The 1,122,978-nt window shown below is 33.9% G+C and overlaps 7 protein-coding genes and 2 non-coding genes across 11 annotated transcripts; 4 read left to right on the top strand and 5 right to left on the bottom strand.

The window, feature by feature from the left end:
• Positions 1–6,681: 6,681 nt before the first annotated feature.
• On the bottom strand, positions 6,682–8,592 carry LOC149418576 (uncharacterized; the record flags this gene model as incomplete). Its single annotated transcript, XM_089639123.1, has 1 exon — positions 6,682–8,592. A coding segment is annotated over one exon (666 nt), but the record flags the coding sequence as incomplete, so codon positions are not given.
• A 20,791-nt stretch (positions 8,593–29,383) lies between these two features.
• Positions 29,384–166,302, bottom strand: Hil (peptidase hillarin). Of its 2 annotated transcripts, none has more exons than XM_089638855.1 (16): positions 166,178–166,302; positions 159,354–159,678; positions 150,895–151,090; positions 101,429–101,700; positions 46,063–46,179; positions 45,254–45,450; positions 43,887–44,118; positions 42,493–42,575; positions 39,929–40,072; positions 38,797–39,015; positions 37,634–37,842; positions 37,076–37,206; positions 36,591–36,734; positions 35,525–35,638; positions 34,368–34,545; positions 29,384–33,785 (listed from the first exon to the last, which is right to left on the bottom strand). In XM_089638855.1, exons 2-16 carry the CDS (start codon positions 159,504–159,506, stop codon positions 33,646–33,648), a joined length of 2,529 nt encoding a protein of 842 aa, XP_089494981.1. In that variant the 5' UTR covers positions 159,507–159,678; positions 166,178–166,302; the 3' UTR covers positions 29,384–33,645. The 2 variants fall into 2 exon arrangements, with proteins under 2 accessions (XP_089494981.1, XP_089494982.1); XM_089638856.1 differs by having other exon boundaries at positions 166,043–166,293.
• Positions 46,489–50,639, top strand: Mccc2 (methylcrotonyl-CoA carboxylase subunit 2). The gene has a single exon (XM_089638854.1). It carries the CDS (start codon positions 46,653–46,655, stop codon positions 48,315–48,317), a length of 1,665 nt encoding a protein of 554 aa, XP_089494980.1. The 5' UTR covers positions 46,489–46,652; the 3' UTR covers positions 48,318–50,639.
• TRNAD-GUC (transfer RNA aspartic acid (anticodon GUC)) lies at positions 105,332–105,403 on the bottom strand. Its single transcript has one exon. It is a non-coding gene; the product is annotated as a tRNA-Asp (tRNA).
• Positions 166,303–221,506: 55,204 nt separating the features above from the next.
• Positions 221,507–815,285, top strand: NaCP60E (Na channel protein 60E). The gene is made up of 27 exons (XM_089638853.1): positions 221,507–221,845; positions 226,816–228,081; positions 583,918–584,126; positions 715,932–716,152; positions 747,109–747,307; positions 758,303–758,522; positions 770,080–770,214; positions 777,998–778,254; positions 780,884–781,041; positions 782,770–782,930; positions 784,644–784,800; positions 791,155–791,369; positions 792,111–792,281; positions 793,595–793,788; positions 794,828–795,059; positions 797,013–797,299; positions 798,280–798,554; positions 798,825–799,200; positions 799,796–800,111; positions 800,331–800,606; positions 801,730–802,026; positions 803,776–804,064; positions 805,592–805,785; positions 807,075–807,277; positions 808,401–808,673; positions 808,770–809,129; positions 809,332–815,285. The coding sequence occupies exons 2-27, from the start codon at positions 227,383–227,385 to the stop codon at positions 810,104–810,106; spliced, it is 7,149 nt and encodes a 2,382-aa protein (XP_089494979.1). The 5' UTR covers positions 221,507–221,845; positions 226,816–227,382; the 3' UTR covers positions 810,107–815,285.
• A 5,526-nt stretch (positions 815,286–820,811) lies between these two features.
• Positions 820,812–832,893, bottom strand: LOC149418571 (maspardin-like). The gene is made up of 6 exons (XM_089638578.1): positions 832,681–832,893; positions 832,349–832,589; positions 828,641–828,870; positions 825,911–826,159; positions 823,533–823,590; positions 820,812–822,682 (listed from the first exon to the last, which is right to left on the bottom strand). Exons 1-6 carry the CDS (start codon positions 832,777–832,779, stop codon positions 822,660–822,662), a joined length of 900 nt encoding a protein of 299 aa, XP_089494704.1. The 5' UTR covers positions 832,780–832,893; the 3' UTR covers positions 820,812–822,659.
• Positions 832,894–838,184: 5,291 nt separating this feature from the next.
• Positions 838,185–979,621, bottom strand: LOC149418570 (ubiquitin-conjugating enzyme E2 R2). Of its 2 annotated transcripts, none has more exons than XM_089638851.1 (5): positions 979,059–979,621; positions 952,391–952,477; positions 844,481–844,713; positions 843,549–843,669; positions 838,185–839,996 (listed from the first exon to the last, which is right to left on the bottom strand). In XM_089638851.1, exons 1-5 carry the CDS (start codon positions 979,233–979,235, stop codon positions 839,880–839,882), a joined length of 735 nt encoding a protein of 244 aa, XP_089494977.1. In that variant the 5' UTR covers positions 979,236–979,621; the 3' UTR covers positions 838,185–839,879. The 2 variants fall into 2 exon arrangements, with proteins under 2 accessions (XP_089494977.1, XP_089494978.1); XM_089638852.1 differs by having other exon boundaries at positions 843,555–843,669.
• A 263-nt stretch (positions 979,622–979,884) lies between these two features.
• Positions 979,885–979,957, top strand: TRNAR-ACG (transfer RNA arginine (anticodon ACG)). The gene has a single exon. It is a non-coding gene; the product is annotated as a tRNA-Arg (tRNA).
• Positions 979,958–1,055,280: 75,323 nt separating this feature from the next.
• On the top strand, positions 1,055,281–1,110,412 carry Sdb (SAXO downstream of blistered). Its single transcript, XM_089638850.1, has 4 exons — positions 1,055,281–1,063,184; positions 1,063,370–1,063,719; positions 1,099,299–1,100,425; positions 1,100,964–1,110,412. The coding sequence occupies exons 1-4, from the start codon at positions 1,055,613–1,055,615 to the stop codon at positions 1,109,948–1,109,950; spliced, it is 18,036 nt and encodes a 6,011-aa protein (XP_089494976.1). The 5' UTR covers positions 1,055,281–1,055,612; the 3' UTR covers positions 1,109,951–1,110,412.
• The last annotated feature ends 12,566 nt before the right edge of the window (positions 1,110,413–1,122,978 follow it).

Raw genomic sequence — 1,122,978 nt, 5'->3', positions numbered from 1 at the left:
TAATTCAACTATTTCATCTAAATGTATTTGTATATCTGACTTTATTTAAAATTGATTCAGATGGAATTTCTTTAACCTTTGTAGATGAGGATGAAACTTCAACAGTGGTTTTTGAGCCAAAGAATGTAAATGTACATTCAGTATAAACAATTTCCCACCATATTAATATACCTGTTATATCTTCATTGTCTACATCAACTTTCCATATAATGGTTGTAATGGGTAGTTGTCCATCCTCAATAACTAATAGCCTATCACATAAAGGAGCAACTGGATAAGGCATGAAATATGAAGATGTATTTTGACGAAATATTATCATGGGGCTCATAGGATGTCTATAACTTGATATATTGTCTTTTGACTGCATTAGCGGAAATTCAGATGATAAGTGATATGTTTGTGTTTGAATTAATTTGAGAATGATGACAAGTTTTATGAAATTCATAATTGTTGGATGGATTATTCTGATTGTGACAAATTGGAAAAAAGCCTTTGTAGTTTTCCAAGCAAATCTTGTCTGAATTTTTTGACTTCATCCGGTGTATTTGATCTCCAAGACTCTCTAAAGCAGTTCGCAAGCCTGTTATTGGGATAACAACGTTGCCAGATACATATCTTTGACCACTAATTTCTTTAGTTACTTCCTTGCATGGCTCCAATAATATACATAAGTTTTCGCAAATCTCCCATTCATAGCTATTCAATGTCATTGCATTAGCATTTAAATGAGACAAGGAGCTATTGATTTCCTCCTTTAATTCTATAAATCTTTTTAACATATAAAAAGTTGAGTTCCAACGTGTGTTCACCTCTTGGAGAACTCTTTTCGGCTTTCCCGGATTGAACTTGAAATCTTTATAATTTTTCCCATGCCACGTTACCTTTTTTGAAAAATGTCTATCTTCCCGTATAAGATTTTTTAGTGCTGTAATTAATTCTTTTTCCACTGGCAAATTTAGCTACAACGCTATTGTACCTTTCAACAACATTGCTATCGACGTTCACTAGCAAACTTCTAGAATGGGATGCTAGCTAATTTGTGAATTGAACGATCCTTTCCATCATACCAGATGCTACAAGTTCAGGCACATACTTTACATCTTCTGTATTCGTATTTGGTTTTTGTTGGAATTTAATTTTCTCGCTGTCAGAATAATTTTCCGATAGTCTATAATTTACCGCACATCTTACCGCGTCTCTTAATCTTAGTAATCGACCGGTCAGAAGACGGCGCTGACTTATTGGGAATCTAGTATCAGCTGTCAAATTACGAAGTTTTGTGCAGTACTTTCTCTATAAATGATTCCTACATTCTACTTTTTCAACTGTGATATCCGCATATGGCCGAGCATCTAAAATTTTTTGTAAGTACTTGAATCCCTATCTGAAATTAGCTTTGAATATATCCGACCATACATATCTATAGATTTTTAAAACCTTCTACGAGAATACTGGACTCCATACTCGTAGAACTTGTGATTTTTAAAACAACGGCGTTCCTGCGATGGTACGCCCTTCTTTCCTGTGAGTGAACTCGTCATACAAAATTTATTTGGCACCTGCATGAATAAAACCTAACCAAAGTGATGTCCGACTATTGCAGCCACGCCTGACAATGTACAGAAATTGTTACGGTATTTATTTATTTGAGGAACATAAACAGTCTAGTAATACAATATATCAGAATAAAGTAGCAAATAAGAAGAATAATAATACAAATGTAAATTCAACAAACGATAAAATAAAATAAATGTAATTATAACTATACTTAAAAAGACTTGGGTTGTTTCTTGGTAGATCGGGAGGAGAGAGGTTTAACCATCTATCATAATTTCCTTCACATATATTATTTTGTAATAATATAAAATTTTTATTGATTTGTCTTAATATGAATTGTTGTTCATATCTAAATATAGAATAATAAAAAGTTATTTGAAGATTTTGATCAATTAATTCTCTATGAGGATTTGTATCTCTTGTTTCTTTGTGTTTTTGAAACTTTTCTTCCTCAATTAACTCTATAGCCCAGTCTCGCTCAAGAGATTTAATGTTTCTTTTTGTAGTTGTTTTCGATCATAATCTTGCATTTACATAGTCATTGAGACTTGTTGTAGACGAAATAGATCCTCCTGAGAATGATAATATATATCCACCTTGAGAAAAATACATCAAATAATCATTTCTTTTATACTTGCATGTGAGATTGTATCCATCCTTTGATATTGCAAATTGCATATGATTTGTAGGTATTGATATAATCAAATCCTTCTCAAATGTTCTTGAAACAACAGCCGGTTTTATATCATATATTTTATAAAAACATTTATGATCTACTATTTATTTATTTGTTTGTTCACGCCTTGACGGCTTTTACATGCAAGGTAAATCATACAGGAGCATTATAACAAGTATAGCATCATAAGAAGTGTAACATAGTAAATAAAATAGTAAGCTGAGCATGAAAGACATGAGTAGGCACAACACAGGTAGGTATTAGTATACAATAAGTAAATTGTATATTGTATAAAGGAGTTCAACCAGCAAATACTTATTTGGGCTCAGGCTAAAGTACATTCAGCAATTATAATTGTCACAATATTACACATAACATCATTACAAACATACTCGAAGCATACCGGTTGGCAGTGGTGTAGAACATTTTCTAGCGATTTATAAAAGTAGGTAATATTCTTGTAATTTAAAATATATAATTTGTTTTTTTTTTTTTTGCTATTATAAATGTACGTAAGTTTTTTATTATTATGACAAAAATAAAAGGTACACAACAATTACATACAAAAAGAAGTAGATATTATGAAAATAGTTACAGAGTATTAAGTTTGTTATTGTCAATCAACAGGAGTTTTGCTTAATATCTGCATACATATACAATAAAATTAAAGGAAGCGATGTTTTTATTAAAAAAATATATCAACAGAGCATGTTTCATTCCCCACACGATGCAATCTCTGAAGACAAGAGTTGAACATAAAATTAGTGTGAGAAGCAACTATATTGAATGGAGCATGAAGTCTAGTGTTGTACTTATTGGGAACTTGATAATTTATCATATTCACTAGTTCAGGGCTGTCCAAATAACCGTTGATAATTTTAAATAATAATAAAGCATCACAGATTTTTCTTCGTTGTGATAATTCAGGTAGTTTAAGCAAGTGCATTAAATAATTATAATTTAAATTTTCTAATGGAATATGTAATTTGTAATTTATATGCCTTAAAAATTTGTGTTGTATTCTTTCAATTTTGTGTGAGTGTACATTGTATAGAGGCGACCAGAGAGAGTAATTATACTCAAGAATGCTTCTGACAAGTGTAATGTACAATGTTTTGAGTGTATTAGTATACATTAGATCTTTGGACGTTCTTAATACAAATCCGAGACATTTAAGTGCTTTATTCGTGATTGCATCGATGTGGGGGACGAATGTCATCTTGTTATCAAAAACGACGCCCAGATCTTTTATTAATGTTACTGTAGAAAGATTCACATTGTTAATATGATATTGAAAGAGTATTGGATTTTTATTTCGAGAAAAACTTATAGAATGACATTTGTTAATGTTTAAAAATAAATCATTTATGTTACACCAGTTATATAATCGATCCAAGTTTTTTTGCAATACAAGACAGTCCATTAAATTTTTTATAATAGTGTAAATTTTCAGGTCATCAGCAAACAATAGGAAATGGATACCTTCAAATATTGTAACACTGTCATTGATAAATAGCAAAAAAAGAATCGGACCTAGATGAGAACCTTGAGGCACCCCACTTGAAGCTTCAATGTCGTTTGAAGTATGGTTAGATAGTTTAACGTACAGTTTTATAGATGTCAAATAGGTCTCAAGCCATTTTAGTAGATTTCCTTTTATCCCATATACTTCTAGTTTGTTTAATAAGATTTTTATAGAAACTTTATCGAACGCTCTGCTGAAATCTGTGTAAACTGCATCCGTTTGCAATTTTGAATTTAGATTATCTGATACCATTGTAGTATATGATAGACGGAATACCAGATTCATTACTATTAAGATTATTTGCGAATTTGAATAAATTTTGAGGTTTATTTTGTTACGATTGCTCAATATTTTCCAGGTATTCTTTGTAGCAGGAGATCGACATGTTTTTCACCCTGTTGCGTAATTTAGAAAAAAGTAGATAGTCATTTGGAGCTCGAGATATTTTGAATGTTTTATGTGCAAGTTTTTTTGCCTGGATAGTACAAATTAGCTCTTTGTTAAACCATTTGGGGTAATTAGATGTCCTATATTTTGTAATAGGGACGTAAAGTTCAATTGATTTTTTAATTATGCAGTAAAAAGATTCTATTATATCATTAATATTATTACATTTACTAATGAAGTTCCAGTCTGATTTGGCGAGAAACTCGTTTATCTTGGAATAATCAGCTTTATAAAAATTTAATTTCTCTTTATAAGACTCTAAATTTAAAATTTATGTAGATATATGCTTAACAAAAAGTGGTGGGTGGTATTTATCAATTGTTGAAACATTATCATTTGCATGTTGTACACTTATATTGTTGGAATTGCTAAAAATTAAGTCTAATAGATTATTATTACAGTTATATATAAAGTTCACTTGTCTAAGATTTAGGAAACACAACATTTCTATAAGTTCACGAGAACCATTATTGGACGTATGCTTAACAAAAAGTGGTGGGTGGTATTTATCAATTGTTGAAACATTATCATTTGCATGTTGTACACTTATATTGTTGGAATTGCTAAAAATTAAGTCTAATAGATTATTATTACAGTTATATATAAAGTTCACTTGTCTAAGATTTAGGAAACACAACATTTCTATAAGTTCACGAGAACCATTATTGGACGTGGAATTTGTGCATGTATTATTGTTGTCAATATCCCATTGAACAGTGGGTTGATTAAAGTCACCTGTAAGAATAAATTTAGCGTCTGGATATTTTCTTCGCAATATTTCTACTTCTTGACAGTAACTAGTATAAAGCTAGTCATCAGATGAGGGTGGAATGTACGCACAACCAACTATAATTTTTTCACTTTTGTTTGTCACTAAAACAAATAGTTGTTCCACGTTGATATTTGCACATTTGAGTTTTCTTGAGGTTAATTTAGTATTAATAGAAATTAGACAACCACCTCCCCTACTTTTGTTGCTAGTATTAGTATCGCGGTCCATTCGATAGGTGTTATGGGAGTGAAATCCTAACTTGCCATTTTTAATATATGGGGTCAACCATGTCTCAGTGAAGCAGTAAACATCATATTCTAGGGTTGGTAGTTTAATTCTTAAATCATTTAGTTTAGTTTTCAGTCCTCTTACATTTTGGTAGTAAATATTTAGGCCATATCCAATGGCGGATTTTGGTTTTTTGAGACATTTTTAACAATTGCTGGCTTATTATTAATACATTTTATAGTAAGTCCAACTTCGCCTTCCAGGGTACGGTTTGCCAGGGTTTGTCTAAGATTTATTAGGTATTGTCTTTGTAGAGGAGTTTGATCGGAGTAAATTTTACACTCGGTGTGTTTCAGAGTTATATTTTTTTTACGCAATATGTTTAAAACCGTCGACGGATCATTAAGGATGACTTTCATTGGTCTTATTTTATTGGGTTTTACTACGCCAATGCGGAAGACGTTGACAGAATTTTCAGCAAGCGTGTTATCGATTCTGTTGAGAATTTTTAATACTTCCACTTTGTCCTGTTTAATTCGGTCCAATTGATTCGCCGTGACACTTTCGGGCACATTTGTGATTATTAAATTTTTGGCTCTCACCTTTCTTTCTTCCAACTCGTCGGCTGCTATTTGTGCCCCGTTTGGCAGGGATTGGGACGGAGGCTGGAGCGGCTGATTCTCTGAGATCCGTTAGTATGTCTTCAGTTCACCTTCTAAAAAGCCCTTTTTAGCAGCAACAAGGCTTATATTGCCCAGAAGCTCCGAAAGTTTAGGTGATAATTTCCCCATCTGTTCTTTCGTGAACTAAACGTGAACGTATGTAAAGAGTTAATAATATTGTTTGCCGCTGTGATAAAGGAATATGTATCACAGGTCCATGTCCATGTTACTTCTTCGAGATGTGTGGTTTGAAAAAGGTTTAGCGGCCCTGCGCTGTGTAGGCGGAGTTCGTAGAATCAGCTGTCACGTACACACACATGACACACACAAACAGAGTTCGGACAGAGTGATCGGTGATAATCAATTAATATGACAGCAACTCGGGCTTATAAAAATCAGATTGTTAATACTGACGTTTTAAAACGGCTTGAAACTTTTCAACTGCACTGCTAGTGCAATTCCGTGTGTATAAGAGCACTGTTTTAGGTTAAACGCGTTTAGATTGTTTACTTATTTAATTTTTAGACAGGAGCGAATTTAACATTGTGTTTCTGTACGATGTTATTGTTGACTATTGGTAGATAGCATTAAATATTTAATATCATCTGTTAGTATACCCTTATCATATGATTCCCATCTTCCGGTAGGTGATCTTATACTACCATCTGGATTTCTATATATTATAACTCTTTTGGCTAATTTTCTAATATAAGAATTGGGATAATTGTTCCTACAATAATAAAGGTAATATCTTGCATTCCAATGAACATTTTCTAATTCAACTATTTCATCTATATTTGTATATCTGACTTTATTTAAAATTGATTCAGATGGAATTTCTTTAACCTTTGTAAATGAGGATGAAACTTCAACAGTGGTTTTTGAGCCAAAGAATGTAAATGTACATTCAGTATAAACAATTTCCCACCATATTAATATACCTGTTGCTATGACCCTCGGTTGAGGCGCAGTAAATAAAAACTTAACTCTGTACGGCGAGCGGTTGTCGAGAAGTTCTCTTCGTGGTTGATGTATAATTTGGAGATCTGGACACCGAGGATGTGTATATAAGATCTGCAGGTGTAAGTGTGTAAGTATCTTGGGGTGATACAAGTTCCAGTGTGTAAGTATCTTGGGGTGATACAAGTTCCAGTGTGTAAGTATCTTGAGGTGAATATATGGATTCCACACAATAACAACTTTATAGATTTAGTTGAATTACTTTATTTAGATAGGAGTACACTTATTTACTTAATTGAATGACAAGTACGTTAATTAAATGACAATAACAATAATGCGTAGAGGTGCAGCGTGCAAGGAGCACAAGTGATGTTAATTGTGAACATAGGGGAACAGCTTGTTCCTGTTTATATAGTATTCCAGGTCTCTGGGACCGTGAGAGCTTTGTGGACTTTAATCCCTAAGATGCAAAAAAGGGTCATGTGACTAATTTGAATATTGCATCATCGATTGGTTTCCCAAAATAATATGGTTCCTTTTAAAGTGCCGAAGAAATGAATGTTTGCCATTATGGCTTACTTTTGGGGCACCGGCTAAGATTAACAGTAATATTAAGATGTAGAAAGAAATAAAGGTTGACTTTAATTACTTAGATTTATAGCATAGGCTGGGATTATAACATATCTCCCCCCTTAAAATGAAAGCAACGGTTTTTTAAGTTTAGTTGCTGTAATTATACTTCAAATTATTTTCACTTGAAGATAGATCTTGAAGAGGTAGGGGAGGGATGGGCACTTTTTCACAAAATAATTAATAAAAAACAAGTTTTTAATAAAAATCAAAATGTATTGCCAATTTTAACTGCACCATACATTTGGCTACATGTATTAAAAATAAAAGTCTCCAAATTATAATCAGTCTCAAAGTTACAAAAGAACTTTCAGAAATATGTCAGTTGTGCCCAAAGCTCCCCATGGTAGGGAGGCTTAGGCACCCCCTGTGGGAGGTTTGGGCATGACCTATAAAGCATACAATATCTAATATATAAAGCAAACATAAAGAGTTATATAATCTTAAACGGTATAATTAACATTTTTACTTATCTAAGATTCGGTATGACCCATAAAGGTTTACCGAATGTATACTTAGAGCTACCACGTTTAGTATTATTGCTTGTCTTTGGTCCTGGCAATTTAGTCTTGATGTCGTCTAGTGGGATGCTGGCTATGTCATCTATTTCAGGAAACAGAAAAGTATTTCGTATCTTGCTTAGTCTCATAAACTTGATTGTAGCCATAGTTTGACTAATTTCCTCAATTCGGCCGACATAATGCACAACAGCCTTATTTGTATCAAATTTTACGAGCACATAATCGTTGACTCGAAAGTTTCTATCCATCACAATTACATCATCTTCATTAAACTCTTCTTCTGAAGTTTCTTCAACAAATGAATCTTCAGAACTGTCAGCAAAGGAAACATTTTCTACCTCACTATCACTACTACTCATTTTCCTTTTCTTCACTCTATTCGAGGTCAGTTCTAGTGGAAGTTTAGGAATCTTTTTCTTATCTATATTTTTCAGAACCCTTTTTAACTGCCTGTCTTTTTTTGCCTTATTTTTCGATTGTTTTTCCTGTTCTGCCAGTTCTATTAGTTTCTTTTCAGGTGTATCTGTCAATATCCTTGTTTTTCCTTTCTTCCTTGCATTACCGGTAAGTTTTCTAGGCCCAGCCTTTGAGTACGGTCTCACTGATTCAGGAGTTACAACTTCAGGGACTTCAGCTGCTATTTGGTCTCTATTGAATGCTTGGGAAGAACCAGCGACGGCCATATCATCATCCTTATCATTTTGATCTTCTCTTTCAGGCTGTATTGAGAGGACTTGACTTTGAGTTAGCTGATTTGTAGGGTCCTTTTCTAACAATACCGTTCCATCAGTATTCGGCAAATAGCGATCGGTGACAGAAGAACAGAGAAAATCTTCATCTGAGAATATATTTGAATTAAAAGGCCATATGCCAGATATTTCAAACCCTTTTTGAATATTTTTTTGCTTGAAAGCTTGAGGTATAGCAAGAGCCGCTAGTTTGGGGATGTCATAAATTGTTACAGTTCTACCAGGATTGCTCACCATCCAATCTGTTAAAGCTTTATTGTAGTAATTTTTCAGTGGTCCATACACTGTTAAGTCCAGCGGCTGTAATTTATGGCTGCAGTGAGGGGGAAAGGTCATTAAAATAATGCCAATTTCTTTGCAGAAATCTAAGACTTCCACGGAAATATGGCTCTCGTGATTGTCGAGGAGCAAAAAAACTGGTGTGTCAGGTGTCGGTTTGGCATGTTTCGCAAAATGGTGCATATATTTAATGAAATTTGGAGATGTCATCCAACCAGAAGGATGCGTTGAGCCATTTGATCCAATGGGAGCATCATGAAGCATGTAGGGTTTGAAATTTACTCTGGGAAATATAAAGTAAGGAGGTATTGAATTCCCAATTGCATTGATTCCGCAACACACTGTGACGAGTGAGCCCCTTTCTGCAGAAGTTGCTTGTCCAACTTGCTTAGTGCCTTTAGGGGCAATCACTCTTTGTGTTCGCTGAACAGTAGTTAATCCAGTTTCGTCTATATTATAAATTGCTTCAGGACCTAACTTATAACGTTCATAGACCGTTCTTAGATTTTCAAAAAAATCCCCTACATTTGTTTTATTGAAACTTGTTGCGCGTGATAAACTAGTAGCTTCTGGTGTTCGAATTGATAAATGAGATTTCCTATTGAGAAATCCCCTAATCCAGTCTTTAGATGCAACTTTGTTCTGGATCCAATTATCTGGTGTTTTAGTTTTCTTTATTGCTAAAGCATAGTCATAGGCCAATTTACGAGCTTGTAGCTTTGTCAATCCATAATTAAGTTTAGAAGAAACCATCATGTACTTCGCCAATTTTTCTTCTTCTTCAGCTGTGAAAATTTGTGAAGATATAAATCTGGATGAACAATCCTTTACATATCCTTGTTTAAGGTATCTTTGTAAGTTTGATCTAGGGATTTGATATTTATCAGCAGTGGTTTTTACCTTTCCACCTTTTGACACTTCTTCTATGGCACATAATATAATGTCTTTCGGAATTTCGCGTCGCATACCCTTTTTTTTAAACTTGAACGGCATCTTTCTGTAATTTAAGTAAATTAAACATTTTAATGGAATCGGTTAACGTATAATAAACTACATGATTATATACTCTACATTATAGGTGGGAGCATTGGGCATGCCCAAACCTCCCTCAAAATAAGTGCCCATTGCTCCCTCTGCGTATTTTCTTAACTTAATAATCCTGTGGAATTTTTTGGTTAGATATTTTAACCTGACTTTCGGATTAATTTATAAGTTAACAAATATACAATGGGAAAAAAAATATAAAACATACATACCTTTCGTTGGTTCTTCGTCTATTCACTGCGAAATCACAACAAAATATTTACTTTGACTGTCACCTAACCTTATTAAACGTGTAGGTTTGGCAACTGAATGAAATGACAGTTTGTCTGTGGATGAACAGTGTTGCCAGTGGGTAAAGTAAACTACCAAAATAGGGAAAGAATAAATTCTATAGTTGAATTGAAATTAGAGGGGGGTGCCCATGTCTCCCGACTGCCCAAACCTCCCCTATCTCCCCTACATCTTCGTTTTCCAGATTTGTTAAATTTCTGAATGTCATACTTGGTTGGATCCTTGTAGTGGATCGTCTAGGATTGTTACATTGATTATATATCCTGACACAACATTTATTATCGTCGTCATTATTTAAAAAGTAAGAATTAATTATTCTAAAGAATTTACAACATTTCAATAGTTTGTAAACAATAAAAATAGTTAGCATAGCAGATAACGTATAGATAACAATTTGAAATTTTGTTGAATGTTTAATAATGAGTGGCTTTGAATTATATGATTTAAGATCGTCATTGAATTGGTCGATTTTATGAGTTGCCAAATTAACGTCATCGTGTTGCAAGTTAATTAAATTTATCGGTTCAAGTTCATTTAAGGTTTCATTATATTTTTTCATATTACAGCAATTGTCGTCGACAATGTTTAAAGTTGGAATAGGGTTAACATATTCTGTGATGAGATTACTTTTTGCAATTAATTGTGTGAGACCTGCATAGGCTCTACAACTTGAATTTAAAGTTAATATTCCAGTATGGAATAGTTTGATATCAAAAATATTATTTCTATCTTTACAGTCGATAGTTATTTTAGAAGGATGATAATAAGTAAAAATCCATTTATTATTTTTTATAGGCTGCCATAAGATTATGTTGCCTTTGATGATCCTACTAAAACATTCATTAGGTATTTCATTAATATAAGCGGACAATAAAATTGTCTCGCATATTGGATCGGAGAGAGTGGATTACACATCTAGATCCTTACATACAAAATTTTCATTAGTAATAGTTTTACAATTATTCTTAAAATTATCAAGGTACACATAAAAAGATTTGTCTTTTGTGATTGCTAAATATTTATGGTTAGGAATAATTAAGGAGAAGGTATTAGGGATATCAATATTTGGAACAGGTAGAGGAACTACATGAAATAGGTTGTATTCCTGCGAAGTTACTAAAGGTATTTTTGTTATGAAGATGAGTTTATCATCAATATAATAGGCAATTAAATCTGATATATCGATTAAAAAATGAATATTTTCGAGTTTTCAACTTAAGGGGAATTCTTTTCCGCTTGGTAAATGTTTAATATTAGAGTTTAGTTCGAAGTAAAGTTGTTGAGGAGTAATTATGTCTGGATGTAAAATTCCTCATTTAGAAAATAAAATAGCATTGATTAAGGAATCAATTTGTTCATAAAAGTATTCGGTTGTTTCGAATAAAGAGCTTGTTTGCGAGATAAGTATATTTTTAATTTCTTGCATATTCATTTTATCGTGGTCTTCCTTAAAATAGTTATTTATTTTTATAATATTTTTATTCATAGTATATTCGTCATAGTTAAGTTTAGTAAGGGTAGAATTGAAATTTATGAGAGTCGATTTAGTGACTTGTAATTGTTCTTTCATCAGATTATAAATATGGTTGTCATCTGACATGACGCGTTCAATCGCATCGTCATAATATTGCGCATCTTCGGAGTCGAGGTTTCCGAAAACAGCTTTAAATATTTTTCCAACACCATCGATTAAACCGCGTTTTGTGCGTTGGTTGGAAACGAGGTGTGTAATTGATTCATATTTAGTTTTACATTTTTTAATAGTATTAAAAACAGGTTTTAAAAGATCTTTGCAATTGTCGTTAGGTACTTATGATAAATATTTGGAACATGTGCTTTTAGTTAAGGCATAATTATCTTCTAAAATTCGTATTTGTCTAGGGAAGGTACTAATATTTAAGTAGATAATAACTTTCCAATCATCATTATAAACTTTTAATTTTCCAATTTGATCGAAGAAGAGTCCATTTCCAGTGGTTATTGGTTGGACGTCTTGGGAAAGAATTAAAATAGTCTTGAAGGACCTGGAACAGGAGAGAAAGCGCGATATGGCTTAATTCTGTTAACATGGAATCTTTTTAATGAATTATTTTCCATTCTTATGGTAACATTATGATTATTATGAACCTGTACAATCTTGTACGGTCCTTTCCAATTAGGAATAAGTTTCTTGCTTAATGATTTGGGTTTATTAGTATTTTTTATTAATATTAAGTCGTTAATTTTATAAATATTATTCCATACATTTCTATCGTAATATTTTTTGGATGTCTCTTTGGCATGTCCGATTCTTTCACGGGCAAGTGATCTGGTAATGGCGAATTTATACTTTAATTGGTTAAGATAACTTTCGTAAGTTGGGTTTGAATCTGGGTTTTCTAAAGAGCTTGGTAAAATAGGTTTATGTCGAAAGACAAGTTCGTAAGGAGTGAATTTAGTTGTACAGTGAGTACTTGTATTATATGAAAACATAGCTAGAGGGATATAGTCGTCCCAATTTGTTTGGTCGCTATCTATATAATGAGTAAGATAATCCTTTAAAGTAGAATGAGAGCGTTCTAGTGCTCCATTTGTTTGTGGGTGATAAACGGTAGTTTTCAAATGTTTTATTTTAAATAGGTTGGTAAGATGTTTCATTAAATTACTAGTAAATTGAACACCTTGATCTGTGAGGATTGACTTAGGTATTCCATAGTGAGAAAAGAATTTAACGAGGCAATCAGCTACAGTTTCTGTTTCTGTAGAGTTAACTGCATAAGCTTGAGAAAACTTTATAAGATCGTCTTGAAATGTGACGATGTATTTATTATTATTGACAGTTTCATTAAGTGGTCCGACTATGTCGACTGCAATTCTTTCAAAAGCTTCCGTGGAAGTGGTAGTGATTTCCATTGGAGCTTTATATGCTCTTCTGTCAGTTTTATTTTTCTGACAGTGGATACAATTTTTCACATAATTTTCTATATCATCTTTAATTTTTTCCCATCGGTATCTTTCTTTGATCCGATTGTAGGTTCTAAAGAAACCTGGATGCCCGGCCATAGGGCTATCGTGACATTCTTTTAATATTACGGGAATTTGCGAAGTTGAAGGGTAAATGATTTTATTGTGATTAATATTGATTTTAATCTTTAAGTTCCTAAAAAGATATTGAATAATTTCCTTTATTTTTATAAAAGGAATGGAATCAAATGAGTTTTGGAAGTTCGGTAACGTAATTTCAGTTACATGTTTTTCAATAAGTTTAGATCTTAAATTTTTAAGTGTTAGGAAAATATCTTTAGGAGTTGCTTTGTCGAAGTAATGAGTTTTGGTAAAGCAATGAAAGTAAGTTTTCTTATTATCTGTTGATTTTGATTCATGAATACCATATAAATTTATTGGTATTTCTAAAAGTTCGTCAGTGTCTGAACAATTGGATAATATTTCAGCACAGAAAGGGTTTTGATCATCTAGATCCATAGAAGTTGGGTATGCCATATATTTTGACAAATTATTTGTAAAGAATGAATCATGTTCATTAAAACTAAAAATAGTTGGTTCATTTTTATTAGAATAAAATTTCACATAATTTTCGTAAGTATCATTATTTATATTATTTTCTAAAGGTATTGGTGATAGAGTATCATCTATTTCTAAATTATTTGTAGGTAAATTATTAAGATAAGTTTCTAAATCATCGACATTTATTTCGTCGAGACATGGTTCGTTTAAAAGATCAATAATATCTTGAGAAGGTGAATTTTCATCTTCTGTTACAATGTTTATTGGAATACGAGACAAACAATCGGCATTAGAATTTATTCTGCCTGGTTTGTATTCTATTTCATATTCGTATTCTTCGAGTTTTAATCGCCAACGTAACAATTTGCTACTGGGATTGGTAACATTCATTAACCATTTTAATGGTCTATGATCAGTGTAAATTTTAAATTTTCTTCCGAAAAGGTAAGGACGGAAATGTCCTACAGCCCAAACAATGGCTAAAAGTTCTTTTTCAGAGGTACTATAATTACCTTCTGCTTTATTTAAAGTTCTGGACGCATAAGATATTGGTAAATCTTCCCCAACTTTTCCTTGGCTCAAAATTGCACCTATTGCATAATTTGAGGCGTCAGTAGTTAAAACAAAATCTCTAGTGAAATCTGGATATTGTAATATAGGATAAGAAGTTAATTTTTCTTTCAATGTATCGAAAGCATTTTGCTGTTCGTTTTTCCAGTCAAATTTAATATCTTTCTTTAGAAGACAAGTTAAGGGTTTCGTAATTTTACTGAAGTTTTCAATAAATCTTCGGTAATAACCAGCTAGACCTAAGAATGATTTAATTTCTTTAGGATTCCTGGGAATAGGAAATTCAGAGACTGCCTTGATTTTATCGGGGTTAGGAGTAACACCGTCGTTTGAAATTAAATGACCTAAATAAGTTACTTCTTTTCGCATGAAATGACACTTATCTGGTTGAATCTTCAGATTATTATCGGCAAGTCTTTGAAATATAGCTGTGAGTTTTTTAGAGTGATCTTCTATAGAATTTGCGTATATGACAATGTCATCTAAATAGACGAAACAATATAATCCTTGTAAGCCGATTAATGCGTTATTCATTAACCGTTGCTGGAGCAGTCTTAAGACCGAAAGGCATATGTGTATATTCAAAATGTCCATTGGGAGTAGAAAAAGCACTTTTTGGAATATCATCTTCGTGCATAGGAATTTGATGAAATCCGCTAACAAGATCTAGTGTTGTGAAGTATCTACAATGACCTAATTGATCTAAGATATCTACAATGTGGGGTAATGGAAAGGCGTCTCCGACAGACACGTCGTTGAGTTTCCTATAGTCTACGTCTATTCTCCATTTAGGTTTTCCTGAGGAGTCATTTTTCTTTGGTACAACCCATATAGGAGCTGACCATGGTGAAACACTAGGTTGAATAATACCATCTTCTAACATTTTATCTATTTGTTTATTTACTTCTTCTTTATGTACTTCAGGGTATCTATAATTTTTCGTATGTATTGGACTTTGAGTATTTGTTATAATTCGGTGTTTAATAGCATCGGTTGCTGTAAGTTTGTCGCCTTCGAGATAAAATATAGAATTATAATTGTCGCAAATATCTAATAAGGAATTAATTTCTTCCGAATTTAAATGATCTATACAAATTTGATCACGAATTAATTTTTTACGTTTTTTACCATCATTATTAGAATTTTGATTAAAATGGTAAACATTTTCTGGGATAGGTTTTAAGTAAATTTTCATGATATTAATGTCAACAGAAAAAGCCGCTATAATCGGCGTTAATAAATAAATAAATAAATTAAAAAAAAAAAAAAAAAAAAAAAAAACATATTCGTCTGTTGAATTCAAAATAGTACAATACGATTTATTATTCGCATCTACTTTAGTTATAGCATTTGCTAAATATACACCTTCAATAGGTATTTTTACGTCGATAATCCCTTCTTTAATTTCAGGGTTTAAAATATCGATTTTAATAAGAGTTTCTGATCTAGGGGATAAGGTAAATATAGGAGTCAAATGCTCATTAGGATCAGAAATATGTAACTTTAAAGAGTAATCGTTAATACGTATTACCTTATTTTTATAATCAATTTTCGCATTTTTGTTTTCAAAAAAGTCGTTCCCTAAAATTCCGTCATTACCAAGGTTTAAAAAGTCACTATCCACCGCTTGGAGATCATGAATAATAGTTTCATTGCCGAAACTTAATTTAATTTGAACGATTCCAATAGATTCAATCGATTTTTTCGATCTACTTATGCCATTAATCCCTATAATTTTGCCCGAATTTACGGAAGTACCTTCGCCAAGACAGTGAGTCTTGATGAGGGATACGGCTGCTCCTGTGTCGACAAGAAAATGTCTTTTAAAAATAATACCATTTGTAGGTATTTGAAGAACCACATGACGCAACGTATCTGAATGAGATGGCGAATAATTTATATAATTTTTATTAATTAAATTTTTATAAGATGTTAACATGGAACGTTTGAATACTCTTGAGCCTAGCTCGCGACTTACAGTAGATCGGCTCGAGATTCTACTGCAGATCTGGAGTTTAAATGATTTACCATTTTTCCTTGGTAGGGAAGATGAATTAAGAGTTGCAGAGTTGTTGGGATTTGGATTATCATTTTTATATTTTAATACTCTGCACTCATCTATTATGTGACCAGGTTTTTTACAGTACCTGCACATTTTATTATTATAATTTTGTCCCGAATTGGGACTAAAATTTTTATTATAGTTATTATTATAACTTGATCCCGAATTTGGGTTATAAAATTTATTAAAATTATTATTATTATTTTTTACAAACATAACTTTACGTGTATTAAAGTTCGAATTATAGCTTTGATTTTTATTTTTATAACAACTGAAATTGTTATGTCCCGATTTACCGCAAATCGTACATGATTTATTATTAATGTTATTAGTTTTAGAGGAATTCAGTAATTTATTTATTCTCTCTTCCTCTAGTGATATTGTAAATGCTTCATTGAGGTCTTTCGGATTGCGCGATCTCAATATTGTAGCTATGGAAGGGTTAGTTCCATACATAAATGTTTGCATACCGAGTTCTTGGATGCTGGCTGTTCTGCCTAACATTTCTGCGGGATTATTATTATTTTGATTAATTGAGACTAAGAGGTTTTTTATGCAATTTTCTATCCGTAAAATATATTGAGATACATTCTCATTATGAAATTGTTTGCAATTTTGCAATTCCAATAATAGGTGTTTCTGCTTGGCCTTCTAATGAAGTTAATATATATGAAAAGAGCGTATTCTGTTGATTAGGCTGAGCTAGTACTACAGCCCAGTCGCAATTAGTTAAGAAGGCACAGACTTTATCTCTGTTTCCATCGTAAGATTTGATAAATTTAAATAAAACAGGTAATCGTAAAGTCATTTCCTGGGATTCCTGAGAGGACGAAGTAGGTTTATCATTCATTTTGAGAAGTATTTATTATTATTAAAGAAATTAACTGAATTTAACGCGAATTAATTTAAGAGGTTTTTATTAAATTTTAATTATTTTACGAAATTTATTATTACGCGTTGAAGAAAGAAAAAGAAATATAAGAGTTTCACTAATACACGGTTCACGGTGTATAAGCGAGAAGAAATGCATTAATTGTCAATAAGGGAATTGGGAAAATACAGTGTAAAAATTTCTACAGGACAAAAATTTTTATGGACTTACAGGTATCTTGGAGTGATACAAGTTCCAGTGTGTAAGTATCTTGAGGTGAATATATGGATTCCACACAATAACAACTTTATAGATTTAGTTGAATTACTTTATTTAGATAGGAGTACACTTATTTACTTAATTGAATGACAAGTACATTAATTAAATGACAATAACAATAATGCGTAGAGGTGCAGCGTGCAAGCAGCACAGGTGATGTTAATTGTGAACATAGGGGAACAGCTTGTTCCTGTTTATATAGTATTCCAGGTCTCTGGGACCGTGAGAGCTTTGTGGACTTTAATCCCTAAGATGCAAAAAAGGGTCATGTGACTAATTTGAATATTGCATCATCGATTGGTTTCCCAAAATAATATGGTTCCTTTTAAAGTGCCGAAGCAATGAATGTTTGCCATTATGGCTTACTTTTGGGGCACCGGCTAAGATTAACAGTAATATTAAGATGTAGAAAGAAATAAAGGTTGACTTTAATTACTTAGATTTATAGCATAGGCTGGGATTATAACAATGCTCTTTGATCATGGTTGTTGGAGCGTGTCATAGCCCCAACAAAAACGGGCTTTATACCCAAAAAAAGTATAACTGACAAATTATTCTCACCTCACAGATTATGGTCAAGAATTGTCTAATCGTAAAGCAAAAACATGCACTAACCTGTTGTAGATCCCTTCCTGCAATCGTAAGGTTTCGTCTGGCCTATGCAATTTGCGCATCAGATTTTTGTCTTATCAGGTGGCACATTAATCAATTTGTGAACAGTAAGTGACAATAGATACCGATTAAAAAATTCTGTGTGTATGAATACAAATATTTTTAACACTGATTTTATACTATAATAAACCAAACAGCCAAATTAGTCTAAGGTAAAGTGTATTTTAAGATTATTCTTAAAATTTTCATAATTTTTTTCTGCTTTAATGGCTGAGTATGTGTAATGGTGTTGTGCTGTTGTTGTATTGATTTTAGTGATTATTATTTGTCCCGTGGTTCTCGGTCTGGTGCTCAGTGACACTATTATTAGTTTATCTTTGTGAATTTGAAGTAATGCATTTTTTTTTGATAGATTCTGTTTAATTTTAAAACTTTAAATTCATCACAAGTCGAAAATTCTGATAGTTTTTTTAGAATAATTTAATGAGTCTTCTTTGGACTACTTCCAGTGGGGATACGTTAGGTTTGTATACTCCTCCCAGTCTATTATTCCGTATTGGAGAATTGATTGGACTAGCGCATAGTAAACCTGTAGCATTGGTTTTTGAAGGATATTTCTCAGGAAAATGTAGTAAAGTTTACGTATTCTTGTAATAGTTTGTCCAATATGTTCTGTCCATTTAATGTGTTGATCTATTAGTATGCCTAAATATTTAATGAAATTCTTTTTTGTCAATGTTGAGCATTTTGGTGAGTTTCAATTGTCAGAATTATTTTTACATACATTATGAATAATAATTTTCGAATTTATTGTTGAAAGGTTTTTGTCTGTTAGTGCAAATGTTATGTAGTAAGTTTTGTCTGAGTTTAAGGATAGGTAATTGTCATCCAACCATTGTTTTAACTTGTTTATTTCTACATTTGCGATATGCATTTCGATATGCTTCTTCCCAAGTTTTTTTTTCTATGATCAAGACTGTGTCATCGGCAAAAGATATTATTTTTCCAGTTTAATAGTCGGAATAGATAGCATTTATTTATTTATTATTATTAACCTTTTAACCGCTAAACAAATATACCTAAGCAGTTGCCCCCACGCGGCACATTTTTTGTCGAATGTTATTTTCATATCGACAATTTTAGGTAAACAAAATCATAATCTGGTTATTAACTATCGTTAAATCTTCCTCCAACATCGAAGTATCAATAAACATTCACTTGAGATAAACTGAAATTAAGATAATGCCATAATTGTGTTAATATAAACGTACATATTGATTTCAACCGAAACAAAGAATCTCTGACATGGCCGCGTCTAGCGACGTACGATGTAACATATAGGTACCTACTTACTTGTGTAGAGAAATACGAGTCCTTAGGAGGGCCACTGCGCCGGCGCTCTGGTTTTAGTTTATATTTCTTTTTTCACTGACTTCACTTATTGACGTTTATGCTGTGAAATTATTTTATATTGTTTTCACTGCAATAAATTTGCAATAATATGAAGGTACACTCATGACAATAGCAAAATATATATACAAAAATACATTTAAATTTAAAAAAAGTTTTAGTAGTTTTTTTTCGTGGTAAATACGGAAACATGGGTAAACACATAATGTCACATTACACTCTGAGCACATATATCTAGAATATTTTTTTACTTTAGTTTTCAGTTTGGAGTTGGTACATACACGACACACCCGATATGGGTTTGCACGTTTTGCCGTTGAGGGTATTATGTCTTGCATGTATTTCGCTAATCCTTTGGCTGACAAACGGAGTGGATCATCAGAAAAACGTGAAGTAAATTTAGATGGTTCACTGTATTTTTCTATTAATTGTCTTATAACTTTCAATTGAAAATCTGCTAATGTAGTATTTTTTCCGGTAACCTTGTTGAAGAGCGTGTGCGAATTTAATAAATAAAGATCTATTATATGGAAAACCACTTTTTTGTACCATTTTATTGACTTCATCATGCATTTCAAACTGCTCAACATCATGTCGGTTTTGTCGACAGCGCCCAAATGTAAATTGTAATCCAAGATACATTTTGGTTTAAATATTGGTTCATTTGTTTCCCTGTTAACTCTTCCTATTGGAGATGAAGAGCTGTCGTGTATAGTTGTGATCATATGAATTTCACGCTTATCTTGCCATTTTAAAGCTAACAGTGGTCCACGGTGTTTTGCCTCTATTTCCCCCTTTTTTAATTTTTCGAAACTTGGTATGGTCTTTCTATTTTTGCGCACAGTTCCACAAGCATTAGTTTTCTTGCTATGAAGGAAATAAAATAGTTTTGGGCTGCTATACCAGTTGTCGACCCAAATATTATGCCCTTTTCCTAAATAATTTTCGAGCAATGTCGTTACGACAGCCCCCGAAACACCAAGGCACTGATTGTCCGTTATGTCCGTACTTTCACCAACGTAAATAATAAAGTCTAAAACAAAACCAGTCTTACAATCGCACATAACAAACAATTTAATTCCGAAACGGTGACGTTTAGAAGATAAATATTGTTTAAAAGCTAACCTACCCTTAAAAAGAATCATGCTTTGATGTCTCTTTGAAGATTTTTCTGGTGTGATCAACTAACATTTTAATTTTATGTAATTTGTCACCAGGGATTTGTATTCTAGAAACACAGAAGTGTAACATTCTGTGTAAAATCTCGTACCGATCCCTTGGCATGGTTTCCCCAAATATGTTATTCGACATCAAAGGATCGGTAGACCAATGCCCTTCTATCGTCAGATGACGATTTCTGGTCATTAACATAGTCAAAGCAAAGTAAATATAAATTCCTTTAACCGATGTCACCACCCATCTGTTGAGGCGAGAATGTTCGGATGGTGGTCCCTTTCATCTCATTATTAAAAAAATACTCAAAATATGCAACTTCTTCTGAATTATCTGAAAGTAATGTAGACGGGTTAACTCCAGACAAGAAGTCATCAAATTCATAAACAATTGATATAAAAGGATCAGGGACCCAATTTTCATTTCAGTAGACAATTGCTCGCATGCGATAATTATCTATGTTGTCTATGGTTTTTCTATCATCGAGTAATTATATACTAATTTTCGATAGAAAGCGTATCTTGGAATTTCTAATAGATAATTATCTATTACAAAGCAGTAGATAATTGGACTATTGGTTTTAGCAGTAGTTCTACTGTCCATACAGTTTCATTTGTGTACTTAAGTGTTTTATTTCTTTTACCGTTGGAAATGATCAATTTTTTTGGCATATGACCTGACTCAACTTATGGAAAATAGCAAAAATTTAATGGTATTACTTTTTGCTATTTTCCATAAGTTGTACAATTTTTTTCAAGTATAGATTAGTTTGCCTTACTAATCTATTTTTTTTAGCCACAACTAATTGCTGCTTTTGTATCTCAAGCTTCTCCCTTTTGATCTTCATGTTCTCTTCAGAATATTTCATAATTTTTTTTGCTGCCATAATGCTCTTTTTTTTTAAATAATTTGGTGTTGATTGTCCCAAGATGCAATCTACTTCAATATCACTTTGATCACCACCTATGGGACTGTTCACAGTTCCAACATGATCTATGGAAACCTCTGTATTAAAATCATTGGAATTGTGGAGTGTTGTGACTGCATCTGTATCATCTATCCCCATATTAAACGTCACTATAGATTCCGAGACACCCACGTGTCCCTGTATCGATGCTAGGTTTATTGTCTCCAGGATTCTGGCTTTGTCTTCCGTGAGGTCTTCTTCAAGAGACGGTCCGTGCCCCTCGCATACCAAACTAACTTGGCCTGTTTATTTTTAGTTTTGGCTTTTAACTCTTGCCAACACTGAAACATAAGAAAGTTAATAATGTATTCAACACAACAAAGGAATACTAAGATACTCAATATACATGTTTTAATTTATTATTTTGTCAAAATGCTTTATCAACGTGATAACTTTTCATCTATCTCTCAATACTGAAATTTTTCAATTTATTTTATAGAGAAATAAAGTACTTAGATAGCATTATTAGCCTATATTCAATTTTTCAAAGTTGTTTGCAAAATATGTACTGACTCATAAAAATTTCTTCGTAAACATCATAATGTGATAAATGGTTCACGTCACATAACAAATAATTCATACAACTATGATGCTTGATTGGTACGACTATCGCAAGGAGCGATCTCTTTGATCTCACCAAAATGATAATTATTAGCTTATGAATTTTCATAAAAAGTAAACTTTGTACTAGGATCAAAATATAATCATTTCATACTAGCTAACACTGCACTGCATATTATGATTAGATACAATAACTAGTTACTTTTCGCCATTGTTTCCAGTCTTTGCATCCACCGGGAATGGCATTCAGCGTATTTGCGATGTATTCCCATCGATTCTTCGCCTCTTTAAAAGTAAACGTGGGGTTGAACTTCCCACTTATCACCTGGGTATCCTCCATCATTCATTCATCAGTTCCGTCAACTTCTTTTTTTACATTACTGACAAATATCCAATTCGAATAGACATTACGAAGAAAGAATAGTCCAAAAACACAGCCAAAGGTCAAATTATAACAAAAAGAAAAGTCCAGAAACACAGCCAAAGATCAAATAGTAACAGAAAGTCCAAGAGTAAAGCAAAAGTCGGTAATATTTTGAAAAACACGCAAGAGGAAACAACTACTTCTTCAACGAACAACAAAGTGAATTGAAAATTGACAGTCGTAAACAGATGTATATAGAAAAATGTATCAAATCTATGCAGTTAAATACACGGGTTACCATATAAAAAAATAAAATTGGTACATTTTTATGTTGGTATTAATATCGGTTATTTTACATTATCTGCGACGGTCGAAAATACGCATTTATCGAAACAGTAGATAATTTATCGTGCGCGTTCCTCGCATGCGAGCAATTGTCTACTGAAATGAAAATTGGGTCCCAGGGTATCTATTCCCCAGTCTCGATCGCTCGCAATTTCCGCCGAAAGTACATACACTGGTAGAGTTTGTTATTCTTGAGTCTCACTGAAAGTACATACTACACGCCATATGTCAAAATTCATTCGGCTTAAACAACGAGTGGATCGAAGCAGTAGAGATCGGCAAAACTGTCAAAATCTCATTGCATCCTGGTGAAATGCCTTATACAAAAAAAAAAGATCGTTTCCCGCGCGTTTTTCGAAGTTGGTATCGGATTCGTTTAGTTCTGCAAAGTTGTTTTAACCACTCGGGTCTTCTCGGCGATCTCTGTCCACCTTCTTCTGGATTCCCTGATGGTGAAAATAGATGAAAATTTGCCAGACATCAACTCTGCGTCTGCACCAACCAGCTCTACCACTGCCATTCATTTCAGAAAAAATGCAGTAGCAAATAAAAACGTTGACAGAACGACGCGGCAACGGTTTGTTTTTGACATTTCAAATTAACTCCATAGAAACCTCAAACACATCAGAAACATAGACAATATTCACAGGGTTGCCAACACAGTCATCTCTTCAACCGTGCGACACTCAAGAATGTATAAATATAGAACTTATGACAAAAGTCGTAGAGATTTTCGTTCGTAGATGGCGCATAGCGAGTAATTCGTGGTAGGGACTCTGGAATAGATACCCTGTACTCCAATTGTTAACTATTTCTTCAGGAATAACATTTGATGCCTGTTCTGATGAAGTACTGGGGTGAGATGGCAAAGTCAAAGGTCCAGCAGAAGAAGTTGATGGCTGAACTGACGGCATTGAGGCATCACTTTCATATTTGCTCATCAATAACAATATCTGTGTCGTCATCATTTATTTCAAAATCACTATCCACATCTAACATTGTTTCATATATTTCAATATTAGATAGGCCACGTTTCGACATTGTGAGGGTTGTTAAAAAAGTTTTTTTAAATTCATACGTAACAGGAACGTAATACAAAACACAAACCAAAATATTTTTTAAATCAAATTAGTCACTTTTTAAAAAATTATGTACACAACAAAATAAAAAAATTTCAAAGGGATATCGACGTCAAGTTTTGTTACAAATTCGTACGGGGTTCACAGCAGATACACTAGCTCATTTGCGCGCGTGCTTCAAAACTGTGACTGATAAACAATGAAGTAGTAGATAAATATTCTCAGAGATGTCGCAACACAAATGAATATTCTTATTTTTAAAATAAATTTCGAACGAATACGGCATACATGTGCTTGGAAAACGAAGTCAAAACTTGAAAATGACTAAAGTCAGCCACCGCGTGGTTCGAATGATTTGAAGAAATCCCAATCCCAAACTAGGCAAATGCCCGTATTATGGTGGTAACATAAATAAGAACATATAAAAAAGATATTGTACATATATCGTAGTATAAATGGTAATACAAAAACAAAAATTATAAATAAATATATGATAATAGAGATACATTCTGAATGATTTCACTTAAGATCCTTTCTTCAGTCATACAATAATTTCATTCTGGAGGCTTTCCGATTTCGTTCTGCCACTTTCTATCAGCCATTCGGTAATTTGCTTTTGAAGAGGGTCTGTTTTAACCTTACTGCATTGCTGCTTGAACCCGTTATACACCTTGTAGTGATCTACCCTTTCATCAAACTTTTCCTTCTCTTCTTTATTACACACCCCTTTGACTGTGTACATCCTAGTTTGTCTACGTGACGTACGACCTTGAACGTACTCATTTCACGTGACGGTTCAGTATAAAAAGGCTTCACCGAACGTTGTGTTGGTTTTTTGTTTCTCGGTTTAGAAACCTAGTTATCTATGTATGTGTGGTATCCCTTGGTTCTTTTGAGATAGAGTGAGTTGAATCCATTACCGCTGTGTTTTAAAGCCATCTCATAAACCTGATTTTTCTGAGTCGCCTGCTCTTCAAACTAGCTACGTGAGTCTACCTGTCATAGGGTTATGTGAGTATAATAAAGTGTTAGATTTTTTATGTGTGATGAACATACGATAAATTTATGGTGTTAGTTGTCGGCGCCATCCATGTATATATTTTGGGAGGGGAAGGAGAGGAAGGAAATGAATTTTTTTCAAGTTAAGATTGGCTCCTCCTCTTTACCAAACAAAACCGATGGATGATAATTTGAGCAAGGCGATCGATATCTGCGTGTCTGGATATCACAACCGGCCGGGTCTCCCCTTGTTCCAAATCGGCAACCGTCACGCCAGAATAAAGAAAACCAGGTCTCATCACCAATTTCAGAATTGCCCCAACCTCAAACACCTCCAGGATAATCTACTTTACTGAGTGTAGAAGGGGAAAACCATGACATCCCTTGTCACGAATCTAGTCGCGAAAATGTGACACGTAAGGTCCTAAGTTACGTGCCACCTCTAGAAAACGTTGTAACTCCCTCGTCGTCGGGGATTTACATCCCTTTCTAGGTCAATAACATAGATAACACACGACAATCTTGTCGACATTTAGCCTGCTTTTTAGCGATAGGTTGTGTGCCTACCCATTCAGCCAATTATCATGTGAGATATATGTAAGGTCTACTCGAAATGCCAAATTTAGGATGAGGACTGTCTGTATTTTAATATTTGGTTCCAGTATTTATTTTATGAGGTTACTAGCACCCTCGTGTATTAGGTATGGGTAACTTCTACTGAATACCTATCCTCTCAGGTAGGTATAAACGGATAATTGGTTTGATTTTTGCATTTAATTTAAAGAGGCTGCCTACCTCTCGAAAGGTACCTGTTGAGAAAAGTTGTTCGGTTGGTAGTTTTATTTCGGAGATTACCATCTCCCTCTTTTGCCTCTAGATTTGTTTTTGTGCATCCCAATTCGTAACTTAGAAAGTCAAACAATAGATGAAAAGTATTAAATTAGAAAGTCAAATAACAGAAGAAAAGTTTTCATTTTGTTCCGTCTGGTTGCATCCGATCGCTTTCAATTCGGGAGGTCATACGCTAGCAAAACTTCCCCTTTGACTGACTGTACACCGCGTCTCTCGGCCTATATATGAAAAGGTCATTGGCCTGTCTCCCACTCACAGCTGATTGACAATGCGTCTAGCGTATTCCTTTTTATGGGAAGATTATTTGGGTTGCAGGCGTTGCAAACTCGGTTCCTGTATCTCGGTTGTATCCGTCTTTTAAAAGGGTCCTCTGAAATTTAATAAATAATATAAAAAAAACTCACCCAGTTAGTCATCTCTCATTCTCAGCGTGAAGCTTACCTGGTTACACTATATAGCTAAATCACTTTAATTTTTGATCTCCCCCCTATCGGCTTCTTTCCTCATTTTAGCGAAATCCTTGCAATCTGTTCAATTTTGGTCCCCTCCCTACGCATATAAAAGGGTAATTAAATAATTCTGTAAATACAATTGTACCTCCCTAATCTCTGTTGGGATTCGAACCCGAGTTTATAATTTGTTCGATCCTCTGGCTCTCGGTCTCCGTGGATAGATCTCGCCAAATCAATTCCCCCCTAGACCGATTAAAACTTGCTGCCTTTATATACGGTCACTCTGTTTCAAAACGAAATCACTATTATTATTATTTTCATGTCTTTAAGACAAGAAATTTAGTTTGAACTACACATTTACGAAATCACGTTTAATGTGTTTAACACACTTTATATTATAATCGCGATCGCCCAACCCTTAGCGCCCCTGGGGTGATTTTTCACAAAACGGCGCTCTACAAATTATCCAATTATTATTATTGTCATTATTATTAATTGTATTCTCACTGAGTCGAACCACTTTCACTTCACACAAACACCGGTTCAATAATCTTTCACTTTAATTCAATATACAACAAAGCTTTCTAACACCATTTGAATTCACTAATTAACTGTAATTTCACACAACACTTCTGATTTGTATCCATTTCTCGGGGCTGTCAACGTACCCAAGTTCAAGACTCGACTGCCCGTATTTTATCCCTTTCTGTGGGAATGTGTTTACTCAAGGCCTATAATCTATCCCATGTTGCTAGTCTAGACAAAAAAATTTTAGAGCACGTTCGTTTATTATTTATCGTTTATTTATGTGGATATTCAAAACATCACAACCTTATGAGCCAGGAATACATGGAAACGTTTTCCGAACAATGTATTCATTTTTGGCACTATCATCCTTTGTTCTGATCTTAGTCTTCATGTGTAATTGTGATCTACAAGACTATGAAGTTTTCATTTACATAAATGATAAATAATATTGGACCTAGGACTGTTATTTTGGGATTTCTCCTTTGTTCTTTTTTTACTTGTGTACCAATTATCGATGGTCAATTTGCGGTTTGAGATTTTTATCGGAGTGACAGTCTAGTCACTAAGCGTCTGCTTTACAATATCTGTTGGAGTATTAGAGGCCCCAAATGGTGCACCGGGTTGTATTCCACAGTATATTTCCAGATTGGATGTGTAAAAACTTTTGGCATCACATAATGCAAACATCTTCACCCCGTATTTTGCTGGTTTGCTAGGAATATATTGAATGAAACCACAATGACCTCTAAATGGATGCAGCATCTCATCGATTGTAGTATATCCGCTCAAATTGATGACTTGCAGTTATTGACCAAAGCTTGGAAAAACTCACGTATCGCTGCTAGTCTGTTAACTTCCTTCTTTAAACTTGGGTATTCTTGTCATCAAATCTCAGGCAACGGGTGATGAAGAGAAATTTCTTGTAACTCATAACAGCTCTTGCGATTTCAATCCCGGTACCGTCACTGGCAAAAATCTCTTTCACATTTGCGTGGTGAGATTTTTTTATACCGATCAAATATAACAGACCCAAGTGTGCCATAAATTCTTGCCTGTCGATGCTTTTACAGTCCCGATCTCTAGAATATTGATGGTCAACTCTCAGCTGATCGATATATATATGTTTGTGTATCTCAAAACATCGTCAATGATAGACGTATCGATTATTTGGAACAATGCATTTAGTTCATTTTCAATACCAAGAGATTTTTGAGTCAAGCCATTGGGTCAGTGGGTACGTCGACTACGTTTATCCTCTTGGTTTTTCCAGAAACACGGTATGTTGTCTTTCGCCATTGTGTAGATTTTTATTTAAGAAAAATTCTTCCATATTTTCCTCCTCTCCTTCAGATTTGGCTCCAGTATTTCAGCATTATAAAAAACGATGAATAGATACGTTGTATTGTGCAATAATGAATAAAGTGGTTATTTTAACAAACTAACACGTATCAACGGTTTTTGTTTCCAAAATAAACATTGAATAGATTCAATGAATAGTAACACAGTATAGTTTTACTTCTGATATGAAATATAATGGCACTAAATAATCTAGGTAATACTTACTAGGAATTCAATCAGCATGCCATCTATATCTTTGAGGGAGGGTTAGTTGGTTGAAATGATGGTTATCAGACTCTTCTGGACTCCGGAGATCATTGACTTCATCAATTTCGTCACCTTCTTCCAGCTCAATTTTGTAAATTTTTTCCAACTCATTAGAAAAACTGCACCAAAAAATATTGAAATAATCAGTAAAGTTTGAAACAAATATATAATAACATTTTAACTACAATTCATTCAGAAATTAAGAAACAATATATCTCTTAAAGTTTTTTAAACAAATATTTTGAAATAATTAGGCTATTTTTGTTGTTGTTTGTTTTGGTACTAAGAATAAATGCGTATTGGAAATGATGACAATAGTAAGTGAAATATCACTTGAGACATGTATGTAACGTGAAAAACACTTATACATGCTAGCCCATCGATTTGAAGTTTCACTGTAATACATGTAGGCTGTCTTGTATATTATGTACTAATATGGAGTTTTTTTTAAATAAATATTTTATCTGTATTATAATAATTATCCCTAGTTTTTACTGAAATTGGCTCATAATTTATAAAATGTTTAATGAAATTAATAATGCCTTAAAATTATAATAACTTCTGTGAAGTATAGAATGTTAAATCCATGTGTAATAAAATAGAAACATGTTTTATTTTGTGAGGAATAAAAAGCATTTATTGGTATTTAATTGTTTATTAGTAACATAAAAGTTATAAAAATATGTTTCACAAATCTTGTACAAATATTTTTTAATCTAAATATACATAATAAAATATATTTTCTTTGTTTTCATTTTACATAACTTATAGAATTATACCTATCAGGTGTTGTGGATGACGGAGCAAAGAAAAGAGGTATGTAATCTATTCAATTAAATTAAAACACATTTCTAATTCGTAAATAATATCATTAAACAAAGTTTGATCTTTGATTTTGATGGTTGACTATTTTGATAAATTTGTAGGTAGTTCTAAAAACTCAAACATCAATAAGTTATTTTTAAATAATCACAAAAATTATATGTAATGGAGAGAGATTAAGTATTATTATTAGATTTAATTATTCTTGGTACATAATTAATAATGAACCATGAGAATTTTGAGGATTTTAATACAAAGATTCAACTTAAAGATTTATTTAAAAAATAAACTTTGTATGAATAATCCAAGAAAATGGATTTTTCTATTTAACAGTTGATTCGTTTAATGAGTAATTCTTGAATTCAAATTGGAAAGTTAAGCCTGGATAGGCAATAAAAGCAGTCAGGCTGCCATCGGTGTAAATTCACTTAGTGTCTACATAATATAATCTTATGTTAATACTCTGGTGTTGTAAAAATAATGCACTTACTGTAAAGGTATCTCGATACGTATCATTTGTGTTAAAATATTACTCTTCAGACTGAACACATCGTTAAATATAATTATGTAAAATCATTAAATTATAATATGCTACTACGTTAACATTAATATATAATATGTATTTTCATTTTTTATCAGTGAAAATATTTATTCAATTACACGATTCCCAGTCAACCTGCCTTTTTGTTTTGCTTTGAGTGCAAGTGTCTTTGCTCAAAAAACAAAAAAAAAATAATAAAGATTTATATTTTGTTACCTACATCTTATTAAAATTATCAGTTTTATAAAGCATTTTTTTTCATTCATCGGTCACCTATATCTTATTTACTTTTGTGCTTGTCTGAGTTAGAGACCCTCCAATGACTTGAATAATATGTACTACATCAATTGTTCTGCGACTCAAAACAGTAACACAAATACTATCATACTATTCTGAATCCACAGTTTTGTGACTCAAAACAGTAACACAGATACTACTATCATACTATTCCGAATCCACACTTTTGTGACTCAAAACAGTAACACAAATACTATCATACTATTCTGAATCTACAGTTTTGTGACTCAAAACAGTAACACAAATACTATCATACTATTCTGAATCCACACTTTTGTGACTCAAAACAGTAACACAAATACTACCTTACTATTTCTGAATCCACAGTTTTGTGACTCAAAACAGTAACACAAATACTATCATACTATTCTAAATCCACACTTTTGTGACTCAAAACAGTAATTCAAATACTATCATACTATTATGAATCCACAGTTTTGTGACTGAAAAAAGTATGCATGAACATTTTTGTTACACAGGAGACTCTTGACAGAAGGGTCACTAAATCACTATTAAAAAGTTATCTTGATTTATTTTTGGGGTATTATTCTGTGTTGCTGTACCTCCTTCTTTAACCAACGTTTCGGAAATGGACAAGTGTGTAATACACATCTGCCCTGATGATGGACACTGTAACACTGTAGCGCAACACGGATTAATATCCCAAAAATAAATCATGACAATAGATTTGGCTGTGAAAATCTCATATCTATAAATTATGTGTTTTAAAACAGCACTTGTCAAAAAATTTAAATCTTGACATTGCAAAATAACATAGTGATAATATTATTTACATCAAGACTAAAATAAAAAATAAAATTATTTACAAAAAATGTACAGGGTGAACTTACAGCTCATTTAAAAAACTAGAATATGTATATATTAATTATTATTAACAAAATTGGATATTAATGTGTTGAATAAAAGTGTTTTAACTGTTTAAAATAATGTATGTTAGTTATCTGTGGTATGTTTAAAGAAAATCTATTCTTTGTGTTATGGTATGTTTATAGTTCTGCTAACAATAGCTCTATTGTGACTCCTACCAAATATGCCATGGTGGTGAACTTGTACAGCGTCAACTAATTGAAATTGTTAAGTGTATTTTCTTCTAAAATATTTGTCTGTTTAGCCAAGACCTTCTAAAGATACAAGAAGTCATCTTGGTCAAATGTACAGTCAACTTGTACATCTTGTTCAAATGTGCACACAATTTCGATTCTTCTTTCGCATGCCTTAATTACTTTTCTCGATAATCACTCAAATCATTGAAGCAATAGTTTATGGAATTTTATGCATAGGTTACATTTTATTTTTTGCATGTAAAATTTTGTATAGGTATGTATTATGTTATGCATGCCAAATTTTGATGGAAAGGGAATTTTTGGACCTGCCCCTCAATAGAATTATTATATACACCAATAGATAGGTAAGTTACTATTACGGCTTATCTCAAATGTCTGTCTGTTCTGAGTTATATTGTCTTGAAAGTAGAATAAAGTAGAAGTAGAATCGCAAGTGCGCCCTACTGTCGAATTTGGCAGCCATCTCTGGTCCGGAGCCCCTAAATACCTGAAAAAAACCCTTGACTCTGTGCACAAATGGGCGGTCCGTTTGATAGATTCCCCAATCTTAACAAACGGACTGCAATCTTTAGAGCACAGGCGTCAGGTAGGTATGCTGTCCTTGTTCTATCGGTATTACAATGGAAGATGCTCTGAGGAACTAGCGTCATTGATCCCTTCGGCACCGGTGCGTAGTCGGGATACACGCCAAACGCGCGCCCAACATTTGTACACGGTTGACATTTGTCACATGAGAACGGGTCGCTTCTACGATTCGTTCTTAAGTTCAACAGCTCGGCTGTGGAACAAACTGCCGGCCTCTGTGTTTCCTCCCTCCTACAACATGGGACTCTTCAAGACCCATTTTCACTCCTTCCTCTCCACAAAAAGACCCTCCACACAGCATCCCCAAAGATGACATAGGCCCTGAGGGAAATTATTTTCTTCAGGGCCTCCTGTGTGGAGTTAATATAAAAAAAAAGAAAAAAGATATCAATCTAATATGAAGATCACTTTCAAGACATCTCTCCAACGGACAGACATTTCATAATAACTAATTGTTTAACTTTGAAAACCTATCCTGTGGGTATATTAGCTATTACTATTGACTCAATAGTATTAAACTCGCACACATTTTCTCCCATTCTCCTTAATCAAATAGACCAAATTTTCTTATTTTCGGATTTAATTATATATTCTTTACCAATGCAACACATCGTAACATTTAAGAAATTATGTTTGAACAAAATCGTTGGTCATCTTGGCTGTCACTTCGTGTAATATAGGAAAGTACTGCTTAAGCTGAGTTGTCACTTCATAATATTGTAACCAAATTGTACTGTGTGCATGGTGACTGTGACATGGTGAGTTTAAATTTACAAGCTAAAGTGTCAATACCTTCTCTAACGTCTTAGCATCTCGCAAAGTACTAGTTGCCATGTATAAATTTATTTTTCCTACCTTCAGTCATACTGAGGTGCACTATGTGAAGTAATCTGGAAAGATTTTTGTTTTCGTAACAATTATCCTCAATAGTGGATAATTAAAGCCTTTGTTACAGAAACATTTCAATATAGTTTATATGAATTTTTGATAAGAATATAAATTCATGATGTAAGTGCAATTTGTAATAAACTAGGATATTTTATATTTAACAAAAAATGGGATAGATATCACTTTTTTACGTAAGCCATAAAAGCGGTGAAATTTTCATAATATTTTGTGATGAAACTTTAAAAGAAAAACCTAAACAGAAAGAGTACTTTACGTAGAGCACTTTATTACAACCTTTTGACAGGACTATGATGACTTTGTCATTCACACTGTTGCTCTCTCAAAAGAGGACTTATAGGCCTGCTGACATATAGAACTGTAGATCTGTAGACCTATAGACCTGTAGATCTACATATCTATAGATGTGTAGACCTGCAGTCCCTCGTCTGAACAACTGTAATCATCAGCATACACTGATTTCAACATCACAGTGATTGCACATAATTTCAACGGACGATTTTAAGCACCGTTTGTATAATGATTGTGTAATTTCAATCTCCCTTATACGCCGATTTCACAAAGTTCCCCTCACCTATAGACCTGTATACCTACAGACCTGTAGACATATAGAGCTGTAGACCTACATACCTATAGACATGTAGACCTATATAAGTATGTATGGACATGTAGATATATAGACCTGTAAATCCATAGACCCATATAGCTATAGATGTGTTGACCTGTATACCTATGGTCATGAAGACATATAGACCTGTAGACCTAACTGGCCTGTGGCCTGTGTTGCTTGGTTGTTTGTTTGGTTGGTGGCATTAGTTTGGTAGTTGTGACTGGCTCAGTTCCTCTTGCTACTGTTGATAAGGTACTTGCAGCAGTGCGTGAGAAGGTGTTTCTCCCTCTCTGCAGAGCCGTTCTGATGGTGACTGGGGGGGCCACTTCCCCGCTCTCGCGTGTACACATCTAGCCCGTACTGACCTGAAACAAAACGTTATTCATTCGTAACTAGATGGGAATTGTTGGTCCACGAATATAAATACACTAACTGCCTGATTTCGGCTGGTCAAGGTTTTGTCGAAATTTGACGATGGTTTCTTGACGTCTGATTAAACAACCAAACTCGAAAAAAAATCGAAAATGCAGTTCAGCCTCCCGACATAAATAAAATTTTATATGGCTTTCCACGTTTTAATTTATAATTTATTCTCGCTAAATACCCTATAGAAAATTAAAGAATTTTTTTTTTTTAGCAGAGCTGCATTTTTGATTTTTTTGAGATGTACAATAATTCAGATTGCCTGAGACTTTTAAGACTTTGGGTCGCTAGTGTTGAGATTTAAAAAGTTGAACTAAATTAATCTCAACATCTTTGATCAAATATGGTAAGTTCCAAGACTCAGGCATTGTGGTTCAATTCCTCTGCTAGCTAATTCCTCTATTATGGCACAAGCAACCTTTTCAGAAGGTGGAATTAAAATATTGTCAGACTATTAAATAATAACCCAATTAAAATTTTGTAACCCGGGAATGTTTGTCTTATAAAAAGGAAAAGTTTTATACCTTCTTCGGGGAAGCTGATGACAAACGTCACGATATCATCGGTAACGTTGTGGGATACGAATTTAGACAGTCTCTTCTCTTCAACCCCATTCTTGTGTAGGGTGGCCATGAAGTCTGTCAGCTGGCGGGACATCCTGAACTGGATCTCCACCTCGCGGCCCGCAAACACCAGGGCGTCCTACAAACAAAATTTTTTTTTTTTTTTTTTTTTATATTAACTCCACACAGGAGGCCCTGAAGAAAATAATTTCCCTCAGGGCCTATGTCATCTTTGGGGATGCTGTGTGGAGGGTCTTTTTGTGGAGAGGAAGGAGTTAACATGGGTCTTGAAGAGTCCCATGTTGTAGGAGGGAGGAAACACAGAGGCCGGCAGTTCGTTCCACAGCCGAGCTGTTGAACTTAAGAACGAATCGTAGAAGCGACCCGTTCTCATGTGACAAGTGTCAACCGTGTACAAATGTTGGGCACGCGTTTGGCGTGTATCCCGACTACGCACCGGTGCCGAAGGGATCAATGACGCTAGTTCCTCAGAGCATCTTCCATTGTAATACCGATAGAACAAGGACAGCATACCTACCTGACGCCTGTGCTCTAAAGATTGCAGTCCGTTTGTTAAGATTGGGGAATCTATCAAACGGACCGCCCGTTAAAATAACCATGAATTATGGTCACCAATCTTGATGAAAAGAGAATATAATTTGATGTAAGTATTTATTTAACGCTTTGGCTTTTACATAAAGCACATCTTTTGCTTTGAACATGAAAATAAAAATAAAAATGCGGTGGTCAGGTAAGAAGATAAATACAACAAACGATAACAGTAGGTTTGAGAGTTGAGAAAATAAATCATCGATCCGTTTCGTTTTTTTTATTGAGAGTTGTAGATATTATCTTCGTCAATGATTGTATAAAATGTCATTTATGTATTGGCTTCTCATAATATGAAACAGCGCTAAAGTTGGAACCCCCCATGTGAGTATAGTTGGAATTTGGAGCACTGCAACAGATAAAGCCTGTGTCACACGAGGGCAATCTTGTCTCGACCATACTCCAGCATTTCGAGTGACTAAAAATGGACAGGCTCTAATCATGTCGCAGCTACTTTTAATAGCTGCTAGTTACTCCTGTGGGTGTTGGTAGGTTTATAATTATTGTACCTGGTGTGTAATGGGCACCAAACCGAATAATCTTGTGGCTTTGGTGGGTCCCCATTCTCCACTGGCGCAGTCGGGTAGCGGGACCATCACGGTCTGCAGCTCCGCACAGCAGATCTGTAATAAAACAATAATTTTAGATGTTGACATTATACACACAATTTAAACACCACACAAAGAAGAAAAAGCTTTTGATTCTGTATGGTGCAGGTCAAAGCTCGGTGCTGAAGTTATTCAGCCGGTCGGGTCGACGGAATCCAGGAAATTGGCATTGTTCTGCGATAAGAGTCCAAAATCACTCTTTGAATTCATTTTAGTTCCCGTTTGTGCATTATTTGTATTTTATTTATTTATTTAGTTTTATGTCCAGCTGTGCTTTCACATAGATTTTTAGAACAGAATATACCTAGTGAGCTATCGAAAAGTATACACAAAGTTTTTAAAGCAAGAAATAATGTTAAACTGAAAAACTAAATATTAAACAATATTAGTAAAACATTTAACAGAAATTAAAATAATACTACATATATAAGACAAAACACTAAAACTGCATTACCAACGCTACTATAATTTGTAGAGTTCAACAAAGAGCTGGTATCGATTACGCTCAATTCTATAAATGGAGTCAGTAAATATATCAATAGTAACCCCACACTTATGAGCCCAATCATGTATCCTATTGGTTAATGAGTGTGTCTGTTAGTTGGTTGTGTATGTATTGCAGAAGAATGTTACATTTTGCCTTGTGTTCCTAGCCGGTACATGCAAGTTTGTTAATGACTATGTATAATACAACCAGGTTTGACTTAATTCTCCATCAAACTGACATAATTAATGTATTCAATTGGAATTTTTAGCTTAAAATTTAAGTAAAATTATACACCCTCAGTGATCAGAGAGAGAACCCTGGCAATTAAGTGGTTCGGTCCACAAGGGGAATTCTAATATGCACCGAATACAGTGAGGCCCCATGTCGTCCTTGCAATTTTATAGTTGACTTCTATTATTCTACTTAAAACATTGGTTGAAATGGCTGTTTCCTTCATGATGAATCAACTTTTGTTCTCACCTTAAACTTGCAGACACTCTTGAACTTCATAGGTTCTCCAGTGAGGTACTCCTTGGGCGTGACAGCGTTGGCAAAAATGTCCAACAGGAAGGCGCCGCTGCACGGGGCGTGCACTCGGAATGACACCACATTGCCTATCACCGACTGAAATCAATTTAAATAACTTATTACAACACGTTAGGTTATGTTTTTCTTAGGCCCATACATTATTTTGTGGGTAGCATAAGCACACGTCCCATTTTGAAAGGGACCATCCTGTTGTGCAGGACCCTGTCCCGTTGTTCCAAAGAAAAAATGTAGATGCTATCAAACATCTACCAATGTACTCATGTTTTAATAAGGCCGTTATCTTTTCTTAGCAATATCTTTTAGCGTCTTCCTGATGGTAGCTGCTTTTATAGGATCATTATTATTTCGCTCCTAATAATAATTGGATAAATTGTATAGTGCCTTTTTTGTGTAATAGTAGTAAATGACGGACTAACCTGCATGACAAATCTCTTTAGACTGACTCCATCGAATCCATCCCCTTCTGTGTCATAGAACTTGAGGTTGTAGTGGAAGATGAGCGTGCTCTGCATGTGCGCCGGCATCGCTATTCTCACGGTGGCTGCCCCTGAAGAACAAACCATAGCCATTATTTTATTTGTAACAAGAAAGAAGGTAAAACTACCCTCCCCGGCGTTAAGAATCAATCGACCGAACGGGTAGAACTACCTTTCCCAGCCAAAGTGTGTCAATTGAGACCTAAGCATTGAAAACAAATCAAAACTGAGTATTGGGTACTGAAACTGGGGAGTTTTTTTGAATTTTTGGGATTTTTAATAATATTAGGCATTCCCATGATCGCAAAGTCAATGGGACTGGAAATATTTACAAAAATCTCTAACGAACATTTCATTTTGCTGCTGGCTTGCTCCCACGTTCAGCTTATAATTGCAACATTTAAAGTTTTATTTATTTATTTATCATTAAAATTAATTATATTTTTGTTCAATAATATGAATTATTGAGCAAAAATGCAAATGATTAGGAGTACTAACCTGTGGCATCTGTGTACATGACAGCCTTGGTGTTGGCATCACTGAAGTACAGGCCGTAGCGGAAGAACAGCGAGCGGACAAACGGTAGTTCCTCAAAGTCCCGCAACGTGATGGGCGTCTTCAGCAGCTGCCAGTCCGGCTGCAGTGGGAAGAACTCGTAGATGAACTCGCGCGGGTCCGTCAGGAAGTAGTGGTCGTCATATTCGTATCTGCAACATGTTACATTTAAATGATTTATGCTTGTGAGTAACTTTTGGGTAATTATGCCATGTTGCGCTTCCACCTTTCGCAGAAGAATGTCCCCTCCAGTTTTCCTGAGGCATATGGTGTATGGTGTTCTTGAACTAACAATGCCGTTGACTTACAAAATAGCCTCAGCATTCCTTTGACCTACGAAGATAGGTATTTTGTAGGATGTCATTAAGATTTTTTTAAATTGTTATTCTGATATGTTTTCCGTACTTTATTGTGGTAAAGCATTAAGCCACCTGTTTCCACAATCATTTATATTCTATAATAATTAGGTGATAGTGAGTTCATTATGCAATCAATTAATATAGCTCACCACTGATATTGTATTCCCTGCATATATAAGAGAAACAAAAAGGAGATATGGAATGGAAGAGTTCCGACTGGTGCTGAACCACCAAAGCGGCGGAACCAATGAAAGGTATGTGCTTGGTGTGTAGATGTGATTTTCAGTCATGGAATACACTAGAAGTGCTTTCGATACAAATGTCGCCACTGACTTAGTACCCTTTGGTTCTAGTCCATTTAGCAAGCCCTCTGTCTCTCTTGCACTTGCCTGACGTTGTATATCGCCATCCCACATTTGAATTTCATAGTGATGATGAAACACAGTTTTGTTTTGGAAATTTACAGCCTGATTGGCCAGACTTTTGGATCACGAAACACGCCCACATTGTATTTCTTGTGTTCTTCTTTATTCTACGTTTGCAGCAGTATAGGTGAACAATGTTGGCGACACGCAATGAGCGTGTGGTTTCATACTAATAACGGTTCATGGCGCATCTCTTTTGTCTATGGTTCCCCGCTTTTTCTTACAGCCCGGGTAGTGGGAGACTCTTCACCATGCTAATAAAATAATGCAAAGAACCCTGAAAAGTTTGGATCGAGCCAGAGTCGGTGGATGTGTGACCTACCTCAAGCTGTCGCTCTTGCCCTTGTTGCCAGGACGCGGTGCCTCCTTAGCGTTGACCAGGTGGCGCGCCCCCCAGTTGCATTGCACGAAGCGCCAGGCGCCTGCCACGTACACAGCGTTCCACGAGTTGCGGAAGCGGTTGTCCTCGAAGCGCACCCCCGGCTGGTAACCCGCCGACTTGCTGTAGCCCTTGATCACCACGCAGTGCAGACCCGCATAACTGTCAACAAAATATTCAACATACAAAACACTGTACTCACATTACATCATCTCTTCTCCCTCTCTAACCTCTTGTTCACTAGTATATCCATGAGGATACTATTAAAAAATCATTTCTTTGAATAAAACCAGCTATTCTGGGGAAATTACTTATGGTATGGTACCTAATACAGGATTTCCGGGGGGATAAAGTGAGCTATCTTCAGGTGGTGATTCTACATGATAGTGTAAGTAAAAAAGATAAATAAATTTTTTGTAATTTACCATTCTGTAATGATATCATATTACATAGCAAGGCGGTACATTTTACGAAAACCTATTTTGAAAAAAAAAAACAAGTTATTATAGAAATAGAATCAGCTGGCGCATATGGTAAAAATTTAACATTAGCAATTAATAAGTTCATCAGTTGTGCCTTCTAATCTAACTTTTTTTATTCACCCTTGAAACTAATTTTTAGGTTTTCATACTTTGGTCACATTTGAGATGGTCCCCATTAAACACCGATTGTAGATCCATTTCAGCTTTTGAACAAATTGTGATCAGCTGACAAGCAGAACCACTCAGCCATTATAAAAATGCTTGTCAGTTGATCACAATTTGTTAAAATGCAGAAACGGGTCCAGAATCAAACTTTAAAGGAAACTATTAAAACAAAATGGGCAAACGCAGAATTGTGACGATGTCAAATGTGACGAAAGTTGAAACACATTAACCTAAGACCAGACACACACGAATAACTTGTGTCACAGCGACAGTTGCATTGCTGCATCAAAATTCAAGGGCAATTTTTTTTTACATTTTGTAAGGGTTTTGAAATCTGTTGCTGAGAACAAAGTTTTTTGTGTGTTATTTAGTTATTTTTCAACGTTATTTCTTTTTTCACTTTTAGTTTTCAAAAGTAATTAACAGACCTGCAGAGTCGTTTGAAAAGGACGTGGTAGCTCTCGGTTCCGTGCTTGATGCCCCGCAGTAGTCCCATGGGCGTGTCTCCGCGGGTGTCGTCATCAAACTGCATCGTGTTAAGGTTCTTCACCGTGATCCAGCGGAAGATGGTTCTGCAAATAAAGCCAGCGTGTGAGTATTAGCCAAATAAATACAGAAGGATTTGTTGGATAGCCTCTTCCACAAACTCAGATCATCCTCTTGGCTACATTGTTATTATGAGGCCTCAGCACAGGTAAGTCACCGAGTGAGGCCAACAAATAAAATTACTATATTGTACTAAGAAATATTGTACCAAAATAAATAAAAAATAAATTATCTTAACACATTGTAGTCGGGCGCTTCAAACAATAGACTCTAGCCTATAGCGGGTTTTTTTCGTGATTAGCGCATAAATATATCGCTTTCCTAAAATTGACACAATTTCTAAACCAAATAATATTTTCAATTGAAATTTTCAAAGAAATCATATATGACATTTGATCATCAAAAATAAATTATAATTGCTTTGATTACATCATAATTTCACCACATTTCAAAGCTGAATATATAATTGATATTAATTCAGTAAATAGCATTCAATATTCAATATTTGAAAATTTAAAGTAAAAGATAACATTTTTGTTATTTGTTTTTGGGGTGTTATGCCGTGTTGCGAAAAAAAACAAACAACAAAAATGCTTTTGGCCGTGAGAATCTAAAAACTTACCTAAAAGATAACATGTTTATTCATATCATATAGTTATATAATAAATAATAATATATATTTGCCATGCCCGCAATTTTACAATCGCTGGATGTGTGAAATTTGATCGCGTAAATTGAACAGTGTCGCCTAGGGTCGAAGGCGCACACTCAATAACTTATATGTTTAATTGCTTCTTGTCAAAAAAGAGCCTTTTGCGGTTGCCTCGCCTAATTGAAGAGCCCATTCCACTTATGAATCATAGTATTTCACGCTGATAACAAACCCGTATAATGCCGTTTCCCGCCAAAAACCGACAGACGACAAAAACGGCATTTTCCGTGTCCCGCAGTTGACCGAAAGTCCGCGAAAAACGGCAAAGGCCGTGTCCCGACGACAATGTGTTAAGATGAGACACAATTGGTTCCTCTTAGTTGGGGGTAGGTACCCCAACGCTCTAACGGCGTAAGACCGGCAAACAACAGAAACTGCCGAATCCCGTCCCTTGCGCACCGCTCTCACGTGCTCATAATTGTAGCTCGCAGGTAAACACTCAAAACATATTATAATAAACAGAGATAAATTATTTTCGTTGTGTTTCAGTATGTTTGGTGCCAGGGAGGGGGTGTCTTGTTTATGTTTTTATCATCCAAAAGAGGTGCCTATGAAAAATTACAAACTCTGATCACCGAGATTCATGTAGACCAATTTTATAAAATCTCAAACTTCTGACAGTGACGGACATTATATAATGGAGTTATGCCTGTTAGTTCGATCATCTCCAGAAAAGTTCCCACAAAAAAACTCAATATACAACATGCTACAAGGTTCACAGAAAACTTATTAATCCCAAAAGCAAACAAAACTATATTTCAAAAAGGACCACACTATATGGCCATTAAAGTATATAACAACCTTCCACGTAGCATCAAACAAATAACCGACGTACTTAAATTTAAATCATCACTAAAAACATTTCTTTTAAACAAATGTCACTACACCTTAAATGAATACCTTACATAAATTAAATACCTCTGTTTTTTATTTTTTATTTACATACATTATTTGTTAACATGTAATTAATTATTTTTGTAATATAATGTGTATTTGTTGGGTTAGCTGGAAGAAATAGGATGTAACCTATAAGTTTGTACTCTGTATTTTTGTGCAATAAATATTTTTTTGAATTTTGAATCTTGAATTTTATGTTCTAGAAACAGGCCACTATAAATCCACCCCTGTGTTATAAACCGGGGAAGCTGTTTTGTCACCTCGTTAGGTAATATCATGATGCCAGCTAAGAAAAGGCTAGGAATTTGTTGATGATTATTTTTTTACACCCTTTAGGTGCAGCATGCTGATATACAGGGTGTCCGGGGGTAAAGTGGGCTAACTTCGGAGAGTAAATCTGCACGATTTCAGAAGTAAAAAAGACAAATAAATTTTTTCGAAATTCCAATGTTTTAAGGTAGTTTTTAGGTAAATTGAATTGTTTGTATTGGAAAATAAGCAATGGAATTTCGAAAAAAGTTTTTACTTATAATTGTCATGTAGACCCCTCAAAGTTATCCCACTTTACCCCTGGACACCCCGTATAGGCTGGACTTAAGAAAATCATTTTGCATGTTTTTTTCCAAACAACAGGGAACAGTGTCTTAAAAATAATAAATACTCATCATTAAGTACTTTATTTTACCATGGATTATTGACACTTCTCGTGAAGGGTCTGGATTAAAGATATGGTAAGTCCAGTGATTCCGTCACCATCGTGACCCCTCCTCCTGTCTCCACTTTACAAGTAACCATAAGGATATAACAATATTATCTTTATGATAAATAAATGCATACCTGGCTTTTTCAATGTCTGACCCACATCTTCCCACCAATTTTCTAACAAGGTCCGTGAATGTCTTCTGGTCTTCTTGGGCAACCTGAAACATGACACTCAAAATGTAAACAACAGATTTAGTTTTAAAACCCTCCTTGTCGATGGGGTACTGAGGTGAGTGCATGTATCGACTGGAATATCAGGGCTGAAGGCCGGAAATAAGATGCATAACAAGCCTTTTGTACCCCGAGTCTTTTTATGAGCCTGGAAAAAAGTGTAAGGCCTATAGAAATAGCTTTAATGTTAGTTACAATACATTAAATAATTTTAGAAATTGTTTAAAAAAACATAGGTACATATATAAAAATACTTATTACGATCAAATAATAAAAACAACACAGGAAATTTTTTTGCAGGATGATTATGGTATAATATTATTTTCAGCAGCCGAAAGATCACTTATTTAAAGGGTTTTTTTTAAATCTTGTATTGAATACATTTCGTGTACAGATGTTTTTAGTTGAGGATGCAGTCTATTGTATAATATTGGAAGAGACTGAGGAAAGTATGAGTGGAGGGTACTTGCAGAAGACCATAGACGTCCAAATTGATAGACTTGCCCTAACATGTAATCCGGGTATCATTTTTTGAATAAACTAGGACATAATCAGTCGTACATTGACCGCCAAAGGGCGCATATTGAAATGACCAGACCCTGCGCAGAAAAGTAAAGTTAGCTAAGTAAGGCAAAGGTTTGCACAGCATTAATTTGTGTGACTTTTTTACGAATGCGTATCTGAATGTTCGTTTTTCAACAAACTGCCTGGCGTAGTTAACAACTGCGATGCTAAAAATGATTGAGGTGGGTAGATTATAACACATTTTTAAAAGTCTCCAACTGAATAGTGTATAGGGTTCAAAATATTCAATTTCGGAAATAAGCTGTAACTTTTTTACAAGATAGATAAGTTTTTTACGCAGCCAACAATTTGCGTTCCATTGTAAAAAGGACTAGTGATTCGTAAGCAGATTTTTTTTTGGAGAACTTAATAGTTATATTACAATGCGAGTTGCCTGTATACCGTCAGATTCATTTATTGAAAAATCACGGAAAAGAAAACAATCGGTGTTCCCCTTTCCCTGATTGGCTAGTCTATCAATTTGAATGTCTATGCCGAAGGACCATTTTCACGCTTCTGGTACAGTGTCCGTGAAACACTGAATTGTTAAGGTTGGGACGGTGGAATCCAGCAAAACTTTAGTAATGCCTAACCAGTGAAAAATCTATGAAGTTCTTTTAGAGTTTTATCATAAAATATTTCAATCCTTGTTTCTGAACTTCACAAAATAAGAACTTTTCGCCATCTGCCTAAGGAGTGCATATCGTTTGAACTGTAGCTATTGAGATACTTACCGAAATGGCTATCTGGTCCACCTCGGCAAACTCGATGGGGTCACTGTAGATGTGGAACTTGGTGAGCTGTGGGGGCTGCGGCGGGGGGGCCCGGGCAGGGTAGGGCGCCGCCCCCTCACCTGGTGGCATGTCCTCGAACAGAGACTCTGCCCGCATGTACTCGGAGCGCTTCTCGTTGATGAGCTCCAGCATCTCGTGGGACTGCTTCTCCACCAGCGCGGCGGTGGCAGCCCTGAAATTGACACATTAACATAAATTATAAACATGTTAACATTATATTACATGGTATATATTTCTTTTGAATTATGCATTGTCTTACATCACTTATATTAATAACTGCATCACTTGCAATAGTGTTTTTGTTTACACATTAATTGTTCTTTAATTTATTGATTTTATTATCCTGTTTATCACTGCATGCTTGTAATTCGATTATCACTGTATTGTAAAAGCCATTATATGGCGTTTGAATGAATAAATAAATAAACTAACTACACACAACATTAATTTTTCAGAAGGATTTGCACAAAATACTATATCTTTTCAGACTGATATTTTCATTTATTTCCATTTATCCTCAGGTCAATTTATTAAATGCGTTTTGTAAAAACTTAAAACAAATTATTAATTACGAACCCTCTAGCCCTGTTGTGTGTAAGATCTTTAAGTTTTTTTCTCGTTTTCATTACGTTGTTTTTATTTCTATATTTTGTTTATTTTTAAGTATGTATAATTTTTATATGGGTACTTAGCTTCATTTTACATTATCTGTCTGTATATATTTAATCTGTGTTTCTGTTAAAGATTTTCTTTTTCTATTTAAAAAAATGTATTGCTACATGAGAAGTATTTATTTTTTAAAAGATATTATTTGGTAATGTGAGCATCACTGGGTACTTACCCGTGCCGAGGCCGCCATTTTAAATAAAATGGGCTGTTTTGAAATTATGTTAAATTAAACGAATTTAATTGAAATATTCAAAAATAAAATAAAATAATGAAATTAAAATAATTAGAGTAGTTTTTAAAACGATCAACTCCACTTTATGTTTTTCTTTAATTATTTATGTTTTTTCTGTACATAATATGAATTGTATGCGGAAACTTCACTGGTTCATGCAAACATTTAATATGTAATTACATATTTCAAGAAAATATTTAAAACTCTTTGCTTCCCTAATAAACTAAAATATAAACCATTTACACTACCATTCTAAAAATAACACAAATTTAACCAATAATTAATTATCTTAGGTAAATGTAGAAATTTAAAAAAGAAATAAGAAATGGTAAAAAATAAGATGTTTGAAGATAAGGCGGTCCTTCAGGAAGTCCTTCGGGTATTCCTTCTGCTGCTTGATTCCTACCTCTCATGCTCCAGCATCTTCCTAGTGATGCTCTCCTTCTTCTTGTCTCTGCGCAGGGTCATGTTCTTCTCCAGGTCGTCCTTCTCCTGCTGGTGGCGCAGAGTCAGCACGTTCTGGTCTTCCGGCTTCTTCCTCTTTACCTGCATCTCCTTTTCGAAGCGGTGCGTCAGACGCTCCAGCTCTTTCTCCCATTCGTCCTGATGGAAAATAATATTATGTCAGTCGGTTAGGCGTGCCGCTGATAGCTCAGTCGTAACCTCTCACTCTTTCTTACAAACGACGCATGTAAACAGAAAGAGAGGTTGCAAAAGAGCTCTCAGCGATAAAAGCATCGATATTTCATAAATCTTATGCCTTACATATTTATATATTTAAGTAGTTCCTAGGTTCCTATCAGATTTTATATTTTCTCAAGTTTTTTGTTCAACCGACTATTGAAAAATACCTGAATGGTCGACATCCTGCATAATAAACTCCTTGGTTTTAACTCCACAATTGTTAAACTCCACAATTGTTCAACTCCACAATTGTTCAACTCCAAAATTGTTCAACTCCACAATTGTTAAACTCTCCACGCAATGGCGCTGCAAAGGGGTAGATCTGGCGCGTTTTGATCTTTTTTTAAAAATAGATTTATTAATACTTGTAACAGCAAACACAATAATATATCCATACATTACAACTTACATGTTCGAAATCGACATTAGTAATTTTCAATGAATATTTTTTTATTAAGTCAATAATTTTAACTGGAGTTCTTTATTGGGGCTCTTTTGCGCCATCACATAAACAGAATATTGTATTGTTACCCTGAACTCATCGCGTATCCTCCTGTCCTCTTCTTCTCTGTGCCGCGCAAACCTCCTGTACAAGTCGTCTTCCTCGATGCGGTGTTTCATTTCTAACTGGGTCTGTTCGTCTCGGTCCTAAAACAAAACAGAAAAGGTTAATGATTAGTTACATCCATAGCTCACGATAGTAATTGTGTTGCGAATTGGAAATAGATACGTTAAACTTCACTTTTCATACAGAAAAAGCTGCGCAAATTTGATGACGCTGAAGCTCACCGTTCGCTCAGTTTTTTCTAAAACTAGTTACGTAAAATGAATTTTTGCTTTGTAGTTCGCGCGCTACGGTGAAAATTATTCTTTTATTTACAAAAAAATACCATTTTGATATGAGCACATGACGAGAGACAAGAGGGGAGTAGGGGCAGGACTGATAACACAATCAGCTGTACTGTATTAATGTGGCAGTGCGCTATCTGCTATCAGCAGGCCTGTCGTGTACTCGTGCAGGCACTGAAACACCGTTATGTCACAGTGCTAGAATAATACTTGTGTAATAATATAACCCGATTCATAAATTAAAACAATAGTCGCGAGTTCGAGTGAAAACAATGCATAACTTACTGAAGTCATTGCGGGCCACCGCGCGTCTGGCGGAACGCAAACATTACCATTCTCAAATATCCGCCATTAAAACGCAGTGCGATGTGAACTCCGATCTTTACAAGGAGAGCTATCAATCTATGTCGGAGCTGGTAAAGGACCTTAATGCCAGAACTGCCGTAGCCAAGGAGGGCGGAGGGGAAAAAGCCAAGAAAGCACAAACAGCCAAAGGGAAATTAGATGCCAGAACAAGGATAGAACTCTTGGCAGATCCAGGAGCAGATATCTTAGAGTTGACACCGTTAGCGGGCCCACCAGCTAGTGCAGGATTACTGACAGCAGTCGCTAGAGTGCACGGAAGACCTGTGGTGATTGTTGCCAATGATCCGACTGTCAAAGGAGGAACTTATTTCCCAATCACAGTCAAGAAACATCTCCGAGCTCAAGAAATAGCTCAGCAGTGCCGCTTGCCTTGCGTGTATCTTGTAGACAGCGGTGGCGCTCATCTACCTGAACAAGCGGATGTTTTCCCCGATAGAGATCACTTCGGAAGAATATTCTTCAATCAAGCCAATATGTCCGCGCTGGGGATACCGCAAGTGGCCGTGGTGCTCGGTTCGTGCACGGCCGGGGGGGCCTACATTCCGGCTATGTCAGACGAGAGCGTCATCGTTCGCCAACAGGGCACCGTGTTCCTCGCAGGTCCTCCGCTGGTCAAGGCATCTACCGGGGAAACCGTCACCGCTGAGCAGCTGGGAGGCGCCGATCTTCATTGCCGGGTGTCGGGGGTCACCGACCATTACGCGCAAGACGATGAGCATGCTTTGCATATCGCTAGAAACATTATCCAAAGCTTATCCTGGCCAGAAGCCCCTTCCAAAGTGGATAGCCTACCGGAAGTGGAAGAGCCTCTGTATGACGCTGAAGAACTTTACGGGATTGTGGGAACCAATTTGCAAAAACCTTTCGATATTAGAGAAGTGATCGCTAGAATTGTGGATGGCAGCAGATTCCAAGAGTTCAAGGAACTGTACGGAGATACTTTAGTATGCGGATTCTCGAAGCTTTACGGAAAAGAGATCGGGATCATCGGCAACAACGGTGTGCTGCAGTCGGAGGGAGCGCTGAAGGGGGCCCATTTCATCGAGCTGTGTGCTTCCAGAAAGATCCCCCTACTGTTCCTGCAAAACATCACCGGCTTCATGGTGGGGCGCGACGCGGAGGCGGGCGGCATCGCCAAGAACGGCGCCAAGATGGTGCTGGCCGTGAGCTGCTTCCGCGGGCCAAAGCTGACGGTCATCGTGGGCGGCAGCTACGGCGCGGGCAACTACGGCATGTGCGGGCGTGCTTATTCGCCCAATTTCCTGTACATGTGGCCCAACGCGCGCATCTCCGTGATGGGCGGGCCCCAGGCGGCGGGGGTGCTGTGCCAGGTGGCTAAGGACAAAGCGGCGCGCGAGGGCGGGGAATTCACCCCCGAGCAGGAGCGCGCGCTGCGGGCCCCCCTGGAGGCGCAGTTTGAACGGGAAGGAGTCCCTACCCACAGCACGGGCCGCCTGTGGGACGATGGCATCCTGGATCCCGCGGACACCCGCCGAGCCCTCGGGCTCAGCCTGGCCGCAGCCCTGACGGCCCCATTTCCCGACCCCAACTTTGGCATATTCCGAATGTGAGAGAAAAGTTGTGCCACAGAGAGTTCCATCGTAAATGCTCTTTATGTTACGCCTGTAAACCTTCCGCAAATCTTTCAGTTCCAAATGTCAGTGAAACCAATGTGATTATCGATGTTTTTATTCAACGTGAAATATTTGTTTCAATCGATCAATGTTTATCAGTGCGGATTAACATGAGTAAATAATCCCGCTTCGATGTGCCATAATGTATGGTGTATACAGATAAAATAGTTTTAGCTGTATAAATAAATATGCCAATTAATAGTTACTAAAAGTTAGGAATATCTCAATAAAAGTTATTTATTCATTTATTTATTTATTCATTTTTTTGGGAAATCAACAGTTTATATTTTTACAGATTGTACATAAGTGAAATAGCCAAAATAAAACCAATTACGGATTTCCTCCTTGTGACTTTACGTAAGACAGCATTAGAAGAAATAATTAAATTTATGAGAAATGTGAAGTTATAATTATATAAAATTAAAGAATTGTATAAAATAATAGAACAAAATAATACAACAAAAATAAAGGGGGAAAAAAAAAAAAACTAAAATTTATATAAAATAAAGGATTATCGATACATATAAAATAATAGAAGATAATAAGATAATAACCATAAGAATACAAACAATATTGTGCATATAAATCATATCATAACAGGATTATAAATATATAAATACTAGAAACATAAACATCAGAAACATCAATTCAAGAAACATCAGTGAAATACTCTTTTAAGGTCATTTTATATTTAGTAAATTCGCAATTGAAGATGTCGGTATTGAAAGTTAGTTGATGGAAATATTGTATGTTTTTAGTTTTTCTAGATCATTATAATTATTTATGCAATGGTGATTTGTGTTTTCATTAAGTCTTACATAAATTTTACAATTTTTGATCCAACAGAATTTGAATTTATTAATTTTGGTAAACTCTCTGACCTTTTTGTAGAGTACTTTGTTTTTATGAGTTAAATGTTCATTTATATAGATCCGTTGTTTTCCATTAAAGTTAATATCCTCTGCTGTTAGGCCCCTTCTTGTCCGGATTGCTGCTATGATTTCGTCTTTCTGATTCCTGCCCTTTAGTTTTACTATAATATTCCGCGGTCTTCCTTCCATCTTCTCCTTGGGGGTGACTCGGGTGGCGTATTCAATGTCGTCGCTTACTATATTTAATTCTGAATAGATCCTTTTGATAATCTCCGTCAGGTTCTCTTGTTTTTTTTCTGGTATCCCAATGATCTCTATGTTATTAATGCGTGCGTGTTGTTCGTTAGCATCCAATTGTTTTTGTAATTCTTTAAATTCACTTTGTATTACGGCGTTTTGTTCCAGAGTTTTTTCAAGGTTGTTGTTTTTTTTCGTATCAATTTTTTTTTCTAGAGTTAATATTTTATTTTTTAATTCCTCGATTTCTTCTTTATACTCGTTTCTGATGATTTCCAGAAATTGTACATTAAATTCTTCAAACTTTTTGTCAAGAAGTTGGAGGAGTTGGGTGTCCGTAGTATTTAGTGTTTTTGCAGTTGCTCGTGTAGTCATTTTGGCACGAAATATTAATTAGTATAACTTCACTTCACTATTAAAGCTATTAAAATATAGATATTTAGATTTTAGCTAGAATTTTTTATTTTATTTTGAGATATTTCAAGAGTGAAATAAAACACGACAGCTGTCATTGAATGTTATTGTTGTATATTTTCAGAAGGGTGCAATTTTAATAAAAAGTACACATGTAAAAGGTCTCAAACACCATTTAAAAGGTAGGTACTACTTGTCTCCGGGGCAAAGTAAAGACCTCTCTATCAATGGTTTTCGTCATTTTCTATCATGAAATTACGAAAATACCCGTGGAGTAAAGTTAGGCACTTTTCTGTAGGCATATAATATATATTATACCCAATGAATTGACACCAAATGAATATTTTCTACAGTATAATTATTAGATAATGCAATAATTTGACTGTGTTTGCAAACAGTTCCATTATGTTAATGATCAGTTTTGGGTTTTAGTAACTGATAACAGACTGATAAAAATGTTGACAACTGATATCAGTTTGTTTACTAAAACCACGCTGAGACAACTTAAGATATTTTAATTAAGAAACAAAATATCCATGTAATTGAACAGCTGTGCATTCGAAGCAAAAAGTTAATTTAATTTATTCAACAAATTTGAACGTTGGCTTAGCAAATTTTATTTATAGATACGTTAAAAAAACAATTATGCACAACCGTACATAATATTATATTACATGTAATGTTTTTACTCAAATAACCATTAATATTATAATTTCAACTAAATTAGTGGATACTACTTTTACTGTGTTTCTTTTCTTCTTGTTTAACTTGATTTTAACCATGTATTTAATTTTAAAATAAATGTCACCTAATGTCCTCACGGAATGTGGTATTAAAATATTTATTGCACCCATAGACATATGAATATTAGTAGACCTGCCCTAAGTGATTAAGAGCGTATTATTCCCCACTCCCCATACCGGTTCCATTGGAGCCGGCTGGGCTCGCGTATGGCTTCCCGTGAATCTTGAGAATGTGACGTCATCATTCTTGTTCGAACTAGCGTCGAGCTATGATCGAGGCATTTTATGAAATAACACGGCAAAATAGTGGCTTGTGCTATGAAAACTTGTAAAAATAGATGTGAAAAAGAGAATAAACCCAATTGTCGTATTACATTCCATATGTAAGCATCATTTTAAGCTTATTCACATCGTATAATATGAATCAGTTGTAGAAACATATACTATCACATAGAGATACATCTGGTCGAATGTAGCGATTCTCAAGTGTGCGCATCGTTGTTACTGGGAAGTAAATTATGAACACTTATAAAAGTGTCTTAACTAAATACGTAAACAAAATATTCGACTATGAAAATAGAAGAAATTTTTTTTTTGCCGAATTTGGACTTCGCAAATTTGTTCATAACGTGGCGAGTAATTTGCGCTCCCATGTAAAAATGTCTATTCATTCAAAAGCAGATTTTACTTTTAAGAACTAAATGGTGATATTATAATGCGAGATGCCTATATACTGTCAGATTGATTTATTGACGAATCACAGTCAGCTTTACCCCTTTCGTTCTTCAACAGTTGATTTTACCCCTCACCTTTAATTTCTAGTCTATATAAGCTTGATTGACTGTTTTAATTGCAGGTGTAACTTGACAACACAGCACAATATATTATTGACGACCTCCGTGGTCGAGTGGTTACGATCTTCGACTAAAAAAAAATACAGTAGGTATTATAGCTAAGATTATCTGTGACAGTTTCACTTGATTAACTTTTTTGCTTTCTTATAAAATTATTTGCAAAATAAATAAAAACCAGTTTTTTGCTTGAAATCGAACGATTCTAGACTCCGTTTGTCAAGCCATTTTAATGCCTATTACCTACGATATAAGATATACCAAGAATATACACATTTTTGGCTTGTAGCTTCCTCTTAAGTACCTACCTCATTTCACGTCATGACATGACATCAACGTATTAAAATGCGAGGACATTTGGGTATCTATATTTCTGGGTATATGTGCATTGTACACTATACAGAACACCGGTCGCAATAATTAAAGTCGTAATAATTATAAATGTAAATGTTTCTAATCTCTGACCCCAGCGGCTATAAATGCAAACGTAACGTAAATCAAAACACCATTCCTGCCTTAGCTCCACGTTCAGCCTAAATACTGTATGCAACTTGCATAGCGTAGGTACAGTTTGACAAAATATATGGAAATTCTATAAAATTTATTTTACTTTAAAAACACCGATTTTGGAACAAAATTATAGTACCTACATTAAGATGTGAGGTTATGTTTGGCTCCAGAATTTAATTAAAAGTTTGAGTGGAAACATATTTCTTTTTTGAAATGCTTTAAGTGCGCGTCTCTTTCGCATTGTTTTATTTATTTACTAACGGACCATGTCCAATTACAACACATTACATATTACACGAAGTTAATACAAGGAGAAATGTTACAATACAGGATAATTTAAAAAAAAATACTGCAAGGAAAAAAATAGGGCCCATAAACAATAAAAATAATGTCAAGTCGAGGCAGGAACAAGGTTTTGATGGAGTTCACAACTTCTGTCACATCAATATAAAAAATTACTTGCGTAATGAGTGACAATAATCATTATGGCTTACACCAAAAAATTGAAGGCCCTTGAACTTGAGTTGAGACGTCTTGCCATTCTGGACATTTGTGAATGATAATTTGTGGAGTGTTTGAGGAAAAACAAATCATTATTTCTAAGTCTACGGGAAGGGATATTGAAAGAAATGAGTTGCAACAAAGTAGGTGAGTCAATCTTACTGTTTGCAGATGAGATGAAAGTCTTTCCTACGTTTTTATAAAGAAGTAAGATTTAATTTCACTTAAGTTCATCTATGAGTAAAAGTCCTCTTTCTAGCCTTAACCTCCAAGCAATTCTCAAAATTATGGTTAGAATCTATTAAATTACTTCTTTGATGTACATGCATTTAAGAAACAAAACAACAAACAACTTTCAATGCAATTATCTCAGTTCAAAAGCCATGAAAAGTTTGAAGAACTAATTACTTAGAAGGTACCTAAGTGATAATTAATTTATTTATTTATTTATTCGAGACACAAACAGGATATTTATAAAAACATTAATTATGGATTACAAAATAAAGAAAATACAATTATAAATATCCCTAGACTAATGTGTCTGCAGCAATCACATTTGCACATTCACATAAGCAAACATGTAAAACAATGACAGTATTTATATACAAAACTTAAAACTAAATTACAAAGATTGAAGCACATAATAAGGAGAAAAATTTAAAGAGTACATATTAAAAAAAATTCTAAACCACTAAACATTTTTTTTTACTTATTTATTTATTTATTTTTTTTTTTTTTTTTTTTATCTAAGTACAGAAAAAGTGGAGATATTTCTTGAAACAAGTTATATTATTTGAAAAAATATCTACGACAGTGTGTGTTTTAGCACGATCATTGTATGATCGAGACATTCTAGACATAGGATTAAAATATCCAGTGTTATTGGCAAAGATTTCGGTCCAAAATATGTTCATATTTCTGGTATATTTGGGCCTGGCGTAAAAATTGATTTGATTGACTAAGTTACTATTTACACGATTATTCACAATTTTGTAAAGCATTAAGAAGTCATTTATATTTCGTCTTTTAACTAAACTCTCTAGTTTGAAATATGTAAGTCTTTGTTCATACCCATTTAGAAGATGGTAGACACCTGATCGATAGGACGAAATCCGTGTAAATTTTCTTTGGACAGATTCAAGTCTGGATACCTGTGTAATGTAATGTGGATTCCAGACTGTTGACCCGTACTCAAGAACACTACAGATTAACGAATTGAATACAATTATTAGGCTATTAGAGTTCTTGAACAGTTTAGTTGATCTTACAATAAAACCTAGTACTTTATTTGATTTATTTACAATGTATTCTATGTGTTGGTTGAACGTTAGTTTGTTGTCGAATATAATTCCTAAATCTTTGATCGATTCAACTGTTTCCAGATTGTGACCACATATGCTATATGAGTATAGAGTTTTGTTGGTGTTCTTGGTGAAATTTATAACTTTACACTTAGCTATATTCAATTCCATTTCATTGTAAATACACCAGGCAGATAATGCGTTAAGGTCTTGTTGTAAGAGTTCACAATCTTCCATAGATATAATTGCTTTATATATCTTGAGGTCGTCAGCGTATAGAGAAAAATTACAGTGGAGTTTACATGTAAGGTCGTTAATGAAGATTAAGAAAAGCAAGGGTCCAAGGTGTGATCCCTGTGGAACGCCCGACGTGTATAATATTGGGGAAGAGTTAAAACCGTTAACAGTAACTAATTGACTTCTATTTGATAAATATGATTCTAACCAACGAAGCAGATTTCCGTGTATGCCGATTTTATCCAGTTTATTCATAAAGATAGGGTGACTAACTTTGTCGAAAGCCTTACTGAAATCGGTGTATACGGCATCTACTTGTGTTTTTGTATTCATTGATTTACACAGAAAGTCCATATACTCGATTAAATTAGTGTTTGTGGATCGTTTAGCTACAAAGCCATGTTGGAAGGGGCTAAGTATGTGTGTTACATGATTAAATATGTCTTTATATACAATGGACTCAAATATTTTGTCAAAACAAGATAAAAGGCTGATAGGACGGTAGTTCTTTACATCGTTTTTACTGCCAGACTTATGGATCGGAATGACGTGGGCAACTTTCCACAGATCTGGAAATACCCCTTCGTTCAGACTTTTGACGAATAATTTGTGTAAAGGTGCTGCAAGTTGATCTGCACAATTTCGAATGAATAGTGGAGGAATACCATCTGGACCGGAACCCTTATTGATATCGAGAGTGTTCAACTTCACCTTGACCTCGTGAAGTTGATAATATAATAAGAATATGATAATATAATCAATGTGTATAATCATCTCATTTCGGAAACTACCACTAACTTCTGAACACCGTGTACTTATAGTATTGCTAATTTATTAACAATCCGTTCAAATTGTTGGTAATTTGGTTAAAAACGGGATTGCAGGCCTTTAACAAATGAATTAACAGGTTTCCTTATAAACTTTTAGTAAAATTCTAATATTTAACCACGATTAATAAACTGTAATCCCATTTTTAACAGGATTACGAATAAGTTGGAGAGATTTTCAATAAATTAGCAATACTCTTTTCCTCTGTCTGATATTCGTAAGACAAACATAACCTCTAATTTGAAACCATTATTTATTATTTTTTTGATAAATTAATGTTTTTAAAGACAAGATTTTATTTATGCATAGCACAAAGGATAACAATTATTTTTATAAGCAATAATTGTTTGCCTGAAACACTCATCCACATTGAAAAAATCTCCTGATAAAAAATACATGACATTTTTTTAAAACACATTTGTCCCGTTGGCGTCATGTATTTTTTATCAGGAGATTTTTTCAATGTGGATGAGTGTTTCAGGCAAACAATTATTGCTTATAAAAATAATTGAAACCATTATAATTATTTTGTTCTAAAATCGGTGTTGGTCGGTGTTGCCAGAGTAATTACATTTTGAATTTACATTATTATTAAATTTATAGATTTTGGCAAACTGTCATGTTCTTGTGACTTTAGTCTTGAAATCGTCCTTTTACTTCGAAGGTCATATTTAAATCATAATCTTTAAACATCTGCGTAATGTAATTTTGTATTCTGCACGTGCGTCATTCATTTTTATGTCAAATATAAATGAATAATAAACTAATTAAAATACCAGATCATTCCTAAAAATGCGGAATTCTTCTTTGGAAAAATAAAATTATGAAATCACGTTAGGTAAATGTTTAAATAATAGAAAGGAAGGGAGATATGGCACGGAGGCGTGCCGACTATCGCCGAACTAAGACCAAATTGCACGGACTGTCAAATTGGTATGCGTTTGATGTGTGCGTGTAGACTGGTCGTTCCGCTGTGAGTTGGTGCGTTCTGCAGTAGTGTGAATGGGTGAACGATGTTGGCGATATTTTGAGCGCGCGGATTCGTATTGAAAATATGGGATACCTACCAGAGATGTGCAAAATGGGTACCCAAAACCATTTGAAATACAAAATGGAAATGGGTCAAAACTTTTCCATTTGAAAATGCAAAATGCAAAATGGTTTTTAGAAAAGAATTTCAAATACAAAATACCTATTTTCAAAATGCATTGAAAATGCAAAATGGTTTCTCAGGTCAAACAATTAAAATAATTATAGAATTTTTAAACAGTTTTGTCATTTAATAATGGACATCAATGTAGAACAAACATATTACATGATGGTAAATCAAAAAATGCCACGACTACGGATTATGAACCACAAAAAATTTGCGCGGAACAAATGTTGCCAACGTAAAAACAAAGAAACTGCTATCTAACATTTAATATTACAGCGTCATGGCCGTTCAGTATTTTTTGTAATGGTATCACTCAATTGCCAGGGCTTCTACCAGGGAGCAACTTGACAAATGTAAATTATCTCTCATAGCGAGGTTGAGGACCGACTGATATTTGGGGCTTATGAAAAAGTGGAGATAGTAGGAATAATGTTGCAAAAAAGCATTTAAAATGGAAAATGCATTGAGAAAAGCATTTAAAATGCAAAATGCAAAATGGTTTTTAGAAAAGCATTTAAAATGCAAAATGGAAAATACCCATCTTGCATTTTGCATTTCCATTTGAAATGGATTTATTTGAAATAAAGTACATCTCTGATACCTACATGAAATTGGAATGAGACTTAGAAGTACAAAAAATATTGATATATTTTTTCGGAACTCATCCGACATCCGATCGAGCTGAAACTCGAAAACTCGGCAGATAGATTCGTTGTTCGTTGTCAATGCATTATATCAACTTTTGGTGGCACTCCCGCACATACACGCGGACTTATACGCATATATCTGAAATCGATGACATTAAAGCAGTTAATACACGAAATAAATGTCGGTATTATCCAATCGGCATTTGGTAGATTTGTCGACTCCAGTTCATGGGTACGAAGGTTCAATCCTCAGTCAATAATTAAAAGTTTTTAAATAAATTTCTTGTTTACGGGTTAATTTTTTTTTAAAGATTGTTACGGTATACATGGTGTTTGAGGCGAAGCTTAGTGCTAACTCACTATTTTGATTAATCTTTATAACGAATTGGTGTATATTAAGAATACCAAAAATATGCTTTATATAAATTGAATGTTTTCCTATCGTTTCGCTTGAGTAGAATACAAATAAAATAAATTACTCAATAAAAAATATAAATATAAACTACTAAAATTTTTTTTTTCAATAGAAATATATGAACGAACTTTGAAAAAATACAGTATTATAACTAAGATCATCTGTGACAGTTTCACTTGATTAAATTTTTTGCTCTCTTATAAAATTATTTACAAAATAAATAAAAACCAGTTTTGTGATTGAAATCGAAAGTTTCTAGACTCTGTTTGTCAAGCGATTTTAATGCCCATTACCTACAATATAAGGTATATAAAGAATATACACCTTTTTGGCTTGTAGCTTCCTCTTAAGAATACCCGACATACTTTAATCAGCGTATCCTCAGCTTATTTGGAGTAAAATATTTATATTTTATTACTATGGTATGTATGTATGTTGTTCGGCCCTGCTGTTTTAGGCAGTAGGTAGGCTATACAATATAGAATATATTAACTAGGATGTATGGAGGGATCATGTGACACACAACAGTTCACTTGTTTGGCAACATGTCGGTTTGCATAATGTCAATAAAATTAACTTAATAGAATAAAGAAGTCCCCCGGCTTCATTTCCATAATAATGAAAGTACGCTGTGACCTCTGTAGCGAAGTGTTAACTCTTTAGGCGCGTTATTGTGTTATCATAGTTTCAGGAGGAGTGTCGATAAATCCACGGAAAAAATAAAATAGTGGTACTTATTATTTTTATGACACGCTGCTTGTACAAAATACAAATAGTAATTGCCTATTGTTTTAATGTGAATACCTACTGTAAAAGAGTCCCTACTGCTCTATAACACTATGCAACTATGACATTCCCAATTTGGCGTATGTTATGAGGCAAAAGGCATTGGGGAGGGGAAGGAGATGGAGAAGTATTTGGCTGTTCAGTTTTGGTCACCATACAGTATTAAAGCTATTTCAAGCAACGTTTCTTTAGTAGGTACATATATTATTTTAATGAATTAAATGCAAAGCAACACAAATTAATTAAATAAAATTTACTTTCGCACGCCGGGATTTGAACCTGCTACCTCTGGATTCTTCCACTCGACCATGGAGGCCGTTAATATTTGTTAACGCGGAATGAGCAGGTGACAGAGATACGTGTTCCCTATGCGGTGACGTTTCTAAGGTCCAGCCGCAATCGGCACGCGCGCCGCACTCAAGGGGCATAAATTGTAATGCCGATTGCCGATATATCGGCAAATCGCGCCTAAAGGGTTAAGGCACTTGACTCCGGGTCCAAGGCTGAGGTCTCCAATCTCATGGAGATATATTCTTAAATTTTCTAATGGCGTTTCAACAATTCTTTCTTTAGACGAATAATAAGTATAAATATTAATCAATCGACAATTTTTGTACGACTACGATTGATAATGACTATTATGACAAGGTTACAAATAACCTGGCAATATTTGAATTCCTCCTACCATCGTAGTAAGACTAGACAAGGAACCTGTGACGCCTAAGTGGGAATCCAGCGCTTTGGACCTCTCGACCAACTAACCGATGAGTATTATATTCTTGACTAAAGGTATTTAATTAATTTTAGAAACCTTTAACGGACTGGCTTATAGACTGTGATAAGAGTAAAAAATATTCCGAGAGGCGGAGAAAATCAAAAGTTAATGAAAATCTATAGGGGATCAGGATTCGTCCAGGTTTATTAGGCTGACGATGATGTTGAATGTATGTAAAAAAAAATAATAAATACATCAAATAATATGTAAAGTCAATACGTCGAAGTGCTAAGACGATTGTAATTTTGTGATCAGTACTTTCTGAATCATAAGATCATTGTCATAAAAGTAATTTCACCCTCGGGAATTCAATGGTACTTTGAAATTACTCGGACGAATTCGAAGGCTCAATAAGTCGTATTCAAGAGTCCATTGAACTCGTCTTTTCGAATTTAAGGGCACAAAAACTCATATTCAAGGACACATTGGCGAGTTTGAGGACACGTTTTACCTCATCCAGGTGAATTCAAGGGCTCCATAAGTCGTTTTCAAGGACACGTTGATTTCACCCAGGCAAATCCAAGTGTACGTTGAACTCACCAAAGCGACTTCAAGGACTCGAGAAGGCAAATTAATTGCACATCAATTTCACCCAGATGAATTCAATTGGACTTTGACCTCAACCAGGCGAATTCAAGGGCTTCGGAAGTTGTGTTTTTTGATTTTTTTTATTTATGTATATTCTTGAATACACATTTTACAAACGATTACAGTGGTTTATATTGTAGTACAGAGAAAAAAGTACAGAAAAGGTACAAAAAATAAAGAAAATAGGTTGATATAGGTAAAACTGTGTGTGGGTGATATTGTATGTAACGTGAACACCTCACTAGGAGAACCTGTGCTGAGGTGTTAACGTTTTTGTGATTAAGTGTGACGTGTATTTATGTGTTGTAGTAGAAAGTTATTTTTTTTCACAGACATATATTAAAACATGAAAACACACATTTATATATGAGTGAATGTATTTTTGGATAGTTCTTGAAAAACGTGTAAAATATTTAAACATTTTGATCATAATGTGTAAATATATTTTTTTTAAATAGTGTTCAAGTTCACATTCTGATCACAACACAATACATTCTGATCAAGAGCACAATTATCTTTTCCAAATAGGTACCTTATACGCGGTTTATCAAAGTTATATTTTCTTGAATCTTAATTTTAGAAAAAAAGATAATTTTCCCTCATTCAAAATTAACAAAAAAATAATTGTTTTTTTTTTATGCCATCGAGTGTACCCTGAACAAGTACCACCCTGCACTAGGTTATGTTATGTTGGAAGTAGTGGGTGGTCCACGGTATCTGCGAACGCATGATGTAAGCAGTCTCCGGTGACAGGTAGATGAGAACCGAGACAAAACTAATAGCGCCTGTATTTTTAACCGCACCTAATACAAAGTGATATTCAGTTTCAAGTTCAAAATTATAACAATAAGCTTGTGTTGGCGTTTCCGATTCAGACATTTTTTATTTAAATATTGTGATATACTTGCTTGCTTGGCCCTTATCCCTTAAAATACGGGGGCGTAGCTTGACAATAATAACATGTTAATTAATGAAAACATAAGTAAGCGTTACCTCACCCCAAGTTAGAAAGATGTTTTTTTTTAATTGCGGCTCCTGCAGATCTTTATTTATACTGCCAAGAACGTGAAGGCAGGAATTTTTCTCATTTATCAAACCCTATTATTTTATCTATATTAAATAATCAAACATCGATAGCTGAGCTGAACCTACCTATATTGCTTCATTACCTACCAATGTGATCCCTTGAGACGATTAAAAAAATAAAATATGCTATAAAAATTATACAATGATTATTTTTATCGTGATTATTGTCATGACATTGTGAACAGATTATTGTCGTGAATGCACGGTTTAGGTAATTTATTTTTTGAGAAATGGTCCTATTTTACCTATAGTAAGATAAATATTATGTTCCGAGTGTGAATGGCCGTCGATAAATGACTTTTTTTGACATTGTTCTAATTTTGAATATTGCAAAATCGAACTATAGTACTAAACTATACAACAAAATCCTACTCTCGTAATAAATTTCTAATTATTTCAAAAGACACCCTACATAATAGATTTATTGTTATTTCATACTATTTATACCTACTACGAAATTTTAATAATATGTAAATTAGATACTCAGCACCGGAGAACCCAGCGCGGATCACATCTATTTTTTTACAAGAATGTAATATAATAAAACATTAATTATTATTGACCGGTCGGTGGCTGAGTTGACATCGCGTTTGGGTATGTAGTATGTTCAATTCCTCGGCTGGCTAAGTCCTCCATCGCAACACAAGCAACATTTTCCGCTTAGTGTGGTGGTAGTAGGAGATTTTCAAATATTGTCATGTTATCCGTAACCCGCGAATGTATGTATTTCTTTAAAAAAATATATATTATTACTTACATCACAATATGTTTCATGGGGATTGACATATTTCCATTGTTCAGTATTGCAGGTTGATAGTTTATTTTTTGGTGTAAATGTTGGCCTTACCACAAACTCAACTAATAGCATTATAATATTAGACACTTACTTCATCTTATTTAGAAATATTATGTATTTTAACGAGCCTTCTCGTTATTTCTCAATATATATAAGACTGGACCGTTTTTCCGTGGGAATTCATGAGATATCAATTGTCCATGTGGAAATTACAAATGGCTTATTAGTGCGATGTTAAAAAAACATTGTTGTATTAGATTTTAATGGACGAAAAGCGTAGCTAACGTTTTCACTGAAGGCAGTTTTCAACGAAAAAAAAGTTAATTTTGTACTGGAAAAGAGGGAAGCAATGCAATTCTTTAAAATAATAATTTAACTGTGTGTAGGTAAAATTATCAACCCCTCTGGTGTAGACAATTTATAATATCATACATCATGTTTGTCACAGAATCTGTCAGATTATAATATCATAAATCGTGTTTGTCACAGAATCTCTCAGATTATAGGACTTATTTTGAACTATTCCTACTTTAAATTTTGAGCGTATGTATAAAAACTTTTAAATGCAAAGATAAATATGGAAATTCTCTCTTTCTAAAACTGTTTATATCATTTGTCTGACCATAATAGAAAATAAGATAGAACGAGTTTTATGAGGACATGTCAGTTGGTGACAGATAAAGCACAATGTGACTCAACGTCTTGGACTGAGAAATACAGCACCACATGGACTATTGGTAGGAACACAAGTAGGAACCTTGCAGGTAGGTACTGACATCACAAATAAGTTAACAACTTACCGGGATGTAAAATTGCATGTTATAATTTTTGGTCTAGAAGTTAATGATTTTTTTTTGATATCCAATTTTGTTATTATACAGGGTGTATCGGCACTAACCCGACAAACTTTAACCAGCTATTCCTTAGCACATTTGGAGTAAAAAATGTTATGTACACTTTGCTGTCCGGTAACATTTTTTTTCTTTTAAAAACAAAAAATAAATAAAATTTCCACACTCCGCTACTGCCCACAGTATAGGGGTAAAATAATTGGCAACGCCGCGCTACTGTCATCTCTTTCACACATATTCTGTCTCAAGTCCCGTGTGGTTCCCGCCACCCCGTCTCGTATCAGTGGTCAGTGCTGTTTTGGGAGTTCGCATGTCATCAAGTTTCTAGTTTCGTTTTTGTTTTGTTATCTAAGTTTTTACTGTTGAAATATGCCCCTCAATTATCCACCTGCCGAGCAAGCAGATATTGTTTTTGTTTATGGATTTTGCAATGGAAATTCACGAGCAGCCGTAAGGGAGTATCGCATGAGGTTTCCTGGAAGACGCGTCCCACACCATGCTACCTTTGTCCAGGTTTGTACCCTATCAATTGTTTATTGAAACTATTTACATTCATTGATAATGCCAAAAAGCGCTTTTGAAATTTAAACTGGGAACATTAAAAACATAACAAGGGGCCACCAACTTTAAAAATGTAAATTGTACTTTAGGTGATTTGTGTTCAGTGGTCACTAAACGGCGTTTTAAAAAGTTAATTAATTTTAATCTCTAATAAATGCATCATTCACTGCAATTGAATTCACTCCCTTTCTCACCATGGGATTATTTAAATTACTTGAATTCAATTTCACCCCTGTGAATCCAAGATATCAACCGTACCTAGTTAAGAAAATTATAATTTAAAACACTTTGTTATACATTTTACTATAAAAAAATGAAATAAATGAAGAGAAAACGTAAGTTTTCTGATATGTGCCTAAAATAAGTGTTCTTTAAAAATAAAATGAGTGAAAAAGCCCGCGATTGTTTATTTGACATTATTACTGAGCTGAATAATAAAAGCAGTTGTTATTTGTTGTTTTGTTTCAGATGTATCAACAATTGCGTGACTGTGGCATCGGACGGATTGAAGGCGCCGGCGGAGGACACAACATCGTTCCTGTGGCAGTTGAGGAGAGAATCCTGAACTTAATTACCGAAGACCCCACGCTGTCCGTGCGTCGGGTCGCTCTGATGATAGGACACAGGGAACACATGGCGGTATGGAGAGTTCTGAAGAAGCACGGGCTCAAACCTTTTCACTATAGGCGCTGCCAAGGCCTCATGGAGAATGACCACTTTTCCAGAGTCGTGTACTGCAGAAGAATGCTGCATAATGTCATAAGAGATGCAGACTTCATGAAAAACATATTGTTTACCGACGAAGCACAGTTCACTAAAACAGGAGTGCTAAATGTGCACAACTTGCACCATTGGGCTGAACAAAACCCCAAGCTTGTTCGGGAGTCGTCGAGCCAGGACAGATTTTCCATCAACATGTGGGCAGGAATCCTGGGAAATCAAATACTCGGTCCAATCGAGTTGCCTCCCAGACTAAATGGACCGATGTATTTGGAGTTCTTACAAGTGCAACTGGGCGAGATTCTGGAAGATGTGAACCTCGAATTACTACGGAGAATGTGGTTCCAGCACGATGGAGCCCCACCACACTATTCGATTGCCGTGCGGAACTACTTGGATGTCGAGTTTCCTGGTCGTTGGATAGGCCGTGGAAGTCCGGCCATTGCTTGGCCACCAAGATCACCCGACCTGACCCCCCTGGATTACTACCTGTGGGGGGCTCTCAAGGAAAAAGTGTATGCTAAGCCAATAGCCTCAAGAGAGCAACTGCTCGAACGAGTGATGGAAGCCGCTGCAGAAATTAAAGCAAATCCTGCAAACTTAAATAATCAAAATATAACAAGACTACACGCTTGCATCGAAAATAATGGTAGTCACTTCGAACAAATGCTCCAATAAAAAAATTAACATAAACTACATGTCCGCATTTTCATTTATTATTTATTGGTAAAATTCTCACAATGTCATTCATTTACACATCAATATTACCTACATATCAATATTTAATAAAATCTGTAGAAGAGTATGCCCGTCGGCATTCAACAAGTTTTTCGACAAGTGTGTCGAAAAGCGTCTTCTCTCTTTCCTACACACTAAATATTAATGGTTAAAAATGAGACGACTGATGCTTGTAAGCGCGCCAATACGTAAAAACAACGAAACTCGAATAAGAATTGCCAGGTGGGTTTTTTAATCGCTTTAATCTGACTTTAAACAATAATTAAACACGTAAAAATTATTTAATATAATATTACAGTACAGTACTTTGAACCTTCGCAATAAATTTATTTGATTTTAAGTTTAGTTTGTAGAACTCCATTTCAATTTAGAGATTTTTTTTATTTTAACAGTCTTATTAAAAAATTTATAAAAACAGTGTGTTTATAAACAAGTTCTGCTAGTTGTAATTATTATTACGCGTGACAGCTGTTTCACCTTCTGACGGCATTATCAAACTTTGGTAAAGCCACTTACAGACGACGTAAGTGATAACTTTCTTTTTTTATTATTCTGGCTTTATTGATTTCCGAGTAAATTGTCGTAAATTATTATTTGCTAATCCCAATATTATTTGCTAATGCTAATAATTAAGTGAAATTTTAAACAATGCAATAATAGGATTATTGCATTGTTAATTTCACTTAATGTCGTTGGTATTTCCAACTGATGACTCAGGGGTTTATTTCCCTGAATAATTAAGTATTTTGGGGTCTAATTATTATGCATTTCATTACATCCGATAATTTAAACAATTTTTATGTTGAATTGGGGTAAGTTTTATGGCTAAGGGAAGGAGTGGAAGGTGAGGAAGTACCTGGATATTCAGATCTGGTCACCAAATACGGCTAGTCATTTCAAGCAACGTTTAAATTCTAAACCTGGATATTCAGATCTGGTCACCAAATACGGCTAGTCATTTCAAGCAACGTTTAAATTCTGAACCTGGATATTCAGATCTGGTCACCAAATACGGCTAGTCATTTCAAGTAACGTTTAAATTCTAAACCTGGATATTCAGATCTGGTCACCAAATACGGCTAGTCATTTCAAGCAACGTTTAAATTCTGAACCTGGATATTCAGATCTGGTCACCAAATACGGCTAGTCATTTCAAGCAACGTTTAAATTCTAAACCTGGATATTCAGATCTGGTCACCAAATACGGCTAGTCATTTCAAGCAACGTTTAAATTCTGAACCTGGATATTCAGATCTGGTCACCAAATACGGCTAGTCATTTCAAGCAACGTTTAAATTCTAAACCTGGATATTCAGATCTGGTCACCAAATACGGCTAGTCATTTCAAGCAACGTTTAAATTCTGAACCTGGATATTCAGATCTGGTCACCAAATACGGCTAGTCATTTCAAGCAACGTTTAAATTCTGAATTAATTAATCAATTACGAAAAAGCGTGGGGTTAAGAATATTTTTTTTAAATTATAGTTGTAATTTATTGTCGATTTTTTAAAAAAATTGCGATATTTTAAATAAAATTTAATAATTATTGTTTAAATAAATTAGCAATCTGGCAGCATTCATTTGCAGGTGGTCAATCCAATGCAGTCATGACGTTTGTGTGAGTGCTTTCCTTTGTCTCAGTGTGTTGCGCAGCAGTTTTATATGAACCGTTTTTTGATTCATCGGGATTGTTTTTAAAACTATACATTCTTTGTACCTTCAAATTAGTGGAAATAAACTTAAGTGTGTCAAGCTGCTCGTTATATTCCGGTAATTCTGGAAGGCTTTTAACATAAGCAATAATATTCATAAATCACATTCCGCGAAGTTGTAAATAACTAAATTTATTAAAAAATATACGTTGTAGGATAGCCTAGCAAGTAACATTTTGACAGAGCACTTACGGTGATTTAAAAAACAACGGCGCTGTTCAAATAATCCAATTATTATTATTGATAAGTACCTAAGTGAGGAAAATTGTTTTTAAAAGTGCTCAGAATTATTGGACTTCGATTATAAATTCAGGAAATCTACTAATTAGTTTCTTAGTTTCAAAATTAGACTATTTAATACGTGAAACGCGTAAGAGGTGAAACCAAAGCATTCCAGAGGTGAAACAATTTAGATACAAAAATAAAACTGATGTGTACAATACAAGAAGACAATCAGTGATTCGCATACGAAAAATGTGAATAATCATTATTGTTAAATAAAATATTTCTTTTCTGGTACTGGATTATGTAATACGGGCTTCGTTCGCAGCAACACGCGAGAGTTGCGATGTTGCTTTCAAATTTTGACAAAGGATAAAACAGTGGTGACATGTGGTGAAAATATGTTTAATTAATTTTTTATTAAAAAAAAACGTTACCGGACAGCAAAGTGCACATAACATTTTTTACTCCAAATGTGCTAAGGAATAGCTGGTTAAAGTTTGTCGGGTTAGTGCCGATACACCCTGTATATAATGAAAAGATATCAGCATTCACGTTTGTAAACTTTCGAATTGTAACGAACGACTTAAAAGAATAGTGTTTTACAAAAAAATTATTTGTTTTAAAAATGTATCATTAATATTCAAAATAGGTAGGTATAATTTTTGTATATGCTCATACTTGTAGAATTTCATGTTCAGTTACCCTTTTCTCCAGAGTTGAAGAATTTCGGTGTTATCCTAGTAAAATCACCACTACCACTCAGAACCAAAAAGTCGCTTAAAATGGCTTCAGCCGTGTTAATGACCAGATCTGAATAGCCAGGTACCTTCCTATTCCTCATCTTATTCCCTACACCCTTCATCCTCACAACAAATCGCAATGGAAGATGCAATAATCTCACTAGCTCTGGACAGTTGGTAGGTACTCTTGGCTGTATTCACATAAAAACAATTGCGAATCATTTAAGAACGGAAAAGAGTCATTGGATAAGAACATAAAAGGAATAGTGCGTTATTTAGTGAGTCATTACAAGATTTAGACCCTGATGACCCAAAAAAAAGATGAGTCAAACCTTACGGAACATCAGAGAAAGTGAATATGTATTACAGATTAGGAGCGGATGGGCGTAAAAATAGGTAAGTATATCAAATGTGGCTTTATGGTATGGACCGGCAATATTAACTTGGCCGAGATCAACGTAGGAGCTGAGTGGGCAGGTGAGGATCGGCGCTACTGGTTACGTCATGACCTCACATACCTCTAGTCTAGTCTAGAAGAAGTGTGGGCTTGGCCGGAAGATATAGATAAGAGAAACACAGAGAGATATGACATGGAAGCGTGCTGACTCTTGCCTAAACTGCACGGACTATGAAAGCGGCCGAGCCAATAACTTACGCTTTTGGAGTAATTAGAAACGAATATGGCGCCCTGCTGTATATGAATAATTTATTTTTAAATGTAGTAAAATGCAAAACCTTGACTTTCTTCAGAAACAAAAATCCTGTTTTATTCGAATATTCCATCAATAACATAGCTTTAGAAAGAGTCACGGAAATGAGAGATCTTGGAATTATTTTGGACGAAAAACTAAGTTTCACCAATCATATCCATCAAATTGTGAACAAAGGTATGAAAACACTAGGCTTCGTATTAAAAACAACTAAAAACTTTAATTCTTTACAAGCCATTAAACTATAATACGTATCCCTAGTAAGAAGTCTAATTAAATATAACTCAGTAGTTTGGTCTCCATCTTACAAAATTCACATTAACAACATTGAGCGAATACAAAAAAAATTCTACGTTTTATAAATTTTAAATTAAATATCCCTATCGAAGACTTAAAATACAATTTCTTATTAAATACTCTATTTCTTAAAAATATATACATTAAAAGATAGACGTAAAATAAACGATTTAACGTTCTTATTCAAAATACTTAACTCTAAATTCGACTGTTGTGAACTCCTGCAACTTATAAACATACATACACCCATAGTAACAACACGACAAAATACAATATTCTACAGCAGCACACATAAGCGTAACTACATTGCCCACTCTCCGATACAACGACTTCACACCATGGGAAATCATTACTTGGGTGATGTTGACATATTCAATACCAACTTGGCAAGTTTTGTGGATCATTTAAAACATTTATTTCACCAATACTCCTAAACACATCATGTAAACCTACAAATAGCTGTAATTTTCTGTTTTTGTTTCTTGTGTTTGTATGAGTTGTTGCATAGCTTTTATCAAATGTAATTTTATTCTTATTTTTTATGTTTCAAAGTATCTGTCAAATTAAAATTATACTACCAACCATGTAAAAGCCCTCTGAGCGTTAAATAAATAAATATAATTAAAAAAAAATTAATAATGTACACAAAAAAAAAAAAACTTATACCGCACAAAAGTCCCAACTGCTCCCAATCTTCTGAAGCCAGTGAGAACGAAGAAGAAGGTAAGAGAGCATCTGGCTATTCAGATCTGTTCAAATTTAAATTCTGAGTGGTGGTCTGACACCAGGGCGATACCGAGAGAATCTTCCACTCTGGAACGTGCCGCAAGTATAGTAGTATAATTATTTTTAATGAATTAATCATGAAATAACACAAATTTATCTGGCGATTTGAACCCGCTACCTTCAGATTGCAAGTCGAGAGCCTTACCCCTCGACCACGGAGAGACAGAATAGATGACACGTATGACTGTATTTGTGAACACCGATAGTATCGATGTTTAAAAATTTTATAAACATTTATTTGAATTCTGATTTTGTTTTCGTGAATAAATGAGTGAACATTTTTCAAGCGGAAATTAACGATCGAGCTGACACTCGGCAGAGAAACTCGTTGTCGTTGACAATGCACTCTATCAACTTTTGGCGGCAATCACGCACACACACAGGGATATATACGCATTTCTCCGAAATTTTATGAAATTACAGTAGTTAATACACTAAATAGATGTCGGTCCTACCCATTCGGGAAACGGCTCAGTTGTTAGCGTGCTTGACTCCAGCCTCTGGGAGGAAGGTTGAATCCTCAGTCAAACCATTTTTTTTAGTTTTAAAAGTTCACAGCAGTTAAGAGCCAATCACTGTTATCGCCAACGAGACTATCTGCTGAGTTTCAGCTCGATCGGATGTCGGGAAGTGCGTTTGTTGCCACTTCCAAGATTCCACTTATTCATTATTTCATTAAATCAAGAAAACAAAATCGAAATTCAAATACATGTACCTAAATAAACGTTACGTTTTATCCATTCGTACACCACTACACAAGCCTGTCTTTAAAATGATTTACCTGTAATAATCTGAAAAGTTCGTAAGCAATAGTTTACCAAATGTGACTCATCTATCTATATAAATATAAATAAATGTTCGTTAGTTCAATTTCTTAAATTTCCGAAAGTTCTTGACGAATTGCTTTGAAATTTTGACACAGCGTTGCATATATTATATTTTAAATTTTTTTTTTTTTTTAAGAAAGACAAACATTCCCGGGTTACGAATAACCAAACAATGTTTGAAAATCTCCTACTACCACCACAGAAAGCCGAAAATGTTGCTTGTGTTGTGATGGAGGACTTAGCCAGCCGAGGAATCGAACACGCGACGCTCGGGTGAGACCCAAGCGCTATGGCCACTCAACCACTGACCGGTCGTATACAATATATAATACAATAATACTTGATCTTCATTGTTGTTATTATTTAAATTTAAATTTGCGAATCTTTTGCGCGGTTTTATTTCAATTACTGTATAATAATGACTAGCCATTTAATAAATAAAGATTCCAAATTTTTAAATTGGAAATTCATATGTCATACGGCATATTTTCTGGTCTAGTAATGTGTAATTTCTATCACCTAAGAAATTCTAAAAATATAGTACTGTAGGGTTCATGTCTTTTACTGATTTATAAATGTGGAAATTCTAACTATTCAATTGTAAATGTTCTCCAAAATGCCCTGGAAAGAATCTCAGACTTGTGATGTCCCGAAAGAAACCATTCATCTGTTCTGAATGCAATTACTAATGTTATCCAAATTGACTCTGGTAATAAATTATATCTTTGCGATTCTTTCAAGGATAGAGAAACCATCCTGTCACTTCGAATGCAATCAAAAATGTTCTCAAAATTTATTTTGACAGTATCGCCATTCCATTGTAAGAATATAATGTACTAAATACACAATTTGGCTGTCCTGAAACGGGAATCCTTCCCAGTTAAACAGACAAAGGTTCATTTTGTTTTGTATTGTTTGTAATTTATTTTGTATTGTTTCTATATTAAAATAAATATAGATGTCACCTGTGACAAGTAAAATCATGTTTGTTTTTAAAACAGCGCCATCTATTGGACAAGCAACAAGCGTTATTTTTTATCTATCTTCACAGACAGACTGATCCACAGCAATGCATAGCTAGGTACGGCTTACTAGACTAATATAACTAATTCACGATTTACAACCAAGAAAATACCCATGGAACTGCACAACTTATTAAGTCATGAATCCTCATAATCAGTGGCGGTTCGTGGTCTTTTTAACAGGGGGTTCAGAAATTCAAGAGAAGATAAACATATCTAATTAAAATTTACTTACTGTTGTCCTTCATCAAATAGTCGAATACGGCAGCAGTCACACAACTTAAATAAAGTTAGTGGGAGGGGTACCTACATATTATTGTTTTTAAATCACTTCACTAGACACAAATATTAGATAATGAGAAAAGTTTTATAGGAATTAAATTGTTTAATGTTTTTATAGCACTCAATGTATGTTGCTAATTATTATTGTTTTTTCGAGAAGAATAATTTCGTAGAATATACATATAATAGATATTTAAAACATAAAAAAAAAACAAATAAAGGTGGCACGAAATAAATTTACTAAGTCTACTTCAATAGGTAGTAGATTTGCAAATGCCATAAGCAAACGGTTGGAGAAATGCAGAAACAAGAAAACAAAAATATGTACAAAAATGACTACAAAGTTAAATACCATAATATAACATAAAAAATAACACTTGCTTCCCTAAAGGTCAAACGTCGACCGCGAAGTTCTCGGGTTTCTTCGGTTACATTCGTCAATGTTCGGAGGTCACGTGATAACATAACGCGTGTTCGGCGCACACAATTTGTCTTACTTTTGCAAAGAAAGACCAAATTTTGTATATATCACCGTCATAGGGATCTGTACCGGCTAAAATTCTTTTGTATGAAGAGTTTGGCGCGGATTTCAACTCGCACAAAATTTGGAATATGTATCGTATTTTTCGGTGGCGCGGGTTTTGAAGGCGAAATTTTAATAGCGTGCTATCTATAATGTGCTTATATTATTATAAAACAAGTTTGTTTTATTTTCTCATCTTTTTAATGGGGGTTCGCCGCACAAACGCACTTTAGAGAAAACCGCCACTGCTCATAATACACAATAATATGTAAGTCAAGGAAAATGGTAATTAATTCATCGAACTACATGTTATTGGCTTCTACTTAGTAGTTATTATACCTGTTTAGGTTAAATGTTGGCGGTACTAGGTGTATCACCGATTAACAGGGCCGTACATGATAATGTTTTAACTAAAACTTGTTATTATTCATTTTATTAAAATAAATTAATGGATATATATGCATTAACCCTAGATAACTAATCGCTCGTCGAGGCGACGACGCGCTACTCGGCGAAATTCGAAATCACATACTTCCCCCCGCTCCCCGACCATGACTCTTTCATTACCTTCCTGATTTGAGTAAACAGTGCAGCACGTGACACTCATACTAGGACGTGCCCTATGACCATCTCGTCGTTCGCTGGACGAAACTTTAGTTATAACAAAAATTTTTATTTTTAAGGTACGTACATTCATATATTCTTATATTTATTGTTAATGTTGGCAAATCTACTACAATAGAAGCTCCGGTTCCATCTACGTCAAACGTGCCTAAAATTTGCTACCTGTGTCCATCCAAGGCCCGGAGGATGACCAAACACCGTTGCACCAGATGTAGAAAGGCTATTTGTGGTCCACATAATGTTGACATGTGTGGTCACTGAGTAGACTGATATTTTGATATAAATTTGTACTTAATTTGTTCATTATAAACCTTACTTTTGTGTCATGTAACAAGTTCCTATCTTAATTAAATATTTTTGATTTATTGATAGTGTTTTATTGCGTAGTCCACTCGACAAAAGTGTTTTTTTATATTTTTTTTTATTAGTGAATACCTCACAAGAGTCCCAACTGCTCCCGTCTGGAGCCAGTGAGACTATGGCATCCCCAATTGGGGGATGTTGTGAGGCAGACGGTAAGTGGGGAAGGGAAAGAGGAAGGTGGGGAAGTACCTGGCTATTCAGATCTAGTCACTAAACACGGCTAAAGCCATTTGGAGCAACGTTTCAATTCTGAATGGTGGTCTTACACCAGGGCGATACTGGTAGTATCTTCCACTCTGGAACGTGCCGCAAATATACTGTCGGGATATAAGAAAGCACCCCCAATATTGTTAATATTAAGATGGTCACACTTATGTAATTGCAACACCGGCCGCTCGGGTCGCCGAACGTTCCAGCGGACACGCCGGCGACCGCAGCGCCACTCTGTTTTCGAGCGTCTTAGGATTAACACTTTGCTTACAAATGTTAAACGTACCTTCATTAAATAAATAATTAAACGTGGAAATTTCTTTTACTTCTCCGAGTCGATAGCCCCGCTACTACAGGTAAGTATCCGTGGCTATCCCAAGCCGCATAACTTCTTCCACAACTGGCGACCCTCTCCGTCCACATCTTCCACAACTGGTGACTTCCGACTTTGAATCGTAACTTTTGTAAATTCATTCGCCATTTTCAATTTCGCGAAACACGTGTTAGTTCGACGCGAATGACCTCGAAAACAGAGTCCTGGGACAAATTTGGTAAGCACCTTTTCATTTTTAATTTAAAACATTTAAATTCTAGTAAAAATTTAATAAATCCCAGTATTTTTTTGTAGAAATTATATTCAATCATATGTGTTTGCACCACGGGTAGCTCTGCAATTACCCGCTTTACAATTCTGAATACCCACTGAATTCATTCTACGTCTGTATATCCACGGCGTATAAAAATAAAATAAATCGAACAACAAGCCCTTCTTCTGTTGTAAACTGTGACATTTTCGTAATTTGAACTAAAGGCGTGTTACCCTCTATTTCAGCTAAAACTGACGCAACTTGTGGAAACTTCCACACCTTTCACATCATCATTCATGAGCCGAGATCTTCCACATCTGGCCTACGAGGAGATCTCAAACTACATCTTCCACAATCTGTCCACAACGGGTAACCTCTTCCACAACTGGTCTTCCACATCATCGATCTACCAGCCGTCTCCAGCCCAGATCCAACCTGCAACGGACGACCTCGGAAACCTGATCAACGTTTCCATCCATCGTCAACATCCATGATCCCGCCACGTAAATTTCACATTATTTGTCATTATCTGTGTTCAAATATTCTTACAAAACATTAATTTCTCACACAAATTTCGATTGAAATTTAGCGTAACGTATTGTCACATAGAAATCAAATTCTTGCTTGAGATGCTGAAAAATAATATGTCACATGGTATTTGCAATTCTTGTAACAAAAGTGTACAATAATGTTACATTCTATGTTCACAAACAACAATATTAATCTCATGTAAAATTTATTTAAATTTATTTAAATTCATTTCGCATTTTACGAAAAAGGTTTGCGTCTAGAATATTTTTTTTTTGGGCAAAACTTGAAGAATACTCACATAGATGTCGGCAATCTATTTTTTTTTTTTTTTTAATTTCTAGCATTATTCTAAATTTTTATAACCTGTAGGATTTGCCATACTATTGTCTTCAGTGCTATTCCGATTTATGTTGAAATGACCTCGGAAAAGAACAACTATACGTCAAGCACATCATCAAGTGAACATCAAGATCAGGCAGCTAAAAATATTCGCACCAACATGGAACATATCGACAATTCAAGCTCCGCAACAACGATTAATTATGTCTCGGTTAGACTACCACCGTGCTGGAGAGAAAACATCTCACTATGGTTTGTGCAAGCTGAAGCACAGTTCATCAACTCGCGTATCAAGGATGATTTCACCAAATATAATATCATCATCGCAGCGTTGGACACACAAACACTACAATGCGTGAGCGACGTAGTGATGCAACCACCTACCTCAGAAAAATACATCAATCTGAAAGCAGCACTTATAGATCGACTTCAAGACTCTGCTGAAAAACGCCTCACTAGATTACTGACCGGCATTCAACTGGAAGACAGGAAGCCTACCGGCCTATTACGTCACATGCTTGAACTCGCAGGACCTACCTTGGCAGACAGCGCAATAGTACGCACCTTATGGTTACAACGCCTACCTCAACATGTGCAAGCAATCCTTTCAGCTCTTCCGGACAACGACATCAATCAACTTGCCACAGCTGCAGACAAAATCTTAGATGTGTACCAATCTACCGACTGCAGCGCTGTTGATGACAACAATAAAGCAAACACCTCTCGTCACAAGCCGCACGAGACTTCTTCATCTACAGATGAACAATCTTTACTGCTACAACTTCAGCAACAAATCGCCGCACTTTCGCGTGAAGTATCCCAGCTACGCATAGCGAGAAATGAGAACACATTCGGCTATCGGGGACGAAGAAACCAGAGCCCCCGTCGGAACCATAGCCGCTCAGGATCCGGTTCACGCAACTCATCTCCCAATCGGAATCAAGATGGAAAATGCTTCTACCACGCTCGATTTGGCGAGAAGGCATACAAATGCAAGAAACCTTGCACTTATGAAAAAAAGAAGTCGGGAAACGAAAGCGGAATCCCCCAGTAGAGGCGTGTGAGATTCCGGAAACCTCTTGTCGTCTCTTCATCTACGATCTGCGAACATCTCAGAGATATTTAGTGGACACTGGCGCAGACGTTTCTGTAATTCCTAGAAACATTACAGTACCCAAAGGCAACATTACTTCCGACAACTGCCCTTCAACCTTATATGGAGCGAATGGAAAACCGATAAAAACCTACGGCACGAAAACCATCGAACTTTACTTTGGCCTTCGCCGCACTATGAAATGGCGTTTCATCGTAGCCGACGTCTCAAAACCAATCCTTGGCGCAGACTTCCTCCATCATTATAACCTCACCGTTAACTTGAGAAGAGCTAAACTTGAAGATCAGTCAACTGGACTAAAAATCAGAGGAGCTACATATAGAGGACCAACAACTGGCATTGCCACAGTTTCCTCAGCACAGAAGTACCACCAGATCCTCAACAAATACCCCGCTTTGACTAGGCCTTCTTCGCAGACACCGGATGCAGTCAAACATTCTGTGACGCATTGCATAGAAACTAGAGGCCCTCCAGTAACTGAACGTGCACGCAGATTAGCACCAGCACTCCTCGAGGCAGCCAAACGCGAATTCAAGTTTCTCATGGAACAAGGAATTTGCCGCCCTTCCAAAAGCAACTGGGCCAGCCCCCTACACATGGTAAAGAAACCAAACGGCGACTGGCGTCCATGCGGGGACTACAGATTATTGAATGCAAAAACTTTGCCGGACAAATACCCAATAGCTCAGCTTCAAGATTTCGCTCATAAACTGGCAAAAGCAAAGATTTTTTCAACCATCGATTTAACGCGAGCATACCATCAAATACCTGTTGAACCTGAGGATATCCCGAAAACAGCAATCATCACTCCGTTTGGATTGTTTGAATTCACTCGCATGCAATTTGGATTATCAAACGCCGCTCAGAGCTTCCAACGTTTCATGCACGCGACAACAAGAGACCTGGATTTCTGTTTTGTTTATCTAGATGACATACTAATAGCTTCAGCGGACGATGAAGAACACAAAAAACATCTAGATATACTACTCAAACGACTAACAGACAACGGTCTTGTCATTAATGTACAGAAATGCCAATTTGGAGCCCCATCTGTGAACTTCCTCGGACATACTATCACTCCGGAAGGTATGACTCCAATCAAGGACAAAGTCCAAGCTGTGACAAATTTCCCACTACCTAAAACAGCGAAAGATCTACGTCGCTTTTTAGGTATGTTAAATTACTACCGCAGGTTCCTGCCGAAATCTATCAACACCCAGGCAACATTGTACAACTGCACTGCCGGGTATAAAAAGAATGATAAGAGGATCATCACCTGGAACCCGGAACTAACTGAGGCTTTTGAAGAATGCAAAAAACAACTTGCAAACGCAGCTTTACTTGCGCACCCCGACCCAAACGCTAAACTGGCAATGATGGTTGATGCCAGCGACAAGGCGTTAGGCGCCTCACTACAGCAATCAAAAGGGAACACTTGGGAACCACTTGGATTCTTCTCAAAAAAGTTCACACCTGCACAGCAAAAATACAGCACTTTTGACCGCGAACTGACCGCCGTTTACGAATCCGTGAAATACTTCAGAAATCACGTTGAAGGCCGTCACTTCATTATATTCACTGATCACAAGCCAATCACCTTCGCTCTGAATAAAAAACGCGCGTCTAGCTCTCCCCGACAAGAGAGACAGCTAGATTACATAGCGCAGTTCTCAACCGACATAAGATACGTCTCTGGACATCAGAATGTAGTTGCGGATACACTATCTCGCATAGAGGAGATCAACAGTCCCACTACAATTGACTACAAGCAAATGCGGTTAGAGCAATGCCAACCTGACGGACAATTCAAGGCTAACGATGGCAGCACCCTTGCTCTACGTCAGATGGTGATCCCTGGAACAGACACTCTATTGTGGTGTGACATTTCTACAGGTCACGTACGACCACTAGTACCACCCAGCATGAGACAACAAGTGATCGAAAGCGTTCATAATGTTTGCCACCCCGGTATCCTGGGAACGGTGAACACTTTAAAACAAAGATTTGTTTGGCCCGACATGGCGAAAGACATCAAAAGCTTCGTTAAACAATGTATAGCATGCCAAAAATCTAAGGTATCAAAACATACTGTTGCACCTCTAACTACGTACATATTACCTGAGGACAGATTTCGCAACATCCACATCGATATAGTTGGTCCACTACCCTCATGCAACGAGTATCAGTACATACTTACCATGATTGACCGATTCACACGATGGCCCGAAGCAATTCCCCTGAAAAACATTTCAGCAGAAACCGTCGCCGCAGCACTGACAACTCACTGGATCGCTCGTCACGGAACCCCGGACAGCATCACCACGGACCAAGGTCGTCAGTTCGAGAGTTGCCTATTCAAAAAACTCGCAGAAAAGTTTGGCATCAAACACAACAGAACTACTGCGTATCATCCACAGGCGAACGGGATAATAGAGAGATGGCATCGCACGCTCAAGGCATCCCTCATGACATGTGGTGACCGGAACTGGATTGAAAATCTCCCCCTCATATTACTCGGGTTGAGAGCAACTGTTCGGGAAGACCTAAAATGTTCACCCGCAGAACTCACCTATGGCAGAACACTAAGGCTACCTTGCGACTTCTTCACTGAAACACCCCGTGAGGAACCCGACACGTACGTAGGTCGTCTACAAAGGAAGTTCGAGCATATTAAATCGACTCCTGCCAGCAATCACAGTACTAGAAAATTCTTCATACACAAAGACCTACCTGTCACCACACACGTATTCCTGAGAACGGATAGCGTAAGAAAACCTCTACAGAATCCTTATGAAGGTCCTTACAAGGTAGAGGAGCGCGACGACAAAACATTTGTCATTTCAATAAAAGGCAAACCTAAACGCGTCTCCATAGACAGACTCAAGCCAGCTTTTGTTCCGGTCGAAGAAAATGTAACTATGGACACACCTGTCGCTATCACACCTGTAACCAAGACTACAACTCGTTCAGGTCGGCAAGTACATTTTCCAAAGCGATTTGGAACGGAATAAGCACACAAAGACATTTCTATTTGACATTTTTTTTCTATAACTCATGATAGAAATTAATTTCTAAATTTTGCCTAGCTTTCTCTTGCAAACCATATTCAGTATATCTTTTTTCTTAAAAAAATACTGCAAACCAAACAATATTAAATTTACATATTTTTGATGGAAATTTGACTTTAGTATTGTTTGTTATGAAATAATTATAATTATAATTTATTATGTATTCACGAGTGTGAAACATTGTCATTACGATGAACACAAATCATCTTGTAAACTGCATAACTCATGCACCTTAAAACGTATAACAATTATACAATAACTGTATGTTCGGATGAAAACTTTTCACCGCTTAATAGCATTTATATATGCATTGCTACTCAATTATTAGCATCAACCGTCATCACAAGTGTGATCGACTACCAATATAATGAGCATAGTTCATTTATTTTTTTTGTAAGCATATTATTGAAAACTTTTCACCGCTTAATAGCATTTATATATGCATTGCTACTCAATTATTAGCATCAACCGTCATCACAAGTGTGATCGACTACCAATATAATGAGCATAGTTCATTTATTTTTTTTGTAAGCATATTATTGAAAACTTTTCACCGCTTAATAGCATTTATATATGCAATTGCTACTCAATTATTAGCATCAACCGTCATCACAAGTGTGATCGACTACCAATATGAGCATTGTTCATATTTTTTTTTTTTTTTTTTTTTTAACCATGTACCAAGGTACTTTTGGTGTACTTTTAAATATGCTTCTCTGGACGTATAGGCACTATATACTTCTAGAGAACCATATTATCGAAAACTTCTGTTATTTAATGTATCATTATTATTATTTTTTTTCTCATGCAATAACAGTAAACAGCTGATGATGTATTACTTTCCTAACTAAGGAACATTAACCCACTTTGTTCATACGTATGTAAATAAACATGGTTATTCGACTTTTTGTCTTCAAAACACATATTTACATACTGATGACAGACGTGTTGCATAGTTAATTTAAAATTACCAATTCACCGCTACAGATTAGCGTAACATATTAGATTTCTAATACCATAATGAACACCTTACTAAGGTTACCTTATACATGTACTTCTTTAATTAAGACAACTGTATTATTTACGCTTATATTTCTATAAACATTTCATACTCTAGTTATAGCTCACTATACATTTATATTTTAAGTCAAACAAATATGTCTCTAAACGCAGAAATGTTTCCTAAGCTAATTATGACTACATATTTTCGATTCAATTATCATGTACAATGCTAATTTCAAGTTTATCATAGATGATAGGATTACATATTTTTATATTCTATTATATAATAATGTCATGACCAGCGCTACATAGCACGCACTCTGCGTAAAAATCATGCAGTTGCACTGTACATGGTTTAACTTAGAAAAATTTCACGATTTATACAGTGAAACCACAAACTGGAATCAAACTTGGATTTCCATGCACTACAAAGTAATAAACAATGCTCCGAACAACTAGTTCGTCGATGCACCTGACACCGCAAACGCGGTATATTAGCAAACTTTTAGTTTCAAGTTACTTTGTAAATAAATTAAGACTGCAAACACTCATTGTAATTAAAAACTTAGCAATAACACCTATAGTTATTATAAGTAATCTTAACTAGTAAATACTGTATTAGAATTAAGTTCTCTTGCTGACCAATATGTTGCTTCTTATATCCCAACTCCTTTAGTATGTCGTGGACACTGGAGGGGAGGCTGTCGGGATATAAGAAAGCACCCCCAATATTGTTAATATTAAGATGGTCACACTTATGTAATTGCAACACCGGCCGCTCGGGTCGCCGAACGTTCCAGCGGACACGCCGGCGACCGCAGCGCCACTCTGTTTTCGAGCGTCTTAGGATTAACACTTTGCTTACAAATGTTAAACGTACCTTCATTAAATAAATAATTAAACGTGGAAATTTCTTTTACTTCTCCGAGTCGATAGCCCCGCTACTACAGGTAAGTATCCGTGGCTATCCCAAGCCGCATAACTTCTTCCACAATACTATATATTATTTTAATTAATTAATTGTGAAATAACACAAATTAATCAAATAAAATTTATTTGCGCACGCCGGGTTCGAACCCGCGACCCTTGGAATGGCAGTCCAATGCGTTACCACTGGACTATGCCGGCCGTGTAGTTACAATGAAACAATGAAAACAGTTTAGTCATGTAAGATTTAATCGTTGGAGAAAAAGATAAAATTAATTTATCTAAACGAAACATGAAACAATAACTTAGTGGTTAGAGTGTTATTCCGGTAAGACAGAGGTCTTAGGTTCGATCCTCGGTTGCGAACGTTACCTTTTAATTTTCTGCATCTTGTTTTGTTTCATGTTTTTATTGTTGCTCCCAACCGTCTGGAGCCAGTGAGACTATGGAATCCCCAATTGGGGTATGTTGTGAGGCTGAATGTAGTGGGGTAGGGATGGAGATGGGAAAGAGGAAGGTGGGGAAGTACCTGGCTATTCAGATCTGGTCACCAAACTCGATCAAAGCCATTTCAAGCAAAGTTTTAATTCTGAATGGTGGACTTAAACCAGGGCGATTTTGAGAGTATCTTCCACTCTGGAACATCCCGGAAATATACTTTATAATAATATTTGGATGATTTGTATAGCGCCGTTTTTGTGCAAAATCACCTCAAGGGAGCTGTACAAATATATAATACATTTCTACAATGATCTATGTTATTACTAACTCTATATGGAATTAATAAATAGTACAATACATGAGAAAAATTAACTAATTGTTTATTAGCGAAATTTAGACACAGGATTTAGGACATAATTGGAAAATTGGATACAACTGGACTTTCTCTCAGGAATGGTATATTTAATTTAAAGGTATGACAGCTTAAAAGGGAAAGTTTTTAGTTTAAACCTGAATTCTGTTGGACTTGTTATTTTATTTTTAATTACTAAATTGTGAAATAACAGAAATCAATCAAACAAAATTTTCGAGAACCTTACCCCCCGACCGCGAAGACCGTCAAAAACATGACTTTATATCACTTTATTAAAGACTTGATATCAATTTTAAAGAGTGTGGTGAATTGCCACTGTGTGTTGAGTTGCCTAGTTACCCAATAAAAATATGAGACATATTTTATGATAATGTTAGTATTCTCAAAGCGAATTGTGAGATTGATAAATATGACCGAATGAAACAATGTCTCGATGGCTCAATATTGGTAGAGGCCATTGTCCCGGTAAGGTTAGACGACCTGGGTTCGAGTGCTGATATTATTTACCTCGGTGATTAAAAAATATAAAAATTAGGTTTATAAGCTTCAATAAGTTTATCAAATGAATACTTTAAAATTGTACACGAACTTTTTAATTCCGACGAGAGCAAAGTATAGTCATGGGCGTGGGCGGAAAATTGTGTCCACTCGAATGGTCATTGCACACATACAAACAAGTGTGACCCGCCTGGCTGTTTTCGCAGTATCGCCCTGATAATATATGTAAATCGAAACGTTGTTGTGTTATTTGAAATGGCTTAAACTATTTTAAATTACCAGATCCAGGGCCGTGTTTAGGTTTCGAGCCGGCCTAAAAGAAATTGCACGCTTACTGGCCCACTCCCTAGATCTAAAATGTATAATTTCTAGTGGATCCCCCGCAATACTTCGCTATTGCTAATGTCATTCTAGGGCGCCTCCGACTTCTTCCACTATTCACTACTGTATACCGCAATGTTACTGTTAAAAAACTATATTAATTCGACTCGGTATCTCATTACGGTGCAGAGACATTGCGTTAAGTATTCCTCGGGCGCCCCCGACTTCTACTACCACTTAAACATTCCTTAACACTCCTGGCACTAAAATTTTCAGCGATATCTGAAATAGGCTGAATTTTTATATATTAAGATTAGAAACCTGTTAGAATTTAACGCAACCATTTGGAATGCATTTTATAATATAACACGTTGTCCTGCCACAGACCGTCTTCTATGTAGAAAAGTAAAAATTTGTGGTTGTATGTATTTTTGGATTTTTGAATAATTATTATACCGACTGGAGTTGACTGATTTGACAATTCTATTTGACTGGAATAATATCCTTGACTGGAGTTACTGATTTTAGACAATTCTATTTGATTGGAATAATTATCTATTTTTGACCTGAGTTGACTGATTTTTATTGCTGACAGGAGTTGACTGATTTTATATAATTCTATTTCATTGGAATAGTAGTTATTGCTGACTGGAGTTAACTGATTTTGGACAATTCTATTTGACTGGAATATCTATCTCTGACTGGAGTTACTGGTTTTAGACAATTCTATTTGATTGGAATAGTAGTTATCGCTGACTGGAGTTGACTACTTTTGGACAATTCTATTTTACTGGAATAATTATCGCTGACTGTAGTTACTGGTTTTAGACAATTCTACTTGATTGGAATAATTATCTATTGTTGACCTGAGTTGACTGATTTTGGACAATTATTCTATTTGACTGAACTAATTATCCGACCGACTGGAGTTACTGATTTTAGACAATTTTATTTGATTGGAATAGTAGTTATTGCTGACTAGAGTTGAGTGATTTTGGACAATTTTACTGACCCACCTAAGATACTGGAAACACTAGGAATTAATCACAAGTTAAATCAATGTCAATGGATATTGGACATTTACAACATTGAAGACATCGGGAGTGAACTGGCCCGCCTCTGTTCAGTATTCAGGTACCGACCACCGACCACCGACCACCGACCACCGACCACCGGCTACATAATATCATATAGAATTACAGTTTACCGGTGCAAAAAGCCGTCACAGTCTGGATGCGGTGGCGCGGGCGGTGGTCCACCGTAGCGCGACGGCCCGACCGGACCATACCTTCAGCAGTCAAGTTACCATTACGATCTGTATGAGATGGCCACAGGGGTGGACCGGCCCTTTAAGACCCCGCATTCTCAAAATCCTCCGACATAATTTAAGATAATTTCATTGATCTCAATTAAGTTTTTAGCTCTTAAAAAAGTTATTTTGAAGATAATCTCACTTCAGATGCAGTTCAAAAAGTAATAATTTTAAAGGTTCCATCAACACACATTTAACCCTTCAGTACATTCATTACTTCAGTTTTTAAAATGCGTTATATACATCTTATTTTTTCATTTTCCATAAAAGCAAACACTGTTTTTAAAACGAGATAAAATAATGTTTACGATGTAGGCATTTAAAATAAACATGACTATTTCTAAATAACATTTTAATATCAAACGTGAAAAAAATGTCAAAAACGCTAACCACATATTTACTTAATTTTTTACTCCAATCATAGAAAAATTGAGAAAACTCGATATTTCGATAACACTTTTGTGTTGTTTGAGGAATTAGTAAAAAAACTGTACCTTCACTTTTATCTCGTTCATGTAATAAAAAAATAAGAAATAATTTTAAAAGTTAAACAAATTGTTACCATAGCGGCACAAAATATGAATTATTAATTTTGAATATTTTTAGTATTTGATTAATGAATTCAAGTATAAATATTACAAACAAACTAGAAAGAATTATTATTTTACTTTCTAACGTGAAAAAAATGTGGTTATTCGTGTGATAAAAAAAGATAAAAATACTTTTATTAAATATGGACGCCTGGTCTTTTATGACCCTCAAAAGCTGGAGAGGTTAAAAAGTGTCAGTAAAAAGCAATAAAAAACTATCCTATAAACCTAACCCATTTAACCTAGTTTCTGTTTCATCACTTTTCATGTCTTTGTATCACTTTTTAAATGTGTATTGAATTGTCATTTGTCTGGTTACCAATTTTAATATAAATTTCCCACAACATAAAAAAAATTGCAAAAAATGCTCCTAAAAATACACATCTGGTTCTGTTATTTAATATGATAGTTATCACAGTGTTTTTTTAAAAGCTACTTAACTCAGATTTCAAAGATTTTGCTATATTTTAAATAAGTTGTGTTTTATTAAATATTTTCACAACAGTCGCTGCCGCCTATTCATTATAATTTTTTTTATATATTAGCGCTATCATTCGTATTTACATATTTTGCTTTCAAACCATCTTCAGTTATCTGTTTCTTATTTTGAACGCTTATAATGGAACCTTAAAGAAACACCATGTTTATTTATTTCTAAATACATGGTTTTCCAATAAGAGGTGTTATTTTGAATAGCCCACTATTTCGGTAGATGTTACTATTGAAGCTGTCATTTTTTGACATTTAACAAGTAGAAACTACGCAATTAAAAAAAAAAGAATGATACACGCTTCAACAACGCATTTAAATTATTAAAATTCACTTGAGTGAATCAAATGCAAATCATCTTGAGTGAGTTGCTTTGTCAACAAGCAAAATTGTCGCATCGGGGGCTCGAAAAACCCAAGAGTTATTGTTGAAAAGCCTCTCTATCTTCAACTTGTGACTGTTTGGTGAGGTTTATGGTCCGGAGGAGTCATTGGACCTTACTTTTTCGAAAATGAGGCTGGAGCAACATTTACGGTGAATGGATCGCTATCGGGAGATGATTAATAATTTTTTATGGCCGGAATTAGATGGTATTGATCTGGACAGCGTTTACTTTTAACAAGACGGCGCTACGTGCCATACAAGCAACAAAACTATTGATCTTTTACGGTTGAATATCAAAATAACACCACTTATTGGAAAATCCTGTATATAGATCTAGAGGGTTTATTTATTATTTTATTATTTCTAAATATATAGATCTGTCTGCGACGGAGAACAAGTCGTGGAATTTTTATACGTTTCGAATAAATCGAGAACGTGTTGCAGATGGGATCGATTGCACGCTCATTAAAATGAAAACACTTGTTTGGTTAACACATATTACTGTTATGTTAATACAACATGAAATGTTCTGAACGAATCTCTAATCGCGTCTTTATTGCAAATTATTTGTGATGACTGCGAATACTACTAATTGGGAGGAGATAGCATAAATAATTGACGCATCTGTTGTGATTTGAGATTTTCGCGGCTAAAAGTATTACTTCGCTTCTTCCTTCTGTAGCCAAAGTTTCCGATAACATTACAGTGTCCATCATCGAAGCAAATGTGCTATACGAAACGTTGGCTAAAAGAGGAAACGCAACACGATGAAATAACCCAAAATATAATCACAATAATTGCCGTGTTTACGTAAAGTTTTGACAACCGACTATAGAGCCGTGTTAGGATCATAATTCTGCCGGTGAGAGCTTTGTTGTAAGTTCTCTTTCTGATAAATATGTCGTTTATATAAAAGAGATAGATGACGACGGAGCTGTCCGCGGTACACCCAAAATCGTCAACTAAATCCGCCCCTGAACACCATAACCACACTAATAATATGACCACAAATCGTCAGATATTTTCACCAAAACAGTAGACACTTCATCAATAGGTTCAATCAGATCTATTTCGATGTAAATATATGTAATACTTTTTACAAGCTCTTTTTACCAATGCATAAATTTTAAAGTCACGTTTTATGGCACGTATCCGAAATGTAACAATCATTGAATATTTTCTAAGAGAAAATGTAATGCAAGAAAAAAGGTGAAAATATGAAATACACAGAATTTTTCACATTTTTGTACCTGCACAAAAAACTCCCCGAGTTATTCCGTTTGAACGATTCTTAAATAAGAATTTTGTTTTTCTTTGGGTATATTTAGGAGTGAGGTAACATTGAAATATTTGTATGTACGATTTATTTAAATTCATGATAATCATGCATGCTAATAAAGTTTACGGCATGAGTAAACAACCAACTTATTGAATTCAAAAAACTTGAATTCAGGCATAATTTGTTTTAGTATGGATACTTTTTTTTATTTACATCATAGAAATAATTTTGCTATAAACAAACACGTTCCACATGAACCAGGTCACTCCGGACCCTGTAACCTCACCCTACTAGTCGGTTGAATCGGGACATTATAGGTTTTGTCGGGGATTTTTCTGGTTCTGTCGAGACGTCAGGACAGAGGTCTTGATAACGGTGACAGTCTCGATATATTGGGACGGATGGCAATCCTTTTCATGACCCATCTCCTTCGATTGTATTATCTGTAATTGGAATTGATCTGGCAAATTGGTAATCAAAGCACACAGAATTCACAGACGGATAATATTCGGTGGATCTGCCCGCCGAGTAGATCCGCCCGTTTCGGCGCACAATTCACACACGGATTTGCTCGTCGGATCTGTCCGCCGAGCCGATCCGTCGACGGAAACACATAGTCACACACACATTCGGACATTTGAGCGGCGAGCATTTCATATAGTGATGGAATGTCTCTATGGATAGAGTTTTCTTCAATTCAGATTTCTTCATTAAAAAAAAAACTCTCGGTGAACTGGTTTTAGGGGGTACGTGTTTGATTTATTCGCTACGCCTAAACTGCCGTAGGAAGGTGGAGAAATACCTTGCCATTCAGATCTGGTTTATCCATTCATTCACCAGGGCAATACTCACAATATCTACCACTCTGGAAAGTGCCACAAATATACTAGAAACGTCAAATTAAAGCAATTTATTCATTGCGCTCGCTGGGATTTGAACTCCCGACCACGTCACAGGAATACAAGGACGGATCTGTCCGCCGAGCAGATCCGTGAGTGAATTCTGGGCATAAAACACTTTTTTTAATGCGTAGTTATGATATTTATCCAATTTAAAGAGATAATCATGATGTAATTAGTAATTAGTATTGGCAGTTACAAAATTATTAACTAAATCATCATCATCAATAACTAGTTTTACTAAGGGTCATGATAATCTGTCTGCTTAAATAACTTAATAACTAGCCCCGAGGTCAAGTCGTGCGAGAAGAAGACGTTATTTTTAATTACTAACTTTTGAACTTGCTCGTTCATCAAATTTCAAAACAGCAATAGAAATAGCTGAGTACCTGTTTACGCAATAAGCTTCCAAAAGCAATTTGTAACAAGTTTAATAAAATTGTTTAATCGTTAAGATTGTTGTTGTTATATTGAGAGTTGTTAGGACCTTTGCTTAGTGGTTAAGATCATCGGCTCCAAATCCTGAAGTGGTGGGTATGCAAATACAGGGTTTTCCAATAAGAGGTGTCATTTTGAATAGCCCACTATTTCGGTAGATGTTACCTTTGAAGCTGTCATTTTTTGACATTTGACAAGTAGAAACTAAGCCATTAATAATAATAGAACGATACACGCTTCAACAACGCATTGAAATTATCAAAATTCACTTGAGTGAATCAAATGCAAATCATCTTGAGTGATGAGGCCCATTTCCACCTCGGTGGCTTCGTCAACAAGCAAAACTGTCGCATCTGGGGCTCGGAAAACCCAAGAATTATTGTTGAAAACATTTTCTATCCTCAACGTGTGACTGTTTGGTGCGGTTTATGGTCTGGCGGAGTCATTGGACCTTACTTTTTAGAAAATTAGGCTGGAGCAACATTTACGGTGAATGAATTGCGCTATCGAGAGATGATTAATGATTTTTTATGGCTGGAATTGGATGATATTGATACTGGACAACGTTTACTTTCAACAAGACGGCGCTACGTGCCACACAACCAACGAAACCATTGATCTTTTACGATTGAATATCAAAATAACACCTTTTATTGGAAAACCCTGTATATGCGAAGTAATTAGTATGTATTATTTAATCATTGAAGATCATATTAGAGACTCTCAAATGTAAATTTGAAACAGAAGAAGACTCTTTTTCTGGTTTTTCCCTCCTAGATTTGATTATGAATCTTTTCCTGTTTCAATTTTCTTGCAGCCCGGAACAGTCCCGGCAGTCTTCATCTGCAACGTCTTCCATCAATATTCTCCTGGATTATCAATTAGGTTACCTAGTATTTTATAAAAATGATAGTACTTACCTACCCATTCAACAATTGCTTAGATTGAAAAATAATCTATTATTAATTAAACTTAAGCTACTCAAGTAGGAACTAGGAACTTACAGGTAATTCACAGTTAAAGCGGTGAATACAGCTAATTATCATTGTCTATGCTCGAGTGACTTTTCCCACAGGCAGGGGGCAGGGAAGGGGCTCGGAAAGCCCACACGACGAGCCACTGATCGCGTATACCCACACAGCCCGCCCCTCCGTGCGCCACTGGATTCACCGTTGTTACTGCATACGGATTACTGAATTAATTATTAAGTGTTATTGTTCCACAGGTGTACAGTTTGCATTTTTATTAGGTAGGGGAGAATCGTTATGGGCACGTGATAGGTGGCTGTCAGATATTCGCGCAATTTCTTCAATGCGTCAGTAAATAGAGTAGAACTTTGATATAATGAACATGGCTGTAACGATCAAAAACGCCTAAATGATTTTAGTTACACATAATGTTTTTCTATTATTTATTAAACATTAGCTCACATATATTTCCAATGTGATTGAAGGATATTGTCTTACACTTTTAGTCTTTGTTGATAATACCAACAAAAATCTAATTTTGAGATAAACAAATGCAAATGCGCCTCTGCTGTAATGCATAACTTATTTTCTTTTACTTTTTACTATTTTGGGTAGATACATAAATATGGTTACCGGATAAATCATCAAAATGATAATTCATCACATCATTACAAAGTTATATAAATTTATGGAAAGTGATGAAACAAAAACTTTACTAACTGGGTTAAGTAGGTTAGGTTAGGTTACGTTTAAGTTTTTTTTCATCGTTTCTAATGACTTTATATCACTTTTTAAAGGTGTGTTGAATTGTCACTGTGTTGAGCTATCATGGAATCCATAAATATATAGAACAAGCGCAGACCCGTGAAATATTACGGAGAATTTATTTATTTGAAATAATTTTCTGTTAAAATATTGTATTATGGGTCGTTTAAAAGTACAAATTTTCAAAAAAGAAACTTAAATTCAAAACAAATCTGAGTGTTAGAGTTCATTGAACCGGAGTTTTAGACACACAAACGAAATTGCTTTTGTTTTAATAATAATATGTTCTTTTGAGTTTTTTTATAAAGAAATGTATTTTTGAAGCGAAGTTAGCAGTCCACAATGGAGTGCTGGTACCTACCCTGATGTGTGGAAGTGAGGCATGGAACTGGCAAAGAAAGGATGAAATTATATCCCTGAGGCGTATGTGTGGTAAAACCATGTATGATCGTGTGAGAAATGTAAAGATCCGCAAAGAGTGCAAGGCTGATGTAAGCGTAGTGAGTAAGATCAATAAAGGGACGCTTAGATGGTTTGGGCATGTAGAGCAAATGAGCGAAGAAAGGAGTGTAAGGAGAACATACGATGCAAATGTGAATGGTAGCAGAAGTCGGGTACGCCCGAGGAAGACATGGCACGATCAAGTGAATCAGATACTTGAGTCGGGCCATGTCAAGAGTCATAATAATAGAATAGTAAGTATGAGACGATGTATGAATGTGAATGAGGCAAGGAGTGTGTGCCAAGACCGAGTTGTTTGACGGCCCGTCCTCTCTGCCTATCCCTGCGGGGAAACGGCGTGATGGTTAGTTAGTTTTTTAGTTGAGTAACGTATTTTGAGTTGTAATTTTATTTGAAAAATTTAGGTTTAGAAGATTTTATGCAGTAGTAACTCTATTATATAAATATATATTATTATAAAAAAAAAACTTTTGGCAACCCTGCCTCCAAATTCATTTTTTCCTATAACTACACTGAATATTCTCATAGATACTGAAAATGTAATAAACTCGAGTTCAAAACATATATGAATTCGCGGTAATACTTACAGAAATTCTAATAGCTGCAGATAAATTAAATAAAGCCATCAGCGAAAAGTAACGTTAGGTAGTTATACATTTCCATGGAATCGTACAGTAAAATAGTTAATTTATTTCAATTAATGTCTGAACGATTTTATTTTGAATGAATATTCATTTCGTCTTGATAGATAATCACTATTAAGTTTAATATTGCGAAAAATCACAAATAAGTTTGGCTACCTACCTACCTACATAAGTAGGTACTTAAGCTTCACCTTCATAATAAGTTTTACTGGAAAAAACAGCAATACAAAAAAAAAATCTTGGTATTCGTTTACCTCTTCATTGTTGAACCCTTGACAACACAGACCTGAATTGACGATTGTCGTGAACTTTATAAATTATTACGAAGTGAGTACCTACCTGTATATTGAGCTTTAGCAAAATTTCGGGGCGATGCACTACGCAGTGTAATATTTTGACTATCAATAACACACCTTACGTAGATGGCGAAAAAGCTTAAATTCCCACTTCACACCATCCACCTGTTTTGATTTATGCAAGAAAAAACATGGCCAAAAAGTGCCTTTTATTTTATTTTGTGGATGTTCAGGCACAAATATTAAAATGTTTTTTGATCATTCAATAAATAACTTAATTTGCCACATTATACAGTGAAACCATAACCGAAAATGGGTTCGTAAGTAGGAGATTTTGAACTTTAAAGCAGTTTTCATAGGACTTTACACTATTTTTTTCTGGGCTTATAAAAAGATTTATCTAAAAAATACTCGTTTCTTTCAAAGGTCAAGATGTATTCTACTCGCAGTATTTAATTAAAGCATCTGAAAAATTTCTAGGCGACCAAATTATCAAACCAAAACCACATGATTTTAAATTACTACGTAGTGCATCGCCTTAAGAATGAGATAGTGTTTTGCAGCGAGTTACAAATGAAATAGTTTTATTTAATAAACAACAGTTTTTTTTTTAAATTTCTTTTAATCCGCAACTTACAATGCAAGGGGCTCACCGCCCTGCCTCTGTTGTATATAAAATGTCAATAAAACATTGTTACATCAAGTTAGTAAGCCGATTTAGCAGAGATCTGTATAAAATGACATAAGCTACTGTCCACTGTATCGCATCGCCTCGATTCGCCCCACTTCCCAGTCAACAAGCCAACTAACTACGAAGCTCTATGATTTCAGAAACCACACACTGCGCATAGAGCTACAATTAGAGACGCTACTGCGCACTAATATCTCGGTAGTTTTAGTTAGAGCGTCGCACAGTGGGCTGAAAATCGCCTTTCATAGACATAGAGACTTGAATTTACAAGGGTATTTTTTTTGGCTAGAAATGGATTCTGCTGATCATTACTATGCTACAAAATTTCGTATGAAGCAATTGGGTGTACAAATGAAGGAGTTATAATTTTTTTAAGAAAAATTTGTTTGACACTGACATTAAAAATGAGGTTATCTCTGGAATCATAAGGTTGGCCATTATATCCTTACACATAGATATACTACTATTTATTTGTATTTTTTTGACAATTAAAAAACTGCCTATGAAAACTGCTTTAAAGTTCAAAATCTCCTACTTCCAGACCCATTTTCGGTTATGATTTTATTGTATAATGTGGCAAATTAAGTTATTTATTAAATGATCAAAAAAAATTTAAATATTTGTGCCTGAACATTTACAAAATAAAATAAAAGGCACTTTTTGGCCACCTTTTTTTCTTGCATAAATCAAAACAGGCGGATGGTGTTAAGTGGGAATTTAAACCTTATCGCCATCTACGTAAAGGTTGTTATTGTTAGCGGCTCAATTTAAAATATTACACGACGTAGTGCATCGCCTTAATTATTAAGTTCCTTAACAACAGATTAATTCAGCAACCTGAGCACATGTCTTGGAGTTCAGGTATTCTACGGAGCACCGTTTTAGAAGCACTGGTGTATGACTGACTTTTACGACTGTGGAAATGTTAAACGTCTAATATCTAGCGAGCAACGAGCAATAAGAAAGGCCGACGACCTTAAACTTGCACGAACAATTAAGCGGGAGTCATAAGGCATTAAGGGGTAAGGCACAGGCTGAACAGTGAACAGTGGTGAACACAGTGAACTCTGTGAACACGGTGAACACTGTGAACACTGGCAGAGAAACGAGGCGCTGAAGTCGCTCGAGGGGCGGTCAAGTGGAAACAGTGCCGATTAGTTAAGTTAGTGTCAACTGAACTCTAGTACCCCACGAGTAGCTTATGATGATAAAGTTATTTTTCTGAACTCCTATCGGTGGTTAGATATCATGAAGAAAATTTTTACCTGCGGGCTTGCCGCCCGGAACCACTTTATGGAAAAAGGAATTTAAAAAATGTCAGGTTTTAATTACTCAAAAAAAAATTCAACCCGTAAAAAACAATGTTTCTTTTGCTATAAAACATCTGACGTGTATTTCGTTTATTAACTGCTGTAAATTTGTAATTATTAAACTTAATGTCATTCAATTTAAGAAAAATGCGTGTGTATGCATGAGTGCCACAAAAAGTTGATATATTGCATTGTCATCGACGGATGTCGGGGATAATTTCCAATGTCAAGATTCCACTTCATTAAATCAAGAAAAAAAATCAAAGTTCAAATAGAGTGCATTGTCATCGACGGATGTCGGGGATAATTTCCAATTTAAAGATACCACTTCATTTAATCAAGAAAAAAAAATCAAAGTTCAAATAGATCTACGTATTTAAAAGAAAAAAATAGGGGGAGAAAGAAGGTTTTAATTATTTTTTTTCTGATTTTGAGGTTTGGTTAATAACCGCGCGTTGTATATTATTATTTCTCAGAATTTAGTTCAGGAAACTCCGATTCGTACGGTTAACGGTTTATTTTTCCGGATCTAATTTGCGGTTGTAAAACAATAACGATTGAATTGCAAAAATTGTTTGCAGTATTTCCTATCTTACAAATAAAAGAAAACTTTCAGTCGTTGCATTGATGCACATCGGTTTGTCTTGTTATGAAAGACCTACCTACCTAATAACTTTTGTTCTGATAATATAAATACTTAAGAAGTTACGAAAAATCGTTTGCTTTTGATTTTAAAGTTTAATCACTTATTATAATATTTAAGATGATTTATTTAAATATACACCTTTGAAACAATAGTCCATTTATATTCCCCAGAAAAAAAAGTACTAGGCCAATAAAAACGGCTGTATGTTCAATATCTCTTATTTAAGAACCCATTTTCGGTTATGGTTTTCTTGTAATAACGTGGAAAATTGAATTATTTAGAAAATTATCGAAAATTTAAATATTTATAGTCGGGGACGCCCGAGGAAGACATGGCACTATCAAGTGAATCAGATACTCGAGTCGGGCCATGTCAATAGTCAGAACAATAGATGAGTTTGTATGAGACGATGTATGAATGTGAATGAGGCAAGAAGTGTGTGCCAAGACCGAGTTGTTTGCCGGTCCGTCCTCTCTGCCTACCCCTGCGGGGAAACGGCGTGATGGTTAGTTAGTTAGTTAGTTAGCCTGAACTTCGCAAAAAATTAAACGCATTTATTGACGATGCTGTTTTCTTCAACACGGAGAAAACTTACTGATATAATATAATATTGTTAAGTGATTAAAAATCTTGTCAAATTATTCGTTTTTTGTTAAAAATGGGACTGGAGGCCCATAACGAAAGATTTGACCATTTTCATGACAAACTATCAGTAAAGCACGAATATGTTATGAGGATAATTAATATTAATAATTCCGCATTTCGTCCATTGTATTTATTCGGAAAAGAGCACCTGCGAGAATACGTGCTCAGATATATTCTGAATGACTAATATTTAACTGGAAAATGATCGTGCAGTCACATGTTTAACAGTATCTTGATAAAAAACATTCGTACTCATTTTTATCTGAGCATATATCAAAACAGCGGAAATTTAAACCTTATCGCCATCTTTATAAGGAATATTATTGTTAGCGACTCTATTCCAAATGTACTCGACGTGGTACATCGCCTTAAATAATATTATATATACTAATGGTTTATGCATTTTTGGTTAATGGCCGAAAAAGACCGTCTATACTATTCGTAGCTACCAAATTCACGTAAAAGTATTGCGAAACTATAAATTGTATGCAGATCTGCTACACTTACATAAATACATTTGATTTATCTACTTTCTAAATTCCTTATAATGTACCTAGTTAAATAATGAATTACTTGGCCATTTTAAGATGTTCATTTGAAGGTATTTAAAAAAAATGTCACTGGGACTGCCAAAGTTAACGTTGCCCCCTAAAAAATGTTGTTGGGACTGCCAAAGTCAACGTTGCCTTCTAAAAAATGGTGTTGGGATCGCCAAAGTCAACGTTGCCTTCTAAAAAATGGTGTTGGGATTGCCAAAGTCAACATTGCCCCCAAAAAATTCCAAGATCCATCGTTGAACACAGACAATTACCGCACCGCAGGCGAAAAAAATAAGAATATTTCGCGTAGCTAATTTATTATCCATTGAGTCTGTAGACACGAATTATTAGTAAGCAAGCCCAATTTTAACCATTTGTTTGTTTGTCCATCTTTTCTGCCTAAACCGCACGAGGACGGAAGGAATAGGAATAGCAGAACACACCATGAAACACGACGTGCAAACGTCGGGAGTGGAAAACAACAATAGTTATACGAATAGGAAATATGAAGAGGATGACGAAACATAGTCATCTATGTTGCCTAGGCTTTGATGAAAGAAAATTACAGATACTGGGAGAAATTCGTAGTGGAAACAAGAGACACCGCCAAAACTCTTACGAACTATGTTGAAAATATCTCGACTATTTTAGTCAAAGGAAATAGTATTTATGTAAAAAAACGGATTTAACAAACTACCCGATTAATAATTTATTTGTAATATTCGTACGGTAATAGCGAGTTCCAGTGCCATCTAGCTTAGGAGTTATATTAGGTTAGGTTCATTAAATACAGGCCTCCCAGGTTTCTCAGTCATTTATTATATACTGGGGAAATGATGGGAGAATATAGAGTAGCTATTATTATTTGCGTGAGACCGATAGAAAAAAAGAAAGTCCTTGTTTGTTTAGTTTTTAATCCAATGCATAAAATAGTACACACTAAACTTTCCGTTGAACTCAATAAAAAATTTGTACACTAACTTAATATTGTAAACACTTAATGTGTGATATTAACGTACCGTGTATTTTTGTATTATATGCAGAGAAAGTTGAATTACTGTGTGTTGTGTCTTGTAGGAATTTACCAAAAAAATATTAAAATATTAAACAGTGCCTGGCGCGAGTAAAATTTTGGCGCCTACTGTCAAAACCAGTAGACTCCTAGGTAGGTTATAACTGTAATCGATGATATATGGATGATTTGTATTTTTGTGTAGCGCAATTTTTTTTATGAAAAATAATCTCAAGGGCGATTTTTTAGGTGTTGGATATTATCAAGGTCTTGGCGCCCGGAGCGAACTGCTCCAATAACGCCCGCATAGGGCCGGCCCTAAATGTACGCACACATTTTCTACACCATTGAAATATTACTTAATATATCAATAGACTTATAGATATGTAACATATTTTTTAATAGTCAGCATGTGAAACATTCATGTAGGTACTTAAATCGTAGGATATAATTCAGTATAAATGTGAATTTATCAAATGACATGTCTACTTAGGTATATAAATATAATTTTTATTTTTTAACAAAGATAATCCGTTTATGATATCGAAGAAACAAAATTCTCGATCGGTTATTGAAAGACGATCATTTTCAGGCCAATCCCCTTCGGGCCCTATCTCATCGAGATACCAGAGCCAGGTAGAGGCAACCACAGTGGTGCCATGGACAACACCGGTGTCTGTAAGCAACCAAACGTGACACCAGAGGAGACACTACATGGTAGTTCCGTTCTTCGTTGCGGACGTGTTTTAACCGCTCCGGTTTGTTTGATCCTTTCAGAAGGTTTCCCTTGCTAAGAGATCGCTGAAAATTGTTCAGCATCCGTGTTTTATATAGTGCTTACCTTCTTATTTCACGAAATGTGCGTAACTTCTACCGTTTAGCCGGAATTTGCAATTATTATAGCATTTTAAACCGATTAATTTTTAAAAGTGAAGCTAGAACGAAGATTTCTCAATGCAGTCGAAGATTTTATACCTGACTCAAGTGTCAAGTGGTGTTGGGAATTACGGGACCTTTTCAACCGAGGATGTCTGCATGGAGGACAGATAAGCCATATTTTGTTTAAAGTTTTTGTCTTTGTTTTTATTTTCTGTTTTTGTTTATGTATTTTGTTACAGATGACACTCATAAACTTCACTTTGACTTTGGTTCAAGATTTTGCTTATGATAGCCTGCGATAAGCGAGCCCTAAGGGTCTGAGACAGAGGTGTGAAATCGTCGGATCACGACAATAGAAAGAATGTATTGGAGCCAGGAAGGAGTCTGAAAGGGTCGAGAGGATGCACTAGGTGGCATGAAAGGCTGGGAGGTGACTGGAGAGACTAAGGTAAACTAGGATGAGGTGATTTTGCACAGCGGTGCTGCCAAGGTCTGTTATCTATGTGAGGATATTGTGTGGGCGCTCTTTATTGGCAGCAGACACATGTCAGCGCTATATTAGCGGCGGACACATGCCTGAACGGATGACGAGCCTCGTGCTGGCACAGTTGGTGGACGGGGTAGTCTCTCTCCCTGCAGCAGCTGGTACAGTTCCTTCGCTACCTAGGACTCTTGCAGCAGAGTCTCCATCTTCTGTCTTCGTCGAGCGTCACAGCGGTGCTGCCAAGGTTTGTTGTCTATGTGAGGATGTTGTGTCAGCGCTCTTTATTGGCAGCAGATACATGTCAGCGCTATATTGGCGGCAGACACATGCCTGAACGGATGACGAACCTCGTGCTGGCACAGTTGGTCTAAATAACAAATGTAGATCCTAGGAAATAAATTGTACAGCGCCCTTGAGGTGATTTTTCACAAAAACGGCGCTATACAAATTATCCAATTATTATTATTGAGCGTCCGACATATTCGTTAGCAATATCAACATAGAACTTTGTCAACTTTTTTATAGAACTTGCGGGCGAATCACGGGGAAAAGGATATCTGATGGAAGCAACCAGTAACTTTATGGTCACTCGTCAACAGTGGTATACGCCATAAAATTATGGTGCCACCAAGCTGACACCAGGTGAGGGACTCTGCAGTAGAGTTTGTAATCCCGAAATCCCGCGAAACTTCAGCAGAATTTGATCCGGTAGATTTGCGGGATTTTATGTGCGGGGATTTACGGGAATGAGCGATTGAAAAAAATACTAAACTGACTCAAAAAAATGCTGTAAAAATGTAAAAAAGCGGTGGTCAATCATTGACAATGAAAGAGGAATTAAACATGATATTAGGAAGAGAGGATAAAGCTGCATCTCAAGTTCGGTAACTTCAAGACTTGGAATCGAAAATGTTCGTTTTTTTAGAACGGGGGTATCAGAGAGAGCTAACCTTGAGTTAGCACATACCTTCTTGATGACTGTCCGAGTAACTAGTGAGGAAGCAGATAGAGCGTTTTTTGCTGCTGGACTTTAGTGCACAAATGTCTGTTCACGTATGGGTGACAGAACGATAAGTACCAAAGATGATTGATCTCGAATGACTGCGGAGAGTTCTTTCAATGACAGTTATTTTTTAAATTTTTTTATCAAAGTCTTCAAAACACATTATTATGTTACCTTTTCAATATCTTTTTATAATATTACTAGTACAAAGGTTGATTGATACGAAAAGTCCCCTTAAATGACTATGTCATCTTTTCAATATCTTTTTGTAATACGCTTATCAAAGATAATTGATACCAAATAATAAAAAAGTTAACGAGATTTTGGTATAATTTCAATTTCTTTTGAGATGTTGGTATTAACAATAACTTTAACTTTAAAAAATATCTCTTATTTTTTTATTATATGAACGAGATAAAAGTTACAGTTTTCTTACAAATTTTGAAAACGAAACGAATGTGTTTTCGAAAAATCGAAATTTTTCTACGATTAGATTAAAAATTATTTATTTTTCGGAATAACTTTATTGAGTAAAACCTCAAATTGTAATATTTAATTATTGAAGACAATATTAGCGATTTCTAAACGAAAATCTGAAACAGAAAAATCAGAAAAAGATACGGTCACATCTAGGACACGAACCCAGGGTTTTGGTATGTATATAGTAGGTATGTAAAAATGGCGTTTTTGACAACACTTTTCACGTTTGCTACTAAAATGTTACTATTTAGAAAAAGTAATATTTAATTTAAAGTACACCGGAAAGATAATTTTATCTTGTTTCTAAAACAGTATTTGTTCATAAGGAAAATTAAAAAAAATTAGATGTATATAGCGCATTTGAAATAAACAGAAAACATTGCCAACTAAACAAAAGTTATGAAAGTACTGAAAGGTTAGTAATAATCCCACGGAATCCCGCGGAATTTCTATATTTATGTTATGCAATCCCGCGGGTTTTGAAAAGGGTGCGGGATTTGTCGCGAATCAGAGCCACAATGTTTTCCGGTGAAACGGGTATTGTAGTGAACATCTTGAAATATTCCAGCTTCCTCAGAGAACCGACTGAATTAGGCCGCACATGATTATCAGTGTGGAAGTGGCCTTCGTCTGAAACACAGTTGTCAGCGCAGTGTGGCAAAACCGACAGGGTAAACAATAATAGTATAAACATCCGCCGCCCTGTGCATGTGCGACATTATTCGCACGAGTTCGGCTTTGTCAGTCCACCGCGATATTTACATAAAAAACCCATTCCAAGTGTCGTCATTGAGCAAATCCGAGCCTAAAACAACAATAAAGCGTCCAAAATAAAATGTAAATAAATCTTATTGAGTTCGAAAAGCGTGTCATGGCGCTTGGATGGGAATTGGTCCAGAAATTTACAATCGAATCCAGTGTTTAGATCGCTGAACTTATACTTAATAATTCAAGTGACGCAACGATTCTGATGCTAACTATTACGTTTATTGAATATATTGGAATTAATTTTCTTTTTTTGGTAGAACTTTTTTCCACCCCAAATGGCAGATGGCCGCAGGGCATTTAGGGCTAGGAAACCTATGCAGATATCTGGGGTGCCAGATTTAAGATGAATTCATTCCATGTTCTAAAATTCTTAAGATAATCCTTAAAAGTCTTAAAGACTATAGGTATTACTGAAAAACGTGGTAAAAATTTTATTCATTTGATAAACGACCGTGTACTTGAAGCCCTTACTTATTGAAACTTAAAATAGAAACTGACATAAAATAGTTCATGGAAATATACACAATATATACACATTGCTTACCCAATCAAAAAGGGATGTTTATCTGTTGTATAAACTTGAAATAATATTTTTTTCACCGCATTTTAGAATTTTTCCAATGTATTTTAAATGTTCTAAATATTTCTTCACTTGGAAGCAGAGGCGGCTCTAGGGATTCAGTCGTGGTAGGTCATTTGAAAAAAATGTGTGACTAATCTTTATTTGATATTGTGAAAAATGCCCATATATTATTAACTATATCAATTTGTTATAGAGTTTTAGAGTCGCGGACTCTAAATAAATATTATGTTAATATAATAAATTGGAAATAAATACACAATCCATGTACTTACGGCAAATTATTTTTAAGATATTAAGTTTTAATGTAGTTGTCCACAACATTAAAATAAATAAAATCAGTGTTTGATTCTATTTGACAATGATTTTTTACGTTTTTTGTTTTGTTTCATTCTAAATCGATAACAACATAAATAATTATTCTAATCCTTTCCCGAACTATGCAATTGAAAAACAACCATTGTTCCACACACTACAAGCGTGTAAAATGAAAAAACGACATTTGTTTATGTCACCATCTCTGTAAAACATATAATATTCACCGTGTTGTCTCCTCCACGGTCATGACCTAAGCGTCCCTAAACTTTCTTCGGAAGCTAATTTTTACTTCGACGAAAAATATAGTGCCATCTCGTTTATTCTATGGCGCGGGTAGGGACAGAAGATGCCAAATTGGACATTCTTTAAATTGACCCAGCGAATCGTGTGGACTTGTGAATGAAAGCTTCTATTAGAGACAACAGATGTCACTGCTAGTCACTCGCCGCCGCCGCTGTTTCGCGTTACATTTTAAATGTTTTGATGCACATAATTGATTATTATATTTATTATTGTTGTCTTATAATTTTGGGGGGTCAAACACCAATTGACCTAAGGGAAGAACCGCCACTGCTTGGAAGGTGTTGTAATAACAAATACCGTTTTTGAAACTAAGACTTTTGTATTTGAAATATAATTAAATTTTAAAAAGACCAACATTTTAATTTCTTACATTAAAAAAGTTGAAAAAAAAGTTTCAAAAAGGACAATTTAATCCCTTATTTTAATTTGAATTAGCAAGAAAACTGTCATTTCACTTTCTATCTCATTCCTACAAGAAAATTTTGTTAAAATTTTTTATACTTATTCCCAGAGGTTAACCAAAAAATCACATTTTGGATTCATTTTATCACAACATAAATGTAGATTTTTTTGGCATGAGGCATTTATGTTGTTTAAAAACATAACTTTCATGAAATTCTTCTAAAACTCAAATAAAAAATAATATTCTGAAATAACGTAGCTTATTCCGAAAATACGAAACTAAATTTCCAAAATTACAATATTAATGGATTAAAACTGACAAGAAATATTACAATAATAGTATATGTATTGAATTATACTAATAGTGAATTGGTCATTAGAATCTAAATTATGAACTAAAACATCCTTTGAATCACACATCTCAAACGAAAAATCAGAACTGTAATATTCGCCCTCTGCGCATGCGCCAGTCTACTAAAATGAGGTGTTACGAGACATTTTTTATTAGTAATAATTCGAAACTGAAATTGTACAGTCTTTGTACAACGTTTAACAAAAACATCATTTAACGCTTGTGAAGGCTGTAATGGTTTACAGTAAAAACTCTCGAACGGTGGCTCTGGCCATGGTCCAAACACAGTGGAATTATGGGGATCACTTGGGTGCAGAAAAAATGTTTGTACCCAAGAAAAAAGGACATTAATAAAAATTGTTGTTAATTTTTTTATATTTATTCCTCAGGGCCTCCTGTTTGGAGCTAATGTAAAAAAAAATGTAAGGAAATAATGAAAAAAGTGTACATTCATATTTATTTTCTTCTTAAGGCGATGCACTACGTTGTGTAATATTTTAAATTGAGCCGCTATCAGTAACAACCCTTATGTAGATGGCGATAAGGTTTAAATCCCCGCTTAACACAATCCGCCTGTTTTGATGTATGCAAGAAAAAAACATGGCCAAAAAGTGCCTTTTATTTTATTTTGTGGATGTTCAGGCATAAATATTTAATTTTTTTCCTATCATTTTATAAATAACTTAATTGCCACATTATAAAATAAAATCATAACCGAAAATGGGTTCGTAAGTAGGAGATTTTAAACTTTAAAGCAGTTTTCATAAGCCCATACATTATTTTTTCTAGGCTTATAAAAAGATTTATCTAAAAAATACTCGATTATTTCAAAGGTCAAGATGTATTGTACTCGCAGTATTTAATCAAAGCATGAGAAACATTTTTAGGCGACCAAATTTTCAAACCAAAAGCACATGATTTTGCATTACTACGTATGGCATCGCCTTAATGTATTACCAAATTTTTAACTTACCAAATAGCAGTCGATCGGCTTCTCCCTTGCGCGCGCATACGACTTCTGAAGCTCCGTCTGTTTGAGCGCATGTGCGATATGTAGAGCGCTCGCGTCGAAGCGGCCGTAGTGATGCGCGGCGCTGTTGGCTGCTCCCTGAGTGGGATCCTCGCGCGGGGAGCGGGGTGCGCGCGGCACGGGCGAGGCGGGCTGCCCGTTGAGCACATGACCGTTGCCGCTGGACGCGCTCAGCACTCCGTTCCCGTTGCCGTTGGATTGCCGCGGCGGGACTCCTGGAAATAAATACACTACGGTTAGTAAAAGCTTTGAAATTACATATGCCCTGGGGGCCTAGCATGGTCATGTCAACAATCGATACAACAGCTGTTCACGCGACGTTAGTACGAGTATATTAATATCGCTAGAATAATCAATATATCGTTTTTTGACAATGTCGGAAAATATATAAAGCTTTGGTGGCAACACTGACAAATTATTATATCAATGGCCTAGTCAGCAATTTGTCAAATTAGTTTGATTTACAGGCCGGCATAGTCCAGTGGTAACGCATTGGACTGCCATTCCGAAGGTCGCGGGTTCGAACCCGGCGTGCGCAAATAAATTTTATTTGATTAATTTGTGTTATTTCACAATTAATTAATTAAAATAATATATAGTATATTTGCGGCACGTTCCAGAGTGGAAGATACTACCAGTATCGCCCTGGTGTAAGACCACCATTTAGAATTGAAACGTTGCTCCAAATGGCTTTAGCCGTGTTTAGTGACTAGATCTGAATAGCCAGGTACTTCCCCACCTTCCTCTTTCCCTTCCCCACTTACCTTCAGCCTCACAACATCCCCCAATTGGGGATGCCATAGTCTCACTAGCTCCAGACGGGAGCAGTTGGGACTCTTGTGAGGTATTCACTATAAAAAATAAAAAAAAGATTAATTACCTATATTATTTCAGGCATTAGCTGATGGCATTATTACTGGCATTGTGTATTGTTTCGAACCTATATTTTTGTGACTAATATTTTGACAACAATGCTAAGGAACTCAAGTGAAAAATATAAAGGCTTTAACAAAATAGATCGATAAACGCTGATTTTGAATAGATAATTTTTATTATTTATTATTATGCGTTCAATTAATAAATCGTCATTTAAAAACGAATAAAACACCATCACATTAAACACACACCGTTTGGTTGGTACGACTGAATCTGCTGATTCTCATATCACAACCAGTCTACGTGAGTAATGCATTTATGGTCTACAATGTATTTTTCTTTAGTACTAGCGCAGATTTATAAACTCCGGTAAATTGTTTATCAGGTGCGGTTGTGGGTGTATTTTTGCACATTGGTTTAATACAATAACATTAATGACGAGATGCTAATATTTTACCTTGTGTTCGTCATTGTTAAAAGCGGAAAATCTAAATGTAAATTTCGTAGTGCAAAAATATACTGAGGGTCCTGATAATTTTTTTTGGTTTTTGAATACAACATTTTGAAAGATAGTTTCCATTTTTATATTATTTCGAAATTGATTTAACTATTGATCACACTTATTTTTAACATCAATTAATACGCCATACGAGTTCCAACTGGTCGGAACTGGTGGGACTATGGCAACCCCAATTTGGGCTATATTGTAAGGGAGGAGAAGAAGATTAGTACTAGGACTGTGGGTTGTGCGTTGAGTGATTGTTAAATCGATCCATTTGTCTACTTACCCATAAAACAAGTACGCCGCAGTTCCAATAATATCTCTAAACAATGGACACTAAAATAACATTTCAAAAACGAAACTAATATCCCATTGTTCTTCTATGCGATGCCTCAATACACACTTCAGAAAGACACCAATAACGTATTATAAAATATAAGAAATACTAGACACATACGTCTATTAACCCACATAATTATTTAGACTTACTCTCGATAGCATACGAATGACAACTTAGAGAATGAAGAAAAACCAGTCTAATAGAAAACACAGTGTGGAATAGCAAAACACATAACGTTACATAAAATAATCCACATTCGGCCCACTTTGCCCGGAGCGTAAAACGTTGTAACCACAACTTTAAAAACTAGTTATGTGCAGATAAAAATGTTATATAAATCTTCTGATTAATATTTTGACAACAATGCTAAGGAATTTCAATGAAAAATATTACTGCTGTAAAAATATAGTTATTCATATGGAAATCATTGGGAAACTACTGCTGGTTCAGTTGCCAAAAAATGTTCTCTCGCTGAGTCAAAGACCAAAAGATTGGCAGCTTTTACACGACGCTGTTCATTGCTTTGTCATATACGTAACATGTGCGAGTGCAGTTCTGGGCTGCAGCCTGCAGGGAATTATAGCCAACCCCCGATAGGGGATGGCAACAGAAGAAGAAGACACGAGTACAAACCATTGCAAATACTTTCAATTAAGAGGAACGGGTGGTGCGAAAATGAAATAAAAAATAAAAATAATACAAACGCCCAGCAAATATCTGGTACGGATGTAAACTAATTTATTTATTTATTTTTTGTTAAAATCATAAAATATTGGCCTTCAAAAAAATCAATTTTTGGTGATTTTAGAGGCGATTTATTATTGAGTTAATGATTATATAATAATTTTACCATACCTACTATTTAAATGAGATGCGTATAAAATAAATGTTTTTGTAATATCAAAGTTTTTAGTTTTTAAATTATGAATGCTGAAATAGCAATTTCACCCAGTGTGCGGCGGATAGCGTGCCATTGGTTGCCCATGCATGATAGGAGACACGAGCGAAGTTAAAAGTATGATTTTATGATTGATTGGTTAGTATTGTATTTTTTCCCGGTGATATCATGTTGTTATTTATTACTTATTTTATACGTACGTTTTCTATATCGGATATTAAGCATTTTTACTGCAATTTTAGAAAACGAAAGCGCAAGATGGATGCAACTATAATTGATGTCAATCATTCAATATAATTTATTACTTTTTTAAAGTGAAGACTATAATAACGTAAATCCATCATGTTGGCTTTTAGACTGAAGAACGACATAATTGGTTGTGAGCGTGTCTGTGTGCCTATTCCTCTCTATTTCTCACTTTGGGTGGAATTTATATAACATTTTAATATTTCGACAATCTTTCTTGAACAGATTATCAATTTCACTGATCTATTTGGGACCTATTAGTCGAAAGGTCTTATTTAACTTGGCGACATCCGTTTTATATCAAATCGTTATAGACCACACTTCGCGAGATTATCTAGACAAAAAAAAATGTATACACTCATTACAGTGAAGACATAGTTTTACTCTGGAAAAAATACACAAAGTGGCAAATTAGTTACAAAGTAGCAAGGTCCTTTGTTCTGGACTCAGATGCCGTGGATTCGATGATTCGATTCGGTGAGTTCAAATATAAAAGATAGGTTTTGATTGACATTTCGTTTTAGGGTGGAACAAACTCTCAGCATCGCCCTGGTAAAAAAACTGTAATTCTGAATCCGAACAGCGGCGTAGCTTGAAATGGTCTTATCTTTGTAACCAGACAAGAATAGCAAGATACTTCTTCTACGGCAAGATGGGAAAAAAAACTATGTTCATATAGTTTTGCAGCTGACTGTAATATTTTGCATATTTCAGTGAAGTTAATATGTGTTCAAGAAAGAATGTGGAAATATAAAAATGTTTTACAAATTTAACCACATTCGTTGAAGTCGGTTATAGAATATTAAATAAATAAAATTTCGTGGTTATAAATAGATAATTATTATATTAAAAAAAAAATCAAATTTGTTATAGAAAATTTTTATTATTTATATGAAATACTAAAAATAAAATATAATTTATCGTAACAAATAATATTTAAAGAGATAAATTAAATAAAAAAAAGAAGAAAAAGGCAAAAATAATCTCTCCAGCGGGGAATCGAACCCCGGTCTCCCGCGTGACAGGCGGGGATACTTACCACTATACTACTGAAGATACTTATTTTGTTGCCATAATATCAAACACAAACTAAATTGATTGATCAGGGAATATTATTCTTCAGAACCACAAAAATATAATTATGATACGTATACATTTGCGAACCGAAACACGAATCACGGGAAAGGAACGAAGCTACAACAAGAGGCGTTTCACGCCATTTGCGGTTGCTTCGTTCATTTCCCATAAATTGAGCTCTGCAGTTCCACTAGCGTACGTATATACGTAGCATTAGATAGTAACGTCATTGGTTAGATATGTTTTTATTATTTTTAAAATAAATGGTACCTACCTATGAAACTGTATTACTTTATCAGACGACCACTGTGATATTTTCTCTACTTTGTTTCTAGCAACTTTGCTTTATTTTACTGTCATCGATATAGAATGTTACTCCATTTATAAATAGGGCGGCTGTATATTCTGTCAGTGCGTATCGTAGGTAATTTCATGTTTGAAGCTGTTATTTTTAACGCCTTTTTGTATTTATGAAGTGTAAGCCATTAAAATAAGCCATTATTATGAAATAAAAATCAAAACATTACATTTGAGGCGGGTATAGATACCGCCGCAGATAAGATTCCCATGAACATTTCGCGAACGTATGTTTCTTTCGAATTGTATAAGGGTCATTCCGCCGTTTCGTTCAAATCGCATGTTCTTGCAAAAAAGTCATATGAAAAATAATGTTTTTCAAGAAAGTTTTATTGGAAAATGTAGTTATTTAAAAAAGGAAAAAGTAGTATTTACCGGATTAGGCATTTGTTACTTAATAACTTTATGGTATACAAAAAACATGCTAAAATCTCATTACCTTCCCCGTGTAAATGAGGGACCGGTAAATTGATCAATAAATAAGAACATTTTACACTAGTAAAATCACTACATTCATTAATCGACCTGAAAGTACAACTAATTTTGCATATTTATTGGTGTTTAATTTATTTTTAAAGTTACTGTATCATAGAAAGAATTGAGATTTTGTTTTTGTCCAGAAAAAATCGCTGTCGTCTTCCGCCAAAGCGGTAATTAAAATTGTGACCGTGTTTGTCACTGTTCGTCAGCTGTACCCTACCCCGCGCCTCCGTTACTAATCAGTGTACCGCTATATCTGGACGGGGGAGGACGTGCGTCGCTGAATAAAGAAATATCTGCGATCTCCGTGCTCGAAAACGACTTTGTCACCGACCTAGCATCATTACCTTCCAGCATTTTTTAAAGTAAGTACATGTTTTAAAAATTCGAATCATGAACCTATAAACTATAATTAGTCGGACTATTTTTTATTGAAACATAAAGATTTGTAATGTCATTATTAAGCGAGTTATTAAGGAAAGATTGTCAAAACCTCATTACCCTCCGTCTCATTACCTTCCATATCGTAAAATTTTTTGCCGGATGGTAATTTAGAGGTGTGGAGGGTAATGATAAATTTGTAGGGGTTATTTTTACGTGCATCTGGGACCATGTTTGGGGGTTCATAAAAGTTAATATTATCAATAAAAGCAGTTTCTTGCGTTCTAGCGTCGGACAATTTCAGTTTTGGTGAAATACATATTTTCGTTTTATCTATTTACTGATATGGAAAAACAATCTGTTAAAATTTACCCTGCGAATTTTTATTTGAAAATCGATTTTTTTATTCAATGATATAATTACGGAGAATTTAATAACAGCACAAACATTAACTACTATGAGTGGACAATAGAAAAACAAACCTACAGGGGAAAGGATGGAATCCAGAAAATGAAAACCATAACAACTAAAAAGAAGCTCGAGGACAACCCTCGTAAAATAATCGAAAAGTTAGATGCCACCATGGATGTTTTCTTAAAACACACACGAAACATCGTAATGCAGTACTCCGCTATCAGAGAATTGAAAGATAATCTGACAGACACGGAGGTTCTCATACATGTTGATTTTAGCGAGAACTATTGGTTGAAATACCATGAAGAAATTCAGTCCTTTCATTTTGGTGGCAGCCGAGGACAAGTCTCTCTTCATACAGGAGTACTTTACTATGTAGACAGCCAGACGGGTAGATGTCACAGTTGACATGAATATTGAAAACTTAAGCCTACAAATTGACTCGCCTACTATTTTCAATAATATTGATGACAATATGCTATTGAGCGAATTCGACGGCTCCATGTTTTTGGACGATACTATTGCTTCAACGCCAGAGCCTGCTAAAACTATAGAAAATAAATGTAAAGTGAAAATACTCTCAAACGTCCCGTTCGACTATCAGCATTATTCCCTTTATAAAAATAGTACGCAAGAATTCAATCCTTTCGATCAATGTGAGTTCGAGAAATTCATCCGATCCCTAAGAGTAGAATATCCTGATTTCGATGAATCAAAACAGCAGTCCCCCAAAACTGTGGAACTCCCACACATGGACATTGACGAGGAAACCAACAAAGAGGATAAGGAGGCGCCATTCAAATACTACTTAGATGACTGGATAATGGTTCAATATAAAATAACTAACACGACACATCATTTCATTGGGAAAATTATTGGAAAACATGAGTACACACTAGAGTACAAAGTAATTTTTTTGAAAAAAGCTCAAGGGAATTCCAAAAAAATTGTCTGGCCAACAATTAGTGACGACGATTTCATTTTGGAATCACAAATTCTTCAGCGCTTGCAAGATCCAGATGAGAATGAAAGAGGACAATTCACTTTCAAAAATTTGCCGAACTTTGATTTGAAATAGTTTTCCAGCAAAAACTTTCACAAGAATGATCTCAAGTTCCTTAAATATTATGTTCCTATCTAGATGTAAGACCTTTATCTTGTACTTATTAGTTACATATGTTGTGTTTGTTTTAGGTATCTCTGATTTTATTTTAAACTGCATTTCAATTGACATCTGATTTTTTCTTATTTTTAATTATTATTTTTATTATTTCTATTTTGCAAATATTACAATGTTTGCTTAGGAATGTGAAAATTTTGTATTTCTTGTGTACAAACCTACTTATAAAACGTAATTATAAAGAATTTGACTATTCCTTATAATTTCTGGGTAAGTAGTATAATAGGAAAATTTTAGTTGTGTTGGGTTTGATGTTCCAGCTGCCTTTTCTTAATTTGTATTTTGATATTTTTTTCCATTATTTTTTAACAATTCATACAGATATTGCAAAAGCATAAGTAAGCAGAACTGATTACGTATGAAAAAATGTATTTCTTGTCTCCAATGTTCAAAAGTCTGAATAAAGCATTTAGTTTTTCACTATATTTTCACTATAGGTTTTTCTTCTTTTTCCTAATCCGCTCACCACGTCAAATGATACTTAGCATGATTTGAAATCTATTTTATTATTCAATTTCTATTCAAATTTCATTATTCACAGACATTTTAAGAACCTTAAACATGTTCACTACCATCTATTGATATTTCATTACCAAACTTCATTACCATCCAAATTTTTAAATTACCATCCAACAGTTTTTCATTACCATCCACACCTTCATTACCTTCCATCAATTTTCTTCGAATCCAAGTGTCGCACAAAGGTGCCCTTTTCACTTTTATACATCTGATAGGTACGGGAACCCATTTCTATAAAAATATATAGTAAAAAGGCAAAAAAAAAAAAATCCGCGGAAACAGGCAAATTTGAACGAAACGGCGGAATGACCCATAAGCGTTATGGTATTGCCAGTTGTCAAAACAAGAGAAAAATGAAATGCTTTAATTCATGAAACGCACACTATAGTAATAAATTCGCAAAGGAAGAAATAAAAATTAAACACACACATTCAATAATAATTTTACAGTAGGTACACATATGGTATGGTAATAAACATTACTATGTAGGTACCAATTTCTTGAATGATGTTCGACTTATTTTAACTTCTAACACTGAATCTGAACTGTCAACACGCGGTAGAAGAACGATTTTTTAAATTAACAAATCATTGAAAAGCAAAAAAGACAGGTATTTTTGTCAATGTTTTGCGGTATTTTCAACGAGAATTTGAAAATGGTGGACCATTTTTACCACCGACGTCATTGAAATGTAGTTTTTACAATCGTATTCGTGTAATTATAATGTTGAAGTGTCAGTAATGTGAAATGTGACCACCCAATTTTGAATATTGGAATTATTAGAACACTTGAAAAAATACTTATTAATATATATCTTGTTTTATTTGATTGTGAATATACGACGAATACTTTAGCTATTATTATTTGTTAAATGTAACTAATTAATTTTTATTTGAACACAATGTTATGTTTTTTTTTTATATTCAATAATATTGTTATTGGGTTTATAAAAACAGTTTATTTTTAAACAAGTTCTGTTGGACAAACTGGCCGGTCCTTTAACACTAGGTTCAAAGAACATATAAGATCTTTTAAAAATAATAATAAAATACAATCACAATTTGCTAAACATTTCCTAGATGAAAATCACTCACTTAATGATAATAATTAACCAACTCCGTTACACGTACAAAATAAAGGCCGTAAAGTGAATCTTTTAGAACAGTTAGAAATTAACAAAAACTCTAATAATCCGAAAGCTATTCTAATTAATGAACAAACAAATATAATTCGTTCACCCCTACTAGATATCTTCAAACCTGGTGCAAATATGAGAGCACTATGAAGTACTTAATTATGCTATTAAAATAACCCTATCAGTCATCGTTTGGGAATAACTAATTATTTATTGTTTTTGTGTTTAATTCGTAGAACTCCATTTAATTTTTTTTTATAAATTTAGATTAAATTTGATAATATTATTATTAAGTTCTGCAAGTGTTTTAGTTTTTTATTATTGTGACAGCTGTTTCGGCTTACAAGGCCATTTTCAAACTGTGGTTAGTCCACATTGAGACGACGTATTTATATTATTTCAAATGTAAATTTTGAAGGTGCATATATATCAATGTATGCACCTTCAAAATAAATCAATGTATGCACCTTCAAAATTTACATTTGAAATAATATAAATACGTCGTCTCAATGTGGACTAACCACAGTTTGAAAATGGCCTTGTAAGCCGAAACAGCTGTCACAATAATAAAAAACTAAAACACTTGCAGAACTTAATAATAATATTATCAAATTTAATCTAAATTTATATAAAAAAAAAGGGAATAACTAACATAAAGAAATTCAGTCAAATTTAAACATTACAGTAATTGGGGAAACTTTACTGGGGTAATAACCATTAATAATTTCTAACATTTTACTCAGAAATCAGTAATTGAAATTATAATACCTATCTACAAATAATATAAATGTATCGTCTGTAAGTGGGCTACACACAGTTTGATAATGCCTTCAGAGGGCGAAACAGCTGTCACGCGTAATAATAATTACACAGCAGAACTTGTCTAAAAATAAACTGTTTTTATAAACCCAATAACAATATTATTGAATATATAAAAAATAAAAATATAAAATGGAATTCTACAAATTAAACTTAATAACAATAAATACAATTTTATGTTTCCATATGATATTTCTAATTATATCTCAAGACAAATATTTTCGACTGAAAGAGTATATAATAATACGAACAGAAAAAAATACTTGTGCTAACTCGCGTTTTATTTCGATTTTACGATTTGTATATATGTATCTTAACCATTGATTGAGGAACGTATTAATACTACGTCTTTAAGAAGAATGGTCACTGTCACCAACCAATATTATAACAAGCAAGTTACGACGTACGTTCCATTGAAATGCTGTGTGATAACGTGACGCGAGCTCTGCCTGGGAATACTTTATTTTATGTTACTTATCAATCTCTTCTACTCCATCCATGTACTGATATTATAGTACTACCAGTAGCAGGTAGGTAGGTACCTGGTAACATCTCGTGTCCAGGTGTGGTAATCGGTCAGCCGTAACACTTTTCGGCATTTTTTCTGAGGTTCGCTGACCTCGCTGAAGTCGGAAGTGTTCGGTAACTTCTTCTGTTCTGATGTGATGAAGAATTTCACGAGGTTCCGGAATATTCGATGTGATGAATGAATTTAGTCGTGCGTATTGCGCGTCGCTCATATGGGCATGGTTTATGAATAATTATTGTGAAGATATAATTATTTATTAAATACAGTCCATGAAAGATAAATTTAATTCGTTGTTGATATAATGTTAATATAATAACAGGTTTACTTGATTATGTACACCTACGTGACATTGATAAATAATTAGAGTAAATGAATGGTGTGGTTTAATGGTGCGTAACGTTGGCACTATAGAGTGTATCGGCAAGTACCCGACAAACTTTAACCAGCTATTCCTCAGCACATTTGGAGTAAAAAATGTTATGGGCGCTTTGCTGTCCGGTAACATTTTTTTTCCATTAAAAACAAAAAATAAATAAAAAATCCACACTCCGTCATTGTCATTTGCATTGAATCTCGTGTTCGACAGCTGTTATTAGCAAGTGTGTCAAAAAGTGTCCTCGCTCTTTCGTACACACTAAATAATAATAGTTAAAAATGAGACGAATGGTGCCGTGCCTTTTCGTTGTGATTGTAAAAGCGCGCCAACGTAGGTACGTACGTACATTATTCAACGAAACTCGAACAAAATATTGCCAGATGGGTTTTCAAACTTTGACATAGGATAAAACATTGGTGACATGTGGTGAAAATATGAATAGTAAATTTTTTATTAAAAAAAAATGTTAACGGACAGCAAAGTGCCCATAACATTTTTTACTCCAAATTTGCTAAGGAATAGCTGGTTAAAGTTTGTCGGGTACGTGCCGATACACCCGTATTATACAAAGAGTATCAGTACAAACTTTAATCAGTGATTTCTGACAATAATTATTCGGTGTAAAAATGTTAATGTTTTTTTGTTTTTGTTTTTTGAATTTTTTCTATTGTTTTTATCAAATTCGTTTTTCTCTGTGGTCGAGGGGTAAGGCTTTCGACTAGCTAGCTGGAGGTAGTGTGATCAAATACCGACGTGTACAAGTTAATTTTATTTGATTAATTGGTTTAATTTCACAAATTACCTACTCGTTTAAAATAATATATTAGCGCCACGTTCCAGAGTGCAAGATACTCTCAGTATCTCCCTGGTGTAAGACCACCATTCAGAATTGAAACGTTGCTTGGAATGGCTTTGGCCGTGTTTGGAGACCAAATCTGAATGACCAGATACTTACCCACCTTCCTCTTCCCCATCTGCTTCTCCTCCCCACTGTCTTCAATCTCACATCATACTCCAATTGGGGATGGGGATGCCATAGTCTCACTGACTCTAGAGGGTTGGGAGCAGTTGGGACTCTTGTGCAAGTTCACACAAAAAAATAAATTTAAAAAAACGTATCGTCTCTGACCGACCAACCAAGCTCCCAGTAAAAAAGTCAAAGTTCGATCCAAATCAATTACTCAGGAATTACTGTTAACGTTTTGTCTGGTACCGGCTGATAACCCTATATAAATGTTGTTTGCTGGAATTCGTAAAGTAAATATATGAATCAAATAACTAAAAATTCAAAACTTATTAAAAACCAGATCAGTGTTTTATTCATAGTAGTCCCTACTGCTGTAAGCCACTGGGTCTATGGCATTGAGGCCTTGAACAAAGAGGTCTGAGAAAATAAAGACTGAAAATTACCTGATTAATCAGATCTGGCGACTAAACATAAAAAAGGAACTCTAGATAATTCTCGTTATTCACTCTAGATAAGTTTCGATTGTGAACGTTCGCTTCTAACCATCGGGAACTGATAACACTTTTCACCCTGGAACGAGTGCCAATCTAATAGGGAAAGACTAACAAAGCCGTGAGAATAATTTTAAGATGAAACAAATATTCTAAATTATAAATTAAAACATTTTAAGGGATGCAAACGTGTTGATGTTTATTGTAACAGAAACATAATCACTCTGCAAGAAGAAAACAATTAATCAACACTTCCCTTTCGAGAGAAGTCAAAATCACGGAACTCATTACTATGTGTACAAAGTTATAGAGCATTTAAGATCTACCAAGAAATACCGACCAATGTAAAAAAGAGGGAAATGTGTTACCATTTAAGAAGACGACACAAAATATTTTGAGGATAATTTTTAATTTTCGTAATTTGTAACGTTCAATTTATAATAAGGAACTACAGTGAAAAATATTATGTCTTAAAAATATATTCATATAGATCAACAAGTGCTGATTCTGTATATATAAATTTATTATAGGTAGATTTATAAATCGTCATTTAAAAACGAATAAAACAATGTTTACAACAATTTTTTTTTCATTTTCATTCTTTCATATTCATTCGCAGAAAATTTTTCAAAAAAGTATTTTTAAAGCGCGAACGAAAGAGAATAACCAAAAATCACTAGATAAAAAAATGCTAATTAGAATTTTGTTCCATTTTAGAGGTAAAAGAACCTGTGTGGATTTTGAAAATTTTGAAACATATGCATTGCCAACTCTGGTTCACATTTTTTACAGTTCACAGTTTTAATGCAGGCTTTAAAACACCGGTAAATTGCTTATCAGGTGCGGTCATGGATGTATTTTTGCACACTGATTCAATACGATAACATGTGACTAGATGTTAACATTTTTTGAAAAAATAGGCCTTTTGAGACTGGTCCTACTAGAATTACTTTAACTATAAAACTAACTAAAACAATAAAAACACAGGTATTTAAGTTAGAAAGTTAATATTGATAAAAAATGGACTGCAGTTCCTTGTTTTAAATATCTACTACTTAGTTTGTAACTATATTTCTTTCTGTGATTTTTATACTAGCACAAAATATAACCACTGTACGCATACTTAATTTATTTTATTTTATTTGTACATTTTTTTAAAACATTACAGATTTGTGTCAAAGATCGTAATAATTGTACCGTTTATAATACAATGTATGTGCAGTGAAAAAAACCTCGTAAGAGCGTTACGGGATAAATAAAAATATCAATATTTTGATCAACTTCATTTGGGAAGTTTCTAGCTCTCTCCACAGGTGAGTTCATGAATAAATTGGTGTGGTTTGCTCTACAATAAAGGAGGTTATGGCGAGCTCCTCGAGAGTAAGCCTCTGGTAAAAATAAATTTATTTAAGCCAGAATCTCGTTGTTAGATATGAAAGCGTCTAAGGAGATTAAAAATATTTAATCATAGCAATACCTCTATGTGTCATGTACTATTTTATAAGTAAATACGCACCTATTATTATTGAACACAATATTCTAACGATATACTTATATTGTTTAAAATGTAGAGGTGTAATACTTGTATACCAATAATCACGGTGCACTGACAGGGGTACCAAATCGCTACTCGGCTGGAAACGTTGCGAGGCGGGTAAATAGTAGGGAGGTATAATATTTTAAAAAGTAGATAAAATATGTCACTCTTATCCAGCGGGTCCATTGCTCAGTTACACGTGTGTCCTGAAGACAGGTATTGCAAATTATCAATACGCCTCTTTGAAATTTTGCTGTTGGCCACCGATCAAACTAAACAAGTCGTTGTTTTTTATGTTGTTATCATGTCGTTGAATACGAGTTTGTGCGATTTTCACCTGATCCTCATACTTGTATTTAAAGTGTAACATTAATTAATTTGTTGTATTTAAATTAACTATTAGAAATCTTTCTTATCAACCAAGCACCCGATTTTCTGATTGAATCGACCAACGACGGACAAGATGTAAGTCCAGTTAGAAGCAAATGGGAATACTTTCACTATCGGAACAGATAACAAGTTGTACCAGACGAGACAGATTAATTTCTAGCATGTTCAGAATGTCAGGGTAGCCGCCGAAGAATACTATATGTATTTGCATACAAGAATATATGTGGAGTATTGAGAAGAAGCCAATAGAAAACATTGTGACAATGTAAATAGAAACTGAAAGAAGATAAGCTTGTAAAAGATAAGAAAGAGAAAGCCAAACTGGGTAAAATTAATTTAGCATGGTTTCTGAATTATTTAAAAACGGAGAGCGAATAATAGCATAATGTCATAGAAAAAAAGGTGTACCGCAAGGATCGGTATTGGGTCCAGTATTTTTTACTTTTCAATATATTTAAATGACATAAAAAATCTTTGTGGAAGATTTTATTACAAACTTACTATAAAATACATTTTTTGCACGTGATACCACCCTGGATCCAGTGAAACATAGGTATTTAAGGATAGTAAAGTTGTAAGGTTGAAATAGGAATGTTAAGAAGATGGGGAAGTTGAAGAATGGGAAGTAACTGGCATTCAGATCTAGTCACTAAACGTAATCAAATTTATGCAACACAACAACGGGTTGAAAAGGATGTTTTAGTGAAGAGTTTGACAGTAAACAGACAATTGTTTTGTAGCAACTTTGTGCTGCATCGAAACATTTTTCAAATTTGAAAATTCAGCAGCCGTATAATAAAAAGCAGTAGAACGCGGAATTCGTTATAATTTGCAAAGGATTCAACACACACCTACGAGAATTATGTTGTTAATTGGTAATACACATGTTTTCAAATATGTACAATTTCATTTTAAAAGGCAATATTATATTAATATTACCCACCTTCTTGTTTATGACATAACGTTAAGATTATACTGATATAAACTTATGTTGTTGTGTTGTTTCTGTAAACAGAGTGACAGGTTACGTAACTTGTATTTATTGGATAAAACTGGGTGAATATTATTATATACGAAAGGGTTTTTGCCCAAGTGATACTTGCCCTGAAACATCGAAAAAAAAATTTAACAATCTCAAAAGAAAAAAGTTGTCTGGTAGCAATATCAATTGTTATCATTATTACCTTGCAAATTAATATGATTACATAAGAAAATGAAATGTTAATTGAAGAAACAACTTTTACATAATTATTTGAAATGTATTTTAAATTTTAAACGAAGAGATATTGTAAGAAGTGTAAATGCAGGTAATTTCATTAATGAAGGACTAAACGCAGTTGGCGCTAACAAAAAATTGTCCAAAGAAGCGAAGTTAGCAGTCCACGAGGAAGTGCTGGTACTTACCATGATGAACGGAAGTGAGGCATGAAACTGGCGGAGAAAGGATGAAAGTAGACTGAATGCTGTCGAAATGAGATCCCTGAGGCGTATGTATGGTAAACCCATGTATGATCGTGTGACAAATGTGGAGATCCGCAAAGAGTGTAAGACGCTTAGATGGTTTGGGCATGTAGAGCGAATGAGCGAAGAAATGATTGTAAGGACAATATACGATGCAAATGTGAATGGTAGAAGAGGTCGGGGTCGCCCGAGGAAGACGTGGCACGACCAAGTGAATCAGATACTTGAGTCGGGCCATGTCAAGAGTCAGAATAATATAAGAGTATGTATGAGACGATATATGAATGTGAATGCGGCAAGGAGTGTGTGCCAAGACCGAATTGTTTGGCGGTCCGTCCTTTCTGCCTACCCCTGCGGGGAAAGAGCGTGATGGTTAGTTAGTTAGGTAGAAATGTTTTTTTTCGGTTTATGTGCTTTCACTCACTGAGAGTACCGTTAAATCCGCCCCTGGTTTAAAGTTACGATAGTTTCTTAGTGCTAAGTATAAGATCTTTTCGTGAGAGGGCAGTTGCTTTCCCCTCCAATATTTGGTAAATAGCATGGTTCATTGTGCCACTCCCTAGAATTGTTGTTAGGATGATTGCCCACTTTGGCTCTCCTCTTGATCCGGCACTGTAGTTTCTATTAACAGATTGACAGGTTACGTTAACATGTTTTCTTGGATATGACTGAATAAAGTAAAATGGTATATGAAAAACTATTAGGTAAGGCAGCAGCTTGTTACGATTTACCTAGTGACCGTTTCCTTGCTGTGCATCGACATATTTATAAATATGATTTTGTCAAGAAAGACATAATCCATTTAGATACAGTCTCGTTATGCGTAAATGGGAGCCTTGTAAGGAAAATGTGACTGGGCTTTCTCCAGGCAGGAAGGACAGTATCGCATCTCACTGGGAATCTAAAAAGGCAATTTCCACTCTTTATTACATCACCGAGTCTCCACTTCTGTGTGGGAAATTGTGCTGCAAAACGACATTCAAACATCACGTTTTTTGCAGGATTACATTAGATGTTGACGGCGTGAATACAACAATTTGATTATCTCATAAGTCTGATAAATTACGATTAATTTCGTTAGAAGTAGTTCTACATTCCAAAGGGTTCGCAAGGGATTCAGGAAAGCCTTAGTTAAAATTTTGAATATTTCTAAAACCTGCTGTTAAATGTCTTTACTAATCATTGTGGATCTTGTTCCCTTATTCTCGGAATGCATGAAATTTACGCGTTTCTGATCCAGAATTCCGTGTGTGTCATCGAACCTTACCACGAACAGGACCGGTCTTAAGCAGGCAACTAGAGCAGGCTGCTCCGAACGGCGTTTTGTTGCAGCACCGTATCAGTCAAAAGTGTTCAAAATGTGTGATGAGCAATAAATAAATGACTTTTTTGAAAATTCAGCGTATCGAAAGAGCTTTAAGAAGTTTGAACCGGTATGTGTGATAGGTCCGGAGATTCCTACACTCAATTTAACATTATCGAAGAGATCAGTTCAATCAAAAAATAAATAGTATTTGAAAAGCGGATAATTGAGAGCATCATCAAAATACTCTGAGCAGCTAACAGGTAATCTCAGGTACTAGTTATATTTATGATGAGGAACGAAATCTACGCACTGACTGGTGCAAGTGTAGTTACGCAGAGTTGTTCCTGGTTGTAATCGGAGTTAGAAGATTGCCTTGGCTAAAGCCAACCTCCGATAGAGGAGAACATCAGATAAAGAATAATAATTTTGTTGAAGATTTAAAACCATCCGAATTATTATAGTTTTTCCCGATGCCATCTGGCAAGTCTGAAAAGTCCCCAAAACCCACGTTGTTCCTGGCGCCAATTGGCCAATACTGTCTACCAACATACCATGCATGTGGTTACTTGTATATTAGCAGACCGTAGTCATTAAGCCCTCACGGTGAAGGCTTTTACTTTTACCATGACAATTTGATTTGACGTAGAGCCGCGGGTTCTGGTCCAGAACAGGGAACAGGTTAGCCAATACCGTCAAGTGCCAAGAATCAAATGACTCGTGTCTTGTGTCTTGCTTGGCGACGGATAACTAGACAAGCGACGAGTTAGTGCAGGGGAGAAACTGCCTCTTGGATGAAAGTGAAACCTGCGGTAAACTGCTGATCCGCTGATGTGGTATGAGCTCCGGTGATAGTGAGTGGTGACACCGCCCCCTGCCACCCCGTCTCCCATTAGAACTTAGACGTCACACCAGTCAGGGGTTACCCTTCTTGGTCCGCGAGCCAGAATTAAACGGTATAAATAAATACAACGTGTTTTGAAGTACATTATAATCACATTGATTTATTAACGGAACCCAAGTGGCATTTATGCACGTTGAATTTCCATAAAATGATTCAAGGGGTAATATTCCGGTTCCATGATAACTCAACACAGTGAAAATTCAACACACTTTTAAAAAGTGATATAAAGTCATTAGAAACGATAAAATTTTTTAAACCTAACCTAAACTAACCTACTTAACCCAGTTAATAAAGTTTTTGTTTCATCACTTTCCATGACTTTATATAACTTTTTAATGATGTGATGAATTATCACTGTGATGAGTTATCCGGTCACCAATATTCCAATTCGTCGATTGTACACAGTACACATTGTATTACGAGTTAAAAATCTTATTTGAACAATATACTTTTAATAAATATATAATAGTTTGTTAAAGATTAAATTTTTTTTGCTAATGTCTTTAAAAAAAGAATGAGCTTAATTCAGCAGTAACATTACTTTATGTATAGCTAATATTGTACTAGAAGATGGTATTTTTAAGGGAGTCTTTGATTATGTATGTCATATGAAAATAGTCGTGGGCCGCACGAAAATGGCTACGAATCTCATTAAAATCGCTGCGGGTCATACGAATATGGTCGCGGGCCACGTGAAAACAGCTAAGGGCCACAAGAAAACAGATACCGGCCACTTGAAACAACTAGAGCCGCAAGTAAACAAGCTACGCGTCACGTGAAAATAGCAGCGGGCCCACAGACATAGGAATTAATAGACGAGAAGATAATGGCGAGGGGTAAAATCAACTGTTGAAGAACGAAGGGGGTTAAGCTGACTGTGATTCGTCAATAAATCAATCTGACAGTAAATAGGCATCTCGGATTATAATATCACCATTAAGTTCTTAAAAGTAAAATCTGCTTTTGAATGAATAGACATTTTTACATGGGAGCGCAAATTACTCGCCACGTTATGAACTAATTTGCGAAGTCCAAATTCGGCAAAGTAAATTTCTTCTGTTTGCAGAGTCGTAGTTAGTTTCTGAGTATTTAGTTAAGACACTTTTACAAATGTTTCATAATTTACTTACCCCAGTAAACAACGATGAGCACACTTGAGAATCGCTACATTGTGATGTGATAGTATATGTTTCTAAAACTGATCCATATAATACGGTGTGAATAAGCTTAAAATAAAGTAAAATAATGCTTACTTATGGAATGTAATACGACAATTGGGTTTATTCTCTTTTTCACATCTATTTTTACAAGTTTTCATATCACAAGTCAACATTTTGCCGTGTTATTTCGTAAAATGAACCGATGATGCCTCGACCATAGTTCGCACAAGAATGATGATGTCACGTTTTCAAATTTCACTTGAGGCCATACGCGAGCCCAGCCGGCTCCAATGGAACCGGTATGGGGAGTGGGGATAATACGCTTTTAATCACTTAGGGCAGGTCTACTAATATTCATATGTCTATGAGCGGGCCGTACGAAAACAACCTGCGGGCCACATGAAAACAGCTGCGGGCCACATGAAAACAGCTGCGGGCCACATGAAAACAGCTGCGGGCCACATGAAAACAGCTGCGAGCCACACGAAAACAGCTGCAGGCCACAAGAAATAGCCGCGGGCTATATGAAATCAACCAACAACGTACATAAATATTAAATGCCTACAGGTTGCGCATGACTGTACGTTCGCGCAATTTAAACTACTGCAATTATGGTACTTACACAGCAGTTTAATTATGCAAGTCAATGCGCACATTAGATGTAATAGATGTAGTCAATGCGGATAGACTCAATACCGCTTGATTCATCTGATATAACTAATGCGGTGGTTAAAATTTACGACAGTTTAACTGCATCGTCAAAATATCAATAAACGCAGCACTGTTACCCTAAATTTTGTAACACTTAACTTATGTGTTCCTATAAATTATACTCGTGGGGGATCCCATGCACTTTTTTATGTCCCAAAAGCTAGAACTTCTGCCTACCAAACTGCCAATCCCGAACGACCAACAGCTCAACGATGCTTCTTTGACCATCGACTTTTTCAACGTCACTTACAGACAGTTCAGCAACTATCATTTGAGGCATATCACAAAATATTAAAACTGCCGCATGTCCTCTTTATAATTCTACTTTACTATAATTCCTCTTAACGTTTTCTAGTTGTACCAACATGACATAACACAACGATGACACGTCTGTGTTCATGTTTTATGTTGTAATCTTTAGTATTGTTTTAGATCTTCAATATACACATATTATTTACTCACTTCTTCTATTAGTAATTGCTTGAGAGTTATTTATATATGTTACGTTTCTTCCATTTATCATTTACTGCACCTTTGTGTTTTATATTTGTAATCTTTTCTGTGTCATATTGGTGTATGTATAACTGTTTTATGGAGTCTGTGAAAAATAAATAAATAACGAAAATCTTAGTCGACCGAATTAGGTAAATGTTAAGATGTTCAATACTCTCCCACTCCTGTCAGATTTTATAAGAATTAGTTTGGCGAAAAATACATTGCGCGTATGAACCACTTATGTGATTGATTAAAAAAATTCATCTATACGATTAGCGGTAAGCACCAGATTTTAATTTTGTAAACGCAGAATTAGTAACTTTCCGAGGGATATCCCTAGAAACATCTGAGATTTTAGTAATACGTTCATCAGAAATAATTAAAATAAACCCAACGGAAAGATAAATTTTCTAGGCCTGCTAGGGAAAATTCGACAGAATATTTTTTGCACACGACTTAATCACTCATATCTTTAAAATATCCTCTTAATTTTAGAGATTTGTTACGGCAAATTCAACCGCAGGTCTGTTCAATACACCAGGGCCGCGCGTCGCATATTTTCTTTGATGGCTTCTTCACTTACGTCGTTTTAGGATATTGTCTCATCTTAAGGCCCCGTAGTAAGCGTTCAAAGGTGGTTTTAAAGGGAGATATGTAAATACGAATGTTAGAGCAAGCACGCCATATTTAAAAAAACGATAATAATTAAGCGAAAATGGTGAAAATATTAAATAAAACACGACTTGTTTGAAATAGAGCAAAAATCTTTTGACAAATGCTATAGTTTTTTTTTATTTATTTTTTAATTTGTCTATTACAGACTGTGTGTCCATTTACAATACACATGTAACATTAACTACACAATGTAAAGAATAATAAATAAATGATACGAAAAAATGAAAGAAAAAGAATAGAAATAACAAGTTATAAATAGTGATTTTCTGCATTCATATGCCTCTTGAATTTTTCAAGGCTACTATTAAAAATATCGATAGTCTTGGAGGCGTTGTTTAACAGCGCCATACCTCGTGTCATGCTATGCCGAGCCAGTACGTCCGTTCTGCCACGTGGGATACATAGCAGATCATGGTGCCGTCCCTGGCTGCAGTTGTTCGGTACGTATAACTTATAGCATTCCAGAAGGTATGGGCTATCTATTAAATTATTAAGAATTTTGTACGCCGTTACTGCAAGGGCCCCACTCCTCCTCGAGTGGAGACTTGAGAATGAATCGCGGGTACTCTCCGTGCATTCTCAAATACATGTTGTATTTAAAGATACACTGTGATTTTTTTCATGCCTATAACATATTAAATAACAGAACAAAACGTGTTTTTAATAATTTTCGGAGCTTACTTTTCGATTTTTTTCTATTGAGGGAATTTAATATAATTAACGTTTCAGCATAACAAATGTATAGATATTATCTTCAAAAACAACATATATATTTTTTTGGAACTTAAAGATTTAACGAAAAACTTGTTATAAATCGGTAGAAATTGGGTATGCGGGGGGCTTAATGAAATCTGACGAATCTTTTCTATGATACAGAAACGCACAACGGTGAAAATTCATTACTTATTATATACGATCATATAACAAAACTTTGTACAAACTATTTTCATGTGATTAGAGAATACCTTTGTGTATTTAAATTACTTCCTAATTAATTACTCGTAATGTGAATTTTTCTGATTTGCAGCGTATTCCCATCGCTCATCACACTCTGGTATTACGTATCACGTATTACGCCGTTAAAATATCTATAACAAGTATTTTTTTCCATTCTGAGCAGTTCTTTCTCACGGAATGCTGCCATGGTAAAAATAAAATGCCTGTCCACTACGGACTGTGGAGTGTGGAGTGTAGGCAGCCTCTAATGACCTAACGCAAGAATTATTGGGTAATGCGTTACCTTCTCGCTTGTTGTGTAACATCTGGGCATTGTGCAACGATTTTTTGTTCATATGGGAAATAAGAACAGATTTTAGCAATATAAATTTATAGGAGCCCGGATATTATAGCTCCGTAGTAATCGATCAAAAAGAAGAAGAAGATGGTTTGAAAGGGAGATATATAAATACGAATGTTAAAGAGAGTGCGCTAATATAAAAAAAACTATAATAATTAAGCCAAATTTGTGAAAATATTCATCCCCGCAGGGGTAGGACCGTCAAACAACTCGGTCGTGGTACACATTTCTTGACTCATTCACATTCATACATACTCTTTTACTATTCTGACGTGGCCCAACTCGAGTATCTGATTCACTTGATTGTGCCATGTCTTCCTCGGGCGTCCCCGCCTTCTGCTGCTCATTTAAAATAAAGCAAAATTCTGTGGACATATGCCTAAGTTGTATTTAAAGATACACTGTGATTTTTTTACCTATTACCGTATGTTAAAAAACAGAACAAAATGTGTTTTCGGAGCATGATTTGCGATTTTTTTTCGTGTTAATTTCATAAAATTACCGTTTCGGCTCCACGAATGTATTGATATTAACTTAAAAACATTAACATTAAAAACTCCAAAGTGTTGAAGAGAAATTTGTTTAAAATCGGTGGAAATTCGGAATGCGTAGGCTTATATAAATGTACTTGGATACTATTTATGACGTACAGAAAGTTTTGGAATGAGTAGGGTACCGATTTTAGATTGATTTGTGATAGACCACCATTCAGAAAAGGCTTTAGCTTTGTTTAGTGACCAGTTGTGAATAGCCAGGTTTCAAAATAAAAAGTATGTATTAATAATTTCAACTCAGATTTTTGACTTAAAAATGAATCTCATTTCGAACTCTTTCTCGTTCTTCCTTACGTTCCCCCTTATTCTAAACCAAAATTATGAAATTTATGCAAGTCTCATTTAATTATTTTAATTCTGCATGTTCTGTTTTACTTGACCATTTGAAATTTCATATGTATCTAAATTTGTTTGTAATGTTCCGGTTCCGGTTCAATATGGTGGCCTCGTTGGATACTACATTTTATCCCGCCAGATTTCGTGTGGTCCCTACTACCTACTTGAGGTCGATTCGAAAAATCTAAATTATGGTACCCTCCGGCCTGAAGAAAGTTTGAAAAAAGAATTGTCTTCGAGATGGTGAAAAATTGTACTATTTTTTTAAATAAAATTTTAAAAAATGTGAAGTAACTAGGTAGGTATTTAAGTACCTACTGAAAAATTTATTAAGTAGGAGAAAATTAGGAGCATGTTTTTCTGATGCGAGATCTACTATTAACATAACTACTAGTTAGTTATCTAACAAGTCGTTCAGCACTCCGCAATCTTTGTTGGCCATTTTTGCTCGTAGAAAGTAAATTCGTCTTGTATCTGTATGCAAATGTATGTTTAGTGACCAGGAAATGTGTGTATTTGTTTATCGGTTATTAATTTGACCCAGAGTTGAGATTTCTACATCTGCAACTCATTTCCTCTTCCTCCATATGTCATCGACATACTAGTTCTTATAAGTGGTTGTGTTATCTCGGCTTAGAGCTGTGATGAATGCGATAGTTTCTTTTAAGTCTTTTTGAGGATTGTACAACATTTATTATGTGGCAGAAGTTTTAGAATTAGTAGTGTTAATTTTTTTGGCGTTTTTGGAAGCTTTGTCTTGACAATAATTGTTTATGTATTTGAAACTATGGGATCTATCTACACATCTAAAAAGCCCTGGACGGAGCAATTGGAGAACAATTTGAAGGCGCGAGCCGAGGGGAAAGATGCATGGAAAATGGAAACCTACATAAATATTTTAATGACGTATCCCATTCCCTGTCTCATCAAATACCCCAAAATTCGTTAGCCGTTATAACTGCATTAACAACACAAACATACAATAATAATAGTTCATTATGTACCAACTTGCATAAAAATCAGTTTAAAAGTTAGTCATGCAACATGGCTGCCAGGCAATTTCCCCTCACCTTTGGCTTCAATGCCATTCATACAAAATCGCACTAATGCTTTTTTTTTACTTTAAAAAGAAAGACAAACATTCCCAGGTTACGAATAACCCAACAATGTTTGAAAATCTCCTACTACCACCACAGAAAGCCGAAAATGTTGCTTGTGTTGTGATGGAGGACTTAGCCAGTCGAGGAATCGAACACGCGACGCTCGGGTGAGACCCAAACGCTATGCCCACTCAACCACTGACCGGCTTTATCCAGGACTTTTTAGGTCCAAGATCTACAACAACAACAACACAAACCAACGTAAACTGAAAATTACACAACGAAAAGGTGATAATAATAATAATATTTGGATGATGACAAAATCACCTCAAGGGCGCTGTACAAATATATAATACACTTCTACAATGATCTACTACCTATAATATGTAGATAACATACATACCTGGTAGGTCACTTGAAATTAACACTTAATTAACATTAACGAATTGTTTATTAGCGAAATTTAGATACAGGATTTAGGACATAATTGGAAAATTGGATATAATTGATATTTTGATTGGTAACGACTATCAACGTTTTTAGGTTTTTTTGAACGAAACACCCGAAGAATTCTCGTGGTTTAGAGGCGAAGAAGTTGTCCACTCATTTTGAAGGAGATTTCTCGGGTGTGTTGGCTTGAAAGCGAAATAGATGAAATTTTGATGAACAATACCAAGAGAAGAAGACAAAAGTTCAAGAATAGGTGAGCAGAATATTTTTTAGTAACTAACTACAAGCTCTGTAATTTTTCGAGGCAAAAAGTTAGTGATAACCTTCGTACATACGTACGAGTAGGTATGCGAGAAATGCTTGCGGAAAAACTCTTGTTCTGACAATTGAAGTTGTTTGAGGTTTCTGGAAATTTAAATTCCTAATTTCCAAAACCAGTATTATTATGACATGTCGTAGGGATTCATGCATATTTAAGGCACATAACATTGTGCAAATTTGATATATGCAAACACAAAACAGATGCTGGCAATCATTTTCACATCTTATTTGTCTTCCGCACTGTGGCGAATTGACAGCATAATCATGTCATAATGTATGCACATATTAATACGAATGAGCCAAAACATATGTGCTCAAAATGCCAGAACGTAGGCCCAAGTCACACGGGCGAATTCGCCCACAAAACGCTGGATAAGGTATCGAAATTTTCTTCTTTGAGCGTACACACGAACCTAGATTTAAACAGATCGCCCAACTTCATTACAATCCCACAAAAACAGTCAGCTGATCGAAGACCTTGTGAGAGGTGTACACACAGGGCCGCAGCGAGTGTTATAACCGCCGATTCATAACAAGTCAAAACTGTTTTTATTTAGTCACATTATTTTTACTGCGGTCCTGGTAGGTATCATATGCATCCATAGGAAGAAAAGCTATCGTAAGCTTTCGAGTTTTGGCAAAGTATCACATGCCATTCAGTCAAACACCTTCATGTGAAAGAAATTATGATAAAATGATTGTGAAATGAATCTCCACTGTGATTTTGACTCTTCAAATTCTTCAAATAATACTAGAGCTGTTTTTATAATTATTGTTCTTTACGCTTTCTAAAGTCTTTTTGGGTCTACTTATTAGTAATTCGGTTATTTTGCGTTGTCACTAAGCGATACCTTATAACCTCTCTTTTAGTCACATACTTCGTTCATGACAATGAGACATAGGTTACAATGAAGCGCCAAAAGGTGTGTATGTGAATAGTTTTACACTAAAAATGCATTCCATGTAGATTTGGATGAACCAAAGTCGCGTCTGAATACCTTTTGGTTCTAGCCCGCGCTCTGTCTCACACTTGCCTGACATCGTATATTGCCATCCTATTAAAATTTAGTAATGGTGATGAAACACAGATTTGTATTGGAAATTCAAAGTACGATTGGCCAGACTTTTGGATCACGAGACACACCCACATTGCATTTCTGATATTCTTCTTTATTCTACGACTTTATTAATAATCTGTAATAGATATAAACGAATCTTTGAGAAATCAATAGTTGAATTTAATCACCTTTTACACTACACCATAAATACAACTTTAGGTTTCCTCCTTGTGATAAGAAATTAACAAAAATAAAAGATATAAATTATATAAAAAAAACATAAACAAAACCCATAACATAATATAATATAATGTACTAAGAAGATATTTAAAAAGAACTAGCTGACGTGTACCCGGCTTGAGGGTTAGGAGATAGCCATCGCGGACTTTTCTGTTCTGAGATTTTTAAGATATACAATTCCGTAGTACATTACTTTGATGTATCTCACAAGGTTTAGCCAACGTTCGCAATATAAGCGCTCAAGAATATATTTTCGACTTGATTACAAAACATCGACTTTTTTCTACTTTCAACAAATATTAAATGCATGTATTATATACATAAACCTTCCGGAAGAAATTATCTAAATGATAGTGAAAACTCTATCAAAATCCGTTGCGTAGTTTCGAAGAACCAAGCGCACAAATAGACAGGTGCGGATAGTGATTTTATTTTATACTATTTAGAGAAAAGTAATCAGTCGCTTAATCGAGTGGCAGCCCTTCCGTTTGGCCGCTCGTGTGCGCCACACGAATAGCGCATAAGTCTGCGGCGCCTCTGTAGTCATCATCATTACATAAGCCTATTGGTTGGTTTCTTTTTGTGATGGGGATTTATATACGTCATTGATTGTTTACGAATGTTGCCATGTTTCAAGTATCGAAATATAATAATAATATAATCGTTTAAGAGTTGTGGGAAGCGGGGTGTGGGAAGTAGTTGGGAAGCGGAGTTTGGTGTTAGTTTTGGATGGGCGGACTATGGAGCGCCTGTAATGTTTTGGAATATAAATGGACACGATTTGCAGAATGCTGAGATTCCCAATCTTGTTTGGCTCATCGCACCATAGAATTTTGACACTAACCCTGATTCTATTTAAGTACCCTATTCCTATATACAACAAAAACCTTGTTGTGGATAGGGTATTTCTCCTTGAGAAGACGTGGGCCTCACTCAACCACATCCGATGAAGTCATTGTGCGTACTCTTATATGATGCACACATATACTTTTGTAATTTTGATGTGATGTGTAATGTGAATACCTCCAAGAGTTCGGACTGCTCCCAACCATCTGGAGCCAGTGAGACTATAGCATCCCACATCTAGTCCCAATGCTGTGGACTGGCTGAATTTTTTTATTTTTTTTTAATTTTCACAGGAACGCGTCAGCTTGTATAGTGTAAAGACAGGGAAAGCATATCGGCACATGGTTGAGCAGCGTTGTGACGCGGGTTAAGGTAGGCGCTGTAGGAAGGGCTTTATTAATGAAGAGACCTGGATAATGTGAAGAAGGTACACAGATGCTGATAAATCATTCTATACACGAGCCGACTTTCAAAAAAACTAGTCGAAGAAACGACCCGTTCTCATTAAGCCTATAATGTGAAAGGGTGAATTGCTTGCTGTTAGCTCCTTAGAGCAGACTCCATTAAAATATCTGTAGAACAGACTCGGCATTTCTGTCAATTAGAGTTGGTAATCAGACAGATCGCCCTCATTTGAACAGAATAAAGTAGGTTTATTAAGTATTTTGGACTCCAGCCCAGAGGTGGCTTCTAAATAAAACTGTCGGACGTACTTGAGATTTGCGCAGGTGGCCACAATTATATAATCTGTTAGTCCTATAGTATAAATACAAGATGCACAATTTATAATCAAAAATGTTACGCCAAAAGCTAATGTCGCCTGAAGCAAGATTTATATTCGGAATGGTGGTCTTTGAGACGATCTAGACTCTAGATCTAGAGCGTCCACCACTCTGAGTTGATCTTTGGGAATCACTGGTTTTGAAAATAAAACATGCATTAAAGTGACAACTACGACTGCTACCATTTTAAATGGTAAACATATGCTGCCATAAAATATAAGAGGGTGTCTAATAAATAATATTATGGTTATAGAAGCAATTAGTTGAAGAAGAGTCCGTCTTTAAATCGTCGTGGTTTTTATTCATTATGAAAACGATTAAAAAGGAGATTTAATCGACATTTTACAAGGTAAACCACTTATTATTGATAATAATAATAAAAATACTAAATATCCCAATTTTTTCGTCAATTTTTGGTTGTAAAATATTATAATTTTTTTATTTATTACGTTTTTTTTTCACTTTCGAAAATTCGGTTTTTTGTACGACGATTTTCGGAAAGTCCAAACTGAAATTTCCTGAAAATCTTCGTACAAAAAATGGAATTAAAAAACAACATCAATAATGTCGAATTTTTCAAATTTAGCACTCTATCGCGTTCAAAAGTCACGAGGCGGCACTGGTTATGATCCCCGGCTACAAACCCGGAGGTCGGGGGTTCAAATCCGAGCGAGCGCAATGAATAAATGATTATTATTTGACGTTTCTAGTATATTTGCGGCACGTTCCAGAGTGGTAAATATTGTGAGTATTGCCCTGGTGAAAGAGCAGCTTTCAGATTTGGAACGTTTGGTGACCAGATCTGAATGGCCAGGTGTTTCCCCACCTTCCTCTACCCCATATCCTTCCCCTACCCACTCTATTCAGCCTAAATATATACTCAGATTGGGAATGGCATGACTCCTGACGGCTAGGAAAAGTTGGGACTCTTGTGCGGAACTCACATAAAAAGAAGAGATCGTAACAAAGCCAGAAGAAAGCTGAAAAACATGTCTATAAATTATTATATTGTCTTATACTTAATCGATCATTTTAAAGTTATGTAAGACTGTTATTCAAAAATACAAACGCAAAATACAATGAAAAATAAAACAACAATTTTTGCGAGGCTATGCGACATAATCTCGCATTGTGTACGCACCTCTTCGCCTATACCAACATAAATACAATATTTTTTCAGACGCTGATAATTTCCATTTGTTCTCAGGTCAATTTACTAAAGAGGGGTTGTTCCAGAGAATTTGAACAATTCTTAAAATTTCAAAGTTAATTTTAAAGTTCTGTGAAAGTCCTATTCGAAATCTGTTACTATATCATTATGGGTCAGTTGCTTCACAGAACTAAAATAATAACAGAATTCGAATAAGACTTTCACAAAACTTGAAAATTAACTTTGAAATCTGACGAAATGTTAAAATTCTGTAAAACAACCCGTCCTAAATGTATATTGTACCTCAACCCCTATTGTGTATAAGATCTTATTAAGGTTATTTTCTAATTTTCATTATGTTGTTTTTCATACTATTTGTTTATTTTTAAACATTATTTTATAATGTAAGTGTGATTTTTATTTTTGAAGTGAAACTTCTTTACGCGCGTCATGCAATTTCGAGGACCGGAGTAAAACCGACTCATGACCGAAACGAAAATGCGGGTACCCCCACCACCGATTAAAGTTCATTTGATCTAGTCAAAGTTTTGAAGTAACATATAAATGCTTCTTAGCTCATCCCGACAACTGGCGTTGGTGGTGTAATGGTCAGCATAGTTGCCTTCCAAGCAGTTGATCCGAGTTCGATTCTCGGCCATCGCACATTATTTTTTTGTTTTTAACGCCTTTTTCATTCAATATCTTATTTTTTAGTAGGTCAGAACATTTTTTAAAAGAAAATAATATTGCAAAATAATAAAAACACTTATCTCACTGTGATAAAACATTACTCCGCTAGAGCGCGCTTTGCGTTATTGTGTTGGATTAAAATTATTATCTAATCCGTATATTATGATAATTGTATTACATTTATTTAATTAATTTATTTATTTTGATAATATGTAATAATTTACAGAAAAAAAAATTAAAACTATCTCCCTCTGATAAAATATCCGTTCGCTAGAGCGCACTACGCGATCTTGTGTGGGATTCTATTTCTGTACATTGTACATTATTTTTAAAAATATATTATATTTTGGGTGTGATGTAGGTAACATTATAAAACATAACAAGCTCTCATATTTTCAGAACCTACATAATATAATCAATTTATGCGGCTTTGCTTACAGTTGGTGCTCAGCGTGGTTGGCTTTCAATCAGTTAAGCGAGGTTCGATTCTCGGCTGTGGCATTTTTGAAGTGAAACCTTGTTGAGGTGGGGGAGCCGCTCACGAACGTTCTCTCTCTTCTCTTCTTTCCTCTCTCTCAGACACCAGCGAACTGCGCCACGCCAAGCATCAGCTGAAACTAGAAGTTTCACTTCTGTCTTGCGTAGGCTTGACACACCCACTTTTTTATATTATTTGCGGCACGTTACAGAGTGGATAATTCTCTCAGTACCGCCCTGGAGAAAAACCACCATTAAGAGTCGAAACGTTGCTTTAAATGAATTTAGCCAGGCTTGGTGACCAGATCTGAATAGCCAGGTTCTTCCTCACCTTCCTCTTATCAACCCCTTGTCCCTCCCTTCTACCCTCAACCTCAAAACATACATCAATAATTGGAGATGCCATAGTCTCAACTGGGAATACGGGGGCTTAAGTGATTAGGTTAGGTTAAATCGGTTCTAATGACATCAGAGGTTATCTTAAGTGTTCATATAACTTAGAATTGCAAGATTTCAACGATATGATGTCCGCATACAATTAATTTAAAAGCATTCAAGATCTACTAGTAAAATGCAGAATACAGAATGTATCATTACACATTAGAAATAATTAATATAATCATATATCGTGTATTCAAGTAATTAATATGACTTGCATACGAGTTACCCGATAGAAAGTTCAACACTTCCTGCTCGTTTTGTGCAGATTCCTGGATATGATGCAATGGAAATACTCGTGATAGATACACAGATAATGGAATCAAAGTCAGATATGGCATGGAGTGCACACATGTATGTGTGAAGTCTACACATACGTATTTGCACCTTTATAAATGCTTGTGAGTGAACTCTAATTGTGCGACCTATAAACGTTAATTAATTTATAATTACATTGAACGTCTTCTCTACTTCGTCTAATCCAGATCAAACCGTAAAAAACAAAGTTGTTTTAATAATAATAATGCTGCATCAGCTGGTCCAGTTTCTTCACAACCTAGGATTCTTGCTGCAGAATCTCCATCTTCTATCTTCATGGCATCTGTTCCTGTTCTTCATTTTACTTAACTTAACTTCACTTTATTTTTGTAATATTTATATTTTTTGTAATACCTGCATCAACTGTAAAGCGCCCCTGAGGTGATATCTCACAAAAGCGGCGGTACAGAAATTGTCCAATATTATTATAATTAATAATTGGATGATTTATGTATCGCCGTTTTTGTGCAAAATCACCTCAAGGGCGCTATACAAATTTATAATACACTTCTACAATGATATAATAACTATATATGGAGACAATATACAGTACCATACTTACCTGGTAGGTCAATTGAGATTAACACTTAATTAACATTAACTAATTGTTTATTAGCGAAATTTAGACACTGGATTTAGGACATAATTGTCAAATTGGATATAATTGGACGTTCTCTAAGTAATGGTATATTTAATTAAAGAGTATAACAGCTTAAAAAGGTAAGTCTTTAGTTTAGACATGAATTCTGTTGTACTTGTTATGGATCTTAGTTCCGGGGGGAGTTTATTCTAAGCCTTCGGTCCAGATACTCCGAAAACGCGATCACCAAACTTAGTATTTGGCTTGCGCTTAGGTTCCATCAGTCTGCCTACAGCTGATGATGTTGCTGATCTAAGAGTTGATTGCCTCAGACTAGTGTTTTCCGGGACGCATAGTTCAGAGATGTAGGGTGGGGCCATTTCATTGATGGATTTAAATACCATCCAGCACAATTTGTACTGGATTCTTTCAGGGCACTTGAGCCAGTGAAGGTTACGAAGGTGTTTTGAAATGTGCGAATATTTAGAGACCCCAGTTATGAGCCGTGCTGCTGCATTAAACACTGATAAATGCCGTTGCCCTTACTATAATGAATCAATTTTCGACTCGATTTAGCCAAATAAAAAGTTTTTTTTTTTGGTTTGATTGATGATTGAACCTTCCTTTCCAGGAACTGGAGTCAACCGCGCTGACATCTTCGCCAAATCCCAATTGAGTAGGACAGACATTTATTTTGAATATTAACTGCGGTAATGTCATCTGATTTTAGAGAAATGGGTGCGCGTTATTGCCACCAAAAGTTGAGAAAATACATTGTAAATGTCAACGAGTCTATGTGCCGTATCAGCTCGGTCGGATGTCGGGAAGTGGGTTTAGTTCCGCTTCCAAGATATGCATTCATTCACTAGGACAAAATCTAAATTTAAATACATGTTTTTGAAAACTTGCTTTTGAATTGCAGGATTTCAATTTTAAGTGATCAAGTGACCTATTGAATAAATAATTTACTAGACAAAAAAAAAATCTGTCTGTGCAGCATTTTCTCATTGACCAACAAAATAAAGCAGTACGAACCAATTCTTGTTCAAGGACGCGACTAATAACGTCGTACCGCTAAAGAGACAAATTCTGTGGAGGCGTGTTTGGTGAAATTGATTTTACACGAAAAATTGAGTCGAAAATGTAAACTGGAGGTTTTCTTTCAGAAGAAAAGTAAATTTAAAAAAATGTTAATAAATTGTAAAAACTGTAAAAACATTTCGAATTTTTAAATTTGTGTAGAGTACAGGTACACTCTTGTTGACATACAGGTATACTCTAGTTGACATACAGGTACACTCTTGTTGACATACCGGTACACTCTTGTTGACATACAGGTATACTCTTGTTGACATACAGGTACACTCTTGTTGACATACAGGTATACTCTTGTTGACATACCGGTACACTCTTGTTGATATACATGTACACTCTTGTTGACATACAGATACACTCTTGTTGACATACAGGTACACTCTTGTTGACGTACAGTTACACTCTTGTTGACCCTTTATCGCTCAACCCAATAAGTATGAAAAAATGCTGTTTCTCAGTGATGTTACACAAGGATATATTACACTTGGTAGAGTGCTTTGTGATCCTCAGATACATTTCCGCAGGTCGCGGGATCAAATCCCGACATGCACAAGAAAATTTTGTAAGATTAATTTGCGTTATTTCACAATTTATTCAATTAAACTAATATATAGTATTTTTGAGGCACGTTCCACAGTTGTATACACTTGGTATCGTCGTGATGAAAGCACTATTCAGAATAAAAAATTGCTTTGAATGGATTTGGCCATGTTTGGTGACCAGATCTGAATAACCAGATAATCCTCAACCTTCATCTCTCCCATCTACTTCCCTTTCCAACTACCTTCAGCACCTCAACATATCAGTCACGGACAGAGCCTGTAGCATATTGTAGCAATCCACACCTTACTCGAGAATTTAGTAAGTAAACATTTCGTCACTTGCCTAAAGCGAGTGTTTACGTATATATTTTTGGCCACTTAGGTAATAAATAGAATTAAACAGACGGATTCACAGCCAATTAAAGGCAATTTACAACCAGATACTGACTGCGCAGGTCGTGTTAAAACGTGCCAAATATGGCAACGTACGTAGATCGGGTTGTTTTAAAACTGGTAGATTATATTCTCAGTTTGCATACTGTTGGTTGCACACAGTTTGATAATGGCATTGAACGCCGAAACAGCTGCCAGAATAATACAGATCGCGAGGCAAATAATTCAGATATTAAAGATTTGAATAATTCCTTATTGACACTGGTAGAAACTATAAAGTCAGCACCAATTGACAAATTCAGGCTGCATCGTATATGCTGAATATTGTGCTGATTGCGATTGATAGAAAGAAAAATAATATGTTTGTATTTAATTAATATAAATTACACCTTTGTCATCTTTGATGCACAAATGGCTAAAATAAAATTAACAGATAAAAATATATTTGTTTTAAAATGTCTTTTAAATCATTTCAGTCGACAACTCGACAAATGCCGATCGGGTAAGGCCGATATTTATTTCGTATATTAACTGCTGTAATATGATCCAATTTCAGTAAAATGCGTAAATGTCCGCGTATGTGTACGCGATACCCACCAAAAAATGCATTGTCATCGACAATGGGTCTTTTTTTGAGTTTCAGCTCGATCGGATGTCGGGAAGGGGGTTAATTTTCGCTTCCTAGTTTAACATTAATTTATCACCGAAAAAAAGTGAAATTCGGTTAGATGTATTTCACCAGAAAACATGAAGGAAAAATTGAGCCTACTTTAAATACAGGGACTAGCCCAGAATGCACATCCATCAGTTTATCTCTTCAGTGTTGCTACTAATAATAACAAACCACACCTGATGGGTTGTTACCTACTCAACCATGTTTTACTCGACGATGCAGATAAAAGAGATATTTTCCCCGTAAGATTTTATGGTAATTTATTATTTGCATGAGTTTCAATTCAGGTGGAACACATTCGTGTAAGAAAAGTCCGTTATGATTATTAAATTATTATTTGTGATGATTTCAGACGACGTATTTGAAATTCCTAGATTTCTATTCGTGTTTATAGGCAAATTATCATATATCTCGTTTCACCTACTTTGATATGACTTAGCAATGATAATTGATTGGTATCCATACTGATCGTAATATTTAACGATATCGGCAGCTTCAAGCAGTGACTGCAGAATCTACTTCTCGGAGCAGTCAATATGCCTTCCATTGATATGCTTGGTGTAACTTTAGGTGACCAGCTCAGGCATGGGGGCTCCATTGAAGACATAGTCAAGTTAGCCTTTTAGAAGCCTCTTAGTGTACACGGCCTGCAGATACATTAGTAGTATACATCTGCTGACCCTGTACAAACCGCAAGTGCTCCCCACTGTTAAATTTGGCATCCACATGTAATCTAGAGCCCTAAAATACTTGAAAAAACTCTTGACTCTTTGCAAAACCAGTACTATTTATATTATATATCAACGATATAGGCAATGCTTAAAATACTGTTTAATATTTCGACGATACTCTTTTACATATAACATGAAATACTTTAGAAGAAGCTAAGCTCAAAATACAGTAAGACTTGGATAAAATATCTATGTGGTTAAAGATAAACAAAATACAGTACGACCTTTATCAAATATATATGTGGTTAAAGATAAACAAAGTACAGTACGACCTTTATCAAATATATATGTGGTTAAAGATAAACAAAGTACAGTATGACCTGGATCAAATATCTCTACGGTTAAAGATAAACAAAATACAGTACGACCTGGATCAAATAGCTATGCGGTTAAAGATAAACAAAATACAGTACGACCTGGATCAAATATTTATGTGGTTAAAGATAAACAAAATACAGTACAACCTGGATCAAATATCTATGCGGTTAAATATAAACTAAATACAGTACGACCTGGATCAAATATCAATGTGGTATAAACAAATTAAAACTAAATGGAACAAAAGTAAATACGTCGTAAAAAATTAAAACCGAATCAGTAAAATGATCATAGACAACGAAGAAATAGAGTAAATAGAGAAAATCAAATACTTGGGTATTATAATAAACTTAAATTTAACTCTCCGCTGCCGCCGACGAGAATTGAACGCGCATTTTTCTCGAGAGATATTTTCAATTTGTATGGATATTTCGGGCGAGTAATTATTGCTTATAATATAATTTGTTATCCTTTGTGCCGTGCATAAAAAACTTTGTTTTATGAACATTTGTTTATCATTAAAAAATAATACTATAATAATAAGTATATTAGTTTATAATGCTTAGTATTGTAACATCTAATTTCAATGATTGCTCTAGTGTCCGTTGCTTGTGCAATCAAACACAAATAAAAAAATGGCAAATATTTCAAAATAGAGGCATGCGAGCAGTATTGAATTGTAGTAGGTATTTTAAGATAATTAATATGCAGAAACAACTAGGTAATATATATTTTTTTTTTATATCAACTCCACACAAGAGGCCCTGAAGAAAATAATTTCCCTCAGGACCTATGTCATCTTTGGTGATGCTGTGTGGAGGGTCTTTTTGTGGAGAGGAAGGAGTGAACATGGGTCTTGAAGAGTCCCATGTTGTAGGAGGGAGGAAACACAGAGGCCGGCAGTTCGTTCCACAGCCGAGCTGTTGAACTTAAGAACGAATCGTAGAAGCGACCTATATTGTAAGACGGTGTATAGTTTATAATACAGTAATATTTATATTTAAGCTAAAAAATAAGATGCTCCCGAAATACATATTAAAGAATGTAAATTTTAATTTCGAAATACATGGCTTTCCCACGGGAAGCTGTGGAGTTTTTAGACTTTCGAAAACATATTTGTCATTAAGCCAAATTAATCCCTATTTTAAAAGATTCGAGATATTCAATGGACTACCGACGGATGTTAAAGAAGCTAAAAGCCTGGCAGCTTTTTGTGGGTTATTCCTAAATGCTATAAAGAATAAGTTTTAGATGTAGTGTAAAGTGTGCCTAAATGTCATACAAGTGATTTGGTAGTAATCTAAAGGTTTATACTAGATGTAAAAATTTATTTTTAACTAAATGAAAAAATACCGTGCCGTTTCTACGACTCGTTCTCATACGACTCGGCTCAGCTTGGCTGTGGAACGATATACCGGCCTCTGTGTTTCCTCCCAACAGCACACATGGAACATAGATCTCTTCAAGACCCTTGTTCACTCCTTCCTCTCCTCAAAAGACCCTCCACACAGCATCCCTAAAGATAACGTAGGTCCTGTGGAAAATTACGTTTTTCATCGTCTGATGCGTGAAGTCAACGTTAAAAAAGTCGGAGTATAGTAGTAAAACGCAGTTTTAAAACTATTGATAGAAATTTCTCCACTGAATTACGCGGATTTTGGAACAATAATGAAACATGCAATCTGTTGTAAATACGTATAATATTATTATTTTGAAATTATTTATATCAAGATCGATAAAAAATTTAATCAGATACACTAAGAAGATAAATCACCAGAAAAGTTGAAAACGAAGGAAACAAATACTACATGAATGATAAAGTGCCTGTATATTATTACAAATTATTTGTATTTTCTCGTGGATTTGGATCCTTGTTGGCGTCTTCTACGGTTGAAAGCGGCAAACAAAAGCAAATCGGACGGGGTACAAGTGCACCGAGAATTTTGCTCCTCGGTTGTTTGTTTCGCTGCTGCTGTCATGTTACAATTATTTCCTGTGCCATTATCAGCCGGAATTGTTTGATTTCTGCTAGTAGGCCTACAGCATTCGCAAAATGACTCTTGGCGTTTTGTTACAATTCTGCGCCTTCGTTTTGTGTTATTACTCCTCTGTCTGGACTTCCTTCTTCCTGGATTCCTTCGCATTTGCCCCCCTTCCATATTTCTTAAGTGTCGTGGACGGCCTTCACTCCTGTGTTGCATATTTCTTCGTGACCTGCCTTCATTTCTCTCCCGTCTTTCTTGCGAATTTGTCAAGGTGTTAATACTTGCCGTTGATTGTCTCTGACTTCCTGATGACGTGTTTTCTGGAGGCTGTGTCAAATCATTTGGGGTGGAAGAAGTCTGACCGTCTTGAGGGGAAGCTGTTTCATTCCTTGGTTCGGGTGGCAGTAGGCACGGTACGTTTGCCTCGTCTTCTGGACATGGTGGAGATCCTTCATCCATAAGTTCAACCGTTCCTGCTGTATCCTGGCACGAACATGTCCCTTCTTCGTGTTCGGATAATGTTTCTTTATCAATACCCGATTTTTTTGATGTAGAAGGATAGCAAATATCTTCGAGAGAGGCTTTAATAGTATGCGTTGAGGCTACAGACTGACTTGAATTTTTTATAGACACTTCTTTTCCATCGTTTGACACAATTGAATTTGGCATTTTAAAATCACAATAATAAAACGAGCAAATAATAATCTCAACACTAAAAAATTTCTATCAATTCTCTAAATATGTAAAATATTGCTGGAAAATGCTTGAATTTGTTTTCGCCTCGTTCTATCTATTCAAATTTGTTTCGATCGCTTTAGATTATAAAATGCTCAGGTAGGTGCATTGCCTAAGCATATTTATATGGTCATTAGGTAGGTCACGTATATACTTTTGTTGTACAATTTATAACACGGGAGATTATCATGTTAATTTTATTTTCAGTCAGAAAAATCATCCCGTAAAATAACAAGTTTTTTTTGCTACACTAAATTTGTAATATTGTCTCATAAAACTGCTCCTCAGGCCATGAGGTCGGAGTATTTCTGATTTGCAATAAAATCTAAATAATTGGAATATTTCTGAAAGTATCCGAAACTCCTTTTGAAAGGTGATAAAATACGCTTTCAAAATTAATTATTACGAATAAAATTGTAATATTTGGTAAATTTTTAATGCATATATATAAATAAAATAATTTAAAATGGCTTACCATAATTTTTTTTTGTATCTAAAATTACCTATAAACCTATAATGAAAAAATATATAAAAACACTTGCATTTTATTACACAAATGTATAACAAACGTTACTATAACCTCACTTTTTTGTCGTTTTATATAAAAATATTTAATACAAAATTCGCAAATCATTTTTTTTAATTACTTTCGGTACCTTTAGTTCCATAAAAGTGCACATTTTAATTCTTCTGTGGTTAACTTCTAGATTTGAATATAAAGCGTGGTGTTTTTTTTTAAATTTCTAATACCGTTTAGATCATTTTTCCCACCACAGTAAGGAATATACGTAAGGATATCTATGAGGCCATATGAGTTGGTCCCAAAAGCGAAAAAATTTGCTTGAGGGGTTAAAAAAATTATTTAACGGGTTACTCCGCTATAGCTAATATGTAGAAATAAAAATAAATTGTGACGCAGCTATTATGTGAAAAATTATTTTTATTTTACACATGTAAATATTGTACAAAGTAGTTTTTTTGAATAATTTGAAATAACACGATAAACGTAAACGTAAACGTCATTTACGTTTTGTTACATTCACGTAATTTTTTTTCTTATTAATAAAGGTCATAGCTAAGATTTTGCAGAGGGAAATAAAAAAAAAAAAGTCGACAACTTTGCAAACTTTGCCAAGTGCCGATCGGGTAGGACCGACATATTTTTAGTATATTAACTGGTGTGATGTCATTCAATTTCAGAGAAATATTTTTTTAATTTTTTGCGATTGCCACCAAAAGTTGATACAATGCATTGTCATCGACAACGAGTTATCTGCCGAGTTTCAGCTCGATTGGATCTCACCGGTTGATAAAACGGCATTTTGTGAAAGCGTAAAATCGTCGAAATGTGCAAAAATATTATTAATTGTGGGAATTTTCATTGCAGAGGAGCTATGTTTTCTAAAATACATTAACTTTTTTCTTTGTGCGTAGATTTCCTGTAGTTCCTAGGAGCTTGGGAAATTTTCCACGAACCTTTAGATTGTGCTGAGATTGATTACAAATTTAATAACACGTACATTCTGACACTTATTTTAATGGTAGATATAAATTGATGGCGGTGCAATCGTTTAAAATGGCAACACCAAGATGATGATAATAAATATAATGGTCCAAGAAGTAACTTGTTTGGGTCCAAGTGCATGTTTTTTACTTTAGCCAAACGGTGTTCAAAGATTAGTGGTACTTTCCGGAAGCAGATGATTCTGCGTCACATTCCAAGATAATTTCATGTTTAAACATTTTTAATTGTTTAAGGTTTTGCAGGGAAGAAAAATACATGAAAATTGGATTTTTCATTTTTCTGAAATTTATGTAAAATCCAAATAAAACAAAATTCAATTCTCCACTGATATTATGTGTTGGGTGTCTGACTGTTATGGTCGCGTTAAGTGATAAGTCAAGTAAACGAAATTTGCAAATGGCGGCGATTCTTGTGGATACTCGTTATTACTGCTGAGTTTCGGCTTATTTTTTTTTTTTATTTTTTTTTTTTTATTTATTTTACGGCAATATAAAGAAAAGTAAAAAGATATAAAGTGATGTAGTTTGTTCTCAGTCCTCCTCACTGGGTATTCCTGTTCCGAGGTGGACTGTAGGTTGTTGTATGTATGTTGATCATGATTTCCTCATCTTCTAATTTGTTAGTTCCCACAAAATATAAAATAAATTAAGCAAAAAGTATTTATGTTTGTTGCCTGTAGTTTGCTTTGGGGTTACTTCATAAATTTAATGATTTCCTCATTTTCATGTTTAGTTAGCCATAATTTGATGTCTTTTTAAAACTTTTCTATATCCATGGTGTTTTTAATTTCAATAAGAAGGGCATTATATAATTTTATAGCATGGAAATAGTGGTTCTTCTGGCCGAAAGATGTATTTAATTTTGGAATGTTTAGTAGATTTGAGGATTTCGTTCTTGTAGTGTAGGTGTGTTGTTCAGCAAGGTGTTCATATTTTTCTTTAAAATTGAGTAGTGAATTTTTTGAGTACAGTTTTATAATGCTGAACACGTAAAATTTTTTAAAAATTTATTTTGATGGAGTCCTTATGGGTACTTTCAGGATTATTTTTACTATTACTCTTTGTGTTTTAACGAGCTCCTTAATAAACACAGTGATTAAACTATTTTAAACAGTGAAGATTAGTTGTCGAAAACACTGCCATCGTAATTTGGCTGTTGCGCGCCTAGACCTCTACTCTAGCCGGCGGTGCATTTTCGTCAAACGGGAAATATCTGTATTATTCATATTAATTAAAAAAATAAGTAATTTGCGTGTATTTACAAATGAAATGCCATTCCTTGGCTTTAACTAGTGTTTACCGAGTAATTAAAACACTTTTTATCACACACTAGGGCATTTAGGAACTTTTTAAGACAATTTTTTTTTTTTTTTTTTTTTTTTAATTCCTTTATTTTTCCCAATTTTTACATTAATTACATACAATAATTATATAAATCAATAAGAATAATGGGAACCCACTAAGGCGCAGCCTGTGCGTGGGTAATATATTTAAGTTATTATTTTATTGTACCTAGAAATAAACAAATTGTGGGAATATAAAATAAAAACAAGATTACATTTTGTATAAGCGTTTTGTATAAGAAGTGTTTATAATAGTGTATAGTGAAGTTATAAGTGTTTATTGTAATATATGTAATATATGGTGAATATTTTATGAGAAACATAAATTGATACAAATTAAATAAAAAAAGTTTCAACTGCTGTGTCGAAAAGCCATAATTTTAATTCTTTTAAATATTGAGGAAGTTTAGTTATCACTTGAATATTTTTCGGTAAAAGTTTGAAAGTACGAGGTCCAATGAAACTGCAGTGTGTTTGCATTTGTTTTGTGTTCGTTTGGGGAGTATAAAATACATTATTATTTCTAATGTTGGTTCTGTTTTTATTTATTTCGAATTTATTTTTGTTTTTAAAGATGTATTTCATAGTTTGCAAAATAAATAGTTTACGGAGACAGAATAGTTTAGATTCTTTGTATAACTCATCCGTTGAAAATGTTCTTTTCCGACTATACATAACTTTGATGATATAATTTTGAATTATTTGTAAAGGTTTGATATGTGCATTAAGCGCACCGCCCCATCCTATTATTCCGTATAAGAGTGAAGATTGCACCAAAGAAAAATAAATAATTTTCAGTTTTTCAACATTGAGCACTTCTTTTAGTCTGTAAAATGTGTATGTAAGATATCTTAATTTACAGACGGTATTATTAATTTGTGACTGCCAATTTAATTTTGTATCAATAACAATACCTAAATATTTAATCTTTTCAACTTTTCCGAGTTCAAAGCAAGATGAGCATATTTCTTGATTACAGTTAACGTTATGTATTCGAATTTTAAGGTTATTAGGGGGTTTATTTTTACTATTTTTAGAAAAGGTTAGGTAAAATGTTTTATTATAGTTTAAGAAGAGTCTATTACTTTCTAGCCATGATGAGACATATGTAATACATTTTGTTGCCTTCAAAAAAGTTTCAGGCCAGGATTTTCCATTCACTATTATTACTGTATCATCTGCGTAAGATACAATTTTACCAGGGATTATAACATCACATAAATCGTTTATGTATATTAGAAAGAGAATTGGGCCAAGCACAGTTCCCTGTGGTACTCCATTTTTTATTCCTGTTTCAGTACTATAAAAATCCCCTATTTTTGTTTTTTGTTTTCTGTCTTTGAGATAGCTAGTAAGAATTTTTAGTGTATCATTTTTTAAACCTATTTGATTCATTTTTTTAATAAGTAGATTGTGATTTACCGTATCAAAAGCTTTTCTTAAGTCTAGGAATATAGCTAAACTCTTTTTATTTTGATCAACAGATGTGTATAATTTTTTAGTCAGATCGAATATTGCATCTTCAGTGCTTAGTTTTGTTCTGAAGCCATATTGATTTTGGGACAGAATTTTGTTTTGTTCTAGGTAATTCATTATTCTATTTTTGATACATTTTTCAAATATTTTTGAGAGGTTTGAGACCAAGGAAATAGGTCTGTAGTTGTCTAATATGTGCGTTTCTCCTGATTTGTGAATTGGTATTATGATAGAGGTTTTTTAATTGTTCGGGAAAATGTCCTTCTTTTAAGGATATATTAAAAATATGTAGCAATGGAGTTAAAATGTAATGTTTTATTTTTTTTAGTGTGTTACCTGATAAACCATCAATTCCTGTAGAATTTGTTGATTTTAGACCGTCAATGTGTTTATCAATTTCATCTGTTGTGATGGGTGAAAAATATTCTAAGGAGTTAATTGAATCGTTAGTTGAGTCTAAGTGTAAAGATGAGTCTACGGGTATTGTATTATCAATTTTGCTAGAAGATTCAAGTATTTGATCTACTACATTTGTAAAAAAGTTGTTAAAGTTTTCTGCAATAGTCGATTTGTCAGTTATAATATTTTCATTTATTATAATCTCATTGACATCGGTTGATACTTTTTTTTTTTGTTCGTGATTTCATTAATAATATTCCATTTTTTTTGGTATCATTTTTTGCACTATCAATTTTTTCACAATAATACTTCTTTTTGCAATTTCTTATTAACCTATTTAGTAAATTTCTGTACATTAAATATTTCGTTTTCATGAAAGGCATAATTCTTGTGTTATTTTTTTGACAGGCTTTTTGATAATTTAACATCTCTTTGTATAATTTATCTCTTTGTTTGATAGAGACTATTAGTCCTACAGTGATCCAAGGCTTAATTTTTTTATAATTTCTCTTAGCGATGACAATTTTGTTTGTACTTTTGGAAATATAAGCTTCTAGAGTTTTATAAAATAATTCTAATGCTGAATTTGGGTTAGCTATTGATAGTATGTTGTCCCATTTTTCTGAATGAAGTAAATTGTTTAATGTGTTGTAATTAATTTCATTTATTTCAACAGTGTTAGAGTATTCTTTTGAATTTTTTGGACTATTAACTAACATACTAACATTCTACGGACACAAAGATGTTGTGTCCGTAGAATGTTGGGTAGTGGTCAGTAATGTTTGTTTTTAGAGTTGAAGATTTAGTTATAATGTGTTTGTGTGTTTTGATAAATATGTGATCTAGAGTCGTGGAATTATTTAGATTTTCTCTTGTTGGTGAGTTTATGTATGATTGATATCCTGCATAAGACAAACAATCTAAGTATTCATTTGTACATTTTGTTCTTTTGTTGTTTTCATTAATGTTTATATTAATATCACCAGTTAATATTGAAAAGTTAAAGTTATTTCTGTTTGTCATTTTTATAAGTGAATTAAGTTCATTATTGAATAGAGATTCATTTAAGGAAGGTGATCTATAGATAGCTAATAGCAAATAAGTGCAATTACTATGGGTAAATGTTCATTTAATTGCGTTAGCTGTTTTAAAGTCTAGAATTTCGAAGGCAGGTTTTTTAAGACAATTTTTTATAAATAAAGTGATTCCATCGTGACCAGTATGTTTACATTCGGATGAAATAGTTACATATCCTGGCAAGTTATAGGGAATAACTTCTTTCATTTGCGTTTCTGTTAAAATGACAATACTAGGAGAAAAATCAAGACTATCGAGAAGAATACAAAGCTCATCAAAGTGCCTTCTTAAGCTTCTAATATTCATATTAATAATTGAAAAGTTAACGTCCTTAAAGTGATTATTTAGTTCACTAGTGTTTTTACAAATGTAATTTTCATACAAAAAATTTTCATCAGACATTTTGATGGATATAAGTAATTTTCACATGCAATGCGGTTAGATGGTCCTTTATTCTGAAGGGATGTCATTCGGCTGCCTTATATGGATGATTGGAGCTGTTTCATCTTTTCTCATCATAACGTTACCGTTTTTCGCCCAGATGAATTTGTAGCCGAGTCTTGAGGATTTCGCCAGAAACAGGAGGTGTTTATTTAGTTGCGTTAATTGTTCGTTTATGAAAATTTTGTTATCTTCCGGAAAATTTACATTTTTAGTATACAAGACACCATATTTTCTTTTTTGGTCGATGATTTTGTCTTTTGTTTCTTTGTTTTGGAATGATACAATTAAGGCTGGATATTTGTTTAAAGGGTTTTTGTTTCTGATACGATATATATTTGTTATTTTTGATGATTCCATTTCGCATTTGATGGTTTCCATAATATTATTGACTATTTTTGGTAAGTTTTCATTTTCTTTAAAAGGAATACCTTGTATCTCAATGTTATTTTGTTTGTGTAATTGTTCCAGTTTGTTTATTTGCTGTTTTATTTCGTTGTTTTCTGATTGCAGTTGTTTGATCAGTGTATCTTTCTTTTTATTATTTTCTTCATATTCATCAATTTTATTGCAACAAAATTCTACAGATTTCTTAAGATCTCTTAGTTCATTTTTAATTTGTTCTCTAAAAGATTTCATCAATTGTTCCGATAAATCTTCAAACTTTTTTTCCATGAATTTAAATATTTTATTTGTGTTGTAGTCATCATCAGAGTCGCTAGATGGTGTTTTTTTGGTGTTTTTCTTTAGCTTGCTCATTTTAATGTATTTGATGAAATTCACTAGATGGCGTTACACTTATATTATTATAGTTTTTGATTATTATTTTTTATTTTATTTAAAAAAAAGTTGCTTTAAGCAGGGAGCGAACTCAGCTACTCCGCGACAATAGTGAGCAACGCTAAAGTTGCAATCCTCTACGCCACGGCCTATTTATCCGCAACCGTGATAATATTGGTACTAATATGTGATATTAGCCTGACAGTACAGTATTCGGTTTGCGCTAAATAACAATTGCGACAACACTTTCACTGAACACGACACAGATTTAAGATCACTTTAGGATACTGATCAGCGGGCGTTTTAATACAAGTACGCAATAAAAAGTTCACCACTGTTCCGCAGTTATATATTCACCAATATTTTTGGATTATTTCGGTAAATTAACTATTAAATATTGATCATTTATGCAGAGCGATTTTTAGCGTGCACGCACAGTTCGAATGTAGGTACTAGAGTGTGAATTTACTTAGAGGTAAGCACACCTTATTCGACGCGTGACTGTTTAGTACTAAAAACTAAGAAATCGAAAACACTACAATTGACGTACTTTTTGCTTGCCACTTTGAGATTTTTATATCGCATCTATATATATTGTAACCTCATTGCAATTCACAGATCAAATTTATAAATAACAAAACGTTAAAAATCCAAAAATCTAGTTGTGTTGCCATTCTATTTTTTAATTAAAAAGAACTGTCGAACTCTTAAAGAAATTTTTATTATGAATCACACATAGACTGAATCACATATTTAAAAGATAAAATGATAGTGTTGCCACAGTAATGGAGGTTTTATGTTCCAATTTAAAAAAAAATAAACATTTCATTCAAGGTTCGTAATATATTTTACCTAACTTACATTATATTTTATTGCCAAAATTGTAGTGAATGAATTTTAGTAAATAAACTGAAGTTTTTTGCTATTTTTCTTTACACGTTATTCTCACTCACGCAGATGAGCATAAAATTCGTGTTGTAACTTTCTCCCTAATAACAATCATTAGGCATACTAAGATAAAATGCTATTTTCAGTGATATTTGGAAAGAAAATCTCTGTCAAAACACACAAACTCGACCATGTTGTTTAACCCCTTTAGTGCCATAAATATTTTGTGAAAATGCCAGAAAAAAGTGCGTTTTTATAGATAATTTATATAAAAACAAAAACACTTACCATTTCTGTTATAATACACTAATTTTCATATTTTTTTCAACATTCTCTTCAGAAGGTTTCAAACTATGATAATAAAATCACAGAAATTGAATACTAAATATTTATTGACAAGAAAATAACAGAAAATATATGGAAAATGTACAAGATTTATTTATAAGAGTGTTTTCCTACACAAACACAGTGCAGTCCTTTTTTATACAATGAGCAAATCAGAGCTACTGTTCTTACTGCTGCATGGTGATCAAATAGACAATCCAAGACACCTTCAAAAAGTGATATAAAGTCATAAAAAGTGATGAAACAAAAACTAGGTCAAGTAGGTAACTATTAAACTATGACTCTATATCAATTTTTGAGAGTTAGAACGCAATTCGATGAATAAACATATAAACGCGGGAACAAGACTGTCACTGACGCGTGCCAAAGTGAACTGTCGAAAAGAGCGCTACCGCGTCGCTGGCTTTTTTCGCACACTTACCTATGAGCGCCACGGCGCTTTTCGGCACTGTAAGGGTTAAGTCACCTCTATTAATTCCGCGTCCGATGCCTCAGTGACTAGAAGTGCCTTCTCTGTAATTTTTATAAACCCACTCTAACCGCGAATTGGCCAGTACCTTTTGGTTCTAGCCTATTTAGCACAAGCGCCCTGTCTCTCTTGCATTGCAATCATTACATACATTGTCATCAAGGATAATCGTATATTGCCATTAAGACTATTGGTCAGACTTTTGAATTACGAAACACGCCTGAATTGCATTTCTCGTATTCTTCTTTATTCTATACTAGATGTGAATTCTTCAATAGGGCCGTTAGTCACACCTTTCAATTCACCTTCATATGCGTTAGATCATTGTCGTAAATATAAAATAGGCAACTGGTTTCTTCTTCTTAGACTTTAGAAATATAAATAAATAATTGCTAGCGTAAAGCTGACGCGTTATTAAAATTACGATGACCTCAAACCGCGCTAAGGGAGTGGCTGTAATGAAGAAACCTAATAAATTTACATATTTTATCTAGTTTTATCTAGCCTCTTATTTTATTTATTTATACTGAGTTTTACAGATGTTCACAATTTTTTTTTTTAAATTCGTATTTATCGTAGAAAGTGCCTACTTCAGCACACTCTATCTAATTTTCGAAAACAATCTATTATCACTCAACACAGAAAAATAGTATATTCCCTTCTCTCTACAAGAAGATCTGCCAAAAAAAAATAACATAACCATTCATTCAAAAATTATATAATAGACATTACCTGTAACCTTACATTACCAAAATCATAAATCTGATTTTAAGTATCTCAGAATCTTAGTAGAAAAAAAATTTAAATGGAAAAACCATATCAACTTCACAGTGAAAAGAATAAGAAAACTTATATATTAAACAAGAAAAACAAAGATAAACATATTAAAAAAGAAAACTACGAAAATAGTTTATTATGCATTGATACAGTCCCTATTGTAGTTATTTATTTTGCAAACTGTTTTAATTTGAAATCTTTTATTATTTTGTAATAAATTAAAAGATTTATTGTATTTAATTTTATTTATTTAATTTCTTGTATTATTTTATTTAATTTTTTTATTTATCATATTAAAAAATAAAACAAATAAATTATGCGATCGACACATTTGGGTTATATATTATCAACAAGTGTGGTCACTACCGATGTGAAAGAAAACTGATGTCGCCAATTTACGTAAGACCTTTCGACTTCCAGGCCTCACACAGGACAATGAAAATCAAGAAAGGATTTCGATAGGCGAAATTTTTTTATATTTTTGTCCATAAGTAAGGATAAATTGGGCTTCATTTTGGCACACGGACACGTCCTCGATACACACACACCTATTTATCTCTGACGTGATAAGTATAACAGTGCAAGTGATTTTCCGCAATTAAAGACAATGTGCGGGGTTCAAAATTGAAAATAAACAAGTTGTTGTGGCCTACAATCAATAAATAATGCAAGACACAATGTATCATTTATCATTTATAATCTTTTCCGGCTTACATAAAAAATACTAAACTTAGTAAAGACCTCGACAAGGCGAACGACATTAAAATCATCTACATTAATATACAGGTTTTCTTATTTGTACCCGGCTTTGCTTCCAGTTATATCGCACCGTTAGTTTGACATTTCTTCATTTTCGCAGCATCCCCAAAAATGACATAGGCCATAAGAATTTTATTCCTCAAGGCTTCCTATGTGGAGCTAAGGTAAAAAAATAACAAAAATCACACCTCGAAGTTCAAAGTGCACTTTACCCCCGGACACCCTATGCATATTTTTAAATACATTTATTAAGGCGATGCACTATGTCGTGTAACGTTTTGAATCGAGCCGCTAGCAAAAACTCAATAACATAAGGTTTAAATTCCTGTTTAACACCATTCGCCTGTTTTGATTTATGCACGAAAAAAACATCGCCAAAAAGTGATTTTTATTTTACCTTGCGGACGTTCAGGCGCAAATATTTAATTATTTTATTTAATGTAAAATAAAAAAACACTATAAAATAAAACCATAACCGAAAATGAAATCGTTAGTAGAAGATTTCCTGTAAAAAAAGATTTTATTATTTTTTTCTAGGTTTATAAAAAGACTCGATTATTTCAAAGACTGAGACGTTTTCTACTCGCAAAGCATCTAAAACATTTATAAGCGATAAAATTTTGAAACCAAAACAAGTGATTTTGCATTACTACGTAGTGTATCGCCATTAACACAGATGTATTGTAGTAAAAAAACTTTGTTTCTTACGGGTTGATTTTTGATTGCCTTATTTTGTACTGCCACAATTCGTTTAGATATTATATTCGAAATATATCACTCCGTATTTCAGCTAAAAAACAAAGTAAGAAGATATTTTTTATTGGTTCGTATATAACTACCTAATTAAGAGTTAATAATTATAATATTTGGATGATTTTTACAGCGCTGTTTTTGTGAAAAACCACCTAAAGGGTGCTCAAGTTGTAACAGGTTTGCCCAAGGGATTGGTAGTTACACTTATTATCACTAGGTACCTACTAATAGGTTATTAGTTGTAGCGTATTAATGAATCAATAAATTTTTGTAATTGCGACATCTAACAACCGATGTCAAAAGAAATACGTTTCTAAACCATGATAAAACCAGCGTATAGCAGAACTCACTTATGTTGCGTTTATCAGAATCGCAGCGCATCCTAATTGTTTTGTTGTGTGTACCAATAAACCAGACCATGGGAAAGGATATCGAAGCCTTATAAGGAGAACTAAGTGAAAAAATGAAGGCACGACCTCTAGATGTCTAGATACTAGACAGGTAGAGCGTCCATAGTAATTCGGGTGTCGATTAAAGCATCGACCAGAATATCAAACGTTAACAGGATGTTGGATGTTGACGGTCAAGGTCAAACGTATTGTTTGTTGTTTTGTTGACGTTTGAAGCCACAAATTCGTCCCAAACAATCACAAACATACGTGTTTACGATGGTAAAGAGAACTTTCCGGGGATGGCCTAGAAATTATCAAAAACTTTCTGTTTTGCACGATTGTGTACATTTTTAAATCTTAGTACGTTATTAATGCATCTTGTACCCACTGATACAGTTACTCCATGCTTGAAAGATTTCTCTGAGAGTCGTAGATAGTCTGGTAAAAGAACACCAGTCAGAATTGCGACGTGGCGTGATTCCGTTGAAAACCGTTCGTTTATTTATTTATTTTCACACTTCTTGATTAAAAAACTAAAGTTATTTATAACCTCATGTGTGGAGGTGGACCAAAGTTCAATTTTTGGAACATTAAGGCTGAATTGTGTGTGGGTTTTGTTGGTTCTGTGGTCAGAATAGATTTTGGATAACTTACCGTCAGTCTCATAGGAGTCTCTGCCTCTCGAGTGCCCCCTGATCTGCTCATTGACGATGTTATTCCCTTTGGGCACGTTGAGGGCACTTCGGATGCCCACCGAGGAGTTGTCCAGGTGTCCCGGCCCTATGCGTGGCACGTGACTGCAGCAGTACACCTCCTTGTCCTCCTGTCGGTGCTGATTGTTGTAGTAGGTCTGTGGACAAGATGACACGGTTAAACAAACACACACGGAGAAAACTTACTGATAGGAAATACTGTTAATTTATTAAAAATCTGGTGAAATTATTCGTTTTCCAGTTAAAAACGGGACTGCAGGCCTATAACGATTAAATTGAAAGAGTTCCTAACAAAGTATCAGTTGAAAGCGAATGTTTTATTAGGACGGCGGAACACGTGTTCATACAAATACGGATATTGACATTGACATACTGATACTTATTAGGAAAATAACACGTGTTCCAGATTTATTCGGAATGACTAATATTTCATCAGAAAGTTGGCATGCTGTCACTTTTTTAACAGGATCATTTTTCTCTTTAAAAAAAGTGTGCAACGATCCCTGCCATCTGAAATTGCGCTTGGCGTACCAATTTAAATGTGAATAGGCCCACTGACTCCGATTGACCGAGCATAAACTCGACCGCTCTTCATTTCATATGTCTGTAAATTTGTTTGTACGTTCCTTTTCTGTTTTAAGATGATGGCCGTTTATATGGCTTAGTATGGATAATTTTAATGTGAAATCGTCGTGTTTATTTTTTTAAATAATATGGTACCAACCTGCCCGAAGAAAGTTTGAAAAAAGAATTGTATTTAAGACAGTGACATTTCTATGGACAAATTGTATAATTTCTTTATTCAAATAAAAAGTTACACAATGTGTAAATGTAAATATTTAAGTATCTACATACAAATCTTTGATTTAAGAGGAAATTTTGGTTTTGATTTATTATTATAAGAGATAATTGGAAACATACTTTTTGTGCACAGAAATTTGGTTCCATGATAACTCAACACAGTGATAATTCAACACACTTTTAAAAAGTGATATAGAGTCATATAGTATTCCAAACACTCGCTTGTACCTAGGTTGCATGAAGTTAGTAATAGATACGCAGATGTGGCAGATCTATTTAACTGCACGCAAGGTAGGTACAAGAGGGCTATGCTATCAAATCTTTTCAATCAATATTAATTTAATCTAATTCTACCTTATTTGCACTATAGAAACTTATGTACTTGTATCTCTTGTTTACTTACTTACTTACTCTCTAATGTCATTTCACAATTAAATGCCACATATATTTGTAATTCTTTTTTTTAAATATTTCTACGATTTTAACAGTGACATGTTATCATTGTTTATGGTATATTTATACCGTTGATAATAAATAAATTAGGAACAATGAAATTTTTTTAAACCTAACCTAACCTACTTAACCCAGTTAATAAAGTTTTTGTTTCATCACTTTCCATGACTTTATATAACTTTTTAAAGATGTGATGAATTATCATTTTGATGATTTATCCGGTCACCCAAAAATTTATTTTGTATCTATTTCTGAAATTTGAAGAAATTTCTTATTCTAAGTGAAACATAAATAAAATGTGTAAGTGTTCGATGAACATTCCAAAACCGCTAAAAAAATATCAAGATGTTGTTATAGGAAGATCTGATAAAATGTATAAGTATTCGATGAACATTCCAAAACAGCTATAAAAATATCGAGATGTTGTGATAGGAACATCTTATTGCATCAATAAAATATCAGAGTATTTGATAATATTATGTTCGATTGCCTCAATATTATCAAATAACTTTTATATAGTCTCTAGAACAGTAGGTTATTATTTGCATAATGTTGATATCAAATCGACCAAAAGGTTAACGGGTCAAATGTTGCCAAAGCTGAGAGAGAAACCGAGAGGAAAAAATATACGTGGGATGTATGGGGTATTGTGGTTGATTAAATTGATTTGTTCCCATGATCTACAACAGGACTATCTTATGGACTACTCTCAAATATCCAATTAACGCTGGTTAAGCTGGTTATGTTCTATCTGTCAGATTATAAAATAATTTAATCATTTCGATAACGCAGAAAATCACGTTACGAGGATTAAAGATTGCAACACGGTAGTACTTTTATACAATTCACCACAATCTATCTATAGATCTGCCTCGATGATGAACACTGTAACTCTATCGGTAACATTGGAAACAGCATAAATATTTCTTTTTGACGATGTTTAGATATTTGCTTAAGACGGTGACCGAATAAATCATCACAATGATAATTCATCACATCCTTAAAAAGTTATATAAAGTCATGGAAATTGATGAAAAAAACTTTATTAACTGGGTTATGTAGGTTAGGTTAATTTTTTTATTGATCGTTTCTAATGACTTTATTTCACTTTTTAAAAGTGTGTTGAATTGTCACTGTGTTGGTTATCATGGAACCGCTTAAGACATACAATGTGCAAAATAGATCGCACAACCAGAGTTGAGACGACAGTTTTTCTTGTATTAGAGCAACTGTATACGTATACGCTTCCTGCAACGATGAACTTGCAAAGCGTCACTGAGAAAGAGCTTTATGTCACGCTTACGCTTATACTTACTGTTATTAGCGAAAAAGGCACAACAAATATAGGTATCTACACGTTTTACGGATTAGAATTGATATTCGAATGATTTATAGGGCGAGTTCTTTCCATTTCTGATTCTGAATGTATGAGTGTAAATGAATGTATATAATACGGGGTTTTCCAATAAGAGGTGTTATTTTGATATTGAAAGAAACTTTTCCCGTAAAAGATCAATGGTTTCGTTGCTTGTGTGGCACGTAGCGCCGTCTTGTTAAAGTAAACGTTGTCCAGATCAATACCATCCAATTTCGGCCATAAAAAATCATAATAGAGAGGCTTTTCAACAATAACTCTTGGGTTTTCCGAGCCCCAGATGCGACAATTTTGCTTGTTGACGAAGCCACCGAGGTGGAAATGGGCCTCATCACTCAAGATGATTTGCATTTGATTCACTCAAGTGGATTTTAATAATTTCAATGCGTTGTTGAAGCGTGTATCGTTCCATTTTTATTAATGGCGTAGTTTCTACTTGTCAAATGTAAAAAAATGACAGCTTCACAAGTAACATCTACCGAAATAGCGGGCTATTCAAAATAACACCTCTTATTGGAAAACCCTGTATAATTGTAATAATACATTGATTTTGAAAAATGATTTAATCCATCAGATCAAAACGCTCATGACGTCATGCTACCCTGTTCGCAACGCCATTGCGGAGCACTGTGTAGAGAACTACAACTATTATGACGTCGTCCGATTCAAATTCATTATGCAGCTCTCAGATCTTCAAATGGGGCCCGTTTTAAGAACCAAAAAAATACCTTAAAGTATATTCCACTATGAAAATAAACATTTATTTATTTTGAAAATACACCTTAAACTTTGTTGTTACTCTTTGAAAGCTGGTATGAGCTGGTGTAGGCCGCATTAACAAACAAACCACGTAATTTAGAATACTGGGGCGAAACACTCTTGAGGAGGTGGTGACGTACCAGAGTAGAAAGTTAGTCCGTGCTGACAATATAAATTACTCGATGGAAAGGACGACGCATTTCTTGGTAGTAATTTCAGATATCTTTGCATTTTATCTAGGTGCCCGGGTACTTTCATTCCTACTGACCTTGTATAAACAATAGATACATTTCGTGAATGCCGACTGAATAAATTGTAATTTTTATGCAGGGTCATCGCCAAAATAGGAGATATATGTACTTCCAGAACAACCGAATTCACATTTATTATACTAAATTTGGTTATATTTAAAATATTTTCTTCCTGAAGGTTAGTGCAGTGAATGTTCTTCTATGATAGGTATGCATCGACCAACTATATGATGCATTTTTTAACAAAATAAATATGATAAGTACATCTAAAATAGGATTTACGTCAGGTTTTTACTTGCGAGATTTTAATACTTTTCTTCGATGAAAACGTCACTTTGTGATTAGAGTCGCTATTGCGTACTATGATCTCGTCCAAACGTATACTATTAGAATGCAATAAACAGTGTGCGTAGACCGGATTCTATGATTTTAGTTAGAGCGTTGGAGGTCAATGTATTGGAGGTAAAAAAGTGGATCATAATATTTCACTTCATATCTCATCCGAATATAAAACATCAATGTAAAAATATATAATAAAATCCCCTCTCAGCTGAAACTGTGTAAATTGTCATCCTTCGGTCCAAGAGTGACAAAATGGTCGTTGGATCTAGGCAGGACTGATTCGGAAATGATACTAAAAAATGTAATTTGAAATCACGAACGCCTCTATGTATCTTTATGTATTTTTTTATTTTCATTTTAACATACTTATTTTAGCTAGTCTTAAATCCTGTATTCGTCTAGGATAACTTGAAACTTGTAAATTTGACTGTCCTGAAACGAGAATCCTTCCTAGTTGGACAGTCAAAATCATAAAATGTAATCAATATTATATTATAAAAAAATAAATAAATAAATGTGTGCAGTAAATTATTATAGTTATTTTATAAGTAATTAATATTATTATAGGCGGTTGGAACTCAATTTGGGAGGCGGTTTTGGGTACCGCCGCTCCGGCAACCATTTATTTGATAATCAACACCTCTGCCATAGGTCACACCAAATGGTTCGTTACGTTTGGTGACTTAGCAGGGGTGCTCGGGTTCATCGGGTGAGGTATGTTCAGGATGTGCCTGTCCAGCTGCGTGGCGTGCTGGATCGAGAGAGACTGGTTTTAGAGAGACCCTTTGACCTCTCTAACTGGTCTCTCTTGACCCATCGCCTTGCGCCGCAGCGGGAAGGATAGATCATTCGTCCCTCACTCCTGGATACACTGATCTCTAGATTCCCACCCACCCTTCATACCCTTTTCCTTCCTTTCCTCAAAAGGACCCTACATACAGCGCCCCCAAAGATGACAGTCCCTGAGGGAAATTATTTTACTCAGGGCCTCTTGTGTGGGGTTAATGTATTTTTTTTTACATATGTTTGGTAAATTTGATATAAATGTAAGTTTTGTATATTCTACCAGTAGTTATAACGTTTCTAAAATAATGTAATTAGAAATAATACGTAATATGAATAATATTTGGAGAATTTATTTTCACCTGAAAGAAAGAATGAAGTTATTTTTAAGATATTTATTATATTAAGATAGTAATATTTATTATGTTTTGTAGTTTGAGAACGGGTTGTTTCAGAGAATTTGAACAAGTTCTGTGAAAGATTTTTTCAACTTTTATTATTATTTTAGTTCTTTCAAGCAACTAGCCTATAATGATATAAGAACAGAATTTGAATAGAACTTTCACAGAACCCTAAAATGGACGTTGAAATTTGATGAATTGTTCAAATTCTGTGAAACAACCCGTCCTCAAACTACAAAACATAATAAATATTACATTCCCTTGAATTTCTACTTGAATTAATCTTAAAAATAACTATAATAATTCAACCAATCCTAAGTGTGTCCATATTAACATATTCACATATATCAGAATTTAGTGAATCTTAAACGCAGAGAAACTGCCAATGAATTCGCATTCAAAAAATTCAGCAAACATCGATTCAGATAACATTAAGTATTCGTAAAAATTAATTAAATAATTTTTAAATAACAATAATATCAAAATGTATTACGTCATACGTATCTACCGTCTGGGACGTCATTGGAGATTTGGACTCAGCCATTTAAAGTTTGGGCAAATTGGCTGTTTTAGTTTAACGTTGAAAAATTCTTCTGTTACAAAAGAATTTACATATGAAAATATATTTAATATTGTGTCAACAATTTCTCATTATGTTAATAAATAATTGATGAGCTGAATTATTGTAGGCGGAATAGAACTCTCGGTCACGGATAGCTGAACTCGTGTGTAGTGTTAACAAGTAGAAATAGGTAGATACTAATCTCTATTGTGTTTGGATGGTCTACAGACTACAAGAACAATCAAATTGAAACAATAGGTACCTATGTAGATATGGACTTCATGGGTGGATATTCTGATACAGGCAATATTTTTCATACAATATTCAATTTACAAGTATGTTGTTAATAGATGTTTATTTATATTATATATCTGGAAATCCTTTAAAATTCTATAAGATTCTGGTTGTCTATTGTCACAATAATACTTAATTAATTCGTGAGAATAATATAGTACACTGGGACAACCTTAATAGTTCTTGGTATCCAGTGCGTTACGACTACACCAAACTAATCGCCGAATACCACATTCATTTCAATAATGGTAATGGTAGTACAACTTTTCCGTTCTACTTAACTTCGTTAAATTTCATATACCTACGAAAGCTACTCGTTTCAAAATCCTGATTAAATGGAACAATACAGGACTGAGTAACTTAAGCACTCACTTGTACCTAGATTGCATGATGTTAGTAATACGAGTAAATGTTAGTAATACGAGTAAAACGCAGAAGTGGCGGATCTATTTAACTGCACGGAGGTACAAGAAGGCTATACTATTATATCTTTTTAAGGCGATGCACTACGTCGTGCAATATTTTAAATTGAGCCGCTATCAATAATAACCCTTACGTAGATGGCGATAAGGTTAAAATCCCACTTAACACCATCCGCCTCTTTTGATTTATGCAACAAAAAAAATGGCCCAAAGGTGCTTTTTATATTATTTTGTCGATGTTCTGGCATAAATAATTAAATTTTTTTTCGATCATTTTATAAATAACTAAATTTTCCACATTATACAATAAAATCATAACCGAAAATGGGTTCATATGTAGAAGATTTTGAACTTTAAAGCAGTTTTCATAGGCCTTGTACATTATTTTTTTCTGGGCTATAAAAAGACTTATCTAAAAAATACTCGATTATTTCAAAGGCCAAGATGTATTCTACTCGCAGTATTTAATTAAAGCACCTGAAAAATTTCTAGGTGACCAAATTTTCAAACCAAAAACACATGATTTTGCATTACTACGTATGGCATCGCCTTAATCTTGAAGAAATAAATAAACTTTTATAATACTGAAATTGAAGTATAATCCTACATACGTATACACACCACAATCTACACGTCTTACCTGACGATGGACACTGTAACGCAGTCCAAACCGTTGGCAAAAAAAGATGAAGCGCATCACAGCAATGTACCCCAAAAATAAATCACGATGATTCTTTTGACCGTGATAATCTCAAATCATATAGGTGGTTTAAAATTCCCCGCATCGTCGTTTACTTTAAACTTCCTTTCGGAACATAAAAATAGATAATTAATACTAATATATTTGTATCCACAGTTATGTACTGCGAGGTAATTACTACAATTAGGTAACTGCGAAATTAACTTTTTAGAGGTATACACAAAAAAATAACTTTATTTCCACGCCCATGTTTGCCAAAGTGTTTGGGGCCAGTCTGGGCTGTGTTAACTGGTGACATGTTTTTTTTTCAAATCGGTATTTCTTTCGGGATTATTATTTTTGTCAATGAGTACGAATCATAAAAAAAAACGTAGATACACAGGTATTTCTGTATACCTAGTGAAAATCACGCGACTTTATAATTGTGCGATTTGTGAAGCTGAGACTTATACAATATTTGACACAGAATTAAAATATATATATATATATATATATATATATATATATATATATATATATATATATATATATATATATTAGATACCTACGATCATAAATTTACCATTCGAATGAACACTGTTAACTTAAGTAAACTTTAAAAATTATCAAATCATCTGTCGAAAATTTAGATTTGTCAAAAATGTATATTAAAAAATACACATTTCAAATATAGGATTATTACATAATCATTGAAGATAATATTAGCGACCCTCAAACGAAAATTTGAAAAAGAAGAAAATATTATTTAGTCGGTATTATATTGGAGGCAAGATCTTTTGATGTGTGCACGGGTTTGCCGGCTAACGTTGGTGGCCAACGCGTGCAACGGCCAGTATAAGTGGTCCAGTACACGTTGGGCCAGCGCGTTGGCCAAATGCGTTGGGCCAACGTGTGATCAAGGCTTTACAATTTGAAGTTTTAGTCATTAAATTATTTAAAAAAATTATTCTTAATAATTAAAATAAAATAATTTTGGCACCTACTTCCTATCATTTTATAAATAGCAGTTCCAATTTTTAAAATTAAAAGTTAATTGAACTTGAATAATTTTACGCATTACGCAGTAATAAGTACGAATATTTAACATCACGCGTGCATGCACCGACAACCAAAATTAATATGTATAATCATTTTGTTTTATTTGTTTATGAGATACTTCACAAGAGCATAATGTAAAAACCATATTTCCACCCGGTTGAGAAAAGTCATGAGGCGGCTTAAGGTGCTGTAAGATAAATAAGAGACATGTACAATTACCTTGAGAGTGAGTTTAGTGCCACAATTGGCACATTTGAAGCAGCCACTGTGGAAGAAGGAGAAGTCCTTCAGAGGCCCCACACGATCCACTTGGTATACCACTTCCGCGCACCGGAGACACGTGCTCTCGTAGAAGTTGGGGCGGTACATCATGTTGCACTCTTGGCCCGGAGCCGCGCTGGTCGAGCACTGGAGGGGACGATCACTTTAACTGCCACCGGCGGGCAACACTGAACATTTTTTTTATTATTTAGTCACTCTTATTTTATTTCACAAGTTTTTGCGCTAATTTTCGTTAGAACACTGTTGTTATATTCTGCTGAATCTTAAAAAAGGTACAATACTTATAATACCGTTTAAGGCGATGCACCACCTTCCAAATGTTACATGTAGTGGGGCCGCCAACAATAACACTCCTTAATCTTCGACTTTGTAGTAAATAGTCGAGCTTGGTAACGGGAAGGTTAGAATGTTGGAGTTTTGCGATTTATGTAATATATTTATAATAGTACATCCAGTTTACTGGATTACCGGATTGAAATTTTAATGAATGTTATAACCTCTTTTAAAACGTTTTAAAGACATTGCTTGTGGTTACGTTACCGGAAATAATGGAACGAGAAAAATACACAAAAACGACTGCTTTCGACTTTGCAATAAATACTGAAAATATTGATTGTTTCCTGTTGATTACTAATTACGGAAGCTAATTTATATCACAGAAGAAATGGCTCGCAAATTTAAATGACAAAATATCGAAAGTGATACTAAATTACAAGATTATGTAAGATAGTGACAAGCACAAAAATATTACATAAAATGGAGTTACGCAAGGATTCCAACTTAGGCCATTTCAAATATTGACTTAACTGTTACGAAATGAAGTGGCTTTAATATTTTATAATCATATTCATGTTTTTATAATCCGACCAAATTTGTATTTAACGCTGTCATCCTTTGCAAATTTTAAAGTAAAGTGATATTTCATTGGAGTAATACAAACGCTAATTTGAAACATGATTTAAATTGATGTTAAACATATTGGTTCTTACTTATATAATAATATAATAAATATAATATAATTATATATATATATATTCAGAAACTGAAGGTTTACAAGGTTATATATTTTTTAAAATGTTACAACACAATGTGAATGAAAGTAAGCTGTGTTTGAACATTAAAATACTCTACATTATTAATCGTAGATGTGTTTGCAGGAATGCTAGTGAACAGAGTGAAACGTATTTTTCTAATTATAGTCATGTTGGTAGAATCATGAAACATGACTCATGATACGGCTATTTGCACGAATTAAACCGATCATCAGCTGAGTTATCATTATCAACTAGAAATACAGGTGTTCTAACAGTGGGAATCGTAAAACGTACGCTTACGAGAAAATATCCGTCATTCTAATTGGCGAAAATAAAACATACCCCCTTAGGCATTAACTTTCAAATTCAACACATATTTTACAATGAAAATGTTTTACAACAACCACACAACAACGCAAAAAGGTGAACAAAATGGTGCAAGTCATGTAGCAAGGATGGTAGATGAAAAACAGAAAAACAAAGAAAAACTGACCACTGGCTTCCTCTATAAGCCTCTATGACGAAGAAGTTTCAAGAGGCCTAAATTCTTGGTAACTAAACAGCGTGGAAGTGAACATCTCAGCTTTTGGTACAAGGAACATGATAAAGATAGCAGGAGAACGACAGGGGTGGAGGTGTTACCTTGAGACTAACAGGACGATCCGAGAGATGTGGTGCCATTGATGACGAGGACCCGTACCCTTAAATTAAATATACCAATCCTAAGAGAAAGTCCAGTTATATTCAATTTTTCAATTAAGTCCTAAATCCTGTATCTAAATTTCGCCAATAAACAATTAGATAATGTTAATTAAGTGTTAATCTCAAGTGACCTACCAGGTAAGTATTGTACTGTATATTTTCTCCATAAATAGTTAATAATAGCAATAACATAGATCACTGTAGAAATGTATTATAAGTTTGTACAGCGCCCTTGAGGTGTTTTTGCACAAAAACGGCGCTATAAAAGTCATCCAAGTATTATTATTATTTATTATTAAGATAAAAAAAGTTACTCAGGTTAAAATCCAATCAATCAAATGCACCTGAAGCGGCAGTCAAAGAGGGTAATGTTTTTAATGATACGAATCAGTCTTTCTTTTGTTCAACTACGGGAAAAAGGGTAAAAAAAAGTGGTCATTAGAAAAATATCATTGATCTCCCGCACGCGAACATTCGGAAACGGAGTTTCTTATTCCGCTCCATCTTAGAAGCATTTTTCTTTTTGCCGGAAGGTGTTATCGAAGAGTGAAGCGTATCTGTATTATATTATCTACCTTAATGGTTAGGTTTGCTCATAAAACCTCGGGTAGACTTTTGTTTACAATTTTAATTCGAGTTTTGGTTTGTACCTACACCTTTTTAGAATGTAATTAATTGACCGACCTCAAAAGGAAATAAAGCACAAACCAACTGTACAGTGGATTCTAAGAATATAACCTAAGTGATTAAGACCGCCAACATCATTGAGAGAATCTTCTTGATGGCAATAGCATGATTAATATTGTATTTCAGTATTAAAAGGCAAACAGGCTAATGTAACATAAACTGTTGTACCGAACATAGCTTTGTATTCAAATCATTGTTAACTATGTAAGACTGCAATGTGTGTAAGTAATCCAGGTTTAATGTATTTATTTATTTGTAATAAACATTTAGCGGAATGGACTTATAAGTTTAATGTATTACAAGAATGTTACACGAAACAAGACCGCGGAACTCCGATGAAAAACGCGATGCTTGTTGTTGCTAGATATTGATATTCCGAGGAAATAGATACCACATTACAAAAACACATTTTAGATGGGTTTTCGAATTTTAGAATTCGTCGATTTTATCAAGATTTTGTTGGCTAGAGTGTAAGGCCGTTACGTAAAACGTTGAAGGTCATTATGACGTTAGGTCATTATTCATTACTTAATGAAGAATATAGATATGAAAAATCGGGGGAACAAGGAAAACAGAGAGTTCAATTCGATATCTTGAACGTCACCCTCACAAGGACATGAAAAATACGTAAAAATAATTTTATTGCTTGACAAAGAAAATTCCTTTGAACTTCTATTAATTCTGCGTAATATATTTTTTAAAAGTTCAGTGAACTGAAAACACGTTCAATAAAGGTGAATCATTTAAGAATATTAATATCTAGGTTATCAGGAATAATAATAGACGCAATGGATGAGCGAAGAAATGTGCTCGGATGACTAAGTCGATGAAATCTCAAGTTAAAAATGCAAAACAAGCCTTAAGAAAGTAGGCTGTGTTTGGAATTCTGCACGTGAGGTCAGCCGCGAGCTGTTGGAGTGGTATTTAAAGCATTCTTGCTAAACTTTCTTCGGATGTGACGTCGTACAGCTATAATTGGGATCTATACTATCCCATGCACGTAACCGCAATATTAATAACCCAGTTTTGTTAATTTTAACATCGCCCTCCACACTATAACAAAATCCAGGTAAAATATGCGATTCAACTGAAGTTTCGATCAATAAAATCAACAAAACGTGAACAAATTATTCGATCCATTCTATATATTTACTAAATATATTGAAATTAACTTGTGAATATTAATTGACAGTACAGTAACAATTATCAGGTATTATATAAATTATAACAGGGAAAAATATATTTTTATTAAGATAGTAATGGTCCATTTTCGAATTATCGCCATAAATTCATTACTTCAAAATTGTTGAAACTCGGACGCAGCCGGTCAAACTACAAGTTCTCTATACATTAACAAGGAATTCATTTTTGACTACAGGAGAATATAATATCCAAAAATGGAAATCGAAGACAAATAATAAATCATTAATACCTCATGAATCGATCTACTGATCAACCTACCTCACCTTTGGCATGTAAGGCCGAGCCCACAATATAAAAACTACGGGCTGTTGTGCCAGGCAAATTCCTCGCATTCCGACAACAGAACAAGGGGACTTTTCCTTGCAGACCATACGATGATATCAACTAAAGCTCGGCTGGTTAAAGGCGTTCTTTCAGCAATTGTAGAATTTTGAGATACCATATGGACATATCAGACGGAACTTTTTGTTAGCTTCATCTACCGCGGGGGGCTTTGAGACGAAACTTTTTGCTAGTTTTTATCCACCGTGTGAGACTTTTTTTTGTTAATTTTTATTCGCGAAAAAGGTAAATCGAAGTTTTCGCTAATGTTCATTCGCGGTGTGGGACTTTTTATTGGTTTTACATCACAATTTCTTTTTTAATTGTTTAATTGTTTTGATTGTTTAATTTTGCGAATGTTTATAACATTTATAAACATTCGCAAAATGTTTAGTGTTAGAAGCAAATGTAAAATTTATGTGAGATTATGGCGGCGTGACCACCCGTGATTTTCGCAAATCTGATCCATGAGATTAAGTTGATATTTTTGGTCAGTATAACCTAGTTAGAATTTCGCTAAATGCATCTTCATTTCGTTATTTTTACATTTATTATTATTATTGCTGTGATTTGATGGCGCTCATTTGGCGAATATGATTATTTATGAAGATTTTCGATCTACTTATTTTTAATTGAAACAATATTTTTCTGTATATTTTAGAATTCAACTATAAATATTATTATTCGTAATAAAGAGCCGTGAAAATTAAATGATAGTCTGAATTTTTGATTCTTGAAAAAGTAGTACAATTTTTTTAAATAGTAAAATATTTTTAAGGTAGGTACGGCTATCGCTTGTCTGAATTCTTCACACAACTGATTCCAATTTTGAAAATGACACAATTAATTAGCATATTTCATAGCGCTCTTTTTTTCATACTTTTGTAATCGAAATAGGTTTTAAACCCTAAGATTTATTGAAAATATCTTTTCATTGGCCATAGGTTATAAGTATATAATCAAGTTGAATGGAAACTCCCCGTTTTAAAAAGGTTAAGAAAATAATAGTCAATACTTTATTAATCAATTTTAGGGTTCCGAAACATGAATGTTCAACCGAAATTGCATAAGAACCCACATGAATGTAGTTAATAAATAATCGACCTTGGGATTCAATTATTTTTCTTCGTAAAGAGCCTCCTACTTAGACACAACCTACATCTGCATTACGTACCTACATCATCACACGTCGTTAATTTATATTTGTGTGATTTAATCATAGCTACTTTAAAGTTATACAGTCGGATAAACTCTTCGTATTTTTCGATACATTAAGGAACGCAATGATCTTGAGAAAACGATCAAAGCCAACGACGCAAAAACTACACAGAAAAAAGCCGTTTTTTTAATATCCATTCACTCTTTCTGCAAACGTGTAATGTGAAATAGGTGCAAAATTTAATCACCAAATAAGATGGATATATACTAAGTTTCTACGTGTACCAATTGCCGGTTTGCATAAATGATTGCTATCAAGTTAGTATTCTTGGTAATGACATTTGTGATTTTAATTAGACTTATCTATAATTGAAAACTCTTGGTGCGCTAAGGCCCGTTCGGGCCAACTTCTGAGTTTTTGAGCGGAACGCTTGAGCAATCGGCTTGACGAGTTTCAGCCATGGTTGAAACAGACCGCTTGGGTTCTTCTTAGATTCCAGTTTGAAGATTTCAGATAGGTAGGCAGGTACCAGATACCTGCTACCTGCTAGGTATGTGGAATTAATGAATTGTACTCGTAACGGGACAAGAGGCCGGCGTGATTAAAGTTACCCACCTACTCGACTTGCAAAAATTACCAAATAAGGCGGTTAACGTTGCAGAAATGTACAAAATAATTCTTTAAAGATTATTCAAGGTGATCATTTAGCAAAACAACCTAACGTTCACAAAAATTCAGAAAGGGTCATAATAAAGCTGTGAAATTTACGTAAAAGCTTAAATAATGTTGACAGATTTGCAGATGACTCGGAATAAAGCTGTTATAATTTCAGAGATAGTCGAATTGTTTACAATAATTTATAAAAAGATGATTAAACAATTAAAATTACAGAAAAGGTTCCTGAACAATCTATGATCAGTGACCACTACTGCCTTCTTTTTGTTCCACCAAATCACTCCAAAATCAAAAACAAATTTAGGAATGCCACTCGAAACAAGTGGGTTTTCATCGGATATTAACATATTATTTAGGCGACACGTAGGTTCAAAGAATCATTTGTATTTGGCACGGAACCTTGAGAATATTTACAGATCTTTGAAACCACTGAGTTAGCACTACTTTCATTTTCGAAAAGGTCCGAAAATTCCATACAATATTTCCGGACAACATTATCCAGCAAGCAGGGCTTCCATGTCCAAAAAGAAGAGAAATTGTTGAACATACCCAACTTTTACTGAAGACTAACGAAGAAGAACGTCGAAAAGATACGAATATTGATATAGAGTAGACAAAATACGTTGATTAAACATAGGATTTAAAGAATGGCATTTAGTATTGAATTTTCGTGAATTCTTTAGATTCTTCAATCAGTACAGCAGCATCCACAAAGCAAGTAGCTTCCGAGATAATGCTTGCCGTATAGCCGTTAACATAACACGAGCACAGAGATGTTCGGAGGCAACAGTTTACTACCCCAGTTAGTGCAGATTATTAGAACGTTATTATTATGATGAATGTACAACAGAGTATGTGGGTGACTTAATGCATGAACAATCTCTTCTGGACACTATTGAGAACTGTTGGCTAAGCCACCTGTTGCGGCAACCTGTCACTCGCGATGTGTTTGCTGGTTGGTGCAAGGGGTATTTACTCACAACTCTAGCCGAGGTGTGGCGCGGATTAGCGTGTTGTGATTGCCAATGGCGATGTTGTTTTTTGGAACCAATAGCGATGGTTAGCTCGACGGAACGACGACGACCGACCCGCGTGCTGTGCCGCTTGCGACTGCCGTCAGAGGGGCGCTGGTGTAGGCCCGCCATGTTGGACAGGTAGGAGGGACAGAGGCGTACCGAAAGCTTACGATCATAATTAATAATCGCTTCATTCTTGGCTAAGGGAGCTGAAAATAGTCATATATTTTATTTCCTTGAAATTCGGAAAATGTTAATCCAATAAGAAGTTGAAATAATCTGAAACCTGTGAAAGGTGAAGAGATAAGAGCAGGCAATGTTTATATTATTTGTAGACACGAAATTAAAGCAATTTCGTCGGTATGATTTCAGAGACATAAACTGTAGGTAGAATGGGGCAAAGCCATATAAACCCTGGCTCGAATAACAAAAGTTTTTTGAATATTATCATTTATAATATTTACACAACTTACACACCTTTTTTGTATGATAATATACTTCTACTGAGATCCAGAAATTATAATCGGAACTAAATACTTTTAAACCAAACACTTAAACTGTCCCTGAGAAAAATAACTGAACACTTGTATATTATTTAAAGATGACCTTTATACTCCGATTCCAAACATCACACAAACTATTAACATTTCCCTTCCCCAATATGAGGTGCCAAAATTGTATAGGCTCGGGGCAGTTGTAAACAATATTGACACAATCTCAATAACTTACTCTTCAAGCCGACTGAATTATTGTGTAAGTTCACTGATAAGGCAAATCGATAGTGTGTTGGGGGGGTATCCGTGGTCCTCAGTCTGTTATTTTTTAATCTTACTTTTGTTTGTTGAAATAATGCAAATATCATTTAAATGTCTAAGGCATAGGATTAGAAAGGTCTGAAATAAATATTATTATTTTTATTGAGTATAATCATTTTCAATAACTTATTCAAAACATATTTGACTGTTTAAACTCGTCATTTCATCTGCCTATAAATTTTTTTGATACGTTCCTGTTCCGGTTCAAGATGGTGGCTTTGTTGGATACTACCTTTTTATCCCGCATGATCGTGGTTTCTACTACGAGCTTTCAAATCGGAATAATCAATATTATGGTATCTACCGTTCTGAAGAAAGTTTGAAAAATTCATTTAGATAGTGACATTTCTTTAGAAGAATTTTATAATTCGCAATTTGAAGTTTTAAAAAATTCTACGTAAAATATTCATAGTTTATAACTAAGTAGGTAGGTGTTTAAATGTAAACTTGTACATTTTAACGATTTCAGATGAAATTTTTGTTTTGATTTGTTAAATAAAATAATATGAAAAACATCATTTTTCGGACTTCTGTTCACATAACTACTAGTATTCCATTTGTAGGGAAGATATAGATTATTAGTTCAATACGATGGATCCTGTAAAAGAGATTTTACGGATTTATGTTTCCACCGGCCGCCCCTGTCTGATTTCGCCCGCATACCATCGCGAGCGGATCACCTGCGATCCAGCGGCGGCGCGGGGAGGGGGGATCTGCTACGCTCTGACGGTGTACGCTGTACAGCAGTGAGTGTGGTGGTGACCGTGTTGTGGTGGTCGTGAGCGCGAGTAGGACACGGCGCTACACAGGACGGAGAGGCCGCGCGTTGCATAACTACGCCCGCCTCTGAGAGACATCAATGCGAGCGGAGCACAACTCCGTTCATGGTTTTAACGTCATGCCGAAATTACTGCTCGAAATAATAAATGAATTAAAAAAATCTTATCAATTGGAATAACAAATGTTTAGATTTCGTGAAAGCATTATTATTTTGGAAACTTAAATCATAAATTTATATACAATTGATCAAGATGACTTTTTTGGTGTATTTCTTAATTTATTTAATTTTTTTTCTCTTGTGCTTTAGGATTACCCTGATGATGGTCAACTGTTGGAGAGGTTACCATAAGAAAATGACAATATTTAAAGCTTTATTATTTTGGAAACTTAAATCATAAATGTATATACAATTGATCGAGATGACTGTTTGTTTTTTAATCTATTTAATTTTTCTTCTCTCGTGCTTAAGGATTGCCCAGATGATGGCCAACATCCAATTGGAGAGGTGACTATAAGAAGATGACAATATTTTTCACATGTATAACTCTTTTCATTGCTCAAAATTTCTGTAAAATCAAAAGCGCTGATTTCGGTTGTGTGTCTGTCTTTAACTCTGGTTCACTGAACTCTAGAACTCGAATTTGATTTGAAGCGTCATTTTCAAAATTGTAACTGATTGTAATAAAGCTATAAAGTCTTTCGATAACAAATGTACAAATTCTTAAACCAGATTTTTATTACTCTATATTTTTTTATCAGATAATTATTTGAATAATATTTTTTTCTTTACTTCTTAAGTTTTTTTTTTTTAAAGATGGATTTCGTGATTTTTAGCTAACATGCAATTATCAATCCAACACAATAATGTCCCGTGATTTTTCACGGGTTAGCAATAGTGGATTACTACTTTTTGGTTTATTTTTTAAACACTAGTTAATAAAGTTAATAAAAAGTAAATGCTTATTTTAAGGTACAGTAAGTAATTTAATTATATCATATTTTATAGCTTTTTATTGTGTTCCGGCAATATTTATCAAACAAACCGTTATTACTTTGCATTGTGTATATATTATAGGCGAATCCTAAAAATACCCTGGACCGTTAGAGGTTCTTCATCTAACGACCACAAATTGTAATTACTAGACATAATAGAGAAAAAAAGGTTAATATTAAAGTTTGTTTCCTAAACTAGACCTGACTCAACGATTCGATTATACAAGGTTTTAAGGGACTTGCTAATTAATAAATTACCAGTGTTAATTGACTTGCTTTAACCAGTGATAAAAATGTCAGAAATCACTGGTTAATGTCAATAAAGTACGTCTCTTAAACCTTCGCATTCCCAATTTTTACCGATTTATAGAAAGTTTTTAACTCTTTAAGTTTTTAAGTTCCAAAAAATATTATTTTTGAAGATAATATCTATACATTTGTTATGAGGAAACGTTAATTAGATGAAATTCCCTCGATAGAAAATAATCGCAAAGTAAGCTACGAAAATTATTAAAAATACGTTTTGTTCTGTCATATATGACATAATATGTTATAGGCATGAGGAAATTCACAGTGTATCTTTAAATGCAACTAAAGCATTTTTCGATAGATTTTGTTCTATTTCAAACGAGTCGTGTTTTATTAAAGATTTTCACCATTTTCGCTTAAAAATTATCGTTTTTCTTAATATTAGAGCACTCCCTATAACATTCGTATATACATATCACCCTTTCAAACCATCTTTGAACGTTTACTACGGGGCCTTAACACCCTGTATATTGTTATGAACTTTGTGAAGAGAATACGTACTGCAATATTCCATTTATATAAAGAAGGGTGTCTGTGGCGGGTGGCATGGATTAGATTTTTATAAAAATCTACAGTTTTATTCCGAGATTGAAGAAATTTTGCACACATTAAATTTGGAATAACCATCCCTTCACCTTGTCCCACAAAGACAAATGTTGATACTTCCTGATGAAACTTTGCACACTTGACGTACAAAATAAGAAGAAAATTACAGTCTACATCTGATTTGGAAAAACACCGCGTAAAGCCCGGACAGGAGACTATCCCAGTTATCCATGAAAAATATTTAATTCTCGTTCTAATTCTACTTTTACTTGGTTTTCTTTTTATATCACTTTAGTGAGATACTAAAGTTATATAAAAACCAATTGAGTTATTAACAATGTATTAATCGGTCAGAATCGTAAAAAGACAATTTTTAAATGGAGTCCTAATCTACTTCAATAACTCAATTAAACATTTTTAGGATTTCTCGCAACATGGAACAATTAAGCGTTCAGATCAGTGTATTTTTAAGTCACTAGCCGCCACTACCTAGAAGTGTAATCTAGATATAAAAGAAAACAGACGTTGCCAATTTAAATGAGACTTTTTGACTCCTAGGCAAAGACAAAACTTAATTTTGAATTTGAGACCAAAACACTCAACAAAATTGTCATTATAAAAAATAAAAATATCGACATTTTTTTTTTTTAAATCAAAACTTATGGATAATATCTATATTATGTATGTGTGTTAGCTTTTTTAGTTATTTCTGTTTTAAATTATAAAATATAGAACTTCAAAGTAGGTATTCGAATTTTCATGATTTTAGAGGCAATTTTGACAATTATCTATGAAAATAACAATTTTGAATGATGAAATATAAATAAAATCACATATAAGCTATATTTGTGAGTGGTTTAATTATGCGATATTCGCTGCCGCTGCGGACAGCGAAAAACATCAAGCGAGATTCCGCCGGGTATTTGTAAAAGGCTTTCGCGGCTAGCGCGAAACTAGAACCCCGCCATACATTAATGAACCCCGTCAATTTCGCCATACCGCCTGGGTAGGCTGTCTCTTTTCAATTGTTTTGCGAAACAGGAGCTATCGCTATCAATTTATTTATTTTTTCTTTTTAATCACGTACGATTACAGTGTATGTATTTGTTCATGGACGGGACGAACGTAACTGACTAGACAGGGAAATATCGACAACGTCTCGCTCCCGAAGAGGCGAAATCCGCCTAGGTTTGAACAGTGAAAATATCGCACGCCTACTCGGTTTTCGCTACCCACAGCGGCAGCAAATGTCGCCTATATGTAAATAGGTCTTACATAATTAATTAAAAGGATTTTAAAAAGAACAGCGACTGGCTCAAATTAAAATACATAATTTAAATAAATAACACAATTTTTTGATAATAATATAATAACACAATACACCCCCTTTTAAAGATTTTTATTTTCATATTTTATGTATCATTTCACTAATACAGTAGTTTGGCCAAGATAGTTTTTTAAATACTTACAATATATTAACTGGATAAAATATGCCAAAGTTGCTTCCAAAATCACAAAAAATAGATTTGTTCAAAAGCCTATATTTTATATTTTAAAACCAGATTAAATAAAAAATTTCCTTTCCTTATTAGATATTTGGTACAGATTTGAATTTTTTTATTAATTTTCAGTTTGGTTGGGTATTTTCGCCTCGAGTACAAAATAATTTTTTGTACAATATATTTTTGAAATAAGGTAAAAATGAGCTTACTTTAGGTACTCAGACACACTCATTACACGAATCTATTAGTTTATTTCTTCAGTGTATCCAAACAAATTACAATAATGTAATATTCAGACTGTTGAATTTTGACAGATAATTTTCCAGCCAAACAAAACACTAACAATACCAGAACAATGACGTTACGCTTTTAATTCCCTGTGTCTATTTCTGTCGTGAAATCCTAATGTCCTTGTTCACTTGGTACAACCGTGTTCACAGTGCTACAAACGGTGTAGTGCATTGATTCCCAAACTGTGTGTCTCGACCAAAGATATTAGAAGAACGAGATGTGCTATGAGCAGTTCGTACTGAGTGGAATTGTTTTGCCGAGTGTCGCCGGTTTTGTTCACCAATACTACTGCACACCTTCGCTTGCGCTAAGGTATCCGCACTAATACATAGAACAGATTTCTGTGCGTACACGTCCCGATACCGTTCAAAGTACCCTAATTAGGTAGTACTCCGGCTACGGTCCGTCGGCCAACATAGCATATCTCGTTCTTCTAATATCTTTGGTCTCGACTCAGCACCAGGTCACGAAAGAAAACTTATGGGACGCACAAAAAACTTAAATGTTTCGGTTAGCGTACATTTTTTTAAACACAAAAATAACGTTAAATTAATTTGTCGGTGCGAACCCTTTTTTTGTAAACACAATGTTTCTTAACTTGGGGTGCACGCCCCATGTTGTGTTCCCACAAACAGTTCTCCAACTCGTCGTGAAAGGAGATTTTAAATAATAGGTTATTTGTGTTAAATCCGGGATTTATTAATACTTCGCGTATTACAATGGTAACTCAATAGTCGACCTAACTAGGAGCTGGCTAAATGAGATCTGAAAACACAAAGTTTGTCTGGGAGCATTCTAATTGGTCCTGGCGACTACTGGCTACTAGCTGCCATCTTGGGGACTTCCAAGCAAGCTCTATGCACTGCCCTCTATGAGTGCATCTGTGAAGCTCTTACTTCCCAATAATTATTAATATTACTATTTTTTTAGAAGTATAGTTTATTCGTGTGTTGTGGTCTTTTAATATTATGTATTACATATTTGTTTTTGGATTAGATTTTAAAAACAATACGGTGGATTTGATTAAAACATATCTGCTTAGATATATACGTTAATTGGAAAACAGTAATGAAAAATAAATGTTGTTATTTTTAAGAATCTCGTGGCCAGCTTCTCTTGCAAACATGCAACTTTCACTTTATACCAAGAAAATATCTCGCCTGTGGCGCTATTTCTATCAGTGCTGTTGCACTTTTCTTTAGGATGAAGGAGGTATGGGTTTTTTTATATCATTATTTTTTATCAAAATCGTTAGATTTCTTAACATTTTTGTAATAGAAAAGTTTTCGAAATTGAAATAATTTTTTTAATGGTTTTGACATTTAAATACTTCAGAGCAATTAATTAAGCAATTTTATCCCCGCTTCTAGTGAAATTGATTAATATTTATCCCAATTTATATATAAGTATTGCATTTTCATTGTCTTGTCTGGGGCTTTGGAGTAGATTTCATGAAAACCGTCTTTACATTTACCGTATCAGTTTTTTTCAAATACAGGCCAGTATTGGCGATAAAAAATTGAGTGGGCCAAGAAGGAGAAGTATAAAAATAGTCGAGGAAAAGTTTGGGAAACACTGGCTGTAGATTGTGGTGTATTGTGAGATGTGTTCACGGAGTGGGAGCTAGTAATTACGCGTTTCATGGTTATTGTCAAGTTAATGTTCAGCACAAAACGGATTATGAATTCATTAAACTAGTATCTACTTTGTATAATATCATCTCACTTGCTCTACTCGAGCAATACAAGGAATACACTTTCAGGGATTGGCAAATCAATTTACATGTGTATATTATTTGCGATAATCCTATGCTTCGGTTCGATTGCTTGATTATTATTACTTTTTCATGAAAGACAAACGTTTTCGGTAAGTAATAATCTAAAACTATTTGAAATACTCTACCATAATTCTAAGCAGAAAATATTGTCTGCAAAATGACGAAGTAATTAGCTAGCACATAATTTTTTTGCTTAAGGCGATGCACTACGTAGTAATTTAAAATCATGTGTTTTTGGTTTGAAAATTTGGTCGCCTAGAAATGTTTCAGATGCTTTAATTAAATACTACGTGTAGAATACATCCTGGCCTCTGAAATAATCGAGTATTTTGTAGATAAGTCTTTTTAGAAACCCAGAAAAAAATAATGTATAGGCCTATGAAAACTGCTTTAAAGTTCAAAATCTCCTACTTCCGAACTCATTTTCGGTTATGGTTTTATTGTATAATGTGGAAAATTAAGTTATTTATAAAATGCTCGAAAAAAATTTAAATATTTGTGCCTGAACATCCACAAAATAAAATAAAAGGCATTTCTTGGCCATGTTTTTTTCTTGCATAAATTAAAACAGGTGGATGATGTGAAGCGGGAATTTAAGCCTTATCGCCATCTACGTAAGATGTGTTATTGATAGCGGCTCGATTCAAAATTTTACACGACATAGTGCATCGGAAAAGACGAAGGACTTAGCTAGAATAAAGAAATGTTGCTTTTGAAATGACGAAGTACTTAGCTAGCATTGAAAAATGTTGCTTGTGAAATGACGAAGGATGTTTCATACAAACCATGTAAAATTTTGATATAAGGCACTCATAATTCGGCGATTCATCAACACAATTACATTGTGCCTTTTAAAAAAACCTTTTTGATAAAGTGGGTTGTTATCGAGTCTATCACTGTGAACAGTGGTAGACTTCGCGTCCAAAAAAGTATTTTTTTCTAATTTTCTCTTACTTAATAAATCAAAACAAATATTTCCTCTTAAATCATTAAGGTACTTAATTATAAACTATCATTTTATAATTTAAAATATTTTATGTACCATTTTTGTATTTCAAAATAATGAATTAAACAATTTGTCCAAAGATTAGTCACTATCTTAATGACAATTATCCTTCCAAACTTTCTTCTGGCAAGAAGATACCATAATATTGAAACAATTGCGAATAAGATTTGCGGAACCCGATTCGGATCGTAAACAAGAATTAACACACAGTCGAAATGCAAAACGGTCGAGTTTAAACAGGACTTTGCTACTCTCAGTGCATTAGAAAATAATGATTTTTTTAAACAAAATTGCGCAAATGGCTACAGCGGCTTATCTGAAATATTTTTAATTGTAATTCAGAGCATTTTTCCATGATAATACATTTTTATAAGTTTTGCAAGTGCACCCCTTTACAAGATGAATACAGCACTGCCTGATGAGGCTTAGAGTGGTGCCGGGGGGGTGGTGTGTTGTCAATCGTCAGCCCACTGCGGATGTCACAGCATCCTTAAATCATTCCGATCAGGAATGTGCCACCAAGAGCATTGCCAACACCCACTGTGCTCTGAGAAGAATATTGCGTTGACAGGTAAGTACTAAAGCAGGTGGGTAACTAGCAACAACTAGCAATATATGTCCCATTACCATTATTTGTACGGAAATTACTGTTGAATGTTCATTGTTTAACCTGCGAAGGTCTGTTTTCAAATCAAGGTTTATTTATTTATTGAACGCCGGTAGGGATTCTCTTCCTCCACCACCACAACACGGGCATTTGCCTAGCTTGGTGGTCTAAACATACCTAATAATTGTAATAATCATGTCACTGTATAAATAAAATTTAATTGAATAGTCACTGTGTTGAGTTATCATGGAACTGACTAAACCTTATGAGATAAAACAAAATAATGTTCTACGGAATTGTATATCTTGAAAAGGCCTACGGATATATATGTCTATCTGTATGTATATCTCCTAAGGATTACTCCCAGCTACGCCAGGTACACTTCCATCGATATATAATACATTTCAGTAACTACAACACACTTATCATGCTACAAACATAATTTAGAAACACATATCAGTTTCTTTCACAACTATCAGTTATTTGCATTTAAATGATTTAACTATTTAACCACCACAAAGTTTCCATGGGGTAGGCACAAATATAATAGAATATTATTATCTTTGGGTAGGTTTTTAGGATAGACTTTGTCTTATACCGTGACATATTAAGAAAATCGTGATCTTTTTCAAATTGACAGACTCGTAACTTTTTGAGATTTTCAAGATACACATTTGAAGCCTTTAATAATATACAAAATATACACTTTTCTTCAAAGCAGTTAAAGCATTCTGTAAAACAACCGGTCCTAAGGGCGGCTTGCACCATAAGTTAAATTTGGTTTAAATATCATTTTGAACACATTATATGATTTAAGTCGACTTGGCGTCTTGCACCACAAAGTTTAATTCGTTAAATGCGTTTAAAGAACTGTCAAAGTTAAATACCCAAAATGGGCTGTTTAACGGAGTTAAACGTGTTTAGCCCTACTCATAAAGCAGTAATGTCATTTTTTTTTAGTTTATCCCTTCGATTTCTGATTGTGGTTAAAATCTATCTCATTTTAATTTGTATTCACAATGAACATTTGGGATTTGTTTTCTCACGATGATTGAGAAATTATAAAATTATGGAAATTATAAATAAATTATACTTATGTATATAAGTAGACCGTTTATAGTCAGAGAAGTAAACACAAGAATAAATTTATTTGAAACACTCAGTGCCAGGAAGTTTCAAAAAAGATTTTGTCTCAATAAAGAAACGACATCATTATTAGTGCAAGAAATTGAACCTCAGTTAAAATTCAACACGAATAAATACATTAGCGAGGTGCTCGTAACTTGGAGCTAACACTCCTTATCGAGGAGTACTTTGCAAGGTTGTAAACTTCTAATCATACCTCATTCTTATAATACTTTAAAACAATATAATATGTAAAAGAAATAAAAAACAAAATTACTCGGATAATTGTTTTATTTTTAATTCCAACAACAGAAGCTCTTTTTGTCTTATTTCATCATTATGTCCATTTGTTTTAACTTTTTCTTCATAAAATAAATGAACACACTATTAAACCAGACACACAATCACAAAATATTTTGACACTTCAAGTAAAATGAAACATCATAGCTGTTTTATTTACGCGTTAATGGCGGTAATCACGTGGTAACTGTTTTACCGACGCGTTAATGACGTTTAACTAAAATAGCCACCCAACTGCGTGGTGCAGGACGCAACTAAACGCATTTAAGTTAAATGTATTTAGGATCTTAAATAGGTATGTTTAGTTAAATAAAATTTAAGATTAAATTTGCGATAGAAGGTGCAAGTCGCCCTAAGTCTTTGAGATATGATTCCGTTTACAATGACGCATTGAATCTGGTCGAAAAAGTCGAAAATCTTGGGTTCACTTTGCGCGAGCGTATTTCGCAACGTCTGGTCGCCAAAACTTCGGAGTAATGAGTGGCGGTACTTGAAAAAACAACTTACATCTTTTCTCTTTAAAACAAGATTAAGATGGCGGTCCTATGTTCATTTTTAGTCGAGTTATTAAAGTTTGAAATTATCAACAGAAACTGACGCTCTTTAGACGCGATGTCACCCCACCCCCTACTTCGATTAAAAGACGTATGCTGGATAATTTATAATACACCAACAAATAATAAAGCAATATATTTCTACTGTATCTTCTTCTTCCGGTGCCATCTGCTTCTCTCCTATCGAAGTTTGACAGTCATCAATATCATTTCCACTCTGCCCGCACTCGCACTTCTAACAGACATTTATTTATTTAATTTAATATCAACGGTATAAAATATACCATATACAGTAAATTATAAACAGTGACATCAGAAAATATACAATTAACAGAAACTCTAGATGGATATAAAAAGTTAGAGATACAAGTACATGCAAAACATAAAGGTAGACTAGGTTAGATTAGTATTGATTGAAATATATGATAGTATAGATACATGATATAATATATTACAATAGCTAAAATGTATGCATTTATTTTCAAGTTTTGGTTGAAAGTAGGTAAGTGCCAATCAAGCTGTTGATTCACCTTATTGACCCAAGTTTCCTCAGTTGCCCCAGGCAGTTCATTTTATTTACATATTTATTTGTTAGCTAGTTTACATGTAGGTATATTACAAAGCCATGAAGTGCAGCGAAGAATTTTCGTCGGCTCAAATTAAATTTCCCCCTTGCGTGCATCGTATTTTTCGTTCGTGATATAGATTGTTGACAAATAACCGAAAACATTTTTTAAGTATAAAATTTAGTTAGCAAATAATTACGAGTTATCAATTTGTTCATGACAGCTACAAGTGACATTGATTAAAAGTCTGTTCTGTTCATAGCTACCAAACAAAGAATAAATGAAAACTCATCAAACGCATACCTAATGCAGAATGTAGGTGGTATCTGAGCACGTACCGTTTACATAGCATACATAAAGATTTAATCGAAGCTAATAACAATAACTCTCACAATATTTATTGCATCTAGAATATCAAGTGCTGCATATATTTGCTGCCTGCTGCACGTAAAATATTTAGTTTTTCCTCTTCTGATCTTCCACTAACTTAAAGACCCGTGGTAAGCGTTCAAAGATGGTTTGAAAAGGAGATATGTAAATACGAATGTTAGAGGGAGCGCGCTAATATTAAAATATCGATTATAATTAAGCGAAAATGGTGAAAATATTTAATAAAACACGACTCGTTTGAAATAGAACAAAAATCTCTCTACAAATACATAAGTGGCATTTGAAGATACACTGTGTATTTTTACATGCCTATAAAATATTAAATAACAGAAAAAAACGTGTTTTTAATCATTTTCGGAGTCCTTGCGATTTTTTTTCTATCGAGGGAATTTCATATAATTAACGTTTAAAAACTTAATGAGTTAACGAGAAACTTGTTATAAATCGGTAGAAATTGGGTTTGCGGGGGCAATCAATGGGAAGAAGTCAATATTAGAGATATAGAAGTTACCATAATTCATTTTCAATATAAATTAATAGTATGCTTTACATTGCCTACCTCACTATGTTACCTGTCCTGGGGTAGGTTACAGGAATTTACAATAAAAATATTTGATTGGAATATTAATAACATATTTAGGTAATGTTAAATACAGATAAATGTTGATGTAGAAGAAGTAATAAAACATTTAGTGTGTAAAAGATGAAGAAAAATAGTACATTTTAAGATGTTTGTATGGTGTGGATCCACAGGTAGTAGTATGCGTTAACGAAGTTTAGTGTGGATCCACAGGTATTAGTATGCGTTAACGATGTTTAGTGTGGATCCACAGGTAGTAGTATGCGTTAACGATGTTTAGTGTGGATCCACAGTTAGTAGTATGCGTTAAGGAAGTTTAGTGTGGATCCACAGGTAGTAGTATGCGTGAACGATGTTTAGTGTGGATCCACAGTTACTAGTATGCGTTAACGAAGTTTAGTGTGGATCCACAGGTAGTAGTATGCGTGAACGATGTTTAGTGTGGATCCACAGGTAGTAGTATGCGTGAACGATGTTTAGTGTGGATCCACAGGTAGTAGTATGCGTTTACGATGTTTAGTGTGGATCCACAGGTAGTAGTATGCGTTAACGAAGTTTAGTGTGGATCCACAGGTAGTAGTATGCGTGAACGATGTTTAGTGTGGATCCACAGGTAGTAGTATGCGGTAACGATGTTTAGTGTGGATCCACAGTTAGTAGTATGCGTTAACGAAGTTTAGTGTGGATCCACAGGTAGTAGTATGCGTGAACGATGTTTAGTGTGGATCCACAGGTAGTAGTATGCGGTAACGATGTTTAGTGTGGATCCACAGTTAGTAGTATGCGTTAACGATGTTTAGTGTGGATCCACAGTTAGTAGTATGCGTTAAGACGTAACCGGGCGTTGATTTTTTCATACAAACGTAGTCCCCATTTATCTTTCTGGATTTTAACCCTAGATCAAATATTTTTTTGACATCAAATAGATATCGGCGATTTGCGTGTCGGTACCTTTTGTTTATTTTTGATAAATTGCTTCTTATAGAAGTTATGACCTTCCAAAAATCAATAAAATTGCCTGATTTAAACGCAGTCAAAAGACGTTCAGTCTACAAACTAACAATATATTTTGAAAAAAAACAAAACGGTCCGACATAGAATAGTTTCTTCTTATGTAGTTGGTAAAAAAAATTGAAAATCGTTTAACTTTTTGAGGCGAAAAATGGGGAATACAAAACCTCGATTTTGAAGATTTCATTTAGGTATTAGTAGAGCGAGCTGCATGTGTCCCTTTCGCTCAGTATTCGGGAGGTAAGGGTCGGGGGGACAAGGTTTAGATAAATACGTATGTATTTGTGCGAAGTGATGTCACGTAATCATAAATCGATATTCGATATTCTAGTGTTGTTTTGTCCCGAGTAATCGATGTTTTTTTTATTATTTTTTCCGTTTGGTCACTTTTGTGTTTGTTTGGTGAAGTATTCCGATATTCTTACTTTAATTTCATATGTTTACGTAAAATAATATCTGTAAAATAACATCCGTTACGGCCAGACCGACTCCGAGGTGATTTCGTTCCGTATTGCCAATATGGATACAAAACACTCAAATGGATAATTTTTTTTAAAATAGCTTTTGGGTAACTAGCATAATATTATAATTCTTCAATAACCTATAATGCATATTGTTATTTTATTTATTTAACTTCTATTTCGACAAATAAATATACAGCAAAGTGATGTAGTGTAGTATATCGAATTGTGTCGGTACACTAATGTTGTCTTTTCCCGAGTTATTGATATATTTTATTAGTTTTTTTTGGTTTAGTGACTTATTTCGAGTATACCATACTTGCCGATCTTACTAAAATTGGACCAAATTCAATTTGTATACGTCAAGTACTATAATAATTTTCAATTTGGGAGGTGGTTATGGGTACCGCCGCCCCGGGAATCATTTGTTGGATAACCTTGTAATGGACCTGTTTGGGGTAAAGGAACGTAAAGAATTTTTTTTTTTTCATAAATTAAAATACGTTCAGAGAATAGGGAGAAACGAACAGACTATGGACATCTCTGGGACATACTAGAAGCTTTATTATAGAAACCTACGTCGGTAATAGGTGTTAACCACGTAATAATTGAAAAGAGGCGTGATGGAGCTCAACGAATCAGATCATTCCCAAAATCAATTAAATAAATTTTCGCCAATCACGGAGACTAAGGGCGGTCTAAAGACACGAAACACTCTAGGTTGATTTACTGTTGAGCTAACCTTGGGATCCGGTCTCACGATGCGTGTAAGGGCACTTGGAGAACGACGATAAATTTGCATTCTAAGGTAGAAACGAAGCGATACCCAACCAGCGATAACGAAACAGGGGGGTGACGGTTTGGCGAAAGAAGATGGTTTTTTAGAATGTTTTGGTCCAGAAGACATATTACGAGGTGATCCTCATAGAGAGAATTGTTTACGATCGCTGAGGTTCTGAGTGCTATTTCAAGTGTTGACAATGGACACGAATTTTAACTTAAGATGGGATGTTTGGCCGAAATTGCCTAATTATATTAACACGGGGGAGATGCAAGTTGGGTAATTAAGAAAAGACATAAAAGTTAATGGGTCACGAAGTCTTTGATTAACGATCAAAATTTTACGACCTTTTTTTTGCGCGTAAACAAAGTTACGAGGATAATATATTGAAATTCCTGGATGGAGCGAGAAAGGGGTATATGGGTTGGGCTAAAACTAGACGCAAAAAAACTGTAAAAACAGGGATGTACTGGGCGTAGATCACCGAAAAGGAAGGACCAGGAATCGAAAAGAAACCCGAAAGGTAGTTTAGCTCATGATGGAAGAGGTGTCACCGACTCGGGTAGTGGACAGCGATGGGTTACGAAAAATTACCAGAAGATATGCGGCGGATATCACGAAAAGAGTCAAAACAGGTAGGCGAAATTACAAAAAACGTGTCGAATCAAATTTTGGAACGAATGCCTACGTATGTCATCACCGAGAGGAAGGTATATGTGTCCTGGGATCACCCACGGATCGTGTAGACACCAATCAAATGCTAGAAGGCAGCACACAAGGAAGGATACTGGATTGCGCAAGCGCTGGACATAATAGGTGAAAAGCTTCCGTTAGTTGGGATAATTTATCGATTATATTATCGATATCAATAGCGAATTTCTCGGAAAGATTTCGAAAACAACGATATAGAAATGAGCTACACCTAGTCTATAGGCCGGAAATCAACCAATATTACGGACACAACACGCGTACGAGAAAAAATAATCAAATAATTTTGCGCAATAATCTACATCGCCGAAAATCATTTACGGGAGGGCGCCCGGAAGTCAGGTCACCGAGTACACGCCTGTACCCGTCTCGGCAGGGGGGTAGGTGTCTACCTCAACTCGGCAGGCGGGGGCCAAAAATCCTGAAACGGGGTTATGCAATTCTAAACTTAACGGGAAGTGAAACCTTGAATTCATAAAGGCGAAAGTCGCACAAATTTTAAGTCGATTTATTCGAAAAAACATTATTAAATAGCGTTGTTTGGAGGGAATCAGGGCTTTTTCGTTTTAACTTGGTTGGAGTCGGGCTTCGATAACTTAACGTCGCGACAGTTTGGTGTGCTATCTTTAAACTAAACTGATAGAGTTTTAAATATAGTGAAGTTGTGGTTTTAATATTAATTGAAATAATTGAAGTGTTTTAGAATTTAATTAGATTCAACCAAAAAAAAAAGGGTAAACTCATAATTAGACGATACTAAATCCACGGGTTGGAGTCTCTTGGTTCAGACTAATATAGAACGATGAAACTCAACTGCAGTAATGTTTAATAATAACGCGTGTGCCATTAGAGGAGAAAAAAAATAGAGAACCATAATAATTATCAAATGACCTGACGAAAACGGCTAAGACAAAGTTCTAAAAATTTTGTGAAATTGAAGAGACAGCGTACATTGATCAAAAAGAAATAATAATAAAAATCGTGTAGAAACGCGGCGAATGAGTTTACTCGGAGAGTAGAATTTAATAAGAGCTAAATACATCATTCGTAAATCACATGTGGACCTTCTGGTCAAAATTAATAATAATTAATTTCCAATATATAAAACGTAGGGTAAATTGCTCATTTGAATTGGGGGTATAGACAGTGTTTTCCTTGCGAACACGGGAAGGTTTTAACGGTCTACACGACATAAGAATTGAGTGAAAAAATCGAAGTGAACGTGGCAGATAATATATGAAAGGTTCTAGGGAGGGGAAGGGGGTTCTGGGTAGATCTCGGCAAATACTTACTTAGATACTCTAAAATAGTCGATAGGGAGAGATATCTAGATTAGGTACAGTGGAGGCCAACAGATACCGATGCATGTCAACTATCAATTTACGGTTAGGGAGGAAGAGACCATTCTATTGAAAGAAATGATCCGCTTAAACATTCCGAATTCCAGTATCAGGTAATTTATGTGCTATCTACGGAGCGGCGTATGAAAGTAGAAATTTTAGCTAGAAAAATTAGATACAATATGGTTATAGTTTCTACCGGCGAGTAGACGGGTGACATAGAGAACCGATTTCGAATTTAATACGAACCCTTAACGGCTTAGGGGCTTCTACATCCTACCTACAGCCCCTGGACGTGGATTAATGTACATGTCGTCGATATCCCGACTGGACTGGTAATATAACGATTTTGGGTGAGTGATCTTGCATGAATATATATTTCCAGAACGTTAAAATTGCGACGAAGATGGGGCTGCAACTGATAAAATAGTATCACATTTAGAACTGTTTGCTTGCTTCTAACAGCTGTGTTTAGCACGAGGCCAATGACCTACTTATTTGTAAGAAGTTAGTGGCGACACACGACCAAAAGGAAGAAAGGGGACCCCATAAATCACTCGACGTCCGTGCCTGACGACAAAAGTCGTACACTCTACCGAGTTGGCGGCCGCGCAGAGGCACCTCAAATCAACATGGAAGCGACTAGCTGCAACCAACTCATGCTCAAAACAAATAAAAAAATCAAATTAATAATATTTGTATAACCTTATATGTTCACTAACAAATTCCCGAATACCTTTGGCCTCGGCTTAGAACTCACCGTTGGAGTATGTTGTTCGTAAGCTGTCTTGAGAAAGCACACAACTTCCTCAGCTCAGAAGTTTTTCTACTTTCCTCGTCACGCGATTTCGGGGCGTCAACGTTGTATGGAGAATCACGAAGAGTTCGGGAGGTCATCCCTTTTCGCGGAGCCGGGTCGGATGAGAGGACACGAGAAGGCAGTATGAAAATTAATGTCAAGTTGGAATGTTTGGGCCTTGGTTCGCTGCGAAGGCGTTTAATTGAACGGGCTCCAAGTCTTTCAAAATCGCGTGGAGGGGACGTCGGCGTGATGAACGAGGGTTCAAAATCGGAGGACGAACACATACTAAAGCGGGGTTTACCCGGAGGTTGATGCAACTCGACTGGAAAACCCTCGAGATCCTTTGCAGCAACCTTCGTGAGGTGGATAGTAGGCCTGGCGGCTAGTGGACGTTGAAAGCCTCACCAGAACAAACCTATTTGAAACATGCACGCGTTTAGCATCATGACAAGGGACGCAATGAAAAATTCCCCTTTTACAGTCAGTAAAGTAGTCCGTTGGAGGAAGCGGGGCGGGGTGATTTGGGATATTCCAACAGGTGCATTATCTCTCCCTCTGACGTGAGCGGTCCGGAGGTGTCAAGGCGACTATAAGAAGAAGTTAGACCGGACCTCGGGGAAAGCCAGACACGTATTGGTTCTTGGGGTTTTGCATTTGGAAGAATAGCGACCATTTCATTTGGGGCAGTGAGGTGCCGACCCAGTTTGCAAAAAAAAAAACCTTTTCTCGTCATTCAATCCGTTCCCATCTCCTTTTCTCTCGTTTCCACTTCCATCCGCAACACCCAAAGTTTACTAACCACAGCTAAACCCATTTATCTAGTTTCAGTACATCGTTACAGAGGTCGACGAGAGAGTCCCGGTACTTATGCGGAAACAACACACTATTCAACGAAGGGTTTAATAGCCCGTACACAAGAGGGGGGGGAGGGGTACGGTTCTATGTCACAATCTAGAATTTATAAACACGGGGACGTTAGAAATGGCGGGGATACAAGGCAATTGTAAAGATATGATAGAAACTGTTAGGTCGATTAGTAATAGGGTCCAGTATCCGAAAGTTAGGTGAGACACGTACTCGTTCCTTGTAGAACTCGCTGAGGGTCGATGGACGTTTTCCCCACACTTTGGCTAAAAAGAACCGGGAGTTACCACAGAAAGGAGACATTAAATACCTACCACCCCATAGCGGGGGGGCTTCGAATTAACAAATCACACAACGTGAAGTTAAGGGATTTATTGTAGATCATCCCCAAAGCGAAGGCCTTATTTTACTGTGTCCAATATCGCAGGGGCGGGGGATGTTCAGAGTTAGCTAGGCTCAGCACGATATCATTTTGCAAAAGCGAACTGAACGCTGGGGATAAAGAGGTATAAAAACCTCATTCAAGCGAGTTAGGACAATTAGGAGGTCGAGTCAACACATTTGGTGCCTTGAGAACCAGGAGCCGAGAGTTTTACAAGTTGGGGTGGCTTCATTGACCTTATAAGCGATAGAGGTACGAGTATGGTGTCTCAAGAAAAAAAAACATGTCAGGAGCGAATAGAAAAAAAATAGGTCGAAACGAATGTGGGTCAGTTGTAAAATAGTCTAGACAGGTGAACAAAAATTAAGCTGGACGCACTGTTAGACTCTAGTGTCATTTGTGATTTAATTACTTACGATGGAGACGGCGAGGCGCCGGACAATAGTGGAAAAAAAAAAGGTTACCTACTCTTACGTATCTACAGCCGGTGGTAGATTTATCGCTCTGAACACGGCAGGGATGTCGGTCGGCTGTTTGTTGGGACTCGTGTGGCGCCGTTTTGGGTAAAGTCGCCTCAGGCGCGCCGTACAAATGAATAAAGAGAATTAATACACAATACGGTAGTTAGTAATGAATAATATAAATTGAGTACTTTCACGAGACTAATAATAAAAGGGAAAGGTTACACAGTTAAATGGAAAAAAAAAACGTAAGCTGATGTTAATCAACATTTCATGAGAAAAAAAAAGAGAAAATAAATAAATAGACAAGTTAATTACGGAATCTTTATTTGAGTGGAGATTTGTATTAGTTGATATTGCGAAATGTACGCCAACCTTCGATAAGGAAAAAATATACAAATCAGTTAAATGATCATAATTTGAGAAGGGCTCGCATTTAGATGGTGAAACGTAAAGCATCTGACTAGTATTTTGTAGACCGCTTGGAAAAAAAATAATATGAAATGAATATTATTCAAACATTTTAAATGCCTTACGAAAGTGGGTAAAAACCGTACTAATATCGGTTTGTCGTTTCGAAGAGACCTATCGATGGTCACTTGAAAATTATTGCAAGCTAAAAGGAACTAATAGACCTTTTCATGATTTACAACGGTCGGGTCATAAATCTTAGAAAGAAAAAAATATCCACCGAGCATTTGCGAGACGATTTGTAGTACATAAAAACGGTTTGTTATCTTTGGATAGCGTGATATTAAGGGGAAACCTAACCGGTGAACATTTTGAAGGAAACAGCTTCGAAAATACAAGCTTTCATACAAAAGGGATCCGTCTATCCTCTTAATATAGAGTTAAACTTCGCAATGGGTGGTGATAACAGATAACAGATATTGTATGAGCTTTTGTACGACGTAGTTTGGAAACGTTATGCGTGCAGACATCGGTAGTCTCGGAATGTGTATATTACAAAATGGTCGGTAGATAACGGGTTTTCGATACCTAGCAAGCAATATAAAGAGGGAGAAAGTGTGGGATAATAATAATAATAATGTAAACCGAAGACTAGTGAGATTTGACTTGGTTACGAATCGGGACAGCCGGGATTGTGAGAGAGGGAAGATAATAATTATTTTGTTATGTTTTCGTAAAGGTTTAAATTAAACGTAGTGAGTACAACCAGGGGTACAATACGTTTGCGTACCACGACGAGTTCATTGAACCTACAGTGAACATTACCGGTGATTACTATCAAAATACTTAAGTTCGTTACGTAACGGATGTTTTCGGTGAAATAAATGCAGTGTTCTTGTGAAGTGAATAGTTACAACCATTGGATATAATCTAACTTAATATTTGAATAAAGTGAAAACAGTGATATTATGAGAAAACTACAGCGTGAAATAGTGACTAAATTCTGTGAATAAGAATAAATAAATCCATTTCAATTAGTTCAACAAGTAAACAAAACACGTTCAGTACAATACGAATATTAAAACAAAAGATAGGTAGTCTCGCAAAGCTACTACTTGGATGGCTTAGTCATATATTCGTGCGGAAATTTCGATGAACATCTAGGACACGTAAGTGCAGTTTTAGGGAGGTTGCGTGTCCAATTCAATAAACCAGATTTAATCCAATTCAAGTGTTGTCAATGCTTATTGATAACCAGCCGCACATACAGATTATTATTTATTAAAGGAAATGAATGAAGTCACGCGAGGAAAAAAAAAAAAAAACAGAAAAAAAAACCACATGCAAAATAGCTACGCGTTTTAAATAGATTCAAGTTGCGTGCATATAAAAGTGGAAAAAAAAAAACATACAACCAAAACTTCAGTCAGGTACCCATAGAACTTTGCTTCGACCCTTTGGGGGTGCAACAAAAACTTAGCCATAAATGTGTAGTTAAGAGGAAACACGTTTACTGACGAAGCGCCTAGAATAAAAGGCAAAGTTACGAGTTTTGTGACAAATGAAACCGTGTTTCGTCTTAATGAAATCACGAGTGGTAGGAGGCGGCAGATTTATGAATGGCATTGTGCCTTACGTTTTGTTTAAAGGCATTTGAGTTAAGACACGTACAGGGGCGAACTTCGTGAGAAGCAGATAAGCCAAAAATTAACGGAAGATTGGAAAGAAAAAAAAAAGGGAAAGACCCATTCTAGAATTTATTTTGCATTTAGGGAAAATAGGAACATCTCCTCTTAGGGAGGTAAGGGGTACGCAACCTTTGGAGTACGAAAAAAAAAAATTTGAAAAGGAAGAAAAATGAGTCATCTAAAACTATTGTTAGTAATGATTTCACCAACTAAACACCAAAACGTGTCTATCCGCTGTAATCCTTACTAAAGGGAGGCTGTAATGGACCTGTTTGGGGTAAAGGAACGTAAAGAATTTTTTTTTTTCATAAATTAAAATACGTTCAGAGAATAGGGAGAAACGAACAGACTATGGACATCTCTGGGACATACTAGAAGCTTTATTATAGAAACCTACGTCGGTAATAGGTGTTAACCACGTAATAATTGAAAAGAGGCGTGATGGAGCTCAACGAATCAGATCATTCCCAAAATCAATTAAATAAATTTTCGCCAATCACGGAGACTAAGGGCGGTCTAAAGACACGAAACACTCTAGGTTGATTTACTGTTGAGCTAACCTTGGGATCCGGTCTCACGATGCGTGTAAGGGCACTTGGAGAACGACGATAAATTTGCATTCTAAGGTAGAAACGAAGCGATACCCAACCAGCGATAACGAAACAGGGGGGTGACGGTTTGGCGAAAGAAGATGGTTTTTTAGAATGTTTTGGTCCAGAAGACATATTACGAGGTGATCCTCATAGAGAGAATTGTTTACGATCGCTGAGGTTCTGAGTGCTATTTCAAGTGTTGACAATGGACACGAATTTTAACTTAAGATGGGATGTTTGGCCGAAATTGCCTAATTATATTAACACGGGGGAGATGCAAGTTGGGTAATTAAGAAAAGACATAAAAGTTAATGGGTCACGAAGTCTTTGATTAACGATCAAAATTTTACGACCTTTTTTTTGCGCGTAAACAAAGTTACGAGGATAATATATTGAAATTCCTGGATGGAGCGAGAAAGGGGTATATGGGTTGGGCTAAAACTAGACGCAAAAAAACTGTAAAAACAGGGATGTACTGGGCGTAGATCACCGAAAAGGAAGGACCAGGAATCGAAAAGAAACCCGAAAGGTAGTTTAGCTCATGATGGAAGAGGTGTCACCGACTCGGGTAGTGGACAGCGATGGGTTACGAAAAATTACCAGAAGATATGCGGCGGATATCACGAAAAGAGTCAAAACAGGTAGGCGAAATTACAAAAAACGTGTCGAATCAAATTTTGGAACGAATGCCTACGTATGTCATCACCGAGAGGAAGGTATATGTGTCCTGGGATCACCCACGGATCGTGTAGACACCAATCAAATGCTAGAAGGCAGCACACAAGGAAGGATACTGGATTGCGCAAGCGCTGGACATAATAGGTGAAAAGCTTCCGTTAGTTGGGATAATTTATCGATTATATTATCGATATCAATAGCGAATTTCTCGGAAAGATTTCGAAAACAACGATATAGAAATGAGCTACACCTAGTCTATAGGCCGGAAATCAACCAATATTACGGACACAACACGCGTACGAGAAAAAATAATCAAATAATTTTGCGCAATAATCTACATCGCCGAAAATCATTTACGGGAGGGCGCCCGGAAGTCAGGTCACCGAGTACACGCCTGTACCCGTCTCGGCAGGGGGGTAGGTGTCTACCTCAACTCGGCAGGCGGGGGCCAAAAATCCTGAAACGGGGTTATGCAATTCTAAACTTAACGGGAAGTGAAACCTTGAATTCATAAAGGCGAAAGTCGCACAAATTTTAAGTCGATTTATTCGAAAAAACATTATTAAATAGCGTTGTTTGGAGGGAATCAGGGCTTTTTCGTTTTAACTTGGTTGGAGTCGGGCTTCGATAACTTAACGTCGCGACAGTTTGGTGTGCTATCTTTAAACTAAACTGATAGAGTTTTAAATATAGTGAAGTTGTGGTTTTAATATTAATTGAAATAATTGAAGTGTTTTAGAATTTAATTAGATTCAACCAAAAAAAAAAGGGTAAACTCATAATTAGACGATACTAAATCCACGGGTTGGAGTCTCTTGGTTCAGACTAATATAGAACGATGAAACTCAACTGCAGTAATGTTTAATAATAACGCGTGTGCCATTAGAGGAGAAAAAAAATAGAGAACCATAATAATTATCAAATGACCTGACGAAAACGGCTAAGACAAAGTTCTAAAAATTTTGTGAAATTGAAGAGACAGCGTACATTGATCAAAAAGAAATAATAATAAAAATCGTGTAGAAACGCGGCGAATGAGTTTACTCGGAGAGTAGAATTTAATAAGAGCTAAATACATCATTCGTAAATCACATGTGGACCTTCTGGTCAAAATTAATAATAATTAATTTCCAATATATAAAACGTAGGGTAAATTGCTCATTTGAATTGGGGGTATAGACAGTGTTTTCCTTGCGAACACGGGAAGGTTTTAACGGTCTACACGACATAAGAATTGAGTGAAAAAATCGAAGTGAACGTGGCAGATAATATATGAAAGGTTCTAGGGAGGGGAAGGGGGTTCTGGGTAGATCTCGGCAAATACTTACTTAGATACTCTAAAATAGTCGATAGGGAGAGATATCTAGATTAGGTACAGTGGAGGCCAACAGATACCGATGCATGTCAACTATCAATTTACGGTTAGGGAGGAAGAGACCATTCTATTGAAAGAAATGATCCGCTTAAACATTCCGAATTCCAGTATCAGGTAATTTATGTGCTATCTACGGAGCGGCGTATGAAAGTAGAAATTTTAGCTAGAAAAATTAGATACAATATGGTTATAGTTTCTACCGGCGAGTAGACGGGTGACATAGAGAACCGATTTCGAATTTAATACGAACCCTTAACGGCTTAGGGGCTTCTACATCCTACCTACAGCCCCTGGACGTGGATTAATGTACATGTCGTCGATATCCCGACTGGACTGGTAATATAACGATTTTGGGTGAGTGATCTTGCATGAATATATATTTCCAGAACGTTAAAATTGCGACGAAGATGGGGCTGCAACTGATAAAATAGTATCACATTTAGAACTGTTTGCTTGCTTCTAACAGCTGTGTTTAGCACGAGGCCAATGACCTACTTATTTGTAAGAAGTTAGTGGCGACACACGACCAAAAGGAAGAAAGGGGACCCCATAAATCACTCGACGTCCGTGCCTGACGACAAAAGTCGTACACTCTACCGAGTTGGCGGCCGCGCAGAGGCACCTCAAATCAACATGGAAGCGACTAGCTGCAACCAACTCATGCTCAAAACAAATAAAAAAATCAAATTAATAATATTTGTATAACCTTATATGTTCACTAACAAATTCCCGAATACCTTTGGCCTCGGCTTAGAACTCACCGTTGGAGTATGTTGTTCGTAAGCTGTCTTGAGAAAGCACACAACTTCCTCAGCTCAGAAGTTTTTCTACTTTCCTCGTCACGCGATTTCGGGGCGTCAACGTTGTATGGAGAATCACGAAGAGTTCGGGAGGTCATCCCTTTTCGCGGAGCCGGGTCGGATGAGAGGACACGAGAAGGCAGTATGAAAATTAATGTCAAGTTGGAATGTTTGGGCCTTGGTTCGCTGCGAAGGCGTTTAATTGAACGGGCTCCAAGTCTTTCAAAATCGCGTGGAGGGGACGTCGGCGTGATGAACGAGGGTTCAAAATCGGAGGACGAACACATACTAAAGCGGGGTTTACCCGGAGGTTGATGCAACTCGACTGGAAAACCCTCGAGATCCTTTGCAGCAACCTTCGTGAGGTGGATAGTAGGCCTGGCGGCTAGTGGACGTTGAAAGCCTCACCAGAACAAACCTATTTGAAACATGCACGCGTTTAGCATCATGACAAGGGACGCAATGAAAAATTCCCCTTTTACAGTCAGTAAAGTAGTCCGTTGGAGGAAGCGGGGCGGGGTGATTTGGGATATTCCAACAGGTGCATTATCTCTCCCTCTGACGTGAGCGGTCCGGAGGTGTCAAGGCGACTATAAGAAGAAGTTAGACCGGACCTCGGGGAAAGCCAGACACGTATTGGTTCTTGGGGTTTTGCATTTGGAAGAATAGCGACCATTTCATTTGGGGCAGTGAGGTGCCGACCCAGTTTGCAAAAAAAAAAACCTTTTCTCGTCATTCAATCCGTTCCCATCTCCTTTTCTCTCGTTTCCACTTCCATCCGCAACACCCAAAGTTTACTAACCACAGCTAAACCCATTTATCTAGTTTCAGTACATCGTTACAGAGGTCGACGAGAGAGTCCCGGTACTTATGCGGAAACAACACACTATTCAACGAAGGGTTTAATAGCCCGTACACAAGAGGGGGGGGAGGGGTACGGTTCTATGTCACAATCTAGAATTTATAAACACGGGGACGTTAGAAATGGCGGGGATACAAGGCAATTGTAAAGATATGATAGAAACTGTTAGGTCGATTAGTAATAGGGTCCAGTATCCGAAAGTTAGGTGAGACACGTACTCGTTCCTTGTAGAACTCGCTGAGGGTCGATGGACGTTTTCCCCACACTTTGGCTAAAAAGAACCGGGAGTTACCACAGAAAGGAGACATTAAATACCTACCACCCCATAGCGGGGGGGCTTCGAATTAACAAATCACACAACGTGAAGTTAAGGGATTTATTGTAGATCATCCCCAAAGCGAAGGCCTTATTTTACTGTGTCCAATATCGCAGGGGCGGGGGATGTTCAGAGTTAGCTAGGCTCAGCACGATATCATTTTGCAAAAGCGAACTGAACGCTGGGGATAAAGAGGTATAAAAACCTCATTCAAGCGAGTTAGGACAATTAGGAGGTCGAGTCAACACAACCTCTGTCATAGGTCACCCCAAGTGGTTCGCTACGTTTGGTGACTTGAGCAGGGGTGCCCGGGTTCATGGGGGTGGGGATTGTCCGGGTCTTGGCGATATATGCATCGGTCCGCCAGTTGCGTGGCAGGCCGGATCGGGAGACCAGTCTAAACGTACGCTCAAGTCGCAACGTGACTGAAGATGAGTTAGCAGCAAGAAGCCACCTGACTATTGTATGTGCGCACTCAAGTTTAGACGCGACTTATTTGGACGAGTATTATAACAAAACCCTGTAGCAACCCGATACAGAATTTGGTCGTAACACGGACATGTACCTAGCATGAAAGTAAAAAAATGCTCAACTTACAATGAATAAAGAATTTTTTTTTTAAATATATATTTTAAAAAAGATGCCATTTGCGTGGTGATCTGTTATAAAAAAACACAGTAGGAAAAGTTGCGCCGTTTAGTCATGACATTTTCTATTATTTTCGAGTTACATGGATATTTAAATACTAGTTCATTTTTACTCATGATCCGATTTTCAGAACCCCGACATGTCTGGAGGTAGAGTGGAAAAAAATTGAGGTTTCCTCCACACCGTCCGATTTGCAGTGTGGTGATTGGCAAGGGTGTTATGGCTTTCATGTCATTTTCAAAATTTCAACGAATGGCATTGGCGTTGGCTCTATTAAAAAAACACAATAATAAAATTCGTAAAACAAAATAGTGAACCAAAAATTGCAATATTATATCGAAAATTGGTCACTTGCGATGTTTATGTGGTAAAAATTGGTCATTTTGGCCAAATAAACATCGCAAGGGAATTAAAACCTGTTGATTTCAGGAATTTTACTAAAATAAATATTTTATTTTAATACTTTTCCCTGTCTCAAACAACTTGAATGGTTTAGTTAAGTTTTGACAAACAAAAAAGATAAATATCTGTCCAAACAAGTATTTTATATTATTTTTAATTGATTAATTTAGCACTTAACGACACAAATTAATTTAATAAAATTTACTTGCGCACGCCGCGACCTGCGGATTCGTAGCCAAGAGCCTTACCCTTCAACCACGGAGGCAGTTCAAATGTACGCACCTACATATTTTAGTAGGTGTACCTATATGGGTAGTAAGATTTTTTTTTTAATTTTTATAAGAAAGACAAACATTCCCTGGTTACGAATAAGCTAACATATGAAAAACTCCTACTACCACCACACTAAGCGGAAGGTATTGCTTGTGTTGTGATGGAGAACTTAGCCAGCCGAGGAATCGAACATGGGACGCCCGGGTGGGACTCAAACGCGATGCCCACTCAGCCACTGACCGGTCAAATAAGTAAGAGCAATACAATTAATTAGTAGTACATTATTTTGATGTATCTCACAAGGTTTAGCCAGCGTTAGCAATTTAAGCGCCCGAAAATATATTTTAAATCACTTGATTACACAGTGACTTTCCTCTACTTTTTATAAATATAATACATATTTATAAATTACGTGTGTAAACCTTTCGGAAGAAAATCTTTAAATGATAGTGAAAATCCTATCAAAATCCATTTCGTAGTTTAGAAGTAAACAATAACTAAGCACACAAACAGACAGACGCTGATACTTTGTTCGATACTATTTAGAGATTTTAGTAAGACCCAGTAAGTGCCCAGTAAACAAAAACATTATATGCCGAGACAAAAGGAGAAATAAGTCCGAAAGATAACCACAAACACCAGATATACCTACATGACGAAGGACGGAAGACGGGAGATGCGGGGCGGGAGGACGAGCGTAACATGCACACACTCTTGGTTGGGTGGGTACCTACACATCGATAGCGCGCTCGCTGAGCAGAGTGAAATAGCAAGTGATTTTTAAAATACCTATTGTTCAAATTTCTCAGCGCCGGGTTTCCTCTTAACGAAGTTTAGTGTGGATCCACAGGTAGTAGTATGCGTTAACGAAGTTTAGTGTGGATCCACAGTTAGTAGTATGCGTTAAGGAAGTTTAGTGTGGATTCACAGGTAGTAGTATGCGTTAACGATGTTAAGTGTGGATCCACAGTTAGTAGTATGCGTTAACGAAGTTTAGTGTGGATCCACAGGTAGTAGTATGCGTTAACGATGTTTAGTGTGGATCCACAGTTAGTAGTATGCGTTAACGATGTTTAGTGTGGATCCACAGTTAGTAGTATGCGTTAACGAAGTTTAGTGTGGATCCACAGGTAGTAGTATGCGTTAACGAAGTTTAGTGTGGATTCACAGGTAGTAGTATGCGTGAACGATGTTTAGTGTGGATCCACAGGTAGTAGTATGCGTTAACGATGTTTAGTGTGGATCCTCAGTTTCTAGTATGCGTTAACGAAGTTTAGTGTGGATCCACAGGTAGTAGTATGCGTTAACGAAGTTTAGTGTGGATCCACAGGTAGCGTGAACGATGTTTGGTGTGGATCCACAGGTAGTAGTATGCGTGAACGATATTTGCGATACAAATACGATAATGGATTGAATCACCGACACAATAATGTGTTTGTATGCCTTTCTTGAAAAAAAAGAAGGGTTTTTATACAGAAAATTTATTCATATTCATAATGAGTATGTACGGGAGCAAACAAATAATTCATCTTAGAATTTTAAAGCATAACTTTCAAAATGTATATTTTCATAAAATAATTAAATTATGCCATCTATGAACGCGTCTATTATAAAGTACGTTACGTTTACCCTTAATTACCTAGCCGACGTTTTTCATGAAAAAACCGTTTTAAAAATCTTGAAAATATTTAACTTTAGAAATTATTTTTAAATGTAATCGTAATTAAAGTATTAGAATTCTCATTTTCAAATCTATTTAAACAATAATGGCCAAGAACAATTTTGAAAGCTCTAGAAAAAAAAGTAGTATAAAAAAGTATGCACGATTTGTTGTTGTGTCACCTGTCATCACATCACGAGATATACATATTTATTCTGATTTAAATTTAGCTGAAAAAATGCATTCCACTGATGTTAATTCAAATACCGCGAAGAGAGAGAAAAAGAGTTCGCGAAGAGAGGTATGGAAATCACAAAGTCAATCGCATGGCAAATATATGCAAATCTTTTCTTTATAGAAAAGAATCGTGTGTGGAATAAGCTTGTCCATGTGGATGTACAGACCGGGCGATAATGGGCAAAGAATTTAATGCTCTAACTATTTTTATGAAAATTTTCTATATAATGAGGTAAAGATATCTCGCAAACAGATGCACGTAGATTACTGCGTTTCTAATATTGCAAGAGATTAATGCATATTTAATAGGTACTCAGGTGCTTTGAATGCAAATTTTTAAAGCCACATTACTGGCGAATGGTAATCAGAACGCTGCATCTTGTTAGGTCGAATTATAATTTAATGAAACTAGAACTTTTGTAATTAAACAGGGAAGTTTGTTACGATGTGATACTTTTGGAAAACGTACAATTTTTAAGGGGTTACCAAAAAAATCATTAGAAGTATTGGTGAAAAAAATGTCAATTTTACAGGCTCATTACATGCCTTGGGTGGGAAATTAAAAGCTGTATATTTGAGTTCTGTGGGACCGAATCATGTACACCGTGTTCCTTGCCCATGCAGCGAAACTTTGGGGTGGTTATTCACGATAATCTAAAAAAACACCCTGTTGGAGTTTTTTAAACAAATCAATTTTAATTACAAAAAAAAAATATATTTTTTATTTTAATCGTAGCTTTACTTTGTAGTGTAATGCATATGTTCGAATCATACATTTCCCAGTGAGTCGGGCATCGAAAAATCACCTTTAAAATCACATTTTATATAGATATATAATAAAAAATGTGTAAATTATACTAGTACCTACTTATACTACTACCTACCTAAAATGAAGGTCTTTTTAGCAAATTAGGGGCGGTTTTAAGGGGTTTTTATGGCCGAATTAACTGAAACTTTCACTGAAGCTGATGGACTGGACTGTACTAATTTAATTATTGAAGACGATATTAGCGATTCCTAAACTAAATTTAAAATAGAAAAATCAGAAAAGATACGGTCACATCTAGGACTTGAACACAGGACCCTTGCTTTGCCGGGGCACCGCTAATGCTAATTTACCAGGTCCATGAGTTTTCATTTTTCAGACTCTTATCGGACCGAACCGAACCGAATCTTCGGAATTGTGATAATAATTGTAGACTGAGAACAATTCTATTCAATTAAAAAACTAATATTTGTAAGAATTACAAGAAATTAATAAAATTTTTTAGTAGGATTCGAGATTTTTGTTAGCACGTTGGCTGTTTTCATAAAAAAATGATGAAATAAAATGTTTAGCTAAGTCGCAAACCATTTTTATGTTTTAGTAAGGATAAATAATTTTCTTATATTACAATAGAGGTCAGCGTACGTGCATATTTTAATACTGTATCCATCATGATTTGTCAAACACGAATCCGTCATTTTCATTATCTTGTGAATAAAGTTGGAGCGGAATAGTTCAGGTAGAAAATTAAACTCAGTTCGTCTAGTTTAAATTTCAATTTATTTAAAAAAAATATTGTCATCAGGTTTAATTTGTAGAACTCCATTTTAATTAGAATTTCTTTTATATTTTCAATAATATTATTATTCAAATTATAAATAAATAGTTTATAAAAAGCATATAATCAAAGATACAAATCAAATTGATGATTTGTGTAGAAAATGTTTGGCTTTTCCGGAAACTATAGAACATATTATATCGGGATGTTCTATATTAGCACCGTCCGAGTATACATTTAGGCACAATCAAGTTTTAAAAATAATTCACCAAAATTTGGTAATTAAACATAACTTGATTGACTGCCGTAATGTAGTACCATATTATGAATACGAACCAAATTCATTTTTAGAAAACGAATTTTATAAAATATATTATGATAAAACTATACTAACAGACCGAGCGATTAGTCATAATAGACCCGATATAGTTTTACATGACAAAATTAAAAAAATAACTTATATCATTGATGTCGCTATACCAAATTCCTGTAATATTCAAAAATCTGTTGCGAAAAAATAAGAAAATACACAGATTTAGGAAATGAAATAAAAAGAATTTGGCATTCTCAGACTATAAAAATATTACCATTCGTTATTTCGGCTACTGGCATTATACCTAGCTCTCTAATTAAAAATTTAGGCGTATTAGATTTATCAAAAAAATTATATATAAAGATGCAAAAGTCGGTCATTTTGAATACATGTAGGATAACAAAAGATTTTTTAAATATTTATGTTGAGGGATCAGTAGGATTTATAGGCCCTGTTAGAAGTTCTACCGAGCCGAACCCTCTGATATGAAAATATCTGGAGACGGTGAATTTTTTTTTTCCCATTTGATATCTGGTGAGTTGACGTGTTGTTGTTCTTGTATTGTTTTGTATTTATTTTACTTATATAATGCTCTTACATAATTTTGATTGACTAGATGATCATTTGTGGAAAAGTGAGTGGAAGGGTTAAGTTTTTCCTTTGGGGAAGATTTAACCCGGACAACTAAATCGGAAGTAGAAAAAAAAAAATATATATATATATATTAATTATTTATAAACAAGTTTTGCTGTGTAATTATTATTACAAGTGACTAGTAAAAATATTAAATACTCTCCTAACAAAGGAAGGGTGCTTCCGAAACCGGTAGAGTACAATTAAAATTAAAGTGGTCTAAAACAAATTTATATCTTTTATTGTAAAAACTTACCATTTAAACCTCTCATACCCTTAAATTAAATATACCTGCCTGACAGTAGCATTCTTGTATTGCCTATAATATATTCTAATCACACTTTGCTTGTGGGATTTACATTATTCGAAGCCTTACTCCTCAATCTGTCTCTTTCCGAGGGATGAATTACATCAAATCCTTGTGATGTTGTTCCGCCCAACATAAAATTTGATTTTCCTCTCCTAAGCACGCTCGTTAAAGAACACGCATATTATTATTATAATAAATTCCAAAATTAATCAAGCATTTCAAAATTATATGCGCTCCAATTAGGCTCTCTGCGTTCAAACTGTATATATTTTTTTCTAATAAACAATAAACAGTGTTAATCTCAAGTGACCTCATGGTCCTGTATATTATAGAATACAAATAAATAATAATATATGTACATTCTAACGCAACATCGCGTTCATTAATCAAACACATTGTACATATAATTTTGTATTAGTGATCGACGAACCGGTAGATGCAATCTGTTAGCCACAAATATGATTTAAGATTTTCACGGCCAAAAGTATTTTTGTTATTTGTTTATGGGGTGTTATGCCGTGTTGCGCTAACAACACATCTGCCCTGATGATGGACACTGCAATGATGTCCGAAACGTTGGCTAAAGAAGGAGTTAGCGCAACACGGCATAACACCCCAAAAACAAATAACAAAAATGGTAGCCACAAGTTGATAATAGTTGGTTGGATCTATGATGAGTAGATCAGTGTAGAAATATAGAATGTATTTGTACAGCGTCCACGATGAGATTTTACCCAAAACGGCGCTATACAAATCGTCAAAATATTATTGTTATTTTTATATTTCATGAGAAACATTTTTTCCTCACAACATAATTTACTACAAACTGAAACTTTATAATGAATATGGACTGAACACTATTCAATGAAAATATCATAAATAACGAAAAAAAAATAAAATTTGTTAGAAGGATGCGAGTCTATCCGTGACAGTTAAAACGTATTTTAACACATTTCTAAACTGTCTCAGCAACAATATTTTGTATTTATTAGGTGATGAATTGAAGATGTTCATTGACTTGGCCTAACTGTTGCCTTCCAATAATATCCTGGACAATTTAGTTTAGTTCAGGAATATTAATTCTTTGGTCCAACTTAGACCGTCCAACATAAGATTGTTGTCTTTCTATACCTTTTTTATACGGGAATGAAACTATTTTTTATTACATGTATCATAATGACAGATGGGAATAAAAAATACTGTTTATGCAATTCTGTTTATTCGGGCCCAAAATGTTTAAAATTTAACATGGTAAATTTTGGATTGTGAAGTGTATGTACTTTGATATAAAGGTTTTTTATGGAAGATTTTACGGATATTTTATTTTAAGGTTCTTAACGGATGAGGTCGAGAGATGGCCTCTCGCTCTCAGGGTAGAAGCCTCCTGGGAGCAAGACAGCGGGCCTGGTGATGCCAGCTGGGGCAACAACGGCGGGCCTGGTCAGGTCGATGGGGGCAATTGGCAGCTCAAGGATGGGCTTGGTGATACCATGTGGTACCTCAGCGATGGGCTTGGTGATGCCATGTGGTACTTCAGCGATGGGCTTGGTGATATCAACCAGGGATTCGGCAGACTTGTCGCTGACGATGTTCAGGATGATCTGGACGAGTGGGAGTGCTTTAGCAACTGGAGCTTCTTCGGGAATTGGCATTGGGAAAGTTTGTGGGCCTTCTGGAATTGGCATGGGGAAAGTTTGGGGTCCTTCTGGGATTGGCATTGGGTAAGTCATTGGTCCGTCTTGGATGAGTGGCAGAGGCCTGGTGAGGCTTGGAATGTCTGGGAACAATGGAGCTGGCATTGGTACTGCGAGGTGTTCTTCTTCAGGAATCAGGTCGAAGGTCCCGAAGGAACCCTCTACCACGGCGGGCAGAACAGCTGGTCCATTTGGAATTCGAAAAGCCAGACCGGAGGCCACCAGGGCGAACACGAGGAAGAGGAACTTCATCTTGAGCTGAAAATGAAAAATGGAAATTATTAAAACGATATCGTTTTGATGTAACGAAAAAATTTCGACTTATATACAATTTTTGCAAAGTTTTCAGAAAAAATGTATGGCGAAGATCACTGAACCTCTACTTTTGAATTATTATTTTTTTAGTTTTATAATCTTTCATGCATTTTACAAATAAATAGTAGCCTTTAAAGATGGATTTCAACTTTTTAAAATAAAAATAAATCATAATCACTTACAGTTAAAGTATGCTATTGAATCTGTCAAACTGCAAGAAGCAACTGTGCCGACCGATGGAAATAATTTGGTATATATACTAAAACGATATCCCAAAGATAATAATACCATAAAAAATGAGATACTTATTTTATGTGCCTACATTTATTGAAAATATAATATGCATGTGTAATGCAAGTAGCATAAAGTTCAACAGCACAACAAATCCCTCAAATTGTGTTAGTAATAAAGATATGATTTTATAACTACCATGGATTATACAAAAAACAAATTATAATATACTAAAATATAAAAATTTAAATATTGAAGACAATATTAGTGATTTCTAAACGAAAATCTGAAACAGAAAAATCAGAAAAGGAAACGGTCACATCTGGGACACGATGTGACCGTTTCCTTTTCTGATTTTTCTGTTTCAGATTTTCGTTTAGAAATCACTAATATTGTCTTCAATATTTAAATATTACAATTTGAGGTTTTACTCAATAAAGTTATTCCGGAAAATAAATAAATTATAATATACTATCTATCAATGAACTCTTAATTTCAAAGTCAACATTTTTATTGGTCAGACATTGGACAGATTCCTCTTTTGCAACTTTAATACCTTTGATAGGGATAAAAATCTCTTCCAATTATTAGTAATTCGGTAAAAAATGGGAATGCAGGTGACGAATGACTTAATAAGTTTCCTGATAAACTTTTAGTAAATTACGAATATATTACTAAAATGCAGGAACATGTGTTCATAAATATCCTAATATTTTCGCATTTCGTCAGATTGTTTTATATAAATAAAAATGTTCGTTTGTTCAAAATCTTAAATCTCCGAAAGTTCTTCACAGATTGCTTTGAAATTTTGGCATAACTTTGCATTCGAATACGCGTGTTTCTTTATATATGTCACCTGTGACAGGTCAAACATGTTGAAAAAAACAGTTCCACCTGTTGGCTCTCTATTTTCACATACATACTAAGCCACAGCAGCGCGTAACGGGGTACAGCTAGTATATTATAAAGGCAAATGCAGGTGCATGAACACGTGTTCCGAGATATTAGGAATTTACTCTAGTTTATCAGGAAACAGCCTGCAATCCTGTTTTTAACCGGATTACCAAAAACTTTAAGAGATTCTTAATAAATTTGCAATAATCATTTTTCTCCGTGTATGGTTCCACGACTAAACAGAACAGTGAAAAAACAATAATTTTGAAATGTGGTATAAAGTCAGTAAAAATGATGAAAAATCTAGCCTGAAAACCCAACCTAAGCTGAATTACTTTTTTTTCTTCACTTTTCATGACATTATATAACTGTTTTTCATTATATAATCGTGTTCTGCTTTGTCATTATGGTTCTGAACTTGCGTATCCATACAGTGCCACCCAATTTCTCCTCCATATGTGAGAAGAGTTTTGGTATAGTAATTTATTTCTGTGGTATTATGGCGTGTTGCGCTACCTCCTTCTTTAGCCAACTTTTCGGACAGCTTTGCAGTGTTTATCATCAGGGCAGATGTAAGATACGTGTGAGTTACAGCGTCCATCATCATGGAGATGTGTCATTTGTATGTCCATCATCAGGCAGAGTTTTGTTGTCAATTTCTAGTAGCATTATGATTACGTTTCGCTGATTCATTATTTCCCTTTAAAATAGGTCAATATGAGTTGAAAATAGATAATAAGCATTACCAAGTTACTTTTGGCCAAAGTATGGTGTCATTTCCCAAAATTTTAAATTTATTTTACAAACTATTGGCTTAGACTATTATAAACTAATTAACTTCTTATTTTTTTACTATTTACTTGCTGTTATAATATGTCAAATGGATATGGTTATATGTATTTTTACTATTACTTTTGTGTACTTGCAATCTTCAGAATATTATTTTTTTATGAACTATGTATGTAAAAGCCCAATGGGCGTATAAATAAATAAATAAATAAACTTAATTGCTTTTGCTAAATTATTGCTGACCATAAAGCGCCGTTGATAAGCTTCGATTGAGGGAATAATTTATTGTAGTCTACAACATGACCGCTTATCGATCAGTCTGAAATATCCACCACAGAATACGTGACTTTCCCCCAAATCTTGTCTATTATAAGGCAACAATTTGTCTTCTGTATCAGCAAAAACTCTCAGATAACGAGCTGCATAAACTATGCGGATCTCATTTAAACATTTCGAAGTTTGTCAAATTCAGCGATTCCTGAACGAAAATCTGAAACAGAAAATCAGAAAAAGTTACTGTCACATCTAGGACTCGAAACCAGAACCCTTGCCTTGGCAATGTCGGTAGTTGTTATTCGAAGTATGATACAGTTAAATATAACCGAAGGAGATATTATCGTCCCGCAAGAATTGCAACATAGCTTATATATACCACGAGCGTCACTCGCAGACATAGTGAGCATAGTGATGCTCCTCAAAAATTTAAAGTCTCCTGGCATAGACAACATACGAATGTTTGACATGAAAAGACACATAGATATCCTAGGCCCTATCTTAACACATCTGATTTTAACTCAGGCTGTAATACCGGATGAACTGAAGTGTAGTATTATCAGACCTATTTACAAAAGTGGAAAACATACCGATATAGGAAACTATAGAACGATTAGTATACTACCAGCTATAGAAAAAATTCTCGAGAAATACTTATCTTTAAAACTAACTAAATACTTGAACTGCTTTTCTATAATAGATCCCAATCAATATGGTTTCCAAAAAAAAAGTACCGAAATTTTACTATAGGATTTTTCTAGCTATATAAATAATGAATTGAATAACAAAAGACATGTTTAGGTACTGTTCATAGACAATTCTAAGGCATTTGATACTATATATACGACGAAATTGTTAAATATTTTGGAGGCAATAGGGGTAAGAGGAAATACACTCAAACTATTCAAAATTTTTTTAACCAACCGCCAAATCAAGGTAAAAATATCAGATAAATTTAGTGAAATAAAAAATGTCAAAACTGGAGTTCCACAGGGGTCAATTTTGGGACCAACATTTTATATTATCTTTGTATCTCTTATGACAATTTTTTTTTCGCTTGTTAAATATTATGTATACGCTGATGATACTGCACTTTTCATATCACATGAAAATTTATCTATTGCAATGAAATTGTTGCAGCAAGACTTTATTTCTTTATTAATGTGGTCACATGAGTATGGTTTACTAATTAATTTAAAAACAATAAAACTGATGCATATAAGATCACCACATGCCAAGTATAGCGAGGCACCTCTAATCATATCTCACTCTTTTGACTGCATTCACAGCAATATCACACAGCCTTGTGCGTGTACAAATATCGAACTGGTTAACCACTATGTGTATCTAGGAGTTACAGTAGATTGTAACATGAAGTGGGATGTACACATTTGAAAACTGTGTAAACGCCTTCGGTCTATTGTAGGTAGACTGTATAAAATAAAATATTATGTGCCTTTAAAAACTTTGAAATTGATTTATTTGTCTCTTGCAGAATCTACAGTAAGATATAAGATAACCTCATGGGGTCAATCGTGCAAAACCAATATAAAACATGAACAAATGATTCAAAACGCCATGGTAAAGTTGTTAGTAAGCAAAACCGTTTTTAACCAGAGGCGAGACATTAGTATCATGTATAAATCAATAAATGTATTATGTGGCAAAAAATTGTATTACAGCATATATCTGACAGTCCGTATAAAACAATGGAGGATCATGTACACAATACACGTTTCATACAAAATAAAGGAATGAAAGTTCTAACGTAGGAACATTCCAATTTTTATTTTTTTATTTATTTATTCGAGACACAAACAGGATATTTATAAAAACATTAATTATGGATTACAAAATAAAAAAGTACAATTATAAATATCCCTAGACTAATGTGTCTGCAGCAATCACATTTGCACATTCACATAAGCAAACATGTAAAACAATGACAGTATTTATATACAAAACTCAAAACTTAATTACAAAGATTGAAGCACATAATAAGTAGAAAAATTTAAAGAGTATATATAAAAAAAAATCTAAACCACTAAATTTTTTTTTTATTTATTTTTTTTTCTTTTTATAAGTACAGAAATCGTGGAGATATTTCTTGAAACAAGTTATATTATTTGCAAAAATATCTATGACAGTGTGTGTTTTAGCAAGATCATTGTATGATCGAGACATTCTTGACATAGGATTAAAATATCCAGTGTTATTGGCAAAAGTAATTTTCAATTCCAGTCTTTTTACTCGGGAGATATTTTCAATTTGTATGGACATTTCAGGCGAGTAATTAACGCTTATAATAATTAAAAATCATTAAAACTACATTACCAACTAAACTTCAATTTGAAGGATTCAAGAAATTTCTGGTATAGATTACGTTTAATTCTATAAATGGTGTCATCAAATATATCAATATTACCCCCAAACTTGTTGCCTAGATAATGCATAGTTGTGTATGTTTTACCGAAGAACGTTACATTTTGTCATGTGTACCTAGTTGGTACATGGAATTTAACGGTGGCGACGATGGCAGGGCTGTCAATTATGTTGTTAATGACTCTGTGTAATACAACTTTTATTAGCTGAAGGGGAGAGTAATTTAGAATCTGCCCTGATCATGGACACTGTAATGCTGTCCGAAACGTTTTCTAAAGAAAGAGGAAGCGCAACACGACATAATAACCCAAAAATAAATCAATATAATACCTTTGGCCGTGAAAATCTCAAATCATGTCCGAGAGTAATTTTATTCGAGTTGTCATATGTTTTTTTATATCTTGGAAATAGTTACGGGAAAATCTTTTTTAATGCTGTTAAATTACGCAATAATTCTTCCAGGAACATTAAATCTAAAAAACAGTTTTGTATTTTTTAACAACGATAAAAAAATCTTATGTCAGAAACAGATAATAATTATGTGTTAATTTGAATGATTGGCCAGTTTCCTCCTACACAGATAAATCGATATCCGAATATAGTATTATTATGTAGATACATACATTGTAGGTTTGTGAAAACATCTCGGTTTCCAAAACACAATTATTGACTGTTGTGAAATTAGCTAAAAATGTGACCATTTAATTTGAATTCTAAAATACGGTAGTACACATCCTATTTATTTTAAACACGGAGAAAAATGATCTTGTTAAAAAAAGGGATAGTATATCAATTTCCTGATAAAATATGTGTCATTCAGAATATATCGAGAATACGTGTTCTTTTCCTAATAAATATCAATAAACAAATTTATATAATTTATTAACGCCTCTCTTAGGTGATTTTACACAATATAATTAGTACAAATTATATATTAACAAATTATATACATTACATAACTAAACATAAAACATTTGTGTTGTAGTTCAACAAAATGACTGCAATACCCATATCAACACATAGAAATCGTAAGAATTTACTTCGTATTCTTTCAAAAGCTTGTACATGAATATTTTAAAGTGGGTTCCAGACGGGAGAATTGTACTCAATTTGACTTCCAACAAAGGCAACATTTATCAATTTAGTAGTTCAACAAAATGACTGCAATACCCATATCAACACATAGAAATCGTAAGAATTTACTTCGTATTCTTTCAAAAGCTTGTACATGAATATTTTAAAGTGGGTTCCAGACGGGAGAATTGTACTCAATTTGACTTCCAACAAAGGCAACATTTATCAATTGATATTGTTGAATTTTCTAGTTAACCTGGTTATAACTAAGCTATGTAAGCGCTTGTTAGAGATTACTGTTATTTTTTTACATTAACCCCACACAAGAGGCCCTATAGAAAATAATTTCCCTCAGAGCCTATGTCATCTTTAAGGATGCTGTGTGAAGGGTCTTTTTTTAAGAAAAGGAAGGATAGGAAGTTCTGGGAAGGTGAAAGGTATGTTAGGGATCAGTGGTCATATGAACATATGAAAATATCCCTCACAGTGCGGCGCAAGACGATGGGTCGATAGACCAGTTGGAGAGGTCAAAGGGTCTCCCCAAACCAGCCTCTTCCGATCTGGCATGCCACGCAGCTGGTGCACGGGGCACCCGAGCATCCCTGCTAAATCACCAAACATAGCGAACCCATTGGCGTGAACTATGGCAGAGGTGTTGGCTATCCAATAAATGGTTCGGTGGCGGGTTTGGGTACCGCCCAACAAATTGGTCTACAAAGTATATATGGTTAACAAAAGAAAGATTTGATTGAAAAGTCATGCCTAAGTCTTTAATTTTTGTTAATGTCTCAAGAATATTGTTATTAATGTTGTAATTAAAGATCACTGGATTTTTTATTCGAAAAAATCTGATTATTTTACATTTTGAGATATTGTAGTAAAGTCTGTTTTTAATGCACCAAATTAACAATTTTTTGATATTATCTTAAATATGCAAATATGCACACAAAACAGCGCGTTTTATAAAGGGCAAAAACTTTATAATAACCTACCAAATGTCATAAAGGAAGCCCCAAGCCTTAGCACTTTTCGTAGGACATGTGCTTTATATTTAAAAAATAATTTTTGATTGTTGAACTCACCAATATTATTTTAGTCACCTAGATATCTTATATACCTACTATAATTTTGTGTATTTATCTTTTTCTTTTAAACTGTAATTGTTATTTCTTGTATTTTTTTATATTTTCCTACTAGATGTATGAAAAAATTTGCATACATCTAAATAAAGATTCAAAAACAAAACAAAACAAAATAATGTTACAACGATAAATATTTTTGAGCACTTCTAAAAAATTTGAGTTCATCAGCAAAACTACGTTAAATACATCATGACATATTTTTTTAATATTATTACCAAATAAACAAGAATGGACCAAGATGTGAACCCTGTGGGACTCCACTAACGTAACATATATATATATATATATATATATATATATATATATATATATATATATATATATATATATACAATGTGAGTATGTGTGTATGTAGTTAATAAAAAAGGACATTTGTAAACTTCGAAGTACAAATAACTAAAATAAAATTAGTAAATAAATATGATTCTCTCGTAGAAATAACTTCAGAGTTGTGAGGATTGCCGAAATTACATTTCTAGAAAAAAACTTCTCTTAAAATTCTAATTTATTTATTTATTTACGGACAAATAGTCCATTAACAACATATTAATTACACGAATAAGTTTTATAAACAGAGATGACAGTGAAAGGAGAGCATATATAAATGAGGAGCGAAGACAATAACAATGACAATAATAATATAAAAGTAAGAATGGGAGATAATAATAAGTCAAAGCATGAAGATGGTTCAAAGGGCATTAGAAATTAGACATTGCGTATTGACTGTCGAAAGTCATATAGGCATATACCACAAAATTCAATGCTTTGACTTGACAGTGAGTTGACAAGTCTCGACATTCTGGACAAAGGAGAATGGTATCCATAATTGGTAGAATGTTGATTGACGAACAGCAATTCATTATTTCGGAGTCTACGGGAAGGGATGTTGAATTGGATAAGTTGCAACAAAGCAGGTGAGTCTGTAATACCATTGATAATCTTGAATATGCAAATCAGATCAGTGTCCCTTCTACGTTTCTCCAAAGAAGAAATGTTTAAAGTTTGTTCAACTTCATCATATGAGTACTCTCCTCTTTCAAGACCCAACCTCCAAGCGATTCCTCGTAGGAAGCGATGTTGTACGGATTCTATGTGACAGATGTGGACAGCATAGAAAGGAGACCAAATAACACTAGCGTATTCAAGGTGAGGGCGAACTAACGAGCAGTAAAGAGTTTTAAGGGTACTTATATGTTTAAAGTCAGAGGTTATTCTATGAACGAAGCCAAGTAGTTTAAGTGATTTGTTAACAATGTTGTTAATGTGCTCACGGAAAGAAAGTTTGCAGTCTAGAGTGACCCCAAGATCCTTGATAGATGTTACAGTAGATAAACAAACATTGTTTAATTTATAATCAAACTGAATAGGTTTTTTGGTTCTATAAAAGGACAAAATTTTACATTTATCAACATTAAGTTCCATGCAGTTTATTTTGCACCAATTATTAAACGAGTCAATATCACGTTGAAAATGTAAGCAGTCAAGGTAGGATTTAATTATCTGAAGAATCTTATTATCATCCGCAAAAAGCCAGAAGCGTGTATGAGAAAAAACTTTGGTGATATCGTTAATAAAAAGGTTGAAGAGAAGCGGGGCCAAATGAGCTCCTTGGGGAACGCCGGACGTTACGTCAATGTTAAAGGATTCAAAGTTGTTTATTTTAACCCTTTGTTTTCTATCGCTCAAGTAAGAGCGAAAGAATGATAACAACGGGTTTCTAATGCCTATAGCATAAAGTTTGGCCATGAGAATCGAGTGATTTACTTTATCAAAGGCTTTGGAGAAATCAGTATAGAGTACGTCAACCTGAGTGTTGTCTTCCAAGGCTTTAATGCTTATATTGTTAAATCGACTATCGAAGTGACGTTGCCCCTTCAACATTTTTGACAGGAGATGTACGGTTCGTTTAAAAGTTAAAAAGTTAAAAGTAGATTCAGCTGATCAGGTGATATTACTTGTATATTTCGGATGTGAAGTGTGTCTCCAATTGTGATTGAGTGAAAGATTATCATTTGGGGAGACAACAAACGTGGATCACGCAAATTGAATTTTAATGAAGCCGCGTATAAAACTGCGAGCAGTAACCGTAACCATTGCTTTACCGTTGATACAGTAAGCAGTTTCTAGTGCTAAGTGGTAAAATATGGTTCTAAACGAAGCCGGTTAGAAAAAGTGTGAAATATGAAAACAGCTACATTATAAATTATAGACAGTTGATATCCGCTCCTAGAGTCCTCAATCTGTCCTAGGGCAACCGAAAAATTGGATAGATTTGGCCGATGAACGTTAATCGTGTGAATGGTCAATTGCCAATATACTCCAGAAACTAGCCATATGTATAGGCTAGAATGAAAAGCGATCTCCTCAAGCCAAAAGAGTTTCTTGGTACTCATGAAAAGGAATATCGAACAAGTCAACTAAATGATTGGACCAATGACTTAGTTGACACGTGCGTTGTCACATTGAGGTTAGTTGTCTGCACCCTCATGGACAGACGTACCTATTATGTGAAGCCTCGTACTCATATGCGAGCTGTAACTGTTATCATTACCAATAATCATGGTGTGTACGTGGCTCGTGAGCCGACGCCGATGGCTGTCAGTTTCTACGCCGAAGTGGGCGTCAGAGACCACTTAAATTGATTGGACCGACCCAAGTTCAAACTAGGTTCATCCTATGGTCAATAGTTGTGTGTCAACCTTTGAGTGCTAACCTCTTCGCATACAACGGACCTCCACAACTAAAATGTATTTTTAATACTATAAACTAAATTAATGCTTATAATTAAGTCATTTTGAGAAAACTACCACCGAAATTACTCAACCCTCAAATCTTTATCAATCAAAAATAGAATAGCAATATTTTACATCAAATTTTTTAAAAATACGGCTTTCATAAATGAGTTTCACGAATTTGTCAATACGTTTTCCTATAAAGTTTTCATTTCAGAAGGGTTTTACCAAACCACAACGATTGAAATACAACAACCTAAGACATTTCAGCTAAAAAAACCTGTATTGTGACAAACGTTTTACACTCGAAATAAGATTGAAAATATATAATTTAAGTTTTCTAGACACATAATCCATTGCAAACAATAAATAAAACATCCAGTTAGATTATATTTTCAGTTGCACCTGTCAAATGTATTTATTTTGGACTTAACGAAGGTCAAATGATTCAAAACATTTTTTTTAAATAAGTTGACGCATTTTTGATAAATTATAAAATATTTTGTAACACGCATATTGTATTATGATAATCTTTTCTGGGGGTAATAAATATGTTAGATTACCATTGAATAGGTTATAAACAGTGAAATATATGCAATAAATGCTGGATTCACTTAAAATTGGCAATGCAAAATTATTTGTTGATTCACGATTGACTTATAAGTAAGAATTACCCCCTAATCTGCCTATAATATAATACTATCTTTAAGTCTGGGTGTATTTTAGTAATTATAAAAATGAATAACAATATATGAAGGAGATTTATTATTAAAAACGAGATAAAAATCATTTATCATTTTGAAAGATAATAAATAGCTGATAATAATCCGGTAGAGACCGATTTTTATTAAAATTTGCCTTAAAAAATCCAACTTCCAAGTCAATTTACTCGAAAACGAAAGCTCAAATAAAAAAGTTATGTAACGAAATGGACTCCGAATCTGAGGTAATTAATCAGTTTCTCGCTTGTACCGCTAGTTTCCGGACACCACGTATTATGCCTATACCATTTCATCATAATAGAGCAGCATTTGTTGCCGCAAAATAATTTACGAAGCCTACACTATTTCAACCACGGTGACAACTGTAGTAAAGTAGCTTTTGTTGCTGCAAAATCGTTTACAAAGCCTATACTATTTCAGTCACGGTGACAACTATAATAGAGTATATTTTGTTTCTGCAAAATCTTTACGAAGCCTATACTATTTCAGTCATGTAACCACTATAATGGAGTAGCTTTGTTACCAATTCACATAATTTACAAAGACTATATTAATTCCGTCGCGATGACAACTATATTACAGCAGCTTTGGTTTATGCAAAATCGTTTACAAAGACTACACTATTTCAGTAACTGTGCCAACTGTAGTAGAGTGGCTTTTGTTGCTGCAAAATCTTTTACTAAGCCTATACTATTTCAATCACAGTGACAACTATAGTAGAGTAGCTTTTGTTGCAGCAAAATCGTTTACAAAGCCTAAACTATTTCAGTCATTGTCACAACTGTTATAGAATAGCTTTTGTTGCTAGAAAAATTATTTACAAAACCTATACTATTTCAGCCACGGTGATTGAAATAGTATAAGTTTTGAGATTTTTTATTTCTTTTTTATTTAGAGCTGTTTCGCTTATGTGAAATCGTTTACAAAGCCTGCACTATTGGTGACGACTGTAATAGAGCTGCTTTTGTTGCTGCAAAATCATTTTCAAATCCTGAACTAGTTCTTACTATTTCAGTCACGGTGACAACTAGTTGTAATTGAGTAGCTTTTGTTATCAACAAATGTTACCAACAAAGCAACAAAACATATTGTTACCAACAAAGCATATAGGTTCCATTTAAGTCACGTAGATGACTATAATAGAGAGGCTTTTGTTTGTGCAAAATAATTTACAACGACTTTATTTTATTATTGAAATGGGTAGATTAAAGCATAAAGCAAAGTGTAGTATAATTCAGTCTATATAACATACATAGAATGGTATAATTCAGTTTATTTAACATATATAGAATGGTATAATTCAGTCTATAGAACAAATATAGAATGGTTTAATTCAGTCTATATGACATATATAGAATGTTATAGTTCAGTCTATAGAACATATCTATAGAATGGTATAATTCAGTCTATATAACATATATAGTATGGTATAATTCCATCTATATGTTATGTTAGGTTTGCGATAACAATGATAATTGTACAATGTACAACGTGTGTGAACGATTGTTGGGAGTTGATCGGCACATATTTTTGTTATAAACTTTATTATGATGAATAATGTAGTTATAATTAAAATAAATAATTTTTCTCGGGAAAACCCGAAAAACCGAAAAAACCCGAAAATAAAAGACCTTTTACGAGGTGTTTAATCTAAGCTTATATAATTTCCACGCTTATTTAATGATGATTTTTCTTTTACCAGTTTTATTGAACTCTCGTTTAGGTAAAAACTGATAAGCAAGATTTAGTCTTTAAAGTTATCTGCTCACGATATAAAATACTGGGCAATAAACATCAGCGATAATTCAATAAATATAAAGCGTTTCAATTTTTTATAGCATTTTACATAATTGCTGTAAAGGTAACATACGTAGAAAAAATATTAAAATTTAGTATCTCCGTTTTCAATCCTTGATGCGTTATTTAAAATAAAATATTTTGTATATACCACCATATTAAAATTAAAATAATCGACGTTAGTCGAAACCACGGGTATATTCGTAAGAATAATTGTTGAAATATTCATTAATTATCCTGACGAAGAAACCATTCGTTTTGAATCATGTCGATTATTTTCACGATGTATGTATACAAAGGGTTTCATTTTCATTAATTTTGATACATTTGTTCATTGATTAACTTTTCGTGAAGAACATGTTAAGTTCTAAATACTCATAGTAGCAAACTGTCTTTTTTATATTTTGAAATCTAGTAACTTTAGTTAAATACAACACTGTAACTTAGCATTCATTACTTGATTTTACAACAAACGCTAACCGGTTTAGGCACAACAGTGTTTTCGTCTTTTGGTAAAATACTACAACGGGGTAAATAGTAGATTATATCTGCCTTGACGACAGTGCAAAAGTAATATCTTTAACAAATTAAATAGTATAAATTCCTTCTCCATTTTTTGATATTGGAAGCCACTGTTCCAGGCAGCTGGGAAACTTGTAAAACTCTTTAAAAAACACAAAATAATACTAGGTTTCCATTTATTACTCTGATTGCATGTGCATTTTAATTTTGTATTTAAGTGATCTAATGTCGAAATTTGTCCTTTTTTTCAGTAGAAATGTTGAAGTTCTTCCTAATTGCCCTCTTCGTGGCTTCTGCCACCACCTCCAGGGTGACAGAAGACGAGAATGTTGAGCTTATCGTCAACGGAGACGAGTCCCTAATTCCGGAAGACCTCTTGGATGTGAATGTGAACAAGATCCAAGATGGAAACGTCGTCCAAAGTGAAAAGTTTTACCCAATTGAAAAAGAACAAGCGATTGTTCAAGAAGGAATTGAAACACCTATAATGGTTAGGCCAGCTTTGAGATTGGACACACCAGTCAATGTTCCAGCTGATTTGTCTTTTGATGCAATTCGCCCCGCTTTGCCAATACCAATTGAGGAGCCTTCCCTGCCCATTGCTCTACCAGCAATTGTACCAGATGAGGAAGTGATTTCTCCAGTTGTTCCAGTCGGTCCAATTGCTCCAGTGGCTCCAGTCGTCCCTGTTGGACCAGTTGCTCCTGTCGGTCCAGTTGCTCCTGTCGGACCAGTTGGTCCAGTTGCTCCGGTCACACCAGTCGTCCCTGTTGCACCACTTGCTCCAATCGCTCCAGTCGTTCCTGTTGGACCAGTAGCTCCAGTCGGTCCAGTTGCTCCAGTCGCACCAGTCGTCCCTGTTGCACCACTTGTTCCAATCGCTCCAGTCGTCCCGGTTGCACCACTTGCTCCAATCGCTCCAGTTGACCCCGTTGAACCTCTTGCTCCAGTCGCTCCAATCGCTCCAGTTGCTCCAGTTGAAGAAGTTCCGCAGCCAATTATTGGAGAAGCGTATAATGACGGACTCGTTTCTGTAACAGTAAATGCAGAGTCGGAAGGTATCTTCGCAAGGCTCTCTTCGTGGGTATCCATGGTAATCAACAAAATCACCGGATCTTCTCAAGAAGAAGTTACAATTATCTAAGGCGTGAAAATATTTTTTGATTATACCCATGTACCTACCTACAATTGAATTATTCTAAAGTTGTAAAAAATCCCTATCCACAATATTCATATAACCAGCTCAGTAAAACACACCGTTGTCTTATTTTGTTATTTTTTTTTAATCAACTAAGCTATCATAAAGAAAAAATTGGAAAACAACATGCATTGGGCCAACATTAAAATAAAAATGTAAATGGCAGATTTGAAATCATAATATTCCTTCAATATCTTAATTTTTTTCGAGACTAAAAAAAACAGTTAAAATACCCTGTTCTGCGTTGGCAATTTTATTTTCTTTTTAATGTGAATACCGCACAAGAGTTCCAATTGTGAGCCAGTGAGAGGGGAAAGATATGGGGAAGAGAAAGTTGGTAATCTGCATGGTGGTTTTACACCAGGAAGATACTGAGAGTATCTGGTACTGAGTGTATCTAAATAGAATAATACAAATTGTGAAATGGCACAAATTCATCGAATAAAATTTACTTGCGCACGCCGAGATTAACACATGCAACGGCCTTGTCGTACTGTACACGTTGGGCTAACGTATTGACCCAATGCATTGTGTCAGCGCATTGGCCCAATCCATTGGGCCAACGTGGGCTAGCCGCTTTAGACGAAGCCAGATAGTAAAATTGGTTATTATAAATAACATGAGAAATAAAATAATATCACGTGTCGTGGACATAGAATATAATACATCAATGGTCGTGGACAATCGAAAAGCAAATACTCAATTTGTCGATATTCTACGTATGTATTTTTATGTATTATGTATTATTGTATTTGTATTAATAGCATATCTTAACGTTAAAAACCTTTTCAAAACCTATCAAATAAAAATGGAAACATTGACGATATTTTCGATGAAAATTTGAAAATGCATCGCTGAAAATGGTTCGAATACTCGCTAAATTAGATCGGCACAGAATAAAATTGGGAATCGTAGAAAAGTTATATTATCGCGACTGAAGATGTCACTGTTTGAATTTATTTTATCGTTCTAAAAATATTAATTATTTTTCCATACCAATATACTTCGTTGAATTTGTACTATCATAGACTTGTCAGTCTATGACTGATCGTTAGTTCAGAAAGCAAGATAATAATATATGAATGTAATCAAATACCCTATTATATCAATAATATGTCAAACTCCAGTGAAATAATGGCTATACTAACAATTCTGGCCGCTAGAGGCACTAGTGTAGCATATTGACTTTGACATTCCTTTCAATGGCGGCAAATTAAAATTATTTAGTATTTTTTTACCTTTATGAACCATCAAATACAGAGTTAATTGCGGCTTTATTTTTACGAGTAAAAAACAGTAAGGTCTTATGTAAGTTATCTATTATATTTACTTTAAATAAAGGACACACTTCAAATAATTCCTAAAACGGGAATTCCTCCTAGTTGGAGAGTCAAAACATTTTACAACGTGTACAATAGGTTTATCCTGTACTTAATAAATAAATACAATTTAAAAAAAAATGCCTAGCATCTTGGTGTGGTGGGTGTAGTCAGTAAACGAACAGGTAAGCCTGTATCAAACTATTCCCATGATACCAGACATATAGTGACCAGCTTCTACTACCAAGGAATTTGTCCCGAAGGCTCTGTTCCGTTGGTATCTATTATTGTATTTTAAAGTAAATGACATATACGAGGGAGTCTAGCATAGTGAAATCGATAACTTTACAATTTGATAGGCGTGACTACCGACGATTTTGTACCGATTTTCCGATCACGGTCGCGCTGATTGATAACTCGATAAATCAGAATCGATATACGCTGGCAACCTAGCACATATCTCAATGAATTGTCACTCCTAAACGTCAGATGACTAAGTAAAAGTAAAAAAATACTAAATAAATTGACAATGTCGAATTGAAATGTTAACTAAATAACAATATCCAGTGGCAGTCCGTATGTACTTTTTGATACTTAAATGTTTCAAACAACTCTTGTTTCTCGAAGCTGGAACGGAATCAATTGATCGCGACTTAGATAAAATTTATCAAGCCTGTGGATCGTATACACGATTTTTTTCAGTTCTAAGAGCTTGTTTAGTTTACCCCGAACGACATTATCCAAAAATGACAGCTTATCCGACACGAGCGGGCTTTTGTCTACTGACACATCAGAATGACATTCTAACTGTGCTCGCAAATATCGCTAACTGACCATGCATGACGGGTTTCATAATTCACTTTATCTATTATATCAAGAGTGGTTCAAGTGTACTTATACCTCTTCACTATTTTATTTTTAAACTTTTTTAACCGTCGAAATTACTGAGATATGTACTGTTCGTTGCTGATATGGGTGGAATGTATAGAATGTAAAATAAAATATATTATATACAACTTCTTAATTTAATTTGTAAATAAAACAGTTTTAATAATAAACTTCAACGCTTACCATGTTCTTGGGTAAAATATTTCTTTCTTTTTATTAGGTCCACAATGAACGGAAAAGTTACTGATATGAAATAACCGTTATAAATAATAAATAACTGTTATAAACTGTTAATTTATTAAAAATCTGGTCAAATTATTAGTTTTCCTGTTAAAAATGTGACAGTGGGCCTATAACGAATGAATTGAAAGAGTTCCTAACAAAGTATCATTCAAAAGCAAATATTTTATGAGGACGGCGGAACACGTGTTCGTACGAATACTGATATTGATACTGACATACTTATGTTGTAGCATTTCTTTTTTTTTCAAACTCAACGGTAATCACAAGTTTTAATTTCATTGGATACATTTTTCAAATAATTGTTTATATGAACTCATTTGTAATTTTTATTGATTAAATTTTCCTAAATTCACGTTATGAATTTAGGAAAATTGATTAATGATTAATAAAAAAAATATGTATATAAACAAAATTTTATATTTAAAAAAAAAATACATACCCTCTGAAGTTATATTATGCGCTTCCTAATATGTGCTAATATGCGTTTATTGTTGTTGCATTTTAAAGTACCCATTTCATACAAGATTGCCAGCTCGGTCTTTGAACAATTTACTACTAGTACTGTACCTACCTTCTATTATTTCGTACCTAATAAGTACATTTTTATATCTTATTTTTTCTAAGTTTAATAACTATTATATTATTTAAGTTATATTTTTTATTTTTTAGTTTGTAATTAAATTTCTTATTTTCTTAATTATATAGTGTTATCAAATTTATCATCTAGTTTTATAGCTATTTGTTAATTTTTAGCTACATCAACTGGTGAAATTTTACAACCTATAAACCAGAATGACTCACAACACTCCCCAACTCAAACACGAGAAATAATTTCTCAATTGAGTTGGGCAATTTTTTCTTAAAAATTTCTAATTTTTTCGCAATCAGCCTCGAAATATCTACATTTGTAAATTATTGTAATGTGTTTGTATATTCAATAAAAAAAAAATCATACAACGCTTACTAATTTTATCGTCATGAGTTACTGAATGTTTTGTTTCAGTCTATAAAACATAACATTATCTTATAATAAGTAGGAATTTAAATATATATATATATATATATATATATATATTTCGGCAATAAACCCCGTTTTGCGCCTTAAGATAGGCAATCCTACAGAATTTTGCGTTTTGCGGAAAAACCTTACGTGATGGAATTTTTTTGATAATTTTCCCGAATTCAGCAATCAAAAATACATGGGAATTACCTCATATTTTAAAGAAAAAAAAGTCGCAGACCTGTGTTATAAGCCAAATCAGTAGTTATTTATGAATATCCAGAATACAAAAAAAGAGAGGCAGCTCAATAAAGAGGACGACAGACTGGAAAAATTTTACTACTCAAGTTGATTTTTTTTTGTCTGAGGTTTTTTGGGTCGTAGTTTCCGTGAAACCAATCCGGTGAAAAATAATAATTATGAACGCTATACACAAAATAAAAATTCAGGTCCTTCAAAAAAATTCGACACGTTTGATGAAACGCCGACACACCACGCAATAAGATTATTTTTTTAAATGTGAAATCGTTGTGTTTATTTCTTAAATAGGTAGGTATAAAAGTACCTATTTACAAATCATATAACTTCAGAGGAAATTTTGGTTGTTATTTTGAAAGGTCTAGCGCACACATGCGTTAAGTGCAATTTAAAAAATCAATTAATAAGAATACTCCAGGTTTATTAAAATATGTAAAATATCAAAATTAATAAGAATACTCTAGGTTTATTAAAATATGTAAAATAAGAAAATTAATGTGAATGTCCGGTTTTTATCCATTTTAGATGAAATGAGAATGTTTTTTATTTGTTTAACGTCCAGAGGGCTTTTATATGAAGGTAGTACAACTTTAAGATATATATATATATATTTGGGAGGGGGGTATTTATAGGATAACCAACACCCCTGCGATAGGACACCCCAAGTGGTTCACTATGTTTGGTGACTTTGCAGGGGTGCCGGGTTCACGGGGTGAGGTTTGTCGGCGGTAAATTGGCGGCCGATGAATTTGCTCACCTACTGCTTGGCGGGTCGGATCGTGGGAGACTGGTTGAGGGAGACCTTTTGACCTCTCCAGCAGGACCTTCTCTGGATCCATTGCCTTGCACCGCAGTGGGAGGGGTGGATTCATTCGTCCGTCACTCTTGGATACATTGATCCCCAGTTCTTACCCACCCCTCATAACATTTTCCTTCCCAGAACTGTCTCTCCTTCCTTTCCCTAAAAAGACCACCAAACAGTATACTCAAATATGACATAGGCCCTGAGGAAAAAGAAAAAAATGATTTTCAAAACTAGAAATTGTTTTTACTCAAAACTGCGTCTAACACGTGTGTGTGCTAGGCCATCGATTTATTAAATACGAGAAAATTAGAAACATACTAGATATCAACAACTAGTTGATAACTTTATTATAACAAGTCAATGTCTAAGACGTTTACAAGAAAATTTGTACTAAAGAAAGCAACACAAATTTATGTATTAGATTAACACTCCAATACAATTGTTTCATCTAGCCTTCCACGAATCACTTGAACAAAGTACCCGGTTTGCTTTCCCGTCTTGAATAAGGAATCTTTGAAATTTGCTTTCATTGAATTGACTTAACTTATTGGAGCATTAACAAATTAGCCAGATTTTATCTAATGAAGTAGCTTTTGTAACGAAGTCAAGTCCCAATAAAATAATTTTAATGTATTGAAATGAGGGTAATAAATCTGTAATCTTAATTTTGTTAGGCTGTAATTCTGTTAGTTCCTGAAGTAAAGTACTCAAACTGTGAGTATGTAAAGAATATAATGTTTTAATTGCTTCCTTTTTGATTCGAATTTTAATATTATTTTCGCTAGAGTCGTATTGCTTGAAATTGATTTTGCTGTGTTTATTGAACCTACTCTGTAAATTTCGAAACTTTCCTGTTGCCGGCTTAGCCACGTCATAATTGCGTATTAACACTTACCTTACCTTACGGTGTTCGAAAATTCCTCATCCTCCGGTGCTATACACCTAAAATTTGAACTCTGTGTTTTGTATATTTAGAGAGATTTTTATTAATTATAGGAAAGGTTAAACCACGAACCTACTGGTTTGTTAACCTGAAAGATATGGAGTAGCCCCCTAATCTGAAGAGCAAAGTACATTAACACAACCTTTATTTTCTTGATTTATTTTACTCCACATCAACCTAACTTCATATCCCTATAGGATATTTTCGTTGTTTTTTTATTCACAAAAAAAAAGTAAAAATGAAAACATTTTTATGATGAGTGATAAATTTTCTATGACGATTTAAAATGACATAATCGTTTTTATTTGTAAATATAGCGTTGTCGACGTCACCCGGCCAACGTCGGTGACAGCCGTCTTACCAGCCAGTACCATTTTCTACGTCATAATGACGTTATACCCAGTTTGAACCGTTTTGGTTCACAACATATTGATTATTTCGGAAAGTGTTAAAGATTTTCAAACGAAACTTTCGACTTAGTTAGTTCTTTGGATACGCCACAACTTAGTAACTTATGCTATTAAAATAGTATATATTTAACAGGAAAATCGAAATAAATTAAAACATAAATATTAAAAAGCTGTTTTATTTTTCACAAATAATATTAAAATTATTATCTTGTTAACCTTGAGTAAATTGTTTGAATGTGATTAAAAAATAGTGTAAGGTACCCACAACCTGATGTCTATCTTTATAAATACTAATTATTGTTAATAATTTTATTTAAAACCTTTTTTTCCATTTGATTATGACATTATATTATTTATAACAAATTATTATTAGCCTGAAACACAAATATAAATTGAAAAATCTTCCGGGTAAAAATAAATGCCGCCGACGGGAATTGATCCAGCACCTTCTGATTGCCGGTCAGGTGCACGGAACCACTGTGCTACGTCGGCTTATTTTAACCGCTAAATATTTCAATAAATACTAGTATTTCATTCAACAATTAATGCTATTTGTTTTTTTTTAACATGAAAACAATCAACTTTATGTTTGTAGGAAAGGTATTGTTAAATACTTAATTTCTCACTAGATGGCGTCAAGATATATTATATCTTCATTTAATGGGGAAATATTTTGACTTGTCAAATATTATTTATATTTATTAAAAGTAAACATACGTTTACAAGATAAGGTTGTATGCAAAGCACAAAGTGTAACAAAGCCCAAAGCTGTGCTTTTCATAAAACCTTGTCTTGTCAACATATGTTTACCTATAATAAATACTAAGAATATATGACAAGTGTATTATTTATGTTTATAACATGTGGATTAAAGTTTCAAAGTGGTTTCAATTATGTTAATTTGAAATTCAAAGTAAAAGAGTGGTGCTGTTTTTGTATTTTGCTAGTTGTTCAAGATTTCAAGCTGCAAATAAACAATAATGTATGTGAGTACAGCTAATAAATTAAACACGTTTGTTATTGGAAAGGGAATACTGAACATTGACGTAGACCAAAACGTCACGATTCTGGAATATCTTGCGTATCATTATTTAATAGTGATTGATAAAAATTCGTGAATTTTTTCCTGAAAGTTGGCTTGTGAGGTTATTTCAGAAACCTGGAAAATCTAACATAGAGTTTTGAACAAACGATTTCTTATAATTTTTAAAATTTTATCGATCGTTAGCTGCTGTCACCCATCCAAAGACTGCAATTCTCGTCAAATCGTCAGCCCATCTTATCTGTGGGGGACAACTGATTATCTTTCGCAACCAAGGATGCAAACCGACGATTCCAAGAGTCATAGAAACACTACTTATTTTTCTTCTTTATTTTGTTCGTTGGTTCTGTTTTCACAAACTCTAATATTAAATAAAACTTCAACAAAGTACTTGGATTTTTAATGTGATAGATTGACAATGGGCTCTGATATCTTCCAGATGTTCCTACCTTGTTTATCACATAATCGGTCTCTACAACACTAGACAGCCGAGGAATTGAATTCACGACGCCTGAGTGGCAACCAAGCGCGATGCCAACTCAGTCACTGATCGGCCCCCTTAGACTTGCTCCTGATCTTCGCTACAGTCCATGTTTGCATTGCAAACATTAACACTGGATACTTATGTTAAATTCGTAGGTGTTGGGTACATTATATTAGTGATTGACAAAGTTTTCCCTACTTGTTACTGAAAGCCTGGTCGTGAGGTTTTCAGGGAATGAGGCTCTCTATCTTGAAATGGCGCCTGCGCACTCGGTGTCGGCCTACTTGTCTGGGGTGGGTCGGTCGGGAGGGTGTTAGGAGGGGGTGTCCCGGCCAGTCCGCAGCCAGCCGCGCCGCGAGCGGCAGCCCGCCGCAGCGCAACCCTAACCTCCGCGCCGCTGCGGAACAGCAACATAATTCGCGGTACATTGCAATATATATACATCATATATAGCCGCGTCGGTAAAGCAGACAGCGCCGCGCGCGCAACACGCTACACCACTTTCGAAAAGCGAACGGCCGGACCCGCGCTAACCGCCTCGCGCGCGCGCCACCATGTAGAAGCACGATCACCCATAAAAGTGCGAAAAATTAAAAAAAAAAATTCAAAAACCCCCTTTAAAAATAATCACATTTATCCACGGAGTTCAGTAGTTTACAGTTTCGCGCAGTTTCGTAGTTCGCGTCAGATCAATTTTTGAAAACTAGTGCGGAAAATATTTATCTATTATTAAAATAGTTCGTGTTATTTATACTGTGCTTGACTTTCGTACTTGTGACGGGTAATTGATTTATGTTTTAAAGTTACCTGCTTGGTTTATGATTACATGTTGAGCAACTATTGACGGCAACAAGCTTTACTGGTTATTGGGCTCATTCGTATACAATATACGTGTACTTGCGTCACAGTAATCATTCATATTTTCAGGTCACAATATTTAATTGTGGATAAAATTATTTTATTTTATTGAAAAAATATATTGATTTCTTCAACTGTATTTTACAAAATGATGTAAAAATAAAACATATTTTTTTTATCCTACATAATTAGAATTTTATAATAATTTGGCTTGAACGTGATAAGGCTGGCGTTTGAACACGCAAATTTTTATGATTTTGAAAAGATTTTCAACAATAAAAGCCATTTAACTGCCTCGGAATACAAATTATTTAATAAAACACAAATTTAACTATTTTAGATACAAAAATAGAAATTATATCAATTTAATTTAATGGGATTCCGTTAAATCTATTTAAACAGTGATATATTTAAAATAAACATAAATCTTGCTATTACAAAGCAAGTTGATAAATTGATGATATTATGTGCCCACGATAAAACTTATTTTTCAACAAAATATTGTAATAAGTTAATTTTTGATTCAAACACTTGTTCAAACGGATATAGTTTCTATAACTGTTCTTTGTCGTGTGAACGGCGGCCGTTCAATAATTTTATACACCTATGAACATAAAAAGCCTCATACTTATATTGTTGTATACAACATAATATCATGTATATGTATTTACACCCTGGAACCGGAGGTACATGTCTATGAATACATATTTTTTACTCCAAAAAACCGTAGCTACGAACATGAAGAAGAATTTTAGTAATACGGTGTTAGTGACTTTGTGACAATTATTTGAGCATGTGAACAGCACGCTAACATCTAGTAAAACGATCAATATTATGGTTATAAGCTTGTAACACAGTATTATAAAATAAGAATTTCTGCGTTTTTTTCTAACTTATCAAAAAAGATTTAAATAGCGATACTCTAGAAGTTCACATATTAATAATGCTATAATATTTCAAAGCTCCATAGCTAATGATGGAAAACATGTTACGTTAAATCACCGTTAGTTAGATTGTTTAATTTGTTAACCTCCAGGTTTTTTTTATATCATCGTTTAGATGTTCAATCAATGAAAAAGCACACAATTAAAAACGTGATGGCAATTATTTCTTGATAAAATATTGGTCCATTCAGAATATATCGGAACACATATTCATCTAGGTGTTCTTTTACTGATAAATATAATGACAAAATGCGACAGTATTAGTATTTTTATGAACACGTGTTCCGCTGTCCCATATCACACGCGTTTTATTGATACTTTGTTAGGAAATCTGTATATTCATTCGTTGAAAGCCTGCAGTACCGTTTTTAACAGGCATACGAATATTTTCACCAGATTTTTGATAAATTAGCAATATTTTATATCGGTAAGTTTTCTCCGTGAAATTTTGTTTTTTGAATCCATGATATTATATTCCAAAGTTTTTCCAAAGAGTTATTACAAAATCATTATTTCAAGAATGCCAGTTTTATAGTACTCAATACTTAACGATGTATTTCTATACTTTCATATAAATAACGATTTGATAGATCAAAGCAACAGAATATCGGCTCGTTACTTGCTTATGTATACGATCACGACATTCATTCAATGTTTCTTTAACACGAAAAATCGACCGAGGCACTTAGCTGAAAATCCAAGTCACTCAGTGTACGTGTATGTACAATCCCTTATCCTCCTTCGATCCGCTCAGATAGGATGTGCATTATTCTAAGTGATAGATTACTTTCAATTTAACACCAGCTATCTCGGTAGGTAACCACGTCTGAAGTGTCAATTGAAGTTAGTTAACACCAAGAAAGGTAGATAAATAATTGACTGCAATTAGTTACTGACCTGCGCTTCAAGTTAAATTGTATTGGCAATTGAAGTCCCCTTCTTTGAAGGGGACATTTTCAATTCCCCCATCACTAAACCCTTATAATTCTTCAATGACTGGCCTGTTCAAATTATGGCGTTGTTTCAATGGAATTATTGAACTAAATTGATTTGATTCCTTAAGCCTAATTTCTGGGGGCCAAAATCTGGAATAAACTGCCATCTTCAGGTAGTCATATCCATAATGAATGATAATAAATTATTGCGATACCAAATTCTTAAGGCTGAGCTAGCCTGGCTATTTTTTTGCAGTAGTGCGAGAATTCTTGCTCTTCTACTGCTATTAAAAAAGTCAGAATCTTTTCACAGTAACCTCCAATAAAACACGTAAATACCAATACCTAACTCTCGATAATTTCGTATGTAAGTCTAAGTAGAGTTAAACATATTTAAATGTAATTTTACCTGTACTTTCAAGTTAGTTTTTAGCCAAGTAAAACGCCTTTGAGATAATATTATTACCTTTCTAGCATCTAAAAGTGAAAACGTTATGACTTTTGATAAAATCATACGTAAAAGTACAAATATGTAAGACGATACCGTCTAAAGTATACTTGACAAAAAGCGAGACATTTAAATATTATATGATAAGATAAATATTACGTACCACTTATGTTTATCAAAATTCACGTAACAAAGATACGCTTTTTACCGCAGAGAAAGTGTGTACATTCAAGCCTGAATAATCCTTTGAGACTTCTGATGATGTTCTTAGTCTCCCTTGGTTAAAGGTTTAAGGGCTCGCATAAATTAACTCGGATGAATTATGTACGAAAGTAAAATCTAAAAACTTAAAAGCACCCTTCAGAATACATAATAACCGACTAATTTTAAGTTAACAAAATTAGTTAAATGTTGGACAATGTTTTCACATTCTTATAAGTTCTAATAATGATTAAAAATATCGAATGTTAATATTAACCGCCTGAATAAAATATTGTATAAAATTTGTGGTGAAATGTTTACTAAACGATATTGAAATCAATAGAAAAGTCAGTACTGATCCTAATCAGTACAAGTCAGTAAAAGTACCTTAGTACATCACTACAAGTAAGTACAAGTACCTCTGTACGTCAATACATCAGTACAAGTACCTCAGTATATCAGTACAAGTGAGTACAAGTACATCAGTAAAAGTTAGTACAAGTACCTCAGTACATCAGGACAAGTACCTCAGTACATCAGTACAAGTCAGTACAAGTACCTTTCCTGAATCATTTTGAAAAGTTTAGTCAGATTAGGTTAGGTTAGATTACGTTTTATGGTATTTACGTATTATCTAGAATGATTTTGAAAACCTAACTTAATTGATAGTGAGCAAAATAAGTGATCCATTGATATCCAATCGACCGCAAGTTGGCCTAAGTCGCCGTTGCCATTTGATTCAAGTGCCTTTTGGAAAGTCTTAACCAATTCCATTCGACATTAAATCCTCGCCTATATTGGCAGCGTATCATATAAAAGCAACAGTTTACTGGCAGATGCAGCTGGGATATTCTTGGCAAAGACTAGCCATAATAAAGCCTGACCGAAATTGCGAAAACGGACGAAGAGCTTTAAACTTTATGCACAAAAGCTCGGAGATTCTGAACTTTGAACACTTCATTGTCCCCTTTTCAAGCGCATCGAATGATCGAGACATCTGGGTTAACATCTATTTGATATGCTGTGGTAATAACTCTCTTAAAACTTAAAATACATACTTAGGTGAATACCAGCTAACTTTAAGTAATGCTTAGAATACCTATGTTTTGTGGGTGAGTCTATTAGACTCATCACTAGAATCTCGGCAAGCCAAACAAAAAAGCAATAAAAGTCTTAAAATAAAACGGTTTGTTTTACTTAAACTCGTCTACATCAGAAAATAAAGCAACTTATTGAGTTTTATAAGAAACAAAACTTTTAAATGTAAAACTTATTCAATTATACATTCAAAAAATATTAATTGTGTATTTCTCACATGGGACACATGGAGATATACGGAGGTCAACAACAGTAAAAAATAAAATATACGCAAACATAATTTAAAGTACAAGAGAATTTAACCGATTAAAACTCATGGTTTGAAAATTTCAAGCTAAGTGAGATTTGTGTGTAAGAATTAAAAAAATAAGTTTAATTGAAAATCATTGGTAATATTATAATTTGTTTCCTAAGATATAAAATTTTCCTAAGATATAAAATTTCCTAAGATATAAAATTTGGTATTAGGGAATACTCCAATGAAATTATTAAAGTTGTCAGTAAGTTTGTGTAGCACGAGTCTTCAAAAGCCCTTACAGTATTTTTTGATTATTTTCGGAAGGTTTCTAATAGTTATCAAAGGGACGCTTGGATGGTTTGGGCATGTAGAGCGAATGAGCGAAGAAAGGAGTGTAAGAAAAATATATGACGCAAATGCGAATGGTAGTAGAAGTCGGGGACGCCCGATGAAGACATTACACTATCAAGTGAATAGGATACTTGTGTCGTTCCTTGTCACAAGAGTCAGAGTAATAGAAGAGTATGGATGAATGTGAATGAGGCAAGAAGTGTCTGCCAAGATTGAGTTGTTTGGTTGTCCGTCCTCTCTGCTACCCTGCGGGGAAACGGCGTGATGGTTAGTTAGTTAGTTAGTTAAAACTTACTGGTAAATAATAAATCACAATTCGCTCCAAAATCAAATGATAATTTATAAAATAAATCAAAGCTCATAATGTTTTATGGTCGGTTCTCTAGTTGTGTTAAGCAATTAAGGCCATTGAAATTATGTTTTGAAATGAAATCTATATTATTTTTGCTTTTATATTAATTATAACCAGTAACTGGAAAAGGCATGGTGAACGAAACAATTATTTTATTTGTCTGAGAGAAAAAAAATTATAGCCAAACTCGTTAAGGTTTCCGAGTAATCCCATATATTACGTTTTTATTCCGCCTTAATATTACAAAACAAATTATGAAAAGCTGCTTAAATAATAATTGCTATGTAAATTTCATTTGTAGTAATCAATCATCGCTGTATTTACAGAAAACCGTGTGAATATGAATATCAAATAATAGATTTCAAGTTATTCGTAAATTGAACCGTAATAAATCGTTGGAATTTAAATTTAATTACGTGGTAAATAACTCTAAAAAATGATTCATTATTAATAATATGATTGAAAAAATCGTGTACTTGAAAAACCCAGTTTTTAAAATGACACCGAAACATGTGTAGATAACTTGTGAAAATAACTGTTCAAATATTAAAAAGTTATAACAGAAACTTAAACTGTCGGTGTTATGACAAGTGTTTTAACTTATGGCAGCTGTCTTGCGAGCCCAGAACCCCGGGCGAATCGGAACTCTAATGTCACAGGTCAACGGTCAAATGACGGCTCCAATAGGGCACCCGTGTCCGCCAGTGTTACACGCTCGGCAGCCGGCCGACTGAGCCCATCCGACAATGTGTGAATTGCGTATTTTATTCCGAGAAAGGTCGAGAGTTATTGCCAATCGTCATATAGAGACCCTCGCTTCTGTGTGGAGCGCGGGGGCACGATGCCCCACTTAAAGACAGTGTTATATACAACGGTCGCACCCCTCTAGCGCGATGCCAACCCCTCCTGGGAGGAACCCGGGGGATGTCTCAAGCCCGGACATCACGGAAGACGCTTCCATCCGCAGCGCCAAGGAAGATGACTCCTCCCACCTCTCAGAGTATGGCGCGTCCAAGGCTGCCAAAACTAGCCAGGTACAGAGTCCGGAGAGCGGAGACGTGGTCTCCCCCACCAGCGATGTCGAAGAATCCAGCCTTCTGGGAGAAATAGTGAGAACCCTGGAAAGAAACAATCCAGGAGGACTGAGTCCCTTGAACATGCGAAAATCTACAACAACAACAACAACAACTAAAAAAGGAGACTTGAGAATACCTTTAGAAAATGTCACCTTTATAGATCCACCGAAATTAAAAGCCCAATCGAAAGCGAAGAATGGCAAAGCCAAGACACCCGAAGAAAAAGGGAAAACAACGCCCGGGAGTTCAGCGAAGACTCCCCCTTCTATTACTTCAGCGAAGACCCCGAGTGACGGATCTCGGACTCCGGGAAAGGCCACGGTGAAGCCCTTCACCAAGGAGTCCCTGGAGCGGCTGGAGACCAAGACGGTGCAGTTGGTGAAGGAGTACGGCTTCCAGCCCCGAAGGAAGCTGAGCGTGGAGGACGGAGCCCGCCTTCCCTTCAAGTACGAGCCCTTCCCGCAGAACTTGTATGGAAGACCGCTGGAGGAGATAGACAATTTCATTTATGATGAGGTAAGTTACCACAATCTAAACTAATAATGACACTATATACCTACCTCTAACTTATCTAAGGATAGCAACAAATTTTTTTGTTATCTACAGAAAATATTAGCTATGCGCTACGACTTCATGTAGGTAGGTCTTTATTTTAAATGACTGGTTTTTCAAGTAGATGTGCGTTTTACGGGTAAAATCAAATCAGAAATTTATCGGTATACGATATGGTAATCGGTTACTGTCTCCTCAGAACGCAACAGTATTGAAGAGAATGAAAAGTGAACTCTTCGAGATTACACTTTGTAGGTTTTAGTAAATATCTGCGTTCATATATTTAAAAATGTACGTCGTAGTTATAGGTAAGTAAACGATTTTTCTTCCCTGAGTGTGAAAGGTGAATACTCCTATTAAATACATTAGATAATAAATATAATAATATAAATAATTACAAGCAACAATTAGTCGCCTGAAATACTAAAACAAATTGAAAATATCTCCCGAGTAAAAATAAATGCCGCCAACGGGAATTGAACCCGTGCCTTCTTGTATGGGTGATTGTATTAGTGTATTTGTTCCCGTTTTTTAACAAAAATCTCTGATTTTTAATTGAATTTGAAAAAATTTTAAAATATTATTTTTTTAATTCAGTGCATAAATGTATAACGGAGGAATACCTAAAATCTGAACCCACAATTTATTATATTATTAGAGAGTTACGAGTATTAAAGTTATTAGAAGTAATGTGTAGTAAATACACACCACAGATAAGGAAAGGTTATTATTTGTCTCCTAGTGGTCGGTGGTAGTTTGTTCGTTCCATTTACTGGTCGGAGCTTTGTTATTCATCCAAACACAAACACGAAACTTTATTATGATTATTTGAAATTCAACATATACAAATATGTAACATTATTTAATTTAACGTTAAAATTGATTTTTTTCTTTATTTTTGTACTTTAAAAAATTTGCGTGTACCTTTCGTATCATGTAATAATAACTATTTAAGGTTTTTTATAAAATCTTGCCGAGGACAAAATTATTGAGTTTTAAAAAAAAATGTTTTTAAATATAATTAATTAGGTACGTAATTGTATCGTTGGTACAAATATTTTAATGTTTGAGAGCTGTTTAGCCTTTCGGAGTCTTTATCAATTTTTTAAATACATAAAATACTTTCAAAATGAATTTTTACGAAATAAACACAAAAAATCTCGTTTTGACTTCAACCTACATGTTGAATTTTTTTGGTGTCTAATTTTAACAGGAGTAAAACCAAAACCTTCTGATCACGAGGCCGGGACACTCATTCAAAGCAGCCTTCTAACTTGTATGGGATTTTAGAAAAACTCTCATTTTAATTTTTTTAAATTTTATTTTATTTATTAAAAGATCTTTAAATGTTTTAGTTAATTTAAAAAACGAAATCAAAATACATTATTTGGAGGTTCTCATACAAGTTAGGAGGCTGATTTGATTCCCGGCCTCGTGATGTAGGAGGTTTTGGTAAAACATGCTTCGTTTGTACTGGTGACCGGATAAATCATCAAAATGATAATTCATCACATCTTTAAAAATTTATATAAAGTCATGGAAAGTGATGAAACAAAAACTTTTTAACTGGGTTAAATAGGTTAGGTTAAATTTTTTTTCATCGTTTTTAATGACTTTATATCACTTTTTAAATGTGTGTTAAATCGTCACTGTGTTGAGTTATCATGGAACCGTTTGTATTATATATTGAGCTAAATATGAAGACAAAAGAAGAACAATCAGTACCCAAATGAATGGCATTGCCATTAACCTCTGACCCAAAAAATATTGTGCCGCAGAAAAGGGATTATTTTCCTCGTCACCAAAATTCCTTGATTTTTCCATATGCCTGTCAAATTTGTGTTTTAAATTTCCACAAATAATGGTCTTATGGAGTATGAAAACTACGCCCGATAAACGAGTTAAAAATTATAAATAATTGATGTAAGATAATTCGTTTAGTGTATTGTTCGCATTTCAATAATTTATTACTGTCAAATATCGCACAGTGAGCGTGAAATTGACGAGAAAGCTGATTTCTGCCAATCTCATTTCAAAACGACGCGTAGCGCATTTCTTTGCGTGAGTAGATGAAATGTATTTAAATTTATGTGATTCGAATATTTTTTTATCAGAATCGTAAAGAAACAATTCATTGATTTGTTATAAATGTATCCATGTATTATTATCGAGTCAATAATCAACTTACGAAAAGGGTATCGCAAACATGTTATTTTTTGGTTCAATTTGAAAATAACTGGATAAATAAATATTTAGGATTATAAAAATTCTGCAATATCACCTCACTTATTACTAATCGTAAGTACTCTTTTTCGACAGAAGAAAAATGCTATATTAGAGGAAATCTAGATACACGATGGTAGAAGCTAAAAAGATAAACATGTTTATATCAAAATATTACCTTAAAACTTTGAAATTTTTAGAAAAAGTTATTTATCTACTTTACTTGTGATATCACGTAGAATCTCCCGCTGAAGGTAGTGCACTTTACCCCTTGTATAAAAAGGAGTGTCCCAATATGTGTTTGCGAGTTGGTTTTAAAACGGAAGGAAGGTCATTGTATATATGAGATTTCTTGAAAAACCACCCCCGCCCCCTTTTCCCACCCCTTAAAGCAGAATTTTGGAAAACATCTTGTTAAAATTTTGTTCTTTGAGTTTCAAAATAAGAGGAAAATTACCCTACACATGATTTCATAAAACTCTGTGTATTTTATAAGAGTTTTTAAATTTAAATGAAAAATCAAATTTCAATACAAATAAATCAAATTTCAATACAAATAACTTACAAATAATAAAAAAAATCGTGTTTTTTTAAACCCGCACAGGAAGCCTTGAGGAACATGATTTCCCCATGTCATCATGCCTCAGGGTTTATTTCATCTTTGAAGATGCTATGTGGAGGTATTTTTAGAGAAAGGAAGAAGAGGAAGTTCTGGAAAGGAAAAAGGAACGAAGTGTGGGTAGGAATCTAGATGTTAGTGTTTCTAGAGTGATGAACGTATGAATTTATCCCTCCGCTGCGGAGCAAAGCGATCGGGCGAGAGAGACCAGCTGGTGAAGCGAAAGGGTCTGCTCAAACCAGGCAGTCTCTCCTGGCCCGAGCTGATGGTCAGGCGCATCCGCCGCCAAGACCCGAACATACCTTGGAGACCCCTGCTAAATCACAAACATAGCGAAGATTTATGGCAGGCTAGTTGGTAATCCAATAAACGGTACACGGGGCAGCGGTACCCAAACCCGCCTCTCAAATTGGTAAAACATTAAAAGTAAAGAAATGGAAATAAGAACAAAAAATTCGCACGAGTATGAGATAACAACGGAACTGAATTTCACGCTGAAAATTTGGCACTCTATCAAGGGATTTAAAACATATTTTATACACTCACAAATACATGGAACGACGAAAAAATCAAGCGCATAAAAATGACCTAACAAATCTGATAGTATTATTGTCCCAGCGTCTGGACGGTGTAGGCCCTCTAATTGGTCAAATTTAAATTGTCTGTTTTGGGTAGCTTGAATATTAAGACACGATTCCATACTAAAATAGGATCGCCTCATAATAATACGAGATTTCTTCATAAGCATCGTTTCTGCTCATATAATTTTTGGATAATATCGAAGAAAATATGTTTTAGAAAGTTCATAATCCATTGGATTAATTACATTACAATGAAAATTCTCCACAGTTACGTGATTATGTTTGACGTTTATAAAAATTCACGCGTTTCTTCAAGATGGCCGACAGAGCGCACCTCTGGCGGTTTAAAAACGAACCAAATGCCTGGCGCGAATATTTAAATATGCAGCTAACAATACTTGACTACTTACCATTAACAAGCGTTTTATAAGAAGATTTCTTCTGGAAGCTTATCACTTTGTAATGGCATTTATCATTATTTTTTATATTTTTTTTTCTTATTAATTATATCTGATTTTATATTGGCATGTTTTCTAATTTCTAAAATTTCAAAATTATTTATTTGCGATGCTTTATATCCTGAGTGAAGTATTTTAAGACCTGAATTTTTATCGAAAGTGTGATCATTATTTAAAAGATTATTTGCAAACTCAGATTCACTATTTCCATTTATATCCCTGCGATATTCTTTAGTTCTGACTTCAAAGTTTCTATTGGTTCTACCTTTGTAAAAGAAATTACAATCATCTCAATTGAGTTTTTAAACTCCTGTTTTTTTTTTGTTTGAATTTTGCTATCATTATTATTAAGAATATATTTCTTCATTGTTATTAGTGTAAAACGCCAGTTGAATGGTACCAGGATTGTTTATATATATAATTTTAGAAGTATCGTTATCCACAAACAGAATTCTACGCCATTGTTTATTTCTATCTTTAGAAAGACCGTTTGAAGAGAATGTGTTTATTTTTTTTATTTAGTATTTCAACTATCAATTTATTAGAATAACCGTTATTAAATGCTATTTGTCTTATGAATATATTGTTTTATGGTTATATGCTATTTGTTTTTTTCAGGTCTTAAAATACTTCACTATAAATAATTTTGAAATTTTAGAAATGAGGAAACATATTAATATAAAAGCAGATATAATTAACAAGAATTTTTTTATAAACTCTCTTTTAAATATTTTCCCACTCAACTGGTCTTTCCCGTCTAACGATATTGTAATTCCTAATTATTATAAACCCAGCCTACTCTTACTCCTCCCCCCTCCTTCCACTTCTTCTTTCCCAATTGCAATCTATATTTAATTTTTGACTTCGGTGTATACACAATAAAATGTAAACATTATATTTATTTATTTATTGGACAATTTGCATAGCGCCGCTTTTGTGAGATATCACCTCAGGGGCGCTATATTGTAATAATCTACCTTTATATATAGATTTTTACTCTCCTGATGAAGGTGTATATATAATCTAGCTTTAAACTTTATTAGATACAGTAACAGTTGTAGGTAAAGAATTACCACCAGTTGGAGTAAAATTAACACCTTTTAACTAAACCGACTGCTAATGTCATCGCACAATTACCCTCCTTTTATTCATAAACACTGGTACAATTAATCAATATGTAATACTCTATTATTTAAGTCAACTTTGTTAAAACTATCTTTAATTGTGACAAACTAAACGATATTGATTCAACTTATAGACATTGACGGTTGTAACAGATATTTAAGCACTGCAAGTCTCCTATGAGCTAATTATATTAGGTACGATAACAGTTAATATCAGTTGTAGACATGTAGTCAATAATAGTGTTTCATTTGAAATAATCCTTCCCAAATACGTAAAATTTCATTTATTCAAACAACTGTCATTCTTATTATGCGTAAATTTAGAATGTTATTATTAATTAACTCCTTCCTGTTCCGTGTTTTAACAATATATATACTCACCCTCTCTCTGTGAATGTTCTAATATCTATCTATTAAATGTAACTGTTGTTAATATCACTTAAAATGGGCGAAGCCCAAGCAAGAGCCGCCCGCAGGGCCTAGCAGAAAAAAACCCGCGGAGCGGGTTTTTAACTGCTAGTCTAAAATAATATTCTACTTGAAATTAACAAAAACACTACCATTTGTGCATTTAATAAAAACACAATTTTTCATATTAATATAGAGCATTTCTACCATGAAATTATGAATCAAAACAGATTAATAAATGCTATAATTAAAAAAAGTTTTATTTACTTAATAACTAGCGATAAATTGTAGTAATTTTATAAATAATTAGAACTGACTGAGTGGGCAGAACGGTCTAAAAATATAATCAAGGACACATTTATTTTAATGTTCCAAGCCATTAAAGCTCAGTGCTAAAAAAGTAAAGTGTTTCGTTTTTATAACAAAGAAACGGTTTGTTATATTTATTGGTATTAGGAACAAACTGTGCGTAACATTTTTGTCCCCTTTTTCCAGGCATTTTTTAATGTAAAGATTAATAGAAAACTCTTCGTTAGAATGTAAATTGCCTGATGTAATTCTATTTTAATTTAAAAAATTGTGTCGGGATGGAATAATTATTTTAGAAAATTGTGTTTTTCGATTGTGATTATTTAAAAATAATTAAATATTTCGTGATTTAAAAAATTCTGATTTCATAATTATAAACGAAAGTGTATTTTTATGAAGAGTATATTTTTTATCAATGGAGTTTTTGCTATGCTTGGATGATTAGCAATTATGTCCATTTTAGTCAATACGATTTTGCGATATACAATACAGAATCGGATATTTTTCTCTGTCTAATGAAATATCTAATGATTTTGTATTCGTATAATTATTAATTAAGCTGCTAATTAATAAAAATTTCATGCTTATCTTAAAACGATATTTTGACTTATTTCCTTGCTCTCGCCCATTTAATTTGACATATATTTCAATGTGTCACTTTATCGCTATTTGAATTTATTTATTTATTACACGCCCTAGTGGGCTTTTCTTAAAAAAAAATACAAGCATTTTGTATCAGAGTTACCACTTAAAATATTAATACAATAATGAAGAATGTAAACAAAATGGCAAAAATGAATCCTCACGCATATAATTGAGTTTAAAAGATTCAACAAAACAAAATAGTAGAAGCGGAGAAGTTACATGGGTACATAGATCTATTTGTGTCTAGAAGAATAAAAGTGATAGAATATACAACATTTATACTGATTAGTTTTCAAATGAAATATATCACCCATATCAGAATATTTGTTTTCGTGATTGTGAAGTCTCGGAATCGGAGAATTTTGGAAAGCTAGTGTCCTGGTGTTGAAGTAAAAAGGTAAGAAATGTCGGCATGATTTTTTCGGAACATGTATATTGATACATTGAAGTAATTCGGGACAGTCAACTTTAAAATGTAGTATTCTTTGTAAGGGCCCGTTCCCACTTCCGTTTTAAAAACGGAGGCGGGTCCCGTTTTAAAAACGGATGCCCTAGTGGCTGTAGTGGATGTATGGAGCTGTTCACACTTGTCCGACACGATTTGAAAACGGATCCGACATTTTTTGTCGGATGGATCGCCAGCGCAGCGCGTCCGTTTTCACATCGTGTCGGAACTCGCTCTTTCATAGTATTGCAGTATTAAATCTGTGCTTATTCTCCTTTCTGAAAGTTTCAATAGAGACATTTTATCCAAGAAGTAATTGTAATTTATGTTTTGTATAGTAATATGCCATTTATAATTTATAAACCTTAGAAACTTCCGTTGAATCTTTTCAATGTTATCTGAATGATTATTGAAAAATTGACCAAAGATACGTATCTTGACATCGCTGTTACTTGTTTTGTCCTAGGAAATTCTATAGCACCATTACCTCATAGCTTATGGTTTATACAAACAGGGTGGGAAAAAAATCCGTTCAAGGAGAAATAAATTTGTTCACCACCATGCCACGAAGAAATGTGTTTGTATTATCCCAAGGTAGGACGGGCTTCAGCCATTATGGTGTCTTCATTTTTCAAAGAAAATCTCCAGTCTTTTTGTACAAGGGTATTGTATTTTAACAAAAGATATTGGGCGCAGTGGCGTGCGATACATGGTGACGTATTTCGATGTACAAGATTAGAAAATATCGATTTACATTAAAAGGTAACATTTTAACATTCTGCAAAAACAAGTGGTTGTAATTAAATATAGATATTTTTTACATTAAAACAGTTGAGCGTTGGAAGCGTTGGAGGTCAGTTGGAAGTTAAAAAGTAGAACCCATTTTTTCGATTCATGTCTCATCTAAATATAATACGCAATGGTTCTGGGTCACGTATAAGTCCTTCATATTATATATGGAGATGACAGTCGCCAAAGATAATAATGACGTTTGGTAATCTAGTAATTTACGTGATGATGAGGTGTGGACTGATAGTTCGCTGTACGTAAATGTTTGATATCGGTAGGATTAATACTTTAATATTATTAATGTTAATTAAGACGTGTTACAAGTAAAGCAGGTGGGATGCGAAGAAAGACGAAATAAACAGTCATACGCTTTTTGCATGCATACTATAATGCTGTCTCTGTCATACTCTTGAACATACGTTCACCACATATATTTGCATTGCTTTTGACATTGTGTGGCAATACTTCGATTTCACTTTTGAAGATGTTTTTTAAACTCATACTTGAAAGATTTAAAAAATCTTGTTCTTAATGATAATAAAGCACAAGCTTCCGAAACTGGTAAAAACCGTCTGGAACCAGTGAGACTATGGCATACGCAATCGGGGTTTGTTGTGAGGCTGAAAGAGATGGAGAGGAGTAAGGTGGGGAAGCACCTGGCTATTATATCTTGTTACTAAACACAGTTAAATTTATTTTAAGTAACCTTTTCGATTCTGAATGGTGATCTTTCACTCGACCAGTACCCAGATACCCCACCTAATGGGATTCGTTCTAATGCAGTTCCACTAAGATAATCCGTACTATACAATTATATATATATATATATGTAAATAATGGCTAAAGCACGTCCTACCCTTGGATAATACACACATTTCTTCGTGGCATGGTGGTGGACATAGTTATTTTTCCTTGACCGGATTTTTTTCCTACCATGTTTGTATAAACCATAAGCTGAGGTAATGGTGCTATAAAATTTCCTAAGACAAAACAAGTTACGGCGATGTCAAGATACGTATCTTTGGTCACTTTAAACAGCGATAAAGTGACACATTGAAATATATGTCAAATTAAATGGGCGAGAGCAAGGAAATCAGTCGAAATATCGTTTTTAGATAAGCATGCAATTTTTATTAATTAGCCCCTTGATTAATAATTATACGAATACAGAATGATGAGATATTTCATTAGAGGGAGAAAAATTTCCTATTCTTTATTGTATATCGCATTGACTAAAATGGACATAATAGCTATTCATACAAGCCTATTATAAATTCCATTGATTAAAAATATACTTGTCATAAATATATGTATATACTAAAGATAAAGATTTCTCTTTAATATCAAACTTTCAATAAGAGAGGGCTTTAGAAGATAAATTGATTTGTTATTATTATTTATTAAGTAATACAAATGTTATAGAACGAACCTATCTTACAGATGACCAATTTAACAAATAATGGATATAAACGCACGTCACTGATAATATTATAAGTATGGGCGGCGAAAAGGTAGAAATGTATACGCATTTGCCACCGGTTAATAAAAAGTTATCGCAAACAATGGAGTTATCATAAAGATTATAATATTGTTGTGAAAGGGAAAATAGTAGGATTGTTTTCTCAAATTATTACCACGCCAACAGCTGAACTTTTCACAGGACAAAACAAATATATTTATTTTGATTCCGTACTATGGTGGTGTATGTGGATAAAAAAAAATAACAAAACACATTAGCCTCTCAGGCCTCTGGCATACTTTTCAATAAATTCCAAATCTAAAAACTAAAAATTCTTTTCGAAAGGTAATAAAATACACTTATAATTATTATTAGAAATAAACGTAAAACTTTAACTTTTTGAATTTAAACATAAAAAAAGTTTTGAAAACAGCTCATTTTTTTTCTTCTTAAAACTAAACTAAAATTACTGACAGCGAAAAAACTTACACTTTTTTCGTTTCATATAAAAAAAATATTGACAAAAATTCACGAAGTATCATATTTTTTTCTGAAATTGCGGTCAGAACCTTTGGTTTCCCCGAGGTGAACATTTTCATTTTTCTGTAGTTAAGTTCTAGATTTGAGTATAAAGCATGGTGTTTTCTTTTTCTAACACCGTTAAGATCATATTTTCAACCATGATAGTAAGGGAGACAGCGATTTCTATGAGACCATATGAGCTGTTCCCAAATGTAAACAAATTGACTCTACGCGTAATAGCCGTTTGTTCGCAAAACCAAATAAATTAGCCTGAAGGGTTAAACATATCACAAGGATAATTTTGTACCATGTGCTGGGTATTATTAGTTCTGTTTTCACGTAATGTTAATGTCACGTAAAACGATATATCTATGGTACCCCATATTACACATGATAAATATACTCTAGTTCGGATAGTATTTATATTTTTCAGTAAATAGTTTTTCTAATACATAAAATTTGACTGTTTAGTGCTAACCGTGCCATAAAAAATACAATAATAGTTTGTCTAACACCTCATTTAAGGTACTATATTGCGCTAAGGGCCCATACAATAAAGTGCAGAATCAATACAAAGCATGTAAAAAAAAAAACTTAAATTTTAAATGAATTCATGTATTCCAGCTCATAATCGCCTACTAAACGCATTAACTGTTAACATTAACTGCCTCACCAATAAGCGACAAATATTTAAATACGGTACCATCACCCGTAATTCGCTCAAAACGACAGCCAAAGTTATAATAATTGGCAAATGGTTCAATGAAGGATGTCCCCTGAATCTCAATGAGGCAATAAATCTTTTTCCGATGTGTCCGTTGTTTGTATTTCGCCCCTCGCTTCATCGCTTCGTCATAATTGATAACATTATGTTTATAAGCCATTAATCAAATTGCCAAATTTGCATAATATATCTAGTAGCACACGCAGTTAATATTGCCCCATTTCAGTGAAAAGTTATCGATTTTTGCAGAGATTTTATAGAGAACTATACGAATTTATAACCTGTTCAAATTATGATAACGTAATATCATTTAATTACAAAATACCTAGGTATATTAAAATAGTTAATAGTTTACGATAAGAGCACTTGTTTACAGCCATTGGTTGAGAAAGTTGAGGTGGCAACATTTCGTAAACACGTCAATTATTACTTCAATTGAACCAATTTCGCAATGGCGCTAACCTATCGTTATTGTTTCAACGTTGAAGTAAGTACTTTCAGCTTTTAAAATAAATAATTGGTCAATTCACTCACAATAAGTCACTCAATTGTAACTATTTTCGTAAAATCATCATCTATCTTTTGTCATAGTTTTACCATGAAATACAGTTAACAAAAGAATTTACAAATTTTAAAATATATATGAAAGATATGTTCGTTTTCTCAAATAAATTTGTATGCAGGCACGCACAAAAACACGGTGGAAAACTTAAAGGATTTTTTTTTTTGTTAAATTCTAAAAAAAAATTGCAATCTACAGGGTTTTCCAATAAGAGGTGTTATTTTGAATAGCCCGCTATTTCAGTGAATGTTACTTTTAAAGCTGTCATTTTTTGACATTTGACAAGTAAATACTACGCCATTAATACAAATGGAACAATACACGCTTCAACAAAGCATTGAAATTATTAAAATTCACTTGAGTGAATCAAATGCAAATCATCTTGTGTGTTTCCAACTCGGTGGCTTCGTCAGCAAGCAAAATTGTCGCATTTGGGGCTCGGAAAACCCAAGAATTATTGTTGAAAAACCTCTCTATCCTCAACGTGTGACTATTTGGTACGGTTTATGGTCCGGAATTGGACCTAACTTTTTAGAAAATGAGGCTGGAGCAATATTTCCTTTAATGGATTGCGCTATCAAGAGATGATTAATGATTTTTCATAGCCGGAATTAGATAGTATTGATCTGGACAACGTTTACTTTCAACAAAACGGCGCTACGTGCCACACAAGCAACGAAACCATTGATCTTTTACAATTGAATATAAAAAATAACACCTCTTATTAGAAAACCCCGTACTACCGAATTATAGCTTCAGAAAAACATGAATTGTGGACTGTAAACTAATAAAAATGATACGAAATGAAATGGTGTTTGACGGAATTGGAATGTATAAGAATGAAACAAAGTATGGATAGGATGAAAACAGGATGACCAATCAGTACCAAGAAGGAGCACATAGCACAATATATTGAGTTCAAGCACAACACACTCACAATATAATGAGTTCCACTGCGATATCTCAAGGTAATCATCGCCTAATACTTTCAATATAGCCAAATTTTTTTCGAAGGTTATGTAGAAGATAAACACCAACAACATGCTTCTAATAATTCAATTCTTCTTCCGCTTTTCCAAACAAATGAACTCGAATGTGCACAGTTCTTGCCATTCTTCCAAATTTCAAACACTTCTCCAGCAAGGTGATGGTTAAAAATAGGTAGGAACTGGATGAATGACATTCCGGTAAGAACTATGCATATTCTCATTTCAAAACTAAACACTAACCAATTAAATTTAATTAGTTTATTTAGATACATTTTCACACATTCGTGGACTTTAATTAAAAAAATTCAATAATATAATTATTTTCCATTTGGAATACCAAGTAAAGAAATGACCCGACAAGAAGCTCTTTATTTTACTTTAACTGTCAGGAAAACAACAGCGAACAATGCATAACAAACAAAGGGAGCGCGGAATAGCAGGCCGGAAATTTTTAATTTGCATGAAAATCACACTCGAAAAACGTAAGTAATGGTACGCATTTTCTTTACTTATCGCATGAGCCTCTCACAAATCTCTTCCCATTATTTTGCACAGTCGACTCCCTTTGAGGGCGGTTTACATCATCATTTTCCACAATAACAGAGCTCAAAATCTTGCTAAAAAAATCCTAGCTGCTTCTAGGCACGCAGTAAAATATTATTCCGACGTTATTTGAGTTGTTAAAAAATATACCATCACAACTGAGTTAGGAGAACTTTTTTGACAACGGTTTGCAACGTTCGTCATCATCATTGGAGCTATATCTAGTTTAGTGTGTCTTGAGAGATCCATCTCCAAGCAATGCGTCAATTCTTGCATGCCTCCTGTTGTTTCACTTTGTGATGTATGGTAATAAAGTTGAGTATTTAAGCAATAGATGGCGCTAGTCATAAAGCTTACTCCAGAGTCCGACAGATGCCACTAGAGTGTAACAATTACTTGTGAGATGAGATTGACAGGGAACAAGTTTCTCGAACCAGAGAATTACCATCCCTCGGGTAATGAACAGTTTAGCTAAATCCAGACCTATTATTTGTAACGTAAATAAACAAAATTATTAGTGGAATCTTTTATTTTTTTACAAAGAGTTCCCAACACTTAAATCTGCAAAGTAAGGCAGATATAACACACTTCAATTCCGGTTCGAGGGTTCCGAAGATTTCGATATCGTCTTCTTTTTTTTAAAACTGTCTTTATCAAATTTGGGGATGAGTTGAAGGTCTTTTTTAAGGAAAGGAAGGGAGGAAGTTCTGAGAAGTAAAAAGGTATGAAGGGTGGGTAAGAATCTGGGGGTCAGTGAGTACAGGTGTGACGGACATAGAATCCATCACTTCCAGTGCGGTTCAAGGTAATGGGTCGAGGGATCCGGCTGGAGAGGTCAAAGGGTCTCCCTCAACCGACTCTATCGATCTGTGAGGAGACGCATTCGCCCTCAAGACCTTAACAAACCGCACTCCCATTAGCCCGGCTAGCTTCTATACCATTCAGTTATTTAATTTTAGACCTCTCGAAACTCCATCCACCGGTAGTTTTATTACATAGAAGTCCCTGCCCAGTGTAAGAATATGAAATCGAACGGTTGAGCGATACAAATCGAAAATGTTATCTTTGTATATTTGCAGACCAAGAATCGAAAATAGAGTATTTATGTTTTAATAATGATGTAACTCAAAGAAGTATACGAAGATTAATGTAGTTGCATTAAGATTAGTGAAGTTATATGAAGATTAGTGAATTGTAGCCTACCTAATGTAGAAGTCAAAATATTGCTTCTGCCAAGAAATCGATACAAAAATCTCCATTGACATAGACACTTCTAGCATTAAGCCCCAGCATAAAAATAATTGTTTTCATTGGCAGAAAACTAAAATCCAGGGAATATCAGAGCAACGAGGTTTTATTCAGATTCAGGTTTTCAGCTTTAAATGTAAAACTGAAACAGTCTCACGTTTTACACCCTTTGCAAATTATACTACGTAATTGGGGTACCAAATATTTCGACAGATAGGGTGACCTAAAATTCAGAGGTTCATAAATGAACATTTAAAATTTGTGAAATAAACAAATAAGAGAACCCCGACATTCTCGTCTCTTTATATATTTGCCAACCTGCATCTCCCGCGCAGTGAGAACCTTTGGAGTCGCATCACCAGCCGACCAGGTCCATCATACCTTTGGCTTTCTTACTTCACACTGGAGCACCTAGAATACCCGTGATCTTCACAAGTGCTGAACACAACCTACAAGTCCAATCTCCACCAACGCAATGTAGAGCCACCGGCACGACCACCCCACCACCGTTCATCTCCGCTTCATATGGTGTTGACATATTACATCTAAATTTTAATTCATTTTATCCACCATATAAACGCAAGGCTTAGGAACACATAAAATATGAACTCTGTGTTTAGTATATTGACGGAGATATTTAAAGCATTATAGACATATCAAATCAGTATCGCAGTACCAGCTGCGAGAAGTTAAAACATTCGGGAAAGACGCGGGAGCGCGCAAAGGCCATTCTTTCAGCGTTTAACAGACCTAAAAATGCATTTTGTTGTATAGGTTTTCTAACAGAGTCTCCTAGAATGAAATAACGGCATTGAATCTATGCCAATCGGGATGATGAAACATTGTGCGGAATTTTTTTTATGATGATTGCGTGATGCTGAGGCGTTTTTCTAATTCATTTCTGGGTCAAAAGCAAAGGAACACAATTCTTGGATTTTCTCCGAAATGAAGGACCACCTGAATCTGTTATGAAGGGTGCGAATCAAAGAGTTAATATCATCACTATTCTAGCTCTATTGATTTATGAAGGGTATTTCAGCAATGTTGGGCACACGGTTGAATCCTGAACGGAAGCGGCTCATTGTTTTCAATGCATTTTTCAGCTTTGGCGAACATTTTTCCAGTATTTACTACCGACTGCGAAAGAGAAAAATTGACTTTTCGAGTATTGTCAAAATATTTCATCTAACCACTATTTTGTTAATTTATTGTATTTGAGGGTGTGAGGTTTTGCGGTAAAGAGGAAAAACTGACAAAAATACGTGATAAAATATATTTTGCAAAAGAATTGTTTATTTGTTTAGAGAGTAACCTAATATATCTGACAGAAACTCGCAATAGAAAAAATTCTTTCGAGAATTCCAATTGATTAATGTAACATTTTATAAGGAAAAATACATCAGTTAAGTTCTTCAAGTTTCTTTGCTATAGCTTAAAAGCCGCCGTCGAACCTTAATGGCTCAGATGAGAAGGGTAGCTGAAACAGCGCAGGAAATGATTTTTATGTTCTCTCCATGCAGAGCACATAATATATTACCTTCAATACCTTGAAGTACAGACTTCTCATTTAATAACGAAACTTCTCAATTCGTGACGTATATAATAATGTTATTTTGGGGTAATTTTAAACTGTCGGATGTTTTCGTTGTTGCGCCGTGTCTTTTAAGGTTACATAATATGATTTCAAGTACACGTGCAAGCATGGGCAGAAGATGAAATCAAGGTTGCTGTACCATTCTGCCTAATATAAGCCATATAATAAAATAGTCTTGTCAACAAATATTCAAAGATAAGGATGTATTTGACTATGATTTGAACTTAGCAAACTTCAAACGTCTTCATGCAAACTATTTCTGTCAACACCAATTTTATTAGTTTTCGTTGAATTTATCGTTGATTTGAAGGATATTGGCAGATTATCTGTTAGTATGTAACTTATTTATATTTCAAGTTACCTTTATTGTGTTAACTCTTATAATATGTTATGAACCTTTATTTTATAATTCTAATCTTTCAAAAAATGTACTGTGGTATATATAAAAGCTCTCTGGTCCTTAACATAAAATAAAATAAATTATTTACAGAAGGATTGTCTTTCTTTTTAAAAATGGTTGTCTTTCCTTTAAAAAAATACTTATATTTCGTTAGACATTTCACATCAAACGTTTTGACTGATTGCCTATAGACAATTTTAAGTTAACTCGTAGAAATTTCTAAGCCATTAAATTTGTTCCTTTTTAAGTAACTTTAATAACTGTTTCACATATATGATTTAAGATTTTCACGGCCAAAAGTATTCTTGTTATTTGTTTTGGGGTGTTATGCAGTGTTACACATCTGCCCTGATGATGGACACTTTAACGTTGTCCGAAACTTTGGTTAAATGAGGAGTTAGCGCAACACGGCATAACACCCCAAAAACTGTTTCACATGTTTCTTTGAACGCCGAAACAGCTGTCATAATCGTAATGATAAAAAATACTTGCAAAACTTAATAATAACATTATGAAATTTGTATATATAAAAAAAATAAAATAATAACAATTTTTATTCCAATATGTAGGGAGGTTAATGCAATCCCATACGTCCCATGTAGGTATACATATTACAATAGATATTTGAAAAACTGAAAAATAGACGAAGTACAACCATGCAGGGCGTGGTCTTGAGTGGGCTCGGGCCCAGCGCTCACTCAGGAGTGGCGCTTGGTGCTGGTAGGCTGCGGTCACCAACGTGTTGGCGGAGGCCATTAGCAGCATCCTGGCTCCAGCGACCCCATGTCTCATCAGGCTGGCAAGTCCGTTTAGTCCTAATTCCGTGAACATTGTCGATGTGCTGCTGTATCTTCAGTATCCAAATATAATTCTACAGGAGTCATTATATTGAATTCGGAGTCGTTCCATCGAGCAAGTTCGGTAGTGACACCATGTCTTACACGTATACAGGCCGGTAAAGAATGCGTTGCAGTGTAAATTTTTAAATAACCCATTATTGTTCTCTATGGCATGTCACTAGTAGATTGAATAAATCACAAACCTTGAAGGAAACACTTTTTTCCACAGCTTATTTCAATATAATTTTTTTAGAATAATTTAGTGAATAAAACCTCAAATTGTAATATTTCATTACTGAAGACAATATTAACGATTCCCAAACGAAAATCTGAAACAGAAAAATCAGAAAAAGATACGATCACATCTAGGACTCGAACCCAGAATAAACTAAACTAAACCTAACTAAAGACACTATCTAGATTGCATTTACCTAGTTCGGGTTGAATCTTGCGATCATACATAAAGATAGTTGCCAATAAAAATGTGCGGTGAGAAAAATGAAGACAATGTTGGTAGTTCTTATTCGAAGTATGATACAGTTAAATATGGCCGAAGGAGATAGCGTTCCATTAGTTCAGTTGGTAGAGCGGTGCCCCGGCAAGGCAAAAGTCCTGGGTTCGAGTCCTAGATGTGACCGTATCTTTTCTAATTTTTGTTTGGAAATAGCTAATATTGTCTTCAATAATTAAAGCTTATTTTACTTTGTTTCAAATAACATTACGCAAGGTCATGAATAGAATGAATATTTATGTCACTTCCTTGTTTATTACTGCGTACATCAAGAAAATCTTATTATTCTTATTAGATTTTTGAATTTTACGTCTGTACTAGTATAGCCCGAGAGAAGTATTGAAAAACAAGTATTAAATAACTTGGTGGAAGTTTTCTTTTACATTCGGACACAAGAAAAGTTATTTCTGATAAAAATAGCACTTGATGGAAAACAACTTGTCGACTGAAATGAGTTGATTCGGTAAATTCAGTAAAAAAGCTGAGTGAAATAAAAAAATATCAAATTTTATAACCAAATAAAACAAACATTAAAAATGATAATAGCTTTATATTATTGTAAATATTTATTGATCATTTGACCTATGAATTATTAGGTTCATAAAAAAACCTCTTTTTAATGATAAAAAATACAATTTAGAATCCCTGTAATTAAATAATTTATTCATTTATTTAACCTTTGAGCTATCTGAAGGCTTATCCTCAGCAAAATAACCAAAGCTATTCCAACACATTATTTAATTAATTAACACCTTCTGAATTGTAGAGGTAGAAATTAACCATCAACGATATACAGTCGGCAGAGGGCGTTATTTAAGTATTTATAATTTGGCGTGTGAAAATACTAGCGTGTTTTCAACGTGTATCTTTAGATGCAAGAACTATATACATACCGCGTTCCACGATCATACCGCGAAATTTTGGTAGTGATTATTTATTATAATTTAAGAAAAATTCTAATAAAGTTTTTTTCACTTTTCATTTGTCATTTGAATTATTACTATATTATTTGCCGGCAAAGGTGTGTTTAAACGCTTTGTAAACAACACAAAAATAAGAAATTTAACGTATTTTTATTCATTAGGCGTGTATATACTTATGTCCCGTCGATTAACATTATACAACTATACATGTCTACATAGAGTAAAATGAGTACTGCAAATTTACGAAGAATCTCCGCAATTTATTGGTAATTCCGGTTAAAAACGGAGTCACAGGCCTAACAAATCAATTAAGAGGTTTCCTGATAAACTTTTATTGAATTACGAATATATTATTTATTTAAAAAATCACGGCAGAATATGTGCCATTAACATAGGCATAAAGTTACAAGAAGAAAGTATAAAGTCTAAGAAAATATAAAAATACAAGAGGTATTAGAAAAAAAAGTAAAATGACATATTAATGAAATATAGTAAAATATTTACCATTGATGCCAATCTGTACAAACCCATATATAACCATTATTATCAAAATTACAGGTGACTTAAGTAGCGTAGCTACCGTGGTTAGTATTGTTCAAAAAGACAAAAAGAAATAAAATAATTGTACCAAAATCAATAATCTTTTAGGCTGGCCGCATACATACGTTTTCCGTATTCGATTTCCGAATTCGTTTTCCGTATTCGGACATCCGAATGGAAAAGACCTAATGACGTCATGTGGAACGCAGCTCTTGCATACACTTTGTTTGTACCGACGCAAACGTTCGGAAATTTACGTTCAGTAATTCAGTGTTGTCAACGGATCTTGATCTAATATCGCCGTTTCTCATACATAAGGTAGCGTAAAGTAGCCGAATTTGTTGTTAGGTGGGACATGTTTAAAATTGATGTTTTTACGTGAAAATAAAAATTTTGTGGGGGGGGGGGTTGACTAGAGTATATCAAAAAAATAAAATTTGTCCCCTGAAAATAATGTGGGGGGGGGGGTGGCTAGAGAATTTCGGGACGTGTTTAAAATTGATGTTTTTGAAGTAGCTTAATTGGCGACCAGTCGCTTTTTAGATTTTTTCGGCGCCGATTCTCGCTCTGAGTAGCCTAAATGGAGATATATCGCCCTTGTTGGCAACACTGGTTCTGACGTTTATACATTCCGAATGAAGAAAAACGAACGTTTGCGCTAGTCTCACGGAATTCCGAATACGGAAGACGAATTCGGAAATCGAATACGGAAAACGTATGTATGCGGTCAGCCTTAAGTGAGGGACAGTATAAATGTAACAATGCAGTTAAAATACCTGGATTAAAAACAAGAAATACAAAAGGCTTCAACAAAATTGTCATATCAAACAACTATTCTTTGCATATGCATGAATTAAGCAGAAGATTAATGCTAAATCACTATTTTGATTAATCTTTTTAATTAATTGGTGTACATTGTAAATACCAAAAAATATTTTTTTCAATAGAAATGTATGAACGCGTAAAGGAAACAACTTTTTAGAAATACAGTATAATAGATAAGACTAGCAGTTTAAAACCCGCTCCACGTGTTTTTTGCTGATAGGCCCTGCGGGCGGCACTTAGTTGGGCTTCGCCCAGTTTAAGTGATACTTACAACAGTTACATTTAATAGGTAGATATTAGATTATTTACAGAGAGAGGGTGAGTAAATATAATAAATAGATTTTTACAATATATCGCCCCTGAGGTGATATCTCACAAAAGCGGCGCTATACAAATTGTACAATAAATAAATAAATATAATGTTTACATGTTATTGCGAACAAATGCATTTATATACAACGGAAATAGATAAAATAATGTAATTTTATTAAACTTTATTTCCTTAAAACACAAATAACTTCGTATACATCACTTTACGAAGTTCACCTCATCAGGAGTAAGTATACTGCGAAGTCAAAAATTAAATATAGATTACAATTGGAATGAAGAAGTGGAAAGAGGGGGAAGGGGTTAAAGTGGGCGGGGTTTATCAGAATTAGGAATTACAATATCGTTAGACGGGAAAGACCAGTTAAGTGGGAAAATATTTAAAAGAGAGTTTATTAAAAAAAACTTTTTAATTATATCTGCTTTTATATTAACATGTTCTCTAATTTCTAAAAATATAAATTATTTATTCGCGATGCTTTATATCCTGTGTGAAGTATTTTAAGTAGCTGCATCTTTAAATATTCGCGCCAGTCATTTGGTTCGTTTTTCTACCGCCAGAGAGGCAGAGTGCTCGAATTTTGCCTGCAGACCCCCTATTCGGGATTTACCCGAAACATACGATTTTTAATTCGACCAATCAGAGGGCCTAGATCGTCCAGACGCTAGCGTAATAATACTATTAGATTATCTGTGACAGTTTAACTTAGTTAAATTTTTTGCTTTCTTATAAAATTATTTACAAAATAAATAAAAAACCAGTTTTGTGCTTGAAATCGAACGTTTCTAGACACCGTTTGTCATGCGATTTTAATGCCTATTACCTACAATATAAGGTATAGGTACCAAGAATATACACATTTTTGATTTGTAGCTTCCTCTTAAGAGTTTGCATCGTGTATGTGGATTTCATTTACACATTACATATAATAATGTAACATAAAAAATAAAATATATTATATGAATAATTAATAATTAAATAACGATTTCAGATCACAAGTTTTTGAAAATCAGTATGTTTTTGCATTTTGAAATGATATATTACAAAGGCAAATGCACGTGCATTGTTACTCTTAATTAGCAATTCTCTTTTTCCTCGCTAAATCTAAATTGATATGAATTCGAATATTATGTGCAAAATTGAACGTTATTACATACGGATAGATTATCCACACAGTCTAGCGGAGTAATCAAATATGAAAGTTGTCAAAATGTAACATAACTTTAGATGTTAGTGATTGATCATAACATAATTATACGACAAGAATAACCTGTCGTGAAAGAACATGATATTTATATACCTTCCAGTGAAATGTTATGTGCCCCTCAACAATAATGAAGTTCGTGTTCAATAAATTATTTTTCAAACAATATGAAATAGAAAAATACACAGATATAAGACCACAGGATAATTTGCAACCAACACTATAAAAAGCATCCTTCTCTTACCGGGAACCTTAAATGGATAATTTTGTCCTAGAAACTTTTTGTTTGCAGTTTAGGTTAGATAGGTTAGAATCTCAATTTATGAAAATAACGATTAATGCCATCGAAAATTCCAGAGTTACCGCCATTGCCCGGAAACGGAACCTCTGGCCGTCTCATTCCTATAGTGTTGCCCTAGTTATCCCACTGATTAATTAATTAGGAAATAATTAATTAGTACTTAACTGATACAGATTGTACTGGGGCGGAATTTGTTATAAAGCCGTGTTTATTCCACTACTGTGAGTAAATAAAAATTTGTCTTAACACATGTTTCACAAACCAGATAAAAAACAATAGTGGGAAATGAGTTTCGGTAGCACAACTGATATATGAATCCTCCGGGATAGAGGATGCTTCCGAATATTAGTTTTTTTATAAAATAAAGATTTTTTTCCAGTATGTTTTTCTTACCGATATGTATTGTTTTATTTATTTATTATTTATTATTCATAACGCCCTATTGGGCTTTTACAGAGGAAATTGACAATTTATGCATGTAAGTGTAAAATAATAAATGGATAATAGCATAACTATGTACAAAAAGATAAAAATCAAATGCTAATACTGAGATTAACATCAAATCCAAATAATAGCACCTAATATTGTAAATAAAGCAAAGTTTCAAATATAAAGTAAGTATGTACATTGTACATAGGTATATAATTATTCATGTTTTTTGCAAACCAGTAAGACTGAAAACAGGAAAATAATATACTCGTAAGGTGTATAAAAAATAAATATATATATGATTTATACTGATATGTATTATAAAACAAATGTTTAAAAAAATAAGAAAAATAACGTCTGTTGTATCTACAGAAAAAAAACTAATAAGTAATGGCCAAATACCAACGCCGTAATTAATATTGAATTTAAATAATAGTACTTGAAATGGTAAAGTACATCAAAGTATAATATACGTATCAAGTATGAACGCACATGCAAACAGTCATTAATATGCGTCTAAAAAAAATAACAAATAAACTAAGGAGTATGTGAGTTAATCGTTGGAAGATATATAGAAAATACTTTTTTTTAAAGCTAATAAATAATACAAGTTAACAACTAGCAAATAGGTTAAAATAATTTGAATATTACGAATACGTGGCTTTAACCGTGTTTGGTGCGATGTGGATGTCATAGTTACACAGTACTTCGGACAGTTGCATGGGGTGTGCTGTATTCTCATTAAAAAGTGGTTTATTCATTTTATTTTTATAATATGCTATAATTAATTTATCATTCAAGCCTAATGTTTGAAAGTTACCCAGCGGGATTTCCGACAATTCCTAGGTAGATTATATAATATTTACATTTCAGTTTTCCAACCCGGTGGAAATCTTTCAACTATAATTTCCACTTTTTTAACTCGGTTTACGGAATTAATTTTAATGAAAGAGGCATAAAAAACTGAAATAAACAAAATACATACTTATTTACTTTTGTTTATTGTTTTCCTTTGTGATGTTGCCATCGCGCATTCATGAAACCACATTGAATTTACATGCAAGAACCTTATATTTTACAATAAATGGACTGTCTGTAACCGTATAACAAATACGCCAGAGAAAATATGTTGGAGAGAAATGTACCTCCGGTGACAGATGTCAACCGGTTCATTTCGTTGGAGCAAATATATAAATATCAGGTTTAGCGGAGCTTGGAAAAGAAATCATGAAAATCGTTACTGCTGATTTGTTCGCATCGATATTTTGATATTGTAAAAGAGCGGAGTTGTTTTTCTGACATATAATATTGTTTGCCCTTACATCATCTGTTCAAGTCTGTATGATGGAGCAGCTTATATGGGTTTGACATTTAGATACCTTTATTTGTAGCCAATAATATAAATTGAAAGTTTTTACAACATTTTGGAAGGGTATGAAGTAATTCAATTTTATTTTCAATAACACGAAGAGATGTTTATAGGTCACGGGTTCGAAACTAGGTTAGGTTATTAGTTATTTTTAAGCTTTTCATTTCATTTATATTTGTGACTGCTACTTGGAATCAGTTTGGAAATAGTTTTAGTCGTGTTGTGATGAAATCTGAAAAGCCAGGTTTTTTCGACCTTGTTCATTTTTTCCTCTTCAAACTCCCTTGGCAAAAAAAACGATTAAGGATTCCATAGCTTCATTGGCTCTGGTAGTCAGTATAGGCAGAGTCTTAGTATAGATTATATGCATTTGTGCATTGCACTGCTTGCCTTCAGATTTCACAAAACTTACAAACCTTAGAGTAACAATGGTATATCACAAATCTGAGATTTACTCAGCGATATAAAAAATTGCGCTTCAGTTATAATTCCCGAGCGAAACAGATTATGCTCATATTGATAAATCATGCATTAGAGCAGTAAAGGTTTTTAACTCATTCCGCGAAGCGCCTAGGCGGCAAGTGTATGTTGCACCGCTTTTATCATGCGTAATCTAAGGCGTCCGGAATGGTCGTTTAGGAAAACTAATTTACAGTGTTAGCGTTACAACATTCACGTGTTAGCACTGCATGTGCACGCGTTGCTTTTAGATAGTAAGTGGTATAATATTGACATGATGTAAAATTTTTAACAAATATAAGAAATGATAAAAATAACATTTCAATCTACAAAAAACACACACATACATGAAATAAAAAAACAAGTATTTTTGTTTTTATAAAGATACAGTGATCAAGTAGGTTAACAAAGAGACAACCAAAGGTTCAAGAATAGGCTTGGAATAGGTTTTAAATATGATCCACAAAATTCAACAAGTTAACATTAAACATATCAATATCACCTAAGTATTGATATTTATACTAGATAGTTACATTTTAAAAGTGAAACGCAATTTCACCGGACTCTCTAGTAAATATTGTAATTTTAACTGAAAATCTCTAGTAAATATTGCAACTTTAACTGGACCAATCGAAAAATTCGCACCAATAGTCTAATTAGCCTAGTGTGTAAATTCTGTTCTCAAAAAGCGCATTATGGCTGACTTTCATATCATAAGCTCCCTCAGTTTTGAGAAGCGTTTAGCGAGAACCAACGTGTATCAACAGTTGTCCTGGTTCAAGTACATTTCAGTGATGTTTCAGCTTACCATAGACCTGCAGACCTGTAGACTTGTAGACCTTTACGACTTGCACAACGGTAGCACAGTAAGTAGTAGGTTGGGTTACCACTACCAACGGTATGTAGGTACTCTTGGAATATGGGCCATACAGTACAGACGTCAGAGAGAATTTTAATACCGTGCGGCCATGAGTAGTGGTCGTCAACCCCTATATCCAAAAGTGATTTGATAAAATTATTTTTTCATATCTCAACTATAAAATAGTTCATTCATATTTGTTCGTATTATGCTTTAAAAACTCTTCATCGGAGAACTAAAACGTCAAAAACGTTTGAATAGTTTTTTTAAATCGAGCCTTTAATATTGTAAGATTTTAATATTACGTAAATAAGTGGGTACTTGGTAAAACAAAAAAATTCTTTCAAGAAATGTTGTTTGACCCCGTACTTTATATTTACGGTTTAACATTTATTAAGCGGAAAACCTGCTCATTTATTATCTGAAATAGCGACAAAATAGAGCAGTAAGCACAAGTGTTTTTAATTTCACTAGATTTGTTTGTTTTTATAACTATTGTCAACCCGCAACGTTTCGACCATGACTGACGATTATAATACATGATTCCGTAGGCTTACAGAAATAGTTTTTAGCCTAGATTCTTGTAGTTAACTTCATATAGCCGAGAGAAACATAATGCATGGAAAATTAACTAAAATATCAGCGAACGAGAAGTACATAATCCTGAGTTTCGTCTGAAGTTTTTGTTCGACTTGCATTTTTCCATTCATCCACTGCAACATAATTAAAAACGTTAAAAATATGGTACTTTACACAGACGCAAAACACAATCTAGTTTTTGCGTTACTGTATCAACATTTTCACGATCGCATTGTGCAGACCCCTATCCCAACCTAACCATACCTTTTATTTTAATTGCCCCATTTGGCCGATTCTCACATAAGTTCTATCGGTTGGGTTAGGTTAGGTTAGGTTGGGTTATGTTAGGTTAGGTTAGGTTAGGTTAGGTTAGGTTGAGTTGGGTTAGGCTAGGTTGTGTTAGGTTATTAGAGATACAATGCGATCATGATGGTGTCGATACAGCCACGCAAAAAAAAATGCAGTTCTATTTTCGATCGTGTTTTATTAATAATTATTGCAATTTCATTTCGTGTATCAAACAGCGTTACACGAACTAGAAATATCTTTCACTGCCTCAAAAATGTCAATGCCAATTCGATTATAAACTCCCTTATACAATGCCTATACAGTATGGGTAGTCAATATGCAGAAGTAGCAGATATTTTTAATAGCACCGAAAGAATTTTACAAAAAAGCATTTCACATATTTTTGAAAACGGTTACTAATTGATATTTTTTAATTCCTATTAGCATGGAACCAATATTTATTATCTAGAACCATCCATCAACTATTGCATTGTTCTACAGTACGATGTTATTCACTTTCAATGTGTGTTATCGTATTGTCTTACTTTTGAATGTGTGTTATCTGTGTGCTATATTGTCTTGTACTTTTGAATGTACGTTATCGTATTGTCATTCAAAGTGTTAGTGTACTTGGGACGCTTTAGTAAGTTCTATGATTGTATGTAAGAGTCTGTTATTTATTTTACATAACGGGAGACTTATATTGTATTATAATTGTATATTGAGATAGAACCTGCAGACAAGCAGCCATGTGGCAGCTTGGTGGGACTATCTATACATTGTCTAAAAAAATGTGTAATTTTCAGTCAATAAAGGTCAGCTTAGTAAAAAAAAATTAAAAAAATACCATCAGACTGGTTCCATGCTAACTCAACACGGTGACTATTCAACACACTTTTAAAAAGTGATATAAAGTAATTAAAAACGATAAATTATTTTTTTTATCCAACCCAACCTAACCTAACCTAACTAACATAACCTACTTAACCCAGTCAATAAAGTTTTTGTTTCATCACTTTCCATGACTTTATATAATTTTTTAAAGATGTGATGAATTATAATTTTGATGACTTATCTAGTCACCTAAATATTATCATCGGTACTTTGTAAAATTAAAAAATTGACGATATGTGAATACTAATTAATTGTACACCCAATTTAAACACCCCGTATTCCGAATTTCTACCGATTTACAACATATTTCTCTTTAACACTTTTAACAGGTTTATAAGTTCCTAAAAATATATATGTTATTTTTCAAAGATAATATCCATAAATATGTTATACCAAAACGGTAATTATATGAAAATCCCTAGATAGAAATAAATTGCAAATTGTTAAAAGTGTTAAATGGAACCTACAGTCAACCTTTTTTGGTTGATTTTGAATATAAATCGATTCAAATTAGTAAATCTGTAAGGAATAGTAAACAATGTTTCTTCACACTTGCTTAACTTGGTAATCAACATGGAGTAATAATTGATCGAATATTTAACTATGGCCGAATTCCACAAAGTTGTTCCACATTTTTTATTGAGTTACACGGGTTTCACAAACGCCAAACTATTAGCCAGGATAAATCGCTTACATTTTATTTGTGAAATCAAGCTTAGAAAAAGGTTGAAAACTTTTCCGGAAAAATCGCTACATTTTCAAAATCTTGTTCATATTGTACTTAGGATCAAGTTTGCGAATGAATATATTAGTATGACGGCCTCCGTAGTCGAGGGGTAAGACTCTCGACTAGCAAGCAGAAAGTCGCGGGTTCAAATTCCGACTAGCAAAAGTAAATTTTATTGGTTGAATATGTGTTATTTCACAATTTATTCATTTAAAATAATGTACTGTATACTTGAAGAACGTTCCAGAGTGTAAGATACTCTCAGTATCGCCCTGGTGTAAGACTAACATTCAGAATTGAAACGTTGTTTGAAATGGTTTTAGCCGATATTGGTGACGAGATCTGAATAGCCAGGTACTACCCCACCTTCCCTTTTCCCATCTCCTTCGCCTCTCCACTTCTTTCAGCCTCACAACATACCCCAATTGGGGATGACATAGTCTCACTGGCTCCATACGGTTGAGAGCTGTTGGGTCTCTTGTGCGGTATTCACAAAAAAAAATTATAAGTAATTTTATTTTATTTTTATTCTGGAGTCACCAAATTAGTAAAACCTCGAATTGTAATATTTAATCATTGAAGACAATATTAAAGATTCCCACAGAAGATGTGAAACAGAAAAGAAAGAAAAAATATCAGTCTCACCTAGGAATTGAACCCAGGATCTCTTCGTCGCCGGGGAAGTGCTCTGACCACTTAGCCATTTCGACCATATCAACTTAAGTAATTTTTAGCTGTTCTTCTGTAATATAAAAATAATATTCCTTTTATGCTAAATATCAACATAATTATTTATTTTTTATTGGATATTTAGAAAAATATTAATAATTTGTACATTTATTTTCATTTTACTTTAAGGCGATGCAATACGTCGTGTAGTATTATAAATTGAGCCGCTATCAATAACAACCCTTGCGTAGATGGCGATAAGGTTTAAATACCCACTTAACACCATCCACCTGTTTTGATTAATGCAAGAAAAAAACATGGCCAAAAAGTGCCTTTTATTTTATTTTGTGGATGTTCAGGCATAAATATTTTTTTTTTTTCGATCGAATTTAATTTGCCACATTATACAATAAAATAAAAACCGAAAATGGGTTCGTAAGTAGGAGTTAATGAACTTTAAAGCAGTTTTCATAGGCCTTTTATAGCCTTATACATTATTTTTTTCTGGGCTTATAAAAATACTCGATTATTTAAAAGGCCAAGATGTATTCTACACGCAGTATTTAATTGAAGCATCTGAAACATTTCTAGGCGACCAAATTTTCAAACCAAAAACACATAATTTTGCTTTATTACGTATGGCATCGCCTTAAGCACTTTTTGTGAATGTATCAGAACGAGCAGAAATTTCCAGAGCGGGTTTCGCAAGTCGATGACTCATTTGAATTTCTGCAAAACAATTGGGCCTAAGAATGTTAATTTAATAATAAAGCACAAGGGTTTATTTTGACTTCTTATCTTATTTTTCTAATCTCTACATTGTTGTTCGACTGCGTAGTTGATTGTGTCAATCTGTACAGCAGTAGAAAGAGTTTGAAAGTTTCCTAACCAATGGCAATGTGGAGCTTTTACCTTTTGCCCCCTAATTCCACCCATCGACCTGCGCCCATTCCCCCAATCTCCTTCCCACCCCTCAAACCCTCGGCACTGCGGTGAACAGAAAGTAAATAGCCGACGTCTTGCTAGGAATTGGATAGATTAAATTTGTTTGCTCGAATTCTAACGTGAGGGGCAGACCGAAGAAACCGGTTCTAATTTCAGAATTCCTGAATTGATCACTAATAATTTAAATAAACCACTACTAATCAGTCACGCCTTCAATTGATTTATAATATAACAATATACCTACGTAATATCAAAAGTAATCAAGCTTTTATTAGATAAAATCAATCGGTTAGGTACTAAATTTTACCCTTGTACAAGAAGAGCCATTTCACTTCAAGTGCGCTTAACTATAACAAACTTGGATGGTAATTCAGTATTAGTGGTTCTTAAAATTATTCCTACAGTGTGCCTTACCCAATACAGATCTAATATTATAACACTAAATACACTGTTTATACAAAGTGATGACAAAACATAAAAAAGGTACAATAAGGAGACAACCGAAACCAAACAATTACCGGAAGTTTTAGAATATGGCTCATTGTAAAATATTGAAAAGAAGTTAAAATTTATGAATGGTAAGATTTTTTAAATAATTTTGTTTTTGTAGCCCGATTAAATTCAGCCAAATTCTGGAGATTAGTAAGAGCTGAGGGAAGTCTATTGCAGATGAGCGGGCTTGTTACACTAAAATGCTGGTGTCAGGGATCCAATCAGAAGAATGTGCGAATTGTATAATAAAAACCAAAACCTGAAGGATTTCGTCATATTTTTTGATACATATAGTACTTTTGGTAGGAAATTGAAGTCTGTTTTATTATAAAAAAACGAAAATGTGTACTTACTTCATTCACTATATTCTTTAAGTACTTTTTTATGATTTATCTCTAAACTTGTATAAAAAATATTTGAACACTTTTATTTGACACTGAGCATTATCTATATACAAAATAATTTTCTTTTATACTTTTACCTTATTTACATGAAAAAAAAAAAAATTTAAATTGTTATCTACCCGTCAATCTGTGAGAAATAGTAAGGATGCAGGCAAATTCTCAAGTTATTGTTTTACAAAATTATCTTTTAATTACTGTCTGTATCTGTGTTTTCTCCTTAGATAAATAAAATAAATAAAATAAGTAAAATAAATAAAATAAATAAAATAAATAAAATAAATAAAATGAATAAAATAAATAAAATAAATAAAATAAATAAAATAAATAAAATTAATAAAATAAATAAAATAAAAGAAAATAAATAAAATAAATAAAACCAAAGTGACCAACACAGGTTCAAATTAATATTAATTAACTTTTCTGCAATCGCATATTCGCCAGATAAACAAAAAACAAACATTTCTTCAGGTGGTCGAATTGTTTGTTTCGTCAAACAAAACGTAGACTATATCGACGAAGAGTTAAATTAATAGATATGTGTAATAAGCGTGTCCGTGTGCCCTTTGTAAAATCAAATTTTCCAACCTCTTCTGTAATTAATCAAATATTTTCAATTATAGAGCAGATAAAGATTTTCATTTTGCGCCTTGAACTTAAAAGTTCTAAATTGGCAACATTAGTTCCCTTTAAATTAGCATCGATCACTTTCTTATTGATTATCTGTCCAACGACCATACTACTGAAATTGATAATTTATTTACTTGGTGGTTTTATATGCTTTGTCTATTCAATTCTACTAGAATTCTAATTATTATTATTCTCAAATCTAGGTTTCCTTTCAGATTTGCCTTGATCCTAAAAAAATGCTACAGGATGCCAAAACAACAGAAAATGTGCGTGATTTTTATTGTTATAATTCTCTATTGATGCATCATAGAAAAATGGTCCAATTATACACATTTACGATAGGTATACATCTATTTGTGTAAGTTAACGTATCAGAAGTTTGAACTACGTATTTGTGTCGTTAACGGTTAGAACGCCTTTGATAGACGGCCGGCGTGGTCTAGTGGTATACGCTTTTGACTACAGATCCGAAGGTCGCGGGTTCGAACCCGGCGTGCGCAAATAAATTTTATTTGATTAATTTGTGTTATTTCACAATTAATTAATTTAAAATAATATATAGTATATTTGCGGCACGTTCCAGAGTGGAAGATACTCTCAGTATCGCCCTGGTGTAAGACCACCATTCAGAATTGAAACGTTGCTTGAAATGGCTTTAGCCGTGTTTGGTGACCAGATCTGAATAGCCAGGTACTTCCCCACCTTCCTCTTCCCCATCTCCCTCCCCTCCCCAATACCCTCAGCCTCACATCATACCCCAATTGGGGATGCCATAGTCTCACTGGCTCCAGACGGGAGCAGTTGGGACTCTTGTGCGGTAATACTGTAAAAAAAAAAAAAAAAAAAAGTTAAAAAGTGGCTATTTAAATGTTCGTTTTAGAGGTTATCCCACATCCATGCTGTCTTCCAGATCTTGCTAATTTAGGTATACAACTGACTTAACCGTTTGAGTGCTAAAAAAATTTATACAGTTTCTTGTAAAATGCCACCAAAAAAAAATTATTTTTTATGAAACTATATATTTTTTTAAAACCCCATAAATTCTTTGAATTTTCAAGGATTTCGATGATTTTTTCGGTGTTTTATTAAAGAATATTGGTTTAGAATCACGCGGAGGAGGATCCCGAAGTCCAGGCGTTTCGAAAAAATGAGAATTTTACGTACAGACGTACGCGCGAATCAGAACACGACTGACGCAATCGACGGAAATCGACGATCGGCAATCTTCGTTAAAACACGAATCGACGATTGGCACCCAAACGGTTAAAAACGACGCTGCTGTTCAAATGACTTCTTCACCTACAAATCCATGGCATTCTTCGAGCATCAAACCGAAAAAATTCCAGAACATTGAGAGTTAATTGTAAACAGCGGAAAATAACTTTGGGTTTTTGAGAATAAATCATTGTTTTTTTTTTCAAACAGCCCGTTACTCAGTAAATAAAATATACAATTTTATCGTTGGCACTAATGACATGCCCATTAAAATGATTTTTGCCAGCATTAGGTCATGAATTCTGACATGTAAATCGGCGCAAATGAACTGTTTGACATGTTGATTAAAGTAACATCAAAGCATTCAATGTGAAATAAGGTCAGCTTTTATATTATTTCAAAAGAAAAATACGGGCGGTCGTGAATAAAAACTTTAAGAATAATCAAAATTCTATTGTGCTATTTTTTGGCTTTCTTTTGAAAGAATTATTCTTTTGCAACGAAAATACTAATAAATTGTAGTTTAAAAAATATTTTCTTGTTATCAGTTGAAGTAGATTTTTGGAATATTTAAAAAAAATCTAACGAGTTTGGTCCTTTTTATCATGAAATATTTGTTATTATTATACTAATTTATTGTTTTTTTTCAAGAGTTTATGCATTCCGGAGTCAGTGCTAGAAGCGTGGTGAAATCGTGCGAGGAGCGTGTAACGAGAATGATTAGGAAGTATCTGGCTATTCAGAATTGGTCACTAAATTTATTATGATAACTTTTGATTCTGAAAGATTGCCTATCACCAGGACGATACTAAGGACGGGTTGTTTCACAGAACTTGAACAATTCATCAAATTTTCTGAAAAGTTCTGTGAAATTCCTATTAAATTATTGTTATTTTATCATTATGTGCTAAAAAAACGTAAATGTAACTGTCACAGAACTTGAAAATTAACTTTTAAGTTTGATGATCAAATTCTGTGAAACAACCCGACCTAATTCACGTAACACATTTTTCACAAATAATTTCGAGTTTAATGCTTGTAGGTATATCTTTTCACTTCATTATGTTGAATGGAGAGATGAACAAATATTTGAAATTACGACACATTTTAAAATCAATTATAATATTTTGTCGTATTCCAAGCCACGATAGGTAGGGTTTGTTGTTATAATAATTTGTAAAATAAAACTTAAGATTTTTTTGACAACAATGCCGTGCCAACAATGTACAAACCTTTTCAGAAGGTTAAATGTTACAATGCTTTAGGCAAATAATATATTTCGTTCGAATGATCCATCCATCCTCCACAGTCGGCAGAATCTTTTTCCGTTTTATTTATTTGGGCTTGGAAAACATGGTCAATATTATTCTAGTAACTTGAATCATCGCTGTGTATGTGAGGACAATCGAACATCAACATTCTTTCAATGTTTCTATAAAAACACAACGATATGATGACATTATTTTTTGCTGTTTTCTTAGGTAAAAGCTTTGTGCGTTGACATTTTTTCGATTTATGAAGTGGGAACAAAAAAAATACTATGGATTGTAGCAAACGTGTTCAGATATACGGTGTCAATTCAGAAATTTATGCGACAAAGAAGACGAAGTCTATTTAAATTTCTTTAAATGACCAATAAATAAGAAACATTCTTAAATTTTGCATTCATGCATTTGTTTATAGTACCAATTTTAAAAAAGTATTTCATTTGATTAATTTATTTTGAGATTAGCAAATTTGGTATTTATGATAAAACCATATACGATAGACCAACAAAAACGTGGAACACGTTCAATATTTACAATGAAAAACATTGTAAAATAAATTTAATTCTTTCAAAATATGAAATCTCTATTCAAAATGTATTCATATTCTAACTCAACCAAACTACATAAAACGCAATGTTTTATTATGGAGTATCTCTTTTTGTACAGGGTTTTACAATAAGAGGTGTTATTTTGATATTCAATGGTAAAAGATCAATGGTTTCGTTGCTTGTGTGGCATGTAGCGCCGTCTTGTTGAAAGTAAACGTTGTCCAGATTAATACCATCCAATTACGGCCATAAAAAATCATTAATCATCTCTCAATAGCGCAATTTATTCACCTTGACTGTTGCTCCGGCCTCATTTTCGAAAAAGTAAGGTCCAATGACTCCGCCGGACCATAAACAGCACCAAACAGTCACACGTTGAGGATAGAGAGGCTTTTCAACAATAACTCTTGGGTTTTCCTAGCCCCAAATGCGACAATTTTGCTTGTTGACGAAGCCACCGAGGTGGAAATGGGCCTCAGCACTCAAGATGATTGGCATTTGATTCACTCACTAATAATTTTAATGCATTGTTGAAGCGTGTATCGTTCCATTTTTATTAATGGCTTAGTTCCTACTTATCAAATGTCAAAAATGACAGCTTTAAAAATAACATCTACCAAAATAGCGGGCTATTCAAAATAACACCTCTTATTGGAAAACCCTGTATTTCTACATATATATAATACTTTTGCTGTTTTATTATTAAATACATAATTATTTTTACTATGAGAAAATTTATATATATATATTTTTTGAACATTTCTCTCAGAGCCTATGTCATCTTTGGGGATGCTGTGTGGAGGGTCTTTTTGAGAAGAGGAAGAAAATAAGAGACCCATTTTTCACACCCACTTCAAATGGTTTTAAAGGGATATTTAAATACCAATGTTAGAGCTCTAATATTTAAAAAAAAACGAAAATGGTGATAATATTAAATTAAACACAACTCGTTTGAAATAGAGCGAAAATCTCTCGAAAAAATGATTAAGTTGCATTTAAAGATACACTTTGATTTTATAAATCGGTAGAAATTAAAAACAATGTCGCTATCCGTGTCTGTTTGTTTGTGCGTTTAGTTTTTCTAAACTACGCAACGGATTATGGTAGGATTTTGGCATTCATTTTCACGTCAGCTAGTCGTCTATAATTTAACATACTTGAATCGGAATGATGATTTTAGATTAGGAATGAAGTAAAGGGTGATTATTTAGGAAAAGTTGTGTAACGTTTCATCCTTCAATTCTACTCCTGTTGGGAAATGACGAAACGGTTATTTAAAATTTCTTAATTCAAAGACGTTATTGAAAAGTGCTAACATGACGACGTACTTAACAACTCAATGTTTGTATTCAATAACAACTTCGATTACAAACAAAAAAATATAGAACTTCTTCAAATCCCACACCCCCTATAACAATTATTTTTAGTTCACCGAGTAAGTAGAATAAAAACAGTTGTTGATTTACGAAGACAAATAATCAAGTAATTTTCTGTTTGTTCCTTAAATTGGCGTGGGTTTCTTTTATTGATCTGCTGTTAAATCTACATATAATTGAAATGTAAGACTAAAACGCGTTCTTGGAAAAAATCTAAGCTTTGATGTCGTTAAGAAGACAAAAATGTAATACATATTACTTGTGAAATTAGTTCTGTTTTTTTTTTCTTCTTCTGAGAGACAAATATTCTTTGGATACGAACAATTTATTTCATCTACTTTCATAATTTTAAGCTGAAAAGTAACTGAAATGCAAGAGTGAAACTCATTATTGGAAACAATTTAAGATTTGATGTCGTTAATATAATACATATTACTTGTAAAATTAGTTCTGTTTTTTTTTCTTCTTCTGAGAGACAAAATTTCCCTGGATTTGAATAACTTATTTCTTCTACTTTCATCATTTTAAGCGGAAAAGTTTCTTTAAAAAGATGGAGCTTGCAGGTATTTATGTATACTTTTCAATGGTTATAAATTGTATGGTGTTTGAAGCAGCCGAAATTCGCGAATGGATGGCGTCATGAAATTTGCAGAGTTTTTTGTATTGAATTTAAAGGTAAACGCTACTGTTTTTATTTCTCGATGTCATTTTCATCTCACATACTATTATTATTATTATTTCAGAGAACTACCAGCATTCAGAATAGAAACGTTTATTGAAATGGCTTTAGCCGAGTTTGGTGATCATATCTGAATAGCAAGGATCGTCTCCACCTTCCTCTTCCCCATCTCTTTCTCTTTCCCCATCATACCCCAATTTATTATGGATGCCTTAGTCCCACTTACTCTATAATTTCGGGAGCAGTTGGGATTCTATCGTCGTAGTAAATTAAAAACATGTATTTTAATGCTACCGAACTCGTAAAAGGTTCGGCGTTAAATGTAAAATGAAATAAGTGTGAAACTGAGAACATTGTATAGATTTTGTAGGTGTACAAAAACCTTGTCGACTTTCCACGTGTATTTTCACCCGAAGCCAAAGGTAAAATTTTAGTTTGGCCTTAACTATTTTCTTGATTGGAATCGTGCGTGTTTTCCGAACCCGCGTCATCAGGGCTGCTAAATTTAAGGGTCGGAACTAACAATAATTCTCACGAAGCTTTATATATATTTATTATTATTGTTTTTGCAGTAGTTTCATTTCTCGACCGCAGTTTGGATTACAACAAACAAAATAATTATACGTATATGGGTTCGGGTTTTAGTATGAGACAATCAAAGATAAATTTGTTGAAAAAACGGGATTTTTTTTTACAACCCGTAGAAAAAAATTATACATAAAGCCAGAACTCATAGATCCAGAGTTTTTGCAATTCCTCTCCTGGCTAAATCCTCCATCATTTCACAAGCAACATCTTTCACCAATTAGGTCAGTAGAAATTTATTTGCATACTGTATGTTTAGTCTGGGAATATATCTGTATAACCTCTAGGGGCCTGACCCCTGCATTCGCAATTCACTGCAACTGCTGTGTCAACCTTTTACAATCATTTTGCCTTCGGATATTACCTCTACTACACGGAGAAAACTTACTGATATGAAATATTGTTAATTTATTTAAAAAAAATACAGTGTGTGGCAAGCCTACGCACAACGGAAGTGAAACTTTTAGTATTCTTCTCTCTCTCTTTTCATTTCATTCTCTTTTTTTTCTGTCTATTGACATATTTATAGGTAGCATGTAGCATTCGAACCCGGGTCCTGCATAACGAGTGTCGAACGCTCTGCCTCTAGACCGCGAGGAGAGGTATCTCGCGCGACGAGAACAGCGTATACAACGTGTACTCCTCAATTGACTTGTCCGGCTGTGTTTTTTATTAAAAAAACTTGTCACGCACGTCTGCGAGGGTAATTAGTCGCGTTATCGGCCTTGATTAGTAATTTTAATGATTCAAAATAAAAATAATTAATCAAAATACCGAGCGACTCTACCGGCTCGATTTGTAAGCTATATTTCGACCAAAATATCATATAGTCAAAATATCTAAAAGTCGCAGCACGAGAGCATTTTATCACTTTTCCTCGTATTAAAAAAATCAAAAAAGAAAAAAAAATAGTTAAAGCGGGGATCGAACCTCGGTTATTCACGACGAGAGTCGGGCGCTCTGCCTCTAGACCGCGAAGCTGAGTTTGGAGAGTGACCTAAACTAGGTATATAATATTAGCTAGGCTCCTACAGCGAAATAATCACAGTTTTTCGTGACGGTCATGAGTCGGTTTTACTCCGGTCCTCGAAATTGCATGACGCGCGTAAAGAAGTTTCACTTCAAAAAAACCTGTTAAAAGTTTTTAGTTTTCCTGTTAAAAACGGGACTTGAGGCCTGTAACGCATGAATTCACAAATATCATAACAAACTATCATTAAAGCACGAATAAATATTATGTGTTTTAAGGAATTTGGAAAATTGTTCTTAAAAATATATTTTATTAGGAAATGGACAAGCAGGCATATTTTTAACAGTATCTTGACAAAAAAAGCCGTACTCATTTTTCGTGTAGTTGTCTAGCTTAGTTATAGACAAAAATAAAATGTCATTTAATCATTTTGGTTTCACAAAAAAATATTTTCATGTATTGAAGTTTCTTGTCAACAACCTTTAAAACTAAAAAAAATCAAACATGAACTTTTTTTGTGCAAAACTGAAAAAAAGACTGACTATTCCAACGCTATCATGACGCTTGAAGGGATTCTCCATTTGTCCAACGGAGGACATCCCCTGTTCTTTTCCACTTGATTTTCCCTTTCCGTTTGTTTGCTATGTTTGTTAGCAGACGGAAGTAAACACAAAACTAAATTCGTCCCGATTTTTTTAAGGTAAGCTAATTCCACTAGAAATGTCACCTATATATTTAAACATTTGTTTGTTTGTCCCATGTAGACTTGCCCGGCAAAGACTTCGCATAATCTCTACACTGGAATGAGTAGAATAAAAAGTCGATATTAGGTAGTTTTTTTAAATTAACAGTGCGATCATATGTGATCTAGAGTCGAATTCAAATAATTAAATTTAATTTTTTTAATAGTACCAATGTGGTACACAGCAATGAATGGTAGAAGTCAGGCACGCCCGAGGAAGACGGGGCACGATCAAGCGAAACAAAAACTTATAAAAAGTAAACTTTTCAATTCTTTAGAGTAATATTATACCCACCCTAAAAATAGACCCAGTATTCAGGAACACTAGAATTCAACCACAAAACTTTACTCCAAAGTATTCATAACTCCAAGCGACGCCGTGTACACATCAGGTTATTATTACTGGGTTTCACTTTCTTTGAGGGTTTTATTAATCGTATTTGAATGGAAATTGAATTTGCCTGTAGTAGCAAAAGCCTTCAAGCTGTTAACATTGAAAATTATAACAATTATTATTTACTTATACCTTTATTTCTGTAATGTTCAGATGAATGTACCTGTTTTCAACTCGTCACGACATGTAAATCATAATCTATGAATCCTTTAAATATCAACGTTTCATCCGTAAAAAGGAAACTAAAACTAGATGCCAATTTCCTGTGTTATAGGTATATCGAATCTTATTTTTGATATCATCTACAATACAAAGTTGTTCATTATAATATTGAAATAATAATAAATTAACTATTTTTACTGGGTCAAGTCATTTGTTTTGCTGTTAATGTATCTGGTATCCTGGTAGGTATGGCGGAAACCAATAAAATTGGAAGAATTGGGGGTGTTGAGTTGGGCCAATTACGGTGAAAATACTTGTGAACTACCCATAGAGGGTTAATAGTGATAGCCCCACCAGACGGCTATCTACGGCAGAACTACGACAGCAAAAGGGCAGCTACGCCATATTTCTTCCGCCTACGCGAGGCAAATTCCACGCCTCTCTCACATTTTATCGAAAGACAAAGAAAAGAGATTTCTTACGGCAAAACTTGGTGAAAATGAATATATTTATATATATATATATATATATATATTTATCCCCTCTCGTACTATGTTGATCTCGCGCGACGGTACGCCAGGTATATGTTGATCCGTTTGCATTTGTTGATCCACCCCGGATATGTTGATCCACTACCCAAGCTGGCATACATATGTAAATCCCTACAGATCAACTTGTGTCATCGAGATTTTGCTGTAAGCCACGCCAATTTTTCGGTCGCATATACATTTTACACGATTTATTTTGTTGATCTATATATTTCTGACAAACTTGACCGCTTGCATGTGTTGTAACTTGTAACCGCCAATTTCGCGCGCGTTGTGGTACTTTTTAGATTCCGTTAGAACATCCATATTCTATGAAAATGACTCTGTACTCAAAGAGGATAGACTGCCTCACGCGTATTTATATTGAAATGGAACTTTCAAAAACGTCAAATCCATGCTTAAAAAATCTTTTGAACTTGATTAAACAAAAATGTAATTTTAATGCATCATTTACTACGTTTCGTGACTTAGCAGGGGTGCCCGGGTTCATGGGGTGAGATTTGTCTAAGTCATTTTATAAGAGAAATTTTGAACATTGATTGAATAAAATTTTATTTTAATGTATCTTTTACCATCTCTCCCGACGTAAGTTTCTTGTAATGATTAAGTTGAAACAAAGCGTAATATCCATAATATGTGCCTATTAAAATTGCGGCGATTAGATTGGTGAGAATTTAATTTTTCAAATTTTAAATTGAAATTGCTGAAAAATTTATTCCAATTTGTTTTTTACTAAACATGGCTAAAGTCATTTCAAGCACCGATTCCAACCAACGATGTTTTAGTATATGTTCGTCAATCAACAGGAGCCATAATGTCTGTACATCAGAGCCCTCGAGAATTATTACAATTATGTGTACCGCCGCCCCGGGAGCCAATATATTAGATAACCAATACACCTACCATTAGTCACTGCCAACGTTTTAGCGAGATAGTTGTTTATTTTTTGTATTTTTTTACATCGTCTCCACACAGGAGGCCCTAAGGAAAATCGTAACCCTCAAGGCCTATGTCATCTTTGTGAATGCTGTGTTGGGGGTATTTTGAAAGAAAGGAAGGTCAGTGAGTTCTGGGAAGGAAATAGGTATGGATGGGTGGGTAGTATTCTGGGGGTCAGTGTGTTCGAGTGATAAACATAAGATTCCAACTCTCCTACTGCGTTGCAAGGCGATGCGTTGAAAGAGGATTAATCGATCCGGCCCACCACGCATTTGGTAGGCAAGCGCATCCGCCGCCAAGAACCGAACAAACCTCACCCCATAAACCCGGGCACTCCTGCTAAGTCACCAATAATTTCAAACTACTTGAGGTGGCTCTCGACTAGCAATCCGTAGGTCGCGGGTCCAAATAAATTTTATTAAAATTATTTTGCACTATTTTACAATTAGTGTTTGGTTATATCTGAATAGCCAGGTACTCTCCCATCTTCCTCCTCGTCATCTCCTTTGAGGTCTCCTTTGAGGATGCCATAGTCTCACTGGCTCCAGACGGAAGTTTTTGTAAGTCTCCATATTCAAATTCGGCGGTATGATTTTTTTATGTGACACCTCTCACTAGAGCGCCCCTGTCTTTACACGTTAAATACATAGAAACTATGTCGCCAACCGGTTGGGCAGCGTTACGAGGCGGGTTAAGGTAGGGGCTGTAGGAATGAATTTATTAATGCGGGTCTTAAAGAGGCCCGGATTATATTGATAGCTCGTTCCACATGCGAGCCGACTTACGATAAAACGAGTCGGAGAAACGACCCGTTCATATATGTATAGATAACATCAACTTAACTGTGAACGTGTATTCCGCTCGGTCCGTCGAGTATCAAGCACGTGCACGGTGCACCGGGGATCAATGCTGCTAGCTCCTTTTAACAGGCTCTAATAAAATATCTGTAGAATAGACACAGCATACGCACATTTCGTCATACATGATTTTATCGCACATATGCCTCAGGGATCTCATTTCTACAGTATTCTGTCTACTTTCAGCCTTCTTCTGCCAATTCCATGCCTCATTTCCATATATTAGGGTACGTACCAGCACTCCATTGTGGACTGCTAGCTTCGCTTCTTTGGACAGTTTTTAGTTAGCTCCAACCGCGTCCAATCATCCATTAATTACCCATTATAACCAAGAACCCGGCCTCCCCTACTAAGTCACGAAGCGTAATCAGGAGAGATGGTAAAAGATACAAGTTCAAAATTTTCTACATAACATTATTCCTTTTGCCGCCATTTTGGATTTTTATGGTCGAAAGGTATCCCTCAACCAGTCTCTTTCGATCCGGCCCGCCACGCAGTAGATGGGCAAACGCATCCGCCGCCAGGACTTAGACAAACCTCACCCTATGAACCCGTGTACCCCTGCTAAGTTATGATTTTTTTATGGATTTGTTTTTGCGAAATTTTCGTTTCAATCTAAATACGCATACATTTCTTATAAACAATTTAAGAAACACACGTCATTTTGATTTGAAACGGTACCATCTCACAGTCATTTCATGCGATATTCGACTCTAGAGACTAATACTTTTAGTTCAATATCACAAAAGATTACGGAATCACATAAAACCTTGTGATGAACAGTCCACCGATTGCCCCCTTGATTGGTTCATTTAGTAAAACCATATATAGGGACACAGATCAACTTTGTCTAATAACTTCTTACCTGGATCAACATACTACGGGAATAGATCAATATATATGAGATCAACAAAATCTTTTGAACTTGATTAAACAAAAATGTAACTTTAATGCATCATTTACTACGTTTCGTGACTTAGCAGGGGTGCCCGGGTTCATGGGGTGAGATTTGTCTAAGTCATTTTATAAGAGAAATTTTGAACATTGATTGAATAAAATTTTATTTTAATGTATCTTTTACCATCTCTCCCGACGTAAGTTTATTAAGTTGAAACAAAGCGTAATATCCATAATATGTGCCTATTAAAATTGCGGTGATTAGATTGGTGAGAATTTAATTTTTCAAATTTTAAATTGAAATTGCTGAAAAATTTATTCCAATTTGTTTTTTACTAAACATGGCTAAAGTCATTTCAAGCACCGATTCCAACCAACGATGTTTTAGTATATGTTCGTCAATCAACAGGAGCCATAATGTCTGTACATCAGAGCCCTCGAGAATTATTACAATTATGTGTACCGCCGCCCCGGGAGCCAATATATTAGATAACCAATACACCTACCATTAGTCACCGCCAACGTTTTAGCGAGATAGTTGTTTATTTTTTGTATTTTTTTAAATCGTCTCCACACAGGAGGCCCTAAGGAAAATCGTAACCCTCAAGGCCTATGTCATCTTTGTGAATGCTGTGTTGGGGGTATTTTGAAAGAAAGGAAGGTCAGTGAGTTCTGGGAAGGAAATAGGTATGGATGGGTGGGTAGTATTCTGGGGGTCAGTGTGTTCGAGTGATAAACATAAGATTCCAACTCTTCTACTGCGTTGCAAGGCGATGCGTTGAAAGAGGATTAATCGATCCGGCCCACCACGAATTTGGTAGGCAAGCGCATCCGCCGCCAAGAACCGAACAAACCTCACCCCGTAAACCCGGGCACTCCTGCTAAGTCACCAAACATATCAAACTACTTGAGGTGGCTCTCGACTAGCAATCCGTAGGTCGCGGGTTCAAATAAATTTTATTAAAATTAATTTGCACTATTTTACAATTAGTGTTTGGTTATATCTGAATAGCCAGGTACTCTCCCACCTTCCTCCTCGTCATCTCCTTTGAGGTCTCCTTTGAGGATGCCATAGTCTCACTGGCTCCAGACGGAAGTTTTTGTAAGTCTCCATATTCAAATTCGGCGGTATGATTTTTTTATGTGACACCTCTCACTAGAGCGCCCCTGTCTTTACACGTTAAATACATAGAAACTATGTCGCCAACCGGTTGGGCAGCGTTATGAGGCGGGTTAAGGTAGGGGCTGTAGGAATGAATTTATTAATGCGGGTCTTAAAGAGGCCCGGATTATATTGATAGCTCGTTCCACATGCGAGCCGACTTACGATAAAACGAGTCGGAGAAACGACCCGTTCATATATGTATAGATAACATCAACTTAACTGTGAACGTGTATTCCGCTCGGTCCGTCGAGTATCAAGCACGTGCACGGTGCACCGGGGATCAATGCTGCTAGCTCCTTTTAACAGGCTCTAATAAAATATCTGTAGAATAGACACAGCATACGCACATTTCGTCATACATGATTTTATCGCACATATGCCTCAGGGATCTCATTTCTACAGTATTCTGTCTACTTTCAGCCTTCTTCTGCCAATTCCATGCCTCATTTCCATATATTAGGGTAGGTACCAGCACTCCATTGTGGACTGCTAGCTTCGCTTCTTTGGACAGTTTTTAGTTAGCTCCAACTGCGTCCAATCATCCATTAATTACCCATTATAACCAAGAACCCGGCCTCCCCTACTAAGTCACGAAGCGTAATCAGGAGAGATGGTAAAAGATACAAGTTCAAAATTTCCCATATACCATTATGCCTTTTGCCGCCATTTTGGATTTTGATGGTCAAAAGGTATCCCTCAACCAGTCTCTTTCGATCCGGCCCGCCACGCAGTAGGTATTTTTTATGGATTTGATTTTTGCGAAAGTTTCGTTTCAATCTAAATACGCATACATTCCTTATAAACAATTCAAGCAACATATATTAGGGTAGGTACCAGCACTCCATTGTGGACTTTTGGAGGAGGCCCACCACTTCCCCGCCCGCCCTGTTTTAGGTACTGATGGTACCCCTTCAGAGCTCTCGCAAGGACGCTAATTTTTTTGAAAAAACGAGTCTACATTTAAAATTTCAAAACAAGACCTCCAAAATGTCCATGCATACGATGTTATTCGCAGTATGCAAGTGCTGTGTTTTAATAATTTTAGTAAGTTCTATTCTACTTGGTTAATATAATAAAAACACATTTACAAAATGTCAACAATAGGTAGAGAAGAATTAAAATAATACACAGCCACCTACAAAAAGAACAAAAAAGAAAAATGGTAAAGTATGCGCCTCTTTCTGTGGTGAAGGGGGTGTCGATACCCACTAACAGGCAGACCTAGGGAGAGAAAGCTGGGCGTTGGATTGGCTTCACGAGAATCAGGTTCCGCGCCCCTAAGCCAGGAAACCGGTTGTGCCTCGACGAGAAGTGTGAGTTGGGGTTGTGGACTGCTAGCTTCGCTTCTTTGGACAGTTTTTAGTTAGCTCCAACCGCGTCCAATCATCCATTAATTACCCATTATAACCAAGAACCCGGCCTCCCCTACTAAGTCACGAAGCGTAATCAGGAGAGATGGTAAAAGATACAGGTTCAAAATTTCCTACATAACATTATTCCTTTTGCCGCCATTTTGGATTTTTATGGTCGAAAGGTATCCCTCAACCAGTTTATTTCGATCCGGCCCGCCACGCAGTAGATGGGAAAACGCATCCGCCGCCAGGACCTAGACAAACCTCACCCTATGAACCCGTGTACCCCTGCTAAGTTATGATTTTTTTATGGATTTGTTTTTGCGAAATTTTCGTTTCGATCTAAATACGCATACATTTCTTATAAACAATTCAAGCAACACACGTCATTTTGATTTGAAACGGTACCATTTCACAGTCATTTCATGCGATATTCGACTCTAGAGACTAATACTTTGAGTTCAATATCACAAAAGATTACGGAATCACATAAAACCTTGTGATGAACAGTCCACCGATTGCCCCTTGATTGGTTCATTTAGTAAAACCATATATAGGGACACAGATCAACTTTGTCTAATAACTTCTTACCTGGATCAACATACTACGGGAATAGATCAATATATATGAGATCAACATAAGTATGCCAATTTGGGTAGATCAACATAAATTATGCATCCGATTTCCATACAAATTTTGAAAATTTTATTAACAGTATATCAAATGGTTTTTCTTGCAAACTGGCAACATTGATAATTATTGTACCACTGTTGTCAATTCATTCAGATGTATTCCATAATAGCCAAGTTATATGGTGTTAAAGGTGGATCAACTTAGTCTAACAACTTCTTACTGGATCAACATAATACGGGAAGAGGACAATATATATATATATATATATATATATATATATATATATATATATATATATATATATATATATATATATATATATATATTACTTAACAAACATTCAGATGTATGCATATTTGCGTGGCTATTCGTAAAGGAAATTACTAAATCGATTTGGAGAAATGAAAAACTAGCAAATCAAAACGCCACTGATATCATTCAAACATCGATTCCAGTGATATTGCAAAGCAATGTGGAAACATTGACAACTCTTGTAACATCGTCGAAATTAAAATCATGTCGATTTTTATACTTCATATCGGGCTCATTTGTTAACAGTTGTTTTTTTTTATCGTTTTGGGTTATGTGGCAAGTTGTGGATTGTACTTTCTAGTTAACAATGCTGTTATTATTATACTTAGTACGAGTGTTGGTAACATCTGCTCTGCAGATATTGTTCTGTGTTAGACCTGTGAGTGAATTCAGTAATTATCGGACGCACAGGAGTAAACCTGTTTTGATTTTTTCTTCATAGATACCGTAGGTAAGTTTTTAAAGATTCAAACGCAGTGCGTTTATTCCTATTGTAGACGATGACATACTCGTAGATGACAGTTATGAGATTAAAAATATTGGATAAATACTTAATAAAGAACATCTTAGGCGGCAGCTTAAATTGGTAGGCAATGAGTTGTTCGAAATAAGGTTTTTAGCGAACATACATACGAATTCCATTAATTAAAAATTAATATTGTTCAGCTTTAGAATGGCAGCGAACTGTCATATTAATAGAACTATGACCTATAATTAGTAATAAAATACATTTTTATCACTGTTTTATCTTTTTTAATTATCCAAACTAAGAATCTATTTTGTAAAAAAGGTTTTTAAGTTCTCAGTCTGGTTTTCTTAAAAATTAATATATTTTTTGGAAATTATGCATATTATGTGTGGTAGTTTTAAATAAAAATTTACCACTAAATCCATCATCTGTGGTTATTAGACGGCTTTGGGATGCTTAAGCTAGCCTGGTCATCAATTTCATCAATCGATTCCAACAGCCGGTATACAAAAAGCTGTAATTAAGCAGGGCGTTTTGGCTGTCACTGAGCTTCGTTTAACTGTCAATATATATCTAAAACTTTTTGAATAATGTTGTACGTTATGCAAACTTACTGGCTTATTAATGAATGGAGGCAGACTAACGAAGCTAGTAGAATTGAAAGATGTTGTATTCACAATCAATTGAATCTATTGAAGCTTGGTGAAACGAAATTACTATTGCTAGCAGAGATCTATTTTCGATGTAATTATTTATTTACCTTTAAATACACATTTTGAAGATTTATATAAAAAAAGAAATTATAAAACATTCACATGATGTAAACACAAAAATTAACATTACAATCAGGTTAGATACAAAAAAATGTAAACTAATAACCGTTTTCCAAAAACATGTTAAATGCTTTTTTGTAAGTACTAGTCGGTGCTATAAAAATATCTGCTGTTTAGGCATTTTGGTTACCTATGCTTTGCATGCGTGATATAGGGGAGTTTATAAACGAATTGTTGCAGTGAAATATATATTTTAGTTCGTGTGACTCTATTAAGAACATTTAATGAAATCAATTGCAATAATAAGTGAAATAATGATTTTAGAAAAAAAAATGATATCACATATCAATTTTTTTAGATTATTCATTACACAAATTGATTTTAAATTTTTAAACAACTTGAATTCAAATAAGCGTGTGTTTTTAAATACCTGTATTATATCGATGTCACCTGTGACAGGTAATAACATATTTTTTTAACAACAGCTTAATCTGTTGAAAAAACATGCTTTTTGTAAAAAAAACAGCGCCATCTGATAAATATCTGACGTAAAAGCAACATGCCCTATTGTTTTTCTATCTGCACAGACTGACTGAGCCATAGCAACGCATGGTGGTTTACAGCTAGTATGCAATAAATACTATACCAATGTCGTACTTATAAATGGAAATGTAAAGTAAAAACAATTGTAAAAATGACGCAGTAGTTTCAATAAACTTTCTATACTGTATCAGCGTTCGGGAATCACACCCCGGCAATAGAAGCTTGAAAATAGCCGAATTTTACTTATCGTACTTCTATTATATAAATTATCTCAATGTACCACAGGACAGCCGCTACGCCACACGATAAAAATACACGCGGACATTGAATGTCTACCTGGAAAACTAAAAGTAGTTTCCACCGTAAAAGGTAACTCGTTTAAAGAACCTGGTTTTGCAATAATACGTGCTAGTTTATTATGTATTTTCTTTCAATCTTCAAAGTCACTGCAATAAAAATATGAAATACTGTTAACATTATTTTATATCGCCATTTATTACTAGTATTCTCGCGTCTAAAAAAAGTATGTTTCTAATTTTCTATTATTTAATGATTCATTACCAAAATTTCTTCTGAAGTCAGATGAATTGTAAGTAGGTAATTAAAAACCCCCTAATTAATTATAATCCACATAATATATATCTATGTAACTTTTAATTTCAAATAAGGAATCATACCAATTGTCAAATAAGGATCATACAAAAATGGGATTTCGCTAAGATCAGACAAAATGTTTGATAATCGCTACCCCTCAAGCAACATTTACCCATTTTAATTACGCTCCCAAATGGACTTAGCGATAAAGGTATAAATAATTCACTCTTTCCAATAATAAGGATGCGTTGTTTCATAGATTTTTAACCATTTATCAAATTTTATCGTTCATTTTTAAGTTCTGTGAAATTCCGATTCAAGTTCTGTTATTATATAATTATAGGCCAGTTACTTGATATAACTGAAATAATTACAAAACTTTCACAGAACTTGAAAATGATCTTTGAAATTTTAAGAATTGTTCAAATTTTCTGAAACAACCCGTCCTGAGAATCAGGTAGTAATGAAGTGGCGAATCAGTAATAATCATTGTGTTCCAAATTAGTTAACAATAATCTTATTTATTTATTTATTTAAACGCCATAAAATGACTTTTACGAAAGAGTGATACAATAGAGTGATTATAGAACAAGTTATATATGTACACAAAGATACAGTTGTGAATAGAAGTACAGTTAAACAATACATAATTAAAAGAAATATCTACTAGTGTAGTAATAGTTGAATGAATACAAGGTTTGTATAAGACCTGACATAAATCGAGGTGTGAGGTTTTTATGATAATGAATAGTAATTAATATAAAGTAAAAGGCCTAGAATTTGAACAAGCATGAAACTATAGCATTCTTGTAAGGCATCTTTATACATTCTGTGCAGTTCAATATATGATCCATCTCTGCGCATGCATTTCCAACCATCTTTCTTTATGCAGTTTTGGTTATAATCTAAACCCAAGTTCAAATATGGACATAATATATATGCAGAGCGTTAACTGACATACTTGACATAATTTTAACCAGTCTTCAATAATAAAATATTACATTTTGAGTTTTTACTCATTATGTTATTCAAATAATAAAAAGAATACTTTCTGTATATGCGAGGATCTTGCAAATTTTAACCCTTTTGGAAAATTGATAATGCACATGACTTGTTGGAATTTTAAGCGTAAAATTTATTTAATTTTGAAAAGTTGTAAAGATATCAATAATAAACGAAAGCATTTAGCGAAAAATGTATATAACAACGCTGGTTGTTTTGGTATAGTTTCACAAACCCATAGAATTTAAGCGTTGATTCTACGAGTGATTTTTCATAATTATGTATTTTTCTGAACTTTTGACGGTCGTTAAACGTTGTACATTATTATTACAGAATAATCGCAGTGTAACTAGAAAGTACTTATCGATGCTGAATTGTATAATAGTGGTGTGTTGTAATGTGTGTTTAGTAGTGAAATGAGTCCCGCACTGTATTTAAAAAAATAATTTTTCCAAACACATTTTTCTTTTATGTTAAATTTGATATGAATTTTTCTGAATCCGCACAAAAAATAGTCAAAACATAGTAAAAGTCTGCAGTATTTTAATTATTTAAGAAAAGGCTTGTACCGAGATACACAGTTAAATGTCTTCATTGTAGTTAAATGTCTACTATTTGTGGATGGAACCCGAAAGGCGGAAGAGTATTTTTTTTAAATCGATATTATTTAAAATCAAATTTAATGACAGTATTTTTTTAACACTTTTTTCAGAGTTAATACTTATATTTTTGTAAGTATTTTATGGTCGTTCCAAATTATTTTATTTTATGCGAATATCGCAACTGCTCCCAACCATCTGGAGCCAGTGAGACTATGGCATCCCCAATTGTAGTATGTCGTGAGACTGAATGTAGTGGGGAGGGGGAGGAGATGAGATACAGAATGGTGTGGTAGTACTCCGCTACACAGGTATGGTCACCAAACACGGCTAAAGCCATTTCAAGCAACGGTTTATTTGTAAATGGTGGTCTTACACCAGAAAGTATATTCCTCTCTGGAACTTGTCGCAAGTATACCTTATAAAATTTTAAATGCTTAAATCTTAAAATAACACAAACTAATCAGATAAAATTTATCCGCGACCTTCGGATTGCTAGTCGAGAGCCTTACCCCTCGAAGACGGAGGCCGTCGTCAGTCAGATGACGTCACCGTATTTGTCAATTTCACTGCAATACTCAACAACACCGTCCTTGTCGGTATATAATGACGTCAGGGGCGATAAGATCTGTAATTATCATGGTTTCTTTGAACTAAAACAAATATATTCAGAATCAACTTATATTCTGCTACCCATAAACGAAATTACATACATATTTTCTTAAGTCATGATTATTTATTAGTTTTTAAGGTAAAATTATGCTTTTACAAGACAAGGTTTTTATGCAAAGCACAAAAGATAACAAATTATTTTAAGCAATAATTATAAGGCTGACACACAAACATAAATTAAAAAACCTTCCGAGAATTAATTGTTTAATGAAATACTAGTATCTGAGGAATTATTTGGCGGTTAAAAATAAGCCGACGTAGCACAGTGGTTCCGTGCACCTGACTGGCAATCAGAAGGGGCGGGATCAATTCCCGTCGGCGGCATTTATTTTTTCTTCGAAGATTTTTTCAATTTGTATTTGTCTTTCATGCTAATAATTATTGCTTATAATATTACACGATTTAGAATCATCACTTGAATTTCCCAATTTAAATCGGACTACCTTGTGCATTATCAAAGATTGTGTGGCAAAATAAATATAATTTAATTATTTTTAGGAATTTGTCATTCAGATAGTGATGATTGCTGCCATTTACGGGCACTTTGAAATTTTCTCTACGTGTACGTTGATAAGACGTTTTAATTTTTGAACTTGTACTAACCGTGTTGGATTTTCAGACGAGTCTTTTTTAGTAATCTGATTTCAGATCTACTTGCACCACATATTACTTTTTAAAATATTTTCTTTAGTAAATTATATAATATTGTATTTTTGAGAAATTAAATAAATGGTAAATTATGTTTATTTTTGTAGTGTATAACACAGTCTAATTGTTAAAAGCATTGGATATTTTTAAAGGGTAATAGTAATTATTCATAAAATTCTCACTTTAATTGTTCTATGCTGTAAAATTTTGCAGTATTTTTAACACATTCTGCTCATTAAAAAATAGTGCAATACGTTTTTACAGTTATTTAATCCAGATATAATAGTATCCACAATGTGAAATATATATTTTTCATGGGAATCAAAAATAAACCTCAAGAGGTTGCTTTTTTAGGGGCCAGCTCACGACTATTCGGTATATCAAAAAGTCACTAATTTTGGAAATATTCGCACTTTTGTAATTAAATTAAATAAAATTCTAATTTCTGGAATCGGAATTGAACTCACTACTATTATTTTTAATGATAAACTAATGTTTATGAGACAAGGTTTTTTTATGCATGGCACAAAGGATAACAAATTATTATAAGCAATAATTACTCGCCAGAAATATCCATGCAAATTGAAAATACCTCCCGAGTAAAAATAAATAGCTTAGTGGTTCAGAGCACCTGACCGGCAATCAGAATAGTGCGGGTTCGATTCCCGATGGCGGAATTTATTTTTATACGGGAGATATTTTCAATTTGTATGGATATTTCAGGCGAGTAATTATTGCTTATAATAATTTTAATTAATTCACTACGCCTGGGTAGGAACAAGCCGCAATATCAACTCAGGCACTGACCTGTCTATGTATATCCGAGTTTATGCAGGCCAAAAAAGTTTCAAATATGCATCATCAAATAAAAAGCTCAAAATGCATTACGCTTGTTATGCAAATATGCAAATGCATTTAATTGGATATATAGTTCATCAAAATTCAAATCCAAATTCCAAATTTTTCCACTATGTGTAATTTACTTACTTTAACCAGTAATTCTTGACATTATTTGGGGTAATAAATGTGAATGAAATTTTGGTCTCCGGTGAAATTTTTGATATACAGGAGGTAAAAGATCAATGGTTTCGTTGCTTGTGTGGCACGTAGCGCCGTCTTGTTAAAAGTAAACGTTGTCCAGATCAATACCATCCAATTCCGGCTATCACTAATCATTAATCATCTCTCAATAGCGATCCATTCACCGTAATTTTTTCTCCAGCCTCATTTTCGAAAAAGTAAGGTCCAATAACTCCGCCGGACCATAAACCGCACCAAACAGACAGACGTTGAGGATAGAGAGGCTTTTCAACAATAACTCTTGGGTTTTTCGAGCCCCAGATGCGACGATTTTGCTTGTTGACGAAGTCACCGAGGTGGAAATGGGCCTCATAACTCAAAATGATTTGCATTTGATTCACTCACTAATAATTTCAATGCGTTGTTGAAGCGTGTATCGTTCCATTTTTATTAATGGCGTAATTTCTACTTGTCAAATGTCAAAAAATGACAGCTTCAAAAGTAACATCTACCGAAATAGCGGCTATTCAAAATAACACCTCTTATTAGAAAACCCTAGATTTAATTATTAGATTTAGATTTTTTATATATTATCAGTAATCGCTGGTTAAAGTCTGTAAAGTACGTCCTATAACACCTTCTATATTGTAAAATACAGTTTGAGTAATATGAGCATGAAATGTAAAGTTTTTGTCCAATGTACAGTGTACGGACGATTGATGAACTTTAGAAGACCAGAAAAAAAAACACCTTTACCTTTTGTTAATACAGCTGACGTTAGATTTTCTCAATATGTAATAATTATGTAATCAATCTGTAAACTTGATTGAAGATACTAAAATTAGGTACACATAATATTATTGACACGCCCTCGCTATTGCAGCGCTTTGACGATGTTTGTCAAGGACCGTAATCAAAGCTTTTTTGCCTCGTTTTTGAGATCGCCTGTGTCTAGGGAAGACTAAACAACAACATAGATATTGCTAAAATATCCTTGTTTTGCAATTTTTGCGGGTTTTGTATTGCACACACCAAATAACAGTGAGAGAAAAATATGATAAAATTTAACATACCAAATTAATGATTTATTATTAATGCGTATTTATTTTGTTTACATTTTAAACAGATCTAAATCTAAATCACAAATTATTTTTAAAAGTTACTTTAATTACGCCCTCTAATAACTCAAAAAAACATATAATCATGAAATAAAGAAAATTGTCAATACCTATTTGTTTTTGATTAGCAATGATCTTGAAGCATTTTTTTAGATTGTTTCAGATTTACAATACCTACAATTTTCATATCCCGTGATTTTCACAGGTCTGCGCTAATAATTTTTGTATATTTTTTTTATTGAAAAGTATTACATGAAAGCCCAAAATATCTCTCTTTTGACATTTTTACCCGAGAGACCATTTACTACAAAACGTTCTTCATCTACGTTGGTTACTTCACCATTTAAAAAAACGTACCGTTCCTGCCTATCTGAAATGAAATATTTACAAGATCTTATGATGGCAACACTGAATTGAGCTCTTTACAGTGCTCTGCGTGACCTTATTCTTTTGGGAAAGACCTCACGTTCTTTATGCTGCCCGGGTAGGTTTCCACCAGTTGACATTTCGCTACTTGTTGTCTATTGCAAACTCCGCAGGCGGACGTTTATACAACGTTTATTTGGTTTATTTATCTAAAATAAAAGATAAAGGATATATAATATTAAATATTAGCCATTTATTTTACTGTCTCGTCATTTTCATGAGGGCAGACATTTAGACTTTTAAAAAGGTCAAATTTCACAATAAATGTGACTGTAACCCGCAAAACAACAATATTTTCATAAATTTATGGTTATTTGCAATTTACATATCATCATTCCATAAAATATTTTGGTTTAAAACGTCAGCTGGCATTCAGGCGTTATGGATTCAATCGTTTTCAAGCTACTTGTAAATCATCCAACGATGGGCTAGATCAAATGATAGGCTAGCAGTTCACAGTGGGGTGCTGCCACAGGCCTGATGTATGACGGTGATGCATGGAATTACTACAGAAAGGATAAATGGTAAAAAAAAGTCGGGGACGCAGAGGAAGACATTTCAAGATCAAGAGAACCAAAAACATTAAAAAAAACGTATTTGAATACTCCACTGTCCAACATAAATAATACTCAATCAGGGCAATAAGTCTAGTAAATATTCTGGTAATATCCAGTTTGAATACGTATTTTGGACAGAAACATATAAAAATACATGTTGCGGACTATACAATGCCCTACCAAATCAACCAAAAATAAAGACAACCAAATAGTAAAAATATTTTTAAAAAAAATACAGCCCGTCAAAAATCGGAAACCCAAGTGAACAGAATTGTGAATACTGTGACACGATTCTAATACACAATAATTTGACGATATATAAATGTAAATGAAGCAAGGAGTGTGTGAGTTGGTTAGAATATTAAAATATGTCAAATAATTCGTAACCCGTACTTCTATGTTAAACAAATACACAACCTTTGCTATTTTAACGATCTATTAATTATATTTATATTGTAATATCTTTTTTAAATTTTTAACACAAACAGAAAAATCTACCGAATGCTTACTGTTATTTTTTTGCATTTTTTGTGCACTTACAATCTTTTTTCATCCCAAAGCAAGTGCTATTAATAAGTGAATAGTGCAAAAACCTTAATATATAAAATATCCAATTGTAAAACCTAAATTGTTCGTACAAAAGTTTCATTCATAAACAACAATTAAAAAAATGCAAGTGTTAATTAATACGTATCGAAAATTCAAACCTACTAAAAATATATTGAAAAACATATTTGATGTTATACACTATACCTGCAAGGAGAAAAATGATCCTGTTAAAAAATTGATAGCGTGCCAATTTCTTATAAGCAATAATTATTCGCCTGACAATTCCTCACAAATTGAAAATATCTCCCGACAAAAAATAAATGCTACCGAAGGGAATTAAACCAGCACCTTCTGATTTCCGGTCAGGTGTTCTCGACCACTCAGGTACGTCAGCTTATTCCCAACCCGCCAAATAATTCAATATGTACCAGTACTTCCATCAACAATTTCTGTTTTTTATATTTTTTCACCCAAAAACAGTCAGCTTTATTTTATAATCATAATTTGTTATCCTTTGTGCTATGTATAAAAAAACTTTCTTATAAACATAAGCTTATCATTAAAAAATAATATGAATTTTTATATAATGTATTTATTTATTTATTAAGGAGCTAAACGTCACAAAGTTCATGTCACTGGGAAGACTTCGGTGGCTAGGTCATGTGGAGAGAATGACCGAGCATCAAGAACCAAAGTCCCTGCTGAGCTCAAGACCGATAGGGAGAAGGAGCCTGGGAAGGCCAAGGTTAAGATGGAGCGACAACGTCCTCAAAGATTTGTCTGCCTTGGAGCTTCGAAACTGGAGAGAGCTGGCGCGGGACCGAGATGAGTGGAGAAAGACTCTTGAGGAGGCCAAGACCCACCAGGGGTTGTAGAGCCAAAAGTGATGATGATAATGATTTATTGCGCCCTTGAGGTGTTTTTGCACAAAAACGGCGCTATACAAGTTATCCAAATATTATTATTATTATTATTATTTATTTACTGAGTTTTTACAGACGTTCTCACTTACGTGAGAACTATCCAGTTACAAAAACTCAGTTAAGTTACAGGCAAAAATCTACAAATTAAATACATACAGGAAAAATGCAATTAAATACAGGTTACGTACAATTAAAAAAAAACAAATAATAATATAAAATTAAACATAAGTTCAGTAAAATGACATATGATACTAGGAGAGACAAGAGGATAATATTAGTCATTCAGAATATATCGAAAACAAGATACTTTTCCTGGTAAATATCTTGACGGAATGTGACAATATCTGTATTTTTATGAACAGTTGTTCCGAATTCCTCATAAAACATTCACTTTCAACTGATTATTAGATTTATTAGAAAATCTGTCAATTCATTCGCTAAAGGCCTGCAGTAAAACGAATAATTTGATTTTTTAATTACACTATTTTATATGTTTATGTTTAAACATCTATTTCTGTAAAGTGGATTAGAACCCAGTTAAATGAATTGCCATTCTGAAGATTGAAATATACCTACAAACCTACCAGCCTGAATAAAATCAATGTTTCAGTCCATAAGATTCCCGCGCAACACACTGATCTGCTCTCAACTTGCAAAATGGCAAAATAAATTATGCGGGCATTCCCATCAATGTACAAATATGTATCTTAATTGATAGTTGGGAGGGTCTCAGTCTACTGTGCGGGCTTGGTGTGTACGGATCCATTGAGTAATACCAAGTTTATATCAGTTTTCTGACAGAATTTACAACTACGAAAATTATTTGATAGGATGGAGTTCATTCGTGCTTGCGATTTTTATCGGAATTCACGGAAATGATTTTCTCAATGGGTGAGCTTTAAAATTTACTCTGCTTCTGTAGCGCAAAATATGACAGTAAAAAACACAATCGAAAGGGTTCATTAATTATAAAAACGCGTGTTTCCTATTAATTAATTATTTTACCCCCATTATAAAAAACAACACCGTCCGCTTCAGAACTGTAAATAACCGTGGTTTGTTAATAATGTTAGGCATGGTAGGTAGGTACTTAGCAGTTGGGTACTGGATGGGTAGGTACCTACCGAACAGGATAAGCAAGTAGGAACCTGGCTACATTTCGAGCGCGGAAACGATTTCCCGCCAAATGGAAAATAAAGCACGTCATTTGGTCGCCATTTTGCGATCATTACGAATATTATGTCATCGTTTTTAATTCATGCGGCGATGAGCGTTCCACTTTAAATGATGATTTTGGAAAACGGTGAAATGGTTATTTGGTGTGTTTTGCTAAAGTACCTAATTTTAGTGAAGTATACATTTTGGGTGGAATAAAAAATAACGAATAATTTTAAAGCTAGAGAAATATATAATATGTAATTAAGCGTCAGTCGCTAATTTCTGACACTTCATGTTGTTTTTTAACGATATTCTAGAGAAAAAATTATTTTGATGAATTTTTCGGACGCGAAAGGTGTTTTTAATATTGAGATCTTTCGCGCTTATTTTATGAATATAAAAAATCTGATATTTAATTGAATTGAATATTTGTTTAACCCACTATTTAAAAAATATATATATTCATGTGTTTCAGAAACAACGGTTATTTCATCAGGATATAAAATATATCTCATTTAGTTTATTTTAAAATTAAAACAAAATAATCATCAATTAAAAATTTCCTTTGTGGCATAACTTTATTGAATGAAAACAAATAACTATATTTAAACCACATTTGTTTAAGTAATATTTATAAAATATATTATATACTAATAATATGATATTTGATGTTACCCGAAACCAAATTTACATTAAATGAAAAATTGGCACCAAGTGCCTAAAAAATAATACATAAACTAAATCTGCAGAAATATTATTTGTTCTCATCGCCAACAATTCAAAATAAATGCACATTTGCCAAAAAAAAATTACTTCTTTTATGCACGTCGAAAGATGGCTTTGTGCGCAACAGCCAACAAATATTCTTTTAAAATATGCACCACATGATTTTTATTTCCATTGTAATTTGTATGTAAAAGGCTGAAAAAGGAAGTGGGCCCTCTTGTTTAGTTGATAAAAAACATCGTCAAAATATTGAAAAATTATTTTCTAAATCTTCCATATTCACTTTTTTGTTACTTGATGCCTTTTTTATTTCTTATATTAATGTCTTTGACATCTCAAATAAGGAATTGCTCTGCAGGATTTGGTCTCCTTCAAGTGTTCTCCATTGGCTTTAGTCCTCAGACCTCCCCATCCCGTCACAATCTTGTTCAGCAAAGTCAGTCCACCAGACCCTCTGTCTTTCTCTGAAAGAATTCACTGGGTACCAACTCGGTCATAGTTGTTTTCGAAGTCTCACTATCGGGCTTTCGTTTCACGTGGCTAGTCCATTGTAATCTTTGAATCTTTTTAACCACAATACAATATTTTTAACGCCAATTAGATTACCGAGTCTAAGATTCAATTTAGTCTAGAATAATTATTTGCTATCATTAAAATAACGTTATCATAATTATTTTGTTTTCATTAATTGTTTTTATGATAACAAAATTTAGGTATGAAATAAAGTAGAATCGAGAGGGAAGAATGAAGGTTAGAAAATATTTAACTATTCAGATTTATTTTAGTCTGGTCACCAAGCCCAGGTAAAGCCATAATATCAAGAAATCATTTGATCCGGAATTTATTGTGGTCTCCCACCAAATCAATACTGAAAAACTTTCCACTCTAAAACGAAGCGCAAATACCTATATTATTTTTAATTTATATACATTGCACATAAATAATACAAAATCACTCCTGGAGAAATCTTACTGATTTAAAATACTGTTAATTTATTAAAGAATAGGCCTTTGACTAATAAATTGACAGTTCCTAGCAAAGCATCAGTTAAAAGCAAGTGTGTTATAAGGACGATGGAACACGAGTTCATATAAATGCTGATATCGATATTGACATACTGATATATTACAAGGAAAAACCACGTGTTCTCGATATATTCTGAATGACTAATATTTTATTAGGAAATTGGCATGCTATCACTCACGAGACTTAACCACGGAGGCAAGGATCATACCGCTCTGCCAGCCACTTAGGCCACATTTTTTCTGAAGTAAATATTCCTAAAAAAAAAGGTTTAGGAAAATAAAGAATTCCCTAAAAAAGTAGCGGGAAGCACCTTTCAAGGTACCTACTTACCTCAAAACAGCTGCGGTACTATTTTACGTTTTCTCAGTAGAGAAATATAAAATTCAAAAAATTAACTTTCAGAATGATTTTCATGGTTTTATTGACTTTGAAAAATTTTAGGGCTGTTATTGGATTTTAAGCAATTTATTTCCATGGTTTTAAATATGAACGTGGAAATATGAAGGTAAATATTTATGCAAAATTTTAATGGTTTACTTTCATCAAACGAAAGCAATCCGAGATAAAACTTTCAATCATTTTTCATATTAAATAGCGCGCTTTCAAAAGATCTTAGGACATCTTGAAATTATTCACGGTTTCTTTTTATTTTTTAACATATTATACATTTATTTAAATGTACTCGGAGATCGAAAACTTTTCTACGATAAAAACAACATTACACAAATCATTACTACCTACATCCAAAATGTTGGAATGTTGCGAAATGTAATATACGTATTTTAAAATCGATTTTAACGCTTCTGAAACTACTTGTCTGTCGGTCGTATGAAATCTGAGTGATAGATCATTCGATTTAAAATGTTTCAATCATTTTGATATCTTTTTCAATTTAGTGAAGCGAATTACTTTCGAATGTGAGAAAACCAAAGATATTACGATATAAGGAGATATGCTGTCAAGTATTTTTACCATAGAACCGTATTTCGCAGATTTTGTTAACTAATACTATTGCACGCCTTCGGTTACGCTAAAGTATTCGCCCCTTTTCAAACCTACACATAAAATTTGCCAATTACATTGACACTAATACTAAAACAGACCCGTGCCTGCACGTCTTGACAGCGTTCATCATTAGCAATACTTTCAAATGAAGACGCGTAGGGATTGCAAGACACAAATCGGTATATATATATATTATATACCGATATTTTCTATTATCTTTGGAGCAAACAATGATTTACACATAACAATTCGTTAAATTAAAGTCGAATCTGAAGTTTGAAATAATTGTTAAATATAATACAATAGGGAATTCTCGTGCATTTTGTAAATAATTTATTTCAATAAAGATAATTATATTATTATGTGCCTCTTTTTTTTCTTTTTTTTTTAAATGCATTTTCAATTTTTTGTAGTTGTTTTAAAAATTGCGTGCTATCTCGGCTCTGAAAACGGTCATGCGCCATTTTGACCGCTACGTCACAAGTGCTACGTCACACCTTTGCCGCCGCCGACGCCATCGGTAGGCAGGATCTACTCAGGCCGGTCAACATTGACGTCATCGTTCGCCCTTGAACGCTTGATCAATCACCGGGCGTTTTTAGCTGCATTGAAATATTTCGTTCGCGCCTGTTTTTAAAGTCATTATAACTTTAATAAATGATTTTTGAAAATTATAAAAACTATGTATTCTTGTGTCTGAAGTGTTTCTACATGTGAATAATTAATAATAAGTGATTTTTTGGTGTGAAGAGAATTCCCTATTAATCTTAAATGGATATAAAAATTATCAGATCGCTAATATGAGCTCAAATTTTAATTACAAAGCGTAGAACATTTTAATACTATACAAATGTTATCCTTGTAACACATGCGCTTACAAGGACCTATGTATATTCGTGCTCGACGGTTTGGCTCGATCAAACATGTTGACCAGAAACTATGCTCTTTGTTGGGTCCACCACCGAGATGCTCAGTCACTTTGCTTCTGTCGAGTACCGAGCAACAATTACGGTCCCTATGTATCGATTCTACATTTCAGGCCGCTCTCAATCGCAGTCGTACATAGATTAGTCGACGGTCTTATTCTTGACTCTCATCGAAGGTACATCCTTGCATATGCCAAACGTCAAAAATCATTCCATTTGGACAACGAGTGGATCAAATCACTCGTTGTTCAAGAATCTAGGTCCTGAACCTTTCTCGCTACGATATCGAACAAGAAAGCATCGAACGAGAAGGTACACACGTTGAAACATAATCGAATGAGCGTAAAATCACCGAGTATGAACTAGAGTAAACAAAATTTAGGTTCACGATGTAATACGTGCACATTTACTTTATTTTATTTGGTTTTACACGGATTTTAAAAACAGAATATACCTAGTGAGCTATCGAAAATTATACAACACAAATTTTAAGCACGATATAACAGTAAACTGATAAACTGATTATAAAACAATATTAGTAAAACATGTTACAGTACCATAAAATAATATAGAAAGTAGAACATTACTGCATATAAGACAAATCTCTAATATTAGATTACAACGCTACTCTAATTTGAAGGATTCAACAAAGTGTTGGTACGTTTAGCTCTATAAACGGAGTCAATAAATATATCAATTATACCCCCAAACTTGTTGCCCAAATCATGCATCTTATTGGTTAGTGAGTGTGTCTGACAGTTGGTTGTGTATTTATTGCTGAAGAATGTTATATTTTGTCTCGTATTCTTAGTCGGCAAATGTAATTTAATAGTGGAAACGATGGCAGTACTGACAAAATCTTTTTTTTTTTTAATATTAACTCCACACAGGAGGCCCTGAAGAAAATAATTTCCCTCAGGGCCTATGTCATCTTTGGGGATGCTGTGTGGAGGGTCTTTTTGTGGAGAGGAAGGAGTGAACATGGGTCTTGAAGAGTCCCATGTTGTAGGAGGGAGGAAACACAGAGGCCGGCAGTTCGTTCCACAGCCGAGCTGTTGAACTTAAGAACGAATCGTCGAAGCGACCCGTTCTCATGTGACAAATGTCAACTGTGTACAAATGTTAGGCGCGCGTTTGGCGTGTATCCCGACTACGCACCGGCGCCGAAGGGATCAATGACGCTAGTTCCTCAGAGAATCTTCCATTGTAATACCGATAGAACAAGGACAGCATACCTACCTGACGCCTGTGCTCTAAAGATTGCAGTCCGTCTGTTAAGATTGGGGAATCTATCAAACGGACCGCCCGTTTTTGCACAGAGTCAAGGGTTTTTTTCAGGTATTTAGGGGCTCCGGACCAGAGATGGCTGCCAAATTCGACAGTAGGGCGCACTTGCGATTTGTACAGGGTCAGCAGTTGTGTATTATTAAAGTATCTGCGGGCCCTGTACAGTACGCCCAGCTTCTGAGAGGCCAACTTTACTCTGGCTTTGATGGAGCCCCCGTACCTGAGCTGGTCAGTTATAGTTATACCAAGCATATCAATGGAAGGCCTGTTCGGAAGATTGCTTCCGTTGAAGGAGACTAGATTATCATTTGGATCCCTTTTAGACGTAATCAGACAGGATTGGGTCTTTGAAACATTAAATTCGACAAGATTATTTTTACCCCAGGAGGAAATACTCTCGAGATAACCGACCATTCTCTGCTTCAAAGCCCTTGGAGCCGTTGGAGTTTGTGTGCCCTTTGGGGGCTTGTCAAACAAAAAGCTATCATGAACTGTACTGTCATCCGCGTAACAATGAATCGGTGCACATGTCAAAAGGTAATTGATGTGCAACAAAAACAAAGTCGGAGACAGAACCGATCCCTGTGGGACGCCGGCATTTATGGAGTGCGAGGAAGAGGTGAAACCATCAGCAACCGCCTGAATCTACCTATCCCTTAAAAAGTCAGCAATCCACGTACAATGGGATGCGGGAAGTCCGTAAGAAGGCAATTTGTTGACAAGTCCTCGGTGCCAGACCCGGTCAAAGGCCTTGGATATGTCTAGTGCGACCGTTTGGGTCTCACCGTGACGTTCCAGGCACCGCCCCCAAACATGCGTCACATACGCGAGAAGATCACCGCACGAGCGGTTCCGCCGGAATCCGTATTGACGGTCGTTGATAATTTCGTTCTTCTCGAGGTATGTGAGCAGTTTGTCGTTGATCACACGTTCCATCACTTTGGACAGAACTGATGTGATCGCTATGGGGCGGTAGTTGGCCGGGTTGGAGCGGTCACCTTTCTTGGGAATAGGGTGAATGACTGCTTTTTTCCAACCAGAGGGCACAGTGCCACACTTCAGGGACATTTTGAAGAGCTTTGTCAAAACTGGAACTATTTCCGCAGCACACCTCTGCAATACCAGGGCAGGTATTCCATCAGGTCCACTAGCTTTGTTAACATCGAGCCCCCGTATGACGTGGAGTACATCCCGATGCCGGATCCTCAGCTTTTTCATATAGAAGCCGCAGTGAGGAACCGACGGCGGAACAGCACCTCCGTCGTCGAGGGTCGAGTTTTCCGCAAACATTTTCCCTAATAGGTTAGCCTTTTCGGTGGCGGTGTTTGCTAGTGAGCCGTCAGGTCTGGTAAGAGGTGGAAAACTGGGGTTTGAGCCCGCAAGCAACCAGAATGCTCTGCTGCCATGCGGGCAGGCAGCCAGCTTTTTGCTGATCTGCAGGTCGTGTTCGAATTTTGACCTATTAATGATTCTCTTGCATTCCTTTGCCGATTTGTTGTATGCTGATCTGCTTTCGGGCGTTCGAGATGTGTTGTAGGCTCGGTAAGCCGCGTTTTTTCGACGAACTGCTTCGGAGCATTGTCGACTGAACCACGGCTTTGAGCCCACACCAGTTTCTTTAGTAGTCGATTGTATGAAGCCATCCATCGCCGATTTGATGACTTCACCAATCTCCTGGGCACATCTTGAAGGATCCGAAGTCCGAAAACAAACAGCTGACCATGGAAAAGCGTTGAAATGGGCCCGCATACTGAACCAATCTGCTGACCTATAGTGCCACACTTTTCTCCTCAGCCTCTCATTGGTTGGTCTGAGGTTAACGGGGATTGATGTCGTCACTAGGCAGTGGTCGGATGATCCCAGAGGCGCTGTGACGTCAATCTTATAACCGTGTGGCACAGTAGTTAAGAATAGGTCTAACAGATTGGAGCGGTGAGTCTGGACATCAGGAACCCTTGTAGGCTCCTGAACCAATTGCTCTAATCCGTAGCAAATGGCAAAGGATTCCGCCTGTCGGCCAGCCGAGTCCGTTGGGCCTGAAAACTTCAACCATGGTTCGTTATGAACATTGAAGTCCCCCAGAACAATAAACTCGGCCGAAGGGTAGCGGGGCAAGAGATCATCAATAGTATCGCTCAAATGTTTGAAGAGTTCGGAAGTGTCTGATTCGCTATGGTTCGGTGAGCGGTATAGACATGCGTAGAATCTTGCCGTACTGGCAAGATTGACGCGCACCCACATTACGTCGAATTTGGAGTTTTCCAGACTCAATAGTCGTACACAGTTGACGTCAGCTCGACTATAGAGGCAGACTCTTCCTTTGAGTTGGAACTTGCTTGCGAGGGTAAAGCCCGGGCAGTCCAGATAGGAGGAGTCTGGCGGCTATTTAAAATGTATTTAGAAGAAATCGTATAATTAAAAGTTGTAAGAGGTATCCTTGAATATTTAAAATTTATTAAGTGTTATTATTGTAGTGTTGGAAAGGAAGGTTTGGTTAGATTTCCGGCGCATTTAGAAAATAACAACTAAATATATTTTTAAAGAACAATCCTATTACCAAGCTTAACAACCATTTATCTTATTTGTTTATCAGTTGTGTAAAATTTAATATATGTTTATTAGTCAGGCCCTTGGGTCGTCGTATTTTAGATAAACGTTGAAATAAATAAGCAAAATCGAACAGCAGTAAACTTTACCACATTATTATACTCGTAGTACTTGTAATGTTTTTGCCTTTTCACCATTTTCTTTTTATTTTTATTTGTTTAAAACAATATAAAAATTTTCTTCTCTCTTGGCTATGACCGATATTTAATTTTTTCTCTAAGGCTTTGCATATGTGGTCGTAGGGATGGAAAATTCCTCCCCTACAACACATAAGCCTCCATGAAAATTGGACCCTTTTCTTTGATATCTACAGAAAGCTACTTAAAGCTCTCTTGTACTATATATCTTCATAGACATATGTACTCAACTAATTAATACGTTATTTAAGAACTTGAACGCAAATAATTTTCGTATTTATATTGTAATTAAATTCCATCAAACGTTGTGTAATTTTTTTGATTTATGATATAGGATTTTAATTACCTTCATTTTTGTGGTAACCCCCTTGGTTCTGATCGAGGTGTTGAGTTTCACAATTTAATTGGTCTTTCCATTGCAAACCTAGACTTAAATGAATTCCCTGAATGAGCTAACTTTCCTAATGTAATTATTCTGATTCCCTGCACCCTAACAAAGTCGTAGTTAAACGCTGATAAAAGATATTATACATGTTTATTTGGACAGGTAATTAAATATAACTCAAATGGTTAATTGTTAGTAAATTTGATTTTGGTAAACTCTTGTGTCTGTCTGGCGCCACTCCTTTATGATTCTGCTGCTATAAGGTACATGTAAAGATTGATTTAGTAGGTTAATGTAATTAGTTAATTGCATATTTGACGAACTCGGAATAGCCCATTTGCTGGCATAATTTGGCTCCAAATCCTCCTGCAAGTAAACGAGATGATTGTGAGTCAACAAGAAATTTGCACAATCCTTTGACACGGCTCTTTGATTGATACCTAAGTTATCGCGTCCCAAAAAGCCTTCCACGTCATCATGTACTGCATTCAAGTTTCCCCTCGAGTCCCGATACCCCCAAATTCCGACCCCTCCTTGGACTACAATTTACTTAGGGCGAACCGGTTTCGTCCTATATACAATCATATACTCACGGTTGGTGTGGACTTACGGGTCGTGAATCCTCATTCCACGTTTAAGAGAAGATGCGATAGTGGTCTATTAGACCTAAAATGCAAGCTGTATGCAGGTCCGCATCCTCCAGTAAACAGTACATACGAATAAATATATGTATACATACAGTTTGGGAAAGGCTTATAACTCGCAATACGAGGCTATCTACCTCGCATCCCGAGCTCGGATCTCGCGCCAAGAACTCTGCGAAGCTCTAGGTCTGGTAACCGAATATATACGTACTAATAAGGTGATACTAATAAATACTAGTAGAATAAGGTCATATTTGATAGTTTGTTTTGGAGAGCTATCGAACTCCAGGCTTTTGTTTGTTTGGTTTTGACGTTTTTATTTAAGAGAATCGCCATCTCAATTGGATTTGGTTAATGGTCTTGTTATAGGAGCGACCACTGCCTCCTATTGATGAACTGTATTTGTTTTAAATTTTACCTCCAGGTTTCAACATTAATTTTGTTCATCCTATCCCGTGATTTTCCAATTGTTTCAAGTGGTTGATTGCCACATTAGAGAGTACTCGACCCTCAAATATCTCAGGCAACTGATGGGGTTTTGTATGAGCACCCAATCAATAAAATTCAAATGTTTCGTATAATTATTCGGTATAAATCTTCCTAACCCGTGATTTTTCAATTGTCGTTTGTGATTGATAGGTATTTGAGCGCACGCAGCTTCCAGCTGGTTCAGATAACTAATAAAAATCTATGCGACTATCTAATCAATGATATTTAAATTTTTCATGTAATTTTTTGATATAAATCTGGCTAACCCGTGATTTTTCAATTGTCGTTTGTGATTGATAAGTATTTGAGAACACGCATCTTCCAGCTGTTTCGGGTAATTAATAAAATCCTTTGTGACTAACTAATTATGGCCAAGGTCGCTTCCAAACTATGCGGTTGACCCAATTCTCCAGTGTCTTTATTTGTAAACAAATAATATAAACATCTCCTGACACACTAACCTAAATGTGAGATTTGTTTATTTTAAAATTCCTTAGAAGTCATTTGTGCCTCTTTACTTTTATTGCGCACTATTTATTAAAATATTTTTAAATCCTTTATTGAAGTTAAACTATTTATTTCATTTTCCGAATTTAGTAAACTTACTAGGTTTAATTGAAGAATAAATATACATATATAAGTACACATATCTCGATTATCAAAATATGTTAATTAAGAGTACATATATTAATAAATAAATATAAAATATATGATTCTACATAGTCTGGAATATTAATAAATACATATTTTCCTTTTCAATAATATAAATATATCCTCGGGTAGGTATTAAAAATCGCTACCATTTCGATGCTTCGATTAATAAATAAAATACATATATATAATTACATTACTCATATATATATTCTTTATATACAATATTTTACTTTACTTTTATATAGATAAATATATATACAAATATACAATATACATATATTAATGTGTAATTCTTTGTTTTGTTGTTTTAATTTAATATTCAATTGATATACTTCCACTTCACAGCCCTTCTGTGTCTCCTGGGACCTGAAAATTATTTATAAAAGGAAAACTCACCCACGTCAAGGTATTTCCGGTCGGGTAGTACACAACAACCTTGATGAAGAAATCCTACCTAATTAATTGTATTTTTCAACTAATTTCAAAATAAATCTTTTCGACTATTTATTCCTATTTAATATTTTATTCTCGCTTGAATCGTATAAATTAGCTGATATTTAATTTTTCTTCCGAACGAAATCCTAATTCAGAAAACCCGTTGATTCAATAACACTTTTCTAGTTTAGGCTTTTGAATGATAGCTGTTAAAATACTTTTTTCGAAATGGTAGATTGATGTTTAGAATTCCGATTAAAATGACAAACACTTTTAACACTGTCGCTATACGCACGATGGATTTTAATTGAACAATTTATTAATTCTAAATTTCTTTTTATATAAATTGATAAGAAAATTTATTCCAAATTGTGCAAACTTTTAATTTACTCGACTATTAATAAATTAAATTTTTTTCCTAACTGTTAATTTTAGAACAAAGATTTAAACGTTTATTATTATCGAATCCTTTTTTTTTGTTTTTGTGTTTCTTTTAACCTAAGATGGAGTATTTATTACTATTATTATTATTTTTTAACCAAATTGACGTTAAATTATAATCTATTTTTAAATATCAATACGCGATCACGTTCACTTTAGATTAACGATAACAAACTCTTAAATTTAATTTGAATGTTTTCACTTTGAATGAAATAATTATTTTTAAATTTTTAATTAAATCACAATTCACTTTTCGCACTTCACTTAACACTTTTAAGCACTGAGTTTAAATTATATTTATTTTCACTGTTTAACCAAATTAAACTGATTTAACAAAACTTCACTGGTGGGGTTTTCAGAATTTAGAAACTGAATTTAAGACTTTTTACAAAACTTTCTAAGTCCAGGGACTTGTTCAGAATTTAACACTTAGATTATTTCACTAGAATTTTACCAATAGACGTAGTACTGCCATGTAACAACTTTTCAAACCCTCGGCGCGACTGCCTCCTGACTGATGAGTTCCATCTTTTATACCCCTCTCAGGTTCCAAAAGACGTATCTGAATTTCCTTTGGTAATCAATTCTATCTTTTACCAACTCGCAAATCCGAACATCCCTCCCATCAATATCGATTGTGGTTCCATAAGATGTTCTGCTTTCCGGCTCAAGGCGGTGTTCAGTTTCCATCTCACAAATCTAAGTCGATAGGGTCCGAATCAGGTAAGTCTGTGTTAATCGCCCAAGCTCCCTTTGTCCTCTGTTCATACAAAAATGTAGTTAGAATCTCATGATTTTGCGTTCCTTTTTTTTCTCAATTCGCGATAGGTCCGTCCTCAATAACATATATACAGATCTCAATTTTATGCATCTCGTGCGAAAATTGTTTAAATCCATGTCGAAATCTTTACTACGCATTTTTGAATTTCGATTTGTTTAAATTCTACTTAATTTTATTGTTACTTATATGAGCTTTTCCATTTCCACTCGTACTTTCTATCTCCATGACGCAGATTTGAGTTTTTCCTTTATCTTTGAATTTTATTTTTATCCGCGACGTTTTCTTGCACAAATTCTTCTTGATTCTTATGTCATTTCTCATAACTCTTATAATTACTCATTTTCCAAGTCGTATTTATTAATTTCACGGATAAATTCGAATTGTATCACTTTTTTCCACTTGGATTATTCTTTATCTCCGTTCTTTACCCTTCCTTTTATCTTTTCTCCACTTTTCCCGATGTGTGTAGTCTGCTGGGAAATTTCATACTTCATTTATTATTAATTAATATATAGTTTTCCACACTTCCATGGGAGATATACCTAATTAGACTCTGGGATATCTGTCATTTTTATTGCCTGACCCAATCTCCGCCCAATTTTCTATCTTTCTCATACCAGGATTCACATAAAACATATGCATTGACATCTGTTTATGTTTAAAATTTTGGTACTAGACTCGTAAATTTAGTTTAATTTCAAACCTATTAATTTTAATCTCTTTTGTCTAATCTAAATACTTCCATAAGGTCCACGTTAAAGTTAATCGCTTTTCTAATCGTTTATTACCTTAACGTAAATAAAAATCATGTTCGGATTTTGATTGTTTATCCTTCAAAATATACATGAGACCGCCAACCTTTTATCTTGTTTCGATCCCTCCGTAATATTGGGTAACTCTAATATATATCTAACCTAATAATTATGTAAAATGTCTACTTTTCCTGAATCTAATCTATCGCTATTATGTTTAGTTTTACTGTCTTCTTCTGCTACTCGATTTTCACGTCCCTAGGACCTTCGTAGCAGTCCAAAATATCTGTATTAACCTTCCATTCGATCGCCGCACTTTTCTAAAATGTGTATTTTTTTTGCGAGATTTTCATTCAAGATTGATTTACCAATATGTCCGTTTCATCTTAAATTGATAACGATTAATTTCCATTGTTTCCAACACTCACTCCTCTCTTTAGTACGATTTTTATCGAACATGACACCCTCCTTCTATCATAAATAATTGTACTACAGTTGAAAATTCTGCCAGTGATTTTCCTTCGCTTTTCCCGTCCTTTTTTTATACTATCACGTTTATAATTTTTTTCATTGCATTTTTGCGTGTGCGCTTTACAACTTGTAAGACTTCCAAGCACCCGATTTCAATGGTTCGATACCCCATAAACGTCTCAGTTATTGTAAACATTTCCAGGAGTTTGTCACCTTGAAAGTCGATGTTGACCCTAAAGTGCGTTCACCTCTAATTTCTGTGGGAAAGAAGAAGCCATTAATTATCTTTTTTAATGTCGGGTCCAAGGTTCAATCCTTTGTCTTTCGTAGACACACCCCCCTTCGTTCACTGATTGGTTACTCAAAATTTTATAGCTCTTTGTTCAGATCTATTGGTTGACAAAATTCAATTTTTATTTATAGGCCTGGGAAAGGGGAAGTACCAGTCGTCCTAGACGATTTTACGACCTCTCTGCTTTCGTCCCGGAACCTAGATTTAATTTCAACTATTACAGGTGTCTACTGCAAGCAAGCTGGATCAATTCTTTCTCCGCCAGATGTCGTTAGCATGTCCGTTTTCATAAATAATTTGCATATTTTTTTGCAGCTATGGTTTATCTGTTTTTTTTCACTGTGATTTAAAGCCTTTCATCACATACTTTTAAGAAATTCACTCCTTAGGCTAATTTTTCGTCTTTGGCAACAGTTCATAGAGTTTCATAGAAATTTCAATATGATAGAACACCATTTTTTACTTTTAAATCAATAGAATTTTACCATATAATAATTAAATGTATACCTCTATGAAACTAAAAGTTCTGAACCGAATTTGAAAAAAAAAATTTTTTTAATTAGTTATTTTTACATGACAGACATAAAACTAAGATGACAATAACGTTTGTAATATATTTGTCTTTTAAAATGTGTGTACATTTATTATTTTTGCGTTATCAGTAATTTTAGTTACAAAAACCTAAATCGAGCAATTTTTTAAATATTATTCAAAATTTTAATATTTCAAAACTAATTTGTTTATTTCTAATAGTAAAATTTGGACCCGTTCAGAAATATTTCATTTATTTTATAAATACTCCGACCTTCTGACAAAATAATCCACGGGCCTGAGGGTTAACTATTAACAGTTCAATCACACCGTGTTTTTTTTACAATAACTTCAATTAAAAAAAATAACTGTATCTATAAAACAAACTACTTTCATTCCTAATGCCAATTGGAAGAAATATAGAGCAGAAACTTTCAGCATTCTGCAACGGTCCATGAATAATTCTAATCTGCGCGATTAGTTTTTATCTCATTTCGGTTGTAAAATTCATGTAGCCACGGACGTGACGTTACATTAATTTGATTATTAAATGAACTAACTGCTGCCAAAATCGGTTGCATTTGGTATTAGTTACGTGACCACATGTTAAATTGCTCAATGTACGCAGTACGTGATTATTGCGCAGTGAAAATTGCTTTGTGGGAATGGAAATAGCTACTCGCGAAAAAAGGGTAAACGTAAATTAAAGTATAAAAACTTTAAAGTATCTACGGGAATGTTGTTTCTATCTAAAGTATGTACATATTTATATAACTTTCTTCACGCCAATTCACTCAATGTCGTAAACAAATTGATTTTATTGTTTTATTTTAGCGAACGTGATAAATAAATCTAGCAGTCTTGATTTCCAAGAAATGCTGACGTGCTGGGTAATCTGATTTTAAGTTGCGTTTGTTCCTAATAGTGTGAATTAAAGTTCGGTAAACCTTCTTTTACTGGATATGTTACCACTTCTGTTCTAGTATTGGCGCAGACCGTTGTGTTCTACGTATTACGTACCTACACCATAACCACTAGTTATATTTTTTAAAGGAGATTTAACTATTTAAACCTCATTCGGCACAGTAAGCTCTCGAATGATAATAGGTTCCATCGGTTTCATTGTCAGTAAAGGAATGGTATCGAGTACGTATGGAGGTTGTTCTTCACTGTTTGGTTCCATTTGCAAGACATTTAACATTCAACAAAGGGTAGATTCTGATCTATACTCTTGCTCGTGGCAACAGAATATTGTATCTACCTGCCATCAGCAAGCACTGATTGTGACATTAGGTAGATTCAAATTCACCCGACTTATCGATGTATAATCTCATCATTATCGATAATTTTTAACAAAATCATTATTGTTAAAGGTAGGTAGGTACTCAAGACAAATAATTATTCTTGAATTAAATAACAATCAAAAAATTTCATTAAATATAAGATACATGGATTTGACATTATTTTGAAAGAAAAAAAATTAAGAGCGACATCGGGTGTTCAGCTTGACAACTTTACAGTCGGTGGCATCGCTAATATAGATTTTTTGGATGCGACAAAATTGTTCTTTCATTCCACTGAATATAAAATTCATAGAAGTGAAAACTGGGTGTAGTTTTAAGGTGAAAATAATATTATTGTAAAAAATTGAAAAGTTTTGTTGTCTTCCTTGAGCACCCTAGACAATTTCAATTATTCACTTCCACATCATACACTCTCTTACACCGCATTTTTTGTTAATCATATGCGCCTAATTTTAGTATACACACGTTGCGTTCCGAACGATGGGTACTGTACGAATGGTCTGTAATTTTAACAAGGTAAAAATAATCAAATGATCGTGTTTATTTATCAAGGAAAAATAGGAGTGGGAAAAGGAGGCCTTTACCTTGTGAATGACATTGCTTCATTTGGAAGTTTTGGTGTTTTCCAAGGTTCCGTGGGAACTATAATAGTTTATAGATGAACATCTGAGCACCGTTCCATAACACGAACTTTTTTGTGATCAAACACTGCAATATTTAATGTATATTCACTTAGGGATGATAATTTGAACTTTTTTACAAACTTTTCATGAGATTAATTACATTAATTATTATCAAGGGCAAAAAATGTGTACATATGTGCAACTATGATGAAATTCCAACACAAAAAACAAACGAAACTTACTGTGGGCCTCTATTTAAAAAAAAAAATCATTCTTTGTTACTTCGAAGGTAAAAGACCCTTGGGAAATGGAACAAAACAAGGGATAAGGCAATTTGGGTAGGAACTGGAATTCTGGGATAATCATAAGTGTTTCAATATTAAAGTATTTATTTCACTTGATCGTGCCATGTTTTTCTCAGGCGTCACCGACTTTTCTTACTTCGACTCTGTATATATTTTATTTAATATTAGAAAAAAAATTTTTTTACATAGATAAATACAGGATATTGACAAGAGATAGAACAATAGAAATTATAGCCTTTTCTCACCATAAAGAGACAATGCTCTTGTGTTTGGTGAGGGAATTCTAGTTCAATTATGTACATAATTAAAGTAAATAAATTATTTAGAAACAACACAAGATGAAACAATATTACTTCTAGATTGTAGTGAACGTATTTTGGACTTATAATAGTTTAAGGTAATTTTTTAATTTAAGGTGAAATTCCTGAATGTTTTCGATATTTTTTAAATTTAATGGAAGGTTATTAAAATAAATTATGCCTAGATAAAGATAGGTATTTTGAATGAGCTTAGTGTTAAATTTTGGGATTTTAATAGTTTTCTGGTATCTTGCTGATGTATTAAATTGCAAGTTATGAGTATTTGACTGTATTTCTTTGTAAATTTGAAGTATTGAATATTTTTGATACATTTTGTCTACTGTAGGTACTTTGAAAATTGTAAAAAGAATTTTGGTAGAAAATTTTAACGGTTTTTTCAAAATTACTATGATTACCAATCTTTGAACTACTTTAAGTGGGTTCAAAATTTTATTATATGTTCCTCCCCAACCAATAATACCATATTGTAATATAGATTGAACAATCGCATAGTACACTCTTTTTAGGTTTTCTAGTCTAAGAATATTTCTAAGTCTTATAAATATATAAATACATTTCCTAATCCTTTTAAAGAGATTAAATTAATTACTTTTTTCCAGTAAAGAGATAATGCATTAGGTTTTAATATTATATTCCTACAAATTCGAAAGAAAACCGATGTCGACTATTCAAATTACTTCTCTACAGAGAGATCAATAACATTGATTTTCTTTTTCGAATATTATAAATTGATTGTTTTTAGATATTTGAACATGTTAGATCATCACCGAAGCAAGATGAAATTGACCTTACTTACTCGCCTACAACAAACATTTATTGATTTATCTATTCAGTGGTAACAAACTATAAATATGTATATTTGAACGATTTGGAAAGTTGCATTTTTTTATTTTGTTTCAAAAAAGAATACATTAACCACAGATAAAATTAAAATTCTCATCAAAGAGTGAAACCTTTTTAACTTTTTTTTCTATTAGCATTTACCCCGGTAATTATGTCTGGACACATAAGTTTAAAAACAAACGATAGAGGTTGCTTTCGGGATGTAGCAAGGAGCCGGAAGGGGGATGAGGGATGGGAGATGACAGGATGTCTGTTGAATACAAAACTAAATCTATTATCACGACAAAGTTTCGGCTGTACGGGGTAGTGGATGGGGGGTGGGGGTGGATATTTAAGTCACACCATTGTACTACACTGGTATACTTGGTGAAATCAAGGGTGTTATTTGACTTCTGTAGTTGTTTTATCAGTTATCTCTGTAGGCTCTTTGATAGAGATACTAAATAATATGTTAATATTATTAAATTAGTTAAATTTTATTACTATTACACGTGCGTTAACAAATATATGTTAATTTTTTTTTACTAAAGATACTTATGTTTACAAAACAAGGTTCAAAAGACAAGGTTCACAAGACAAGGCAAAGCTCAAGTGATAACAAATTATTATTAGCAGTGATTATTAGCCTGAAACCCAAATAAAAATTGTATTTAGCTCACCTGACCAGCAAACAGAAGAGTGCCGTTAATTTTTTTTTCTCAAAGATTTTTAAAAATTATGTTTTTGTTTCAGGCTATTTACAAACGTTCTGACAATATTTTAATATCTCCTTCTGCCATCACATTAAGCGGATAATGTTGTTTGTGTCGTGATGGCCAGCCGAGGAATCGATCGTGTTTGGATCGCCGGGGTGAGATCTAAACGCGATGCCAACTCAGCCACTGACCGTTCTTTATTTACATGTTCATTTACGTCCTGAGGGCTTTAAATATTACAAGCGTTAATTATATTGAAATAATATTCAGATTCAATAATTATAGTAGTAGATTTATTATGTAATGTGATAAAAAAAAGTAGATGAAAAGCATTTCCAAAATTTTTAGTACTCTTCAACATCATGAAATAAAAAAATGATTTTTTTTTTAGATCGTCGGTTGTCTTCCATAGTTGGTAGTTCTCAAGTGCGAGGAAGTTACAGCAAGTTATTCCAGCCCATGAATACACCGCCGTGAAATTTACGACTTCGCTTCCCCAGAGGCCCCCACCTCCCCCATTTACCTTCCCCCCACTGCCTCCCCTTCCACCCTCCCGACATTCAATATTCATATTTGTTTATTAAGAGTGTTAGGTTTCCGCGGTGTGTTAACTCTGCGCCGTTATGTTAGCGTGTGTGTACACAGTACGTGTACAGTACAGCCTGTGAATATTATGCACACTACGCAATTTGTGCTTTTCATGGAGCTTTCGCGTTTTCAGAATCACTGAAAGAATGAACAAATTCAATTGCGAAAAGGTGGATATGTGTCAGAAACGTGTCGTGACGTTTTCAATTGACAATCTCACATGTTTTACTTCTAATAAATGGAAGATTACTTTGCGGCAGCTTCCATTCTATTCTGCGACCGTTAACTATACACACGAACAATAACACAAATACAATAATGCTTTATTTAATCAAAAAAGTTAACATAAGGAGTAACATGCGTTATTTGCATGTCTCTTGGAACTATCGAGATTTATGTTGAAGATGTCAAGAGACATAATATGTTGTTATATGGTGCTCCAAACAACATACCATGTGTCATGCTATGTGGGGACAAGACATATGTTCTGTCACGTGGTATGCATCGCAGATCGTGGTGCCGCACCGACAGTAGTTGTTTTATACAAAAATTATTTACGCAGGAGGTATGGACTTCCTATGAAACTATAAGTTATGTAAGAACATGCTGTGGAAAAACATTTTTGTGTTTCAATTTCTCTTTTTTTTGGATACATTGTTCTAAGTACCTGTGCATTGTATCGTGAAGAAGAGGTCTTTTAAAAACATTGTAACGTTCAATAAATAATTCCGAAAATAAAGTGTATAAGTGTTTGTTATCTATTCTATAATATTTAACTTAATTTCAAGAGTGAAAGACTTTGGAATTAAGTTCAGAAAATTTGAATAATAGTTGCAGAAAATTTAAAAAGATTGAAAATATACAGCAAGTACAACTTTTCTCTCTTTTTTTTAAATTTGTATGTGTAAGTAATAAAAGTTCTAGTTTGGACACTGTATGGAAAAATAAATAAAAATTAACAAAAAATATTTAAAATTAGTTCACTCTTGCAATTATCAAAATTACGACGCTACGTCGCAGGCATTCACTTATCTTATTCATATATTTTATTTTTGTTTTATTTTCCAATGTACAATTGTTACTTAGATTTTTTTTACTTTGCTACCGGTTTCGACACAACCGTTTCATTAACTAGCAATCTTAAAATTCGAGTTTTATTTTCCAATGTACATTTTTTAAAGAAAAATGTCTAGACATTGTTACATAGTTAATGCCTAAGATATACAAATAATTTATTATAATTTTTGTTTATTGAAAATAAAATTTCATTGTTGTAATAATTTGTAGATGATTAAATTTAAGTAATAAATAACGGATGCTCAACGATTCAAAGACTGTGGAGCTGTTTTAATTAGGAAAAAATAGAGCAATGAAATAATATGGTGATAAATATCATTTATTATTTTATCACCAATATATTTGATGTTTTTAGTGATTGCCCCAAATTAGTCTTACTGCCTGGAGACAGTTACTCAAGGGCACTCCTGCGCGTTTAATGGTGTTATGCGGAAAAACATAGGTGTTAAAGTGGCATCAATCATCAAATTAATTTGAAAAGCGGGTACGGATACCGCCGCCTCGGTAACCATTAACCAAAACCTTCGTCCTATGTCACCCCAAGTTGTTCGCTACGTTTGATGACATAGGAGGGGTGCCCGGGTTCGAGGGACACAGGTTGAGGAAGGCCTTTTGACCCTTCGCAGTTATTCTTGGAATGAGAATTTTTTATGTTTTTCAGCAATTGACTGGCGAGATTTGTCCGGCGATTTTCCATTCTGAGAGCGATGTATCCTGCCCACAATTCATTGTACGAAGGATTTATGAAAAATTGATACAACTATACCCAGTAACAATATTTAATCATAATATCACAGACATAGGAATTAATAGACGAGAAGATAATGGCGAGGGGTAAAATCAACTGTTGAAGAACGAAGGGCGCAAGGCTGACTGTGATTCGTCAATAAATCAATCTGACAGTAAATAGGCATCTCGCATTATAATATCACCATTTACTTCTTAAAAGTAAAATCTGCTTTTGAATGAATATACATTTTTACATGGGAGCGCAAATTACTCGCCACGTTATGAACAAATTTGCGAAATCCAAATTCGGCAAAAAAATTCGGTTGTATTTTCAGAGTCGAATATTTCGTTTAAGTATTTAGTTAAGACACTTTTATAAATGTTCATAATTTACTTCCCAGCAACCAACCAGCTTTGTGTTTCGCGTCCAGACGTTTCTCGATGTGATAGTATATGTTTCTAAAACTGATCTATATTATACGATGTGAATATGCTTAAAATAAAGTAAAATAATGCTTATAATATATATGGAACGTAATACGACAATTGGGTTTATTCTCTTTTTCACATCTATTTTTACAAGTTTTCATAGTACAAGTCAACATTTTGCCGTGTTATTTCGTAAAATGAACCGATGATGCCTCGACCATAGATCGCACAAGAATGATGACGTCACGTTTTCAAATTTCACTTGAGGCCATACGCGAGCACAGCCGGCTCCAATGGAACCGGTATGGGGAGTGGGGATAATACGCTTTTATCACTTAGGGCAGGTCTACTAATATTCATATGTCTATGCATAATATTCATTATTCTTCGGTCACTGATTAGTCGCTCTGTCAGAAATAGCTTAATTAGCTCCAACAAAAGGTTTACTGAAATCAAAACGAGGTCATTTTGAGATGTTCTATGAATACTAAAAATAGTACAGGTGAATATTTATTTTATTTATTTAGTACAAGATTTACATACTGTACATTTGTACAATGTTTACTGTCCAACTAGTAGGAATTCCCGTTTTAGGACAATCAAAATTTGGACGAATTAACATGCATATTTTGTACAAAATAAAAAAAGAGGAAAGTTATTGAGAATTTTATATATATTATATATATATATATAATATATATATTACTATGATATATATATATATATTACTTTTTTTGTATTTTTTGTAATAGTATCAAATTGCATCCATATCAACTAGAAATCATTTTAGTTTTAAGATTTAAATTTTTTATTCTTCCCCCCTAAAATTAACTAGTGCAATTTTACTATGCATAATTTTCCATGACTCCGTTTCAAACGCAGTTTTCACTTGTATAATTATTCATAATTAATTAGATCTGACGGTACACAATCTACATGTGAATTGAAATTTATTATTTAATTTCAAAAAAGGAATGAAATAATTTTGTCTAATGAAACGTCACTATCTTATGCACAATATTCTTTATCCAAACTTTCTAAAGGCAGTTAGCTACCATGGAAATTGAAAAAAAAATCAATTAAGCATGCACATATACACATGATTATTTCACATTTGAAAAAATAATATTTTACTGCACCATTAAAAGAGCCGCCATCTTGAAACCGAAATGCAATGTTCAAACTAAATTACAGACAGGCGAAATGCAAAACGCTCTAGTTAAAACAGGACTTCGCTATGCTTGACCAATAAAAAAAATCCTTTGCCAAACATTACCAGCGCACATATAAATTTCATTCGTTTAAACATCAGCAGGTTTTTTGCAGGGACGATTAATAAAATAGTACCTACCTGCCCGACAGTGAGTGTCTTTGAAGCAGCCATAAATAATATTTACGACGATATCAGCCCCTGGCTAACATAAACCCACCCCGTCCAGTTATATCTGAAGTCAAGAGTCCCGATAACTCCCGACTTCTGTTGGTTTTGACATTTTAGGGACAGGTTTACTTTAGCCATAGCTCATAACGGGCAGGGGGTGGTTTCTTTCAAGCACCGCGGAACCGCCCGAAACTTATTATTTATTACAATGAAAAGGATCTGGAATTGTTTAGCTGAAATATTTTCTATTGAAGTCTGATGGAAATCAGAAGCACATACATTTACGAGCGCGTATAGTTATTTAATGCATAATCTTAACAAATCTCTTTCCTGATACTGTGAAATCTCCAGGACAGGGGTGGGGAACATTTTTACGGTCAGGGACCATTGACCAGTTAGGTTTCATTTCGATTCAGCATAGGATTTCACAACTTGAATTTTTATGTAGCGTTTCGAACACAAGACCGATTATGAATTGAAATACACAATCTTAAATAATGGTAACAAGCAAATGGTTGAATTTGGTAGCATATGGTGTGCATCTTGAATTCAAAGCTTAGCTCAAAACAGGCGGTTATCTTTGAAGAATCCACAACTGGTTATTTATCGTTCCATTTTTTATTAAGATTTTAATTAAAAAGTGTAATTGAATGTAAGGGAACTCGCTTTAATTTAAATTACCCCCAGAATAAAAAAATGATTTTCCTCCGATTTTTGACGCACGTAGTCTGTATTACAGATTATTCCAGGTAGAATGTGTTGATCCCCTCTTAAATTTGAGGAGACAATTCCTGGCTGGTAAATGTATTTTTAAATCTTTTTCTATATCGCGTCACCCTTTAGAACAAAGCCTTGATTATTTGTTCAGTAACTTAAATAACGAAAAAAGATCGACAGATAAAAATCGACTTCCTCTCCTTCTAAAAAGTCTTCTTTCATTCAAATCTCTGTCTTCTTCCCTCCGAAATCTACAAAAAGATCCTATCCTTCCTATTTTCACCATCCCATTTGATTCTATCAATTATATCCCCAACGTTATAACTTCAGACTTCCGAACTGATATTTTAGCCTCATCTAATCAAAATGTTGAGGAAAAATTTAAAAACATTACATTTTCTAAGTTTCCAGAATTTTCACTCATTTACACATATGGTTCTAAATCTGATAACAAAGATTATGGAGCTGCGGTACACATTATCGAATTCGATTTAGATTGATCTATGTGGCCTCATAAAATTCGACTTACAGGCAGAGTCTGTAAGTCGAATTTTATGAATCCACAACTGGATTTTATTTCGCGTATTCTGACCACAACACTGGTTGTAACATAATAATGAATCTGCATACAAGTCTACCAGTCGGAGTTCGGGGGATTTTCTAGAACTGTAAGGGAAGGGTTAATAAATACTTGAACATTGATGGCAAGGAATGTACACTTTATTCTTATTTACAGCTATTTGGAGCGTCTCAACGAGTTTTGCGGGCTTCGTGTGGACGGAGCCATTGATGACTACTAAAGTTTTTAATATATTATTTCATAATAATATAAATAACATTTTTTCCTCCGCTCACTAGGGAATTCACGTGAGATTCTTCACATTCGAGATGAGCAGATGAACATAATCTCATAAGCTACAGTGATTTTTTACAAGTTTAAGAAAAAAATATTTTCAGTACTTTAAACCTGTTTTGATCTGATTCGAAGTGCCAATCGTTTGTATTTTCTCATTTATAACAACATTTCTGTCTAGACTGTAAGCTGTGCAATCAGATTTTTTATCCGTGCGTTTCTGACAGCCAGTCAACGTTGACACTATTAATAGAAAACGTAGTTATACTGAACACTTCTTGTAATCCGCAATTGAATTTAAAAAGGGAACGCAGAAAACCACTTTTTTTTCATAGAAAAATCAAGTTTTTACCAGTATTTTTACATGTTTTTAGACCATGCTAGGCACATTCCCTTATTACGGTAGTCAAAACTACTTGAACTACGATGATATATATTATGGGAAAGCTCTTGTTGTAATTCTATAATCTTTGTGTTATTTTAATTAATTGACACAGGCTTGTCCTTGTGAGGTTAAAAATTCTGACGTAAAAAAGATACAATTTAAAGAAAGAATAAACAATTATATAAACAGGATGGCCAGGGGTAAAGTACGCTAACTTCGTGGTGATTCTACATGATAGTATAATTAAAAAGATAAATAAAGTTTTCGAAATTCAAACATTGGAATTTCTAAAAAAGTCATTTGTCTTTTTTACTTCTACCATCATGTGGAATCACCTCCCGAAGACATCTTGTATGTTATTCCTGTTACATGAAAAAAATAATGTTTTGTCAAATACAATGTACCAGAATAGTGAGGAAAACAACTTATTGTTTCCTCAATTAAGCAAAACGCATATGCAGAAACCAACCCTGTTGCAAATTGTGCCTTAAATAAAATATATGAAAGTAAATAATAACTTTACTCGTTGAAAAAATGGACATAAATTAGAAAATGAAATTTTCCAGAGTCAGTATTAATTTAAGTTAATTAATAAGAGATAATAGACTCTAATACTAATTGTTTAATTCGTAGAACTCCATCTATTCTTGGGAACCGCCTCACTTGTAAACATACTTTGGATAGACAAAACCTCTGTCATAAGTCACCCTGAGTGGTTTGCTACGTTTGGTGACTTAGCAGGGGTACCCGGAATCATTGGGTGAAGTGTGTTCAGGATGCGCCCGCCCACCGGATGCGTGGTGTGTTAAATCGAAAGAGACTGGTTTGGGAAGACCCTTTGACCTCTCCAACTGAGTCTCTCGACGCATCGCCTTGCGCCGCAACGGGAGAGATATGTTCATAATAATAAGAATAAAAATATTTGGATGACTTTTGTTCGAGGAACGAACAAGGGTTGGGATAGACGTATTTTAAAGGGCTATTCCACACAGATAAATCATGGATAACGCCTATGACTTATGACAGGCGAATGCGATAACACAATTTGTAAGGTTAATTCACAGTCAGCTTACCGGGTGGCGAACGAAATCTGCATCTCGAGAATCATCTGTCAGCACTGGAACGGTGATCGTTGTACGGTAGCACTCGTTATGTTGAATTGAATTGCGATAGTTGCGATAGAATACGTTTAAGGGATTATTTCGATAAATAACCGGCGATCGTACACACATTGGTTTTTACAAGACGAACGTTTCGATGCGATTGTACGGCTCACGGCACTCCGTGATTATAGTTGACGTGTGTGATATCAAACTGTACAGTTCAAAATCTGATCATACTATTGGTCAGCACACGGTCTGTCAAAAGCAAATCGGCGTGACGGAACAACTTGTATACCGCCGTTTTTGTGCAAAATCACCTCAAGGGCGCTGTATATGTCAGTTACTCCTGGACACAGTGATTCCTAGATTCTTACCCAACCCTCATAACTTTTACCTTCCTTTTAGAATTTCTTCTCCATTCCTTTCCTTAAAAAGACCCTCCGCACAGAATCCCAAAAGATGACATTAAAAGTATGATGAGTAACGGGTTTGGGTTGTCTTTGCTTCTCTTTGCTTATCAAATGCTTTTTAAAATTTTCGAAGATAAAAAACATTCTGGAAAAATTGAGGGAATAGGTACTTTCACGAACAAAATCTTTGTTTCAAACAAATAAATTTCAAAATTGAAATGAACTTATTTGCCGACTAATCAAAAACTTTCCCTTTCAATATAAATTTAGTACTATTTGCAAAACAATTCGTGTTTTAGTATTAATTTGACACCTTGAATCAATGCTCCGTTTTTACGATGCATAAAATCCTCTCAAAAGCATTTATTGGATAAGAGGATTTGCCATTTTACGACGTGTGATTAAAGCCAGTTGTACAAGCAGTCAATGTCGGAAACGACGTTAGTACATATATATTCCGCAATAAAATCACTAGGGTTGAAAACAGACTAGGTAATTGTACAGATTATGAATGCATATGTAAAACAAAAAAATAGTAGTTTCAATTTTAAATTTCTTTTTTATAGCTTTTTAACAAAGTTGAAATATCGTCAGTTTACTGCCAAAAATCATTAAGTAGTGACAAAATGTTGATAATCGACATTAAAGTTTTAGCTTTCTGATCATTTATAATAATATCCAAGTAAAAATAATAAATTTTATTTATCTATTACTATAAATGTTTTTATGTGAGACTTTATTAACTACAACATTTTATTATATATAAATTAGATTCTTTCAATAATAATCGACATGTTTCAAATCAATAATAATCGAAATGTTTCAAAGCCAATGGCTTCTTCTTCAGAATAATTAGTATGATCGAATTTATAAATACATAAGCATCTACAAAAATATTATAATGAAAGGTGATTGATTAGTTATTATTATATAAAAAAAATTATATAAAATATACTAATTTATCATAAAATAGTTAAATATTACATTTGTGTAGATAGCAATTATTATTTTTTTTATAAAATCACACATTTATATAGAAATCGAAAAGTTTTGTAATTTAACAAAGAATAATCAAGGATGATCAAAAAATAATACTAAAATGTATAAATAACAAAAATAAAAATTAATTCGAAAACAAAATAAATTGGCAATTTAAAATAAATATATTAAAAATAATATTTAATTGACTATTAACACTTTTTCTAATTCATAAAATATTATCGTTATCTTATTGTATACCCATTATATTCAAATGTAAAATTTTATCAAAAGAATGATTTGTTCCCAAAACTTAACTTTATTGTTTAATTCAGAGATATAGGAAAAAACCTGTACTTAGTGACTTTTTGCGAACATCGTATAGCAACGAATCTATCTAATATTTTGTCAAAAAATCAAAATTTTAGGACTATATTATTTTATGTGCGTGTTATGCACTTAGTGAATATTAGGGTGCTCAATTTGTCACTGTGTTATTAGACAAATTCCGAATAGTACGAGTAACTACCAAATATTCACATTTAAAAAAATCACTCTTATAGTTAAAGTCACTAGGAGGAAATCCATAATTGGTTTTATTTTACTATATAATACTTATGTACAAACTGATTAAATGTAAGCTGTCGATTTCCCGAAAATGAATAAATAAATAAATTAAATGCAAAATACCTATCAACAATGTTAAAGTCCACGACACGAACAATAAATCAACAATCATATAATAAATATCGAATCCGTAAAATGCTTTTAAAATATTGGTCATTTTGTATAAAGCCCCAAATGTGCAAGGGTGAAGTTTAAAAACTCTTCCATCTTCCTGTCCAACTTATCCAAGCTTGGTTTTCTCTGATCCCCGCTCTTCACGTATCAATCACTTGGAGTTGTTCTGTTGTGAAGGCAACAGAGGTTAGACAATTCGCACCCTTCCTCCACAGAGTAAGGTACAGCTTTTGTTAATGAGTGTGGATGACCCTCGATAATATTTGACGAAGATGGATATAGTTAACATGCTAACGTCACTAATTACAGTGTTTCCCCTAAAAGAGTTAGCTTTTTATCCTAAAGTACAGGGTTTTGCAATAAGAAGTGTTATTTTGATATTCAATCATAAAAGAACAATGGTTTCGTTGCTTGTGTGGCACGTGGCGACGTCTTGTTGAAAGTAAACGTTGTCCAGATCAATACCATCCAATTACGGCCATAAAAAATCATTAATCATCTCTCGATAGCGCAATCCATTCACCGTAACTGTTGCTCCAGCCTCATTTTCGAAAAAGTAAGGTCAAATGACTCCGCCGGACCATAAACCGCACCAAACAGTCACACGTTGAGGATAGAGAGACTTTTCAACAATAACTCTTGGGTTTTCCGAGCCCCAGATGCGACAATTTTGCATGTTGACGAAGCCACCGAGGTGGAAATGGGCCTTATTACTCAAGATTATTTGCATTCGATTCACTCAAGTGAATTTTAATAATTTCAATGCGTTGTTGAAGCGTGTATCGTCCCATTTTTATTAATGGCGTAGTTTTTACTTGTCAAATGTTAAAAAATAACAGCTTTAAAAGTAACATCTACTGAAATAGCTGGCTATTCAAAATAACACCTCTTATTGGAAAACCCATACAAAAAGGCAATAAAAACAAATTATTCAAATTATTTCTAATTAAGGACGGGTTATTTTACAAAATTTGAACAATCCGTCAAATTTTAAAGTTGATTTTAAAGTTCTGTTATGATTTCAGTTTTGTGAAGCAACTGGCCAATAATGATATAATAATAGAACCTTCACAAAACTTGCAAATTAACTTTGAAAGTTGGTGAATTGTTCACATTCCGTGAAACAATCCATCCTAGGTCTAATTCTTCAATTGCGGTGACATACCACCATTTAGAATCAAAAAGTTGCTTGAAATTGTTTAGCCGTGTTTAATGACAAAATCTTTTATAGTCTTTCCCACACCCTTTAACCAGATATCTCCTGTTGGGGATATAATAGACCCTTTGACGGCCTTATTTAATTAATTTATATTGTTTTACTATGAATTCATTAAATGGCTTTAATCTTGTTTGGCCTACCATCTTTGAACCAGATCTGAATAGCCAGGTAGTTCTCCACCTTCCTCTTCCCCATCTTCTTCCGCTCTTTATCTCCACTAGCATCAGCCTCACAACGTACTCTAATTGGAGAAGCAATCGTCTCACTGGCTCCAGACGAGTTGGGTCAGTAAGGACTATTTTATTTGATAAGCTTAAAGTAGATCCATAACATGTAGTCTAATATAAACAATAATTCAACTTAACTTACATTTCTAATATTTATTACATAAATAATGTTTACATTTTCTTTGAATTTTCTTAAGCTAGGTACATTTTAACATTACTTAACTTACACTTCGTATACTTATTACATACATATTTTTTTTTTTTTTTAAATTTTCGGTAAACAATTTTTTCGTTTGTTCATTTTTTTAGTCCGATCTTTCCACTGTATTTATTGTATTGTTTGTCTCTAACGTAAATTGTTCGGTATTCAATTTTATCATCATTTAATTTTGAAACTTTTAATTTCCTGGAGCCAGTTCGATTGTGGAATATTCAATCTTCGGAATGTTGTGATGTTGAAGAAGTATAAAACATACGGGAGAAGAAGGAGATAGGGAGAATGTTGTAAAATATCTGCTTTTTAATTGATCTACTCAATAAATCCATTTAATAAAAAATAGAAAATAAAACATTTTTTAACTTATTTCCACTTTTTTATTTTACCACTACCGGTTTCATCCTATTATGGACATCTTCAGGCTGGCAATGATTGCAATTTTCAATTGCCAGCCTGAAGATGTCCATAATAGGATGAAATCGGTAGTGGTAAAATAAAAAAGTGGAAATAAGTTAAAAAATGTTTTATTTTCTATTTTAATAATATATAATTCCACCAAGTATAACAGTATAATAAATAAAGTCATAAATCCATTTAAAGTTACTTTTAATTTCTGAGTTATCTTTCACAATAAAAATGAAATTTTTTTTGTTCTTTTTTAATTCCATAAGTGCAGGTGCTCGAAACTTGAACACAAAAGCAAGAACTAACTACCAAGGTATTCTACAGGATACAATAGGTTCAACATTTATTATTTTATATTACAACAGAATGATAAAAATTCCAATTGTTTTGAGTGTTACGCCGATCGATAGGCAAATTTTAAAATCATTTTGAGCTTAAATGGCCGGCAGCCGGATGCATAATTCATGGCTTCAGTTTTTTGCAGGAAAAGCTGTATTTTTTGGTGGATTTATTTCCATTCATTCTTTGTGTGTAGAGCGTTTATCTGAAAATATGGCAATAGATTCGATCTTAATTGAAAATTTTGCACTGTATTAACAGCTTTTGTAAAAAAACTACCTAACGTTAAAATAATTTACGATAAAACATTGCAATATTTTATGACTTTGAACGAACGGTTGAACGTCAATTAAAAATAATTTTTACCATAAAAAATATGGAGTAGCATACATAAAAGAACAAGATAAGTTTTTAAAATTAAATAGGTCATGGTTAAAATGACGTAGCCGATTGAAAATACTAGCGTGAACCGAGAAACCAAAACTTTATAGATAAGGGTTCCATGATAACTCAACACAGTGACAATTTAACTCACTTTTAAAAAGTGATATAAAGTCATTAGAAACGATGATTTTTTTTTAAACCTAACCTTACCTAACCCAGTTAATAAAGTTTTTGTTTCATCACTTTCCATGACTTTATATAACTTTTAAAGAATAATGAATTATTATTGTGATGATTTATCCGGTCACCATAGATAAGATGTTTTTGAACAATTTTATAAAGTGAGGTCACTAAGTCCCAGTACCTATATCAGTTAGTCCGTATCCTCGCTTTGCACAACATTGCTCACTCAAGTTTAGGTAATCAAGCCTTGATAAGCGGCAGAAGAGTTCCCCTTACTCTTACGCTAGCAGATTCACGTCAAACTTAAATTTTACGAAAATCATAATTTTATCAGTATGAACTATTTTATTCATTGATGAGGGATATCGATGTTCGATTGTCGATAATCAATTTAAAAAGGCCTAGTAAGTGATTTTAAAAGTTTTAATGTCAGGACAATTTGTTTTCAACGGTTAGTTCGAAATATTTTGATTAACATCCAACAAAACAAATGCTATTTAAAATTAGTATCCTTGTATATGGCACCATGCTGATTGACGTGGGGAACTTTCTAAAAAATCATTGATATTTTGAAATCTCATGATTTCCCGATGATAAATTAAAAAAAAAATGAAATTCCTCTCTTTAATTCATAGACAATACGTGTAACATTGGTGATATCTAGGCTTGCGATCTATATACGGATTATCTTCCAAGCTGCCTTAAGCTTGCATTTCAACCAAGCCGAGCTTAAAATCTACTGACATACCTGGCCTAAATTATCTAATGTAAATGAGCTCAGAAAAGGAGGTTCGGTTGTGGGAGACAACAGAAGAGTCCATAAAATGAAGTTTGCATGTGGATAAAACAAGGAATACATGATAAGACAGCGTTTGATAGCTTACCAATATATGCAGGGTTGGCTCTATGCGAGCACAATTGGAGTAGACCCATCACATCGCCTTTGAGATTATTTTTTACGAAAAACGGCGGTACAAAAAATATACAAATCATCCGAATTACTTACTAATAATTATATTTTACTCGAGCCAGGCGCCCTTTCGCTATGATCCAGCCCTGATTATGTGTATTGATAAAGTGATGGTTAAATATTAGTAATTAAACCATATGGGCATACGAGTATAGTAAAATATCACAACAGTATATGTAAGTGAAATCACAATCTTTCGGCTACTTTCTGTAGCACCCTGTTTAGTCAGTTTTTGAGAGATTTTTAAGTAAAGGGTTAAAACCGTTCCGTAAATCTTCTTTTAAGTTCTCAGTTTCTCACAGAATCCTTTCTTCTCCTAATTTGAAGTTCCTTTAACAAAGGAAGCAAAAAACGGAAAGAATTATAAGATAAAATCATAGATAGAGTGGATAGCGTGTAGAGTGGAACTTTTCTCAGACTTCAACTGTAACATAGTACAACAGGGCAGAAATGGACTGAGTGAACATTATTTTGAATGACTGTCCCTTCTAGGTCCTTCGATTAATCTCGTTTATATACCTACATTAAAAAGAAAAAAAAGATCTTTGATTATGTTTGCTAAGTCGTACCTCCGTTACGCATCTTGCAAAGAGAAAACGTAACTTCATTAATGGATTGAGTTGGTAATAAGAACCTCTATGAATCATAGGAAATTAATGTGTAATTGCGTTTCAGTATTAAAAAAGGAGAAATTGTTGAATGAATCTTAATTGATAAAGAAGTTTTAATTTCCACTCATGTTGCGTTACGCACATAGGTAACTTTAAGTTTATTTTAAAGATAATAGTTAGTATCTTATTAAAATCAATATATATATAAATTACTATATATTTTGGTTAGTCCAATTCTTAATGAATCATTTTTGACCATTATAGAAATTTAAATGGGTGGGGATAAATAAAATCATATAAATAAGTCGTCGCCGTGTGGACATATCCACAGTTTGATAATGGCCTCAAAAGCCGAAACAGCTGTCACATTAAAAACTGTAAAAATAACAGAAATACTTGCAGAACTTAATAACTATTATAACATTATTAAATTTGATTTATTTTAAATTTATTTAATAAATTACTATGATTGGAAAAACAAAAAAAAAAATACAAATTATTGTTTGTTGGTGAAAAACATGTGTTTATTTATACTCCTGACTTTTTGTTATCTGAAGTTGTGTAAGTATCAGATTGTGGAAGGACGTGAAGAATGGTTTAAAACTAATTCTAAACTATCTTCATTTAAAGCCAGCTTTCACCTATTTAATGCTTTCTTCGAATTTATCCAAAATTTCCCAGTTATTGGCGGGTCTCAATTAAGCTGACCTTACTCATTATGTCATGATATTGAAAATCCAATGGCCATATGATGTCGTGGTATGTGCTCGGACCAAACACCTAACCTAAATGTTAAAATTCCAATCCACCCGGATCGGTCCGTCCCTGCGGTAGGACCCAATATATGGATGAGTGTGATTGCTTACGCCAGAACCTGTAACGCAGAAAGAATAGAAGATATAACTATCTTAGGAAGGTCTGAAAGGAGATTAAGCGTCGTAAAACTATTTCCATGCTTTTAATGGCATAAAAGGGGTTAGTTTTCTACGATTTTTTCTGATTAATTCTTTTATTCGTTGTTCGGTTGTCTCCATTATCCATTGAGTAATTAATCGATTATTGGCACATATTTTTAAAAACCTTTTACTTTTATATTGTATGGTACTTTTTTATTGAATGGGTGTAGTTTTTCAGAAATGTGCAAGTTTTTAAATTTCGAAAAGCAAGGATGTGACGGAGCCGGGAAATAAACACAAATTGTTCAAAAAGGACTATGTAAATTGATGAACAAATCCAATAGTTTCGTTAACATGTAAAGCAGAACTGCTGTTTTTCTGAAAGAAGATTATTTTAACTAACAATTATTTTCAGCTTAATTTAAAGAATAAGATAAACCACGTATTCATGTATTTTTTTTAATTTATGAAAAGTAAAGATTGCCTTAATCAGTCGGGTAGTTAAGCTTTTATTTATATTTAGTTTTTAATTATTTTTGTTGAATTTTGTTTAGTATTTGTATTTTTTACAATAAATATACAATGTTTACAAGTCATACTGTTTTAATTTATACTACACTGCCATTAAAAGCATTTGCTTGTGGATGGAAAAGGAGTGTACATTTGCGAGAAAATAATAAAACTACGTTTCAAAGTAAAAAGAATTAAAAAAATAAAATCTATTCAAATTATTGTATTTGAAAGAAAGAAAAATATATATTATGGAGGAAAAGTAGAGAATAGTAGGATAATTTGTGAGATTTTCATTGAGGAATCAGTTTTTTTGGTAACGATTTCCCTAAAATATTTTTTTAAATAGTTCAATATTTGTTTATTATCAATAATGCTTCTAATTTCTTCTGGTAATTTACTAAAGAAATGTTTTCCTTGGTGGGTATAATGGTGCTGGGAAAAAGAAGTGTGTAGTTTAAGGCATACAAATATATATATTTAAGTCTGGTTCGATTTTCAGTTATGAATGAGTATTTATCTTTTTCTTAAATATATATTCCACGTAGTATCCCACCTATGCCGCATTTTATAAAATTTTATTGTGTAAAAATGCATTAATTCTCTAATTGTATGAATCATGTGATCCCTGTTGATAAAGTCGAAAGTCACTCATCTGGTAACGCAAGCGACATTTAAAATAATCCACGGATAACATTTAATAACATTTCTGAGCATTAGAGCGTAACCCACATTTTATAAATAGTTAAATGAAAAAATATGACGCCGTTCATTATTATTTCGCAATAGCATTTCTACATTGGCACGATTTTACTAGAATTGCACTGGACGCCGACAAGTCCGGAATTTCATTACATCACGTTAGGAAGAAACTTTCCAAGAATTTATCCAAGTAATAAGCCAACATTATATGTTAAAAAAAACATCTTAGCAAATAATGTAAGAAGCAGGCTTATATGAAGATTAAAATAAAACCTGATCATGAGAACAAAGAAGTTTTGAATAGTTTAAATTGTGTTTTTATTTTTTAGAACCAGATGTTGCTAATGTCTTTCTCGGGTGACCCCGACTTCTTCTACGATTCACTACTGTATACCACTATGTAACTACATTACATCGATTATATTTTGACTCCGTATTTTATTACGATGCAGAGATATTGCGTTAAGCATTCGTCGGGCGTCCCCGATTGCTTCCACCATTTAAACATCTCTAAACAATCCTGGCACTAATAACAACAACTTTAAAATTTTCAGCGATATCAGTCGACTACTTTTCGAGTTTTGCGAGTACTAACATACTCAGGCTGAATTTTTAAATATTAAAATAAGTAACCATTTAGAATTTAACTCAACCATTTGAAATGCATTTTATAATGCAAGACGTTGTTCTGCCACAGATCGTCTTCCATTTAGGAAAGTAAAAAATTGTAGGTGTATGTATTTTTGGATGAGATATCTGAAGAAATCTCGTTTTTTGGATAGTTTTGCGTTTATTAGACTTAAAATCTTTTTAAAAATATGTATCGGAGGGTCATGCAGAGTTGTAGAGTTAGATGGTTGCTGCTATAGTTCAGTTACAACAGTCACCCAGTTATGGATCTTGGTGATTTTCTAGTGAATCTAGGATTTCAGTCCCAAGTTTGTTATATGTACAGTAAATACTTTTAATTGTGGTTTTATAGCAGGAACATTATGGTTTTTAGTGTTGATTGAACCGGTAAAAAAAGAGAAAACTATAGGCAACATTTCAAATCGAGTACAGACCACTTAAAGAATTTATTCAATGAAGCATTTCCATCATAAAACAACTATTCACTACTACATTTCAAGCGTACCATTTTTGTCGGTAATTTTTACCTTCATTTTTCCTGCAATAAAACACCGACAAAATACCATCTCGATTTTAATTGAGTTCTCTCGCGAACTGCAGCAGAAATGCATTTGTGATCTGACGCTCGCCTCGACTCTGTAATTGAATTTGCGAGACGTTGACGGCAGTAAAATTATTGACGACTGCATTTAGATTGTATATTCGCGGAAGATATCGAGGAATTATAAACACGATCAAGCATACAATTCATTTAATTTATCGCTGCGATAAAGCCTTTTCACTGTCTAAAGAAGCTCATTCCGTGCAAATAAAAATAATCCGGATGACAGTTTAATATAAACATACTTTTCCATAATCTTTCTGGCTTACAGCTTTGGACATAGACTTAAAGATGTTTTCAATTATTCAGATTTTTGCGGATCTCACCGTCCGATGCCAGAAGTTTTCTTTCGGTTGTCCGCCAATTTCTGATTCTTTTTTTCGTTCATTTCATTTTCAACTGTTGTTCTGCATACCCAGAATTGTTCAAGTAGGGTGTGGAGGTTGTGAACTTCATCCTATTCTGTATTTGGTTTTGTCACAATGACCTTGGTGAGAGGCTTTGGTGGTTAATTTGAAATAGACCGACTGTTTTGTCTCGGACCTGTTCTATTTCATTTCTCCAATACAAAAGGACGATAAGCTAATGTCAATAGTTATTATTCTATATCATGTTTGAACAAACTTCGAATAGTAGTTTTGATCGAAGTACGACGATGTTAAAGCGCCCCTACCCAAATACGAGCCATTGGCCATTGTGTTCAAGGCGCATTGTTAATCGCCAAGCGGTAAGGAGGAATTTCTCTAACTAAGTAGAGATCAGGCTATTCAAAGCATTCTGAAACCCACACAGAGCAGCTGCGATTGATATATAAATGAGAGTTATCTGAACTTTACGGCAGAAATAGGTACAACAACGTTTCGGATCAAGTTACAGTCGCATTGCAGATCTGCCGTAGAAAGGAAAAACAATTCCCAATAAAACATGGGACACAAGATCGCAGGATCATATTTCCTTTGAGGGTAATAAAATTTCCATGGCAAGGCAGTGGCGGCTTGCTCTTGGAAACAAAGTTTTCTACACAAAATGGGATGAAATCATTTAGAATTATTGAAGTGAAACTTCTTTAGGCGCGTAATGAATTTTCGGGGACGGAGTAAAACCGAGTCACGATCGAAACGAAAATGCGGGTACCCCCACCACCGATTAAAGTTCATTTGATCTAGTCAAAGTTTTGAAGTAACATATAAATGCTTCTTAGCTCATCCCGACAACTGGCGTTGGTGGTGTAATGGTCAGCATAGTTGCCTTCCAAGCAGTTGATCCGAGTTCGATTCTCGGCCATCGCACATTATTTTTTTGTTTTTAACGCCTTTTTCATTCAATATCTTATTTTTTAGTAGGTCAGAACATTTTTTAAAAGAAAATAATATTGCAAAATAATAAAAACACTTATCTCACTGTGATAAAACATTACTCCGCTAGAGCGCGCTTTGCGTTATTGTGTTGGATTAAAATTATTATCTAATCCGTATATTATGATAATTGTATTACATTTATTTAATTAATTTATTTATTTTGATAATATGTAATAATTTTCAAAGTTTTGAAGTAACATATAAATGCTTCTTAGCTCATCCCGACAACTGGCGTTGGTGGTGTAATGGTCAGCATAGTTGCCTTCCAAGCAGTTGATCCGAGTTCGATTCTCGGCCATCGCACATTATTTTTTTGTTTTTAACGCCTTTTTCATTCAATATCTTATTTTTTAGTAGGTCAGAACATTTTTTAAAAGAAAATAATATTGCAAAATAATAAAAACACTTATCTCACTGTGATAAAACATTACTCCGCTAGAGCGCGCTTTGCGTTATTGTGTTGGATTAAAATTATTATCTAATCCGTATATTATGATAATTGTATTACATTTATTTAATTAATTTATTTATTTTGATAATATGTAATAATTTACAGAAAAAAAAATTAAAACTATCTCCCTCTGATAAAATATCCGTTCGCTAGAGCGCACTACGCGATCTTGTGTGGGATTCTATTTCTGTACATTGTACATTATTTTTAAAAATATATTATATTTTGGGTGTGATGTAGGTAACATTATAAAACATAACAAGCTCTCATATTTTCAGAACCTACATAATATAATCAATTTATGCGGCTTTGCTTATAGTTGGTGCTCAGCGTGGTTGGCTTTCAATCAGTTAAGCGAGGTTCGATTCTCGGCTGTGGCATTTTTGAAGTGAAACCTTGTTGAGGTGGGGGAGCCGCTCACGAACGTTCTCTCTCTTCTCTTCTTTCCTCTCTCTCAGACACCAGCGAACTGCGCCACGCAAAGCATCAGCTGCTTGGTTAGTATACTGCGTCGTGAGTGTAATACGAGTGAAATACGTAATTGATTGTGGTTCATACGGTTTGGTACAGAATTTCAGTGTTAAAAATGAGTAGTGACGAGATAGAGGTGATGAACACATCAGTGGCACAAGAGGAAATATCCCCTGAGAATCACCAAAGAAGAGGAGAGTCTGATTCACACAGTGATGACATTAACATAAGGTAAATATAACCTATAAGAGTTGATAAATATTTCACAATATAGTAGTATTGTTGGAATAGGATTGTTGAAGTGAAACTTCTTTAGGCGCGTAATGGATTTTCGATGGACGGAGTAAAACCGAGTCAGGATCGACACGAAAATGCGGGTACCCCCACCACCGCTCACCGTTCACTGTCCCTCTCTCACCATATGCGCTTGTTGAGGTGGGGGAGCCGCTCACGAACGTTCTCTCTCTTCTCTTCTTTCCTCTCTCTCAGACACCAGCGAACTGCGCCACGCCAAGCATCAGCTGCTTGGTTAGTATACTGCGTCGTGAGTGTAATACGAGTGAAATACGTAATTGATTGTGGTTCATACGGTTTAACAAAAGAAGTTTCACTTCTGTCTTGCGTAGGCTTGACACACCCACTTTTTTCTTATGACATGAATTTATTCAAATTAATGCTGCAACTGATGTGGCTCTAGATATAAATGCAAGGAGTTAATTCATTTAGGCAATGGCGATGTCATTATTGTAAAATTCTTCCATGTTGACAAACCAGGGATCGCTATTATACTCTTCAAGATCACAGAATAATTGTGTTATGCCATTTTTTTACAAACGAAGTTGCTGTATTAGGAAATTGTGTGAGGATGTTTGCGCCACCTTGTGTATATTCGTGGAAATCAATCAATTTATGGTTTTGTATTATGGAATTAACCATTACGGCTTGAAGGCTGGGAGGGCGGGATTAAATTCTACATAACTATCTTAGTACCAATTCCCCTTTCATTCACATTCAAAAATACATCACCACAAACAAAATTGACGTTACTGAACACAGAAATAATAAATTAATGAAGAAATACATTTAATGCCCCTAAATCACTAATAATTATTCACAATTTAACCGTCTACTACATATAACTAATAAAGAAAATGTAATGCCATGAGAAAGATATCAATGACTTGCATACATAGTTGTTCACGCAAAGAGATCATCTAACAATAATTTACAATATTTTTTTTAAATAACTAAGGTACAAATTAACATATTAGCAAGAAATCAGAATAACATGAAAATCTCGAAATTAAACACCGAGTATAAACAAAATATCTTCTTCTATATAGAAATAATTTATATAGTCTAAAAACCTACTTTTTGTTCTTAAAATTATCGAAAACATTAATTAATTTTAGCTTAAATTGAAAAATAATCTCAAACCATTATATTAAATGCTTTCTTTTTTTTCATAAATCTTGCGTTTTCTTTATAAATTTCTTATTATTATTATATTTTTTGATAAATTATATGCCTTTATTATTTGAATATAAATTCCCGAAAACTTGTTTCTTTGTAGTGAAGAACAGAACTTTCACTGTTTACTTTATAATACACGGAACGCATGTCATAATGAATGTAAAGAAATACATATATTTAACAATTAAATACAAATATCTCAAATATTTTTTTCACCACCGTTTTGAATTCTAACAGGGAGGTAGAATCAGTCAAAGTGTGCAATTATCCAGACATCCAGTTATGACGTCACAGGCCACCCCTACCCCTTCCCGGCCCATCTAACCTTTGATATTTACCCCAAGAAACACGGCGATGAGAGCAACGCGGATTCTTTTCTCTGGGAATGTTTTACTCTTTACAGAAGGCTTACCATCGATAGTTCCGTTGAAACCTTTCCCCCTTTCTTATAATATACACATAAAGGAAAAAGAGGTAACATTGGAATTCTGTACGGCAGAACCATTCGACAGATACTTGAAAATTTTAAAAGTAGAATTCGCATGCACGTGACGTGGTTACACGCTACTATTTACAGTGAATGTTCAAAATATATTTTAAGCACACCTATTTTCGTATTTCTGCAACATTTTCAAACCTTTTTTTTTCTTAACGGAAAGGGTAAATATAGTCTTAATTGATTTTTTGGGAGACATTCCGACAATTAAGCAGTCGTTTAATTAAGTTAATGGAATGGGAGTCCAAAAAGAGTGCCCATTTGGACGATCCTTTATTAAGGATATTCATTTGGATTTAAAACAAAGGTCTGAAATAGTTTGACCCAGAAAATATGTTATTTTTCTGGGTCAATCAAACGAATAATAAAATTAACGTCTTGAGTTGTGGACCGTGAAAAGATTTTTTTTTTACAAATTTTATTCCACATGAGTAATGTGTAATTAATACGACTTTCTTTCTCAGTTCATTGATTATTCAAAGATGAACTGAATATCTAACGTTATTACTGTAAAATTTTAATGACAGGACAACGCAGGCATCAATTAGTTTATACGTACTATTCACAATAAAATCCAGTTGTACATATGTAGGTAAACATCATTAAAGTTTGTATTATGTATGTTTCCTGAAAAAACTCCAGAAAAATGTAAATTTAATTATAAAATTGACATGTAAGCTATTTCAGAGATTTTTTTACATAAAAAATTAAGAATTACCATCTCAGTAAAAAATTAACAAGGAACAGAGTAATAGTCTCAGGATTATAAATCAACACTGGGTAATGGTTTTTTAAAAACTTTTTGACTATGGGGATTGAATTATCTCCTGTTATTTGGATTTTCTTGTAAATTCGAAATAACTGCCTGGAAAATTGAGGAAGATGTTTGTTTGGTTCGGGGAATTTGTTGATTGATGAATTTCAGCTTATTTTAAAAATTTGTTTTTTTATTTTAATTTGATCGATTATGTTGTTATTTTAGTCTTCAATCATTATTAAGAGCTGCCTCGAGCTTCAAGTAGTCAGTAGTTATTTGGTTTACGGTATTTTTCGAGAGAATTTTAAGCTTTTAATTACTTTTTGAGAGCTTTTCAAAAACAGACCTAATTGGTTTTTTCGCTAAAGCATTCCTAGCCGTTTGTAGTAAAAAAAATGATTTGAAAGAGCAGGGCAATCAAATATATATGTAATTTTTTATTAAAAGGATTCCAGAAAAGTTTGGTTTTTGCGAACATAATGTATACATATTTAAAAATATCAAAATATATAACTGTGTCGGAAAACCCGTTTTGTGAATTGCGTAAACTAACTATAGACAAAAGATAAGTTGAAGGGGTTATACCGGGATACAGCAAAAGAGGGAGGCTTGAGCCCAGGTATTTGCTCTTCTTTAGAATACTCCTCTTCAAATTCAATGCTCTGTTACTCAATAAGATATTTAATTATGTCTAAAATATAAAAAACGACTACTTTGCATGATTTCGTTTTCCATCGTCTTTTTTAAATGTTTCTGACTTTTACCCTTCAGGGGTGTTCTAGGTTGTTTTAAAAAACCACTTTATTGTAAATATATTTTATATATAAAACCAGCCGGTTGCGGTTTACTCTGAACCTTCATCAGAGTTATATAAAAATATATTAAATCAATAACAGAGTTACAGAGTATTTATAAAATAGGGAGAGAGAACGTCAACTTTTGTGGGGGGCAAGGGGGAGCTAGGGGTGAAAGTAGGTGGAGAGGAAGGGAATATGTTTAAAATGGGGTTATTTGAAAAGTCTAATTGTTTATTGAGTAAATTGGTTTTATTTGTTTTTTAGAGATTTTATTTTTAATTCCATAGCCTTTAGATTGTCCAAATTATTTCCCACAAAATGGTATTTAAAACGAAGTTATTTTATTCTAATTATTCATGATGTATTGAAACAATTTTTAAAACTTTACCTCTTATTTTATGTTTTGACCGTTACCAGTTTCAGTTTATAGCCATCTTCAGACTGCTTGAAAATTCAGCTGTGAAACACCACTTCGCAACGAAATTAAGAATATTCATAAAATTGTAGTAACATCATTTATACTATCCCTCAAATTGTATGGTATAAATGATTTGATCATCCACCCACCTCACCCTCTCCCCCCAAATTTCGTGCGTATATAATAATTTAAAGAATAATTATACCAGCCTGAAGATTGAAACCGGTAACGGTAAAAAATAAAAAAAAAGTTTGAAATTCATTGATTCAATAGATCATTAAAATGGAATTCCACCACGAATTGTCAGAATCATAAATAGAAATATTAAAGTTTTCTGTCAAAACAAAAATTAACGAGGAATTTATTTTTGATAAATAATTTGAACGTTAGGTTAAAGTAACAACGATACGATATAATTTTAAATAAGAAAATGTATTTCTAAAAACAAATTGACATTGTACACATTGTACGAAAACCTTCCCCTATGTACAAAAACGATACGCATGATTCGATACAACATGTTACTATCTTCAATAGAATGGTTCTCAGAATCACAGAAGTTTCTCTGAATAACTTGGCAGTGAAATGTCTTGCCTATCATAACTTTGATTGATTAATACTGTATGGTTAATATACGTCTAGAATAGATACGAACAACATTGTTCAAGTTTATACTTAACATTGTATGTTCCTTAACAAATAATCTTGTTGGCATTTATGTTGCTTTCATGCTTTGAAAAGGAACAGGTGTATTGCAAAAATGAGAAAATAAATGTAAAACCTTAGGAATTCAACAAAGTTTATCCTTCTTATATCGCCTGTTGAAAGTTTTTATATCGATTACTTTTGCTTTTGACTGACGAATCAATTCATTCACTGACTGTTTCAGACTGAAATTTAGTGCCGTAAGCTTCTTGGCTTATAAACCCATAAGCCACGGGTTTCAATCCTGGCGTGGCTAGCAATTGTTATTATTCCATTAATACACACACATCGAAAGAAGAACAACTGACACGGCAACCAAGTGGCGCTTACTCGAAGCTAAGACTATAATAGTCTGACCTAGAAATTCACAGCAAAATTAAATGTTAATCATTTTATACATTTAAAAAGGTGAAATTTTGTGAAAATTCGAAATCATTCTGCAACATTTTTTTGTGCAAGGTGCAAAGTTGAATAAATTATGGCTGAAATTAATAAAATAAAAATATATCACATAGACGTTATTATTATGTTCGTCAAGTTATGTGACAAAAGGACTTTATTGTAATTATTATTAAAAATATGTAAATGTAAAACACATCATATTCTATGATTTGAGATTTTCACAGCTAAAAATATTAAAGTGATTTGTTTTTGGGGTATTATGCCGTGTTGAATTATCTCCTTCTTCAGCCTACGTTTTAGACAGTATTGCAGTGCCCATCATCGGAGCAGATGTATAAATGTATGTATACCATAATTACACATGTGCCCTGATGATGGACACTGCAATGCTGTCCGAAACGTTGGCTAAAGAAGGAGAAAGCGCAACACGGCATAATTCCCAAAAAAATCATTATAACATCATTTTTTGTTCGTCTTTATTGTTTCTGAATGTGATTAAAATATCGCAGAACGATGAAACAATGACAGGTAATCAATCGCGAAATGAGACATCATAACATCATATAGACATGTAAGTTACGGTTCCATGATAACTCAACGCAGTGACTATTCAACACACATTTAAAAAGTGACATAAAATCATTAAAAACGATGAAAAAAAAAATTAAACCTAACCTAACCGAATAAAGAATAAATAACCAGTTAATAAAGTTTTTGTTTAATCACTTTCCATGACTTTATATAACTTTTTAAAGATGTGATGAACTATCATTTTGATGATTTATCCGGTCACCGTAAGTTACGCTAGTGTTATATTTAACTTGACAGGATTTTTGATAAATGTATAGTGGTATATTTATCACTACAATGAAATTTTACTATCAACGCCAAATATCTCAGAATAGTACTCACACACTTTTAAGAAAAACTAATTTTATAAGCAGATAACTCAAAAAACGTTTTTTTAGATGTCTCTCTACAGTTCTCAGGCGACAAATTATGATTTCATCTCTGACAGCAAAACAATCTAAATTCCTTTCATTTTTTATCTCAATCAAAACAGCTCTGCCCTGACTGCGATAACCGATTATGTTTTCTTCGGATTTTGATTACTTTGTTATTAGTCTTGAAACATTTTAATTGAGCTAGTCATTAAGGTGTTCACCGCGTAATACCGATTCTGAGACAGGAATCAGAAGTCAATAATAAATTACGTTAAACACGCATCTGTTTATTCTCTTGGCGATGTAATAATAATAATATCACTCAGGAACTCCTTGTCAATATTATTCCAGCGCTACCTTAATATCCCCATTGAAATCATAATCGGATGTATTATTCAATCAACGGACTGTTTATGTCAGAGAACACAGCGAAGAGATGAAATACTTAGATCATATTAATTTATTGTGACTAGACGATCTCCGTGGCAGAACTTTTACACTGAGACTTCAAAAATGGAAATAAGTAGATACTTCCCAACCTACCTCTACACCATCTCTTTCTTTTCTACACACCATTCAACCTCCTAATTGGTGTATGTTATGAGGCTGAACCATTAACCTGCTATAATGCCACTGGCTCCATACAGTTGGAAGAATTTGGGATTATTGTGTGGTTTTTATAAAAAAATCATTTGTTGTAATCTGTTGAAACTTTATCATGCAAAAAATATCCTAAAATATAACTGGAAAAAAATTTCAAATCTGCAAATCACCAAAGAAAAGCCTTTTGTTATACATTTTTTTAATAACTGCTATTGCGGGGGAAATATCAAGTAAAGCTATACTTAGTAGACCAATCTGAATGCTAAATTCATACTCGAGCACAAATTGCATTGAACGAATAATTTAAAAAATAATAACCGAAAAACCCATGTCAGTAGAACTTTTCTTCCACAGTATTTTCATCATTGATTGATAAGTCGTTACAAAATTGTTGACTAAAGAACGGTAAGGAATTGCAAACAAATCGTCAATTAGAACAACCAAACAACCGAATTTCTTCTCCAGCCGTGGACCAATTCCCAATGAAAGTCAATTAGCATTAAAGTATTTAGAATAAAAGCAAATGAAATCAATGAATTTTAAGTGAAACGTCTTCAAAGACCGATAAGTCGTAACACTGTTGAGCAATTAATGACTTATTAAATTAAGGTGACATTAGACTCTAATAAGGGGGGTTTGCTCGACGCTCACAATTTAATTAGTTCTGATGAACCTATTTCTAAAATTTCAAATATTTTTAGAGGGATCTGTACGGATGTAAGTTATTTATATTTAAGATTTATAAAAACAGGACCTTGGCATTAAAATATTTTATGCAAAACGGTTTGAAAATTTTACTAAACGTTTTTTAACTATAAGATTAAAGATTAGCATAAGATTTTATTTTTCTAGACGGTGAAAAAGTAACTTTCCGAGAGATCCCTTTAGAAACATTTGAGATTTTAGTAATACGTTTATCAAAAATAATTAAAATAAACCCCACGGAAAGATTTTCTAGGCCTGATAAAGCAAAGTCGACCGTAGGTCTGTCAATTACGCTGGGCCGCGCGCCGAATATTGTTTTACACGACTTCATCACTTATGTCGTTAAGATTCTCACTTTATTTTAGAGATTTGATAGGGAAAACTCTGGTCTGTCCAATACACCAGGGCTACAGGTCGCATTTTTTTGTGCACTGCTACTTAACGTCGTTAAGATTATGGCTTTATTTTAGGGAATTGAGATAAATTAAGAAAAAAAAGTTATTTTGAAATTTGAACATATTCAATTTCGATTTTAGGAGAACAAAAGGTTACAAATTTATATTACTGCCAGATGATAATATAAAAATTAGAAAAAATAAGTGAAGGTACGTAGTTGCGTTAATTTTTATTTTTTATTTACCAGGTACCTACATAGAAATAATAAATTACAAAATGAACCTTAACTGTTATCTATTAGTATCAATATCTGTGATCGGTTAGTAACCGAGTGGACAGATGCGTCGGGTTCCGACCCAGGCGTCGTGGGTTCAACCCTCTCCTAGCTAAGATCCACCATTGCACAAGCAAGAGTTTAGTTATTTCTCCTTAAAGTGTTATTCCGTTAAACTTTAATTAGGCAGTTTGTCAACGGGATTCACATCTTCAATTACAATGTATATTTGTATACATAATATTATTACCAATTAAAATAATATTGTTATATATTAAAATATTCAGATTATTATTATTGGCACACATAATCTAAAATTACACAAAATCTACATGTAAACGGATAACATATATTGATAGATTGGGACGACTAGCATTAAGTATATCTACTTATGAGTCATGTTTTCAGCATATATCTGAATCTATTTTGAAATTTGCAATTTTTTTATTAATTTTGTAACATTTTGGGAACATTGTATTGTAGGGTTCGCTGTCCGTATTGATTGCTATATTTTGGAACAAGCATGCCTTCATTCTTTGTGAGCCTAGTATTGTGTTCATATTCTAGTTTCCTCTTATACTTAGAGTCTGATATATGCTGAATCAATATTTTGTCCTATTGTAAGGCCTGCACAGACGATTATTAAGTTTCGATAAAACAATAAAATGTTTCGTCTCGGTAAATATTTTTTGAAACTAGTAATTTAACGGTACGTGACGGTAGTTGGAGGAATTCAAAAATTTACAGTTTAACATCGTTTCAACATCGATTTTGATTTTTATTGGAGGAAGTAAAACGAAAGTAAACAAGTCTTTTTGTTTTGGATGATAAAAAAATTAATTTATTATTATTAAAAAATATATTAGAAAATAAATTAATTAATTAATTGTAAAAGCAAATATACCGCACCGCGAGTTTTGGCGCCTGGGTGGAAAGAGCCGAAGAGTCACGAGGCTTGCGGAATAAAACGTCGTTCCGTGCAAAAGCCACACTTGCTACGCAAGATTCGGTTTTACCCCCCAGACGTAAAAATGCCAAAAGATGTTTTATATCAAATAGTTGTTCTTTCTTTATAAAATAAAATTAGGAATTTTAATAAATTACCAATGTGTTAGACATTTTAGTATAAATTTTATTGCGTGCCCTTGGACAAGCTCTTGGTCTGTCTGATATTATGGACAAAATTGGCTTTATTGCGCCAAGTTTTTAGAATTCATTTCTTTTTATTTTTTAAAAAATTTCGCAAATCTTACGGGAAACTTAGTTCTATCATTATTTCATTTGCGTTGTACTTTGAGCTCAATGTCTTGTGGCAACAAGGTTCTATCATTCAATTAAGTGAAACTGGAAAAATAATGAAAAAGTGAATATGCAAAGTAGTTGAATTGATCTTGAGGAGTGAACATTCAATGCAAAAATATTGAATTTAGCCAAAAACACTTAAGTAAAATAATCAGATGGAACCTCGTAGCTCGTTAGCTTATTTTCAAAGCAACAAGGTTCTATCTGTTCATTTTTGCTTAAAATGTTCTATTCAATTACGATATTCAACATTCTATAAATATATTCTTTTTCATAAATTTCAAGGGTTATTGTTATATTCGGGATTCAAACTTTTAACTTCAATATCTCAATTTTGTATAAACGACAGACAGAACATAATTGTTCCAAGAAGACGATTGATGTAGTGTCTGAATTAATACTAAGCACGAAAGATTTTAGTGTTTGTTTAACTTCCAACATGTTTATGCTTGCAGTAACTGGCAACCCGCATTAACAATTTCATTATAATAAGCAAGCTGAAAAGAATAATTATTATCAAACTAAGCAAATAATCACAGAAAAAGTAGGTGGAGCTCGTTCAGCTTCGTTCTCCACCATTTTATTTATCGTTCAATTTTATTTCAGCTCAATTTATTTCCAGGACATTATATCATTTTAAGTATTTTCCATCCCGCTATCGGTTTTAGTTACGTTTCCACCACATAAACCAGCTTCTGACCGGTGAAATAATTTTGTGGCTCCATCCAAAAATTCTAGTATGGGAAATTAGCTTTATATTACGAAAATGTTCAAGTCATTATACATCTAGGTACATCGCTAATAGATCCGTTGTAATCGCATGCTCTTTGTGATATGATGCAGAAAGAGATGATAATCCTGAATTAATCATAATACAGGGTTTTCCAATAAGAGGTGTTATTTTGATATTCAAAGAGCTGTCGAGAGATGATTTATAATTTTTTATCGCCGGAATTGGATAGTATAGATCTGGACAACGTTTACTTTCAACAAGACGGCGCTACGTGCCACACAAGCAACGAAATCATTGATCTTTTATGGGTAAAGTTTCCGGACCGTGTTATCTCTCGAAGAGGTGATCACAATTGGCCACCGAGATCTTGTGATTTCGAGGCCACGTGAAAGAAAAGATCTACGCCAACAGCCCAGCGTCGATTCAAGACCTCAAAGATGGAATTCGTGAGGCTATCGAGGACATAAGGCAGCCACTTTGCCATTATGGAAAATTTCACGAAAAGGATATGGTCCTGTAGGCATGGTCGTGGTGGTCATTTGACTGATGTTATTTTTCACTATATTAACGGCATATCTTCTTCTTTATAATGAAATAAACATTCGATAATTTATATTAAACAATGGCATTTTTATTTGAATATCAAAATAACACCTCTTATTGGAAAACCCTGTAGTTGTAATGTAAAATAATTATTCTTGTGGGATGAAGAAAAAAATGATTAAATCAATGAAAATAATATTAACAACTCTAAAACAACAAAAAAAACAAACAGAAAAATCAGAGAAAATACGATCGCATCCATTATAAGGTAGGAATTGACACCAGGACCTTACTCAGCCTTGCCGCGGCTTTAATCTACCACTGAGTCAGTCTGATCATATCCCCTACGGTCATATTTAACTGTATCATACTTTGAATATTCATCCTAGACTTGTGAAAAAAACTTATCCAATAATTAAAATATTTATCCAATACATTATCCAGATTTCAATTCTGGTAGAATCTTGCATAAAGATAGCAGTATAAAAAATATGCATTAAAAAAATGTTAGGAGTTCTTAGTGGAAGTGTGGTACATTTAAAAACGACCGAAAGGTTGCTCATTGGTAGACCAAAGCCTGTAAAAGGCAGAGGCCTTGGGTTCTATTTTTAGATACCACCTAATCTTTTTAGCATTTTTCATTTGAGAGCTGTTAATACTATCTTTTTTTCTAATGTTTCTGGCTTTAACCATTCGAGGGTGTTCTAGGCTAGGCCATCATTTATATGGAAGATTGGAGTCGAATATAGTATATACTTAGAAGAGATGCCATGTTGAATGGAGGGGGGGCAATTTTAGTTAAGAGTTGAATATTGAATGAATTGCGGACTACAAATTAATTAAAATGATACGAAATTAAATAGTGTTTGCTGGAATTGGGTGATAGTATGTGTAGGAATGAAAAAAATGTATCGAAGGAAGGAAAAAAGGAGTCCAATCACTTACTGCTATATCTCGGCGAACGCCATCACAATATAGTGAGTTCAAGCACAACGACACAATATAATGAGTTCCACCGCGATACCTTTTGGTAATTATCGCAACAAAACAGTGAATGAATACTTAAACAATATTAAGCACTTTCAATTTAGTCAACTTCCTTCTATTCAAAGATTATGTACACGATAAAACACCAAAAACTTGCTTCCAACAGTTGAATCCTTCTCAATGATTAAATATAAAAAAATGAGGTTTTAAATAAATAATTTTATTGCTGATAAACTGCTTTAGCAATTTAGCGGGTGCTTTTAATAAAGAATAAAAAATGTTATTTTACTATACAAATATTGAAAAAGCTTCAAGCACAGAGAAACGGAGGATAACTATTTTAAATGGTTCAATATTAGAATGGTAATATTTTGTTTTCTAAAACAACTAATTGAAAATAATAATTAGACACTGCTCAAATCATTTAATGCTACTGCAAACAAAGTTATTCAGTCTGCAATATGTGACGTCATCTGAACATGATTCCCTTGGCGCCACTAAATTTTAAAAATAAAACATGTTTTTACGATAGATACCTGCCCTAAGAATAAACTCGAACTGTAAAAAATCATTTATCATGAAAACATGCTTTGAAAAATAAATCGGAAAAAAAACCATGGATGACAAATGAATTCCTATTTTTTTCAATCAGGTTCAGTTGTTGCTGCAGTATCCGGAGCGCATATTCCGTTAGAGCCATTGGTCGATGGGTGGAGCTAATGCAATTAGCTTTGCGTTCAGAGTAGAGGGTTATAAAAGCGCGGAAAGTGCCGCTCATATTGATGTTTACGTTAGGCTGTTGGTTCACTTAATGGTTCATGCTACCCACAAGTGCCTACCACATTAAACTTCTGTTTAGACACCTTAATCTACAAGCAATAATTTATTACGTGAACACTTTTATAGAAGAAGTCATCTGTTTTTTGATGCAGTAAATTCCCACAAGTGGTTAGCTCTTTTAATGGAGTAATATGAAGAATATTATTTTAGTTGTTTTTACACATTTGTGTTCACAAATTACTAATTATAACTAACACACTAGTACATTTTATATTGCGTAATTTGGTTTTTACAATCAATTTTGGATTTTTTTATTGATTTTGTTTTTATGGCTTCCGGCAACGCATTATAATTTTTCATCCCTTGGTGGAATAAAATGTTTTACGTATTGGCTTTGTTCTCTTTTGGTTGTTTGATATCATTGCACGTTCTTTTGGTATGTCAGTGAATGTCCTTGTTTTATATAATTTTGTTAAAATAGTATTTTTGCAACAGGTTTTTTATTATTTTGTGTATAAATATCATCGCAGTACAATATTGAAATTGAGTTAAGTTTAGAACTCTGAAGTATCCGTTGAACTCACTGAATAAAACACACACACCTTCGAATAGAAATGCTTTCATATAGATATAATGAAAAGCAATGTCGCCACTGACATAATACCTTTTGTCCCCTTTGTTACAGTTCCTGACATCGTATTCACCATTCAATCTGATTTTGATATTGTACTGACTGACTGAATTTAATTTTAGCAACGATCGGTCTGACTTTTGGATGGCGAAACACACCCACATTGTATTTCTTGTGTACTTCTTTATTCTATGATTAAAATGATAAAACATAAGACACGGCGCCATTGTTTGTTTTAGATTTACAAAGTTCAATTTAAAACAAATAAAATAATTCACTAAACACTGAAATACGTTTAGGATTAACCCGATTTATGGGCCCAGAGTTAAATACCTTACCACTTTGCTACATAATCCAATCAAACGCTGGAAAGCATTTGTTGTAATATAAGCTCGAAAGATTCGAACACCACTGGACAAATAGAAATATGTAAATTTATGAAACACCAATAATTATTGAGATATCAATACCGGCAATAGAAATATCACACATCTTTGCTGCCATTCCGCATTATTTCGCAGTCAAATCGAATAAAAAGCATTTCTCTCTAGCTGTCATCTCTCCCGCCATTTTCAGTGCTACTAGCGCCAGTATCGCCCCTGGTGTCGCGGAGTAGAACGTCACGATACAAATCCATTTACCTCATACTGTGCAAGGCTGCATATTATATACGGCTCGCCCCGGGGCAGATTTTAATGGCCGCCGCTAGAGAACAAAAATGGAGACGTTTATACGTTCCGGTCCCATTGTACACTGTTTTGTATTCTTTTCCTAGATCCGGGAGTGGAGAGTGACAACAATGTAAAAATAAAAACAGCGAGGTTGACTCAGTAGTCTTTTTACAGAACAAACTGTGTTGCAGCTACATTCAAGACGTCAGCCTTAGGGTCGTATTTAGAACTTTTACTTTATGTGAAATTAATATGAGAAGATAAATCCGTGGTTTAATGCAAAAAATGCAAACAAAAAAGGACGAGGAGTTTCCAATGTCAACGATTTAAGTTTTAATATTATCATAATCGTTTTAATATTATCATCTAAGAATCTCATTTTTTTCTTGTATTCATACATTTTGGGTTACATCTGGATCTAGTTCACATTAACTCCGATGGTTTTGACTCAGTTCCTTTCTATTTGGTCTAATTATAAAGGGTTGAAAACAATACTAATTAATAAAGTAATATCTTCTTTAAATATGTGTGTAATATACTCGTATATTATAAGGTTATGTTTCAATTAGATGTGACTGACTCCTTTATAATGTACATCTTTGTTTTTCAAATTTTCTAGGGCAAAAGGCAGGCTTAAAATATTTAATGATTTCATTATGTATTTTTATTTTACATGTTTTTTCACAATAAATATACGGATTATTTTTATACGTTACATATATATAATAAAGAACAATAATAATAGCATTTCTCACTGTGTATATAAAGACAACACGGAGAAAAATGAGCATTGATGTTTTATTAAATTACTGTTAAAAACGTGGTAGCAGATCATTTCCTAACAAATTGTAAGTACATTCAGAATATATCAGAACCCGTCTTCATGTAGCTGCGTTTATCCTAATAGATTTTGACGAAATTCCAAATTATTAGAAGTTTTTTGAACACGTGCTCCGACATCTCTATAAAACAGAGTGTTTTATTGTAGTTTGATAGGAAACCTTTCAATTCATTCGTTAAAAGCCTAACAATTTTGCAATATTTTACCTCAGTAAGTTTTCTCCGTGAAGGTTCATGTGTTTGGTGGGGGAATTCAAGGTCAAATAATAAAATCACATAGGATAGTCCCTAATTAAATATTGTAAATAATATCTAATAACAATGAAAAAAAACTATATAATCTTTATTAATTAAAAAAGATGAGATAATGAGAAAAAAATATTTACAAAATAATCTTAAGGCGATGCCACACGTAGTAATGCAAAATCAAGCTTTAATTAAATACTGCGAGTAGAATACATCTTGGCCTTTGAAATAATCGAGTATTTTTTAGATAAATCTTTTTATAAGCCCAGAAAAAAAATAATATAAAGGCCTATGAAAACTGCTTTAAAGTTCAAAATCTCCTACTTACGAACCCATTTTCGGTTATGATTTTATTGTATAATGTGGCAAATTAAGTTATTTATAAAATGATCGGAAAAAATTAAATATTTATGCCTGAACATCCACAAAATAAAATAAAAGGCACTTTTTGGTCATGTTTTTTTCTTGCATAAATCAAAACAGGCGGATGGTGTTAAGCGGTAATTTAAACCTTATCGCCATCTACGTAAGGGTTGTTATTGAAAGTTGTTCTATTCAAAATATTACACGACGTAGTGCATCGCCTTAACTGGAAGTTTTAAGAATTTTTACCCATTTAAACATCTTCTTTATTGAACATTGTAAAAAGGGTTTTAGAAAAAAATGTAAGTGGGTTTTTTTTTTAAATTACATTAATTTTATTTATTCACTTCATGAAGGCATTAACATGTATACAATGTTTTAGGTAAGCTGAACAGGAGTACAATAATGAGTGTATATTACAGCGCCCTTGAGGTGTTTTTGCACAAAAACGGCGCCATACAAGTCATCCAAGTATTATTATTATTATATTACATAGAACAATATGCCGAGTACAGACAATATAAGCAAGTACAAATACTAGTTATCGTTGAGAGTTTTTGTACATTTAAGTAATAGTTGTTCAATAAATAATAATGAGTACAAGATAGGTACTTAAGGTATTATGAAAGTAGTAGCGGAACAATATTAAATAACAATGTGACAAATACATATGAAATGTTTATTGTTGAGCATGTTGGTATTTAGCAAACTGTCGAGCTTTGAATTATTTTAATTTAATTTAAAATATTAACATGTTCCTCCTCAGACAACAATACCAATTGTAAAGTAAATTATCATTAAAACTACCTTATTCAACTGCGATGTGGGTAGGTAGTAAACAGCTTCATACAGAATAACTATTTTGTATTTAACCTTGTATATTTGACCTTAAAAATGTTTCTTCCATAACATTCTTAGAAATAGCCGACTTTTATAGAGAACGTTGTGTTGAAAAATAAGGTTTTCTATTTGGTTTCTTCCTGTAAGGTAAAATTTTCACTCTTGTATAGTAGTACACTCTCATTTTGGGAGGTGGTTACCGGTACCGCCGCCCCTAAAGCTACTCATTGGATAACCAAAACCTCTGCCATAGATGAATCTAAGTTATTTACTACGTTTGGTGACTTAGCAGGTGTGCCTGAGTTTATGGGGGTGAGGTTTGTCCAGGTCTTGGCGGCGGATTTTCTGCCCACCAACTAAGGGAGGCCGGTTGAGGGAGAAAGTTTCACCTCTCCAGCTGATCTATCTCGATTCATCGCCTTGCACCGCAGTGGGAGGGATGGATTCATACTTCCGTCACTCCTGGACACACTGAACCCAGATTCTTACCAACCCCTAATTTTTTCTCTCCTTCATTTCCTTAAAAGACTCTCCACACAGGATCCCCGAAGATGATAAAAGGCTCCGAGGGAAGTTATTTAAAACAGTAGAACCATGGCTAAAGGAAATATTATTAATAAATAGGGATTGAGGTAAGGATGAAAAAGAGAAAGGTTGGGAAGTATCGGACTATTCCAAATATGGTAACTATATTTAGCTAAAGCCACTTCAAGTAACATTCGATTCTAAATGGCGGTTATAGATGATAAGAGAGTGTCTTCGTCATTTTCCATGGAAAAATGATGCTAAACTATTAGATGCACGTTTCCACTAATAATCCTCTGACCCTAGGGATATTATTTTCCACGTAATAGTGCATGACATCAAGCAAGCATCTCTTGTGTCACGTACTCTAACCAATTGGTTTGATATTATATAGGTAATGTTGTAAGATCCTGAACTATTCCGAGACCGTAACCCGGGGGTTCTCAACCTCTGGGTCGCGAAGGTTATTTATTTTTAATTTGAAGATCATACTTAAATAATTGATTTCACACTTCTGAATAAGAAGGTAGCGATTGAAAATGCGATTGTGATTTTTTTTGTTTTAATTTTTAATATCTTGATTGTAGTATCGTCAATAATAATTATAAGATAAAGTTAATAAAGGAAAGCAGATTCTTTCATATTTTTGTCACGTTTATTCAAATGAGTGATTGGTCTTTGCAGGAGAAATGGTGATGAAGTTGTTAAAAATACTCTAACAACTTAGCATCACCATTTCTCCTGCAAAGACCAATCGCATTGCAGTAACAGGGATGCATTCAAAGGTCCGTCACTCCTGTACACACTGACTCACAGATTCCTACCCACCACTCATTCCCTTTTCCTTCCCAGATCTTCTTCTCTTTCCTTTCCTTAAAAAAATCCTCCACACAGCATCCCCAAAAATGACTTTGGGTATGAGGAAAATTATTTTTCTCAAGGCCTCCTTATGGAGCTTATGGAAAAAAAGTATTGGAAATTCGACACCTACCAAAGAAATCGTGTCCATGCTGATTTTATGCCATGGCAATACTTAGATACATATTATTCCTGAATTTGCAAATTTGAATCCCATCGAAGAGCAAAAAAACATTTTACAAATTTTTTTTCGTACATGTATTTTGAGATTAGTTATTAGTTAGTCTTGGTGTTACAATGTCACTTTTTTCAAAGTAGATATCTTTTAAAAATTACTTCAAAAGTTTTGTATTGAACACTAAAAATATAATGAAAATTGACAACAATGAAGTCCTGATATGTTGGTAAGATAACTTTGTAGAAAGGTTAATAGATGTCGCACATTAAAATAAAAATGTATATATTTATCGAAGACGCTGTCTACATTGCATTTTCTTCGGCTGAATCTTGCAATCATACATAAAGATAGCAACCAACAAAAATTCGTTAAGAAAAATTAATATTATATTGGTAGTTCTTAGACGATGTATGCTACAGTGAAATATGAATAAAGGGATGGAATGGTCGAATTAGCTTGGTGGTAAAGCAAAACTCCGGCAAGGCGGAGGTCCCTGGTTCAATTCCTAGATGCGACCAAATTACTTGTTTTTGTTTCAAATTTTCGTTTGAGAGTCGCTTATATTGTTTTCAATGATTAAATAGATAAAAGTGTTGATAAGAATACCTTAAAAATACTTTCAGTGAATTCTTAGTTATGACGCGCCACATAACAAACTCTATAAGTTATTATAGAGTTTGTTTATATTAAGAACAACGAGAATTGTACAGTTCACACGCATAATATTCTGTCTCGCAAAAAAACAAAATTTAAAGAGTTCTACCGAAAGTTTTAGTGAAAATTCCATTCCTTGAAATGCTTAAGCATTAAAGTCAGAATAGTGCATTATTTTGTTCACTATTAACCATCACATAATAACTCGAAACGAATAATACAAAACAGTCAAGTGCACCAAATATATTTGTGACATTATTCAACGCGAACTGTGTGGGTAGCGGATACCAAACGCTCTCCGCATACAGTGCTTAGTGTATTGCAGTGTATTGGCCAGAGGTACCTACTCGCTATCATTCATAGCGGTTACTACAAGCGCAGCGGAAACAAGGCAGTCCCACCAGCCATATCTTCAATTAAAATTTTACAATTTTTTTTTTTTTTTTTTTTTAATTAATATGGACGCTCAGGCTTATATTTCACTGGCGAAGGATGCAGTCAACTTATTGACCAATATGATAATGGAGCCTAACAATAAATTTACAAAGGAGCAGATCGCGAAAATAATACCTAGAACAAACGATATATTAGGAACCATCGCTCAAATGGCAGTAAAAATGGCAAACCTTGAGGGCGAGTTAACAGCTCTAAAAACTTCTAATCCAAATGTGTGCTCCCCACAAGCCCAAACCCAAACCGTGTGCGAAATCCTCGCTGAAATGAAAGAACAAAGCTACAGAGACAAAAATCTAATTATTCATAACATTCCGGAGAATACTTCATCATCTCAGACTGAATCAATAAATAGTGATATCGCAGCAGTTAAGAAAATTATCTCCGATATGGATGCCTCGACAACAAACCTTGACATAAAAATCTACAGATTGAGTATTCGGAAAACTGACAAACCGAGAAGTATAAAAGTCGAATTTCCGGAAGCTAAATGGCCGAAAATTCTACTAAAAAAGAAAGACACTCTGAAAAATCATATCCGAATTTATCAAGACCATTCTTTTCTACAACGTAAACATTTAATAGATTTAAGAGAAGAACTGGAAAAAAGGAAGTCTTCAGGTGAAACAGATATCACAATAAAATATATTAATAACAATCCTACAATCGTTAAAACGATCCCAAAAAACTAAACACTAAAATTTCATTATACTATCAAAACTTACGAGGAATCCGGACAAAATTACAGGACCTGAAAACAAACTTACCAACCTTGAACCACGACTCCTACGCCTTCACTGAGACTTGGCTTAATAAAAACATTGAAACTTCCGAATTGGGCTTCTTTAATCACACAGTATATAGAAAAGACAGAAGCGAAAGCATTAAAACCAGAGGAGGAGGTGTATTGTTATCCATAAACAATAGACTCAAATCAAGAAAACTCAAGTGCATACATACACACCATGAACAATTATTCATCATGGTGTCCACCAAAAGTGAAAAAATTATCATTGGCTGTATATACATTCCCCCATTTTCCGACGCCCAACTATACAAGGACCACTACTTCGAAATCGAAACAATCAGAAGGAAATTTCCTGGCGCCACCATGATTATGACAGGAGACTACAATCTGCCAAATGTCATATGGGACATAGATAACAATAAAACTTCTACCACGGACAACATCAACCATGGTTCTCATGAGATAATCGAGATGTCCAATTTTCTAAATCTACGACAGTTAAACTATGTACTCAATATTAATTCTCGTCTTCTCGACCTAGTTTTTTCAAATTCTTTATTTGTTTAAGTATTCGCATCTAATGAATCTATACTCCCAATAGACAAATATCACCCCCCTCTACTGATTGAATGCAACAGTTCAATTAAAAAAATAAATCCATCAGCATCAACAAAATTGAACTTCTTCAAAGCCGATTATAATCAAATCACTAATCTTTTATCTTCAACTGACTGGAACTTCTTGGACTCTGAATAAAACATAAATGAAATGGTAGATAAATTTTATTCAATTTTAAATAAATCTATTGATTCGCTTGTACCTGTCTCAAAAATGTATGTACATAACTATCCGAAGTGGTTCAGTAACGATCTCATTAAAATAATTAGAGACAAAAAAATAGCTCATAAAATCTACAAATCAACACGCGATCCTATTGATTACGCTAAATTTAACGAACTCAGAAAGTCAACCAAAAAAATGTCCAAGCAATGTTATAAAAAGTGCATCGACAACTGTGAAGAATCGGCTCTTGCCAATCCCCATAACATCTTTGAATTTTCAAAATTACTTAACAACAATGACTCTGGTATTCCCTCTAACATGTATTTAGATAACAAAATGGCCGATAATTCCCAAGAAGTTGTTAATCTGTTTGCTGAATTCTTCAGTAAAATCTATGCTTCTACAAACAACTCACCAATGCTCGACGCCACAACACCCAATAATAATAACATCGATTTCAATCAATGTATATTTGAAGAACGTGATATAAGAACCAAATTAAAATCCCTTGACCTTAACAAATCGGCTGGTCCTGATAACATTCCACCAATCTTCTTATCGAAATGCTCATCAGTATTGACTTATCCTCTCACTAAACTTTTTAATTTGTCCATAAAAACTGGCATTTTTCCGATAAAATGGAAAACAAGCTTTCTGTCTCCAATATTCAAGAAAGGTGATAAATCTGATATATCCAATTATAGACCTATCTGTATCCAGTCGTCAATCCCGAAAATACTTGAATCTGTCCTGCTCTCTAAACTCTCGCCTGAAATCAATAAAGTAATTTCACATCGACAACACGGTTTCATAGCAAAAAGATCTACTCTAACAAACTTAATGATATATCAGGAATATATAACTAATTCCATGAACAATCGTCTTCAAACAGACGTAGTATACACAGACTTTAGTAAGGCTTTCGACAAAGTTTCACATAAAATTCTTTTAAACAAACTAAGATCTCTGGGTATAACTGGGCATATTTTAAGATGGTTCGAAAGCTACCTTCACAAAAGAAAAATATCAGTAAAAATCAATTCACATTTTTCACATCACTTTGAAATCTTCACCGGAGTCCCACAGGGGTCACATCTGGGCCCAGTGTTATTTTCCTTATTTATCAACGACATAACTTCCATCTTCGATGGAGTTATGATACTTTTAATTGCGGACGATTTAAAAATTTACAAAACAATAACTAATCATAATGACTGTAGCGTATTGCAATCAAATCTTGTGAGGCTACAAGAGTGGTGCACCCTAAATGAACTGTTTCTCAACATTGAAAAATGTCAATCAATAACTTTTACCCGAATCAAAAATCCCATTAAATATCAATATAGCATCAACAACAATGTCCTAAAAAGAGTCGAACAAATTAAGGACCTTGGTATATTATTTGACAGTAAATTAACTTTTGTTCCTCATATAAATGAAATAACCAACAAGGCCATGAAATGCCTGGGGTTCATTCTGAGGACGATAAAAGAATTTAAAACAATTAATTCCTTCAAATTGCTTTATACTGGGTTGGTAAGAAGTAATTTGGAGTACAACTGAACAATCTGGGCTCCATTTTATAAGACTCATCAGCAAAAAATCGAAAGAGTACAACATAAGTTTCTAAGGTTTATTAATTACAAACTTGGAATACCAATCGAAGAACTTAATTATACATATCTAATGAAATTACTAAACCTAAGCGATTTAACTACAAGACGCACAGTGAGTGACTTAGTTTGTCTTTTCAATATATCAAATGGCAACCTGGACGCCCTCGATTTAACGAGCTTAATTAATTTGCGTATACCTACCCGTAATACTCGTTTAAATGCTCTATATTTTGTTACCAAATCTGCCAATAATTACTTTGTAAACTCTCCAATTCAAAGGCTTCATACACTTGGAAACAAATATAGTTCAATGGATGTCTATCATTTCCAATCGGTTTCCAAATTTAAAACCAAAATATTAGAACTTTTAAATTAAAACAATAAACATCTAGCTATTGCACTGTGTAAAATGGCTGACCGATCGCCCTTGATTTAGCAGGCCACCAGTCAAATGCAGTAGGTATATCTGTTAACAATACTACCAATAATTATTTCGTTAGCTTTCTAACTCAAAGGCCTCATAAACTATGTGTCGTATTGTATCATGTTACTGCTGCCACTACCTAGCATTTACATTATTTATTAACTAATTTAAGTCTGTATAACATAGGAGTAGGAATATTCTTATTTTTGTACTTTTTACTTGCTGTTATTATATGGATATGGTTATATGAATTTTTTCTATTATTTTTGTGAACTTGCAATCTTCAGAATATTACTTTTTTATGAACTATGTATGTAAAAGCCCAATGGGCGTTTAAATAAATAAATAAAAAAATATATATTTTTTTTAACCGTAAATTGTATTCGTGTATTGTATGAATATACTTAACAATTATACGCGAGTGCTTATTTTTGGTTTGGCAATTCCGCGAAATTCACGTAGTAATATTTTCTGTTACCTCTGAACTTTAGCCGTAATAATACTTGTGGAAACACGTTATCAAACGATAAAGGGACGCCCACACTTTTCACTATTCATGGCTTCGTGTAAAATGTACATTGTGATATGTTTAGGATATACGGTACTGTATATTATGTACGGAATTATATGAAATATTGCTCAACTATTTTGTGAGTATTAGAGCGTGAATAATTTGTAAGTTTTTCAGTAATGGTCAACCTGATTTGATGTGAGATTTTCACGGTCAAAAGTATTATGGTTTCTAATTTTTTCCGGGTTGCGCTTCTTCCTTCTTTAGCCGATTTTTCGGACAGCGTGTTAGTTTCCACTATCAGGACAGATTTACATTAAATGAACTCTGTAACACTGTCCGTAATAATGGTTGAAGAATGAGGAAGCGCTGCACTGCAAGATAACCCAAAAATCAAACACGTTAATACTTTTGGCCATCTCAAAATCACCACGATAATGGTCAACAAATTCAAAATTGTACTTGACGTACAAATAGATATCTCGAATGTCTTAGTTATATCGATGAGAGAAAACTAAAAGACATACTCAAAGAAAATCCACGGGACGGCTGATGGATGACGTATCTGGTAGCATAAGACGTCGCACTTTTATCTTAAAAATCTACGTGAATCGTACAAATGTAGTTCAGCTGAGTTCTTTCAGGCTGCGTTGAAGGTTTATCGATTGATAACCAATCAATCCAGAATCAAAATGGCTAAAGCCGTATTTGGTGACCAGATCTGAATAGCCAGGTACTTCCACGCCTTCCTCTTTCCATTTTCTTCCGTTCTCCACTATCTTCATCAACACAGAATACCTCGATTGGGGATGCAATAATCTCGTTGACTCCATTACGGTTGGGAGCAGTTGGGACTGTTTTACGATAATCATATAAAAATAAATAAAAACGGAAAATATTTTCAAAGTTTGTTTATAGTATTACCGCACGAGAACTGCCCAAACCAAGTGGGACTATATCAATCCCACGTTATGGCATATTTTGAGGACGATGGAAGTGAGTTTCGTATTCTGATATGCAAATTTCATTTCAAGCAATGCAACGTTTTGATTTCGAAAGGTTTTAATTACCGGAGCGATACTGACAGTATCTACGACTCTGTGGGCATCAAAAAAGAAGCAACAAAATACGTGTTTTACAATCAATTCAAGTATTGCTTCTATGGAACAAAGAATGCGAGGAGAAAAATTACTGATACTAATTTATTGAAAATCTCATAAAATTATTCGTATTTCTGTTTAAAACGTTACTGCAGGCCTTTAACGAATGAATTTACAGATTTCCTTATAAGCTATCAGTAAAACACGAATGTTTTGGCGACGTCGGAACACATGTTCATAAAAATAAAAATATTTTCGCATATTGTCATTACACAATAACAGGGTAAACGCAGCTGTGTGAACACGTGTTCCGATACAATATGAAATTACTGAAATTTATTATTATAATGGCATGCTGTCACCCGTTTAACAGGATTTTAATAAATCAGCAGTACTCATTTTCCTCTTTGTGTCTATTCTGGATAATGAGTGTTTACTAGGGTGGAGATAATAGGAAAACATGTAAAAAATTGTCTTAAAATTTGTGAAATTCGCGGACGACAAATATTCACATTTGAACAATAAAACTATCACATGTCTTAACTGAAATTACCTACTAAATAATATTTTATTGCTTGACGTACAAAACATACATAAATTAATTTCAAAGTACATCCGTCAGAAATCTCAACATTTTGCCCTTTAATATATGGCCTTTTCAATCTCATTTTTTTAGTATTTGGTTGGCGATATTACAGTGAAATTAAACTCGTCAATAATTCAGAACCAGTTTATCATAATAGTTTCGTAAATATGCATTGCAATGATTGGAATATCTTGAATCGATTTCTGCTACAAAAATAAAGTTCGCAGAAAATACAGGGTTTTCCAATAAGAGGTGTTATTTTGAATAGCCCGTTATTTCGGTAGATGTTACTTTTGAAGCTGTCATTTTTTGACATATGACAAGTAGAAACTACGTTATTAATAAATATCCAAGGATACACGCTTCGACAACGCATTGAAATTATTAAAATTCACTTGAGTGAATCAAATGCAAATCATCTTGAGTGATGAGGCCCATTTCCACCTCGGTGGTTTCGTCAACAAGCAAAATTGTCGCATCTGGAGCGCGGAAAACCCAAGAGTTATTGTTGAAAAGCCTCTCTATCTTTAACGTGTGACTGTTTGGTGCGGCTTATGGTCCGGCGGAGTCATTGGACCTAACTTTTTTGAAAATGAGGCTGGAGCAACAATTACAGTGAATGGATCGCTATCGAGAGATGATTAATGATTTTTTATGGCCGGAATTGGATGGTATTGATCTGGAAAACGTTTAATTTCAACAAGACGGTGCTACGTGCCACACAAGCAACGAAACCATTGATCTTTTACGATTGAATATCAAAATAACACCTCTTATTGTAAAACCCTGTATAAATAATCCAGCAGTTCTTTTCCACCATTGTCAAAACAAAATGTAGGTACTCGATTTTGTAGAAAGAAAGAATACATAATGCCTGTATCCAATACCTACTGGTATCAAAGTGAATACAATTCGAAATACGTGAAAACGTATGCACGAAATTTGCGGAAACGAGGATTTTCATATTTGGAATCCACCAGTTTGAACAATACGCTTTTTGAGAGCGTTGCCGGAAACAAAGAATTGAATATTCTAGCGTTGCGATGCGGAAAGCACGGATGCAAAGAAATAATACTGAAAATGGGTACGCACTGTATCGTGAGAATGGATGACTGACTTGGAATTGGGACTTAACTTTGGGACTTAAATTAACACTGCTATTGTGTTCTACAAATAAGTACAACGAAATGAAATAAAGACTACTGTTCGAGTATTTACTTAGAATACAGGTACTACGCGTAATTTATTATTTTTTTTTAAACTTATACTTTTATATATAATAAGACGATCAAATCAACCTGAACAACTGAACTAAAAATAAAACTAATGGATCAAGAGTTTCTATATTGATATCTGATAGTATTATTACGCTAGCGTCTGGACGATCTAGGCCCTCTGATTGGTCGAATTCAAATCGTATATTTCGGGGAAAACCCGAATAGGGGGTCTGCAGGCGAAATTCGACCACTCTGCCCCTCTGGCGGTATAAGAACGAACCAAATGACTGGCGCGAATATTTAAATATGCAGCTAGCAATACGCATAGTTACGCAAAATTACTTGACCATTAACAAGCGTTTTATCACTTTGTGATGGCATTATTTATTTTATTAAAACATAAATAACTTTGTTTACATCACTTAATTACATACAACCTCTACATGTTTCATGACCGAAGTTCAACTCATCAGAAGTAAGTATACATTGAAGTCAAAAATTAAATATAGATTACAATTGGAAAGAAGAAGTGGAAGATGGGGGAAATTAGGAATTACAATATCGTTAGACGGGAAAGACCAGTTGAGTGGGAAAACATTTAAAAAGAGGGATTATAATTTTTTTTGATTATTAATTATTTCTGATTTTATATTGACATGTTTTCTTATTTCTAAAATTTCAAAATTATTTTTTTGCGATGTTTTATATCCCGTGTGAAGTATTTTAATTTTAATTTCAATGCATATGTACGCAATAAAAGGTAAACATTATATTTATTGGACAATTTGTATAGCGCCGCTTTTGTGAGATATCACCTCAGGGGCGCTATATTGTAATAATCTAATTTACAATATATTCTCACCCTCTCTCTGTAAATGACCCAACATCTACCTATTAAATGTAACTGTTGTTAGTATCACTTAAACTGGGCGAAGCCCAACCAAGTGCCGCCCGCAGGGCCTTGCAGAAAAAAACCCGCGGAGCGGGTTTTTAACTGTTAGTTGTTTATAAATATATTAGTATCCATTGATTGTATGCATGTGATTATATAAATATGCCTATGCCAGTATTTGAGTGTGTGTATGACAATGAGTATGTTGACTGTGTTATCTCTATCTATCTATGTATTTTATGTCTTCGCATAGTAGCCACTTGAAATTTAATTCTTCTGAATTTATTTTGTGGCTTTTCGTTTTATGTGTGCTTTAGGGTATGATTAATATTGTGAACATGACCTGCTGACAAACAGTTTGCTTTGGCAGTTAAGCGGGTGTATATAATGAAGAATAAAAAATAAAATTTTAATTTAAAAGATAAATTGTTTTTTTTTTCTCTATTTCTATACTGTAGTACACACCAAATGCTTCTTGAAGCATTTCTTCTGCATTTATAATATGTATATATTTATGTACGACCTTTCATTTTGAAGTTGCAAGAAGGCTATAATAACATACCTCAATAATAACAATAATTATTAATAAGGCTATAATAACATACCTTAATTATAAGGCTATAATAACATACTTCACAATCTCGGAAACAAATATTCTGATCTGGGTGATATATTTCATTTGAAAACTAATCAGCATAAATGTTGTATATTCTATCACTTTTATTCTTCTAGACACAAATAGACCTATGTACCCATATAACTTCTCCGCTTCTATTATTTTGTTTTGTTGAATCTTTTAAATTCAATTATATGCGTGAGGATTCATTTTTGCCATTATGTTTACATTCTTCTTTATTGTATTAATTTTTAAGTGTTTACTCTGATACAAAATGCTTGTATTTTTTTTTAAAAGAAAAACCCACCAGGGCGTGAAATAAATAAATAAATATAAATAAAACCTATTGTTGTTCAACTGTAACTAATAGACAGATATTTAAAAAAAAATAAACAACGATATTACTATCTAAAATTTTAAAGTACCCTAAAAAGAAGTGAAAGAGTTTGTATCACAGCCGGGATTTGAACAATTTGAGAACCGCTAAGCCAGCGACTGCTCTAATAGATTTTCAGACCTACAACATGAGGAGAGGATGCAGTCACTACTATTAATTAACTACTAATTAAGATCCTTGTTCAGAATACACATAAAAAGTTGTAATGTGCCAACATAATGGCATAATCTAAATAATTTAAATACCCCTATATATCTATTTATTTATTTTGTAAGAAACAAACAGCTTTTATATAATATACAATGATAGATATAAATATACAAGTTAACTGAAGTCAAGCCACAGAAGTTTCTTATGTTAAAGTTCATTAGAAATTAAGTTTTAGTATCTAAAAATTAATTTGGTGTTAAAGGAAGGGGAGAGGAAGAGGAAAATAGGAAGAGGATAGGAGATGCTGCCGATACATTCCATACTCTCATATTAATAATCGATCGTACGCACTACTTCATATCGACATTTCTTTAGGTTATTACCAAAAATGTCAATGCTGTAAAATTTTGTATTATATTGTGCACATATACGAGGAATCGGGGGAATTTTTTCGAATGTTTGTTCTGCACGAGGGTAGAAAAAATAAATCAGATTGTCGGGTTGATCTAGACGGAATATGAAAATTTATTAAATTGGTAAGTTCTGGTGAGTCCAGACCATTATTTAGGATTTTAAATAATAAAATTTGATCAAAAATTAGACGTCGTGTTTGGAGGGAGTTAAAATTATGAAATTTAATGGATATCATATTATAATAACACTATGAGAACTATAAACCGAAATTTAATCATAACAAAGAGTTCTCATATAATAAGATCACGACACACATTAAATCAATAATAATACATAATCGAAAATTCAGAATCCGGGAGCAAATAATAATAAAATCATCTGCCGAAATTCAGCGGCGCAACGCGTTCCGGTTTTCAACCCCCGGGGCATAAATTGACATGATGTGACACCGAAACCTGCGCAAACATCTTGTCTTAGCGCTCCCGGAGGTGGATTGGGAGTATCAATATTCCGGGTGTATCCGTCGACATTACATTGCGGAATATATTATCCAAGGATATTCTCAAATGTAACTGATAATGTTAGGGAATTTATACATGTCTGTTTGTCTTTGGAGACATGGACACGTTATTGATGTAAATAATATTTATGTTACAGTCATAGTTCATAGTGATTAAATAGCTATTATACTTAATGACTGGTCATTATATATAATAACAAAATTTTTTAGACAATGTGATAAATTAATCACTTTATCCGGATATTATTTATAATATCGGGTCAATTTAGCCAAAGTAATAAATACAGTCTAACTGACTTGTTACCCCTTCTATCCTAATCTAACCTATAATAACCCAACCTATTCTAACCTACCATAACCCAACCTAACCTAACCTATCCTAACCTAAACACACCAAAAACCAACCTATAATAACCCAACCTAACCTAACCTAAGCTATCATAACCCAACCAAACCTAACCTAAGCTATCATAAACCAACTTAACCCAACCTAAGCTATAATAACCCAACCTAGTTCAAATTTACTTTACAAATTAAAGGCGAATTGAAATATAATCTTTACCTTTACCTACTTGTTCTATTACCTTATCCAAGTCTTCGAAGATATTATATAAAATGGATAGTTAATGTGATTAATTCTGTGCCAATTATCACTTTGTCTAAATTGGGTGGACATTATAAATAATGGCTGGTTAGTATATATAATATCCGGATTTATTACTTTGGCTGTAACATGTATATTTTTGTATATTCGGTCTTCTGTTGAGTTACCCAACTATTTATGATATATATCATAGCCTATTCTTTATGAACTAAAAATATTTTAGAAATGAACGTATTTCTTCGGAAATTATAGTAAAAACGAATGTGGTAAAAACGACTAAGTGGTGTTGACGTTTGGTCAATAGAATTAATTAATTTAATCTAAAAAATAAGATGAATAAATATATAAAAATCTGTTAATTCTGGTCAGTTTCAAAAAGTGATCAAGTGAGGAGCAGTAGAAGCTCGTGATTTTTGAGTATAATAGAGTGCTAATATAACAAAAAATGTATAATTGATGTTTTTGTAGCTGAAAACGGTTTTTATTTTTTTTTTGAAAATGCGATTTTTTGTATGAAAATTTTCAGGAAATCCCATTTCGAAAAAAATCGAATTTTTGAAAAAAATTAACAAATCGTTTTCAACTAAAACAACATCAATTGTGCTATTTTTTGTGCACTCAAAAGTCACGAGCCGCCACTGTTGAGGAGTCGGGTCGGAATGTATACGAGAATTTAAATGATAGCTGGATGAAAGGTCATTATTTTCCCAGAGTTCATAAAATTAAATATGTATTTTCATATTTTGACCGGTCAGTGGTTGAGTGGGCATAGCGCTTGGGTCTCACCCGAGCGTCGCGTGTTCGATTCCTCGACTGGCTAAGTCCTCCATCACAACACAAGCAACATTTTCGGCTTTCTGTGGTGGTAGTAGGAGATTTTCAAACATTGTTGGGTTATTCGTAACCCGGGAATGTTTGTCTTTCTTTTAAAAAAAGGGGTTTAGGGGCTTAGGGGTTTTAAATGAAACAAGTCTTAATAAATTACATAAGTGCATTTAAAGTAATGAACACAATAAGAATATTTTTAAGCCCAGCTGAGAGGGGTAAGAAATTCAATATATCCATATTGGCATTACAGCAAACAATAGAATATAAAAATTAGATAGGTCCGAAATTTTGTTAAATTTATACGAAAAGACTTGAATTGAATATATTTAACTGCATTTTTTATGTGTTTAGGTGCGATTTTTTATTTTTATGTAAAACCGCATGAGAGTCCCAACTGCTACGAACAGTCTGGAGTTAGTGAGACTTTGGCATCCCTAATCCGTGAATGTTTTGAGGCTGGAAGTAGTAGAGAGATGAAGGAGATAGGGAAAAGGGAGGTGAAAATGTGCATGGCTATTCAGATATGATCACCAAACCCGGTTACAGCCATTTCAAGTAACGTTTCAATTCTGAAAGATGGTTACACCAGGGAGATATTGAGAGTATCTTTCACTACGAAACGTACTGCAAATATATTATTTTTAATGAATAAATTGTAAAATAACACAACCTAATCTTACATAAATTAACTTTGAAAACGTAATAAAACAATTATACTGTTTTTTTTTTAATTTATCACCCAAATACTGTTCACAAAAAACGCTTTTTTGACTGACAGGAAAAAAAATATGGAATCCTCCACTAATGATAGTTTAGTAATATTATTCATGCCATACACTTTGATTATCGGGAGGCAGGAATTTTACATTCAACCAGAAGTAGGACAAGGGTTCCCTGCCGTCCTTGTGTATATATTTCAGAAAAATGGTCGTAAATTTCATTGATATAGTACGTTTGATTTAATGGGGCAAACATTTTATCTTTTATGTGCGAGAATACGAATCGATATCTCATACTTATACGTACAGCATTATTATCAAAATAACTTTGTGATATACCGGTAAAAATATATGTAGATTTAGCAAAAAATCCCGCCAAAGTGTAAATAAGAAAAATCTCAAAGTTGCAACAAAAAAAGACTGAATTAAAACATTGTTTGAAATGGCTTTAGTCGTTAGTCGTGTGCTGGTCAACAAAGTTAATTTTTAAAAGTTTATCTCCAGATATTCAAATTGGCAGATCATCCAATCTAGGAAATGGGAACAACCATAGACATATGAATATTAGTAGACCTGCCCTAAGTGATTAAAAGCGTATTATCCCCACTCCCCATACCGGTTCCATTGAGCCGGCTGGGCTCGCATATGGCCTCAAGTGAAATTTGAAAACGTGACGTCATCATTCTTGTGCGAACTATGGTTGAGGCATCATCGGTTCATTTTACGAAATAACACGGCAAAATGTTGACTTGTGATATGAAAACTTGTAAAAATAGATGTGAAAAAGAGAATAAACCCAATTGTCGTATTACATTCCATAAGTAAGCACTATTTTACTTTATTTTAAGCTTATTCACACCGTATTATATGGATCAGTTTTAGAAACATATACTATCACATCACAATGTAGCGATTCTCAAGTGTGCTCATCGTTGTTTACTGGGGTAAGTAAATTATGAGACATTTGTAAAAGTGTCTTAACTAAATACTCTGAAACTAACTACGACTCTGAAAATAGAAGCTGCCTTACTTTGCCGAATTTGGACTTCGCAAATTAGTTCATAACGTGGCGAGTAATTTGCGCTCCCATGTAGAAATGTCTATTCATTCAAAAGCAGATTTTACTTTTAAGAACTAAATGGTGATATTATAATGCGAGATGCCTATTTACTGTCAGATTGATTTATTGACGAATCACAGTCAGCCTTACTCCCTTCGTTCTTCAACAGTTGATTTTACCCCTCGCCATTATCTTCTCGTCTATTAATTCCTATGTCTGTGGGAACAACCATATTGCGATTTGTCAACAAATGTATTTGACAGTAACTCGCATTGTAATATAACCATTCAGTCCTTGAAAATAAAATCTGCTTATAAATAACTAGTCATTTTTACAATGGCATGCAAATTGCTGGCTGCATAAAAAACTTAATTACAAATACCAAAGCAGGTAAACAAAAGTTTGGGCTTGTTTCTGAAATTGAATATTTTTTTACATTATTTAGTTAGAAGCTTTTACAAATGTGTTATAGTTTACCAACCCCACTTATTTCAAACGTCGCTACGCCAGGAGGTTCGTTTGAAAATGAACATTCAGCACGGGGTCTGGTAATTTCAATGTGAACTCTTCGGCGGTCAGTGTACAACTGATGTCGTAGTTTATTCAAAGCATTCTCAAACCATTCTGGTGCCAGAAATATGGTAACGTTGTTTGCCTTGTCGAAATCATACCCAGATCTCATGTTAAAGCAAGCCTTGATGTGATCTGTCTAACAATGTAAAGGGTTCGTTCCGAGATTGCTGGAAAAAATTATTTTTGTCTACTCCGTTGCTATAATTATGTTTGTCACGAGGATCTGGACAGCAACCTAGTTATCGATATAGAGATACAGGCTTTGAATTGTGGTTATTTATATTATAATAGGCGTCTCAAAATACTACAGACATCGAGGACTACATGGAAACGGAACGAAGAGGCTGTTCTTTGTTCATCGAAATGCTAAAATTTGCAAAAAATTTCAAGGTATAAAAATAACAAACACCAGTATGCTGGTCTCATTGTAATATAAGACAAATTAAAAAATACTCAATAATTGATAACACAGAGAATGGTTGAGGCAATACGTAGTTCAGATCGGTAGGGTGTTAAATTCCAATATTCAGTAAGTTTCATTTAATTAATTTGGTTAATATTTATATGTTATGGAGTGGAAGGGACTGACCAGATCTGAACAGCCAAGTGTTTCCCCACCTTCCTCTATCTCATCTCTTTTCTCTCCTCACTGCCCTCAGTCTCACAATATACCCCAATGCCTTAGTCTCGCTGGTTCCAAAAGGTTGCGAGTCTTCTGCCGTATTCACATAAGAACAATAGAAGACCTCAGACTGTTGCGAGTCCAGTTCCGCTGAGATCGGCCACAGTCAGTTGGGTGAAAATTGCTCTGATTACAGCAAAATCTAATGACACGAAGAACCTTTCTCTTCTCAGGCTCCTTTATAACCTCTATTTCCACCTCAAAACCTTTCCCAATTCCCAAACCGTTCAACGAACTTCTAAGATTAGGACATTTCAGTTTTATGACACATAAAGTTTTCACCAACAAAATGAATGAATTGCTATGAAAAATATTTGCAATTAGGGAAAAAATGAATTAATTTTACTCCTTTTTGTAATGAATACGAAATTACCTACAATTAAACTCCAATAATAGTACAAATAACTAAGCTTTTTTTAATTTGTTTTTAAGCACTGTTTAGAATATTGGAACATTCATTTTAGTTCGTGGTCAACATAACTTGTTTTATTCATGTTGTCGAGTGTGGTGAAAGCTCTCATTAAAGGCCATTTCAGTGCCTAGCTCATATAAAATTGACTAGTTTTTGATCAATAGCTTTGCCGGACACTCTGCACAACGCACGTGCAGTGGCGGAGCAAGGTCAGGTAGTACCCGGTTCGGAAAATTACTTGTTACCCGCCCCTCCTCACAAATACTTACTTACAGTCGCAAACACTATTTTCTGATTTATTAGTTCTGAAGTCTCCGGACTTTGCGCAGAGTTTTTCGAAATCAGATGTAGACAGTAATTTACCTGTTATTTTGAACGTCAAGTGTGCAAAATATCATTATCATAAAACTGTAGATTTGTATAAAAATGACGCACTTCTTTATATATTATACATTCGGTGGCATATAATCACAGGGGCCCAACTACAAAAACTGGTATTTTGAGTTAAGCTCGGTTTCGGTAATAATTTAATCATTTTAATTAGTGACAAGAAGCTCTGTCTCATACATACAGCCATTTAAGAGATACAGTTGGGCATGCATTGAAGATAGACCCCTGTGATCATAAACCCCCTAAAATATTGGAGCATAATTTTTTTATTCCCTGCGAATTTTAAAACCACATAACGTTAGAAATGACTTGTTAGTGACAAGATCTGAATAGCCAGTTACTTGCCTATCTTCCTCTGACCCATCTCCTTCTCCCCCCTATTTAGTTCCAACTTTATTACATACTCGTACATGCGAAAAAGTTTCTACTTCTGCATAATATGCCTTAAAATTAGATTTACGCTTTCGGCTCACATGCATTGTATGAAGTGTCTGTACGAAGCTAAAAATCGGACTCACAGAACGTTAGCGGCAATGATATTATGTTCTTTCATAGCAAGCACTTAAAAATTATGAAATATATTACCTACGATTTTCAATTTGCTCATATTTTGCTGCATGTTTTACCTTGATGAGCAAACCGAAGCGTTTGAACTCTACTTAAAAGTAAAAAACATTCAGAACTTCAAACATTTGACAAAAAGTAAAAACTTTTCTGTTAGAATTTTGAATTTCGAAAACGAAGGTGAATCAAATTTATTGAATTTTTACAGTTGCATGGATATCCGGTAAAACTCTGGTTGATTGCATAAAGACTTCCCAAAGGTCTGGGTGAAAAACATTCTAATTTTGGTTGAAATTAGAAAGGACTTTATTTGATTCCATGCAGAAGTGTTGAGAGTGTTGAAAGCATTTGCCTCAGTACTTCGATCAAAACGTAATCAACGGGATAGAGAATAAACCAGTGAACTGCATAGTTATTTGGTCGGAATAAAAAGAGTATCCAGATTCTTTGACTTTTTTGTGAATGGCGTGTAAAAATATAGTAAGGGACTTTTGTGAGGTGGAGGATGTAGAGCAAAAATAATGAAAAAAGTGTAAGAATGAAAAGTTCCTGACCGTGTACGCATGACGTCATACGTACCTCCGTTTTGCCTGTCAGTTGGGTCAATCAATAACCAATATTTAGCAAGATTTCCAAAAAGCAAGAACGCTTTCAAAATAATTTGTATACCGCAGTGATTACCCGTGTGTGAGTCTACGCAGCGCAACTTTGCATAAAATTGTGCGCATTATAATGCATGTGGTCGGCCGACCCGTGAGGTAGCGGTATAAGATCGGTCAGAACCCGCCGATCAATCACAAGGCCTTATGCCTCTTACGGTTTTTCTATCTTGGGAGAAATATGTATATATCCCCCAAGGACTTAATCGTTTTAAATTACGATTTATTCATTCTGCGTATATTTATTTAAAATAAAACTTGTCTGGAACAACATTTAATTTTTAAATTATTCTGAAGGTTATACCCATCAATGTAATATATCTTTGAAGAATAAGATAAAACTAATAAATATAAATGATACATGAAACAGAATAAGACACAGAAAAATAAAAAAAGATAACGGTCACAACTAGGAATTAAATCCAGGATCTCTTATCTTACCGGGAGTCCGGGGAATGTGTTCACCTTTTCTAAGACCGACTTCAATTATTGAGGACAATGCAACTTTTTTTTTATTCATTCAAAATTGAAATCAAACTGAATGAGGAAATTATTCATCCTGAAATAATTCCCAAGAGATTCTACACATTTTTAACTGATTGGAATCCGAATGGGCGATTTCTGAAAAGGTTAAATCGCTTCGTATTTCTGATATGATATTAAGTGTAGGCATTATGATGCAACGATGCGTATAACGTGTCAGCCGATCAGTAATTGATCTTTTAATATGTAGGTAACTACTGTTATCTCAGCGAGTCGAAATAATTCATCTTATGATTATTTTGACGCTACGTGATGATTCATGGAAAGATTTTGTTTAAACGTATTGCATTGAACTTGCAATACCTTTGCCTTTACCTTTGCTCGTAAATTAATAATTGAAATGATGTCAACAAATGAGGTCACGGAAAGTTCAGTTCATATGATGTTCAGATCAAGTAAAGTTTAGTGCAGGTGAAGTTTAGTTCATGTGAAGTTCAGTTCATATGAAGTTCAGTTAATGTGAAGTTCAGTTCATGTGACAGTTCATGTGAAGTTCAGTTCACGGGGGGACCCTTCATTGCTGGTTCTGTCAACTGATTTGATATGTCTATAATTGTTTCAATATCTCTTTGAATATACCAAACACAGAGTTCATATGTTAGTTGTTCCTCAACAATATATTTATGCATTGGAAAAAATAATTCAAATAAATACGTATTTATCGGAGTTTTGTGTAAAAATCGTAAATGTATACATATATCTTTGTGCGTTGATAACTTGCCAAGTGATGCGAGATGTTGATGCGTATTTTGTGAGGCTGAAGAGAAATGGGGAGGGGAAAGAGATGTGGAAGAGGAAGGTGGGGGAGTACCTGGCTATTCAGGTCTGGTCACCAAACACGGCTGAATCCGTTTCAAGCAACGTTTGAATTCTGAATGATGGTCTTACACTAGGGCGATACTGAGAGTATCTTCCACTCACATTGAACGAATCATGCGTTGTATTAGTGGCCTTTTATCGGTTTGCCGTTTTTTTGCCATTTTTATTCTACCTAAAAATGACAAAATTCTAAATGTGTACTGATTACACAGCACCGAAGCTCAAGGGATATTCTATCACCGTAAGGGAGGGGTTAAGTTTAGCTCATATGACGACTAGCTTGGGTGAAAGTCATTCAAAGTCAAGTTTAGTTAACGAGGAGCTGAATTAACGGGAAGTTCAGTTCACCTGAAAAGCAGCTAATGTGATAGTAAATCCAAATGAGGTTCATTAGTTTCGCGTGCAACAAAATATACACCTCGTTAAATCAGAACAAACATATATTTTATAAACGGAACATTTTGTTATTTTTAAAACGTATTCCAATTAAATACTACGAGCATGTGTAATATAATATTTGTCTAGCATCACAAGATATAATTCGTATTCTGAGTACACATCTTACTTACAATTACTCCCACATCAGTGTGTATATACCTTTCTACCAAACAATATATTATCAAACCATTCAACAAGATTAGATTTGATGTAATAATAATAACAATAGTCGGTTAATTGAGCGTATTCATTCTTAACAAAAAATCACCTTAAGGGCGTCGATTACCTTAAACAGGGTGTTAAGGTACGCACTTGACTTACTTTAACCAGTTATTCCTGACATTATTTGGAGTAAAAATGAACATGAAATTTTGATCTCCAGTAACTTTTTTGGAATTTTTTTTGTTAAAATTTTTTTATTTTTTTTTTGTTTTCAAAAACAATTCTTAAAATAATCTTCGTACCAAGTCACCCAGCCAAGTAGCTGCCCGACCAATTACATCAACCCTAACTGTTCAATTGCTACTCATTTTCTATGTTTTTGGGGGAAAAAAACATAAAAAATGTCACCGGAGACCAAAATTTCATTTATATTTTTTTACTCCAAATAATGTCAGGTATTACTGGTTGAGGTAAGAAAAGTAAGTCCCTTTACACCTGTACACTATATTTAAGACAATTTTAAAATAAATTTCATAGATTAGGTTAAGTAGGTGTACTAAACTTTTAGTAAGGTAGGTATTATATTTGTGTTCGGGATACCGGTGTTGTCCTAAAAATCTGTTTTTAATCGACTTTTTATTTGATCCTACGCAGTTTTTCTAACGCTTTGAAAAAAATTATCTAGTTTTATCAGCGCGTAATTTTTAATGAGATTATGGCATTTGATATTTGAGGTGTGAGAAAAAGAAGAAGATAAGAAAGGTTGAAGAATTTTTATATTTTTGAATAGTTACAAAACACATTATATCATTCTTACGTTTTAAAAAAACGCGGCACAAATATTTATTTATAAATTGGTTTAAATGCCTAAACTTTTGATGAGGTAAGAAAAGGAATTAAAAAAATAAATGTCTGGGTGAAGTAATACAGAATTTCAACAGGTCGCAATGTTGAAAAGCGGAATGCAACAACCTAGAATACTCAAATGAGGACAGTTTGTCACGGCGAATAACAAACAACTTTACAGTATTATTAATTCAGGAATGTCACACATTGTATGCATTTTTAAAGAACGAATAAATTTATAAGATCAACTCACATAAATACAGACCCTTCGTAAAATCTACGGACGAGTATAAACCAAAATGTATAAAAGCAAGTCATTCGGATTGGATTGCGAAAGATCCGAATTTTAGTTGCCACATGAATAAATGAGTACCTAACATTGCGGTCAATGAAAGGAACCTGAATTTTTATCGCCTGGCCACACCGAGTTCATTAAAAATATATTTTTATTATACATTTGAATAATGGAACGCTAATGCGGTAAGAGGAAGAATTTTACTTCACAAAAAAATGTCACCCAATTACACCAATGAGCTAAAAGTTGTCAGGCAGAACTACGTAAAGATTTTTTAAAGTTCTGGGTGAAAGGTACTTTTTTCCGGATGTTCTCTGTTGTGCTTTTTTGTACTTGTTGTTTTGATGGAGTCAAGTAAGCTGCGCGCGCACATGACGTCATATCGTTGACACCTTTCCCGGGCAAAATAATTTGTGGCTAGCGAGGAAGCATGTTTTGATGTTTAAACACGATTGTTGAACAAAATCATGTTGGCCGCGTGGAAAATTCTTTATATTATTTAATGGCACTTTGGCTTTATGACGGAAAGGGAATTTGCTACTTTTTAAGTAATTTGACCGGTCAATGGCTAGTTAGGATTGGCTATGGCAGTGACTGGGTGGGACCCAGATGCGTAAGTTCAGTTCCTCGGCTGGCTAATCCCGTCGTTCCACTAGGTCAGTATCGGTAAGCAATCGACATAAACTGAAGACCCTACGCAGAAAATTTGTACAATAGCTGCGCTTCAAACCACAGCGAAATCTACTTTTCTGCGCAGGGCCTTCGGTTTATGTCGATTGCTTATTATTGACCCAGAGGGAGACGGTTTTAGTCCTTCATCACGACGTAGGAGATTTTAAAATATTGTCAGGTTATTCTTTACCAGGGAATAAGAAAAATTTCGAACCTTGAAATGTTGTCGAATTTTTTCATGAATAAGTATTTGAAATTTTTATCGTTGGGTGAATGCAAAATTTCTTACGGTTTAATGAAGGTTTTTTTTACTTCATAAATATATATGTTACATTTCTGCGAAAAATATCTACACATACATTCGGGTGTCGGTATTTTAAATTTCACAATCTCTCATATCTCCATCTTGGAAAAAAAGTAACTGAGGAATGATTCATTGTGCGCAAATCTTGATGGAAATGTAGAATGTACCTATGCTTTGCATAAAGTATTCACTTGAGTGGTTTTTATTTTGATCAAAAAATATGTAAGTCTTTGTTTACTTCCTTTCCAAAGCTTTTTTGTACGTACAAAGGTGCAAAATAGTAAAAATGCAAAATAAGGCGAATCCCGATTAATGGCAGCATGCAGGACAAAATTATTAAGATTTTTTTTCAAATACTCTCGGTTGTGACTGTATCTGTTACTTTGATTCAATAATCTCTAGAACTTTTGCTTTGAGTTTAAGTGTAATATTCAAAATTGGAAGCATTTGTTTGGAGAATTCAGGAAAGCGATAAAGTACTTACCGATAATATAACACAATTTTAACAAAAAAATAATTAATTGTCATTTCAAACATTTGGAACTGAATTGTCGAAGATTTAGATTATTCGTGATTTTTCACGGATCTGCGCTAGTACTTCATATTTTGTGTAAATAAAACATGTAATATAATGGACAATGCACCTCGTGAAGGATATTTTTAAGACGTCTCGGAGCCATGCCTAATAATGTTGCATAAATAAACTTAACAAAAATCACAACAAAATAAATTTTACTAAAATAAATATTTCAACTGTGTATATATAACGTGAGTACACGAATATGTACACTAGCCCACCGATGCAGTCTTTAAATAAAATTTTATCATAATAAAGATGTTAAAAAGACTTTACTGAAATAGATATTATTTAATTAAATAGAAATTACCTAGAAACAAAACAAAATTTAACATATAATTGTAACTAATTATTGCTTATAATTATTTGTTATCCTTTATGATATGCATAAAACCTTGTCTTATAAACATTAGTTTATCATAAAAAAAATAATAAAATTTAAGCGTTAAATTATCATTTTCAAAATAATTTTTTTCCCGAAGCCGTAACATTTCATTGCTGTATCGAAGCTTAAATATCATGCCTGTGCAGGCCTTACTATGGGAAAAAATATTGATTCAGCATATAGCTGACACAACACTAGGTTCTCAAAGATTGAAGTCATGCTTGTACTAAAATAAAGCAATAAATTCGGACAGCAAACCCTAGAATATAATGTGCCCAATAGTTCCACATTTTGCCAAGTAATATCAAAAATTGTAAATTCCTAAATAGATTCAGATATATGCTGAAAACATGGCTCATTAGTAAAAATACTTTATACTAATCATCACTATCAATCAATTGTTGTTATTCATATGCAGGTAGACTTTGTGTCATTTTAGATTATGTGGGACAATTATAATAATCTAAATATTGTATAAGTTGTAACAATATTATGTACATTTATAATAACAAGTTGATTAATTAAACATGTTGGAAAAACACTGCAACTTATTGTGGATCGAAACGTGTACATTACAAGAATAAATATATTCAAAATGTACACTGGCGCAAAAAAATTCATATACCTAGTATCTATGGGTACAATCTACCGCACATGTCGTCTTTCTCGGGAGCCAGTGTAATATCCACCCTTCTAGGATCAGAGGTTGCTGGAAGCGCAGGGGGTGGGGAGGGTGGATATGCAAACTGCCTGAATTTCAGGACGTTACTCTCATCGGAGGCAGACAAAGCCATCTAATCAGGCTGGCTGATGTTTGGGGGTGTATAAAAATCTTGATGTTTGTTTTTTTAGCAATAGAGGATTCTGAACCCTCAATTCAATTTGGCGTTGCGGTTTCTTTGCAAGTTGTGTGGAAAAAATTCAAAGTATTTTTTGTTGAAAAAGTGACGAACATATTCTTTAAAAAGACTTTCGAAATAAAAATTAAATCTTTATGATCTTGTGAGTGTAAAATTGCGCAATTCTATGTGATGTTGTCGTAGAAAGTTATGATAAAAAGAATTTTGTTATGTATGTTGACGTCTCATTCCTTTGTCGAAGATAGTTACTAAAAAGGGTCATAGCTATTTTGAAAATACTCTCAGCATCGTGAAAGAGCTCCATTCAGAATTGAAATGTTTTGCCGTATTTGGTGACCAGGTATGAAAAACCAGGTCCTTCCCTACCTTCCATCTGGTGTTCAGATCTGGTCACCAAACATGGCAAAAGCCATTTTAAGCACCGTTTCAATTCTGAATGACGATCTCACACCAGCGCGATAATGAAAGTGTCTTCCAGTCTGGACCATGTAGCAAGACTTTATATTATTTTAAATTAATAATTTGTGAAATAACACAAATTCATTCAATAAAATATACCTTCGCACGCCGAGTATTGAGCCCGCGACTTACGAATTTCCATATTTAGTTAAAAATTTAGTTATAAATTAAAAACAATAAAAAACAAAATGAACCTTTGTCTGTCCAACTGGGAAGGATTCCCGTTTCAGGACAGCCAAATTGTGTATTTAGTACATAATATTCTTACAATGGAATGGCGATGCTGTCAAAACAAATTTTGAGAACATTGTTGATTGCATTTGAAGTGACAGGATGGTTTCTTTATCCTTGAAAGAATCGCAAAGATGTAATTTATTACCAGGGTCAATTTGGATAACATTAGTAATTGCATTCAGAACAGATGAATGGTTTCTTTCGGGACATCACAAGTCTGAGATTCTTTCCAGGGCATTTTGGAGAACATTTACAATTGTATAGTTAGAATTTCCACATTTATTAATCAGTATAAGACATATGAAACCTATAGTATTATATTTTTAGAATTTCTTAGGTGATAGAAATTACACGTTACTAGACCAGAATATATGCCGTATGACATATGAATTTCCAATTTAAAAATTTCGAATCTTTATTTATTAAATGGCTAATCATTATTATACAGTAATCGAAATAAAACCGCCCAAAAGATTCGCAAATTTAAATTTAAATAATAACAACAATGAAGATCAAGTATTAGGAACAAAAATAACCATTTTTAAACTTGAAATAAAAATTGACTCCAGATCCTTATCTCTCTTAAGTATAAAATAGCCTTTGGGAAGATAAAAAATAAAATTTAACAAAATATTATCAAAGCTATTATATTTTTTTCTATCTAAGTACTTAAAAATAAAATTTAATTAACATTTTTTTTTAATTAAACACTTATTAGTTCATATTAGATATTAGATATAAATAGCACGTCACATACCATTTCTCATCATTTGTCTTCGCTATCTCTTTTCTCTGACACATTTTGTTGCCTTCCAATATCTGGCTGAAAAACACGTATCACGTTGGAATTCAACACGCCATTCAGCATTGTAAACATGAAGTTACAAAATTTTAAAACGACTGAATCTAATAAGAACAACCAATTAACTTACAATAATATTCTCATGTAAATAGGATCAGTATCAACATATTCAATTAGTCTTTTGATTTGATTCTAGCTGTAGTTTCCTCTGCAATATTCCGGATCCGTTGATTAAGTCGCCGCGTCGAGGATTGTTGATTGGTGCGGATAGAATTGTGGTAATTTCAAGCCCAAATCTATTTTGAAATTCTTGTTATTTGTTTTTGGGGTGTTAACCAGCCTCTCCCGATCTGGTACGGCACGCAGTTGGTGGGCAAGCATCCTGAAAACACCTCACCCTATGAACCCGGGCAATCCTGCTCAGTCACCAAAAGTAGCGTACGAATTAGAGTGACCTATGACGAGACTCAAATTCAACAGGGCTCAAAATGATACATAAGTATGATTTTTTTGTAAATTGTGCGTAAGTTAAAATCGTTAATTTCACTGGTATTTTGAAATATGAAACCTTTATTTAATTATTGAAGACAATATTAGCGGTTCTTAAACGAAAATTTGAAACAGAAAAATCAGAAAAAATATACAGTCACATCCCCAAGACCCTTGCCTTGCCAGGGCACCGCTCTACCAATTGAGTTAATGCAACTATGTCTCTTTCGGTCACATTTAACTGTATCATACTTCGAATAAGAATTAACAACATTATCTTCATTTTCTTTCCACTCATTTTTATTGGCTGCTATCTTTGAGTAGAGCGGTGCCCCGGAAACTGGTCCTGTGTTCAAGACTTACATATGACCGTATCTTTTTCTGTATCTAAATTTCGTTCAAGAATCGCTAATGTCAAAATATATACACCCATCCTTTCTGAAAAGGTACAGAAACCCATTAAATGATTCTCAAAGTAGAATGTTCATAAATTGATGCTCGAAAAGTACCAAAATACATAAATCAATATTTACAAAGCACCGAAATCCATAAATTTATTCTCAAAGTACCGAAGTCCATAAATTCATACTTAACGTACCAAAACCGTTTAGCCCCTTCTGGATGAAAACATTTTGGTCAGAACTTGTAACGTAGATTCAAAAACTTTAATGAATGAAGGAAAACTTTTAACGGATGTTTTAACATCATCTGGAATTGAATAATACAATTAATGCTTTCCAAGAAAGTCATTAAGTCCTCACCATACACGAGAATCAAAGAAATGAACACTAAACATTTCACGACTGTTTATTTTAATATAAAAGATCATAAGTAGATACTTCAAATGATATAAAAATAATGAAGTCATATTTAGTCTTGTTTTATTTTTATTTATTTATTTATAAAAATAAAATTTATACATTTATTTATAACAATTACAGGTAATATAGCCTAAGACGTTATAATTGTACCATTTATGCAGTGTATATGCAATGCTAAAAATTTCGCAAATGCGCTATAGAACACAAAAAATAAATCTATTTTTTTATCTACTGCATTCAAAAAGCACGTAGCTCTCCCCACAGGTGAGTTCATAAATAAATTAGTGCAGCTTGCTCTACTATATAGAAGATTGTGATGACGTCCTCGAGAGTGAGACTCTGGTACAAAAAAATTTGGTTGGGCCAGTATCTCATTATTAGATAAGCGACCGTTTATAAGTTGAAAAAAATATTTAAGCAAAGCAATACCTCTACGTGTCTCTAGGGCTAGCTTTAGACTTGTAAGTTTTTTCGTAAATTTACGACTTCTAGCCAATGGGCATATTGGATTTTCAAAATGCAATATGCCCATTGGCTAGAAGTCGTAAATTTACGAAAAAACTTACAAGTCTAAAGCTAGCCTAAGGAGTGGTAATTGGTCATGCCTAATATATAAATCGATGGGTAAAGCCAAGGGTAACGTCCATAGAGCCGCGAGAATAAAAACCTTACAAATTTTTTATGGACTCTTTCAATGCGTAAAGTGTATGTTAATTCATGGGGAGCCCAGATGATCGGTTTGATTCCAGTACACTTAGGACTAGTGTATTACATAATAACGTCAGTGTTTTTGTGTTACGAAACGGATATGAGTTCCTAATTACGAAGCCGAGAAGCCTGTATGTTCTGCTTATTAAATCATCGATGTGTTGGTGAAAAGTTAGTTTGCTGTCGTAAATAACTCCTAGATCTTTGATTTGGTTTAGGTGTTGCTATGGGTCAGGCCTTTATTTTTATTTACTGCATTTCTATCCGCAAATTCTTGTCAAATGTCTTTAAAATAGCCAAAATGGTCTGATATTATCTTGTCTCAAGTGACTAAATAAGTAACCATCACCATCATTTTCCCCGCAGGGGGGTTTCACATTTATGGTAGATATTTAACCATCTTCCAGGTCCAGAGGGCCATCATGGGGACCTCCATCCAGGCAACTATGGCAGTGATGGTATTCTTGAATGGGCGTAGTCTGCGCCACAAGCTTCCCATGCTGTAGTGGAGAGCTGCTCTGAACTAGTGCATTTGTCCCTCCAGGATCATTTCCGTGGAGCTGCAGTATCACGGTAGGCGGAAAGCCGATAAGCATTATTGTAGGCGATAAGCTCATGCCATTGGGACGCGATGTAATCTACCCACAGTACTGACGTATACAACGATGTGTAGAATGCCTTGAACAGTATTATTTGGAAGTCTGTACTATAAACGATAAAACGCCTTGACATCGATATTTCAGGAATTTCGTCTAGAAAAATTTGTGCAGATTTCATCCTATTCTTAATAACATTTTTATGTTATAATTATTAAAATTTTAAAGTATTGGCAACAGTCACTTCGTGGTGTAACATTTGATGCTTAAAAAATTATGCAATTATTTCCAAGGAAACTTAAATTTGCGACAAGTGTCAATTGCCTTTGAAGAAAAAATAAAATAATTATTGTTATGTATCCTTTTGGCACTGAACTAATAAAGGTATTTATTTAAATTATATTTTATTCAAACACACCCAGCTTGGAATCTAAAGCCGTCTCTGTAAGCAAATCCCTGGATTTAATTTAAAACTCGAAACTCATTACTATAGTTCAGATGGCACGAGGCCGGGTAATAAAGTTTATTGTTTCACGATGATTTTTGAGTGTTTTTGTCCGGCTGAAGCGTATTTGGGTATTTAACAGGCACTGAAAAGAAAATTCCAAGAGTATGAAACCGATTTGAAAGAAAACTGTTGTTAATTCATTTCAAACCTTTCGACTCCTACGCAGTAGGCAGGTCAATGAGAGTATTAGAGTGCGTATAAACAAGACCCAATTTCCGCGAATCGAGCTAAAAAATATGGGAAAATAACAAAGCAACCGCAACCGGAGTTTCACGCCGTTTTCGGTTGCTTCGTTCCTTTCCCATAAATCGGGCTTGGCTCGCGGAAATGTTGTCTCGTTTATACGTAGCATAAGATGGTTTCAGTATCGCCAGTATCGTTCTGATGAAATACCACTACTCTGAGTCGAAAGTTTGCTTGAATTGGCTTGGGCTATGTTTGTTGATAAGATATATATAATCAGGTACATCTCCGCTTTTCTTTTCCATCTCACACTACCTTCAGCTATTTATCATACCCCAATTCGGACAGTCGGATGCAGCATTAATGTGAAGAATTGTCAATCTGCTCAATTGTTTCAAAATGTCATCACATTGTCTTTTCGAAAAATAAAAATAAAATGTTATTTAATTATTCTTTAAACAACAACAGCATTGCAACAGTCTCAGATATTCGTGATCTCGGAATAACCCTTGATAGTAAACCTTCATATACATCAAATCACAAATAAAGCTGCTAAAGTGTTAGGATTCACCGTAAGAAACACACAACTTTTTAATAGCATCGATATCATTAAGCAACTATACTTTACCTATGTACGAAGTCATTTGGAGTTTGGATCAGTTGTTTGGTCTCCATTTTACAAGATCCACATAAACTATGCAATAATTACAATAGCGTATTATCTAAGGTTGATATTTTCAGTTGCGAACTTACCAAATACAAGAGGTCCATAAAAGAATATTTCTCTGATGGTTTGTGAATAATGTTTATGTCTCTATTGTTTATATCTCTATTATGATTTGATTTATATCTACACCCTCTCTCCATGGCTATAAATGTATTGTTTTGTAAATTTTGTTTCCTATAAATTTTTAAATTCATATTCCTTTCTCACAGATTTAAATAACTTATTCCATATTATGCTGTCTCAGTTAAAATCACAAGGAGGAAATCCATAATTGGTTTTATTTTAGTACATAATACTTTTGTACAAACTGATTGAATGTAAACTGTCGATTTCCCGAAAATAAATAAATAAAAATAAATTATTTATTTATCAGTCCATTCATAGCCACCCCACATACCTATTTTTTTAATTTTATTTAATATATATATATATATATATATATATAATATATATATAAGTGGATACAGTGGTGTTATATAAATTACATATGGTTACAAAATATATTTATAATCGCAATCTCACCAAAGAAGAAACTGGTTCTTGTACTTGGTGAGCGAGTTACACTAATTAAAAGGAAAATAGAATAACATTATGCAATAGGTAAGAACAATTGAAGCTTTTGGATTATCTGTATGTGTAGTTGTACATACATAGGATTCTGTTACATACTAAATACCGAGCAATTAAGAGAGTAATTAGAAACATCTAAATACAGTAGAGATGAATATAGACTCATAATAAATATAAATAAACTAACTACAAATATTTCCTTCATTTATTTTCATAAAAAGACCCTCCACACAGCATCCTCGAAATTAAGCACATGAGAGAAATCATCAGAGCCTCCTGTGTGGAACAAATTGACAATTCGGACATTGAAAATGTTTGATAAATTTCGACAGAAGCAAGGGAAAACTGAGTTCACTTCCTTTAGTTTATATCTTCAGTGTGTTGAACCGAGCTAGGTTTGTTTTCGGGCTTTATTTCAGGTGTGGCGGTTTAAAGGTGTACAGTTTGGCGATATAGGGGTGGGTGGGGCGAGTTGGGCAAGCGGGGCGAGGCAACAATGCGGAGCGGGCCATATTGGCCGACACGCAAACCAGCCATACGTCAAAAGCGACCCCGCGCACCGAGCCCGGGTGAACTAAATAAAAGGGGTAGAAATCCGAGCAGAAATGAATTCAATACAATGTGTCGCACGCAAATTGCCTCAAAGGACCGCGCATAATATTCAGATTGGTGAATAAAACACTAGATTGGGTTTTGAATTCTTGGGTCTTGGATTTTAAATCGCGTCGTTATGGTTATGTCGATGGAATTTTACAGAGAATCTTCTGCGATTTCTCGGAGGAAATTCGATTATGCGTGAACAGAAAATTCAACTGTTTACCATAATTTTCAGTCACCTTTGGAATAAAAACCAAACGCTATAGTTTTGTTTATTGAACACCATTATTATTTAACACATTTTCTACCCTTTTTGTATGTATGCACATATGTACAAGACAATAAGAAAATATTAGACTTAAAATAATTAAAAAATTAAAAACACAAAATATATACATATATGTATAGCTTAGTTCCCAGTATAGCAAAAAAACATAGCTATTAGAAAAGATAGATGTAAAGATTAAGTATGCAATAAATGTTTTATTTTATGTTGAACAAATAAAATATATTTGTTCATAAACACTTTACCCGATGTGTGCGATAGTACTAATCTCCCCTCATTTTGGAGTAAAGAATTTATTGTAATTATCTAATATTTTGGTTAGCATGCCTATAAATAAATCTAACTTACAGTCGTAGGTAGAGAAATACTAGAACAATAACGTCATGGAATTACGATAATTTTCAATGTTCATTTTCTTATTTCCTCTTGACATTCTTGAGTAATGAAGATGTCATAAATTCCATTGGCACGATCAAGGTAAACCAGTCACATGTTCGGTAAAAGATGCAGAATTAAATTAATCATCTTACCGCAATGTACTTTATAAAGCCAATTTTACTTTGTGTATACCTGTTAAGTTCAATAGCCTTACGATAATGTATTGTACTTTCACTAATTGACTGAGTAGCAAAGTCCTGTATAACTGGACCGTTTTGCATTTTGTCTGTCTGTAAATTTGTTTGCAAGTTCTTTTTCTAGTCCAAGATGGCATTGTTAGTAGTGTTGTGAAATCTTCGTGTTAGTTTGGAGTTTCTTTTCGCATTTTTTTTTTCAATATTATGGTATGTACCTACCTACCTGCCTGAAGAAAGTTTGAAAAAACAATTTTCACTAAGATAGCGACAATCTTTGGACAAATTGCATAATCCCCTATTTGATAATATTTTAAATGTTATATGATGTTTAATGATGTATTTAAGTATAAACCTTCAAATCTTATAATAATTTAAATGTTATATGATGTTTTAAGTCCAGTAGCCCGGAGGACATTTCTAATTATAGACCCATTTCACTCTTATCTAATATATCGAAATTTTTTGAAAAAATTGCTAAGAAAGACTAACTGCATTCTTAAAAAAAAACTCGATTATAAATGAAAATCAATTCGGTTTCACAGAGGGAAAAAGTACCCAAGATGCCATGGCAAAAATTTCATCTAGTATTCAGAGTACCCTGGACAAATCAAATAAATGTATAGGAATTTTTATTGACTTAAAGAAAGCATTTGACAGCATTTCCCATGAAAGACTTATATTAAAATTAAAAGAAAATGGCATTGACCACGTAACCCTTAAATGGATAGAAAGCTACTTAACAGAGAGACCTCAAATTGTTAAATTGAACCAAACTTTTAGTACACCACTAACAAGTACATTTGGCATTCCTCAAGGCACGGTCCTCGGACTATTACTATTTCTAATGTATGTAAATGACATTTTCCAACAGAAAATCAAAGATGAATTAATCTCTTATGCTGATGATACTGTATTATAAATAAAAGGTCAAACATGGGAACTAGTTAAAAAACTTGCAAATGAATGTATTAATGCCTTAAAATCGTGGTTTGATAATAACCCACTCACACTTAATGCCAAAAAAACAACATATGTATTATTTTCACTACAAAAAATACCTAAACACAAAGTAAATGTCATAATCCATGATGAAAATTGTGACAATATCAACTGTAAACTACTTAATCCAATTTGTACTGTAATCAACTCTTCTTCTGAAATTAAATATCTTGGTGTGATCATCGATGAAAATTTGAAATGGAAAAGCCATATTACGGAGTTAGTAAAGAGAATAAGGAAATGTATATATATATATATATATATATATATATATTTGTTAGGTTAAGAAATATTTTAAATGTGAAAATACTAAAAAATGTGTATTATGCTCTTGTCCACTCCCTGCTTATTTACGGAATCATAGGTTGGGGAGGATCTTATAAAAACAACCTAAATTAAGTAAAAGTCTCGCAAAAAATTATTATAAAGGTAATACTTTAAAAAAAACTGTACTTTTCCAACAAAATTGCTTTTTAAATTGTTTCCAGTACCAAATATTGATGATATATTTCAGCAAACTTCCATTATAAAAATGTGTAAAGAAAAAAATAACACAGAATATCAAGAATTTCACAAACTGATGAGAAATGGAAATCAATTTATTACGCCAATCTTTAAAACAACTCAAATGCAAAACCATTATATTTACCAAGCCATAAAAAACTACAATAATCTCCCTTCCGAATTGCGCTATATTACGAACCAACAAGAACAAATAAATAAAATCAAACTATTTCCAAAAAAAAATATAGTAAAAAATATATATTTATAGTAAAAAATTATTATAATAAAAAATTTATAGTAAAAAATATATAGTAAAAAAAATAAATTATTATATATAGTTTACATTTAAGAATCTAAGTAAGAATCGTGGCTCCCTTATCAGGCACAAGAGCTCCTCTTTTCTGATAAGGCATGACCAATTATGAACCTAAATATTATATTTTGCAAAATATGTATGTATTAATGTAACCCATATGATCTATATTTAAATAATAATAAAAAAAATTAAGTATGTACCTACAAATCTTATTCAAATTTAAATGTTATATAATGTTTAATGAAGTATTTAAGTAAATACATTCAAATCTTATGATAATTTAAATGTTACATGATTCATAATAAAGTAGGTAATTAATCAAGTACATATCTACAAATTTTATTATAACTTTGATTTTGATTGATTAAATTATAGAATATTAGAAGCATTTTTAGTCGTACATGACTTAAATTATAAAGAAGAACTACGAAAATAATATTTTGTCGAAACAAACAATAAAAAATACACAAGGAAAAAATACATATAATATGAATCAAAAGAGATATAAAAATAAAGAATTATTAAAACGATATTTTGAAAAAAAAAATACAAATAAAAATCTCAATTCTAAATGCAACATTTAATGCTTAGATACTTTATAATTAGCTATAGAATTATTTGTTAAACGTTATCAGATTACTGTTGTCACAAAATAGAGGATGGATTATCTAGTTAATTTTACATCTGAGTAGTTGTATAATAAAATATTTAGCAGCCTCAGAATACTTAAAGTTTGTTTTCGTTTCAACCATCACACATCGGTAGAGTGGTGTAATACGTCAGTCAGTCTCGACTTCAGTTTGTTTTAACTTGAATGTTTTCTTTTATGACGTAAATGCGGTAACTTTACCTTTCACAATATTTTACACAACTTTTTCGATGAATGAGTTTATTCACGAAAAAATGTGTTTTAAACTTTTACATCGATGTCAAACTCTCGTGATGTTGTCAGTGAAGTTTAATAGGGTATTGGCTAAATTAGGGTTATGAATAAACAGGAGATATTCAAACTTAGATGTGCTTTAAATGGCTTTAACCGTGTTTGGTGACCAGATCCAAATAACCCCTCCCCACCATAATCAGTGATATCAGAGTCTAACTGGCTCCAGACGGCTGGAAGCAGTTGGGATTCTTTAGCAGATTCCACATTAAAAATAATTGAAATATCACAAAATGCCTCATTCAAGATTTATCAACTGAAAAATACTACTAATATTTCTGTGAACAGTAGACCTCGCGTCCACTAATGTATGTTTCTAATTTTATATAATTTAATAAATTAAAAACCCGTCGTCTCAGAACAGGAAACCTTAGTGAAGAGGACTGTGAAAAAATTTAATCTATACTTATGTCATACTTTATATCAATATCATGTACAAACTTTGCAATCGCTAATATTTTTTTTTTAATAAATAAAAATCCTAAATTTATTCTCAAATAGTAAGACTTTTAAGTATGTATATATAAGTACGAATATGTACTTTAACACGTGTCCACTTAACAAAGGGTATACAAATGATGTAATACTAAACCAATTTTCAAATATGGAATTATGCTATTTGTCTAAAGAAACGTAGTGACGTAGGTCACTACGTTTAACCTAACCTAACGGAATATTCTTTTTTCAAACTTTCTTCGGGTAGGCACTTAAATTCCTAATATTAAAAAAGAATGCAAACAAACACGACGATTTTGAGCTTGAAACAATAATCTTTACTAAACCATAGTTTATGTTAGCCATCTAGTCAAAATAAGGATTTCTTAAGTGTATCCAACAGATTTTCGAAAGACAATAGTTAAAGCAATATGGAAGGCGGGTTTGAGTACCGCCACCCCGGAAATCATTTATTGGATTCCCAATACCTCTGCCATCGGTCACCCAAAGTGGTTTGCTACGTTTGGTGATTCAGCAAGGATGCCCGTCTTCATTGGGCGAGGTGTGTCCAGCTGCCTACCAGCTGCGTGGCGTGCCAGAGATTGGGAGAGGCTGGTTTAGGGATACTTTTTACCTTCTCAGAACTTCCTCTACTTCCTTTCCTTAAAAAAGACCTTCCACACAGCATCCCAAAAGATGAATTAGGCCCTGAGGGTAATTATTTTCCTCAGACCTCTTGAGTGGGGTTAATGTAAAAAAAAGTCAACTAAACGTACCAACAACATATTTTACAAAGATGAACAGCTAATACCTACTTAGGATGTAAAGTAAAACTTCTAAAGTTAACCCCTTTATTTAGTCGGGTTGTGCGATAGATTGAGAGCAAGCCTGTCCAGGAGAGAAACATTCAACTACCTCCGTAAGTTTCTGCGAGCCTGGTATCAATTAGCACAACAGACCTTAAGATAATACCCTAATAGGACCCTAGGAGAACAACAGCCTCTTATTCATTCATTGGGTTGTTTTAAGTCATCTCAACTTAAAGTAGGGGAGAGGAGTTTACGGACCAGATCCGCTAAAAAGTATATAACTTTGCTCTGTTTAGCCGTTTCACAATTTCAAAGACAAATATCACGCTTTCAGAAGAGAGGAGCTTGATTTTTATTTTGATCTGAATCTTATAGAATTCAAAGACCTCGTTCTGTACGAATTTGAATTATAAAATGAAACCGGAATCCAGAATTTTTAAAATGACTTTTAAATTTAACAAAAAAAAATATTTGCCTGAAGAAAGAATCTTCCTACAAGTCGAACCCCTCGCCAAATGCTGATTGTTTTTTTTAAAGTATTTTAACTGCTGTAATGTCATCTGATTTCAGAGAAATGTGTATAATATATGTCATCGTGGATGTACATGATTGCCACCAAAAGTTGATAGAATGCATGTCATCGATAACAAGTCAATCTGCTGAGTTTCAGGTTTATCAGATGACGGGAAGTGGGTTATGTTCCGCTTCCAAGATTTGAATTAAATCATTCACCAAAAAGAAGTGTAGTCAAATAGCTGAATTTTAAAATTAAATCTAAAAATTTATAAAATATTGATACTAGGTCTAGTTTACTGGTTAGAACTTTCCTTAAAAAATAGTTTTATAAGAAAATGTATAATATTATCTATCACCTGTGTTTAGGAGGACATTTTACAAGGGTATATTGATTAGTTTCAAGGGAATACTCAAATTAATGATATAACTATTTTTAAAGATAGATGTTAAGTATGTAGGCTGTAGTCATATAGAATAAAGAATAAAATTAGTTGTGCCTTCCATACAAATTTGATTGGAAATAAATGTTGCATTTAGCCCATAAGCCCAACGCTCCATCTTATTTATACTCGCCTGACATCGTAGATCTCCATCCCATTTGAATTTCGTAAACACAGTTTTGTATTAGAAACTTAAACCTCGATTGGGATCATATTTGGATGACGAAACACGCACGAAAGGTACTTCTTGTGTTATTCTTTATATTATGAGAATGTATGCATTTCTATTAGGCATTGTATTCTTACAAAAAAATGTAAACTGATTGACACAATTACAGATTAAATAAAAATGCAGGTTGAAAGTTAAAAGGTTAAAAAATTAAAAAGGTTAAAAGCTTGAAACGAGAGGGAAGGAAATTAGGGATGATTAGAAAATAGCACGATTGAGAATTATATATCTTGCAATTCAGACATTCTTACTTAATATAGCTTACCCGCTTTCAAGCACATTTTATGAGCTTATTGGGTCATTTCACGAGGGTTACAGAAGTATTTTCAAATGAGTAGAACCAAAATATTTACATGATTTAAAAAACTGTTGTTGATAACACCCATTTTTATACTTAACCTGGTTTTTTTACCCACGATGCGTCTTTAAAAGTCAAAACAAGTAAATACCCTAAAATAAACCCAGGATCTCAACGACGTAAGTAAAATTCTGTGTATTAGACAGACCTGCAGTTAAATTTGCAACATTAAATTTCTAAAATAAAGTGGAAATCTTAAAGACTTAAGTGATAACAACGAAAACAATATTCGGCGCGCGGCCCGCTCGTAATGGATGGACCTACGGTCGACTTTGCTTTGGCAGGCCTAGAATAACGATCTTTCCGTGGGGTTTTTTAAAATTATTTCTAATGAACGTAGTACTAAAATCTCAAATTTTTCTAGAGATCCCCCGGAAAGTAACTAATTCATGGTCTATAGAACAATAAAATCGGGTGCTTAGAGCTAATTTTAGAGTTGAACTGTTGTTTTACATAAAATATGTTCATATTAAGGTCCTGTTTTAATTAATATTAAATATAAATAGCTTACTTCCATAGGGATCCAAACAGAAACATTTGAGATTTTAGTACTACGTTCATTAGAAATAATTAAAATGTGAGCGTCGAGCAAACCCCCCTTATTACAGTCTTATGTCGCCCTAATTAATGTTATTCAGTTTTTTAAATTGGCTAGATAAACATGACTGTGACTTTTCCAATAGAGTATCATTAATTCACATCCAACACAGTGAGACTACCACCTACCCATAAAGTTCATGAAACAATTTATTTGAAAACGAGTTTCATAAAATAAGCATTTATCTAACTTTCATATACCTCTTAATATTTCCTCAATCCAAACTTAGGATATTGATCGATATCTCCAAGGCTACCCTATCACAGATAGCTCAAATTAGCATATCCCTGAGTGACTCTTCGGGGCTCAAGTGTACGTACATACATTTTGCATTCCCGCGAGCTTTTCACTATTTTAAAGTATGACATTTTGCACTTACTTTTCAAATCTTGTTATTTTCGAAGTGAAGGTGAAGAAATGGCGATGTAGTTTTTCACAATCAGAAAAGTATTGTGCATACCTTCATATCATATTACTTCGCCGCCCAGGATACAAGTTCCTTATAAACCACACCGCACCGCTTTAACCGCTTATCAAACCTCGTAAAATATCGCTACCTGTTCGCTAATTTGTATGGGTCGGTGCGCCACTCGCAATTCGTAATTATCACATTACCTCAAAAACGATTATTGTATAATTTTACCACATTCATTATTTCCCAGCCGATCATATCCTATTCTAACAATTCCTTTCCTGCGGTACCCAAAGTGCATTGTGGGGGAATCCATCATTTCGTAAAAAAAATGGTAAATCATTGATTCCAATTGTGTATTGAAATTAAATCAAAAGCATTACAGTCCTATTAAAAAAACATATAAGTTCTTATAAAGAAATATAAATATTAATAAGTGCTCACATTTGATTCTAATTTGTTTTCTAATGTATCTAAATTGATGAGCATAAAATTTATCTAAATGTTTCCAAAAAGTTTTTTATTGTATATTTAAGAAAAGTGTAAATATTGTGTAAAAAAATATTTCACAATCAATTAAACTGGCATCACGATAATCTGTAATGGACCACGGTCTTAGAAACACAGACATAAAAATATTATATAATGTAATCGCCATGAGTAAATAATTTTGTTAAATTTGCATAAAACTTCTTGTTACTACCCTTGTTAAAAATACGTAGGATCCAGTGTATTATCAATTATAACGAAGAAGAAAACTTTTTGTTTACATTCTTCAAATAAAAGCTTTACGTTCGGTAAACTTGTTGAAGCAATGGTAAATGCGAGTTCATTAAAGAGTTTAATGTAATTCCGCACTTTAATTTATATTCTCAGTTTGTTTAATTCTTATAAACATAATTACTATTGTAAGATGATATGACATAAAAAATTAGCATCCTCCTTTTGTTTGGTACTACCTCCAGGAATATAACGTTTATGATCATTATAAACTATGGTACTAAAATTACCTATACAATGTACACAACAGATTGATGCCTAGTAACGCTTAAAGCCCCGTAGTAATCGTTCAACGATGGTTTGAAGGGAAATATGTAAATACGAATGTTAGAGGGAGCGCGCTAAACTTAAAAAAAAAACGATAGTAATTAAGCAAAAATGGTGAAAATATGTAATAAAACATGACTCGTTTAAAATATAGCAAAAATCTCTCGACAAATGCGTTAGTTGCATTTTTATACAAATAACAGAATACAACTTGTTTTTAATAATTTTCAGAGCTTACCTTGCGTTTTTTTTATATGGAGAGAATTTCATATAATTACCGTTTTGGATTTATTACTGTATGGACATTATCTTAAAAAATAACAAATATTTTTTTAGGAAATTAAAAACTTAAGAAGTTAACCAGAAACTTTTTTTATAAATCGACAGGAATTTGGAATGCGGGGGCCTAATAGAGAGAGGTTGTTTTCTATCATGGTTTAAAAACATTATATGAATTTAAAGCAAGGTATGGTGTTATCTAATGAAAGTATCGCATGCACGAGAGATTTGAAAAAAAATAATAATCTGCGATATTTCGTGATAGGATTTCAACGAAAAATGATATATTTTTTATCGTTAGCTGCACACAATAAGGAGGCACTGAGGAAAATAATTTCTCTCATGGCCTATGTCATATTTGGGGAAACTGTATGGAGGATCATTTAAATGATATAAAGGAGAGTAAATTCTAGCAAAGATATATGTATCTGTGAGGGGTGGGTTATCTAGGGGTATTTAGAGGTCAGTGTGTCCAGGAGTGACGGAGGGTGAAATTAATTAATTGACAAATAATCTAATCCTTTTCCACTTGTTCCTAAGAAACTTAATTTATAAAATACTTGGTAATTATCTTTGTCTGAAAAACATTTAGCCATTAAACAATCGTGCTTTAAAGGGTTGCTACTCTGTAAAATAATTAAAATGAAGGGTTTTGTCCCATCTCTCAATCGAACAGACCACATGTGTGTGGAACCACATTAAACATTATCTTGGCCATTTGCGCACACGTTAAAATCGATTTTCCATTCTTATCTGATATGTTTATTTATAAACCTGACCCAAAATAATGGGCCACGCCATTTTCCTCCACGCACTATATGTAAATTTGCAACCCTAGTAGATTGTGTTATAAGCTATTCATTAACAATTATATATTTCCATCGTACTGGCTCCAAACAGTTAAGTGTAGTTTGGGTTCTTTTGCTGTGTTAACATTTAAAAAAAATTTCGTTTAATTTCCGGTTGTTTTATTGGCGTTTTTTCAATTCAATGCCTGAAGAAAAATTAGTAAGGACAATTTTGTTCACCACACACAATTAATACTTACGGCCACCTATCATGAATGTTGTCCATAAAAATATATGTTCGCACTTGAAAATTATCTTATATATAAAAATACAAATTTAATGCAACAAAATTATGGCAGTAAAAATATAAAAAATAAAATGCTGCGGCAGAGTTATCCCTTAATATATTTTTTCTTGCTATAGCAATCCTGATGAGTTACAAGACGCATTGTATGACGACAGGAACTTACAATACATAGGTGGGAGTTAAAAAGTACAATTTTACATTGGTATTTTGAAATCAAAATTATAAGTTTCATATACTAAATAGTACAAAAATAGAAAAAGGGAGATTAATTAGAACAAACAAGAAGACACAAAAAAAGAAACAAACGTGGATATACACATAAACATAAAGCAAAGGTAGGAATTTATAAGGTACTTACCCACCAATACATTGGTAAAAATATCGTTATGCTCGATTACAATTACAGGAGATAGAAAAGGAGAGAGAAAGAAACAAAACAAAATGCAACACAACAAGATTACGTAATTTCGGTTTTATATGTTTTAAAAATATATTATTTTACAGTTTTACTTTTATTTTTCTGTATATACTGGCTGTTTTTATACATATCTAGAAGCAAGTTATAGTGTGTAGGCAATGTAGTAAAGAGAAATTATAAAATAATAAGTTATTAAAAAAAAACATATAAAATCATATTTACATTAGGTTTTTAAATATTAAGAGATTTGAATACTACTATCCCATAGAAGCGTTAGCTTGTATTTATAAGAGGAGTGCACAGTACATTATTGTAGTTATTTATAAGTAATTAATAATATGATGTGTATTACGTGTTGTAGTAAGTAGATATTACAGTGAGAGAGTAAAGAAATAGTTACATCATATATTTGGTAGATTTGATATAAGTGTGAGTAGTTAATAAATAATAGTTAATAGTAGTTAAATCTGATAAATGGAAATCGAAATATATTATTTAAATGTGTTTAAAAAATAAACCACAGTCATTTTTCTTCATGTTACAATCTACGCCTATGATATATTGTGTATATGGGTCTAGATTATTGCCTATTGGAAAATCACACTAATCGACATACCTATCAATATAATATTCATTAAATTATGCATACTTTAACGAGTTTAACGCCAATGTGAATATTTATAAATGAGTTGATGTTATTGACTGCTGACGCGCTTCGACTTTTTTAAATTACCTGTACGTTTTTTGACGGTCAATTTTTAACCTTTTTATCAATTCCCACTTATTTTATTTATTTGTTCATTTTCGGGAAATCGACAGTTTACATTTAATCAGTTTGTGTAAAAGTATTATATGGTAAAATAAAACCAATTATGGATTTCCTCCTTGTGACTTTAACTGAGACAGCGTAATATGGAATAAGTCTTTAAAATACTGCACATTAAATTGTCATCCGAATATTTATTTTCAACAGGTTTAAACAGTCTTGGGTGGAGTGACATCGTATGGCACTTTTTTGCATATATATAATTATAAAAATCTGTACAGTAAATTATTAAACGTTCACTTACAAATATAAATAAACACACATGTTTGCAAAAAAAAACATAGGTATATATATATATAACACGTAAAAATTTTCAATCACGGTACTGAAATTTTATGAACACAATATTTTCAGTCATTATTGACAGATTTCATAAAAAAAAATTATGATTTTCTAATTCTTAAATCGACAGGTTGCCGTGTAATTAAATGTATATATATATAGAATTAATTATTTTTTCTAGAATATATTTGATTAAAGGCATCTTTTGTCTGCTGTTTTCTGATTTTGCAATGTCGCTCCAGCCTATTAACATGTGCCTGCATCAATAGTTCGTGCATGTATTTTTTTTACCATTTCGCTTACATTAACGGAAGGACAGAAGACAAAACGAGACGTTTATATTTCATTGACAGAGGTAAAATGATTTATGAATGTTTACAATAGGTACCTACGCAATTTAAAACTATTGTCAACTTCGAATGGCAACATTAGCTCTCACGTTTATGCTGACATTTTATTTATTTTACTGGCAACATTATTATTATTCATCTTGTGCCGTTTGTTTTGATAATATATTGTTTGGTTCCAATTATGCCTTTGTTGGCAACAATATTAGGTACCATTGAAGTCGCCTATACCAATCGTTACATTATAATTATAGTCAAGCGTATTTATTTGTTCCTTAATGAGCCTTTTATTGTATTTTGCTAGTCAAATTACAATAGTTAAGAATGAACATGCTTTTAAATAAATTGATAAACTTACCGATATTGAGCAAAGTTATCTTAGGATCGAAATTATACGTGGAGTATATTAAATTTATGTAATTACAGTTCTCATAATTGTATATTTATAAAACTCTGCTATTAATGTATATTTTCACATTGTTACTAAGTGCACTTTGAATCACCTCGTTGAGAGGCCACCAATCAAAATCGGTGTTTCTTGAAATAGATTTAGCTGTGCTTTATAACTAGATTGGACTGTACAGCTACGTAATAATCAATATGATTCTTATTATGTACAATATACTCTAAATGTGAGTGCCCCTCTGCCCTTTTTCCAGCGTAGTATTCATAAATACCATGTTTTATAAAAATCTGAGAAATGAGCCAATGGCGTTTATAAAACACGATACAGAACGCAGAAAACGAATACGAAATTTTACGACACTGATGCGAAATAAATTACCAGAAACATACCACTGATATCTCTGTTGTAACCTCTCCCTCTTTCTCATAAACGATGTATGTAACAGAATGATAAGATACAAACCAAATTAAGACCGCTCTATGGTAATGTTAGTATTAATCGATAAACTTGATACATTAACGGACCTACACAAGGAATAAATCAAATAAGATCACTGAGTTGAGTTTCCCGAATAAATCAAATTCTTCAGTACCGTTTTCCCAATCGATTTCCCCACCGAAGGTAATATGTTTGGAAGCATCGCGAACAAATGGAAAATCGATGGACAAGGAAATTCAGATACAAGGGTGAGTAGCCTGAACGAAACCGCAGTCAAATAGCCTTTTCTACGCTACGCGACGCGTCTACGGTTCGGTTCAAATAAATACGGTGGTTTACTACGTAGACGGGGTATAAACTACGACAATACTACGTGCTTCGAAAAACTGTAGATTTATCGTAGCCGTGCGCAGTGTAACATTTCAGTTATGTATTTTTTTTAATTTTAAAAAGGCAATCAGGATATTAACGTGGCTACGACAATTCCACGAGCTACGACACATCTAAGAAATAGAAGATTTGTCGTAGCACTACGCCCTGTAACATTCCGGTTATTATTTATATTTAAAAAAATACTTGAAATCCAGATATAAGCAATTTTATTTGGTAACAATGTTCCCTGTCAACACATTCCTGATAAAAACATATATCCCAGTTAAAGAGCTCAAATAAATAACATAATAAAACGAAATAAATTCATCAAAAGGATAGGTTAGTTTAACATTTTAGCAATGAACTTTATAACCTGGAACACTTTTACCGGGGACAATATTTAATTTGATAATATTAATTTTACCTTACTCCCACAAATATGTTTACTTAGAACGATACACAATGTAAGCATTGCTCCTTGGCTATGATTGTTCAACAAAGCATTTTTTAAATCGTATTGTCAATGCAGATGCAGTATTTCAAAGAGAAATAATAATGATTACAATAGGTACAGGAAACTGATTGATGTCAGCAAAGGATCGAATCCTTTGATGGGAAGGCCCGAATTGTCACAATTAATTTCATACATTTTATTTTGCCCTTTCAACAGCTTAGTTAAATTATTTACTTGCTGTTGGGAGCAGCTCAGTGCATTGTGTGGCCTTTATCTTTTCGAAGCCTATGATGTAACTAGGTGCAATCAAAGTAAGAAAAAAATATAAAAGTTTATATTCAAAGTTTTAAGATAGGGTTAGTACTCGTCATCTCTAAGGAATAAATTTGACAGACCATAATATCTTTTCTTGTTAGTTCTGATGTCTTAAGCAGTTGTCTTAGATACTGAAGTTTTGTCTCAAAGGCATAAAATTTTTATCAAAATTTTAAACTCATTAATACTGATTAAATTGTTAACTCATTATTGATGTCTTGATTTGTAGTTACCCTTGATTAATTTACGTAGGTTAAATTCTGCTACCACATTTTATTATTTAAATTTTTAAAAGCACTGATACACGAATGATTATTTCAATTAATTTATATTGCTTTATAAAATATATTAGTATATGCATATAATTTTGTTTATATTTTGAAATTATATTTTTTTGTTGAAAAATTAGAGAGATAATTAGAAATATACGTTTCGGACGTTTGGGTTTTAGGTTGGGAATCTTGAATCTTTTTCTTGTTGAAAAATAACAACAAATGAGAGAAGAAAATACTAGAAATTAACATTTGAATAAACTCCGTTAGTGAAAGTTGTAAAGAAAACATTTATACATTTCGAATAAAGTGGTTACAATAAGTAGTCCTAATTTACAAAATTAAAAGATCACGCATTACGCAGAGTTTTATTACATCACTGACAGTAGATATGTTTCATTACGATTCCAGGTGGTACACTGATAATTTGCTGATTTAGGTAAGATAACTAAAACGTAAAACCAGTAAACATTCATTTTGTGGGCGGGTTTAGGTCAATGACGTGAATTATTTCTACACAAATCGATTCCCTTTCGGGCGATATAATACGAAGTAATTATATCTGATTAACGAATTATTAAAATAGCAAATGTTTCTAAAGGGATCCCCATGGATGTAAGTTATTTATATTTAAGATTAATAAAAACAGGACTTTACCATACATTTTTCGACTATAAACTTAGCGCTAAGCAATAGATTTTATTTTTCTAAACGATGAATTAATAACTTCCTGAGGGATCCCTCTAGAAAAATTTGAGATTTTAGTAGTTTTCAGAAATAATTCTAATAAACCCCACGGAAAGATCAAATTTTCTAGGCCTGCCAGGGCAAAGACGACCGTAGGTCGGTCCATTTCACTGGGCCGTGCGCCGTTATTGCATTTACACGACTTCATCACTTATGTGGGCGGGGCTTCTTCACTTCGTTAAGATTCCGACTTTATTTTAGGGTATTGTCTCGTCTTAAGTTAGCCTCTGTTTTATTATTTGATTTATTACGTGACAAGATACATAAGTTCACAGTAATTTTATTTTATATTATACCTACGACCATTGATGTATACGTCTATGCCTACGACGGATCATTTTTAACGTGACGTCGTTCGTGACGAGGGGTAAACGTGACATTTGAATGTATGACGAAATCAGATAATTAATTAATCAGCACATGTTTTGAACACTTGAAATGTGACAAAATGCTGTTTATTAAAAAGTATGACAAACATGAGAAATATTTTAATGTGAAGCAATATGATAAAAAAAGGTTTATGTTTCAATTATTCAATACTACTTGTATGGATTACATACATCGTGGTTTCTGAATAGTAATAATGCGCACGTATAATTTATTGTATTGATACGAGTTTCATAATCTACATTACATTGTTCTTAAAAATCTTTAGATATTTAATGTTTGACAGCCTCCGTGGTCATATTTTATATCTTTAATTTGGGATTTTTCACTATTTATTCATTTATAATAATATATTTTATATTGCGGCACGTTACAGAATGGAAGATACTTTCAGTATTGCCCTAGTGTAAGACCACTATTCAGAATCGAAACATTGTTTGGCATGGCTTTAGCCGTGTTTGGTGACCAGATCTGAGAAGCCAGCTTCTGTTCCACCTACCTCTTCCCCATCTTCTTCCCCTTCCCGCTACATTCAGCCTCATCACATTGAATCACTGGCTTAATATACCGTTTAGGTGCTAACAAACAATTCATTTTAATATTTTGAAACATAACTTCCATAATGCATTTTTTTCTAAAATAATTAAATAATTCACATCTGTGAAAGAGTAATTTATGAATAATTTTTATTTTATCCTTAATATATTATTTTCTAACAACAAAAAATATTTCATTTTTTTCCACCCCTGCATTATATTTTTTCAAAATACGTCAGTGACATATCTAAAGTTAAAGAAGGTGCCTTCCTTAAAGATACCTCCATGAAAGGTGCCTTCCTTAAAGATATCTCCATGTGAAGGAATATCGAAGTCAAACAGATGCCAGCTAATATCTCCCTACTTTGGCATAATGGATGAACCTAGAACTGTTTAAAGTTAGATTTACTTGAACACCGGAGAATATTATCTGCAGTAACCATTTCTCATCCGAATTCGTTTCCATGGATTTACGTAGAACATTTTCGATATTTGATTATGTGAACTGGGTTCTAGGTCTCTATATTTTAACTTACATTACTGTCTTCGTGTAAACTGCACATTGGGACTGTATATTGTTATAGGAGAACTGTAAAAATATGCGATTAATGTTAATAACGCGCGATAAGTAATTTGTTTAAATTTGTTCACTTTTGGATCTTCATTTTTATTGAAAGCAAACAAGGAAAATAATTTCCTTCAGGGCCTTCGTCATCTTTAGGGTTCCTGTGTGGACAGTCTTTTAAGGAGAGGAAGAAGTGAACATGGGTCTTGAAGAGTAACATGTTGTAAGACGGAGGAAACACCGAGGCCGGCAATCCTTCCACAGCCATGCTGTTGAACTTAAGAATGCATGTCCTGTGTCAAAAATATCAACCATCTACAAATCCCGGGTGCATATCGTTATGTTTTTGTACGTAAAGTTAACATTTTTTTTAATTCCTCTTATCTCTGACATACAGTTAACATAATAAGTACAAGTTAAACAAAAATTTAAATAATCAGTATCTGAATGGGTTAGTGGTAGTTTTCTGTGAACACCTCACTAGGAGAACCTGTGCTGAGGTGTTCGCATGTTTTGGGTGATGATGTCATAAGTAAAAACACAGCACTGAGATTATCAAGGAGGATACTGTGGTGCCACCCGTGGCGGCAGTATTGTGTACAAAGTAGGTTATTAATTGCTATGATGATGAAAACACATCATTATAGATTTTCCATTTGAAAAAATCGACTTATAAATGAAGAAATTTTTTTTGACAATTTTATTCTTTTTACATCACTCAAAAAGAACACAAACTCAATATTTACAATTTACCATCGTACAAGTATTGACAACGTTTGATACGAGTACACAAAACACTAGAGCGTATATTTCGGGTGGTCAACAGGAAAACTATCCTAATCCTTGGGGAAAATATTGACTTAAGGAAACCCGACCCAACTCCGTATCATAAGGGTCCTTTCACCCTCCCTTTGGCGGGCAGGAAGATTTTAATATTTGACAAGGTAACAGGATTTTCTTCAGCGGCTTGTTTGATATGCGCTTGGATGAGAAGGTGAAGCGCCGTCACCCCTGCGGTGGGAGCGGGCGCTTAGAGTTTGTGCTTAAAACCACCCCAAATAGAACTGGCGCTTATTCCACACCCTTATACGGTAGACTCTCGATTTACCGGGAACATTTTAAGATGTTTATTTTATATTTTACTATATAGATTTTAAGAATTTAATAATTATTTTAGGGACTGTTGTGCTTTATTCGCAAAAATAAACGAAATTAGGCAGACTGCACACACACATAGTATAAATATGTGTAGAATAATTTCCTCGGTTGTATTTTTTTCTCGGTTTCATATATATATATAGACCGGGCAGTGACTGAGTTGGCATCGCGCTTGGGTCCCACCCACGCGTAGCGTGTTCAATTCCTCGACTGTCCTCCATCACAAAACAAGTAACATTTTCCGCATACTGTGGTGGTAGTAGGAGATTTTCAAATATTTTATAGTTATCCGGGAATGTTTGTCTTTCTTTAAAAAAAATATCTATATATGTAAATATTTTTTTATATATATATATATAAAAGACTGCAAATGACTACTTGTTTAGAAAGTAACCAAAATACCTAACCTTACCTAAAACAATGAAGCTATATACGCAGTATTTGAATGAAAAATATTTAATACATTTTTAGAAAATAATTATGCGACTGCGTTGGGCTGGATATACAGACAGAATGATTGATTGATGACAGGACATCAAAAATCATGAGCAAGTGGGTGCACCAGTGTATCTCGGATAAACGGCTCCACGTAAGCTGTATCCGGTAAATCGTGAGGTTACTGTATTTACCTCCATGAGAAGTCGGTGCACATTGTACAAACACTGGCAATTCCTGGAGATAAACTTGTGAAGACAACCTACTCTAAGTATGTGTGTGTTGGTAATTGTGTCTAAATAAGGGTAGGTACCTGAGACAACTTTGACGAATTCCAGTTAAGTTTGTTGAGTGTTACGGTTAGAGCGTCGAGGGAACGGATTCAGTTTATATTGAAGTTTGAATTAATTTCACCATGAAAAAGATCATATTTTAATTTCAATGGAGCCAAAGTTTTTGTAATTTTGACAAATGATAAAATTTTTACTTTGTCACTTTAGATGTTGAAAATCGATTAAATATTGCTCATTTTATCGTTAATACCACTTGTTAAGTTTTCATGGTGTCTTCAATAAAAAACCTCGTTTAATTCACTGAGATTTATTTAAAATATATCAATCCATTATGATTTATTTAAAATATATCAATCCATTATGATTTTAATATGTGCTATAAAAATGGCACTATGCCTTAAGGTAGCCCGCTCGCTCTAAGGTTTGTAATGGATGAATACAGATTCTACTAAAGACAAAGTATTTATTTAAAAAAAAAAAAAAAATTTCAAATAATTGCAGAAAATTTCTTTACCCTGTGATTTTTGCACAGATCTCCGTTTTTAACACTTACCAAATGTACACTGATTTAGTCAAATTCAAAAACTTGCAACTCAATTATTATTATACCAAAAGAGGGCAGCAGCCTTTCATTCAAGCTCCTCTTAAATTATTATTATTTAATAATAAACTAATGTTAATAAGACAAGGTTAAACCTTTATGCAATGGATAAAACATAGTTTATTTTTAAAAAAATAATAATATTTTAAAAAACAAGTCAAAAATATTTCACCAATAAATGAAGATATAATATGTCTCGACGCCATCTAGTGAGAAATTTAGCACTAACAAAACCTTTCCTCCAAAAATAAAGTTGGTTGATTACAGATGGAAAAAATATAATAAGCAGTAATTGTTGATTGAGGTACTAGTACATATTGAATCATTTGGCGGGTTGGAAATAAGCCGACATAGCTCAGAAGTTTCAGAGCACCTGACCGGACATCAGAAGGCATTGGTTCTATTCACGTTGGCGGCATTTATTTTTGCTTGGGAGATATTTTCAATTTGTATTGATATTTCAGGCAACTAATTATTGCTTATAATTATTTGTTCTTCTTAAATTCACTACCGGTATTCCACACTAGGGAAAACATCTTGTAAAATCTAAATTTCAATCGAATATATAAGCCATACCTCTCATAAATGAAATGCAGCTCTACTTCCACATAATGCATATATCTCATGTATCTAATTTTATTTAAAGAAAAAGATTGGATAAATACCTACAAAGAAGCTGAACACGGACTTGGTCTCCTGCAAAACTGGCTTAAAAGAAACTCCCTGACGCTTAATGTCAATAAAACAAAATATCTGACATTTTCTAAAACAGCCAGAGGGCAGCCGTCAGAGGACCTTAATCTCAAATTACATTTATGCCAAGGAATTTATCAAAAAAATCAAGGCTTATCATGCCTCTGTCCCACTATAGCACACTCCAAAAGCATCAAATATCTTGGAATTGAAATTGATGATAATCTCCGTTGGAACTCACATATAGATGTAATTACAAAAAAACTAACCAGGTACATATACTTCTTTAGAAACATTCGCAATATCCTCAATATAAACGATATTAAAAAAGTATACTATGCTTTGTGTCAATCACAAATAGAGTACGGAATAACTGGATGGGGGTCTGCCTTGAGCACTCACACAGAGCGGCTCAATATAGCACAAAAACGAGTATTAAAGACTATACTGAAAGTTCCGCTTAGAACTCCGACAGAAGAAATATTCAAAAACTTCAATGTTTACAATGTACAGAAACTATATTCAAAAAATATTTTATTTAAACTGAAAAAAAACATATCCGAATACTCCACTGCCCAACATAAATACACAACCAGGGCAAAAAGCGAAAATATCCTGATTACTCCCAGTTTGAACACATCCTTTGGACAGAGAAATAATAAATTCCATGCTATAAAATTGTTCAATGCTCTACCAAATGAAACCAAAAAAATAAACGAAATGAGTATATTTAAAACAAAAGTCAAAACATGGCTTAGAGATCAAAGTAATAATCAACTTACAAACATTATGAAGACAATGTAAAGACAATTCAAAACTAAATACAAAAATTTAAGAAAAACTACAGGCCGCCTCAGAACAGGAAACCCTAGTGAGGAGGACTGTGAAAAAAATACAAAAAATATACTTATATTATACTTTAAACCTACATAATGTACAAATTTTGCTATTGATATTAATAAAAAAAATAAAAAAAAAGTATTGGGAACGTTTTAAGATAACTTCGTTCCTTTCTGGAATTTCACAGATAAGTGACATTCATTGTAACCAGCGACCTTCGAATATAAGGGCACCATAGGGAGAACTAAAAGAAGAGACAGGCTTGAAAGAGGAAATTTGGAAATCCGTAAAGGAGGCCAACATGAAGGATAAAAAAGATGATAAAGAATATGTTTTTAAAAGTCCTATATTTGGTTGATCTAAGGAAAAAATAGTAAATATTGACAATTTTTTTTAGAAATTTGCCACTTTGCTATCTACGTATATATACATACATGGATGTAGATGTACAATATGAATGGTATGGAAAGCACCTACATAGTTATATTATGGTATTTACTGCTAGACAGAATTATAGATATATATATTGTTTAAAGAAAGATAAACATTCCCGGGTTACGAATAACTCGACAATATTTGAGAAAATCTCCTACTAACACCACAGTAAGCGGAAAATGTTGCTTGTGTTGTGATGGAGGACTTACACACTATGACCCTAACGCAATTTCATCTCAGCCAACGACCTGTCGGTTTCTCACTGTAACTCCATAACTATATAATTTTTACTAAAAACTAAAACTTTGTGTAGTGCTTAATATTTTACATACATTCTTAAAATCTTGAATCATAGAAATGTTTTAAAAATTGTTTTAATGCCCACGCACAGACTTTGCCTTCATGGAATTTTTTTGTTTGCACTATTTTTTTCCGGCCTTTTAGTTATGTTTTTTATAAACTGTTCCAATGCAACAAAAAATTTCAAAAAAAAAAACAAATTACTATCTATATTCTTAGATCTCCGTCAGTAGCATCAGCACACCATAATATGTTTCTGAAGTGTTTCAGAAATGATCTCAAAGTTCTGAAACTGACAGTTTTATATATTTTTATGTTGATGTTTTCCCTTTCTTTGGATTTTCTTGTCATCCTCAAAGTTTCTTATAGTCAATTAGTTCAACTCCGTTTTTTTTATCTGAGTCTACTCTTTGAGAAAATGTAACGTCTAGCGAATAGCAAATGATGTAGAAGATTGATTCATCTGTTGCAGACCATCCTTTGAATCTGGATGAGTATGGTATCTAGCTATTTCTGCTCTGATTTCGATTTGTTGGCAATATTCCAATCGATTTTGAAGACTAACTTTCAAATACAAAAAGTTTCAGGAAGTTCAAGTTATTTCATATCTCAATACAATATGGCGCAAATTTTGTATCACGGAAACCTCTCTCACAATTTTCATTTTAAACTTATCTCGACTGTATGGAATGAGATTGAAAACGGATTATTACAGCATCTGCTGTGAAATGCACAATCTTGATACCTATATAAAAAAGAGTGTCCTGACAAGCTTATCACAATGGCTTATCTATTCGGCGACATCTGTTCTCTTTCAAATCGATATAGAACATACTTCTAACACTACTCGTTTTTCTACGACGGATTTTCTAAAATTTGAGATAATCTTTGGTACTCAATTTGATGTCGCAAGTGGCCTCTTGATAACGGGACATTTCCTCGTCCTGACGCGTTCCTTCGAGCCAGCGGAACAGAATCCCTAATAACGAGAGATTCCCGATCAAAAAGTGACGTACGGTCACGTTATCTATATCTTCTATTATTACATACTTACGTAGAGTGGTATTCACTGTCCACACATCACATAATTGTACCTTTATGTGAGGTATTATCATTAGGTTATTAATTCAATCGTTATATCAGGAATTTTGCTAAGGAAAATAAGTACAGTTCAGGGGGGTGGCTGAGAACAAAGCCTGTTGAAACTCATCATTGCGCCTAATTTATCCCACCCCTTCACTCCTACACCCCCGTTATATATATATTAGTCTCTTTCATCCCCACAGGCCTTTAATGTTCCTTTGTGTTGGCCTCTTGTGGTGATTGTTTGACCTTAACCTTTATCATCTGCCGATCCCTTACTAGATATTTACAAATAACTTTACTTTATGCAAGTATTTCCTGGTGGAATTTGAAATACCAAGTAAACTGGATCAAAGACACATAATTCACAACGATATATACCTATTTATTAAATGCCGTAAATCTTTAGCAAACATAATATATTGCGAAAATTTACAAACATATACGGAAATCACATACACCACACACATATAATACATATCACTTATATTTACAACTAATTATTTTTGTTTTAACTTATGTAGGCTTTAAATATACCGAAAAGGTCTGTATAAGTATTGGCAGTTCGGTTAAATCCCGTTAGTGGGGAGTGATACGAATAGTTAGTGAACAAGATGGTTGAGTCGAGTAGATTTAACAGGGACACGGATATTTATAATACACGAGGGCAGTCGATGAAGTTATTTTAAAAGTATAAGCAGAAATCAATGCCAACTGGGTTTCGCTACAACCATAGCATACTGTGAATAATTGGATATTACTGTTTTGTAGCAGAAATTAACGCCAACCGGGTTTTGCTACAACCATGGCATACTGTGAATAGTTGGATATTACTGTTTTGTAGCAGAAATTAACGCCAACCGGGTTTTGCTACAACCATGGCATACTGTGAATAGTTGGATATTACTGTTTTGTAGCAGAAATTAATGCCAACCGGGTTTCTCTACAACCAAAGCATAATGTGAATAGTTGGATATTACTGTTTTGTAGCAGATATTAATTACAAAGATACATACCTGGACGCTGTAGTTGGATGCGGTGGACTCTCTTGCTGCAGCAGCTGGTCCAGTTCCTTCACCATCTAGGATTCTTGCTGCAGAGTCTCCATCTTTTATCTTCGTAGAATGTCACAGCGGTGCTGCCAAGGTCTGGTATCTGTGAGAGGATAGTGTGTCAGCGCTTTATTAGCAGCAGACACATGCCTGGACGGATGACGAACCTCGTGCTGGCACTGTTGGTGGACGCGGTGGACTCTTTCGCTGCAGCAGCTGGCCCAGTTTCTTCACCACCTAGGATTCTTGCTGCAGAGTCTCCATCTTCTATCTTCGTGTCACCTGTTCCTAAACTTAATTTTACTTAACTTAACTTCACTCTATTTTTGTAATATTTATATTTTTTGTAATACCTGCATCAACTGTAAAGCGCCCCTGAGGTGATATCTCACAAAAGCGGCGCTATACAAATTATCCAATAAATAAATAAATAAATAAATAAATAAACTCGACTTTTATTGAACATTTCTTAGAATTTTCCTTTGTGCTTTCTTCAAGCGGTATAGCGGTATAAGCGGTATTTACAAGTATACATAGGAAACCATACAGGAGATGCATATTCTAGCTGCGATCTTACAAGGGACCAAAGCCAACACGTCTTTCACGATTTTTCTCACTTATTCTTTTTTACTTCCAGTTATCGCTGGGTTATTTTCAGGGGAGCTCGATAAGGTGGAAGATTCTTTCAGTATCGCCCGTGAAAGAATGCCATTCAGAGTTGAAACGTTGCTTGAAATAGTTTTAGCCGTCTTTTGTGACCAGATCTGAAAAGCTAGGTATTTCCCCATCTCCTCTTCCTCCCCAATACTTTCAGGCTCACAACGTATCCTAATTGAGGTTGCCATTGTCTCACTGACTCCAGGCGGTTGGGAGCAGTTGGGACTGTTGTGCGATATTCATATAAAAGATAAATTACAACTTTTTTTATTATTTCACGTTTTTACAGTCATCACAGTGATATCGAAATTAATAGGTAAGAAAAACAGATTAGTAGCCGATTGGAAAATGCGTCTGGTTCCTTTTTTTAATGGTATAAGAAGGAGGAATTAAAATATTATTAATGTATTTGTAACCTGGGATTGCTTGTTTTTTTTTTTTAATATACCGATTTGTAGCCAAGTGGATAAAATAGGGGTTCCATCTAGGCGTAGCGGGTTCAATCCTCTTGAAATCATTCATCATTGTACAAGCAACCTTTTCCGCATATAATGATGGAATAGGGATGAGTTTAAATATTCGCAAACTAGGGTTATTTGTCTCACTTTGATAAAAAAAAAGAAAGATAGAAAAGATTAAGGTTTTTTTTTTCCCTTGAGGCTTTATTTGCTTTGAAGTAAAATGACACTATGATACAACACAGCGTTAGTTCACACGTTACATTTTGGAAGAGCATTGAACAAAGTGGCAGGATTTCGCTTTTTCACGTCCGCGAACGCTGTTGAGTTTCCGTCTAAAACTTTTAGGCTTTGATGACATTATCGTCTTTCAGGAATTAGGTCAGCAAGCTTTTAGCTTGGAATTTAAGGACTCTCTCATCAGCTTTTTTCTTCTCAGAAGCTGCCATTATTTTTGTTTTAAGTTCTTCTTGGTTCTTTTTTTACTTCCATTTCTTTTTGCAGTTGGGGACATTTCATTAAAAAAATGTTTCCATTTGAACAAAATATAACTAAAAAGTGTGTTAAAAATGATTGAAAATTCTAAAATAATATTTTAGATAACTTTTTTTCTGGGTTCCATATATTTTTTTGTTTGTTTTTTAAAACAATATATCAACTCGAACATTAGAGTTTAATAGCGGAGACCCGTGGTCACGGGATATGTAATATTTGTGAAACTACAAATAAATAATCTACAGGATCATTTGCCTTTCAAAATAAACATTGTCAATTTTAGAGACCATCAAAATTTACATTTCGAATCACCACCGTATGTGAACTTAAAAAAAGAAGCAGTTATTTAAAATATAGAATTTTTAAATAATTATTATTCCAGTGTCAAATAGTGACTGCAGTCTGTCTCTAGTGTCAAATAATGTCCGTCTCCAGTGTCTAATAATGTCTGTCTCCAGTGTCAAATAATGTCTGTCTCCAGTGTCAAACAATATCTGTCTCTAGTGTAAAATAATGTCTGTCTTCAGTGTCAAACAATATCTGTCTCTAGTGTAAAATAATATCTGTCTCCAGTGTCAAATAACATCTGGGTTGTTGGAGTCTGGATGATGCTATTCCTTAATGTGGGTTTCCTTATGTGTATATATTTTCCTTATTCTTGCCTCCCTCATTCCTCATACTCTTCAAGTGCTACATAGCCGGCTACTCGCCACACCGTGAACATGAAAAAGCGCTACTATATCATTTAGGGCAGCGGTCTGCAACCCCGGGGTTGCGACCCTACAGAGGAGTTGCGAACCATAATAAGGTAGCTGCCAAAAAAAGTCACAAAAATATTGTAATAATCCAATTTTATAAAAGATAATAGTGTAGATCCGAGAAAAATCACAATATCTCATAATATTGTAGGATTTCTGAAGCCAAAAGTATTTGTAAAATATTTGCCTATCAAAAACAAATATTTTCAGTTTTATTTAGATACATCTATATTTTTTATTTTTGATATTCGAATGAACACCATTGGTATACCTTAAAAATCATTAGTGATTCAGATTTGAATCTGTTATTTTTCGACAAAAAAGTTTTAGCAAAAAAAACATTTCAAATACTAATAAATTTTGGTAGCTACTTTATGACTCGTCTGAATTGGTCAGTTCCTATTGATCACGAATATTTCACGACACGCACTTACAAAATTAGTATATTTTAATTTCATTGACAAGTAACTACAAGAATATGAGTGACAAGTGACAAGACCTGTATGATACAGCTTTTTACATATTAACCGCCATAAAAACTAAAAACATAGAACCGGATTTGAGAGTGCCTATTTCTAATACAGGAGTTCCCAACCCCGTGCCCGCGGACAACATGGCACCCGCAGAACGATTCGTATGTGTCCGCCACTATTCGACAGTGAAATAATTTTTTCATAAACATTTAATTAAAAATATGAATTATTTTTATTCATTTGTTAGAATTTTTTTTAAGAACCTAGGTTTATTTAATACGTTTGCATGTTTGAGATATTGTATGTATGAGTGGTTCCTTTGCTGACAGTAATTGTCGCAACCTGTCTAGCGGCGAGCCAGACTGCACTCTTCACGCTAGCCAGGAACAGAGAGTTCTATTTGCACATCACTCCTTGTACACGCAGAAAACCCGAAGTGAACGAACGCGACAAACTGAGCCGATGATCGCCAAAGACATCAAAACACATAGCACATGACTCTGCCAGCTCTGTCTTTCAGTGAAAGCAATAAGCATGGCCCCGACAGCCAAACTGACAGTAGTCACGTGCTCGTACCGTCCCGATCGGTTCGGCGATCATCGGCTCACTTTGGGTTTTCGGCGTGTACTAGGAGTGATGTGCAAATAGCATTCCCCGCCTGGAACCGCGTTGTTGTCATTTTGATTGCGATTGCTGCTCCGAGTTTGTCGATTAAAAATAGGTGGTGCCCGCCACCCTATTGATATTTTATAATGTGCTTTAAAGTAAAAAAAGGTTGGGAACCCCTGTTCTAATACATCGCCAATAATCACTGTTTATATTCAAAGGGTGCAAGCAACATGGACATCATTGGTAGACACAAGGTTCACACTAACCCCCTTTCTTATTACGCGGCGCGTAATAAGTAGGTAAGGGGGTTAGTATAAGTAACAGTGAAAACTTGACTTATTATCATTAGTGTCTTTGTTTGATTAAAGCGGTCTGAAACCAGGCTCAAGGCCGGCTTTATCAACGTCGAACCGGTTCGTAAGAATCTAGTTAGTAACAGACTAATTATTTTGCTAATTTAGTTTATTTAAAAGAATATTAAAGTAATTACAGATTTTATTTATTTTCATAAAATAACTTTTACTGACCACTATGTTATAATTTTAGATAAATTGTGTATAAAATATTGAAATATAGCTAGAACCAGCTACCTTAAAATTGTGCGGCAGGCGAGGTTGCATTTGGTCAAAATAATTCCTTATAGTTCTTCTGGTTTTGGCCCAGAGCTCGGGTGTTAATAGGTAGTAGTCGAGTGCTCCAAAGCACCAGATTCAATCACCTGCTAGAAAATCCACCCTAACTACGTACTAATTCCAGATTTAAAAAAAATAATGAAGTAATGAATCGTGGACACAAAAAAAAATATTTATTTTTATTTTTGAAATAACTTAAAACCTCAAATTGTCATATATTATTTATATTTATTTTTTGAAGATGACATTAGCGATTTTTTCAAGATACTATCTATATTGCATATAGTTAGAATTGAATCTTGTGATCATAGGTAAAAATAACAGCCAATAAAAATGTGCGGTGAGAAAAATGAAGAAAGTGTTGTTGGTTCTTATTCGAAGTATGATGTAATTAAAATATGACCGAAGGAAATAGGGTCCCATTAACGCAGTGAGTAGAGTAGCGCCCCGGCAAGGCGAAGGTCCTGGGTTTAAGTTCCAGATGCGACCGTTCCTTTTCTGATTTTTCTGTTTCAAAATTTTCGTTTAAAAAAATCCTTAAAATCCATTAAAAAGATACCTTCAATCTCGGAAAGCGTTTTCTTCGCCATTAATCCTGGACTGAAAATAAAGTTCCACTGATTAAAATCAAGTTTACTTTAAATGTTTTTTTTTTTTCAAAATGAATAATACGAGTCTCTAGTATATTCAAGAATAAATTTAACATCAGAAACCTTCGTCTTGCTAACAATATTTGTCCTGAAACAAAATCTTTTCCTTTCAGATCTAACGAGAAATTGATCGGCTCAACTGTTTCAATAAGAATCCCCCTAAATAAGTAATTGGGGAAATATTCCATTCTGGTTTCAAATCCTTTAATCCTTTTTACCATGATAACCAAAACATTCATAAGAATCTATTTTATAGGAAATGGACTAACTTTGAAGACCCATAACCAATGAAATATCGTTCAATTGAGTAGAAGATTCTTTCACATGACAGATTTTACCCCGTTTGCATAATACGTACGACATTAGATAATATTCGACTCGCATAATGATAATAATTTTTTTTTTATTATTTTGTACATTATTCCTGAAATATCAGTTCTTTGCTTTGTAATCTTCAATACTTATGGTTCTTTTATAAAAGTGTACATCCAAAATAATTACCGGGTTGTCGTATTATTTTTTTAATGTTTATGTGTTAAAATCAATTCAGATTTCATTGTTATATTATTTAAGGATAGTTTTAAATTGTTTTAAAATGTTTCCAGCTTTTTTGAAATGATGCAAACACCGAAAAGATAATACACATATTTACCTTCAAATAATGTATACCATAAATAGATTTGAATGGAAGTCAATGTCTCCGTTGTCAGAGTACCTTTTGGCTTTAAGATTGAGACAGCCAATCATCAATTAATATCCTGTTTCTCTTACACTGCCTGAAATATATTTGCCAGTCTATTTGATTTATTTTTTTTACTCAGAGACCGAATTTCGGAATTAGAAATCTATGCAAAGAATGGTTAGACTTTTGGATCTCGAAACAGGCCCACATCGCATTTCTTGTAATCTGATTTATTCTATGGATGCAAATGTGATAATACGGTGGAGCAAAATGTACTTCAAAATGTTAAAATCATGTTCCTAAATTAAAAATAAACCTCCTCAAATAGTTGCATTATCATCTAAGGAGTATATTTACAGAAGCTACCAATAATCGCAACTTGCTTTATCCTTATTATATAACACTATCGCAGATATGTGACAAATCACCGGATGTTATAATTGTAGGATTGATAATGGCATGTTAGCTAAAAAGCGTATCACTTCAAAAATCACAAAGTCCTACTTTACTAAAGATTTAAATTAAATTTATGCAAAATAAATACACATTAAAAAAAAATTCTGGCAAAAATTATAATATTTTAATAGGTAAGGAGATACCTAAATATTATGCAATAGAAATTTGTTAAAAAATATTACATTAAAGGCAGTGGCGGCTCGTGACTTTTGAGTGTGATAGTGCGCTCAGTTCTAAAATTGAACATAGTGAATTGCAGAGAAAGATTTTAGTATGAAGTTTTCAGGAAATTTCAGTTTGGCAGTGCACTGCACCGATTTCCTGAAAATCTTCATACAAATAACCTAATTTTCGATAAAATAAAACGTTCTCGGCTACAACGATATCAATAATGCATTTTTTTACTATTGAAACACAAAACACAGGTAGGTAATTCATAGATTTATCCCTTTATTAAAATCAGTTCCAATTTTAAAAAACACTTAACTTAAAAATTCAAAGCAAATCCGAGTTCTTGAGTTCATTGAACCAGAGTGCACCAACCGGAATTTTTTTTCCATATCATTAATTCATTTTCTTTCTGTTGTGTGTTTTTGCGTGCAAAGGATGGACAAACCAGAAGAAAAAAATATTTTTATTAGTTTTTTATTCAGCTTTATAAAAGGTTTCTTAAAGGGAGATAAAATCATATCATCATGTAGACATGGGAGGAAAAGTTGACCCCTCTTCTCAAAATTTATACTAAGTAATATAAAACCAATCGAAACTTTGAGATATACAAAGTTATGCATGTTTTAAATTACATTTTCTTGATGACTGTTTTAATGATGGTTTTGGTATGGATGGAAGTTTGTACTTGCCAAAGGAAAATTTCACTCCCGTCACATATTATTTTAATAGCTTCCTCTATCTTAACGTCGTAAAGAATCTCAATGAATTCAACTTCCCCAACTTTGTAAAGCGAGATTATTTTAGGAATTGCTCAAGATGACAAGATATATTAAGGTTATTCCATTTACTCGTATAATGGTTATTTAAGGAATTTTACACACAATATGTAAAATGTTTTTATACCAGCGCCGAGCCTTGAAAAATCACGAGATACTATAATTCCAATTTTGAAAAAGACAATTAAAATTATGTTCTGTTAAAAATAAAAATATGCATTACTATATTTATTTATTTATTTATTTATTTTTCATGTTCTCCGTAAAACGGTTATTCACCAATACATTATGGAGAAGATTACAAATTAGAAAAAAAGTATAGCAAAACACATGAAAAGGTCAGTTTCACTACTTTGTGACATACATATATATGAAGGTACGTACTTTATTGTATGTCTGAATTATTTCATGGACATGCCTAAATGGATAATTAATCTGTCGTAAGATAATGAAAAAATAACGATGATGGTAATTAAGTAACTAATATAAATATTTTTATTATTTTTACTTAAATACCGCATAGGAGTCCTTCCTGCTCTCAACTAAACTCAACTCAACCCTAAGCGAGTGGGACAATGGCATCCCTAATTATTGGGGTATGTTGTAAGGCTGGCTAGGGAGAGGGACAGAAACTAATATGGAAGAAGAAAAAGGTTGAGAAGTAGGTATCAATTTTTTTAATAATAATGTTCTGATAACAAATAGGTACCAACTTTATTGCTCGACTGTTCTAATTTTTTAAATGACTTTCAAATTTTAAGAACAGTTGATTTGAACGCAAAAGTGCTGTGTGAAGGATTTTTTTAGGGAATTTGGGTAGGAATTTACGGATCCAGGAGTGACGGACGTGAAGGACATGGACATGGTCGTTAGACCAGTTGGAGAGGTCAAAGGGTCTCCCCAGACCAGCCTCTCGCATGTTGAACACACCTCACCCGATGAACCCGGGCACCCTTGATAAATCAACAAACGTAGCAAACCACTAGGGGTGACCTATGGCAGAGGTGTTGGTTATCCAATAAATGGTTCCCGGGCGGCGGTAACCAAACCAGCCTCTCAAAACTGACCACTAAAATTAGTATTTTTGATTTTGATGAATAAAATAGTGTAAAAAACAACATTAAGGTAATGCAAAATCATGTGTTTTTGGTTTGAAAATTTGGTCGCCTAGAAATTTTTCAGATGCTTTAATTAAATACTGCGAGTAGAATACATATTGGCCTTTGAAATAATCGAGTATTTTTTAGATAAATCTTTTTATAAGCCCAGAAAAAAATAACGTATAAGGCCTATGAAAAGTGCTTTAAAGTTCAAAATCTCCTACTGACAAACCCATTTTCGGTTATAATCTTATTGAATAATGTGGCAAATTAAGTTTTTTATAAAATGATCGGAAAAAAATTAAATATTTATGTCTGAACATCCACAAAATAAAATAAAAGGGACTTTTTGACCATGTTTTTTTCTTGCATAAATCAAAACAGGCGGATGGTGTTAAGCGGGAATTTAAACCTTATCACCATCTTCGTAAGGGTTGTTATTGATAGCGGCTCAATTTAAAATATTACACGACGTAGTGCATCGCCTTAACGTTTTCCTTTGAATTTAACACCTATGTAACGCCATTCTCTTCAAACGTAGAATTCAGCAGGCAATTATTATACTATCGATTTAACTAATAACGTTGAGTTAAATAATTTCAACATGCGTATTTCTAAAGCCTTTCATTGTGAATTTAGTCCACTGAGTGTAAAAAAAATCTGTTCGATATTTTTACGTATAAAAATGTCGTTAGTTCTTATGTAATCGTATTGTGCACCACGGGGGTGGCACTAGCAGTGGCGTGTTTAAAATAATAATAATCGCGTGTTGGATATAATAATATCCCTGTTGTATGGCTCTTGTGGAAGTATTTACAAACATAAATAAGGTCGATAATGTCCGAGGGTCCTGACACACCTGCTATTAGTCAAAACGTGAGGTTTCACAACCAGCTTTTAGATTTTTAAATCGGGCTTAGGAACGCTGTGAATAGCACCAAATTGCCGCGATAAAGTGGATAAAAAGATTTTAAGAATTCAAAAGAAGTGCGTAAATGTAAAGCTGTCATGAAATAATGCGTAATTTATTTTACTATTAATTTGTTTATTTGCAAAAACAGTATAAACCAGAACATTGCAATATCGATAATTAAAATTTACAAAAAAGTGAATAATAAATACATTTACAAGTGGGACAAAGAAAAAAGTTTCAAATTTAGGTTTACAATGTTAAGTCTTGAATAATAATATTTCACGTTTAAATATGTTGTAGAACATGTGAAAAATATCCACATTTCCTGCGAGGCAGTTAATTAACCTAGTGATTCTTCCCAAGGGCATCACCATTGGTAAGTTAATTCTGCACTTAGGAAGAATAAAAAGCCTGTGTTGACGGCTTCGCGCAAAATTATCCGGGACATAGAATCCTATTTTAGCCAGAATGTCTGGTATTGATACTTAACCGTTTAGAAGCTTATACGTCATCAGGAGTAATGCAACATCCCTTCTGGAACTAAGGCTGCATACACCCAGCATTACCAAGTAAATGCTGTTGGAAACAGCCATGGGTAATAACTCTCTCATGTAGAGTAACAACACTACTTTATTAAGAATCTCTTCAAATTATTGGTAATCCGGTTAAAACGAAATTAACAGGTTTCCTCATAAACTTTTAGTAAATTATGAATATGTTATTACCATGTTGAAACACTTGTTCATGAAAATCCGAATATCTTCGCATTTCTTCATGAATTATTTATTTATTTACCACGATTTCATCGTTAACACGTATTCCGACATCGTGTTGATGTATTCGTAATTTACTAAAAGTTTATCCACTGGACCTTATTTGCCCAAATTTTGGCCAATTCGGAAACGCCCGCGAGCTCACGCTGTCCAAAATATGGGCAATTTGAAGATATGTTTTAAAAAAATTATTGGAATTATTTCGTAAGCTCCAGCGTATTGAAATCTTCGATTAATCATAAAGCTAACTTACATAATAGTTACAAATTCTACCAAAAATTGCCTCGCATCTCTTCCGACTTATTTGTTCCATGAACCAAAATTATTGAAATATTTTTTTCTTACAAATCATTGATCATGTTTTTACATATTAAAAAGTGCATGTTAGAATTTAAATTTATACCATTGCTTATCAACTAGGCCATAGAAAACACACTGAAGTCATAATATTTAATATTGCTCCAAGTAGGTACCACAACGGAAATTTTAAAGACTTCCACGCTTTACAAATTACAGACGATTTTTTCAATAATTCTTTCATGAATCAAATTCCCAAATCAAACACTTAAAAAAACCGAGCGATCAAGGAAGAAATTGATTATAAATCAGAACGCTCCAGTGGAAGGAAACCTGTTTATTCATGCGTTAAGGCCTGCAATCCCGTTTTTAACAAGATTACCAATGATTTGAAGAGGTTCTCATTTTTCTCGATGTATAAAAGTGAGTAAGTACAATTTTTAAAAGAGTTTTCTCAATGAATAACGAGTGATTCGTTTGTAAATCTATGTAAGTAATTTGCAATGTAAATACAAGTATAAATTTTTAATCATGCATATTGTGGATGACTTACAAATAAATTCATGTAATCATACATTGTTGTCTGCCACACAATAAAGTGTAATGATTTTACTAACACGTAACACAACGAACGTGCCGTTTGACTCAAGGCCGGACATGGATTTAACCATTGAAGTAGAAGATAAAACTAAAATATCTAAAGAAAACAGGATTAATTATTTCATAACTAATATTTTCTATGTATTTTTTTAAATAATTTATTGGATAAATATTGTTAATTCTGAAATATGAGATTGATAATAATCAGGTCTTTTCGATTTTTTAAATTTTTTTATTCGTGTTTCGTTTAGGTTCAATAGAATTATCTTCTTCTTCTGTGATTAAATATTACATTGTTGTGATTTGCTTAAAAATCGTTATGATATAAGATTGAATAAAAGAAGAAAAAATATTTACACTTTTTGAATGATTTTTCATGTAAAATGGTTGGAGGGAATAGGTATATGACGCCTAAGTCTAAGAAAGAAGAAATAGGTTATGCGCAATAAAAATAATTTACAGAAGAGTATGAACTGTGAATGCAAGCATACATGCACTGTGATGATGAATGAATGTGAATAAAGCAAGGCGTGAGTGTCAAAGTTGAGTAATGGAGCGTTCCAACCTTTCTGCCTACCCCTAGGCTTATCGTGACGGTTAGTTTAAATGGGTTAATATCACTCACTTCTTGATACGATGGCAAACATCCCACTTCAGCGCCTAAAGTAATTTATTTAGCTAAATGTACCGTATTCTTGTTTGATGAATGGGTCTTTAGTTCAACACAGTTTTGATTAGATTTAGGGTCAGGGATCTTGCCTAAAGTTTCAATAATTATTTTTAATCCTGAGAAGTGTATAAATAATAAAACAATACATTACAACAAGACAATACAACATAAAAGGATAGGTACTCTCAGAAGAAGATCACCATTAAAAAAACTTTGCTGTAAATGCGTTTAGCCGTGTTTATTTAACCAGATCTGTATAGTCAAGTACTTATTTACTTTTCTCTACCTCATCTTGTTCGTTTTCCAATTCGCTTCAGTCAGTCAATACGCCAATTGGGACACCTTAGTCCTACTAGCTCCGGGCTGTGGAACTCTTGTGCAGTAGGTATATATAAGAAAACTAAAAGTAAAACTAATACTTAAAATGTAGTATTTTTTTAAAATATCTTCAATAAAGAAGCCCACATAATATCTAATGGCGTAGCTTTCCCTTGAATGGTGATACTTTGGAACGCATAAAAATAATAATTTAAAAATATTTATTTGCACAAGCGCCGGCAGGCGTGCCATAAAACCAGGTATGTAGCAGGTTACTACAAATTCTAAAGGGTTTGATATAATGAGCAGAACGTGCCAGGAATTTTCCATCTTTATTAAAAATTATACAGATTATGAAAACAATTTTCCATACACAGTGACCATTAACGCGCCAACGCCCTTTACAGGGGCGTTTACACTAATTTGTAAGTTTTTTGTTGTTGTTGTTGTTATTTACGTGAAAATTTCCATAAATATTTTTACCAACAGTAACATAGTGAGATAGAAAACAATACTTAAATCACGATGACAAAAAATATTTGTTAAAACGTAATGCGCTTAATAAAAGATACCTAGGCTGATTTTTCATTTAAGGAAAAAAAATCATTATTAATTTTTTTTCGACTTTATGTCCGGGTTAAATCTTCCCAACAGGTAAAACTAAACCCTTCCCCACACTTTTCCATAAATGATCATCTAGTCAATCCACATTATGCTAGTGGATTACATAGGCATAATAAATACAAAACAATACAAGAACAACACGTCAATTCACCAGAGATCAAATAGAAAAATAATTCACCGACTCCGGATATTTTCATATCATAGGGTTCGTCTAGGTAGAACTCCTAACTGGACCTATAAATCCTACTGATCCCTCAATATATATATTTGAAAAATCTTTCGTAATCCTATATGTATTTAAAATAACTGATTTTTGCATTTTTATGTATAAATTCTTTGACAGATCTAATACGCCTAAATTTTGCCAATAGCCGAAATAACAAATGGTAACATTTTTATAGTCTGAGAATGCCAAATTCTTTTAATCTCATTTCCTAATTCCGTGTATTTATATTATACTTATAATTATTTAAATATATTTATTAATAATTATCATTAGTAACTAGAATTATTTATTCATTAATTTTCGGGAAATCTACAGTTTAAATTTAATCAGTTTGTACATACGTATTATATTGCTAAAATAAAACCAATTATGAATTTCCTCCTTCTGAAATTATCATTAATATAATTTGTAGAACGGTGTTCTGTGGTCAGCTTAAAATAGATTTTACTGTACAAAGTTAGGTTATTACAATTGTAAAACAATAATTACTAGAGCGCCCTCAGACGAGAAACCTGTCGCGGCGACCGTTTGCGAGCATTAAAATCCATTACGGATTTGAGCACATGACGGGACACATGAAGGGAGAATTTTTAAATAATATGAATGAATTTTGTAATAATTTCCATCGGCCGCCGCGACTAAGGTTTCTCGTCTGCTGGTGCCCTTATAAGACGAGAGAATATTAGTTGAATCAATATTATTAGAATTTGTAAAATTGTTGACGGATTTTTTCATAGTCAATATCATAAAATTTTAATTCATTTCTGGTAAAAAGATTATTAATAAGAAAACTGTAAAAAAATGTGAAATTCTTCACGGAAAGCGAACTTTTTAAATGTTAAAAAGTTTTATTTATGCATTAAATGTTGAAATTGTCTTCTTTGTCAGCGACCTCTACAATCGACCCACTATTCCGTTGTTCCATTTGTGTTTGCGCGGGAAAGGGCGACCATTTTTGGCAGAAAGTGGCGGGAAAACGACAGCCGCAGCGGAGAGCTTCCTGTTTACAGACTGTTGACGTTATCTATGGCAAATCGCTCCCGTATCAAACAGAGTGGTGGCTTATGAGATATTTAATGTCTCACTAAAGATATTGATTGCTTCTGAAATTAAGATATATTATTATTTATACCTAGTAGGAACTACCCAGGATTAACCAAACATGTTTCAGACACTTATATTTTATGGTAAAAGTGGTTAATCGCACAATTCAAAACAATTTTGAATATTGAATGTGAAAAAATTGAGGTTAAAATGCCCTTGACATAATTCGACCCTAATTGCAGAGCCATTGCGGAAAAAGAGATTGGCAAGTTTTGCGATGTCATCTGTTTCAAATCGAATGTTTACACATCAAATGTGGCCAGTTTACAAGAGGCAAAAAAATATTTCATTCACAACTATGCTATAGGGGCCGTATCTTGTTTTTTTTTTAACAATTCAAGTTAACAATATCAAGTAATTTTTTTAAGTAAGAAATTTTCGACAAAATAATATCGGTGTTCCTTCTCGTACAATACTTACACTTAATGTTTATAACAACATTTTCAGGATTATCAAAAGCATCTGTCAAGAAATATAATGGTTTCTGAGCAATTTTTAGCCTTGGTTTAGAATTTTTTACATGGTCATTACAGGTCTTGCGTGAGCATATTGACGAAAGAACCATGGAAGATTCGTTATACTATTGAAAATTCATCATTAAAGGAAATTTTGGAAAACATCTCGTTTTACAAGCACACTTATCGCGAAATTGACCTTTCTGCCTACCCCTTCGTGGAAACGGCGTGATGGTTGGATAGTTATTAATAAAATTCAAACTACCGAATTATAAAATCGAAAAGGCAGAAGTCGTAGGGGTCGCTGGTTCAACTTTCTGCTGGTCCACATCATTGAACCTGCAATGTCAAGTTATTCTAAACATAGAAATGTTTGTCACTCATTAAATGTATACAGACATAGGGATATACTTATTGTTTGAAAATCATTAATACCTTCAGTTTCATATTATTCCGATATGACTCTTCCATTATGATTTTGTTAGTAATCGAAGATTCAAACCAGAACCAAAATAAAATATCGGTCAAAATAGGTGTCAAGATAACAACCACATTTTACAAAGTATCTTTGAATTTAACTTCATCCTGATAATATTTGAAATTAGTTACTATATTTTATTTATTTAAATTATATAATTATTGAAAACAAAACAGTACATTGGCTACGGTGATGAAAAAATGTTCGGATTTTAAATTTTCTCAGTGGGTACTTTTGTTTCTCTTTAATGTCTTATTTGTGGTACCTATGTATATTTTGTAATTACTGGGGGAGACGTGCGTAGTGTATAATTATGTGGGTATGTGTTTGTGGGTATGTTGGTGTGAGAAGTGGTGATCTGTGAAGGGATATGTTTGTATGTGTGTGTGCATCGAACAATTCATATTCCTGACATGCGGCTCCTTTTAAATATGGGCAGTGAATCTGAAAACAATATTTTTGAAAGTGTAAAGAGCACGGTAAATTTTCGAATTAGCTGCTACATTTGATTTGTGTCGCTGGTAATAGTGCTCCACTTAGACTTATTCAATGATTATACTCTATTCTTATATTAAAGTCGTTTATTGAGTTGATACACCGATATAAGAAATACTATTATACTATAATATGATTGTCTGATTTAAAATGAAGCTGATTGAGATCATGCTACTCTATATAAAAGCCAGCCTATTGCCCTCCCACTCTTACACTACGCAAATAAACATAGCTTATTTTTATACCCACAGTTTATTTATTTTATATATATTGTCTGTCCAACTGGGAAGGATTCCCGTTTCAGGACAGCCAAATTGGGTATTTAGTACATAATATTCTTACAATGGAATGGCGATGCTGTCAAAACAAATTTTGAGAACATTGTTAATTGCATTCGAAGTGACAGGATGGTTTCTTTATCCTTGAAAGAATCGCAAAGATGTAATTTATTACCATGGTCAATTTGGATAACATTAGTAATTGCATTCAGAACAAATGAATGGTTTCTTTCGGGACATCAGAAGTCTGAGATTCTTTCCAGGGCATTTTAGAGAACATTTACAATTGTATAGTTAGAATTTCCACATTTATAAATCAGTATAAGACATAAGAAACCTATGGTACTATATTTTTAGAATTTCTTAGGTGATAGAAATTACACGTTACTAGACCAAAATATATGCCGTATGACATTTAAATTTCCAATTTTAAAATTTCGAATCTTTATTTGTTAAATGGCTAGTCATTATTATTTATTATTTTTTAAGAATATTGTGCAACTAAATAATTATTTTAATGGCGTTACATGTAATATCTTCATAGTTACGTGGAATATCTTCTTTGTTATATAATCTAGGATATTTACCTGTCCCTGTGAGGTTTTCACCTGACAAAGCCAGCCCGCCACAAAGTATTCAAGAGTTATGTCGGTATTGTTGCATTGTTTCAAACTGAGGCGAATTTTCCCGAAGCTTTTTTGAATGGCAGGGGTTTTGCAAGAATGACGCCGTAGAATATTTTTTTAATCCGTGAATTAGCGAAAATTATTTGGGTTAATAATCTTATTTTTGGATTAAGCGATTATTTTTAGGCAACCCAAAAATATAATACATGTTTGTGTAAAATGTATTGATTTCCTGCTTATTAGATGTTATTGTATGTATATTGTTAAATATACGAGTGTAAAAGTTTTTTTCTTTCAAACAAAAAATTAAACGTTACATTATTTACTATTTTTAAGCATTAATTATTAGCCTGAAACACCTATATAAATTGAATAAATCTTCCGTGAAAATTTTTTTTAATGAAAAATACCAGTTAAATTAAATAATTTGGCGAGTTTTGAATAAGCCGACGAAGCGCAATTGGTAGAGCACCTGACCTTCAATCAGAAGGCTGTGGGTTCAATACCCGTCGGCGGAATGTATTTTTTTTCTCGCAAGATTTTTTCAATTTATATAGTTGTTTCAGGCTAATTATTATTGTTTAAAAATAATATGTCATCCTTTGTGCTACGCATAAAAATCTTGTCTCGTAAACATTTGTTTTTCATAAAAAAATCTTTTTTAATTTATTTTATTTTAGTACATAATACAGGCTAGTTGCCCAAAACTCACATATCTGCACGAATCAATGTTAACAGAGTAATAATAGCAAAAAGTATAGTAAGCAATTTACTTAGCAATGCTTTCATATTCTCATGGCTTGGATTATTTCAGCTTATCGCTCGCCATACATTCCCATGATGCATATAGCGTAATGTGTCTCCACCCTTAAATAGTTTACAACTATAGTTGTCAACTATATATTATATTTACTATCAAGCTATAATTTTTTTTAGTTAGATTAACTGTTTTTTGTAATAATTTTGTAGGTTTATATATTTTTTATATGCTTTCAAGTTGAAATGTTTTTTTTTATTTGTTAACTATGAAATATCTAGACACAGGAATGTACTATATGAGCGGCTGATGATTTTTTGTTTTATTATATTTTAATAAATAACTAAATAAAGTAAATATTACAAAATAACAATTACTTATATTTTCATATGAAGTAAATATATTTGTAATGTGACAAAAAATCATTGTACATCAATAATAATACAGCATTACCTATACTGTTAAATTTTAATATTAATTGTAAAATTTATATAACATTAATGACAAACAAGCACAGACATTCAAATTAATAGAGGAAAGGGAGGCGTGACCGTCTCATTTTCGTCAGCAAATGAATCTGGCAGTATACTTGCAACTCGTATTGTAATATGGTGATTATTCGGTCCTCGGAAATAAAATCTGCTTTAGAATTACTAGTCCTTTTTACATTGGCGCAGAAATGACACATCACAAATCAGGTAAAAAAAAGTTCGAGCTTGTTCCCAAAATTTAATGTTTTATTACACTGTTTAGACAATTAATTTGTCAAATGTGCTAATAATTTACCCACCTCACTCAACTTTAGCGTCACTATGTCAGGATATTCGTTTAAGAATTTAAGAGTTTAACATTCATATCCTGCGCCGAAAAGTTCCATAGTGGACAGCACTGCGAACGTTTGCCTTACTTTAGAAAATTTTACTTTTCTGCGCATGGTCTGGTTATTTCAATGTGCACCCTTCGGTGGTAAACTAACGACTGATGTCATAGTTTATTAATCATTCTCGAACCCTGGTGCCAAAAATATAGTCACGTGGTTTACTTCGAGCTCGTCGAAATGATAGCCAGATTTCATGTTAGTGCAAGTCTTTTAATTTGAATGTCTATGCAAACAGTGTAAATGGTTAAAAGGTAGAATACATAATTACGTCTAGTAAATGTCTGTCTTTAAAAAAGGGCTTTATCACAATATCAGCTTGATTTGATTGAATGTAGAACATATTTTAAATGGTTAATTATTTGTTCATTTGTTCAGTGTATAATAATATAATCACGTCAGTGGTAAAATACAGAAATGTCCTGGATTGTGTGGTAGGCTTTAATAAAGAAAACGTTTTTTTATCCTCCTTGTTGATTTTTTTGATGGTGTGTTAATGTAAATTTGGGAAAAAATGTTTGATGGATAATTTTGTTTTGAAATAATATGTCTGTCAGTGAGTGTAGTTTTTAGAGTAAATTTCGATTTTTTTTAAATATTCCAAATATATCAGATGAACATTCACTATAAACAATTTACACCAGTTATTTTTCTTTGAATAGATTTTTATATTATTTTCGGAACCCATATATTAAATATGACCAAACTTTTTTGAGTATCTTGAAAGAGATAAATAAATATATATGACTACACTACGCTACACATATAACACGAAGAAATAAATAAACATATATTAATACTGTGAATTTAATTATATTGTTTTAAATTATGTAGTTTTAAACTAAAGTTTTTTTGGAAGGGGTTGTGCAACACAATACAACATACTTATTTGTAATTATACACAATGAAAAACGAAAAAAATAAGAAAAAAAATCAAACCGTAAAAAAAATTACCGTAACACACCTATTATGAAAGTTCTTTAAAAACTTTTTATTTGGTTTGATTGAGGATTAAACCTTCCTACACAGGAACTAGAGTCGAAAACTCCACCCACCGAGCCAAATCCCGATTGGATAAGACAGACATTTATTGCATACATTAACTGCTGTAATGTCATCGAATTTCAGAAAAATACGTGTATGCCCACGTGCATGTGCGAGATTTCCACCAAACGTTAATAGAATGCATTGTCATCGAAAAAAAGTGTATCTGCCGAGAACGATCAGACCTTACGTAATTTTCCTATTCTAAAATTAACATATATTCACGAAAACAAAAGTGATTTTCAAAAAGACGTATTTAAAAATCAACATGTTGGCGTCAGTATAGCGTCGTGAGAGAGAAATCGCATACACATAGCCGTTATTTACTGTCCCGCTTTCCCCGGAAAACCGTGTAAGCTGTATTTAAAGTAAAATAAAACACAAATAGTCATTCCATGCTGAAAAAAAGCAATGCATTATTCAATGTGGGTCATAAATTTTAAGTGTACCATTGTGAGAATCCCAGAATACACATTATAAAAGCTCTATTCAATAGCAGATATAAATCTCGCACACATTTTCACAATTCAAGATGGCTAGATATGCAGTGAGAATAAATCACCAAAAAGCACAACAATTCACAGAGTAATATATGGTTCTCTCTAATATAAAGCTCCAGGAAAATACCATCCAGGCGTGGAAAGCTTGCAGCTCGAAGCTCCCAGCACTAAGCTTTGTGTCCAGAAGTCTCTCCTAACTTTACTCCAGCTCAACATATTATTTGTCAGTACGATAAAAGCTTTGTTTCCATTTGTTAGTGTTTTGTAGCGAATATGTCGACTGTGGCACTGGGGTTTGCCGGTTAGCGCGGAAAGCTTAAATCTCCGCATTTTATTTTAAAAAATGGTGTTTGAATGTCACTCATAACAAGACATTTTTATCAAGAGTTCTGCATTCATTTTATAAAAAGGTAAGGTGTTTGGTAGAATAACCACGCTTTTGTTTGGGCTTCAAATATGCAATCTACTACGCAAAAGAGAGTTTGAAGGTATTCAATTTTTTGGCCTATATCTATATATTTATTTATTTTATATTATAGAAACAAACAGCACAGTGATGTAAAAATTTACAGATATTAAATCTTTAAAAATATGAAAGATAAATGATGACAAGAGGTAATATGTTTACTTGTGTGACCGGATAAATCATCTCAATGATAATTCATCACATCTTTAAACAGTTATATACCACGGAAAGTGATGATACAAAAACTTTATTAACTGGGTTAAGTAAGTTAGGTTAGGTTAAATTTTATTAACTGGGTTATTTAGGTTAGGTTATGTTAGATTAAAAAAAATTTTTTTCATCATTTCTAATGACTTTATATCATTTTTCAAAAAGTGTGTTGAGTTCTCATGTGTGGGTGTTTGTGTGTATATGTATGTGCATTAAACAGTTTATATCATTGATACGATGCTCCTTTTAAATATGGGCATGTAATCCGAAAAAATGTTGATGTTAGAGTTTTGACAAATATTATCGAATGTATGAAAAGCACGCTTAATCAATCTCATATTTGTACTAAACGTTACTTTAATAATATAATCATGTCAAAAAAATAACTACGTTCCGCTATAAATCCATTGCATACGTACGAATAGGTTTCGACAGAAGTATGATTACAATCTAAAAGTAACTTGTCATTGCACGCCATGACCTAAATACACACTCATAATATAAATACACGTATCACACACATACACGCACACTTATGCTGAATATTCTAAATGCATTATTTTCCCTCTAACTTTGCACTGTTTTGCGCTCTTTCAAGGAACTGCATATTTTCACACACTTTGATAGAAGTATTGATATCTGGTTAAAATATAATTTGTAAGCACAACCATCGAGAAAATCAATTAAATAAAAACATTTAATCAAACTACGTTTTTTAGAAGAGACGTTTTTGATCAATTAATGTGCATCATCTATTTTTATCGATTTTAGTAAGTAAATAATATATGTGGGAATTATTGGCGGCGTAATATTATAATGAAATATATTCTTTTTCTGGTGCAAATCTAAAGGTGTTAAGGTCGAGAATCTCGGAGAATTTTTAATAAACATATATTTTTTTAAAGTAGGTACCAATATAATATGATAAAGTAAATCAAATAATAATGTTTTCTCGCACTTGATAAAACAAAGCCAAATTTTCCTCTGAAATCATAGGATTTGTAAGTAAGCACTTAAATAGGTACCTACTTACTTAATTATAAATCATAGAATATTTCATAGAAATTTAAAAAAAAGGGAATCATTCATTTTTCCAAAAGAATCGTCACTATTTGTGACAATGACAATTCTTTTTTCAAAACTTTCTTCAGACAGGTAGGATACATAAAATTGACAAAATGTTCGAATGAAAAAGTCCAAGTAAATACGACGATTTCACATTTGATAAAATTAACCCGTAAAAATACAATTTTTGCTAATACATTGAATTTCAAATATCTTTTAAAACATTAAAAAAATGGGTTTAACTTAGGATTGAACCTTCCTACCCAGGAAGTGGAGTCGACAATTCTACATACGAAACCAAATCCCGATTATAAAACCGACATTTATTGCGTAAATTAACTGTTGTTATGTTATCTAATTTCAGAGAAATGCGTGTGCATGATAGAATGATAGAATTCATCGTCATCGACCACGAGTCTCTCCGTCGAGTTTAAGCTCTATCGGATGTCGGGAAGTTAGTAAATTTCCACATCCAAGATTTGCATTCATTCATGGAAATAAATGTGAAATTCAAGCCACATTCAAGGCAACCATCTTGAAACGGAAACGGAACGTACAAACAAATTTACATACAGGCAATAGAGGTCATGTTAAAACAGGACTTCAAAAGATATAAAAAAAGAGGTTTCACTCTTGTCCGACCGTTAATAAATTATTAAAAATGTTAACGATTTTCCTAGGCTCAAAAAAACGATTTTCTGAAGCACCCGTGGCAACATTGGTAATTTGCATATATCTGTCAAATAAATTAATTTTACAAAAGGGACCTTTTTTCGTTTTCTAGATTCGTATTTTCCATGAGGTGGTGAATCATTTAAATTTACTAAAATTAAAATTAATTTTCTTGCATTCGCCTGTTGTATTAAGGGAAACCATAGAGAACCTTAATCAGAAGGAAGCAGCCGTTTGTCAACATGAAACAGAGATGGCCTTCAGTAACATCAGTGTATGATGTCCTTTATTATGAGGTTTTTGCGGGTGTATGACTGTTTTTTTTATGTTAATATAATTTTATACCTATGGTAGAATAAAGAATAAACGTACCTACTTACATAAATAGTAAAAATAATTATATAAATAGATTATATACATTATGAATAATGGGATGGAAGTCGAGAGATTAGGAAATGGTGACCGGATAAATCATCACAATGATAATTCATCACATCTTTTAAAAGTTATATAAAGTCATGGAAAGTGATGAAACAAAAACCTTATTAACTGGGTTAAGTAGGTTAGGTTAGGTTAGGTCAGGTTAAATTTTTTTTCATCGTTTCTAATGACTTTATATCACTTTTTAAAAGTGTGTTGAATTGTCACTGTGTTGAGTTATCATGGAACCTTAGGAAATACCTACTGTTCGTTGCTTATCCGACCACGTCTAAATCTGGTATGTGCCAGATATGATCTTAGTCTATCATGGTGTGTTTAGGTAGTCTGTGTACATAACTAAATGTAAGTTCGCTAAGTAAATTGTACTGTCCGATTTCTTGAATGAGTTGATTTTTACTACGTCCGAGTGATTGGTAAAAAACATTTAGCCAGTCTATGTATGTACTCGTACAACGTTGGTATTTGTTATCGGTCGTGTAGTTTTTTCAGGACCCATTTTTATTGGAGTATGGCCCGGTATATCAGTCAATTTAAGCCGGCTAAATCGCCCGCTTAAGCCATGGTAAGCCGCAGAATAGTTCCCTTTTTAAACACCGAGGCGCTAGGGGTAATAAATGTCAAATATTTATTGGGCTTTTACATGATTTACTGCATAATACAGTGACAAGAGAGGGTTTTTATTGTTAAAACAACAACAAAAAATAACAATTTATAAATCAAATTTTTTCGTACATGTATACAGTCATCAGTATTTGCATTATAAACAAAAGAAAACTAAAAAGAAGTATGCGATGTACTCGTAGAAAGGTACAGAACAAGATTTTTTTTAAAGACAAGAAATGATAATAGTTAATAACGAGCAAATAGGTCTGAAAGTAGTTGCTTTTTGAAACTCACAAAATTACTAATACTAAACTTATCAATAAGTTAACAGCGTTAGTTTTCTAGGTGATGAATTCTTGGAATTGGTGAATAAATAGAGTAGTTAGTATTGAGGTTATTGTTACATTTAAAAGTGTCTGCGTTGAGTTAGTCTGGCAGATAAATTTGTATGAATGAATACCAATAATTCAGGGCTGTTAGTTATATATTTAATAATTTTGAATTAAAAAATATATCAGTTAAAATTCTTCTATCTGATAGATCCATAAATATTTTACTTTTTTTATTCCAAATTAAGAATTATACAATTTTTCCAAATAAATGAAACCATCTCAATGTCAATTGTTTTTTTAACATTTTCTTCAGGCCGGTAGGTCCCATAAATATCGATTATTCATTAAACCACGATCATGTGAACTCTGGCGGGATAAAAAGTAGTATCAGAACAGGAACGTTACAAACAAATGTACAGAAAGATAAAATGCCAAATGGTCAATAAAAAAAGGACTTTGCTGCACTTGATCAATCAATTTGAAAAGTTAAATAGCAATTGTAACTAGAGATTCTCATTTATTTTTATCTGTGTGGTATGGCGGTGCCACAGTAAAAATATTGCTTAAAAAAACAAACCTTAAAAAACCACGTCTTTATACCATACGAGCACTTCATCTCATTTTAATTTCGAAACAAGTTCCGCCATCTCTGGGGCCGGCCAGTAGCCAATTTCGAAGATTTTTTTGGTTTGACTTTGGAATAAACCTACCTTACCAGAAAATGATGAATCTACACTAACAAACTTGCTAAATGCCGATCGGGTAGGACCAAGTTAAGTTCTTTTGTTAACTGCTCTAATGTTATCCATTTTCAGCGAAATGTGTATAATATTATGTCCACGTGTGTATACGTGATTGCCACCAAAATATTAGAATTCATTGTCATCAAAAACGAATCTATCTGCCGAGTTTCAGCTCGATTGGATGCCATTTTGTTTAATTAATTTGTATTGTGTGAAGATTTATTTCGTATAAAATAGCGGTCGATTCACTAAGAATCGCCCTGGTGAAAGAGCACCATTCAAAATTGAAACGTCGATTGAAATGGCTTTAGCCGTGTTTAGTAAACATAATTGAACAGCCTAGTACTTCTCTATCTCCCTCTTTGCCATCTCCTTCCCGTTTCCTCACCCTTCAGCCTCACAATTGTACCCCGATTGGCCACCCATTACTTTCACTGGCTCCGATAAGGAAGGTTTCTCTGCGGTATTCATATAAAAATTCAACTAAAAAATACAAGTAATTTTATCGCTGTGCAGATATTTTGTATTAATATGTAATAATATTAATATAATATTAATATAATATAATATTAATATAATATTAATATTATATTAATATTATATTAATAATATTAATATAATATTAATATAATATAATATTAATATATCGCACATATTATGTGCGATGCACGAACGTAAAAGGTTTTCAAATGGAAATAGCTTGGTAGATGTAGGTTCGGTGAGTGTTTTAATCTCTCTCCTTTCTCATGTGTTTTCGTCAAATTATTTATTTATATATAATTTTTTTATTTATATAATTTGTACATTTATTTATAACAATTACAGGTAATAAAGCCTAAGACGTTATAATTGTACCATTTATGCAGTGTATATGCAATGCCAAAAATCTCGCAAATGCGCTATAGGACACAAAAAAATAAATCTATGTGGTTAGGGTAAGGATGTAAGGAATACTTTTATCACTTTTAAAGACTTAGTGCCTTCTTCATAAGCCTCTTTGTCCGAAAATAGACCTACTTTAAATTTCATCATTTTTCTTTAGGTCTAGTTTTTTTACGACCATTCCGCACTTTTTTAAAGATACAGTCGACGATTAGATAGGTAGAAATAGGTCTCACATAATTATCCTGTCAGTCAGTGTTATTATATGCAATTGATCCTTCGAACGTACATAAGTCTATTCAATTGGAATTCTGAGCTTAAATTTTATATAGCTAAGAAATTTGTGCTAAACTCTTTCTATATGTCGCGAAAAAGCATAAAAAAATTTTGCGTTAATGTTCCTAAATTAATACTGTGTTAATTATATAACGGTTTTATGCTTCAAGTCTGTTATGAATAGATAACAGGTCATTTGAACTCTTATGCTGTTAGCTGATATTTTTAATATGCCTGTACTACAAACATTTTAGCAGTACATATTTTAACGAGGTCACTGCGTAACAGTTTTCTTTTGTTGTTTTTGTTTCTTCTCAACTTTTAATGAACGTATTATTCTTTATATTTCGTCTTGTTTACATAACTTTTTTTTTTCTTTACTTTCTATATTTTACTATGACTTTACATAGTACAATGTGATAGTGAAAATGGCACTGGTGCCGTTGATTCAGAGTAAATATATTTTTAGTTTTTGTTTTCCGTTTGATTCTATCTTTGTTTTGAACTTACGTATTTCCCACGTACCTATGTACAAAAATTATTATTGACGTGTAAAAATATGTGATTTTCCTGACAAATTATGGAGCATTTTATTAAATTTGGTTTGTTTTGTCGTTGAACCCGACGCATTTCTAGATACCTTTAATTACCTTTTTGTTAATTACTACCATATTTAACAACGCATTCATTTTAATCAACACGCGTTATTTATAATTTAATATTTTAATGATATATTAAACTCGCAGTTTACCACGTACCCAGAATAAAATCTGTTTCATTGCAATCATTACACCTATCGCAATAGGAATAATGGTACAAGCCATTAAACATCTCATACAGGATGCTTTTTTTGCAGCTAAAAGCATTCGCGTTAATCTTAACACTGTTTATCTAATTATCTTAATTAAGAGATAAAGTTTGTTTATTTTCGCATTGTGTTTTATCACGGAGTTTAAATAAGAGCAGAGTTTCTGTTCATTCGAGTGTAAACACGAAAACAAATAAGTCTGTTTCTAAAATAAAATCATTGAATAAACAGATGATATAGGTTACATCCTACGATGCGATTAAGTGATATCTTTATACGTCTTTGTAAAACTTTATGGGTTTATACACATGTTCTTTGAAACAATGACGTGTTGTTTTGAAATAATGTGTTATTTCGGATATGATTTGAGATTATCACCGGTAGAAGCTTTGCCCTGCCCTGATGATGCTACCACAAGGTTCTCTGAAATGTTTGCTAAAAGAGGAGAAGTGCAACATGGCATTATACTCCAAAAATCAGTTACTATTATGTGTTATTTCAAGTTTTAATATTTAATTAAAATGAGGGGTAAGTTTTTCCCAATAACAACCTGACAGTCGAACCAACTCACATTCCGGATGAGCTAAATAATGATGAAACGACTAGAGCGCCATCGGTGGCAGAAGTAAGGGCTGCCCTAAATAAATTGAAAAACAATAAAACACCGGGAGGAAACAATATCCCGGCAGAGCTCTATAAATATGGAAACGAACATCTAAAAAACCTGCTACACAATCTTATTGTAAAAATATGGACCGCCGAAAGAGTACCAGAAGAGTGGCAAACTAGTATAATATGCCCCATACATAAAAAGGGAGACAAATTGAAATGTGAAAATCACAGAGGAATATCGCTACTTTGTACAGCGTATAAAATCTTCACAACAACTTTGAAAGAAAGACTAGAACGTCATTCAGAGAACTTGCTGGGAGAGTATCAGGCAGGTTTTAGGAGGGGGAGATCCACCACTGATCAACTTTTTACTACTCGACAAATCCTGACAAAATGCTGGGAATTCGATATAGACATATATCAACTATTTGTTGACTTCAAACAGGCATATAACAGTATAGATAGGGAGAAAATATATGAAATACTCCTAAATTTTGATATACCGCCCAAAATAGTCAAGCTTGTAAAAGCAACGATGGTTGGTTCACGATGTCGAGTAAGGATAGGAGGTGAAACAACGGAGGATTTTAACGTCTCCCAGGGGCTGAAACAAGGTGATGGCTTAGCTCCCACTCTTTTCAATATTGTTCTGGAGCACGTCGTGAGGAAGACAATGATTGCTACCGACTCAAACATTTGCTACAAAAGCAATCAAATAGTTGGATATGCAGACGATCTTAACATTGTCGGAAGATCCTTACAGGCTGTAAGAGAGGTGTTTGACCCTTTGGAGACTGCAGCAAGAGAGGTGGGCTTGCAAATCAATGAGAACAAAACTTAAATCATGAAGCAAACCAGAACCCCACACCGCAGAATAAAAGATAAAGTGAATTTTAAAAACTCCTATAACTTTGAAGTGGTCGAAGAGTTTGCCTACCTGGGCTCCATCATAACGCAGGACAACGAAGACCCAGTAGAAGTAAGAAAGCGCATCACAGCCGCTAACAACACTTACTTCGCGTTGCTGCCAGTGTTCAAATCCCGAAAAGTCCATAGGAAAACCAAAATAACCCTGTATAAAACAATTATTAGAACGGTCTTGGCCTATGGATGTGAGGAGGGAACACTGACAGCAAAGTCTGCGGAACGGCTGGACACCTTCGAAAGAAAGGTACTTCGAAGAATCTTAGGAGCGGTGCGAGAGGAAGAGGCATGGAGAATCCGCCACAATAAGGAGCTATATGACATCTACCAAGCTCCCAGACTCTCTACTCATTTACGGCTCCAAAAACTAAGATGGGCCGGACATGTGCACCGAATGCCAAGCACACGTGTACCAAAGAAGGTTCTAACAGGACACCCGGGAGGCAAACGAAAGGCGGGCAGACCTAGGCTGAGATAAGAGGACGATGTCAGGAAAGATGACAGAGGACTACTCCATGTTGCAGATTGGAAGACGACGGCGGAGGACAGAGGGCGGTGGAGGCTCGTGTTAAAGGAGGCCAAGGCTCGAAATGGGCTGTAGCACCATTGAAGAAGAAGAAGGGTAAGTTTCTCAGTGTGTGCTAGTAAATTTTTTTTCGCAATTAATTTAAAAAATATTTATTTGGGGTTCGGTGGAGAGGCACGAAATAAAAGGCGTGTGGTGAAGGTCACTGTGTTTATTGAGTCAGTTGCCGTGACGAGGAGATGATTAATTGATTAATGATTAATGTAGGACAAATGTTGAATACTCCGGTTGCTGCGGTGTTGTGGTCCAGGCGGTAGTTGGCGGCGCGCTGAGACCGGACTCGATGACTGTCAGGCACTGGCGATCTGGGGAATCAATACTCCAGTGCTGACGGAAGGCCGAATGTGCGGCGGACCTTGTAGGTGGTAGAGCGGGAGCGGCGTAGACCAGTGAGGATGCTGCGTGTCCTCGTGGTGGTCATGGTGGCGTGGAAGAAGCGCTGGTCAGAGACGCTGGAACCAGGGCGCTTGTAATCCGAGTATTGCTTGCCAGGAACGGCGATCTGGACAAGGCGCTAAGATGATGTCCCGATAGAGTTCATGATGGTATGGGCGAAGCCTGGTACGTTGTCCTTCGCGCTAGTAAGAGGCGCGAATTATCACTCGTTGAGATTTGTCCACGGACGGCAGATTGATGACTGACTGACTGACTCGCTGCGTCGGGCATATTTATACTACACGGCCGACGGCAACAGTAGGTAGATGGATGGCAACTAAATCCTAGGCACTCGCACAGTCTGTGTGTTTCACGAAGTTTCGACGGCGTGGCAATTGTGCCTAGGCGGAAGACTCTGGCGAGTTCTCGTAATGTGAAAGACGGCCTGTGACGTATTGTCACCTGGTAGACAAGTAGGTGCTTGTAGTAAGTAGACTGCTTTGTTTACGATGCGATTTCGACTGCAGGTACATAATTCGGGAGTAGGTACTAAGTAGGTCGAGCGGTTTATTATTTATTAGTTAATCTAGATTTTTCTCGACGCCACATATATATACATGTATATATACTATATTTGCGGCACATTCCGTAGTATAAGATACTCTCAGTATCCCCTTGTGAAAGACAACCATTCAGAATGCTTGCAGTGACTTTACCCGTGTTTGTTGACCAGACCTGAATAGCCAGATACTTTCCCACCTTTTTTTACTCTATCTCCTTCTAGTTCCCATGGGGAAACCATAGTCTTTCTTCATCCAGTTAGCAGGAAGCAGTTGGGACTGTTGTGCTACATTTAAATAAAAAAATCATGTTTCAGGGTGATAGATAGACGATGTCAATATCGCCCTAGGGTAAAACCAAAATTCAGTATCGAATGCTAATATTATCAGCCGTAATCATTAATACTAAATGGCCAAGTAGGTAAAGTTCCGTGGTAATTCCACACAATTATAATTCAATACACCTTTATAAAGGGATATAAAGTCACGTAAAACGTTGAAAAACTAACCTACATAACCTATTTAACGTACTTGTTGTTTCCAGTCACCGGTAGGTACTTTTCTATTAAAACATATTCTCCTCCCCTCTAACGGAAGGCTCAGACATACCCCAAATTTTGTATGCATAGTCCCATTGGCTGTGGGGAGTTAATGCTATTTTTGAAACAGTTTTTTGTCAAGTACAAAAAAATAACAGTCATTGTTTGTTAGTTTTATATCAACTTTACCCGGAAAATTGATTAAAATGCAACATCATCAATATCAACAAGTTCTCCCAGTGAGATGTTCACGAAACACTGTAATATATAAATCATTTACAGTCTGCATCATTCTTACTGTACACTGTACAGTACTGTACACTACAAAATAAAATGTTTGAATCACTTTAAATTGCCACAAAACAATGTACATTTAATATTATTGTTCGTTGGACGAAGAGTATAGTTGTACCTACTAGTCAATGAAATGGTTTTAAAGGAACTCATGTATAAACCATAGACATTGTATTAATTAATTTTGCAAAAAATTCTGCATTCTCGATACAGGTTCGCCTACTATTACTGTCATTTTCACTCATTTTATTATTGTGCCATTTAAATTATTTTTAAAGAGCCATTCACATTTTTTTACTGTGTCATTTACAGGTTCGCTTACTATTACAGTCACTTTCACTCATTTTCTTACTGTGGCATTTACATTTTTTTACTGTGCTTTATACCTTTTTTATTGTGCCATTTACAGGTTCGCCTACTATTACAGTCACTTTCAATCATTTTCTTACTGGGTCGTTTACATTTTTTACTGTATCATTTACAGGTTCGCCTACTATTACTGTCACTTTCACTCCTATTATTACTGTTCTATTAACTTTTTTTCTGTGTCATTTAAATTTTTTACTGTGCCATTTACTGGTTTGCTTACTATTACTGTCACTTTCACTCATTTTTTTACTGTGCCATTTACATCTTTTTTACTGTGCCATTCACAGGTTCGCCTACTATTACGGTCTCTTTCACTCATTTTCTTAGTGTGCCATTTACATGTCTTGTATTACTGTTCTTATATGTCTAATGTTACCTTGAATATTGTATATGTTTATAATTATGTTATGTTTTTGATGATAAAGAAATAAAAAAATTTAAATTATATTTACACAATGAAACGAAACATAAAGAATTTTTTTTTGAAAACAAAATATCAGGTAACGTTTGATTTTAACCAAAACCTTAGAAATATGTAGCTGCAAGAAGGTATCATGGGATCCACAACCCGCCAGCTCAGTCACTTAAAAATACAGCCTACAATTATTTATAAAATAAACACTGCATATTATAATCGCAAACGTAAATGCCACACTTATCGCGTCATAACTGCAAAACAGCGTTTTAATTAATAACGTATTATTTTTAAACAATAATTATTATCTTGAAACACCTGTGTAAATTGGAAAAAAATCATGGTAAAAAATAAAAATCTAATAAGCAATATTTTTTTAATGTAAATACCAGTACATATTGAATAATTTGGCGGCTTTTCGATAAGCCGACGTATCAGAAGGCTGCGAGTTCAATTCCCGTCGGCGGCATGTATTTTTTCTCGGAAAATTGTTCAATTTATATTGGTTTTTCAGAGTAACAATTATTGCTTAAAAATAATACGAAATCCTATGTACTATGCATAAAAAACCTTATCTCTTAAGCTTTAGTTTATCTATAAAAATAACAATAAATAACATTGGCACCAATTTTTTACGAAGTCAAATAAATCTTAAAGTTTTAAATAATTTCTTCGCCTAGCTTGGTAACTGGTAGGTAAAATGTAAGCAGAGAGGATATACTGCTAGTCAACTCTATACTGGCACACTCTCCTTGCCTCATTCACATTATTACATTATCTGATGATCACATACATAGTCTTCTGTATGTAATAATGTAAAAATCGAAAAGACAATGCAATAAATTTTCTACAAAGTATTAAAATATGCTAACAATATTATTTTCTTTGTTTTAGGTATGTCAACATTGCTGTATCTATGCGGTCAACAAATATCTAACTATTATTGAAGACAACGAATGGCGGAGTAAGTTAAAACAATTATTTTTGTTTTCAGTGACAGCTGTTGTAGGTTGGATATTTTAATCAATGTTGTGTTAAAAAGTAGAAAAAAATGTTAATATATTGAGCACAAAAGATTTATTTTTTACTTTTGTAAAACCGTGGAGGTTATTTACATATTTCAAATATCACTCCGATATGTCTGCAAACGGGTATTACTGCTTTTTAATATTTTCATTACATGACTGATCTATATTTTTCAAACTTCGTGAAAAAACATCAGCAAATTCAGAGCATTCTTCATAATATGAATCCGCCTGCAATAGGGGCCAACCATAGACATATGAATATTAGTAGACCTGCCCTAAGTGATTAAAAGCGTATTATTTCCCACTCCCCATACCGGTTCCATTGGAGCCGGCTGGGCTCGCATATGGCTTCCCGTGAATCTTGAGAATGTGACGTCATCATTCTTGTTCGAACTAGCGTCGAGCTATGGTCGAGGCATTTTATGAAATAACACGGCAAAATAGTGGCTTCTGATATGAAAACTTGTAAAAATAGATGTGAAAAAGAGAATAAACCCAATTGTCGTATTACATTCCATATGTAAGCATCATTTTAAGCTTATTCACATCAATAATAATAATAATAATTGGATAATTTGTAGAGCGCCGTTTTTGTGAAAAATCACCTCAAGGGCGCTGTACAATTAATTTCCTAGGATCTACATTTGTTATTTAGACCAACTGTGCCAGCACGAGGTTCGTCATCCGTTCAGGCATGTGTCTGCCGCCAATATAGCGCTGACATGTGTCTGCTGCCAATAAAGAGCGCCGACACAACATCCTCACATAGACAACAAACCTTGGCAGCACCGCTGTGACGCTCGACAAAGACAGAAGATGGAGACTCTGCTGCAAGAGTCCTAGGTAGCGAAGGAACTGTACCAGCTGCTGCAAGGAGAGAGACTACCCCGTCCACCAATTGTGCCAGCACGAGGCTCGTCATCCGCTCAGGCATGTGTCCGCCGCTAATATAGCGCTGACATGTGTCTGCTGCCTATAAAGAGCGCCGACACAACATCCTCACATAGATAACAGACCTTGGCAGCACCGCTGTGCAAAATCACCTCATCCTAGTCTACCCTAGTCTCTCCAGTCACCTCCCAGCCTTTCATGCCACCTAGTGCATCCTCTCGACCCTTTCAGACTCCTTCCTGGCTCCAATACCTAAATAAAATCCAGCAAAAAAAAATAAAAAAATAAAATTCTTTCTATTGTCGTGATCCGACGATTTCACACCTCTGTCTCAGACCCTTAGGGCTCGCTTATTGCAGGCTATCATAAGCAAAATCTTGAACCAAAGTCAAAGTGGAGTTTATGTGTGTCATCTGTAACAAAATACATAAACAAAAACAGAAAATAAAAACAAAAACTTTAAACAAAATATGGCTTATCTGTCCTCCAGGCAGACATCCTCGGTTGAAAAGGTCCCGTAAATCCCGACACCACTTGACACTTGAGTCAGGTATAAAATCTTCGACTGCACTGAGAATCTTTGTTCTAGGTTCACTTTCAAAATTTAATCGGTTTAAAATGCTATAATAATTGCAAATTCCGGCTAAACGGTAGAAGTTACGCGCATTTCGTGAAATAAGAAGGTAAGCACTATATAAAACACGGATGCTGAACATTTTTCAGCGATCTCTTAACAAGGGAAACCTTCTGAAAGGATTAAACAAACCGGAGCGGTTAAAACACGTCCGCTCTATGTGACGTATAATATGAATCAGTTGTAGAAACATATACTATCACATCGAGCCAACATTGGTCGAATGTAGCGATTCTCAAGTGTGCGCATCGTTGTTACTGGGAAGTAAATTATGAACACTTATAAAAGTGTCTTAACTAAATACGTAAACAAAATATTCGACTCTGAAAGTATAAGCCTGTATACTATCAGATTGATTTATTGACGAAGCACAGTCAGCTTTACCCTCTTCGTTCTTCGACAGTTGATTTTACCCCTCATCCTTAATTTCTAGTCTATTAATATTCATATGTCTGTGGGGCCAACCTATAAAAATCTGACAGCTACTTTTTATTTTATTTATGTTTGTTTTTATGTGAAACCGCACAACTGCTCCCAACCGTCTGGAACCAGGAGACTATGACATCTACGATTGGAGTATTATAGGCTAACGGTAGTTGGAAGAGAAAGGTGAAGAGAAAGAGGAAGGTGGGGAAGTACCTGACTATTTAGATCTGGTCACCAAATACGGCCAACGCAATTTCAAGCAACATTTCAATTCTGAATGGTGGTCTTCACCATTGCGATACTGAGAGTATCTTCCACTCTGGAACATATCATATACTATATATTATTTTTATTGAGACCCGTGATATCCAGCTCATACGGCTGGTATAAGCATCCGCAGCGATTGTGAGTTACGTTTTCCACTATCCCGATCTTATACGCCCGTATAATATTTATACCTTGATTATAACGCGAGAGTATTGTGAGTAAGATGGATTAAATTAATTGAAGTCAAGCAAAAAAAAAATATGCTAAAGTTAGTTAAAAATGGAGTTTTATTGTGTCTTACAACAAATTATTGTAAAGGAGGGGAAAATAGGAATATAGGATAAGGATAGGAGTGCTCCCGACACATTTCATAGTTACGTATTAATTTACGGTCGTACACGTTACTTCTCTTCAATATTTCTGAAGATTATTGTAAAATTTTATATTTATGATACAAACATGTAGGGGATTGGGGGATTATGAAGGTGGAATAAGAAGTTTGATTAAATTGGTAATCTCTAGCGAGTTCAGGTTATTATTGAGAATTTTAAATAAAAGATTTGATTACTAATTAAACGTCGTGTATGAAAGGAGTTGATGTTGGGAATTTAAATGGATTCGGTGTCATTTTAAAAGAGTAAGGACAGGTTGATTCACCGGATTTGAACGATTCATCAAATCAAATTTTTTTATCCAATTACTGTGAAAAAACAGGCCAATGGTGAAATAATTCCGAATTAGAGTTTTAACTTTTGAATTTGATGATATATAGATTTTTTTTAATTCAGTTATTAATCATTTTCACCTTTCCTGCTACCCACAAAAAACGTACTAATCGTAGAACCTATTTGATATTAAATTCAAGAACACTAATATAAAAAAAAACGTCTTCATATCGCCGAATAGGTAACGTAAATATTCAACGATTTTCTTTATTCAATTCAGTTCTTAATCATTTCCCCCATTCCCGCCACCCAAAAAACGTAATAATTCTAAAAAAACAGTTGATACTAAAGTCAAGAATACCGATATAAACATATTTATGTCGCTGAATAATGTATATATTCCACAGTTTCCTTCAACCCTTATGAGTATCAAGTCAAAGGTGTTAGAGCCGGGTAAACATTCAGCCCCGGGTGAGAGCGACCGATTCGATATTGATTCTACCCTATCTAATTTTTACTACAGGCCAATATGCGTGTGTGCCTGTTCGGAACCACAGCGGCCCACAACCTACCGCTTAGTACCTACTACCTACTGCCTTGTACTCTGGCCTTGTACACGCGATTCCTAATAGAGGTCACATAATACTGAAGCAGTTCAACTGCCAAACTATTCACTTGATACTGGCTATTCGGCCAGTGTGTGCTTTATATTTTTACACGTTTGTGTTGTGTGTTTCGAATGACCGACTAAGCTGCAAGATGAAAACTTGTGGTACGTATTGAGGCTGGAGGTAGTGTGGAGGGGAAGGAGATAGAGAAGGGAGAGGTGGGGGAGTACCTGACTATTCAGATCTCACCGTTACCAAACATAACTAAATCCATTTCAAGCAACGTTTAAATTCTGAATTGTGGTCTTAAAGTATCTTCCACTCTGGAACGTGCCACAAGTATAATATACATTATTTTTAAATGACACACAAACACAAAAATTCATAGAACTAAATGTACTTGCGCACGCCGGGGTTTGAACCCGCGACCTTCGGCTTTGCTAGTCGAGAGAACGGAGGTCGTCAAATGGTTGACTCTTTTATCCTCTAGTTTCTTCTCTTCCCATTAATTTCTATACTGACAAAGATGTATTATAATTTTGCTTAAATTGCCGTTCAACCGTAACCCTTCATGTGATTGGAAAATACAAATAGGGTTATTTTGATCAAGTTAATAAGCAAAGTAATAGACATTTTAATTAATCCTTCGATTCTTAATGTTGATTTCTCACAAGAATGAAACGGATTATGCCAATACTATTTTTAACTGTTGTCCCTGAAGCTACGTAATTTCAAACCCTTGGTATGGGCGCATTAAATTAATGGCTAGCTGGTAATTTTACTGGACTTGGTTATGTTACCTGTTCTGATGAATTCATTCATTAAGTTTTAATATCATGAAAAACATCACATTATTATCTGTGTAGGAGTACACCACTTTGTTGAATCTATTTATAACTGATATAACAAACAATAGCGGTTTAATTGAAGGTGAGTACACAATATATGGAAAAGGTTAAATAAACAGATTTATGCGAAGAAACAAAAAACAGAGAGGTAGCAACCAAATAATATTTGTGAAAATGAAGATGATGTTTGTAGCTCTCAGTTGACCTGGTCGAATTAGCTCAGTGGTCAAAGCATTTTCTCGACAAGGAAAAAGTCCTGGGGTCAATTTTTTGATGTGACTGAATTCTTTTCCGTAATTTCTGTTCCATCTTTGGTTTGAGAGTTTTCATTAAGGCGATGCACTACATAGTAATGCAAAATCATGTGTTTTTGGTTTGAAAATTTGGTCGCCTAGAAATGTTTCAGATGCTTTAATTAAATAACTGCAAGTAGAATACATCTTGGCCTTTAAAATAATGAAGTATTTTTTAGATAAGTCTTTTTATAAACCCAGAAAAAAATTATGTATACGGCCTATGAAAACTGCTTTAAAGTTCAAAATTTCCTACTTACGAACCCATTTTCGGTTGTGATTTTATTGTATAATGTGGCAAATTAAGTAATTTATAAAATAAAAGGCACTTTTTGGACATGTTTTTTTCTTGCATAAATCAAAACAGGCGGATGGTGTTAAGCGGGAATTTAAACCTTATCGCCATCTACGTAAGGGGTAATTTAAAATATTACGCGACGTAGTGCATCGCCTTAAAAACGTAATATTAGTTATTTTTTCAAAGGAAAGTTCTTTTACATGGTTTTCACTTTGTGATGGGGTCATTTATTTAATTAAAAGACAAATAACTTTGTTTTTAAATAAAGTGAAACAGCAAAATTTTCTGTCTAATTATTAAACAAAAATAGCTTATCGATATTTTGTATGTATTTTAAAGTACAATTCTGATAAACTAAAACAAAACTTCCAGAATAAATAAATGTCAGAAGAAAGCGAGAACCATTACAGTTAACTATGTAGTGGAGACTGTATACACAAATCTACCTACTTACCGGAATATGTACAATTGACTAACTTAGAAGAACCCTTATATTTTTGCATATTTTCATTTAAAAACAGCACACCTTTATTTTTTTTTTCTGATTTACGAGTACGTTTTCAGAATTCCATCAGTATGTATGAGAAGTCTGCTAAAGCACCTTCGAGGTAGCGCAGCGCTTCCATTCTTTTCTCTTACTAGAAGCACTTTTAGTTTCATATGCTGCCTGGTATCAAAGATACCAAGCTCTCCGTGAATTCCAATACCACTATCAACAAGTTTAAAATTCACGATTTTCCCATATTTTCATTTCAAACACGAACTATTTTGCTATTTGGAATTTAACATACATAAATATGTAAAGACTGTACCAAAATAGATAAAGAATTCAATGCTATCTTGTCTGTTTAATATTTATTTAGGGTTTTAGTAAACGGAGAGTGTAGTTCGGAGCGAGAAATAAAAGTTTTATTTCTATTTTTGTTCTTGGAAGAAGGTTGAATAAAAAATAATGCGTGGAAGTCGTAATATTGAGAGAGACAGATTGTTTTTATTCAATGAGTCAAAATAATAGAGTATTCCTTTGGGGACCACGCAAGAAAATACAAGAAGCATGAATTTGGGGCTTTCTACATTCAATATATTTTATGTCTTCAGTGTAGTATGTATTTGAAAGTAGTTCTGACTCAACCATAAGCTTTAGCGTATAGGTAGGATTTAATATTAAATTAAATTGTAGACAAAATATTCACATTTGAATATTAGCCGGAGATTCGTTAGAAAACTTTTTAAATCGAGATGCTAAGGAAATGTACTGGCAACTTGGTTGAAATAAAAACTTTATTTAAGTAAAGTTGCCAATACATTTCCTTAATATCTTCATTTCACTTTAATTCTTTGCAAGCCATTAAACTATTATACGTATCTCTAGTAAGAAGTCTAATTGAATATAACTCAGTAGTTTGGTCTCCATCTTATAAAATTCAAATTAACAACATTGAGCGAATGCAAAAAAATTTCTACGTTTTATAAATTTTAAATTAAATATCCCTGCCGAAGACTTAAAATACAATTTCTTATTAAATACTCTAAAAATACATACATTAGAAGATAGACGTAAAATAAACGATTTGACGTTCTTATTCAAAATACTTAACTCTAAATTCGATTGTTGTGAACTCCTGCAACTTATAAACATACATACACCCACAGTAACAACACGACAAAATACAATATTCTACAGCAGCACACATAAGCGTAACTACATTGCCCACTCTCCGATACAACGACTTCACACAATGGGAAATCATTACTTGGGTGATGTTGACATATTCAATACCAACTTGACAAGTTTTGTGGATCATTTAAAACATTTATTTCAACAATACTCCTAAACACATCATGTAAACCAACAAATAGCTGTAATTTTCTGTTTTTGTTTCTTGTGTTTGTATGACTTGTTGCAAAGCTTTTATCAAATGTAATTTTATTCTTATTTTTTACGTTTCAAAGTATTTGTCAAATTAAAATTATACTACCAACCATGCAAAAGCCCTCTGGGCGTTAAATAAATAAAAAAAAATAAAAAAAAAATTTCGACAACTTACAAAGTGGATCTAATTCGGATTTTTACTAAGGAATTTCCACCCTGAATTAAGAGTAAATTATTATTTTTTAAATGAAATAAATAACTTTATAAACTCCACTATTTAATCTAAAAGAATCGATTTACAAAGCTTTTTTATTTTATTTCAATTAAATTGCATTTATTGAATAAAATTTTTGTTTATTTGTTAGATATAATCAACTTTTTTTGACAACCTATACCTCCTGGAATGATATTAATTGTTTGTACCGAACAACTCCCGTCAGGATCGACACAATGACTTGATTTGCAGAACGTATTTTCTGGCCAATCATACCATGATAAGAGGTATGCTGCTACTAATTGAAACACATCTCTAGGTCTCTTCACATTTTCAACATTGGCCTTGAGAGGTTTATTCGATACTGGAACTAATGAACAGTTCTTATATAGCTGATGAGTTTCCTACCTACCGGGAGTATTTTTTAATTAACCCTTCATACCTCGGAAGGACATTACTAGCCACAAACATCATATTCCATTATAGCCTCTGAAGGACAGATCTGACCGGCTCGTCAACACATTACAAAAGTATATTTTTTATTTTTTTTCTATAATGCGAAGATATGCGATATGTTTGTCGTTAAAAAGATAAATAATTATTCTTTACAGTTTGTATCGAATATTTATACATTATTACAAGGATAAAATTTTTAAAAAATTGTCAAAGTGCATGATTACGAATTTCAGCATTTTTTCACTGACAGTTGAAAGATAAATTATTTATTTTATAATTATTACAGTATAAAAATTGATGAGACAGTTTTATTACTTATTACCTACACAAAAGGAATATGTTTTATAAATATTGAATTATTTCAAAATTATGAACGTTTCGAGTCAAAATGTCCTTGTAAGTTTTTTTGTTAACATTTTCATGTTTAATATTAAAAATTAATATTTTAGAAAGATCAATGTTTTTTTTCAAATGCAAAAATTTCAAAGATAATAAATCTAGTTTTAAAAAATAGTATTTCTCTTAACGACAACTTTAAAAATAAATAATATGTAGCACATTTTAGATACCTCGGAAGCATTCCGAAATTCAAGGAAAATTCACAACGTCGTTGGGACTTGTTGGTAAAAATATTTAAAAGCCTGAAGGGTTAATATATCTTATTCTATGGATAAGCTATCAAAAGGAAATTATTCTTATTTCGTATTTCTTTTTTGCATTTATTTATTTTTAATTGTCAGTGTTTCATTTAATTATGTTTTATAACAAAGTAAACCAAGTCGATTTCTTGTTTGGCTATTATTCTTCTTAAAAAATGATATAAACCTTTAACCACTCTAACTAAGTACGTAAATACATCGGCCGCATGTTATTCCCATTTACAGTATATTCTCTTTGAATGATAACCGAGTTAATACCATTCGCTCCAATATCTCTTGTACGTACAAAAACCTCCCCTCGAGGGTTGTGATTTATATTAGCACCATTACCGGATAAAAATATAGAAGAAAACTTTCTGAAAGGCTTCCCAGCTAAATGACGGTGGGGTGTACCAACAAGAAAAGTTATATTATCTTCCCCCTAGATTCCTGGAGAACTTGAGTCGGGCACTTTGGCGGACAATCCTTCCAGATTTCAGTACACGGTCTCCCATTATCTCATGTGCTCCTGGTCGTTTAGCAAAAGCTGTCAACTTAAACTGTTGCTTATTTTTTGCAGTTTTCGTCGTAAATATGAGTTAGTGACCTTAATATTTTGTACTGGAAAGGTTTTGTTTCTTTTATTATAATAAAATACTTATTGAATTGCATGGAAATTATTTCAGATTGTTTCTATGGAAGAACTTTTATATATAAAACAAAAATTATCTCTAATGGTGAACTCATCATGAAATTCGAGAGGGAACAAAAAATTATGCAGGAAAAATCCTGGGCTTCTTTCAAATTATTAATTGAGAAACATTAATGGCCAAATTTATATATCTTTAGTCATAAGTCAAAATTAAACAATATAATAGTAAGGTTGGGAAACATTACAGAGTAATAACACTAAAAACCACACGGAGAAAAATAATTTTTGCTATATTAAGAATATCTTCGAATTATTTGTAATCCGGTTGAAAACGGGATTGCAGGCCGTTTAATAAATTCGTAATAATATCGAAACACATGTTCAAACACTTTCGTGTGTCTTGATATTATATACTGACGAAATGCGAAAATGTTAGGTTTTTATGAACACGTGTTGAGACATCGTGATAATACGTATTTTACTAAAAGTTTATCTGAAAACCCATCAATTAAATTGTTAAGGGCCTGCATTCCCGATTTTTAACTGAATTACGAATAATTTGAAGAGATTCTAAGGATGGGTCGTTTCAGAAAATTCGAACAACTCATCAAATTTCAACGTTCATTTTTGGGTTCTGTGAAAGTCTTATTCAAGTTATGTTACGATATCATTATAAACTAGCTGATTGACAGAACTGAAATAATAACAGTATTTTAAAATTAACATTAAATCTTCTAACTCAGCAAACTTATTTTGTGGCACCATTTTAATTAAAAATTAATAAAATACTTCATTTTAACCACTTTTATTGTTTATTACCAACATGTTTCATGAGCAACGCTCACTTCTTCAGGGTTTTTAATAAAACTAATTATAAATAATAGACATAAACAATGGTGTCAATAGATAAATAATAGACATAGACAATGGTGTCATTAAAAAATAATAGACAAAAACAATGACAACAATGAAAAGATAAAACGGATGGGGGAAAGAGAGGCAATATGGAACAATTTACAAAGGGAATAGGTTTAATATTGGGTCATTTAAAAATAATTTTTGATTGTTAATAATATTCAATTTTGCATTCACACACTTTCTAATCTCTAAAATTTCTAGTTTATCTAACTGGATGCCATTGACATTACAATGTATTAATTCTATTCCACTATTGAAGTTAAAGGTATGACTAGTTTCCAACAAATGGTTGGCAAACTCCGAGAAACTGTTATTATTTAAAGATTTCATATGTTCTTTAATCCTTATTTCAAAGTTTCTCGAAGTTTTTCCTATATAAAAGAAACCACAATCGTTACACTTCTTAATATTATATTATTAACAATCAAAAATTACTTAATATTAAAATTACAAAAATTACTTAATATTATTAACAATCAAAAATTATTTTTAAATGACCTAAAAATTACTTAATATTATTAACAATCAAAAATTATTTTTAAATGACCCAATATTAAACCTATTCCCTTTGTAAATTGTTCCATATTGCCTCTCTTTCCCCTATCCGTTTTATCTTTTCATTGTTGTCATTGTTTTTGTCTATTATTTTTTAATGACACCATTGTCTATGTCTATTATTTATCTATTGACACCATTGTTTATGTCTATTATTTATAATTAGTTTTATTAAAAACCCTGAAGAAGTGAGCGTTGCTCATGAAACATGTTGGTAATAAACAATAAAAGTGGTTAAAACGAAGTATTTTATTAATTTTTAATTAACATTAAAATTTGAAGAATTTTTCAAATTCTCTGAAACAACCTGTCCTTAATAAATATGCAATCATTTTTATTAAAATATAATTTTTTTAGTGCATTTTATCAAAAGATTTTCATTATAAGCATAAAATTTTGCATATAAATAAATCGTCTGTAATGCTTATATATTCTATCGTCTACGAGTATTTCATAGATGGAAAGTTTCTATCGCATAGAATCGGTGGAAATCCAGCTTTCATAGCTTCCCCAAATGCCTTCAGCTGTTAAGAATAATTATGTGTATACGGGGGTATACAAATAAATCACCTTTAAACAAATTTTTAATAAATAAACAAAACTTTAAATTGAATGGAGATTTACAAATTAAGCATGATAAAAAAAGCATTATTTTCAACAGCTGTAAACTTCCTAAATACTTATAAACTCTGAATAAATTAATTAAGCCAATTGGTAAGCTAAGTTTGTTCTATAAAAAAGAGTAGTAGACAAGTCAGTATCAGCTGTGAAATTATAATTCAAATCAACCTACCTACGGAGTAATTTGACAATCATTCGTTTTCAAAAATTCATTTTCATATTGATAAACAACGTTGACAGTTTAACAGTTAAACTACCGTTTAACAAACAAAATCATAAAAAAATTCAAAAAAATATATTTATTGCACAAAGGAGTGCAAAAAATGTTAAAAAAAAATAAAGAGTACAATTGGTACAGCTTATAGGTTACATCCTATTTCTTCCAACTAACCCATAATAAAATAATGTGTCCATTAAAAATAGCTGCAAAATTTCAGAATCGCTGGACACGCTTATGAATATTTTTTTCAAAAAACAAGATTGATCTTAATTAGTATAAAGACAACTATTTACGTCGGGGGAGATCAAGGTTCATAGAAAATCTATTTAACAGTATATATTTTCAACAAACCTTGTGGGGAGATGGTAAAAGATGCATTAGATTTCCATTTTTTCCAATCTAAGTACAAAATTTCGAATATTTGACCGATCTTTTTTTTCTTTAGACTCTTGACGGGAAGATTCCGTCTTGATCTACATTTTTTTGTCATTTTGGCAATATTTACGTGTCCATTTACAATGCACGTGAACATAAACTACATATTTAAAAAAGAAATATAAAAACAGTATATTCAGTAATGGCACACCAAAAGCTTTATTGGTAATAAAACAATTTTTATATGAAATCAAAAAAACTTAACCATTTTTTTTTTCAGAAAAAAATCGTAAATTTGTATCAATAAAAGTAAATTTTAATAATCAGAAACCAATTTTGTTTTTCTTAACCGGAAAAATCATCGTAAAAAATGGTTGGATATTATGGATCGTCAGTGAGCCATATTATAGAAATTATCCTAACGTGACTTAAATAAAATCAAATAACTTACAATTATTTGCGTTTACTAAACTTGCCAAACAATATGTTTGTCTCTGCTCCGGTACGTTCTTCACGAGCTCAGAACTTCAAAAAAAACATTGTATCCATGTTTCACCTTTGGTGTCCTCAGAATACCGACATTCATAAAACATACGAGTACATTTGGCATCTTTGTTATTTCTTCTGTCGGGGTTTTCATCTGAGGTTCACTATCTTCTTCCGTCTGTTTCGTCGTTTCTGGTGTAAAATTTTATTTTAGTCATCTTATTCTTTTCTTATCCTTTCGTTTTATTATTTTTAACCTTTTCTGCCTTATTCACTTTCTCTTCTCTTCTTTTTGACGAGTTTTCAAGTTCTGATTTATGTGAGAATGTAGTCAGCAAAAAATATTTGGCAGTCTTCCTGCCGCGGTTAATTGTTTTCCCTGGGAAGATTTTCGAAATTGGAGATATATCAAAAGGAGTAATGTAGTGTTTTGCTGTTGGAATAAAACGCTCGAGGACGCAGTAGTACAGTTTTGTGTTCTTGAAGTCGAAACCCCAAGGACGCGGGAGAGGCGGTTTGGTAGAACCAAATTAATGACTGATTTAATTTTTTACTGCAATTTGATAAAGGTTAAACTCATGACATATTTTTCTTACTAAGACAAACAACTTTGCTTCCATTGCCGACGTATAATTGTTAAGCTCAAAGGGCAAAGTCGATTTTCTTCGCAACTTCGCCCATGTATCCAATTCAGCTGTAACTTCATTTTTCGCTGCTTAACATCTTAGAATTGTTATAAGCACTATTTTCTTTTCTTGTACATCTTAAATGTCCTTTCTCATGGATTTTGGGCTCAATTTTTTGCGTTTTTAATTAGAATCTGGTACTGTAGGAGCCATAATCTAGATTTTTTTTGTATGTAATGGCAAAATAGTACGGGGGTAATATGGCCCACCCCGTTGTGGCCATATTACCCGCCAAGGCCATTTTATAAAACTAACCTCAAACCTTGAAGTACTACAAAAATACATTTAAAATGATTTGAAAAAACCATTTAACTAAGGATATCTGAACACACAATTAAAGTTGAAATTGAAATAAGTATTGCAATTAAGTTAATATGATTCTCAAATCTTACAAAAAAGTTACATCAAAAGTTTAAAAAAAAGATTTACGGCTTGTCACATACGCACGCATAGTCATCAAGTCGCAAGGATGCACTGAGGGTATGTGTGGCGGGGGGTTATTAAATAGCGGGGATAATCCACTATCTACGTTGCCAAGTTTCGGAAAAAGAGTGGTGGGCCATGTTACAAGAAATTACTCAAGGGTACTGTTAAAAATGACAGTCTTAGAAGTGTTATTTAATAATTCCTAGCCAGTACTATGCCAAGCCAGTACGTCTGTTCGGCCATGCGGAATTCAAAGCAGATCATGGTGCCGTCCTCTCTGTAGTTGTTCGGCACAAAATATTTAAATAACTCAAATTAAGAATCTAATATCCTGTTTCGTGCTGGTTTTCTATCTCCACCGACGTGACTAGTCGTCATGTATAGTAATTAAATTAAATTAAAGTGTTATTTTAAAACGCATGTTCGTATTAAGCATGTCCAACGATTCTGAAAAATTACCAAAACAGCTTTGCTTTCTTTTTAATTATGTTTTCACGTGAGCTGAGCATATTTTAAACATCAATAAAAGCATTCAACAAAATCGTAAGGAATTATTAAACTGTTAAAAATTTTACAGATATCTACAGAGTGCATTAATGTTCATGCAAAGCAGATCAAACTCTGTATTATTTGTACCTTTTACTAAAGAAACTTAGTTTTTTTTCACCCAGTATCGGTTCGATATCGTGAGATGAATGAGAAAACTTTACCCTTACTTTATCGAGTTACGAGACAGAAATTTATTCTACACGCAATTTTATATGGATGCTCAAATGTAGTGAAAGTTATCTATGAACTTTAAAATAAATTATGTCTTGAAAACATATTGTGCGTGGTGGGTGACAATATTTGTTTAAATATCAAAAAAGAAATAAATTATGACATCCTTCCGCCCAGAACAAATAAAGTTGCGATGCTTGAAAGGCCTGTGTGATATGTTTAGTTAGCAGCTCTGGTATGTTTGTTTTATCGTTTGTTTACAATTAAATGTTTGTATTGTTCAATTTAATTTTTGGCTCACCAGAACCAACCCCGTATCGAAGCTTACAATATTTTAGTTATTTAAAAAATAATACAGACATAAAGATTTATAAATTATTCTGCGTACATGAACAGATTCGATGTAATGATTAGTTTGAAATACCTATTGTAATAATAACAACGAATATTATTGTAGCAAAAATGTTTCAAACAAATAAGTATAGAGTGGCTCGAAAGTAAGAGAAATCATTTTTCACCGGTAATTGGCTGAGTTGGCAAATGCGTCGGGTTACCACACAGACGTCGTAAGTTTAATTCCTCGGCGGGATGAGTCCTCCCATCATCCCGCAAGTAACATAATCCGCTTATGATGATGGTAGTAGGAGTCTGGTTATTCTTAACCTGGGAATTTTTTGTCTTTCTTAAAAAATATATATACATATATAATGCATTAAACATGTAGGATGACTGTGACACAGTGACGACTGTGTTCATATTTAGATCTATTGACCGTGTTCATATTGGATGGATTCTTTTTCTTTCGTATGGTGGGGGGGTCAGAGGGGGATATCTAGGTCTGCGAGTCAGTCTAGGGCCTCAGGCGTCGCCATGTGAACCTCATCAATCACGCCGGGGAATGAATGGAGCGGGCATTCGTTGACCACATATTCGGTGGTCTGCACCGCACCACATTCACACATCGCCGACTCTTTAAGGCCCCATCTGTGCATCATGTAGGCACAACGGCCATGGGAGCACCTTAACCTATTGATGGCGGACCAGGTTTTGCAAGGCACTGAGAACCCAGGCTCTCTCGATGGGGTCCTGTATGAGATGGGCGTTTCCCACGTTGGCCGATTGTCACTCAAGTTTCCACCTATCTTCTGGGGTGAGAGGTAATCGGAAGAGCTATTCTCCTTCCGCCCAGGAGGGCTTTCGGGACTTTAAGCGGCATGCCGGGTGGTAGACGATATCTTCGTGCAAAGGTATTACGCTTTTTTGCAGCGCCTTCTTGTATTCCCTCAGTGTTTGCAATTTATCATCTGATGTTTAGCGGGGTCATGTTTGCAAGTACGAGAGGAGTAGATTTAAAGTCCCGCTGATGGTTCGCATTATGGCATTAAGCTGGAAGTGTGGGCGCTTCTAGCCCATACTGGAGCATAGTATTCAGCGGTTGAGAAAACCAGCGCAATGGATGCTGTTCTTAGCGTGTTGGCGTCGCATCCCCAGCTAGTTCCAGCTAGCTTATTAACTAAGTTAAACCTTGTCCTAGTTTATTTACCCACTGTGTCCATGTGTTGCCGGTATTTCAAGCTCCTGTCCAAAGTAACTCCAAGATAGCGGGGGTTGGGGTCATGGTAAATATTTTTTCCATCAAACTGAACACAGAGTTTGGCAATCGCTTGTGAATTGCTAAGATGAAAAGCTGTCACAACTGTTTTCGACCCATTTGGCTTTAGTTGCCAATTGAGGAAATATTCTTCCATAGCCTTTAAGTCAGAATTGAGAATATCTTCTGCTGCTTTAATGGTTTTCGCTTGAACTGTGACGGCGATGTCATCTCCGTAAGCAAATTTTCTGCCTTCAGTGTGAGGGAGGTCTCGAGTGTAGATGTTGAACTGAATTATTATTAAATTGGATGGATTGAGAACATTTTTTTCCTTAAAAATTTTTTGGAAAACCTCAAGTAAAGGTTTTGAAAAGTAAACAAGGAAGTAGATGACTTATGTATTCTGGAAGACATTTAATAAGTAAATAAGTGGCGTCTGATGCAAATAATTTATTTGACTAAAAGTGGATTTCGAATGAATCGCTACAAAGTTCAGACCGGAACCAATTTTATGTACTTCCACAACCAATATCTTATCCTTCCGTTTCTTTTTCTCCACTTCTTTCAGCTTCACAACCAGTGGCGGCTTGTACTTACAAACATTGTCAGTCTATCCCCTACTTTGTGTACAGAATACTAGCACTTTTGAAGCCTATACTGACCTGCTGGAATTTTCCATATGCGAACTGTGAACTAAAGTGGTGCCATCTCGGAGCGCCAAATTAGGTACTTCCTTTTGTTATTTCCGCTTCGCCGAAGAGTTCCGAGGTAGTGATGAGCACCGCTCAGGTTTCGGAGTAATTTCAATACAATGGTCAACATCCACGATTTGCGCCTGTAGCTAATTAATGTTCCCATACGAAATTTCTCGGTGAGCATGGGATCCGCTTGCACTACGTGTCTTATTTACGTCATACGAAGAATTATATAATATATTAAAAAAATATATGGTTTTACTGTTAGTACCTACTGTTATTTGCTTTGATTTTTAGTGGTAATATTATTAGTTGGTAATTATTATTTTGGAGTGCATAACTCCAACGCCGCCACTGCTCACAACATATCAATGTTGAGATTCTATAGTTTCACCACCAGATTTTTTTCTAAATCACTGGCCAAAGAACTGGGAACTGGAACTGGGTACCTCCCTTTTTTTCTTTATTATATTATTTTCTTTTCCTCATAGAAAACTGTCAGGTATCATTTTGAGCACCACAAAATCCTCAGTTGTTTGAAATAATCGTGGACAATTAAGTTATTGACACAAAAAAGCCTCAGCGAAGAGATTCAACACCGACTCGTTGGACGCGATGATAGGAACGTAAGACGAAGGCGTCTTCTACAATTCCGCGCTTGATCTCACAACTTTAATAAAAAAAATACAAAAGCTTTTTTACTAACCCTCTAATAATAAGCTTTCTAAAACACACCTCTCGTAGCATTCATTATATTACAACGGTTGATGTGCTTTCCGAGAATCGTGCAATAGGTTGCTTGGTGTTAATCGGGTACGTGTGACGTCAGACATGGTAATGGCGGCATTAACGGCTAACTAATTGCCGCCCGGGCCATATCTCCGCCTGGCACTCTTCCAGTCAAAGAACAACTTCTGCTATTTATATCAATTATCTGAGAACCAAGTGGTAATACAATACACTCTGGAGAAATAGCTACGTATATTAAGCTTTTGCTTTTTAAAATGGCGTAGGAACGAAGCGAAGAAACATCGAGAGATGTTTTCATTTATACCACATTTTATATGAGTACTGCCCAAGAATCCCAACTCCTCGCCTGTGAGACTATCGTATCTTAGATTTTTTTTTGGTTTTTTGAAGTGAAACTTCTTTACGCGCGTCATGCAGTTTCGAGGACCGGAGTAAAACCGACTCATGACCGTCACGAAAAACCGTGATCATTTCGCTATAGGAGCCTAGCTAATATTATATACCTAGTTTAGGTCACTCTCCAAACTCAGCTTCGCGGTCTAGAGGCAGAGCGCCTGAGTGTCATCGTGAAGAACCGAGGTTCGATCCCCGCTTTAACTATTTTTTTTTTCTTTTTCTGATTTTTTTTAATACGAGGATAAGTGATAAAATGCTCTCGCGCTGCTACTTTTAGATATTTTGACTATATGATATTTTGGTCGAAATATAGCTTACAAATCGAGCCGGTAGAGTCGCTCGGTATTTTGATTAATTATTTTTATTTTGAATCATTAAAATTACTAATCAAGGCCGATCACGCGACTAATTACCCTCGCAGACGTACGTGACAAGTTTTTTTAGTAAAAAACACAGCCGTAAGTGAGTTTTTCAAAATTTAGAAATGTTTTTCAAATTCAGACTCCATACGGGTATGAGACTGTTAAAACACGATAGATCTTTTCCAAAACGGACAAATATACGGAAATATTTTGAAAAACGACGTATATAAAGCGTTAACGAGACTTTATGTGATATTATTCATTTGCCGTGTTTGAAAACAAAAATTTGCGCTCGACAAGTCAATTGAGGAGTACACGTTGTGTACGCGGTTCTCGTCGCGCGAGATACCTCTCCTCGCGGTCTAGAGGCAGAGTGTTCGACACTCGTTATGCAGGACCCGGGTTCGAATCCCATATTTTTATAACTTTTAATTTTTTTTATCACATGCTACTTATAAATATGTCAATAGACAGAAAAAAAGAGAGAATGAAATGAAAAGAGAGAAAGAAGAATACTAAAAGTTTCACTTCCGTCGTGCGTAGGCTTGCCACACACTGTATTTTTTTAGAACAGAATATACCTAGTGAGCTGTCAAAAATTTTACACAGAGTTTTTAAAGCATGACATAACAGTATACCGATAAACTGAATATGAAACAATATTAGTAAAACGTTTAACAGTAATATATAAACTAGAACAACAAATCACTAAAACTACATTACCAATGCTACTTTAATTTGTAGGATTCAACAAAGTGCTGGAACAGATTATGCTTAATTCTATAAATGAAGTCAATAAATATATCAATAGTACCCTCAAACTAGTGGTTAAGGTTAGTGAATGTATCTGATAGTTGGTTGTATATGTATTGCAGAATAATGTTACATTTGGTTTGTTTTCTAGTCGGCACATGGAATTTAATAGTGGCAACGATGGCAGGACTGTCAATTAAGTTGATAATGACTCTGTGTAACACAACCATGTCTGATATAATTCTTCTGTCAGACAGTGTTATAAGTTGCAATTGATTCATCAAACCGACATAATTGGAATTTCGACCTTAAAATTTACGTACCTAAGAAATTCGTGCTGAACTCTTAATATATTGTTAGAGTGAACCTATACAAAAGGGACCAAAGAGGTGAATTATATTCCACTTGACTTCTGACTAATGACATATAGAGGGTTCTCATAAAATCTAAGAATTTAAAATCAGTTAAAGTTCTGCAAAGGAAGCAAAGCATCTTTAAAGCCTTACTAGTATGTATAGTGAATATATTTTTTATTTTTTTATTTATTAACGCCCTATCGAGCTTTTATATAGTAAGTTGACAGTATATGTATATAAGTGTAACATGTACATGGATAAAATAGCTAAATATAATTTACTCATAAGGTAATTAGAAAATAATATGGTAAAGTAAATCAAAGTATGAAGGCTAGACCTTTTTTTAAAGCTAATAAATATTACAAGTTAATAACTAGCAAAAAGGTCTAAAATTAGTTGCCTTTTGAAACTCTCAAAGTTATTAACACCAAATATGTCGATAAGTTTACAATATTTGTTTGCAAGGTGATGAATTCTTGGAATTGGTGAGTACAAAGAGTAGTTAGTATTGAGGTTATTGTTACATTTAAAAGTGTACATGCTTCGAGTTTGTCTGGCAGGTACATTTATATAAATTAATTCCAATAATTCAGGGCTGTCAATGAGAGATTTGATAATTTTGAATAAAAATAATATATCAGTTAGAACTCTTCTATCCGATAGTTTGAGAAGTCTGGTTTCGGTACGTAAGTTATTGTAATTTATAAATTCGATGGGAATGTTCATTTTAAAATTGATGTACCGAAGAAATTTATTTTGTACCTTTTCTAAGGCTTGAGAATGGACATTGTAGAATGGTGACCATACTGTTGAATTATATTCTATTTTACTTCGTACTAATGAGCAATATAAATGTTTTAAAGTTAACACATTTTTAAACTTTGCCCCCATTCTCAAAATAAAACCGAGCATTCTCATTGCATCGCTAGTAGTTTCATCGATGCGTAAGTTAAACTGTAAACTTTCGTGGAATAAGATACCGAGATCTAGAATCTGTGAAACTCGAAGAAGATTAGCGCCATTAATGAAATAAGAAAAATGAAGAGGATTTTTACCTTTGTAAAAACTAATAATCTGGCATTTACTAATATTTAGTTGCAAATCATTTTCTGAACACCAAGCAAATAGTTTATTCAGATTCGACTGCAAAATAGCGCGATCATTATCATCTTTAATTATTCTTTAGATCTTCAAATCATCGGCAAATAACAGAACTTTGACTTTGCTAAAAATATTTACTATGTCATTGATGAACAAACAAAATAATATTGGGCCCAGATGAGATCCCTGCGGTACTCCACTTGATGCCGCAAATTTGTAAGAAGTGAATGAATCAACCTTTACCGCTAAGTACCTTCCCAACAGATAACTCTTAAACCATTCAAACATACTCCCTCTCACTCCCAACAATTTTAATTTACGTATTAAGATTCTGTGGTTTACTTTAGCAAATGCTTTACTGAAGTCAGTATATATGGAGTCAGTTTGATATGATGTGATAAAGCCATTAACGATATCATTAGTGTATAATATTAAATTGGAAAGCGTTGATCTTCCTTTAATAAATCCATGTTGAATTGGTGAGATTACTCGTTTAAATTGAGATATCAACTTGTCTAGTACTAGGCTTTCGAAAAGTTTGGGTAAAGAAGACATTATGCATATTGGCCTATAATTGGTTACTTCGCTCTTATTTCCTTTTTTGAATATAGGCGTCAAATGACTAAACTTCCAAAGGTCAGGAAACACACCTGATGAGAGTGACTTCATAAATAACTAAAAATATGGGCAATGAATGTCAAGTTTTCATCGAATATTACATACAAAACCAGATTTGGGTATGTTGTGAGGCTAAAGATAATGGGGAGAGGATGGATATGGAACAAATGGAGGTTTTGAATTGTCGTCAATTTGAGAGGCGGGTATGGGTACCGCCGCCTCGGGAACTATATTAGATAATCAGCACCTATGCCGTAGGCCACCCCAAGTGGTTCGCGACGTTTGGTGAGCAGAGATGCCCGGGTTCATAGGGTGAGTCTTAGCCTACTGCATGATGCGCCAGATGAAGAGACTTGTTGAGGGAGGGTTTTGGACTTCTCTAAAAAGACTCTCTCTACCATCGCACTGACCCCCAGATTACTATCCTCCCCTAATACCATTTTCCTTCCAAGAACTTCCTCTCCTTCCTTTCCATATAAAGACTCTCCTCACAGCCTCCCTTAAGAATATGTAGGCCCTGAAGGAAATTATTTTTCTCAGGGCCTTCTGTATGGAGCAAATGTAAAAAAGGTGGTGTAGTACCTAGACAAACACCGCTACAGCCATTTCAAGCAGTGTTTCGATTCTGAATAGTGCTTTTCCACCAGCGCGATACTGAAAATATCTCTCACTCTTGAATGTGGTGCTAAAATACCACAATTAACGAGATCTACTTCAGACCTCAGGATTTAATATCTCATGCGCTGCTTTGGAAAAAACTCAAAGAAAGTAATGTACCCAGTTCAATAATTAACATTCTGGCGATCTGGTATCATCAACAAGAGAACCAAGTTATCTGGAAAAATAAAATGTCCAGTACCAGTGAATACGGAATGCGGCGTCAGACAAGGGGGAAGCTTATCACCAATTGAATGATTTAAGCAATAAACTCACCTCGGCGAATGTAGGTTGTTACCTGGGACACATTTGCGTTAATAACATTGCGTACGCAGATGACATGGTTATTTTGTCTACAAGCATTAAAGCATTGAGAAAGCTGTTAAAGATATGCGAAGAATATGCCGCTGAACATAACATGGGCTACAATCCAACTAAATCTGTGTTACTAGTATTGAAAACGGGCGCAGGCCCTACAAAAGTACTACCAGTCAGCCTAAACGGCACAAAAATAACCAAAAAAAACTGGAGGTCAAATACTTAGGACACATCGTAACAGCGGAGCTCAATGATGATATGGATATTGAGCGACAGAGAAGATTACTGTGCATCAGAGCAAATATGATTTCCCGACGATTTAACAAGTGTGGCCCAAAAGCAAAAAAGGCAACTTTTTAACACATACTGCACGAGCCTATATACCTCGAAGCTGTGGACCAACTTCAACAAAGCATCAGTACCACAATTCCTACCGAATATTTTTTGGGCTGTCCTGGTACTGCAGTGCTACTGAGATGTTTATAGAAGGGCGTGCTCCCGGATTCCGAGCACTAATGAAAAAACGGATCACCAGCTTTCGAACACGACTAGCCACGAGCGAAAACGGTCTTGTGATGGCAGCACTTCACTTCTGGCAGGGACCTATTTACAAGCGATGGAGCCAAATCCTGATGTCATAGATAAAAAAAAATTATATGTATTTTTTTTTAAATATTTTTTCTTTTTAAAAAACTTTAGTCTCATTATGTTTTTTGCATTATTATTATTGTCTTTTGTTTTCGTTTACTGTGTATGTATTATCTTATAATATTTTTTATATTTACTTTATATATTCTATGTATAATATGGAGCTCGTGGGATTGCACCACCCTCCCCGAGATCTGGAATAAACAAGAAAAAATAAATAAATAAAAAATTGATAGCCAAGGATCGCAACCACTCAACCACCACAGAATCCGTCAAACACGGTTTTACGATTTTAAAAAGTAATAACTTCCAGAGTCAAGAACGCTATGACATTCCTACACAGTGAAAAACGACTATTTATTTTTTAAGATCTTGTTAAGATCTCGTAAAATTATTGGCAATTCTGAATATTTTTGCATTGCAACGAAATTTTTTTGTATCGTCATGATGTATAAGGTAAATCCTTACAACATTATTAAATTGATGTTTTATCAATATGGTAAATTCATTTAAGGGCAAAAATCTAAGATATCTCTCCATGTATTTAGGGAATATTGTGATGAGAGAAGCGAGGGAGAAGAAAATTGGGAGTAACTGGCTTATTGGATCGGGTCACTGGCTTTACAGCTGAAGCCATAACAACAATGTTCAATATACCTCATAGATTGCATGTACTTTTCTCTATATAAAACCGCTTTTGATTTTTTATCCTTTAAGCTTTTCTAGCAATTATCTTTAAACGTTTAATTTTAGATAGCATAGTGCACTTTCTCTTAGTATCGAAATAAAAATAAAAATATTCTTTCCCTTTAAATTGATTTATTAAAAAAAAAATTGTAAAGGTTTATTTATTTATCTGTGAGGAATAGTTAGGATGCACGCGAATAAAATTCTCTAGAAGATGTTGTACATTGTCTTGTTAATAATGACTGTATCTGTATTTTCTCAAGAAAAAAACAAATATAACAAAAAATGTAAAAAAGGTAAAAAAGCTACAAATTGGTTTTGAAACGAAACCGCTTTTCTCTGGGTTTAAAGCTTGTGAGCTCACTGATCTGCTATAGAGTTTCTCTTCATTTTGTATAACATTCGACTTCAGAAATCAAAATGTATACGAATGTATTTTACTCTATCGTAAAAATTACCACAAATATAAATTTACCGGGTTTATCGTTTGAACAAGGGTAGGTAGCATTATAATAAATCCCCTTTCATTAATGATCCCTTAAGAGGTGAAAATTCACCCCGTTTTAACCCTTTTCTTATTTATCCCTGTTCTCCTAATTGAATTCCCCTTGTGAAAATTCGTAAAGAGCCAATCTCATAACTGTGGATAAGTTGCAGATAGCATCGGTTCGGGGAATCCCGCCAGGGAGCCAAGAACCAATCAATTTGGCGCGCTTGTCAGTTTTGGCGGGAGTTTGTACCGAAGTTGCCAGATTGTATAGCGGTTTAGCGCCATTTTGATTCCATTCCCCCGCGAAATGGCCGCGAGATAATGAAGTGACACTTTCGGCGAGGGTGACCAGATAATATGTTCTGTTCTTGTTAGGGACGTTTGGGAAAAAACATTTCGATCTTTTGTTGTCTGGAGTTTTTTCGCAGACATGACATTTTGAACCTCGACCTTTGTGTATTGTTTCATAAAGTTTATAGGTTTTCGGTTTATCGCTTTTATATTTGATGATCTTTAGGATAACGCTTTCTGTTTGACGAAGAAATCTATGAAACAATTGCGTGCTCCGACTTTTATCGCGATTTTCCAGATAAAAGTTTGTATTAGCTTTTAAGCGTCGAAGCCAACAACCTTTTTTAGCAGTAACTAACAGTAACCGGTCAGTGGCTGAGTTGGCATCGCGTCTGGATCCCACCTTGGCGTCGTTAGTAATTCCTCGGCTTGATAAGTCCTCTGTCATTACATTAGCAATATTTTCCGCTTATTATGGTGGTAGTAGGAGATTTTAAAATTACTGTCAATTAATTGACTTTCTTCTTTTCTTCTTTCTTTTCAAAGAAGCAAAAAGGCTTTAACAATATATTTATTATAAAAATAAAAATAAAATAATAATAAAATCTCGAATTGTAATATTTAATTATTTAAAATGGTATTAGCGATTCTCAAACGAAAATTTAAAACAGAAAAATCTGAAAAAATATGGGCGCATTTGGGATTTTCTTCCGAACATCTCAAAATCCGCGATGTTTTACTCTATAGGAGAAATATGACAATTTCAAATATATTTATACGGATTAACAGAATATAAATTAATTTAATTTAAATGATCAATTAATTTAAGTATACGCTTGGTTGTTGTTTAATTAATCTATGGGTCAAAAGTCCATCACCATAGACGAAAACCTTTTTAATAAAGAAGGTTGCCTAAAACCTTTAAACTTCCCTCTGGGGAAACAACGAGAAAAAGCAGATTAGGATCTCCCAAAACATTTCATTACCAGGATGTACAAAAAAATTCTCCATTTTCACAGACGGGTTTTTATTTCGTCGTTTTCTCAACAAATGGCATCTAATAAAACTAGCTCCTCGAAATAAAAAATTTCACGATCAATGATCAAAACGAATTTTCAAGTAGAAAATTTGTGAACCATTTGGTGTGATATATACCATTGTGAAATAATGCATTCTGTTGGATTAATGAATTTGATTTTTTAAGGACCAATGACTAAACCTTCAAATAAAACCACAGTCTTCATACACATGCCATGGAACTTCAGAGTTTGATTGTTTATGAAAATCTCAGAAATAATTTCTGAGAGAACTTCTATCAAAATCATTAAATATTATTTCAAGATGTTGTGTGACTTTAGCCAGCTCTAGTTTAATTTTACATTTAAATATTGATTGACCTAACCTTTTTATTAAAATGATTGAACTCTAAATTCGATTGTTGTGAACTCCTGCATTTAATAAATCTACTCATACCTACACGAATAACTAGGCAAATATCAACATTTTACATACATACATCTCATTCCAACTATAGTTTTCACTCTCCAATACAACGTTTACAGTCTTGGTAACAAATACTTAAACAATATAAATGTATTTGACAATAATTTGAACTTAGGCAAACTTTAAACGGAGTATGTGCAAACTATTTTTACCTAGTTTGTAAACTATTGTTGTACTTTCTTATTATTATTATGGTTGATTTGGAGGATTTTGGCAGATTTTCTATTTTTCGCCTCACTTATTTGTACTCTATCCATACCTATATGTTTTAAACTCTTATATTTTATGTAACATATTTTGTTAACTCTGATATTTTTTTATGTAACCTGTATTTTGTTAACACTGATTTTTTTTAATGTAATCTTTATAACTAAAAAAATAAAGATGTACATTATTATAGGTAAAAGCCCTATGAGCGTTTAAATAAAATAAAAAAAATAATAATTAAATAAAAATTTGTATTATCTCATCGACCAATGTTTTGTGTCTGCATTTTTACTGGCGATGTTTCGACATTTTGCAAAAACTGAAACTAATAATCTAACACGTAAAACGATGTAGTTAGAGTAATTAATAAAAAACTTTACATTTGCCTGTCGACACTCCACATTCAAGAAACCACAGTTATTAGATGTTAGGCAGATGTACGAGTATAGTACTTAGAATGTACTACACGAACAACTATAACCTAAACAATCTTGTAGATCATAGCTAAAACAGAACAAAGGGTGATAGTACCAAAAAGGAATAAATCATTTGGACAACGATTCTACATATTCCTAATTCCTAAGGCGTACAATGGATTTATTCAGCAACTCAGTAAGCATGAAACAGACCCTCTTAAAAAACTAATTACACAATGGCGGTTCGTGCAATGAGGCAGAGAAAGCTGTGCCTCCCCTAAAAAATAGTTGAGAAAAGGGATATCAAATAAATAAAATAAACCAATGTATGAATTGTATAAGCTTTAAAATTACTTTAATTTAAATACAGGGTTTTCCAATAAGAGGTGTTATTTTGAATAGCCCGCTATTTCGGTAGATGTTACTTTTGAAGCTGTCATTTTTTGACATTTGACAAGTAGAAACTAAACTACGCCATTAATAAAAATGGAACGATACACGCTTCAACAACGCATTGAAATTATTAAAATTCACTTGAGTGAATCAAATGCAAATCATCTTGAGTGATGAGGCCCATTTCCACCTCGGTGGCTTCGTCAACAAGCAAAATTGTCGCATCTGGGGCTTAGAAAACCCAAGAGTTATTGTTGAAAAGCCTCTCTATCTTCAACGTGCGACTGTTTGGTGCGGTTTATGGTCCGGCGGAGTCATTGGACCTTACTTTTTTGAAAATGAGGCTGGAGCAACAGTTACGGTGAATGGATTGCGCTATCGAGAGATGAATAATGATTTTTTTTGGCCGGAATTGGAAGGTATTGATCTAGACAGCGTTTACTTTCAACAAGATGGCGCTACGTGCAACACAAGCAACAAAACTATTGATCGTTTACGATTGAATATCAAAATAACACCTCTTATTGGAAAACCCTGTGGCTATAAATATTTTCGTATTTCACTATGATTAGTTGTCTTTATATTTTGTAACTCATCACAACAGTACCGCGCCGAGCTACTACACAACGCAGTACGATAATACGCTAGTGAGGCAGAGATAGGGCCCGCCTCAGAGAGCTGCTCATTTTATGGAAACGATTGAGAGTGGGGAAGTTATATGGAATCGATATTATCTACATACATTAAAAAACTTTTTTGTGCCTTCCCACCTTTCAACCCCGTAAAGCCGCTACTGGACTTATACATTTGCTATTTATGGCTATTTACATTTGCTGATGTACATGTTAATCTCGTACGATAGAAGTGAAAGCATACAGTCCAATTCAAATCCAAAATATATCGTATATAATAATCCAAAAAACTTCTAAAATGAAAAAAATGTATGTGTTTCAAACAATTTTGTGAAACAGCGCGTTTACAAGTTTAGTATAAATTATTCAAGGTTCAAGAATATCAGCTACCGACAATAACTCCCCTACAGACAAAAGTTGGTAGTTCCTTGTATTTGTCTGGCAGCTCGCTCAACCGCAACTTAATCCTTACAAATAACAGGCCTACCAAAAGTTGCGGTGATTTGGTAATGCGTAAAGCGGCCTGCTGTCCTTGAGCAGTGAGCACTTTCCCCCAAATGACAACCAACCTTTGGGAATGGAGACCTAATGTGTGGGGTACATTATACAATTTATTTATTAATTCATTTTAATATCAACGGTATAAAATACACCATATACAGTAAATTATAAACAGTGACATCAGAAAATAAACAATTAACAGAAACTCTAGATGGATATAAAAAGTTAGAGATACAAGTACATGCAAAACTTATAGGTTAACTAGGTTAGATTAGTATTGATTGAAATATATGATAGTATAGATACATGATATAATATATTACAATAGCTAAAATGTATGCATTTATTTTCAGGTTATGGTTGAAAGTAGGTAAGTGCCAATCAAGCTGTTGGTTCACCGTATTGAATATTATTACTAACCCAAGTTTCCTCAGTTGCCCCAGGCAGTTCATTTTATATACATATTTATTTACTTTATACGTAAGTATGAGTAGACTTACATTATTTTATTGGTCATGATTTAAAAGATATGATATTAAAGCCTTTTCGTACCTAGCTTCTGTTCAGTTAAACAGATCCACTACATCTGCGTACCTATTACTAATTTCATGTAATCTAGGTACAAGCGAGTGTTAGAAATGTTCAGTCTTAGAATTGTTACAATTAAAGAGGGTTTTAGAACGAGTAGCTCTTATGGGTACATGAAATTCAATGAGGTTAATTAAATTAAGGCTGTCTACACTACCATAATGTATAGTGAAACGTTATTAGTTAATTTATTGAGGTTCGTTTTCCTGGAGCATCTTGTTTAAAGAGTCTTCTAAAGGCAATAATCGTTTTGACAGGAAAATTTTTAATTTTTTCTATACTCAATATAATTTTTTTTTTTACATTATAAGGAAAGATAAATCACAACGAGTTTGTTAGACCTCCTCACTAGGTGGTCCAGTGCTGGGGCGGAAAAGTTATGGATTAAAAATTATTGTTTTAAATTACTACAACTTTTTTTTTTTTTTAATTAGCTAACTTTGATTTATTCTAGTTTAATAATTACGTAGTCTTCTTTAATTTATTTTAAATAACTTCTTTTAGCGATTTTCTTTATTTCTGGTGATGGAAGTGATTGAAGGAGCTTAGTGGAGAGGTGATGATCAACCTGCGAAGAGATTTTACTAATAAGAGTAAGAAAATATATATTTATTTTAAACAATATGTTACAATTGAGGGTATCTATAACTAACTGAGAATTGTGTTATGATTGCTACCTTTTTGAAACAACGTTTGGGGAGGCTTTAAAAATACTATTATATATATGAAATAATATTATATTTAACCAACATAATCTAAGCAAAGAAACGCAGATTTATCCGATTTAAAAAATATATATATATAACTTAAATATACATGGATGTTATTTGCTCTCTCTTTTCTGTTCTTGTCTCCGTATCCGGGACCTGCGCAAGATTACATAATGCACCCTGAAATCAGGCTGATACCTCCTGAACGCCGCCTGAATAATGCCCAAAGTCCGGCTAAAACCAGAAAACAGCCTTAATTCCAGAACACAGCCTGAAAGGTGGTAACGTGGTCCGGCCGTCATTTCCGGTGGACGGAAGTCACAAAGTGCCACACTTCCGGTTTTAATGCAAACCGCGGGAATTGGCCGTATTACTGTGAAGGGGGGAAGAAGAGAAGTGGCGATACGACGATTAGGTGATACGTAATTTATCGTACATTTTCAGTACATCCAATTCAACTTCGTAGAGATTTTATTTATTTATATCGGCCTTGACCGTAAAAATATTAATTCTTGCGTAATCTATTTAGCGCTTTTTGTGAAAAATTATCCACAATTAAACAGGCAGTGACTGTGAGATGTCAGATAGAAATATCTGCTTTCGAGAAGAAAATTTTATTTCGAAGTACGTTAAGGCTGGCCGCATACATACGTTTTCCGTATTCGATTTCCGAATTCGTTTTCCGTATTCGGGATTCCGTGAGACTAGCGCAAACGTTCGTTTTTCTTCATTCGGAATGTATAAACGTCAGTACCAGTGTTGCAAACAAGGGCAAATCTAAAAGCGAAAAAATCTAAAAGGCGACTGGTCGCCAATTAAGCGACTTCAAAAACATCAATTTTAAACATGTCCCACATGTATGTATGCGGCCAGCCTAAAATAGAGCGAATTTGTCCAGAATCTAATTTAATACGATTTTTTTGCAATCTGTATTCTGACAGTTCTCCTAAGCGTAGTACTTACTTTGCAAAATATTAAGAAACTTCTATGGTACAACTTATTGCGCATTAGTTTTAGAGTAAATCATGGTGCAGCGATCCATCAGCTAAAATAATGTTTGATTTTACGCTTCGATGTGTAATACTTGAAAAAATTATCAGGGTGTAATAGCACGTACCCAAAGAATTGTAACCAGCAATTTCTGAATATATTTCAAGAAGAAAAGTACATGTCTTTTTTACCCGATGAAATTTTTTAAAATTAAACACGAACGATAATATTTTTATATCGCACGTCGCTACTGATCACGCTGTTTCGTGATCAGTAGTCTTTTGTTCCTTCTGTTACCATGTTGCTGAAACGAGACGGAGTGCATATTATGTGACCCACTAGGTTCTACCCAACTACCTAGTGGAGAGTTGTAATGGAAAAATATTTTTTCAAATATATTTATTTATAAAAATATCATCGGACATCCAAATGATGTTCAAAAATCGCTATTTATGGCACAGTTGGGTAAGTGCAATTTTGAATTACGGTTACATAATTAAGTAGTGATAATAAGGAGCTATGTAAGGTGAATAAGTGTAATAACGTGTTTCTTCAAGACCCAGGTTCACCTCTTTATTTTGTCTAAAAGATCCTGCGCGTAGCATCCTCAAGGATGACATAGGCCCTGAGGGAAATTATTTCTTTCGGGCCTTCAATGTGGAGCTAATGGTATACATAAAAAGACATTTGGGAGAGAACTTGATGATAAATGTGATATCTGATTAAAGAAATAAATATCATGTTTCGCTCGTTCACAAAACTTACATAAAAATAGTGCGTTTTAGTGAGAAGACAAAATAACCTTCATACGAAAAGGGTAGAGATTAGAGGGATGGGTATCAACGCCATTGATAACCAACACCTTTGATATAGGTCACCCCCATCTGTTTCGCTACTTTTGGTGGAGTCACATCTTAGCAGGGGTGCCCGGGTTCATGTGGTGAGGCTTGTCTATATCTCGGCAGTGGATGCGTCTACCCATTTGAAACTTACTGCGTAGCGGGCCGGATCGGGAGAGACTGGTTAAGTGAGTCTCCAGGACTCTCTCGACCCATCGCTTTGAGGGATGGATTAATACATCAGTCACTCCTTGACCCACTGACCCCCCAGATTCCCACCCACCTCTCATACGTTTTTCCTTTCTAAAAATTTACTACTTAATTTCCTTAAAAATATCCACCACACAGCATCCTCAAAAATGACGTAGACTCTGGGGAGAATTATTGAAAATAACAATAAGGTCACGAGTTATTATGAATCAGTTTCTTCAGCTTTTTAGAAATATTATGCACGTCCATAGCATAACATTTATTGTACCCCACTAAGGTCACAATCTTTTCAACAAATGTAAAAACAAAATAAAAATATAACAAATATAAGGGGAGCTTCCTCTTCAGGAATCTGATTCAGAAAAAAACGTTCAATACAAAAATGATGATGGTGTAAACAAACAAAAAAGTAGCTATTTCTATACCCTTTTGGGATAGCATTAAAACCAGGGTTGCAATTAAATACAAACCACTCTAAAACTAAGACAAATTGACTTTAAAAAACTAAATCCCGTCTCAAACATTCAGAGAGAGGCTTATTTGATCCCCACAGGGCAGTAACACACATTGCGCTATCGTTACATCCGGATATATTTGTACATAAATGCATAATTAACTTAAGTGCATTCGTAAACGTACTTAATGACCTAGCAGTAACAAAAGTCTGGAATAGTACAGTAGTTACACCCTATCAAGTGCCTTCAACACCGTCAAACATACTTAGTGGTTTCATCCTATCTATGTTTGTACCCAGCTATGGAATTCCAAACATTTTAATAAATTAATTGATAGCCCTGCCATCGTCGATAAACCAATATAAAATTCCATGTACTGGCCGGGTACACGAGACAAAATTAAATATTCTCTTATAATATATACACAACCAACTATCTGACACACTTACTAACCAATAGGATGCATGATCTAGGCATAAATTTTGGGAGTACTATTGATATATTTTATGAGGTGACCGGATAAATCATCAGAATGATAATTCAACAAATCTTTAAAAAGTTATATAAAGTCATGGAAAGTGATGAAACGAAAACTTTATCGTTTCTAATGACTTTATATCACTTTTTAAAAGTGTATTGAATTGTCACTATGTTGAGTTATCATGGAACCATTTAATGACACCATTTATAGAATTAAACTTAATCTATACCAGCAATTGATTGATTGCAATGGTCTGATTGAACTTGATCATGCCATGTTTTTCTCGGGCATCCCTGACTTCTGCTACCATTCACATGTGCGTCATATATTCCCCTTACACTTCTTTCTTCGCTCATTTGCTCTAAATCTAAGCGTTCCTTTCTTAGTCTTACTCATTACGCTTACATCAGTCTTGCATTTTTTTAAAATCTCCACATTTCTCACACGATCATACATAGTTTTAACGCACATACGCCTCAGGTATCTCATTTCTACAGCATTCAGTCTACTTTCATCCTTCCTCGGCCAGTTCCATGCCTCACTGCCATACATCAGGGTAGGTACCAGCACTCCATTGTGTACTGCTAGCTTCGTTTCTTTGAACATTTTTTTATTAGTAGCACCAACTCCGTTCAGTTCTTCAAAAATACTTTGATATCGGTTTATGTGAACAATTTATAAAATTGCTATTTTCATAATAAAATATTAGTATGCAAAACTTGTAAAATAAGGGTTTTGTAAGGACGCCGTGTACTCACATTACAATTTTATGCTTTGTAGAAACATAACAAGGCCCATAATAATATAGTCTGCATTTAGTCCCTGAAGTTTGGTACTTTGGAAACCCTTAGAATGGGCCAATTAATATAATGGGTGTGGAGTAGTGATCTATTTTATACATTGCGTATTATTCTCATTCCCCTTATACATAAACAGACTAATCGCGTAGTATATATATTGAACAACGATAACTTTGTGATGGGACACAAACATTAAATGTTTATTTGTATATACAGTGTTTCCAATAAGAGGTGTTATTTTGGATAGCCCGCCATTTCGGTAGAAGTTACTTTTGAAGCTGTCATTTTTTGACATTTGACAAGTAGAAACTACGTCATTAATAAAAATGGAACGATACACGCTTCGAAAACGCATTGGAATTATTAAAATTCACTTGACTGAATCAAATTCAAATCATCTTGAGTGATGAGGCCCATTTCCACCTCGGTGGCTTCGTCAACAAGCAAAATTGTCGCATCTGGGGCTCGGGAAACCCAAGAGTTATTGTTGAAAAGCCTCTTTATCTTCAACGTGTTACTGTTTGGTGCAATTTATGGTCCGGCGGAGTCATTGAACCTTACTTTTTCGAAAATGGGGCTTGAGCAACAGTTACGGTGAATGGATTGCGGTATCGAGAGATGATTAATGATTTTTTATGGCCGAAATTAGATGGTATTGATCTGGACAACGTTTACTTTCAACAAGACGGCGCTACGTGCCACACAAGCAACGAAACCATTGATCTTTTACGATTAAATATCAAAATAACACCTCTTATTGGAAAACCCGTTATTAAAAAGGAACTTTCTTTGAGATCAAAACCCACAACAAAAGTATTCAAGATAGTATACATAAACACAATATTGGTAGTGGCTTATTGATGAAAATAAATTTACTAAAATATTTGTCAGCTGCTAGTATCGGTAACAAAAAAACATCGTCAGAGCAGTTTTTTTCATACAGATTTAATAAAATAGTTCTGATGTAGATGCTAACAAGATTTGCAAATGATTTAAATAATTGGAAAGCGAGTAATTTCTTTTATCAGTATTTTGGTAGAAAGCAGACACTTTGTGTTTTGGCATATCAATGAAATAAAAAAATTATATTTCCAAAAACTATGTTATATTTCAATTGTTTTGAAGAAGATTGAGTGCAAACGAAACCGGTCGACCAGTGTAACTCAAATAAAATGGTTTAAACAAAGTAATTTTTTTAATTTATATAATGTCAAGCCATAAAGTCTATGCTTTCTTCGATAGTAATAAAGTTATATAAAACCAGAACCACGAATTGATTTTATTTATTATAATCAACCGGTTTCGTTTAACATATGCATCATCAGGGTAAAAAATAAAACTTTGATATGAAATAAGTTTTTGTTGGGAAGATTTTTTGATTAAACACCGGTCTTTATTATTTTTTGTATATCATCTTACATCACTAGAATGGGCACGTATAAAATAAGGCAAGTTTTTCAAAATGATGTACTGAAATTTAGAATTCTGTAATACTTGAAACAGAAATTCTATCGTTTATGGGGAAGCTATGGGCCTTTTCAAAAAATGTTCCTTTCGAATAATTCTAACCCGGCCCTTTAAGAGAATAAGGAATGGTTGCTCATCCGGAGGTAAGATTAGAACCAATAAAAATTGATCAATATGCCATTATTTTTTTAAGTTCCAACTTGTTTAATGTCTGAAAAATTTTCCAGATAAAAGTAGGATAATTTTTTCAACCAATCCGTTTATCAATATAGAAAAGAGTGATTTCACACCAAATTTAAAAGGGGCCACATCCCTCCCATATAATTTAACATTTATGAAACAAAAACACGACACACATGAAACATCCAATAGAAAAGCAGGAACTTTGAAAAACTTTGCGAAATTAAAAAAAATTGATATATTTTTAAGGAACTACTCAAAAGAGTGCACTCACCACGAATTTTTACTAAAATTTCTGTCGAAAAAAAACACCGCGACTTCTTTACTTGAACTTTCAAGGTTTTAGCAGCAATAATAATACTTTAATATATTATAATAAAACAAATAAAAAACTTTATTCCACTTAATTTTATTTTGACCGTAACCGGTTTCAGCTCGTCAAAGCCATCTTCAGACTGGTCTTGACGAGCTGAAACCGGTTACGGTCAAAATAAAATTAAGTGGAATAAAGTTTTTTATTTGTTTTATTATAATATATTATAATGGAATTCCACCACGAATTATCGGTCTCAAAAATAGAAATATTAATAATACTTTATTTTAAATCCTAACAATCGAATTATCTTGTAAGTATTTCAGTGGTATTATTTTAGGAGTTTAGTTCTTGTATGAATAAATCTTCGTAAATAAATATCAAATAAGCAGTAATGCATGTTAAACAAAAGCAAAATATGGCTAAGAAAATGTGATGATGAGGAAATTATAAAAGTTATGAAGACATACAAGAAGAAAAGTTATGGAGTATGGAGTAATAAATAAATAAATTATGGAGTAAACTCACATTATGAAGTAGTAGAATAGCTAGGAAAGAAAATTTCATTCTGTTAAATTCTTAAATCTTGTATTATTTTGTAAAATTAAATTAAATATAATCAACGCAGTAACCTACAGTCCGTCTTGGAATAGGAATCCCTAGCATGGATGACTGTAAATATAAAGAACTTCTATTACTCCTGTACATAATAATTAAAAGTAGGCACTTTTAGAAATTGGTCAAGGAATTGTATTTTATTTTGATAATTTTAAAAGTGATGGAAAAATAAATTTGAAAATCGCTTAATTAAAACAATTTTGATCAGATCTAAGCACTGAAAGAAACTTGCTTGTTCAATGGTCACAGAACAAAAATGATGGCTTATGTGGCGTGATGGTAATACTATCCGGACAGCTGATGTTGCCCAGTGGACAAGGATAAAAATTCGAACAATAACCTCTGACGTGTTTTGGAAATCTGTAAAGTATTTTCTAATATTTATTTATTTATCCGCGCATGCCTGGCAAAGTTCTGTTTATGGCACTATTGAGGGCCGTAGTAGGGTTATCTTTTTATGGTAGAAAACATATATATATATATATATATTTTTTTTTTTTTTTTTTTTTTTTTTTTTTTATTTATTTAAACGCCCATTGGGCTTTTACATACATTGTTATTAGTGTTATTACATTAACTATGTGACATTGAAAAGTTTACGTACATATATATAAATAAAATAGTTATTATATCTGTAGTACATAAATGTTTTACAAATAATACAGAAATATAATAATAATAATAATAGTGTGTAATATTCTAACTCTAATAACCCTACTTCCTCGCCTAGATAAAAATCGTATTTAATTTAATAACAAACTCTCCATACGTTACCAAGTTGCACTCTAGACTCTTTATATTAGGAAAGGTTTTTTATAAAAGAGCGCAGTCCCTGAGAGAAAATATTTTCCTCGGGGCCTCCTGTATTGAAATAAAGTTATAAAAATATGATTTTGCCTTCTTATTAGGTATCCGTTGTAAAAACGAATTTTGATAGTTAAGGCGATGCACTACGTAGTGTAATATTTTGAATCGAGCCGCTATCAATAACACACATTACGTAGATGGCGACAAGGCATAAATTCCCGCTTCACACCATCCACCTGTTTTGATTTATGCAAGAAAAAAACATGGCCAAAAAGTGCCTTTTATTTTATTTTGTATATGTTCATGTACAAATATTTAAAAAATTTCGATCATTTTATAAATAACTTAATTTTCCACATTACACAATAATATCATAATTGAAAATGGGTTCGTAAGTAGGAGATTTTGAACTTTAAAGCAGTTTTCATAGGCCTGTACATTATTTTTTTTTGGGCTTATAAAAAGACTAAGACTAAAAAATAATCGATTATTTCAAAGGCCAAGATGTATTCTACTCGCAGTATTTAATTAAAGCATCTGAAACATTTCTAGGCGACCAAATTTTCAAACCAAAAACACATGATTTTAAATTATTACGTAGTGCATCGTCTTAAATATTATTCCGTTGTTTCCTACTTGTATGAATATTTTAAAAGTTCTATAGGATTTTGAAAAAATTAGGTGCTGGATGCTTTCTCTTCAAGTGTCCGTATTCAAAACCCTTCTACTACTACTCAGATTATAATTGCAGATCAGAAACCCGGTTAACGCCGGACATTGACTGCCAGTATATCATCATGAAACCGTAAATCAATAAATTACGTCCGCGAGTGAAATGTTGAGCGTATGGGATTGTACAGAACTGTCTACGTTAAGGTTGAAGATTTATGGTGAACCGTTTCATACAATCAAGTGCATTTCAGTTCTGCTAACTCGACGGCATGAAAATACATTTATCTTCTGGGAGCATTCTTCAATCCAATTTTCTCAACGTTTTATTTATTGTTTAGTCGAGTTAATTGAGAACTCAGCATTACAATTCACATCATATAGCCACAAAGGACCAACCTACAACAATGGTAAGATCAAGATTGTGAATTGAAAATATGGGAACCGATTTTAAAAACATGTAATTTATATTATGGTGTTTAGACGTTTTTGAAATTTTCAACATTGATCTTCCATTGAATGCTTGATACTTACACAAATTTGGTCCCTGTCAAGCGTATATAATTTTTTTAATACAATTTCCATCCATATAATTCATATTAATTTTTTAAATCTCAGAAATGCGTGAAATAACCAAGAAGCTGTATAATCTAAAGCTTATATCTAGGCCACATTCTAAAACTCAATAAAAGTAAAAACCAATATAAATAAAATAAAAAATAAAAACATAAATTTGATGGCAAGTATATTTTAAATTAAATTATATTTTGGTAAGAGGCGTTGTTCCTGCAAGACTGATATCCTGAGTTCCGTTCTCATTCTCGTTACATTTTTTTTCTAAGATTGTTCTGTTTAGATTTATTAGTTTCATCTTCTTTTCAATTATTAAATTTTATTTGATTATAAATTGTGTTCCGTATTTCAAATTTTGTTAAATTTAAATAATATATAGTATGTTTGCGACAGAGTTGTGGTAGATACTTCCGAAATTTTGTTGAAATGACTTTAGCCATTTTTGGTGACCACATCTGAATAGCCAGGTACTTCCTGCATCTCACAACATACCCCAATTAGAGATGCCATAGTCTAACTGGCTCCAGATGGCTGGGGCCTCTTATACGGTACTCACATAAAAAACAAATATATTAATGTTAAAAATAAGAGTTAAAAATAAAGCAACTTTATATTAGATAGATATCAAGTTGGTCAAATAGTAAATTAAATACCAAAAATTTAATTAGAAAATAAGTCAAATATATTTAAAAATTAGGCATATACAATACTCGATAAATCATGCGAAACCAACAATTTCAGTGATAAGATATTAAAGCCTCTTGTACGTATGTACAATTGTACATGGATAACAGTGGAGTATTTTCACAAACTATGGTTTTTCATTAGTAATTATTGCCTTAACAATCTAAAGCCGCATATTCCAAAATGTTTGCAACTGACTACACTGTCATTACGACGACGTAGAAAACATTACTGGCTAGTAACACGGGTATAACTGACGTTGACCTGTGTGACGTCAACAACGCCACAATCAAGAACAAAAAAAAAATATAGAAAATTTATTCTTCAACATATAAGTAAAATAGAAATGCTTTTGATTAATTAAAAAGGTTTTTTTGCTATAATTGTGTTTATTTACGTAACAATTTAATAAGTCTGGATTTAGCTACACTGTTGTCTGTCACCATTATTACCCGAGTGTTGGTAATTCTCTGTTTTCCAGAAGCTTGTTGTCTGTCAATAATATCCCACAGGCAATTGCTACACTCTAGCGACATCTGTCGGAATCTGGAGTAAGCTTTATGACTAGTGCCATCTATCGCTTGAATACCCAACTTAGTACCATACATCACACATATTATTACTTCGTATTTTTTTTTCAACATTAAAATTACTGTGAATATTACTTCATGAATTACGTCAAGTACGTATATATGGCGTACGTTTGGAAATGTCTCAGTTCTAAAATTGTTTGAACAATTTGAAAAAGTACCGATGTCACATTTATTATATCGGTGTTTTATGTGGAATTTATTCTATTTGAAAAGAGTATCAGTAAGTAGTGACAAATTTTTTTACATTTTCAGCGAGCGAATCTACATTTTTGCTGTTATTATATACTTTTTATCGTATTTATGTACGAGAAATAGTAAAGAGTTGTATTTTATTCATCAATAGGAAGAATTTATACTGTGTGCAGATGGATTCGATAATTGGTTCTTTACATCATTGAATTTTCTTGGCATTCTTCAAGTAATAAGAGAACCATACAAATTTTATCAGGAAGAAAATGGCCAGCTGTCTGTCCTCAATTTGTTTCCGGTTCATTTTGATATCGCTTTAGAAGATTGAAAAGAATTTGAAATATCCACAGACATAGGAATTAATAGACGAGAAGATAATGGCGAGGGGTAAAATCAACTGTTGAAGAACGAAGGGCGTAAGGCTGACTGTGATTCGTCAATAAATCAATCTGACAGTGAATAGGCATCTCGCATTACAATATCACCATTTACTTCTTAAAAGTAAAATCTGCTTTTGAATGAATAGACATTTTTACATGGGAGCGCAAATTACTCGCCACGTTATGAACAAATTTGCGAAGTCCAAATTTGGAAAAAAAATTCGGTTGTATTTTCAGAGTCGAATATTTCGTTTAAGTATTTAGTTAAGACACTTTTATAAATGTTCATAATTTACTTCCCAGCAACCAACCAGCTTTGTGTTTCGCGTCCAGACGTTTCTCGATGTGATAGTATAATATGTTTCTAAAACTGATCTATATTATACGATGTGAATATGCTTAAAATAAAGTAAAATAATGCTTATATATGGAATGTAATACGACAATTGGGTTTATTCTCTTTTTCACTATTTTTACAAGTTTTCATAGTACAAGTCAACATTTTGCCGTGTTATTTCGTAAAATGAACCGATGATGCCTCGACCATAGTTCGCACAAGAATGATGACGTCACGTTTTCAAATTTCACTTGAGGCCATACGCGAGCACAGCCGGCTCCAATGGAACCGGTATGGGGAGTGGGGATAATACGCTTTTAATCACTTAGGGCAGGTCTACTAATATTCATATGTCTATGGAAATATCAGATTTCCGCCACAGGAGACATTTTTTATAAAATTATATTTCGGCCTATGAAATTTTGAAAAATAAAATTTTGTATTACGCTTTATTTATTGATATTTAAAAGTAAGATGATCGTACTTACCTAACAGAAAAGGCATATAAAATATAAGAAGCATTTTCACAAAACGAGATTTCTACCTCAAGCGGTTTTTTTATTCCCTGTGTACTTATAGGTAATTCAGATTTCATAAATCAACATTATATTTGCCTGCTTTATTTTTACTAAAAAATAACAATTTTTTCCAAATTTAAAATCTGCATGTATTATTTTTGACGTACTATTTCTGTGTATGATTTTGAACTGCCTTATTGACTCACCGGCTCAAATAGAAAAGATTGCTTTTCGTTGCCCTGAACGCAATACCAGATCGAATACCTTATTTTAAATATAAGATTTCAAATCAAAATACGCCCAAAACTCTTTACTCGGACGTATCTGAAAAACCTATAATACCGTAAGAGATGTTGATATTTTCCACTGTGCCCTAAAAATGTTTAAAATCTACCTTACCTACCTTACAATATACTTAAATCAAAACTATTCTTTTTTATTGTTCGTCCATTCTTTTCATTATTTTGATTAAGTGATTTTCGAAATGACACAAATTAATCAAATAAAATTTGCGTACGCCAGTATTTGAACCCGCGACCTCCAGTTTACTAGTCGAGGACCTTTCCCTAGACCACGGAGGCAAAAGAGCTATATTTTCCAATTTTAATATTTCTGATTGGCCCCAATATGGGTACCAAAGAGACATTCTTTCTGATTCAATTTTTTGCATAGGTATTACTAATATTTTTTTAATCTACGTACTAACGGTAACTATTGTTTTTTTTTATAATTTATTTTTTGTTGAAATAAGGTACTTTGAAACATAAATAACATTAATTAACAAAAACGCAGGATATTTATATTTGTGAAAGCTTTTTTTTAAATATGTAGATGTATATTTTAAATATCTTTTTTTTGTATTAGGCAATTCACCCTAAAAAGAGTGCTATGTGATCTAAATATCTAGTAAATCAATGTGTATTTAAAAATAACTTATCATTAAATATGAACCCCAAATGAATATTCTCTTAAAAATTTCAATGTATTTGAATAAATTTCTCTGTGTCACGAAATCAGAGTTGCGAGAGAGTTTGAGAGGTTTTATAACTTTTGACTTACCCTGAACAGATTTTCTGCTTCAAAGATAACAGTTGGTTTCACAAGAGTTTATTAGCAATCTACAACGTGTGATTACAATATCCGAGGCATGTGGTTTTACGTAATCATTCTCCAATAATCCTTGTATGTTTCGTTGATGGTAGTGAGCCTGTTTACAGTACCAAGTAAATCCGTCGTACCGTAGTAATTATGCATGAAACTTCTGCTAACTTTCATGCAATTAATCGTGTCTTCTAATAGTGTCGCTCCCGCCTTCTGAATCCCAGCCTTTAGTAATCGTACTAATTGAGACAATTTTGTAGTTAGCACGGTGAACGGCGTTGTAATGGCGTGGTAATTTAAGAGGAAGTAATTATTATGATGAAAGTACCTATTAGTTGGGATAAATAACGTGTCATTTAAAAAAACTTTTTGATACCTTGTACCTGTTGTGTAATTGAGATCCCAATGGACGCTATCATAGTTTATCCATTCATACAAAAACTATTATGGTAAAAAATTTATAGTAAAAAATGTATAGTAAAAAAAAAAATATATATATATATATATATATTATTATATATAGTTTACATTTAAGAATCTAAGTAAGAATCGTGGCTCCCTTATCAGGCACAAGAGCTCCTCTTTTCTGATAAGGTATACATGACCAATTATGAACCTAAATATTATATTTTGCAAAATATGTATGTATCAATGTAACCCATATGATCTATATTAAAATAATAAAAAATAAATAAAAAAATACTAATAATTGTATAATTCGGTAACCGGACAACTCACCACAGTTACAAATCAACACACTTTTGAAAAGTGATTAAAAGTATGAACAAAAAGTGGTGATAGGTTAAATTTATTTATTTATTACGAAATATTACAAGATTTCAAATTAAAGCAGTATGCAAAATATATTATTTTTCGTAATTATTCTACTACTCCATAAGGTGAGTTCCAGGAGCTCGTGTCTATGGGAGGAGTAAATATATACATAAAGAAAATAGTGTTTAAAAGGTGATATGTGAACCGTATTCAAAGTCGTATTAAAAAACTACAAACGTGCACATTAACATTATTCAATCTTTAAATTAGCCTTAAACATAATTCAATATACACAATTCAATCTTCAAATTAACTACAAACATAATTCAATAACCACAATAATAGAAAATTAGTACTATAACAAACAATAGTCAAAGTTTTTTTAAATGCTAGATAGTATAGATTGTATTCATATATTAAGGGTACAATATATCACTATCCAATTTCCGGGAGTTAATTTTCTTTTTGAATTGTTCACGATTCAAAGTTTTGGTTACTTTAATTTTGTTTTTGGACAATAATATACTGTACTATTTCACACCTAAATACAAGTAGTGGTGCTGAGCCGTGGTCGTTCTTTGCTCTTTCTTTTGAATCGATTGCTTATGCTATCTAAGGGGTGAAATTCACTGATGAAGTATTTTTTTATAAATTTGATTTAAGGCGTTTAAATAGTTAGGTTCGGTTTATTGGTTAGTTTTGACCATGATTCATTGCATTTCAAACTAAAACATAATTTTTTTATGTAAATAATTCCGTGGAATGAGACTTTTCAATGAAATGAAGCGAAGGCATCTGGGTTTTGAAATTACCTAAGATATAGAAGGGAGAAAATAAATAGGCCAGCAAAACACCGAACTACAGAGCCGTTAAGCATAAAACAACCTCTTCTCGTACCTATATATATATGTATATATTATACCTATATATTATGTCAACCGTGTTCAAATAATGTCCTGTACCATACACACGTCTCCCGGACATGCACTGGTGCCGTAATGAAATGTTTGGAACCGTTTATAACCCGAAATCTAAGGACGAAGATATTATTTGTATTTTTTATTCCTAATCTCACAGAATAAACATTGATTTTCATAATTTATTTGAGTTGAAAGTGTTTATAATTAAAGTATTGAATATCTTTGAATTTTCTTATAATCTACTGAGCCAGTTGTCTCAACAAAGATTAATCCAATCCCAAATTCACAAATTAGTTATTAGAGGCGTTATTAAGTGAAACAAGTTTCTGGATTGCTTTAGAGGGAAGATTAAACCAACCCCTTGTCCAGACAACATCCCCTCGGGCTAGGGCGGGTGACATTAGGTGTTACAGAGCCATGGACAAGCGCCTGTTAGTATTAACTACCCCTGCGGACATAGTGTAGAAAGGCAATTCCCAATTATTGCTCCGAACACGTAGGTACTGTATCTCAATGCGATAGTAGGTTTCTTGGTATCAATGACCGTCGGGTTTTGTGGGGTTTTGTGTGGTTTGTGGAATTTTTGCCCTCTTGGCTTCCAAATGATCCAACCTTCAATTATTCTTAGTTGGGTTACGCACGTAGATACATGGTATTAGATCGTTTTCGGATAACATCTGGAACTTGATAAATATTCTCAGTTCGCACTGGTGAAAGATCAGGATTCAGAATAGAAACATTGCTTGAAATGGCTTAGTAGAGAAATTTTAATAGCGATGTACTTCCAAACTGCCCTCCTGCCCATTTCCTTTCCATCTTCACTCCCTTCAACCCACAGTAAAATCACTTAAGGATACCATAGACTGGCTCCGGGTAGGACAGAAAAAACTTTAAACTTTTACGTAAAACAAAACTGAAAACTTAATAGTAAGCAGTGGCGGCTAGTGACTTGAGGTGTAGTAGAGTGCTTATATTACAAAAACTGACATTATTGATGTTGTTGAACCTGAAAACGTCTTCTTGTTTGTTGTTTCGAAAATTCGTTTTTTAGTATGAAGATTGCCAAACTGAAAAGTCGTATGCCGCCACTGAATGGAAGTAGCCCCTCCGAACAAAACAATAGTCGTAAATTACTTATCTGGTTCCTTACTATTATGGACAATTGGAGAGAAAATAAGTTTAAAAAAAAACACATAGCTGCGCACAGCAGAAAACAAAGGTTTGAAAATCCCACAAATATCTAATAAGTATGGAGGCTGAATATACTTGTGATTTATAATGAACTAAATAGAACTTTGCACTCAGGAAAATGAGAAACCTAGCACTTAAAATGTTAAAAGATGGAAAATAAAAGAAAAATCCATGTAGCTATAATTTATTTTTATTTTTAGTAATACACAATCTAAAACATTAGTCCATAACTTTTACTCCGCAGCCTTTTATTCTACTAGTGTTGACTCAGTACAAATAATATTTTTACTTTTCTATTAATGTAATATGTACAATTTTGCACCTTATTCTTATCAACAAAACAGTGAAAGTGAATAATATCGTTGTGTAAAATATTTATGTGTAATGTATTTGTTATTTGTAGTTAAATAAGAGAAAAATGTAATTTTCTTTTATCAAGAAAAAAAAAAAAAAAAAATTAAGACAAAATTTTGAGGTAGAACCGGCTGACAAGTAGCCATATAGGATAATACATCAATGCATATAGGAGCTTTGATGGACAATATATTTTTTACAAAACCTGTATTAAGTACCACGTATTAATATTAAAATGAATAAAAAATAAAACTTTTCCATAAGGTTTCATGAATAATCAATCACTCCTGAAGTGTCGCGATATCATCGTTAAACACTGAGAATAATATCTACCATTACGTTCAGATCGTAAGCAAAAGGGTAATGTAGGTTTATCTACCTCAGTAATTTCTTCATCTAGAAAATGAAGTATCAAAGACCATTACACATTGACAAGCTCAAGTCGGTACCAAAGGCTCCTTCGAGCACTTGCTTCAGTTTAATATTCTTGCTTTTTAGCTCTCCCTTCAAGGAAACCAATCACATGAGTGGAAGTTAATGCCGCCTTTCATCCGTTGCAATTTATTTACACAACTGCGAAGATTTCTTCATTTCTTTTTTATGTTACTACATGAATGTCCTAGAACCTGAAGACATCGGAGCTCTACAGTAATAATAATTTTTTTTATTATTACAGGATTTGGGGAGGTTAGTGCAATCCCACACGTCTGTAGGGATAATAGATTTATGAATACAGCCATAGACATATGAATTTTAGTAGACCTGCCCTAAGTGATTAAAAGCGTATTATCCCCACTCCCCATACCGGTTCCATTGAGCCGGCTGGGCTCGCATATGGCCTCAAGTGAAATTTGAAAACGTGACGTCATCATTCTTGTGCGAACTATGGTCGAGGCATCATCGGTTCATTTTACGAAATAACACGGCAAAATGTTGACTTGTACTATGAAAACTTGTAAAAATAGATGTGAAAAAGAGAATAAACCCAATTGTCGTATTACATTCCATATATAAGCATTATTTTACTTTATTTTAAGCATATTCACATCGTATAATATGAATCAGTTGTTACTATCACATCGAGAAACGTCTGGACGCGAAACACAAAGCTGGTGGGTTGCTGGGAAGTAAATTATGAACATTTATAAAAGTGTCTTAACTAAATACTCTGAAACTAACTACGACTCTGCAAACAGAAGAAATTTACATTGCCGAATTTGGACTTCGCAAATTAGTTCATAACGTGGCGAGTAATTTGCGCTCCCATGTAAAAATGTCTATTCATTCAAAGGCAGATTTTACTTTTAAGAACTAAATGGTGATATTATAATGCGAGATGCCTATTTACTGTCAGATTGATTTATTGACGAATCACAGTCAGCTTAACCCCCTTCGTTCTTCAACAGTTGATTTTACCCCTCGCCATTATCTTCTCGTCTATTAATTCCCATCCTATGTCTGTGAATACAGCGAATTTTAAGAAATACATGTACATCTAAAAATAAACAATTATATAGGGCGAGGTTTTGAATGAGTTCTGGCAAGCGTCATTCAAGGGTGGCGCTTGGTGCTAAAAGTCTGCGGTCACCACCGCATTGTCGGAGGCTATTGGCCGTATCCTGGCTCTAGTGACCCGATATCTCATCAGGCTGGCAAATCCATTCAACCCTACTTCTATAAACGGTAATAACACCATTTCTCACACTGTATAGGCAAGCGCAAAATGAAATAAACAATGTTGTTTTTAAATTATTTCTTCGTTTGTAAAATCTGTGGGCAATCATATTAGACACTATACTTATCCCTTGTCGTTCAATGTTGCCATCGTGCGAGAGGTCTTGATGATGTGCCCCAAGAATTTAAGACCTTGAAGACCTCATTAAGGTGTACGGGGAGCATCTTCTCGGGATTTTTTCAGTGGTGAAATGAAATTAGGTCCATTCTCTTGGGGTTGTATATATGTATATCAAGCTTTGCACATTCTTCACAGAAATTTAATAACATGCTCAATCTCTTGATCGACAGAACTAAGTAATAATCTAATGTCGTCCGCATAGCTTACCTGTGTAATTAATGCATACATTGTTAAAACGACGCTCTGGTGTCTAGGTGATTTGAAAACTCGTCCATGTGTACATTGAACAGGGAAACGAAATTTCATATTTGGAATAATTTGACGGAGAAATAAATAAATACAGGGAAAGCATAAGGCAAAAGGTACAATGATGGTTGATTAATTAACTTACAATAAAGCCTTTTCTACGCAGGTGTAAGCGGTGAGAATGGAATGCTACCTCTTGAAACTCTGTCTTGGCATACATTCCTAACTTTATAAATATATTACATTGTCTCATTCATACAATTCTTTTATTCCGAATCTTGACTCGAAGATTTCATTTCATTGACTGTGCTATGTTTGCCTGAGCGTACACAATATCTTATTTATTTCCTTAGGCGTCACATAATCTCAAAATCCTGAATATAAGTGATCCAATCGAACTATAAACTTTTGATTTCGATTTATTTTGATGATCTTAAAATTGAAAAACAAACAAATATTTAGACTTTTTTTTTGAAGCTTATACAATCAATGTAATATGTAATCATTGAGACAGTTGCAACTGGGAATTGAACCCAGACCTTGTCTTGCTTGAATAACACTCTCGCAGCTATTGAGAAGCTATAGGAACTACTGAAACCTAGTTGAATTTGGTCATTTTTAACGAACTCATATGTCAATTTATGAATTACGTGCCGTAATATCTTCACTTAAAAGCTTGCAAAGTTTTACAATAATTTATGTTATTTCTCAAAATTTTATATTATTTGTTCATGTAAGCAGCATCCGTACAAGAATCTATTTTAATTTATAAGCAATAAATAAATTTCATAACGCTAAATAAATAATTAATCCTTATTTAAACCAACCGCATTGAACAGGCGTCAATTTAAAATATGTTTTTATCGTTTATCGATAGCATCCCCCATTTTCCACCCTTTCCAAAGGCTTAACTTAACCGGCTATTATTCAATAATCCCGGGCCGTTCACGTTAATCGCTTTAAGCCTTACTTGCAGGTTCCGCATGGCTCAAATCATATGTTTTAACCCTTTAAAAGGTCGGGTACAATGTGCCTGCAAATAACGGCTTTTTTATGTTTACGGTCTTTATCCCATTTAATCATAAAAAGAACTGGCCTCTAAAATAGAGCGTTCTTTCTGTGGTGAGTTATTTTCTCTTCTATTATTTGAGCGATTCTTTTCTTGTGTAATGACAGAGAACAACATAAGCTGCAAATTATCCAAAATAGAGAAACGAAAAAATACTAAAGGAGAAATAGATTTTCAGAAGTAATTGAATGTTATGGAGTTAAATTGGCTAACAGTAAAACAAATGCTGACATTGAACGCATAATATTTATACATAAAATAATAAATAACCGTTTACCAAAATATGTACTTTCAAACAAAATTATAATTTTAAGCAATTCATAACATAATACAAGGACGAGCAATCAAATCAGACTAACAAAAAATCTAATACGCAAAACACTTGATTCTACATAGGGATGAAATATTATATTAAAACTACTACAACCAATAAATTCAAATTAGATTATAATAACCTCATTACAATATAAAATATAATAAATGGCATGCGTAAACTTAAATGTACAAATATTCAAAATGAAAAGAATATGTAAATAAAAGAGTTTAACTAAAACAAAAAAGTCTTGTTGGTAAAACTCTTTTTGGTTGGTACATTATTAAAATATATTTCGACATTTTATTATTCAACTTTTAGTCCGGTCAGTGGGGGATAAAAAGGGCTCCACCTTGCAAAAGGTTAGGTAGTAGCGATTTTCACATATGTTGTTAAGATTGGGACTCTAAAGAAAAAAAAAAGTTTTCGACCTTGGGGGGGTCGAGCTCGACCCGCCATCTTGGATTTAAGGTGCCAAAATTTGTTTTTTTCAAAATAATTATGAAGTGGTTGATTTTACAACCAAATTGTTGCAGGCAAACTTAAAGACAACTAAATTACCTACATTTTTTGTAGAAATTTTTTTTGTAAGTCTAATAAGTAACGAGTTACAGGGGTTGAAAGAAGAAAATTTTGACAAAATTGGAAAACTCCAGTTTTCTTGATAAATTTTGTACGAACATATTACACAATATCATTTTAACGTATTTCTACGTTACAATATACTTATATAGCATCATCCGTGCACTCGATGACGTTGATTTGTTATAGTGGGATCCTAGTCTACAGCTGACTTGGCAAAACTGATTGAGTCCTGGTTACAGGACGTTGCCTGGATGCTCATGTCTGCAGATGTTCTTTTCGATGAAACAATGCCAGTTCAATTTTCACAAGAACGATTTTTAGCCAATGAAAATAACAAAGTCCGTCTGATTTCGATGCTTACAAAGCATTTTATACAGGATGATTTTACAAGCAGGCTGAAGAAGATGCTGATGAGTTGATTGTCAATACTGCGATATCCTTGTGTTCATCATATGACGCTGTTTTCATTATTGGCGAAGACGTTGATCTCCTGGTTCTGCTGACAGCATTAGCACCACCCAAAAGTAGTATATATCTTCGCAAATCCAGGAGAGCCAAACTTTTGAAAGACTGTATTCCGCGAATAGTGTGAAATACAAAGAGGCGGCTGTGAATATTCTGTTTCTTCATGCCTTTAGCGGCTGCGATACAACATCGTCCTTCTTCAACCAAGGAAAAACAAAATTTTGTTAAAAAAAAACGACACAAGACTCAATGCCATGATAGGAATCTTCAAACAACATGATGCAACACCAGAAGACATAGCAGTTGCAGGAACACGCTTTCTTGTTGCTTTGTACGGGGGTGACATGGATAAGGAAACCTTGGAAGAAATCCGCTACAAACGTTTCGCAAGTCGACACCAAAAAGCAAATTCAATCTTGCCTCTTTGCCATCAACGAACGACGCTGCACGGTACCGTGCATTTAGAACGTACCATCAAGTCCAAAAATGGTATGGAATCCAAAAAAATCCAGAAAACTGGGGCTGAAAACGTGACACCAACGGGCTTGTTCCAGTAAGAATGACAAAGAAACTAGCACTCGAGACTTTATTAAAATTTATTTCATGCAATTGTAAAAAAGGATGCGGCGTTGCATGTAGCTGCAGGAAAGCTGGATTGAAGTGTTCTATTGTATGTGGGTGCTGTAATGGTCAAACATGCCGAAATTCGCCAGAGGTTCACATCGATGTCGAGGACGAAGAAGAAGAGATTTTGTCAATGGAAGGCCAGAATCTCAGTATCACAGGCAATGAGTTAGATGATGACATTGATGACGAAGACTGTTATTAAGTAACATAATTCATAGTAATGTAACATAATTTCGAAATCTACCATCGCTGGTATATCTGTGGAGTAGACCTACTGGGGATACCACAATAAAAAAATGCGCCATGTTCTCTACCTTATGGTGGTGTGGAAATGAGTTAGCAAAATTATTATAATTATGAAATGAATAACCCGAAAAAATTGCAAAGTTGGGAATTTCATCATTTTTTAGAAAAATATTCACATTTCCGCCACTGTAACTCGTTACCTATTAGACTTACAAAAAAAAATCCTTTACAAAAAATGTAGGTGATTTAGTTGTCTTTAAGTTAGCCTGCAACAATTTGGTTGTAAAAACGACCATTTCACAATTATTTTGAAAAAAACAAATTTTGGCACCTTCAATCCAAGATGGCGGGTCGAGCTCGACCCTCCCAAGGTCGAAAACTTTTTTTTTTCCTTAGAGTCCCAATCTTAACAACATATATCAAAATCGCTACTACCTAACCTTTTGCAAGGTAAAACTCCCCACTGACTGGACTATTTGGGGCTATCTTAGATTTTGTGGACACTTCAAAATCTATCGGATTTAGAAAATAGTTTGTAGGTTGGTAGGTTCTTCTTTGGGATCCTACAGATACATTACTGTTGTAAAGTTGTTACAAATTTTGACGTATTAATAAATGTGTACTTATTTCGATGATTTCCGTGACTAGGTACTTTTTAACTTTCCTCTAACCTTTTTTTCTTCTCCTCCCCAACTTCCGTCAATCCCTTAAAATGGAAATGCTCGTATTCCACTGGTTCCGAGCAGTAAAAACTTGGGTGCTAGGTACCTCATAAAACAAAATGGTTCCATGTGTGTTTCCTCTTTGTGTAGGTTTGTGATAACTCAAAAATTCCCGAGTTTTACTAATAAACGTGTTTAAAATATTTCACGACCATTATTGTAAGGTAAATAGTTGTTTTTCAGTTGTGTAAAATTTTAAATACGTTTATTATTATGAAATTTTAAAAATAACAATAATAACGTTAATCTTTAATCTTTCGTATCATCGATGATTCTCGTAATGTTATTCACTTTTTAATAATTCTCTCGTAGAATTGGAAAAAGTAATCATTATTATTTATCAACGTTTGTTATGGTCATTGAAAAATTACTAAAGAAACGAAGGATTCATTTCACGTGAAAATAAGTCTCGAAAAGAAAAAAACCATTGATTTCCTTACTTTGGAAACCAAATAATTATATTATTTTATTTCCTTTCTTTTTCAGATTTCTTTGGTTTTCAGTTCATTAGGCTCAGATTATTGTCCCAACAGAGGCAGGCCTCAAAGGGAGGCCAACTTCACGCCTGATCTATCAAGTGCTTATGCTAACCTAAGGTTGCTTTCGTTCTCTTGCCATTCTACCTTCTACCCTATTCTAATTCAGGGATTGTTCGATTTTACAGTGTTTTGAGAACTGAGTTATTATTTATAAGCGGAAGGTTTTAGACACAATAGAATCAAGATGCTATTCCCATTATTCAAAAAGTAATTCATTTCCACTGTTCAGAAGGTTCTATATATGTGGATGTGGAAGTTTGTGAGTTTAGGGTAGATAACCCAAATACCAGTATGGAAAGCAGTATGTGAAGCCTTGTTCTATATTATAATATGTGAAGTAGCACAGACGCGTGAAAAATCGCGGCTTGTTAGTATGATTTGTGACGCCGAAAGAATTTGTAGACAAAATAATTGCTTCATAATTATTGCCTTTCAAAAAACGACCAGAAATTCAACTTTTAAATGAACACCGTTTTTAAACATGAAAAATTATAAAATTGCGTGCGCAAGTAATATTTTTTTGTTTAATTTATGTTATTCAACAATTTACTAATTAAAATAATATGTTGTATATTTGTGGCACGTTCCAGAGTGGAATATACTCTCAGTAGCGCCCAGATATAAGACCACTATTCAGAATAAAACTTTGGTTGAAATTAATTTTGCAGTGTTTAGTGACCAGATCTGAAAAGCCAGGTACTTCACCATTTACCTCCCTTCCCCACAACCTTCTCCCTCACAACATACCCCAATTGAGGATGCCACTGTTTCACTGTTTCACGTTTGTGAGAAGTTGGGACTAGTGTGCGGTTACACATTTAAACAAATAATGGTTAATTTTTTTTTTCGTTCATTGAAAATATTTGTAAGCCTACCACTTATTTGTATTTTTAATCGTAAATGTGTAAAAACACAACCAATGTTTGTTTTAACCCGACTGTGAATTAATATTATTTTCTTTTTTGTTTCAGGTAAGAAGAAACATCGCTGCAGAAGTTAATATTATTTTCTTCCCTTAAAATGCTTCACCTGGATTCAAGTAAGTTTCACTATTAAATTGTTCAATGTTTTTGCACTATTTTTAACGCGGTGAAAACAGGAAGAAATGGTAAGGCATTTTTTTCAATATTTCAAATAAGGTACCTACCGGGTCGTAAAAAATGTTCAACCTAAACTAATTTTTGTGATGTTTTTAGTACCTCCAAGCGGCTGTCAAAGGTGTGATACAATGACTAATGTATCTGTATTAAATCCTTGTTCTAAACATTTTTTGTATTTGTTATAAAAATATGATAACGTAAATTTGTTTATTTATTGAATAATGTTATTTTTAACTAATGTATGTTTTAAACTGTATTATTGCCTATCTCATTCAAAGTTATTTGCATACTTTTAGATACAATAGTGTTTTTAACGACAAGTAGATGCACAAAAGAGACTTCCTTTACTTATAAGATTCAAGAAGCTGTAATAAGTAAAATCTTAATCAAATTAATGAGACAAATAAGAGACAAGTTGAAAAGTGAATAGCGCTAAGTTTAAAAGAATTTAAATAGGTCAACATACGCAACAATTATTAATGTATAAGTGTGTCAAGCCCGGGGGGAATTTAATTCCTAACTACAGTGGAATATGTGAGATTGCTCTGAAAGTCGAGTGAACAAAGTTTAAATTAAACTTCACACATTTGAAACCCTTTAATGTTTTGTGTAGTTTAAAAAGACAGCTTAAGTGTGACTCTTAACTCTTGGAAAATTCTTCGTAAACGATTATATCTTCGCCGTCTCCCTGTGTTTTATCTGTAACCTCCACAATCGTTGTCCTGGTATTATTTTCAAGAGAGATGGAGAATCGCACATTTTCCTCAATCCTTTCTGTTGTGTAATTGAATGTAAAGTGATTTTTTATTAATTTAAATTACGTTGCCAAGATTTTATGCATTTTTGTTGTTTTTGAGAAATTTCCTTTTCAGACACACACGAAGTTAAGTAACATGTGTTTTTATTATAGCGACGATTTAAACATTGTACATAGTACTTAGTGAGTATATTTATAATAAATTTTATTTCTTAGTCCTCCTCACTAGAGTGACCTGTGCTGAGGCGGACTAAAGTGATTTAGTTCTATGTTATTTGTTTTCTTTGTCGTTTTTAATGTTTTTTTACTGATCTCTTGCAGACAGTTTGTTTTGTAATCCTTAAACTTTTCTTTTTGCTTTATATATTGGGGAAGGATGTTGTGGAGTTTTTTCGCAAAATACATGTACTTTCTCTGTCGGAAGGTGGTTTTATGACTTGGAATATTTTTTTATATCTTTGTGATTTGATCTAGTGTGATGAATACGCGAAGATTCAATACTATATTTTAGGCATATATTTGTTGTACATTTGGTACATCAAAACTATTGAAAAATTTAATTGTTGTTTCCATGAAATATATTTGTAGCATTTCTAAAGATCCAGTACAATCGTACGCGGTAGATTCGCTCAAGTAGCCAAATTCAAATACTTAGTTCACAAGAAAACATCCAAAGTACAAATTCACAACCTAATTCCACAAGATTTTTTTACCGTTCTCGATTCAAATTTTCATGGTACATGAACAATATTGAAAATTCAACATCTAATTATACAAGAAACTTTTTACTCTTCCAAATTCAAATTATCATGGTATTCAAAACCTAATTATACAAGAAACTTTTTACTCTTCCAAATTCAAATTATCATGGTATTCAAAACCTAATTATACAAAAAAACACTTTTTACTCTTCAAAATACAAATGCTTGGTACAAGCAACTCTCCAATATTGAAAATTCAAAACCTAATCACGCAAGAAACTTTTTACTCTTCCAAATTCAAATCTTTATTGCGAAAAAATTTCTCCAAGCTTTAGAATTTATAACGTTTTTTTTAGATGATCTTTAATCTTCCAAATTCAAATCGTATTCTACCAGAAACACTAAAATTTTCCTAATTCATAAACACGCTGCACGGTAATCTTCTCACCTTCAAATTTGTAATACTCGTACTTGTTTGCAATTACAATTAAATTCTCTTTGTTCTGACTTGATGCTTCCTACTCGATCATATATTTTTCACAAAGTACTCTTACTAAAACTTAAATTAAACCAGATTTTAATTCATCATACATTATTACCGGGTGTTAAGTGTTAAAATGTAATGGTGAAATAAACTATCTCTCGACGGCAGGACTATAGTGTTTTGTGCTGCGACGTTGATAACACTTGTCGAGAATATTATGAAGGAACTTGAAAGTTTTCCCGTTTTAAAGGAACTTGGTTAAACCGGATGCTTTTCAGGATTCTGCGCTTGCTTAGAAGTGAGATTAATAATAGAGTGGCTTTGGGATTAACCACGACTTTAGATTATGTTAATAAATATATGTGCAAAATGTGTATTGTGTATGTACTTTAAAAATATTAGATTATGACATAACATGTTAACATATTGTAGTATATGGGATATATCTGTAAGAATATGTGAAAAGTCAGGAAAGTCCCAAAAATACGAAACCCAATAATTACGTTAATCAAATGCTTCATGTCAAGAGTCGCAATGAGAATGTATGAGATGATGTATGGAGAATGAATACATATTCCAAGGTCGAGTGATTTGGTGTTCCATCATGTCAGACTACCTCTGCGAGGAAATGGCTTGATCATTTTAAATTGGTATTATTTATTTATTTATTTATTTATTTATTTATTTATTTATTTGTTAAGACATACACAGTACAATTAATTAGATACAATTAGATATTTTTAGTTGTTACTTGTTGTAGTACCTATTACGTATGTCCATAAAATATCATTACGTAATTTCGTCTGAGATTGTTATAAAAGGAAGGAAGTGTGTGGATAATAATAAAAATAATAAATGAATTGAAAACAAGAATTATAATAAGCTCACGAATTGTAATTGACTGTTAATAAATAGGAGTTTTGAAAAATGATGTGAAAACATTTTTGAAATATGTCATGCTAAGAAATTTAATAAGTTAGTTTTGTATGTTAGAAAGGAATCATGAAAGATGTCTAAATGTAGTAATTTTTCGTAATCGGTGTATGTTGTGATTGCGCGAGTAATAACTGAATTGTTTGCTGCATTGGTATTGTTGGCTTCAATATGAAATAGTGTAGTGTGCCTGGTACGCCTCGTTGGAACATTTAAACCAATGACGGATAGCAATTCTGGACTATCTATTTTATTATTTAGCAGATAATGTAGAAACAACAGGTCTGACAATGTGCGTCTTTTTTGTAAAGTTAACATATTATTTGTAGTATTGTTGTATTTCTTGAGTAAATGTTTCGAAAATTTATTCTGTATACTTTCTACTAAATCTATGTATACCTTATATTGAGGATTCCATATTGTGGAAGCACACTCCAGTGGACTTCTGACCAATGAACAAAACAACATTTTCAGAGTCTTAGCACTTTTGAAAACTTTGCATATTCTTAATAAGAAACCTAGCATTCTGTAGGATTTTTAAATAATGTGTTCAATGTGCTTGTCAAAAATTAATTTGCTATCTAAGTAAACACCTAGATCTTTACACATAGACATAGGTTGTAAAGGTTGGTTATTCAAGTTGTATGGATAGATGATTTTGTTTTTATTTCTAGTAAACGTAATCGAGTGACACTTAGATATGTTTAAGGACAATAAATTTGATTCACAATATATGCACAAATTATCAAGATCGCTTTGCAATTCCATACAATCGGATAAACACTGTATAGCTTTATAAATTTTCATGTCATCCGCGTATAAAACAAAGTAACTATTTTTAAAGCAAACGTAAATGTCATTTATATAAATATTAAATAAGAGTGGTCCAAGATGCGACCCCTGGGGCACACCTGAGACGATTTCCGTTAAGCAAGATGCAAAACCATTGACAACCGTGATTTGGTGCCGATTATTGACGTATGATGCGATCCATCTATAGAGGTCACCGTGAATTCCTAGACCTAATAACTTTTTAAAAAGAATATAATGATTAACACGGTCAAATGCTTTAGAATAATCCGTATAAATGGCATCTAACTGGCATCGCATATCCATTTGAGCATGAAGAAAATTTGTAAAAAATGCAAGATTTGAAGTTGTGGAGCGATTTTTCATAAAGCCGTGTTGATTATTTAAGAGTGAGGGTGAGATAGTAGAATATAATTGATCGTAAACAATTTTTTCCAATACTTTACTTAGTATTGGTAATTTGGATATAGGTAGATAGTTCGAGACATCATTTTTACTGCCATTTTTATATATTGGGGTAATCGAGGCTGTTTTCCACTTGTCGGGAAATGTTCCTTCAGATAGCGATAGTTTGAAAATAACAAAAATAACATTATTATTGTAATGAGAGTGAAATGTTGTTTAAATTTTCCTTTTCAATTTTTGTATATTCGTCGATTTATCGAGAAAAGGGATAAAAAAGGACAGACGAAATTTTAAGGCTATTAGCATTCTTGGTGTGGGTCCGCACGTATGTTTTCTCGGAAAATCGATAACCATATTAGTTATTTGAAGTAATAGGACAACAAATTATTTGTAAATTTTTTAAATAAATTATATTACATAAGACAGAAAAACTCAGTATTTCACAGTATACAAGAGGAACCGAGAAAATTCAACGTCTTAAATAATATTTAAGTTTCTTTATTATGATAAATGTATGTTTGTAAATATCCAAACTAGCAGGTCCACAGAAAGTAGTGAAAAGAACCAAAGTAATACATTTAAGTATTCTGCTGTATCTCATATACCAATTTGCATATCAAACCTTGCATTTTTACAGCAACTTTACAATCAAATTTTTTAACAGCATGTATTTCAGAAATCAACGGTATTGGTGTGGAAAAAATTCAAAATTGAAGTGTTTGAAATAAAATATCACAAATGATAAATTAAATGGTAAATTAATCCATCGTTTTGAAATTATAATCCCGCTCAATTGGGAAATGTATTTATGAACACAGTAAAAATTATGAATTTATTGTTATTATTCCATTATTCAATTGTATTATATGCAGAGACATTAAGCAATTAATTCACACCAACCAACGCAACAGCATTATGAGCTTTTTGAATGATTGAATATGATTTTATCCGTTGAGAGCGATGACGTGTTTGTCACTTTTAGTTTGCTAGGTGATTTGATGTTTTGATTTCATAGTTTTTTAATTTTTCATGAAATGCAATCGTTTTCTCAATATTAACAGAAGCCCTGTGCCAGTTTGGCGGTTTAGTAACTAATGTACGTATTATAATAAGATTATTAACAAAACATAACGGTAAATTGTTTAACGTGAATACCGCTCAACAGTCCCAACTGTTCCCAACCGTCTTAGTCTATTGTAAGGCTGAAGGTAGTGGGGAAGGGAAGGAGATGTGGGAGAGGAAGGAGGAGAAGTACCTGTCTAGTCAATAAACACGGCCAAAGCCATTTCACCAGCGAACTTGGTACTAATGATTAAAATAATAATGTTATCAAATATATATTTTATTGTCGTTTGTAAGACTTATTTGTCAACAACTTTTGGCGTTAGGTTATTGATGTGTTAAAATTGTCAAACATTATTTTTGAAATCTAACTGTATTAGGTAATTTTAAAATCCATCGTAAAATTTCCTTCGACTGTATTATACATTGAAAATTTTACATTTTAAATTATTGAAAATAAATATACTATTTTAAATAATTACATTATTCAACATGTATTACTAACTTTAAGATTCATTGACAAATTTTCTTCGGTTGTATTAGTTAGTGTGTATTTAAATAAAATTAAAATATATAAGAGGACTTCGTACGAAATTACATCACCTTAAAACAACATTATCTTTACATAGACATGATATATTTATCCTTACTGAAACATGACTCGTTCCAGAAATAAAATCTCCAGAACTTGGTTTTACATACCACAAAATATTTCGTTGCAGCAAAAATCCATAATCTAGTACCAAATCTAGAGGAGTTTTGATCAAAACAAAGGAAAAGTTATCAGCAAAAAACTGAATTGGCAGAAAATTATTAGATCAATTATTTGTATACATTTTTACACTCATGGAAAAAATTATCAATGAAACTATTTACATACCGTCAAACTCTGATGTTCAAATTTATAATAAACACTTTGAAGACATTGAATTTGTCATGTCAAAAAATCCTACATTGAAAATAATTATTGTCGCCGAATACAATCTTTCCAATTAGAGATGGAACTCAATAGACAATGGTTACATTACTAATGAAAGTTCTAAAGTGATGACGGTGATATTGACCAATCCATAAAAACATTTATCACACATTTTCGTACAGTATAAAATCGCCCTAATATATAATGTCTCCTCGTATGCACCAAAACACAGAACATATCCAATTTGGTTCTCCACAGACCTTATACTACTACTCAAACAGAAAAAAAAGTTACATGAAAATTTTAATCTTACTCATTATATCAATGACTATTCAAAAAATTTCAGAACCGAGAAAATAAAAACTACCAAAAATTCTGCTATAAAGCACACATCACCTAAATTAATCAAACTGCGCTAGGAACAAAACTGTGGAATTTTTATAAAAAATTTAACAATGAAGGTATATATAGACTAACCCCCACAATGCATTATGATGGAAAAATAACCAATAGAACTATCGATATTGTCAATTTGTTTGCAGAACATTTCCAAAGCGTGCACGAAAGTGAAATATCAGATAATAACATACTGTCAAACACATATCATATCGCAATACATTTACAGAACTACCTCAATACACGGGAATCATGTTTAAAAAAAATCGTTTCCCTTGACCTCAACAGATCTGTGGGTGCAGATTAATGGCGGTTTGTGACTTTTGAGTGTGATAGAGTTCAAAAAATTGGACATTATCGATGATGTTTATCACAGATTTTGTTTTTTTTTCAATAACTTGGTTATTAGAATGAAAATTTTCAAGAAATTTAAGTTTTGCAGTGCACTGCACCGATTTCTTTAATATCTAAAAAAGTTTTTTCGAAAAAAAAATAATAATTTTTACAACATCAATAAAGCAATTATTTAAATATTAAAACTCAAAACACACCCAAAATGCAGGAACCGCCACTAGTCCAGATAATATTCCGCCATTTTTTTCTCAAACTATGTGCATTTTTCCTTTACTTTTTTATTATAAATTACTTCTATTCACTTTTAAATTACGTATTATCAACCTGTTCTATTAATTTATATTATTTCTATGTCATCTGCACTTTTAAAAGTGGTTTAATATTTTTCTCTTATCTTACTAATAAATTATATGTACCATGTATTATATTAATTGTTAAGTTATTGGTTAATTATGTAGTTGTTATTTAAAAAAATAAAAACCTTCTGTTGGCAGTGTATTATGCAGAAAAACATTTAAAATATTTGCCATGTGAAAGCACTTCAGGACGTTTAAATTAATAGTTTTATATTATTAATTAATATCATACTAAGAAGATGACAAAGTAAAGCCTTGATTTTGAGACAAAAACTGTTATAAATATTTTTTTATATGCCTCAATTAACGTCCCTAACTAATGAAAGTAATGATGAGAAATTGGGTCAAAAATATAGGTATCTCAAAATGAAGCAGGAATTTTCCCGTGTTTGTATAAACACAATACAAACGATACTTCGTCTTCATTAGTCTGCATTAGAGGGTATCTCTCTTATGATTCAGTTTCACTGCGAAATGAATGTGTTGAAATAATTAATCACAAAACCCTTATTTCCTTTATCACTGGTTTGTGGCTTAACTTGTATTTTGTAGGGACCCGACGTAGATTAATTTCTGCTTATTTACCATGAAATTAAGGCATGCTATGTAAATTGGTTAAAAGGGTTATTTTATGTTTATGATTAAAAAAGGGTCATTACTTTTGCAAAGAATCTCACTTTAATAATTCATCATTATTGAATTCAATTTAATACCTAATATATACGTTTTTGGATACCTACCATGTTCAAAATACTACAAAAAATTGCCCAATATTTTAAATATTTTTTTTTTTTTATCAAGATTAATTTTTAGAACTCCATTTTAAATTTTGGTTTTCTTTTGTATATTCAATAGTATTTTTATTAAATTTACAAATATCTATTTGTTTTCATTGTGAGTCAAGTCAAAAAGATAATAATATAAATATACCGTGTGTAAGTGGCTTCACCACAATTTGATAATGAATTCAGAGGGCGAAACAGCTGTCGCGGGTAATAATAACTACACAGCAGAACTTGTTCAGTAATAAAATGTTTTGTCAATTTAATAATAATACTATTAAATAAATATATTTCAGTTCTAAATCCAAATCCCAGTTTTTTTATTAATATTTTTAATTTAACTCTACACAGGAGGAAAATAATTTTCCTCAGAGCTTATGTCATCTGTACGGGGATGCTGTGTGGAGGCTTGTTTTTAGGAGGGTATGGAGTGAACCTGGGTGTTGCGTACTGACTATTGGTACTGACTATTGGTACTGGACAAATGGACTGTCAAACGATCGTGTTTATCACAAGGAAAATAGGAGTGGGAAAAGGAGGCTTTTCTTGGAAAAATAATCTTGCTTTATTTGGAAGTTCTGATGTTTTCATGAAAGCTCTGTGGACATTATAGTTTATTATGTACATCTAGTATTGTTTCACATCACTAACTGTTTTTTGATCACACACGACATTGTACAATATCTATTCAATGCATGATGATTGGGGCTGATATGTACTGTTTTACGATAATTCTTACGCGGGGCGACAAATATGCAACCATATATGAAGGCACCGAAATTCCAACACAAAAACAAATGACACTTGGTTTGGGCTTCTATTTTTCAAATCTTCTGGTTTGTTTTTTTTCGAGGTGGGAACAAAACAAGGAAGAGGGCAATTTAGGTAGGTTGTTGGGATATTAATATTAAATAATGTGTCTTCAAGACCCATTATTTAATATTATTATCAAAATCTTCCACAGACGAGCTGTTGAACTAAAGAACGAGTCGTAGAAGCGACCCATTCTCATGTGTCAAATGTCGACCGTGTACAAATATCTGGCGCGAGTTTGGCATGTTTCCCGACTATGCACCGGTGCTGAAGAGATTTATTACGCTAGTTACTTAAGCTATGTATCACGCTAGTTCATGGCTTTAAGGTGTGTACCTTCTTGTTCGATACTTTTTTGTTCGATGCGAAAAAGATCGAAGGCCGTAACTCTTGCTCGATGTTCGACAGAAATTTACGATTTCACTGAGCGTCTTGGTGGTATATCTTTTGCATCTTGTGTCGAGCTGCTCGAGCGTGTGGACGCAAACACGACGCAAATCAACATGATCGATAGAGCCAAACCGTCGATCATGAATATACGTGTATACATAGATTTAGACGTTAAAAAATATTGATCTAGGTCGGCCTGTTCAAAACGCTTTATCGTTACACCTAAATAATAATGTTATTAATTTTTGCGCAGGAGTACGAGTATTTCACCTGCGTCTTGAAAGTTTATCCATAGGATAACGTAATTATTTCATTTGCGATTTATTTATTTATAAAGTCAAAGTTTATTATATGGAATTTTAACCTATAAATAGTGGCTTTATAACGGATAAGTTTCATCAAATTTTCTACCCATTGAGATTATTTATTTGTTTATTTATTATTATACTTATCATATGGATAATCTATTGAGAGGATTGTGAAGTACCCCTCAGTTTTATATACTCTGCAGGTTGATGACTAGATGCATTATTAAAAATATGAATTATAATTAAAAAAATATTGATAACTTCTGAAAAATCTTTCTGAGAGAGATTTCTGGAAGAGGGTTTTTTTAATGTAAAATCATTGAATATATAAAAATTTATATTTAAAAATACCTGTTTTCGATTATCCCCACGTCTCTTAGGACGGGTTATTTCGGAGAATTTGAAAAAGTTCTGTTATTATATCTTGATAGGCTAGTTGCTTAACATAACTGAAATAATAACAGAACTTAAAAAAAACATCTTTCCCAGAACTTGAAAATTAATTTTGAAATTTGAAAAATTGTTCATATCCACCCGTCCTTAATTTAAACACATCAAACTCATTAAAGAAGAACATAATAATAATAATAAATCTAAACTAAATATGAAATAGAACAAGACACAGAAAAAAAAGATAACGGTCACCACTCAAACTACACTTCAAACACTTTTATTTCATTATCTTCAAGCTTTAAATAATAGCGAGCTTAAAATTCGTTTGTTCTCATATTTGTTACCCCCAGCCACAGCCTGAGACCGCAGATGTTTCCTTTCAACCCTCTTCTGACCCCTAAAACAAACAACAACAAATTAACAGAACTTCTAAAGGACCCAATAAGCCAAGTTATATCACATGTCCAATTAAGATTAATCGACCATAAACCAACCGCAAATATCGTCTATGGGATTCGTCTTGTAACTGTTGCATTCAATAGTTTAATAGGTAGTTTTGTTAGAAATACGGTTTTTGATGACTGGCTGTTACAACCTACCCCATTAAAGGTAGACAACTGATTCCTCCACACTTTGGGAGATTATTTAATCATAATTTCATTATGGGGTTCCCCCAAAGTTGGGCTGCGGAAAGGATCCCGTTAACCCAAGTAATAGGGAAGATGCTTATGCGCAAAGTGGATTTTCTATCCTCGGGCGAGACATGTGTTGCAGTTTCGGCGACAGGGTTAACGTAAACTAACATTGTATTAATTTTAATTGGATTACATGTTAGTTTAATCCTGTTTATAATGTATTATATCTACATTGAAGTGGATTCTGCAAATTCCAAAAGTGTACGATTTTACGCGTAATATTTGATTTTTTTTTTTTACTTACTCTACAGTTAACTATAAAGCAAAACATTATAAAAACGATTAAAAAAATATGAAATAATGTGGTTAAAATTTATTATAGAGTTCGTACTTAAACTTTCTACAGATCATTTGGAAAATAATATCCACATTTTTCTCGAGAAATTAAATAACCCAGTCACTATCCCCATGGGCAACAACTTTGCGTAGTTAATTACTTAAGGGTAATACTTTGACCAAAACAAAAAAAAAATCTATGTAAATACTTAAAACTTAATTAGTTCATTCTTAAATTGGCTTGGAGTTTTGTTGAAATTACCACATTACCTTCGAGGCTGTCTGTGTTTACTCTAGTTAGTCTTATCAGGGGCATCAAAAGTGTTGCATTGATTCATGTGAAAAATGAATACTTTTGTTGTTGACCTCGCGTGATATTATCCTTACCACTGAATATTATACAAAATTTTCAGAACGTCATCAGTAATGCAAAAAATTTACCAAAACTAGGGACGCAAAAACCCATCATTTTTTTAGATAAACGTTGTATTTTTTCGAGTTTTTAAGACTTGTATAGTTTATCAAAATATCAACTATCTTACATACAGGGTGTCTGAAGGTAAAGTGCGCTAACTTCAAGAGATGATTATACATAATAGTATAAGTTAAAAAGATGAAAAACTCTTTTTCGAAATTCTAACGTCTAGTAAAGATATTACATAATACACATTGTCCATGGTCAAAATGTCAGTATTGATCCCATATTTTTTCTATAACCCGCATTGCCAAGTCAATGAACACTATGTTTTCGATTAAAAGGCACGTCATTGTGTACCTATTTGAAGAGAAAGCTGAACACGTAGGTTCCAACACGCGAAGTAATCGCAACCAAGCTCAATTCAGCCTTGTCAAATGAGGTAGTATATTTAGCTATAACTACCGTCGCTGGCTAGGAACTGTAGGTAACTGCCTAGAACTTATAAAGTTTGAATTATTCTATAGTGGCAACACTGCGGCTGTTATCTTCCGGGCAACACTTGCGACTTTTCCCGCGCCTTAGTTTGTTGCTCAAATTATTATAGCTGGTTCATTATTCAGAATGGAAATTTAAGCCAAACGAGTTACACATGCAGTAACTGCTGATCGTCGAAAGCTTATAATAAATGCAGGTATTAATTAATACAAAATATTACGACCTTTATGTTAGAGTGGTAAGTTACTTGTTTCTGCATTCTGGGTCTCACGGGATCAAAACCGGGCGTGAACAAAAAATACACTCGTAATTTAATTTTTTTAGCATGGATGGTGTTCATGGAGACGAAATTCTTTTCTGTTGAATTTTAATAATGGTAACTCTTCAAATGGTTTAAATAAGAGATTGTTTGGACTGTCAGACACATTATATTAATAAATTAGTATTCCTTATTAAAGCTTATTAAAATCGAGATAATGTGTCTACACTAAGACAACAAAAGCCTATCTAATCCAAGACAGCCTCCATCGTCTAGGGGTGAGGCTCTCATGTCTGAGTTCAAATCCCGGCGTGCGCATATAAATTCTAATTGATGAATTTCTTTTATTTCACAATTTATTCATTTAAAATAATATTTAGTGTACTTGCGGTACGTTCCAGAGTGTAAGATTCTATCAGTATCTCCATGGTGTAAGACCACCATTCAATTACATAGAAACTGCACAGAAAACGATCTTAAAGGTAATACTAAAAAAACATAGACTGACTGATACAGACCAAATATTCAACAGCTGTGACGTACTAGATATACGCCAATTATACGTTAAAACACTATTAAACTACATTTTTGACAAAAAAATAAATTTCAACATACACAAAATAACACTAACAGACCAGTTAGACTAGCGTACAAAAAAAACATAAAAACTCCGACAGTAAATTCAAGCTTTGGACAAACACACTACCAATACCGTGCTATAAAAGCATTCAACAGTGTAAAATTTGAAATTAAAATTGAGGAAAATAAAAATAAATTCACAGACAAAATTACAAAATGGATTAAAGAACAAAAAAACAATATTACCAAAATGTCATAGCATAAAATAAAAACAAAACCTACACGTAACACACAAAACTAATATAAACACACATCACTCACAAACACACAAGATTATTTTCAATCTATTATTTTTTAATTTTAAATATATTACTATGTATTTTTAATTTTAAATGTATTATTTTCTCTTCAAATGTATTATGTAGATTATATTTTCATATTATAAAATGAAGGCCTCAGCACGGGCAAGCCACCCAGTGAGGCCTCGAAAACTGGAAAACTTAAAATGTAAAAAATATTGTACCAAATGAATAAATAAATAATATTGAAACGTTGCTTAAAATGGGTTAAGCCGTGTTTGGTGACCAGATCTAAATAGCAAGGTACTCTCCCCTTCCTTCTCCCCATCTCCTATCCCTCCCCACTACCTTCAGCTTCACGACATACCCCAATTGGAGATCCCAAGTCTAACTGGCTCTAGACGGTTGGGAGCAGTTTGGACTCTTATGCGGTATTCTCATAAAAATGTGTAGGTTTGAAAATAAAGCTATAATGTAGATGTATAATATACCTACTATTATCTTTACAGAGTGGGTGATGTTAATACGTTCAGAATCGAAACGCGTTGCTTCAAATAATTTTTCATATTTTTCCTTATTGACAAGATCTAAATAGACTTAAAATCCAGTCTCCTTCACCTCCGGGTTTTCCAATAAGAGGTGTTATTTTGTTATTCAATCGTAAAAAAACAATGTTTTCGGTGCTTGTGTGGCGCGTAGCGCCGTTTTGTTGAAAGTAAACGTTGTTCAGATCAATACCATCCAATTCCGGCCATAAAAAAACATTAATCATCTCTCGATAGCGCAATCCATTCACCGTAACTGTTGCTTCAGCCGCTTTTCAACAATAACTCTTGGGTTTTCCGAGCCCCAGATGCGACAATTTTGCTTGTTGACGAAGCCACCGAGGTGGAAATGGGCCTCATCACTCAAGATTATTTGCATTTGATTCACTCGTGAATTTTAATAATTTCAATGCGTTGTTGAAGCGTGTATCGTTCCAATTTTATCAATGACGTATTTTCTACTTGTCAAATGTCAAAAAATGACAGCTTCAAAAGTAACATCTACCGAAATAGCGGGCTATTCAAAATAACACCTCTTATTGGAAAACCCTATATTTTGTATAAGTATAGATTGATATTGTTGCCGCTTTTTGAAGTTACCATTAATCCACTTGCTACCGCGGAGTTTCGCCATAAAGTTGCAGCGAACGCGTCTTATCATAAACCTTCGAGCACACGAAGTAGTTAATTATGCCGTTGGCTTTGAATTTAGTGGCCACTAAATAAGGTATCGTTAATCCAGGTGGAACGGGTCACAAAACATAAATGTTGTAAATATACAAATTTAACGGTGGCTACTTGATACACCTTACGTGGCTCACCTGTGCAGAAATTCGGTGCCTAAATTCTTAAAATGAAAGAATTACAACTCTGGTCTTTAAACCAACAATCAGATGATGGTTGACATAATTTTAATGGATTTAATTTTCAAATTTAGTCGATTACTTCTGTTTTTCCTTCATGAGCCTTCAGGCATCTATGAACATTCTTGAGATTCCTCTACCTGAGGGATTAACGATATTACAGAAAATATTCTGCATTCCAGGTCACTTATTTTTGCTGATGACCTAAAACTATTCTTGGAAATTAAAACTTTAGAAGACTGCATTCGACTCCAATCGGACATTAATAGAATTGTTGACTGGAGTAAACGGAATCGGATCGAATGCAATGTTTCTAAATGTTTCATTCTTTCTTTCACACGGGCACGTCATACTTGGTTTTACCGGTATACCATGAACGCCCGAAGTTTAAAACGTGTCTCCACTATGAAAGATTTTGGCATCATGTTTGTTAGTAGGCTGACATTTCATACTCATATCGAAATTACGTGTAGTGCTTCACTGAAAATGCTGGGCTTCGTTCTACGCACTGCGAGAAATTTAAGAGACACCCGGGTTCTCCAAGTGCTATACATTGCGTTGGTTAGGAGTAGGCTTGAGAGTGGGTCGGTGGTTTGGAACCCACATCAGGTGAAGTATTCCCTCATGTTGGAGAGAGTGCAGAAGAAATTTCTGAGATTCCTCTACCTGAGGGAGTATGGCTACTACCCGTGGCTCTATCCTACTGACTTTCTCTTTCGCATGCTCGGTATGAACCATCTACGGGTCAGAAGAGATGTGTATATTGTATCACACTTCTTCAAACTGATTCGTGGATGGTTTGAAAATCCGACTATCATGGAGAGTATTAGTCTCTATATTCCTGATGGTTATCTCCATCACAGACAGCATAGACTGTTTTATTTCCCGGCCTACAGGACTAACTTTCCTGCAGGTCATGCCGGTGGGGAGAGCAGTCTTGCTGTTGAACAGAATTAATTCGGATATCGACATATTTAGCATCGGTGAAGCTGCCTTTAAAAGGCAAGCTCTATTGATGCTGATATAGTTTATACACCGCTTACCTATTATGTAATACCATTTTACAAATGTACTTAAAAACGAAATAAAATGTAATTGTGTAATGTTTTTAAAGGAATAAACTAATTGAATTGAATTGAATTGAATTGAACAATGGACCACATTTATCCAGTTTTATAGATTCTTAAAACTTACTTGTATAAATATTGCTAATTTACTAAAAATCAATTCCAATTATTCGTATTCATGTCAAAAACGTAACTGCAGGCCTTTAACGACTGAATTGATAGGTTTTCTAACAAACTGTTGGTAAAACATGAACATATTATTAGGATGTCGGAACAAGTGTTCACAAAAATTTTAATACTGTCGCATTTTTTCATATTTATCACGAAAGCAAACCTGCTGTTTGTTACACACGTGTTTCGATATATTCTGAATGAATTATTATTTTATTACGAAATGGAACGCAATCTCGTTTTTAACAGTATTTTATTCTCCATCTCCATCCAAAGCCGGCAGTATTTAAAAAAACAGTTACACAACAAATAATATTAATCACATTCGTAAAGCACTAACATTGATTTACTAACATGCTAACATTGATATACTAACTTCTTACAAACATACTTACATTGATTTACTAACTGTCTTACAAACATGCTTACATTTATTTATTAACTGTCTAACTAATTTGCTAATATTGATTTACTAACTGTATAAGTAACATGCGAACATTGATTCACTAACTGGCTAACTAACATGATAACATTGATTTACTAATTATCTAACTAGCATGCTTATATTGATTTACTAACTGTCTAACTAACATGCTAACATTGATTTACTAACTGTTTAACTAACATGCTAACATCACGTATGTTTCACGGAACGGGTGGGAGGTGATGAAGGAAAATCCCCCAATACCTTTTTCACCATCTACAATGTTCGCACTAAATATTTTCACAAAGAAAACTTACTGATATAAAAAAAACTGTTAATTTATTAATAATATGGTGGCCTTCTCTGTATCTTTCGGGTTAACAAACCATTAAGTTCGTGGTTTAACCTTTCCTTGTCGGTGCTGTCAACTGAGTGAACATTGTCTCTAATTAATAAAAATCTCTGTAAATATGTATACTAAACACAGGTTCAAATTTGATGGTATTCCTCCGCAATACATTTAAAAGTCTTGCATTTAGTAATTACAATGTATAAATATTTATCTAGTGTATAACACCGAAGGACGTGGATTTTTTTATAACCGTAAGGGAAGGGTTAATACGGGTTTGTGACGTGGCTAAATCGGCGGCAGGAAAGTTTCGAAAGATACAGAGTAGGCCCTCTGGTCAAATTATTTGTTTTCTGTCAAAAACGGGAATGCAAGCCTTTAACAAATGAATTGACAGAGTTCCTAATAAAGTATCAGTTAAAGGCGAAGGGAAAGGAAAGCGAAGAATCTCTGAGAAGGAAAAAGAAGGGTAGTTTGGGGGTCTTTAATCTGAGGTCATGTGTCTAGGATTGACGGACGTATGAATCCATCCCTCCCACTGCGGTTCAAGGTGATTGATCGAGATAGACCTGCCAGAAAAATCCAAAAGTCTCCCTTAACCACTCTCTCCAGATCCGACCCGCCACGCAGTAGTTGGGCAAATGCATCCGCCGGCACGACCTAGACAAACCTCACCCCATGAAACCGGTACATCGAAACGATGTATTCTGAATTACTAATATTTGATCGGGAAAGTGGCATGCCTTTCTAATCAGCATTACCTTTTTAACAGGATCATTTTACATTTTAAAATCTATTTCACATACTCAAATGTTTTTTCCTTCTGTAAAGCGTGTGAGCATAAATAAAAAATGCCTATTGTTAAACACAATAAATGAATGTTTTTAAATCGTTTCGTGATATTTTTTATGGCAAACAGCAGAGTACCAACTGCTTCCAACCGTCTGAAGCTAGTGGGACAATGGCATCCCCAACTGGGCTGAAGGTTGTGGGGAAGGGAAGGAGACGGGGAAAAGGAAAGTATAAAAATACCTGGTTATTCAGATTTGATTACCAAAGCCAGTTCAAGCAATGTTTCAATTCTGAATGGTGGTAAATACTTAAAGTATCTTCCACTCTGAAACTTTTAGAAAATATACTAAATAAATTATTTTAAATGGGTTAATTGCAAAATAACACAAATTAATCAAATAAAATTTACTTGCGCATGCCAGGATTTGAACCCATGACCACCGGCTTGCTAGTCGAGAATATCACCACTCGACCACGGAGGCCGAGGTCTAATAATAGGTGAACTTTAAAATTATTCCAAAGTCCAAAGATTTGGTTGAAAGCTTTACGTTTTCTTAGCTTTGTCTTTTCTTTGAGACAAGTTTAAGCTGTCAAAATGCTTTATCGTTTTCCATGCTTAAAACGTTTTAAAAGCCTGTGTTTGAAGCTCACTTTCACGGAGACTAATGAATGCATTGTAGAATGTTTAAAAGTTCTACGACATGTTTTTTTAATTTATTTTTAAAATGTGATAAATTCTTTAATGAGCATTTAAAAATATGTCCTGAAGCAATATTATGATTTTTTGTCTTTGCGAAAGTAATACACATACTGAGCGACAGTGATAAATACGTCGCGGTCACCAGTAGAGGATTTTATTTGAATGAAAAAGTTGTAAATTAAAACGGGGCGAGACGACTCGATGAAAATAAATGATTTATTTTCTGTGTGGGTACAAAATGAATGTTGTTCGAGGAACGAACAAGGGTTGGGATAGCCGTATTTTAAAGGGCTATTCCACACAGATAAAGCATGGATAACGCCTATGGCTTATGACAGGCGAATACGATAACACAATTTGTAAGGTTAAAATCACAGTCAGCTTACCGGGTGGCGAACGAAATCTGCATCTCGAGAATCATCTGTCAGCACTGGAACGGTGATCGTTATACGGTAGCACTCGTTATGTTGAATTGGATTGCGATAATTGCGATAAAATACGTTTAAAGGATTATTCCGATAAATAATCGGCGATAGTACACACATTGGTTTTGACAGTACGAACGTTTCGATGCGATTGTACGGCTCACGGCAATCCGTGATTATAGTTGACGTGTGTGATTTCAAACTGTACAGTTCAAAATCTGACCATATTATTGGTCAGCACACGGCCTGTCAAAAGCAAATCGGCGTGACGGAACAAATGTATTATAAATGGAAAAGGATTAATTTAGTTTAAAAACGTTGAATTTATCCTACCTATAATTTTCATATCAATTTTTTTTTAAATGAAACACAAACATTCCCGGATTACGAATAACCTGACAATATTCGAAAATCTCTTACTACCACAGTAAGTGGAAAATGTTGCTTGTGTTGTTATTGAAGACCAGTCGAGGAATTAAACACACTACGCCTGAGTGGGACCCAAGCGCGATGCCAACTCGGCCACTGACCGGTCAAACTTATTGAATATATTTCTGTTAATATATGCAATAAGTTTACCAATTATTGAAGTTATTGATGATAAAACTTAATTTAATAAAACTCTCAGATATTACGTAATAAATATCATGCTTAAAATTTTTTGGTTCAGTTTTGTAAATGGATGTATAAACTTAAAAACTACATTTAGTTACTGAAACTCAAATTCCAAGAAAAAAATCAAACAAGAAATTGCATAAAATAATTATTTGCAACTATCAAAGCTGAGGTATTTACTTGGCAAATGCAGCATATTGCACAATTATTGATATGATTATTGGTTTCGAAATGTTCAGACTTTTCTTTCATAAATTACTTTACTATTTTCTACTTCAAATTTAATGTCATGTAAATACCTCGCTACATAATAAAAATGTTACTTTGAATGTCTTGAATGTCATGAATTATTGTCAAGTCAGTACTTATATTTTTATTTTATTTTATAGAAACAAACAACAGAGATGAAACAATATACAGGAATAAGATACTTCATGTTGGGTACCTATGATATGTTTCCTTGTAATGTCTGCTAAGTGGTGTGACGTGTGTAGTATAAAGGTGTGTGTTTGACGCGTGTAATGTATGTTTGAGTGTTTGTGTGCTTGTGTATGTCTGTATCTATGCGCATTGAACAGTTTAAATTATTGACATGATGCCACGTTTGAATTTGGACAATGAATCCGAAAAAAATGTTAATGTTAGAGTTAAGATATATGTTCTGAGTTATACTAAGATGTAGGATAGATTTATTATGTTGTGAAACTAAGGATCGGTTGTTTCACAGAATTTGAACAATTCATCAAATTTCCTATTCAAGTTTTCTTTTATATTACTATGGGCTAGTTGCTTAACAGAACTCAAATAATAACAGAACTTGAAAAATCTTTCACAGAACTAAACTAGAACTTAGAAAACTAACTTTGAAATTTGAAGAGATGTTCATATTCTCTGAAACAACCCGTCCTAACACCGATTCCTCCATTCCATATATCATTGTTTTATCATATTTTTAGATACTAAAAAATACAATTACAGAATAATGAATCATTGACTGTCCAACTAGGAGAGTTTACCGTTTCAGGGCATTCAAATTGATAGGTTTAGTTCACATGAAGTAAGAAATACAACAAAAATACATAACAATAAATTCAATCATTGGAGAACTTACTTTTTACATAACATTAAATTCATAAAATTATGGAAATTACTTTTATATTTACAATATAAAAGATAAGTTAGGTAAGCATCTTATTTTTTTTAATTAAGTGTATGACGTGTTATAATAAATGTGTAAAAATTATTATTTTAAATAAAACATATTTTTTGAGTTTACGAAATGTGGTGAAAATTACAAACTAATGAACAACTACCCACTATTGATCTACATAAACAAATTATTTTATTTATGCACTTTACCAAGAAATATGTTTAAAAAGCGATGTCTCTGCTCACTGATTTTCTTCCACTCTTTTCTGTCTATGTTCATTCTGTGTAAATGTATTTATATCGTTTTGCTGTTTTTGATCCTAATTCCATAAGCTAGGGGCTTTTCAAAATAAATCGTCTCTAAAGCGGCTGCAGATAAAGAAAGTAAGTGACACATATTCAAGTGATATACATATCGATGTTGCATTCTAAAACCGCCTTTATGCCAAGCTGTCACAGGAGCTGCGAGTAGCGAGCAGCAAAAAAGCTATCACAAATAATTTTACGCTTACTGTGTCTATGTGTCGATGTATTTTATTTTGTCAATGTGTTTTGTGTTTAATATTATGTGTTTTCTCTCTTTCAAGCATTCGTATAACAGATATGTACGTATTAACTACTCTACTGTATGCCACTAACACAGTATGAAGTTTTGTTTTAATCACTATTTTTGACTGAAATTATATACTAGATGATTGTAGTATATACTCGCATAATTTTCACCCATAGTTGAAATAGAAAAAAAAAGATTTTATAAATTATTTTCTTACTAGCTGAACATTGTTTTCCGCTTGTAATTGTTATGTATAATTGATATTAGTGGCAAATAAAAACAATGCATTTATTATAAACAATAGGTAACTTGTACACATTATGTATTACTTTGTTATATGAATGAGTCGCTTCGAACGCAGCATGATAAAAGGTATTTATAAATTATTATTATCTTTTTAAGATCTTAGAATAAGAACAAATGCTAGTAGGTGAAACATATAAATATATAGCGGATCATTCTTAGAAGACGAAATTTCTAATCCTTCAAACTTAATCGATACTTTCGATTAAATGTTTTATATTATTGTACATCATTATTATAGAGCTTATACCAAACTCAATAAAAATTGATTTAATGTATCTAGTTGAATGTGTTTTTAATTATTGCCAATAGATTTGCTTAAGTGATTTTATCAACATTTTAAGGTGGTATGTAAATATTTTAAAGCAATTTCATTTTAGAAAAAAACATTGCTTTTCCTTAACTTTTCCTATTATAATGTTTGATGATTTTGTAATAATTCTATAAAAAACACATTTTTAATATGTCCATAATTTTCAGGTTCTTATTAAATAAAAGTGTTTGAGACTGTACATATTTTGTGTTTAGGGCGTAAAGTAAAAAAAACTTGAAAGTAATTCACATTACCAAATAAGTAGGAAAATATTATCACCCGAATTCACGAACTCAAAATAATTAAGCCCACTTCACAACAAATCACGGTTAAAAGGTAAACACGCACTTTAATTATTTTTACATTCAATATGTAGACTAAAAGAGCCAATAACACGAAAGCTTTTAAATTGTAAAATACACAATCTTAAACAAGAAAAAAAAATGTATTAAAAATAATTGTATCTAATTTTGAAACAAATACAAATTTAGAAAAAATAATTAAACCATACACAAGTTTTGGTGAAACTTGTCTTCTAAAATATTCGAATACCTACAACAATAATGTTGGGATAAAAATAAAATATTCATCATAGACTTGCAGAAAAGTCAATAGATGTCGCACATTAAAATTAAAATAAAATAAATTTGTCTAAAACTCTGTCTAGATTGCATTTAGTTAAATCTTGCGATCATACATAAAGATAACATAAAATAAAAATGTGCGGTGAAAAAAATGAAGTCAATGTTGGTAGTTCTTATTCGAAGTATGAAACAGTTAAATATGACCGAAGGAGATAGGGTACCATTAGCTCAGTTGGTAGAGCGGTTCACGTCCTAATTGTGACCATATCTTTTTTTGATTTTTATGTTTAGGAATCGCTAATATTGTCTTCAATAATTAAATATTACAATTTGAGGTATCATTATGTTATTCAAAAAAAAATAATACCTCACTTCGCATCGTTCTACTCAAATTCCTTCCAAAGCCCTAAAGGAAACCACAAGACTTGGGATGTGTGCCGAGTAATTTTTTACCAATTTGTACCTACATATCTTTATTTAATTTTAAGACTGTGCATTTACGTGCTACGTTTTACTTGTGAATATCTAAATTGATATTTATGATTTTTAGCATATCTTAATTAACTTTAAAAAACTAAAAAAATAGTCCGAGCATTGTGTATCTTGTGTATCTTTTGTCTTATACTAAGAGGTGAGTTCATTATCAATCTCTATCGCACAGGTTTAATTCTGCTGTGCAATTATGTTCCAAATATTAAATAAATTAAGTCGCTAAATGTGTACAGCTATTTAGAGTATTTAATTTTGTAGTTTACGTAACATATATATATATATATTGTTTAAACATATTTGTATATTTATTTAAACTAACATTTCAGCGAATAGTAGACCTTGCGTAATATCAATTATTCCGTCTTGACAGCTCGTATCGCTCAATAGAACTCGGGTGGAGTAAAAACGGTTTCTTTCTTGACAGTATTGAGCGGACACGGAACATACAAACAAATTTACAGGCAAACGAAATAAAAAGCGCTTGAGTTAAAGCAAATCTTCGCTACGCTCAATCAATGATATCTTTTAAGCCCCCGCATAGCAAATTTCCACCGATTTATAACAAGTTTCCGTTAACTCTATAAGTTTTTAAGTTCCAAAAAACGTATGCGTTATTTTTGAAGATAATATATTTGTTTTTCCAAAACGTTAATTGTATGAATTTCCCTCGATAGAAAAAAACGACAAAAACACATTTTGTTCTGTTATCTAATATGTTATAGGTATGAAAATTCAAAGTGTATCTTTAAGCGCAACTTAAGCATTTTTCAAGAGATTTTTGCTGCATTTCAAACGAGCCGTGTTTTATTAAATATTTTCACAATTTTCGCTCTATTATTATCGTTTTTCTGATATTTGCGCACTCACTCTAACATTCGTATTTACATAATATCTCCCTTTCAAACCATCTTTGAACGCTTACTACGGGGCCTTAAGGATTTAGTCATAATTTTTCGCAAATGTGAAGAGATGAGTTAGAGAATTGAAAAAAAATTGTTAATTTTGCATTGTGAATGTGTGCATTTTTCTTTGTGAAAACCACGTCAACCTTGAAAATAAAATAAAATTACTAATATTTTCAGTAAGAAAGGTTTTGTCTCTATTTCGCAACGTTTCTAATTTGTCTGACATTTTGACGTGACTTGAGTCATCTTCTGGCTAATTAACCAGGAGACTGATTAAATAGGGCGAACAGCGAACATGCCTAAGACCCTTTAAAGGGAACGTCCCTTTATGGGTTGCGTACGTGCCCTTTTACTTGGGACATGTCACTTTTTAATATACGTAATATTTAATAATGTGAGGCGCAAATAAACATGTAAAGAGAATTTTTTTTAAAGATCGTATTACTCTTCTCATGACATTATGTTAACGAGTGAAATACTAATTTTCCTTTTAGGTATTTTCTATTCAATTTCTTTTTAGATATTTTCTGTTCGATTTCTTTTTTGGTATTTTCTATTCGATTTCTTTTTAGGTATTTTCTATTGGATTTATTTTATGTATTTTCTATTTGATTTGTTTTTAGGTATTTTCTATTCGATTAATTTAGCATGATGGGTTGGAAATATTATCTACTTGAAAACTTTAAATTCGTTTAAATTGATTTGGGATAAGACTGAATCAGTTGTGTGTGTGCAATTGGATAGGGGCACAGACATATGAATATAATAGACGAGAAGTTAAGGACGAGGGGTTAAAACAAGAGTTGCGGGACGCAGAGAGGAAAGCTGACTGTGATTCGTCAATAAATCAATCTGACAGTAAATAGGCATCTCGCATTATAATATCACCATTTAGTTCTTAAAAGTAAAATCTGCTATTGAATGAATAGACATTTTTACATGGGAGCGCAAATTACTCGCCACGTTATGAACAAATTTGCGAAGTCCAAATTCGGCAAAATAAATTTCTTCTATTTTCAGAGTCGAATATTTTGTTTACGTATTTAGTTAAGACACTTTTATAAATGTTCATAATTTACTTCCCAGCAACCAACCAGCTTTGTGTTCAGATGTATCTCGATGTGATAGTATATGTTTCTACAACTGATCCATATTATACGATGTGAATATGCTTAAAATAAAGTAAAATAATGCTTATATATGGAATGTAATACGACAATTGGGTTTATTCTCTTTTTCACATCTATTTTTACAAGTTTTCATAACACAAGTCACCATTTTGCCGTGTTATTTCGTAAAATGAACCGATGATTCCTCGACCATAGTTCGCACAAAAATGATGACGTCACGTTTTCTAAATTCACTTGAGGCCATACGCGAGCCCAGCCGGCTCCAATGGAACCGGTATGGGGAGTGGGGAATAATACGCTTTTAATCACTTAGGGCAGGTCTACTAATATTCATATGTCTATGGATAGGGGCCATTTATGTGTTGGAACTAAAAACTCAAATTTATTTTACCTACTCGAAAATCGTAATATTGTTTTGAAATTTTTGATAGATATTAAATAAATTTTTCTAACTAAATTTTGAGTAAATGTTGAATGTTGTTTTTGATTAGGGTGATCAGAGAATAATAAAATAAAAAAAATGAATTTTTATTTGAACCCTTGAGTTATTTCTATAGTACCTATATCTCGTGCTATTATGCATCTTGACAGGTTTTATTATCATTTAATTTTGCTGTTACATCCTGGTTTTTGAATAACATTATTTTTTTTAATTCCCTCAACGACCATCATTATTAGCGGAAAATATTGTTTGTGCAACGAAGGAAGACTTAGCTAGCAGTTGTTTGAACTCCTCTTGTCCGCTCTCATTCGTCCGCTCCTCTACTAATTGTCTCACGAAATAATTAAGCTTACTGAACACTAATTGTGAGTACGTTGACTGTTGAAAAAAAGACTAAGTACCAGGGTATCGATTCTTCAATCCAGGTCGCTCGCAATCGTCCTTGAAAGTACGTACATTGGTCGAAGTTCTTATTCTTGACTCGCTTGGAAGGTACATACTTGCAAACGACAAGCGTCAAATTCATTTCACACATTCAAACCACTCTTGTATTCAAGTGAAATGACTGTCGATAATCGACGCCCAGATACAAATACAGTACCGTTTTTTAATTTATATGAGTCGAATGTGAGCGAAAAAATCTCCATTTTTCATTAGGTTATTTTTTCTGTGAAATGCAAATTAACACTTCACTCCTCAGGAAATCCAAAATACTTCAATCCCTTCTAAGTCATTGAGTCCAACTTATTTACTGCAAATTACTCTTTTCTTCGGTTATTCGTGTGATATAATAATAATTCAATTAGATAAGCAAAATACTCACTCAACTCAAGAGAGATAGACTCATTTGGCAACCTCCATCATTTATATGGCGAAAACAGTTTTTATCTCACATTCTCTTCTGTGTAACTTTCATTTTCACACATTTACGCATTACTTCCATCTGACTGGGCATCAAAATTGAGTCAACGCTCTATTTCTCATTTTGAGTCTCGATAGGGGAAGAATTTTATCTGTTTATGAAGGTAATTTATTTATTTTTTTGAGTGAAAAGTGTTTGTCATATTTATCTTAGAAAAAAATGAGAAAATTTATGTTGCGCTGACAAATTATTCTCCTAGTATTTTTTTGTAATACTTATAGGATGTGTGATTTTCAGATACCCTTTCTGAAATAAAAAGATATTTGGATATTTATAAAAAACATTAACTTTGTGGCTCGTCATAATATACAATATAAACACATAAATTTGTTTTTGACCACTTTATTAATACAATTTGGGAGCACTTTATACACCGGTGCGTGGTGCAAATCTATATCAGCATTCTGTATTAAGAAGAAAAGTTTTTATGCAATTTCGCGTTGTTGGCCATACTCTACGACAGGTGTGGCGAACCTTTTTGGGCCCGCGTGCCAAAAATCCTCAAATATTATTTCTAGATTGTGTGGCGTGCCCAAGCTGTAAGAAAAATTAACCAAATTGATAAAATAAAAAAAAAAAAAAAAATATTTTTATTCATAAGCTTAAAAATTACAATAGAGTTTCATAAAAATAAAGTCATAATCAATAAATGTGCATATTAGTTATTTATCAATGAGATTTTTGCTGTTGTACATTCGATGACAAATTCTTAATATCTGGATCATATTTCGTCACTTTTAGTAACACACACGACCAACTGGATTCATCTGTCATTCTCGTTCTTGAATCACATTTTATGAAATTCATTTCTGAAAATAATGACTCACAAGCATATTATGTAGAAGAGAAAATTGATAATATTGCTCTCGCTAGTTTCTTTAAATCGGTAAAGATTTCTGGAATGGCTTTCCAAGTTCTCATTATTTCTTCTTCTGCATTTTTATTATTTATGTTCGTTAATCGATCGCTTTCAATTATGTCAAAATCTTCTAGATTTAGCCACTCGAAAATCTCCAAATTGAGGTCATCTGCTGATAGTGTATCCGGATATAAAATAAATTTTGATATCTTTTCAAATCTCCTGAACTGTTTGAATCTTGAAGAAAACTCGTTGACTATCGATTGAATAACTACAGAAAATTCTTGTGTTAATTTGGTTTGATCTGGTTTTTCTTCTGCAAAAAGTTTTTTGTATTTGGGAAATATTTGAACCTGTTAGATACAACCCCACGATCAAAAAATTGTAATTTAGCTTGAAATGCTTTGATTAAATCAAACATAACAATAATTGTTTTGTTAACGCCTTGCAACTTAATATTTAATTCATTTAAATGTAAGCACAAATCAGTAAACAACATTAATTTTGAAAGCTATTCGAGGTCTAGTAACTCATTATATTTTTCAATGAGATTCTCATTTATTAAAAAAAGTCTAACACTTCTTCCAAACACTCAACAAATCATTCAATCTCATCAATAAACCAATTAAGTTGCAAGCATAAAAAAAATATTCCTATGGATTTCTCTGGAAAAATTGTCAGTTTCGGCGGGGAACATTGAATGGAATTTTCAATTATTTTTTTTTTTTTTTTTTCTTAAAAAGAAAGACAAACATTCCCAGGTTACGAATAACCCAACAATGTTTGAAAATCTCCTACTACCACTAACAACGTAACGTAAGATATAAATTTGAGTAGAAACAACCCAATTCTGGTTTGAAAAAAATCAACAGAATGACTGTTACATTTGAAAAGAAAAGGAGAATATGAACAATTGTTCAGATATTTTTGAAAAAACTGGTCAAATCAAAAAAAAATAATTTTTAAACTTAAAAATTAAAAAAAAAAAAATTAACTTGGAAATCGTTAGTGTGCCATCCAAATGATCAAACGTGCCACCTCGGGCACGCGTGCCCTAGGTTCGCCACATCTGCTCTACGATATTACATATTTGTAAAAACATTAACTTTGTGGCTCACCATAATTTTCAATATTAATAATGTGGTCCAAAACCAATGTTTATGTTTATATTGTAAATATATTTGTGTTGGAAAAAGATCAAAGTTAAATGTTTGAGATCAAGATATAAAATTTAAAAAAAACGTTATGGGAATTTCCATGATCTTCGAAATTCAGTTGAGAGAGCTTCGATAAATTCAAGTGAATTGGTTCACAAGAGAGCCGACGTACATTAAAAGAAATCAAATTAGAAAACTCTTTGTTCCATGCTGCTGACATCGTCCGTGAACAGGTGATTCACTTTTGTTCACCGAATTTCTCGTCGGGACACTTTGCGACTGCATTAGACTAGCCAGTTCCTCCGAGCAAGCTTCATTAATATACCAGTAAAACAGATTACCTTTCGTTTGTCACCATCTATGGCAATTGATAAATGAATTCCTATTGTCGTGGACAACATATTCTGTATTTAACATCTTCAATGTTGTCATTCAATTTTGTCCGACACAAAGACTTTCCTAGCGTGGCAGGTGAAAATATAGTTGAAACTTATGAAACACTTTTTTTTGCTTAAAAAATAAACTTTTTTTTAAGTTTTTATCCACATTGTTAATCAGATAAACGATTAATTATTGTAGTACCTACTTAATTATTTTTGTCTTTTTTCTACCTAGTTAGTATGCGTCCAACGAGACATGAAATTAATAAAGCTATTACAAAAAACTGATAAATAGTACGCTTGTAAATACATCCTGCTTTCAAAAATCTGAAAATAATTTCAAAATTGACGGAATTTTTTTCTCTGGACGAAATGTCATTAACGAATTTCAGCTTTATCAAAAGTTTGTCATAATTAATTATGCATAAATTTGAATCCTAATAACATTTCAATTTAATTCGACTTAATTAAAGTTTGTGAATAATTTGTTTTACGCATTTCACAGGTTGGGGACAGATTGACGGGTGCTTTAAACAAGAAATTTCAAATTCAATTAATTTAAATCTTCATCATTCAATAACTTTGAAAGAGTCTAATTACGAATCGGCAATCTCTGCAGGCGTATTAGTGTAATTTGAGAATTTGTAAAATAGTTCCCACTGTGATTTTAGTTTATTTTACAAAGAGATAACTTTTGGTCAAATTTTGCAGACTTAATAATTGTTAGTTTTATATAATTTGTAATAGGCGTTACTTTTCTAACAATGAAGTAAGCAATTTCACAATTTCTTCATGGGGGTCAGAGAAGATGAAATTTTAAATAACTCTATAACTGTTCACAATCTTCGCTTCGTGCTAGTCAGATTTCCTTTCTCACTTGACAATAAGTAGTTATATATTTTTTGTACTGGACGTAACTTTTCCAAAGATGAAGTAAACAATTTCACAATTTCTCCATGGGAGGCAGAGAAGATAAAATTTTACGTAACTCTAAAATTGTCTACAATCATTGCTTCGTCCTGGTCAAATATCCATCCACAGCCTACTACATTATAATAATAATATTTGGATGATTTTTATGGTTCCATAATAACTCAACACAGTGACAATTCAACACACTTTTAAAAAGTGATATAAAGTCATTAGAAACGATAAAAAAAAATTTAACCTGACCTAACCTAATCTATCCTACTTAAAACAGTTAATAAAGTTTTTTTTCTTCACTTTCCATGACTTTATATAACTTTTTAAAGATGTGATGAATTATCATTGTGATGATTTATCCGGTCACCGTTGTTTAGGTGTTCACTGTTTACAAAACACAAGTGTGAACCCGGTTTATCCGGTCACCACTAACTATAAATGGAGATAATATACAGTACAATACTTACCTGGTAGGTGACTTGAGATTAACACTTAATTAACATTAACTATCGGTCCTTCAAACATCCATCCACAGCTTTGCACTTGCGAATACCTACTACATTCGGTCCTTCATTAAGGTATGCGACACATTCCGCTATACGCATCGCTGCTTGGTCTATTTCAGCATATCGCTCGCCATATACAGGGTTTTCCAATAAGAGGTGTTATTTTGAATGGCCCGCTATTTCGGTAGATTTTACTTTTGAAGCTGTCATTTTTTGACATTTGACAAGTAGAAACTACGCCATTAATAAAAATGGTACGATACACGCTTCAACAACGCATTGAAATTATTAAAATTCACTTGAGTGAATCAAATGCAAATCATCTCGAGTGATGAGGCCCATTTCCACCTCGGTGACTTCGTCAACAAGCAAAATTGTCGCATCTGGGGCTCGGAAAACCCAAGAGTTATTGTTGAAAAACCTCTCTATCCTCAACGTGTGACTGTTTGGTGCGGTTTATGGTCCGGTGGAGTCATTGGACCTTACTTTTACGAAAATGAGGCTGGAGCAACAGTTACGGTGAATGGATTGCGCTATCGAGAGATGATTAATGATTTTTTTATGGCCGGAATTAGATGGTATTGATCTGGACAACGTTTATTTTCAACAAGACGGCGCTACGTGCCACACAAGCAACGAAACTATTGATCTTTTACGATTGAATATCAAAATAACACCTCTTATTGGAAAACCCTATATTACGGATGGGAATTAATGGGAAGCGATATGTTGAAATATGAAAAGCCACGAAAATATTGTGTAGTCTGTCACATGATCTAATTAGTTCCATAATGCAAGAAAGCAATCTTTTATTTTTCAAAAGCATTTAATTTTTCATTAAATATATAAAAATGAACATTTTCTAACTTCAGAAATGTTCTGAATACATGTAAGTTTTTCCGATGATCGTGGGTTAAAGTTAAAGAAAATTGGGTAGCAAATATGTTCGTCGTATCTTTTACTTTAGTACGTGACACTATTTTTTCTCCAAACTGCGGACATTTTGTGGATTCTGATTGTGAATTGTTAGCTCCCATCCACCCTGCCAAAACACCTATTTCTTCCCTAAAACTTTTCAACCCCGAACTCTTCTAACTGGACCGAACTATACTTTATTTCATTACTAGAAAGAATTTATTTTCCAAACAAATACTTACTCCCCAGGGATATGTTTTGATGTTTGGAATTTTCTACGCGTTTCTAGAGGCACATTATAAAAGCAGTAAAGGCGTTTACTCCAAAGTTGTCAGTGTTTTGTTAGTTTCATTAAAATTCACTAACTAACTTAGATCATTTAAATCGCGTTTTTTGGTTTGATTGATTATTCAAATGACCTGCTGCCTTTGAAAAACACGCCGTTTAAACCGAAACATTTTTTTTATAAATTTTATAACACAAGGTTTTTTATGCAAGGCACAACGGATAACAAATTATTATAAGCAATAATAACACTGGTTGACATTTATTTTTTTAAGTGCTGTCCCTTAGGCTGGCCGCATACATACGTTTTCCGTATTCGATTTCCGAATTCGTTTTCCGTATTCGGACATCCGAATGCACGGAATCAGTAGAAAATACATTAACTGCCGCACACGTTCGTTTTAGTTCCGAACGGAACAAATTCCTTACTCACGTTCCGAATGCGAGCCGGCGCGTTCGGAGAAACCGAATGGAAAAAACCTAATGACGTCATGCGGAACGCAGCTATTGCATACAGTTTGTTTGTGCCGACGCAAACGTTCGGAAATTTCTGTTCAGTAATTCAGTGTTGCCAACGGATCTTGACCTAATATCGCCGTTTCTCATACATAAGGTAGCGTAAAGTAGCCGAATTTGCTGTTAGGTGGGACATGTTTAAAATTGATGTTTTTACCTGAAAATAAAAATTTCGTGGGGGGGGGGGGTGGCTAGAGAATTTCAAAAAAATAAAATTTGTCCCCAGAAAATAAACAAATTTCAAGAAAATATAAAATTTGTCCCCAGAAAAATAAATTTCATGGGGGAGGGGTTGGCTAGAGAATTTCGGGACATGTTTAAAATTGATGTTTTTGAAGTAGCTTAATTGGCGACCAGTCGCCTTTTAGATTTTTTCGGCGCCGATTCTCGCTCTGAGTAGCCTAAATGGCGATATATCGCCCTTGTTGGCAACACTGGTACTGACATTTATACATTCCGAATGAAGAAAAACGAACGTTTGCGCTAGTCTCACGGAATTCCGAATACGGAAAACGAATTCGGAAATCGAATACGGAAAACGTATGTATGCGGCCAGCCTTATCATAGCTAATTTTTTTTATATATCTATCTATATATATTTTTTATAGTATCCATAAACACGAAATGAGACAAAAAAAAATTTTTATAGGTCAGGTTTTTTTATTATTTAACAAAGTTTTTTTACATAATTCTTCCATAGTATGACGGGTACTTACTTAACAAAATTTCAAAACTAATTCAATTTAATTTTTTTTGCTCCTGATTTGCGCTTGTGAGTATTTTGAGAGTCTCTCTGCAGGGTCCAGCAATAGTCTGCTAGCATAGATGGACTCCACTTTCCTTGGTATCACTTTTCCATATCCGCAATGTGCTGGTGAAATCGTTCGCCGTGCTCGTCACTGACATCTCCCATATTTTCGGGGAAAAAATTCAAATGAGAGTGAAGGAAGTGTATTTTTAGTGACATGTTACATCCCATATTTTTATGGACTATGAGCATTTCAGACACAATGCTGATATAGTCTTTACCTTTATGACTTCCAAGAAAGTTCTCGACAACATTCTTGAAGGCTGACCAAGCGGCTAGCTCGACTGGTCTCAACACTGTTATAAAGTTCGGATCAGTCAAGACCTCCCTTATTTGTGGTCCCACAAATATCCCTTCTTTAATTTTTGCGTCGCTGACCTTAGGAAACTTTTGCTTTAAGTAAATCATGCCATTTCCATCCTTAGAGAAGCCTTTTGAAAAAATTTCATCAAACCCAATTTGACGTGGAAGGGTGTAAGTAAGATATCTTTAGATTTTTATAAGGGAGCATGTTGAAAATTCTTCTTGCCAGGCTTAAGGTGCTTTCTAGTAGACCAGTCCTTCTTGGCAAAATGGTTTTTCCCGTCTCTGCTGTCCCACTTGCACAGAAAACAACAATACTTTGTGTATCCCGCTTGCAGTCCTAGTAGGAGCCCTATTATTTTTAGATCACCACATATTTTCCATTCGTATTTTACAAATTTATTTTTTGTTAACAGCAGCATCATGTTGTCATAGTTCTCTTTCATGTTTGCAGCATGACCAAATGGAATGGATGGTCAAAAATCAAAAAATCAATGATAACTCACGAATAAAAATGAATTAATACACATTTTAGTAAAACTTAAAACCCATAAAAACCTGACGTGATAGAAAAAAACTAATCATATATCTGAAATCAGCGTGAAATTTCCTGTCAGATTTGGCTACTTTCGTTAAAGGGACAAAAAATGTGTTGACCAGTGTAATAATTTGTTATCCATAATCCATCCGTCTAAAATATCCATACAAATTGAAAATACTTCCCGAGTAAAAATAAATGCCACCGACGGGAATTGAACCCGCACTTTCTTATTGCCGGTCAGGTGCTTTGAACCACTAAGCTTCGTCGGCTTATTCCCAACCCGCCAAATAATTAAATTATTTTTAACTTTGAACCTATTAAGCTTCACTAAACGCAAAAAATCATTTCGTTTGATACATATTTTCAATTTTTTGGTATGAAAAATATTTCTAAGAACTTTTGTACCTAGACTGGTATCAAAGATTCGTCAATTGAAATAACACCGTATGTTTGACATCTTAATTTATTTTAATTTAAAGAAATATACAATTAAGATATAATTTTTTATCATGTTGGTCTGAATAACGCCTCTCTAAAGTGTTTGTGATACTATGGGTTGATGGTGAGAATGCGGTTTTTTGTATCTATTTTACAATTCAGATTTACTTCCTTCTCGGCTGGTGTGAAGAGGGATGTGCAGAGTGGGGTGAAAGTTCAACGACATTTAAACCAAATAATAACCTTTCAGTATTCGGGGAAAAATTGTTACAATCTGTTTATTTTGAGAATGTTCCATCTTATGTGTAAAAAATGGATAATTCTTCAAAATTTTTCTGACAAGTACAATATTTTTTATTATCTTACAACTTAACCCTTCAAACCTCGGAAAGACATTACTGGTCACAAACATCTAATTCAATAGAGTTTTTGAAGGACAAATCTGACCAGGGCGTCCATACATTATAAGTATTTTACCTTTTTTTTCTAAAATACGAAGATTTTGATATATTCATAATTTGAAAGAGAAAAAAATATTGTTCTTGATTTTTATCAAATATTTTAACTTGATTCCATGATAAAATCCTAAAAATTGTCAAAGTGAATGATTACAAGTAGGGCGGTATATTTCGTCAACTGTTGAAAGTTAAAAATATATTCACATTTTTTTTATTGTATAAGTGGCATGAAAAGTTAAGTGACTGTTCTCTTACTAATTCCTTAAAAAATATATATGATATCAAAACTATCATAATATACGACTAAAAATGTTTGGGTAAGGTTTTTTGATAAGGTTTTCACGTTTGATGTTCTAATTTTCTTATTTTGAAATTTCAGTGTTAATTTCAAATATAAATATCTGAAAGATGATTTCATCTAGTTTCTAAAATAGTTTTTGATTTTACGACACCTTTAAAAATAATTAAAAAATAGCGCATTTAAAATACCTCGGAAACATTCCGAAATTTCATGAGAAAAATAACCGTCGTTGGAACTCGTATGTAAAAGCTTATCAATAATTAATAATTCATACAAATTATTATGAGGCCATGCCAGAGGATTTGCGTATTCCCACTTCTCCACATTGCATATATTTCAAATAGTATATATCAAACTAAGTCAAGATTTAGAGAACCAAACGTAGTTAATTTATTTTTTCATTGAGTGTTCCGAGATCAAACTTTCCGAGTATTAGATATTAGATAAAACCTTTATTGTGTAAGTAGCATTCAATGATTAAAACTCTCAGAGAATAATCAAATCCTTCAAAAATATAGTGTTAATTAATGCTCATCTCTTCAGAAAGCTAACCTAAAATATTAATAAAAAATAAATCAAAATTTAAAAAAGCATCAGTAAATCGTGTTAAATAAATATCTAATAACTATTATAGTCAGTGTTGAGTGCTGTGACCTGGGTATTTTTTGAATTAGATATTAAAATAACGGTTTTAATTACAAAACATTGCAATTAATAACTGTATCATGAAAGAAATCTTATTTGCTCATTTAGGTATCAGGCATCGTAACGTACAAGAGAGGTTTTTGCAAGCATATTATATTATTTGTTTCCATAACATATTAAATTATAAAACTGTTTATGTCATTCTCTACTTGTTTTACGTGAATACCGCGCAAAAACCCCAACTGCTTCTGACCGTCTGGAGCCAATCCGCAGATAGGGCCGGTTCTGTGCGGTCGCAATTGGAGCAGTCCGCCCTGGGCGCCGACTATCCAAGGCGCCAAGGAGCGAAGGGGCTGATAATACATAACACCTAATACAGCGCCCTTCAGGTTTATACTAGAGTTAGGCGCCGTTTGGCTCAGAGCCGGCCCTGTCGGCAGTGTTGTGCGTTGTTAGGCTCAAGGTGGTGGGGAGGTGTATGAGATGGGACAAAGGAAAGTCGGGAAGAATCCAACTATCCAGATCTGGTCACCAATCATTGCTAAAGCCATTTAAATTAACTTTTAGATTCTGCATGCAGGTCTTTCATCAGGAACTAGACTTTTTATTCCTAATTTTAATTTCTAATTACGATGGAAGTTGGAAGTCATATATTCCTTCAGAATTCATATTGACCAGTTAAGAGAAATCCATTTTGTGATATAATTTTTGATCTTATTCTCCTTCACTGTGCTTAGACGACTCTAGTGACTAGCCAGTAGCTATTTGGTTAAAAAGTTTTGATAATTCTTCAATTAAAATGGTCGTACGAGGCTATCTCCACTATCTCCAGGTAAGAGGGATTTTTACATTACAATACAACGGACATTAGCCTCCTGGTTGTCCAATACACTCGTTAACACTATAAAGAGTAATTAAGTCTCATAGAAAAGTGAATTGGGAGTTTTATTTTAATCAGAATCATCACAACACATTCCTGTATTGGGAAATAAATATGCAGTAATCGAAAATAGATTACTGTTAACGTATTTGCAACAACCGTTGCGAAACAGAACTCATTACGATCTAACGATCGCAAAACGTGATGCTGCATTCAAAAAGAATTACAACACCACCGGGCGAGTTTTTCGAGCTTATAAAAGATTAGCAATTTTTGTCGTTGTAACAATGTCGTTAGAAATAGGGTGCAAAAATGGTGAAAGATTTTCCGGTCAATAGGAGGTTAAAGTGACACTTGAGCACTAACCTATGCCCGCGTCACTTATGTAGCCTCTTCGCTGTAAGTCATAAAAAGTAGTTGTCAAGTGCTCTTACAGGTTTTTGTAGGAATAATCAAAGCAGGTAAAAACTGGAAGGTATTTCGATTGTACTAATAATTAACTTCTTTTAGAAAGCTTTCGATTCTAGAATGACTGAAAGGGACTACAAATATTTATCATTGAAGAAGAAGATAATACTAGTAAATCTAAATGAAACAAGAAATAGAACAAAGCACGGAAAAATAAAGGATAACGGTTACAACTAGGAATCCAACCCAGGATCTCTTGTTTTACAGGTACAGGCGTCTTACCCAACTCAACTTATTTATTAAACGTCATTTTTTGTCGATATCATATGTCAAATTCAGAGTTAACATCTTGAAACAAATTTTTCCCAAATTTTTAGCAGCTAAGTTTTTTAAATGATTACAAAAAATCAGATAAACGTATTAGATTTTTACTAATATGGAATAACTTTTGACTTTTTTAAAAGTCTAAATGAATATTCAGGAAAAACTTTTCTATAAACTTATATTGAAGGTTAACCTATCAATGGAATATATATCATAAAAGTAAAAGATAATACTTATAAATATTTATTCAAATTAGCGATTGCTGTCCAGATTTGTGATTCATCGAATTTACAATTTAAGAGTGATAAAATAGTACGCAACCACAAGTCGGCATCGAATTATTTACATCGATGATTATTTTCGCGTTTTCATCTGTTATATCCGCGTGATTAAAGTCGTTATTGGATTATCTATGTGATTATGGTAATGATCTTACATGATATCTATCATAACTATATTTACCACTTAATAATTTGCATTTTTAAAGCACGTTTTCTGTATTAGTATTTAAGTTATAAATCAAAATTCTTCTGTAAACGGGTGGGAATTTAAATTTTAAATAGCAATTTCCATCAAATAACCTCACCATAGTTGTCAATCTCTCTTCAGAGACGTCTATATCTGATTCAGATGACGTCATAGCCAAGACAGATCATTGAAATCTGTTGATTTTAATCCTAATTCTAAATCGATGTATTAATTGTACTAACGGGCCAAATGCAATGAAACTTATATTCATAATATTCAGAATCAACGTTTGTTGTTCTATATGCCATACGAAAATGGGTTGTTTCTGGCTTCCATGTTTTTTCTTAAATACCATTTTTTTTTACTAAAATTATTCCTCAAAATATTAAAATTAATTAATCCAAGGAATCCACCTACATTTCACGTTTATCCCATATTTTTAGGTTCTTTAAATTTAGCAAAATATGGCCAGCGATCGCTTAAAACGTTTTTGCAAACTTGCCATAATATGCCAAAAATTTGTCCAGTGGGTATATTTGAGACGAGACCCTTGTTCTCTCTATCCTTTCCTCAAAAATACCATCCACAGTCAATAACAAAGATGAGATAGGCCCCGAGGAAAATAAAGTATTAATAATATACAAGTATTAACTTCAAGAGTGTGAATTAATACTTGTATTTTAAAGATTTATTTGAACAGTTTCAGGTTATAATATATTTCACTGATATTCTTGGTTAGTTTACAACCACCCTTACCCACACAATTACCGCCATTTTACCACATGACTAATTCTCACAGCCCGCTTATTGTGCTTTTATGTTGTAGACAGATAGAAAATTAGTTGAAAATAATCAATGGAGCATTATACACCTAAAGGACGAGGAATTATTGTGATGCAGTTTTGTCATCGTTTTCCTCGTCGTCCCGTACCACGTGCGCAAACAAGTAAGCGTTTGGCTGAGCGTCTCGTGTAAACCTTTAAATAAAGTTTCCATCAAAACAGAGCTTAATTTTTTTCGTTTCTAATAAAATGGGAGCCAATTCACATTATAACATTACTTTTGCCCCATCTGCATTAAAACAACAGACCGGAAATTGGTCAAATAAGCAGTAACAATAATTATTCGTTCTTTAGGTGTGTATCGCTCCATTGCTTATTGTCAACTAATTCTCTATATTTCAACAACATAAATGTCAAAGTACAATGACATTTGACGCCATTTTCAAGAATTATGGCACACTCATATTATGGCAATACTTTTTCCCAAACTTGTAGAATCAATGTTCATCTGTTTCAACTACCCCTCAGTAAACAAAGGGAGGCAATGTACGGACCTCCTTCCACCAGTTAGCTTTTGGCTACGTACAAAGCTGCTGCAAGATGGGACAATGAAATTAACGACGTTAGACGACTTATACGACCTCTCCATTTGTGATCCTTAACCCCGATCAGTGAGTCATTTAACCATCGGCGACTCGGAATACTAATTTATAAGAATTCTCCTCTGCTCTCTGTATGTTCCGTGCCTAATTCACGTAAATATTCAGATATCAGCGAGTTGTCTAAATAAGATATTTTGAGATTTAACATTTACGTTTTTTTGGTGGAGGTTTCAAGTGATGAAAGCTCGGTATCTCTACATTTATTTGTTAAAAAATATAATTTATTGAATGGTAAGCGTTTTAACATGCCTATATATTTATATTATAACTATTATGAATACCTATTACAGTGAGGAGTAAAAAGATGACGGTATTTTTTTTTTTTTTTTTATAGTGAATACTACACAAGAGTCCCAACTGCTCCCGTCTGGAGCCAGTGAGACTATGTCATCCCCGATTGGGGGATGTTGCGAGGCTGAAAGTAAGTGGGGAAGGGAAAGAGGAAGGTGGGGAAGTACCTGGCTATTCAGATCTAGTCACTAAACACGGCTAGAGCCATTTGGAGCAACGTTTCAATTCTGAATGGTGGTCTTACACCAGGGCGATACTGGTAGTATCTTCCACTCTGGAACGTGCCGCAAATATACTATATATTGTTTTAATTAATTAATTGTGAAATAACACAAATCAATCAAATAAAATTTATTTGCGCACGCCGGGTTCGAACCCGCGACCTTCGGAATGGCAGTCCAATGCGTTACCACTGGACTATGCCGGCCGTCGTACCACTGGACTATGCCGGCCGTCAGCATAATCTGGAATGTTAATATTTTATTCACATTATATCTTGTATTAGGTAGGTATCCTTTTTTTAAATCATTTAAATGGCTTAAAACAGAACTATTTTGTATTTCCATTGAAACCTATTTTTTATTATTCAAGTCGTTTAATTTTTAAATCTTAAATTTGCAACAGTACAAAAATAAAACGATCGTCAGATTAAAATTTATTTTTCGTCCAGAATAGAATGTTTCAATAAAATATTTTTTTAATATACTACAAAATTTCGGTCCGTAATAATGACTCACTGACCATCTTTATCAATTTGTTAAAGTTTCAAAAAATTCTTGTCGCCAATTTTAGTTTTTGATTTTTTTTTTGAAAATTCTATGCTAGCAGAAAATTATCTACTTTTATCTAAAACATCCCAGATGTTTATACCTATTTATTAAATTACTGTAGGCCGCAAAAGTAAGTTTAGTAAGAGTTACTGTGCAACAAATGATGGAATCCTCTTGTCCAAATAATATTTATAACTCAATTTGGATTGTTTATTTACTTACAATACAACGTAAAAGTTTTAGTAAATTTGTATGGGAATTATTTGAAATATGTAAGGAAAATTTTTCTTGCTATAAAAATTTGGTTACCCTAAGAATATTGTCAAACAAATTTAAACAATGAACAACAAACGCGAGGCTTAACGCAGAACTCCCTTTTTACATGGTTTCAAAATAACACGATGCTACATTCCTCGATGTAAGACCAAATGTGCGTAAACGGGATCGTCTGTTATGTGACATTGATAGTGAATAATCTTTGTTCCGATTTTTTAAAATATTTTCTTAATGTATTTTTATCTTTTGTTCTATCAAGCGGAAATACGTACTTTTTTTGATTTTAGAAAGAAAAATAATAATTCTTTCCAGTTTACGTCAAATATTTATACTGAAAGACATCAATAAAATCTATAAAAAATAGCCACAATGAATGATTCATATTTTAGTTTAAGCGGTTTAATTTCAAAACTTATTATTTATTAAATGAACGAGATGAAAGTAAAATCACAGTTATCTTACAACTTCCTCAAACAAAACGAATGTTTTTTTGAAATTTCGAGTTCTCCCAATTTGTCTATGATTGGAGTAAAAAAATTGTAAAAATATTTATTTATTCATTTTCGGGAAATCAACAGTTTACATTTAATCAGTTTGTTCATAAGTATTATATAGTAAAATAAAACCAATTATGGATTTCCTCATTGTGATTTTAACTGAGACAGCATAATATGGAATAAGTTATTTAAATTTGTGAGAAAGAAATATGTACTAAAAAATTTATACAAAACAAAAGATTATATAAAACGAAAAATTTACAAAACAATACATTTATAGCCATGGAGAGAGGTTGTAGATATGAATCAAATAATAATAGAGATATAAACAATAGAAACATAAACATTATTCACAAACCATCAGACAAATATTCTTTTATGGACCTCTTGTATTTGGTAAGTTTGCAACTGAAAATATCAACCTTCGATAATAATATTGTAATTATTGCATAGTCTGTTTAGGCGAGAATTCTTCTTAGAGTTCGTTTTGCTTTGATCAACCCTGAACAGGACACTAGAGAGTGTTGAATGCGCAGGTACATTGAATGTAATCTTGTTTATCAACTCTGGGCATGGTTAGTATTACATTTTTCACGTTTGATATTAAAATTTTATTAATTATTAGTGGTATTTTTTTTAAATGCGTACACCGAAAAGATAATTTTATCTGACTTCTAAAATATTATTTGTTTGGTTAAAATATTAAAAAATTAATATGTTATAGCGCATTTGAAATACTCAGAAAACATAGCAAACTGAAGAAAAATGTCGAAGGGTTAGTTAAAAAAATCATCTAGCCAATTATTAAAAAAAGGAACGCAACATATCACAATGTTGACATTACCCATTCTCAGTTTTTGAATCACTCGATCTTGTCATGTGGTCCCGAATTTAACTCACTTTGCAAGACATACATATTGAACCAGTTTACCCCAAATATGTTTTAACTTTCTGTTATAAAGCTTTTTCTGTAAAACCTTGTAATTACTTTGTCGTGTTTTAATGATTCTGCTGTTCAATATCTGACTCACCGCACGAATTTATAGCTGGCTTTATTCCACACAGGTTGCGTGATATTATTAAATTGTTTTATTGACATAATTGTTTTGAAAACATTCCAATTAACTATGCGTTGTTTATCATTGCCGCAAGCTTTTTTAATGTTTTCAACGTATTATTCAGTATTTCCGTACGCAGTTACATTGAAAAAGATGACTTTAGATAATTTATTGAGAATCTCTTCAAATTCATGCACGTGCATTTGCCTTGATAATATATCATAACGAAACGCAAAAATATTCGGATTTTCGTGAACATCTGTTCGGACATCATGAAAATGTTTTCGTAATTTACTAAAAGTTTATCAGAAAACCTGTGTATTCATTCGTATGCCTGCAATTCCGTTTACAATTGGAATTACGAATACTAACGAATAACCTGACAAAATTTTGAAAATCTCCTACTACCACAACAGTAAGTGATAAATGTTTCAAATGTTGGCAGGTACACACATGAGACGAGGTAATATAAATCCCTGTGAATAAATAAGGAAATAAGAAAGTCGAAGACGTACGGAGCTGTAAAATAATTCAATTAAAATCAAATGCAAAAATTACACAAGTATGTACAGGGTTTTCCAATAGTAAGTGTTATTTTGAATAGCACGCTATTTCGGTAGATGTTACTTTTAAAGCTGTCATTTTTTGACATTTGACAAGTAGAAACTACGTCATTAATAAAAATGGAAAGGTACATGCTTCAAAAACGCATTTAAATTATTAAAAATCACTTGAGTCAATCAAATGCAAATCATCTTGAGTGATGAGGCCCATTTCCACCTCGGTGGCTTCGTCAACAATCAAAATTGTCGCATTTGGGGCTCGGAAAACCCAAGAGTTATTGTTGAAAAGCCTCTTTATTCTCAACGTGTGACTGTTTGGTACGGTTTATGGTCCGGCGGAGTCATTGACCTTACTTTTTTGAAAATGAGGCTGGAGCAACAGTTACGGTGAATGGATTGCGCTATCGAGAGATGATTATTGATTTTTTATGGCCGGAATTGGATGGTATTGATCTGGACAACGTTTACTTTCAACAAGACGGCACTACGTGCCACACAAGCAACGAAACCATTGATCTTTTACGATTGAATATCAAAATAACACCTCTTATTGGAAAACCCTGTATTTTTAAAGGACTTGTATTAGGACATAGGAAACCATGTATCCATTTAAATACCGCAATAGATTTTTAAACACATTTTTCTCACATTTTATGAGAGTGAGTGAGCTAAAGTTATGGCTTAGAATAGAATTAGACTAAAAAGGATGTAATTATTCCTTGTTGCTGTCAAAAAAATAAAGGTATAAAATTGTTCAAAAGTAGACACATTAATTAAAACTTCAAGTTTTATATAAGGGTATAATTCTGGAGAGTTTTCATAGCGTATTAAAAATCGGGCGTTAGGGCGTAAATAAGAGATTTTTTATGAGAATAACTTCCAAAGTTGACTTCCAAGAGTTTAGTAAAGGTTTGACTAAAAACAATCTACAATTGCCTTCATGATCAAAGGGGTGTCTTTGTAAAAAAAAAAACTAAAAGAAAGATTATTTCGAAGCAAACAATTAGGAAAACAATTCGCTTTGTGTACAATTCAATACGAAACCGAAGCATGAAGAAGAGACAAAAGAAATCGTTGTTCATTCCTTCCTCTTGAAAATAAGTACTTTGAGTTGAGGCACAACCCTCAAATAATGTATTTACTGCTGCAAACTTGTTGCTGAAAATTGTCTGGCAATAATTTGCTGTTGTTTATTTATACTTTAATATATTTATCTCTCCGTAACCAAAGGTATAAAATTTTACAGTCTTTTTGATGGCCTTTGTCGTGGAGTATAATGATTAAGGCTTTGGATTTTACCTGGCAAAGTGCAAATAAGAATTTGTTGAAAACTGTTAAAAGTTTATCTATTTATAGAAAGAGTGTATCTGTGATTTTAAACATGCGGCAGCGTTGCTGACACCGGGCGGGCGGCCTGGATTTGATTTGTTTAGAAATGATGAAATTTTGCAGACCTTACCATCAAAACAAAAAAGGGTCACAGTCTACATTAGATTTCAAAAACTCTGTGTAAAGCCCCGGTAACGACGAGAACTTCAGCTAATTGGATAGTTAGAAATGGGGAGCAAGTGATGGACGTATAAGTCCATCCCTACCGCTGCGGTGCAAGGCGACGAGTCGAGAAAGTCCTGCTAGAGGAGGTCTAAAGGGCCCCGTAAACCAATGTTTCCTGATCACATTGTACGGTGATCTAGACAAACTTTATCCCATCGACCCAGTTACCCTTGATCAGTCACCAAACGTAGCGAACCACTTGGGATGACCTATAACTGAGGTGTTGTTATATCCAATCAATCGTTCCTGAGACGGCGCGGCGGCAAGCATGATAACTAGTTAAACACAAAACTTAGTACAGAAGGTTTACAAGAAAGCTTATTTTCTACTGAAACTTTTGTCTTTTGAAATGTCATTGTTACTAATTAACAATGCTTCATCAACGAGCAAAGTTTCCGCATGGCGATATTAATATAATACATATTCGGTATGAAATGATCCTTTTTCTACCCAAAAGAATATCAAGCACATTTACAGGTCATTGTATTTTTTTGTTCTAAACAATTTTTGTACAACCAACGCATAAAATACCAAAATGTGACCCTTGGTGTGATACTAGATTTTTGTTCAGGGGCAGAATGATTTCCGCAAAATTTCGTACGCAAATAAAAAATATATATAAATGCAGATCACTTTAATGAATCCATGATACGTATATTTTTATCCATATATATTTATATCGAAAACATTCCGATTGTCTTTAGTTTATTTAGTTTTGAACTGACGTCATGCGTAGAGTCGTAAATAAGCTTTCGACATAGTTTATACAAAAGCTTTGATTTTATACTAGAACTTTATCTCAGAAACAACGCGTCATACTTATGGAAACAGAACCACTAAAAACTTAAGAAGTGGTTGAGTGACATTCGTTCCTCTGAAACCTGCCAAAGCGAGAAGCCTCTAACAGTCTTTATCTGTTTTTCTTTTCCCCTGCCTATTGTTGCTCCCGCGTCACGTGTTCCCGCGAAGCCTTATCTTCCTCGCTTTGTAACGGCTTCCCCCGGAAAAGGAGCCTCACAGTTTCGCGCCCAGCAGACGGGACTTCCTGAAAGGCGCCATCTTATTCTCACGCGTCAGTTATTGTTGAGAAACTCATTTGTTTCGGGACTGACGACCTATATTAATTTAACAGTTCTTTTTTAAAGTTTATATTCGCTGAGAGGCTTAGAAAGAACCTGTGGGTTTGTAGATTCAGTCAGTCCCTGTTTTTTTTTTTTTTTTATCGTTTTTGTTGCGCGTTTCGAAAAACGCACGGAGCTGCTCCCAACTAGAAAATAAATAATTCAGCAGTCAAAAGAGCAAAACATGTTGAATGAAATCAATTGTGACCATTTTGTACCTCATAAAAATTTAAGTATTTACCACATACTTACTAGACACCATTTATTTATTTTTTTCTATGTAGTAAACACATATATCAAGCATTCAAGTACGTATCATAATACAGCCCTTAAATATTCCTGAAGACAAAATACAAATTCGATTAACTTTAATGTTTGAAAAAATACTTTCTTCTTGAAATTGAATATCACTTGGTAATTTGCTAGACATTGATAATTTTTTTCCGAACAACATTCTCATGTTTTATCTCTGCCTTGTCTTATATTTTTGTTAGGGCTGGAAGATTACAAATTTTCTGAAAATTTTATGGCTTAAATAATTGGTTCGTGTTTATGAGGAAATTGTATAAAAGTGAAATATAACTTAATGATCACCAATTATGATTAAGTACCGGAGAAAATATAAAGTGAAGGGAATATCTATCTACTCTACTGATATGCAAAAGAAAACACAATGTTATTAAAAATATATGTATTCATTACTGGTTACTTATTTATTTTATAAAGTTTTTTCGAAAAGCTTTAAATTTGTTTTTTTTTTATTTTTTTTGCCAAATTTTGTACGCAAACGATGGGTCAGTTACCCATACGGAATTTTAAGTGTACACGCCAGGTGGTCGAGCGAAATGTTGTCAGAGAGTTTTGGAAGATGACAAGTAAATACATAATATCATAAATCTCAACTGTGGTCAAGCTTAAGGAATAAAAGAAAATAAAGACTTCTAGCCACAGAATCAATTTGAAAGGCGGATGTGGGTACCGCGACCCCGGGAACCATTTATTGGATGATAAACACCTCTGCTATAGGTCACTCCAAGTGGTTCGCCATGTTAGGTGACTACACAGGGGTGCCTGGGTTCATCGGGTGAGGTGTGTCCAGGGTGCGTCTGCCCACTAGCTGCGTGATGTGCCAGATCGGGAGAGGCTGGTTTGTGGAGACCCTTTGACCTCTCCAACTGGTCTCTTGACTCATCGCCTTGCGCCGCAGTGAGAGTGATATATTCATATTTCCATCACTCCTGGACACACTGATCCCCTCAAACCTTTTACCTTCCCTAAACTTTCTCTTTTTTCCTTTCCTTATAAATATCCTCCACACAGCATCCCAAAAGATGATATAGGCCACGAGGAAAATTATTTGAAAAAATGAAAAGTTTAAAGGAAACAATGAGAACGCTTTTTTTCAAATTCGTATATCTAATTATAAAACATGAAATCTAAATGAAAATGGTTATTAATTTTCAAAATTTAAATATAAATATTTTAACTATATTTATAAATACGAAAAATTTAAGGGTTGAGCGATTTCATCAACAGTTTTATCGAAATAACCTTTAAAAAATGTTCACGTAAATTTAATTTGTACTATTAAAAAAGTAAAAAATTCTATATGAAACCACTGAAAAGTAACATTCCCCAAAAACTTGGCTTGAAAGGTTTTACCCTAACACAGTCGATACAAACAGTAAATTAATGTATCATTGCATATGAAAATAAGCCCAGTAGCTAATGCTAACATCCAACTCTCTCCGTGCGGTGACTGTGGTACGATATTTATATTAATCAATAAAACATAACAAGATGCAACGATTCTTTGTTAAGACTGAGGTCATCGTAACTCATAGTTGACAATTATAAAGTCAGGGGTTCACAATGTGTCAGCGGTTGTCATGGAAAGGTTCTTTACTTTGCTGTAAAACCGTACAATCTAATTGTTTTATTTAATGACACCATTCAAACACGTTTAATTACCGGTGCGGTTAGGGTACGGTAGATTAGTGGCAAGAATCGCTTAAATTTTATGAGAATCGGTTTTGTGAACTTATACTCGTACATTAAAATATATTCAAATTATTAGGTACAAGTGTTTTGCATAGTAACAACTGACGCAAGCGATATGACATTTTCAGTTCAATTTATGTTTCGTACAACTGTAAACTTATGATGGGATGTTATTGTGCGAGTTAAAAGAAAAATTGCAGATCGAAAATCTGTGCATTTTTTACGTCAAATCACACCATTTGCGAAATTTCTGCTGTTTCAGAACCTGATTTTTTATTTATGGATATCTAAAAGAAATAGTTCATTTATAAAATATTACAATTATATGCCAATCACTAACTGCCTGACATACAGTTAAATCAGATCAACATGTTCTACAGTAATCACGTTACATCGCTAATGTTTTGTTTACGTTTGTCAAATACTGCAATCCGTCACTGTGCGTATGACAATAAATTGATTAACACTTCTTAGTAAACGACACATATTGTGATAGAGGACAACGACGACCTATAAAAATGGTCGAATTTGACTAATATAAAGTAACGACTATTAATCAGAATAAAGCTCGATATGCACAAAAACTCTATTATTATTCGGTGTTTGACGGTTACACCAAAACTAAACGCTGACAGCCACATTAATTTCACTAATTATTGTACTGAAAGTGATGAACTAAAAGAGGATTGACTCTAATCACTTCTACATAAACAAACACTCACTTCATAATGCCTCCCCTGATGATGAACACTGTAACGCTATCCGTAAAAGCTAATGAAGGAGGAAAGACCACACGGCACAGTAAACCAAAATATCAAATTAAATTAAATTAATTATTAGAATACCTTTTTCAATTTAAGAAGAGAGAATGGGTACCGCTGCCTTGGGAACCATTTATTAGATAACCAACACCTCTGCCATAGATTGCCCCAAGTGGTTCGCTACGATTGGTGACTTAGCAAAGGGTTCCCGGGTTCATGGGGTTAGGTTTTTCTAGGTCTTGTTGACTGGTGCGTCTGTCCAATTACTGCGTAGCCGGAAGAGACTGGTTGAGGGAAACCATTTGACCTCTCCAGCAGGACTCTGTCGATCCATCGCCTTTCACCACAGTGGTAATGGTGGATTCATACGTCCATCACTGACCCTCAGATTACTTATACCCTTTTCCCTTCCTGAAATACCTATTCCTTCCATCCTTGAAAATACACATCACACAGCATTCCCTAAGACGTCATAGGACATGAAGAAAATTATTTTCCTCAGGGCCTTTCCTGTGTACAACTAGTATAAAAAAACTAAACTAGACAAATTCCCGCCCTATGGTGGTAACGTAATACCATTAAGAATAATATAATAGCAATAATACGATAAATGCATACGTAGTAAAACTAATAATACTATTATTATTGAAGTGAAACTTCTTTACGCGCGTTATGCAATTTCGAGGACCGGAATAAAACCAACTCATGACCGTCATGAAAAACCGTGATCATTTCGCTATAGGAGCCTAGCCAATATTATATACCATACAATACAACCAACCATACATACAATATTATATATGAAGAGTCATGAAAGATGTAAATTGGGTTTTTGTAGCATACGAACAAAGTATAAAATAGGAGAGAATTATGAAGAACTTTCAAAATTCAGTCAATAAAGAAACTAAATATTGAAGACAATATTAGTGATTTCTAAACGAAAATCTTAAACAGAAAAATCAGAAAAGGAAACGGTCACATCTGGGACTCAAACCCAGGACCCTTGTCTTTCCGGGACAGTGCTCTACCAACTGAGCTAATGGGACCCTATTCCCCTCGGTCACTTTTAACTGTATCATACTTCGAATAAGAACTACTAACATTGTCTTCATTTTTTCACCGCACATTTTTATTGGCAACTATCTTTATGTATGATCTTATATACTTTATGATGGGAAGAGGGTCCCATTAGCTCAGTTGGTAGAGCACTGTCCCGGAAAGACAAGGGTCCTGGGTTCGAGTCCCAGATGTGACCGTTTTCTTTTCTGATTTTTCTGTTTCAGATTTTCGTTTAGAAATCACTAATATTGTCTTCAATATTTAAATATTACAATTTGAGGTTTTACTCAATAAAGTTATTCCGAAAAATAAATAAAGAAACTTTTCGTGGGAAAAAACCACTGATTTTATGAGATTCCATAAAATGTTATCGAACTTTCATGATATTATCAATCTAAAAGAAATTCATCTCATTTTGTGTTCGCTTTAACTGGCACTTTATTAAAAAGGTATTTCGTGCGATATGGTCCTACGGCTGAAAGCTCGGTTGTAAGCTTCATTTCTGTTACACGCATTGTCAAGTTAGTTGTTTCTCGTACTTGTAGACGATATCACGAGCGTAGCCAGGTTCGGGTTTGGGGGGGTGGGTTGGGGCCTAGAAACATGACGTTATGCAAATCTTGCAATACTAATAATTTTGATTCGTCACCACGACTTGTTCAAAAGACGTTCTAGCACAGCAAGCATGTCAAGAGGAACGGTGCTATTAAATGACATTTCCAAAACAGGGTATATTTGATTAATCTACCCAAAAGTTAATAACGTTAAAATAACGAATCTTGTACTGTTAATGGATAAATAATGTTTTCTAACGCCATCACGTTAGCCTCCTTCTGCTCTCCGCTAATGACAGAGTTAGAACCCAAACCTATAGCTTGGTTCTGCGCGTTACTGTACGAATAATTGCCGCCTGCGCTAAGTCTGCGCTGAGTCAGCTAAGGGCTTCATCATTCTCACGACGTAAAAATTCAAGAATTTATAGCTGGTAGAGTGTAACATTTTGCGTATCGAAAGTTCTATATCAGTAATTACTGATATAATCCACAGAAACGCTGTGGAAAAAATAATCCTTGCAAGTGATGATCGCCGTGTTCGTGCAATGATTAGTGTTTTAACGTGACTGTTGATTTCGTGACTTGTGATCCAATCTATTTTAACACTATCAAAGTGAGGGCCCCGTTTACATTCATCCATCAGGACAATCAAAACAGGTGAGTACATAAGTGCAGAGTAATTTTTATATTTGTTCAGGGCGGTACGCATCATTCAAATCACAAGTTTTTATTAGGCAGAGAGAGGATATGATCATTTTCTCCGACCCTTTCGTGGTGCTAGCCAACGCGTCACCGTACAAATAATCTGTAGTACAGTCAAATAAAAAATAAAAATAGTAAGGTAACATGAGAGTTTCCAGAAGTGTGCCTGTTTGCAGATGGATTCAAATGTAGATAGGATATTATATTGATTAATTTTCTAGCAGTTCCGTATCATGAATGTCTTTTAGGCTTCTTTAGCAATAAAAAAAATAAATATTGGTGCTTATCATAAGATTATTCTACTCGAGTTTTAATGATGAACGGTTGAACTATTTTTGCAGCTTATAATTTATTTTGTATTTGAAAAACGTTTTCGTATTATTTTTATTAACTAATAATTCCTTACTGCCCAGGACCGCAAAAGTATGTAACAAACATCTTGATTCGAACAATATACCTACTCATATAGAGACACTGCTTGCATACATCATGTTTGAAATCTGTTATTCGACTTCAGCAAATGTGAAAAATGTTCATTTTATCGCTAATAACAATTTTTAACATTAGCTCCGTGCAGGAGTCCCTGAGGAACATACTTTCCCTCAGGGCTTATGTCATATTTGAGGATTCTATGTGTCTAGGTGCAACGGACGTTTGAATGCATCCCTCCCAATGCGGTGTAAGGCGAGGTTGAGAGAATCCTGCTAAAGAGAGACAAAAGATCTCTCTCAACCAGTTTCTCCGAATCCAGCCCGCCACAGTGTAGGTGCAGTGCAGCCGCCAAGACCTAACCAATCCTAACCCCAAGAACCCAGGCACCCTTATTAAGTTAACAAACTAACCGTATTTAACCGTATAGTTATCATGTCAACGTTAATTCTGTTCAATCCACTTCAAAGCAGAAACTATTTTTACTTGGCATCAAATTGTTCTTGAAGAATCGAGATTTTTTTTTTAATTCTAAATTATTAATACTTTAGGAACAACTTTTTATTTTTAACTTATTTTGAAAGTTATACGTTATACCCATCGATGAAATATATAACATTGAAGGAGAGGATAGTAGGTACTAATAATTCGAAACGAAACATGAAACAGTACAAGACAAAGAAAACAAAAAACGGTTACAACTAGGAAAGAAGTTAGTTAACGTTAAGTTAATGTAAATCAGGACGCCTGTCCCGCCGGCAAGACAAGAGATCCGGGGTTCTATTCCTAGTTGTGACCTTTGTCTTGATATTTTTCTGTATTTTGTACTGTTTCATGTTTTATTAAGATTTATTAGTATTATCTTCTTCTTCAATAATTAATACTCTGTTCGGGTTTAGCATAAAATAGAGTTATTAATACCACTAAAGTTCTTACGTTAACAAACCGTATCTTTAACGTCACAGCAGATCTGTTCATAAATTCTGAACTTTGAATTGATTGTTTGGCGAAAACTTCGTGTGTTTATAGTTTAAATTGGAACGGAAATTAGTACGCCAGTAGCAGGAAAACCTATGATCTGGCAATAAGTTTTCTAATGAAAGTCTGGATTAGAAATTGAAGATTTCAACGCAGGATTTGTAGTTCAAACGATAATAATTTATCGAATTTATTAGCAAGGTAATTTTTCATTTTTTGTCTCAGTTTCAGACACCTCTGGATTATTTATTATAAATACGTTTTTTTTATTTTTTTTTATATTAACTCCACACAGGAGGCTCTGAAGAAAATAATTTCCCTCAGGGCCTATTTCATCTTTGGGGATGCTGTGTGGAGGGTCTTTTTGTGGAGAGGAAGGAGTGAACATGGGTCTTGAAGAGTCCCATGTTGTAGGAGGGAGGAAACACAGAGGCCGGCAGTTCGTTCCACAGCCGAGCTGTTAAACTTAAGAACGAACCGTAGAAGCGACCCGTTCTCATGTGACAAATGTCAACCGTGTACAAAGTGTCACGTATCACGTAAGCTAAACAAGGAAAGAGAATGAAGTATTGCAAGCATCAACATTCAAAAAGTTTTTGTCAAAACCTGAACTGATCAATTAAGACAAGCGATAAAGTAGATACCAAAATATTTTTGTGTAGTAATAATTCTATTAAGTATTTGAAATGATGTATTTCTTTTGACAGATCTATATTTGAATGACTAATGGTTTTTAAAGTTTACTAACGGCGTTCATTCAAAAGGTAATTCTGGTCGTCTTTCTTATAATTAATATTTACTAACGGTATTGTCTTTGTTATAGTCTGTGCCTTCACCCAAATTCGAAACTATTGATGCAACAAAAGTATTGAGTGTTTATATTATAATATAAGTGTAAGTATACTAAAAAGTATTTAAATTAACTATTAAAATTGCTGCTTCAACACAGGCTAGCCGCTAGCCTAGTGAGGCAAGTTATGAGAATCCTCAACTTTATCTAATGTTTATGTATTCTATCAATTTACGTGTTTATAGTTGCAAATTTATTAAATAAAGATATTAGTATATTATATTATCAAAGTTTAATAACGGTGTTCATTCGAAAGGTAATTCTTGTCGTCTTTCTTATGTTTATTATTTATGAACCTCTGATTATATAAATGTCTAGATTGAGCGTTCGAGCGACGAAACGCCAAAAAAAATATCAGCCAAGTGTTGGCTGATAAGCTCGTTCAGTCCGCTCAGTTTCGAAACTATCGCTGTGCGGTAAACACGTGTTGTGTGACATTTGAAAATGACGATTTGCGCTATAACAGTGTGCAGAAATTACAAAGGACGATTGAAAATAACTAAAAATGTTACCTATCATAGGTAAGTTACCTTTTCAAAGCCATATAATAACCATTTAGTTAAAGAAACAATTCAGTTTTAATAGTGAAATTTAGTCTTATCATCGTCTTGACAACGCCATATTTTGACGCATTGTTTACAGGGTTGCCTGTTCTTCAAATTAAAATACCCACATAAGGTAAAAAATGCAAGGCGCAAATGACGCCGTTCTATTTATAAAGAACATTAACTTTAAATTCAGTAAATTTAAATGATTCATCTCTTTAAGAAATATAGGAATCTAGTAAATAAAAAAATTTCCCATGAGAGCGTTGTTAATTTTAAAATAGGTTTTAATAATTACCCAAAGTACACTATATATAATAATATTATAAATGTGAAAGTTTGTCTTTGTGTTTAAGTGTTTGTAAATTCTTCGTGTTGACACTATATTTAAAAAAGTTATGAATTCGAAATTCGTTTATCTATTAAAATTACAAAAAAATGTGACAGGTTTGTTTGGTGAAGCATCAAGTAAACTTTTAATTTTATTCATGCATATTTTACAGAATACCTAATGATCCTATATTAAGAAGTAAGTGGATAGAAATAATAATAAAAAGCCGCGGAGAGGATGTCTGGCAACCAGCTAAAACATCTGTTATTTGCTCTGATCATTTCCTTGCCAAAGACCTGTATTTTGTCAACAATCAAAAGCGTCGAAGGTTGAAAAAGGAAGCGATCCCGTGTCTTTCTTATTTTCCGTATTTCTTGTTTATTTGTTAAAAATAATCAAATAAAAATAAATCTCTTTTAACAATGATTTTTTTTTCATTTATATCATTATATTTATGTAGAAAACTATCTTACTTAAATGAATTCAAAATTAAACGAATTATAGGTCCCGCAAAATCGAAACATATTTTTTCCCAACTTTTTTGGGAAATACTAGGGAGCTGGTATCACTCAATACGCCTACAGTGACGTTAAGCGCTTACGTCAACGATATAAGTTGCGTATACTTGTGTGCGTGACACGCACACAAGTATTTCAAATCTGGCCTGTTCTTTCTGTCGGAATAACAGTGCAACACTCTATCTAGACATTTATATAATCAAAGTTATGAACAAAAAAATTAATTATTTTGTAAATAAAAATGACAAATTGTTTTTGAAATGCAATAATCCTAAGGAGAATATTGTGTTTAATTATTGCAGACAATATTAGCGATGCTTAGACGAAAATTTGAATCAGAAAAATTAGAAAAAAATATGGACGCATCTAGGATATGAACCTGCATCAGAAACCTGCCCTCGTCTTACCAGGGCGCTGGTATATTAAATGAATTAATGGAACCATATCTCCTTCGGTCATATTTAACTGTATCATACTTCGAATTAGAGCTACCAAAATTATCTTAATTTTGATTGGTTGCTATCTTTATGTATGATCCCAAGATTAAACTCGAACTAAATGGAACTTAGGTACTTTCGAGTATCGAAGACTGGGGGCAGATGTCGTTGTAAGTGATGTGAACGCTGAAGAGAAGCAGCGCAATGATACTAAAGAAACTCCTCTCATTACTAGTAATGCCCACATGTGAATTTTCATAAACTATACATTTGCTCTTATTTTGTGTCCGTACAAAGCCGCTAGGAAGTCTCTTTTAAATGAATTACGATTTTTTAGTTAATCAATGAACAAGGAACTCTCAACAAAATATTTAGTAAACGATTACACACAAAATAAAAAAGGTAACAAAAATATTGGAAATAAGTGATGATAATATTAGTCGGCATTATAATCTCAAAACGAAATTTGAAATCGAGCTCACATGTAAAGAAACATAACGTGAAAAAATATCCACAACAATTTAAACAATTTCTCTCTGCAGCACTTCACATTGAAAATGTACGAATTGAATTGAGTTTTAATGTTTCTCTGAAACATACTAATTAGTATCCTTCGGTGTTCACTGTACTCATTACCTTCCCCACTCACCCCACACGCCGAGTGGATAGTTATTCAATCATTAAATCAATTCGACTCCATTAATCCCGATATTAAGTCACAATATCAAATTTAATTTGAGCGTGTTTATGATTTTCGAATTTGGATCAAATTTGGTGCTTGATTTCATTCGTATTATATCGTAGTATAACACACTCACTTAATATCCAAGCATTATCAATAGAGTAGACAAACATTTGCTATTTTTATTTAATTAACTAATTTTTAAGCAATAATTATTAGTCTGAAACATCTATATAAATTGAAAAAATCTTCCGTGTAAAAATACATGCCGCCGACGGGAGTTAAACCCGCAGCTTTCCGATTGCCGGTCAGGTGCTCTACCAATAAGGTTGATTGTTTTGTAGTGAAAAAAACTAATAAGCAATATTTCTTGAATGAAATACACCAGTACATATTGAATAATTTGTCGGGTTTCGAACAAACCGACGTAGCGCAATTGGTACAGCACCTGACCGGCAGTCAGAAGGCTGTAGGTTCAATTCCCATCGATACTGTGTATTTTTTAAATAAAAGATTTTTTCAAGGTGATTGGTGCTTCACGCTTATAATAATTGCTAAAAAATTATATACTATCCTTTTTGCTATGTATAAAAAATTATTGTTTCTTTTTTTTCTAACTTCCGATTTTATGTCCGGGTTAAATCTTCCCCATAGGAAAAACTAAACCCTTCCACACACTTTTCCACAAATGATCATCTAGTCAATCAACATTATGCAAGTGCATTATATAAGCAAAATAAATACAAAACAATACAAGAACAACACGTCAACTCACCAGAGATCAAATGGGAAAATAATTCACCGACTTCAGATATTTTCATATCAGAGGGTTCGGCTCGGTAGAACTTCTAACAGGGCCTATAAATCCTACTGATCCCTCATCCCCGCCTAAATTTTTAATGAGAGAGCTAGGTATAATGCCAGTAGCCGAAATAACGAATGGTAATATTTTTATAGTCTGAGAATGCCAAATTCTTTTTATTTCATTTCCTAAATCTGTGTATTTTCTTATTTTTTCATTAACAGATTTTTTAATATTACAGGAATTTGGAATAGCGACATCAACGATATAAGTTTTTTTTTTATTTTGTCATGTAAATCTATATCGGGTCTATTATGACTAATCTTTCGGTCTGTTAGTATAGTTTTATCATAATATGCTTTATAAAATTCGTTTTCTAAAAATGAATTTGGTTCGTATTCATAATATGGTATTATATTACGGCAGTCAATCAAGTTATGTTTAATTACCAAACTTTGGTGAATTATTTTTAAAACTTGACTATGCCTAAGTGCATACTCGGACGGTGCTAATATAGAACATCCCGATATAATATGTTCTATAGTTTCAAGAAAAGCCAAACATTTTCTACACAAATCATCAATTTGATTTGTATCTTTGATTATATGTTATGTTATATTATATTTCTTAAATATTATTTTATCATTAGAAATATTTTTTTATTTGATGGGATTGTCAACCTTTTCGATTGCCATAGTCCGACTGGCACCAAGCAGATTGCGGGGTCATCGAATAAAAAAGGTTATAAACTTTTAATACACCCGCACTGGGCTGTAAAGGTTAAAAGGCAAATTTATATCTAAATCTTTAAGAGGAACGACCGCACGGCCTTTTTCATACAAAACTTAAATTTGGATTTGAGGTCAAAATACGAAATCAAACTAAATAATATTTTTTATTCCAAAGGTGTTGCAAGTATCTAGTGCAGATATCTGCAACCTTATTTATTTGTGTTTCAAATTATAAAATATAAGCTATTAAAAAAATATTAAAAATGTTTTGTTGGGTATTTTGGCCTGAAATCCATATTTTAGTTTGCATGAAAAATGCCGTTCAGCTGTTCCTCTTAAGGCCAGCCGATGTTTCCCCAAAGTCGGGTATTTTCGGGTTGATATATTTTTTCGGGTAAAGAATCACCCATTCGCTTAATCTGTCGTACCCAAATCTCGTCATTCTTATCCCAGGTATATTTTTTTAACCTTTTATGAAGAGGGTAAACTTCACAAGACGGTATTCAGATGTTGTGTTCGCGTAGATTGTGAGTGATCCTACCTTAATTTAGAATTTTAACACTAAAAAAAAACATTTTCTTAATTAAATATTCATTTAAAAAAATACGTATTTTATTTCGCTACTTTTTTTACAATTTCATTTCCATGGATCATTATTTTAATCGAGAAAAAAGTCGAGTGTTATCCAATTAAGTATAACAATTTACCAAAGTTAATTTTTTTGCAAATGCCCTGAAGCTCTTAAATAATACAATTACAATGAGATATTTTTTACACGCGCGCAAAAATGCCTTTGATCTGATAAATATGAGAAACTTTAGAGAAAGAGTGCCTATTTACTGTATTATTAATGTAATATATATTTCCTTGATGGAAAATTTTCGATAGAAAAGGTATCAGAAGAAGAAGACTTTCCAATAGTATATAACCAAGATTTAAAAAAAATTACCTTTCTTTTAATTACGTATCAATGTTGCTAAAATATTCGATAAACCGCCTTAAAGGGTGGCACCCCCTCAAATCCTATAATAACCTAAATGTCCTAACGTAATAACAAATATTTGTCTTGAAAGAATATGAAACCCATCAAAACTTGTTAGCAGAATAGGTTTAATAGAATTACTCATAACATTGTTTTGATTACATATCAATGTTGTTAAAGCAGTCCTAAAACCACTTTAAAGGGTGATACCTCCATTAAATCTTTTAATATCCATAATGTCCTTCCGTAACAACAAACATTCACTCTGAAAGAACATGAAATCCGACAAAACTCGTCAACAGAACAAAGTTGCAAAGTTTGCAAAGTTTTGCTTTTGGCAAGGGGCAAATGGAGATAGATAACAAGTTCAAGCTAAAAATCTTTTATTAGATAATTCATTGAGGTATTCTCGTACTAAATACGTCTCGATTTCAATGGATACTTTTGAAAAGGTTTTGTTATCATCCTGCGATCCTGTAACAATCATATTGTAATACATGTTATAAGCCCGGCGCGTGAAGGGTATATTATTATAGTAAATGTCTGAGTCAGCCAAAACCTTTTCAAACGTTCCAAATGGGACCTTTACGCTTTAAGCTCGATCTAGACCGGATAAATGTCCATCATTCTGTATAACACCTGTTACTGAAATGCCTAATAAAGGAGATTTTTGAATAAAATTCATTGAACCTTAATTTATTTATTTAAATGCCTATTGGAATTTTACATGCACAGAAATTAAAAAAAAATATATGAATAGTGCAACTACATATTAGTTGTAATAATATTATAATCATAATAACAAAAACCTAATATTGAACTGAAACAGTTAAAGATTGCTTCATATTTGCATGTGCATTTGCTTTTAAAGGATGTAATTTTATTAAAATTAAATATACATTATAAAAACAGAATATAAATATATTTTTTATTTTTTATTGTTTAAATTATAACATTGTTACAAATAAACATAATATATGGCAAAAACAAAATAGTGAAATACATTTACAAGGATTCTACGCCAATTAAGAGAGCTAGCTCTTGAGCTTGGTGTAGGAGTTTTTTCATAATTTTACTACATTTTAGTGTACAATGATACTATAAAATAGTGAACAGTAAATATAATCTTAAATACTAGAATGTTGTCACGTTAAAAATTTATAATATGGCACGAAATGAAGTGATTGGTGATGTTATAGTTGTTATTTTTTTTAAATATAATTTGATCTTTTTTTTAAATGATACCAAATCTATTATTTTTTTATTTCTTCGGGAAGACTATTGAAATATTTAATGCCTTTGTAAAATAATTATTGTGCATTTGTTGTGTTGAAAATAGAGGAATTTGGAGGTTATGCTTATGCTTTAATGATGAATTAAGTTAAAAAATTTTTATTACATTTTCTTTAAAAATTTGTAATATTGAATCTTTTATATAAAAGATTTTATATAAAGGTCTTCAATTTTTGGTACTTTAAAAACATTGAACAATGATGTTGAAGGAAATGTTGTTTGTTATTTTCAAAATTACTTTGATCATTAGTTTTTGTACCACCTTTACAGGACTGATAATTTTTCCATATGCACCTCCCCAACCAATGATTTCACACTGAATTAATGATTGGACTAGTGCATAATAGACTTTTTTAGATAATTTAACTTGAGAATGTTTCTTAATCTAATATGTATTAAATACTACCCTCGCGATGTAATAATCTCTGTGAACAAGAATAAAATAAATGCGAGAAGCAAATACGTTAAATGGAGCATGGAGTCTAGTGTTGTATTTATTGGGTACGCAATCATTTATTCATACTCACCAGATCAGGGCTAATGTATAATTATTCTTAAAAAAATGAAGAAAATTAATTCGTTAATTTATTAATTATCTTGACGGGAGTGATAAACGCGGAAAAGTACGCGAAGTATTTAATTTACACAGTACGTGATTCAGTGATTTTCAAACAATGTCGGAATTTTATATTTTTTTATAAAGTTATTTTTTATGTATGGCAGATGTCTCACCTTCCTTAATAGATGGTGTCGAATTTTTTTTTTATTTCTTGTATTTTTTTGAGAAGCTTGTGCTGAAATACTGAGAAAAAATTAATAAAATTCAAATAATCTATTTATGAGTAAAAACGTTCCATGTAAATAGCAATAAATTTATGCATGTTCTTTTGATGTGTAAATTCTGATGAAATGTCTCGTTTTCCAAATAAACCGAAGTTCGTTCATCAGAATTAATGGTCGTAATTTTTTTCAATTGGATTGGAGCATCGCGTCGCGTTTTTAAATTTTATAAACGAATTACATAAACTGCTCGTTAATACTATATTCCCATTTTTTCATACGATTGTCTTTTCGATACTGACGTTTACTCCATAGGTCAAACTAATTATGAAAAGTAGCTTTAGTAGTTTGTTAAATAGGTAGAAAGAGTAGAGAATTTGAAAATTTTATGAAACACATAATGGGATATATTATTATATAGATACTACACCACATTATTCAGTTATCCATACATAAAAGGGGTCTTATCAAATTTCGTATGCAGGCAGTATTTTATTTCAATTGAAAAGTGCACGGAACCCATGGCTAAAAATTGTTTTTGGGTAGTGAATTTCCAATATTGCCAGGATTTGAAGTTTTTTATTTATTGAAATATATGAGATTTTTTAATCCAAAAACTCGGGCCTTGCAAAATAAAACCAATAAAACTCTGATATTGTACGCCACGGCAAAGGAACAACATTTTTTATTTGGTACACCTGAAACTAATAATAAAATCATAAATCCCTTTCAATAATAATAATAACATGGCATTTATATAGCGCAGTTTAGTGTCATTTCACTTCAAGTGCGCTTAACTACTCGTATAACAAACTTAAAAAATGGTAATTCAGTATTAGTGGTTCTTAAAATTATTCCTACAGTATGCCTTACCCAATACAGATCTAATATTATAACACTAAATAAACTGTGTATACAATGTGATGACAAAACTTAGAATCACAATAACAGCAGGACAGGAAAAAACAAGAATATTAACTAAAACATAATATAAAACAGGAGGCAGTTTGTGCTCAGAAATGAGAATTTTCTGAGCAGTTTTCATTGGCATAAAATCCTATTTTAATCCAACTTTTCTCCACTTAGTACAAAAAACTTGCCTGCGCACACTAAGCCCGCGTTTTATACTGATAACAATATGAGAAAATACTAAATATAGAGATCATAAATTAAGCCACTCAGGCATTTACCTACTATTTTGGAAATGATTTTCCATCGTTCTACATAGGCAATACAACTAAAAATATAAATATTAGAATCACGGAATATTTAAGATATTTAAATAACAATAATTTTTGAGAGTTTGCCAATCATCTCATTTCCACCGATCATTCTTTTAATAAAGACACAGGAGTTAAAATTCTTCACCGTAATAATAAAGGCAAAAAATTAGATAATTTAGAAGCGCTCGAAATCTCTAAATAATAATTTTAGTGTAATTAATAACCAAATTAATGTATCTTTTACTACTATTCCAGATATATTTCCAGTTAACCGCTCTGTTCTTCGTGGAAATCCCGTAATTATCCTTCCACTCCTCCCTCAAACACCTAATTTTTTTTTGTATAATTATGTCAATATTTTTATTATAGATTAGTTTTTTAATATTCTTCTGATGAAGGAAGGGTTCTTCCAAAACCGGTGGAGTGTAACTAAAATTGAAGTTTTCAATAATTAAATCTATACGTTTTATTGTAAAAGGAACTTGCAGTAATTTCAGTAATGGTGGTACCAAAAATCCAGCGTTGTAACTAGACAATCGGAATAGTGCACTAAAGTGTTAAAATATGCATACTATGCAGTAAAAATGCCAGAACCATTCACTAAAAAACAAAAGTTTTTACAAATGCTAGTATACTGCCAGACAGTACACTATTATTGCATGCGCCGGTGTACACATTCATATACAACGGCAACTCCTTTGAGTTCCGGAATATACTAGCATTAAGTTACTCTACTTTTTTATGAACGTTGCTATAAATTTTTGCCAAACTTTTTTGTAACTTGGCGGTAGAAATAGTATTATTTTATTTCACCTAGATGACTGAAAATGACCCAAACATATATATAGACATATAGATATTACATTCTGATGTTAAATTTAGGAATAGATATAGATATTACATTCCGATGTTAAATTTAGGTACAGATATAGATATATCGTTCCGATATTAAATTAAGGTGCAGATATAGATATTAAATTCCGATGTTAAATTAAGGTATAGACATAGATATTAAATTCCGATGTTAAATTTGGGTAAATATATAGATATTAAATTTCGATGTTAAATGCAATTGTTATAACTCGGTTTTGAGTTTGAGTTTCTTCTATTTAATTACAAATTCTCCGCTATTTATTGAGTGACCACATTTACATTTTTTTTTTACTTTACTGTACTTATTATGAACACGTGCGCCGAACAAAAAAGCTCATTTTACAAAAAAGCAAGCAAGTTGAAATCGAGCTTTATTTCCCTCTTGGGCAAAATTTTATCAGAATTTAAATAAAACTCAGATTGAAAAAGTTTAACAAAACTTATTCTGTTTTACTTTATAAAATTTACCTACTAAGATTTGAGTTTTGTGAATATCTACTGCCCGCAAAATATTTTTTGATGGCCTACAGCTGATATTAGTATTCCTAACTCAGAGATAGTAAAAAATCCATTAAAGTTTTATCCTGGAAAAATGGTTTATAAATCTGACTACAGGTAGATTTAAGGCTCATCTTTACAAAATTTAATATTAATTACATTTTTGAAATTTGTCGATACTGAATAAAACTATAATGTCATTTTAATTTATTTTAGTTTACTCTGCTAGTTCAAATCTTCCAATAAATTGTTCGTATGCAAGAAGAATATCAACGTAACCCTACAAAACAGAGTGATGCAAATTAAATGCAAATGATACATGTTGGAATATACTGAACACTAAAATGAAGACAAAAATTAAAATGTGATTTTTATTAAATCAAGCAAATTTTAACACAAAACCATTTACGATTAAAAAAATTGTAATGCAAATACTGTTACAAAAATATTATGGAATTAAAAATAAATGCTGTTTTCTTAGACACTATGACACCGATTGAGCCAATACTTGGATTTTCTGCTAAAAAGTATGGGCTTAACATAACATTATTTTTACAATGCTAGACTTGGGGGCGGAAAACCGTTTTTTCCGACTCTTTCCTTCCGATTGAACAGAAACTTGAAAATTCTGCTAAAGAGGTGGACAGAACACGATATGAAGAAAATATTCGGAATGCAGAAATTGTCCAAAACATAAAAAAAATAATGTTAATAAATATTATTTGATTATATAATTCAGAAATAATACAAAATATAGGTCCCGTTTTAATTAATTAGTTGCGATATTCAACAGATCTTTTGAGTAAAAAGTACTGTGCATCGCTGTTTCTTTCTAAAAACAAATATAATAATGAATTGTCGGTAAATTTTTATTGATTTTGGTAATTATGAAATTGCTTGACGTAGTCACACTGGCTTTTATCAACGAGACTAATTTATTGGATGTTATGGACTAAATTCCGGTTCTTCGTATTGCAGTATGAACATACGTCTAAAAGGGATCCAAATGATAATCTAGTCTCCTTCAACGGAAGCAATCTTCCGAACAGGCCTTCCATTGATATGCTTGGTGTAACTATAAGTGACCAGCTCAGGTATGGGGGCTGCATCGAAGCCAGAGTAAAGTTGGCCTCTCAGAAGCTGGGCGTACTGTACAGGGCCCGCAGATACTTTAATAGTACACAACTGCTGACCCTGTACAAATCGCAAGTGCGCCCTACTGTCGAATTTGGCAGCCATCTCGGGGCCGGAGCCCCAAAATACCTGAAAAAAACCCTTGACTGTGTGCAAAAACGTAAAGTGTAAACCAATATGAATATAAAATGGCACACGATGTTCGCTCACCTGTATAAAAGTTACCTTACATTTACAAAAAAACGATGCGTCTATATGAAATCTAAAACAACAGTAAAAAATACTGTTGCTGTTGACAAAAAACGATCTCGTACACAAGGTACCAGCACCTGTTTCAAGGATACTATATAAAAACAGGGTTCCTAAAAACAACGTTTCTTCTACCAACGCTTGCAAACTGAAATAATAAGCGTGGGTTCTTCTTTCCATTTCGCAGTTTGCTGAAAAATGATAAAATAGGGTTTTGCTTAAAAATCTACAATTATCTATATTGGATAATTTGGCCATTGATGACTTTGTCACACGTGAATTTCCGCGAAACATTTCAAAGTTGATTCTTAAGTTCTGTAAAGGTTCTATTCGAATTCTGTTTTTATATCAGTATTGGCTAGTTGCTTCATATAACTGAAGCAATAACAGAACTTGATTAGAACGTTCACAAAACGTGAAAATGAACTTTGAAACATTGTGATTTCTTTTAAATTTCTGTGAAACAACTGGACCTTAGTGTCGTAGCGGAGAGTTGGTTGGTTACTCGGCTGAGTGACCAGTGCCGACTTGTCAAAATATTTCTTTGTTTGTTTTAATTTTTTTAAAAATCTAATAATCAATAAACAATTAACCAAAGACTAAAATGTCGTCTATATTTTTTACTCTAAATAATCTCAGAAATCTAATTTACTCATACTAATAATTACAGTTTACAGGTTAAATAACAAGGAATTTCAGGCGAATAATTATTAATTATTACTTATAATAATTTGTTATCCTTTGTGCTATGTAAAAAAAAAAATTGTCTAATAAACAAAAGATTATCATTAAAAACAATAATATTATACAAAAATCAAAATATTTCACCAACAAATATAGACATAATATGTCTCGACGCCATCTACTGATAAATTAAGCACTAAAAAACCTTTTCTTCAAAAATAAAGTTGGTTGTTTACAGATGAAAAAATGTAATAAGCAATAATTGTTGAATGAAATACTAGTACGTATTGAATTATTTGGCGGGTTGGGAATAAGCCGATGTAGCTTAGTGGTTTAGAGCACTTGACCGGCAATCATAAGGGTGCAGGATCAATTCCCTTTGGCAATATTTATTTCTAATCGGGAGATATTTTCAATTTGTATGGGTATTTCTGGTGATTATATTATTGCTTATAATTATTTGTTATCTTTTGTGCTATGCATTAAAAATAATGAAATGTATAGTTAGCAGATGAAAAAGTTAATCTGCAACAGCTTTATACTTTCCTGAAATATCTTCAAAAAACATCTTAGTAACTGTATCCAAGCTTTATTAAATATGCCTGCACCTGCCCTATTCTGTGTAATTTTTATACAGGGTTTTCCAATAAGAGGTGTTATTTTGATATTCAATCGTAAAAGATCAATGGTTTCGTTGCTTGTGTGGCACGTCCAATTCCGGCCATAAAAAATCATTAATCATCTCTCGATAGCGATCCATTCACCGTAACTGTTGCTCCAGCCTCATTTTCGAAAAAGTAAGGTCCAATGACTCCGCCGGATCATAAACCGCACCAAACAGTCAAACGTTGAGGATAGAGAGGGTTTTCAACAATAACTCTTGGGTTTTTCGAGCCCCAGATGCGACAATTTTGCTTGTTGACGAAGCCACCGAGGTGGAAATGGGCCTCATCACTCAAGATGATTTGCATTTGATTCACTTAAGTGAATTTTAATAATTTCAATGCGTTGTTGAAGCATGTATCGTTCCATTTTTATTAATAACGTAATTTCTACGTGTCAAATGTCCAAAAATTAAAGCTTCAAAAGTAACATCTACTGAAATAACGGGCTATTCAAAATAACACCTCTTATTGGAAAACCCTGTATATCTCTATCTGCATTGTTTTAGTATGCATAACAATGACTATTCTATTTTCTACCATATTTTGTCAATTCCAAACCTCCCAGCAATTATAATCAGCGTTCAAATCAGAAATCCACTTTGAACTAGGCTCGATTCCTTTGATAACTTATGATTAACGAAAATTCAAATCAGTCCCCTATCAATTGTGTTTTCATCAACCGTCATAGTACTAAATGGCACACACTTCTAAGTACACGAACTCATCCGCTTGCAACAAGGGATGACTCTGGTTTACTGTTTTTGAGTTTAACTTGTAACACGGCATTTTGTTTTAAAGTTTTTTTTATATTATTTTCAATTACAAGTACTTAAAAAACGGTTTAATTATCAATAAAAGATTTCCTAGGTAACTACTCTTATACCTAACAGTTAAACTGTGATGAAGCCACTTACAAACGATATATTTGTGTTATTTTCACGTAGGTGCTACGATGTTAATAAATAAATTGTCTGAAATCGTTAAAACGGTGTAAGGTTTCCCCATTTAAGTTACTATATTGAAGAAGTAGGGGTTTTTACCAGCATTTTGGGAATTCTTGCACTTGTTCATATTTTCTCAATTTTTTTCACATTTTATAATTTTTTAGGACGGTGAAACAGCTGTCACACATAATAATAATAATAATTACCTCGCAGAACTTTGTTTAATAGTTTTTTTTAATTACAACGTAGATGATACCTAATACTGTAACGGGACGAAACCGCACTAACTCGAACACTTTCCCACTTTCACCAATGGCATCTCTGACTTAAACGTAGGTCATCTTAGAACTTTAATTGAGCACACAACTTACAGTTTACCAATCAGTAGCTCGCCCTCAATGTACCATGGACGGCCTATAATAGCAAGTACACAGCCTTGAACCTAGCGGAGATAGGCTCGTTCCCACTTTCGCCAATGGCATCTCTGACTTAAACGTAGGTCATCGTAGAACTTTAATTGGGCACATAGCTCTCAGTTTACCAATCAGTAGCTCGCCCTCGATGTATAACGGACGGCCTATAATAGCAAGTACATAGCCTTGAACCTAGCGGAGATAGATCGTAGGCTCAAGACACGATCCTGGCAGCGATATATGTTGTCCCTTCCAGTGAGGTCTTAGATAAATCCTAGGCTGAATACCTAATACTGATATGTATCGTTCCTTTCAGTAAGGCTAAAGAGTGTCTAGAAAAATTATTTATCTTTCGTACCTAGGCCCGAGATAGTACGCCGTGTCGTCTTTCCCGCGAGTACAATTATATTACTATTTTGTTGTCAGTACTGAATAAAAGCCTTTATTTTTGAACCCACGTATAAATTTATTACAACCAACAAATTTTGTAATAATGCTTACTTTTAAAATAAATAAAAAAAAACTTTTAATGTGACCATGAGTTCCGCAAGCTAGGTAATGTTTATTCCGCATCTTCCGTAGGTCTGTTGTCTGTAAAGTAGCCCGACTGTCGACTTAGGTTTAAAATACGACGGCGCAATTTCCACTTTTTTGTAAACAGCACCGGAAATAATGTGAACAAAGCCCGCCCCAATTCTTAGGGGAAGAAAGCGACACAGTCTGCTATTATTTCTGTAGTTATTTCTCTAAATTTTACGGGCGCTAATAAAAATCTAAACAGGTGTGGTTGTAGGTGGGACAAAAGAATTATGGATCACAAGGCGCGTTAATTTTAAAGTTAAAAGTGAACAGATAGTAATGTTAAAAGTTTTAAACGGGGCCCAAGGGAAGGTAAAATATCAAGGCATATATTTTTTAATATAAAATTAAAATCATGTTTTTTGAGCTCTGCAAGATGTACAAAGATTTGCCTGTCTTGGATTTTTTTGCTTAGCTATTTTTAGCTTGCAACGTCATTTCCGTCAACGTTGTTAAAACCCCTTTTTTTAAACATAAATGAGACACTTTTCGTCTATTCCATATTTTTAAATCCTTGGTATTAAATCTTAATGGGTAGATTTAATTTAATCAATATAAATAAAAATGTTCGTTTGTTCAAAATCTTAAATCTCCGATAGTTCTTCACAGATTGCTTTGAAATTTTGACACAATGTTGCATTTGAATATGCATGTGTTATATAGATAAAAGTCACCTGTAACAGGTAAAAACATGCTTTTTAAAATAAAAGCAGCGCCACCTGTTGTACGAACATACTTTTTTAGCCACCCCATCTGTTGTACGTAAAAGCAACATGCGCTATTATTTATCTATCTGCACAGACAGACGGAGCCACAAAAATGCGTGGCGAGGTACAGCTAGTTACTAAATATATTAAAGTGTGTCTTTAACTCTAGGTACAATGAATTTTAGAACATGGATTTGCATTGAATTTAAGTGTCATCATTTTCTAAATTTGAAGTGTTTGAACAAATTCAGACAAGCGATAAAGTACCTACCTATATTTTTTTAACAGAAAATTAATTTAATTGTAATTATAACATCCTCTGATTTTTCATGGGTCTGCGCTAGTAGCTATCATAAAATTATAAAATATTGTTTACAGAACTATTAATTATTTCATATTTGTCGTACGCTGGTTATGTTGTAACTATTTCATTTTATTTTTTTTTATTTCATTTTATTAACGCCTAGAAAGCTTTTACATATACATGTTATGGGTTTTGTTGTTCAGTAGCATTATAAAATATTTTAATTACATAGCATAATAAATTGAGTATGAACTTACATAACAATGTGTAGGGTTATTGTTATGGTGTTATTATTTTATAAACATAAGCAAGCAAAGTTTATTGTACAAAGTACGTCGGTTGAATATTTTACAGAACATAGGTTAAACTAATACATAAACTTGAGAAAAATATAACAGATATAGGTAGGTAGTTAAGTAGATACAATTCAAGTATATAGTTACGGTGTTATTGGAATTTGGACAATGAGTTCGATAAGTTTATATAAATATAGTGTAGTTACAAGAGTACAATAATGTAAGTAGGTAATACACACAAGACAAGTAAGTTTGTTATTATTATTATAAAGATAAACACTACAGTTTGTTGTAAACCATCTTTGTAATCATCAATCTTTATTTTGCCCGATTGGGAATTTTACAAAACAAAGCTTAGTTAATGAAACAATAAAATATGCGTTTGAAAAAAAATTATGAGAAAAAACTATGAGAAATACACATTTTCGCGTAAAGATTTCTAATCGAATTCCGATATTTAGTTTTACATTATTTATGAGTGCTTGCGACACACGTTGAAAAATAAATTTAATGATCCTTTCAAGCGAAAAATGATCAGTATTGTTATCAACTCAAATGTGGCCCTAATTTGTTTACCTATTAAAATACTTTCAGAAATAACGCTAATGTTGATAAAAATAAATACATGTATAAATACTGCTTCTTCTTCTTTCTTATGGCGGGGAGGTCAGAGGGGAACATCTAAGTTAGTGAGCCAGTCTAGGGTCTCAGACGTCACCCTGTGGATCTCATCAATCCCGCCGGGGAATGAATGCAGCTTGCATTCTTTGACCACATTCACACATCGCCGACTCTTTAAGGCTCCACCTGTGCATCATATGGGCACAGCGGCAGTGGGAGAACCTAACCCTATTGATGGCGGACCAGATTTAACGATGTAGTGAGAGTTCAGGCTATCTTTCAGTGGGGTCGTTCACAAGATGGGCATTTCTCATGTCGGCCGATTGCAACACAAGTTTCCACCTATATTCTGAAGGAGCCTCTCTTCTTCCATCCAGAATGGTTTTCGAGACTTCAAGCGGCATTTAGGGTGAAAGACGACGTCATTGTACAAAGGTATTGCGCTTGTTTGGAGAGCATTTTCATATTCCGTCAATGTTACAATATCTTGCCTGATAATTGGCGGGGTTATATGTGCAAGTACGGGGAACCAAAAGAGAGTTGTAGATTTTTGCCCCGCTGATGGTCCGAATTGTGGCATTAAGTTGAACACTGACCATGGAAGTTTGGGCACTTCTAGCCTATGCTGGAGCATAGTATTCAGTTGTTGAGAAAACCAGGACAATGGATGCCGTTCTTAGGGCGTTAGCATTCCATTCCATTCGCATTCCCAACTAATTCTAGCTAGCTTATTGACTATGTTGAGTCCAGGAGTGACGAGTGAATCCATCCCTCTCACTTCTGTTCAATGTGATAGGTCGAGAGAGTCCGACTGAATTTGTCAAAAAGTCTCAACCGGCCTCACCCGATCCCGTCTGTCTCGCAGTTGGTGTGCAGATGCATCCTCCGTCAAGTCCTGGACCAAACTCTGGTCCATGAACCCGGATACCCCTGCTTAGTCACCAAAAGTTTCGAACCACTTGGGACGACCTATGGCAGAGGGGTTTGGTTATCCAATAATTGGTTCCCGGTGCGGCGGTACCCATACCCGTCTTCCAAATTGACGCACGTAATTTACTGACATCTGTTGACTGTTGACATCAATTGACATATTTTTGAAGGGATATTATTCCCGTAACACACCTTTCCAATATTTTTTTTCTTTCATAGGCTCCACCGCTTTGATGGTCAGTGCAGTTGGGTTGTAACTCGTCGATTTTCGGCACGTTTCCATACTTAATACCCCTTTGCTTCTATTTCAATGATCGGCACCAAGGTACACCCTCCAGAATTCTGCTCCACGTACGTACTCACTGCAAATAGGTAAAGATACACTGTTCATAATTCCGTTGTACCTTCTCCCTCTTAACGCATCAAAAGGAGAGGTTACAGCGGAGTTCTTATAAGCGGGACCACATTAAATCATATTGTACAGATATTTTACTCAACTACCTACTCATATATCAATTTATCACTGAAAATTGACGGAGAACTAGCTTATAAAATATTCATGCAGGAAACCTGAAAAGAAAATACGACAAAAGGTATCTTTTTATTATGCGGTGGAGAAAAGACACCTTTTACATTCCCGACAAAAATTCTGAGAAATGTTTTGAAATAAAATCGCATGAATTTCAATCAGTTGAAAGAATTTGCTTTTATATGCTGTATAAAAGGGACTGTTAAGACTTCTTTGAGTAGTAATTTAACTAGCACAAATCTTTTTTTTCGATTGCGTAAAAAAAAATACTCCATTGGTTTTAATAAAATTCAAATCAAATTTTACGTGGCCCAGTTACCACAAATTTTACCCCAGAGGTAAAAGAAGATTTGTCGGGGGCAGTTGCTCCACAGATTTTATAGTTAATTTAAAAGTTCTGTGAATATTCTCTTTAAGTTCTGTTATAAATTCAGTTCGGTGAAAAAACAGGCACGTTCGAATAATAGCTAAATTTTAAAATTAACTTTGAAATTTTATGATTAATTGCTTAAATTCTGTGAAACAACTAGCCCTTAATATTTTACACCACTATTATGCTCCCAACTTTATGGCATAAAAACTGTGAAAAAACTGGGTGGTAGACTGGTTAGACTAAGTGTACAAATGCGTTGGGTTTCCACCATGGTGTGGACGATTCAATTCCTATGTAAGTCCTCCATCATTGCACAAGCAACATTTTTCATTTAAAATGATGATACTAGGAGTTTTTCAGTAACTCGGTTTTTTTAGCTCTCTTTAAAATAATAAAAAAAATAAACAAATGCAAAACTTCACTCCATGGAGGAAAGATTTCCTTAATTCTCCGACGATGAGCTCTGGCGTCACGGATTTTTGTAGTTATTTCTTTGTAACTATTGGCTGCTTGAAATCTTATTTCCATCAGCAGCTATAGAAATGGATTAAGCCATTGTGTTTTTGAAAAATACAAAAAAATTGTTAATTTTTTTTTTTCATGGGTTTCGAAAAAAGAATCACAAAATCTGCTGCCAGCCAAAGCAAATTGTTCGGCTGTTTGATTTCAGAGACAACGAATTTCACGATCTTTTTACGTGCAAGAAATCAGAATACCGACGAAACCGGATGAAATTTTTTTTGGGCTATATAATAACATTAGGTATTGACCACAAAAACGGTTCCACGAAATGAATTCATACTCACAGAAAGATATATTATTTCGGTCAAAATAATAATTTCAGTGATGTGTCTCTGTTTCTTTGTGTAATTCGAGTTTAATGAACTCTAGAACAGGTATTTGCTTTGATTTTCAGTATTGGAACTGATTATTTATTTATTTATTACACGCCTTAGTGGCCTTTTCTTTAATAAAATACAAACATTTTGTATCAGAGTGTAAACACTTAAAAATTAATACAATAAAGAAGAATGTAAACATAATGGCAAAAATGAATCCTCACGCATATACTTGAATTTAAAAGATTCAACAAAACCAAATAGTAGAAGCGGAGAAGTTATATGGGTACATAGGTCTATTTTTGTCTAGAAGAATAAAAGTATAAATACATCTCTTATTGTGAGAGAGTCCTGTCTCTTATTGTTTCAATTTCAAATTCAAAAGCTGGAATTCAAACAAATTCAATAGAGCTCAACTAAAATTAAAATTTCATTATTTCAATCAACTCTTCCAAAAAGTCTAAAGTGTATAATTTTGTGTATTTTTCATCTATTTCCAGCAACATGCTAGTTTCAATGCAGTCGTATATGTGGGGGTGGTTAGAAGGTAAAACACAGGTGTCGTTTCGGTTGCCGCATTGGAATTCTCCCCATCACCCCACCTGAACCCCACTTTCTCACCATTTCCCTCCGTTCCCCCCTGTTTCCCCCGATCCCCCGTTTCACCCAGTTTCCCCCCTGGCCTACCTCACACAACCCCTAAGTACCCTCCACCCCCTCTCTGCTACTTCCCCCCCAAATGCCCCAGCGCTGGAAGACCTTTCATACTCCGCTGCTGAATGTGTAGGTACTTTGTTTCAATGCTTAATGCGCGTTTTTTCAAAGTTAACGAATGCCAATGTGGGCGTGATGAGGTTTACTGTGCTACATATTTGGTAATAACACAGTCGTTTGTGATATGCGGCATTTTTAAGACGTACGTGATCATTCCCAAGCCTTTCGCGGTATGAACGTGAAACACGATGTACATATTAGTCAAAATAGTAACATGATTGAGTTTACTAAATTTGCCATTTTTTCACTGTTTCTGGCTTTAACCGCTCAAGAGTATTCTAAGCCATTATTTCAAATTATGGAGATAGAATAATAGTGATAATATTTGGATGATTTGTACAGCGCCGATTTTGTGCAAAATCACCTCAAAGACGCTGTACAAATGTATGATACATTTCTTAAAGGTGTAATTATCTATATTCATTTCATTCAAATTTGAAAATTTCATAATTAAATGGAAGATTAGAGTTGAGATCAGACTTAAAAGAAATTGGATGTTGAGCGTAGGGGAGGCAATTTTAGATGATAAAAGAGAGTAAATTTTATTTACAGAGGGAGAAGCAAAAATTACACTTCTAGGCCACAGAAAATACGATTTGGGGAGTCAAGCACGTGAATTTTAAAAAGATGAGTGGGACTGAGCAATATCCAATTATGTCTAAATTAGAGGGTTCTATGAAAAAACCATACATAGAAAAAATATAAAGAAAAGTGATAAAAAAGAAGAAAGAATCCACCTTACCAAACCTGATCTAACCGAATGTAACCTAATCTAACGTAATCTAATCTAACCTAACCATCTTTTCATCATGTTGTGTTTTGTCATTACTGTTTTGTCCGTTTACCTATTAAAGAATATTGTATATTTTTTCTAATCAATGCAGATTTAAAAGTGCCATAATCTGTTTAATGTAACGTGTAAAAAATATGTATTGTTACATTGTTGCTCTAGAGAGTATATCTAGAGATGTCCAAAGATAGAATCTTGAGATGTCCATTAGAAGAAGCATGTCTTTGACAAGATCTTCTACATTGAAAACAATCTTAAATGGTTATTTCGAATTATCAGAGAATACTAAAATACGAGTATACAATATGAAGATAATATAATATTGAGATTGCGAAATTCGTTATTTAAAAATATCTCAATGTTTTTCAGCCCTTTTCATGCATTTCGGATTGTTCGTTTTTTTCGACAAGAGTCCCGACTACTCCCAACCTTCTAGAGCCAGTGAGACTATGGAATCCCCTATTGGGGTATGTTGTGAGGCTGAGGGTTATGGGGAGGGGAAGAAGAGGATGTGGGGGAGAACCTGACTTTTCAGATCTCATTCCTGTGCAGAGATAGTTTGTGTTAAGTATCCCTCGGGCGTCTCCGACCTCTTCTACCATTCAAACCATTCTATAAATAATCTTGGCACTAATAAGAACTTAAATTTTCAGCGATATCGTTGAAGAACTTTAGGAGATTTAAGATTTTGAACAAACAAAAATTTACATTTTTATTTACAATTATTTTGATGGATGAGGTAATGAATCGTACTCGGAATTTCAATTTAAAATCATTCTAACCAACGAAATTACTAATTTAACGTTTTGCCAACAACCAACAGCCATATCAAATAAACATGGCAACTTATTTTGTATTCCAATTTTCATTCTTCTTATCCATAGACATATGAATATTAGTAGACCTGCCCCAAGTGATTAAAAGCGTATTATCCCCACTCCCCATACCGGTTCCATTGGAGCCGGCTGGGCTCGCGTATGGCCTCAAGTGAAATTTGAAAACGTGACGTCATCATTCTTGTGCGAACTATGGTCGAGGCATCATCGGTTCATTTTACGAAATAACACGGCAAAATGTTGACTTGTGATATGAAAACTTGTAAAAATAGATGTGAAAAAGAGAATAAACCCAATTGTCGTATTACATTCCATAAGTAAGCATTATTTTACTTTATTTTAAGCTTATTCACACCGTATTATATGGATCAGTTTTAGAAACATATACTATCACATCGTAGCGATTCTCAAGTGTGCTCATCGTTGTTTACTGGGGTAAGTAAATTATGAAACATTTGTAAAAGTGTCTTAACTAAATACTCTGAAACTAACTACGACTCTGCAAACAGAAGAAATTTACTTTTCCGAATTTGGACTTCGCAAATTAGTTCATAACGTGGCGAGTAATTTGCGCTCCCATGTAAAAATGTCTATTCATTCAAAAGCAGATTTTACTTTTAAGAACTAAATGGTGATATTATAATGCGAGATGCCTATTTACTGTCAGATTGATTTATTGACGAATCACAATCAGCTTTACCCCCTTCGTTCTTCAACAGTTGATTTTACCCCTCGCCATTATCTTCTCGTCTATTAATTCCTATGTCTGTGTTCTTATCTCATTTTTTTAACAATCTTTGTAATGAACTTAGTAATAAAAATCCTTTCCCTTATACCTTTTCTTCTTCCTATCGCAGGGATGGGTATGGATTCTCCAATCCAGGACGCTCGCAATCGCCGTCTAAAGTACATACATTGGTAGACGTTCTTATTTTTGAATCTCGTCGAAGGTTCATACGCCAAACTTCAAAAGCTATTCCATTGGGTAGAACCACTCGTTGTTCGAGTGGAATGACTTCGACGAGAATCGAGGCCCAAGACCTTAGGAATAAATTTAGCACAATCTAACCACGATTCTTCCTTTTCACCATAGACATAAGAAACAGGACTAGTAATTCGTAGGCAAATTTTATTTCGAAGCCTTAAAAGACATAATATAATACGAGTTGCCTGTAAACTGTCGGATTCATTTATTGTCTAGTCAAGTTGGTTTGTTCTTCTCACCCGTTTGCCTATGGTTTCACATATTTACCTTTCACCGATTTCATTGATTTAACGGTGGTAAAAACTGAGTAATGAAAAATATTTATTAATTCAAAAAGCTTAATGGATGCTATCCATCTTCACCGTTTTTACTTATTAAACCCTTTAAATATTAAGAAACAAAATTCATATGATATTTGGGACCAAATTTGGTCTCCTAATAATTAACCGGTTAACAATTCTTTTTAAATCAGTGATTATTGCATTTTGTCGCATATTTTAGTTCAAATGAACATTCCATGGTCCATAGCTCATGAAATAAAAGAGGAACGAAACTGAAAATCTAATTTATAAAGCATAAAACTAAAAAAAGTCCTTTAAGCCAGAACTCGTAGTGAATTTTTTTGCAATATAATACACCTAAACATTTGAGATTCAATTTAACTGTCTTCTGTTGTCAATTCGAAGTTGTACTGTACATTATTATATTAAATGACCTTTTAAATAAATAAAAACTTGTGAAATTTAAATAAAATATTCATTACCTATGTACATTATCTAAAACATAGTTCTCACTTCAGAATCCTTAATCCGTAATTGTTCCGCAATCCATTACCGCAAAACTCCATTAAAATTCACTGGTGCTCCGATCTCCGAAACATTCAGTCCTAAACTTTGCTCAACAAGTCTTTGTGTCCGCCAGTCGCGTGCTTCCCCTATATATTGCCCGGCCCGCCCAAGGGTAAACAAAACAGGCCGATACGGGAGCGCTGAGTCATGTTTGTCCGCAGCAAAAGCCTCGGAGCTCGGTCATCTAAATCGGGAGGAGGCGGCGAGGGTTGGGAACAAATTTGCATTTAATTTTTCACAGTTTATTTTTTGTGTAATTATTTATTGATGCTTGAACTTGCTCAGCGATATTTACAAGGAGTGTACTAAACATCGTTTGTAGTACGTACGTATAAAATAAGTTTTGCAGTGGGACACGTGAAATTTCTGTTCATGCTTATCAAATGGAACAAATAATAGGTATTTAAGGCCCATACATTCCAAGCTGAGGTCTGGAAAACTGGAAATGACAAGATCAAGTTAATCAAAAGCTTCAGTAGAATTGTATAGGAAGTCAAAACAACAAACAAAGTCAAGGAAGTCAAAGCAAGTATTGCGTATCTCAAAATAAGGATGTTTGGAGGTTTATTATCTCTGTCAATACCTCCGGGAAATGTTTTAATGACTATACAGCTAACGATGATCATCTATTAATTTTTTTACGGTTTGTTTCAAAGGTTTGATTTTTCAATATTTTGATCATAATACAGGGTTTTCCAATAAGAGGTGTTATTTTGAATAGCCCGCTATTTTGTTAGATTTTACTTTTGAAGCTGTCATTTTTTGACATTTGACAAATAGAAACTACGCCATTAATAAAAATGGAACGATACACGGTTCAACTCATTGAAATTATTAAAATTCACTTAAGTGAATCAAATGCAAATCATCTTGAGTGATGAGACCCATTTACACCTCGGTGGCTTCGTCAACAAGCAAAATTGTCGCATCTGGGGCTCGGAAAACCCAAGAGTTATTGTTGAAAAGCCTTTTTATCCTCAACGTGTGACTGTTTGGTGCGGTTTAAGGTCCAGTGGAGTCATTGGACCTTACTTTTTCGAAAATGTGGCTGGAGCAACAGTTACGGTGAGTGGATTGCGCTATCGAGAGTTGATTCATGATTTTTTATGGCCGAAATTGGATGGTATTGATCTGGACAACGTTTACTTTCAACAAAACGGCGTTACGTGCCACACAAGCAACGAAACTATTGATCTTTTACGATTGAATATCAAAATAACACCTCTTATTGTAAAATCCTGTATATCTAACGTTGTAAAAATGTTATCATGATACGGAACGCGTACTAAATAGTTCATTCGTACCTGTAATAGAAAGAACCTATGTAAAACCTGTTTGATTTCCGCTTTATTGACAAAAAAACTCTCAAAATTTCGGAAAGGAAATTGAAAATTGAAGCTTTTGTCGTCTTGTTATATGTATAAATGACAAATGAAGTACAAATTCTACTGAAGTAAAAATGTTAAATGCAAGATGGCTTTGCTTAGCCTCATTCAAAATAAAGTGCCAATATTTTTTCTGATATTTGAAAATTAATTTCATAAATTACATTTATTTCCAGAATAATGAATCAAACCGATGGAGTGATTGACTTGTTGAACGCTTTTACAACTATTTCGTTTTTATCGTTCATTGGGAACCTACTTATAAACTGATATCCTCCCCCAATCTAACAAATGATGTGCAAAACACAGCAGGTATTCCTTTTTAAAACTGGAAAAAGGAGGATTCGTGTCTTGCTATTTCCCATGATGATATTCTCAAACGGTATGTGGGGCCATTATATAATGAGTACATAGTACACGTACGTCTTAGGAGATTTAAGAATATTTCAGAATCGATGACATCACTTATTCTTGAAGTGATTCGTAGAAATGAAAACTGTTAATTTTATTTACATTTTTTTCTAAGAGAAAGAAAGCTTTACCTTCGGTATGTGTTTTTCAACCTACAATGTGCTTGAAACATTCCTTTTTAACTAAATATAATCTTTGGCAATCAACACTATACCTTTCGCGCTGTCTGTTTAAATTTTGATTTTAATTTTTGGTGATGAATAAATGCAAATCTCGGAAGCGGAAATAACCCACTTCCCGACATCCGATTGAGCTGAAACTCGTTGTCAATAAGTTATTTTTACTCATTAAGTTATTCCACCATAACAAATATTCATATTAGACTCGTAGAATATACATTAATTATTTAGTTTTTTTGATACATGATTTAGAGAGTGCATGTGGTTTTTTTTTATATTTCACCCTCCATGCTAGGGATGACCCTGTATTATGGCGGGTGAATTTTACATTTTGCGTACATAGAATCTATACATTACTATAATTTAAAAAAGAAAAGGATGTATAGCTAATTTGGGTTGCAATAAGAGGATGGAGAAGATAGAGAATTATAAGAAGATGAAAAATTTAAGAAATTATTAGTAAATAGATCACACTAATTAATTATACCGCTAAGTTAGGGAGTAAGGATATATTATGTTTTGTCTGAAAGGTGATTAAATTGATAGAGTGAATGAACGGGTATTGTAGTTGTAATGTATTCCGTGTATAAGGATCCATTTCGTAATTTGTTTTACACTCAAGATACTATCTAATTGCATTTATGTAGTACGGGTATCACACTAAATCACACTAAAGATTTGTGAATATTTTAGGCACGTTATATCTAGGGTTCGCTGTCCGTATTTATTGGTATATTTTGGCAGTAGCTTGCCTTCGTTCTGTGTTAACCTAGAAAATGTGTGCGTGTTCATACGATAAGCTGAATCAATATTCTATCATAATGCCTGCACTGGCAAGAGAAATAAATTCTGATACAACAATAAAATGATTCGTGACCTAAAATTTACATATTTTTTACTAAAAATTTAACCACAGAATTTCGGACTAATTGTTCGTAATTAAAATTAAGTTTGCAAGAATGTCTAAAACCTACTAAACAACTAGATTCCTTTAAGTCAAACATATCAAACATACGTAATAAATTAGTGTAATTTGCAAACGATGATATTTATACATAAAATAATAAACAACCTGTAACCAAAACAAATCAATGTTGTTATGGAAAAAGAGCTGCAATTTGAATATGCTAACAATGTTCACCTTACATCGTTGATCGAATCTTAGATTTCGTAAAAAGTTTGCAAGATTTTATCGCTAGTACGTAGAGACTTTAGTACACGTAGACCCGACCCACTTTATTATAACAATTATATAAAACTGAGTTGGAATTTGAAGAGTGGCATAACTCCCGTTATTTGGTCGTGTTTTAGCACAGAATTAACAGATTAAAATCCCGTTAGCGCAATCCCTGCACCCGGGGACATGTCGACGAATAAATTACAATCACAAGTACTTTTCATGGCGATCTAACAAAAACATGGATGATTACTGCAAAACCAACGCTTTTTTTTCTTCCGGAGCATTCGATGAAAAAACTCGAATACCAACGAGGCTTTCGATTTATTCTGGAAATAATAGTACACGTTGTTGACTAGAGCAACAAGAATAAGTAATACATGTTTGCTGTTATAACAAAAGGGTCGAATAATCTTTAAGCTTTTTTGTAGATTTTACGGCAATATCATGATATTCGTCGCAGAGCTGTAAGCTACTTAGCTCCGGACCCGTTAGTTACGGATTCAAAACCTTACGTGCGCAACAAAATTGTTTTCATATACACGATGTCTGGAAACTGGTGGTACAATGGGAAAGTGAAAGCTTTGACGCATTTTAAAAGTAAATAACCGACCGAATAATTTTATTTTTCGTACAAAAATTTTCAACTTCGGACACGAATTAGGTACTCGAAAATGAAAGCTAAAAACAAAAAAAAACATACCATAAAATCGTCTCTAAATGTTACCAGTTTCCCACTTGTGCCACGGTTTCCGGATACCGCGTATAACAGTGTGTTTGCACCCCATTCGAGAATGATTTTTATTTTAATTTCCGTACTGCATTGGTGAAAGTCACGATGGAATCAAAACGATGGCATCGCTTCAAATACTGGCATTAGTACTGGCATACAGTGGCGGTTCTTCCTTTAGGTTAATTGGTGTTTGGCCCTCCAAAATTATAAGGCAAGGATAATAATCAATTATGTACATCAAAACAACTGGCTTTATTCTTATTCTTAATTTATTTAAAATGTAACGCGAAACAGACGAGTAGTGACATCTGTTGTCTCTAATAGAAGCGTTCATTCACAAATCCACGATTCGCTGGGTCAATTTAAAGAATGTCCACTTTGGCATCTTCTGTCCCTATGCGCGCCATAGAATAAACGAGATGGCACTATATTTTTCGTCGAAGTAAAAATTAGGTACCGAAGAAAGCTTAAGGACGCTTAGGTCATGAGCGTGAGGGAGACAACACTATGAAAATTATATGTTTAACAGAGATGGTGAAATAAACATTATGTCGATTTTCCATTTTACACGCTTGTAGTGTGTATAATAATGGTTGTTTTTTCAATCGGATAGTTCGGGAAAGGTTTGGAATAATTCTTTATGGTGTTATCGATGTAGAATGAACCTGAAGAATGAAACAAAACAAAAAAACGTAAAAAATCGTTGTCAAATAGATTGTGCACAAAAACTTAATAGCTTAAAATAATTTGCCGTAAGTACATGGATTGTGTATTTATTTACAATTTACTAAATTAACATAATTATGTATTTAGAGTCGCGGTCTCTAAATACTACAAGAAATTGATATAGATAATAATATATGGGCATTTTTCACAATATCAAATAAAGATTAGTCACACATTTTTTTCTAGTAACCTACAACGATTGGATCCCTAGAGCCGCCTCTGCTGGCATTAGCCCATAAATTTACCTTGAAATAGCGCTATATTAGGTACATCGTTTGAAATCTGAGAAAGATGTCAAATGTGTGATTTTGATCGTAGAGGAAATTATTTCTTGAGAGAAGAAATTCTCAATGACTAACCTCGACGAATATATAATATATCTACACAAGTTTTAAAAACCCGAAAGTTTTTGATTACGACACAAAAGGGTTGAACCAATAATTATTCATTTTTCGGAATGACTTTATTGAGTAAAACCTCAAATTGTAATATTTAAATATTGAAGACAATATTAGTGATTTCTAAACGAAAATCTGAAACAGAAAAGGAAACGGTCACATCTGGGACTCGAACCCAGGGCCCTTGTCTTTCCGTGACAGTGCTCTACCAACTGAGCTAATGGGACCCTATTCCCCTCGGTATATTTTCCTGGGTTCGAGTCCCAGATGTGACCGTTTCCTTTTCTGATTTTTCTGTTTCAGATTTTCGTTTAGAAATCACTAATATTGTCTTCAATATTTCAATAATTATTCATTAATTTATTCAATATTATCATTCAACGGAAGCAATCCTACTACAAGTGACCAGTTACGGGGGTTCCATTGAATCCAGAGTACTTTTAGCCTCTCATAAGTTCTGTGTGTAGCAAGCAAATAGTATAATTGATTGTAAACATTTTGTCGACCATGTTAAAATTTCTATTATACTCAATCAATAGTATAAGAGATTTTTTATTATTTTATTGTTATCAAGTTTAATTTGCAGAACTACATTTAAAAATCATACAAATTCACCTTATTTTCATAATTTAAACCTCCTCATTTTTCATCATCCATCCCTTTTTCTGTGGTTCGGAGATAGAGTTTGCTGTTTTTGGTTTGCTTCTGAGATAAAGATGATTATCTCAAGGAGATATGGGGGTTAAAATAGTTGAAAATAAATTTTTGAAATCATCAAAATCGGCCCTATTTTCGTAGTGAGACTCCTAATTTTTCAATATCCGTCCCTTTTACTGTGGTTCAGAGATAGAGTTTTCTGTTTTTGTTTGCTTCTGAGATAAGGATGATTATCTTAAGGAGATGAGCGGGTTAAAGTTGTTGAAAATAAATTTTAAAAATCATCAAAAAGGCCCTATTTTCGTTATTATTATTTATTATTATTATTATTACTATTACTCCTATTACGCCCTATTACTCCTCATTTTTCAGCCATTCTTCTGAACATTTTTCGTTAATAGAAAATTATAAATGTGCCTTTTTTAGACGGACTCACAAAAATACTAGTATAACATATGTTAAAATACTCAGAGAGGGTTTGAATACTGAGTTTCCTTCAAAGACCAGTTATCCGAAAAAATCGCATCATTGATCTCTGCGACACATTTGCACGCCAAACCTGTCGCCAACATTCGACCATCTTTGATATTCAGCTACTTTACTTTCAATTCAAATCCCAGATTCTTTTTTCACCAACTTTCAAAGAGAAAGAACATCCGCACAGCTTTCCTCAAGATGACACCTTAAGTTCACTTCAGAACCTCCTGTTCAGAGATGAGATGAAACTGTATAAATGTAATCTATTAATTTAATTTTAAAAAGTATACATTACAAAATTGATAACTTAAAGCTATTTAATTGCAATTCAATACCGTTGAAAATGTGTCGAAGATTTAAAGTTAATTTTGTTTATTATAACTATCGTACTAAAATCGTATCATTTTAATTAATTATTGATTTCAAAAAAGATCTAAAACCAGACGTTTTGAAACGGTTCCAACTGGCTACAGCATCATTATGACGTAGAAAACGTCAACGCCAACGTCAACGCGTTAAAACTTTGTAGTTTTTTATGGACTTGGTTGCCGATTTTATTTTTAAGGAAATTCAATTGTTGTCCCGCCATCTATGTTAAAACTAGTTGACTTAGAATTTGGTTCACCGATAAAAGCTTTCCGCACATCATGCAGTATGACCTTAAATAGAAAATTTTTGGACTTTGTTCATTTGAATTTGTGAACCACACATATATCATAACATAACAAACAAACCACGAATCATTCCTTTTTACTTTTCCTATGATCAGTTTTCTATATATATTTCTTATACACGTTGGAAAATAATAGAAAGAAAAAAATCATTGCGTGTCATTGGTATACTTGTAGATTTATAATAATTAAAGGTAAAGTGCTTAATTTGGCTAAGATTTGTAAATTGGTTTAGGCTTAGTTGTATGCCAACATTCAAATTACTTTGAACTATACCAAACTCGATTAAGCCTCCCGCAGAAATCATTATCAACCCTGGAATTGATGAGAGTTCCCATAATTTAATTAAGGAATTCCAATTATTATTATGAGTCAATTTGTGCGGAATGTATCTTTAATTAGTTGCGAATTGCTTTAATCGCCGCTAAACCAAATAGTTGTAAACTAACTGTTAAATTATTGATTTGCGAAGGAGACAAAAGTTGAAGGTATCAAAAATTATCGCTGGAATGCTGATTAGAGAAATGTTGGGGGGAATTCAAACAAAAAAATTAGAAATAGTGAAATAACCGCATTCCAATGTGAGAATCTTTATAGTTATATAGTGATAAATAATTTCACATTCGCGATGATGTACTAAATAATTTGTCGGTAAAACAAATGGTTCTAATGATATCTGTTTCAATAACTGAGAACATTAATAGAACACTTGTTTGCATTTTATAATGACTTTAATAATAAAAAACACAACCGTTTTTTTTAACTAGTGATATCACTGCATATAAATGTTCGGTCTGTTAATTTTTTATAAAAGTCCACACTATTTTTTTACATAATAACACTTAAAGGTCAAAATTTAAAAGAAAAACGCTTTTTTATATACCTTCTACGTGTTTCGTGAACGATGATCACATCATCAGGATTAAATGTATACAAAAGTTTAAAATTTATTATAGATCACCTATGGAGAGCAGGGGTAGAAAGAAGGGGGAGGGTTTAGAAGTGGTGAGAGTTACAAAGAATCTGGAATTAACAATGTCATTAGAAGAGAAAGTCCGGCTAAGGGGGAAAATATTTACAAGAGCGTTTATATATTTTTTGCTTATTAATTATATATGTTTTGTAATCTACATTTTTCTTATTTCTAAAATTTTGAATTATTAATTTGCGATATTTTATCACCATTATAAAGTATTTTAAGTCCTGAATTTATATCGAAAGTGTGATCACATTTTAATAAATGATCTGCAAACTCAGAATCACTCTTGCTTTTGAAAGTTCTGTTGGTTTTTTGCATTTCTGACAGCTTCATTTCTGTACTACGATTTTTTTTTATTATAGCTGAGAAATTTTTGCACAAAGAAACTTCAGTAAACTTGTCGAATTCCGCTGTAATTAAATAGGGTAACCCTTGCATGCTTTAGATTTATATCTGCAGATTTTATCAATGTTTTCCCTAAAAATATATAAACATCAATAAATTTGAACAACTTGACGAATTTCGCCCGCACGTTTAATACGCAAACAAAAAATATATAAGCTTAATCTCTACTATATAAAATCACGATTTTTTTTCAAGGAGATGGTAAAGATGCATTAAATCTCTATTTCTTCTCAATCTAGGTTAAGTTTAAAAAGGTTAGGAAGTACGTATAAATTATTAAAAACCACCCAAACTAACATTCTAAAAACTTGTTCTGGGCATGTTTACTTAAACGTCTTAAACCTCCGACTTAAATAGTTTTCTTCATTAGATATGAAAGTTTCAAACAAGTATTGTTTTTTTAAGAGCCTTTGCATGAAGCGGAATTCGCTAAATTTACCATAGTTTAGTTATTTTTACGATCTCTCACCGTATGGTAGTTAATGAATCCGTATTTAAACAATAAAACACAACACGGAGTCCGCTCTCCGACAGAATGTTGACAGACATAATGACGTACGCTTCTGTCTTACAATTTGTTTTTTTTTGTGATATTTGGCTTTTTGTTTTTCGCATCCATAAAATTTTGCCCGATAAGACATTTTCAAAAAATCGCCAAAGTTTCAAAATATACAATGAAATATTATGTTGAATGTTTTTTTGCCTGAATAATTTCTTTTAAAGTGGTGTAGATGGGCTATTTTGGTTCGTAGGGATTAATATTGCTAGTTCCTATGAATAAACTGCGCTGAAATACGCGTAGTACTAATGCAGCATGCTTATATATTTATATTGTTTGAACTCTGTGGACGCTAATGTCGAATTCCGGAGTAAGCGGAGTAATTCCAACGCCCTTGAAAACGGCGCTATATAAATTAGCCAAATATTAAAAATAAATTAAATCATATACACTAATCACATAATGCCACAAGCTATCCATATACTTACATACAACAGAGGAAGATGATTGGTGTGACTAACAACACTTTGTTAAATCAAAAGCAACGGGATAAAAACATGGCTGAGAGAACAAAGTGATATTCAACTTACAAACATTATGAAGACGATGTAAAGACAACTTGAAACTAGATACAAACTACAGGCTGCCTAGGAACAGGGAACCCTAGTGAAGGGTATATATAGTGATATATAATGATATTATGTAATTAATGCATATGCATAACTTCGGATTTAGACACTGAGTCCACTGAGTTCAAACATATATTCGGTGTTTTTTTGAAGTGAAACTTCTTTACGCGCGTCATGCAATTTCGAGGACCGGAGTAAAACCGACTCATGACCGAAACGAAAATGCGGGTACCCCCACCACCGATTAAAGTTCATTTGATCTAGTCAAAGTTTTGAAGTAACATATAAATGCTTCTTAGCTCATCCCGACAACTGGCGTTGGTGGTGTAATGGTCAGCATAGTTGCCTTCCAAGCAGTTGATCCGAGTTCGATTCTCGGCCATCGCACATTATTTTTTTGTTTTTAACGCCTTTTTCATTCAATATCTTATTTTTTAGTAGGTCAGAACATTTTTTAAAAGAAAATAATATTGCAAAATAATAAAAACACTTATCTCACTGTGATAAAACATTACTCCGCTAGAGCGCGCTTTGCGTTATTGTGTTGGATTAAAATTATTATCTAATCCGTATATTATGATAATTGTATTACATTTATTTAATTAATTTATTTATTTTGATAATATGTAATAATTTACAGAAAAAAAAATTAAAACTATCTCCCTCTGATAAAATATCCGTTCGCTAGAGCGCACTACGCGATCTTGTGTGGGATTCTATTTCTGTACATTGTACATTATTTTTAAAAATATATTATATTTTGGGTGTGATGTAGGTAACATTATAAAACATAACAAGCTCTCATATTTTCAGAACCTACATAATATAATCAATTTATGCGGCTTTGCTTACAGTTGGTGCTCAGCGTGGTTGGCTTTCAATCAGTTAAGCGAGGTTCGATTCTCGGCTGTGGCATTTTTGAAGTGAAACCTTGTTGAGGTGGGGGAGCCGCTCACGAACGTTCTCTCTCTTCTCTTCTTTCCTCTCTCTCAGACACCAGCGAACTGCGCCACGCCAAGCATCAGCTGAAACTAGAAGTTTCACTTCTGTCTTGCGTAGGCTTGACACACCCACTTTTTTTTGTTTTATTTTGTTCCGTGTATAATTAATAATATCTCAGACTTTGATCACGAAACAAACCAAACGGCGGTATTCATTCTGTTTACGACGCACTTCGCATAATAAAGTATCTCTTTGAAGAAGATTTTATGATGAAATACATTGTATGAACCAAATTTATCCGATTGATCTTATATTGGTACAAAATATTGGTTTTCTAAAACAAACATGAAACTCGTCGACCTACTCAATAACTGGAAAGGTGATTCAATCATTATATCTTTCAATTTTCATACTAAATTGAGATCGTCAAGGGAGTGATTCAATTTAGCAATAATGAAAGAAAGATGAATCAATCTGTCTTTGTTTGTGGTTAAATAAATGTTATAATAAAGTTCTTCTAGTTTGCGTAGTGTTTTTTTGGTGACAGCTGTTTTAAATTTAAGCTGTTCAAAGCCATTTTCAAACTGTGGCTAGGGATTTTATATAAATCTATTAACCTTTAGATTTGGAACTATCTCGTTCTAGTTGGTACTGTGTGTGCATTGCTTACATATTCAATTGGATACATATCGTTTTCGGCGCATTGTGCTTACATCAGAGCAGATATTTTGTTATTCTATCTTACATGATAAAGGTACGATTGTACCGAAGTATATTGACGTGTTTCATATGTACAGTATGTACACAAAGTTTTTTTATTTCATTCATACGGGAAGCCCTGATGAAAATAATTTCCCTCGTGGCCTATGTCATCTTTAGGAATGCTGTGTGGAGGGTCTTTTTAAGGAAATAAAGTAGAGGAAGCTCAGGGAAGGAAACATGTATGAGGGGTGGGCAGATGTCAGAAGTGACGGATGTATTTCTCCCACTGTGGTGCAGTTCGATAGAGTCCTGCTGGAGAGAGCAAATGGTCTCCCACAATAATTGCTTTCAATTGCCTTATTATCTCAATAGGTACGATGATGCATCCTCCGTCATGACCTAGACAAACCAAACCCTATGAACCCGCGCACCCCTGCGAACTCACCAAACGTAGCGATTCTCTTGGGGTGACTTATGGCAGAGGGGTTAGTTATTTATAAAGTGGTTCACGGGCGGCGGTACCAATCTCCACCTCCCACATTAATATTACATTCTCTCGTTTGTATTCTAGTATTGTAGTGATTCAAAAAAATTCAAATCTGTACCATTTTGTGTGCTGAATTTCTCGTTTGGTTTATTTTACGTTTTACAACCAAATAATGAATGTCTTAAAGCATCCTTTAAAATGATAAAGTTGACCTCTCGCACCGTTGTGAGAAGTTCACCTTGAGGGCGTGTTTACAATTTTCAAAGGAGCTCTCCAACAGTCAGTTTAAAACTGCTTTGGACCCTTCCTTACAACACCAAAGCTTAGAAATTCCATCAAAACGTCTTTAGATTCGGAGGCTGTTGAAAGTTGTCAAGAAAATAAAATGAAATATATTAATTGATATCGGGTACTTAGTAAAATTTGAGACAAATATGCTATTCTTAATTTTGCTTACCCTTTATGAAGGATTTATACATATGATGATTTAAAGAGAAGTCCCACGGGAAGACTAGACTAGATTTAATCTTGCGAACCTCAATAAAATTACTTTGATAAAATATGTATTGGATTAGGCTGATAAAATACATATATATTATAACTCAGAACGAAACTCATCTCTCTAAATAGTCAGGGGCTTCGCCAGCCCCGGCCTCTGGAAGGTTCCAGGGGGCGGGGGGGGCAGCTTAATATTTTATGGAGCTTACAAGAAAGTTACAAGGAAGTAGTGAGAATAAACCAAAAATATTTATTTAATAAAATCAAATTGATCAGCTGTGTAGTCAAAATGAATTTTATAATTGCATTCGGAATTCACTATTTATTTTTACTAAGAGTGATTCTGTATGTGATTCCTCCAGTATAATTTATCATTGCATTCCGAATAGAATACTGGTTTTAACTCAGAATGATTCCGTATGTGATTCTTCCAGTATAAATTATCATTGCATTCTGAATACCATACTGGTTTTAAATAAGAGTGATTCTGTATGTGATTCCTTCTGAATGGTTCCTCCGATTTTATACATTTGAGTTAGCAACCAGATTTTTGTTTACAATCTCAACATGTTTTAATATTAGAGTTCGGCTATACCTGCATGTGAGTTAATACCCACAGGATAAAAAAAAGTTGTTACATTCGGAACATGAAAGGGGTTTTCCTCACAATTTTGCAAAATACGAATCATCAACTAGATTTTTTTAACACTCAGAACACAAGGCTCTTCTACAGGGTTAAATGAGTTATTTTTAAGTACATTTGGAACACGAAGATTGTTTTTCTCCGAATTTTACAGCTAATATTAGTCTATAACTCGATTTTTTAAATTACGCGTGGAAAACGAAGATGCTTTATATTATTTATTTACGTGGACATAAGCATGAAGATACAGTGGAAAGGTAGATTATACCCTTTAGAGGTTCCCTCCATTTACCACAATAAGGTTTTTTCAAAAATCTTCAACAATCAAATTTCGAATGTGAACTAATTTGAATGGATAATTTAGCGTATTGCTTTGACTTAGGAAATTCAAAAAAAGGTTGGAAACCGGTGATTTAATCACGCCTAGCCTATAATATAAGAGCTAGGCTGGGATTGCCATTAATAAGATGAGTACCATGATGTTATGATTTCTCTCGGTTTTGTAATAGCACCTCAAAAGTGAAAATAGCAACCATTGTAAAAATGTTTCCACTTAGCCAAAAGTTTAAATTTAATAGGTAAAAAGAAAATCATTTGTTTGTTTCATAAAAACTATGTATTTTTAATAAGACAAATATTCCCGGGTTATGAATAACCTGAAAATATTTGAATATCTCCTACTACCACCACAGTAAGCGGAAAATGTTAATTTTATTGGGATAGAGGACTTAGCCAGCCGAGGGATTGAACACACTACGCCTGGGTGGGATGCGATGTCATACTCAGCCATCGACCATGTATAATCAAGTATTTCAAAGGCATTTAAACCATTTAATTGTTTTAAGATGTTGTGAAGCTAACACAATATTTTTTTTTTGTTAAATGTGAATACCGCACACGAGTTCCAACCGCTCCCAACCGCCTGGAGCTGGTGAGACTATGGCATTTCCAATTCAGGTATGTTGGAGGCTGAAGGTAGTGGGGACGGGAAGAAGATGGGGAAAAAGATGGTGGGGAAGTACCTGGCTATTTAGATCTGGTAATCAAACATGGCTAAATCCATTTCAAGCAGTGTTTGAATTCTGAATGGTCGTCTTACATCGAGGCGATATTAACATTATCTTTCACATCAGAAGAGTAGTAATTAAAGAATTTCAAAAAACTAAAACCACAACAGTCATTTTTCAAGAGTCATTTTTTCCATTCGTCTCCCCTTTACCTTTGTTAATTTTTTATAAAATGAAATGATATAGAAAAAATATATTATATACTGTCTAGAAGCCTTGCCGCTTACTTGTTGAGTATTTGTTTACTTTTATTGTGTCTCTTGACAAGGAAATGGGTACAAAAAGTAAAGTTTATTGCACTATCGAGAGTATTCAGGTTTCAGTGAAGAAAATGCATTTTCATTGAAACTACCCCAGAGAGGACGAACCGATAGTGGGATGTAAATAAACTACTTTACCGAGCGAAGACCTTTTCAAAGTAAGAGATGGAATAAAGAATTCCAATGTAAGATTTTAACAATTTTTTTTTTTTTTTTTTTTTTATTATTTTAATATAGATCATAGTTACATTAAATCATACATATTTTGCAATATATCATATTTAGGTACATAGTTGGTCATGTATACCTTATCAGAAAAGAGGAGCTCTTGTGCCTGATAAGGGAGCCACGATTCTTACTTAGATTCAATGTTATGTGTAAAATATAAATATTATATATATATACATATTTTTTTTAATATAAGTTTTTTTGGAAAAAAAGTTTGATTTTATTTATTTGTTCTTGTTGGTTCGTAATACAGCGCAATTCGGAAGGGAGATTATTGTAGTTTTTTATGGCTTGGTAAATATAATGGTTTTGCATTTGAGTTGTTTTAAAGATTGGCGTAATAAATTGATTTCCATTTCTCATCAGTTTGTAAAATTCTTGATATTCTGTGTTATTTTTTTCTTTACACATTTTTATAATTGAAGTTTGCTTAAATATATCATCAATATTTGGTACTGGAAACAATTTAAAAAGCAATTTTGTTGGGAAAGTAGAGTTTTTTTTAAGTATTACCTTTATAATAATTTTTTGTGAGACTTTTACTGAGTGTAGGTTGTTTTTATAAGATCCTCCCCAACCTATGATTCCGTAAATAAGCAGGGAGTGGACAAGAGCATAATATACATTTTTTAGTATTTTCACATTTAAAATATTTCTTAACCTAACAAATATATATATACATTTCCTTATTCTCTTTACTAACTCCGTAATATGGCTTTTCCATTTCAAATTTTCATCGATGATCACACCAAGATATTTTATTTCAGAAGAAGAGTTGATTACAGTACAAATAGGATTAAGTAGTTTACAGTTGACATTGTCACAATTTTCATTATGGATTATGATATTTACTTTGTGTTTAGGTATTTTTTGTAGTGAAAATAATACATATGTTGTTTTTTTGGCATTAAGTGTGAGTAGGTTATTATCAAACCATGATTTTAAGATATTAATACATTCATTTGCAAGTTTGTTAACTAGTTCCCATGTTTGACCTTTTATTAATAAGACAGTATCATCAGCATAAGAGATTAATTCACCTTTGATTTTCTGTTGGAAAATGTCATTTACATACATTAGAAATAGTAATGGTCCGAGGACCGTGCCTTGAGGAATGCCAAATGTACTTGTTAGTGGTGTACTAAAGGTTTGGTTTAATTTTACAATTTGAGGTCTCTCTGTTAAGTAGCTTTCTATCCATTTAAGAGCTAAGTGGTCAATGCCATTTTCTTTTAATTTTAATATAAGTCTTTCATGGGAAATGCTGTCAAATGCTTTCTTTAAATCAATAAAAATTCCTATACATTTATTTGATTTGTCCAGGGCACTCTGAATACTAGATGAAATTTTTGCAATGGCATCTTGGGTACTTTTTCCCTCTGTGAAACCGAATTGATTTTCATTTATAATCGAGTTTTTTTTTAAGAATGCAGTTAGTCTTTTTTTAGCAATTTTTTCAAAAATTTTCGATATATTAGATAAGAGTGAAATGGGTCCATAATTAGAAATGTCCTCCGGGCTACCGGACTTAAATATTGGAGAGATTATGGTTTTCTTATACGTGCTCGGGAAAACTCCTGTCTTAAAGCTATTGTTTATAATATGAGAAATTGGTGTAGAAATATAATTTTTAATGATTTTTAGTGTTTTTACAGCGAGACCGTCAAATCCCGGAGCAGAACCACCTCGCATTTTTGATATAATTTGTACAATTTCAGACGGATTGGTTGGTTCGAAGAGTTCAAGTTTAGTTTCTATATTCGGAATATTTTCAATATACATCTTATTTATTTTTTTCACGGTAATTTTTTCTGCTAGACTCTTTCCGATATTTGCAAAGAAATCGTTAAAAGCGTTTGCTCCTTTTTTAGGTTCTTCAATACAGTTAATTATGTTATTGTTTTGTATTACACTCTTAATAGTATTACTTTTGGTATTTTGTTTATTTTCCATGATTTCATTGATTATATTCCAAACTTTCTTACTGTCATTTTCAGAATCATCAAGTTTATTTTTATAATAATTTTCTTTCGTGTTTTTTATGAGCGTGGTTAATTTATTTTTGTATTCTCTAAAATGAACATTTAATTTAATGTCTAGTGGTTTTTTTTTTGTTTCTTTATAAAGCCATTCTTTGTGTCTTATGGACACAACAAGCCCATGTGTTATCCACGGTTTGATTTTACGAAATTTTGCCGAATTTCCTTTTGGAATAATTTTTTTTGAATCATTTATAAAGTTCGTTAATCTATTTTCAAATATTTTACAGCACTCGTTGACGTTATCACTTTGGAGAATATCTAACCATAATTCAGATGACAATTTATTTTTCAAAGATTCGATATTAACAACAGATATTTCGTTCTTATTATTAGCAGTTTGTCCGCAATGTTGGTTTATCGCCTGAGGTATTATTGAATTGTAATGTAGCAAAGTCATGTAATGGTCGGTAATTGAGGTTTTTATAATTCCCGAGTTTAAATTATTTATATCCTTGATATTTGTGAAAATGTGATCAATGCATGATGGACGTTGCCCATTGACGTTTCTGGTGTAAGAGTTAATACACGACACATAATTCAATTCCGCCATCATATTTAATATTTAAGTAGTTGTAATATATTTAAGTAGTTGTCAATATTTAAGTAGTTGTCAATCCCGACACTATGACAAATTTTTACTATTCAATATATGGAATAATATTATTCAAAATTATATGAAAAACCGATTCAAATATATAATTGCTGTTTGGGGGATCCTTTTGAGGAGAGGGTGGAGTGAACATAAGTCTTTAAAGGACCCATGTTGTAAGTGGGAGGAAACACAAGAACGACCGTATTCATGTTACAACAATATATCACCAAATACAATAATGTTGGGGCGCGTTTGGTATGTTTCACGACAACGCACCGGTGTTGATTTGAACAACTATGCTAATTCCTCGCATCTTCTATTGATATCAGTAGAACAAGGACAGTTTTCCTACGTGACGTCTGTGCTTTAAAGATTTCAAATATATATTTTTTCATATCCCCACTCACTCATTTACTAAAAAAAATAATTTGATCCCTTACTATTTATTTAACTCCCCTCTTATAGTAATAGTTTAAGCCTGAATAGAAAATAAAGGCACGTTAATATCTCAGTGACATTATTATAACCCTGAATAGAAAATACAGACACGTTAATATCTCGCTGAAACATCATAACCCTGAATAGAAACTACATGTAAGTTAATATCTCACTGAAAGCATTATAAGCCTGAATAGAAAATACAGGCACATTAATATCTCGCTGACAGCATTATAACCCTGAATAGAACATACTGGCACGTTAATATCTCGCTGACAACATTATAACCCTGAGTAAAAAATACAGGTAAGTTAATATCTCGCTGACAACATCATAACCCTGAATAGAAAATACATGTAAGTTTTTTTTCCGCTGACAGCTTTATACCTTGAATAGAAAATACAGGCACATTAATATCTTGCTTACAACACAATAACCCAGAATAGATAATACAGGCACGTTAACATCTCGCTGACAACATAAATTTATGACAATTTGCTCCCCGTCAACGGAAAGATTCATATTTCAAGTTTAACAAGAACTTACTCTTGTCAAATGAGTGTGCTTTATTCCGATGTAGGCTAAATTATAAACGTTGATAATTTGTATTTATCTCCAATTTTACTAGTCCAAATAATCCGATTAGGATCCAGAAATCGAGGTTCAACAACAAATGAGATAAATTTAGTCAAAAGCTGATAAATAGGTTACGTGTCGGTCGTAATTTTTCATAACTTGGGTAATATTTTTTTTTAACCTCAACTCTGATATCTTAATTCTTCTATTGAGGATTCTATAATAATGTCGTACGGCCGCGAGTCTATTTGTACAACCCATTATCTTGACTAAATAATCTGTTCTTGAAAAAGAAGTTAATACAATCAACAATTTAGGACAAGTTGTTTCACAGTTTGAACAATTTATAAAATTTCAAAGTTGATCTTCAAGTTCTGTGAAAGTTCTGTTTAAATTCTGCAATTATTTCAGATTTATATCAGGCCGATAGTGATATAATTACATAACTTGAATAGAAACTTCACAGAACTTGAAAATCAACTTTTCAGAAATTTGATAAAATGTACAAATTCTGTGAAACAACCCATCGACTTTTTCTAAAATAAATATTTAATTTTTATTAGAACAATTTTTTTTTAACTTTTAAAGATTACAGACATCGATATAATATTGAAACAGAACAAGATATATTAGAAACAGAACAAGACACAGAATATAAAAAAGATAACTGTCTCAAATGGGAATTGAACCCAGAACCTCTGTCTTACCGGAGCAACGTCTTTATCAACTCGACCATTGTGACCTAATTATTATACGTTAAATTTATCGATCTCATATTTCAAATTCTGAATTTCTAATTTTGATGAAAATTTTTTTCATTTTTGTGAAATTTTAAACATTTGATATACTGATAATTTAGTGGAACAGAATCATGAAGTAAAATTTGCTGGGAAAATTTTGTAAAACCCATGCAGATTAACAGTATTATCCAAATCTTAATAATTATTATTACTAAGGTATCTCATTATAACCTTCTTGTAATCATATTCCGTGCAGTTGAACACATCTACTATTTCTGAGAAAATATTGCCAACTGCATGCAATCTAGGTACAAGCGACTATCTAAATGACTCAGTCCTGATATTATTGTTGCAATTAAAAATAATTTTCCGTCGAGTAGTTCTAGTTGGTATATCGAAGGTGATTAGGAAGTAAATCAGGTAAATAAATTAAGGGTTACACCAACTTGGCGCTCGAAAAAAATAGGAATAAAAATAAAAATAAGTTTTTATTCAGTTATTAAATTTATTTAATTATATACATAGTATTTTATTGAATAATTTGAAATAATAACTAGCAAAAAATTTAAAATAATGACGACACATGACGTGGTATCCACCATTCTGCGTCACTTACCATTCTTTACTTGAAACGGTTTGTCAGATACCATAGATTACATGCCTCAAATCGTCCGTTAAACTATGCTCACTAAGTGATCTCCAGCGATAGAAGATATCAGAAAACACAGTTTACACGGAAAAAACGATTTTCACAAAAATGTCAGTTAACATTATCTGCATACAATATGTAGAAAATAGTAACGTTGTCTTTGATAAATAATTCGCGAAGATGTTTTCATGAACTTTCAGAACAGATTTTCTCTTTCGTGGCTAAGCTGTGACACAATATACGAGAAATTACAGGAGTGTCATAAGGCGAGAATGGTAGAAAAGAAAAGGGAACAGAAGATTGACTAGTTTGTTAATACACTAACGTGATTATTTTTTGGTTTATTATACAGTGTTGCTTCCTCTTTCTTTATTCAACGTTGCATTAAGGAAATTCAACATGACATAACACAAAATTTTATCGGGATATTACTATTGGTGGTGAAAATTTCAAATCATATCCGAAATTACACACTGTTGATATAATGGTTGCATCGTGTAACATATTCTTGTTATATTCGTAAATTACTGCCTTATCTATATAGTAGGAATAAAATATATAAGATGTAAAAAGTAGATTTGCTTATAATTTCATCGCTTCAAGTCATTTTTATTCCAATTAACTTCCAAAATTTATTGTTATTAAGTTTAATTTGTAGAACTCCATTTTAATTTTTATTTTTTATATATTCAATAATATTGTTATTGGGTTTATAAAAACAGTTTATTTTTAAACAAGTTCTGCTGTGTAATTTAAACAAGTTCTGCAGTTTGATAATGCCTTCAGAGGGCGAAACAGCTGTCACGCGTAATAATAATTACACAGCAGAACTTGTTTAAAAATAAACGGTTTTTATAAACCCAATAACAATATTATTGAATATATAAAAAAAAAAAAAAAAAAAAAAAAAAAAAAAAAAAAAAAAAAAAACTTCCAAAATATTTTCTATTTTAAATTAATTTACTATCGTGTCCAGTGATTCAGTTAAAATAACTAATAAATACGAAGACAAATTGGATTATTTAAAAAAAATGTTTTCAAAGAAAAAAGTTTTTAAACAATAATGTTTTTAAACTAAAATTGTTATTAAACAAAAAATGTTTTTAAATGAAAAAATTATTTAATAAAAAAAAAAAGATTTAAACAAAAAAAATGGAATACAGTGTAGTAATATTATTAAACGTTTATTCGAAAATCAAATAAAATGTGCATTTATATTGGATGGAAGCATTAGTGTGAAACGTTTTGGTTTCCAATGAAACAGTTATTAGACAAATATACATTATTTATTTTTATACGAGATTATATTTTGTTAAACACTTGAGTTAGTTATTGTCTAAAGTAAATGGAGTGTAAGGTTCAAATAAACGAAAACATTTAATATATCAATATTCTTGCATTCACAGAGGAGACACCTCGTAACATCACCGTTAACGGTGAGAACGCCATTGAATTGCTACCATTACAAGGCTGCTATTCAAAAGCTCGTTGGGGGTTGTTTCGTGTTCGCCCTTTTCTTCTAAGCTTTCTCATTTAAATTAAATTACCATAGTTTATATTAAACTTGAGGGAACGTCTCATGTAAATAACAACGCTGCTCTTCAAAAATGACTACTTATACAATTCAATCAACCGAATTTCTTCTGTCGAGATACATCTTTTCTGTTCTTGAAATACATCTTTTTTAAAACTTTAAAACGCTATAACCTTACGCGTTAACCTAAAATGTAAAAATTTCAAATATTATTAGGTATGTCTAGTGATGAAAATATACACATATTTTGATTCTCATATCTCTCACAAAGGGTCGTTAATAAATCAATAGGCCAGTGTGTAGGTTCTACGTTTTGCAACAGACAATTTTATAATGATAAAAATCTCATCTAAAATACGCTGTAAAAATAATCTTGTCATTGTTGAAAAAGCCCAATAAACAACCTTTTCAGGGCGGATGTTAAAGTTTTGTTTTGATGAGTATTTGTGTAAGTTATAGTCTGGCTTTCGTGATGGTATCGGAACTTTTACGGCTCGGGCTGTTTCCTTCGTAACGGCATTAAACTGCGGATCTGCCGATAGGGCTGAAAGTTCGTGTCACTTACGCCTGTCTGCTTCTAGCCGACTACCACCTGTCAGTTTACATGACGGGAGAATATTGTTTAAGGTTGTAATTAAGACTTTAATATTCTAGGAAAAATAAGCTGTGTTTCTGGCTCATTTTAAGGTTAGGTTTACGTTGCATTTTGCATCTGACATACTTATTCATTTTTAAATTATAATCGTAGATGGCTTTGCCTGACATTTTACCAAAATGATTCAAAAGATGAACTTATGAATGAACGAACATTTATATTGCATTTGGTAGTATGTGGGCGCTTCTACGTCTGCACGGTTAAGTTCGCAAATATGTACATGTACCTACAGGTACATCTTTACAAACGTACCTGTGAAGACAAATATGTACATGTACCTACAGGTACATCTTTACAAAAGTACCTATGCAGACAAATATGTACATGTACCTACAGGTACATCTTTACAAACGTACCTGTGCAGACAAATATGTGCATGTACCTACAGGTACATCTTTACAAAAGTACCTGTGCAGACAAATATGTACGTGTACCTACGGGTACATCTTTACAAACGTACCTGTGCTGACAAATATGTACATGTACCAACAGGTACATATTTACAAACGTACTTGTGCATACTGACAATGGTAAAATAACGAACGAATGAACATTTTTAACTACAATATTCACATTAGCGGCACCTCCCGACTGTATAGAAAAAAATTACCTTTTATAGCCCAAGGTTTGGTTGAATTTGTGACTTGTTTGATTATGAATTTTTCTATTTCTTTTTTATTCGATCCTCTGTTCTTCTTGGAGCTTTATTTACTTTTAATGTACATATTTATGACCCTTGTTAATAATGGTGCTATAATGATGGTAACATGTTCATCTTCTTGGTATCGTTGGAGAGTTGATGAATTTTATAAGTTTAGGGATGCTGAGGTTACTTATTAAGGTTTCGTGTCATGCAGCATTCTATAGAATCATTAATATTCAAATTGATAGACCATCCAATCAGCGAAAGGGGGATAATCCAAATTTCGCGGAGTGCGGGAGATGATGTGACAGTATACAGGCAACTCCCATTGTAATATCACTATAAATAATGTTTTTAAAGTTCCACTGTGTAAAACCAGACTTGCGTATTTTATAACACCAAAAATGTATAATGTTCTCTATAAGACTACAGAAATTGAATGTAAAAGTAAATCCTCCTACAAAAAATATAAAAATGTAATAAAGTCTCGGATAAATACCATTGATACACATACCTTTTTACTTGCTGTAACATCTGACCTGCTGTAACATCTGAACTGATGTATCTTAACATTTTTCTTTTCTTTTTTTATATTTTTCTAATCTTCTTAATGTATGTATGTGAGTAAAAATTTTAACTTTAACAAATGGTTGGTTTTTTTGTTGTTTTTTTTGTTATTTTGTTAAATGAGTTTTACTTTACTTTTTAACTGTTTGATGAATCATATTGAGTCTTGGATAAATACCATTGATACAAACATTTACTTGCCGTAACGTATATTGGACTCCAAACTACACAACCGAACCCAAGAATTCTGCCAAGAACATTGACGAATATTAAGAACAATTTTATAAAAGATAGCATTGATGAGTTCATTCCAAAACATGTTTTACCAATTTTACAGCACAATCTTGTAAGCAACAATCAATGAGCAAGAAAATGACACCCCTTTGCCTAACATCATTTCCTTCATCACTAATAAAGTTCAAAAAACTTCTGATGTGTTTACCCACGCAGAGAACTTTACTAAATATATCGCAAGTTCACAATTTGCTCAATAAATATAAAAAAAGTATCATCGTCAAATATCCATTAGGCGTTATGATTTCGTCAATTTGTCAACAGAAGTTTGCCGAAGCCATCATTCATCGATTATGTATTTAAGAAATTCGTGGAACTTCTCTTGGGTACTCAACTCATAAATACGACAGACATTATTGCAGTGGGGTTCAGTTGGGATTCAGCTAACCAAATATTATTAATTCTAACTAATATTTCTAAGAATTTTTTTTTGGAATTTTTTAATTTTTATTTATTTATTTATTTAAACGTCATATAATGGCTTTTACAATAGAGTGATTACATTATTATAGAGCGATTTCGTTACTTGTGAGTGTGAATATAACCTTTTTTCGATATTTTTGTGTATTATATAATTGATATAAAAACATACATAGCAAACGGTCTCCGCGGTTGAGTGGTTACCTGAGACCCATGGCTACGAATTCGTAGGTGACGGGTTCAAATCCCAACGTGCGCAAGTAAATTTCTTATGATTATGTTGTTTTATCTCGTAACATACTCATGTAAAATAATAAGTGGTATATTTGCGGCACAAAAAGTGGTAGATAATAACTTTCAATATCATCCAGGTGAAAGACTACATTTCAGAATCAAAAAATTACTTGAAATGGCTTTATCCGCATTTGTAGACCAAATTTGAAAAGCCAGTTTCTTATTTCTATTTTACTTACCATCTTCTCCATCTCTTTCTTCTCTCCGCCACTTGCAGCCTTATATATTACAACCCATCCCAATTAGAGATGTCATAGTATCATCTAGTGAGTTAGGAGCAGTTGGATTATCGCTTTAATACGATAATAACACATTATTGCGTATTGCGTGTATTAAAATCCTTTTTTTAATAATTTTTTAGGAATCTGTAAGGGGTTATGGTTTGCAAAGATGATAAAACCTTTAAAAACGCCCCAAAAGACGCTCTCAAAGTCTTTTGAAAAAGTGGAATATAATGATATTTGATAGGCGTTACGGATGAAAAAAGAATGAGGTACGAAAGGAGAGAAGATATACGAGTAAATAATGTAGGATAAGGTCGGGAAGCCAGAAGTCAAGATGCCGAGGGTGGATCGATTAGCGCTGTAGGGAAATACACGGAAAATACCATTAGTTTTGATTAGAATCTTGTAAAGTGTTCCACCTATTTTGGTAAATTTATTTAAAGTTTTTTTCGTTATTTGAAACATCAAAATCAAGATATTCTCCGGTGTTTTTCGCTGAACGAAAAATAACAATGCGGACATTAAAGTTGGTGCAACATTTGCTCTTACAAACGAACGTTCCGATATTATCCTGTCGATATTAGAAACTAATTGTGATTGTGCTTTCTGCACGTAGCGCAGTGCGCAGATGTAAATAAGACTCGTTACAAAGACAACATTAGTTAAGAATGCTGTAATTTGTGTAGCCGTACATTTGTTCATATTCATTAGGAAAAACATGCGAGGTTTACAATAAATCCTTGTGGAATTTCTGCATTTCTTGGCGCATAACGTAAATGTGTAATGGTGTAGCAACTTTCTTACTGATCTCCAGTTGAGTAGTTTTGAATTTGTCGCTCCTTGTGATGTAATCAAGGTATTATTTTTGTGTCAATTTTATAAATAACCCCTACAATCCATCTCCGTTCAGGACATTTCCAATAGAAGAATCATTTTTATTAATTGGCTTACAGGATAATCTGCTAAGCCAATCTTTATAAATAAAATTGTTAATGTTCGTTTTATTCAAAATCTTAAATCTACGAAAGTTCTTCTCCGTTTGCTTTGTAATTTTGACACATCGTTTCATTTGAATACGCGTGTGTTTTTATATACCTATATTATATAGATTTCACCTGTGACGGGTGAAAACGTGATTTTTCGCTACCAAAGGTAAAAACATCAGTTAAAAAAAAGCAAAATCTGTCGGACTAACATTTTTTTTAAAAAACAGTGCTATCTGTTGGAAGTAAATGCAATTCGCGCTATTATAATTGTTTCTCTATCTGCATAGACAGCAACACGAGGCTTGGTACAGCTAGTAGTTTTATATATAAAAAAAAATCATTTAAGGGTATACCTAAATGCATTCATAATCTGCTCTTTTATAGATGGCGCTCATTCAATTATTTTAGGGAAAAACGCTTTTTCCTAGTTATGCTTTAAAATATTAAAAAAAAATATTGATTTGGGCGTAAGCAACATACGTACATATGCAATATGAATATGAATTAGTAATTTTTTCCGTATACAAACAATATTGTATCGGTGATTTAATACAATATTATATTTCTATACCTTTCTTGGAAGAACTTTTATGCACGGACCAAAATATTTATTCATATTGCGTATGTACGTTAATTAGCGCCATCTATTAAAGAGCTGATTATTATTATTTTTTTAAATTCTTATTCCAGATCTCGGGGAGGGTGGTGTAAACCCACGAGCTCCATATTATACATAGAATATATATATATATAAAGTAAATATAAAAAAATATTGGAAGATAATACATACACAATAAACGAAAACAAAAGACAATAATAATAATACAAAAAACATAATGAGATTAAAGTTTTTTAAAAAGAAAAAATATATAATAATATATATATATATTTTTTTATCTATGACATCAGGATTTGGCTCCATCGCTTGTAAATAAGTCCCTGCCAGAAGTGCAGTGCTGCCATCACAAGACCGTTTTCGCTCGTGGCTAGTCGTGTTCGAAAGCTGGTGATCCGTTTTTTCATTAGTGCTCGGAATCCGGGAGCACGCCCTTCTACAAACATCTCAGTGGCACTGCAGTACCAGGACAGCCCAAAAAGTATTCGGTAGGAATTGTTGTACTGTACTTCCATTCTTTTTAGAGATGCTTTGTTGAAGTTGGTCCACAGCTCCGAGGTATATAGGCTCGTGCAGTATGTGTTAAAAAGTTGCCTTTTTGCTTTTGGGCTACACTTTTTAAATCGTCGAGAAATCATATTTGTCGCTCAATATCCATATCATCATTGAGCTCCGCTGTTACGATGTGTCCTAAGTATTTGACCTCCGGTTTTTCAGTTATTTTTGTGCCGTTTAGGCTGACGGGTAGTACTTTTGTAGGGCCTGCGCCCGTTTTCAATACTACTAACACAGATTTAGTTGGGTTGTAAACCATGTTATGTTCAGCGGCATATTCTTCGCATATCTTTAATAGCTTTCTCAATGCTTTAATGCTTGGAGACAAAATAACCATGTCATCTGCGTACGCAATGTTATTTATGCAAATGTTCCCTAGGTAACAACCTACATTCGCCGAGGTGAGTTTATTGCTTAAATCATTCATATAGACCATAAACAAAATTGGTGATAAGCTTCCCCCTTGTCTGACGCCGCATTCCTTGAATTCTTTTAAGTACCTTTATATTCCCTTTATACGATTAATTATAAAGCAAATATTGTTAAATTTTCATGTTTTTACATAGTCGATAATTTCAGTAAAGAAGACTTGAAACTAAAAGTTTTTAATAGCAATCTTTAATCCTTTTATGGGGCGCTAGGTCTGAACAAAGGCTTCGGAGTAAAGTAAGGCTACGAGCCATATCCAAGAGGCGTGGAAAAGTGATCCTTGAAAAATGCCAGAAGGGAAAGTGCGGCACGTAAAGCAATTATCATTAAAGCGGGCTCTTAACTCTCTACCACAAAGGAGCAGGAAATACAGACAAACTGTGGGTTCCTAAAGTTTCATTTCATACAAAGGTGTTATATATATATTTTTAACATTTTAAATTTACTATTTTAAATTGATTACCAGGACCACAGAACTAGAAAAATTCATCAAATTTTAATGTTAAAATTAAAGTTCTGTGAATGTTCAGTTACTATTGAAGTAGCGCAATAAAACTGACCAATTATGGAAAAATATATATATTTTTAATTTGATTACCGTACAAGAGTCCCAACAGCTCCCAATCGTCTTGAGTTGAGCCTATGACATCCCCAACTGGGGTATGTTGTGAGCCTGAAGGGTATTGGGGAGGGGAAGATATTCAAGAGCCATTCAAATCTGGTTACCAAACACGGCTGAAGCTATTTCAAGCAACGTTTAAATTCTGAATGATGCTCTTACATCCGGGCGATACTTAGTTTATATTTTGCTCTGGAACGTGCCGCAAGTCTACTATATATATTTTTTAAGGAATAAATTTTGATATAACACAATTTTATCAAATAAATTATTACTTGTCGGGATTTGAATCCGCGACCTTTGGTTTGCTAGTCGGTGGCTTACCCCTCGACTACGGAGGCCGTCAAATCGGAATAATAACATAACATTAATAACTCTCACAGAACTTAACATTGAATTTTCAATAATTGTTAAATTTTTCGTGAAACAACAGGCCCTAATCGATTGCAATTATTGACTGTAATATTTACGGCTACCACCTTTCATGATAAAACAGATGTGACAGTTCAAGCTACAAGATATAGATGGCTCTAGTGTAGATAAATCATAGATATTATATTTGTTCTTCTGTACCGATTAGAACTTCAAAGTCTAAATAAAAGACAATGTTTTGATGTCAAGGAAGCGTTTTTATTTGTAGAAACAATACGGGTTAGGTTACTTGAAATTATCCGTTAATACAGGTTAGGTTACTCAAAAACCTCAATTGTGCAATCAAAATAAAGGAAAATTTAGAAACTGGCCGAGAATAGACGCTCAACGGAGAACGTTAAATTTCAAAAATTTAAACTGTCGCTGATCGTCAACCAACCATGTGATGGAGGTTGCAACATTCCAATTCAAGAAGTGTTTGCAGTTATAGATACCTAGTTTTAAATATATTCTAGTCAAAGCGAATGGAAATTTTATTTGATTGACTTGTATCAATATACATTCGAGTGGAAAATATCGCTTTATCAAACAATTGCATGGATAATTATCTTCTCTCTCCTGTATTTCAGTCGTTATCTTGGTAAAATTACATTTATCGGGAAAAAAAGGATGAGCTTAGGTACACAATATAAAAATAGGTTCTAACGGAATATTCACATACACATAGTTAGCTGGGAAAACTCATTGTACACAGCGCGTTGATAAAGGTCAAAAGTCACTGATGTAGTTAAAGCTTCGTATAAGCTTCTAGAAAGTTATGGAAAAGAGAATATCAGATTATGAAGAAAATTTCAAAGCGGACGGGACCAAAATAAATCACATCAGTGGTAAGATTGATTGAATGAACTAACTGATTAATCAAAATTCAAATCACTTCTTAGTGGATAGAATTCCGCACTGCTCTGTGTTGGTACACATCATCCTTCTAATTAATAAACTGTTACTCGTTTGCATGTAATATTACCAAATCGTATTCCTTCTTCATTCTTAATTCTAATTTGGTTTCCGGTTCTCCAATTCATTAGTAAAGCGGTTACTCAAGCTTTGGTCAAAGATACCATTAATACCAAATAAAAAAAGCTTTTAACTATCATAAACTTCATAAAATAGTCTTACACTAGCGCTTTACTCTCATAATACGAGTATATCAACACAGTAACAAATAAAGGATTAAAAAATGTTTGGGTTCATTCTCCGTAATGGTCGAGACTGTAAAAATATATCAACTTTACAAATCTCGTGTTCTTCTTTAGTTCGAAGTCAGGTCGAATATAATTATTTTATCAGGTTCCATCACTTTAAAATGCTTTCCGATTCCATTGAACAAATTCAGCAAAAATATATAAAAACAATAAACTCGGTCTACTAATAGAAGCTATAAATTACAATCATTTGATTAAAGAATTCAAATTATTAAAAACTCTATTTTTAAAATGATTAATGAAATTATAGACAGACCTGATTTATTGAGTCTAATCACCTTCAACATACCAACTAGAACTACTCGATCGAAAATCAGGGTTGGTATCAGAACTGTATGGCGGACTGCAAGCCTTGCCTACTTCCTTAACTTCTTTATTCAGTATTCCATTAATTATTCATTTTCCAATCCTAATACTGGCATACATGATAGTACAAGAAGTACGGAACATTTCTCTTGGGTTCCTAAACCTGTCCATCGTTGTTGCTGATGTCACAAGTAGTTTTTTTCTAAAGACAAAATGAATAAAATACATCAAAATCATTTTGTTCATTAGAATTCTGTGTGCTCAATTCAGCCTCCTGTTGTTAATAGTGTAATTTGCCGTTTATTGCTTAACGCATAAATTACTGAGAAAAACTTTGAAGAACGCTGAAGAAGAACGTAAAGAAAGAAGTATGATGATGTGTTTTAAACTTCCTTTTGCTGGTATTAATTCATGAACTAGTATAAATAACACCATAATTCAAGTTCTTAGACTATTTTTCAGATGTTTATGAAATAAAATATAATAATAATAATATTTGCTAAATTTATATAGCGCCGTTTTCGTGAGAAATCACCTCAAGGGCGCTGTACAAATATATTTCTTAAATAGTTAATGGTGCTGCCACACGCAAAGCTCACATCAACAGATAATATAAAGCACAATAGCGCTCGCCATACAATCCCATACAGACCCGACACACGTAAAAAGATAACGCGCTATAAGTGTGGTTCTGAACTTCGCTAACCGAATTTATTTTACGTAACCGCTCCCGACGCGATATTTGAAAAGTTATGCGTCCCCCTCTCCGCCGTAAAAAGGAGAGGGGGTCATTTTAATTGCGGAGCTACCGACTAAGTTCCGTGTTCCCTTTGACAGCCATGACATAAGCAGCCTAATAATGCATTTCTTATTTATTATGTTAGCTCATATCGTCATGTGTGCTAGTAAATTTAGAAACATAAAAAAAAACTTTATTTGGCAAACATACTTAACATATATTTAAAATATAAATATAATCAATATTTGAATTTGAAGTAAACAAATTTTCGCCCTTTCAAAATTAATCATATTTTTAACTCAGTATGTTTATATGGTAATATCATTCGGTTTTTTGATAAAGTTGGACGGCCTGATACCTACATAGAGAAGCTTATAGTTTGTTCGTTTGTTGATTGTTTTCAATTGTTTTCCTGGGTAATCTGGTTTGCTCTCGTCAGCTCTCGTGCTCTCTTCTCGTTCCCTGCCCTGGTGTTGGTCCTTGCCGCCTTTGCCTTCGACATTTTTGGAAATCGACTTGAGCTTATTTTACAATAATTTATTATATGTCGCTTTCGTCGATCGGCGTGCGAACTGCGAATTTCCTGATTCGACGGAGAGGTTATGTCAGGTTATGTGAAAATGCGCTATTTACGCGCAGATTGTTTAAAATCTAAAAAGTTTATAAATAGCATTTATAATTATATAGTCAACTGAGCACTGCTGGCGGCATCATCATCTGAGGATGAGCTGTCCAACAGATCCAGCAATAGGCGACAAGTATCATCCATTTCGAAAACGTGCTCAAGCTGTCAGTAAGTAAAGTTGTCACTTTGACAGATGAAATTATGTTCCTCGGCCGCTCTCGAATTCAACTGACCCCCTCTCCTACCATAGGAAGAAATATTTGATAGCGTCGTGTGTCGGTAGAAAAGATGATGCGCTGTACATTAACTTTTGATGTGAGCTTTGCGTCTGGCAGCACCATAATACTAGAACTACTGACTTATCTCTAAGACTTATATCTAGTGACTTACGACTAAGGCCTATAACTACTATCTTAACGACATATATACGAGTATTTACATATTTAGCAACTTACAACTAAAATTAATATTAACAATCTAATCTTACTAACGCCAGAAGAAGAAGGAAGTTCCATTATATTAGGGTATTTTTATTGTTAGCTGGATATATATGTTAAATAAATGAAATTAATGAATAAAATCAATCGTCAATCTTAAACGCATTTAGGTGATTCATCTGCCAACAATTAAACCGATTGACTTAAATAAACACAAAACAAGTTCGTCTTTCAATGTATATGTCAATCTCATTTTTCAAACAGTTTGCAAATTTAAATTTTAAAGAAGTTCGTTTTAGACCAAAATCTCCAGTGTATTTAATTCGAACGCGAACAATATTGTTAAACTAAAATCGAGACTAAAAAGAAAACTCATTTTTCCTTATAAGTAGAGCAACTTTTCTAGCACGGCTTAACCTTCTTTCACATTACTTTCTTCTTCGTCTACTACGTTCTCTTTCCTTTTTTTAACTCGCTACCATTCTGAACTTAATTCCAAGCGACTTTTAAGATAACATCTCCATGTTGGAAGTATTTCGAAGATTTTTCTTTTTTTCTGATTTTGCCTTATGAATATTCATACTTTTGCATATAATTTGAACATTGATCTCAAGAGGATCTGTTACATTGGTAAATATGATTTTTTTTAATTTTCGCAATGAAAATTTAGAAAGAAACTATTGACGTATGATTTCGGTACTAGCACGCAATAATTTTCTTACACACCCGTTATGGATCATTGAACTACATAAACAAAGGTCACATATACATATTTGCCTATTTCTGCCATTACCAAAACCAAAACAGATTACTCATCTCTTAATAATGCAAATCCTAAATGCAATTGTAATTTTGAAAGTAATTTGCATGTCACTTCAAAAATATTTTACTTAAAATTACAATAATATTATAAAAATAACATTTGGGCACACTTTTTGAATAATTCGGTTGCAATACATTATCGAGTACGTTTTGGGTCATCGTGCATCGTTTTGATGCCACCTTTTTAGTCTGACTGAAAAATTCAATAAATTCGGACTTTTCCGTGGCGACAATTATTTTGGCTAAAAACGTGATTGCAATCCATTTCCTAATAAAATATTAGTCTTTTCAGAATATGCGCTTTTCTTGATAAATATAGTGACGAAACGCGACAATATTCTAATTTTTATATTAACACGTGTTCCGACATTCCAATATCATTTTTGTGTTTTACCGACATTTTTTTTAAGAAAATTGCCAGTTCCTTCGTTAAAGGCCTGCAGTCCCGTTTTTACCAGGAATATGAATAATTTGACCACATTTTAATAAATTTGCAATATTTTAAATCAGTAAGTTTTCTCCGATGATAATAATACAAAAAACTGCTGGAGGTTTCGCTTTGTAAAACAATATAGTGAAATTTATAGAGAGAGAGAAAATGTTCTTTATCTTCAGCTCGAAGTTCTGCTTCAAAATAACAACAATTTTGTTGAGTTTTTCCTACACCGTAAAATCATGAACATTAATTGAAAAAATCTTATGTCAAGACTCATCTTCATCGATATGAAGATGTACATGTTTGAAATCATGGTACCTACCGTCAATCCTAAAAGTACACTAATTGTTAGAACTGAGCTGTTAAGACCTAAAATTATTGGAGTAGTTTATTTATTTATTTATTTATATAAGTTGTACATTTATTTATAACAATTACATTAGGTAATAAAACCTAGGACGTTATAATTGTACCATTTATGCAGTGTATATGCAATGCCAAAAATCTCGCAAATGCGCTATAGGACACAAAAAATAAATCTATTTTTTTATCTACCGCATTCAAAAAGCACGTAGCTCTCCCCACAGGTGAGTTCATAAATAAATTAGTGCGGCTTGCTCTACTATATAGAAGATTGTGATGACGTCCTCGAGAGTGAGACTCTGGTACAAAAAAAATTAATTGGGCCAGTATCTCATTATTAGATAAGTGACCGTTTATTAGTTGGAAAAAATATTTAAGCAAAGCAATACCTCTACGTGTCTCTAGGGAGTGGTAAGTGGTCATGCCTAATATATAAATCGATGGGTAAAGCCAAGGGTAACGTCCATAGAGCCGCGAGAATAAAAACCTTATGAAAAAAAATTATGGACTCTTTCAATGCGTAAAGTGTATGTTAATTCATGTGGAGTCCAGATGATTGTTGTTGTTATATTATAATTGTTCCGACGAAGGGAATAAGTGCAGAGATTTTAAAACCTTATACCCAATACCTTTTTTATTTAAAATGTTAAAAATAACTGCCTGGAATACGTTTGGTTGCGTTATTTCTTCGTTTGTAGTATCCTCTGCGTTTATATAATCCAAACCGCAGACAAACTTAAATTAATTCATTCTTCTACGACTCTCTAGAGGTGTTTTTCAAAGGGGTTAATTTTAGGTCTTGTCCAGTTTAATTTTTTTTTAATACAAACTTTGGTGTTAGGAACGCCTGGAAATAAAATGAAGAGTGAGATTAGTTTTCGGGTTCAAAAGTGAGAATTTTTAGCGTTAACGACTAATTATTTCTCTCTCTGGGGATAAAAACACAATGAATTCAAAGAATCTTGCTTTTACAGTGAGCATTACGTATGAGATGGTATTTTTTTTTCCGATAGCAATAATATCAACAAAATAGAAAAACTATCCATTATTGTGCTGTTTCGGTTGAAATTCTACCTTTTTTATGGTCAATGTAAAAATTACAAAAATTGAAAATAAATATATTTATTTTAAAAGATAACAGTTTTGGTGATTTTCTCAACTACCAGACTAGGCAGATATCTTTATTATGGTAGTCGTACACGATTTATGTCATAATAACAAAATAATATTTTGTAGAACAAATAATAAGACTTAAGGGAAAGGGACATGTTATGGTAACACAAAAAAATTAAAAATACATATTATTATAGAAACAATATTAGAAATATAAATAAATACATAAATTATTCCAAATTATTTTATATCATTATTTTTTTTCTCGAAATCAGGTTAAAAGTGGTACGTACTTATCTATAAATTCTATATAGTGTTTTTGATGCTCGGAGTGCATACTCTCAGTATCGCTCTGGGGAAAAACCACCATTTAGATTCGATACGCCGCTATTTACCAGTTTCTAATCAACCTAACCTAACCTAACCTAACTTAACATAATACATACTTCTGCAATCGCCTATGCGGTAGTATGTTTAAGAAATTGTTAAAAACTCACTACATATTTGCTTAGATACAGACTTATAACTTGTTAAGTAATTTATTTTATAATGCATGTACTAACTTAGTTGGCATATGAAGGATGTCACTTTTAATTTTTGTTAGTTTTATTTTGTGGAAACATTATGACACATTATTTTATGTTTTCGCCGTTGAAATGATATACATCGGTCGACATCCTTATTCTTGAGTCTCGTCGAAATACATACTTACATACAAAAAAAATTTAAAAGTCATTCGACTCGAACAACGAGTGGGTCGAACCACTCGTTGTTCGATTAGAATAACTTCGTCGATAATAAAGGCACTGGTAAGAGAGTTGGGTGAGGGGTCAAGGGTTCAAAACCTGACAAAAAGCAAAATTATTTCAGTTGTTGTGAAAACAAATGAATTAATTCTCTTGTGTGAAATAAAGAGAATTAATATACACGAATTAAAATATCTACAACCACACTTTGTCACAAAGTATGCTTTGATCTCAGTGCTGCTTTGATCAGAACCTTGCCTAACCGTCAATTCATATTTTTTCAACATCTCCTTAAAAATAGTGTGACTTAGGTCCACCTGTTCTGGACAATGAAAACTTGTGTCGCATAAAAAAAATAAAAATCATTTTCTAATCTGCCGTTACCCCTTCCAGACATTCTGCGTCGTCTCCAAGCGCTTCCGCAAGAACTACATCCACCGCTTCACGGCCACCAGCTCATTCTTCTGGTGGTCCCCCTGGTCACCTATGCGCAGGGCCTGCATCTACCTATGCACCAATCAGCTGTTCGACTATGTGGTCATGGCAACCATCCTGCTCAATTGTGTATTCCTGGCCATGACGGAGACCATCGAAGAGGCTGAGTAAGTACAATTTTTTTTATTTATATCTGCTCCATGTTTTACGACAGGTAAAGTCAAATCATGTTAAAAGAGGCCACATTTGAATGTATACACCGATAGTATCGAAAGTTTCATAAAGTTTTTTTGAACTAATTAGTAATATACTCATGCAGTCCCTTCTTACCCGCATATGCCTAAAGATACTAGATTCGCAGCGACGTTTACTAATTCCCTTTAAATTTAGACTAGCGATTCAATTCGACAGAGTTCTCCTTATTTTTTGTTTCATTTTTCAGTTTCCCAACAAAAAAAAATATTATTAAAAGACACAAGAAAGGGTCTCTTTAAAATGATTTATGTGTACTAATTGTATTGGACGAATACGGCGTATCTTATTTTCGACCGGTTTCTGTAAAATAATTTCATTTTTTGCATACCTCAATATAATTAAAAAATCAATATTATGATTCAAAAATTCGCTGAAACCAAACTACGTTCTGCATGCTTACCACACATTGAAAATAATCTTCATGAAAACTATTTACTGAACATGATGCAAAGTTATACGGAGAAAAATAATGAGTATTGGTAATCTGGTTATAAACTGGAATGCAAACCTTTAAAGATAGAAATATTTTTAGTACATTTCTTATACATTTTCACGATTTCGGAACACGTGTTTGTAAGAACTGGGAATATATCCGTTACTGCTGAAAGCTTAAGAATTATTTCTTTAGAATAATTAAAAATAATCAATTATATTGTTTAAATACAAAAAATCCAAGAATGCTATAGTGCAAACTGCAACGCTTAAAATCTAATTTATCTTCAAAACGATGCAAAAAAATCTTTAAAATGATGCACACAAAAGCTGTAGCTATTTTTAGGGCAATTTTCCATCATAAAACTCGCCTTTTCTCCTTTATTTTTCATTTAAAACTTCCATTATACTCCCAGATCCGCATAGCTAATATTTGAATAATGTTCATATTCCATATTGTATGGGCTTCAAACAGAATGTACTCTCCTGTAATTTATCAAATTTAATCACCCTTCTTAGCTATGGGTTGGTGTTGGAAAGCCTTTGTTTGAAGGTTTCATTCCGTATAAGTCGCTGCGGGTATTTTGTTGACTTACCTGTGCAGCTGGGTTGATTAAGCATGGTTACTTGTTTAGAGAGATTAAAACTTGTTATATTTTGGCGGGAGAAGAACTGACGTGGAATATTTAATTTGTTGGAATAACTTTTCAAGCTTTTTTAACAATTAACCCTACATTTATCATCTATACTCAAATATACATAATTACTACGAAAAAAGTTCAAATACACGATGTAGGTACTCGAAGTAACAACAAAAACTTACTACAAATACCGATAACACATACTACGTTTGGTCAACGAAACTTTTAATACTTTGCGACAAGACTTTACAACATTCTTCCAGACAGCATAAAACAACGGGATTCACAAAAAAATTTCAAAGATAATGTAAAAATAAGAATAGGGCCTTCACCCAAATTCGCAGTTATTGAAGTCACCACATTATTGAGCGAATACATCTTAATACAAGTATAGGTATGTGCAAAGGGATTAGGAACTAACACGAATAATTCTGCCTCAACACAGGCTAGCCTAGTGAGGTGCTATTTGAGAAACATCAACTGTACTTTTATTTTCTTTTTACCTTCACAATATTTATTATGTTTGAATTTTTCTGTTAAATTTATATATAACCTTAAAAATAAAAGTTACAAATCAATGTACACCATAATATGTATTTATAGTTGTCATATGTAAACTTTCCTAAATAAAGATATTATTATTATTATTTATCATCTTTTGGGATGCTGTGTGGAGGGTCTTTTTTAAGCTTAAAAAAAAAAGGTGTGGTAGTTCTGGGAAGGTAAAAGGTATGAGGGTTGGGTAAGTCTTGGGTCACTGTGGCCCAAGACGATAGGCCGAGAGACCAGTTGGAGTTGTCAAAGAGACTCCTCAAACCTACCTCTCTCGATCTGGCATGTCTCCCAGCTGGTGGGCAGGTGCATCTTGAAAAGACCTCACCCGATGAACCCGGCACCCCTGCTAAATACTTACCCCTCTTACAACAACACCTTAACACATTATCTGCCTGGTGTATTGACAATGAAATGGAATTGAATATAGCTAAGTGCAAAGGTATGAATTTCACCAAGAACACCAACAAAACTCTATACTCATATAGCATATGTGGTCACAATCTGGAAACAGTTGAATCGATCAAAGATTTAGGAATTATATTCGACAGCAAACTAACGTTCAACCAACACATAGAATACATTGTAAATACTCATAAATCAAATAAAGTACTAGGTTTTATTGTAAGATCAACTAAACTGTTCAAGAACTCTAATAGCCTAATAATTCTATTCAATTCGTTAATCCGCAGTGTTCTTGAGTACGGGTCAACAGTCTGGAATCCACATTATATTACACAGGTATCTTGACTTGAATCTGTCCAAAGAAAATTTACACGGATTTTGTCTTATCGATCAGGTGTCTACCATCTTCTAAATGGGTATGAACAAAGGCTTACATATTTCAAACTAGAGAGTTTAGTTAAAAGACGAAATATAAATGACCTCTTAATGCTTTACAAAATTGTGAATAATCGTGTAAATAGTAACTTAGTCAATCAAATCAATTTTTACGCCAGGCCAAAATATACTAGAAATATGAACATATTTTGGACCGAAATTTTTGCCAATAACACTGGATATTTTAATCCTATGTCAAGAATGTCTCGATCATACAATGATCTTGCTAAAACACACACTGTCATAGATATTTTTGCAAATAATATAACTTGTTTCAAGAAATATCTCCACGATTTCTGTACTTAAAAAAGAAAAAGAAATAAATAAAAAAAATGTTTAGTGGTGTAGAATTTTTTTTTTATATATACTCTTTAAATTTTTCTACTTATTATGTGCTTCAATCTTTGTAATTACGTTTTAAGTTTTGTATATAAATACTGTCATTGTTTTACATGTTTGCTTATGTGAATGTGCAAATGTGATTGCAGCAGACACATTAGTCTAGGGATATTTATAATTGTACTTTTTTTTTATTTTGTAATCCATAATTAATGTTTTTATAAATATCCTGTTTGTGTCTCGAATAATTAAATAAATAAATAAATCACCAAACTTACATGATGACCTATCTATGGCATAGGTATTGGTTATCCAATAAATGGTTCCCGGTGTGGCGGTACCCAAATATATAGCTCAATTAGGAGAATGTTACCCCGGTAGTGACCCAGACTAGAGATCTAGGTTCAATTTTCAGTTTCGACCGCTTCCTCTTCATTTTGTGTATTTTACCAAAAACTGTAGAACAGTTAAAATACCTCCAACGGCTGAAATTTCCCATCATTCTGATGGCAGTATGCTACACTAGTGCCTCTTAGCAGTGCGAGTAGTGCGGGTGTGTTTTCTTCAGTTCATTTTGATCGATTTGATGAGAAATATTTTCTTTATTTTACATTATTAAATTATAGAAATCGAAAATTTTTATAAATAAATATTTATTAACAAACAGCCTTGATGCTTTTTTGCTCATACATGTTCAAATATTAAAGCATCGGCTACTATTTATATATTTTTATTTGCATACATGATAGTTATTAATAGTCATTGTACAATAAATAAGAATGAAAAGAAAAAATATGAGATTACAAGTTAACACAAGACAAAAGAAAAAATAATGTACACGAGTACAAAATTAATTAAAAACAAAAAACCCTCGTTAAATTATGCATTACTTAAATGTTTAATTAGGACAGCTTTATATTGAAATAGTGGCATATTAAAAACATAGCAAAAGAGCTACCAATCTATTTATGGTAATATAATAAACCGTGGTAAAAAAATATGAGATTACAAGTTAACACAAGACAAAAGAAAAAATAATGTACACGAGTACAAAATTAATTAAAAACAAAAAACCCTCCTTAAATTATGCATTACTTAAATGTTTAATTAGGACAGCTTTAATTAGGACGGCCGGCATAGTCCAGTGGTAACGCATTGGACTGCCATTCCGAAGGTCGCGGGTTCGAACCCGGCGTGCGCAAATAAATTTTATTTGATTAATTTGTGTTATTTCACAATTAATTAATTAAAATAATATATAGTATATTTGCGGCACGTTCCAGAGTGGAAGATACTACCAGTATCGCCCTGGTGTAAGACAACCATTCAGAATTGAAACGTTGCTCCAAATGGCTTTAGCCGTGTTTAGTGACTAGATCTGAATAGCCAGGTACTTCCCCACCTTCCTCTTTCCCTTCTCCACTTGCCTTCAGCCTCACAACATCCCTTAATTGGGGATGCCATAGTCTCACTGGCTCCAGACGGGAGCAGTTGGGACTCTTGTGAGGTATTCACTATAAAAAAAAGCTTTATAGTGAAATAGTGGCATATTAAAAACATAGCAAAAGAGCTTCCAATCTATTTATGGTAATATAATAAAACCGTGGTAAAGGGTTTTCAAATAAGAAGTGTTTTTTTTTTTATTGAAGGAGAAAACACAGATACAGACAGTAATTAAAAGATAATTTTGTAAAACAATAACTTGAGAATTCGCCTGCATCCTAACTATTTCTCACTGATTGACTGGTAGATAACAATTTTAAATATCGTGTATATAAGTGTTATTTTATTATGTATATAAATTAAATTTTTATTTATTTTATATAGATAAACGCATACTTGCCACAAACTACACATCACTTCTTATCACTTTCTTATCACTTCTTTTATTTTATTATGTATATAAATTAAAAATGGTAGCTTCAAAAGTAACATCTACCGAAATAGCGGGCTATTCAAAATAACACCTCTTATTGGAAAACCGTATATTATTGTATCAATAATACATAAAAGGTAGCCTTGACCTGGTAGAAACATGAAACTGAATCAAAATTAATATTTCAGGGCTATCCAAATATTGATTTACAATGTTTAAAAAATATAAAAATCTTTTTCTGTCACTTTATTTCAATTTTTTCAAGGAATTTTTAAAAAATTATAAAAAAAATCAAGCAAAAATTAATACACCTAAAAAATTTTCCTTGGACTGATTATTTTATTTATTTATTGCATCTCACTATACATAAAACACCTTTTTTCACATAAAAATCAACCTCACTAGGACTAAGCCTGTATCGAGGTTAACTATTTACATTTGAGTGAAGCAAACATAAGAGTAATCACAAAATTTTACATACAAACACAAAATATTTAAAAATTAAAGAAAAAATAAGTATTAGATGTGTGACCAGATGGGTAATTTGTAGAGATGTTCCGACTAGTCGGCGACTAGTCGGTAAAGCCGACTATCCGGCCACTATTGTAGTCGGCGATTAGTCGGCGACTAATCGGCAAAGAGCGCCGACTATCCGGCTTCTTACGTTGTATGTATTTCTCAATAATATGAATGCGGGGGAACTACATGAAATAAAAACCTTGATTATATATATTTTCTTTTTATAATCAGTCTTATACATTAAAAAATGTAAAGCAATCTTTCCTTTGGTAATCACTTTTTAAAATTACTTGCTTGTAAAAAAAACATAATTATGAAATTTATTGAACAAAATTAGTATCTATCCTAATTAACATAAAAAACAACATAATATCTTCTTATCTTCAATGAACATTTAAAAGTATTTCTTATTATTAATATAAAAAGTAGATTTTTTAAATTAACAAACTCAGTTATATGTATTAAATCAAGATTGTATGTACAAGATGCACAGTAATATATGTATATATTATATATATATCCAAAAATTCTAAACATGAAATGTTTGATAAAAACAAAAAAAATGAAAAAAACATATTTCTTATAACCATACCTACATAATCTAATCAAATCAAAGTCACAATTGTGACAAACAAAAATATCATAATCTCCTTATATTTTTTATAACTTACTTATATTTTTTAATTAAGGGTAAATTATGATGTAAGAAGACTAAAGCTTCTGCCTTTCTGGTAGCAATCGATTTCTTTTTGTTTCATATATGTTTCCGGCCTCTGAGAACAGCTTCTCACTGTAAACAGAACTTGCGGGACAGCAGAGGTACACTTTGGCCATGCGCGACATTTCAGGGTACCTAGAACTATCCCCGAAACCGTAATCGGCTTAGCCGACTAGTCGGCCGACTAGTCGGTCTTATTACAACCGACTAGTCGGCTAGTCGGCTAGTCGGCGAAAGTCATAATCGGCACATCTCTAGTAATTTGACAGTTTATTGTAACAATATTTGAACCATAACTAATCATTCATCATTATTCAAAATAAGAAGCAAAGTAGATAATAAAGACAGATAGGGTGACATTCAGTTTTTAGCAAATGGGACTTATATAAAATCTTATTATTTCAGAATTATTGCTTGAATATGATTACTAAAAACAGCTGACCAAATCGTAAGACTTATATTCCAACGAGATGATGGGTTTGTAATGTAATATATATGGTGTACTGTTACATGATTTGATAAATCGACAAATTTTGTGAAATTTTAAGAAGGTATTTTATCCAAAACCAGACGTCCGACGACTGGTGAAAAAACTATATTTATCTAAAACTGTATCTTCTTTTATGATATCCGCGATCCTATTATACAGTATCGTCGGGTAAATATCCTTCCCTTGTGGAATGAACCTGTATCAACTATTTATGATTTTTCAAGACAAAGATTATAACCTTTTATTTTGAAAATTTCCACAACAATGCTCAGCTCATGAATAAATTACCCTACAGAAAATAAAATAACAAGAACGATTAGAACAAACGCCTTTATATTTAATATCATGAATGAGATTTGCGGATTTCTTGAGCCGTATAATTAGAGCCTTTTTAGTCTACTGGATAGAAGGTCCCACGAACTAAGGGCTGGAAATTTATACCACTTTTAATTATTCAGTAAATTCATTTTTCTTGTTTCTGATCTGTGCCTAAATATTACATCTGCTAGTTTTTAAAGTTTTTAAAATTTTTGTTTATACATATTTCTATTTATTTTACATTTAAATTAATAGAATTACAATATGGATATGTTTTAGTAATAGTTATAACTAGCGCGGATGTGTGAAAAATTATGGGATATTATAATTACCGAAAGATTGATGGTTACGTGTTAGCTAAAAAGCGCAGACCCTTGAAATATCTCAAAATCTGACTTGATTTATCAAGATCAACCCTAAGAAATCTGACTTGAATTATCAATATTAACCATAAGAAATAGGACTTCATTTATCAAGATTAACTTTAAGAAATCTGACTTGTTTTATCAAGATTAACCCTAAGAAATTTGAACAAAAGAAAAACTCACGACAAATACAGAATTAAAATCGTTTTTTCATTAAAAAAAATATGATAGATGCATTTTTCAATTCAGAAATTAACCGGTTAACTTTTTTATGAACTGATTCGACGATACATCAAAGGAAAGACAGAGAGCCAAAGGAGAAAGAAATTGTAGGAAATTTGAAAGATTTTATCAACAGTTAAAATTATACCTCAAAATACAGAAACACTGATTACTGCGATTTAAAGCCAATTAATCTATCTAGATTTCACCGTTTATCCTATATTTTTAGATTTTGTGCCTACCCAAATTAGTGTAAACATCGCTCGAGTGGTTATTTGAAATAAACGTACTGTGGGACTATTTCTAATTTTAAACCTTTTTTACATTAACTCCACGAAGAAGATCCTGAGGAAAATAATTTCCATCAGGGCCTATACATCATCTTTGGAGATGCCGGATGGAGGGTCTTTGTAAGGAAGTTCTTTAAAAGGGGTCTTTAAACAAACGTTGGAGAAGGAAAAGGATTTAAGGGGTGGGTATTAATCTGGAGGTCAGTGTTTCCAGGATTGACGAACGTTTGACTCCAACCCTTGCACTAGGGTTCAAGTCTGAGTCTGGGTGTGACCTTTAAAGTATTCATTGCGAAATTCCATTTTAATATGACTTGTTTGTGGATTGAACAAGTGGAATTAGTTATTATGTTTTTTTAATTCATTTAAAAGACATCAGCATGGTGCTACACAGGAGGTTATCCATCGCTTACCTGCCCTGGTATAAGTAACAGATAGTTACTAATTCAGGGCTCTAGCAAGAACTCTATTGTTTTGTTTATAAATGACTCTACATTTATTATATAACGAATCTAGACCCCTAATATCCATGGTAGTTAGGCTGCAGAGTATTTACATTATACACAGAAACATGGTTAATTGTATTAAGGTATATATATAGTAACAGATGTAGTAAATTAAGCCTTAAATAATAAAAAAGGACAAAAATTGCTCTTAGAGGCAAAGCCATCTGTAGAAATAACAAAAGGTAAATTAAAAAGGGAGACACATTCCATACAGTCGTGTTATAATTGTGGGCATCTGAAAATAGAACAAAATAAGATATAAATTAGTAATATTTAACCGGAGAGTATTCCTCCCGTCAACCGGCAGTCTCATCGAGAATGTGTATGGTGGTCAGTCTGTCCGTGCACGATTACCGCAATTTCTGATTAAGCCCTGAAGATAAAATACTACTACTAAATATGGTGCTGCAGGATAAAGGCGATTTAATGATTGATAAATATTTGAAGAATTACAATAAGAAAACTAGTTATAAGCGAAACCGGTACGCACCTAAAGCCGTATCTCTAAAAATTGTTGGTTTGTGATAAAGTAATTAAATTCGTGGATGAGTACCTTATTATTTTTCATACAGATGGCAGTGATACTTAACCTGTTGATTACTCTGCTTGAACAAATCTTCATCGAAATAATTCTATTTAACCCTGAATATAACTTGGTAAGTTAGGCGACAAAATTCAAAGGTTGGGGTTGAACTCTGAATAAATAGGCGCTTACTGAGCTTTACTCTCAGGAAATAATTTGAAAATTCAATCAGTGAGGGGATGAAGTCAAGCGGCTTCTATTAAAGGCAGATTTAATAATCACCTGACATTCAATATTGGAATTATTTTATAAAAAAACTATTTGTAACTCACTAACTAGAGGATAGGTCACCTCTGTCTTAGTACACACTACTTGCTTCATTCACATTCATATATCGCCTCACACATACTATCTATGTTATTCTGACTCTTGGCCCGATTCAAGTATTTGATGAACTTGATCGTGGAGTTATTTCAAATTATTGAATGAGTAAATATCTACATAAGTTGGTGTGAACCCAACGATTGTTTCCTCTGCGATACAACCTAAAATAATAATTATTGTAATTTAATTGCTATCATCCGAATTCAGCTATAGAATGAGTTAATTTACCTAGAAATTCAGGAGGTAGAGGTATAGTCAAAATAACTTCTTTGAAACATAATCAGGTAGAAATGCTAAGAACTTTTTTCCATAGGAAATCTCATAGCTCAGAAATGCACAAAATAATTTGCAAGGAAGATAGAAATATTACACCTTTAAATTTATACGGTGAGAATGCCAAAATTTTTATAAATCCCAACCAGGAATTATTAGATTCCTGGTCAAATAAAATTTTAAACGCAAAACACTTCAATTATCTCAACCAAACGTATGTTGATAAATTTTCGTCAAACAAATGGTTAAGTATTGGAGAGTTGAGCGCAGAAATAGAAGAATTTATGCTTGCCATTCAGGATAGAGTCATGAATACTTAAAATTATAGGAAGCATATAATCAAAGATACAAATCAAATTGATGATTTGTGTAGAAAATTTTTGGCTTTTCCGAAAACTATAGAACATATTATATCGGGATGTTCTATATTAGCACCGTCCGAGTATACATTTAGTCACAATCAAGTTTTAAAAATAATTCACCAAAGTTTGGTTATTAAACATAACTTGATTGACTGCCGTAATATAGTACCATATATGAATACGAACCAAATTCATTTTTAGAAAACGAATTTTTTTAAATATATTATGATAAAACTATACTAACAGACCGAACGATTAGTCATAAGTCATAATAGACCCGATATAGTTTTACATGACAAAATTATAAAAATAACTTATATCATTGATGTCGCTATTCCAAATTCCTGTAATATTAAAAAATCTTTAATGAAAAAATAAGAAAATACACAGATTTAGAAAATGAAATAAAAAGAATTTGGCATTCTCAAACTATAAAAATATTACCATTCGTTATTTCGGCTACTGGCATTATACTTAGCTCTCTCATTAAAAATTTAGGAGTATTAGATCTATTAAAAAAATAATAAATAAAAATGCAAAAATCAGTCATTTTTAAAATATTAATGTTGAGGGATCAGTAAGATTTATAGGCCCTGTTAGGAGTTCTACCGAGCCGACCCTCTGATGAATTATTTTCCAATTTAATTTCTGGTGAGTTGACGTGTTGTTCTTGTATTGTTTTGTATTTATTTTGCTTATATAATGCACTTGCATAATGTTGATTGACTAGATGATCATTTCTGGAAAAGTGTGTGGAAGGGTTTAGTTTTTCCTATGGGGAAGATTTAACCCGGACATAAAATCGGAAAATATAAAAAGTTTAGAGTGCAGAAGTAAGTTTTTTTGTGAAAACTTGTGTACGTTTCCCGAATTTTTCTTAAGTCAATTTTATACTGAACAACATTCATGAGCATCTGTTTATAATTATTCTAATTATTTATATAGTCCATAAATCTATTATAAAAAATTGTTCCAAAAGTTTCTAATTCACTGAAACATTTTCATCCAGAAAAAGTATCTTTGAAATATTCGTTTAACTATTAAAAATAAAACTTAACGCCATTCAGCTGGTTTTTTTTAAATATGAATGTCGCACAAGAGTCTCAACTGCTCACAACCATCTGGGTCCAGTGGGAATACGGCTTCCCCAATTGGGGTATTTTGTAAAGCTGAAAGTAGTAGGGAGGGGAACGAGATCAGGAAAATGGAAAGTGAGGAAGTACCTGGCTATTCAGATTTGGTCACCAAACACGGCTAAAGCCATTTCTTGCAACGTTTCAATTCTGAATTAAGGTCTTACACCATTTCGATACTGAGAGTATTAAATTAAATTGGTAAATAACGTAACTGGTTAAAATAAACTTTTTGATAGGATTTGAACCCGCGACCTCCGGATTGGAAGCCAAGAGCCTTACTTTTTGACCACGGAGGCGGTTTTTTTAAGATTTGTCTGTCCAATAGTTATGGCAATCTTTTGCAGTTGTTTCAAGGAGAAGGGGTACAAAACCTTCACTTTCCCCTCCTCCTATCGCAGAGGAAAAGGTTTGGTAGCAATGGTTGGTAAACCTGAAACTAGTACTGAAGCGATTATTACAAAAATAATAGTGAATATCATTTAAACCTTCGTAACGAATTTTAAAGCTGTCGACTACGAATTTGAACTGCGGCGTGCGTATATAAATTGTATTTAATTAAATTATGTTTGTTAACCTTTCATTCATATAACATGATATATAGTAAAGTTTTTGCACTTTCCAAAGTGGTAGATACTCTCAGTATCGCCTGTTGAAACACCACACTTCAGAATTAAAACGTTGCTTAAAAATGGCTTTAGCCATGTTTGGTGGCCAGATCTAAAGAGCTATGTACTATCCCCACCTTCTGTTTCCCCATCTCCTTCCCATCCCCATGCCCTTCAGCCTCACAACACACGGGATGCCATACTCTCACTGACTCCGATCAACAGGGAGCAGTTGGGACTCTTGTGTGATATTAACATAAAATAATATATTCAAAAATAAAAAAAAACAGGAACATGGAAATCTTAGAGAAAATGTGTTTAACTCTTGACAGGCCAAGATGCCAAGTAAAGCGTCTGTAACCAAGTGGGTCGACGACCCCATGCATTTTTCCTTCTTGTGGGCTTTTAAACTATAGAAATTCCAATTATTCAGTCAATTATTAATATTATCTTAAATGATATGTCAAGTATTTTAGCTAATATAAAGAGAATAGTAATTTTGGGTACCACCTACTCCCCCACTTGGCTGCGGGATAGTTAATTAACTGATTGCCAACCGCATTTCCGATTTTTTAAAATCTTAAATCTAAAATTGAATCTAAGTCATCGGTATTATTTTGCAAGAATTTTGGTCGCTAGCGTGAAGGGTTAACATCATCCCAAATATAATTACAAACAGTAAAAATACTTAAGTGAGATGCGCCGCATTCGTTGGAACAATGAACAACAAAAAGTATATCATATTTGGTCTCTAGCGTGAAGGGTTATCATCATTCCAAATATCATTATTAACAAAAATAATACTGTAGTGAGATGCACCGCATCAACAATTATATCATATTATTTTATTCTATTATATGCTACAGCAGCGCAGAGGAAAATGTTTTCTGAGGAAATTCTACCGAGTAGAGTTAATAAATCAACAGGGCGGGTATGCTTAGCTCGACACCATTGCAGCAAGTTTAGTAGACAGGGCAGGCCTGTTCATAAAATTAATTAAAAATGTTATGTCGCCTGTTATGAATTTCTTCAAAATGCATTTTTCGATTGAAAGTTTGATGAAGGAACAGACCTGCATAATTGACAATTTAAAGATTAAATCATATTTCAAGAGATTTTTTCGATAATATGAACTATAAACTTACTCGAAAATAAAAAAATAATAATTTACTGTCTGTAAACCACATAAAGCCAGGCCGTGGCACTTAATTTAATTGAATTCCTTATGTTTTTTTTTCAATTTTATATTTATAACCCTCCACATAGCATTTTCTTCATGATTCATGCCCTATGTACTGGCCTGGCTTCAAGTGATTTTTTATACAAATTTTCGCGGGTGTTAGATTTATTCATTTATACTGGGTTTTTATAGAGAACAATCCAGTTATAACAACTCAGTTTACAAAATAAAATTACAAATATCTACTCAGATAAAGTAAATATAATATCTACCAAAAAATACAAAAATCTTCTCAGTCAAAGTATTCATACATAAATTACAAACTCAGTCAAAGTATACATGATATCTACATAAAAAATTTATATTGTTAGATAGCTCTAAACTATCCCTTGAGGTGATTATGCACAAAAACAGCCCTATACAAATCATCGAAATATTATTATTGCATCATGTTTGATGGGGGCAGGGCTGTGGCTCGTCATGAGAAATATAATATTAAATATGCTGCCCGTTATGTTTAATACGTGATAGATATTATATATTTTTTGTTGACTTATTTACAAAAAATCCAAGTATTTAATCAGTGTGGTGGTATTTTACTCTACGCAATTGCAATAAATTGGTAGAGACAGTACTGTAATTTAAATAAGAAAATTTGATCGATTGGCTTAACTACATATGTTTTCTCACCGATATTGATAACGCAACAAATCATAAATTGACCTACGCTAGCGACACTCGAGGTATTATCTAGAAATTGACATTTCGAAACGTCAAACGGCAATTGAATTGAAATACTAACCTAAATATGCAATGCGCATTTACCTTTTCACACTAAAACGAGAAATAATTACTTAATGACTTTATTCAAAACTTTTTATGTGAACAACTTTCATTACTGCTGGCCCGAACCAATGTAGCGTTATTGGCCCGAAAGGATTCAACTTGCCGCGAATATGAATTATATCAACTTTAAGAGCTTCTATAAGAACTCTATTCGTTAATGAACTAGTAACATTGCGTAACGAACGACATTATAAAAAGATGTGTATATTGAGAGTCAACCGAAGCTTATTTGATACAATGGAGGCTGCACTAAAATTTGTCCATCGTCGGTCGGAATATTTCTTATCAATCGTTGACCGTGCTCGCAAATATCGCTGACTGACCATAAACGATGAATTTAGTCAACATTGTATTGACGTAGGGCTTTATCGATCTCCGTACTAGACCTTCAGAGACATTAATGCGTTATAAAATCGATAGCTTGGTCTCGTTAGCGCCAATGCGGCTGTTTTGTAGAGAAACAGAGCTGTTAGGGAATTATTCGTGACTCTTTTATAAAATATTTCGGCTCGAAATTTTTGACACGGAGATAGTATTCAAATCATTCGTTTAACAATGGCCCAGTCCCAGGAATTAAAAGGTTAAATGAAACGGTTAAAACTGGCAACACTTGCAAAAAAAAGTTTCAACCTTTTCAAGATATTATGTGAATTTTTATTTATTACGAAACATTTAGTACATTATCCTAGTGCAAAATGTACCACCCAAATTTATGTTACTGAGTATGAGAAGTAACTAAATCAGTTATTATGTTAACCAAGATTAAATACCTTTCCACATATGGGTAGCAAGCATCACAAGCTTCTTGCGCTGTGTGCTTTCTTGGCGAGATTTCTATAAATTATGCATTATTTAATATTTTTGTTTGATTCTTCAGTACTTTTATCACTTTTGTACAGTTTGCAATGTTTTCTGTGTATTTCAAATGCGCTATAAATATCTTATTTTCCTTAAAAACAGCATTCTTCATCCACATTTTTGGTTAAATTTTTACTCCAATCATAGAAAAATTGAGAGAATTCGAAATTTCGAAACGATCGTTTTTTGGAGAATTTGTAAGAAATCTGTACATTCACTTTTATCTCGTTCATATAATATAAAATAAAAAAATATTTTTAAAGCTTAGCCGATTTTAACGATAGCAGCGCGAAATATGAATTATTCATTCATATAGTTTTTAGGATTTTATTAATAGTTTCCAGTTTAAATATTTGAGACAAACTGGAAAGATATTATTTTTCTTTGTAAAATAAAAAAATTAAGTATTGCCGTATGATACAAAAAGATAAATATACTTTTATAAAAATGGACGCCTGGTCATATATGACCCTCAAACCCTGGAGAGGTTAAAACGTGGGTTTTATACACTGATATATTCCAAACAAAAATATTAGCACGTGCGACTTCGTGCGTTTTGTGGAATTTTTTATTCCATGTTGTATGTAATGAACAAAAAGAAGAAATAATTAAAAACTCATAGATTTAATTCGGCGTTGCTTACTTGATGGACTGGACATTTCTTATTTCTACCTATTTTTTAGTACTTATCAATTTTACTTTCTACTATGTCGATATAATGAAATATAAAATAAAAAATAATGTTAATTTTTATAGCTTTTAGATTGGCTTGAAATTAAATTACAAATGACTTTAATACTGAAATTATCGATGGCACACGAATTTGTAATATATAAATTAAAATCACAACCCTAAAATCGCATTTTTGGAATGTTTTATTTTATTTTTATATTTTATCATGTAAACAACATTATTATTTTTAAAACAAGTTTATTTTTTTGTAACAACTATAAATTTAACTCACAAAAAGTTGCCACTAAAATCAGGAAAAGTCGAAGACTTTAATTGCTTATAATTTGAAATACGAATAAATTTAATTGCATTTGTTTCACCTTTTGGTTAAAAAATATAATTCAATTTGGTGGGGTATTTTGGCTTCAAATCCTAATTTAAGTTTTGTATGAAAAAGGCCGCGAAGCCTTTCTTTTTACAGAACTTTTAGTTAATCGAGTGATTTTAAGGACATCCATCCCATTTTAATTTACTTCTTGTTCAGCCCTTACCTTAGTTTGTTGTATACTTCTATTAAGTGAATCACTACATTATGTATCGTCTATTTTGTCATATAACTAAAATAAGCAAATAAATAAAAAAAGCAAATCAATTTCCAGATATATTCGAACTTCAACATCAAAATTAACTAAATCAAATCAAATCAAAAATTATTTATTGTAAAATATAAATTACAAAAGGTGTAGCTTATGGGTTGTAATGGACCTGTTTGGGGTAAAGGAACGTAAAGAATTTTTTTTTTTCATAAATTAAAATACGTTCAGAGAATAGGGAGAAACGAACAGACTATGGACATCTCTGGGACATACTAGAAGCTTTATTATAGAAACCTACGTCGGTAATAGGTGTTAACCACGTAATAATTGAAAAGAGGCGTGATGGAGCTCAACGAATCAGATCATTCCCAAAATCAATTAAATAATTTTTCGCCAATCACGGAGACTAAGGGCGGTCTAAAGACACGAAACACTCTAGGTTGATTTACTGTTGAGCTAACCTTGGGATCCGGTCTCACGATGCGTGTAAGGGCACTTGGAGAACGACGATAAATTTGCATTCTAAGGTAGAAACGAAGCGATACCCAACCAGCGATAACGAAACAGGGGGGTGACGGTTTGGCGAAAGAAGATGGTTTTTTAGAATGTTTTGGTCCAGAAGACATATTACGAGGTGATCCTCATAGAGAGAATTGTTTACGATCGCTGAGGTTCTGAGTGCTATTTCAAGTGTTGACAATGGACACGAATTTTAACTTAAGATGGGATGTTTGGCCGAAATTGCCTAATTATATTAACACGGGGGAGATGCAAGTTGGGTAATTAAGAAAAGACATAAAAGTTAATGGGTCACGAAGTCTTTGATTAACGATCAAAATTTTACGACCTTTTTTTGCGCGTAAACAAAGTTACGAGGATAATATATTGAAATTCCTGGATGGAGCGAGAAAGGGGTATATGGGTTGGGCTAAAACTAGACGCAAAAAAACTGTAAAAACAGGGATGTACTGGGCGTAGATCACCGAAAAGGAAGGACCAGGAATCGAAAAGAAACCCGAAAGGTAGTTTAGCTCATGATGGAAGAGGTGTCACCGACTCGGGTAGTGGACAGCGATGGGTTACGAAAAATTACCAGAAGATATGCGGCGGATATCACGAAAAGAGTCAAAACAGGTAGGCGAAATTACAAAAAACGTGTCGAATCAAATTTTGGAACGAATGCCTACGTATGTCATCACCGAGAGGAAGGTATATGTGTCCTGGGATCACCCACGGATCGTGTAGACACCAATCAAATGCTAGAAGGCAGCACACAAGGAAGGATACTGGATTGCGCAAGCGCTGGACATAATAGGTGAAAAGCTTCCGTTAGTTGGGATAATTTATCGATTATATTATCGATATCAATAGCGAATTTCTCGGAAAGATTTCGAAAACAACGATATAGAAATGAGCTACACCTAGCCTATAGGCCGGAAATCAACCAATATTACGGACACAACACGCGTACGAGAAAAAATAATCAAATAATTTTGCGCAATAATCTACATCGCCGAAAATCATTTACGGGAGGGCGCCCGGAAGTCAGGTCACCGAGTACACGCCTGTACCCGTCTCGGCAGGGGGGTAGGTGTTTACCTCAACTCGGCAGGCGGGAACAAAAAAAACTGAAACGGGGTTATGCAATTCTAAACTTAACGGGGAGTGAAACCTCGAATTCATAAAGGCGAAAGTCGCACAAATTTTAAGTCGATTTATTCGAAAGAACATTATTAAATAGCGTTGTTTGGAGGAAATCAGGGCTTTTTTTCGTTTTAACTTGGTTGGAGTCGGTCTTCGAGAACTTAACGTCGCGACAGTTTGGAGTGCTGTCTTTAAACTAAACTGATAGAGTTTTAAATATAGTGAAGTTGTGGTTTTAATATAAATTGAAATAATTGAAGTGTTTTAAAATTTAATTAGATTCAACCAAAAAAAAAGGGTATACTCATAATTAGACGATACTAAATTCACGGGCTGGAGTCTCTTGGTTCAGACTAATATAGAACGATGAAACTCAACTGCAGTAATGTTTAATAATAACGCGTGTGCCATTAGAGGAGGAAAAAGTAGAGAACCATAATAATTATCAAATGACCTGACGAAAACGGCTAAGACAAAGTTCTAAAATTTATTGTGAAATTGAAGAGACAGCGTACATTGATCAAAAAGAAATAATAATAAAAATCGTGTAGAAACGCGGCGAATGAGTTTACTCGGAGAGTAGAATTTAATAAGAGCTAAATACATCATTCGTAAATCACATGTGGACCTTCTGGTCAAAATTAATAATAATTCATTTCCAATATATAAAACGTAGAGTAAATTGCTCATTTGAATTGGGGGTATAGACAGTGTTTTCCTTGCGAACACGGGAAGGATTTTAACGGTCTACACGATATAAGAATTGAGTGAAAAAATCGAAGTGAACGTGGCAGATAATATATGAAAGGTTCTAGGGAGGGGAAGGGGGTTCTGGGTAGATCTCGGCAAATACTTACTTAGATACTCTAAAATAGTCGATAGGGAGAGATATCTAGATTAGGTACAGTGGAGGCCAACAGATACCGATGCATGTCAACTATCAATTTACGGTTAGGGAGGAAGAGACCATTCTATTGAAAGAAATGATCCGCTTAAACATTCCGAATTCCAGTATCAGGTAATTTATGTGCTATCTACGGAGCGGCGTATGAAAGTAGAAATTTTAGCTAGAAAAATTAGATACAATATGGTTATAGTTTCTACCGGCGAGTAGACGGGTGACATAGAGAACCGATTTCGAATTTAATACGAACCCTTAACGGCTTAGGGGCTTCTACATCCTACCTACAGCCCCTGGACGTGGATTAATGTACATGTCGTCGATATCCCGACTGGACTGGTAATATAACGATTTTGGGTGAGTGATCTTGCATGAATATATATTTCCAGAACGTTAAAATTGCGACGAAGATGGGGCTGCAACTGATAAAATAGTATCACATTTAGAACTGTTTGCTTGCTTCTAACAGCTGTGTTTAGCACGAGGCCAATGACCTACTTATTTGTAAGCAGTTAGTGGCGACACACGACCAAAAGGAAGAAAGGGGACCCCATAAATCACTCGACGTCCGTGCCTGACGACAAAAGTCGTACACTCTACCGAGTTGGCGGCCGCGCAGAGGCACCTCAAATCAACATGGAAGCGACTAGCTGCAACCAACTCATGCTCAAAACAAATAAAAAAATAAAATTAATAATATTTGTATAACCTTATATGTTCACTAACAAATTCCTACATACCTTTGGCCTCGGCTTAGAACTCACCGTTGGAGTATGTTGTCCGTAAGCTGTCTTGGGAAAGCACACAACTTCCTCGGCTCAGAAGATTTTCTACTTTCCTCATCACGCGATTTCGGGGCGTCAACGTTGTATGGAGAATCACGAAGAGTTCGGAGGGTCATCCCTTTTCGCGGAACCGGGTCGGATGAGAGGACACGAGAGGCAGTATGAAAATTAATGTCAAGTTGGAATGTTTGGGCCTTGGTTCGCTGCGAAGGCGTTTAATTGGACGGGCTCCAAGTCTTTCAAAATCGCGTGGAGGGGACGTCGGCGTGATGAACGAGGGTTCAAAATCGGAGGACGAACACATACTAAAGCGGGGTTTACCCGGAGGTTGATGCAACTCGACTGGAAAACCCTCGAGATCCTTTGCAGCAACCTTCGTGAGGTGGATAGTAGGCCTGGCGGCTAGTGGACGTTGAAAGCCTCACCAGAACAAACCTATTTGAAACATGCACGCGTTTAGCATCATGACAAGGGACGCAATGAAAAATTCCCCTTTTACAGTCAGTAAAGTAGTCCGTTGGAGGAAGCGGGGCGGGGTGATTTGGGATATTCCAACAGGTGCATTATCTCTCCCTCTGACGTGAGCGGTCCGGAGGTGTCAAGGCGACTATAAGAAGAAGTTAGACCAGACCTCGGGGAAAGCCAGACACGTATTGGTTCTTGGGGTTTTGCATTTGGAAGAATAGCGACCATTTCATTTGGGGCAGTGAGGTGCCGACCCAGTTTGCAAAAAAAAACCTTTTTTTTCTCGTCATTTAATCCGTTCCCATCTCCTTTTCTCTCGTTTCCACTTCCATCCGCAACACCCAAAGTTTACTAACCACAGCTAAATCCATTTATCTAGTTTCAGTACATCGTTACAGAGGTCGACGAGAGAGTCCCAGTACTTATGCGGAAACAACACACTATTCAACGAAGGGTTTAATAGCCCGTACACAAGAGGGGGGGGGGAGGGTTCGGTTCTATGTCACAATCTAGAATTTATAAACACGGGGACATTAGGTAAGGGCGGGGATACAAGGAAATTGTAAAGATATGATAAGCTGTTAGGTCGATTAGTAATAGGGTCCAGTATTCGAAAGTTAGGTGAGACACGTACTCGTTCCTTGTAGAACTCGCTGAGGGTCGATGGACGTTTTCCCCACGCTTTGGCTAAAAAGAACCGGGAGTTACCACAGAAAGGAGACATTAAATACCTACCACCCCATAGCGGGGGGGGCTTCGAATTAACAAATCACACAACGTGAAGTTAGGGATTTATTGTAGATCAACCCCAAAGCGTAGGCCTTATTTTACTGTGTGCGATACCACAGGGGCGGGGAATATTCAGAGTTAGCTAGGCCCAGCACGATATCGTTTTGCAAAAGCGAAACTGAACGCTGGAGAGAAGGAGGTATAAAAACCTCATTCAAGCGAGTTAGGACAATTAGGGGGTCGAGTCAACACATTTGGTGCCTTGAGAACCAGGAGCCGAGAGTTTTACAAGTTGGGGTGGCTTCATTGACCTTATAAGCGATAGAGGTACGAGTATGGTGTCTCAAGAAAAAAAAAACATGTCAGGAGCGAATAGAAAAAAAATAGGTCGAAACGAATGTGGGTCAGTTGTAAAATAGTCTAGACAGGTGAACAAAAATTAAGCTGGACGCACTGTTAGACTCTAGTGTCACTTATGATTTAATTACTTACGATGGAGACGGCGAGGCGCCGGACAATAGTGGAAAAAAAAAAGGTTACCTACTCTTACGTATCTACAGCCGGTGGTAGATTTATCGCTCTGAACACGGCAGGGATGTCGGTCGGCTGTTTGTTGGGACTCGTGTGGCGCCGTTTTGGGTAAAGTCGCCTCAGGCGCGCCGTACAAATGAATAAAGAGAATTAATACACAATACGGTAGTTAGTAATGAATAATATAAATTGAGTACTTTCACGAGACTAATAATAAAAGGGAAAGGTTACACAGTTAAATGGGAAAAAAAAAAACGTAAGCTGATGTTAATCAACATTTCATGAGAAAAAAAAAGAGAAAATAAATAAATAGACAAGTTAATTACGGAATCTTTATTTGAGTGGAGATTTGTATTAGTTGATATTGCGAAATGTACGCCAACCTTCGATAAGGAAAAAATATACAAATCAGTTAAATGATCATAATTTGAGAAGGGCTCGCATTTAGATGGTGAAACGTAAAGCATCTGACTAGTATTTTGTAGACCGCTTGAAAAAAAAAAATAATATGAAATGAATATTATTCAAACATTTTAAATGCCTTACGAAAGTGGGTAAAAACCGTACTAATATCGGTTTGTCGTTTCGAAGAGACCTATCGATGGTCACTTGAAAATTATTGCAAGCTAAAAGGAACTAATAGACCTTTTCATGATTTACAACGGTCGGGTCATAAATCTTAGAAAGAAAAAAATATCCACCGAGCATTTGCGAGACGATTTGTAGTACATAAAAACGGTTTGTTATCTTTGGATAGCGTGATATTAAGGGGAAACCTAACCGGTGAACATTTTGAAGGAAACAGCTTCGAAAATACAAGCTTTCATACAAAAGGGATCCGTCTATCCTCTTAATATAGAGTTAAACTTCGCAATGGGTGGTGATAACAGATAACAGATATTGTATGAGCTTTGTACGACGTAGTTTGGAAACGTTGTGCGTGCAGACATCGGTAGTCTCGGAATGTGTATATTACAAAATGGTCGGTAGACAACGGTTTTTCGATACCTAGCAAGCAATATAAAGAGGGAGAAAGTGTGAGATGGTAATAATAATAAGGTAAACCGAAGACTAGTGAGATTTGACTTGGTTACGAATCGGGACAGCCGGGATAGTGAGAGAGGGGAGATAATAATTATTTTGTTATGTTTTCGTAAAGGTTTAAATTAAACGTAGTGAGTACAACCAGGGGTACAATACTTTTGCGTACCACGACGAGTTCATTGAACCTACAGTGAACATTACCGGTGATTACTATCAAAATACTTAAGTTCGTTACGTAACGGATGTTTTCGGTGAAATAAATGCAGTGTTCTTGTGAAGTGAATAGTTACAACCATTGGATATAATCTAACTTAATATTTGAATAAAGTGAAAACAGTGATATTATGAGAAAACTACAGCGTGAAATAGTGACTAAATTCTGTGAATAAGAATAAATAAATCCATTTCAATTAGTTCAACAAGTAAACAAAACACGTTCGGTACAATACGAATATTAAAACAAAAGATAGGTAGTCTCGCAAAGCTACTACTTGGATGACTTAGTCATATATTTGTGCGGAAATTTCGATGAACATCTAGGACACGTAAGTGCAGTTTTAGGGAGGTTGCGTGTTCAATTCAATAAACCAGATATAATCCAATTCAAGTTTTATCAAGGCTTATTGATAACCGGCCACACATACGGATTATTATTTATTAAAGAAAATGAATGAAGTCACGCAAAAAAAAAAAAAAAAAAAAAAAAAAAACAAAACAAAAAAAAAACACATGCAAAATAGCTACGCGTTTTAAATAGATTCAAGTTGCGTGCATATAAAAATGGGAAAAAAAACATACAACCAAAACTTCAGTCAGGTACCCATAGAACTTTGCTTCGACCCTTTGGGGGTGCAACAAAAACTTAGCCATAAATGTGTAGTTAAGAGGAAACACGTTTACTGACGAAGCGCCTAGAATATAAGGCAAAGTTACGAGTTTTGTGACAAATGAAACCGTGTTTCATCTTAATGAAATCACGAGTGGTAGGAGGCGGCAGATTTATGAATGGCATTGTGCCTTACGTTTTGTTTAAAGGCATTTGAGTTAAGACACGTACAGGGGCGAACTTCGTGGGAAGCAGATAAGCCAAAAATTAACGGAAGATTGGAAAGGAAAAAAAAGGAAAAGACCCATTCTAGAATTTATTTTGCATTTAGGGAAAATAGGAACATCTCCTCTTAGGGAGGTAAGGGGTACGCAACCTTTGGAGTACGAAAAAAAAAATTTGAAAAAAGGAAGAAAAATGAGTCAATCTAAACCTATTGTTAGTAATGATTTCACCAAATAAACACCAAAACGTGTTTATCCGCTGTAATCCTTACTAAAGGGAGGCTGTAATGGACCTGTTTGGGGTAAAGGAACGTAAAGAATTTTTTTTTTTCATAAATTAAAATACGTTCAGAGAATAGGGAGAAACGAACAGACTATGGACATCTCTGGGACATACTAGAAGCTTTATTATAGAAACCTACGTCGGTAATAGGTGTTAACCACGTAATAATTGAAAAGAGGCGTGATGGAGCTCAACGAATCAGATCATTCCCAAAATCAATTAAATAATTTTTCGCCAATCACGGAGACTAAGGGCGGTCTAAAGACACGAAACACTCTAGGTTGATTTACTGTTGAGCTAACCTTGGGATCCGGTCTCACGATGCGTGTAAGGGCACTTGGAGAACGACGATAAATTTGCATTCTAAGGTAGAAACGAAGCGATACCCAACCAGCGATAACGAAACAGGGGGGTGACGGTTTGGCGAAAGAAGATGGTTTTTTAGAATGTTTTGGTCCAGAAGACATATTACGAGGTGATCCTCATAGAGAGAATTGTTTACGATCGCTGAGGTTCTGAGTGCTATTTCAAGTGTTGACAATGGACACGAATTTTAACTTAAGATGGGATGTTTGGCCGAAATTGCCTAATTATATTAACACGGGGGAGATGCAAGTTGGGTAATTAAGAAAAGACATAAAAGTTAATGGGTCACGAAGTCTTTGATTAACGATCAAAATTTTACGACCTTTTTTTGCGCGTAAACAAAGTTACGAGGATAATATATTGAAATTCCTGGATGGAGCGAGAAAGGGGTATATGGGTTGGGCTAAAACTAGACGCAAAAAAACTGTAAAAACAGGGATGTACTGGGCGTAGATCACCGAAAAGGAAGGACCAGGAATCGAAAAGAAACCCGAAAGGTAGTTTAGCTCATGATGGAAGAGGTGTCACCGACTCGGGTAGTGGACAGCGATGGGTTACGAAAAATTACCAGAAGATATGCGGCGGATATCACGAAAAGAGTCAAAACAGGTAGGCGAAATTACAAAAAACGTGTCGAATCAAATTTTGGAACGAATGCCTACGTATGTCATCACCGAGAGGAAGGTATATGTGTCCTGGGATCACCCACGGATCGTGTAGACACCAATCAAATGCTAGAAGGCAGCACACAAGGAAGGATACTGGATTGCGCAAGCGCTGGACATAATAGGTGAAAAGCTTCCGTTAGTTGGGATAATTTATCGATTATATTATCGATATCAATAGCGAATTTCTCGGAAAGATTTCGAAAACAACGATATAGAAATGAGCTACACCTAGCCTATAGGCCGGAAATCAACCAATATTACGGACACAACACGCGTACGAGAAAAAATAATCAAATAATTTTGCGCAATAATCTACATCGCCGAAAATCATTTACGGGAGGGCGCCCGGAAGTCAGGTCACCGAGTACACGCCTGTACCCGTCTCGGCAGGGGGGTAGGTGTTTACCTCAACTCGGCAGGCGGGAACAAAAAAAACTGAAACGGGGTTATGCAATTCTAAACTTAACGGGGAGTGAAACCTCGAATTCATAAAGGCGAAAGTCGCACAAATTTTAAGTCGATTTATTCGAAAGAACATTATTAAATAGCGTTGTTTGGAGGAAATCAGGGCTTTTTTTCGTTTTAACTTGGTTGGAGTCGGTCTTCGAGAACTTAACGTCGCGACAGTTTGGAGTGCTGTCTTTAAACTAAACTGATAGAGTTTTAAATATAGTGAAGTTGTGGTTTTAATATAAATTGAAATAATTGAAGTGTTTTAAAATTTAATTAGATTCAACCAAAAAAAAAGGGTATACTCATAATTAGACGATACTAAATTCACGGGCTGGAGTCTCTTGGTTCAGACTAATATAGAACGATGAAACTCAACTGCAGTAATGTTTAATAATAACGCGTGTGCCATTAGAGGAGGAAAAAGTAGAGAACCATAATAATTATCAAATGACCTGACGAAAACGGCTAAGACAAAGTTCTAAAATTTATTGTGAAATTGAAGAGACAGCGTACATTGATCAAAAAGAAATAATAATAAAAATCGTGTAGAAACGCGGCGAATGAGTTTACTCGGAGAGTAGAATTTAATAAGAGCTAAATACATCATTCGTAAATCACATGTGGACCTTCTGGTCAAAATTAATAATAATTCATTTCCAATATATAAAACGTAGAGTAAATTGCTCATTTGAATTGGGGGTATAGACAGTGTTTTCCTTGCGAACACGGGAAGGATTTTAACGGTCTACACGATATAAGAATTGAGTGAAAAAATCGAAGTGAACGTGGCAGATAATATATGAAAGGTTCTAGGGAGGGGAAGGGGGTTCTGGGTAGATCTCGGCAAATACTTACTTAGATACTCTAAAATAGTCGATAGGGAGAGATATCTAGATTAGGTACAGTGGAGGCCAACAGATACCGATGCATGTCAACTATCAATTTACGGTTAGGGAGGAAGAGACCATTCTATTGAAAGAAATGATCCGCTTAAACATTCCGAATTCCAGTATCAGGTAATTTATGTGCTATCTACGGAGCGGCGTATGAAAGTAGAAATTTTAGCTAGAAAAATTAGATACAATATGGTTATAGTTTCTACCGGCGAGTAGACGGGTGACATAGAGAACCGATTTCGAATTTAATACGAACCCTTAACGGCTTAGGGGCTTCTACATCCTACCTACAGCCCCTGGACGTGGATTAATGTACATGTCGTCGATATCCCGACTGGACTGGTAATATAACGATTTTGGGTGAGTGATCTTGCATGAATATATATTTCCAGAACGTTAAAATTGCGACGAAGATGGGGCTGCAACTGATAAAATAGTATCACATTTAGAACTGTTTGCTTGCTTCTAACAGCTGTGTTTAGCACGAGGCCAATGACCTACTTATTTGTAAGCAGTTAGTGGCGACACACGACCAAAAGGAAGAAAGGGGACCCCATAAATCACTCGACGTCCGTGCCTGACGACAAAAGTCGTACACTCTACCGAGTTGGCGGCCGCGCAGAGGCACCTCAAATCAACATGGAAGCGACTAGCTGCAACCAACTCATGCTCAAAACAAATAAAAAAATAAAATTAATAATATTTGTATAACCTTATATGTTCACTAACAAATTCCTACATACCTTTGGCCTCGGCTTAGAACTCACCGTTGGAGTATGTTGTCCGTAAGCTGTCTTGGGAAAGCACACAACTTCCTCGGCTCAGAAGATTTTCTACTTTCCTCATCACGCGATTTCGGGGCGTCAACGTTGTATGGAGAATCACGAAGAGTTCGGAGGGTCATCCCTTTTCGCGGAACCGGGTCGGATGAGAGGACACGAGAGGCAGTATGAAAATTAATGTCAAGTTGGAATGTTTGGGCCTTGGTTCGCTGCGAAGGCGTTTAATTGGACGGGCTCCAAGTCTTTCAAAATCGCGTGGAGGGGACGTCGGCGTGATGAACGAGGGTTCAAAATCGGAGGACGAACACATACTAAAGCGGGGTTTACCCGGAGGTTGATGCAACTCGACTGGAAAACCCTCGAGATCCTTTGCAGCAACCTTCGTGAGGTGGATAGTAGGCCTGGCGGCTAGTGGACGTTGAAAGCCTCACCAGAACAAACCTATTTGAAACATGCACGCGTTTAGCATCATGACAAGGGACGCAATGAAAAATTCCCCTTTTACAGTCAGTAAAGTAGTCCGTTGGAGGAAGCGGGGCGGGGTGATTTGGGATATTCCAACAGGTGCATTATCTCTCCCTCTGACGTGAGCGGTCCGGAGGTGTCAAGGCGACTATAAGAAGAAGTTAGACCAGACCTCGGGGAAAGCCAGACACGTATTGGTTCTTGGGGTTTTGCATTTGGAAGAATAGCGACCATTTCATTTGGGGCAGTGAGGTGCCGACCCAGTTTGCAAAAAAAAACCTTTTTTTTCTCGTCATTTAATCCGTTCCCATCTCCTTTTCTCTCGTTTCCACTTCCATCCGCAACACCCAAAGTTTACTAACCACAGCTAAATCCATTTATCTAGTTTCAGTACATCGTTACAGAGGTCGACGAGAGAGTCCCAGTACTTATGCGGAAACAACACACTATTCAACGAAGGGTTTAATAGCCCGTACACAAGAGGGGGGGGGGAGGGTTCGGTTCTATGTCACAATCTAGAATTTATAAACACGGGGACATTAGGTAAGGGCGGGGATACAAGGAAATTGTAAAGATATGATAAGCTGTTAGGTCGATTAGTAATAGGGTCCAGTATTCGAAAGTTAGGTGAGACACGTACTCGTTCCTTGTAGAACTCGCTGAGGGTCGATGGACGTTTTCCCCACGCTTTGGCTAAAAAGAACCGGGAGTTACCACAGAAAGGAGACATTAAATACCTACCACCCCATAGCGGGGGGGGCTTCGAATTAACAAATCACACAACGTGAAGTTAAGGGATTTATTGTAGATCAACCCCAAAGCGTAGGCCTTATTTTACTGTGTGCGATACCACAGGGGCGGGGAATATTCAGAGTTAGCTAGGCCCAGCACGATATCGTTTTGCAAAAGCGAAACTGAACGCTGGAGAGAAGGAGGTATAAAAACCTCATTCAAGCGAGTTAGGACAATTAGGGGGTCGAGTCAACACAGGGTAGACCCCATTTCTTCCAGCTAACCACATTTATTTAATTACAATGTTTATATAATATTATTTGTTTTATTATAATAATTACAATGTTTATACAGATAAAATAACAATATACCAATGAAAAAATAAAAATATTCACTCAACGTGTAGTGACATTTATTAACAAGGAAAGTATTTAGTAACGATTTGAATTTGTGTGTATCTTGTATTTGTTTAATGTTATGTGGAAGGTTGTTATATACTTTAATGGCCATGTAGTATGGTCCTTTTTGGAATATTGTTTTGTTTGCTTTTGGTATTAGTAAGTTTTCTGTGAGCCTTGTAGCGTATTTATGTGTTGAGTTTTTTAGTGGGAACTTGTCTGTAGATGATCGCACTAACATGCATAACTCCATTATATATATGTCAGTGACTGTCAGAATTTTCAGATTTTTAAATATAGGTCTACATGAATCTAAACGATCAGAGTTTGTAATTTTTCTTCTGCATCTCTTTTGTATGATGAAAATATATTTAGCGTTTACCGAGTTTGCCCAAAAAATAATACCGTATTTTATTATTGAATATACATAACCATAGTATGCGGCTATTACTGATTCGGTGTTTAATATTTTTCTCAAGGTACCCAGAACATAAGAAAAACTACAGATTTTTGCTACAATTTTTGAGATATGTTCTTTCCTGTTTATGTTTATATCTAATTCTATTCCCAGTAGTGAACAGGTTTGGGAATGTTCGATAATATTATTATTAAAACAAGGGTTAACAAGGTTAAAACAAGGGTGAAGCTGTTTCTTTTTATCAATAATTTTAGGGAGATACAGAAAAGTTTTTTAATACTTAATTTAATAATGTACCAGAGTAGTAATTACTTTCAGTATCGCTCTGGTGAAAGACCACCATTTAGAATAGAAACGTTGCTAAAAATGGTTTAACCCTTTATAGGACAACTTTTTTTTAACGATACGCCCTTAATGTTTTTATTTATTTATTTTATATTCATTTTGATAAACAGAAAAAACCTTTTTTTGTGCTTACTTTTTTGAATTTTTCGATTTTCCAGCGGTCTTTTTTCTGACCGGTGTCCATTTAGGTAAAAAAAAATATGATGTAAATTTTTTTTTTCGTTACAAAAATACAGGTTGGTAAGGAAAAATGTACTTTTATTTATTTGCGTTACAGGAGAATAACTGCTTTGATAATTTTATAGAGAAACTGACCAGGACGCGATTTTCGTAAATTTTCTCAACATGTGCGAACTTCGGGACGGTTGGTTCGATTCAAGACCTCTGTGCGTTACCTCAGAATGATTACAACCCATAAGGGCGATTATAACTAGTAAAAATAAAGAAATATAGACCTTAATTTTGCAGGTCTCAAAACTATCCGTTTTTAGCTTATGACCTATAAAGGGTTAAACGCGTTAGGTGACCAGATCTGAATAGACGGCAAGCTCCCCTTCATCTTCATCCTCCTCTTCTGCCCTTTCCACTACCTTCAGCCTCACAACAAACCTCAATTGGATGCCATAATCTCAGTAGTTTCAGACAGTTCGGAGCAGATAGGACTGAGATGGTACTAACATAAAAAAGTAACTCTCCCAAACTTCTTCGCACCTTAAAAAAATGTTTTTTTGTTATTGTTGTCCTTCATAAATTATTCAATTCTAAATCTCCCACCAAATATAGTAACTAAAAAACATAGATTACAAGGAATGTCATAGATACACCTGCTTGAAATTTAACCCGACTGCAAGCTAACATTAGTGTCCACGAATTTTGCGTGAATTTAGTTCAATGCGGGGTCTGTATGCAAAATATTCCTTAAGAAACTTTCATGATACGTAAATGTAAGTTATTCACAAAACATCGGGATTTTTAGCATAACTGCATGAGTTCCACTGCATATAATAATAATATGTTTCCACTACCAGTCGTAATACTTGCTTGTTACCACCCAGAGGGGAAAGTAAAAAATAAACGAGAGACGTGTTATTTAATATGCCATTAGCAAATTATAATGTTATTTTAAATACTTTTTCGTTAGCTGCTACATAAATAAAATTTAAAAAAAACAATGTCCATCCGTATATGTATGCTCTATGAACTCAAAAACTACTCGACCGATATCATTGAAAATTTTTAAGCTTTTTAGTTACTTAATTAGTATTTATAGAGTTGTTTGAGTAGTAGACGAAGTCGGAGACGCCAGAGGAAGACTTAATGCACCGGAATGAGACACGGAGACAATGATTAAAGTCGATATGATGTACAGGGTTTTCCAATAAGAGGTGTTATTTTGAATATCCCGCTATTTCTGTTGATGTTACTTTGGAAGCTGTCATTTTTTGACATTTTACAAGTAAAAACAACGTCATTAATAAAAATGGAACAATACACGCTTCAACAACGCATTGAAATTATTAAAATTCACTTGAGTGAATCAAATGCAAATCATCTTGAGTGATGAGGCCCATTTCCACCTCGGTGGCTTCGTCAGCAAGCAAAATTGTCGCATCTTGGTCTCAAAAAACCCAAGAATTATTATTAAAAAGCCTCTTTTCCCTCAATGTGTGACTTTTTTGTGCGGTTTATGGTCCGGCGGAGTCATTGGACCTTACTTTTTCGAAAATGAAGTTAGAGAAACAGTTACGGTGAATGGATTGCGCTATTCAGAGATGATTAATGATTTTTTGTGATCGGGATTGGATAGTATTAATTTGGACAACGTTTACTTTCAACGAAACGGCGCTACGTGCTACACAAGCAACAAAACCACTGATCTTTTACGATTGAATATCAAAATAACACCTCTTATTGGAAAACCCTGTATTTTTAGCTTTAAAAATGTCGATTTTAAGACATCACATGAAGGAATGGTAAAAAAGTCGAAGACTTCTGTGGAATTCATGAATCGAATTCTCATATGTGATAAAATAGTGCAAATTTGATGAACTAAAAAAGGGCTATAAGGGAAAAGGATGACTTGGAAGAGAATTGTAGAAGAAGTCAGAGACGCCCGAGGAGAACATAGAGAGGGGGTTATAAGAAAAACGTATGACGTGGAAGTGAATGCTGGATGGAAAACATGGCACGAATTAATAAAACAAATTCATTTACAGATACACTAGAATTCATTACCTCAAAACTTACTGTAAACCATTCATAACCCCAAGCAACGCCAGGTACCTACACGTCAACTAGTAATCAATATGTTGTGAAAATATTCACAGTTCTTAAGCTTTTTTTATGTATTCAATAACAAAATTATTTCATTTAAAAACAATAATTTAATCATTATTAAGCTGACAATTGAAAAAGAAGGCAAAAAAGTTTTCACCAATACTAATAATAATTACAAAGCAGAACTTGTTTATAAATAAACTGTTTTGTCATAACATTAAAAAATTATATTATTGAACATTTATCGTAATAGTTTTACAAATTAACCTTGATAACAATAAATAGATTAATTTATACCTACGCGTGTTAAATGATTGTATAGATGTACAGAGCAAGAAACTTTAGTGGCGAAATTGCGAACATCTTGAGCGATATCCCCCAGAACTTACTTGAATCAAAATTACTTGAATCTCTTGTTTTATCTCGACTTTATTTGATTTAAACAATTTTGTTCCTTTTTTATATATACCAAATTAAAATTAAAATTAAAATTAAAATTAAAATTAAAATTAAAATTAAAATTAAAATTAAAATTAAAATTAAAATTAAAATTAAAATTAAAATTAAAATTAAAATTAAAATTAAAATTAAAATTAAAATTAAAATTAAAATTAAAATTAAAATTAAAATTAAAATTAAAATTAAAATTAAAATTAAAATTAAAATTAAAATTAAAATTAAAATTAAAATTAAAATTAAAATTAAAATTAAAATTAAAATTAAAATTAAATTAAAATTAAAATTAAAATTAAAATTAAAATTAAAATTAAAATTAAAATTAAAATTAAAATTAAAATTAAAATTAAAATTAAAATTAAAACTAAATTTAAAAATAGCGAGTTATTTTCGGTCTTGCGAAAGATTTTTTTCATATTAACAAAATTTAAATAGATGTGTTTTCTGTCTTGATTTAATAACCTGGTACTTCCCAACTCAACGCACACAGAATTATAAAAAATAATTACAAAATTTCCAAATAATTACTGTTTTTTTCGTATAAAAAATGTGCATTCATATGTATTGTATGGTCGTTGGTTCATCACTTTTGTTATTAATTGACAATTATTGTTCATTCCCTCTTTACATCAGATTAAATCCAGTTGTATCACAGTAGGTAGAGAATCAACTTGGCGGTGCAAACTTTTGTGGTTGCACAAACACGCAGTTGTTTTCATAGGTGCACGGTTAATTAGCTACACCGTGTACAAACTAAACCTCCCCCTGTTACACGATAAGGCCACTAACTCTTCTACATCGATTAAGGTTAATTTACGTATCATTTACCGAGAAAAGTTACAATTTTTTTAGAGAGGAAAATTTAATAAGGAAGATAAATTTTAAAACAATATTATTTTGGGAGATTCTTCACAGATAACAAACTTTTTGGGAGATATATCTACCAGTCTGACACGGTCTCGTAAAATAAGATAAATATAATTTAAACAGCGTTAGGAAGAGAGAATACCGCGCTTTCAGTTTGAGAAAAAATACAATAGACGCTCCCGAAAATTTTGAAATATTTCTTGGAACAACATTTAGCATTGTTTAAACATTGGTCAAGGATTGCAAATTTTATCGATAAAAAAAAACAAAGTGAATGGTAGAAAAAATTGGAGACACCAGAGGAATACATGAATCAAATAATTATTCAAAATCTCAAAACATAACTCCAAACTATTAATAACCCCTAGCAACGCCAGATACACGACAGTTGGTTCGTAATGTTTGTTTAATTTTTTTTAAATTTTAATTTCTCATTATTTTTTTCAGTACTTCTTAGTTGTGTTTTGAATTCTTTAAAGTTATTATCAATGGATCTAATTTTATTCTTATGTACAGGGTTTTCGAACGAGAGGTGTAATTTTTATATTCAATCGTAAAAGATCAATGGTTTCGTTGCTTGTGTGGCACGTAGCGCCATCTTGTTGAAAGTAAACGTTGTCCAGATCAATACCATCCAATTTTGGCCATAAAAAGTCATTAATCATCTCTCAATAGCGCAATCCGTTCACCGTAACTGTTGCTCCAGCCTCATTTTCGAAAAAGTAAGGTCCAATGACTCCACCGGACCATAAACCGCACCAAACAGTCACACGTTGAATCTTCAAGAGAGGTTTTTAAACAATAACTTTTGGGTTTTTTGAGTCCCAGATGCGACAATTTTGCTTTTTGACGAAGCCACCGAGGTGGAAATGGGCCTTATCACTCGAGATAATTTGCATTTGATTAACTCAAGTGAATTTTAATAATTTCAATGCGTTGTTGAAGCGTGTATCGTTCCATTTTTATAAATGGGGTAGTTTTTACTTGTCAAATGTCAAAAAATGACAGCTTTAAAAGTAACATCTACCGAAATAGCGGACTATTCAAAATAGCACCTCTTATTGGAAAACCCTGTATTTGAAATTCTATGGAACCTTTTTTTTACTTATCGGATTCGGTAACACGTATTTTTTCCTGAGATTTTTGGTAATACATCTATTTTATATACATTTGTAATCTCAGTAAATGAACCACTAATCGTTCATTGGTTTTTCAAAACTTCGTTAAATGAACCAGGGTCGATCCGGATTTGAACTCTTAACGTAGGAAATTGTACTAATTATTTATTTATGTACTCAAGTGTCGTGTTTAACTTTGACCTGCTTTGTATAAATAGAACTGAGCAATTAGTGGTGTACGTGTAGCGGCAGGTGGTCTAGTTTGTTTATATTATGATGGAGATTGGCAGGATCGAAACAAAATGACAAAGGCCCTAAGGAAAATCATTTCCCTCGGGGCCTTTTTTACTTTTGGGAATGCTGTGAACAAGATATTTTTGAAGAGAGGAAAGAGTGAACACGGTTCTTGAAGAGATTCATGTTCTAGAAGGGAGGAAACACAGAGGTTGGTGAATCGTTCCACAGCCTAACTATGCACCGGTGTAACCTCTGTAATCACATCCGAAATCATCGTTGACATAGAACATCATAGACATATTCACAAATTTTTGAGGAAAATTCATTCCCAAAAGGGCATTCATCAAGCTACACGAGTATGAGCAACAAAATAAGTATAATAAAACTGAATAAATGGTGATCTGAATTATTTCAAAATTCAAATAAAACATTTATTTTCTCATTTAATCGTCTTGATAGCATTAATAGCTTGATGCATTACAAATGCGGTAATTACATTTACATAAAACTGCACCAAATACTTTTAATTGTGCAGTCTACCATTTTATCGTGCATGAAAATAATTCTATTAGATAATTACAGCAATTTTTGCCTAGCCCTTTCTAAGAACCTTTGGAAGGAATTCTATTACCATTGCTTTTACTCGTATCTCTGTCCTGTGTATCTCTCGAGTTTCTCGCGCTAGACTGTTAGATCTAATCTCGTGAGAAGATTTGTATATTTATTTTACTACCGGAGAAGAAACCGCCGTTAAAGCCACAGTAGAAACCCTGAAAGACGTGAATTTCTATTTTTATTTGATTTTGTTATGTTTTAACGAGAATGAGATACGTGATAAGAAAACTATCGCAAATACTATTAATATAAATGCTTTCTGTTTATTTATTGTGCTACAACTCCTATAAATAAATCGAATCTTTTATGTATAAAGATACAGAGTAACATTTCTAACCAATTATAAATGTACTGAATTATAATTTTTTTACAGTAACCCCACACAGGAGTCCCTTAGGAAAATAATTTCTCCCCGGGCCTATGTAATCTTTGTGGGGGATCATTTTTAAGAAAAGTTATGAGAGGAAGTTCTGGGAAGGAAAAGGGTATGAGGGTTGCGTAGGAATCTAGGGATTAGTGTGTCCAGGAGTGGCGGACATATGAATATATCCCTCCCACTGCGGGGCAAGGCGATGGGTCGAGAGACCAGTTGGAGAGGCGAAAGGGTCTCCCCAATCAATCTTCTCCCGATAGTTGGACAGGCGCATCCTGAACACACCTTGTTACCCGATAGTAAATTCTTTTATCGATCCAAACTTAAAACAGGATATTGCAGGTTTGATAATGAACATTCAGAAGAAAGTTTTATTTTTTCATAGACCTATCACATTGGCCATGTTTGTCGAATATTTTTTAAATGGTATAGGTACGAAACCAAGCCATTTATTAAAAGTGGTTGAGGGTAAGCAAAACAAATCGTCAAAAGTTCAAATACATTATTATGGCAAGAAACTTTCGCATAACTTGTAGCAGTCTTGCTTTTTATTTCCTACCGAAAGCGGCTGACAGGATTCTCAAGTTGCCGTTTTGATTTGCGAGCTACGGGTGTGAAGAGCGCTGTATATGGTTTCAATTTGTTCCGCCAGTTGTGGCGAGATTCTCAGAGATATGGGACGGTTGTCGAAGCTTGCTGGCCTTGGCGGACTTAGGATTTTACGTAAGATGCCTTCCAAATTGAGATTGACTTTTATTCATTAGTATCTTTAGGGATAACTTTCATAATTTATATAAATTTGTTCAGAATAATTTGATTCTGAGCTGGCGCCCTGTAAATTCTTTATAGCATCATTATATCCGTTCTTAAATTCAACTGTCAGGACTTGCATTTTATGTCTTCTATCGAGGTAAATTTCTAACTCGACACGCCTTGAGCATTAATGCTATGATATTGAATCTCATGCTAAATATTATTTTTCTAGAGCAATATGTGTAGTTTCAGTTTATATAATAAATGATAAAGTTGTTATTAGAGTTTTATTTAACTTGTGCACACAATATTCTACCCACATGTAACATTGAGTTCCCTTTTAGGGAATTAATAATATTGGTATTAATATTGCTACAAACTTAGTAGATTACTTTAAAAAATGTATTTAAGTTGTAGGTATTTCAATAGATTCTTTCAAAAAAGGATATAGCATAATTTTTGCAGTCATCACAAATATTGCCTCAAAAATAGCCACCTTCTTCTAGAAGGTTCTAATTGTAGTAAAAAAGAATGACCAAATTGTCAACCAAACTATTGTCAAAAACAAAAATTTCGGATCATCGAAAAATAATTTCGGCCAACTAATTTCTCTTCAATTTAGCAAGATTTATAAAGGCACATGGGCTAATGAATAATCATCTACTATAATTGATTTACTCTGTTTATCTGTGTTATTTTCCAAGACATAATTACTATAACTTTAAAAGTTTCAGTTAAATTTCTGTAAGTAATTGGGATGCAACAATGCATTTTAAATTATTAATTTGTTTCCTGTTTCAACAGCACAGCCTGAAATAACGGCTTGCCGAGAGAAATTGCTGAGAATACCTGAACATTCACACTTCCTCTCCGAGTGAAAATAGAATTAAAACCGACTTACATGCACTAGCTTACTTCCGAGAACTAACTCGAAGAATAAATATACAGTGGGGGAGGTTTCCAGTTTTGACGTTCCTCGGCAAATAAATATAATCATTTTATACAACAAAATGTTTGCGCACACAGACTTTGTTTGTTGTGATACCAAAAGGAGAAAGTTTTCTTGTAAATTAACAACTTCTCGCAATGCGTGCGAATCCTTTTGGGACTAAATATATTAGCTTTGTGGTAGGTGTAACATGAGTTATACAACTTGTGTTTGTAACTAAAGAAATTTCTAAGAGAAATTGCCTGTAATTTAATTTGTCTGATAATTTAAGCATTCTACAGAATGACGAAAGCTGACGAACAAACTCAAACAGAAGCATGAGGGCTTCAATAAGAAGTTTGTCAAACTACATTTGGTATGACGGTTTTACGCATTTGCGGTTTAGCTGCACAGATCTTGCACGTCCTTTATCTTTGTGCTATTCCCCACTCCAACGTAAAGATAACTATTATTTCAAATTTCACTCTCAATTTCACAAATATGCACAACACTGCTTTACCTCCGGCATGCGCTGCATTTTGCATTTATATTTCGAAAAAAGAATTCCCTCCTTACGTCACTGTTGTTTCCCGCCAACTGGAACCCCCCTCAATCCCCACCATCTCTTTTTCTCTTCTCTTTGTGATAATTAAAAACTACTGCACTCTCGATCCGCCATATAAGCCGCATGCAGAGAGGGAGGCGTTCCATTTTTAAAAGGTAATTTAAATTTCGCGCCCGCAGGACCGAATCTCTGGAAGCGCAAAAAAAAGTTACTAATTGTAACAGATTTGCTGCTTTTTGTGTTCAACTGTGATTGTTTTAAGTTGAGCTGGGATTTACAGATGTTGACATGAAAGTAATATGGCTTTTTGTATACTAAACAGAATAACTGTTCGTTTGTTTTATCTAACATGTTTAAATGTCGCATAAATTTGACTAAAAAGTGACATTGTGACAGTGACTTTGTCACAGTTTGCAATCTGCCATTATTTAATCACCTCTGTAAGAGTCCCACCGATTTTATTTTGAGGTCGTTCAAAATAATAGTGTCTAGCTGATTCGAAGATCAGTAAATAACAAGATATAGCTTGTTATTCCAAGAGAAAAATCATCGACGAAATTGTCATTAATTCCACAAGTTGCAGACTGCAGGGTCCTTTGGGAAGCGGAGAGAACAATTAGAATAAGATTTTCAATTATAATTTATATATATTACAAAGTTTTTTTTTTAGTAACGAAACTTATAATAAAAACCAAAACAATACTTATTTAAGTTTTTAATCCAACAGCACTGGGAAAATAGTGCTATTCCGGTCTGCCATGTAATTTGGTATATTTACAATTATTACATTTAAAGAGAAAAATAAAATAATTTTAATTAAATTAAAAATAGTAAGGTATTGTCCGTCGAAAAATCGCTCAACAAGTGGAGAACCGAACTATTCGGATGCAGTCGCGACGATGACGTTCTTGATTTCTGTGTCGGTGGCAAAGTAAGGCAGGGAATGAGTGCACCTCTCCCTTCATTGAACATTGGCACCTGTATGCATCGTTGTAGAACTCCACGTGAGTTGCTTGAATGCTTGAAGTCAGAACATGTAGAAATTCTGCTGGTTCGAAAATATGGTGAATGTGATGCTCCTTGTAAATAGATTTTGTAGAAGTATATTGCAGTAACATAAAACCAGTTTTTGACAACATGTGTTTAGGTGTGGGCTTCTGTGATGGAAATATGAACAGCTCTGTACCATGATAAATCAGTGTTATTGCAGGAAGAGGATATATATTTTGGAATTCATCTGCTTCTCATTTTAATAATAAATATGCTCTCGGGGGAGGATTCCAGTTGTGACCTTTCAGCATTCCTCGGAATTAATAACATTGTGAAGGGACGCGGTATTAAAAATTAATTTAGCTTAGGTTCGGCAAACTGTTGCACCAAGAGATGGTCATTACTCATATCCCGGGATATAACCAAGCACAACCACCGCAAATTTATATAGTATAGTAAATTATTATTACTATAAACGCAACCATCAGGGAGGAAAAAAATATAGGTTATGAGCAGTTGCTCTCAACTTTTGCAAATTATTATTTTATAACTGCGAAAAACGTACCCATATTCCATTTTTAATTCAACTAAGGGGTGAATATCCGTAATCTCCAAGTGTTTGGCCGTTACAGTACATTTGGCCGAGTGCTCGGCTGATGTGATCTGTATAGATTGAGGTGAGGATTGAGATATGAGACTCAACTCCGCGCTTCACTCGCTCTTCACTTGATCAGGCGTGTCAGTCAATGAAGAAAAAAAATTTAGAAGTGTGAAGAATAAAAGAGTGTGTGACTTTTGTTGTCGTAAAGTTTAGTTTTCTCTTTTTCGCGGAACCATGTTAATCGCACTTGAAATGAACTGATTTATCCACTGTCTCTTCCACATAAGATCACCTCTACTCTTCATTAAGTTACTCGGCCGAGTGATAAAGCGTATGACTCGGTCGAGCGCTCGGCAGGTGTAATTCGGCATCAAAAGGATTTTCCATAAGGTTTATTAAAAACATGTTAAAATCACTTTTTACAAAAATATATTCCTATGATTATTAAAACAATATTTGTGGTGTAAAAGTTATGACCTAATGCTTAATTTTAAAAAGCTTCTCGAAACGTAAAGTGACAAAATATGTATGTACCTATTACGTTATATGAATAAAAGTAAATAGTAAACCAAGAAATTTTTTCACAAGTAGTACCTAAAACTTCGGCATTGCTTGTTTCGACGATCTTTAATCTTCTTGAATAATATGGAAGAAAAATACGGTGTCCTGGTCTTATGCATTGTCTTTTTAAACTGAACCTTGTTAGGTTTGGTTACATTCTGTAGGTTAGGTTAGGTTAGGTCCTGAAATATATACCTCGTTGAATGTATTTCAGTGCACCTATTACCGTTTAATATTTATTGCAATTTCAGTACACAATTTTTTCTGTTTTAATATTCGTGAGAATGAAAAATTATATTTTTAAATTATAAAAATATAATTTTGTTTGTGATTTTAAGCAATGTGCACTCGACATGACCTGAATTCTTAAATTCGTTTTATTATCTTTTACTTAAATACAGCCTTCTGGTTTTGACATGCCATTTTAATACACGTATAGTTGAATCACTCCAAAAGATTATTTTTATAATTCATTATTTCTTTATACAGAATACACAAAAACAAGATTTTCCATTTGCTAAACTTCTCGTAAAACATAGAAGACGCAAGATTAAAATTGTTCATGCGAATAGATGTTTCGTGACATGGTTTCATTCAACTTTATTTTCACAGTAATACACAACTTCTGTGAGTCAAACATCGTCTCCATCGTTACTAACCCCTACAGTCTTTTTGTGAGATATTTCTCCTGGCCTGATACGGACTCAATTTGTACCACGGTGAGATATATCATTTATATAGTATTAGAAAGAGAGAACACAACTCTTCAAAATAAGTCTATGATACAACATTTAGCATTTGAAAAATACATATTTTTTTACATTAATTCCACAAAATAAAATAAATTCCCTCTGAGCCTTTGGAGAGGAGGAGGGTATATACAAAACTTTTAAAGAGAAAATAACTTTTATAAATCCTTTGTATAGTTAAATTTGTTTTTTTTTTAGTTTCGTATTAAGTGGTACGTATAGTTAATACGATAAAAACTATTGGCCAGCGACATTAAAAACTTTATCTAAATCTTTAATTATCATTAAGTTCTACGAGTATTTTTGGGTTATTGTTACAGCTGTTTCGGCTTTCAAGGCCATTTTCAAACTGTGGTTATAACCACGTTTAGACGACTTATTAACATGATTATATTTTACCCCCTTCCTATTCAAATTTAATAATTTCTAAAATCATTAAATACCGGTCAAACCGATTTACTGATAAAGTAAGTGAGACAATAGATTTTATATTCTGTATGGTAATTTGATGTCTGTTTTCCCCTCGTTAATATTCAAAAGCTTTCAAAAATTTTATCCTTCATCAAAACAGCGAATTTGACGACATGATATGGTTTTGTCATGGCCCGAGGGGTTAAATATTTGGTTTGTGTTTTAGCTGTGAAAGTCACGAAATTATCAGTTGATAACACTGATTTGCTACAACACCATTTAAAAAAATATATACATCCAATTATACTTTAACTAAGTTTCCATACTACTAGTTATGACGACCGTTTCCTCCACGAATAGAGTAGTACGACTACATCAAGAAGAAAAAAAGCCATTACATAAATTATTATTGAATGCGATACAATGAAGAAAAACAACTATTCTGAAAGCATTTCCACATTCATTGTAATACTGAAAGCTCTGGGGAAATTTGCAGGAAGAGATGAAGGGAGAAGGAACGTTTGCCTCAGTTCTAGTATCAGAAAATTCTCTATCGAATATTTTACCAAAAATCACAAACTCTCGTGTTTACTTCCATTATACAACAGGTTATTTCACATTAAATATTAATACTAAATATACAAAATATTTAAAAAAATCTTTCCAAAACATCTGCCGGATCTGCCTTCAGTTTTTTATGACTGCCCGTATACCCTGATAACAAATTAAACATAATTGGTTTGTAATATGCTTATTTACAAGAGAAATTACCTTGTAAATAAGCATATGAATGTTAAATATAATAAAATTTAAAAAATAAATATGTTTATGTTCTGGACCCTAATTGAAATTGATATCTTTAAATGAATCTCTGCAGCTGTGGTTTTATAATAATTTCATTTCAAGACTTTAACAACCAACATTCTGTACTAGAAGAACAAATAGTTTTTTTACTTAGGAAATTATACAGGGTTTTCCAATAAGAGGTGTTATTTTTAATAGCACGTTATTTCGGTAGATGTAACTTTTGAAGCTGTCATTTTTTTACATTTGACAATTAAAAACTACGTTATTAATAAAAATGGAACAATACACGCTTCAACAACGCATTAAATTATTAAAATTCACTTGAGTGAATCAAATGCAAATCATTTTGAGTGATGAAGCCCATTTCCACCTCGGTGGCTTCGTCAACAAGCAAAATTGTCGCATTTGGGGCTCAAAAAATCCAAGAGTTATTGTTGAAAAGCCTCTCTATCCTCAACTTGTGACTATTTGGTGCGGTTTATGGTCCGGCGGAGTCATTGGACCTTACTTTTTCGAAAATGAGGCTGGAGCAACAGTTGCGGTGAATGGATTTCGCTATCGAGAGATGATTAATGATTTTTTACGGCCGGAATTAGATGGTATTGATCTGGAAAACGTTTACTTTCAACAAGACGACGCTACGTGCCATACAAGCAACGAAACCATTGATCTTTTACGATTGAATATCAAAATAACACCTCTTATTGGAAAACCGTGTATATAGCATTTCTGTCTCTTAATAGAGAAAATTAATATATGAAATTCTAATTATTGTAGCGTGTCTTTCACGTTCTCGTATAAATCATCCCACAAACTTTTATTTCCGCTGCATTCGTCTGCTTTCATCTTTCATCCCCTACTTTCCACTTCAATGTAGTTTCTGTGGAAAACACAAAGCTTTGCAATGTGAATAATAAAATGGCGTACGGGTTAGTTTCACGGATGGATTCCCATTATTTATGGCTAATCCAAGTCAGCTATTAACCGCACGGTACTCCCAACATTTGCAGCTTTTGATATTAACCCTAGAAGACTAATCATGTTTTTTATAATCATATCAAAATCATCACAATAAAAGAATTAAGTTTTCATAATTTTATACTAAAAAAAAAATTTGTTGTTTATTTCGAAAAAAACCATTACTTTACTCTCAATTTGCTCAGTATTATAAATACAATTGTAATATTTTACAAAAAAATCATAAAAAACAAATAACAATAATTGACTTGTTAACTTACATTTTATTAATTTGTTTTACAAATCTGCAAATATTCGTTTTTAGCACCTCCTTTAAAATTTAATTTTGTGCTTTGAATACAAAACCAGATTCGATATGTAAAGATTCATTATTTATCAATTTGACTAACACTACCATAAACCCTCGAAAAAAATTATTTTCTTTTTAACAAATAATTATAAGCAATCATTAGTCGCCTGAAATATCAATATAAATTGAAAATATCTCCCGAGTAAAAATAAATGCCCCGTGCCTTCTGATGTCCGGTCAGGTGCTCTGAAACCACTGAGCTATGTCGGCTTATTTCCAACCCGCCAAATGATTCAATATGTACTAGTACCTCAATCAACAATTACTGCTTTTTATATTTTTTACTCCTGTAAACAACCAACTTTATTTTTGTAGTAAAGGCTTTGTTAGTGCTTAATTTCTCACTAGATGGCGTCGAGACATATAATATCTTCATTTATTGGTGAAATATTTTTGACTTGTCAAATATTATTAATTTTTAATGATAAACTAATATTTATAAGACATGTTTTTATGCGTAGCAAAAAGGATAACAAATAATAATAATTGCTTATAATTATTTGTTATCGTTTATGATATGCATAAAACCTTGTCTTATAAACATTAGTTTATCATTAAAAAATAATATTTTCTTTTTTTTTAGACGTGTAGGTTATATTTTAAAAGAATTTCAATAGTCATAAAATAAGGTAGAAATTTATTAAGAACATATAAGACTGTAATTTTTTAAGCTGTAACTTTTCGAGATCAAAATTAGCGATAACGCAAATCTCAATAAAATTATCGAAAATATATATATTTTTTTATTTTCTTCTATATAGCTAACTTAAAAGGGTTCAATCTCTTATTAAACAAAAAAAATACCGACACATGTATGTTGTATGTGCTTTGTGTTCTCCACAGACGGACAGACAGGTGGCACTTATCACTCTAGTGCGGTCATTCTATACAAGTATTCCCGATGACTGAGTTGGTACGGAGTGCGCATTTGTTAGAAAGATACATCATAAAATTCACACAGTTTTATGACTGATACTAGTCTTCTAGGGTTAAACGCATTTATTTTGACATTTGAATAAAAATAGAAGTTATAGCATACCAAAATGCGCACGTCAATAAGAAATTCGCTTAGTCCAGACACTCCACACAACTAGCAAATAATAAATAATCATAATAATAATAAGCAGTTGAAGCAGCAAAATAAAGTGCATGGAATCAATTGCGACAATCTTTACATCAATGTTCTAACTTACTGGCTAGTTATGGATGGCTCACATGCGTTGCGTTGCGTGTCTGGACGAAGCTGATGACATTCAATGTGGGAGTACATCAGGTTCACTTTGGGAGGCGGGTTTGGGTACCACCCGGGAACCATTTTTTTTATTTTTTATGTGACACCTCACAAGAGCGTCCCTGCCTGTGCAGTGTACAGACAGGGGAACTATGTCACCACCCGGTTGGGCGGCGTTGTGAGGCAGAATAAGGTAGGGGCTCTAGGAAGCGATTTGTTAATACGGGCCTTGAAGAGGCTCGAATTATAGGAGGGAGGAAAAACAGATGCCGGTAGCTCGTTCCACATACGAGCCGACTTACACAAAAACGATTCGTAAAAACGGCACGTTCTCATGAAGGCAACGTCAATCGTGAACGGGTGTTCAGTTCGTGTCCGTCGAGTTTCGCGCGCGTGCACCGGTGCATCAGGAATCAATGCTGCTAGCTCCTTGGAGCAGGCTCCATCGAAATACCTGTAGAACAGACATAGCATGCCTACATTGCGTCTATGCATTAGAGAAGGCAATCGGTCTGTTAACAACGGATTGTCAATCAGACGGATCGCTCTCCTTTGCACAGATTCAAGCAGGTTTATTAAGTATTTTGGGGCACCAGCCCAAAGGTGGCTCCCAAATTCAATAGTTGGGGGGACTTGAGACTTGTACAGGGTCATCAGCTGGTCACTGTTGAAGAATCTCCTAGCCCTGTACAAGACGCCCAACTTCTTGGAGGCCTGATTAAATTTTATTCATTTATCGGACAATGAACACCTTACCCCAAGTGCCCGGGTTCATCGGATGAAGTTTTTTTCTGGATGCGCCTGCCCGCCAGATACGTGGCGTGCCAGATCGGGAGAGTCTAGTTTAGGAAGATCCTTACTCTCGACCCATCACGTTACGTCGCAGTGGGAGGGATGTGCTCATATATCCATCACTCCTGGATACACACTGATCTTTAGATTTCTACCCAACCCTCTCAGAACCTCCTCTCCTTCCTTTCTTTAAAAAAACCCTACACACAGCTTTCCAAAAGCTGACGGAAATTATCTTTCTCGGGAAAATAAGTTTCCCGCAATATTTTCCATACCCGTATCGTAATTCACCCACACGCATATGTTGGTATGCATCAATGATAATTTATTTCAAATCTCTCAGCTTTCTTTGCAAGAATGGTTTAATTATTTATGCTCTGGGGGAGTGAGCAAACACAGCCAACATCTTGAATGGGGGCTGCTCCTGTCGAGTTCAAAATGTCCCAAGATACTTTTCAATACAGATATTGTTCTCGGATTCCGAAAACATTTCTAACGAGTGCTTGGTTACAATATGTATATGTAATGAATGGAAACACAGAATAATATTTAGGTTTTGGACAAATTACCAAATTTATTTTTTTTAAATGGTTTTGTTTTATCGTAACATAAATTTTAAATTAATTCAGCCTTACTAATAAACGTTGTGTAAATTCTACACAGTTGATAAACGATCGTGCATTTAAAACCTTACTTATTAACTAAAATTATTTAACAGCAATAAAGAGGAATACACATCGTTTATTCAGCCGAAGTGGGTGGTTTATTTGTTGCAGTGTAATTTTGAAATTTCTCATCAAATTTCGGAATCTCTTCAAGGTTTTTTAAATGTACTATGTTTACCTTCTTTTTTAAGATGTCGTAAAAACAAATATAATTTTAGAAACTAGATAAAATGACATTTTAGATTGTGTATTAGAAATAAACATTGATCTACATATATAATAATTTTTGTTTGTTTGTCCCCTATAAACTACTGGACCGATTTCGCTAAAAAAATTTAAGTTTTTTTCTTATTATTAGACGCGTCACGATTAAGTGAAACCAAAACTCAAATAAAGTAAGTTTTTCAATTCTTTAGAATAATATTATATGCATCTTAAAAATAGACCCAGTTTTCAGGTACACTAGAATTCACATCCACAAAACTTTACTCCAAACCATTCATGTTGACATAAGGGATCTATATTTTTACTCCACACTTCACAAAACGTCAAATACTGTTGACCTGATGATACAATTCAGAAGCCAGTGTGACAAAATATAACATCCGATTTATTCAACAAATCAACAAAAAAATGGATAGGCGCCCTTAACGTGGATTTATTACTGAACTACAAAAAGAGTTACGTAGTGAGTCACTGTCATACAAAAAAAAACAACGTAATATTATTCATCCAATCAGTTAAAGACAAAGTTTTTCAACTTTAATAACCCCAAGTTTCTCCACAATCCCCTATCTCTGTCTCCCCACTCCCAACTCTAAGCTTCCCCGTTCTAATGACGTGAAGTATTCTCATTAGTGTTTCCGCCTTCTGTTTGTTCCTTATTTCACCACCAAGAATACAATATTATTTATGTGTTCTAGAAAACATTTCACACACTAACTAACACTATTCATTTTTTTTAATGGTCTCTGCTCGGTTTTTATGACCAAATTGTGATATCCACCAAGCAGAGCAACATCAGCGTTTTGCTTTACGACTATTTAGAATTGGATTCAATGCTGAAACGGACCAAGAATCGGCATTTTTTGGTCATTTGAACGATCCTGTTATCCGATGATTTTCGACCAGCAAGAATCTGCGTTTAACCTGTATTGTCAATATGTTATTTCTTATATGCGTTCATACATTCCTAATGAAAAAAAATAGTAGTGTACATTTATATTTTTTATTGAGTAATCAAATTTTTTATTCGTATTATTATTATATATTATTATAGGAAAACCTTCAAATTATCTAAAGCATTTTTATTGTATTCATAATTTAAATCAATTCATTGTAAAGATTAATCGATAATAGTGATTTAGCATTGAATTTGACCTTAATGTAACTATGTTCAATATATTTCTTAGAGTCTTGAAGATGTAGAGTAGTTTCCTATTTTTTTTTTTAGTTTATTAGACGAGGTTTTTTGTGCATAGCACAAAAGATAACAAATTGTTATATGCAATAATTAGTCGCCTGAAATATATATTTATTTCTACATAAGAGATATTTTCAATTTGTATGCTCATAATTTTTTTTTTCTAATATAATAAAATAATTTCTCCATTTTAGATTTCTGTCAATTATTAAGCCAAGATATTTTTATGGTGTACTCTTTTCAAATATTGACAATTACACTCCTGCACAAAACAGTATATTTTTAAGGAACGGTCCAAAAATGGCTGATTTACCTAATGTAATATATATTGTTTTGGTCATGTTTAAGGTTAACAGGTTTTGATCAAGCCAAATTTTGACCGCCTCACACTTAATTTTCATCCCATGCATCACCATCAAATACCAAAACAGAATTAAAAAATTACTTTCGCTTTTTTGATTCTGTCTTCTCCAACGAACATGATATAGCGCTATTTTAGTGAATGTAGAAATTGTATTCTTAATACTTTTTAACGAATGCACAAAGTTGAATTCTGCCGCCATTCTGCATAAAAAAACATTTTTACAAATTTAATGTAGTTTTTGTCCGGTCACTGCACCTTCCTTCTTACTGAGAAATGTATGATAATATCTCTGTAATAATGTGAAGCTATTTGACTATAAAAACAAATCGAGCGTATAGAAGAACGTAATGATACGTCAATTGAATCTGTTTATATTTCAACGCAGATTTGGGTTAAATTTAAAAATCTGAGCTTATTTTTCAATTATTCAGAATGTTTTTTTTAATGTGAATACTGTGAGTCCTAACTGCTCCCAACCGAAGGTAGTGAATAGGGGAAGGAGATAGAGAATAGGAAGGTGGAGAAGTACCTGGATGTTCAGATCTGGTCATCAAACACGGCTAATGCCATATCATGCAACGTTTCACTTCTGAATGGTGGTCTATTTATTTAATTGATTAAATAAAATTTACTATCGACCTCCGGATTACTAGCTGAAAGCCCTACCCCTCGACCAAGGAAGCCTGTTTAGGGGTTTGATAACAGCTAGCAAATCGTATATATGTAGGAATGTAAGCACACAGACCATAAAACTAGCGAACAAGGCATTTTTTGCAATGTTTGTTCTTCTTGACTTTTTTGAAGTATTGAAGATAAAACTAGTCGTAATTATAACACTTTAATCAAATTATAAATATATTGCACTAAAATTATCAAAAATTAATAAAAACTTTTACTTAAAATCGTACAACGGCTTCCAGTAATTATATTTTAACTTGTAAATTATTATTAGACTTCTTTGATCCTGCCTTTCACGCCATATATTTAAATACTTAGATATTTTACCTTTCTTTTATAATATACACGAGAGTTCAATCACTTCCAGTATTAGTTGGTTTATTCGGTATTCCTTTTATTTTCTTCATACATGTGAAACGTTAATTGTATTGTTAATACGATTTTTTTTGAAAATGTTATTACTTTGGCGTTAACAGTTACTAAAACACATATATGTACCTACAAAGAACTGAATAAACTAAGCTGTATGTGGTAAGGATATACCATAACTACCTGCAAAATAAACTTTTTTATGATACGCCTACTGAGATCAGATAATCTTGGCAATTACAATACCCTTTGTGACAGAAATCATGCTAATCATGTTAATCACAGCATTATTTGTAACCAATGGCCAAAATTTAACCCAACATCAGATCGATACAATTTAACATCAGCCAAAGAGACGAAAATCGAACGAAAACGAAGAATTAATATTACAGTAACTCATTGCGAGGCATTAATCATTTCTGCGTTTCGATTGTAAGGCTTCCTTTTCACAAAGCTTTTCCCGGTAATTTATAAATTGGCGGTAAAGTGTTAAGGGCGGTTTATTCGGAGGTAAGGCTGCGTTAACTTACACTACCGCAAATATAAGTCTAAAAGCAGAAATTGCGGGCTTAGTTGTAGCCTGAAGTATTAATGAAAATATATTCTGTAAGATGGATAAATAAATAGGAAGTTAACAGACATATCGAGACGAAAAATACATTAATGTTGAGACAAGTTCTTGAGATCAACAACTCGGCTGTGAAATGATTTGCCGGCCTCCATGTGTCCTCCCTCCTACAACAAACAAAGGTCTCTTTGAGGCCCAGATTTACTCCTTCCTTTCCTTAAAAGATCTATCTGATCCCAAAGATTACGTTGACCCCGCGGTAATTTATTTCCCTAACGGACTTTTGTTTGGAGTAAATGTAAAAAGTCTCTTAATTTGTAAAGAACTAGTGAGTGTTCATACATAGTAATTATAAAGCACTAATGAGTGTTCCTACATAGTAATTATAAAGCACTAATGAGTGTACCTACATAGTAATTGTAAAGCACAAATAAGTGTACCCACATAGTAATTGTAAACCACCAATGAGTGTACCTACATAGTAATTGTAAAGCACCAATGAGATTAACTACAAAGTAATTGTAAAACACCAATGAGTGTACCTAGATAGTAATTGTAAAGCACCAATGAGTTTAACTACATAGTAATTGTAAAGCACCAATGAGTGTACCTACAGAGTAATTGTAAAGCACCAATGAGTGTACCTACATAGTAATTGTAAAGCACCAATGAGTTTAACTACATAGTAATTGTAAAGCACCAATGAGTGTACCTACATAGTAATTGTAAAGCACCAATGAGTTTACCTACATAGTAATTGTAAAGCACCAATTAGTGTACCTACATAGTAATTGTAAAGCACCAATGAGTTTACCTACATAGTAATTGTAAAGCACCAATGAGTGTACCTACATAGTAATTGTAAAGCACCAATGAGTTTACCTACATAGTAATTGTAAAGCACCAATGAGTGTACCTACATAGTAATTGTAAAGCACCAATGAGTGTACCTACATAGTTATTGTAAAGCACCAATGAGTGTCCCTTCAGAGTAATTGTAAAGCACTATTGAGTGTACCTACATATTAATTGGAAAATTTTCTAAAATTTAGTTGTTTCATTTTGATGATATTTTTTTAGGCTGATTTTTTACTATTTCTATTTGATTATTAAGTGAGTAAGTTATTTTTATTCCTCAAATGACAAAGACATTACTACGAAAGTTAATATCACATCAATCATTTTATCTGGAGCTCACGAGATATAAGTGGCTTGTAACAAAATAATATACAGTACATTTTCAACAGTATTACCTGAAAACTGGGTCACTATTTGATTACGAGAATGGGGGTATTATTTTACGTGTGGTAACAGAACACCTGTGAAGCACAAACAACATTGACAACATTGTGCACTCAGACTCGTCTGAACACTTTGCAAAACAGGGATTTAGAATACGTAATGTAATCGTGAGATAGAATCGTAATCGTAGAGTACGTAATGTAATGATTTAAAATATTTTTACTATTATTTGTCATTTCATAAATTGATTTATTACAAATATTATATGGTAATTCACTCTGAAGGGCATGTAAATTCATGTTTCCTCTAGCTGTCTACAGAAAAAACAATTAAAAAAAAACTTCTAAAAATTTATCTTGTTATACGCCGTCACTGTTCGGTTATAACTTATTATTTCTCTACTACCTACGTATTCCAACAATCTTCCTATAATTTCTTTTTTGCGTGAATTCAGCATAAGAGTCCCAACAGCTCCCAACTGTGAGACGCCAATAAGACTATAGGAACCCCAATTGAGATATGCTGTGAGGCTAAAGGTTCTTGAGAGAGGAGTTATATGATAAAGAAGAGGGTTAAAAATTCCATAGCTATTCAGTTCTAGTCATCAAACACAGTTAAAGCCATTTCAAGCAACATTTCAATCGGAATTATGATCTTACACCAAGGCGATACTAAGAGTATCTTGCACTCTGGAACGTGCAGCAAATATTCAATATATTATTTTAAATAAATAACTTGTGAAATAACACAAATTAAACAAACAAAATTTAGTTAGTTACTTAACCTCCGGATCACTAGTCGAGAGCGTTACCCCTCGACCACAAATCCCTAATTTGATCATCTTGTTTGTCTCTCCTTTCTCTACATTTATTATATTTTATTTTGATGTCTAGTACTAGCATTTACCTGCGGCTTCACTCGCGTGGTATAAAGAAGAAATTATTATGCAAAGAAATTTCCCACCGCAACGAAATGTTTTTCCGCGATGAAAAGTATCCTACGTCCCTTCCCAGTCCTTCAACCATCCTTATGCAAAAATATCACGACGATCTGTTGCTCCGTTCCCACGTGTAAAAAGGACAAACAATGAAATATTATTTTGTATATATATAAATAACTTCACAAATCCCGTACACACGTTTTACCCATACCTTTATTAACGCTAAAATAATATGGCAACAATCATTTCAGCTTACAGGATTCACAAAATTTAATTTACCGTCCTTCTATAGTCAGTAGTCGCTCCTTTGTTAGTTGTTCGAAGAAGTTATTCGATAATCCTAATCAAAATTCAAGAAAAGCAACCAACCATTTACTAAACTTAGTTGATTCAACTTGAATTGGGATTAAGGCTGGCCGCATACATACGTTTTTCGTATTCGATTTCCGAATTCGTTTTCCGTATTCGGACATCCGAATGCACGGAATCAGTAGAAAATACATTAACTGCCGCACACGTTCGTTTTAGTTCCGAACGGAACAAATTCCTTACGCACGTTCCGAATGCCAGCCGGCGCGTTCGGAGAAAACGAATGGAAAAAACCTAATGACGTCATGTGGAACGCAGCTATTTGCATACAGTTTGTTTGTGCCGACGCAAACGTACGGAAATTTCCATTCGTAATTCAGTGTTGCCAACGGATCTTGACCTAATATCGCCGTTTCTCATACATAAGGTAGCGTTTTTACGTGAAAATAAAAAAATTTCGTGGGGGGGGGTGGCTAGAGAATTTCAAAAAAATAAAATTTGTCCCCAGAAAATAAAAAAAATTCATGGGGAGGGTGGCTAGAGAATTTCAAGAAAATATAAAATTTGTCCCCAGAAAAATAAATTTCATGGGGGGGGGGGGTGGCTAGAGAATTTCGGGACATGTTTAAAATTGATGTTTTTGAAGTAGCTTAATTGGCGACCAGTCGCCTTTTAGATTTTTTCGGCGCCGATTCTCGCTCTGAGTAGCCTAAATGGCGATATATCGCCCTTGTTGGCAACACTGGTTCTGACGTTTATACATTCCGAATGAAGAAAAACGAACGTTTGCGCTAGTCTCACGGAATTCCGAATACGGAAAACGAATTCGTAAATCGAATACGGAAAACGTATGTATGCGGCCAGCCTTAGGAGGCGTTGGTTTAACTCACATACGATGTAGGTACTTTTGTTGAGTTTCTAGAATTTTCATTGCCACGCTAATGAGTTCTCCGTGTAGGGATGATTCTCATATCAAATTACAAGGTTCAAAGCTCATAGGGTATGAAAAAATTAACACTTTTCAAACCAGCATTGGTGTTAATGTAGACAATAATATTTATTTAATCACGCCTTAAAGGCCTTGAGAGACGATATAAGCAGTAGCAATATGAATATTTCTCCTCCATATAGACTTCACTTTACGGTATTTATAAAGACAATATTGAAAGCATCCAAAAAAAATTTCAGCAGTGACTCAATATCAGAATGAGCGAACTTAAACGGAGATACATAAATATGCTATCAAAATATAACATCTCCAATCTCTCTAACCGACGAACATACATTGATATCATGACCCTGTATAAAGTCCGCAATAACATTATCGACTGTTCTGATTTACTCAAACTAATACACTTTAAAATACCACCCAAAACAATGAGGTTTAATGACTTATTCCACATTACCCAGTCGCGTACAAATGCTGGTGTTTGGGATCCAATCAGAAGTATGTGCAAAATGTTTAATCAAAATGAATCACCTGAAGGATTCCAACATATTTTTGATCCATGCAGTACTTTTAGTATAAAATTGAAATTTTCTCTATAAAAAACAACAAGCTAGACATATTTCATTCATACATTATGTACATTCTCATTTTCTGTTGAACAACATTTTTGAATCAATTGATTATTTTCCCTCTATTCTCTAAAAATCTTTTGTAAACATTTATTAATATATATATTGTGTACTTTCTCCCATTTGATCGCATAAGATAATTTTATTGTAAACATTTTTTTTTCTTTTAATTTTTTTTAAATATCCGGCCCAAAGGCTTATTATTATTTTTAACAGCTGTTATTTTAATCTGCGAGAAATAGTTAGGATGTAGGCAAGTTCTCCAATTTATTACTGAATGTATCTTTCTCCAATAAATAAATAACAAACACAAGTAATCATAGAAAGTTCTGTTGTGCAAAGGAGTTCAATAATTTTATATAATAACTAGAGTACAAAATGAGTACTTTAGGTATTATGAAAATAGTTACAGAGTACAATTATTTCATATAATAACAAGAGTACAATATAAGTACTTTAGGTACTATGAAAGTAGTTACAGAGTTCAATAATTTTATATTATGACAAGGGTACAAACTAAGTACTTTAGGTACTATGAAAGTAGTTACAGAGCAATATGTAGTATTAAGTAGTACGAAGTTTGAACGATATAAAGATATATCGAAAGTCTTACAATCGAGTTTGATAAGTGTATTATTGTAATATAATAACTCAGTCAAAGTAAGTTTGTTAACATAATTATAAAAATAAACATGAACAGTTGGTTGTAAATCACATTTGTAAATAATAAACATTTATTATTTTAAATAGAGGGTTGATAATAGAAGGCCAGAATAATAAATATGTAGTGTTGTTAAATGAAAACAAAAGGAAGATCAAATTCTTCAATGTAATTTCACATAAAAACTGTGTATTGTCTAATTGTAAGGTCAGAGCTTCAACATATTCTTTCGTTTCTGATACAATAACTGCCGTTTGAAAAGTCTATAAAAACCTACTAGATCAGTCATCATTGAAAATTAATACCCACATCATGTTTGTCCATTATACTTCAAATATCATTAGATCAGTTACCCTAGGCAAATAAAAAACGATATCTTTTTGATTAATCTTCATTTTTACATTTTGAAATATGAACGTAAAAAAGTATCAATAAAAGTATGAAATAAATTAGAATTTCAAATTTTTTCTTGCAATGAATTTTCTGATTTATTCCGCCGTCCTTACATTCCAGATCTTTCCAATAATGTCTGTGGAAATAGTGCAAAACGAGAGAAAACTTTCATAAAGAAATCTTCTCGATTGCTTTTCTTATTTCCCTCACTTCCTCTGAACGCAAGAATGGAGATTAAAACAAATTTAAAATTCGAGAATCCGTGAATATTCATTTTACCGTGTAAAAGATATTTTTTTAATCGCCTAGTTCGTGAGGAGTGAACTTTTTATATGATTAAAAAATAGGTTAAACGATGTAAAATATTTATTTATATTCATGACACATACTTGTAAATCAGTTAAGCAAAATCAATAAAAGCTTCAATAAAAACAATAATTTACACCAACCAACGAATATAATCTGGGGTGTTGTCCCATTTTTAACAGTCAAATAATTGACTCAAAGCTCGATAGATTGGAAAATGAAGGAAATGGCTTTGCTATGTAATATAACAATATATATTTCATGACGGACTAACAAAGATGTATTTATGTTAACGTTTAGATCCTCCATTGAATCATAAACCTCGCAATACTTTTTTAATAGAATTCTGACGCTAGTGGGGTAGCCCTGAAGAAGCTTGAGGCGAAATGATAAAATATAAGTCAGACATTGATTTATGTTCTCCTGATTCAAATTGACTATAATTATTTAAACGTATGTGTTTCGTTTGATAGGCCGATTGAACCGCAGCCTCCGGGTTGATAAAGGGGGTAGGTGGGGAGGTAGTATCTAATAGGGAGAGTAGGTTCCCAACTGGCGCAGTGCCGATCTTTTTGTGTGCGCTGCTTCGCCTTGAGAGCTTTTCCAAGAACATAGAACCAGCCGAAGGGCATTCTTGCTTGCGGATCTCGAAACACATTTTTACTTTTTTTATTTTCATTGGCAAGAAAAAATTCACTGATTTTATTAAATTATCAATTTCAATGCTTGAAGAATGCACGCGATGTCTGTTTTACACTAAACTTTTGTTTAAAGGTTTAATTAAATTTTAAAATGTGAAATTAACCTCAATAAACTAAATTATCTTTTAAAAATCAAATGATGTGGAACTTTAAGCTTGTAGGCTGGAGAATTTTTTTTTATTTGTTTAAATTTTGAAATAAGCCCACAAGAAATTTCACGTTTACTCAAGATTTTAAAGCAACTTTCGAAATCATTTCTTATAATAGGGTTCTTTTTTAATCTCACTTCAGCTTTCAAGTTTGGAAATATGATAAGTTTTGCGAAAATTGAGAAAACGGCGTATTTGGTGTTTGACCGCAAATTTCTCACCAATAACTTAAAATTTCAACTCAACAAGACACTTTTACACAATTATTGTTGTATGTTTATGATTTATCGTAAATGACAATGATTTGCTGATCTATATAACTGCCTAAATTATTATGTTATTTAATGTTGTTTCCAGACTGACGAACATATACGCCCTCCGTGGCAGAATTTCCCGAGATTTAAGGGTGGGTTTAAAAAATGTGCAAGCTATCCTTAGTCATACGCGGAGCTTTTGTAGAGAGTTTTTTGTATTCAAATTCTCTCCGAAATTTTAAGGAGAGTTGAATTTTGAACACTGAACGTATGTGGGCTGTATCTTTTGACGCACATTGTGCTAGATCATGATTTCGAGATGCTCCTTTTATAAGCAATATTTAAGATACACTACACTGTGCATATTATAATAAGGATAACGTACTTGTAGACAATTGTATAGGATTATTTTCGATGAAAATAACATTCATAGATCTTCACCATGTACATTTTCGACAGCAGTTTTCAGATATTGTTTTGTATATGTATGTAGCACGATAAATTCAACACTTAGCAAACATTATGTCCTGAATTTCTTGTTAATGAAACAGCATTTTTAGCATTTTATCAAATGTGTGTTACGTGGTTACAACAATGCTTGAATGTTTTGGTTGTATACATTTTACGAATACATTAAAATAAAGCGTTGTTCTCAACTAATTTATTTCCAAATGTGAAGTTGAAAATCTAAAAATGTTAATACCTATCTAATTTCCTATATATGCTTTCATAAAGGTTAATTTAAGGAAATTGTCTTTAATCCTTTACAATTTTAACTATTGTTTCGTAAATCTAAACAACAAAGATCATATAATGTTGTTTCAATGATTTTTAGACTGTAATGAATAACATTATATAATGTTTTCCAGACATTAAAGATCTAGACAGTAATATTAATCAGTTAACTGGAAAATCAATAATTCGTGTTGATGTGTTCATGAAAAGTAATTAGTAAATCAATTATGCCAAGCGATTTATCATTAACTTTTCATAAACAAATCAACACGAATATATAAAACATATTTGAATAAACAATAAACAAACTAAATAATATATAAATATATATAATTTTTTTTTTTCATTTGAAGTGATTATTGCTTTCTGGTCTCAATCTTAATACGATTGCGTCGGTTTTTGCTTGTGGTTTAACCCCTCAAGGCTCGGAAGGACATTACTAGCCACAAACATAATTTTCCACTATATTCTCTGAGGGACAGATCTGACCGGGCGTCTATTGTACATTATAAAATTATTTTTTCTGTAGTTATGTGATTTGTTCATTGTTGAAAACATAAATAATTATTCTTCTGAGTAATAGTAAATATATTTATGTTGAGGGATCAGTAGGATTTATAGGCCCTGTTAGAAGTTCTACCGAGCCGAACCCTCTGATATGAAAATATCTGGAGACGGTGAATTTTTTTTTCCCATTTGATATCTGGTGATTTGACGTGTTGTTGTTCTTGTATTGTTTTGTATTTATTTTACTTATATAATGCACTTACATAGTGTTGATTGACTAGCTGATCATTTGTGGAAAAGTGAGTGGAAGGGTTAAGTTTTTCCTTTGGGGAAGACTTAACCCGGACAACTAAATCGGAAGTTTAAAAAAAAAAATAGATAAAAGTTATATATATAGTTAATATTAATATTTTTTTAACAGCATTAAAAGTGAAGTGACAGTTTTCTTACTAATTCCCTAACAAAATTTGTGCGTTATGTTAATATCGAATTATTTCCAAATATTTCCGTATGTTTTTTCGTTAAAATTTTCCCGTTTGCTATTAAAATTTAATTATTTACAAATATCAACGATTATTTCAAGTAAAAAAAACTAAAGGGTATTTTTTTGACATCTTCAAAAATAAAAAAAATTATAATATTTAAAAAGCGTCGAAAGCATTCTGAAATTCTATGAGGAATGATGGTTGTTGGGACTTGCAGGTAAAAATATTTAATAACCTGAAAGAGTTAAAATGAATTGTTAAAAGGAGTTAATTTGAATTGTTGAAATTTACAGTGATTATTAAAAGAACTATGTAACAATTGTCCATTTTCATAGCGCATTTTGTCCTAAATAAACCACAAGTAAGAAGTTTTACCGACATTCTTATGACACCAGCGTAACAAAATAAAATAAAAATGGTAATTTTATAGACAACACAGTGGAATGTGTTGGGTCAAATCATTTATCTGAATTAAATGTAACCGCTTTCTCCCCCAGCCAAAAAAAGACACCTTTATACGTGGGTACTTCGGTGGTATTCTGGCACAACCTTTTCAACCAACCATAGATAAGCTGAAGAAGGTTGTATTATTATTTATAGCAACCTGTAATCTACCTCTTTTCGTAGTTTTATGCCAAATGACTTTGTAACATCTCTTTTCTGATATTATAACCAGATACTTGCACATTTCCTTCGTGACCGATCTAAGTCAGATAAATAATACATTTTATTTTTAAAAAAATATTGCTTGATCACCCTGTATTTCTGGGAATATCATTTAAGTACAACAATTTTCAATATGTGAAACGCAATACATTTTATGAATTGTCGATTATTTTATTGGACACGTAAATTAAAATTTTTATATGAATAAGATTCGTACAGATAAACAATATTTAACTTATTTGTATTATAATATGACTTTCTTGTAGTTCAAAACGTCTTCATAAGTTTCTTTAATGTTTTATTTATTTCTGAACGTTTCAAAACGTTTTTTACCACAAACAAACAGTGTGTATTTTAAAACATTTACTATAAAAAATTGGAAACCGAAAAAAACAGACCGGTGACATAACAAAGCTTGAAAATTTCAGGTTAAATCCATTAAGGTTTAGCTAGGTTAGGTTAGGCTAGCTTTTATCTTGGCAATGTAAGTCACATCTTCTTCACTTATATTTTCTTAATAATTATTCCAATAAATTTTAGTAATGGCAGAGCTTTAAAAAATCTTTCCTCTGCCATCCAAAGTCAATTATTTAAAAAAACTGTAGCTTGTTCCATCAAATAATGCAAGATAAGATTGGGGAAGATTTATATAGGGAAATGTGGTAAACAACCAGTTAAATAAATCAAATAATTGCAAATTCATTTAATGCATTGCAAAATCCACTTAATCAAAATAATCAGTACTTTTCAAAAGCAACGGTTTCGTTGTCAGGATAAACGTATAAGGTGTGAAATATGTCGATTATTTTGATTAAATAGTATTGTAAACAAAGATGTTTCTTGAAATTTAAATATTTTTTATCTGCTCAATTACTTAGTTAGGAAGCGAGAAAACACATTACTTCATTATCTCGTTATCTGATATTTATGCTATTTTGAAGAACGTTTTGATTTTTTTTTATCTACCCATAGCTAACCATTTAAATGACCAAAAACTACAAGACGTGCAATTACTCTTATAATTCTTACCTTGCCTAGATAAGGGTTACTAAGTTTTATTAGTATGAAACGAAAAATCTGTGTTTTGAAACTATGGACATTGGACAATAGAAAGTACATTTAACTTTTTTTACACTGTGGATACGTTACATGCAATACTGAGTAAAAATGTACGAGTTAAAATAAAATGTGGATAGGTTTTCTTGTATAAAAATAAATTCAGTTCCTTAAAAAAATAAAATTATTGTTAATCCTAGAATCTGAATCTTAATGTTATTTTTTTAAAAAGATTATTTACTATACTATCGGATAATACACGAACCCGAAAGTAACACCGTGTTTTTTCAGTATCGTGTAACCGAGTCCATTGTATATAAATACAACGAATATCAAAAATTTGTTACTGAATTTAAAAAATAACATGCAGTTATTGTTCTCCATTCCGAATCAAATCATGAATATATATTATTTTTACATGCGAACTAGTCTCTAGAAAAAGGTCGTAGTCGTGGTTATCAAAATATCAGAACAAGTTTATATGCTTTTATGTTATGGGTTTTATGTAATTCTTTAGATTTCTAATACGATCCCATGTACATGAACTGGTGAACTATGCCTAGGAAATGGAATAAGGTATCACTTTTCCGGAGCGGAAATGAGAGTCCGAACCTTTGGGCAGGAGGAAATAACTTTCATTTAATCACCTACCCACTAATGGGTAAATATTTCAATGTAACGCTAAACCCTATTTGCACACTAGACTAGACAGATAATTCATGACTAATGGACCAATCAGTACTGTTGAAGAGGACGTTTCTACCATACACAGTAGTTGTCTTATTAAACACGGAGACGTGAATATTGCTGTATGATTATTGAGTATTGCTAATTTATTAAGAATCTCTTCAAATTATTTGTAATCTGGTTAAAACTGGATTTCAGGCATGAATTAAAAGATTTTCTGATAAACTTTTAGTGAAATGCGAATATATTATCACGATATTGGAACCCGTGTTCATATAATCCTTATATTTCAAAGTTTCGTCATTATAATGTAGGTGCACATGTATTCCAATATATTTCGAATTTACCAAAAGCCTGTTTTTAACCGGATTGCCAATAATTTGAAGAGATTCTTAATAAATTATCAATAATCATTTTTTAAATCTAAACCCAATCACGACTGAGAAACGATTTCCATTTTTTTGTTTTTCCTCTCTGTAATGTGGGTTTCTTTAAGACCCTGGTTCACTCCATACTCTCTTTAAAAAGATATTCCTTACAGCATCCCAAAACAGTTTTTTTTATGAGGAAACTCTTGATATATTAATAGATGAAAAGTATCTTCTAAAAATGTATCTTTCGAAAAACATCAGGATGTTTAATTGCTTAACCAAATTTAAAAGCACCCCAGTTTTCCTACAATTAATTCACAGCTGTAAAGTATCATAATTCGTATACTGTCAAAGACCTCTAGCTGGCAAATATTATTACACTCGAAAGTACCTTCATATTATTCTGCGGTTCGTTTGTGGCGTTTGCGCCTCGTGTCTGCTCGGGAAAAGGCGGCCATTGGTGACAGAAAGTGGCGGGAAAGCGACAGCCGCAGCGAAGAGCTTCCTATCTACGGACTGTCGACGTTATCTATGACAAATCGTCTCTTGTATCAAAGGGTATGGTGACTTCCTAGGTGTTATATCATTTCTAGGATACTTTGCAACTGTTTTAAAATTTAGATTGATTGTTTCTGATTGTGAGAAGGTTTTAGAAAATATTTAATAAAATGAACATTTATTTAAATTGATAATAATTAACATTTTCCTTAGTTTTCATTGCAACAGTTCAAAATATTTTTTAGAAGATCTAACACAATTTATATTTATTACCAATTTTTACTTATTCTTTTTATCGTATTACACGGAGAAAAATTAATGATATAAAATATTTCTAATTAATTAAAAAATCTCTTCAAAAGTATTTCGGTTAAAAACGGGATTGCAGGCCTTTAACGAATGAATTTCCTGCTATCACCTTTTTAATAGAATTTTAATGAATCAGCACGACTCAATTTTCTCCATGTGCCTTAAAACATGTCGAAATAAAACTTAAATACAATTGAAGGTGGTGACTAGACAGATTACGCTGTATGCATCAAAGAGTTTTATATATCTTCATTTCGCTCTCCATACAATCACATACAGACCTATCACACCTGACAGATGATGTGCTATAAGTGTGGGCGTGGCGACGATAATGCGTCGTGATCTGCTAGCCAAGCTATTTTTGAAAATTATACGATACTTGACGACAGGAGAGGTGGTCAGATCAATTAACGGAGCCCGGTGATCACGCGGCGGTCATCTGTCAAGGTGACAGATCCCATACAAAGAAATGATATTCCGCTGCAGTTCCCCAGTTGATCTGACCCCCGTTTTTAAGGAAGATTATAGTGAAGTGTGACACTTCAATTTATAATACGTATAGGCCACGCCAAAATTATGCGTTATGCTTATAGAGTAATGTGTCTTAGGCTTTAGGTTTCATTCTAATTATACTCTACATAGGAAACTATAAATTAACATAAAAAACCTTTTTGTTTGGATTTTTTGATGACCGCTGCAAATAAAAAAGATTTTTGTGAGTGATAAAAATTTGTAGATTTCTATGAATTCCTGAACAGCGCGAAACGCCATTTCATCAGATTTTTTTGGGATCACTTAACATAGTTTGATATAATTCATCATTAACTGAAATATTTCAAACAAAAAACTTATGATAAAATGCGTATTGGATTAAACGAATAGCCATTATTATGAATTGATATTTTTACAAATCGTAGAATGTATTTGACGGTGACATATATTATGAGTTAGCAAAAGTTAAAATGTAGCAAAACCCAAAATGTCAAAAACTACATCAAATGTCAAGTAAAACATCAAAAAGCATAACTAAATTGGTTGTTTGCCTTTTTTCGCAAATGTGTTGGACTTTTTTAACATAAGAGTAGATAAATATATTGCTGGTATGCATTGTGGGTATTAATTTTTCTCCGTATGTGTAACAAGTAGATTCTGGTCATTAATTAAGAATCTTAAAATAAATAATCATTTTTATCAACCTTCCGTTTTAATGTTTATTTTTTATTTAGGGAGAAAACCCAGATATATACAGTGATTAAGAAGACAACATAAAACATTAATTGGAGAATTCGCCTACATCCTAACTACTTATTACAGAATAAAGTAGCACAGATAAATAAATAAACATTTAAAAATAATTCACAGAAAAGTTTAAAAAGAAAAATAAATTAATCATAAATAGTGTTACTCCAAGAAAAGAGAAAAGTAAACAACATAGTAAACAATATATAAACAATATTTACTAATATATATAAGTAAATATATTAATAGAGAAGAGAAAAGTAAACAACATACGACGAATGTAAAAGTTGTTTATTTTTAATATTTTCTCTTGTACTGGCCGGACAACTCCAACAACCTTCGTGGCCGAGTAGTTAACATCATTGGTCGTGTATCCAAAGTTTACTAGTCCGAAATCAGTAGTGCACAGATAAATTTGATTTATTTTGTTCATATTTAAGTAATACAAAATAATAACGACTAATTACGGCATGTAAGAATGGTAAATACACTAATCCAGAATACAAGTATTACATAAAATGGATTAATCGTGTATAGTGACTAGATCTGATTAACCAAATCTTTATAAACCTTCTTCTTTCCTGTCTCATTCTCCTTCCCCACTCCTGTTAACGTCGCAGAATACCAGACCTTTTCGGGAATTTCATCTTCCCATTGGCATTGGGTTGTTGAGACTCTTATGTGATATTCACATTTAAAAAATCTAGTTCTAGAGAATGTTGAATGTTTCGGACTAGACTAAATAATTCCTATAAAATTCCTGGTTTATCGAACATATAAGTACAGACTATACAGCATGTTAAAAGTACCTGACCTGACTTGCTTTAACCAGTGGTCACTTAGTCTGATTTTTTAAAGTTTAAAAATATCTATATTACCTATCTATCTACTTATATAGAACTATAAAAAACTGCACACCTGACCTTAAGAAGAAGTTGATTTCGAAAACCTCTGTGTTAAGCCCAGACATAATGTATTTATATAATACGTTAGTATTACATAAAAGTCACATGAGACCGAAATTTCATCCATATTTTTTACTCCGAACAACCTCAGGAACCACAGGTTAAAGCAAGTCGAGCACGTCTCTACACATCCTGTATATTATTATCAGCTATGGAAGGATATCATAGGCTTTACAAACAGAAGTCCACAACCTACCCGGGTTCTCTAGACAACTAATACCAAGGGTAAATAACATACCAAGACGGGATTAGCCATGGAATTCGAATCAACCCTGTTGATACTTAGCAAAGGAATGTTAGGACGTAGAAGTAAGGAACACTCGGAGTAAACGATTGTTACTAATATCCGAGTGAATAATTAAGGAAGCAATTTATGCTTCCGTATGGCTGAATAATCATACATTAAATTAAATTAATAATAATACTGGACATTAATTTTGAATTGTGCCGTTTAGTAAATAGATATATGCTCACTTTGCGTGGTTATTTTCGTATGCTTTCGGTTTTTAATTGTATTTTATGTGTGTTTGTTTTGTTTTTAGACTTCGATCACTTAAAATTTAATTCTAAAAATGTGATTAATGTGAACCAAATGCATAAATAAAGTTTATTTATTTATTTAAGAAGAAAACACAGATACAGACAGTAATTAAAAGATAATTTTGTAAAACAATAACTTGAGAAGTTAGGAGAAGAAACTCCGGAGGGTCTAGCACAGTCAATTTAACTCGAGCACGGTTGCGCTCATTCGGCTTGTCGAAAGCTAAGCCAATATTGATAACCAAATAAAAAAGAAAGCGTCGATGGCAACACTGGTGGGTCAAGGTATCGTTATTCCTGAACATCAAACGTCAAACAGCTACCTCAAAATACAAATGCGTTTAAAATGTCGAATTGAAATACTTTAATTTAATTTTAATATACGTTGGCAGTCCGTACTTACTTTTTTAGACTGAAATGTGAGTTCATTTATTTTGTATTTGATATTTGAACACCTTTCTGAAATCCGTTTCTCCAACCGCGAAAGGATTCAAATGATCGCATATACGACGTCTTTCAATTCTAGAGGAGGTTTTTAGTCTTCCTCCATTCATTAATAAGCCAGTAATTTTGCATAACGAACGACATTATTCTAAATGTTGTGTATATTGACAGTTAACCGAAGCTTTATGACATCCACGACGCCACACCTAATCAGGGTGTCACGCTTAATTGTCTACCGGCTGTCGGATAATATACTGACCGCCGCCTAGTAACCATAGATGACGGATTTAGTCAATAACGTATTGATGTAGAGTTTTATCGATCGACCGTGCTTAATACTCAGGGGCTTTGGAAGAAATGCTGGTCCTACTAAGTAGCGCATACTAATCACGCCTGGAAGCACCTTGTCGAGGTTATGAGACCCCGACCCGAATAGGAGACGGAAAGAAAATAACGATGATGAGGTACTTAGTTGTTTTCTAGTTCCGTCCAGGTTTATTTCTCAAAATTCTCTCACATGTTTTACGAAATTTTAACATCGGTAACTTTTCGGAGGATGTTTTATGATGATAAACATTGTGTTGACGTGGGACGATATCTAAAAGCCATTAAAAATAATGTCTATAAACATTTTCGTTAAGTACTATCGGACATAGAGCGGTTAAAAGCTTTCTAGAGTTTCGTTCGTTTTTTATATATATATTAACTGCCGCAAACCCGTGAAAAATCACGGGATATTATAAAAGTCACCGTTAATAAATTGAGTAAAATCTGTCAAAAAAATAAATTTAACACTTTTCTATGAGTTTATTCATTACTCGTATTTAGTTAAAATAAAACGATTTTCAGATTTTGGGGTAGGTACCTAGGTTACATTTATTTGAGTTTATTACGCTGGAATATTTCACATCAGAGACAACTGAAATTAGTATATTTGATGATAAAAAAATCCAGTAAGCCTAATTGTGTCACTTTTGATATCTTTCCTAAATTTGGAACTTGGGATGCAATTTTTGTAATGTAATATTAATAAATTTTACGCATTTTTGTTATTTTTCATAAAATTTTATGCCTTTTGCAAGTGTCAAAATTTATTTTTCAAATTTTTTTCGATTTTTTTTGATTTCGACTGACATGAAATCACTTTTGAAACATGCTGTATACAATAATAAATCATTACGATGCAGCATCATAAATATGTTGCATCCACAGCTCACTGCAATCTAAATGAAGGGAAATTCCCACTAAACCACCTGGGTTACTCCACTTTTATTGCTTCATTTCTCTGCTAGATTAATGGCACTGGTTTAATTGGAGAATACTATCTGTTTCAAATCTGTAAGCTTTTCTGTTTTATTACTGAAAAAGATGGATCTTTTAATAAACGTTGATAAATTTTTAAAACATTGGTCACTATAATTAAAATAATAATAAAAATAAATAATGTGTTATTATCTCCCTTTTTTGCAACTGATAGAAATAATGATATCCTCACTGAGATCTCCCGTGCACAAGAGATCATTTATACAGGGTGTATCGGCACGTACCCGACAAACTTTAACCAGCTATTCTTTGGCACATTAGGAGTAAAAAATGTTATGGGCACTTTGCTGTCTGGTAACATTTTTTTTAATAAAAAATTTACTATTCATATTTTCACCACATGTCACCAATGTTTTATCCTTTGTCAAAGTTTTAAGACCCGTCTGGCAATATTTTGTTCGAGTTTCGTTAAATAAAGTACGTACGTACCTACGTTGGCGCGCTTTTACAATCACAACGAAATGGCACGGCACCATTCGTCTCATTTTTAACTATTATTATTTAGTGTGTACGAAAGAGCGAGTACACTTTTTGACACACTTGCTAATAACAGCTGTTGAACACGAGAAACAATGCAAATGACAGTGACGGAGTGTGGATTTTTTATTTATTTTTTGTTTTTAATGGAAAAAAAATGTTACTGGACAGCAAAGCGCCCATAACATTTTTTACTCCAAATGTGCTAAGCAATAGCTGGTTAAAGTTTGTCGGGTACTTGCCGATACATCCTGTTTATTATTAAAGTTTAGTAGTATTCATAATATGGAGTAATTATAAATATATTATGTAGTGTTTTTTCTGACATGATTGTGAATATGTAATACGGTGTTTTATAGTGCAATTAAGTAGTTTCAAAGTCAGTATATTTTCTATTTCTGATCTCCTTATGTTTTGTGTTCAGCTTTTCATTTGAGATTTCAATGTTATATTATTGTTGTGAGTTTTGAATGAGAGTGGGATTTTGTTGCAGAGTTTACAATCATGGTATAGGAAACTTTTGGTCCAAATGTTATATTTATAGATCATTTAACCCATCAAAAGTTGAAAAAAGCAATCATAGGGTGTTCACGTCAAGGAATGTCTGTAATAATTCTTATTATTACATATGTAATTGCTAGAACCCGTGAAAACCTAATATTAATGTTTTCGAATTGATAATTATTAAAAAAAAAAATTGTTAAAAATATTGTTTTGTAGTGGAGTACTTTATCTATGTATTGCTTCATTACAATCAGTTCCAATTTTGAAAAAGGACGCTCAAATTCAAAGTCAATCAGAGTTATAGAGCTATTTGCACCAGAGTTACAGAGAGACAAATAAACAGAATAAGTTTTTTATCCTTATTCTCCTGGTGCCCTCTTCTATCGGAAGAATGGGAACATGGCTATTATATGACGAAGTACAGTCTACAGACTTGTGATCGGTACATCACGTAGATGATCAACGTATTCGAAATAGTTTACCGATAAGCCATTAAATGTCTCTAATCTCAACTTAAACAAGAAATCTTATGTAAAGCAGTTAACACTTTTGAACTATTCTGGGGTCGTGATATTTGATCGACGCAGTTTTTTTAAATAACAACATCAGTTTCCATTACTTTAGTTTTGAAATATTCGTTCAACGGTAAAATCAATAATAAAGACACAATGCCTTCTAGTTTTTTCCATTTTTCTCACAAAACAAGATTTTTTTTTTATTTTTTTATTTTATCGACTATATAAAATAATTGTTACATACAAAATATAATGGTGAAATTAAGTATAAAATATTGTATTTCTTAGTCCTCCTCACTAGGGGGTCCTGTGCCGAGGCGGACTAAAGTTATTTAAATATGGTTTATTTGTCTTCTATGTCGTTTTTAGTGTCTTCTATGTCGTTTTTAGTGTCTTCTATATCGTTTTTAGTGTTTTCATTAGGGTTTTTTCATTGACCTCTTTCAGCCATATTTTTATTAATGATTTGTATTTATTAGGATTTTTTATTAGTTTTATGTCTTGGGGAAGGATGTTATGGAGTTTTGTTGCAAAGTATGTATAGTTTCTTTGTCCGAATGTGGTTTTATAACTTGGAATATTTTTTATATCATTTTTGTTCGATCTAGTGTTATGCATACACAGTCTAGTAGAGGATTTGTTATTTTTGAAGAGCTTCAATAATATATTTTTGGCATATATTTGCTGTACATTTGGTACGTCAAAGGAATTGAATATTTCAATTGAAGGCGTTCTAATTGGTACTTTCAATATGGTCTTTATGATTCCCTTTTGAATCGTATTCAGGTTGTGTAGGTACGTATGTGTAGCAGATCCCCATCCTATGATTCCATATTCAATTCGAGAATGACATAATGCGTAGTAGACCTTTTTCATATCCTTTTTATTTAATACGTTTCTTAGATTTTTAAAGAAATATATAAGGCTTGTGAGTTTTTCCGTAATACCTTTGATGTGTAGGTCCCATCTAAGATTTTCGTCGATTATTACTCCGAGATATTTTATGTTTTGTGTTTTTTCGATGACGGGGCAGTAACATTGTATATTATTTCCATGGCATTCGTGTAGTTTTAGTTCTAGTGATTTTATTGGTTGGCTCCTTGCGTTTATTGAAAATGTTATATATTTTGTTTTGCTTATATTAAGGGTAAGCGAGTTGATTTTAAGCCAATTTTGAAGTGCACTAAGCCCCTTTTCAGCCTCATTAAATGTATCCGTCCAATTTTTTTCTTGAAATAATAAAACAGTATCATCAGCAAAACTGATTATGTTTCCTTTAATGGTAAGATTAGTTAAATCGTTGATATAGATAATGAATAGGATCGGTCCCAGTACACTTCCTTGAGGAATAGTTTAAAGATAGTAGTTTGCTCTTTTGTTTGCCAATTTGTACTTGTTGTTCTCGCCCTGTTATATATGACTCTAATAAGTTCATTGTTGTTTCGGCCATTCCTATTTTTTTTAGCTTAGTTAGTAATATTTTATGGTCTATTGTGTCAAAAGCTTTTTGAAGATCTATGAATAAAGCCAAACACCTTTTCCCTTCATCTATGTTTTTTATGGCTATGCTTGTTAGATTTTCTATGGCATCATCGGTGCTTAGATTTTCCCTAAAGCCATATTGGGATGGTGATAATAATTTGTTTTGTTCAAGAAAATGAACAATTTGCTTCTTCATTACAGTTTCCAAGATTTTTGAAAAGGAGCTTAAGAGACTTATGGGTCGGTAGTTATATATATCCTTTTTGTTACCACTTTTATGTATAGGTATAACTGTTGCTTTTTTAAGGCATGAGGGGAATACATTTGTAGATATAGACAGATTGACCAAGTATGTCAAAGGGAAGGTCAGTTCATTTTGGAGTTGTTTTATTGTTTTATTTGAGATTATATCATTTCCCGATGATTTATTAACATTGAGGGATACAATTGCGTTTCTGATTTCAGTATTGGTTACATTAGTTAACTTTAATTTATCTATCTGGTTCATACTTTCCTTTTCTTCTGGTAAAATGCTAGTTTTTGTATGTCTGATTTGCTTTGCCAATTTTGACCCTATATTTGTAAAAAATTCGTTTACGTATTCGAGAATTTTGTCCGGATGTTTTTCGAAAGAGATTTGGGTATTTTCAATTGTTAGTTCATCTATGCTTTTGTTATGGGATGATTTTGCACTTGTAATTTCATTAATGATCTTCCATAATTTGCGTGGGTCATTGTTACATTCGTCTATATTTTTCTTATAATAATTTTCTTTGACATTGCGTACAACATTTTTGCAAATATTTCTGTATCTTTTATAATATCGTTGTATAAAAATATCACTAGGATTTAAACTAACTTTCCTGTGTAGTTCATCTCTTTTTCTAATGCAATTTATAACGCTTTGGGTTATCCATGGTTTAAGATGTTGATTTTTATGTGAAATCTTTTTTTCTATTGATTTGGTATTTGACATGATAATATGAGTTATATATTCAATGAATTTACTCCAGGCACTATTTGTATCAAGGTTCTCCAGTAGGTTTATCCAGTTTGTATTTAGTAATTGTTGTTTTACTTCATTCCATATGGTTTCTGTCTTCTGCACGATAATTGGGTAGGGCTGCGATCTTTGTATTTTCTTTTTTGTAATAGATAAAATTGTTGTATAGTGGTCGGTTATAGTAGAGGTGAATATGATAGAGTTGGTTGGTTTAACAGTCTTACTGAATATGTGGTCGATGCAAGATTTGCTGTCATTTGTAACACGCGTAGGTTTATTTATCAAACTTTCAAGTCCGTGGGCGGCCAGTGTTTGCAGATAATCAGTTCTATTTGGATGACCGTTTTCTAGTATGTCAATATTTATATCTCCGATGAAGAAGACATTTTTTTTGTTTTTTAGAAGATTGAGTTCATTAGAAAGCGTTTCAAGAAACTGATTAATATTAGTTGTAGCTGGTGATCGATACAGAGCTAATATAGTGGTTTCATCATCCACTTTGATTTTCAAACAGTTTGCATTTGGGAATTTTATTTCATTGACTTCAGTTTTAGTGTCATCTTTAATGTACACTATCACACCATCATTTTTTGTGTAATTCAAATTGGTTGCATATGAGGTGTAATTATTAATATGTAAGGGTGAATATTTATCCTTTATCCAGCACTCAGTGAGGATAATTATATCAAGATTAATTTTTAGATTCTTAATTAGTATTTGAAGTTCATCGAAGTTTTTGTTGATACTTCGTATATTTTTATTTAATATATTAAAATTTTTTTTAAGAGTTAGCAGTTCATCTGGTTTGTTTGTAGTTATTGTTTCCTTATCCATGTTCTCAGTAGGTATTTCAGTTTGGTGTGTTCAAGTAAGTGATTTGTTATATTAATTTATCGAGGTCGTCCAGATGATTTACGTACAAAATTTTTTGATCATGACCTTTACGAACCATTATTTTCCCATTTTTGCTCCAACCAAATTCATAATTTTTTTCTTTGGCTAGTTGCTTTGCTTTCCAAAGCAACTCTTTTTTGTAGGGACTTATTACTTCACCTATGTACACTTTTTCGTTTGTCAAATCCTTTAGTAAATTAAGGTCCATTTCTCTTTTTTTAGATAGAAGGATTTCTTTTAGTTTAATTTCTGTAAATTTTACTAGGATTTTTGGCGGAGCATTAAGTCTTCGGTCTGTAGTTCTGGTCACATTGTTTATATCAGCGTGTTTGATTTGAACTCCAGCTGCAGATGCGACTTTTTTTATAATTTCCTCCAGTTGTTCACCATTTTTTGTGGAATTCCTGCAATTTCTAGGTAGTGCAGATTTGATGTATATTCAATTTCATCTAGTCTTAGTTCCATTTTTTTTATTGTAGCGTTTTTTCCCACTTGCTCTTTTTTTACATTTTCAAGTTCGTTTTGGATTGATTTATTTTGGTTATTATTTGTATCCAATTTTTTAATAATTTCGTCATATTGAGCACTTATGTACTCAATACTTTTTATAGATTCCGTATTCTGACATTCAATTTTTTGAATTATATCCTTTTTTAAAGAATCAAACTTTTTGTCGATATAATCAAAAATTTTATCCATAGTTTGTTTGTCCTCTTTATCAAGGTTTGATTTATTGCTACGTGTTAGGGTATTAGACATTTTGTTCACAGTTTACAAGAAAGTTGGGTTCAAAAATGCCCCCACTTCAATTCAAATTCAAAATATTGTCTCTGGTTTCAGTGACAGCCAGAACAATATTTCATTAGGTTTAAGTCTATGGCTTTAAATGTCACTTGTCACGCAAATAAGATTTTGTTTTTAGAATCACTGTTATAGTAGATGTGTTCACACTTTGATTATTTAATAATCGGAAAACGATCCACTTTTTGAATGTGATACAATTAGTTTTTGTATGAAAATCACAATGTAGATAACGATTTTTAAAACTTTTTGTAGGACGAAAAATTTGCTTGCTTAATTGAAAACTTCATAGAAGATATGATGATTAAACGTATGACTTGAATTACATTAAATACACCATACTAAACATTAAAAAAGAGTCTGAATTTTATTTTTATTTTATAAATAAAACAAATTAATACAATAAAACATGTCATCCATATAATATTCTTACGGAGCCAGGGCTATCACAAATGACATGCCAGCAATTCGTATTCCAAGCATTTGGCACCTAATGTATCGGTATCAGTAAAGCTATATGTGCAACGGTCCATTATCTAGTATTGAGTCTATCTTGTACGTGTACGTTGTACGTGGTTGGCGCACAAATCCCATTCGCTTAAGGTTCTGAGTCACGTGAAATATATCAATCTATGGTGAAATTGAGCGCACACAAATTTATGAGGGATTCGAGATTTTAGCATATTCAATTGAATGATAGAAATTTTATGAATGCAAATTAGCTAATTATTTAAGTTATGATACAAGAAAATTTAGATTGCATTTGCGGGTTCTAAGTGCAGCGATGTTTCTATTTATGCAATTTTATTGCAACAAGTTTGCACTCTACTTGGAGTTTTGAGATTTCCCAGAGGAACTCTCTTACTGAGAATGTTTGTAGGAAACATGCTTCAATTATTTATGAATATGCATTTTATGAACCGGCAAATAGGCTTCCACGAAACGTTTAATGGTTTATCTTGAAGATAGAAATATGTAACTTTATTATTGAATCACAGTTGCATCGTTGATATCGGTGCACGAACTATTACTTCGTTACTGTCAGTATAAATACTTGTAGAAACTTTGGGGAATCAATTGTCTGATGGGATGAACTGGCTAGGGGTCAACTATCCGTGGGATCTCTTACCTGGGAAACCAACTATCCGGGGGATCAACTATTGGGAGATCAACTTTATTGTCGGGGGATCAAGCATCAGGGAATCGTTAGTATTACAGGTTACAGTGGAGTGCTCTCTGTATTAAAGGTCACCAGCGAATAATGTTTTTAAGACATAAAATTTAAATAAAAAATAGATTTCTGGTAAGAATGTGTAGTACCTACATAAAATGATGTGCTATCTGATGTAATTTAAATAAAAAATGTAATTGAAATAAATATAATTACTTTGGGGTTTTTTTTATCTTTGATTACTAATAACTATAAATAACTTTCTATAAACCACTATTTTATAAAAAAAAGTTCGACATGTTTCAAAACCAATGGGTTTTTCGTCAAGACCAACGTATAGTGAAAATTAACAAATTTAAGAATATACAAATAACACAATTCAAAATACAACAAATCAGAATCAAAAAGTAACTAAAATGTCTAAATAACATTTAAAAAAATTATTACAAATATTATCAATATATGTATCAAAATAATAACAAATATTATCAATATAGGTATCAAAATAATAACAAATATTATCAATATAGGTATCAAAATAATATAAAATATTATCAATATAGGTATCAAAATAATAAAAAATATTATCAAAATAGGTATCAAAATAATAACAAATATAGAAGTATAGCCTATATATATATAGCCCTGTTAGAAGTACTACCGAGCCGAACCCTCTGATATGAAAATATCTGGAGTCGGTGAATTTTTTTTTCCCATTTGATCTCTGGTGAGTTGACGTGTTGTTGTTCTTGTATTGTTTTGTATTTATTTTATTATATAATGCACTTGCATAGTTTTGATTGACTAGCTGATCATTTGTGGAAAAGTGAGTGGAAGGGTTTAGTTTTTCCTATGGGGAAGATTTAACCCGGACAACAAAATCGGAAGCATAAAAAAAAAAAAAAAAAAATATTCTCAATACAGTTATCAAAATGATAACAAATATTATCAACATAGGTATGAAAATAATAACAAATATTATCAACATAGGTATGAAAATAATAACAAATTTTATCAATATAGGTATCAAAATAATAACAAATATTATCAATACAAGTGTCAAAATAATAACAAATATTATCAATATAGGTATCAAAATGAAAATAAATTTAAGAGACGGCTATTTAAAAAATATTTGTTTCTAGTAATATTTATTTTTTTAGTTTTTAAAATAGATGTTTACTATATATATAAATATTACACCTATGAGGTGTAATAATTTATTAATTACTTTTTTATATATTTTAGTTAAAGTTATGCAGAAGTTAACCATAAACGAATTTAAAAGTGATATTCTATTACTAGCTGACGTGCACCCGGCGTTACTTGGGGTTATCCTTAGGAGACAGACATATACCGTAATAGACTTCTCTGTAGTCCTTTTTAAGTAAATTTTAGTTAAAACCCTATCAAAATCCGGTGGGTAGCTTAGAAGAACTAATAGCACAAACAGACAGACGCGGATAGCGACTTTATTTTATACTATTTAGAGATTAGAGATATACATTATTGTTAACTTTAAACTTAACCATATGGTTCTTGCATCATCTCTCTCGGATTTTTAATGGGTGCTGTTTTTCATGATATTGGGTAGCGCATTGTAATATATTATTTATACCTTTATATTTCATATTATCCAGTTTGCCTTTGGTCCTATTTTGGATTTGGATTTTTTTAAAAAAAATTTTATATTAACTCCACACATGAGGCCATGAAGAAAATAATTTCCCTCAGGGCCTATGTCATCTTTGGGGATGCTGTGTGGAGGGTCTTTTTGTGGAGAGGAAGGAGTGAACATGGGTCTTGAAGAGTCCCATGTTGTAGGAGGGAGGAAACACAGAGGCCGGCAGTTCGTTCCACAGCCGAGCTTTTGAACTTAAGAACGAATTCTAGAAGCGACCCGTTCTCATGTGACAAGTGTCAACTGTGTACAAATGTTGGGCGCGCGTTTGGCGTGTATCCCGACTAAGCACCGGTGCCGAATGGATCAATGACGCTAGTTCCTCAGAGCATCTTCCATTGTAATACCGATAGAACAAGGACAGCATACCTACCTGACGCCTGTGCTCTAAAGATTGCAGTCCGTTTGTTAAGATTGGGGAATCTATCAAACGGACCGCCCGTTTCTGCACAGAGTCAAGGGTTTTTTCAGGTATTTGGGGGCTCCGGACCAGAGATGGCTGCCAAATTCGACAGTAGGGCGCACTTGCGATTTGTACAGGGTCAGCAGTTGTGTATTATTAAAGTATCTGCGGGCCCTGTACAGTACGCCCAGCTTCTGAGAGGCCAACTTTACTCTGGCTTCGATGGTCCTGTTCTGTAATATTTATAATATGTAATGTCCTAACAAGTGTCACATATTTACCCCTGGTTACATATCATTAACGCCATTCCTTTTTTATGCAAATGCAAAACTATTGTCATCAAATAAAACAACCAAATTATGTTGTAAATAATAATTATTCAAGCTTAAAATTAACGTTGCTTCGTGATAATAATTGTTAGGCATCCCGTTGTGTAAATCCATCATTACGAAAGTGAGACCATTATGAGCATTACCGTATTCAAATTGGCGTTAAAACATAATATTATTGTGCTTGTTCCTTTATACCTCTCTGAGGTTACGTAAGTGTCAATAAGTAAGTGTCGTAAGTGTCACTGTAACCTTCTCCGTATAAGATATAATGACACGCTTGACTTGTTCTCAAGCAATAAGTTTAAGTGAACTTAATGTTATAGATCTGCCAAATTATAGATACTCAATTACTAACCCTTATTTACTCGCGCTTAAAAACGTACGTAAGTACTCGCATGGGGTGCTCCGCACCCCAGTTTTCTTTTGTGAAAATAAACACCAAATACATGCAAAATAATACTTTTACAGGATTTTTAGGATTACTTAATAATTAACAGTACTCTTTTAGAGGCAAACAGCAATAATAGATTTCTCCCACACATTTTTCACAGGTCACAGAAATGTGATCATTGCACATATCTCGAAAACATTTGGAACATACTGTTTTGGTTTTTCTATCCTTTGTTCTTGGACATACATGGTGTCGATATTATTAGAGTGTCATTGTGTCATCGCAAAAGCCATATCTGATATTTTACTGTTACAGCTTTCCCAATTCTGATTTCTTTCTAAAATTTGACATTATTTAAATATAAACTTTCTGCTTATTCCTTTTTCTCTCGGCTTAGGACCACAAAACAATGGGTCATTCCCATGACAACGCTCTTCCGTTACACCTAAACAACTAAGAGCTTTATTCATCCTTCCCCAATTCTGAAATTTTGAATCGATTGCAAATAGAATCATTTAGAGATTAAAACCAAATATATTTCAAAAATCTTCTGTAAATTAACTATATTATTTCGTACTATTTGCCCTTTAAAATAAATAAAATACCTTTCAAAGGTATTTTCACCTTGAATGAACTAAATCAAGAAAGGCGCGAACGACTGCTGTAGCCTTGGAAAACATGATTAGGGCAAGGGAAAAGAGAGAGAATAATTGAAGCATTTCGGTTCACAAGGGCCAAGATTGCTTACGCCCACGGAGTTTTGATAAAAGGAGAGCATTATTTGAGAATATTTTATTTTTTTATTTTTTACGTTTTACAAATGTTAGCCTTTAAATACAACTTTTCTTTTTTATAGTTTATGTGCATCAGTACTAAAGTCAGACGTCAGAAGGTCACTATAACTGTTTAAGTAAATACAATACAGGACTCCCAACTGCTGTGGAAACACAATTGGGATTCATGAGGCCGAAGGTAGTACGGAGGAAAAGGAAATGGAGAAGGGAAAGTTGAATAAGTACATGACTATTCAGAACTTGCTACCAATCACGTCCAAAACCATGGTGGTCTAAAGACCAGGTCGATGATGAATTATCAATAATCTTATGTAAAATCTCATCACGAATCTTACAATTACCAAGTTCTCCATTTGATCACATTACCTATTATTGTCCACTTCTAATGAAAGCTGAATTTTGAACTTGAATTTTTATAGCTGTCTTGATATATCCAGGTCAAAGAATTTCTGAAAAAAAGAATTGATTTGCCTGGAAAAAAATCAGATACTTTGAAAATACTTTACTGAATTGTGCAAACCAATAACAATTCCATAAATCTGGTCGTGTGGCAACCCTATTTATAGTCCGCATAATCAACAACTGATTTCAGACTTCTTTAGGTACACCTGCTTACTCAAGGTAATTTATTTATCAGGTTGAGTTATCCAGACTCATTTATCCTTGTTTATTTCAGTTGCGGGCCTCTAGATGTGCAGGTTAACTCCATTACTCTGGCTCCTTTCGTGATTAATCTTACATTTTCGCTTATATATTTATACTTATATTGTGTTCGCTTTTATATGTAAGATTGCACTAAAACAAGCTGACAGAATGTCTCCCGACCCATTTGGAATCAACGATCGATGAATTTTTACACTTTTTTATATTAAAACTGAGTATGGGTATTCATGACCAAATCATTAGCATAAATGGGTATTGCTACACAAGAAGATCTAAATAGTTATACTACTAATACTTCTTTTACAGTCTACTTTCCATTTCATATTTGTCTACGTCTCACGCTTCCTGTGCTATCAGTCTCTGTGCGCGAATCTGTAGCCAATGTGACCTTAACCCTCTCGCACCGGACGGGGGTTAATCCACCACCAAACAAGAGTTGTTTTTTTTACATCATAAATATACTGTATAATCCCCCCCATCCCCCTCACCATCGGATCAAAACTACTTTTATTAAGCTCCTAGTGCGCTCGTAAAAGATGAATTTTACTGGAAAGGGCTACAATAATTTCATGTGTTTGAATTTCGCTCGATTATTTTGCCGTTTTGATTGACTGCCGTAAAAAATGGGCGATGTTCAGTTAAAACGGTAGGAGTAATTAATATCTAAGTGTTACTGGAAGAGGCAAAAGGAATATTAGGAAACTCTGTCGCTCCCCTGTATGGGGGACCCTAGTGATCACTCTTCAGGTGATAACTACGTCATTGTTACCTTCAGGTACGTAAAGGTTAAGAAATCTGATTTGGGTGAATTTGGACGCATATAAACTACAGAATATATCGTAGAAGAATGTCCACGTCACCAGTTTCCCGAAGGGAAAACCGTGCTGAATAAAGTGACTCCCGATGCCATTTACTTTGCATTCCGTTATGACCTCCGTAAGCGTCCCCCATCACATGAAGAAGAAGAAGAAAAATGATACTTTTTGCACAACATGTCCAACATCTAAGATTTAAACATAGAAAAACAAAGAGCATTCATTAAAAACTGCAGCGGATTTGATTTGATTACATTAACTTTAGTTTTAGACAAATGACAAGGCAGTGATTACTGTTTCGAATTTGACCAGAAATTGAATTATAACCTTCATTCCTGGTATCATGCATTGATCACAACATCACAAAATGATAAAGCTTTTATACTAATTAACTTCTGCTAGCTTATATTCAATATGCAGCATATCTACACCAAGCCCCTCGTTATGCTGCAACGTCACATCAAGTGACAAGTTGTCCCGGCGTAAATCGGGCAACACAGAATACAGTTGGGTCGATAGGATGGGTAGGCTGGCGTATTCCTATTACTACTAACCAGCCCCCCGGAGACATTAGATATTCCATTACCTTCGATTCTGTAGGAGATACTCCGAAATGATATCGGATACAGCGATCGACCGTGTCGAACGCGCTTGATGTATTATTTGTTGGGGTGTGCATGATCGAGATATTCATTTCAAAATCATCAGCAGTGATGTGCCGTCCATAAAGGCAAAAAATCATCAGCAGTGATGTGCCGTCCATAAAGGCAAAAAATCTGTGCCTACCTTAATAAAAACCAACCATAAAATTAAATTAAAAGAGAACCGAAAAACGTACTTTTTCCATGAATTTGGTACCCTCGTCTATTCAGTTAGCCACAACAATCAGCGAAGGGTGGTAATACAATGACAATTTTCAATTATTCAATGCACAATTCATACCCAAACCTGAAAAAACAGCACATAGCCTACCGTTGACCATAGAGCAATGCACGCCACTGATCAACAGAATCAAAACGTTTCTAAATGTTGTCGGATGTTGACGTTTCGAAAAAGATTCGTAGATGCTATTTTCTTCCAAATACAATTTCTTAAATTATGTAGGCTATAGTTATTTGTAGACTTGACTGCTGTTTCTCCTTCAAATGGCGTTTTCACACTGCCGTAAAGCTTTCTGCATACATAGCTAATGTAGCAATACCAACCAAGGTATGAAATTTGTTAATGAATTAAGGAATTAATGTATTAGAATCGAATTATATAATGTATAAAATATATTATCGAACTCTACAAAATAAAAATACAAAAATTAAAAACAATAACAAAATCAAAATAGTATGTCTCGTTTTGGACAATTTTATTGACTTTTTGTCTCACTACTCTTGATCAATTTTTTTGAAATTTCAAAAGAGTTTCACGTTCTGAAATCTAAATTTCGCATTTTTGCATCATCAGACTAGTAACTTGTTAACGCTCTAAGCCAATTCATGTTTATAGTACCTAATATCGCATTTTATTAACTTTTTTTAAGTACGCCATCACACATTTTGTCGTTAATCATTGTAGCATTTATCCCATGGATATTGGACGAGTTCATCTCCTTCAAGGTTTAGCTTCGGGATAGAGATTGGATACGTCAATGGTAAGAGAGTGAAAGGAATTCCCATTGTAAAAGCAAAGCCATATCTCCGCTGGCAGACAACTTGAAGTGACAGCGGTACTAATTCTAACTGCAATCCACGTCTGTACGTAAAAAGAAAGGGAGTGAACAGAATTATTACACGCCTAAAACCAAGTTACAAATTAAATTTGCAGTATCTTTTATATTATTCATTCGACTGATATTAGTTCAATGGGTGGGGTAGATGAGAACATTGTTTTATTATAATAAATGGGGCTGACATTTTGATAAGTGGATTCCCCTATTCATATGGCTCGCTCAATTCAAATGTTATTTTATCAGTTGTTTTGATGAATAGAGCACGACATTTATTGTATTGTACACATTGGTCTGAAGGCGAAATAAATTCATGAAGCCACTAATATTGTGAACACATCTACGGATAGAGTTATGGAAATAGACCGGAAATCAAAATAGATAAAATCCACATAACTTCTACCCATTTTCGGCTCTTACATCAAGATGAAAGTTTTGTGATTTCAGATGGGTAGTTGGTATGTGCCTTGCATTTAATGCAAACCAGACTAATCGAAGCTGTGTCGTATTTTAATTTGCAGTAACCAGTACTTATGTAACCAGTGTACATATATTTCAACCATACCCTCTCCAGACGGCTGCAAGACGACTAGTCAAGATATATCATTCATATTTTAAATTCACGAACTCAAGCTAATGTTAGCAGCATGTGATGAAAGGCTTTAAATCACAGTGGAAAAAAAACAGATAAACCATAGCTGCGAGAAAATATGCAAATTATTTATGAAAACGGACATGCTAACGACATCTGGCGGAGAAAGAATTGATCCAGCTTGCTTGCAGTAGACACCTGTAATAGTTGAAATTAAATCACGGTTCCGGGACGAAAGCAGAGAGGTCGTAAAATCGTCTAGGACGACTGGTACTTCCCCTTTCCTAGGCCAAAAAAAATAAATATTGAAGGTTGTCAACCAATAGATCTGAACAAAGAGCTATAAAATTTTGAGTAACCAATCAGTGAACGGAGAGGCGTACACCAAATACAGACAAAGGAATGAACTGTGGATCGGGCAATAAAAAAAGGTAATTAACGACATTTCGATTCTCACAGAAATTAGAGGTGAACGCACTTTAGGGTCAACATCGACTTTCAAGGTGACAAACTCCTGGGAATGTTTACAATAACTGAGAAATTTATGGGGTATCGAACCATTGAAATCGGGTGCTTGGAAGTTTTACAAGTTGTAAAGCGCACACACAAAAATGCAATGAAAAAAATTATAAACGCGATAGTATAAAAAAAGGACGGAAAAGCGAAGGAAAGTTACTGGCGGAATTTCAACTGTAGTGCAATTATTTATGATAGAAGGAGGGTGTCATGTTCGATAAAAATCGTACTAAAGAGAGGAGTGAGTGTTGGAAACAATGGAAATTAATCGTTATCAATTTAAGATGAAACGGACATATTGGTAAATCAATCTTGAATGAAAATCTCGCAAAAAAAATACACATTTTAGAAAAGTGCGGCGATCGAATGGAAGGTTAATACAGATATTTTGGACTGCTACGAAGGTCCTAGGGACGTGAAAATCGAGTATCAGAAGAAGACAGTAAAACTAAACATATAGCGATAGATTAAATTCAGGAAACGTAGGCATTTTTCATGATTATTAGGTTAGATATATATTAGAGTTACCCAATATTACGGAGGGATCGAAACAAGATAAAAGGTTGGCGGTCTCATGTATATTTTGAAGGATAAACAATCGGAATTTGAACATGATTTTTATTTACGTTAAGGTAATAAACGATTAGAAAAGCGATTAACTTTAACGTTGGTCTTATGAAGTATTTAGATTAGTCAAAAGAGATTAAAATTAATAGGTTTGAAATTAAACTAAATTTACGAGTCTAGTACCAAAATTTTAAACATAAACAGATGTCAATGCATATGTTTTATGTGAATTCTGGTATGAGAAAGATAGAAAATGGGGCGGAGATTGGATCAGGCAATAAAAGTGACAGATATCCCAGAGTCAAATTAGGTATATCTCCCATAGAAGTGTGGAAAACTATATATTAATTAATAATAGATGAAGTATGAAATTTTCCTGGAGACCACACACATCGGGAAAAGTGGAGAAAAGATAAAAGGAAGGGTAAAGAACGGAGATAAAGAATAATCCAAGTGGAAAAAAGTGATACAATTCAAATTTATCCGTGAAATAAATAAATACGACTTGGAAAATGAGTAATTATAAGAGTTATGAGAAATGACATAAGAATCAAGAAGAAATTGTGCAAGAAAACGTCGCGGATAAAAATAAAATTCAAAGATAAAGGAAAAACTCAAATCTGCGTCATGGAGATAGAAAGTACGGGTGGAAATGGAAAAGCTCATATAAGTAACAATAAAATTAAGTAGAATTTAAACAAATCGAAATTCAAAAATGCGTAGTAAAGATTTCGACATGGATTTAAACAATTTCGCACGAGATGCATAAAATTGAGATCTGTATATATGTTATTGAGGACGGACCTATCGCGAATTGAGAAAAAAAGGAACGCAAAATCATGAGATTTTAACTACATTTTTGTATGAACAGAGGACAAAGGGAGCTTGGGCGATTAACACAGACTTACCCGATTCGGACCCTATCGACTTAGATTTGTGAGATGGAAACTGACCACCGCCTTGAGCCGGAAAGCAGAACATCTTATGGAAGCACAATCGATATTGATGGAAGGGGTGTTTGGATTTACGAGTTGATAGGAGATAGAATTAAGCATCAAGAGAAATTCAGATACGTCTTTTGGAACCTGAGAGGGGTATAAAAGATGGAACACATCAGTCAGGAGACAGTCACGCCGAGGATTTGAAAAGTTGTTACGTGGCAGTACTACGTCTATTGGTAAAATTCTAGTGAAATAATCTAAGTGTTAAATTCTGAACAAGTACCTGGACTTAGAAAGTTTTGTAAAAAGTCTTAAATTCAGTTTCTAAATTCTGAAAACCCCACCAGTGAAGTTTTGTTAAATCAGTTAAATTTGTTTAAACAGTGAAAATAAATATAATTTAAACTCAGTGCTTAAAAGTGTTAAGTGAAGTGCAGAAAGTGATTACGGAATTAAGAATTTAATTAAAATTTAAAAATAATTATTTCATTCAAAGTGAAAACATTCAAATTAAATTTAAGAGTTTGTTATCGTTAAATTAAAGTGGATGTGCTCGTGAATTGATATTTAAAAATAGATTATAATTTTGTTTAAAATTATTAATAGTAAATACTCCATCTTAGGTTAAAAGAAACACAAAAACAAAAAAAAAGGATTCGATAATAATAAACGTTAAACCTTTGTTCTAAAATTAATAGTAAGAGGAAAAAAAATTATTTTATTAAGAAGTTAATTAAAAGTCTGCGCAATTCGAAAAAAATTTCTTATAAAAATATATAAAAAGAAATTTAGAATTAATAAATTGTTCAATTAAAATCCATCGTGCGTATAGCGACAGTGTTAAAAGTGTTTGTCGTTTTAACCGGAATTTTAATCATCAGTCTATCATTTCGAAAAAGAATTTGAAACAGCTATCATTCAAAAGCCTAAACTAGAAAGGTGTTATTAAATCAACGGGTTTTCTGGATTAGGATTTCGTTCGGAAGAAAAATTAAATATCAGCTAATTTATACGATTCAAGCGAGAATAAAATATTAAATAGGAATAAATAGTCGAAAGGATTTATTTTGAAATTAGTTGAAAAATACAATTAATTAGGTAGGATTTCTTCATCAAGGTTGTTGTGTACTACCCGACCGGAAATACCTTGACGTGGGTGAGTTTTCCTTTTATAAATAATTTTCAGGTCCCAGGAGACACAGAAGGGCTGTGAAGTGGAAGTATATCAATTGAATATTAAATTAAAACAACAAAACAAAGAATTACACATTAATATATGTATATTGTATATTTGTATATATATTTATAAATATAAAATAAAATATTGTATATAAAGAATATATATATGAGTAACGTAATTATATATATGTATTTTATTTATTAATCGAAACATCGAAATGGTAGCGATTTTTAATACCTACCCGAGGACATATCTATATTTTTGAAAAAGAAAATATGTATTTATTAATATTCAAGACCATGTAGAATCATATACCTTATATTTATTTATTAATATATGTAATCTTATTTAACGTATTTTGACAATCGAGATATGTGTACATATATATATATTTATATTATTTTCACCTAACTTCTAGTTAGTTTACTAAATTCGGAAAATGAAAAATAGTTTAACTTCAATAAAGGATTTAAAAATATTTTAATAAATAGTGCACAATAAAAGTAAAGAGGCACAAATGACTTCTAAGGAATTTTAAAATAAACAAATCTCACATTTAGGTTAGTGTGTCAGGAGATGTTTATATTATTTGTTTACAAAACAAAGGATCACTGGAGAATTGGGTCAACCGCATAGTTTGAAAACGACCTTGGCCATAATTAGTTAGTCACAAAGGATTTTATTAATTACCCGAAACAGCTGGAAGATGCGTGTTCTCAAATACTTATCAATCACAAACGACAATTGAGAAATCACGGGTTAGCCAGATTTATATCAAAAAATTACATGAAACATTTGAATACCATTGATTAGATAATCGCACAGTTTTATTAGTTACCTGAAACAGCTGGAAGCTGCGTGCTTACAAATACTTATCATTCACAATCGACAATTGAAAAATCACGGGTTAGCCAGATTTATATCGAATAATTATACGAAACATTTGAATATTATTGATTGGGTGCTCATACAGAACCCCATCAGTTGCCTGAGATATTTGAGGGTCGAGTACTCTCTAATGTGGCAATCAACCACTTGAAACAATTGGAAAATCACGGGATAGGATGAACAAAAATTAATGTTGAACCCTGGAGGTAAAATTTAAAACAAATACAGTTCATCAATAGGAGGCAGTGGTCGCTCCTATAACAAGACCATTAACCAAATCCAATAGAGATGGCGATTCTCTTAAATAAAAACGTCAAAACCAAACAAACAAAAGCCTGGAGTTCGATAGCTCTCCAAAACAAACTATCAAATATGACCTTATTCTACTAGTATTTATTAGTATCACCTTATTAGTACGTATATATTTGGTTACCAGACCTAGAGCTTCGTAGAGTTCTTGGCGCGAGATCCGAGCTCGGGATGCGAGGCAGATAGCCTCGTATTGCGAGTTATAAACCTTTCCCAAACTGTATGTATACATATATTTATTCGTATGTACTGTTTACTGGAGAATGCGGACCTGCATACAGCTTGCATTTTAGGTCTTATAGACCACACTCGCATTTTCTCTTAAACGTGGAATGAGGATTCACGACCCGTAAGTCCACACCAACCGTGAGTATATGATTGTATATAGGACGAAACCGGTTCGCCCTAAGTAAATTGTAGTCCAAGGAGGGGTCGGAATTTGGGGGTATCGGGACTCGAGGGGAAACTTGAATGCAGTACATGATGACGTGGAAGGCTTTTTGGGACGCGATAACTTAGGTATCAATCAAAGAGCCGTGTCAAAGGATTGTGCAAATTTCTTGTTGACTCACGATCATCTCGTTTACTTGCAGGAGGATTTGGAGCCAAATTATGCCAGCAAATGGGCTATTCCGAGTTCGTCAAATATGCAATTAACTAATTACATTAACCTACTAAATCAATCCTTACATGTACCTTATAGCAGCAGAATCAAAAAGGAGTGGCGCCAAACAGACCCAAGAGTTTACCAAAATCAAATTTACTAACAATTAACCATTTGAGTTATATTTAATTACTTGTCCAAATAAACATGTATAATATCTTTTATCAGCGTTTAACTACGATTTTGTTAGGGTGCAGGGAATCAGAATAATTACAATAGGAAAGTTAGCTCATTCAGGGAATTCATTTAAGTCTAGGTTTGCAATGGAAAGACCAATTAAATTGTGAAACTCAACACCTCGATCAGAACCAAGGGGGTTACCACAAAAATGAAGGTAATTAAAATCCTATATCATAAATCAAAAAAATTACACAACGTTTGATGGAATTTAATTACAATATAAATACGGAAATATTTGCGTTCAAGTTCGTAAATAACGTATTAATTAGTTGAGTACATATGTCTATGAAGATATATAGTACAAGAGAGCTTTAAGTAGCTTTCTGTAGATATCAAAGAAAAGGGTCCAATTTTCATGGAGGCTTATGTGTTGTAGGGGAGGAATTTTCCATCCCTGCGAACACATATGCAAAGCCTTAGAGAAAAAATTAAATATCGGTCATAGCCAAGAGAGAAGAAAATTTTATATTGTTTTAAACAAATAAAAATAAAAGAAAATGGTGAAAAGGCGAAAATATTACAAGCATTCATCAAGCTATTTAAATTGCAAATCATGTATTTATATTGGGTCAAACTTCAAGAATCTCAGAAGAATCTCAGAAGAACCAAGAAAACCTCATGAATCCAGGAACCCCTTCTAAGTCACCAAACGTAGCAAATCACCTGATGTGATCTATGGCAGAGGCATTGGTTATCTAAATGGTGTCTGGGCAGCGATGCAATAATTCTGAACCATATATGTATACAACAATATTTTTCTTAAAAAAAATATGATGATGCTAAAAACATTTTACTTCCTGCATAGGTACATAAGTAAATGATGATGTTTTTTCTAAATTTGCGTTAAAAAAATTTTTAATGCAATATAATTTTATCTTGTATACTTTGAAATCTTTGATCGTTTCAGTTACTTTTAATGAAGCACTCTAGAATTTATTTTGAAATCCACACAAGCAACGTGATCAATACGTCTCTGTAAGCACCCAATTTGTAACTTGTAACTTCTCATCGAAAACAGAGAATTTATATTCCTTATTGCATTAAAGGCGATTTGTTTGCTTTAATCTTCCAAATTGAAGTTAAAGGGACGAGACAGTGTGAGATAACCAAAGGAACTTAGGGAAACACCATGATGGACGCAGGATCACGTAAAATATTACATTTTGTAAAGGATTTCTCTAATGTCTTGGGTAGAACCTCCGCTATACGGAGTACAGCCTCCGGCAAAGTGTTTGTCACTGTCAGTGACCGTTTGGAAAGATTAATCTCTCTGCAAAATGGCAACACCTAAACGGATATTTCATAAATTGAAAATTACGCTTTGACACTGCGAATTGCAGCGGAAATTTGCGGGAATTAATTCAAGATTATGGTGAAATTATGCGGTGGGGTTGGGAAGGCTTAGTGGCTAATGAATTTAGAGATAAATTAGATATTTATTCGATAGGGGCAAACACTTACGATTGCTTAAAGCACCAATTACTTTTAATTGGCGAGGTAACATGAAGTTTAAATACAAATTTTCCTGTTTTCCTTGAGTTACTAATTATCACTACATTGTTACTATGTCTATAACATACTATTATAATGAACTTTCTGCAACTTACCTAATATATAATTACATACATATATACATGCCAACACCTCAGCACGGGTTCTTCTAATTCACAAAACATTAACTCTTTATCATTTACAGAATTATTTTTAATGATGAAATACAAAGTTTTTTATGCATAGCAAATAATAATAATTGGTATTATTATTTGCTATTTTATTCATCCGAAATACCCATTTAAATTTAAAATATCTCTCAAATAAAAATAAATGCCGCCAACGGGAATTGAACCCTCAGCCTTCTGATTACCGGTCAGCTGCTCTATTTATTTTTACTCGAAGATATTTTCAATTTGTATGGGTATTTCAGGCGAATAATTATTGCTTAAAATAATTTGTTGTCATTTACATAATGTTACTGATTATTTTACCCTCTACTACCATGTATTAGATTAGGAACATATTTCTTGCACTTATCAATGTAAACTTGTAAACTGTAATCCGTTAAAAAGTATGTCGAAAAATAAACAAAAATATGTGTGATAAAGTTAAATACTTCTAAGATATCGGACAACCCTATTTTTCTAACATTCCTCAAATTATTTTATTTCGCCAACATAATATTACACCAACCAACCATATATATGCGTACGAGTATGTCTAAATTCCTAAAAAAAAGTAAGATCCATACCTGCAATTATGAGACTATTAAAACTATTGTATGCATACATGTCTGGTATTTAATAATCGTTCTAACTTCAATGCTTAAGTACTCATTAATAATTATTTATTAGTTAATACATTAATAAGTTTATTTCTCACGTGATCGGCTGACATTTAAGATTATATGACACCCTAAAATAAAGTCGGATTCTTAAGCACCCGCATTCCCAATATCTACCGATTTATAACAAGTTTCTCTTTTACTCCTTAAATTTTAAGTTTAAAAAAATATATATTTTTTAAAGATAATATCTGTACATTTGTTATGCTTAAATATGAAATTCCGTCGACAGAAAAAAATCGAAAAGTAAGCTACGAAAATGATTAAAAACACGTTTTGTTCTGTTATTTAATCTTTAAATGCAACTGAAGTCTTTGACGAGAGATTTTTGCTCTCTTTTAAACGAGTCGTGTTTTATTTAATATTTTCACCATTTTCGCATAATTGATGAGGGGTTGTTTCGGAGAATTTGAACAATTCATCAAATTTCAACGTTGATTTTCAAGTTCTGTGAAAGATTTTTTCAAGTTCTGTTTTAATTTCAGTTTTGTCAAGCAACTAGCCTATAATGATATAATAACAGAACTTGAATAGGACTTTCACAGAACCCGGAAATGAACGTTGAAATTCGATGAATTGTTCAAATTCTCCGAAACAACCCGTCCATAGTACCTATTCGTATTTTTTTTATATTAGCGCTCTCCCTCGAACATTCGTATTTACATATCTCCCTTTCAAACTATATTTGAATACTTACTATGGAGCTTTAACGACGTGACGTAAGTTAAGAAAGCGTGTATAAAAATATGCGAAGTGTGGCAAACATTCGCCCTCTCAAGCCTAGAAATTTTATCTTTCCGCGTGGTTTATTTTAATTAATTCTGATAAACGTATTACTAAAATCTCAGACGTTTCTAACTAAATACCTCAAAATGTTGCTAGTTTATCATTTCGAAAAATTAAATGTGGTGTTTACTGCCAATTTTATAGTTGAAAAACGTTTTATAAAACTTTCGAACTGTTTTTATCAATCTTAAATATAAATAACTTACATCCGTGGATATTTTTAACTTCAAAATGAACACAGAATGATACAAGAAACTAACACAGCTTTGCTGAATTAACCTTAAAAAATATATAATTGTATTTCATGGTATAATCCACTTTTTACGTATTCAAAACATATCATTTGCTAGGATTTAATGAACTCGCATTATATTTGACGAACTAACCTAGCAACGTTTTTTGGCATCCTGAAAACGACTTAGAATGTTGTCGTTTTTTGTAATTATTACATCCGTAAACTGCACACACAGAACAGTATTTTTTGGGAAATGTTTGGATAAATATTTTTATCAATATTAATCAAAATACAAATAAGAAAGCGCAAAACACCGCCACCAAAAACTAAATAAATCCATTTGGCCGCCATTGGATGGAATGTCAAAGTTTCAAAGTCAATATGCTACACTAGCGCCTCTAGCGGATAGAGTTGTTGATATTTCACTAGAGTCTGAAGTATGATTAATTTAATAATAATAATATCTTTATTTAGGAAAGTTTACACATTACAACTATACATACATATTATGGTGTACATTGATTTGTAACTTTTATATTTAAGGTTATAAAATTAACAGAAAAATGCAAACATAATATTGTGAAGGTAAAAAGAAAATAAAAGTACAGTTGAGGTTTCTTAAATACCGCCTCACTAGGCTAGCCTGTGTTGAGGCAGAATTTTTCGTGTTAGTTCCTAATACCTTTGAACATACCTATACTTGCATTAAGATATTGTATTCGCTCAATAATGTGGTGACTTCAATAACTGCGAATATGGGGGAATGCACCGGTGAAGGCCCTATTCTTATTACTGATCGAATTTTTTACATTATCTTTGAAATTTTTTTGTGAATCACATTGTTTTATGCTGTCTGGAAGAATGTTGTAGAGTCTTGTCGCAAAGTATTTAAAGTTTCGTTGACTGAGTACTAAGGCTGAGTAGAGCGCTCAATGTAGGGGCACTGGCAACATTCATCGGAATTCAAACATGAGTGTATTCTGATGGAGGCATCATCAGGAGGTTGACCAGTAATATTAATGCTTGATGTGACATATTTAGTTTTCTCGGTGTTTAGTGTGAGCGTGTTTATATCCAACCACTTTTTTACCATGCTTATGTCTGTTTCAACTTTTTTGTAGACAGCTAGCCAAGTGTCAGCTTCAAACAGTAACAGTATATTGTAGGGTATTTGGTTTAATTTACTCTAATTCTTTCGCTATTTATTTAGTTTACCCTTCAAAATGTGGTACATATTCTTCGAACATCGAAATTCAGTAAATACATTATTGTTCTCTATTCAAGTATTATTTTATGTGCATCTTTCTTTCCTATTTTGAAAATAATCTAATAATCCTCATGACCTTATAGGCGGGTAAAATGAATACACTATTCGCGTGGCAAAAAATACAAAATTTTAAATGTCATACATTAATGATCTGAAAAGTTGTCTAACGTCCACAATGATGTCGGCTTACCTCGTTGTAACTTGAAAAATACCCCGTTTTACATGCCAGTCACGTTTGTTTGCCCGCAAATGTCGGTCTATCGAGGTAAACCTACTTTAGTGTATATACTCTTTGACCGGTATGTATGGATAATCTCTTTATAAATCTTCGCCCACCTCTGCTTGGCTGCTGTGCTCCGGATACAAAATTCATTAAAAATATATTACCTACCTGTGCTGGGAAAAACTGTTTTTAAAGTCGGGAAATTAGTTTCAATACCATGACAACGTGCATTAATAATCTTGCGAGATACATTTTATAGCATTTGAAATTAAAAAAAAGGTAATAAATTATAAGCGAGATGGTTTTTAAACGCAACTATTTTTTTTTAAATTAAGAATACTAATTTCGGTTGTCGGTGCATACGAACGTGATTTGAAATTCTATTCCTGCGTAGGGCGTAAAATTATTCAATTTCAATGAACTTTTAATTTTTATATTAAATCAAATAAAACACTTTGTTTATTAACCACGACTTTATTATTATTACATCTACCGGTTTCGCTACGGTCGAGCTTCATCAGGATGTGAAATATAACTAAAAACTAAGACAGAGGTGATGCATATTTATAGGAAAACAGAGGGAGACAGAATATAATACATTATAAAAGTGGGAGGAGTCAAATATTACATAGGCATAGTGAATTGAAGATATATAATAACAATTAACATTTTTACATGAATTATACATATAATAATACATTTTAAAGACATAAGAAAAAGCATAAACTTATTATTTAAGAGTGGAAAGGATTCTGGGAAACAAGTTAAATATAGGACTATAGAATGTGTTTTTTTGATTAGATAAATTAACTTGTGTATTTAATAAATGGTCTGATAAGTTACTGTTTATAGATTTCCTGATTTCTAATGATTCTAAATTGTCTAACCTAATGCCTATACTATTTTTATGTAAGAGGCTAGTACCTGTTATTTTATCAAATCTATGGTCTGCTGATATTAAGTGGTTGGCGAGTTCCGAAAAACCTTTACCATTTAAACACCGTACATGTTCCTTCACTCTGGTGTTTACATTGCGCGATGTTTTACCTATATAAAAGGCGGGACAATCACTACAGTTGAGTTTATAAATACCCGAATGGCTTAGTATGTCATCCTTGTCTTTAGTATTAATCAAAAATTTTCCTAGGGTATTGTTTGTATAAAAGGCAGGTTTAATATCTAAAGGAAGGTTCCTAACGCTTTGATTTGAAAAATTATTTATAAATAAAATCCTACGCCAGTGGTGAATAGGGGTGTTGATATTAATTGGCGGAATACTGCTATATAGAAATTTGTTTGTGGAAATATGTTTTTGTTTTTTATTAAGAATTTTATCAATTAAGGCCGAATTATAGCCATTATTTGCTGCTATTTGTTTTATTATTGATAATTCATTTGAGAAATTATTGGTAGATAGAGGGACGGAAATTAACCTATGTATCATTGAATGGAACGCTGCATGTTTATGGGAGATGGGATGATTAGAAGTATTGTGGATGGTTATGTCTGTGTAGGTCGGTTTTCGGTATATGTTAAATTCAATTCTATTATTTATCAGGGTGAGCGTGAGGTCTAGAAAATTTAGAGAAGCATTGACACCTACTTCTAGGGTAAACTGAATTTGGGTATGGAAAGAATTTAAAAGCTGGAGGAAGATATTTAACTGTCGATCCGTACCTGACCAAATACAAAATATGTCGTCAACATATCTTTTCCATATTAGCACATTTTTTAGGAGCGGCGATTTACAAGTAAAAATTTTATTTTCTAAATTATCCATAAATAAATCCGCGATCAAGGGTGAAGTTGGAGAACCCATCGCCAATCCGGTAGTCTGGTTATAGATGATGTTATTAAATTTAAAATAATTTTGATTTAAGCAGACATTAAACAAACGAGAGAGGTCATTACTAAAGTCACATGGTAATTTAGAGTTAGTCAGTAATTCACTAATTAAAGATTTACATTCTGTTGTTGGGATATTAGGGAACAAGTTCACTACATCAAAAGAAATGAGTTTACTGTTACTAGGAATAGTTAGGTCTTTTAAGTCGTTAATTAGTTCTAATGAATTTTTAATAGTATGTTTTGGGGAAAACACTTTAGAATTATTGAACACATTAGTAATAAATGATGCTAATTTAAAATTTGGTGACTCACAGGAAGAAACCACAGGTCTAATAGGGGTGTTAGCTTTATGGATTTTTAGAACTCCATATAACTTGGGGACTTTAGGGTTTTTTGTCAAAAATTTTACTTGGTTATGTGATTTATCTATAAAGATTGGGGTTTTACATGATTTTAAAGCATTTTTAACATTATTGAGGAATTTATTTGTTGGATCTTGGGATAGGGTCTCCACATTACCATTATTAATGAAATCACCCATTTTTGAATGATAATCACATTTATTCATAATAATAACAGTATTTCCTTTATCGGCTTTAGTTAGAATTAATTGGTCTTTCTCTAACTTTTTACGAATGTTTAACAAGTGGCGTGTTTCTGGATAAGCATGGGTTTAAATTTCGGTATTAGATTTTTTAATAAATCAGCACTTTTATAAAAGAACGGGTTTGGACTGTTATGCAGGGCGGTCTCTATGTCGACGGCAACATTTTCAACTGCGTCGTTGAAACTGGTTTTGTTATAGTTTAAATTATATTTTAGGCCTTTCGACAGAAGGGCCAGTTCATCTGGAACAAATTGTGTAAGCCATTCGGGTATTTATAAACTCAACTGTAGTGATTGTCCCGCCTTTTATATAGGTAAAACATCGCGCAATGTAAACACCAGAGTGAAGGAACATGTACGGTGTTTAAATGGTAAAGGTTTTTCGGAACTCGCCAACCACTTAATATCAGCAGACCATAGATTTGATAAAATAACAGGTACTAGCCTCTTACATAAAAATAGTATAGGCATTAGGTTAGACAATTTAGAATCATTAGAAATCAGGAAATCTATAAACAGTAACTTATCAGACCATTTATTAAATACACAAGTTAATTTATCTAATCAAAAAAACACATTCTATAGTCCTATATTTAACTTGTTTCCCAGAATCCTTTCCACTCTTAAATAATAAGTTTATGCTTTTTCTTATGTCTTTAAAATGTATTATTATATGTATAATTCATGTAAAAATGTTAATTGTTATTATATATCTTCAATTCACTATGCCTATGTAATATTTGACTCCTCCCACTTTTATAATGTATTATATTCTGTCTCCCTCTGTTTTCCTATAAATATGCATCACCTCTGTCTTAGTTTTTAGTTATATTTCACATCCTGATGAAGCTCGACCGTAGCGAAACCGGTAGATGTAATAATAATAAAGTCGTGGTTAATAAACAAAGTGTTTTATTTGATTTAATATAATATGTCTAACCACAAAGTGATTGCTTCCTACGAAAAAAAAAAAAAAAAAAAAAAAAAAAAAAAAAAAAAAAAAAAAAAAAAAAATTTATTTTCACAATTGGAACTGATGAGTTTAAATCATATCAGACAAGCCATAAAGTAATTATTAATTAATAATTGTTTATTTGAAACATGTATTTCTTTTCTTTAAATGGTTGACAGTTTTTGCTTGGATGTATTAAGAGAGTGTAGATACGTTACTGAGACAACGCGTTTAGTTTCACTGAACTAGGTCCAGTGGATATACTTTGTATCCATATAGCTATTTCATTCTTACTCACATATTATTCTAACGGCTAATTTTTGTTCGATTTGTATGAATATAGCGCGCCTTGCAGTTTTATAATATCATTGTGTAGGTTTTGTAATTTTACCAACATTCGAAAGGTAATTTATTAGAAGCAGATATTTTTTATAAAAATACATTCAACTTCTCAAATCCAACAAATATATCCGGCGATTTTTACGGGTCCGCGTTATTCATTAATAATAATAATAATAACATGGCATTTATATAGCGCAGTTTAGTGTCATTTCACTTCAAATGAGCCATTAGTAAAAACATTAAATTTGTTTCATTAATATTTTAGTGGTCGACCAAGTTTCTCTTGTAGTAATGCTTTTTTGAGCCTAATATTACTAATGTTTTAAGAAAATGAACAAACGTCTATCCCCATTTTTTCAAACAAATGGACCTTTTGTAGTTTTGGACCTTTTGAAGTTCCTTAACTCATTATAGAAAATGAAATTGCAAACTGAACAAATATACATTGACCTAGAAATTTTGGATGTATTTGTGTGCATTTTTAAAGATTCCTGAGCTCATCGGTTAAGAGCTTTTCATGCATCAGATTCAAACAACCAAGCAAATTACTACTTTAGATTAAGATGAGAAAGTATACTTTAGTATTAATTCAATTGAATTTAAAAGAATGGTGTAAATAAGCAAAGGAATAGAATTTCAGTGAGCTTTACAGGGAACGTACATTTAATAAACGGTAAACAGATTAGTATTTTTCAGCAATTGATTTCACGATTTTCTTCAAATGAAATGCTTTTATAGTGATTTTTTTAATCCACGTTCCATTATTATTTCATGTTTGATTGATTTCCGATTTGAAGAAGCATAAATATCCGACTACTGTCGTTTTCAAACTCTACCCGCATGAAGCAGCTCGTTAAAACACAAAAAATAATAATAAAAATAATCCTGAAAGTACTAAAAAGAACTCCATTAGAAGAAATTTTTTAAGTCTTTAATCTTTTCAGTATAAACTCTATTAAAAATGCTCTACTCAAATTTAAAGGAGAAATGAGTAGGTACCTTACTGACCAACACACCTACACCATAACACGGGCATGTGCCTAGATCGGTGGTTTTAACATACCAAAAAAAAAACAATAAAAACACTGAATAAAGAAAAATAATAAAAAAAAAATGAAAACCTAAATACCAAATCTACTTAACATCCCAAAATTAAATACATCTTTTGGCAAAAAATACATAATTTCGTAATTTCGTAATTTCGTAAGTACGGGCACGAGCCTAGCAAAAAAAACACCCATACAACAACCTACATTCCGCTTCGGAACAGGAATTCGTAAAAGGAGGACTGTGAATATACCACTTTACTTTGTATTTTTATATATTCATTAATCAAAAATGATTACCACACATTAAGCGTATACAAATATTGATGAAAAAATATGTTTTCTGTTGCCATTTTGCTCCTCAAAATACATCATCATTATTCACAGGTAATTCATAGAATATTTTGTTCATTTGTTCATCCCTATCCTACAAGACTTGTTTACAAAACAAACAAATATTTTCTCAATTCTTTTGTAAGAATTCGATTACCACAACAATCGCAAGCTTTTCCACGATAAAACTCCTGCTATTGTAGATTAATCGACTTAACCTTCAGAGCACTTCAAAGGGTTAAGTGATCGCCCGATGTATGTTTACGAAAATATAATTCTTCAATGAACGGAGGAAGAAGATAAATTGATTCTGTGAGTGAATGGAAGCCTCCCTATAAACACTTAAGAGTGGGAACGCAAAAAGCCCTTAGCAAACAATCTTTCATCCCTAAACTCGAGTGTCTTAAAATCGAGAAGGATGAACGAAATCCGGATTTGAAAGATATCACTTTAAACTGTTTATTTTTGGTATCCATCCATCAAAGTTTAACTGTTCAAAGGTTGTGATGATGGATGGGATGATTAAGGTAGTCATTTAGTTTGAAGCTTTTACAATGACACCATTTATAATTAAAACTACTGCTTGTCTGGTGTCCAACATCGACTGTAATTTATTACTTACAAAATAACAAGGTTTTCAAAAATTATTATTGCTGGTTATTACTGTTATTACTGGTATTGTATTCAAGAATCCATATTACTTACTATTTGGCATAAACTAATGCTGATTAAGAGAGTGATTGCGTAAAATCTTTTTTTAAATTAAATCACAAAATGATTTTTTTAAATATATATTTTAGTTTGCAATAAATAGATTAGAATTTATTGCAAACTAAAATATATATTTAAAAAAATCATTTTGTGATTTAATTTTAAAAAAGAAGATATATTTGTTTGCTTGTGTGTTGCAATAAATAGACTGAGTGTTCACAGTTTATAAATAAAATAAAAAAAAACAAATCAAAATAACAGTTCCTCGCCATAAAGTGGGCTCTTGTGTTTTTTGAAGGAATTTATCAAATTAATTTACAAATGGCAGAAATTATGTAATTAATATGAAATTTGCCGCTGATCTGAAAACTATTTATTGCGATAATGATTATTTACGATGGCATAATGCTCGGCATGTCAAATAAAGTATCTCAAATATTTGATTTTGTGCGTAATAGTGTGGTAAAAATATATTAATTTTACCATAAAGCTGAAAATTTGTTTGTCTGTAGCAGTAAAACTCGTTAACTGTGAGCTCCAAAATTTTCGTCTAAAATGTCTGACCCTAGGAACTAACAGCAATTTAACTACGAAGGAATTAATATTAGAAGGCAGCACCAAAGTGCTTTATATTTTTCAAAAACCCGGGTGAAGTTTTGGTAAGTAGTCACTAAGTACCCACATATATAATAATGTTCTTTTATAGGTTAAGAGAAATGCTTTACATGTGTGGAGCTATCATTTACACCTTGTTCTTCTGCCCTCTCTTACCGAAATCTGGTGATCATCAGGGCAATGTTTACTATTAGTAAGTAGATAGATTGCAGTCCATAAAACTCAACTACACTCAAACAGTTCTTAAAACGTAATTCGTGAAACCACGAATACAGATGTCTAATAGTGTGGCAATTTTTATTTTTGACACCTATAAATCGACTGCTTAATTTTGGTAATAGATTTACGAATGTTTTAGACATGTTTAAACATTCCGTATTAGTGATGAATTTTTTTTTCTTCAAATTGCTTTTCTGAATTGTACAAGTTTACTTTTCCGTTGTGAATAAATATGTTTTATTGTTTTTATTTTTATTTATATTTATTACAAAAATATTGTTGTAAATACTTTTTTATTGCTTATAATTTACACAATTTAATTAAATTAATTAATCTTATTTCTTATTTTAAAGAATTGATAGTTCACTTTATTTATTTTATAAAACAATACCATGTACTTGATTTACAATTGTTACAATGTACAACAAATTCCGAGTTCACACAACTTTATTACTTACATTAATATTTACTTAATGTAAATGCCCACTGGGGCGTAAATAAATAAACGGAAACGATACATCAACATCCTTATAAAATACCCAAAACAATTATCTCTTTCAGTTTAAATGAACGTAAAACTCTATAAATCTTTACCCAAAAACAAATTACACGATTACGTTATGTTATTCGAATAGAGGATATCTTCAAGAAAAATTGCAATTATCCAAATTTACAACGATAATATCATCAAAAACTTTGAAAAGCACTTATCAAAAAGATATCAATACAACATCAAAATAACAAACTAATGCAAAACAATTATATCATTAATTAATTCCGATTAAAATAAAGAAATTAAAAGATATCAACAAACTGAAACTCAAACTGAAGTTATACTTTCAGGAATAATTAACTAAATAATTGCCTGTTTTTCTCTTTCTTTATATTTAGTATCAGTCTATATTCATTTCTACTTTATTTAGACGTTTCTAATTACTCTCTTAATTGCTCAATATTTATTTTGTAACAGAATCCTATATGTGTACACCTACGCATACAAATGATCGAGAAGTTTCAATTGTTCCTATTATATATATATTTTATTTTTCTCCTAATTAGTGTAACTCGCTGATCAAGCACAAGAACCAGTTTCTTCTTTGGTGAGATTTCGATTATAAATATATTTTGTACCGACATGTAATTTTTACGGTTCCATGATAACTCAACACAGTGACAATTCAACACACTATTAAAAAGTGATATAAAGTAATTAGAAACGATGAAAAAAATTTTTTTTACCTAACCTAACCTAACCTACATAAACCAGTTAGTAAAGTTTTTTTTTCATCACTTTCCATGACTTTATATAACTTTTTAAAGATGTGGTGAATTATCTTTGTGGTGATTTATCCGGTTACCAATTTTTACAAAACCACAGTACCCACTTATATCTATATTGAATAAAAAAAATAAGTGTTAGGTGTTACCGTCAAGCAAATAAATTCATCATCCCTGACAAATCTGTAAGTGTATTTTTTTCATTTTTGTTTACACGGTGCCATCTATACCAATTACTTTTGTATGTTTCATTTCTGTTTACACGGCGCCATCAATACCAATTACTCCTCTATGTTTAATTTCTGTTTACACGGCGCCATCTATACCAATAACTCTATGTTTTGATGCTTATTTGGCATTTACGATTCATTTTGGATTCGATGAATCGGTCGTTTCATTAGCCCCTTGCAAAAGTCTAGCTGTAAATTGCCCGCTCGGCATAATCAACGAACTGTTGTTTGTTACGACTCCCACAATCCGCAATTGAACCGAAAACCACACAAATTTAACACCGGCTCATAAATAATGCCACAGCGTGTTGCTAATAACTTTATCCCAAATTATATTGATATATTGGGAATCAATGTCGATGGTTAAGTTACATGGAAAAGGAAACAAACTTTTTAATTGATATTAACTTCGATGAGCAACACGAAAGCATAATCAAAAGCCAATTTTATTTGTGTATTTTCAGCAACCTGTAACGGTATTCCAATTCCAATTTGAAAAAATATTTTTTTTTTACTATGGAACTTCAACAACAAGAAAGCATAATCAAAAGCCAATTCAATTTGAAATTTTTTTTTACAATGGAACTTCAGCATCGAGAAAGCATGAACAAAAGTCAATTTTATTTGTGTATTTTCAGCAACCTGTAACGGTGTTCAAATTCCAATTTGAAAATGTTTTTTTTTTTACTATGGAACTTTAGTTAAATATATATGCATACATATATTAATAGATCAATAAACAATTGGAGAAGCAGTCGATTTAAAATTTAAAATTTAATTTAAAATTAATGTGAATTAATTTTTAAAATACATATATGAATAAATTAATTTTTAATATATATAATGGACAAAAGAGACATCTCTGGTCATTTTCGAATGGATTTTGCTCTGCAGGTGAATGGTAACGGATTACCGACACCTTTTTCATTGATCAGTTGGATTCATCCGGTTTGTATCATTTGTCAAAAGAGGTCTATTTAAGACAAAAATGATTGAATTTTTTTTTTGTCACAATAATGTGCAGTGCTTATTACTATAATGTGCTGATTCACCTTCATTAATAATTCTACTCTCTTGAGAGATGTTGACATCTTATAATCTCATAGTGCGAATTCAAATAAATATTTTGTGCTGATCTGCCGTCTGCCACCAAATCTGAAGACCAAGGAGAAGAACTCAATTGCAAGTGCTATTTTCTGGTGAGCCTTTCTGTTTATATGTTTTTGGTGGCTGGTTTATAAGTTGTCTTCTCCTGCAGAGTGAATTCATTGATCAATCCATTTTTTTTTTCATAGGGATTTAAAATATTCCCAGATGGTCTGTGCTATTTACACGCCAGATTATCACCAACCATGATTCTGAATATCAAATATATGCTTTTTTACAGATATTATATTATACTCGTAAGTAGAATAAATAATTCGTTATTAGAAAATAATGAAACACCATTACATTTGAACGCCCTGTTTGATTGGCGTCATTGGATCGGTGGTTTCTGACGTCACAACAAATAAAATGACGAGATTCGATTTTTTCTGTTTTTAAGAAAGACAAACATTCCCGGGTTACGAATAACTTGACAGTTTTTGAAAATCTCCTACTCCCACCACAATAAGCGGAAAATGTTGCTCGTGTTGTGATGGAGGACTTAGCCAGCCGAATAATTGACTTTCGACGTCTGGTTGGGACCCAAACGCGATACCATCTCAGCCACTGATTGGTTTTCATTTTGGTTTTGCGTAAAAAATTTTGGGTTAGTTTTTATTTTGAATTTTAAAATTGAATCGAGTACGGAAAGAAATGATTTTTTACAGTGTGGCAATAACAATCGTGACGGGATACCGACTTTTATAATGTGTTCCTCAATTAAAAACGGTTAAATTCAAGAATATCGATTCTGCAATACCCACGGAGAAATGAATATTGCTGATTTATTAAAATCCAGTTAAAAACGGGACAGCGAGCCGTTTCCTAGTAAAATGTTAGTAATTTCCGCATATATCGAAACACGGTGTTCATGCACCTGCCTTTTTGCCTGTTAATATATAATGACGAAATGCAGAAATATAATTATTTTTATAAACACGTGTTCCAACGCCGCGTAAATACATTTCTTTTAACTAAAAGCTTAACATGAAACATATCAATTTATTGGTTTAGGACCTTTATTTCTTGTAACAGGATTAAGAATAATTGGAAGATATTTTTATATCTTATTATTTATATTTTATAAAATTATATATTCTTCATCAAATTGTAACCGTTTTCTTTTTTATTTTTTCTTTGTCTTGTTCTGTTTCATGTTTTGTTTAGATTTATTAGTATTATCTTCTTCTTCAATCATAAACTAGTTGTATTTAGAAAAAAAATCGCCGATACCTGTGACGAATTAACCTGGAGAATTTTTGATCACCCTGTGATATACACGGTGTCCGGAAACTCGTAGTTCAAGCGGGAAACTGGAGAATCTACACCACATGGGGAACCCAAAAAAACATAAAGTTTTTTGATTTGAGCATTTTCAAAAAAAAAAAAAAAAACCAAAAAAAAATATTTTTCGGCTATTTTAGGGTTAAAATTTTTTCTGGTGTTTAGGGTTGAATAACAGATGTTTTAACCCTGCAGAGCAGAAATATTTTATGATAACACCGGGTTAAATGAAGGGTGATTTCAAAATAATGCTTCAAATCCGAGTTTCTTCATTTGTTTTACTTTCAAATAGTTTTAATTAGTTGGATACTTTGATCTTCAGTAATAATTTATGAGAATTTGATTAAAAAAAAAAATTAAAAAAAAAAAAAAAATCAACTTCAAACTCGATTTACTCGATAACGAAAGCTCAAATAAAAAAAAATATACTACAAAATCGACTCCAAATGTGATGTAGATTCACCAGTTTCCCGCTTGTACTACGAGTTTCCGGACACCCTGTATATTTTTTACTTTTCCTACCACAAACATTGCTGTGAACACTGACAAACATAGCCAATAACTACCCTAACTAACAAATATTCCAACGGAACGACTGAATAATGTTTGCGGTTGATTCTACGGAATATTCAAATTGACAGATTTATAGTAAATAATTTAAACTCGCGCGGAGTCTATACAAATTACATAAAATGTTTTAACCATTGACGTGTTGGTCGATAGTATGATTACTTCAAAATAATATTTTTTTCTGTAAATACGACATAAAATTGATTCATTCACTTTTGTATGTTTTAGATTCACGATTAAAATAGCAGTCGCAAGTTGTTTGGATTGTAACAACGCAGCTTATTTTAACATTTATAGTGATTTTTTTTTGGGGTATTTCTTATCCTTCTTTAGCTAACGTTTCGGACAGCATTGCAGTGTCCATTATCAGGGCAGATATGTAAACTTACTACCCAAACGTTTGCTAAAGAAGGAGGTAGCGCAACACGGCATAATACCCCAAAAACAAATCACTATTATACTTTTGACCGTGAAAATCTCAAATCATATTTTAACATTTGTCATACGCATTTTTAAAACCTTATGTTACGTAAAAATCTAAGATATTGTGCAAGCAGGAAACAATAATATTTCTATGTTTGGTAAGAAAGAAAAGAAGTGAGTGTAGAACAAGGTGAGGAATGAGTGATAATATATTTAATGGTAAGCGTCTATATTAGTTGTGTTGGTAAGATGGATAGGTTTTTTTTAATCCCTTTTGGAATCAGTTTTCGTTATAAAATACATGATACAGACATTATTGTATCTTTTATAATTTCTGACAACCTTAATAATATTATAAATCTCATAAGGAAATTGACTTCGCGATCAAAAATTAGTTGTGTCGACAAACAGATTAATGTCTTAATTGAGATTATTTGGCGATTAGTATTATTATTTACTTAAATCATATGTGATCTATCTATTGATGCAGTTTTGTGTTTTATAAGTAATTGTGGATAGGTTCTCTTATAAGAACAAACTTGGAATTTTTCATCGGTATTGGTAGACTTTGTTTCGAGATTTGCGAGCTCAAACATACGCTGGCTGAATTTTTATGTATTAAGATGGATCGCATCACAAATAAAAAAGAATGTCTATCCTAGAGTTCCCGCATTTCTCATAAACTAGAATTCCAAAATAAAATAACTGAAATTTCTCCTCCGACAATAACAAACAATGAAGACCACGAAGATATCACAATTTATATTTGACATACCGCTAAATACTGGCAATGGCAATGTTTCAAATAATGCATTTTGTATAATTTGTTACATACAATCTAGCTGACACTATAGAATCAATTGTGCTGTTTAATAATACTAAAGATTTTAGATAAACCGAGACTTTTTTCAAAATATTATGAGCATAACAAAAACAAAATTGACTCACCTACTTAAAATTAAACTGAATCAATAAAATAAAATTTTCCTCTGTAAAACGAATTTTTAAAAAGCATCGAAATATACATAAATGGTATCTTTAGTGTCTAAGGATATTACAGTATTTGAACGTAACGTAAATAACATGTCATGTTTACACATCGAGATGCTGTTGATTCTATAATGTTATTAGAGCAAAATTGGATTCTGTTTCAGAGTCTAAACAAATGTCAAGCCGTAATTCCATCCTGAATCCGGAACGTGTTCGAACCCAGATACAAAATTCTGGAACAGGAGATCATAAATTGTGCGCAGGTACAATCAGGTAGGACATAAATAGTGTACATAAAATCTTCATATTTTTTGTTTGTTTTTGTGAAACCATTGCATTCCCCCTTTGAGAATATTGTATGATAGAAAAAAAATTATAGGATTGTTAGAACATATTTGACGATTTGGAACCATTCATTATAAATTAATAAATCTTTTTCAAGTCAGTTTTGGTGGTCTTGCTCCAGGGCGGTACTTAGTACTTCAATGCAAATAATGTACTTTGATTATTATATGAACGATATTTGCAATTTTCACCGCCAAGAGTATTATTATGACAATTTGTGGGGTATTATACGTGATGCCCTTCCTCCTCGTCTAGCCAATGTTTCGGACAGCTCTACAGTGCCCATCAACAGGGCAAATGTGTAGATTGTAGCGAAGTTTAAAAGTGATGAGACACCGTGTTGCAAGCATTAATCTTGTGAATGTCGTTTTCTGAGTTTATTTTTGGTGTAGTCGTCTAATACCGGACAAATAAGAACTAAATGGCTTGGTCCCGTAGTGTGTCGACTCCGTTAATATTTATGAGAGTTTTGTGGAGTTCAATTGCCTCCTTCTAGGAGTGTTTGTTGCGTTTTGGGCCTTCCCAGCACTTGATGCACAAATCGAAATTAATGCATTTTTTCTTATAAGATCAATATCATAATTAACAATGCATGCTTAGTGCATTGTATTTAAATTATGATTATTTTTTAATGAAAAACTAATGTTTATAAGACAGGTTTTTTTTTTGCATAACACAAAGGATAACAAATAATTATAAGCAACAATTAGTCTCATGAAATACCAATACGAATTGAAAATATCTCCCGAGTAAAAATAAGTGCAGAAGTAAAAATAAGTAAAGAAGTCTTTATGTTTTTGATAGTAAAACTTTAAATTATTGTGATTCAAATATACACAAAGAAATATATTATAAATTAAAAATGCATATATTTAAACAATACTTAAGCTGTTAAGTTGTATCATCCGTTGTTTCAGTAATAGTAGCGTTGATTCTGCTTGTGATGGTAATAAAGTGACAATAATTGGACTGTGATAACTGAAATATCTAACGAAATCTTAGACGTAATGTTATCGAGGCATCTTCTGAATACTCCATATATTGTTGTTCCATATCTAGGAGTAGATTCCCTTGGATCGTTATTGATGTGCAATTGAAATTCTTCTTCAAGAAATGGTATTGATGCATCCCTTGCCAAATCAACATTGAATTCTCCTGCTAAATTTCTTCTCTCAAGTTCGTGTAAATATGCTTGTAGAATATTTGAACCCCTGCGACCGTTTGGAAGTAATTAATCGCTTGGCTAAAAATACGCCCGAGCGAGAAGAGTCGACGAATGAGGCGTTGTTCCGTGTAAGAACGTCGTCCCTTCTTTCCACGGTTTCTAGGCTAGCGTCAGTTTACCCCCCCTAGGCACACTAAAAGATGTTTCGCATCAAAAATATCAAATGTTACCGTTGTTTGGAGCACTCAATATGATATATACTTTACAATCATGTTGATCAATCGACGCGCCTCGCCTGTTGCTATCCAGTTATTTGCCAACATTTAACCCCTCACTTGTTAGAGCTCCCGGTAGGTCACCCCAGGGTGGGTGGTACGAGGGAAGCACGTCATATTAACTCCGTTCGGGATATGCCAATGGCAAATACTTCATAAAACACGCTCAACCAAGCTGCTTCATACAAAATTCAGCGCTTTGTGTCTTGTCTCATCAGCCGTGTCATGTCAGAACTATTAATTAACGTGTGAATATAATACGACAGCAGTTCTAGATTATGAAGAGCAACATATTTGATATATGAATCTTTTGAGAAAATTATTAAAGGTTTTGATTTACGTATTTCGGTTTTTTGGTGACATATGGTGTAAAAGTTTCATTAATTATAGAAGAATTGTCACTGTAACCCATCAATATTAGAGAATCAAGTTATGACATACGTTCCTTTCGAATGGTTCCATGATAACTCAACACAGTGACAATTCAACACACTTTTAAAAAGTGATATAAAGTCATTAGAAAAGATGGGAAAAAAATGTTTAACCTAACCTCACCTAACCTACATAACCCAGTTAATAAAGTTTTTGTTTCATCACTTTCCATGACTTTATATAACTTTTTAAAGATGTGATGAATTATCATTGTGATAATTTATCCGCTTACCATTTGCTTTACGTTTTGATTTTTTTAAAGTTTTGCATTTTAAGTGTATTATATTTGGCCTCCAAAATTTTGTATAAAAAAGGTAACGCAGCTGTATTTTATGAATCCATGCAAGTTGCAAGTTTACTGGCTTTTCATCAACCCCATAAAACCAGGAGCGTGTAACCAAGGAAAAATTTACTTGATTGCTCCTATATTTCACTTTCTTACGGTTTTAATATTTTTTGTTTAGTGAATCTATTAATAAATTAGCCCCTAACTCATTACTTAAAGATTCTTAGGTAATATATAACTAGATAGGTACTTATGTTCTTTATTTTTATTTGTATACCCATGTATTATCACATATAATTATGGTGTGTAAAATGTGAGGTGTGAATTCACGAATAAAAACTCACTTGTTCTCAAACAATACAATATACAAATTTAATTTGACTTGAGTGTAGTTATTTGTTTTTAAACATGATCATTTTTCTTATTGCAGTTAAATCCATTTGCCTCAAAGAAAAACGTCTTCAACTTTCAACTCAATTTTACATTCAACAGAATTGAAGAAAGAATACGTGGATTATGCGACTTCCTAAATATATTAAAGCGACGCGGTATAATACGTGCTACATTGATTTCATCGTGAATTTTTAATTCGTGTTGATTCTGCACTCTCCTGTCAGAATCCATCGTTCTTGGAGAGCTGGGCACACTGCCGTGGTATTAATCCCGCCTTGAGAGCTTCTAAGTGGGGTTCCTCTCCCGCCAGGATCCAGAATAGCAACAGTAACAGAGGAGATGGCATTGTTCTCTTTACAACCGCGTTGAGTGCAAAGTACTGAAACTTTTTAAGAACTTTTCAATCGAACACAATATGTGACGCGCTTTGTAGGGAGGATGAAGTATTCTCTGTAGAGTGTAGTGATAAATCTATTGTGATATGCCACCCTTAAAAACTTTTATGTAAAGATGAATAGTGTATTCGATAAAAAACGGTAATGGATGACCTTCGTTATGTTGTGGTGTCCGCATTGGCCTCTGAATCGTGATTGTTCGAATTTAGGCACAATAATAAATTGCTTGCAGAATTAGTTAAAAGGGCTCTATTATTGGTTGTTGTAGACCGATTTATTTATTTATATTCCGTTTACATAGTAACTGGTTGATCTGTGAACAGTAGACCTTGCATAATAAATGTTGATTGTTCCGATTTAAAAGCGCTTAAAGCTCATGCGAATGCTACCATCTTCACAGGATTGTACTGGATATACTGGAGACGTTGACGAGTTTAATAAACGTGTTAACGAGAATTGTCAATCAATAGCAAACTGGCTGTTATCACAAAATCTGTCACTTAACACAAACAAAACAGAACTTCTTAAATTTTGTACAGTACAAGCTATACCCATAAACATAAATGTTAACTTTAATAACATATTAATATCATATCGAACCTTCCCAAACTTGTTCACTGCTGGGAATACAACTAGATGCAAATATAAACTGGAAAGAACATGTATCTAAAGTTGTAGCGAAAATCAGTAGCTTTTTTTTTGTTCTAGGCAACCTTAAAAATATCTTAAACATCGAGTCAGTAATCACCGCATACTATGGATACATGTACTCAATAATAAAATACGGAATAGTTTTTCGGGGAAACTCAGTAAACGCCAAAGATATTTTATCATCCAAAAGAGGTGCCTACGAAAAATTACAAACTCTGATCACCAGTATTTATGTAGACCAATTTTTAAAAATGTCAAACTTCTGACAGAGACGGACATATATATAATGGAGTTTTGCCTGTTAGTTCGATCATCTCCAGAAAAGTTCCCACAAAAAAACACATAAACACGCTACAAGGTTCACAGAAAACTTATTAATCCCAAAAGCAAACAAAACTATATTTCAAAAAGGACCACACTATATGGCCATTAAAGTATATAATAACCTTCCACGTAGCATCAAACAAATTACCTACATACTTTAATTTAAATCATCACTAAAAACATTTATTTTAAACAAATGTCACTACACCTTAAATGAATACATTACATAAATTAAATACCTCTGTTTTTATTTTTTTATTTACATACATTTTTTAACATGTAATTGTTGGGTTGTGTAATATAATGTGTATTTGTTGGGTAAGCTCATAGACATATGAATATTAGTAGACCTGCCCTAAGTGATTAAAAGCGTATTATCCCCACTCCCCATACCGGTTCCATTGGAGCCGGTTGTGCTCGCGTATGGCCTCAAGTGAAATTTGAAAACGTGACGTCATCATTCTTGTGCGAACTATGGTCGAGGCATCATCGGTTCATTTTACGAAATAACACGGCAAAATGTTGACTTGTACTATGAAAACTTGTAAAAATAGATGTGAAAAAGAGAATAAACCCAATTTTCGTATAACATTCCATATATAAGCATTATTTAACTTTATTTTAAGCATATTCACATCGTATAATATGAATCAGTTGTTACTATCACATCGAGAAACGTCTGGACGCGAAACACATAGCTGGTTGGTTGCTGGGAAGTAAATTATGAACTTTTATAAAAGTGTCTTAACTAAATACTTAAACGAAATATTCGACTCTGAAAATAGAACCGAATTTTTTTGCCGAATTTGGACTTCGCAAATTTGTTCATAACGTGGCGAGTAATTTGCGCTCCCATGTAAAAATGTCTATTCATTCAAAAGCAGATTTCACTTTTAAGAAGTAAATGGTGATATTATAATGCGAGATGCCTATTTACTGTCAGATTGATTTATTGACGAATCACAGTCAGCTTCACTCCCTTCGTTCTTCAACAGTTGATTTTACCCCTCGCCATTATCTTCTCGTCTATTAATTCCTATGTCTGTGGGTAAGCTGGAAGAAATAGGATGTAACCTATAAGCTATACCCTTTGTACTCTGTATTTTTGTGCAGTAAATATTTTTTTTGAATTTGAATTGACCGGACGAAAAGAAATTTACAGGCAAACGAAATGCAAAGCGCTTGAGTTAAAACAGAACTTATCTAGTATCAGTCAATTATATCACGAAATGCAAGGTTGGGTTCTGTAAATGGTTTATAACATAAGGGAGTGGTTCACACTTGTGTTTTGTGAACACCTCAACAACATATGTTATATTATAGTGTTTTGATATTAAATCCACACTGGATGCCCGAAGAAAATAATTTTCCACTATACCATCTTTATGTCATCTTTAGAGATGCTGTGTGAAGTGTGGGTAGTCTTTTTAAGGCGATGCCATACGCAGTAATGTAAAATCATGTGTTTTTGGTTTGAAAATTTGGTCGCCTAGAAATTTGTCGGATGCTTTAATTAAATACTGCGAGTGGAATACATCTTGGCCTTTGAAATAATCGGGTATTTTTTAGATAAGTCTTTTTATAAGCCCATAAAAAAATAATGTTAAAGGCCTATGAAAACTGCTTTAAAGTTCAAAATCTCCTACTTACGAACCCATTTTCGGTTATGATTTTATTGTATAATGTGGCAAAGTAAGTTATTTATAAAATGATCGAAAATAAATTAAATATTTATGCCTGAACTACCACAAAATAAAATAAAAGGCACTTTTTGGCCGTGTTTTTTTGATGCATAAATCAAAACAGGCGAATGGTGTTAAGCGGGAATTTAAACCTTATCGCCATCTACGTAAGGGTTGTTATTGATAGCGGCTCAATTTTAAATACTACACGACATAGTGCATCGCCTTAAGGAAAGGAAGGAGTGGAAGGAGAAAAATTTTAGGGGAGGAAAAGGTATGAGGTGGGTAGGAATCTGGGGGTCAGTGTGTCTAAGAGTGAGGTATGAATCCATCCCTCCCACTGAGGTCCAAGGCGATGGATCTCCCTCAATTGACCTCTCCAGATTGGGCTCGCCATGCACTTGGTGCCAAGGCCAGGAAGAAATTCTTCCAAGAACCCGGGCACCCCTGATAAGTTACCAAACGCAGCGAACCACTTGGGCGACAATGAGTATTTCCCGGAGCGACGGTAACTATACTTGCATCTCGCATCCCAAATTAAGTTTTTCTTTTTTTAATTGCCGGCAACCCGGGCGTTTATTGCAATAACATGATCAATATTACACACATGAAAGTAACCCGCCTCACTAGAAGATTTCTGTTCTGAGGCGGGTACATATATATGCTTACACATACACATACATTTGTACAAATATATACATGGAGCATTCCATATATAGTTACATACATTTATGTAACTATATATTTTTATGAAATATTTTTTATTTTATCTATAAATAAATATTTGTTAGTGAATTTTCGACTATTGAACAAATATTAGAACTCCATAGAAGGCGTTTAAAGGGAAAAAAAAGATCCTTTCAAAGGGAGATATGTAAATTCGAAAGTTAGAGAGAGCTCATAAAAAAACGATAATAGCTGCGAAAATTGTGAAAATATTTAATGAAACAAGACTCATTTAAAATAGGGAAAAAATCTTTCTACAAATGCTTATGTTGCATTTAAAAATACAACGTGATTTTTTTTCATACCTGTAACATGTTAAATAAGATAACAAAATGTGTTTTTTAAAATTTTCGGAGCATACTTATAATTTACTATAGATTTTTTTCTAACGATGGAATTTTGTGTTATTGCGTTTCGGCTCTAAAAATTTAAAGATGTTTGCTTCCAAAACAACATACATATGTTTTTAGGAACAATTGGTAGAAACTTGGAATTGGGGAAATATTAAATATCTGTTGATTATAGGATACTTACTATTTACGCGTGTTACGCTTTTCGATGGCACAAAATTTAATCAAATTGTACTATACTAACTAAAAAATACGTTGGAATTATACTGAATAAACATTTTTTGCTGATCATGATCCGATTTTATCAGGGAATCCACCTTTCCCAACGGATTACCCTTCCGCCTTTTCATCTGGTCATTGTTGTACAACGTGATCTGGAAACAAAATACTTTTGACAATCCCATCACACTTCTGTCACTAATATTAAAAAAAAATTATTTTTAGCTTTTACAAAAAAAATATTACATAATAGTGCAACTGCATTCATTAACATGGGTTTGCATGCGTATTTGGTTTTTGTTTTGGATATAAAAAAATATATATATTACCTACTAAAAAGACTTTTCAAAACCAAAAATATGATAATCATTATCTTATTCTTATTATAACAATAATACTATACATAATAATATCAACAACATCAATGAGATCTGAGGGTGAGTTTAAAAGTAAATTGGTCAATTTTAATGATAAACTAATGTTTATTTGGGGATCAATGGTGAGGCACGAAATAAAAGGCGTGTCGTGAAGGTCACGGTGTTTATTGAGTCAGTTGCCGTGACGAGGAGATGATGTAGGACAGATGTTGAATACTCCGGTTGCTGCGATGATGTGGTCTAGGCGGTAGTTGGCGACGGCGCGTTGAGACCGGACTCGATGACTGTCAGGCACTGGCGATCTGGGGAATCAATACTCCAGTGCTGACGGAAGGCCGAAGGTGCGGCGGACCTTGTAGGCAGTTGAGCGGGAGCGGCGTAGACCAGTGAGGATGCTGCGTGTCCTCGTGGTGGTCATGGTGGCGTGGAAGAAGCGCTGGTCAGAGACGCTGGAACCAGGGCGCTTGTAAACCGAGTAGCGCTTGCCAGGGACGGCGATCTGGACAAGGCGCTATGATGATGTCCCGATGGAGTCCATGATTGTACGGGCAAAGCCGGGTAAATTGTCCTTTGCGCTAGTAAGAGGAGCGCGATTTATCACTCGTTGATTCTTGTTAAATGACGGTGGACTGATGACTGACTGACTGACTGGCTGCGTCGGGCTTATTTACACTGTTTGGCCGGTGGCAACAGCAGATAGTTAAATGGCAACTAAATTGAGACCACTCGCTCGGTCTGGACCTTTCCCGAAGTTTCGGCGGCGCGGCAATTATGCCTAGGCGGTAGACTCGAACCTTCTGGCGAGTTCTCGTAATGTAAACGACGGACTTGCGATATTATTGTCGTCGATAGACATGTAGGTGCTTGTAGCAGGTTGCTTGTTTTGTTTACGATTCCGGCTGAGTAGCTCAGGAGTAGGTACTAAGTAGGTCGAGTGGTTTATTATTAATTATTCAATGGATTCTTCTCGACGCCACATTTATAAGACAAGATTTTTTAATGCATGGCACGGTATAGTAAGTAATAATTTCATCATTTAAATACTAGTACATATTGAATTATTTGGCGGGTTGGGAATAAGCCGACGTAGGTTATTGGTTCAGAGCACCTAAAGGCAATCAGAAGTGCGGGTTCAATTCCTGTCGGCGGCATTTATTTTTGCTTGGGTGATATTTTCAATTTTAGTGGATATTTTAGGCAAGTAATTATTGCTTATAAGTATATTAATGTTCATCTTGGTGATATAATGACGTCTCCACATTTATTTATCGGTTTAGCACGGGGCAACCAACTGCACATTTCCCTCTGAAAAAGCTGAAGAGAACGATTGGAGGTCAAATCTGTAACTTTATTAAGGTTTTTTAATGATAAGTTCATATAAAATCACACAGCCTCCATCCATTTCAATATTGGAGTTACTTTTCCCAGCCATAACCAAACATTTACTTCTTCATTAACCTATCAAATAAACGAATGATTCTGCGATCCGTTGTCATGGTTTTTACGCTAATTTTAGGGTATCGTAAATATGAAATCTTAAGCAAATAACCCTGCGAGGAAGTTTACCCAGAAAATGAAGGCTGTTGGTAACTATAAGCGTTGTTTCTAACATCGTTTGTTTTGAGTTTGACAAATGTGGTATTAAATCATATTTAGGTATGTAAATATTATTTAATACCACAAATCTAATAATCTAATCTTATGTAAATATTCATTTCATCGCACTTATTCAAACTTCTGTAAAATTTGTTTTTCTTTATAGAAAAGTACATGAAGTTAGAAGTTTTAAGAAATCAGTTTTCCTCTTATTTTCAACTTCAAGTATGCAATCTCGGAATAAAAATGTAAATTTGTATAAAAACCATGTATAAATAAATCTAGGAAGATTTAAATTACCTGCTTATTTTAAACATCTTCTAGCGTAAAACAAGAATACAATTTACGTTATGATCCTTTTTGCATAAAAATTGAGCAACGTTTATTTTTTATCATTGAAGAATAGTAAATAAATAAATAAAACAATTTGGCGGCACGTTCGCCAAGTAGACAAGTTCACCGAGTGTGAAGGTTCAGCTATTGTATATATTATTCAACACCTTTCCCTAGAGGCGTCATTAGCGGCTGGATGAAATGAAGTAGTAACTAGATACCATGTAAAAATGATTTATGGTGTAAGTACCGCGTCTAACAAGTACGATTCTAAGTCTTATTTGCAGGTATGTAACATTATTTTCTTAAAAATTGCATGGCAAAAATTCATATTAAATATTGATTATAATTTATACTGGGCTTTTACATACGGTAGCACGTCCAGTTATAAAAACGTCTAAATAAAGGTTTAAAAACAAAACAAATAAAAATACAAAATTATTTAAGCCCAGCTGGGCGTAAAACCAAATTAAAAAAATTTTAAAAATGTTAAGTACGTGTAAATAAAAAAAGACAAATAGTGCAAAGAAAGAGACACTTATAGAGACACAAGTAATACATAATATATTTTAAGCCGAAGCAGAGATCATTTATAAATACTATACACACATAATATAACCAGCAAAACATATTTTTAGCTGAAGCAGAACATTTTTTTATTTTATATACAGGGTGTATCGGCACGCACCCGACAAACTTTAACCAGCTATTCCTTAGCACATTTGGAGTAAAAAATGTTATGAGCACTTTGCTGTCCGGTAACATTTTTTTTTTTAATAAAAAATTTATTATTCATATTTTCACCACATGTCACCAATGTTTTATCCTTTGTCAATGTTTGAAAACCCGTCTGGCAATATTTTGTTCGAGTTTCGTTGAATAATGTACGTACGTACCTACGTTGGCGCGCTTTTACAATCACAACGAAATAGCACGGCACCATTCGTCTCATTTTTAACTATTATTATTTAGTGTGTACGAAAGAGCGAGGACACTTTTTGACACACTTGCTAATAACAGCTGTTGAACACGAGAAACAATGCAAATGACAGTGACGGAGTGTGGATTTTTTATTTATTTTTTGTTTTTAATGGAAAAAAATATTACCGGACAGCAAAGCGCCCATAACATTTTTCACTCCAAATGTGCTGAGGAATAGCTGGTTAAAGTTTGTCGGGTACTTGCCGATACACCCTGTATATTTTCATCCGTATAAATTATCGACGAAAATGTCTACTTCAGCACACTATTTTATTACATAGTTGACATATTTGTGTCAGAGGGCTAAAATAGGCGGTATTATTTTTAAATGTATTCATGTGAAACATCCCATGGCTTCATGGAACAATGGTAATTGGAAACATTTATTTCAATATTGCTAAAAAAATAATGTGGTTTTTTAAGGATCGCTCGGAGATCTAATTGACTGGGTGTACAGAATTTCTGTTTGATCTCGACCCATCAACATTTTATCTGTCTGTAAATGTGTTTGTTATGTTTGGGTTTCGATTCAGGGTATTGGCCGTGTTGGATACTACCTTTTTATGATCGTGGTCCCTACTGTCGTCATATCGGAAAAATCAATATTATGGTACCCACCGGCCTGAAAAAATTTGGAAAAAAAATGTCATTGAGATGGTGACATTTCTTTGGACAATACATTTCTTTATTTGAAAAAAGTGTTACGTAAAATATTTACGGTTCATAATTATGTAGGTAGGAATTAAAAATTTACACGTAGGTACCTACCTACTTTTTGGACGAAAGGTCCATTGTTTACAGAATTAGTAGTTAATCATAAAAAAATGGTTTTAAAGTAATGGAATAATTATAATATCTCGATTAATGAATGCTCAGATTATTTAAGAAATTAGAAAAACGTTTGTAATGATTCGTTTTCCGGGTCAAGCATGGTTGTGGGTAGCTACAAGTTCTGAAATAACAAATTAAATCATTTTCTTGCATTTTTGTTCTCGATGAAAATACACTCTGAGGAAAAAGTATTCCCTCAGAATTCTTGTGGGGATTGAAATATAATTTAAAAAATTAAATAATAATTTTCTAAGGACAATTTAGTTGTGTTTTGCAATCGCATTCAACGCAGTCGCAACCGCTGTGCATACATAATGCACAAAGGGATACTTTTGTTATGAATGTAGAGTGTTTCAAACCACTTAGCACATTATTGAAGAGTATCCAATGCCTGAGTTCTCCGGGGCGAAGCAATATTGCAAGAGGCGAAGCCGAATGCAATCGAACGACTTGTATATTGAATATTTGTGCAGTTGTAAGAAATTTCCACTTGGCAATAAATCCTCAATATATAACATTTTTCTGTAGCAATCATTATCTTTTATTTTTATAAACGGCATCCCTATATACAGTTTATTGTAAGGTGGAAGGGCTTGGGAAGGGAAAGATAATGAAAAAATAAGCCTGGCAAAAACTTTTCTTTTTTTATATTAACTCCACATAGGAGGACCTGAAGAAAATAATTTCCCTCAGGGCCTATGTCATCTTTGGGGATGCTGTGTGAAGGGTCTTTTTGTGGAGAGGAAGGAGTGAACATGGGTCTTGAAGAGTCCCAAGTTGTAGGAGGGTGGAAACACAGAGGCCGGCAGTTCGTTCCACAGCCGAGCTGTTGATCCTAAGAACGAATCGTAGAAGCGACCCATTCTCATGTGACAAATGTCAACCGTGTACAAATGTTGGGCGCGCGTTTGACCCTTTAAATGCCGTAAGGTATTTTGCTTGGATGGACCGACAGACCGCGAATTTTTTAGCTTTAAAAGAAGCTTCATTTAGATCACTCTAAAGTTCATATAATCTGTGAACTGTTATATAATAATTATTTCTTCATCATCCCAATAGATGTCAACGTGGGTTCTATATTTTAGATTTTTCAAATTACTTGAGTTTGACAAGCAAAATCGTCATATAGAACAGCGTGTTAACGCGCTCATTTTGTATGGCCGGCCTTATGAGCACGGCTACCTAGAGCGCGTAAACGCGCTCTGGCACACAACCGACTAAACACGAGTAGAGCAATTTAATTATTAATGGTGGTCTTCCATTTGGATGATTCTAAGGACAGGTTATTTCACAGAATCTGAACAATTCATCAGATTTTAAATTTGATTATTAAGTTCTGTGAAGGTTCCATTCAAGATCTATTATATCATTGTTGGCCAGGGGTTTTACAAAAATTAAATAATAACAAAACTCGAATAGAAAACTCACTGAAATCCGATGAATTGTTCAAATTCTGTGAATCAACCCAGCCTTAAAGGACATAATACGCTGATTAATCTACTTTACTCAATTTTATTGTTTGGTTTGGATCCGGAGCCAAGAAATTTAACAGCTCTGCCACGGAGGTCGTCAACATGCCAACCGTATGAAAATATTTAAATTTACAACTCCCTAACTTAAAATTAAAATCATTGAAATCTACCCTAAAGAAGTCGCTAGAAGTTCGAATTTACCTATACACAAATAAATCCTTTGACAGCAACCTACCCCTATTCTTGTTTATATTCTATGTTTCCACCAATTATGTTTCAAAATCTTTTCTCTCGTTCAATTACCATTGTTTGACTTTCGTGAATTTCTGAAAATCATTTCGTCTACATTATTCCTCTGATTCTGTATTGGAAGTAACATAATTTAGAACTCGCGAGCTGTAATAAAGTACCCGTACATAAGTACAGTTCTATGCCCCATACCGCATTGATTAGAAATTTTCCCCCCAGTGCACACAATCATGATATTTATTTCTACGTAAGCATATTTTCTTTTCTGTTTCTTAGTATGAAGTTCATAAATCTACGATATGATTATAAATGTGTTGCTTTATAAATACAACACACATGAATGTATTAATTTCAAATGCATGAAGCATAAAATGTGTTCTGTTTTTTTTGTCTAGAAAGTCAACGCAACTAATGCTTACATCTTTTTCATTGTGTTCGTATAAAATGTCAACAATAATAAGACAAGTAAACTAGAATGGTATTTTTTCTATAATTATCAAGTATTTAATACGAAAACTTGGTGGGACAAAAAGAAGAACGTGAGTCTAAAATACGAAAATGCGATTTAAAAATAATAATTTTAATATATATTTTCACCGACTTTTCCTTTAGGTGTGCGACACATTACGCTGTACGAATCATGGCTTAGTCTATTTCAGCATATCTCTCGCCATATACTACCAATGCAAATGTATGGCGAGCGATATGCTAAAATATGCCAAGCCATTAAAATATAGCGCGCTTATAGCGTGGTCTGTAACACGTTTTAAAGATATATTAAAAAATGCTACTTTTGTACTCAAATCGTAGTTAGATTTCCTTCACCACATTTCATAGAGAAAAAACGGGAAAATTTTATTCAATCTAGTAATATGCAAGGAACTGGGATTACTCAAACTTAAGTGAATTTTGAAGATATAAAAATGTCAACTTGTAATAGTTAATATTACATATGCACTTTTTATGTTATTTACGAAAAAATATATTTTATTAAGAGATTTTTAATTATGCTTCCATTAGCGTTTATATGTGAGTGTGAATCTACGAAGAAAGGCAACAGCGCTACACCAGGTAGCATAAACCGTAATAGGTTATTTCATAATTTCATATTACTTGATAGTTTAGAAATTTCTATCTGAGACCGCCCCTCCCGCATCGATTCCTCTGGGTAGGAAGTCGCTGTCAGTAGTTTCCGACGTTCAGCCAATATGTATTTATGATCTAACTATCTAGACAGAATATTTTAGCTATCTGCTCGGTAGCCTAGCTTTAGGAAATATTGTGGATTACCTCCACCCAGCTTCTGCGCTCCCGGCCGTAAATCTTTAAGAGTGGAAATTTCAACTCTCAACCTTAGTACCTATTGACACAGCCACTAAGTTTTAATGGTGTTTTAAAGGATTCTTAGTTTTTAGTGTAAAGCATGTATATAGCAATGATTCGCGTTATAAACCTAATAGTTAAATTACAGTAATGTGTATGTACATCTCAGGACTTTGTGCTAAAAATATAAACATTAGAGCAATGAAAAAACCTTAAAAACCATGGTTGAAAATATGCCACAATATTTTTATTGTACTTTACTTTTCCAAAATGTGTGAAATTATCTAGCTATCATTGATTTTTGCATTTTTTTATTTATTTATATAATTTGCACATTTATTTATAACTATTACAGGTAATCAATCATCAGATGACATGAATTTATGGCTTAATATGATCCCAATAAACTGGATTGCGCACATTCAGGGAAAGACAACATCATTAAACACCTACAGCATTGTATTGCATGCTTTATGTTACGTGTTATACGCAGACAACGTGAAAATGTTTAAACCCATACAATCTTAATCGGATTGTACGGAATTACAAAGTGATCTTGATCATTTGTAGGCATACGTGAATTAAACTTATTGTCCTTAAACATATTAAGTGTCACTCGATTACGTTTACTAGAAATAAAAATAAAAACATCAAACCTTACAACATGTACAATAAACCTTTACAATATAAGTCTACGTGTAAAGGTTATTAGTTATCTAGGTGTTTATTTAGATAACAAATTATCTTTTGACAAGCACATTGAACAAATTATGTAAAAATCATACAAGATGCTAGGTTTCTTATTAAGAATAAAAAGTGCTAAAACTTCAGAAATGTTGTTTTGTTCATTGGTCAGAAGTCTGCTGGAATGTGCTTCCACAATACGGAATCCTAAATATAAGGTACACGTGGAGTTATAGTCTGAATAATATATGTTAACTTTACAAAAAATATGTTCATTTTTAGATCTAGTTTCTACATAATTTGCTAAATAATAAAATAGTTTAGTCCCATATTGCTATCTGTCATTGGTTTAATGTTCAAATAAGGCGTACCAGGCACACTGCGCTTCTTCGTTTAGAAGCCAATAACACCAATGCAGCAAATAACTCACCAATAACTCTAACCACAACGCGCAATAACGACTTATACCCACTACGAAAAATTACTCCACTTAGTCATTCTTCATGATTTTTTACTAACACACAAAACTAATTTATACATTTTTTGAATTGATATAAGTTACTTTAAAACTACTTGCACTAAATTATTCATTAAAGTTTTATTAATAATCTATTACAATTTGTCGGCTTCGTATACTTCTTGATTTTTAAAAATCTCTTCATCTCTCAACATACTTTCTTCCTATTTTGTATTTTTTGTTATTAATTTAAAAATAATAATTTTAATATTTAATTTCACTGACTTTTCCTTTAGGTGTGCGACACATTACGCTGTACGCATCATGGCTTAGTCTATTTCAGCATATCTCTCGCCATACACTACCAATGCAAATGTATGGCGAGCGATATGCTAAAATATTCCAAGCCACGAAAATATAGCGCGCTTATAGCGTGGTCTGTAAAAGGTTTTAAATAAATATTAAAAAATGCTACTTTTGTACTCAAATCGTAGTTAGATTTCCTCTACCACATTTCATAGAGAAAATATATACAATAAGTAAGTTTAAGAATAATTTTCGTCCAAGATAAAATTACTAAGACATTGTATTGGACACACGTAATATATATATTTAACTACATATAATTTAATATTTCGTACCTTATCTTTTGTAGTAAAATATGTACTGTCTAGTAAAATATGTTCAAATGAAAAATAAATAAAATAGTATTTATTATATGTTAAAAAGGGAAAAATAATACAAAGAGAACATAAATAAAGAAAAAGTCGTAAGAACATACGTTCCGTTCATGTTTCAATATAAATAATAATAACATCATTTGCTGTCTTTGTTTTATCTCCTTTTATTTATTTTTGTATATTTGCCTTTTCTTCATAATCTATCTTCTATCTTGTAGTTCTGTTATTAATAACTTCTGGTTTATTCAGGTTTCCTTCATTGGCCCAATTACAATAATGTTGTCATCTGCTCCCAAGATTTTGCTTACACTGTGTTAGTTTATAACGAACATGTAATACTAGCTGTAGTCTTAGAATGTCGCCTATACTCAGTGAAAGACCACAAGTTTTGTCATATATTACGATAGTGACAGAACTACTCGCAATGGGAGGCCAGTACAAGCAAGAACCAACCGACACAAGCAAGCACGGCTAACTTGTTTACTTGTGAAACTGCCCGAAGTAGCATTAATCAAACACCCTCGGGGGAGACGGAAGTTGCCTCAAACGGGGGTGCGATCCAGCGTACAAGTCCAGATATTATCTGACTCCGAAATATGTCACATTAGACAAATCAATGGCTAAACTTGCCAAGGACGGGAACATTTAAAATGATATTAATAATTATTATAAAAATGTCAGAGTCAAACTAGTGACCAAACCTTCATTCGTCCTCAAGTCAATTATGAAACTATATTTTCAAACTATTGGCCGAGGACAGGAACATTTAAAATAATGCTCTTAATAATAATTATAAAAATGTTAAAGATACACCAGAGACCAGACCTTCATTCGTCGTCAAGTTAATTATGAAACTATTTTTTCAAACTATTGGCCTAGGAAATGAAAATTTAAAATGCTCTTAATAATAATTATAAAAATGTTCAAGTTAAACCAGAGACCAGAACTTCATTCGTTTTCACGTCAATTATGAAACTTTATTTTTAAACTATTGGCCTAGGAAAGGAACATTTAAAATGCTCTTAATAATAATTATAATAATGTTATAGTTAAACCGGAGACCAGACCTTCATATTCGTCCTAAAGTCAAATATGAAACTATTTTTTCAAACTATTGGCCGAGGACAGGAACATTTAAAATAATCCTCTTAATAATAATTATATAAATGTTAGAGTTAAACTAGAGACCTCAATTCAATTATAAAAATACATTTTCCTGTTTTAACTTTAATTTATTTTACTAGCGCAGATCCTATAGATATTATGATATTGTATGATTTGTGAGAATTTATAAGTATTTAAGTATTTATAATAAAATATTAACCTCAGGGTCATGTTTTTAAATATATTTTATTTAGAAAAAAAAACATTTTATATCTATTATATCATGTACTATGTATTTACATAATTGCCTTATTGCCTTACCTTTCAAATAAACAACGTTAGTAAACTCATGACGATCAAGCTGTCAAAAATGTATAAGTTAAAAATATACTTTTCAAATAATAAAGAATTATCAAAAAATAAAATATTTTTTGTAGATTTCTACTTTATCTTGTCTGAATCAGTTCCACTTTTTAAAATCAAATCTAATGCCAGTTCTATAAATCATTTTACAGCAGTTACACACAGTTACACGGAGTTAAAGACACACCACCGAAAGTATGATTGTTAAGAATGACTAAATATTTCTAATATGACAGTAGAAAACTTCGTGAAAGTACTAATAAATTTTGTCTGCTGGATAATGGTTCCTAACTAGATCGATTGGTAACCGAATTTTTCAAAACATCGGGTTCACAACCAGGCATCGCGGGTTCAATCCTACGCTACCCAGCTAAGGCCTCCATGATTTTACAAACAACATAAAAAAAATGTGGAACATAGATGTTTCTTTTGACGTTTTCGCGTGCACAATTAAATTAAATTGCTGTCTGATGTTTCAATTTGATTGTGATTTCGTAGTTATGTTACCATTTACAATAATGGTGCATGATAACAAGCGATTCTTTTGCGTCTACACTTGATTTACAGTGTGATAGTATTGCCACGGCTCATTAATTTTGTAAGAATTGTGTTCAGTTATAAGTATGAAAATACCCTGAAGACGAGACAATACCCTTAAATAAAGCCAGAATCTTAACGACGTAAGTGAAGCAGCCGTGCACAAAAATATGCGTCGCGGCCCCGGTGTACTGGACAGACCTGCGGTTGAATTTGCTCTATCAAATCACTAAAATAAAGTGGGAATCTTAACGACATAAGTAATGAAGTCGTGTGAAAATAATATTCGGCGCGCAGTCCAGCGGAATGGACTGACCTACGGTCGACTTTGCCCTATCAGGCCTAGAAAATCGATCTTTCCGTGGGGTTTATTTGAATTATTTCTGATGAACGTATTACTAAAATCTCAAATGTTTCTAAATGAATCCCTCGGGAAGTTACTAATGCATCGTCTAGGAAATTAAAATCTGTTGCTAACCGCTAATTTTATAGTTAAAGCTTAATGTTTTCAAACCGTTTTAGACAAAATATTTAGTAGGTATCCCTCTAGAAACATTTGAGAACTTAGTAATACGTTCATCAGAAATAATTAAAATGTGAGCGTCGAGCAAACCCCCGTTATTAGAGTCTTGTGTCGCCTTAGTAACATTTCATTGTCCGCGCCAAATTGATGCAACATTCTAATACATTAGATTTTTCAATATGAAGAATCCCGGCAAATCATTCGTATCTTTTAAAGCAGAAAATTCTTTGTTCCACTAAAACCTCTCAAATGGTTATGAAACTTACACACGCTCAAACCAACTATGCCATACCCCACTCTCAAAAACTACGAACTCACAATATTCAATAATCTGAAAAGCTTGCACAAAAGAAATGACATCTTTTCAGACGCTGATATCTTCTATTTATCCTCGGGTCAGTTTAACAAATGAATATTAGAATAAATAAAATCACAAAGTTAATTGCGAACTCTCAACCCCCTGATGTGTGTAAGAACTTAAGGTTTTTTTTCTCTTTTTCGTGTTGTTTTTCTTTCATATCTTTTATCTTATTCTTCATTTTTTTATGTAGTTTTTTTAATTCACCTTATCTATCCATGTATGCATATATTTTCTTCTGTTTTTTATGGCTTCTTTTTCTTTCAATTCGTCTATCGTTTTTTTTATTTCTTTTATCAATTTTATGTTTTTGTACAAATGTATTTTATGCGGAAACTCAATAATTTATACAGTTATTACGCAACCCAGAAAACATAAAATTTTACATCAAATATCCGTGTAAAACTGTTTTTTTTTTTAATAAAACAAAATAAAAATTCAGTCCCGAATGTCTTGGAAGTCTGGCTCATCAATTATTTTTAGTTGGCTATGTTATTTCCATCAAGGGCTTATTTTAACAATAAGACAAACAATTCAGGTTTATGGCAATATTTCAATTCCTCCTGTTCATTTATATTTTTAATTTAATTTTCTTTATTCAGTGTGCAATATTTTATAATATTTTTGTATTTTTCGACCACCATGCTGCACATGCCCGCGTTTTAGTGTGTTGGTATTTCAATGAAGGATTTAGCTAGCTGAATAAAGGATGTAGCAAACTGAATACTTCCACTGTACTTGCTATTTGGGTTTCAAGAATCGAAATATTAATTTAAATGATCAGAGAATGAAAAGGATATATGAGAAGTAGGGTAATGAGTCACAAAAGCAAAAATAATTATCTACAAATAATTGGTGATGTTCTCCGACCACATTAAACGACAAATTGGTATTGTGGTAATTGTGGCTGAAAATAGCAATAAAACACATAATAATGGGTTACTATTTCAGAGTCATGGAATCTATGACCTGCCGCAAAGCTGCGGTTATATCAATGCTGTTGTTTGGAAAAAAATCAATTGGCTGGAATACAAATTCCCATCAGGCAGTCAGTCAATGGGTTCCGCAGTCAATGATGCAAGAACTGTCGAGGCTGTGTAGTGAAAAAAAATTATGTTATAATTTTTTTTTATTATTGGTTTTAAGTAAGTGTTTTTTGTCATCAAACATTTCCAGGTTTCGAATGATTTCTTCAAACTACTATTATGATGAGCTGATTTCTCAAACTACCATTATCATAAGCGGAATAGTTGCATTTTGCAAATATTGAAGATTTAGCTATTTAGCTAGGAGGGGAATTAAACCACTCGGCCACTAATTAGTTAGTTGTATGAGTTAAAAATGTCCGTAGCCAGTGGAACGAATCTAGTATAATAATATATCGCCCATGTAATGCAAAAGGGCATACGTACATTTCTCATGTATTTAAAAAACCGTATCTGTAGGTTATTTGATGATTTTTCAAATATTTATCATAGATCAAACAACTGACAAAATTTACAAGTCTTTTTCTAATTTTAAGTTAAATATTCCTATTAAACAAATAAACTACACTCTTTTATTAAATACCTTAAAATATATAACGACTTGAGGATTGAAAAAGCATAAGCGACCAGATCTTTTCTTCAAATAATATATTCGGAACTCGACTCTTGCAAACTTCTGAGCCAAATCAATATAAGAGTACCTACTCGGCATACAAGATATATGAGATCCCAGAGGATATCATTATATCTATTTGTTACACAAAAAAAAGATAATAAAACACTTATTATTATTATTATTATTATTATACTATGCTGACTAGATATAAAAACATATGTATTTCAATGTCACATTTCACAAACAAGCATGAAGTAAATTCGCCAATTATTTGCCTACATTGTTTAGCTAACGAATATACAGAATTTTCCAATAAGAGGTGTTATTTTGATATTCAATCGTAAAAGATCAATGGTTTTGTTGCTTGTGTGGCAATTAGCGCCGTTTTGTTGAAATTAAACGTTGTTCAGATCAATACAATCCAATTCTGGCCATAAAAAAATCATTAATCATCTCTCGATAGCGCAATCCATTCACCGTAACTGTTGCTGCAGCCTCATTTTCTAAAAAGTAAGGTCCAATGACTCCGCCGGACCATAAAGCGAACCAAACAAGTTGAGGAAAGAGAGGTTTTTCAATAATAACTCTTGGGGTTTTCCGAGCCCCAAATGCGACAATTTTGCTTGCTAACGAAGCCACCGAGGTGGAAATGGGCCTCATCACTCAAGATGATTTGCATTTGATTCACTCAAGTGAATTTTAATAATTTCTTAAGCGCGTATCATTCCATTTTTATTAATGGCGTAGTTTCTACTTGTCAAATGTCAAAAAATGACAACTTTAAAAGTAACATCTACCGAAATAACGGGCTATTCAAAATAACACCTCTTATTGGAAAACCCTGTACAAATAATGGTGACCGGATAACTCCTCAAAATGACAATTCACACACCTATGCACAAAACAAAAACTAGGTTAAATAGATTACATATGTAACTATTTAATCTAGCTTTGTTTCATCACTTTTAATGACTTGAGATTAACACTTTTTATAGGTGTGTTAAATTGTCATTTTGAGGAGTTATCATGGAACCAAACATAAATGAAGCACTCACGAACCAAAGATGCATTCTTCACCGTTTCATAATCCCAGATCGATTACTCTTGCTCACGGCACGCTAAATCCTTGTTTCGTGATTGGCCGAAATTATTAACACGCCGTGACGTCACAGCGCCGTGCTCCATATTCGAATCGATATTATTTTATGCGGAAATAATAGAGTCAAATGGCGTTTGACAATCGCCCTTACTGACTTACTTCTGTAGGTCACACAGTACCTGTTTTCAGAATTTCTTACAGTGATCTGATACTGAGAATAATTACCTCTCTCGATATTCCATTCTATTATATATGTGAAATAACACATATAAGTTGGAAAGTAATTATTACTGATTATGGTTCAAATTTTCATATGATTCAATAGGATATTTCTAAGCATTTCACTGGCTCGTGTATCTTGAGCTTATAAGCAGGTAAATAAAAATATATATTGTTCTAGTTTATGCATATAGGTATGAAATCAGTTATTGCTAGCAAATTTCGTGACAGATTCTTTAGATGGAGTAATTTATCGGCAGTATAATAAGGAATTTGATGCGGTAACGCGGTAACACGGAAACAGCGGTTCTCAGACGGCCGCCTGTTATTGTTATTTTCTATGTCTGTGTTTAAATCCCGACAGGGAAATGGATATGAAACACGAACAAACGTTTAATTCGTAACTTTTACTTGGAAACGACTCAACAATTTATTTAAATGTAGAAAGAAAACTGATTTCACAAGCATTGGTGTTGTATTGAAGCGTTATGTTAGGCCAAAAAGATTTGTTCATTCAGGCTGATTCATTTATGATGTACATACTCTCTTACCCCCTTACTTATAAACGCGGTGTAAATATTACGCGGCGCGTAAGGTCAAAATAGTCAAAAACTTGACTTATTAGCATGGCGTTTTTTTGGTTAAATTGGTTGTCAACCAGGCTCAAGGCCGGCTTTACCACACCAACGTTGAACGGGCGCGTAATAATTAATAAGACAGTAAATTTTCAAGAGAAAAGTTATAAAACATATACTAAATAGATATGTAGATATGAAATTTTACCACACAAGGACTTGAGCCATTTAAGCAGATTTTAAAATCTAAATTGTGCAGTTGATCATACGTCATTAGAACATGTCAGTAGGCCTTGCACTAAACAACAGGTTGGAATGCAAAAGCAGATCAACTTATACACATATCACAGATACCATAGTCGCAGAACCTGCATAGAAAGAGACCTTAATAATGCAAATTATATTGTTCACAATTTATTGACCGTTCGGAAACGCATCAGAATAATGGGATTTCTTAATAATGGGAGAGTGCTTAAACAGTTCCAGTAAATCTTGCGTTACGCTATTTTCAACGGCGGTGTCAGTCTGAGATATAACCGAAGCTTTGAGAATAGTCCCGATATTTATCTCTGTTCGGAAATTCGTAACCCAAGTTTCTGTGCAACGAACCACCCAGTGTGGTCTAATTGTATTGCGCTATTGGGTTGCAACTCGACAAAAGGGCGGTCAGCTGTGGGAGTGTCAGGAAGATTTATCGTAGACATTTCATGGCTGAGAAATTCAGAATGCATTGCCGATAGATATCCTAAAACAGTAGAAAGCAGTTGTTTCCTGTAGCAGGATAAATACATTACTCGAAACTACATAATTTGTTAATGGAATGCTCTGAATGGAGTATCGATCTGCGCTTAGGTTAGACTACATATTCATCTTCTGGGCAATTTGCGCAATTCAGCTTAGTAATCTACAGCCCCGGGCAATTCTTCAGAACTACTACACTCCACATACTTCGACGTAGATCTTGAATCTTGATGATATGATGCGGATAACTAGTATCACTTAACTCTGTTCCATCAATCTTGCCCTGGATAATCAAATGGAAAATTTTACATTCAAGTTTCTCATAATTATGAACGATTGGTTTACGTCTTTTAATAGCTATTACAATTTTTCATTTTTTAGTGATTCTATGAATAACTTTTAAATTGGTTACATCTATCCAGAGTGCTTAAGAATGAACCTAAATATTCGCTATTTTTTGGAGTCAATGTGTCCAGGAGTGAAAGACGTACGAATCTACTCCTCTCACTGCGGTGCAAGATGATAATAATAGTTGGATAACTTGTATAGCGTCGTTTTTGAGAATAATCACCCCAAGGGCGCTAGATCGATAGGTCAGTAGGTAGAGTCCGGCTGGAGAGGTCAATGGTCTCTCTCAACTATTATCTCCCGATCCGACCCGCCATGCACTAGGTGATTAAACGCATCCGCCGCCAAAACCTAGACAAACCTCACCATACGAATTCGGGCACCCCTGCTAAGACACCAAATATATGAACCCCTTTGGGTGACCAATGTCCTGGGTGTTGGTTGAGCAATAAATAGTTCCCGGGCCTACCTATACCCGCCTCCAAAATTGATATTGATGATATTTCGATATTTCAAAAGATCTTCAGTTTAATGCATGGTTTAGTGTCCCAGAATTCCATGTCATACAGAAAAAGTTAGAGATAAGAGGAAACATAACAATTATTCTCCCATCAATTAAATTTTTTGCACTTACCTATTTATGTTGCCGGAAAGTCGAAGGAACCAAAGCTCTTTCCAGATACTGATGAGTTCGGAGAGTGAGGAGAACACACTTCGGATCTTCAGGCTATAATTCTGGGAGCATACTAGCCTATGAAATAAGACGGATAAAGGATTAACAAAATTCGGAGCAAAACTACAATATCTCCTGAAAGTCATATCTATGCCTATGATACTAGTTCTTTAATTAATTATTCTACATCATTCAGCTTTTCACAGCCCGTGACATCTTTATATTTAAAAAAACCATGATTCGTTTTTGTTTGTAAGCTTCTTATAATCATAGTAGTTTAGTTAAGTATGAATTTTTAAGACTAGTAAGACAACTATTTTTAGATTTAGTTATTTTTTTAGCATTTCATCGCCATTCTTGTGATAGTTCACTAAAATAAACGCATTTCAACGTTATTCATGTGATAGTTCACTAAAACAAGCGCAATTATTTAGTATTTCCAAGTCGTTCATACATTATTAAATATCCTCTCTCGGATACCTCAGTATTTCTTGTTGGTATTTTTTTACCTACATATTTGCTTTCCACAATTTCAATGCGGAAGGCGGAAAATGAAAAATGAACTGCGTATTTTTCAACACCTTAATATCGAGTCCCTCCATTACCATAACTACCTTTATGCATTATCAAGTTATATTTCCAATTTACTTAAACGTGGAAATAAAAATCGTTGTCACGCTCTTTTATTCAAATTTATTTCTCAGACAGAGTCGTTTGAGCTCGCCTTTCGTAATTTCGGTAATTACTTTTGGTAATTATGTCGTTTATCACAGAGCCGAGTAATAATTCACGAACAGAGCTCTACATTTTCTTCTTATTCCACGTATGGAAGCTACAAGAAGAAGAACGAAGCCTATTTCATCAACGAAAGAATGCTTTTTATGGTACAAAACTAAGTTATTACAAAGAAGCTTTTTCAAGGACCTTTGACTTTTTAAACGTTCAGACATTGGGCTAGTACGCAATGCGTAAATAAAAACCTAAATGTATAGGTATCTACTTCAGAGTGATTTGTTTAAAGATATTTACATACTACATAGTGCTTTTATCAAATAAGTAATTTAAAAAATTGACATAAAATATATGCATCAATCACTATCATTTCTCTGGAATATTAGTCGGGATCTTATTTAATTGTAAGGTCAATTCTGTTTCGTAAACTTTGTTTTTCATATAAGAACCTCTATATTATGAAATTCATATCCCTAATCTGTTCATGATAGTACGTCGATAGTTATAGAAGAAAAAAATACATTGTAATTCAACTATAATCCTCATCTAATATACCATCATTATGTCCCTTATTGAGGTAATTAAAAGTAAGAACAACCGTTAAAATTTCGCACCATACGACAACGCTAAACAGCGCTCAGTAATCGATATGAGATAAACTTTTTAATCCTAGTATCCATCGACGTAAATGTAAAAGTTGTCAACTTTGTAATTAGAGGCCGAGGTGCTGATAATTTTCTTATAGAGATACCTCTTCTTACATGTATATAATTGTTTTTTTACGGAGATACCTCTACTTAAATGTATATAATTATTTCGTGCAATTACAACTTGTTTGGATTTTACCGCATGATGCGACACTGCCACACAAAATTTCGTGTTTTTCTTATTAAGTTTAACCACTCTCTTTTCAGAATAGACGTTTTATTGATACTACGCTAACGGTAGTACATATTTATTTTGTCCTTCGTGCTAAACAAAGAATTTTGCGGAAGTTCGTCAACATTAACGTCCTGTAATTCTTTTCTAAATATCACAATTTACAATAATAACATTTTCGATCAGTTTTTTTTTCTTTTTTTTGGAAGAATATTCTCCATAGAGCTTTTTCCAAAACTAGTGAATAAATATAAAAAATAAAAATATGTGTGTTTTTTTAAATTAATAATACTGAAAAGGAAAAAAATTCGGGAAAATGTTACGAAATGCCACCGTTCACCAACTATTCCCACGTTTAAAATCTTATCCACTATACAAAGATATGAACCTAAACATTCTACATAAGCCTAACGAATTGACCTCAAGAGTAATAAAAATATTTATCAATCAATGAAATCTTGTTCTATTTTCGTACTCGAAAAACACGATAAAGAATTTCCTCACATATTTTTACCTGACCTGAAACCATATAGGGTTTATTCAACCCACATTACAGTTTTTAGAATCATAAAACATTTCAGATTCGCCAGAAAGATGACATCAAAGAGTCGATTAAAGAAAATATGATTAAGCACGACCACGAGAAACGGAGGTTGATACTTTTACCGAAACAATTTCATTAAAAATTAATATGGCCAATCGAATAATATGGCTTACAAATCCCAAAAAAACCCTTAAAACCACCTTGCTCACAAGCAATGTTCACAATTTCGAAAACACCGATATAATACACTATAAAAACAGCGACCCTGATTGCATTCACATATTTCGGATAGGTACTATTACCCTTATTTTTGACTCCTTCGTCTATCTGCCATCGAGGTTATACTTTTTCCTAGTATTCATTTCTCTGTCTGTTCGTTTTGGGTCCGTAAACCATTTAACAGACACTTTTTAATTACTTGTTCGGTAATTCATTGGCGTTGCATAACTTCTTGTAAAAAATGATTGGAAATCGATCACGCCTATTCTACATGTTATCTACCACAAAATCACGCTTTAAACATCATAATTATATCATAAAATATTTAAATGGGTTAAAACATAATAACAAGTCAATCTTGAAAGATTGGATTCGTTTCAACAGTGCAACTGAATGTTTCAGCTTAGCCTTATTTAAAACATTTGGACAATGTTTTCTTTGAACATTTTTATTCCACATTTAGGTAACATGTCGTGTGCGTACAGGCTACGCTGCTTCGCCTACTTATTCGAGAATGACTAGGCTATTTCCGGTCACGTGATAAAAATGAGAGCCTTAACGATTAACCTCTTTGAGGAGAAAGCCGCGGGGGTCTTTTCACGGCATGAGAGCTCCGCAAATAAGACGAGTGGTGAATCTTCAATGACGTCGTTTGTATCTCATCACCTTCGTTGATTACACATTTTACGTGAAAGAGTAATACCAGGGACATATTTTACTAACAATTATTATTAACCGTCCAATAGCCGATTTGGGGGTAATATCATCTATAAAGACATATTTATTATTGAATATTTATTTTCATTGAACCCTTCTACTTCTTTATTCTTCAACCAACATTTAGGACAGCATTACAGTGTCCATCATCAGGTCAGCTGCTGCCCGATACGTCCACAACTGCCCTTATAGTTGACACTGTAATGCTGTCCGAAACGTTGGCTAAAGAAGGAGGTAGCGCAACACGGCATAATACCCCAAAAATATATCAATAGAATTATTTATTTCTCTCATATATTTGGCAGCTACCATTTTGCATGATTACAAGTTCTTACGAATTAATTTAGTGTCTCGGATAAACACATCCGATTTTTAAGGATATTTAAAAAGTTAATCCGATGAAATTGAATAATCAATTTGGGAGGCGGGTACTGGTACCGCCGCCCCGCACCATTTTATTGGAGAACCAACACCTCTACCATAGTTCACCTCAAGTTCGCTATGTTTGTTGACTTAGCAGAGGTGCCCTGGTCTTTGCGTGGTAAGCAATGATCGGGACTGATCGAGGGAGATCTTATGACCTCTCCACCAGGACTCTGAGAACATCGCCTTGAACCGTAGTGGGACGAATGGATTCATATATCCATCACTCCTGGACACACTGACCCCCAGATTCCTACCCAACCCTCATACCTTTTTTCTTTGTAGAACATTCTAAAAAGACCCTCCACACAGCATCCTCAAAGATGACATAGGCAAAAATTAACAATTTTACCAAAATTTAGACAAAATTGATTCGATTACCAGTGATAATCTGATTTGCACAGCAAACCTACAATATGGGCCTTTTCATGGCCAATGTTCACTCCCTTCTTTCTTTCACTCGTACATCCCTAAATTAATCATCGAGGAAAATGATTATTCTTCTAGACATCTCTAAAAAAATAAAAGATGTTTTTGTAACAATTTTAAATTTTTAAACCCCTACACTGCACCGGCCCTTATAGGAGAGTTTTCTTAGAATCACCTCACATTCAATGCGAACGCGGAACCCTTCATGAAGGACCATTCATTATTAAAACGGCTGATTTATGTTTTTTATTCCTGGCCTTTGCCGAAAAGAAAGTACTATGTGGATTTATCAACACCGATAAAGTCTGCTGACCGTAAAATTATTGAATTTAGCGAAGTTAGGAGTGTTTTATTGCCATGTTGGGGCAATACTGCCTCATATACCAAAAATAAAAGTTACATTGTGTTTTATTTTAAAGCCAGTGATAGACCACGCTGTGAGCGTGCTATATTCTCGTGGCTTAGCTTATTTCAACATATCGTTTACATATTGCAACATTCCCATTGGGATCGTATGGCGCTGAGTTCCTTCCACTTTCCTTTGCGACAATTTTTTTCTTAGTGCAGTGGTTTCTTCATACACAAACTTTTTTTGTGAAACGGTCCTTCGATTGCACATAATTGACTCTTGGCTTTGTTTTGAGAGCTGCAAAAGATTTCAATAATTTAGGAACATTTATTATGTTATATAAAACCCTTGTCAGATGCCAACTTGAGTATAACTCTACGTTATGGTCTTCATTTTTCATTATTCATTCAGATAACATTGAAAAGATTCAACGGAAGTTTTTAAGGTTTATAAATTGCATATTCCTGTACAAAACATAAATTACAATTACCTCTTGGATAAAATGTCTCTATTGAAACTTTCAGAAAGAAGAATAAGCACAGATTTAATACTGTTACAAAGAATACTACATTTTTAAATTGACTGTCCCGAATTACATCAATGTATTCATGTTCCCAAAAAATCATGCCGACATTTCTTACCTTTTTACTTCAATAACACCAGGACACTAGCTTACCAAAATTCTCCGATTCCGAGACTTCACAATCTCGGAAACAAATATTCTGATCTGGGTGATATATTTCATTTGAAAACTAATCAGTATAAATGTTGTATTTTCTATCACTTTTATTCTTCTAGACACAAATAAACCTATGTAACCATATAACTTCTCCGCTTCTACTATTTTTTTTTTTTTTATAGTCAGAGGCGGTTTACTAACGTTCCCCGCGAGCACTTAGGCCATAGGCCCATTGTACTATCTCCCATTTTACCTCATTCCCTTGCCAGTAACCCGGTCCCTTTTATGAAGTTCACCAGGGCTGTCATTGGATATGTGGCGATGTCTTCTGGTTCCACACTGTGTCTTCCCAGGTATCTGAGCCTTATTCCCAGCAGAGCGGGGCATTGGCACCATAGGTGAATTGGCTTCTACTATTTCGTTTTGTTGAATCTTTTAAACTCAATTATAAGCGTGAGGATTCATTTTTGCCATTATGTTTACATTCTTCTTTATTGTATTAATTTTTAAGTGTTTACTCTGATACAAAATGCTTGTATTTTTTTGAAAGAAAAGCCCACTAGGGTGTGTAATAAATAAAGAATTACATCAAACTACATACCAACCGCTGTTACTAGGTATGTATCTAACGACGTTCAGATGTTATCAGCACATGTGGATTACGACTCGTTGCGATTTAGAACTGTAAAAGCGTTTTTTTAGATTATCATGAAAATATAAAATGTCCTGACAAACTGCGAAAGAAGTTTAGGTTTTAAATGTTAATAAAACGATAAAATTTTGCCTAGAGTAGCTACCTATATGTTACTGAAACAATAAACTGTGATATACGTATAATTATAGTAATATTTCAATAAAATTTCTCATTGTTGCAGGTTTGTCTTCCTTGCCATCTACACCGCCGAGATGATCATCAAATCGATAGCAAAAGGGTTCATACTGAATAAGTACACGTACCTTAGAAACCCTTGGAATTGGCTGGACTTTGTGGTCATCACTTCGGGGTACGCAACCATTGGCATGGAGGTCGGTAACCTGGCCGGGCTCAGAACTTTTCGGGTCCTGAGGGCTTTGAAAACGGTCTCCATAATGCCAGGTTAGTTTATAATAACTTTTACATTTTTATTAAGTTTCATATTATTGGTAAATTTAATAACAATCAACACATTTTATGTTTTAAATATATGTACAGAAATCAATAATTCATTTTTTTTTATTTTTATCCCCTTTTTTTCCTCACTTTTAATCGCGGTGTTATTAGTGAAAAACTTTACTTATTACCAAGGTGAAGGTACGGTTCAGCAAGCTTTAAAACGGGCTTAATGGGACATGACTGAACCGGCGCGAAAAAATCGAATAAGTAAGAAGGCACGTGTTTTTCTAATTAATTTGCCCATTCAGATCTGATATTCTTTCAAGTAACAGCTATTTCTAGCAATTACGATGCAGATGGTATTTTCCCCTTTGAAACAAGATCAGAAGTCGGGGACGCCCGAGGAAGACATGGCACGACCAAGTGAATCAGATACTTGAGTCGGGCCATCTCAAGAGTCAGAACAATAGAAGAGAATGTATGAGACGATGTATGAATGTGAATGAGGCAAGGAGTGTGTGCCAAGACCGAGTTGTTTGGCGATCCGTCCTCTCTGCCTACCCCTGCGGGGAAACGGCGTGATGGTTAGTTAGTTAGTTAGAAACGAGATCCTGAAGTAAATCTATAATTTAGCATCAAATTGAAAATTATTCAAAATACCTAAGAGTTGCAAAAATTTTATTTGTCCAAGTTGAAAATCGAATCCCGCAATCCCTGGGTTGACTTTTGGTTTTTAAAAATAAAAATGTGAAAAAATAAAATGCTTTCGTTTTAAAATATAAATAAACACTACGTTTTATTTAAACCAAAATATCGCTCCAAATAATCTGACGGTACTAAATATAATTAAAATGAATGCCATCCGTAATGTTCACAAAAAGCTTAAGCAAATAAAACATTTTAAGAGGACAAAGCGAACGAATAATATAAAAGCTCTCGACAGGGTCCCCATTGTGGATGATGATAAATGACCGCTAATAAATGATTGAAAATAAAGTCTATAAAAAGAAACGGTTTTATTGACCTTGGCAAATAATGGTAACTCAAATATGGAAATGGCAGAGAATACTAAAAATCACTTCTTTTTCACCTTTTTTATTTATTTTTAATATTGTGTCCAGCTTTAGAAATCAGTTTTTTTCTTCTGAGGCCCTCTCCTATTGAAGGTTGGCTATTATCAGGGCAATCTTCTTCCTGCAGGCTGCAGCCCAGAACAAGTGCCACGTCCTTCTCTGCTACGTCTTTTACCAATCTTCCCCGGATGATCAATTATATATTCTTATATTTTACGTTTCTCTAAATATGACCAAAAAGTGCGTTTTCTAAGGGTTAAAGTATAATTTCAAATTCTTGCTCCAGGGAATGTTATCTATCCACAAGTCCAAATCCTTCAAAATAAATGTTTGGTTAAGTGTCCAGATTTTGATACTTTAGAGATGAATTTAGAAAATCTTCTAACGAACACTTTAATCTTCGAATAAGATTTATTTAAGTAAATTTTAAGGCTGTTTTTTTTTGCGAATAATTATTTTATCTTTTCATCCATCTGATAATCATTTCTACGTGATTGCACATTAATAATTTCGTCTTTGTGCCACTTTTCCTTGATATTCTGAACAAAAGCCGATGACAAGGAATAAACGCTTCCACACGGCTCACAAAGGAACTCGCTTCTTTGTTCCAGTCCCAATCATACATAAGTATGACAGCAGATATCCCTTTTGCCGCAGATAATAAGTAGCTGGTGGTTACAATAAAACATACATCATAAATACTCTCTCTATTAATTATCTACCAAGGTAAAGCAACTAAAGGTAAATCCTGTACTAAGAAATGAACCATAGGTACTAATTCACGTTTTGAACTCTGAAGCTAAAAAACTGTATGCGTGAAGAAGCAAAAACACTCTAACTGTTATTACCTACTGGCTACATAAAGTTCGTACGGCTTTTTCTGTTTGTAATTTACTAAACATCATTTACATTCCAGGTTTCGTCCACACGAAGCTTGCAACGCTCTGTACCGCTATAATACTTTAAACCTTGATGGGAACCGTACACTTTTATTTTGCCATTTTTCTATTTCGGAGCGGCTCAGTGAGTTGTGTGGGTTTCGTGTGGACGGAACCAATATCTATGGAATTTTGAAATACACACATGTCTCTAAAAAAAATCAGACACGTTTCCATATTATCGTCCATTATTTTTTTTTTTTTAATTAATATTAAGCCAAAGGTTAAAAGATCCCGCTTTAAAAATGTACACCACATGTTTAATATTTAACAGGAAAAGGGAAAAGTACATTTAGCGGAAAAGAGATACTATGGTTATGGAAGTACCAAAAACATAGTGTAAACAATTAAAATTTTATATTTTGTGTTTTCAAATAAAAAAAATATAAGAGTGTGTTTTATGTGTTGGCGAATTGACAAAAATATCTCTCAAGTTGGTAATCAGTTAGACAAAGAGCAAATGTAAATAAGGTCCTTGAAATTGACTACTGGTGAATTGAATATAATGGATTTTAATCGTTTAGATTTCCTAATATTTTTTTCTCTATAATTAGAGAAAAAAATATTAGGAAATCTAAACGATTAAAATCCATTATATTCAATTCACCAGTAGTCAATTTCAAGGACCTTATTTACATTTGCTCTTTGTCTAACTGATTACCAACTTGAGAGATATTTTTGTCAATTCGCCAACACATAAAACACACTCTTATATTTTTTTTATTTGAAAACACAAAATATAAAATTTTAATTGTTTACACTATGTTTTTGGTACTTCCATAACCATAGTATCTCTTTTCCGCTAAATGTACTTTTCCCTTTTCCTGTTAAATATTAAACATGTGGTGTACATTTTTAAAGCGGGATCTTTTAACCTTTGGCTTCAATACGTGGTTTACAAATAGCTTCAGAATATATTTTGTTCATTAGGGGGTCCGCGGGGTTAGGGCGGAATACCCGAATTTTTAAGCTGCGGAAAGCGAAGGTTTTATTTTTTAGGAAGGGTAAATAATGAATTTTATTCTGCGTTTCATTTCAAGTGAAAATTAAGCATTATTAATTCAATTTTATTTTTCAAAGTTCAGAGAATAATTTCATTTCGAAAAATGGTTTGAAAAACTCATCTTCGTGTCGTTCATCATCAAAGGTACACATAATTAAGATTTATCGGAAGTTTCGGCAAACAAACAAAAACAAACTAAAAAATTACAAAAAAATACGAAAACTTCAAACATCTAAAAAAAATCAACATTTTCAAAATTTTGACTGCAGATCTGTCAAGCAAAAGTATATTTAGGTATAAATTAATTTGCAGAATTAACTGCCCTAAGAAACATTAAAAAATAAACCCCAGAAAGCCGCCTAATGCCACATATCCATAGGAATTAATTCTTTAAGCAGTAATGGTTAATGGTCCACAATTAATACTAATCTCTGTCGGCCTTTAGTCTCACCTGGTTGAGAAACGTACGTATATTATATTAAAACATTCGTGGAGAAAATGTACGAAACTTGGAGCAAATCTGAACATCACTGCGTGCTTTTATAGATTGAACTTATTTTATAATATAACTTTCCAACGTTTATTCTATAAAAATACGAACTTATTCCATATAAATTCGTCTTTTTGGATATTTTTTTGTTTACTTAGATTGTGCTTTGAAATTTACAAAAAATCGAGAGAATCGATTTCCTGTATAAGGGCAAGTAAATAATTTATTCACACAAAGGTATGGGTCCAACATTTACTTCATTTTTCTACAAAGCCACCTCCCTTGTCAATGAATTTGGTCCTGCGGTCTTCAAGGTTGCATATCCCTTCCAAAAAGACAGTTTATGATAGCTAGGGAAGCCACTTTTGCGCCACTTCCTGAACGTCTAAGATAATTTTACAAAACATCTTGAGCGACTCAAACTGATGAAAGTTGGAGGGAGCGAAATTTTGGCTGTATTCAGTACAATTGTTGATGGTTTGAACGGTGTGTCATGCAACAACACTTACTTCCACAATAGACTTCGGCGTTTGTTGATAGTTGCTGAATTTACTATTTTACAACATTTCATAGCTGGCGATGTTGATCGTTGTTCTCACCTTCATGAAGTCTTCCAGTGTAAGCCCTTTGACGTTCCAAAAAAAAATTAGAATAACCTTTCCCGCCGATGAGTCAGCCTTAAATTTTTCTTATCTATAGTGTTTTCACTCCATCTTCTGACGTTTCAATTCTGGCTCATGGTGATGAACCCATGTTTCATCACCGTTGACCATTCTGCTTTTGAACTTGTGTTCTGCAGCTTTCTCGGTATACATCGCGCGCAGACTTTACGGAATCCAAGCTCGTTGTGGATGATTTTATGTGCAGAACCATGACGCTAACCCACTGATGGTAATTCGCCTATTCGCTATAACCATCTCTGGAGCTTTCGGATACTTTTAAACTTCTCGATCCACAAAAAAACTCTTTATTCTTCCCTAAAAAAACAGTCCGCGTATTGCGATAAAATTCTGAAATGAATTTCAATCCCTTTCACATCCTCCGACGGATAACTGCTCGTCGTTCCTCTTTGGTGCAAACTACTAACGGAGCGGACATATTTACACTTTAGCAACTAATAGCAGGAAGACAAATGACGAAAGCGGGATTAAATTTAAGCACGAATGCGCAGAATGCTGTATGACACCCTTGACCGTGTGTTATGGCGAAAGAGCAGATAATTTTTGACTCACCCTCATACAAAACATATCACGTAGGTGTAAAAAATACATTTACTACAGAACATAAAAATTCACAAAACGTAGGTATTACTAAAACGTTGGAGCCCTTAAAGTTCTCTATCTTTTCTCATGCGATCCTATTTAACCCTTTTCAGATTTTGTATTCAATTTCTCTTTCTGACCTTAATTATTGGGCTGCGACCCTTACACTGCCACCTTTAAAGCACCTCCCTTACAACGAAACAGATATCTTAACTATTTCCTAGTTTTAGCCCCCGTCTAATCTCTCTACATAAATATTTTTTTTGGTCACATTATAAAAAAAAGAGACGGTTTGAGAGAACTTTCATGGAATTATGTAAAGATTTTTAGTTTTTTGAAGTAATCTGGTTCAAAGCTCAACAATACTATTTTCTATCCTCGGTTTTGGTGATAAAGATATTTTGAATAATACGTTTTTATGCAAAATGTACCAAAAAAGTTTAGAATGTTATAACAAAGTAATATATGTAATAAGTTAGCCGTTGTTGACTTGTTCCGTTCACGAAGCCTTCAGAGGCTTCTGTTAGACATACAAACCATTACTACTGAACTAGCTAAACATTTTCACAATAAACTTATGAGTCTTACAATAAATTTTTTTCGTGATACACTTTTACAGTCACATGCCTCATTATGATACAAACTGTTGAAACTTTATCACTTTTGGAGTCGATTAAGCGGTGTTACTTTTATTGATTTGAGCTTTCCTTTTAGAGTCCGGTCGGTGGCCGAGTTGACATCGCGCTTAGGTCTCACTCGGGCGTAGTGTGTTCAATTCCTAGTAAATGCGAGTCCAATGTTGAATTTTTTTAAGCCAATTTTGAAAGATATCAGTCGTTAAAACAGGGAAAACAACGTCTAGCCAGATTATAAATATCTTTGATGGTTTGAATAGCCTAATGATTTTCAAATATCACCTCAAGGGCACTGAATATAGCTAAAAAAATATTTATGCCTATAATTTAAGTCCCGTGAAAATGCAAACGACAACATAATATGAATAACATATTTACATATTTTGCGGAAGGGTTTGTAATTAATTAACAAATACATTAAAACAATATTACACATTACGAATTATGACGTGTAATATTTAGTTTACTGGAACCACGGAATAATTATAGCTTTTTAATTTTCTGAAATAATAATAATAATTTGATAATTTTCTGAAGCGGTTTATTGCAAAAAAATGTATTATTATCAACTTTCATTTGTAGAACTCCATTTTAATATTAGTCTTTTCTTTTATATATTCAATAATATTAGTATTTAATTTTCAAAAAATCACTTTATCTATTAACATGTTCATGATACACAGCAGAACTTGTTAGTAAATATACTTTTATTCAATGAATTGAAAATTCAAAAAAAACTACTTAACTATGCCCTATTGCCCTGTGATTGCTATATCCAAACGTCAAAGTTTTTACTGTGTCTTTATTATCCTTTCTTTATTACTCCACCCCTTCTAAGCGATTGCTATGCAGGAACGATCGACGGTCCAGATTGATATGCAGGAACGATCGACGGTCCAGATTGATATGCAGGAACAATCGACGGTCCAGATTGCTATGCAGGAACAATCGACGGTACAGGTTGCTATGTAGGAACAGTCGATGGTCAAGGGTTATATAATAAATCATTTTATTTTTAAAGCTTCATTTATTTTCCTAGGATTTAAGAATCCTAACAGACCGAAGCCAGTGGAACTAAGGCATCCCTATTTGGGATAATGGAGGTTGCCGACCACTTGCCCATGGCGTCATATTTTTTATTCAAATATAATAAACGTTATTGTAAACTCTTTTAGGAGACAACATTTTAGAAAATAGGTCTATTTGGTATTTAGGTAGGTAGGTTAATATACATGGTTTTCCAATAAGAGGTGTTATTTTGATATTCAATCGTAAAAGATCAATAGTTTCGTTGCTTTTGTGGTACGTAGCGCCTTCTTGTTGAAATTAAACGTTGTCCAGATCAATACCATCCAATTCCAGCCATAAAAAATCATTAATCATCTCTCGATAGCGCAATCCATTCACCGTAACTGTTGCTCCAGCCTCTTTTTCGAAAAAGTAATGACTCCGCCGGACCACAAACCGCACCAAACAGTCACTCGTTGAGGATAGAGAGGCTTTTTAATAATAACTTTTGGTTTTTCCGAGCCACAGATGCGACAATTTTGCCTGTTGACGAAGCCACGGAGGTGGAAATGGGCCTCATCACTCAAGATGATGTGCATTTGATTTACTCAAGTGAATTTTAATAATTTCAATGCGTTGTTGAAGCGTGCATCGTTCCATTTTTATTAATGGCGTAGTTTTTACTTGTCAAATGTTAAAAAATGACAGCTTCAAAAGTAATATCTACCGAAATAGCGGGCTATTCAAAATAACACCTCTTATTGGAAAACCCTGTACCTGAATGTTCGGGTATGATCACCAAATACGGCCAAACTCAATTCAACCAACAGTATTATTTTGCCTAACTGTAAACATAATTTTAAGGTTTTTTATATTGCTTAATTAAGCTAAAATATTATTGTATTATTATTGCTTATTGCTTAAAAATATGATATATAAAAATATAATTAGTTTGATTGATTATAATAAATAATAAGTTTTAAATCTTTAATAGTATGAACATTATATTTTAAAATATTTGATATTCCGTTTTACTCCAACGATTCAAATAAATTCTTCAAATACGTAACATTTATTTATTAATACATCGCCATCGGTTTGGGAATTATTTAAGTGAATAAAATGGTCCCCAAAGAGACCAGAAAATAATTCGGAAGATCAAATTCCTCTTAGGATCTGTTTTTTTTTCTTTTGCTGTCCTCTGGTATTTTGACTTGTCTCGTATGTTTTTCCAGGAATAATGAAATGTCATTTTCTTCATCTTACATTGCCTTTATTCTTATTTCTGTTGTTTGATCATTTTATTGACATTCAAAGACCTTTTACTCTCGTACATCTAATTCAGTCGACAAAAATATAGAACGGCAGATGAAAATTCATCGTGGTTAAAAATTTATTCAACGCTAAACTTCTTTCTTGTTGCCGTAAAAGATTTTTTGTGGTGGTTTTTATTTCATTTTACGAATAAGTAGGGAGACTTGCTATAGGTAATTTGTTGATCGAATGCCAAAAATTAAATGATCAGTACGTAAACATACTAAATGCTAAACTTGTGTATAGTTATGCAATATGTTTGACCGTTTCCTCCTCCAGATCCTCCTCAAAAAATCCTCCAGGTGGGAGCGTCACAATTTTCTTGGTGAATGTCACTATTTTTAGCTCACAACGTAATTTTCATCACTGCCCGTAGATATAGTATTATTAATAGAAATTTTGACTGGAGTAAACGGAATCAGATCGAATTCAATGTTTCTAAATGTTTCATTCTTTCTTTCACACGGGCACGTCATACTTGGTTTTACCGGTATACCATGAATGCCCGATGATTAAAACGTGTCTCCACTATGAAAGATCTTGGCATCATGTTTGATAGTAGGCTGACATTTCATACTCATATCGAAATGGCGTGTAGTGCTTCACTGAAAATGCTGGGCTTCGTCCTACGCACTGCGATGAATTTTAGAGACACCCGGGTTCTCCAAGTGCTATACATTGCGTTGGTTAGGAGTAGGCTTGAGAGTAGATCGGTGGTTTGCAGCCCACATCAGGTGAAGTATTCCCTCATGTTGGAGAGAGTGCAGAAGAAATTTCTGAGATTCCTCTACCTGAGGGAGTATGGCTACTACCCGTAGTTCTATCCGACTGACTTTCTCTTGGGCATGATCGGTATGAACCATCTACGGGTCAGAAGAGATGTGCATATTGTACGAGTATCACACTTCTTCAAACTGATTCGTGGATGGTTTGAAAATCTGACTATCATGGAGAGTATTAGTCTCTATGTTCCTGATGGTTATCTCCGTCACCGACAGCATAGACTGTTTTATCTCCCGGCCTGCAGGACTAACTTGCCAATGGTCATGCCGGTGGAGAGAGCAGTCTTGCTATTGAACAGAATCAATTCGGATATCGACATATTTAGCTGAAGGTGAAGTTGCCTTTAAAAGGCAAGCTCTATTGATGCTAGTATAGTTGATACACCGCTTACTTATTATGTAATACCATTTTACAAATGTACTTAAAAACGAAATAAAATGTAATATTGTAATGTTATTAAAGGAATAAACTAATTGAATTGAATTGAATTGAAAATATAAAACTGTCAAAAATAACTCTCAAAAGGAAACAAGACGCCAAAATGTTATTGATATTTTATTATTAGATATTAATCGTTGATTTAAACATTATAATTGGATTTGATACCGTAGAATATAGAAGAAAACTAGAAGTGTCTTCCATACAAATTAGAATGGAAAAAAATATCGCCACTGACTTATTACCTTTTGGTTCTAGACCATTTAGCACGCGGTTTGCCTCTTTTCGGACATTGTATATCACCATCCCATTTTTCAAACACAGTTTTTGGAAATTTAAGTCTCGATTAGGCAAATATTTGGATTACGAAAAACTTCCACAAGGCACTTCTTGGTTATTCGTTATTCTATGTTTGAAATTCTGATAATGTTTTACTTAAATTTCATACGCAGAGCTGTGTTTCATTATAAAATTGGAATATCATTATAAATTTCAAATGGGATGACGATATAAGATGACAGGCAAGTAGGCTATAACCAAAACGCGTACTAAATAGGCTATAACCAAAACGTAATGCGACAGTAATGGCGACATTGGTTTTCATTCAATGTGAAAGGTTTTTCTATGTTTGAAACAATATCTTTTCTTTTGAAATTCCGTACTAACCAAAGATCTCTATTTTCTATTTTGTTGCCATGCGGTAGGTACTTGAATTTTTATCTGAAATGTAAAATGCTTCTGGCAACGTCTACATTTACGCGAAGAATATAAAATGTCGCTTTACTGGGCACTTTCAAAATTTCGAACACCGCTCACATATAATTTTACAAGATGCTAAAATTTTGCAATTTTTTTTACGTTTGGAGCGTTTGACATATTTCGAAAGGATGTGTTTTTAATGCAGCATTTGATGACAGAGGCGGTGTTAGGATCACACATAAATTCTTATTAAATTGTTACGGAAAAAGACCCCAAACGTCTTATATAAAGTTTAGTTATAAAAAGTTGCATATCAAAAAATATCATTAAAATATAAAATTAAACTGATCAAAAATTTGCAATATGTGAGCTTATATACACACAGAAAGAGACAAAACATATTATAAAGGACCGGTTCGACCGGTCGGTGGCCGAGTTGACATCGCGTTTGGGTCCCACTCAGGCGTAGTGTGTTCAATTCCTCGGCTGGCTAAGTCCTCCATCACAACACAAGCAACATTTTCAGCTTACTGTGGTGGTAGTAGGATATTTTCAAATATTGTCAGGTTATTCGTAACCCGGGAGTGTTTGTCTTTCTTTTTAAAAAAAAAAAAAAGGAACACTGAGAGAGTGAAATTAACATCTTACATAGTGATAGAGAGAGGTAATATAATTTAGAGATAAAAATTTAGAGTTAAAAATTTATAGTAAATTTTTGATCAGTTTAATTTATAACCCTGAAGATGCTTGTGTTAAACGAAACCGGTTGGTATTAAAAAAATTAAAATAAATAAACCGTGGTTACAAACAAAGTTATTGTTTCATTTCAATAAATATTTTTTTTTTTTTTGTAATTCAGTAAAATTACAGAATCTTACTATAGATATAATAAACTAAAGTTAAGTTCGGACGAAATCTTTAGAAAAATCTGTGTTTTAGACGCTTAACGCCTAAAACGTACTAGAGTATATCTTCAAAAACAGTTCTGAAGTTCAAAAGTTCAAAGAAGTAACAGTTCAAAGGGCATGATTTCTTATTTGTTCTGGCCATTAGACAAAACTAAAAATATTCTGAATATAAATTAGTCAACAAGTCTTGGATCAGGATCAGGATCAGCCAAGACAAATCAAATGTATGCTGAATTTTTTTTTAACTAGTTGACTGCTTTTTCTTGGGCGTCTACAACTCCTTTTACCGTTCACTACTGTATACAACAATGTTACTGTTAAAAAACTACATTACATCGATTTTTATTCGACTCCGTATCTCATTACGTTGCAGAGATATTGCTTTAAGTATTCCTCGAACGTCCCCGACATCTTCCATTCAAACCAATCTCTAATCACTCCTAGCGCTAATAAGAACAAACTTTAAAGTTAATTTTTTTATATATTAAGAAGAAGAAGATGTAATGTTATGTTTGATTTAATATGCTTATGTTATAAACTGCTCCTCCATACAGGATTTCCTAGTGAGACAGACACAATTCATAACCAATGTAATTAATAAAGTCGAACAAATAAAATAAATTCATTTATTAAAATAATGACTTAAGGCGATGCACTATGTCGTGTAATATTTTAAATTGAGCCGCTTTTTATAAAAACCCTTACGTAGATGGCGATAAGGTTTAAATTCCCGCTTAACACCATCCGCCTGTTTTCATTTATGCAAGAAAAAAACATGGCCAAAAAGTGCCTTTTATTTTATTTTGTGGATGTTCAGGCATAAATATATAATTTTTTTTCGATATTTTTATAAATAACTTAATTTGCTACATTATACAATAAAATCATAATCGAAAATGGGTTCGTAAGTAGGAGATTTTGAACTTTAAAGCAGTTTTCATAGGCCTTTATACTATTTTTTTTCTGGGCTTATAAAAAGATTTATTTAAAAAATACTCGATTATTTCAAAGGCCAAGATGTATTCTACTCGAAGTATTTAATTAAAGCATCTGAAACATTTTTAGGCGACCAAATTTTCAAACCAAAAACACATGATTTTGCATTACTACGTATGGCATCGCCTTAAAAAGAAAACATAAACAAACTTTCTTCATCTCATTCCTATCTCTCTCCGTCTGAAAACGCAGTGCCCTATAAACTAATTAGTATCAGGAATTCAGAAGAGCATCAGATGAACCGTACCGAGACATAATGTTAGACCTTCGTGTTCAGTTAGGCTGAAGTGAGATTTAGTTACCGAGGGACAGTAACGAGCTATATTCCCGTACCTACACACCTATCCTAACTCATCATCCCCTGGTAGAATTTTTCGAAAAGAAAGTCGTTTGATCAATTTGATCCATCTTTCAGGATGATTTATTGTTTTCTGTGATTTTCAATTACGCTTTGAAGTTTATAATGTGAAATTCTCTTGAGAGAATCTCGATAAAATATTGGATTAAAATATTTTTTGTACCGTTGTTACAAAAAAATGCTTTGTGAATGTATTGATTTTTGTTCAAAGACTTGAATTTTTTCCACTTTCCGTTGGTAAAATTTTGCGTAGATATTTAATACGTTTTGATATTGTTTTTAATACGTTAGTACAAAATTGCTCTAGTAAATGTAAAAGCATAGATACGTTAGCTGAAAAATAAATGTAATTGATTTCGTAATTTAAAGAGATTGATCTAATTTAAACCATATACAAGAAATGCCAATGTAGAATCAGTTAGTTCCCTTACCGCTAAAGTTTGGCTTTTATCGCAATTGAAAATACCTAACGCACGCAATACAAAACGTTAATTGCATCGATCGATGTAAAAACCGCATTATCTCGTTGAAAACTCGCGAATAATAATTCCCACCAAAGTTATAACTTTTCAAAACACCTTTTATTTTCAAACTCATTTTGATCATGTCAAGAAAATCGGAAAGTTTTTACAAACTTGTCGTCAAATGTGCGGTGTGTTTCAAGTTGTAATCAGCCGTTTATACCGTGTTACAATCTAGAGCAGTCAATACAAGGCAGCATTTACAGACTGTCTCTATGTACAGGGTTTTCCAATAAGAGGTGTTATTTTGAATAGCCCGCTATTTCGGTAGATGTTACTTTGGAAGCTGTCATTTTTTAACGTTCGACAAGTAAAAACTACGCCATTAATAAAAATGGAACGATACATGCTTCAAAAATGCATTGAAATTATCAAAAATCACTTGAGTGAATCAAATGCAAATCATCTTGAGTGAAGAGGCCCATTTCCACCTCGGTGGCTTCGTCAACAAGCAAAATTGTCGCATCTGGGGATCGGAAAACCCAAGAGTTATTGTTGAAAAGCCTCTTTATCCTCAACGTGTGAATGTTTGGTGCGGTTTATGGTCTGGCGGAGTCATTGGACCTTACTTTATCGAAAATAAGACTGTAAATAAGACAAAAATAAGATTCCGCTATCGAGAGATGAATAATGTTTTTTTATGGCCGGAATTGGATGGTATTGATCTGGACAACGTTTATTTTCAACGAAATGGCGCTACGTGCCACACAAGCAACGAAACCATTGATCGTTTACGGGAAAAGTTTCTTTGAATATCAAAATAACACCTCTTATTGGAAAACCCTGTATTTTCGAGTTCTGTTTATCAAAATATTTTTATGCATATTTCGATTTTTATGGGACACCCACCGCAAGATCCTCATCTGGCAAGAGCTTATGGAAAGCAATAAGGGACGTTTGTGGAGTACTTTGTTTTTTTTAAAGATCTGATCACTAAACTGCGCAGTCTTTCTTAACAACGCATTATTTCGATACTTGCCCGCTTACTAGTAAATTTATTTTAATTTTTACACAACTGATAAACAACTATTTACATATTGTAAACGATTGTTGGTCAGAAGCGTGAAAATCAAAACACGTTTATTAGTTAGGCCATGTTTTAGGTGTTTTTAAAACATTTAAAATATTGAAGAGAGTATCTTCCAATCTCTTCTCTTATTTTTTTTTAATTTTAAATAACTTTAGCAAAAAAATACTTGATTAGTTTGCAGTTGGAAATTGGTAAAGGAAACCTTCATCATGAAGAATATTACAATAAATTTTAAGATCATGACTGATTATTTAGCAAGTAAAATCGTTAACTTTAACATTGTTTGCATGGATAATGGGCAAACTCAGAAGACTTTGCTAACGATGTATTTTTTAAGTGTAATTTATGTAAGATAAACTTTTCAAAACTCAGATTTCCTATCTTGTACAAAAATAAATGAAAGATAGATTCAAGACCATTAAAATATATCTTAAACTGTAAATTTAGCAAGGCTCCGACTAAACACTAATTTAAGGTGAAGTACTAAGTAGTAATGCAAAATAATGTGTTTATGTTTTGATAATTTAATCGCTTTTAGATGCTTTAATTAAATACTGCGAGTAAAACAAATTTTGACCTTTGAAATTATCGTGTGTTTTTTTTTATTCATTTTGTAAGCCCTGGAAAAATAAAGTATCAGGCCTATAAGAACTGTTTTAAAGTTCAAAATATCCTACTTGCGAAACCCTTTTTGGTTATGGTTAATTGTATATTGTGACAAAATAAGTTTTTTAGAAAAATATCTTTAAACATTTAAATATTTGTGTCTGAACTTGGCAAAATAAAATAAAATCATACTTTTTTGCGACGTTTTTTTTATTGTTTAAATCAAAATAGGCGGCTGATGTTACGTGGAAATTTAAAACTTTAAGATAACACATTGAGTGTTATTGTTAGCAGTCCGATTCCAAATACGTTATACGACGTAGAGCATCGCCTTTGCAGTTTCACAGGGGAACTAATGAAAATAGGTTTACCTATGTACCTATATGAATGCTAAATGGAAGTTGTAATATATTTTTATAGAGCCTAGAAAATTTCCGGGCTACTGGGCAAAGAGAACTGTTATCACGGCTGTCACAGAGATGTCTCTGGTGTTGAAAGCTAACTTTGGCGGTTAAACGTTTAGCTCGTGTAGTATCCGGTCTGAACGCCGAAACCGGAAACACCTAATTACCCCCTCACTTGTACAGGGAATACCTTTGCCCCGTGGAGAAAAACGACCTTAAAAGACAGCCGCGGGTCTGTACAGGTTTCAGTACATCATATTTGAAAACGCATTTGCATTTACTGCTACTTTGCTACAAAGTGTTCGGTTAAACCCAACACAAGTTAAATTAAAACAGTTCGTTTAAACCCAACACAAGTTAAATTAAAACAGTTCGTTGAAACCCAATACAAGTTAAATTAAAACAGTTCGGTTAAACCCAACACAAGTTTAATTGCATTCAGATAGCTAGTAATGATTCTACTTTTTAAATGTATGTATTTTAATTTCGATTTTGTTCTCTTGATTGAATGAATAAATAATAGATGATGCGATATCTTGGAAGTGGAAATTAACCCATTTCCCTACAATCCGATCGAACTGAAATCGGCAGAGTCGTTGTCGATAACAATTCAATTTATCAACTTTTCGTGGATATTTTAAGTATGTTCTTGCCAATATACTTATTTTTTCTGAAATTGGATTACATTACAGCAGTTAATAAACGAAATAAATGTCGGTCCTGCCCAATTGAATTTGGATCAATTTTTAGCGTTGTTGACTCCAGCTCCTGGGGACGAAGGTTCAACCCTCAATCAAACCAAAAAATAAAATTGATTTAAGTTATAAAATTCATTTTTAAAGATCACCGTAGTTAAGAGATAGGAGTCCGCAGGGTTCTATCTTAATAAAAAATAATTTTTTTTTTTTTTTTTTTTTTTTTTTTTTTTTTTTTTTTTTATTATTAAAAGTATACAATACAGAATATAGTATATTATATAAAGCATCGTACTCCCAGGAGTTAATAAACTCATTGCGGGAATGATACGCATTACATGAAACATATAGTTGTATGTATTAAATGGACATATGATGGGACATACACAACATTATTATTTCAGATAGTCATTAATAAGTTGAAGTTTGAGCATGTTAGTTTGGATCTTTTTACATTGACTTGCACATTTGATCTCGTTGGGTAGTTGATTATATTTTGTGTGAGCTATGTATTCTAGGGATCTTAGTCCATATTTTGTTGATTTGATTTTTGGTATATGAAGTTTGTTGTGATTTCTTGTGTTGTGTTGGTGTACGTCGCAATTGTAATAGAGTGTAGTGTTGGAATGTGCCGAGTGTTGAATTACTTGTAATATAGTTTTCGTTATTTCAAAAGTGGGAATGGTATTAAAAGGAAGTATTTGGGTGTTTCTGTAGATGTCTTTGACATGTGTGTCCCAAGGTAGACTGAAAATATTTCGCAGGGCTCTATTTTGGACGACTTGGATTTCTGAAATCATTTTTTTTGTAGCAAATCCCCAGATTCCGGCGAGATATATTAGATGTGAGTGAATCATAGCATGGTAAATCGATTTTAATAGAGAGGGAGGAAGTAACCCGCGAAGTCTATATAAAACACCAGTTATAGGAGTAATTTTGGATAGAACATGTTTAAATTGGTGATTCCATGTGAGTTGTGAATCAATGAAAAGGCCAAGATATTTTGTAACATCAACCCTTTCAAGGCGGTTATTATCAAGACTTATATTAAGACTTACATTTTTTTTATTTGCAAACAGTATGTAATGTGTTTTTTTTATGTTTAGGCTAAGTTTGTTTAATCGCAGCCAGTTTGCCAGGCAAGCTATATCCCTTTCCATTTCCTTTTCAAGTTCGTTTAAATCATTATTGTGATAAAGAATCACTGTGTCATCTGCATAGAGTTGTATTGTACCCTTAAGTCCCCATTTAGCAATATCATTAATGTATATTAAAAATAGCAATGGTCCAAGTACGGAGCCCTGAGGCACGCCACATTTTATCGTTCCCATGTTGCTTGTCCCTTTTCCAACAAAGGTCTGACAGTGTCGATTAGAGAGGTAGCTACACAGTAACTTCAGGGGAGTGCCTACTATGCCTAGGTGTTCTAGCTTCTTTAGTAGTATCCCATGGTCAACCGTATCGAATGCCTTTTTTAAATCTATAAATAAGCCTGCAGCATGCTTACCCTGGTCTATATGCTTTTGGAGGGCGTATACAAAATCGAAGGCAGCACATTTTGTGTTAGATTGGTTTCTGAATCCATACTGTTGGGATGCGAGTAAATTGTTTGATAAGAGATATTTAGTGAGCCTAAGCTTAATAACCTTTTCAAAAACTTTAGAGACGACAGATAGGATGGATATAGGACGATAATTAGAAGGATTTTTTTTGCAATCATCTTTGTAAATCGGAATTATTTTTGCTATCTTTAGTTGATCTGGGAAGATTCCACTATCCAGGGATTGATTAATAAGAAAAACAAGGTGGTCAGCTAATATATCTTTGCAAAAGTTCAGGTACACTGGTGTAATTCCATCTAAACCTGGAGATGCATTAGACTTTAGTTGAGAGATGATACTGAGAACTTCTGTTTTATTTGTTTTGGCCATGTATAAGGACTGGATTGCTTTTTGATCCGTGTTTATAGTGATAGAATCATCTGGATATGATGCAATTGTGGCTGCTAAGTTTTCCCCAACTGATATAAAGAAGTTGTTAAAAGTTGAAGCTATCTGTGTTGGGCATGTTATTTCTTCATTCTTAATGAGAAGACATTCAATTTCCTCTTTCTGGGGTGTCGAGCTATTTGTTAGAATTGCATTTATTATTTTCCATGTCTGTCGCGGATTACGCAGGTTTTCTTTAAATATAGTCGTGTAGTATTTGGTTTTAGCATATCTTCTATAGTTGGTAACTTGATTTCTTGTTTTATTTCTCAGTGCTGTGAATATATCACTTTGCTGATTTTTTTTCCAGAGTTTAAACGCATTGTTGCGCTGTTTGATAAGTGCATTTAATTTTGCATCAAACCATGGAGTATTACCCCTCCGTTGGTCTCCTATGCGTAACTCAGATTTATGTTGGGATGATTTTATTGCTGTTTTGATGTATTCATTAAAATTATTATAGTTTTCATTGGCATTACTGGTGGTTTCGTGTGGAAAGTTGTGGGATTCTAAATATGTTTTTAACATGTTTTTATCGGTTTTGGTGTTGTTTGAAAAAGAATGTATTCTATTATTAGTGTGATGTTTCAAGCTGTTTTGGTAATCTAATATCAAAATGTTATGATCACTTAGGTAGGCATCTATATTTGCAGTAGTTGAGGAAATATTTTGTCTGTTTGAGATGATATGGTCTATTAGAGAAGTAGAGGTATTTGTTACTCGTGTAGGATAGGATGTGTTACATATGAAACAGTTGTATGAGTCTAGCGTGTTGATGTACTTAAGAGATGTATTATTTTTTTGAAGAATGTCAATGTTGAAGTCACCAAAGATAAGGGTATCATTTCTACAGTTATTTAAAATAGATTCAAGATACATTAAGAATTCGTTAATGTTTGAGGTAGGCTTTCTGTATATAACATAAATATTTAACGGTTTAAAATTTCTATTACGGATATTAATTCCTAAGAAAGAATTTTCACTACAATGTTTTTCGATAGTTGTAGCATTTAGTGAATGGTGTGTGTAGAGAATCACCCCTCCTCCTCTTTCATTGGTGCGAGACGCGAATGTACTTTGGTAGCCGTCGATGTTGAAGAAGCACTCCTCACCATCTTCCAACCAGGTTTCGGATATTGCAAGTACGTGTACAGTGGGTTTGATGCTCTTTAAAGTTTCTTCAATCTCGTCAATTTTATTTCTGATACTTCTCGCGTTAAGATACATTATTCGAAGGCTATTTTTTATTGGCTTATAGTCTTCAATTTTCTCATATTTGTATTCATTTATACTGGCCTGGGTCCCGGATGCTGTAGTTACAGTTGAGTTAGCCATAGTCAACTCTCTCCATTGTGCGTGACATCATTATGGCACGGTAGGGGCAGTCCCTATCGTTTGATCTGTGTTTTGGTGCCTCAATTTTGCCTTTGGCCATTTTAAAGCAGTTCCAGCAACGGAATTCTTCTTTTTGTTCCTTTTTTGAGCATTCAGATGATTTGTGTTCACCAGCACAGTGTAGACAACGATCTTTTGATTCAGTACATCTCGCGGCGGAGTGACCGTATCCCATGCATTTATAGCACTGCATGATTGGGCAGCTGTCTTCGACTCGGACTCGTTGGAAACCTATATTTATTCTTTCTTGTTTTAACATAGCTGAGTGTACTTCTTTTTTGACGATCAGAATAACATTTCGTAGCCTATCATTTTTCCTGTTGTTTGTGAATCTTAGAATTTTAATAGCTTCCTTATCATTTCCAGTGGCTTCGTAGATAGTATCATTTTGTTGCACAATCATGTCTAATATTTCGGAATCTTGTGTTTCTTTTTCGATCCCCTTCAAGATAACATTAGGTCTAAGACGTTTGCCCTCATGAGCAACCAAGTTACCATTGGTTAGCCCTGGAATTGCTGTTAGGATCTTCTGTGCATCTGACTTTTTAGGGCAGGTAATTATGACCTTGTTATTTTTGGCCTTTGACATACCACTGACACCCACTCTGAGGTCGGCTGGCTTGATAGTATCCTTTATTGTTGAGGTGATGGATTCTGACGTCGCTTCTTGGTCTGATGACGACACTATTACGGCATGTCTGGTGCGATCTCCTCGATTCCCTACTGCCGAGGCGTAACTGAGTACGGGCTCTTTTTGAGAGTTGGCGCAGAAAGCTGACATTTCCCTACAGTGTCTTTCTTCCATCTTCAGTTGACATTCTGCATTCTGCACCTTGGTTTCAAGTAATTCAACTTCCAGAGCATGAAGTTGTTTTCCCAGTGTGGCTCCTTTCTCAATTATCTCCAGCAAAGATGAGATTATTGTGTCGCGGACTTCTTTGGTTATGTTATTTTTGAGAGGCTCGGCTGCTTTCAGTGCCAGAGTGGCAATTTGAACAATATTCATGTCTGTCTCGGACTGTTTCGTTTTCTGGAGAGAAATATATTGGGGGATTTTAACAGAAGGCAGAATCGGTTTGGTTTTGAGAGGAGGAATTTTGTCTTCGTTGATAGATGGAAGCGCTGGACTGGACTCGTGTGTTATTGGTGAGGATCTTGTAGTAGAGGAGAATGTTGTTGCGGTGGTGGTAGAAAGAGCAGAGTTGGTGTTAGTGGGGATTGACGCTTGTTTATTAGTCTTAATTTCCTTCTTTTGTCGTTTGTCCATAACTTTTCTGCTTTCGGCTCGGGTTTGTCTTGGGGACTTAACTAGTTCTGGACTGCTAATGCTCCGGATTATCGGTGACCTCGGCGTGGTTCCCGATTTTTTAAATGGATCTTTAGCCCCTGGGGGGGTACACGGGGGATCTGCCATTTAAAGTTTATTTTAATGTTTACATGTCACTAAGAGTTGTATTGTATTTATTGTAATGTCCTGTTTTTTTTTTTCACTTGTATATTTATTTTTATATTTACTAATATTTATGGAAAAAAAAATAGATATAAAACGGTAATTATTTATTTGGAATAAATGGGGTTCGAACTGTCGTTCTTCGAAACTCGGCGCTAACGCGTTCGCCTCTAGTCCAAATTCCACTGTTGTTATACCGTCAAATAATAAATTATTATAATAATAGTGTCAGCACTTGGGATTTTTAAGAATTTATTTAAAATTACTTTAATATGTGTTTTTCGCTTTTGGAATAGATAACGCCTATTTGTCTGCAATCGGACTAGCACTTTATTTGTATAATGGGAATTGGCAGAGATACGCCTGTTTTCCGCAAATCGGCTAGCACTGGTAAAAGGTAAACAAAGTGAGCTCACTTTCAACCAATCGTCATGCAGCTACTTAAACTACCCGGTTTTAACAATATTATTGTTATTCGCTAGAATATCACTTGTAAATATTGCACTTGTAATATTTTCCGATGGAATACCGAGAGGATAAAAGAACACCGTTATAGCCCGCACAAAACTGTACTTATTTTCAAATTTGTATGTTCGAATTCACTTTTTTTACACACTTTCGGTTGATTATCGTAAGAGCATTTAATAGGCCACTTGCATGGATTTTGTACACATTCCTTACTTCAGCTTACTACAGCTTTGCACTGTCACTGTTAATAGCGTTTTATGTCGCATAAATCTGTTTTTTAGCAAATATTTCACTATTTTTAATGGAGCAGTATAAAAGATGACAACTGTCATTGACAACCATAGACAACTACGTTCAACAATACGTTCCTTTACATGACCGAATTGTAGTAGACTAAATTAATTACTGATAATATCGATAAACCTTGAGTTCGAGAATCGAAACATACGTTAATGTCCTTCGTTGTAAGTACCCAAACAATCAGTAGAGAATACCAATGGACAGAATACTAAAAGTCAAACAAGCAACCTAGAGGCAGATTTGGGTAAAGGTGAACTGATTCCCTGGAAGAAGATTGGAGCAAGAGGGGGAGACATAAGATATAAGACAGATCTAAACTATATATTCTCTCTATCTCTTATTCCTTTGCTTCTCTACAATCCCGTATTATGTGCGAATTATCATTGCCTCCAGCATAGTTATAACTATATGGCCCAGTATATTAGTTGGTCCGGATCCTAGCTATAGGTATACGACATTCCTCGCTCAAATTTAAGCGTGCTAAATCGGCCTTTCAATCCTTGATAATCCGCAACGTAGTTCCTTATTAGAAGCCGCGTCGAGACGTTAGCAGTGACACATGTCAAATTTGATATTACCGCCTCTCAATTGCCTACTTTTAACAGTATGGACTTCGATAATTCATCGAGCGATGTGCAATGTTAGTAAAGAGTTTTCCAATAAGAGGTGTTATTTTGAATAGCCCGCTATTTCAGTAGATGTTACTTTTGAAGCTGTCATTTTTTAACATTTGACAAGTAAAAACTACGCCATTAATAAAAATGGAATGATACACGCTTCAACAATGCATTCAAGTTATTAAAATTCAATTGAGTGAATCAAATTCAAATCATCTTGAGTGATGAGGCCCATTTCCACCTCGGTGGCTTCGTCAACAAGCAAAATTGTCGCATCTGGGGCTCGGAAAACCTAAGAATTATTGTTGAAAAGCCTCCTTATCCATAACGTGTGACTGTTTGGTGCGGTTTATAGTCCGGCGGAGTCATTGGACCTTACTTTTTCTAAAATGAGGCTGGAGCAACAATTACGGTGAATGGATTGCGCTATCGAGAGATGATTAATGATTTTTTTACTGCCGGAATTGGATGGTATTGATCTGGACAACGTTTACTTTCAACAAGACGGCGCTACGTGCCACACAAGCAACGAAACCATTGATCTTTTACGATTGAATATCAAAATAACACCTCTTACTGGAAAACCGTGTACTTGATAAAGAATTATCTAAAACAGTCTAGGAAGGTATATAGGAATTATAAAAGTTTCCATGTGAGAACAATTTGTTTTCAGAGTTTGGTTGATAAACCAAAGCAGACAGCATTTTTTGCTGTTGGAAACAGTGCCAACAAAACAAATGCTATTTACAATTATTGTCTTCGATCAACACCATTTTGATTGACGTGGAAAACTTTATCGAAAATCAACTCGTAAATTAAACATGCAAAAAAATTAACTGCGGTCGCTGAAATTCTGAAACATATCCAAAAATATACAACATTGCGATGACAGTAGTTTAGTTTTGCAAAGAAAAAAAAACACGTTCATATATAAAAATCAATACTTACTTATTATTTAAGGCAATACAATTTATTTAATATTCGTGGTATAAATAAACTACATACAGTAATTGCATGTCACAGTATTTAAGCGTAAGCAAGTTCTATATTTTTTTAAATAACCATTTCTTTGGTACTTGATCTTGAAATTACGACAAAAGTATAAAATGAATACAAGCTCTAGAAGGATACAGAAGTAGGAGATACAAGTGCATACAAAATATAATGTGTAAGTTTAAGTAGAATTAGGTAAAATTAATTTTGATTGAAAGGATATGATAAAATTGCCTTTTTATACCGTCCAATTAAATAGGTCCCCCATATCTGCGCATCTCTTTCTAACTTCTTGTAATCCAGGTACAAGTGAGTGTTTGAAAAACTCAGTCATGGTATTGTTAAATTTAAACAGAATTTTGGAACGTGTAGCTTTCGAAAGTGTATGGAATTCAATAAGGTTATTTAAATCAGGCCTGTCTATACTAACAGTTACAATTTTGAACATAAATATTACGTCGGATATAATTATTCGATCGGTGAGTTTTGGAGAAGCAGTAGACTGAAACTTAGTTAACTTAAAATTAAAAATAGTGATACTATAGACCTCTCTGGGAATTCTAGCATAGATTTTGCTCTGCAGGTGCGTGATAATGAATTACAGTCATCTATGCATTAAGCAGCTGGATTCATCCGAATTATATTGTTTGACAAGAGAGGGCACCACTAGTCCTGATTGTCATCTCATGCTTTTAAATATTTTTGTCACAAGAATGTTGCAGTACTTTTTGAATTAAAATGTGCTAATTCAATATTATTCAAAATTCTACTCTCTTGAGAGCTTGTCGTAACTGATAATTTCATGGTGCGAATGCAAGTGTTATTGTGCTGATTGCCGTCCGCTGCCGAATTTGGAGATTAAGGAATCGTTGCAATCTCAATGCAAGTGATATATTCGGTGAGTTCTCAGTTTTTTTTTTGTATTTGGTGGTTGGATGATAATTTGTCACGTTTCTTGCAGAGTGAATTTTATCAACCCATTTCTATAGGGAAATAATTATTCCTTGATGGTCTGTGTGGCTTACAAGCAAGATCATCACCAAGTTTTAATAAATTAAATTTGTGCTAAGCTGCGCTAGGCTAGATATTCCAACAAATAATATATAAATACTCTTCTTATTTTATCGTAAGCAATTTTTTCAACTAATAAAACAATATTTCCAATCATTTCTATAACTGGCTCTATTTTTTCCGTCCTTTCTGACTGTCCGGCATCCCACTTACAGAAAAGGGTATTTCTCCCTCAACCTTGTCCATTCAGCAAAGAAAACATCTTCACTAGTTAAATTATAATCAATTTTCTACCCTAAGAAGGGGCTCTTATGTTTGTCCCTACTTGAAACGTGCCTTGAATAATATCATTTGTTGTTTTCGTGAGGGTTTCTAAGACTTTCAAACTATGATTACCTCTTCGTTCTTTGCGTCTTAGTATATGCACTCTTGTATTACTCATTGAGTACACAAAGGGAAACAAGAACACTTACGTTAACAAAAAACCACAACAACACTTATACCTACTTCTTTTCATTCATAATTATTTCTACATAGCTAATTCAAGTAAATATCCATATCTGTAAATTATACATCATCTCATTTTTACCCAAGTCAATAGTCAACAGGGTTTTCCAATAGGAGGTGTTATTTTGATATTCAATCGTAAAAGATCAATGGTTTCGTTGCTTGTGTGGCACGTAGCGCCATTTTGTTGAAAGTAGACGCTGTCTAGATCAATAACATCCAATTCCGGCCATAAAAAAATCATTAATCATCTCTCGATAGCGCAATCCATTCACCGTAACTGTTGCTCCAGCCTCATTTTCGAAAAGTAAGGTCCAATGACTCCGCCAGACCATAAACCACACCAAACAGTCACACGTTGAGGATAGATAGGCTTTTCAACAATAAATCTTAGGTTTTTCGAGACCCAGATGCGACAATTTTGCTTGTTGACGAAGCCTCCGAGGTAGAAATGGGCGTCATCACTCAAGATGATTTGCATTTGATTCACTAAAGTGAATTTTAATAATTTCGATGCGTTGTTGAAGCGTGTGTCGTTCCATTTTTATTAATGGCGTAGTTTTTACTTGTCAAATGTCAAAAAATAACAGCTTCAAAAGTAACATCTACCGAAATAGCGGGCTATTCAAAATAATACCTCTTATTGGAAAACCCTGTATATTGCAACATGTCTTTCACGAAGTTCCATTGGTTCAGGTGGCTTAATATCGCCAAATTTAAGTACAAAATTTGCAATACACTACTCTGGTTGAAATTTGTATGTAAATGTTTGTTTATTCATAATCTTAAATCTCCGAAAGTACTCCACCGGGGGCTTTTAAATTAAAACGCAACGTTACATCATAAATTAAATGCACCTTTTTCATAGTAGTTTGAACGTGACCATTCTAAAAATTTTAACAAACCTTGTTGCTTACTTCGTTCAATTGGGTGACCGGATTACTCATCAAAATGATAATTTATCACATCTTTAAAAAGTTATATAAAGTCATGGAAATTGATGAAACAAAAACTTTATTAACTGGGTTAAGTAGGTTAGGTTAGGTTAGGTTTAAAAAAAAATTACATCGTTTCTAATGTCTTTATATCACTTTTTAAAAGTGTGTTTAATTGTCACTGTGTTGAGTTATCATGCAACCGTTCAATTGGTATCTCAACGACTCAAAAAAACAAAACTTTTCAAATATTTCTTCGGATAGAGATCGGTACAAATGCTTTGCGGTTCTCCAACTTTAGGTTTCCAGGCCCTTATCTAAATTGAACTCCACATCTGGGCTTCATAATAACACTGAGCCGTAGTACAGTGTCCAAAAAAGGCCGAATAAATCGTGGGGTGGGTTGAAAACAACCCCGAAACCACGGGATGGGATCCTAACCTACCCAGACCGTCGGAAAGGGGGTTATTACAGAACCCACACCGGATTTATAAAGCCAAGCTACAAACAATTCAATAACCTGAAATTCATTCCGTAAAAAACGCACACTTTACCAACGGACATATAGTAATACTATTGCCATGTACCTCGTTTTTATGCGAACATTTTGCTGAGTTCTCGTATGATTTATGTTTAGCTGTTTTGTATTTTGGATTTCTGCAAATAAATTATTGTTGGAAACTTTCGAATGGAAAACACATGCCTATTGATGGAGAATAATCTACATTGGTTTTGCTGGGCAATTTATTTCACGTTTTTATTCACGGTGATTGTGATGTTTTCATGTACTGCTGTTAATCGTTTTTACTTACTTTGGGTTGATGTTGATTATAGCCATTAAAATGTTATGTGAATATATCACGTATTTTTTTATCAATTACAACATTAGACACATATTCGGTTTTACCTTCAATTTTATTTAGCAATACTGCGTGTCCAGGGCGCATATTCATAAATATCAGATGCGTTATCCATTCGGCATATTTCGGCAGCGCTCAGTCGCTCGGTAAATTCCCTACGTTTCGTGACGATACGTCAGCTCTCACTTAATCCGTTTTGTTTTAATGTTCAAAGGCATTGTTTTAATGTTCATTAAACAAGAAATGTTTGTTTGTTTATATAGATTTATTTTACTGATTCTGATCATTGTACTAAAAATGTATAATTTTTGTATTTCACTAATAATTATTGATCTTAAAAACAATCTAAAATCATACATTCCAAAAAAGTTCCAACTGACCACCGCGTTATTCTGACACTGTGAAAACGCCACTGGCTGGTAAGACAGCTGGCACCAACGGACCAAAATTGCAAGGCGAGACGTCAATGCCGCCATATTCATTATTAAGAATGTAATGTTGGCGGCAAATCGAAAATGTTACGTTTTCAATCGCCGTGGAAAATTTATTCATCAACAACATTCATTAAAATATCTTCATTACCGCAATTTTTTTGAAAATTAAAAAATTCTGCGTATATACCCTTTTATGGGAAAGGAACGAAGCATCGCGGCGCGATGCGCCCTTCAGCTCGCGCTTCGGTTCGTAAATGTATACGTTAGTTATCAACAAATAAACATTTCCCGTTTAATACGTGAGTACCTGCATCGACGAAAATAAGTGATTAATTAAGAAAAAAATATTTATTTTTCCCTTGAAAAACAATGCACAACCTTTTAATTTTAAAACAATACTGATTAATAGAACGATAATACAAGACATATGGTCACAAATCTTCAGGCATCTAAAATTGCCGAAACCTCCCGAATGGATAATGCGTCTGGGCCTCGATTCTCGACGAAGTCATTCCACTCGAACAACGAGTAGTTCGACCTAGTACTCGTTGTTCGAGTGAAATGACTTTTGACATTTGGCGTATGTAATTATGTACCTTCGACGAGACTCGAGAATAAGAACTTCGACCAATGTATGTACTTTCGACGGAGATTGCGAGCGGCCTAGATTGGAGAATCGATACCTCGGTATTCATACTGCACTAGCAGGACTTATGGGAATGGATGTTGGACACGGTGGTAAAATAATATAAAGAACTTTTTTTCGAGATTATATTTTTTTTCATATAAAAATATTTTTCCATAATACAAACATGGAATAAATAAGAAAACTTGAAGTGGCTTCCGTATAAATTTGAATAGAAATAAATGTACTACTAACTTTGTAAATTTGTACTATCTTGTAGAATCACCTTAAGAAATTAGGGTAGTTATTATAATAATATTACAAATTTCAGTATTATACTTATTTTGACTCAGTATACTTTCATTAACATTTATTTCTTATCGAATACCTACAAACTTTTTGTTAAATAAAAAAAATTGCTTGCTTCGAACAAAGGATAATTTTTTTTAAATGCTGCAAATTTTATGGCTCAAAAAAGCTTACATGGTTTCATCATCCTTACAAGCGGTGGGGTAATATTGAACACACAAAGAAAGAAAAAGAGAGGACGCGTGTTGTTAAGGAACTACGTCATTTAAATTAATATACCTCTTTCACTAATTAACACGATTTGGATTACCATTATTGAGTGAATAGTTCAAAATATAATTACATTTTTAAATCGATTTCAAATATTTTTTGGTAAATACCTTATAATGTCTAATTCAGTCGGCCTTTAAATTTTAAAAAACATCTATTTCGATTATGTTTTCTTGAATGAATGAAATGAAAATGAATGAAATGAAAATGAATGAAATGAAAATGAATGAAATGAAAATTAATGAAGTGAAAATGAATGAAATGAAAATGAATGAAATGAAAATGAATGAAATGAAAATGAATGAAATGAAAATGAATGAAATGAAAATGAATGAAATGAAAATGAATGAAATGAAAATGAATGAAACGAAAATGAATGAAATGAAAATGAATGAAATGAAAATGAATGAAATGAAAATTAATGAAATGAAAATTAATGAAATGAAAATGAATTAATGAAATGAAAATGAATGAATGCAATGAAAATTAATGAAATGAAATGGAATGAATGAATGAATTGAAAATGAATGAATGAAATGAAAATGAATGAATAAACGAATGAAATGAAATCTTAGAAGTGGAAATCACCCCATTTTCCAGCATCCGATCGAGCTGAAACTCGGCACATAGACTCGTTTTTGATGACAATGCATTTTATCAACATATCTATTTTGGTGGCACTTCAATGTGACATTTTATAGAAATTGATGGAAAAAATCCACTAGTTAATATACTATTCAGTTGGGATTTGGCTTAGGTGTTGGTATTGTTGACTCAAGTTCATTGGGATGTAGGTTTAATCTTTAGTCAAACAAAAATGTATATTTTAAAATACATCTTTTAATAAAATAATTAAATTCAAACCAACTTTGATTTCATTGAACCAGATTTCATGCAGGAATAACTAACGCATATCACAAACAACCTAAATTTGATAATATTATTGTTATTATTGTCTGTCAAGATAGAGTTGTGCAGCAGTTTATCCTTTTTGCCTACTACAAACGGTGTGACGGTTAGTTAGTTAGGGCACTGTGCTGCGTCCTCTATTTTATCATCGTAGGCATAACATAACGAAAACATAAATTGAATAAACGGAAGGGGAGAACCTCCTCCCCCTCTCACCGTCCCCCAGAGGTGGGGTGATAAGCGAGGGTTACGGGAATAAAAAATAATAATCTTTCGTTTATTATGCGCAATGAGTGAGGTAAACTTGGCGAATGACCATTTTGTATTCAAATGTTTATATAAGAGAGAGAATGAAAGTAAAATAGGCACTCGTGGGTATTATCTTGAATTTTTTATGATAACATTTCAGCAATTTACACATCATGAAACTTTCAGAATTTAACCTTCACTTCGTTTTGTAGTCACAGCAGTAATAATGTTTTACATTAAATGTTGATAATTATTTTTTTATCCTTACGTTTCAATCCAATAAAAAAAGTTACTTCATATATTAAATCTAAAGATCACAAATACAGGAATCGATAATTATCTTGGTTTTTGATAGCTTTTTCCAGAATGAAATATATTTTCAGTATCGCCCTAGTTAATCACCCGATTCAAAATCGAAACGTTGCTTGAAATAGCTTTAGCCTTGTTTGGTGACCAGATCTGCATTACCAGGTACTTCGTCATCTTCATCTATGCCTCCTTATTTTCAGCCTCACAGCATAACCCAATCAGGGACGCTTTTGTCCTACTGACAACCAAACGCTTTGCTAGAAGTTGGGACTATTATGCGGTATTCACATTAAAATAAACTTTCGCACATGAGATCCCAATAAGGCTAACATTATCTCAATTTGTAACATAAAAGAACGAAAATACGAAGCTTATAATTATTTTTATTACTAGTCTGTAACATCACTTAAGCCAACTTGACTAGTTCTTCAAATGTACAAAAAACGTGCAAAAAGCTTGTTTATTTCCCGGGATGTTTCACATCTCGAGTGGTGATGTGTGTCAGATTCTAGTCTCGCATCCACCCCCCGAAGCCTTAACAATGCTGGAGGCAGTAACGAAGGGGGTGCTCTAGGGGTCGGAGGCTGTATCGCAAAACAATTTCAAGCACCCTCGCCGGAAGTACCCATAACACTTTTGTGTTGGTGATACCGCCTGTGAATTAAATTATTTTGGTTTTCTTTTTAAAAAATGCTGCTGGCATTTACTTACAAAATAAGGTATTTTCACAATTTTTCTTAGACAAGCATAAATTAAAAAATTACGTTAAATTTTTGTGAAATCAACGATCTCTAAAGGTTTTGAGCTATAAATCGCAATACATCAAAAATTAATCTCTGCTCCTCCTAGATAAATATACTTTTCTATCAATTTCCATGATCTGCGCTAGTATTAGTTATAAAATTGCAAAGCTTTTAGTTCAATTTTAGCCCTCCACTACTGGCGTAAAAGGTTGAAATAAAATGTCTGTGGATGACACGTCCCGTTTTAATCCGTTCCTTTTGCGAAGAAGAAGCAGATAAAGCAAAGTGAATAACAATATACGGCGCTTACTTACTTTACCCCGGAAAAGACCTATAACCTTTAACTATGAGTTTATTTGCTTTTCGGTTTACTTCAATTACTTCACAGTTTAAGGAATGTTAAAATTTCTTGCGCATGACGCTACGGCCATGTTTAGTAGTGAGTATTAAATTTATCACTAAATACCACGTGTTATAAAACTTAATATGATTGTAGGTAGGTACTTAAAGCTGTGTGAATGTTGAAAAAACGTTAATTGCAAATATAAGTATAAATAATAAATTATGTTAGTTTTAGAGAAGTAGTGTGAAAAGTGGACCTAAAATCCGAAAAATTGTGTTTCTAATTTTATCTTATTTAATAAATCAAAACTAAAATTTCCTATGAAATCATTAGATTTGAAAGTAGGGACCTAAATAACTATCTTCTTAATAATAAACCATATATTTTATGTAACATAAGGAATTATACAATTTATAACTTAATTATAAACCATATATTTTATGTAACATAAGGAATTACACAATTTATCACTTAATTATAAACCATATTTTTATGTAACATAAAGAATTATACAATTTATTACTTAATTATAAACTGTATATTCTATGTAACATAAGGAATTATACAATTTATCCCTTAATTATAAACCATATATTTTTTGTAACATAAGGAATTATAAAATTTATCTATTTAATTACAAACCATTTATTTTATGTAATACAAGGAATTATACAAATTGTCCAAAGAAACATCACTATCTCAACGAAAATCTTTTTTGAAAAAATGCGAATAAGAAAATCCAAATCATCGCGATCATTTCAAATATGAAAAAATAATATTTACTAACCGTTAAAACGGCCACCATCTTGAACCGGAAACGGAATATACAATCAAATTTTCAGACAGAAGAAGTGCAAAACAGTTGAGTTAAAACAGGACTTCGCTACGCTCAGTCAATGTTATGAATGCGAATCAATCAAAAAGTTCATGCCACGACAGAGTTTTTAAATCAATGTATCCTATCATTCCTGTCTGCCTACCCCTAAAATTCCTAGAAATGACGAGATGGTTAGTTAGCTATTCAATCCTTCATAATGATTTTGGCATCAAAAATACTAAAACTTACGCTTCCCTTATCCCCAGGTCTGAAGACCATCATCAACGCGCTGCTGCACTCCTTCAAGCAGCTGGCCGAGGTCATGACCCTGACTATCTTCTGCCTTATGGTGTTCGCCCTGTTCGCGCTGCAAGTCTACATGGGCGAGCTACGGAACAAGTGCGTGCTCAACATGGTATGGGAAAACTACACCTCCACCAACATGTCGGACCACGCGTGGAAACAGTAAGTACCTAGTTTTCTTATCTACATCAACTAAACTATTCAGGAAAATATATTAAACGTTGGTGAAGAAAAAAAACATAAGATTAAGATAAATTTAAACTTAAAATATAGATTTAAAATTACAGAAAAATTAAAATAAAATGAAATAAAGTAAAAAATTGGTATATTAATACGTTAAGTAATATAGTAATTGACTAATCCAATAAATATGCTATTTTTTCTTCTCAGTATGTTAACTACTCTACTAAATACTTTAACTAACCTACTAAATGAGTTAACCAATCTACTAAATACGTTAACTAACCCTAAGTACGCAATCTTATCTACTGTGTTACCATTCATGGTGACCCTAATGACCTTTCGCCCTATCCACCTTGCCGGCATATTATGGGGACGACTTGAAGGATAAGTATGTGCCGAATAGCTGAAAAAGATGGAGAACTCTGCTTCAATCCGTCAGTTTGAAGCGGAATTGTTAACTTATGTATTAAGTAAATAATATAAACATATCGGCAAGATATAAAATTAGGCTATGAGGCACCCATTGAACCAGCCTCATAATAATACGAAGAGACAAACTGTTTAGTCAATAAGAAATAGTATTGCACAAGCTTTTCATTACTTTGAAGATAACCTTATTTTCTAGGCACTTTCTTAAGCCGACTCCTTGATTTATAGGAGTATGTTTCAATGAATTGTTGAGATTGAGACAGGGTGAAATGAACTTATGTTTTTTTTATCTGTCTTGAAGCAATCCTTTATCTTCTTTTGAAAACGTTTCTACTTGAAACGTAAAATAGAAACTGACATAAAATAGCTCATGAAAAGATACACAAGATATAAGCATTGCTTATTCAGTCACAGGGGGTTGTTTACCTGTTGTATAAACTTCAAATAATAATTATCTCTCATCGAATTTCGGATTTTTTCCAAGGTATTTTAAATGTTCTATATATTCTTCATTTATATTATATTATAGATTTCATAAAAACGAATACCATTTTAAAAAGTAGATAAAATTATCTTTTAGATTTTTCCATTCGAAATATAGTTTAATACTCAAAAAGTGCAATATTTTAATTTCAAACATGAAAAATGAGTTTAAAACAAACAGTTTTGATCAAAACGTCGCAAAATTTCAGAGAAATATTTTTAAAAAAAAACACGGTCGTTTAATTTAGGGAGTTTGCAAGAAAACTATTACCTCACTTTTCATCACGTTTTTACAAAAAAAAAATATTTGTTTTTAATTTCCGGGAAACAACATCAATAAAACTGAAAATTTTAACGCATAGCGTGCAAACTTCAAAAAGTTTACTTCTTCGGGATACGGTTACCAATACGTGCAGTTCTTGTAAAATATGGACCATAAAATTCAATTTGACTACTGACATAACCGATTTAACCTAACTTTATGACATAATATGAAAATAGATTTTACAAATGTTATTATTATATAAATACTTGTCTAAAACTGACAAAAAATAACATAAATATGTTGAATTACAAGAATATAATAGTAAGTTAAACATTTTATGAACAAAACATGATCTGTGAACATATGTCGAGAAGACATAATAACAGCTGTCAACCGCGGCTTTCGTGCTTTAAGAATATTATAATGTGCACGCGTGAAGTCACAAAAAATATTGTTGCCAAATTTTAAAAATAAAGTCAAAGATATATTTGTATTGGAAGCTCAACTTTAACAATCTTTATACAATGTGTAAGAAAACACCGTTTAACGAATGTGAAGGGATTTTACTTTAGTAAAGCTATTAGTAAGAATGATGTGTACTGAAAATGATTTATATATTATGATATTTCGTGAACACCTCTCTAGGAAATCCCGGCGTGCGCACGTAAATTTTAAAAATGTGTTATTTCACAACTTATCCATTAAAAATAATATATAGTATACTTCCGACACGTTCCAGAGTGGAAGATACTCTCAGTATCGCCCTGGTGTAAGACCACCATCCAAAATAGAAACGTTGCTTGAAATGGCTGAAACTTTTGGTGACCAGATCTGAATAGCCAGCCAACTCCCCTACCTTCCCCTTCTTCGTCTCCTTCCCCTCCCGCCTACCTTATGCCTCACAACATACCCCAATTGGGGATGCCATCTTCTCACTGGATCCAGACGGTTAGAACCAGTTGGGACTCTTGTGCGGTATTCACATATAAGAATACAGATAAAAATAAATATGTAATAATTAGATTAACCTAATTTTTGTTATTGTGTTTGATTTGGTGTTCTTAAATTATTAAAAATTCTCTGCCTTTTGTTTTTATCCAGACTGAAACATTTTGTTTGATTATATATGTTACAGTCATAGTGATTAAATAGCTAATTTACATAATGACCGGTCATTATATATAATAAAAAATTGATTAGATAATGTGATAAATTAATCACTTTATCCGGATATTATTCGTAATATCGGGTCAAGTTAGCCAAAGTAATAAATACGGTCCAACTGACTTGTTACCCCCCTATCCTAACCTAACCTAAGCTTTAATAAAGGCAAATTGAAATATAATTTTATAATCTTTACTTTTTAAAATTTTGCTTGTTTTATTACTTTATCCAAGTCTTCGAAGGTATTATATAAAATTGCTAGTTAATGTGATTAATTTTGTGTCAAATATCACTTTGTCTAAATTGGGTTAATAATGGCTGGATAGTATATATAATATCCGGATTTATTACTTTGGCTGTAACATATATAAAACATTGGTGTATTCTTCTATTTACATTATTGATGTAGGCATGTAAGTTTAATTGCGTAGTACTTAATTGTAGTACACAGTTTAATTGCGTAAGGTATATCTGTATTTCCGCAATCGCTGCTTAAACAGTGAACCTTGTTAGTAGTTGTTAGTTATTGTAAAACCTGACGACAAAATATACTATTTAAATGCAAATTTTACTTGTTGAGTTCTTCTTGAGATCATTGTCTTTACTCGAGCATAAAGTTAAGACATCGCTCCAAAGCCGCATAATTCAAGAGAGAAATTGTTTCACTTTGAAATGTAACAAATATAACACAACGTCTTGCACAATACACAATATGCATTCCAGATGCGCTAAAGTTGCGGTCCGCGGCAACAGTTGCCGGTGGAGAGGAAAACTTAACGTTTATATAAGAAAACTTTAAGTTACTTTAGCACTGGTTAGATCGCAGTATTTCCGCTGTGAACAATAGGTAAATCGAAACTGCCGCTTCATGTTTGCCCAGTGGCGTACTTTGAAATATCTTACCTTCTATCAAGAATATTAGTACCTACACCTGCCAAAAGTTCACCTCAAGGAGGGGTTTTCAAAAATGAATATTTTTAATAGTATTTTTTAACCCGCACAAACAATATTGCCCGCCATACACCTTCAAATATAATTTGAAGGTGTGTGGGACGAATTTTTCACGAAGTTAGATCAAATTTGTACGATATTCGTCTCGCAAACCTTCAAGTATACTTGCACAACTCTCAGCCTAAGTATCCTTGTTAAGTGTGATTATAGCTCTATAGTGGGCGATCGTCTCAATTAAATCTGTAGGCAACAATATAAACCCTCGAAAGGTGATGTTTGTAGACATTTATAAATATTTCGTGTTAGGTGGGTATAGTGTATTTGAGGTTGTTTCGAAATAAATAAATAATTTTGCACAGGTGAAGTTGTTTCACAAAATTAGTACCAATAGCTCGTTTGATGAATAGTTTCGACCGCAAAAACATTTATAATATACATATATACGCAAACATTAAATTGTCAATAATTTATTATATTTCATTAATATCGTAGCACTCGCACGTGTACAAGTGGATATATATTTTAAATGGTAACTTACGATGTTAAGTAACAAGTAAACCTTGTTTAAATGATCTAAACCAAAAAACAGAACTATTTGCAGATATGATTTGAGATTTTCACGGCTTAAAGTACAATACTAATGTTTTTTGGGTTACTATGCCGTGTTGCGCTTCTACCTTCTTTAGCCAATATATGCCCTGATGGTAGACACTGAAACACTGGCTAAAGATGGAGGAAGAGCAACACGGTAAAATAAACCAAAAATTAATCTCGATAAGATAATTTTTTCGTCTTTGAAAACATGAAATTATTTTCGCTTACAGGATGCTTTCGCCATGAACGATTTTACCAATCATATTTAACCCTTTTAAATACATAAATTTATCGATATCACATGTTTTCATATTGCTTGAATAAAATATATTTTTAGGTAATGAATGAAACAGTTTTTTTGTTGTTTTTACCTCTTTTAAAGAGGTGGTCGAAACTTGGACACGGGTAAGAAGTAAACTTGGAATAATAGCTATAAATAATGTAATAAACTGAAGGTTCTCCTGAAAATTCAGTGAATATTTGTTGAAACTCGGACAAGGGCAGGAAGAAAGCTTTGAATGCTATAAACAATGGCAATAAGCTGAAAGTTCTCCTGAACATTTAGTAAATATTTGGATAGTTTAATTCTAAGTTGTCAGATTAAACCACCAACGTTGAAAAATTCAAATTTAAATATCTCATTAAAATATATTCTCCTTTCTGTCCGTGAAGTCGACACGCCCCTGAACTTTTCGTGCCACCCCCGCAGGCAAAAAACCGCCCTTATTTCTCGCAAGTGGGTGGCTTTCTTGATAAAACTGTCGACTTAAAATAGTTTTCTTCAGACACTACTTGCATAAATTGCCTCTATTTTCAGAATCTCATCGTACTCCGAGTGCACTGAAGTTGAATTGAAGTCCGTGGGAAAGTTGTTTAAGTACGATGTTCATAGATAATAAATGAATTATTGGAATAAGTCATTACAGATACCTTGTCTTAATACTATGTGGCCACTTTATATTCAAATGTATAATACTAAATCGTACCTTTTCGTAAAGTCATAAATTGTCAAAATACACATTTGGACTGTGTGTCTGTCTTTATTAATTAAGGTATGATTTTCCGAATTGGAACTGATTTTAATAATGCGGTAAATCGATAAAGTACCTACTTTTACAAAAAAAAAATTTTTAGATTTCTTTTGTATATATTTCTTTGGTACTTTTTTGTGCTTAATACCTTCAATAATTTTATATTTTTTTACCAGAAAATTATTTTTATGATAAATTCTATGTTTGAAATGTCTAGGTATTACTAGGTTTATTTGTTTAATCTTGACTAAATTGATTTACTAACATGATATTTCAGTATTTTAAAAATCTTAGCCGAGATCGTCGGCCTCCAATATAGCGTAAATCAATTAAATTATACAGGAGGAAATACCTAAAATTAAAAGACTCAAATTACACGGCAAAAATTACTCGTGTAGAAATTTGCATATTTACCTAATAATAATTTGCATATTTACCTCTGCTAAATTCGGTTTTTTGTCTTCTTCTTACCCAAATACATTCTTACAATAATAATATTTCAGTTTGTGGCGGGATCGAAACAGTTTTTTTATGTCGTGCAATTATTCCAATGGTTTTGTTTTAGGTTCAAAGTATTCCAGATGTGGTAACGCACAATATAAGCAAGGGGATTATTTACAATAACGAGTTGAAACTGTTTTTATCTTTGCGAAATATTATGACTTGGCAAAAAATATTTTAATTTCTCTACATCCACAAAGACGTTTAGAGGGCACATTAATCAAATAGTTTGCTCTGCAATTTATCATCAGTATTTTTTTAACTTTAATTTTTATATTTTATTGTTGGTTATAAGTTATAAGCCTCATTAAGTTTGTATTGATTTTTTGTATTTTGCCGTCATCATCAGGAATCAGAGGATAGTGTGGTCAGTAGAAATCGCCCTGGTAAAAAGCATTATACAGAATCAAACGGTTGCTTAAAATGTTTTTATATGTGTTTGATGAATAGATCTGAATATCAAGGTACTTCTATACCTTCCTCTTCCCTGTGATCTTTTCCCTATCTCCTTCACCCTCACAAAATACACTTATTGAGGATGCCATAATCCGAACAGTAGGGAGCACTTGGGACTTTAGCGCGGTATTCACATAAAACCAAAAAATTAAGGTCATTTCCTAAAGTCAGCTAGAGGGGAGATTCTGGTTCTCTACTTAAGGATAAGGAATTGTCCTTAGCCTTAAAATAAACGACTTTTTCGTTATCTAGGGGCGATTCTGGTTCTACGTATGGATAAGAAATTGTCTTTAACCTTAAAGAGAACGACAGGATGGTGAGGAGTCAAAGGCCGAATCCTTGGGATGTAACCATAAAAAATGAAGGGAAACAGTAGGAAAACGTCAGAAAAATAGGTATTTCCCAAACCCTGCTAGAACTCTCCAAATGTTGTAGGCACAATCATGATTCTTAAGTTCATTACCAATTTTAAATTTGCCAAGAGTTACCAAACTAAAATTATAGAATTCTGATTTCATATTCAACATTTTAGTTTAGTCTGAAAATATCATGAACCATCGTAACCTTTATATATAAGCTTCCCTAGTAAACGTCTTATCAAAGGTTTACAAACGATAATTAAGAAATACGATGATATCATTTCTGTCAGTTGCAAAACAAAAGTGGGCAATTTCATTTTGTTTTCGTTTAAGCCCGTTGTTGGTTTAGATTAGGAAGGGTTATTATAAAAGCGCTATCTCACTCACACTCAGATTACGGCTTTGGTCGGAGCTTTAAGCATGAACTGTGATACTGCTTCAGGAGTGACTCAGCGGCTTGAGTTAATTGCTTAATCGACTGAGAATACTTTCCTATGAATAGTAAGCTAGCTAAGTTTAAATTTCTAGGTCTCTTTGCTTTTCATAGTCACTAAAGAAGAAATATTTAATGGAAAAATCTAATAGTAGGGACTTTTCTCCTATGCCAAAAAACTACTTTACTTCAATTAGGCAACTGATATACTTTGCTGTGTGGACACAGTGATAAAATTACACTTATCATTAAGTATTTGAGATTTTTGGGGAGCAAGGATCGGCGGAGAGAAAGGGGGATTGTACGAATGATGCGAAAGTAATTTCTTATTTCGAAATATAGGAAATCTTTAATTATTAGATTTTATCTAATAAATAGTAACCTGCCGATAGTTATATAAAGAATTGTAGAAAAAGTTATATAAGGATAGTTTTAGAAAAAAGTTACATAAGCATAGTTACATAAAGGTTAGAGTTTGAAAGACATGGATATAATAGATGGATACAATCTGCGGATAGTTATATAAAGAATTATAGAAAAAGTTATGTAAGGATAGTTCTAGAAAAAAGTTACATAAGCATAGTTACATAAAGATTAGTGTTTGAAACACATGGATATAATAGATAGACAAAATCTGCGGATAGTTATATAAAGAGTTATAGAAAAAGTTATGTAAGGATAGTTAGAGAAAAAAGTTACATAAGCATAGTTACATAAAGATTAGTCTTTGAAACACATAGATATAATAGATGGATACAATCTACGGATAGTTATATAAAGAATATTAGAAAAAGTTATATGAGGATAGTTGTAGAAAAAAAGTTACATAAGCATAGTAACATAAAGATTAGTGTTTGAAACACATGGAGATTGAAATAATTGAATAAACAAATTTCAATCATATTTACCGTAGCAATTTAATTTTCGGTGGAATACTCGTATCTGAAGACAGTTTAATTAATGTTCATATTTACATGGTTTCAACTCGCTACCCACACACGTATGTATATGTAGTATTAGTTATGTTAGCAGGAGCAGTTCTGTTGGTTTAATTTTGTACGTAGTGGCTGGCGTAATTAATTATCAATTCAGACAATATTTCGGTAAACACCACACTTGCTCAAGTTCTAATGTGCCTACAAGCAGACAAAGAAACAACTAATAGAAATGTACACTTTTAGTAATCAACCATAAGTAAATAAATGTTTTAGACGAAGAGTCTGGACGTTCCACAACTCCTTGCTTGATCACTTATTACTCCTACTTTTGATAGATCCGACTCAAGTATTTGACGATGTCGATCGTTTCAGATCTTCCTGAGATGTACGCGACTTCTTCTACAATCTTTCGCTTCTTACACCCTTCTTCCTACGTTCAACCGATGAATGTGTTCAAACCGTTGAACATATATCTAACACTTTTATTATTATCGAAGAAAGCAAACACTTTGTGGCTTGACATTATACAAAATGAAACAAACACTTAGTTTTAAACCACTTTATTTCGAGTTATATTCGTCGACCGGTTTCGATTGGACTCAATCTTCATCAGGACAATAAAATATAATACTGTATTATATTATATAGTATTATATTTTATTGTCCTGATGAAGATTGAGTCCAATCGAAACCGGTCGACGAATATAACTCGAAATAAAGTGGTTTAAAACTAAGTGTTTGTTTCATTTTGTACTCTTATTATTTTTATTATTTTCTTTCTAATTTATGAAAATACACGTTTTTAACGTTAAGTTTCCTGTGGATACTCGCAGAAAAATAATCCTCTTAAAAAAGTGGCAGCATGCGAACTTCCTGATAAAATTTTATTTTTTATTTATTTTATTTATGTACAAAAAATTTTACAACATTACAGATATTTTATCTAACTAATTGTAAAAGTACCATTTTCACAGTGAGAATGTAGCGCAAAAAACCATTAAAAATATTATTATCAAATATTAGTCATTCAGAATATATCGAGAACACGTGTTCTTTTTGTAATATATATCATGGCGGAATGCTACAGTATGTCAATATCAATATATGTATTTGTAGGAATACGTGTTCTTCCGTCCTCACAAAACATTTGCTATTGAATGATACTTTGTTAGGAACTCTTTCAATTCATTCGTTATGGGCCCGCAGTCCCATTTTCAACAGGAAAACGAATAATTTGACAAGATTTTTAATAAATTTACAGTATATCATATCAGTAAGTTTTCTCCGTTTAGTAAAGACATGACTGCTAGATAGTACTTAAACTAGCGTGAGATCTGTCCGTGTGTGCCAATGGGATAAGGATTATAGTTCCAGCGGAATTTCAACAGATGGTGTTATTAATTTAATTTAAAGTTATAATGCCTTTAACAACTTTCGGGCGTATTTAAAATGATTTATCATTCGTTCTGAGAGATATTAGTTCCAACGGCTTCCTTTTGTTTAGTGACATTTTCCACTATTCGTTTACTGCCGGCGAATAATTCATCCACCAGTAAAATTGTCATACAAACATGTGATATTAAATCTTGGCGGAAGTTTATAGTCAACAGAAAGTATCTGAGCAGTCAAAGTCCAAACCTGACCATAAAATGTGCAGGTGAAGTTTAACAGGAAGTTTCTCGACTTAACAAAAACTTATGAATTCAAAAGTTCTCAAGTTTCAAATTCGGGACTAAATTAATACAAGGCATTCGGGAGATTTTTGAACAGATCGTATTTTATTATGAATGCAAATTATTGTAGAAATTACCAGTTTATGTGTTTATAATTTTAATTAAAGCGTCACTTTGTTAGTGGAAAACATATAGTTATATAATGTATAGTAATAAAAAAGTCGACAAATGTATTACATTACAGAATAACAGACATAGATATTGAAATATATTAAAAAACACATAAATATTTAATTGATAGTATATACATTTACACTACAATTCTTCAAGGAATGTAAAATTATTGCAGAAGTTATCAGTTTATATTTTTGTAATTTTAAATAAAGCATCGTTTTGCTAGTGGAAAACATATGGTTATATATTATATGACAACAAAAAGTCGACAAATATATTACATTACAGAATAACAGACATAGATATTGATATATGTGCAAAAAAACACATACATGATTAATTAAAAGTCTATAATTTTACACTACAATTCTTCAAGGAATGTCACAAACTGAATGATAATCTGAATTATAGGACAAAATTAAACTTCTATTACCGTCACTATCTTACCACATGTACGTCGTCGATTGATTTTGATTCATTCTTTTTACTATATTTGTATTCCGATGAAGTTCTAAGTTTTGATGAATATTCTGGATCATCATTATAAACAACATCACATCATCTTATACATGCCTGTAATTCTTATCCATGATTTATTTATACCCACCTTTTTATATATCTGCTAGAAGCACTGATCTTAGATCAATTATTTGTTTAAACAATCAAGACAATATAGTAAACTGTTCCATTCTCAATAAAGATTTGTTTTTTAAATATGTGTCTCCAAGTTTTAGGCGGTTTTGGATAATACAAATTCAGCACTATATTAAATGTGAACTTGTAATAATTGTTCGCTTTTATTGAAACACAGTAGAAAATGTACTTAGATAAAAAATCACAAATATAATTATTCACGTAAATAACAGACATTGAAATTTCTAATAATTGTTTTGCGGCAAACACCTGTGTCTGGAAATATTGATTAAAACCCAGTTTAACGTTTATTTGTTGTGTTTTCCTGGTGACGCGAGAACAATTAGATCTACAGCCTGGGCGGCGACCCCGTCGTATGCGGCAATTATATACAAATATGTTGTGTTTTCCAGGTGGATCAGCGACGAGAACCTGGGCAGCGACCCTGTCATATGTGGCAATTTTATACACATATGTCGTGTTTTTCAGGTGGATCAGTGACAAAAACCTGGGCGGCGACCCCGTCATATGCGGCAATTATATACGCATATGTTGTGTTTTCCAGGTGAATTAGCGACAAGAACCTGGGCGGCGACCCCGTCATATGCGGCAATTCAGCGGATCAGCGATGAGAACATCTGGATGTACAACCTGGGCAGTGACTCCGTTATATGTGGCAATTATATACAAATTTGTTGTGTTTTCCAGGTGGATCAGCGATGAGAACATCTGGATCTACAACCTGGGCAGTGACTCCGTCATATGTGGCAATTATATACAAATATGTTGTGTTTTCCAGGTGGATCAGCGATGACAACATCTGGATCTACAACCTGGGCAGTGACTCCGTCATATGTGGCAATTATATACAAATATGTTGTGTTTTCCAGGTGGATCAGCGACGAGAACAACTGGATCTACAACCTGGGTGGCGACCCCGTCATATGCGGCAATTTGACGGGTGCACGCCACTGCCCCGTCAACTACACGTGCCTCTGCATTGGGCCCAACCCTAACCACGGGTATACCAACTTCGACAACTTCCTCTGGTCCATGCTGACCACCTTCCAGCTCATCACGCTAGACTACTGGGAGAACGTCTACAATATGGTAATTATAATAAATTGTAGTAGTGGTATACCATCATTTGGGGGTTAGTATCACAGGGGCCTAACTACATAAACTGGTGTTTTGAGTTAAGCTTGGTTTCGATAATGGCATAATCACATTAATTAGTCACATGAAACTCTATCTCGTACCTACAGCCTTTTAAGAGATACAGTTTGGCATATCATTTGAGCATTCCAATCATTATTTGCGTTTATCTCAAAACTATGTTTTTTGTGGATAGACCTGTGATCCTAAATCCTCGGATTCAGAATTGAAAGTTTGAAACATTTTTTGGCGCGCCTAGGGGGGTAAAACCGAGTCTTGCGTAGCAAACGTGGCAAGACGGAACGACGCCCTTCCATAGAAACGGGACGACGCTCTTGCACTGATCGACGCTTAAGGCCAGCTCGTCGGCTCTTTCCAACCGGCCGCCGAAACTCTGTGCAGTATATTTGCTTCTATTCCCACTAAAATTGGCAATGGATCCAAATGACGATGAATTTTTAATTTGTAATATTTGTTTTACTATTAAAAATATAAAAACAAATGCTTATAAGAATATCCCAATGCATATTAATTTTCAACAGTAAAGATCCTTTTTTCGAATGATTTATATAGGTCGCGGTTACTAAGAGATATAATGCTTTTAGTAACATAACGTTTACTTTAGTCCGCCTTACAGTAATTAAAGCCTACATTTACGAAACACCGCACAATCAAGTACTCGCTAGAGCATATATGAAATAAAATTGCTGGAATTTGCAATAAACGAAACCATGAAAACGAAGTAGGTACGAGTATGTAACATTCGCACGGTCACGTTTCGTGAAATTTACGAGATTCTTTGAAATTACATATGAAATGTTCAAATAGATTTTTTTCTATGTAGCAGAAGAAAATTCTGTTAAATATTATTAATGAAGCTTCTGGTTTGTGTTTTATTTTTTGTGATGTTCTTGTGATTCTTTTGTTAAATATAAAAGAGAAGACAGCGGAAAACTAAATTCCAATATTTCTTTATCAACAGCGAGTTAGGTATATTCCACGTACTTAAGTAATTTCAAATATTCATTTTTTTTTAGTTTAAAAACAAAGGTAAATAGCAACGAAGCCTTCTGAATTCAAGAACTTATTTTATTACGATGGAAAATGTGTCGGTATGCCTCAGTATGCTTTCTGCACGATCAAGATAATAATAATACTTATAACACAGCACCTATACGGAGAAAAAATGAGTATTGCCGATTTGTTAAAATCCTGTTAAAAACAGGATAGCAGGCCATTTCCTAATTTTTGAAGTGAAACTTCTTTAGGCGCGTTATGCATTTTTGACGACCGGAGTAAAACCGACTCATGACCGTCACGAAAAACCGTGATCATTTCGCTACAGGAGCCTAGCTAATATTATATACCTAGTTTAGGTCACTCTCCAAACTCAGCTTCGCGGTCTAGAGGCAGAGCGCCCGACTCTCGTCGTGAATAACCGAGGTTCGATCCCCGCTTTAACTATATTTTTTTTCTTTTTGTGATTTTTTTAATACGAGGAAAAGTGATAAAATGCTCTCGTGCTGCGACTTTTAGATATTTTGACTATATGATATTTTGGTCGAAATATAGCTTACAAATCGAGCCGGTAGAGTCGCTCGGTATTTTGATTAATTATTTTTATTTTGAATCATTAAAATTACTAATCAAGTCCGATAACGCGACTAATTACCCTCGCAGACGTGCGTGACAAGTTTTTTTAGTAAAAAACACAGCCGTAAGTGAGTTATTCAAAATTTAGAAATGTTTTTCAAATTCAGACTCCATACGGGTGTGAGACTGTTAAAACACGATAGATCTTTTCCAAAACGGACAAATATACGGAAATATTTTGAAAAACGACAGATATGACTTCACACTGCCGATATATCATTCGATTCGACCCTATATAAAGCGTTAACGAAACGTTATGTGATAGGAGTACACGTTGTATACGCGGTTCTCGTCGCGTGAGATACCTCTCCTCGCGGTCCAGATGCAGAGCGTTCGACACTCGTTATGCAGGACCCGGGTTCGAATTCCATATTTTTTTTAATTTTAAATTTTTTTTATCACATGTTACTTATAAATATGTCAATATTAGGAATCTAGTTAAACGTTCATTTGTTAACAACACGCCTATAAATAAATTTATGCTTTTTAAAACCATAATGTACAGCATTCTGAATAATAATAATATGAAATGAAAAGAGAGAGAGAGAGAAGAATACTAAAAGTTTCACTTCCCTCGTGGGTAGGCTTGTCACACAATGTATTTTTTTTTATATTAACTCCACACAGGAGGCCCTGAAGAAAATAATTTCCCTCAGGGCCTATGTCATCTTTGGGAATGCTGTGTGAAGGGTCTTTTTGTGGAGAGGAAGGAGTGAACATGGGTCTTGAAGAGTCCCATGTTTTAGGAGGGAGGAAACACAGAGGCCGGCAGTTCGTTCCACAGCCGAGCTGTTGAACTTAAGAACGAATCTTAGATAGTTCCTCAGAGCATCTTCCATTGTAATACCGATAGAACAAGGACAGCATACCTACCTGACGCCTGTGCTCTAAAGATTGCAGTCCGTCTGTTAAGATTGGGGAATCTATCAAACGGACCGCCCGTTTCTGCACAGAGTCGAGGGTTTTTTTCAGGTATTTTGGGGCTCCGGACCAGAGATGGCTGCCGAATTCGACAGTAGAGTAGAGCCCCCGTACCTGAGCTGGTCACTTATAGTTACACCAAGCATATCAATGGAAGGCCTGTTCGGAAGATTGCTTCCGTTGAAGGAGACTAGATTATCATTTGGATCCCTTTTAGATGTAATCAGACAGGATTGGGTCTTTGAAACATTAAATTCGACGAGATTATTTAATAAACTTTTACTACATTCATAATATATCGGAACACGTGCTCATGCACCTGCGTTTGGCCTGATAATGTACAATGACGAAATGCGAAAATATTAGAATTTTTATGAACACGTGTTACGACGTCACGATAACACATTTTACTGAAAGTTTATGAGGAAACCTATCAATTCATTCGTTAAAGGCCTGCAATCTCGTTTTTGACCGGATAACGAATAATTTGAAGACATTCTTAAAAAATAAGCATCATTTTATTTTAGTATGTTTTCTCCGTATATTCCGTTGCTTTATCTTAAAAAAATTAACTTTCATCTTGCATCATATAACATTAGGCAAAATATATACTTTGGGCATAATATATATACTTTGGGCATAATATATACTTTGGGCATAATATATACTTTGGGCATAATATATACTTAGGGCATAATAAAAAACTTTGGGCATAATATATACTTTGGGCATAATATATACATTGGGCATAATATATACTTTGGGCATAATATATACTTTGGGCATAATATAAAGTTTGGTCATAATATATACTTTGTACATAATATATACTTTACTCTAAATGCATGTATGTTAAAAATATACAATAGGCGTAGTATGTAATTTACTGTAAAATAATAACCTTAAATATCAATACAATGGTTTTAAAAAAAAACATTCTTATCTTTTTTACCGGTGCGCACTAATTATTAAATAATTAACAAGAGAGGTCTCTAAAATAAACATAATTTGACTCCCAACTGTTCAAACTTCTAATATTTAACAACATACATTGAATAATTATTCGGAAAACTTTGCGGTTGAATATTCCGTTTTCAGCTTGTCTATTTTATTATCCTTTTCCATCGCACACTGGCCGTCTAATCTCTTACCACTTTTGGCTTTTATAACTTTTGCTTTGATCCCAAAACTCACTTCAAAATAACTTCTTGATCGATGATCAACAGTGTCTATTTCTAATTCAATACTAGTAGCGGCATTAAATTTATACAAACGTTTAACATTTACAGCCTTGCTAAAAAACGGGGTGTAAATATTACACGGCGCGTGAGGTCAGAACAGTGAAAAACTTGACTTAGTACCATAGCGTTTGTTTGGTTAAAACGGTCTTAAACCAGACACGAGGCAGGGTTTATCACATCAACGTTGGACGGGCGTGTAAGATTTTAATTAGTAAGATGTTAAATTTAATAGGTCGGTAAATCGAACTGTAGAATTATGAAACCAAATATAGATGGTTAATAAATAGGTAGTTAGGTTCTTACTCCCATTTTACGTTTCTATTCACACAAGTAAGTATGCATAGGAAAGGTTTAATTGAAATTTAAAAGAAAAATATGTATAGAAAATTTAGTTCCTGGAAGGCCTTTACAGTTGAAAGCAAAATTTTTTTCGGTAAACATTATCAGCCTTACTAAAAAACAGTCTGTAAATATTACGTAAGGTTAGAACAGTGAAAATTAAAATTATTATACCATTGTGTTTGCTTGGTTAAAACGATCTTAAACCAGCCTCGATGCCGGCTTTACTGCACCAACGTTGAAAGGGCGTGTAAGAATCTAATTAGTAAGAAGGCATTTCTTAACGTGATTCCGGGAAAGGTAGGAAAATTGAAAAAATGTGCAACTTTTTAAAATTATCTTTCTTATCTTGATTGCTTTCCTCAAACTTGTTAATCGCATTGAATATTATGAATATGCCAATTTTGGTATTTTTTATTTAACCTGCTTCCTCTTACATAATCTAAGGTAAATAAAAGTTTGATAGGTAAGCTTCATTTCTCAAGGGAATTAATAGCCGCAAGCTGCTAGGAATACTCCATTCGATACCTCTGTAAGAGTTTAATGATTACAAGGTGAATCGACAAATTAGAAAATTTTAAATTCTTTGGTTGCATGGGGAAAACTTACTGATATGAAATACGGTTCATTTATTATATATCTGGTCAAATTATTCAATTTTTGGCTATTGCAGGCCTTTGACGAATGAATTAACAGTTCCTAACAAAGTATCAGTTAAAAACGAATGTTTTATGAGGACGGCGGAACACGTGTTCATACAAATGTTGATGTTGATATGCTGATACTGTCGCATTCCGTCATGACATTTATTATGTAAACAACATGTTATATCCATATACCTATTCAGAATATATGTATATAACAGAATAATATTATATTTAACAGGAAATTTTAATGTTTTCAAATATTTATATTGAGGGTTCAGTAAGATTTACCCTTTGATATGGAAATACATGGAGTCAGTGAATTATTTTCCCATTTGATCACTGGTGAGTTGACGTGTTGTTCTTGTATTTATTATACTTATATAATGTGAATTGACTAGATGATCATTTGTGGAAAAGTGTGTGGAAGGGTTTAGTTTTTCCTGTGGGGAAGATTAAAACCGGACATAAAGTCGAAATATTAACAGGATCATTTTTCTCCATGTGTGCAGTAATTTTATGGTAATATGACAAATGAAATTGTTATTCTCGTAAAATAAAGAAGAACATAAAAAAAACTGAGCGGCGTGTTTCGTGGGCCAAATATTTGCCTAATCGAGGCTTAAGTTTCCAAATGAAAAATGTTTTTACGAAATTCAAATGGGATAGAGATCTACGATGTTACTTTAGCACTGAGCTATTGGGTTAAATTAAACATTTGTTTCCATTCAAATTTGCATGGAAGTCACTTCTAGGTTTTTGCGCAAATTTCATGACACCAGAGTTCTCAATTGGAGATGTTTAACACACAAAGATCCTTCGATTTATAGTTGATAAATTCGTGTAAATTGAAAATATATTCAAAATATGGAAAAACTCACAATCTTACTAATAATTTATTTTTTTTAATTTTGTATTTAACTGATGAACAACCGTTTACGGTACATAAATGGTTATTTATCTATTGTGTAAAGTTCTTAGTAAGTATTTTTATTTTTTTGTATAACTTTATTGAGTAAAACCTCAAATTGTAATATTTAATTATTGAAGACAATATTAGCGATTTCTAAACAAAAATCTGAAACAGAAAAATCAGAAAAGGATACGGTCACATCTAGGATTCGAACCCAGAACCCTTGCCTTGCCGGGGCACACATCTTGTGATCATACATAAAGATGGTTGCCAATAAAAAAATGTGCGGTGAAAAAATGAAGACAATGTTGGTAGTTCTTATTCGAAGTATGATTCAGATAAATGTGACCGAAGGGGATAGGGTCCCATTAGCTCAGTGGTAGAGCGGTGCCCCGGCAAGGCAAGTATAAATAAGTATTGATTATTTTTCTGCTGTTTTTAATAAATATACAAACATTTAAGGGTTACGAATAACCTGACAGTATTTGAAAAACTTTTACTAGCATCATTAAAAGCAGAAGATGTAGGTTAGGTTCTCACCCATGATTCCTGGGTGAGCACATGACGACTTTGTCAACATAGCCATTAACCCGTCATATATTTTAATACCGAACCTTTTTCACATTAAATTTTATTTATTAACCTATCCGTCACTTGATCGTGACATATTTTCCTTGAATCCGACAATCCCAACTACTATTTTCCGAGAATTCCCTCAGGCACACTCAAAATCGCGTACCGTCTACAGAATCCGATACCACCGAGGTCGTTCCTTGTTTCATAACCCAAATAAAATCATATAAAATGGATAATTTATCAGAAACAAATAAGTAGTATTGTAATAATTTATTAGGCAACGTATTATATAATGTTAAACATCGGAGGATACAGCAAAACGATGAATTTGTTTTGTAGGTCAAAGTGAAACTTTTACACAAACGTTTGAAGAAAAAATTAAACGGTAGTGGTTGGTTCTTTTTTTTATAAGTGTATAAATTATTGTAGGATTTGTGAAGCTTAAAGTATTTATAAAATATTTGTCTCAGGATCATTGTCTATCAAAAACTAATATTGTCAATTTTCTTTATTATATGAAATTTTTGACAAATAATTAGAGAGACGACTAGAATCACCTACACCTTAAAAGCTGATTTTTTCTTTTAAGGAACATAAATTATCGAGCGGTGAGTTCTGACGTTGTGAAATTTTACCTGTTTTTTCTATCAGGATTTTATGGCTCGACTCGACTATTTTCAGCTCGTAACGTCATTTTTATCGCGTTCTGTAGAGCCTCTTAAGATTTAGCTACGATGACAACAATTTTTTGTTAGTTTCAAAATTTAAAGTTTCAGTTTAAATTGTAAATTGTTTCAAAAGGAGACTCATGTTATTTTATAATAAAATAATGAACAGTGTTGAATTCTATTCAGGAAAAATAATTTTTTGAAGCTATGCCGAGTAGTAAAGCTAGCAACTACTGTCGGAATACTCAAAATCACTGTGTACACCTCCCCCCGCTCCGGAGGGGGTTATTCACTACCCCCAAACGATTTTGTACGATATCTAAGTTGTATTTTCATACTCTATAATTTAGGTAACCGATCTGCATCTCGTAAAAGTTGCATTTTACTGGAAAGGTGTACAGTAATTATGTATTTGTGTTACCCTCGATTTTGTACTATCTATTTTACTGTTTTGCATTACTTAATGATTGACTGCTGGGCGAAGATAGTAGCAAATACCCTATTACTAATGATACGTCCAACTCCAGAAAAACATTAGCAGTATCAACAACGCTGTCCTATTCCTTTCAATTGCGGGAAATTGAATTTATTAACTGGTTTATCTACGAGTACATAACCTGGTGGCTGTGTTTAACCCTTTCTAATTAATTTTTTGAATAATATTCATTAACTAAATATCCCAAAAGCCAGGTTGTGTATGTACAGTTTACGGACATTCACAAACATACAAATTACAAACATCAAAAACAGAGTCAATAGCTGCTTTAATATTTTAAGTATGTAGGTTACCTTTTTTCACAAAAATCCATTAAAATGTTTGAGAGAAAACCAAGAACCAAGGCGCACAACTCACGCCACTAAGAGACGCTAGTGTAACGTGCTATCATCAGAATACTTTTTGAAATGTCAGAATTTGGACGTTTTATTAATATTCCAGAGTGGAAGATACTACCAGTATCGCCCTGGTGTAAGACCGCCATTCAGAATTGAAACGTTGCTCCAAATGGCTTTAGCCGTGTTTAGTGACTAGATCTGAATAGCCAGGTACTTCCCCATCTTCCTCTTTCCCTTCCCGACTTACCTTCAGCCTCACAACATCCCCCAATTGGGGATACCATAGTCTCACTGGCTCCAGACGGGAGCAGTTGGGACTCTTGTGAGGTATTCACTATAAAAAATAAAATAAAATATTCCGGGGCATTTGGTAGTAGTAACTAATATCTAAGTGTTACTGGAAAGGGCAAAAGGAATATTAGGAGACACTTCAGACTGCTTCTCGGTATGGGGGGCCCTGGTGACCCCCATTCGGTTCGGACGTGATTTTTGCCTGCAGAAACGTAAAGGTTAAAAAAAACTCTATTATCTAACTCCTCTATTCGTATCCTCTTGTTGTTATGAGTGACTGTGTGTAATATTATTTAGAATTTACTTAAAGTCGAAACAATTTATATTAGCATGGCTGTCTTGCCGCAGACTGGTGTCTATCCGCTGCCGGAACAGAAGGCAATATCCGCTCGTATCAATTTCATAGAAAAAGTCGCCGGATGTATTTATTTAGGGATATTCTTTACAAGGAAGTAACAAGGCCTTCGCGTTCGAAAAACCTACCGGATGCGGATGAGGCGCTTCGCAGAACCGTTTTGTTAACCGTTCATGAGTTGTCTACATTTTGTGAAATCTTTTGTTTGGCGGAATGAAAAATGTGTCACTTATTGTTGGATGGAACATTATACTGATAAAATATGTATGCAAGCTTTTGTGTTTTCATTTAAGCTACAGCAAAAATTTATTGTTTGAAAAGGTCATTTATTGTTTCAAATATTGAATTTTTATACATCTCTTGTAAATAGTTACTATGTAGTTCCTACCCGAATGAAGCACAAGTTTCATTTGACTTTTTTGTAATTAATTTTTTAAACAATATTAATCACAAAACACACAGAAAATCACAAATATTTCATTTGAATTCTCGATCTTCCGTTTGTAGGATTGGTGCATTATTAGTTGCATCCAGACTCCAAACGGGCATTTTTAGATGGACGTGCACGGAGAAAAATGAGTATGGCTGATTTATTAAAATCCTGTTGTAAACATAATGACAAGCCATTTCCTAGTAAAATATTAGTCCGCTCAGAATATATCAGAACGTGTGTTTATGCAGCTGCACTTTTCCTGATAAATATAATGACGAAATGCGACAATTTTTATGAACACGTGTTCCGACATCCTCGTAACACATTCATGTTTTACTGATAATTGTTATCCTTTATGCTATGCATAAAATCTTGTCTTATAAGCGTTAGTTTATCATTAAAAAAATAAAATGGAACGATACACGCTTCAACAACGCATTGAAATTATTAAAATTCACTTGAGTGAATCAAATGCAAATCATCTTGAGTGATGAGGCCCATTTCCACCTCGGTGGCTTCGTCAACAAGCAAAATTGTCGCATTTGAGGCTCGGAAAACCCAAGAGTTATTGTTGAAAAGCCTCTTGATCCTCAACGTGTGACTGTTTCGTGCGGTTTATGGTCCGGCGGAGTCATTGGACCTTACTTTTTCGAAAATAAGGCTGGAGCAACAGTTACGGTGAATGTATTGCGCTATCGAGAGATGATTAATGATTTTTTATGGCCGGAATTGGATGGTATTGATCTGGACAACGTTTACTTTCAACAAGACGGCGCTACGTGCTACACAAGCAACGAAACCATTTATCTTTTACGATTAAATGTCAAAATAACACCTCTTATTGGAAAACCCTGTATATATTTGAATGGGTACATGTTAAAACAGTAGTAACGTATTACAAGGCAAAGCTCAGTCTCGTATTGAACGCTTTTTTGCTAAGTAAAATCCAAAAACAATACTGCTAAATTACATTCGAGTTTGTTGAATTGCGTAATTAATTGATAACTTAATTAATGATAGAAATTAATAACCTTTTGGTTTTGACAACCTCTGAGAATGGGATGATCTGTAGCAGTACCTAATCGTTGTAATATTCTAACATTTAACTTAAATTACATTTAATTTAAATAATAATAATAATATGACACACTTTCATATCACCTACAAGTCTTTATCATAATATAAAGGTAATAAATCATTGAAATGACTCCTTTCTAAAACTAAAATCTTAAATCTTCTCTGAATAAAGCTTTTCTAAATTATTGGCTAATAAACTTTCCGGTGAAAAGTATAATGAACGTTTCCGTTTTGTATAACGTTTACGCCGAGGGTGCTTTTTGAAAGTTTATCTAAGCCGTGTTTTTCTTAAATGAGAATGATGAAGCGGGCAGATCTGACAAATCGATTTTCACTCTTATACAACTCTTAGGACGGGTTGTTTCGGAAAATTTGAACAATTCATCAAATTTCAACGTTCATTTTCGGGTTCTGTGAAAGACTTATTCAAGTTCTGTTTTTATATCATTGTAGGCTAGTTGCTTGAGAAAACTGAAATAGAAACAGAACTTGAAAAAGTCTTTCACAGAACTTGAAAATGAACGTTGAAATTTGATGAATTGATCAGATTCTCCGAAACAACCCGTCCTTAGATACCTACTTTTATTTGAATCTGCTCAACTTTCTTAGATATTAATCAATGTCATATACACCGTGTTTACCGCTCTTACTGAGAAACTTTGGATGTGATTTTTATGAAAAAAAGTATTCATTTTTTTTTATTACTGCTCAAATAAAAAAGTTGTGATAAAATTCGTAATTTTTGTGGATTACAAATCGTTTGTATTAACGCACCTTTATACTTATTATTTCTTCCCAATCTGTCAGCTGTTCCATTTTATTTTTAATTTGAGGGTAGCCAATTTTTTTATAACTTTAAAAAAATCGGTAGTTAGAATTGCTTCGTTAAAAAAACTTTATAACGATTCTTTCTTACACGAAGAAAAATATTGCTAATTTATTGAAAATGTCTTAAAATTATTGGAAATCTGGTTAAATACAGGATTGCAGGTCATTTCCTGATAAACTTTTAGTAAATTCTCAATAATCGGAACATGTGTTCGTGCACCTGCATTTTCGTTGATAATATAAAATGACGAAATCCGGAAATATTAGGATTTTTATGAACATGTTCCGACATCTTGATAATAGATTCGAATTTTACTAGGAAACTTATCAATTCATTCGCTAAGAGCCTTCAATCCCGTTTTTAACCGGATTACAAATAATCCGAAAATTTTCTCAATAAATTAGCAATATTCAATATTAGTAATTTTTCTCAGCGTAAATTATTATGAACAACCTTCCCCATAGTTTCGCGTGAGCGTGGATCTATGATCTAGGAGGTTTTGGTGGAGTACGGTATAAAATAACCAATCATCGTATTGACGATACATGCTCAGCAAGTTGTAATGCGCATTGTAAGTAATATTTGAACTGATATCCTGGTGAAAAATTCATGTTAGTCTTAAGACTTGTACCTATAACTCACAGTGCGTCATGTAAATTTCATATACGTTGCATCTCAATTTTTCCCAAATTATCAACAGGTTCTGCATTCATTTGATCGTGCATTTATTTTTTTTAGGTTCTATCATCATGTGGACCCATGAGCGTTTCATTTTTCACCGTTGTGGTTTTCTTCGGATCCTTCTACCTTATCAACCTGATGCTGGCCGTAGTGGCCCTCAGCTACGAGGAGGAGTCTCAAATTACTCAAGAGGTGAGTCCAAATTACACAATATACAAGTCGAAACTACTCAAGAGGTGAGTCCAAATTACAAGAGGAGAGTCCAAATTACTTAAGATTTGAGTCCAAAATACACAAAGATAAGTCCAAATTACATATTATATACAGGGAGAGGTATCTAAATTAATTAATACTCAAGAGGTGAATCTCAATTACACAAAAAGCAAGTCTAAATTACTTAAGAGGTGAATCCAAATTACACAAATGTTGAATCCGAATTACACAAAAGACGAGTCCACATTATGCTAGAGGTGAGTCCAAATTACACAAGAGGTGAGTCGGAATTTCATAAAAGGCAAGAGCAAATTACACAAGAGGTGAATCCAAATAACACAAAAGACGAGTCCAAATTAAAATACATAATAAGTGAGCCATGTGACTCTCCCTTCACTTGAAGCCGTAGTGATCACGCGCCCTCATCCCTGTGACTCTCGCTTCAGTTGTAACCGTAGTGATCACGCGCCCTCATCCCTGTGACTCTCGCTTCGGTTGAAGCCATAGTGATCACGCGCCCTCATCCCTGTGACTCTCGCTTCAGTCGTAACCGTAGTCATCACGCGCCCTCATCCCTGTGACTCTCGCTTCGGTTGAAGCCGTAGTGATCACGCGCCCTCATCCCTGTGACTCTCGCTTCGGTTGAAGCCATAGTGATCACTCGCCCTCATCCCTGTGACTCTCGTTTCAGTTGTAACCGTAGTGATCACGCGCCCTCATCCCTGTGACTCTCGCTTCAGTTGTAACCGTAGTGATCACGCGCCCTCATCCCTGTGACTCTCGCTTCATTTGAAGCCGTAGTGATCACGCGCCCTCATCCCTGTGACTCTCGCTTCAGTTGAAGCCGTAGTGATCACGCGCCCTCATCCCTGTGACTCTCACTTCGGTTGAAGCCATAGTGATCACGCGCCCTCATCCCTGTGACTCTCGCTTCAGTTGTAACCGTAGTGATCACGCGCCCTCATCCCTGTGACTCTCACTTCGGTTGAAGCCATAGTGATCACGCGCCCTCATCCCTGTGACTCTCGCTTCAGTTGTAACCGTAGTGATCACGCGCCCTCATCCCTGTGACTCTCGCTTCGGTTGAAGCCGTAGTGATCACGCGCCCTCATCCCTGTGACTCTCGCTTCGGTTGAAGCCATAGTGATCACGCGCCCTCATCCCTGTGACTCTCGCTTCAGTTGTAACCGTAGTGATCACGTGCCCTCATCCCTGTGACTCTCGCTTCATTTGAAGCCGTAGTGATCACGCGCCCTCATCCCTGTGACTCTCGCTTCAGTTGAAGCCGTAGTGATCACGCGCCCTCATCCCTGTGACTCTCGCTTCAGTTGAAGCCGTAGTGATCACGCGCCCTCATCCCTGTGACTCTCACTTCGGTTGAAGCCATAGTGATCACGCGCCCTCATCCCTGTGACTCTCGCTTCAGTTGTAACCGTAGTGATCACGCGCCCTCATCCCTGTGACTCTCGCTTCGGTTGAAGCCGTAGTGATCACGCGCCCTCATCCCTGTGACTCTCGCTTCGGTTGAAGCCATAGTGATCACGCGCCCTCATCCCTGTGACTCTCGCTTCAGTTGTAACCGTAGTGATCACGCGCCCTCATCCCTGTGACTCTCGCTTCAGTTGAAGCCGTAGTGATCACGCGCCCTCATCCCTGTGACTCTCGCTTCGGTTGAAGCCATAGTGATCACGCGCCCTCATCCCTGTGACTCTCGCTTCAGTTGTAACCGTAGTGATCACGTGCCCTCATCCCTGTGACTCTCGCTTCATTTGAAGCCGTAGTGATCACGCGCCCTCATCCCTGTGACTCTCGCTTCAGTTGAAGCCGTAGTGATCACGCGCCCTCATCCCTGTGACTCTCACTTCGGTTGAAGCCATAGTGATCACGCGCCCTCATCCCTGTGACTCTCGCTTCAGTTGTAACCGTAGTGATCACGCGCCCTCATCCCTGTGACTCTCGCTTCGGTTGAAGCCGTAGTGATCACGCGCCCTCATCCCTGTGACTCTCGCTTCGGTTGAAGCCATAGTGATCACGCGCCCTCATCCCTGTGACTCTCGCTTCAGTTGTAACCGTAGTGATCACGTGCCCTCATCCCTGTGACTCTCGCTTCATTTGAAGCCGTAGTGATCACGCGCCCTCATCCCTGTGACTCTCGCTTCAGTTGAAGCCGTAGTGATCACGCGCCCTCATCCCTGTGACTCTCACTTCGGTTGAAGCCATAGTGATCACGCGCCCTCATCCCTGTGACTCTCGCTTCAGTTGTAACCGTAGTGATCACGCGCCCTCATCCCTGTGACTCTCGCTTCGGTTGAAGCCGTAGTGATCACGCGCCCTCATCCCTGTGACTCTCGCTTCGGTTGAAGCCATAGTGATCACGCGCCCTCATCCCTGTGACTCTCGCTTCAGTTATAACCGTAGTGATCACGCGCCCTCATCCCTGTGACTCTCGCTTCAGTTGTAACCGTAGTGATCACGCGCCCGCATCCCTGTGACTCTCGCTTCAGTTGAAGCCGTAGTGATCACGCGCCCTCATCCCTGTGACTCTCGCTTCGGTTGAAGCCGTAGTGATCACGCGCCCTCATCCCTGTGACTCTCGCTTCAGTTGTAACCGTAGTGATCACGCGCCCTCATCCCTGTGACTCTCGCTTCGGTTGAAGCCGTAGTGATCACGCGCCCTCATCCCTGTGACTCTCGCTTCGGTTGAAGCCATAGTGATCACGCGCCCTCATCCCTGTGACTCTCGCTTCAGTTGTAACCGTAGTGATCACGCGCCCTCATCCCTGTGACTCTCGCTTCAGTTGAAGCCGTAGTGATCACGCGCCCTCATCCCTGTGACTCTCGCTTCGGTTGAAGCCGTAGTCATCACGCGCCCTCATCCCTGTGACTCTCGCTTCGGTTGAAGCCATAGTGATCACGCGCCCTCATCCCTGTGACTCTCGCTTCAGTTGTAACCGTAGTGATCACGCACCTTCATCCCTGGGGGTGGAATTTGATCTATTCCGTAAATGTTTCTCACTGGCCCTGCCCACAGTCATTTCTGCTATTCATGTTGAACCCTAAATATCATGTTATGATATTCAGGGTTCGGTTTTCCAGATTTTCTTTTCTGCTAATCCCAAACAAGGGTTTTTGAGGAAAAAATAAGTTTGAAATATCTAAAACATATTTTGCATTCTCAATCAGTTAGAAATCTAATTAAATTATTTCAAATGTTGCTTATTTTAAACTGCAATAAGTATATTTGGTCAAATCTTAACCATTAATCTTAATCAATGTAACATTGATGGTTGATTTGTGACTTTTGTGATTTGTACTAGAAAATTTAAAAAAAATGTAATTGACCTACTTTATTCTCTTAGAATACAAATTCAGACAAGAACAGAATTGGTTATCTTTCGTATGCAAAGCACGACTCCAACAAAGCTTTTCTTACGTTTCGAAGCTTTCGTATTTTAATTGGGTACAAACCAAATTATTATTCAAGTCCAACGCCGCTATAAGCCAATATTATTATTATTTATGTGTCATGTTTCCATTATCGTAAATTTATTATAAAAGATCTATTTAAATTATTTTCTTAATATCTGGTATTTCGTTTGCCATATTGTTTAAGAGTGTCATCTGTTGGCCAGTTGATAAATTGCCGCAATAAATTGTTCCCCAACTAATGCATACCTAAATACGAATCTCTCCCCACGTCTTGGTCAAGGGACTCGATTCTCGACATTCCCGAAATTCTGAGGGGAGTAATCATTGATTAACCTGTTTACTTTGTGTCCTGCCAGATGTCAGCTACAAAAATCAGGCCTTTATCAACCGTTTGATGCATTGTTTACGTAGAATTAAACATCTATTCATGTATTCATATATGTAGAATTAAACATCTATTTTTTATTTATGTATTTACTGTACAAGTACCTTTATGTACAGAAAAACATGTTTTACGAAAAAAAGGATTGCAAAACAATATTATCATGGAAACGTAATATGATTCTAAATTTACTCAAATTTACGATCATGCTTTTTTTCAATTTCTTTCGTTACCTAAGCTGTGCATGCGTGGTTTTAGGGAGATTATAAACGAATTGGCATTGATATGTTATTATTGCAGTAAAAGATATTTTTAGTTAGTGTGACCATTAGAAACATGAAATCAAATTCATTTCAAATTGCAATAATTCAGGAATATCAAGAAAGGAATGATTGATTTAAAAATATATATATATTTATCAAATACCAATATTCCGTCGGACCGCTTTTCAAATTATGTCATTTTTACCTTCGGTGAAGTTCAAATGAAGTGAAGTATAAATCATGTCATGTTTACCTTCTGTGAAGTTTAAATGGTGTCATGTTTATCTTCTGTGAAGCTTAAATGATGTAATGTTTGCCTTTTGTGAAATTTAAATGATGTCATATTGACTTTCTGTAAAGCTTAAATGATGTCATGTTTATCTACTGCGAAGCTTAAATGATGTCATGTTTGCCTTTTGTGAAATTTAAATGGTGTCATGTTTACCGTCTTTGAAGTTAAGATATCAAAATTCAATATTTATTCCACGGATTTGTTGACACGTATATTAAATGCATTTAAATTTCAAGAAAAATTACTCTTGGCTGACTCCTGGATAAATGACCCAAGTTCGTGGTCGTAATAATATTTTTAGCTAGGAATATTTATAAAAAAGAGGTGATGCTTGTTCCTCGAGTCCATATAGGCACCATAGGAAAGTTCACTGTCAAGATATTTTGGTATTAAAATAATTTAACGTTACATAAAACACACCACTTTATTTTGGTGTTTTGGAAAGTACGTTTTTCATGTCACGCCTCCAAGTGTTCAATTAACGCAAAAAATAATATTTTTTGTAGACAATAGAGAGACATAACACCAGGCGCGGGGTGAGAAAGCAATGGAAAAAAATGTGCGGATATCACAGAAAAAAAATTATCACTTGTCTTGCGTGTGATATTTTGCACAGCATTTCTAATTGCCTCTCAAACGTACATATAAAATATAGAAATATAATAGACAGTAATTAATAATAGATGAATGGACAATAAAGGCTACATGTCTCTTTCATACGGATTGCTTTCAAAAGTTAGCAAACGGTCAAGCTGTGAATAGTGAACACCCACTCCATATTATGGGCTTTTCCGATACCCAGCCAAGAATACGGCCCAAGTTTGTCTACTGTTAGTTACGTGAAACTCTATCATGTTTAGTTTAGTCGAGTTAATCCACTCGGAACATGAGTGATGAATTGATCGAGTGGTCGTGAATGGCTGCTTCTGACATGTTTGACAAACTATTTGTCAGAAGAACACCTTTATGAACAATTCAATTTAGGATTGTAAAGTTTACCTAACGTTGAACTTTGTTCTGAGCTTCTGTTAGACATGTATTTACTAATAGAATTACGTTAAGTACTAGTCTGTTTAATTTTTTTTACGTACAATCAGCTTCATCGTAATCAACGTACTTATATTTCACATTTTAGTATTATTTTTCCCGTGGTTTTCATTACTGTACATATAAATGTATGAGTAATTATTTCACATAATATGAAAAAAAAAAGAAGTCTTTTTCCCTCGGATTTCTCTCTATGATTTCGGCAACCTCTCTTTTGGCATGCATTTAAAAATAAATGTTTTTTATGTTTCATTTTATACGTACATTTTACAAAACAAATTACATTTTCGAGTATTTTTAGCCATATACCTTATCAAAATATTACATTTTCGGGTATTTTTGGCCATGTATACCTTATCAAAATATAACATTCTCGGGTACTTTTAGCCATGTATACTTTATCAAAAAAGAGGAGCTCTTATGTTTCATAAGGGGAGTCCCAATTTTTACTTTGGTTGGTACGTAATTCAGTGAAATTCAGTAGGGAGTTTATTGTAATTTTGTACGACTGGACGGGTTGTTTCGGAGAATCTGAACAATTCATCAAATTTCAACGTTCATTTTCAAGTTCTGTGAAAGATTTTTTCAAGTTCTGTTTTATTTCAGTTTTGTCAAGCAACTAGCCTACAATGATATAAAAACAGAACTTGAATAAGTCTTTCACAGAACCCGAAAATGAACGTTGAAATTTGATGAATTGTTCAAATTCTCCGAAACAACCCGTCCTTAGTAAACTTACTTTAAAAGTTCATTGATAAATGATATAATTTTTATTCACGATACTATGTATACATGGTGTGTTTACTATGTTTATCGCAAGTCAAAATATTTGATGGTAAAAACTTCCTTTCTAAGATTTGGCATTTCGTTGTTTGTACTGAGAAAGACTTTCTCAAAACAAGTATTTGGATTAACAATGGAGCATAAAGTTTTATACGGAATGCAAAAACTTTTGTGTTTTCCAATACTCTGCGAGTCTTTTGGTTGATTTACTAACGCGATGCTTAATTAAGACACTAAAAAATGTTGAATTTATACTCGAAAAGCTCTTTTTATGCAGAAAGTTTAAATTAGGCACGCAATTCAGAAGAAGCCTAGTCATTTTTAACCATATTTTTCTTTTATTCAGCCTCAGTGTAATATATTCAAATATAATAAACGGTATTGTATACTCTTTTAGGAGACAACATTTTAGAAAATAGGTCTATTTGGTATTTAGGTAGGTAGGTTATTATATTACCAAAATACTTTTTAACTATCCCGCAGCCAAGGGAGTAGGTAGTACCCAAAATTACTATCCTCCTTATATTAGCTTAAACACTTGACATATCATTTTATTATTTTACGTATTTCTGCGTAAATACATAATTGACTGAATAATTGGGATTTCTATACTTTAAAAGCCAATAAGACAGAAAAATGCATGGGGTCGTCGGAAGATCCATTTGGTTACAGACGTTTTGTTTGACATCTTGGCCTGTCAAGAGTTAAGGCACATCTTATCTTGCAGAGTCCTTATTTGTGCATATTGAGAGATACCGTCATTAGATATTTCTCCGATGAAACACTGCCATTCGGAACCGAAACGCTTGAAAAGGCTATAGCTATATTAAGTAAGAAGATCTTTTTAGTAACGGCTTGCAGTTCATAACATGTAGGAAGCATGTTGTCGCTGAATATCCAAGTGCTTCTAATATTTCCTCATCTCCATTTTTTTACTCTATCTTCATCCTCGCTTATTTTTGAGTCGGTTGCTCATTGCTGAGGATTCGACCGCACTTCCATTTCCATGTTGGAAGAGGCTCTTCCACTCTTCGCACGTGTATCACGATGTATCACGTATCGGACGCCAGTGATACTTGGTCACTAAAAAGCATTGGCTTTCCGCTTCTCCTGCCTTACACTTTGCTAGTAACTATGAGTTTCTCGAAGTTGGAGTCCTTAATTTGGCGAGCAACGTGTCCAAATAGGGTGTAATGTGGGGTAACCGTACGCGATTTTACATTAGGATTTTGTATTAAAAAGCTTTAGATATTTTTCTTTTTTGTTTGTTAATAAGAATGATTATGAAGGTATCCCAGACAATTGATAATTTATTGTCCATGCAATCCTGATTATTTTTCTCCAGAATCACATTTCAGGGGTGTCCGTTTTCTTTAGCTGGCTGTAAGTGTCCGAGGTGACAAGTCTCATCTTGGTAGTATTTGTTTTACCTCTGTTACTCCATATCTTTTGCATTTTGCTCATGGTGTCTTTTGTCATCCAAATTGTATTCACTTCTGTTTCACAGCCTCTTTCGTCACTTATTTACAGTTTATTTATTTATTTACTTATTTATTTCATTTACAGGAGAGAAAAAAGGACCTAAACGAACATAGAGATGATTCCATGTTCAGCTTCGACCCGGCGAGCGTCAACGTCAAGATCCTCGCTAAGAACCACCAGAAGAAGATTGACGCCAGGAAGGGGGTGCTGCTGGCCTCCTACACGAGGAAGAAGACAAGGCGGAGAAAGCGGGGGCGGAGTAACGCGCTGGTGGGTGGACTGCCCGAGGGTGGCAACGGACAAACTCCGCCGGTGCCATCAGTCACGCAGCAGAAGACGAGGTGCGACCCTTTTTATGAATACACTCAATTTAAAAATCAAAGGTATTACCAAGTATTCATACTATGGAGTATTTCGTAGGAATTATGAGTAGGTAAGGTTGTTAGGTACTATAAAAGGTCTATGCGCATGTTAGAGTTTCGTGAAAACCTCACCAGGAGAATCTGTGCTGAGGTGGTCACGTGTTTAGTTAGTAAGTGTTAGGTTTGTGTTCCATTACGTATTAGTTAGTTATTCAATCGCTGGTTAACCTGTCGGTTACACCCTGACATAAACTTAAAAAGCCCCGGACAGAGCATTAGAGAGCAAATCTAGGTTGAAGGAAAATCGCCTGGCAGCCATCTTGTATGACAAACTTTTGAAATGATTTGTATGCGAAATGGTATTTATGGAACTATTTTTGTATTGCTAAGGCAATTATAACAGCTTATGATTTTTTGAGACAGGGAATGGAACACGTCATTAAAAAATTAACCAGGTTTTGGCATTTTTCATTCATATCCTCCTCACCCCGCGGCTTCAAATTTTTCTCGTATAACTAGGTTCATGACCTTTTAGGTTTATGTGATACACCCTTTATAAGGTTGTGTGTGTAACTTATAACGCCATAATATTATGGTGTATGTTCTTTAAATTTTGTGGCTCTGAACTGTCATCTATGCACTCTGCAAAAAAACTATCGATTTTTAATTAATCCATCTACTTTTTGTTTCCACAATATCTACAGCAATTGTTGAGTATGTCGTTAATATATCTAGTAAACTATCGAAAATTATACAACAAAAATTAAAGCTTATGAATATAAAATAATATTAGTAAAACATGTAACAGTAACACAAAATATTATAGAGACTAGAACAATACTGCATATAAGACAAATAACTAAAACTACATTACCAACGCTACTCTAATTTGCAGGATTCAACAAAGTGCTGGTATAGATTACGCTTAGTTCTATAAATGGAGTCAATAAATATATCAATAGTACTTGTAATATTTCAATAGTACCCCCATACTTGTTGCCCAGATCATGCATCCAATTGGTCAGTGGGTTGATAGTTGGTTGTTTATGTATTGCAGAAGAATGTTATATTTGTGTTGAATTCCCAGGCCTGCACATGGAATTTAATAGTGGCGTTGATGGCAGGACTGTCAATTAAGTTCGTAATGACTCTTTGTAACACAACCAGGTCTGACATAATTCTCCTGTCAGACAGTGTTATTAGATGCAATTGATTCATAAAACTGACATAATTAATGTAATCAATTGAAATTCTGAGCTTGAAATTTACTTACCTAAGAAATTTGTGCTGAACTCTTTCTATGCATATTGGGAAAATAAATTTACTGCTATAATTTTGAGGTTAACCGTTATTTTCGTGAGATGAACTAAAGTTTTCGACGGGTTTATGTTATTAAAAGATCAGTTGATTTGTAGAAGCTAATTCTTTGCGTGTCGTCAATACAATGGGCACTCAAATTCACTGAAATCAAATTAAAATACCCTTAATGTTTCTCCAACTGAACAAATTTTTACGAGGTACCTTAACGGATTATCCTCGGAAGGATAACCGCCGCTTTGAGTGCCGATTAGTTTAACCGTAATTTATTGATCGTTTACGTGCCGGATGGCGCTAATGAATGACGAAGCAATGCGATTAAGTAATGATTTGACGGGGGACAATTGCCAACCGGATCCCTAATGAAATGTATCCTTAACATGCTAATAAATCAAATACTATCAAATCGTTATTTATTTTGGTGTGTGGCGCTTTCTTCCACTGTCGTTATAAATACGCAAGATTCCATGAAAAATTGAAGACCTCTTGTGCGAAGAAGATTGAAACCGGCCATTACTTTAGATTTGTTTCAGGAATCCTGAGAAAGACCCAAAACGCATCGAGCACGCCTTATTACAGAGGCAATTATTAAAATCCACAAAAACCTCATTAACATTAATAGAGACGGTGGGGCTAATTTTAATAGTTTTCGGTATCCAGTACTTGATGGCTACACCAAAACTAAACCCCGAAAACCACGTTATATTTCACTAATTGTGCTGAAATACCGCCTCTAAGAAGATTGGAGCGCGCAACACGCTACATACATACGCTTCACAATGTACACATCTGCCCTGATGATGGACTTTGTAACGGTCTCCGAAACATTGGCTAAAAAAGCAAGAAATGTATGAACCTCTAAAATAAAACACCACAGTAATCTACTTACTTTGTTTAAAAAAAATTGCACCTTCTATCGATGTAACAATTTATTAGAAGAACGTCATTTTATACACTTCGTTATCATCTGTAGTAAAAATGTTTATTTATGATAACCAACCATTTAAAAAAGAGTGATATGTATGGAAAACTTGGAATAGATTCCCGGCGGTTAATTTATTATGGAATATCAATTATATATAAATGTGTAAATAAATAAAGTCATAAATGTGCCGAGAGCTCCTTGTTTCATGAATATAGGCATTATACATAGCAAGCTTCATATTGGCTAGTAAGAACCCGGCATTCTGTTTGTATAAACACTGTATTTTAGTATTATTTGTTTAAGAATATAGTTTTTTTTTTCACAAAATAGTTTCAGTACATATATTACATAACCTCACCATTGCAGGTCCGTGACACCGAGTCCGAGCCCCTCCCCGCGGCACGGGGGCTCCCCGCGGCACAGTAACAGCGGTGTGCGCCCCCCGCCACCCCCTGCAGCTCCCCCGCGCACGCTGCAGCTGCAACAGGGCAAGCTTTACCCGGGGAACGCCTTGGGTATGTTAGGTACTTACCCATATCACTTTACTTTACTGTGCAAACTTATAATTATGTACAATTATGATGATTGAGTTTTGAGGTGTTGGATTGCACTTCTTCCTCCTTCCTCCATCATCAGGGCAGATGATGATGACATGCCACATGTTGGACACCGTAAAGAGTCAGAAACGATAGCTAAATTGCTAACCGAAAAAAGTATTATGATGACTGAGTTTTCAGGTAGTAAGCCGATCCTTCCTCTCCCAAAAACCAACGTTCTGTAAAAGCTTCCAGTGTTCATCATCGGGGTAGATGTGATGATGACGTCTTAGACTCTGCGAAGCTGGCAAAACGTTGACTGAAGTAGGGAGCATAATGCGTAATGCGAATTAACCTTACAGGTTACTATGTTCGGTTTAGCGAACCAACAGCCAATGCCTGTAGAATCTATTTGTTTTTATTACGCTTTTTTGAACAGCTCATATGGTCTTATAGAAATCATTGTATCTCCCTTACTACCATGGTGAAAAATATGATTTAAACGGTTTTAGAAAGAAACGACACTAAATATATAAGTTTTCCACAGAATAATTAAAATGTACACCTATACATACGAATATGAAACCAAAGGTTGGGACCGCAATTTCAGATAAATTTATGAAACTTTGTGATTTTTTTATTAATATTTTTTTTTGTATACAACGATAAAAAAAATGAGGTGACAATAATTTTTATAAGACTATTTAAACGTATTTTTTTTTTTGCTCTCAGTTTTTTTTTAAACTTTTTTTTATGTTTTGAGTAAAAATTTTAATATTTCAGAAATAATGTATTTACTACAAATAATATAATTTTAAAGCGTATAAGTTTTAATTTTTTGGATTCGTTCAGAATTGTTAAATTTATTAGGATTTTATTTAACTCAACACCTCACATCTTCAAACCTAAAATCCACACAATACATATTACTCTACACAGACTAGATCCTCCCTCCCACCATCTCATCCCCATAGGCTATTGTAACATTTTTCTTTTCTCTTTTAAATTCACTAATAATTGAATCATCAGTAAAAACCCATTGTTTCTATTATTATTCATATTTTACCATACATTACAAAATACTGTACTGTTGATTTTCCCAACTAAATTAAATCTATATTGTAAAATATCTATAAGTTATTCAAATATATTATTGCACGAAACAGCAAAAACTTTTGAACTCTGTTATTTTGAAAATTGCACACATTCTTTACAAGGAAATTTCTAGGTCATCGCAACTATTTATTATCATTGCAGCAATAAATATTCATAACAAGCAATATAGCTTTGTAACATAACATTGGTTTTAAAATACGTCAGAATCCTATAGTGTTTATTCCTATTTATTCAGATGTTTAATAAGAAAAAACAGTGTTGAAACTCGAACAAAGTCAGACACCATACCTGGTTTATTCATGCGTTCATAAAGTGTTCACGAAAAACACGCTGAAAACCTACTTGTGTTTGTACTTCTTCTACTGTAGCGAGCTGACTCTAACATTCATCATGTTTACAGAGGGCAGCTGTATGTTGAGGTTTATACCACCGATTTAAAGTAATGTTTTTCAATAATATAAGAATATAACAAACGCTATTTACGTAGTTATGAAAGCAACTAATACCAAATATCCTATAACACTAATTATTGAGTATTTGCTGATACATAATATTTTACTACAACAAACTGGGTCTAACGTCCATCTTGTCTACTTCCAGTCCCTCCATACAGAGGGCAGCTGGGTACGGGCAGCAGACAGGCCAGCGGTTCAGACAACAACAGAGAGTCCTCACTGGACGACTCCGGAGTGGTGGACGATCACGAGGAGCCTGACCAGACCTTTGAGGACCCTGGCCAGCACGCGCATAGTCTGGTGCAGGTACTTACCGTCACTTCATCTTTAGTTGTTTCCTCATTACTCAGAATCTACTCCCATTTCCATGGTAGACAACGCTCCTCCTCTCCTCGCGGTCCTGCACTGCGTGGAGAGCTATGGACAGCAATCTTCAGGATACCCCACATTCACTGAAATAAAAACAATACAAATGTTAAAAAGGATTCACGTTATTAAAAAATGTAAATAGTGATTCACGATTAAGAACACTGTTGTGAATATATTCTTTACGAACATATTATGTTATTAGATTCAAACCATAGATAACAGAATAAAAAGGAGATGGGCCATGAACAGTTAAATAATATTAAATAGCTTGCTACACTCAACGGGCTCATCATTTGTTTTAACCTACATACCAAATTCATAACTTTCATAGGCTTCACCGCTTTGATACTCCGTGCACTTTGGTTGTAGATCAGTGACATTTTACCCCACATCTCTCTGTGTTTCTTTTATCTATGGTTCAAACAGATTATATGATGAAAAGTGGCGTCTAATACATCTAATACAGCGCAATTTGTGGTTAGTAGAATGCATAGTAACAATTCTGTCGGTTGTCGTTTACGCAAGATTAAGATGCTCTATATCTGAGAAATCTCTACTTGTGAAAATAAATAATAAAATATGCAACTTGTTTAATACGGCCATTAACAATGAAAATTTATCAATGTTTATTGTGAAATACCAAATAAATTTGAGTTTAGAAAAATAAAAAATAAAAAAAAATATTTTTTTTTAATGATAAACTAGGACAAGGATTTTTTATGCAGGGTACAACAAATAACAAATAATTATAAGCGAAAATTATTCACCTGAAATATCGATACAAATTGAAAATATCTCCCAGTAAAAATGAAAAAGTTTTACCTTACAATAAAACTTATATTATGTACTTAGCTTTATTTAAAACCTATAAAGTGAGATAAACATTACCATTTTGCAGCCAAATCGACGTTTCTTACAAATTTCGTGTGTAATTCTTAGTATTGAAAATAATATCTCCCAGTAAAAATAAAAATATTTAACTGGTTTCAAGTATGCAGGGTTTATCAGCGCGTATTTGAAAGATTTTAACTAGCATTTCCTGATCATATTCGGAGTAATAAATTAGTGTAGATGTCATTATGCTGTCCGTTAATATATTTTTCAATTTAAAACAAAAAAAAAAAAAATTCCATCACGCGTCGCCACTGGGTACAACCTTACGCATCACGTGATATGCACTCCGTTTCGTTATAGCAGCACAATGCAGACGAGACAGAGCGCGTATCACGTAATCCATTGCAATGTATGTCAACGTAATCAGTGGCGTTGGCAGTGTGAAAGATAAAACAAAAAATATATAACTTACAAGAGCAAAGTAACATTTTCACTTGTTCCAAGTTCTATGTTCATGACTTGCTGGATAAAATAATTGAGTATTCTATACAGAGTGTATCAGCATGTGCCCAAAAGATACCTATCTCTTTAGGTACCTATATTTTATATTGAACCCTTTGAATAGTTTTTACACAATTAAGTTTCACCAAAATATATTGCTGGAAAGCCAATGGTTATTTATGAATACATACAAGAATAGATTTCTGGAAATTTTTAGCATTTCAATACATAAAAGTTCTTATCTCGTTATTACTAGACCAGTGTTTTTTTGTGAAAGTTATGATATCTTCACAAGGTGTCCACGTGTGTTCACAGTTACAGAGAGCTGAGGCCACCCCAGTCACCGTGGCGTTATCGCCACGCTCAGTTCGAATCATCAAGTGCAACGGCGTGGCACAGGCGAGGCGAGTGCGCCACGCGCACTCCACCTACACGCTGCACCCAGACTACCTGTCGCAGATAGTCGTGCTGGGTGAGCAATCCATCCGTAGAACCTAGACCTTAGACCTTCATAGCCTATAACATATCAATAGAACTCTGTAAAATAATCACAAATTTCCAATAATACCAAATTGATAATCATTTAAATGCCTGCTCTAGACTTTTCGGTAAGACTTCATGATTCGAGGGAGCCCGAGTATCTTCACTTTTAGGTTGGGGTGTTTTACAGAAATTAAATTGTAATCTTGTCATCAAATGGTCAATCAGCGACATTTTGTTTCCTTTTTTGACATTTGAAAAGTTCCCGTTTAGCTTCGATTTCAGATCAGTTTCAGTTTTGGAACAATGTTTGATCAACAGTAAAGCACAATTGTCATTTCAGCTGGTAACAACTTTGTAGAAAGTTGAAACAGACCTAGAATTGGTGTTTATCGTACCTCTCACATTTCAAAATAAAACAAAATGGCTCAAAACAGATTGGCCATTTCACAACAAGGTTACATTTGAATTTCCACAAAATATCCTAACCTTAGTATCACACAGTTGTTGCCCATTACCAGTAAGTTACCGGAGATAGTTTGCCTTGTGTCCCTTGACCCGGGCACAAAAACCCGACACTGGACGAAGTGCAGGCGATGCAAACGCGTCAACCACACTCTTAGGTTCCCTCGGACAGTCTCGCCAAGAGAGTAGGCCAGGCATTACGATTGATTTGTTTCAACGGCAGAGCATTCAGAGACAATGCAGCAAGTTTTGGTTGAATATAAATATATCTGTTTATTTACGGAACACTATATATAACTGTAGATTTAATTATTAATATAGTTTTTTAGAACAATCTTCACAACTTACTCGATGATACACTCTAACCACAACTGCACAAAATGCCTAAAGATGAAATTTTGAACAAATCTGTCCAAAAAAACAATTGTTAACACATTTTTTTTAAATCTTAAAATTTTACAAATTGATTTTACTGTGTAATAATGTTATTAATTTTTTTCATTCCTGTTAACATTTTATTATACATTTCTTTCGCTTTTATCATTTAAAATGTTGAAATACATTGCTTTTTATCAGAGATTACTTCACCTCCATTTTACTGTAAAATTTTTAATTGTTCTTTAATTTATTAGATTTTGAAATGGTAGGATATGTGAATTTAGACTGAGACACTAACTGAAAATCAATGAAGAGTACATTAACGAACGACAACTAACATACTTATTTTTATCACGATTACAATTATTTTAGAAAATGTCTTCCTCAATGACAGGGGTGGATTTACCGGTACACTAAAAGCGGAAATGAGTAGGGCCTCGTTGCCAAAGAACCACCAAATTTAAGAGAGCGTTATGTTGTCTCTCATTATTGTTTAATTTTCTCTAAATATCCAAATAAAATCTTGTAAATGTAGCAATGCAGCAGTGAAAAATTCAACCAAAACAAAAATTTGGCCACTGCGATAGGTACCAGTTTGGTATGACTATAATAATATTTGGCTAATTTAAATAGCGCCGTTTTCGTGAAAAATCACCTCAAGGGCGCTATAAATATAAATACCAGTAGATAAATCCCAATTAATGCTATGACTTGTCGTCTGTGTTCCAAAGACTGCAATCTCTCATACGGATTATTATCATCTATTTTTAGCTAGTTAAGGCGATGCCATACGTCGTGTAATATTTTGAATCGAGCCGCCATCAATAACACTTCTTACGTAGATGGCGATAAGGCTTAAATTCCCGCTTAACACCATCCAGCTCTTTTGATTTAGGCAATAAAAAAACATGGCCAAAAAGTGCCTTTTATTTTATTTTGTGGATCTTCAGGCATAAATATTTAAATTTTTTCCGAGGATTTTATAAATAACTTAATTTGCCACATTATACAATAAAACCATAACCGAAAATGGGTTCGTAAGTAGGAAATTTTGAACTTTAAAGCAGTTTTCATAGGCCTTATAAATTATTTTTTCTGGGCTTATAAAAAGACTTATGTAAAAAATACTCGATTATTTCAAAGTCCAAGATGTATTATACTCGCGGTATTTATTTAAAGCATCTGAAACATTTCTAGGCGACCAAATTTTCAAACCAAAAACACATGATTTTGCATTACTACGTATGGCATCGACTTAACAAATTATTAAAAGTTATTGTTTTATTGCAAAAGTTCTCTGAAAAAGGACTCCGAACGGTTAAATCCACTCCTGTTTTCAAATGCTGGGAAATTCAATTGACTTAATTGTTATTATTATATTATTTAATATTTGACAAAGTCTTCTCACAAAACTTCAACAACATTCGAAAACTTTAGTTATTCTTTTTTCTGAATTCTTCTAGAAATAAAATGCTCTTTTCTGTCATTTCTTTTTTCTATCTAACAAAATAATTACTTTTCTAAGCTGGCTTAAGCTTGGCGTGCATTAACCTAATCTTAATCTTTAAAGATAGAGAAAATATTAGATAATAGATACTTTAGAAAAATGTTTATCTTACTTTCAGAAAATAAATAAAGAAATTAATTAATAGCTTTTAATAATCACAAAAAATAGAAAATTTTCTAGAAATTAAAACAAAAAATAATTATAATAGTTTTGGGTGTAAATGCAATATAACTTAACAGTTGTAGTGTGGAAATGTGTACTTTGTTTGTACTTTTTGCATCTTTGATTAATATCTTAGGCTGAGAGATTTAATCATTTATTTAATATATTTCCAATGAGATACAACGATGAGAACTTGGGTTATACAAAACGTACAGTAGTCAGTTAAGTGTCAAACAAATTGTCATTTTTTAAGGACTTGAGAACAAAACTAAACATTACCTCATGTCACCCATGTTCATTAATCTCTCCTTAGACGAGTGTGCATTCACCGATAGCCACATTTTTATATCACAAAGACACAATTAGAACTTCACAAACTTTTGCATATAGAGAATGTCACGCTTTTGCTTAAGCGCATCTTTGCACTTTTCCTTCAATCCAAACAAACTAAAATTACCATCAGGCGCTGACTGGCCATACCAACGTCCGGTAGAGTTACCGCCGGAGCAAACCACCCTGCCCCTAGCGGACTTATGTACAGACAAGAGTATCAAATTACTCCCCGCCCGGAATAACATGCTGTTGTCGTTTTACTCAGGTGAGTCACTGTTTGACAATCTCAAGTCAAAGGATTTGAAAACTCTTTATTTATTCGTGTATCGTTCGTAAGCTCTCGGCTCATCAGGCAACCGAGACTCTGTGCTACTTGTGAGACTCGCTGATACTCACGAGACTCTGTGTTGTTACTGGCATTGGTGTGAAAAATCTGTGTTCATTTGTAAAGTATTATTGCTGCACACTTACCACTCGCGAAACAACTGTAGCTCTGTGTACTCCATGAAACACTCTGTTGTGAAAACTGTTTTCATTTGTAAACTATGACTCCTACACATTTAAAACTCGCAAAACAACTGATCTTACTAAACCACTCACAATGCTCTGTGTTACTCGTGAGACACTGGGCTGTTACATTGGTGTGATCATCTGTGTTCCTCTGTAGACTGTTACACACTTGCTTACTCAAAACCACTGGTCTTTGGGGACGGATTAAGCGGCAGGCGGACCTAGCATGGTAGATCGATAAAACCCTATATCAAAACGATATTGACGAAATTCGTCATCAGTGGTCAGCTAGCGATACTTGCGAGCACGGTCAGAATGTAATTCCGACAGTGGCTACACAAAAGCCGCTATTTTTAGCGCGTCCTCCAAGGTGTCAGATAAGCTGTCAATTCCCACAACTTTTTGGATAATATCATTCGTTATGCCAAATAACTGGCTTACTAATGGAGGTGAATTAACTAAGCTCTTACAAATGAAAGAAATTGTATGCACTTAATTTGGTCCATAGACAAATTCATCTAAGACGCGATCAATTGATCCCGTTCCACCTTTGAAAAGCAAAAGTTGTTAGCTATGACTAATGACCTCATGAACTAATTAACTCCTCTTGTGGTGTGAAAAGGTGCATACGGACTGTTAATGTATTTCAATTCGACATTGTCCATTTATTACTATTTTTAACTTGTACATATTGGTACATATGAATATTCAAAATAGCTAAAAAAATATATAATGGAAATGGGGTTTGGTTCCGCTAACATCCGCTAACTCACTGGCTCCAGACGGGAGCAGTTGGGACTCTTGTGAGGTATTCACTATAAAAATAAAAAAAGCGGCTGTTTAGGATTCTTTGTGGTCAAATATCTCTAGGAACTGCTGGTCGAAGAGCCTCGAAATTTTCACTGCCCGCACCAAAGGCCTCCAATCGGCTTAATCCTCCTCTGCTGATACTCGGTGTTACTCAAGAGACATTATTATGCTGTGTTACAAGTGTTGTATAGATAATAATCTCTATGTTCATCGTTGAACTGTATCCACATACTCAGGATATATGTTACTAAACTTATGAAACTTAATATATAAGTTAGTGCGAGTATTGTGAATTGTGACAATTACCCTAAATTCGAATAAATTGTCTAGACTGACACATTTCTGCAAAAACAAAAAATATTTTTTTGTTTGAAATAAATCTCTACCACACGAGACTACATTTTGTAAAGATCAATAGAGTTTTCAAATTGTTTGTCTCCCTAATAGTCACCAATATCTATTGGATAAGTCTTTATGAATAAGTAATGAATGAATAATAAATAAGGTTATGTTAGGAAAACTAACCTAATTTGGATATTTTAACCAACTTGCAATGACTGCCCAATAGATAATGGTGTATTGCAGATACAATGTACTCCAACAGTTGGATTAAATCACTGTGAACTGGTGATATGTGTTGCCTTGCTCCAAGCTTGTTACTTGCATGACTGCCTTTACTTCCTTCCACATCTGTCTATCTATCTCTCTACTAATGAATGACTACTTACAACCAAATACTATTTATGGAATGAGTTGTTTTACTTAAGACGTTTTTTCATATATATTAAAAAAAAACCTTGTATATATTAAAATTAAATCAACATACATATAACAGCAACATTTACACACAATTTGAAACCTGGAAAAGATCTTGAAAAACTACCTTGCAGTATACATTGTTTTAAATTGGTTGAAAATAAAATAACATTCATACAAATCGCTCCGAATTGATCTTAAGTCGGCCAAATATTTAAGAAAGTCTTTTTTTCTTGTCGTTTACCTGCAAAATATATAAATCATATTGATAATGCATGTTGATAATGCAAGTGGACCATTTCTTTTCAACTTTGGCTAATCGATTCAATTCAGAGCAGTCAAAACACACATATCCAAAATGCTGAGGTATGCACATAAACTTGATGTTTGCTTGAGCACAATATTTTCCGATCACACTATATATATTTGTACATTTGCCCTGGCTTTGCTGTACAATTAAGCATTGAAATTGTAAAGCTTTTTGTGGCATTATTCATAGCATATCCCTGTTTGTATAGCGCTACATGCGATAATAATGTTCATGTTTTTTTTGTATAATGTACTAACACTGTTCAATTTCAAAGAATTCAGTAATTTTACCCACAGTAAAAATAATTTTAATTTGACAGAGCAAACTTTCAAGTACCTTGAGTAGACAAAAATAAAAATAAAAAATTTAAATCTTTCAGGAAAAAGTTGTTTAAAGGAAACGATCATTTTAAAACTAAGTATCTTCGTATTTACTTCCTTAGCCCTAAACATTGAAAGCCTTATTTTTCAGCATTTCGGTGTTTCTTCAGTGTCAGTAGTGTGTTTCAGTACCAATCCAGTAAGAAAAGGTAGATATCCTTCCATGTTACAGAGTGGAAGACACCCTCAGAATTATCCCGGTAGGACAATCGTTGAGAATTAAAACGTTGCTAGAACAACTTCAGATATTTGTTTGGCTAACAGTTCTGAATGGCCAGGTACTTCCCTTCTCCAATCCCTTCGAAGCTTCTTTAAGTCTCACGACAATCTCAGACAATCCCCACAAGAGAATTGCTATAGCTTCACCCGGCTCTTTGACCTTCAAAAATCCAAATACACGCAATAATATTTGGTTCCATGGTATGTAGCAACCTTTTAGCACTTGTGTTTTCCAATATGTACATTGTAAACCCACTTCCAAGGATGATTAGTAAGAATATCATATTAAAATTTGTGGTTGAATGTTGTAAATCTAATTTCAATGTTCTATTTTAATGGTGTATTTGAAAGTTTGTTCTGTGGTTGTCAACTGTTTTGAATATAAACTTTTCCATTAGATGTATCAAACACACTAAAAGTAAGTCTGCTTATATGTTATATAAGTGTTGTGATGGTGTCGACACTCTGTTGATAAAGCAATGCCTTAATGTGAATGTCGATGTGTTTGTATTCTAGATGAGCTGCCTGACAGAAACTGTGATAAGTGCGTGTCTTGCTGTATTGACTACGAGGGGTGGCTGCAGTTTCAGAATTGCCTTTATAAAATAGTGAAGGATCCACTGTTCGAGTTGTTCATCACGACATGTATCGTCTTGAACACTCTCTTCCTGGCGTTGGAACATCATGGAATGAGCGAGAGTATACGCCGGGCCCTAGATATAGGAAACAAAGTAAGAAAAATGCTTCAATTTTGGAAAAAAAACAGTATGGTTTGTAACAGTAACACTGCAAAAAATTGTGATAAAATTTTGAAAAATTAATGAACTAAATAATAATGTGCACAATCCAAGGAGTCGAATAAGCTGTCAATATTCACAACCTTTTGGAAAGCATCATTCATTATGCTTATTAAGAATGGAGGTGAACTAGACTCTTAGAATTGAAAGAAATCTCATCTAAACAAAAGTTCTTAGTCATATCTAAAGAACTTGTGAACTAATTAACCCCCTGTTTATTGTCAAAAAGTACATGCTAACTGTCAATGTATATTAAAGTTATTATTTCAGTTGGACCTTGTCAATTTATTGGTATTTTTAACTTTTACGTAGCCGTCTGATGTTTAGAAATGTCAATTCATAGACAGATGCGCCAGTGTTGCCATCTTATGTCAATTTGCATTACCAATATCTGAGTATCGATAGTTGACCAAGCTGGGTATATCGCTATAAAATCCTCGATCGTTAAGACTATCGATCCGATATTGTTAAGTTATCGATTTCTCTATGTTAGACCCCCTGGAGCACTAACGATAAATGTCAATTTTATAAGATGTTTCGTTTAGCTGAACAGAATATAATTGAACATTCTGTGGGTAATTTGATCCAAATTTTGTAAGTTTTTTCGTTTTGTTGAAGCAGAATATAATAGAACATTTTGTCGGTAACTTGATTATTTTGAATTGTTTTTTTCAGGTCTTCACATCCATCTTCACACTTGAGTGCTTCCTGAAAGTCTTAGCTCTTAGCAAAGACTTCTTCGCGTGTGGGTGGAACATCTTTGACCTTATAATAGTATCCGCTAGTCTGCTAGATCTCATTTTTGAACTCGTTGATGGATTATCCGTCTTGCGAGGCCTTAGATTGGTAAGTAATCTTTTCAGCTTGACACAGATAATTTATCCATTGTATAGCAAGAAAAACCATCACAAAATAAATCTTAGCTGATTCTATTGGAATAACTTTTGAAAGTTTTACCCGTCAATGTAATATGTCATTGAAGAAGTAGATAATACTAATAAATTTAAACGAAACCCGAAACAGAACAAGTCACAGAAAAATATGTATAATCGAGACACTATCTAGGTTACAAATAAATTCGTTAGAACCAGTGATGTATTATACTAGATTAGCCCTGTCTAGCTAAATTCATTTTAAAAATAACGCCACGTAGCGTAACGTCACAAATATGGAGATGAACTTAACAGCCCAACTCTGTTTAAACTCCTTGTACAAGCGTTTAAACTCGTAAGCGAAACCACGGAGAATTTGTTGTCAGAGGTGTTATAATATGGACATAATTCAAATTTAAATATTTGGAACTGGGTTATTTTTGTGATTGGAAAAATGAACTTGCCCATCATAGCTGAGAAGCAAAGTAGCTTACTCTAGACCAACAAAAGGTAAAACGCAATGCACAGTGCCCATTTCGCATTATGACACAATGCGTGAGCCTTTTCATAAATGTGCACATGAACCAAACCAAAATTGTGTCGGGGTTATTTTTAAATGAATATGCCGTGTCTAGTCTAATTTAGTCTATGGTTAGAACTATTTAATTACTTGAAGATAATATTGTTAGTTCTGAATTTGAAATATGAAATCGTCAAAAATAACATAAAATAATTAGATTGATTGAGGCTTTGTCCCGGTAAGACAGAGATCCTGAGTTCGATTCCCGCTTGAGACCGTTATATTTTTTATTTTTCTGTGTCTCGTTCTGTTTCACGTTTCATTTAGATTTATTTGTATTATCTTCTTCTTCAACTATGTAATAATTTATTTAAAAATTGACCATAGAACAAAGTACTGAAAAAACAATTTTAGTGCAAATTAACTTGAATTTGCCATCGCTTGCTTCCCGGGCGTAGCTTTACCGATTGAGCCACCGAAGCCGTTTTCCATATTGTCGTTTTTATGAAGCACATTTTTTCCTGAACATCACCAACATTGATTAGATTTATTTTCCCCGAGCTATCTATTTTCATTTTAAGCGATTTTATATTATCTATGTGAACTAAATCGTAAAATTAGTATTTATTGTCTTGATTTGACTAGAATGGTTAATTCATATTATTTTATGGTTTAATCTTTCACATATTTCATAAAATACATACATTTTGCAATTTTCATTATACTGTTTGGTGAATTTCTAATAATTTGTTTTATTTTTGTTGCAGTTAAGGGTGTTAAAATTAGCTCAGTCGTGGACCACCATGAAAGTCCTGCTGAGCATTATCATATCTACTATTGGTGCATTAGGAAACCTTACCTTTGTGTTAGTTATTGTCATATACATATTTGCTGTGATCGGTATGCAACTCTTCTCCAAGGATTACACTCCTGAAAAATTTGAGCCTGATCCTGTGCCAAGGTATGAAATCATTTTAAAAAATTTATTTTACCTAAACATTTTGTTTTTATTAGAATTTTGTTACATAGTGCTTTGAAAGCTGAGAAATTTTTTATCATTAACAAAGATAAGATCAACAACTTTCAATGAAAATATGAAACAGACAGGCATAGAAAATAAAAAGGTAATGGTCGCAACTCACCCAGACACGGCCGGACCTATGCAGGTGCAATTGGAGTAGTCTGCTCGGGGCGCCAAGGAGACAAGAAGCCAAGGCGCTGATGATACTTATTACCTAACACAGCACCATTCGGCTCAGGTGCCGAATCCGGCCCTTAACTCAGATCTACCGGAACTGGCACTCTATCAATTGAACTATCACCACCTCATTACATTCTGTTATTTCTTACTTCCAGTTTTGAATTACCAATATTATGTTCAATTGTTCCCATATTTTTTGGCTGCCATCATTTTGGTGGGGTGCAAATTCTAACCGAATATATTTACAATATATGTAGATCAAAGGTTTGCAACCTTATCTGCATCACTGCCCACTTTTCAAGTATATTTTTCATCAAGGTCCCCAATCTAACTCCCACAATCTGATTTTATTATATGGGACACTATTCGAAAAGTCTAGAATGAATATTCAATTTTATTATCAACAGTTCTCAATGAAAATGTGAAGGTGTCGGGTTCTCAACCAGGCCTCTGAAGTGCAATCATTGCAGAAGCAACATTTTCTGTTTATTTTATTATTGTGGAAGGACTAATTCAAATATTGTCAGGCTTCAGGTTATCTATCACGGTCTATCGATAAAGAATTTATGTATTTTGTCGGTAACCTGTTACCATTCTCAAGTAAACGGTAGTTCACAACGACTAAGTGGTCTTAATTTTTTCGAACTGAACAGTTGTTTTTACATTAGCTCTCTGCAGTCGTGCTCGGGAGCGATAACAAGTTACTGACTTTATCAATTAACCGTGCTAGAAACCTACTTCGTTCGTAACCTGTGAATGATATAATTAACAAAAATGATTAATGCTTCTCAATTTTCAGGTGGAATTTTAATGATTTCTTCCACTCTTTCATGATGATATTCCGTATCCTGTGCGGGGAGTGGATCGAGCCCCTGTGGGACTGCATGCGGGCCGAGGAGGTGGCTGGCCCAGAGACCTGTTTCTTCATCTTCCTGCCTGCGCTGGTCATGGGCAACTTCATGGTGCTCAACCTCTTCCTCGCCCTGTTGCTCAACAGCTTCAACAGTGAGGAGCTGAAGAACAGGAAAGAGGTACGATGAATCTAATTGCACTTGTGTCATTCAATTTCATAGTGTTTAAGGCTCAATAAAGACAATGCAGTTTTTGTACCTACCCTGAGGAGGGATTAAAATAGACTGAATGCTTTTGAATTGAAGTACCTGAGTCCTACGTGTGGTAAAACCATGTATCTGAGAAATGGGAACATTCACAAAGAGTGCAAGGTTGATGTAAGAGTAATGAGTAAGAATTAGAAAGGTACGCTTAGATGGTTTGGGCATGTAGGACAAATGAACAAAGTAAGGAGTGTAAGGATAATATATGACGCAAATTCAAATTGTAGAAGAGGTCGGGGACACCCACGAAAGACATGGCACAATCAAGTTAACCAAATACTAGGGTCGGGCCATGTCAAGAGTTAGAATAAGAGAAGAATATTTATGAGACGATGTATTAATATGAATAAGGCAAGAGTGTATGCCACGACCGACTTGTTTGGCGGTCCATCCTCTCTGTCTACCCCTGCGGCGAAACGGTGTGACGGTTAGTTAGTTAGTTAAGGTTAAATAAAAGAGTTTTTCTTTAAAACGAAACTGATATTATGTACTTAGATATATTTAAAACCTTTATAGTGAGACGAAATCTCCTTTATTTTAGTTAAGATTATACATAAATTCGGTTGAATTTTATAATATGAAAAGTCAGATTACAAACAAATTTTCTTCACAAAATCTTAGGGAATTTTATAAAACGGAAACCTTTTAAAATTTATCAAACGTATATAATATCAGCACCTCATCATATTCAGTTCGAACCCCCAAATTCTATCATTTCATCATTAAGACCTTATACAGGGTGGGGCAGAAGTAATGACCCAGTTTCGAGTAGGTATAAAAAAAAATAATAAACTTAATAAAAGCCGCCCAAAACTTCAGAAATAGACTACATCAGTGTATTGCTGCTTAAGGCCGCCATTTTGCTGAGGAGGTATTCAAAACTTAATGAAAAAATGGGATTTTAAATAAGTCATAGTAAAAAAAGTTTATTACTTAGTTATTTTTACACCTCAAAACAAAATTGTTGCCTAATAGGCAACTCTTTATTTTTTTCTATTTAATATTCTAGTAAGCCTAGTAGTAACACTAAAACACATATTTATTTAGGTTTTTGGAAATTTTTAACCCTGCAGTGGTCGCGCATCTAAATGAGACAGCAGAAATCGCACTTACTACAGACGTAGTCCATTTTTAAATTGAAATAAAATAAAAATTAATCATAATATCTTTATTTTAATTATGAAAATATAATCATTTCAGTTTTCTTAACTAGATACAATAAACAAAACTTAATCAAAACCTCTGTTTCATAATCAATAAAATATAAATAAAAATCCTCCAAAATTGGCACAAAAATCACAAGTGTGGCTCTAATTGAAATCACAATAAAACTATTTATTAAAAAATATTAACGTATAATATTTTCTGCTCAGGAAAGACACATTATTTTCGAATGATCGTCAAAACGAACTTTTTGAAAATTATATACATATTTACATACTTGAAAAATACCTACGTGATTAGTGGCGGGGACTACGTATGTAGTCCAGGATCTTTGTGGAGCTTCTGTTACTCGTCCGCACACGATTTATGGCTTGCGCTTCACTGAGTGCGTCTCTCGATAGTTCGTTTAAAAGTACCTAGCGGCACGTGAAACTAATACTTATCATTTTGGAGAAATTTTTGATTTAGATTTGGACTACATATGTAGTCCACGCGATCACTGCAGGGTTAATATTGATTAGTATGATCTGTAAATAAGTATGAATATTTTAATGGAGGTTAGGTACTAATGAACACAATATATTTTGAATATTATTGGGTTTTCCATCATTTTAACAATCTTAATAAATTATTTATGTTCATATATAATAGGTTCGCCAGTTATGAAAAATCAAAGCTTATCGAGACTATTAATATTTTTTATAGATATTCCAAGAAGTTGGTGAAGATTCCAAATTAGCGAAGAGTTTCGAAAGAATAAGATCCATCATGAGAAAGAAAAGAAACGCCTTCAGCAGTAAACCCAAAGTGGAAGAAAAAGCATCAAGACTTGAACAACTCGTCAACGAAGTCATGATACAGAAAAAACTCAACAGCGAAAAGAGATTCTCAACGATAAGCGAGCATCGATATTCTGGCTCTCTTCAAGAAACCATTGTAGGATTCCCTCATGATAATATATATAACCATAGCTACCAAGAAGCACTTAACAGGTACCATATCAAATTATCTAATATTTACAAGTTTCTCTGGGAAATCAAAATTTTTAAATATGTTTAGGTACCTACTCACACAATCATTAATCATTAGTAATGTAAATAAGCACTTACCAAATTAGTCCACTCTGTTTGAGCAGGTACCTACCAAGTTGGTGACTTACAGTTTTTTTAACTGTTGTATTTGAAGAAAAAAAAAGTATTAATTGTGTAATTGTGTACAACCCATTCAAAATAAGTATGAAGACCAAAATTCATCATGATAAAAATGCACCAGATACTTCATGATGGCACTAGAAAGTATTATAGTGGCAATTAGAAAATATTATGTAATTTTAAAAACATGCTCATAGAAAACATTTATTTGAACACTTGATAAATATCCATTCATTGACACAATGGAATTATCTGTAGATTTCATGTCACCTCAAATCATTCCTCAAATGATTGATCTAAATTGAAATGATTGTATCGTTAACTCAAATTGAGAAAGTCTGCGATAATGCGGCCTCGAATACATGCCATCTACATTGGAAAATCTCTTATAAAAGCAACATATTATTTCTGTTTCAATTATTTTATGTTATTATACAGATGTACAAACTTATCTATTATGTTTGGGCCTCACTATACGGTTCTACTGCTATGAAATCCGGTCGTACCTTTTTTTTCTCTATTACATATGACGAAGAAGAAGAAGAGGTTACGATGTCACTATGTATTAGCAATATGCCTGTACTGTGATTGAAAAAATTGTTTATTCCTATTTACATCACTTGCAGAGATAAGTTTTTAAATCTGAACAAGTGTTTTTTGTCACCCCACTGTTAACGAGTTGATTGTAGAGAGATTTTCTAAAGTAGATAAATATTGATTTCCGATGATTTCTTCAATTTGTTGAAATACTTTGCATGAAAACTTTCCTTTACTTCAAGCGTTTGAGATAATTCACCTTTCATTTCATTTGGTATTTGTAGGCCTGTATCAGGTTCTGATTTTTGCTATTCTGCCGGTGGTCTCTTTCACCAAAGTGCCGCCTATAATCACGGGAGTCAAGAAACGTTGAGAGACATCAAGGAGATTGGAGGGGAGTGCAAGAGGTACTCCGCCACCATCAGGGAAGATTCAAAAGAGGCCTTAGATGAAATGTCGCCGGAGAAAGAAAGAAAGGAATTTGCTAGCAAACAGTTACTGCAGATGCAATACTCGTCTGGCTTCGGGACCCAGCAGAAAGATAGCAAAGGTAATTCATGTAAGCATTCACCTTTATTTTATCATTGCTTTTTATTAATGAATTTTTATTATGTTATCAACCCAATATGTTACACTTTATGAATGAGTCGAGACCGAACAGGCCGGGGCTTGAATTTTAATCCCTAGCCCTGAGTGTGTATTTGAAGATGCCTGAATGCACCTGAACCATGAACGCAAATCATATATACCTTTGCAACTATTCGCTTCTTTGGAATTTCATTAGTAAGTAAGAAACTAATACAAATACTCACAATGTCATTTATTCTAGACGAAACAGGAACGGAAAGCATCGAAATGGCTGTTTTAGAGAAAGGTTCGTCAAAAGACACCGAAACTGAAGAAGCAATACCACCCATCATAAGCAACGAAGACATATTATCAGGAAAACTCAAATCTGTTACCATTAAGGATTCCATCTACAATGAAGAAGCCTACAGGGAAAGCAAAGAAGGCAAGGAAGAGAAATCCAGCGGAGTGAAGAGACCTTGGCACGCCCTTGTTTCTTATGTGGATGAGCTGACAGTTGGAGGCAGGAGGAACTCAAAAGGACAATTCGTGGACAGGTTTCCGAAATTCCCCGGGTTCGCTAGAAATGTCACAGCAAAGGCACCACAAGACTGCTTTCCACAGCATTGCTATCAAAGGTTTGTTTAGCTAAAATACAGTAAAATTCTCTTACAGTCCTTCAACTGAGAACCCTTCTGTTTGATGGGTTGTTAATAAGAAAGAGGGAGAAGTTGCGATGGATTATAGGTGATCCTTTTTAAGATTTTGTAAGGGCTGTAAAAAAATTCTCGTGATCTGAGATCCAAATGGGATCCAAAGAGATTCAAATACGTAGTTTTCGAATATAATATATTTTTTCAATTCAGTTTTCCAGGGACGAAAACCCAAAAGCTTGAAAACCACAAAAAAGTTCGAAAACACATTTTCCTAGCATGTTAATATTTCCAGTTAACCTATTACAAAATCCTTAGTTACTAAGGCCCGTTTGGTTAATCCCCGGTGGTTAAAAAATGTGGTCATTCGGTTTTAGAGATTAAAATACGATTAAATAAGGGGTTAACATATTCGTTGCCAGGAGCTTTTGTCACCATTAAAATTACATATGATTGATCCCCCCGTGGGAATGATTGGCACTGAACCGGTTAATGGAGCAAAGACAACACTAAAACTATAAAAAATATTGCAAAACATGTTTCGTAAGATCAGAATTTCAATAAAACAAATTGTTTACAGGTGCTCGTGTTGGAACAATCTGGTGCAAACACCTTTAGGCCAGAAGTGGACCATGGCCCGCACTGTGGTCTTGCAGTATGTGGACACCCCAGCCTTCGAGTGGTTCATCTTAGTACTTATCTTCGCCTCCAGCATCACTCTCTGCTTTGAGGACATCCACTTGGAAAGCAATAAGCCACTGAAGAAGATTTTGTATTGGACCAACTTGGGGTTTTGCCTGATCTTCACAATAGAGATGTTCCTCAAATGGCTAGCGTTGGGATTCACCAGATACTTTTCAAGTTTCTGGACTATATTAGATTTTATTATTGTCTTTGTGAGTCCATTTTTTTAAATTATTTTCCAGTGATTTTAGCATTGTATTTAGCAATTATTTTTTAAATTTTGAAAACTGCGTAAAAACAACTTTAAAAAAAATTACCGTTTTAAAACAAATAGAATAACCATAATTGTAGTTAAATGATTAGAGAATTTTAAAATGTATATGTTTCAACAATCAATACCATTTTAATTCATCACAAACTCATTTTTCCAGGTGTCTGTCTTTAGTTTATTAATAGAGGAGAATGAGAATCTAAAAGTGCTGCGATCCTTGCGGACCTTGAGAGCCCTGAGGCCACTGCGCGCTATATCCCGCTGGCAGGGCATGCGAATAGTGGTGAACGCTCTCATGTACGCCATCCCCAGTATCTTCAATGTCCTGCTGGTGTGCCTAGTCTTCTGGCTTATATTCTCCATCATGGGGGTGCAGTTCTTCGGGGGGAAGTTTTTCAAATGTGTGGATGTCGAGGGGGAACTTTTACCGGTTAACGTAAGTTAAATAGATTTTTCAACAGTATTTAAAGCTGATCCTCAAAATTTAAACATGTTGCTTCATTCCTCAATATTGCAACTCTCCACTGTATACAAAAACACAGTGGTAACAGGAAGCTTTGGCGCAAGCGGACGAAAAAATATTATCTGTTTCTGTCCCAAATATTCGTGTCTTTGAAAGTTGGAGGAAAATCATTATTGTATTTCAAATAAAATTATTTGTGATATGGAAATAAATAATGTAGTGAGGGCCGATCAAAATAATTATTTAAATTAGGTCCTTAAAGCACATTCTGTAACACTGCCGTAAAAACCTGTATTATGTTCTGAATATAAGTTTTCGAGCAAGTAGAGTTTATATGTTCCCATTTTAGTGATTTATCTATCAAAGTCCTAGAGTAGGAATCGCTGTTCTATTGAAGATATGGAAAGATATCAGAGAAAAAAACTAAACGCGGTAACACATATTTCTGAAGGAATATTAATATATAATGTAATTTTACATTATAACATACTAATTTCAGTTGTAATGCAAGGGAAAGTTGGTAAGTAATGTGAAAGATTCCATGATACTATAATTTTCAAAATTGGAACTACTTATTAGAACTCTTGTCATATCATCCATGCAATAAAGTAGGTACTGAAATTATTTTATGAATTAATATTTCTTTTTTCAAAATCCGTACATATTTGTTTTGTTCAAATACTTGACAGATGATTGAATAAATTAATAGAGTGAAGATACATTACTAAGAAAATGCGCGTGGTTTCAATGAACTAAGTCCAGTGGACATAGTTACATACTTAAGCGGTCCATCAAATACATATTCTTTGAATGGCTCTCCTTTTCATAAGCGGTGCAACTTTTTTTCTTGATTATTATGAATATAACTGGTCTTGTATTTTTACAACGTCATTTGATAGATGTAGTAATTTTTCAAGTTTATAAACATTCCAAGGGTAAATTTCATCTTTTGAAAGGCAATGAATCCTCAGGCAAATATTTTATTTTATATTCATACTTTTAGCGTCAAAAATCCTACAATTAACATTTCCCTTAATTTTTCACAGTTCTGCGCTAATCACATAACTAAATAGAAAATCATTCTAATGCGTTTCAGATTGTGAATGACAAATGGGAGTGCATCTACCGTAACTATTCATGGGTCAATTCCAAGATCTCCTTTGATCATGTTGGCATAGCCTACCTGGCCCTCTTCCAAGTGGCGACTTTCGAGGGCTGGATGGAGGTCATGGCCGATGCGGTGGACGCCCGAGGAGTTGACCTGCAGCCCCAGCGAGAAGCCAATCTCTACGCCTACATCTACTTTGTCATATTCATTGTCTGTGGCTCCTTCTTCACCCTTAACCTGTTCATCGGAGTCATCATTGATAATTTCAACATGCTGAAAAAGAGGGTAACCAAATTGTATTGATATTAAAAATATATTATTCTTGATTTATGTAAGATGGAATAATTAATGCTGATTTGGTGGCGTGCAATATATGGACGATAAAAGGAGTGTTGGGAGAAAATATTATGTGACAGTAAACTGTAAATAAGAAGTGGAAGGTCGCCCTACAAAAGTATGACTTGATCAAAATTGCAAATGTGATATACCTACCTATTATAACTATACAATATATCTATGAATAATTATAATAGGTATGAACCACTGCTATAATATATATATACTATAGCAGTGGTTCTTAACCTTGTTGGAGATACTGACCCCCACCAGTTTCATATGCGCATTTGCCGAATCCTTCTTAATTGGACCAAACATAGGTATATATTTATACAAAGGTGCACAAAATGAACAAAACCATTAAAGAACAAAACTATTAAGAACAAAGAACAAAAACCATTAAAACATGATTTTCACACAAAAACATAATAATTAATATTCACTGCAAATCAGTGTGACTTCTGCTGAACACGCGACACTGACTCACCGAACCCAGGTTATGAACCACTGTACTATAGTTTATATATAATTTGAGGTGATCAACCATTCTACAAATAAAGAAATCCTAAAATAATGTAAGGGTGACGTAAGCTTAAGCCTGTGACAGACCACGCTGTAAGCACGCTATATTCTCGTGGCTTAGCCTATTTCAGCATATGATGCATACAGCGTAATCTGTCAGTCCCACTACTCTTTGTATACCGGAAATGCCTATCGTCCATGAAAAATTGGAACCCGTTCTAAACATACTTCCTTTTCATGGGATTTTGAATGGTAAAAAATATTTGTAGCTTATTAAAATAATTAATAATTTGGCAACAAAATAAACAATAAGATAAAGAGTTCTTACTTTTCGATTCGTAAAGAGTAGCTATTTTTAAATAATAACCAAGTTACCACTGCATCATTCTTCAATGCGCCCGCCTAACGCGCAGTTTGTGTAGTTTGTTGTGTTTTCATTTTTTTTAATTGTGGAAACACTTATTTAGCTCATAGAAAATATAATAAAACTTTATTATATTTTTTTTTTTTATTACACGATGAAAAATAAACATTTCTCTGAATATAAGCAGCTACTTTCTTGGGAAACTTCTTATGATACAATTTTCGAAGTTGTTGTAAGTGTTTTGTAATTTTTAAGACGATGCAAATAAGAAAAACTTTGTACTTCGTAAGTTATTACGAAAATAGAATCAGCTGACGCACTGCGAGCTGCGTGAAAATTTTGCATCGGCACACGACGAATGTATTAGGTCGCAGGATTTCAGCATTAGAAGGTTAAGAAAAAGATGTTAGATGGTTTGGACAAGTATACCTAGCAGGAGAATAGATACATTAATAATTATTGTCAGGAGGAATATTATATTTTACGATGCACAATTGGTTGGAAGAATGACAAGATCCGAGTGAAACAAAGACACAAGAAATGTGGAGAAATGGTGTAATGATCAAGTTTTTTTTTATTTTTTTATGGTGATGGTTAAGTATTTTTGTGTTTGTTTTTCACAGGTTAAGTTTTTTTGTATATGAATTTCATGGTGTGATTTGTTTTTTTTGGTTTTTCATAGGCTTACCTAGAATTTTTTTGTTCAAACATTTCTTTAAAAAATATTTCTAAATATGGATATCTGTGACAGTGATGTGAATTTTATTGATTTATAAACCAAGCCTAACATGAATTAAACTTGTTTCTTTCAGTATGAAGGAGGAGTCTTGGAAATGTTTTTGACTGAAAGTCAGAAGCACTACTACACCGCCATGAAGAAGTTAGGCCGAAAGAAGCCTCAGAAAGTTATAAAGAGGCCAATCAACCAGTTCCTAGCCATGTTCTACGACCTTTCCAACTCCAGAAGATTCGAGATTGCCATATTTGTACTGATCTTCCTTAACATGCTGACCATGGGCATCGAACATTACAATCAGCCACATGCAATATTTTTCATCTTAGAAGTTAGCAATGCATTTTTTACAACAGTATTCAGTTTGGGTAAGAAAACTTTCATGTATTTTATTAACTAAATAGTAGGTAGGCGAATTTAACATGTTTAATGTTGTCTGATCACCAGCGAAAATCTAGCTAATGTCCAGAAATCTATCTTCTTCCTCGGTTAAATTGGATAAAATCACAATTTCCTCCAAATGTCCTCCACAAATATTTAGCACCTGTTTCGGTCTCTTGAAACCTTTTATCATATAGTTAGTCTACCTATTTCTCGGTTCAATTAGACAATTTCACAAATAATTACTATTATTTCTAGAGGCCATTGTTAAGATGGTTGAGCTGCATCCTCAACAAACGTTCTCCACCAGCTACTGTCCCTTGCATTTTATCTCCAGTCTTCAGACCTTCCCATCACGCTATAATCTTCTTTCACGTACTCAATTCATCACCTTGCTAACAAACACTGTGAACTTATTGATATAAAATCCGGGTCCTAGATAGTCCACTCTGCCAGTGCGGCATGGAAAATGAGACTCTTGATCATGTTTTCTTTAATTGTAAAAATCATTCATCTTTCAAAGGCATTTATCGTTTACTTATAAAAACTATATATTTGGTGTTAATAATTTTATGAGTTTCAAAAGGCAACTAATTTCAGATCTTTTTGCTAGATAGTTTCAAGTATTATTATCTAAATTCGATATTAATTACGGCGTTGGTATTTTGCCATTACTTATTAGTTTTTTTTCTATAAATACAACAGACATTATTTTTCTAATACATATCAGTATATTATATATATTTATTTATTTACCTTACAAGTAAATTATTTTCCTGTTTTCAGTCTTACTAGTTTGCAATAAACATGAATAATTATATGCATATACGAATTTACAATGTACATACTTTACTTTATATTTTGATTTATTTACAATATTGGGTGTTATTATTTGGACTTGATGTTAATCTTAGTATTAGCATTTGATTTTTATTTTTTGTATGTAGTTATGCTATTATCCATGTATTATGTCACACTTACATAGATAAATTGTCAATTTCCTCTGTAAAATAGCCTGATAGGGCGTTAATGAACAATAAATAAATAAATTCACCCTTTCCTCAGTTAAATTGAAGAAAACTCAGCAAGTTTCCTCTACCGGTTCTGAAAGCTATTCGAATGCCTTCAGTCCTCAGGCTTTTTCATCCTGCTTTAATCTTTTTCCACTTAGTCTACCTCTTCCTTGGATAAATTTGACAATTGTATTTAATTTCCAGAGGCCATTGTTAAGATGGTTGGGTTGCATCCTTTACAAATATTCTCCACAGGCTCCTGTCTCTAGAACTTCGTTTCCATTTTGATCTTCCCATCCTGCTCCAATCTTCTTGCACTCATCCACTTCTTTCTCGGTTAAATTTTTAAAATTCATAATTCTTTATTATATTCCCAGAAATAACTGTTATTGTTCCTGTCCCAAGCAGTCTCCAGTCATACCTTCTTATCGCGCTCCAATCATCTTCCACGCACTCAGTCCAATTCCTAGCAAAAATCTGACAAATGTATTGCATTTCCAGAGGCCATTGTAAAGATGGTTGGTCTGCGTCACCACTACTTCACGGTCCCCTGGAACATGTTTGACTTCCTGCTGGTGCTGGCCAGCATCCTGGGCATCCTCATGGAGGACATCATGATAGATCTGCCCGTGTCTCCAACGCTGCTGAGGGTCGTCAGGGTGTTCAGGATCGGAAGGATATTGAGACTCATTAAGGTAACAACAAATTTGCAAAATTCTATTTGACGCACCCTGGTCAATTTGTATTTAAGGACGACTGAAATTATTAATGTTTTCTGTAAATCTGATGCCACGACAACAGCAAATTCCAGATCATCCGCATGCATCATCATCATTCGCATACATCATCATCATCTGCATACATCATTATCATCACCATCTGCATACATCATCATCATCATCCGCATAAATCATCATCATCCGCATACATCATCATCATCCGCATACATCATCATCATCTGCATATATCATCAACATCGTCCGCATGCATCATCATTATCCACATACATCATCATCATCCGCATACATCATCATCATCCACATACATCATCATCCGCATACATCATCATTATCCACATACATAATCATCATCCGCATACATCATCATCATCCACATACATCATCATCCGCATACATCATCATTATCCACATACATAATCATCATCCGCATACATCATCATCATCCACATACATCATCATCCGCATACATCATCATTATCCACATACATAATCATCATCCGCATACATCATCATCATCCACATACATCATCATCCGCATACATCATCATTATCCACATACATAATCATCATCCGCATACATCATCATCATCCACATACATAATCATCATCCGCATACATCATCATTATCCACATACATCATCATCCGCCACATACATCATCATCCGCATACATCATCATTATCCACATACATAATCATCATCCGCATACATCATCATCATCCACATACATCATCATCCGCATACATCATCATTATCCACATACATAATCATCATCCGCATACATCATCATCATCCACATACATAATCATCATCCGCATACATCATCATCATCCACATACATCATCATCTGCATACATCATCATCATCATCCGTATACATGACAATATTTGAAATAATATTTACGTAGAGATAACTACTTAATAATAATTGAACATGTCTTGTCGTCAAAACTCACGCACAGAACGCAATACAATGTTTTCAGTGAAATGCCCGCACATGTTAAAGAACCTTTAGGAAATTCTAGGTCAATTAAACTCTTTCGAGCTTACAGCTTAATTTCTAACAGGCAATGGAGCTTTGAAATAACATTCTATATGTCACACCACAATTCGCCATTTTTCGATAATTTCGAAAAAATAAGCTTTGAAATTTAGACTAAACCGCCTACCTAGTAGCTAGACTAGAAATCCGTGAAATGTAGTAGGTAGATTTTTTTAATGTAATACGAGTATTGTTATATTTCAGGCTGCCAAAGGCATCAGAAAGCTCCTGTTTGCGCTTGTGGTTTCGCTGCCCGCCCTATTCAACATCGGAGCCTTACTAGCCCTCATCACCTTCATCTACGCCATCATCGGCATGTCCGTATTTGGCCACGTCAAGCAGCAGGGCGCGCTGGACGACATCGTTAACTTTGAAACGTTTGGACGAAGCATGCAACTTCTGTTTAGGTGAGCAACACAAATCATCTTTGATTCTATAATTGTATTGTATTGTATGGAGGTTGGTAGGTATGTTATAGTAGTTTATTATTAATATTAGAGTGTGTTCCATTTTTAAAGTAAAATAAAAATAAGAAAAACATTTTTATTTTTATTTATACCAGGATATTCCCAATTTCTAAAAATGCATGGTGCAATTTTTGGGAATAGATTAATTTTGTGCAATGGTTTGAGACAACTAGTACTGTACTGGTTACACCAGGACGAAAGGTCACCTTAACCCCCAGCCGGCGGGAAGCATCTATTCCGCGTCTGTTCCGTCTCGGCACGCTGTTGATTTATCTGTAATACTTCATTTTGTTTATATAAACATTGCTCTAAAACAAGTATTTTGAGTTATTTACGATTAGTTAAGATATGGATGCGTAATTTGAGCAAGGTTTACATAAAGAATGATCATGGGAAATATATTTCATTACAGTTTTAAAAAGTATTATTGGTCGGCGAGACAACATGAAAAAATGTGCTACATGGAGGTGAAATCACCCATTAATTTTAATGCAGCCTGAAGGTTAATCATTTAATAATTGGCGGGAAAACTGTGGTTAGGAGGAAAAAAATAGGGTTAAAAACTTGTTGAACACTTTTTGAAGGTTAGAATACTTAATATATATATGGGAAATTGTGTAACTACCTTTAAGGTAATAAGAGAAATTATAATGTTTGAATATAATGTTTGAATTAAGACTGTAAACATGCAAAAATATGAAAAACTATTCATGATTGAATGTTGCAGCCTTAAAGACAGTTTACGAAAGAAAGTGGTTGTAATTTTATTTTGGTATCTGACTGAAAAAAGTGTTCATTTTCAAACCAACAGACTCCCATCATAAATTATAGGCCTGTTTCAACACTGGAACTCTTCCCAGTAAGAGAAGCAGATTGTTACAAAACATTGCAACCATTGTTACAAAAATTATTAATTAAGAAAAAAACTTTAATATCCAACAACCAACTCCTGGTAGAGATAGTTTTTAACCTCTCTTTTTGATAAATGGATTATTTATGAGAACGAGGTTACTACGAAGCCGCCAGCAGTATGCCTCTAACCAAATTTGCATCTGATCTCCAGGCTAATGACTTCAGCGGGTTGGAACGATGTGCTTGAGTCCCTCATGATACAGCCACCCCACTGCGATATGTATGCAAAGGGACAGGCCAACGGGGACTGCGGCTCCCCACTCCTGGCCATCACCTACTTCACCAGCTTCATCATCATCAGCTACATGATAGTCATCAACATGTACATCGCCATCATCCTGGAGAACTTCAACCAGGCTCACCAGGAGGAGGAGATCGGCATTGTAGAGGACGACCTGGAGATGTTCTACATTCGGTGGTCAAAGTACGAAGCACATTACAATATATATATTACTTAGCAATACAATAAAATGATGAGTATTATTTTGATGAGGTTATTGACATGTATTTGTGTGTTTAGATACGACCCCCATGCCACTCAGTTCATCAGTTTCTCCCAACTGTCGGACTTCATCGCCTCTCTCGACCCCCCCTTGGGGATCTCCAAACCTAACACCGTGGCTCTGGTCAGCTTCAACCTCCCCATAGCCAAAGGAAACAAGATTCACTGCTTGGATATTCTCCATTCCCTCGTCAAGTATGTCCTGGGCCACGTAGAGGAGACGGATAACTTCCGCCAGCTGCAGGATCAGATGGATATCAAGTTCAAGAAGCAATTCCCTACGAGAAAGGAATTGGAGATTGTTTCATCTACCAGAATGTGGAAGAGACAAGATAAAGCGGCTAAATTGATACAAAAAACTTTCAGAGATTATATGAAGTAAGCAGACTTGAAAATGATATACATACATGTTTATGTGTTTGTCGTGTGTATTGTATGTGTATGCGTAGAAACTTGCTTTTGTAATGTGCTATGCATGATAGAGCCTGATCAGATGAGGCTTTCGAAACATGCTTTGTCTAAAGCTTTGCCAAGGTCCCCCTTGTAAGAGTAGAAATGTTAATAGCATTATGTATTCCAGAATTAAAAGAGACAGAGAACGGGAGCCTTTGGAAGTTGAGGATGAACAAACGCAGACTTCTTCCCCTGGCGGGTGGCAAGGCCGCCTCTCGGCCTTCCTTCATGTCCACCGCGGCAGCAGGGCTTCTTCACGCAAGTCCTCCAGAGCTTCTGATGGCTCCGACCTCAGTGACCTGGCCGGGCCCTGGCTCAACCTTCCCCTCCTGTTCTTGGCCAACAGTGTTGTCGGAACGCAAGCCGACCCTTGTATCACCATCAGCGAGCCTTCTCCAGAGGGCGGTGCTCCCATGTTGGGGCTCTCACAGCCCCCGACCAGGAGAAGGAGCATCTACAACTTCTTTCTCAAGCACCAAGATGCAGTAGAGAGCCAACACGATGATGATATCACTTCACCTCTGAGGCACAAGGGATCCTTAAAGCAAAGCGGGACCATGCTGGGCCTGCACCTGTCCGGAGGTGACGATTCCAAGCCCAAGAGAATCGGAAGTATCATCAGGAAGAAGCCCCTGGAGCGAGGCGGGTCGCAGACGGGGTTGCGGGTGAGCGCCGTGGGGCTGGGAGGGCTGTGCCCAGCGGGCAGTGAGGTGAGCATCCTGGTGACGGAGGCATCCCCTGAGGCGCCCCCACTGCTACCCTCACTGCAGCCCCAACAGCCCCAGCCAGCCCCGGAGCCCACACTGGTGCACGTCTTGGTGCACCGCGAGAGTGAAGAGTACAGTGCAGAGGAGGACAGGGAGGTGTGTAAAGACCGAGGGAATGCGGAGCCCAGTAGCTGATGTACAACCCACCTCAGCGGAGACAAGGAAAGCAACTCTGGACAGTAAAGAAGTTTTATGCTATTTTCCCCTAGTACTAGTATGTATGACTTGCGCTGCATACTGCATACGTCATTGTATCAGAAAACAATTCCCAAAGACTTGACAGATTCAGTAGAAGTATTGGAGCAATCCGTGTGTATCTCGGTACAATGAGCTTGATCAGAGAGAGAGGTAGATAGTTGTAGAATTTTTCAATTTAGTTTAATTATTTTAGCAATATCAATTATAGCAGATTGCTAAAAAAGTAATTGGGTGCTACTTTAAAATAAAGCAAATATATGAATTATGCTTGTTTATAAAACATGGTTTTAAATAAGCAATAATAAGAAAATATAACACAAATTCATATAGTATTAAGATGATTAATACATTGAAATAGCTAGTTCATTATTAACATGTTGATAGTATTAGTGAAATAGAATCACTACAGTTGCTAGGTTATTTTAATATTCCTGTGTAAAGGTGATATAGGTTATAATTTTGTGTAAAATACGTAGATAACTTTAAGTTTATTTAACTTGAATAAGAACAGGGTAACATCAGTTAACTGAACAGTCTTCAGTTCGACGGTTTACTTTTGTCAATAATGGTAAAGTGAATTCTAACAATTTAACTAGCGCAAGGGAGAAATAAAGCAATGTGTGAAGCAAAGTGTTTTGCCTCCGTGGGACGGAGAAGTATCCCTGTGCGCTATAGGAATAATAGATTTACTCTCTAGGTAAGCTTAAGGGGAATGTTATACATTATAAGGCATTTTAATCCGCGTTCGTTACAAGCAATAATAAGTTGGGAGACTTGACGCATGTTGAAGCACTCTCACTGACAATTCTTACTATTCCAACTTGGTGTCACTTACCACTTCCCTAAGGCCTCTCAGAACTAATCAAGGCTGACTGGACTTAGTGTAATTTGCGGGTGTGCACTTCCCTAATGGTCTATTGGAACTAATTAAGGCTGACCGCACTTAGCGTCACTTGCAGGTGTAGCGACCTTTTACTTGCCACTACCCAAAGGTCTTTTGGAACTAATCAAGGCTGACTTCACTTGGTGTCACTTGCGGGTGTGCAACCTGCCACTTGCCCATTCCCACTTCCCTGAGGTGTGTTTGAACTAGTCAATGCTGACTGCACTTAGTATCCTTGCAGGTGTGGCAACCTTCCACCTGCCACTTCCCTAAGGCCTCTTGGAACTAGTCAAGGCTGACCTCACTTGGGGTTACTTGCGGCTGTGGTAACCAGCCACTTGCCACTTCCCTGAGGTCTGTTTGAACTAATCAATGCTGACTGCATTTAGTATCACTTGCAGGTGTGGCAACCTTCCACCTGCCACTTCCCTAAGGCCTCTTGGAACTAATCAAGGCTGACTTCACTTGGGGTTACTTGCGGCTGTGGTAACCCGTCACTTACCACTTCCGTAAAGTCTATTGGAACTAATCAAGGCTGACCGCACGCCCTTTGGTCAAAACCTCTTTTTAACAAAAAATATGCTTCGGTACAATCAAAATTAATTTTAGAGTAGCATCGTTTATCCCATTCTTTTTAAACTTAATCTATTCTTAAGAAAAATCGACTAAATAAAATTATTAGTTTATCTTCGAATTTCAAACAAATTTAGATAATAATACAATGAAATGTTTAAAAAGATGTATAATAATTATTTAACTCTTGTGTTTTGTAATGTTTTGTTTATTTAATTTTTGTAAGCTTTTTATAAAACACAATATCCAACGGGTCCATCACCATTCTATGTAGGAATTTACGTTTAGCATTTTATAAATTTACTTGTAGTTTTTCCCTGTTTTACTTCATAACTGTGTAAATGGTCTCATTCCACAAGGCACGACTCTTCCTTACCCTTATCGTAGTTATAAAACATAAAACAATCAAATTATAAATCCAAAATACTCAAAACATTACAAAACCCTCCAATCATATTTTCACCATAAATAAATCCAAAATATGTCAAAAGCAGACTTAACTAAAATGTAAAGCACGTAGAGAACATTGAGCTTTGTTAATTTATTTGTGTAGCCTTATTCTTTTGGTTCCAGCCAAGTCCTGGCTTATTTAAGTGCCTTGAAGAGCCATCATACATATTGCATATATTATACAAGCACTCTGGTCAGTGGTCAGCACCTCCAATCTACAATCAACTCACAAACGAAATTTTCTAAAAACTTACACCTACTTTTACATTTACATCAGTTATGAAATAAAAGAAATACAAAAAATAAAAATTCCAAATTACTTTTGACAAACTCTAGTCCATCTTTTGCACTTTTTATAAGCATGTTTATAGCTGAAGTCTCTAGCTAGTCACTAGGTTGGCCAACCAACACTGCTGAACTTTTCTATTAAAAATCACATAAAACTTATTTTTCGAAGAACTTTCCAAACTTCCATTGATTATTGTACATATGTATGTATGTTGGCGGGAGACGAAGAAGAAAAGGAAACTGCCGACGTACCCCATTCCTAATGGTTGTGTTAAAGATATTATTATGAAGTAATTGTGTTAGCGGGCATTGACAATATTGTACATATGTATTAGTAGTGACGCACATATGGTGTATACGGCTATCTCCTTTGTTCCCAGTAGCCAAGTTATCTAGCATCTGGCGTCTAGCATCTAGCGTCTGGTGTCTAGCGTGGCATCTGGCGTTTAGCGTCTGGCATCTAGCGTTCGGAGTCTGGCATCTGACGTCTGACGTCTTGGCTACTAGCGTTTGGCGTCTGACGTTTAGCGCTTGGTGTCTGACGTCTAACGTTTGGCGTCTGGCGCCTAGCTCTTTTGTGTCTGGCGCTTTGCGTCTGGCGTCCAGCTCTTTCGTCTGACGCCTAGCGTACTCCACTAGCCAGCCACTCTGCACTCTCGTCTTTGTTCTCCATAGTGTAAGTGTAAAGTTCGCTCTAAGGATTATAGGATAAGACAAAATCAATTATTTTCCAGGTGTGGAAATAAAATTATACACAAAAACTCCATTTACTTTAGATTGATCATTGTATATAATTTTTTTATCTTCTCTTCTTTTTCCTTATCTGTACATATTCTTATTTATTTCATTAATTTTTTATTGCATTAGATTTATTTTTTTGTGAATATTTTGTAAATTATATAGCGCTACAAATCCTCGAATATAAAGTGGAACACAAAACCTGGGCTCACAATTAATTTGATTTAAGATAAGAGGATGATGACATCTCAAAACTTTAAAAAAAATGGATAATATTTATTCATAAATTAACAGACTTACAAACCTTACAAAAAAAAATAGGCATAACATAACATATTAATATTTATTTTGCTGCAATCTAACCTAAAATAATATTGACTAACTCAAATTCAAGAAACTGCTAAAAACAGTATTTTGTTAACTTCAAATAGCATTGAAATCATGTAATAAATGACTAAATTCAAAGTATAATTAAATGATTAATGTTTGGGAGGCCTAATTATTATACTTACAGATAAACGTAGAGTGGACCATTAGTAGATATTGGAACAAAGCAAACAACAAAAATCAATACCATTAAAAAATAAGTTAATATAACATTATTCAAAGTATGTAGATAGCTACATAATATCTGTTTGAATTCTGTTTTCATTTAATATACTGTTATATCTATCTTTACTTGCATGAAAATGATTAACTTGACGCATTTGACTACTGCACTTGTTTCAAGAGTGCACAACCAGAATGTTTACCTGTACGGATGGAAGATAATTAAAAACCTTGTCACAAGCCTTATAGTCCAACGAAAGAGTGTCAGAAGGGGAATAACCAACATAGTAAAACTTGTGTGCAAAATGCATCAAACATATTCTGTTCAGCATTTATTTTACGTGGATAATTTAATATCATTTATTGTTTACACCCCATAGACATTCAAATTGATAGACCAGCCAATCAGGGAAAGGAGATCAAACCAAGTGCGCAGAGCGCGGGAGGCGGCGTGATCGTCTCCCTTTCTGTGATTTTTCAATCTATATAAATAAAAATGTAAATGTTTGTTTGTTCAAAATCTTAAATCTCCTAAAGTTCTCCACCGATTGCTTTGAAATTTTGACACAACGTTACATTCAAATACGCGTATGTTTTTATACACCTATATTATATATATATATGTCACCTGTAATAGGTAAAAAACAGCACCTTCTGTTTGGCGTAAAAGCAACAACAACTTGTTTCTCTATCTGCGCAGACAGGCTGAACCACAGCAACGCTTGTCGGGGCTACAATTAATAAATGGCATTATACAGGCAACTCGCATTGTAATACCACTATTCAAAACTGCTTATGAATTACTAGTCATTTTTAAAATGGCACACAAATTGCTGGCTGCATGACTGCAAATCCCAAATGGGCTAAACAAAAGTTCGGGCTTGTTAAAAAATTGAATATTTTGGTACATTATTTAGTTAGACCCTTTTACAAATGTGTTATAACTTACCCCCCTCACTCATCTTTAGCGTTGCTACGCCAGGAAGATTGTTTAAAAAGGAACATTCAGATGCTGCGTAGAAAAGTCACACTTTTTGCGCAAGGTCTGGTTATTTCAATGTGCCCTCTTCGGCGGTCAATGTACGACTGATGTTGTAATTTAGTCAAAGCATTCTCGAACCATCCTGGTGCCAAAAATATGATCATGTGGTTTGCCTCCAGCTCGATGAAATTATACCCAGATTTCATATTAGGACAAGTCTATCAATTTCGATGTCTGTGTTTCCATCTAATAATTGTTATTTAATGCAAAATAGGTCATTAAATTCAAAGAGCATGTATTCTATTTCTGTTGATAAATATTAAAGATGGCATCGTAAATGGGGTGAACATTTTTGACAATAAACCATTTAAAAAAGTTTATATCGAATGAAAGATAAAACCATCTCACAGAATATCGCAGTTACACTAATTTTTAATAATGATTTATTTCATATTTACCATATCAGATAAAGTAAGTTATATAACAAATCTATTATTATGTTATAATGTTTATGAAGAAATAAATTATTTGTAAAAAATAATGCTTTATATAAATTATTTACTAAACATTGGATAAGTACGCTTTAGAGAAGAGGTTTACATATTTTATGTTAAAGTTATCTCGGTTCATATATTATGATTCTGAACTTGAAGCAAATCATTTACAAAAAAATATTACTTAAGATAGTATAAATTATTTATTTAGAATCAGAGAGTATAAAAAGTATGATTTTTGAAAGAAAAAATTTTTATGTCAAGTTAAATTCGTTTTATAGAAATATTTCAACAAAAAAAAATTAAATTACAAGTATTATTATTATATGAACTGAAAATATGTAACAATAATTATTGTGAAGTCACCAAATTAATAAATTTTGGACATACAATGTTTAGTTTCCGGATTGTAATGAAATAGATTTGTATTATTACATGTTACCTTAACACGCAGAAAATATTACATTCATATTGTAAATTGGTAAATTTTTATCAAAGTACTTATATATAAGAATGTTTTAAAATAATTTATCATAACGAGATTGAGTTCAAATGGCGGTCTCGGTGTCTATTCAAATTACTCACTAATATAGAAGGCCTTTCATGATAAATATCTATCATTGTTGAAGCTAGTTGTGTCTGTTACAAAAATTAAAATATATTTATATTAAAAGCCTTAATTTATAATTCCCTAATATCTTTAAATTGGATACTTCTTTTAAATTCTTAAATACATAATGCACATCTAATTGGCTACAATAGTGTTGTGATCGTGTCTGTTTGGTTCAAATATATTTAAGATTTCGAATTATGATAATTAGATGATAATAATTAAAGAGTATTCATTATTATTTGAACATAATGTACAAAGGAAATCTCATGTCTACAGTTGAAGAATTCAATAATAAATATTTATAAATGAATTACTGGCTTTTATTTCCGAAGATTCTTTTTCTTTCGTATGGTGAGGGTTCAGGGGGGGACATCTAGGTATGTGAGCCAGTCTAGGGCCTCAGGCTTCGCCCTGTGGACCTTACCAATCTCGACGAGGAATGAATGTTCGGTGGTCTGCATTGCACTGCATTCACACATCGCTGACTCTTTAAGGCCCCACTTGCGGATGTGGGAGGACCTTAATCTATTGATGGTGGACCAGAGTTTAGGGTGAGAACAATGAGGCAGGCTGTCACTCAGTGGGGTTGTGTATGAGATGGGCATTTCTTATGTCGGCCGATTGTCACTCAAGTTTCTACCTATCTTCTGGAATGTGAGGTAATATGAGGAGCCTCATTCCTTCGGGGAGAAGGATTTCCGGGACTTCAAGCGGCATGCAGTGTGAGTGAAGGTTGCATCGTGCAACGGTAAAGCACATGAGATGGTGAATATTATTTAAGAAAAAATCTATAAAGTTTACTATGAAGGAAAGCGGACAGAGGTCTAGGGAAAATATATTCTCGAACTAAAGCAAAAATGATTACACATGAAATCAGTAGCTGTCGGTGCATGACGTTTGTTGTTTCACCAAGCAACAAATTGAAAACATAATGTAGGTACCTACCTATAATATTATGGTAAGTGTCACTTCAAGAAAGTTATATCGCAAAATTGACTTCAAATGTGATGTAGATTCGCCAGTTTCCCGCTTGCACGACAGTTTCCGGACAATGATTATAAAATATAACAATTTATATATACATATGTATACTAATAAATCTTTGATGGGCGGACATAACAGTATAACTGCATTTTTGACCATTTAACGATTTATATGAGAAAATGTGTCTTGTGTATGCCGGCATCAATGGTATTAACTGTATAGTTACACCAGTACTCAAAACATAAATAAACAACTTTGTGCCTATTAAACTAACTTAAAATACTTGAGCTCATAAGTATAAGATCACTTATACTCGTAATGACAATCACCTCTTTAGCTCAAAGATTCGGTTCAAACAGAATAAAAGTACTTGTACTAGATGGTACACACGTGCAAAAAGTAATTCGACACATTTCTTCAGTTTCATAAGTATAAGTGTACCTTATACTGTTACATCCACCGATAATACTTCTAAATGATTTATGTCGCTAGGCGTGCCTATGAACTTGTACTATTTTGACCATCATGAAGTCACTAGTGTTTGTCATTTGCTTTACATTGTTGTGATTATTTTGTGTTCTGTGGATTATTTATTTACTTAACTCAATTTATTATTATTACAAAATGAAAAGATCTCGGCGTTTTCTGGAAATGATGAAAAATTTAAACAAGGCTTGTGGTAAGTATATAAATTTTGGATAATGTTTCCTATTTATATCAGTAAATTTAATAACAAAAGTTTACAAATTCTAACCCCAAAAAAGTAGAATACCTAGGAATACATTTAATCATATAGGTAGATACCAAATAGAGATTAAATTAATTTCATGTATGGCTTTCTCCAACTTTAGATCGTTTTTATATCACTGTTTATAATAAAATAGAGAAATACCTGTTTTATCTGTATACCTACCTAACTGTTCGATACCTAACCTATGTACCTATATGATGGTGTTTTATCCTTAAATAATATTATGATGGTGCCTTATTCTTTATCTGAGATTTATGTTAATGTATCATAAATTTATATTCTATTGGAGCTCCTGATGAAGGTGTTTTGGATTCATCATTAAATAATAAAATTGAATCTAACAATGTGCCAATGCATATACTTTCATCAAGCAATGAGAAAATGCAATCATTGTTAGACGATAGTGTTTTACAAGTTATAGGTATGTACAATGTACATATTATAATATAACAATTGTATATATATATATTTTTTTTTTTTTTATTTAAATTTAAAATACGTAAATCTTTCATTGGAAATTAAATGTTAGTTATTGTGATACTGGATAAGTTTAACATAATTATTATGAATTATTTTTCATTTTGCTTGATCTGTTTTATTATAACATTATATTAATTTATATAAACTTATTTTTTATAGGAACGTACGGTCAGGTTGCTTTGGAGCCCACTCGACAAGCTATGAATATTCCTTCAACAAGTTATGACGTCATGCCTTTGTCTGACAATAATTTTTTACAAGTTTTAGGTATGTTGTGAATACATTTTGTATTTCTCATGATATTGTACGATATAATTATTTGGGTATGTTTCTAGTTATACATAATGATTATAATTTTCACAAACTATTTTCTAGATGGACACCATCAGACTGTTTTGGAGCTCGCATTAAATAATGAAACTGACATTCTAGGAGAAGTTATTTCTTCAAACGACATTCTCATGAATGAATGCCCTTTAGCAAATGGAAATGATTGTAAGCGAAAACATTTTTGAAAGTCATGATAGTGATTTTAGTAGTGACGACACTGATAAAGACCCTAACTATTCCCACACTGTGAAGATTTACTAAGTACCCATACGGAACCACAAAATCTACTACTACCACCAGTTATCAGTATTTGTAACACTCCAGAAAATGGAAATAAAACTGATAGTAATACAAAAGCGGTTATGAATACCAGAAAATACAGAGCAGACAAGAAAACAAAAAGGAATATCGGTCTATCTTATACCACCCTTAAGGTTAAAACTGCGAGGAAAAGATGCGTGAAAAATTTACCTAATTGTCGTATGAAATGTAATGAACGCATCCCAGAATTTATCAGAGAACAAATTTTTACTGAATATTGGGCTCTTGGAGAGTACTCAAAAAGAGTAGCAGATGTAGGAAGTCTTAGTAGGAAGTAGAAAGTCAAATGTTTGTTACAACAGTCATCCAAAATAAAAATAAATCTTTGACAGGCTTGACTGAGGGTGACAAGAGAGGGAGTATTGTGCCAATCCACAAACACTGTGATGAAGAACTGGAGAATGTTAGAAAACACACAAATTCATTTCCCTCTTACGAATCACACTACACCAGAAGAACTAACGACAAAAAATATTTACCTGTGCATTTACATACAATTAATGTACAATGCGTATCGTGAAAGCGTGACAACAAAACCTGTCTCACGCAAAACATATTCTCAAGAATTTCATAAGTTGAAATTGAAATTTAAGTTGCCAAAAGTTGACACATGCCACCTATGCGATGTTCTCAAAATGAAAATTGAGACAACTGCGGATTCAAAGGAGAAAAAAAATATTGAAAATGAGCAAAAAAATCCCCATATTTTAGCAGATTCTGAATTTGTCTCCAAACAAGCAGACAAAGAGAGGGCCCAGAATGACAGTACTGTAGTCAGTTACACACTTGATTTGCAGTAGTGTTTGCCAACACCATATCTTAATAGCTCTGTATCGTTTTATAAACGACAATTGTGGACCTATAATCTAACTGTACATGATCAAGCTTCCGGAGAAGTGACATGTTTTATGTGGCATGAGGCTGAAGGTGCAAGGGGTGCCAATCAAATTGCAACGTGCATATTCAAACACCTAAGTTAATTTTTTGAGACGAGGAAATAGAAATCCTACACTTAAGCCAGGCAAGTGTTATAATGATGTTCTTCCAATATAAAAAGAAAAGAAGAAGGATATTTTGGCACTTTTACCATTAATTCATCCCGTGTATCAATCTTAAGGATGGTGATGTCCGAGACTAATTGCCGGATATTGAAGAATTCCAATAATACAATACTTTTGTGTAATGTCTGTGCTAAAATACATTTAATATACTCGTACTTTTATTTCACAAAATAATAATAAATATTTTAGAAATAATGGTTTTAATAAGATAAATATGCGCATTTCTGTCATATTTTCAGTGGTACAAACAGTACAAGATGGTCTCAGTAATATAAGTAGACTAATTAATATCATTAATTGAGTGGTACAAATAGTATAAGTTAGTTCTAGTAGTATAAGTGGACACATTTATGTTCCATCTTCAATGGTTCAAATAGTATATGTTGAATATCTTTATTATTTGTATAAATAACACCAATGTGTTTAAATAGATTAAATAATCTGTAAATAATAACCCATTTCTCAAAATATGAGTTCTGTAGCAAAATAATTGGGTTCATAATAAAGTTTTTTTGCTCTCCTGAAAAGTAACACTTTTGCAGTTATACTCTTATGTCCGCCCATCAAAGAAATAATGTACTGATAATAATGCATAATATGTATGTATTGACACTATTATTCAGTGAGTATTGTGATGAAGATTGTCAACAGGTTTGGACAAATAAATTAATTATTGCAAACAAATAAAAAACAATATTATCTTTGTCATTCAAATTTATTCAGTATAAAAATACATTAAAAATTAGAAGTATCTTTAATAGAAAAATCATTCTGCAACAAAATAGCTGTTTTTTAATAACATAAGTAGCCAGATATAAAACAACATAATATACATCAACATTTTAAGTTTAATTAATTCAAAAATATATTAAATACCATACCTTAACTTTAAATTAAATATACATAATATAACATGATTCATAGTATTATTTATAAATATTTTTAAATTGACAAAAGTTCATTCGTTGAATTTTATAAACTATTTAAAATGATATTAAGTAATCATTTTTCTTTACATGTTTTATAACAGTTTTTGATTAGCTTTTTTATAAATATATATTAATTTTCATATTCAATGTTTGTTTGTGAAGTTTCATCAGTAATCACATTTCAACTGAAAATATCACAGTTAGAGAATAATTAAAAGTATAAATAACGTAAGCATTTGTTTGCAATTGAATAATATCAAAACTTTAGAAAAATGACAATTCTTGGCAAGAAAAATAAAATAATATCATATAGTTTTAGATGTGTCTAACTAACAATTAACATTATACATCTAGTAACCAAACATTCTTATATAAAAATACATTAAGTTTTAAAATATTTAAAAGCAATATTTTTTAACATAATAATATAATCATCAAAATCTCTTTTCTCAATATGTTTTTCCTACACTGGAATTTAGAAAAAAAAAACATGAAATCATTAAATCATTAACAACTATGTATGTACAAGAGGGAGTAAATTTACAAACATTTCTATGAAACATAAAAAAAAAACTGTGATGCAGAGAACATTGCTACAACAAACAAAATGTGTTCTTATAAAAATAAGGAGAGAAAAACAGTCGTTTTCAAAATTTATAATCAATCTTGTATGTCTTCATAAAATTATAAAAAATTATTTTAAGCCGGTAGCCACCAGTTAATGATATCACATTTGTTTTTAAATCGGAGACGTAAAAAAAATTAAGTATTTCTTTCAATTTCTTAAATAGGATTTTTTTTGCAATTAAAAAGAAAATTAAATTAGTATACAACTAACTGACATGTACCCAGCGTTGCTAGACTTTTTTCTACTTTCTATAAATATAATATACATGTATTATATATATAAACGTTACGAAAGAAATGCTCTAAATGATAGTGAAAACCCTATCAAAATCCGTTGCGTAGTTTAGAAGAACTAAGCGCACAAACAGACAGACGCGGATAGCAACTTTAAATAATAGAGATATATTATCATTCGAACAATTACTGTATGATGAACAATTTTTTATACAATTCTGCAAAAAATAATATATTGCCGGCGCGATGACGACATGTCTTACAAATTTATACTAATTATTTATTATATGGAGAATTCTGTTTGTCACTATGCAATTAATTATGATATAAAAGGTACATCTCTGTTCAAATAACCTGTTTTGACTTTAAATTCAATTGGTTTCGGACACAGCCATGTCTTCTTCAGGGCAGTATAACAATAAAATAAAATAACAGAAAAGTAATTTAAAATCAATTGAAATATTCTACAATTTTGATACTAAAATCAAAGAACACGAAAGGCTTTAGAAAATAAATAGCTTTTTAAATTTGCCATTCAGTTATTTTACCACATGAGAATTGGTTTGTTTATATGACTCGTTCTAATGATGATTTGCCAGCCTCTATGTTTCCTCCCTCCAAACAACACTGGTCTCTCCAAGACCCAGGTTCACTCCTTCATATCCTCAACAAGATCCTCCACACAGCATCTGCATAGATGACATAGGCCTCGAGAGAAACAATTTCCATCGAGGCCTCCTGTGTGGAGTTAATATACAAAAATAAAAAGCCACAAAATTAATAAAGACACACGGAATATTTGGCAAATATGAAGCACACAAACCTAAAAAAATTATTTAAAAAATTGTTAATATTCAATTAAACGTATAAAGTGTTTTGGTCCCTCCTATCCCTTACCGAATGCAAAAATATCGATTTTTATGTTTAAAAAACAATACTGCCCTGAAGAAAATGGAGTTATTTTCGAAACTAATTGCCTTTATACCAAATAAGACGGTAAAAGATACACAAAGTTTTTAGTGCCAATTTTCAAAAAAAAGTAGTTCAAAAATCACGGAATAATATGTAAAATAACACCTTAATTTCCAAAAATACACATTCTTTTAAAATTATACGTCAGTGTATTCAGTAGGCCAGGACTTTTTTTGATTTTCATCATACAACATTTTTTAGCATCTGGCTCCGATCTGGTATGTCCGATCCTTAATACCAACGATTTACAATAACTGCAATAGAGAGAGATTCAATGTACCCTGGGTAATCACTTGAAGGTTAGTTCATTCTACTTGTCTTAGCATATCTTAGCCATACAATTATTCCAGGTGCACGAGAGTAACTTTAGTTGGGTCGCTGCATCAAAATTCATTGCGGTATATGGAGAGGCGCACACAAGGCGACACGACTCTAGGGAGACTTTTATTAATTTGAATGGATTTCGATACAGATGCCCTAAAGTTGCTCATGTGCGCTTGGATTTAGAATAGAGGTTAGATTTAAAGTTTAAACAGTTATACAAAAAATTAAAATAGGAAATGTACCTAATTTTAACCTAGTCAGTTTTTTTGACACATTTGTCAATTTGTTGCAATGTTCAAAATTTTGGTTGTAAGGAGAAAAACAACAAGAAATATTTTTAATGTTATGATATAGAGCGACTATTAAATTAATGAAAATTAGAATGTAATTAAAGTAAAAGAACACAATTCTTGATATATTTATGAATCTGCAAAACGAAATGTCTTGTTCTTATCGCTTTATCCCATTACTAAGAAAATACTAAGTGCAATATTTTTTTGGAAAACATTTTGAGAGTACAAATCCCAGAATTTCCAACACATTTCACCATTCATTAAAAAAATTGAGCAGGCAAACCCATAAAGCATTGAACGCATTAACAAGCGTTTATTCCACATACATAAAGTAAGTGTAAGCTATAGGTAGGTAGGTTTAAGGTATCAACTGACAATAAGTCGGCAGTATTAAGTCTTCTCGCCTCGATATAGCTATTCCGTGTTACCAATGGATTAATATCAAATTACATAGTGTAAATGTTCCTTCAGTATGTTATTGTCTTACCTTTGGATGACATCAGAGATGCGCATAGGGGAGTATCTTGAAACTGGCGGAGATGAATCTGTAATGAAAAAAGAGTTACACATTTGTAGTAGAATGCATTTTTCATGGCTGTGCCCCAAAAGTACTGGGCATAGACGGGATGGTGGAATAAGAAAGAAGGAAATGCGGTGTTAAAGGACCACGGGTCTTGTGCAAAAATGGAACTAACCACGGAGGAAAGAAGGAAGAGGTGGTCATACGAACATTTCCTATGTGACTTCTGTCGCCAACTTGCGGGGGCTTGTGGGGCGGATTTAAAATTAACCAATCCATCCATCTAGCGCCGAAGTTCCTAATTTTTTTTGCCTCGTAGACCACTTGCCAAAAAAATTTTTTTCTGTAGACCTCCTGCCTGCCGAATATTGAATATTCCTAAAACTATTAACGTCCCATGTGAAACACATTTATTTTTTTCGTAAAAAGATTCCCTTCCCTTGCCTGTCCAACAACCGGGTGGCGGTATAGTTCCTCTGTCTCTACACTGTGCAGACAGGGGCGTCCTTGTGAGGTATTACACCAAATGAAAATAAAGCGGGATAAGCAACGGGAATTTCTTTCTGTAGCTGGCCCTACAGAACTGCCCCTTAAGTTCTTTGTCAGTGCTTATTCCGGTCAGTTCTTCTTGTCACATGATATTCGATTCTTCAACGTTCCATTTCCATAGTCAAAATGTCCTCAAACTTAGTTTTGAAGTCTGTGTGAAGTGCATTTAAATGTTGAACTTCGTTATTACCCTGGACGTTTTTCAAAAACAAGTTGGGGAAACTAGGAAAATTTGCAGCTTTCAATGTGCAATGTTTGTTTTGCTGGAATATATTAATTCTGACGAGAAAAGGAACGTAGACTCTATTTATATACCTCAATTAACAACTTTACGAAATATAAAAATACAAATATCAAATAAGTAATTTCTCAGTCTATTATATTAGTGTTAGGTCTATTGTGTCATTTACGGAACTCCTAAATGTTGACTTGAGGTAAATGGGGGTCCGCTCGTATGTAACCCCATTTGAATCTCGTGGACCCCCAAATTTTTTTCTCGCTGACATAGATCCCCAGCAAACCAATATCGACCCCTGGGAGTTGATATAGAACACTTTGGGACCCTCTGATCTAGCGGTACGCCGGCGAAACATTAAGCCAACTATTAGATAGATGGCCGTAATTAAAAATTAAATAAACCTAATTGTAACATGTAACAAAAGAAATAAACAAGATTTTATATAAATAATAATATTTTTCAAGCCATGCGACGTAGATAGTAAAAATGTTTTGTAATTATGATTGCCATCTAGCGATAATATGAAATCGACACGGTACGTCGACCCTTTATAACAATGACCCATCTGACAAATTAATGCTACGTGATTGTGAGCTCTCAAGTAACTTTCTTCAAAGCCCATTATCGCATGACATTGTTGTATCGTGTACTCCATAGGAGTCGGCTACTACAATGGTGTACCAGAAACACGTGGCAGAAACAAGCGATTTATTAGAAAAATCAATAGTAAAAATACTTACACGTGAAAATTAATGCCATCCCTAGTTTTTAACTTTCTTCCTGTATGGTTTTTACAAAATTTCACACTGCATTTCATAGAAAACGCAATTTATAGTTGATACAACACCGACCGTTGAAATCACACTGGCCTAGTAAGCTACGCCCAATCGTGCCCCGTTGCCCTAGTGCCATCTCCTCTCCCTTCTTTCCTCCGTGTGACTAACAATTCAAGCAGGTTTAGGAGATGGTTTACCCAGTACGAATTTCTCCGCCTAGCGGTGAAGAGCTAGGCAGATGAAGAAGATAAAGAAAATAAGTAAGTTGGAGGAGGGTGGAGGTGGTACCTTCACCGCAGACGAGAGAAATGAAAGTGCTAGAAAGTGCTGCATGCAGATGGGATCCATTGGCAAAGGAGAACCAGTATAGAAATAGAACAGGATTTTAAAATTAAATGCAGTATCCCTGGCAGTGTTGCGAACTCAGCTCCTTTAGGGCAATGGCTAGATTTAGCTCTAAATTGAGGCCGTCAGCTCCAAAAAAAGTAGTTTAGACTCTTACCTCGTTTTTTTTTCAAATAATCTAGCTCTTTTTAATACAAAATAGGGGAGAAAAATATTTTTAGGGAAAACGTTAAAAAAATTAAAACCTTTACTTACCGCTTCCTGTCACTTGTGAATTACAGCCGAACCAATGGGTATATTAAATAGCATTGTTATTATATACCTACTTATTTATACACCCAAATATAACATATTGCTTGTTTACAAGTTAGTAAAACCCAATAAGTGACCAAAGCAGTCACAGTGACAAGCAATATTATGTTACAAAAGAATCTCACCAGTATATGCAAGTTGACCTCATCACAGCGACTGAGGTAGGGGAAGTTGCCTCCGCTTTTTAGGTGCGCCAGCTTGGCCTGTGGGTAGTTCTTGTAGAGCTCCTCGCGTACCTTCCCGCTGAGCGCGTACTCGTCGAACACGTCCAGCACCGTGACGGGGAGTGGCGCCAGTAACTGCGGCTCCACGTGGCCCGGCATGCAGTTCAGGGTGAGGCGCGATGCTAGCTCCGGTTGCGAAAGAGAGTCCAACTGGAACGGAAATATATTTATTAAATAACCGCAAATTGCTTCATAACTGCAATCATCAGCGTATCACTGATTTCAAGATCACAGGATTACAAATAATTGCAGCATCAATTTCAGGCGAAATTTCAATAATATTGATGCGTGATAAAATTTTTTCTTTTACCCTGATTATACACCATGAAACACTTATGAATACCGCCCCAACTCCCCTGAGTAAGGCATCTCCACTTAGGGTGTATATAGTCTTGCTGAAGGTAGTGGGGAAGAGGAAGGTAAGAGAGTACCTGGCTATTCAGATCACTATAAAATAGATAGCCTTTTCAAACATATTTTTTTAAAGGTGGTTTTTCAGTAAACAGTGGATTGGTGAAAGAGGGCCGAAGAAGAATATTTTATTTAACTAGTTGTTTCGTGATGATGAATTGTTTTGACGCTTTTTCCGCTCCGACCAATAAGGAGGTTAGGATTCAAATTTTACCAGTTTGAATCTGCGCAGTGTGGCTTTGCGTTGAATCGCGCCGCCTGCGGCTGCGCCGTAACGAAACCGTCATTGAATGACAGTTGTCAATAACACCTTACCGTGAACATAACCGATGTGTTACTTCGAACTTTATTCGGACTTATAATCAGTTCAATGTTACGTCATGCTATGAGTTATAATTAGTGCAATCCTCTCCAGGTGCCTGTGAATTCCTCCACCATACGAGGGCTCACCAAAATCATAAGTCACATTTGCGAGTACCTATCCTTTTGGTCAGCGAACTTGTGTTAATTTACATAAGCACATACCTGCCTAGATTATTACAATTATAATCTGACCCGTGTGTTGATGGTTTACGTGACTATTGCACACTAGTAGTTCTGTGAACAAGACCTCACGTCGAAAAAAATATGTTTCTAATTTAATATATCAAAACTAATTTTTTCTCGCAAATCATAAGATTTGTAAAATACTACCTACTTAATTAATAATCATATCACATTTGAAAAAAGAATCTTTACTGAACCACTAAAATGGCTACTATCTTGAACCAGAATGTAACAAACAAATTTACAGACAGATGAAATTTCAAATGCTCTAGTTAAAACAAGACTTCGCTTAGCTCCGTCAATAATACATATAAATTCTTAAGTGTATTTTGCCAGCTTTTTTATTCAAAATTTTTAACAACTGACAGTTACAATTTAAACAATTTACAAAAGCTTAGACAATAATTGTCACCAGAGGCGGTTCCTTGGTACGTGCATTTGTGCATTGCACTGCTTGTCTTCAATCTCCTCATAACAAATTACAACGACATCTGTGCCCCAGTGATCGATGTAAGAAATTCGTAATTCCCGTCAGGTCATTATTTGATCTATCTTCTAGTAAAAAAATCCCGCACAAGAGCAAGCGGTCGTGCATACCCCGATATGCACAGAACCAACTTTTACCATACTACTAAAACAGCGTCGGGCGGTATCGAGACAGCCCGAAGTAGCCGAAACGGTGACATGAGCGAGACAGATTACACTCTTAACGTCAAATTACGTGTTAGAGCAGTGCAGATACATAACCCATCCGTGCATTATCGAAGTGCTTTGACGGCGAGTGAATTTTGCATCACTTTGATCATGCGTAATCCAATGCGTTTGGAATGGATTCGCTTAGAAATACTAATGTTCAATGTTAACGCAACAACATTAACACATTGGAACTCGTTCGCGGTGAAATCAAACGGTGTCGCTATATTTTCAACGATGAATTGAGTGTCCTTTATTTTCAAGATAATTTTGTATTATTTAATCAGTTATTTTACAAATATAACTTAGAATATAGAATGAATTGCAGTAGGTGTTCCCATTCTTAATTTGCTCCACCTAAATTACAGACTAGGTACATTTTAAAAGTGAAATGCACTGCTGGTAATTACAGTCACGGGCCGCGTCTGATTGGAAATATGTACAGTATTTTACATAATATTTGGTTATTATTTGACATTGTTGGTAGCATCAGAGTAAATCAATAATGTGAATACAGATAACATTCAAGTTATCAAACATAATAATACAATGGTAAGTGTGGTTTGAATGTGAGATTCCACAGTTCTGTTGTCACATTGATAAGTACATCCTCGGTGTTTGATAAATAAAATAATATTTTTTGACCTCAGAGAAAGAACTATCAATGAACACATTGTTTTAAAAATACATTGAATAAGCCAAATACTGTATATACATACTACATTTCAATATTTATTGCCAAGTGTGAATATGTACCTATAATATATAACAGTAACTATAAATTAAATGGCCTCTGTTGCACGTATTCAATTACAAAACAATTTAACAGCTTTGATTTAACAGCAAGGCTAGCTTTACGGGGATGCCGAATGCCCATCAAGATATGCATTTTGACCTTATCCAGAAGACAGCAACTAAATCCCGGTAGATGAACAAAAACGTATCGGTAAATGAGTGACTTAGTTCTCTTTCTTAACTCACCCTTTCGACCATGAAGTCGATGGCCTCCACGATATGCACGTCCACCTTGTCGGCGCAGAAGTTGCCCATGACCATGCGCTTGAGCACGAGCGAGGGCAGGATCCAGAAGATTGCGGCTGAGTCCTGGTAGCTGAACACGGACGTGTCGGTGAAAGAGTTGCAGAGAATCAGCGAGGCGACGCGCGGATGGTGTGCCGTGTACTCGGCAAACTTCTGCGCCAGGAAACCACCTGCATTCAAAGAAACAAAGTTCAAGAAATTTATTTAATTTAAATTTTTAATAAAACTGAATACTATCATACCTACCCCTTCCCCAAATCACTAGTAAGATTGTATCACACCTGTAATCCGCAAAAGGAGAAGGTGCTCAAATAACAGAGACTTCAAAGAAGCAAATTAAAAGGTTTAGTTACGCCTTCATAGGATGGACCGTGATAGTGACAAGAACAAGGTAGCTCCGAAACAAGGTAAAATATGATCCCAAATATCCATTGTTCCTCGGTACATTTGGGGAGTGATAGAATACAACATAAAAGGGTAAGGTTTCCTTACTCCGCTTACTTCTCAACCACTTTTTCGCCAACATATCCTTAAGGACACTATTAAAAAATCTTTTCTCTAAACATAATCACCTATTATGTGGACACTACTTATGGTAGATTATATTCTTTTTACGGAGTTTAAGTCAGTACAATTAACATAGACATAATTTTGCAAAAAAACAAGTAAATAATTACTAGTTATTAGAATCAGCTGGCACACGGCGAAAACTTTGCATCGGTGGTAAAGAAGTTAAGGATACTATTAAAAAATCATTTCTCTGAATATAACTAGCTATTCTGGGGAAACTACATAAATATGGTATATTATACATTTTTTTATAAATATATAAACACATTATTTGGTTAGACAGTCCAATATACAAAAATATAATGTTGACAAAAACAAAATGTTATTACAAAAATAGAATCAGCTGGTGCAAAAATTTTACGTTTACGATCAAGATGTTAATAAGCACAAATTATTTAAACAGCATTTGGTTTCAACTTAATCACTACAAGAAACAACTATTTACGTCAGGGGAGATGGAAAAAAATGCCCAAGGTAGAGTTCCGAGTACAGCGACAGTAGCGTCAGTGACACTCCGTCAGTATCATGTAAGTACTATGTATTCAAATATAAGTGAGCATATTCAAACAAAGCGATACTGACGCAACATCGCAAATGCTGCAGTGGTTAATTTATCTCTTCATCCGTAGAGTCAATTTGTACTAATAGAAATTGTTGTGTCCCCTTACCGTCATAGTTAGAAATATGAACTAAACGGTGTTAGAATGAAAAAATAGCAAGCTTTACATTCAAATACAGAAGTTAAGCACATAATAATTTAAATGTACACCTCGATGAAACCAAAGGTTCCAACCGCAATTTGAGAAAAGTTTATAAAACGACAAAAAATGAGGTGACAGTAATGTTTTTCTAAAAAAATATTTTTTTTTTTCGTTAGCAGTAATTTTAGTTAAGTAATTAGTTAATTAGTGAGGCATTTTCAAAACTTTTTATGTTTGATTTCAAAATTTTAATATCTAAAAAATTATATGTTTATTTATAATAATAAAATTTGAAGTCGTATTTCATCACCTTTCAAAAACAATTGTTTTATTAGTTTTCCGATATGTTCAGAAATATCCCATCTATTTGGATTTTATTGAGAAGCGGAAATAAACACAAATTCTCCGACTTTTTGACAGTATTTTTAAGAAATGTAAAGGTCCATACGCCAGAGGCCTGAAGGGTTATAGGTCTTGTTTGTAATAATTTTAAAAAATAAAGGGTTTTGAAATTTTTACCAAGGAAGGTGGTGAGCTTAGTATCCCAACATCCATTATTGTTTGATTTATGTGCAAAAGAATACAGAAAAACACAAAAAAAAAGTTTGGATAGAAATTGCAAATCTTTCACAAGAGTAAAAATCATGTAGAATCAACTCCCGAAGTTTGTGCACTATACCCCCGGACATCCTGTATATTACAGTAACTGGTTATTATATATTAATGGTTGAGCAGGTTAAAATTTACACGAGCAAGACAAGTAGGTTGGCGATCATGTAATGACTGCAGTCCGCCGGTGATAGTGTCGCGGCCCTCGGAGGCGACTAGCGCTTCACTAACGCTACTGTCGCTATACTCGGAACTCTGCCTTTAAAGTTACAAATTTCTTCAATCAGGGTTCCAAGATACATATGTTTCGCTGCCAATTTTTTCTTAGAAGTATGATACGACGCTTGCCAAAAGTTTAATAGGTTAAGTGTGAAGGTTAGGAAATATGGATAAATAATAATGAACTAAGAAACTTAACAACCTATTTTGAGCACGTATTTCGATCCCCCCTGATGAAAATGGTTGTTTCTTGCAATAATTAAGTTAAAACGAAGTGTTATTTCAATCATTTAAGTTTATTTAGCAGTAAGCGGTGTAAGGAAACTTTACTCAAAAAGACAGAATTATCAAAACATGGGCGAAAGCAGCTGCGAATTAATATACCAGCGTATTTGCTTTGCATACAACTTAAATATGAAAGTTTTATACCCCTAACCCCTAAATTTCAGAGTGACATACTATCAGTATCTCCCGTGTGAAAGACCACTATAGTGTCAAGTTTGCTTCTAAATCAAAGAACGCTAAGTAACTTACAAATTTATTTACAATTTGTTTAACGCACATAATTGCATTTGATATTTTAACGAGAAGACGGACAAAGAACACGGGAGCACTTCGCAAGCTGTCGCATCGTCGGCAATCAACAACAGAATGAATCGCTTGTGAATCACTCGGTCTGTCGCAGTGTTGGAGATTTAGGCCGCTGTCCGCGGATATATGGTCGGTATCGCTGGCCACACTTGATAAAATTTTTGTAAATGGCTGTCATTCTATACAGCGAAAGCGAATTTTCATTTTCTTAATTGCAAATTAGAATGTTAAAATTAAAATTTTCTAAATGCAGATAGTTGCCTTTTATAGTAACTAACCCATCAGCATACCCGCCCCCATTGGGGCGACTAAAACTTTTCTTACATATTTAGATAGATCACAATAAAATAATAATCTATAAATATAAGCATAAAAAGTGTTTAATTTGGGAAAATATGGGGTGCAATACTGAATCAAAAGGTTTTATTTTTTTTTTAAATCATAGTAAGCGTGGCCAGCGATCCCGAATAATTACCCTGTCCACTATTAGTGGATGAGCCCCCAAGAGAAGTAATCTATCGTAAGGTTGCTGCTATGTTCGATGCCACACCACCATTCAGAAACAAAACATTGTTTCCAACAATATTAGCCATGTTATGTTACGAGATCTGAATAGCAAGGTACTTCTCAACCTCATATTAGGCCAATAACTTTAAAGGCATTTCTGTTTTGATACTAAATCCGTTATTATTCATTTCATAATGTAGATGGACCATAATATTATTAAGGACCATTAACACAAGCACATATTGATTACCATCTCTATTTGTGAACATTACTTTAAATTCAAATAATAATACAATTATTGTAGAAGGTACCTATGTTTAGTTAGTCTTGTAACAATAAATAGGCTATGGAAGAACACAAAAAAAAACAATTACATATCATAGCATATAACATTGCTATGATTGTACCTAGTTAATTATGGTATTTTGATTATTTACGAATTAAAGCCTACCTAAGGAGGCGCCAAAGATGTGTACTTTATCAAGTTCCAAGTAGTCGATTAATCTTTTGAATCCATCGCACCATTCTTTCATATTCCAATAAACCGGGGGCTCCGCAGCTATCACCCGGACTCCTCTGGCGGCCAGGGCCAACACCTGGCGGAAAAACACATCGGCAGTCCCAGAAACGGGAGGAAGACATATAAGTGGGCATCTCACAGTTTTAGGTCCAGAATCAAAAATACGCCACCCCTGAAACAAATATTAGTCATTATTCTTTAAAATACACATTCGGTGATTCTAATAACACATAATATTATCAAAATAAACAAGTTTCACTAACCTTAGAGCCACCAGAGTCAACCACTATTTTTCGCAGGGGAATGCCGCTTCTGAAACTCAGGTATTCTTGTGACTGTGATAAATCACTCAAATAGCTCATTTTGTATGGCACTGCAGTATTTATGATAGAATATTTGCTTGTCACGGGTGATTTTTAATGATTTCAACTGTCTAAAAATTATGTTATTGCAGTAGTGAACAATTGTCGTGAATTGTGAACAATAATGTCAGATGTCAGATGGTGGGTTGGTGCTGCCATTGTGTAAAAATATCTTTTATTGAAAAAATATATATTTTATGGTATATGGGGCAATTGTGAGCACAAACCCTTATTACTGACAAATGCAAAAAACGATTAATTTGCCTTTTGAAATTTTAAATTATAAAAATCGATATGGTACCTGTATTGATTCATTGGTTGCATATTTTGGCACATTTAAGCTTTTTTTGTGCATGATCAGATGTCTAGTGATTGCAGTGGCGGTTTGTGAGGTTGAAAAGTGGGAAACTTTTTTGAAAAGTATTATGTACATGTACCTACGTCCTACACCTAACTAAACCTAAAAAAAACAATGCAAACTGACTTAATTGAGACTTTCAAAACGTTATTTAATAGTTGCCCTGGCATCGAAGAAATCTTCACTCCCTTCTAGCAAAAATATAAATCTCACTGGACACACAAAAAAAATTTATACAACAGCTTTTGCATCCAATCCTAGAAAATACTTTCTTGCAAATAGAGCAGTGGATAGCATGGAATAACATGTCTATTAATATAAACCAATTTAAAGCTCGGTTGGATCTTATTTGGAAAGAAATAAGGATTACCTTATTTTAATTTAATGACTGTTAAATGTATCGTGAAATCAAATTTGAGTGCATCTGCAAAATCGTTCCTGCTCATTAAATAATAATAATTACTGCCACCTCTAGGAACCATTTATTAGAAAACCAACACCTGCCTGCTACATAAAATCAGCGTCTCTCGGAGGCGGGCCCTATCTCTTCCTCACTATTGCATTATTGTACTGGCTATTATTGCCAGGAATTTTACAAATGGAACAGTGTGAAATCTGTTGTGATGCACAATTAAAGGAGAAGTTCAATCAGGTTGGTTTGGAAGAATTTTACAAAACATATTTGGACAAGGAGAAATATCCTGCATTTTACAAAAATAGATGATTAACTATCGATGATTTCGCTATTTAGAAACACTTATGAAGCATATTAAATCTCAAATGAGAACACAAATCAATGATGAGCATTTGGAAAAATGTTTGCATGTAGCAACAACATCAATCGTTACCAACATTGATGAACTTAGTTCTGACAAACAAAATCAGACGTTTCACTAAAATTTATTATATTTTTTATTTTTTTTTTAATTATTTTTTGGATTGCCTAACTATCTAATAAATATGTTTGATTCTCATTTTTGTTATATCTTCTAAAAAAAAGCAATATATTTCTTGTTTGCTTTGAATAATAAAAGAAATTTAGTTGTACGACCTGGTGGGAAATCTCATTTCTAAAACCTGGCCCGGCTGCTAAAAAGGTTGGCCAACCATGATCTAAACAATGTTAGAAAGAGGAAACATTACGTTTTATATTAAAATCAAGAAGTTAACCACACAAGAATTAAAATGTAAACCTCTATGAAAAGAAACAAAGACCACAATTTGAGAAAAATTTATGAATATTTTCATATAAAATGACAAAAAAGTGAGGTGGCAACAATGTTTATAATATATTTTTCTACTTAAGGGTGATTTTTTTTGTAATCAATAATTTTAGTTCAGTGTTTAGACAAATATAAGTTCCAAGCCATTTTAAAATCGTTTTTACGCTTGATTTCAAATTTTTTATATTTATAAAATGACTAATGGATCCCCCGCAATGCTTCGCAATTGCTAATGTATTTCTCGGGCGCCTCTGACTTCTTCCACCATTCACTACTTTATACCACAATGTTACTGTTAAAAAACTACAATTACATCAACATTAATTTGACTCTGTATCTCATGACGGTGTAGAGATATCGCATTAACTTCTTGACTTCTTGTACCATTTACACATCTCTAAACACTCCTTGCACTAATAACAACAATCTTTGAAATTTTCAATGATATCGTTCAACTACTTTTCGAGTTTTGCCAGCACAAACATACGCAGGCTGAATTTTTATATACATACTAGCTGACGTGTACCCAGCGTTGCTTGGGATTATTCTTAGGGATAAACATGTACCATCACGGACTTTTCTGTAGGGTTTTTAAAGATATACAAGTAAAAGTCACTTTTCGTGTCTGTCTGTTTGTGCGCTTAGTTCTCCTAAACTACGCAACAGATTTTAATACCGTTTTCACTTAGAAAATTTCTTCCGGAAGGTTTATATATGTAATACATGTTAATTATAATTAAAGTAAAGTAAGAAAAGTCAACGTTTTTTAATGAGGTCAAATAAAATTATTTTCGGGCGCTTACATTGCTAACGTAGGCTAAACCTTAGAAGATACAACAAAATAATGTACTACGCAATTGTATATCTTGAAAAGACCTACAGAAAAGTTTGTGGTGGTATATGTCTATCTCCCGAGGATATCCCACAGTAATCATTTTTATCTTTTGACCAATAAAATATCAATTCTTATCCAACTAAATATGTTAGTTTATAAATTAAATGCTCATTATATACAATTTAAATATATATTAAATGTCAATATATTCGATAGGATCCTGTACAATATATCATTTAAATCAATATCTTAGAACATATCATAGATTTAAAATTGTGCACAACAAAAAAAGACACGAAACTTATTTGACCGATATAGTTTTATTCCTTATCCAATTACTCATATTAGAAACTTAAATGTAGATAAAAAAATGTTTTTGAATACTGTAAAAGATAGCGCAATTTGAAAAATCACTTGCAACAAAACTACTTGCCTTATGAATAAAAGCCGCCGCGGCGACTACCTATCTTTGTTGTGATAACAAGTATATCGGAGCTCTCCGTGTTGGGTTCTTTATTGACAATATTATTTGGTTTTCAACGATGAAACACAAGTTACTCTTATTTTAGTGTTGTTATTTTGTGAATATTGCGAATATTATTTCTTTTTTTATTTGTCATTTATTTTCTTGATGAGAGTTTTATATTCAAATTTTGTCTTAAAAATGTAGAACTTTGACTATCGGTTGTAGTACAAGAAATGCAAAAAGGATGCATTTGTTATGTCTCAACCTTTCCGTATCTATGGTGTGTATTAACTAAACATTGCTTCTAATAATTTTAATAACTCTATCAATACAGGGTGTATCGGCACGTACCCGACAAACTTTAACCAACTATTCCTTAGCACATTTGGAGTAAAAAATGTTATGGGCACTTTGCTGTCCGGTAACATTTTTTTTTAATAAAAAATTTACCGTTTAATTTACCTTTGAGAAATCATTGTATGAGCAATCTACTTGGTAGCCTTTATCTAAAGATTTGGAAACATAATCCGTGAGTACCAGTAGGTTAGTGTCTGTTGATCGGCCTTTTCAAAACCCATGCTGTTCCGATATTAAGAATGGCTCTACTTGAAACAGCACATGTTTATGAAGTATCTCCATCTTCTGCATCATCAGTCTCCATCTTCTATCTTCTTGTTGCCTGTTCCTTTACTTCATTTTATTTAACTTAATTTCACTTTATTTTTGTAATATTTATATTTTTTGTAATATCTGCATCAACTGCAAAGCGCCCCTGAGGTGATATCTGACAAAAGCGGCGCTATACAAATTGTCCAATAATGTAATAAATATCGATTCTAAATAACTTTGCCAGGGCGGAAAGTATTGCCACCGGCCTGAAATTTTCGACAGATGTCTTTGATCCACTTTTGAAAATAGGAAAAATTTATGAGATTTTCCAGGAATCAGGAAATATACCAGTTTCTAAAGATAGATTGAATATAAAGCTTAGTGTCATTTTTAAAAATTCAACACATCCTTTTAAAAAAAAAAGACTGGAAGAAAGTATGGCCCGAGTGAATGTGTATGTTTCATGTTATTAATCGAAGAATTAACATCTGATTCGTCTATATGACTTATATCAATGTTTTGGGCTCCCTTCACATTCATGTTGGCAGCAGTAATGGGATTTAGTAATGGAGGCTTAGTATTGTACACCGATTGGAAATGAGTTGCAAATGCATTGGCTACATCCGCTCCTCTAACTTCCCGATCACCATGCATCATGATGTCTGTTATACCACCATCCTTGCGCAGTGATTTTACATAGTCCTAAAATGCCTTGGGATCAAGAATATTATGTATACATATACCAATCTCTTTATAAAGGTCCAGACTGAGTGTATCTATCTATGCATAAAAAAAATTTGATACAAGTTTTCCTCAAACGGGACCCTTGTTTTTTCCCACGTGAAGTGTGTAAAAATGGTTTCTTGGGAAGGGAAAGGGAAATAAATTTCAAAATTCTTCAAAACTATGCATGTATTCTGACAGGAGATTACATACACATTATATATTCATATACTTACACATTTTTTCCTTAAAATATAATCCTGTAATAAAAAGAATTATTCTTGACTGAAAATAAATTAAACTGAAAAAAATATGTTTTTTAATTTTTTTATTTACAAATACATAATATTTTATTTTTTTTAAGTTTTGTTTATTTTCGTGAATATCCTTCCTAAACGTGTTCTTATACTAATCTTATCATTCTCTTTGCCAACAAGAAGAATTTAAAATAAGACAGGATGGAGTGTCCAAAAGCAAAACTTTATAATAATGTTATAGTAATATTATGTGTTACGAGTTTGGAGATCGCTTTCACCTAAAAAAATGTCTTAAACATCTAATTCGCTTTTCGCACTATGTTGCCGCCACGTCCTTACAAGGCTACAAACCTTTAAAAATATAGCTATTACAGTGAGTCATATTATAATTTAGACATACATTAATAAAATAATTAATAATATGAAATATAAATGTATCTGTATATCCAAGCATAAATTTGACAGTGAAGAAAGCAGAAATAAAATAATATGCAAACAAAATATTTCACTGAATTAAAAATGTTAAAAAAATACCATTTTATTTTATTTGACAAAACAGATCAGTCAAGAGAAGATTTAAAATGAATTCAATTTTGAATCGTTACGATGCTCGGCCAGAATTAATTTCCTACTTAAATTTAAAATTATAATAATAATTGAATATCTTAAAGGAGACAGAACACAATCATTAAGATCATAGCAAATACATACACACTTAAGCACAAACACGTTCACCAGTAATTAAACATGTGGAGAGAGAGAACTACTCTTAATGTAACGCAATCATATTACAAACTTCCATTATGATTCTAAGGCTCTCAGTTTAGAAGATATCTAGCACACTAATTGCAATTTCATAGCACTGTCTATTCGTATTTTACAATAGTACTTAAATATACAAAACAACTAAATAAAAAAGGTTGTATCGGGGGGGTTCAGCTAAGATAACGCCAAAGCCAATATTATTACAAATGGCGATAATTTCACATTCTTTTTATTGGCGGTGCGTATACAAAATATCTAAACATTTACAATCAAAGTTTTAGCACACTGTCTAATCTCTATTTGCAGCGAACTAGCCAGTAGATGAATTAGCAATTGTGCAAATTTTATAATTATTTATTATTCTTTTTATTGATTAAGATTTTATATTTTTACTATAAATAAATAATGATTTCATGAACAAACTGATTTTGATTGATTTTTTGGATGCAGATGAAATTAAAACAACTCTATTTGAGCAATAATACATATTTCCATACCTTTATCAAATTAAATATTGAGACAATCAAACCCTTAAAAGTTAATTTAATATTAGTTTACTGAAATATTTGTTTAATATAATAATATATAGGTGGTATAAGATGAAAGAGGGAAAAGGGTTGAAATAGTTTAATACTGTTTTCTGATTGTTAATCTTTTTTTTAAATATACCTATCAATTTATCATGGCTGATGAAACGTAGTTAAAAAAACTATAGGGAGTATAAATTAATGAAAACAGGAAAAGCAGTAGTGCTCCAATGCAATCTTACCTCAGATTTAATTAATGAGAAGATATGCTTTCAGCTTTCAATTAGGTTGAGGGAACATATTATTAAAGTGAAAGAAAGGAATGGATGCAGTGGTGAGAAGTCTATACAAAATGAACACCTTAAGAGTAATACCATCTGGCTGTAAGACAGCACCGAGGACATCAGAGCACGTCCGCGGGATCATGGTACAGTCACTCTTAGCGCCCGACAATATTAAATTACATATCCATATATTGTATAGATTATAATTACAAAGCGTCAATATCGCAGCTGTATCTGAATTAACTCAGTATCTGCTCCCCACCGCTCGCCTACTGGTCACTAGGCGGACACAGTCTATCGCCAATTTACACAAAAAATTAACAAGAGAAAAATCACAACACCAAATCCGACTGAACAAATAAAACTTTTGCCACTCGCCGTGGCAGCGCATGAAAAAATATCCTAATTCGACGGACATAACCTAGAAGTAACTAATTTTTAGATCTAAGATTTAAAAACAGCAATCGTTTGGGTGTATATATCATTATTGCATAAACAATGTCGAAATGCACAATCTTGGTGTAATTCTACAAATACAACGATGTCCGCAAACGGGTGATTTTTCAACAATGTGAGATGTCTCCTACTTAATCGAATAATTACTCCAATTAGCTATATCAACAGGGCTTATTTTAATTTCAATCAGAATATCGTAAGATTACCAATCACCGGGAGAAACGGGGATTCCAAACATCCAGGAGAAGATGTGAGAGGTCTCCTTACTTGAATAAGCTAATCAACAATGGCTTATTAACAATTGGATAATCATAGGAGCATCCAAACGCCTAAAGAACATATTGTGTGAGGTGGAATCCACACATTCGGGTGAAGATGTCAGAGGTTTCCCTACCTAAATAGGGTAATCAACACGACTTGTTTTGTTTGTTTAAAATGAAAAGGGAAAATTATAGGAACACCCAAACACCAGGGGAACACGTGTCCAAGGAGGTGAATTCCATGCTTCTCGTGGAATTAGTTATTTGGAGTCAGGTGAGGGTTGGCTGGTTGGTTGGCTGGTTCAGTGCGTGGTGGATGGAGCGGGGCGAGAAGAGTTCACGACTCGCCGTTGCCGCTATCGTCACCGTCCTGGTAGTCGGAGTCCGCTCCCGACGCGTCCTCGTCGTCTGTGTCCAGATCATAGTCGTCATCGTAGAAGTCTGTCATGTCCAACTGCAACATACCAAAAAAATCATTAGTAAGGGGTCACCTTGGCACAATATAAATTTTCTCTTTAACTCTAACTGTTAAAAATCACAATATATCACAGATCTGGAAGAAAAATGTCCTTCGTCAAAAATAATACGATTTTCGAGTTATTGACTTCAAACTCATTATTTGCTATAAAAAAAATTGTATATATCTAGTTTAGTCAAGACGTCGTTATTGTCTTGTAAAGAATGCATAGTTCACTATGCTGTCAAAAAAAACATCTCAACTCGGTTGTGTTCCATTCTTCACAAAGAGAGGATATTCAAAAGTTTAGTCCGAGAAGAAATAGAAATTTCAACTTTTGAGAAAACATCTATCGTTTCTCGTGAAAAATGTAATGTTTTCTACCAAACCAATGATATGTTCAATATTTCTATAATAAAAGCATATTTTAAAATTGAAACAATATAAAATGAGTAATTATTAGAGATTGGATTATATGTCTTAAGATTATGTAATTAAAACACATTTTGCAAGTTTCAATTTTTTAGTATACTAGAGTTTGTCCATTACAATAGAACAAAAGTAACTCAGTCACGCTTTCAGTACTAGAGATTGTCCAGTACAATAGAACAAAAGTAACTCGGTCACCCTTTCAGTACTAGAGATTGTCCAGTACAATAGAACAAAAGTAACTCGGTCACCCTTTCAGTACTAGAGATTGTCCAGTACAATAGAACAAAAGTAACTCGGTCACCCTTTCAGTACTAGAGATTGTCCAGTACAATAGAACAAAAGTAAAAAAGTAATTTAAAAACTGGGATATTTATTGGTGTGTTTACTAAGACTAGTAATCTGCCGAGATTCAACAAAAGGGTAGTTGATTTGTACATATGTGAGTGTTTATACCGGTGCTTCCAAAATGACTTCCCTTTTGTTGAACATAGCAGTCAACTAGTGTAACGCTCCACATTATTTAAAATTTTATTAATTTATTACTTAAAGTTTTATTTCAAGAACATTTTTTAAAGTACATATAATATGTATAATACATGGACTAGACATTGGCCTTTTTTTATATATGTAACAATAATTTTATAGTCAATAATAATATTGTCAGAAAAATAATAATAATACCGTAAGAAAATTATACAAGAAACTAGGTTATTGCCAGGAACTTTCTGCTAAGCCAGCGACTGCTCTAAGCCACTGAGCTATCGCGACAATCTTCAGACCTGCCATGCTCTGCCAATTCACATACTTAGTTTTTAATTATTAACACTGTTTTATGTTTTGACTACAAAAAGTCTTCACATTTACGAAATAGTTATGTTTTATAAGATTTATTATTAAGTTTTGGAAGTGTGTGTTTATGTCTTTAATGTGGTAGGTTGTGTTTTACATAACCTCCAAAACGACGGTGGAATAAAAAGTTTATTATTATTATGTATTATTAAATTGCAGATAGATGAATTATTTTTATATGTGGCAGCTCTTTCGCCTTCCCATAAACCCTGGAATCAGTGGAAGTTTTCATTACAGTCTGTCAATTTAACTCTGTACATCATCAGAAGATACAAGATCACAAAAATACACAAAGAAATTGTAAATACGTGTAAAGTAATTAATTAGTTAGGTTCTCTCAACAAATTTATTTCCTAATTTTTTCTGTAAAAAGATCAGTACAAAAAACATCAATGATATTATGGAGTTTAGGTTTTTATTTTACAGCTTGACACACATTTCCACGCAGGCGGCAAGGTAAATCAAACTCCATAATTTCATAAACATCCTGTGCATGATTTTATTTTGAAAATGAATGAAGTAGATACCAAACTAATTTAATTTTTCTGCCTTTTATTGCAAGGTACATCGATAGCAGAATGAACACTTTGAATGCGGCATAAACTGAGACAGACTCATAATTTGTTCTATCTCCTTTTGTATTACGGTGAGATATATGATTTAAGAGGTGTTAGAAAGTGACAATACCACGCTTTATATTTGCTTTTAAAAGATTACGATATACACTTCCAAATAATTGTAACATATTCCAAAATGTCATTGACTGCCATGTTCGCATTGTTTGCGAAAGATTGTGAAATTTTTATTATATATTTTTATACGAAACGAAAAATAAGTGAAGTGACAATAACCTATATAACAAGTTTGTGTAATTCAATATGTTTTTTAGTTTTCACAATTCACAAGGAAAAAATAATCAGTAAGTGACAAAACAAACATAAAAATTCCTCTATTTTTTAGAAAAACAATTTAATATTCTTTAGAAAAAAATTTCAATATTTTTAATTTCATGTGTTTCTTGTGAGCTTTCAATAAAAGCATTTCATTTTGGGATATGTTTAACCCAGCTTGAATGAGGTGAGGAATTGTTACACCAGCTATGAAGCGGGTAGGAGACAACCGAAACTTTGATGACGTATTTTTGATACTGTATTGTGTATTAAGTATTTTTTTTACTTGGGATATTAATAGTATTCATTCAAAAAGATGAGTAAATAAAATACTATGTTTAAGATTGAAAGGATTTTTTTTTTTTTAAATAACAAAATGTCTATATTTTAAGTTTTGGTAGTTTAACATTTTGTTCATATAAAATTCTAACAAAATTACAACTTATTTGGTTGTACTATAACTATAAGAAGTGTTTTCTCCAATAAAAAAATTAAAAAAAACACTATAAAAATGTAACACCAACTACGAGGGCGGGTCTGATTTACCCCATCCACTTTTGCGCATGTGTATCTTCCGCTGACGCCGTAACACTAAACTCAAAACTGCACCTCGCCCCCCAATCCCTTATCTCCAACTACTGTGACGACGGAATTTGCATGACAACAATAACATTAAATAATCTGCATTTAAAAACTTATCGGGTATGACATACCCGACCTCACGCCGGTTTAAAAACAGCGAATATATTGAAAAATTAATGTCTACCGGAAATATTTAGATAATTAACTGGGAAAAAAATCTCAGAATACCCCAGGGGTTAATATTACGTTTCGCATCATAAACAAATGAATGAATTCTAACAATTTTTTTATAATGACGTCACTCACTATACTATGACAAAACAGTTATCATTTTGAAGAGCATCATCTGTTTCAGTTAGACAGCATTCAATTTAACTTTTCAATAAAAATCACCTGACTTAAACCAATAAAAAAAAATTCATAGCAAAAATCCCCTGACTTTTACGCAAACTTACTGGTATATTACAGGTGAAGTTTGGAAAAATCTAGCTACAAGGATGAGCAAACTCAAACTGCATTTGAATCACTGAACAGAAAATCCCCAAGAAGTGTAAAATATACTAATTTGAAAGAAAACTGAAGTAAGATAACATTGAGCTTACTTTACAAAACACACATCTGTTGGTTTAACTTTTCAGTTTTACTAGAAGTATTTTTGTTAAATAGAGATAGAACAGAAAAAGAGAGAGAGATATTGGACAGGGAGTAGAGACGAGGTTTTTTTTAGTTGGTAGAGGATTCAAAAATAAGTTTTAGTAGAATGTGGTTAGTAAAAAAGTATCCAAAAGATTATTACCCATACCTGGGGTTCTTGCGTCGCAGGCTTGACTTTGGTTTTGATGCAATAGTCTTCTAGTGTCAATGGTACTACAATTCCCTCTTTATCTGCTTCAGCCTTGGCCACTTGAGCTTGTTTCCTGCAAATAACCACAAAATAATTAAGAAATACAATCACACCATCATCTGAGAGGACTTTTCAGTAGCTTAGGCCAGACTTCAAGGAACAGTAATGTTAATGTTCGAACATAAACTTATAGTCACACATGATTTCTTACACTTTATTTTGACCTTTTGATGGCTTCATTATTTCTTTGCTAGTTAGGAATGAGTATTGTGTGTTGTGTGTGGTGTAGTGCGTTGTATATTACCAATTGGATACGGCGGCGCTCAAAGGATATAAATTTTTCGAATCCAAAAGGTACTTTTGGCACTTGAGAAGTTAATATAAATTATCTAAACTCCGACGTTGCCTAATTTTTGCATGCCTGCCCGTAGGTGAGGTCTCGCTAAATTTGCTCAATTTTCTCTATTATGGACACTCTTGAAGACATTATGGAGTCTGATAGTCCAGAATTTTAGTGATACATTGTCCTGGTGAATCCTGATGTAGGTCTTGTCGAGCAGCAAGAGGACCGACAGCAGGATAGAGTAAGCAGCAATAAGGATCTCAACTAGAGATGGTCGATATTCCAGTCCTGGTAACATTGTTGTCACTGAATATTGATAATATATTTCTGAGGAACCGGCTTTATTTGGAACCAGTTCCTTTTGGAACCAGTTCCTTTTGGAACCAGTTCCTTTTGGAACCAGTTCCTTTTGGAACCAGCTCCTTTCTTGACCAGCTCTTTTTGGAACCAGTTCCATGTTGGCCAGGTTGAAGGTGTTGGGTTCATTGAACAGTGAGATGATCAACAGCAGGACGGTGTAAACAGCAATAAGGGATCTCACCTGATGATGTTCTCATACTCCTTGTCTTTTCCTTTGGTGTCCCTCCAACGCCGGTACATGACGGAAGCATCCACGTTGGCCGGGCTGAAGGTGTTGGGCTCGTTGAGCAGCGAGATGACCGACAGCAGGATGGTGCGCACATTCTGGGTAGGGTTCCAGCGTTCGCACGGCAGCTCCCCACTCTGGGGGTCATCCACCGGCGGGTGAAGGATGGAGATGCACAAGTCTCCGTTCTGGAAAGAGGCAAACAATATCTTTAGATAGCGGTAAAAACACTTGGCATCATCAAATTATTCAACATGGAAAGCTAATAGTTATGAGACAGTAATATACGGAAATCAACTGAAGTTGCCAACATTTTTAAAACACTTCTTCGAAAAATCGCAACATTCGACATTACTTGTCAAGATTATCCCTCAAAAATTTAAACAAAAGAAACACTCAATTGAAATATTATTAAAATAATTTTTTGGTAAAAAAATATTATTTTGACATATTAATTATCAACGAAAAAGTACAAATATACAAAATAAATCTGGTAAAAAAATTTGTATTTTATGTAGGTACTTAATAGATTTGTTGCTTTATTACAATTACAATCAAGTTTACTGGAAATGACACTTAAATTCAAAGTAAATCAGAGTTCTAGAAGAGTTAATTCAACCAGAGTTACAGACAGACAAACAGCCGAAATTAGTATTTTTGATTGACGATGATGCCAACCGCAATAAATCTATACAGAACAAAATTTTAGAATAATAATAATAGGTAGGTACTTAATTACTGTTTATTTATCTAATACCTCTTTTGAATTGGCATTGGATTCCCAACTAAAGAAAGAAATCACTAACTTTGACGTCATTGCGTGTTTATTTTCCCGACAGTTTTCATTCCGTCCAAAACGAAATAATATTATGATGAGGTATTATTTATTTGTAATCAGTGACGAGTCAATTCCGATAGATTCTGCTATCTATCTCAAATCCCCTCTTAATATGAGTAATAGTTTTCATTTCGGTGGATTTTCATTTTACAACAGAAAAAAATGGATTACCTATTCTATTTTCACCTCTCGGTGACGTCGACAGAATAACTGAACATAATATTACGAAAACGTGGAACCACACACATAACATTTAAAAATTATTGAATTATAACAAATTGATAAGATTTTTTTTAATTTAAAATTTTTTACATAGATAAATACAGGATATTAACAAGATATAAAACAATAGAAATTAAAGTAGCCTTTCCTCACCATAAAGATACAATGCTCTTGTATTTGGTGAGGGAATTTTAGTTCAATTATGTACATGTTAGTTATGGTAAATAAATTATTAAGAAACAACACAAGATTTAAACAATATTACTTCTAGATGTAAGTAGTGAATGTATTTTGGACTTATAATAGTTTAAGGTAATTTTTTAATTTAAGGTGAAATTCCTGAATGTTTTCGATATTTTTTTTAATTTAATGGAAGGTTATTAAAATAAATTATGCCTAGATAAAGATAGGTATTTTGAATGAGCTTAGTGTTAAATTTTGGGATTTTAATAGTTTTCTGGTATCTTGCTGATGTATTGAATTGCAATTTATGAGTATTTGACTGTATTTCTTTATAAATTTTAAGTATTATAGATGAAGTCAATATTATTAAGAAAATAGTATTCGCAAAGAGTACTTGTGAGAATAATCAAACACCGGTTAACTGAAATTATTTTGAACCAGCTGTACCCCGCCACGCGTTGCTGTGGCTCAGTCTGTCTGTGCAGATAGAAAAACAATAGCGCGTGTTGCTTTTACGTCCAAAAGATGGCGCTGTTTAAAAAAGCATGTTTGGCCAACAGATTACGCTGTTTTTAAAAAAAAGCACAGGTGACAAATACATTATATATGTATATAAAAACACAAGAGTATTCGAATGCAACATTGTGTCAAAATTTCATAGCAATCGGTGAAGAACTATCGGAGATTTAAGATTTTGAACAAACTAACATATTTATTTATATAGAAGAAATACATAGCAATACTTTTAAGGAAAACACAAAAATTTACAAATTACATAAACAAAGGTATTGTAATAACAATACAATACAGACATTTAAACAAGTGAGACTTTGTGACACAGTTAATCCGACAAAAATAATAAATATGAATCGAACAAAACTAATACAAACAATAAAATTATTACAAAAATAAGAATAAAAATAATATGGGGATATAAACAATTGACTGTTTTAGTCAATTTTAACCATCCACTTTGTCATCTCTTTTCCCTCCCCACTTCTTTCATTCCATGGCCAAATTTGCACAGTTATAATTTTAGACACACATGAAAGAACACGAATGAGATATAAATATAAACGTTAAATACATTAATGGTGAAACGGGACACTGTCTCAGGCCGGTGTTCAACAACCTTCGAACAATCGATATTAATAATCCTTCGAACATTCGTAAGCCCATCTCTTAGTCCTAAGTCACCCTTCAAAGCTTCATTCAATATCGTAAATGAGCTTATGAGTACTTAATCGTTCGACCAGTCGGTTTATGATATCGGAGCAGATGGGGGTTACTAACAGGCAAATTAAATTTACATTAAATTATATTATATCTAGCAACAGTATATCTGGCAACAGTGCGTCGTTAAATCTCGGTGATCAGAAACAAACAGGGTTGCCATAAATTACCACAAGTCCGAACTATTACTTATGATTCCATAGATAACCTCATTTTTAATGTCAGTGCCATACAATTTTTTCTTAAAAAATGATAACCCCTTCATTTGTACACGCAATTGCTTCATACGAAATTTTATAGCATAGTAATGATCAGCAGAATCCATTTCTAGCCAAAAAAATACCCTTGAAAATTCAAGTCTCTATGTCTATGAAAGGCGATTTTCAGCCCACGGTGCGACGTCAGAATTGACGTCACAGTAAAATACCGAATCAATCAGAAACGACCACCACCCATTGCAGTAATTTTACAATTACAATTATTCATCAAAAGCTTCAAGCCGAAGCCATGCCAATGATTTTTCATCGGTGAAACGAATGGCATAATAAGCCAGACAATTGGCAACGCGACCCGCTGGCAATGAATGCAGAGATCTATTATCTCCATCGATTGTGAAAGAAATTAATATTCTTAATCTAATCTGCTCTATTTAACACTAGACGGTAGAGGAAAGCAGCATAAATAAATATTGTAAAACTATCATCAAAAAGACATTTTGCATTCTAAAATTTTCGAGCAGAAATATTCAATCGTCCATCGGAAATAAATGCGGTGGAATCGCCCATGCGCGTGCGGAATCTTTTATTATCCAGGAAATACTCTACCATACGAGCTACTCGGCCAAATTTAATTCAATTCCGTCAATGCAATAATAATACGTGATTAATTAAAAAATAAATAAAATATCACGCACGGAGAAAAATGAGAATTGCGGATGTATTAAAAATTTCTTCGAATTATTGGGCTAAAGCTACAAAAATCTACTAAATACAAAAAAACAGCCCACATTAATTTGTATACTTACGTTAAATCTAACATTCTAAGCATACAGAGTACTAAACGACAACTTTTCAGGAGAGCGATTTCAAATTTGTAAAGCGTGATTACTTTTATTGGGTGATTGATAAAGTAACAATTAATTTATAATTGAAATATATTTTGGAGATTTTTTGATACCACGGGAAAATCTAAAATTTCATATATTTTTTACTTTACTCTTTTATACCCAGCATGATAGGAATTTGGAAAAGTTTGAAACTCATCCCAACAAAATAGTGATCTCACGAAGAATGCGTGTGGAAGATATTTTAAGAATCTTATTTTACATCGTCAGGAAATTTCTCCAAGAATCTAAAAGATATATTCGGAGAAAAGTAACAAGCAAACCGTCTTATCCCAAATATAATAAAAATGTTTCTAAGAAACTCTCTCTTCGGCCCTCCACACTAGCGACCAAATTATTGTAAATTATAAATATATTTACGAATTGTGATATTTTTTCACCAATAAGATTTCTGACTGCACGTCATTCGATCAACAGTTATAATTTTATTATTAAATAATAACATTCATCAATTAAAGAAAAATAAAAAAATATATAGATAGAATTGCTGGCGGATAATGTACATGGCACATGCGTGCCAGGATCCTGCCAGTGGGCAGCCTAGATGGTCGAACGCCATATCGCCGGCCAGGAAGTCATAGTTAATTGGCCAGCCCTGATCAACTGGCCAATGCAGAGATAATGCCGCAAGCCAGGGGCGGACCGGGGTATTATTCTCCCTGAGCCGAAGTTCAATTGTACTTAAATATTTATTTCACAAACACTACACAAAATGTAGATTTAGATAAAAGTCAAAAATGTTGTTACTGCTGATAGTTCCATTGTTATTAATACATGTTTTATGTAAAAGTTTGAGGGTCATATATGACCGGGTGTCCATATTTTATAAAAGTATTTGTATATTTTTTTCTATTATGCAGAAGTGCTTAATTTTTTTACGTTAGAAAGAGAAATAATAATTCTTTCTTGCCTCAAATATTTATACTGAATATCATTAATAAAATCCTGTTTTCGAAATATCGAGTTCTCTCAATTTTTTTATGATTGGAGTAAAAATTTAAGTAAAAATGTGGTTGGCGTTTTTGACAACATTTTTCACGTTCGATATTAAAATTTTATTTTTTAGAAATAGTAATGTTTATTTTAAATGAATACACGAAAATATTATTTTATCTAGTTTCTAAAACAGCAGAAAAAAAACAACATAGCACATTTTAAATACACATAAAACATTGCAAACTGTACAAAAGTGATGAAAGCACAGAAAGGTTAAGCTGGCCATACACACTACGGTCCACCGGAGAGGTCTACCTGTGCAGGTATGCCTGGGCAGGCATACCGGAGCGTGTTTGGGAATAGACCTGTGCAGTTTTTTTAACCTGCGCAGGCGACCGGTGCAAAATCGAAAATCAATTCTTTCGGGCGACAACGTGAGGTGTACCTGCGTGTGTGTGCATGTACTCCGGTCGCCTGCGCAGGTCGCGTCAAATCTTAAAGTAACTGATAATATATTATTTTTCATAACTGTATCTTTTTTGATCATTGGTGTAACCATTGCAAGTAATTTTAGGTATGTGTTCTCGTGCATTCTGAGATAGTTTTTAAAATCTTCAGGTTCAAATTTTAATTCATTCAATACGTTTTCCTTTTCAATAACCGATGCTTACACCACTTTGTTAGCTTCTTTTTCACTGTTTTATCTTTCTTCATCAAAATTAACGCAAGGCCTATCAACGCCAACCCGTCATCGTCTGAAATCGATGCCATCGCAAAGAGAATGAACTGAAGACCGGTCCGGTACACCGGAACGTCCCCATACACGCTACAGACGTACGGTTGACCTGCGCAGGCAGACCTTCAAAGGCAACCTCTCCGGTAGACCGTAGCGTGTATGGCTTGCTTTAAGGGCATAAATAAATAAAATACAATCATATGAATACAACTTGACTAAGAAGTATTTTTTTCTAGAAAGGGTCTAAAGGGGGACTTGATGTTTTGGACCTGTTTTGGTGGCAAATTCAGCCCTGATTGTCTTACAAAATCGGCCTCTCTTTTTCGTGACAATGGCCTAGAATCTATGAAGCCAAATATAATAATTTAAGAATATCTGGATAAAATCGGCACACTTTATAAAAAATATTATGTACATGGACAAATGTGCAATGAATGATAATTGAAGAGGATTATATTTAGAAAATGCCTTCTAACCTTCCAAGTCAACCTTCCGGCAAATTAAGTTAATTAATTGGCCTAGAAAAGAGAAAAATATCAACGTTGTGGTGAGATCCTTAAAATACACAGAACGCTGATATTACGAAATTCGAAAATCACGGTCACAGTTTATTATTGCGAGGAGTGTTCATTTGATAGTAATTGGACCATGAGAATTTCCAATACCGACCATCTCATTTATTACACAATTTACACTACTTTGGCCTAGAACAAAAAAAAGTAGTACACGTTTACGATCAGTAATGAACACATACTATATCAATATTTTAAATATAACAAGAAAAAAATGAAGTTACGTAAAGCAGTCTGCCTTCTTAAATTCAACGAAAATCGGTACCAAAACACAAGACGTCCTTTGTTCATCCCGAATCCACACGAAAAGAAGTCCCACGTCCTTATTACTGCTCCCAACACCCAGGGCCTGTGCACAGCCCTAGGAAAAATTAACCATTCAAATTAAAGTGACAAATTTCTGATCAAAACGCTTTTTCCACGATTTTATCAGGCACTTGTAAGCTCATTTATTCAAGAAACAGCGTAAGATGAAAAACGGCCATTTACAAATATTCAATACACAATAATTCATACCCTAAGTTGAAAAATTAAAAGCAAATAAAAAATTACCTTTGCTCACAGACCAATGCACGCCGCTGCGGTACTGGATGGTTCTATGATAACTCCTCAAAATGACAATTCAACACACCTTTAAAAGGTGATGTAAAGTCATTTAAAGTGATGAAACAAAAACTAGGTTTAATAGTTACATATTTAAATACTTAGGTACCTTTACATTCAAATACTTAGGTCAAAATACTATATTATTCCCTTCAAGGCTGTAGATTACCCACAATAAGGCTAGAAGGCTAGTATACTATTTTGTTGTACCGGTTTGATTTGGTTATTATTGATCAAATTATTTATTAATAAAATCATTATTAGGGTTAGCATAATGATTTTGATGTAAATAATTCAATAATTCGTTTAACGACCTCTTTTCGGGGTCGTGGCTACAGAATAAATAAAACAAAATATTCTCGTAGCAGAGGGGATTTTTGGGGGGGATTGTATCTAACTTAAAGTCAAACGAAACACGTTTACGACACGACACTAATAAAAATATTTAAGAAAAAAACACCCTTTCCACGTGATGATTACAAATATTAAGATGAATAATTGTTTGTTGGCGGGTAAACATACGGAATTTAAATATGAATAAATAGTTTTGTCCGTATAAAAACGTAAGACTTAAAAATACAGTAATTTATTAAAGCCCAGCTACACTACTCGCGAAGTTAAACGAAGTTGACCGAATACGATAGTGTGGGCACGAACTTCACTTCGCTTCAGGCAACTTCGCTTCAGGCAACTTCGCTTCGGGCAACTTCGCTTCGCTTCGCCCGACTTCCGATTGTTGTCGGTAAATGCGCCCGAGTCAAAGGACTGGACTAAGTTACTCGCGAAGTTGCACGAGTGTGGGCACGCACTTCGAACTTCGGCTAACTACATCGAGGACTTCGTCGAAGCGTCGAAGCGAGTAGTGTAGCTGACGCTTTAGCGGTATAATATGGAATTGGAAAGAGTCACCAATACAGTTCACATATCAGTTTTTCTATCCTTCCTTGTAATGTAATGTTACAAGTTTTTATTGTTACAAAATTTCGTAATGAAAGAAAGTAACGATGGATTGATCATGAAGGATCGCTGATGAAGAAATCATTGTGTCCCGGGGGTGTGATTGATTTTATGAGTATGCATTTATTGCTGTTGCATTTTATTAAGTACCCATTGCTACCAACTGTGTCTTTGAAGAATTTAAAACCAGCTCATCTGTACCTACATTCTATTATGACCTACCTAATAAGTACATTTAAGTTAACTTATAATTCTTATGTTATCTAAGTTTAATAACTATTATTTAATATAAGTTTTTTTTAATGTTCGTAATTATGTTTCATATTTTCTTAATATTTTTTTTATTTTATATTGTAGAAACAAACACTACATGATTTACAGAGATGAAACAATATACAGGAATAGATACTTCATGTTGAGTACCTATGATGTTTCCTTGTAATGTCTGATAAGTGGTATTATGTTTATTCCTTAATTACCAGGTGACGTGTGTAGTATATATGAGTGTGTGTAATGTATGTGTGAGTGCTTGTGTGTGTCTGTATGTATGCGCATTGAACAGTTTAAATTATTGACATGATGCCACGTTTGAATTTGGGCAGTGAATCCGAAAAAAGGTCAATGTTAGAGTTTAGACAACTATTATGTTAATATTATATTACATTATATCAATATTATATTATGTTATTTAAATTTCTGGTTTAGGTTTATAACTGTTTGTTAATTATTATGTACCTCAAATTTTACACGTTATAAACCATAATGACTACACTCCCCAATTCAAACACGAGAAATAATTTCTCAGTTGAGTTTGGAAGTTCCGTTAAAAAAAATATATTTTTTTCGCAATCAGCCTTATTCTATCTTATTATAATATCTACATTATTTTGTCAATTATTGTAATGTGTTAGTATATTTAAAAAAATATATACAAGGAAATAGAGGATGAAGAATCAGGTCCTATTTTTGAGATTTGATTTCGGTGTTTTTTTTAATGACGAATGTTGGTCCAAAATGTGCTGGCATTGCTGCGTCAAGAGTTCATTGGTCCTAATTATTTCGAAACATGCACGTTAAATGAAGAAGAATTCATGAAAGTTTTGATTTTAAATCATGGGCGGCCAAATTGCCGCCGCGGCCGTAGCGAGCGAAAGTTTGCCTTTAGAAGGCGCGAACGGACAAAGGTTAAGGGTTGTATTGTACATGTACAGTGGAGATCAGACGTAACATTGACCAAAACGGTTGTTATAATTCCAAGCCGGATCAAAACAATTCCTAGGTAAGGATGAATAGAAAAAAGTCACGTGTACCTCGGGGCTGTTTATGATTTTCAAGTCACGTTTAATTTTTGCACTCGATGTCGTAATAAAATCCAGAACGAACTAAATAATATTATCCAGGTCTAGGTATGGCTGGGGCGTGGGCAACAGTAAGTAGAAAATATGTTATTTATCTCGTTTGAAATGGAAAACCATAAAACTACGAGTTTGGTTGTACCGCACTTCGCCAACGGAACGATGTCGTAACAATAATAAATCAACACCCCATTTTGTAAAGGGTAGAGGGTGGAAGGGTAAACCTACCTACAAACCTACATAGTTTCATTAGCTTCAGCGCGTTTCAGATATTAATTAGAAAATTTGATGTAATGAGATCTACAGAAATGGTTTGCTGGTGGAATGGGAAGCAAGGAGTGGCGTATTTTCAAGGAACTGAAAATGAATTAAGTTAGTAATGCTTTGAAAATATTTCGGTTTATTCGATTTTAATGGAAATATATTACATGTTATGAATATTTTTTTAACATCTTTCATTCGACTACCACCATTACAGTAGAATCGTTACTTAAAATGGCTTTAGCCATGTTTCCAGAAAAGATTTCAGACACCTTTGTTATTTAATATTGCAAACGTAAGCACTGTAGGAAATAGTTAAGGATGTTAAATGATACAAATTACTTGTTACGAGGGTGGGTCAATAAGTCCTTAGAAAAAAAGCATTAAAACAGTTTGTATTTTTGTATTTTTTTTTATTTCTCAACATAATCTCCTTGGAGCCCAATACACTTGGTTAAACGTTTCTCATTTTTTTTCAAACCGTCAGAAAAATAAGTTTTCGGAAGGTCCTCAAAATAAGCATTTGTCCGATCGATGACTTCTTCATTTGAAAAAAAACGTTGTCCACTTAGGGCCCGTTCCCACTTCCGTTTTCAAATCGGGGGCGGGTCCCGTTTTAAAATCGGATGCCCTAGTGGCTGTAGTGGATGTATGGAGCTGTTCACACTTGTCCGACACGATTTGAAAACGGATCCGACATTTTTTGTCGGATGGCTCGCCTACGCAGCGCGTCCGTTTTCAAATCGTGTCGGAACACGCTCGCTCATAGTGTTGTATGGAGCTGTTCACACTTGTCGTCCAGTCGTTCCGGCAGAGTCCCCGCCAAACCCCGACCCCTCCCCGCCCGCTCCCTGTCGCAAGGAAGCAGGCACGCTGCGTGCTTGTATTTGGTTATTTTGTTAAGTAAATAAATCAAAACTACAATAATGGATAAGGAAATAAATCCCGAAAATTTAATACCACTGGTCGAAGAAAGAGTATGGTAATATTTTATCTTTAACTAAATAAAAACAAAACACTTGGTGTACACAACTTTTGTACATCAAAATTTTTATTTTATTTTATTTAAGTTTACTTTTTTTTAAATTTTAAAGCTTTAATGAGATGCACGGAAGAGCGTATTAGTTAAATAAACACATAATAAAAAATATTTGAGTGTTTATTGTTTTCTTACTTTAAAATATCGATAGCCTTTCTTCAGGACAAATGCACTTTCTCAATTTTGTATTTTGATATGTTAAGTTCTCTGAAACTCATTCCAGTAGATGGTTAAAGGAAGTGATAGACATTCTCTTAAGCCATTAAGCGCCTTTGAGGTGATTTTTCATGGTGAAAACGGCGCTATATAAATAATCCAATCATTATTATTCTAAAATAATTAAAGAACTTTAGTTCATCACTTCTCAACTCACCAATTAACACTTGGAAAATTCCTACAGAAAATCATTCGGCTATGATTGGGTGTACCCAAAATTTTCTTTTCACTTTTTTCCTTCTTTTTAATAAGTACAACATGACAACAAGAGCTTCATCGTCGTCCATTGCGCACCATTACTGAAGAATGAGCAAATAACATGTTTTTGTTGAATCGACAATTATTTTTTTTCGTAGAGTATGGTCCGTTTTTAAAACGGTAGTGTGAACAGGGCCATTGGCCATCCGTTTTTAAAACGGGACCCGCCTCCGATTTGAAAACGGAAGTGGGAACGGGCCCTTAGCCATTTTTTTAAGTTTGGGAAAAGGAAAAAGTCACTGGGGGCTAAATCTGGCGAATACGGTGGGTGGTCGACCAATTCGAACTTCAATTCTTCAATTTTAGCCATTGATCGTAAACATGTGTGAACACGGGCACTGTCCTGATGAAAGAGGATTTTTTTCCTGTTTAAATGAGGCCGTTTTTCTTCAATTTTGTTTTTTAGCTGGTCCAATAAAGATGCATAATAATCCCCTGTTATTGTTTTTCCTTTTTCCAAATAGTCAACGAAAATAATTCCACGTGCATCCCAAAATACAGTAGTCATAACCTTACCAGCTGATTTTATGGTTTTCGCCTTCTTTGGACATGGTTCGCCTTTCGCAATCCACTGCTTTGACTGTTCTTTCGTCTTGGGAGTATAGTGGTGTATCCATGTTTCATCTACAGTCACAAAGCGACGAAAAAATTCATCCGGATTGCGTTGCATGAGCGACAACAGGGCTTTAGATGCCACCACCCTATTGCGTTTATTGTCGACTGTGAGCAAACGCGGCACCCATCTTGCAGAAATTTTTTTCATGACCAATTTGTCATGTAAAATAGAAATGACGCTACCTTTTGAGATCCCTGTAACCTCAATTATCTCCCTCAACTTTAATCTTCGGTCACTTAACACCATATCGTGGATTTTATTGATCATTTCTGGTGTAGTCACCTCTACAGGACGTCCTGAGCGTGGTTCATCCTTTGTTGATGTACGACCACGTTTAAATTCATTTAACCAGTTATAAATAGTTGCAAGTGAAGGAGCAGATGTGCCGTGAACTAAATCCAACTCATTTTTTATTTCCTTTGCTGTTAACCCTTCTATATTAAAATGTTTAATAACAGCTCTAAACTCAATTTTCTCCATTTTTGTAAACAAGCAAATTTTTTTTTTTTAAATGTACGAGAAACACACAACAACCCGACCAATCTGCTTGAAACTTCGCAGCACACTGAATCGGTAGTGCCGCTGCATGAAAACAAACCGCTTACAGTACTAGTCGCGCCACCTGTCGGCTTTTCTAAGGACTTATTGACCCACCCTCGTAGATAATAATGTATGTACATTATTTGTAACTGAATCATCTTCCAAGTAGTATACAGTATCACTTTCACGAAATGGATAATGCGGAAAAATAGGCAAAACCGACAGCCGATTTTTTTTGCTTGTTTCTTTATTCATTGAAATTGTTTGTTATATGCATTGAGGATTTTTCGACCACCATGCTAGGCACATGTCCGTGTTATTAATTAAGACGAAGCTACAAGCCAAAAATGTGTATATTCTTGGTATACCTTGGCAGGTAATAGGCATTAAAATCGCTTGACAAACGGAGTCCAGAAACGTTCGATTTTAAGCAAAATCTGGTTTTTATTTATTTTGTAAATAATTTTATAAGAAAGCCAAAAAGTTAATCAAGTGAAACTGTCACAGATAATCTTAGCTATAATACTGTAGTGGTACGCAACTACTTCATTCGAATGAAATTCTAGAAGTCTCGATTGTTCCAAACAAACTTCTTGGATGTTCTTTTATTTATTTGTTTGGAAAATTCTACATAGCAACCAAATTGTTCCAGAAGCTTCTTCACCTTTTAAAATCGACAGCTTGAAGAAGTCAGTCAGTCATCAATTCGCCATCAGTTAACAAGGTGCTCAACAAGTGATCATCCGCGCACCTCACTTGCGCGAAGGACACTCTTCCCGGCTCTGCTCATGGACTCTATCGGGATATCATCATAGCGCTTTGGCTCAGATCGCCGTTCCTGGCCAACGCTACATGGATTACAGCGCCCTGGTTCCAGCGTCTCTGACCAGCGCTTCATCCACTCACCATGACCACCACGAGGACATGCAGCATCCTCACTGGTCAGCTCAACTCCCGCTCAACCGCCTAAAAGGTCCACCGCACCTTCGGCCTTCCCGTCAGCACTGGAGTACTGATTGCCAAGATCGCCAGTGCCTGACAGTCAACGAGTCCGGTCACCAGCGCCCGGCGTCGACTCACCGACCCGCGCTTGACCTGCCATCACCGCCTGCATCCGGAGAATACTACATCTGTCCAACGTCATCTCATCACGGCTACCTGACTCATCAAATAAACACTCTGACCTTCACAACAACATCTTTCATTCCGTGCCTCATCACAAGATCACCAAAATACTGTATTTTTTATTGTTTCCTTTATGCGTTCATACATTTCAATTGAAAAAAAAAAATTTTAGTAGTTTGCATTTATATTTTTTATTGAGTAATTTATTTTTTATTTGTATTCTACTCACGCGAAGCGATAGGAAAACCTTCAATTTATCTAAAGCATATTTTTTGGTATTCATAATGTACACCAATTCGTTATAAAGATTAATCAAAATAGTGATTGATTAAGCTTCGCCTCAATATTAATCTCTTTGTCGAGCCATCAGAATAATAATAATTCGGCTGCAAGTTTAATATTATGCTGTCCTGTAAATCGAGTAGGGGGTTTTATGTGATTGTAAAATAAATATGATGCATAACTATACTTTAAATTATGAACTTCATAATTATTAAGTTTACCGGTTTTGCTTTAAGGAAATATCATTAATCAAGTAAAATACAGACTTTTATTAATTGATTTTATGCCCCGAGGAAGCGAAGTTGACAGTAGTGAATCAATGTATTTGTTTACAAAAATGTCAAACTTCAAAGTAATTATTGCTGTCCTCTAAAAAAATACCCAATGTTTGCTCAAAATAATAAAATTAAAATAGAATTAATTGCGGCCTAAGCATGATTACTTGGAGGCACTCAATAAATCAATTGATTAATTCGAATATGGTTTTTATTTAAATGTAAATTGATGGATTTTTTTTTTAATTTTGTCTATTATCATTTAGATTCTTAATACGCCAGTCAACTTAACTTGTAATTACGAAAATCGTAAGATAAGGCGAATAAAAAATTAATTTCAGAAATCAACGAAATAGAAAACTTATTCGTAAATATTGGAAATTTTAAAGATCCGTAGTAAAAATATTCATTGAACTCAATAGATTTTAATAAAAAATAGTTTTATTCAGAAGCTCCCCGCCTCTACTTTAAATTCAATCGCGATTCGCGTGTTGGAATAATCCGTGAGAGGAATATGTATTCATGGAAAATCTGCTTGCAAATATTTGTGCCTTGCTGCAAATATTTGTGCCTTGCTGCAAAGATATTGGGCACATTCAGAATCTACTGCACTATCAAGTATCTGAAATGAAATAAGGTAAGGAGAATTCTTCTTGAAATCTGACTCCTCCAGGTTAAGTTCCTCCTAATATAAAAGTTATATTTCACACAGCGTTAGTGCAATGATCAACTAAAACAGCACACTTTAGTGAAATATCACCCCAACGGCAATGGACATGGCCCCCAATTAAATAGGTCAACCTACACTACACATCAGAGCGTTTAGGGAAGACGTAACTGACTTGCTTTAACCAAGTGATTCCTGACATTATTTCTCAGGTATCTCCAGGAGTCTCCAGTGACATTTGTGCTGTTTTTTTTTTGAACAAGCACAAAAAAAACTTTCACATGTCGCCACAGGTAACTAAATCTGCCAAGTAACCGCCCAATAAGTACTCCACTGATTATAATATCTACTGATATACATTTTTTTAAAGTTTTTAGATGAAAAAAATAACCGGTGACCAAACGTCATCTACATTATTTTACTCCTAATAATCTCAGGAATCACTGGTTAAATAAAATAAGTGAGATACGTTCTTTAACACCCTGTATAATAAAAACACATTTACTTTGGTAATCTACAAGGGTGCGTTCTTGCATAAAATTACCCCTCTAAGAAAAAGTGTTTAATTAATATAAGCAAACTAACATATAATAAATAATATGTATTAATAAAAACACAATAAACGTATAAAAGTATGATAAGAAATTAATAAGATTACAGTCATTAGGGACCATAAAAAAGAACTAGAGAGAGTTTATAGAATCTATGGTATTGAATGGTATATAGATGTCAACTAGGATATGTTTTTTTAACAGCGCCATCTTTTGGACGTAAAAGCAACACGCGATATTTTTCTCTATCAATCTGCATAGACAGACTGAGCCACAGCAACGCGTGGCGGGGTGCAGTTAGTAAAATGAAAAATAATGTAGGTAATTTTGGAAAGCTAAGTTAGGGTCAATGAGTTAATTTGAGGTGTGTCCAAAAACGCCTGAAATATTATTTTCCTTCTGCCTAAAATGAAATCAATTTCGCCGAGTTGATGAACACACCCCAAAAAACTATCACGGCAGAAGAGGGGTTGAACTTAAAAAAAATATTATTATGTACACTGTACATAATGCGAAGGGGTGCCTTGGCGCTAGGGCTTTACGGTTTAAAGGGCTGAATGGCCCGAGTGGTACTGTACAAGGTGGAGGGTGGGTAGTAGGTGCCGGGTGGGAGGAATAGGGGAGGTAATGTGGCACGCAAAGGTCGCTTGAAATGCGGCCTAGGTCATTCTAAGGCCTAATGCCAGGCTGTGAGGATATGGAGAAAAGAGAGGCCTGTCGATACCCGGTACTAGGAAGAAATTTATTTATTAGAGGCATATTCAAATGGCTCCATGTTTACAATTAAATTATTAAGGTATGCCATTTGTATGACATAGATTATATATTAATATAACATAATTATGTATTAATATTATGAATAATATGTCGATTTATATGTCATACGGCATATATTCTGGTCTAGTAATGTGTAATTTCACCTAAGAAATTCTAAAAAAAGTACTATAGGATTCATATGTCTTATACTGATTTATAAATGTGGAAATTCTAACTATACAATTGTAAATGTTCTCCAAAATGCCCTGGAAAGAATCTCAGACTTGTGATGTCCCGAAAGAAACCATTCATCTGTTCTGAATGCAATTACTATGTTATCCAAATTGACCCTGGTAATAAATTACATCTTTGCGATTCTTTCAAGGATAAAGAAACCATCCTGTCACTTCGAATGCAATCAACAATGTTATTAAAATTGGTTTTGACAGCATCGCCATTCCATTGTAAGAATATTATGTACGAAATACACAATTTGGCTGTCCTGAAACGGGAATCCTTCCCAATTGGAGAGACAAAGGTTCATTTTGTTTGTAATTTATATACAGGGTGTCCGGAAACTCGTAGTACAAGCGGGAAACTGGTGAATCTACATCACATTTGGAGTCGATTTTGTAGTATATTTTTTTTTTTATTTGAGCTTTCGTTATCGAGTAAATCGAGTTTGAAGTTGATTTTTTTTTTTTTTTTTTTTTTTTTTTTTAATCAAATTCTTATAAATTATTACTGAAGATCAAAGTACCCAACTAATTAAAACTGTTTGAAAGTAAAACAAATGAAGAAACTCGGATTTGAAGCATTATTTTGAAATCACCCTTCATTTAACCCGGTGTAATCATAAAATATTTCTGCTCTGCAGGGTTAAAACATCTGTTATTCAACCCTAAACACCAGAAAAAACTTTAACCCTAAAATAGCCGAAAAATTTTTTTTTTTGGTTTTTTTTTTTTTTTGAAAATGCTCAAATCAAAAAACTTTATGTTTTTTTGGGTTCCCCATGTGGTGTAGATTCTCCAGTTTCCCGATTGTACTACGAGTTTCCGGACACCGTGTATATAAAATTGAAATAAAAATAAATATATTGTTGTCGTGAATTCGAAGAAGTCCACTTAATCAAAACAAATTAAGTACCTAAATAAATTTTATGTTAATTATAAAAAATTAAAATTGTGGTACGTACTTTATCGCTTGTCTGATTTGATTTAATACTTATCAGTTCCAATTTTGCAAATCAAAAGTTCGTTGAACTGAATAATTTTACACATTACGCAGGAATATTTCACCGACAACCGAAATTAGGATTTTTAATTAAGTTCGCAAGTATTTTTGTTTTTATTATTGTTACAGCTGTTCCAGCGTTCAAGGCCATCATAAAACTGTTGTTACGCCACATTGAGATGACCTACTTAAATGATTTTTTTTACAACTACCCTATTTACATATCACTTTAAATACAAATAAAAATAGGGTAGGAATAGGCAAGATGGAGGGACCTATCGAAGCAATTAACAGCGAGTCTCATACTAGAATAAATGGGAAAATGCTGATAAACTAAAAATTTGTTTTGCTGTAGTGTCGTCTAGCAAGTGTGTTTTTTTGTTTTTGTTATCACTAGGCTAGCAGCATATTAGAATGATAACGAAACCCTCTACCGCAAAAGTAACTAGCTGCTGAATAACGTGCCACGTGACAAATGAGGTTACGTAGCTACTTGCCTCCCTATTATGCAGGAAACGGGAGTTCGATAACTATTGGAAAGCTGTTTAGTTTATCGATGAATGTATGTTTAATTAACTTGTACACCAATGGAGGCAGCGACACCTGCTTTGTCGCGAAAAATCTTAACCGACAATTATTGTAATGATATCAAGAAAATTAGGTAACCAATTCTCGTAGAAACACCTTCTACTAACTTATTGGAGCACAAAAACATGGCACTGATTACATAGAGAGGGCAGAACAAGGTGACGTCTTTTTGCATACACCACCCCCACGTCATGACTTCGGCGGTATTCATGACTTATTCATCAATTATCATTAATCTCGGATAAATAATTATCTAAAAGTATGCATACAAGACTAACGATGGTACTCCTTTCTCGTGAGGGAGCCTGTCTGACATTTACAAATAACTAGCTGAAGTCCCCGGCGTTTCCCGAGCTTTACACGCAGTTTTTTTTTTCTTAATCTAATGTAAACAGTGACCTTCCTCTCGTTTTTAAGATCAAGTGCGTAAAATTTCAAGTCTCGGAATAAAACCGTATATTTGTATACAAATCAAATCCACACTGCACACGGAGAAAAATGAGTATGGCTGATTTTTTTTAAATCCTGTAAAAAAAAACGATGGCAAGCAATTTTCTGGTAAAATATTAGTCCATTCAGAATATATTGAAGCAGGTGTTCATGCAGCTGCGCTTTTTCTTATAAATATAATGACGAAATGCGACACTATTAGAATTTTCATGAACTCGAGTTCCGACATAGGTACTCGTAACACATTCGTGTTTTACTGATAGTTTGTTAGGAAATCTGTCAATTCGTTCGTTAAAGGCCTGCAGTACCGTTTTTAACGTGAATACGAATAATTTGAAGAGATTTTTAATAAATTAACAATATATTATTATTTTAATTATTCTACTATTTTGTTTTGTTGAATCTTTTAAATTTAATTATATGCGTGAGGATTCATTTTTGCCATCATGTTTACATTCTTCTTTATTGTATTAATTTTTAAGTGTTTACTCTGATACAAAATGCTTTTATTTTTTTTTTTAGAATTTTTTTTAGATTTTTTAAGAAAAGCCCACTAGGGCGTGTAATAAATAAATAAATAAATATTATATCAGTAAGTTTTCTTCGTGCACGCCCATTGTCCGCCACAAACACTCTTCTTTATATAAATATAGATTATCACTAGATTTAGAATGCTTGAGTCAGCTCTATTAAGTAGTTTTAATCACTAATGTTACAAGTCAGATTATGTTAATATCTCTCAAGCCGAGCTTAAAAATAACTGAAATACCGGCCCTTACTCATTACATATAAAATACCTAGCGGCGGCCCTTAACGGGTTCTGTTGCATAATGTTGGATTACTAATTTACGTGACATAATATTATTTTACCAGGAACTTGAAATTGCATTCATACAATGTATGACACAACACGAAAAGTATCTACTTTTCAGCTTTGAGAATGTCCTAACCCATATTGATTAAATTGTAGAGATAAGACATCAATAACTTATTGTGGTAGACAGAATAGTGCTGACACACGAATGTTTTTAAAAAACTGCAGGTATCGTTGATTTATATAAGATACACTTATGTATTAAACAATTATTGTACATTAAAAAGGAAAGACGAAGTGTAAAAATAAAAATCAACGTGTCGATTTTAAGATAGCATCTTATTTTGTTGTAATAAAAATGAAAAACAGCGTAGCGGATTAAAAATTTAAAAAGACTTTCCGTTATTTATTTTATTATTTGCCTTGTCAATAGTTCTGATATTCTAAGAAATACTGCTATTGACAAGCAAATTAAGTTTTTTGCTTCTCTTTTTAGCCTTGATTTTATAATGAAAGGAAATTTTAATATGAAGAACTGATTAGTGCAAAAAATGTAACTATTCAGATTAGCAATGAAGGAAAAATAAGAGTAAAATTATATTATTTGAAAAGGCAATGATGCTAAAAAGTGATTATTTTGTATGATTATAACGTAATGATATTACATACCCATATGTACATAATCATACAAACTTATGTAAATCAAAAACAAACAAATAGGTTTAATAAATAATTAGAAATATTTTACAACACCAAAGATAATTTTTTTAAAGCAATTGATTTTATAATAATATATAAATCAACTTCACGTATTTGTTGCTATCAAAATTAGTTAATAGCTCCGTCCTGATCACGAAGCGTGCGATGCATGAGACATTCTAGACGAGTGCCAGAAAGTATCATGCAACAGTTGAACATTGATGCAAAGGCCCGAAATATCATTACGGTAACAATATTTGATTTTGTTTGCCCCTTTGACTGCTATTTTTTTGTTGGATGGGAAGTTAAGAACTGCCTCAAACGCTCAGTGAGTGGACCGGCTAAAGACACCGCGAAGTCGTAGGTATTTACTTAAGGGGGGCTAAAGTTTACGCTATACGACGCATCAAAGCTTTTATAATCTTTTGTGGGATTTTACAATCCCACACAGACCTGTCACACCTGACAGATGATGTGTTATAAGTTAAGTGTGGGCGTGGCGACGATAATGCGCCGTGATCTGCTAGCCAGGCTATATTTGAAAATTATGCGACCCCCTCTCCTGCCATAGGAGGAGAGGCGGGCCAGATCAATGCTGCCATCTGTCAAGGTGACAGATCCCATACAAAGAAATGATATTCCGCGGCAGTTACCCAGTTGACCTGACCCCCTCTCCTGAATTATGCGTATAGCGTAATGTGTTGTCTTAGTGGTTTAGTGCACCTGACCGGTAATCAGAAAGGTGCGGGTTCAATTCTCATCTGCGGCATATATTTTTTCTTGGAAAATTTCTTCAATTTACATTTCTTTTTCAGGTAAATAATTTTTGCGTAAAATATATTTTTTTAATCCTTTGTGCTTTGCATAAAAACCTCGTGTTGTAAACATAAGTTTACTTTTTAAAAATATATATTATAAAAATATTTTGCCTCCAAAATATTAGAGAGTATTAGTTACTTTATGGAGGTCAATAAATGTTGATGAACGAACTCACGATGTTTGGATACCAAATGTATAAACATAGTTTTTTTTAAAATTAATTTATAGAAAATACTTATGGACAAAAAAACGAGAGATGAAGTAATGATGTGAAATGCTTTCAAAGAGCGTTGGAATATAGGAGTTGGTCACGAAATAAATTTGTTCGTGAATCATAAAGTGCTCCGTATGACGCATAATAAAATACGCTTACGGACAAATTCGCCGAAAGGATTACCTGGCGAATACATTACGAAGATTTTGTGGAAGACTCTGAGATAATGTGCCTATATATTCAATTACCTCCTAATGGAATCGATGTAGCCAACAAACGAAACTAGATTCATCTTATGTTTTTGTTCTATGTAAGCATAATAGCATTAGTAGTACCTAGCTCTAGTTAGTATTAGATAGATAAATGGTTCCAAGTTTCAGCCAGCAGGGTGAAGATTGCCCTGATGATAGCCAGCTTCCGATAGGAGAGGGCACCAGAAAAAGCAAACATAGTGAGGAGGGGAACCACGAATTATGTTGGTTCGTTTATTTATATTAAGATAATAATATATTACAAAATAAAAACAAAGTTATAATGTATTATTCCCAGTGAGTTTACAAAACTCATTTCGGGAAAGACAACATTAGATTACAATTACGATTGACATGACAACATAAATACATTAAAATAAATAAACGCAGATATTATTATGGAGTTCCAAAGAAAGATGGTGTTAGTCATTAATAAAACTGCTGAGGAAGTAGCTTTTAAGAGCTTTTTCCGATGTTTTTTTGTTCTTTGCCGGAAGTTTTAGATTACTAGGTAATGCGTTGTATTGCTTATGTTTCATTCCCATAATTCGTGCTTCGGCTAGCGCTTCAGTTTGCAAATGTATACGCAGCATTACACCTGAAACGAATCCTGAACAAACACAAAGGTAACAGGTCTGGTGTAATAAGTAGGATCACTTATGATAATATCACAAGCGAAGACCCGTGAAATGTACCGGTATAATCTGAATTCTCGACAGTTCCAATTTTGAAAATAGCAATTAAAATTATTTCCCGTTTAAAATATTATCGGTAGATACTTTATCGCTTGTCTCAATTCTCCAAACAAATACTTTCATTTTTTTTAACAATACAAACTCGAAGCAAATCCGAATTCTATAGTTCATTAAGCCGGAGTTACAAACAGACAGACAGACGGTGTAACAACCAAAATTAGTATTTTCAATTATGTGTTTTCATTTCCTATGTTAGTTTTATTTATAATTTTGTAGATCGGATAAGATCTCTGCAAGGGAAAATTTAAAATTGTTTTAACAGGTGAAAATGAAATATTTTTATGCACTTTCTCATTTCGTTTCCGCCTAACTAAAATTGTTTTTACAAAAGAGTTTCAGAATTTGTTTGTATTTTTTATCCTCTTGGCGCAAGAATGTTTATACATAGAAATAACGGATCGTACATAATACAATAAGCGATAATGAAATATTTTTATGCAATCTCTCATTTCATTTACACCAAGTGTGCCGCAGATCAGCGCTAATCACGCTTCCTGAAATATCGAGCTAGAGAAATCAACTGTAGTTTGTAATACTGTCATACGGGTTACGAGTCACGTAGAGAGGTACGATTAAAAATATGTCGTTTACTTCAAAATAAACGGTTAAAAGAAATTATCATCACCTTGTGCACAATCTAAAACGATTTAGAACGAAGCCCGTATCAATTTTTTCGTAAATTAGAAGCTGAGCAAACATCAGGTCTCATGAAGCTTCATCGCACGATCTGAGACTGATTTAATGGCATCTCTTACCTAGTGGGTTCTAATAATGTCCGCCGTAACACAATGTATCCACGATCACCTTGGAAGCGATTGTACCGTTAAAGTGGTCAAAATGTAAAGGCAGTTTATCACTTCATATAATGCACGTGCCCTGCAGTGACAATCCCACCGACATGAGATAAGGTGTGACAATAGACAATAAGAGTCCCACTCTACCCGAAGCAAGTCGGACTTTGGAGCCCCAATTCACACAAAATGTACGTGTTTACATTGTAAAACAAAAGTAATTTAATGTGAGTTATTAAAGATTCGATTTAGAATCGTTACGTGAGACTGAGTTTTCATCAAAACACATTACTCTTCACATAAATATTTGTATTTATGACACACTTTACTTCCGCGTTCAGGCGCTTTCTCACTTGCACATAATATCTTAAGGCCCCGTAGTAAGCTTTCAAAGGTGGTTTGAACGAGAGATATGTAAATATGAATGTTAGAGTGAGCGCGCTAATATTAAAAAAAACGACAATAATTAGGCGAAAATATTTAATAAAACACGACTCGTATGAAATAGAGCAAAAATATCTCTACAAATGCTTTAGTTGCATTTATAGATACACTATGATTTTTTTCATGCCTGTAACATATTAAATAACAGAACAAAGCGTGTTTTAAATAATGTTCGGTGCTTACTTTGCCTTTTTTCTATCGAGGGAATTTCATATAATTAACGTTTCGGCATAACAAATGTATAAATATTATCTTCAAAGATATAATAATTTTTTTTTGGAACTCAAAAAATTGAAGAGTTAACGAGAAACTTGTTATAAATGGGTAGTAATTGGGTATGCTGGTTCTTAAATACCTGGCCGGTATTTCAACTGCTTTTGAGCTTCGCTTGAGATACATATTCACGTTCGTCAAGTTGCTCTCTGGTAGAATGCCTGACATTCTAAAATAACTGATAATATTCCTTGCTGATTCATCTCAGTAAACTTTATAATTTATTCATCTATCCAATTACCTACACGTCCGTCCCTCGACTTTCCACTATTTCCTGAAATCATCATACTCTTTTATTGACGTATAAAACCACAATGCCTACATGTTTCTTATGGCCGGTGATAAAGTGAATGAACGGTAATATTGAACATTTCGACCTCATTTAGGTAAGAAATGTTTAAAGGACATGGCAAGAAAAAACTCACAATCACAAAAACTACACAAAAATAAAATCGTTATCACGTTATATTTGTCGTGCGTCCTTGAAAACCTCTATGAAGTTTGTATTTGTTTAGGACGTTTACGCACAAGGTTATACACAATGATCAATATTTTTTAATGAGTTTTGAACGCGTTATGTCCAATATATTGAACAACATTATGTCATTTTTGTTGTTTGTTTTTGGGGTGTTATGCCGTGTTGCGCTAACTCCTTCTTTAGCCGACGCTTCGGACAGCGTTGCAGTGTCCATCATCAACAAATAAGCACAAACTCGACAGCCAAAATTTACACATCTTCGGATCTACCGGATCTGCCCTGATGATGGACACAGCAACGCTGTCCGAAACGTCGGCTAAAGAAGGAGTTAGCGCAACACGGCATAACACCCCAAAAACAAACATAAAAATGCTTTTGGCCGTGAGAATCTAAAAACTTACCTAACATTATGTCATGTTTTATTCAATTTTCATAATAGTCCATCAAATTACTAAATAATATAATAATAGAGTATGTATGAGATGATGTATGAATGTGAATGAGGCAAGAAGTGTGTGCCAAGACGGAGTTGCGGTCCGTCCTCTCTACCTACCCCTGCGGGGAAACGGCAGGATGGTTAGTTAGTTATGTAATATTAAGTTTTCTACAAGATTCCGTCCGTCAAGAACGATGACATTTTTTTTCTTTTTAATACTATTACGACAATGTTCAGAGAGCACGACTCTTTGAAGAAGGAAAAAATACGTTTTTTAAACTTGACAGATTTCCCATATTTAGAGAATTTTACTCTGAAAAGACTACTTGCTGTTCCGTACATAAATTTTGGATTAAAACATTTTTTCTCTAGCATTTTCGAGCAGGTGGTACTGGGTACTCTAGGTAGGTAGGGGTATCTCTTGTCTATTATGTATTGTGTACGATACGTGGTAAGCATACCTAGTGTAAATAGTATTGTTAAGATTTTAAAACTACAAAGCGTGTATGTTTCATGGGACTTGCTAACGACGTCATTTGCGCGGCGTGGGCTGTGAACATTGCAAAAGCGAACGCGCGGCTATCGGAACGGGGCCTTACCACACGGCCGTTGGGCAACAGAACAGACTGTCGGACTGGCACTCATCCTCACTCTAATGGGACTAATGGCCTACTACCGACTTGATTTGGTTTAATTCAATGCTGCCCAGCAACGTGCTTTGTGAAAATGTTAAATATTTGTAACTTCAGTTGTACTCTTAACAACTATGCTTCACTGGAAATTACTCCGTCCCAAAGATAAAAATAATAATAATTGGATAATTAATATAGCGATGTTTTTGTGAAAAATCATCTGAGAGGGACTAAGACGTTATTAGAATCAAAACGTTACGTCTTAAAAATACAATAATTTCGGGTAAAAAAAAAAAAAAATGACAAGTCATTCATCAAAGTTGACTACTAAGAAAGCATTAGAAAAAAAACTGGGCATAAGTAAGCTATATAAATAAGTTAGGTTTAGAAATTTAGGAACGAAAATGTAAAAAAAATAAACAAATCTCAGGAAAAAAATATTTTTCAACGAATAAAATACCACTTCCAACGCGTTTTTTATATTCAATTTGTCTAAGAAGAAAGCGTTAGAACAAAGAATGAACAATTTTGACTTTAAATTATTTACCATTTACCAATTTTCGTATCGCAAGGTTTCAATTTTAATTTGTAAATCAATATACGAATAAATGTTATTTCAACGCGATTTAATCCTACACCTACACCATGGACGGTGCGACGTTGAATTCGTTCGATTCAGACCATTAAGTCGATCCTATTATTATGCTACTATTGAAGGAATACAATTTATCTATCACAGTGACTCCATTTGACTTGGAATAAATTTGATTGTAAATCTGCACGTTTCGCAATAAAATCCTAAATTACAATAACGTAGATGTTTAGCTACATCAATGAAATAATAATGTATTCAATGTTATTCTTATGCAGCACAACAAAGTCATACTCACTGTAATCTTTTAATCATCACATTTATAAATTATTACTGTCGTGTATTCTGCATTAATCATTGACTTCGCATTTTTTCGAGCATGCTCGGGTAATTTCCTGTATATTTCCAAGAAAAAATGTCACTTAAAAGATTCTCTCTGGTAAAGACATTTATAATGATTTACTGAAGATATTATTTTAAATGGAACAACTTAACTGTCAAGGGACTTTCAAAATAATGTTGGAAACAAACATTTTTTAAATCACTTTAGCAGATAAGTGATCAAATAATAAAAAAATCCCGCTATGGACAGACAACTTTAAGGGTGCGATGTAGCGATGAATTTTTCATGAAAAATCCGCACAATTGATCTAGCAGTTTTTGATGAGCCGTATTCGTACGACTCCCTCCCGATAAACCGCACCACAGCTTAATCGAACGGTTACTCATATTTATCAGGATATATTTTAGAAAAATAGCGCCATTAAAATTATCCTAGTATCTATTGTTAATACTTACTCAAAGATATGAACAGCGTCTGACAGTCCGAAATCTGGACTTGGACAAGACTACTAACTACCTAGCATCTTATTTTTCTCGTGGTACGAGGCGGCGTACCGGAACCAAGAGTCGTACGATCATTCATATCCTTACGCTGGGATCTGAGAGACGTATCGGGGGAGCCGTAACGGGCGAGTCATATCGTGCGAGCACAGTATTCTCATTGCTTATATATTCTGAACTCACGGATCCCGTTTAATTGAGCCGTCGTTCAATTGAGCCGTCGTTCAATTGAGCCGTCGTTCAATTGAGCCGTCGTTCAATTGAGCCGTCGGTCAATTGAGCCGTCGTGCAATTGAGCCGTCGTTCAATTGAGTCGACTCTTTGAGGCGTAAGAAGGTATTGAGCTGGTACCATGGCTCCCGCTCTTAATAAAACGAGTCATGACCCATCGCTAGTACGAAGGAGATGGTGTTAATTTAATTACAATAAATGGTCCATAAAATATAAGGATGTGGGAAACCGAAAATTATCAGTTGTTAGTGGTTGTCTATCGGGCAGAACATTATTTGACACACATTTAAGTTGATTAATAGTTACAATTTGTTAAAGAGGTTCTCGTAATCAGTCCAGTGACAACACATTCGTTGTTATTATAAATTATATACAAATTTTTAATTAATTATTAGCCATAAGGCGTTAAGGTAATTTTTCATAAGAAACAAAATTGAACTTTAGAAACAGTAAATAATACAGGATAACATTATTTTACATATCTTTTGTTTCCCCTGGTTGTAAAGTTCTTCTCACATACCTACAATGAGCAGATAACAATGGTAAAATGTAATAATTAGCGATGGACGAAATCGAAATAACATGTTTCGAAACAAACGACGACACTAACTTTCGAAAAAAAATAATACCTTTGAATTTTAGTGAAGAATGATTCGGTTAATCTTAACGATTATTTTACAATCAAAATTAATTTTGACAGAGTTTTCTTTACAAATCAGTACAAATCGGAACATTTTTATTTTTAGTCGCGAGGCCTTGTTTGTTTTTCATTACATAAAAATATTGATGTAATGTTTTGCGTAACCTAAACAAATATTTTTGCGAATGAATTTGACTGATAAATAGTTGCACAAGTAAGTAGAAACATGGTCGATTTCACATTAAAGAATGTTGTGTTTTGAGAAGTCAGATCAAAACAAGTTATGTGGGTACTTTCAAAGTCAATATTATCAGGTTAAAGTGATTATTATGAATATGCAATGAATACTTAGCATTAATTTATTTACGTTATGTTTACCAAATAAAGACAAAATATTTAATATTATATTATATAATCATATATTAAACTTAATAATAATAAAATGAATTTACCTACCACGATGTTGCAAGAAGTATTAGGAATTCAAACATATTAATGTGTTTTACCCGATGGACAACTGACAATAACTGATAACAACTGATAATTTCCAGTTTCATACATTCTTAATTTTATGGACCATTTATTATAATTCAATAAACACTACTTCCTTCGTACCCTTAAACTTGTCTGTCTATATATCGTCTGATCACTTGTCAATATTTGCTAAAGAGATTATTAAAATGTTTATTTCGAAGGTCCCTTGACATTTAAGTTATTTCACTTAAGGGCCATCTCAAAACATTTTTCGAAACTTTACGCCGATAGATGGTGTTATTTTCAATATCGTCTAATAAAACACTTTTAACACGTTATGCTTTATAATATTGAGATGAATTATTGGTTTGCGAACGTATATAAGTAATATTAATCTGTATAAATTTTTATGGTACCTATAATTACATAATCGTAGAAAACGGCTGAAAAATACACAATTTCATTGCAAAAAATACGTCCAAAAGACATTTCACGCAGCTCCGCGCGCGTTGGTACAGGAAATTTTTATTTACCCAACCAAAACCATTTGCGAAAAAGACTCCATTTCAAAAAATTTACGATGTTTCGCATGAGTATGAAAGAGACACGAGATAGAGGTTTGTTCAATTCACTAAACTAAATCAATGCCTGGGAAGATTAAATAATTTATAAAAGGAGCCGGCTAGGAACAACGGTATGTGTGCCGGGAGCTGGCGTTAACTGGACCTTTTTTTTAAAGGCCGCTTTTGCTAAATGGACATAATCATACCAAGCGATGTAGGTATATACCTACATAGTAACCATGTATTCGCGCGGATGCTTGCTCACAAATATTTCGCGAATAAGTCAAAAGGTTACACATTTTCTTACATTTCTATGGGGCGCATTCATCAAACCAACGAAGTGGTTAGAATTGCCAGACGGAGAAACAAATTTGTCATATGCATAAGTCAGAAAGGGCTCTCGACGTAACATCAAGCATCTAAATAATATAGGCATTGTTTTGAAATCAGCTCGCCACGTGCGTCGTAATATATGAGTGTCCACAAAGACGATGCCTACAGTGTGCATATGAAGTCGCCTTTTCACATTAAAAAACTTTTTGTATTTTGTAAATGGGTATATTTTATTTTCACAAATGACAAACATGTCATGTTAATAATAGTAAATCCTCTATAGGGCAGAAAGGTGATTGAAAAAAAAAACTTTTTGTACAAATATCTTATACACGGTGTCCATAAACTAGTTGTAAAACTGCCATCACAGTAAGCGGAAAGCGTTGCCTGGGTCGTGATGGAGGAATTAGCCAGCTGTGGAATTGAACTCACGATGCCTGGCGGGAACGACGATAGTAAAAGATTTTTTATTTACTTATTTATTTATTTTTTATTCTTTTCACATATTCTGTCCATATTTCTTTTTTTTGTAAGATCCTTTTTCTTTCAATGTTTGTTTTAATATTTTGTCCGATAGCTTGAATTGGTCTACTTTGTCCAATTAATTCATCATCTTTCTCACAGAGAAGCAGTCCTGGATTTCTCCACAAAAATTAATTTTAGGGGTCTCGTCATTCGAACACTTGTTTTCTTTATTTCCGCGCCAGTGTTTGTGGGAACTAAAAGATATAATATAAAGGCATTAAAGGAGTATAATTTTTGAGCAACATTAAATATGAATCACCCTATACCAAACGAGCGACATGGGTCATAAAATAACAAGCATGATGGTTAGTTAGTTAGGTAGGTACCGAGAAAATATTTAAAAAATAATAAAATATTTTGAAATAATTTCATAATACTTACCTGTATTCCGATTCGCCGTGCTGACGTTTCATCCCTCACTCTAACTAACTAACTAACTAACCATCACGCCGTTTCCCCGCAGGGGTAGGCAGAGAGGACGGACCGCCAAACAACTCTGTCTTGGCACACACTCCTTGCCTCATTCACATTCATACATCGTCTCATACATACTCTTCTATTGTTCTGACTCTTGACATGGCCCGACTCAAGTATCTGATTCACTTGGTCGTGCCATGTCTTCCTCGGGCGCCCCCGACTTCTGCTACCATTCACATTTGCATCGTATATTCTCCTTACACTCCTTTCTTCGCTCATTCGCTCTACATGCCCAAACCATCTAAGCGTCCCTTTCTTGATCTTACTCATTACGCTTACATCAGCCTTGCACTCTTTGCGGATATCCACATTCCTCACACGATCATACATGGTTTTACCACACATACGCCTCAGGGATCTCATTTCAACAGCATTCAATCTACTTTCATCCTTTCTTTGCCAGTTCCATGCCTCACTTCCATACATCAGGGTAGGTACCAGCACTCCATTGTGGACTGCTAACTTCGCTTCTTTGGACAATTTTTTGTTAGCGCCAACTGCGTTCAGTCCTCCATTAATGGAGTTACCTGCATTTACTCTTCTTTCAATATCTCTGTCAGCCTTCCCATCACTCGTAAACATGCTTCCTAAATACACAAATTCATCCACCTGCTCCAAGTATTCCTCATTCACAGCTATATTACACACTGTTTTCGTACTTTCTCTTTCAAACACCATTACTTTAGACTTACTTACATTCATCATTAACTCATTCTTCACGCATACTTCGTTCATCCTAGACACGAGAGACTGCAGATCATCCATACTATTAGCAATCAGCACCGCATCATCAGCATACAACAGGCAACATACTTTCAGATTACTCAAATTCGCGCCCAATCCCACATCTTTCAATTCTTGCATACAATTATCCATGTATAGATTGAATAACCACGGTGACATTACGCAGCCTTGTTTAACACCTTTTGTGATATCAAACCACTCCGTAAAACCACCGTTCACCCTAACACATGCAACGCTTCCCTCATATAGAGACGCAATTGCCTGAGTCAGATTCGCATTCACTCCATACTTGGACAACACCTTCCATAGCTTTTTCCTGTCGACTCGGTCGTATGCTTTTTGTAGATCTACAAAGGCACAGAAAAGTTTCTGGTTTTTTGCCAGAAACTTCTCGGTGAGCATACGCAATGAGAAGATCTGGTCCATGCACCCCCTTCCACTCATAAAAGCACCTTGCACATCCCATATTTTATCCTTTGTTTCCTTTCTTACCCTTTCAATCAAAATTCTACCATACAGCTTGCCAACTGAACTTAGCAGGCTAATAGCCCTATGATTCCCACATTCCATACGTGACCCTTTACCTTTGTATAATGGCATGATCACTGCTCTTCTCCAATCTAAAGGCGTGTAACCTTCCTTTAAACATTGGTTAAAAAGATTGCACAACCATGTGAGAATTATACGGCTACCTCCTTTAAAATATTCAGCAGCAATATTGTCGAAACCGACAGCCTTACCATTCTTCATATACTTAATTGATCTTTCTATCTCATCCATGCTAATTTCGGTAACATTCAGTCCATCATCGTTCATATCTGATTCGCCGCTAGAATCACTGTCACTCACTTCGCTTTCAAAGACTTCCTCGAAATACTTCATCCATCTCTCTTTTATTTTTCCTCATTCGTCAACATTTTTCCATCTTTCGATTTTATTACTTTCATGCTTCCGGTTTCAGGGCCACACCGGGACCTTTTGACTTCCTTCCAAAACAACTTAATGTTTTCTTGGAAATGGTTTGTCATTTTCATTCCTTCTTCCTCTTCCAGGCGTTTCTTTCGTTCTTTCACTCCAACTCTTACTTTTTTCTTACATTCCTTATATACTTCTTTCGCTCGATCCTTCTCTTCGCTGGAAGCACTGCCAGCCGCAATCAGACATAACCATGCTTTCTTCTTCTCTGAGACCAGTGCTTTAATATCATCATCCCACCATGCATCACCTTTCTTTCTACCTTGCGTACTTATTCCACACACCTCTCTAGCAGATTCACAAAGACTCACTTTTATGTGGTTCCATGTTTCGTCTATGCTTAGACCATCCATTTTTTTCTCATTCAATCTCATCTCTGCACAATTCACATACTTACTCCTCTCATTATCGTTTTGTAGTTTTTCTATTTTGATTCTTGTTGGAGTTAGTACCGTTTTCACTTTAGAGCGCCAACCGCGAAAGAGGTTTACTCTCGACACCACCAGAAAGTGGTCAGTTTCAACCTCTGCCCCTCTGAAAACTCTCGTGTCCTCGGTAACGGCTCTCAACCTAGAGTCAATTACTACAAAATCGATAATTGACCTCTCATTTCCTCTTTCCCACGTATATTGGTGGATACCTTTATGATCGAAAAAAGTATTGGACACAAAAAGGTTCCACTCTAAACATACTTCAAGTATTCTGTTCCCGTTGTCATTCGTTCTTTTATCCCCAAACATACCTAAGGCCGATTCAAATCCGTCACGTCTAATTCCTACCCACCCATTCAAATCGCCTGCCATTATAATCCTTTCATTAATATTTTTCAGTCTCATCACATCATTCACACCAGTCCAAAAATCATCTTTCTCTTCGTCACTCTCAGAATTGACAGGGGCATAACAAACAACAAGAAACACCCTTGTCAAACCGATTTTGAACCTAATCCACATTATTCTCGGACTTACACATTCATACTGCAACATACATTCAATCATTCTGGGAGACAGTAGTGCTGCAACACCCTGACACGCCCTCTCTGTATCTGGTCTCCCAGACCAAATGACGAGCCTATCGTTATGCTGCATTGTACCGCTCCCTTTTTTCATACTCTCTGTTACACAAAGTATGTCCAAACATTTGCTAACCATCGTGTCACACAATTCATTCATCTTTCTTTCCATACCTCCTCTAATATTCCACGTACCAATTCGACATTGTTCGAGTTCCTTCCTCCTCTTTGCGCCACCGAAGGGTTGGCGATGTGATGGATAGCGAGCCTCATCGACACCTGTGTCGGCCATTCCCTTCTACAAACTGCTTATCTAGTCTAACATAATGATACTTAGGTATAAATCACTAACATACAAATTAGTATAATATTTAACTTAATCCTAACGCCATCAAAACTATTCCAGATTCCTCACTCTTTTCCCGGAATACTGATGATTCTTATAAAGGGCACGCCTCATTTTTATGGAATAACAATGCTGTACAAAATCGAAAAAAGTCACTTCAAACCGCGGCAGACAATGACTGTTGTAGCCCAGCTACACTACTCGCGAAGTTGATCGAAGTTGACCGAATGCGATAGTGTGGGCACGAACTTCGCTTCGCTTCGGTCATCTTCGCTTCGCTTCGCCCGACTTCCGATTGTTGTCGGTAAATGCGCCCGAGTCAAAGGACTCGAAGTTCGAACACGAAGTGTCTGCCCACACTACTCGGTTCACTTCAGTTCGCTTCGAGACGTCGTGTTTGGTGGTTGTGCGTGCGCAGAGTCATAGTGACTATACGTAATAAAATATGGCTTCTACACTGTGGTCACAGGACCTAATTTTTTTGTTCCTAGAAACACTCCAATCCGAGGCGGTTATTTGGGACCCAATTGAAAGGGACCATAAAGATAACTAACTAACTAACTAACCTTGAATAAACTTGACGGCCGGCATAGTCCAGTGGTAACGCATTGGACTGCCATTCCGAAGGTCGCGGGTTCGAACCCGGCGTGCGCAAATAAATTTTATTTGATTGATTTGTGTTATTTCACAATTAATTAATTAAAATAATATATAGTATATTTGCGGCACGTTCCAGAGTGGAAGATACTACCAGTATCGCCCTGGTGTAAGACCACCATTCAGAATTGAAACGTTGCTCCAAATGGCTTAAGCCGTGTTTAGTGACTAGATCTGAATAGCCAGGTACTTCCCCACCTTCCTCTTTCCCTTCCCCACTTACCTTCAGCCTCACAACATCCCCCAATTGGGGATGCCATAGTCTCACTGGCTCCAGACGGGAGCAGTTGGGACTCTTGTGAGGTATTCACTATAAAAAAATAAAAATAAAAAAAATAACCATCACGCCGTTTCCCCGCAGGGGTAGGCAGAGAGGACGGACCGCCAAACAGCTCGGTCTTGGCACACACTCCTTGCCTCATTCACATTCATACATCGTCTCATACATACTCTTCTATTATTCTGACTCTTGACATGGCCCGACTCGAGTATCTGATTCACTTGATCGTGCCATGTCTTCCTCGGGCGTCCCCGACTTCTGCTACCATTCACATTTGCATCATATATCCTCCTTACACTCCTATCTTCGCTCATTCGCTCTACATGCCCAAACCATCTAAGCGTCCCTTTCTTAATCTTACTCATTACGCTTACATCAGCCTTGCCCTCTTTGCGGATCTCCACATTCCTCACACGATCAAACATGGTTTTACCACACATACGCCCTTGAGGTGATTTTTCACAAAAACGGCGCTTTACAAATTATCCAATTATTATTATTATTATTATTATACGCCTCAGGGATCTCATTTCAACAGCATTTAATCTACTTTCATCCTTTATTTGCCATTTATTTTGTGTAGCGGCCGCTTTGAATGAATGAATGAGAGAATGTGAATTGGCGGGCGTCTAGCTAGTGATAGTTACAGATTTAAGAAAGTTCTAAATAATTACAACCGCTCTCACTATAATTATTATACAGTTAATTTTGCCTTTTTTACTCCGTGCCAAAACCGCAAATGTTCCTTGCGACGAGTAATACTGGAACATTCGTAAAAAAGCAAAACGAACATTCTATCAGAATAACAAATCAAGCCGCGCAAATTGACATTTTTACTACAAATTTACTGACCACTTTAACACCGTAGGAATGGGCTAATAGCGTGCACGTGAAACATATGGCTCGCACATATGTTTGTCTCCTTCTAACACGGATTCGGACATTTCGGCTGGCGGTGCCCGCATAAAATAATTACTTTTGTTAATTTAATTACTTGGTTATTATAAGTGATAGAACAGTGAAATTTTCGTTCGCGATAAACTCATTACGAGTATTATTTTTCGGTACTAAAATAAATAAAATATTATCTGTAGTTTTCAAATGTGGCTGAAAAATAGATTGTATGGGAATTGTCACATCTGTTTCACCTTAAATTATATATTCAGGAACTCATTATAAATGCCTGAAACTTGAGAGAGTCTTCAAGTGACATTTATTCTTGTAAATGTAGAGGAAATTAGCCGAGCTTGCTCTAAAAATGCGAAGTCAATGATAAATGCAAAATACCCGACAATAATAATTTGTACGTATGTTTGAAAGACTACTGAGTATAGCTTTATTGTGCTACAAAAGAAAAAGATTGAATTCAATATTATTTCATTAATGTAACTAAACATCTACACTATGGTAATTTTAAAATAAGATTTTTATTGCGAAACGTGCAGATTTACAATCAAATATTCCAAGTGAAATGGAGTCACTGTGATAGATAAATTGTATTCCTTCAATAGTAGCATAATAATAGGATTGACTTAATGGTCTGAATCGAACGAATTTAAATTTATTCGAAGTCAAATGGGGTCACAGTGATAGATACATTGTACTCCTTCAATAGTATCATAATAAGAGAATTGAGTTAATTATCAAAATCGAACGAATTCAATCATTACGACGTCCATGGTGTAAGAATTAAATCGCCTTGAATTAATATTTATTCTGATACATTATGAACATCTTATATCATTTACAACAACAAAAAATGAATCCTTTCGACTGTATGAATTATTAGTTAAAATTGAAACCTTGCGATAATTACTTCACGGTAAATATTAAATAATTAAACTAAAATAATTAGAATAAAATAACTTAGTTTAAATACCACTTTATTTATTATATAAACCAACCGGTTTCGATTCGACCTGAACCCTAGTTTCAAGCGTTCTTATGTTCTGGGATAAAATTTACAATTCTTACTTTAAAACGCCTTTGAGCTACTCTTAGTACTTATTCGAAGCCCGACATATTAATTTATTCAAGACTACATTATTTTTTAATCCCCGTCGCATTTTTAGGGTTTCAGAAGCTTTGCTGATGTAAAAGAACAGGGCAGAGTAATTACAAAATAATCTCACATCAGAAGAAACACGAACATGTTTTAAATACAGCTAAAATCGTATTCTACGGCTCAATAAAATGAGGTATTATTATGTAATTAATTAGATCACACAAAATAAGGGTTCCGAATTAAGCTGTATTAAGCCCTGAAGTCACTACCCAGGAGACAAGATCTAATCATAAATGTGTATGTTTTCCTCCAATGTTCCAATCTAGATTAGCTGCATTACACTACCGTACACCGTGGTTAATTATATGAACAGTAAAGTAACTCGCTCAAAAGCATGCCAGTAGCGGTTTTCAGCGTGCCAGTGGCATATGAATCGCGTCGCTGCTAGTAAGTAGCTCGTACGCCATTGACATTGAATAGTACGGCGTTTGATTTTTCGTGTGCCAGTGGCACGCGAAGGTGGGGGACGCGCATCTTGTCTGAACGCGCTCTGCTTGTAGATCAGATTGAACACGTGTGGACGCATCTTTGTTGCTTTTTGCAAGTCGACATGTTAGCGATCAAAATGGCTCTGTAGGGCGAAGCACTCGTGCACTATCGCAGCTACCAGTGCTTGTGGAATAGAGGTTTACCGCTTTACAAAAATAAAACTGCAGTTCGTTTCTTATTTCTTCCGGGACCTCCATCTTAGCAAGCTACGCTAACGAATCTAGAGATGTGAGGAGCTACCATGCCTGTATCCTGTATCATGCATCCCTGTAGTTAGCATGCCTGTAGTTAGCATGCTTTTCACTGGCATGTTTATCCGCGACTTAATAAATTATGTGTTCCCATCCTTCTACAGCACGGGTCTCCAGACATTGGATCACTCTACTTCAGAAACCTAAAACCTATAGGCCCTAAGGAAAACCAAGAAAAACAAAAAAAAAGAGCTTAAGTGAATTGAAATTAATGTTTGTATGTCAATCAGGGCAAGTTTCACAAATGTTTATTATGTAAATCGCAGCAGTACGAAGTTTGTGACATTAAAAAAATACACTGCAATGTGACTTCCTTGTTGCATTCGTTATATTTCCAGCACAAGGAAAAACAAAGAAGAACAAAGTTTTCAACCCAGATTCATCTGATTAACGCGGTTCTCAGTCCTGGCGTTGACATGAGAAACAATGAGACTCGAGAAAGGTATGCACTGCATTAATTATCTATGTAATTATTTTGAAATGCCACCAGTTTGCATTCATAATATATTATTCCACGATAAAACAACAGATATTCCATTATATTCAAGCCGCTGCGCCGTCACAACAACTTTATTGATTTTAACAACAGTGGACACAGTGTGAGAGAGATAAAGGGTTATTAAACTTTTATTATTCGGTAATGACGTAAACTAATGATTGGACAATGAGTCTTCAACGCACATAACGTGCGCGTGTCAAATCGTCCGATCTGTAGAAATCACCTCTATGATACATATTGCTGGAATTAGCTTATTTGATGAATTTAGGGATGGCACGTATTTAATTATGTAATGAATGTAGGTTCCTACCCAATCGTTAACATATTATATTTTGTGTAAATACCATAGATTTGCGCAGATACGCAATAAACTACTCATTTAGATTATGTATCATACGTACAACGCGGAATTTTTTACTCACTTGACACTAAAATCTGAAAAACCTCACTTTTAGCCACATATTGTGTTTAAAAATCAAATTATATTTCTGTAAGGTCGTCGTAAAACAGACATCCAAAAGAACATCCAAGACAACTAAATTTCAAGATATGAAATGTTTAATTATTGAAGACAATATTAGCGATTCTTGAATGAAATTTTGAAACAGAAAAAGATACGGTCACATCAAGGACTCGTACCCAGGACCCTTGCTTTGCCACAGCTCTACCAACTGAGCTAATGGGACCCTATCTCCTTCGGGCATATTTAACTGTATCATACTTCGAATAAGAACTACCGACATTGCCTTTGTTTTTCTCATCGCCCATTTTTATTGGCAACTATCTTTATGTATGATCGCAAGATTCAACCCGAACTAAATGCTATCTAGACAGCGTCTTTAGATAAACATATCTTGTTTTTATTTTAATGTGCGACATCTATTGACTTTTCTGCAAGTTTAGGATGAATATTTATTTTAAATATTTATTCTAAAATATTATTCAAGATATATGAGTGCATTAACGCCACGCACCTCCACATAAAAAGAGTAGGTACCAATATTTCGAAACGAAACTTCGTTTTGCACAAGTAACAAGAACGATTAGAGAAAGTATCCACATAAGATATTTTTGATAAGAAGTTCTTATCTTTTATCCTAAGAAGAATCTTTTGAAAAATTGTTGGGATCATCAAAAACGCTTCCGTATTCTATTATTATAACAAGCAGGACGAGGATTGTTGAAAGCCTAAACTTAACCCCGTAGTTGCGTTATTTGTTTTTCCATAGTGTCAATAATATTTGGAAAAATAAAGTACATAATAATATATTTACTATTTTTATGACATTTGTTTATCGATTATTACTTTTTTCTTTGATAAAAAAAGGTTATTTTTTAAGGCTTAGTAAATCTATCATAAGAGGCATACCTACAGGGTTAAGTGAAAGGACTAGATGGTAACACCTCTTCATAAGAACAACTAACTAGAGTTGAGGCTTTTCCAGGACTAAAACACGTATCAGAGATATCGTGATTAATTTTTGGGTTACTATGCCGTGTTGCACTTCCTCCTTCTTTAGCCAACGTTTCCAGTGTTATAATGTTCATCATCGGATCAGATATCACGTATCAGAATGTTAGTAAAAACACTAAGTTGCGTTTATTACGGTCAATAATGTTTCTTTCGGCATTCGTAACTTTAATTCTCGACGAAAATAGTTGGTCCACTTACATAATAACCAAAACGTACGAGTGAACTACTTTTTTTACGTTGCAGCCTGATTTTTTGCAATCGGTTGTTGTTACGTTAAGTAGACAGTATTCGAAAGTTAAGAAAAAATGCATCTATCTGGTTTTAGCTAGGCCGCGACCGAACCGAAGTAAAAAAAACACTATTTCAAGACAAAATAATAGGATTCAGTTTTATCAGACCTCAATATCATAAGGAATAGCTATACATAGTACAACGTTAGCTGCCGAACTAGATGAACTTTAAGAGTATAATAAGATTTTCCTCATTAGCCACGCAAGAGTTTCCAACTGCCTGCGCCAAAGGGAAGAGGATGAAGCACTAACCAAATCAAAGCCATTTCGAATGTGGTCTCTTACCAGGATACTGAGAATATCATGGACGGTACGCTAATATACTATTACAATTATATTAAAATCTGCATTTTTAACACTGCCCGTATATTTGCCCACACCTGGTTTCGAATCCGCGATGTCTAGGTCCAGAACGAGAGGGCTTCCTGCACTACCACACAACTAGTTTTTATTTTAATTTTTTTAAAGATGAAACAGATACTGGTAATCTACCTATGTAGCAGAAAAATTCATAAATAGTCAATGGTAAGCAAATATGTAGATATTATTGCAGATATAGTATAGATATAGTACAAACACGCCACAACGTCGATATTTATAGCACTTGTTCCAGGCTAAGGACGTTTTTACGACTTACATGCAGAATTCCCACACGGACAGATCCGCCCGTTTTATTACAGAACTCACACTCATATTTTCAAATTTTGGTGTTGGAGTTAAAATTCTCAAGCCAATCTTGGAAAATTTAAAAATATTCACGGGAATTCTTTTAAATTCACCTCATACAAACTCATTCTGGAATGTAAGGAAATGTTTGATCTGAAATCAATGAAATAATATAATTTTGGCATACCATCATTAAACGACGTCATGCTCATCGACTGCGAATGAGGTCATGCTCGGCGAGCCGATCCGAGGCGAACATTCACACACGGATCGGTTCGTGACGGACAGAAACACGGACAGCGGACCGATGTACCGAGCCAATATTCGCAGGAATACGCGCAATTTTGTTTACGTTTAATTAACGTTTGTGAATTCTGCGCATTAACCGTAAAAAATAGGTACATTGTAATAGACTGAATCCTCTAACTGATAACAAACACCTAGTAAAACAACCGAGTTGTAAAACCGAAAAGAACCTTGGCATGGATTAGAATCAACTTAAATAAATAATGTATGTGGGTAAATTACGGAAAGCGTGAAATCGATATAATTATTTATGCTGTGAAATAAGCAACGAAGGTCTTGCTAACCCTAGCCTTCGATTATTATATTATCGCCTTCACACTCTCCAGGGCGCCTAACACAAAGAACATCGATAAAGGTTTATCGGCAATGTTGGTTAATTGTCAATTCCTCGGGAACGACTAGATAACCAACGAACAAACAGTTCACGTCGACGAAATTAAGCATATTTGGTTATAAAACTGTTGTTTGTTCGTTGGATATTCAAATAATGCTCGAGAACGTTAACAAATAACCGACATCGTCGATGATGTGTTTGCGAGCCCAGGAGTCGCATCTCCGACACATTCGGCGAATTTTTCCCGGGCGAAAGAAAAAGTCAGATTTGAACACTGGAATAAGGAGTTTCGATAACATTATTTAATCTTATTACATGATGATGGACACTGTAACGCTGCCCGAAACGTTGGCTAAAGGTAGCGCAGCACGGCCTAATACCCCAAAAATAAATCACGATAATACTTTTAGCCGTGAAAATCTTAAATCACATCTTATTTAGTCATGGCTAACGACCATGGTAAAAAAACAAATTGGTAATACAATAAGGTACTTCCCGATAACAATCAATCAATTTTATCTCTAAATAGTATAAAACGCGACTGTCGGTGCACTTAGTTTGAGGGTTTTCACTATCATTTAGAGAATTTTATCCGAAAGGCTTTTATATAACCTGATATCACTTAACATTTTTAATTTTATTTTTTTAATATTTTTCAATCATGTCTTTTGAATTGTAATTCAGTCAACACTGATTTTTTTATTTTTTCAATTTTATTTTCTAATCTTCTACAAAAATAATGTATGAATGTGACTAAAATTTTAACTGTTAATACACACAAGTATACCCACGAACTGGCGATGCCTATGTGGGAATTTTTTGGTTAATCTGCTAAATGTATTATTCTTTACTTTTTAACTGTTTATATAAAAAAAAGTGTTTCCTTTATTGTAAAATTATACCAATGTATGTACCAGAAAAATTATTAATAAAAAATAAAAAATATATATATATACAGGGTGTATCGGCACGTACCCGACAAACTTTAACCAGCTTTTCCTTAGCACATTTGGAGTAAAAAATGTTATGGGCACTTTGCTGTCCGGTACCATTTTTTTTCAATTAAAAACAAAAAAATATAAAAAAATCCACACTCCGTCACTGTCATTAGCATTGTTTCTCGTGTTCAACAGCTGTTATTAGCAAGTGTGTCAAAAAGCGTGTTCGCTCTTTCATACACACTAAATAATAATAGCTAAAAATGAGACGAATGGTGCCATGCCATTTCGTTGTGATAGTAAAAGCGCGCTAATGTAGGTACGTACGTATATTATTCAAAGAAACTCGAATAAAATATTGCCAGGTGGGTTTTCAAACTTTGACAAAAGATAAAACAGTGGTGACATGTGGTAAAAATATGAATGGTAATTTTTTTATTAAAAAAAAATGTTACCGGACAGCAAAGTGCCAATAAGATTTTTTACTCCAAATGTGCTAAGGAATAGCTGGTTAAAGTTTGTCGGGTACGTGCCGATACACCCTGTATAATGCAAGCGCATCATATTACAAGCAACGCCAGGTACAATTCAGGTAGTTTCTTTATAAAAAGTTTTGTGTTGTTCTAGAAATAGGTATTGTCTTGTGATTATGTGGTATTATTTTTGCCACCTTTTAGCGGAATTTTTCAATTTAATTTTATTCAACATAACTTTACAATTTACACCGAACAAAAATGATCAACATTCAGTTTTTGCTATTAGGCTTTGTACTACTTTACAATGTGCAACGTACTACCCCTCGTTTTGAAAGTGGTTACATTATTATGGTTCTAATTCTGACAATATTACACATGCATTAGGGATTCAATTTAGGGATGATTCAATATACCTAGTTTCGTACTTCCTCTGCCAGTTCCAAGGCTTAAGGCCATACAAAATCAGGGTTATATATGCATACGTTGACAACGTTTTGTTAACGACTGCTGCATTCACTCCTTCAGTAATAGAATTTCCTGCAGTCACCCTTCTGTTGATGTAATTATCAACCCTCCTCCCATCTCTCGCAAACTATTTCTAATCGCAAAAGACGAAGTTAATTGAAAAAAGGGATATTCATTACAACAAGTAATTATCAAAGGCTAGATAAAAACAAAAAAACGCGCTTAAATACGTGGCCCTCATAAGATTTGGAAACTTAAAGAAATTCTAACTGATTAATGATTAGATTACGAAGCAAGAAAACGTATCAGAAAGTGCAAGTTACACGGTGAACCTAAAAATGAGGTAATATATCTAAAGAAATACGGCCGTAAATGCTGTCTTTAACAATGGCGTAGTTCGAATAATTCTTCAAGTTGGTTATTGACTGCAGAGGGAATCGATTGACTTACAAAGTATTGGAAAAGTAAAAATATCCATATAAAGAATACATTTGAATACATTGACTATCCAATTCGATTTGGTAGCTTGCTTAAAATGCGGCATAGGTTTGGTAAAGATCGTGTCAACTATTGTGAAAACTAGAAAAGGTTTAACATATTCAGCAAACAGAGAGCAATAAATAAAATGATAATGTCATAGACATTCAAATTAATAGACTAGCCAATTACGGTAAGGGGAACAAACCAAGTGCGAAGACACCGTCCACCTTTCTGTGATTTGTCAATAAATGAAACTGACAGATACAGGGCATTGTAATCGCATTGTAATATCACAATTCGATCCTCGAAAATAAAATCTGCTTACGAATTACTAGCCTTTTTTACAATGGAGCGCAAATTGCTGGCTGCGTAAAAAATTTAAGTGTAAATCCCAAATCGGGAAGTAAAAGTTCTGACTTGTTTCCTAAATTTAATATATTATTAGACTATTTAGGTAGACACTTTTTTTTTATTTTTTTTATAGTGAATACCTCACAAGAGTCCTAACTGCTCCCGTCTGGAGCCAGTGAGACTATGGCATCCCCAATTGGGGGATGTTGTGAGGCTGAAGGTAAGTGGGGAAGGGAAAGAGGAAGGTGGGGAAGTACCTGGCTATTCAGATCTAGTCACTAAACACGGCTAAAGCCATTTGGAGCAACGTTTCAATTCTGAATGGTGGTCTTACACCAGGGCGATACTGGTAGTATCTTCCACTCTGGAACGTGCCGCAAATATACTATATATTATTTTAATTAATTAATTGTGAAATAACACAAATTAATCAAATAAAATTTATTTGCGCACGCCGGGTTCGAACCCGCGACCTTCGGAATGGCAGTCCAATGCGTTACCACTGGACTATGCCGGCCGTCAAAAACTTTTACAAATGAGTTATAATTTACCCAACTCACTCAATTTTAGCGTCGCTACGCCAGGCGGTTCGTTAATAAACGAACATCCTGATCATGCACAGAGAAGTCCCACATACCTCTTTGCCTTATTTTAGTGAACTTAACTTTTGTGCGCAGGTTCTGGTTATGTCAATGTGCGCCTTTCTGTGGTTAATGTACGACTGATGCAGTAGTTTATTCTATGCATTCTCGAATCCTCCTGGTGTCAAAAATAGGGTCACAGCTCGTCTCAATAATACCCAGAATTAAAGTTAGGGCAAGTCTATTAATTTGCATGTCAATGGGTAATGTGTTTCTAAAAATTGCAATACAGAAAATCAATTCACGCGATTGACATATCTGATATTAGAGAAGTCATAGTTGAGCCATAATTGTTATATAGTAAAAGTATTTACTTAACTACTAATACGGAAAATACAAGCATGAAAAAAGGGACCAGCAAATAATCTGAGTGCAAGAACGGGAAGTTGGTTATTATTTAACTCTCTCTTCGCAAATGGATCACACTGAACAATACCAAGTACAAGAATATCTCTAAGAATAACGCTATTACAAAGTTACAGTATAACATACAATTTATTCGCGAGACCAACGTAATCCAAAGAGAACCAGTCATGTGTAGGTAGATAGGTACCTAGACCTACTAGGTATTGCGTTTTCTTTTCCCTCAGTGTTTGTTTAGTAAGTCGTTATGTAAGGAAGAAAAGTGAAATAGGCAGAGAATGTGTTGATGTAGTTCTCGTTATATGAATGGAGGCAGTGGCGTAGTGATAAGCTTCCGGACACCGGGGCAAGCTTGACAACCGGGCCCTAATGCGCACAGATAGCGCGAAGATATAAATACATTAAAGCTCACCAGAAAGATGACAGACAAATGATACGCAAATTATGCGTTTTTTTTAAATACAAAATCAGATAATTATATGCCTTCTCTCCGTCGACCAAGTATTATAACGATGCCTCTACGGTTAAAATGTGTGCTATAGTACAAAAACAAAACATATGTAAATAGTTTTCATATATTATGTGGGAACCGCCTGGTCTATCTTACAAAAATGAATCACAGTGCGCCAATCCACTGGTTACAGATGTCTAGTATGAATTTCAAAAAGTCTAGGAAAACATAGCCCAAAGCGGTGTTATTTTTTAAAACCAAAATGTGCTTCGGAGGGTATAACTACTTGGCACGTGGATACTTGGGCCCCAGGCGTCTGCCCAATATATTCAGGCGGTTGCTACGCTATTGAATGGAGCTCTACTTAGAAATATTTCCTAGTTCTCAGAGCATAAGTTCCGCATATTTATATGGGGCGACATGCTGCCAACAATATTATATACACAATGCAAAACTAAATTGATCTGTTCACTTATGTATTGTTATTTTTTTTTTCAAATGTTAAGACAATGTTGATTTTGTACTTTGCACAAAAATATTATAACTTGGTACAAAAATGACCATGATCGCATTTCGAATAGTAAAGTTAGTATTGAACCATCAAACGCACGAAAATCATCATTGATCGGTTTCTGTTAACCTTACGTGAAGCTGACACAAAAAGTTGAAGCCAGTTTTCAATTTGTGGCTAGAGCGGTAAGGATTTGTCTCTGTAAGAGAATTCCGTTAAAGATTGGTGAGGTGCGAGGAAAATAAACATAAAAATGATGTGGTTTTCACCTGGTGAAAGACCATAAATCAGAATTGAAATGTATAGCTTGAAATGATTTTAGCTACGTATGATAAGTTACAAGCTCTGAATGACGAAGAGCCTCGCAAATTACTCCTTCATTTCCCGTTTTCATTCATCTCACGCAAATATGGATTTCTATAACCAACTCAACCAACAAAAAACATCAATTATTAAAACATTAGTAGCGCGGTGCTCTTATTAGTGATAATTCAATGGATGAAAGAATTATAACCTAACTTATGTCTAAAATCCTGGGTTCTGCCAAAAAATTTACTTGCGAAAGTAAAACAATAAAAAATGCTTTGCGGATTTTAAAACATTATGTGCCAAAGTCACCGCAGTGAAATTCAGCAGCGGAAAAGTTTGGTTAAATAATGTTACCTCTGTGAAGGTTGAATTTTGAAGGAACAAAACAGAAAGGGCAAAATATTTTTGCTTTTAAACCAACAAGTAGGTAAGAATCTCTGCCTTTAAATTAGTAAATTTTCGTTATTTTTTTAAATATTCATTAATAGTAATTAAGGTATAAGTATAGTATAATAGAAATCCTTTATAGTCTCGGAAATCCTTAACAGAAATTCCTATTCCGAGGCGTACTCAACTGGAGGGTGTTGTGTTGGTTTTATTCTTATGCCGTCTTCATAATTTTTACAATTTCCTAGTCTTCTAGTTTACTTAGCCATATTTTGATGTTGTTTTTCAGCTTGCTCATCTCCGTGTTATTTTTGATTTCATTTGGAAGTGCATTGTATAATTTTGTGGCATGGAATTTATTGCCTTTCTGTTAAGCAGATTTGAGGTTATTGTCCTTATAGTGTAGGTATGTTGCTTAGTAAGGCACTATTTTTTTCCTTTAAAGAGACTTCTAACAATTATTTTATTTTGTTATAAACAACAGAAATCGTCTAAAGTTTGCTTCAAAACCAGCTGTTTTGCCTGGTGTGAGCACAGCCTTAAGGATTTTCCCAGCTTCACATTTTTGGTTGTAAACTTGTAGTGTAAAATTAAATCAATAAAATGAACAGCTTCAAAAATATCAATTGTTTTCCTAATGTTTATATTATTTCGTGTTAAACTCTTGTCTACTATTTATTCACCGACACTCAATAAAATTGAAGTTTTTCAACACGGTACAACTAACTTACCCTTTTAAATAGAAGAAAAGGAAACTGAAGATATGAAACTTACCTGAAACAATAAGAAAAATTACATATTAGACAAAAATAATGATGATTATTGATGATATCATAGACTATTTCTTCACCTTTCTCTTTCCGATCTAATTCCCCTCCCCATCCCTTCAGTCTGACAATTGGGGATGGTCAAGTCCCGATTGGGGATGACATAGTCTCACTGGCTCAAGACAATTGGGATCCACGTAAAAAATGGGCACCCAGATGTGACAACATCAAAATATCAATAACCGATCTTATATCTTTGGGATTTAATAAATTAACAGATCTGTTGATTAATATACGAACGTTTCAGCCCTTGCGAACAGGGTAGGTTATATTACTGCTTCCTTTTTAATAAACATTTAACGCACTCTAGATTTTTTTAAATGCTAGTTTCCCGGGAACTGCCGCTAGCAGTGCTCTACATTCCCAGGGAAAGTGGGGCAACGGGCTACGTTCGACTGCTTTAGGCCAGTACTGGGTAGGTAATGCAGGTATCTATTGACACTCGTCGTAAGTTCCTAATTAAAAGAGAACAATCAACTTTGTTACAATGTTACGAGGATAAAAATAAACCCTATCGCAACACGCTTCAACAACTGCATCGTTATTTTTAAATAAAGAATGTATCGCAATTTTAAAAAGTAGAACAGAAAATAAACCAGCGTAAGTGGGCTTTATGTTAACCATGAAACGCAAATAACGACCCTAGTTTTTATTGTGTGTGGGGTAAATAGCGACCCCCAACCGATCGCACACAGTCCAACAGCCAACCCTCGCTGACCTACTTCTGCAGGGAAGGGGCGGGAAAATTGAGAGGAACGAACTGCCGCTATTTGGAATCGCCTAATTTTAACGTAGAAATATATATATATATACATACGACTAGTTGGTGCATCAGGTCATTTCGCTTTTATTATAAATCATGTAAAGAAAGATAATCTAGATGGAACGTTTGTTTTAGCTTGTTTTTCAGCATTTTTTTTTTTTAGGATCCCACCACTTACCCGCCCCGGTATAGGTAACTTATGGTTACCCCTTCAGGGCACTTTCATGGACTCTAATTTTTTTTTCATGAACGACTCTACATTTAAAGAACGAAGCTAAACCTCGAATGTCCCCGCATACGTTGTTAGCAAGCAGTATGCAAGTGCTTGGTTATGTACAGGTTAGTATAGTGTTAGTAAATGCTTTTTCAGCATTAGCAACTGTTCGGGCATATAGTCGTACGTATTGTAGCTTCCTCTTAACAGTTTGTTAGGTTGCAATTCCGGGTTAAGTGCCATACGCCGTGGAGTTTTTACGTGCTGGTAGAGAGAGGGAACATTGAGTACACCAATAACAAAGGTAGGACTTTCATTATTCTTCTGGCATCCTTTCATAGTTCCATTCCGTTCCCCTTTCTATATTTTATAGAGAAACTCGCGGCCGGAAGTAATTCCGGTATATTCCAAGAGCTATAGAAACAGCAACTGATTTTTTACTATTAAAATTATCACAATGTACTGACGGATCTTATCAAAATTCTTCTCTCCGCATAATGGAGATATCTGATGAAAACCAACCTACAATAAGAAATGGATCCAGAAGGAGGCCAATATTTCAGAGAAACCAGAAAACTCTGCAGTAGTTAATTGAATTTCAAGAAGTTAAATTGAATTTAAGTGTAGGTACAATAAATAAATGAAGCGATATCACTGGTCAACACATTTTTGTCCCTTTAACGAAAGTAGCCAAATCTGACAGGAAATTTCACGCTGATTTCAGATATGTGATTAGTTTTTTTCTATCACGTCAGGTTTTTATGGGTTTTAAGTTTTACTCAAATGTGTTAATCATATTTATTCGTGAGTTATCATTGATTTTTTTTACAATATGGCAACACTAGGCTCGAATGTCATTTTGAAAATAATTTTCCCCGAAAATAAGGGAGATGTCAGTGACGAGCACGGCGAACGATTTCACCACAACATTGCGGCTATGGAAAAGCGATACCACGGAAAGTGGAGTCCATCTATGCTAGCAGACTATTGCTGGACCCTGTATAGAAACTCTCAAGATACTCACAAGCGCAAATCAGGAGCAAAAAAAATAAATTGAATTAGTTTTGAAATTTTGTTAAGTAAGTACCTACCCGTTATTATAGTATGGAAGAATTACGTAAAAAAACTTTGTTAAATAATAAAAAAACCTGAGCTATAAACATTTTTTTGTTTCATTTTGTGTTTATGGATACCAAATACATATAAAAAAAATTATCTATGCTTAAGGGACTGCACTTAAAAAAATAAATGTCGACCAGTGTAATTAGTAAATCAGATCCATTGTTTATATACTAGAAGAATACTATTTAAAAATTAGCTTATGTATCAGATAGGTGACGGCCTACGACAACTGCGCATTTAAATATTTAATTGGAAATTTGGCGTTCAAGTTATGCATGGAGAAAAAAGTATTGCGAATTTATTAAGCATATCTTCAAATTATTGGAAATCCGGTTAGAAACGGGATTGCAGACCTGGACGAATGAATTAAACCTGACAAACTTTTAGTAAATTTCGAATATATTATCACGATGTCGGAACACGTAATCGTGAAATTCGAATATTTTCGCATTTTATCATGATATATTATCAAGGCATGTGCAAAGCAACTTATTTCCGTTGCATAATATGATACTATCCATGATCAGTAACCAGATCTGAAAAGCAACGTCACCAAAACCATTATTAGTCTAAATGCATTTATTTTTTCGCTTCACAATTATATATATTTTTTAAACATAATTGTATTTCACAATATTTCCCTGACCAAACAAAGCCCTCTTCCACATATAGAAGTTCCACAGGCTTGTGTCGTGTCCCTGGCCATATTTTCCAGCATCATGACCTTTTTCATCGCGGTTTATTGCTCATCCACATAGTAAAACTACTCCTTTCGCGTTTTCACTACCGACCTAGCGCCCTCAGACGAGAGACTTAAGGCGAAGTTTAATGCTAAATCACTAATTTGATTAATCTTTATAACGAATTGGTGTACATTATGAATACCAAAAAATATGCTTTAGATAAATTGAAGGTTTTCCTATCGTTTCGGTTGAGTAGAATACAAATAAAATAATAAATTACTCAATAAAAAAATATAAATGTAAGCTACTAAAATAAATATTTTTTCAGTAGAAAAGTATGAACGCGTAAAAGAAACAACTTTAAAAATACAGTATTATAGCTAAGATTATCTGTGACAGTTTCACTTGATTAACTTTTATGCTTTCTTATAAAATTATTTACTAAATAAATAAAAAGCAGTTCTGTGATTGAAATCGAACCTTTCTAGACTTCGTTTGTCAAGCGATTTTAATGCCTATTACCTACAATATAAGGTATACCAAGAATATACACATTCGCGCCGACAGTTGCGTTGCAAAATTTGCGGGCATAAAAATCCATCTATGTCCAATCCATTTTAATTCATTAATCCAAAATACGGTTTATGGAGGTGCGCATTGGGTACATTAGGGAAGATCTTTTTAATTCAAATGAATTTTGAAATAGTCTGCAACCGTCGCAGCGACTAGTCTCTCGTCTACGGGCGCCCTTAACCATTGCCTTTGATGACCCCTTATAACGCATTATTTCAACATCTCTTACAACCTTTTCGACCTGCTGAATTTCAAAATGGTTTCACGCTCAATAAAATTTTCGAGAGCTTGGTTCATTTTTAATCTGCGTGATTCATTTTAGAACAGTGACGAGAGTGAGAGCGCCATGCATGATATTGTAAAAAAAAATACTGTGGCGTATGAAAACTGAAACCAAGCAGTGCAGCGTTTAGATTGCTTATATAAGTAGGTTGCACTCGAAAGTGAAAGGAACCATAATATAAAGACGAAATATTCGTATATATTTCGTATTTTTTAATAATCTAAAAAAATTCTTCACGCCATGTTGAGCATCATCATTATTAAAAAAAAGTGATAGCTTGAGTGATGAGAAAGCTGTCACGAGTGGTTTCATGACAACGACGAGCCGTTACATCAAAGGTTATGGGACTTTAGAAATTGAAATATAAATATTATATACATATATTTCTTTAATTTTTTTATTTCGCCTTACGCGACACTCATACTACAAACTGCCGCGGTCTGGGACAAAGAATAACTCGATTTGAATATAATAGAGAGTACACAGCAAGAAACAAACACAAATTGTGGTCGATGCACAATAGCTAATTGTTAGTGTAGAGATTTAAACAAAAATGATATTTCATTGTTGGGATCATAAAAAAAATGATTCAGTCGATCAAGATATAAATCGGAAACAGTAGTTATTTTGAATTGTATAATGGAAAGACACAGTTTGATAAATTAATTATTATAAATACCTAAATTAACTTAAGGCGATGCCATACGTAGTAATGCGAAATCATGTGTTTTTGGTTTAAAAATTTGGTCGCCTAGAAATGTTTCAGATGCTTTAATTAAATACTGCGAGTAGAATACATCTTGGCCTTTGAAATAATCGAGTATTTTTTAGATAAGTCTTTTTATAAGCCCAGAAAAAAATAATGTATAAGGCCTATGAAAACTGCTTTAAAGTTCAAAATCTCCTACTTACGAACCCATTTTCGGTTATGATTTTATTGTATAATGTGGCAAATTAAGTTATTTATAAAATGATCGATTAAAATAATTAAATATTTATGCCTGAACATCCACAAAATAAAATAAAAGTTTTTGGCCATGTTTTTTTCTTGCATAAATCAAAACAGGCGGATGGTGTTAAGCGGGAATTTAAACCTTATCGCCATCTACGTAAGGGTTGTTATTGATAGCGGCTCAATTTATAATATTACACGACGTAGTGCATCGTCTTAAATTAAAAACTAGTCTGAACTGAAAATTGCTCTGAAATATTGGCGAATGAACGAGATTTGAGCAAAGAGGAAAATTATTGGATAGGAAAGAATATATTTTTCGTATACGAAAAGTTTCTGGGAAACTTGTAGAATTAGGGTAATTGATTGCATTGAAATAAAATGTAGTAATTTGATTAATATAATTTCAATTCATACTCTTATGCTACGTATACATACATACAAGAGTCGAACCTCGACTTATGGGAAGGAACGAAGCGACGCGCCGCTTGTAGTTCCTTTACCGTGCTTCGTAGTTCGGCTCGCGTGTCGGTTCGCATATGTATACGTACCATTAGGTTTCAACGATTATATAAAATGTAGCTCTATGTTTCGACGTGTATTTGATCGAGGACAATACATACGTATGTATTTACCAATATGACATGTTAAGTGCGAAAGTTTTAATAAAAATAAAAAAAAATTACACGGTTCTTACGTCACAACATATTGACTTTACTAACTTTGTGAATACATAATAAACATTTCCATCTCTCACTGCAAATCAATTCTCAAGTCTATACTGTCGTAACACAAGAACTGTCGTAACACTTGAACCAGAAGTAGAGAGGTAGAGCGAGTGTAATATTCCCCAGTAGTATGCGCAGAACATAATAATGTAGACATATTTATTTGGATGTAAAGGTATAAGGCTCTGCCACACGTACACTTCGGAGCGGCGGTACCACGCGCCGCTCCAGGCCGCCGCTCATAAAGTAAATTACGAAAGTACGGTAACGGTTTACAGCGCACTTCATTGCGAGGCTTTTCTGCACGGCGGCCTGGAGCGGCGCGTAGTACCGTCGCTCAGAAGTGTACGTGTGGCAGAGCCTATACTGTGAAAAAGTTTAAATGTATCAATTCAAAAGTCAGTGCTTCGCGAATAAACATCAGAAATTAAAACTTGTAAATCCATACTTCCCTAACATAAATATATATTTGTTAGGGAAGCAAAGCTGTATATATGTGCATTAGGCATAGCTTAAATCTTCAATTGAATCCTAGAATTCGGGACACTTTTACAAAACATTAGTGGGGTTGAAATCCGTTTATGAATAAATTTATAAGTAACTGAACTTACTTTAAAACAAAAAACAAATTTTATCACTATAATACGGCTATTTTCAAATGTTTTCCAAAACATTAAAGCAAGTGGTTTTACTGAGGATGGGACCTTCCTCCCCAGAAATTGGAGTAGACAACTCTACCAACCTCGCCAAATTCCGATTGAGTAGGACCGACGTTTATTTCGTAAAACTGCTGTAATATCATCAGATTTCAGAGAAACGCGTGTAAGTCCGCGAGTGTGTAGGTACGTGATTGAAAGCAAAAGTTGAAATAATGCATGGTCATCGACAATGAGTCTATTTGCCGACTTTCAGATCGATCGGGGGAAGTAGGTTTATTTGTACTACCAAATTTGCATTAATTCATTCCCGAAAACAAAGGTAAAATTTAAATAGATGTATTTCAAAAAAAAGTCAAATCATTTGTCAGCAATCAATTAATTAATTAATTCATACAACAATCAATTCTCAGCTTTATAGTTAAGAACAGCATAGATATTGAAGAATTTTTATCTTGATTTAATAAGTATATTTTAAAAAAAATAGCGTATCCTAATGGGATGTTTCCAGTGTCGTAGGAAGGAACTTTACGAACTAATTTTTACATACACCGATAATATTTTCGCTTGAACCATTCGATTTGTTGAAAGTAAATACAGCAAAGCGGCAGAAGTATCAAAAGCAGCAACGAGCTTGTACCCGTGCAGGTCAAATAAAACCCAGAGCTTTGAATAATTTTACAGTGCAGTTTCTCTACAGAACAACGAGGAAACGGTGGCTGAATTTGGAAGTCCCACCCCGCCCGAGCTCGGTACAAGATGCAATGCACTCGAGTGCATCACAGCTCGGAAATAGAAACTGTACCGAGAAAAAAAAAATAACCATCTTGTTGAGAAGTTCTGTCGGTGTCTAATGGCCTGTGCGGCGAATCACCGTTATTTTTAAGAAAATTTAATTGTTTTCCTTTAGTTTTCGCAGATCTTTTGAGAAAAACTTCCCACTAAGGCTACTTATCTTGCCGGGAAGTGGCTATTTATATCGGGTTACAAAACTGAGCTAAAACCATTTCCAGCAACGCTTTAACATTTCGTTCAAAATTTCAATGAATTCTTTGCGATCTCTTGAGACTTATACTTATTAATATATGCATAACAATTTGAAATACAAGTTGCGTTTTAGATTGTGATATTGTAAAATAAGATAACGTATCACAATATGGAAGCCTAAAAACTCTTGCAGCCTTGGGAAATTTACAGTAGGTACCAAACAATAATGTGACTTTCTGTAGTGTCTGGTACTTCGTGTAACACATAATGATAATGAGATATCAGATATCAATCCATAAGTTTGATGGACCGCACAAAAAGGTTGTTAGTGCAGTCGTAACGAACAGTGAAAAATTAATTTATTGTGCATTAATGTAAAACATTTGCATCCAAATTTACAGCAAGAGGAAATTATTGTGCACCACTTTTGAGAACGTATTTATTAAATATATATGGTCCTTTAGTGGGGTGGGAACGGAAGAAGTTGGGGTGGTGGAAATGTAGCACCCTGTGGGAACAGAAAGAGCATCATTGGTTAATTTTTGAAGCTGGCGTTTAAGACGAGACAATACCCTAGAATAAAGCCAAAATCTTAACGACGTAAATAGCCATGCACAATAATATGCGACGCGCGGCCCTGGTGTATTGGACAGACCTGCGGCTGAATTTGCCTCTAAAATAAAGTGGAAATCCGAACGACATAAGTGATGTCATGTAAAAACAATATTCCCGGCGTAATTACTTACGTACTTACGGTCGACGTAAGTACTTACGGTCGACTTTGCCCTAGCAGGCCTAGAAAATCGATCTTTCCGTGGGATTTATTTTCATTCATTCTGATGAACGTTTTACTAAAATCTCAAATGTTTATAGAGGAATCCCTCGGGAAGTTACTAAAAAATAAATAAAATCTGGTGCTTATCGGTTATTTTACAGTTGAAAAGCGTCTTATAAACTTTCAAGCTATTTTACTTAAAATATTTTAATGGTACGGTACTGTTTTTATTAACCTGTTAACCGGGTGGGACGTATAAATACGTCAAACGTAAACAGTATCGGGTACGGGTAGGACGTATAAATACGTCGTTGAAATATATGTTGCGCCCTGGAACGAGCGGGACGTATATTTCCGAACATATCACACGGAAATTGAGTTTGTAATTTTTACATATTTTAATTTTTTTAACTCAATGTTTCTCTTTTATCTGTGTGCTTTTATTTATTGTTCTGTAATTATAACCTTTTTTATATTTTTTTGTAATCTTTATAATTGTTTGTAAATATTCTATTTTTCAATTCGATTTTTTCACTTTTTTTGATGCATAAATAAATAAAAAAATTAACGTCCACCGGGCGTGACGTATTGATACGTCCTAGTGAAGGAGTTCGCGCCCGTTATATGCTGCGTAATTCAAAACTGAACTCCCCGGTTAACAGGTTAATCTTAAATATAAATCCGTACATACGTAGGGAATACGTTCAACAGAAATAATTAAAATGTGAGCGTCGAGCAAACCACCGTTATTAGTCTGATGTCGCCTTAAGAGGGCGCCCGTATATCAGAAGGTCGCTCATTACAAAGGCACAATTTATTCTAGTTCGTGGTCCTCCAGCTGAAAGCTACGTTGCAACGTTGCAGATTTATATTTTTGTTATTTGCATTATTTATGAGAAAGAGGGAGAGGTTACAATGGAGCTATCAGCGGTAAGTTTTGTGACCATAACCTCCCTCTATATTTTGTATAATGTACACTTCTAATTTCCGCATTAATACCAATAAATATTAACTTAACAGGTAGTTAGTTACAGCTTATTGATTTTATTATCAATATGTGTACAAGTGAAAAATAGCTGTGAGAAGTCACGCTACGTAAGTTCTCATTATAATATTATACAGAACGTGATACATTTTACTTGTTCCAATATTTCAACTGTTCCGTGTTATACAAAATACAAAAAAATGGCAAGAGTCGATACGTTGTCATCTCTCCTGAAAAAAATTGTAATTTTTGAATATGTTATTTTTTTTCATTAGTAATTTAATATAGGTGTTAGTTCATCCTATGGTGTAACAGAACCGAAAGATTACCACATTTTTAATCAATCGTAATCCTTCAAATGTTTCTACAGAGAATGCGTTAAGACAAAAAAAACTTGTAGATAAAACAATTATATTAACAGATTCAAGAAGAAACATCTATTTTATTCTTATTGCGAAAGAAATTGTCACATCACTTAATTTTATAATACATTGTATCTTCCAGTTTGCTTATTAACATATTTGTGTTCTGTAAGAAAGCATTGACACAAACTTAGGTATTTATTTTTAATTATCTTAAACAATGGCCATTAGTAACAATAATAACACTACAAGATAATTTTGATATCTACGGAATATATATTTTTTTTGCTTTTATACGTAAATTGACAACTGAATTGAGTGATTTGTCTAGATTCTACTATAATAATAGATCTCATTAACGATATTATACAATTCAATGTGATAATTTAAAGTTTTCCAAAACCAAACCGCATGAACAAAAGAACAGATTTAAAAATTGCTTTTAGAAAATTAATTTTATGTAGCTTTCTGCTTTTATGACCGCAAAAGAAAACCAAGAGCGAAAGTTTAAAATTAATTTTGCACTTTTCACTTGACATACTTTAGTGAGAGTTTTATGTCAAAAGTCTGGTGAAATATATGCGATTTTTTTTTATCAGAGAAAAAAAAGTGTTAATTATGACATCGTGATATATACGAGAAATTTATGCAACGATTAGTGAAAACATAAGTTATTTATAAGTACTGATTCTTACGTCGCTTTCAATGCTTGCAGGGTTAACACAAAAAAATACTAAGATGTTAAATATAGAAAAGCTTAAAACATAATGTTAATAATGTAATACAGAAAAGTTTTTTGGTTACAAGATGGTTGTAATATGGTAATTTTTTCCGGACCTTATTTCTCGGACTTCTAGCGAAATTTTTATTGCCTTTGTCTATAAATAAAAATCACTCCCTCTCCATTCTTACTTATTTATGCATTTCTTGGGCACACTGCATTAAAATGGCCGCTAAACAACGCTAAATCGATCTTAACTTTGTATCCGTTGAGCGCCGACGTATCTAATTGGTAAACTGAAAACAATTCTTTCTGTTTGAAGGATATTTGACCTCGGCACACTAGAGGTAAACAGGTCAAATTCGGGAGCTCGGCACTTCAAAGGTTAAGCATCGTTTGAAATTCTGGAAAGCCGTTTCTCGTGCGGGTGATACTGAGATCATCGTCCACGATGGAAAGATGTGGTATAGGATATTAAATATATGCGAAAATGTCAATAATATATGTGTAAATGTCAATAATATATGTAATAAAATAACGCTCAGTGTTCAAAATTGAGAGTGTCATTTTGTATTAAATTACATAATAAAAACGAAAGTGTTGAACATTTTCCACTAGCGAGGCAATGTTACATTATGTTTTAGATGACGATTTCATAATATTGATTGATATTAGCAAATAACTTCTTATATTTATAAAAGCAGAAGTTTGAAATGGCACTTCAATTTGTAGATAAACAATAAAAAATAACCAATTACGCAAAAAATTCTTTGTACGTATCACAAAAAAACTCTTAAACAATGGTGTTATATGAAATTGACACAAAATATATGCGTGTTAATTTTAAACACGACAAAGGTTGTTTTTAGCTCGCAACGAAATTTCCATCATGAATATATGAGGAGGTTTTAAAAATGCATTATGCGATCAAAAACACAAAATAAACGAAATTTATTTTTTAATCCAAAAATCTTCTTTTTTTAAACATGAACATGTTATCCATGAAACATAGAAACGTGTTTTCAAAAAGGTGACCCACGTGTTACAAGACACTAAAAAAATGATTTCACCTGTTCACTGTTACGATTGCCCATTTAGAAATCTCTTCCTCCCGGATACTTTCGAGAAGAAAGTTCGCAATTTGAGATAATGGCGTCGACATAACAAGGCCGAGAAAACAAAACACAAAAAATGTTAGACCTAGAGGAACAGTACATAATATGTTACATTTTATGTATTAATATCTCAAGAAAACTATTATTAGCGGGTTGAAATGACTTCACAGCAAAAAAAAAAAGCTGGCCACTACAGAATCGACCGCGTAATGTCTGAGACATCCTTTTGGCACCCATTGGCTTATTTTTTTAATTTATTTATTTCTATGCTCGTACATACAGTTTATAGGTAAATGATAAGTGCAAGTAATCACAAAATTTTTCGTAATATAATTAACAATATAAAACATAATAATACATTATAAAATAATCAGTAACTGTATGTATATGGTTAAGTAGTTTTTTCTTGTTTTCCATGAGGTGATAAATCATTTAAAATCTCTGATTATTATTTTTTTTAATGTTTTTGTATTTAGTTATAAAATTACATTTTATATGTAGTATAAACCTTTTTGCTTATTTCTATTACATTGAGGACACTTTACAATATATCTAAAACTTATTCTTTATCAAGACAAGACAAGATACAAGATAAAATATTAAAGTGAAATTGACTATATTAAAATGTTTAATATAGTCAATTTCATTGTACGAGGCGTATCCAGAAAGTAAGTGTACTGAATTTTTGTAGGTTACAAATCTTTTTATTGAAACAAAAAAATTACATGGTTACCGTAGTACATATGTAAGCTATTTTTCGACATAGTCGCCATTCCTCTCAATGCAGGTGGTGAAGCGGGGGATCAACTTTTTGATGCCTTCCTCGAAGTAGTTTCCCGCCAAGACCTTCGTCCACTTTTCCACCTCCTCCTTTACCTCCTCGTCGGTTAAAAACCTTTTTCCATCCATGTACAGCTTCAGGGAGGTAAAGAGATAATAATCTGAAGGTGCTAGGTTAAGGGAATGCGCGGAGTGGTTCAGGATATCCCATTTAAACGAAGCAAGCAGTTCCTTCGTGGCGTTGGCCGTGTGTGGTCTGGCATTGTCGTGCAGCAGGCTGACTCCCTTTGTCAGCATGTCTCTCCTCTTGTTATGAATCGCCTTCCGCAATTTTTTAGGGTCTCACAGTATCTTGCAGAGTTGATGGTCTCCACTTGAGGCAGATATTCAATCAAAATTATGCCTTGACAGTCCCAAAACACGGATGCCACGATTTTCTTGGCTGAAATTGTGGTTTTGAACTTTTTGGTGGAGGGTGAAGAGGTGAGAACCGTTTTTAAACTCGCGATACCACTTGTACACACTCGTACAATTCATAGCTTTATCACCATATGCAGTTTTAACCTCATTATAAACCTCAAACGGAGGTTTTTCCTTCCAAACGAGATAACGAATGAGCCGCGTATTTCGCATTTGGAGGGAGATTGGATTGACATTTTTCACGAAACGTGTTGTCGCGTTGACACTTCTCAACGTACTGACCTTGAACAGGTCTCGTTGCGGAGGGGAAGAGTCAGGCTACACGTAAGTGTAGCCAACATATCGAAAATATAATTCATTCGGTCGTGAGATCCTCAGTACACTTACTTTCTGGATATGCCTCGTAATTTAAAAATGTTATTTTTTTGTAAAACACCAGCATCCAACGGTTTATCTTGTCTTAATAATAATAATTCATTTATATAGCGCAGTTTTGTAACACGTCCTAACTATCAAGCTGAAAATATTCCTCGATTAATTTATTTAGTTTGAACTCATAATTTGCATACTGTGGGGCATACCATTGAATTATATTCTAATGATGGGGGACAAGCATTTCGTCTCATTGCATTTCAGTAATTATCGTTTATATTATTTTCTTTTAAACAAATATTTTTGATAAATCTGTTGGTTTGTCGAAAAACTCTAGAGCGGCAAGTTTTCAGCCCGCAACGTCATCACATGCACTAGCCATTATGGAGCTTGAAATTATTCATTTTATTGTAAAACAAAATAAAAAAAACGCCTATTTATTGGTTGCATATATTTCAAAGGTAAAATAACCTATCGAACCGAGTAGTTAGTAGTGCTCCCCAATGTTGAATTTAAAAAAAAAAACTGAAAAAACCTTAGATTTTGTTCTGAAGCGAGCGATTTTGTAGAATCCTCTGTAACAAACGGAATGCAATCTTTAGAGCACAAGTGTCAGGTGGGAATGCTAGTCAGGAAACACGCCGAACGCGGGCCCAACATCAGTCAGTTGAGAACAGGTCGTTTTTACGACTCGTTCTTGAGTTCAACAGCTCGGCTATGTTTTTTGGCTCGGATTTTTACCGACCTCTGTGTTTCCACCCAAAGAAACGCGTTCGCTACTTCCTCTCATCAAAAATACCACAGTATCTCCAAAGACAACATAGGCCCCGAGGGAAATTATTTTCCTTAGGACCTCCTGTGTTGAGTTAAAATAGACATTCGACAATCATAAAATTAAAAATGTAAACATGTTAACCTGAGCGTGCGTGACTATAAGTCTAACATTGTTGCCAAATAATGTTTTGTAAAAATGAATAATTTGTTAGAATAAAACTAATGGGGTAATTTATTAGAAAAGCTCGCACGACATTTTAATCCAAATCGAGCTTTGGGCCCAAAAGATCCCACTCGCATGATACCTCAAGTTTTTAAAAGCTTTCGGTGGTTTAAGAACCTTGGGTTTGATTAGATAGGCCTCCAGTTTTAGCGACTTAATAATTATTTTTTCAAATAATAATTTTAACAATGTGTTCATATGAATTTGTCAGTATAACATACAGGTTATATTGGGATTTACCCGACAGACTTGACCGGGGATTTCTGAACTTATTTAGAATAAAAAACGTACTACTACCATTAACGCATCACGTGATACGTGCTCCGTCTCGTTCCAAAAGCACCGTACAGACGTGTCTGTGATAGAATTTGTTTTTCAAAAGAATTTCAACGGAGAGCATCTGTCGGGTGCGTCCTGATACAACCCATATATATTATATCGTAACAAGCAACCGACTGAACATTCCGAGTTGGAGGCTTAACGACTGTTTTCAATGACAAGGGCAGCGAATTATTGTCAGTAACCATGCGTAAATTTAATCAATACGATATACAATATATAGTATAATAAACACCACTAATGTTGTTTTCGTACCGAGTCGGACAGACGTCACGCAGTACTTTTTACAACGAAATTAAGAGAAACCGAGATTTCATGGACGAAGTTTTGGAAACCATCCAAGTGCGATACGCCTTGGTATTAACAGTTGGCGTTCACTCCAATTCAATAAGCACGTTTCATAAAAAAGGGGCAAAGCATCAAAGTAGTTAACATTATGAGGTTAAGGGAAAACTTTTGCCCTTTCGAAAAAGTGCCCGTGAAAAGGTCGTCGCTTGGAGAAGTATTCAGGGTAGCAGGAGCGACGGACCGTCTCGAAAATCGAGAAAATGGAGACAAAGGAACAAATAAAATTAACCGACAATCTAGTGAACACGTTCCCCTCAATGGCTTCGGCCAATGCGATGTTGAAGATCGGTAAATTAAAGTAAAGCACGTGTCTATTTTGACTGATTAATTAGACGATTCGGATAAATTTAATCAGAGTTATTTACCTATTAAAGAGGAAATCAATACAGAAGTGTTGATTTAATACGTGTTATACAACACCAAGTGTTGAAGGAAGAAGATTCATCAATAGTGTTCATATTTAACTTACTAACAATCGTGTAGTGGTACACAGGGGTACTACGAGAGGTAAGAACACTACATATAGTTTGACTAGTCTATAGTTAGTAATAAGATAGATCATTGTAGAAAAATATATTATATATGTATTTGTACAGCACCCTTGAGGTGATTTTGCACAAAAACGGCGTTATACAAATCATCCAAATATTATTATTATTACAAACCTCTGTGCTGGCACATATTTCTTGCTTGGTATTCAATCAAACACATTATATGACACTGATTCTTGACAAGATATGCCTCAATTACATCATTGATTCAGTCGATCATTTAATGTTTATTTTTTTTAATCTAATTCATTACGTCAAATAAGTATTTCTATTGAGTCGCCTAACCGACAGTTTGTCTAAAAGTGCATACTTTACATTAAATAACATGATTCAAGGCATTTTTTCTTGCAGAAAAACTTGGAGGTCAATCGGCTGGCTTTGCGAAAAGAAAATACCATTCTGTCAACTATGTGAGACTTGTCGTGTTTCGCATAGTATTGGACATTGTAAAACATTCCACAATATTATGCAAACTATTTTATACGAGAGACAACTGACACAGCAAATGACAAGTAAAAGCATAGACTCTGTGCATCCCGTTAGGAAAATGAATGTAGTTCAAAATTAGTAATCAAGTGTTAAAACAAAACAAAGTTTTGGCGTTGAAGAAGAAAGCGTGAAGTGTCACGAGTATACGACGTCAAAGGCGGTAGCGCGAAACTTGCTTTCGATTACAACAATAAAACATTAGTTCTGAAACAACTTTGCATAGAAACTCAAATAAAATACACGGATGTCACATTCCGGTGAACTGCTAGTACGTATTTACAAAATAACACAATTCTCCTCAGTGCAGTGCCAGCATCTCCCGGGAAACAGATGATAAATATTTTTTACTAAATCGATATATTCTTACTAGCATTTATTAGATTTTGAGATAAGTGTGGGATGGAGGCATGAATAGTTTGCCGTCATCAACGCTCAAGACGTCGGGATAAACTTCTTGGAAAAAAGAAGTGCTTTTTGAAGGTCATTTGCATTCGTGGAAGGCGAAGAGATTTCTTAGAAAGGAGAAAAACGGTGAAAAGATTTGTTTAACCCTTTCAGACCTGAACTATAGTTGGCGGTGGTAGAAAATAAAATATTATTTGATGCTTGATAATACAACTGATAGAGTTTTCTGAAACTTTTAAGGTTTTTATTTTTTCAATATTTAAGAAGTGATTGAAAAAATACGTTATTTTTTTTAAAATCGGTCGAGTTTGAACACAAAAATCACATTTAAAAATATACAAATGGCCACCACTTAAACTATAAGCTAAAATCCTATTTTTAAAACAATAGAGCACAAATCCAGATATACCAGCAATTGAAAAACATTAATTTTTATTCGCTTTAGAGAAAAAAAATTTAAATCCTCAAATTTACACATGGTCCGAAAGGGTTAATGTAGTGTCCTCGGAGGTCATTTGGCGACCTTGGCATTACCCTGGGAATCATTTAAAAATACATTTTAATTTCTATGGCTATTTTCACACGGCGCGTTTTTTACCCGCAAACTCGGCTGCGGTCACGGGCGACACTCGTGTCTTCGCTGTTTTCATAATTAGTTTTTTCATTTAAAGTTTTGCAAATATATATTGACTAAGGATACAAAACAATTGTCAACCTGGTAAGTTCTAACGTAAGGTTTATAGAGCTGTTTGTCCGTGTAGTAGCCTAAGGAGGCAAATTTGTGATTTAGTGTTTTAACACAGGGAACTTCCGAAGTAAGGCAATCAATTTTCGTGTAACCAACGCAGAGATTTCAAGTTACGTAAAGATTCTTAAATGAAAAAAATGCAATAATTTTAATGGCGTTAAATATTAATGATGAGGGGCATCACCAGTGATGCTATGCCCAACACTTATTTAATATTAATAACAATAATATTTGGTTGATTTGTATAGCGCCGTTTTTTGTGCAAAATCACCCCAAGGGCGCTGTACAAGTATATAGTATATGTCTACAGTGATCTTTCTCATTATATACTTACAGACAGTCAAACGATTATCAACTTATGGCTAACAGATGCATCCACCGGTTCGTCGATAACTAATACAAAACTACATATTTTAGAAACTGCGTTAGAGTGTACATATTTTATTATTATTTATTTATAATATGTAAGAAAAAACTACCTAGCTAACCATCACGCCGTTTCCACAGGGGTAGGCAGGTAGGACGGACTGCCAAACAACTCTGTCTTGCCTCATTCACATTCATACACCGTCTCATATATTCTCTTCTATTATTCTGACCCATGACGTGGCCTGACTTAAGTATCTGATGCACCATATTTCTATATTCTGCTAGCATATTTATATACAAGCAGATAATATACTGGACCATACTTACCTGGGAGGTCACTTGAGATTAACACAGTTTATTGTTTATCAGAGAAACGGAGATACAGTTCGCACGTAGATGACATAATTAGAACACATTGAAAATGCCATTATTAATTCCGGTATTTATTTTGATAGCATGTATTCATGTTCTTTAATTTTATGTTCGGCGGTATATCAGTATAAGGATTTTATCATCCTAAATGTGATTCGTTCCCTAGATGGCAGATCAAAATTTCCCTAGATTTCAGAATGTGTTTGATGAGGTGCTCAGTACCGAATTTCCGCTAGAGAATATCAAAGAAAAAATTCGAACAGTAATTTCCCTTGAATATTTGAAATTTCCCCAGAATTTTGACCTTAGAAAGTTAACATTTTAGTATTTCCCTAGATTTTTGTGTGTTTTCTCTTATTTTTTATTCTCCCCTAGATCCATATAATAATTAATAATACATCACAATAATAATACATAAGTGGCGGCAAAGGATAGGTACAAGATACTGAAATACATCATGAGGTATTATAGTATAGCAGCATGTGCGAGTGCTCTCTGGGGGGTTAAACAGCTGTCCAGGGGGCGGAACTGTCATATAACAGATGTTTTGGGATTTTTGAGACCCAATCGATCTCGCAATGTATGGACCGTCAAAGGCGCAATGAAATAACCATGAATTAATATCATATCTAAACAAAATCTATCACAGCAATAAAGATGTAGGTGGATACTACGAGACATTCGTTATTAGTAAGTTAATAGCGCAGATCCGTGAAGAATCACAGATAATATGAAGTCTTGGCAAATCGGTTCCAATTTTTTAAACGGCGATTAAAATAATTTTCTGTTAAAAATGATTTTAATCTGTCTGAATTCTTCAAATAAACACTTCCAATTTTGAAAAAGACACTTAAATTCAAAGCGATTAGAGTTCATTGAATCGGATAACAGAGTTACAAACCGAAATTATTAGATGTAATTACGGCAAGGCAGCTCCTAAAAATCGTGAATTTTCAAACGTTCCAGCGTCTGTAAGTATTTATCTCAAATAATGCAAAAAGAACTATTTTTATAATTACCTTTCCAAAGTGGCTGTAGCATTCTATAATTATGAAAAGGGAATATTCGTTGATTAGAAGAGTATTATTAATAACTAATAACAAAGAATGCCTAATAATAAGTTTTAAAACACATTATTAACACAACAGTAATGATGTTTAATTAAAAATATTAACACGACATTGTAACTATTTAAACTAAAATAAAAATATTAACACGAAATTTTAATTATTTAAAAGTAATAAAAATATTAACACGACATTTTAACTATTTAAAACTAATAAATATATTAACACGACATTTTAACTATTTAAAACTAATAAAAATACTAACACGAAATTTTAATTATTTAAAATTAATAAAAATATTAACACAAAATTTTAACTATTTAAAACTAGTAAAAATATTAAAACGACATTTTATCTAATTAAAACTAATAAAAATATTAACACGACATTTTAACTTTTTAAAACTAAAAAAAATATTAACACGACATTTTATTTTTTCTCACTCAGAGATCATTTGTTTTTGAAGTACATATTTAGTTTTTCACACTACAAACAGTAAAATCCCATCAAAACTTATTTCTTCATAAAACCTAATAAATCTAATATCGAAACAAACAAAGAAGTCGAATGGCGGTAAACAACGCTGTCGCAAAAGGCGAGAATTTATCAATAGAATTTCAGTTTTCACGTTTTCAGATGTTTAGGGGCTCCAATCACAGAGACCGTCAGAAAAAATAACATATCATTATGTAAATATGTACTGAGATTGTAATGTCTACGTCACTCAAGTCTTAGCAGTGTTCCAGGCATTTAGAGTTTGAAGACAAAGGTTGATATATGAATGCATCATAGTTCACGGTTCTTGATCTGTTTATCGAGATAAACGTGCCAAGCAAGAAAGAGATATTAAGCAATATGATTATAATACCCAATATTAAACAAGTACTCATTCCCATCGGCGACATTCATTTTTACTCGGGAGATATTTTCAATTTGTATGGATATTTCAGGAAAGTAATTAATGCTTATAATAATTTGTTATCCTCTGTGCTATGCATAAAAACCTTGTCTTATAAACATTAGTTTATCTTTAAAAAATAATAATTTGTTTTTCATTATAAGTAGGTACCCCATATGGATATAATATAAATATATCGTCTGTTTCTGCTATCGTGGTACGAGAACACGCCGTCAGATGGAATGCAGGAAAACACTTCTTCTTGTTAACATATAAATTTATTAATTCACAATATATTTGCAGAGGATCTTATTTTCCTCTGCTAAAACTTAAACTGAAAGAAATAAAGGTCTAGTTTCCTCTATTCTTCAGTTTTCCCTAGGTTTACATAAACCTAGTAATTATCTCACGACTGACTGCCTAGGTACGTCTGTACCTACCAGTTATAGCAACACTCTAATACTGCCTTTTTTTCTGGGAGGTATCTGTATTTAAGCTAAATTCTTGAAGGACATATTACAAAAATAAAGTTGTTCCACCCGCTCGTCGGAAAACAACATTCTTAAACATAAAATAAAATGCACTTAACTATTCTTAATGATACAAACGTGACTTAAACAATACAAATATTTTAAAGGAATTATTTTGAGGGAGATGAAACTTTATTTGGGGTTTTTATTACTATGGGACAGGGGTGGGAAAGGTATTGGCAAATATTTTTAGGCATAATGGTTTAACTAGGGTGATCATAAAATATAAAGCGAACAGCCCTATTTGAAAGCTGCCGCTGCTTGCAGTAAAATGTCACTAATTCTTAAATCATAAATGATACAAACAAGGCAATATGTTTATAAAAATACCAGGCCAATGAATTGTTTTATTGTAGGGTCGAATCTGCAAATGTGGGAAGCTACACTATCTTTAAAAATACGAACTGTGAGAACTGGCCTGAAGGTTAAATTTTACTGAGCAATATGTAATAGTCGCATTCTGGAAGATACATCGTCTATAGGTGGCCTCACGACAGTTTATGCCTTCAGAAGTCAAAACAGCTGTCAAGCGTAATAATAATTACACAGCAGAAAGTGTTTGCATGTAAACTTTTTCTTTGTAAATTGAATGATGATATTATTGAATATCTAAAAGAAAAACTATAAATTAAAACGGACTAGTACAAATTAAAGTCGACGACAATAAATAAAATACGTAGGTATTTATTTAGTTTCTCAGAACATATATGTATACCACCTAATTGTGTTCACACTATGATGAGCGCGGCGCCATACTGGTCACAGCACAATAACAAATAATATTGGACATCAGACGCAATAGCAAGTCGAACCAAATCTGTTATATTTAGTTTTATAGCATTACGTAGGTATCAGACCGTATGTCTTATTTGTTTTTTCAGTGTCGTTCGCTTGTTTTGTTTTTTTATATGTGAATCCGTACAAAAGTAAAACTCCCGAAGCCAGTGGGACTATGGCATTCCGGAAAATAGGTTACGCTGTGGGGATGAAGGGATTTATGAGGAAAAAGGAAGTGGGAGAGAGTAAGATTGGGAAGAAATTGACTATTCAGATTTGATTTCTGAACACAACTTTATTAAAAACGACTAAAGCTACTAAAAAGAACGTATCGATTATGAATGGTGGTATTTCATCAGAGGACACAACGAGAATTTATTTATGTATGTCTATTCTTGAATACACATTTTACAAATGATTACAGTGGTTTATATTGTAGTACAGAAAAGAAAGTACAGAAAAAAGGTACAAAAAATAAAGAAAATAGGTTGTTGATGAGGTAAAACTGTGTGTGGGTGATATTGTATGTAACGTGAACACCTCACTAGGAGAACGTGTGCTGAGGTGTTAACGTGTTTGTGATTAAGTGACAGGTATTTATGTGTTGTGTCGTAGAAAGTTAGTTTTTTTTTTCACAGACATAATCAAACATGAAAACACACATTTCTATGTGAGTGTATGTATTGTTGGATAATTCTTAAAAAAGGTTTGATTTTGTATCCAGGCTACGATAAGTTTTTTGAAAAAGTTTGTAGATGTATTTACAGTCAGTAATTGTTTCATAGTAATGGGCATACTGTTAAAAAGTTTGGTTGCCTAGTACTGAAAGTGTCTTTGTCCGTGTTTGGTGTGTCAGCGGAATGTTCAGTGTTTTATTTGTTAAGGACCTGGTTTTTATTATGGGTTGATTTGTAATATGAAGATTATTATGGATGAGGTGTAGGAGAGCAGTTTTGTTGTAAAGTTGCCTTATTGACATGACGTCTAGTGTTTTGTAGATTTTGGTTGAATCTGTGTTGAATGGTACTTGCAGTATGAGTTTTATTATTGCCTTTTGAATTTTTTGAATTGGGTCATTGTTGTGTTTGTAGCGCTTCCCCAAGCAAATATTCCATAAGTGGCAATGGATTGACAAAGTGCAAAATATATTGATCCGAGTATTGTTAGTGGGAAAATGTTTTAATGGATTTTATTAGGTGCTAAGAATCTACTACATATTTGGAAACAAATCGCAGAAATAGAATGAGTACCGTAGGATGAGGTTCTTTTACGCCACTTTTGAAACATTTTATAACTCCATCTATTTGTCAATGAATACATAATACCAAAAATATTTTTCTTTTACCTTGAAGCGAATTGACAATATAGCATTTCTTCCATATGCTTCAATTGGTTTGTGTATGATTTGACAGAATCAGCTCGTTTTGAAGTGAGTTGTCAAGTTTTGTCGTAAAAAGTTTACAATATAAACCATTCGGATCTGACAACCATTTGCAAGATCTTGCTTTTTGCAACCTTACTACATGATGATACAAGTTATTATTTAATAGTTTATTTCTTGAATTGTCGGTAATGGTGGAATATATTGTTTCTGTTGACTTAAGAGGAAGCTACAAGCCAAAAAGGTGTATATATTGGTAAACCTTATAATCTAGGTACTAGGCATTAAAATCGCTTGACAAACGAGTCTAGAAACGTTCGATTTCAAGCACGGTTTTTATTTATTTTGTAAATAACTTTATTAGAAAGCAAAAAAGTTAATCAAGTGAAACTGTCACAGATAATCTTAGCTATAATACTGTCTTTTTTAAAGTTGTTTCCTTTATGCGTTCGTACATTTCTAGTGTAAACATATATATTTTTTTAGCAGTTTACATTTATATTTTTTATTGAGTAATTTAAGATTGATCAAAATAGTGATTTAGCATTAAGCTTCGCCTTAAACTGTACGCAGGTCGCACGTACCTACTACTTAATCCACGACGAAGTAGATGATGAAAAGTAACCCCCTCCCTCCTAGGAACTACTTTACGCCACCTTTAAATATTGAAAACTATATGTTACCGAAGAACAAAAATTGATTTCATGGTACAGGTTTATTGACGAATTTTTTTTTCTTCATAAAGCAATACAAATAAACAGAAAACCCTCCAATTTCTCCTCGAAAACAAAAAGTTCAAAACAACGGTAAAAAGTGGAGTAATTTAACCCGTCTTACGATACATTTAATAATTATATGTGAAACTATACAAATAAAATTAATTTGTTAAGAAACGCCGTGCGTCGAACCTGCGACCTTCGGATCGGTACCCAGGGATTTTAGCCGCTCGGCTACAAAGGTATTATAAAGGTCCCAAAGTTTTATCAACATACAGTAAAAGCTCGATAATGCGTCACCAAAAAACCAATCTGTTTTATGATTACTGGAAGAGACAGATCTAAGAAAAATATAAATCTTGCTTAGATTAATTGTTGTGAAAATTGCACGGGAGATAAAAATTCGATACTGAACTGTCAGTAGCAGCGTTATATTTCGCCTAAAGGGTAGCCTGTTCGCTAGTTCCTCGAGTGTGCCGCTTGCACCATTCGAAAAATTTATAAACTTAATTCAAATTCCACAACCACACGCGGGGCAATCCCTCGCATGAAAATACAGGCAGTTTATTAGCCCCTGCGTTTAAAACATTTCGCGTATTGAAAAACAATCTCACCCTCTCTGTGTTGCGAATAATAATAAAACAGTGGCGGAGAGATTCAGTCGGGGTGAATGCCACATCGATCCGTCTGACCTCGCCGAAATAATCAGTCACAGTACGCCACTGGGCAGAATAATGACGACACACCAAATCATAAATCTACATGTTTTAAATTCTGTTGTCGGTACCTATAAACATTTTTTTCATTATTCCCACCATCTCCTTCGGCCTCACAACATACTCAAAGTAGGGAAGCCATAGTTTAACTGACTTCAAACAGTCGGGAGCCACGTGCAGTAAAATCAAAATTGTCAAGTTATATGATTGGCATTCTGAGATAATGAGAAAGGCGAGACATTGCAAAACATTTTCCAGTCATTATTTTACACGTGTTGAGTTGAATATTGTATAATTTTTTGTCGCAATACTGAAGATCGAAGATGACAAGTAAAATGCCTTAAAAAACTGTTTACATTACAGTTATATCTTTGGAAAAAAATCACTGTGAAATCCGGGTTAACTAAATAATTCTTAATAGTAATACATTATCTTCATTACTCTATTGAAACAATTCACAATGCCCCAACCTATTTTTAACATACAATTACTATATAATTTAAATATTTTTAAAAGATATGTATAATATAAATACCAAAAAAAGATATAGACTGTTTTCTTATTCCTCTAAGAGGATCCTGTTCTGAGGCGAATTAGGTTTTGGATAGAGATTTTCAATTACTTCTATAGTTCAATTTTAAGGTTTGGATAGGGTATTTTCAGTACCTTCTATGATAATGTTTTTAAAATACTAGCTAGTTATTTTTTCTGATAATTCCATAAGCCAAGATTTGGTGGACTTGATGTGGGTAATTATTGATTTAATTTGTTTGATACTGGATAGGAGTTCGTCATATAACTTTACATCAAACAAATCAGAGCTTCTTTGTTCAAAGGTAGTATACATTTAGGTTAAGTTTGTCTATTTGCATTGTTCTGATTTTATGATTATGTGCGGTGTTTGCATCTTTGTCTTTTTTGAGATGATGAACCAGAATATTTTTGGCGTAGATTTTTGTCGACGTTCTCGTGGGTCCCTTTAATACGGTCTTTGTGACACATTTCTGAGTTACATTATTGTTTTGACATTCGTGTAGGATAATTTATTCTAACTTACCTGTTTAGAACCCCGAATACAGAACACTGTAGAAAAGATGATGTGAAACTTACCTGAAACAATAAGAAAAACACAAATCGATTAGAATAATTTCAATTTGGAAATCGGTATCATGGAGAGTATGGACACCCGACCCGATGCGACAATATTAATGAAGCATGTCAATATTGATAAATCAAAATGAAATGTTACAAAATTGAGTAAAAAGAACTCAATAATCTCTCCATTGCAGATATATACAGTTAAAAGATTAACAGTATCAAAGTTGTATTGAAAATCGGTCTGCATCTGCATGAATCTGCATCTGAAGCGTGCATTGATTCTCACAGATCGAAAATATCCACCTCCGAGCAAAATAAGCGCTACAAACCAAAACGCGTCCTCTGCCTCCGATTGACTGGGGGAACGAGGTGCAAGCAGCACAATCTAAAGGGCATTGAATATCAGGAGCGCAGAAGTTCGCAGGACAAAACGGTAAATGCTCGGAGACACGGCGCGGCGGGGGTTTCGAGGGAGGGTGGGGATATCTAAGGGCAAGGAGGGAGGGAACCCCGGCCTGGGAGGGGGACGAACAGCCTCTCGCGCAGATCGCCGCAAACACCTCCTCGCATTCGTGTTACCCTGGTAACTTTCCCATTTCATGTCACAATAACCCTATCGTCACAATATTGATGACGGTAAAGCGGAACATTATATCAATTTGATGTGACAACTGACGTTTCATTACGGCCATAACTGTATTTCAGGCTCGTACTTTACAGCCGACTTACCTGGACGAGTAGTATCAGGTAGGTACCGGCTTTATTGTATCGGTGTTGGTGATCTGTACAAAGCGCAGTACTCGGAAAGAGTAGGGGCCAAAGTAGGGGGAGAATATCCAAGGATCGTGATGTAAAGAGAAGAATTCATACAAGTGTTTATTCAAATATTATCAAATTATTATTATACAAGCGGTATTTCGGTTATTTTACTTTGTGGTTGGTAGTAATTATACATTTAAAATTTTAATATTAATGTCCAAGCACCAGAATAAGGTTTTTAAATCCAAAGTCCTAAGATTTTTTTAAACAATAGAAAACCGCGAAAGCAATTATTATTAAAGATTAAGAAAAAATCTGCAATAAAATAATAATTGGATAACTTGTATAGCGCCGTTTTTGAGAAAAATCACCTCAAGGGCTATGTACGATTTATTACGAATTCCTAGTCTTTATATGTATAATTTAAATATTTACAAACAGATACAGAAAAACAAACTTACCTGGCTTGTCGCTTCAGACAAACAGAAAGTTTACGACTTTCCACGCAGAGGACACTATAGTATAGTACAGAGGATAGTATTTATTTTATTTTATATGGTTTTACGCCCGGCCGGGCTTTTATATAGATTTTAAGAACAGAATATACCTATGGAACTATCGAAAATTATACACAAAGTTTTTAAAGCATTAAATAACGTTAAACTGAATATGAAACAATATTAGTAAATGATGTAATAGTTAGCCTGCCTACATAAATATTGAAAAAAGATTCCCCGAACTGTTAAAAAATAATATTTATAATTTAAATATCATTTACAGGCACACTCGAGGTGATTTTTCACAAAACGGCGCTATTCAAATGATCCAATTATTATTATTAAATCAATAACGGCTTATTTCGTCCTTGTTATTGATTTCCAGCGCACCTGATTCGTTCCGGGATAGCTTGAACAGGATGGAGTTAGGTACCCATAACATCCCGACCGGCAACCGTTCCAAGTCCTTCCACGGAGACGAGTTTTCAAGGCAAGGATTTGCTTACCTCTTCCGTTGCTTGTGCTCCTAGGATCGGTGATCCTTGTATCCCTTCCTTATATGGGGAGCCGAGAGCCTAACAAAGGATGCTATGGGATACTTTCAAAAGGATTTCTGTCGACAATTTTCGGTTGTGTCTGTATCTCCAGTTCAATAAACTTTAGAATTTGGATTTGCTTTGAATTTATTTCAAAATTGGAATTGGATTGATTGTGGGAACAATTCAGTCAAGCGATAAAGAAGTTACATAAGTTATTTTATTTTAACAATCGTATGTTTAAAATGCGTATTTCTTTTGAAATATTTTTTGACAGATGTCGTAAATTTATAAGTTTATTGACGGGGTTATTCGAAAAGTAAATTTCAGATCATCTATAAAATTGGATTTTTTTTAAATACCTTTCGGGTCACAAATCCTAGAATTTTTATAATATCCTATGATTTTTCACGGTTCTAGTTCAAAACTAAAAAAACAACACAGTGAAAATTCAACACACCTTTAAAAAGTGATAAAAAGTAATGAAAAGTGAACAAAAACTAGGTTACGTAAGTCAGTTTTATATTTTAGTTTTTTTTCATTGCTTTAAATCACTTTGTAAAGGTTTGTTGAATTGTCACTGTGTTGAGTTATCAAGGAAACGACTAAAACCGACTTGACACAAAGAGAGATAAAAAGCCAATAAAAAGGTTACATGTATATTGTATATAGCAGATCCGCAAAAACCAGTTCACGACCTATAACAACAACGTTACTAGTAACCGCGCCATGATGAAATAAAACGCTACAAAATTTAAAATACCAATAAATATAGCGTCCGTACCTACACAAAGCGCAAACAAGTTGTACGACAAAGAAAAAAGAGTGGAAAATATTGAACCTTTACGAGAATAAATAAACGAGATCCACAATATATTTACGACAGTTCAGGAACAACTCGTTCCAACAACCTGCTCGTCAAGGGGGAAAAAAAATCCCACATCGTGCCTACTACGCTCGGTTGCTTTTCTATAACGAGTTTGAAAAAAGGGTTGCAGGACCAAAATTAGTGAAACATATTCGTACCAGGGCAGCAGAAAGTTGCCGCAGGATTCTTAAAAGATTTCTCTCCTTACGAAATGTCCCGCAAGGATGCGGGAGTCCTGTCTGTTCCCTTTTTTCCACAATTTATCCTGGAGAAGGGATGCGGCAGTGGGCACGGTTACCAGGAGCGCATAATGACTTCGGCGGTCGACTCGAAATCGGAGTTGCAGTTTAAAGCGGCCGCTACACTACTCGCTTCGGCGCTTCGACGAAGTCCTCGACGAAGTTAGCCGAAGTCCGAAGTGCGTGCCCACACACTCGTGCAACTTCGCGAGTAGCTCAGTCTCTCGGAGTCCGTGCACTAGGCAACATGGACATTCAAGTGGCAAATAAAGGATGAAATTAGATTAAATGCTGTTGATATGAGATCCCTGAGGCGTATAATAATAATAATAATAATAATTGGATAATTTGTAAAGCGCCGTTTTTGTGAAAAATCACCTCAAGGGCGTATGTGTGGTAAAACCATGTTTGATCGTGTGAGGAATGTGGAGATCCGCAAAGAGTGCAAGGCTGATGTAAGCGTAATGAGTAAGATTAAGAAAGGGACGCTTAGATGGTTTGGGCATGTAGAGCGAATGAGCGAAGATAGGAGTGTGACGGCCGGCATAGTCCAGAGGTAACGCATTGGACTACCATTCCGAAGGTCGCAGGTTCGAACCCGGCGTGCGCAAATAAATTTTATTTGATTAATTTGTGTTATTTCACAATTAATTAATTAAAATAATATATAGTATATTTGCGGCACGTTCCAGAGTGGAAGATACTACCAGTATCGCCCTGGTGTAAGACCACCATTCAGAATTGAAACGTTGCTCCAAATGGCTTTAGCCGTGTTTAGTGACTAGATCTGAATAGCCAGGTACTTCCCCACCTTCCTTTTTCCCTTCCCCACTTACCTTCAGCCTCACAACATCCCCCAATTGGGGATGCCATAGTCTCACTGGCTCCAGACGGGAGCAGTTGGGACTCTTGTGAGGTATTCACTATAAAAAAAATATAAAAAAAGGAGGATATATGATGCAAATTTGAATGGTAGCAGAAGTCGGGGACGCCCGAGGAAGACATGGCACGATCAAGTGAATCAGATACTCGAGTCGGGCCATGTCAAGAGTCAGAATAATAGAAGAGTATGTATGAGACGATGTATGAATGTGAATGAGGCAAGGAGTGTGTGCCAAGACCGAGTTGTTTGGCGGTCCGTCCTCTCTGCCTACCCCTGCGGGGAAACGGCGTGATGGTTAGTTAGTTATCTTTATGGTCCCTTTCAATTGGGTCCCAAATAACCGCCTCGGATTGGAGTGTTTCTAGGAACAAAAAAATTAGGTCCTGTGACCACAGTGTAGAAGCCATATTTTATTACGTATAGTCACTATGACTCTGCGCACGCACAACCACCAAACACGACGTCTCGAAGCGAACTGAAGTGAACCGAGTAGTGTGGCCAGACACTTCGTGTTCGAACTTCGAGTCCTTTGACTCGGGCGCATTTACCGACAACAATCGGAAGTCGGGCCAAGCGAAGCGAAGATGCCCGAAGCGAAGCGAAGTTCGTGCCCACACTATCGTATTAGGTCAACTTCGATCAACTTCGCGAGTAGTGTAGCTGGGCTTTTATAGTTACTCCAAAGTAGGCCTTTTTAACACGCCGAGGGAGGAAGGAGGCGGGCCATGGTGCGACGAGAAACAATAATCAATAGCCCGTGTGCGTGAGGGAGCGAATATGATTACCCAAACCACGACCGACTTGGTTTTCTGCACGCCGGGTAGAACATTATTTTTAGTTCCCAAGCTTTGTGGGCGGATAAGGGTGGGGACAAACGACGCATTGAATGAGTATTACGAATTGAAAAAACTTTTTAACAGGACGACTCACAAAAAGTATTTGGGGTCGTTGACAAAAACTTTGTTAACAAGCATTCGGATGCTAAGAAGAATCATAGTTTTGTAGAAGAAAAAACGGTAGACTTGAAAAAAGCTTCGATCTGCCTCAGTACTACGCCACACTACTATTTCCAGTAGGAGTGTGATAAGCTTTTAGATGCGGGAATCTTCTGCTATATATCGACGCATTTCATTCTAACACCTCAGCAATATTGAAAGAGGTAATAAGGTGCATCCTGAGCGTTTCTTGAGAATTTTGTCTTTTTCGAAATTTCCTTTACGCAAATTCGATACAAATCCAACTGAACCACATCATTCAGATTACAAACATTTTACATTAGGTACTTTATAATATTTTCGGTAACTTTTCCTTATTCCGCTTACTTCTTATTATGCACAAATTATTAAAATAAGACTCCGTTTGAACTGAATTAACACAACTATAACGTCGGGGGAGACGGTAAAAGATGCATTAAAGAACGATTTTTTTCAATCAAAATTTCGCTTGTCGAAAGATCTTGTGTCGGCATGTTGGATTTTATGAAGTAACGTTCGGTTTCGTTAAAGGTTTCGGCTTCAATCTGAACACGCGTAAATTATTTAAATAACAAAGAACTTAATAAAATTTTTTTGTCTGTTTTTCCATTTATCTCCCGACTTAAATAATGGTTTTATCTCTTACTAATTAAGTTGAAACGAAGTGTTGCTTCAATAATTTAGGCATATTTAGCGGTAAGCGGAGGAGTAAGGAAACTTTACCATGTTTTCTTATGGAGTTCTATGAATTAAACACCAAAACAATAAAATAAAATATATGTTTTCTTATGGTAAGAATCACGACAATCGAGCGAGGTTATTTTTAACATATTTAAAATTATAAATAAATAAGCTATTTTCTTGCACGCAAATTACGCCATGGCATAACACGAAGTTAATCCGAAGTCGAAAGGCTACGGGATGATATAGCATTAATTATTTTCTGACATTGACACAAATAATAAATAAAGGAGATAAGAAAAATAATGATTATACCAATATTTTATTATTTGAAATAACATGAACGTCAGTGGAAAGGCAAATGTTTTAAACGATTTTCCGTCCAGTTTCCACTATGGAAAGTCTAAATATAACTTTTTCTATTTTTTATACCAATTTTCGTTCAGTTCGGAGAGCAATATTTGAAGGCTATAATTGTTTTATGCTCGGAGAAATATAAGTACTGGTAATTTCTAAAATTTCTTCAAATTATTGGTAATCCGGTTATAAACGGGATTGCAGGCCGCTTCCTTATAATAAACTTTTAGTAAATTCCCAAAATATCGAAACGTGTGTTAAAATACAATGAGAATACGAAAAGAGGAAATATTAGGATTTTTATGAACACGTGTTCCCACATCGTGATAATACATGCGTATTTTACAAAAAGTTTATTAAGAAACCTATCAATTCATTCGTTAAGGGCCTGCAATCCCGTTTTTAACCGTAAAGACTGACACCAAAACTACAAATTTGTATTTTTTTATAACAAATGTGACAAGTCTACTATTTTTTATGTTTTATTAGAAAAACAACCAAAAGTGTCATTAAAGAGCAAAATTTCAATTACATTTTGTACTCCAAATAATGTCAGGAATCACTTGTTAAAGTAAGTCAATTAAGTAAAGTACGTCCCTTAACACCCTTTACAAGTATAATGCCGTGATATGTTATTTTCAGAGCAGTTAATTTTTTTTTTTTAATTTCCGGCAACCCGGGCGTTTATTGCAATAACATGATCAAAATCATAAACATGAAAGTAACCCGCCTCACTAGAAGATTTCTGTTCTGAGGCGGGTACTAAAATATTTAAAACCAATATTGTACTATGTTCAACTGGGTAATGAAACTAGAAACTATGTTACTCCAAAATAGGATGGGAACATAGACATATGAATATTAGTAGACCTGCCCTAAGTGATTAAAAGCGTATTATCCCCACTCCCCATACCGGTTCCATTGGAGCCGGCTGTGCTCGCGTATGTGTACGAACACAAAGAACGCGTGTTTCGGCTATCAGATTAGCCGGCGAGTAAGCGGCCGACCGGCGCAGGCGAGCCGACAAGAATGTTTGTATCTAAACGTGTGAGAACGCACATAGTGAAGGCAGGTTCAGATTTGTGTCCGCGCGCTGGTGCGCCGAGAAGCTTTACCGGAATGAATTCTTAATTCCTACTCGCCGGGGCGGCCGGTTAGTGAAGCTTGTTTTGGAAGCTAGTGTCAAAACATAAATAAACAAGTCCTGTCAAAATGAGCGACTAACTAATTGCTGCTGTTTTTAACAAATCGCCGATCTGGGATAAAAGAAGTTTACATAGCAACAGAAATGTTGTCGTCAAGGATGTTGTCAGTAAGGATATGAATGAAAACGGTACGAACAAAAGTACAAACTAAGAAAATTTCATAATAACCTCAAATGTCACGAGTGAAATAAGGTATATTTAAAAATCTTTCATTAATAAATAAAATTCAAAAATTCACCATGACTTTTTCTACTACTATTAATTGGATGAATACCAATTGTTTTATTTCTTAATTTCAAGAAAGAATTCTACAAAAGTAAAAAATCTTCTTCCGACGAGCTTGACATTTTGTTAAAACTGACAGCTGCTATCAGGCTACCGCGCAAATGGCGCGGATTTAACCGGCGTTCTATGTGTCCACAAGTCGGCGCCTATCTTCTACGGCGGACTCAGGCACTGAGTGCTGGTAATCTGAAAGCCGAAACACGCGTTCTTTGTGTTCGTACACTATGGCCTCAAGTGAAATTTGAAAACGTGACGTCATCATTCTTGTGCGAACTTTGGTCGAGGCATCATCGGTTCATTTTACGAAATAACACCGCAAAATGTTGACTTGTGATATGAAAACTTGTAAAAATAGATGTGAAAAAGAGAATAAACCCAATTGTCGTATTACATTCCATAAGTAAGCATTATTTTACTTTATTTTAAGCTTATTCACACCGTATTATATGGATCAGTTTTAGAAACATATACTATCACATCACAATGTAGCGATTCTCAAGTGTGCTCATCGTTGTTTACTGGGGTAAGTAAATTATGAAACATTTGTAAAAGTGTCCTAACTAAATACTCTGAAACTAACTACGACTCTGCAAACAGAAGAAATTTACTTTGCCGAATTTGGACTTCGCAAATTAGTTCATAACGTGGCGAGTAATTTGCGCTCCCATGTAAAAATGTCTATTCATTCAAAAGCAGATTTTACTTTTAAGAACTAAATGGTGATATTATAATGCGAGATGCCTATTTACTGTCAGATTGATTTATTGACGAATCACAGTCAGCCTTACCCCCTTCGTTCTTCAACAGTTGATTCTACCCCTCGCCATTATCTTCTCGTCTATTAATTCCTATGTCTGTGGATGGGAAGTATCATGTAATAACTATCAGTATTAATCGCTGGCTGTCAGAATCATAGAGCTTCCTAATTTAGACCGTATCTCAAGTGACACGGATGAAACTCGAAAACCGCTCCCGATACCTGGAGTGACACCGTGTCACTCCAACCTTGCTGTCGGGACAAACTAGACCAGGTGCCTGAAATATATGCATTGATAGAACCGAGGCTGTACGGATTGAATATTTTATATCTGGGCCGTTGGGTAATCCTGCCAGAGCTGAGGAAGCTTAATATAGCCAACCAACGGGACCTGCGGTTTGCTGGATATAAAATATGATTATATAATAACATTGCCGATAGCATTGCTAATTCTGGGCTCCGGTTTTCTTGTGATAATGTTTAATATTTTGTAGCAAAATAAACCTGTTCGCATGAAATTAATACAAGAAATACACGAACGTCAGGCCACAGTGCAAAGCAAAGAGCTGAAAAAAAGGTGGGGGCAAGAACGGGTTGAAAGATACCAGGGAAACACGAGAGGTCGGCAGGTACCGATCAGATACACACATACATACTTCTGCCGCAGGACACGCACCGGATAAAGGGCCAGCGAGAGCCAACAGAAGGGGGGATGCTGTACGTAACGGCCGACCCGTTCTGTACTGGGCAATTCGAGATTACAATACCTCCTCAGATCTCATGTGCTCCGTGGACTAAAGGGCCCACGAGATGAGATCCGGGACCGGGAACACCGCAGCATCCTATCCCTTTGGACCCTATGCAGGTAGCGCGTGCACGTACCTACAACCTACAAGCACGACCTGTAATACCCCACCCTTCTGTATAGCTGGTATACACAGTATTGGTTCTTTAGAGTGGGGTTTTTGCTTGGATCAAGATATTGTCATCACTCGGAACTAGTTGTAAGTAGTATTATGTGGTGAATGCACTGCGGCTGCTGATCCCTCCATAATAAATAGAGGCAGTCGGAAAAAAAGATTTTCAATGTGAGATGGGCCGGACGCAAGACACGGTCGGTAGAGCACAAAAAGCGACCGGCAAAGAGGAAAAAAACGGTAGGGAACCCAAAGGCCATCGACCGAAGGAACCGAGACCTGCTGAGAACAGAACAACATCGTGCAATTGACAGCAGGTTAAATAGCGGTCCGGGGAACTGCGGACGATCAAGTAGGTAGAGCTTTGCAAACAAAATAATGCGCTTCGCCCTTCGTGTACTGCTTTGCCAAAGTTATTCGGAAATCCAGAATAGTTATTTTTTTAAATGTGTTATGCGCATCAACCATTAGGATAATTTTCTGGTTTGCCAGAGTATACAATTAATTCATAAATAGACAAGTGTGATGTGTAAAAGCGACAAGGAAAGAAGGACACAATCTAAATATCAGACACATAATATATTAATCATAAATAATAACTTATTGCTAAAAACTTTCTTATTTCTTTGCTTTTAAATTGCTTTCCCATCTGCCCTGAGTACGGACACCGTGACGCTATGTCCGATATGTTGGCTAAAAGAGGAGGAAACACAACACGAAATAACACCCCAAAATTAACCACGGTAATGCTTTCACATTAATAATAATAATAATAAAGTGTTTATTCCGGTATGTGGGGAGATTAGTGCAGCCCCACACATTCCATATAGAGATACAACAAAATATATAATCAAAAACAAAAAGATAGAACAGAAAAACAAAGAAAAGAAAACAGAAAAACAAAGAAAAGAAAACAGAATAAATTGAAAATAAAATAGAATAAAATGATAAAATAATAGAATAATAGAAAGTTGAAGCCTTTAGGGAGCAGTGATTATATTAGGCGCTAGTATTTTTCTCCAGTGTGCGATTGATTATAATATTTTGACAATGTTCGCTGCGTCTATGGATTATCTCAGAGCACTTCATTCCACCTGATTATTTTACTAGAATTAAGTTTAATGACATCATTTCGAAGTATATTTTATTGGTAAAAATACAGGAAATGATAATCCTATTACTGTTCCTGAGATGATTGAATATTTACAGAAGCCAAGAAAGAACACACAAAATATTTTAATTATTGACAGAAGCAAACCAATAAGATTAAAAAAATGACAACTGACAAAAAATATTATCAAAGAGAACGTAAACAATTTGAACCTGAAAAGAACGCTAAACAAAGTAACATACAGGAAATGAACAAAGATTACACAGTGTCCTCCACCTTATCTGAACATGGTGTAGTGAGGTATAGACTCTGAGGCATGGCACAGTGCTCCGAAACCAGTGTTCCGCTGCGCAGTGCATTGAAGAGTAGTAATATAATAACTAAGCCTAACCATTCTCTTACCTCTGCGCACGATGCAGAGTTAATGAGAATGAAATTGTAAATTGCGAAATTAGGTTGATAGTAGCACAAGCACTAATATTATAAAATAAATTAAGCGTTTACAAAACACAAACAAAAACGTAATTTTGGTAGCTGTGTCTATTAGAAATATATATTTAATGCCTGAAATACTTTTCTTAACCCTTACGAAGCCACCGGTATATATATATATATATATATATATATATGGGTGTCCCAAGTCCCAAAAACATATTAGACTGTTGGGACACAATGTCCCATCCATCTTTCATATTTATTATACGACCAGCGGTTCCATGATAACTCAACACAGTGACAATTCAACACACTTTTAAAAAGTGATATAAAGTCATTATAAAGGTTAAAAAAAAAATTAAACCTAACCTAACCTACTTAACCCAGTAAATAAAGTTTTTTTTCATCACTTTCCATGACTTTGACTTTTTAAAGATGTGATGAATTATCATAGTGATGATTTATCCGGTCACCACGACTAGCATTTCAATTTTACGTGTATTATGGTATTTTGGATTTGTTTTCTGTCCGTACACGGGTGAGGTTTTCAATGAATATTTTTTAAAAAATTACAATTTTTGGCGATTCTTAACGCCAACAGCTATAAATATAAGTAATTGGTTAGCCAAATTATTATATAGCCTTTTAATTTCAGTTGAGCAGGTTCGTAAGGATTCAAAAAAACCTCACACAAATATTAAAAAAAATTATAGACATTAATAATAGGGTCCTCTCTTCTTCCATACAGACTAATAGTGAAATTCTGTGAAGAATTTTGGTGTACAGTGGATGAGAAAAAGTTGCGAAGCACTGCAGTCTCCCAGCATCAGAGTATGTGTGTTTGCTGTGTGTGTGTGTGTTTGAGGGGGTATTAGCAACAGCTGATGAAAGCAGGCACATGGGTGAAGGAGTCATTAAACCTAACAACTACCTAGTGAACGTTGTAGGTACATAAAACAGCTGATTCACTGCGGGCAAATTATAACCAGTATACACACAGAAGTCGTGCTTGGCAAGTTTCAACAAGACAGCGTTATTCAGATGTGACTGACTTGGAGTCTTTTTACCTTTTATATTCACCGTTCTAATTGAAACCGAGGTCGTTAAAGCGACCGAGACATAAAAATATTCAATTCGGTGACTCTCAATTCTCAACGAGGTTGAAAACTATTTTCCTTTGTTTGCGATGCGTCTAAAAGCTACGATTACCAATTTGATCATGCGCAATAATTATATTAGGTACCATAAACAATGATGAAAAAAAACACGAGGAAAACAATACGGGTTTCCGTTACATAAAACAGTAAAACGTCTAATTAGTATCCAGGTGAAATAAAAGTCTTACACAAGCACAGTTTTACGGTGTTACATCAATTGTAACAATAATTAAAATCATCCATCGCCACTCTAATTAAAATTGCGTTAATGTAATGTAATAAAATAAAAGTAATGTAATAAAAGCGCTCGCTGTTGTACGAAGGGTAACCAGATGAAAAATAAATAAAACATGGACACAATCTGTTTTCAGCTCACATGTATCTGATGAAAATGTTAAATCGCAATTTTCCATGCCAGCAATATTGAAATTTGAACATTATGAACATGAAATTATAGCGCTGATAGCACCAATTTTGTAATTAGACATACTTGGAGCTGCCAATTTTCACCATTATTTTTTGGTAACAAATTCCGCTCATAAAAACATTGAAATTGGGGCAAGATCAAGAAAACAACTCTTTTGAGTATTGTTCATGCAGCTTATGATTTTCTAAGAAAACGATCTCACCTTTTCGGATATGAGGAATGAAATTGGGTTGTGAGTAAGCAAAAAAAAAGGACCACATTTTAAGGTGATACTGAAGCCTTTGAATGGAGAGGAGAATAATATTATTTTTCAAATTAAAAAATGACGAATAGTAGGTACCAACCCTTTTTAGATAACATAAGAATACCCTTTTGGGATAACATAACATAAGAATACCCCTTTGGGATAATATTATAGATAACATAACAAAAGAATACCCTTTGGGAATATAGTGTGGATAACATAACATAGGAATACCCTTTTGGGATAACATAATAATACCCTTTTGGGATAACATAATAATACCCTTTTGGGATAACATAATAATACCCTTTTGGGATAACATAATAATACCCTTTTAGGATAACATAACATAAGAATACCCGTTTGGGATAATATTATGGTAACCCTAGTAGCATGCAACATGAGCGCAGCATTACTTGGGTAAGTTATCACAGGAGCGATAAACTGGCTTCAGACATAACTGCACTTGCGAATAATTACGTATTGTTCTACCGGTGAGTTCTGTTGTAACCACTCTTTCTGTTTTATGCGACGTTCAAGTGTGTTGGTGTTATAATACCTGAGACCACGATGACGGCCTACGTGGTCGAAGGGTAAGGCTCTCAACTAGCAAGCCGAAGGTCGCGGGTTCAAATCCCGTCGTGCGCAAGTAAATTTTATTAGATTAATTTGTGTTATTTCATAATTATACTTGCGGCACGTTCCGGAGTGGACGATACTCCTACCATCGCTCTGGTTCAGAATTGAAAACACCAACATTAAGAATTGAAAAGCTGCTTGAAATGGCTTTAGCCGTGTTTGGTGACCAGTTCTGAATAGCCAGATGCTCCCCACCTTCCTCTTTCTCATCTATTTGCTCTCCTCACTACTTTCAGCCTCACAACATACTCCAATTGGGGATGCCATAGTCTCACTGGCTCCAGACGGTTGAGAGCATTTGGGACTCTTGTGCGGTATTCACATTAAAAAACCTTACAATGCCTAATCGGAGAGTTAAGTGCTTACGAGAACTGTAAATAAATTGCAGAGAACGTAAAGGCGTTGGCCGCGCTGATGTATATGGTTCTGCCTCTGAGAGCTCCACTGTACTATCTCTTTCAGTTACATGCGTCGTTCATGTGGATGAGGGAGCAATTATAGTGGAGCCATCAGCGGAAAGCTTATAGACATACAAGGAAGGGCCAGCTGGATGAGATATGAGAAGTATCACAACAGTATTGCACATAATATTACCTGTACCTACAATAGGGTGGATGTTCTATAATAATAAGTATTTAACTATCTTCTTTTTTGTAACATATATAATGATATCCTCACTGGGATCACCCGTACTGAGGATTTCATTTACCTACATATGATTAAAATTTAATAGTATGGATAATATAAAGTAATTATAAACAGTGCTTTTTCAGAAATAATTATAGATGGTGTTTTTGTTGTTCAGTTGAGTGGTTTCAGTCTGTATTTGGTGTCAGTATATTATCTATTTGTGATCTTCCTACGTTTTGTATCTAGCAGACGTTTAAATATTAAAAATATTGTTGAGAGTTTTGGATGACAGTGGGATTTTGTTGTAGAGTTTAGTACCATAGAATAGGAAGCTTTTTTGCCCAAATGTTGTATTTGTAGTTATTTGTTGGATATGTTTTTGCCCAAACGTTGTATTTGAGTTGTTTAAAATACGTGATGTATCTTTCTTCAGTTCTAACAGGGACTTTCAGAATAATTTTTCTTTTGGCTTTTTGGGTTTTAATGTTTTTAGGATATTGTCATTTGCACTGACCCATCCGAAAATACAGTATTCTAAGAGCGATTGGCAAAGAGCCATGTAGATCTTTAAGAAGTATTTTTTACTGAGAACATTCCTGACGGTTTTGAAGAAATAACTTTGTTTTTTTTAAATTTTATTATTTAAATAGTTCATATGTTCACATTTTCAATTTTTATACCTAGATAAGTTACATGGTCAATGTATGGAAGAAATTTTCTTTGGGGGATCATTCTTTCAGGGGTCTCAAAAGTTAGGACCGCAATATTACTTTTGGTCCTATACTATGACTTACGAGAAAATAAGGGTAATGTTTAAAAAAAAAAAAAAACAATTATTTTCTACATTACGTACATTCAAGTTTCAGCGGCTCACTAAGCCGTGACTAACTAGAGTCACTAACTCGAGAGAATGCTCTTGCCAAAATCATCAAAAGTCATACAAAAATACGTACTAATGTTACTTAAAAATATAAAGAACGATACATTTTAGGAACATATTATCTTATTAGCTTCATCCAATGTAACGTAAGTATAATTTGATACATAATTTAATTTTCCTCACTGCGTGTAACCTGTTCCGAGGTATTTACATTTTTTTGTTACTTTTTTTATATTCCCCTACACACTCTCACTACGCTAGCTTGCAGGGTTGTCATTTTGAGTACGATGAAAATATATTTTTTTTAAATTAAACGTGTATATACATAATAAAAAAAAAAACAATACATGAATAATATTGAATACATCTAAACAATAGAGTTAAACAAAACAAATACAGGTAAAAAAATTATTTACTCGTTATGTTTATGTTATACCCGGGTGTTATTACAATATATACATTATAAAATGAGTTTTGACTGTAAAAATAGTTATTGAACTTGGGATAGTAAAAAAAAATGTAAATTTGACTTCTAATAAAATACTAAAAGCAGTGTTTTACGTCACGCGCAACTTTTGAAACTTGACGTATCAAATTCTAAAAAAAAATTTGACGGCCCACCCTACTGTACAACACAATGTATAGATGTAATAATAATAATAATAATAATAATAATTGGATAATTTGTAGAGCGCCGTTTTTGTGAAAAATCACCTCAAGGGCGCTGTACAATTTATTTCCTAGGATCTACATTTGTTATTTAGAAATGATACCAAAACATACTTACCTGGCAAGTCACTTCCAACAAACACACTTATATTAAAAAGTTTATGCTTATAAAAGATAGAACTGCACGCAGAGGACACTATATCAAAAAACACTGATCGTCGCATGATCTTAAGTCTGCTATAGTTTTTTTTATTTTAATTTAAATGTATTTTAACTGTCTTAAAAGCCTACAAATTGTTATCATTTTTATTTATTTATTTTTAATTATTATTTTTATTTATTTTATTTTATTTTTAGTATTTTTTACATTTTGTTAATTTAAATTTAAATTGCCGTCAACTGTGAAAGTTTAGGTTTCTGAAATTATGGATACGACTGTCTGAAAAGGTGCGTTTTAAGTTTAATATGTTTAATATGTAATTTAATAGGAGAATCAAGTAGCGGTAAACACACCGGCGGCGAATGGTCCGAATGTATAAACACCGTCTGGTCTGGAGTCGAGGAACCGATGAGAAATGACTGGGCAATTTGTGGGCCGCGCTCACACCCGCTCACGAGGTGAGAAACCCGATATTGCCCGGGACCAAACAGAGGAAGTCGTGAGGCGAGGATTCGGAGATGCAAATAAAAGTAATAACAGTAACGTTAGGTTCAACGCAGTAAGTAGGCTACAAATCAGAATCGAATCGTTTCTTGAAATGGCATTAACCGTATCTGGTTGCCAGATATTCCTATTTGTAAGGACAATGGAGTGCTGGTACTACTCCGATGTATATTGACACAGAGGGAACTGGCAGAGAAAGGATGAAAGTAGACTCCCCGAGGCGTATGTGTGGTAATACAATGTATGATCGTGTGAGAAATGATAGAAAGAGTGCAAGGCTGATGTAAGCGTAATGAGTATGATCAAGAAAGTGACGCTTAGATGGTTTGGGCATGAGTTTAAGGAGAATATATGATGCAAATGTGAATGGTAGCAGAAGTCGGGGACGCCCGAGGAAGACATGGCACGACCAAGTGAATCAGATACTTGAGTCGGGCCATGACAAGAGTCGGAATAATAGAAGAGTATGTATGAGACGATGTATGAATGTGAATGATGCAAGGACGAGACCGAGTAGTTTGGCGGTCCGTCCTCTCTTAGTTAGTTAGTTAGTATATTACTTTTTCTCATCTCCTTCCCCACTAAACTTCCTTAAGCCTCACAACATACCCCGAATTGGAGATATCACAGTCCCACTGGTTCCAGGCTGTTAAGACTCTAACGGCCGTTGTTCCCAACATTTCGAACGATCAATCTCAGGGTCCGATCAGCCAAGTGATCTATTCAATAACGTTCGATTCGCCTGTTTCCAAACATCTTTACTGTTGATCATCTTAAGTGGCCATGACACTTTCATAGACAATAAAATGGCATGAAAGTTAAAACTTTCAATGGTAAAATAACATTGACGAATTAATTATTGTATTTATTATTAATGCATATATTTTTTTAAGTACTGATATACGTAAACCGATATTTAATATTTAAGCGTATAAAATATGTTAAAAATATAGTATTAGCTTGACTTTAATGCCACCTTGCCTTGGCCTCGCGAATATGTTTCACTCTGTTGACACTTTTTATAACTAGGAATTTACTGAGGCAAGCTTAATCCAGTAGTTTGGCTTCCTTAAATTGGTTGATCACTCAGTTGTCACTTTTCCGTTGGAAAGAGCATATTTGTGCGTTTGAGCAGTGTTAAGCCAAAATTTCGGCTCAGCAGTTGATCAGTAGGATTGGGAAAAACGGCCGTAAGTGTGGTAATCAAATAATATTTTTTTAAATTATCGAAGGAAGCAAACACTTTGTGGCTTGACATTATTACACAAATGAAAGGTTTATATTTGTACTGTCCTGATGAAGGTTGAGTTCAACCGAAACCGGTCGACGTATATAAATGTAATAAAGTGGTTTAAAACAAAGATATTCTTTCATTTGTGTAATAATATTTTTTTTATCAAAACATATTTAGATTAGATAGTGTCTTTAGAGACATATATAAAAAATAATAATTATTAATTTATTGGTAGAGATTCAAGTAGGTATTGTGTGCCAGGTCACTGACCTGCGTCGCCTGCCTTGCTATGTACAGACTGTACTCGTGTACTTTACTGACTGTACCGAATATACACTGCGTACCTACTGTATACTGTGTAGGTATTGATCACCGCACCGCGTTATCACCCCACTCGTGCCTGCAATAATTATATTCCTCAAGCATCAATGCGATTCGACTCCATTTTGCCGCGATTACCAGGCGGCAAGGACCTGGACCACAGTCGCAAGGATCACCAAAGTAATCTATCAATAACAAGCATGCAACTACCGAAATGTAACGTTTTTCCACTTTCTTTAAGAGAAATACACAAACTAACAAAAGTTTATTTTTAATGTCTTATATCACCACGAATATAGGTAAGTAGCATACAAATCGCTCGGCAAAAGGAGTCTAGAAATAAGCGTAGATATGTGTTACATAACGTGTTAACATATACATATATATGGTAGATTTAAGCGTAAAATTGGTTTTTATTTATTTTGTATAAAATTTTAAAGGAAAGAAAAAAATCTAGAGAAACAGTCAAAAATAATCTCAGCCTTAAAACAGTATTTACAGTTGTTCGCAATTAATAAATACATTATTAACTTCGTTTATTTTATTAAAATTTACTTCATCAATAGTTGCAAAATTATTTAAATTTTTATTGAAATTCAAAAACTATTATATTAAAAAAATAGCAATGGAAACGACGATACATATTTTTGAGTATAATAATATATTTGTACAGCGCCCTTGAGGTGGTTTTGCACAAAAACGGCGCTATACAAATCATACATCTATATATTATTATGATTATAGAGTATGAACAAAAGATATTTATGAAAAAATCCAATTCTCATGTACATATTTATCTCCTCACACATGCCGTCCCCACACGGGTTTGTGGAGCTATTTACTGTTGCGTTTTGGCTGCAAGTCATCTGGTTTGCACGCCTGCGTCAATAATCTGGTCCACTTGACTGTGCCCCGTTGTGTTTGCGCATTGTAAGTGGATGTTTGATTTGCCCCCGTGCGTACACAATCAATAATAATGTACATAGTTACTTCATACGCAGCAGATGTGTATTGTGTACGATTAGACAAGCTGTCAAGACTGTTTCGATGCTAACGCCAGAAGCACGATGATTTTTTTTCTTAAATTTTTATCTTAATTTTAGTCTATCAGTTTTTCAAAGATTCGGGCCATGCAAGATATTTCTTATGTCTATGGCAGATTAACTAAAATCTAAAATATTATTGTCGTGATTGGGGCTCGAATCAAAGACTAATCCACCGAGCAAATGTAGTCAGTGACTGCGCACAGAAATGGTTTTCCACGTTACTTGTGGCAATGCCAATGGTCTAAAGACAATATGTCTTTTTGCATGCAGTAATCATAGTTGATTAGCAATATGGACGATTATCCACTGGGGGAAAGCACACTCCAGTAGTTTGCCAACCCGCAATACAGCTACGGGTTTGCACGATGCATGAAACACACAGAACCGTTAAGCGAGCGACAAATAATTATTATCTGCGCACCCACAAACAAAGTGTGCTTACTAATGATACCGATGGTGTAGTCAGTGGCCTAGTCACCGACCGAACACTCTTGGGCTTTTACGAAACCGTTGAAAAAATAACATCAGCCGTTTAGGTGCAGTATGCCAATATATCGACTGGGTCATAGAAAACGTCTCGCAAACTTAGTCATAGCTTGGGAACCACGTGTCGTACGATGTGAACAAAACGATTACCCATACAACAAGTTCTATCTCAAAAATTAACAGTTACAAAAATACTGGTAGATCGCTATTAGACAAGAAAAATAGTTGCCCACCAAATACAATTATTTAGTGGGAATAGTTTCCCACCAAATAAAATTATTTAGTGGGAATAGTTTCCCACCAAATACAATTATTTACTGGGAATAGTTGCCCACCAAATGCACTTATTTATTGGGAATAATTGCCAACCAAGTGCAATTATTAACTGGGAATAGTTGCCCACCAAATACAATAATTTACTGGGAATAGTTGAATAGTTGTATAATTGAAACCATATCAATGGGATTCTTTGTTATCCCCTTTGTCAATTAGAAATAACCCAATAAGTCAAGTAACAAAATAAGACAAGTTATATTTCATGTGATATTTTCCAAATTTTAAACAACAAGCAAAAATACAAGTTCCGAACAAGGCACGGATTTCATGAAAGCAGAATTCTCATCTGCCAACTCCTCTCCAATAGCTTTCTACGTTCAATTTCAAAGGTGACGACCATTAACGGTGTTAATAATTATCGACTACTTCATGCAAATTACACAGAGCGAGCGACATTTTAATGCAGCAATATTGAAATGAAAGGGATACGTGTTTATATCCCATGAAGTACCAAATATAATTATATTTTCAAATTAAAATATTAATATAATATTATTTATAGAAAAAGTAGCTATTGCACACGTTTCAACGAAATCTTTTTAATTAAATAAAACAATCATAACTTTATTTATAACCACGAATTTATTCAATTTATTACGACCGACCGGTTTCGCTAAACACAAGTATAATCAGGGTACAAATTAAAAAATAAATATATATCGAACAAGTAAATATTGTGTCCTGTCGTATTTTCGAGAGATGGATTTTTAATTTACGGCTCATAATGGAAATTACGTTAACTTATTAAAATATTTTAGTCTCACTGGCTCTGCACAATTGAAATTATTGTGCGGTAAACAATACTGGCTTTAAAATGGTGGAGGTTTTACGAAAGATCTAAACAATTTTAAGAAAATTCAAATTTACTGAATCTTCTTAGATTCTTCTTGTGTGCAATATTTTTCTATATCAGTTAAGCTCGATAAAGATGAAGTTAAGAGCAAGTTGTTACCGTCATGAACATCGCCATTAAAGTAAATGTCTCGTGGGAGAATCAGAAAATATTAATGGCAAACTAAACCTAGGCTGGCTAAATTCAAGAAAACACCTAAAAGCAGAAGTTGCACAGCCTGAGAACTAGGTTTACGCGTCGACATAACTTCGGAATACGAGCGATGAAAGCATAAAAAGATAACGGGATTTTATGGTACTTATCACGAAAGGATAGCGATGCCTTAACTCCTATACTCAGTATATTCAAAAATCGCACTGTACATGGATGGATAGATCAAGTAATAAAACCACGGTGGAGAATTGTAGTAAGGTTTGTGGTATCCATATAAAAATATATTTAAAAAAAATACTTAATTTAAAATGGCGTTAATGATAAGCTAAAGCTGGTTCCAGACATGTTCTTTTCTCCGTACCGTACCTCCGTTTCGTATCAGCGTCGCGATCAAGAACGCTAGTTTGGACGCCCGTTCGGTACGGTACGGTGGTACGGCGTCTCGATACGGATAGAGGTACGCTCCGATCCATCGCGAGTCGGTTTTTCGACCCGTTCAAAGGCGATACGGTACGGGTCTGCGCCAGTCTGGACGTGTTCGCGGCGTGCGACATCTTTCTCTGTTTTTGAACAATTCTAACTCCCACCAACGTCGCCTTTTTTGTTTTTTTTTTCGTTATATTATTGTGAATAACAATGAAGGACGCGCAAGCAATCGTCAAATTCTCAAACACTTCCGCAGTCGACGACATGGTGGGAGGAAATGAACACGCGATGATCGCAGCGACGTTACGGAGATACGGGCTCTTGATCGCGACGTGGATACGAAACGGAGGTACGGTACGGACAAAAGATGATGCGTCCAGAGTTTTTGGATAGCGGCGCCGGTACGAAACGGAGGTACGGGACGGACAAAAGAACATGTCTGGACCCAGCTTAACATATCGTTACCTCATTGGATAAAGAGAAATTTGGGTAAAAGGTTCAACATTTTTTAAAAATTTTATTCTATACTTAATTTAAAAATATTAATTTTATTCTTTATAGATAAGCTTAAAAATAATATTAGTTTATATTTAAGCAAAGTTTGTGCGTTGTTATTAAAAGTGATAGTTACAGCAAGTTGTATGTACAAAACGTGCTCGTATTTAGGAAGATGTAAGTATAAAGCATTATATTATAAGCAGTAAGCATATTGAAACTCTTTTGTAACTATTTGAGTGAAAGAGAACAATTCGTGTCCTATGGTGAGTTCAAGTCTAATGCATATCCTACAAATTCTGGTGTGCCGCAGGGATCCAATTTAGGACCCCTATTGTTTTTAATTTTTATAAACAATATTCAGGGAAAGATTAAATTTCAGTATTGATAACAAACTTGGGTTCAACTTCCAAAAATGTTCAGTCATGTGCTTTACAAGGGCACACAAGACCATATATTTTAATTACAAAATGAAAGATAGATATCGCTTAACATTTCACGCTCATATTGAAAAGATCTGTAAATCAGCCACTATATACAATTATTATATTGTCATACACAATTCGAAAGACTTGACCAACCTTGAAGTAATAAGGCTGCTTTACTTTAGCTTAGTGCGTAGCATTCTCGAGAATGGATCTCAGGTATGGGGGCCAGAGGACACTGTCAATGTACTAATGGTCTATAAGATACAAAAGAAGTTTTTACGATACCTCTACATGAGAGAGTTTGGTTATTAACCATGGCTGTTTCCAACAGCATTTATCTTGGGAATGCTGGGTGTATGCAGCCTTAGTTCCAGAAGGGATGTTGCATTACTCCTGATGGCGTATAAGCTTCTAAATGGTTTAGTATCAATACCAGACATTCTGGCTAAAAATTTTTGATTTTATGTCCCGGATAATTTTTCGCGAGGCCGCCAACACAGGCTTTTGATTCTTCCTAGGTGCAGAACTAACTTACCAATGGTGATGACCTTGGGAAGGATCACTAGGTTAATTAACTGCCTCGCAGGATATTTTCCACATGTCCTACAACGTATTTAAACGTGAAATATTACTATTCAATACTTAACATTGTAAACCTAAATTTGAAACTTTTTTCTTTGTCCCACTTGTAAATGTATTTGTTATTCACTTTTTTGTAAATTTTAATTATCGATATTGCAATGTTCTGGTTTATACTGTTTTTGCAAATAAACAATAAATAAGAATAGTGCCACAGCTTTCACAGTCCTCCTCACTAGGGTTGGCTGCTTGTAGTTTTTATATTGTTGTACTAGCTGTACCCAGTCACGCGTTGCTGTGGCTCAGTATGTCTGTGCAGAGAAACAATAGCGCGTGTTGCTTTTACTTCCAACAGATAAAAATAATATATGGCTAATTTATATAGAGCCGTATTCGTGAAAGATCACCTCAAGGGCGCTGTACAAATATATTTATTAAATAAAAATTACCGCTGGCTTACAACTAGAATTCATGATTAATAGTGGCTTACATCCACGACTCATATCTAGTGACTTACGACTAAGACCTATAACTACTGTCTTGGCAGAATAAAGGCGATGCCATACGTAGTAATGCAAAATCATATGTGTTTTTGGTTGGAAAATTTGGTCGCCTAGAAATGTTTCAGATGCTTTAATTAAATACTGCGAGTAGAATACATCTTGGCATTTGAAATAATCAAGTCTTTTTATAAGCCCAGAAAAAAATAATGTATAAGGCCTATGAAAACTGCTTTAGAGTTCAAAATCTCCTACTTACGAACCCATTTTCGGTTATGACTTTATTTTATAATGTTGCAAATTAAGTTATTTATAAAACGATCGGAAAAAAATAAACGTTTATGCCTGAACATCAACAAAATAAAATAAAAGACACTTTTTGGCCATGTTTTTTTCTTGCATAAATCAAAACAGGCGGATGGTGTTAAACGGGAATTTAAACCTTATCGCCATATACGTAAGGGGTGTTATTGATAGCTGCTTGATTTAAAATATTACACGACGTAGTGCATCGCTTTAATGACAAGTATATGTTCATATGCAGAGACTTACAACTAACATACTTACATTTAAAAATACACCAATAAAACAGATGGCATTTTTTTAAATTCATTTTTCTACCTGTCACAGGTGTCATCTACATTATATAAGCATATAAAAACACGCGTATTCAAAGCACTTTCGGAGATTTAAGATTTTGAACAAAAGAGTATTCTAGTTGTCTTCACTTTGCCTTCATAATGATTGGAAGTTGATTATCAGTAATTATCACTTAATTTTATCAGACATGTTTTAACTTAAGTTTTAAATATTTTCATTATTTTTTTTGGTTTGATTTGGTAATATTTCTGTCCAAAACCAGTATATTTTTGCTTATTGCCCTGTTTGGTTGAGTATTATTTATGTTGGGCAGTGGAGTATTCACATTTTTTAAATATAGTTTTCGGTTCACTTGAACGTGCCATGTCTTCCTCGGGCGTCCCCTTATTCAATTATTCTACCATTCATCTTTTTTCTGCTATTTCTATCCTTACTGCTATACATATTAGTTAGATAGTGTAATAACAATAAAACATGTATAGTGGTGTTTCGCCACAAGCGAAGCCTAACCTGTAAACAACAAACATCTCCTTAAATAATCCAAGTAATGCTCTTCTCGCATAAATTTACTCCTACGTTTATGTTTACATGGGGAGAACAGCCTAACGTAGAGCCATGTTTTAATAATTTAATAATGTTTGCATAAACATATAAGATAGACATTGTTAATACATATATTTGATCTATATAACATCAAAGGTTACAATCCAGAAGCCTGAGGCAAGAAAAGCTGTAACAGATAAAAAATATATTTTTTTAAATTAATAAAACATGGATAATACATACCTTAATGACTAAAGGCTTGGATAATTAGAAAAACAATAAAAATTAAAATTAATTTACCATAATACATACATATATCTATTTAAAATTTTGACCTAGTTGCGATATCTCCTCAGCCGGGTAGTAGCGAATTTTAAAGATTTTTTTTTTGGTTTGACTAAGGATTGAACCTTACTGCTGTGAACTTTTAATGTCTTATTTATTTTTTGGTTTGATTGAGGATTGAATCTTCCTCCCCAGGGACAAAGGACTGAAAAGACCTGGCCAAATCCAGATCGGGTAGGATCGATATTTATTTCGTATATTAACTGCTGTAACGTCATCCAATTTCAGAGAGATGCGTATATGTCCGCGCGTGCACGTGATTGCCACCAAAATTGATAGAATGCAATATCATCGGCAACGAGTCTATCATGTTTCAGCTCGATCAAATCTTGGGAAATGTTTCCAGAATCGAACATTATACAGGGTGTATCGGCACGTACCCGACAAACTTTAACCAGCTATTCCTTAGCATATTTGGAGTAAAAAATCTTATGTGCACTTTGCTGTCCGGTAACGTTTTTTTTAATAAAAAAAAATATTATTCATATTTTCACCACTGTTTTATCCTTTGTCAAAGTTTGAAAACCCATCTGGCAATATTTTATTCGAATTCCGTTGAATAATGCACGTGTATACCTATATTGGCGCACTTTTACAATCACAACGAAATGGCACGGCACCATTCGTCTCATTTTTAACTATTATTATTTAGTGTGTGCGAAAGAGCGAAGACATACTTGCTTATAACAGCTGTTGAACACGAAAAGAAATGCCAATGACAGTGATGTAGTGTGGAAATTTTTATTTTTTTTGTTTTTAATTGAAAAAAAAATGCTACCGGACAGCAAAGTGCCCATAACATTTTTTACTCCAAATGTGCGAAGGAATAGCTGGTTAAAGTTTGTCGGGTTAGTGCCGATACACCCTCCAAAGATTTAAAAAGAGAATTTCCACATTGTTAGAGCGCGTTCAAAATTCATCAAATATTGTGAAATTTAAAAAACAATGACGAGTAAATAATAATAATAATGTATTGTTTTGGTTGTTGCAGAATACTGAACGCAAGTTTTCAATAAAATTTAGACATTTTTGTGAACATTAAAAATAATCGAATCGTTCCATTCCATTTGAGTCAACGCGAAGGTTAATACTTAATTACATCGATAAATAAATTGAGATCGACATTATCGTCTAAATAAATAATAAACTATTGACAGAAAATGTATTGAACTTCTCACACAGAACAAACTAGGTATAATAAATATTCACTAACCTGCCTTCAATATTATGGACACTTTCTGAAAGGGAAAACTTTGTTACAGCGATATCTTTACCCAAGATTTCAAGAGAAAACTTCCGAACGGTAAAAGAAAAAACTTTAATATTCAAAGGGTTCTTCGGTTTTAAAATAGTTGTAAACTTTGAGATGTTGGATTCAAATAGTGTTATTGAAATTTTCGACCATAATACATATATCTTAATATATAAAAATCACGTGTCACTATGTTCGTACACGCTAATCTCCGAAACCGCCCAACCGATTTCAATGAAATTTTGTGAATGTGTATGGTTGGTTCCAGCTTGAAACGTGATAGTTTTGAACCCGATAGGTGGCGCTGTTGTCGAGATCAAAATTTTGAGTTTTTCAGCGAATTTAGTTTTTTTGTTCAGCTTTTTCATCCAAAAATACATACAGTAACACATTTTAACTTCTCTACACTCCCCCACGTAATTTTTTATAGGAAAAAAGAGTCTTAATTCATTTTTAAGTTGTGTAAGCTTATCTATTCACATTAACAAAAGACGGATTGACAAAAAATATTGTTCACAAAACTGTAATATTTTATATTGAGCTGCAACAACCATCAATAACAACCCTTACGTAAATGGCGATAAGGTTTAAATTCCCGCTTAACACCATCCGCCTGTTTTGATTTATGCAAGAAAAAAACATGGCCAAAAAGTGCCTTTTATTTTATTTTGTGGATGTTCAGGCATAAATAATTAATTTTTTTCGATCATTTTATAAATAACTTAATTTGCCACATTATACAATAAAATCATAACCGAAAATGGGTTCGTAAGTAGGAGATTTTGAACTTTAATGCAGTTTTCATAGGACTTATACATTATTTTTTTCTGGGCTTATAAAAAGACTTATCTAGAAAATACTTGATTATTTCAAAGGCCAAGATGTATTCTACTTGAAGTATTTAATTAAATCATCTGAAACATTTCTAGGCGACCAAATTTTCAAACCAAAAACACATGATTTTGCATTACTACGTATGGCATCGCCTTAAGTTAAAATGTATTACTTTAAAAATATTGTTCACAAAATCGCACTACATTAAGTTAAAATTTATTAATTGAATTAATTAATCTATAATGAATGTCAGTCTATATTGTTTAGAATAAGAATCAATCTTTATTTACCTCATTTTCAACATATAATTTTTACCATTATCAAATAAGAATTTTCATTTCGAATTTGAGATTTCACTTGAATATGAGATGAATAAAAATAAATAAAAAATATATATATCGAAAGTGTTTTCTGGAGAGTTTAGAACAGTACCGGTCGCATTTATTATTTTCTATCGTACAGAACAATAATCACAATCTGCTGAAATAATCGATATTAATTGAAACGACAACACCAAATCTACGATGGGTGTGACTTGCACATGTCTATGTATGTCAAATGCATAAAATATCCGACAACAGCGACAATAGATAAAAGCCTGTCTATATAAAATGAGGTCTATATAAAACGCAGTCTACATAATACGCTTCAACAACGCATTGAAATTATTAAAATTCACTTGAGAGAATCAAATGCAAATCATTTTGAGTGATGAGGCCCATTTCCACCTCGGTGGCTTCGTCAACAAGCAAAATTGTTACATCTGGGGCTCGGAAAACCCAATAGTTATTGTAGAAAAGCCTCTCTATCCTCAACATGTGACTGTTTGGTGCGGTTTATGGTCCGGCGGAGTCATTCATTGGACTTTACTTTTTTGAAAATAAGGCTGGAGCAACAGTTACGGTGAATGGATTGCGCTATCGAGAGATGATTAATGATTTTTATGGCCGAAATTGGATGGTATTGATCTGGACAACGTTTACTTTCAACAAGACGGCGCTACGTGCCACACAAGCAACGAAACCATTGATCTTTTACGATTGATAATCAAAATAACACCTCTTATTGGAAAACCCTGTAGAACGCGTTCTGTGGCAGGACAACGTCTGCCCGGGCCCACTAGTGTATCTCTAAATAGTCGCTATCCGCGTCTGCCTGTTTGTGCGCTTAGTTCTTCTAAACTACGCTATGGATTTTTTACTATCATTTAGAGAATTTCTTGCGGAAGGTTTACACGTATAAAACATTCATATTGTAATTATTAAAAATAGAGAAAAGTCGATCTTTTATAATCAAGTCGTAAAAATATTTTTCGAGCACTACATTGCTAATGCTGGCTAAACTTTATGAGATACATGAAAATAATGTCCTACGGAATTGTACACCTTAAAAAGGCCTACAGAAAAGTCCGTGGTAGTGTATGTCTATATCCGAAGAATAACCCCCAGCAACATCGGGTACTCGTCATCTAGTATTTATATATATATATATTTTTGGTTTAAATATTTATTAATAAAAAAAGTTACAAAAAATAAAGTAATAATTTCACCCAATTTTATATAAAGATATACCACTAAAATAAAGCTATCCTTTATTTATTGTTCGTTATTTTTTTAATGTAATATGCCAAAGTATTCAGTTTATATTTTCAGTGTGTTTTTTAACGTGAAGTTTAGAATCTTTGTTATTTATATTACGGATACTTTCTAGTAATGAATTAAAAATATATTTATATAGTTGAATTGCCTCATTGTTTTTGTTGAGGAAAATCATTTCTCGCAGGGCCTATGTTATTCTTGGAGATGTTGTGTTGGGGTCTTCTTGAGGAAAGGAAGGAGTGAGCCAGGGTCTTCAAGAGACCCATGTTACAGGAGAGAGGAAACACAAGGCCGGCAAATCACTCCACAGTACCCCATCACCACGACGATGAACCGCTTCGAGATCTCTGACAAGGTCACGAACGCGTATATAATAAGATTTGCAAGTTTATTTATGATGACGAATTGAAACATGACGAGTCATTTTTAATGAATTCGGTCAAAGCTAGTAAAGCTAAAGTTAATTGCTTGTTTCTTTATGCACAGTAACAATGATAGAAAACTAGTGTAGGTACAATTAGTTGTTCTTCTCTCGAAATGAATTCAATTTTATCGGGTGATTTATTGTACCTGAAAAACTTCCATTGAGATTACGCTCCTAGCAGATGACCCGTGTAAAACAACATATCTCGAGTGAAATCAAGTGGCAGTCCATTGCCAAAAGGTCACAACGACCTCGATAGGGGTCACGCTATTTCTGTGGCTCTGGAAGATATAAGGCCGGAGATACTGGCGAAAATCGTTACTCCGATCTGTGCCGGCGCAAACTACTGAAGACTGAAGGTAAAACGAAATCTGACAAAAATAGGCAATGCCACACGTACACTTCGGATGCGGTACCGCGCGCCACTTCAGGCCGCCGCGCAGAAAAGTAAAGTCCAAAAGTAAGGTAACGGTTTACAGCGAAGTGAGACATTTCTGCGCGGTGCACTGGAGCCGGCGGGTGGTACCGTGTGGTACTTACCGTGTAAGTCATGAATTTAATTTCGGTACGACAATTCGATACAATAATGTGTTGTAATTCGAATGAAACTGTACTAATAAAAACAGGATTATAACTTTTTAACTTCGATGAATAATGTTAAAACGCTGTAGTTTATATCAAGTTCGCATATAAAATTATCGAGAGAGGGAAAGCTCAACCCTTTATGCTATCATAGAGGTTAAAATTACACGTAATAATGTAAATAGTAATAAACGTATTTGTTTTTAAAAATATAGAAGCAATTTAAAAATTGTAAATAATAATCATATATTGTTTCACAGTGCTTTCACACTAAAATTAAACTTTAGGGCTATTTAATACACAGATACATACCGTCGTGGAAAGTTACGTTGTATAAAAGCAATTCTTTGTTTTCTAGCTCCCTGAATTTAGCACTCTCGTCACATCCATGATTATTTATATTATCTCACTCTTTTGGGTATATATATATTAGTAAATTGTATCTGTCGCATTCACCTCTTATATTCTGTCTCTCTCTCTTTTTTGTTCATAATATTTAATCTCCGCATTTAGCGTCAATTGATTACATTAAACTGATATAATAATATTGAAGATATGAATGAGATTATCAACTAGCAATTATTTATAAATAGTAAATACTAACTACCTTATTACAGAATTGATTTTAGATACAAGCGGAGCAGTCAGGCAACAAATATTTTTAGAGATCAATGTGAGTGAATGTACGAATTTACTTCGGGTTTGAATCATTGCTTTCAAAATAAACATGGATGCCACTCAGGGAAATGATAAATAGAACAGAAAAATATTCATCATATTCTAGAAAAAAATAAATTGAAAAATTAAATAATATATTTTCATTGTTATGTAAATTGTTTAGTGTTTTTTTGTTTGTTACCTAAAACTTTGACACTTTTTGTTCTTCTCGGTGTGCATTAAATCATGTAAAATCAGGGCGCAATGATAATGAATAAATAAATAAAATGAAGAAAAAAAAATTATCAATCTGTTGTAATTCGAATTTAATTCTCATTTTACACAGCCGTAGGGCAGACATTGGGATGCATCTCAAGTACGAAGCTCGGCTATTTTTTTTTTGGTTTTATGGATTCTTTCGTAATCCTCTAACTAGCTAGGGCTTATAGCAATACCCTTTCATGTTTCTAGCTGACTAGTACTGCGGCTCATTTGGCCTTATTACTATCACCATCTGATGGTTGTATTTACTTGACTGATTTTATGTTACAATTGAGTTTTATGAGGAAAAATTCTTAACTGGATAAAAAACCTCATACAAATGACAAGAAAAAGAAAAACAATAAGTAACGAAGCTCGGCGCTTGGGCTCTTTTGACGTCTTCGTACATTATTTTATACTGCACTAGTGACTAAATTTGAAATGCACCATTTCAAAAATAATTCACAGTTTTGAAAATAGAATTAAATGAATTCGAAACAATTGACAAAAATAGCATTGCAACAAGATGATAAACTGTGACACGTGCTTGAAGATATTCCAAAACCTAACATAGATAACGTGCTTTGGGTTTGATTGAATAATCAATAAATATTCACGTTTTGTCTCAACTAATACAGGAGCAATCAGCGCACTTCAGAAACAGAAATGTCTGCCGAAGAGATGGCACGTTGATCAGGCGTGGTTAGTGGCACGGTTAGTTCGATTTATATTATTATTACTGTAACTTTATTTCATAATTTTACGTAAAACAAATGTCACTTCGAAAAAATGGCGGCCATAATTCTAAATGAAAGTTAACAATTACATTTATTCGAAACACTCGTTTTAATCAATACGACTTTTTTGTCAGTGTAGCTACCAAAAAGCAACAATTTCAACACGTTGCGATCAACGTGAAAAGGGAAAAACGTAGTATAACAATGAAAGCTCGTATTTCAATCGCATGAAAAGGTTATAGAATACATTTATGCAAACTTTTGTTTACGACAACAATGTTCTGAACTAATCCATAATTAACCAATGAATCACAATCAATCGCCGATGCATTGTATAGATGATACATTGTTCATTAAACCTGTCACCTTAATAAACGCCATGCCATTTAAGTATAATAAAAAAAGAATGATTACCTTTAAAGGAAAGAAACGAGGAATTAAAGGTCAGGTCCGCTGGACGGGTTCGGCGAGGTCGTTCCGCAGCGCGGTCAACGTCTTCCGTCGTCCTGCCACGGAAATAGACGGATACGGCAAACGTCAAATGGACGGATTTATTTGCCAGACGTAAAGAAGATTTTTGCCAACAAACTCAGACGAGAAAGTCAAACGAGAATATAAGGTAATGAAGAAATAAAGATAAAATCAATTAAACCTATACTCAAATGATGACGCTAAAACACTGTAACTTTCTACATCCCAACCTACTGTGTCTGTAATAAACACATTGAATGATCTTTTTAGTTTAAAAAAACTAACCTACACCATTTTTCAGAAGTAGGCAGAGAGGATGAACCGGTAAGTAACTCTGCCTTACAACATTCCTATATCGCCTCCTAAAAACCAATCTTCTGTTATTCCAACTTTTTATATGACCCGATTCTCGTACTTGATTAATTTGATCGTGCTATGTCTTTCTCAGGCGTTCCCTGACTTATTTCCAGTATTTATTTTACTAATTTTATATGCCCTGAAGAAGGCACAGGTGTGCCGAAACCGGTAGATGTGAAATAAACGTAAAATAAAGTCACTTTGTTTCAATATCCAATACGGAATCATCTCATCAAAATGACAGTTCAACGCACCTACAAAAAGTGATATAGTCATTAAAAGTGCTATAGTTTTTGTTTCATCACACCTACAAAAAGTGATATAAAGTCATGAAAATGGATGAAACAAAAACTAGGTTAAATAGGTTACATAGGTAACTATTTAACCTAGTTTTTGTTTCATCACTTTTAATGACTCTATATTTATCACTTTTTAAAGGTGTGTTTAATTGTCATTTTGATGAAATATCATAGAATCCTGTCCAATACATATTTCTTAATGAGACAGTTTATCCTCTGCTATGTAATGGTATTTACACTCTCCGTAAGAACATTTTCAGAGATGAGACGCTGAGATAAACATCACGGATGGTATTTAAACCTTGCACGATGAATAGCAGATCAAACGCCACATGTAAAGAGAAATTAGTGTTGTGTTAATTAAATGTATACGTGAAAACAAATACGGGTCTGATGATTTACAAATATTATGTAATTCATCAAAGTAGACGAAAATAGACTGGTGCTATTGATTATAAAGTCTGCGTACATGTTTTGAATAATAGGTATATATTTACCATTGAGGACGGGTTGTTTCACAGAATTTGAACAATTCTCAAATTTAAAAGTTAACACACTTCCGGCGGGAAAGGTAGTTAGTTCAACCTTTTAAGCCTGTCTTAATTGAATGGCTGTAAAGGCAATGCTGTCCAATAATTCTACATGAATATAGTATACCAATCTTTTTGTGGAGGTCCCAACTATAAATTATAAACAGGTCATACAAATCTCCCATTTTCTTATCTTCTCTTGTGTGGAAGAACATTTAATCAAAATGAAACTACAATAACCTGTAGAATTGGTAATAATTCTTGCACTCACGCCACTGGAGGTGCGTAAATCGTTTTTTTTAGTAATCATTTGTGCAAAAGTGAAAAGCAAATGGTTTGTTATGTAATAAAATACGTACATTTTGTAAACATAACACATCACTAAATGGCCCAAACCTGACTTTCCTCAGTTTACGTAGTTAAACTACAAAGAAGCTTTCATTTCAGATAGCACTTTTATAGTTGGGGTGTCTTGACTAAAATGTAAAAAAAATCATTCAAATCTGTACCCGAGAAGCATACGGATGCTACACCGAAACACGAAATATTCAGGAGAGCCGACAAGCTGTGTTTTTGTAGTGAATCTTATTTTCACTAATATTTTGATTGAAAATGGAAAAAAAAACATTTCTTTCAATTATCAATCAAATAACAAGAAATTTGCTAAAGAAACAACATAGGTACTCGGCTCTCCTGAAAATTTCGTGTTTTGGAGTTTTATCCGTGTGTTTCTAGGGGAACAGAAATATATGTTTTTTGTTTAAAACCACGATTTTTTATTAATTTTAAGACCGACCGGTTTCGCTACACTCGAGCATCGTCAGGGTACAAAATTAAACTGAGTCAGTTTGATGTCAGTTTAATTTTGTACCCTGACGATGTTCGAGTGTAGCGAAACCGGTCGGTCTTAAAATTAATAAAAATTCGTGGTTTTAAACAAAAAATATTGTTTTTATTTGTTTGTCACATAACTTGAAAATTAACTTGGAAATTTGACGAATTGTTCAAATTATGTGAAACAACCCGTCCTAAGTAGTATCACTGAGGGGAAAGCAGTGAGACCCTCCATGAGAAGGACACTCCATAATATGTTTATTATTGCTAATTGACTTCTTCCAAACGAAATATGAGAATTTACGTGTTCGCGAAAAGCGATAACATCGTAGGGATATGTAAGGGGTGTGACAAAATGGCGGTTTTCCAAATTTGTTTCAATAATCCGTTGAAAATTTAAAACAAAATGTTAGTAGTTTGTGTATAAAATCATTTAGTGTGTATCATTCGGACAATTACAAAACATAGGAGAGGAAGCAATTTGTTAAATAAAATACTTATTTTTGTGGTTAGCACGAAGCATGGAGTCCAGCTAAAGGTTAACCAATTACTGACAAAAATAATGGACATGCATGTTCCAACTTCCTTTCTATTACAATTATTACTAACTGCAATGCAGTTAGATTGTTGCTAGAAACTTCATGTTTTATAATAAACCGTTAAGTAAGCAATTTCAACTGACTTCATAAGTCTTTCTTTATACCCTCGCTTATTTCCTTTAAGTAGACATCCAGACGATTTTCGCAAGGTTCAACGAAACTCCGAAAGCATTAACCTTGTAGCAATGGCCACCGCGCACGAATATGTATGTATTGTAGAAATATACAATGTATAGGTACATATTTACAATTCCTATATGTACGTATATTTCAGTATGTTTATGATTCCCTTACTAGACGGCCGAATGTATATATTATTGCAGAGACAGGAACCGTTAGTCTGTGATGAAGAAGCATTTACAAGATCCAGGTCGCGAGATCACAGCAGATTCAGCATCAGTTATAATATGACTTCTCTGCCTCGTCCATGAACACTGACACGCCAATCCACGAACAAAGAAAAATGCAACTGTACTTCGTTAGACAAAGAGACTTTCAACACGATAAGGTGTAACACCGACCTACATACGTATTTCCTACAGAGAAAATAATATCACTATAAGTTTGAATTGGGATGAGCGGAAAGCGGCAGGGTTAGAGGAACGAAAACAAGTACAACTTTATGAATACGTAATAAAGTTGTACTTGTTTTCACAGACATGTACCTATTAATTAGGAATACCGGTAGTCAATTAGTATGTGTAAACATGGAAATTTGAAAGAAATACAATATTTCTATCATGCTAGATAAAAATAGTATATATATAGGTGGTATCTACGCCGTGAAATCAGAGATACAAGAATGTCTTTCCCATGTTATAAAAAGGATCGTTTTCCAAATCTGTCAAGCAACGAACGTCATCTAAAGGTACGGATACATTGAATCGCGCCAAACGCCGCTTGCGGTTGCTTCGTGTTCCTTTCCCATACTTCAAGGCTCGGCTCGCGTTTCGGTTCGCAAATGTATACGCAGCATAGTATGAAAAGTCTCGATAATAATGTTATGTAGGCATTCACACGTGCCAAAGCTTTGAGTAGAGATCAAACTTTGAAAGCAAAGGATAAGATTAAATTTTCGTTCGACATTAGCGATCTCAAACGAGGAAGTACGAGTTGTTCTATTTGCATTTAATTAGTTGTGCAGAAACCAAGTGGAGTGATGGCGTCCTTCACATCGTCGTGGCTCTGGTCCACGTCACAGCTGTGTGATTCTAATCATAAGATCGCTTCACCTTCAGGCAGAACGTCCGTACTGCGAGCAAGGTCGTCGTTAAGTCCAGTGCGAGGTAACTCTTGTACACACCTGATTTGTGATTCAAATTACGAGCACCGTTGACAAAAGCGTAACAACGATTATTTCAAATCATCGAAAGTGTTAAAGCATCGCGTCATAATGTAGATCCGGCTCGAAGGACCAAAAATGCACAAGGCACAGAAGAAAAATTAAAAAAGGGGTATGCTTAGGATGGGAAATAGTTCAGTTAATACGTTCAGGAGTACGGAATAAGAAGTCGATGTATATTCTAAAATCACATTGAAATTTGGTAGTGAACGCGTATTATTACTTGAGCTGGTCCTATCCGCGGAATTGAATTATACAACAACCAATCCAACCAGATATCATAATATATGCTTATCTCAAATACCAAGTGGTGCTAGTCTCAAGTGTCCCAGTATGTATAAGTAGCTAAGGACCAAATAATAAAAAATAAAGAAAATTAGAAAATGATTTTTACCAGACTTACGAACGTAAAGAAAGTGATTTATCAGAATATTTTCGCTGTACTTTATTAAATAAGCTAGGATAATCCTAGGTATTATTTCAAGAACTAAAAACAATACTTAGGCCCGCATTTGGTACAGCTAGTAAAGCACTCCACGGCAAAAGATATTTTTTGAATATCAAAATGATATTAAAGTACGGTGGTCAGGTTAATGGTCGCTTCTCTCAAAAAAGCGACGGTCGGTCACGAGCATAATAGATTAGGCAATTTGACGGTTTTTTGGAATGAATGCAAAGCGATCTATCAAAGCACAAAACTGAAATAGCCGCCGCTGGCCGAGTCATTGCCACCACTGTAGGTCATATCCGTGTGCCTACGCGACGTGTTATGACGACTTATAATATATGTTTGGGTATAGTAGGGTGGACGATCTCCGCCCACGAGGAGCGTCCAGCCTAACCAGAGGACTCGGGACAAAGAAACGAGGGCGGGAAGCTTGCCAGAAAACATGGTTCATTCTGAAACACGAAGGCCAGTACCGCCGCTTAGGTCAATCAAATAATGAGACACAGGAACGACTGTAGTTTGATCCAGACATTCAGTAGCCAGTTCATCAACCAGTTGTGGGAAAGCTCATGAGCAAACTGACAAGACAAAGGAGTTCCGACAGCTTCTAGCCTCCACTACTCTCGTTAGATACGCTATTCTGATTATGGCGGGTAATCTTTCTTTGTTTAGGATATCCGGAGATAAATTACGACCTTACTAATTATAAATACATTAAACACTCGTATTTCGAGATACAAACAAAACTATATTATTGAATTTTGACCTCTAGTATACACAAATTTATTTATTTTTTAAATTTTCTTCTAAACATGTTTATTATTAGGTATAAGAGATTGTATATCGTCCGCTAGTCGACCTATGTTCTGGAGAACATTTTTCAAGGGAAAATTGTTTTAAGCGAAAGACTTAAAACCAATTTTAACTAAAAATATTTTAAAAACATCCATGAAATTTATATAACCACTCGAGTGCTCGCGTCAATAACTGGAATATGAGTTGAGTGATTGGCGTTCGAGATGAAAATTTCTCGCCCTCATTTAAAGAAAAGCATACATCTGAATTTTAATACGGATACATATAATCTGATACCGCTATATAGCCAATAAATTCACCTATATTTTACCGTTTATCCTACATATTTAGGGTTTATAAAAAAAGTATTAAAAATCGTAAATGCGCGAATTCTGCGAGTGAAAAATGACATATTATGGCGTGCGATCACTCAAGACATTTTGCAAACTCGGCATAATATACCGAAAATCACTCGAGCTGCCAAAATATGAAGAAGAGTATTCAAACGGAGTTATTTTTTACAAGAATGCAAGAAAATAACATACTACTATAAGTCTAACACACAACACGATGACCTAGAAATGATATGCATACAACAAACACACAACACCTCAAACACTCAACAACTTCAATATGGCTTCCATCAATCATCTTGACGTCCCTTTAGCTCTACAATACTACACTCGGTTAGGTAAAGATTCTCGGGAAAAGAAAGACGTCAGACGAACCAGTTCGGGAAAGCGGCGGCTCGTTGACTTTCATTGTTTCTTGTGATAGATGACAAAGATTGTAAAAGGTAATTATTATTTCTTTGGCCATGACTAGTTTTTCTAACATTGAATTCAGACTAAGAAATTTCATTAAAAATAAGAGTCTTCGATCAAATTCTAACATACCGGAACTCAAAGTAGATATGTATACTAAAATAAGTCAATAGTAATGTTGCATTTCATAATGCGCAATAGTATTCATAATTAAGGTCAAAACAATCAATGTTGACATTGGTGAGTCCGTTATCTATCTCGACTTAAAAACAAGCATATTGTAAAATTTTCCTCATGTCGCCTATATCGTGAAAAAGGTGACAAGCCGCAAGCATTCAATACTAAAGAATCTGTACAAAGCTTTGGCAGAAATTCTAAACAAACTAGAAGAGACGCGGAAGTGTGACATAAAATTTTGTTGTGTTTTGGTTGTGTGTGTTAATGTTAGTGTGCCTAATGCATACGGTGCCTGTGTGTAGAACTCATTTGCGTCAAAACGAACATAATAATAACACGTTATTTCAGGAACATAGCTTCCTTTCTTTCTTCGAGCTGTTCTATTCAGTTCGGTACGCCAGGCGAGGGGTCAACCAACATTTAAAAACTTCATACATGTTTGATGTTCGTACTATACGAGTAAAACAAAAATACGAGCCAATAAATTCAGAGAAAATACTAGAGTTCAGCGTTTGAGCATTTTCTACATTTATGCTTAATTAAAATATTTATATACATTTAATTGTGAGCAGAAGATCAATAAAAGATTCCACATGTTTATAAGAATATAATGTTAATTTTAATTGATAATGTTAATTAAGTGTTAATCTCAAGTGACCTATCAGGTAAGTATTGAACTGTATATTTTCTCCATAAATAGTTAAGTAATAACATAGACCACTGTACAAATGTATTATCAGTTTGTACAGCGCCCTTGAGGTGTTTTTGCACAAAAACGGCGCTATACAAGTTATCCAAGTATTATTATTATTATTATTATTATGATTATTTCGTAGTTACCGATTTTTAGCAACGCAACACCAATGAATCGGAAGATGAAAGCAATATTCATGTTATGTTCGGCATCAATCATAATCAGAGAACATTACAATGTGAAATAATAACAACAAATAATGGTTCTTACCTCATACACATTCGGATGCCAGACTTTCGTTAAAAATCGTATTGACGGAGGCGAATACGGGTAATCTGGGGGGAATTTCATGTGAGCCTGCGAAAAAGAAAAACACATATTAATAATGTAATAATAACAAGGATTATGAGAGACATTATAATATCTTGTGAATAAGTAGTAGCTTGTAAATAATAATAATAATACATTATTTTTTAATAATAAACTAACATTTATAGGACAAGGTTTTATGCATAGCATAAAGGATAACAAATAATAATAAGAAATAATTAGTCATCCGAAATACTACTTGTCTTATAAAAGTTAGTTTATCATTAAAAATAATAATATTTGACAAGTCCAAAATATTTCATTATTTATGTATTTATTCATGTTCTCCGTTTAACGGTTATGCACCAATATATTACGGGGAAGATCACAAGCGAACGTAAAGCCGTGCCACGAATTAAATTAATTTCATTTGAATATTTCTAATAAAATTAATAATCGGTCGAAAATTATATTTTTCACTAAACCGGAGAAGATTCAAATTCCAACGAGCGCGATACTGGTGAAAGTCATTTATATAATAATCGAAAGGTATTAAAACAATAATGAAATGCTAAAACAGTTGTTGAAAGTTCAGAGAAGAATTTTAAATTAAGTAAACAATTTGAATTCGTATTTCAAAAACAGGTTTTCTTTATGTAGGTACAGGTTGCCAATTAAGTGAAAATATTTTTTTACTCATTTATGCCAGCCTTATTGCCGTGCTTACATAGTAAACAAATTATTATAATGAATCTATATAAATTTAAAAAAATAAAGGTTCGTTTCTTGAAAAACTTAAATCTCTGAAAGTTTGTCACCGATTGTTTTGAAATTTTGTCACCGATTGTTTTGAAAGTTTGTCACCGATTGTTTTGAAATTTTGTCACCGATTGTTTTGAAAGTTTGTCACCGATTGTTTTGAAATTTTGTCACCGATTGTTTTGAAAGTTTGTCACCGATTGTTTTGAAATTTTGTCACCGATTGTTTTGAAAGTTTGTCACCGATTGTTTTGAAATTTTGTCACCGATTGTTTTGAAAGTTTGTCACCGATTGTTTTGAAATTTTGTCACCGATTGTTTTGAAAGTTTGTCACCGATTGTTTTGAAATTTTGTCACCGATTGTTTTGAAAGTTTGTCACCGATTGTTTTGAAATTTTGTCACCGATTGTTTTGAAAGTTTGTCACCGATTGTTTTGAAATTTTGACACAACGTTACATTCGAATACGCCTGTGTTCTTATAAGTCACCTGTGAGATGTAAAAACTTTTTTGAAAAACAGCGTTGGACAAACCTGCTTTTAAAAAAAACAGCGTCATCTGTTGTATGTAAAAAGCAATACGCGCTATTGTTTCTCTATCTGCAAATATCAACTAAGCCGGAGCAATGCGTGGCGGGGTACAGCTAGTTTACAATAAATTAACATTGCACAATAGAACACTTGCAGTTCTTTCGAAAAATAAGTTGCTGGGAAAATAGGGGAAGAATAAAAAAACAGTTGGTTTAACATAGGGGTGCGTTAGTTGTATTGTAGTATTATTGAATTAACTACTCACAACTCGATAAAAAATATTACTTTAAATTATTGAGTGGTTGGGTTAGGTTAGGTTAGGTTTTGAAGCTTAGGTAGTAATTTTCTGTGAACATCTCACTGGGAGAACATGTGCCGAGGTGTTTGCATGGGTGTTATTCTGCTGTCATATGGTAGTTCCACCCATAGTGGCAGTATTTTACATTATTAGCCTTATAGAATTTGCAGATTAATAATTGATTTGTAATATTGCTTGTGTAAGACATTTACGAAGTGGCGTTTAGCGCCATTTTTTTAGTTCTGACCCAAACCAGATTTACTTACTTTCCACAGATTTTGATATATCAACAGATTCACATATCTCAGAGCTGAGTCATGCTTCTCAAATTTCAATACTAACAGAGCCTGCGCTTCTAAACCTAATGGTGATTAATAATAATATTTAAATGATGAAATCACAAAGACAAAAATTATAATGTACAATAATGTTGTAGGTGGGTATGTTAGGTTGACAGTACAGTAAAAAGTAGCCGACATAACTGTCAAAAAATCAGAATCTTAAAAAAGTGCGACTAAACTTGAAATATGGCACAGCTAACGGTTGACGGGCGGAATCCAAGTAAATTGGATGATACTTGGAAGGAAGAGAAGAATGTCATTCACGTCAAAGAATGGCTGACAACCTAGAGAAAGCCGCCTGCTTCGTCTGTCTTTAGAGCAAGGACTCAATGTAGACATAGATAGTTAAAGAATTTACAAGTTAGGGTGGTATGAAGAAGGCATAGGGGATATATTTCCTTCCTTCTCACATCCAAGTGAAGTTATTATCTATTTATAAGCCACCTGTACGCAACATTTCAATAAAATAATGTATCTATTTACTTGCTGAAGTGTACCCGGCGTTGCTGGGAGTTATTCTTAGGAGATAGACATATACCATTGCAGACTTAGGAGATAGACATATACCATTGCAGACTTAGGAGATAGACATATACCATTGCAGACTTAGGAGATAGACATATACCATTGCAGACTTAGGAGATAGACATATACCATTGCAGACTTAGGAGATAGACATATACCATTGCAGACTTAGGAGATAGACATATACCATTGCAGACTTAGGAGATAGACATATACCATTGCAGACTTAGGAGATAGACATATACCATTGCAGACTTAGGAGATAGACATATACAATTGCAGACTTAGGAGATAAACATATACCATTGCAGACTTTTCTGTAGGCCTTTTTAAGGTATACAATTCCGTAGTACATTACTTTGATGCATCTCATAAGGTTTAGCCAGTGTTAGCAATGTAAGCGCCCGAAAATATTTTTTTTCGATTTGATTACAAAACATAGACTTTTCTCTACTTTCTATAAGTATAATATGCATGCATTTCCGCAAGAAATTAAAAAAGTGATAGTGAAAACCCTATCAAAATCCGTTGCGTAGTTTAGAAGAACTAAGCGCAGAAACAGACAGATGCGGATAGCGACTTTATTTTATACTATTTAGAGATATAAAGGAAGGTGGGTGTCTGTAGCGGGCGGCCGTCTACGTGGCATTATACAAATCTTTAGTTTTATTTCGAGATTGATCACATTTCGCACACACTTGACATTCAAAATTATAGGAAAATTATTGTCTACATCTGATTGCGAAAAACTCCGTTTAAAGCCCGGGCAACGCCGGGAACTTCAGCTAGTAATAGTAATAATAAATGGTGATGATATTGCAATTTAAAATTGTTAAGTACTCGAGTTGAAGTGTTTCTTTAATACGAATCAGCCCGATAATCGATAATTGGCTTTCCGCGTCAGATAATGGGGAAGAATAGTATTGATAATGTGGAACGTCAGGCCCGACTTCTGGTCACGTGACCGGACCGACAACCGCGGACATCAAAACGTCATTAAAACCTTAAAATTTCAAGCCAGTCGGATTCAGATATTCTGAATGGAAAATATAAATAATTAGCAGAAGTATCAAACCCACGGGCTGCGACCGAAATTGAAGTTTCACATTTCAAAATTTAAAAGAAATACTACATTTCCGTTACCAGGATTATTATGTACAACAAATAATCAAGCCGCTGATAGCTTCTTTGTAACCTCTTTCTCACAAGGCGGACTTTTGAAGTATCACGTGATCATCGACCAATGCAATGACCAAGTCAATGCAAACAGTACCTGAGTACCTGCAAGTACCTGAGTACCTGCAAGTACCTGAATATGTCTGTCTCGACACAGGTGTACCCTAGTGAGACAGATGTCGAAAAATTTATGCAATAAAACTTTATATTGATGAATAAATAAATAAAAATAAAAAAACAGCGGCGATTGTTGTCGATACTCGTTTTTACTGCTGACTTGTGTTGTTTTACCGCAAGTAAATTAAATAATTTAAACTGCGAAGTTTACTTTGCGACAGCACTTACTTCGTAATTTGGCGGACGCGCACCCAGGCCTGTACACTAGTCGGCCTTGCTTTCTCGGAGTTATTAATTGCAAACACATGATACCTAGTAACAATTTATTTTTCTTCCTTTTCTTACTCATTAGAAAAAAAGGTTTTTTAATTAATTAACAAGATTCTGTAGTGTAAGAAGGTTTTTTTTTAATTATTTTAAAATTTGTATATATTTTTTTATAAATGGGTTGGCCATCGCTAGGATATAGATACCTATAGAGTTAGTATTAAATGATAGCAGCAAGAGAAGACCGTTACAAACTTGTTACAAAGCCGGGGCCAAAAACGTGAAGACATGAAGAAACAAAAGGCTCTAACGGGAAGAGTATCGATCTTAGACCATAGAACTAAAAGATACAAAACCATACCAGAAACTTCAAATTGACATATTTCTAATAATTACGAATAAAATTAATCGTGTGACAAAAAATGTCTTAATTATATTAATATTACGAGGCGCGTTTTTAATTAAGTACCGTTTTGATATTAAGAAAAGAAAATCAAATTTTATTAACAATTTAATTTTTTCAACATAATTCCATTTATATTAAGGCACTTGTCGTATCGTATTAAATCCTATATATACACATTGATGTATTATATTTAGATGAGACACGAAGCGAAAAAACAGGTTCCACTATTTTTACCTGGAACAATTTTCGACGATATATTAGTGGCGCAGTAGCGCCTCTAATTGTAGCTCTATGCATATACATATGTTTTAATGATTTGTGAGAAGAGACGTTTTCACATAAGCATTATTACTTCTTGTACTGAAAAGAGAGTTTCGATACCCGCTTTGAATATTTTCTTAATAGTTGGATTAAATGACGAAATTAGAATATTTTGAAAGAATTGGAAATAGTTTATGAATTATGGAAAATCAATTTAAAGAGCATCGTAACAATTTACGAATTTAAGATTAATAAGAAAACACCATGTTTTTCAAATTGTCAAGTTTTGCATCGTCAATTTTTGTTCCACATAATATTACTATTTTGTAATAAGAATATATTATATTTTTACGATAGGATAATAATTTAAATTAATATATTTGAAACATTGAGAAATTGATTTATTGCTTCCGTGTACGACAATATCGTTCTAAACAAAAGAGTGGTAGTTTCACATGACACATGACCAATGGACCATTTCCTCTTATTTTGTAAAATCACCACCAGTAAGGATCGCTTCAGTGAATCGTCTCTGAATTAGAAAAAAAATCACCATGGAGCGATGAAGAGTCTCCAAACGAATTATTTTTTTCGCGAGATAATTGATTTTAAGCGAAGTACGCTTCCTAAGAGAAATCTAACCGATCGGAAATAAATAAAAATATATTTAAAAAAAAAACACCTTGCCAGTCGAACTATACTGTTGTTGGTGTGTAGGTGGCTTTCACACATATTTCCTGATTATGAAGGAAATATAAAACCTATTATAATATACGTAACAGTACCTGTGTACCGGTTTTCCAATGACGATCTAGTCAATACTAGTTTTTAATCTGGCAGGTTATATTTTGTAATTTGTAAAGAAGGAAAAAGGTTTTCGAAGTAATCATGTAAGAGGAGAAACCTGGCTATTAGGCTCTGTTAAGAAAACATCGGAAAGGAAGTATCTATACTAAATGGCATGAGCTAGAAATATACTTCCTCTCTTCGGAGAAAGTTTAGCATCAGAGCAGATATTACGAAATTCAACATTACTCTACAATAAATTAGTAAGAAACACTGAAACAATAATTATAATGCCTTCTCAATATGAAAAGTGTCACGTTATTTTCCGTTTCTTTCCAGCACGTTTTTGGCATGTGATCAATCCGTTTTTCTGAAGACTAATACATAGAGATGGCAAAATTTCGTTTTAACTAAAAACGCGAAAAAATATTTATGTTTCGAAAATAGGGCATTTATAAGTTTTCTTTGCGTTTCAAGGCATTTGAAAGTGTTTCCAGTGATTTCTATTTCGCGAATTAACGCTAAAAACGTGATTTTGGCCGTATTTCAGCTAAATTAGTCTATTTAGCGAAATAGGCGCGAATTTCCCGAAAATACCGGTTATTAAAATAATATGTGAGAATTTCAAAAAATCGATATTTACATTACGATTTTTTATAATTTTGTTACTATTTTATGTGTAAATATTTAATATTTATGTACTGTAGGCTAAAATTGCTTTTTGACATTACACAAATTGGGCGAAATAAATTACGCCTATTGATGTTAATCGCAATCTGCATTTGTTGTGTTTGTGTTCGACCCGTACTTAGAGTTTCCTTCCTTATTAATTTAATATTAAAATTAATTATTTATAATCTTTTACATGGAAATACTTGCAAATGAAGGTAAACATATAATTTACCAAAAATACTTAAAATATGCGCTAAAAACATTCAGGAAATACATTTTTTTCTATTTTGCTACAAAACGCTAAATTATGCCTCAAAATGCTAAATTTCCAATTTTTAATGCTAAAAAATCTGAAAATTAATGCTAAATTTTGCCATCTCTACTAATACATAATATTTAGTTTTTTTTTTGATAAAAAAACCAGAGTACTAAGTATTTTTTTATCTGGCACACTCATCCGAAAAGCGAAACGATAAAAGTAGTGTCATTTCGCATGCTACGACGCACTTAGAAACATTATCTGTCTTTGTCTGTTCGCCAATAAAGGAAAGTCGATACCAGATTATAATATTTTATTGAATTGAGATAAATAATAAGTAGGTTCAGAAACATAACAGATTATGATACACTCTGTTTTATTACAGAGTGGATGATACATACCACTACTTGCGTAAATAATACACCTACGTATTTTGCAATGTAATTGAATAATGTACATATTATTATTAACCACTAAAGATGTACATCGTTGACAGTTTAAAAACAAACGGAACGAGTTGATTTTTTTTTCAGTAACACATTCTGACTATTCGATTGAGCGCAAGATTTATATTACAATAACGATTAATCGTAACCGTTCCAAATATCAATCGTTACATCACTACCGTCGTCGATCAACACTAAATCACCGGTTAAGGGCGTTAAATCAAGAATAGCACCCATAAATCGCGTGGAAAAAAGTTATTGGATATCTCCAACTACCTATAACCTGAACATAGTTTGAAAATCTCTATGTTATTCACAGTACGATAATATTATAATATATGTATATATATAAAGCGGTTTTCCGATTGCAGAAGAAGAACCGATCCCGATTATAGTGAGAGATTTTTTAGAATTATTCGTAACGCATGGATATTAATATAAACCCGAAGGTCAAAAGCAGGTCTCGCAGATAAGCGAAAAAACAGTATAGCTCCGGATTCAGGATGGTATCGGCATTAAATCTGAAGCAAACCAATCGAAATATTCACTTTACACGGGTCAGCAAGCGATGTGCCTGTGTCTGTGACATCTGTCACAGTGTGGGGGATGAGAAATTGTCTCAAGATAATCGTATTACATAAATACAGGTAAATCATCTTCTATATAAATAAAAATGTAGATTGCTTTGAAATTTTGACACAACGTTGTCGTATTTTTTTTCTATACCTATTTAATATAGATGTAATATAGCGCCTTCTGTTGGACGTACAAGCAACACGCGCTATTGTTTCTTCATCTGTACAGACAGAGCCACAGTAACGCATGGCGGTACAGCTAGTTTTAAATAGATTCTTGTTTGACTAGTGGTGTCACTAGTGATTCACATTCACCCAAACACGTTTGAATACAAATTCAAATTTAGGGTACAAAGAATATTTTTGCTTAAAGTAGTTACTATTGTTACCCATTCCATGTTTAAATTTAAACCAAGGAATATTTTTAAAGTAGATGCATTATATCAGAACTGTTTATTAGTATATTAAAGTATAAGTGGATAAACAGGTCTTTAAAACACGCGCGATTTTTCGAAATAAGAACTATTAATGAATTCGTGATGTGACATCACAATATCTTGTTGTCATGGAAATGAAAAACACAATTGACATTTAGACTTCACATTTTGTTGATTTGTTGATGTTGCCATGGTAACTTTAAAAAAACGCGCGTTCCATAAAGTGCGATTTAAACACGCTAGAGCGTACTTTAAATGAGTAAAAAAGGGCACCAATAACAAAAAATATTGTTTGTGTATATTTATCTTTTTTTATTTATTTTGATGTTAAATTTATTATTCAATGATATAAAAATTCCTAACACTGTTAAATTTGAATGTTTAAAGAACTTTTATAATGCTAATAAATTGTTTGTTTTTAAATGGGTAGGTACATCATGGGTTATTCTGAATTCTTGACTAATCAATTCAAATTTTGAAAATAGCACAAACATTATACTATATGTATACGTAGGTAGGTACTTTATCGATTATGCAGTACAATTTTGTTGGTTGCTCCCCTCGTCACATAAGAAAAACAATTCCTGTATCATCATTCCTACAATATAAATGAATTTATCAAATATTTTTCAATTTATCTTGTGGATATTGTTCTCGGTAGATACCAAACGATCGTAGTTCGGAACGGAAACAACAGTTCGAGATATATTTGCAGCAGAACGTTCTGCAAAAAGATACCTCCATTGCTTGAGTTTTCTTTTCGAGAGTTTTAACTTGGTGAGATTAAAATACTACCTAGTAAAGTATACACTTCCTAAAAATTATTTCTTTTCAGCAATATACATCATTTAAGGCAAAATTGTTTAGTGATAAAAATGTATAACACAATTAAATCTAAATAGCACCAATTGGATTTAAAAAGCCTTTGACACAAAATAAACTAGATAAGTTGTCAAAAAGTAAACACTCACAAAATTCAATTCTGGTTATAGTAATGATACCATCGGAATTGAGTTTAGTTTAGGCGTCACCAGACTCTAATTACTCTAATACTCGACGGTCACATTTTAATTATTTATGATGAACGTATTACTAAAACCTCAAATGTTTCTAGAGGGATCCCTACGGATGTAAGTTATTTATATTTCAGAATAATAAAAACAGGACCTTACAATTAAAATATTTTAAGTAAAACGGTTTGAAAAATTTATAAAACATTTTTCAACTATAAAAGTAGCGGTATGCAACAGATTTTATTTTTTATATACGATGAATTAGCACTTTTAGTAATACGTTCATCAGAAATAAATCAAATAAATACCACTGAAAGACTAATTTTCTTGGCCTGTTAGGGCAAAGTCGATCGTAGGTCCGTCCATTACGCCGAGCCGCGAGCCGAATATTGTTTTTACACGACTATATCATTAATATCGTTAAGATTCCCACTTTATTTTAACGATTTGATAGGGCATATTCAACCGCAGGTCTGTCCAATACGTCAGGGCCGCGCGTCGCATATCATTGTCCACGGCTGCTTCACTTACGCCGTTAAGATTCTGGCTTTATTTTAGTTTTCCTTAAAATCTGAAAACAGAGGCCGCCAAGTGAACCACCATCTCCTAATAGTCTACTTATTAATTTGTTGGGTTAATAAACGTAGAACCTTTCTGCTAGGCAATCATAGAACTAGTTCTTATACTCAAATTTTCTATTTAAGTGATCAACATGATTAGAGATAACATTAAAAAAACTACGAACTATTAGATATAATAATTTTCTGGACATTTATCAACCCAAGAAAGAAAAATGAATAAAATCATTTTCAATTATTGAAGATAATATTCCTGGTTCTGGGTTAGAGTCCTGACCGTATCTTTTTCTGATTTTTCTGTTTCCAATATTCATTTAGGAACTGCTAATATTGACTTCAATAATTAAATATTATAATTTAAGGTTTTACTCATATTTGATAGGTTTAAAGAGATTGCCGTCTTTGCTGCTATGAACCCCGAGTTATATTTCTTTCGTTACACCATACTATAACATTGGCTATTACTACTTGGTTACCAATTGAATACACACTTGATTGCTTTCTGTTCTGGCGTTTGTCCCATCTTGGGTGTTCCACATCTATGGCCATAATCTATTCATCTGGAAGTGGTATTCAAAGCCAGGCACGGAAACTACAAAGCCTAGAGGGATACAAAAAGGTTGTCTCGACTTCTCGACAAAATAATATAATAAAGTAACCGAAGTCGTGCGAGATGTTGTTTTGAAAACAAGTTTCCTTTTTGGAATGACCTTCGTCCCCCAGCTGATTCACAACAGCGCCGTTCAATATTCAGACATTTGCCGGAAGGTAGAATGACCGCGACTTTAACGTAAATGGACGAATCAAATAAATTATGATTCACTTGGGATATTCAACTGCGTACAGTGTTTGAGATGAATCCGTGAAGGTATCGCATTGTTTCTTTGTAACGTAAATTACACAAAGTTTTCAATACCCATATGACTAGTGGTGGGTAAATTCCCGGAATTTATTTTTGGCGAACATTCCCGAAATTTCATCTAAACGGTGAAATTCCCGTGAGGTTGTCTTATACAACGAAATCTCTTGTTATTTATAACTCTATCGTATTAATTAGAGCATGCTGAGTACAGAAATTTTAGAATTTTTGGAAAATACTCAATAGTACCAAAGATATAAGCCGTCAAAATATTGTCCCTCTACCCATATCACTGCATATCACTACCCCTGATGTTGGTAAAGTTTGGTAAACGAGTGGATCAACATGACATACGACATCATCTAGTTTCGATTGAGTTATAATAACAAACCTAAATGTTTTTCACGAATTGCGAGTATGCGAGTGGCAAAACCCATCATGGCTTGGCCTATTTCATAATATCGCTCGCCATAAACTACCAAGTGGAATGCATGGCGAGCGACATGCTGAAATAGGCCAAGCCACGAGAATATAGCGTGGTCTGTCACAGGCATCATGATGGGTCAAATACGGCATAATTTCAGCAAAGGTCAGGAATCTATCAAACGGGCGGTCCGTTTGATAGATTCCCCAATCTTAACAAACGGACTGCAATCTTTAGAGCACAGGCGTCAGGTAGGTATGCTGTCCTTGTTCTATCGGTATTACAATGGAAGATGCTCTGAAGAACTAGCGTCATTGATCCCTTCGGCACCGGTGCGTAGTCGGGATACACGCCAAACGCGCGCCCAACATTTGTACACAGTTGACACTTGTCACATGAGAACGGGTCGCTTCTACGATTCGTTCTTAAGTTCAACAGCTCGGCTGTGGAACGAACTGCCGGCCTCTGTGTTTCCTCCCTCCTACAACATGGGACTCTTCAAGACCCATGTTCACTCCTTCCTCTCCACAAAAAGACCCTCCACACAGCATCCCCAAAGATGACATAGGCCCTGAGGGAAATTATTTTCTTCAGGGCCTCCTGTGTGGAGTAAATATAAAAAAAAAAAAAAAAAAAAGGTTAAAAATCTCGTAATTTATCACAGCAGTAGGTACGTTTCACAACAAGAGGAAGTTATTTTATAGTAAGGCCAAACTATTGAGTATTTTTATACGGCGTCGATGGATCTATCAGATTTCTGTATTTTAAGCAATCAATGGCGCACGCCGCTAAAACTTGAAAAATTGCGTAGTGAAAATGATAAAATCAAATGAGAAAAAGGAGGTAATTTAAAAACGATGAACGGTAAAACTACAGATAGAAACATGATCCTGTTAAAAAAGGGACATCATGCTAACTTCCTGTTAAAATCTTAGTCTTTCAGAATATATCGAGAACACGTGTTCTTTTCCGAATAGATATCATGACGGCTACAATATAAAAATTTTGGAATTTCGAAAAAGTTATTTTTCTTTTTTACTTCTACCATAGTGTAGTATCACCTCCCGAAGTTAGCGCACATTACCCCCGGATACCCTGTATTAAAATATTAGCAAACCGACATTTTTTTTAAATTATTTTTCTATCATTAATTCAATCATATTATCAATGCCTTCCGCAAGGTTTCGGTATTTTATTATATTAATTAAATAAATCTGTGGGTAATCATGAATCTCTCTAGGAACATCTTTAATTATCGTGTTGTTATTAAATAAATAAAAATATATTTTTTATTTAATAACAACTAAATATTTTTATTTATTTGATAACAACGCGATAATTAAAGATGTTCCTAGAGAGATTCATGATTACCCACAGATTTATTTAATTTTATTATAATAATTAAATAAATCTGTGGGTAATCATGGATCTCTCTAGGAACATCTTTAATTATCGTGTTGTTATTAAATAAATAAAAAATATTTGTGATTCAGCAAATTTAATATAATCTTAAATTTCCTAATTAGTATATAGTATTTTTTTTTTCTATCATGTAAGAACAAATCGTATTACGTTATTATGGCAGCTTTTCGCTGGTTTATAAAATATGTACAAAAATACTTAAATATGCAGACTTGCATCAATCAACGTGAGAGAGTGGAGTAATTAAGCGCTTGTTATATGATAGCGAAATTTCGCAAACTGTCAAAATGTCTTCATTTTTATGTCACTAGAGGGCGGTAGTTGTACATTAATGAACTTGTTAAAATATAACATCACATGTGCGTTTGTCGCAAAGCAATGAACGTATAATATGAATGTGAAATATTAAGTAAAACAAACAACTTAGTAAAAAAGTATGACTTATTTGCAGAACTTACTATTTTGGTAAAGCATTTAATTTGACATTTTTTATAAATGTTTCATCATTCACTTGCTGTTGTCATTAGTGTTGAGGAACATTTCCGATACATATAGTTTGTTTTACACGGTGTTCGGAAACTCGTGGTATAAACGGTAAAACCCTTTATAGGTCATAAGCTAAAAACGGATAGTTTTGAAACCTGCAACATTAAGGTTTATATTTCTTTATGTTTACAAGTTATAAGCCCTTGGGTTGTAATCATTCTGAGGTAACGCACAGAGGTCTTGAATCGAACCAACCGCCCAAAGTTCTCACATGTTGAGTAAATTTACGAAAATCGCGTCCTGGTCAGTTTCTCTATAAAATTATCAAAGCAGTTATTCATTTATTGTCAATTTTGGGTTATGACTTTTTTTATTTTAGCTTTCGTTTTCGAGAAAATCGAAGGTGGATTTATTTGGTAAATTTCTTAATTTTATATTTGATAGAATATCTATACATATTAATAACATCATTAATAAATTAACCTCGAGAAATAAAAGAAATTTTATTTTTTTATTTATATATTTGTTAAATTATTCTGTGTCATTTAGTACAACTAAACAATAATCTTTTTTCATTTATTCGTTACTTGAAGCATACCTTGTTTGGAGTATTTTTTCCGGCTGCCATGGATAAATCATAATATTGATCTACAAAGAGAAAAATAATATTGGTAATTTTTGGTTCAATTACCAAACGTGCCCTATGAAAAAACGTTCACTCTCCCACTTAGTCAGAGCGCGTAAAGACAATGAATTCTCTCACACACACTTGCATAAAGATGCCGCCAGTAAGCAACATGACGTTAGTGCTAACCGTTAGGAAAAGGAACGCATGTTAAATGTTGAATTTTACAACTTTTAAAAAATATGACACTTGAAAAAATACAATACGTCAAATTTACATGAAAAAAGAGAATTTGTGAGTATTTACTGTTTTTGTAGCTTCATAAGATTATTGCAATTCTTTAAGTGAGTCGGTATTCTACTTTTAGACCCATTAATGAAACATCTTGATGGCATTTTCGAAATATATACGCCGTAAAACAGGGAGCCTATAGCTTCACCGCCATCACCGGGGGCTTCCATCCCGGAATAAGTAAAAAACTGTGAAATGCGTTGAAAATTTGGTGCAAGATGAAGTATTTATTTAATTGTTAATATCCACAGATAGCATAACGATAATTAGAGGCCGTACTTCTACAGATGTGTGTATTATATACATATTTTAAATTAAAAATATAGTGTAAAGCCGTTATTAACGCGATAATCATACATCCAAGTTTTAAAAGTGGGTTGTATGGTGTATCAATGTTTTTATTTTTTATGGTCGAATGCCTACAACAACTACAAAAAAAAATAGGCAGACTGAAAAATAATAGTCCATTAATTGGTAACAAAGAATATGAAGTCTGAGAATGACATACGAAAGGTAGTATTAAGCCGTTTTAGAGAGCCGTTTTCCAGCAAATCACCATTCTGCCCTATAACCCACTCTTAATGAATAATCGCAAGGTAGTAAAATATTATATCACAATAATTAAAGCACACAATCAGAATATTGCACAAGTGGTAGCATAATCAAAATGGAAATCGGCGTTCTCGGGCGTCGCAAAGAAGCGTTTTTTTCTCTTTATTTCAAATTTCGCAATTCGTAGAATAATCGGAGTGGTAATGTGGTTACGTGATTTGTACACACACAATTCCAATTATTGACTACATCTGATAAGACCTTAGAAATGAGGTATCAAAAATATTTACAATGTTACTTAGTAAACATTTATAACTTATTGCTTGACAACCACGCCAACTGGTTTCGAATTCTACCAGAACAATATATTATTACTAGCTGAAGTTCCCAGTATTGCCCAGGCTGTGACCTTAAAATGTGCAAATTTTTATTTATCTTGGAATAAAACTGTATATTTATATTTATTAAAAATGTCGCCACCCGCCTACCCGCCACAAACACTCTTCGTTATATTATATTTAGCTTAAGTCCCCGGCGTTGAACGGACTTTATACAGATTTATTTAAAATCCTATCTAGACAGTAATTTTCCTCATATCTTGAAGCGTGCAAAATTTGATCAAGTAGAATCAAATTTCTGTTTCTGGAAGGATGGGAAAGGGGAATGGGGGTAGTTTTTCTACTTTATGTAGACAGTGTTCTTCCTCTTGTTATGATGGTCAAGTGTGCAAAATTTCATCAACTTCAGAGTAAAACTGTAGATTTGTATAGAACTTAAATCAACACCGCCCGCCCGCCAGTCACAGGTCACACATAATCTTCTTTTTATACACATTTTAAATTAATAGAAGATAGATCATATTATACATATAGATAGCTACTCAGAATATTTGCACCGACGAAGTGTCCTCAATTCCTATCCGATAGGTTCTCATAACGCTCAGCATTTCGTTTGTTTATCAAAATTTATAACATATTTATACTATCCTTCCTTACATTGTTAAATGACCCGGTCATATTGTGTGCAAATACCGGGAAATTTCCACTACAGCACGAATTGCAATTTCAAAATTATACAGCGAATTCGTAAGCTGTGGGTAAACAGAACATTGCATATGTTCTACGTATGCACTTGCTAACTAAGTAAATCAATAATATAACCCATTCAAATAACATGCAAGATTCGATGATCAATTCGACAATAATTGGCAAGTCTTTGATACGTGACGCCTGTGCACAAGTCAGCTCGCTCCGTACAGAATTACAGAATACAGTCCATCATGACTACTGTGTCGACTCTCGGCACGTTTCTGAACATTGAAAAATCGGCCATTATGTGTCATGGGCTTCAATAACAGTTTACCAAATGGTGACGCCACGATTACGGCAACTGAAGGAAATGATCCGATAAAAGTAATAGCAACAAATAATAATCTAATAGGTGGAAACTACGGTGTGTTTCCAAACCTAAACGATAATAAACTTGTACTGCAAGTAATTACAATCAATTTTGGTTAGTAATCGGGTTCCCCTACCCCAAAAGTCAGCATTTTCAGTCGTATTTGAAGACGGTAGAATCGAAAAAATAATCGGTAATATCAGGGCGAATAAATTCGAAGCACATCTCGTTATATCGATCAATATGACCCTGCCCCCGAGAGCACAAACCTACATTTCTTTTACATGCGTAGTTTATGATATAGAGTGGAAAGTTAAAACGGAGCTACTTCAGAAACTGTTTGCTAATTTAAAACATTACAATGAAAATCCACAAAATTAATTGCGGCATAGAGCATAATTTGTGCAAGCAGATACGACCGGTTGAATTGTACATGAACTTTGAAGCAACGAATTTGAAGGTTACAGGTTCAAATTCAAGGTGAATATTAATCTTGAAGAGTAGCAGCCTGTAAACCCAGGTGGTATACTAAACTATTCCTTTTATGGTATTGCCCTTAAAAATACTCACACACTAAAGAGGATATTATAAAATGTCGACTTTTTACGATACAATTTTGTATCTGCAACATGAGTATGAATTTATGAACCAAGAAACTTACCAATTATGTACAAAATTTATTTTGCTATTTATGGAACTTTCATTGGATCGTTTTCTTGATGTTAAAATGTGTGTACCTAGCAATTTTGAATAGGTCACCTTGTTCGTTGGTGTGTATCAGGTATATACGGTAATTTGATGGTCGATAAGACTAAAATATCAGCGGACATATTCACAGTGGACTGTTGTCATGTGGGACACAACAATACTGTCAGTAAGTATTGATCGGGTCATAATTTTTTGTTTACCATAACATGCAACATTTTACATGTGCACCGCGGATAGCTGCGTTGTTCATTTTATTTGTAAAATACATGGTATTTAATTGACATTTACTAAACATTGATAATCGAATCACCATACTAGGCAACTGCCTGTTTCGTGATGATCAATATATTACAGTTATTTTGTATACAGTGAAAGGGGGACAAAGTTTCACGGAGCGAGAGGGGGCGGTGTGACAGGTCCCCCTTTCTGTGATTTGTCAATAAATGAATCTGACAGTATACACGCAACTTGCATTTTCCCACCATTCAGTCGTAAATAAAATCTGCTTCCGAATTACTAGTCCTTTTTACGATGTCGCGCAATGCTGGCTGCGTAAAAAACTTAACTACAAATCCCAAATCAGGTAAACAAAAGTTCGGGCTTGTTTCAAAAATTGAATATTTTGTTACATATAGGTAATAGTTAGAAACTTTTACAAACGTGTTACAATTTACCCACCTCACTCATTTTTAGCGTCGCTACACCAGGTGGTGAATATTCATATTCTGCCCAGAAAAGTCCCACAATGGACTTCGCTACAAACCTTTGCCTTACTTTACTTTTCTGAGCGAGGTCGGGTTATTTCAATGTGCGCTCTTCGGCGGTCAATGTACGACCGATGTCGTAGTTTATTCAAAGCATTCTGGACACACCTGTGGGCCTAGTCTGTATCTTTTGAAACTTTCCTGCAGCCGGTTTAGCCACGTCACAAACCCTTCCCTTACGGTGTTCAGTAATTCCTCGAGGAATACCTAAAATTTGAACTCTGTGTTTAGTATATTTAGAGAGATATGTTATTAATTAGAGACGATGTTCACTCAGTTGACAACACCGGAAAGGAAAGGTTAAACCACGAACTTACTGGTTTGTTAACCCGAAAGATAGAGTAGGCCCCCTGGAGTTAAAAATATGATCGCGTCGTTTGCCTCCAGTTCATCAAGAGGACACCGGGGTTCAGGTTAAGTCCATCAATTTGGGTGTATATGTCTGGACCATAAGCTCATTTTACAAAATAAACTTGTGTTCGCACATCACGGCGGGTTTAAAGGTTGCCGCTATGGCTCAGTTAGCGGAAGTTACCTGAGACAGCTGATTTCCACAAGGCATAATAAATATGCAGGTTAGGTACATCTGACGTTATGATACAAAAAATTATCTAAGGAATTGAGAATACAAATACATATGTTATTATGTAGGTAGTTGTTATACTTCCGCATGATTAACCCCTACATAGTAAAAGGACAGTAGTATCCAAGGATTTCATATAGAGCCAAGTAAGGACATACCAGTTATCGAATATATAAAGGAGAGTGTCTGTTTAGTGGGGCTACCGGACGGGCGGTGTGAATTTGATTTTTATACAACTCTAGTTTTATTCCGAGGTTGATGAAATTTTGCACACTTAACAAGAAGAAGACCAGCGTCTGTGAACTCTGTGAAAACCCCGGGCAACGCCGGAGACTTCAACTAGTAAAATATAAATAGAAGTAACCACGGGACGGACAAAATTAACTAACACCATTATTACCCGGAGGTACACGCAACATGAAATAAAGCCCAAATATTTGTTTAAGATAACATTATTAACATTATATAAAAAGAAACAGTGTCTTCCTCGAGAATCAAGGAAGACACTGTTTTTAGTTTCCACGGACGTATAGTACAAAACCATTAAAAATGGAATACCTTAAGTATCTATCGCTCGGCCCGTTTCAGATTTTAATCAAATAATGATCAGTTGTTAAGCATAACAGCATGACAGTTGATAACAAAATGGTTAAAAGCTGAAGCGGGCCGAGAGTCAGCGGGAACCATTAAAAATTTTCAAAAAATCCAAATACTGTTAAGAGGAAGCTACAAGCCAAAAATGTGTAAATTCTTGGTATACCTTATATTGTAGGTAATAGGAATTAAAATCACTTGACAAGCGGAGTCTAGAAACGTTCGATTTCCAGCCAAAAACTGTTTTTTATTTATTTTGTAAATAATTTTATAAGAAAGCAAAAAAGTTAATCAAGTGAAACTGTCACAAATCATATTAGTTATAATACTGTATTTTTTTAAACTTGTTTCCTTTACGCGTTCATACATTTCTATTGAAAAAATGTTTTTTTTTTTAGTTTAGTTACATTTATATTTTTTATTGAGTAATTTATTTTATTATTTGTATTCTACTCGAGCGAAGCGATAGTATAACCCTCAATTTATCTAAAGCATATTTTTTGGTATTCATAATGTACACTAATTCGTTATAAAGATTAATCAAAATAGTGATTTAGCATTAAGCTTCGCCTTAAGGTCCATTTGACGGTCTTCAAATACGATGTAGTTTGGTTCGATGTGTTCTGATATGCATCCCAAATAGGCAGCTTCAATCACGCTTGATTTTGTAAAGGCCAATACTGAATGAATATCAATGTCTTCAGACGTGATATATTGTTTGTATGTAGTGAAGTGCTTGATAAACATTATTATCTGCCATATGACACGCTATCCAACAGATAACAGCTGATCAATGTGACTTTGCAGTGAACCCGGCTGGAGGTAAGTACTGTAATACCGTACGCACTTAAGCTGCCTTTATAAGCATGAAAGAATAATAAGCATTTATAATTATTTAGATAAATCGGTCATTAAAAACTGGTTTTGCTGGCGAATGGGATATATCTTGACACCTACGAACATAAAGTAAAAAGAACGGTGAGTAGGTATTTCAGTGAAAGTTTTCAAACACTTAAAATGTGTTGATCATTATTTTAGGACATAATTTGGTAGGTACATTTTTTTAAAACAAATAACACTTGAAAATGTAATATTATTATTTTGTATATTCAATAATATTTATATTAAATTTACTATTAACATATTTTTAAACAAGTTTTGCTGTGTAATTATTATTACGCGTGACAACTGTTTCGAATTTTGAAGGCTTATTTTAATTTAAAACACCACTCAATAGTTCCCTAATTGTTAACAAAACAAGACATATTCTTTTTACTATGTCTTCTTGAATAAAATCCTATACGTTTGAAGAAGCAAAAAGATGCAATGAATATGCTAGGAGAAACAATAAGAGGCAAGAAGAAGCATAGCAGTAGAGCAATAAAAAAGAGACTAGTATAGGTAAGAAGAGCCAATAAGAGGCTAGAGGAGACTATAACAGCCATGAATAGGCAAGAAAAGCCAAGACGATGCAAGATCCGCTTGCCAAAAAGAAGAAGAAAAGAAGATGCAAGAAAATGGCAATAAAATTTCAGAATCGGGTGGCGAGAAAAAAATCAATTCCTTAATTCCTACCCATCCTAAATTCCAATGCTGGTATGTTGCCATGCATACCAGTCGATTAAACTCCGACCTTCTTCCAATCATCAGAGCACGCGTTCCAAGTTAAAACAAAACAGTGCCCTCTGGTGACATGTGTCTCGCCGGGATAGGAGTGCTCCTGACTGGGGTGGTACAATGTTATCGTATCGGTTTGAAAAATATTTGAAAACAGAAAAAAATAAGGAACTTCTTAACGTTTTTATCGAAATTGATTAGGCAGCCGCTATTTGTCACCAATAAATTACTACCTAATACCCATTATTGTGGTCACTCAAATTATTTAAATAAATCTAATCGATTATTTTGCAGAATTCTATTATGTTTTTGTAGCAAATTAATATTGTGTCTGTAGTTACAATAAGAGATTTTACAAAATTAAATAAATAATATGACAGGAATGATATTATCACGTAGGTAAGGTAAGAAAAAGCAAATCAATTTGAAACCACTAACCATTCATTTATTTATCACACAAATACTTACTGTGTATACCTACATAGAACATCTATTCATTGTTGCTAACACAAACATGTTCATGTTTATTTACAATTTTCCACATAAACTTGCTAACAGACAATTGGAAAGGGGTTATAATATTGATTTTTGTTTTATAATTAAGTTGGTAATGAAATGATATCTACTCGATGGATTTCAGCGACGTAATTGAACGGTGTCAATAATACAGGGTTTTCTAATAAGAGGAGTTATTTTGATATTCAATCGTAAAAGATCAATAGTTTAGTTGCTTGTGTGGCACGTAGCGCCGTCTTGTTGAAAGTAAACGTTGTCCAGATACTCCAGATCAATACCATCCAATACCGGCCATAAAAAATCATTAATCATCTCTCGATAGCGCAATCCATTCACCGTAACTGTTGCTCCAGCCTCATTTTCGAAAAAGTAAGGTTCAATGACTCCGCCGGACCATAAACCGCACCAAACAGTCACACGTTGAGGATAAGGAGGCTTTTCAACAATAACTCTTGAATTTTCCGAGCCCCAGATGTGACAATTTTGCTTGTTGACGAAGCCACCGAGGTGGAAATGGGCCTCATCACTCAAGATGATTTGCATTTGATTCACTCAAGTGAATTTTAATAATTTCAATGCGTTGTTGAAGCGTGTATCGTTCCATTTTAATTAATGGCGTAGTTTCTACTTGTCAAATGTCAAAAAATGACAGCTTCAAAAGTAACATCTACCGAAATAGCGGGCTATTCAAAATAACACCTCTTATTGGAAAACCCTGTATTACCATAAATGATTATTATGATTGGAAAATTGGTAAAAAAAAGTTATAATTTAGATGCTTAATGGGGAAAGTACTCATAAATATTTTGTATCACATCATTGGAAAGACTGCAAGATAAATTAAATGTGTGGAAAAGATAGCTCTAATTCTAATGCATCCACTTACTACCTGTGTTATATCAGTGGGACAATAATTTGATTATACCTAATCTTTGACACGACATCACAATGCAAGATATTCTATAAAGAGTGGTTTGGAAATCGGGCCACGAGTCGATTGAATTATAAAAATATACGCATTGTGCTTCATACAGCGCATTATCGTTCGTGTACCCTGTCGTATATAAACTGAGCCACACTGCGTAATACCAAAGATAACAAAAACGATATAATACAGGATTGAAAAACCAAATTAATTTAAGCCTGATTATTTCCCCTACATATTACGGACATTATAGTACGAGTACAGTTCCGAGGATTTGTTCCAGGTTGAAGAATGCATGGTGAAGATTGTCCTGATGATAACCAACCTCCGATAGCAGAGGGCACCATGAGAAGAAGAAACTAATGCATGGATATCGGACAATATGCTGGAGAAGCTGATAAACGAATATATTGTGGTAAGAATGCAAAGTGAAAATTGTCATGATGAATAGCCAACTTCCGATAAAAGATCTGGTACTACTCATAGGAGAAAAATAATGCACGGACATCGGAAAGTACGTTGGAGAAAGCTGATAAACGAATACATTATGATGCAAGTACAGTTCCGCAGAATTATTCCAGGTTTCAGAATGCAGGGTGAATATTGTCATGATGATAGCCAACCTCCGATAGGAGAGGGCACCATGAGAAAAGAAGGAACTTATGCATTGTCGTTCACTACGTGCTGGAGAAGAATTAGAGAAGGAAAGCAATGGCTGATAAGTGATAGTCTCTAGGGAATGGTAAGTCTCATCAAGGAAATTTAAGAGCTTCAAAATCTGTTTGGCCATCGGAAGATAACAATAATAACAAATAAAAAGATAAATTACACAACAAAACCAATTAGGTCTGATACTAGGTATTCAAATGTGACAAAAACTAGTAGATCTGATACTAGATATTCAAAGGTGACAAAAAATAATAATGTATAATTTATTCATAGAAGAATAAAAGAATTGTTCATATTATAAAATTCAGCAATTAAAATTTTACAACAGATACACACCTATAAAGTATTTGACGAGTTCCAGTATGGTAATTATATTAAATAAATTTATTAGAGACAAATATGTTTATTCTAGAAAATGAATTATTCAAGAAGTAAACAGACTTTTCGGTAGAAATTATCTAGAGTTCTGAGAACTTTAATGAGAAAGCCGAATGGATAATGGATTGTGTACCTACTTACTTCAGCTTAAGGAGTTTAAGCAAATACTGAACTCGATATTTTGACACTCACCACATATTAAGGACCGAATAGCTAAAGTCCCTTTTGAATAGTTATAATGCCTCCAACTGCTGGCATTTCCCATACATTCCGATGGCAGTATACTACACTAGCGCCTCCCAGCGGCACGAATTGTGAGGCTTGGTTTTCTTTCATACATTTTAATGGATTTTATGCACGATTATGCCATTCTACACTAGCCCTCTAACGGCTAGAGTTCCCAGCCAACACAAGTAAACACTGCCAATATTTTATTGAAGTTGGCCGTAATATTAATATTTTAGGGCACTTGGTTTGTATGAAGAAAATTGTCTATTTTTGATCATAATCAATTAGATACCACACAGTTAAATACACAAATATTTTGAAAAACTGTCAACAAACAGAGTAATATATTCATAATTCAATTAATTCATAATAACATGAATATTTATTAAAATACATGAATAATTGTGTTAAGCTTGGTGGCCCTAAAATAATAATTTTATGATACCTTATCAACAAAAAAACATTTGCAAAAGATTATAAGTTCCATAGTTATACCGAATGTTAGTATCTATTATCTGAACACATTCAAATCATTATAGGTAAATACCTTGATTATCACATTTCCTATGGTAAATTAATTATTTATGCATTAATTTGAAATGCTAGGAAATAGTACCGACTCTGCATAATTCATAACATTTCAAATGGATACATTAATAATTAATTTATCATGGGAAATGTCAAAATCAAGGTATTTGTAATGATTTGAATAACAGAATAGAACTTCTAACTTGCTCCAAATGTTTTTTTTGTTGATAAGGCATAATCAAATTAATATTTTAGGGCACAGCAAGTATAACAATTTTTTTTTATTTTTTGGAATAACTTAGTGAGTAAAACCTCAAATTGTGATATTTAATTATTGAAGACAATATTAGCGGTTCCTAAACGAAAATCTGAAACAGAAAAATCAGAAAAGGATACGGTCACATCTAGGACTCGAACCCAGTACCCTTGCCTTGCCGGGGCACCGCTCATATAAGAAAATCATCCTCCAAACCTAATAAAATATCATACATAAAAAATAAATATTCATCCTAGACTTTCAGAAAAGTCAATAGATGTCGCACATTAAAAAAATAAAAAATGTTTATCTAAAAAAACGCTGTCTAGATTGCATTAAGTTCGGGTGGAATCTTGCGATCATACATAAAGATAGTTTTCAATTGTTGACACTGTTGGTAGTTCTTATTCAAAGTATGATACGGTTAAATGTGACCGAAGTAGATAGGGTCCAATTACCTGAGTGGTAGAGCGGTGCCCCGGCAAGGCAAGGGTCCTGGGTTCGAGTCCTAGATGTGACCGTATCCTTTTCTGTTTCAGATTTTCGTTTGGGAATCGCTAATATTGTCTTCAATAATTAAATAAAACATAATTATTCATAATAATATATGACAAATATAATCTAAAATAATCATAACGCATAACGCATAATAAAGCATAACGGATCAGGGTATCTAGTAAATTGTTATAAGCATTGAAACACAAGTACCTGACTACCTACCATGATTTATGTGTTTTATAATAATGCAGTTACTGGCAATAAGACTTCATATAATATTTACAGAGAAAATAATATGTGCCGAAGCAAGTTATCACAAATCATGATGAAATAATTGGTTGAATGATGTTCAACCAATTATAGTTAGAATAACAACCTATTAGATAGGTAAAAGGATTATAATAATGTAACATCAACTTAATGATTCAATCCTCATTTCTCGATAGTTGTAGTTTCCACTGATTTGAAGTAGCGAGCAGCACCCGTTCATAACATGTCTACATCACTATAATTTGTCGATACTTCTGAAAGCTTAAATCTTTAAATTTGTAGGTTCACAAGACATTATTACATCTTTCTAAAGTAAATTAAAACTAAAAATATTATGTTTTAATTAAAATGCAATCAAATCATCATCTGCAAACATTAACTATTGTAGATCTTCGACAACTTTCTAATGAAAGGGTGAATATGGACTACATAGCATTGGCTGTATTATTCCCATACCATAAACTATTGTAGATCTTCAATAACTTTTTAATGAAAGAGTGAATATGGACTACATAGCATTAGCTGTATTATTCCCATACCATAAACTATTGTAGATCTTCAATAACTTTTTAATGAAAGAGTGAATATGGACTACATAGCATTGGCTGTATTATTCCCATACCATTTTTAATACAGCGTTTGCTTCTATCTGTTGAGTTTAATTCTATGGTATAATAAATTAAGTACTCGGCATTATTGTGTTCAAAGTTCTCATAGTACAACAACGCAAGGAAAAGAACACCTTCTTTTTTTTTTTTTTTTTATTTATTGTTTTTATTTTAGTAATTTGTACATTTAAGTTTACAAATGACTAATTAATTATTGCATACAAATATACTATGTTTTTTTTTCTTGCTTGATGTGGCTCCTACACAACATCTTGAACTTTTCAATTGGGGCAGACTTAAGGTTTTCCGGCAGCGCGTTATAGTATTTCATCCCTTTATATAATATACTATTCTGGGTATTCGCTTTGTCCTTCTTTGGTAGTCTAATTTGATTGTACGTCCTAGTTTTATGTTTGTGTATGTCCTTGTTGTATACAATTTTATTCGAAAAATATTTGGGTAGCAGGTTGTTTACAATTTTGTGTAAAAATATCATCGTGTTCAAGGTCAACATCTGTTTCACCGTTAGCCAATTTAGTTCGTTTAACATTTTATTTACTTTTGAATACCTATTTCGTCTGAGTATTATTCTCAATGCCCTATTTTGAAGAATTTGAAATTTATTTTGCTCTCGGTCGTTGCACAGGAAAAGGATAGTTGAGCAGTAATTAAAATGTAATCGTAATACATGTTTCAAATATCTTTTAAATTGGTGACCCATTATAAGGGTAAAGTATTGCATTTGACACATGAGGAGATTGGTTGCAACAATTGACCAAAAAACATTCGCTGAACGTTAATGACAAACTTATCTTATTGAGATAAGTACACCATACAAACATTATAGTTTGCAAGTAGAATAGCGGCAAAAAGTAGGTAACTAATATATTTCCTTTATTGAATTTGACATACAAAAGAACAGCAAAAAATCTTATTCAATTTTGATTATGAATTGTACAACTTCCTGTAAATGCAGCTATGTTCAGACTTGTATGCATTGACACCATTAGCTGCACCTTCGGTTTGAAATATTGTACACATAAAACCACTTCATGTCATGGAAGCAGAATATGCTTAACAAATTTCAGAGTTATTATAATTGAGTAAATTGTAAAACAGTGTTTGTTTGACGGCCCTGTGATGAGGGGGTAAGGATCCCGGCTAGCAATCCGGAGCTCGAGGGTTCAAATCCCGGCCATTGAAACTAAATTTAATTTAATTAATTTGTGTCACATTTAAAATAATATATAGAGTGTATTTGTTGCATGTTCCAAGAGTGGAAGATACTTTCAGTATGAACCTGGTGTGAGACCACCATTCCGAATTGAAATGTTGCATGAAATGGCTTTTGCCGTGTTTGGTGACCAGATCTGAATAGACATCTCCTTCTGTCACTGTCTCTAGACGGTTGGGAGAAGTTGGAACTCTTGCGCTGTAATCACATTTAAAAAAAATAGTCCAGTAGCGTTAAAATGACTTAGTACTGCTTGTACTTCTTCAACAAGTCCTGGCGCCTTGTATTTTTAGAATAATTAGTTTTAAATCTCCCAAAATGTGTATTATACTCTTTTCAGATTATTTTGTTATCATTTGACAATAATAAAATGTTGACATCTTTTAGATGAAATCTGGTAATAATTTATAACAGAAATGTTTATTTATGCTTATGAAAAGATTGGTAGTTGGTAGATCTTTACAGAAACTCAAACATAGATCCTGAATGTCAAGAACTGGTTAAATGATAGCACATGCCTAGATTTGCTTTGTTCTAGTAGCTAGCTGTGTTGTTGGCATGTGAGCACATTGAGATTACACTTCAATATAATACAAGACCATCGCGGTGCCATTAAACTAGATAAATGGGAGCACATCTCGTGTGTGCCAATCTCAAAATAGATCAGTCTTCAGATTTGTTATGTGGATAGAGAGGTTATGTAAACAAAAATATCATCCAACATTGGCATAAAAACAAAGGAGTACGTACCTTGAAATATCCGCCTTGGTATAGCGTGTCAGGGGGTCCAAAAATTGCCACTTCCCATTCGAAAAGATTTTCCTCTCCTACTAACTTAACTCTAAATCCCTCCACTGGCTCTTCCTGGAGACTCTTGTACTCCAGGGCCAGAGCACGGAGCGCTGAACTAGATGGGGATACAGACATTTTTTTATGTGATAATTATGAATGCTTGATTTATTCCGGATTTTAAGCACGGTAAGTTTTCACCGCGATCAATGCCGTGCCACCAACACTTTCACACACAATAATATCAATTCCCTTTCTACACTGATTATCTTTCACAATCTACGAAAATTTCTATTTCAAATTTGCTAACATCGCCAACGCGAGACGTTTTCGACACGGATTTTAATTATACTATATCACACTCTATAAAGCCAATACTGTGAGGGTTTGGACTTAATTATTAACAGTAATCTGCGTTAAAAATCGTGATATAAAATTATTGCCTTTGCGCGTCGAACGTTGGCAAATGAATAAAATAAACAGTGTTCTAGAACAACCAACGCACTGAACAGCCATCAAGGAAAACAGCTGTTATTTCCGTATACAACTGCGCAGCCATTTGCGCAGGTACATTCATATTTTGACAACGCCATCTATGAACAAATTATATTTTCTGAGCCAGAGATAATTGAGAACGATAATATTTATAACGTGCTTCATTTATATTCCGTTAGATGATTTCTTTCATAACTCTATGAAAGAACTTGCGATAATATTCGTTAGATGGCAGTAAACTCTACGTCGAAGCTCCTTTGCAAATATGCAAAAATTGTCGAAACGTCAGCAAGGTCCTGTGGCGCAACGGATAACGCGTCTGACTACGGATCAGAAGATTCCAGGTTCGAATCCTGGCAGGATCGGAAGATATATTTTTTTTGTTTTATTTTACATTTAAAAATATAAATAAATCTTTTGCATTACGTACAGAAATTATTTATTATTATTGTTAGGGACTTTTTTAAAGAATTAGAATATTCTTTTGTTCCAATAATTGTATTTTATTCCAACTTTCAGTTTTTCATATCTTGATAGTTTTAATTAGATGGTAGAGCAATGACGTGGAGTCTATTATACATAAACTGAAATCCTGTGCCTACCCCAAGAAAAACAAATAATAAAATGATATTTAAAAACTGCGAAAATTCTCTGACCAAAGTTTATTTTACCCATTGTAATAGTTTTTATATCACAACCGTTCTACATTCGTAAATTGTTTCTATTTGACAAATTCATACTTTTGGTTTCAAGATATTTTTTTCAATCTAGTTTTTTTTAGGGCTACACCAGGATACACACACCCATACTGCTTGCACTAAAAGCTGTAAAATAGTCATTTTTAACATTCAAAAAATTAGTTAAGTACTGCTAATAATTTTCCACAATAATTATTATAAAATGTTCCATTTTAAATCGGGGACATAATTTTATCCCTCCACTAAATGTGTGAGCTGATGTGTGAATGTGAATAAGGCAAGGAGTGTGTGCCAAGATAGAGTTGTTTTAAAGTAGGTGCTCTCTGCCTAACCCTGCAGAGAAACGGTGTGATGGTTTGTTAGATAGTTTATAATTAAATTAATTTCCCCAAGATTTTAAAAAATTAACAGTTTGAATAAAAATTGTCAAAAAATACACAAAGCCTACTTTTGGCCAGAGCAATACAAGTCACTCGGTAGATAGACTGATACCTACCCACTTATTTGCAAATTACATTTGTAGGTGTTTATGTTGAGTTTGGTTTTTATTATTAATAAAAATAATAATTATTGGATAATTTATATGGCGTCGTTTTTGTGTAAATCACCCCAAGGGCGCTGTGTAACTAATTATGAGTATTATCTAATTTTATTATTTACACACATATACAGAAGATATACTTACATGGCAGGTCACAAACCAGATCATGAACCTAAATGAGCTTTTTGGGTCCATGCTTCGAGAAGATACGACTTTGCACGCAGAGGGCACTATATTAAAAACACTTGCAATTTATTGCGTGATTTTAAATTATTTGCTGTTTTACCATTCATTCCTATTAAAATAACACTTAATAGAATTTTTGTGGCAACATTAGAGTCAGGGCCGGCCCTAATCCAAATGGCACCTGGCGCGAGTAAAATTGTGGCGCTCTCAAAACCAGTAGACGCCTAGATCACCGTAATTAATAATATCAGATGATTTGCGTTTTTGTTTTTATGAAAGGATGGTGGAAAGAGGGAGGTATTTGACTTTATGCATATGACTGTCTGAGAATGTTTAAGTTTAGCTCTAAAATCTGTCGAGTCTGTTATCATTCTTAAATCATGTGGCAGTCCATTCCAGGCCATTGATATTCATGTGTGTGATGTTTGGTAATAAGTTGGGTTTTCAAGCGATAGATGGCACTAGTCATAAAGCTTACTCCAGAGTCCGACAGATGTCGCTAGAGTGTAGCAATTGCCTGTGGGATATTATTGCCAGACAACAAGCTTCTAGAAACAGAGAATTACCAACCCTCGGGTAATGAATAGTGTAGCAAGATCCAGACTTATTTATTGTAACGTAAATAAACGCAATTATAGTAAAGAACCTTTTACTTTATCAAAGAGTTCCCAACACAGAAATCTGCAAGTAAACTAGAGATATAACAATGTGTTAATATTTAAATTGTTCTTGTTCAAAACTGGCAAGAATAGCTATAATATTTTATTTCGATTAGGTATCTACCTGCATTAAAAAATATAAAAAAGATTTGCCGCTTTACTTGATTTAAAAAAAAATTCTACCCTTACAATTTTCTAATTCTTTTTGATATACTGGGGTTGAAAATTCCCCTAAAACTGGTATTAGGCCACCGTACACGTGTACACTGTACCTACCTGTAAACCAGGGGTCATTACAATAATATAATGGTGCCACCATTTCCTATTGTACCTAAGGTTTCGCACCTAAGAGGCCATTAACTTTCCTTTCGACTTTACAATCACATTACTTTCATGTCAAATTTGGAGTTGAGGGGAAATTATTGAATGAAGGTATCAAGAATGTCAATTACTGGGTTATCGCCTTCGTTGTTATTAATACAAGGTGGTGCAAAAGTCCCCACTCTTGTTTCCTAAGGCTGTAACTTTGTTTGTAAATAAAAATAGTTATTATAACACAATAATTATTATAACGTTCTTGAGGAGTATAGCGTTCCATGGTTTGTCAACGTGACAACAACATGACATAAGACCAATATTTGGGAAATTGTTTGCCATTTCATATAGGGTTATGACCTTTGCGGGATCTTTTTGTTATTTTTGAAGTAAAACTTCTTTACGCGCGTCATCCATTTTCGAGGACCGGAGTAAAACCGACTCATGACCGTCACGAAAAACAGTGATCATTTGGTGGTGGGGGCACGGGACCCCCACCACCGCTCACCGTTCAATGTCGCTCTCTCACCGTAGTCGCTTACTGAGGTGAGGGAGCCACTGACGAACGTTCTCTCTCTCTCTTCTCTCTTTTCCTCTCTCTCTAGCCAACGACGCCACGCCAGGCATCAGCTGCTTGCTTCGTGTACTGCGCGGTGAGTGTAATACGAGTGAAATATGTAATTGATTGTGGTTTATTCGATTTGGAACAGAGTTTTACATTATTATTATTTTATTAAATAATAACAATATTAAAATTAAAAATGATTAATTAAAATTAATTATTATTATTAATTATTAACAAAAGAGAGAGGGAAGAATACTAAAAGTTTCACTTCCGTCGTGCGTAGGCTTGCCACACACTGTATTTTTTTTTAATGTGGCACCTAACAAGAGCAACCCTGACTGAACGCAGTTGGCGTTTAACAAAAAATTGTCGAAAGAAGCGAAGCTAGCAGTCCAAAATGTGGTACTGGTATCCACCCTGGTGTATGGCAGTGAGGCATCGAATTGGCAGAAGAAGGACGAAAGCAGACTGAATTCCGAAGAAATGAGATCGTGTGAGAAATGTAGAGAATTCCAAAGAATGCAAAGCTGATGTAAGCGTAATGAGTAAGATTAAGAAAGAGACGCCTATAGATCATAAACCTGTAGATTTGGGCATGTAGAGCGAATGAACGAAGAAAATAGTGTAAGGATATGACGCAAATGTGAATGATAGAAGAAGTCGGGGACGCCCGAGGAAGATATGGCACGATCAAATGAATCAGATACTCGGGAGTCAGGACTCAGAGTCGGGCCATGTCAAGAGTCAGAATAATAGAAGAGTGTGTATTAGACGATGTATGAATGTGAATGAGGCAAGATGATCTATCCTCTCTGCCTACCATTGCAGTGAAACGGCATGATGATAGTTACCTACCTATTACAACTACGGTGGCCGGATAAATCATGATAATGATTGTAACGGACGTACTGCTCCGGGCTCGGCCGCGGTCGCCCACGTTAAAAATATATAAAATAAAATTCTTAATGAAAAAATATAAATACAAATTCATGTAAAATATGTTCATAAATGTTGGTAAATGTAAATTTATGTAAAATTAAACTGTAAACCCTCTATGTATGTAAAATGTAAAACAAAAAATGAAACGTCGGAGCTTGGCTAGAGGACACGGGCAGAGAAGTATACTGTGAGAGCTGGTAAAATCATAAGAGCATTTTTAATTCGGGCACGATTGAGAATCGTGCCTATACGAGAGGGAACGTTCGGCCCCGGCCCGAAGCAAAGGGCCGTGCGCCGTCATGGCGTGCGAGGTGATTTGCCGTCAGAACGTTCCACAGGCGCGATTCTGAGGATCGTGCCTGAACAAAGAGAGGCCGTGGTCACGTTCGACCACGGGCCCGAAATTACCGGCCGAGAGGCGGTAACCAGACCGGTGGCGGGCCGCGAGCGCGTCACAAACACGGCCCTCGATTCCAGGAATCAAAGAGAAATCGGGCCCGTGTGAGCGTCGCGCGGCCACCGACGGCCTATAAAACGGGAAACAGTCCCTTGGAAAGGCAGATCTCCAGAAACCACCACCAGCTCTACACCTCTCTCTCTGCTCTGCCCTCTACCTCGCTCCGACTTCTGCTTCTACTCGCCTTCTTTCACTCTGACCCCCGCCTCACCCTGGACCACGGACTTGCCTACCCCTTCGGACCAGACCCGGAATCAGTATCATGAACAAGCGACAAGCGATCGGACCAGCTCTACAGCGGCTACAGAGACGGCCCCATTCTACCCCTCCACGCCACTGAAGGACGACATCTTCCGCCTCCACGGATTGGGATCACCGGCCCCATTTACAGTCTTGTGTGTCACACGATTACGTCTGATACAATGATAATTCATCACATCTTTAAAAAGTTATGGAAAGTGATGAAACAAAAGCTTAATTAATCGGGTTAAGTAGGTTAGGTTAGCTTAGGTTAATTTTTTTTCATCGTTTCTAATTACTTCATATTACTTTTTCGAAATGTGTTGAATTGTCACTGTGTTGAGTTATCATGGAACCTACAACTACAATCAGAAAATCATTATTTGATTCTGATCGAATCTTATCTGTAAAGCAAAACATTTATTTATCATCTCTTGTGAAATACTCGCAGACGGATGGTAAAGTTCTATCATCATAAAATTTTAGCAACTTTCCTTTTAAAAATTGTAGCAAATTTAGTCTACTTTGAAAACGTAAATAGTTATAATCGATAATCCTTCAGGGTTAAAATCGCCAAAAACAGAAGAAAGGTAGAAAATTAAGAGGTTTTTTGATTATTGACAATGTCGCGCTTTGGAATCGGCATCTTGGATTATTCATTGGGTCAACTCGATCAACACAATCAGAACTAACGGATCTGACGCAAGGTCTGATGTACGTGGTTACTGGACTATATACCTACGGATTTAGTCTGGCATTATCATATTATTATGTAAAGATATCATCCATTGTTTATTATTGTATTCGTGCCATCTTCCATTACATCATTACGTTCTGTACCTCACCTGGGGTTGGAAATGCCAAACAGTGGTGACATTTCGTTCGCCTCCACTGACATCTAATCTGACCTATATACAAACCGAATTCTAGAATATTACATAATATTTGAGCGTTCATTTCATAGGTAATTATTAAGTACCTTAACTGGTTAGTATACGTAGGTACTATTAAAAACTCTTATTACAGTTGTGTATCTATAACTCCGGTTCAATGAACTCTATATAGAATTCGGATTTGCTTCGAATTTTCAACATTTAAACTGTTCGTTTGAATAAATTCATACAAGGATAAAGTAAAACCAGATAATTAATTTAAATATCTTTTACAAAATTGATCAAATCAAAACAACAACAAAAAATATTCCATGTTAGTACAGGGTGTAGCAAAACATCCTGCACCCTGTATTTATATAATTTGTGACGACCTTTACAAAAAATATTGGTGAGACTTATTTTGTAATTTTATGGAAAGATATATTTATTTATATATTTATTCAAAAAACAGTTTTTATCATAAAAAAACATACTCTGCTCATCTCACTAGGGCATTCCTGTATCAAGATGTGCAGCTTTAGAATTATATCATTTAAAAAAATACATATATGTCAACTTAATATAATAATAACACTTAATATAATAATCACTCACTCAACAACAGTAAACTAAACCAGTCACGAATTATTTCTGTCCACAAAATATTTAAAATAAAACTTAACACACTATTCCTGTTGCATTGTGTTCCAGTGTAAAAGTTGTGAATTTGTTCATTTCTTTGTGTCCTCAACAATTAAATAAAAGCCCGAAGTTTTAATAACAAATAATAATAACTTTACTTAAATTCAATATTTAATAGTATTGTTACACCAAAGGTAGGTAACCTGCATTTCCGCACGCCTTGTGACCGTAGTAGGTACTGATACCTACTCATTACTACCTGTAAGTGAACTTGATTCCAGACAGTAATCAGGTGAGTTCAACCTACTGTTAATTTTTAATTTTTATTAACCTAAATCCGAACTCATCATGGATGCGCAGACATACATATCCCTTGCACAAGATGCCATCAATGCACTAACAAATATTGTGATGGATCCCAATAACAAATTTACCAAGGAGCATATTGCCAAAATAATGCCCAAAACTAATAATATCCTAGGGTCCATAGGCCAAATGGTTGCAAGAATGGCTACCCTAGAAGGCGAATTATCAGTGTACAAAAATATTCCTCCTGCTGTTACCACTACTAATTTGTAAACAAATAACATCTGCGATATTATTGCTGAAATGAATGATCAAAACTTAAGGGAAAAAAAATATTATAATATGTAACTTCCCCGAAAGCAAAGCAGTAACCCAGACTGATATTATGAATGACGACACTACCAGCATAAAAAAAATCATTTTCGACCTGGACAACGATACCAATTCTCTTGACCTAAAAGTTTACAGAATCGGGAAAAGGAATACTAATAAACCGAGGGGTGTAAAAGTCGACTTCCCTGAGTCTAAATGGCCGAAAATCCTACTCCGAAAAAAACACTCGCTGAAGAATAACATCCGCATGTACCCTGATCAATCAGTTGCTCAAAGGAACCATCTAAAGAATTTACGAATCGAACTAAAAAATAGGCAATCATCGGGTGAGCAAGACATTACAATCAAGTACATTAATAATCACCCAACAATTGTAAAATTAAATCCAAAAAACTGACCCACAAACTAATAATATATTATCAAAATGTAAGAGGACTGAGAACGAAACTTCAAGAACTAAAATGTACATTACCAACGATGAATTACGAAATTTATGCCCTTACTGAAACATGGCTAAATGCTGGCATAAACGATCAAGAACTGGGGTTTTTAGATCATTTCATTTACAGAAACGACAGATGTCAAAGTTCCAGCAATAAAACAAGAGGTGGCGGCGTACTATTGTCAGTATCAACCAAACTGAATTCGAAGAAACTGAAATGCCTTCACAAACATCTTGAACAAGTGTTTGTAATGGTTTCCTTAAAAAATGGAAAACTTATAATCGGTTGCACATATATACCACCATCCTCCGGCCTGCAAACATATCAGGAGCATCACCTTGAAGTTGAAACTATGCGAAGAAAATTTCCTGATGCTACATTTATTCTGATGGGTGACTACAACCTTCCAAATATTGTATGGGACATTGACAATATCGCGTCTTTGAGTCCGGACAACATCAATCATGGCTCCCATGAAATTATAGAAATGTCGAACTTTTTAAATCTGCATCAGAAAAACCATGTGTACAACATCAATTCTCGTCTTCTCGATCTTGTATTTACAAATTCTTCTAGTGTTAATGTGTATGCCTCTGATGAAATGATTCTTCCATTCGATAAATACCACCCCCCTCTAATAATCAATTACCTCAATACTTATGTTAAGGTAATTGACCCCACGATTGTCAAGCGTAATTTTGAAAAAGTAGATTACCCAAAGATTATAGAATTTTTATCTACTTATAATTGGGCTTATGATCTCACTTGTAAAAGCTCAAGTTTAAATGAGGCCTTAGAATACTTTTACAATGTAATTTATCAAGCAATCGATAGATTTGTACCCCTACAAAAATATTACACTTCTAAATTCCCTAAATGGTTCGATTCTGAACTAATTAATCTAACGTACGATAAAAAAATTGCCCACAAACGTTATAAAATAAATAGAACGCTAGATAATTATATCGCATTCTCCATTCTGCGTAAAGATTGTACTAGGAAATCGAAAGTATGTTTCAAGAAATACACCAACAATGTTGAAAATTCTATTTTAACAAATATTAATAAATTTTGGAATTATGCTAACTCCTTTCGGAAAAATAACTCTAACTTTCCCGGTACAATGTTTTACGGGAAAAAAGTGGGTCATGACAAAAATGATATTGTAAATTTATTTGCAGATTTCTTCAAGAGTGTATATGTTGAAGACAATGACAACATATTATCTGATATACCCCAATTTACCGAAAGCTCACTCAACTTGCATAACATCCATGTGGTAGTAAATGATGTTGTGACTTTTATCAAACAGCTGGATACCAGGTCAAATTCGGGGCCAGATATGATTCCCTCAATATTACATAAAAACTGTATTCATGTTCTAGCTCTTCCTATTACTATAATTTTCAATTTATCCTTATCTACAGGTTGTTTTCCTGAAATTTGGAAAAGTAGCTTTATAACACCTATTTTTAAAAAAGGAGATAAATGTCAAATTGAAAATTATAGACCCATATGTATTATGTCTTCACTACCTAAACTTTTAGAAAAGATTATATTAAGTAAAATCATACATCAAATTAAACCAATTATACCAACATTTCAACATGGTTTTATGCCAGACAGATCTACGTCATCTAACTTATTGCTTTACGAAAATTTTATTTCTAATGCACTGTCCAAGGATCTTCAAGTTGATACAATTTATACTGACTTTAGCAAAGCCTTTGATACTGTTTCTCATCGCATTTTAATGGAAAAATTAAAACACTTGGGAATAAGCGGCAACTTTCTCGAATGGGTTAGAAGTTACTTATCATACAGAAAATTATCTGTAAAAATTACCTCCACAACTTCTTACTCTTTTTTTGCCTTAAGTGGGGTCCCCCAAGGTTCCCACCTAGGACCAATTCTTTTCCTACCATTTATTAATGACATACTAATTTTCGATAATATTCACTTTCTTCTATTCGCCGACGGTCTAAAGATGTTTAAATCGATCGGTAATTCTTCTGATTGTTTAACTCTACAAATAAACTTAAATAAACTTTATGAATGGTGCATCGTAAACAAATTACATCTTAATATCAACAAATGCCAAACGATCAGTTTCCATAGATCTAAAACCCCTTTATTATTCGACTACTCAATTAACAATGCCAATCTAAAAAGAGTTTTTGAATTCAATGACCTTGGAGTTATCTTTGACTCCAAATTACGCTTCTTGAATCACGATGCCTTTTCCTGCGGGAAACGGCGAGATGGTTAGTTAGTTAGTTATTACAGTGTTTCACAAACGACGGGAAACAAAACGAAAACTTGGGCGTTCAAATAGCATTGAATCAATTAATCGAGATGAACCAATTTCTCTAAAGGTTTTATGCCATCAATATGAGACTTAGGTTTGTACCTACCGCCTTAGATTGCTTTCCTTGAATTTTTGTAATTAAAAAAATATTCTGTAATACGTATTTGAAAACTGTATTGACCATAGACTTGCTCTAACATGAAATCTGGGTATCACTTCGACGAGTTGGATGCAAACCACGTGATCAGGTTTTTGGTACCAGTCTACGACATCAGTTCTACAATCACCGCCGAAGACTGCACAATGAAATGACCAGACCCTGCTCAGAAAAGTAAAGTTCGCTAAATAAGGCAAAGGGTTTGCAGCACACTACATTGTGGGACTTTTTTTTGATGCAGGATCTAATATTCGTTTTTAAACGAACCGCCTGAAGTTGCGACGCTATGACGATGAGTGAAGTTGGTAAATTATAATACTACCTGTTTTTATTATGTGTTATAAGCGTGTCCGTGTGCCTAAAATAAGCTTAATTCTTTGTGCTTGGGTGAAATCAAAATATTTTGAAATTTGGACATTATTTATCTTAACAGATAATAAGTTATTGTCTTATGTAAATTGGCGACATCAGTTTTGCTTAAAATCAGTAAAGCTCACACTTTTCGGGATTATCTATAGTTATTCGTGTTGCCATTTTGTTTTATAAAATACAAAAGTGTTTTGGTAGGGAGATCAAGCGTTATTGAATCGGGTAAGTTTTTAGATTCTCACGGCCAAAAGCATTTTTGCTGTTTGTTTTTGGGGTGTTATGCCGTGTTGCGCTAACTCCTTCTTTAGCCGACGTTTCGGACAGCGTTGCAGTGTCCATCATCAGGGCAGATACTGCAGTACGATAGATACAGGGCAGATACGGCAGTGTCCATCATCTGCCCTGATGATGGACACTGCAACGCTGTCCGAAACGTCGGCTAAAGAAGGAGTTAGCGCAACACGGCATAACACCCCAAAAACAAACAACAAAAACGTTATTGAATCGTCCCTTAAAATATCAAAATATTAAAAATCAAAAGGAATTTGATTTGACTGAGGATTGAACCTTCCTCCCCAGGGACTGGAGTCAAACGCGCTAATAACGGAAGCAAATCCCGATTGGGTAGAACCGACATTTATTTCTTAAGGCTATGTACTACGTCGTGTAATATTTTAAATTGAGCCGCTATCAATAACAACCCTTACGTAGATGGCGATAAGGTTTAAATTCCCGCTTAACGCCATCCGCCTGTTTTGATTTATACAAGAAAAAAACATGGCCAAAAAGTGCCTTTTATTTTATTTTGTAGATGTTCAGGCATAAATATTTAATTTTGTTTCGATCATTTTATAAATAACTTAATTTGCCACATTATACAATAAAATCATAACCGAAAATGGGTTTGTAAGTAGAGGAGATTTTGAACTTTAAAGCAGTTTTTATGGGCCTTTATATTATTTTTTTCTGGGCTTATGAAAATACTTATATAAAAAATACTCGATTATTTCAAAGGTCAAGATGTATTCTACTCGCAGTATTTAATTAAAGCATCTGAATCATTTCTAGGCGACCAAATTTTCAAACCAAAAACACATGATTTTGCATTACTACGTATGGCATCGCCTTAAATATAAAGTTGATACAATGAACTTTTTTCTAGTTTCATTTCGATGGAATGTCGGTAAGTGGGACAATTTCGACATCCAAGATTTGCATTCATTCACGAAAAGAAAAGTGAAATTCAAGTACAGGGTTTTCCAATAAGAGGTGTTATTTTGATATTCAATCGTAAAAGATAAATGGTTTCGTTGCTTGTGTGGCACGTAGCGCCGTCTTGTTGAAAGTTAACTTTATCCAGATCAGATCAATACCATCCAATTCCGGCCATAAAAAATCATTAATCATCTTTCGATAGCGCAATCCATTCACCGTAACTGTTACTCCAGCCTCATTTTCGAAAAAGTAAGGTCCAATGACTCCGCCGGACCATAAACCGCACCAAACAGTCACACGTTGAGAATAGAGAGGCGTTTTAACAATAACTCTTGGGTTTTCCGAGCCCCAGATGCTACAATTTTGCTTGTTGACGAAGCCACCGAGGTGGAAATGGGCCTCATCACTCAAGATGATCTGCATTTGATTCACTCAAGTGAATTTTAATAATTTAAATGCGTTGTTGAAGCGTGTATCAATCCATTTTAATTAATGACGTAGTTTTAACTTGTAAAATGTCAAAAAAAACAGCGGCAAAAGTAACATCTACCGAAATTGCGGGCTATTCAAAATACCACCTCTTATTGGAAAACCCTGTAGATGAATTTTAAAAAGACGACATTTTGTAGTTTAATTTTAAAAGTGGTAAATTTTTACGACGAAAAGTGCTTTTGTATTACGATATGCATATAATATTATATCAGAATGATAAAAATAATAGTTTTGTTCGAAGTTAGGAAAATATTTTTTATTTTTCATCTGTTGCGCTGTTTGTTGTGATGTATCTGTCAGAGAAAACTATGCTAAGCGTAAAACACGTCATACGAATATGTAAATAATGCTGAGTCCCTCAACTGGGTCGAGGCGATAGGGAGCGGTTGGGACTCTTGCGCGGTATTGACATTATAAAAAAATTAAAACCCTGATGTACCCCCCCGCCCCTCTCCCTCGGCACCTCTTCCACCACACCACCCTCGGCCCACCCCTATCCCCACTCATCCCAACCAGCAGTCAACCCCCTCATGTGATTGGTACAAGAGTAATATATTTTATATGAGGTGTTTTCGCCATTCAAGATGTCCTACAAATTAATATCCCTGCACGGCTCACCTCTCCACCTCACGGCTCTGGTACAAAAATGTCGCATACCCGAAATGTAGTGATGAAGCGATGTAGTGCAAATACATTAACCACCTCACAACCTCACAACCTCACCACCTCACCACCTCACCACCTCACCGCCTCATCACCTCATCACCTCACCACCTCATCACCTCATCACCTCACCTCCTCACCACCTCTACACCTGACCACCTGATTACCTCACCACCTCACCACCTTACCCCCTCACTACCTCACCCCTCACCACCTCACCACAACACCACCTCACCACCTCATATCCTCATCACCTCATCTCCTCACCACCCAGTTAAATAAGAAATGATCGTAAAAAATTTAAATATTTGTGCATTAACTTAAATAAAATAAAACACTTTTTGGCGATGTTTTCTTCATGCATAAATTGAAACAGGCGGCTGGTGTTAAGCGGAATTAAAACCTTATCGCCATCTTCTTTAAGAGTGTTATTGTCAACGGCCCGATTCCAAATGTTAACGAAGTGGTGATCGCCCCAAGTTGGTTAATTAGTAAATTAGTTGGTAAAAAGGTCAAATTTTTAACTAACACTCTCGAAATTGACTCTTCACTGAAATATCGTTACTTTCAAAACTGAAAAAAAAACAGTATAAAAGCAGCCAAAAAAACATAATTTTTGTGCCAATTTAAAAATTCTAATTCATTTTTATACTTACTGTCACAATATTCGCGCAGGTTCTACTATCCCTGACGGACTAGACTAGAACAGCGTGAAGTGGGTTCTGGTATCGGAGGGTGCAGGGTGTAAGCTTGTATGGGGGTTTGTTCCGGTGTAGATATCCCCGGCAGACCAACGCCGGCGTCCGCCGACGCGGCGCTATGTCCGCTCCGGGGAGAAAAAATTCGCGGTGTCGAAGTTCTACCTTTATTGCTCAATTTAAATATGTAATAGAAACAATTATTATTGTGCCTACAAATTAAAAGGGTGACCAGCAGTGAGAGTTATACCTACCTACATGCAGATCATTCATTTTGGTGAGTCAAGTTTTTTGTTTTTAGTAGAAAAGCTTAGTACCTAGATTGCTTATGGCAAACCTGCATTTCAAACGTGCAAATTTCACATCATCATAATTATATAAGACATGCATAAAATGTATTGCTATTTGAGCGACGCTTTTGCTGTTTAAACATATGTTTTACAGTATAATTATATTTCCATATTCCGTCTAGATCAACTCGACAATCTGATTTATTTTATCTACCCTCGTGTAAAACAAACATTCGAAAAAATTCCCCAATTCCCCGTATATGTGCACAATATAATACAAAATTTTACAGCATTGACATTTTTGGTAATAACCTAAAAAAATATCGATATGAAGTAATGCGTAAGATCGATTATTAATATGACAGTATGTATCGGAATGTATCGGGAGCATCTCCTATCCTCTTCCTATTTTCCTCTTCCTCTCCCCTTCCTTTAACACCAAATTAATGTTAAGATATTAAAACTTAATTTCCAATGAACTTTAACATAAGAAACTTCTGTGGCTTGACTTCAGTTAACTTGTATATTTATATCTATTGTATATTATATAAAAGCTGTGTGTTTCTTACAAAATAAATATATAAATAAATAAATTTCCATTCGTAATTAATTATCAATAGTAACAGTTACCTACCCGGTTTCTTTTTTTACAAATTTTCTGAATATTTTTTTCCATTTTGAGCAATTTAGAAGTATGGCGTCATGTCATATTATTGACAGTTAAATTTATATTTCAATGCTTCCAAATCTGAATAAATTTCATGACACAGGCAACATCTTTGGTGAGAATCTTAGTTCCTCGAGAAAAAGCGATTTTTGTTTTATTGCAGGAAAAATAGCTATTTTTCTTTTTAATTAATTATTACACGGACAAAAATGAGTCTGGCTGATTTATTTAAACAATGTTAAAAACGTCATTGCAATCCGTCTCCTAATAAAATATTAGTCCATTCTGAATATATCGGAACACGTGTTCATGCAGCTTTGCTTTTTTTCTGTTAAATTTAATGCGAAATACGACAATATTAGATTTTTTATGAACACGTGTTCCGACATCCTAATAACATATTCGCGTTTTACCGACAGTTTATTAGGATATCTGTTAACTTGATAAATGCCTGCAGTCCCGTTTTAACAGGAATACGAATAATTTGACCAGCTTTTTAATAAATTAGTAGTATTTTATATCGGTTGATTTTTCTCCGTTTATGCATTCGCAATTTTTTCTGAATTAATTCCCATTGATTGCAAGATAGATGCGTAAATAATTACTTCAATTATATAAATAACCCAATATGTAGGTACCTTCTACCTTGACCACATTCAATCTAAATAAAAAATGAGGATTATTACGTAATCAATCAATGATTATTTTATTATGAAACAGGAGCCGAGTCACGAATTAAGGGAAAGGAACAAAGCAACTCAAGCGGCGTTTCGCGCCATTTGCGGTTGCTTCGTTCCTTTCCCATAAGTTGAGGTTCAGCTTGGCAGTTCGGCTCGCGTATGCATACGTAGCAATATAATCTCAATTCTCTTGACTCGCACCTTGTGTAGCTGTAAAAGGAATACATCACACTTAATTTAAAATGCAAAACTTTCGTATAAGTATTTAATAAAATGTAAAAAATGATTAAGTAGGTAGGTAGGTACTTATAAGTTTAAGCTTGTCGTCTCCTTATATAAATACGCAAAGTGTGCCAAGGCTTCAAAATATCCTTACTGGGTACCTACTGAGGCAACTTTCCAGTTAATGCTCCATTCTTCAGAAAGCTGAATCATTCTTGAACACAATTTAATAAATCTTCAATATATTATTATTCCTTATCCATTTCAGCGTCTTTTAATTTATTTAGGTCGACTTGTCATATTGTATTATTCTGCGAAAAAACATATTGGTTAAAGATATCAATTATTAATTCAAATTATTTATAAAGTTACCAAGTTACCCATACTTCCTCCAACTGATTACGCGACCGTGTTTCACGGGGTTATGATTTATTAATCGCGTTAGATATACTTTATTATCAATTACTTTGTTCAACTAGCTAAGTCCAGCTTAATAAAATTAAAAATTTACTAATTCTAAAATATTTTAGTAGGTAGGTACCGTAACGAGCATTGTTTAAATAATAAATTACTTACTGGAAAGGATAAGAAAGTACTTTTTGGCGGGATTTTCTTGAAATTTAAATGTGATAATTTTTAAAAAGAGAACTAAACTTAATTAATATAATTCCTCAAAATATTTATATTGAAACAAATGAGATCGCTTACTGTGGTCAAACGCCAATGAATTCACCTATATTTTTCCGGAAATTTCATATTTTTAGTTTCTATAAATATGGTACACTATGACAAGCGGTCGCACAAAACGTTTTTGCAAACTGGCATAAAATCCCAAAAATCGCTCCTTTGGATATTATCAGAAGAGGCAGTCGAAAGAAGAATTAACGCACAAACTTTATTTTTATCCTCAAAGTAAAATATATATTTGTTGTATCCACAATATTTGTATTGGAATACAGTTTCGACTATGGAAAACATTACGAATGTACCTGAAGGAAGAAAATAGGAAAATTAATTTCAAATGCCATTGACAAAAACTAAATATCGCTACAATTTGTAAAAAAAATACTCATTAAAGATTGGTGGTATTTTTCAAAACAAGTAAACGTACACCAGATAACCCATTTAATTTTGGGTTATAATTTATTAGTGAAATCACACGTTCGGTTGATCATTTTCACATTATGTTTTGGAAACATAACAAAAGCTAAAACGGTCGAATCGATTCGTCCATCGCGTGATCTATGTGGAACATAAATACCTATGTCCTTTGCACACTACATAGCATTTAGATAACTATGTCTATATCCTATTCAGTGGCGCACAGTGGGCTGAAAATCGCCTTTCATAGACATAGAGACTTGAATTTTCAAGGGTATTTTTTTTGGCTAGAAATAGATTTTGCTGATCATTACTATGCTATAAAATGTCGTACGAAGCAATTGCGTGTATAAATGAAGGAGTTATAATTTTTTTAAGAAAAATTTGTATGGCGCTGACATTAAAAATGAGGCTATCTCTGGAATCATAAGGTTGGCCGTTCTATCTTTACACACATATAATACTACTATTTATTTTTATTTTTTTGACATACTTCATATTGTGGCGCAAGGTGCGATTTATTTTTTAAAAATCCTAAAGTTGAAAAAAAATCTTTTTTTTGTTGATGAATCATTTTAATGCTTAAATGCTTTACATATGAGTATGCTTTGTCTAGTTTACAATATTTTATTTACACTGCAAGCCAAAACACTGTGCACAGTGGGCTGAAAATCGCCTTTCATAGACATAGAGACTTGTATTTTCAAGTGTATTTTTTTGGCTAGAAATGGATTCTGCTGATCATTAATATGCTATAAAATTTTGTATGAAGGAATTGCGTGTACAAATGAAGGAGTCATCATTTTTTTAAGAAAAATTTGTATGGAGCTGACATTAAAAATGAGGCTATCTCTGGAATCATAAGGTTGACCATTATATCCTTACACACAAATATACTACTATTTATTTGTATTTTTTTGACATACTTTGTATTGTGGCGAAACTTGCGATTTTTTTTTTAAAAACCCTCAAAGTTGAAAAAAAAACTTTTTTATGTTGAAGATTCATTTTAATGCTTAAATGCTTTACATATGAGTATGCTTTGTCTAGTTTACAATATTTTATTTACACTGCAAGCCTAAAAGCATTTAAGCATTAAAATGAATCATCAACAATAAAAGGGTTTTTTTCAACTTTGAGGATTTTTAAAAAAATAATCGCACCTTGCGCCACAATATGAAGTATGTCAAAAAAATACAAATAAATAGTAGTATTATCTGTGTGTAAAGATAGAACGGCCAACCTTATGATTCCAGAGAAAGCCTCATTTTTAATGTCAGCGCCATACAAATTTTTCTTAAAAAAATTATAACTCCTTCATTTGTACACGCAATTTCTTCGTACAACATTTTATAGCATAGTAATGATCAGCAGAATTCATTTTCAGCAAAAAAAAATACCCTTGAAAATTCAAGTCTCTATGTCTATGAAAGCCGATTTTCAGCCCACTGTGTGGCGGACCTACAACACAAGGAGACCGAAGCCTATACTTTTGATTAATGTATGGCTGTACCGGACTGTTACCGGAGTGAATAAAATTTCCAATGCCTTGCATTTTTTCGCGGGGGTTGAAGTTACGGAAGAAGTTATAAACGTGTAAGTTGCGTTGTTAGAATGAAATTATGAAATAAATCACTGATACGGCCACTAAGTAATAAATATGAATCTAATAATCTATCAAAAAATATAATAAAATCTAGAAACAAATCTTGACATCTTTACTTCAAAGAAGAAAACCTGTCTAGTGAAGAAGCAAAAAACTCCTAGCTGAAAATAGTTACATTGTCCTACAAATAGGCAGTGGCGGCTCATGACTTTGGGTGTACATGAGTGCTAGTATTAAATAAAATGGCATTATTAATATTGTTGCAGCCTGAAACGTTTTTTTTAATTTTTTTTCGTAAATTCGATTTTTTGTATGAAGATTTTCAGGAAATTTCAGTTTGGCAGTGCACTAATAAATGCCAACCTACCCACCTCGCCAACGAACTATTTGCTAAAATTAGGGTCTTAGATATTTGCCAGTTATTTACTACGACAAGTTTGTGCTACAGGCGTAAAAATAACCTACTGGTGTCTCCACAACATCAAGTATACACTCGCTTTTCATCAAACCTGGGAAGCGTTGTTCCTAAAACTAGAACCACATTCGTTCGACGTCAATTCTGGTAAATCGGTCCTAAAATATACAATGCATTGAACACCGATTTAAAGTCAAAAATTCTATATCCCTTTTTACTATGAGTGTTCAACATTGGCTATTTGAAATGGGACGAGCTCTCTTTAAATAATACATGAGTTCCTAACACTGTTTAAAAAAACGTTTTAACTGTATAATTTTTTTATTTTTTTTTTCTTCACTAAATTAAAAAAGTGTGAAAGTTAAAAATATGACCGTATATTTTTAGATAAGTACGTACCACAATTAACATGTGTTAAAAAAAATAATTATATGAATAATTTTGCATGTATTTTAATCTTGCTTTTAATATTTTTATTTCTATTTTCTTTAAAATATCTTTTCATCAATCTATTCTATCATAAACGTTTTGTTTTAACAGAACATGTCCTTTTCCCGTACGTTTTATTATTTATTCTACAAAATATTGTTTTGTTATTCTTACATAAATCATGTACGACTACCATAATACGGGCATGAGCCTAGTATGGTAGTTGAGAAAACCACAAAAATTGTAATATTTAAAAATATATTGGATTCAAAAATAAAGATAAAATAATATTCTCTAGTTAAATGCCTATGACTGTTATCCAATACCAATACCAATGTGTTATCACTGTTATCAGACAATCCTACCGTAGCGCAGAGACAGAGCCAACACAGGAACAAATCACTATCACACATCCTGCCAAATGATGCTAAAATCTGTCATCTTTCATTATAACTCGTGACCACTGAAAGGTATTCCCCATTACGATAAACTTCTCTTGTGCCTTGTGGATTAATAAGGATGACAAATAGTCACTTCGTCACCAAGACTAATAATGTGTAATTTAAATGTTAGTCATTAAGAAGGTTTAAGTTGTATTATTTTCGTCCATTTCTAAAAGGAAATACTTTGAAATTTACACAGAATACTGAAACCATTTTGTGAAACAGTTTTGTGTGATGAAGGCCGCGCAGCCGTTCCTCTTAAGTAAAATCACACACAGACCCTTATTCGTTACTTTTCTTTTTCAAATCAAAAAACTTTTTTTATTTAACAAAATGGAAGAACATTGTAGTAAATATAACCAGTATCAACTAGGGACAAATAAAATCTATTTACAAGCCATACATGTTTGATTCGTCCAAGAGACATTGTTAAGGGAGATTATTCGCAATTCATGAAATACATTTTATTTAATAAAATAAAGTACTTTTTGTTTTAAAACCACGAGTTTTTAATAATTTTTAGAACCGACCGGTTTCGCTTTACTCAAGCATCTTCAGGGTACAAATTATTACTAAACAAGAAGAACAAAGTGTTTTCAGCTTTTTTATTTCTAGTGCTTCTAATTTATTGAGTCTGTTACCATGCCCGTTTGTATGTAAAATATTAGCGCCGGTGCTATGACAGAAAGTATGATCTGTACTAATCAAATGATTGGCAAATTCAGAGAAATTGTTATTATTGAGACAGCGAAGATGCTCCTTAATCCTAATATTGACATTACGTGTTGTCTTACCGATACAAAATGCCGCACAATTATTACAATTTAATTTATAAATTCCTGAATGGCTTAGTTTGTGACGACTATGATTTATTTATTTATTATGACTTATCTTTTGAATTGATTAGAAATTTACCTACATTATTATTGGTATAAAAGGCCAGTCTGACTTCAGAAGGAAGGTTTTTTCCACTTCAGGTAGAAAAGTTAGTAATGAATAAAATACGCCGCCTTTGATAAGTAATAGGTACTATCATTGATTTTTGTACAAGGACTAGCGAATAAGAAGCGATTACTGGCGAGTTGTTTTGGTTTTTTGTTTAAGATTATATATAAGATGATTCGTAGCCATTATTTACCGCCATTTGTTTAACTATTTTTAGTTCATTAGCAAAATTATTATCTGACATTGGAATTATGACCAAACGATGGACCATTGAATGGAATGCGGAGTGCTTATGTGCAAATGGAATTGTGGATTAGAATATTAGTATAGGAGGGTTTACGAAATATGTTAAAATCAATTTTGCTATTAACGATCGATAAGGTAAGGTCTAAAAAATTTAAGGTTGAATTATTGCCTACTCTAATGTGAATTTAATCTGATTATGATAAGAGTTAATATACAAAATGAGTACATATACAAAAAACATCATCAACACATATTTTCCAAAATAAGACATTTTTAACAAGAGGTGAAGTACTAGATAAAATGTTATTCTCTAGGCTATCCATGAATATATCAGCAATCAAGGGGCTGGTGGGACTGCCCATAGCTAGGCCATCCCGACCATAGCTAGGTCGGTTCTGAAAATTATTAAAAACTCGTAGTTATAAAATAAAAAAGTATTTTATTTCATTAAATATGGCAAACCACAAAGTGATTGCTTTCTACAATAATACATTTTATTTATTAGATGCCTAATAAAAAACTATTGATACATTAAAAAAGTTGATTATCTTCTGAAGTCTCACACAGAATTATGGAACAATATATTGTGTGCGTAATTACGTAGTTAAGTTACCTTAGTTTCAAAACATGGTGTAGGCAGGACTAAAAAAAATTACAATCATTAGAAGACAATAATAATAATAGATCGATAGGTTCCCAAACTAAGGACGTAAATAGCAATCATATTTTAAAATGAATGAAAAATGTAGAAAAAATATCCACTTCTCAATTTACTTGTAATTAAACTTTTTTCTTTCTTCGATGAAATAAAGAATATGCGAAATGTACGTAGACAAGTTGTAATTTGGGAAACGAGTATGTGTACCTCCGCCCCGGAAACCATTTATTGGATAACCAACACCTCTGCCATAGGTCACAACAAGTGAAAAACTACGTTTGATGACTTAGCAGAGGTGCCCGGGTTCATGCGGTGAGGTTAAACTGGGTCTTGGCGGCGGATGTGCCTGTCCACCGACTGCATGGCAGGCCGGATCGGGAAAAACTGGTTGAGGGAGATCTTTTGACCTCTCCAACAGGACTGTCTCGGACCATCGCCTTGCATCGCAGTGGATGCGATGGATTCTTATGTCCGTCACTCCTTGACTCCTGGATTCACTAACCCCCAGTTTCCTACCACCCCTAGTACCTTTTTCATTCCCAGAACTTTGCATCGAAGATTGCATTAAACTTCAAGAGGATCTCAATCGTCTTTTCGACTACTGTGAATCAAATAAACTTGTAGTAAATACCTCAAAGTGCAATAAATTATCATTTACACGAAACAAAAATAAAATTTCCTTTGATTATACATTAAATGGGACACATATCAAAGAAGTAGAATCTATCAGAGACCTTGCGGTAATACTGGATGTGAAATTAAACTTCATTCAACACACTGATGCAATCATCAACAAAGCCAACAAAATGCTAGGATTTATAATACGTTTAACGAAACCTTTCCGCAACCTTAAGACTCTATATTCCCTTTACACAGCGTTCATCCGTCCCCACCTAGAACACTGCACACCGATCTGGACTCCTTTTTACCAAGCTCACATTGAAAGATTCGAAAGAATTCAAAAAAAAAATTTTAAACACATTAATTATAAACAAAACTTACATTTCTTAAATTACACCGATACTATAAAATACCACAACTTCAACTCCCTTCACACACGACGTTTGATTTTTGACCAAATCTTATTATTTAAAATTCTTAACAATGGCCTCGACTCACCAGAGCTAACCAATTTAATAAATATTCATATTCCAACAAGATCAACACGGCAATCCCATTTGTTTCATTTACCTACATATAGAACTAACTTTTAAAAAAAATAACCCATTCCACGTATATGTGCCCAATATAATACTAAATTTCAAAACATAGACATTTTCAGCAATACACTTCACAAATATCGATTAGAAGTAACTCGTACGATCGAAAATTAATACAATAGTATGGAATGTATCCAGAGCATCTCCTATCCTCATCCTAAATTCCTATTCCTCCCCTCCTCACCTATAATATATTTATATATTTTTTTTATGCAATAAAACTCCATCTCCAATCAATTCTAATATAGGAGACTTTTTTGGCTTGACTATAATTAACATATATATATATATATATATATATTTATATTTGCTCTGTTAAAGCTGTCTGTCTCTCTACAAAAATAAATAAATAAATAAACTTCCCATCCTTCCTTTCCTAAAAACACCCTCTACACAGCATCCCTAAATTTTCCGTAGGCCCTGACGGGAATTATTTTCCTCATGCCCCCCCTGTGGTGAGCTAATATAAAAAACGTCAACCCACAAAAAATCTCCCATAGCTCGCAAAATTCTCCCTCTTTCTAATTCAGTATGAATACATTTGTGTGGTGAATGTAACAGCGTATCCAACGAAACACGCTTTTTTATTAAAACTCAGAATTTCAGTATACTCGAGAATGTTATAATTAGCGTCAGATTGTGTTGTCAGAAAGATAGGTACAAGAAGGCTATACTATCATATCTTTTCAATCAATAATAAATTTCATATAAAAAAATATTTTTTTATATTTTAGGATAATGCAATTATTGTTTTTGGTACATGTAGGTACCGTTGATATCAAATAAATAAACAACAAATATCTCGTAAAAGTATCGCCCTGGTGTAAGACAACCTTTCAGAATTGAAACGTTGCTTGAAATGGCTTTGGCCGTATTTGGTGGTAACTTCTTCTACTTCCCCGCCTTCGTCTTTTCCATCTCCTTACCCTCCCCACTACCTTCAGCCTCACAAAATACCTCAATTGGGGATGCCATAGTCTCACTGGCTCCTGACGGTTGGGAACAGTTGAGACTCATTGTAATTACAGGGGGACGTGATTCTAAAATTGGGTCACGGTACTGCAAAGATTAGGAGCCTCTGATGTGGTCTACATTGTATGACAGTTTTAGCAAATTTTACGACATGATTGTCTAGCTTTTGGTAGGTGGGTTCAATTATGACTGTTATTGCTTTCCACCGGTTCTCCCACTCGCCGCCAGCCAACTTCTTTATTGCCCAAGATTATTCTCTGTAGACTTATTACTCCTAGCTCCCACGAACTTTCGGGATAATACACAGCATTTGTTGTGCTTTGGACTACACTTCTGTAGAATTGTTTAAACATTATTGATAATAATTGAAAAATTATTAAACCCAGGCGTCGTGAGTTCAGTTCTTCGGCAGGCTTAGTCCACCATTACGACACAACCAACACTTTCCGCTTACTCATTTGGTGGTAGTAGGAGATTTTCAAACATTGTCGGGTTATTCATACCCTTGGAATGTTTTTCTTTCTGTAAAAAAACTTTTATTGGCGTACACGTATCACAAGTAATTTTTGTGTTTTCCTTATTTTAGCTTTCACCCGATTTTCAATTTCGAGCAGAATCTTGCTGACGTCATCGTTCCTAGCAGCGGCAGTTCGTGGCATATCTCATTGGGAGTTCATTCACAGATTAAAAAGGGAGAAAGAAATTTCCTCGGATTTATGAAAAAATTCAACGTTGTTAAATCCTTATTATACGAAAGTTTCCTAGATCTAAAGTAATATCATTACATCACTGTTTCGGCTATTCACGGCTAAAGAAAATAATGTCGTAGGCCACAAAAAATTGTTTTATATGAAAATCTTAAACAAATCTGCTTGTTCTTTAGTATAAAAAGTAACGTCTTCGGTCAGTGACTTTTTTAATGACAACTTAAAACACGTTAATTACAGAAAAAAAAATTGTTGATCCGATTTCGTCTCGTAGGTGCTACGCAAGTGCAAAAATTGAAGAAAACTTTTCTCATAGAATTAGGCTAGGTCTGAATCAATTTACACAAAACTACATATGAACTTTGAATTATCTCGCTAAATGTTTGATTTTATTATGCAAAAAATGATAACGAATGGGAGTTGAAATTATTTTGCAAAATATGTGAAAAAGGAGAAAAACCATACAATAAACAATAAATATATATGAGATAGCTTTATAATACGTCATCATTATTAACTCGCAGCCATTCTCAGAATTACGCGAATTACAACTTTACAAGGCAATCGAATCCTTCGTTTATGTCTCTTGCAATATGGTTAAGATAAGAATACACTATTCTCTATACTTGTATAGAAAGCTGATGTCTCGGGCTCAGGCGGTGGGCGGCCCCAGGCCAAGGGCGGGGGCGGTAAGCGCTCGTGGGCGGGAACCTGTACCCTGTACCGCTGGCAATATATCGATATACCCGCGCCGGTAAACTCTAAACTTATTTGTATGTTTCTCCGTCGCACCAGACGTTCATTTATATCTGAATTAATACGATTTCGGTAGTATCTCGTTAATGCGACTCATTCAAATTGAAAGGTATGCCAAAAATACACTACATCGCCCTTTTAATAGACCCCTACTTAGCGGTCATAGCGATGTTGATGTTCAGATCTGAGCGCTTGGTTAGTATTTTCCAACGAAAGAGCATGTTGAAAAATAATTATGAAACTTGCATTTTTCATTAATTATTTTTATATGTAACAACATAAAAGTGAGGTAATGGTAATGTTTGTAAAACATGTCTAATTAAATGTGGGTTTTTTAATATATTTTTTCGTTATCAATAATTTTAGTTACAAAAAACGTAGCGTGCCGTTTTTATGTTCGCATAAAAAATTTTAACATTTCGAAAATTATATTTTTATTTAAAATTAAAATTATTTTATTTATAATTATAAAATTTGAAAGCGTATCTCATCACCTTTCAAAAGCAGTTTTTAGTTTTCGGATGCGCTTTGAAACATTCCATTTATATATGTATTTTATTGCACGGCCGAAATACTTCGACCTTCTGTCAAAATATGGCAGATTCCTTAGGAGCTAGACTTCGAATGAGGATGTGCTTGGAAACGAGGTATTACCGAGCCTAACTTTTTATTTTTTAATTATTTTGTGGCAATCAACAGTTTACAATTTTATATTTACTAGTTGGTTTATTCATGTTCAATTTAATTTAGTTCCCGCATCCCCAATTTCTACCGATTTATAATAATTTTCTAGTTAACTAAAATATATTTTATTTTTTAAGATAATATCGATAATTTGTTATGCCGAAATGTTGATTATAATATGAAATTCCCTTATATGAAAAAAAAATACAGTGTGTGGCAAGCCAACGCACGACGGAAGTGAAACTTTTAGTATTCTTCTCTCTCTCTCTCTTTTCATTTCATTCTCTCTCGTTTTTTCTGTCTATTGACATATTTATAAGTAGCATGTGATATATAAAAGTTATAAAAATATGGGATTCGAACCCGGGTAACATAACGAGTGTCGAACGCTCTGCCTCTAGACCGCGAGGAGAGGTATCTCGCGCGACGAGAACCGCGTATACATCGTTTTCAAACACGGCAAATGAATAATATCACATGCTTTATATAGGGTCGAATCGAAGATATATCGGCAGAGTGAAGTCATATCTGTCGTTTTTCAAAATATTTCCGTATATTTGTCCGTTTTGGAAAAGATTTATCGTGTTTTAACAGTCTCATACTCGTATGGAGTCTGAATTGGAAAAACATTTCTAAATTTTGAAAAACTCACTTACGGCTGTGTTTTTTATTAAAAAAAACTTGTCACGCACGTCTGCGAGGGTAATTAGTCGCGTTATCGGCCTTGATTAGTAATTTTAATGATTCAAAATAAAAATAATTAATCAAAATACCGAGCGACTCTACCGGCTCGATTTGTAAGCTATATTTCGACCAAAATATCATATAGTCAAAATATCTAAAAGTCGCAGCACGAGAGCATTTTATCACTTTTCCTCGTATTAAAAAAATCACAAAAAGAAAAAAAAAATTAGTTAAAGCGGGGATCGAACCTCGGTTCTTCACGACGAGAGTCGGGCGCTCTGCCTCTAGACCGTGAAGCTGAGTTTGGAGAGTGACCTAAACTAGGTATATAATATTAGCTAGGCTCCTATAGCGAAATGATCACGGTTTTTCGTGACGGTCATGAGTCGGTTTTACTCCGGTCCTCGAAAATGCATAACGCGCGTAAAGAAGTTTCACTTCAAAATCGCAAAGTAAAGGAAAATTATTTAAAATGCGTTTTGTTCTGTTATTTAATAAGTTATGGGCACGAAAAAATCACAGTGAAACTTCAAAAGCTACTAAAGCATTTGTCGAGAGATTTTCGCTCTTTATCAAACGAGTCGTGTTTTAGTTAATATTTTCACCATTTTCGCTTAATTATTATCATTTTTTTAATATTGGCGTATCTATTTACATATCTCTCTTTCAAACCATCTTTGAACGCTTACTACGGGGTCTTAACTGAGAAACCAATTGTACATTTCCTCACTATCCAAATACATTACGATAATCCATAATATATCAAATCATTTTTTGTAGTTCGGTTTAGTTGTGATATCAATTCATTTTTATGAGATTTTATATTTATTTTCGTATAATAACGGAGGCTTATGATTACAGAAACCTATCTTTTAACATGTAAAACTGACCAAGACAGGCCCCTGAGATCTTAAACCCCCAACAAGACACAGAAACAAAAAAAAATACCATTGTTGTCTGGACCACTTAGAGCAATTAAAATAAATAAAATGAAAACAGTTTTTAATTTGATCTGGTTACTTTGCTATCTGTTGCAAGATTTATTATCTAACCTCATTAAAAGTTGACAAAAAGTGGTCGCTGATTGAGTTTTCAGGAATAAAGTCGGTCGTCATTGGCATTTCCATAGATAAGAAACAACCGGACATGGCTAAGTTTTTCGTCATACATACTACTTGTCATATTTTTATGGACATGCATTACTGTGTCAATAAAAGCGAGATTTAAAAAATGCATTAATGTATCCAACTATCCTTCTGTTTGGCGTAGAAACCTGGAGACAAGACTCAACTGGAAACTTTTGAAATTATATTTTCCAGTTGATTGTGTTAGATATAAAAATAATAAAACTCTAACAGCTTGGTCACATCATGAGAAGTAAAAAATACCAGATTACCCAAGGGCTGATAATATAATCAAGGGGAAGATGAAAGAATAATATGTTATGTCACATAAAGCTTAAAACATAGTTACGTGATTGGTACCCACTAGAGAAACTTCGCATTTTTCAAACTGCAACCTGTTGGATGATGATTGCTGTGATGATAGAAAAGTTGTTACTGAATAGGGTACCTAAATAAAAAGATAGTAGATTTGTGTGTCATTACAGCTAAAAATATGAAATTCCAGTATGAGTGAATTAGAAAAAAACGGATTTGTGGTCTACGACCAAATAAATAAAAACGCCGTCATGCAATGAACATTGATTGGTTGCATATTTAGATGTGTTAATACTGTTAATCGTTTTTTTCATTGTCTAATTGGTGGATTTTGTAATACAAGGTCGAAAAAATTGAGACACTTAAAAAATTCACCGTCAACACAAACACGGTTGAAAAACATCGTTGTTAAAAATAAACAAACAAGTACAGTGAATGAATCAGGTGACAATACTGAAGATCTCGGGGGCGTCTAGATTGCCTTGACGGAGGCTGTATAGCTAACAAGAAGAAAATAAGAACACAGTATTATTCACGGACAACCGCAGTCTGGGCCTTAAAAGGTGTATAAACCTTAACTCTTTACCAAGACAGCTAGAATGACAAACGTCTTGGAGGGCGTTTATGAAAATTTATATGTTTTTGAAATTCTTACTATCGTCGCACTTAGTTAAGCGATTGTATAAATCAGTCTAAAAATGTCTAATAAAATAATGACCCAACCGAACCTATCCTCACCTAACCTAACCTGTCCAAATCTAACCCATATTAACCCAACTTAACCTTACTTAACCTATTCTAACCTAACCTATAATTGTAGGATAAGAAATATTTATAAAAAGAATTAGGAGAAACCTTGTGTGTAACAAGCAAGGTACCCACGGCAGATACCACAAATCCATACAACCTAACCTATAATAAACCAAACTAACCTAACCTAATCTAACCTTTAATTACACAACCTAACCTATAATAAACTAACCTAACCTAACCTAACATAACATAACCTATAATAACCCAACCTAACCTAACCTATCGTAACCTAATCTATAATAACCCAACCTAACCTAACCTATCTTAACCTATAATAACCCAACCTATCCTAACCTAACCTATAATAACCCAACCTAACCTTACCTAACCTATCCTAATCTAACCTATAATAGCCATCCTAACCTAACCTATAATAACCCAACCTAACCTAACCTAAAATCAAAACGTTTTATTTAAAAAAAATCGTACTAACCCTTTAAATATTACGAAATCTAATTCAAATGATTTTTGTTATTTGTTTTTGGGGTGTTATGCCGTTTCGCGCTGCATAACACGCGCTTGCATAACACCCCAAAAACAAATAATCTTACAGAATACAAAAAACACATATGGAACTGGCTACAATCCTGTTAATATTTAATTTTTTATATTTCACTTTTTTGGAATAACTATGGAAAAACTACTGTTATAACTATGGAAAAATCGATTTTATATTTTAATTTTTAATGTTTCTCTGTGTAACCAACTCCACTGTATTGTTTTAGAATTATATAACTTTACAATTGAAAAAGTCCTCCACAACACAGGTGAACTCCTAGCGTGGAGGACAATATACTATACCATTGTTTAACAAATATATTAAAGCATAAATAAAAAAAATAAAAAAAAATAAAAAAATAAAAAAAATACTTTTGGCCGTGAAAATCTTAAATCATATTTAAATTCAAATGATGTTTGGGACCAAATTTGGTCGCCTAATAATTAACGGGTGCGTGGCCAGCAATCCCGAATAATTGTCTATTCCTGCTAATATTTTGACGGCCGGCATAGTCCAGTGGTAACGCATTGGACTGCCATTCCGAAGGTCGCGGGTTCGAACCCGGCGTGCGCAAACAAATTTTATTTGATTAATTTGTGTTATTTCACAATTAATTAATTAAAAATAATATATAGTATATTTGCGGCACGTTCCAGAGTGGAAGATACTACCAGTATCGCCCTGGTGTAAGACCACCATTCAGAATTGAAACGTTGCTCCAAATGGCTTTAGCCGTGTTTAGTGACTAGATCTGAATAGCCAGGTACTTCCCCACCTTCCTCTTTCCCTTCCCCACGTACCTTCAGCCTCACAACATCCCCCAATTGGGGATGCCATAGTCTCACTGGCTCCAGACGGGAGCAGTTGGGACTCTTGTAAGGTATTCACTATAAAAATAAAAAAATAAAAAATAAAATATACACGGCGTCTATTATACCGATTATGTGTTTCATGTTTTCTACACTGCCTACAAACAAACGCGCATTATTCGCGAACTTCATATCGTTGTTAATATGGTGCGTCGGTTGGCAAATTTTCTCGTAAATTATTATTACCGTAAATAACATTTTTCAAAATCGTAAATGCAAAAAGTTGTTTTTTATTGTCATTAAGTTGAATCAAATGATTGTTTTTTAAAATGTGTATTAAAAACGGTTGTTGTAGGTAAAGAATTACCTTTTATTCTACATACTGATTTATAACTTTCCTCTTGTAATATTTTAACATACTTACAAAAACTTACTTAATAAACTTACTTAAAACACTAACAAAAAAAAACTAAAACTTTTCGACTTTTGTAAGTAAAATAAAATCACGACGTGCGCAAGTAAAATTTATTTGATGAATTTGTGTTATCTAACAATTTGTTAATTAAAAATCATTCAGTTTACTTCCGGCACGTTCCAGAGTAGAAAATACTCTCAGTATAGCCCTGGTGTAAAATCACCATTTAGAATTGAAACATTGCTTGAAATGGCTTTAGCTGTGATTGGTGACCAGATCTGAATAACCAGGTACTTCCTCAACTCCTTCCCCTCCCCACTAACATCAGCCTCAACGTACCCCAATTGGGGATGCCACAGTCTCACCGACTCCAGACGGTCATTCTCTCTAATAAAATTGAACTTTAACATTCCTTATAGTCAAGTACCACAGAGTGTAATAAATAATAAATAATGATTGGTAACTAACGACAATATCGGTACTGTTTGACCTACTTAATATAAAATTCCACGACTTTTAAATCATGCATAGATTGCAACAATAACATTTGGCTGTCATCAGTTGTTTTGTTTTGCTCTATCTAAAATTAATTTTTTACCATTCTTTTTTTGTTTTCTGGCAAAAAAAAAGTGAAGTGTGTTGTGCCTTGAGGTTTCTTCTCCCTCCTGATCTTCCAGGAGTCACTTTTCGCTGCTGATTTCCAGATATTTATAACCTTTTTTTACTTCTGTCATTTTCCATACTATTATTGTAGTTGTTTACTGTTGTGAATAATGGAGGAAGATTTCCCTCCTGGACCCCCTACAAAGCCCCCAGATCCCTCTCCAGACCCCCCAGACGGGGAAAATGGAGAAATTTCTGACAGTGATTCTGTCATTTTGACTTCTACTAAAAAAAGGAAATTTACTCCTTCTTCCCCAATAAAACTTGACTCTCCTTCGACTTCACAATCCCCACCAGCACTTTCTCAACTTCCTCCAACAAACTTTTATTCTCCTCATTCCCGTGGCCCATTCATAGTATACGCCCAAAAAACTGAGCAAGGAAAAACCATCCACCCTCTTGAATTTGGCAAATTCCTATCAAATAGCAAGAACCTTTCAATCAAGCCTGGAGGTGTAAAAGCCGAGGGTCGCTTCCCAATCTCCGTCGAATTCCTCTCAGGGTCAGCTGCCAACAGTTTCATCAAAAATATCTTCATTTCATCTAATTCAAAGTTCAAGGCATATATCCCTACTTTCAATGTCACTCGCATGGGCCTGGTCAGAGGTATCTCGACCGACCTGTCCATCGAAGAAATTCTGTCTTCACTTTCAACCCCCCAACACATTGGCAATCCCATAAAAGCCAGGAGGCTAAATTACAAGGACTCCTCTGAGGGTATAATTTCCTGGAAGCCCTCCCAATCTGTAGTTATCACCTTTGAAGGTCAATCTCTTCCCTCCCATATATATTTATTCTTCAACTCATTACCAGTTGAAATGTATACTTATCCCACCACTCAATGTTTCAATTGCTGCCGTTTTGGTCATACCAAAGCTGCATGCAGATCTCAACCCAGATGTTTTAAATGTGGAGAAAACCACGCAGCTGACCAATGTCCTTCTTCCTCCTCACCCAAATGTTTTAACTGCTCAGGCTCACATACAGCTATCAACACTTCTTGCCCAGAACAATCTCGCCAAAAAAATATAAAAATTTCTATGGCCTCTCAGAACTTGTCTTTTCTGCAGGCTTCTAAACTATTCCCCCCTGTCAAAAAATCATTTGCTGAGGCTTTATCCAGCAACTCCTCATCCAACCCTCTTCCCTCTTCTACAACAACTTCTTCTCGTTCAACTAAATTCACATACAAAAACGATATCTCTAAACCGGCTCCTGGATACGATCAGCAACAACACAACTCACTGCTCTTAAATCCCAATGGTTCACCTCTTTCAAATGCCACAAATGGGTGTGCAAATAATTATAATCCGTCCTCAATGAACTCTCTAAAACTTTCTGAAAAACTCTCCCAAGACAATTCTGCATTTATCCAAACTCTCATTATGCTTCTAATTGACCTTATTTCTTCTCAAACTAATCTACCGTCCAACGCTGCTACTATTATTTCCACATTAAAATCATTTATTCAAAATGACTCTTCAAGATTTCAAAATACTTCAGTGGAATAGCCGAAGTGCTATTTCTAACAAATCTGATCTCCTTAACCTATTAAATTCCAACTTTATTTCTTTGGCTGCTATCTCGGAGACTTGGTTTACTCCATCCACCCACTTTAATGTGGGAGGGTATTCCTGTCTCCGCGACGACCGCCCGGAAGGTTCGGGCGGCGGTGCTGCCCTTTTTATTAAGAAATCCATATCATTTTCCCCAATAAATAATATCAAACCCCCCAATGCTGACTTCCAAATGGTTGCAGCTAAAATAAAGGACACATCCTTTATTTCAGTCTATCTTCCCCCAACAGCCCACTTCAATAAACAAATTTGGTTGCAAATTGTAAGTCAACTAAGCCCTCCTTTCTTTATATTCGGCGATTTTAATGCCCATTCCCCCGTCTGGGGTTCTGCTTTCTCCGACCGAGATGGTCGAAGTGTGATGGATTTCCTAGATCAATCCAACCTTTTCCTTTTGAATGACGGATCTCCTACTAGGATCTCTCGCCCCAGCACAAACCCCAGTGCAGTGGATCTCTCGATATGTTCTACTAGTCTGGCTTCTCTCTCCTCTTGGGTGGTGTCCCCCGACCCTTGCTCCAGTGATCATTTCCCGATCACCATTACTTATCAAACTTCTTTCCAATCGGACAAGTCTCATATTTCGACAAAGATTAAAACGAAACACACCAAATGGGATGAATTTAACTCTCATATGGACAAGTTCCTACTAAATTTACCCGACACCAATATATTTTCCGTCAAAGATGACTATAATAACTTCAAATCAATGCTCATAACTGCAATAAATAAATCAAATCCTCCCCCTAAAACTAAATCTCTTTTAAAAAAACTCCCTCCAACTCCCTGGTGGGATGAGGAATGTTCCAAAGTAGTAAGAATTCGGAAAGCTAAATCTCTTTCCTATCGTTACAATATGACTATGGAGAACTATCTTATATACAAAAACGCTGAATCCAATGCCAAAAGGGTATTGAGGTCAAAAAAAAGATCTGGGTGGTACAACTTCTGCAGTTCAGTATCTCCGAACACTCCAATTTCGGAAGTTTGGTCTATGATCCGAAGATTTCGATCCTCCTTCAGTTCACCATCTCCTCGAGCGTCTCATTCTAAATGGATAGATGAATTCTTGGACAAAATTGCCCCCCCTTCTGTACCTAACTTAGATGAAATAACGCCTATCTATAATACTCCTATGTCTAATCATTGGCTAGACTCTCCATTCACCTTAATTGAGCTAAAAAATTGTTTATCAATAGTCAAGGACTCATCTCCAGGCAGAGATGGTATACCTTACAGCATAATCAAAAATAGTAATGATAATGTTCTAAACCACTTCTTAAGCATCTTAAACAAAATCTTCCAGACTGGTATAATGCCTGATGACTGGAGTTGTCAAATAATCATCCCTATTTTAAAAACAAACAAATCACCAAATTCTGGATCCAACTACAGGCCGATCGCTCTTTCATCCACCCTCAGTAAACTTTATGAAAAATTAATTAAAAACCGATTAGAATTTTTTGTCGAGAGTAAACAGCTTCTCTCTCCATCTCAATTTGGATTTAGGAAAAAAAAATCCACTCAAGATAACCTTGCCATCATCAGCACTGATATTAATTTATCAATTTCTAAACAGGAAGTTTGTCTTGCCGTCTTTATAGATATAGAAGGCGCCTTTGACAATGTTTCCATCCCAATCCTGAAAAAAAAACTTCTAGGCCTTGGCCTTCCCCCCATGTTTGTCCAATCTATTATTAATCTATTTCTAGATAGAAAAATTTTCATTGAACTTCCAGATATTTCTCCTCAAAGTAGGTCTGTTTGGAAGGGTTTACCACAAGGCGATGTATTGTCCCCCTTACTGTATAATATATATACATATGATATGCATGTCACTATTCCCGCACAAGTAAAAGTTATTGAGTTCGCAGATGACATAGCTTTCTTCTTATCATCCAAAATCATCCCTCTCGCCGTCAAATATCTTAACGAAGCCATGAATGCCCTTTGCACATGGCTCACCTTAAATGGTTTTGAACTTTCAATCCAAAAGACTCAGTGTGTCACCTTCTCAAACCGCCATAAAAACCCCCCCGTTCAAATTTTATTTAAAAATTCTCCAATCCCCAACGCTTCTGAAGTAAAATTTTTGGGAGTAACATTTGATAGGAAACTTAAATGGTCTTCCCATATTAATAATTTAGTTACTAAATGCGAAAAAAATTTAAATATCATCAGATCCTTATCTGGCGTTTGGTGGGGAGCTCACCCTACTTGCATTAAGTTGCTTTACAACGCACTTATTCGAAGCCATCTTGACTATGCCTGCCCACTTTTTAGTACTGCCTCAAAAAATGTACTTGATAAATTAGACAAAATTCAATCTAAATCTTTGCGAATTATAACTGGAGCGATGCAATCGTCACCCATCAATTCCCTTCAAGTAGAATGTTCTGATCCTCCTCTTTATTTAAGGCGCCAACTATTTGCTGACAAATTTGTTCTTAAATGTTTAAATTCTAAATGTCATCAGGTTATCCCCAGCGTCTCGTTGTTCATTGACTCAACCCATTCATCTACAATCAGAGCTTCAACTAAACCTCTTCCTGACATCTGTAAAAATTTTAAGTCTCTCTCAGAGCTTCACATCATCCAAAATGATCTACTTCCCTTATACAAATTAAAATATAGTCACGTCACCCTATCCCCAACAATAATAGAAGGGATCGGAATCCTTAAAAGTCATTCCAATCTCCCGGCCCGAACTGTCAATAATATTTTCAATGACATTATTTCATCTAAATGGCCTAACTTTTCTCTTTTATTTACTGATGGATCCAAATCTCCCGACTCTCCTAACTGTGGTATAGGTATTAACGTTTACCACAATAATTCTAATGACAGAATATTTCATTCAATTTCAAATCAATTTTCAATATTTTCAGCCGAGTGCATTGCAATAATAGAATCTCTCAAATATATAATCAAAAATAATTTCGAACATTCCCTCGTTCTCTCTGACTCTCTCAGTTCCCTCCAAAAACTTAAATCCAGTCCTCTTCTTCATCCTGATGATCACTTTGTATGCCTTATTCGAGAGATGATAGCCTCCATTCAAAGCTCTGGTAAAACTCTAACTCTGATTTGGATTCCTGGACATGTTGGTATCATGGGTAATGATATTGCGGATGCCTTGGCAAAACAAGGAGCGTCCAACCCTGTTGTTACCCTCGTAAACCACATTCCCCTATCTGACATTTTTTCCATCATCAAAGATAGATCCCGCAATGTTTGGGCAGAGTATTGGCACATTGCTAGTCAATCCAAGGGAGCCTGCTATGCCTCAATACAAAGAACTATTCCATCACAACCGTGGTTTCAGCAATTCCCTCATTTTTCCAAAAAAGAAATTTCTTCTCTCATTCGAATGAGGATCGGACATTGTTCCGTTCCTTCCCATCTTTTTAAAATTCACGTTGTTGACTCCCCAGATTGTACATTCTGTGGTCTAGAAGTGGGAACTTTAGATCACATATTTTTTGGTTGTCCCTCTCTAAATAAATATCCTCTCTTCTATCAAGCCTTATCTAAAATTGCCTCCCCTCCATTCAACATCTCATCTCTTCTAAGTCTGAACTCGACTCCAATTTTCATTATAATTTTGAAATTTGCCCATTTAAATAAAATTAATATTTAAATTCACCTTTGATTTCTCAATAATTTTAAATGATGGCCAAGAACACCCTTGAAGGGTGAAAGCCAGAAATAATGTTAAAAAAAAAAAAAAAAAATCATGCATAATAAATGGGTTTCTTCGTAAGCGACAAAAAACACCAACTTCCATTGAAGAATAAATAATTCCCGTTTAAAGAAGTAACACGCTCCGTTAAAGATATAAAAGTGGTTGAATACGCATAATTTAAACATATAAGGCTAAATTCTGTGAAGTGGATTTCTCTAGAACTTTGCGTTTCGATATTTTAATTGGTTTCTCAGAAGTGACTATTCCCATCAACGTGTTATTAGGTTATATTATCTGATCATGAGTATTTTAGCGCCTTGTGTTTATCAACTAGACGGTAATGATGCAAATACGGGATAAATTCAGTTTATTGCAGTATTTGCCGCGTCAGATTTATTCCAGGAAAGTGTAGGCTGCTGATAGCGACCACTCGGGCAGCTTGGGTAGGACCCACGCCTATCTCATTATAGAATCTGCCATAAGAATAACAACAATATTGCACTCGGTAACAATTATTAAACAATGAGAGACATGTAAAAAGGGGTAAAGAAAATATATCTTTCACCAATCGCCTTGACGAGATATTAGGTATATTTTTAACTTAGGTACACTTCTCAAGACACGCTATTTTAATGTAAAACATCTCTTGGCGGGCTTAGGAGGCAAAGCCGACATTTGCTTAGCAAGCGTGACAAGACGGGATGACGCTCTTGCACGGAAAGACACTTCATTCGGTCAGCCTCTTTCCGCCCGGCTGCCAAAACTCTGTGCGGTATATGCTCATTAAAATTGGCAATGGATCTATTCTAAATGACGACGAATTTTTAATTTGCAACACATTTCTTTGAGTATATTTTAATAATATTAAAACAATTGTTTTACTACCAAAACATAACTACTTGTTTACTTTAATTATAACTTCCTTCCATAAAACTCAATTTCGATGTATCACATCTGTCAGGCATCCCTTGACGGCTATTTTTTTAATCGTAACTATAAAAAAATATAACCTACATTTTATTAATAAAATCTCTATACATTTGGAAAAAACATCTGAATAGTCGAGCAGGTACCTACTTCAAAAACGTCACCTATTCCCCAACTCAATTGTATCATATGTAAAAGCCCTCATTGGGCGTGTACAAATAAATAACTCCTTTCTCTTAAGCATTTCCGTAAGCCAAAAAAAATCAAATACGAGAGTTCACTTAGTACAGCTGACTTCATTAGAAAGGGACTCTTATGGTATCACTTTGAAAGAAAATCCTTTCATGTCTTTCAGGAAAATTTTCCCTTGATTTTTTTATAGTAACTGCACTACACAGTTGGCCCTGAGGAAAATAATCCCTTAGAGCCATGTGATCTTTGGGTATGCTGTGTGGTTGGTCTTTTTAGGGAGAGGAAGGAGTGAACATGGGTCTTGAAGAGACCCATGTGAAAGGAGGAAAGAAACACAGAGGCAGGCAAATCGTTACACAGCCGAGCTCTTGAACTCAAGAACGATCGTAGAAAAGACCCGTTCTCAAGTGACAGATGTTAACTATGTACAAATGTTGGACGCGTGTTTAGCATGTTTTCGACTGTGCACTGGTGCGCAAGGGATCAATGGCTCTAGTTCCTCCGAGCATCTTTCATGGAAATGCCGATGCAACAAGTTTCAGCATTCCCACCTGACGCGTGTGCTCTGAAGAGTACAACTAGCTTTCCATACATTCATAGCTTTTCCAGGTTTAAAAGATTAGTATTTTATAGCTTTAGCAAGCTTTTGCTACCTTTCATAACTTTTCCTTGCCTTTTTATGGCTATTCCAAGCTTCTACTAGATTTCGTAGCTTTTCCTAGCCTTTTGTAGCTACTCCGAGCTTTTCCTAGCATTCCTAACTTTCCAAGTTAAACAAAACATATAACAATATACCGTAATTGTCATATTTATTAACGGGTGTTAACTGGTGAAGTGCCGGTACCCCCTATATCTGAATTTGCCCACTTGGTATACGTGTCGGTATAGCTTAAAGCCGGTACAGTACATGTGGCAGAATGAATAAGAGAATTAATCAGAGAGTTGCGACAGCCGTGATGCCTTTATAAGGAAGCGAAGGTGTTATAGCCACGGTATCAGCATCAGTAGGTGGACCAGTGTTCACTGTTCATTGCTGCACTATGACGCCATCCGTCGGCTCCAATACACTCACAACACAATACAGACACTGGCAGTGGGTACAATCATACAATAACAGCCGGTACTACATAGTCAGTACACACAACCTCTTTACATTGCGCAAAAACTAATAATTAAAATAATATTAAAGAAATCATTTTTATATTCATCTGAACTCATTTTTAAAGAATTTAAAGTCAGAAAATTAAATACTCTTTTCCTGTATCACGCAACCTTACAAGTTTACAAAGATTATATCCTAAACAAAACCATACCATTCAACAAACACAGCAAATCTCAGGCAAAAATACATGTTACCAATTCCGATTTGTAAAAAAACTTTTGGTCAGCAAAACTACAAATGCTTAGGAAAAAATTTCTTCAATAAATTGCCAGAAAATATAAGATCACTAAATGATAGTTTCAAAGAATTCAAAACAGAATTAAAAAAATATACTGAAAACATAAACTAAATTAAAAAAAACTTAAATAAATAAAAGAAAAAAAAAAAAAAAAAAAAAGAAACAAAAAAACAAAACAAAAATTTAAAAAATAAAATAAATCTAAGAAACTAAACAAATAATACCTCCTCCCATACACACAAGCAATTGCTTATTATGGGAGAACATTGAAAAATAATAAATATTAATCATATCATAATATCTTTTATCTTATTAATAGTGAAATATATATATGAATATCACACATTGTAAAAATTTTTCTTGAATAAATATAAAAAAATAAAAAATAAAAAAAATAAAATTTAGAATCAGTTATTTCGCAGAAATTCCCATTCCCATTATGCCCATCAATGTAATTTATCATTGAAGAAGAAGATTATACAAATAAATCCAAACGAAGCATGAAATAGAACAAGACACGGAAAAATAAAAAGATAACGGTCGCAACTAGGAATCGAACCCAGTATCTCTCTTCTTACCGGGACAGGGAGATTCCTAGTTGTGAGCTTTAAACTTTTTTTATTTTTTTGCTTCTTTTTCTCTTTCACGATTCTTTTAGATTTACTTCTTAATCAGTATCATCTTCTTCTTCAATAACATAATAGTTATCCTCTTCTGCTGATCACAAATTGTTCGAAAGCTGAAACGGACATTCAACTGTCAAAATAACTAAGGACGGGTTGATTCACAGAATTTGAACAATTCATCAAATTTCAAAGTTAATTTTCAAATTCTATAAAGGTTCTATCCAACTTCTGTTATTATTTCATTAATAATTCATAAATAAATAAATAAATTTCAGTTTTGTGAAACAACTGGCAAAAAATTATATGAAAACAAAACATGAGTAGAACGTTCAAAGAACTTGAAAATCAACATTGAAATTTGATGACTTGTTCAAATTCTTTGAAACAAAGCCATTTGATGACAATGCTACATTTGAATTTCTGTAAATATCCCATAATAAGTGTTCATAAACATAAATTCCACAGTATTAAATACAAATTGTTGGGATAGCAATACTGCTGCAACTGTCATATTTCATTACTTGCCAACGATCAGTTTTAGAAATGTATACATTATACAGTTTCTGCAATCCATAGTAGATTAAAAAAATATTAATCCCTCGGGTCTAGGCAACATAGCATCATGTGAGTTACAAAATCCGTCACCTTAGAGATTTATTTTGAAATACTGTATGATATTATTGAAATTCAATTCCAAATTTTTGAAAGTACATAAATGCGAAGAGAAAGTTTGGTGTTCTCTCATCGGAAAATTTTTTAAACCATGCCTTCTGACCGTGGTAGAAAATTAGGATTTTTATGAGGACGTGTGAACGTGTCAGTTGGTGTATATAGGTAGGACAATGTGAATTGAAGTTTAGTGACAAATACAGCACAACGTTGGCCCGAGTGGATTATTGAAAAAAAAGCGTTTACCTAGAGATGGCTTTCAAATGTTATTCCACTTGTTTAAAGGAACTTTTTTTTACCAAATTCGTTTAATCGTTTGGATTTCTGCATGTTATAAATGAGACAAAAGTAAATACGTTATTTTAAGGAGTAGATAGATTTTAAACGTTCTACAGTATTTAGTTATTCACGTAAGGTTATTAACATGTCAAGCAATTTTACGACATTTCTGTTTGGAACAATCCGAAAGCTTACCATCTATATTTTGCTTATCAATTTAAACTTTTAGTCCCACAGTCATAAAACTTACCACATTGCCGCGGAAGTTATCATATTTAAGACTTAACAACAAAAAGTTGGGGGTTTGACATTGTATTGTAAAATTAAAAACGTGCTTTGTAATACACCACTTTATTGAATTAATAATATATATAAGTAATAATTTTTTTCAGGGCCTCAATAGAGCTGTGTAATAGCATTTAATTTAATTTACATTTAATATTAAAATAAAAGTAATGTTTTTTTTAATATTGTATTTTTATGGATTTAATATTTTTTTGGTTATATTGAGGATTGAATCTTCGTCCCCAATAACTGGAGTCAACCGCGCTAACAACTGAGCCAAATCCCGATTGGGTAGGACCGACATTTATTTCGTAAATTAACCACAGTAAAGTCATCACATTTCAGAAGAATGCGTATAGGTTCGCGTGCGTATCCCCGATTGCCACCAAAATTTGATAGAATGCATTGTCATCGACAACGTGTCTATCTGTCGAGTTTCAGCTTGGTCGAATGTCGGGAAGTGGGTTTATTTCCACTTACAAGATTCATTCACGAAAACAACTGTGAAATTAAAAAGAATGTGTGAAGGTGTATTTAAAAATATAACTCACCAATGCAAGTTAGAAACCATGAAGCCTGCGACAGACCACGCTATAATCGCGCTATATTTTCGTGGCTTAGCCTATTTCAGCACATCGCTCGCCATACATTCCCCTTTGGTAGTTTATGGCGAGCGATATCCTGAAATAGGCCAAGCCATGATGCGTATAGCGTAATGTGTTTAATTTATAAACTTCATAGACAATACTGAGGAAAAAACAATTTAAAGTTACTGAGGTAGGTAGGTACCCACGAAAAATATTTAAACCAGTTACTTTGGTAGGTAGATACCTACAAAAAATATTTTAATAATTTCTGAGGTAGGTAGGTACCTACAAAAAATATTTTAACAAGCTACTGAGGTAGGTAGGTACCTACAAAAAATATTTATACAAGCTACTGAGGTAGGTAGGTACCTACAAAAATATGTTTACAAGTTACTGAGGTAGATAGGTACCTAAAAAAAAAATTTTACAAGTTATTGAGGTAGGTAGATACCTACAAAAATATTTTAAAATAATGTAGGTTCACACGTAATATAATGTTCCCGCATATTTTATTACAAAAAAATAATAATTTGACTCTCGTAATACGTGGTTCGTTGACTACAACATTCTATTTCAAGTACCGCACCTAAGCCGGTAATAAATCCAATTAACGTTTAATTAAACCGTATCTACTTCGAATTTAGATAGATCATTTATCTCAATTAATGTATTATAAATTATTACAGACAGCAAATGGGAATTAGTTGAGACTACTAAAAGTCTTAATTAATAATTAAAAATTAAATCTTTATTGTAAGGTCCATCAAACCAAGCAATACTACACAACATTAAAGAGCTCGTAGGATTTTTGTTCTTACTTCTTTATAACAGTGCGAATAACATTACCAAACAATACTTCACAACATTGTAGAGCTCGTAGGATTTTTGTTCTTACTTCTTTATAACAGTGGGAATAACATTACCAAATAATACTTCACAACATTGTAGACGTCGCAGGATTTTTGTTCTTACTTCTGTATACCAGTGCGAATGTCATTACCAAACAAAACTTCACAACATTGTAGAGCTTGTAGGATTTTCGTTCTTATTCTGTATACCAGTGCGAATGTTATTACAGAACAATACTTCACAACATTGTAAAGCTCGTAGGATTTTTGTTCTTACTTCTGTATACCAGTGCGAATGTCATTACCCAACATTGTAGAGCTCGTAGGATTTTCGTTCTTACTTCTGTATACCAGTGCGAATGTCACTACAGAACAATACTTCACAACATTGTAGAGCTCGTAGGATTTTTGTTCTTACTTCTGTATACCAGTGCGAATGTCATTACCAAACAATACTTCACAAAATTGTAGAGCTCGTAGGATTTTCGTTCTTATTCTGTTTACCAGTGCGAATGTCATTACAGAACAATACTTCACAACATTGTAAAGCTCGTAGGATTTTTGTTCTTACTTCTGTATACCAGTGCGAATTTCTTTACCAAAGTGCTGAAAATTAAATTCTAAAAATATATTAGATTATGATTCCCGGAGTAATCAACGGAATCAAGTATTCAATTTTTCTATCCTGAATACGACAATACATCTTTTTGAGTTTGCAGTTTTATAATGTGCTATGGAGTTTTAAAAATATATACTTGACTGTCAAAATTAAGATATGACGACTTTTTTTTCAATTGTTCAATTAGAAAGAAATTTTTTCCTTGTTTTCTTGGATCTTGGGTAACGCCATGATTTCAAGCATAATTAATAGGAATTTGGAAATGATATTTAATTAACACTTTAATTCTAATACCAAATAACTGAAAATTTTCAACACACTACTCGTTTTCAATACCACAAACCGAAAATCATCTTGCAATTCCAGACAAAGAACAAAAAATCCATCAAAACAGCACTGAAATCTTCGAATTCTAAATTGGTTTCCTCAGCAAAGTGTGCTGCCATATGTGCGGGGTACCCGTCTGTCCATATTTAGTCGGGCTCGCATGACGGCCGGTGGGGGCGGTCACATATCGCCTTCCAAATTTGCATTCGATCGAACCTTTTTGATTTTGGTCTGGCTCAGTTTTTGTTATTGCCCCCCTGAGTATATGGGAGAAACATCGTGAATATAATGCTTTTTTCCCTCAGTTAAATCATTCTGTAGGAAATTTATTTATGGTGCTTTAAAAACTCCTACAAAACGGTAACCTAATACATGTATGAGTGTACGAGACCAAAACGACATTGGGGTTAAATAAACTTTTTTTTATTCTCTCAAAGCTCGTTATAAAATACGGTGGGATTCTAAGAATGGGTTGTTTCACAGAATTTGAACGATTCATCAAATTTCAATGTTGATTTTTAAGTTCTGTAAAGGTTCTCCTCACGTTCTGTTATTATATCATTATTGGTCAATTCTTTCACAAACTGAAATAATAACAGAACTAGAAGTGCCAAATAAATATATTTTTGTTGTTATTTTAAAACACTTTAGTCTAAAAAATTACAAATTTTAATGAACAACGGATTTCGAATTTGAAACAAAGTACAAGGTGTTCTGGAAATAAAATAGTACCTACTATATTATCACTTAAAATATTTCAAACATTGATAATTAAATACTTATTCTTAAAAAACATTACAGTTTCTACGGAAATTCTTTTTACAACCTTCAATGGACCTACAATAGACCAAATGTATTTAAAATATTCGACACTACAATTTTTTAAAGAAAATAAGTTACATAACCTAAAATTTACTATATCAGCAAGATTTCAGAATGACATTGAAATCTCAAAACTGTAAACTGAAAAAAAAAATCCTAAAACTGAACCGTCCATATCCAATGCTATTTTAAAAAAAAATCTTATTTTCTGTTATTGAGATTTTCTTATGCATTTTTGTTATTTATTGACAATATTTTACTATTACTTACTTTCACGAATTAAGCATATACTATATATATGACTATACAATAGAGCTTGAATTCCCTCACCAAACACAAGAACCTTGTCTCTTTATGGTGAGGAAAGGATATTTATTTTTCCCTTTATAACACTCTATTACACTATATTAAATAATACATAAAATATCAAGTAGCATAAAGTGGCATCAAATTGCATTATACATTTACCTGTATAATTGAAGAATTGTACTTGGTATTAGTAATTTTTTTTAATAAAATATTTGGTAGAGTTACAATAATACAATACGAAAGCTATAAATCCCAATATTTATTTATTGGCGTGATATCAAATGGGTAAATAAGAAAAGTCTCACTTCGTAGCTGTAAGCACAAATTAATTAGTTCGTTTGTAAGTTAATAACGGAACACGATTCCATTGGTGCTGTGCTCCCACTGGTCACCTCATTAACTCAAACAGATGCTGTAATTTGGTTAGTAATCATTTAGCCGTTGATATCGACTCCATCATCTCATCATCAGATCTCTCCGTGAATCAGCGCTCGTGCCTTTACGAGATAAATAATATACAAGATAAGTCACATACAATGGACTCGTGATCAAAAAGGAAATGCAGCAGCGAGCCTTTTTGTTATTACACACCCGATACCGAGAACCAAGTAACAAGAAAGCAGGTACTGTATCTATACCAATATGCAAGGGTTCCCAACCGGTCGGTCGATCGCGAAGCAAAATTTGGTTGAACCCAAAGATTACGTATAAACATATTTATTTTGGTTGTTAATTTTTTTTCCATTCTCAAAGATATATCCCGCAATGTTTGGTCAGAGTATTGACATATTGTTAGTAAATCCAAGGGAGCCTGCTATGCCTCAATACAAAAGACAATCCCATCAAAACCGTGGTTCCGGGAATTCCCAAATTTCTCCGAAAAAGAAATTTCCTCACTTATTCAATGAATTTCACATTGTTCCGTTCCTTCTCACATTTAAAATATTTACGTTATTAAAATTAGCTCATCATATTTTTTTGGCTGTCCCCCTATAAATAAATATCCTCTCTTCTATCTAATTCTCCTCTATTCTAAGTCTTATTTAAAATTACGTACCATCCATTCGATATTTTATCTCTTCTAAGTCTGAATTCGACTCCAATCTTCCATGTTTTTTGAAATTTGCCAACTTAAACAAAATTGTTATACTAATTCACCTTCCCTTTCTTGATAATTTGAAATGACGGTCTAGAACACCATTGAAGGGTGAAAGCCAGAAACATTGATAAAAAGTAAGTGTTCAGGTAGAAAAGTTAAATTGTTTGTATGGAGAAAATTATATTCCGCTATGGAAAAATAATTTCGTTAGTTAAAAATCGTAATTTAGAAAAAGGTATTTATCTTTTTTATTTCTACTACGAGGCGTATCCAGAAAGTAAGTGTACTGAATTTTTGTAGGTTACAAATCTTTTTATTGAAACAAAAAAATTACATGATTACCGTAGTACATATGTAAGCTATTTTTAGACATAGTCGCCATTCCTCTCAATGCAGGTGGTGAAGCGGGGTATCAATTTTTGATGCTTTCCTCGAAGATGTTTCCCGCCAACCCCTTCGTCCACTTCTCCACCTCCTCCTTTACCTCCTCGTCGGTTGAAAACCTTTTTCCACCCATGTACAGCTTCAAGGAGGTAAATAGATAATAATCTGAAGGTGCTAGGTTAAGGAAATGCGCGGGGTGGTTCAGGATATCCCATTTAAACGAAGCAAGCAGTTCCTTCGTGGCGTTGGCCGTGTGTGGTCTGGCATAGTCGTGCAGCAGGCTGACTCCCTTTGTCAGCATGCCTCTCCTCTTGTTATGAATCGCCTTCCGCAATTTTTTTAGGGTCTCACAGTATCTTGCAGAGTTGATGGTCTCCACTTGAGGCAGATATTCAATCAAAATTATGCCTTGACAGTCCCTAAACACGGATGCCACGATTTTCTTGGCTGAAATTGTGGTTTTGAACTTTTTGGTGGAGGGTGAAGAGGTGAGAACCGTTTTTAAACTCGCGATACCACTTGTACACACTCGTACAATTCATAGCTTTATCACCATATGCAGTTTTATCCTCATTATAAACCTCAAACGGAGGTTTTTCCTTCCAAACGAGATAACGGATGACGCCGCGTATTTCGCATTTGGCGGGAGATTGGATTGACATTTTTCACGAAACGTGTTGTCGTGTTGACACTTATCAACGTACTGACCTTGAACGGGTCTCGTTGCGGAGGGGAAGAGTCAGGCTACACGTAGGTGTAGCCAACATATCGAAAATAAAATTCATTCGGTCGTGAGAGCCTCAGTACACTTACTTTCTGGATATGCCTCGTATAATGTAGAATCTTCTTCCGAAGTTTGTGCACTTTACACCGCACATCATGTATATACCTATATATTTAATACTTTCAGCTTCACAAATCCTACGATTATAATATCCGGTGATTTTCTACGGCTCTGCACTAGTCATTTCCATATTCAAATTATATCCAGGTCGTAGGACAAATTGCTTTGCTTGATTATTTGCTGTTAATGAAGCGGTTTGATGTTCAAAGTAAAAAACCCTTTTTTGTGGTTCTCAGGCAATTTTAAACCATTGAGATCAATGGTCCAAAAATATCGAAAATGAGTTAAATACGCTATTTTGTTCAGAATTTAATTATCTATATATTAAGCAGCACTCTCTTCTAAGCGGCGTCATCATGGAAATCACTTTGCAAAAATGAATCCCATGTCACGATTCATTTAAGGATAAATTAATTTTGAATTAATTCAAATTAAATTGATTTTGCAAACTGTTTTGTGACTCCTGTTTACGATTGTGATTAACATAATTAGTTAGAAAGCGAAATATTTATATATTTCTTTAACTACAGAAAATAATTTATTTGTTTAAATCTCCACGAAAATTTTGATAAAAGTAGCTCCCCGCCTCAAAAAGTTGGGAACCCTTGGCATACACTGTGGGTCAAGAGAAACCACTTCCAAATTTGTGCGTTAAGATTTAACCTAGTACCTACCTGTCTGGCACTATATTATGTTTGTAGATTGCAGCAAGATTATTCATTTAAACTCCAGATAGAATTCGCCCACTGGCAGACGGAGATGTTTATATTTGTTTTATTTTAACCTTCAGACAGCCCAAGATGAAGCCCAATGTATTCACTTTATTCGCCTGTTCTTTTTCTCTCTTATGATGACGTCACCTCGAATTCTGTAGACTTTTCGGTGGCTTTTAGCCTCGCGTCTCACCCTTTTATAAATAAATATATGAATCGTTATGTTTTTGTCTCTTTTTGATGTCCACGAGAAGCGGTTCAGCGTGTCACTGGATTCCTGTGGAAAGAAAAAATATACTTTTATATTGTTACCAGCGCAGACCCGTGACAAATCTTGGGATACGTATTATAATTGTAGGGCTCATAAATATCATTGCCTTACAAAAAAGAATATTTCGATGTTCTTTGCGATGTAATATTATTTTTTGTTGACAACTTAGAGAGATCTAAGAAATGTAAAAAAGATATAATAGACTTTTATGATAAAATAGCAACTGTACATCACGCAATATGTATAATTTTTCTGTGTGCAAAGTAGTATATTCTCCATGCTTAAACTTTCTCGAACTTAGAAAGAATGATTAATAAACATAATTTTTTTGATACTTTCTTTACATCTTGTCCGATTTGATTTGTACTTAACATTTTCGATTTTTAAAATTAAAAGTTAGTTAAACTTGAATATTTTTACGCATTACGGAAGAATACAATTTCAAATCAAGCATTCACCCATTTACCGACAACCGAAAAAGGTATGTTTATTTTTTCATCCTTATCCTTTTAAAGTGTAATCCTTTTATTAATTCTCTCTGGTACTTTTTAAAATAACAAAAAGTGCCTTTTATTTTATTTTGTGGATGTTCAGGCATAAATATTTAATTTTTTTTCGATCATTTTATAAATAACTTAATTATTCACATTATTCAATAAAATTAAAACCGAAAACGGGTTCGTAAGTAGGAGATTTTGAACTTTAAAGCAGTTTTCATAGACCTTATAATTTTTTTTTCTGGGCTTATAAAAAGACTTATCTAAAAAATATTCGATTATTTCAAAGGCCAAAATGTATTCTACTCGCAGTATTTAATTAAAGCATCTGAAACATTTCTAGGCGACAAAATTTTCAAACCAAAAACACATGATTTTGCATTACTACGTATGGCATCGCCTATAGCATGTGTTGAGGGCTTGCCCTAGTGAGGTTAAAAAATTTAACGTAAAAAGATACGATGTAAGGAAACAATAAACAATATGCGTTTTTGAGGGGATTCGTATGTTTGGAACAATTTGTGTTGTAAAGTGCTCACATTGGGTAAATTTCAACTCCAAAAAAAACTTTCGGTGATTCTCCTATTCTAGAAAAATTGCATTCGCACAGACGATCGATTTTTTCTAAATATTAGAACACTAATCGGTCACGATTTAAACAAGCATGCAAACAAAATATTATATATGATATTGGAAAACATTAGTAAGTAATTTTACAAATTCCTGACAATATTCAAAACATTTTCCCCTTAAAATGGATGCCCCAGTCATCAACACATACCTATAAATTGCACATTCCGTTGGCATGTATGTATGTTTATGTACGTGGTCTTTTCGGACCAATATATTATCAATTGAAATATAAAGAATCTTTAATTACTTACGTGCTGTAAGTAGAGTAACCAGAAAACTGGGATATCCCTAAATGGAACCAGTAAGACTATGCATGTATTTATGTCTACAAATGGTTAACAGTTCGATTGAAAATATTATTATTTATGGTTGACCTCGTCTACTAATGGGTGTATCTGGCTCCTTCAACCTAAAAAATGATAATGCATTAATTAATAGTACCATTTCAAGTTTAGATAAATTTACTTACATACGAAAAAAATACTTTGAACAGAAATAAAAAAAATCATGTTTTAGATAAATATGCAGATGTCTGATAAAAACATACTCCAACTGAACAAAAATTTACAATCATGTTTTAGGTAAATACGCAGATGTCTGATAAAAAAAATACTCAAACTAAACAGAAATTTAAAATTATCTTTAAGTTAAATAAGCAGAATAAAGCCCGGTTCTTCAGCCAGTTTTATAAAAAAAATATTTTATAAAACTCGTTAAATTATAAAATTGATTGACTAGATGATCATTTGTGGAAAAGTGTGTGAAAGGGTTTAGTTTTTCCTATGGGGAAGATTTAACCCGGACAATAAAATCAGAAGTTTAAAATAATAATATTTGGATGATTTGTATAGCACTGTTTTTGTGCAAAATATAATTGTAATAATGTTTTTGGGAAAAAATACAATTAATTCCAATTTTCCAATTATGTTCTAAATCCTGTATCTAAATTTCGCTAATAAACAATTACTTAACTATATATAGTTAGTAGTAACATAGATCATTGTAGGAATGTACTTAACTATATATAGTTAGTAGTAACATAGATCATTGAAGGAATGTATTATATATTTGTACATCGCCCTTGAGGTGATTTTGCACAAAAACGGCGCTATACAAGTAATCCAATTATTATTTTATTATTATTATATAGAGATAATATACAGTACCATACTTACCTGGTAGGTCACATGAGATTAACACTTAATTAACATTAACTAATTGTTAGAACATAATTGGAAAATTGGAATTAATTGTATTTTTTCCCAGGAATTGCACATTTAATTTAAGGGTATGACAACTGAAAAAGTTTTTTTTAGACCTGAATTCCATTGGACTTGTTATGGATCTTAGTTCCGGAAGGAGTTTATTGCAAGCCTCCGGTCCAGAGACTCAGAAAGCGCGATCACCAAACATGTTATAAATGACTGAATTTGTATGGAATCAAATAATTATAAGCAATAATTAATTAGTCGCCTGAAATATCAATACAAATTGAAAATATCTCCCGAGTGTAAATAAATGCTGCCAACGGGAATTGAACCCGTACCTTCTGATGTCCGGTCAGGTGATTTGAAATACTGAGCTATGTCGGCTTATTTTCAACAAGCCAAATAATTCAACATATACTAGTACCTCAATCAGCAATTACTGCTTATTATATTTGCTTATTTATTTAACAAATGTAGATATAATATGTCTCGACGCCATCTAGTGGCAAATTTAAAACTAATAAAGCCTTTCCTACAAAAATAAAGTTGGTTGTTTACATGTGTAAAAAAATAACATTCATATTTACACATCTCTCTTTCAAACCATCTTTGAACGCTTACTACGAGGCCTTAAGCTAAACGTAGAGATATGCTAGTGGTCGGTGTATATATTATATCAAAAAACATTTGTACTCGTGTCAAAATTCAAAGAGGAAATACGTTTGTATAGATAAAACGTCACCCGCTTTTCCTCTTAATGCTTCCATTATTAATTGATCGATTTTAATTAATTTGGTGACGAATAGTGCAATAGGTGTATATTATTACAATTGACAGAATGTGTACAAACATATTCACTGACTCATTTACATACCAGTACGTACACGAATTAATGCGCTACTTCCCAGTAAAATCTAAATAAATAATAAATCCGAAATACACCGTGACGAATGCTATGGCGAACATCGGCTTTTTGCTCGTTGCAACCGCGGGTATAATCTTTCTGAGGAAATTTCAATACTGTGTACTCATGCGATATAAAGTTTCACCCACGCCGAGCTTTGTTCCGAGACGGTGGAAAATTGGAGGTAAATAAACAGAGTGGTATAATAAATGAAAAGGATGCTTTTAATAAACGTGGATGGTCAAGGTGATTATATTGCTTACGCTGATCGCGTTTAGTTGTATTCCCAGCTTTGAGAGAGTGCGAAATTCCACGGAAAAGTATTATAGTTAAAATATATTTACATAGGTGGCAAGCAGAACAACAAACGTTGATTTCGCTATAGTGCAGAACTTAGCGCGTGACGGATTTTTAAGTGTTACGTGACAGTTTAGTGCCATTGAACAACGATAGCCTACAAATGGCGGCGATTGTTGTTACTGCTGATTTATTGTTTCACCGCAAGCATATTAGATAGGTACATAATTTTAAACAGTGAAGATTACTTAGCGACAACAATAGCTTCGGTAGAATGCCCTGGCCTGTACTCACTTTCATTTAACACTTTAAATAGATTATTTTAAAATATTAATAATAATAATAATTACTCCTATTAATATTGAACCCGAATTAGTAAAAAAACACACACACTGAGGCTTCTATAATAATCAATCTCCTTGGCGAAGTAGTGTCGGGAGAAAAGAAGGACCAGACAACAATGAAAGTCATTATTGAGACCTCGGCGGGTGAAGACCACTATAAAAATACTTTAAAAGTCCAAACTTAAAAAAAAAAACACTTTTTCAATTGCTTTAAAATTCTCTTCTCCTGAAACACATCTTCTATATTTCTTGTATGGTCGATGATAAATATATATTGTGAATCATACAACACGATGGAAATTTCTAAAGAGAGTAATCGATGACCGGCATTAATGAAAACTCTGCTCACGTACTGTTGATCCGCGATCATGACTCCTTGGATTCTCTCACCTAAATTTCCCAAATTAATTTATCTGTAGAATGTATAATCTATCAAAATCTTAACAAAACAAAATGGAACTGAATTTTTTTTATCAAAACGTTAGAGGAGTCAAAACTAAAACAAATGATATAAAAAATGAAATTTCAATCAACAATTACGATATAATCTGCTTCACTGAAACATGGTTAAATTCATCAATATTTAGTAATGAATTGTTTGACGAGCGTTACCTAGTTTTTCGAAGAGATCGCGAATCCACTAGTTCAGCATCCAGAGAAGGCGGTGGAGTTTTAGCAGCAGTCGATAAAAAATTAATAACAACACGCAAATCATCTTGGGAAAGTGATGGAGAAGATTTATGGTTATCAATAAAACCGCACGAATATTCTAACTCACTTATCTACATTTGTGTATTATATATTCCTCCCAATTTATCTGTTGATGATTACTGTAATAGAATCAAGAATATTCAGGATATTTATCTACAACATAGTAATCCGAAATCTAAATTTATAATTATCGGCGACTTTAATTTACCTGAGATTAAATGGACACCAGACATAGCATATAACAACAAAACACTAGCTCCGTCCAACTACACTAGTCATAAAGCTCACTGTGTTGTCAACTTGGCCTCAATGCGTAACCTTCACCAATTCAATTATATTCTTAATGGAAATTCTAATATTCTTGACCTACTTTTTTGTGATGAAACTAATATTAATCTGTCTAGAACAACAGGGTTATCAAAAGTCGACAATCATCATCCCCCTTTCGAAATGATTTTAAAATTTGAAAAACTGAAATACTTAAAAGATAATCATTGCCCTATTAAATACAATTTTAAGAAAGGAAATTATGAAGCTTGTCGTCTAGATCTGTCAAATGTTAATTGGATCTCACTTTTCAGTAACTCGAATGTCAACAATAAGGTACAATTATTCTACGATACTTTGTGGGATATTATTGATAAACATATCCCGAAAAAAAAAAACACAAATAAGAAATCACTACCCCAAATGGTTTAGTCAGTCTCTTATTAAGCTCCTCAAAGAGAAAAATAAAGTAAGACTGCGGGCCAATAAATATAAAAACCCGCTAGACTATGCTGAGTTTGGTATTCTAAGAAAAAGATCGAAAAAAATGCAAAAAGAATGCTATTTATCATATATAAATTCTGTTGAACAAGGCATAAAAGTAAATGTAAAAGCTTTCTGGGCATACTCAAAATCGTTGCGTACTACCAATTGCATTCCTAAATTAATGCACCTGGATTCTATATCTGCAGATAATGGACAACACATTGCCAATCTTTTCTCTAATTATTTCGCATCCGTTTATACTCAATCTAATCCCTTGTTATATACTGCCATGCCAAAAGTTTCACAAAACAACCAATTTAATCTTGGAAAAATTAATGTTAGCAAGGAAACCATTAAATCTTGTTTAGAAAAAATCGATACATCCAAAGGCCCAGGACCTGATAAAATACCTCCCTTGTTTGTAAGATGTTGTTCCAGCTCGCTGATTAACCCACTTCTTTTAATATATATAATGAATCATTATCTTCAGGAACTTTCCCAGACTTGTGGAAAAATGCACATATTGTTCCAATACATAAATCTGGTGATAAATCTTTTGTGAAAAATTACCGACCAATCAGCATTTTATCTTGTTTTGCGAAAGTCTTTGAATCTATAATATATATTTCTGTATTTTCACACTTTAAACCGCAATTATGCATCAATCAACATGGGTTTGTTCCCAGCAGATCTATAAATTCAAATCTTCTTGACTTTTGTGATTATGTTTGTAATGCTTTCAATGAAAGAACTCAAGTAGATGCCATTTACACAGATTTTCAAAAGGCATTTGATAAAGTTAACCATTCTATTCTACTACAGAAGCTTGATCGAATAGGTATTCACGGTGATCTTTTTAGATGGCTTAAGTCTTACTTAGAAAATAGAACACAATTAGTACTTATTAATGGGTACGAATCACCTCCCATAATTGTAACATCAGGCGTACCCCAGGGGTCCAATCTTGGCCCACTGCTTTTCTTAATCTTTATTAACGACCTTGGCCCCATGTTACGCTGTGATTTTGTTCTATTTGCCGATGATCTCAAGATTTACCGCAAAATTTCCACTGATTGTGATCATGTTAAGCTTCAAGAAGACCTTTGCACACTAAATAGCTGGTGCATTCAAAACGATATGTTTTTAAATATTGAAAAATGTTACATTATTACTTTTACTCGTAACAGAAAACGAAAGGATTTTGCATATTCCATTAATAATGTACGATTAAATGCAGTCACCACTATAAGAGATCTAGGAATCACTCTTGATTCAAAGTTTATGTTTGATGTACACATAAATGATATTATAAGTAAATCAATGAAAATGATTGGATTCATTCATAGAATATCGAAACCATTTAAATACCCCCAATCCATTATAACATTATACAACTCGTTGGTCAGAAGCAAATTGGAATATGGGAGTGTTATCTGGAACCCACATTATATAAAATATTCTAAAAGTATTGAATCTGTGCAAAAAAAATTCCTAAGACTGTTATCATATAAACTTGGATTAAATGCCTCACTCAAATCTTATGAAGAACGTCTACTAAACTTCAAATTTACGACATTGGAAAAAAGAAGACAATTTGCAGACTTAATATGTTTATATAAAATTATTCATGATAAACTTCTTACCACTAATTGTCTGAGCAATATTCATATTAAAGTCCCTAATAGACATAATTTAAGGAGCCAAAATATATTCCATATTGATATATTTAATAATAATATTGCATATTTCAATCCACTATCTAGAATGTGTCGTCTGTACAATACAGTTGAATGCGACCTTATAGATATATTCGCAAACAGTCTCGCATATTTTAAAAAACAAAACCATCTTCTACCATGATATGTTATGGAAAACAGTTAAGAGATATATTTGCTTTATTATTTTCTTTACTTTTCTTCCTTATCCTTTCTCTGTACATTTACTATATTTTATATTTCATACTTAATATTCATGTTTTATATTTCTTTTTAATTATTATTATATTTGTATTTTTTTTTTCTTTCACCACTAGCATCTCCGCCTAATATCAACTAAACCTTGTTTACGCATGCTGTGAACATTTTTAATTGGGGTGTTAATATATGTGCACATTCCCACCGAAATAATATAAATGTTATAATTGTTAACACTCTGTAAATGTTTCAAACAATAAATAAATAAATAAATAAACCGGCGCCGAGCAGCATCTTCGAGAAAGGATTTATACAATAATATTTACGTAAACTTCCATTAAAATGTAATGGGAGGTGAGTAACCGAGTGCAGATCTCTGCATTCTATTAAAATAGCTTATTGTTTGTTGAAGAAGAGATGCCAAAACATGCTTTCTTCATACATTGCATGTTTACAGTGATTAATACGTGAACTTAGATCCCGAATTAGGAACACTTATGCCTGGAGTAAAAAAACATCCGACGTCTTTTTACAGCCATTTACAACTGTCACTGAAATAATAGCGACCCATTGCGACATTTTTGAGGCTGTAAAGGCTATAAAAATACGCTAAGTTTTTAAGTTCCAATGTGAATAGGGATCAATTAAATTTAAAGTCTCACTTGTATGTATATACCCACCTATGCGAAAGGAATATTGAAGTACCTAAGTATAAAAATCAAAGACGCCGCTTGGGTACTTAATCTTGCAACAAAAAATGAGATTACTTAAAAAAATTGAACTATTTAAGCAAAGGACATACCACATTTTCATATTATTCGGTAATAGCTGACGTGGACCCGGCGTTGCTAGGGGTTATAACTAGAAGATATTAAGTTTACTTATATGTATTTTTTTTAAATGATGTAATTGCAAAGCTGCACATCTTGATACAGGAATGCCCTAGTGCAAGGCTGCCCAACCTTTTTAACAGTTGGGCCAAATTGACGATTTTGAATCACTGGCGGGCCACTGAATACCTGACTATTCCTATTTCCATGGGGGGGGGGGGTTGTTACGGAACTTCGCTGAGAAAAAATTCCGCGCACCCAAAAACATCATATGTGATTCCCCACAACAATTTTTCGAATTCCATGGGGGGGGGGGTGGCTACAAGATTCCATTTCGGACGCAAAAGATACTATATCAAAAACCGGTGTATTTTTGTATTTTTTAAAAAGTAAGTTCAAGTGGATTTTTTTCATCGCTGATTCTTGGTCTGAGTAGCCTAAATAGCGATAAATCGCCTTCGTTGGCAACACTGGTGACCGCGCGCAAGCTGCATTGTTTGTTTTACCGCGGGCCCGCGACACTTTTTCAAATTGGCGGATTGGCGGGTTTTTTGAAAATGGTTCACGCGGGCCACTTATAATTCGTTCGCGGGCCACATTGTGGCCCGCGGGCCTGGGGTTGGGCAGCCTTGCCCTAGTGAGATGTGCAGAGTATGTTTTTTTATGAACTGTTTTTTTGAATAAATAAAAAAATAGAAATATCCATAGCGGACTTTTCTGTGGTCCTTTTTAAGGGTTTCGTGATAAATCAACACACTTTTTAAATAGTGATATAAAGTCATTAGAAACGATGAACCTAACCTAACCTAACCTAACCTACTTAACCCAGTTAATAAAGTTTTGGTTTCATCACTTTCCATGACTTTATATAACTTTTTAAAGTTGTAATGAATTATTATTTTGATGATTTATCTGGTCATCCTTTTTAAGATGTACAATTCCGTACGACATTATTTTGATGTATCTCATAAGGTTTAGCCACTGTTAGAAATGTAGTGCAGAAAAAATATTTTTACGAATTGATTATGAAAAACATAATTTTTTTTTTACTTTCTATAAACCTTCCGGAAGAAATTCTCTAAATGATAGTGAAAATCCTATCAAAATCTGTTGCGTAGTTTAGAATAACTAAGCGCACAAACAGACATACGCGGATAACGACTTTATACTATTTAGAGATTTAAAAACGTGACAAGGATCATAAAGATAGGTTGAGTGTACTTATAATTTCTTTAAAGGATATTTAGACTATATCTATTTATTTACCTTCCTTTCACCCGCACAAGTAAAGATAAGACTGAATTTTGGGTGATAATCTCGCTGATAAAATTTCATTTCGTAGGTGAATTGCCACAAATCAAGGCAAAAATTTAAGAATTTTTATGAAAGCTAAAGTGTGTTTTTATCACCATGGTGATTAAATACTGAAAAAAAAGATGAATAGTGACTTCTATTTACGTTCGAACAATGTTTGAGTATTTATTAAAAGATTTCAGTGGCATGTTTTATAAATACTTGCAGTGGAATGCTTTAAAGTAGTAGTCATTAATAAGTTATGACGCCGGGTGACGAGTGCCGGGAACACGTGGTTAAGTGTTTAGCAATATGAAGAACAATGTATGACCAGTGAGATATTCTTGGCACCGGTCAGCTGATGACCAGAACGGTTCAAGAATGCTCCTGAGTTACTTGAAAGTTAACTGAACGCAAGCTGAAACATGGCCACATCTTGCGAAAGGATATGTCTGAAAATAATATAAGGTTTTGCAAATACAAGATACAAATAGTATTTTTTCAGCAAAATGTGTTCATTAACAATGCTTAAGAATCTAATTTTACGTTCAAATTCCATTTACAATTTGATGAAAATGGCTTTAATTTTGAAGAGACATTTCTGGAGTAAATCTTTGCACGAAAGGAAATAGGACGGGACCTCTAAAAAAATAAATAGGTACCTACAATCAACCATTGTCGTTTGTCGTGTTTGCCCTAATACAGATTCGTAATTTTAATTAACTAATTGACGGAATAAATAATGCTGCGAAAATAAAGGATTCAAAGTAATTCATAATGAAATAAAGATGTGATAAAGAAGTTTTGACTAATAGCGTTTATCAAATAAACCGCGTAATCACATTGCGCATTTTTAGTGCAGTAAGATAAATTACATTTTGGTGGTGTGTTTTCCCAACTGTATGTTTGTATTGTGGAAAAGATTTTCGGCCGCTAATTTTTTACAGCTGGAAATTAATTAAAAGTGGTTTAAAGAAGTTCATTATTTTCATTTAACCAAGTAAATTATTTAAGTACTTACTTAGATGAAAAGAAATCTGATTTCTCAGACGGTAAAAACTATTGCGTTTTGAAATTCGAACGGATTTTGGCATTGAGATTTTCAAGAATTTCTGCAATTATTTTCAGTTCGCAACGACATTTTCAACAATTTAGATTTAATAGTTACGCTCTATTTGAAAGACAGGCTATATTACCTAAGTACCAAATCAGTGTATCATCATCACAGGTGCCATAATAAATAGTATATTTACTTATGTTTTCAACCTTTTAGCAATTGAAGCTGTGTGTTTTAACATTATTATTATCACCATATATTTAGTTGTATAACTTTGCTTAGCTAATTATTTTTGTTTAATTGAATATAAATAATAAATGTTGGTCTTTAAATATAAGTACATGTATGTAAGTTTTAAGAATCATGTCTGTTTAATGGACTAAAATAAAATTAGCAGATCCACATTTTTCAGTAAATTTTTCCATGACAAAAAGTTTTCGAAAATGGTTGAAATATGTAAAATTAATTATTTTGAAAAGCAGGGTAGTAAAACCTGTTACAAGGTGAGTATAAAAAGCGTTGCATAATGTTGTTTCGATAACTAATGGGCACTTGCTTACTTTATTCGTTTTTATCAGTATTCACTTCTATCACAAGAAAAATCAGTGGTCCTATTCTGTTTAAGACAACACATCACCTACATAAATAGATTATTTAAGAAGATTGTATTAAAAATTCTTCTTCCATAATCAAATCATTATATTGATGAGTTATTCCATTAAATTGGAAATTATTTATTAATAGGTTAGGAATAATGATGAATTTTCCAATAAATGACGAATCTCCATAACGGATGACAAACCAGCCTAGAAATTGCGGAAACCATTCTAGAATAGAATGGCACTGGTTGATTCCACGTCAGCAATTAATACGTATTCTCTATTTTGGTTTAGGTGCGCTAAAAGCGTGAGCGGGGAACATTTGTGACAGCTTTACGCAGCTTCCGACACACGTACTCACTTGTGGCTTTACTTTATAGGAACTAATAATGGGCGTTTAGAAGATGACGGAAATTTAATTACGCTGATGAAATAGTGTGTATTCTGATAACTGTGGAAGAGAATCATATTTATCTATTAACATTAACAAAAACTGTTCCAATCAATTAAATTTCAATAGAAACAACAGTAGGAGAAAATGGGAAACCACATAGAATTGGATCCAAATCCACAGATTTGGTCCGTAAAGATGATACATATTTTTTTTAAATTGGTCAGTTTTAACGATTTGATTATTTTTTGCGGATTTCGTTGGAATTAGACATTTAGAGATGGAGAAAATGGAAAACTTGAGCAATCATTAGTCTGAAATAAACTGTTGGTTTATAACAATATTTGACAATTTTAATACATTAATTATTTTCCTGCGAATTTTTCTTTTTACCACAAATATTTTACCTGGTTAAACTGAATTTTTAAGTCCATAATTTCATTTAATTCGAACCCACAGGTCCGGAAAAATAGAATTAGGTCCAGAGAGTTATTATTTTAATATGCCAATTTATTCAACTTTTTTTGAACTAACACAAATCCAGTTTATATTAAAGTAACATTTCCATATAAAAACTATATTAAGCCACGGAATAAAGAGTGACACAAGAAGTTTCTTGATACAAATATAAGCACATTCGGGGCCTATATTTCCATACAAAACTGTGTTTTCGAAATAGAACATTTGTTTCCATTCAAATTTTGGTGAAAGGCACATCCATATTGTTATCTACTATGACCATAGTAAATATATACATAGAGCCGGAGGGTATTGGAAGCTTTTTAAGCACAATAAAATAATATTTATTGCTTGAAGGTTCGCAGATTCCTTAAGCAATTCTATAATTTATTACAATATGTATATAGGCGCATATTATTAACATAAATGTCTATAATGTTTCATGCCCGTATTAGGTATCTAGTAAAAGCTTGTAAACATGCATTTAAATTTAAAACAAGATTTTGAAGAGTTTAAAAGTTTCAGCAATTGACAGAGAAATTAATCAATAGATTAAAGTAGATAGGGGTATAAAACATAAAATAAAAAATTATGTAAGTAAGATTTTATATTGAGAAAATCTATTTTCTTATCAGTTTGTAAATAGCACGAGGTCTTAACTATTTCTTAACTACTGTCGATTCGAATCAATTTAACTACCCCGCAGCAGAGTGGGGGAGTAGGTAGTACTTAAAATTACTATCCTCCTTATATTAGCTTAAATACTTGACATATCACTTTAGTATTTTACGTATTCCTGCGCAAATGCATAAGTTTCCATTAATAATTGACCGAATAATTGGGATTTTTATAGTTTAAAAGCCCATAAGACAGAAAAATGCATGGGGTCGTCGTAAGACCCACTTGGTTAAAAACGTTCTGTTTGGCATCTTGGCCTGTCAATAGTTAAGAATCAGTATTTAGTACACCTAGTATTTTTTTCCGGTTCCGGTTATAGTAATGTAAGTACTTTTTCGCTGTTTTGGAATTAGCTTTAGTTAACAAACAAACAAAAGCACACTAACGGACCAACGTAAAATAGTCAAATATTATTATTGATTATGTAGTATCATTTAAAATGCAAGTACAATTTTAATTTGTTCTTTTTTGGTAGAAAAAATGCATTGGTTTGAAAAAAATATTAATTTTACCACCGTTTCTTTTTTAATTTTCAGAAATTGGCATCGTCAAACAAACAAAATAATAATCACCAATAAAGTACGTTGTTTTAAATCCATAGAAAATATTTTGTTTATGTTAATAATTTTGTCGTTAAGATTAATGTTTAGTACAGTAGTTTTAGTTTAGTGTATTTAAAAAAAAAATCATGCGAAGAGTAACTATCCTAATCCACCTGTACTTATTATGCTGCAATTACCTACCTAAATTAATGTTGGAATCTTCAAGACCAACCTAAGTAAAGAAGTCGTCTACAAAAATATGCGATTCGCGGTTCCAGTATATTAGACGGGCCTACGGTCGAATTTGCCCTAGCAGATAACTTACATCCGCGGGTATGGGTCGGAAAAAAAGTGTTATATTTAAGAATTCCTCGGAATTAAATAAAATGTGAGCGTCGTGTCGCCTTAACCACATATTATGGTATTTACTTTTGATTCATTATTAGTTAATTACATCGCCCGAAATGTTTCATGGGTATCATCTTCATATATATTTTCACTTCAAAAATCCCATGTTTTTAGTTTTACGTTGGTCTAAGTTTTATAAAATGAATGCGAACGTTTTGTGAAAGATTACATAACCAAACGATAGCGCGATGAAATCCACAACAGATGAAACAGAATACATTAATTCAAAGATTTGCATGAGAGAATCTACACGATGCTATGAAAAATATTTTACTTTAGTTCTTGCTAGTAAAGTAGGTAGGAAATATTAGATTCTTAAGGAGAGATGATACCAAACCTATTGGATGAACCAATGTAAAAAGTGTGACGTGAATTATTTTATTATTTTAAGATAAAGATGACTCCATATCTCCATAGAAAAACATGTGGAATTGCTAAAAGGTAACAGGTGAAAATCAATCGAAGAAATAGACAATGATGAAATGGGCTGATGATGGCTTGAAGAGAAGAATCCACAAAGCCTGATATATTTCTTAAGAGGAAGGTTTTTATTCGATGCTCGGCAAAAGGTTGGAGAAGAGTTGTTTCACAAAAAAAATATTTTTTATATCAGTTCTGTGAAGCAACTGGCCCATAGTGAAAAAAATAGAACTTGAAAATCAACTTTGAAACTTTGATAAATTGTTCAAATTCTTAGATAGTCCTAAGAAGAATGTTTTCATTACACTACATAGTGTTTATTTGCCGTACAACAATAGTTTATCTTGATAAGCCACAAGTTAGAAGTCATCACAATTAGTTATAAGCCACTAGTAATAAATTTTAAGTCTATGTGATAGGAATAGATTAAGGGCCATCTCAAAACATTTTTCGAAACTTTACGCCGATAGATGGTGTTATTTTCAATATCGTCTAATAAAACACTTTTAACACGTTATGCTTTATAATATTGAGATGAATTATTGGTTTGCGAACGTATATAAGTAATATTAATCTGTATAAATTTTTTATGGTACCTATAATTACATAATCGTAGAAAACGGCTGAAAAATACACAATTTCATTGCAAAAAATACGTACAAAAGACATTTCACGCAGCTCCGCGCGCGTTGGTACAGGAAATTTTTATTTACCCAACCAAAACCATTTGCGAAAAAGACTCCATTTCAAAAAATTTACGATGTTTCGCATGAGTATGAAAGAGACACGAGATAGAGGTTTGTTCAATTCACTAAACTAAATCAATGCCTGGGAAGATTAAATAATTTATAAAAGGAGCCGGCTAGGAACAACGGTATGTGTGCCGGGAGCTGGCGTTAACTGGACCTTTTTTTTAAAAGCCGCTTTTGCTAAATGAACATAATCATACCAAGCGATGTAGGTATATACCTACATAGTAACCATGTATTCGCGCTTTTGCTTGCTCACAAATATTTCGCGAATAAGTCAAAAGGTTACACTTTTTCTTACATTTCTATGGGGCGCATTCATCAAACCAACGAAGTGGTTAGAATTGCCAGACGGAGAAACAAATTTGTCATATGCATAAGTCAGAAAGGGCTCTCGTAATATCAAGCATCTAAATAATATAGGCATTGTTTTGAAATCAGCTCGCCACGTGCGTCGTAATATATTATGAGTGTCCACAAAGACGATGCCTACAGTGTGCATATGAAGTCGCCTTTTCACATTAAAAAACTTTTTGTATTTTGTAAATGGGTATATTTTATTTTCACAAATGACAAACATGTCATGTAAATAATAGTAAATCCTTTATAGGGCAGAAAGGTGATTGAAAAAAAAAACTTTTTGTACAAATATCTTATACACGGTGTCCATAAACTAGTTGTAAAACTGCCATCACAGTAAGCGGAAAGCGTTGCCTGGGTCGTGATGGAGGAATTAGCCAGCTGTGGAATTGAACTCACGATGCCTGGCGGGAACGACGATAGTAAAAGATTTTTTATTTATTTATTTTTTATTCTTTTCACATATTCTGTCCATATTTCTTTTTTTTGTAAGATCCTTTTTCTTTCAATGTTTGTTTTAATATTTTGTCCGATAGCTTGAATTGGTCTACTTTGTCCAATTAATTCATCATCTTTCTCACAGAGAAGCAGTCCTGGATTTCTCCACAAAAATTAATTTTAGGGGTCTCGTCATTCGAACACTTGTTTTCTTTATTTCCGCGCCAGTGTTTGTGGGAACTAAAAGATATAATATAAAGGCATTAAAGGAGTATAATTTTTTAGCAACATTAAATATGAATCACCCTATACCAAACGAGCGACATGGGTCATAAAATAACAAGCGTGATGGTTAGTTAGTTAGGTAGGTACCGAGAAAATATTTAAAAAATAATAAAATATTTTGAAATAATTTCATAATACTTACCTGTATTCCGATTCGCCGTGCTGACGTTTCATCCCGTTCGCACTTAAGCTGCTGCCACACGCAAAGCTCACATCAACAGATAATATAAAGCACAATAGCGCTCGCCATACAATCCCATACAGACCCGACACACGTAAAAATATAACGCGCTATAAGTGTGGTTCTGAACTTCGCTAACCGAATTTGTTTTACGTAACCGCTCCCGACGCGATATTTGAAAAGTTATGCGTCCCCCTCTCCGCCGTAAAAAGGAGAGGGGGTCATTTTAAATTACGGAGCTACCAACTAAGTTCCGTGTTCCCTTTGACAGCCATGACATAAGGAGCCTAATAATGCATTTCTTATTTATTATGTTAGCTCATATCGTCATGTGTGCTAGTAAATTTAGGAACATAAAAAAAACTTTATTTGGCAAACATACTTAACATATATTTAAAATATAAATATAATCAATATTTGAATTTGAAGTAAACAAATTTTCGCCCTTTCAAAATTAATCATATTTTTAATCTCAGTATGTTTATATGGTAATATCATTCGGTTTTTTGATAAAGTTGGACGGCTTGGACGAAAGTTGAGCTTATTTTACAATAATTTATTATATGTCGCTTTCGTCGATCGGCGTGCGAACTGCGAATTTCCTGATTCGACGGAGAGGTTATGTCAGGTTATGTGAAAATGCGCTATTTACGCGCAGATTGTTTAAAATCTAAAAAGTTTTTTAAATAGCATTTATAACTATATAGTTGGCGGCATCTTCATCTGAGGATGAGCTGTCCAACAGATCCAGCAATAGGCGACAAGTATCATCCATTTCGAAAACGTGCTCAAGCTGTCAGTAAGTAAAGTTGTCACTTTGACAAATGAAATTATGTTCCTCGGCCGCTCTCGAATTCAACTGACCCCCTCTCCTACCATAGGAAGAAATATTTGATAGCGTCGTGTGTCGGTAGAAAAGATGATGCGCTGTACATTAACTTTTGATGTGAGCTTTGCGTGTGGCAGCAGCTTTAGTCTTGGATTCACTCTTTTCCCGGAATACTGATGATTCTTATAAAGGGCACGCCTCATTTTTATGGAATAACAATGCTGTACAAAATCGAAAAAAGTCACTTCAAACCGCGGCAGACAATGACTGTTGTAGCCCAGCTACACTACTCGCGAAGTTGATCGAAGTTGACCGAATACGATAGTGTGGGCACGAACTTCGCTTCGCTTCGGTCATCTTCGCTTCGCTTCGCCCGACTTCCGATTGTTGTCGGTAAATGCGCCCGAGTCAAAGGACTCGAAGTTCGAACACGAAGTTTCTGCCCACACTACTCGGTTCACTTCAGTTCGCTTCGAGACGTCGTGTTTGGTGGTTGTGCGTGCGCAGAGTCATAGTGACTATACGTAATAAAATATGGCTTCTCCACTGTGGTCACAGGACCTAATTTTTTTGTTCCTAGAAACACTCCAATCCGAGGCGGTTATTTGGGACCCAATTGAAAGGGACCATAAAGATAACTAACTAACTAACTAACCTTGAATAAACTTGACGGCCGGCATAGTCCAGTGGTAACGCATTGGACTGCCATTCCGAAGGTCGCGGGTTCGAACCCGGCGTGCGCAAATAAATTTTATTTGATTGATTTGTGTTATTTCACAATTAATTAATTAAAATAATATATAGTATATTTGCGGCACGTTCCAGAGTGGAAGATACTACCAGTATCGCCCTGGTGTAAGACCACCATTCAGAATTGAAACGTTGCTCCAAATGGCTTAAGCCGTGTTTAGTGACTAGATCTGAATAGCCAGGTACTTCCCCACCTTCCTCTTTCCCTTCCCCACTTACCTTCAGCCTCACAACATCCCCCAATTGGGGATGCCATAGTCTCACTGGCTCCAGACGGGAGCAGTTGGGACTCTTGTGAGGTATTCACTATAAAAAAAAAAATAAAAAAAAATAACCATCACGCCGTTTCCCCGCAGGGGTAGGCAGAGAGGACGGACCGCCAAACAACTCGGTCTTGGCACACACTCCTTGCCTCATTCACATTCATACATCGTCTCATACATACTCTTCTATTATTCTGACTCTTGACATGGCCCGACTCGAGTATCTGATTCACTTGATCGTGCCATGTCTTCCTCGGGCGTCCCCGACTTCTGCTACCATTCACATTTGCATCATATATCCTCCTTACACTCCTATCTTCGCTCATTCGCTCTACATGCCCAAACCATCTAAGCGTCCCTTTCTTAATCTTACTCATTACGCTTACATCAGCCTTGCCCTCTTTGCGGATCTCCACATTCCTCACACGATCAAACATGGTTTTACCACACATACGCCCTTGAGGTGATTTTTCACAAAAACGGCGCTTTACAAATTATCCAATTATTATTATTATTATACGCCTCAGGGATCTCATTTCAACAGCATTTAATCTACGTTCATCCTTTATTTGCCACTTGAACGTCCATGTTGCCTAGTGCACGGACTCCGAGAGACTGAGCTACTCGCGAAGTTGCACGAGTGTGTGGGCACGCACTTCGGACTTCGGCTAACTTCGTCGAGGACTTCGTCGAAGCGCCGAAGCGAGTAGTGTAGCGGCCGCTCAAATGAATGAGAGAATGTGAATTGGCGGGCGTCTAGCTAGTGATAGTTACAGATTTAAGAAAGTTCTAAATAATTACAACCGCTCTCACTATAATTATTATACAGTTAATTTTGCCTTTTTTACTGCGTGCCAAAACCGCAAATGTTCCTTGCGACGAGTAATACTGGAACATTCGTAAAAAAGCAAAACGAACATTCTATCAGAATAACAAATCAAGCCGCGCAAATTCACATTTTTACTACAAATTTACTGACCACTTTAACACCGTAGGAATGGGCTAATAGCGTGCACGTGAAACATATGGCTCGCACATATGTTTGTCTCCTTCTAACACGGATTCGGGCATTTCGGCTGGCGGTGCCCGCATAAAATAATTACTTTTGTTAATTTAATTACTTGGTTATTATAAGTGATAGAACAGTGAAATTTTCGTTCGCGATAAACTCATTACGAGTATTATTTTTCGGTACTAAAATAAATAAAATATTATCTATAGTTTTAAAATGTGGCTGAAAAATAGATTGTATGGGAATTGTCACATCTGTTTCACCTTAAGACCATAAATTAAGTTGTTAAGCGCCCTTGGGGTGATTTTTTCACGAATACGGCGCTTTACAAATAATCCAATCATTATTTCATAGCAATCATTATGGTATTACTGCCAGTGATTACTGACATCATTTGGAGTAAAAAATTTAACGTAATTTTGGTCTTCGGTAACTTTTTAAAAATATGGTTTTGTTTTGTTTTGTAAGTTAAGTACGTACCTTAACACCCTGTATATTATTATGAACTTGCATGAATAACAAAATAGGCTACGTTTGATGGAGAAATTAGCATGCTCCTTCCATGATAATGGCAGTCACGTCTAACATGCAGAGAACTTTTGATTTCACTCATCAAATTTGTTCATTAACAGTCAAATCACACGAACATCACAATGTGTTCAACTGGACGAATGCCGGGGAGTTCACCTTGTTGAAAATTTGAACACATTCACCGCATTTTCACCGATAAATTGAGTTATTTGATAGAGATATTTTATATCGTTACACCCATAAATATTAAACGTAGGTATTTGAAATATAGTTTTTAAAAATATCTTAATATAACTCGCATAGAAAAAAGTTATTAAGATAACCGATTCTTTTTTTTTCTGACAAAATTTTCATGAAAAAAAATGAATAATTGATCATTTTTTAATGTGAAATCCCTTGAAGAGTCCTAACTGGTCCCAACCGTCTGGAGCCAGTGAGACGACGGTATCCCCAATTTGTGTATGTTGTGAGGCTGAAGGTAGTGGGGAAGGGAAGGAGACGGGGCAGAGGAAGGTGGTGAAGTACCTGGCTTTTCAGATCTGGTTACCAAACACAGCCAAAGCCATTTCAAGCAACGTTTCAATTCCGAATGGTGGTCTTACACCAGGGCTATACTAACAGTATCTTAGGCACTGTAAATATATTATATATTATTTTTAACTAGTAATTTGTGAAATAAGACAAATTAATCAAATAAAATTTACTTGCGCACGCCGTGATTTGCACCCACGACCTCCAGTTTGCTAGTCGAGAGCCTTACACCTCGACCACGTAGGCAAAAGTATCATCAATACTGCCCTACAACTGGAATCTAAATATATCTACATATTTTAATGAAATATTTTAGCGTTTTAATTTTATACGTTTTCATAATAGGGACGACAGTAAAACAATGCCAATTTAAGTTTTAAAAAAATCCTTGAGTTTTTAAATACTAACCGACTTACTAATTAGATTCTTACACACCCGTTTAAAGTTGGTATGGTAGAGCCGGCCTTGAGCCTGGTTTAAGACCGTTTTAACCAAACAAACGCCATGGTAAAAAGTGAAAATTCAATGTTCTGACCTAACACCTATTTACACCACGTTTTCTAGTAAGGCTGTAAATAATTTAACGTTTAACAAAACATATATTTTCAACTGTGGTTTGGTAAAACCCTTCAAGCCACAAATTGAAACTTTACAGAGGACGGCAAAAACGAATTTTTGCAAATTCGTAAAACGAATTAAAAATCTTGTAGTTTACATGGACGTTTTTATATGTTTTTCAAAATGTTGATGTAAATAATACAATTCTATTTATAATTATTTAATATTTGTAATTTCATCTACGGTTTTATCAAAAAAATCGCATATGGTTTGTTTTTAGTTATTAAAATGCCTTATCAGGAAGAATTATATCCCAAATATGCTTTGAAAATTATTCCATACTGATAAAAAATATTGCTATTTTATTGAGAATTTCTTAAAATTCGTTATCCGATTTTAAATGAGATTGCAGGCCCTTAACGAATGAAATGATAGGTTTCCTGAAAAACTATTAGTAAAATTCCAACGAATTTTCGCGATGCCGGAAAACGTGGTTATAAAAATCTTAACATTTTCGCATTTCGTCATTATATATTATTAAAACTAAAACAGGTGCACGAACATGTGTTACGATCTATGGTTACGATATTATTGCGAATTTACTAAAAATTTATCAGGAAGCGGCTGGCAGTCCACATTTTAACCGGATTACTAATAATTTTAATAGGTTTTAGTAAATCAGCAATACTCATTTTTCTCCGTATGAAACCACTGAAAAGTAAAGGATTTTACCAAAACACAGGCATTATTAAATAATGCATCCATCTACCAGTTATGGTAAGAAGAGAAAAGCATGTCAGATAAAAAAATCGTATTTTTCTTCTGTCACAAATATATATATATATATATATATTTTTTGTAATTATTTTTTATTTTTAATAATTGTTTACATGGTACATAATTCATTTTACATCTTGGGTTTTTTTACTACTCTTCCATTGAAAGCATTTGCTTGTGTATGGAAGGGGAGTGTACATAAATGTGGTTGTTAGTTAGTACTTAAATAATTCATTGTACATAAATGTATGTTTGCTGTAGTATTTTTTTTGATAGTAATGAAGGATAATATATTAATATAATAAATTTAAAAAAAAGAAAGGAAGTTATGGAAAACTAAGGATATTTGTGAGATTAATTAAGTGACAGTAGTTTTTTTTTTTCAGAATATTTTTAAAGTGTCTCTTGACAGAGAGCAGTATTCGGGTTTTATCATTAATGCTTCTGATTTCTTCTGGTAGACGATTGAAAAAAGTTCTTCCCTGGTATAATGATGTTGTGCAAAAGACGTATTTAGTTTTGGGCATAGAAAAACATGTCTAAGTCGCGTTCTGTTTTCATTTAAAAATTGATATTTATCTTTTTCTTTTATAATTTGGATTAATGGGTTTTTAATATATAGGTTTTTAAATGTAGGTACTTGAAATTCTTCAAACAGGCGTTCTGTTGGGTAGTCAAAGGATTTTTTTAGTATAATTTTAATAATTGTTCTTTGTATAATTTCAATTGGAAGAAGGTTACATTTATACGCGGATCCCCAACTAATAATAGCGTATTGTAAAGTGGATTGAACTAAGGCATAGTAAATTAAATGTAGATTTTTTATCGACAGAAAGTTTCTTATTCTTAAAAATATATATATATATATATTAATTTTCTAATTTAGTTTACTACTTGACATATTTGTTCCTTCCATTTCAGATTTTTATCAATAAATACTACTAGATATTTAATTTTATTTGTTGTTTTAAGTACTGTACAGTTTGATTTGCAATAGTTTTGGCTGTGAATTTTAGTATTATTATGTATGACAATGTTAAAATTTTTAGGAGTATCATTTGTATGGATTGCAAATGGAATTACAAATGTCTTTTCATTATTAAGTGACAGTAAATTAGTGTCGAAAAAATTCTTGAGCGTGTTGATGTCTTCTTTTCGCGCAATGTTTTCAGAAGGCCCCCATAAAATTAAGGCCTGGGGCGGCTTCGATGGCGGTCCGCTACGAATCTGAAAAGATAAGGCTTTCTTGATGATTTAATGCCGAAGTGGGGTTAATTACTGACAAACAAAAATTATTGCTATTCTTAATTTTAAAATGGAAGGGTACATTACTTTGAAATAAAGAAAAAATGCTTTATGACAGAACAAAATGAAGAAACATGTTTATGAGGAGAAATCTGTCAATTGTGGCAGATAATCTGAAATGCACGAATCGGTTGGTGTCGCTGATGTAGGATATCATGCCAGCTATGCCAGCAATATTGTGTTGTGTTTATACTCCTCGAGAATGTCTAGACATACGTTTCCAATTGTTGAACAGTTAAGCCCCCGCATATCCAATTTCTACCGATTTATAATAAGTTTCTCGTTAACTCTTTGAGTTCTAAACTTAAAAAAAAAAATTGTTTTTAAGATAACATCTATACATCTGTTATGTCGAAACGTTAATTATATGAAATTCCCTCGATAGAAAAAAAATCGCAAAGTAAGCTCCGAAAATAATTTAAAACACTTTTTGTTCTGTTATTTAATATGTTATAGGCATGAAATTCACAGTGTATCTTAAAATGCATTTGTCGAGAGAATTTTGCTCTATTTTAAGCGAATCGTGTTTTATTAAATATTTTCACCATTTTCGCTTAATTATCATCGTTTTTTTAATATTAGCGCGCTCCCTCTAACATTCATATTTACATATCTCCCTTCAAAACCATATTTGAACGCTTACTACGGGGCCTTACAAAAATGGATTTTGGCTTAAAAATACATAAATATAAACCAATAATATTTACAATAAACATTTTGTTTTATCAGGCACTAAATCGAACTAAACTTAGAAATCTGTTATAATGGTAAGTATAGTCGAATTTGAGTAAAAACATTTTTCATAGTCGAGTTAACCTCACTTTTCGACATTTTACCTAAAAATGTTATTTCTGTTGCAAGCGCCCAATTCGAAAAACCAATAAAATTTATTTCTCATAATCTTTTTTAAAAAGAATGTGTATATACTGTTCGGAAGAAAACAATCTGAAATAGTTGCGGTTATAAACAAACCAAATCTTCTATTTTCCCAATTCATTACTTACGCTTTTATATTTCTCAATCATTTTTTCTACAACTCCTTGACGCTCCAACCACCATATTAAAAACTATTTTTAAAAAATGCTTTATAGATGCAAAACAATATCTTTTAAACCATATCACACAGCTGTCATATCATGTAAATGATATACAACCACACCAGCGCTTTGAGTTTTACAGATTACCTGCCATTGATATTATTTAAAGTTGAAAGCATGTTATTCTATTGCTACGGATAATATTCAAATGTCACCCATCAGAGCCACTTAAAAAAAATCACAATCTTTTACATTCGAGAATTATACATATATACACATGAAATAAACAAATATGATGAAAAAAATTCACACCCGTTACTCATCATACCTAAAATGCATAATTCCTACAGCGAAAACAGTTTTTGCCCAGCGACAACTTTTTTATAACTCACTGAGCATTGATAACGGGAAATCAAAAACTGATTATCTTTATACCGTAAGTGTTCAGAAGTGTTTATTTAGAAAATGAAGGAACTATCTTAAAGAATGCCTCACATAATTTGCTTTATTATTCATTTTTTTTCTTCATTAAAATTCTTAAACTTTTCTTTTACCAATCTATATTTCGATTATTCCAAAAAGTAAAGTTATTTATTTATTTTGATTTAAGGAAATCAACAATATGGTCGGTTTGTACATGTGCAGTTTGCTGAGAGCCGAGACCGAGAGGCCAATTATAGTTTTCCTCATCATTCTACATTGTATTTAACTAAACAATATTTTAACAACTCACAGATATTACTTACATATATACAGGGTGTATCGGCACTAACCCGACAAACTTTAACCAGCTATTCCTTAGCACATTTGGAGTAAAAAATGTTATTGGCACTTTGCTGTCCGGTAGCGTTTTTTTTTTCAATTAAAAACAAAAAAATAAAAATTTCCACACTACATCACTGTCATTGGCATTGATTTTCGTGTTCAACAGCTGTTATAAGAAAGTTTGTCGAAAAGCGTCTTCGGTCTTTCGCACGCACTAAATAATAATAGTTAAAAATGAGACGAATGGTGCCGTGCCATTTCGTTGTGATTGTAAAAGTGCGCCAATATAGGTACACACGTACATTATTCAACGGAATTCGAATAAAATATTGTCAGATGGGTTTTCAAACTTTGACAAAGGATAAAACAGTGATGACATGTGGTGAAAATATGAATAGTAAATTTTTTATTAAAAAAAACGTTACCGGACAGCAAAGTGCCCATAACATTTTTTACTCAAAATGTGCTAAGGAATAGCTGGTTAAAGTTTGTCGGGTACGTGCCGATACACCCTGTATACACACATTTCCACTACCATTTGCCAAGCGTTGTAGTCGAAAAGAGTGTCAAGTACAATAAATTATATTATATATAAAAATAAAGAAAGCAGATAAAAGTTCTAAATATTCGAATTATATCACGTTTTGTTCGTTCATGATTCGCCGTGGTTAAAATATGAAGTATGTGCGTCAAAATGTCCATGTTAATAAAATCAAATAGTTGCAGGTACAATATTCTGACGTCACTATTTAACGGTTTTAATAATAATAAAGAATGATAATAACATCATCTGTTTGGTAAGTAAGTTAGCGACGAGAGCTTATAAAACCGGTTAATCTGAGTCTCTCATAGACCTGGAATGTCGTTTTATGCACTCAAAATATATTCCCAACACCGGCGAGTTTCAGCCATCTATTACACCCCAATGTATATTATTTAAGAGACAGATATTTTTGTTATTGATCAATTGGCATCCCTACATAATACCCACCAAGCCAAATTAATAGATCCCTTATGCTTTCAAATTGGATTATTAAGTTAGGTTATTGATATCAGAAAATAATGTTTTCGCTAGAAAAATGATTGAATGGGTGTAATAAATAATAATTTACAGTGAATTTTATTTATTTATTTAACTTAATTTAGCTCGCATCATCTTGTATGCTAATTTCCAAAGATACAGTTAATATATAATGCATAACATTTATTTTTATTTATATATTATAAACTTTAAGTTGTTACTTGAGGAGTCGAACATCTCCTACAAACATAACGATAATGATTGAGGCAGACATATTTTCTTAATTCATATTTTCAATCGCTGTAATTTATTTCGGAATTTTATGATAGTTGGATGGCCTGAGACATAAGATATTTTAGCTTTTTAGATCTGTTCATGTATTTTATCCTTTTGTATGGCTGCAGAGAAAAATAGAAAGGGATAATGAGTTGAAAATTGGATAAATCATTGACCATTTACAATCTAGAGAGATTTTATTGACGTTTCGTTCAGAAACAGACGACTTTATTTTTAAATTTGCCGAGTTTTTTTTTTACTAATGAACGCGTAAGTTATTTTTTCATGAATGAATAGAAAGAAAAATATATTAACAATTCGAATCGTCAAAATATCCTAGAAAGATGGAGTTTCTGATGTAGAGGTTCTACATCGAATGTTCATTTGTTACACTTGATGCAAAAATAAGACTACTAAAAATTTTGGGCACCTTATGAAGGGGTGACAAATACAAGATTATTTCAACTGAAATTCAGGGGAGGGTTGATAGATGACGTGGCAGAGGAAAACACCATATTTCTTGGTTTGGAAACTTACCTGCGTGGCTGGTGCGAGTGAAGTTCAGTGAAGTCTTCGTGGCGAAAATGTCAGTGATAATAGCCAACGTCTCATAGGAAAAGGCACCTGGGAAAGAAGAAATTTAAAATATGAGATATATTTAGGCCTATATTTATAACTATAATTTTAAAAAATCTGTGATTGTGCTTGTGCATTGTGCAAAAACAGGATATTTGAGTTTCAGAACAGTAATGCGCAAGGCTTCATACCATCTACCCATGCAGACACTTAACGCAATATTTTGTCTATTTTTATCATTTATGTTCAAAAAAAGAGTTCTTACTTCCCAAGGCCAGTGGAACTATGTAATTTTTTAATGAGAAAATAGGAAAGGAGAAAGGGACGAGGAAACGTGGAATGTTTATGGATATTAAAATCTAGACACTGAACATAGTTCGATCAATTTATGGATTGAACATGTAGATTTCACAAATTGTTTTAAGCATTGCCGTAGATTCATTCAATAAATGTACTTATTTGAAATTCATTTATAAAACAGTTGTAATTAAATAATCACACTGTGTCTTTCATACGAATGCAGTGTTAGCGTTATAATTTTATTGTATATTTTATCAAATTAATATTAATGTTAACATTCTGTAACAAATTTGAAGCAACTTTTCGATTGTGAATAGTGATCCCCCACTATTGCAAGGGCAATACTGAGAGTATCTTGACTCTGGAAAGTGATGCAAATACATGTTTGCGTATACCTACATATTTATTAAATTTCCTGGCCAATTCTTATCAGTTCTCTAATGCTATGGTCTCAATTTAAAATTATCAAAAGTATAATAAACACTGAGTAGGCGAGCTATATTAAAACGACCTTTGGTTACGTAAGCAGCAAACACAACATTTCTTCGCAAAACTAACTCACACACATTTGGACGATGTTCATAGTTCGTATAAAGGTATTATATATAGGCATTATTCACAAAGCTAGTATGTTCTACCATTTGTGAATAATAATCAGGCCAGTGAAGGAAGCGGGAAACATTATTCCGTAGTTTATTTAGTCATAGTCGAAAGTATCACGGAGTTGGGTCGGTTTAAAAAAAGAACAGAAAACAAACATTCCCGGGTTACAAGTATGTTAAAATTACCCTTTTCGGTCATTATGGTAAGCCTAAAACAAATTAAACACGGTTTCGGTAAATTCAAAATGAAATAAAATATTTACGTCTTTCTACAAACAAACTTTGGAGCTGGAACCTGAACCATGTATGATGGTGTGAGAAGTGTGGAAATCCGCAAAGAATGCAATGTAAGCGTAATGAGTAAGATTAAGAAAGGGACGCATGGACGGTTTGGGCACGTAGAGCAAATGAATAAAGCATGGAGTATAAGGAGAATACATGACGCAAATGTGAATGGTAGAAGAAGACGGGGATGCCCGTGGAAAACATGGCACGATCAAGTGAATCAGATACTTGAGTCGGGTCATGTAAATAGTCAGAATAATAGAAGAATATGTATAAATGTGAATAAGGCAAAGAGTGTGTGCCAACACCGGTTGTTCGTCAGTCTCGGTCCTCTCTGTCTAAGATTTATTAGTATGATATGAATCCAACTGAAAATAAGGAAAATTCCGAAACATTGAAAGAACTTTACATTATTATTGTTATGATTAATAAAAGCAAATGATTAAATACTTTTGTAACAAAGCGAAAAACTCCCTATTTCGAATAAACCATGATCACTAAGGATGAGTTGCTTAAAAAAATTTGAACAATTCATCAAATTTCAAAGTCGATTTTCAAGTTCTGTGAAGGTTCTATTCAAGTTCTGTTATTATATTATTATTGGCCAGTTGTTTCACAAAACTCTAGTTTAGAATGCATTATTAAAATATTTCAAGAATAGCTACTGTAGTAAAATTAATGTTGTCACGCGGTTTGGCTTGGTACACATCAAAATAAATATGAAAGAATTCCAATAATATTCAAGACTTCATAATAACATGCAATCTTCTGGCAAAATAAATTTTTTTTTTTAATTTTGTTAAAATATAAACACCATTTTTTTTACAACTTGTTAAATTTTCACTCACACTGACACATTTATAACTTTACGGTTATAGAAAAAAATCGCCTTCCAAATTTGCATATTTCCATTTCCAGCACTGTGCCACCTTCCACGTTAACTTGCCGTGACCTGATTGGGTAAGAGATCACTGCGCGGTTACTATCGCTACACAAGATATTGGCATACATTCAACAGGTGCATTTTCCCAGTTAAACCTAGAAAATAAAACAATTTAATCAACTTAAAGCAATGGAAAGATGAACAGCTACACATTCAAAAAGCAAAGCAAAATAATTTGTTACTGCGTAGACTTTAAAAAAGTTTTTAATGTGTGCCAATTTTAATGCGCATGTTTTGAATTCACGGGATCCACGAAACGTAGTAAGTTATAACAGAGCGATGAGTAAAAATAGGTGATGATGTTCAAGTAGTTGGTTTGGATAGTGTAACGTGGATAAGTATTTGTGATGAGGTGTCACGCTGGCGGGAAGGACGGCCCCGTCAGCCTGTTCCGAGGAGATGTGATGGGAGGTACCGGCTGCTCGTGGTTCATTCTATAAGTGGCCGCCGGCCGCTGCGCGCGCCATGTTACCCCGGCTTCTGTACTCCTCTAAACGACTTGCGAAAAACGATTGACTTTCCGTGACAAGTGTGCGTCGCGATAAAAAAAAATAATAAAATAAACATTCAGACAAGCGTGATCGATTTTATATTTTTGCATTTAAAATATCTAAAACTCGAATCGTGTGCAATAGTTTTAAGTGAACAGATATTTCAAAAATAGCTTTTTATACTAAAACAAATAGTGTCAAGTGAAAATATTTTTTTTTAACAAGTGCCTTATTTTTAACAAATAATATTTAGTGTTAGTGTTTTTTATACGTATTTATAAAGCATCTTTCAAGATGACCATTAAGGATAAAAAAGAGTCTTCCAAATCGACGAAGGCCGGCACATCCACCGCGGTGGCTGGCAGTAGTAAGCAGAGCACCAGTTCCACCAAGGAGAAGAGCAGCAATGTGGCCAGTTCCTCCACCAGCAGCACCGTGGTGAAGAGTTCCAGCTCCACCTCAGTGTCCTCCACTTCCACCAAGCAGAAGGTGTTCACCAGCGCCTCGGGCAAGACCGTGCGCTACATCGACGTTAAAGTGGAGGAAGATGATCCCCTCATGATTACAGACATCACGGATAATCAGTCCATCGGCAGCTCTTCAGCAATGTCCGACTTCTACAATCCTCATCCCCACTACACCATCACGGAGGCTCCTTCCATCGTCGATCTGTCTATCACCGGCGCGCCCGCCAACCCCTCGGTGGAGGAAGTGGTTTCCGATATGTCCAGAATGCATACCGGAGAGTTCGTCTCCCAAAGCTCAAACGTACATCAAACCTCTTCCTCTTCGAAGCAGGAATCGTCGCAACAAAGTAAATTTGAAACAAGTTCCACCTCCTTCGATCGTTCTTCTGATTCTCATAACATTTCATCCGATAGAGCTCTCAATACAGCTTTCGTGGCACCGTCTGATTATTCTTTGTCTGATACTTCCAAGAACGTGTCGACTTCAGAATCTTTCCTTGACGGTGAAAGACTTCATATGGCTCAGTCGAGGCAATCCAATGAAGCCGTGTCTTCCACTTCCAGAACGGTATTAGACTCATCGATTGATGCCAGCAATGTCGTCCGAAGTACCGATACTAAATCGGGAAAATCCGGTTGGAATGGAAAATTTGTTTTGGAAACGCAAGATACTGACTCCGCCCGCAAAAGGGGACAAAAACAAAATCAAACTAGTTCTAGTTCATTTTACGGCAGCGACCCCGATAACACCAATAACAAATCTTCTGTTGTGGGTAAGGTTGATGACAACGTCAAGACCTTTTCCACCTCTAGCCATACGGCCCAACAGAGTTCAAGTACCGTGCAGAAATCAACTTCTTCGAGTTACGTTGTGGAAATCGTTGATGGAAAAGAGCGTATAGTTGACAGTCAGAGCCGAGAATGGGGAAACAGCGACGCAGTGGCATCGCACGAAACTTCCAATAGTGTTTCCGGGACAGGAATCGTTCCCCAAAAAGAAATTACAAGGCAAATGTATGCGGGCCAGGCGGTTTATGATTCAGGTAAACCAGGAGGAAAACCAATTAGCGATTTTTCTTCTACAGATTCCAAAGAAGTTTTAAAGACTGTTGGTGGAAAAGTTGTGACTTCAACTAAGGAAATAAATTATGACGTGGATAGCAATCCAAATCTAAAAATTGTGTATAAAGAACCAGCACCGCACGACAGAAGATCAAGAGGGCGTGAAACAACCCCTACTTCAGAAACTATGGATTTATTGACCACGACGAGAGACGGAAACCTGCAAACCGTGGAAAGTAAGAATGTCAGTCAAACTTCAGAGTCTACAAGTAAATCCGAAGTGACCTCCGGCAGCCGGACTTATGTCGAGAGTTACGCCGAAGAAACTATCGATGGAAAGACTCGTATTATTGATGATAACAAACGTGAATATGGAACTTCTCAAACGACCGGTAGCGCTGAACATTCCTCAAATATCTCCGGAACTGGAATAGCTCCTCAGACAAGTTATTCCAAGAAAGAATTTGATGATAAGTTATCTTACGATACAGGAAAACCAGGAGAAAAACCTGTTATTCAAGGCCACTCATCAGAAACTTTGAAGCAATCGAAAAATGATCAAGAAATGATTTCTAGAACTAATAAAGTTTCTTACGATTCTAGAGGAGAAACAATGATAACTGACGAAGCAAATAAATCTGACAAATACTCGTCTCGAGATCATTCCACCGACCATGCCATGAGACACTATGACAACAGTAATATTTCGGACACTACTCACTACACTAGTGTCACTGATACTTCTTCTAAAGATACAAGCTCTGATTCTAAAAGTTTTATCGACAGAGAAAAACATAATCTCTCAACTGATACTAAAAATCGAAAAGACACGCATGATTCTGCGGATTCTTATACTACAGAGTACGTTATAGAAAATGGTATAAGAACACGAATTGATCGCAAAAACACACAGTTAAAATCTGTAACAAAAAAGGATGAAGTTACTTCCATGAAAAAAGATACGAAGGTTCACCAAGTTGACTCGAAAGAAACTAAAGACGAGAGTGTAAGAAAGGACACAGGTCTTAAGTATGTTATCGAGAATGGGATCAAAACATTTCTTGAACCAAAATCGAAGAAAGTAACCGAAAAATCAAAAGATGTTAAAACAACATCCCGGAAAACGGATTCAAAATCCCAGCAATCTTCTTCTGATGTTAAACAAACAGAAACGTATTTTGATGAAATCGTTTCCGGAGAATTAAAAACATACGTTATCAAAAATGGTGTCAAAACACTAGTTGATACTAAAACTCAAGACTTTGGTGAAGCAGTCTCAGGAGAGACAAGAACTTATATAATAAAAGATGGTATCAGAACATTAATTGATAGCACACACCAGAATTACGATAGTTTAGTACCAGGTGAATTAAGAACGTACGTGATCAAAGATGGTGTGAAAACGTTGGTTGATACAAAAACGCAGAATTTTGGTGAAGAGATTTCTGGAGACACAAAAACCTATGTTATTAAAGATGGAATCAAAACATTAGTTGACAGCAAGAATCAGAATTTTGATAAAATAGTATCAGGTCAGTTACGAACGTACATTATCAAAGATGGCGTGAAAACATTGGTTGATACTACAACCCAGAACTTTAGTGACGATGTTTCCGGAGATACAAGAACCTACGTTATCAAAGATGGCATCAAAACATTGATTGACAGTAAGAATCAGCATTTTGATAAGGTAGTATCAGGCGAGTTAAGAACATACGTAATCAAAGATGGTGTAAAAACATTGGTTGATACCCAAACACAAAAGTTCGATGAAACAAGTTCTCAATATATACGAGATAACAAGGACGTATCTGGACAAAAATTCTCAACTCAAGAAACTTACAGTTATATTATTAAAGACGGTGTCAAAATAATGGTAGATTCGTCAAAGCAAAGTAATGTAACTACGATTGAAGATGACAAAGTATCATCTCGCAATCCTCAAGGCCATAAAGATATTGAAAAAAAAACTGATAAACCTGCTCAAAAAAAGAATTACGTCATAGAAAATGGAATTAAAACTTACCTAGAAAGCCAAGATTCACAATCAACAAGAAAAAGTGAAGATAGAAAAGAAATCAAGCAAACTACCAGAGATTCACAGAGGTACAAAGAAGAGTTTGGTAACTCAGTTTCCACAGAAGAAATAACAAGATATATTATTAAAGACGGAGTCAAAATTTTCCTTGATTCGACCACAAAAACATCATTGCATAAAGACGATACAGTAATGAAACCTGTCTCTACTCAGAGCACATCGAGTAAAACTTTTTATGAAGATAGCAGTGATATAAAAAAAACCACGACGGATAATGTTTTTATAGATGATTCCAAAAATTATGTCATTGAAAATGGTATTAGAACATATATTGACAAAACTCCGAAAGGTAAGCCAGCACCAAAGACAGATAAAACTGAAAAGGTGAAGCCGACCCAAGTTGAAAAAAATGACAAAGACAAGAAAACCTACACAGAAGAAACTGTTAAATATGTAATAGAAAACGGAATAAAAACGTTGATTGATACACAAAAAGCTAAAACATCGTCAAAACACACATCTGAAGACAAAACATCAACGCAATATTTGACTGAAGAGCAAACGCATTATACTACTACCGATATTTACGGACAAGTTAAGCAGAATGTTGATAAGAAGGTGACTTCTGATACTGCCCAATATGTGATCGAACATGGAGTTAGAACCTTACTCGAGCCTAAATCCTCGGAGAAGGGTAAGCCTATTGACAAGAAAGGGAAAGTGTCCGATAAGATTGATTATACTAGTGAACTGAAGGATTGTAAAACCACAAAAGATGAGGTTTTACGCGAAACCGAAAAGTATGTCGTCGAAAATGGAATCAGAACACTTATTGAGACTCCAGATAAACGGCCGAAGAAAACACAACCGTCCACCATATCTCAAAGGGAGAAGGATGACTTTTACCGAACTTCTAGTAAAATTACTGATTTTACAGATATAAAAGAGTCGACGACATCGAAATCATTTGAAACAAATATTAATACTGCGTTCATAGCAAAAGAAACTTATGTTGATGAAAAAACCGTAAGGCAAACGGACGACTTCTCCAAAAAGCCTGCAGGGAAAACATCTGGACAGGACGCACCAAAGCCCATCAAACAGAAACCTGGAGAGAAAACAGATGTCGATGAAACAGTCACATATGTTATAGAAAATGGTATTCGTACAATTATCGATAAAAATATAAAATCTACACCCAAAAAACGAGAACCAATTAAATACGTAACAGAAAAAACATCAGATACTCGGAAATTTGAGGACACTAAAAATACGGTTGACGAATTCACATCGGTTGATAGATTTTCAACGGTATCCAAAACATCAACGGATGTCACCGATACTAAAACAGCTAAAACAACCACCGATAAAAAAAAAATCGTTACTGAAGAAACTTATGTAGATATAAAAAAACCAACCGATCTGAAGAAAGATGTTACTAAACCAACAGACAAGAAACCTGGTGATAAAACTCCCAAATTTACCAAGCCAGGAGATGACAAAACTCCAGAAGACACTCCAAAATATGTTATCGAAAATGGTATCAAAACCTTACTTGAGCCTAATATTAAAGCATCATCGCCGAAAAGAGGAGAACCCAGCAAATATCTCACTGATGTTGAAGATATCAGAAACGTAAAAGACATTAGAAGTGAAACTGACGAGTTTACATCGACAGAAAAATTTTCTTCCGTATCCAGCAAAACAACATCCAGCATAACAGATATTCGAAATGCTAAAACAATCGATGAAAATACACTTTTTATAACAGAAGAATCGTTTGTCGGCGGGAGAAAACCAATCAAAGAAACAGATAAGCCTACCGGCAAGAAAGGCGATGAAAAGCCGAGTGATAAGAGGCCCTACGATAGAGGTGCGAAATCTCCAAAGACAGATGATGATAAAACTCCAGATGATACTCCGAGGTATGTTATTGAAAATGGAATAAAAACCCTAATTGATTCTCCAGATAAACGACCAACAAAAGAACATTCAGGTAGGAGATCTGAGGAGAGACCGAGTGATAAGAAAATTCAACCAACCGAGAAGAAACCCGGTGAAAAAGATTCAAAATCACCAAAAGATGGCGAAGAAAAAACTCGAAAAGACACTCCTAAATATGTTATCGAAAATGGTATTAAAACACTTATTGAATCTCCAGATAAACGATCAGACAAGAGAGAACCTACACCTACAAAACCAATTGATAAGAAAACTAAACCAATTGAAAAAAAGCCCGGTGATAATGTTCCAAAATCAACAAAAAGTGATGACCAAAATCCAGATGATTTTCCAAGATATGTTGTTGAGAATGGTATCAGAACTTTAATCGAGTCTCCTGATAGACAACGAAAAGTGCCTGCACGTAGGAAACCTGAAGAAAAGCCATCAGATAAGAAAACTCAACCATCCGAGAAGAAACCTGATGATAAGGAACCAAAATCAACAATTACCGGTGAAGACAAAACTCCTAAAGACACTCCTAAATATGTTATCGAAAATGGTATTAAGACCTTAATTGAATCTCCGGATAAAAGACCAACAAACAAAGAACATACAAGCTTCAGAGACACAATAAGTACCACGGATGAATTCACATCGGTTGGAAATTTTTCTACTAGTTCTAGTAAAACTACCAATATTACAGATATAAAATCTGATAAAACATTTGAAAGTTTGAATACTACATTTATAACAGAAGAATCTTACGTCGATGGAAAACGGGTCCCTCTAAAACCTGGTGAAAAACCCGGAAAAGAAACAGACAAGTCTCCTAAGCTGACAGACAAGAAACCTGGAGATAAAACTCCTAAAGCGATTACTACAGGTGAAGAAAAATCTCCTGATGACCTTCCAAAATATGTTATTGAAAATGGTATTAAAACATTAATTCAGCCAAAAACTAAGCCTACCACAAGGAAGGACGAACCTTCGAAACCAACATCGTATGATGAAAATACGACATACAGCAAATTTACTGACACTAAAAATATCAATGTCTCTCATTTGACACGTGAAGAAATAAACACCTCGTTTATTAATGAAGAACATTACATTGATGGTAAAAAAGTACCAAAAACACCAAGGGATAAACAATCACCGAGAGATGAAAGACCATTACACGATGATGAAAAACCAACGGCCGGGAAGCCGTCAAAAGTTGATGAAAGGCCCACCGCTGGTAAACCTTCTAAGGTGGATGAAAAACCCACAGCTGGAAAGCCAACAAAAGTTGATGAAAAGCCCACCGCAGGGAAACCATCTCATATTGACGACAGACCTATGGCTGGAAAGCCATCTAAAGTTGATGAAAGACCAACAGCTGGAAAGCCATCTTATGTTGATGAGAGGCCTACTGCCGGGAAGCCATCTAAAGTTGATGAAAGACCGATAGCTGGAAAGCCATCTCATGTTGACGAAAGACCTACAGCCGGGAAGCCATCTAAAGTTGATGAAATACCGACGGCTGGAAAGCCATCTCATTTTGAAGAAAAACCTACAGCTGGGAAGCCATCTAGAGTTGATGAAAGGCCTACAGCCGGGAAGCCATCTACAGTTGATGATAGACCGATAGCTGGAAAGCCATCTCATGTTGACGAAAGACCTACAGCCGGGAAGCCATCTAAAGTTGGTGAAAGACCGACGGCTGGAAAGCAATCTCATTTTGAAGAAAAGCCTACAGCTGGGAAGCCATCTAGAGTTGATGAAAGGCCTACAGCCGGGAAGCCATCTACAGTTGATGATAGACCGATAGCTGGAAAGCCATCTCGTGTTGATGAAAGGCCTACTGCCGGGAAGCCATCTAAAGTTGATGAAAGGCCCACTGCAGGGAAGCCATCACATGTTGATGAAAAGCCGACAGCAGGAAAACCATCCAAAGTAGATAAGAGACCCACTGCTGAGAAGCCAACAACAACTGAAGACAGACCCTCGGCAGGGAAACCATCTAAAACTGATGAACGACAAACAGGAAAGCTATCCCCTTCTGACAAAAGACCTGCAGCAGGAAAACCATCGTTCGAAGATGAAAAACCTCAGCAAGTTTCTCGGATAACAGACGATAGACGAACCGATGTTGACGTTTATTCTACAACCCAAGAGTTTAACTCTAGTACTACCCAAGTGACTAAACAAGCCTTCCAAGTGGAGAAAGCAACCAGCAAAGTTGAGGTCATTAAATATGTGATCGAGAATGGAGTAAGAACAAAGGTTGTTACATACGAAGATGCCAAAACTGATGAAAAAGTAAACAAACAGAGTTTTGTGGATCGAAGCACAGTGTCGGATGTCAAGGAATTTGTGAGTAAAGTCTTAATTTATTTTAAAAAAATCTTTAATTTAGATAATAAACAATGTGAGATAGTCATCATCTCTGTAATATTAATGTTCATCTCACTATAAATACAAAAAAATGTCGACATTGTCTCTCCAGACCTCAATTTTAAACTTCACCAAACTAAAAACATTTTTTTTCTTTTTTCCAGAGAGACACCCGCGTATCCTCAACCACCCATGATGTTGTAGATAGAGCTGTTACTAGAAGCGACGTCACGACACTCCGTGATGACCTCACTAGTATGACACACAGCACAGAGCGGTTAACCGACAAGAGAGGACCAAGAACTCAATCTCCGGAGTCCAAGAAGCCTCTGGAAAGGTCCCCAGACGGAAAGAAGCCAAAGGATACCAGCCCAGACAAGAAGCCGGGAGAGGACAAGAAGAAGCCGGGAGACGATAAGAAGAAGCCGAAGGAGGAGTCACCAGATAAGAAAAAGCCAGTGGGACACCACACCACTCCGAAGGAGCAATGCGTCTGCGAAATTTGTACTTGCGGGTAAGTTATCTCAACATACACAAATTTATTGTAATTATTGTTATTAATAATTTATGTTATGTTGAATGAAATTTGAGATTTTTCTTTGAGACTAGATGCTTATCTCTTTGTTATTAGCATAAAACAGATATATAAATGCGTTGATCGATTATAAAGAGGGTTGCAATTTTGGGTATCCATAATATACACCTTAAAAGCGGCATTTCTCAGATTTTGCCTGAGTTTACAAGAAATATATGAAATAATTATTCTTATCGCCAGTCATAAAATTTTCCGTCTTATCATCAGTCAGGCGCAAATTCAGTTTACAAAGCGTAACTTTATCGAACTCTTTAATTTATATTTAATGGAGTACCAAATATTTGTTTACTACTTAGGTACAATTTTTTAATCTGGCTTCTACGGTTAAAAATATAAATACTCTTTAAAAAAATCGAAGTATCACGAAAATCTAGCAAATCTATATTCATTAAATCCAAATATTCATGTTCACATAGTTTTTACGTTGGTTTTGTTGGTGAACCATTCTGAATTGAACTAAAACCAAAGAATAATAATTCAATGAAAATTCGTTTGCCTTTTGCAAGCATTGCATTTGGACATTTTGCAAGCATAATATACAATTACAATTATGTATGTAAGCACGAAATTGTACGTCGTTCGTATGTGCAATAAAAACCCATAAAGTGTAGCCGTAGCCATAAAAATTAGTACAATGTGATTTTTGTACTTCAAACATTGGTAATGGGTGTGAATGATGTCACAAGGCCCCGGGGCGTTTCTTCGTTTGTTAGTTGTTGGGAAATCTCCGCTGATTGTCAACTGGATGAATTGAAGATGATTGGACTAGACACTAGGCACTAGGCACTGAACATAGCATTTATTATTAGGCAATAGTATTTAGCAGATAAATACTAGATAGAATTTTAAATCGAATAATGGCCTATATAGGGATATCCGTGCTGCCGATAGGGATAATCAAGATGTTCATACTAGGAACGTATTTATCGACTATTTGAATTCATTAAAAAAACGTATTTTAAAATAATCGAATGAATAAGAATAACAGAATAATAACAGGATGATGGAAAAGGATATTTTGGGGGTCGTGGTATTTGGTACTATTAAAAAAAATAATTTTGAGATCTCAAAATAATTATTCAAACACAAAAACTTTATTGTGGAAAAAATAAATTTTACTGCGTCCTTGAGGTTAGTTTTCACATGAAAGGCGCTATTCAAGTTATCCAATTATTCTTATTAGTGTTAGTACATTTTCGTTAGTAACAAATATAAAAGTTTGCATATGCTTAACATTTTTTTCTAAATTTTGTTAGCCTGTATGGCAACAGAATTATTTATTTTATTTACAAATAATACACAAGGTTAACTAGGTTTTTTATTCATAATCTGATTATCAACTTTGTTATCTTATAAATATCCTACTATCATTTAATTCGGGAAGCCTAATAATTTATACGTGTATATATAATATTAGTTTTACTGTCAATAACTGTTGGCCTACCTAATAACCCACCTTTTCTTTAACATTTCAACGTTTTGAAATGTTGTAGATTGTTTTATGACGTTGCGCATATACGCTGTAGAAATTGCAATGGTCTAATTCCATTTGCATTTTACAATGAAATGGACGGTTTGCGTTAATGTGAATGGAAATGAATTATTATGATTGATGTTGTACAATATTTCACATACGGGAAGTGGTCGAATGAACATTTAAAGAGTTGTACGTAGAACATGTCGTTATGGTTAATATTAAAATACAATTATGTTTATGTTCGACTAAAATGGATTTGCAAATATTTTTCACAACAAACTTTTAGTCAAAATTGAATACATATTCCACAGAATACTATAAACTACAAACAAAAGTGGTTGGGGATCAATAAAACGACCGATAAAAAGTCATTGAAACCGATCAAATGTATAGATTCCAATAAAACATTGTTTTGTTTCAATGCAACATAAAAAATGTATATTTTATGTGCCTTGTTCGCGCACACGAATTAAGTCATCGTAAATCAGGTTAGGTTAGGATACTTTGGGTTACATAAAAATTTATCGTTAGGTTTCTTTTTCAAATTAACGCTAACGAGTATTTTTTTAAATGTGAATACCACATAAAGGTCCTAACCTCTGGAACCAGTGAGCCTATGGCATCTCCAATTGGGGTACATTGAGGCTGAAGCATAATAAAGGCTGAAGGTAGTGGGAGAGAAAGGAGGTGGGGATGTATCTGGCTATTCAGATCTGGTCACCAAACACAGCTAAAGCCATTTCCGGCAACGTTTCAAACCTGAATGGCGGTCTTACGCCAAAGCGATTCTTGAACGTGACGTAAATACACTATACATATTTTTAAATTAATAAGTTGTGAAATAATACAAATTAGAGAGATACATGCGCACGCCGGGATTTGAACCCGTGACCTCAGGATTGCTAGTTGAAAGCTTTACCCCTCGGCCACGGAGGCCGTCAAATAGTCACAAAACTACGGATTATGCGATGGCGTGTTTGTCGTGCATTTAGTTTTGTTACAAATTTTGCCAAAAACGAGAAAATAGGAATCCTACCACAACAACCCTGGACAAATCGTCATTCTTGAAAAAATGTCACCACATCAAGTCGAGAATTCTCCATGTTCGTTTTTTTACCTTACTATAGAAGACGAAGGTTACGTTGTTTAACTAATTATTTATTGTAAAATTAAATAACGAAACTGGAGCATTTTACAAAATCATTAATTAAATATAATTAATTATATCGGGTTTATGATGTGCATTGTACAATAACATGATGACACAGCAATCCTTCGCTAATTACGTAGGCAACGTAATATTTAAAAATTACCGAATCAGCGTGATGACTGGTGACGAAGTCATTATAGGAAATGATAGTCGACATCCTTTTGGTCAGTTATTTCTGCTGACCAATTTGTAAGTGGTCATTTTTAGGAGGTAACATATTCTTCCAAGAACCTGAAAAACAAACCTTGGACACTCATTCATATCATTTATTTGCACATTAAAGTTATTTATAGCAGTGATCGCAATTATTAACAAATCAACATGCACAATTGCCATGTTAGGTATCGATAAATAATTTATCGGAAATGAACAGAACGTTATATTATTATGCGCACAGTTTAGTTGGATGAATGTCAAACAGTAATTAGATTTATATTACACATCTAATTATATTTTTACGCTGATCATTTCAAATTTATATTACGCATTTATCTACTCTAGTGAAAATAATTTTAATAGGGAATGACATCTTAAAGTACGGATATTCACCTCGTGTGATTGTTATTGTAGTTCTAGAATTACAAACTTCTTCGCTTGAATACATAGGTTATGTCTCGTCTGGACGTTCGTGCCTTCTAGTACAGATATTCACCTTATGTTATTGTTATTGTAGTTCTAGAATTCCGAACTTCTTTGCTTGAATATATAGGTTATGTCTCGTCTGGACGTTCGTGTCATCTTAAAGTACAGATATTCACCTCATATGATTGTTATTGTTATAGGTTATGTCTCGCCTGGACGTTCGTGTCATCTTAAAGTACAGATATTCACCTCACGTGATTGTTATTGTAGTTCTAGAATTCTGAACTTATTTGCTTGAATACATAGGTTATGTCTCGTCTGGACGTTCGTGCCATCTTTCAGTACAGATATTCACCTCATGCAATTGTTATTGTATTTCTAGAATTCCGAACTTCTTTTCTTGAATACATAGGTTTTGACTCGTCTGGACGTTCGTGTCATCTTAAAGGACAGATATTCACCTCATGTGATTGTTATAGTAGTTCTAGAATTCCGAACTTCTTTGCTTGAATACATAGGTTATGTCTCGTCTGGACGTTCGTGTCATCTAAAAGTACAGATATTCACCTCATGTGATTGTTATTGTAGTTCTAGAATTCCGAACTTATTTGCTTGAATACATAGGTTATGTCTCGTCTGGAAGTTCGTGTCATCTAAAAGTACAGATATTCACCTCATGTGATTGTTATTGTAGTTCTAGAATTCCGAACTTATTTGCTTGAATACATAGGTTATGTCTCGTCTGGACGTTCATGTCATCTAAAAGTACAGATATTCACCTCATGTGATTGTTATTGTAGTTCTAGAATTCCGAACTTATTTGCTTGAATACATAGGTTATGTCTCGTCTGGACGTTCGTGTCATCTAAAAGTAGAGATATTCACCTCATGTGATTGTTATTGTAGTTCTAGAATTCCGAACTTATTTGCTTGAATACATAGGTTATGTCTCGTCTGGACGTTCGTGTCATCTAAAAGTACAGATATTCACCTCGAGTGATTGTTATTGTAGTTCTAGAATTCCGAACTTATTTGCTTGAATACATAGGTTATGTCTCGTCTGGACGTTCGTGTCATCTAAAAGTACAGATATTCACCTCATGTGATTGTTATTGTAGTTCTAGAATTCCGAACTTATTTGCTTGAATACATAGGTTATGTCTCGTCTGGACGTTCGTGTCATCTAAAAGTAGAGATATTCACCTCATGTGATTGTTATTGTAGTTCTAGAATTCCGAACTTATTTGCTTGAATACATAGGTTATGTCTCGTCTGGACGTTCGTGTCATCCTTAAGTACAGACATTCGCCTCATGTGATTGTTATTGTAGTTCTAGAATTTAGATTGATTTTGATTAGACCTTCAGCATCTGAATCAAAATAGAACTGCCTTCTCTTATCTGATCACAATGCAGACATCTTGTTACGTGGTAAAGTGATAACGTCACGTTATTACAAAGGAAGTGCTACTTGCACGAGTAAGTACCATATACCGTACTCTAGTCCTGACATCATCACTTCCGCTTATCACGAAACAAAATTAAAATATTAAAAATCGCTGCGAAAAAACAATCGTTTTATTTGCAAGGTTTTTTGGTTTTTCAATTCGGACTATGATAAATTAAAGCCAATTTGAAATGAATGGACGTGGCACTAATGATTTTATAATTACGTAAGTTGTGTTCATGTCTAGTTGAAATGATTGGATAACATGGTACCCTTGAATTATGGTATTGTGTTGTTTCAAGGATTTAAGAGATACATTGTAAATAACGAAACTTTTACAAAATTTTCCGGAAAAAAATCAATGTTCTACCGTGATGGGAAGAAGCCTCAGATACGTTGGAATACTTTATACGTTCTGTAACCAAAAGAAATCTCAATTAGAAACATTCAAATAAAACGCTACAAAAGGACTGGGCTTCTGTAAATAAATATTTAAATTACTTTTAACTATTTTATATTCAAACTGCTAGGGTTTATCCTTGGGAGATAGACATATACCACCATGGATTTTCTGTAGACCTTTTTAAGATATGCAATTCCGTAGTACATTATGTTAAGGTAACTCATAAGGTTTAGCCAACGTTAACAATGTAAACGTCCGAAAATAGTTTTTTTACCACTTGATAACAAAACATCGACTTCTCTCTGCTTTAATAATTACAAGATATTACTATATATATATAATACATTTGCGTTTAAATTAATTTAATTTTAATTTCTTATAAACTACGCAACGGATAGGGTTTTCATATTTAGAGAAATTCATCTGGAAGGTTTATATATATATATATCCTTCCGGATGAATTTCTCTAAATGTGAAAACCCTATCGAAATCCGTTGCGTAGTTTACAAGAACTACGCTCATAAACAGACAGACACGGATATGGTTGTTAACACCATTCCACGATGAGCTATAAAGCTTTGAAATATGTTTTCAAATGAACAAAAAAAAATTTTGAATTGTTCAATAAGAGAAAAATGAGCAAAGCCTGCTAATAACTGGAACTAGTTTTACAAATTATGCAGTATTTAAAAAAAAAATATGTCTCAATAAGAAAAAAAACGGATTTTATTTGACGTATTATATTACGTATTCGTTAAATCATACAAAACTTCTTATTTCTTTCATAGTGTTTTTTCTATGTAATATCTGTTCAGGCTCATAAAGCCCCACACTCATAAGAACATGTAACACGATACTAAGTCAAATTAATATACCGTGTAAACACAGACGTATTCACCTGTGCATATATACTGCGTTCAAATCAACATTAAATAATGAATATTTAATTACTTGTGGAATACAACACCTTTATATGTACCTATACCATACCTGTATCAAACGGTTACATGTGTGGGTACTTTACAAAATACAACGTATTTTGTAAAGTATGAAATGGGTAAACAAAAACAGTTCTACGTTTTCTGCCTCCGATATTAAGTTTATAAATGATTTGATTGTTTATTATTACGTTTTAAAAATAATTATCGCTTTACTCTATAACAATATGTCTTTTTAATTAGCTTTTTCAGTTAAATGGATAAGGAAAAGCTCTATAGCTCAAGATAGAAACGATTTTACTTATTGATCAAAAATTCTAGACAAATAAAGCTATATAAATTTTAAGATATGAGAACTAACTGTTAGTTTTTATGGTGCAACAAATAGAAGTTCTACTTTACAATGAAGATATGAGAAGAAGAGGTTGCATGAGCTGATACAGGCTAAGGAGGTTTGCAAGGACCGAAATACATACAAATAATAATAATATTTGAAGCATTTATATATCGCCGTTTTTGTGCAAAATCACCTCAAGGGTACAACTACAAATATATAATACACGTCTACGATGATCTACTAAGTATAAATAGAGATGAAATACAGTACCTTACTTACCTGGTAGGTCACTAAATAGACACATATAGCTTAATCCTCCCTACCTACCCACAAGAAACTTCGTCTGTCCAATACCTTCTGGTTTTTTAAAATATTTTAACTTCAAAATAACAACAAAAAAAACATCAAAAATGTCACCGGAGACCAAAATTTCAACTTTTTAACTCCAAACTATGTCTGGAATATCTGGTTAAAGTAAGTTGAGTACGTCCCTTAACATCATGTATGCATACATTATACACTATGTATGTGTAGTAAGATTTCATTTAATCATTTAAAAAAAATGATATCACGATCATTTCTCATTCTTATATCAGTCATTTCGCCCTTCGAAAGTATAAAAAAACTGAATAATAACATTCAATTAGGATAGAAGTGTAAACATTAAAACTAGATTTGCAACAATTGAAACGTAGATTTGTTCATAAGAACTACGCTTATGTTTTGCATGGCGATAATCTTAGCTCTAAGCTGACCACAGAGATGTCTTGAATTACACCGCAAGTGAGTCATAAACAGTTCGGAATAAAAATGAAAGATTGAATAATATGAAGGTACCGTCATAATCATTAATCATTTTTCTTTTTATTCACCGCTGCAAATAGGATTCAGTTGGGAATGATTGCACTTTGCACGTGTTTTAATGGAGAGAAAAACGCAAAACAACAACCGAGATTCGTTTCTGAAATAAATACTAAATGTGTGAATGTATTTTTAATATTTCTCGCGATGTCATCTCGCCGACTAAAGTCAATATAAGTAGGTCAACTTTATTTAAGTGCTGGCATTTTAAGAATTTTATACAATAAAATATATTCCAAACGTTTTCAAAGATGAAAAAAATATTTTATAATAAATATTTTTAATTTTTTTTTGCCATTTTGAAATTTGTAGTTGCGAAATTTTACTACGAAAACGGAGAAAACTTACAGAATTTTTTTTTGCTATTTTATTAAGAACCTCTTCAAATCATTCGTTATCCTGTTAAATAGGGATTGCAGGCCCTTAACGAATTAATTGTTAGTTTCCTAATAACGTTTTGATGTCGGAACACGTTTAAAAATCCATTGCATTTTCGCATTTCGTCATTATACAAGACAAACGCAAGTGCATGAACACATGTTCCGATATTATTTTCCGGCCTCTTTGTTTTCTCCCTCCTAAAACATGGGTCTCATCAAGTCCAGCTACCTCCTTTCATCAAAAGGACGCACACAACATTCCCAAAAAATGACATAGGCCTGTGTAGAGTTATAAGGAAAGATAGTTAGTAGTAGGCCGGTGCAGTTGTTTTCTGTCATGCTTTAGTATTTTCTAAAAAAAAAATTAGTATATTATTTTTAAATCGTGTTATCTGGCGAAAGTATTACCTGCGACTGCGCAATGAAAAAAATGACCTTTAGGTATGTTTATGAACATAATACGGACCACTGATAGCTCCGTTGTAACCTCTCCCACTCTCTCATAAATGAGAGGTTACAACGGAACTATCAGTGGTATGCCTTTATATGGTACTATGTCGATTTCTATTGTTCGGTATGTTTTTCCATAGAATTCCGTGTAATTTATTGTAGCGCAGTACCTACCTACCAGACAGCTGACATTAGCATTGAATGGAAATTCTCTCTACCATTGATTGTTGTTGAAAAATCATTACAAAACTACACATCACCAGGGAAAATAATAAATAAATACACTGCAACAGCGGAATATGGTAATTTCGGCTCATTCATTAAATATTAAAAAAAATATTTTCATAGTTTACATACTTATTTCAAATAATCTACATAGAATATGCAAAACGTGAGATGTTCAATAACTAATTAGGCAATCAAAAATAATTATGAAGTCTTAAAAAAGAATCTTTTCAAATCGAGAGAAGCAATAAAATAGGTACCTGCTTATACTACATTTTACAAGACTCTTATTTTTATTCTATTTTTAAAATGTGTACCCAAGTAATATTTATTGATTTCATCTTAGCAAGTCAAGTTGCATTCCGTGATATTTTACGTCCAACAACTACTAGTGCTGCGAAGTTAGCCAAAGTAGGAACTAACGAAAGAGCGATCTATTTTTGAATACAATATATTTCTGTATTAAAAAATCTGCACATGCGATTCCACTGACTGGAAAGTTAAGCGTGGCAAGCTGTAAGCAACGTTCAAAAATAAGACCACATAAAATTTAACGGCCTTTCAGGTAAGGACTTTAAGTGTTTATGACTTTTGGAAACCTGTTTGTAAGATTGGCCGGCCCGCGAAGGCAAACATTTAAAATTAAAAATAGAACAATGCAAAGATGGACGTGAGAAAAATTGTTCGTTTCGATATTTGAATTTTAAAATGTTGCCACGCTCGCTGTTTCAACTTTAACGTTTGTTTACATTTCTCATCACGTCTAAAGTATTTTGTTTCGTTTGCATATCACGACTCATCTTTCCGACGTGAGAAGAGCGCAATTTTTTTTTAGAAGTTTGTTGAGGAATGTTCATACAAGACTATGAACCTTTATAATACTAGTTAGCGGCCCTCCACAATGGCAACCAAATTCAATTCTTGTATGGATTATTATGAATTCTAAGATTCAATCGCAGATATAAGCTAAAGATGGTTAAAATCAATTATATTATAGAGCACTGCTCCCCTAATTGCGCGTTCTCGCCTGATCTATTATTTAATATATTTAATAGAATTTATGGGATGAATCAGTGAGAGTAGGCTTTCTTTATGTCATAGAATGCCTGATAAAATAGAAATCCAATTTGAATCAATTTCAATTTTCGTTCTCTCCTTTATAGAAATGTGCCGCACATTAGAGCAATATCTATGGTTATATTTCTATTTTTGAGACCGATAATTCGTGGTGGAATTCCATTATAATATATTATAATAAAACGAATAAAAAACTTTATTCCACTTAATTTTATTTTGACCGTTTATATACACAACATATGGGGGAGGGGGAAGAGGGGTAGTTTAAAGGGTTTTAATCAATTTTATTTGTTACTAAGTCGTTTAAGATTGTGGAATTTCTAAATATTTGGTAATTAAGATGGCTTTGACGAGCTGAAACCGGTTACGGTCAAAATAAAATTAAGTGGAATAAAGTTTTTTATTTGTTTTATTATAATATATCTATGGTTATGTCAAATACAAAAATAGCACAGAAATAGAGCAAGTGTGAATGCATGACAATTTCTCTCACCCAATTATTCTCAACCCAGCATAATATAAATATTTTAAATACCAATAAACATTTTTTCTTACATTTCCTGCTACTTCCAAATGAATTAGTATGTTCATAATAATGTGTATTAAGCTAATATAAATAATAAAAAAAACATTGGAAATGATAGAAAAGCTGTAGCTAAAGCTGTAAAAGAGGCATAAGAATTGATTCCTTGGAGATTTTCTCTACTCTACTAGAATTTGGTCGTTAGTGCAAAACTGATATTCGTATTTTATGCGCAAACTTGGACGAGCAGAGGTCGAAATTATGACATCTGCGCGTGCAAACATCGTACCATACGTTGCTGGTTTTATTTTAACATTTCGTTTTACCGGTCATTGCTTCTAGAAGTGAAAGGAAGTAATGTTCAGAGAAAGAAACATTTCACAACGCATCAACAGAGCAGTCACCACTTAAAAATTTACAACATGGTATTTTGTTCTACTAGAACAATTGGCTGGGACCTGAGACATGCATAACATCAAAGCCGACCGCAATACGCAAACTTTTGGTTGAGATAACAAAAAAAGGGGCTCATTGAATGTTGATAAATTAACTTTCTTCTTGCACCGAAAAAATAAAAAAGTTTTAGACAGGACTTTTAGGTACCAATGGAATTTCTAAATTCAAATATTTTATAATTATTGCCAAAGTCGCATCTAAAATCATGAAAAATATTCTGAATCCTTAGAGGCCTATAGTTATAATTAAAAACAAAATAAATTTAATTTTGTATGGCTGCCCAGAATGAAAAGAAAATATATAAAAATAAAATGCGTTTGGTTTGTTTTTGTACCGACTCAGGTGTTGTGCTAATCTTATCGCAACAATCATCAATCACCTTATCAAAAAGTTAAACAGTGTTTACAGTTTGGAAGACGTTAGAATTCAAGGCTAAAGGTTTTTCTATGCCTTCATAGCAGCCTTTCGAACCTGAAATTGCTATAATTTATTCGGCGAAACATTGTTTTTTTTTCAGATACTGTTTAACAAACCACAAACATTTTGTTGACAGTTGCTTGACTGGTATAACCTAAGGATCGTTTGTTTCACAAAATCTGACCAATTTGTCAAATTTCAAAGTTAATGTTCGAGTTCTATCCAAGTATGCGATACAACCGGCCCATAATAAAATAATAACTTGAATAGAATATAAATTTTAACTTTGAATTTGATGAATTGTTCAAATTCAGTGAAACAACCCGTCCATACTGCACTGTAAAAAAATGTAACAATATATTTCTGTGCAAGTTTTTTCTGTTATTTCATCATTTTGATAAAATCCAAGCCTCTAATACTCTCTGAAGAGAACGCAGTTTTAGAAATATAATCGTCATTTAAAAAATAATCATTTGTAAAAATTGACTATCGATAGATTGAGATGTCTAATGTGTTGAAAGCTGGTATTAAAGTTGCCTGTACATTCAGTTGTGCGCGATTTCTATCTTACCAACAATGAACGGCCTCTGCCTACTCATAGTGTTTCATATCTGAAAAAAATATAAATTTTTAAGAAAACATTGTTTTCGATAATAAAGTAAGTATTATAAATGAATGAGCCGTGCTGTTGACAGATGGCTATAACTAGTCAGCATCACGTTGCCTGTAAATGCATTTGTAGGTTTGTGCGCGATTTCCATCTTGCCAACAATGCCTTATTCATAGAATCCATGGAAACAACATCATGAAGACCTCTCTCATTCTGGGCGGTGATGTCATGGCTGCGTCAGAAACCTACACTGTTACGTTATTGGTAATATTTCTTTAACCCACACAGCCGGCACCAAAACCCGTTCCATCATGGCGGCTCCAGCCGGAGAAATAATAATAATAAGTGATATAAGGCCGCAGTGGGCGATTTCACCTTCCTGCGAGGTGTGTCACAAGACCGTCTACAGCTTTTTTCGGACAGATGTTCGCTTTTTCTCCATTTTCACCAACTTCAGAGAGATTTCCCGCGGTTTCCATGGCACATTTGAAATCAGAACACCTTAAGCATTTCTCTTAGCTTTTCAATAAATTTGTATTGTGTGTTGCCATTCTTGCAGAAGGTAAATTATATTGATGTTTTTTTTCAGGTACCTATCTACTCCATTCTCATAATATATTGCTGAGGTTTTTTTGGGAGTGACTCGAAAAAACCCGAGCAAGTATCTTTACCATCTTCAAAATTAATTGTTTACCAATAAATTAAGGACATACTCGTAGCATAAGTTAATTTTGAACAAAATTTATTTCCGTGGTTACACAAATCAATTAATCCGATAATTTTTTTTAATATCAACGGTATAAAATATACCATTAATGTAAATAATGTGATATCGGCGCCCGAAAGCAAAGATTACGTGGATTATTTTCAAATAAAAACTTTTTACGATGTATTGGTGCCATTTATTTATTGACTGTTGATTATGATAATATTAGTAAATACAAAAAAAATGAGAAATCTCGGAAAAGCAATCGGACCGGGTAAATGTCGATTTTTCTTAGCTTTCGGAGCTTTGAAATTAAAGTACTTTCACAGTTGACCGCTAGATGCTGCTAGTACGTTTATAGAAATATTTGGAAAGTGATTAGATTTTTTTCGTTCAAAATTTCAGAAAAGTTAAACCAACCTAACCTAACAGTGTTACAATAACAATGAAAAATTGTATTTGAATCCCGGAAAACGTTTTTACGTCGAACTTTCTGATCAAAACATTTCTGCCAAATTCTATTTCGGCTCTATATATCTCAATATAGGCAAATTACATAACACGTCAAATTTAACTCGGACCATTATTTTGTTATCATATTAAAAACAAGATTATTATCTTATATAATTTGGCACCTAGCACTTGATGTGATAAGATATCCACTTTAAGATTTTGAGTGGACGTGCTATAATTGATGTTTTTTTATTTATTTATAGAAGCGTTAAATAAATATGTACAAAAATATACCAATGTAAAAACACTGTTTAGTGCGGGTAAGAATGATAACATAAAATCGAACTATCAGAAGACAACATTCGTTTTAACAATTAAATTATTTTGAAGTAAGTTTTATGAGAAAAAATTACAGTTACTTATTGAATAAATCTAACGGTATATATAAAATAGATATATTAAAAATGGGTTGCTAAAACATAAACATCCGTCTACATTATATGTTTGTAAATAATGGTTTCAATGAATTTGATCGGTGGGTTCTTAGACTGAAGGCAATATTCCCTAACCAATACAAGAGTGCCTTTTAAGGCGATGCACTACGTCGTGTAATATTTTAATATTCAATAACAACCCTTACGTAGATGGCGATAAGGTTTAAATTCCCGCTTAACACCATCCGCCTGTTTTGATTTATGCAAGAAAAAAAACATGGCCAAAAAGTGCCTTTTATTTTATTTTGTGGATGTTCAGGCATAAATATTTAATTTTTTTAATAATTAATTTTTAATAACTTAATTATTCACATTATTCGATAAAATCATAACCGAAAATGGGTTCGTAAGTAGGAGATTTCGAACTTTAAAGCAGTTTTCATAGGCCTTATACATTATTTTTTTCTGGGCTTATAAAAAGACTTATCTAAAAGGTACTCGATTATTTCAAAGGCCAAGATGTATTCTACTCGAAGTATTTAATTAAAGTATCTGAAACATTTCTAGGCGACCAAATTTTCAAACCAAAAACACATGATTTTGCATTACTAAGTATGGCATCGCCTTAAGCGAATAACCTGTACCGAAAAATCTGGCAAAGGATTAGCATAATATCGCAAAACTTTACTTTGTGGCACTTCGCGATGTCAGTATCAACAACTTTAGAAAAATAATATTATAAAATCGTAATGTATAAGTAGTCATTATATACGTTCATAATATTTCCAGCGCATGCAACCTAAATAAAAAAACTCCTTCATTAGTAACGGCCTTAAATGGGCCAATTTTAAACTGTTAATTCAAATACCTTATAAAGTGCTTTCAATCAAAATAAAATGTTTGCATAAGCATTCCTATACAAGCAGAATAGACATGGAGTTTGATGCCTATAAGAAAACATATAAAAACACCCACTGCATTCTGTTTACGTTCTTTATTTTATGGATTAATCGTGTTGTTCTATAGATTTTATATATTCAGAATTATGGCTCTCATATCTAGACCGTACTTTTACCAACACTTTATTCCATAATACAGGTCATTTACTGATGTTATAGCTAAGCTACACTTATCATTTACACCATCACATATTAGAAACCGGTGTCTTCATTGCCACCACTGCCAAACTACGTTTTTTGTTAAACGTTAAATGAAAAGTATACCATCCACTTTGGGAACGAGATATTCAAGTTTCCTGTTTAGTTTGGACCGCAGCCCGCAGCCAAAACATGGAAAACAAATTGCCAAAAATATTGACGTTGGGTGGCACTGTGCGGCGAAGTTGACAAGTAAAGGCCTCTCGCTCCCTCGCCAATGGGGATGAGCGGAAAGATGTAGTTTTATTTTGAATTTCGCCTGTGTTTTGGATACAATATAATAAGAATGTAGTCTACAATGGTTCACCTGTTTCATTTATTGTCTTTTTCATTTACATTGTCCGGTCTTGGAAAATAGTGTCGGCTGGAAAATGACTTAAAAATTGGTAGCATAGTGCAAATTGGTAGTGAAATTTTATGTAAATAAAATTACTGCATCTTTCGAGACGATTACATTAGTAAATAAACATTTTAGTAGACATTTAAATTACATGCTTGTTATCTCTAAATAGTATAAAACAAAGTTGCTATCTGCATCTGTCTGTTTGTGTGCTTAGTTCTTCTAAAGTACGCAACGAATGTTGATAGGGATCTCTTTTTAATATAAGAAAATACTAGCGTCGATGTTATTAAATAATGTATTGTATTATTGATAGTAATTAAAGAATGCTTTAATGCTAACATTAAACTTCAATCACATTGTTTTGTAGTGTTTTTATTGCAGGTAAATAAATACAGTATCATATTCGTATCACAAGAAATAGAGTTCAAACTATCAGAGATAATCTAAAGATAAATCTTGTTTCCTCTTTGCTTGATATTTCAAAGAAGATTTTTTGTTTTCTAGCATAAATAAATTTACAAGAAATTATTATTTTTCACAGATTCCTGTACAACATTTCAGATAACATAGGTACCTATGTTCTAAGAGAAAATCATTCGCATTATTTAATTTATTGGCGTTTAAGAGAATGACTTTTGGTTATTTCGTGATAACAATAAAAACCATTGTATTCTATACCATATCAAACTTAACATTATTTTTAATGTGCCACGATTTATACTAAAACTATCAAATTAAAATATTCTTTGTCAATTTTCTTTCATTCTGAATAACAGCGCGTAGGACGATAACGTACAATCATTAAGATCTATTTGGTTCAAATCTTCCTACGTTAAAACACGTGTCATTAAAATATTTCAGTATTTTTAAAAGGATTATGTGGGACGCTGAAAATATGTTCAATAAAACAAAATTGATTCATATCTAAATAGAAATTGTTTTGCAGAATCATTTTCACAAAGTGGGCGAAAATGGTTAATTTTCATATGTAACTATCATATATTTACATGTAACAACACTACATATGTAAGTCCCATACAATATAGTCAAATACAATTTCTATGTTCATCTAAGAATAGCAGTATTTTTTGGCTCAACGTGAACAGACTAACTAACCTACAAAATTCAGATCGGCGAACTCTGGAAGTGTTCTCAGACTAAATAAATCACAGACTAGAATAATGACTCGAGAACAATTTGAATGTCAAATGCCAAACCGGTAAATGCCTCAAAGATTTTTAGTGCAGCCAGACTTATAGAAATGAAATTTTAAATGCCAATACAAGTAGTAAAAACAGAGTAGGTATACGATATCTAAAAATAGTTCGTTCTTAAAATAACACAAGGACTCTTAATAATAATATTTTGATATTTTATCAGTTAATTGTTCGATTTAGCTTGGTGGTCTATTCAAAATTATAGTGTTTTTTACTCGGATTCGTTAAGAACTCAACACAAGGATGCCTTATAAAAATTATAAAATATGGATGAGACTATTTGTGTATGGTGTATCGTCTATTTTTTTCAATGCTCCATATCTCATAATGGAATTGTCCTTGTTAGGTGAAACTTAATGCATTGACATCGAAATTCCAGACAGCAAGCACTATACTAATTTCAAGACTTTAGGATTCACCTTTCAAGAGTTATTTTAGTAAAACAAACAGATTTTCTGCTTTAAGTTAAGATTGATACGATTTATTATGCCTACAAACAACGTAACATAGGAAACATATACTTAGTTAAAAACTGCGAAGAAATAAGCCCCGCTAGTAAATAGAGCTCGTTGGGAAATTGTACCCCAAATTCCAAGGTCTAGCGGCTAAAGCATATTCGGGTCATAATAACACATTACAATCTTTAAGCAGGTCAAATGAGCCGAAAGGCCTCGTCGTTCCATTATCAGATTAACCATGAAATTTGGAATATTTCCTATGCCTAATAGCACCTATATGAAATCTGCTGTGTGCTTTTCTTTGAAAAAACAAGTTTTTGTAAAGTTTAAAACAAATAACACATGCGATAATAACAATATATGCGTTGGCCTAGAAATGGAATACAAAAAAAAATAAGTGTGAATTTTATGATACTAGAACTCGCCGTTCGAGAGTTTTTACTAATTCATAAAAAATTCATGGCCGCAAACGTTTTTAATGTATAAATGTATAGTTTCATATGATAATGATTTTGATAAATTCAAACATGAATGACCAATGACTTGGTAATTGGCAATTGAAAGGCAATCAAAATAATTAAAAGTCGAACCCCAGATATCAAAACATGAGCTCATCGATGCCAATAACATTAAGTTTTCAACACTCGACAAGTAATATTTTTCACCATCGTAAACAGTATCAAAGAAATGAGCTGCGAACACAATGCAGAATAAACAAAACCGCAAATGCCTGAAAGCAAATGTTTGTTTTATTCAAAACTTGAGAAATCGACAAATGATTCACGATTCTATTAAAAAAACAGATGGGTGTATTTCGACAGGCGTTCTTTAACTGAAATGCCAAGGAACAATGAACCTCCACCAAGGAGGACCCAAATAAGTCATACGAAAACAAAAAATAATTCTTTAATCCAAGCTTTTGTGTTTGAAAAGTTTTGGTCAACATGTAAAATATGAGACAAACTTTTTGATTATATCACCTGTTTGTTTGTCGTGTTTTGTTTTGTATACTTTAATTATTATTTATCTGTGTGGCATATGTTCAATCAGAGGCCAAGTTCAACAGACAGGTCAATTCTAGACTGATTTTGAAATTTCGTCATCATAATAAATATATTATATGGTCGTGGATCATGTTTAAAAATACCGCATAACGCATTTATGATAAAACTAATACATAACTTCTGAATATTAATTACTAATAAACACACTTTTATCTGCAAATATGTCACTTTAAAAATTAGGTGAATTATCAACAAATACGGCATGACTGGATACTTACTGTACTCTAGCTGTACATAGCATATATATTTGACTTACTTTGACCAGTGATTCCTAACATTATTTGGAGTAAAATATGAGAATAACATTTTGGTCTCCGATGACTTTTTTCAAAATCAAACAAAATTTTCTTTCACTCAGTCGAGTAACTGAACAATCCCTCACCCGACCATAATGATTTTTTTTAATGTTTTAAGTTGAAAAAAATAAAAATAAAAGTATCACCGGAGACCGAAATTCCAATTACATTTTTTACTCCAAATGATGCCAGGAATCATTGGTTAAAGTAAGTCAAGTACGTCCCTCAACACCTTGTATACACAGTTTGGAAATCATAAATTAAATTTCATCAATTGGCTGATTTGTCATTTAAAGCAATTTAAATGATTTTAGTGCCCTCTTTTTCAACACTTATTTACCATGCGTACAAGTAAACACGAAGTAATTCGAAAAATCCTAATATTATTATAGGCAGGTGAATCTGACCTGAAGGGGAAAAACCTGACTTCAGCATTTCAAAATACGTTATTATTATACAGAAGTATGTTGACCTCAATTTGGCAAACAGTTTTCTCTGCCGCTGTATGGATTAGTTTTGGCGGGTTGTGCCCAAACAAATTGACCTCCTATAATATTATAACAGATTGGATCTGTAACAATTCGGGAGCTATTTATTTATGCTATTATTGAAAAAAATTGCGACTAGCTTAGTAAACAACGTAAAATCATACTCTTTGTTGGATTGGCATCGGTAATAAGATACAAGATATAATGTTTATAAATATGTATTGTACCGTTTCAGTCAAAATATTAATGTCATGAGAGTAAGGGGAGAAGAAATAAAATATATATTGTACCGGTTTAATCAAGATATTAATGTCATTAGAGTAAGGGGAGAATAAATAAAATATAAATTGTACCGATTTAGTCTAGTATATTAAAATAAAAGTGGATAAACAGGTCTTTAAAACACGCGCGATTTTTCGAGCACGACGGCGTAGCCGAGTGCTCGAAATAAAGCAAGTGTTTTAAAGACCAGTTATCCACGAATACTTTACGCTATTTTTTTTTATTGGTACACTTTGAAAACATAAATATTGATATTATTATTAAAAATTTGGAAATAAGAACTATTAATGAATTCGTGATGTGACATCACAATATCTTGTTATCATGGAAATGAAAAACACAAACATTAATTTGCAATCTGTCACATAAGATTAATAGTTGACATCACAGTTTTTACTAGTTATTGTGTGTTGTAAAATGAGTTCTAACATTCATAATTTAAATACCAAAGCAGAATCGCGGTTAATACCTGAAAATTAAAATATTCCTGTCAGATTTATAGTTAAAAGTTGACATTCAGACTTCACATTTTGTCGATTTGTTGATGTTGCTATGGTAACTTTAAAAAACGCGCGTTCCATAAAGTGCGATTTAAACACGCTAGAGGGTACTTTAAATGAGTAAAAAAGGGCACCAATAAAAAAAATATTAATGTCACGAGAGTATGGGAAGAAGAAAGAAAATATATATTGTACAGGTTTAATCAAAATATTAATGTCATGAGAGTAAGGGGGGAAGAAATAAAATCGCATAGAAAATCAAATTTATAATATCAGTTAAATGTTTGTTGCACACTCGTATTATTTTTAATCCCACGATCAGAAGCTTAATTTATTGTTTGCCCGTTTAAATAGAAACTTTAGAAACTTCTCGTTCGGTTTAACGACAAACAGCCTTTGCAATTTGGGCCAACGCGTTGTCCATGTAAGGGAAGGCGAGATTGGATTGGATTGGCTCAGACGGCGACTTGGCGTTATCTGTTTATGGTCCACAAGTCAATTGGCCGCTATCTTACTTAATTCTTCAATGCATCTACCATTCATATCAATCAACTAATAAAACTGCATAAAAATAGCGCACGCCAATTATTGTAAATCACGCCTTGTGTGTCTGGGACCTTAGGCCTGGGCGGGTCGCGATTTCAATTGCGAAACTTATCTTAAATTCTCGTATCTAAGCCAATTATAATAAATATTATAATGTCACGTTCTTAATAACTGGTTGCGATATTATTTATTTACTCGATTTATTATCGTTTGGTTCTGTCAGCGAATGAGTGTGTCTTCCGTCAAAAAGTTAAGGCGATGCCATCCGTAGTAATGCAAAATCATGTGTTTTTGGTTTGTAAATTTAATCGCCTAGAAATTTTTCAGATGCTTTAATTAAATACTGCGAGTAGAATACATCTTGACCTTTGAAACAATCGAGTATTTTTTAGATAAGTCTTTTTATAAGCCCAGAAAAAAATAATGTATAAGGCCTATGAAAACTGCTTTAAAGTTCAAAATCTCCTACTTACGAACCCATTTTCGGTTATCATTTTATTGTATAATGTGGAAAATTAAGTTATTTATAAAATGATCGAAAAAAAAAATTTATGCCTGAACATCCAAAAAATAAAATAAAAGGCACTTTTTGGCCATGTTTTTTTCTTGCATAAATCAAAACAGGTTGATAGTGTTAAGCGGGAATTTAAACCTTATCGCCATCTACGTAAGGGTTGTTATTGATAGCGGCTCAATTTGAAATATTACACGACGTAGTGCATCGCCTTAAATCGAAGGCGTCGTAGAATCACCCCTATATTCAAAATAACAAGAACGCATGATTATTTTGAAATGTGGATAAGAAATGACTGATTTTCCAAAGGTCTCAAGATTAAGTTCTCATTTAACGATAGAAAATAAATAAAGACCTACCTAAGTCTGGTACAAACCGAACTATATTATTTATTCCAAATTTCACACGAAACATTATTAGACGTTCAGTTTAATTAGTTTTTTAAACATTTTGTTCGTATTCGCGTCCATGAAAATGAGTTGCAGGAGTTTTGCATTTGGAAGTATGTATGTTTATGCACCACAGATGCAAAATAATAATTTATTAGAGCCACTTTAAGTCCAACATTTGAAGTGCAAATAAAGCAGGCTCGCCACGCCAAATGCTTTGTAATATCTGTCTTCTGCGTTGTGTTTATGCTTCCTTGATTGAAGACACGGTCCAGCAGTAACATTCCTGATTTATTGCAGCATCCTTAAGTGACTGGGAGGAGTGTGGGTGGATTGGGAGTCGTTCTTGAACTTAAGAATCAGTAGTCGGACATCTTTGAAATTAAGAACATAATTATGGTCTTGAAGATTATCGAAAGTATTTTCCTGTATGTTCTATGGCAGTGTAGACAATAATAACTTAAGCAAAATAATACGGTATGATGTACATTCAAATAAATAGACCCGACAATCATGGAAAGGAAAACAAATCAAGTTCGTGGAGCGCGGGAGGCGGCGTGATCGTCTTCCTTTCTGTGACTTTTCAATAAATGAATCTGACAGTATACAGGCAACTCTTTGCTTTGTAATATCACTATTCAGTCCTCGAAAATAATTACATCTCACGAATTATTAGTACTTTTTACAATAGCGCACAAATCGCTGGCTGCGTAAAAAACTTACATACAAATTCCAAATCGAGTAAATAAAAGTTCATGCTTGTTTCGAAAATTTTATATTTTGTTGTACTATTTAGTTAGACACTTTTAAAAATGGTTTATAATTTACCCACCTCACACATTTTTAGCGTTGCTACGCTAGGCGGTTCGTTTAAAAACGAACATTCGAATCCTGAGTTTTACGTTAGACTAGTACTTACTAACCACATTCGTTCAAGTTCACCATTTTTGATGAATTGAAAAAGATGAAGAAAAAAAAAGTATTTGTGAGAATCACAATCTTATTTCAAAGCTTCGTAACTCACAATGGAAATGACTTTGCAAGTTGAATAAAAATGCGTTGATCTATAAATTTCCAACTTGCAAATTCCACAACGCCAGAGCTCACCGTTATACAGATTTAGTGGAACATTCGAACAGATTTTGTTTTTAGTTAAAATACAGTAGTACAGCATTGGAAGTTTTTTTGTTGTTGAAGGAAACAAGTTAGTATTGAAATTGAAAAACACCACTGTTACCTTGTTATAGGTAATTAATGTTGTTCACATCACAACAGAAAGACCTTATTTAACTCAATCCAACCGTACTTATTTAACAACTGCAATAGCATGTAAATTACACTGCCCAAATAAATGAATACGTATAAAACAACTCCTAATTTAGCTCGATTAAATTACCTGTTCATTAAATTCTTTGACGTGGGTTTTTCTGCCAATGTAGGAACTAGGAACTGGGTAAAGGTGAGCCCACAGCGAACTTTAGTAGGTCACCACTCTGTAGTTGTAGATTAAACAAAGCTGATTGAATAAACTGTTTCCTAAACTGATAAAAGCGATCAAGCCAGTACAAATTTTTCTGTATAGAACACCCTGTCGAAGGCCAAATCGTCCAGATTTAGCAAATGAAATCCATTTCAGAATCGTTGGTCAAATAAAATAAATGAGGTACTCAAGTTATATTTTGATGGTGAGATTTTTATGTTATTGTGTACGTAATAACTTTTAAAAACTAGTTTATCTGTGGTTTCTGATTTTTACCCTCATTAAGGACAATATGTCATTGTTTGAAATGTTGAAAAGAAATAATGGTCGCAAATTGTCTGTGGAATTAATATATGAGTATGCATATTAAGCTGCATAATTATTAATAGGTGTAGTCAGTTAAGAGTTGTTGTACGAATTGATTTTACTCGCGCACGAGTCACTACTCATTAATGACTAATACAAAAAGCACTGAATTTGTTTGTCTGTGCATTTGAAGCATCAAAAACTGCATGAAATTTGCACATTTTTTTAGTCTAGAATTTAATTTTCTTTGCTATCATGAGTAATGAGCGATGAGTCGAGTAAAGAGGAAAAAACTAAGACAAGACATCAAATTCCACATTCAACATTTTTCAATTAAAATTTTGAGCAAAGTAGGGTAGTAAAGTTAGTTAGTCAGTTGTAACAAAAATATAATTATATTTAATACAAGTTTCTTTACTTCGATTGCATAGAGTGCTACTGAGAATACCATTTTACAAAAATGTTGTAATTAACAATAATAATCCATTAGTTATGCAGATAAAAATATACATTATATTATTTATTGTATTATTAACCTCGTGCACCAGTTTGTATCCACTTATTTCAATGTACACAAAAGCCACGATAAAAACAATTATTCACGAAGTGCTCGTATAAAATTTATTGGTAATTCCGGCATTGAACTTTCTTGAAATTCTCACGGATTATCTGCATATTGATTCAATCGTCCGAACGAAAACAAAGACAAATGATTAATTCAGAAAATACACAAAAATTGTAACCCTATAGATAGAAACCAGGAACTAGAAACCTAATGCGTGGTAAAATTATCAATTTATAGATTGCCATATTATTGAATAATGACATTAACTCGTGCAAGTCTGATGCATTTTTTACATGACATCATCCACTGCTTTGGAATATAACTAATCATTTTACCGGTAAGTGCATTACATAGATTACGTGTACGTGGAGAATAGCTCGAGGGTTCCAACTCGTAAAAGCTGTTTTGGCACGATCGGATTGATTGTATGGATATTTCTCGCGTATGCTGATTAACCGATCAAGAAGAGCTTCTTGCTCAATGTCTATATTTAGTTATGTGCGGTGGCGACCTGCTTTTATAGCGATCTGAATGCAGAATGAGATAATATTATTATTATTCATCTCTTGAGAGAATCTGAGAGGTGACACAATGTAAGTGGTTCTGATTGCAGTGGAATCATAGCTTCAATTGTTTTCAATCCGACATGTCGGCAATAAAAGTAATTGATAAAGTTGCAACCGGATTTATTAAGATTAAGGTGATCTGTGTGAGAACTTATTTTTAGAATGTGACGTTGAATGCTAGTCACGTTTTTAACTGTATTTTTATATATTAAATAAAAATATATTTAATAACTTTTTTGTGATTTGCCACGTGTCACACTTTTTTGAAATTTGTTTTTTTGTGTGCCAGCGTGTGTCCAAATCTTTCAAACACTACAAATTAATAAAATTATACATTTTATAACTCTTCTTGAAAAAAAATGTTTTTTTTGTTTATTATTTATTTAATGATTATTTTTTCCAGAAAAACATGATTTTTTAGAAAAAAGTGAAAATGAAAAATTAAGTTTAGAGAGGAAAGATTAAAATCTTCGATTAATATTATTTGGTTTGAAATCGTACAATTCAAAAGGTTATTAAAAATACTGGCATTTATGAAGTTAGTCGGTGAAAATTTAAATAAAAGAACTGGAATTTTCCGCGTTACAATTATTATTATAGTTATTATAGATTCTAACTTATTTTAAAGCATTTCGCCTATTCAATTAGATCTCTATATATCCTTGATTTCATAAATAAATTAGCAATCTAACTAAATATTGATAAATAACTCACTCTTTATTGGTGACAAATGAGTTTTTGCACTTCGAGCTCTACCGATCAATAAATGAAAAAAGTTTTTTAGAACGAACATAATGATTATTAAATAATTGGTAATTAATCTAATTGTACTTTTAATTACACTTCATTAGTTGAAGCCGAAATTCCCACGTAATAGCAGTGAACTTGTATAGTACAAGTCTTCAAGCATAATTCCGACCAGTACAATGAGGAATGAAATGTAAGAAATGCTTGTATATGTGAACCATTTTTTACACGAAATAAGGCCAATAACTCAATTAATACAAAGGCGGTCACAGCCTTCCCACAGACTTATATTCTTCGTTAGTCAAAAATAAATCATTTATAAAATAGAAACATATCTCATAAATCTGTATCAGACACCAGAAATTAGCATTTTTTACTTAATTATTATTCGTATTGAACTTGCGAATAACTGAATAAACAACTTTTTATCAATATCTAACATGGATTTTAATTAACGGTGACTATTTTTTGTGAGGAAGACATGACACGATCAAGCGAATTAAATACTTGAGTCGGGATCATAGACTAGTATAATACATCAATGGTCAGGATGCCAAAAGCCAAAATAACAGAAGAGTTTTTTATGAGACGATATAAGAATGTTAAGGATGCAACTAATATGTACCACGAAAGAGTTGAGTGGCGGTCTATCCTATCTGCTTACCCCTGGGAGCGACATGATGGTTAGTTAGTTAATTTTCTATTTATTTATCTTAGTTTGAATCCTGCAGGACTATGAGGGTTCTGCAATCTCGGTCTGCCATATCACATGTTACATAAATTACAACTATTACAATTAAAGAGAAAAATAATAATGAAAATAAAATTTATAAAATAACTTTAATTCTTTGTGGCGCCGTTCAGCATCGATGCTTGAAATGACTTCATCTATGTTTTTAGTAAACAGATCTGATTTGAACTGTCCGCCTCTCAACAATCGGAAATGCCATAATCCCAAAGGCGCCTCCAAGCAGAAAAATAAAATCAAGTTGTTTAAAAATAATTTAAAATTATTTCTTGTCTAAATTGATAAAGTTTCTCCGTTATTATCAATAAAATATTCCCACGGTGTACAAGGTAAGCCTACCGCCGATAACTTCGTTGTACTCTATCCCTCTCTCTTATAATATACGCATGCAACAGAAAGAGATGTGATACTGAAGCACTCAGTGGCATAATGTCCTGCCGCCGAGAGATCAGTTGTAACCTCTCTTTATTTTAGATTTTTGGTTTATGAGAAAGAAGGAGAGGTTAAAACGGGGCTATCAGTGGTGTAAATGTATGTAGATTTTGTAATCATTTTATTTATTCATGCCCACTTAAAAGAGGCTCTTTGTGCCCGTATGTCAGGCGGTATCAAAATTTGGACTTACATAAATACTATTTAAAACGGTCGATACAAAGCTAAATAAGTTGTGGAGTGGATCAATAACTAAATAAAATGTAGATGTCCTGTGGTAACATTATACGGAGACCATGATAAACAAACATTGAAGAAAAGTGAAGAAAAAAAGACCTGACCTAACCTAATCAAACATATTACATATTTTATATTTTACTTGTTCCATGGCAACTCTGGATAGTGGCATTTCAATACACTTTTGAAAAGTGATATAAAGTCATTAAAAGTGATTGATTCATGAAAAAACTGACCTCTAAACCTAACCTATTTAACATGTCCTTTGCCACTGTCCTCAGTTGCCCGGTTACCTATTTTATCATGATCTGTTTTGTCGCTGTTCTGTTTTCACTTTTCACGACTTTATATCACCTTTCAAAGGTGTGTTGAATTGCCACTGTCCTCAGTTGCCCGGTTACCTATTTTATCATGATCTGTTTTGTCGCTGTTCTGTTTTCACTTTTCACGACTTTATATCACCTTTCAAAGGTGTGTTGAATTGCCACTGTCCTCAGTTGCCCGGTTACCTTTTTTACCATGATCTATTTTGTCACTGTTCTGTTTTATCTGGTTACCCGTTTTAAGTTTTTGCGTAGCACAATTTGCACATATTAGGCCAGCCAAACAGTTTTTATTTCGCTCCGTCAATTCTTTCAAGAGTTATGAAGATTTGAAATCCATTGACTCTCTAAATATAAAATGACTAGCCGTACCCCGCGTTGCCGTGGCTCAGTCTGTCTGTGCAGATAGTGAAATAATATCGTGTGTTACTTTTACGTCCAACAGATGGCGCTGTTTTAAAAAAACATGTTTTACCTGTAATATTACAAACGCGTATTCTAATGCAACGTTGGGTTAAAATTTCAAAGCAATCGGTAAGAACTTTCGGAGATTTAAGATTTTGAACACAACTTTTTATTTTTATTTATACAAAAGATATGAGATATAGTTAGTTACATTGTTAGAAAAAAAATTCAAAGGAAGAGTGTTTTTTATATTTGTTTTGATTTTATTACCGCACACGTGCCCTATTTAAACCAACGCAACTTTTCAATGCAGAATGGTGATCTTTCTCTAGGGTCCAGGGCAATATTAAGAGTAGGTATATACCACTCAGAGAAAAACAAATTATTAGCGAAACCGGTTAGCAAACTTATTTATTTGCTTGGTTCTAGGAATAAAGTAGGCACATAAAACAATACCTTAGATATAGCATGTAAACATAACGTATTTTCATTTGTTACCAAATCTATTGTTTGAAGGGAGTTTCTGATCGTTTTCTGATAATCAATATGAAAACAAAGCGCCATTATACCTTCATGATTTTGTGTACACAGGTGGCCAATGGTCATTACCAGTCAATATTGACCATAGAAATGTTAAAAAATAAATAAAACAAACACATTGCAAGCCAACCACAATGCTAAATCACTACCATTTGTATGCTTTGAGAACACATTTATTTGCGAAAATATTAACAAGTTTAAAATTAGTTTGTTATGCTGATATGATTCACTTAGATTTGCTATACGGCTTCATACTTTTAACATATATTTTTCTTTTAAAATGTTTTTTTTTAAATTGGAATCTTGAAATATGCACACTATGGCGTCTAGTTTTATAATGTTATTTTAGGAAAAATACAGTTTTTAATATGGTTGGTTAATACATGTCCAATTTGCTTAACTGAGAAACCAATTAAACATTTTCTGATCATACTGATACATTATGGCCTTACTAATAAACTTGTTTTTAATTTTAATTTTTCACAACTGATAAACAACCATTAATTTAGACTAAATTATTGTTTTTCAACCGTTTAAAATTTAAAAGATGTTTATTAGTAAGGGAAAAGTATTTAACAATTAAACAGTGTGGGGTATTACTAATTACAACAAGAGATACTCCATAATATATCATTACATTAGATAGTTTGGTTTAGTTGCGATATTAATAATGTTTATTACAGATTTTTTTTTTACACTTAAGTACAAAATTTTCTTTACCTAAAGACATATTATTTTTCTTCAACTTATATCTATGTTATGATATTAAAACTGAATTAATGACCATAAATAGTTCATGATTTTTAAATCAGAAATAACTAACCTTTCTTTGAAAACCGTAGTAATAGTTAGGTTAGGTTAAGTTAGAAATTTACCTACTTGTGGATTTGACATTTATAAAATTGGTTAATAACACGCAAAATGGTCGTTTATACCTCAATATTTATTCTCTTTGGAGCTCAAAGACTATTTAGCGAGACAGAAACATTCACAATCAATGTTTTGACGGAGCGTAAAAATGGAATTTCGCTGAGGTCACAAATGGCCACGGAAATCAGTCTGCAGGTCACTGGGTGGTGAAGCACCGCTACAGTTATATGAGGGTAGCATGATGTACGGTAGGTCTCCAATAATAATTAAAGAAATAATGTTTTGACGGAGTGTAAAAACGGAATGCCACTGAGATCATAAATGGCCATGGAAATCAGTCTGCAGGTCACGGGGTGATGAAACACCGCTGCAGTTGTATCGGGGTAGCATGACGTGTGGTAGGTATCAGGGTATGTTGCACGGACACCGAGTAATGTAGGTCACTTGAGGCCACGAGCCGCGCCGAGGAAAATATTGTTGATTTTCGTGCCAGCCACGGAATCGATCGCCTGTCCGGCTTTAAAACACCCACTACCGATATAGACCAGACCGGGTAGTTGAACCTAGGCTACTAACTTCAGACATCAACAAGATACATCGAATAAACGATTGACTAAGACACGGGGTATTTCAAGGATTTTGCTGAATTTTAATGAGAGACAGTTAGAATTTTAGATTAGATAGTATTAACTTTAAAATCGGTGCTTTTAATATATTTTTGATTGCACTCCACGCGTGTTCCAACATCGTGATAATATATTCGAAATTTACGAAAAATTTATCAGGAAACCTGTTAATTCATTCTTTAAAGGCCTCCAATCCCGTTATCATTCGGATTACCAATAATTCGAAGAGATTCTTAATTAAGATTGTTAATAATAAGAATTTATTCCAAAATGTATGCAGGGGTAGGGCAATACAATGCATTTCATATTATAAAATAATATATAGATAGGCACAAAAAAATGCGGAATAGAAGTGAAAAATTTGTGCAAGCAGCCGTTTATGAAGTATATTTTAACATCTCCCGTCTCCAGAGGGCCTCCATCAGGTGGGACTCCATCCAGGCAACCATGGCATTGATGATAGAGTTATTTGATTGGCGTAGTATACGCCACAGGCTTCCCATTTTGTGGCTGAGAAGCGCTCTGAAAAGTGCTCTCTTCCCTCCAAGAACATTTCCGTAGCGCTGCAGCATCTCGGTAGGTGGAATATTTGGCGATAAGCGTCTTTTAGCTTATGCCATTGGGATGCAGTGTAATCTCCCCACAGTTCTGACGTGTAGAGCGAAATGCAGAGTTGAATAGTATCCTTTTGACGTTTGTACTGCTAAATTGAAAACTTAATAAATTCACCATTATCATTTTTCTCCGTGCACACTAGCAACCAAACTATTGTAAAAGTATTACGAATTCTAAGACTTATTTGAAGATCTAAGCTATACATACATCGCAAAAAAAATGAAAAATCAACTGAACTTCCCTAACATAAATGCATTTTTCTATCGATTTTCATGTATTCATCGATATTTAATACACGTGGAAGTTCTTTATATTCACAGTCCTCCTAACTATAGATTCCTGTTCCGAGGCGGACTCAACTAGAAGTTGTTGTGATGTCTTTATATATTTTTTAATAATTTCCTCATCTTCGCGTATACTTAGCCATATTTTTGCATTGCTTTTAAAATTGTTTATATTCGTGTTATTTTATCTTTTCTTTGGAAAGGCATAGTAGAATATGTATAGCGTATTCTAATGCCACGAAGGTAGTATTTATTACATATTATTTATAAATGTCAAATAACCCTTTTACGTGCAATCAAACTACTTACACCAAGTAAAAAAGCCACTCATTTTTAATCAGTGCAAGTTAGATTATAAATATTATTAGAAGCAAAATAATACATTATAGACCTAGCCCAACCTTTTTATAAACCCTCAAACCCAATGTAATTTACCTATTCAAAAATACAGCTGCATTTGTTCACACAGCACGAAGATAAGTGTCCATGATTTCTGTGTTGAAATGCAATGGTTTAGACGTGCACTTTAATTCGCAATGCAGGAAGACACGCTGAAGGCATGTCATGCAATGCTTGGTGCATACCCTTCGCGACTGTTTTATGGTGATGCAAGTAAGCGCCGACCTTGGCTAAGTTATATAGTTATTATGCCACTGTTCACGAAGTCTTAACTGAAGGAAACATTCCTGAGATAAAAGGGAGTTGTACATAATTGACCAAGCGTGGCAAAGTTCTGTTTAGCATTTCATCCGTCTCTGCATTTGTTCGTTACGTCAGGGTTCCGGTTCAAGATGGTGGTCGTGCCAAATATTACCCTTTATCCCGCCAGAGTTCGCATGATCGTAGTTCCTACTACGAGCTGTCAAAATCGAAATAATCAATATTATGGTGCCCACCGACCCGAAGAAAGTTAAAAAAAGAATTGTTATTGAGATTGTGACATTTTTTTGAACAATTGTATAATTCCTTATGTGAAATCTTTTTAAATGTTACTTTAAATATTTATGGTTTATAATTACAGTAAAAGTACCTACTTAAAAATCTAATAATTTCAGAGGAATTTTCGGTTTTGATAAATAAGAAAAAAATTAGAAACATAATATTTTCACAAAACTAATAGTGTATTAAATTTTGCATTTAACGTGAGAATATTTGATATTTCCCAAATATTTTTGGCTGAATTTCAGAAGGAGCAGTTAACGTTCGTAATGTTTCAGATTACGGCACAGACAGAGTTACTGTTATTTCTTATCGTTGTACCTAGGTACTTAATTTCTTATCAAATTCGTCTACTTTTCATTTACAAGCATTTACTAATGTCCGTAAATAATGTTAGTAAAGAGCAGACTAACAAAAAAAGGTTAGCGTAATAATATTTACAAAAAGTCTTTAATTAAACGAATTTGTAATAAGTACATTTATCACCATATTTTTGTACAAATATGACAAATTATCACTAGGTATAGCTTGAAAAGAAGAATATATTGAATTGGCTCACGCAGTGGGTTTAGAAGTCGATAAATTCGATTGCATTGTATTGCATTCGATTGCATTTGATTGCATTCGATTGCATTCGATTGAATTCGATTGCCAACCACCGAACTATCGACCATCTGCACTTACGTTAAAAATTATCTATAGAAATGACATTAACTTCTACCCCTGTCTACAAAAATACTTTTAAATGCCACTAACACCAAACTTACGAAGTAATTTTGTTATAATATTTTAGATTTTTTTATTTCATTTGATGTAATTCATTTGCATGTAATTATGTCAATTATTAATTTTGAAATAATACCTCCATATTGGATGCAATCGTATGACAGGATGGTCATACATGTTATCATACGCCATCGTCATCATTAAAACTTTAATAAAATTGTAAGGGTTTATTAGACCTTGGGGGACCCATAAACATAAACATGGCAGAACTAATTGCTGTGTCCACGGGAAACATCAGAATCTGAAAAGGACGCAATATAATATATCTTTGATATACTTGGTAAAATAAAATAAAATGGATTGCTATTTTGCCTTACTATAAATAGCAATTAATACAGAAAATGGTGTGCAATTTTCAAGTTTATAAATAATGCCTTCAGGTTTCTTTGATTTTATGTGTCGGTCAGTGTTGCATAAAGAAGGGAAATTGTAAGTGTTGTTAGAGGCGAAAGTAATTGACGTTCCGTCTACAGGCAGTTTGCACTTCACATTGTAAACATGTATCCGTGTAACAGCAGGTTCCTTGTATATGCAAAACAAACTTCTTAGACTAAAGTTTGTTACGCTTGCTTGGAGTTCAACTGTCGTCTCTTTGTTAGTTGAATTATGTCGTTTGGTCTAGTCTCAAGAGTCTCAAGACTAAACATCTCAGCATTGAGAGAATCTACAGATTACAACATAATGAATTGAGTCAGTGGCGCACCCAGGGGGGAAGGGACAGCCCAATAAGAAGAAGTGTAGCGTTTTATGCGTGCGTAAGGCCTTAGACACATTACGCTATATTATACGCGCACAAATTGGGCGTGGCATGTACGTATTATATGTTGGGCTGTACCCTATGCTAGAATCATCCTCAGGAAAGGGGATCAGATCAATTGGGGAACTGCCGCGAAATATCATTTCTTTGTATGGGAGCTGTCACTTTGACAGATGACTGCCGTAGGTAGTAGAGGGGGTCGCATCATTTTGAAAGCAGATCACAGCGCATATCATCGCCACGCCCACACTTATAACACATCATCTTTTTAGGTATTTCGGGCATGTATGGGATTGTATGGCAAGCAATATGGAGTTATATAAAACGCTTTGAACTTATAGCGTAATATGTCACCCCTTAATGCTTGCAGCGGTTTTTTGATTACTTTAACTGGAAATTAACTGTAATTCATGTTCATTTTTCCTTCATCATCAAAGAACTTTTTCTATGCTTATATGTATCACCAGTCATTGGATTTCACCTCACGATGGACAAATTTAAAAACGACTGCGCCTTGCGAGTAAAAAATATCTTCTTTTTTATTTTCATTTTTACTAGGCCCCCTAAGACAAAATCCTGGGTGCGCCAATGAATTAAGTACACATCCTATGACATTAAAGCGTGTTACAGATATTTTGAATGTATGTAGCCACAGTAGAAGATAGAACCATGAAGCTCGTTTCATATTTCAAAACCTGTTCATTCTTTGGAGCGAACTTAAAACTTTGGTAGTTAATTATTTGCTTGAATACATACATTTATCGTGCTTTTAATTCGGGCGGCTATTACCTTACTAATACTACTTACCGCCAAGTTGTTCATATTTATAAAATAATTTCCCCCTACGAAAATGACACACTTTTTCTATAACCTGGCGCATGCTCAATTGGCAGTACTGTCCACATCTTTCTGTGGGTTTAATGTATGGGGTATATTGTTTTAATGGAGGCTTTATTCGGTGCCAGTTTCAGGAATTCAGTACTGGCCAGTAGCCGGGCTAAGGAGGTGCTCGGAAAAAGCAATATTCCCCAGTTCTACGGTACTCGATCCGTCGCAGAATTAAATAATACATCAAAACGATAAGTCACGCCATTAGATATATAAATATTTGAAAGGGACAACACGGTAAAAAGAATAATCAATAAATATCCGCGGAGGTAAACACTTAAAACTGTTGTTTTAAAAAAAAACATGACTGTCAAAATATGTGAGTTCAAATTGTAAGTGAAATAAATGAAATAATGCAGTGCTCGATTAATTTTCTTATGAGAAACTAACCTAACCTAACACAAAATAACGTTAAAAATAAACTTAATGAAGATCAACTGTTGTTGTTATAATCGTATATCGAAAGTTTTGACATCTTTGCGACCTACGAGTTTATCACGCTATTCTCGTTTAGTTTAAACCTTTCAAAAATTAAATTAAGTTCTAATTCATTTTCGTAAGCATATTTTATCATGTATAACAAATTATAATTAATATATAAAAATATAAGAATTCGGATTCATATCTGGATACATGCGTATTATACTAATCCGGAGGTCACGGGTACAAGTCCTGGCCCGTGAAAGTTAATTGTATTTAGTTAATTTGTGTTGTTTCACAATGAATTAATTAAAATGACCATATACTACCTATATTTGTGGCACGTTTCAGAATGGAAGATACTCTCATTATCGCCCTGTTGACAGAGCACCATTCTGAATTGAAATGGCTTTAACCGTGTTTAGATACTTTCTCATCTTCCTCCAACGTCTCCTTCTCCTCTCCACTACCTCAGTTGGGGATGCCATAGTATCACCAGTGATGCTATTCCTAACCGTCTGGAACCTCCAGACGGTTAGGAACAGTTCTCTTGCGGTATTCACATAAAAAATGCAATAGTTAAATTTGTATTCCCCAGATATCACGGGAAAAACCTTATCGATAAACGTGTTGCCGTTATTTGCGTTAGTTAAGCATTTGCCTGAAAAAAGTATTGTTTGTTTAAATTTTGTACAAAAACAACAAAAATGTAATAATTTTAAAGAATTTCCCCCTTAGTATCAACCTTTACGAGTTCGCAAGAGGTTTTTATTTTTGTAAGGTAAGGTAAGTTGTCTAGGTAAGCATTTATTAAAATATTACAAATATTAAAATTACACAAATAAAATAATTTATTCAATAAAATAAAGCATAAAGTTGATAATAAACTATTTATACCCAATAAACATAATCCATAGTTTGGAAAATTATTAAATCGTAGTAGCAAGCAATCAAGCATAATTTCCAGTGAAAGTTTCTCAAAAGCTTTATGCGAAATCATAAAAGTTTCCGCGGAAGTTTCCTACCGTTTTGTGTCGTTCCCTTAATAATCATGTGAGCAAATAATTTCTTGAAACTAATATAAACAGTGAAGTTAACCGTAAAAGTTTTAATCAGTTTTAGTGTTGTGAAGACCGGAAAGAACATTATTTTTCTAAAGTTTGCAAAAATTGTCAAAATTTTGGAGTTCATCTTAAAAAAATAAATTTTCTATGAGAAAATTGTATTAAATTAATAATAATAACTTCTTCAATAATTTGAAATTCACTTTTTTTCTATCCACCACCATTTAAGCCTGTGACACACCACGCTATAAGCGCGCTATATTTTCGTTTCTCGGCCTATTTATTATCACCATTGGTAGTGTATGGCGAGCGATATTATGAAATAGGCCAAGCCATGATGCGTATAGTGTGATGTGTCGCTTACCTTAATCAAAATAATCGACATGTTTCGAAGCTAAGAAATGAAGAAAACATTGGTTTCGAAGCATGTCAAATTGTTCTGATTAAATAGTGGTGTACGCAAATTTATTTACTTTCTTTAAAATGATAATTCATTTGTATCTTATGTAGGTACAATATTTTGCGCACATTCACAGTAGGTAGCTAATGCAAAAAAAAGTTTTTTTGCTAATATAATCACAGTTCAAACGGCAAAGTTAACATTTTTGGTAAAACTGTTTTTTATTTTATTAAAGAGCCTCTATTTTTTATGTATTAAGTTTCTTGCTTATAACGCGGTGTAAATATAACGCAGCGCGTAAGGTCGATAAAGTAAAAAAAAACTAGACTTATTACGACGGCGTTTGTATGGTTAAAACGGCCTTAAACCAGGCTTAAAGCCAGCTTTTACATACCAACGCTGAATCGGCGTAAAAGAATCTAATCAGTAAAACCAATTCATTTAAAATTTTCTATTCAATGAGTAAGGCGGATATTATTTAAGTCTTAATAGTTTTTAGGTCTTTTCTTTGCTGTAGTGTGGACTTTGCCATCTTTACCTATCCCTGATTTAAACGAGTTAAAATTTATTTTCCCAATAATATGTTCTGCTAATATTTTGTTAAAATATTCGTAAAAATATTTCGTTTCTAAAATGGTAGGGCGAAACTCAAGTATATAGAAATAATTTTAAAAAGGTGTATTCAGAATCTGGCGATTAGAAAACCTGGGTGCGAATAGTGAGAATTCAGAAACGGGTGTAGTTATAAATCCCGGGTTAAAATAGTGATTGGTTAGAACGAGTTAAAGATAGTGGTGAGAACATTGTCTTACCTGTCGTGATGATTTGATATGACGGCCCTGCTCCGGCTGCCCCCCATCCCGGAGCAGCGAGCCTACAGCCCCTCTGTGCACCGCCAGACCCGGCCTTTCAGTCCTCCCCTGCAGCGCCGGCCCAAGGGACTCTATATCTGGAACAAGGGTAGAAGACGGTAAATTTCTGTGCCAGGCTTGTCTATAATTTACTAGTACGCACTATGTAAGAATCTATGCAATTCTCGTGTTTTAAAGATTCTTATGTACGCAATCGTGTGTAATTTACCTTTGACAGTTTCTTACCTAGAACTGGGAACTAATATAGATAAATTATTATTTTATAAACCTATATGCAAAATTGGCATCGTAAATAAAGCCTACTATGGTTGTCAAATACAAAGCTCTTTAACGTAATAAAACCGTATTACTTCAATTCGTCTAAAGCATTACTTTTTTTTCTTCTTTCAGACGTCATCGTTGCCCGCACGATGATCAGCCGGAGCCGATATTCTCGGAGAAGACGGTCGACCACAGCACCACCGCCTATCGTCAGGAGTATGACGAGAAGCACGTCCAGATCACCCGACCCACCAAACCATTGGATCACCTCCATCCCGAGGGAGACTTCCACACCCCCAAGAAGGACGAGTGGAAGCCGGCTGAGAGGCCGGAGATCAAGAGGCCTCAAGATAACCTCAGACCCGAAGGAGATTTCGAAAGGCCGCATCCGACAAAGTGGGCTCCGGGCGATAGAGGAATAGCCAAAAGACCCGAAGATAACCTCAAACCTGAGGGTGATTTCACCAGGAGAGAACCGGAAAAATGGAGACCGGGTGACAGGGCTGATGTTAAAAGACCCGAAGATAATCTTAGACCGGAAGGAGATTTCACTACGCCTAAAAAAGATAAATGGCAACCAGGTGACAGAGGGATAGCGAAAAGGCCAGAAGATAACCTCAAACCTGAAGGTGACTTCACGAGAAGAGAACCAGAAAAGTGGAGACCGGGTGACAGACATGACATGAAAAAACCAGAAGACAATTTGAGACCTGAAGGTGACTTCCAATCGCCAGACAAACCCAAGTGGTCTCCGGCTGAAAGGCCCACAATGAAGAAACCAGAAGATAATCTGAAACCAGAAGGTGAATTTGATAGACCCCAAAAGCCAGGCTGGGGTCCCGCAGAAAGACCTCAAATGAAGAAACCAGAAGATAACCTTAAGCCTGAAGGTGATTTCGATAGACCACAAAAGCCGGGATGGGGACCCGCGGAAAGACCCACAATGAAGAAACCTGAAGATAATCTGAAGCCGGAAGGTGAATTTGATAGACCACAAAAGCCGGGATGGGGTCCAGCAGAAAGGCCTGAAGCTAAACGACCTTCAGATAATCTGAAACCCGAAGGAAAATTCGAGAGGCCAGAACCAAAGAAATTCACGCCAGCTGAGAAAGTGGTCGCTAAGAAGCCACAAGACAACCTGTTCCCGGAAGGCGAGTTTACTAGGACCACCGTCGTGGAGCATAATGTGGTACGCGGAGACAGGGCAGAGATTGTCCGGAGGCAAGACAACATTACCATCGGAGGCGAGTTCTCTGGTGAGTAAACTATTACTATTAGTATTTTTTAGTTTCTTTGGCTTTATTAATTAAATGCAAAAACATTGATATCACCGTAAGATGAAGTAACGTTGTAAAACTTACAAATTGAAAAAACTCCCTAGAAAAATTATATTAAGAAATAATTGTTGAATGAAACATACTAGTACATATTGAATCATTTGGCGGGTTTGTAATAAGCCAACGTAGCTTAGTGGTTAGACCGGCAATCAGAAGGCTGCAAGTTTAATTCCCGTCCCGGTGGCATTTATTCTTTCTCGGGAGATTTTTTCAATTTGTATGTGTATTTCAGGTCAATAATTATTGCTCATAATAATGTGTTATGCTTTTTGCTATGCATATGCTTATGCTTGTCTCATAAATATCAGTTTATCATGAAAAAATAACTAAGTAACGTTAAACTATGCAATTTACATTAAATATACTTATAAAATGGATAACCACAAAGTATTAGCTTCTTTCAAAAGTATAAGAAATAATGATAATGGCACACTAAATAAATAAAAAATCTTTTCAGATGTGACCACCAGCATGACACAGTACCGCGGAGAGCCTACTGAGAGGCCCACCCCTGTCAGGAGAAACACGTGGACCAAACTGGAAGGTGACATGATTACGGACACCACATCGCGATCGGAATATATAGATCATTCCATCAACTCAGTGATTCAGAAAACAACAATTGTTAAATCGCGGGAAGATAATTTGCGAACAGAAGGAGAAACCCACTTTGTCACGTCCAATCAAGTAGACTATACACAAAAAACTGGCGAAGTAGATAAGACCGAAAGGCGTCGGACATGGACTAAAGAAGATGCCGATAAATTCTACTCAACAAATCATGAAATCGTAACCACTGAGACGTACGACCTTTATAAGCCGTCGAAACGCCCAGAAGCGAAAAAACCGACAGATAACCTGAAACCAGAGGGTGAATTTGAGAGACCTGAAAAACCAGGCTGGAGCCCGGCAGAGCGTCCAATCCAGAGGAAACCCAAGGACAATTTATACCCAGAAGGCGACTTCCAACAACCCCAACATCAGCCGTGGTCACCAGCTGAAAGGCCAAAGCAAAAGAAACCTGAAGACAATCTTCGTCCAGAAGGTGATTTCAATAGACCAGAAAAAGATAAATATCGTCCCGCTGAACGCCCAGAAGCTAAAAAACCTACTGATAATCTTAAGCCGGAAGGTGAATTTGAAAGACCCGAAAAGACTGGCTGGAGCCCAGCTGAAAGGCCAAAACAAAAGAAACCTGAAGACAATTTGAGACCCGAAGGCGATTTCAATAGGCCTGAAAAGGATAAGTACAGACCAAGTGAACGTCCAGAAGCCAAAAGACCTACAGACAATCTTAAACCAGAAGGTGACTTTGAGAGGCCTGAAAAAGCAGGCTGGAGCCCGGCAGACCGTCCAACCCAGAAGAAACCTAAAGATAACTTGTTCCCAGAGGGAGACTTCCAGCAACCTCAACATCAACCATGGTCACCTGCTGAAAGGCCAAAACAAAAGAAGCCAGAAGACAATCTGAAACCGGAAGGCGAATTTGAGAGGCCTGAAAAGGAAGGTTACCGTCCAGCTGAAAGGCCTAAGCAAAAGAAGCCAGAAGACAACCTTCGTCCAGAAGGCGATTTCAGTAGACCCGAAAAGGATAAGTATCGTCCAGGTGAAAGGCCTGACGAAAAAAGACCGACAGATAATCTGAAACCCGAAGGTGACTTTGAAAGACCGGAAAAGACTGGCTGGAGTCCAGCAGAGCGTCCGGTTCAGAAGAAACCTAAGGATAATTTATTCCCAGAAGGCGATTTCCAACAACCTAAACACGAGCCGTGGTCTCCAGCAGAAAGACCAAAACAAAAGAAACCTGAAGACAATTTAAGACCGGAAGGAGAATTCGAGAGACCGGAAAAAGAAGGCTATCGTCCAGCTGATAGGCCGAAACAAAAGAAGCCTGAAGATAATCTGAGACCTGAAGGCGATTTCAATAGACCCGAAAAAGATAAATACCGCCCAGGCGAAAGGCCTGACGCGAAAAGACCGACAGATAATCTGAAACCAGAAGGTGAATTCGAAAGACCTGAAAAGGCTGGCTGGAGTCCAGCAGAGCGTCCAGTCCAGAAGAAACCAAAGGACAACCTGTATCCAGAAGGTGACTTCCAACAACCAAAACACCAGGAATGGTCTCCAGCAGAAAGACCAAAGCAAAAGAAGCCTGAAGACAATCTAAAACCAGAAGGAGAATTTGAAAGACCAGAGAAAGAAGGCTTCCGCCCTGCTGAGAGGCCTCAGCAAAAGAAGCCTGAAGACAATCTTCGTCCAGAGGGAGAATTCAATAGACCGGAAAAAGATAAATACCGTCCTGCTGAAAGACCAGAAGCTAAAAGGCCTACTGACAACCTGAAACCTGAAGGTGACTTTGAGAGGCCCGAAAAGGCTGACTGGAGTCCAGCAGAGCGTCCGATTCAAAAGAAACCCAAAGATAACTTGTTCCCAGAAGGTGACTTCCAACAACCTCAACATCAGCCTTGGTCACCAGCTGAAAGGCCTAAGCAAAAGAAACCTGAAGACAATCTGCGTCCAGAGGGTGATTTCAACAGACCAGAAAAAGACAAATATCGTCCTGCTGAACGCCCTGAAGCTAAAAGACCTACCGATAATCTTAAACCGGAAGGTGAATTTGAAAGACCCGAAAAGACTGGCTGGAGCCCAGCTGAAAGGCCAAAACAAAAGAAACCTGAAGACAATCTGAAACCTGAAGGCGATTTCAGCAGACCTGAAAAGGATAAGTACAGACCAAGTGAACGTCCAGAAGCCAAAAGACCTACTGACAATCTCAAACCAGAAGGTGACTTTGAAAGGCCTGAAAAAGCAGGCTGGAGCCCAGCAGAGCGTCCAACTCAGAAGAAACCCAAAGATAACTTGTTCCCAGAGGGTGACTTCCAGCAACCTCAACATCAGCCATGGTCACCTGCTGAAAGGCCAAAACAAAAGAAGCCAGAAGACAATCTGAAACCGGAAGGCGAATTTGAGAGACCTGAAAAGGAAGGTTACCGTCCAGCTGAAAGGCCCAAGCAAAAGAAGCCAGAAGACAATCTTCGTCCAGAAGGCGATTTCAATAGACCCGAAAAAGATAAGTATCGTCCAGGTGAAAGGCCTGACGCAAAAAGACCGACAGATAATCTGAAACCGGAAGGTGACTTTGATAGACCTGAAAAGGCTGGCTGGAGTCCAGCAGAGCGTCCAGTTCAGAAGAAACCTAAGGATAACTTATTCCCAGAAGGCGATTTCCAACAACCAAAACTCCAGGAATGGTCTCCAGCAGAAAGGCCAAAGCAAAAGAAGCCAGAAGATAATCTAAGGCCAGAAGGCGAATTTGAAAGGCCTGAAAAGACTGGCTGGAGCCCAGCTGAAAGGCCAAAACAAAAGAAACCTGAAGACAATCTGAAACCTGAAGGCGATTTCAACAGACCTGAAAAGGACAAATATAGACCAAGTGAACGTCCAGAAGCTAAAAGACCTACTGACAACCTAAAATCTGAAGGTGACTTTGAGAGACCTGAGAAAGCTGAATGGAGCCCGGCAGAACGTCCGGTTCAAAAGAAACCAAAGGATAACTTATTCCCAGAAGGTGATTTCCAACAACCTAAGCACGAGCAATGGTCTCCAGCAGAAAGGCCAAAGCAAAAGAAACCTGAAGACAATTTGAGACCTGAAGGAGAATTTGAGAGACCGGAAAAAGAAGGCTACCGTCCAGCTGAAAGGCCGAAGCAAAAGAAGCCTGAAGATAATCTGAGACCGGAAGGTGATTTCAATAGACCCGAAAAAGATAAATACCGTCCAGGAGAAAGGCCTGACGCGAAAAGACCGACAGATAATCTGAAACCGGAAGGTGACTTTGAAAGACCTGAAAAGGCTGGCTGGAGTCCAGCAGAGCGTCCAGTCCAGAAGAAACCAAAGGACAACCTGTACCCAGAAGGCGACTTCCAACAACCGAAACACCAGGAATGGTCTCCAGCAGAAAGGCCAAAGCAAAATAAGCCTGAAGACAATCTAAGGCCAGAAGGTGAATTTGAAAGGCCTGAAAAGACTGGCTGGAGCCCAGCTGAAAGGCCAAAACAAAAGAAACCCGAAGATAATCTGAGACCTGAAGGAGAATTTGAGAGACCGGAAAAAGAAGGCTACCGTCCAGCTGAAAGGCCGAAGCAAAAGAAGCCAGAAGATAATCTGAGACCGGAAGGCGATTTCAATAGACCCGAAAAAGATAAATATCGTCCAGGTGAAAGGCCCGACGCGAAAAGACCGACAGATAATCTGAAACCGGAAGGTGACTTTGAGAGGCCTGAGAAAGCAGAATGGAGTCCAGCAGAACGTCCTGTCCAGAAAAAACCAAAGGATAACTTGTACCCAGAAGGGGACTTCCAACAACCTAAACATCAGGAATGGTCTCCAGCAGAAAGGCCGAAGCAAAAGAAGCCTGAAGACAATCTTAGGCCAGAGGGTGAATTCGAAAGGCCTGAAAAAGAAGGCTTCCGTCCTGCAGAAAGGCCTAAGCAAAATAAACCTCAAGACAATTTGAAATCTGAAGGAGAATTTGAAAGACCGGAAAAAGAAGGCTATCGCCCAGCAGAAAGACCAAAACAAAAGAAGCCGGAAGATAATCTAAGACCAGAGGGCGATTTCAATAGACCGGAAAAAGAAGAATATCGATCAGCCAAAAGACCGGAAGCTAAGAGGCCTACTGACAATCTGAAACCAGAAGGTGAGTTTGAAAGACCTGAAAAAGCTGGCTGGAGTCCTGCAGAGAGGCCTAAGCAGAAGAAACCAGAAGATAACTTAAAACCTGAAGGAGAATTTGAGAGACCCACAACAAAAGAAGTTGGTATTTGTGAAAAGAGGACAATGATTCGACATGATGATAATCTTAAAACCGAAGGGGAAATACAGACTTATCGCCGAAATAGAGATGATTATTTACAAACTACAGTTACAGATAGAGCTGAAATTGTTCGTCGAGAAGATAATCTTCGAATGGAAGGAGAATTCGTTGAAATGAGGTCTCGTGATGATTATTCTATTAAAAAGTTAACAGAGCGCCGGACGCAGGTGCGCCATGAAGATAATCTGAAAACAGAAGGTGTATTCGATAGACCTGAGAAACAAACATATCAACCAGGCGAAAGACCAACACAAAAGAAACCGCAGGATAACTTACATCCTGAAGGAGATTTTGAAAGGCCTTCCAAACCAGAATATGGTCCAGGGGAAAGGAGAACACCAATAAAGCACTCGGATAACCTTCGTACAGAAGGTACATTTGAGCGTCCTAAACACAATGAATTCAAACCTGCCGAACGACCTGTACAAAAGAAGCCTGAAGATAATCTTAAACCAGAAGGTGACTTTGAACGTCCTTCTAAGCCAGGTTATGGCCCTGCTGAAAGAAGAACACCCATTAAGCATGCTGATAATCTTCATACCGAAGGCACCTTCGAACGTCCAAAGCACGAAGAATTCAGACCTGCTGAAAGACCGGTACAAAAGAGACCTGAAGACAATCTGAAACCAGAAGGAGAATTTGACCGACCCTCCAAACCAGGGTATGGTCCAGCTGAAAGAAGGACACCCATTAAACATGCAGATAATCTACATACTGAAGGTACATTTGAACGTCCAAAGCATGAAGAATTCAAACCTGCTGAAAGGCCAGTACAGAAGAGACCTGAAGACAATCTGAAACCAGAGGGAGAATTTGATAGACCTTCCAAACCAGGGTATGGTCCAGCAGAAAGAAGAACACCCATAAAACATGCTGATAATCTCCATACTGAAGGTACATTTGAACGTCCAAAGCATGAAGAATTCAAACCTGCAGAAAGACCAGTACAGAAGAGACCTGAAGACAATCTGAAACCAGAAGGAGAGTTTGACAGACCTTCCAAACCAGGATATGGTCCAGCTGAAAGAAGAACACCAATTAAACATGCTGATAATCTCCATACTGAAGGCACCTTCGAACGTCCAAAGCATGAAGAATTCAAACCCGCTGAGAGACCAGTTCAAAAGAGACCTGAAGACAACCTTAAACCAGAAGGAGAATTTGATAGACCTTCCAAACCAGGATATGGTCCAGCAGAAAGGAGAACACCCATAAAACATGCTGATAATCTCCATACTGAAGGTACATTTGAACGTCCAAAGCATGAAGAATTCAAACCTGCAGAAAGACCAGTACAGAAGAGACCTGAAGACAATCTGAAACCAGAAGGAGAGTTTGACAGACCGTCCAAACCAGGATATGGTCCAGCAGAAAGAAGAACACCCATTAAGCATGCTGATAATCTTCATACCGAAGGAACGTTTGAACGTCCTAAGCATGATGAGTTCAGGCCTGCAGAAAGACCAGTACAGAAGAGACCTGAAGACAATCTGAAACCAGAAGGAGAGTTTGACAGACCTTCCAAACCAGGATATGGTCCAGCTGAAAGGAGAACACCTATTAAACATGCTGATAATCTTTATACTGAAGGAACCTTTGAACGTCCTAAGCATGATGAGTTCAGGCCTGCAGAAAGACCTACTCAGCAGAAGCCGGAAGATAACCTGAGACCAGAAGGCGATTTTGAAAGGCCTTCAAAGCCAGGATATGGTCCTGCCGAAAGAAGATCGCCTATTAAACATTCTGATAACCTAAAACCTGAAGGTGATTTTGTTCGCCGTCCTAAAGATGAGTACAACCCAGTTGGAGAAAGGTACGAGGTAGTCAGACATGAAGATCATTTGAAAATGGAAGGTTCAATGGATGTTCACAGATCTAGAGATGATTACAAAAATGTCTCAATTATTGAAAAAGTTGTTGTCAAAAAGCATGAAGATAACATTAAAATGGAAGGTGAGTTTACAGACATGCGTTCAAGGAATGATTATCAAGTTGTGAAGGGAGAAAGGACACAGATAATTAAGAAACCGGAAGATAACCTCAGGGTCGAGGGTGAATTCGTAAGACCTACAACTGAACAAACCGGCCCAGCTGAAAGAAGAACAATGATTAGACATGAGGATAATCTTAAAACAGAAGGTGAGTTTGTTGATCATCGGTCTAGAAATGATTATACTGTAACACGTGGTGAAAGAGTCGACATTACACGCCGTGAAGACAATCTCAAGCTGGAAGGTGAATTTATAGATATGAGACAGAAAAATGATTATAGAGTCACTAAAGGAGAAAGGGCTGATATTGTTAAACACACTGATAACTTGAAGATGGAGGGAGAGTTTATTGATAAACGATCATCTGATGAATATTCTGTAAGGCGAGGAGAAAGGGTTGAAGTAGTAAGACGAGAAGATAACTTGAAAATGGAAGGAACTTTCCATGACCACAAGCGTCGAGATGATTATAAGACAGTTACAAGTGAAAAGGTATCTGTTGTAGTTCATCAAGATAATTTGAGGCTCGAGGGAGATTTTGAAAAACACACTCCATCGAAGATTGGTCCAGGTGAGCGTCGAACTCCAATTAGACACCCCGATAACCTAAAAACTGAAGGGGAATTTACCCGTCCTGAGGCTGAGAAATGGGGTCCAGGAAGCCGGCCAGAAATGAAAAAGCCAGTTGATAACTTACATTCTGAAGGTCAGTTCCAACGGCCAACACAAACCCAATGGCAACCTGCGGAGAAGTCTACTATCGTAAAACACCCTGATAACTTACATCTTGAAGGTGATTTTGAAAAACGTGCCCCTCAAAAATGGGCTCCTGGAGATCGTCCAGAAATGAAAAAACCTCAAGATCACTTGAAACCAGAAGGAGACTTTGAGAAACACGAACCATCAAAGGTTGGGCCAGGTGAAAGGAGAACTCCAATAAGGCATCCAGATAATTTGTTCATGGAGGGTGATATGGAAAAAAGAACACCAGCAAAATGGAGCCCAGGCGAAAGACCAAACATGAAGAAACCGCAAGATAACTTAAAACCTGAAGGTGATTTTGAAGTACGTAGAACAACCGACACCGTGGTTCGAGGAGAGAGAGCTGAAATTAGAAAGCACGAAGACTCTCTGAAGGTAGGCACCGGCTCCATGGAAATGACATCTGTTAGTAAGCAAACATTCCAGACCACTCCGAAAAATGAAAACAGACCCGCTGCTGGGCAGACTATCATGAACAAACGCAGACACATGGAGTCAAGCATTTCACTGGGAGAAGATACGACCTCCATGAGAACAACGAATCAATCTAATTATAACACTTACACAAAACGATCCGTGAAGGACAATTCTCAAAAAGTATCTCAGGAGCGTGATTTACAGGATCAGCGATCTACAAGCACATCCACCAAGTCCCATACATCGGATGATGGCAGAACTGTCACTGTCACCAAGACAACTACTACATCTGGCCAAAAGGTGGTAGGCCAAAAACATCATGGTCAGCAATCCAGCAGCAATTTGATTTCAAACGAATCCAGTCAAAATATTATCAATGGATCAACTAATCAAATTAATTCAGGAACAATAACGAGAAAGGATGCAAAAAATAATCAAGTCAGCAACGAGCTTATAAAATCATTATCTCAGACACACGTACAGCAATCTTCATCCCATTCGCAATCACAGATTAATAAATCAGAAATCCGGAAAGAACAACACAGTTTATCTCAAAGAGAACAAATTAGTGGGACAATAGGATCCAGCACCATTCGGGAGACATCTCAACAATCCCAAAACCACATGCAATCCAAAAGTTCATCACAAACCAGAGTCACGCAGTCTTCAACATCCGAGGCGCGAAACATCATTACTGGCCAAACCGGATCCAGTTCTAGAACAGTAGTGGATGGATCTCAGGCAGGACACCACAGAAAGACCTCTCAGCTGACATCATCCAGCGATGTGAGCAACGCTGTACTCCATCGCAAGGGGATGACTTCATCAAGCGAGGCATTGCACACAATGAGCTCCGGGGCAGCTGCACAGAGAAGGAGTATCAGCAACCTGACAGATCAAGGACAATACAGTAATTCGTCTCACAATACAAACCGACAGAGCCTCAGCTCCATGCATCATTCTGCACGAGAAACTTCCGGAGTCATCCACCAACAGTGTGAGGTCCACGGGCACACTCAACAAAGGAACAACTATGGGAGGCGCGACGGACAATCTACCATCACCAGCTACCAGGTCATCGAGCGGCCACAGAAGATAGTCAGACGAGACAATCTGAGTGTCGGTGGAGAGTTTTACGGACGCTCGGAAGCCAACTCTTACGGCAACTTCACCAAGAATACTGTCAATCAAGTAGAAAGAGTAACGAGGCAATCTAACACGTCGCATATTTCCTTGGGTGACAGTTCTGTGGTGACTGGCACCAGCTACAAGAAGGAGTATGTTCCAAGAGTGACAGGACCGTGCCCGGCTTCCCTGGTAGAGACACCCAAAGGCCCATTCAAGCACACCCGCGACACCAAGACCCACAAGTTCTATCTGCCCAAGGTGTCCAACTAATTCTGCAGACATCATAATTCCTCGTTAATCCATTCCAATCTAATTCAAATTCCACAGTGAGGTGGAAATGCCTAACAACTGTGATAAAATTACCGCCCTTTTATGAATTGGATATAAAAATTATTTTATACCCGGAAAAGGTAGCTTAGTACTACACACGTTAAAAGTAAAAATTCAGTAATGTAACAAGTTGATGTTTTTACAACACATTTATGTTTAAATTGTTAAGAGTTTTATAACAAAAATATATTTTACCTTTATAATTGATATTCAAAAACATGCTAACTAAAGCATAGTTTTAAGTAATGACTTGCTTGTTTTGCCATTTTTATATTTTGTTTATTTAAACTAACATTATATTTTGATTTATTGATATTTTTAAGTTTTCATACATTTTTATTACACAAATGTATTATTTTATGCTTTTTATCTTGAATAATAAATGCACACTTTCACATGTAATTTTAGTTTTTATTTTATCATTTCTTTCCTTTTTGCATTGCACTATTTGTTTTTATGGTATTGATTAGCTGGACGCTTACCGAACGCAGACATATTAAAATTTTACAGCGGTTGATTGAAGTATTGATATCAGGGTAGTCAGCATAATGAATTGTATGGCTGGCTACAGTCACCACCTCGTGTGCAAAATTTTTATAGTAAATTGTCAGACTATGTAAGCCCTGTTCTGGCAGTACATTTGTTCTGGCAGTACATTTGGTAAATATTTTCAGAAAATGGGGACACGCTAATGCACATATTATTTTAAAAACACTGTCAGTTAGATAATAATATTTCAGTGTCCAGAATGAAATAATAATGCTATTTCGTTACAATTATCTTTTTTATAAATTTTTTAAATGGATAATTTGACATCTTTTTTTCACGCCATGTTTTGACATAATAATACTAAAATTGTTTTTCAGGCAATTTTTATTTCGTAATTAAACCCATATTAAGAAGCGATTTTGGGTTAAATAAGAGAGGAAAAAAAATTACCTTGAAACTTTTGCATCAATAAGAATGGCCGCCAAGAGAAAAATCGATTATATATATATTTATATATTATACAATTTGTCCAAAATTTTAACTAAATAACTATTATAATGCATTATTTTCCATTTCCGGAAACTGAAATATTTACTTCTCATTATAATCTAACAAAGTGTTTTTATATTTAAGTGTGTATTAAGCGTGTCCCAATTTTATGCATATTTACCATACACTTTTTTTTAAGCATTCCGATTTGAATGGTGAACTTCAATAAATACAAAAACATTAAAATCGCCTCCATGAGGTTGTCATGATTTATAATGTTAATTTAACTTAAAATTAATATAGGTTGGTATTGTATGAAAAGATAATAGGAAATAGGACAGGGAAATTTTCCTGTGATAAAACTTTATTATTAAACCCATCAATGTAATATGGACCCATTCATTATTTGAATGAGTTTTTATTAAAATAAATCCTTTCAAGGATGACACTTTTTTCTAAATTCTGTTTAGAGTTGCAGATGTCATCTAATGTTCATTTTTATGGTTGTTATTTTCCAAGATTTTATACTAAATTATTATTATGTGGTCAACTATTTGACTCAACTATTATATTGTAATTAAAACTATAAAAACCAAAACTTTTATTTACTTACTATCAATCTATCAAATATATATATAAGACAATATAGACGCAAAACAATCCATTATTTTACCTCCGCTTATACACAACTATGTACTTTTAAATCATGATGCAGTCGTAGTAGATAATAAACACCTTCAGCCTTATGATAAAACAATCATTTTTATTTAAGAAGAAAGACAAACATTTCCACGATACGAATAACTGAATATATTTGAATTCATCCTACTTAAAAAAAGTGAATACTGCAAAAGAGTCCCAACTGCTATCTGCTAACTGGAGCCAGTGAGACTACTATCCCCAATTGAGGAGCGTTTTTTCAAAACTCAATAAATGCTTTACCCAGTTCATATATACCATATTTTTTATATTTTTTGGGGGTTAAACTGTATGTGAAAATTTGTTAAGCTCTTGTATTTATGTTCAATTTACATTTTTGATAACAGTATCTGAGTTTTACTACCTTTACTCACTTAGACAAAGCAATTGAAAAACAAATGGTTTCAGAAAAATTTGAGTTCAACTTATGTTGACTTTTGAAAAACGCTATTGGGGTATGATGTAAGGGCGCCCGCAGACGAGAGACTTTAGTTGCGGAGACAGTTCTGTTGCTATAGTTGCAGCCATAAAAATCCATTACGGTATACATATAGGGCTGCCCAAACGATAGACTTTTTTGATTTTGTATGAATTTTGGAACAATTTTCCAACTGTCACCGCGACTAAAGTCTCCTGTCTGCAGACGAACGAAGGCTAAAGGGTATGGGGAGGGAAAGGAGATGGAAGAGAGTAAGGTGAGGGAGTACCTGGTCATACAGATCTTCATTATCATTCATCTTCGGATTAGAAACTTCATATTAACACACTTTAGGCGGGTATCTTTTGCGCCGGCGGACCGCTGGCGACCGGCGAAAATAAAGGTCCCACGCGAATTATTTAAATTTGTTTTATTTATATTATATATTATATTTTCGAAAAAAATGAAAATATTTTAATAAAGATTTCTACATACTAACTCAGCATACCCAAGCTATAAAATGACTAACTGAAAAATTACTTATTTTGCTAATCTTCAAATGCTTTGCTTATCAAGTGTCAGGTATTGAATAATAAAAGGTCCCCTTGTTGAAATACCTATGTACACGAAAGACTCAAATATAAATATAAAAAGAAGAATTGAAAAAAAAGAAGATTTCATAATTATGTACATATAGTTGGGACCTTTAGAAAGAGATTGGCATATAATATTCATTCAAAAACATTGGATAATTTATTCTCTTCTGCCATTGAAATGAAGCCGGCGCAAAAGGTAAAAATACCCTTCCCGTCCTTAAGCAATAATCGACCAAATGGGTAGAAATACCTTTCCCGTCCGAAGTGTGTTAACTTATGTAAAAAAGAAACACAAAAATGTTAAATATTAACATCTTTACTAAAAATGGTGTAAAAGTGGTGTAAATATTACACGGTGTACAAGATCAGAACAATGACAAACTTGACTTATTACCATGGCGTGTTTGGATAAAACGGTCTTAAACCAGGCTTGAGGACGGCTTTACCACACCAACATTGAACGGGCGTTTAAGAATCTAATTAGTAAAACAGTATGGTCATAAGTATTATTTGAACAGTATATTATCCTTAAAAATGTAATTGTATTTAGACTTTACCACGTACATGAGAATTTCAAATGTTTTAAATTACACACAATCATGTATAATGGAGTAACAGTATAATGTGACAGCGGGTCATACCTACTTCAAAAAAATATATTTTGCATTTTACTCACATTCAGTTCGTTTCAAAGACTTAACTGCGATGGTGAGAGAATTGTTTCGGTATTTATACTTTTTTCACTCGAGCAATGGCTACCCAACTGTATGTAGGTAGGTGATATTTATGAATTAAAATTCCCCCTCAAGTAAGAGTTATTGATTTTTGTTGTTTGTTTTTGGGGTGTTATGCCGTGTTGCGCTAACTCCTTCTTTAGCCGACGTTTCGGACAGCGTTGCAGTGTCCATCATCAGGGCAGATCCGGTAGATCCGAAGATGTCACATCTTCGGATCTACCGGATCTGCCCTGATGATGGACACTGCAACGCTGTCCGAAACGTCGGCTAAAGAAGGAGTTAGCGCAACACGGCATAACACCCCAAAAACAAACAACAAAAATGCTTTTGGCCGTGAGAATCTAAAAACTTACCTCAAAAGTTATTGAGTTCGCAGATCACAAAGCTTTCTTCTTATCATCCAAAAACATCTTATCTTTCTTTCTTTCTTCTTATCATCCCACCCGCTGTCAAATATCTTAATGAAGCCAAGGATGCCCTTTGCACATGGCTAACTATAAATGGTGTTGAACTTTCAGTGCAAAAGAGTCAGTGTGTCACCTTCTCAAACTGTCATAAAAATCCACCAGTGCATTGCAATAATTGAATCTCTCAAATATATAATCAAACATAATTTTAAACATTCCCTTGTAGGGTAAATTATAGGGAGTTTACATCTCCCGAAAATAATGACAACATTATTTTTACCCACATTCTTGTGAGGCTGGCATCACTGTGATCCTGGGCGCAATACCACGCATGGAAAATATTTAAAATATTGCCGTCGGGTTAGCCCTAAATCTCCTCTAGCGTATGCGATCTGTTTGTTCATAAAATTATTGTAACGTGACTTTTATTAAAATAAAAACTAAATTGGAAATATCCGAATTCTCATTATTACACCGAGAGTAATCACGTAACCTTGGATTCTGCGGATTGGAGAACCACAGAATCATTTAGCCAACAACCCATTTAAATTGGCGATAATCACAATCCTCCAAACCTTTTTCTCTCTGATTCTCGGATTTTAACTGGGCACTTATTTCCTCCTCTTGACTGGATGGTGACTTTCAGGAAACCGTTAAGGGGAGAACATTTTACTTAACCCCTCCGACTTTTCGCGAACTTGAAGCTAAGATGTCTTTATCGAAATGTCAATTTCACGAAAACGTTGTGTTATTACCGCCTCACAATCAAAGCTCTATAAATGAAACATTACTGAACGGAGCCGAATAGTAAAAACTGTTTTAGAAAGGTTACAAAATAGGCTTTCAAATTGTTGTATCATAAATAAATATTAACATTTGTAAATATTTAAATTTAGAATGGAAACATGAAAAAATTGTAAAAATGACTCACCTGTAATGTTTTATGTAAAAACGATACTAAAATCACGGATAATGTAAAAAAAAAAACACTTATTTCATCGTACAAATGTACAATAAACAATTCTGTCACTTCACTTTTTGACCATTTCATACAAAATATATTTTAAAAAAAACAATTAAACTTGCGAGGCGGGTCGGCACGTCAAACGGCTTTCTTGGCGTCGTTTTATGACATCCGAAGATGTCACATCTTCGGATCTACCGGATCTGCCCTGATGATGGACACTGCAACGCTGTCCGAAACGTCGGCTAAAGAAGGAGTTAGCGCAACACGGCATAACACCCCAAAAACAAACAACAAAAATGCTTTTGGCCGTGAGAATCTAAAAACTTACCTCAAAAGTTATTGAGTTCGCAGATCACAAAGCTTTCTTCTTATCATCCAAAAACATCTTATCTTTCTTTCTTTCTTCTTATCATCCCACCCGCTGTCAAATATCTTAATGAAGCCAAGGATGCCCTTTGCACATGGCTAACTATAAATGGTGTTGAACTTTCAGTGCAAAAGAGTCAGTGTGTCACCTTCTCAAACTGTCATAAAAATCCACCCGTTCAAATTTAATTAAAAAACTCTCCAATCCCTCCATAGCCTCTGAAGTTAATTTTTTGGGAGTAACAATTGATAGGAAACTCAAATGGATTTCCTATATTCATAATTTAGTTTGCGAAAAAAAAAAATAAATTAAAGATCATTAACTGGCGTTTGGTGGGGTGCACACCCTATGCGCATTAAATTGCTTTACATTGCTCTTATTCGAAGCCATCTTGACTCTGCCTGCCCACTTCTTAGTACTTCATCAAAAATGTACCCAGTAAATTAGACAAAATTCAATCTAAATCTTTGCGAATAATAAACTGGAGCAATGTTAAATATTTTCAGTCGAGTGCATTGCAATAATTGAATCTCTCAAATATATAATCAAACATAATTTTAAACATTCCCTTGTAGGGTAAATTATAGGGAGTTTACATCTCCCGAAAATAATGACAACATTATTTTTACCCACATTCTTGTGAGGCTGGCATCACTGTGATCCTGGGCGCAATACCACGCATGGAAAATATTTAAAATATTGCCGTCGGGTTAGCCCTAAATCTCCTCTAGCGTATGCGATCTGTTTGTTCATAAAATTATTGTAACGTGACTTTTATTAAAATAAAAACTAAATTGGAAATATCCGAATTCTCATTATTACACCGAGAGTAATCACGTAACCTTGGATTCTGCGGATTGGAGAACCACAGAATCATTTAGCCAACAACCCATTTAAATTGGCGATAATCACAATCCTCCAAACCTTTTTCTCTCTGATTCTCGGATTTTAACTGGGCACTTATTTCCTCCTCTTGACTGGATGGTGACTTTCAGGAAACCGTTAAGGGGAGAACATTTTACTTAACCCCTCCGACTTTTCGCGAACTTGAAGCTAAGATGTCTTTATCGAAATGTCAATTTCACGAAAACGTTGTGTTATTACCGCCTCACAATCAAAGCTCTATAAATGAAACATTACTGAACGGAGCCGAATAGTAAAAACTGTTTTAGAAAGGTTACAAAATAGGCTTTCAAATTGTTGTATCATAAATAAATATTAACATTTGTAAATATTTAAATTTAGAATGGAAACATGAAAAAATTGTAAAAATGACTCACCTGTAATGTTTTATGTAAAAACGATACTAAAATCACGGATAATGTAAAAAAAAAAACACTTATTTCATCGTACAAATGTACAATAAACAATTCTGTCACTTCACTTTTTGACCATTTCATACAAAATATATTTTAAAAAAAACAATTAAACTTGCGAGGCGGGTCGGCACGTCAAACGGCTTTCTTGGCGTCGTTTTACGATTTGGCGGGTAAAATTTGCTTCCACTGAGTAGGTCTTTTTACGGGTTTCTATGGATAACTTTGAATAGAGATGTGAAGCTTCATTCAATACGAATATTCTACTTTTTGTTTTAGGGATGTCACTAGAAGAATAACGGAGTTATGACGATTTTTGTGGAAACACACGCGTTGACGTGTAAACACGCTTATTGTACTTGACTGCTATCGTTATTTTATCGTGTATATCTGCTTACGTTGCTGACCGGTTAAACATTACATAATATATTAAACACAGTTCTGGTAAATAAGAAGGCATAAGATTTAATATTTCTCAATTTATTGATGCACATTCAATAAGGATTTTATTAAATGGATTCATATAAAAGATATAGTAAAAACAATGAAGGATTTAATGAAACATGCAATTTATTTTTAAATTTTAAAATTGACACTATGCAGTCAAATTCTGATTTTGTTTATTCGACTATACATACATTATTATAATAGTTTAATAGATACAATGTAATAAATGTAAAAACGTTTTGTAGATTTATTTTACAATTAAAATATTTGATAATAATATAAATAACACACTATTTATGTACAGTAGGTAAATTGAATACATAAAATTTACATAAATTATCTATGAACAGAGAACATTATATAATACATATTATTAAGTTTCATAAAGTTTATGGTACTTAGAATGGGACTATGAAATGCAAATGTTGGAAACAAACCTCCACAATCGTGCAGTTGCAATTAGAGATGGTCATTATTCCTATCCCAGTTACTTGGAACCGGTTATTTTTTAAACCAGTTCCTTACGGAATTTTGATAAAACATGAACAAATATTAGAAAAATTGTAAATACATTAAAATATTTTGAGGAACCAGTTCTTATTTTCTCAGAATTTCTCTATCCCCCCCCCCCCCCCCCCGGGACTTAAAGAAACCGGTTCCAAAAGTAACTGTATAAAGAACCGGTCTCCGGTAAGTGGAACCGCAGTGACAACCCATTTCACAATCTCTAGTTGCAATCTAGTATATTAGTAATATATAACCACTTTTTTTTTTAAACTACCAGAATTGTGGGTAGATTTCCCTGTGCGCTATCATTTTACAGACAACTAAAATTAAAAACAGAAAATAGTTGAAACAAAGATAATAATAAACTATTTTAAAACAGTTTGATAATTATTCTTTCGAAAGGCAATGTCATGTAAAATAACTAGTAAAAAAGTTACTAACAAAACCTAATAATGAAGTAAAAAAAAGATCTAATATTATATTAAATATATTTTTTAAGGTATGGAGTTGAACGATTAAGTAAAATCTACTTCTAAACCTTTGAGGATAACCAAATAACGCTGATTTTGTTCATTTTGGGACTAAACATAGAAAATATTTGAGAGTGATATAGTATGTTAAGTATTAAATTTATTATTCTCAAGCTATCTCTGTAGAAAATAGTAACGTTACAAGTGTTGATCTCGGAATTAATTATGAAATATGATATCCATAAAAATTTTAAAGTTTAGATTTTGTGCGCAATTCCCTTTACATGTTATGGACATGATTTAACCTTAACTATGTAACACTTAACAATGAAATTCTATATTATACAACCATCGAGAAGATTCTTCTTGAATAGAGCCATCTTATACGTATGAGACTACGTTGGTCGTTTCATATAATAACTCCATTTGTTCCCGTTACACTATTCTCTTCGTACCTCTTTTCCCCTAACCACCCATCTCTCCGAAGCTTCACGGTGAAAATCTTCTCATTGTCAAGTGCTTGGATAAATTCTGACTTTAAAACCAAAGTATTTTGTAGATTGATTATCTCCTAAATAAAATTGTTCATACACCATAATGAAAGACTGTGTCAAATTCTTTAAACAAAACTAAAAATATCTACAAGTCTTGATTTTACCACAACAGCTTACATAATAAATGGATATTAAAATGACATTACTAATTTTCGATTAATTTAATACTTAATAGATTACATTGTTTGATGTTTCAAATACTTGCGATGATGTGATCATTTTGGCTGAAGAATGAGAGCTTTATTTTAAGTTGGTAAACTACAGAATGCTATAATATTATTTATTATGTACAGCTATGCATCACATTACGAATTGTCCAAGATTTGATTCCAATGAGATTTCTTTTACATACGAGTACAGTCTTTTACGCATACATACTATGATTAGGCAAACAAAGAATTATTCATTACAATTTGGTAAAGCAAAATAGTTACATATTACAAAACTGGGGAAACGCAAGGTTTCGATGTTGAAATATTTAATAAATCGTAAAAGTTTGCTTTAAATTAATAAAAATGCAAACAGAAATAAAGAATTAACAACATAAAGACTTGAATTTTCTAACTAATGCAAATATTTTTAATTACAGTATTGTTTATATTTTTCACAACTCTTTCAGAGAACACATGAACACTCCGTTTACCCAAAAAGTCTTATTTTTAATTTACGTTTTATACAAGCCGGTTTATATGACTCTGAATAATGTAATATGTATACAAGACAATACCTAACTATCCTATAATATTAATATATACTTTTAGAAAAAACATTAACATTTATTTATGGAGGAGAAATAAAGAGGCGCTCAACAGCTATAGAAATACATATTAATAACATTTATTTATAATTGATATTGAAAAACAAGCTCCTTTAGGAACTTTACATAAGACTCAACCAGAAGGAAATTGACCGTTTTCTCTTCCCTCCAAGTATAGCGACATTCCAAACATGCCATCATATCAGCAGATAAATACAATATTATTATTTATAACCAAATATTTCTTTTTCTGATTGATTTATATTTAGAATAGAAATATGTGCATCTTGAAAAGCTCTTTTTTCTTATGACAGTTAATACAAACCAAATAATAGAGATCATTGATTCAATATCACCAGAGATCTCAAAATCACAGCATAAATACGCATGCCAAAGTTTAGTAAATATATGCATAAATAAATATTTTCAATTACATTTTTCCTGAAAAGAAGTCACATTACAAGCGCCATTTGAAAAACATTTCATCAGAATGTAGGTAGTTGTAAGAATGAATCAATTTTCAATAAAAAAATACCATTTATTGTTGGAACCGTGGGAGAGAAGTAGCATTTTATAGTAATGAGTCGATAGTCACTGACGAACAGCCTTTAGACCAACCATCACATTTGAGATTGATAGTAACAAGTCAATACTCACTGACGAACAGCCTCTAGACCAACCATCACATTTGAAATTGATAGTAACAAGTCGATACTCGCTGACGAACAGCCTCCAGACCAACCATCACATTTGAGATTGATAGTAACAAGTCGATACTCACTGACGAACAGCCTTTTTAGACCAACCACATTTGAGATTGTCACAAATCGACAATTAGTGCCTTTTTGAATTTTTTACATTTGAAAGGTCCTGTTAATCGTCGATTATCGGCTCCACAATGTTTTGTCAAATGATATGTTGGATTGTTTGTTAATTAAGCTGTCATCGAATAATGATGATCAAAAATTGACCAAACACTGACAGGCCTAAAATCGGCAGGTTACGGGGATATAAGTAAAAATATTAAAAATCGCGCTGATCATCAATTTGTGTCACTGTCAAATGTTAGTCCGTCACTGGCCCTGGCCCTAAGTAACAATAAAAAAAATTAATACGGAATAAATAACTGCAATGTCTTGGCTTGGATTACAGTAGAATCCCGTTAATTCGAACCCTGATAATTCTAAAATATGGGTAAATCGAAATTTACGCCAAAAAAATATTCCCAGAAAAATGTTTTCATACAAAATGGTTTTTTAATTCAAAATTCGTTAATTCATAATTCGAAATTTATTTTTGTCCATGCACAAATATTTGATTGTGTAAATTGAAAAAAATCGATTCTTGCGAAAATAATTCATAACATTTCGTAAATCTGAATCTGAAAGTAAAACGCCGAAATTTTTTTTTTTTTTTACATATAATTTTTTTCAAATATCCAAGTTTGGAGAGCTGCGAAATTTAGATTTACGCGTAAATCCATTGTATTTTTACGAATTTATTTTGAATATATAAATATAAGGGCTGTCCATGATCGAAATCGTCCGCAAGGTTGTTACGAATTTATTCCAAAGATACTACCCGAATTTGAAGGAGTGGCCGAGGAACTCGATTATCGGCGTCTTTTATTTATTTTTCATAAAATTTCGAATTATGTGGGAATTTGTTAATTCAAATTTGATTTTTATGTCCCGTGGATTTCAAATTAACGAGGTTCTACTGTATTTGGGTACTGGGTAGCGATGATCATAATGATTTAAGGACAGACCCTCTGAACCCAAGCGCCTCTATTCATATATATATATTTTTTATGACATTTTCGAGCTGAAGAGAATCCTTTTTCAGGTCTTATACAGGGTTTTCCAATAAGAGGTGTTTTTTTAATAGCCCGCTATTTCGGTAGATGTTACTTTTGAAGCTGTCATTTTTTGACATTTGACAAGTAGAAACTAAACTACGCCATTAATAAAAATGGAACGATACACGCTTCAACAACGCATTGAAATTATTAAAATTCACTTGAGTGAATCAAATGCAAATCATCTTGAGTGATGAGGCCCATTTCCACCTCGGTGGCTTCGTCAACAAGCAAAATTGTCGCATCTGGGGCTCGGAAAACCCAAGAGTTATTGTTGAAAAGCCTCTCTATCCTCAACGTGTGACTGTTTGGTGCGGTTTATGGTCCGGCGGAATCATTGGACCTAAGTTTTTGGAAAATGAGGCTGGAGCAACAGTTACGGTGAATGGATCGCTATCGAGAGATGATTAATGATTTTTTATGGCCGGAATTGGATGGTATTGATCGGGACAACGTTTACGTTCAACAAGACAGCGCTATGTGCCACACAAGCAATTAAACCATTGATCTTTTACGATTGAATATCAAAATAACACCTCTTATTGGAAAACCCTGTATATAGGGCTGAACATGAAACTATTAGGTCCTTCTTCCACAGGGATACGCAAGTATCCGATACCCATGTTATATACTCACGTCGCAAACAACTTGCTGCTCATAGTCTGTACATGTCGCTACTGAAATCACAAGACTCGCCTAACCACCAATCATTGTTGAATTCTCCAAATATCAAAACTAGAATGCTTTCATAACCTCACAACCAAACAGTTGCTTTTGCTGTAATTTTTATATTTTTTCATTCTTCATTGACTGTTTTGTTCCTAGCGTTGATCCAAAGTACACGCATAGTTATAATATGTCTGACACGAGTGATGCCATCTTGCGTATTCCTGTGAAAGGGCACTAATTGGGAATCAAACTCCTCGGACCAATATGCCACTAATACTTACGTAGTTACAGAATAGTAGATGTGTGAAATACACATTGCTGATAGAATCCTTGTTTTTGTAGTGCAAAGTGGCAAAAATGAAATTGCAACGAATCATCTCGTGCATTGGAGTCATGATGGCTTCATCTAGGGATTACAAGAAAAACAAACTAAAAATATCTTACTTCATTGATCACAAAATCAAATTTGCTGGTGAATAATCAATTTTGATGTGAAATTCTATCTGCAGCTCCTGAATGAACCAATAGTATGTGTTCCAATAACCAAAAAGATAAAAATTAAGTTATCATACAAAAAATAACTTAACGAAGTTAATAATAAATTGCTTTTCTAACACCACATTTTCAGTGGGTATGAATAAAAGGAAGTAAAGAAAAATCCTGCTTGCAACAATAGCCTTTTTTAAATATATAATTTTTTAAATGCGTATGCGATAATTAATAGTTTTCAAAACTTGAGGTAAAACAAGATTTCATTAGTAAACCAACTTTGCCAGTTTTATAAGTTAGAACTTTTTATGCAGTTTCTGAAAGACTTCCTAGTTTGTTTTCGTCAACACACATTTTAAGCTGGAAACAGCGTAGATTCCCACTTTTGATTAGAATTCAAGCATTAATAGATGAAACCTGAAAACTATGTTTTGTATTCTTTTTGGATATCATCTTCATTTGTAATTCAGTCATACATTATTTAAACCCAACAGGTTAATTTGTTCGCTTTTGAGAAATCAATGTTGTGGTGAGAAATACGATCTGAACGGTGTTAAAAAGAGAAAACACCACGCTTCATATTCAAATCTACAAGTTAACCACAGAAGAATTAAAATGTGCACCTTTATGAAAGCAAAGGTTCCAAACACAACTTGAAGAAATTGATGACACTTTGTGAATTTTTTTATTAATTATTTTCATATGAAATGACAAAAAGTAAGGTAACAGAAA

The sequence above is a fragment of the Hesperophylax consimilis genome, chromosome 13, assembly GCF_061612785.1.
Source record: "Hesperophylax consimilis isolate HC1 chromosome 13, BYU_Hcon_1.0, whole genome shotgun sequence".
NCBI lineage: Eukaryota > Metazoa > Arthropoda > Insecta > Trichoptera > Limnephilidae > Hesperophylax > Hesperophylax consimilis.
This window is presented reverse-complemented; position numbering and strand designations above follow the sequence as displayed.

Coding starts and splice junctions, on each gene's coding strand:
- Mccc2 (XM_089638854.1), top strand. CDS start 46,653: ATGCATAACTTACTGAAGTCATTGCGGGCCACCGCGCGTCTGGCGGAA.
- Hil (XM_089638855.1), bottom strand. CDS start 159,506: ATGATGTACCGCCCCAACTTCTACGAGAGCACGTGTCTCCGGTGCGCG. Junction 101,701..150,894: donor AGACTCCTATGAGACTGACG/GTAAGTTATCCA, acceptor ATTTATTTCCAG/GAGTCCCGCCGCGGCAATCC. Junction 44,119..45,253: donor AAGATGCTGGAGCATGAGAG/GTAGGAATCAAG, acceptor TGTCAATTTCAG/GGCTGCCACCGCCGCGCTGG.
- NaCP60E (XM_089638853.1), top strand. CDS start 227,383: ATGCCAACCCCTCCTGGGAGGAACCCGGGGGATGTCTCAAGCCCGGAC. Junction 716,153..747,108: donor AACGGTCTCCATAATGCCAG/GTTAGTTTATAA, acceptor CCTTATCCCCAG/GTCTGAAGACCATCATCAAC. Junction 800,607..801,729: donor GGGAACTTTTACCGGTTAAC/GTAAGTTAAATA, acceptor AATGCGTTTCAG/ATTGTGAATGACAAATGGGA.
- LOC149418571 (XM_089638578.1), bottom strand. CDS start 832,779: ATGAGCTATTTGAGTGATTTATCACAGTCACAAGAATACCTGAGTTTC. Junction 828,871..832,348: donor CATCTTTGGCGCCTCCTTAG/GTAGGCTTTAAT, acceptor CTTTGAATGCAG/GTGGTTTCCTGGCGCAGAAG. Junction 822,683..823,532: donor ATCTCTGATGTCATCCAAAG/GTAAGACAATAA, acceptor TCTCTATTGCAG/TTATTGTAAATCGTTGGTAT.
- LOC149418570 (XM_089638851.1), bottom strand. CDS start 979,235: ATGTCTGTATCCCCATCTAGTTCAGCGCTCCGTGCTCTGGCCCTGGAG. Junction 843,670..844,480: donor GAGTATGAGAACATCATCAG/GTGAGATCCCTT, acceptor GGTTATTTGCAG/GAAACAAGCTCAAGTGGCCA. Junction 839,997..843,548: donor CGCAAGAACCCCAGGTATGG/GTAATAATCTTT, acceptor GGTATGTTGCAG/TTGGACATGACAGACTTCTA.
- Sdb (XM_089638850.1), top strand. CDS start 1,055,613: ATGACCATTAAGGATAAAAAAGAGTCTTCCAAATCGACGAAGGCCGGC. Junction 1,063,185..1,063,369: donor TGTCGGATGTCAAGGAATTT/GTGAGTAAAGTC, acceptor TCTTTTTTCCAG/AGAGACACCCGCGTATCCTC. Junction 1,063,720..1,099,298: donor TGCGAAATTTGTACTTGCGG/GTAAGTTATCTC, acceptor TTCTTCTTTCAG/ACGTCATCGTTGCCCGCACG.